The sequence below is a fragment of the Strigops habroptila genome, chromosome 3 (assembly GCF_004027225.2).
Source record: "Strigops habroptila isolate Jane chromosome 3, bStrHab1.2.pri, whole genome shotgun sequence".
Classification (NCBI taxonomy): domain Eukaryota; kingdom Metazoa; phylum Chordata; class Aves; order Psittaciformes; family Psittacidae; genus Strigops; species Strigops habroptila.
This window is the reverse complement of record NC_044279.2, coordinates 2,685,527-3,832,051: the sequence shown is the minus strand read 5'-3', so window position 1 is coordinate 3,832,051 and position 1,146,525 is coordinate 2,685,527. Positions and strand designations below refer to the sequence as shown.

At 46.1% G+C, this 1,146,525-nt stretch overlaps 4 protein-coding genes across 13 annotated transcripts; 2 read left to right on the top strand and 2 right to left on the bottom strand.

The window, feature by feature from the left end:
- Positions 1–102,176: 102,176 nt before the first annotated feature.
- On the top strand, positions 102,177–105,772 carry LOC115605941 (WAS/WASL-interacting protein family member 1-like). Of its 3 annotated transcripts, none has more exons than XM_030481088.1 (3): positions 102,177–102,694; positions 103,713–103,808; positions 104,485–105,772. In XM_030481088.1, exons 1-3 carry the CDS (start codon positions 102,216–102,218, stop codon positions 104,636–104,638), a joined length of 729 nt encoding a protein of 242 aa, XP_030336948.1. In that variant the 5' UTR covers positions 102,177–102,215; the 3' UTR covers positions 104,639–105,772. The 3 variants fall into 3 exon arrangements, 2 of the variants coding, with proteins under 2 accessions (XP_030336948.1, XP_030336949.1); XM_030481089.1 differs by having other exon boundaries at positions 104,258–105,772; XR_003990761.1 differs by lacking the exon at positions 102,177–102,694 and adding an exon at positions 102,986–103,482 and having other exon boundaries at positions 104,258–105,772.
- A 70,753-nt stretch (positions 105,773–176,525) lies between these two features.
- On the top strand, positions 176,526–294,079 carry MKLN1 (muskelin 1). 4 transcript variants are annotated; one of them, XM_030480963.1, is made up of 18 exons: positions 176,526–176,654; positions 194,471–194,540; positions 203,046–203,188; positions 204,543–204,631; positions 211,183–211,292; positions 215,066–215,258; positions 224,160–224,237; positions 225,411–225,476; positions 234,447–234,559; positions 254,062–254,274; positions 256,104–256,325; positions 258,244–258,373; positions 267,182–267,329; positions 268,406–268,520; positions 271,141–271,280; positions 274,315–274,417; positions 282,658–282,712; positions 284,922–294,079. In XM_030480963.1, the coding sequence occupies exons 1-18, from the start codon at positions 176,563–176,565 to the stop codon at positions 285,041–285,043; spliced, it is 2,202 nt and encodes a 733-aa protein (XP_030336823.1). In that variant the 5' UTR covers positions 176,526–176,562; the 3' UTR covers positions 285,044–294,079. The 4 variants fall into 4 exon arrangements, with proteins under 4 accessions (XP_030336823.1, XP_030336824.1, XP_030336826.1 ...); XM_030480966.1 differs by lacking the exon at positions 176,526–176,654 and adding an exon at positions 194,366–194,390; XM_030480964.1 differs by lacking the exons at positions 282,658–282,712; positions 284,922–294,079 and adding an exon at positions 279,997–280,443 and having other exon boundaries at positions 176,532–176,654.
- A 4,876-nt stretch (positions 294,080–298,955) lies between these two features.
- PODXL (podocalyxin like) lies at positions 298,956–343,254 on the bottom strand. 3 transcript variants are annotated; one of them, XM_030480968.1, is made up of 9 exons: positions 343,134–343,250; positions 312,489–313,376; positions 310,237–310,379; positions 309,318–309,383; positions 304,387–304,543; positions 303,174–303,235; positions 302,916–303,083; positions 300,975–301,031; positions 298,956–299,750 (listed from the first exon to the last, which is right to left on the bottom strand). In XM_030480968.1, the coding sequence occupies exons 1-9, from the start codon at positions 343,168–343,170 to the stop codon at positions 299,559–299,561; spliced, it is 1,770 nt and encodes a 589-aa protein (XP_030336828.1). In that variant the 5' UTR covers positions 343,171–343,250; the 3' UTR covers positions 298,956–299,558. The 3 variants fall into 3 exon arrangements, with proteins under 3 accessions (XP_030336828.1, XP_030336829.1, XP_030336830.1); XM_030480969.1 differs by lacking the exon at positions 300,975–301,031 and having other exon boundaries at positions 298,956–299,753; positions 343,134–343,254; XM_030480970.1 differs by lacking the exon at positions 300,975–301,031 and having other exon boundaries at positions 299,082–299,750.
- A 326,450-nt stretch (positions 343,255–669,704) lies between these two features.
- PLXNA4 (plexin A4) lies at positions 669,705–1,145,495 on the bottom strand. 3 transcript variants are annotated; one of them, XM_030479279.1, is made up of 32 exons: positions 1,145,206–1,145,495; positions 1,115,059–1,116,322; positions 1,093,834–1,094,016; positions 909,829–909,960; positions 834,556–834,656; positions 793,086–793,209; positions 789,431–789,584; positions 786,655–786,754; positions 784,058–784,172; positions 767,168–767,368; positions 757,523–757,619; positions 755,799–755,989; positions 750,147–750,298; positions 749,129–749,246; positions 743,810–743,946; positions 741,989–742,156; positions 735,537–735,630; positions 732,604–732,843; positions 731,643–731,789; positions 725,590–725,824; positions 725,032–725,174; positions 721,439–721,707; positions 717,924–717,990; positions 715,672–715,818; positions 708,436–708,595; positions 700,706–700,809; positions 697,519–697,618; positions 694,845–695,035; positions 690,939–691,108; positions 688,298–688,510; positions 677,469–677,619; positions 669,705–676,523 (listed from the first exon to the last, which is right to left on the bottom strand). In XM_030479279.1, exons 2-32 carry the CDS (start codon positions 1,116,235–1,116,237, stop codon positions 676,428–676,430), a joined length of 5,679 nt encoding a protein of 1,892 aa, XP_030335139.1. In that variant the 5' UTR covers positions 1,116,238–1,116,322; positions 1,145,206–1,145,495; the 3' UTR covers positions 669,705–676,427. The 3 variants fall into 3 exon arrangements, with proteins under 3 accessions (XP_030335139.1, XP_030335140.1, XP_030335141.1); XM_030479280.1 differs by lacking the exon at positions 1,145,206–1,145,495 and adding an exon at positions 1,143,913–1,144,204; XM_030479281.1 differs by lacking the exon at positions 1,145,206–1,145,495 and adding an exon at positions 1,121,614–1,121,755.
- Positions 1,145,496–1,146,525: the final 1,030 nt, after the last annotated feature.

Genomic DNA, 1,146,525 nt, shown 5'->3' with positions numbered 1-1,146,525 from the left:
TCGGTTATTCCTCCATCGTTTGGAAACCGAGATGCTTTTACTTTCCCTATCGCACAAGGGGAGATTGTTTTAAGAAGAGCTTTTAACTCTGATCCTGTAAAATACTTTTGTTGATAAATCACCAGCTGAAAACTTGCCCACTGTAAAAAAAAAAAGAAAAAAGGAAAGAAAAAGAAAAAGAATTTCACAATACTCATTCCAGAAAATACAGTAATTCCTTTCTGGAAATAACTCACTGGACAAAACCCAAAAGGGCAGGATTGATTTTCAGAGGCAGTTTGCATCCTGCAGAGCACACAAAGACGGGGTAGGGAGCCACGTGCCTTTCTGACCACCACCAGCAGACCCCTGACTCACCCAACCACAAGATGAGTCGCTGGGAATGATTTCCTCTTCTTCCAGGCTCCCCCCTTCTCCAACCCCCCGGCGTGCTCGGTGCCACCGGCATATCCTGAGCGCTTAATCCTGACTTTGATGGGAATTCCAAACCTCATCCCGTAAGGCTGTGGCCACCAGCTAACGACGCAGCCATCTGCTAGCTCCTGCTTTGAGTCACCTGTCAGCGATACAAAAGGAAATTACTCAGCAGCGAGCACGTGGAAGCCCCATTGCTACAGTCTCTCCCTTAGAGGAATACAGAATTCCGGAGCGCTCCAATCACCCCGAAGGAAAAGTGTTCTATTCTATAAGCAGCCCCGTTCAAAAAGAGTGGAACTCGGTTTAAAAGATAACATCATAAATGAGAGGATGGTAGATAAGAGAGCGGTTTTGGGTGGGTTTATTTGATGCCAGCATCACCGAGGCTGCCATGGAAAAGCAGGGGGGGACACACACACACAAAATAAAAGAAGACATTTCACAAACACGAGACCTTCACCGTGCGTGACAAGAAAAATAATGAAAACAACTGAGAGAACTAATCTGTGGCTGCTTAGGAAGTTAACTCTTCGAAGGAAGTGATTAAGAGAACAAAAGCAAAGTGTTATGTTTATCAAACAAGTAAACTTCGCACAGCAGAGCGCTTACTCATAGGCGTAAAGCTGGAGTACTGGCACAGCCCTCCCCGCAGGCAGAGGTTCACACGGGGCTGGGATCTTATTGATTATTGAGCAGTGATTAAGCCAAAGATATATAAAATCTTTCGAAGAAATACACAGCACTGCTTTGCCCCACCACCAAATCCTATCGGATAGAAAGGCAGCCACGATGCCCTGGTGCCTCTTTATGGCATTCCCTCCATCTAATTCCTATTCAGGACAAAATTCACGAGGATTTTCCCAAGAAGACCCTATTAACAGCTACAGCATTTACAAATCCAGTCCAGCAACAGTCAGGTTTTTGTTTCATCACCAATGACGCAGCTCACGGATCCAGCCCTCTGGAAACAAGATTCCCAACTTCTCCCCCAAAACCAGCAGGCAGTTACTACACCCGACACTTGGAATCTTCAGGAATTCATTAATACTAAAGATCTAATTGTCTAACCTGCTTCTGCATGCAGAAAGGAGCCAGACCTGGTGCCTGTACGATGGGGGAGGGAGGCACTTCTTGTTCCTGTTTCGTACTTGACTTTTCTTCCTGCGCAGGAGATGATCTAATTATTCAACGTGTCAGTGTATTGCTTCAGCCCTTCTCGTGTGTCTCCTCACATTAACATATCTTTAACAATTCAGCTCATTAGGAAAGAGGCGAGGAACAAAACCGGCAAATTAGCCCTAAAACCAAATCCATCACAAAGGCAGGAGTCTTGCCATGGTTTGTCCTGTACCTATCCCAAACTCCACCGGAGCACACAACCAACGATGCTGCGTGTACATCAGCAACAAAGCTCCCTAAGCCCAACCCTCGCCTTGCTCTCATGCAAGCGTACCTGTTCTGAGACACAAGCCTGATCCGTGAGCTCTATGAAGGAAGAATTTGGGGTCCTGCCCGATTTGGAAAGCAAAGCAAACTCCCAAATGACAGCCCTTTATTGTTCCCAAATGTGCTGATGCTCAGCTGCAGGCACTACTGGTGAGAGGGGGCTGATGGAGCGCCTGTGTAATGATTGGGTATGGGTGATGAAAGCCAGCGATCCAACCACGTAATGCTGCTCCTGATCGACTTGAAATGCATCTGAAAAACCCTAAAATCCAAATATAACGTGTACAGCACCTGCATTTGCATATGTAGGATGCCAGCCGAAGTTTCCGAGCCTGTTTTTACAGCAAAGAGCCATTCAACACCCAGCCCTTGCAGCAGCTACGGATGTGAGAGATGTTCTTGTGTTTTAAACCTTGCCTTGAGTTACTACAACAGGTTTGCTCACGAATTAGCCCGAGCACAGACCCTGCGGCCTGCATTAAATCTACCAGTTCTGGGGAAGCATTTCTTCAGCAAGCTTTGTGTGTAGTCGCAGTGCCTATATATAAACCTGTTTACGACTATTGCTAAAGAAGAGCCCGTTCTGAAGCAGCTCCTTTATTCCCATCGAACGTGCTGGATTCGTTCCCAGTTAAGGCTTATATAAGGCCATCAAGGAAGTAGAAACTTATTTTGCACGACATCAAGCCTGTATAGTAGTAGGTGCAACGGATTTATCCTGTTACACATTAAGTTTTACTAATAAAAGACCTGCATTGCAGTCATAAAGGCAAACGCTGCATCCCAGTAGTATAAAGAGTCAAGCATTTTCTGCTATGAAATCAAAACCTACTTGGCCAAAAGAGAGACAATAGGTATAAAGCATCTGGGTTTTTTGCATAAAAACCATCATGCTCCTTATAATAAAAGACATGTAGCAGCTGGAATGGTTCATCTTTATCGCTTACCCAGGTCTCATTTAACTTTGGTTAAAACAAGAAATAAATGAACCACGTTCAAAATATAACCATTTTCAAGTGCATGATGTGAAGTTGCTCAGTGGTGGTCTTTTTACCAGGATCTTGTTGGTATTTCTGTTCTCCTGTACAAATCACTCCACCGGCAGGTCCATCCACTCTGTCTAATAAATAACACGCTTTCTGACCTGTGGCCCGCAGTACATCCGTGTTAGATTGTTCCCATGGCTGCTGTTTGGAGGGAGCACACCCAGGTGTGTTGGCAGGGATGGCTCGCCCCAGAAACACTTGAGAGGACACAGCATCGGCAAGTTCATACTCACACTGGGCTCCCACAACCTCACACAGACATGAAACACTGCTCCAGCCAGATCTGCGCTTCCCAGGACTAGCACAACCAAATTCAAACCAATCTTTAAGATCAAACACTGGGTATGTGACCAGGTCTTAAAACTCAAGCTCTTGTACTCAGAATAAACTCACCAAATCGGCAGATTGTACCATCAACTGCTTTATAATGAAAAGAAGAAACAAAAATATCCCCAACAATCACCAGCAAAAAAATCCCCACTAAACAAAGTGAAGGATTGTGATTATCGACTGATCATAGTATCACAGAGTGGTTTGTGTTGGAAGGGACCTTAAAGCTCCTCCAGCTCCAACCCCTGCCACGGGCAGGGACACCTTCCACTAGAGCAGGTTGCTCCAAGCCCCTGTGTCCAACCTGGCCTTGAACACTGCCAGGGATGGGGCAGCCACAGCTTCTCTGGGAAAAGTCTGTGCCAGCGCCTCAGCACCCTCACAGGGAAGAGCTTCTGCCTCAGAGCTCATCTCAATCTCCCCTCTGGCAGGTTAAAGCCATTTCCCTTGGCCTGTCCCTGCAGACCCTTGTCCAAAGTCTCTCTCCAGGTTTCCTGGAGCCCCTTTAGGCACTGGAAATGGTGGTCTCCATGCTGCATAGAGCAAGCCAGGTCTAAGCCCTATGCAGCACTGGTGCAGGGAACTGCTTAAACCGAGCACACCCATTTCTCACACGGGCTGGGAGGAAAGCAGGGCTCCCTGAGCAGGTACAGTCAGCACAAACACACGGCAAGACAAAAATACCCACTTCCGTGTCATTTAGGTGTCTACACCCAAATAAATACATCGGTCTCCATCTGATCAGAACAAGCACTCCACTGACAGCACCACGGCTTTTTTCCCTCGGCCATGTCCCACTTTGCCTCACCACACAGAGGCAGTTCAAGGACTAAACCAGATAGTAACTAAACCTCTTACTTAAGATGAAACTGTTATTGAGCTGACCTCGTAGATACCTCAGCCTAACTTTTCAGAGGGGTTCACAACACAGCACCGAGGTCCAGCACAAAGCAACACGCTAATATTTTCTTAGGAAAAACACGGTCAGAGACGCTACTCACCCTTCTGCATCTTCCTGTTGGTAAATCTCTCATCTGCTCCCTCCTCCTACCCCCTCAGCCTCGCAGTGTGCTGGAGTTTTCATACCACACGTTTAGGAGCTGAGTAGTGACCTCTCAGCCCTCCTTCTGAATCACGCCGCTGCTCACAAAGCACATAAAGACTCAGAGTGAGTGAATATGCAAGAGCAGCTTGACCCTGACCCTACAAAGAGGAGGACTTCTCTGAGCATTTGGAAGTCGAGGTTTCGATTGCTTTACTTAATCCCCTCTCTGCATTGTATCCAAGCCGTATAAGCACACCTCAAGTTAGGACAGCTACACTTCCAGCATTTAATACTGGCATACTTCTTCTCTTGTTGGCAATTCTGAGGCGTTTAACTCTTCTTATTCCTTCTTCCGTATTATTTTAAGTTGGTAATTCCAGAATTTTAGGGGTTTTTTAGATTTCATCCCATAGGCTTGCACGTAAACCAGATGCACAAAGGAAGCGTGGAGCTGTAGGAACGGCTGAATTCTGACCTTGGCACAAAAAGGATGACTCCAGGGGCATGTGAAGCAGAACAGAATCACTCTCCTGACTTACTCTGGTAGCTACAACAGATGGAGCACATCATCCAATCCAAACAGGGAGTTTCTTGGTATAAGAGTAAAGGACATGATGACCTCTAGGTAAAAATCCCAGGAACAGCAAGCACACATAAACATCAACCTGAGCAACTTGAGTTCTGCGCCAGAGCTTGAACTGAAGATAACAGTGAAGAGAAACACCCGAGACAGATCTAATTCAGACTGTAACTCACTGCGCACGCATGCCAAACCGTGGTACGAACTGACACTCCTCGTCGTAAGGCCTATTCTTATCGTGGTGATGAATGTAGCTCTTGAGAAGGCCTTTTTTTTTTTAAGCCTTTTGCAATTTGGTGCAGCCTTTTTTGGCAGAGAGGAAGCTGGAAGTACGTCAGGTTACTCGCTGGGGTGGAACATGTCCTACTCCTCATGTACAAACACAGGGCATCTCGTGACAGGGCTCTGTTGCTAAAGTGCTGCGTGGCTACAAGCACGTTATTGTTGCCCTTTTCTCCCTATTGCAAGGGTGTTTTAAGCTTTCGTGTATTGTGTTTGTAAAGTTGATTCAGTTCCTCAAAGGGGAGGCAACACCAGCATACACTCTGTTTTCTTGGCATGAAGGTAAAGACCTCTTAAGTTTAGCATAGATGTGATAGAACAGACTGAAGAATTCCCCGTTCCTCCTTCTGATTCAACACATCCTTGAGGAGCTCATCACTCAGGAAACCTGGCAGTGTAGCAAGAGCCATAAATACTCATTTTCTGCCCAAAACAAGGGAGCATTTCACAAATAATACATACTGGGAGGAGGGATGAAATTTTGGGGGGGGATTTCCTTTCTTTTGAGTGCTCTTAGTTTATGCCACTAGATGGCACGTTTGAAACTCTTGGCATCATCTCGGTGAAATCACAGCGAAGTCTCTGCTCTGCATCACACCGTGTTTATCCTGCTCGCCTCACCTGGGATGGAAAAGTACAGGTAAAATGCTATCTCAAGAGCCAAAGAGCCGAGATAGGTGGATGATAGCATGTAGAAATGTGCCTGCGTGGGAGACTCAAGCTCCAGCGCTCCTAACTCCAATCTTGGTGTGACCTTAAAGCCTTGGGAGAGTATCTGAATGTGAGTGCTGAAGAGGGAGTTGGGACAAGAGGAAAATGGGAAAGGAGGGGGAGAATTGAGCCTCTGGATGCACACCATTGCCTTCCACCATAAGCTGAGCAACGTGCTGCTCCCCGAGAGCTCAACAGACGCAAAACCCTTTCCCAACCTCTCCAACACATCGCTGGCATGACATGGTGAGGAGGGAGACGATTCAGGACACAACCAAACAACAAGGGAAGATTTAGCCAACCTCCAGCATTGTGTTTTGCCATCCCAAGACCCAGTTTGTCCAAAAGGGTCAAGCACTTTGTGTCCCGTGGCAGATAAACACACACAGAGCAGCCCATGACCCACTGAGTCAGCTTCATGGGCAAGTCACCTCTTGTGCTGGACACGTCTCGGAGCGTACCCAGCTGTGCCCTGGTGTATTGGCCTTGGCAGGGATGCCAGCGCTTGGCAGCACCACTTCCTTTAGGCTTCTTGCTTGTTCTTGCTGCCAGTTCCTTAATTTAACTCAACCTACTTCAGAGGTGCATTAGCACAAGCAGGTATCCGCCCCAGCTGACATTCCCTCAAAGAGGAACAAGTCGGTTCAGCACCAACGTAAGGAGCGCGGGCGCTCGGAGATGGTACTTGTCCTGGCATCGCACCCCACATTCCCTCTGTGGGCAGTTTCAATAGATGAGGATTAACAGTTTACTGTGTGAGTGCTTCAACACCTGACTCAGTCCTTGGAACTGGCATTCATGTCAATGCAAAAATAACTGTCAATTTGAGCTGGAGAAGGATTTTGAGGATAGACCCCCCCAAGGGCAATGGAAAAGAGCGCTTCTTGTGCGGATGGAAGGAGAAAAACCATCTTTCCCCTTCCAAGAAAGAACAGCTCAGCCCCAGCACTGTGGCAAAAGTCTTTGTTTTCCTTCCCTTAGGTAGGATTTAGCTCTGTAAAGATGCCCCAAACTAACTGGCAGAGGCACAAAGAGCCCTCAGCATCATCAGCCACATTGAAGGACCAACATGCACTCCGGAGGCAGCAAGGAAAAGCTCGCAGTACCACCATCCATCCTCTTTGGGAATTCTGCTCTTTCCTGATCCATCACTCTGGTGCTATTTGTGCGTTCACATATTCACGTTTGCATCGTATCATCTTGCTGGACAAATATTCCTCCAAATGCACCACAGTACAGCTCTGTGTTGATGTCTACAGATGCTGCCAACAAGGAGTCTACAGACATCAACACATGGCAGCCGTATCCTGCAGAAATATTCCAGCAAGGCCTCTATTTCCAGGGTACAAACAACTCCACAGAAACTCATTTCACACATAATGATGCAATAACCTCACCTGAATCTTTCCAGTCCCTTTGGGCCTGCACTTTGGATGCAGCTCCCTACTCCTACGAGATGCCAGCAGTTTGGGGAGACTATGGGAATTACTATAGTTTGAGCTCAGTTTTCAGAGCTGTAGGATGTTCCAAAATGCAGGTTTCCACTGGATGATGCTGAACCTCTTCCAAATACACACCTACCATGAATTTAGACTGCTTTGAAATGAGAACCACTTGTAAAGTTGGTAAACATGATCCAGGAGTGAAGCACAGGCTGGGATCTGCCCTGGGAGCAGCTCTGGGGAAAGGGATCTGGGGGTCCTGGTGGACACAAGCTCCATGGGAGTGAACAGGGTGTTGCTGTGGCACAGAAATCCAACAGGATGCTGGGGAACATCAACAAGGGCATCACCAGCAGAGATAAAGATGTCACTGTCCCACTCTACTCAGTGCCTGTCAGGCCACACCTGGAATACTGGGTTCAGTTTTGGTCCCTGCTCTACAAAAAGGATGTGGACAGGCTGGAGAGGGTCCAGAGAAAGGCCATAAAGATGATCCAAGGACTGGGAAGCTCCATGAGGAAAGGCTGAGAGAGCTGGGACTGTTCAGCCTGGAGAAAAGAAGGCTCAGGGGAGACCTTATCCCCATTTCCAGTATTTAAAGGGTGGCTACAGAGAAGATGGAGACTCCCTTTAGACAAGGAATCACATGGAAAAGACAAGGGGTGACGGGACTCCTGGGGAGATTCTAACTGGACACAAGAGGAAAATTTTCCCAATGAGAACAATCAGCCACTGGAATAATCTCCCCAGGGAAGTGGTGGATTCCCCAACACTGGACAGTATTAAGATCCATGTGGACAGGGGGCTGGGACATCTACTCTAGGTCATGCTTTGCCTGGAAAGGTTGGACCAGATGATCCTTGAGGGCCTTTCCAACCTGGGATTCCAGGATTCCATGATTCTCAGCATGATTACAAACACCACTGCAAAATTTGATGGGGAAAAAGAAGTCAGAAGTCAGATATCTATAAACTAACAATCCTTGGAATTCTGTTCCAGATTCTTTTCCTAAGCCAGCAAAACCCCCGATATGCTGAGTCCCAACTGGAAGCAAGGAGGAGACTTGACAAGTGGAATTAATCTCGCTTCTATTTAAATACCTACAGCATAAATGTTGGTATCAGAGTTAGTCACAGGGAACCCCTCTGCAGTGAGTGCAAAGAAACTGTCACTTCCATGACGTGATTCATCTGACTTAGTCCAGACAGTTACTTGGGATGTTTTCCCTCGCAGAAGAGGGAAGCTGGGAACTTCGCAGCCCTGTCAGATGAACAACAGTGATATCAACCCTCAAATGCTGCTTTAAGCTACTGTAAAAAGCTGCTTTTTGATAATGACTTACAGCGTGGACTTTATCTACTTATTTAAGTGAAAAATCACAAGTGATGGTGCTTCTTACAGTTTTCATTCAAGAATTCTCTTGCTCAAGTTTGCAAACTGAACTTTGCAGCACTGGGCTAGTATATAAGATGTGGACAAAGAATTTGGGCCCATGTTCAAAGCGAAAGTAACTGATCCATTTTCACTGTAAAATATATAATTTCAAAGAACACACAGTAACCTAAAGAGCAGAAAGTGGGGTTCTTCATGTGACATCCTTCTTTAATAAAAGGATGCTTCTGAGGAAAGAGGAATAACGTTATGGTTAAGAGCAAGATGTTCAAAGTACACTACTGGCTCTGGACTGTATTTCCCACTGGCAGGTTAAAGCCATTCCCCTTGGCCTGTCCCTACAGGCCCTTGGCCAAAGCCCCTCTCCAGGTTTCCTGGAGCCCCTTTAGGCACTGGAGCTGCTCTAAGGTCTCCCCTTCAGGAGCCTTCTCTTCTCCAGGCTGCCCCAGCCCAGCTCTCTCAGCCTGGCTCCAGAGCAGAGCTGCTCCAGCCCTCGCGGCATGTCCATGGTCTCCAACAGCTCCACATCCCTCTCTTTTTAATCATGTATCTCCCATCTGCATACACAGACCCACTCCACTCTCACCAGTGCTTGTAACTACATTACTACATGATAGTAAATTAGCAGCTTCTCCTGCAATACCGGCGGTATAGGATTAGCTGCCAGGAAAAGTCAACATCCTTGGTCAAAGAGCATCTAACAATTAACGTACTTCATTTAGCTGCCACCAGTGATGTCACCCAGAGCAAAGTACAACAACAGAACTGACAGCCAGGCGGGACAGAGCTTCTCTCAAGTATTGTTGGAGCGACAGTCAGACAAACCCTCATTGTTCAGCTGCCTGTGGAAGCGGATGGCACACGAACAGCTACCTACGTGTTTCTCAACACATACTGGGAGATGCTGGGGCAAATGGAAAAGAAGAACACATCCGACAGGCTGCAAGCTGAATCATGTAGATTTGGGTAAAGAGAATCCCATTAGAGCAGCAAAATTAAGTGTATCAGATGAAAGATGCTGCTTCCAAAGCCAGCGCCTGAGCAAAAAACTCAAGCTACTTCGAAGATACTCAGGTCATTCAGACAATTACTTTAAAATGGCAGAGCGAGGCAGTCTTGATGATCCACGCATGAAACGGGAGCCAGAAGCTCTGAATCATTCATAACAACACTTAGCAGTTATATCATCTGCAGATCTCAGAGCTACTCTGCACTGTGGATATGAATCGCTGGCACCCGGCTGCGGCTCCTCCGCGGTCGGTTTGCATCGCACTGGAGGGCTGGAGAGCACGAGGGTGCTTTCCAACCCGCACTCAGTAATTACAGCTTCTGTCCCTGTTTATCCACCTACCTACCTGCAATTGTAATTTAGCATTCCCCACTGCTGACAGCTATGGCTGTATCCAACCTCCCTCCATAGGAGAAAGTGAAGTCTTGATTCAGTTCTGTGGCATCTCTGGCAAATCTCTTTTAGTTCAGAGCTGCTTGAAGGAGCTGTGGTTTATTCCACACGGGCTTGGTGGACTCAGCTGTATCTGAGAGAGATCTTTCAGGCTAGCATTGTATTTAAGAGCAACACAAGGCTCGGTCAAACCCACCATTCCCATCCGTACATCCCTGTGCTGGTTTTCCTCAGCCACATTTACAGACTGAAGCCCTTAGATTTACTATGCAGTAAAAGGAGGCTAATGCACAGAGAATGCAAGTGATGTGCTGAAATAACAGGGCGAATCTCGAAGGTAACAGCAGGCTCCACATCACCAGAGCGCTGGCTCTCCCCCTGATCCACTCAATGCCATTATACCCAGTCTGAACATCTATTTTGAAGTCACGATGACTCCTACACACTGTGCCCCAACAACCTCTCTGTGTAATGGCAAGAGCAGTTTCACAGGGCAGAAGTGGAGGTCTGAAGGGGTATTTTAATTGCAGATCACTTTGTTAACAACACAGCATTGCTGCTGCCTATTACAGCTGCATGGTACAGAACCAGAAGCAGCTCTGTGAGGCAGGTACCTGCTTCCACACTGCTTCAGCAACGCTTTACAGCCCCATTTTTGCTGTCTCTATGTGCCAGACAACAAGGGTATTGGCTGTTGTCATCAAGTGTCCATTGGAGTTTCCAAGTGCTGCCCGCTGAAACCTTAAGCAAATGTAAACCCCACTGTTTGGCAGATGAAACTCCATTGTAGGACACATTTCCCTGAATTAGACACCTGGAAAGAGATGCAAATAAAAGGGAAAAGAAGGAAAAAATCAAAGATAAAAGCCGCTACCAAGATGTTGTCTGTGGTTTTGTGTTGGGTATGGAAGCCTCAAGCACAGAAGTTTAAGTCTCTTCTGCACTGTCTATATGCAGGGGGTTGGAATTAGATGAGCTTTAAAGTCCCTTCCAACCCAAACCATTCTGTGATTCCATGCTGGAATGAGAAGCAAAATTCCTCTGCAGGTTAAGCCTGAATTAAGAGGGACAAAGATTGTATTCAAATGACTGAGACTGCACAGACTAAACCCATCGGGATAAATGAAATTCCATCTTTTACATCTGGTTTTGGGAGCCCTTGTTTTATATATAAAACTTCATATCTCACCTCCTGAGTTTTCTGTAACACAGAAGTTGCCTTGTAAATCTGTGTTTGAGATACTTCTCCCATACACCAAACACCATATGATGAAGCTACAATAACTTCGAAGGAAGAGGCTGCTCTGGGCAGAGCTGAAAACACATTTATTGTCACCCAGGCACATTGTTCTGAACCTGCTGAAGCAGAAGCAGTTTTGACATCACCTTCTCCAGGCGTGCCTTCAAAGAGAAGTGAAGCTGCTTCCCTCAACACTGAGCTGCAGAGAAAACCATTTCCTGCTCAAGCCCAGCTTGTGCCAAGACACCGCTCGGCCAAGCCGCGGTGCCAAGTAGTGCCGAGAACTGCAGCTCGCAGCAGGGACCCATTTTAACATCACAACTTCCTGCTTTCCAAGGGGCTGATCTGAATTCCTCTTCTTCCATACTGGCTGGGTATTGCTAAGACTGGTCATGTATTTCTTTCCTTCGGTCAGGGTAGCCCTATCCCTCCACTGCCCTCAGCTGATATCCTGGAATTACTCTTTCCTGTCCTCCTTAGCTCCATTAGTTTCACAGTAAATTCAGTCTCCCACTGACTTCTCGAGTCCATCATCTGTGTGACATTATGACAAGAAAGCTGGAGAGGGGATTTGGACAAGGGCCTGTAGGGACAGGCCAAGGGGAATGGCTTTAACCTGCCAGAGGGGAGACTGAGATGAGCTCTGAGGCAGAAGCTCTTCCCTGTGAGGGTGCTGAGGCGCTGGCACAGACTTTTCCCAGAGAAGCTGTGGCTGCCCCATCCCTGGCAGTGTTCAAGGCCAGGTTGGACACAGGGGCTTGGAGCAACCTGCTCTAGTGGAAGGTGTCCCTGCCCATGGCAGGGGCTTGGAGCTGGATGAGCTTTAAGGTCCCTTCCACCAAAACCAGTCTGGGGTTCTGTATTTGGTGAGGATAATCAATACAGGGATAAGTTAAAAGAAGTTCATCATTGGTCTGATCTTCCCTTTACCCTCTTTGCCTCCAGCACTGCGATACACACATTGCTTCTGGAAAGGATTTTTTACTTCTAATGACAAGTGTGGCTGAACGATTTCCATAGCACTGACTGGCATTCCCAGGCATTTGTTCACTACAATGACTAAATAATCACAACTACTTTTAAAATCCCATTTCCAGCAATGTTACCAGGGAAATGCCAGAGACAACTGATCCTGGAGCTTGGACTGGAGACCTGCTGAGGTCCCTTCCAACCTGAATTATTCATGCTCCCATGAAGCAAGTATCATGTTATAAAAATCCATGCAGGTTTGTTCATGTTTTTTGGGTCTCAAGAGGAAAAAAAAAAACCACCATCAAAACCTTCTCTGCTGCCAAAAGGCACAGAACTGGGTGGCAGCAGGAAAGGACCAACTTTCATTTACACTGGTAATGTTTCAAACTTGTCTATACTTCTCTGAGATTGTTTTCATCTCGGGATCTGAAAGTTCCCTACGCCCCACTTGTTCCATTTCATAACACCATTCATGCTCATATGTCTATAAGCAAATTCACTCTGGCACGGTCACTGATACCTTATTTTCGTGCGGATTCCTCTTTGGAAAGCATTAAGGATCTCGAGCAACCAGACAAGTAACTACTAAAGGCCACCCAAAAAAGGCAGCATGTTCTTTATTTACTATCCATGTTTGAGTGTTTAAGTATGAGGGAAAATTCGACTGTGTCCCAACCACACTGCTCTTAATAAATCTGTTACAGTGCAGACTTTTGGTCAGCCCTAATTCTGTGTTCACCCAACTTTAATCCAGCCTCCAACCCACACTCTTACATGTACTTGAAGGTTGCTGCATTGTACATGTAACTCTATCAATCTGCTTTATGTCTTCTAAAGCACTCAACCCTCTGAAAACCAGTCCTCTTCCACTTCTACTTCATGTGGAATTCCTTACTCTACATGAAAGGAGACAGATCTTAAACTCTTTGGTTAAACTCTCCAACCGAGCGCAGTGATTTCACTCCCAGTACAGCGAGCACCATCCAGAACTCCCCACCAGTCCTTTGGTATGTGTCAGCTTGTTCTCCATGGCAAGTAAAGGCCAAGGTTTTAACAGACAGAAGATCTCTCCAGGTTTCAACACGCAAGTATATTCAAGAATGAAGATTCAGGACTTAGAAGGTGTGTCAATGAAAGAGGAACGGATCCTTAGCATAGTTTTGGGGACAAAGGTACTGCACTCTGCAAGGAGGACAGAATTTCACCCTATGGGGACTGACAGCAAAATGCATTTTGTGTAACCTCTTATTTCACAGAGTCAGTGTAATCCAGATTATTCTGCAGCCGTGATGAAGATCTGAGATATATTCTGCTTGAGCAACGTCCAGCTGGGCTCAGGAAGGATCTTCAGAACGAAAAATAAGGCAGTAGATTCAAATCCAGACAAGCCACAGGAAGTCACACGCACAGGTAAGTGAAAGATCACACAAATTTCCTGTACTAAAAACCCACTGAATGCTCTTTTCATCGTAAAAAAGGATTAGCAGCATATAAACCAGTTATAGAAGGAGACTGTAACAGTTTTACTGTGATGTGCTGTTCAGCATTTGCAGAGGATCTGATTATAAAACTTCCAGTTTTCCATAAGTCACCCTCTGAGTAGCATGTTTCGATTTACCCAACAGCAAGAACTCTTGGTAGGAGATGGTTTTACTGAACGGGATCATCCAAGCCTATCATCACGCTGCATTCGGATGCATGTTCTGTACAGAGAAAGGGAATTCTGCTCACTGAACATTAACCGATTGTTCAATCTCACCGAGCTTTGAAGAAGCTGATACAGTCACTTAGATTTTGGCTGCAGTGATAGTCAAGGCTTGTCTTTGAAGACAATCTGGCAACGTTCAGATCACAAGTAATAGTCAATACATGGCTATCACAAAGGAAAACCACTCAAACTTCTGGACCATGAAGCAGGAGAAAGGAACTCTGATACAATACAACATTCAGCGCTCAAATATGTCTGATAACAGGAAGCTGGGGTAACCTAGTTAATGAAAAACCATCAATAACAATACTATTCTTTGCAAAGGTAGCTCCTGGCATCTTTGGGTGGTTTTATTAGCTTGGCCATGGCATGGCAGAAAGGCACAGATCCAGCCTGGGCCCCAAAGCAATGTGGCCGTGTTCCTCTAACCCAGCACTGGAGCCTTGAGGGTTTTTGCACAGAGCACTTTATGTGTCTTTGCACAGCACTTTACAAGGCCTCCAACACAAGGGTTGTTTGATCCACAATCAGTATCACCCTTCTGGTATTTGGCCACGGTGAAGTCACCACCCGAACAGGCTGCTGATGGACGTCACAGAGCTGACTGCACACATCAGACCACTTCAGCTCAAACAGCAATAAACTGCTGGTGTCCTAGGGGACGGGGTTATTCCTGCAGTGTACCAGCTTTAGATCTTCATGGGAACACTGATGTTTGAGGGTAAGATTCTCTCAGGAATAAATAATTCTTAGAGCAAGCAAGAAACAGGCTGTGCAAACAAGTGGGGAGGGGGAATGAGAAGAAAAAGCAGATGGGGATAGAGAAGAAAGAAGCCACTTTCATCCTCAGCTCTAGCGCACTCCAAGGACTGCAGGTCCTAGTACACAGTGCTGCCTGAGTACAAAGTACAGAACTGCCCGTGTGCCAGGCAAACAGCAGCAGCCCTAAAGCAATCAAAGCACTCAATGCCCATTCTGAAGACACAATGCAGGTGACATTTCCACCAATTCCTATTTTTTTCCATGACCAGCTCTGTTCCAAACACCAATAACTTGTATAACACGAGACTGCTCAGAGCAACAAACCCTAGGCTGCTGACAAAGGTGGAATATACAACAGTGATAGGTACAGGGGTGGGAAGTCAGTAAACAAACCAAAACTCAAATGCAGATGGTATGTAGCTAAAGCAAACTGTATGGTTCAGTGCATACCCAGCAGGCCAAGGAAGAAGGGAAATTCCTCCTTAGGGTTTACGTGAACAATGAGTTTCCCTGAAAACTCCAGGAGGCCGTTCCCAGCTTCTCCTCTGGCACCATGAATGGGAAAAGCAAATGCTGGAAAGGTTGTTTCAGTTCATTACTGACCTCAGTAGAAATGTGGGTACCGGTGAACTCCGGTGTAGATCAATGTGGCCTCTTTGCTGCAGACTGGTGGTGTTACAGCACGTTCAGGGATGCTTTTTAAAGAATACAACTATAGATACACCACCAGGCTCAAATCCATGTTCCAGCAGTCACACGGGTCTGATCAAACCGAGTTCGACGTGTTGCTGCTCCATCCCATGTGCAGGATGTCAGCCAAATTCTCCTCCATTTTAATAGAGAGCATGATAAAGGGACAATGTGTAACTGTGCAGCTGCAGGTAAGGGGTGAATCCGTAACAGCAGAAGATATTCCATGTGAAAATCACCCCTGTCAGTGTTCTGGATAAAATAGACATTTTGGGATATGGTTGTCACCCTATTTATTAGCAAACACTTGACAACAGGGGATGCAAATACAAATGAATGTGCCTCTGAAACGCTTCTTTAAGATATGCTCCAAAATCCATCTAAAACCTCTTTAAACATCTCCTAAAAGCAGGTGACGCAGCACTGTAAAATCTAATGGCTATTAAAAACAGTCCCCCAAACAACCGTGGCTCCTCTGCCACATTGTTCCTGATGCATTAAAAATCTCAGTAATGGTTCAAATGTGAAAAGCAGGAAAATCTCCCCGACTGAAACCAAACCGCAAACCATGTTGTGAGATCCTGGAATTCTACAAGTTAGCAGAGAAATGAACAAACATGCACACCAATAAAACTGCACAAGAAGAAACATGCCAGCTTCTATTTATTTTCCTTTGCTGCATTCTGCTGTTGAGGAGGAAAAGGGCTGAAGGAGTCGAGGGTTTGTTGAAGCTGGAGGTAAATTTGGGAGGTTTTAATGATCGAATTCAAAATCCTTTTCTTTTTGGAAAGGGCTTGGATTCAAAGAGTGGAAAAAGTTAGAGAAGGATTCGGAACCTGGAAGTAGGAAGACTGGAACAAACATGAAGTCATCTATGGATAACGCTCTCCAAACATTAATTCCTACGCTCAGTCTTTTGGTAAGACTTTGATGTGTGCTGTGGTTAAAGAGAGTTGAAAGAAAGGACAAAAAAAAGGTAGGTTCTTCAGTTGCATGTAGGTGCAAACTCATCATTGCATTTATATTCAGGTATAAAAGGTGGTCTAAAACACTGGCACAAAGTTTTCCAGGAGTTTCCACCTCATCTTATCACTCCAGAATTCCTGATCCTGTGAACAATTCCAAATCTTAACCTCATTTTACTGACAACAGGCACACAACAAGTATGTACCAGGCATGACCTAGCAAGCCAGGGAGAAAGGCTGGAGTAGAGAACTCTGCCTGCTCTCCTCATTGCCACTTTCATAGCATTCATGAGGACAACCTCCCCTCCCTCAACCCTTGGAAACAGAAATAGCTGAAAAGCAATGCACTGAGTGACCACTTCAAAACCCAACTGAAATAGAGTAAGAAGAGACAGTACGACCTTGTTCACCTACAGTGCACTCGTTTCTTAGTCAGCTTCTTGCATCCTATTAAATGTGTTAGCACATTTACAGCTTTTGAGCAAAGAGGTTGAAATCCAGCCTTTAAATAGCTTTAAATAGTTAATTGTTAAGTGCAGAGTAATACTCACTAAAAAACCAACCAAACCAACGTAACCACAAAACAACAAAATGAAAAACACATAAAACCCACCCCAAAAACCCAACTGCAACTGATCCCTGAACACAAGATAGCGAATCTTATTTGTGAGATCCTTTATCTTGGCTTCATCACTGAAGGTGTCACTGTCCTACTGACAACTGACTTCACCGAATTAATGTAACAGCAGAAATACAATGCACAGCAATGTGCTACTGCACAATTAAACATTAAAAATACATCATCTTATTTAGCTGGTGGTAATGACTATCCCGCGTGTAAACACTTCTTGTTCTTCAATCAATCAGCCTAGTTTTAGGCTCTAATGGGCTTGCAACTCAACAGAAGCAACTGAGAGTAGTGCCATGAGCTGCTACAGGAATACAGTTTAACCATTGACTGTAACTTATCATATATTATTCATCAAATCTTCACACTCCTAGCTGTAGCAATTCCTAGTTCTTACAGAATACCTTTAACACAACAGGAATAGTGAATGAATTCAATTTCATTCACGTAGTGTGAAGGAGAGAGAAGTAGGCATTATTAACCCTAATTTTCCAGATGGGAACCCGCAGCGCAGATGAATGCAGTGACATGCCCAGGATCACAGGCAGAGAAGTGTAATTTTAACCTAAAGGTTCTGATGTAAATTTTCCCTACTCCATACACTTGACTGCTGCTCTTCAAAGCATCAGGACTGACCAACGCACCTTTCACTAAGCACTTCAGACAAAATCTACATTTTCAGAGGCAAACTGACCTATATTTCAGCCTAAAAACCTAATGCAAATGCTATATTTACATATATTATTAAGGATGCATTAATGTTTGTTAAAGCCAGAACACAAACCCAGAGGGTCCTTCTGTGTTGGTGTATCTTTAAACTTACTACCTTGCCCTCTCCCATAAAGCCACCGCTTCCTTTTGCCCCCTGCACAAGCAACACGATGCAGGGATCAACACTCTGGGGGAGTGTTTCACGTGAGGAAAACAGAAATACACCCAATAAAACACTTCTGGAAGAGTTCCAGAAGCGTCTCCCTAAGGTTGTATTAGCAAAATCCAAAGGATTTCCGTTTGTCCTTCCTTCCTCATGCAAAAAAACCCCATGTAAAGGCGTTAAGGAGCATAAAACGACTTCGTGATAGTTAAGAGGCATTTTTAACGCTGCTGCTTCAGCCACCAGCCAAACCAACCTCTCCTTCTGTCGTTAACATACCACTCATCTCAGAACTGTAACACAACCTGCACTTGCAGCCAGGGACCAGCAACCCTTTTGGTGTGCTGCGAGAACGATCCTCTCAGATTTAAACGCTGCTTTTTCAGTTTGTGGTGAATGAACAATAAAAGCATCAGGAAGTTCCACACTTCTGAAATGACTTCCTAAAAATAATCCTATCCCACCAGAGAAAACAGCAGCACGAACTTGCTCATCAGTTCACAGCAACGTACTTTCCCCACGGCACACCAGGGACGTTCATCTCGACGTGGGTAGGATTAAACCAAAAACCCATTAAGAGCCTGAATGTTGGCTGCAAACATGCTGATGTTGGCTAGAAGCAGCTATGCAGCCTCCTGTGGAGAGAGGTGGTGATTTTCACCTGTGTAACCTGGATCTGAATCCAAAACCTCATTCCCCTGCTCAAAAAGAAGTTGCTGGAAAAGGAGCTCGCTGAGATCGATAGAACATGCCCATCGGGCAGCTGTATATACATTTAAAGTAGTTAAAATAGCAGGTTCTAATTAAAATACAAAGACATTTCCTGATAGAATGAAAGCACTATTAGAAGGAAACAGACACACAAAGAATTACCTCTGTTCCTGCTGAAAGATACGTAGTCAGAACAGGACAAACTGCCTGCTTCGAGCTGTTAATAAAAAGAAGAGCAAGCGACTGAATAGCTTTCGGATGAATCCAAATAGTTTTTGTTTCTCTGCTGCAGTTTCACCACTCCCACAGGGTAATTTCTATGTTCCCTTTATAACGAAAGCAAAGTACAGGTCAGAATAAGAAAGGGAGGAGACGAGAAAAACTCCACTGTATTAGTCAAGAGTCTGTCATTCTTGCTTTCAGATAGGGGAAACGAGGGCTGGTGGGACGGGAGGGGATTGAGAGGGGGTGTTTATGCTTAATAAACCAGAAGCTTGGTTCATCTGCATTCTGTATGATCTGATTGGTAAAAGCAGGAAGCAAGAGAACCTTTCAAGTGCATGATTTATGGAAAGATTATCACATGACTAAAAAGCACAGAACGAGAAGGGTCAAATTCAGCTGTCATTTACGTCCACGTCGAGCTCTGGTAACTGCTGCCTCTGACAGATTTATTCCATTCACAACAATAAAATGTTTGGTGTCTATAAGGACATTTTAAACTCAGAGTTTACCCTCTGCTTTTCCATATAGCAACTGTTTGACCTGTGCTCAATGCAGGATTTCTGTGCTGGACAAGAACCACACCATCTACTTGCAGGCTATATTTAAATCCATTTCAGCCACCTCTCCTCTATCACTCTGTCTCCCAACAATCCAGCTGCCCATCGCTGACCTACACACTCTTACACATGTACACACACTCCTATAAATGTTTTAAACCCTGTTGTAAAAACTTAAAAGGCAGGACTTATAAATGTAAATGCACTGGAAACTCTCTCTGTCATAAAGGAAGCTAATGACAGCGTCCACTCCCTGCACTGAATAAAATATGAGGATGTAACACGCAGCAAGGTATGGAAATTTCTGTTAACATAAGAAACACTGTGGTTTTGGCTCTGTTATCAGCAATAAAGTCTGTATTTCCACGAAAAGCTGGTAGATGAGATGAGCTACAGGCCATTCGTTTGCTGTCTCTCACACATGGACTTCTACACTAAGAGGGAAAAGTGTTAGAGGTGAAAGAAAAACTACAGAGGATTGTTTACTGGGATGCTGCCTGAGTGCTAAGGAAAAATGGAACATAAAGGGGTAAGAAACTAAGAGCAAACATTATGGATGACACCGAAACAGAACTGAGCCGAGGCAGCTTCAAAGCACGGCTGTCCCTTGAGCAGCTCGCTCAGATGGCAAGAGGTTAAAAGCACTGAGGAAAACCTGAATCATCTGACCTAAAAATGGAAAAGAGGAGAGAAAAAAAACCCCAGACTTGATGGTACAGCTCACTTTTAATATGATGCCCTCTTTCAAATACTGAAGGACTGCGTTCCCTTTTGACAGATACTTGGTAAAACACACACATTGCGTGTGCAGAAAGTAGGAGCATGACAGCAATTCATTTTGTTAGGCCCAAGTCAGAAACCTCGTCTGGATTTCACACACTGCAGCAGCAGATTATGAATCAACATGGGGGTTTGTGATACTGTGAAGTGTTTGAGTAGAATCTAACCTTCCTCCTATGTTTAATATGACACACAGATACAACTATAACACTGGCATCTAATAAATAAGTAATAAAGGTAACAGAATGTTAAGAAGCACAGATCACAGATTTCTCTGTGTTGTCTGAACAGAAAGGCACAGTCAGAAGAGGACTCGGAGCACGCTTCATATGAGCACAGAACCTGGCACAGGGTGCCCAAGGTTGTGAATGCCCCATCCCTGGCAGTGTTCAAGGCCAGGTTGGACACAGGGGCTTGGAGCAACCTCCTCTAGTGGAAGGTGTCCCTGCCCGTGGCAGGGGTTGGAGCTGGATGAGCTTTAAGGTCCCTTCCAACCCAAACCAGTCTGGGATTCTATAACACTGTGTGTAGTTGAAAATACAGCCCATAAAGTGGTTTTGATCATCTTTAATTACCAGATCCTCAGGTATTTTCCTCTACTTCAGAACTGTCAGATCTGTCTCCAGCTTTCTGTGGCAGCAACGCCAAGAAAGATTCGAAACAAGATAAAAACGTGTTTACAAAAAGCAGTAACTGTTTATCATACAGCCCAGGAAGTGGTTCTGTTTGAGAACTCCTGCACAAAAATGAGGGCTGATTTCTGAACCTCTCTTCACTGGAGTAACTCCAGCATCCGTAACCAGATGCAGCGAATGGGATGTGGCATGCATGTCTACAAAACACCTTCTGGGATGCTCTGCATTCATCCAATGACTAGGTTACAGGTGAGTGAGCTGCTGTCAGGAGTGGATTTATCTTACTTGGCTACAGATGCCCCAAATTCAAGCTTCTTTTAAACTATGTTTGTCCCTGCCTGTGGCAGGGGGTTGGAAGTGGATGAGCTTTAAGGTCCCTTCCAACCCAAACCAGTCTGGGATTCTGTGATATTCCTGAGCCGTCAGAAAGAGGCAATTGCTGATGGTGAATCTTGTTAAATTCCTTAGGAATAAAGATTCATATGAACATCAGAGAGAGAGACAGCTCTGCAGGTCCACATGACAGCGAAGCAGACTTCTGCATTTCCTCAGGCAAAAGCTACTTGCTCCAACTGGAATGCAGCTTCCCGAAAAAGAGATCTTAGCATGAAAAATCTCCAACCTGTTGCTTTCAGTTTCTTGCTCATTGACTCAGAAATTACTTGCAGATGAGAGAGGAAAAAGGGTAATGGAGCCACATGCTCACAAAAATGGAATTCAAGTGAAGCACTAGATGGAAAAGGAGTAAGAGTAGAGAGTAACAACTGAAGAGCAGCAGTTGTGAAGAGCACAGGTTGTATCTGACGATGCCACATCCCTGAACAACGTGTGTGTAGGTGAGGAGCACGACTGAGCTCTGTGCAACACCAAGTGCTGCCAGCAGCAGCCAGGGACACTCACTGGAGATGCACTGAGCTGTGCTTCAGGTCATCCCTGAGCATCTTGGAACAACGTGTGAGACACAAGGGAACCAACCACCTCATTCTGCACAAAGAGAATCCCAGGCTGGTTTGGGTTGGAAGGGACCTTAAAGCTCATCCAGCTCCAAGCCCCTGCCACGGGCAGGGACACCTTCCACTAGAGCAGGTTGCTCCAAGCCCTTGTGTCCAACCTGGCCTTGAACACTGCCAGGGATGGGGCAGCCACAGCTTCTCTGGGAAAAGTCTGTGCCAGCGCCTCAGCACCCTCACAGGGAAGAGCTTCTGCCTCAGAGCTCATCTCAATCTCCCCTCTGGCAGGTTAAAGCCATTCCCCTTGGCCTGTCCCTACAAGCCCTTGTAAAAAGTCCCTCCCCAGCTTCCTCGTGGCTTATTAGAAATGTTTGATGTTTTGTTTGGGGTATTTTGTTCAGCAACTTTCAAACACCGAATGTCTCACAAGACTTTGGCAGGAATCAAACTACAGCAGAAAAAACAACCAAGTGACACTGGTTCCTGGACTGCTGAATCCCATCCTCCTACAAATCAGAACCCTTTAGGAAAAGATAATAAAGATCTGAATGATCTAAAAACAATAGATTTCTAAAAACATCATGTTCTTCATTCAGAGTGAAGACAACTCAGAGCTGCTTTGAGTTATGGCAAGAATTAAAAGCAGCCAGAGACCTACAAGGGATTGTGAGTTTCAGTCAAGGAACTATATATCCACTGCTGCCAACCCATCTTTGTACCACGTTTAAATAATGGCAAAGATGTTCTTTGAAGTGCTGAATTTGAATTCCATCATTCATTTCCTGAGGGTCCCCACCAAAAACTGTGGAAGGAAAGGCAATCTAACAAAATTCTAGGTTGATTACACACAGGAATAGGAAAAATCAATGCATGCCTGTCTCCTAGTTCATTCAAGACAAAGGCCAGACAGGAGGTATTAGTCACTCTTCTGAGCACAATATTAGGATGTTGAGGGCAGCCAGTCGCAGAGTAACGTTGAGAATGGAGCCATCGAATTGGTTTCCTGGTCAAAAACTCACAATCAAAAGAGAGATTTCTCAAAGGGAGGGTTAAACATGGGAAGAGAGGAGAAGAAACTGAGCCTTGGAAGGTGACTGCGCCTCCAAGTTGGATTGTCATCTAATTCCTCCAGAGGAAAGGGAGTGTTTCTGCATGACACAGCCAGCAAAACATGCGAGAGTCACATCCTGGTGAAGGGCTGCAGCTGACCTTGGAGGACAGCTTTATGCATAGGAACCCTTCCTTGAAGATAAAGGGTAGGAATGCAAAGGGGAAGGGGCTTATTTCCAGGAAGGAACTAGGAGGATAGTGCCCTTCTTGTTGGAGAGGGTTTACGTCTGCATCCCCAACACGCATGTCAAACGGTGAGCTGAGCAACCTTTTGCCACCATCCTTTGAGAGCCCAGGGACAATCCTCATCCTCATTTAAGTGGTGCTGCCAGGCTGAAGACCACAGTTCAGCAGCATCACCGAGGGTAAGCATAGTTCCATTAACCATCTCTTAACCCCCGGCAAACTCCGAAAGAGCAGAGAATTCAAGACAAACTTCCTATTCCCTCCGCACTGCAGGACGACTACCTGCTTTTGGGGACTGAGATGCACCCGAACTGCTGTTCCTGCCACACTCCTGCAAACTAAATCAGTTTAATAAGCCATTTCTATGCATAATACTGTTGCAAATTATGAATCCATTTCAGTGTCTTCAAATGAATCTGAGGATAGATTTGACTCACTTATGCAAAATCTGACTCATGCTTCTGGGGTATGGAAAAAACAGTTTGTGACTCCTGGAGGCTGTAAACTCTTGAATCTCACTGTATTTTATTTAAGAACACTCTACTTTATTTAAGAACACTCTATTTTATTTAAGAACACTCTATTTTATTTAAGCCATCTTGCCAATACTCTAGTTCTCTATGCATCTGCAGCGCTGGAGGAGAGAACAGAGAGAAAACAGTAAGCATAGAGGGAGTCAGAGTAGTTTCCTTTTGCTGGGGCAGGAGCACATGGTGTTATCTGCTTGTTTGAGGAAGAAGTTAGATATGTTTTGGGTAAAAAAAGGCAGGTTTCATTTTGCTAGAGATAAGCTTCACGCTCCAAGTCAGACTAAGAAACCAAGTCAGTGTTAGGTGTTTGCTGAGCCAGTTTAGCTTCTGGATACAAAAGCCAAACTTTGCTATTATACAAGTTTTATAAGATTCCACCTCCTTTGATTTCTGAGGAGCTACTTCCCTATAGTGAATGTGGATGGGCTCTTGTGAAGTCACTCTATGTGTACACAAGACCCACCAAGTCTGTTCAAACTAGTTACACAACAGGAGAGTTCCTCTCTTAATGCTTTGTACTGGTGCTCTTGGTTACGGTGAGGTTCCCTCTGATGGGATTTACACACACAGCTTTCAAACAGCTCCAACAGCCAACAAAACACCCCATAAAAAGTCTTTTGCATTGTCAAATATACTTCCTTAATGGATAGGATTCCATTTAAGAGCAGCTCATTCAAAATGATACAGATGACTTGTAATGTCTGTGTAAACGTCAGATCCATACCAAGGACATAGTCAACGTGAGCTGCTTCCGAGAATCCAAGTTATATTCCTGAAAGCAGCAACTACTTAAGTAGGCAAAGTATGATTTTCCTTGACATTATTTTCACTGAACTGCTGCTTGGTGATTCATTGTAAACTCACAACCCCAAAATGCTTCATAATGCAAAGAATCTTCCAAGGAAGCAGACTCATTAATAAATGAATGAGGATTAAGACAGAACATATGTTCAAGATCAGCCTGCTCTGTCTCAAGTGCCAGACACTTGGTTTCATTGTGCCAGTGGACTTGAGGGGTTTTGCATCAGATGCTAAAGAAGTCCAGAAAGTGTCAACACCCGTCAATAGCAGTATTATATCTTGAGAATGCAAACTCAGTTTCCTCCTAGCACTTCCATGGCCCAAGAGAGTAAGAGTGATGCAAAGAACATTGCTGGATGCAGCTTGCAGAGTCACACAGGACGCTGGTTAGTCGCCAAACCATCAGCCCCCTGGTTACCTATAGGGGCTATTGAGAAAATACATCTAGAGCCTGCCATGAGCATACAAACACAAGCAGCAACAGTATTGAGCTGCAATGAGGAAAGCTCTGATTTAACTAAATTAAAAGTAACATCTTCAATATGAGAACACTGTAAGAGAGGAACAGGCAGGTTATCAGCTCTGCTCTGGAGCCAGGCTGAGAGAGCTGGGCTGGGGCAGCCTGGAGAAGAGAAGGCTCCTGAAAGGGGAGGCCTTAGAGCAGCTCCAGTGCCTAAAGGGGCTCCAGGAAACCTGGAGAGGGGCTTTGGACAAGGGCCTGTAGGGACAGGCCAAGGGGAATGGCTTTAACCTGCCAGAGGGGAGATTGAGATGAGCTCTGAGGCAGAAACTCTTCCCTGTGAGGGTGCTGAGGCGCTGGCACAGGGTGCCCAGAGGAGCTACAGTGATTACTACAATCAATCAACAACTCCCCCGAAGTCACAAGTTACAACTTAAATCTGAAGCTGCTCCAACATCTCCCAAACATAACAATTTTGACACTGCAAGACACTGGTTGCATGGAAATGTGCTGATTCCATCCAAGTGCTCTATAAAAGGCAGTAACTGGCGGGCAGGCCAGTCTGTCCAGCTTCCTGCCAGGCTGCCTGCCAGCCCCAGGGTGGGTAACTCCAAGCTCCCCAATGCATAAAATAGAAGTCAGATATGGGCAGGCTCCCAGAGCATGGGAATTCTGCTTCCTGGAGCTCTCTATTTACAACAGATCCTTTCTAGGTGTGTGTGTGTTGGGAAGGACAGGGATGCTCCTACTATCATGCACGAATGGCTTCTCAGCAACAACATTTAAGACTTGGTGTATTTTGAAAGACAGATGCCACTGCTGACAGCACAGGAGGGAGAGGATGAGACATCTCTGCCCAAATCTGTGCGAGGGAAGACAATCCAACCAGCAAGATGACAAATGAGAGGTGGGGAATCCCTGTCTCATCCCTTCTGCAGCATGTTTGCAGCTATTGTATTGCATTAAAATAAATTACAGCTAGCTTGTATACATACTGCAGGGCTTTTAACACCCTGAGCTGAAACCCAGCAGCCATCCTTTAGGAGTACACTGTCTCTGTGTTGCTAGACGTGGAATACAGATGCTCTGTCACAGCACAGTTGCAGCAAGGCTGACGGCTAACACAGAACAAAAAGCCCAAAGAGTTCTGCTTTTGTACTCTCTACTTCCTCAGCTCCACACGTGGGATTCGTGCCAGGACGTTGGTAATGGCACTGGAGAATGCAAAGCTGCACATCAGTGTGTCGGGCTGCTTCTAAGCAAGGATGTCTCAATGGATTTAACTCCATTGAACTGTTTCTGCAACACTCGGCTGTGTAAAATTGATGTGTTTTCCTGGTTAACCTCTGCATCTACTAGTTTAATACCTGCTTGAATTCACTCCTTGCATTTGCAACAGCATCTCAGGACAAGAACTCTCTGCACAGAGATCCATACCTGCGTGTGCTGTACCAGGCGAGCTGCCCGCTGACGCTGGATACCAGCATTTTGGTTGTGGTACCTCAACCCATCACTCCTGAGGGATGGGAAGGGATGAGGTGTTTGGGAATGCTGCTGAAGTGCTGAGCCACAGCACTTGATAATGATACGGAGTAAACTGACAGCATCATCATCATTACCAGGCTCCAGCTTGGCCACCCACCCGTGATGCTCCAAGCTCTGCTTGATCGATGCGTGAGATCAGCCAATATTGATGTAAAGCAACCTACAAAGGTCTGTTGGGCCGGGAGGTTTTGCAATTCCAGCTTGCTAAGTAAAATGAACAAGGAAATGCCCCTTGCCAAACCACACCCCCAGCAGAACCAGGGACACCGTGTACCCAACAGCACTCTCTGTCTGAAGCTCTTCCGTGGCTGCTTGGACAAAAAGGATCTGTTCAATCCTACCTTCAGCAGAATGTTGGTCAATCGATAGCATTTGAATGAATTTCTATTTATTCTTGTCTTTGGGAAGGCATGAGTGGGGACGAAAAGGATTTAAAGGAAGCTTACAGAAGCCTATAATACTACTAATTGAAGACTACAGAGTGCTTTACCAATAGCAAGTAAAACATACGCGTCTCTGACGGGAGAAATGAAGCAGGAAAATGCAAAGCACCTTGTCCAAGCTTAGCAACAGATGAGAAGTACAAACTGAATACAGATCTCCAGCCTCCGTGCCTGCATCCTATTACCCTTTTATTTCATAAGAACTAGATCGTATTTTGCGCTCCAACAAGGTTTTCCACATAGTTTTAAGTGATAATTCTGAGCTCCACCTCACTAGTCTGATGTGATATCGTCTCACTCATTATATCCTCCTCTAGACACATATAATATACAGGAGATTTAGTAGTTGAGAGCCAAAAAAGTAATAAATTTTAATCGAAAGGCAAATTCTTTTTCATATAGGCATACTGAATGCGGGTTTGAACTAGCACTTATTCTTGATCCTAGCAGGAGAGAAAACACTGCTTGGAAACTGTAGGAAAACTGAAAGTACTAAATATATACTCTCAGTAGCATCTTAAGATGCTTCCATTTCCTGCATTAATATGCTTCATAGTGTATTTTATGTATTACCTGCTCAGCCATACACACACTTCACTGCAGGCAGAGATGAAACCCACCTCATGATGTTACACTCCTGGAGGGCACTATAAGGATGAAGAGCATCCCTCTAAGAGCATCCCTTTAACAACATTTCTGCAGCTTGGATGCAAGCAGCTTTGCACATATAAGCAGAGCAGTGGGTGGCAGGCTGCTGGAGAATTCACACAGCTTAAAACAGTCGCATCCAGAAACACCAGCTAGCTGGAATCGAGCTAGATGGGGTATCAGTAGTAGTATATGTGCCATCTGCACCGTGCTTTGCTCACAGTGATGTATCTGGCTTTCCAACAACACTGAAGAGTGTGTGATGGTGGTCACAGAGGTTTTGGTGGTCACAGAGGTTTTGGAAACCCCTTGGGTTGTGGTCCCTGCTCTGCTGTATACCTGTCACTGGTACCTTCACATTGTAAGTGCTCTCCCTAAAGCTCATCTCCGTCATCCAAGAGTAACAAGGTTCAGAGTTTCTTAAAGCAAGCTTTAAACTGGATATCTGTTTGTACATAAGGCAACATAAAGTATATTATTTTATTAGGGCCACCTAAAGATGCTCGAGGGGCTGGAGCAGCTCTGCTCTGGAGCCAGGCTGAGAGAGCTGGGCTGGGGCAGCCTGGAGGAGAGAAGGCTCCTGAAGGGGAGACCTTAGAGCAGCTCCAGTGCCTAAAGGGGCTCCAGGAAACCTGGAGAGGGGCTTTGGACAAGGGCCTGTAGGGACAGGCCAAGGGGAATGGCTTTAACCTGCCAGAGGGGAGATGGAGATGAGCTCTGAGGCAGAAGCTCTTCCCTGTGAGGGTGCTGAGGCGCTGGCACAGACTTTTCCCAGAGAAGCTGTGGCTGCCCCATCCCTGGCAGTGTTCAAGGCTATGACAACACAGCAGCCAGGATGAAGGGGGAGAAGGGGCATTTCTTGTATGCGAGATGAGCAGCAGTCTCCCAGAAGAGGTGCTGAGGAGCTGGAAAGCAGGAGTGCATGTCAGGCATGTTCACCACCTGATGTATCTGCAATGATCCAGTATTTTAAAGAATAAAATCCCTTTTTTCCCTCTTTATATGAAGTTACATCTTGTCGCCACTACCGTCACTGCAGACTCAAAGCCCAAAGCAAATAAAACTGAGAGATATAAACCTGCTATATCAAACTGCAGGCTCAAGAAGGCAGAAACAGTGATTTCTGAGCTGGAAGTAAACAGGTTGTACTACCTCCATCCCTCAGAGAGTACGTGTTACCAGCTTATATGCAGGCAGAACTCGATGACCAAGGCTACTCACAAAGACTCCATGTCTCTGCAAGTGAAAATGGGTTTTCTAGCTAAAAGCCAAGGCTTCAAACATAGCTAGGCATATCCACGTGTTACTAAATATGTCAGTACTGTTCTATGTTCATGTGAATAGATAATGTGAAACAGTTGTGAGTCATGTGTAACCTTGAGGATATAGGCTCTCACCCCTGAGCTAGAGAAATCAGCCTCAGTTAGGGGAAAATTAAATCTAAATACAGTCTAATAATGATTTTTTTAGCCTCAGAGTTTCATGTTAAGAAAAATTAAACACAAGGATCTACATGATGTTTTTTCACCCAGCATTTAAAAAGACCAGGACCCATCCTCTGCCTGATGCTCACTTTGCAGCACTAACAGACACATGGCTGCAGCTTATACAGGTATAAAGAGTGTATTAAAGATCCTATATTCCTCTTATTCTGTGTGTGACTGTGTGCAGATGCCTGACAAAACCAAGCCAGACATCAGAGTAAGCACAACTGCAAGCTGGATACCTGACCTGGAATTTACATTCCTAAGATCCAGGTAAACTCTGGATCTTAGAGATGTAAAAAGAGCTGAAAGCCAGGGCTTTTATCTTGCTTTTTGAGCAAGAAATTCAAAGAAGAAGAAAGAAAAGGCTACAAACACTGGTGTCTTGTACTTTCAAGCATTAGAAGTCTTTGTAAAACTGGACTTTTTGAGTATGGGGCAGACTCTGATTGCGAGAGCACAGAGGAGGAAGGCAAGAAGAGAAGGCTCAGGGGAGACCTTATCCCCATGTGCCAGTATTTAAAGGGTGGCTACAAGGAAGATGGAGACTCATTTTTGGCAAGGAATCACATGGAAAAGATGAGGGGTGATGGCACAAGTTACTCCTGGGGAGATTCCAACTGAACACAAGAGGAAAATTGTTCACCATGAGAAAAATCAGCCACGGGAATCATCTCCCCAGGGAAGTGGTGGATTCCCTAATGATGGACACTTCAGATTCACCTGGACAGGGGGCTGGGACATCCAGTCTAGGTCATGCTTTGCCTGGAAAGGTTGGACCAGATGATCCTTGAGGTCCATTCCAAGTTAGGGTTCTATGATTCTGTGATGATGACCACATGCTACTTACCACTTAGCTTGGAACATATAAGGCAGCTTTTGAGAACACAGATATTCCAGATTGATACTAAATTCCACGTTTAGCTGCTAAAACAAGTTTTCTGCAACTGTATTACTATGGGGTAGGGAGAAACAGGAGATACAAGAGTTCAGCTCTGTAGGGCTTCCTGCACCCTAGAACATGGCTGATCCATCCAAAGCTGATCAAGAGCCCATCCTTTAGCCCAGAGCAACACGGATCACTCCAGCACACAGCTCCATGGGGCACAAGGGGAGAGCTCCTACAAGTGCACATGAAGATGTTTCAGTGTTAATGGTGGTGCCAGAATTCTGTGTACGAAGCCATCCTACCAGAGACCCAACAGCAATGTGACAACCAGCCTTAGCACACTCCTCCTGCAAAGCACACATTAACTTACAGGTACTTTCATATCTGACCAAAATTAAAAGTGCTCTTTTAAAAGCAAGTTGTGTTTTTATGGTTCTAAGTCATGGAGAAGCCCAGCACTGTCAAACGGGGAGTTTCTGTTTGAATACCCGCTGCCTGTGCTAATGGCTACTCCACACACATCCAAGAGCACTGACCTCTTGGTGGGTTGGCTCCTTTCATGCCATACATGCTAGTGGACCTTCTCTGAAGAACACAGATGCCTGGAGAGGGAAATGGCTTTCTTCACTGTTGCTGCCTGTGCTTTTCTCTTCAAACCCTCCTCATTGTTCGCCTTGCTCAGCAATCAGGCTGAATGGCAACAGAGAATCACAGAATGGTTTGGGTTGGAAAGGACCTTAACATCATGAAGTTCCAACCCCCTGCCACGGGCAGGGACACCTTCCACTAGAGCAGGTTGCTCCAAGCCCCTGTGTCCAACCTGGCCTTGAACACTGCCAGGGATGGGGCAGCCACAGCTTCTCTGGGAAAAGTCTGTGCCAGCGCCTCAGCACCCTCACAGGGAAGAGCTTCTTCCTTATATATAACCTGAACTTCCCGTTTCAATTTGAACCCATCACCCCTTGTCCTATCACTCCAGTCCCTGATGAAGAGTCCCTCTCCAGCATCCTTGTAGCCCCCTTCAGATACTGGAAGGCTGCATGACACCATTTGCTCACATGTGTGCAAGGCACAGGCTGGTTCATGAGGGCAGGGATCTGGCTGTTACTGCTGGAAAGTCAAAGTATTAATACCCACCACTGTGTCCCAAATCTGCAGTAGATATGGTGCCCTCATTTCACAGGTATGAGTGACAAACAAGTGACAAAGTGACTTTGTGCTGGCAGAACTTCAACTGCCAATGAAAAGCTTCTCATCATGTGGTCCCTTTACTAGACCACTCTCCACCTGCACACAGCCACCCAACAGTTCAAACAGGACTATGGCAGCAAGTGCTTCTATGAACCCTAAAACATCTGTGTGCACACACATATACATATAAAATCACAGAATCATGGAATCATCCCAGTTGGAAAAGACCTTTAAGCTCATCAAGTCCAACCATTCCCCAGCACTGCCAAGGCCACCACTAACCCATGGCACTGAGGCCTCGGCTACACGGGGTGTGAACACTTGCAGGGACGGTGACTCCAGCCCTGCCCTGGGCAGCCTGTTCCAATGCCTGAGCACCCTCTGGGGAAGGAATTGTTCCTCAGCTCCATCTAAACCTGCCCTGGTGCAGCAATGCTTCCAAATATTAGTTTCTTCTGTAAGACATTAACTGGAACAAATATGCTGACATGACACAACATACTCTTGTGGAGAACCTACAGAGTAGATGTAATCTTGAGCCCACCTTTTAAGTGCAGAGGTTATTCTCTATCATGACTAGCAGTATCTATGAACACAGCAAAAGCTATTTTGGATCCTTTTAAAGTACAGTATTGAAAGACCTAAGGTTTATGCCATGCAAAAAAAGCATCGGATTAAAATGCAATATCAATGGAAATAATGGGGCAAACAAGAAACCTGGAGAGGGGCTTTGGGCAAGGGCCTGTAGGGACAGGCCAAGGGGAATGGCTTTAAGCTGCCAGAGGGGAGATTGAGGTGAGCTCTGAGGCAGAAGCTCTTCCCTGTGAGGGTGCTGAGGCGCTGGCACAGACTTTTCCCAGAGAAGCTGTGGCTGCCCCATCCCTGGCAGTGTTCAAGGCCAGGTTGGACACAGGGGCTTGGAGCAACCTGCTCTAGTGGAAGGTGTCCCTGCCTGTGGCAGGGGTTGGAGCTGGAGGAGCTTTAAGGTCCCTTCCAACACAAACCACTCTGTGATTTTATAAATATATCTGTTTGTAGGTGAGGCCAGTAAGAATATAATGTTCCCTTTTCTTACCAAAGGTTTAATACATTAATCTGCTATACACCTTACAAAGCTTTATTTCCTATCCTGAGGTAGGAAAGAGGATCAAGTATCTCAGATCCCAAAGCCTGACTATTTTAAGGAGATGCCCAGGGAGGAGCTAACCCCAGAACTTACTGCTTCCCTCCGTGCAGAACAACCTAAAGGACGATTCCAGTATCTGACGTCCAACTAGGAAAACATCAGACAAAGAACACAGCAGTGTTTCAGGAAATGACAAGTTTCGAGATGAAGGGATTCTGTCTCTCCTGGTCTAAGCTGCTGGTTTTACCTGGAGCTCCAGCTGTGCAGAGATTTGGCAAAAACACCTCTCCCTTTTCATTGCACACATGATGTTCCAGATGAACAACCTAATGGATTGCCTTGGAAACCTAAAACACAGAGGTCCTTATGGACTCTTGGCAGAATTCCTTTCTTACCTGCTCCCAATAAAGCAATGCCCAAATTTAACAGCTTTTTCCAGTTGCCAGAATGCCACATGGGTTGTATGACGTGTGGCCACCCTCCAGAGACAGACAGAGCAGGGATCACAACTCAGTCCTTGCACGCCTGACAATGTGTTCAGTTACAGTCCACCTCAAGGACTGCACCGCTCATTTTGGATTTGTCTCGTATGTGTTCCTGCAGTTCCCTGTTTTCCTCTGATGACAACCCACAGGAGAACAAGCTGGCAACACAAGAGATCCCATACGGAAGGAGCTCACTGTTGCTACGGTTTACACCCATCAGGAGAATGATGCTCAACACACATAGAAGGAAGGTGCCAACAACTATCTTGGAGGAATCTTTTCTTATTGTATCAACATTTATGCCAAAAAAGCCTCCAGTGCACAGCACGCCATCCCCCAGCCTCGTGTGCAAATGGAGAGGGGAATTAAGGAAGTTTTTGGTAATTTCATTAATGTTTTCAATATGAATTTTGAGGCAGATCATAGGCTGGTTTAGGTTGGAAGGGACCTTAAAGCTCCTCCAGTCCCAACCCCCTGCCACGGGCAGGGACACCTTCCACTAGAGCAGGTTGCTCCAAGCCCCTGTGTCCAACCTGGCCTTGAACACTGCCAGGGATGGGGCAGCCACAGCTTCTCTGGGAAAAGTCTGTGCCAGCGCCTCAGCACCCTCACAGGGAAGAGCTTCTGCCTCAGAGCTCATCTCAATCTCCCCTCTGGCAGGTTAAAGCCATTCCCCCTTGTCCTGTCCCTCCAGGCCCTTGTCCAAAGTCCCTCTCCAGGTTTCCTGCAGCCCCTTTAGGCACTGGAGCTGCTCTAAGGTCTCTCCTTCAGAAGCCTTCTCTTCTCCAGCTGAACCAGCCCAGCTCTCTCAGCCTGGCTCCAGAGCAGAGCTGCTCCAGCCCTCACAGCATCCTCGTGGCCTCCTCTGGACTCTTACATCACATCAAGACTTCTTTTCTTCTCCTGGCTAAGCATTCCTCCATGTAGTTTGGCATGACACTCCAACAGAAAACTTACTGTAAATTATCAGCAGAGGGATCATTAGGGAGCACTGGACAATAGGAGTTCTCCAGAACAAACGTTGGCAATTGCATTATCACTTCCAGCACTGACTACAAGCATTGCAGGGAAGAAGTTGACCTCATGAAGGACTTTTCTATTTCTAACCGTGATCTCTGAGGGAATGTGTTAAGGAAACAATCATCCTACTGAATCATTTCAGGAATTTTACAGCCGAGAAGATTTATTACCATAAAACAGGTCTTGGAAACAAGAATATCTGAGGAGACTCAATAGCTATTAAATCAGTGTGGAAAACATGATGCTAAAGGAATTGCATATGCCTGACACATGTTCTACCACTTTTTAAATAGAAAGTGCCTATAAAGAGCAAGTCTGTAGAATTACTTATTCTTTTCAGACCAAAAAAGAGACACAGGTATAAATGTAAATGACATTCATGTAAGGAATAGGAAAACTATAAATAAAGCAGCACAAAAAGCTGTTTGACAAACTGGAGCCACCAATACTTTCCAAACCTGTGTGTTAAACACATCCTCATCCCTCAGCAAGCTGAGACACATTCTGCAGCCTTACAGATACTTTAAAGTTGAGTCAACAGTACTCAGAAAACCTCAGAGCAGCTTTTAATGAGGCCACTTGTTAGCCAGTGTGAAACCAAGTTCACAATAACCTTAGGTTTGGTTATTACAATTGCAGTGTAGATGTTGCTATCACATAGTACATGTTCAAGACAGTTAAAAGCAGCTATCTTTGCCTTTGTCTGCTACAAGGGAGTCAGTAAGCTTTGCTATCTAAAAATACCATTGAGAAACATCCTGCTTTCTTGACCAAAGTGGAAAAACCTCCTGCACTAAGCCATGAACACACGCAGAACTCTCAAGTAAATGGCTTTGATACATCTGAAAACTCTCAAGTCAGAAATACAGCAGCCTTAAAGTAAGGTTAAAGCTGTTCTTACACCAACAGACACTATGGTAAATACCAACAAGCTCTGGAGCCCAAAAACCCTTTCCAGCCCTTCATGCATCCCTGCAGGTTGGTCTGACTCTCCAAATGTCATCAGAACCAGGCTAAAAGATAAAGCCTTTCCCTACAAACCTCCTCTCTCCACATCCTTGGACCATCACTGCTACAACAACAGCAACTACGTGACACCATCCTGAACTACTTTACGCCTTGACACAGTGATGAGAAGAGGAGAGACAAGATATACCCAATGCAAGTCACCCTGAACCACATGGCTTGAAAGCAGGGAACTCAGAACAGCTCTGCACACTGCAGATGCTCCACTCACAGCCCAAGAAATGACAAAACTAATTGTATTTTGAATTAAATGACTGTCTTATAGAAGACTTGGCCCCTAAGACTTATAGAAGAGAAGAATGAACCTTCTTTGACTTACTTTTGGGATTGTCCTGGTTCACCTGTACAATCCAGTCGCTGTTTCTTTTTCTGCAAAGAAAAGACAAATTCTGTTACAAGAAGTATTTGCTTGAAGTGAGGTTTGTCATTATATTGTTCATTAATGCTTGTTTTAGCACTGGAAAATACTTCCATCATTCATAAATGCTCTATCCCTGGCAGTGTTCAAGGCCAGGTTGGACCGAGCCTTGGGTGACATGGCCTGGTGTGAGGTGTCCCTGCCCATGGCAGGAGGGTTGGAACTGGATGATCTTAAGGTCCTTTCCAACCCAAACCATTCTATGATTCTATGATTTCTGTTTCTCTGATTTTGATTGCCAGACTATTTCTGTTGCACGGAAGTGCTCTGCCAAGATGAACTGTGGACACTGCCTCCTGATTTCAGCATAACACTGCAGAACTACAACTAAATTCCCAATCCTATTGCAGACTTTACCAAAGAAATTCCTTATAGCCACAGAGGAAGTGAAGAAATATAAAGAAGGATTTAATTGCCCAAAGAGAGCTCTATAGTGTCTTGTCAGACTCTGTGACTGTTCCTTGTTGACCTCCAGCATCTACTTCAGAAGGGTGATGACCGTCCCTTGGTCTGGAACCATAGATGCTAAAGGAGGTTTCAAGCACCCTACAACACGTTGTTTAATAGGAACAGGTTGGCCATTATGTCCTGCTCTGTACTTTGGGTTTAAATCTGTAACAACAGAGAAAGTATATCTACATCTTACTGGGAATTCATCCGTGTTTGATATAGCATTTTGAAGATAAAACCAAAAAAAGCAAGCAACCAAAAACACAAACCCAAAAATCTAAGTAGAGTTGTGAGAGCATTGTCCTTAAGAAGAATGCTTCTAATGCTACATTCTCTATTTAGCCACATAATTAGTAAACCTTTAGCAGACGCAGAGAAACTTCCTCATTCCCTTTGTATGCCAAGTGGTGACCTGGAAGAACTACTCAAACCTCCATGAAGAACTGGAATGTGCCAGATAATGGAATAACTAACAGGGGATTACTGGAAAATGAAGTACAGAGACATCTCCTCACTCCAGGTTAGCACTGTTCTTGTTCTGAAACAACCATTTGTAAAGCAAGAAGAGATGGAAAGAGGAGGACAGTCAGAAAGAATCCTGCCTCTGGCTACTGTTTGCAGCCAGAAGGGGATAACAAAGCAGCAAGTAAATGCTGACATGGATTTGTCAGCCTGCTTAACTTCCCAGCAAGGTAGGCAGCCATGGGATATGGAGATGGGGCAGTAATCAACACAGTCACCTGAGAGTCTGAGTTTTCATGCCACATCATACTCTTTTCTCTCAAGAAAGAGAGTATCTCACCAATTCATCACACAATTATCATACACAGACTGGTTTGTGTTGGAAAGGACCTTAAAGCTCATCCAGCTCCAACCCCCTGCCACGGGCAGGGACACCTTCCACTAGAGCAGGTTGCTCCAAGCCCCTGTGTCCAACCTGGCCTTGAGCACTGCCAGGGATGGGGCAGCCACAGCTTCTCTGGGCACCCTGTGCCAGCGCCTCAGCACCCTCACAGGGAAGAGCTTCTGCCTCAGAGCTCATCTCAATCTCCCCTCTGGCAGCTTAAAGCCATTCCCCTTGGCCTGTCCCTACAGGCCCTTGGCCAAAGCCCCTCTCCAGGTTTCCTGGAGCCCCTTTAGGCACTGGAGCTGCTCTAAGGTCTCCCCTTCAGGAGCCTTCTCTTCTCCAGGCTGCCCCAGCCCAGCTCTCTCAGCCTGGCTCCAGAGCAGAGCTGCTCCAGCCCTCGCAGCAGCTCCGGGGCCTCCTCTGGCCTCGCTCCAGCAGCTCCACGTCCCTCTTGTGCTGTTGCCCCAGAGCTGGATCAGGACTGCAGGGGGGGGCTCCCCAGAGCGCAGCAGAGGGGCAGGATCCCCTCCCTGACCTGCTGCTCACGCTCTGGGGGTGCAGCCCAGCACACGGGGGGGTTCTGGGCTCAAGCACACACTGAAGCCGGGTCATGGGGAGCTTCCCATTGACCAACACCCCCAAGTCCTTCTCCTCAGGGCTGCTCCATCCACAGAATCACAGAATGGTTTGGGTTGGAAAGGGCCTTAAGACCATCTAGTTCCAACCCCCTGCCATGGGCAGCCTGTATCTGTGCTTGGGACTGCCCCAACCCATGTGCAGGACCTTGCACTTGCATGAGGCTGCCAAGTGCATGAGTAGTGTTTTCTGAAGCTCAACCAACCTATGTTCTAACACCTCTATATGAAATAAATACATACATCATTGTGGGGTATGAAATCATCCAACTCCTTCAACAGGGACACCGTTAACCTCCAAGCTATTTAATTTAACAGAACAACAATAGAGCTTTATGAAGCGTGTTTGTCACTAATGACCTGACCACCACTTCTGTGAAGCTCGCCTCTAAAATGCACAGCCAATAGTTGTGGGTTTGAAAAAATGCCATTTTTTTCACTCAAAATGCTGTTGAGAAGGAAGAAAAGAACAATCCAGGAAGGAATTGAGCTCCGAGTACCACCGACTACACAAAGGAAAACCACACAAGTCCAGATTTCATCGTACTCCTCCAGATTTCAAACAGATCAACATATTTTGGAGCAGGGTGTGATTTTCTGCTGGCTATGCCCCTTCCAAATTGGCAACTCCATTGAATTCAGTGGCTTCTTATTCCAAATCCCAAACTCCAGTTGAAAATAGATCTCCCAATGGAGTCCTACAGCTGAACATACTCTAGGGGAAAATAATCTCCTTTAATTTACTGCAAATTCATTTGCATGCCAGTGTATCATTAGTATAAGCAAAATATATGTATTATAGCAACAGAGGAGAGATTCTGTGCAAACAGTTCATAGAGTCACAGAATGGTTTGGGTTGGAAAGGACCTTAAGATCATCCACTTCCAACCCCTGCCATGGGCAGGGACACCTCACACTAGACCATGTTGCTCAAGGTTCTGCCCAACCTGGCCTTGAACACTGCCAGGGATGGGGCAGCCACAGCTTCTCTGGGCACCCTGTGCCAGCGCCTCAGCACCCTCACAGGGAAGAACTTCTTCCTTAGATCTAACCTAAACTTCCCCTGTTCCAGTTTGAACCCATCACCCCTTGTCCTATCACTACAGTCCCTGATGAAGAGCCCCTCTCCAGCACCCTTGTAGCCCCCTTCAGACACTGGAAGCTGCTCTGAATTGAAGAAACTCACATCCCACCAGTGAGATGAGCCTGAAACTTAAAGCACAAACCTGTTGTTTTGTTGCTTTGAAGAAGAAAAAGCCCAAAACCCCAGAGCTGTTAACAGCCCAGATAGTGATTTGTTTAGATACCACGAGATCTTAATAAAACCCAACACAAACAGGATGCCTTGCATACCAGATACGCAAGAAATCATGTATATATTTACTCCTAATATACCTACTATCTATATATGTATCATACATATTTACTCCTACATATACCAGGTATATTTAGGAGTAAATAGCTAACAACAACCTAGTGTAGACTAAAAATAAACTGATGTAACACGACTCAAGCACAAGGAGAGGTCTTCCTACCTTACAGATTATTAACAAATAAAGGAAGAAGGAAGGAAACTCGTACTCACTTTGTAACTCCATCATCAACCTTGTTGTCCTGGAAACAATTCTTCTACAAGAGAAGTAGTACTTAACTACTAGAACATCTTCTGCTACTACTTTTTCTCTCCCCCAACCCTCTTCCTTCTCCCACACTGCTCTCCATGCTTGATAAACAGTCAGAAATGAATCCTTCCTATAAACTGGCACAGAAATTGCCCTCAGAAGAAAATATATCCTTCCATTTGAGTATGGAGCACTTATGGAACATCAGGTTTGCACGAAGCCTTTGGCAAGGGTTGTAATTTTGTTGTTGTTAAAATGACCTCCTGACTGTTTCATTTTAAGAATATTTAGGCCTGGTAAAAGGTAACTGCTGATTTGATAGCAGCACATTTGGCCAAGGGAGCAGAGTGAGAAATCCCAGCCTATGATCCGTAGCCACAGAAATGCACAGCATGCTGTGTCACAACAGCTCAGCACTCACTTGTAGGTGATAAAGAGCCCTAAATGCATACAGACTGCAGCTCTGAACAGAAGATTTCCTGCATGGCTTCCTCTCCTGACCTCACCTACCATGAGCTTCTTCCTTCTATTGCACTCACACAGATAAACTAAAGTGAGGACCCAGCTCTACCCTCAGAACAACTCATGTTCCCAAATACCCCATCGATGCAATGATTATCGCATCCCCAAACACTGCTCAGCTCTGACTGATCACCCCTGAGGGAAGGACTTGGGGGTGTTGGTTGCTGAGAAGCTCCCCATGACCCATCTTCAGCGCGCACGTGAGCCCCAAAACCTGTTTAGTGGAAGGTGTCCCTGCCTGTGTCAGGGGTTGGAACTGGATGAGCTTTAAGGTCCCTTCAACCCAAACCAGGCTGGGATTCAACGAATCCAGGTTAGGGACTGTCCTCTGGCCCACAGATGAGCCCCAGCAGCACGGCTGGTAGCCCTGGGGTCAGACAAGCTTTCCTAGCCCAAAACAAGGCAGCCACAACCCAGATTACCACCAAAACCAGCCCCAGCTCCACAGTGATCTCTGGATGATGCCCAAGACTCATCAACACAGGCTGAAACCATGCCCAGGGACTGTGCCCTCGGTTTAACATGATGAATTACAACATCCCAGTACCCAGAGCCATCCATGCCCTTCCCTTCTTCATTTAGCTTCATTCCTTTTGAAAGAGTTCTCTCTGTGCTCCTATTTGAAAAGAAAACTTAATTTTAACTTTTAAATTAAATAAGAGCTTGTTTTAACAATCAGATTTCCTCAGGAAACAGCAGCTTTGTTTCACACCACAACCTTTCCCTCCGCATTCACCCATGTACATTGATCCTTTTGCTACACAGCCTGTTTGTGTCAGACACAGCAATTTGGCCTTTCACAAATTGCATCAATCCACTGCAATAAACAGAAATATACTTATTTAAACACTTACAAATTCTTACTTTTTAAACTACCAGTGTTTTGAGCACATTTTGCCCTCACCTCTCAGTTTGTCTGCCCATACATAGTGGTTTACAGTACAATGCCCACATCTGCACTGCTCTCAGGTGGGAAAAATCCCAATACACTCCAATTTCAAATGAGAGCTCTTAATGGCCAAAATTACTCCCCCAGCAAGTCCAAAGGGGGTTTGGCTCCTTACAAAGACCCATGATTAAATACAGTTACACTCAGCAGTGTATTCAGTATGATATCTCTTAGTTATCAACATCCCACTGCTAAGGGGGAGACCTGCGTTTTCCTGTCACTTCCCCTAACTTCCAATGTATATAAAAGGTCTTTTCATGTTACCTGTTAATGCCAGTTATCCATCTATTTGTACCTTAGATTTTATGTAAGCCCTATCTGATATTCTTTTATATTAATTTTGAATTCTGTGTTCTTATTTCTGCTTTACAGATTACTTATTTAACGTATGAACATGGTTCACCACGCTCTGCTTTGTTTTCCTCTTGTGATTTTATTCTAGATGCTGTGTTAACCCTCAGGTCTCCATGTTTCCTCTTACTCCTTTGAGTATCTGTTCTAGAGATCATATCCCTATGGGTAAAATTAGCTGAAGTCTCAATTAATTAGGATCTGGAGTTGCTACCAATGAACTACCACCACTAACAGACCTAAAACTTCAACCTTATAGACCCACAGGCTGGTTTGGGTTGAAGGGACCTTAAAGCTCATCCAGGTCCAACCCCCTGCCACGGGCAGGGACACCTTCCACTAGAGCAGGTTGCTCCAAGCCCCTGTGTCCAACCTGGCCTTGAACACTGCCAGGGATGGGGCAGCCACAGCTTCTCTGGGAAAAGTCTGTGCCAGCGCCTCAGCACCCTCACAGGGAAGAGCTTCTGCCTCAGAGCTCATCTCAATCTCCCCTCTGGCAGGTTAAAGCCATTCCCCTTGGCCTGTCCCTACAGGCCCTTGTCCAAAGCCCTCATCTAGTCTTGAAGCTCCTGTGCAAGATGCCATGGAGCATCCATCAGCAGACCCAATCACACCATAAGGATTATCATCTCCTCCATGAAGGATCCAGTTGCTCAGGCAGCATTCCCTGCACAGGCTCAGGAATCAGCACCAGTGTGTGCCATCAAGCAGTCAACATCTACTAAAGTCTGTCTTCAGGCATCAGAAACTGAGGGGGTTTGAGCAGCTTCTCCCTCACACCACGCACAATGAAATTCCATGGTGGAGACGGAGAGGAGGAAGCTATTTGGAAACGATACACGCATGTAGATGTAAGATGATGAAAACTGTGGTGCCTTACGGCAGCCGCACTGCTGCATGTGTTACAAACACTGAATTCTGACTAACTATTTCCAGTAAATGGCTTTTTTTCCCCACTCTCACCACTAGAAATTCCCCCTGTATAATATAAATCTTCATATTCTAGCTCAAAACAGGACCAGGTTTAATAGCCATCTCTTAAAGAGTGTTTAGAGCCTCCCTCTGCTCTGCTACAGAAGCGCGCTGTTATCTCAGGCTGGAAAAACATTCCTTCTCTAGATTTCTTCTTCTTATTGCAGGCAAAAATTCCAACCATGGCAAAGCTTTTGCCTTCTGCTGCCACTCAATAGCAGTTGCTGCAGGAGTAAGACAGAAAAAGGCTGAAATCATGATTTTAAAGCAGCTACTTTTGCTTGATCTCGGATTTGGAAGTGTTCAAGGCCAGGTTGGACACAGGGGCTTGGAGCAACCTGCTCTAGTGGAAGGTGTCCCTGCCCGTGGCAGGGGTTGGAGCTGGATGAGCTTTAAGGTGCCTTCCAACCCAAACCATACCATGATTTTTAGTGTTCAGTAGAGTTGAGTATGTAAAGGATGGGAAATGAAGGCACAGAGTGATGTAGCCACCACCACAAAGTAGAGCAACAACAGAAGGGAAAACCCGCTCTAAAACCTGCAGGTCAATGTGAACACATTAATGCTGTTCTAGCCTCCATACAAACCAAACCAAATCCACCCCAACCCAACAACACAAACCCCTCTGCTGGTTCTTTTTCTGCTCAGTAATTCTACTACCTACCTACTAAAGCTGACCCGGAGAGCATCTAAAACATTTCCTAATTACTCGAGGCTATTTTTCATCTGAGCGATTCGCTGTAATGTCCATTTACCACATGAAATTACAGCAGCTTTTTTTCCATGGAGATATTTCCAGTGGAGGCAGCGGGGATTCAACAAGGCCATCATATAAATAGAAATCAGAAAATAGTATTTCCGTAAGAAACCACTCAGGTTTATTGGATTAAGAGGCACTTGCGAGTGACTCACACTGACACAAGCCTATAGTAAATCCAGTCTATGGGTGATAAAAAGGAATTCAAAGGAAATCTTACATTTAGGAAGTCGCCTCTGTAGGTTCTCACATCAGTGGGTTCATTACACGAAATCACATTAGCTGTTCCCTCCCAATGAGAGGACAAATAAATTAAAAGCTAAATTTTAGGGGTTTAATACCATGAGTGCAGCGTGTTCGGAACAGTTGTAGCTGCCACGCTGAGCACAATTAGAGCGGGGTAGAAGAGCCCTGAGTGGAAGTGCTGTATTCCCGGGTCACTCCCACGATCCTGCTCCCACATGTTGTGCCCAAAGGAGTGGGAAGAAAAAGAAAAGCCATTAAGTCACCTCACTCCTTGGGAAAATGAAGGAAGATTGTAGTGATAGGACAAGGGGTGATGGGTTCAAACTGAAACAGGGGAAGTTCAGGTTAGATCTAAGGAAGAAGCTCTTCCCTGTGAGGGTGCTGAGGCGCTGGCACAGGGTGCCCAGAGAAGCTGTGGCTGCCCCATCCCTGGCAGTGTTCAAGGCCAGGTTGGACACAGGGGCTTGGAGCAACCTGCTCTAGTGGAAGGTGTCCCTGCCTGTGGCAGGGGTTGGAACTGGATGATCTTAAGGTCCTTTCCAACCCAAACCATTCTATGATGGCAACCATCACAGATAGATTCCTTCATCATGATTCCTTCTGCCTGTACACTGGGTTTGATATCCCATTTGGCATTTCTTGGGGAACTCTGACTTGTCTCAAGAGGATGTTCCTAAATCTTACCATGCACTGAGGTGTTCTGGCACAGCCGAGTGCAGCATCAAGGCTTTGCTGATATCCTGAAGGATGCATTCACAGCTCTCACACCTCCTGTAAAGCAGGGCAGCAAGCAGGGAGGCTGCGGCTGGTATGTAGCTTAGTCCTATAAATAGCCCTTCACAGCAACTAAGGAATTTGTTCTTTGACACAATACCTCTTAACATTGCCATGAGGAACAAGGATCTTTGAAGGAATGTGTTAGTAAATATTCAATATGAAAGGCAAGTTGCAAATAGAAGCAAAGGGGACAGCAGACAGAGTGTAAGATCATGCACTAGGGACGTGGAATTGGACTGTTCTCTTTATCACCAATTACTGTAATCACAGAATAGTTTGGGTTGGAAAGGACCTTAAGATCATCCAGTGCCAACCCCCTGCCATGGGCAGGGACACCTCACACTAGACCATGTCACCCAAGGCTCTGTCCAACCTGGCCTTGAACACTGCAAGGATGGAGCATTTACCACTTCTTTGGGGAGCCTGTTCCGGTAATCAAACCCTATCTGTCCATAAGGGTATTTAAAAGCCACTTATCTTGTGCCATCCTGTAAGCAAAGACACTGATCCATACACAGAGTTGTAAATCACTGAGTATACAGATGGAAACTCACTTGTAGGAACCAGCTGCCCGTGTTTGAGGGCAACCAATGTTTACCAACCACAGACTGCAAGGCTGAAGTGATTGTTCCTCAGAGGATTGCTGGCATCTCTCAGCCATACTCAAGTAGAATCAAGGACAGCATGACATCCAAGTACATCATCAGCAAGAGGCTCATCTCTGGGGTTCTTAAGGCACCCCTTCCTTTGTGCATCCACACCCACTCTTACATTCCCATTAATGGCTGGTCTGCAGCCCTGAAAAGCAGCATGTTATAGCCTTGGGGTAACTAAATTAGAGTGAGCCACGTTGAAGCTAAAGTCAAAGTAAGAACTAAGCACAATGTTTTCACCTCATAGAGAGATTGCCCCAGAGAGACCCTGCACAGCCCAAGATCTATAAAAAAGCTTGCTATTTTATACAATCATAGAGCCAACCGGGTTGGAAAAGACCTTTAAGCTCATCAAGTCCAACCATTGCCCAGCACTGCCAAGGCCACCACTAACCCATGGCACTGAGGCCTCGGCTACACGGGGTGTGAACACTTGCAGGGACGGTGACTCCAGCCCTGCCCTGGGCAGCCTGTTCCAACGCCTGAGCACCCTCTGGGGAAGGAATTGTTCCTCAGCTCCATCTAAACCTGCCCTGGGGCAGCTTGAGGCCGTTTCCTCTTGTCCCATCCCTTGTTCCTTGGGAGCAGAGACCAGCCCCCTCCTGGCTCCAGCCTCCTGTCAGGCAGTTGCAGAGAGCGAGAAGGTCCCCCCTGAGCCTTCTCTTCTCCAGACTAACCCCCCCCAGGTCCCTCAGCCGTTCCTCATCGCACTTGTGCTCCAGGCCCTGCACCAGCTCCGGTGCCCTTCTCTGGCCCCGCTCCAGCACCTCAATGTCTCTCTTGGAGTGAGGGGCCCAACACTGACACAGGATTCGAGGTGCCAATCTCCTCTGAATTTGGTCATGTCCACTTGGGGCCTTGCCCAAGGACACTGAGAATAAAGGTCAAAAATAATCCAGCAATCAAAGATGTTGATTAGATGGAACAGTTTTAACATACAACCACCTATGGAGTATCAGAAAGGGCTGCGGATCTCAGCATGAAGAAATTCATAACAGATGACAATGGAAGTGCAAGGGGGCAACGCATGATTCTGTTTGTTTGAAAGACAAGGTTAATAAAGCCCATATTCTGTTGCAACGAGTTGGGTTCTGAAAGCACGACCTCCCTGCCCCTGTGCATTTGTCAGGTTTGGGTTTGGAGATAGTCGAGGCTCAACATTATGGTAAAAGACTGTGGAATTCTCAAATAGCTCGATTTTGTGCTAACCCTAATTCGTAATCATGCTGGCCTTGCAAGCATGGTGTGAAATGTGCTGAGCTAGACAGCTGGGAAGGGGTGGGTGTGAAGAGAGGGGGTGGTGTTGGGTTTTTATTATTATTGCACTTGTGGTGTTCAACCCTTCCACTCCCCGAAATCCATATTCAGAAGGCTGCAGGGAGGAAGATGATGGTTTTACTTACAGATACTTGGTCAGGTTCTAAAAGCATCTGCACCTTCCTTTGCAGTGAATGAATTCATCTACAGGAAAGCTGGAGAGGGGCTTTGGACAAGGGCCTGTAGGGACAGGCCAAGGGGAATGGCTTTAACCTGCCCGAGGGGAGACTGAGATGAGCTCTGAGGCAGAAGCTCTTCCCTGTGAGGGTGCTGAGGCGCTGGCACAGGGTGCCCAGAGAAGCTGTGGCTGCCCCATCCCTGGCAGTGTTCAAGGCCAGGTTGGACACAGGGGCTTGGAGCAACCTGCTCTAGTGGAAGGTGTCCCTGCCCATGGCAGGGGGTTGGAACTGGATGAGCTTTAAGGTCCCTTCAACTCAAACCAGCCTGGGATTCAATGCTGAGTTTATTATCTCCCTTCAAATTTACTTTGGTGACCAAAATACATCTGTATTTCCAGCCTGGAGCCCTGAGTAAGATAAAAAGTTGTGCTGCTCAGAAAGTTATTTTGCCCATGTAAGGTTCTCTTATAAAACTCTTCATTTCTTCAAAACCCTTTAAAAAGCACCTACTGAGAAATGCTTTATAATGAAACCTATAAAGAAAATTCCCTGAGCTCACAGCACTGCACAAAATTAAACCTTAACTCAACTTCTAGGAAGAAGCACCAGTTTTTCATGTAAAGCTGTAGTGAAAAGCCCTCAACCCTACCTACCCATGCCTAAGTCTCACACTTCATTTCCTATCCCAAATCAGTCATCACAAGATGGGTTTGCTCTGTAATTTTCCTGATCTCAGTCAAACCCAACACTAAGTGTAATTCTGGTGGAACTTGGCTGTGGACTGAAGAGAGAAAAAACACTGAGATGATCTACAAAACTTAGTCTGCTTTTACTACCTAAATCATAGAATCAGAGAACAGTTTGGGTTGGAAAGGACATTAAGATCATCCAGTTCCAAGCCCCTGCCACGGGCAGGGACACCTTCCACTAGAGCAGGTTGCTCCAAGCCCCTGTGTCCAACCTGGCCTTGAACACTGCCAGGGATGGGGCAGCCACAGCTTCTCTGGGCACCCTGTGCCAGCGCCTCAGCACCCTCACAGGGAAAAACTTCTTCCTTATCTCCAACCTGAACTTCCCCTGTTTCACTTTGAACCCATCACCCCTTGTCCCATCACTCCAGTCCCTGATGAAGGTCCCTCTCCAGCATCCTTGTAGCCCCCTTCAGACACTGGAAGCTGCTCTGAGGTCTCCAGCAGCTTCTCCTCTCCAGGCTGAACAGCCCCAATGTTCTCAGCCTGTCTCCACACGGGAGCTGCTCCAGCCCCTGATCATCCTCGTGGCCTCCTCTGGCCTTGCTCCAACAGCTCCATGTCCTTCTTAAACGGGCATCGGGTGCTTGACACATGATGGATCATCATGACGTGGTGTGCAGGCTTACACAGAACCATTTGGGTTGGAAGAGACCTTTAAGATCAAGTCTAACTGTTAACCCAGCACTGCCAAGGCCACCACTAAACCCTGTCACTGAGCACCACATCTACATGTCTTTTAAACCCCTCCAGGGATGGTGACTCCAGCCCTGCCCTGGGCAGCCTGTTCCAATGCCTGTGCACCCATTCAGGGTAATACCCAGTCTAAACCTGCCCTGGTGCAGCTTGAGGCCGTTTCCTCTTGTCCTATCACTTGCTCCTTGGGAAAACAGACTGATACAAACCTACCTACAACTGGTTTATAACACAAGGAACATAAGCAGCTTGAGCCAGTGCTCAATTTCTTATGCAACTATTGGTCAATGCTTTATTCTTCTTTTTCCCTCCTAATCTTCTACTCTTTAACAATACTTTAAAAGGTCACTACCCCACGCACACACCAAGAACCATGAAAAGCAACCCCGGGCTGTTTCATGGCTCATCTCCCAAGGTAACATGCTCAAAAGGACACGATGCCACCGTATTTCAAGCTCTGTAATGTTTTCTTTAGACAGGTACAAGTTGTCTCAGTGAGAAAACATTATCTTGTGCGTGTCCCATTAAAAAGATTAATCTGTTCAACACCTGATGATTCACTCACCCACATGCTGAAAGTCCACATGAAAATGACTCACTCTGTCCGTAAGAATAATCACCTGGGATAGCAAAGTCCCCTCATCTTTTCCAGAGCTGGTAACTGCTTTCTTACACAAAGCAAGTGGATGCTGTCCTGTTACAGTATGGGTGACAAGAAGGAACAACAGATATGGGTAATTTTATAGCCTAGGTAATAATAAAATTACTTGAGAGGAAGTTTGTAGATAACTAAAAGTATTGGCAGAGGAAACAGTAACACTCCATAGTGTCCTAGTGATTGAAGGCAGCCTTCCAGTATCTGAAGGGGGCTACAAGGATGCTGGAGAGGGACTCCTCGTCAGGGACTGGAGTGATAGGACAAGGGGTGAGGGATTCAAACTGAAACAGGGGAAGTTCAGGTTGGATAGAAGGAAGAGATTCTTCCCTGTGAGGGTGCTGAGGCGCTGGCACAGGGTGCCCAGAGAAGCTGTGGCTGCCCCATCCCTGGCAGTGTTCAAGGCCAGGTTGGACACAGGGGCTTGGAGCAACCTGCTCTAGTGTGAGGTGTCCCTGCCCGTGGCAGGGGGTTGGAACTGGATGATTTTAAGGTCCTTTCCAACCCAAACCAGTCTGTGATTCTGTGACTTTAACCCTCCCAAGTCAAAGCCACCCATTCCCAAAGAAGGGACGCAGGCTCCTCCTCCGTGACTTGGACACTCTGTACCCAGAAAAGGGCTCTGAAGGAACTGAATCACCCAGAATGGATTGCCAGGCAGGGCAAAGCTGTACGAAAGGCTTGGCTGACAACATTCAGTGTTCTGAATCCAAAGCTAAATCCAAAGCTAGAACTTCATGTCCAGTTCTGCCATCCGCACTGTGAGGATGCTGAAGTACTGGCAAGAATTCAAAGGAAGCCCTTAGAAAAGAGTTGGTTTGACTGGGATTAAAGGTCTCCTTTATTAAGGAGAACATGAGTATTTGGACTTTGTTTTATAGGTAATTTGTGAATATGGCAAACAAGAACCAACCCTGCAATCCTTGGAGTGAAAGGCACAGCAAGATGCTACAGCTGGAAGCCAAACAAGCTCCAATGTGAAATAACTTGTCACTTCCTGGCAATAGGATTGTTAGATATTTATCCCTACTTGGTGTGTTTGGACTAGAGAGCTCTCTAAAGGCACTCCAAAATGAACTTCTATGCAAAAATGCTTATCTTGCATACAAAGGCAGACTGGATTATAGGCTTGCTATAGATATGGATCTAAAAATGAATCAAAAGCTAGCTAGGAAATCCTAAAACTAGTATTGAAGTTAATTGTAATGCTTTATTGTTACTGCCATGTAATGCTCTCTGCTCCCTGCTGCTTGTGCTCTTTTGACTTGAAAGAAGCATTTTAAAGACTGTTTTCCCCCCTCAAGAAAGTTATCTGCAAAAATACAAGCATGGAAAATAACCTGATCTGCTGTTTTTCTTTCACCTCATTACTTCGTGGAAGCTAAAGACAGAAAGGAAAGAAAATACAGAACCTAAATTTAGGGGAGAAATAGATGGTCATTTAGATATTATGACGAGAATTTATGTAAAGAGAGGATGTTAGTTTAGCCAAAAAAGCTATTAACAGAAGTGAATAAAGACATGCTTGCTGCTTTCATGGCACAGCTCCCCCTTGCCAGCCCTCCCATCATCCAAACACCTTTTATTGCCATCCCTTCCGTCACTGCAGAACCTAAAGTTGAGATGTACTTGTAGGAATGGAAGAGGACAGTACACACAGATCAGTAATTCATTAAGAGATCTGCCTTTCAGAGCTCATACTCCACCTCTATCACTAACACCCCGCACGGAGCATCCCAAGAGGAAAGGGGAATGGAAAGAACAAACTGATCGACATCACAAATGTGTTCTGGCAGATGAGGAACAGCAGGAGAAATAGAGTAGGGAAAGAAGATTGTTTCTTGACACAAAAAGTAAAGGATATAGATTCTGAAGCTGAGAAAGAAGAAAAATCAGAATGAAAAGCACTGGTTTATATTTGACCCTTGATCAATACTGAAAAATATCATCCTATAAATCACAATGTAGGCAGGATCTCTGATAGTGCTTATTGAAAACTCACGGGTTGTACTTCAGGAACTGTACCGCACGTATTTAATCTTAAATATTAATTATTTCCTATTTCATGCTGGGTCCTAAATCATCAAAATCTCTGCTACAAATAGAGATTCTGCCTTCTGGGATACCCAAACAGCTCAGGAGCATAACTCATTCCTCTGGTTTACTCCATCACTCTCTTGCCCTTAAATCATATCCCTCTGAAACAGTCACAGAATGGTTTGGGTTGGAAAGGACCTTAAGATCATCCAGTTCCAACCCCCTGCCATGGGCAGGGACACCTCACACTAAACCATGTCACCCAAGGCTCTGTCCAACGTGGTCTTGAACACTGACAGGGATGGAGCATCCACCACTTACTTCTTTGTCCCTCTTCCCCAATGCACAGAGCAAGTGAAATCACGCAGCACTGGACAAGGCACCGTAAACTTCCTGTTTTACTTCTAATTCTGTATTTTAAAAGATTAAATTAAACAGAATAAGGCATAACTGACTCATTTTTGATTCTGAGTCATCCCGAAGCTGTGGATTCCTATGTCAGACTCCCTGTACGCTGAAGGTGGTCTCAGAATACGGCAATTTCTAAGCAACTTTAGAATCATGACATTCACAAAGCAGGCAACAGTAACTGGTCACTATTTTGGTTCTATACTGAAAATAATCAAGCCCTCCTTCACTGAATATAGTAAGAGTTTTGAGCAAACACAGCAGATAAAATAAGCCACACTGTTTCACATGAGATAAAAGGAGGGGAAGTCCCTTTCTGGCTTGCTCTGTTTGAACTAAAGGCCTTGAACTTGGAGAACACAAAACCCCTCCTGAGAGCAATAAGAGATTGTGGCAACCTCCTTCCCACAGGGCTGCACATGCAATAGGGGCATTCAACCACATCCTAAATAGGTGCCAGTTCTGCTCCCAATGCCAGAAGGTAAATTTGCCACCATCTCCTCACACTTGTGTTTTATTCCCTTTGAATATTCTGCAAAACCAAATACATTTGGTTTATATAATAACTGCCAGTGTGTCATTTACTACATAGGACTGGAGTTTAACACCTTAACGATGCAATCCTAGCAACCTAAGTGCATTCCAGCGGCCTGGAATACTAGTATTTCTGAGGAAATTCACAGAATCCCAGAGTGGTTTGTGTTGGAAGGGACCTTAAAGCTCATCCAGCTCCAACCCTCTGCCACAGGCAGGGACACCTTCCACTAGAGCAGGTTGCTCCAAGCCCCTGTGTCCAACCTGGCCTTGAACACTGCCAGGGATGGGGCAGCCACAGCTTCTCTGGGAAAAGTCTGTGCCAGCGCCTCAGCACCCTCACAGGGAAGAGCTTCTGCCTCAGAGCTCATCTCAATCTCCCCTCTGGCAGGTTAAAGCCATTCCCCTTGGCCTGTCCCTACAGGCCCTTGTCCAAAGCCCCTCTCCAGGTTTCCTGGAGCCCCTTTAGGCCCTGGAGCTGCTCTAAGGTCTCCCCTTCAGGAGCCTTCTCTTCTCCAGGCTGAACCATCCCAGCTCTCAGCCTGTCTCCATAGGAGACACTGAAGTATTTAGCACGGTTTCTGAATCTTGTGATTTTATGAGAATACTCGAACTGCTCTGCATTTTTCTCCCAATTCTTGTTCCCAGAATTACCAGGTTACGTAAGGGATCTTGGGTGCCAATAATGAAACATTTTCTAGTCTCCAAGGTAGCACAGAAATGCCTGAAATTTGGCTGACATTCCTCCCCCCCTCCAAAAACCAAACCCTAGAAGGCACAGAAAAAGATCTCAGAATGTTATTTATAAATAGTGTCATTAATTATCAAGGCAGAAGCTCTTCCCTGTGAGGGTGCTGAGGCGCTGGCACAGGGTGCCCAGAGAAGCTGTGGCTGCCCCATCCCTGGCAGTGTTCAAGGCCAGGTTGGACACAGGGGCTTGGAGCAACCTGTTCTAGTGGAAGGTGTCCCTGCCCGTGGCAGGGGGTTGGAACTGGAGGAGCTTTAAGGTCCCTTCCAACCCAAACCAGTCTGGGATTCTATGACTGGAAAACTATTGGCTTAATTGCGCCCAAACGCTTGGTCAGGAATGTTGCTGACAGGTTCCATGCATTCCTGTCAGGCCCTCTATACCAAGGGAAAGAAAACCAAGGAAAGAACAAAAAAGACTGTTTTCCATCACAGTTTTCCAACCTTTTCAAGATTACCAGCACCTGATGTAAGCACTAAAAGAAGTATCTATGGCTTTAATGAAACACATGAGTTAAACTAAGACATTTCCTGCTGGATCATTGCACCAAGCGCTGTCAGATCAGCACACAGAGTAAATCCTGCAGGAGCACTTCTCCATGAATGACAGCAAAATACAGCTCTGGCAACTTATTGCTTTGAGTTCCTTATGTCTCCAGTCCAAAATGACTGTTTGTGGGACACTTACTTAATGCTTTTCCTTAGCAAATGCCTACATTAAACATACAAAGGGCATCTTAACTATCCGTTCCCAATTAAGAGGATGTTTAAACGTTCCACAAGCTTTGTTCAAATACACAAATAGATTTTGAAGGATTAACACACACATTGAGAAGTCCCAATCCCCCCTAACACTACATATTTGTGTTTTGAAGTTATTGGAAATGATCAGCAGAAGTAAAAACAACTGAACCAATGGCTACAATCTGAAAGCTATCAGAGAAGCTGGCTGTCCAATTCTGGATCCGAGCTTCCTGAGCTGCTCAGAACAATTTGCCTTCTGGCTCTATTTGATATAGATGAAGCACTGGGCACCAAGTCACCTGTGTCTATGCCTGTATCAGGACCTGTTTCTGGCACTGAGGACAAGTGTCACTGTGTAACCTGGATCCACACATCCGAGCTGTCTCTGCCTGCAGCACAGGGTTACACATGTCCCTGCCAGGATCAGATCCAGCCTCCTTCTGTCCTCAAGCTGGATGTTGGCTCAGGAGAACATCAGCTGGCCAAGCAGTGCCAATGAGCATGCTGAAGTCTAATGATGGCCACAGGACACTTCAAACTCACTAAACCTCGTTTAACAGGACAGTCACAGCTTGTGTCCATGCTGAGCACCAACAATGGTAATCTACAACCTAACACGAAAGGTATATGACCAAAGAAAGGCCAAAGCTGCCATGAAGTCCAACATGAAGCCTGCAGTGGACTGGACAGCACATATAGAATCACAGACTGGTTTGTGTTGGAAGGGACCTTAAAGCTCACCCAGTTCCAACCCCTGCCACGGGCAGGGACACCTTCCACTAGAGCAGGTTGCTCCAAGCCCCTGTGTCCAACCTGGCCTTGAACACTGCCAGGGATGGGGCAGCCACAGCTTCTCTGGGAAAAGTCTGTGCCAGCGCCTCAGCACCCTCACAGGGAAGAGCTTCTGCCTCAGAGCTCAGCTCAATCTCCCCTCTGGCAGGTTAAAGCCATTCCCCTTGGCCTGTCCCTACAGGCCCTTGTCCAAAGCCCCTCTCCAGGTTTCCTGGAGCCCCTTTAGGCCCTGGAGCTGCTCTAAGGTCTCCCCTTCAGGAGCCTTCTCTTCTCCAGCTGAACATTCCCAGCTCTCTCAGCCTGTCATACGCAGCCTTTAAACCTCAGAGCAGTGTTTTCTGCACTAACAGCTTCATTGTCTACTCACCAAATACCTTCCCAAGCACTGGAACTGCAGCAGTTCCTTTTCCTTCCTTCTCAGCCTCTTCATCCTGAGCTCAGCCCCAAAATGTTCTGCACAGGCATGTGGTAAAACTAAGTTTAGATCTATTGTAGAGTGGAAAATGGATCCAAAATGGATCCCTCTGCAGAATTAAAACCTCAACTTGCAGTTCTGTTCATTTATATTTCAATACAGTTCGGGTGCTGGTATTACAGTAGCATATGGCAGGGTGTATTTTTTGAAGTTGGAAGATCTTCAAGGAAGAGAAGCAGCATCATTGTAAGAAAACTGCTTATGTACCAAAGCAAGCTCTTTTCCAAGTGAATTCCACCTAAGAGTTTAGGATGTTAATCCTCTTCTAGCAACACAGATACCCCTCCACATCGAGCACAAAGTTTCCTTTGCGCAATTATCTTTAGACTGCTTTTCATGGCAGAACATCAAGAAATAACAACTATGAAGGAAGCTTAAGTTCTCTGCGTAGAACAACGATGAGAAAAAGAAGAGTAGGTCTTACTACTTGGTGTTTGAAACTACTCCAGCACTTAAGAGTCTCCCTTGAGCTCTCTGAAAAATCAGATATCCAGATGACATTCACCTTAATCCATCTGGATTAGAATGGTATAACCTTTCACAATGCGAGTTAAGTGAGATGAAACCCTCAGCTCCAGAGGGACCAGAGCTCTGAAGAGCTGCAGAGATGGTATTTGCATTACAAATCTGGAAGGGAGTTACTGTAAACAACACACGTATTGTATCACTGCCAACACCTCAAGAGCATTTCAAAGCCTGCGTCAAGCACCTCAAATAGAAAATACTGGAAACATCCTTCCTGAAATAGGCTCAGGACCCTCCTGAAGGTGAAAATAGACAATGCGAAGGAAGCGAACTCTGTGTTAACACAACCCTGATTTCATGAGGAGTCCTCCCTCGTATGTGACACAAAGTGGAATAAAATCTCTTTATTTCCAGGCCTCAGTAACAACAACAAATGCTGAGCATTGATGTCAGTGAGATTTCTGCCTAATGGATGACCATGGGATCATTTCCTTGGGAATCATGAGGAGCGCTCAACGTCTGAATTACAAGTTACTATATCCCAAGTATATACTACATACTACCCAAGTTACTATATATATATTTATACACACACATATATATACACACAAGTTGAAATATTCCCCTGCAAACTGCACATGAACCCTCATTTCCCATGGAAATGGTGGAATCACCATCCCTGGAAGTGTTCACACACCATCTAGAGGAGGCCCTCAGTGCCATGGGTCAGTGGTGGCCTTGGCAGCGCTGGGGAATGGTTGGACTTGATGAGCTTAAAGGTCTTTTCTAACCTCATTGATTCTGTGACTCAAAACAGTTGCCCCAAGGACTCTGCACATCCCTCATCTGCAGAACAACTCCTTGAATGAGTGTTCTCCCAAACCACAAATACTTGGTGTTGAGTTTTCTTAATTCTTGGCAGGCATTAAGCGAAAACACCCTTCCTCTTCTCTGCCCTGAGACCATTCCTGAGCATCTGTAGTCAATCTATACTTATTTGATGGGAACAAACCCACAGTGTGCTCTCAGCATCCTTCAGTCCTCTAGAAAATACCATTTTTCCCCAAGAGACCAAAGAACACCACTGTGGAAGCAAACACCTGCATTCAGCCCTGGCTTTGGCATCATTTGGTGGCCACAAGAGCATTTCCAACCTGCTAGAAACTGAGATCAACTGCAATAAAACCCCAGCTCTCCATTGTAATCTACATAGTTTTCAGACCAGGCTGCATTCTTGCAGAGGAAGCTACAGACAGGCCAAAAGGGAACAGAAAAAGCTCATTAACCTCAGCCCAAAGGCTGCTTCTGAGTCTGTGTTTGCACTTAGTGGTATTGTCCATTCACCCACACACAAACCTGAGCCTGAGCCTTCTCATAACGCTGAGGGTAAAGCACCACGAAATTTCCAGCCAGTCAGATCAGTCACTTGGATGAACAATCACTAACAACTAATCTGCAAAAAGATACACTCAAAAAGGGGTTAGTTTTGGGGTTTTATTGGGTTTGGGGTTTTTTCCTTGGTAGAGAGTATTAATAACCCCAGACTGACACAAATTCAGCTTAAAAACCCAAAACCAGCTCAATCGATACACTGCCACTGACCAGACAGAGCAATCAGAATGTGGTAACACACGAATTAAACCTGACCTTTAAGGACAGATTCATCTCAGCCCATTTCTTCTGGTGGAAATGTTGGGGTTTTCCTCATTGATTTAAGCTCTTCTGGACAAGCAGGGTGGAGATGGGCACTTCCAAAGCACAGCTCAGCCTGCTGATCCCATCCTGTCACAGCTATTCCATGCTAGTGGAAGAACTGCTCCTTGGCAACACTTATCCCTCTATAACTGTAAAGGAAGGAAGTGATTTTTAGAGGTTAAGCACTCCCAAATACCACAATTTACACAGAGCCCTGGATGGTCACCAATGGATCCGGATCCCCCTGATGGATGCAGGGGCACTGCTGCCATCCCACACCTCAGCCACACAACCCCAGCTCTGGAATAACTATCACTATTCCTACATTGTCCAGACATCCCAGAGGCCTTGCTGTGGGATAGACATTGCTAGAAATGCAAGCAGGACCTGATTACATCTCCAGGTTGTGGATTTTCCACTTACTTTTAAGAGAGGAAGGAAAACCAGGCAAAGCAACCACCAAATCACACCAAGCTGTCCCTCACAAGCAACATTTCCTTTATATTTCATTCTCATTTTACCCTTTTATGTCACAAAACTCCCCCTTCTTTCACCCACAGGGACACTGCAACCTTTCTCCTGGCTTTTCATCACACCACAGTGATGCACATCGCTCTTTCTTCAGCATCCTATTGACTGACAACTCTCTACGAGTGAAAACACCAGTTCCCAAGACTCAAATACCGGAGTGGGCTTCAATTTACTCAGCTTTAAATGTCTATAAGGGGTCTGTGAGCATTCTGGGTGTTTTATCCCCATCACCGGAGAGTTATGGACCTGGAGGAATGCAGACAGGAACTCCTCTGAGCACATGGAGATGCTGATACTAGGGTGAACCAAACTGCTCTCTCAACTCCCTGGCTGGGAGCATCCACTGTTGAACATTAGCCTGGGAGCATTTTGGCTGGTTAGAACATTCCAGCTGGATGAGAGCCATAATCCCATATGGAGAAATTCTCTGGTAGGATCAATGTCAGACTGACTGGAGGATCTCAAAGTACATGAAAGCTCACGAAGCTCAAACCTTCCAACAAAAGCACAGGAGGAAAGGACATAGAAGCAAGTTCAGCAGCACAGGGAGGCTTCCCAGTGCCAGCCTGAAGTAGGAAATAACATCATGGCCTCATGCACGACAGAGACAAATAGCACCTCCTGAGATGAAGGTGGCCAAACTGCAGGATTTCAGAGGGACAGATCAGCTCTCAGCACTGGCACTGTGATGCAAACACTGGGTTTTAAGACACCATTCATTACCCCTTATTCAAACAACTCAACAGAAGCAAGGCTTGACCCAATCCTGAACCGTGTGCACCATCCTCACCGCTGGAGACTGACTGCATTATGACTACAAAGCACTCAAGTTCTCTATTTGAAACATCAGTTTTCTCTGGTTTTAGTTCCACAGCTAAGAAAAAGCCTGCTTGGGCAGAGGGATGGCCAAGATGACCTTTGTTAGGGCCCTTCTAACCTCAAGTGTTCTGTGATTAAGAGAAAAAGCAGCTTCATTAAAGGAAACTAAAAAGAAGAGGCAAGAAGGTGAAGGTTTCAGGGGCTGAGAGCTTGCTAAAGACCCCGTGTTGCATAGGGCAGAACAGGGTAAGTGCAACTTAAAATGAAAGAAAATGGAACATTAAGCATGCAAAAGGATGCCCTTCAGAAAGGGAAGTCACGGGCTCGTAGAATGGTTTGGGTTGGAAAGGACGTTAAGATCATCCAGTTCCAACCCCCTGCCATGGGCAGGGACACCTCACACTAGACCATGTCACCCAAGGCTCTGCCCAACCTGGCCTTGAGCACTGCCAGGGATGGAGCATTCACCACTTCTCTGGGCACCCTGTGCCAGCCCCTCAGCACCCTCACAAGAACTTCTTCCTTAGATCTGGGATACCAAAAAACCACAAAAACTTCAGCAAACTCAATGCATTTGATTTTCCATGGCAGGGTTTTGGTAGGAGGGGGCTGCAGGGGTGGTTCTGTGAGAAGCTGCTAGAAGATTCCCCCATGTCCAATAGATCCAACACCAGCAGCTCCAAGATGGACCCACCACTGGCCAAAGCTGAGCCCATCAGTGATGGTGGTAGAGCCTCTGGGATAACGTATTCAAGAGGAACAGTTGATGCACAACAGCAAGTGCAGCTGGAGAGAGGAGTGAGAACTTGTGAGAGCAACAGCCCTGCAGACCCCAAAGTCAGTGCAGAAGGAGGCAGGAGGTGCTCCAGGGGCCGGAGCAGAGGTTCCCCTGCTGCCTGTGGTGCAGCCCATAGTGAGACAGGCTGTGCCCCTGCACCCATGGAGGTCTTTGGTGGAGCAGATATCCCCCTGCACCCATAGAGGTCCATGGTGGAGCAGATATCCCCCTGCACCCATAGAGGTCTATGGTGGAGCAGATATCCCCCTGCACCCATAGAGGTCCATGGTGGAGCAGATATCCCCCTGCACCCATGGAGGTCCATGGTGGAGCAGATATCCCCCTGCACCCATAGAGGTCCATGGTGGAGCAGATATCCCCCTGCACCCATAGAGGTCTATGGTGGAGCAGATATCCCCCTGCACCCATAGAGGTCCATGGTGGAGCAGATATCCCCCTGCACCCATGGAGGTCCATGGTGGAGCAGATATCCCCCTGCACCCATGGAGGTCCATGGTGAAGCAGATATCCCCCCTGCAGCCCATGGAGGTCCATGATGGAGCAGATATCCCCCTTGGAGTCCATGGAGGTCCATGGTGGAGCAGATATCCCCCTGCACCCATGGAGGTCTATGGTGGAGCAGATATCCCCCTTGCAGCCCATAGAGGTCCATGGTGGAGCACATATCCCCTTTGCAGCCCATGGAGGGCCATGGTGGAGCAGATATCCCCCTGCACCCATGGAGGTCTATGGTGGAGCAGATATCCCCTGCAGCCCATGGAGGTCCATGGTGGAGCAGGGGGGTGCCTGAAGGGGGCTGTGACCCTGTGGGAAGCTGCACTGGGAGCCCAAGCTGGAGCAGGGCAAGAATGAGGAGGCCTCCCCTAAGGAGGAAGAAGCAGCAGAGACAACATGTGATGAACTGACCACAGCCCCCATTGCCCATCCCTTTGCACCACTCGAGGGGTGGAGGAAGAGGAATTGGGAGTGAAGTTAAGCCTGGGAAGAAGGGAAGGGTGAGGGGAAGGGGTTTTAAGATTTGGGTTTATTTCTCATTATCCTGCTCTGATTTGATAGGCAATAAATCCAATGGATTTCCCCAAATTGAGTCTGGTTTGCCCATGATGGCAACTGCTGGGGGATCTCTCCCTGTCCTTATGTCAACCCACAAACCTTTTGTTGTATCTTCTCTCCCCTGCCCAGCTGAGGAGGGCAGTGACAGAGCAGCTTTGGTGGGACCTGGTGTCCAACCAGGGTCAACCCACCACAGTTGTATTTCAAGCTAAAACATAAAATATTGAGAACTGATGTGGTAGGAGAAAGCTTTATCAAATACACCAAAAATTAGAAGCTTATCAGGAAACCTGCTGGGCTGATAGGTAATAAAAAGGTAAAAGGTTCAACAAGTGACAGCCATGGGGAGGGGAAAGAACCCTCAAAACCCCTTCTTTGCCACAGGAAAACCCAAATGAATTCACCATTCAGCACACAACAGTTTAGGGACCTTCCAGCCTGCAGAGAGGACAAGGAGAGAGGATCCTCTCCTTGAGACCTGTCATGGGACAAAGCCCACCAGTGATGCACTACCCAGGAGCACACGGATTCACTCAGATTCCCAAGGAAACCAGAATGCCAAGTGATGGGCTGCAATATGCAGGTTACACACAGGAGGGCTCTGAAGCAGCTCTCATTAATGGCATACTGGGAGGCTCTGGAAGTTAGCAACATCTCTACAAGCTCTTGAAGCAAACTCAGCTGGAGTGCAGGAAGGAGGAAGGTCTCATTACTCACCGGTTCATTACCATGCTGAGAACAGAGCTGTTTATACACACACAAAGCAGCAAACCCCCGTACAGGTCTGTAGTTAAGACCTCTCTCATTTAACTTCACAATAAAGGATCCAGTACGAGGTCTATTAAAGATAAAACATTAAGTGCATCAAAGCAGTTATCCTCAGTCCTTTCCTTCCCACTCGTTATTATTATACAGCGTGAGAGAGAGAAAATGGAACATGAAATTCAAGTGCATTAATGCAAGGCCCTGCGTTGGGACAAAAAATAGCTGACTACACAGAGAAAATGATGGCTTCCAATTTAGGTTTTCCTGATTAAGAAAGACCTTGAAGTCACTGTAGATAGCTTTCTGCAAGTGCAATTTTCACAGGCGTTGATAAGAGGAGCAGTGGAAAAGCCAACAGGATTTCAGGAGTAATTAGGAAGGAGACAGACACAGTATGAGGAAGCAGGAGGGTGACACTGCACGTTCCTATCCTGAACTCTGCACACTGGTTTGGTCATCATCATGGGAAGGGGGTAACACAGGGGAAAAACAGGGAAAATGGGACTTAGGGAGCAGGTTGCACATGAGGAGAGATGGAATTGAGCAAGATTCTCCCCAGCCTGGAAAAGGAAGGACTGGAGAGAGATGGGTTTAAACTGAAACATGGGAAGTTCAGGTTGGAGATAAGGAAGAAGTTGTTCCCTGTGAGGGTGCTGAGGCGCTGGCACAGGGTGCCCAGAGAAGCTGTGGCTGCCCCATCCCTGGCAGTGTTCAAGGCCAGGTTGGACACAGGGGCTTGGAGCAACCTGCTCTAGTGGAAGGTGTCCCTGCCCGTGGCAGTGGGCTGGAACTGCATGATCTTAAGGTCCTTCCAACCCAAACCATTCTATGATTCTATGATTCTATGAGATTGAATATACAGAAGCACACAAGCAAGAGACAGGTATCACACAAACACCTTGAAACAAGCAGCAGCCTTGTTCTCAGGGTGAATCCAAGGTGTAATGCAAACATCAAGGACAACAAAACGGGTTGACACTGGACAAATCCATGGAAGCAAACACAGGGTTGTGGCTCAGGGCTCCCGAACTGCAGGCTGCTGGAAGGATGCGTGGCTATGCCATGGGAAGCAGAACAACATTCCCTGTTCTTCCACACTTCCCTAAGCTGCAGCTACAGGCTACCATCAGAAAGAAACAGTTTTATGCCGCAGGTCCTTTTGATCTGACCCAGTTTTCTTAATACCACAGTAAATGTTTGCTCTGTTAACATGAGAAAACAAGAACAAGCAATGTTTCTATTGTTAAGGTAATTCCCCACACTTCATCATCTAAACCCAGTGAATACTTATGATTGTGGAGATTTATTCAGTTGTTTAATTTCCCTTACTCAACATCATTTTTCTATATACTGGTAATGCAGAGAGTGATAAAAAGTAAGTACCAACCAAGCTGCTTTTGGGAAGAAGTCATAAAATGACAATGTTTATGCTGTGAATGAAGTGGGTTTGGCCCTTTTAAACATTCAGGTACCCAAAAAGGTGAATCCCTTCCCCACCACATCTTTCTCAAAGGTGAAATTCCAAATCCACAGCCTGATGATGCATCTTCCATAGGAAATCACCCATTTTTACAGCAATTTTTTACTATAACCCCACATTCCCAGTGAAATGACTACAAATTGAGCTGTGCCCCATGAGAAGCAGACATACCCACTCCTGCTTTTGGCAGGACTCAGTGCCATTTCAGCTCTTCTTTCCACAGGGATCTGTGCTGGGATCTGTTCCCAGCACTGTTCAATGAATGCAGAAATGACATGGAAAGAGCTGAGCAGTGAGATGACAACGTCTGTTGACGATATGAAGTTATCCACAGGAACAAAGGCAGGAGATGAGTAGGACAAACTCAAAGAAGACTGAACAATAAACTAGAGCAATGAGATTCAGTAGTGAAATTCATCAAGTATCTCAATGAAATTAAGTGTGAAGTAGGATAACTGGAGGTGGGGAAAGCGGTTCTAACTTCACATATAGGTCAACAGGCTCTGAACTGACTCCTAACACATGGAGCAGGCTGAGTGCTAGAAAAGTGGGATTGTCTTGGAGATAGTAGATAGGGATGAATTATTTACATCTCTTCCAGTACAAGAAATGGATTTTTTCAGGTTCAAAACTTAAGAGAAGAATCTGGTTCCTCACCCACCAGGCTGCTACGTCAGTTAAGCTGTGGAACCACAGACATTACACTTCCTAATGCTCCTCATGGCTTGAAAGGGAGATTCCACAAGTTCTGAAGACAAGTCCAGTAAATATCATAAAGGAAGACCTCCAGCTCAGTAAATCCCTGTACTACATGTCTGGAGATTGAACAGCATTAAGAAAGAGGATCCTATATTCTCATTCCACTCCTGTGCTCCCCAGTTACCACGCTTTGGCCATTGCTGGAGACAAACTACTGCTCTAGGTGAGCACAGGAGAACCACTGCTCTTCTACTCCTCCAATCATTACCTCTCTGGGAGTCACACTGTCTAACATGGGTATAATATGCCCATGAACTAAGTGTTAGCTTAGTTAGTTAACTCTTCTTACCTGTTGCAAATACCCAAATGTTCATTGTGGACACTAGTTTAAAGCCACATTCCACTTCTCTACCAGATATGATTCTGTAATTCTTAAGTCTTACTCTCATTTGTAATAGCAGGAAGAGGAAAAAGACATGCAACCTAACATAAGGAATTCAAATCACAAAGGGGGAGCTGTAAATAGATTAATACAAGCGATTCCACTTCTAAAAGAAGTATTTTATTAGTTACTTCATTGATTCCCAGGGCTAAACTGGTCCCAGAATGATGCTAAAGCAGACCGACCTTTTCATTCTATTCCGGACTTTCTGAACTACACTGAGAAAGGATATCCAAAACGCACAGCAGCAATAGCTGGTGGGGAGCAAGGCATCCTCGTTTATTATCACTTTGGGGCAGTGATTTTAGCTCTCTTTTTGGGCTCCAATGAGCCATAGATGGTTCTAAAACCCTTAAGATTACACAACCTTACGTGGTGTCCCAGTGGCCGATGCTCCCAGCGATCATTCTTGTGCTCTGGGAAGGTGAATATCATTTCTACAACCTGTTAGTTGAGATGCTTGAATGGTGTCTGCCCAAAAACCTCCAGAGATGAAGGGTCAGGGCACCAAAATCCAGCCTAAGCAAAAGGGTCTGTTCCTTCACAGAGTTCCCTATTCCATTAACAGAGAGGGCTGCTTTTTTCCTCTTTCCCTGCATTTCCTCTCAATTTTCACTCTAGGATCCTCTTGCCAAAAGGAAAAACTCCCTTTGAATAATCCCAACCTGAAAAATCACCTGGATTTGCAGCAACAAGAGGAAAGTGTTACCTTTCAGGAACCAGTCCTAATCTCCTTAACATAGGTATTTTAGTGACACTTTCAGACTACCACACTGTACCTGACTCTTTCATTACAGTTGTTTCTGACAGTATAGAAACAGGGGGAAAAATGGAATCACCCTATCAAATAATCTTTAGGAGAATCACCCTACCACTATTCCCATTTTTTCCTTTTCAAAAGGACATCAACTTCCTCAAATATGAGCGTAACATAAATCTTCTGTCACGAAAGCAGAGTGCAAAGAAAAGATTACTTTTTATGGGTGCAAACAGCTAATCTAATAGCCAAGGCCACAAAAACTCCTTCTATGTACTCCATCACTTGAAGAAATTAAAAATCACTGAACAAATCATGCTTCTCAGTTTCTACTCCCCTTTTGGTCCTGTGGAACTTATCAGGGATAAAGACTATTAGAAGATAACCTATACAGGACATTAGACATCGATTCTGCTTTGCCACTGTATTTTCCTTCACACAGTCCAGCTGCCTAAATTTAGCCCTGATGTTTTTATTTCTATTAGGAACTATGTTAACAAACTCCATGTGGCTCTCCAGCATCCTTGATACGGAACCACAGGCTTGTATATGAAGTCTGGAAAAGCTGCCAGGGTAAAATGTCTGAGTTGGGAAGAGGAGGAGGAGTATGTGGGTTGTACCAGTATCAAGTGCAACTCCACTCAGCATGGGAAGCTCTGGATTGGGAATGCCATGTGGAGAAAAAAGCATATAGATGAGTACTCACATGAGTACATCTAGTTACACACTGCAAGTTTTGTTAACACTGAGGCTTGGAAACTTCTCCTGTGTGTATGCTCTTGGGTATCCTGCACTGCTTCACATGGAACTAGATGATCTTAAAGTCCTTTCCAACCCTAAACTATTTTACGATTGCTGCCTGGCTATTACATCAGTCTTACACAAACACACACTATGCTCTTTCACAACTATCCATTTCCATCTCTGAGACTTACTCAGGCTTCCTGGAAAGCAAACATGTGGATCCACACACACCTAATACCCTCACTCCACACGTACCACGTCTCAGTTTTGTTCATCCTCACTGTGCCTGGTGCAGACACTTGCCCAGGAAACTCCTTTCACATTCCGAAACCAGTTTTGGGGAGACATTTTCCTCAAGCTTCCATCCTGAAAGGAACTTAACAGCCTGAAGAATTACTTCAGAAAGAAAACCAATTTGCAGTTCAGCCGTGGGTGACAATGAACTGGAAAATGAAGTCTTAGGGTTGAAAACTGGCACTTGTAACTCAGTTGGGTACCTAAAGTGTTAGCTTTGAGATGCTCTAACAGTAAAGGTGACAGTGGATAGGTTCTATTTGTATTGCCCCCAATCACTAAGCTGCCACACACAGTTCCTACTTCTTCTTGGACCCCCGTATCTAAACACAATGATCCTCTTGTGCTGTGGAAGGGATGGAATGTGAAATCCCATCCACATCCCAACAGAATCCCACAAACATTTTGGCACTTCCAATTTATTATGTAAAGCCCAGATGGCATCCCAAATATTTCTACTTCAAAATTTAGAACTCTATTTTGCTTAAAATAGATGACACAAAAGCATCACGCCTCAAAGGAACGACACAAAAGCATCAAGCAAGGTACCCAGACTTAACTGAACAGCTATTTGGGCTATGGGAAGAACGTGGATGTGGCTTGCTCCATTTAACTTCATTGTCAGAAATGAAGATGATTTTCTCTATTCAAATACATTTGAATGACTGGCAGAGAAGGAAGATATAACAAGCAGATACATCCAGGAACATACTTTGAGGAGAACTCTTCCAGTTATCTAAAGCCTCACATTGCTATCAACTTTTGCAGCGATGTTTCAAACTTGGCAGAAGCAGATTTGCTCTTTTTGTTGTTTTTTGTGATTCTAACAGAGTTCCTCTGCTTACCTTTTGGGTTTCTCTATGCAATTTCAGCTGTGAATCTAGGCGTGTGGTCTTCAAACTGGTTTTATCTGCTGCTTCTCCAATGAAGCTAAACCTGATTATCAGTTCAGTTGCAACACCAAGTTAATCCCTGCGTCCCCTTTAAGCTATGGGATAAAGGTCGATCCTTGATTCTGACTGTCATTTTGCAGTGAGCCCACTCCTACATTTCTTTTAGATCTATCACTTCATTGAACGCCAAAAGAAATCTCAGTGTACTTGGCATGAAGGCTGCACTTCCTATATTTATGCTCCCACTAATGTATGCTCCATTTTAGTCCTTACCAGCTTAAAATCATCCGTGAGGAAAGACAGCATAAAGTGCAAAACAGTTCATGCAACTGTTTTACTGATGCGAAATCCTCTTCACCCACATTACCCTTCCATCAGCACCTTTATCCTTGATTTTCTCCTTAAATATCCCCCCCAAAAAATGAACAGAGAAGGATCCACGGTAATTTTCTTAAAGGAACAGTATACAGTCACATTGGGATTGTTGCTCCTACTCCAACTTTCAGCATCTCCAGAAAAGAAATCAGTACTTTTAATTGTACTACCTTAACTTTGCTGGCAGAAGCACATTTGGTTTCTTCCTGACAGATGAAAACGAAGTGCTCTCTCCAGGCAAGAATTCCTTATATCTGGCACAGTAACACTCCATCCTTTTTAATTATTCCACAGGTGGTTGCCTTGGAAACTGCCGAGTAGCTCTTGGATTTGAGGGATCCAGCATGAGGAAGCAACAAGCCTTTGTAGCCACGGCATTCGGATCCGCGTTGGCTGCGGCAGCGGGGTGGCAGAACGGCCACAGAAACCTGAAAGAGATGGTTAAAAATTAACCAAGAATTCATCATATTTGCTCGTTTCCCCCAAAAAACATGTGAGGAATGTCGATAGCCCCTTATAGCAGTGGATACAAAGCACTGCTTCAGAGGAACACTGCTGATGTAGCTTCCCAGCACTGAATATCACCTTCGGGAGGACAGCACTAAAACGCTGGGGCCGGAGGAGCTCAGGAGTTCAGCTCTCAAGATCAAGCAATATGAGCTTCTCCTCAGCTTCCACAGAGACCTTCCTGAGTGTCTGGTCAACCAACTGCCTGAAATCCAGTGCTATTGTTTTTCTTTGAATAAAAATAGAGTCCCTATTAATAGCTCTCATCATGAATGCTGAATCACTGTATTTTGTATCATACAGCAAATTGCTTCCAACTTCATTTAGCCTTTAAAACCAGGCAAGTTGTGTTTGCTTAAAGCACAATTAAAAAGCCTGGCAAAGCAGCTGATTAATTCTGCATTCATGCAGCTTGTCTAGAAGTATAGAAGAATCTTCCTTTCCCCCCCTCTCTGATTTCTCATTATTTCAAAAGCTGAATATTTGGCATTCAAAAACACACGAAAACACAGAACCAAAAAGAAACGCCACCACAGAACCCAACCAAACCCCAATTACATTTCTTGTCACTGGTCACAGTTATTAAATTCAGGTTCTCAAACATCTTTTTTGTCTCCTCATGTCCACACTGTTAACACAAGACCCAGGTTAACAGGAAGCCCTTAGGGAAAGGATGTTCATTAAGGCTCTCAGTCATGCAGATGGTCCCTCCTGCACCCAGAGGCTGTATGATAGGGAGGATCTGTGAATACATCCCAAGCTGACAGTGATCCTCAAACATCTCACTCACACATAACCACTTTTATTTGCAGTATGAACAGTTCTTCTGGCAGGGCCTAAAGGAAAGCAGCTCCATGGACATGGGTTTGCCTGCACCTTTCCTTAAGCACACACCTAAAAAGCCACAAGGATACACTGTTCATTCTAGAGCTGAGTTTACTACAACAAACTTATTTCTAATCAATAAATCTATGTTTATTTCACAGAAACAGTAAATAAAGGAAGGGAAAAGGAAGGAAAGGGTTTATGAATGATCTCACTGTGGCCTTCTGGGGCAGGTCCTCTCCTCCGGGCTTGCTCTCAGCCTGGCAACTCAGTACATTTCTGGCTTGTAGAAACCACCACAGCCTGCTTTGGTCCCAAGGGGAACTAACTACTCATGGGTCTATTCCTGCCTGTTCCATAGTCCTCCCTTCAAGCACTCTGCTCCTGCAGGCACTGCCAAACCACAGCGAACCTCAGGACCACTGAAAACCCATCTTTTAACTCAGTGAATAACCAAATTGCATCGCTTCCATTCCTCTTTCTTGCCTTCTTGAATCATTTGCTTGACTGAGAGTTAGAATAGGAAACAAATTTCCTTCCCTCCCCTCTTCATCTAGCAACAGGATGAGGGTGATGGGTTCGAAATAAAACAGGGGAAGTTCAGGTTGGATGTAAGGAAGCTCTTCCCTGTGAGGGTGCTGGGCGCTGGCACAGGACTTTTCCCAGAGCAAGCTGTGGCTGCCCCATCCCTGGCAGTGTTCCAAGGCCGGGTTGGACACAGGGGCTTGGAGCAACCTGCTCTAGTGGAAGGTGTCCCTGCCCGTGGCAGGGGGTTGGAGCTGGATGATCTTAAGGTCCCTTCAACCCAAACCATTCTATGATTCTATGATTCAGCCCCACCAAAGACCAAAGCAGGTTTAAGTAGTCCTACACATGCTGCCTCCTTCCTGGTGGGCTCTGTCATTTCTCTTTGCTTCCTCCTTTTCAGCCCCATAACTTGCTGCTTTATGATGAAGGTTTCTGAAAGATGAGCTGATAAGAACAAGCATTTTCCTTCCCTCGTTCCCCAGCAGTTCCAGAAGGAGACCTGTTTAATCATCTCTGGATGCAATTTTAGGATGAAGCTGAGTTTACTCAACCAGTTATCCCACCAGCCCAGGGTACACTTCCCATCTATCTCCATCCTCCAGGACAGGCAGCCTGCATCCCTTTCGATCATCAGGTCTGGTTTGTTTTGTATCTTGTAGGGAATCTCCCTGCAGAAGTGTCATGCCAAAAATACCATGGAACACCAAGAACATTTTCTCTGTCCTCCTCTTCACAATCTCTTGCATGTCCTGTTAATGCAAACAAAACCCCTCCTCCTTCCCAGTTGTCTGAAGTGGCCCTGACAGACTGAGTCTCCAGAGCCTCAGAATGACCCTTTTAGCACAAATGCTTATGTTGCTTTTGAGGAAATGTAGATTTTTCTTCCCTGCCTCAGGTCCCTTGACGCTACTGTCAAGGACATCTCACTCTGTACTCATCATCTCATTGTTGCTTCTCATAGGGCAGACAGAAGAACCTCATCTACAGTGTCAACCCAGAGTACTGATGTACTACTGTTCCACACCACACCTGGTACGTGACCAGTTCCCCACTGTTAGTCCTTTTAACCCAAAAGGACTTCCAAAAATAGGGCATCCAGTTCTCAACAGGCATTAATAACTCTGATTTTCGCTTATTCTCAGAGCAGTCTCATCCTGATGTTATTCCAAAGGTTGTGTTACGAGGCTTCTTCTCCCTTGATTTAAATCTTTCTAAAGGCATCTCTCCATAAACCGACTTCTGGAGACTTTACCTGTAGCAAGTGATGGAGCTTCTCTATCCTCATCATCCCGTAGCAAGCAAGTATTTCAAAGGCTTTAAGAGAGGTTTTGCTAGCTCTTTTTCTTATTTGATGTATTTTGGAAACCTTTGTTAGATGTATTTATATTAAACATCTTCATTTGAACACATACTTTTCAGATCCTCCCTTTCTGTGAGCAACTCTAACATGTGCAATGAGTTCTTTGCCATACTCCTCCTGCTCAAGCTCCTTAATGCCAGTTCAGTCTCTGCCTATGTAGTGATGTGACTTGGTTCCTGTGCTCCTGGACCATCTTGCTGCTCCCTACACACAAAGGTCATACATGAGAGCCATGAGATTAATGCAATGACTGACTCTGATTTCATTTAGGTCCCATAACACTCATCCCTCTCAGGTGTTATGAAGACACCTGAATCAACAAGGTGCTGAGTTTGTGGCCAACCCTTTGAAGAAAGGGATGTCACACTCTCTGCAACTCTCTTTTAGACTTGAGGGGCTGTTTCTGTGCTACTGCCCTTTCAACATGTAAATAAAACATCATCTTCTGCCTCGCTCTTCAGAGGACACATCTTTGCTCACCTCCAGCTTCAGCCCCAGAGCCCAGGGCTGCCTCCAGATTCACATCTGGTCTCTAACGCTGCTGTTACAAACCCTGAGTCACCAAGTGTGTGGAGGAGCTGCCTGCACTCATCTTCACAACCAGCATCATCAAAATGCTAAAAGCACTGTAAATACCAGAGCTCGGTGTTACTAGAAAAGCACATGAAATGTGGAATTCCTCAACAGTGAAACTAAAGGCAAGGGGAATAAAAGACTTCAGTAACTCCCCTAGTCCACTGCAGTTGCATTTTTCTCCAGGCTTGTTCTCAATCCAGCTCCAACCTCATTTTGCATAATCCCTGTGCGTTCCTGAAGGGAAGTCTTTGTGTTTGAGCATCTACTGAGAGTGTTTGAGTTCCCCTCAGCCTCCATTCCCGATGCAGGCTCCTTTCTGACCAGTCTCTACCCCATCCTCTGATAACTTCCCACCTAGAAACATGCTCAGATGCTCTCAGGGAACACAACATCTCCCTCCTACCAGAGACTTGCACCTGATGGAGAGTACAGCAACCAGGACAGCACAACAGTGAACCTTCCTCCCACTGCAGCCAGCAAAGATGCAGGTAATTCATATGCCATTCATCATGCCCCCTACACTGAGGTTGTCAAAAGGGACCAAGGAAGGTCAGTCATTACCAAAACTTTAATTAATAAGATACAAGTTGTTATTTCCATCTTTCCTCTGTAGAAATTCATAGAATCATGGAATGGTTTGGGTTGAAGGGACCTTAAAGCTCCTCCAGCTCCAACCCCTGCCCCGGGCAGGGACACCTTCCACTAGAGCAGGTTGCTCCAAGCCCCTGTGTCCAACCTGGCCTTGAACACTGCCAGGGATGGGGCAGCCACAGCTTCTCTGGGCAACTTCTTTTCCTTTGAAGTTTATACCAGCAAGATACATTCAATGTAAAGTTCTTAGTTCTGTTGTTGGTTTCACCCACAGCAGAGTCACAGAGAATCACAGAATAGAATCATAGAAATAGGAATCATAAGATTTAATAGGAATCTACAGGAATTAACAGGTTTGGAAAACTTCCCAACTAATAACTTTAAAACTGTGGTTTCTTTAGTTACAATTTCTTTTCTCTTAAAGCCTTCAGAATTTGTCATGCACAAAACTGACACAACCACATTCCTTAGTGAGCTAGGAAGCTGATGTTTTCTTGGGCATTTTAACTTCAGCATCTGAAGGAGGCACACAGGCAGCTTTTACCAAGCCCAAGAGTTCCTTTTAATGTAATGCTTTCAATGTATTTTACCACACATATCCTGCACATCATGGATACAACAGCAGAGAGGCACTGCAGTGAGATTGAGCCTCACTGCCCTCCTGGGAAAACGAAGCTAAAGCTTCCCACTGACTCCAAAGGCAGCTGAGTAGGTTCCAAAAGCAATTCATCATCTGAGAGTCTTTCTAAGAGGGGGAAAAAAAAGGGGGAAACAAGAAAGTCTCAGCACTGTTTACTGATGTTCCCTTCTCATATCCTTTATTTTCCATTTGAAAAGAAGTTAAATGGGATTTTTGCAAGATGTGTCAAACCTAAACACTTTTTCTTTGAGAAACACTGTCAATAGTTGTGGATGTTTTACTAGCTGCAATGTAATAAGGGGAAAATAGCAGCAATCTTCTGGAAACTCTTATGGCTGGCACGAATCCCATCCTTCCACACAGAAGGAAAAGCCCCTGTATTGTAAAGGAAGTTATTTGCTCTTCATTGTGGTGAGGTTTTAAGGTTTACTTACAAGGGTTTGGTAAATCAGAGGCATCTTAAGCTATTCTGAAGCACAAACATCTCAATGAGACTGCAGCTAAACTATTCCACCTCCAGTGAAGGTCACCACAACTTGCAGACACCCTTTTCTGGCTTCAATAAAACCCTTCGAGTGAGTGTTTTAAATGAGAAACAGGGGAATTTGCCCTATAAAAGTCACATGTGGCCAGAAAATCTGAGTTTTTCACAGATTCAACAAAACAGATGCAAGAAGAATGATCAGGATATAAGACATTTTGCCTGGGACACGAGTACTCAATAGCACGTGCCAACCAGCAACTGTGTGAAGGGAAACTAGAAGATGGGAGGCTCTATGTTAAATAGAATAGGCTCTATGTTAAATAGAAACAAAGACAAGTGAAGAGGTGCAGCAGTAGAACATCCTTAGGACAACTCTGGGCAGCTTTCGTTTAAGATAGCCCAAAATCAGATGGTCACGGTACAGCAGTTTATGTGTTGAGTGTGCACTGGCAACTGGTCACATCTCAATGGGACTTCATGATCTTAAAGGTCTTTTCCAGCTTAGTTGATTCTATGGTTCAAGTGGTTTCCTCACTCTCAGCTTAAGTGGTGGCAACGTGTCTGATGAACTGGGCTTTTAGGAGCTCCTAAGCAAGAATGGAAGGATAAAGAACAGAGTCCTCGAGCAAAACAGGCCTTTGCAACTGCATTCATCAGTTCCCACATGAGAATGTGGGATCCCAAATGACATCTATATGAGAACTATACCAGCTAGAACCTATGCAGATGAGCTCCTGATGAAATAATGCACATATTATCCAAAACCAAACCCATCTCACAAGGAGAGGGAATACTTTTTAGGCTCAAGTAGATGTAGGTTTTGCACTGTGCTGCCAGAAGAGACATGGAATCTGCATGCTAAGAAACAGTGACTACATGCTCCATCCGCTCAGCACTATTGCCTGAACAACACTGGAATCTTTTGGGAAGCAAATATAGCACAATTTTATGTAACAACTTTCACTATAGTAAGTCACTGCTAAACTGAAATGCAAACAAAAAGAGGTATTTTGACAGCACTTAAAAAAAGAAATCAGTCAACGCTTTCAGCAGTATCTGCAAGTGATTTTCTTTCCCTTATCTAGAGAACAACATCACTATGTGATGCTCCAGAAGACTGGTTCATGTTCTGACCTTCTAGTTCATAGCTACACATGCACCCACAGGGACTAACTTCAGTGTTTTGTGGTGACAGTGCAGGACTGGAGCCATTCCTCTGCCCACACTGGATGATCTTGTATTGCTGGGCTTCACTTGTCTTGGGATGCGGCTCTTCAAAGCTCCATCTCTTTCCTTCTGTACCTCAGAAAACCACAGAGGAAGCACAAAAAACTGGCACAACATCCATCTCTGGTCTGTAAAGACTGATGATGCTCTCCTCTTGCTATAAGGCATGAAAGAGTACCCAGAACATGAGAGCTGGCACAGAGAGTTCCTACCAAATACTCATAAGGGAAACAAACATTCATAGAGAATGAAAAACCCACTGTATTCACCTGGTTTATTATTAGATATTGTTCAACATCTAGGTGTTATGACACCCCTTTAACTGGCAAATACCAGTTCCTATCTTTAAGACTGAGCTTATTTGTTCAGAAATAATATTTATAACCACAGTCCTCACACAGGAGGAGTTTCCACTTTCAACCTGCCAACACTGAGACTGACTTGCTTCATATAAGCCCTCTAGTAAACCAGTCCAAAGCCTTTTTCCCCCCCAAGTATTGTCAATTACTACAACACAGATACTAAAAATCTATCCACAAAATACATGTTAATACCTGGACAATATTTGCTTCTGACCAGCTTTTGCTACACCAAATAACTGCAGTTTTACTCCAGGCTTCTGATGTACACCAGGTTGTGAAGTCGTGCTGTTACCACCACCAGCACCAACCCACAGATGCAAAGACACCATCACAACATGAGCATTCCCAGCAGAAAATGGCCAAGCACCAGCAGCTGAAAGCAACTCCACGGTGTCACCATCTGCTGTTGGGACAGCCACCTTCACTCGTTTCTATCCCTGATTCCCATCCCTGTTCCACCTCCTTGTCCGTACCAGTACTCCTCCTGCAGCTGTGCTATGAGCCAGATGTTGGTCCTGGACAAACCTCATGTTGCTGGTTCTGCAGTGGGTTCATTGTACAGCTGTAGGGAGATCAGGCCAGGAGCAGGGGAAACGTTCCAGCTATGCCAGCTGGCAGCAGAGCAGGAACCAGCGACTGCTTCTGTCAGCAGCTCTGCCAGTTTATGCCAGCTTAAAATTCCCATGGAAGTAGGGAAAACTAGACATATTCGAGTTAGAAATGCAGTAAAACACCCTGAGAAAGAAGAAAACACCGACTTGTTTAAGCAACAGAACAAATCAGAGATGTTGAAATCTCCATTTCCAAGTAACTTCAGAACAAGCCAGAAAAGGAACTGCAGCAAATGCCTGTGAATTTCCCAGTCAAACATGAGCTACTGAGCTCAAAACAGGGAGTAACAGTTACACGTAATGACCTGCAAACCCCTGAATCTCAGACTAAATGATCCAACACTTCCTTCTGCCTTCTATCTTTGCAACATCTCTATATTTTGGTTCTCTCCCTGGTTGTGTCAGCTCAGTTGGAAGCAAGAGTCAAATTTAACGATATCCCTGCTTGGAACACATCCAGGGGGTTGAATCCCATTTATTTTGTCATGTAGAAACAAGAAGCTCTAAGATTTGATCTGAATTCGTACCTCGTTAGAAGGGAAGCAGCAGAAGTCTCACTTGTTCCTGCTATCAAGCTGCTGGTGAGGCAGAAGGAGCCGTGCTGTGCTAGAACTGGTTACTGACCTTGTCACAGCTCTCAGCTGGGAATACAGGGAATGAGGAGGAATCCAGGCGCTCGGAAGCACTAAGTAGGAGGGTCAAATTAGAAACCTTGGCATTCAGCATCTTCCTTCACGCTTCAATGTGTTATGGGTGAAGGAAGATGCTTTCTCTCTGCCTCGGGAACTGTGTAGTATTCCATCCTTTGCAAAGGAATAAAAACCATCTATACATTTACAAGACTTGGCAGCGTTTCCTGAGTGCTGAGTGACTGAGAGGAGCTCATTTAACACAGTTTTGAATTCAGTGTATTCTCTTACATAGCTAAGCCTATACATTCTGCATGGCAAGGGAAGAAGGAAGAGGAAGAGATGACAGAGTGCATGGCCTGAAGACTGTGGCCTGCTGCCAGTGCCCACACATATTTGTTCTCTCTTTTTCAGCCTCTGTCATATACACACACTCCCTGGGAAAGAACAAACCACTCGGGGCAAGTAGGAGCATTTTTCTAGTGCTGCCAACTTCTGCCAAAGGTCTATTTTCATTTAAAATCAAGATTATGCTCATTTAACCACAAGATACTTCACGTATGTAGCAACATCTGTCAGAGAAGCAGAAATGCAGCAAGCAGGTACAGAGCAGGGAATTGAGATTCTTCTACGTTCCCTCCTGCTTTCTGAGTGACGTGGAATTAATCTACACTACTGGCAAGCTGCCCTTTCAAATCCAACATGCAGAGGTAGAATATGGGTTGGAAAGTGTGGTCAGGTAGTGGGGAGAACAGTTGTCATCAATATACAGGATGGGAAAGAAGTGCTGGGAGACACACAAGATCATCCCTGCCCACAGCAGAGTGCTGCTTGGCATTATACACCTTGAAAAGCAACTGTGAGCGCACGCTGTAAGCGAAGACACTGCACAGAAACATCCCAACCATCAGGAGTCTTTAAAGTCCTATTAGATTTTCTACAAATGCACATCCTCCTCCTTCAGGTTTTGCTCTTTTAAGCAGCTCAGGTATAGAATCACAGAATCAACCGGGTTGGAAAAGACCTTTAAGCTCATTCAGTCCAACCATTGCCCAGCACTGCCAAGGCCACCACTAACCCATGGCACTGAGGCCTCGGCTACACGGGGTGTGAACACTTGCAGGGACGGTGACTCCAGCCCTGCCCTGGGCAGCCTGTTCCAATGCCTGAGCACCCTCTGGGGAAGGAATTGTTCCTCAGCTCCATCTAAACCTGCCCTGGGGCAGCTTGAGGCCGTTTCCTCTTGTCCCATCCCTTGTTCCTTGGGAGCAGAGACCAGCCCCCTCCTGGCTCCATCCTCCTGTCAGGCAGTTGCAGAGAGAGAGAAGGTCCCCCCTGAGCCTTCTCTTCTCCAGACTAAACCCCCCCAGGTCCCTCAGCCGTTCCTCATCACACTTGTGCTCCAGGCCCTGCACCAGCTCCATGGCCCTTCTCTGGCCCCGCTCCAGCACCTCAATGTCTCTCTTGTAGTGAGGGGCCAGAACTGACACAGGATTTGGGGTGCAGCCTCACCAGTGCCCAGTGCAGTTGTGCGACTTCTCTCTGCTGAGGAGCTTGTGTCTGAATTGTGTGTAGCTTTACTGGAAGCAAACCACAACAGCGTGAAAATCCAATGCTACACAAGACTCCTCATCCTATTGTTTATGCTGATCAATAATACTAATTAGGTTTCACAAAGAAAAAGTCTTTCAATGTTGTTTCTAACAACCCTGAACAAGAAAAGACATTTCACTCGTTAGAAAACAGATACCTGGAATTACCAACCTCCAGTAAATACACAGAAAACAGAGACACCAGTGACCAAACGATGACAGAGGAGTGATTATTCTACTCTTTAGTTCCAATGCCAATTGCCAGACAGTTTAAGAACTGGGGACAAGAGGCAGCCTGCTCATGTACAGCCAATGCAGCACAGGCTAATGTCTTAGGCTGAGAAACAAGACAACTTAAACCATTTCCAGCTTGGGCTGATTTGGTTGTATCATTACCAGAAGCTAAAACTACCTTGGCAATCACAGCACTGCTGTCAAGTAAGCATATAAGAGAAGTCAGAGGCATAAATCAGCTTAAACCCAGTAGGGATCTATGTAGGTACTGATCACAAATACATATGTTTAGGGATAAACTAAGCAGGAGATGTTTGTGTATGGATATATGTTAAAATATAGAGAATTCCTCTTCTGCTTTCAGGATAATCTAAGCAGGAGATGTTTGTGTATGGATATATGTTAAAATATAGAGAATTCCTCTTCTGCTTTCAGGATAATCTAAGCAGGAGATGTTTGTGTATGGATATATGTTAAAATATAGAGAATTCCTCTTCTGCTTTCAAAGCCAGACATGAATTACAGGGATTCCTGTTTGATCAGTGCTGACAATGCCCTGACACTACGGGAATTCAGAACCACATCCGTGTTTATGGTCCAAGTAATGCAAAGGTCAGGAATGAACGTACCCAGAAAACAAAAGACACCCACTCTTACACATTAGAGTAACGTGTTTACTCTGTTAGTCATAAAGAAGTTCATTTCCCCCCTCAAATGACTGAAAATACCTTAAATTACTCCAGTCGTCCCTTCGCTATACAATAATTACAGGGCTGAGTCAGTTCCACAAGAGAAACTCATTTCTACCCACAATAAGGCAGGAATTCTGCAAGGCCTACTCATGCAAAACTCAAGAATTATACTGATTTAAAGAAAACTACTTTTAGTAGCTGCAACTTCATAGAACTTTACTAGTTCAAGCAAAAACTATGAAAAACCACCTGATTTGAAGCAAACCATGTCCTTGTGTAAGCACCGAAGTAAGTTGCACTCTACTACCACATGAGTATTAAACTAACCCACTTTTCCTTTAAGTTGCCAAGAGAAAGCTCTTTCTTTTCACCCTTTGTGATGTCTTCAAAACCTGTCTCTGCTCGAACGGGGAGGCTGAAGTCTGACCAGTAACTTACCATCAGCAAAGCTCATTTTTTTTTATCCCTAAAAAATTTAGGGATAAAACTATTTTTAAATGGAAGTACAAAAATTAAACCACAGTAGTCATGACAACCCCATTCTGTTTCCTTCTCCTCACCCATGTCATCAATGTGATACCTAAAATAATCCATGGTAATTAAAACTATTTGCAAAAGACATCGACTTGTGTGGAAAATAACTCCACAGGAACCAACATCAGCAACTGCCGTGGTTTAACCCCAACTGGCAACTAAGTACCACAGTGGGATGGGGAAGAGATTTGGGAGAAAGTAAAACACAATGTGGGTTGAGATAAGAACAGTTTAATAGAATCATAGAATGGTTTGGGTTGGAAGGGACCTTAAGGCTCCTCCAGTTCCAACCCCCTGCCACGGGCAGGGACACCTTCCACTAGAGCAGGTTGCTCCAAGCCCCTGTGTCCAACCTGGCCTTGAACACTGCCAGGGATGGGGCAGCCACAGCTTCTCTGGGCACCCTGTGCCAGCGCCTCAGCACCCTCACAGGGAAGAGCTTCTGCCTCAGAGCTCAGCTCAATCTCCCCTCGGGCAGGTTAAAGCCATTCCCCTTGGCCTGTCCCTCCAGGCCCTTGTCCAAAGCCCCTCTCCAGGTTTCCTGGAGCCCCTTTAGGCACTGGAGCTGCTCTAAGGTCTCCCCTTCAGGAGCCTTCTCTCCTCCAGGCTGCCCCAGCCCAGCTCTCTCAGCCTGGCTCCAGAGCAGAGCTGCTCCAACAGTCTGTCCATGAGACAATGAAGAATCACATCGTTAACTTCTTAAAGCAGCCCTCCACCGACAGTACAGAGCCTGGAGTGACCTGCTCAGACACACTCACTCACCTACACCGCTGTTCTGGAGTCCGGAGGGATTAGTCCCATTGGCAACTGTAGGCTTCCTGCTCCTAGGCTGATTCAAAGCACTCTAAAGGCCACACTCATGCCCAAAAAATGAAAACCTTGGCAAAAGGAACATTTGCTTTGTAGTTCTGGTATCAACCATTACATACACAAGGCCAGAATATTAATTGAAGACACGATGACCCCATGGTTGTCAGCCAAGGCAATGACGCCAAGGACAGAGACAATCTGCCCTCTTAGTCTGACCACAACCTCCCTCTGTTGACAGGATGGTATTTCATCATTCCACGAGAGAAATGAACCATTCCATGTGATTGCATTCCCTGAAGCTGCTGAGTCTTTTCTACCTAACCAAGAAACAACAGATAGACAAGGACCTTAGAAGAAAGAAGTAATGAAATGAAGGTAGAGAAGTACAAAACCAAGTGATCTGTGACCTCTCACGCTACAGTGTGGGCAGGGTGGGAGAAGAGCCTAAAGCATCCTGAAACAAGGCCCATCTTTACAAATAGGGAATTATATTCTAGATTCAGCCCCAAATTTTACCTTCTCAGACCATTTTTTGCCTTTTTTTATTTTCTTCTTATACTTAAGACTATATTATTACCCATATAATACAATGTAAGATTAAAACACCTAATACTACTCCTGTAAATACTGTACTACCCGTGATTGGTGTCCAAAGATCTTTTCAGCATTTGAAGCCCCAACCAAAACAACCCAAAACCTAAAACCCAACCACTCAAAGCAGAGCCTTCCATTCAAAAAAATACCCCAAATGTAAATCAACTCCCAAGCTTTCTTAACCAAGCATGACAATTATGTATTACCGAGCATTTAAAACATGAAGATACAGAAAAAATCCTGTGCTGTTTTAACATGCACTTCATTGACTTTGATCTGGTGTCAGCACGGGGTTTGACTTCTCAAGTATGCACTATCAAGTCTGATCACTGCACTCCCTTCACAACTTCCCACCTTGTCATTCCTGTTAGTGATTCAACTGCTTCTCAAGTATTCTCCAGAGGAGAAAAATACCCTCAATGTCATCCTCCTTTTCCTGCTCAGGTGTATTTATGTCACTCACCTTCCCCTTCCAAGATATTTCAAGACGTCTTCTGAAATATGGAGATGGAATGTCATTAAAGCTATCAGTGCTGTGGTTGGAAGCAAGCTGGGCAAGCTTCACCCTCGGTGGCCAACAGCTCTGAGCTGACTGATAATGAACAGTTTGAGAACACTCTGTACATCAATTTGCACTGTTTCTGTGGGGAAAAACACTTGACCAACCTTCATGCACTGAACAGACTCCACTCCCTAATTCTACGCATGCATTTTGTGTCTATTTCTATACAAGCATTTATCCTATTTACAATATAGAGGGATAAATGGTCTTTGCTTCCTTCTCCCTCTCTTTTCTGCCACTGTTTCAAATTGAAATTGAGAGATTTATCAAGATTGTTACCAAATTCAAGACACTGATACCAGCTAAATGCAAATTAACACCAAAATGAAGGCCCTGTAATGGCTTCTGGATATACCCACTGCCAAATGGCTACAGACACACTTGTGTACTTTTCCACTGCTTGGTTAAAAGCTGTTAAGACAGGTCACATGGAATAAACAGGAAAGCCTTCTTTAATCCCATGTTGGTTCAATTACCTTTCATCTCCAATAAACCAACTGCACTGGACTATAGCATCCATTTCCTATAATAAAACATTTAAAACCCAAGTATAAACTCACTCTGCAACCCACAGTGTTCTCTGCAAGTCCTGTACCCTGGATCTCTTAACATCAGATTGATTCAGGTAAAGCTTGTGTGCTGTGGCAGCACATTGATTTCTTTGCTCCAGCCCTCAAACTATTTACATGCCAACGTAGACGCGACACACACCAGTGCTAAAATTGCTTTCCTGTTGGAACAAGCCTTTTCGGTCCAAGCAAAAGATGATGTTCTAACACTGACAACACAACACACGGTTAGTCGTCATTCCCAAACTCATCCGTTATCCCGATTCTGCTGCTGATTGTGGCACTTGAAATCAGAAAATATGTTCAGCAATGAAAACTTGTTAGTTACAAAAGACTAAGGGGAGACAAGATAAAAAAAGGCTTCAATGTGAAGTACAAGGACAAAAATTAGCACCTACTGAGTAGAGCAACTGGAAAACAGATTTACTTCTGGAAAACAGCTGAAATTAAAGAGTTATGATTGTAAAATAAACTGTGGAATTCCTGCTTTATCCTTAGAACCTTTCAAAAAGATAAATGAGGGCTATTTCTTAGAAACTGTTAGAAATACACAGAACTGGTTTCTCAATTCCAGGGCTACCCTAGGAGAAATTGGCAATAAGAGAGAAGCCGCACCAAATCCTGCACCATTCTACACCACCACGATCCAATTCTGCCCACCTTTACCATGTAAATGATGTGAACTCCAGCAAAACACTGCTGCCGAGACTGTTTTCCATCAGTGCTGAGGGAGTTCTGTAGTTCCACACCAAGCAAGCGAGTACCAAGTCTAACGGCTTACTCATGATACCATAAAAATCCTTGTGTTTGTGGAGACAAAGAAAGCCCGTCACTTATTTTGGTCTCCTGGTTAGAGAAGAATGAATGTTTCAGCTTTGGTATATTCTGCAAATAAACCTGCAACCGATTTGGAGAAGCAGCATTTCAGATTTGGCAACCAAGCTGATATAGAACAACCCTCCTTTCAGCACGTCTGTACTTCCACAGCCTTGTTTCCACTGAGAATCCTTTTCTCCGGCTCGTATCGTAGGGCTCTGAAGCTGAAGGAAGAAGGCTGCTTCAGACTCAATTTGCTCTCTGTAACACCTCATAGGCTGCAAAATGCCAGTCTGGCAAATCTGTTGTAATGGAGTCTAAATGCTGCAGGAATTAGGATTTCATGTATGACTGCACTCCTAGTGGTAAATGCATTTAGTATCCAGCGTGCTACGCTACAAATACTAATACTCACGGTAGTATTGCCATCTGCACTGCTTCCTTTTGCAGGGTCTGCCCATCAGATGGTTGCCTGGTTTAGCCTCCTGCCTTGCTCCATGTTCCCCTGTCCTAATCTTTCTTCCAGCTCTGTCCCAGCTTTAATCTGTCGGTCTCACAGCTCAATTCATGAGACATCACTTGATTTTACTCACAAGATCTCAGTATCGATCTGTTCAGGTGACTCTCATAATCTTAATCCTGAATGACATCCAAAGGACTCTCTTTTAGTCAAAGGTTACGAATTTCCACGTTGTAAAACAAAACCCTCATCAAATCAATGTGTATCATTCAATATAACATAGCAAGCAATTTTCTAGTTTAAAGGGTCTGTAATCAAAAGCTTACTTCACACCCAACACAGTCCTGCCTCGAGAACACTGCGAGTACTCTGTGATACAGTGATTACTCTCTGTGTTAATACTCTGATAGTACCACCGACCATTCTCTTAGTATGAGCAACAACTATACTTCAGCATTTATTCATCCTGAGAGCAGCTTGTCTCATTCCACTGGTCCAGTGCAAGTCCTCAGCACACAGTTTTTCATCCAACTTTTTTGGGGGTGGAGGAAAAAGGAAGAAAAAAGAACAGTAAAAACCAACCCTTTTCAATATTCCACAATTACAGGCGTTGCAGAATCACCCTCATTCTCCCTATTAAAGCAGTAAGGATCATAGTCTTTTCTCTGAGTAGTAATAGGGCTCTCAGAGGTCTCATTTTTACCTTCTATGCTGAAAACTTCTCCAATTGTAGCTACATCATTCACAAACCCAGCGCAGACCTCTAATGACACAGCAATTAGTGTTATCGAGTGTTTCTGCTCACACTTCAATCACTGTTTAGAGTATTCCAGGCTATTTTTAGGCTGTGTGATTAGTAGGTCTTTAAAAAACATCCTAAAGACAGACTGTGGAGCCTCAGTCATTAAAACTTACATAATACTCGAGCTACTTTGCTGAGTCAGGTCCTGCTCCGGATATCCAGAAAGTTCTGCATGACACAGAAAATCCCTGCAGAATCCCTAACAGCAACCCTTCAGGAAACAGAGATTTCCTTGGCAAACTTGTAGTTTAACTCGAATTATTGGACTTGATGATCTTAAAGGTCTTTTCCAACCTTGATGATTTTACTCTATGAAGAGTTAAAGGATCCAGCAGGGTGAAGCCTGGAAATCTTGTCCACAGAGTCAGCACAGATGCTCAACTAACAATCTGGAACCAGGGTGAATCCTGTCTCTCAGCAATTAAAGGCCTTGTGGAGAACAAGATTTTGTAGTAAAGCAGAGACTGATTTCCATTAATAATGATGATAATAATAATAATAATGTCAACTAATCTGAGAGAATACAAATGGATGGACAGGAACTACACAGCTTGCAAGAGAATCAGAAAGCAGGTTTTGCTTCAGGATGAAACCACCACAATGAGTACCAGCAAATGTGTGAAACATTCAACCGTGTTATTCAAAGATAACGAGGAAAAGGTGAACAAGTGTTTTCAAAACACAGCAATTTCAGTAAAGCATCTAGCAACAATTCCAGACCGCAAGCGTTATCAAAGGGAGATTTGGTGGTTTGTTGTTTAGTGTGATGAAGTGAGACTATAGAAACACGCTTCTGTGTTGAGGAAAATGTCTCCCAGTGAAGTCTATGAACCTAGAGATGTAAAACCATCCTCGTTTCACAAATCTTTTCTTTCATTAAGATATCATTCAATCTTCCCCAGATTTACCAAGGCAAAACAATTACTAAGTTTCCCCAAATCACCTAAAACCGGGTTGTACTCCTTTTTGTAACCTCAGGGTTCATTACTCTGCAGACTCAGAGGATGTATTTTCACTTCTGTGCAACACAGCAACTCTTGCAGAAGAGTTTTGTGTAAGCCTGCAAGATTCTATTCTATACAACAGGAGCACATCACACTTACTAATAATCTGCGTCTTAGTTTCTCTTTCTCTCCATCTGGTGTTATTTTCGTGCATCCTTCAGTAACTTTAAATTTGAAACCCATCTTTCATTCTCTCATGTCATTTTATTTAAAGCATATGCTTCAGTTATCATCTTTGTCTGCATGTGTGATATCAATAATGATTCTATACAGAAAGAGTCAGATCCTGCAATCTTTATTAAGTATCAGCTTGCCTCAGCAACACGGGCAGTCTACAAACTATTTAAATCAATTAGACTCATTTCCATATTACTCAACCCGATACAGACACTGTAGATCACAATCTAAGTAAACACATATAGACAACTAAAAGGAAAAGCTATTTGCAAACACTAAGAGACCACAAACAGATTAAACATCAAGATGACAGCGAACGCGGTACCAAACCCCAGCCTGTGATCCATCTTACACAGTGTCCTGCCCAGCAGGAACCACCATCAACACTGCAGAGGATGGTTTAAGGAATTCCTGCAATATAAAAATCATTAAATAAACGCTAAAAATAGGGATAATTTCGACCTAAATGTCATCTATTACTGGCTGGCGTTTGCCCTGGAGAACAAGCGTTCTTCTGGTTGACTGACAAAGTAATCACCGTGAGGTTCCCAACTGTTATCGCACTCCTTTCCAGCCCATTACACAACTCTCTCCTTTAATTTCAAGTAAAATAAATTACCTTCATTAATACTTTATTAAATGGCAGCCTTTCAACACATCCTTCTCTAGAACCAAACCAGTTAAGACGAAAAGGTAAACAATTAGTTCCTTAATATCACGGTCTATGTGTCCTCCTAGTGATAACTATCTGAAACTGCAGTGATCCGCTGCTCACAGCTCCTGCTCTTTGTTTAACTCTTTATTTACTTCGGTTTACTTTTGAGTTAGGGATATAGCAGCTGTCAGGCCATATACTGCTCACTATACTCATGTAAATAGAAGCTCAATACCAGGTAAGCAATGAGAATACGACGATGTAAAGATAACCAGTAACTAACGCCTTCCAAATGTAAAACCAACCAAGCAATTGTGTTTCAGAAGAGCAAAGTACTTCAAGGTTTTGAAGCAACATAGAAAAGAGACTCCAGCAGAGTTTTCAGCTAAGCCTGTGTGCCAATGTCTCACCAAAGACATTTCAAATATGACTAAGCATGCAATGTTCTTTCAATTCAGCAGTCACCAAAGATTCATGAATTTCAATCCCAAACCCATTTCTACAAAGCAGCTGTACTACAATTCTCTAGTCCTGAGGCTTTAGGTCACTTAATCTACATCTTTTCCTATTATAGGTTATTACATTTCATCTCCAAAAGCACTTTACCTGTTGTTTTACTCCACCTACCAGGCAAACAGACCATGCACCAGATAACTCCTTCCTAATGTCTAATCTCAATCTCCCCTCTGGCAGGTTAAAGCCATTCCCCCTTGTCCTGTCCCTACAGGCCCTTGTCCAAAAGCCTTAAAACTGGTTGAATAAAATATTCCCGGATTATCTCAGCTGAACAAACCAACCCACAGGGAAAGGCAAAAACCAAAGGCTCTACCAAGACCCCAAATCAGACGATCAGTACAACTTTTCAGCATAAGGACTTCCCTCAAGTGCTGCCTGAATGAGTATCTGCAGTTCCTACCACCACACTGTATTCCTCCCCAAGACAAAAGGTAATGCACAGAGAGCAGTTATTACATGTACTATGCAGTGCCATGACAAGCTAAACAGGAGGCTCAGACACCAGAAGCAACAGTGTTCAATTAACCTATTAATTACATCAGGATCCTCAAACATGCAGGAGGAACACCAGCAAGTCAAGCATTAAAGCAGAAAGAGATATCAGGTTTAGGCCTTTCTTCTCCTCAAGTCCCAAATCTGCCAGTGCTGAAGAGTGGTAATTCTATGAGCTATTACTGTTTCAGAAGTAAGGGATCAAAGCTTGCAGAGCTAAAACAAAATCACATGGTGGTAAGTCGTGACAAAGCAGCAGTTGCATTATGATACAGGGCCAAGTGCGGTAATACCTCATATTAAGACACGTGAGCTGAACCTGCTATTGCAAAGTTAGAGCCTGATCCTGAACAAATGCACACTCCCACAGCTCCCACTAACTTTCGTGCGCAGCCTTTTTGATTTCCAAATGCATAGAGAGAGAATAATTCTTAAATAATAAACATCAGAATAAGACAGGCTGAGAGAGCTGGGAATGTTCAGCTGGAGAAGAGAAGGCTCCTGAAGGGGAGACCTTAGAGCAGCTCCAGTGCCTAAAGGGGCTCCAGGAAACCTGGAGAGGGGCTTTGGACAAGGGCCTGTAGGGACAGGCCAAGGGGAATGGCTTTAACCTGCCCGAGGGGAGATTGAGATGAGCTCTGAGGCAGAAGCTCTTCCCTGTGAGGGTGCTGAGGCGCTGGCACAGACTTTTCCCAGAGAAGCTGTGGCTGCCCCATCCCTGGCAGTGTTCAAGGCCAGGTTGGACACAGGGGCTTGGAGCAACCTGCTCTAGTGGAAGGTGTCCCTGCCTGTGGCAGGGGTTGGAGCTCAGTGAGCTTTAAGCTCCCTTCCAACAGAAACCACTCTGGGATTCCATGTTGATTCTACAGCCCCAAGTTTGAAAATCAGACAAGAAAAATGAGGAAAAACCATAACATCAACAGAACAGGGAACGGCAGCATCTCAAGTAAGTTCAAAACCTGTTTTTCTCTATACAGAGGCGCTAAAAGCCATGAAGCTGGGCTCTGAATTGTAGGTTTAGACATCTGCAAAGTGATTTCTGCATGGGCAGCAGTGCTTGGAGACATGGAAGCATTTTGACAGACAAGCTATTGACAAATGCTAATGACCAATAAAATTACCATGGGAATTCATAGGAATGTGGCCAACTACAGGCTGACAGGCAGCATGTCTTTCTGGAGATAGAGTTTTTAGCTGTTACAAAGCAGCATGCTGACTGGCTAAACCCAAATGATCACAAATCTGTTGCTAAAATTAAGAACTATTTGTATTTAACAATTTCCCATTGTTATTCCTGTGAAGTACAGCAAGTTTCAATACATCTTCCGTGGCCCAATAAAATAACCTGATTTGAAGAAGTATTATTATTAAGCCCAAATATTCATGTTTATGTTTGAGCTTCAAACCAACACAACTTTCAAACACTCATTTTCACAGCAGAAGCTCTAGATCTTCATATATTGTGAAACTTGGTACTTTGTGAACCACTCCTTTACAAAGCTGTTCTAGGGAAGAAGTTAAGTCTTCACTGTGCTCCTTTACTAAGCTGTTCTGGTTGGTCTTTACTGTTCCAGCCTAGATTTAGTCTTAACTAGAATTTCAGCTCATTAATATGAAGGGGGGGGGGGAAATAAAGAAACAGAAACCAGCCCAAAACTCAACCCCAAAACATCATCCACACATTTTAGGATTATGCTGCTATTTAAGATACACACATTTTGGCCGGGGGTTGGAACTGGATGAGCTTTAAGGTTCCTTTCAACTCAAACCAGTCTGGGATTCTATGACTTTTAAACTATTTTAATTCATCCAACTTGGTTAAAAAGGCCTAAACCAAACAGACATCATTCTTTTAACCTACCTTTGAAATGTCATTTATCCTTCAGGCATCCTCTCCATCTTTCCTGCTTCCCACACACACTGACCCGTCACAGTTCAGTTGATTTCTATTGCTCCATCACGACCATATTTCCATAGTTTAAAGAAGACATGTTGGTTGGAATTATGATTTATAATGGAAAACAGCTTATGTTATACAATCAAAAAATATGTTCTGTGTTAAATGAGCACTAAAGCATAGCTGCTGGCTTCCTTTTTCACATGCATATAGATGTGCTTGGTTTTCTTTTTAATGCCAACTCCTTGATGTCTTACCAAATGTGATGGCTACTTCTAAAACCTCCAAGTTTAGGAGCCACTGACAGCATGAGAACTTGGCCTTCAAAACCCCAAAAATGCATGTTTTTTAACAAGTGATGCCAGCAAATCACTGCCTTTTACATAGCTGGAACTCAGCTGGCAAATGAGAACACAAAATAGTTGTGCTGCTGTTGGTTTTACCTCATTATTTTAAACCTAATCAGATCATTTGTCAATATATGACTCACAGCTTACTAAAGCTTGAGGCTGTCAATACTTCCTACGTGTCAGACTGTGTGTTTAAGTCGTTTCCATGCTACCACTGACTGCATTGGGGTTCGTGAGCTGTGCTGCTCTGCGGTGCCTTCTCCAATACACCTTGTGCCCTCTGTGGCGTTACCCTCCATCACCAGCTATCCCTATTTTGCAGCACTACATAAGCTCTGGAGTAGAAACAGAAGCAAGGTGGGCAATGAAAAGCCAGAGAAGAGAAAACAAACACCAGCTGAGCTTTTCTAAGAAGTAGCTTTTTAGATTTACCATGTAAAGAAGGTGGTTTTCAGGAAGTGGCTCACAGCGGAAGCCAATGACCTCACAGCTCCTTACAAATATCACACCATCACGAAATGAAAGCGAGCAGGATTTCTTGCTCCTGCTTTCTTTTCATGTTCACATGTTAACTATTATTAACTCAGTGCTTCCCAATTATGAAAGCCAAAGTGTAGGTAAAAGGAATAGGGGTTTTACAGGTTTAAAGCAACATTTGTGCCATTCCAGCAGTGAAGAACCATTCAATCTCTGTCTTTCCATAACCGGGTGACCAGTTACACCTCACATCAAAACATGTTGTTTGTGTTGTCCAACAACTGTTCCTACCCCTCTCAGTCCATTTCTAAAACTACTTGTCCACCAACATTACAACTCTTCTTATAATAAACTCTTTTTATAATAATACACATAATAATAATAATAACACACAGCTTAAATTAGACTTTTCTCTGTAGATTCCTATCCAGCATCTTACCAAAGACCAGGGAAATAATGACCTTTCAAAAAGCAGTTCATGCCAGAGAGGGTCTCATGTTACTGTAGCATAACTTACTTTTGATAAACTAACTGTATTTTATGTTCTTTATCATGTACTCAATGTCTCTCTCTCTTCTAAGATTTCAGGTGTCTACCGAAGCCATAGGAAGAGTATGTACCTGTCCAAGTCTTTTTTGGAGCTTATCAGTTCAGCTGGACTTCAGTGAGTTATCACAGAATCCCAGACTGGTTTGGGTTGGAAGGGACCTTGAAGCTCATCCAGTGCCAACCCCTGCCACGGGCAGGGACACCTTCCACTACAGCAGGTTGCTCCAAGCCCCTGTGTCCAACCTGGCCTTGAACACTGCCAGGGATGGGGCAGCCACAGCTTCTCTGGGAAAAGTCTGTGCCAGCGCCTCAGCACCCTCACAGGGAAGAGCTTCTGCCTCAGAGCTCATCTCAGCCTCCCCTCTGGCAGGTTAAAGCCATTCCCCTTGGCCTGTCCCTCCAGGCCCTTGTCCAAAGCCCCTCTCCAGCACCATTTTCCCCTTTAGCATCATTCTCTTTTACCTCCGCCTCAGTTTCTAACCCACCACATCCATTAATGATCCTGCCTTTTCCTCACATCCTTTCAAAACACTGACCCAATGTCAAAATGCCATCACCCACCATGAGAGCTCCACTTCCCCGTTCTACTTCTCATTTGAATGACTGAAGAATCTTTATTTATCATTGTTTGACATGTTCTAGTTGGTTCTTGCAGGCTCTGTTCACCCTCTCATGTTTTAAAGAGGGCTCAGTCCTTTCTCCACTCTTTATATTGTTTAATCTTTAATGTACTGATCCAAACATTTGGATCTGAAGTCCTCCCTTTTTCTACCCAACTCATACAAAAATATAACCAGCCTTATACCACTGGTTGAATAAAATTGCCACTTTTCTCTACACTCAAATCCGCCTGTTCCCTCCCTGGTTTACTCCACCAACTTCACCAGCTCCAAGTAAGCTGAAATGAAGAATCAGACCTCACCATCTGCTTTTTAAATCCACCAACATATTCTGGGCCATGTTTTAAATCTTGATAAAAAAGAACACACAAAAATCCAACTATTTTTCAATACAGGGGCTGCACCAAGTCCTCCACATGCAACTACTCATGGTATTTGTTGATGTGTAAGTGTAGACACTTAGAATTGCAAATTTATCAGCTAAGTTTGGGGTTAGTTTCGGTGTTTTTACCATTAGTAATCCTGGGTTTTTGCTGATGGTGTTTGATAGAACGTGGTTAGGAAAGGAAAACCAGGATACTGCACAAAAAGAACTGCATCACCTCATCGACTTGGATAATATAAGTGGGATGAACTTCAACAGCAGAGAATGCAGAGTCATATATAGACATATAGATATAATAGACATTCCCATCAGCTAAACAGCTCCTTAATTTGGAACCGATGAAGGAGGACAAAGCCAAGCCCATCACAAAGTGACCCTGGGTTGCTCTGTCATCCGAATGACATACCTTTGACACAGACATAAAGCAATTGTGGCCCCTACTTATGGCTGCCTGGAAAATTAACCCAGTTATTGTGTGTGCCCTGTTCAAGAACGATGGATTCAGACTTGAGCCCGGAAGGAAAAGCACTTTCGGGCAGCAGAAATGGCAACAGAACGTAACCTCTACCTTCCAACTGAGAGTTTAGTGCTTGCCAGAATGCGCTGACCTGGTCCACTTCAGCATGAGTTTAGAAGAGAAAAAAGGACACTGTCTGATCACCAGCAGTGGTCTTAGACCAAGGCTTACTATTTCTCAGCCAAAACCAATGACAGCAGCCAAAGGATTCACTCTAGGCCATGAGAAGAAAAGAGCAGAAGAGGAGCACTGATATAAATGGAAAGCATTTGCTTGTTCTTGCTGCCTCCCAGCAACGACAGATGCCTGCCTGCACGAGCTCCTGCTTTGTTCTTCTCTGCTCCATCAGTGGTTCGTATTAAACTGCTCCACTGCAGGAACGAGCTGAATGAAGCACAGAGAAGAAGCACCTGCAGCCTCCACACTGGTCTCAGCTGGGAAATGACACAGCAGCAACCGGTTCCAAAATGAAAGGCAGGACCACGAAGTTTCTGAGGCAGGAAATGGAGGCCGATGCGAGCAGTCGTTTCACGCAGCCTCAGCAAACAACAGCAAGATGATTGAGAAGAGTTCTCTGATACCATGTTTGTGCTTTGATGAACGGTTCCAACTGCACATCAAAGCCCAGCTAACTCACCACAGCCTTCTGACGTGCTGGAGGGTATTAAGAGATGCTCAGGGACACTGTGTCCCATGCTGTTTAACAGTGTGGGCAGCAAGCAAACCAAGGTGCTAATCCAGCTCAGCTCCGAGCCAAGTTTGCAGAGCAGGCACAGTTTGGGATGACTGTAAGAATGGAAAAATCAATACTGCGAAGACAGACTAGATTTGTTTGCTTACCTGACTGAAAAGGTAGGAAATGATACAAGTCCTGGGTCATAAAAGCATTAGAGGAATGAACATGAGCAGAGAGAGCCGCATAAGGTAAAACCTGCAATTACCATTACAGAAGTGGTATGAAATGGCCCTTCAAAATGTTAGGCTGGCAATTTGAAGACTTCCAGGACCCTGGATGCTCTGATGCTCAGAATCTTTCTTCTAACTCTAATAATGGAAGTAAAAATAACTGTCCTTCAGATAGAGTTTGATTAAAGTACAGATTATGCAGCAATTATACAACATCAAGCTTCCTGTGCCAAACGACAAGACTGAGAAACCTAAAAAGCCATTCCCAGTTCAACATTCCTACTAGAATTTACCTGCAATTCTGCAGTAATATCAAAACCACCATCAGCAGAGAGTATTTCAGTCCAGGAAACCAAGGAATTATCAAATTGTGAAGAAATCATGAATAAACCTGACCCACAAGTTCTGCTATCTATAGTGACCCCTTCAGCAATAAAACAATGGCCACAAACCTCAACAAAAGCCTTCAGAAAGGACCCGAAAGTCTCCTAAGCAAAGACAGATCCTCTAATTTTCTGATTGTAAAGAAATATCTTACAGCAAACTGAAGAACATACTTTATAATGCAAGGAGAAAGGGAAATAATCACTACCCATGGAATACCTGAGTGAGAACAAGGTCTCCTTCATGGTGAATTAGCAGTACTCACACCAGCTATAGCAGCTCACGTTACTCCATCAGTCCAAGCACACACCACTGCTGCTGAGCAAGTCAGAGCATCTCTAAGCCCTGAACACACCATAAGCAACACTGTGACACTTACAATAGGTTTTAAGATTCACACATGCAGTAGGGCAACAAAACCCCACTCAAGTCCTCATTTAGACTAATGCAGAAGTAATAAGACAACTGGTAATTTTATGGGACACAGCTTCCAAGGTTTCTTTAGAAGCTCAGTTCTGGAGGAATGTCCATGTTGGTGGTAAAACAGACCTGGATGCCCCAAATCCTGATAATGAAAGGGGACAACAAATCCTTGAAGAGACAATAACCACAGTTACAACTGCATGGTAAGGAGGCATGGAAAGAGAAAACATGCTCTTGCCAGCACGTGAGCCAGATGAGTGCTGTGACGGACCACGTCAGTTTGTGGTACAACACAAGAACAGATGAATCTTGAACATTTTAAGACAAAACTCTCCAGAAGCCAGCACTACCCTGGGCCAGCACGTTAATCTAGTGGTAACACAATGACACCTTACCATGAAATCCGAATTTAAGATTCCTGCTTCATTCCTGAACTAACTTTTGCACCAGAACTTCAGGCACTTGACATCTCTGAAGTTAATTCCTCCATCAATTCAATGGTTCTATCAAGAAAAGGCACCAACCCTCCTGTATTTACACAATCAAACACCAGCACTTGTAAGAAAGGGCAGCAACTGAACAGGTTTCTTTGGGATTATGGAAGATCCAAGCAGAAATTCAACGTGCAGGAAAATGGGTTAGCAAAGGTGAGACTTCAGATACTGCTGCCTTGTCATATAGCCAAGTATGGGCTGGCAAACCTTCCTGTGTGAAGAATTGCTACCTTCCTCACCCGAGAAGTAGGCAGGATGATAAAGAGTGTCTAAAATCCAATTGACAGGCCTCTGCAGTCAGCAAGAGGGAGCTCAGCTTGTTCAGCCTGGAGAAGAGAAGGCTCCTGAAGGGGAGACCTTAAAGCAGCTCCAGTGCCTAAAGGGGCTCCAGGAAACCCGGAGAGGGGCTTTGGACAAGGGCCTGTAGGGACAGGCCAAGGGGAATGGTTTAACCTGCCCGAGGGGAGATTGAGCTGAGCTCTGAGGCAGAAGCTCTTCCCCGTGAGGGTGCTGAGGCGCTGGCACAGGGTGCCCAGAGAAGCTGTGGCTGCCCCATCCCTGGCAGTGTTCAAGGCCAGGTTGGACACAGGGGCTTGGAGCAACCTGCTCTAGTGGAAGGTGTCCCTGCCCGTGGCAGGGGCTTGGAGCTGGAGGAGCTTTAAGGTCCCTTCAAACCCAAACCAGCCTGTGACTCGATGAAGAGTGCATAACAACATGTACCAGGAGCATGAATTACTAATAACCACGTGAAATACAGAAAAGTTTTATGAGTTGTTCAAATTTGACTTTTGGGTTCAGAGGAAACATTTTTGGTTAACTTTTTATATCAAGCTTTGTCAGAAGAGCCCCTCACCTACATCTGCTCTCCCCATGCTGGTCATCTGCCTCTTCTTCACAGTCTGATCTTTAATCTCACCCAGGCTGGGTTTCTCCTGTGCTCTCAGTCCTCTTTTAGGAACAGGCAGCTCCCCACTTACTCGCTGTCTCCTCTGCTGTGCCCTCGTTGCTGGTGATGCTGATCCACACATACCAAACACCCCACTAAGGCAAGTTGACTGTGGATGTATCCCAAGACAGTCTGAATCACCCCATCCCCTCAGGGCTGGAGAATCCCAGTCCCAGATGTTAGAAGACTCCTTCTCTGGAGTCCCAATCTCTCTTATTCACAGCACACACAGGAGATGAGGAACTTAGAGCAGAATTACAAACACAAACAACTTAAATTCTGAGCTCTCAGTGAAGCTGGTTAACATAATGTAATACTTAAATATGCTCTCTTAAACCACAGGAGGGATTCAGCAGGAGATGGTACTATTAATATAAATGGTATTTAACAGAACCCCCAAGAGCCACAGAACGTAGAAGTAGAGGGGTCAGTTGAAAAAACCCACATCTTTACAACCCTCATCCATTTTCAACTAAAATAATGCTAAAATTAGATCCCAAAGCCAATTCTGCCACGAAGTCAGGCTTAAAACTAAGTATTCTGAGAACATCCATCTCATTCACACAGAGGAGATGCCAGGGAAACACAGACCTTATAACCACAGGATGCAAAGTCACTTACAGGTCTACAGAAAAAACAGGTCTGATTATCTCATTCCTCACTCAATGAGGCTTTAGGTTATGAACCACACGGCTGCAACCCATAGGAGTATTACTTTAAGCACTACTAGGAGCATAAGATGGATTTTGCATTCATGTTCATGCTTGCAGTACCAGGTGGCAGCGAGGGGCAGGAGAAATAGGAAACATGATGATTGAAAGCTCCTTTTAGAGTCTGACCGTGCTAAACTTCATAGAACTAGCAGGACAGGAGTCATGGCAAGCCCACCACTCACAGCAAGCACAAAGGATGACCATTACCTACCTACTGCTGCCCTTCTTTGCTTGAATTTCTACTCCTTTATAGGTTCTTTCTTTACATTTCCAGAAGCACTAAAGCCACTAAGACAACCTGGCACTCAGCAAACAGGCAAAGGAAAAGGCAGAAAAACAACTGAGGACAACAGAGGAATCATGACTGCAGGAAGAGGATGAACTTCTTCACCTCTATTTGTTTCCAAACCAGCAGCAGAGCAGAGCCAGTCCAAGCAGTGACAGCAGGCACAACCATAAAGGAACATTCCAAAAACGGGATAATGGAACAATCCTGAAGTGAAGAAGAATCACTGCAACCTCGTTCAAAAACTTAACGTGTTTCTGCCCACGTTACTGAAAAGAACAGTTTAACACCACTGGTTCAGCTCTTTGCAAAGATTTACGGCTCAAATATGAAAATTACTAAGCTGAGCATGGTTTATCCAGGATAAATTTTGGAGGCCAGAAGAGATGCCACTTTATATGGCACCATTAGGGGTACACACTAATTCATGTTGGCACAGCTACCAAAGAGGCTGCACCTGAAAGGCTCAGAGCTGACTTCCACTTCTAATCTAGCCAGGAAGACTCTTCCAAAGTAAGAGGATAAGGAAAATAGATATAAACTAAAGACCTTGCTTATTAGACACTGTATGCACATCACAAACCTGTTTTTCAAAGTAGACCTCATATAGTTTGGGTAAACACAGTTTTTAGTGGTAACTGATCTCGTAAGGAACTGCCAGAAGATGCATTTACTACTTTATCAGCCCACAGCATCTGGAACAGAATTCAAACTGTTGATGATAATAGGAATACTTTGTCATTTCAAAGGAAAACATCAACGAATGGGATAAAACCAGCCAGATGTATCCCACAGAGACGACTACCAGGATAACATTTGACATTACAAATCATGTTTATAACATTTACGTGACGTGGCAATTAGGAGAATCCTCTTACCTAAACCTCAAAAACTTCACCCGCAGGAACACCAAGTTTGCTTTACAGGAAAAGGCAAGAAGGGTTTGGTTTTTAAAGCAGTGGTCTGTAAACTAGAGGGGCATGCAACACATCCTGCAAAGGGGGAAGGGCATGGAAAAGTTAAGAACTAGTGGTTTAGAACAAAACAAGGGCTATGAATGAACAGAACAGCTTATCTGCAGATGTGGCATGTGCAGAACACAAGGGAGAGAGAAGAGGCATTTACACTAAAGGACACTTGGAGAGGAGCAGTGAGGGCTCCAATGTGGAGCTGAAAACTGTTGTAGAGATCATACTGCATGTTTGCTTGCTGCAGTGGAGGGCTGGATCCTGCCGTCCAGGCTGCCCCTTGACAATCTATTTGCCATGCGTCTGTAATAGAAGGAGTGCTCCAAAAGATGCTTCTCTCTCATCGCAGTGTTAGGGGCCTGGGTTAACCCATCAAGCACCTCTAACAGCACTTTTTGCCCTGCTGTATTATTCAGTTTTGGACCCAAATACATATTGTTGTTGCTTATAGGTGTCGCTCATTCACTACTGAAGTAATACTGCTTTTGAGTAAGTCACTTTTACTCAGCAAAAAACATTTCATATGATCACAGACTGGTTTGGGTTGAAGGGACCTTAAAGCTCCTCCAGTTCCAACCCCCTGCCACGGGCAGGGACACGTTCCACTAGAGCAGGTTGCTCCAAGCCCCTGTGTCCAACCTGGCCTTGAACACTGCCAGGGATGGGGCAGCCACAGCTTCTCTGGGAAAAGTCTGTGCCAGCGCCTCAGCACCCTCACAGGGAACAGCTTCTGCCTCAGAGCTCATCTCAATCTCCCCTCTGGCAGGTTAAAGCCATTCCCCTTGGCCTGTCCCTCCATCCCTGGTCCAAAGCCCCTCTCCAGCTTTTTTGTGCCCTCCCACCCCTTTAGGTATTTCAACTCACAACTCACTTCTCCCCATTCACCACCTCTGACTTTTTCCTCTCTCCACTATTCAGCAAGAACTTCCTCACGAGTGTCAGCAATTCCATCGACAACAAGGCCTGGGAGAACAGAGGCTCCCACTGAACTCTGTCCTTGTTAACTCTCTTTAACCTCAGCATCAGGAACACATGAAAACTGCAGTTTCTTTCAAGCCAAAACGAAAGCACCCTCCTAAGACACACAAAAACCCCCAAACAAATACAAATACACCCAAAGAAGAAAAGAAACCACTCCAAAACACCCCAGATGATAGTGCCATGGTACAAGCATTCCAAAGCAGAATATAGTTGTTCATAGAACTAAGTTGTTCATACAACATGGAACAGGACTGAGGCGAGAGCACTACTCAAATTTAAAGTGTCTTTTACATTCAAGATACTGATTTCTATGTCAATATTGGTTTAGAGGTATCTTTGGATTACCAAAACCTGACAGGGTTAACAAACCAAGGATTAAAGCTGTTTTATTTCCTTTTCTATGGGAAGGGTGCACAATTCTCCACCCAAGCTACCAGAATTAGTTGTGTTTCCAGGACAATAGTCCTTGGGGAAGCAGCAGGTCCCATAATGCTGGATCCATAATGCTTTCTGTTTATGCAAACAACTACAGATGCCGTGGACACAGATAAGAAGGGAAGAGATCAGACGATCCAGCTTGAACAAGGGCCATGCTACAGCTCTGGAAGAGAGACAGCACCTCTGAAGTGGGGCTGACAAGGAAGCTGGAGTGCGAAGCGAGGCAGGGAAGTCCATGCGGGACCCACACCATCACTTCGTGTGGCGGTGGCAGCGGGGGGTCCACCGCAGAGCGCTGCACTGCTGGTCTGCTCCCGGCAGAGGGCAACGACACTCACCCATCCCGCTGCTGCGCTCCAAAACCTCTTCGGTGCGAGAGGAGCATTCCATGGAATCGCGACATCAGCGACATCCGCCTCCCGACACACGCAGGGTTAAATACACGGCGGGGGTTTAACGCTGCTGCTCCGCTCGGGCTTTTCTTACACGTGTATTTGCTATATGTACATCTTACCGAGGGGAAAAAAAAAAAAGTAGTATTTATTGCTTTTCACAATATCCCGCTCTCTATCTATAGGATAAAGGTAATCCCGATTATTCCAGGTTCCTGGGAAGGCACAGAAATTGCAATATCAAGATGTCCCAAGAACTACAGATGACACAGCGATATTCAGTAGATGTTAAGAGAATAACATGTGAAGTTATGCTAAAAAAAGCAAGGGGGGAAGGAGGAGGTGACACACTAAATCTGCAGAACTCACAGTGATACAGCAACTCCCCCTTGTTAAAGGCACTAACAGCGCTCTCCGTTTACACAACACACACAAACAATAGCCAGAAACGTCCTATTTCTCCTCCTGCTGAGAATAAACACCGTGAGATGCATCTTCTGCCTCCCAGGAGACTTTCTTGCTGGGTAGAGCAAGAAATCTCCCAAGAATCAGAACACAAAGATGAGGTTCGGCTCCCAACACTCGTCTTTTGGGCGAGCTGTCACCAACCACCCAGTGTCTGGGCACAGGGAAACACCTCACTCTGCTGATAAAATACTCCAGGTAACACTGAGCAAATGCTTGTTTTCTCTGATTAAGCTGAATTTGAGCATCAGTTCGATTCTACCTTATTCCCTCTGCAATTTATGAAGCCAGTATCTGCCTTCATTTTGCAACCGAAGCTCCTCCAGTAGCTCCTCCAAGTGATGCTAAAATTCAGTAAGCTGAACATAATAGAGTTATTATTCAAAATAGCACATTCTCCAGGTATTCCATACACAATGAATACAAGAATCATCTTCCTACTCTCAAAATGTGTATGCCACCAAAAAATCACACTCGATGACAACACAGATGAAAAAGCATTAGCCCAGATTCAAGGTTTATTTTCCAGTGAGACCCAAACTCGCTCTGCCTCTACAGGGAGAAGTTCTGCAGACAATGTTTCATCCAAGTCGATCAGCACTATGAAAAAGTAAGGATTAATTCAGGCTCCAGTTCGGCTGCACTCAAAGGGCTGTATTTTGGTGTAGCATATAGATAAAGCAGTGTGTTCCTGTGTGCAAAGAGGGGGGTAGAAATACCTCGATGCTGTAGCAGCAGAGCATGATGCTCACCAGGTTTTGCCTGCGCACCCCATCTTCCCACCAGGCAACTCACTGCTGCTTCTGACCATTTGTGAGATGACATAAAGGGGAATATATATATATACACACTAATAAAATCTATGTTACTGGCATGCTGACTTTACAAGTTGAGACTACTGTGCAGCATGTCACGGGTTTGGTTGCAAAGAGAGTAAGATTTGAAATACAGCAAGGAAAAATGCTTTAGTACCTCTGCATTAACCTACACTGCTTACTTTCTACTTCATTGCACAATTTATGCTCTTCAACAGGACCTGCTCCTTAAGACATATTTAGAGGAGAGCTCTTAAAATACTGGCTTATAAATGGTGGTATAAATGCCCTTTAAACCTGTTGTTTCTCAATTTATTTGGTTAATACTTTGGTAACAAGTTTCTAGCCTAGCAAGAATAACAATAAAACAAACCCCTCACCATCAGCAGTGCTTCATTAATGCTTCGTAATATAATAATGATGAAAAATAACCAAAACTCAACAGAATACTGAGATTTAGCACTGTGAAACCCAATTCAGGAGTAGCAGCTCCCCTCATCCACAAAACTTCCCACGTTTAGGCTACAGACTAGCCTAAAGTATAATCAAGTCCTATATAAACCATATGACATAAAATATAAATCATAAAACAAAGCACTGTCAGTTTTGACATGTTTTCAATGTCTATATTGATTAAAACTCTTTAAAACAAGCATATTAAAATTATAACTGGTTTTATTGTCCTGCCAAACACATCACTTTATAAAAGAGACTTCTCAAACGTTTTCAGCTTAACTGCTTTACTCCCATAGTGAATGTTTTTGCTATATAGGTATCAGCCTTCCTGAGATATCCAAACTTTTGCCAGTGAAGCAGCACAAGACTGGAGGCATTTAACAAATCCCTTCTGGAATTCAAGGTAGTCCATGAAAATTCACTCATCCGGGACCCTTTAAGTGCCCAGATCAGGAATCTCCGGAAGGCTAAAAATCCCTGACCTTGGTAAGGGTAAAACTCGGAACAAACAACTCCGATTTCCAGCCTTGCTGTGAGACAAGGCTACGTCTGCTGGCGGAGGTGCAGCATCCCGAAGGGCTGACAGGGGATTTTATACTGTGTTTTCCATGAAATCCAACCCCCCAAAAAGAATACCGTTCACGCTTAAATTCATGACAAACAGCTGCAGCCCCATTAATTCCATCTCCAGTCGTTTAGAAAGCTACGAGGCAGGATCCAAAATTATCATCAAACTGACTCGAAAGAACTGCTGGGGAGAGATTATTTTCTTAACTTTGTGTTTCAGCGTTCCTGCCTGCAAGTGCTCTCACCCTTTATGTTATGGCACTTTCAAACTCATGTTCTAGTACTACCAGTACTTCCAGGAGCAAGATGCTTATGGAAAAAAACCACCCTGTAAATACAGTGTGCTCAAGTACAGTTGTACTCTACACCAGAGGACATAAAAAACCCCCCGTAACTCTTTGTTTTCACTTTTAAACTTGAAAGAAATATAGTAAACACGTGATTACAGCAATTAAAACCAAAAAAATCTAGCCTGGATTAAAGAGATCCTCTTAATTTTAACCACGTAACAGGCTATTAGTAGCATAAACAAACACGTATTTAAAAGTAAGATCACAATTTCCCTTATTAAAAGGGGTAACAAGGTTTCCCTCCTTCCTATTGCAAAACCAATACGAATACTACTTTAGGTATTTCCTTTTCAGATGCTTTTTAAGTCCTGACGAAGAGCAAAACAGCGACCTTTTTGCCACTGAAATTTGGCAAAATGAAACACCGAGGACTTCTTTAAGAGATAAATCAGTTCTGTTTTACATAAAAAGGGGAGAGAACTGGCACAACACGTATTTTTTTGTAGCCCTTTTTTCATATACGGTGTCTTCGTCACCACAACAGCTCTGCAGAACACAGTGTACAGCACACATTGTGCCTCGTCATGAGCTGACAGCAACCGAAGAGAAGGTGAACCAAGTTACAAAATGAAGTATTTCTGCCTCTGTCTGACCGAGAAGATAAATGATCTCGGTGATATTAAAGAGAAATGGGATACGGGGATCCAAAGAGCTCATTTTACGTTAACTGCACCTCACCAACAAAAACAGGAGAAAGCAATTTCCTGGTGCATCAATTCCACCAGCAATTCCACGTACACTCACGAGTCAGAGACGCTGGCAAGCTCGCACTGCGCACCTCCTGCTAGCCTCATCTCTAACAAACCAACTGCTCCCTATTCATTTCCTATTTTAAGATAGGGAGTTTCCCCCCCCTCCTTCCCAAAAAAAGATATGCAGATACGCCCATACAAACCAACCAGCTTTAATAAACACATTCCTGCAGGTAACACCGTTTCTAATGACTCCAACACAAAACATCAGCTCCCCACAGCATAAGTCAAGCGCTCCCGATTATCACCCCAGTCCTTTCACCATCGCAGTGCGTTTCGGAGCCATTACCCTTCCTGTTATTTTAAGGCCACATTCCCTCCTCACCAACCCCTGTCAGTACCTGGAAACTCTCATCATTTCACATGCAAAAAACTCCACTGATAGAGTTACAATAGAAGTGAAAGCATGTGAAGCATCATAAACCGTCCCCCGATCCATTTACTCGACCAGACCAGCAGAAAGCTGCAAACCTTATTTATCTTTCCATCCTCCTTCTCATGTTCTGTATTTATAGGGCATTAAAATCCCACTACTTCTAAAGAAGACTCTTTTCTACTGCAACTCCAAACCAGTTTTAAATACCCGTGCATGCTCCTCACCATTAGTTACGAAACCATCTCTCCTCTTCTTGACCTATTCTCGTTCATCTGCTGTTATTTAACTCTTTAAGGCTATTTGACAGTCGCAGTGTCACTAATCATTACGCAATTCTTCAAAATACATTGCATTTCACATTTTTAAACAGCACAATACGCACGTACACAACAAAACACACAGATACAGGGGGTTTTCCACCCCTCCTCCACTTATTCTAAACCAAAACACATTGGCTATCTAGAATAGTCATCTTTCATAGTTTTTTTCAGCTCATCAGCCCCAAAATCTTTAGCAGCACAGAAATCGGTGTAATGAACGTAAGCCCATAGAAAACACACATCTTTTGCTTCCTATTGACCCCAGTTAAGTTGTTCGCAGACAGCCGGGGTCCACTCCCTGCAAGCCGAAAGCCACCGATCTAGAACTGAGTATCCTCTTACTGTTTGTTCTGCTACCCGAGAACTTACATTAAAACGGCATTACGTTCCCCAGCTCCAAACCGACCAGTCTTTCTACACGCAGCCTATTAACACCCATTCCTCCACAGCTTCCCATAAAACCCCATGTCCAGGGGACAAAGCACAGCGGAAAACAAAACGCCGTCGTTCCAGACACCTCGTTTTGCCGCAGATTTGGACGCGGCACAAGTCCTTCACGCTAAAGGCTGCCCAACCTACCTATAAATAGGCTCAAAGCTTCAGGCTCAGGAGACCAACAGCTAAACACGCTCCTGTGCTACCTATGTGTGTAACAGCGCCGGGGCAGGCAGGTACGCAGCCGGTTTAGAACAGGAAAAGGGGTGAAAAATGGACAATATAAAGTAACGACTGGGTATAAACAGTTGTTTTCTAGAGGAAAGCCTCCCTCTGCGGAGGTGTCACGGCTTGGCCAGACCCACGAGGTTAAAGAGTCCCAACACCACCACGATGGGCACAACCCAGTTGAGGGGGGTGCAGAAACCAGAGTGTCCCGGCTCCCCGTTTCTCTCAGGAGCGGGTCTCGAACCCGGGTCCCCCCCGTTTTGCCCTCCCTTGTTGTCGGTGTTGGGGGGGGGGACACACACACACACACACAAGCGGCGGTCGGGGGGGGGGGGGTGGTTGGTGGGCGGGGCGAGTCCGCGTGACCGGCTGAGCCGGCGGCACGTGGCCGCGACCATAACAAACAGGCGGGTGGGCGGGCGCGGGGCCGCGCTCGCGCCATGCCAAGGGCGGGGAGGGGAGGGGAGGGGAGGGGGGGGGGAGAGCGGGGAAGGGGAGAAACGAGGGGGGGGAGCGGCTAAGAAGCGCGGTGATTGGTCCAGCGGGGAGCGGTGGGCGTGGCTTGAAGGGGGGGGGGGGTGTCCCGCCGCCTTGGTGCAGTGCTGAGGAGGCGCCAGGCGGGGGCCGCGCGCGCTTCCCGCCCAAAGACCGACCGTGCCCCCCCCCAACCACCATCATCACCACACAACGCTCTTCCCCCCCCCCCCCCGCTTTCCCCTCACGGCCGGCCCCGCACCGCGCCCTCACACCCGCAACACGTCCCCGCACCGCCGCTTCCACACCGCTATACCCCCCCTTCCTCAACCCTCTCCTCACCGCCCTTCCCTCCATGCGAGCGCTTCGCTGCCTCACACCCCCCCCACCCCCCAATCTCAACCCTTCACGCACCCACCTGTGGGGCCGCTCCGCCGCCTCCATCACCCGCCGAGCATGCGGGAGGGCTGCGGGGACGGGAAGTGCTAAATATACCCGCTGCCGCCGGCACCGCCTGTGTCACGGACCCGGGCTGGCGAGCGGCGGCGCGGCCCGGCCCTCCCCGCCCTCCTCCTCCTCTCTTCCCCCCCCCCCCCCCCTCCCCGCTCTCCGCTCCCCTCCCGCATCTTGTTTTCTCCATACGCACTTCGAAATGCGGACCGGCCCCCCCCCCCGGCTGTTTTGGGGGGGATCGGGGCTATTTTGGCTCCGTTCGGGATACCCACGCAGCGAGGAAAACAACGCAGTCCCGTCCTTCTTCATACACACACCCCCCCCCCTCGCTTTCCAAACCGCAGCTCGCCTGTCACTTGGCTTTTCCCCGCACATCGCGACAGGCAAGCCCCCGCCATGTCGCGACAGCGGCCCGCGCACCTGCCGCGCACATACCCATAGTTGCCGGCTCCTACCGGCGGTGCGGCGGGCAATGGTGTGTGTGTGGGGGGGGTTCACCCCGGCTTCTCCCTTTCCCCTAAGGGGGAAGGCGAGCGGTGCCCGCACAGCCCCTGCGGAGCAGCCGGGCCGGGGTGCTCGGCGCTGGCAGCCCAGGTGCGTGAGGGCTCCGCGGGCGGGGAGAGAGCAGCGGCGAAGCGAAGGGGCGGTGGGAGCCGGGATGGATCGAGCGTCCTTTCCCTCCTTCTTCCCTCCTCACACCAAACACCACCACCACCACCCCCCCCTCGGGCCGCTTGTGTTTACCTCAAGTTTGAATTTTATCTGCGCAACATGAGCTGGAATGCGGACATGGAGGGCGCGCACACGCCCGCCGCTCCGCGGGGACACGCGGCACCCCCGCTCCGTCCCCTCACACACACACACAAGCACTCCCCTTACCCCGTACCCCAACACAACCACCCCGCTTCTCTTCACACCGCCACCGCGCAAACATGGCGCGGCCGCCGCGCACCGACACCCCCTCAGGCAGCACACACACACACCCCTCCCCAAGCCCGCGTCCCGCCGGTAACTTACCTCCGAGAGCGGCCGGTTCTCCTCCTCCTCCTTCTCCCTTCTCCAACTGGGGACGGTACCACACGCAGCCCCATCAGCGGGGCTGCCGGCCGCTGAGACAGGTGCAGGCGCGGCGGGCGGGCCGGGGTTGGGACCCGGGGCGGTCCCGGGGAGGGGGGGTACCGCTTCCCCGCCGCCTCCCCGAACGCTTCCCTCCCTCCGCACAACGTTGTTTCATTATATCATGTCCATCATGTGACGCCCGGAGGCCTCTCTATGGAAACTTAAAGGGGACTTTCATGCGACGACGGACACCGCCGAACGGACCCACCGAGAGTAAACGCCGGGCCGCCCCGCTAACCGCAAATCGCCCGCATCTCCTCACGCCCTACCGCCCTCAGCCTTGCGGGTCAAGGCGAGTAGCTGCGCTTGCTTTATTATCGTTATTACTATTCATAAGGATAATGGGGTTTGGGGGTTGTTTTTTTGGGTTTCCTCCTTCTCTTTACACCGCTGGTAGCTGAAGGGAAACAGCCGAGCGAGCACCTCTAAGCGGTGGACCCCGCTGCTGGACGGTGCGGGATATGTGGTGCTCGTCTGCGGCCACGGTGGGTGCTGGGAGCGGTTGGGACGTAAAGAAATAGAAAGAAAACTAAAAAAGTAATATAAAGGAGGAAAAAACTCCTTGTTGGTGCGAGGCTGAGGCGGCTGGAGATGGGAGCGGTGCCGTGCGGGGCTGCCGGCGGCGGCGGTGAACCGCCGGTTGGAGGGGGAGCGATTCCCCGCTCTCACCTGTAACACCGCCGGTTCTCCACGGCGGGCTGCAGGCGCTGGAAGGAGCCGTACGCTCGCCACTGCAACAACGCAACCCCCGTGTACAAAACAGAGGAGCGAAAAAGGGGAGAACGGAGCCGTTTTTCCGCCCCTGGAGCAGCCCCCGGGGTCCCGCCGCCTGCCCGCGTTCCTCAGGCTGCTGTTCCGCCTGCGGTGCTGAAGTGGGTTTGTTTTCCCAGCTCTCCTCCTACCCCCAGGATTTGGGATGAGATTTGGGACATAAAGCCCACCAGCTCCAGCGCCAAACCTCTGCCTGGCGATGCACGGGGGGGTCCCGGTTTTTTCTCTATGGAATGTACTGCGTGTTTCCCGCAGGAGCTCCCCAAATTCTGCTCCTGAAACAGTGGCATCGCAGTGGTCAAGTGCGAGGTTTAAGGGTCTGGTTTGTACAGAGGGATAGATTTGCTGTTAAAAACTGAACGAGGACAAGGTGCCGCATTCATTCCCTCTTTACAGCTTCCATAGAAGTCACAGCCCCCCGGCAGATTAAAGCGTGACCCACAGATGCAATAGATTTTAACTTCGGAATTTCACTTCTTCAGTGTCCCACCGAGTTTTCCTGAAGGGAGCAATATAATCAACCCTTTTGCTGTCTGCAGGTTGACGCTGATGCCCCTCACATGTACCATCAGCCGCAGGAGGGACCGGAGCCGCCCGGACAGACCTCACAGGCCCGATCCTGGTATTGTCGGCAGGTAAAATCCCTTCACTCTCCCACTAAAGCTGTTGGAGTTGAAGTACCTGTGCTCTACCCCGCTCATTTCCGAGTGCCTGTGCACTGTATAGGTATGTATGTAACCGTGTATAGGTACCTCTACTATTATTTTTCAAGTTTTACAGGAATTTTGTAGGAATTATTAATGATTTTAGCTCAAAAGAGTTAACCAAGTGAGGAGCAGTTCATCCTCCTTTCTTTCCTTCTTCCCAGCGTCTTCCCTCTATCCACCCTATGCTCCATCTTTTTTTATCCATCTTTTCCCATCCACTTTTAGGGGGATTTCTTCCTCTGGGTTCCTTTCTACCATTTTATCCAGATTGTCCCACTGCCACAAAGTCGAGCTCCAGCGTGCCCCGCTTTCCACCCCCCTGGGCCTTATTTCCTTACCTCACTACGCGTCTTTTTATTCCATATTCCCTTCTCCAGATCACCCTTAAAGAAGAAACAAGCTGGGGCTGGGATATAAAGTAGTCTTCTAGGAGTACTGCCAGAACCGATCTGTTTTTACTCTGCTGCTGCTGCTGTTGCTGTTCTGCTGTGTCATGGGAAGAGAGTTACCTAGCCCACACCAACCCTCAGAAACAGCAATGAGCCGCTTGCTGCAAACCCGAGCTGTGTTTTACAGAGCTGGAGGATGAGTTTTCCTGGCGCAGGATTTCGGCTGGAAGGAGAAGGCGTCGCTCCCTCGCTGGGCTCCGACAGGGACATCGCTGTTGGGAGATTTGCAGGAGGCAGAGTGGCGGTGGCAGCACTGACAGCGCATCATCACACAGCTTCATTTCATGTTGTCGAGGCAAAATGCTTTAGGTTACGGCCGAGCAGAAAAGCAAAATGATCCATTTCTGTAAATAGGGTTCTTTTCCTCCAGTTTGCTTTAAATTCTTGCAAGGTTTTGTGCTAAGAAAGAGCAGGAATTCTGCCTCCTTTTAAAAAACCTTGTTAGAAAATCTTTACAATCTCCTTCTGCCTGAGCCTGTTTCCTTCAAACACTTACTTTCAAAGACACGAGGTTTAAAGATGACTCTTCTCTCTCCCTTCCCAAGTTTATGTTCCTTGGAAAGGCCTGAGGAAGTCGAAGTCTGTGTCTGCCTGTGAACGAAGAAGTTTTGAATAAACACCAGCATGCACATAACACGCATGCAGAGGATTTAAAGCATCCCGTTGAAGTGCACATGTAGGGAAATCCTTCAGCATGTGGTAGGTTTTAATATCTGCCTTAAAATAAATTAATCCCTGACTGATGGACTCTGGTGTGGCAGATCACAGGAGGCTCAGTACCGAGGTTCCTCTGCAGGTTTTTAAAACAGCCAAATAAAATCCCCCCCATTTGCTCTTAGATTAATCTGTGGTTTAACAGCAGCTACCTGGGAAATGCTCATCTTGTGAAAACAAGTCAGAAAACTTTATAGGGCTCCAGTCCTATTTTTCCACAGCAAAAGAAAGACCTTTCTCATGGGGTCAGGACGAGATCTGATGCTATTCCACAAGGAAATGGTTAAAGCGCCCAGCAGAGTTCTTCAGTTCCTCTGTTAGAGGTAACACCCCTGGGTTCTATTAGAGCTCGAGCTTTGGACGTGGTCCTGCTTACTTCTCAACGTTGTCTTTGCTTCATTTTAATTAATTTTTTGTCGCTGAAACCAAATCTTCTCCTTTCACTTCTTCTAATTCATTTCACTCTTTAGTTCCCACGTGTTAGAAAGTGCAGTTTCATTTAGACTCTTGACAGCAGAAAGCCCCGTTCCAGAAAGCAATTTGCAGCAATATATTTTCTTTGCCACTCACTGCTCGAACAGATCTAAGTATAAACAATGCTGACAGGCCCTCAAAACCAAACCCAAATTGTGAAATTGGGGCAAATAGCCCAGAGAACCTGAAATGTTCCGGTTTTAAAAGACTGCCTGCTGTCAAAAAGAGGGTAAAAGAAAGCTTTGTTTACATGTAGAGCAGAGTGTTTGTTGATGGAGTTTCTAAGGTGATGCAGCAGGAAGTACTGATCTTGGGGAAAATGACACGAACAAAGCACGAAACTATAATTCATCAGCTATTTGTCAACTAATAACAGGAAAATAAAGGATATCTAAAAAGCAATGAGAGGTTTACATTCAACTTTTACTCTCGTTTACTGGTGAATATAAAGGCAGCCTCTCACCTGCTCTGCTCCTGTTTGCAAGAGCAGAGTTAAATCCACTTATCAGAAGCAATGTTTCCATGGGATGCAAATACTTACACTAGCTGCTCTTTCTACGTCAGGTCGCGGACGAGACTGATGCTCAAGCAAGGTTATAATGTACCTGCATCTTCTCCAGCTTGGTGCCAAGCTTGCTGAGTCATTTTCCCTGTTCCCATTCTGCAGTCGGCTGCTCGCTCGCTTTTCCCTGTTATTTGTGTGGGTCGTAAGCTCAGCAACAGATGAAAATAAACGCTTAGATCTCTTCAGGCTGCCTCCCTAAGGAAATAAAGGTTCTGCTGTGCTGCTTTGCTGTTCACATTCGTGGCCGTCCCCTTCTCCCCAAAGCTTCTCAACCCATTGATGAATTTTGGATGAATTTGGGCAGAAAACAGGTATTTTAAAGACACACTCATATTCCTGCAAGTTGTACAAGGGCAGCAGGGAAAGACCTGGATCAGATACTGAAGCAGAACTTAGCCATAACACATCAGGGCTGGCAGGCACCTCCCAGCCACCCAACCCATGTGTACCAGCTGAGTAACCTATATGTAGCTACACTGAGCCCCAGCACTGCCGTACCCTGCCTGGTGTAGTTTTCGCTCTCAGGCAAGGGATGTCATGGAGAAGCAGAGGAAGCAGGATAGTTGAGGGAACGAGTTGTTTCCAAAACAAAACAGTAGAGGATTTTAAGGAATACCACCATATGCAAGGGAAAAGCTAGTGCCTGGGAATGCATTTATGGAGTTTTGGGTAACGACCGAGCTTTTGTATCACCCCCAAAGCAAACCACGGCAGAGGAGCCAGGTCAGGCTGTTCTTCAAGCTAGCATGGCTTATCAGTCTAGTTGGTCTTAGCACTAAAGCTATGGGCAAGGATCCCCCATCCACACCTCTTCCAAATACAGTCAGTAGATGTGTTGCTGTAGGAGATGCCTGCATCACCAAGAGAAGAGCAGCCTCAACCAGAGGCTTGACCCTGCTGAGTCCTACAGCCCCACTCTCCTATCTGCCTTTCTGGTCCAGCCTCACTGTAGCTGAAGCTCAGAGTTGGCTTATGCTTAAGAAGAGCCAAGCCTGGGGTGTCTCCTCATGGGTAGAAAGGAAATGTTTGAGTTTCTAGCTAGGCTGGAGCCCTCCCAAGTGCCTAACTGAGAGTATGGCATGGCAAAGCTCTAGCCCTGCATCTTCACCTACGGTTATGCTGGGAGGCAAACACAGGGATGATGGTCAGGTCAGGACCAGAGGACAGGATCAGACCCGTTCCTACCTGAGAGCACAGGCTTATTTTGTACATCCTTTCTCTCCCAGCTGTGCGTTGCTGGGACCAGCCCCTGCAGGACAGCCATCCTAACACTGTGTATAACATATGCTCTCATCTCAATTGCAATTAGTTTGATGCATCAAACAGTTTCAGTGTGACAAACTGCAAGCTAAAAAAATCTGTGCCTTCATGTGCATCAACTGGGTGCACAAAATGCATGTTGTGTGTCACCTCCCTTACGTCCTGTATTTGTTCCTGCAGCAGTCACAAATGGCATATGCTCTAGGAACATCGCATGGGCTGGATGGACTCCTGGAAGCACAAGAATGATCTGGCACTGGTACTCTTTAAAACTTGTTCAGCTGGAGAAGAGAAGGCTCCTGAAGGGGAGACCTTAGAGCAGCTCCAGTGCCTAAAGGGGCTACAGGAAACCTGGAGAGGAGCTTTGGACAAGGGCCTGTAGGGACAGGCCAAGGGGAATGGCTTTAACCTGCCAGAGGGGAGACTGAGATGAGCTCTTAAGGAGAAGCTCTTCCCTGTGAGGGTGCTGAGGCGCTGGCACAGGGTGCCCAGAGAAGCTGTGGCTGCCCCATCCCTGGCAGTGTTCAAGGCCAGGTTGGACACAGGGGCTTGGAGCAACCTGCTCTAGTGGAAGGTGTCCGTGCCCATGGCAGGGGGTTGGAGCTGGAGGAGCTTTAAGGTCCCTTCCAGCCCTAACCAGTCTGAGATTCTCTAATACTATGATAATAGTTGTTCTTCCTTGAGATGTTGTGTATGGAACTCTTCTGGATCTGGAAGGAAGACTTTTACACATAGGTTAAGATTCATTAACCTCTGATAATTAATCTGTACAACCAGAGCCAGCCTCTCCATCAAGGAGCACTTTATTATCTGTTACAGCTGCCAGACACCAACTGAGATCATGGGCCTCGCTTTCCAGGGCACTCTGTAGTCATACCCTAGGAGATCACCTCTGCCTTGAAGGGCTTACAAAACAAAAATACAAAAGAGTGAGCAATGTGACACTCAGGCAGAGCGAACACAGCGACCTTTTGCAAATGTCAAGTTAATACCATGATCTGGAAGAGGAGGGGGTTTATCAGGCAGTGGATGGGTCAATAGGGATGGGAGACATTCAGGGTTAGGGGGGTGAGGTGAAGGAAAAGCTGTAGCAGAAGCTACGTGGTATGAGATGGAGAGGAAGAGCATGCAAAGCATTACATGGCCAATTGGCACATCCACGATAAAAAACAGGGAGGAAAAATGGGTCTGATGACCATGCCTACAGTATAACCAGTTCCTATCCGTAGCCTCTTCCCCAAAGCCACACTGCCTGGAGAAGGGAGATGGAGAAGGCAGGGGGTGGACAGCATGGTTCCTCCTCTGTGCTGGTTCCGCACAGGCAGCTGGAGGTGTGGCAACCCTCTTTTGGGGTTGTTTCTCACTGCGGCTCGGCCTCCTGCAGCTGTGTTTGTTGCAGCTGAGCCTTGGGGCTGCAGTGAGATGCTGTTCAGCGCTCTAAGTCCAGGGCAGCACATAATTGAATATTAACAGGAACAGCTCCAGGAGCTACTGGGACTCAGGAAGTCACAATTCCTCCTCCGCTGCTCCTTCGTCTTAGTGGGAGGTGATTGCTGGAGGCCTTAATGGATGTGAGACATAATATGCTTCCCTCACATTAGCTCCAGTCAGCAAACCGAGGCTTTAACCACATCCTACCCTCTCTGATCATTTCCTCATGCACCTTTTCAGCAGCAACTCGTGAAGTGTTCTAGCTGCAGCCACCCCGGTGTCCCATAGGCAGCCAAGCGGAGCAGAGCACAGGCCGTATGAACGGTGATTTTACACCTCATTTCTTCAGTGAACAAAGGGGGTCTCACCTTTAAGGCTTATCAAAATTTGCCTAATATAAATGATTTAACGCTTTGTTTCATCCTTCTGAGAATGGGAATTATTTATTTGATGAATGAAGACGCTACGAGCATCGTGCAAGGTCTATAAAGTGATTTTTAGGTTGAAAACCTTTGGTATCATGCCTTTGGTAGATATTCAAGTAAAATACAGCAACAAATTCACAGGTACCAGTGACTCCCCATGATCACTTAGAGCTGACCAGCACACAGTTGCTTCCTCTCCAAGAAGTACAGATGAACATTGTTCCCTCCCAAAAACCATGCTGCACATCTACATCCAGAAGTGCAGTCTATGGTCATGTTACTTGTATGGAATAAACAGTGTTTTACAAGAAGATGCCCACAGAAACCTGTCCATTCCATCTGATCATTGAGAACTTGGTGCTATATATGAAGGGAGAAGATGACACCTTCAGAGTACCAGAAAATTCCCTAACACCCCAGGGCTGTGCTGAGCAGCAGTCAAAATGTTAAATTCCTTCTTCTTTTCCTCTTCTTTCTCACTTTAACATTCACAATGGCCTTGACCTTGATGTATCATTTTCCTCCATGTCCACCAGCACTTGCTCATTGCATGACCCCTTTAGTTTTCAAAAAGCCCTTCCTCAATCTCCTTTTTTCATTAGTTGATGCACAATAGACTCTACCATGAGACTGCTTCTGGGTTTGTTTGCTTTCTCTCTTCCTTTATCTCTACCCAGAGACATCCAGCAGATTGTCTTATAATCTTCCTAGAGTTCAGAGAAAGTATATTCCTCCTTCTTTTTCCTGCCCTTCTTGAACCACCAACTGGCAAACTTTGTCCATGTATTACTCCTATTTATTTCTTTGTCATGGAAGAGTGAGACACGCTCTTGTTTCCTTGCAATGCACTATCTGTTTTTGCACAACTGCTTTGTATTCCCATATACTCACTGATCTTTCTAGCCCTTTCACTGATCTTTCTAGCCCTTGGAAGTGAGGACCCCAGTACCACATTCACCCCCCTTTCAACCACATGCTGGCTGTGGGAAGTCTGCAGACAAGGAGGTTCTTGGCTCTGCTCAAATAGAGCTATATTTGTACATTAGAAAAGCAAAGTGGTGAAACTCCGCAGCAGAGCGGAGGAAGGATTGATTTTGCTGTTGGACAGGGAAAGCTCCATGCTTCGCTTGGTATCGCTGCTTTCCTCCTGTTGCTGGATAATTAATTAACACCAACAGTGTGTCTGAAGCTCTGCTAAAGCACAAACACAAGGTTTGCATCAGTGCTTTGCATTCCGGGCAGGCACGGGGAACATGGAAGCATTGGCACGTCTAGGGAGAGGACTCATGGAAAAGTAGAGATGGAAAGAGACCTTGGTGCCCTGAGCAGAATCCAACCATCACTGAGAGTGGTTAATAGACTTCCAGAGAGGAAAAAAATAGGAATTAATTTAGGAATTTTAATTCAAAGAAATTTGCTTTTAATTAGAAAGATTTTGGGTTTGATTTTTGTTGGTTTTCTTTCTTTCCCAGATATCCAGTAACAACGATCTTTGTAGGAAACCAAGTCCATTTAGTTCTGTTGTACCCAGACAATTGCCAATATCCTTTTAATAAGTCTCCTCTGTCTTAGAAGATAGTTTTCATCTTCTCATTTATTTTTTGTTCTCCTTTTGGAAAAAAAGGCAAAGAAAATCCTCCAAGTTTTTGGAACCATTTACAACCCTTGCTGCTTTCCTCTAGCCCCTCTGCAGTTTGTCTACGTCTTTCTTCTACCTTCTCCTAGCAGAACATCCAAACCTATCCAAACCTGGTATTTCAATCAAGCTCTTATTAAACTGCTTCTGATGTTTCACCTATTACCCTCTTGTTCATACACCCCAGAATAAGATTTGTCTTCTTCTGTAGCAGCTGTGTGCTGTTCAGTGTCTTGTTCCTGCTTCTTTTTCCTTTCGAGGGCTGCTTCAACAGTGATTTGCTGCTTTGCACTGACGTATTTTGTTGCTCATGAGCATCGTGAACCACATCTGGTTGATTTCATACTATGATTCCCATTTCCCAGCAATATTTTTGAGCACATCCTCCAGAGTAATTAAATATGCTTTATTTCGTCATCCAAGAAACTAATGAAAATATGAGAGTCGGCTCCAGGAGTGAACCCTGTGGGAGCCCATTTGGAAAGCCCTCTAAATCCAAAGGAAAAGAATTAGTAATTCTTGTAATGAATGCAAGCGTGGCTTAAGATGATTTCACGGAGATCTTAGTTCCCCATCAGTTTATGGGAATGTCATATAAACCGATGTTAAAACCCCTGTTTATTTCTAAAGGTATGACATATAGTCCCTCTCCCTTATTCTGCAACACAATTGCTGGGTTCAAAGATGGAAATGAGATAGTTTAAACATCACTTATTTATAACAAATCCAGTCTGGTTGATGGTATGTTTTTCTATTAGCAGTCAAGTGCATAATAACTGATTGTTTAGCAGTTTATTGTGTTATTTTTTCTGCATTACATGCTAAACTGCTGCATAATTCCCTAAGTCCTTCATTCCCCTCTTTAAAGACAGGCACTGTGTTTGCCCTTCTCCCCTCCTCTGGGATCTTCCCCGTTCTCCATGAGCTCTCCCGGATAATTACTAACGAGTCAGAGATTGGTCTGAATAGTGCCTGGAGTGCTCTAGGGGGCAACTTCATCCAGTCCTGCTGACTTGAATTTGTCTAACTTCTTTGAATGATTTTAAACTGTTTCTTTTGCTATTTGGGATCGTCCTATCCCCTTGGTAAAAGTGGTCCTGATAAATTGCAGTTCATCTTTCTTTTATGTGTTTCCTCCATGGCTAAAGCATAAAAAATAATGAATGGTCCAGTCTTTTTTCTGTTGTTATTATAGACTTACAGACTGGTTTGGGTTGGAAGGGACCTTAAATCTCATCCAGTTCCAGCCCCCTGCCACGGGCAGGGACACCTTCCACTAGAGCAGGTTGCTCCAAGCCCCTGTGTCCAACCTGGCCTTGAGCACTGCCAGGGATGGGGCAGCCACAGCTTCTCTGGGCACCCTGTGCCAGCGCCTCAGCACCCTCACAGGGAAGAGCTTCTGCCCAAGAGCTCATCTCGGTCTCCCCTCTGGCAGGTTAAAGCCCCTGTTATTTCTATTCTCTGATTTTCTGTCAATTCACTTATGTGTAATTTCCATTGCTTTCCTCTTTCTTCTGATGATACCTTTACAGAACATTCCTATATCACCTTCTATATCCCTTCCTGATTGAGACTCATTTTGTCCTGGTCTTTCTCATTTTAGTCCTCCATAATCATAGAATCATAGAATAGTAAGGGTTGAAAAGGACCTTAAGATCATCTAGTTCCAACCCCCCTGCCACGGGCAGGGACACCTTGCCCTAAACCACGTGGTCCAAGGCTCTGTCCAACCTGGCCCTGAACACCGCCAGGGATGGAGCATCCACAACCTCCCTGGGCAACATGTGCTGATATATTTGCAGATTCTGAGCATTCACTTCTAACTTGCAAGCCATAAACCTAAACAAGCAAAAGTAAAGTTTAAAAGTTTAAAACTGTTATTCCATAGTCAGATCCTCTTCAAGCAAATGTCAACTATTCTGATCACGCTATTCCTTTAGAGACATCGTTTCCTGGTCTTGTTTCCAGTCTTTGTACAGCTTAGTGTCCTTTCTCCCTCCTCTGTTTCCCTCAATCCCACCTTCCTTCAGAGGAAAACACTCCATCATTTTGTTATCTCTTTCAACTTAATTAACCTCCACCTCCCTATTCTCAGCAATCTCCTCCCTGTTAGTCAGAGCCTAATCTCAGAGAGCTACAATCTCCTTGCCCCACAGGAACTCCACTCCATCACCCGAACTTTTGATGCCAGCCTCCTGCAAACACACTCTAAAGCTCTTCTGCTGGGCTTGCATGGCAGTTATTGTGCAGTCCTTGTTTGCAGAGCACCCATGGCTCATTTGACACGTAAGAAACCATTATTTAGTTTGCTTTATTATTGCAAATCGATAATAATAATCAATACATCTCTTAAACTCATCCTCACCTCTGCAATATGTCATTCCTTGCCCTGACTTTTGCTTCCAGCCAGAAGGATGAAAGAGGACATGTCCCATCCCCTCATATCCTTCCTCTTCTTCCCCCTAGTGCCTAGATTTAGAGTAGCTAGGAGGCTTTATTAAAACTCTTCTTAGGATGGTAGATTAAGATGCTGGTTGCTGTAAGCAGTGCAGAGGTCACCTGCATGCTGAGGCACCCCTCTCCAGCTCAGTGGGAGACTGAGTGGGCATTTAGGAAAGGCAATTAAGAAGTCTGAGTGTACTGTGCGTTCAGACATCCCTTTGCCCTTTGAGATTTACAGCATCCAGCACACAGATGGCATTTTTTTCCCCCCACCAAAACTTGTGTTGATATCTTTCAGTAACTCAGACAACAAACCCAGGCCCATATGAAATGGTTTAAGCTCAGTTCCCAGGTCTTTGGGTCACTGTTCTTCATAAAGTGATTACATCTGTAAACAAGGAAGAACATAAACCTGGCAAAGTGGCATAAGCAGCAATTCCACCGATGTCCAGCTGCTTCTTCTTTCTCATTAACTAGACATAGGTGGCTCTTGCTCGAGGCTTTCCTTAGGCTCTCTGGACTCCCTAGTGCAGGTACAAAGACTTAGGCAGCATTTAAGCCAGACTAATATAGCTGTCAACTTCTCTTTTGGCAGAGAACAGTAAATCACAAAATCAGAGGCTGGTTTGGGTTGGAAGGGGCCTTAAAGCTCCTCCAGTTCCAACCCCCTGCCACGGGCAGGGACACCTTCCACTAGAGCAGGTTGCTCCAAGCCCCTGTGTCCAACCTGGCCTTGAACACTGCCAGGGATGGGGCAGCCACAGCTTCTCTGGGCACCCTGTGCCAGCGCCTCAGCACCCTCACAGGGAAGAGCTTCTGCCTCAGAGCTCATCTCAATCTCCCCTCTGGCAGGTTAAAGCCATTCCCCTTGGCCTGTCCCTCCAGGCCCTTGGCCAAAGCCCCTCTCCAGGTTTCCTGGAGCCCCTTTAGGCCCTGGAGCTGCTCTAAGGTCTCCCCTGCAGGAGCCTTCTCTTCTCCAGGCTGCCCCAGCCCAGCTCTCTCAGCCTGTCAAAATAATCAAGTAAATAAGTAGCTCCCAGTATGTGAACAGTGTGTTCCCCACCAGTGGGGCTGCTGGTGAAGCTGAGCATTTTGCTGTGTTGGAGCCAGCATGTACCTACAGCACCGAGCCCATGGAGAACGCTTGGTGGGACCCAGAAGAGTCGAGGTTATTCAGGCTTAAGGCGATAAGGCTTAGTGCTGTTTTTAACTACCCGTAGGAGATTATAGAAAAGGCAGCGCCAGGTTCTTCTTGAAGGTGCACAGTGATAGAACAAGAGACAATAAACCCACACTGCAGCAAAGGACATTACAACTAGATATTAGGGAGAAAAACTCTACATTTAAGGTGATCAACTATTGGAACAGGAGTCCAGAGAGCTTTTGGGATCTCCATCCTTGCAACACTCCATTGGGTGTGAAATCTGACCAAAAGGTGAAGTTAACGCTGCTGTGAGAGGGGAGCCTGGAGATCCCTGGAGGTCTTTTGCTCCCCAAATAGTTGCTTGATGCTGGGATCCTGTGTGGATGGGTCTGGGGTTGTTGTATTGCTGCTCATTCCAGCTGATTGCCAACAAACATGAGCGTGTTGTTTCTGTGTGCATAAATCTCTAAGAACACTCTGTGCAGAAGCCAGAAGACTGTGTTTCATATAATAGAAAAATCCCAGGTAATTATGAATTCATTGGTTTAACCCTGATCCCAAATAATATCAAGGAAAATCTGATACGGGCTATGATTAGTAATGAATTAAAGGATGCTAACCTGATTGATATGCCCGAGCAGCTTTACGGAAAGCCTGTCATGTCGGAAAAACGAATGTTTTCTTAATGAGAATCTAAGTTTTGTTAATAAAGATAAGGCTGTTATAAATTATTTAGGTTTCTGCAAGTTATTGAACAGTTCCTGAACACAGTCCCAATTACAGAAAAATGGTACAAAACCTAATCTGGTATCTACTAAGTGGATTAAAAACTATTTCAGCAAGAGATCTCATAATGTAATTTGAAATTCAATTAGAACAGAGCTCCTGAAGTCTTACATTTATTTATTTTGGACCCTGGATTGTTCAGTGTCTTTAGGATTGACCCAGAGGAAATGATGAAAATCATCACCAATAAACTTGCAGATGACGTGAAAGTCAGTGCTACCAGAGCCATGGGAGGAAAGCAGCGAGGAAACAAGATTAAACGCAGCAAAATGCCGTGTCACTGTTGTTCACAGTATAGATCATGTTTGCAAGACAGAGGGCAGTGGCCCAGGATGTAGGAGTAATAAAATAGCCCAAATAATCCGCTAAATGGGAACATGCTGAGAGTAAAAGGGAATTTTACAGCAACCAGAACTCCAGTAACAGAACCAGAAGGTTTTCTTTTTAAGGGAAAAGACTTCAGGGTGTTCTTGAAGCTGGAGAAGACATTGATTTGCCACCGAGGATGGCAAAGAGCCCTTGCAAGGAGGTACAGATCACCACCATGCAGGGGTTTTTATATCAGTTCAAGAGGGGTTTATAGCAAACCTGCTTGAGTCCAGAGGAGGCCCCGGAGCTGCTGCGAGGGCTGGAGCAGCTCTGCTCTGGAGCCAGGCTGAGAGAGCTGGGCTGGGGCAGCCTGGAGAAGAGAAGGCTCCTGAAGGGGAGACCTTAGAGCAGCTCCAGTGCCTAAAGGGGCTCCAGGAAACCTGGAGAGGGGCTTTGGACAAGGGCCTGTAGGGACAGGCCAAGGGGAATGGCTTTAACCTGCCAGAGGGGAGACTGAGATGAGCTCTGAGGCAGAAGCTCTTCCCTGTGAGGGTGCTGAGGCGCTGGCACAGGGTGCCCAGAGAAGCTGTGGCTGCCCCATCCCTGGCAGTGTTCAAGGCCAGGTTGGACACAGGGGCTTGGAGCAACCTGCTCTAGTGGAAGGTGTCCGTGCCCATGGCAGGGGGTTGGAACTGGATGAGCTTTAAGGTCCCTTCCAACCCAAACCATTCTATGATTCTATGAAGAGTAGGATATTGCTGCTACCCACCTCCTCTGCACCTTGCAGGCATGTGGGACACAGCTTCGCTGCTGTGGCTGGGATCCAGGGTGCCAGCCAGCAGCTGCAGAAGGGAGTGAGCCTCCATGGCACGCTTCATATTGCTCTTCCCCATCCTCTTTCCTCACTTGCCAGCACTCAGCATCAAGTGGTTGTTGGTACAAGGGAGATTGCAGCCTCCTTCGGCTGTCACGTCCTGAATCCCTGCCAGGTTTGTGTTGCAAGAACCGATGCCAGTGTTTTTAACCCAGAGTGTATCTGGCCCCTCGTGTTCTCCATGACATAGAATAAACATTAGGGAGGAGATTCAGGCTTCAATGAGAAATGCTTTCCCATGATACGTTTTCATTTTGGCATGCACACAGTTCATGATGAAAGGATCCTAAAATAATTGTATTAGATGAACCGTCTGTTCTTCTTGCTTTGAGGCCAGTACAGCATGACATTTCAGAGATAAAATGTTGTGGAACAACTTCTGACTTATAGCCCAATGGAACTTTTCCGAAGCCATTCTTCTTTCTGCTTTTATTTGCTTGAGGTTTATAACCTGAAAATGTCAAGTTTGCATCATGGCGTTGCCAAAAGATCGTCCTGTCCTTAAATTATCACTAGATTTAATTCTTCTTCAGAAGGCTGATTCACAAACAGTCAGCTCCCCAGTGGAAAAAATAAACTCCTCCCTCCAATTCAAAGGAATTCCAGGATTCACAAGAAATACTACGTTTCCAAGAGGAGTCTCTGTCTGTCCTTAGGAGAACTTATTTCTGTGTGCAAGTTCAAGTGAGTCTACAGGACCTTAAGTCAAAGGAGACCAGTGCCAGATCAGTTGCTGAGTAACTGATCCCGATCATCACATCCTGACCAGCTGGATGAACGACAGCAACAATTCCTTGGGAGAGCGTCTGAAGTCTTCTGCATTCTCTTTCCCTGCACTTAAGTCACGGCTGCAACCTTAACAAGGGGAAATCGTGTTGCAGATAGATGGGTTCGTACGATGTCCTCTGGATAAAGGTATGTGATGATAAAACCTCTGAATCATTATGCACATTGCTTAGATCATTGCAATTGCAGGGAAGTGAAGAGAGCGCCTTGCCAAATGCTTTGAGAGTCGCAGGTGAAAAGGGCTAGCCAAAAGCCACATCGTTCATGTTGGGCCACATTCTGCCTGGGCTCCTTTGGGAAGTGCTCTGTGTCTGGAAACAGGAGGGGAAAAGTGGGTCCTTGGTGCGATTCTCCTCTATCCACTCTACTGCATGGAAAGAGATGGGATCCCATCACGCTGTCCTCAGTGCATCTTGAAGGAGCTCAAGGCCACATCTCTACCCTCATCAGACCACCCAGCAGCAGTGCTGGGGAACACAAGCTGTCCCTAACATCATCTGTGCTATATGATGCACTTGGGAATACTCCCCTTTGCGTGTCTCCTTTTGCTGTAGCCAGTGACCACACAGGGCACAAGCTGAGCCATCACCAGCACAACTTTTTGAGCTGCACTCACTTGGAAGAGCCAATTCATAGCTGAGATTTTTGAAAGCACAGAGGACAGTGATGAATGGAGGATGATGGAATCATGACAAGCCCTAAGAGCTTGGGACTGGCACTTCTGCCTGCACCTCAGCAAGGAAACAGGACAAACCGAGCAAGGCATTTTTTGTTGGATCATTTATTTATTGTTCTGTGCAAAGCACAGGGTGTAACTATCACCAGTCATTTTTGGCTATTGAGCTAGCACCAGACATCACTGTGTTACTATTAGAGCAAAACATATTAGCTAATGGTGAGTTTACTTTTAGCCACTCTGACTGCCCGGCTTTCCTGTTTTTGTGCAATGAGACACCTCCCGCAGTCACGAATCCCTCCTGGGTGGGGATTTGCTTCTTGCAAACAACCCCATGGTGGTGGGGAGGCGCAGGGAGGCATCACTGGAGGTCATCTGTTGGACTGGTTGGACCTTGGTGGCATCCAACAGCTACTTCTACACTGGTGACTAAGTAGAGCCAGGGCACCAGGTCAGGCATTGCCCACACTGGTTTTAGTGTGGTCCCTGGCATAGCTTTGGCTGAGGTTATGCTCCCCCAGATCCTGTCTGGGCACAGTCCTGAGCTTAAGACTCTCAACACTCCTTAACACTCTTGATGGGCCATTTGACTGTAAAGTCCCTGCTTTGGAGGGTAGAAGAATTTATCCTGGTGGCCAAATGCTGCCAGTTGGACTTGAGGCCAGGGAACACAGCCCGTATGGTTGTATGTGGTTGTTCTTCCATACCAGTTGCTATCAAGAAGCATTACTCAGGTGTACTCCAGCCCTTTGGTTTGCCACAGATTTCTAATGCAAAGAAGGCGCATATTTCCTAGCGGCTTGATGCTTCATAGCTGATTTTCCCCAAAATACATGGAGATAGATACATTAACCAGACCTAAAGACCTCACTTGTTCTTTAATTCATCCTTTATTCCAGCACCCCTATTTCTGCTTTCATACAACTTCTCTACATATAGGGGTTGCCAGCACGGAGAGAGGTGCTCGAAAATGCTCAGTAGTTGGGGTTGTCCCAAAGCACAGCCCCTGGCAATGTGGCCAGCAAGTCTAAGCCACGCTGGGACATAGCCCAGGGCACTTGCCTTCTCTTTCTTGGGATTGTTGGTGTGGTTTGTGTGAGGACACCCAAAAATGTCCTGTATGTAGCAGGGCATTACGGGTGTGTGCTCTGAACTGATGCCTGCCTCACTCCCTCCACCATACGGAATGAGGCTCAGCCCTAGATCTTCTGGTGCCTAGAAAGGACAGTAGCAGTGCCCAATACTGAGAAACCAGCTCCTTGGTTCCTAAGTCTGGGAAGACAAGGGCGTCCTGGCCATGTCCTAAATCCAAGGGAGACCAACATATGCACCAGCCTGTCCTCTGTGCAAAGGACACCCAAGCTGCGGTGTGCTCCATGCTAGGAGAAGACCAGGTCCATCCATACCATAGCAAGCCCTCTACGTAGCAAGAGGACCAAGCATAGCACAGCAAGCCCCATCAGGCAGCACCAGCATGGACACCCTACCCATGCTCTCACCAATAGCTCCTCCTTGACTCCCAGACCAGCTCCTCACTCTTTATGTGCCCCTGAGACAACCACCATCAAGGAGCATCCTTCAGGACCAGCACCAGCTCTCCAGCTCCCTAACTAGACTCAAAAGTCACCGATGGGGAAGGAGCTTCTCAACCCTTCAGGTCTTTCATGATCCATCCTGGATGGAAATCAGGCACCATGCAACCTTAACGTAGATATTACACACACTTCTCTTCTGTTGGCACTTTAGTTTTCCTTAGTTTGGGGTAAACAAGCTTCCTCCAGCAGAATAAGCTGTCTTTGCACTATACTGACTTTTTTGCTGGTATAATATAAAAAGCACATGGGCTTTTGCTGACGTTGTTATTCCAGCAAAATGTTTAAGCACTGGCTTAGCCTAATTCTTTGACAATATTTCCAGACTTATTACATGCAAGGAGCAAGCACGAGTATTTCAGTGGCAGTCTCTGGATTGGAAACAGACACAGAGAAATCATTTCTCTTCTCTGCAACATCCTACTTGCTCCTTTTACTCTCCGACAGGCTGTAAGATTACCAGACCTCTAGGAGGTTTCCTTACTGTGTTAAAATACCTCCTGTTTGTTCCAATGCCCTTTCCTGTTTGCACTTTGAATTGTCCCTTAATTATAGCAGACCTCCCAAGGTGTAAAGCCTACAATTTCTAAAGATCAACCTTCTTTAGGTTGCCCAAAGAGGTGGTGAATGCCCCATCCCTGGCAGTGTTCAAGGCCAGCTTGGACACAGGAGCTTGGAGCAACCGGCTCTAGTGGAAGGTGTCCCTGCCCGTGGCAGGGGCTTGGAACTGGATGATCTTAAGGTCACTTCCAACACAAACCAGTCTGTGATTCTATGATTTTAGGTGATTTTAATGCCTTTCTCTCAATAGACATCTGTGAATGTTTTATAAGGCTTTTCTGCCGTGCTGCTGATGTGTTAGTACTATTAGTTGTATATTTTAATCAAGATTAAAATAGCTGACAGGCAGTCCACTCACAAATGAAAATCAACTGCAATTTTAATGTTACATAATACGACTTTATGGGGAAAAATCTCGTAGATTTGGGTAAGGAAAGAAAGCAGTGGGAGTCAATAGAAATTTAACTCTGTTTTGTAGCAGTTATTTTAAACTGCTGTAGAGTTAAACAGGGAGTAATTTGATTTTCACAGGGTTTTTAATAACCTCCAAAATTCTATTGCATTGATTTGAGATCATCCAAGAGCTCAGCAGAAAGGTTGAATTTCGTGCTAAATTCCATAGGATCGTAGCGTAGGTTTGTATCCCTACGAAGAATTATATGCACAAAGAGAACATCTTTGAGCAGGAGACTTTATCCCCCCGTGCATCTCCCTCCAAGATGCTTTAGCTTAGAATCACACAATTATAGAATGGTTTGGGTTGGAAAGGACCTTAAGATCATCCAGTTCCAACCCCCAGCTTCAGATCCTTTTGCTTGCATCTTGTTTCTAGTATTTTACCTCTACACTGTTAGGGAGGAAAAGAAGAAAGAAGAGGTTGCCCATTTCTTCCTTGGTTCCTCTGCTTCATAAAAACTCAACATCTTTCTCTCTTTGCCCAAATCCCTGCTTTTGGAAGCTCCATATAGTGTCATAAATGCTACTTGTTTGGACAAGCAGAGATTTACTTTCGGTGCTGAAAGGACTTTTTGTGCTCCCTGCCTCATTTGTGACATTATCACCAATTGATTTCTGCTCTACCTATTATTGACTTGCCAGCAATATTCCAAAGGAAGGTTGGGTCTGTGTCAGAAAAATTTGTTGCCTTACACTGAGCTTTTTTCAGTGCTGTTGACTCAATATTGTTCCTCTACCCAGCTCCTGCTCCAATAAACCAAAACAGCTAGCTGTTGTCTGCAGCGAAGAATAATTGGAAACACCATGCCTGCTTCTTTCAGCACAAGTAACAATTCAGCCATTTAGGGCTCCTCTAACACTCCTGAATGCTGTGCTACTAAAATCTTTGCTCCCGTTAGCTAGGAATATTCAAACTTACAGACTCCTGCCAGCATTTACCTCTGGGCTGCACAAAGATGGAGCAGTTAGACTGAACTAACACATGGGATTGGAATTACTGCATGCAAAAAGCTGGTGGCAGATTCACAGCACCTTACCTGAGCACTTCCTAGCCCAGGGTTCCTAACCTTAGCCTGACACATGGCAATTAATGAAGCCTTAAAAGTGTCCTCTGGTAAATACCTGCAATGAGACCTCTCTTGAGCTGTCTGGGGTTGCCTTTTGTTCACTGCCTTCATGCAGACCCCTCGTGATGGCCTTCAGGCTTGGAGTCTGAGCTCCAGGATGCTGCTCCAGCATGAGCAGAGGATGGGGAATAATACCCAGGTTTAACCTGAGGTGATGAAGCTCTCAGAGGGTTGGATGTGGAGCCTGGTATCACAGAATCATAGAACCATAGAATCCCAGACTGGTTTGGGTTGGAAGGGACCTTCAAAGCTCATCCAGTTCCAACCCCCTGCAATGAGCAGGGAAATCTTCCAACTAGATCAGGTTGCCCAGAACCACATCCAGCCTGGCCTTGAGTGTCCCCAGGGATGGTGCATCCACCACCTCTCTGGGCAACCTGTGCCAGAGTTTTACCACCCTCATCGTCCAGCCTGAACGCCAGAGGAAAGGCTGGGACAGATCCCACCAGGGCTGGGTTGCAGCCTCCACTCCAAATACTCACGTCTATACCCCCAGAGATTAAGCTTTCAGGACCTCACTAGGTGACTACATTGATTTATAAACCCAAGCAAGGAAATCCTCTGCCTTAGGTAGCAAAGGGGATGTAAACCCATCACCCTCCCCCAGCAGCTGGCTGTAACTCACCCCTTGGTTTCCCCTCCTACCCATGACCTGTTATTTGCAGGGTGATGCCACCTTCTTCTTGGCTTTGACCACCCAGCTCAGTGCCCATGACGGGTCCAATGGAAAACTCTCCCCCACTTCTGTCTCTTTGAACTTGGAGCTCTGTCCTGTTGTCTCTATATCACAGGGACATTGCATTGACAATTCTCTTTTGCTTAGGAAATGTTATTTCAGGCTCTAAACACAAATGTCTCCTGCCTTTTCAGGAAGACATGGGCACGACATGCTGTTCAGGTAATGGCTTTCCCTTGCTTATCCAGTTGAGAGGGTGCAGATCACCCCCAGCATCCTTTGATTTGAGGAGATGTTCAACTACCATGAGTTTCAATGGGGAACCATCTAGAAATGTTTCTTCAGCTCAAGCCATTGGCAGTGAAGATCCATGAAGCCTTCCCAAAGAAAACCCCTCCAGCACAGTCTGAATCCTGGTTTTGCTGCTTTTTCCAGGATACAAACCCAAGGCCCAGCAGGAACATAGAGCACTAGGGACTTGCGTGGTGAAAGGGTCTAAATAAACCCAAACCACGGAGTTTATACTTTGCTTTTGGACCTGGAAATGTGGAGCAGCAGAACCCATGAGTCGTCCAGAGGACTAATGGATGTGCAGATGGCACAACACTGGCAGCCCTTCCATCCCGGGCATCCCATCAGGCTACACCATACCTGTGCCCCAGGCAGGAAAGGGGAAACACCAGATCCTGCAGGAAAAGCCACCACCAATTTCATTACTGATATCAATTGGCCACAGAAGGTGTTTAGATATTGTGGTGATAGATGAAGCATGAGGATGGAGAAGGGGATACAGGACACCATTGCCAAACCATATCTGATAGCACAGCACAGATTGGGAGCTTGACTCTGCTTCTAGCCTTGATAGCATGGGCACACATTCAGGCAATAAAGACAGTGATGAGATTATTTTGACTCTTTCAACAAATGATTCCCATCCAACATTGACTATTCCCAGCCACCATGCAAATATGGGTGAGTTAAACTGCCCAGCAGCCCGATGAGGAAAACAGGTGTCCTTTTGATGGATAACACGGAAGGAGAAGCTGGAGACACACACACAACCCTGCAGAGCCAACAGGAATTCTCAGGGGAGGTGTCCTGGCTCTGCCAAAATGGATGGAAATCCTGCCACCGGCTTTACTGGGATCTCAGCCCAGGACTCTTGGATGCTGACTGCATACTTCTTATGCTGTCTCTGCGTGATAGAGTGAAGCTGCAAGAAGCATCACATTGCATCACAGTTTGGGCATCTCATGAAATAAGCCTTGTGCTTGGGCATCTCCTGTGCCACTGAAGTAACTTTTGCCATCTCCTGCGGCACATTTCTTACTTTGTTTTAAATGTGTAACTGGTTGGCATAAAGGCATCTTATATTATATCCTATTATATTAGTCCCTGGAAGTCCAAACTGGTACCAGGAGAGCAGTAGGGCCCCGCTGGAAAATGTGTTACAGCCCATAAAGCAACATCCTTTGAGCGTGAAAGGTTAGACTGGACTATCCAGTGATCTCTTCATCATTTAGAGTGGTTAATTACAGGATGAAGTTGATGCACAAAAGGCCTCCAACTTCCACCCTCCTCCATTGGAGGTGGTGCCTCCAATGAGGCGACACACAACCTGCTTGTATGGGGCAGGGAGAAAATCCCTTTACCTTCCTTATGGAGACAGCGGGGATATTGCATTTGGGTGACCACATTCCCAAAGCATGCCTGGAGAAAGGAGCAGGTCCAGCCAAGAATATCTGGAAGAATAAGACCTTCTGCTGCCCATGGCCAGCACATTTCTTTCCTACCTTCTACATATGCTGCTTCCTGGGATCATCATGCTGCTTGGGTTATGGCACCAGATGTTATAGAAGGGGAAACTGAGGCAGTGCAGGGGGACAAGCATATGGATTTGCTACCTCCCAACACATTGGCCACAGCAAGAATGGAGCGTGTTCCTTCCACTTGGCATCTCCCTACCCCTACTCCACAAGCTCCCCCTCACACCAGGCAGGAAGCATCACCCACTAGTTTATACACAGCACTTCCCAAAGCATCTGTCTGATCCTTGCCAGTCTCCTTCCCAGGTTGTGAGGAGGCTAAATCCCGCTTTGTAAGCTGGACCTGCTGATGCCACCACCTTCTGAGCCATCCAGTTCTTCACGAGGTGGGAGAGTCCTGAGAGGAAGGTGCTTTTTGAGGCAGATGACTTTGAAGAGCATCCTCTCTGCTCAGACTGGAGGTGGCACAGCTCATCCCCTGCTGAGCTGGGCCGTCACAAGGAGTCATCGGGCTGGCAATGGGACAGGGGCTGCCAGCACCCAACCGCAGCCTGCAAACCCCAAAGTTCACTGTTGGCTTCCTTCATCCCAGCCACCAGCAGCACAACGTGTTGCCAAACAGCTCCCAGTGTTGGAACGTCTACAGCAGCCACTGGCAACAGCATCCGTCGGGATTCAGGGAAATGTTACGGCTGCAGCCAGAGCTGGTGCAAGGAAAAGGTCCAAACCCTCAACTCACTGATGAGCAGTCATTAGATATACACGAGCAACGGGTCAGGGAGGCTGATGGAGTCACGCGCACGAGGCGCATCCCCGCCATGAGTCAGGTCCTTGTCAGAGACGTGTGACCGGGAGCAGGGAAATGCTGAAGAGCCCAAAGTGCTGGAGCACATCCCAACAGTGAGTGGTGCACAGCTGGCTCAGAGGAGGCACTGCTGGCTCTGCACGGCTCGTTCTGCTGATGCAGAGCTCCTCTTTGAGGGGACGCAGGCTTGGCGAGAGCCCCGTCCCAGGGAGGCATGTGGGGAGTTCAAAGGCAGTCATGCACAGTGCATGAGATCACCCTTCTGAGCTGACAAGCTGATGTATTTCCCTGGTTCACCCAGCATGGGGGCCTATAAGCAATGCCCAGCAGAAGCACATGCTCCAGCCCAGAAAAACATCACGCAGGGAAGGAGCCACCATTCCCTTCACCACTTGTTCCAGTGATAGATCAGGTTTCCTGCTATGGTCTTGAAGCTTTTCTCTGATTAGAGCTTGTCTGGCCTCTGCTTTGAGTCATCACATCTTGCTGTGATGTTTAAAGAGCCCATGAGAGCTTAATATCCCACATCCTGTGGAAGCGCACATGAAAAGCAATCTTCTGCCTAGCATCTGACCAAAGCTAAAGCTTTCTGCACCAATCCCTCCAAGTCTTTGCCTCCAGGCCCTGCGCAATGCTGGTCATAGGGCTGTAGAATCATTTGGGTTGGAAAAGACATTTAAGATTGAGGCCAACTGTTAACCCAGCACTGACAAGGCCACACTAAAACATGACCCTAAGCCCCACATCTACATGGCTTTTAAATACCTCTTGGGACGGTGACTCCAGCACTGCCCTGGGCAGCCTGTTCCAATGCCTGAGCACCCTCTGGGGAAGGAATTGTTCCTCCACCTGCCCTGGTGCAGCTTGAGGCCGTTTCCTCTTGTCCCATCCCTTGTTCCTTGGGAGCAGAGACCAGCCCCCTCCTGGCTCCATCCTCCTGTCAGGCAGTTGCAGAGGGCGAGAAGGTCCCCCCTGAGCCTTCTCTTCTCCAGACTAAACCCCCCCAGGTCCCTCAGCCGTTCCTCATCACACTTGTGCTCCAGGCCCTGCACCAGCTCCGTTGCTCCTCTCTCGACATTTTTCTCTTCTCTTCCTTTCACCCCTTCTACAGCATCCTTTCACAGCTGTGAGCTGGGCCAAGCTCCCCACCGTGCACGGAGAGGAAGATTTTCTTTTTACAGAAGGTTCTCATTAGCCATTTTAACATGCCTCATACTGGGAGCTCATACTGAATTCCTTATCTCCTGAATGATTTCCACAGTCAATCTTTCCAGAGTCTCATCCTGCAGCAGACAGGGATGAGCCGCCGTCCTTCTCCCGAGGTGGAGAACTTGCCATGGGTGGGTGTTTGAGCGCGCACAGTTTGCACGAGGAGCCTGAGTCAGACTATTCATCCAGCCGTGTGTCACCCGAAAGCGGCACATCACCAGCAGTGACTTTGTATCGACCTTCAGACCTCCCGATCCCTGTGGCACCTCACCTTCAGAACTGCATTTGGTGCTAGTCCCCAGCTGAGGCTGGTCTCTGAGGTTGGGTTTTAATCCATTTTACAAATGTTTCTTCGGTAATTTAGAGGTTTTGAATGGAAATGTGCCACCAGTAAGTCTGGTGTCATCAGGGACTGTAGCGACAGGACAGGGGGTGATGGGTTCAAACTGAAACAGGGGAAGTTCAGGTTGGATATAAGGAAGTTCTTTACTGTGAGGGTGCTGAGGCGCTGGCACAGACTCTTCCCAGAGAAGCTGTGGCTGCCCCATCCCTGGCAGTGTTCAAGGCCAGGTTGGACACAGGGGCTTGGAGCAACCTGCTCTAGTGGAAGGTGTCCCTGCCCGTGGCAGGGGGTTGGAACTGGGTGATCTTAAGGTCCTTTCCAATCCAAACCATTCCATGATTCTGTGGAGTGTGGGGTATGAGGACAATACTGCATAGTCAGAATTGCCTCTATCAAACAAATCCGTAATCTCATTCCAGAACAATAAGCCAGGCTCATTTGGGAATACTGGTTTTCTACCGAACCCAACTTGATTGACGTTGATTATATTCTTGCCATTCAGTTCCATATGGATTGAATCACAGGTCAGCATTTCTGCTGTTTTGCATGGCATTGTTGTCACGCCTCTGGTTACCTGTGCTGTCCTGCTTGCATCTTCATCAATGCATTATCCTTCTCCTGGCCTTCAGGACCTCCTCCATGTGCCAAAGCTTACAGTAATATCAACACCATCATCCCAGAGACCTATGGAGGCACCTCTGAAGGACCCCTTGATGCAAATTCCCTTGCAGTCAGATCTAAAAATATTTGTCTGTAGTAGATACACAACATCCTCCTTGGTTCTACCAACAGATGAGATTCATCTCACCTAATTTTAGCTGCTGAGAAGGCAGGTGTTAGGTGTGAGCCAAGTGTCTAGCCTCCCCCTCTCTAGTCAATGGAAGGAAGCACTTTTATAAAGCAGCTCATCCCACCCATCTCTGGAATGACTGAATCACCCTCCAGAAGAGCTGTCTCTCTCCATCAACCGCTTAGAAAGGCAAAATAGCTGGATCAGACACTGATGCTTGATGGCCCTCTTCCCTTTGATTTCACATCTCCACTGCAAGGACTCCTATTGCTCCTCATATGCCTTAAATACTTCTCCTTATCTTCCTGATCCTCCTCAGCCCACCACCATGTTGCCTCTCACACCTACAGTTTCTCTAATTATTCAGTACATAGAATCCCAGGCTGGTTTGTGTTGGAAAGGACCTTAAAGCTCATCCAGCTCCAACCCCTGCCACGGGCAGGGACACCTTCCACTAGAGCAGGTTGCTCCAAGCCCCTGTGTCCAACCTGGCCTTGAACACTGCCAGGGATGGGGCAGCCACAGCTTCTCTGGGCACCCTGTGCCAGCGCCTCAGCACCCTCACAGGGAACAACTTCCTCCTTATATCTAATCTAAATCTCTGCTGTTTCAGTTTGAACCCATCACCCCTTGTCCTATCACTGCAGTCCCTGATGAAGAGTCCCTCTGCAGCATCCTTGTAGCCCCCTTCAGACACTGGAAGCTGCTCTGAGGTCTCCACGCAGCTTCTCTTCTCCAGGCTGAACTGCTCCTACTTTCTCAGCCTGTCTTCCTATGATGCCTTCTACCTGGTATTTTTATCCCCCTTTCCCCTGCTTTGTGTTCACTATACGCTGCTTTTCATTTCTTCTTGCTGCTTTCATCTTGCTGTTAACCAGGACAAGAACCACACTGAACACTGTCGCTTTTAGGACATCCCAAACCCGCTCTTCTTCGCAGCCTTCCCATTCCCATCCAGTGGATTTCATCTCAATGTTTTATCCCATTTCCCTCCACAGCTTTGGGAAGCCTACTGTGCTACCAGCTGCTGCATCCCTCTTTGAGTCTGTTCTCTCTTAGCCCACACCACATGCTGTCACAGGTGATGTTCACAAGTCTGTGAGCAGCCACCAGCTTCCAGCCCAGTGATAAGTATAATTTTATCTGTCATAATGAGGTTTGAACCAGTTGGCTCATGTTTGGTGCAGGACCATTTGTGTCAGAAATGATCTCCTTCAGTTTTTAGAAGGCTTTGTGGCTGTTTTTGTCTGCTGGCTGCCTGAAGCTCGTCACATACCTGACTCACGCTGACGTCCCCCTCAACAGCAGATGCATTCTCTCAAATGTATTATAAAGATGGATTCACATCATCTCAAATGAAAACCTCATTTTGCTCTGTTCTCTAACTCCGTGACCCATGTTGATTCTCAGATGCTACAAATACTTGCTCTTGTGCTTGATTACAATCAGCCTGGCTTGTTTTTAAAGCTGAGAGGCTATAGAAGGTGTATGGACCAACATGCCTCAAGAACAAACCTCTCATCATGTTTTATCAATAACTCACAAAGAAACCTCGAGACAAAGCACTTTTTCTCTGCCTCTCCATCACTATAAGGGAAACATCAGCTCTGCTTTGCAAGAAGTTCTGTATTTCTTGGATGCAAGAAGTTGCAAAAGTACAGTTACTGCTGCAGACTCATGCTCATAAGAGATGCGTTCAGCTTGGAGAACATTCAGATCTAGTTCCCCCTTTAAATAAACTGCCTCACATGATTACCTCTGTAATGAGCTGGACCCACAAGAAACACCCTGTAACTACCAGAATTCAGAAGAAGCACTAGTCCAAGAGGGCTCCCATAAATGCCCCAGAGCCAGACGTACAAATACAGATAAGACACGGCCTGTAAAAAATCAAGCATCAAGTCCAAACCGGAATTCTCCTGGGACTCGTATGGATTCATTTCTCCTCCCTCACTCCTTTCCTCCTTCTCTGCTGCCTTTGCCAAAGTAGATGAGCTGGCTACTGTTAATGGTATCATCCTGAACATTTCTCATGTTGCAGCACCCAGACTTGTTAAGGAAAATCACTGTGTAATGGCATTACTTTGCACTTTTAGACAGTACCTTTCAGCTGGGAACTCCAACGCCATCTACAAGCACCAACTGATCAAGCTATCACCCACCTTTGGCAACCACCATGCCAAAACTCGGTTTGCTTCACTCACCCCATGCTGTAAACCCATAGTGGGGTCAGGACATGAAAGCAGGGACTGCTTCTCCCACCTTTCTGTCTCCCTCCATCCACAACCTGGCTAGAAGTGGCCAGCAGAGGTTTTATTTGCAGTTTAAGGGTACTGGTGGGGAGCAGCTACAAAGTGGGAGGAGCAGGATGATTCCTCCCTGCTTCGGTATGTTCCCTCCTCCCCTCTCCTCCCAGCCTAGTGCACGGGGGGAGGAATAAAAGGACGGTCCAGTGGTAGAAAGAAGCTTTCTGCATGGAGATCTTGGTGGTGGGAAGTCAACAGTGCAATGGGTTAATGGCTGGACAGCTCCAGTGAAGGTGAAGGTGCCACCGGGGTCCCACCATTGCCAAGCCTATTGGGATGGAGGAGAAGCATTCCGCAAGTCCTGACCCCCAATCTTCTGCTCTGGGACCGGGTTCCTTCCCTTCCACCAGGCACCAAAGGAAATGCTTATGCCTCGTACAGGAAATAGTGCATCTGAGCAGATCCTCCCTGTCCCTCCCTTAAATTATTTAGTGTCCTACAGGAGCAGATGACCCCTGCTAAGCAGGCTGTCAGGAGAGCAGCAGCCTTTGATGCAGTAATTGGAAATTTCCATTCTTTGCTTGCAGCCTTGAAAAACAGAAGAGTCTGAGATAGTGGGAAATCTCCATGCTGAGCTAGGAAATTTCCACGATGGAAATTTTTAATGTATTCTCTGGCTTTAAACTCTTCAGGTTGATGAGGTTTTGGGGTGTTTTATGTTGTATTTCGCCTTGTGTTTGAGGCTTGTGGTTTGGTTTTGTTGCTGTTTGTTTGTTTGCTTTGCAATGTGCTTAAAAGAATCAATGAACGACTGTGGGAAGAGCTAGAAAAATCAGCCAGACCAGAGGAAAGCAATGCATTTGCAGCAGGAACACGTGCAGGCCTAGCAAGACACCTGTAACACTCCTTGCCATGTCAGAGCTAATGGGAACCCGTGTTTTAACAAGGTGATAGCTGCCAGCGATGTGGCAAAGGACAGCAATGACTCTGCAAGAAGCTCTGCAGCACAGCTTGGGAAGGTTGGAGCTGTTGATGATCTTCCTGTAAAAAAACCCAGGAGTCCAGAGGGTGAATTTGCCTTTTCCCACTCACATACCTTGCACACACAGAAAAGCAGGTAAATAGTGGGGAAACAGCTCTAAAGAGGTACATGTGTGAGCCTTGGGTCTAAATACCTGGCAGCTCTCTCTGGTGCTTTGAACAGAGAGTTCTCAGGGACAGAAAATATAGGAGGGAATTGTCAGCTGTGCTGTAAAAATGATGATGAGGAGCTCGTAGGAACGAGGGTGGGAGGACAGCAAAGGAAACACATTGGAAGCAGAGCTGCCGCCTTTCCTGAATGCGATGCTGAGGCGCTGCTGCAAACCCAACCCAGGCTGCAGCCTCCGAGGCTCTGCCAGAGCCCGACCCAGCTCCCTGCACGTGTCTCATCCTGTCACATACAGATGGTGGGGCTGCTTCTGCACACTGGTAAATGCTCCATCCCTGGCAGTGTTCAAGGCCAGGTTGGACAGAGCCTTGGGTGACATGGTCTAGTGTGAGGTGTCCCTGCCTGTGGCAGGGGGTTGGAACTGGATGATCTTAAGGTCCTTTCCAACCCAAACTGTTCCGTGATTCTATGTCGAGCATCAAAATGTAATGTGGCCTTGACATTGCAAAATAGCGATGTGAAAACAAGACCCTACCAAAACCTAAGATCCCTCAGCATGCAAAGCCCCCTCCATCCAGCAGGACAAACCAGCAGAAGTGGTTGGTTCTATCACCAACTGGACCATTTATTTACACAAGCAGAAATTAAGGGACCTGTGGAGATGGAGCCATTGCAAGTTCATTTTGTAGTCAGCTCCTTGTGAGTGGCAGGGATGGGGAGGAAGGGACATGGTCTTTGGTCCAGAGGGTCCTTGAGGGCTCAATGCACAAGCACCTCCACAAAGCCAGCCTAACCCAAAGGCAATGGGATCTTCTTGGGTGGCTTGTTTCTAATGCCCCAAATGGTGTTGTCTCCCTTTGGCCACATGCCCTCAAGTGCATTCAATATGTCCTCACCTCCTCCCATCATGCAGGAGCTCAAAGGAGACACTGAACTGAGGTAAATGGGGGTGGGAAGCAGTCAGTTCTTCATGTCCAAGCACACAAAGCCAAAAATCAAACTTGTGGCACAGCAGGAACAGCAGGTTGCACCGAAGTATCGAAGTCCTTATTTAACTGTGCTCTAATAGGGCCTTTTGAGAGAGGAGAAGACACTGGCCAGGTAGCAGTGGGTGCAAAGAAGCAGGTCTGTTCCTTCCAAGCATCAGTCCTTTTGCCATTGGGTCGACTCATGAGAGTATCCTCAAGATTCCTTTGTTCATCACTTAAGCCCTAAATGAATGAACCAAGACACCAAACCAAGTTATCTCTTAATGGGGTAGGAGCTAAACTGTCGAGCATTTGCCTGGTACATCTTGACTATAGATGACAAACTCATAACTAAATCCTGCTCTGTGTTTGCCATTGATGTAGGGAAGTACATACCCCCAGGGCACAATTCATCTCCTTGCAAAGCAGACATCACACTCAACCATAAGTAAAATTACTGAGCTTGGAGTCTGGCTCTACAACACAAGTGGGTGGATCCAAGCCTCACAGACTACAGAAGTGGGTGACTTTGGCTAGACAGATGGCTTTGTCACTGAAATCTCCTATTCATTTATCTGTCCTTAAATCTGAGTCCATCTGCTGTCTCCTGTGTTAAACAGAGGAGGTAGAAGCCGTCGTTGGGGTAAGATCTGTCCTTTTGCTCTGGATTTGCACATCTGAGTCCTAGCCCGTACATAGTCCCCAGGTACAAGAAGAATAGGAACAATGTGCTCCCCTCTGGGATTGATTGTTCAACCAGGATAAGGATCTTTCTTACAAAGAAGCCCATAAAACCTCTGCTGGGCTTTCACTGTCCTTTGCTAATGACAGTGTCCTTTCTATTTTCAAGGATTTCTTTATTATTTCCTCTTCAAACTGCTGCCAAAGAGTCACTTGAGTTATTTCCTCCATCCTGGAGCCCAGCCAAGCTCAGGATCAGGTCTCCAAAATCAGGACCATGTCTTTGAGTGCGAGATGGGTCAGAGCCCAGGTCCTGGTGTCCTGGAGCCCAGGATGTGGTTCCGCCACCGCTCTGGCATCGGGGCATGATTTCAGGCTGATGCTCAATATGTTTCTCTGCTTTGCAAACTCAGCTTGACCTTGGAGTTCAATTCGCCCCTGGCTGGTGAATTCAACCTGAACCCAAGCCATGTTTCCTACAAAACGGGGCTCACACCTGAACTTTTTGGGCTCGGGGTGTCATTCATCCCAAGCAGGGAATACTCCCCCAAGCTGGCTAATTGCTACTTCTCGCACGCTGCAGATGGAGAGGGCAGAGAGAGGGCGAATTGTGGCTGTATGCGATGGCAGAGCAAACAGTCTGACTTTTGGACCTCTTCCTCTGTGGTTTTATTCCTGAAAATGATTTATTAGGACTGTCTGTTTGATTTAATGCTCTGTGGTAGCGCTCTATGGGTCACAGAAGTAAGAACTGATGCAGGACCTTCAGCAAATGCTGCCAACAGTATTTTGTCCCTGTTTCCTTCCACCTTCCAAGAGATTTGTTAGGTCTGTGTTGGGGTGGGTGAGGTTTTTTTAGCTCATTAAGAGTTTTACTGGTCTAGGTCAAGTTTTACTGGCGTATAGAAGCTGTATGTCAAATTTACAACCGGAATATCCACAGCTGAGAGATTTACATGGAGGCTGAAGCTGTTTAAATAATCAGTCAGTTAAGGAGCTGCCATACTTCCTGGCCAACCAAAATGAACCCATCCAAATGGGATCGGCTCCAGAGCGACGCCGGTGCCTGGCCCATGCAGAGTTAAACAGTTGTACTGAGCGACTGAGGATGCTGAACACCATCAGGAATTGTGATGCCTCCATGTATATTTCATGAGCATAATAAGGAGCCACATTTGTTAAGGAAGCTGGTGCGTATGAATGATGCACTTTATCACTCTGCTGTGGTTATCTTCATGCTTCTCCCAGCCTCCGGAAGATTACCCACATTATACATTCGACAGGCTTTGTTCCAGCCATTTTTCAAAGTGAATTTTCACTGTTCCTTGTTAGCTTGGCTTCCCAAAGAAGCCAGGCTTGCGCGCTTGAGGAGCGTGCATTGGGGTTCATGCTTATATACCTGTATCTCCAACTCCTCTCGCAACTGGTGAACCCTTTGGGCATCTTTGATGGAGAGATGGAGAACTCTAAAGCGCCAAATTCCTGGAAGTTTCATGAAAGCAAGCAGGCAAAAGGGAGCAGTGAGGAAGAGAAAGATTGCAGGCTGGCTGCAGCTCCCCTGGGAATCCAGGTAGAAGTGAAGTCTTGTAAGATCTTTGCCTGCAAGCAAGGTGAGCCTGAGCTTCCACCCTATGATGCGCTGGAGAATCCACACACAAAATGCCTCCTTATTGTTGTTGTCAGGACTACTGTTGGTGGTTTTCATTTGAAAGATGTTATTTTAAAGGAATAGGTACCTTGTGGTGCAGCATCAGAAGGAAAACACAGCGAGAGACACCATTACGAGGTGGAGCTGAGCAGAAAGCACTGCCTCCTGTTGTGATGCTGTGTGGTACCGAGCCACGGAGGAAGCAAATATTAAACAGAAGCAGGCTGTGATATTGGCTCGTAGCCTGAGCACAGGCCTGGGGGTTTGGAAATCCCAGGATCAAATCATGTCCCTGATAACAACTCCTTTTATTGCCTACAAGCACTTGGGGTTTTGGCTACCTGAGCTGAAAGAAGTGGGAATAATCGAGCCTGGCTCATAGGATTGTGTCTGTCCAGCGCTATTTAATCACTTGATGTGCTCAGAGGATGAAATGTACCCCGCGGTGAAATAAAAGGCACCAGCCATCACTCCTGTAGGCATTCAAAGCTTCTCCCTACCTTTGACAGCTGCCATGCTACGACAGAGATTGTTCTGCTCAGCCCCAGCCTCAGAATCCAAATTTAGAACGTGTCCTATGACAGGAATCATTTACATGACAAAATCTGCCTTTCTCCAGATTCCTCTAATTAAGTCCTGCCTCCTGCGCAGGCGAAGCAGTTCTCATGCTGGGGGAGCATTGCAGGAAACCTGCCATGGGAAAAGCAGCGTGTCTGTCTGCAGGATGCTCTCCTGAGACCAGAGAGACGTATTGGGTGCTGGACATCCATCTGTGAGATGCTTTATGGAGCCTGGCAGGATGTATTTGGGTGCTGGGCATCTCAGGGGCAGCCCAGACAACCAGAAAAGGGGTGAGGGCTCCTCATCCTCCTGCATTGGCTGTAATCCCACCATCAAGGAGAAAATTCCTTACAGTGAGGGTGGTAAAACACTGGCACAGGTTGCCCAGAGAGGTGGTGGATGCACCATCCCTGGGGATCCAAGGCTGGGTTGAACGTGGTTTGGGGCAGCCTAGTCTAGTTGAAGATGTCCCTGCTCATTGCAGGGGGTTGGACTAGATGAGCTTTGAAGGTCCCTTCAACCCAAACCATTCCATGATTCTATGATCAATCTGCAGGTATGACTAGAGGGAGAAGGGAAGACTGCCCTTGGGATCACTTTTAGGGCAGCAGTACTGCATGGATGTGGAGGCCTGAACAGGATGGCTATTGCTGAATTTTCAGCATCTCCTGGGTCTCCACTGAGTATCCGGAGTGCAAAAGCTGTGTTCAACAGCAACTCCTGTCCTCCAATGGATGTGCTGAGCTGCAACATGCGTGTCAACTCAGGAATCAAAGCCCTGTGGTCACACAAGCGAATATCAATGTGTCCCTTGAGGATTATTTTAGGAGATTCCACGTATCCTTCAACTTATTCTAGAAAATCAATCTTCTTCTGTATTCCTCCCGGGGTCACCGAGGATGTCTGAGTTACTTGCAGCAGAGTATGGTTTCAAAGACTTCCTCCTCGAATAGCTGCTCTCTCTCCTGCTGGGAAGATCTGTATGTGTAACTGGCAGAGGAGCTTCTTCCTCCCACAGGAGTGATGTGTGTGGAGCCTTCATGGTACTCCCCACCTCTGCGGCTCCTGGAAGAGGACCAGACCTCTCTTCAGATCTTCCACACTGTAAAGATCACTCTGTTGAGGCACCCAAAGCCGACCTGCTGTCTGCTCTGTGTCCATGTGCTCTGCAGGCTGACACCGCTCGGATACGGGGCCGGGATCAAAGGTTTTGATGTGCCATCGGGACTCGGAGCACAGGGACGGGGTGGCCGCCAGTGAAACACAAAAGGAAGGAAGGGCGGCACTGGGAGCTCCAAGTGCTGCAGCTCGTCTGGCTCCACGAAGTCTCAGTGCGATGGGTCAGTATTTGTTATCTGCTGGTGGCACAGCGCCATCCCTGCAGGGCCTGGGCGTGAGGTGATACTGCCCATATTTCTCCGCACAGGGGCACATAACCAGCTGGAGCAAGAAGAGGGAGGAAGCTCCGGGAACCACGAGGCCATTTGCCAGGGATGCAGTTGGAGATGCTCTTCCCGGGGAGCAGCTCTTCCTGCACATGCCAGGATGGATCATCTTTCAGATGAGTCACAAGCTCCATGCCCTCAAACCCACACCGGCTCCAGGAGTGACGCTCCACTGCTCCCTGTGAGGACACTGTGTTCCTCCCCGTCACCCACCCAGGCAGTGACCTGAGTTCTTTGCCCTTCTCTTCACCCATCCCTCCATCAACTTCACACTGAGAGCTGTGCACAGAGGATGTGTGGAGACCTCAGAGCAGCTTCCAGTGTCTGAAAGGGGCTACAAGGATGCTGGAGAGGGGCTCTTCAGCAGGGGCTGGAGCGATAGGACAAGGGGTGATGGGTTCAAAGTGAAACAGGGGAAGTTCAGGTTAGATATAAGGAAGAAGCTCTTCCCTGTGAGGGTGCTGAGGCGCTGGCACAGACTCTTCCCAGAGAAGCTGTGGCTGCCCCATCCCTGGCAGTGTTCAAGGCCAGGTTGGACACAGGGGCTTGGAGCAACCTGCTCTAGTGGAAGGTGTCCCTGCCCGTGGCAGGGGGTTGGAACTGGATGAGCTTTAAGGTCCCTTCTAACCCAAACCAGTCTGGGATCCTATGATTCTATGGCCAGCAGCAACATCTGGGTCATGTTGGGTGTAAACAGGAGCTCCAATGTGCTCATCCACTTGATAAATGATATGCCAGACCCTTGGAGTTTCAGCCACTCTACCCTGGCACCTCACACTGTATTTATCTATTGGGAAATGCCTTTAAACCTCCTCCCCATGAACCTGCTACCCCCTTAGCAGCATCTTTTTATGGTGCAAGTAGCTCTTCCCTGCCCATCAGCCACAACTTTAGCACTTTGGGCACTTCCATAGACACAAAGCTCCTGCCAAAGGCGACCTGTTATCCCGAATAGGAGCACATGGGATTCGTTGTCTCCGACTGTGCAGGAAAAGGGGTCATTTCACTCAGCTCTTTCTGTCAGTTTCCACCAAAGTGATCACAACTCAGTGTCTGTTTCTGTGTCGGATGCCAACCACATAATGCTCTTAATCTTGGTAATTGTAGTTTATTAAAGGTTCTTGGAAACTGGCAACATGGCTTTCAGAGGAGCATAAAAACAAAGATTCCCAAACTCCAAATCAGGGAGGAAATTCCCTCAGTGGATCATGGCTGAGAACAAACATGTTTTTGTGCTTCCAGAAAATCAGCAAGACTAACAGTGCCATTGTTTGTGTAAGGGGGATTTCCACATTTCAGGGAACAGCTTGGAAGCTGCTGCAGCAGCTGCCCTGGGGAGAGCAGGAGATGGGGAACCAGCAGTGGGAAAAAATCACAGCGGGTTAAAAATCATGGGGTGTTACATGCAGATTTGGGCTGTGTTTTGCTGTTTTCCTTTCCATGCCTGCTTTCTGCACCTTTAGGGGGCACATTTTCCTGCTTTCCTCAGAGCATGAGGACCACAGACACTGTTTTTGCCTCTCATAAAAGCTCCCTGTCACAAAGCCTCATGACCCTGGGCACACTTGCGTCAACAATGGCATGAAATGTCACAAGGTTTATAATAAAGTGACACAAGTCAGCAATGCTGAAACCTGGGGCTGGAGCAGCTCCCGTATGGAGACAGGCTGAGAACATTGGAGCTGTTCAGCCTGGAGAAGAGAAGCTGCGTGGAGACCTCAGAGCAGCTTCCAGTGTCTCAAGGGGGCTACAAGGATGCTGGAGAGGGACCTTCATCAGGGACTGGAGTGACGGGACAAGGGGTGATGGGTTCAAACTGAAACAGGGGAAGTTCAGGTTGGATGTAAGGCAGAAGTTTTTCCCTGTGAGGGTGCTGAGGCGCTGGCACAGGGTGCCCAAAGAAGTGGTGAATGCTCCATCCGTGGCAGTGTTCAAGGCCAGGTTGGTTGGGGCTTGGCCAGCGTGGTCTAATGTGAAGCGTCCCTGCCCATGGCAGGGGGTTGGAACTAGAAAGGTCTTTTCCACCTCAAACCATTCTATGATTCTATGATCCGGAGACATAGGACATTAGGACAACCTGATTTTGTTCTGCTGTGTATTGGGAGGAAAGGGGTTTATCTGCAAGGTGTCTGCTCTCAGCATCCTTCCCACCTGAGCAAGGGGGGTTCATGTGGCTGCAGAACATGTCCTCTTCTGCATCCCGCTGTGGTGTTGGAGGATGGGGCCCATCTGCCAGCAGCGCATGTAGCTGGCTGCTTTGTAGGAGATGATTTCACCCAATACGTGATTTCACCACAGAGGTCTTCATGTTCAGGCAGTGATCTCCAGTGCAGAGATGCTGACACAACACTGGTGTCTTCTGCACCTCAGGAGAGCATTCATCTGCTGTCTGGGGCTAAAGAAGGTCAAGCAGCCCAGCAAGACCCACTGATCCCTCTGGTCTCTTGCCAGCATTTGGGGGATGAATCTTTGCTCTCTCAGTGTCCCCATGTTGCCTTCACACTCACTACCTAGGATACAGTCCCTTTCCAGATGAAGGACCCCATGGAGACCACCTGTATGCTATATCACCCTGGAAGGGCAAGCAGAGAGCACCAGGCTGATCCCATTGACTCTGAAAGGTCTAAAAGCAAGATCCAACATGTGCTGTTGGGCTGGGAGACAGATAAGGAAGAAGTTCTTCCCTGTGAGGGTGCTGAGGCGCTGGCACAGGGTGCCCAGAGAAGCTGTGGCTGCCCCATCCCTGGCAGTGTTCAAGGCCAGGTTGGACACAGGGGCTTGGAGCAACCTGCTCTAGTGGAAGGTGTCCCTGCCCGTGGCAGGGGGTTGGAGCTGGAGGAGCTTTAAGGTCCCTTCCAACCCAAACCAGTCTGTGAGTCTATGATTCTTTGAAATCCAGGCTTGATCAAGGCAAACCCAAAACTTTCTCGGGCTCTCCCCTTGCTGCCCAGTATTTTATTCCTTTTAAACACCAAAAGCCACCCAAAGAGACACTCAGGATTTTGAAGTCCTCAGAAGTGAAGAGCTCAGGAGGGCTTTGCCCCAGCGCTCTGCCCCAGGCAGGAACCAAAGTTCAGGCAAGGATGGAATCATAGGGAGAACAGGCAGGCAATGAGAGGGAGAAGAGGGAGAAGGAGCCAGAAATCTCTATCCTGTCTTGCTGTCCTTCATCTGCCCATGAGGACGGATGCTATCACCCTAAACACTGCAGTGAGGTATTCCAGCCTCAGCTGATTGCCCTGTCTGATACCACTTGGGGGATTACCGTATCCCTTGGCTGGGCTGCCTGCCAGGAAAACATGACTGGGAGGGCGATAAGAAGGGTGCTTTGCTGGGGAAGGCGGTGGCGTCACTGCTGACAGGGACGTTACCTCATCCCCTCTAAGTAAGCACCGTGTGGCTATCCCGAAACTGGAGCACAGGGTGACACAGGGAGCCCTGGGGAGCAAGGACAAGGTCGTGTTGCTCCTGCCACCACGGAGGAACCTGTGACAAATATATGGTGGGATGGTGTTCGGGATGTGCTGCTGGGATATCCACTCTGTCTTGCTGGGAGTGAGGAGCGTGGTTGTTGCTGGGTTGGCAGCATGAAACCTCTGCCCTGCCACGCTCTGTGTGGTGTGTTTGGTGATGTGAGGTCCTTTGGGGGCATGGGGAAGAAGAAATCATAGTATCACAGAGTGGTTGGGGCTGGAAGGCACCACTGGAGGTCATCTACTGCAGCCTCGCTGCTCAAGTAGGGTCATCTAGAGCACACTGGATGTGAGGAAAAGCATTTTCACAATGAGGGTGGTAAAACACTGGCGCAGGTTGCCCAGAGAGGTGGTGGATGTACCATCCCTGGAGACATTCAAGCCAGGCTGGATGTGGTTCTGGGCACCCTGATCTAGTTGAAGATGTCCCTGCTTATTGCAGGGGGTTGGACTAGATGAGCTTTGAAGGTCCCTTCCAACCCAAACCATTCTATGATTGTGTCCAGGAAGCTCTTGAATATCTCCAGGGCAGGAGACTCCACAACATCTCCAGGCAACCTATTCCAATGCTCAGTCAACCTCATGGTAAAGAAGTTCTTTCTCATGTTCAGGTAGAACTTCCTGTGGTTTAGTTCATGCCTGTTTCCTCTTGTCCTGTTGCTGGGCACCACTGAGAAGAGTCTGGCCCCGTCCTCTTCACCCACTTCCTTCAGCTACTTATAGACATTGATCAGATCCACCCAAATCACTGCTGTTGATACTAATAACAGACACCTACATTCCCTTAACCCTAGTACTTATTTTACCAAAACCAATATGAAAACCTCATCAGATAAACTCAGAAGCTCACAGCCAGGTACATTTGCAGTGGAGCACCCTTGCCAAGCAAAGAGGAGCAAACACAAGCTGGGAAGACTCTGCAATCCTGCAATGATCCATCTCATGTGGGTAAGTCTTGATAGCCCCTAATCACACACTCCTGTGCTACTTTTTGCCTCAGTGCTCAGGATGTGCCATGATCACTAATGAGCAGCTGATCAGTGTTGTCCTTTGGCTGCTTGCTGCTGACCCCATGGAGCTGGATGATGGACCACACAGCCCTGACAGCACAAGGATAGTCGTGCTTTAAGTAACCCAAGCCCAAGTGCTACCCAGAAGTTAAAAACCACACATCTTCATCACTCAATAGCATTAACTGCCCCAAAGAAGATGGTATTTTAGCTCATTTCGCTGTCAAACAGAAAGGAGAATGCTTCAAAAGATCCAATTTCCAGATTAGACTCCGGGATGTTTCCCTTCTTCTTCCCCAAAAACTCTTTCAAACAAAGAAGCCATCAAAGACATCAGAAAATCATAGCATTTAGTTTCTTTAGGGTTTCTGGAGAGTTCAGGAGATGAAAATAACTATGAAAATATCAATAAACCATGACCTCAGCCTGAGGAGATGAAGGACAATGAGGAAATACTGAAATCAGAAATACATTGCTATAAGCACAGAAATGTTTTGTGTCTCTTCATATTCCTTATAGTCCCACCAGTGCATGGTCTTAGTTTGGAGGGAAAGGTTTCCATCATGGCATTAGCCAAGAAGAAGGAAACTGAATGAAAAAGGCAACTGATGTATTGTAGCTTACCTGAATAAAGCCATTCAATCCTAAAACTTGATAACACAAACCATCATCTTCTTGCACTTCCCAGCACACTGGATGTGGCCCATGAGAGTCCCGCTGGGCTCACACGCTCAGCACAACTCTGTTCCTCCCCAGTGTGATGTGGAAAGAACCAACATTACTGCATTACAAAAGATGCATTGGCTGAATCAAGAGATGCCACTAGAACATCCTCCAACAAAACCATCTTTTTTTGTGGTCCCCCACTGCACTGTGGAGGTTGACCCACATCATGTCCACTGTGCCAGAGGCAAAAACCAAAGGATATTAAAGGTCTATAAGTATTTGGAGCAAAACATACATGAGAGCTGTCTGGTGAGCTAGGGTGGGACTGACCCATGGACTTTCTGATTTATGGTACCATCAACAACAGATGTTGAACTGGCCATTGTCATAATATCTAAGTGGAGATACTTACCCCAGCAATGAAAACTTGCTGTAGAGATTAACTTGGTCCTATCTCTCGAACTTGACAGGCACATGGTACCCCTTAAATTGATGCTTTGACATGTTAAAAGACCTGTGTATGTTTATAGGACAAGTAGGACCTATGCAAATGGTCAGGTTTCATGGGTGGGCTGTGGAGTGTCTCACTGAAGCACCTTTATAATTCACAAGAAATAGAGATCGTAGCATTATAAATGCCAATTGCAGTAGCAGGGTTTGATTTGCTTCATTTTAAGGTTGGCATCAAAAATGACAGACTAATCTCTTGATCATAGAATCATAGAATCCCAGCCTGGTTTGTGTTGGAAGAGACCTTAAAGCTCCTCCAGTTCCAACCCCCTGCCACGGGCAGGGACACCTTCCACTAGAGCAGGTTGCTCCAAGCCCCTGTGTCCAACCTGGCCTTGAACACTGCCAGGGATGGGGCAGCCACAGCTTCTCTGGGAAAAGTCTGTGCCAGCGCCTCAGCACCCTCACAGGGAATTGCTTCTTCCTTATGCACTGATTTCTTCCTTATGCTTCTTGATGCTCTTGTGTCTCTTCATCAGCGTGTGACTAAAGGGAGCTGAGGATGATGAGCGCGGTGGGTGCCTGCTGCTGACACCCACAGTTAGAGGAGATGAGTGCTTCCCCTTTGCCTGCGATCTGGTGCAGTCCTCCTGGGATGGAGGAAGGACATTGCTTCCTCATTGCGCAAGGGAAAAGGTCACCCGTCGGGCTGCAGCGGATGCTGACCAACGCGTCACCGCCTGCTCCTGTGCCAGCTTCGCCCCATTGCCAGCACTCAGGCACTGCTGACTTGCAACGAGTGCCCAGAACAACCCTGTTTCATTGCCAGTCGGTCACGTCTGGACGCTGAACCTTGTCCTGGACTAGCTGCAAAGACAGGGCAGGAGTAAAGTCCTCCCCCTTGGTGTGACTCCATTGCCTTGGGATGTCACCGAGAAGTTGCCTCCATGCGACTACAAGGCAAGAGGCCATCGAGGGCAAGGGGCAGCGGCTCCGCAATACAGCAGGCGCTTGGAAAACTGGCATTCCCTGTGCCATTGGCTCGAGAAGAGCTGACGCATCCCTCAGGAGTCACTGTCATCAGTGGAGAGACCTTCAGTGCCCTTGGCTCTGCGGATGATGTGGCTCCCGTTGGTTACTCAGCACAACACCTGGGAGCTGCGCTTGGATGCTTTGAGGCAAAAGCCGCCAAACTTGGTCTCTCTTTCTCCTGGATGAAGACCAAAGCTCAAAACCTGGCAGTGGGACAAGTCGTGCATAATATCCAAGTGAATAGCTGTGCTGTTGAGGGAGGTGAAGAATGAGTTTATCTCGGCTCGGAGCAGAGCTCTTCAGGCAGGTGTTTGCTGGATGTGGTGTAGAGCTATGTCCTTGATGGGCTTGCTGAGGAGGGTATGGGCTAATGCAAGCTGTAACTTGACATGAAACGCAGCAGTAATAGACCTGCATCCAACCATGCTGCTATCTATCTCCAAGAGAGAGATGCTTCTGAAGTGACTCACAGGTGCTCAAGGTATTCCATCTAAGGTGCCAACATTATTTTGTGTTGTGTGCTAGAGTACGGTTGGTAAATTGTGTGAAGTCAATCACATATCAGGATCTGGAAGACGTCAGTGTTATGCAGGTGTTGGAGCCAATGAATCACACTCTTGCACATGCGGCATGTTTGGGTGAACCCACATAACAGACAACACCTTAAAATCCACCACTGAAATCTGGCCGGGCCAGATTCCAATGTACTCAAGAAACTGTGCTCAGCGTTGCATGTGGTGGATTTGAAGAATGGAGGTCACCAAGGCATCACCTCTCCTGGTCAGAGGCTGCACCACGGATCTGGCCACCACAGCCAGCCCTCAGCAACAAGGGTGTTATGGCACAGCTAATTGACAGATAAAGAACCTGAGGTGTAGACATTGAAGCAACATGCCCATAACCGCAGCAGAAGGATGTTTCAGGGCTAAGTCATGGCTGCTGGTCTGGTGGTTGGCACGTGTGTCCATACTTTAGGAATATGTGAGTTTGGTTCCCTCCTCTAACAAGCTGCCTGGGTGCCCTCTGGGAAGCAGTCCTGTGAAGCTGAGCTCCATCGTGGCTGTTGGGCCCATAGGAGGTCCTCCAAGCCTGACAAATCTGCTTTAGAACCCACTGAGACAAGAGGGAAGAGCAAAATATCTCAGTTCATAATATCCATGTTCACATCCCGGACCCTCCTGCAGAGTAGGGTGCACTCATGCTTTGCCTTTGTAATGCACCAAGGTACCTGGTTTTCTATTCCAACGAGGGCTCGTCTGGAGGGGACACAATATCCCACCCAATGGTGAAGCAGTCCCACTTTTAAGCTGTGGCAAAGGCCCTTGGTCTCTCTTTGCCTTGGTTTCCCACTTGCAAAACAGGTCTTGGTATTTTCCTACCCTGCAGAGCAACATGAGCATAAGTATATTAAAAGCTTGGATGTCATTCAGGTTCTAGAGTACTGGGAGCCATTGAGGTGACTTAAAGAGATGGTTTAAAGTCAATTAAAGCAAAATCTTTACTCTGCACATAGAAATAGGAAAGAAATGACAGGTCACCCAGCCCTTGTCCCTGCCAGCATAGGGTTGTACAGTGTGTTTACTGGTCTCCAGTATTGACAAAGTGTATGTGCTGGGGGCACCTTCCAGTCCTTCCACGAGGAGAAAAGTCAGCATTTAACCTGAACACTTGCTCTCTTCATTTCACCCCTTTATTCCTGTTTATCCCCTTGGCAATCCATCACAGAGCTTGCTTCCAAGCTAATAACAGGGGAGTTACAGCAGCAATGAGATAACATTAAAGGGATGACTGCTACCACGTCTGTTTGGCCTGGGAGAATCACTTGGCTAAATTAAAAGCTCCCAGGTGCCTGAGCTGATGCAGAACGGATTCCCTGCATGAGGTCCCCTCCTTCTTCATGCCTCTCTGCTTGGCCAGGGCACAGTGTAGGGTTTCATCCATCATTGCATGAAGTCAGTCTCCTCTGGGTTGTGTTTGAAGGTAGAAAAAGAGTGATAAATGCATGCAAAGGGTAAATGTTGAAACACTCGCTGCCCAGAAGCCCACAGCAAATACACCTGGCATCCCCCATGCCATTGGCTTGATGTTGTGGTTTAAGCTTGAACACTGCACCTCAAATCCTGTGTCAGTTCTGGGCCCCTCACTACAAGAGAGACATTGAGGTGCTGGAGCGGGGCCAGAGAAGGGCACCAGAGCTGGTGCAGGGCCTGGAGCACAAGTGTGATGAGGAACGGCTGAGGGACCTGGGGGGGTTTAGTCTGGAGAAGAGAAGGCTCAGGGGGGACCTTCTCGCTCTCTGCAACTGCCTGACAGGAGGCTGGAGCCAGGAGGGGGCTGGTCTCTGCTCCCAAGGAACAAGGGATGGGACAAGAGGAAACGGCCTCAAGCTGCCCCAGGGCAGGTTTAGATGGAGCTGAGGAACAATTCCTTCCCCAGAGGGTGCTCGGGCATTGGAACAGGCTGCCCAGGGCAGGGCTGGAGCCACCGTCCCTGCAAGTGTTCCCACCCTGTACAGCCAAGGCCCTCAGTGCCATGGGTTAGTGGTGGCCTTGGCAGTGCTGGGGAATGGTTGGACTTGATGATCTTAAAGGTCTTTTCCAATGTCGTTGATTCTGCGGATCTATGAAAACCACAGCGCTGCCCTCTCACAGTCGAGCCCTCACCTCAGTGCCCAGGTCCCTTGGGTGTAAATCTGTCTTAAACTCAACCTGTTTATTCTCATTTACCTTCTCGTCCCATTTTGACTCTGACTCTACAGACACAAACCCCATTTGTATTCCACGTCTTTTCAAGTGGCATTTTCCTCCCAGCTTTCACAAGGTGCTTTTTGTTCATGGTGTCCCTGGGGGAGAATCTGGCTTCGGCATCTGAGATGATGCTGTTCAAGCACCAGGAGCTGCTGAGGACTTTGCTGCATTGCTTTTATGCAGAAGATTCTTCACTTTCACTTTAATGGTGTGCATCTCATGCCAATAGATGAAAGAAAACAGGGTGTTTTGGTAGCTTTTCACTCATGTAAAATGAACAAGCTCCTCAGCACCACCCTGGGAAAGCATTAGTTCAAGATGTGTGAGAATATATGCACAGCCAAAACTTGTTGTTGCAAGGAAATGTTTCTCCAAGCCCCATCCACACGTGTGTTTCTGCCAGTTACTACCTTGTTTAAGCCCTAAGTAGGACTGTTATCAAAATAGCCAAATCATTCCAGTCTACAGCAGTCGCGGGGCACAGGACCAGAGATGTGGGCAGGATTTGAGCCTGATATGACATGATTTGCTCCATACTGGAGGCTGGATTGACCTGTGTGGCGCTTGGAGATCATAGAATGCTTTGGGTTGGAAAGGACCTTAAGATCATCCAGTTCCAACCTCCTGCCATGATGTTGACAGGGTGAATGTCCTCTGAGGATTTTTGGTGCAAGGAGCCTGATTCTGTTCCTTTCATTCCCTTTTAACCACGTTTCTTCTCTGTAAACATCAACCAGTCATGGAGTTGTTTTATTTCAAGCAGCATCTTTTCATGTCGGGCTGGACCAATTTGTGCAGCCTTGGAAATGATGACAATTTTATTACCAGAAAGCATTACTTGGAGTCAGTCTCCTTCAGTGGGGCTTTTGTGAGAAATCTGTGGCATCTCTGACCACTAAATGGAAATGATTTCTAAAAACAACTTGACTTGTCACCGTTTCCTTTGAACTCACTGATGACTTGAGCCATTTGCCTCTATTCATCCCACCCATTTCCTCACATCTTGTGAGGCATTTCCATCAGCTCAGATGACAACAGCAGATCCAGCTCCCGGCAGTGACAGCATCTGGGGTTGGATGAGGCCATAGACCTCTATGAGTTGGCTTTTCTAACGCTGCTGATGCAGGTGCCGCATTTTGGGAAGCCCAGCTCAGACATTCATCCCTCGCTTGCACATCACCTCTGAGATTACATCCTTCAGCCAAGCTCTAAATTCAATTCAACCATTCAGCTTCTCCTGCCTCACCAAAAGCTGCCCTTTAGCAAGTCTAAGTTGATTTTGGTCCTCATCTGAATAGAAAGACATCCCATGGACCAATGTGGCTGTTTGCTGTGTTCCTCTGTCTGAAGCGATACCCATTCCATCAGTGTGATGGTGACTGCTGCTAATTAGTGCTGCCTCATTGAACCCATTTCTTCACTGGGTACTTTCTGCAGTCACTTGCTGTTGAGGAGCACGTGCTCTCCTATTGATTTGTCTTTGGCACTGAAGACAAAGGGCAGGAGGGATTCTGGGGTCTCACTGATGCTCCAGCTCCCAGTATCAGCAATTAGTGGTATAGCAGCCCAACTGAAAGAAGAAGAATAAGATAGGCTTGGCAATGTTTGCTGTCATCCAAAGCCTCCCTTGCTATCCAGTGCCATTCTATTCTAGTTTATGGCTTGTAAAGAGGCAGCAACACAAAGGAACGAGGCCCCTGTGGTGCTGCACAAAACCAGGACAAGGGAATGTCCCTTGTTACAAGCACTCAAGACCCTCCTGGGTCACATCCTGTCCCCACTGTCTGGTTTTAGCTGACCACTGCCCAGGATGAATGATCTGTATGAACATCCTGCTGTTCATAGCCCTGTTCTATAGGTCTTGGTGGACAGAGGGTCAATGGACTGGTAAAGCACTCCCTGTAACAGCAGAGCCAATGTGAATGTGCAGCACTAGTATTTGATCAAAGCTCTCCAAGCATCTTGAAGACCACAAAATCTGCAAGTGCAGTCAACTTAATATTTGCATGACATGCTGCTTCCTTTGGAATAATCCCTATCCCACATTGCACTATGGTACAAGCAACCTCGTGCTGTCAGGAATCAGCTTGCGTCATCCCGTTGGGAATGGTGCCATTAGCACTCAAATACAGAACGGCCACACAGGGTCCGGTTGTGGGATCCAGCACATCCTACCCAATCTGGGAATACCATTCCTTGGATGTGGTGCCTGAGCTCTAGGGCTTTGGTACAGCCAGCTCAGGAAAGCCCGGCCTATGCCATGGTTCCGCTTGGAGTAGAGGAGCTGGAGCAGGTTGGGATCTGCTATGTCCCTCTCTTCACCTCTCTCTTCCCTCCTGTGCTGTCCATTTGAAATGCAGCTTCCAAATAAATATCCATTAAAGGGTAGCATGAGGATGTTGGGGACCGTAACCAAGCCTGCTTCCCTGCACATGCAAGGGTAGATATGGGAAAGGACAAAGAGATAGTCTCTCAGTCCTCTATCAGCATCTCCAGATGATCAGCGCCTTTGGCTTGCATCCCTTCACCTCTGTTTGTGCCTGGAGAGCCAACCCTCACCCATGGAAGGTAAAGGCAGCTGGAGAGAAAGAAGGGGGCTGAGGGAGAGGGTGAGCACCCTGCCCAATGGTCCTTTGAGCCGAGCTGCCTCCTTGCCTGCACCTTGCTCATAAGCAATGCTCCAGCTCCTCGGAGGTCTCCCAGCACTGACAGACCTTTGCTGCTTATGAAACTGCACAGAGGAGGCTATGAAGAACCTGCCTGTGAAAAACAGGGGAGGTTGTTTCTGTCCTCCAGCCCCACATCTCCAATTGTCCTTCTGTTCTCCCTCGTCTTCATGCCCTTGTTTTGCTCCCACCATCACCCACAAGCATCCAGTGCTGCAGAGCATCTCCACTCGATATGGAGCAAAGATGCTAAAACCCTGACCTGAGTGTGGGTGATGAGATATCATCTGCTTTGCTGTGGCATCCCCAATAACCACCTGTGGCAGCTCCCATAGGAATGCTGTGTGATGGTAGCATCCACCTTGGTCAGCAGGGCATCGACACCTGCCTGCTTCCTGCATCTGCCTTTCTGAGCTCAGCATCCATACATGCAGTGATGCCCTGCTGTATCCCTCCTTTCCCCCCCCCCATGCCTTGCTTTTCTCTTTGAGTTTCTGCCTACTTTCTCCAAAAGCTGCTCCACCCATAGCTGATCCATCCATCCATCCATCCATCCATCCATCCATCCATCCATTCCTCCATCCCTCTCCATCTCCCTTTCTCTCAGCCCCTCAGAGAGGAAGGGAATCGCTTCTCCAGCTCAGCAGTTCAGGTGGCATCTCAGCTGGCCTGGGCTGAACCCAGTAGTGAAGGAAATACAAGCACATCCAGAAATGAAGTCCCAAGATCACTATCAAATCCCTTCCAGCACTGCACCTGCTCTGTGCCATGCATGCCTGTGCTGTCTATAGGCTCCCAGGCTGCAGCTCCTTGCTTTCCGGACTATAAAGACCAGTGGGGGAGAAGATGTTTTGCTCAGCATTCTCACAGGGATGCTCTAACAGAGGTTTTATGTACCCCCAAGCCAGCCACCATCCCCAACAAGCAGGAAGGTGATGGTTTCCAACCCTCATTTTCAGGATGCTTTGGAGCAGGACCCACATTTACCACAGTGTTTCGATTCCTCAGGCACAGTGGTAACGACGAGAGTGCTGGAAGTAGCTGATGTTTCCTAATGACTAATTAGTATGTGTTTTGAGGTCTGACTCTCCTCTGCCCCTTCTCACCTTGGTTGTTGAAGGGTTGTTGTGCTTCATTTGCAAGCAGCATCTCTTTAGGCTTTAGCCAGGAGAGGGGTTCTTTGGGCTGCAGAAGAGCTAGAAGCAAGCAGTTACAGCTTCCATGTACCCATCATAACCCCCATGTACTCAACCTGGGACAAACCCAGGCCAAACCAAGGGTCACATCCAAACCACAACCACTGCTTTTGCCCCTCTGCCCCTAACAGCACTGTCTGCCTTGGGTTACGCCTCATCCTCTGCCTTTTCCATCCCCACCAACCCTGCTCCTTGCAGCGAGGGTTTGTATTTTCCAGCCTAACCTTTGTCTCGTTGAGCCAGTGAGTCATCTCACTCATTAGCTGAACTTTGAATATCTCTTTATCCGCTGGATCCCTTTCAAGCTCGTTCCCTGGCAGCGGAAGCTCCTTCGCTCTGCTCTGGATTGCAGAGGAACCGCCCGCATTGCTCTTGCAGCGGCATCTGCCTCCCAGCCTAAGGCACACTAATAGAACCCGAGGGGAGCAGGGATGGATTGCAGCCCATTCCCTGCCTTCCCCTGCTCTGGGGGTTAATTGCTAAGAGGCAGCCCTGACCATTTAGGAATCACCCCCCCTCTACTCCAGGTTTTCAGTTGGCACCTCTGTTCTTCCACCCACCGCCTCTGTTACTGCTGCAGTTTGTGTCTGCAAGGAGACAGGATGGCTGTGCAAAGGTGGTTGTGCTCATGGCTGGATGCTGGCAGAGCATGGCAAGAGCTGCCTCCTCTCCAGAAGGTCCACATCCTTCCTTAGTTGCCTTCTCTGCTTTTCCCTCCTTGATCCATGCACAGACCTCCAAATGAGAGCAGGGATGGCCACACAGTGAGGAAATTTCAGCTCTTGCGGATGAATGGACAACCTGGTCTAGTGCGAGGTGTCCTTGCCCACGGCAGGAAGGTGGAACTGGATGATCTTAAGGTCTTTTCCAACCCAAAACCATTCTGTGGTTCTATGATCTCAGGGGAAGAGCATGAGAGGGTATGGATCAGGTGTGAAAAGGCATGGATGATTTAAAGGAGTTTAAAGCAGGTTGGAGTGATTTAAGTGACCTCAAACCACTGCCTCTGACATGCTCCTGGCTGCTTCATCGTGAGAGGAGACTTGAGGAGCCTTTCGCCTGATCGATAAGAGCAGAGGGTGCTTGGTCAGAGGGACAAACCCCTTCCCCACTGCTGCCTTAAAGGTGAACAGGAGATGACTTTATGTCCTGGAGAAGACCACCAGCTTCCCCCGTGCCTTGCTGCCTTTCAGCCAGCTCATTTAGCAGCCACCCATTATTTCCCTTCCTCTGTTCTCCTCATTTAGCAGCACTAATCACCTTTCCAAATTGCTGGGCACGTGACCCAGAGCATCTCCTCCAGCATCCTCTGTGCCTGCTTACGTGCACGCCAGCAATTTGTGTCTCTCCGAGCCGGGGAGCTGGAGAGCTCTTCCCTACGAGGAGCTGATGATTCACGTCCCCCAAAAAGGGAATCAATAAAGCATGACTAAGGCAGCCCTACATCAGGGTGGTGATTAGAATCTGCCTCCGCATCTTCGTCCAGAGTGGCAATTTACTGATTGTCTTGACAGCCTTTGTCCCGTGGGGTCTTTGCCAGGCTTCCAACAGCCCTTTTCACTTATACGTTTAGTTCTGATTCCTGTGTGTGTCGTAGAGTTTGGATTTGCTGCCTTATGCTTTCTGGGGGTGAGAACTTGTGCTGACCTCCACATTTCATGGTGAACAAGCGAGAATGGTAATTCACACTGCCCTAAAACAGCCTAAGCAGAGAGATGGGTGTTATAAATCACTGCCGTGGGGATTGCTTTGGGGCAAAAGACTTCCTGAGAGCTTTTGATTTATGAACTCGCCACCAAATGTACCAAACACATAGATAAGGTAAGCGCACACTGGACATGGAACTAATTGCATGTTATTGCAGCCAAGCATTCATGCAATGGTATATTAACGCTCAGCCATGAGATAGAGGATACTTTACACCTTTTGCAGCCCAGCTCCTAAGAGTACACACTTTTACACGCAGGTACTCCCCGGCACGGGGATGGTTTAATGCCACTTAAGCTGCCAGAGAGGGGATTGAGATGAGCTCTGAGGCAGAAGCTCTTCCCTGTGAGGGTGCTGAGGCGCTGGCACAGACTTTTCCCAGAGAAGCTGTGGCTGCCCCATCCCTGGAAGTGTTCAAGGCCAGGTTGGACACAGGGGCTTGGAGCAACCTCCTCTAGTGGAAGGTGTCCCTGCCCGTGGCAGGGGGTTGGAGCTGGATGAGCCTTAAGGTCCCTTCCAACCCAAACCACTCTGGGACTCTATGAATCTATGATTCCATTCCTCAGTGCTTCCCCAGCTCACCACATGCTGAAGCCTTCTAGGAGCAACATACGGATGCAGGGATGTGCCTGGTCACCAAACCAGCCCTGCTCTTAATGGCTCCAGGAGCATTTCTCTGGCAGGTTTGCCACCCAAGCATGGCCTGGGCAGGGTTTTTCTTTGCAAGGTTATTTCATGCTGGATCAGTTCTTCAGCTCAGATCATTACACAGCCCTGTGGTGATGAGGGGAGGGATTTGGGGGCTGTGGGGCTGTAAATAGGGAATGGCAGCCTTAGCAACAGGTAATGTGGGGATGGGGCTTGGGGCCACTGGCTGGTACAGGAGGCATCAGGGAAAGGTGTTCTTGTGAGGAGGGGCTGCATGGAAGACCCTCCATAAGGCTAAGGTCCTGGGAGAGGGGGGCACAGAGATGCCAGTCATCCCCTGATGCCATGGGGAGCAAAGACCCTGCCTCAGAGCAGTCCCCAAAGCCTGCAGAGGTGATGATGGGGAAGAGGAATTCCAGGAAGGAAGAGGCACTTCCCTGTGCACGTAATTCCTGGCACAGAGGTCGCAGTTTCCACAGCAGTCCCCTAGGCTCAGCCTGGCCTCCCTAGCCACAGGGAGCTAAAATACCTCTCTAATCTACCTGCTCGTTATTCCTGTGGCACCAAAGCAGTGTCCAACAGAATACAGTGCTCTGGGGATGCATGAGCACAGGAGGATTGGGACAGACCTTAGCTTAGACACTGGATTTAGTCTGTGTGTCATCCCATTCACATTCCAGAATGGCCCCATCTACCCGAAAGAGCTGCTTTAACATCCAAAAGGGCAGATTTCTCCCTGCAGCCCTTCAGATGTGCGTTTAAACTTCCCCATCCACTCATCCTCACACTTCTACTAGTAGCATCTTCATTACCTCCGTCACGGTGCGTGGGGCTGCCTCCAGGGGGCAAGCCAGGATGCCTAAATTAGCTATAGGGAACCTCTATAGGTGACTTCAGCCTGTCCGGGAGCAGTGAGGTATCCCCCCATCAGAGACCGAGTCTCCCTGCTCTGCTCAGCCCACTGGAGCCCCCGGTTCTATGGGGTGCTCTGGGTGAGAGCATCTCACTACCTGGGTATCTCCCACTGGGAAAACAAGCAAGAAGAGGAGGTACCAGCAGTGCTGAAGCACGTTGCTGGTGGAGATGTGGGTTTTCAGTGGCCTCAACCCCCTGCTCTCTCCCACCTTCCTCCCAGTTTTGGGGATGCTTTTCCTACAAAAAGGAAAATAAAAGCCAGATCCCAGCCTGGCGCTGTAGGGGTGGGAGCATCACTGTGCCTTGTGTTCACTTTCCTGAGTGGGGACGCACTTTGGGTTAGACACCCTGGTCCTGCTGGGCACAGTGATGCTGCAGGTGAAGGTCCTGCCAGAGATAGTGATGCTGTGGGCAAGCATCCCACTGAGGACAGTGGTGCTACAGGCAAGGATCTCACTGGGGATGGTGATGCTGAAGGTGAGAGTCCCACTGAGGACAGCAATGCCATGCGTGAGGGTCCCGCTGGGGACCCCTGTATCCCCGGCCATGCTGCTTGGATGCAGGTCCTCATCTCAGCCCGCCTGCGAGGCTCCTGCTGCTGGTGTGTTCCCAAGCTCCAGTCAGATGACAGGGTTATTTACTAAGGCTGGCAGGAAGGAAAGGCCATAAATTCCCCAGATATAACGGCTGAGTCAGAGAATGAGGCGGCCGCGGCCAACTCCAGCATGGCCTGGAAGAGCAGCTTAAAGGGAGGGGACAGGATCAGCGGTGGCTTGTGCTGTCCCCCCCTCGCCCAGGAGGTCCCTTGGAGGCTTGGAGGGATGAGGAGGTACCAGGCAGCAGGTCCTGCCAGCATCCTGGAGCTGCTTTCCCCATGCAGGGCCACCCTGTGTTTGCTCCCTGTGCTGGGAGGCAGAGGTTTTCTTTGGTCTCCTGCCCTGCTCGAGGACCACAGTTTGGTTGAAAGGCCTTGCAGACAGCCTGCCCTTCCACCCTGGGGATCGCTGCTTCTCTGGCACCGGAGCAGAAAGTTCAGCCTTTTAGGGCTGAAGACCACTGTTATCTTCTGCAGGGGTTTCACAACCCTTTGGGGGTTTGCTTCAAGCAAATAATAGCACGTTCCTAAAATTAGCCCTGATGTGCTGCAAACGCCAAATCAACACATTTCATTAAGGGAATAAAAAAGCCACGCCATAAGGAGACATTTGGATCCATTCACACTCATTTTCTTTTTCCTCTGTTTGTTTGGTTGTTTGGGAGTGAATTCTCCAGCAGGCTTCAAACAGCCTCAAAGCAAACTGGATAAATATTGTCTCTCCGGAAGGATTTGTCCCATGCTTCCTACCTCTCATGGTGTACAGGCTCCGTGGTTCACCCACCCAGACCCCATCCCCAGTGATTTTACTCCTGGTCCCCTCATCCGTCGCTGCATCTGTTATTTCTGTGCTCTCCAGGTTTATTCCTGCTCCATCTCAGGAGCACTTTAGACCTCCTGGGAAGGAATTCCAGTGGGTGATGATGGAGGGTATTACAGTTTTAGACCCTCACCCCCCATTTAAGGGTTTACAAAAGAGTTGGGAATTGCAAAATGTGAAGCTTGAGGACCAGATGCCACCACATCTCCAGACTTTTTGGGTGTCACTGTTGTATTTGCATCCCCTCTTCATGCCTCCTGTTCCTGGTGCGATGCTGATGTCCAAGATGCCGTGGTGCTGCAGCCCCAAGGTCAACTGCTGATGTTCCAACCAGAGCATGTTACAGGCAGACACAGACAGGAGAGAGGAGGAGGTGCTGATGTAGAAACCACATGTGAAAACAGCACATCTCTTGCCATATCCACCTCATCCTCCTTTCCCTCTGCCCTCCATCCCCAGCGGATCCTGAGGAGGTTCTTGGAGCAACCTGCTCTAGTGGAAGGTGTCCCTGCCTATGGCAGGGGGTTGGAACTGGATGAGCTTTAAGGTCCCTTCCAACCCAAACCATTCTATGATTCTAAGGTTGATAAATGAAGATCTCCCCTTCCCATTGTGGCTCCTGGCTCTCTCATTGAGTGTAACACTCTTCCCATCACCAGCCCGATTTCCTTTCACTATTGAGGAAAGACAAAAGTCATGAAACCAGCCCCAGCAACATCTCATGTTCTTCTGGCCGCGAAGACACAGATGCTCCCATGTCTCTGTCCTCTGCTGCTCCCTCTCTCCTGCCAGCCAGGAGAACCCTGCTCGGTGCTTCAGGGACGTGGCTTATGCTACCCAAGAGATTCATGGCTGTTGCTCAAGACCTCAAGGATGGAAAAGTCTTGAACAACAGCCATGAATCACCCAAGTAGTGTAAAGAGAAGGCGGTCAGAGGGGTGTGTAGGCAAGCACAGACCGAGCAGGTTCCTGGTGGAACCAGTTGAAGCCACGTTAACAGGTCAGAGCACTGAAGGCGATGAGATGGGACACGTGTTTGAAGGCACAATGCTCATCACCAGCCTTTCGAGAGGTAGGTGGGGAAAGGAGGCAGGTAGTAAACCTGGAGAAGGCGGCTGCATTCAACGGGCTGCCGTGTTTGCTCCAGAAATGGGTCTCTACATATCAAACCAGCTAAGGATGAGGAGAGCTGGGCACCAGAAAGACCTGTGAAAGACACCCAAAAGTATACTCAGAGGGTTAAAAAGAGACACTGAGTGGGCTAAGCGGTGAGTAATGAAGATGTCACTCAACAAGATGAGATGTTTCAGTGTGTTCAACACTGCTTTGTATTAGGTGGAAATTTCCAGGTGTTTGGAACAAAACCAGAGAAAACTCTGGATTATTTACAAATCTGCTCCAAATTTACTGTCCTTTGTGTGTCCCATTTTCTACTGGAAGGCATCGTCCTTCCAAGATCATTAGCAAAGATGTTAATGAAATGTGATCTTTAGCCCTGACTCTTGTTCCTCCCTGATAAACGCGCCTTGCTCAACGTAGCACATTCTAGGATTACTTACTGCATCTCAATGTGTTTTCACTTTGTACAAACCACATTTCAGACCAGTGCATTTTTTTCCCCCCTAATTTTTGTATTTCCTAAGACAAAGAAGCAAAATGCATTAGTCAAAATCAAAACACATGTTCCTGAAGGCCGTGCTTGTCTTTACCCTCTGGCTGTGCCATTCTCTAATGGCATTCCGCTTCACACCAAAAAGAGCTGGAAAAGGAGCAAACTGGGAATTTTCTGTGCCCAGCATCCCTCGAGCCTGACTCTCATGGCAATTTTATTCAGCATCTGGCTTCTGCAAAGTTTCTCCCCATTGACATTATTGTGTGGACAGAACTGAGCTCTAAATATTTCAACATAATTTTGTCTTAGATGCTCCTTCTATTATTTTTATAGGCTGGTGATTGCCAGAATTATATCCTCCCCCTTTTGTGTTTTAAATCACTGTGGCATTTCCTTTCTTCTGCCTCTCAGGATCATATTATCCAAAGGCTTCAAAATGCAGCCACCCAAGGATCAATATGTTCACTAACTAATCCCACTATTAGCACCTACAAATGAATGCCGGATGATGTCTGAACATACACAGATTGATTTCTTACACACAAAATGTCTCAAGAACCCATTTTTCCTCTTTATCATTCCCCTTCCCTTTCTCTCTGCTCTCAGAGGACAAGATTTTAAGGAGCACACATAGAACTGACCCTTTTAGCTTGTCAATAGCATCTTTTTCCTCCTCACTCACCTCCCTGCCACGTTTTTGGGTCTCAAAGCTTTTAATCCTTCAATGAAGACCAACTGGTTCTGCTGCCTGGCTCGCTGTCCTCCTCCCAGTGACCCTTCACTGTCCCCAAAGGCTCCCTCTTGGTTACCTCCCTCCAGCCACAGGCAGATGTTCACCCGCAAAGGGCTGTGCCAGCTGGAAATGTCACCGTGCTCCAGCTAATTGTTGGTGTCCTCAGCTGGAAGGGACGCTCTGCACCACTCTGTCAATGGCAAGTATCGTTCTGACCCCAAATCTGCTGTGGCTGCTCCAATGGGTGATGTTGCTCTGTGTTAAATGGGATGGAGCAGCTGGTGGGTGGGGAGGAGCGGCTGGAAGGGGAGCACATCCAGTGGCACAGCTGGATCTGGGAGCGCATATCTGTCCACAGCTCCCCCAGCCTTGAGGAGCCTCTTGAGACTCAGCCTTGGCCAGGTTTACATTGGACAATCTCCTGGCCTTCAGCCCTGGGTAGAGCCTTGCTTGGGATTTTCCATTCTCCCTCACTACTGGCTTCCCTTCAAGCATGGATTTAAACCCCCCAAATCCCTGTTTTGCTTTCTAACCCTGTGCAATCCTCTCCATGCTGAACTCCATTCACAAGCTGCATGTCCAAGCTTTCCCATCCATTCCCAGCCTGTAAGAATCAGATTCAGGAATGTCTTCCAAAGCGTAACTCATCACATGAGTGCATGCAGCAGACTCTTGCATTGGGATGAGCAGCTGAGTTGGAAAGAAGCAGAGAGGGGGTGGAGGATTGGCTGGAAAAGCAGAAAAGCTCAGCGCAGTCTCAAAGCAGCAAGACAGCCCGACCCAGGAGTTTTAGGGAGGCTGGGGTGGTCCTTCAGCCTTTCAGCATGAGCTGCCTCACGCTGATGCTGCAGTGGATGGTGCTGATTAGCCACGGGCTCCTTTTCAGAGCATCGTGCCATCTTCTGCCTCCAAGGAGCTGGCAACTCAGCCTCACACCACACAGCCATAACCAGCTGTGACAGCTTTGGTTTCTCCTGTGCTCTCTGTGCTGCCTCCAGGCTCTGCTGCACCACCCGAGGAATCAGCCCTTGCTGACAGCTTGGTCACCTCGGGCTGCCTGCAGCTCGGTGCTCCGATGAGAGATGCTGGCCAGGGATGCTCCCAAAATAGCAGGGAGGCTCCTGGCTTTGGGTCAGATGTCCCTGCACTGTCCTTGTTGTGGTGGACACAGTGCCGGTGTTTCTGCACTCGCCATCCAGATGTGCAGCTGTGGAAGGGGAAAGGTGGAATGTGTCAAGCACAAGAAGCATTTTTTGGGGTCTCATCCCATGCCCAAAGCGCCACTGCCATTACATAGAATGCACAAAAAATGGGAAAACCACCCCACTTCAACCACTATCACGATTAAAATGAGAACCCACAGTGATTTAGTATCCCACTGCAGCCTTCCCATGGGGAATAATCGCTATATCACACGCACTTGAGGATCATCGCCTTGCAGGGCAAACAGGAGCGGAGATGCCAGCCTGTATTCCCTATGGGAATGGTTGCATTTTAGCTTTCAGGTCTTGGTTCTTCCCCAGCACCAGGCTGTGAATGGAATTCTCTGAGAGCAACTCAGGAACTGCGTGTGCCCATCGGATCCTGGCGAGGGACGTGCAGGAGCTCATGCAAAGCCCTTGAAGGTCTTACTATTTTATCTGCTTATTATGTAGCTGGAGGAGGCTAAGCAGGGAGGGAAGGTCACAGGCTTAGGGGATCCTGGGAGGGACAAACCTAGTTTGCTGATGCCACCCTGGCTGCAGCTCTGCAGAAGCCATCCCTGGGCAGAAATCACCCAAGGCAAGAGCTTTACAGCCTTTTTCTCCTGCACAAAGGAGTTACTGCCCATGGAAATACCCCCAAACACCTCATTCCTTCTCCTTACAAACTCAGCTATTGCAGGGATACTCTATTATCTTTCAAATCACAGCGATTTGCCTTTCCTCTCCCAAGTCCATAACAATAGTGGTCTTCAAAGGGTATTTTCCCTACATTTATCCCATGCCAGGGAGTTCTGTAGTGGTTTATACGGAGGGAAACTGAAGCAGAGAGACAAGGTAAATGTATTTTTCAGTGCTTGAGCTCTCAGGAGTTGTTGTTTCTTTGGACCTTCTCCCCCACCAGCCTGCCTGAAATCACTGCGAAACAGAAAACAGAGATATTTGGGCATTAGATCCTCATCTACCTGCAAAGACATTCCCCCCATGCCCTGGGCAAGCCACTGGGTTTATTCGTGAGTCAGAAATAATCACACCACTTAGCAGAGTGAGGGTGAAGAAAGGAGAACATGGCTTAGCAGCACTAAAGCCGTACCTGTTAACCCTGGGTTTCTGAACCCATGTCCTCCTTCACTCACTTTACCAACACATTCACAGTTGCTGGTTATCAGATAGAACTATTTAGCAGCAGAATAATTGGATAGAGTCGTTTAGCAGTTTATTGGACAGAATTATTTAGCAGCAAAAGCTTTTCCTAGCGGTGTTTTGACATCTGCCTCTTTTCCAACTGGTTTTTGCCTCTGGGATGCAGATGTGCGGCTACAACTTGCTGCCTGCAGCCATCGAAGGAGGAAGGAGTCTCAGACGAAGCAGTTGTGATATGTAGAGCCCTAGGGCCCAATGTACCCCACCTGTATTCTCCAGGCTGCAACAACACTTCTTTGCACTGGAAAAGTGGTGAAGTTTTTCACCATGCTGAATCAAGGCCTACAGATGGCACCGAGCCGAAACAAGAGGGATGGTTTTGCAAGCGCAAGCCAAAGGTGGGTGGAAAACGCATCTTGGAAACCATCTTGGGTAGCACTTTGCTGCCTTCTGAAGTCTTCCCAGGATGCGCAAACGTACCTGGCATGTTTGCAGCTGTAAGGATGGTCTTCGCAGCCACGTACAGCCCTTCCAGCTGCACAGATGCTGCTTATCTTGGTATTCTCCTGGAACAAAACCTCGCTTTATTTTTCCCACTTCCAAAATAAACTTCCTTTCCTGCACTCCCACAGAGAATCGCCACCGGGAAGAAAAGCTGTGCAGAGTTTTCTACCCAGCAGATTGCCTCTCTCTCTGTTCCCTCTACCCTGAGAACCTGAAAGCAGAGCTGGGCTCCTGTTTACAGAAAACTGAAGAGCATTTAGAGCTGCCTTGTTTCTAAATACATCCATTTGTGATTGAAAGAAGCTGAGCTAGTCACATCGGAGGAGCTAATTGGAATGTAAACCAGCATCGCTTTTAATTGCTAGTGCTAAAATTGTCATTATTTATTTTAAAAGTCGAGGTGCATAAGAATATGTGTTTAATTGCAAAAAGAAGGAGGAGGTGAATTTCAAATGTACTTTGGAGATGCTGCAGCCTCAGCTCTGGATGGTTGCTGCCATGTGAAAATGCAGTGGGGTTTTTTTCACCCTGCAATTCCTTCTGTGCAGACACATAGAATCATGGAATGGTTTGGGTTGGAAAGGACCTTAAGATCGTCTAGTTCTAACCCTCTGCCATGGGCAGGGACACCTCACACTAAACCATGTCGCCCAAGGCTCTGTCCTACCTGGCCTTGAACACTGCCAGGGATGGAGCATTCACCACTTCTCTGGGCAACCCATTCCAGTGCCTCAGCACCCTCACGGTAAAGAACTTCTTCCTTATATCCAACCTGAACTTCCCCTGTTCCAGTTTGAACCCATCAGCCCTTGCCCTATTGCTACAGTCCCTGATGAAGAGTCCCTCTGCGACATGGTTTGATGTATTTTATCTCTCTTTTGATGCATCTCTGTTTGTTTGGCCTTTCTTTTTTGAAATCCTATTTCCCATATCCTGCAATTCTCGCTCTTGGAGGAGTCTGGAAAATCGCTCCAACGCTTCCAGATCCGTCATTATTGGATGTTTTTCTGCTCACGCTGGTAAATGGCTCGATTGTGTGTAATTAGTTAAAGATGGGAAGTGCCGACTAAGTGCTAAGCAATGTTCCAGAAGTGTGATGTATGGCAGACACACGCGCCACCAAAAAAAGCATAATGCTATTTTGCACTTAACTAGCACCTTTTAGCCCAGGTTGGCAGAGCTGCTCGCTGTCGCTGCTGGAGGTTGTCAGCACCCTGGCAAATTGGGTTATTGTCTTAATACACATTTAGAGCTGAGAAAACTGAGGCACAGAGCAGTGAAGTGCCTCGTCCCCATTCCCCTGGTGAGTCAGCAAATGAGCCTGCAGCAAAGCCTGGCATCCCAAATCCCACTGCCAGCTCTGGTTAGGAGTGATGCTCCATAAGCTATATGGCTGCTGCCATGCTCACTGTTGGCAAAACCTTGGGATCACAGCCTGGGACAAGCTGGGAGCAGATGGGGAGGATGTTTCGGGTGGGCTCTGCAGTAACTGCAGCCTACCAGTGCTTAGGGAAAGGACCACTGGGTCAGTGTGTGCACAACAGGGGGTGGTTGTAGGTATACTGAGACCAGTGGCTTCTGTCTTCAGGAAGACTCCCATCCTATCAAAGGATGGAGACCTCTTCTCTCTCCATGGTCAATCGCTTGCTAGAAAGAGCAATTTCCTTTGAAGGCAGCAAGATTCTGTGTTTTTGTAGGGCTTGCCATATTGAGAAGGGAGAGGAAGAGCAGCTTCATCTCTTGCTGTCAGGCTCACATCATGTCCCAGCTCATGCTCATCCCATGGACACACACCAGACAAAGCTGTCTATTAACTTGAGGACTTTCTGCCTGCAAAACATAAGCAGCCATGCAGTGAGGCAGCAACAGGTCAGGACGTGGTTGAGCCATGGCAGGACACTGCTCAGTGCCTAAGGTCATAGAATCATGGAATCCCAGACTGGTTTGAGCTGGGAGGGACCCTAAAGCTCATCCAGTTCCAAGCCCCTGCCACGGGCAGGGACACCTTCCACTAGAGCAGGTTGCTCCAAGCCCCTGTGTCCAACCTGGCCTTGAACACTGCCAGGGATGGGGCATCAACGAGGAGCTGGGACTTGCCACATCAATGAGATGCTGGTCCAGGTCCAGCCCCTTGAGGGCTTTGGGCAGGATTCTCATCATCCCTGCTCTGTCCCTTTTTGCGCTATATTCCCCCCTTACTCTTTCTGGTGAGCAGAGTCCTTGCAGCCTCTCCCTCCCTTTCCAAGGTGTTTTCTCCAGGCCTTGTATTGCTTCTGTAACTGCCCTCTTTGGATTTTCAACATCCTCTGGAAAATCTGATTTCACACCATATTTGTGTGTTTAATGGAAATAATTCCAAACACCAAAAACCAGGCCGTGCCCTGCCCGGCGTTACGTAGCATTTGTGATAATTGGATTCTCAGAAAGCCAAGCACTTTCTGGGCTTTAATGAGATTCAGACTTTAATTACTGTGTCCCTTTCCCAGGCATGCAGTGGGAGCAGGGAGGAAAAGGACCATAATCAGGTCCTCGGTATGTTGCAAGAGTCAGCCTCGATGGATCGCGCTTTGGTTCCTTAATGAGGGGCTGTTCTTGCCACACACAGTTGGAAAGCCGGTTTCTCTGCGCTGTGGCCTATATTAACACCCTATAGGATTTGGACCACAAAACACTCCTGCATCTTCTCAGAAGACACTTCTTCACTGATGGAAAGCTAGCAGAGATGGCTCCTCACCTGCAGGACAAGGACACAGGAGGGGGCTGGTGCACACTTGCATTAGTGTCTTGATGATAGAATCACAGAATCAGCTGGGTTGGAAAAGACCTTGAAGATCATTAAGCCCAACCATTCCCCAGCACTGCCAAGGCCACCACTAACCCATGGCACTGAGGGCTCGGCTACACGGGGTGTGAACACTTGCAGGGACGGTGACTCCAGCCCTGCCCTGGGCAGCCTGTTCCAATGCCTGAGCACCTTTGGGGGAAGGAATTGTTCCTCAGCTCCATCTAAACCTGCCCTGGGGCAGCTTGAGGCCGTTTCCTCGTGTCCCATCCCTTGTTCCTTGGGAGCAGAGACCAGCCCCCTCCTGGCTCCAGCCTCTTGTCAGGCAGTTGCAGAGAGCGAGAAGGTCCCCCCTGAGCCTTCTCTTCTCCAGACTAAACCCCCCCAGGTCCCTCAGCCGTTCCTCATCACACTTGTGCTCCAGGCCCTGCACCAGCTCCGGTGCCCTTCTCTGGCCCCCCTCCAGCACCTCAATGTCTCTCTTGCAGTGAGGGCCCAGAGCTGAACACAGGATTCGAGGTGCAGCCTCACCAGCGCCCAGTGCAGGGGGATGATGATAATGATGATGATAGAACAGGCAGGGTCCAGGGACCCTGCAGGACCACCATCAGCTTCCTGCAAGCCCTTTGCAGGGCTCTTCTCCCCCTGCTCGGCGCAGATGCCAGGCGAATCCTGCCCGTAAGGCTGGGAATGACTCACTTGCTGGCTTTCTCACTTCCCCGCCTCCACCCTGGAGGATGCGGTGTTTTGTCGCGTCTTATCTGCACTGAGGTTGGAAGAAGCAGATGAATGCAGTGGTTTCATGTCCGCAGAGCCACAGCCTCAATGGAAGGACGGGGTCATTAACAGAAACACGTGAACTTCAGCTAGGGAGGAATCAAGAAAACCTCATGGTTATCTGAGAGGACCTTTAAATGTTCAGCCATGTGATGACGTTCAGATCCAAGCCAAGAGGAACTAATTAAAAGACAAAAAAAAAAGGTCTTTGTTAGACACTACATCGAATTCCTCACAAATGAGTTGATGTATTGCTTTACGGCGTTCCCACATCCACTCATTTTAGAGAACGATAAGAAATCTCCCTATCTACATGTTCTTGATGGTCCCACGGCTTAACATTTGTTATTGCATCATCCTTTAGATGGTCAGAGATATACGTCATGCCGTGCCTTTCCCTTTGCTGTATTCAGGACCGAAGTCAGAATTGCCAGTTCAGATTTCCAGGATTGCTCTTCTTTCCATTTCCTGACCTCTTTTCCAAGCTCCCAGCTATCTCCCTGGTTTTCCATCACTTAAAAAAGGTCACCGCTGCTGCTTCTTTCCTTCTCTCAGCAGAGTACATGCTGTCCTTGCCTAGTACATGCAAGCATTTTCTTGGAATTACCTTCTTTTTAATCGCTCGCTGGTTTCGCATTCAGTCATGTACTCTAGATGCCCACACAGCGCGACGTGACTGCTTCTTGTTGGCAGCAGGGGAAGCCAAGGTCTAAGCGGGCAGGAGCAGTGGGTGGCTTGAATCACTCTTGACATGAGACACCCCAGCAGTCACCGTGGGCAGGTTTGGCACCTCTGGTCTGCCTGTGGCTGTGATCTCCATTGCTTCCTGACATTATCCAGTGCAACTTGCTCTGTTGGCTGGATGTTGGCATCTCAGCTGGCTTAGGAGGAAGCCCTTGTTCATGGTGTGGGGTTGGCAGTGAAGGAGCTGCATAGGGAGCTGGGGCTGACGGGGCTGGTGCTGCAAGGGGAAAGGCATGGATGGGGCTCAGAGCATCCCATGGGATGTGCTTTTTGTGGCCATTCCCTCCAGCATTGCCCAGGCAATGTCAGGCAGAGCAGATACACATCTTCTAGCCCTCATCCTCCAGAGACAGACCTGTCTCTCTGATACTTCTTGGGCTGGCACTTTTGCAAGCCCTTCAACCCCTTTAACTGTTCTGTAGCATCAATCCCCATGCTCAGTACTTTGTAGTTCCTCTTCCCCCACCATCCCTTTTCCAGTGCAAACCCTTCTTGATTCATGCTTTCTTCTCTGCTTGCTTTGCCCTTTTTCATTTCCAGAACAAGTTATTTTTATCCTTGGCGCTGTGTATTCCCAGGGGAGCCATTTCTGTTGCTGCTGTCCTGCTGGAGGAGGCAGGGCTGTTCTGCCCCCCCGGGCTCATTCTTAGGGCTCTGCAGCAGGCATGGGTGGTAGGTGATCCCCAGACATCCAGAGCAGGCAGGGAGCTGGGAATCGTGGGCAAATCCATAGCTTTGGGGTACATGTAGGGATATATTCAGTGAGGTTACAGCACATCCTTGAGCTTCTTCCAGCTTTGCATGGAGCCAGACCTCCGATCTTTGACAAAGATGATGGGATTCATGGCAAAGGGCAGAAATAAGGGTATCGGGGAAGATAAGAAGGTTGAACTGGAGGGCTCCCACAGGCTCAAAGCCTCACCTTGCAGAAGGGCACAGGCAGCCTTGGGCCTCACTGAGACAAATCCCAGGAACAAAGTGTCTGCATAAAGGCTCTTACCCTGGGGCTTATGCAAAGCAAACTCCTTCTCTCCCTGCAGCGACCAAGGACCTTGAATTTCCTGCACATAAATCTGGACAAACGTGGATAAATAACTGTTCCAGATAAAATCAGGACACTGTCTTTTGCAGGTGTCCATCCTGTTACACCCAGGACCAGGAGAAGCTGGGATCTGCTTGGTTTGTGGCATGCAGCACCACTTTAGGACACAAATTGAATGTTGTTCTATATCCCAGTCTAAACCAGCAAGGAAAACCCATGCTGGATGGGGTTAGGAAGAAGCCTGTTTTATTCCAGGCTGATGTTCCCTGTACTGTGCTTTTCCAAGTGCCCATGTTGAAGGATATGGTGACTTGGATCATCCTCCTGTCTCTCTTCTCCTCTGGCTTTGGGTAGGGTATCCTCTTCCTCTGGCATATCTGGAGCAGGACTCCTCATTCCGAGCTATGTGGGCAGGCCCCTGAGCCCTACATCAATCCATGGATGTGGGAGCAGGTTGGGAAAGCAGCACGGATGGCACTGACACAGCCCACAAACCTCTGAGCTCTGGCTGCCAAGCCCTCACAGATGACTGCCCGTAAGCATGAGTCCATCCCAAGCCTTCAGCACTCACAGGGCCGTTGTCTCCCTCCTCTTCTCAGGAAGCAGATTGCAAAAGCATGTAACCGCAGAGACCAGCAGTGTCTGAACGGGCTCAGGCTCTAGTCCATGCCCATCTGTGGCTCCTGGGAAATTGCTTCCTACAGAGCAGGAGAACTGAGCTTGGTGACAAACAAAGCTTCCTGCTGGGAATGCGGCTCTCCTGTCTCACCAGATAATGCAAACGCTGCCCTGCAATGGACTGGAAACTTCTGCATCTATAGGAAAAACAGCCTCATCCCATGTGTTACCCCAAAACCCCCCAAAACAGCCTTTCTGTGGGGGTAGTCCTTAGGATTGTGCTCTAGACAGTACAGAGAAGGCTATTTGGGTGCATTTGCTGCTGGGGCAACCTCTGGAGAAACAAAAATGCGACTTGAGATTCCTTAAATAACTTGCACTGAGAGAAGACTCTTATTCCTTCACATAATGTGATTTCTCTCTTTGGTAGGAAGAAAATTAGTTCCTCTCCATATGAGCAGTGTGTTCCCTTTATTTCCCACTTGAACTCGAGTGCTGAAGAGGGTCTGAGGTGGGGCATCTAGCCATGGCCTGGAGGGTGATCTTAATGAGTATATCCTTCCCCTTACCCTGCCTTTCCCAGAACTGCTGCCAGTATTTCCACCTACTTAGTACAAACCCAGGAGCAGACACAACAGGAAGCAATTCTCTAGAATAAAGCAGCCTTTTCTGAGCAGGAATGGGCACAACCTCTCCCCAGGGAGCACCGGGATGGGGCAGTGGGTTTGGCATGAAGCTGTCTTACAGCGGGCAATGCATCACGACAGCGTGGCCATAGAGCTGCGTTTCATCAGGGCTGGCAAGTGAAAGGGTGCTCTCCTTTTCCAGAGGTCAGGAATTACTCCTCCTTACGGAGCTCTCTGCGAAGATTTAGGAATGCAAGTGGTGGAGAGGATCAGTTCCAGGTTATCTGTGGGTTCTCTCCTTCCTACTCCTGGCTGTGGAGATCATAAGTGAGATGTCCATACAGGGTGCAGAGCAGTTGGCAGAAGATGCTGAGATGGTCTGCGGCTGGCTAAACACCTCTAGGGAAAAGAGATGGGAGCTGGCATCATCTCCACGTGGCCTGTGGCTGGATGCTCAACAGGAAACAGGGAGAGCCCAGTAACCTCACTGGAAAAGTCATCTTTTGCATGGATCAAAGCAGGAGATTGTCTCCAGAATGAGAAAATAAATAGAGAGCGTGAGAAATGTCTGGTCATTTAGAAAAGAGGCAGAGGGAGAACGTGCTTCCCTGGGTTGGGCTTGTATCTTGGATGTACCTTGGGCTGCATTCAAAGGAGCGTGGACAGCAGGTCAAGGGAGGTGATTCTGCCCCTCTGCTCTGCTCTGGTGAGACCCCACCTGGAGTTTTGTGTCCAGCTCCGGAGTCCTCAGTACAGGAAAGACATGGATCTGGTGGAAAGGCTTCAGAGGAGGGACACAGAAATGAACAGAGGGATGGAGCACCTTTGCTATGAGGAAAGACTGAGAGAGTTGGGGTTGTTCAGCCTGGAGAAGACTCCAGGGAGACTTTATCGAGGCCCTTCAGTTCTTAAAAGGGACCTATAAGACAGATGGGGAGAGACTGCCTAGCAGGGCCTGTTGCGACAGGACGAGGGGTGATGGTTTTAAACTAAAAGCAGGGAGATTCAGGCTGGATGAGAGGAAAAATATCCTTACAATGAGAGTGGTAAAACACTGGCTCAGGTTGCCCAGAGAGGTGGTGGATGCACCATCCCTGGGGACGTTCAAGGCCAGGCTGGATGTGGTTCTGGGCAATCTGATCTAGTTGAAGTGGGGTTCATTGCAGGGGGTTGGACTAGATGAGCTTTGAAGGTCCCTTCCAACCCAAATCATTCTGTGATTCTATATTGGCTGGCAAGTGAAAGAGTCAGGGACAGCAGATCCCGGCAGCGCTACAAGGAGGGCAGTGGGACAGCCCTGACAGATTAATAATTCTCATATACAACAAGAAAAGGTTAAAAACATTTGTTTGCAAATCCAGAACATAATCAGCGGTGAGTCATGGAAAGTGTTGTTCCAGCTACTGTAAAAACAAGCCAGCGCTGAAGGGTCTGCTGGTCATTTGAAAGCATGGAGAGAGCTTCAGCCCGAGATTCCTTCCTTAATTGCACCACTCTTGGCCACTTGCTCTAAATTAAGCAGACAGAAGCACAAGAGAGCTAATGCACTGCTCTGAAAGACAAACTATTAACCAAAGTGTCTCTCAGATGTTTAACTTCAAGGAGGCATGATTGAAATCTCATCAATTATGATCAGCGGACATGAGAAGGGCTTCGAGTTCATCCGTAACGTAATTTGCAGAATAATACAAATTAAAGATGTGAAATCTCTTTTAGGTTGAGTCTATTTCAGTCCCCAGGGTGAGTGAGATGGGTCTCTGTAGCATGCTACTCGCTGTGCTGCATGCATGCAATAAATGTAGTGCAAGAGAAGGTTCCCTGGTGTGCTTCTCTTACTCAGAGCATGTTGCTATTGAATATTTCAACCTGGGGCTTGGAACAACCTGCTCTAGTGGAAGGTGTCCCTTCCCATGGGAGGGGGTTGGAACTGGATGAGCTTTAAGGTCCCTTCCAACCCAAACCATTCAGTATGTGAAGGGGGCTACAAGGATGCTGGAGAGGGACTCTTCATCAGGGAGTGTAGCGATAGGGCAAGGGGTGATGGGTTCAAACTGAAACAGGGGAAGTTCAGGTTAGATATAAGGAGGAAATTCTTTACTGTGAGGGTGCTGAGGCGCTGGCACAGGGTGCCCAGAGAAGCTGTGGCTGCCCCATCCCTGGCAGTGTTCAAGGCCAAGTTGGACAGAGCCTTGGGTGACATGGTCTAGTGTGAGGTGTCCCTGCCCATGGCAGGGGGTTGGAACTGGATGATCTTAAGGTCCTTTCCAACCCAAACCATTCTATGATTCTATGATTCTTTCTGCAGTTACAGACATGAGCATATTTTGTGCCGTCCTGAGCATATTCCCTTCTTTTGTCTTCACTGGCAGCCTTCTTTCCAAAGCCCACTCAGTTGTTTGTTCTCACAGCTCCTCTCCTGGGTTGCAGACAGCTCTCTGCTGTCCCTGGCATCCTCTTCCTTTAAATGCTTTGCACAAGTCCCCTGCCCTCAGCAGGCTAATCAATGGGACCAATGAACTTAGGGAAGACCATGACATTCCCGATTGGAAACCGAGATTGAGCCCTTCACTTCCCACTGTGCTGCTGACAGCAATACTACTTAGCACTTCTACCCTCTGACGCATTACCCAAACATTAGCTGATTATCCTGCTGACTCCTTAGAAAGTGGGCAATTAAGTAGTTAGTTCCATTCTCCAGATGGGAAAACCGGGGCACAAAAGAGGTTAATAAGGGAAAGGCCAATCCTACCGTGTAGGGTGGAGAGCCTCCTGCCATTTGGAGGAGCAATGGTGAGTACGGGGCTTGTTTCACCCATCTCATCTGTCTGCATTAAAACCGAGCTTCTTCTAGGGTAGGTATAAATAAGCAGCGCATTGGGAGAGTGATTCAGCCTCACCCAAGACGTGTCCCATTGTGGCGGGCGGAATCATCCTCTAGGAAGAGCTCCCACAGAGTCCACCTTCTCCGTATTGCCAAGGGGAAGGGGAGAACCTGGGAAGGTGTGGATGCCCCAGGCAGGCAGTGTGAGTCGTCTCCAAACCACAGACAGCAACGTTGGCAGGATCAGAGCTCAAAGAGCTCCTGGATCCTGGGAAATGTTTTACTGGTGTCATTTAAGCCAGCTTTGATGCCCACTTTGATGTCTTGAAGTGCTGTGACAGAACGCGGGCCACAAGCTCTCTCCTTCCTACTATCACTTTGGTGACCAGTGCTCCACTACAATCACAAATTAAGGCTATCTTTGGAGGGAGCAAATGCTGAAATAACCTCTTTTTAATGCAGAGAGAAAGCGTTTGGCAGAAAGGTCTTTAAAATAAAGCAACAGAAGGAGTCCAAACCTAATAACAAGAGCTCTAGCCATTGTGACTAAGTAGTTCATAGAATGTGTAATTATGGCACTATAGCAACTATTGAATTCCAAGGCACAGTTTGCATCTGAAACACAGGACAGAGCATCCTCTTTGGGTGATTCAGAGAAATCATCACAACACCCCAAGCGCTCCACGTAGGGAAGGGAGAAGCACTGAAGCGTGCGACGAGCAGCGCAGTCGCATCCCGATGGGATCAGCGCTGCCCAGGCTGAGCACACCTGCCTGGGGGGGAAGAGAAGAGCAAATATTTTTAGCCCACAGCACAGCTGCGAGCATCTGAGCATCTCATCTGCTTCCTACGAGTGCTCGCTGCATCGTGGAGCGCAGCGAGCGTGGGGGCACCTAGTGCTGGTGGGCACAGAGAAGGTGACATGAGGGCATGTAAGACAAGCTCATTTTTAAACTGAAACAGGGGAAGTTCAGGTTAGATTTCAGGAAGAAGTTCTTTATTGTGAGGGTGGTGAGGCCCTGAAATAGGTTGCCCAAGGAAGTGGTGAATGCTCCATCCCTGGCAGTGTTCAAGGCCAGGCTGGACAGAGCTTTGGGTGGCATGGTCTAGTGTGAGGCGTCCCTGCCCATGGCAAGGGGTTGGAACTGGATGATCTTAAGGTCCTTTCCAACCCAACCCAGTCTGGGATTCTAAATTCTACCAAAGCACTGAGGGTGTGAGCACAATTTGTGATGCAGTTCCCATCTCCCCAGCTTCTCCTGCCCTTGGGTGCCCCGTTTCAGTTCAGACGGGGCCGAGCACACAAGGGTACCAAGGAGATCTTCTTTCCTCAGTGTGGCTCGAAGCCACTTGCATCCCTTAAAAGGCATCTTCAGACTCAGATACACTCTCCTCCATTGTCTGGGGCATGTTGTTTTGCAGCTGGAGTCTGGTGAATGAAGCTGAGTTACTGACCTTGATTCAGAAAAAGAGAAAAAGCATGCTTGTGCTTTGTAAAACAAGCCTTTTAAAGCTGCCTTTTATGCAAAGAATTATGCCAATGTGCGTATGGAGGCGCTGGTATTTCTGGTCCCTTTCAATCTTCTGGCTTGTCAGTAAGCTCTTTCACTGATTTAAGCCTTTAACCAAAGGACGGATGCTGCAGGAGGTGCTGAAGAGGACTCAAGCAGGTATTGAAGTGCGTAGTCTGGGAGCAGATGCTTGGATCAGCGCCTGGATCAGAAGAGGTATTTTATTACGTTGAAGGAGGTATTGTTTTACCCATGAGGAGGCACAGATGATCCCTCTCCCTAAATGGGGGAAAATATAACCTTTGAGTCTTTCTCTCACCTCTTTTCAGTGTGGATATGCATTGCGACCTTGCAGAGAATGGGTCTCCATCAGCTTTGCTGCTCTGATGATCCACTGCGTCATCAAAACGAGAGTGAGCAACCTGCTCTAGTGGAAGGTGTCCTTCCCCATGCAGGGGGTTGGAACTGGATGAGCTTTAAGGTCCCTTCCAACCCAAAACATGCTATGGTTCTATGATGAGTGAGGCCAGTTTGGGCAGTTGTTTGCAGTGACTCTTGGTCCTGCTCTTTGCCCACAGGTTAGAGGCATATTTCTTTGAAGATACTCCGGGAGGCAGCACATTTGGCTTGGGAGGATGCTCTTCAGCATGGTTCTAGCATGACAGATGTGTTTAATCCCCTTGCACCATGCACTGAGTTCAAATGAAGCCCTGGCTTTGCAGAGAGAGCTCGGTTAGGTGAGCATCGCCAAAATCTGGTACGACAATACCCCGCCAGGCCAGCGCTCCACTTCCGCTGGGGAAACAATAGGAGTTTACACAACTGCAGCCCACTGAAGGCTTTTGCCTTACTTCACGCCTGAGCAACGAGACCCCAAATGTTACAGCTCTGCCTAATGTCCTTGGCTCCGTCGTGCTTTGGAAGGAAACACGCTGCGGCCTGCGCTGCCAATGCTATTTCCTCTCGCTTGTCTTTAAAGGTCTCTTTTCCCAACAGCTGATGGGCTCCGCAGCTCCGGGAAGGACGTGAGATCCGGCTGGCCCACGATGTAGCTGGTATGGCCCCGTGCCATGTTGTTGTTTGTATTGCTTTCATTTTTTTGGCATTACTTGGCTCTTCTACGCAACTTGTTTTCATCCTGAACTATGTGCTCATTCCACATCCAAACACCCACGCCGGTTTTGCATGAGGAAACTCGAAACACACGCGCAGTAGAGGAGCGAGCTTGTGACAGGGAGAACGAAGGGGAAGGAATGAGATATTTGTCCCGAGGCAGACACAAACAATTGTCAAATCCCTGAGCTGCCCGTGGTTGGATTTCAAGCTTACTGACAACAAGCATCCTCCTGGCAAAGGGATGCGGGGCACATCTCTTGTGGTCACTCTGGCCTCTCACAGCAACTCCAGCTACTGTCCAAGGCACCCGGCCAGGGACCTCCTAGTTCTCTGGCGTGCTGCGCCCTGAACACCAAAGGGACCCATTTTTGCTGCTAGGAGAGCTCACACTTCCCTTCTGTGGCCCCATCCTCACAAAGCAGCCAGCCACAAGCAGCATGGATATACCCAGCTCCGGTCCTGGAGGGACCAAATCATGCCGGGACCAAACCAGACTGGTTTGGGTTGGAAGGGACCTTAAAACTCATCTATTTCCAACCCCCTGCCATGGGCAGGGACACCTTCCACTAGGGCAGGTTGCTCCAAGCCTCGTCCAACCTGGCTTTCAACACTTGCAGGCTTTCAGCAAGGTCCCAAGTGAGGGGGTCAGAAATAAGACTGCTCTGCATGGTGTTTGCTTCAGAAGTACCCTCTTTGGGGTCCTCCCAAGCTGAGAGATCTGAGTCCTGGGACAGCGCTGGTGCCGTTGGGCTCCCCAGGTTGCATGGATTTGGTATTTCATCAGTGTTGCAAAGCCAGCATGGCCCTGGACTAGCACAGTGGGGTTCAGACACTCGTGTTTGCTGAGTCTTTCCCACCTTTATGGCCCTACTGCTGCTGCAATTGAGTCCCAGCAGCCACCCTGATGGGGATGCAGAGATCTCAGCTGGAGGCTCCGGGCTGTCCAAACCTGCAGGATGCTGCTCCTCTGCTCACTGTGTTCCTTTCTACCATGCTGGGTCCACTCAGAGCATGGAAAAACCCTCTCCCAGTAACTGCATAGCACTGGGCAGGCTGAGAAACCAGGAGGACTCATTTGCAGCTCAGGATTGCTTTGCTTCCTCGCAGCCTTCCCTGCTGCATATGCTGCAGATGAATAAAGGCTTTCCATGGCTGTCAGTACTGCGTATTTCACCAGCATTCCCTTCACTGTAAGTCCAAAATGTGCTAAAAATAAGCTGGCTTGGCATCCAGGTCTTGATTCAATTGCTAACAGGATACCAGAGCGCAGAAACTCCTGGGGTGGTTTGCACCATGCAGCGATGAGCACGGGGCTGCTGGCTCTCCCTCCTCCTCTTCCTCCTCCTCTTCCTCTTCCTCTTCCTGGCTGCTATGGATCTGTCACCTACTGCTCACTCACAATCCCCTAAATGTCCTATTTGAAGGTCACAGGTTTTATATGGCATTGCTCCTTCTCAGGCTGGTTGTTAGAGAGGCTCCAACACTGAGGTGGCATCTCTGCCTCTGGGGTTTGGAGTATATTATTAGTGAGATCCTTAGTAAACTATTTAATGCTACATCATTGGGGAAGAGAGGCTGGAAAGCTGCCCATGGAAAAAGACCTGGGGGTGATAATTGAACATGAGCAGCCTGTGTCCAGGCAGCCAAGAAGCCACCAGCATCCTGGCCTGGCTCAGCACCAGTGTGGCAGCAGGGCCAGGGCAGTGACTGTCCCCCTGTGCTGGGCACTGGTGAGGCTGCACCTCAAATCCTGTGTCAGTTCTGGGCCCCTCACTACGAGAGAGACATTGAGGTGCTGGAGCGGGGCCAGAGAAGGGCACCGGAGCTGGTGCAGGGCCTGGAGCACAAGTGTGATGAGGAACGGCTGAGGGACCTGGGGGGGTTTAGTCTGGAGAAGAGAAGGCTCAGGGGGGACCTTCTCGCTCTCTGCAACTGCCTGACAGGAGGATGGAGCCAGGAGGGGGCTGGTCTCTGCTCCCAAGGAACAAGGGATGGGACAAGAGGAAACGGCCTCAAGCTGCCCCAGGGCAGGTTTAGATGGAGCTGAGGAACAATTCCTTCCCCAGAGGGTGCTCAGGCATTGGAACAGGCTGCCCAGGGCAGTGCTGGAGTCACCGTCCCTGCAAGTGTTCACACCCCGTGTAGCCGAGGCCTCAGTGCCATGGGTTAGTGGTGGCCTTGGCAGTGCTGGGGAATGGTTGGACTTGATGAGCTTAAAGGTCTTTCCCAACCCGGTCAATTCCATGATTCTATCATTCTGTGATATCTTTTAATACTCCTGTGGTAATTTGGGGAGGGGGGGCAGCAGTTTGGATAAGCTGAAATGTCACGGGAAGGCCACAAACTTCACCAAGCCCCATCAGTGCAGAGAGATGTGGGTGTTTGTGCCTCATGCATGGGCTCTATTGCACCACTGCGGAACGGTGTGGCTCCAATAGCAGTGAAACCCCTGCGAGCCCCTCTCCTGGGAAGGGTCTTGCGATGAAGCTCTTGCTGCTCCCTCTTGCTTTTTATAATACCCAGTGGATGCTCAGCGTTGAAGGCTGCAGAACAAGTGTTCCATCCGCAGGCAGATCCTGCTGCCACGTTCTCACTCGCTTGCCTAAAATAAAGGGGGAAAAAAAAATAAAAAGAGCCTTGTGCTAATTTAATCTAGGCAGGCATCTCGCTGTCCTGCCTGGTAATACCTCCCCAATCTGTCATCCCAACACACAGCTGCTTGTTTGTTTGGCTTTATGTGTTTTCTGCCCTCGTCTTGAAATATCTCCTTTGGTTTCTCAAGCAGAGCTGCTCCAGGGATGTCCCAAACCTCCCCAGTGCTTTGGTTTGGGAGAAATATCTCCAGGGAAAACACTATAATAGCCTCAGATGGAGAAATGTGTTAAAGAATAGTGAATTTATGTGTTGGGCCTGTTTGGGGTTTGGAGCCAGCCTCCTGGCATGCAGATACACAGTGGGCAAAGCACTGAACCTGGTGCAGGTCTGGAGAGCCCAATGGGAGCTTCGCCCCAAACTGAGCATGGCACTGCGGGCCCAGAGAGGTACCAGAGCTGGCAGGGAATTATTCAGCAGCATCAACAGCAAGGGAGGAAATGGTTAATGTTGTAATAGCTGTTTAATGATGAGTGATCTGAGGGTGCTGAGGCGCTGGCCCAGGGTGCCCAGAGAAGCTGTGGCTGCCCCATCCCTGGCAGTGTTCAAGGCCAGGTTGGACACAGGGGCTTGGAGCAACCTGCTCTAGTGGAAGGTGTCCCTGCCTGTGGCAGGGGGTTGGAGCTGGATGAGCTTTAAGGTCCCTTCAACCCAAACCAGTCTGGGATCCTATGATCAAGTGCGCCCTGATGAAGTTTGCTGATGATATGAAACTGAGCGGGGAAGTTGGCACCTCAGCAGGAAGACCTGGGCAGGCTGGAAGAGTGGGTTAACAGGAACCTTCTGAAGTTCAACAAGGACAAGTGTAGGTCTTGCACCTGGGAAAACACAATCCAGGAGCGCAGCATAGGCTGGGATCTGCCCTGGGAGCAGCTCTGGGGAAAGGGATCTGTGGGTCCTGGTGGACACAAGCTCCATAGGAGTGAACAGGGTGCTGCTGTGGCACAGAAATCCAACAGGATGCTGGGGAACATCAACAAGGGCATCACCAGCAGAGATAAAGATGTCACTGTCCCACTCAGCGCTTCCCAGTCCACACCTGGAATACTGGGTTCAGTTTTGGTCCCTGCTCTACAAAAAGGATGTGGACAGGCTGGAGAGGGTCCACACAGATGATCCAAGGACTGGGAAGCTGCATGAGGAAAGGCTGAGAGAGCTGGGACTGTTCAGCTTGGAGAAAAGAAGGCTCCGGAGAGACCTTATCCCCATTTCCAGTATTTAAAGGGTGGCTACAGAGAAGATGGAGACTCCCTTTAGACAAGGAATAACATGGAAAAGCCAAGAGATGATGGGCATAAGTTACTCCTGGGGAGATTCCAACTGGATACAAGAGGAAAGTTTTCCCTATGAGAACATTGGAATAATCTCCCCAGGGAAGTGGTGGATTCCCCAGTGCTGGACACTGTTAAGATTGGGCTGGACAGGGTGCTGGGACATCTAGTTTAGGCCATGCTCTGCCACGCTAGGTTGGACCAGATGATCCTGGAGGTCTCTTCCAACCTGGAATTCTGTGATTAAACACAACTTATTTCCTCAAATCGAAAAGAAAGAGATTAAAAAGTTATTAAATATGACACAAGATGTGGGAAAACACTCGTGCTCCTTCCCCCAGCCGGGACCTTCAGGTCTCCTCCCCATGGAGCACATGGATGAGCTGTTGTATGGGTGGAAAGAATGACCCAAGGAATAAAAGCCATGATTAAGCCTCAGTTTGCAAATGCTTTCAAGCGGGGCTGTTGGTCACACGCTAAATCTGGGCATCACTTCGATTCGACTTGTTATTTACTTTTATTTATCTATTTACTGTAATTTACGGTGACTTTAATAGCTCTGACTCCTTCTCAGGGATAAAAACCCCCACAACCAAACCCACCCAGTGCTTAATAATTGGCAGAAGTGTCAAAACAAGCTGCTTGGGAAGTGGAAGAACGCGCAGTTAAATGCAGGGCTATAGAGGGGAGCAGGGGACGATAATGTGCTGCCCATGGCGGGGACTGGTGCAGGAGCCCCCGTGGGATCAGATCCTGCGGGGTTTTCCTAGATCCCTTTCCCAAGCACTGACCCACGGCCATGGAAACATCCCATTCCAGCCCCATGGCGCTTCCCCCTGGGCCCCACAGCCTGCCTTAGCCCTATGGGGCATCCCTCTGAGCCGCATAGCCCGCCTTAACCCCACAGGACATCCCTCTGAGCCTCACAGCCCATCTCAGCCCCATGGCACATGCCCCTGCGCCCCACAGCAGCTCCAAGAGGCGTCTCCCTGAGCCCCACAGCCCACCTCAGCCCCACGGGGCATTCCCTCTAAGCCCCACAGCCCAATGCAGCCCCATGGCACATCCCCCTGAGCCCCACAGCAGCCCCATGGGGGATCCCCATGAAACCCACAGCCCTCCTCAGCCCCACGAGCATCCCCATGAGCCCCATAGGCATCCCCCTGAGCCCCACAGCAGCCCTGTGGGGGCTCCCCATGAGGCCCACAGCCCAACACAGCCCCACAACACATCTCCCTGCGCCCCACAGCCCAACACAGCCCCACAACACATCTCCCTGCGCCCCATAGCCCAACACAGCCCCATAACACATCTCCCTGCACCCCACAGCCCAGCACAGCACCACAACACATCTCCCTGCGCCCCACAGCACAGTGCAGCCCCATAACACATCTCCCTGCACCCCACATCCCAACACAGCCTCCACACCTCCAAAGGCCATCACCCTCTAGACAAGCCCCATACCCCATTGCTGCCCCACAGCCTCCCCCCCATAGCGCCCCATAGCGCCCCACAACCCCCCTTTCCCTCCACCGCGGCCCCTTTAAGAGCCCGGCCCCGCCTGTCGCGGTCGCTGCCGGGGCCGCGGCTGCCGCTGCTGACAACAAGATGGCGGCGGCGGGCCCGGCGGGCGCCGAGAGCCGGGTGCTGGGGTATACCCTGCACCGCTGGAGCAGCTTCTCCTCCACCTACCTGCCCGAGTGAGTCCCGGCCCCGCGCCCGGCCCCGCTCCGCGCCCCGCGCCCCGCGCCCCGCTCCGCGCCCGGCTCCGCGGCGCGCCGGGCCTCGGCCTGTGGCCTGCGCGGGGAGGCCGCGGCGGTGTTGAGGGGATGGCCGGTGGGGGGGGGGGTGGTGTGGTTGTGGGGCGTTATGGGGGGGGTGTGGGTCAGGGTTTAGGGGGGTGTTTGTGTGAGAAAGGGGTTGTAAAGTGGGGTTAAAGGGGGGTTTTGTGTGTGTGGGGAGGTATAGAGCAGGGTTTGGGGAATGGGGGGGGAAGAGCTGGGGAGGAGGATTTGGGGGGGTGTGTAAGGGGGGAGCTGTGAAGCGGGATTTGGGGTGTCTGTGGGGTCTGTAGAAGAGGATTTGGGGTGTTTGGGGTCTGTACAGTGGGATTTGGGGTGTCTGTGTGTGGGGTCTGTAGAGAGGGATTTGGGGTGTCTGTGCGTGTGGGGATTATAGAGCAGGGTTTGGGGTGTCTGCGAGGTCTACAGCAGGATTTGGGGTGTCTGTGGGGTATGTAGAGCAGGAGTTGGGGTGTCTGTGTGCATGTGGGGTCTGTACATTGGGATTTTGGGTGTCTGTGGAGTCTGTAGAAGAGGATTTGGGGTGTCTGTGTGCGTGTGGGGATTATAGAGCAGAATTTGGGGTGTCTGTGGATTATAGAGCAGGATTTGGGGTGTCTGTGGGGATTATAGAGCAGGATTTGGGGTGTGTGTGCATGTGGGGTCTGTACAGTGGGATTTTGGGTGTCTGTGGGGTCTGTAGAAGAGGATTTGGGGTGTCTGCGCATTTGGGGATTATAGAGCAGGATTTGGGGTGTCTGTGGGGTCTGTAGAGCGGGATTTAGGGTGCTGTGTTTGAGAGGGGTTTGTGTGTGTGAGGGGGGGACCTTTGCAGCAGGATTTGGGGGGCTGTGTACATGGGAAGGGGCTGTGCAGTACGATTTGGGGGTTCTGTGTGTAAGCTCAGCAGGGCCAGGGGGGCATTTGGGGCAGAGGCTCAGCACCACCTCTATGAGACCTGCACGTGTGGTTGGGGAGCAGTTGATGAACAGATTTGGGGTGGGGGGGTCTGTGTTGGGGGGGTCCGTGCTGCATGTTTGGGGGTGAATAAGTGGTGGGGGGGGTTGGCTGCTGTGTTAGGGGGCAGGAACCGGGAGGTGGCCCCAGGTTTGGGGGAGAGATGAACACTGTGTGTGCGAGAGGCTGGTCACCACGTGAAGGGGGCAGAGGGTGAGGAACCTTCACCCTGCCCTGCGGGGTCGGGTATGGAAGGTGCTTGGCGCACTGTGGGTTTTGGCAGCCTGGCTCCTGCCCCTGACCTCTGGAACACTGGGATCACATTGTCTGTTTTGGGAGGGGGGGTGGTTTGGGGAAAGGGGGTCAGCTGCTGCCCTCGTGTTCTCCGTATGGGAATATTTGGGGCTTGGCAAAAGGAGCTGTTTTAGAGCCATTGGGAGCTGATGGGAACCTGTCCTGCTTGGGGGGCTTGACGGTGTTAAATTCCTTTACTTACTGAAAGGGGGATTTGGGGTGACTTTGTACCTCCTGTATGGGGACAGGCTGAGGACATTGGGGCTGTTCAGGCTGGAGAAGAGAAGCTGCGTGGAGGCCTCAGAGCAGCTTCCAGTGTCTGAAGGGGGCTACAAGGATGCTGGAGAGGGACTCTTCATCAGGGACTGGAGTGATGGGACAAGGGGTGATGGGTTCAAACTGAAACAGGGGAAGTTCAGGTTGGAGATAAGGAAGAAGTTCTTTACTGTGAGGGTGCTGAGGCGCTGGCACAGGGTGCCCAGAGAAGCTGTGGCTGCCCCATCCCTGGCAGTGTTCAAGGCCAGGTTGGACACAGGGGCTTGGAGCAACCTGCTCTAGTGGAAGGTGTCCCTGCCCGTGGCAGGGGGTTGGAACTGGATGATCTCAAGCTCCTTCCGAACCCAAACCATTCTAGGTGTGATGTGGTTGTGCTGTTTTCCACACACCTCTGCAGTAAGTTGCCTTCAGTGCTGGAGGGCAGGAGGACTTTAGGATTCCAGCTCTTGGCCACCTCCGTCCCTGCAGAGTCCTGTCTAATCATTGATGGTGCTGGATTTAATAACCTTTGCTTGAACCCGCTATCGACAAGTGCCAGGGGTGGATGGTTGTGAATAATTCACGACAGGAATGAGCTCCTCTTTCCAACCCGAAGTGAACCTTTAACAGAATGTAGTTTTTCTGACTAAACTCCTCAGTTGTTGTGTCTTTCCATGTATTTGCTTTGCTAGCCATTAAAAAGAACAGGATTCTCTTCTATTTGATAAGCTTTGGGGATAATGAAGTAATCCCTTCTCCTTCCTTGTTAGAAAGACTTGACTTGAAGGTGTTCCAGGTCTTTGATCATGCTTGTGGTTGTTTCTCCCAGCACTTCTGGCTTTCAACAGCATATTAGTGTTGGTCCCTGAATAGAAGGGTGACAGCCCCTTATTGATCTCACTGCTGTGATATGGAAAGATAATTCTCCTCAATAATCCTTTCCAAGGCTCTCATTAGTCCTTTTGTGCTGTAGGCTCAAGTTGGGAATGAACGTTCATGTGATATCTGCAAAGTCCTTAATGTCATTGCCTTCTGCAATACAATTCCCTTTCCTGGAGCAGGGCTGGTGTTCTCCGAATGCATGACCTTGCATTCGGCTGTGTTTTATGGTGTTTAAATGTGCTTATCACCAGGAAACCCAATTTTAAAGGCTTTTAAGCAGTGTTCAGTAGTCCCAGTGATGGGCTTGTTCTCCACCATACTGACCTTGAGGCTGAGGGCTGCTGGTCCTGTGCTCTCTGTTGTCTTCTATGAGAGCTTTGGGTTTTAACTTGCTGTCTGTTAACTTCTGATTCCCATGTTCTGGGAGTCGGTTTAAATGCAATGTGAGATGGAACCTGTGGTTGAAGATGGGATTCTTGAAAGGAGGTGATTTCTAAAGGAACAACATATGGAATGGTGGGTTTTGGGGGATGGAGGGAAGATGGAACACTTCTAATGTTGGGACAAGAACATAACATACTGCAGGATGGGTATGCAGATAGAGCTAAAAGTTGGTTTAGTATTTAACATGCGGAACAGAATGATGCTTTTTGGGAAGGAGGTTGGGAATTCTGCTTATACTTTCAGTTAGTTTGCTAGCTAGGAAGAAACCACATTGACCTTGAAGAAGAGGAACTCTGCTGTAACGTGTAGGAATATACTACTTGTTAAATCATAGTGCTTGTCGTTGGGAGCTGTGGGATTGCAAGCAAAGTGCTTTTGGAAGAGCAGCAGAGTAGATTACCAGTGGTCTCTCTCAGCTAAGTGCCATTTAAACACCCTTCTGCAGTAGTTGTATGGTTTGAAATGGGAAACAAAGCCATGAAACAGAAAGCTTTCATCACCACTGCCCAGGGGGGAGAAATGAGGTGCCCAGTAACTTCCATCACATCTGCTTGGGTGCTGCTGAACTGATCCTGAAGCTTTCCAGAACGCTGCAATCACCTGATAACTGCTCTTTTGGATTGAAACAAAAACCCCCTCAACCAACAAACACAAAACCCACAAGTGTTTTGCAAAGACCTTTCTGGTCATGGTCTGGTTTGGGATCAGTCTGATGAAAACCATCACTATCAGAAGTTTCTTCTGGGGGATGCCAGGCTCTTTCCTGTTGGCTGGTGATGGTACGAGGGGATTAGTTAATGCTGGATCCAACTTCTGGCTGTTTTAGCAGTGCTGCAGCTACCTCCGTGTTTGCAAAGGCCTTTACAAGCATTACATGAAGATTGTCCTTCTTGAGTCAGGCAAGGAATAGTTCCTCTGTTATCCAAACTGCTGGAGTTGTCCTGTTGTCCAGTAGCTACCAGCAAGAAGACTGACTCGCATATGAGGAGTGAGGAGAAGTGAAAGAGCTGCTTTAGTTCTAGTGTCTAAGTTCAGTAGGTTCTGCCTTTGGGAAGCAAAGTGATCCAAGAGGAAATGTGTTCTTGGAACATCTGGTGTTCCCAGACACGCTCTGCCTGTGCAGAGGCAACAGAGTGTGGAGAGGCTTTGGCTTGTCCAGCCTGGAGAATGTTCAGCCCAGAGACTCCTCTATCAGATCCCTTTGCCTCTCCATGGTTCCTCTCCGAAGGAATGGAGCCATGTGGGAGGTTGCTTCTTCCCTGATGTCTCACAGGGATCATGCCATGAATTTCCAACCCCCAGCCAGTCACTTCACCCAGGCACTGATGTCTCTAGGCATATGCTGAGGTAGACCTGGACTTCCTTCCCCTCTTGTGCAGAAAGCGATGAGCTCGGTCACTTCTTTTTGGACAAGGAGGGAATAAACAACTTAGAGAAGGTAAAACAAGCCTACTTCAAACTTGGGCTATTTTTTGTAGTGGAGAGAACCAAAAGCTGTTGCTCTGCATTCTGACAGAAGCACTTTGTATCCTGCTGTTTCGAACAGCCCCTCTTTGTGCCTGCTCCAGTTGGAGCTGAGGGGAATACAAGGCGAAACATCGTGCTGTGAGCGTGGCAGTCGTGTCCCCTCAATCACTGTATCCCAGGACCATGGGTTGTGGTGCTTGTGTCAGGCTCGTGACTGATGGTATCTTGTAGCTGGTTGATGCACTTGGGTCCTTCTGTCACTGTTTTGTGCAGCTGAAATCCCACTTGAGAGAGTAACAAGAGCTTTTCCCTGTGTTACGCTCATGTACCTTGGTGAGGAAGCTTCATCCCATTGCTAGTGCTCAGACCTTCAGAGTCATTCCTGTAGGATATTTCTATAGAGGAAGATCAGCTGTTCCCTAGATTGGGCCTTATGATTTTTGTTGCTCTTTTTCTTGTGTTCAGGTTGTTCATACGAATATAAACCAAGAGTGGTTTCCTGGCTGATGGTTAAATGCCATTAGCAACCTCCTTCTAATGGGTATGGCTTCATGCAACCTATTTTTATCTATTTCACTGTGGACTTGATAATTCCAGGCTTTTCCATTTCGGCACCTCGTGTGGTGGTGCAGCAAGTGCTGGAGGCTGGAAGGCTCTGTTCTCTTCCCTGGAAAGCACACTGGAACCCAGAACCATCCAGCTGATCTGTTACAATACGCTTAAAAGAACTCTGTTTTTGCTGGCTTTCTCTATTTCCATCCAACCAGGGGAAGTAAATGAAGTGAAAGATCCTTCGTTAGTAAAATCCGAGGGCCTTGTAGATATCCAAAATGAAAATGCAACTCTTTGCTTTGCTTTTTAGGTAGAGGATGGGGCAGTAAGTTCGTGCCCAGTCTAACATCCACTGCTGTATGGTGTGAGATGAGCTCTCCTCTCCTTTCAAATCTAAGGTAGTGCAAAGCATTAGTAAGAAGGTGCTTAGAGCATCTGTAACAAACTTTTTGGGGTAAAGTCCGTAAGGATTTAAAGAGGAAAAACCAACCCCAACAAAAGCAGCCAGAAATAGAACCTGAATTCCAGCTGCCCTGTTCTCTGTGGTTTCTGTAACACCGTGTATTTGTGCCCAGTGGAATGTGGTTCTCAGGTTCTCCTCCTACCACATGAAGCGGATGATTCAGCTGCATCAGGTTTGTAAATCTCCTTAGAGATGCAGCCAGGTCTCAAAGAATCTCGTGTTCAAGTTGAGATCAGTGCTGACTAATGAAAAGGTTTGTTTCTCCTGTTCTGGTTTCTCATCCTGGTCTCTGTTTGCTTGGTGAGGTGTGGAGATTTCTGTTGAGGTCTCAGCAGTTTAAAGCTGTCTAAAGCAGACCAAGTGGTGGATTAGCAAAGTGCGCTTCAGAGCAGGGTAAACTGTGCTCATGGTCCATGTGCTAGAAGTTCTTCATGATGCTGCATGATCAGAGGGCTGGAGCAGCTCTGCTCTGGAGCCAGGCTGAGAGAGCTGGGCTGGGGCAGCCTGGAGAAGAGAAGGCTCCTGAAGGGGAGACCTTAGAGCAGCTCCAGTGCCTAAAGGGGCTCCAGGAAACCTGGAGAGGGGCTTTGGACAAGGGCCTGGAGGGACAGGCCAAGGGGAATGGCTTTAACCTGCCAGAGGGGAGATTGAGATGAGCTCTGAGGCAGAAGCTGTTCCCTGTGAGGGTGCCGAGGCGCTGGCACAGGGTGCCCAGAGAAGCTGTGGCTGCCCCATCCCTGGCAGTGTTCAAGGCCGGGTTGGACACAGGGGCTTGGAGCAACCTGCTCTAGTGGAAGGTGTCCCTGCCCGTGGCAGGGGGTTGGAGCTGGAGGAGCTTTAAGGTCCCTTCCAACCCAAACCAGTCTGTGATACCGCTTATGCCTCATGCTTTCTTACATTAACCTATAGTGATGATTTCCATTCTAGATGTAAAGCCTTCACTTTGGTGTTTATTTTGCACATACAAGCACAAATGTAGTTGTTTCAACTGGAACTGTCAGCACTTATAGTTTACTTGAGCATTTTAATGTAGCCAAGTCACTTGCCATGTTGGAATTGCTTTGCCTTGAGCCATGGGAAGACGAAGGGCGCATCTGCAGGCTCTCTGGAATTCCGTGTTTGTGATGTGTTTGCAAAGCGGATCAATACTTGTAACATTGACTAAAATGAGCTGGGAATGCAAACACTGCCCAGTGAAGTGAGCTGATGGACTCTGTCACCTCAGGTGAACCCTGTCTATAGAAATGTTCTTCTTTCTGCTTCTGGTCCTTTGCAGTGCCCAGTGGAAAGTATTTTTCTCCCACTTGTTTGTCCAGAAACACGGAGAAAATCCATAAGATCTCATGTGCTGACAGGCATTTCCCCCCTTTGCCTACATCACTTTATCTGAAATTAAGCATTTAAGAAGCAAAGTAGTTCTATAGAAAATCAAGTTACCAATAGATTGAATATGTATGAGGCGCTTCTCTAGTGCGATAAGGGGATGTGGAGAGAAAGAAAAAGCTCAGAGAGGTGGAGGGATGAAGAAATCCCACAGTAATGCAGTTACTGGCATCAGAAGTCCCACAGCTTTTGCTTCCCGGGTAAAAGCACAAAGGTCTGAGAAGCAATTCCTTTAAGCTCCAGTTCAAACAGCCTTTATTGGAGAGGTTTGGCAGAGTTTTGTTCCCTGGCAGAAGGCTGAAGGTGAAATGCTGATAGCTCTAGTTCCCTGGGGTGCCTAACCTGGCAGCACTCCTGTAACCCCAATGGCTGACCTTTTTGGGGATGGCATTTTTGGGGAACATTAAGAATGTAAACTTTTCCTAGGAGGTGTTAACATCAGCAGGTTATGGATCAGTTGTTCTCCATGTGGCTTTATAGTGAGCAAGTTTAATAAAGGCTTTCTAGCTCCTGATTACTAATTGCTTGCTCAAAGACTAAACCACTATTTCAAGCAGAACACGTCTTCTTTGGGCTGACTGTTGGTACTGCTCAGGCACGTATAGTCTGATTTGTGTTTTTCATGGCAAAGAATACAGTTTCTTATTCTGCACATTCATTTTCCTTTTAGAAGATCATTGTTCAAATGCACCATTCGGTTTATCACCTCCACTCATTTTATGAAGTGATGATGATTTTCCAGCTGAGGTTGAAGTGGTGTGTGCAGCATTGAGTCAGTTATCCAGAGCTCAGCATGTCCCCCCCTGGAGTCCTGATCCGGCTCTGGGACCCCCAACACAAGAGTGACGTGGAGCTGCTGGAGCGAGGCCAGAGGAGGCCCTGGAGCTGCTGCAAGGGCTGGAGCAGCTCTGCTCTGGAGCCAGGCTGAGAGAGCTGGGCTGGGGCAGCCTGGAGAAGAGAAGGCTCCTGAAGGGGAGACCTTAGAGCAGCTCCAGTGCCTAAAGGGGCTCCAGGAAACCTGGAGAGGGGCTTTGGACAAGGGCCCGTAGGGCCAGGCCAAGGGGAATGGCTTTAACCTGCCAGAGGGGAGATTGAGATGAGCTCTGAGGCAGAAGCTGTTCCCTGTGAGGGTGCTGAGGCGCTGGCACAGACTTTTCCCAGAGAAGCTGTGGCTGCCCCATCCCTGGCAGTGTTCAAGGCCAGGTTGGACACAGGGGCTTGGAGCAACCTGCTCTAGTGGAAGGTGTCCCTGCCTGTGGCAGAGGGTTGGAACTGGATGAGCTTTAAGCTCCCTTCAACCCAAATTTACTCTCTGATTCTATGCTCCAAACTTCCAAAGCAAACCAGTGCTTGACTTACTTGAATTGCACATTAATATAAACTTGTAGAACCAAATGTAGTTTTGCTTTTTTGTCTGTGGCCTGTTGAATTGTGTAGGAACATTTAGCTGTAAGTTCAGCTGGGTCTGGGTTTAATAACATACTAGTTCCTGGAAGGAGAAGAGGGAGTGCTGAAGATGTAGAATGGTTTGTTGCCTTAGGTAGCTGCTATTTTAGTCATTACTTGAAACTCAGTCTGCATAATGTTGGAGAAATTATTTCCTGGATCAATTTAAATCATGGAGCACAACCCTATATTGAAGTGGAGGACAGCAGCCTGCGTGTGTGCATCCAAACTGCAAACTGGTTTCTAGCACTTGCTCCTCCTCTGCTGGCGTGTCCTGCAGTTCGTGGAAAAGGACAGGAGTTGGTAATGAAGGAAGATTACCCACTGCTCCCTTTGGATTTGGTGGTGTTTTCCTCAGCCCTCTCTGCCTTTTTCTGCCCCTCTGTTTAACTTCTGGGTTCATAATGTCACTCTCCAGCTCTGGGAAGGTGCCTGAAAACCACTGCTCAGGCATGATCTGTGTCTTTTTGGATGCTTTTCTTTAGGTACATACTTTAAGCAGCATTTGGTCCTTATGGAAACTCTTTAGATCTGCATTTCCTCCCCTCTTCTACATTTGGAAGTTGTGGTAGTAAAGAGATGCTCTTAACACAAGGGGGTTAAAATAGAAGAAGAAAACTTGGAGTATTCAATTGACCTGTGAGTAAGGAATTGCTCAATGAGTTCCTACCCCCCTCCTTCAGGACAACGCGTTATTGCATTTTGTCTCCTAAAAATCCTGCTTTCTGGTACAGGGTTTGGAAGATGCCGAGTCTGAAAGTGATGTTGGCTTGGGAACTGGGGGATCCTTTAGCAGGAATTGTGTATATTGCCTCAACATAAGGAATTATTCCCTAATGCAGCTCCAGGGACAAATGTGTCGGACTTGTAACACAATTCCTCAAGTAACCAGTGCTTAAGGCCAGGCTGATATTCCTTTATTCTTCCCAGGTCAGTGTTTTCTCTTCTGGATTCTCTGGCTGGAGATGCATTGGTAGTAAGAGAGCCTTGATCTCTAAAGGAAAGTGAACACAGTGAAGATTGTCCCACCTGGAACCATGTGGCATTTTCCATAGAGTTTTTAGGGACAAAGCTCAATTCCTGACGTTCCTTTGGGCATGAGGGAGCTTCAGTCTCTTTATCAAACAGAAATTCTCTTACAGGCATCATTTTGGGGTGAACTTCTTACTGAGTGAGAAGTTACAGTGCTGATGAGTATTAAAGCCATGTTTATGGCTCCCATGAGGAATTCCTCATCTTTAGATGTAATCACTCTGTTTGTATGGATTCTGCTGTTGAGTGGAAATACTCCTGACGTTGTGGCATCTAAGAGCATCGTTGGAATGCTGTGAAATCATGGAAGACCCAAATCTCCTTCCGGGCCTTTGTAAAACGTTTCCATATGTGCTTTAGTCAAACAAAAATACTCCACCAAGCTTGTGATGCTCCCAAAACACAGCACAGGGATTTACATGGCTGTGTGTTAGGTATCACTTTCCTCTGATCTTCTGGTGAAGGGGCTTTCCAGGAAACCTGATTTTGGAAATGAGGAGGGGGAGCAGCGCTGCTCCCCCAGTATTGTGGAACATCTGTGGATCACTTGGGACAAGGGCCTGTAGGCACAGGCCAAGGGGAATGGCTTTAACCTGCCAGAGGGGAGATTGAGCTGAGCTCTGAGGCAGAAGCTGTTCCCTGTGAGGGTGCTGAGGCGCTGGCACAGGGTGCCCAGAGAAGCTGTGGCTGCCCCATCCCTGGCAGTGTTCAAGGCCAGGTTGGACACAGGGGCTTGGAGCAACCTGCTCTAGTGGAAGGTGTCCCTGCCCATGGCAGGGGATTGGAGCTGGATGAGCTTTAAGGTCCCTTCAGTCCAAAACTGTTTCCCCAGCACGATGTGACGTTTGTTTAAAACGAAACCTGAACTTTGTTATGAAGTGGCCGTAGCTCGTGATGGCTTCAGCTCCAGCAGATTTTACTGCAGTGTTTTATTTGTTGGCTCCAAATCCAATCAGCTGCAGAATTTAATCTTTTTGACTTTTCCCTGGAATATTGAAGGGTAGAATTTGTGCTATTCTTGGGCATTTTATTAAGCCAGGGATTTATTTGTGCTCGGGGAACCTCTTGGAACCTCATCTAGGCTCAGTTGAGTGCGCGCCGTGTCACTTGTGTTAGTGCTTTATGGGTTGCTGAAAAGGCTGGATTTCAGCTATCCTTGTGTCTTAGACATGGACAAATGCCCATTGGGCATGAAATGAGCAAAAGAAGTGATTCCAGATAATAAATGTATAATAACAACAGGTTGGATGGGGCTTGGAGCAACCTGGTCCAGTGGAATGTTGCTCATGGCAGGGAGTTGGAACTGGAGGAGATTTAAGGTCCCTTCCAACCCAAACCAGGCTGGGATTATTCTATATAATAAATGCATTGATACAACATGAATAAATATTCACTAATGTAAACTCATTAAGGACATCAGTATTTTTAAGTTCTTTTCCAAAAGCAGCTAGACATTAAATAAAGTACATGGAAAAGATCTGGTTTAGTGATCTAACAGCTCTTAAATTTAAACCCAAGGCTGCTGTAGAGAGAGAACAAACCCTGATAAGTTTAAGCTTAAATGCTCAGCCTCACTCACCAGTTAAATCACATCTAAACTATCGTCCCTAAACATTTAGGCTGGTGACCATGAGCAACGTGTGAAGTTACTGTGGTCACCAACATACCTGAATAAGCCTTTAGTTTTTCTCCTCCAATTTCTTTTTCCTCTGTGCTAACAGGGATAGAACCACCCTGGAGCTGGGGAGCTCTGGCTGGGATACAGTGATAAGTTTAATCCGTGATTTAGGGTGCCTGGGTGTCACTGGAATGGAAGTTATGCAGCAGGCTCTGATGACTTGCTGGCAATTCATCACCCTGCTGCAGTTTTAGTCACTCTGGGTGACATTTCATTCCTGGCGTGTCAGGAGGAAGCTCTGAGGAATCAAAATATTTTGTTTAGAGAAGTCTTATCTGGGTGGGGGGAGAGAATCCAAAGTCCTTCTTAACTGGTGTGGCTGGGAATGGCTGCGGCAGTGTCGTTTCATGGGTAAGAAGCAGTTTGTGTGTTATAAAGCTGTGTGATACCTGTTTTGGTTGTGCAGTGGAGTCAGTTGTGATCTGGTAAGTCTGTTTCTGAATTCACTTTAAATCACAGAATGGTTTGGATTGGAAAGGACCTTAAGATCATCCAGTTCCAACCCCTGCCATGGGCAGGGACACCTCACACTAGACCATGTCACCCAAGGCTCTGTCCAACCTGGCCTTGAGTAACACCAGATGAAAAGATACTGTAGAATTTGTGTACTAAAGCTAAAAATCCCATAAATCTGCCTGTTCTAATGGATAACAACCAGATCAGAACAATTCTAGGAGGCAAAACTAACCACAAACCCCAACACGGTTCTGGAAGTCAAGTTTCACTTGCTGTGAAGCGCACCAAGACAATACAAGCACAGGGCTTCCCCAGGCAGTGGCCATACACCATAATGGATGGGCTGTGGGTATAAGCCTCCTGATGGCTGTGGAGTTTGAGTTTTAACACTGGTTCAGTGTTTGGGTTTTAGTTTTGCATATTTTAAAGCACAGGGCTTCCTAACCCTGCTGCTGGGAAGTACAGCAGCACTTCCTGCATGGTAAAACAAAGCTCGAGTTAAACATGGGTGCAGCCGTGGTTAAACTGCACAGTTAATCTGTGCGGTTTGAAATACTGTGTTGTCATGAGATTTGCCACTTTACTGCTCAAACTTGCTTCCAGCTCCTTGGCAGAGGTTCACACGTGCATCCCCTGTGCCATTGGCTTGAACACTGCACCCCAAACCCCGTGTTCAGTGCTGGGCCCCTCACTACAAGAGAGACATTGAGGTGCTGGAGCGGGGCCAGAGAAGGGCACCGGAGCTGGTGCAGGGCCTGGAGCACAAGTGTGATGAGGAACGGCTGAGGGACCTGGGGGGGTTTAGTCTGGAGAAGAGAAGGCTCAGGGGGGACCTTCTCGCTCTGTGCAACTGCCTGACAGGAGGATGGAGCCAGGAGGGGGCTGGTCTCTGCTCCCAAGGAACAAGGGATGGGACAAGAGGAAACGGCCTCAAGCTGCCCCAGGGCAGGTTTAGATGGAGCTGAGGAACAATTCCTTCCCCAGAGGGTGCTCAGGCATTGGAACAGGCTGCCCAGGGCAGGGCTGGAGTCACCGTCCCTGCAAGTGTTCACACCCCGTGTAGTCGAGGCCTCAGTGCCATGGGTTAGTGGTGGCCTTGGCAGTGCTGGGCAATGGTTGGACTTGATGAGCTTAAAGGTCTTTTCCAACCCAGTTGATTCTGTGATTCTGTCGAAGGTAAAACAGCAAAGCAAGTGCATCATAGAAAAATAAACCGATTGCTTTAGAAATCACCTTACAGAAACACACTTATCGGGTCACAGCTGGCTCTGTTGGACAACAAACCAGGTATCCCTTAGCTCTGGCCTAGAGATCGTTCTGTTCAAACCAGTTTCTCACTTTCTTTCAATGAACAGTTTCCTTTTGGTTCTTCTGAGCTGCCTCTCATCACTGCAGCCCAGGGACACTCAGAGGCCTTGACTAGAAACCAACCTGCTGCTTAACCACACAGTGACACTGCTGCAGACATTGCAGTAACACAGGTTAAAAAGTGCTTCTCTTTTCACTCCCCCCTAGTTAAGGCTTCTTTAAGGCAACCAAACTCAACCCCCCTTGTTTCCTGACTATATCTGTGCGCTGCGTAATACTTGTGCATGTTTTAGTGTCTCAGCAAAGGAATGTTCATGTTTTTATGCCCTTCGGCTGTTTGAAGCAAAGAACTTTTCCGATAGAAAGGAGAGAAACTTCATAACAAAATCTGTAAAGCTTTTTTTTGTGCACTACTTTAGGGCAGAGCCATTGGTCCATTGAGCTTTTTAAAATGTGGTTTGAAGGCAGCATCACTTGCAGTAAGTTTATGGGAGTTGTGTGAGGGGAAAATTCCATAGTTCTTTCCAGATCCATGGACTGGGCTTTTTGCTGGTGGTGTTTCTCCCTTCTCCCCCCCTGCCTTGTTTTCTCTTGTGTGTACATTCCAGTGTCATTTAGGCTGGGCAGGAGTATCTGTGGTGTTGATGCTTTGTACTGGCTGGTGTGATGCCTCCGCATGCTTGGAATAGTTGATCCACCACATCTTGCAGCCCTCTGCAAAGTGAATTAGTGGTGATTTTAGTGCGTTCTAGTTGCTGGCTTCTTGCTGCTCTGTTTTGGGATGGTTGTAAGGAAGAATGAGGAAGCATCCCACGGACAACCCCGGAGGAAGCACTTTGGCCATTTTCAGCCAGGCTGGGTTTCTGTAGCACTCCAAATGCAGTGTAATGCTGTGGTACCTCCTCTCCACAAGCTGTATCTGAGTTCCAAGTCCTCTCGGAGCCCTTTCCTGCACAGCTGCTCTCTGAAGAGCAGTCTGAATGTGCCAAGCAAAGCTGGTGTTTTGGATTTGTTTATTCGGAAGGACTCGTTCCTAAAGTCATGGGTTTCTTGAACAGCAGCTTCATGAAAATATTTAGGTTAGATGCAAATTACAGCAGCCTTAAGCCTCCTTTTGAGTGTATTCTGCAAAGTCATCTTATTCCTCCCTTCCCATCCCCACCGAAGCAAAGGAAAACTCTCCCTTAGTGACTGTCGTGCCTGAAACCACGGAGCTGTTTGCACAGAGAAGTCCTTTGGTAACACCAAGTATGGGGACATCCCTCCAACTCCAGCAGAGAGCAGTTGGTACAACGGATACGATGGTTTCTGGGTTGGCAAAAGGAGAAACTCATCTCCTTCCAGCACTTGCAAGACCGGTGTCTGCAGGGTAGGAAAGAAACTTCCAGTGGCTTCTGCCAAGAGGGCTTTCTCCATAAGGCAGCCGCATTCTCCATAAGGGAATGCTTACAAGAAAGGTTTAGCTGCTAATAGCTGGGAAGGAAGCTGGGTGATGAATTTAAGGCGCAGCAGTGCCTCTGGACATGTTATTATTTGTGCTGCAAAGAAACCAGCTCTTTCTGCTTAGTATTTAGCACAGGATTCCCCACAAAGCAGCAGAGCTACCACGACATCCAAGTTCTTCAGTAGCTACTTGCCTGTGTTGGAGATTGGGAGTTCTCTCCTTTATGGACCCCTCATCCAGATCCTGCTGCTCCTCTTTTCCTCCTCCTTTTGTGCTGGCACCAGTAGGAAGCTGAATTGGAGCAAATCTGACTGAAGGAGTTATTTATGCTGCTCTTTATTATAGGTATGAGGAGGGGGAGGATCGGGCACGAGGGGATGGAATGGTCCCTCTTGGCATTGTAGGTGGATGCTAGACTAGATCTTGGATCTGCAGTTGATGGTTATGAGTTCTCCCCAACCACATTTAATGGGTTGCTTTTCTTCACAGGAAGAACTTGCATAAAACTATTTGGTGGTTGTGGTAGCTCACGGGCTTACAAATACCTTATTTTAATGCCCTGTGCAAATTCCAGGGAAAGTCATGGAGTTAATGGAATTTTCTCTTCTAAAGTTTCTCAGATATTAATCGAGGTGTAATATAGGACCTGCAGGTACTGCGTGTGAGGTTTGTGATGTCCCCAGAAAGGGCTTGACATAGAAACCAGCATCTGTCCTTGGGATACGCAGTTGCTTTTTACTATCTCATGACTGCTGGAATGCTCGAATTTCTCCAAGCCCATAAATTTCCCTAAACCAGCACAATAAATTGGCTTTGTACAGATGGACTCATGCCTTCCATGTTTGTTTAATCTTAATAAAATAATAAACCATGTGTGTTTAAACGTTTAGAACTCCATTGACACTGCTGTCTTCGTCTTTTCAATTGCTTTTCAGCCCTAATTTCGGGTGAGCCGCCTGTTCCCCTTCTCCCTACAGAAGGATTTTATCTTGTCTCAATGTCCTGATTGAGGTCCTCTTTGGTTGTAGCAAACTGCTCTTTGACCCAGAGAAGCAAACAAATCTACTGCTAAAAATACCATCTTTGGGATCTGTCCCAGTTATAAAATGCCTCTTTCCAGCAGGGCATTATCTGACCATGTACCCGTGCCAATTCCTGCAAATGTTGCTCAACAGATGAAGAGCTTTATCTGTTGTTTAAACAAATGGGATAGCATCAGAAATGAAACTTTTCTCTAGGGTGAGTTGTCTTCTCGCGTGCTAGGATGAAGTTCAAGAAAGGAGAAAAGCCACATGGTGTTATCTGGTTTTATCTGCCTTCACGTCCCTTAAGTATTTAATGTGATACAAATCTTCAAGTACAGCAGTTTTTCCTCTCTCCAGATATTAAATGGTGTGAAGGAATTAAAACCCATCTTTTTGCCTTGCCTGTGGCATCGTATAGGAGGCTGCAGGTGTGATTGTTCTCCAAACCAGCGTGTTCTGGTTTCTAGTGATGACTTAGCTTTGAGAGTGGCAACTTTGATTGGAAATCTGTGTCTCATCATAGAATCAACTGGGCTGGAAAAGACTTTTAAGCTCATCAAGTCCAACCATTCCCCAGCACTGCCAAGGCCACTACTAACCCATGGCACTGAGGGCCTCGGCTACTTGGTTTTGAACACTTCAGTTCCCTCTGGCTTGGTGGGTTCCTGTTGTCCCTGTTACAACTAAAGACAGCAGCTAGGTTTGCTTTTGGAGTTAAGCCTCTTCATGCTGCAAACTAGATGTAGTTGGATGTTTAATTGTGCAGAAATGATGTTTAATGATGATGTTTCCCTTTTTGATGGCGTCAGAGCAAGAGAGCAGTGTTCAAACACATTGAATAAACATGACTAAACCAGCTGCATGGCTGCGATAATAACCACCCTGCTATGATGGAAACCAGCTAAAGGGAGAGGGAACCTGAGTTTTGTTCCTGTGCTGTATAAATATCCTGATGCATCTCAGCCAGCTCTCAATGTGTGTATGTTTTTGGGCCGCCCTGCTCTGGCTCCTTGCTCTCCCCTTGTCACAGCACAGGACTGCTTGGATACCGTTGCTACTGTGGTGATCCTGGTCTGCCCAGCGTGGAAAGAGCGAGCTAATATCCCTGTCTGTTAATGCTCAACCTCTGACTTAACCTCTTTCCCTTCTGAGCTTTTATACGAGCACTTTTTCTTCCAGTTCTTTATAGGAATCCAGATGCTCATGTTCTTTTCCTCCTACACAGCAGATGGAGATGGCATAAGCCCTTTGATGATGGCTTCCTTCTTGCTACACAAGTTTTACAAGCTGGCAAGTTTGTTAGTTAGAGGGGGTAAGGCTCCTAAGTCTTGTCCAGCAGGTGATGCTTCGCTTCCACATCCATAATTATAGATATATATTAGTTATATATGTATTTTAGTTTAATCCGGGAGGTGAGCTTTGCCACATGGTTATAGGAGAGGGAAAAGCAGATCCCTCATCTGACTGTTGTGATGAATCCTAGATTGGTTTGGGTTGGAAAGGACCTTAAGATCATCTAGTTCCAACCCCCTGCCATGGGCAGGGACGCGTCACACTAGACCATATCGCCCAAGGCCCTGTCCAACCTGGCCTTGAACACTGCCAGGGATGGGGCAGCCACAGCTTCTCTGGGCACCCTGTGCCAGCGCCTCAGCACCCTCACAGGGAAAAACTTCTCCCTTATATCCAACCTGAGCTTCCCCTGTTTCAGTTTGAACCCATCACCCCTTGTCCTATCACTCCAGTCCCTGATGAAGGTCCCTCTCCAGCATCCTTGTAGCTCCCTTCAGACACTGGAAGCTGCTCTGAGGTCTCCACGCAGCTTCTCTTCTCCAGGCTGAACAGCCCCAATGTTCTCAGCCTGTCTCCATACGGGAGCTGCTCCAGCCCCTGCTCATCCTCGTGGCCTCCTCTGGCCTTGCTCCAACCGCTCCACATCCTTCTAAAATTAATACATTTCATTTCAGCCAAGGAACCTATTCTGAATTCATGTGAATTACCTAAACTTGTAAGAAAGCACCTCAGAGGTGATTTTGCTGGGTCAAAGAGTTGAACTTCTCCTGTCTTCTTGTTCTAGGCTTGTAGCTCACAGGAAAAATACTTGTTAGAAGTTGGCAGGAGTTGGATGGTCATCTTCCACGCTCTTAAGGATGTTTGCAGCCCTCTCTCCATTCCAGTCTCGCCAGTCTAGTAAAGAGCAGTGTTTGGCTTTCAATCCCAGTTTACTGCTCATCATTTTAACCTTAGTGAAAAGTTCCTCTCCCACTGAGGTGAATGAGCCCATTTTTTCCACTTCACTGTGGACTGGAGCCTACGTCAATTCGTCTGGTTTACATTGATTTCACAATTTGGCTTTGATTTTTGCAACTGGGAGCTCCGTTTCACAACCACGAGGTTTTGGAGGCGGATTTGGATGGGTCCTGTAAAACAGCAATGTAGAAAACCTCTAATAAGAGGGGGAGAACCTTAGTCTCTGCTCTGAGGTGTAAGTAGTTGCATGAGAATCATAGAATAGTTAGGGTTGGAAAGGACCTGAAGATCATCTAGTTCCAGTGTTCCTGAGCTGCATGTATGATACAACTTATTGGAGATTCAAAGACAACGTGGCTCTTCCTTAAATGACTTCTGGCTTCTTGTTTTTTCTTTTAGGAATATCTTGGTGGATAAGCCCAATGATCAATCCTCAAGATGGTCTTCAGAAAGCAATTACCCTCCCCAGGTAAGCATCTGAATCTCTGCAACTCCATAGTCATGTTGTACAACTTGATATAGACTGGAATGCTGTTGAGACAGGCTGTTTCTGCTGACAGCCTTTATGGGCTACCTTCTCTCTCTCAAGTGCTACATGAGGTATTTACATTTCCAGCTATTTATTTGTGATCTTTCACCAAACGCTTGGTTTCTGAGGGGGAAGCTTCATGTTTCATCCTTGACAATCACAGTCGTGCTGGAAATCCTCCACCTTCCAGCTGCATTAAGCTGCTAATGAGGCGTGTGGGTCCCCCTTTGCCAGTGCTGCTGGAAGCTGTTGGAGATTTCTGGCCTTCGGTCCTGGATCTAAGGAGCTTGTGTTTGTTTCTCCTAATAGCACATTTAGAAACGTAGACTCTGTTTAAAGAGATATGAAGGTCAACTCTTCTGCTTGTTGAAGTAAGATTTAGATTGATTTTTAGCCTCTAATTTGCTTTTCCACTGTTAATTTGATTAGCCAGAAAAATGTTATTATCCTTATTTGTTTTTCCTCCAGTAGATGTGTTATCATTCTCTTTATGCTACATATATACCTTATTCCTCTGGTCCTGTTTGGGAATCTCAGACTGGTTTGTGTTGGAAGGGACCTTAAAGCTCCTCCAGCTCCAACCCCTGCCACGGGCAGGGACACCTTCCACTAGAGCAGGTTGCTCCAAGCCCCTGTGTCCAACCTGGCCTTGAATTGATGCTTGTTCTCAATGTTTTTAAGACACTGATGTTGAGTGTTGGGCACTGTCCCTCTCATGCAAAGTTCTTTTGCTTATCTCCTTATTTAAGCCAGGTATTTCTCATGACTCTCACTGAGTATCTGCCTAGGTCAATCTTGCTGCTTTGCTTTGAAAGGGTATTGAAATCTCTAGTGTGGACTGGTGGCTTCTTAGAGCAGCAGCTCATGTCATCCAGCTGCAAAGCTTTCATCTCGATATTCATGATAAGGGTTTTACACTGTTGTGTCTCTAACAGTGGGGTTATTTAAGGAGGAGAGGAAAAACTCCCCTATTTATTCCATTTACCTGTTTCAGAAACCTACTTGTGAAGACTCATTTTGATCCTCTGGATGCCTTTGTGCATCTACTGCTCTTTTAATTTGATTTATATATATAAATATATAAACAGCATAGGAATTTAATCCATAGCCTTGAGCAGTTTTGGTCTATCTAGGAACTACCAGGGTAACAGTTATTGAGCATATGTTGTATCCCAGCCTGTGCCATCCTTTACTCCTCTCATGCAGGAAGCACATGTTCTCCTTAGGGTTTTCTTGTTCACAAAGCAAGGTTGGCTTGTGGCAGAGCTTTGCAGTGGGTTCTTGACCTGAGGTGCTTTTAGTTGTGGCTACAAGTTGCTCTTTCATTGTTCTGAGCCATCCTGAATGTTTCGTGCTTTTAAAAACCTGATGCTGGGATGGGAATACATCTCTTGTAAGGGAATGCTTTAGAATATTCCCAACCTAGGCTTAAAGCTGACAAGCAGTGATACAAGTTATATTATGGCCTCAAGCTGCCCCAGGGCAGGTTTAGCTGGAGCTGAGGAACAATTCCTTCCCCAGAGGGTGCTCAGGCATTGGAACAGGCTGCCCAGGGCAGGGCTGGAGTCACCGTCCCTGCAAGTGTTCACACCCCGTGTAGCCGAGGCCTCAGTGCCATGGGTTAGTGGTGGCCTTGGCACTGCTGGGAATGGTTGGACTTGATGAGCTTAGAGGTCTTTTCCAACCCAGTTGATTCTGTGATTCTATGTAGATGAAGGAGGGAGTGATTAGAGTGGTGGACTTCTGTACAAACCACATGAGCTTGTAGAGACATGTCTTCCAACGGTTTTCATAGAATCGTAGAATGGGTTGGAAAGGACCTTAAGATCATCCAGTTCCAAACCCCTGCCACGGGCAGGGACACCTTCCACTAGAGGAGGTTGCTCCAAGCCCCTGTGTCCAACCTGGCCTTGAACACTGCCAGGGATGGGGCAGCCACAGCTTCTCTGGGCACCCTGTGCCAGCGCCTCAGCGCCCTCACAGGGAACAACTTCTGCCTTATCTCTAACCTGAACTTCCCCTGTTTCAGTTTGAACCCATCACCCCTTGTCCTATCGCTCCAGTCCCTGATGAAGAGCCCCTCTCCAGCATCCTTGTAGCCCCCTTCAGATCCTGGAAGCTGCTCTGAGGTCTCCACGCAGCTTCTCTTCTCCAGGCTGAACAGCCCCAATGTTCTCAGCCTGTCTCCATACGGGAGCTGCTCCAGCCCCTGATCATCCTCGTGGCCTCCTCTGGCCTTGCTCCAACAGCTCCATGTCCTTCTGGTGTTGAGGACACCAGAACTGCACACAGTGCTGCAAGTGGGGTCTCACGAGAGCGGAGTAGGGTGTACGTGTGTTGATCATGGCCGGAATGAAGATGCTTTTGCAAAACTATTGAATCCAACCCTTGAGAAGTGTGTGCAAGTCATTGGAACCAAACTCTAGGGTAGAGATGTATTAACATTATCATATCTACCTGAATAGCTCAGATTTTACCTATATATATATATATATATATATGTGAGGTATCCAGATTTGAGGTCCTTTGGTCTGGCTTGCAATAAGTTCCTCTTTGTAGTGATGACTTGAGATTTTGCCAGGCAATATTTGAGTTTTATTAAGTGTTAAAGACAAAGCCAACAGAAAACCTGGCTGCCTGAGTGGAAAATGCCATCCTGCCGAATTCCTCCTGCCTCAACCTCTGCAGCCAACAGTGGGAATATGAAGTGCTGGGTAATTGCTGATGGATTCAGCAAACCCAGTCCTGAGCACTCAGTGTGATGGTGTATTTGCAGTGTCTCCAGTGTGTGCTTCAGCTCATTCTCATGCTTCTAACCTGAGAGTTTAGTTATTCACATAAAGCATTTCTTTACAGTGTAAACTTCCGTGTTGAAAAATGAACTGGAAAGAGGGATCAGGGAATTACAGTTTGCAGAATGTGATGTGCAAAGAATGCAGTTGGTGTTTCTGTGTATAGAGTGAAACAGTTCCAAAACCGTGTTGTCTCACACTTGACAAAAGAACTTCAGTTTTGGGTGCATTTTGCTCTAAACAGGGAGTTTTTGCACTTTTCCCATTGGAAAACTGCCACATTTTAATGCAGGTTAAACTTTTAGGCAGGTTTGCTGCTTCCTCGTTCTTGCAGATGCTGAAGCTCTTCAAGTGGATTCTTAGCTTGGAAAGCTTCAGTCGAAATAGTGGTCATAGAATTGGAAGTGAGAAGTTGGGGGGAAATGAGTTGCTTTGTTAGAAGTTGGGTATTGCCAAAGGAATGATCTATACACGTAACTTTTACTCCTTAGAGTAACATCGTTGTTTCTGTGCAAAATGAAGATTCAAGGTGTTTAAGTTTGGGTGTTGGCATCACTTCATTTAAAAACTGCTCACTTTTGTGGTGATACGAAACAAGTGAGTGGCTTTAATAGGCCAGGACAGGAAGTGGACTAAAACTTGGGCAAATAAAGCTTTCCTTGTTCCCAACTGTGTTGGCTGCGCCCAGGGCTAAGGCGCAACACAAGGACTAGGGTCAGTCGTGCCCACTGGAACCTCTGCAGCTCTCATTGCTGGTGTTCGTCCCATCAGTGTCTCACCTTAATGGAAGGGTTTACTGATTCCCTGCTGAGGTGGAGGTGCTGTGCTGGCTTAGAGGTAAAAATACAAGGTCGATGAGGAACTGAATGTGAGCTGGCAGTGAGTGCTCGCAGCCCAGAAACCAGCCCTGTGCTGGGCTGCATCAACAGGAGTGTGACCAGCAGGTCCAAGGAGGTGATCCTGCCCCTCTGCTCTGCTCTGGTGAGACCCCACTTGCAGCACTGTGTGCAGTTCTGGTGTCCTCAACACCAGAAGGACATGGAGCTGTTGGAGCAAGGCCAGAGGAGGCCACGAGGATGATCAGGTGCTGGAGCAGCTCCCATATGGAGACAGGCTGAGAACATTGGGGCTGTTCAGCCTGGAGAAGAGAAGCTGCGTGGAGACCTCAGAGCAGCTTCCAGTGTCTGAAGGGGGCTACAAGGATGCTGGAGAGGGACTCTTCATCAGGGACTGGAGCGATAGGACAAGGGGTGATGGGTTCAAAGTGAAACAGGGGAAGTTCAGGTTGGAGATAAGGAAGAAGCTCTTCCCTGTGAGGGTTCTGAGGCGCTGGCACAGGTTGTCCAGAGAAGTGGCAAATGCTCCATCCCTGGCAGTGTTCAAGGCCAGGCTGGACACAGGGGCTTGGAGCAACCTGCTCTAGTGGAAGGTGTCCCTGCCCGTGGCAGGGGGTTGGAACTGGATGATCTTAAGGTCCTTTCCAACCCAAACCATTCCATGATTCTATGGTAAGTGAGTCCCTAAACATCCATTTATTCCCTTCCCTTCCTGAATGAAGCAAAACCTCTCCAGGCACCTTGTCTTTCAGAGCATTCTTCTTGCCACAGTGAGCACGGATCAGAACAACATAATGCAGAGTCTGAGAACACGTTCAGTAGCTCAACAAAGACACATGCTTGGCAGTAAGTGTGGCAGAGCCCGTATTAAACCCTTTTGAAAAGGGAAAGAAACTGAAAGTGGAACTTTAGACACTTGAAACGCTGCCACATGACTATATTTAGCAAAGAGTTTCCCTAAGTTTATGGGTATGGGAGAGTTAAATAATTCCTGTGGCCCTGAAAGGCACCAGTTGGTTATGAATGAGTGCCAGGGAAAGGGAATAGAGATGACAGCTGCTTTTCTGTTTATTAAACTAGCTATCTTTCTCCAGTCTAAAATAGAATGACCCAGAAACTATATATTTAATAACAAACCTGTTATGTAGTAACCTATTGAGGCAGAAGAGGGCTGGTGGGTCTATTTATAAACTAGTTCTAAGCTTACATAGGAAGTGTGAAGCTGGGAATGCTGAAGCCCTGTCATAAATGCTCATCCTGGTGGCTCCAGTGATGGTCTGACTTGGAAGCCTGAGTGCAGAACAACATTGAACTTCCCTGGGTGGCTTGATTGAGTAGTGTGGAGAACAAAAGGAGCTTCATGGCAAAGGCAATGGGTAGGTTTGTGCAGCAGCCCCAGTTGTTTTGTGGGTTTGGGGTTTTATCTTTACCTTCAGCACGAGTTTCCCTCCTCCCGAATAAAATGCTTGTGCAGAAATGGTTAAACAGAGACGTGAATTGAATTCAGTGTGACTCTGACTGCACTTGCAGCTTGCAAGGTGCAATTTGGAAGCTGGAGCAGTCGATTTGATGTGGAGATGTGACTTCTGCCTGGTTAAAGAGCGTGTGTCTGAAGTTTGGACAGTGCCACTAACAATCGGTTTCAGTTTTGCATCTGCAAAGACCCATTTTCTTGATTTACATCCTGCTATGTCAGCGGTATCAGGAACTAATTTAAGGCACATTAATAAAACTTACACTCAGTGGGGTGATGCAGAAGCATTGCACATGGTTGTCATCAAATAGTAGCACGAGCCAGAGCTCCACAAGCTTGGAGTTGGCTTGTGCAACAGGGCTGGAGCTGCTTGTTGGTGTCGGGGTGTACCCTGACAAGCTGTTAAGGTGCTTGCTCTGCTCTTTGTGCACCTTCACTTCCCAATGTGTTTAATCATAAAGCACATGTTTTACTCTCCTAATGTTATGGAGCATCTTTTGTAAGTGCTGGAATTGGAGGCTGAGGTTTTAGTGCAGTTACTGCCATTCGTGTCTGTGCCAGGCTTCTAATGAGCAAACACTTCAGTTGATAGGCTGGCTTTTTGGAATGCTTCATGACTACTGGGATATGAAACATACTGAGGGTGCTTATAGAAATAGGGTGGAAAAGTGTCAGATAGCTTGGTGTATGTCTGAAGTCTCCTAGACTTGTTCTCTCCAGGTTGAATAAATCACTTGATTTTATGTGCACTTGTATCGCATCTTTCAGAGCTACAGAGAATAGTCTGACACGTTTAAAACCCTGGTAGCAGTCCAAAAATCTCCACGCAGCCAGCTGTTTGCAGCTTTTGAGGCAATATATAGCATGGAATCATGGATTGCTTTGTGTTGGAAGGGACCTTAAAGCTCACCCAGTTCCAACCCCCTGCCACGGGCAGGGACACCTTCCACTAGAGCAGGTTGCTCCAAGCCCCTGTGTCCAGCCTGGCCTTGAACACTGCCAGGGATGGAGCATTTACTACTTCACCATCAGTGAGGTTTGTAGCTGACACCTCCAGTGACATGTATGTGTATATAAAAACAAAAAAGTACATCTATATATGGCTTTTTTAAAGTAAAAATGCACATATAAACTACCCATGACCTGGCTTCAGTGTGCGCTTGAGCCCAGAACCCCCCCGTGTGCTGGGCTGCCCCCCCAGAGCGTGAGCAGCAGCTCAGGGAGGGGATCCTGCCCCTCTGCTGCGCTCTGGGGAGACCCCCCCTGCAGCCCTGATCCAGCTCTGGGGCAACAGCACAAGAGGGACGTGGAGCTGCTGGAGCGAGGCCAGAGGAGGCCCCGGAGCTGCTGCGAGGGCTGGAGCAGCTCTGCTCTGGAGCCAGGCTGAGAGAGCTGGGCTGGGGCAGCCTGGAGAAGAGAAGGCTCCTGAAGGGGAGACCTTAGAGCAGCTCCAGTGCCTAAAGGGGCTGCAGGAAAGCTGGAGAGGGGCTTTGGACAAGGGCCTGTAGGGACAGGCCAAGGGGAATGGCTTTAACCTGCCAGAGGGGAGATTGAGATGAGCTCTGAGGCAGAAGCTGTTCCCTGTGAGGGTGCTGAGGCACTGGCACAGGGTGCCCAGAGAAGCTGTGGCTGCCCCATCCCTGGCAGTGTTCAAGGCCAGGTTGGACACAGGGGCTTGGAGCAACCTGCTCTAGTGGAAGGTGTCCCTGCCCGTGGCAGGGGTTGGAACTGGAGGAGCTTTAAGGTCCCTTCCAACCCAAACCAGTCTGTGATACGAGGTACGCTTCTAGGGTGGGATTGTCTTACTGATGGGGCAGTTTAGCACAAGCAGATTGATGCCCATGGCCCTTTTTGCTAGTCCCTACTCATTTACCACAGCAAGCATCCACACGCATGCAAATCCCCTACTTGACATTGATGAGAGACTCCAAATCCCTCATCATGTCAGCTTTGGCAGTGCTGCTATTGGAGGAAAGGGCCACCAGCAGTGCCTGCAGTGGGAGGTGTCCTGCAAGGCTTGATCTGCTTGTGCTGTGCCCTGATCACAGGGTTTGTAACAAAATCCAGCAGGATGAGTAACTGTGATTCGCCTCCTTTCTCTGTTGTGCACTGCTTGTTTCTGAGCAGTCAGGCAAGAGAATTAAACCCACTGTTTTCAGGTGTAAAACTCGATGTGTTCTGCAAACCAGGATGTCTCCAGGCTCCCTCCAAGACCTGGTTTGCAGGGGGAGGTTGAATAAACCTGTTGCTGGTGCTTCCCTGCATAGTGGAAGAGAGCTTTTCTTCCAGCAGTGCTTATGAAGCTGATGGCTGGGACCTGAAATCGTCTGACTCTTCATACATTGGAGGGGATGGACATCTGTGTAAAGGGGGAGTAAATGTTCACAAGGGAGAACATCATCATAGAATCCCGGCCTGGTTTGGGTTGGAAAGGACCTTAAAGCTCATTCAGTTCCAACCCCCTGCCACGGGCAGGGACACGTTCCACTAGAGCAGGTTGCTCCAAGCCCCTGTGTCCAGCCTGGCCTTGAACACTGCCAGGGATGGGGCAGCCACAGCTTCTCTGGGCACCCTGTGCCAGCGCCTCAGCACCCTCACAGGGAAGAACTTCTTCCTTATGTCCAACCTGAACTTCCCCTGTTTCAGTTTGAACCCATCACCCCTTGTCCCATCACTCCAGTCCCTGATGAAGGTCCCTCTCCAGCATCCTTGTAGTCTCCTTCACACACTGGAAGCTGCTCTGAGGTCTCCACACAGCTTCTCTTCTCCAGGCATCATTCCACGTGTAAAGCCCCTTTCTTGTGTGTTCAGTGCTTGGGTTTATTTACTCTGGTTAAGAAGCAGTTGGTTCCTCCGTTGGCCATACATCAAACTTGCTCTGTGTTCAGTGGTTAAATAGTGTCAGCCCAGAGAGGAAAAAGTAATTTGATGTTCTCTTAGCATGTGGAACATACTGTATTTATCTAATTGTGTATTCAGTTTAGGTTTCATTTCAGGCTGGAGTGGGCGTTTGAATCATCACTCTGTGTAGTTGGATCCTATTTGCCAGATTTCAGGAAGTCTTGCATCCAACTTGAAGGAATGTATATAAGCCCTGAATAGAAATGCTATTTTATAGGTATAGGTGTTTCAACCAAACCTTTTTCCTGGATAAACTGCTTTTAAAGGAATATTCCTAAAAAGCCCTTTGCTCCATCCCAGAAGAAAATATAATAATGGGGAGGGATCATCCTAACTTTTATTCTTTGGCTCTGGAAACTGTGTGTCTGAAGGCTGTGATGCTTCTCCTTGTGTTTTGCAGCCTTGGCTTTCCTATTAAAACTCATTGTTCTCTCTTCCACAGTATTTGATCCTGAAACTCGAAAGACCTGCCATAGTCCAGAGCATCACGTTTGGCAAATATGAGAAAACCCACGTCTGCAATTTAAAGAAGTTTAAAGTCTTTGGTGGAATGAATGAGGAAAATATGACAGATCTCTTATCCAGGTAAGATGTGATTTCATCAATCACATAAGGGAATCATAAAGGCTGGACCAAAAGGCTCTTCCCCTTCATAGCGCAGCAGTGTACTAGAGCTGTGGTTGTGATCCTGCAGTTAGCTGTCCTCGTGTTTATGGGCAGGTCAGAGAGCAGCAATCCCCAACACTTGCTCCAGGAAGCCTTCCTTATCCTGCTCTGACCACAGGGGATTTGTGGAGAGCAAACTCTGCGAGATATGGAAGAGCTGAGAGCAGGGTTTGATGTTGCTGGGTTGTGATTCCTTTCCTCTGTGTGCTTGAGGCACAAGAGAAGTGATTCCCCAGGTGTGGGTAGCTTAAAGTAGCTTTTAAAAGCCCAAAGAACCTGCTTATGTCAAGAACCTCATTGCAGCTGAGGAGGCCTGACCTAGTCAGCTGCTCTGCCTGTCTTCTCATGGGTAAATACATCAAACAAGCAAATAGAGAAGCTGTGTTTTCCTTTGTTTAGTTTGATAGTTGCACTGCTAAGGGCTAAAGAAAACACCTTTTGGTTATTCCAGCTATCCAGAGCTTCCGAGGAGTTGCTAATGCAAATTGGCAAAGGCCTTCTTGAGGAGAAGAAGGAGGAATCAGATTGAGATGTCTTAGGAATACAAGAGAAACGAATAGCAAGAAGTTAGTCTATTTTTGGAAGCCAACAGAAGGAAAGTCCACCTCCGGGGAACGTTTGGGTGTACATCAGCTGTAGTCAAGTGGAATAGCCATGGAGAAATGCAAGTTCTTTGTTGCAGGAGTCCTTCAAGACCATGTAGAAACTAGCCACAACCCTTCCCACCCTTTTGCCCTCTTTAGATAGACCAGCCTTGCAGTTTGACTTCGTTGCTGCTAGAACAGTGATTGTTGAGACCTAATGTCATTTCACTTGACTAAAAAAATCCTTATTTTGGGTCCTACACTTGCATCTTCAGTAAAAATCCTTAAGCTTTTTGATAAATGATACTAAATACTTGATGTTTTTATGAAGTAAAGCCCACCAGTGGCTCACAAAGCACTTCGATGGTGTGATAACACTGAGAGCTGGTCCATCCCCCCTCTGGACAACAGGAAAGCGTGGTTCAGGCAGATCCCTTCCTGAAGTCACAGGGTGACAGGCACAGACGAGCAGCATTGATCCCATGTCACTTCCCTCCTGAACCCACTATTCCCAGTGCTGCCTCCCAAGGAGATAGAAGGTGGTGGAGAGGAGTCGAGGCATTGGTCCAGCATGCGTACTTATGATTCATAGTAACATGAACCATTTCAGGCATGACCTAGATTGCATTTATTAGCTAGTCCTAAAATACAAGGTAAGATTTAGTAACCTTATTTATTTTTTCCCACAGTGGCTTAAAGAATGATTATAACAAAGAAACATTCACCTTGAAGCATAAAATTGATGAACAGATGTTCCCCTGTCGATTCATTAAGATAGGTAAATGCATTTTTTCAGCATTCTGAGTAGAAAATAATCTCTTCTTATACTCGTGCCAGTCTTGGCACTTGTGACTTCATTGTACTCAGGCAAAGTATCCACAAGAGCTGTTCCATTTCGTGATCTTTTAGGCTGCTTAGATTGGAACCCAGTGAAGTCCTGTTAATAACAGCTTCCTAATAGAAATCCTGGGGACTGAAAGTGAAATACAGTAGTTTTCAGAAATAAGAGTTGTTGAGTCAGCTCGTTGCTGGAGAAGCTGCTACTGGCCTGCTAGAAATTGCTATCTAGAGCTTTAAACAAATCATTAAGCTAAATCCTGGTGTGAGTGTCAGCATTGGCAACCCTAGAGTTTGAGAGAGGTTGAACTCTTAGGCGCTATCACAACACGTAGAGCAACAGCAGAAGCTTTGCTTGTTCTCTTCCTGGTGCTCTAATAGTTATGTCTTATCTCTGGCTAAAGATGCCATCCAGGGGGCAAAGAAATGCTGTCTAGTCTTGTTTCTTTGGTGGAGCTTGCTAAAGGGGGGGGCTAATGAAGACAAGTTGTTATAACCTGTGATGGGAGCAGGTAAGGAGCTCTCTTCCTTGCTTCATGCAGGCCAGAGAGAGCAAGAGTCTCACAGTGGCCATCAGTGGATTTAATGCCAAGATTTTAGAGCCTTTCAACTGTTTTTAGCTCAGTAAATTTCTCTTGCCCTTCCTAGACTGAGATAGTAAAAGAACGACTGGGTTTCAACTGGCCAGTTAAGGTTTAAAATAGAGCAAGGAGGTAGCTGCTGGAAAATGGGATCTGTTCACTCATTTAGCTGAATTGAGGAGTGTTTCGAAGCGTTGGGTAATTCCTTTGCCAAGACTTGGATGCTCGTGGCTGTGGAGGGGCTCCCCTCAGAGCCCTCTGCTCGTGTCTCTGCATGGCTTTCTGCATCTCCTCTCATGTTTGCCTGAGGAATTGAAAGCTTCAGGCTGGGAATGAAGTCGTCGTTTGTGTGCCACGAACAGTGGTGTTTCCGTTCTCAGAGCAGTAGAGGAATGGGTTGTGCGTTGGGTTTGGTTTTTGGCTGCTACTTTTGGAAGCAGCCAGAACACTTGGCTTTAGGAAACCTCAAGAGGAGCAGAGGAATAAAGGTTGACTACAACAGGAAAGTTGATTTCTGAAGCTTTCTACTTTAGGTTTTTAGGAAATGTTATTTTTGCAGTGGCTAGAAACCAGCAAGTAGTTACTGCAGGGCTAAAAGGGTGGATGGAAAGATGGAAAGATTACCAGCTCCTCGCCTGGATGTGTGAATCCTGTCCAGCAACATGGGTTGTGATGTTATGAAGTGTTAGCAGCAAGTTGAAACCTGTGAAGAGAGTGAAGTGCTGATTAATTTCTACTACCAGCATTTTATTTGCTCTGACATGAGTAATATGAATAGTTACATGGCTTGTTTTGTTGGGAAGTGGTTCCACACATAGCAGTAGGGATCGAGGCCAGGTTGGACACAGGGGCTCAGAGCAACCTGCTCTAGTGGAAGGTGTCCCTGCCCGTGGCAGGGGGTTGGAACTGGGTGAGCTTTAAGGTCCCTCCAACCCAAATCATTCTGTGATTCTGTTTTATATACATTAATATCACTTTTATATCTGAAGGGGGTTACAAGGATGCTGGAGAGGGACTCTTCATCAAGGACTGGAGCGATGGGACAAGGGGTGATGGGTTCAAACTGAAACAGGGGAAGTTCAGGTCAGATCTAAGGAAGAAGTTGTTCCCTGTGAGGGTGCTGAGGCGCTGGCACAGGGTGCCCAGAGAAGCTGTGGCTGCCCCATCCCTGGCAGTGTTCAAGGCCAGGTTGGTCACAGGGGCTTGGAGCAACCTGCTCTAGTGGAAGGTGTCCCTGCCCATGGCAGGGGTTGGAGCTGGATGATCTTAAGGTCCCTTCCAACCCAAACCAGTCTGTGATTCTATGATTTATGTACATTAAACACAAAACAAAACTTGTATTTAACTGTCACTTGCTCACCAGTTATAGTTTTAGATGCCTTTTCCTTTTCAGTTATACCTATAACCTTCTGTTTCCTGAATCTCTCCCCTCTGAGGAAATCCCTGTGCTAGTACAGAAAGGAGAATCTCTTCCCCAAACCCTGTGAAAGCCTCCAGCCGATGGGTACTTTCATTTTGCTTTTGCAGCTCTGAGGGTGTTCTTTGCTGTGACACAACTGCAAACCCAGGTTACGAAATGGTGGTGGTGTTCAGAGTCACAGCTTCACTGTGTTTGGGGTTCGTTAGAGTTTCCAAGCTGCTAGCCAAAGGAACTCACAAATGTGCAACACTCTGCTGTGTTCCTGGTAGTGCTGCCAGGAAACGGGAGGCCAAAATCTGCCCTTTTGGACTTGCAGAGACCCACACGGCTGATGTTGCTGCTGTTAGTGAGGTTTGTGTATTTGGGGGAGGCATTAGTGAGTTGTGCAGCAGCTTCCATGGGGCATTTGCGTTCTGATTCCACAGCTAAACATGCTGTTAGTAACACAGCCGTGAGGTTGATGTGGGGGGACAAGGCATTACATGACATGAGAAGGCTCAGGGGGGACCTTATCGCTCTCTACAAGTGCCTGACAGGAGGATGGAGCCAGGAGGGGGCTGGTCTCTGCTCCCAAGGAACAAGGGATGGGACAAGAGGAAACGGCCTCAAGCTGCCCCAGGGCAGGTTTAGATGGAGCTGAGGAACAATTCCTTCCCCAAAGGGTGCTCAGGCATTGGAACAGGCTGCCCAGGGCAGGGCTGGAGTCACCGTCCCTGCAAGTGTTCACACCCCGTGTAGCCGAGGCCTCAGTGCCATGGGTTAGTGGTGGCCTTGGCAGTGCTGGGCAATGGTTGGACTCGATGAGCTTAAAGGGCTTTTCCAACCTAAATGATTCTATGATTCCATTATTTTATGGGTAAATGTATGAGAGGGCAAAATACTTCCTACTCCTGCAACTTCTGTTGCTCTCGTAGTAGAGAAAGTTTCACATTCATAGAAAGCAGAAGAAATAACTTCTCTCTCTGTCAAGAAAAGACTTGCACTTCTTAAACTAGTTCAACTTCAGCTCCTGTTGCTGTGCAGGCTGTTTTCCTACTTGACAAGTAACTTCTACATTTTATGTAGCACCTCATCTAAGAACTTGGGAGGGGGAAGAAGATACTTATCCAGACAAAATACTGAAGAATCATCATTTTAATGCCTTGGAGCTTTGTTTCTGGCTCTGCTTTCGTGGTTACTCCGAGTGAAGCTTTTTCTTTGTACCGTGTCCTTGAAAGCAGAAAGTGTTGTAAAGGCTGATTGCCGTGAAGGAACTTGAAGAACTGCTGGTGTAATTCTCATGCCAGTTTGTTACTAGCATGGGAGTTACTAACAAGGCTTCAAGATTTTGAAGCTTTGGTGTGATAGAAATGAGCCAGGCTTTATTTATGGATGTTCCCAATGTTTTTACACACAGAAGTTGTTTGTCTGTCTACTGCCTGGAGAGGAGAGACACAGAAATTACCTTGAGAGAGGTATTTGAAATGATTCTACTGTGTTTAATGCCTCTGCCACTGTCTTCTCTAGTACACAGACTTGCAGTCCTTGCACCCAGGATCCTGCATGGCTGTTACCTCCGAACTCGGTGCAGAAATAGAGATGAGATTTGTGTGTCACACTGACAAGTAATGCTTATCACTGTCTGGGTGACTACTGCTACTTCCTTGCTGCACTTACTGTCTCCTTCTTCCAGGTCGGAGTTAGATTGCGGCTGTTCTAAAGGGAGATTAGTCAAATGGACACCTCAGAAAGAAAAAGGCAGAGGAAAGGAGGAGATGTGGCTCCTTCCTGTAGCCTGCGAGTAGCTTCAAAAATGAGGAGATGATCCATTTGGATCTTTCTTAACTGGGATAGAAGCCACTTTGCAGTTTCAGCCCTTCTCCTTTGTTACTTTTCATACTCCTATGGAGTAGTTTAAAAAGCTCAGCTTCGGTTTTCTGTGCTGGCCAGCACTGGGGAGGCATTTACTTTGTGTTCCCTGTATCACTTAATGACTGTTTAAGGCTTTCCTTTACTTTAAAGTTGGTAATTGCACAACAAGGATTTTGATGTTAAAATCACCATTTCTGTTGTTTTGGTTCCTCCTTGGAAACAGAACTGTTGGAAGCTCTGAGTGAACTGGGGAGAGAAGTGTTTGCAGGTCGATGGCTTTGCATTGTCACTGGTGATAGCTGCTCAGGATTCTTATGCACATCCCCAGAACATCTTTCAGGTTATGTTTGGTTACCAAGAAGGTGACTTGTTAAGTTTGTCTGGGGGAAACTCTATAAGTTCTGAGACAAACTGTTCAAAAGGAGCCATAGACTGGTTTGTGTTGAAGGGACCTTAAAGCTCCTCCAGCTCCAACCCCCTGCCACGGGCAGGGACACCTTCCACTAGAGCAGGTTGCTCCAAGCCCCTGTGTCCAACCTGGCCTCTAACACTGCCAGGGATGGGGCAGCCACAGCTTCTCTGGGCACCCTGTGCCAGCGCCTCAGCACCCTCACAGGGAAGAGCTTCTGCCTCAGAGCTCATCTCAATCTCCCCTCTGGCAGGTTAAAGCCATTCCCCCTTGTCTTATCCATACATTCTCTTATAAAAAGCCCCTCTCCGGGTTTCTTGGAGCCCCTTTAAGCACCAGAAGATGGACATTTCTTTGTGATCTTCTGGAATACGGTGGGAAGTGGCAATACTTGGCTTTAGTTTTTCACCCAGTGAACTCAGTGTTAGGAAATTGGCTTCAGGTTCACCAGCAGGAAATGTATGCTCTTGGTCCATTTGAGGTGGTCTGTGGTTTGGTGCAATAAGATGATGATTCTTTATATCAGACCAAATACCAAAGTTAACTTCAGTTTGGTGTTGGTCTGTATGTTCAGACTGAAGACAAATCAAAGGTGTTACCTTTACATGTGGTGTTTTGTCAGTCTGCTGCCTTAACAAGTAGGATACCCCAGATTACACTGGTTTGTGGTACTAAGGTACCATATTGGCAGCACTTATTTTGTGCAGAGGACAAAACTAGGCAGCAAAGAGGTTTCTTGGGCAGAAGACAAGTGACTTTCAGTTGTTCTGACCAGTTCATTTCTCTCCTGGCTCCACAGACATGCACCTACTGAAAGTATCTCGCTCTATGCTGAGCAGTCAAGTAGAAAACTGTTTGAACAGGATGATTGGAGAGCTCTAACGTATAAAGTGCCTACTTAGGGATAATAAAATCAGTTAAGAGTCCTATATTCAGAGTCTCTTTGGATCTTTTCTAAGAATCTCTTCCCTTGATGACTGTTCCCAGAAGTTGTCATGTGTCTTTAGCAATAGGGTTGTAGAAAAACCCTTTAAAATAGAGAAAAATCATGTGTTTGAACATATGCTTCGTGCCCAAACGCATTGCAGAAAATAATAGATGTTACTTGCTTGAAGTATAAATACTAAAGAACCTTTAAGAGCTGAGGACCAACTTTAAGAGAGATGTTGGGTTTTATTTCCTCAAGGAGTAGGTCAGAAAACCCCTTCATTCACCCAGTTCATCTCCGTGGTATTTCGCGGTGGTTTGAAAGTCACGAGGAATTTCCCTGTTGCAAAAATAGCTTCTGTGGAAGGGAGGAAGTAGTGGACACCACGCTGTTGCTGATAACTCCAATTATTCACCTCCAATACTATCTTTTCCTGTTTATCACTTCCAGTCAGCTAGAAAGGAAACAGAAGCATTTGAAACGAAAGCACTTGGTTTCGCTGCAGTTTGAAGGAGTCAGAGCTCACACACGAGCGTGACTTGGAGTTGCTTCGACAAGCAGAATCAAGCCTCAACCTGCAGCTTAATCAATAGAGGAGTGCAAGCCTGTAGTTGTTCACACAGAGGGGGAGAGAAGCTTTAGTTGAGAGGCTGCAGTGTGTGTTTCATGGGTCAGTATTTTAGGTAGGTTTGTTCCAACACGTAGGTAAAACATGAGCCAAAAAGCTGCGCGGATTTAAGCTTTTTTGATGTAAAAAGAAGAGTAGATAGAGTTTCGAAATAGAAAACTGACAGTTTTCCCTCCCTCCCTCCTCCACAACTTGCAGATGTTGCTAATTCTGGCCCATTAAAACTACCCCAGCTTCTTGTCTTCACCATTAGGGGAAATAATTGTTGCTGACAAATGGGGAAATAAATGTACTGTGAGGAGCAAATACTGTCGCTCGTGTGCTCGTGATTCCCATCCGTGTCAAAGCTTGTTGCCTCTTTGAGCTGGTTTAAATGATAGGATTTTTGCTCTTTTTGCTTAAAGCGAGCTTCTGCTTTGCAATGATCTGCTGTGTTAATGCTGCTTGGCACAGGTTGCTTGAAATGACAACTCGAACATGATGTATTTGGTAATTCTCCTCAGCTTATACTTAAAGGAACTAGAACTTATGTCAAATCAGAAGTACTGAGTTTTGAATGTAACCTGTAAAGTCATTCTGTTGAAGTCATACTGTGTATATAGCTGATGATGAGGTTAACACAGTGATGGTTTGATGTTTATGCATCCTTTTCTCTCCTTTTCCTCTCTTCTCCAGTTCCACTCTTATCCTGGGGACCTAGCTTCAATTTTAGTATCTGGTATGTTGAACTTAATGGCATTGATGATCCAGATGTGGTCCAGCCATGCCTCAACTGGTACAGCAAGGTAGGCCTGCATTTTAGATGCCTGTTTGAAGATGTGTACTCTCAGCATCTTGTGACACTTCTCTTCCTGGAATTACATGACCTTTTCCTTCCTTGGAATATCACCTATAGAAACAACAAACACGCATCGGTACAGCTCAAACCACGTGGTTGTGTTTTTGACTCGGAGTGAATCCTTTTGAATTGTATCTGCTTATTCTCGTAAACCCAACAAAACACACCCCAAAACCCTTCAAACCGCCCTCGTGCTACGTAGACATCACAAGGAAAACAAAAGAAAGGAAGCCTGAGTCAAATGGGACAATATGAGTGAAATAGGACTTGTATTGAAGGGAAATGAATCTCAACAAACCCACATTCCATTTCTCCCTCTTCTTGCCTTTTGATTACTCAGTCTTTCACCATACCAACCCTTCTGTAGAGCTATATGTGAGCCTAGAGCCTTTTGGATTCCATATGCAGCTTTTGTTACAGGCTGTAAAAATGAGCTTGTTTTAAAGAGAATCCCTGTTGGTGACTTTCCTCGTGCAGTTCCTTGCACTTCCAATGTTTCCCTCTTACTGTCTCTTTGCTGGATACCCTGGAACAGAGGGAGCTGATGCCACTGGACTGTGGGATGAGGTGATTTAGGCCATTTGTCCGTTTGATAGACAGAAAGTTCAAAGGGTTCTAAACACGAGTTGTATAAAGTGTATTTAACTGAGTACAACAGATGCCTCTCCTGTGGGAGGGAAGTGCACATTGACAACCGGAATTCATTTGGTTGCTGCTTTTTATGCTTAGATTTTTCTGGATCAATTTAATGAAATTCATATTGTGTTGCAGAGAAGATTTCCTTCCCAGTTAGGGTAACAGTGAGGAGTGGAGCAGCATCTCTCTGCTTCCAGAAAGAAGAACTTAAAAGGGGATAAAGATTGTGCCTTGTAGTGCTAGGACTCCCTCACCAGGTTATGGTGCTGCCAGGATGTTAAAGATACCTTGTGGCCTCTGCTGCTCACACCAGCATCACAAGCTGCTTCATGGAGGATCTAAAACCAGCACTGGCAGCCTTGGTGGAAGTTGTCTATAGCTGCTTCATGATTCAGGTGATACTGATGGTCCTTAGTCTGCTGGTTACTGATGTCCAGTTCTGAAAGGTCCACTTGCTGATGGTTCCCTGTGCTTCTTCCTGCTGCTTCTGCACGTGGTGGTGTCTCTGGCATTTTGGACCAGATGCTCCAACCAGGAAGCTCTGATTTTTTCATTTTCTTTGGTTTGTTTGCTCAGAAAGCATCTCATGATGATATCACCATCTGGTTTGTTCCATCTTATCCCGTGGAATTGACACTTCTTGTGGTCAACATATATGTAGTGACAGCTTGTTCAAGGGATGCCAGCATTGTTCTTCTAAAGCTTCGAGCCCTAAAGCAGCAAGGCAGAGACTTAGTCATGGTTGTTTGGGCTGTACTAGGATCAGTTGCCAAGTTTTTGGTGGTGAGAACATGTCTCACTGATGTTCTCCTCTCTCACAGCCCTGAGAGGCCACTGGATCCACATGGGAGGATCTGTGTTGACGCATATTTGGGGAAAGGTTGACCTGTTTCTTCCACTTCTTGGAGATGGTGTGAATATTTGCTTCTTGGAAGTCTCAAAGGCTTTGAAATCCAGTAATTCTTTACTCCTTGAGACAGCAGATGGAAATAAGGTTCTATATGAAGTTGCCCATCCTTGTATGTGCTTTAACCAACAAAATCCCCCTTTAAGAGGGGAGTGGACTTGGGGATAACAGATATGGACTCAAAGCAACAAGCACACTCCTTGGTTCCCTCCCTAATGCTTCCCTCTTGCTGTTCCTAATGCCCCCTAAAGCCTCACCACTCTGCTTTTACTAGGAGTGGGTATACTTTACTAAGTGGCAGTTAAGTAATGGCTATCACTCTGAATACTGAACACTTAAATATTTCTACTAGTGTATTTGACAGTGTTAATAGCTTAGTCTCGTGTTCTCATTACATTTTGAACCGTAGGAATTATTTACAGCTTCAAATCAAAGCTATGATTTGGGTTGTCATCTCTGACGGCATTTAAAAAGGAGCCTTTTCTATGCTTTTTATGCACCTTTTTGCATTAAAATCAGCTTTTTTACACTCAACTTCTGCAGTCTTACTCTGTTGGCACCGAAATACAAATGTTAATATTGTGTTGAGTGGTCAAACTGCATCCAACAGTCGTTTGGTGTTTTATAAACCCCCTCTGTTAGTGATGAGAGGCTCGGTGGAAATATGCCAAGTCTAAGGTTTGTCTTATGTTTAAAGTGAAATGCAGAAGCTGGTTATTCCTGGTGTGCAGCAAGCCTTTTGCTTGCTGTCCCTTTGAGCAACAAAGAATCTAAGGTGGCTTTGGCCTGGATTGATGTGACCATTTGCTTAAAGACAGTGTCTAAGGTAGCTCTTCAGAGGAAAGGAAAGTTGTTTTCTAGTTGTGCTGGAAAAGTGTGTTTTAGCTTTAGTTTTCCTTTGCCACAGTCTTGCATTTTTATCAGTACATGTCCTTGGCCTTTTTCATGTGGGCTGGGAACTGCTTTGCTAAAAATGCATAGTTCTGGCTATTTGCAGCTGTGAAATACGGATGGATTAAGACCTAAAAATACAGCGCACGGCCGTGTTTCTCTTTAGCTGCTTCGGTGTATGAGAGTCCTGCTATAGAGCCCGTATTTCAGACCACAGATTTTGGGTGAATGTCCGTGTTAGTTCCAGGTTTTCAGGAAGATGCTCTTCATTTCAATACCATAAACTTCACTTGGAGTCTGTTTAGGAGTAAAAGCTTGTCTGTAGCTTCATTAGTTTTCTAGATGCTTAAAGTTACATTTGCTTTTTCACCGCGGTGGATGTGTGTTACAGATGGAGTTGGGATTCTTCATGTCCTGCTTAAACCACAACACTTTAATGCTTTAGAGCTTAGGTTTGAGGATTCTATTTAAAAGAAGTGGCTCTTCTCCTTACCAGCTTCAAAATCTGTTACTTTTGCATGTAGTTAGCAGCTTTGAGAACACAATGGATGGTTTGGTGCCTTAACAGCACAAGCTGCCGCTCTTACACACAGTTTACTCTCCTCTCACGTTTCCGTGCCTGGATGTTTGACCCAGCGTGGGTTTCTCACCCCTTCCCACAGCTGAGTGCGAGGTGGGCAGCTTTGAATCATCCGTGGTTTGAAAGCAAAGGCTCTGCTTGGAGATGCAGGGGGAACATTTGGAAGGTAACACTTTGGCGTGCACATCGATGGGTGCCGCCATCGATCGGAAAGCCGCAGGATTTAGGGGCGGGAGCACTGGTCATTGCAAGTCTTCCTGTTTCTCCTGTTTAGCTTTTTTTTTTTTCCCCTTCCCTTCTGCTTCTAGAAAAGCTGTGACCTACTTTTCCAAATTATTTTGTTATGTAAGAGTCATACAATCAAACTTACGTAACGCTGATAGCAAAGGCTTTTTCCTGCTCTGCCCTGTGTGTAGGCCTCGAGCAGCGGATGGCAGGGAAGTGCTGGTCAGTCCAGAGATCCGGGGCACTGTGGCTCTCTCCTCCTCTGCTTATTAAATGGGACGGTACCACCTTGTCTAACTTCTACATACTGTTGGCAAGCAAAGCCCTGCACAGCTTTATGGCTTTCACACAGCGTTCCTCTAAGCTTGTAAGCAATTTACGAGCAGCATCTCTAAGCTTCTGTCTCCAGGCATGTTCCCAGGTACGGTGCTGGTAAAAGACAAATCTACATGTCTCAAGAGGTTTTCTTGTGTTCCAGTAGTACCGTGAACAGGAAGCCATTCGCCTTTGCCTAAAGCATTTTCGTCAGCACAACTACACGGAGGCTTTCGAGTCGCTGCAGAAGAAAACCAAGATTGCTCTGGAGCACCCCATGTTGACAGACCTGCACGACAAACTGGTCTTGAAAGGAGACTTCGATGCTTGTGAAGAACTCATAGAGAAAGCTGTGAATGGTAAGAGAACCAGAGGGGTCTGGTGTGTTAATTAGAGCATTGAGATGTTACTGCTTTGAATGTTGATGGACTTAGTACTTCCACTGCATGTCTAGTCATCGTCTCTTAGTGAAGAGATGGACTTCTTCACCCTTAGGAATAAGACACACTCTTAGGAAGGTGTCCCTGCCCATGGCAGGGGGGTTGGAACTAGGTGCTCTTTAAGGTTCCTTCCAACCCAAACCATTCTATGATTAGTAGTAGAATAGTCCATGTGCTATTTCATATCTAGCGTGGTGTACTGTCAGCTGTTGGACTTGTGAGTGTGTGTATGATGAAGGCTAAGAACTCAGCCATGAAATGCCTTATTGCTACTTTTGGAGTCTCTTTCCCCCCGAGATGACAACATGATGCACTTGAGGTAAAGATAAACTCTTCATATAAGTGGTTGGCAAGCTGAAGGAGGGCCTGACTGTCACAAAAGTCCCTGGAGTGGTAAAGCACAAGACTTGAGTTCTCAGTAGTGATCTGTGCTGTGGTTTCTGGTTAGAGCTTACCACCTAGTTGGAGTTTGAGCAGTTTACAGCCGTGTTTGGATGCTGCTGCTGCTTTTGCTTAAGGGGAAAACAGTCCTTGGAGAAGGGTGTAGTTGTCACAGTGACTGGAGGCAGAGCCTGTTTTCCCCTGCAGAGCAGGAGCCTGGCAGTAGTTTTCAGTGGAACCTCTGTTAGTTTTTTACTTGGACACTTCCAGCTCGGAAGCCCCGTGTGTAAACAGCTCTCAGCTCCTAAAATGGAGGAGATGGACTTTCAGTTGGTGGAATGGGATACAGAAAGGGTTGGGCTGTTGCACTGAAGTGTCTCCCAAGACCTGTGCAGTGGTTTTGGATCACAGCCTGATGACACAGAGGTGCTCTTGGCTGTGGGTGTGCTGCTTTTTGACTGTGCAGTTGGTGACATAAGGAGAGAACTTGGTGCCTGATGCCACTGGAGTTAGGGGCTTAGTGAACCGATTCCATGGATGTCTGGCGCTGGAGATGTTTCTTCTCATTCTGGGCTAATCAGTCACTTTGTGATACCTTTTGGGTAGGTACCAGCATAGCTGCTCGACTCCCATCAGTGTGGTTTGTACCACACTGAAGTTAGAAGTGGTTCTTGAGATCTGATAGAAATGACAGCTTGACAATCAAGCTTTGTCTGCCATGAAAATCCACCCTCTTCTTGTGAATAAGCCCCATCCCTGGCAGTGTTCAAGGCCAGGTTGGACACAGGGGCTTGGAGCAACCTGCTCTAGTGGAAGGTGTCCCTGCCCGTGGCAGGGGGTTGGAACTGGATGAGCTTTAAGCTCCCTTCCAACCCAAACCATTCTATGAATAAGCTATTTCACTAAGCGCAATGTCTTGGAGCTTATTGCAACAGGTCATCAAAACCTGCAGGAAATGGCTTTCTGCAGCTTTTGGCTCCAGGTTTCTTGCCTCTATAGAGAAAACAGCCTTGCCCTGAGCTCCCTGAGCAGCTACAAGCATTGAGGCAGCGAGCTGCCAGCATTCATCCTGCCCTCCTGAGGCAGCACAGCCGGGTTGGCTGGGACGGGCGCGTGAGCAGCTTCCTGCAATGCAGCGGCTTTCTGGAGCTGGCAGCCTCCTCCTGAGGCTTGCAGCATGGAAGAGCAGCAGGGAGGGCTGGCTGGCTGGCTGCTCCTGCCTCTGCAGCGTTCCCCAAAGCCAGGAGTGCCCGCGGGGAGCTGGTGAGCCCCCCAACGTGAGGCAGGAGCTGCTGAGAGCCGCAGCGGTACCGTGTGCCGATGGAGATGGTTTTAGCAATGTCTGCTGCCTTGGCTGGGGCTTAATCTTGTCGGTGCCTAGAGGCTGTCCTCTTTCCACTTCAGTGCAGGCTGTAGTAGGAACTATTTCGTGAATGAAATGGCACTTAGAAGCAAGCTGAAAAAGGTCCCTCAAAAATGGACTTGTTTTTTTCTCTTGGCCACTGATGAAGTGACTGTTTGTGCCCTGATTTTTGTGCTGTTCCATGTTAATTTCTTCTACTACTCCATATTGAGCAGACTGCATTTCTTCTATCCAGCAGTTTTCCCCTAGGACTTGAGGTGTTTGTTTCCCTTTCTGTGTCGGGAGTGGGATTGCTGTCTGCAGTGCTCAGCTTTTCCCACGTGTGGAAGTGCTCCAAAGGATTTGACAGGTAGAAAACCTGCTCTAGTGGAAGGTGTCCCTGCCCATGACAGGGAGTTAGAGCTGGATGAGCTTTAAAGTCCCTTCCAACCCAAACCAGTCTGGGATTCCATGATTTCTAGTAACAAACTGTGGATAACTTAGCAGGAGAGTCTTCAAGTAGCATCATTATGTGTTGTCACTGCTTCTGAGGGACAGAATAATATGCATGAGGATGTTCATATTGCTTCCTTTTAACGTGGCACTGGGCTGACTGAAGTTAAAGGTCAGTGCCTGCATCTGCTGTTGCTCTGTTGGTCATCCTGAATGATTCTGTTTGGGGTTGAATACATGAACCTCCCTTCCTCATGCAAGTCTTTATGCTGACTTCAGCTCTTGTACCCATTTACAGCCGTGTCGCCTCCCAACAGCCTTTGGAGGGAAGTGCCATCTATCCTGAGATGCCCAAGCTCTATCCCATGTTTGCTTTAAGCTGACACAACTGCAGGTTTTACTAACTGGGTCAATCCTGCCCTTCCTCAGGACACTGTGTCCCTTGGCCCCTCGCTTGCTGGCACCAGTGCTCGTGCTTCCACATGGCAAACCAGGTCAGGGAGCTGAGCTGCGGTGTGGGAGAGGGCAGGACAGACCTCTTCTGATGGCCACAAACCCCCTCAAACTGCAGCTGGAATAGATTGAAGTTGTACAAGGGGCCAGTTGAATGCAGCTGGTGTTTAACAGCTGGATCCTTCTACTTAATAGGATGGGAAGAGATGTTTGCAGCCTTCAACATAGCTTGTACAGTGTTGCTGCCATCTGCTCCCTGTGGTCCTCCATGGTTAGCTGTCCCTACTCAGTGCAGCATCTCTTGAGCTCCTCTGGTTGACAGAGGCTCATCAGCACCCAGCATTTTACTGTTTTGCTGTCTTAGCATCTCCATAGCTTGCTGCTTAGTCTCTAAGGTGTGGGTGTTCTTACGACTGAGCTCCTCTCTGATGTGCTCTCTTCCCAGATTAACTTTAATCCTGTGTATGGGCCGTGTAGCGCAGTGGAAGTGTGGAGTTAATTGCCATACACACATCCTTCCAGTATCCCTGAAACCATTCAGAGAGTGAACTGTTCTGTGACACACTGGACGTGAATCTGCGAACCTGTGGCCTCTTGCTGATCTCAGTTTCCATTGCCTTAAAGGCACAGAAGTGCAGTGAGATGGGTCGGCATCCTGCGCGCTCACTTCAGCTCTAAAGCATCTCTAGAGGCTGATGTTTTGCAGCGGTGGGTCTCTCTAAAGCACTGCGTCTCTTCGCAGGCTATTTCCATCAGCTTAGTCATGGAGAAAAAGAGTAGGTGGTCAAGAATTAGTGCTAAGCAGAGAGCTAACTCCTGTTCTTTTGCATTGCTAATGATGAACGCTGTCTTCCACCTCACAGCACCAGATGATTTCTTTTGAGCGCTCGGTGGCAGGCAGCCACGCTCTTCCCGCAGATTCTTTTGACTTGTGCATTACACTTCGAAAATGGGCAAATGGAAACTCTGGCAGCTGCTTGACTTCCTCTCAGAAAAAGAGAAAGGTTCCCTAAATCTCAGCTGCTTCACAGACTTGCTTCAAATGCTGCGCATTTGGATTCGTTCCTATAGCTTTCAGACGGCCTTATATTACTGAAGGGGGGGGGGGGGGGAAGAAAAATCCGCTTAATATTCCTACAGGAGGGGATGTGGAGTGCAAATGACTCAGTTGAGCTGTTTGCAGCTCCTGTAGACATTGAAAGCTGCTTGAAACGGGTTGAAGATCTGCTGGTTTCGTATTAGTATTCTGGGGATTGAGGTGTTGCTCCTGGCAGGGCTCCTGTCAGTGTGTGATATGTGTTTATCTGTTGACACATCGGCCCCATCTGACAAGTAAGAGGTGGTGATGCACAGCCTGAGGGCTCAAGTGTCTCCCAAAACTTGGGATGCACACACAGGAAGAGTTGTATCCTTCTGGAATAGGTCTAGACAGACAGATATGCCTTCCAGTGTCTGAAGGGGGCTACAAGGATGCTGGGGAGGGACTCTTCATCAGGGACTGCAGCGATGGGACAAGGGGTGATGGGTTCAAGCTGAAACAGGGGGAGTTCAGGTTGGGTAGAAGGAAGTTCTTTACTGTGAGGGTGGTGAGGACCTGGATCAGGATGCCCAGAGAAGTGGTGGATGCTCCATCCCTGGCAGTGTTCAAGGCCAAGTTGGACAGAGCCTTGGGCGACATGGTCTAGTGTGAGGCATCCCTACCCATGGCAGTGGGTTGGAACTGGATGATCTTAAGGTCCTTTCCAACTCAACCCATTCTATATATAAAATAAGAATAGAATATATAATTCTATATATAAAATAAGATATGGATATGCCTTAATTGTACCATCAAACATGTTTAGATTCAGTTCTGAGGCAGTGTGTGTGCTGGCTCGCTGCTCTGTAGTACCGGGATATATGGAAGGGAGAAGCTTTGCTGCAGACCCAGAGGCTTTGCTGGAGGACCCAAAGCCAAGTAGCTGGTAGGGTTTGTGTGGAAGCAGCGTGTCTGGTAGGGATTTGAGAGCAAACCTTGTTTCTGTTAAGGAGAAAGCACAGAAGAATATTACAGCTTTGAGGCTGGAAAAAATGCGTGTGTTTCCTTATTGTTCCCACGCCTTGAGGAACTCATTGAGTGATGGCTGGAGTTTTATCTGCTGTCATCTTTGTTTTCTGCTTCAGCTTTTCGTTAGAAGGGTTTTGGTGACTGCAGAAAGCCTCCATCTGTTCAGGTGTTTTGGGTGCTTTTCCTTGACTCGAGGAACGTCTTAAACCCCAGCACCCAGAATTTAAGGGCTACGTGCACACCCCAAAGTGTTCTCAGCCATTGGCAGTGAATAGATTTTAGGAATCCGATCTAGACATGTGTGTTGTCTAAAAAGAAACTTAATACAGCTTTTACTTGTACCTGAATGGCTTCGACAAGTTAAATGTGTTTGTCTGTGATGTTTGTCCTAATCCTTTCTGGGTAACCTGTAATTCACGGGCAAAATAAAGGCTTTGGTTATCAGGGAGGTGGAATTTACTGAGCTTTAACCACTGTGAACTCGACGTTGTTACATCCAAAATGCGTCACAACTCGCTGTGAAGGGCTCGAAAATAGCACAGAATAAAAGTACTGGTTTTGGCTGGGATTTGGGAGAGTAAACACAGGACATTGAAATGAGAGGCCTCCGGAGCGAAGGAAAAGGCTTCCTTTAAAAGCTTCCACTTAACACTTCGTTTTCGATAGGAGCCTTGAGATTTAAACTGATTCATTGGGAAGAGCTGACAAGCATGAGCAGGCCCACATCTGGTCTTCAGCACCTCCAAAGCAGAAGCTTTGGAGACCTTTTGGTCCACAGTGTTATCCAGGCAAGAAACACAAGGAGCGCGCTAGGATAGGGCTGGCATCGGATGGAGGATCCACCTAGAAATGCGCCTTCAATTCCCTGGTGGTGTCAGACAGGTGGTGATTCAGCTTCCAAAACAAGCTGCTGCTGGTTTGTAGTGCAAGTAGAATGGCTGTGGAACTGCTCCCAGCAGAAAGAAACGTTTCTGGGAAGCAAGCTGGAGGATTTCCAAACCAATGTCCCATGGAAGACAAGCAGCATTATTAAGAGGCTTGAAAGCACAGTAGGGGGGAAGTGTCATATCTTGACAAGTGCAGCCTGTGGGGTGTGGAGCATGGGAGAGAGGTTAAATCACGCTTTCAGATGGTATGGGGTGTAATTCATCCCCTTGGACTATTTATGTCCAGTTATCTGTTAGCTGCCATAGGGATAAATACAGTTTTGCATTTTGTCTTGAAGAGCACTGATAACCAAAAGGCTGGATTTCCCTCTGGGTTTGTGGCTAGAAAAACCTGCCTGAGTCATAGGATCATAGAATCCCAGCCTGGTTTGGGTTGGAAGGGACCTTAAAGCTCATCTGGTTCCAACCCCCTGCCACGGGCAGGGACACCTTCCACTAGAGCAGGTTGCTCCAAGCCCCTGTGACCAACCTGGCCTTGAACACTGCCAGGGATGGGGCAGCCACAGCTTCTCTGGGCACCCTGTGCCAGCGCCTCAGCACCCTCACAGGGAAGAGCTTCTGCCTTAGATCCAAGCTGAGCTTCCCCAAGTATGGGATTTCTTACAGCTCGTGTATTTGTTCTGTTGGAAGTTGGCTTTTCTGCATCAGAATTCACAAAATCTCAAGCTTAAAACCTCTCGCGTCTGGTCCCAACTTGGCAGATGCTCAAGAAGTGGAAGTTTGGAACCCTCCTCTTGAAACCAAAATAACCCACTTTCCTACCTCCATCGAACAGACCTTTGGCTTCCCTCACTTACCTTGTGCTGGGAGAGAGCTGATGCTTTTGGCTCTGAGGCAGGTGAAAGAAAAACCTGCTTTTGCAGAGCATCGGATGCGCAAAGCTGAGTTTAGGAAAGTTGAAAGCACTTTTGTGTTTTAACACCAAATTCAGCACCTTTCAGGAGCTCTTGAGCGCCCTTATTTTCCTATTAGAAGCTCTTTAAATAGAGTATTCATCTTCTCCCAGCAAGCACTTGCTGGCTTGGGTTTTAATTAAAACCTGGATTTCGGTCCTGGCAAACTCCAGGATGCCAAGAAAACGCTTTAAAACATGATCTGAACGTTGCATTTGTGCTTAACAAAGATGGTTTTTCTTTACCTTTTAGTAAATAAATAGGGATGTGCGCAGGAAGGATTATTCTTTTTCTGTCTGTCTGCCTAGCAAGGGATTTTCTATAAATAAATAGAGGCATTGGTAATCTGTTAAATCATTCCCTCAAAGCCACAATTACTGGGGTCGGAAGAAACGACAAAGTTATTTAGCTGCAGTTTGGTAACTTCAGTTTTCCTTTCTCTGCTCTGGAATTTGAAGTGATTCCTGAGGAAGTTTGCAGAGTACTGTGCTACCAAAGAGCATGTCTTGCTCTGGTCTTGTACAATGACCCATTGCGTATTAGGTGATGAAGGACCCTTGAATGCATCCTGCACCAGAGCAAGGAGATGTGCAATGTACTGTTTCGATACAAACCACTGTGAATCTATCATTTGAGTCCTCAATCTGCCTGTGGTAGTTGAACTGGGTGTCTGAGCTCTCTTTTTACCCCCAGGTATTGCATGAATGTGGAATAAATGTTTATTATAGACTCACAGACTGGTTTGGGTTGAAGGGACCTTAAAGCTGCTCCAGCTCCAACCCCTGCCATGGGCAGGGACACCTTCCACTAGAGCAGGTTGCTCCAAGCCCCTGTGTCCAACCTGGCCTTGAACACTGCCAGGGATGGGGCAGCCACAGCTTCTCTGGGAAAAGTCTGTGCCAGCGCCTCAGCACCCTCACAGGGAAGAACTTCTGCCTCAGAGCTCATCTCAATCTCCCCTCTGGCAGGTTAAAGCCATGAAGAGCTTGTTGTGAAGAACTAGTCTGGAGGTGGTGGGGTGGTGTTGGGTGGGATATAACCAGGTGAGCAGTGTAGAAGAGGCTGACCATTAGCTTGTTGTGCCTGCAGAACATAAGGTGGGTTTTTAGAGGAGACATTTGGAGAGCAAGATCAACAAGTCCCCCAAAGGAAGCCCCTTCCCAGACTGAAGAGCAGCCCCAGAGAACGTGGGTGCTATGAATCTCCTTCTCAAAAGGTTAACGTTGATGTGATATTTTGGTAACATGTAACCAGGATTAGGAGCTGCCTCTTGACGCTGAGGAGGTGAAATGTGGTAGGTGTGCAGAAGGAGGGAGACAAGGGGAGCTTGGATAGTGCTGGAGTCACTGCTTCTCACAGAGATGCTGCAGTTGGCGTATCTGGCCAGTGACCTAATGCATCTTCTGCTTTTCCTCTTGCTTAACTCTGAAGAGAATGTAAACTATGAGTTTGTTTCTCATCCAGGGCTTGGTTGTCCCGTATCGTAGCACTTAAACAATCTGCTTTGCTGCCCTTTATCTTCGCTGAAGCTGCAGAGATGCTGCCTGACCTACTTTTAACTTCACGTGTACTCAAATGGTTGAATTTTACATGCACTGGCAACTTTGCTTGTGCTTAAAGAAAGGGGAGGGATTCTATTCTGCATTAAATACACAGCACTGGAGATTTATAGACCATTGGCATGACCTGGCAGGCAAAGTGGGGAATATTCTTTCTCTTTTAGTGCTTACACGTTTAGTTCAGTAACAATTTTAACAAACTACACTGGCATAGATAGAGAATTAACTTGAAATGAAGGGTTTGGAGGAGCATTCTGGGTTCAGGTAGGCTGAAGTTCTCTGCATTAAAAGTCATTTTGCTAGAATGAAGGTATAAATCATAGAATGGTTTGGGTTGGAAAGGACCTTAAGATCATCCAGTTCCAACCCCCTGCTATGGGCAGGGTCACCTCACACTAGACCATGTCACCCAAGGCTCTGTCCAACCTGGCCTTGAACACTGCCAGGGATGGAGCATTTACCACTTCTCTGGGCAACCTGTGCCAGCGTCTCAGCACCCTCACAGGGAAGAACTTCTTCCTTATCTCCAACCTGAACTTCCCCTGTTTAAGTTTGAACCCATCACCCCTTGTCCTATCACTCCAGTCCCTGATGAAGGTCCCTCTCCAGCATCCTTGTAGCCCCCTTCAGACCCTGGAAGCTGCTCTGGGGTCTCCATGCAGCTTCTCTCCTCCAGGCTGAACAGCCCCAATGTTCTCAGCCTGCCTTCACAAACGTTTCACACAGCATAACTTGTGTTTTGCAGATGGCTTATTCAATCAGTATATCAGTCAGCAGGAATACAAACCTCGCTGGGGGCAGATCATCCCCAAAAGCACCAAAGGTAAGGACTTCTCTTAAGAAATAACTCATATACTGCCAGTTCTATCTTGTTCCTTTGAGGGTATTGAGTAAGGAAACGAGGCAAGAAGGCCTCTTTTAGGACAGTTGTTCTAGGGATTGGTTTCCTCTATGGAAAACTTGCATTTCTCTGCAAAGTTGGTGAAATGCAGCCTGGTTTCTGGTTGAATAAGGAACACTACAGGAGCAGTAGCTGTAAGTTCAAAGCTAATCAGTTCAGAATCTCATCTCAGAACATAGGTTAAGCATGAGAGCAGTTACCTGTGTGACTAGATTTAACATGTGGAGTCAACTTGAATGTACAGCAAAGAGTGGCAAATAAATCTGTTCTCTTAACAGGGATTATTTAAAGTTAGATGCATCTTTCCAAGTCTTGATCTGTTACACAGTAAACCTGAACTGCAGGATCTCTTTCCATTGCTTTTTGCCTGGAGAGGAGATTCCTAGCAGCAGCCTTGAGTACAGAAATCATTGTCATACAGCACATGTAGGATTCCAGGTGTGACAGTACCCAAACCTCTTGGGAAGGGTTATCTGTGAGCACAGGGAGGTTTCTCTGCCAACAGAATGTGGGTTATCTTTCTAATTTTGCTTCCCATGAATGACACCTGTCCTGAATGCTTAAGATGCCTAAAGTGGTTGGAAAGCTGCTTTAATGGGATAGTTGGAATTCCCTTCTATGCAAGAATAAGTAATTGGTGCAGAGCTGTATCTACACTGTTACCTCTTTGCTTCCATCCCTTGCGTACATACCCTGTCGTTTGAGTGTCTCACTGCTCAGCCTTCAGGCAGCTCTCAGCTGGGGAGAGATGGAAGGAGAGCAAAAGGTTCTCTGTGTCCTCACAGCTGGAGAGCAGCAGACATAGCTCAGACCTCCTTTGTGCAGACCTCTCAAGCTCCTTTCCAAGGCTCTCAGAGTCGCAGCAGAGCCCTGTATTCATTTGAGCTCTCAGCCACCAGGTAATTCAATATAAAACTCCACAGTTTTATAATGCCCAGAAGAGTTTTCCCTAGGAAAAGTGTTGTGCTAATGCTTAAAGAATGGTGATTATTAAGTTGCTCAGTTTCCTTCCCTACAGTATTTAGGCCATACGTGAGGTTGTATCTTTGATTTTAAAGTCTTCTAATGGCAAACTCTCCCTTCTCTCTGTCAAAGGTGATGGAGAAGACAGCCGACCAGGGATGAGAGGTGGCCATCAGATGGTTATAGATGTTCAGACAGGTGAGTAGTTGTTGCATTGCTTATTCAATCAGCCATTTTTCAGGTAAATATGCAGATATGTTTTTCTTCAGAGACTGTTTTAACTTCAGCTGTTGAGGAAAACCAAAAGGACTTTCTAATAACTGGATTAAATACTCTGCTTTCTCTCTGGAGCTATACTCCAAATGCCATTCGCAACCCCCTTCTTCCTATTAGTTCTCTGTTACACCTTAGTCATTGTCTTGACTTAACTAAGAAACCAAGAACAATTGGTTTTAATTTTCTGTCCCTCCTACCCTCTTGGAGCAGGAGCTTAAACAAGAGAAGAGGAAATAGGGACGATGATTTCCTTTATCTGCTGCATACTCTGCTCTTTGAAGTAGTGCTCAACAATAGAGCTGATGTGTTGAAACATGCCTTGGAGTGGCTTTTAATTTCCACAGTGTGCAAGAAACACTGTGTTAAATATAAGTTGTTCAACATTTTTCTGCCAAACTGTTTCCTGTAGTATCTTAAAGAATGGTTCATCCTCAGAGAGCCCACAGAGAAAAGGAAGTGGGTTGTGTGTAAGTAACAGCTTCTGTGATTGTTGTTCCCCATAATTCCCTATATCTTTATCTTGCTGTTATTTAATCAGATTTCTGTGTATCTCACACAATCATAGACTGGTTTGGGTTGGAAAGGACCTTAAGATCATCCAGTTCCAACCCCCTGCCATGGGCAGAGACACCTCACACTAGACCATGTTGCCCAAGGCTCTGTCCAGCCTGGCCTTGAACACTGCCAGGGATGGAGCATTCACCGCTTCTTTGGGCAACCCATTCCAGTGCCTCAGCACCCTCACAGTAAAGAACTTCTTCCTTATATCTAACCTGAACTTCCCCTGTTTCACTTTGAACCCATCACCCCTTGTCCTATCAGTGCAGTCCCTGATGAAGAGTCCCTCTCCAGCATCCTTGTAGCCCCTTTCACTCCTCACTAAACTAAGGAATGCATCTCCCTGCATCTTTGCTGCATAAACTACAGTGTGAGTAAAAGCCTTGTTCTCAGGGAAGGAGAAACAGGAGCAGCAGGGAAGGATATAGGGTGGCATTGAGACAGTTGGCAACAAATTGCCATGCCCGTATCTGTTGTGCTCATATGGACGGGGGGGAGTGAAGCATGTGACAGGATCGTCCCTTCAGGGGTAATTTGCTAAGTCACAGTGACCAAGCGCAAAAGCAGCGGTGGCTGCAGTCCTTGGCTTTTACTCAGCGTGTAGTTACTGCTCCGGAGGAAGCACTCGACTTATTTTGTCTAGGAAAGCAAACTGGGGGTTTATTATTCCTCCTTTCGGTGGAGGCTCATTAGAATAAACGGCTGCTGGAGCCCTGCTGGTGTTTGCCTACAAAGGAGGCTGGGAACGCTCCCTAGTGGCATCAGCGGATACAAGTACAACGGTGCCTGTTTGACAAGGAACATGACACTTGTCAAACTGGCAACGGTATAGACCTCCCGAAAACAACATAGTCATGGTCGTGCGAGTCTTCGTTTCCATTCCTGTTGGTTTAAGTCCTAGGGAAGTGTATTATCTCTGCTTTGACTCCAGTTTTCACTCTGCTTTAACAAAGCCATAAAAAGCATCAGTGTTTCTTGCACAGAACTGCCTGGAGAGCACCTACAGAGTCCCAGTGTGAGAGAACTGGACCTGCTCCTGTCCCACCAGTCCTTCCTTCCTGCAGCTCCAGCCAGTGGTGGCTGGATGCCTTCAGAAAGATTCTCAGTGGGTTATATGGAAGTTGCTCTTAGTTTTGCTTCCAGGCTCACTGAGGCTTGTAAAAGCCTTAATCTCAAAACCATTGTCACTTTTGCCGTTCAGTTTGGCTCATGACAGGCTGGGGGAAGTTCTCGGTGCTGTTCTGCTTAAAAGCAGATGTTGCTGATCACTTGACTTGAGTTTTCCTTTTGAACACAGGTAGTGTTTAATGAGGCCGTGGGAATTCAGCCAGTTATGTCAGGATGTGTTTTACAGACTGGAGCTGTAAAGCTCCCTGGTTAACCTGTAGCAGATCTAATGTCAATGGAAAAAGGAGCAGCGGAGTACTTTATACTTCAGAGACATCCTCTCTTTCTTATAGGGTCACAGACTGGTTTGGGTTGAAGGGACCTTAAAGCTCCTCCAGTTCCAACCCTCTGCCACGGGCAGGGACACCTTCCACTAGAGCAGGTTGCTCCAAGCCCCTGTGTCCAACCTGGCCTTGAACACTGCCAGGGATGGGGCAGCCACAGCTTCTCTGGGCACCCTGTGCCAGCGCCTCAGCACCCTCACAGGGAAGAGCTTCTGCCTCAGAGCTCATCTCAATCTCCCCTCTGGCAGGTTAAAGCCATTCCCCTTGGCCTGTCCCTCCAGGCCCTTGTCCAAAGCCCCTCTCCAGGTTTCCTGGAGCCCCTTTAGGCACTGGAGCTGCTCTAAGGTGTCCCCTTCAGGAGCCTTCTCTTCTCCAGGCTGCCCCAGCCCAGCTCTCTCAGCCTGGCTCCAGAGCAGAGCTGCTCCAGCCCTCGCAGCAGCTCCGGGGCCTCCTCTGGCCTTGCTCCAGCAGCTCCATGTCCCTCTTGTGCTGTTGCCCCAGAGCTGGATCAGGACTGCAGGGGGGGTACTGGCACCCACACACTTGAGTTGTTTCTTTCAACTCCACAGAAGTCTTTGGTAACTGAACTAAAATGAGCTCACGTCGTGCTCTGGGTTAGAGGGGTGAGGTCCTTTTCAAAAATGAGTATTTGCTTCAAGTTCAGTCTCTTAGAAATGAAGTGGAACACCAAAATCATACATATGAGGAGGTTCTGAAGTTTCATATCACACAGAATAGGTGTTGGAAGCAAATTGTATTCTCTGATGTCCAGACCTGCTGTAGCTATAACTGAGCTTTAAACAGCTCTTTGATTACCCTCAAGGAAATATCAACCACTTATTACTGACTACAGGAATCTAAGTTCATTTTGAGCTTACTCAAAATGAATAAGTTTGGTAGTCGTGAGCTTGCTGGATGCACATGTGTTATTGTTGGGATGGAAAATACGGGTTGGTAGCAGTTGAGATAGGTCTGAAGTTACTAGTGGTGTGTTAAGTCACTGAGACTATTTATCTCTGGGTTTCAGGTAGAATATAGCTTAACTTCATCTAAACCACCTTTTAGTATGTTTTGTCTTCCAGTTAGGGTAGGCTAAAGTAACTCCAAGAGCAATTTTGGGATCTCTGCTGCTAACAAGTAATTTGTGCTGTGGCTCATTTCCATCTGATGTTTGCACCCTCAATACCTGCTGCGACCGTCTTAAGTGTAGTTGTCTTTGTGCTTTGGAAAACTCTTAAAGCAGTTTGGAATGAACATATTGGGCATTTTGGGATACAGAACTGTGAATGCAACCTGACATCTTTCTCTATATAAAAAAGGAGTTACTGATACAGTGTCTTCCATGCTTTTAATCATGTTAACGCTGAGACCGGAATGACGCTGATGGCAGAATTAGGATGGTTTTGGGATGCTTATACAGAAACATTTACCAAGAGGCATTCCTGGTTATAGTTGGAAACCACTGTTATGTACTTTAAAGCTTTAGTTGTAAATAAAACAGCAGCTTTATGTTGTTTCTGCTTTTCCTGCAAGGTGCATGTCTTGTGTGGTTGTCCATTTGGGAAGCTGGAGAGTTTTCTGCCCTTTACTGCAAGGAAGGGGAAGTATTTGCCTGGTCACAACCCAGGTGCATGGATTAAACCAAAAGTGAAACCAACCCCAAACTGCACAGGAACACAGTGTGTTAAGTGTGCTGAATGTCAGTCATGAAAAGCTACACTGCTGTTTGTGTAGGCTCTGGTGAAGTACTCAAGCAGGAAATGTTGGCTTGCGTGTAATACTGCGTTCCCTGAGGCATTAAGGCCTAAAGCAGTTTTGGATGGGGATGTAGGCATCTAACACTGGTACCTTGATTAACATCACTTTGATTGTGCCCTCTCAGACCTGTATAATTGAGATGTGTGTGCATTTCAAAATAGTAATGCTTATTCTGGAAGAAAGTGGGAATGGGGATTGCCAAATTCCAGTTCTAAGGGATAGTGTCAGTACTGTAGAGGAATGTGTGGACTGTGTTTCGGAGATTTGGGTTTGTAATTCCATAGTTAAGGTGGAATGGATCTTCTCTGCTCTTACACTTCTTCCTTATATCCAACCTGAACTTCCCCTAAGTTTGAAGCCATAAATAATAGCTAAGCAACCAGGATGACTTTTTGCCTGCATTTCTCTTCTCTTTGGGAAGTGAAACATGTTTTGAAGGAAATCATCAGTGAAATGGTCTTTATCAATGTTACCTCTGTTCACTCACTGAAGCGAAGCTCCTCTGTCATTTTGGTTGTACATCATTTTGCTTTTCCTTTCACGGAAAGGAATTGTGCTTATTTCATTCTATTAGATAAGTGCCAACAAACCTAAGCTGGGAGCAGTGGGAGATGCAGAGCAGTGGGCACAGTGTGCCCGTAGTATATGCCAACAACACAGTGGAAATGACGGGGCTGGCTCATAAGCAGCAAGGAAAGATGAGAGCAGCAGACATGAAGGATGCTGTTTTGCCTGAGGAAAAAACACTGTTATCCATAAGATACTTAAAGACAGGACTTGTGTACAAGATGAAGAGATCTCTGAAACAAAACACAGATGGCTTTTGAGCTTTGAAACACAAACAGCTGCTGAATCCTGGAGGTTACTCAACTCCATGGTGCTTTCACATTCGAGAGGAAGAGTGTGTGCCTGAAACAGCTTATATCCAGCCCCCATCTACACCGAACTGTGGTGTGATACCTTAAGAAAATTTAAGGTATGGCTTTATAGTTGTGCTCTAAGTGGCTGATGCTGCTTGCAGATAACTGAATCTGTGGTTACTACATGAGGAAATTATGTCCTTTTGCAGAAGGCTGTTGAGATATCTTACGTCTAGATAGTAGGACAATTCCACCCTAGAAGTGTACCTTATATTATAGAATCCCAGAGTGGTTTGTGTTGGAAGGGACCTTAAAGCTCCTCCAGTTCCAACCTCCTGCCACGGGCAGGGACACCTTCCACTAGAGCAGGTTGCTCCAAGCCCCTGTGTCCAACCTGGCCTTGAAGCTCGGGCTTGTAGGAGGCTGAACCAGGGATGCAGCACCTTTGGGCAATGGTGTAGGCTGGGGCCTTACTGCATGGAAAGAGGATTCACAAGGTGTTAGCTCAGTGTGTGTCAGCAATGTGTCCTCGTGGTGATGAAGGCCAACCTCCTGCTAGGCTGTGTTAGCAGAAGTACAGCCAGGAGGTTAAGGAGAGGGATGATGTTCCTGTGTTCCGTGCTTGAGGTCACATCTGGAGTGCTGTGCCCCATTTGGGCTCTCTGGTACAATAAGGACGGTGGCAATCTAAAAGTGAGCCCAGTGAGGGGCCACCAAGGTGGTCAGGGGCTGGAGCACATGATCCATGAGGAGGTGCTTAGGGAAGTGGTTTTGTTCAGCTTGTAGAAGTCCTCCTTTCTGTCCTCATGGCAGGAGCTCAGAGCTGTCTTCACGTAGCTGGTGGGAAAGCGTGGAGAAGGATGGCTGGGCTCATTTTGGGTGGTACAGAGGGATAGGAGGAAGGGCAATGGACACCTTGCAGCAAGGGAAATTCTGGTGAAATAATAGGAAAGATAATCATCATGAAGACAATCAGTCATTGACCAGGGATCCAGAGCCTGAAATATCCATCTTTGGAGATGCTCAAAGTCTAACTGAAGACTTCCCTTTGCCGCCTGGTCTGTTGCTGTAGCTTAGCTCTTCTGTGATGGGTTCGGGAGGTGACTGATGGACCAGGTGACTTGCAGAGGTCTTTTAGGTCCTTAATTCTTTCGTAGGCATGGTTAAATACGTCACCAGGATTGGGATGTGTTCATCGTGCCTATTTGTTAGGAGGTAAAACGCGGGATGCTCAGTCGTACCAAGCATCTCTTATTGGCCTGGCTTAAGCAGTTTGCCATGGAACACCCATTGGATGAGAGGCACCCACTGAACCAGAATCCCACCAAGGTTCTCCCCCCACATTGAAAATGGAGTTAACAGGAGTTAGAAAAACTGACTTTGAGAACATGTGAACCTGGACTGAAACTGCTCCAGGATTTGGGTATTTAGCAGGGATTGGAGAAGGCTGCTTTGCGTTCTCTTCTGAAAAGTAGAAGTTAAGGAGAGGTTGACAGGAAATAGGTTAATTTTTTGGAACATAAGGTCTCCAATAATTTGAGGAATGCTCTTGCACCTTCTAGTCTTCCAGAGAGTAAGGGAAGAAAAGAATTCAGACATTATAGATACATTTTGGGCTGAGCAAGCAGTTTAGAAATAGTCACAGAGCATCTTTAATTCAAAGTGTTGAATTTGTATTCAAAAGTAAATGTAGAAGAGATAAGGTTAAGATGCTGGAGGAGGAATTGGAGTTCCTAAATGTAGCTGGTAAAAGCTTTGGGTAAATATAACCCCTTTCATGTTTTTCTTGTTGCCTTGCAGGTAGGATTGAAAATTCTTCTGCCTTGTCCCTAAAGCAGAATAGAGGTTTGCTTTAATAAAGCAGCATCAATATTGCTGTGTTAAATATTGCTGGGATACAAAGAAAGAATCCTTCCCTCTGCCAGAGCAAGATGCCCTGCTTGCATCTTCAGTTCCCTAGTGCTACTGAAGTAGAAATAGTTCTGTTGATGTGAGACTGCTTTGCTCTCCTCGAGCTTCACCATCCTGCTGCTTGGAAGTGGTCTCTTCCCTGTGTCTGCCCCCTCCTTTTGGGTATTTGCTGGTATGTTGTTGAGGTGGCAATGCCTGGGAGCACTGGGCATGCATCCTGGGTCTGTCCCATTGGATCTCTGCATCCAAGGTGAAAAATAACCATAGAATCATCATAGACTCACAGATTGGTTTGTGTTGGAAGGGACCTGAAAGCTCATCCAGCTCCAACCCCCTGCCACGGGCAGGGACACCTTCCACTAGAGCAGGTTGCTTCAAGCCCCTGTGTCCAACCTGGCCTTGAACACTGCCAGGGATGGGGCAGCCACAGCTTCTCTGGGAAAAGTCTGTGCCAGCGCCTCAGCACCCTCCCAGGGAAGAGCTTCTGCCTCAGAGCTCATCTCAATCTCCCCTCTGGCAGGTTAAAGCCATTCCCCTTGGCCTGTCCCTACAGGCCCTTGTCCAAAGCCCCTCTCCAGGTTTCCTGGAGGCAAACCCTCCCCACAAAATCCGAATTGACAGATAGAGCAGCGTGTGTGATACTGGTTGGGGAGCAAAGTGAAGTTTGACTTGAAAACAAACCAAAACCTCCCAAAACCAGTCACCAAACTGATTTTTCCTTATACCATGGGAGAACAATTGCAAACTTAAGCCCTATGAAAAATGATTTTCTTGACGTAACCAGGAGATGCCTTTATGCGCTAAGAAATGTTCCTTTAAAACCACAAAACCTCTTATAAAAATATGTATATTGTTCTCTTATTGCATCATAAGAGTAAAAAATGAGTCATTCTGAGTCTGGGTCCTGACGGAGCCTGTCTTTCATCCGAGCTACAGCTTTACATCAGGCTGAAACCCAAGTTTGGCACGCTGTTCGTGGCACTCGTGTTATCGCGGTTGCTGTCAGGCTCTAGGGATGCTCGTGGTTTACACTCCCTGTAGGTCTGTGCTCCTCTTTCAGCACTTCCATGCTCTCGAATTCTGTCAGCTCCCTTTAGGTAACTTTCAAAACTGCGAGTTTTCATCAGATTCATTCAGGTTTGCTATTAAATTTCATGTGAGACAACAAAGCCTTCACAGGCAGGCATGAAGGTTGGCAAGGCCCCAGTAGGATACGTCGCTTGGTGCCAAATCCTTTCTTTTCCCCGGCTATCAATGAAGCTGTTGTGGTAATGTGGGTTTTGTGAGCTGTGAGAATTTATGTGCACAAAGGGACCTGCTCTTTGCAGGGAACACTGGGAGCCCTGAGTCCAGGAGGAAGGGTAATTAAAGTTAATGAACCAGGGTAACCTTTCCATGGTGATGACCACTATCCTGATGGTAGGTAAAGGTCAGGGACTATTCCTGTTTTATACTCATGCTTCTAACTCTGCTCTTTAATTGGGGTTGGATTAAAAATTGGCCATTTACCTCCCTAATGGAAGTGGTGTGTGGATTTTAAAGGGAGTTTTTCAAAGCTCTGCAAGTCTTCAGTGGCTTGTTCTTCTTGGACTTGGCTTTGCGTTGTGTTTAAATGCTGTCTAAAACCAAAGTATTTTTAGCATTGGAGACCAGATAGTGATGTTTCTATAACAGGAGCAGCTTTAGTTATCTCTCCATGTCAGGACAGAGACTTCTTCCTTAAATGCTTCCCATGTTCAGAGGCTTCATCTGGTTTTATCAGTGACTCTGAGAAGCCTTAGAACTTGCTGTGCACGGCACAGTTGTGGGTTTAGGGTGACAGGCTCTGAAGATAGACCTGAAACACCGACTTAAATCTCTAACTCTTCTTGCTTCCTTGCTTTTGTGGCATCAGGTAAGTTACTTTAGGCAAGGTATATGTTTCCCTTGAAGAGGACTTCATAGCTGAAGTGAGTTTTTCTTTCTAAGGGATGGACTAAACAGCAAAGCTTTGCTCTCTCTGAAGCTTGCACCAAATGGGTGCAAGTGAGATATCACTGATAGACTGCAATGCACAGTATCCAAAATGTTAACTATTGTTCTGTCTTGAATGTTAATCAGGAGGCTATGGGTTTGATTGTCAATGTAGAAACAGCAAAGGACTCCTTGAGAATTGACTGTCTATCAATCCCAACAACTTCCTTTACTAAACCAAAGCAGATTTCTTTGTCCTGGTGACTGGTTCCATTCAAAGTAAGAATCGGTTTCAGTTTCTCTTCTGATTGTCTGTTTGTCCCAGGTGTTTGGGAGGTATTGGCCTCTTTAAAGACGTCTTTTAACAATAAAATTAACGTGTTCTTCTTTTTTATTTATAGAAACTGTCTATTTGTTTGGTGGCTGGGATGGAACTCAGGACCTGGCCGACTTCTGGGCATACAGTGTGAAAGAAAACCAGTGGACCTGTATATCCAGGGATACTGAGAAAGAGGTAAGTTCTGCCAGCATCCTGCTGTTAATATATGAATTGTTGCACAAAAAAATGCTTGTATTGATGTAGAACATGCAGCGAGAGCCACAAAATACAGGCCCTCGAGTTCTGAAGGCTTGTGAAATGCTGACATAGGGAAAATATGAATGTGGAGTGTTGAGATGGCTGGAGGGGAAAGGTTTATTTCTCAAGAGTAGGTTGATCGGCTAAGAATCACTTCAGTGAGTAGAACACGAGGTAAATAATTTGGTAGGGCCTGAACACACAGACTTGCTTGATAAACATTTCAGACCTGATGCTGGTGTTAAGCTTCAGAAACAAATTGCTTAGTTCTTTTCTTTAATCTTCTATCAAAAAGGAGTGGAAATGGACAACTAACAGCTGGAAGTCTCTAGAGTAGCTGCCAGAGGCCACACAATCCCAAGAGCTTTTGTGGTATTCGTTTGAGCCATTTTCCTTGGCCTGTTTTGCTCAGTGTTTGACGTATGAACCCTCTGAAATGAGCATAGCTTGGGTTAGAGGAGCTAACAAAAAGAAGGTCCAAGACCTTTGGCTTGTGTAATTCATTTTGCTGTACGCTGTGAAACGTTCGAGTTCCATGTGGTTACTGTGTTTTGAGTTCTTACTTCAAGCGCATAACTACAGAAACTTCATGCAAACCTCCTCTGGAAGGTATGAAAAGTTGGAGATGCCGCCACTTTCTGACAAATTCAGTAGCTGATTTCCTCAGCTATTTGAAAAGTCTAAACCCACCTTATTTCCTACTTGTATTTTTCCAGTTTCTTGTCACAGCTGATTTGTGAGCTTCCGTCCCAGATTAAACAACACTTCAATATTGCCATTTTTTCCTGGCAGAGGTGGTTAGAGGTTGTAATCAAGTAGGACAAATAGCCTGAGCTGAAAAAGTCTCCCACAAAGGCACTTCCTGCAGCCTTCAAACCTCTCCGTGTGTGTCATGCACTTACTGATTCTGACATCCTTTATGAAATGGGCACTGACAAAACTGAACTGACATTCCAGGTTCTATAATAGAGCTGTATAAGGTAAAATTGTCCTTACATTTCATAGCCTTGTAAGTTGGTTTTACTCCTATTGTAAGTTGTTTTTTTACTCTTAGACCTTTCATCATTGCTTGTGAATACTTAGAGAATGGTTTGGGTTGGAAGGGACCTTAAAGATCATCCGGTTCCAACCCCTGCCACGGGCAGAGACACCTTTTTGTGCTTAATGATACAATGCTGAAGGTGGGTTTAGCCTTCAAAGCTCCAGTTCCCTGTTGTGTTGCCCCTATTTGTCTTGAACCATGGATTTTCCTATTTTCCTCACTGTTAACTCAGCAGGTAACCTATTTTTAAGATAATGTGTGACATAATAGCAAGGGGAAATTGGGACTCATCCCTTTTCTCAACTGTATGGTAAGGATAAACATTTGTCTGGCTCAGGACGCAGTGAATAGGACCTGCTTGTCAAAAAGGAGTTACTGTGTTTTCTTCCTGCACAAGCCACTGTGGGTAGTTTTGGTGTTTAAGGGATTGATTTCCTTTCTTGCTGGGATCCTGACACATCCACTTGGGCTTCTGTAAAGCTTGGGAGGCCTGGCTGGGATGCAAGGCATCAGCAGAGCCAGCAGCAGTGTATGTTTGCTCTTGGAGTTCTTCCTGCCTGCCTTTAGCAGGGTGACATTGGGATGGGAGAAAGAAGGAATGCCTGAAGGAGAGCTGCAGTAGAAGAGTTGGGTTGATGCAATGAAGTGGCTCTAAAGAGATTTGGGAAGCAAAAAAATCACAGGCTGCAGTGGAAAATCAGGAAACGAAAAATGGGGAAAGGCTTTGGGCTGAGAGGAAGCGAGATAGAGGAATTGGAATTAATGTGGAGAAGAAGTTTCATGTATGGACAGTTTTGGAGAAGAGACCTACTTAGTGGAGAAGAGTGCAAAGAAATGTGTGTGGCTTTGGAAATGGAACTCTAGAAGGACTTTCTGCGTGGATATAGTCTGCAGTGGAGTTCAGGAGGAGAACGCAGCCCAGGGTGGTGGTGATTTAAGGGGGGACCTTCTCACTCTCTGCAACTGCCTGGCAGGAGGATGGAGCCAGGAGGGGGCTGGTCTCTGCTCCCAAGGAACAAGGGATGGGACAAGAGGAAACGGCCTCAAGCTGCCCCAGGGCAGGTTTAGATGGAGCTGAGGAACAATTCCTTCCCCAGAGGGTGCTCAGGCATTGGAACAGGCTGCCCAGGGCAGGGCTGGAGTCACCGTCCCTGCAAGTGTTCACACCCCGTGTAGCCGAGGCCTCAGTGCCATGGGTTAGTGGTGGCCTTGGCAGTGCTGGGCAATGGTTGGACTTGATGAGCTTAAAGGTCTTTTCCAACCCAGTTGATTCTGTGTTTCTGTGACTTACCCTTTACTCGCAAACCAGAAAGTGACTTTTTTTCCTCTTTCTAAAGAGATCTGGATAAAACCTGATTCAGAAATGGAAAAGGTCAATCTCAAATGTTGAGAAGTAAATTCAAAAACAAAGACTCCAGATGTTTCTCTAATAGGGACATCAACTGTTCACAAACAATTTGCTAAAAGGAAATGTCTGTTGACGTGGAATTTACAAAACTATTCAGAGTGGATTCCAGTAGAACTTAGTCTTGTTTTTATGTTTTATTGTGCTGGTTCTGCTTCTGGCTCTTTGGTTCTAATCCATCGGTGGCTGTGGTTCACTCAGCCACTCAATCGAGCTTGGACAAGAGCAGGGTATGGAGAAAGTTGCATTTTACCCAGTGATTTCGTGGAGGTAACACACAGCAATGCTTTTGGGATGAAGGTGCTGGGAGCTTCTGTTGCAATGTGTTATGAGAAGGTTGTGTGACCTTTTCAATAAACTCTGCTGCTGTTGTTGTTCCAAATTTGCCAGCGAGCTGAAGAAGTGGCTTTTTGTCTCCTGGAGTTGCCTTTCTCATCTTTTTAACAGTTAGATTACCAAAGCTGATTTTCCATAGCTGTATTTACGTCAGGAACTCACAGCACTGCTGGAGTAGATGATGACTTAGAGTCTTCAAGGGGTCTAGAGGACCTGCTTGCAGTGTTGGGCTCAACCTCCAGCGCACGGACCACAAAGGACAAAGAGACCTGAATGAGAACTTCTCACCATCCCTTCAGTGTGTGAGTCCTTGTCAAATCCTCCTCCTCCAGTCTTGTATCTTACTAAGGAGATACTCATGGAGCAGCTTTCAACTGTACCCACAACTTGTGGAGTTCTCAAGTATACAACAACTCTACAAATCAGTTGGCATGAGGCACGGCCAAAGCTTGTTTAGTCTAAGAGCCTTTAAAGGTTTTTACCCTGAAGCAAGTGGAATGTTCTGACCAATGCTGTTGTCTCCAGGATTTATTAGTGGTGGTAGATCAGTAGATCTTTTCAGGATTTGGGAATAAATAGTTTTTGAGAAAACAAACCTTGTCATTCCTTGGGCATTTTGATCCCAGGCCAGTGTCAGTGAATAGAGAGACTTAATGTGTGTGTTTTGCTGTCTTAACAGTTCACGTTCCCAAGCAGCAACTTTCTCTCCTGAAGGCTAATCTAGTGAAATTCATAGAATCATAGATTGGTTTGGGTTGGAAAGGACCTTAAGATCATCCAGTTCCAACCCCCTGCCATGGGCAGGGATGCCTCACACTAGGCCACGTCACCCAAGGCTCTGTCCAACCTGGCCTTGAACACTGCCAGGGATAGAGCATTTACCTCTTTTCTGGGCACTCTGTGCCAGCAGCTCAGCACCCTCACTTCTTCCTTATATCCAACCTGAACTTCCCCTGTTTCAGTTTGAACCCATCACCCCTTGTCCCATCACTCCAGTCCCTGATGAAGAGTCCCTCCCCAGCATCCTTGTAGCCCCCTTCAGACCCTGGAAGCTGCTCTGAGGTCTCCACGCAGCTTCTCTTCTCCAGGCTGAACAGCCCCAACTATTCAGTGCAGGAGGACAGTTGGAGTGAACTGTAGGAAAGACTTTGCTTGGTGTGAATTGATAGTTACGTGGACTTTAAAATAGGATTAAAATGCTGAGACATGTTGAGGCCTCCGGAGGTTTGATGAGTGAGATTAAAGCAGTGTGATAGTTGGCATATTTTGCATTTCACGGGTATTCCTGTACCTTGTCTCAGTATTCCCTAGAGACATGAGGAGAGATACAGGATCTCCCTTGAAACAGTGTGTTCCTGCACAAATTGATATCTTCTGGGGTGTGTATTTGTAACTGTGGTATGTTGACTCATCCTCATTTTGGCTTTTCTAGAGGAAAATCCTGCTCACAAATCAGCTCCGTGAAGGACATGGAAATTGTGTAAGTGGGTTAGGTTTAGGTGACACTCTTTCTTCAGAACTCTTCCAAGTGTTTCATGCCAAAGGTAGAAGTGAAGGTCTTGTCATGGTTAGCTGCTTGAGAGGAGAAATCATTCCTCACAATGAAGTGTAGGTCAACAAGTGCCTCCTGTTCAGTGGGTTCAAAACGATGCAGAGGTTCGGTGTGTTGTAAGGTGACAGCTTGCTGCTAACACCAAGTGCTTTTCCAGGGTGCTGAAAGTAAAGGCTGACAAGTGTAGAAAGATCTCATAAGAGTGAGAGCCAGGGTGAATTTCACCTGCTATTGTGTTTCCAGTTACATTTTCTACGGTGTCTGCATGCATCTCTTTACATTTGTTGGCAGGGATGAGTTTACCCAAAGCTTCCAATGTCACGTTACCACTCGGTGCATCTATAAGCGTTTGTGGCACCTATGACTGAGGTTTCTTTGGGTGTGATGCAGGAATATGTGAGCTTCTCTATGTAAAGCTTTTACCCTGTGCTGTTTTAAGTGTAAGAACTGAACTAGTCTCAAATATTGACTCCTTCCCACAGATGGTGATAGAGTTTGGAAGACGCTTGAAGTAACTTGAGTGATTTTTGTTTCAAATGCTGTGATGTTTGTGGACTTGAGATCTAATACGCTGCATGTGCCATGTCCTACTTGTGAGTAGCTCCAGTTGTACAGATGCTCAGTCGTACGAGATGCCTGGTGCCACAAAAGCACACAGGGAGAAAGCAGCTGTCCCGAAAAGCCTATGATAGAAACTTGGATACTGCAGATACACCTCGGAGCCAACCTTCCTAAACGGCGTAAATGCCTACAGAAGTAGGAACATAGGAAGCAGATGCTGAAGGGAACCAAATGAAAAGTATTCTAGGCTGATCCTAAATATCCCATGCTGTTGTTTTATTTTCCTCCTTCCTTACTGGCAGAAGGGGTTTCAAATGTTCCAGCCAGTATTCCTTGTCCAAAAGGTTAGAGAGAGACTTTCGGAGACGACTGATGGACTTCTCCAGGGATTTCCACATAGGCAGCCTACACCAAAAAGACCTTGTTGAGGGAGGAGTATCTCTATTATTATTAATATTATAATTATCATCATTATTATTATTGATAATGCTAATATTAAACCTTTTGGGGAAGGTTTTCAGCTTTTAAAGGTAGCTCTTTATTTGCTTATGCTACTTTGTGTGCCTAAGGAGCTCTGTCCCCTCATTCACTTACCCTTTTTAACTTGTTCTTAAAGTAAATATCATCCCTATTTGCAAACAGCTCTGGGTCATAAGTTACTCAGTCCCCTCACTACGTGCCTGTAGTTCTTGCTTCCAGCATAGAAGAAGGCACAGAAAAGCAGCCAAACTTCAGTTATTCCCAACACCAGATGCTTCAGTATGTGGAGGTCCCTTTCCTCCATACCTTGATAGTGAATTTGGTCTCGGAGAGAAGGGAGTGCTTACATAAACGCATTATGTTCTGAAGGCTGCAAATCTTTGGCAGTCCTGGAGCTTGTGTGTGCCAGTCTTTAGTTTATATGTGGATTTCCAAACCATCTTAAAGCCTTCAGATGCAAAGGGTACAGCTTCTAAACTATTTTTACCCCTTGAAGTAATGCATCATGCATAGATGATTTGTGGTGGTGGGTGCTGATAAAAATCAGCGCTTCAGCTCGAGCTTACGATGAGTTTACTGCTCTGATCCCTCATCTGGAATGCAGCTTTATTTTACTTATATGGCTTTATTAGGAAGTTATTGCATCATCCAGTTCCCTGTAAATTGCAGATGAGGCAGTGTACAGAGACATGCTGAATGCATCCCAGGGAAGATGACACATTATTCAAATGCTTAGAGTATTATGGATTTCTCAGGTAAGGATTCAGTGAAGCAATGGATATTGGAATAAGGAATGCTGATTTATATCATTTTGGGCCTTAAAGACACAGAAATACACCCCTGTAAGGCAAAGGCCAGCTGGAATCCCTGGATTTCCCACTGAATGGTTGGGGAAAAAGGATATTAAAGAAACAGGGGAGTGTGTGGGGGTAGAAGGAAAGATTCTTTTCTTCCCATCCAGGCGAAAGTAGCTTCCACACAAGGGCCTGTAGGGACAGGCCAAGGGGAATGGCTTTAAGCTGCCAGAGGGGAGATTGAGATGAGCTCTGAGGCAGAAGCTCTTCCCCGTGAGGGTGCTGAGGCGCTGGCACAGGGTGCCCAGAGAAGCTGTGGCTGCCCCATCCCTGGCAGTGTTCAAGGCCAGGTTGGACACAGGGGCTTGGAGCAACCTGCTCTAGTGGAAGGTGTCCCTGCCCGTGGCAGGGGGTTGGAACTGGAGGAGCTTTAAGGTCCCTTCCAATCCATTCTGTGATTCACACACCAGTCAACTCTGCCTTGGGAGCAGAGGAGTCTCTTATTTCAGCTAGACTGTGACAGACTTGTGTTCCATTAACACTCCTCAAGCTGTACAAATACAGAAATCCCTAAAGAAATATCAGTTATCCCAGTACGGTAGCAGAGGGGAAGCATTCTCAAGTAGTATCACAGACAAATCCTTAGCTAAATTGTCTGGATAATTACGTGCTTGAAAGTCTTGTAAGGTTTTGTGGACCTTGCTACTAATAGTTTATTTCTGCCACTGGGTTTTGGACATAATTAGGACTTAAACTTTTTCTGGAGTGTCTCGAGAGCATGTACTGGCAGAATGGATCGTGCATTGATATGTTGAGTTTTCAGACCTTGGTATGGTTAATAGCGCTTAATCCATGAATTTTCTAGGGTATGTGTGTGGTGGGGATGTTACTGATACTGAGCTTCAGGAACTGTTGGCTTCTAGTCCTTGCACTGCCCTGTGCATGCTTTGTTTTCAGTGCTCTGTCTTTAAAAGCTCTTCCACACGTGCTTGCTGCTGTGTGTTATGTTTGTCATCATAACAGACTGGTTTGGGTTGAAGGGACCTTAAAGCTCATCCAGCTCCAACCCCCTGCCACGGGCAGGGACACCTTCCACTAGAGCAGGTTGCTCCAAGCCCCTGTGTCCAACCTGGCCTTGAACACTGCCAGGGATGGGGCAGCCACAGCTTCTCTGGGCACCCTGTGCCAGCGCCTCAGCACCCTCACAGGGAAGAGCTTCTGCCTCAGAGCTCATCTCAATCTCCCCTCTGGCAGGTTAAAGCCATTCCCCTTTGTCCTATGTCTTCTTGTCCTCTTAATATATGGAAGATGAAGGTTTATCGTGGTGCCTCACACACCTCCAGTGAACATACTCGCCCTGTTCCTTGGCTCATTTTCCTCTGGGTAGATCATTGCAGCACTGAAGATGCCTTGTTTCTGCAACTGTGACACAGCAGAGACGAGCTGCGTGCTGCACTTGCAGTGGTAATAGATGTGGTTCCTGGAGCTGGATAATTAAATGATGTTCTGAGAATAGCTGAAAGGTGAGAGAATCAAATCTCAGAAGACGCAGCTTTCCTTACCTGTCTCTTAGTTCAAAAGAAGCTATGACAGTGTCCACAATTGTGTCTTTTCTATGCCAAAACCACTCTGTTCTGATGTATATATATATTTTTCCTCTTGCCATGTTGCTCTAACAGCTAACAGAGGAAGCCTGTGTTAAACTTAGTGTCTCTATCCCTGAGGTGGCAATCCCATAGCCATGGATGAGCCCAAGGGGGCAAATTATACAGCCACTTATATGACTTTCCACCACCTCTGGGTACAAACTACCCCTTTGTCAGCTTTGAAGACTTGTCTTTGCTTTCCCAGAGAGAGCCTGTGGCTCTCAAAGCATTTAGACTTTTAATTTCATGTTTATTTATCACCAGCTTTTCAAGGACAATTAATACAAGGAAAATAAATCCCCTTTCCAACATTCTGGCCTTGCTGCCTCTCCCCATCTTTGTGGCTGAACAGTTTATAAATGACTAGTTAAAATGTCTTTTTTAGCCTGTTGATCTGCAGCTAAACCCAACAGTTTGCATCTGTGGAAAAATCTCTTCTTGGCTGGCCCTTTGCTAGTCATTGTTCCTGGTAATGAGAGGACAGGGTGAACTTATGATGCTTGCAGAAATGACCTCATTCAACATCCTGCAATTGTTAATGGGGTTGGTTAAATTCGGCACACGAGGGATGTTGTCCTCAGGGCCCATCTCTGGGAGCTGCTGAAAGCTCTGGTTCTGTGGTGGGTCGTCAGTTGTGTTTCATCAGTGGTACTGAAAGCAGAGCTGAGCAGCTGATGTGTAACAAAGCGACAATTTACTTGTTAAATGTAAGAAAGTATGATTTTATTCACATCTCATCACTGGGTTTGCAGGTACATCGTGCCTTTTGTTGGAAATAGCACACTATTGATGTCCGTTCGCTGTGAGGTTGTCCTGTAGTAGGGTATTACTTCAATGCTTCTCTTGGTTGCGTTTGTAAGTGAATCATGTAGGCTGTATGGCTTATTTTTGACTGCAACTAAAGCCTGGACAAGAGCTTCATACCTGTTCCTGCAGCCTTCTTCATGTAAATGAAAGTGTTATTATTCAAGGGTGCTGGAGAGGGACTCTTCATCAGGGGCTGGAGCGATAGGACAAGGGGTGATGGGTTCAAACTGAAACAGGGGAAGTTCAGGTTAGATATAAGAAGTTCTTTACTGTGAGGGTGCTGAGGCGCTGGCACAGGGTGCCCAGAGAAGCTGTGGCTGCCCCATCCCTGGCAGTGTTCAAGGCCAGGTTGGACACAGGGGCTTGGAGCAACCTGCTCTAGTGGAAGGTGTCCCTGCCCGTGGCAGGGGGTTGGAACTGGATGAGCTTTAAGGTCCCTTCAACCCAAACCACTCTGTGAGTCTACAATTCTATTTGCACACTTGAAGCTCTGAGAGTTTTTTCCCTTTTCCTCTATTCCACTTGCTTGCTTAGACATTCTCTTGCTCATAGGGTGCCTTGGTTTACTGGAACATGAGATGCACAGCGTTATGCATTGCTGGAAGGCCTTGCTGATACCTTGGTGTGAGAGCACATAGCTCAGAAATGACCCAGGAACGTGGCTCCCTGCGCTGGCAGCAGCACGGGCATCGGTTGCCAAAGTTGTTTGTGCACTGTAGGTAAACTCATGCACCACAGCTGTCAAAAGCAGAGTATTAGTGCTTTAGGAAGTTCATGAGTCAATTCATAGGGCTTGCTTTGTTTCTTTGGAGGTGTGTTAATCAGGCTTCATCAGAAGCCAATTGATGATGTGCTGGTTCATTCCTTTATGAAAATACTCTGGGATTAGTTGTTGTTGCAGGCAGGTCTGCAGGGAGACTCACTTTTAACAGGTTATCTCATGGGAACAGAGCATTAAGAGCAATAGATCATGAAGCATCTACTCTTTTTCATAGCGATGTTCATGTGCTGCACTGAGTCTGTGCTGTGAGGAACCTGCACTGATCCCTCTGGGAGCAGCTCTGCTCTGGAGCCAGGCTGAGAGAGCTGGGCTGGGGCGGCCTGGAGAAGAGAAGGCTCCTGAAGGGGAGAACTTAGAGCAGCTCCAGTGCCTAAAGGGGCTGCAGGAAACCTGGAGAGGGGCTTTGGACAAGGGCCTGGAGGGACAGGCCAAGGGGAATGGCTTTAACCTGCCAGAGGGGAGATTGAGATGAGCTCTGAGGCAGAAGCTCTCCCCTGTGAGGGTGCTGAGGCGCTGGCACAGGGTGCCCAGAGGAGCTGTGGCTGCCCCATCCCTGGCAGTGTTCAAGGCCAGGTTGGACACAGGGGCTTGGAGCAACCTGCTCTAGTGGAAGGTGTCCCTGCCCGTGGCAGGGGGTTGGAACTGGAGGAGCTTTAAGGTCCCTTCCAACCCAAACCATTCCGTGATCCCTGAAGGATGTAGCAAACAGTGAGTAAATTCTTATGTAGGACTAGAAGGGACGGGCCCTTCATGGGCTATCAAATCCAGTCCATTCCTATCATAAGGATCATGTCATTCGATCTTTGAGCTTAATCATTTGACTTATAAGCTCATTGACCTGTCTTTCAGAAATAGAACACCAGGACGTTTATTTTTTCCTTCCAGTCTGAGCAGGGAAAGTCTCTTTGTGGAAGGTTCAGCTGGAGGCCAGGAAGTCTCAACAGTGAGGAATTAGGACTATCCCGAATGCGTGCGGGCTTTTAGGAAGGAAAAAAAAAAAAGCAGCCCTTCATCCTGTCTGTTTATTTCTGTTTTCCCACCTTCAAGTGAACTGTGTGCTGAAAGCTGCCTCTGACTTTAATCTGCTCCATCATGTCTGAGTCAGATGCCCAGAAAGGACTTTGCAACTAAATCTCTCTGGTTGCATTGCTATAGGAGGGTAAGCAGATTAGCCATAGCTCACGTACTGTATCAGCTGCCTGACCCCAGGCTATCTTCCTTGTCTTAGCTGTGCCTACACTTACTCAGAGTTAACTATTTGCAAATACTTGTTAAAAGCTTTCTGATATCCAAAACTAATACTTCTTGTAAGACATTTAAGTGTTTTGTGTGACAAATTGTATAGACCCCTGGCATTCCAGTACTGGTCCTGAGGGGTTTTAAGCATCGTGATTCTTAGCCAGGTTCTGATCTGTTTAATAGGCTTCCCAAGATATTTATTGTCAAAACATATTTAACTTCCATGCTCTCAAAGAATATTCTTTATAGCTGGTACAGCTGTAAAGGTATGTTGGAATATCTGTTATCTTTCATAAAGATTAGCAGGAATATCTTACAGTGGAAATCTGTGGCTGCTGACATGGTGTAACTGTGAACTTCATGTGCTGCGTTAAGCTTCTACTTAAGGCAAACTTGCAGAGTAATTGAATGAATGCAGTGTGCATTCATCACCCAGAATATGTTTCTTGGAGCTAGGCTCCCGTCCTGTGTTCCTAGAAGCGTTTGAGAGCCCAGTTTAATCCTTTGCTGCATGTACCCTGTGTGACATTTAAAGGTTTTTAAGTCTAGTGCTAGAGCTGTCGATTCATAGACATCAAATGACACACGTAGCACTCGCCCAGAGAAGCTGTGGCTGCCCCATCCCTGGCAGTGTTCAAGGCCAGGTTGGACACAGGGGCTTGGAGCAACCTGCTCTAGTGGAAGGTGTCCCTGCCCGTGGCAGGGAGTTGGAACTGGATGAGCTTTAAGGTCCCTTCAACCCAAACCAGTCTGGGATTCTATGATTCCTACCATCGTACAGAGGAGGAAAGAGTAGCTGGGATATGGTCTTTATGGGAGGGTCTTGCACACTTAAACCCTTGCAGGCAGCACACATCCCATGCCGTGTGCCTTGCCAGGCTGATCCATCCATGAGCATGGTCATGATGCTCCTGTTGTGTGACCAAATGTCAGCACCCTGCTCCCTCCTGTTCCTTGGTGCTCCTTGGCACGTGGTCAACGATTGCACAGGCATTAGAGCAATACATCAGCCCTCTGCTTTGGGCTGCTGGGCAATACAAGTGTCCTATGCTACCCTAAAACCCAAGAGATTCAATTATTTTGTTAGGTTTCTGGTTGAGAAACTGAAAACGCCTTCAGTGAGCAACTTGTCTGGGATGAAAGTGTGTTGTGTGTGCTTATAGTTGTTTCTCTTGCTGAATTTACTACACATCCAGAGTAAAGCAAATCAGTTTGGAGCCACAGCTTAGATGAAACATTTTGGGAAGACTCATTAGCTAAGCCTGGCATTGATAAAGCACTAACAAGCTCTCATCTTAAAAAGCATATAGACTTGAATGAGCACCAAGAATAATCTGCATTTCCTTTCATTTTCAACATTAGGAAGAACTTTCCCTTTTTTTTGGGATGGGGGTGGGGTGGAGGAGGAAATGAATTCTCCTCTGGAACTGGGAAATGAGAGCAATTAATCTCTGCAGTTGTGTGTAGGCAGGAGGGACTATTTGTTGCCTGACAGCCTTGCTCTCAGCACTGGAAACAAAGTAGGTTGTTTGTGTCTTTTTATGTCCTCGTCCTAGTTTGCTTTAGGACAAGAGCATTTACCTCATGATGCTTATTTTTGAACTTTATACTGGAGGCAGTGTTCACATTCCATTCAGTCTTTTACAGCACCAAGAAGGGAGAATTAGTCAGCTGTTCTTTGTTTTTATTTCCCTGCCTCTTGAACAGGGTCCAGGCTTGCTCCTGGGGTTTTTCATCTGGATCAGCCTGAATAAAACACCTCTTCTTGCGACTGAAACCCCTTTATTTGCAAAAGGTTGTGATAACCACAAGAAGCCAAGTTCCACTAGGTTTTGTTTGGGGAGGTGGGATGGGGAGTGGAACTGGCTGCCCGTGGTCCTGTTCACATTAAATGAAGTTTATAGGTTCAAACTGAAACAGGGGAAGTTCAGGTTGGATATAAGGAAGAAGTTCTTTACCATGAGGACAGTGAGGTACTGGAATGGGTTGCCCAAGGAAGTTGTGAATGCTCCATCCCTGGCAGTGTTCAAGGCCAGGGTGGACAGAGCCTTGGGTGACATGGTTTAGTGTGAGGTGTCCCTGCCCATGGCAGGGGGTTGGAACTAGACGATCTTAAGGTCCTTTCCAAACCAAACCAATCTGTGATTCCACGATTATAGAACACTGATGGAAGAAAACCAAAACAAAAAATGAAAGCTATCATGTCTGTGCCTTCGTGGCGCATGCCAGGATGCTGTTGCTAAGATGATGAATGCTGATTCTGGCATCAGTAGTTATGTTGAGCAGACCCTCCCCTAAGGAGTTGAGTCCCAATCCTTTCCCTCCTGTATAGGAACAAATCAATTATTCCGAGGAGGCCGTGTTGTCTCTCGGTGCCGTTGTGTTGCCTTTTGAAAACGTTTTGTAAGTTAGTCCTTAAGTGGGATAATTGCTTTCAGCATTTGCAAGTTAAATGAAGAAAGCTCTAATTAGATTTGATAAAGTGGCTTAGCATGGTGAGAAGGCTTTTCATAAACTATACTGTGTATTCACTTGGTGTTGCACAATTGAACCTCGTGTAGCACTGACGAAACCAAAAAATCCTATTTGGCCATGGGTGCTCCTTGGTGATTAAAGGCTTGCAAGCCTGTTTTAGGTTCTCCTAGTTGTAGATACTCTCTCCTTTTCTCTTATTATCCCACCCTCATCACGGCATTTACCTGTATTTTAGAGATTGGAGGAGTTGCATCAAGACCAACCTGTTTGAGGAAGGATATTAGAGTAGGGCACAGATTGTAACGCTGGAAAACGGGGCCATGGCACATAGTGTGTAATCTGTTGGAGCCATTATTATGCTGTGCTAATTGTACAGTGGGGCTGGGTGGCAGAGAGCCATTTTGTTCAGGTTACTCGTAGCTCCGTGTGGGCACTTATTGAGTTCCACAGCAACTGAACAGTGCCCATGCTTAGTAATGTTTGGTATTGTTTGGTGTCCTGTAGGTTAGAAATGTGATATGCTAATGCTTTACTATTGCCATCACAGCCTTGGCAGAAGCACAGGGGCTGGCCAGAGCAGCCTAACACATTCCTTGCCATCTGAATAAGAACTTAGCCTGGTCACAAGCTTCTTTCACGTGTGGTTTCTGCAGTGTGTGTGCCAGGAGCTTCCTGATGAGAATTGGAAAGAGTCCCCAAAGCCGGTGTTTGTTCGGATCGTTCGGGCTGTTGCTGGACGTGACTTACACGATCTGTTTTCACAGAATCATCGGGCTTGGAAGGGACCTCTGGAGATCATCCAGTCCAAGCCCCTGCCAAGGCAGGGCCACCCAGAGCAGGTTACACAGGAACGTGTCCATGGTGGGGTTTGAATGTCTCCAGAGAGGGAGACTCCACAACCCTCCCTGGGCAGCCTGTTCCGATGCTCTAACGTATAGAAGTTCTTCCTCATGTTGAAGTGAAACTTGTAGTGTTTTAGTTTATGGCCATTGCTCCTTGTCCTGTCACTGGGCACCACTGAGAAGAGTCTGGCACCATCCTCCTGGCACTGCCTTTGAGCTATTGATCTGCATTGATGAGATCCCCTCTCAGCCTGCTCTTCTCTGGACTAAACAGGCTCATCTCCCACAATCTCTCCTCATAAGGAAGATGCTCCAGATCCCTGAGCATCTTTGTGGCTTCCGCTGGACCCTTTCCAGTAGCTTCTTTTCTTGTACTGAGGAGACTGGGTTTAACCAAGGCACACTCTGTTTGGCAAGCAGTGCCTCTGCTAAATCAGTCGATCGTTTCTTGGTGCTTCATCTGCCAAACTGTAGATCCCACGTGCGAATAACTTTGAAGGCAGCTTGATGAAATTAGATCTAAAGACAAGTACTTAATGAGGAGTTTTGTGTTGCTTTGTGATGAGTTCCGATAACCACAGAAGCAGATAAACGGGAACTGGTCAAAACTGTTATTTGTCTTCTGCTCTGCTTGAGAAGACTTGGGCTTGTTTGATCTTCTCTCGTGGTTATCAGTGTGCAGGTGAAACTGTCTTCATTAGCTGCAGATATGCTTGGGGATGGGAATTGGCATATTTAGAGGAGTAGCAAGTACAGTATGTTTGGTATGTTTGCAGTTTATCTTTGGTGATAAGGGCCAAATGTGAATAAGAGTATAGACAGCCCTAGTAAGATCCACTCACCTTGGGACTCCTGGGTTGTCAACCAGCCTATATTCTGGCAGGAGGGGACAGAAGGTTGTTCTGCTCTGTAGCCATACTTGGTCTCTTCAACTGTAGGTTCAAGAGCCATGTCTATCATACAGGTTCAATGGGAGTGAACAGTGAGCAGCTGCAGCAAAGCAAGCCAACAGGATGCTGGGGAACATCAACAAGGGCATCACCAGCAGAGATAAAGATGTCATTGTCCCACTCGGTGCTTGTCAGGCCACACCTGGAATGCTGGGTTCAGTTTTGGTCCCTGCTCTACAAAAAGGATGTGGACAGGCTGGAGAGGGTCCAGAGGAGGGCCACAAAGATAACCCAAGGACTGGGAAGCCACGTGAGGAAAGGCTGAGAGAGCTGGGACTGTTCAGCCTGGAGAAAAGAAGGCACAGGAGAGACCTTATCCCCATGTGCCAGCATTTAAAGGGTGGCTACAAAGAATAGGGGTGATGGGTACGAGTTACTCCTGGGGAGATTCCGACTGGACACAAAAGGAAGATTTTTCACACTGAGAACAATCAGCCACTGGAATACTCTCCCAATGGAAGTGGTGGATTCCCCAATGTTGGACACTGAAGAGTCAGCTGGTCAGAAGAGTCTAGGTCATGCTTTGCCTAGAAAGGTTGGACCAGTTGATCCTTGAGGTCCCTTCCAACCTGGGATTCTACGACTACGATTGTGTCATGGTCGGTTTTTCTCACATGTTGCTTATAAGGGGTCAAGTTCTTTGAACACTTCTGGAATCATGCTCTTTCCCTTTGAATTCAGTGGGTCACTTCCTCCATGACAAGCTGTGGCAGCGTGTTCTTTGTGTGAACAACAGGCTTCCTATTGTAACCACATGAAGTACACGTCTTTGGATGAACATTCACAACCACCCACAGGCTCCTGATTCACTTAACCACATGTGCCTTCAAGTGTTTTACTCATCCTCAGTGTCTGCCCGTATCTGTCTCCATAAATGGACTTTGTGTCCTCCTTTGAAGTACACACTACAAGGGCTTCTATGGTCAAATCGAGTAGCTCTCAAGTGAACACAGATTTAAGCCTTTCTGCTCTTCTGCCTCAAATGTCAAACCAACGTGTCCCACTGTTTAAGGGAGTTACTTCCTCAGTGAGAAACATTTGGCAGGTTCTACGTGGTGTTGTAAGTGTTATGCAGGAGTAACTCCAGTTTTCTTTGAGGAAAGGTTATTGATTAAATGAAGTTTTTTTACTTACAAGAGATGGTTCGTGCTGTGACAGGCTCTGCAAGTCGGTGGAGTTGAAGTTCTGAAGTGAATTTGGAGGCGATGAAGTTTCTCTGCCTGTATAGATGAAATGATCAAACTTTAAGCCTTTAATAACCCTTTAAAAGGGCAAATATTACTGTGAGATGTGACCAGCACATAAGAAAAGATATTTTTACTGACTTCTTTTCTCATTTTGACATAGTCTTAGGAGTTGAAAGTGCTGTGTTGAGTACTTAGCATAGCAACTGTGCTGTTGATGCCCATGGCTTGAAACTGGTATTGTAGGTGTGAAGTGTCTCAGCCTCATGGCTGTGCTCAGACAGACTTCAGTTGAGGATGGAGCTCATAGAATCACAGAATCAGTTGGGTTGGAAAAGACCTTTAAGCTCATCAAGTCCAACCATTGCCCAGCACTGCCAAGGCCACCACTAACCCATGGCACTGAGGGCCTTGTCTACACGGGGTGTGAACACTTGCAGGGACGGTGACTCCAGCCCTGCCCTGGGCAGCCTGTTCCAATGCCTGGGCACCCTTTGGAGAAGAAGTTTTTCACTTGTGTCACTCATGTCCTAATCAAATCACACACACTAGAGGCTTTATTGCTGGGGTTATTTTACATATGCCAAGCTCATCCAGTTCCAACCCCCTGCCATGGGCAGGGACACCTTCCACTGCACCAGGATGCTCCAAGCTCCGATCTGGCCTTGAGGGAGTGAGGAAAGATACTTAAATCAATAGGTTCAATTCAAAACCTGCCATGACCTTTACAAAGAGGGGAGAGTCAGAAAGCACAGGTAGTTCTGAGCGTTTCATCTCCAAGGCAGCTGAGCCAAGGCAAATATGTGCTCTTTGGCAGGGGAACAATGGCATATCCTGAAGTGTCCCAGCTGCGTGACTAGAGATGGACTTTGTCTACTGGGGTTACTGCCTTGTGAATCAGGGGCAACCTTTGTGTATCCACAAAATCGGTACTTTTCAGGCAAAGAGACTACTCTGGATGTTTGGAACAGGGTCCCCTGGAAGGTACAATATGATAGGACAAGAGGAAACGGCCTCAAGCTGCCCCAGGGCAGGTTTAGATGGAGCTGAGGAACAATTCCTTCCCCAGAGGGTGCTCAGGCATTGGAACAGGCTGCCCAGGGCAGGGCTGGAGTCACCGTCCCTGCAAGTGTTCACACCCCGTGTAGCCGAGGCCTCAGTGCCATGGGTCAGTGGTGGCCTTGGCAGTGCTGGGGAATGGTTGGACTTGATGCTCTTAGAGATCTTTTCCAACCCAGTTGATTCTGTGATTCTAAGGTAATATCTTGTTTATTCTAGGAACAAGGCAGAGTATGTTGCTGGCCTCCATACAACCAAAGGCAATGAATGAACTTCTGCTGCCTTCCAGGATTTTATGCTAATATTTCACTTCTATCAGTGTTGTTTTTTTTTCCCAGAAAAGAAAATTATCTTAATTACTGTCAAATAACTACTCCTCCAACCTGTAATCCACATAATGCTTCCTATTTACAAACTAGGAACAGTTCACCTCTTCAGATTGTCATTTGTTGCTGTAAACAGTTCCCTGTAACAGTTGTTTACTCAAGAAACTGAGTTCTGTAACATAAGTGCTGAAGTCTCTTCACTACAAAGCTGTGATATTTCCTTTCCTATTCTATTCATCAGTGTATTTTAAATTTCAGTCATAATTTCAGTCGATCTTTTTACATGAAACGGTGCAATGATGAAGGTTTTTTCTCTAAGGCAGCGTTTGGTAGCACATGGAGGTTATTTGTGCTGGTTATTAGGTGGGACACGACTATCAAATAACTCGTGATTTGCTGCATCTCCACCTACTTGCATGATCTTTGCTTTTCAATACACTTTAATAGGTTGTGTTTTGTCTTTCATACTTAAGTCTTCTGTATGTCTTGCTGTTCTTTGTCACTTGAAATCAGTTTTCATGTTGGTTCTCACATCCTTAAAGTTAGTTAGCCAGCCTTAGTCTGCCATCCTCCTTTATGAAGTACCAAAATGACACAAACTAAGGCCAAATAGCTTTTGTCTCAGGTCGTTTGTCATTTAGATTAGACATTAGGAAGGAATTCTTTCCTATTAGGGAAGTGAGACACTGTCATAGAGTGCCCAGAGAAGCTGTGGCTGCCCCATCCCTGGCAGTGTTCAAGGCCAGGTTGGACACAGGGGCTTGAAGCAACCTGCTCTAGTGGAAGGTGTCCCTGCCCGTGGCAGGGGCTTGGAACTGGGTGAGCTTTAAGGTCCCTTCAACCCCAACCATTCTATGTTAAACTGTAGAATTCATCTGTAAACATAGTGCTAGTTTTTTTCTTCTCTTGTTTGTCTGATATCTTGCAAAGTTATTTTGCAGTATGATATTTTGCCTTTGCACATCTTGATTTCTGGTATTTTGAAGTACAGCCGTTGTGGTTTGAAACCAGGACAAGAGGAATATCACTCCCATACTTCAAGATGCACGTACAAAGGCTCTTAAAACTAGATTTGGGAAGCAGAAAGGATGCTGCCCAGTACCGCGTAGCATCGTCATAATGTCATTGACTAAATCACTCCTGGATGGATGGATGAGCACATAATAACCGGACAGGGCTCCTCTGTTTCTCTTGAAGATCATAACTCATGGCAGTTCTCTTTACCGTGGGAATCTTTCTTGGAGCTGGTGGCTGGAATGGCCATATCTGTTTGGGAAGGACAGGGGGTGCTTTTGTTACCTTCAGAGACCCGTTATGGACTATGATTGCTTGTGGGAGTGTCTGCTTATGAGCTGTTAGAAAACAGCCTATTAATAAGACAGAGCCTCTTGTAATAGAGCACTTATTAATCTTCTTCCTGTGTGGTTATTTATAGACTGTGACATCTTCATTTGCCTCTCATGTGCATCAACCTCTGTTATTTTAAAAGATCAAGTAGCTTTCGTATGCCTCCGAGGATCACTTCTGGAGGCAACAGGCTGTTTCCTAAGGAATCTCACAGGCTTCAAGTCCTAAGCTGTAAAAAATACATTAAGGTTGTTGCTGGTGTCTTTCTAAAGGACAAAGAAGTTCTGGGATGTCCTGTTATATAGAGACTTATATATTTACTGTGAGGGTGGTCGGGCACTGGAACAGGCTGCCCGAAGAGCCTTGGGTGACATGGTCTAGTGTGAGGCATCCCTGCCCGTGGCAGGAGGTTGGAACTGGATGATTTTAAGGTCCTTTCCACCCCAAACCATTCTGTGATTAATCCTGTATTTGATTACAAGGAGATTTCCTTGACTTCTCCAAGGCTTTCCCATTGCTGATAGTGCTTCCTTGCCCGTACTGAGTGTGCAATGACCTACCTGGAACGCTATGAAATACCTAACTCTATTTTTGTGGTGGTTTTCTTTATTAGAGTGGTCCCAGTGCCAGATCCTGTCACAAGATGTGCATTGACATTCAACGAAGGCAGATCTACACGCTGGGACGCTACCTGGATTCCTCTGTGAGGAACAGCAAATCTCTGAAGAGTGACTTCTACCGCTATGACATTGACACCAACACATGGATGCTGCTGAGTGAAGACACCGCAGCGGATGGAGGCCCAAAACTGGTGTTTGATCATCAGGTCAGCTACACTGATACTCCCAGTGCAAGTTCTCAGTGTTTGTCAATCCGTTTTGATCATGGTATCCTGTGATTTAGAAGTGCTCCACCAGGTCACAGCAGTGATGGGAGGAAGGCTGTGGTCTGCGCTCAGTTAAATCTTAACAGCGCCGTTGTCTAACGCCACCGACCACTGGTGTTCTAATCAATTCGCATCAGAAGGATCATAAAAACCTTTGCAAACGAATTCATTTTATGAAGACACATTTTATTAAAGCTCAAAGTACAGTTCAGCTGGTTTTAATCAGTTGTTGAGCTGGGTTTGCAGATCTGCCTGCTCAGAGGGCACTGAGGAGCAACTTGCAACGCTGTGCATCATACCTTCAGAAGAAAGCTATAAGCAAGCTGCTGAAACGAGGCCAAGAGAATCAAGGCTCTTCTAGCATTGGTTATCTTTTACACTTTGTATATGTTCTTGCTTTGTTTGGGTTTAAACACCTTTGAGAAGTGACTACTAACCTTTAAAAGGCCATACCTGTCCACGTGTTCAAACCAAATACTCCTTTACTTGTGTGTTTAGTGGCTTTTGCGCTCTCCAAAAAGGTATTCTGTCCTTAATTAATTCTTACAAAGCACGGCCAAGAAACAGCACAGCAGTCTTCATTCTTAAAGCGGCCCTAGAACTGCTTTTATTGGGACTAGCTGTTTTGTAACCAAAGCTGTTGTTTGCCAGCACAATATGAGTTTCTGCTGACACCGAACATTTAGGATGCGCCTTGTCTGCAGAACAAAAGCCAATCAGTCTTTTGTGCTCTATTAATAACAGATACCAGTCTCCCAGGTGTTGGGGCAAAGGCAGAAGTAAATTGTCAGCTGGCAAGGCTACTCTTGTTTGGGTACCTTGTTTGCTGCCTCTGAAATGGTTTCTTTTTCCACCCCCCCTGCTGTCTCTTTGGAAAGAATGTTCTCCCTGAATTCTTTATCAGTCTGCAGCTCTCCCTTCACTACCTCCTGCGATAGCGGTTTTTGTTTAACCTTCAAAACATGTGCTGCCCTAGAAGCGTTTTGTGGAGGCTTTGCTGAGTAGCATCTCTGCCTTACTGTAATCTTGCCTTGTTTTCTTGTGTTCTGTTTGTTTCTTTTCCTTCCCTCTGATGTTTTGTAACCCTCTGCCTTGCACCGCGGCTGAAAACATCACCTGGAGTCGAGAAGATTTCTGTTTGATTTGTACTGCAGTGCATCTCTTGTCTGCCATAACCTCAATTCAGGTTTTGGGGATAAACATCTTCCTGCTGCAGTCTCATCAAAAATCCTTGGCCAGGTTATACTCCTAGCTTGTGTTGAAGCAATGGGGTTAGCAGCCAATGTGTGCTCGGGATGGAATCTGAGTAACACATCACAGGCTGATTTTTGGATTGGTGGAGTGAAGGTCAGTGAATTAGCAGTGATTTTTGATTTCTGCCCTTGCATAGCTGTTGTCAAAGGTGCCATTCTATTAACTTTCTGGCAGAACTGGTTACAGATCCTGCTGAAAGACTCTAAAACATCTTTCCTTTGAATCAGCAGCTAAAGGCAAGGTTTTTAGGCGGTGAGGGGTACATTTACTCTTTTATTTTTTCCCCTTCCTTTTGCTTATCTTATTTTTTCTTATTTAGTAAGTTGAAATTAGACACATTTTAAACTCGTTTTCACATCAGCTGTGAAGATGTGTCTGTTCTATTTATTAAAGGCTCAGGAGATGGGCAGAGTACCATTTAACTTAGTAGGTATCACTTGCAGGGGAGGAATGTTTAATCTTAGGCTGTTCAAGCCTTAACGTGCTGTCTTAAACTACTTCTCTCTTTCTCACAGATGTGCATGGATTCTGAAAAACACATGATCTATACCTTTGGAGGCAGAATCCTGACCTGCAATGGCAGTGTGGATGACAGCAGAGCCAGTGAACCACAGTTCAGTGGGTTGTTTGCTTTTGACTGCCAGTGTCAGACATGGAAACTTCTGAGAGAGGATTCCTGTAACGCTGGACCTGAGGATATCCAGTCCCGAATAGGACACTGTATGTTGTTCCATTCTGTAAGTATCCACACCAGACTTGGATTTACGATGCCTGACTTGAAGGAGAACATCTGGGTTTGATTTTTCTTGGAACTTTAAAGCTCTTTAATCTCCCAAGCGGTGTGTTGGCTGACTTGATGTTATGTTTGCTGACATTCTGATGCTGCTTTGGTAAGTGCAGGTGGTATTAATTCAAGATTTGGAGCTTTCAGGACTTGAAAGGAATAAAATTTCAAGTAAAAAAACGAGGTGAATTTTACGTGGTTGATTTTAATAGAATAATTATAAATAGACCCAAAGGCTGTGGTTCAGTTGGATCTAAAGAGTTGTTCTGTTAAAGTTGGTAGAGCAATTTAGAAGCTTCTGGTCTAGTAGATAATCTATGTAGTTACTAGAATGGAAATTTGACCAGTGCAGGGGAGTTTTGGGTGTGTATTGAGATGCACAGGCCTCCAGTTCCTTTGTGCTGAGCCCCTTGCTGCTGCTGCTTGTCCTGAGCAGCTGTTAACAGCTGGGCACAGCTGGCAGCATGGACACTTCATCCAGAGCCCGAAGGAAAGGCAGAGGGATGGGACAGCAGGGTGTGTATATAGCATTTTATTTAGTATTGGCTATTAAAACCCACCTTCCATTGCCTTTCCAGTTGGGAATTGCAGGGGGAAGGTGGTACAAGGAGGGTGGTTACTGGCCTGTGTGTTCTGGGCTAGCTTTACATGTAGGTGTTCTCGGGGGAATAGCACAGCACAGAGGGGATTAGCATCAAGTAGGAAAGCTTGCATGGTGCAGTGGCAGTTCTGCACTGGATTTACATGGAGCTTCTAAGTGGTAGTAAATGGGGTTTGTAGAGTTTTGCTGGCATTAAACTGACTCGGAGGTTAAGAAGAGAATTCAAATTATTATTGTGGTATTCAAGTGTATGCTGATACCACCAATTCAAACCTGACGAGCTTCAACAATTTACTGGGTTTATTTCTCTTTCCCTTTTAAATGAAGGATCGGAATTTTTATAGTGAACACCATGTTTTCAGAGCCTTCAATTTGATTCGGGTGTTGAATGGCTCTCTAAAATCTGGTGAAAAACATATTGCCACACACAGTTCTGCACAGGTACCTGAGGGTTCTTCAACTACGTGTCTGTGGTGAACGTAAGAATACAGGTTTCTGTAAGCACAGGTCCTGGAAGCTCAGTTCCCTTGCTGTTTTCTCAGCCATTTGAAAGAAAAATAATCTGCCTCTTAGAGACTTTCCACTTGGCAAACTTGAAAGAAGCAATAAACTTGTTATTCTTGGCTTGCTGGTTGCCACTTGCCTGTTCTGAGTTTAGTAATGTGCTGGTACCTGGATGGTTTCTCTTACAGTCCGTCTTTTGTTCCTGTTTGGGCTCTGTTTAACAATGAAGTTATGATCTGAGGGGTTTTAGACATGAAAACTGTTAATTCTGTAATATTAAAAAGTGAATCGCTCTTTTAATGATCTGAAGTTGTTGCTGGATCAGGCCAGGCTACAACAGTTAACTATAAAATCTGCCTAGTCACTCTGGAGCTGAAACCGTTGGATCCAAGTTTGTGGGCTCATATAGATCATGAAAACTCCTTAAAATTGCATTTGCAAGAGGCTTTTTGGGGTGGAGAAGCTCTGAGCCCTTAATGGTTTAGCCCTTGAAACTGAGAAATGATAAATTCAAGACTCAAGACCAAGAATTCTTAAGTTTTTTCCTGAGTTTGAGAATGATACTGTTGGGACTAATTGTTCCCTCTTAATCTTCGTGGAGACGGCAGTAAAAGATACCGGTAGACCTGATAGCTAAGGCCTGATTTTAAACTCCTAAGGAATGTATCTGTTACTCTCTGATTCATTAATGTTTCTGTTAATGGTCACAGTTGGCCAACATACTTCCTTGAGCTTTGTAAAGACATCCTTTTGTTTTCCTTCCTAGAAAAATCGCTGCTTGTATGTATTTGGTGGCCAGAGATCCAAGACTTATTTGAATGACTTCTTCAGTTACGACGTAGACAGCGATCATGTGGATATCATATCAGATGGCACGAAGAAAGATTCAGGGATGGGTAAGAGAATAACTACATATTAATTAATAAATGCTACAAATGAGAACTATATTGTCAAGTAGGTGAAAGGCCAGCTTCGGTGGCCTGTGGTATCAGGTTAGCATCCTTAACCAGCCCTACGCACCCAAGTAAACTCCACACTATATAGGTTAAACTTATGCCAGCTCTTCTGTCCCTCCTGTCATTTGACGCTCGCCATCTTCATCACAATACAAATAATTGATGTGTGAAACCACATAGCACCTCAATAGAAAAAAAAATCCAGCAAAATAAGAACTAAACCCATCTCCTGTGAAACTCCAGCAAAGACCAAAAAAAAGAAGGCGGCTGAAAAAGTCATTTTCATCAAACCAGGAAAGGAGAAAGCAATTTTTTGTTCTAGTTTCCACCAAGTGAAAGATGCTGTAAAATAGAAATAGGCTGCTTGGTTTGAGATGCAGAAAGGCAGGTAGGATGCTCAAACACAGAGACTGGAGTAGGGACAGAGGTTATTTTGCGTGCCAAGAGCTGGCTAGAAAGATGAGACCTGTTGTCCTGTTATTCTTGTACTAAATTATCATAGAATCAACTAGGTTGGAAAAGACCTTTAAGATCATCAAGTCCAGCCATCAGGGAGAGGCAAAAAAAGGGAGGAGGAGGGAGCAAGGGTTTGGTCCCGTTCAGTTCACATCACAGAGCTATAGGCACCGGGCATAGTTTTATGTACCAGAAACCTTTAAAAACACTCAAAAGGTGTTGCTACAGATCAGCCTTAATTTTTAGCAAGTAATTTTGCTCAACTTCTGAAGGTGAATTATTGATGGTTCTGAGTTATTGTTTGCTCATTCAGTTAGTTATGCCAGGGAGGGAGAAAAGTACCCAAGCTCTTATTCTCTGGAGTCATTTATTTACTTGAGTGCTTCCAAGAAAGAACCAGCTTGTATTGTTGACAGTCTCCTTTATTGAGGTGCCTGCATGTTGCTTGTTGCTGCTTTACACACACCCACACACCATTTGTTGGCCTTAGAGCTTTTAAAGAATTGATTATTTTTTTCCCCCATGGAATTGCATTCTACCATTTTGCTTTTTTAAAACTCTATTTCTTTATAGCTTTAAAACATGTGGCTTTAAGCTGACACGTGCCTGCTTCAGAGTTAAAGATACTGAGCTTGTCTTATGGCTGGAGAATCATAGAATGGTTTGTGTTGAAGGGACCTTAAAGCTCCCCCAGTTCCAACCCCCTGCCACGGGCAGGGACACCTTCCACTAGAGCAGATTGCTCCAAGCCCCTGTGTCCAACGTGGCCTTGAACACTGCCAGGGATGGGGCAGCCACAGCTTCTCTGGGCACCCTGTGCCAGCGCCTCAGCATCCTCACAGGGAAGAGCTTCTGCCTCAGAGCTCATCTCAGTCTCCCCTCTGGCAGGTTAAAGCCATTCCCCTTGGCCTGTCCCTACAGGCCCTTTTCCAAAGCCCCTCTCCAGGTTTCCTGGAGCCCCTTTAGGCACTGGAGCTGCTCTAAGGTGTCCCCTTCAGGAGCCTTCTCTTCTCCAGGCTGCCCCAGCCCAGCTCTCTCAGCCTGGCTCCAGAGCAGAGCTGCTCCAGCCCTCGCAGCAGCTCCGGGGCCTCCTCTGGCCTCGCTCCAGCAGCTCCACGTCCCTCTTGTGCTGTTGCCCCAGAGCTGGATCAGGACTGCAGGGCGGGCTCCCCACAGCGCAGTAGAGAGGCAGAACCCCCTCCCTGACCTGCTGCTCACGCTCTGAGGATACAGCCCAGCATATGGTTTGCCTTCTGGAGAATACACTGAGCTCTGCTTCTCAGCAAGTACATTAACCTCCAGGTTCGGTTGAGCAAATGAGATGATAATATTTAGCCCTCCTCCCCATTCCCACAGGCCCCAAAGTGGTGAATAGCAGACTTTGTAAGAAAATGACTAATTGGAAATAATTCATGAGTCGATTTTCAGTTTACTGTTCTCCTGTGTGTAGAAAGTCAACAAACAGATCTGAACGTTTCCCTTGCCTTTGAAAGAAAACGGGAGGAATATTTGCATTTTAACAGGAAGAGAACAAAATGCTTGTTCCATTCAGACAGCAAACATTGACAGCGCTACTTTCAACCCCCCAAAAAGCAAGTCTTTATTGTGCTCTGTTAGGTAGTGCTCTATCATTTTGATCTGTATGAACAAAGTGATTCCCTGTCTGGTCGCTGTGCAGTTTCAAGCTGCTCAGTGTGATGAGTCGAGTTGAGGATGCCTGACCTAAATGTTCCTCTAAAGTCCCATGATTACATTTTGTTCCTGGCTCGCATGTGGCATTCAGTTCTATTCTTAGTTGAGCTATTTTGATTTTTACCCTTCCTAAAAGAACTTAATTGTGCATTTGTATGAAATTTCTGTTAGAGTAGTGAGAAGATTTCTGTAGAACTAGTAAAAGGGATAGTTAAGGATTATCAGCAACACGGGGTTGTTACACTGCTAGAAAACTATGGTAACACTAAGTTGTTTTTGCTGCTGTCATCTTCTGGATGAGGTATTCATGCTGTTCAGTGTTTCTTTGCTCTTAGTTGTGCCTTTGTTGATCCTGGAACCAGTTCCTTGTAGAGGTGACGTGTTTGAGAATATTGAGTGATGAGTATCGCTTAAATCTTCTTAAATACTCCATAAGTTGGAGTAAAGGACAATAATTTTAGCAAGTTAAATGTGCTTTTTTCCTGGGAAAGCTCACATTGGATCAAGGAAGTTTGTAAACAACAGAGCTTTGCCTACTAAAGGTGTCTCCTGACTTCATCTGCTTTGAAACATAGGTGAGCCTTGCAGCTCTTGGTGTCTGGCACATGCCAGAATGGCACCAGATGATGGAATTGCCATCCCTGGAAGTGTTCAAAAGCTGTGTAGTTGAGGCCTTAGTGACATGGTTTAGTGATGGCTTTGGCAGTGCTGGGGAACGGTTGGACATGATGATCTGAAAGGTCTTTTCCAACCTGGTTGACTCTATGAAAATCCTGGTGCTTTCTCTCTGCTGTCAAAGAGAAAGTGAAATTAGGCCTTTAGGGATGGTTATCTTTCTGCTGCTTAATAACTGGTAGGAGCAAGAAATTCCAAGTTCAGCTATAGAATGGACAAAATGGGGCTGAGGGAAAGAGAATGCAGCTGTGATAGAGTCAGATGTGAGGAAAGGCTGTAGTGGTACAAACTGGAGGAAGTGTAATGCAGTTGAGTAAAGTCTGTGGCTGGAGAACAAGAGGAAATGTGTACATTGATGGACATACCCTTTTCGAGCAGTTGTATACTTTTAATTACTTAAACCCCAAACCCAACAAACAGTAACACACAAACAACAACAACAAGAAAGCCCAACCCAACTCATGTATGTCAAGAGTGTACCTCTGAAGCATGCACATGGTCTAGAGATGCCACCAGTATCAGGATGCCCCCCATCCCTGGCAATATTAAAGGCCAGGTTGGACACAGGGCTTGGAGCAATCTGCACTAGTGGAAGGTGTCCCTGCCCATGGCAGGGGGTTGGAACTGGATGAGCTTTAAGGACCATTCCAACCCAAACCAGTCTGGGATTCTATGATCAGATGTCCTCAGCTGTACCGCCAGCTTGCATGACTTAGCACACAGCCCATGACTGAACCATGGGCAGTCATTTCAGGTCTGTGGGAGCTAACGGGAACTCTTGTGGTCAAGGTTCCTGTGATAATCCTTTTATGACTCAGGTGATGTATCAGAGCCGTTGGTCAGAGGGAGAATTTCCTTCTGTGATAGAATCAAGATCATATTATATCTCTTGGCATCGAGTATCTTCAAATGAAAACAAGCCTTAAATGTTCTTGTGGCTCCTATTTATGGTGAAGTGGGCCCTATGGGCAAATGGCAAGTATTCATAGCTACTGGTGAAGGTCCCATGTCTCTTGCTGGGGCAGGTGCTCATTTGGGATACAGATGTGTGCCCCTGGCAGAGGGGAGGTTTCATGGATAAGTACCACGGACAGAGGCGACACAGCCCAGCCCAGGCAATGCTGATCCAAGCCAAGACTAAGTCAGAAACACATGAATCAGAAGAGATAGATAGCACAGCTCAGCATGGCCAGGATCCACCTCAGACCAGCAGTCTGAATATCCCATTTTGATCATCTCTTTGTCACACCTGACATGTTTTGCTCTTGTTCAGTTGAAGTTCTAACTTGCCACTAGCCAGCGTATCTCTTCCTATGGAAGCACTTAGTTTTGCGAGGGCCCTTATGTGCTCCTCATCTGAACCAATCTCAAAACGCTTTCCTCTGGCTGTGAAGGTGAGGAGGAGAGCGGGTAGGCACCAGATCCTAAAGATGCTTTACAGAGATGGCACAGCAGCAGCAGAATGCCATTCAGATTTACTAGCTGACCTGTTGTTTCCAAAATCTCACGTTGCTTGGGAGACAACTGGGCGTTGGGCTGTTGCTTTTTCAATGTGACAGCTGGCCTGTGTGCTATCACTTATCCAGGTTTGCTCCATTAAAGTTCAGGGGAGATGCTGCTTCAGTTTTATATGGATTGTAAGTTGTGGTGTGGAGTAATTTGCTGACCTACTGCTTTTTAAAAGTGAATCTGTTGGGGAGGCGCCAATTTCTGGTGAACATCAGTATCCATGTGATGTAGCTTCCTCCTGTTTTCTAATCACAAGGCATCACAAGGAGGGAGGATACTTGCAAATCAGTTGTATTGGGATTAGCAGTAACGTGTTCTGAGGGTTTCATAACTTTAGGTGGCACTGAAAGGCTGTCAATGAACTTGCTTCCCTTGATGATCCTTCACGACTCCTTTGGAAGTGGTCTGTAGACTACAAGTGCTATATCACGCTGTGCTTCAGAGCGTGTTTAAAACCATGCTCTAGTATCCCCTCGAAGGGCAGAGATGAGATGTAATTCCCAAACTTCTGTCTAGTATGATGAGAATCACATCTGTGGACTCAGATTTACTGCTTTGCAAGCTCTGCCTCTGTTTGCTTGCTTGGATACAAGCAGCAGCCAACATTGCTCTTTGAAACAACTGTGTTTGCACATAGAAGCCAGAAAACATTCAGCTTGCTGAAATGATCACTAGGATCCAATAAATGCCTCTGAGTGGGGATGGTGGTAGTGGGAATGTATCTGTTTCATGATTAGGTGTCACTTTTGAAGGAAAGCTTTTTCCCATGCATTGTATTTCAATGGGAATTACATTGCACAGGGTTACCCAGCACCTTATCGAAGCTTTCTCAGGAGTTATTCCTTGTTTATGTAACTGGCTGCTAACTCAAGGCCTGCGTGGCTGAATATTGTTTTCAAATATTGAGGCTTTGAGCCTTTCATTTTTGCTGTATAAAGATAAATGAAAATGAAGGTCTAGAGGGAGGATGCAGACCTCTGACTTCCAATAGGTTACTGCCCTCCTACCTTTGACTGGTTAATAAGATTACAGTGGGAAAAAGTAGTGGCATAGGAAAAGCATTCCCCATCTAGTAAGCTTTGGGGGATTGTATTGCTTTTAGGAATTTCTCTCTACAGCTTTTCCTCTTCAATCAGTAATGTATTGTCACAGGAGCCAAGTTAATATCGCATAGCGACAGGCCAGCGCTGTGTTCAAAACAACCAGGGCTGAGTCCTCACTCGCTGCTTTATGTCCTTCAAGCTGACCTGAGCGATCCCCGGCCCTGAGACACGCTCTGAAAGGTGTGAAATCTGTGGAGATATGCTCCAAAGCTGACTTAAATTAACGTGAAGAAACAGCAGAGTGAGGGACCTTCCATAGAGCCGCTTTTACCACTTCATGCCCCCCTTGGATCTACTACACTGTGAATCGTAGTTCTTGCAGCGCACTGCCTTAACGTGTCCGATTCTTTCTCCTTGTTGTTTATGACTTTGTACTCTTAAGCCTTTAAAACGTATATCCTGAGCAATCAGCTGCTGCCACAGCTTCAGTTTTATCTCCTATGCAGAGTTAAATTTCCTCCTCAATGTACGTTTTGTTACCTAAATATCACAAGTACTTTTCTCAGGTTTACAGCCCGTGTCCCTCTCTAATGTGCTGACCACAGTCATTTGGATTACATCCAGCACTTACTGCAAGTCCCCAGCACTTGCAGATCATGAAGCTCTCTTACCCCCTAGTGGAAGTATTTGTAAGTCATGAGGATTTTATGCAGCTCTTTTGCTCTGTCAAGGATCAGACTTCCTTGGAAAACAGCTTTTGGATGTTTCTGTTGTGTTTAAAATATCCCAGCATTTCCTGCTTACTGTGCAGGAGCTTGCCTTAGTTTCTATTTATTTTCAGGGACTTTTTAACCAAATCTGTGTTTTGTTGTGTTTTGTTTAATCATATTACATCTAACTTTACAATTCTCTGCAGAAGACTAGATGTCAACTTTGTCTTTAGCCCAAGGCACTGCTTAAATATGTTTTCTACAGTTGCTTAGATAGGTCAAAGACTTTGTGTAAGTTGTTCTTCATCTTAAGCCCTACTAAATGTAGGGATAATATGTATTTTCTGATATACTATTTTTCTATCCATTCTGCATTTCAAACAGTCTCAAGAAGACGTTGATTTACAACTGAAGGAAGCCTGAAATGACTTGACTTGGATTTGGTTTTGATAGCAGCTGCTGCGGATAAATCCTGTCCTTACTACCAAGAGTAAACAAGAAAAGAGGCACTGAACTTTGGTGGCTTTTCCCTCTTTCATTACTGAAATAATCATTTCAGCTTCAGGAAGTCCAGAATAAACGAGATAGAAAATTCATTTATTTAACAACATGGGGATGGGATTCCAGAGACAAGTTTCATACTCTTTGTGTATCAGCATTAGTATAGCAACCGTATTGCTCATGATTATAATACCTTCCATTTCAGTGAGCCTCAGGTGTTAATGCTGTGAAGATTTCATGCTTTTCTCTCAAAACCCTGGCATGGGCTCCACTGTTCAAAGCAGCAGATAGGGTTGGGAAGACATTTTCCATGTACATTAGCATTGCTGCTCAAATTCAGGTGGTTCTCCTGCCAGAGCTGTCTCAAATCTGCCTTGAATTTAATCCTTCAGGGTCAATGCAATGAAAGCGAGCACATCACATGATGCTCTTCAAAAGATTAACAATATATAGTCTATAATTGTCTTTATATTTGATCTAGAATTGTCTTTTCAGTCTTTATTTTCTTACTGAGTGACTTTCACAGTCTTTATTAGTCTTACTAGAAAACTTCTTTGTGGTTTGCAGGTAAAACACAGAATGTAGTTGTTGTGCCAGCATCGTTCCCTGTTCTTTCCTCTGCTCTGCCACCCGTTTGCTTACAAACCAGCTTAGTTTTCCTTTGAAACTTTGAAACATGGCAAAATTGGAGGTTGAAATAGGCAGGCTTAAGCTGATGAGGGCTCCAAAGGCTCTTCCTCCTGCTTTGCCATAAAACCATAAGCAAGGATTTTGTTGACGGGACTCCAAGAATGAATTATCCCAATAGATTTCAGTTCTTCCTGAAGTTTACATAAGAATTAAGCATTTTTCTTCAAGACATGTTGGTTTTTTTGGCTTCATTAAACATTTCAGTATGAGCTTGAACTGGAGAAAACCAAATCCTGCTCTGAATCTTTAACCAATGCTTGGCCTACCCAATGAGAAGTATGAAACCAAAACCTATTGTAGAATGGGCTGGGAAAATACCATTTTGTGCGTTCTTGAACAGCAATATTATCAGTTTATTAGCACAGGGCTTGTTTTCTGGGCTGTGTGTGCAATTTACAACTAATTGCAGGGAAGAATTTGCAAAATACAAGAGTTGTGAGCATTTTTCATGCCAAAATCTTGAGCGAAGGCCAAGAACCTTCACCAGCCTTTGTAAACTGACCCAGAAAGAGAAATGAGACAAACAGGATCTGTAAACAAGGATCACGTGCCCTTCACAAATCCATTTTGGAAGGATGGTTGCCCAGGGAAACAGGAAATGGGGAATTATACAACAAACAAAAAGGATTGCCAAACAAATTTGCTGACCTTTTTTTTTTTTCCGGGGAATTATGATGAAAACTTCTGGAATCCTCAGGATTTCACCACATTTCTAAAGCTGAAGGTGGAACAGAAGAAGAGCTTGGTAACAATACCACAACTATTTAGAAAGCACAAAAAAACCCTCACTTCCTTGACATTTTTGTCCTAAAGGAAGCAATGCGAGGTTGGGAGCCATGGAATCTTGAGTACATCCAGAATTTTGTTGAGTTTCCCAGCTTTTCCATTTAAGCTCTTTGGAATCAAGGCTTCCTTTTATGGATGAGACAATAACAAAGTCACTCCATTTATATCTGCATGGCTCATCTAGCTCTATCCTTAGGCAGTTTAATCCTCATTTCTGAGCTGGTAATCTCCCAGATAGCTCTATCTGTACCTTTCCCAAGGAAATAGCAACTTTCAGAAGGGTTTTTGTGCTTCCACAAGTCGCAAATAGAAAGGGAAAAAGAGAATTTTCACTGGACTTGTCATTACCAAGGAAGAAGTCAGTCTCTGGATGATGCTTCTTCCTCTCACCCTTCTTTAGAGGGCATGTGCAAGAAGGAAATTGGTTGCGTGGTGACTTGTGCATGCCTCTGAGCATGGTTTGTGTTGGAAGAGACCTTGCAGCTCCTCCAGTTCCAACCCCCTGCCACGGGCAGGGACACCTTCCACTAGAGCAGGTTGCTCCAAGCCCCTGTGTCCAACCTGGCCTTGAACACTGCCAGGGATGGGGCAGCCACGGCTTCTCTGGGCAACCCGTTCCAGTTCCTCACCACCCTTCCAGTATTCTCCACTGTTTTCAGTGTGTAACTTCTCTTTTCTTTTGTCAGTTCCTATGACAGGTTTCACTCAAAGGGCTACCATTGATCCAGAACTGAATGAAATCCATGTCTTGTCAGGGCTCAGTAAAGACAAGGAGAAGCGGGAAGAGAATGTAAGGAATTCCTTCTGGATTTATGACATTGTGAGGAACAGCTGGTAAGTTGAGGAAAGAGGTGCTATTTCTAACATGTACATTGATTTCCTTTAGAACTCAATCCTGTCTCCCAGGTAACTCTACAACCTCTTAGAGCCATGGAATGGTAATGTTGAAGACAACCGAGTTCTCTTGAGGCACCCTGTTTTCCCCATAGGTTTTAAAGACACCATGGCAGTAAGCCACATGAGGGAGAGGCATCATCACATGAACTTCTTTATTGGAGGCAGGTGGAGGGATGAGGGGAACTGAGCCATTATAAGGAGATTTTCCTCTAGGAAGTGTTCAAAGCCAGGATTCACCATCAGTGCAGCAAATGCAAGCAAATGTCAGTTGTTAATAGCAGCACACAGGGTACAAGTTAGTTCAAACTAAGGAAACTGCTGCATGAACAGTGGTGGTGAAGTCTTCATGCAAGATCTACCAGCTCTTTCTGTGCTGCATGAGAGGTACTTCAGGTAGCTGCTAGATCCAATAGTCTGAGAAAATATTTCCTTATCTATTTACTATATTGTATTTGGCAGCTGGTTCCCATTGTCCCCTTCCAGAGCTGGCAGTGTTTTTGCATTCAAGGACTCACTTAATGTGGGGCCAATCACTTCGAAAGGTGTGAATGTTGCTTATAAGAATGGGTTTTCAGTTACAACTTAATTCTGCTTAGATCAGTGCTGGAAATGCTAGTTTTGCTCCAGTCTGTGGCCCATACTGCTGTGTCCAAGATGGTATTCTCCATAATGAAAAATACTTCATACTGACAATTCTGCTGGCAAATCATGCAACATCTAAAGATACCTCCAAAGCTCATGCCATAGAGTTTTCTAGAATTGTTTTCCTGTTTGGCTTGTGATTGAGGACTGTGTTCAGTCAAGATGACCTTCTCTGCTTGTTGGATAGGGTTTTTTGTAATGCTGAGAATAGGGATGGGATAATAGAGGACAATATATAGAGAAGCAAGAAAATCTCTGGTAGTACATGCCAGGCAATTCAAATTGACATCATTTGTACCTTAAAGCCTTTCAGTAACTTTTTCTGCTTCCTGTAGGTACTACTAATCATCACTTCCTGCCTTATATTTTAGGTCTTGTGTCTATAAGAATGACCAAGCAGCAAAAGAGAATCCAGGTAAAAGCCTGCAGGAAGAGGAGCCCTGCCCAAGGTTTGCCCATCAACTGGTGTACGATGAGTTGCACAAGGTATGAGGATCCATATACATATGGAGTGTTTTCAAGTCTTACTACTCTTAAAGTGTAGTTTGGTCTTCAAAGATGGTACAATGAGTATAGCTTTTTGTATAGTGTGAATGTGGTGGGTAACTTTCATTTAACTTATTCTGATCTTTTGGTGCTAAGCTACTTGTAGTGTCAATGTGAAGTAGACATGACAGGTCCCACATGAAATAAAAATGCAGGGATTGGGATATACTAAACCTTTATGAAGCTGTCAAGCAGCTGGCTCCTGTCTGTTCTCAACTGAAGCTTCCTTCATTATCTTCAGGGACTTAATGTCACAACCTGTTGGTGACTAAAAGGTCATGAGAAAGTGTGTTTGAAGGGACTAATCACTGTTAAGAATCTGCTTTACCAAAGGTGCCTTCCATTGCCCTGCATGTCAGCAGCAACTGTCATTCTTTAGCACTATCTCACTTGAATGGACACGTTCATGCTTAGATTGATTCAAAATGGTTGAGAATGTACATGAGTGCTCAGTAAACTTAGGGCTTTGTGCATATTAACCAAAAAGCACAAACCCCACGGATTAGGTACCATAATTTCATTAACCTAGGAATTTAAATTACTGTGACACACTTAGTTAATCTTTCACAGATATTTTGCAATTAAAATAAACTTCTTCTAAACCTCCTTTTTAGTCTGAAGCAGTCTGAACTGAGAAAGACAACTATACCGTAGTCTTATCATTCCATGGGATGTTCATCAAATTTGGGAAACCCAAGCAGCCCACAGGTTTAGGGATAAAGGGGCTTTTAAGGAGGAATAGGTGCAACTTCTGTATGGAGAAGTTGTATCATTTGTCATCTTCACAGACTTTAGTGATAGGCTGTTAATACTGCTCTGCCTTTAATGCTTACTTCTAAGTGCAAGAATAGAATAGAATCAACTAGGTTGGAGAAGACCTTTAGGATCCTCAAGTCCAACCATTACCCCAGCGCTTCCAAGTCCATCGCTAAGGTACTATGAGATTGAGAGTAGTGTTTTACAAGTTACTGTGAAGGTTGCTAAATCGTGGCAGTTGCCCAGCTTTATCTGAAGAGCTGTTTGATGTGCTTGTTTTGAAGAGCCTTATTTTTAGAAACCTCTGTTCAAATGACCTTTCTCAACTCCTCTGATATAAATAAGGAGAGCCTGCATCAGTGGGATGCAGAATACATTGTTTGGAGTGATTATTTTTAAAGCTGTGGAGAAAGGTAGCCTCTTGGACTTCTTGAACCTCTCACTATTTGAAGACCCATGCGGCATGTTTAATATCAACAGTTCAGGGTCTGAAATACCCAATGATGTGAAGGGGGAAAAGGTGAAGAAATAAAGAGTCCTTTTTTAACACTTCCACTTGAGATGTGCCTCTTTTCGTAAGTCTAGCCTTGCATTTCAAAGGTGGTGTGTCCTGGAATGGTGTTAGACTGCTTCATTTGAGCTACTGTGAATGCAAAATGAATTTTGGGTACAGGTATATTTAATATTTCCATGTTTGGCACCTCAGGATTGCTGGAACCTTTTCCGAAGCCAATCACGGTAATGGTTGTGACTTCTAATTCTAGATAAGATTGGTGTTTTCATCCTCAGTTGTTCTTAACGTTACACTTTGGCTTCTTGTTTTACTCTTTATTCAGTTCACTGTTATTTTCATGCCCAGGTAGTGTATTTAGCACCTTGCACCAAGGCTGCTGTATAGAGATGAGACAAATCTGCCCTTCCAAAGACCGTGGAAATACTCTCTGCAAGTCAAATTAAGGCTCTGTAGAGTTTATGGGACACGTGGGGACACAGGCCTGTTGGTCATCTCCCAACATCATGTCACTTCACTTTGAGCATCTCTAGTACTTCCCACTCACTTTATCAGTGACCCTTGTCTTTGGGGAAGATAATGGTCTTCACTGCTCATCCGAACTGTGATGCTTTAGTAGTGCAGCTTCACCAGCAGTGCTCTGATAGGAGCCAGAGCATTAGTCAACAAAGTCCCTTTTATCTGGGTCTTCCTAACAAGCATGGAAATGTTTCTTCTTCAAAGATGATGTGTGATTGCTGGAGCCACCTCACACTATATGGGTGTAATCTGTTTAGCCCTAAATTAAAGACAGGCTTAATACAGGTTCCTTAATTTAGCCTCTTTCATGACAATGAGAATTTAGGATCTGTGAGGACAAGATTGGAGAAGAGGTTGGTAATCCATCAGTTTGAGTATTGTTTGCATCAAGTATTTTGAATGGGGCAAAAAGAGTTGGCTCAGATCCTTCTTTTCTGCTCGTATCTTACGTGCTGGAGGATTTATTGTGCCCGTAGGTTTTTCCTAAAGAAAGAGATGGAATGGTTTATGGATGCTTATTTGTAAATACCTCACGAATCTGCTAGAGGGAGGTTTTAGCAGTGCCGCTTTTTATTATCTTAAGATGTAAGCAGTTTAAGAGAAGTTTCTTCATCTCCTAGGGGACAAAGTAAGGCTAATAGTAAGATAGAACAGCTTGTCTGCAAGGCAGAGTTATCTCCCTCCAGAATAAACCTCTCCAAAGATGCTGACATAGTAAATAGCCTTTGATGTACACAAACAGTCAACTTTTTGCTCTGCTTCTCCTTTGCTTAGGTTCATTACTTATTTGGAGGGAATCCTGGCAAGTCCTGCTCTCCAAAGATGAGATTAGATGACTTCTGGTCTCTGAAGCTCTGTCGACCTTCAAAGGAATACCTGCTAAGACACTGCAAATACCTCATAAGGAAGCACAGGTATAAAAACAAAAGGGGGTTTGCAGTTTTCTTTTCCAAAATGTATGATTTTTTTAAAGTTACTAAAACTTGAATGTCTTGTAAATGGCTTTGGGTAGTATCCCTTTGTTGGTTATTATGATGGTCTGCAGGTTTTTTGATTCTTTTTAATTAAAACCCCCCGTTTAATAATAGGACAAGGGGGGATGGTTTTAACCTGCCAGAGGGGAGATTGAGATGAGCTCTGAGGCAGAAGCTCTTCCCTGTGAGGGTGCTGAGGCGCTGGCACAGACTTTTCCCAGAGAAGCTGTGGCTGCCCCATCCCTGGCAGTGTTCAAGGCCAGGTTGGACACAGGGGCTTGGAGCAACCTGCTCTAGTGGAAGGTGTCCCTGCCCATGGCAGGGGGTTGGAGCTGGATCAGCTTTAAGGTCCCTTCCAACCCAAACCAGTCTGTGATAATAAAAAGCAGTGGGGCAGGGCTAAACTCAAGATGAACTTCATTCTGGTGTTACTATGGTATTCTAAAACTAGAAAAATCTGGGTATTGTGTGGGGAGTCTTGGGGGAATTTTTAGATTCCCTTTTCACTCTGCTGCTCATCAACATGTGTTTTGGTGCTGTCACCTCCCAAGGAAATGGAATCTGTTTCTGAAACACTGTGCTAGGAGATAGTAACAGCTCGCAAGGATGCTAATGAAGTCTGGGGGCTGGATGCCTTTGCACATCTGAGACTCAACCATGGTGAGGTCATCAGAGTTTCTCATTCAGAATCACTTGAAAGATCTCACTTTATGCAGTATTCAGCTACGCTGTGACGCTTCCTGTACTGTGGCTGTTTCAGAGCTGCCTTATATTTGCTATTTAGGGCAACAGCTTTTTAAAATCAAGCTTATGGTGTTGCATTAGGCAAGAAATTGCAGCAGCAAGACAGCCTTTCAAGACCCAGCAAATGATTTGAAGCTAGTAAATAGCACTTTCTGCATTCTTGGTGAGAATACTTTGTTATCAGGTTTTGCCAGGTGTTGGAGGTTGGGTTTTACTGATGGTATTTTACTTCTGAGGCAGCAAGCAAATTGCTCTCCCTAACTCACAATCACTGTGGCTTGATGAGGCCTTTTGCAGATTAGCCATGCAGTAGATGAGAATAGCTACAGGAACGACTAAAGGTCTTGCTCAGTAATCTGGGAGGTTTATTAAACCCACATGTGGTTGTATGCATATGCAGCTGTACAGCCTCCAGAGACAGCTCTGGATGACTTAGTTATTACTTGCTTAAATTGCACTGAAAGGAGATGTTGCTGCATGTTCTCTGGCAGAAGTTTGGGGTTTGTGCACCATGCTCCCTTTTACTGGGGTCTATAGGAGGGAGCCAAACACAACCAGCCAGGGGCTGATAGGATGGGTGCTTTGATGGAGTTCATGTGCCTGGCAGGGCTGGAGCTGAAGTGCTGTGGAGTCACTTGGCTGCCCATTATCTTCATTCCCTCAAACTCTAGGTGCCAGAACAGGTACTTGACTTGCAAATCCACTGTATCTGCTGGAGCCCTGTTTGGCCTATTAACTTGTTTAATACCAGTCAGCCGTAGTGAAGAAGAATAGTGAGGTGTCAGTGGGTCCACTTATTTAAGGTACTTAGCTCCCTGGATCATGGTGATATCACCTAAGAAAATCTATGTGAATATTGGGAAGAAATCATGCTTAACCACCAGAATGTCATGTACATCAGGTGACAGACATAGTCTTTGTGCAATGCCCAGATGCACTTGCATCTTTAGATGGTACCAAATTTGGGCTACAAATGTCCACTACAGTATAAACAGCCAAATAAGATGACCCAAATGAAAACATAACTTCTTCCATTTTTGACAAGCTGCACTCTCTTAAAGGTAACTGAAATATATGATGAATAAAATACCTTAAGTTCCTTTAAGGCAGTTGATAGAAGACAGTTAAGTAACTGAGAATGTGGTTTTTAGGTTCCTCATCTCTGGAATTGTCTGAGCTGTTTTCCTGGAAAGGTTTAATGCTGTGTATTGGTGATTCAGAGGATGACAGTGTGATGCTGCACTCAGTGGATAGGTGATAGGAGAAAAAACCACAGATCGTTTTAAACCTCATCCTTTCTAGGCTGCTTATGCACCCACCTCAGTGCTGCAGGGAGGGAGCTCTGCTCACGGAGGCTGCTGAGCCTGGAATCATTTTCTGAGGGCTCTATTAACTTCAGCAGGGAATTCAGAGGAGTTACAGTTTCTGTTCATTAAAAGAAAATGAGGAAATAAGCTGGTGGTGCGTGGGATTTCCATGTACATGCGCTTTACCCAAAAGTGGGAATATTAAGGCCCAGTATTCATTGAATCTGGGGGTTTTCATCCCCGTCATCCCTTTTTCTCTTGTTTGGCAGAAGCAGGGAGCTATCTGCATCCCTGTACATGCAGTTACACTTCTGCACAGTCAGGGACAGAATATTCCTGGGACAGAAGAGCTCAAGGCTTGCTGTGTCTGAGCTGTGCTCCTCACATCAGGTGCTACTCATACCTTACTCTATTTGTGAAAAATAAATTGTACTAAATGGTTTATGTATTAATCATAGAATCCCAGCCTGGTTTGGGTTGGAAGGGACCTTAAAGCTCCTCCAGTTCCAACCCCCTGCCACGGGCAGGGACACCTTCCACTAGAGCAGGTTGCTCCAAGCCCCTGTGTCCAACCTGGCCTTGAACGCTGCCAGGGATGGGGCAGCCACAGCTTCTCTGGGCACCCTGTGCCAGTGCCTCACCAATGAAGAAGTTGCTGTACATACTCTTTGGAATACTTTTAGTAAGAGTGTAGTACTTTTGCCCCTGTAACTCCCTTACACCTCCCCAAAAACCCCTCCTCTGTATTTCAGCCTGTCTGGAAAGCGTGTGCTCCAGCACATACAAGGCCAAGCTGCCATTAACATTGTTTTGTGTGGAAATATTGGGCTGAAGGTTTTCTTAGGTGGCTTTTGCTCTTTGCACAAATAGTAGTAGTGCTGGAGGAAATGGCTGTGCTCAAGTTTTCTGTCTCCTCTTTTCAGGTTCGAAGAAAAAGCTCAGACTGACCCTCTTAGTGCACTGAAGTACCTGCAGAACGACTTATATGTAACTGTGGATCACTCAGACCCCGAGGAGACAAAAGAGGTAATGATGAATGATCCCTGGCTTCATTACAAAGAAATGTAAACTCATGTGAGAGTTTTGAGCTTCTTGAACCTTGTTTTTTATTCAGTTTGAAAAAGCTCTACAGGTGCATGACACTTTGCTGTATGATCTATTTCTCTGCGCTAAAGATCATAGCGCTTTAGAAACAGCCACTTTTATAACTGCGGTTCCAGATAAAATAGCTTTTGTACTCAAAACAGTGAAGAACTAGGCCTTTGTTTTAATTCCAGGGTACTGGTGTGTATTTTGGGAGCTTTAATTGAAATGTAAACTCTGAAATGTCACGAGTCTGTAGTTGGTTGTGTGGTAGAAAGTGAATAAGAAACTCTCACACTGCCTTTTGGCTTGTCAATATTAAATACCTCTGGGGGGAGGGAAGGAGGCTTTTTCTCTAGTTGATAAGTATTTCTGGAAGCAGATTGTGTATATGCATTGCTTTCTACCCTGAAAATCTTGTTTCCTCTGCCTTTTTGACTAGTATCCAGTAGGCATGTTCGTTTATTCGTTCCAGGAATTTGTTCCCATTTCCTGTTTTGATTCCGTGACCGCAGTACGTGTCGCTTTACGAAAAGGATTAAAGAAAGAGTGAAAAGTGGCAGATAAGGTGGTTAATTGGACTCTGCCATTAATTTCCTCATGGAACTTGGACATCTAGCTAGCTGCCCCAAGTGTTCAGCTCCTGATGAGCAGAGGAGACCATGGTTCTGACTCTCTTCTTGTGTTAATGACTTGGGAAGTGATTCGACAGCTCCTTCTGTAAAGCTGTGATAGGAGAATGGGTGCTGTTACTCCATGCTGAGTCTCAGGATTAAATCACTTAGTCTGGTGGTTCTAACTTGTTACTTTACATAAAGGAAGGATTATTATCCAGATACTAAAATCTTTTGGGGGAGAAAATGCATCTTGCATATGCACAGTATAGAGTTGTAAGGTTGGAAGAATTAAGAAGAAAGTATTTACTCATGTCAGGATCAGTTGACACTTGTCATAAACTCTCGTTAGCCTTTATCGTCATCTAATCCAATGAAACATCTAGGTGCTGTGCCTGTAAGTTCTGTTAGATGGTTTCTCAGTTAAATTCATGGAATCCCAGACTGGTTTGGGTTGGAAGGGACCTTAAAGCTCCTCCAGTTCCAACCCCTGCCACGGGCAGGGACACCTTCCACTAGAGCAGGTTGCTCCAAGCCCCTGTGTCCAACCTGGCCTTGAACACTGCCAGGGATGGGGCAGCCACAGCTCCTCTGGGCAATGTGTAGTTTCACATCCTGTCTAGACCTTTCTAGCACAAAGAAGGAAAATAACAGATAATCCTACACTTCTTCAGGTAGAAAAGGAGGTACTTTTTTCATCGTTCCTATGCAGCGTGGGGATCTCAGCTCAATTATGTCCCATCTCCCCAGTGTTGTAGCACTTTCCTCTTTATAATTGAACTTGTAATAACCTCTAACATAAAATAACCATTCTGCTGCTCTCTTCATCCCTTCTTCTCCCTCCCACCCACTCTTAAGGCCATGTCCTGTGTCCTCTGATCTCCCATGTTTTCTCTGTGTGTGCTGGTAGCCTATGAAAGCCACATGTCTCTTTGGCCAGTTACTCCTACAGAGACCTTGTGTCTCACGGCTTGCTGTGCCTTTTTGTTGCCTGAACAGAAAACATTTGGGGTGTGATCAGAAAGCTCCTCTCCTTTTAGATCATGCTGCCTGCTGTCACCAACAGACCAAAGGCACTGCCATAAAGACTCCACGTTGTGCACATCTGGCACAGGAAATCCTTTTAATACTCTATATTTGATTTTCCCAATTCAGTGTGTAGCATTTAACCTGGCCACCTTGTAAGAATGAAGAATTTACCTGCCTGCATGGGCTTCTCTGAGATTTGGGGGAAAACTAGTAGCTTTCTCATGCAATGAAGAAATAGAATGTATATTATCCCTTTTCATAGAGCATACGAGTGTTGTGCGCATTAATGATGCAGCCTGTGAGCCTAGGTAGCTCAATCCAGCTGAGGGAATATATTGTGAATCATTTCTCTGCAGGCCTAGTGCCTGATCCAAACAAAATTCAATAGCTTCTGTCTGCTCTGTCGGATCAACACGTACCATCAGCAGAATTCAAGCTCCCATTCCAGCGGTCTCCTAAAACCGGGTCACAATTTCTGGGAGGCTTTTTTGTGTCTTGTTTTTCTTGCTCGTTTTTTAATTACATTTTTTAATTGTGCTGTTCCAAGAGCTTTAACTTCCCAAGCTTTTTACCCTGGAGCAGACCTGGCAGGGATGTGGCACGGAGCCAGCCTCTGCCCTGGTACTGACTGGGTGTATTTCCACTTGACGTCAATTTACCTTCCGGTTATCACATTGAGTTGGCTTTTTGCTCTGGCATCACGTCTTCAAATAGCTCCTGTGCTTTCCAAAGGACTGACGCAGGCTTTTTGGATTCCATATCAAATTTCAAGCACCAGTTTGGTTGTGTACCTCAGCCCAGACCCCTGCAGACACTGTCTTTAGTTGTAGCTGAGATCGTCTTAATATCAAAGGTTGTATATCTGATCGGCTTGCTCTGGGCTGGCTACAGCCACTGAGTGTTGTAAGGCTTCTTAGAATGGCAAATCTTAAGGGAATAGGTTTCTGCCTGTTGTTTTCCCTCTCTCGAAGCCAACTGTTAAACTTGGGAAGGACCAAGTTGAATAGGTTTATCCCCAACTTCATGCTATTGTGCTCTTGGAAGCTGGTCTATATGGTTTCATGTTTTACGGGCTGATACATGGGTAGTCTTATATTACAAGCAGAGTTTCACTTTGAGCTGAGGCTGACTTGCTTTATAAGAGAATTTATTCTAACTTAGTTAGGCAAGTCCCTTCAGCTGTTTTGAGTTGGATGCCAAAGAAAACAAACAGACTGTTCTTGAAGCTTGCTTTGGTGTTAGTAACCAATTTTGTTTAAAGTAGCACGAATGATTGATAGTAGGAACATACGCCCAGATTTTTTCCTCTTTTGTTATGAATTTTAGGTATGTTAATAGGATTATAGTTTTATTTCGGGGGGTTTTATTATTCCAAATGAAGTAGATGACTGCAAGTAACGGATATCGTGCAGTACATGTTTTAGTAGCCATAAGGCTCTCTGCCAGCTCTGCCTCTGCTGTTGCCCATAAATGCAGACCCAGTGCTTTATAACTGTGATTCTGCTTGAAATCATAGAACCATAAAGGGCTTGGGTTGGAAAGGACCTTAAAGCTCCTCCAGCTCCAATCCCCTGCCATGGGCAGGGACACCTTCCACTAGAGCAGGTTGCTCCAAGCCCCTGTGTCCAACCTGGCCTTGAACACTGCCAGGGATGGGGCATTCACAACATCCTTGAGCAGCTTGTTCCAGTTCCTCACCGCTCTCTGAAGCTATAGATGATGTTCCTTGAGCACTGGAGTCATCATACCCAGAACCTTGCTGCTGCTTAATGGGCTATAGAAGAAACCAAGATAACACAAAAAATGGCCAGTGCTGTCCATGTAAAGGAGAGCAAGATGATTTTGTACGTTGAGATTCAGCTCCTGGTGAAGCTCAATCCCATGACTGCTGTAAAACGGATACAAAGTGCAAGCAAAACTCGCAGTATGTTTTTCTTGGAACACGGTAGGAGAAAGAGCAAGGACCTGGAGGCCAATTTGAGGCCTGACTAGCCTGTAGACTGAGGCTGGAGGCCCCTGTTCAAGGCTGCTTCATACTTTCCATTCTTAAGACCTTGCCTCTAATAAATTTGCCAGATAAAGCCGGCGGGGCCCAAAAGTATTGTTTGAGTCTGCATTCGACTGATATTTCTGGGAAAATTGAAACCCAGATGGGAAAAATAGTTCTAGGAAGGAGCTAAGAAAAGCATGCTTCTCCTCTTCGTGTCCTGCTGTGATTCTTTGTAAAGCTTCAGAGGCTGAGTGCTGCAGAAGGAGAAGCTTTGGAGCCAAGGAGCCTTTTCGGAACAGCATTCAGCCCTCCCAACTTCAGCAAGGGATGGCTTCCTCCTCAAAGGATTTAAGCCTCTCTTTGCTGCTTTGAGCTAAGCTACGACAGAACTGGTCAAAGCTGAAGAACTGTTTTCTGCTGTGATCTGAGCACTTGCTGTATATTACAGAGGAGGAATTATGTCTGATTCATCCAACCTGCCGGGTATCCCAAGCTGGTGTTACTCATTCCCCTTTAACCATTTCATTTGGCAGAGGCATGCAGCAAATACACCACAACTTCTATATGGCAGAGTTGCTTTTTTGCTGTAGGTAGGAACAGTTTAAAGTACACACAGCTGGTAAAATAACAGTATTGGTGAAAGCACAAAGGCCAGGACTTGGAAAATGCCAGAATTAGTATTACTCGCATAGTCTTAATCTGGCCTCTCTCTGAATCTGGTTGATTATCTTAATTAACTTTACATTAGGCAGATATCTATAACTAATAAGTACATAATTGATATAACCTTATATTAGTTATCCAGATAGATGTATCTCTAAGGAACCCCTGCCTCAGTTCAGAAGGTGGATTTGGGCTCTGAGAGAGAAGTTAATTGTATAACAAAAGGGACCTGTTGTCTTTTTGAACAGAGGCTTAATTTGGAATGGATGAAGCCAGCGAGGCAGAGGGATTGTCAGCAGAAAACGGGTGGTGATGTGATGAGAGCACTTGCATGCTTCTGCTGGATAATTGAGTTCTGGTCTTGCCTCCGTAGCAGAGTTGCTATGTGACGTTAAGCAAATGGTTTTTCCTAGATGGTCATTAATTAGATCTTTCAGTCTGGTGCCTGATGGGAGAGATCCGAGGTGTGATTTGCTTGAGAGCTTTGCTCTTGTGGCTGCAAGTGAATTCAGGAGCTGTTGCATAATATTGTGTATGTTGAGAAATCAGGTTCTGGCTGTTTCAAATAGGGGGCCCAAAATTAATCAGAATTCGAAGGGCTGTCTGTTGTGATAACAATTAATATGATGGAAAACCTGATGAAGAAATTAAATCCTTCTTTAGAGCGGAGTTTGAACTTCATGGGAGAAAATACAACATTGGATATATGCTGAGAGAACAGTGTGTAGGAAACCTGGTTTTGAGGAAGCAGTAGCCATCCCATGTGTGGGGAAAGGAGTAGGGGTCCTCTGGGAGAACATCATGGTGTTAGTTAGCATTGTAATGCAAATGCAGAGTAAACCAGCTTAGGCTCTGTGCTGTCCGTAACTGATGTCCTTTACTTAGGTGCTCGACTCCTCTGTCAGAAAGAGCTTTTTAAATGTGAGGTGATGCATAAAATATAACTTCAGAATGAACAAAACAACAAACCTCAAGGTTAACTCAAGTGCAGTGTCATCAGTGAAGGAGGAGACTGGGTATTCCTTCCCCACACAGCTGGAAAGAAACGGGTAGCCGTGAAAATCCATCATGAATCGCACAGATGAGGCTGTAACACTTGGCAAAGGGTCTTTTCAAGGGATTTTTGGTCTCAGTTCAACAAGTTACTAACTGGATCCTGCTTATACAGTCTCTTAACTGGGCATCCTGAGCCCCAGCCTACAGCATGGCTTGCTTTCACTTCACAGCAGGATGGCTGCCCCGTTGCTGAGGGAGGCGAGGGAACCCCTCGAAGCATGTGGATCCGCTTTGTCCCAGCAGAGCCAGCTTCATGTGCTACCAGGCAGTTGGCAGCGGGCCTGTAAGGCAATTGTGTGGGATGGAAAGATGGCCAGGACATGGCATTTGCTATCAGAAGCAGCACGGATTTAGCCACAGGTTCTATTGGAACTTTTGGAGCTATTTATGCTGGGCATCTGGTTAAGTACGTTGCTGATTCAGAGCCAAGTTAGGCTAGTGGTGAAATACACGTGTAGCATTGCAATCCCTTTTGATTTCATATAACCAAACTTCCCACTCAAGAGGGTGCTTAATCAACCTCTTCCCCTGTTGTGCAGTTTGTCAATCCTGTATCTTTCTAACCTGTTCTTCAATACCTCCAGTGCTACCTGCATGTTGTAGCCTCCCCGGAAGATGCAAACTTATTCTGGTGCGTTATGGTCCTTATTTTAGACTGGGTTTTCTCTTGGTGTCACGTTGAAATCGATCTTGCTGAAGTGGTCTCGTGGCTTCTTGCACTTAGATGTAGATTTACCTTCTTGTAGCAACCTCCTACATTTGTGACTCTTGCAGTTTTCTCCTTGGATGTTCTGTGGTGGCTCTGCAACCCTGGCTCCTTTGAGCTTTCTTTATAGAGCTTGATTTTTCAGACCAATTGGGTTTTTTCCTAGTGCTTTCTTTATATGTTGCTAGTTGGTAGGGAGCATCCAAAAGTGGTTGCCTTGTCGTACATGAGACTTATAAGCCTTGATAACAGCAGGAGTACTTGATTTATGTGAAGATCCCACTCCTTTTCTTGCATTTTCTATGCATTTGTCATTTTTGCGATAGGATGATGCTGATCTATTTTAACTCATAAATGTGTTTTCACAGAGCCTGTGCACCCCAGCCTGTTTGGTATAGCTGATTTTTCCTGTTTAAAGTGGTTCGTGCTTGGTCCTAGTGAACAGCACCTTGAGCCATCATTGTAACTTTGGGCAAGGGCCTGTAGGGACAGGCCAAGGGGAATGGTTTAACCTGCCAAAGGGGAGATTGAGATGAGCTCTGAGGCAGAAGCTCTTCCCTGTGAGGGTGCTGAGGCGCTGGCACAGGGTGCCCAGAGAAGCTGTGGCTGCCCCATCCCTGGCAGTGTTCAAGGCCAGGTTGGTCACAGGGGCTTGGAGCAACCTGCTCTAGTGGAAGGTGTCCCTGCCCGTGGCAGGGGCTTGGAACCGGATGAGCTTTAAGGTCCCTTCAACCCAAACCGGTCTGGGCTTCTATAAGCTGGATGAAATGAAGAAGCAGCCTGCAGCCTGTCTGCTGCCGTGCTCTAGGTCTGTCTCAGCATGGTGTGAGGTCTGTGGACTTGGTGGATGTGTCCTGTTCTGTCCAGGAGGTTCTCACTGAAAACCCAGAGTGATGCTGACCCTGGGGCACAGCTGAATCACTTGCGATTCACGGCTCCCTTTGGATGTCAAACCAGTGATGCCTACCCACAGTAAAGTTGTTTGACTTACTTGCTGTTCCCTGTTAGCTTAACCTAGATGAGGCCATGATAATTTGCCTAAAATACCATATAAAAGCATCAGAAGTCCTATGAAAGTCAAAATGTACAATGTCTATTGCCAGGTCCCATCCGTAGGGCCTGCTGCCTTGTAGAAGAAATCAGTTTGATGTGATACAACTTGTTGTTGCCAAATCCACATTGGCTGCTACTCGTCACCTTCCTCACTCCTACATGCCTGCAAATTGTCTGTGTTCCCATTTTGTCTTGAAATTAAACTGATGGATATGTAATTCCTGGCTGTCCTTCCCACTCCTTCCCTGAACATATTTGCTTCTCTTCTGTTTTCTTTTCCCCCTCTTCTTTCCTTCGGGCTGTGTGCTGTAAAGACACACACAGAAGAGGCAAAAGATTATAAGCCTTTAAGGAATCTTCTAATTCGTGAAGGAAACATGACAAAGCACAAAGCTTTGTCTCTATGTGGGTAACTGAAAACAGCAGCCACAGGCAGAGGAAGATTCTGTGTTCTCTATCAGTAAGACATGAAAGGAGAATAAAACAGTGAATGTGTTACTTAAAATGTTTTTATTCCTGATTCTGATGTTCCCAATAAAAGGGTGTATTTTGATGGGGGGTTTTGTAGTTTAAAAGAAATTGGGATACGAGTTCTCTGGCAGTTCAGAAAGGTTGTGGCCATACAAAGCTTTCTCTGTGTTCAAGAAGTTGATGCTGTGCCCTAGCAGTTACCCTGTTCTCATGTCATCTCATCCTTGCTGAGACTGTACCGCGTTCACCCCTGGTTGTGCCAAGAGGCTCTACCTTACTTGTGCTCTGATATCTGCCAGAGAGGCAAAAAAGAGCGTATGAAAAACCAGCTTTTAGGGCTCCCAGTCAAGTACCTTTCATTGCATCAACACTGCTCTAATTCTAGGAAAAACCATCCAGCTTGCTCTGCCAAGGTGACAAATTGTGTTGCTCATATGAGAGTCGCTGCTGTTACTCACATGTATGGCACAGTAGCTCCAAGGACCGTGCAAAGAGAACTCAGCAACTCCAAAACCACTCTTGACTCCTATGAATCTCTTAGTTTTTCTCCTGTGTGCTGTTAATAACACTTTTCTCTTTCTTTGTCCCTCCTCTCCTGCAGTTTCAGCTTCTTGCCTCAGCATTATTTAAGTCTGGCTCGGATTTCACCACTCTCGGTGAGTATTGTGTATCAGAAGAATTAGACGACGTTCCCTCTGACAATTACTGTTAGTTTCTGCTGGTTTTCATATCAAATGTTACAGTTCACGTGAGCCTTTTTTGGTTTGAAACTACAAAATGCCCCTACACAGACATTAGAGAGATTATTTATAATGACCAGTGCCCAATGCCCCTCTGCCACCAGTGGTTTTAAACCTGTGCCTCCCGGGATTGTTTTATGTCTCTCGTTATATCTGATGCTTCACCCAAATAAACAGCAGCTTTGGGCAGAATAAAGCACCTCCTGTCTTGTCACTTGGGAATGTCACAGCGTGGCTACAGCTCTGTTTGCTGTGATAACTGCAATTCCTGGAGCCGTTTGGTTCGCTCTGTTCTTTGCAGAGCTAGTTCTGTGGGCAGAATGTCAAGAGCGAAGGGAACAGTGGCGTGGAGGGCTGGAAACAGGAGCTCTGAGCCAAAGCCACAATTTGTTTCACTCTTCTGTCCAGTTAACTTTTGTAAACAGTCAAGAGATGAATCCCGGGCAAGCTATAGGAAGGCTGTAAGCATAATTTATGTCTTGTAATGTGTTGTCCTCAAGTCACCGAGCTCTTGCTAAGGAGCATGGATGAGTTCAGTTTTTAATGACCCAGCAATTCCCAATCTAAGCAATTGAGGGAAGGAAAAAGCCCACTGCACTATGAGCCCAGCTGGATGAGGAAGCTCAGCTGAGCTTGTGTGATTTGGAAGATGTTACCTACTTGATGAACTTTTGAAGGAAGAACACTCAAGTTTCAGAACGTTGTTTTCTCCCCTGGTTTGAAGTGTTCCGAAAGATGGATTAGTTCCTGACACAACACTTTGTTCAGAGGTTGGCTCTACAGATACATACATCAAGTGGTGCTTCTAAAATAAAACAAAAAAACCCCAAGCCCTCCTTGATTTGATTAACTTGGTTGACTTTGATTAACTGAAGAGTGAGTTCACTGAATTAATAAGCATTCCATGGAGATCCCACTGATGGAAGTCATACAAAGCAGAGGAAATCGTTATATAGCCCGCTCTATTGTTCTTGCTGCTGATGGTTTAAGTATGAGGATTTGGATAAACAATGCTCCAGACTAAACCCTCTCCTGTTAGGAGGCAGCACTTCACAAAAGGGGTTTGCAGAGCACCCTTGTTCCAAGAGGCAGCTCTGACTTGGGGCTCCTACCATCAGCAGAGCTTGTCTCAAGAAGAACTGCAAGCCAGACGAGTACCAGTTCTGGGTGAGACAGGCATGGAGATAATGGGGAGAGCCTGAGGACAGAAGAAATGAGGCACGAAATAAAAATAGCTGCAGAGATTTTGTTTTCTGGGACATCAGAGCAGTCTCCTGAGGATTCCTGCTTCCTGCAGTTCTTCAGGGCTGTCAAGGAGCTTGACAGCCGTTTGCTTATTACTTTTTATGTAGTTTGATTGCAGCCTTGGCTTGGGGTGGCATGGTCTGTGTGTGTCTGTGCACATAGTGATAGGACGGAGAACTGGGAGCCTTGGTTGTTAGCAGAGGTAGAAGCAGCAAACAGGTTGAAGGAGGTGATCCTGCCCCTCTGCTCTGGTCTTGTGAGACCCCACTTGCAGCACTGTGTGCAGTTCTGGTGTCCCCAACATGAGAAGGACATGGAGCTGTTGGAGCAAGTGCAGAGGAGGCCACGAGGATGTTCAGGGCCTGGAGCACCTCCCGTATGGAGACAGGCTGAGAGCATTGGGGCTGTTGTGCCTGGAGAAGAGAAGCTGCGTGGAGACCTCAGAGCAGCTTCCAGTGTCTGAAAGGGGCTACAGGGATGCTGGAGAGGGACCTTCATCAGGGACTGGAGTGATAGGACAAGGGGTGATGGGTTCAAACTGAAACAGGGGAAGTTCAGGTTAGATATAAGGAAGAAGTTCTTTACTGTGAGGGTGCTGAGGCGCTGGCACAGGTTGCCCAGAGAAGTGGTAAATGCTCCATCCCTGGCAGTGTTCAAGGCCAGGTTGGACAGAGCCTTGGGCGACATGGTCTAGTGTGTCATGTCCCTGCCCATGGCAGGGGGTTGGAATTGGATGATCATAAGGTCCTTTCCAACCCAAACCATTCTATGAATCTATGAACATCTGTCCAAAATGGGAAACCAGCTTATTCCACAGTTAAAACAGAGGGTTTAAAGCAGTGAGAACTGGCTTAATTTCCCCTTTTTCTTCTCCCCCCAGGATTCTCAGATGTTGACCACACATATGCGCAGAGAACTCAGCTCTTTGACACATTAGTCAACTTCTTTCCAGACAACATGACCCCTCCTAAAGGCAACCTGGTGGACCTCATCACGCTGTAATGGAGCAATCACTGGACATATGGAAGAGGGGAAAAGCATCCATTTTCAGTATTTTCATTTTTTTACTGCATTGATTGACTGCTGGGATGAAGTAATATAGTAACCCCTAGGTGTTTGCAAGGGGTTTTATACTTGTATGGTGAATCCCTGAAGCTTTTCCCTTGGAGTAGGTTAATAAAATGTAACTGACGTACTTCTGACTAAATATATATATTTTTTCTGACTTTGGATTTTGAGTTAGCAAATGGAAGAGATGAAAAGGGTTTTTTTTGGGGGGGGAAAAGGATGAAAAATAAAACCCAATCATGCAATGATTGCCTATAGGGGAAAATTGAGATTTGTGGGTTGTAATGATGATGGGTTTTATTTGGGGGTTTGTGAAGAAGGGGGGAAGATTGTTCTTTGCTCATTTGTAGCTAGTCATGATATATTGCTTTATCCTACAACTCCATCCTCAGCAGCTGAATAACTTGGAGGCAGGACACTGGCACGTGTTGAGGTGATAGTAATGTTGTGTCTTGAGTCTTGTATCGCAGTGTGTCTGTGAAGGGGAGCACGTGTTACGACTTACCTGTCCCCTCGTCCCAGAATCAGGCTGAGCAGTGTCTAATTGCATCTGATACCCCATTTAAACCTGAATACCTGCCTGCCTACCTTCTGTTCTCTGGAGCTTCCACTTCAACCTGCCAGGCAAGTGGGAACCTCAGAGAAACCATGGGAAAACAGGAGTGCAGTGCTTATCTGCCCCTTTTCAGGGATCATCCTGGTTTTGCTGCTGTGCTCTTCCAGTGGGAATCCATGCAGGTCCTGGCAGGACTGGGTCTTCCACCACACACATCCCAACCTCTGCAACCTGACTCTGGGTTGGGTGTAGGATATCTGAAGCAGATTGTCTTCGTTTACATGCACCTATGCTTCTGTGTGCAGTGTTTGTCGATGTGTAAATGTAAAGAGGATTGCTCCCAACAGCTTGTCTGCTCCCTCTGCAGTGCAGCTCATTCACTTCTAAATGCATTTTAGACCTAGATCTGAATGTAAGGGAGGCCTTCTTAGCATACATCTCTCTGAAAGCAAGCTGATGCATATGTATAGAATATATATTCTTCCTTGCTGAAAGCCTTCTTCATAAACAAGGTGAGGGCTTGGTGCTGCACTGTCAAGTGGAATGAAGGATACACATACCCAGCAGCAGAATCTTTTTGCATTCGCTGTCAGTGCGAACTGGCAGATGTAAATATTGATATGAGACTGCAAAGCTTTATGTCCAGAGATGTTCATGCCAGTGGGGTTTCGTTGCTGCACCCACTGTGGCTACACGACTCCTGTTGAACTTGATGGAAGTCTTGTGTGTGCAAAGATGATTTGGACTCTTGAAATAAAAGAGTTAGTGAAGTGTCTTTTTCAGAGCTCGAGTGTCTGCTTGCTTTGATTGCATTGTATTGCCTCTTGATCACGTCCTTTGTGTGACTTTTGTAGTCCTGGTACGTTAGAAATAAATTTATAACCTCATATTAGTGTTTAATCACTTAGAAAGGAACAACGTGTTGGAGGCTGGGCTTTGTTTTGTCTTCAGGGAGGACCATAAGAATACAGTGTTTTTAGGTAATCTGTGACTTGAGACTATTTAGACGTTGTGTACTTCAGCGGGTGGCAAATCAGATGTGTGGGGGGAGAATCCACTCGGTACATAGTGCAGTAAAGGGAATCTGATGGAATTGTTTCTTTGAAACATTGCAATTTTGTTTGTTTTCCAGTGACATGGAAAGTTTTACGTCACTGCCGGGCTTTATGATGTGCTACTTTTGACCCTTTCTTAACTAAAGTAGAGCTTATGTGGTACGAATGGAGATGCTGGTGGTGCTGGGTATTCCAGTTGAGGTGGTGTTTCCATTGAGATTGAACTCAGCCCTCTTAATGCGACCAGCCAAAATGCTGCAGCCCTCTAGTACTTCAAATGGTAGTGGTGGTGTGCTTCCTCATCACTTGATCTCATTCCCTGTGTATTCTCCAGTGTCAGTTAGATGATGAATTGTGCTTTTGGTGACAGTTTTCTACTCAACCAAGCCCTTCATAAACTTCTATGTGTACGTCTTTGACTACACATGAGGCTGAACCCGAAAGATACAACTAGACAGAGGAGGAGCCACAGCAAGCAGACAGTACTTAAGGAAAGCCAGAAGCTTTGTGGATGGTGGTGCTGGTGAGCAGAGCATCGTGTCAGGTTTGATTAGTGTTGCAGAAGTTCAATCAAAACTCATTGTCCTCTGCATCAGGGTGCATGTGAAGCCTGGCAGCTTATGTTCTTGTAGCACAGCGTAAATGGATGATTGTGTGAGCGAGGTGAACATTGCTTCTGCAGGACTGACAACCCCAGCTAATGAGAGCACTTCAGGATGATCAGATACTGACCTACCTTTATCCTGAGCAGATCGATTTCAGCTCGCACGACTACAGTTTGTGGGTTACAGCTGGGCATTAACCAGCAGAAACTATTTGCTCGGCTTCAGTGTATTCGTGGAGCTGCAGAGGCACCCTGTGGCCAGAGAAGTTAATCCAGAGTGAAAGCTTAGTGGCTTTGCCAAGGGTCTTTCCTGCTTCTGTGTCCTTTAGGAGGCAAAATGAAATGATTACTCTGCATCAGTGTGTGCTGCACTACCTGCTCTAAAACCTAATTAAAACTTCGGAGCGCTGAAGTATAAAGTTCCTTTCAAAACAAGCCAGTTATTGACAAGCAGCGGCAGGGAGAATTTGAATGTAATTACATGCAGATCTTTAAAGATGCTGGTGATGTTCCAGGAAAGCGTTGGATGTGATCAGGACAGAATTACTGAAGTACAGACTGAAAAGAGAACCTGAAAATGTTGCACAGCCCACTGCATGCAATGGTATAAATAGCCAAGCTCTGCGTGAGAAGTCTCTGAACCTCACCCTTACTGCTTGCAGGCTGGAGCAGAGACTGCTTTTTAGCTTAGACAAGACTCTATTTGCCTCTACCTTATAACATAAGGTGACTGTGTATGGATTTAACACCTCATAATCTTTGCACTCCAGTAGTTGATCTCTAAATTATATGTTAACTTGTAAATAAGGGTATTGCAAAAGAAAGGAGCAGGGAGGGGACTCATTCATGGTGACTGGGGTCTTTAAAGCCAAAGTTACAAGGTTCTGGTATGGTTTTTAAAGCTATAGGAAGTCAGGGTGGGATAAACTTGATACAGACGAGGCTTTAATCTTGATTTAGCTTTTGAGATCCATGAGTTTGATTCTTCACTGACACTGGCCTTCAGCATAGCTGCCCTTACAATATTATTCAGTAGATCATCTCTTTGGAGAACTTTATTCTATATGCAAATATAGAATAATATCCTATATAGGCAAAGTTATTAAGTAACACATTTTCCCAGAGAAATAAAGCCCTTCTGATTAGATTTTTTGTCTCTTGGATTATGCATAATCGAGTTCCTTAATGTTTGTCTTTTACAACCCCTCGTATAGTAGTCAGGAAGCAGAAGTCTTGAAGAGTTCTCCCCAAATGTCTTCTCCAAGCAAGTCCTGCTGTTGCAGTGTGACCCAACATGTTTTCTGCAGGTGGCTGAAAGACCTACTTAGATGATGATGTTAAAAATGAGGGGGTTATAGCCTCCTTTTTGCCCTGTTTTATTTTAAGGATGCCATTAATAGTGATCCTGTGGAGGCAAAGTGGTTGTAGCTTTTATCTTCTGGCCCTTCTAAAGGTGTAACATTTGTGACATATTTATCCTTAAGCATCTCTTCCTTTTGCTGGGTATAATGAGGAAGGAGAACTTTGTCTTGAAGAGTTTCTTTTGCCCTTGCTCTGGACAGCATCTTGTAGGTGTAGTTTAGTCATACCCAGATGTGCACGTGAACATCTGGGATTTAGTTCTGTGCGCCCAGGATGGCTCCGTGTGCACAGGTACACGTTAGCTCCGGGGTCTGAACATTAATAGCACCATGACACTCTCATTTTGGAACATCAATCTGGGAAGACCCAGTTGGAAAGGCTTTTTCTAAGGCATTCGCCTTGTGCAGTCAGAACTAGAGTGAAATGAGGGAACTTTATAAAGACCATACTAAAGCTTCCCTTTATGCAGCTTGTACCAGAGCAGGGATGCAGTGCCAGGCTTCAGTTAAACTGCAACTTTTTGGTCACTGATGATAATAAAATGCCTGAAAATGTAATGACTTAAGGAGTCAGTAAGGAAATGAGCTGGAGCCACCTATTTGCAGGAGGGCAGGCCCTTTGCAGAAGGCTAGCGGGCAGGGATTGCGATAGCTTCATCTGTGTATTTAATCAGCAGCCGCATGTGGCAGGGTCTCCATTAGCTGTTTCTTCTTCCAGAAGAGACTCCTTCCAAAGCAGGGTAATGACTCTGGAAGAGCATTTTCCGTAGGGCTTTGTGGGACAGCTGTTTTCTGCACCGTTTTCCTGATGTGTGCAAGTTTTGAGAAGGGAGTTTTCTTTGTCGCAGGGTTGAATGCTGATCATGCACTGCTGTCTGAGTGCTGCAGACAGTGATAAAGTCGGAGCTGTGTTCTAACTTGAAACTTGTTTGCTGCTCTCACTGTAAGAAAGATGAGCATTAATGCTGCTTGTTTCAAATGCAGGAGGGTGGCAGGTATTAATTCTCTTGCTGCCTCCTGTAGTTTGGAACTGAGAAGGAAATGCTTTTGTAGAGCTACTCAAGTGTAACCTCTAGTACGAATTAGCTCTGTGCACCCTTCAACTACATCTCTGTACATGGAGTAATCCTGTTGGTGTCATTCTGTGCTGCTTCTGGGGAAAATGGCAAAAAATCATTAGATTTCCATCCATTTTTCAAAGTGGAAAAATGCCTTGTGCAACCTTGAGCCCCCGGTGTATGCTTTGAATTTTAGCTGCTTAGTTGGCCGGCAGTTAAGGAATGTTTGGCTATTGTCAGGACTTCATTTGACAGTCAAAACAATTCATGTATGTCTCTGGAAGTGCTTGTGTTGTTTTATAGCTGTACTTATTACAGAAACAGAGGTGGGTCCAGTTAAAAAGATGAACGTGATTGCTGTTCTCATAAGGGGGGGAGATTATGGAAACTGTGAAGGAACTTGGCCAAGTTTATAACTACATGTGATAATCTGGAGACGGGTCTTCCTTTGTGAAAGGAGAGTTTAAGAGCAATTACATGATTTGTTCTTGATATAGATTGATAGTAGTGCATAAGCTGTAAATAGTGTTGAAAGGTAAATGGACTGTCAGAAGCTTGTTAGCGTATCTAAATGCCTTTGGGTATGGTAAGGTTGATCATATCCTTTCATGGGAAAGGTTAGGCTGGAAATGATTCAAGTTGTGGTCATCACTTATAGGCAAAGTCCCTGTTTTACTGAAAGCCTCTATTATAATGAAAAGTTGGAGTGGAAAATGTAGGTTTACTGCACTGGAACCGTTATAGCAGTACATGGCTCAGGGCTTGGATAAATCGACTCCAGATGCTTTTATCTGGAAGCACTGGATCCAAATGCGGTTTGAGGGGAAGCTGGTTAATGACCTGCTTATTGCCATTGGAGAGTTCCATAAGGAAGCAGCACAGTTGATGCCAGCAGGTATGCTCTTGGCATTCCTCAGAGGCTAAAGAACTGGATGGAGTTCTGGATTATCCATGTATGCTTTGGTTCTACGTGTGAACCTCCGAGGAGGGTAGCAGTTGTGTGTGTTGTCTATAACACCAGCTATACAGCTTAGGGGTAGAGGTCTACAAGCCAGCATCTTCCCCAAGCACAGATCCTCGAGGTAACATATTGCTGCTGTCTCCTTTGCTTCCGCATGCTTGAACTCAATTTGTTAGCAGTGAACTCCAGATACTTGCTGTGACCCAAATTCAGTGCTCTGCTTCCGAGTATCTATAGCCACAGACTTGCTTAAGCTGCCGTCAGTGTATCAGTTGAGTATCCTGAAATCTTAATTTATACTTGGTGCCAGACAGAGGTACGTGATGATTTGGCTTCCAGCTGTTTGCTATATGTCAGCACAGCTTTTACTTACTACCTGGAGACTGTAACTACTTGAGTGCTGTCAGAAATCACTTGACTCTGTTCAGCTCTAGTGTGACATCTCAATTCATCCCTGGGAAAAGTGATGTGAGTGAACAGCTCAGAACTGGCTCTACCAGGTTAAATGTTTGGTTTTGCTACTAATTTAGAAGGATAAAGCTATCACTAGCATAGATGCTGACCAGCATGATGCTCTAAGCGTGGCCCCTTGGGTATTCGCCTCTATTTTGACTTTCTCTTCCCTGTGCGACTATTCACTGCTATTAAAATGCTATTCAGACTTCCCTAAGGTTAATGGAGTACCACTGAAGAATTAAAGGTTAGAGCTGTGTTATGATTGTTGAGGCATCAGTTTATCCATGTGGCATCATGCTCCAGCTGCCCCCTTTGCAAAACTCCTTACTGCTGCCTCTGAAACAGAGAGGATCCTTGGGATTCACGTTGTTCTCCCCAAGGGCTCTTCCTCCTCCAGGATAAAGATGGGCAAGTGTGGGAGCTGATTTCCCACAGCAGCACTTGTTGCCCCTCCATGATCCCACATTCCCATATCACAGCATTTCCCCCTGTCTCAGCAGGGTGTATTTTGCTTTGCCCCAGGAGTGTGGTAGCTGTTTGACAGAGAAAAAGGTGATGATATCAGCCCTAGGGTTCTGCCACTTGCTTTCACCATCCCAAATCTTCCACCAATGGAAGCAAACAGCTTGTAGTTGAGGTGTTTGGGTTATTTCTGCAGTGTAGCAATGGGAATGGGAAGAGAAATAGGCTTGGGGATAATGTGGTGGCTCATAGGAGTATGTGTTTAAGATGTGGTCTGTCTTGTGGAAAGACTTACCAAGTAGTTCTGCTGCTCAGAGTTTACTTTTGCAGCAAGCTGGATTCTTTGGCTCTTTCTCAAATGGAAGTGATGCAACACCAGGATCTAGTCCTGGAGCTTCACCTCGAGCTTTTGCCCTTTCTCACCCCAAAGACACCAGAGAGAATAATGCAATTCTTTTCCCCTCCTCAATGCCTTTTGTAACAGTGGCAAAGCAGCCCGCTGGGTTTAACACTGCTCAAACGCAGTGGTGGCCGAGCAGCACAATCAGCTATCAGAGCAGGTCTTAAGAGACTCTTAAAACCTTTTCTGCTGGAAGCTGCCAGGGAGATTAAGGGAGATTAGCTGCTTTTTAATTACTGTGATGGTGGGGAGGCCGGACCACAACAGTGGCTCAGTGGTTGCAGTCTGCTCCTCGTCCCAAATACCAATAGACAGGTTTTTCTCCCTAATGGTGACAAAATACACTTTAAATATCCTGACTTTGTAACTGGCTCCCAAAGGATCCAGTCAATTATTTTGAGTTTTGCTTAAATAAAAGACTCTGAACGGGGTCTGCTCATTGAAGGAGACACTTTGAGGCTGAAAAGTGATTTTCTTCTTGGATGTTTCAACCCAAAACTCAGCTTTTAAAAGGAGCGAAAGGCTCTTATCAACTTTCGGTGCAAGTCAGTGACTTCAGTGCATATAGTCCGGTCTGAACAGCAGATGATGCTTCTGCCTCTACTTGCCCTGCAGTCAAAAGGTGACAGCCTGATTTCCTTCCCCAAGCAGTGCGGAGACCTCCCATGCTTGAGAAGACTTTTAGCTGTCCATGGAGGAGAGAACTTGTGTTGCTGAGTCATTTTCCCCTCTTATCTGCCACTGTAATTGGGAAGGCAAAGGAGCAGTGGAGGCTGAGTATTGCCTTCATCTCTCCCTCATCATTCCTCTCCTTCCTCCCGTCTCCCTCCCCTTGATGTTTTGATGTGCAAAACACTTTTCACTTCAGAAGCTGCTGTGTTGGGTAATGGAAAAGAAAACAAACCCCTTGTAGCTTGTTACTCTTCACTAAAGCTGTATTTTCTGCTCTGTCTTCCAGCTCACGCTCCTCCACAGCAGGAAATGAGAGGATGCTGGAAAGACCTTTAGGAAGAGAAAAGAGCTTAATTACACAAATAAACCCGTTTGTAGGAGTTTCTTGAGCCTTGGAGGCCCTGACCTTGGGGACCACTTTGCCAGGGTAGAAAGTTAGAGCCTGTTGGTTTGTTCTCAGTTAATGGGAGATGATGTTCCATCCCTGTGGGCTGGGGTGATGTGCATCTCGGATGCAGCGCGCCTCATTTAGAAGCATTGAGCCTCAGTCAGTGTTTGAATATTAGACTTTCAAACTGCTGAAATAACTTCTCTTTTAGATGATAGCATAGACAGGATCTGGATAGCTTGTGGTTAAACACCAATATCTGGCTGGCTGGACACCATCACCCGGTTAGGGGTGGTTTTTCAAGCTGTTTCTATGAGCTGTTACCTCTGCTCTTACCATAACATTGTGTTGTGTGGTGTTTGTCTGGACCTTTAATGTTCATTATCTCATCCTCTACACCCTCATGTGGTCCCAAAAGCTGGTTATCCCTGTGTAGTGCTTGGAGTTGTGAGTGTCCAACCTTTGTCCACACTTTGGCCTTTGTTTCCTGTTTTGGCATCCAACGTTGAAGCATCCCTCCAGCGATCCCAGACTCTGGTGTCCGTCTGAATTCCCTTTGGTGTGTGTCCTGCAGTTGTTGTCTTGGATACCTGACCACAGGAACGCTGAACTGAGGGGTGCAGACAGCCCTGGGCTGGAAAGGAGCATCCATGGGGAACGCTGTGACCTGCACATGTGTTTTTATAGGCAAGTCAAATACTGACTAGACTAAAGCCCGTGGTGGTTACAGGCATCGTTCCTGGCCTCTGGTGATTCCCCATCCTGCTCTTTCCACTACAGATAAATGGATGATCTTTGTTCAGCCTGGAGTGTGATATTTTCTTCCTTGGTACAAATCATCTCTGATGGTTTCTGGGTTGATGTGTAAGCCCCATGCTGTACATAAATGGATGAGTGACATGAGGACTATTACAAATGTAGTTATGTTGTATGTAATGTACATAAGGAGAGAATGTATTTTGTTCATTTTTTTTTCTTAATAAAAATGTACATGCCAGCAGGGGTGTTGGTTTAAGATCTGTTCATCCTAACGTTGCTTGCTACATCCTCAGGGAAGAGAGGCTGGAAAGCTGCCCATGGAGAAGGACCTTGGGGTGCTGATTGAACATGAGCAGCGAAGAAGGCCACCAGCATCCTGGCCTGTATCAGCACCAGTGTGGCAGCAGGGCCAGGGCAGTGACTGTCCCCCTGTGCTGGGCACTGGTGAGGCTGCACCCCAAATCCTGTGTCAGTTCTGGGCCTGTCACTACAAGAGAGACATTGAGGTGCTGGAGCGGGGCCAGAGAAGGGCACCGGAGCTGGTGCAGGGCCTGGAGCACAAGTGTGATGAGGAACGGCTGAGGGACCTGGGGGGTTTAGTCTGGAGAAGAGAAGGCTCAGGGGGGACCTTCTCGCTCTCTGCAACTGCCTGAGAGGAGGATGGAGCCAGGAGGGGGCTCGTCTCTGCTCCCAAGGAACAAGGGATGGGACAAGAGGAAACGGCCTCAAGCTGCCCCAGGGCAGGTTTAGGTGGAGCTGAGGAACAATTCCTTCCCCAAAGGGTGCTCAGGCATTGGAACAGGCTGCCCAGGGCAGGGCTGGAGTCACCGTCCCTGCAAGTGTTCACACCCCGTGTAGCCGAGGCCTCAGTGCCATGGGTTAGTGGTGGCCTTGGCAGTGCTGGGGAATGGCTGGACTTGATGAGCTTAAAGGTCTTTTCCAACCCAGATGATTCTGTGATTCTAAGTCTGTGAAGGCCTTGTAGAGATGCAGAAATTGTCAATGAGGAGGTGGGTTATGGCTGCGCAACAGGCGCTGCTGCTGGAGGAGCCTCCTGCGTCCCTCCACACCACAGAACAGCTGAGAACACCCTGTTCCCTGCAATCAGTGATGGGCTGGGTCAGTGTCCCATAAATCCAGCCTGTGCTGAGCAGCTGCAAGAACTTTTATTGAGGAGGCACACGGAGTTAGAACACAGGGTGATGCAAACCATCAATGTTTAATCACAGAATCCCAGCCTGGTTTGTGTTGGAAGGGACCTTAAAGCTCATCCAGCTCCAACCCCCTGCCACGGGCAGGGACACCTTCCACTGGAGCAGGTTGCTCCAAGCCCCTGTGTCCAGCCTGGCCTTGAACACTGCCAGGGATGGGGCATCCAGCCCTGGAATATTAATATTTAAATCAAACCAAATTAGGTTTTTTCTTCTTCTTTTTTTTTTTCTTTCTTTGTATAAGTGGACACTTCACTGGGACAAAATGTTTTCTTTATTCCAGGTAAATGGAGCTGCTGCACTGCCCAGGCTGCTGCTGGAGGAGACCCTGCTATTGCCCTTGTGTTGCAGCCCTCTTTCATCAGGGTGTTTTGGCTTAGGGGCATGGGGTTTGATTCCCTCCTCCACAGCCTGACCCCAAAAGTGTGAGGGGAGGCTGCAGGCTAGGAGGGAGTTAGGGTGAAGTGCAGTAACAAAGGCAATCTCCTTCCCTTCCCTCCCCTCCATGAGCTTAAAGGCACCAATAGTTCAAGCAGTTGCTCTGGCCATGGTGGGGCTGCCCTCGCCTACATCAAGTGAGCATCCCACCCCTCTGAGCCTTCTGGGGTTTGAATTAAGGGAAGTTTTTCACCATTATCTTACTTCCTTCTGCATGGAAAATCATAGAATGGTTTGGGTTGGAAAGGACCTTAAGATCACCCAGTTCCACCCCCTGCCATGGGCAGAGATGCCTTCACACTAGACCATGTCGCCCATGTTCTTCCTACATCTGAAGGTCTGGGTTGGTTTTGCTCCTTCTCCTCCAGTGTTTTCCTATATCCTTGCTAGAGGGAGCCTGCAAACCCTGTGCTGCGTTTCCAAAGCTCAAACCACGTGCAGTTGTAACACCTCCATCACTCAGCCGAGAAACGAGCCTTTTACATAAGAACGTTTATTGACAGAAATACATGATGCTTTCAAAATATATTTGTAGGAAAATGCAAGAATAATCTCTACAATCCAGTTCCTCAGTAAATTCCAGTGTAAATCAGACTCCTGTCCCCGTGAGAGATGCTGCTATACAGTACGTAAGAGCTCTAGTATATGTGCAAGGTTCAACGGGTAGCCGCCTTTGGGAAATAGGTTCTCCTTCTGCAGTCCCTTATGGATTATGTCTTATCCTCTCTATGTCTTCTGTAGGCAACCACAGTCACAGTATCCACCTCAGCGCTTGGATCATGGCACTGTGAGCGGGAGATAAATGGTCCTAAAGTATTTACACGTTCCTCGTGAATCTGAAGATAGAAAAGTCTCTTGCAAGGACAGCTGAGCTGCTTGTAAAACTCTCACCCGGAGGTAAGAGCAAGAATCTCTTTGTACAACGTGTCGGGATGTTAAAGCTGGTTTGGGGGAGAGAAGAGGAGCGTGGGGAAGGGAGGAAGGAAATGCTGGGGTAGATTTGTTTTACCTATTCTTTTTGGTCTAACAGTTATGGCTACAGTCTATGACGGGAAGGATTAAGGCCAAAGATGCTCAATCGCTGCATTTCCTACCTGATTGTTTCTCTTTTTTGATCCCAAAAAAGAATGCTCTCAACGTAAAAAAACATACGGTTTTGTTTTCTTTTTCCCATGGAAATAGTTCTTTAAATAGGGGGAAGGAAAAATCTACTATAAAATATTAGTGGTTTAAAAATATGGTGTCTGGAAAAATAAATAAATGTACAATTCCTATTCAAATAGAAATCACTATAAGCACTTGCTGAGCAGTCAGCATCTCCACTGGGCTCTGCAAGGAAAGATTTCAGGTTGCTTCATCTCAAGCCTTGTGAAGGATTCTCGTGGAAAGTCTTTGGACCTGATTCATTAAAGCACTTTGGCATCTCTTTGCTGGGAAGGGGGATCTTTAGGCACGTGCCCAAACCCTACTGCCTGGAGATGCTCTGCCAGGGGCATCCCTACAGCAGCTCCTGTGGCCAAAACCCTGTGTTTTGGCTGCATTTATCCCACGCCAAGGGCAGGAACACGAGGTCACCGTGTTCCTTGGGGCAACAGGGAAGCGAAGGCGCTCAGAGAGCAACTGCAAATGCCAAGACTGGCTCTTTGAGCCTTGCTGCAGTGCTAAAGAGGTGAACTTGGTGCTGCTGTGGCACAGGGTTATGAGGGCAGGAGGTGTTGTCCTGCTTTGTGTTGAATTTGATCCCCTCCCAGACTGGCCTTTAGCTTTTTCTTTCCTTGTTTTTTGTCTTTTAACCCCCCATCCCCTCCAGAATGACTTCCCCACAGTGCAGTGCAGGGATAAGTGAAGTGTGCTGAATACATTGCTGATGAGTAGCAGGAATATTTACATACAAAAATATATAGGTTTGAACACTTCAAACTCGCTGCCTTTCAGTGCAGGAGAGAAGGGAGAAAAGCCAGGCCCTTGGAGAAGACACATCTTCTGCCACCTTCTGTCCCACCCTGACCCTCTCCTTCATGTGGACTCTCAAGGACCGAATCGATCCAGGTTTCTCCAAGCTTTTCCATTGCTTGGCTCCACTTTTCCCTCACTCAGGGCAGTTGTGGGAGTGGATCCACATCGTGTTGACTTGGTGGCAGAGCCTGAAGGGAATCGGGTGTTGTGCGTTGGTGAATGCCTGGTTTATGGCAAACAGGGGAGAGGAAAGGCCATGCTCAGGCATTGCTCTTCATCTGCAGCTCCTCTGGCTTGCAGAGGGCTTGGGACCACCACATCCTCCCGTGTTGGGAGATGCTCTCACCCAAATGACCTTCCCATCCTCTCCTCCCTTTCCCATATGCTGGAAGATGGAGCCCCAATCTGATCCCTGCCTCTGCCAGGTCTGAGCTACTTCCCTGAAGCCAGAGCTAAGGTGGGAAACTCTCCCCATCCTTTTAGAGCCATTCAGGAACTGTGATGGGGAGTAGAAAACCAGAAACAGCCTCAGTCCAACCACTTTCTGCTCCTGTGTATTCTTCTTTTCCCCTTTAAAGACTTACAGCAAAGGGAAACCTGGACAAGAGACCAAGGGCTGCAGGACAAAGCTCGGTCCCAGCTTTGCTGCTGGTCTCTTATTTTACTGACTACTGAAGAAGAGCTTGAGGGTGTGGACTGAGCTTCTAAACCGAACACCAAGGGCTTTACCAATGGAAAACCTGGAATACCACCAAGATACCTGGCTCGTGCTGCTGTTCTTTTCCTTCTTCTGCTGCTCGTGCAGGAAAACATGACCACAAAACCCACAAACCATCACGGTGCATGTAACCCACGGCCTCAGGGGAGGATGGATGTGGGCTGTGAGATGCTGCTGTGTAATGACTGGAAGGCAATCAACACTTCTGTACGGGAATGCACCATGAATCATAGACTGGTTTGGGTGGGAAGGGACCTTAAAGCTCATCCAGGTCCAACCCCCTGCCATGGACAGGGACACCTTCCACTAGAGCAGGTTGCTCCAAGCCCCTGTGTCCAACTTGGCCTTGAACACTGCCAGAGATGGAGCATTTACCACTTCTCTGGGCACCCTGTGCCAGCACCTCAGCACCCTCACAGTAAAGAACTTCTTCCTTAGATCTAACCTGAGCTTCCCCTGTTTCAGTTTAAACCCATCACCCCTTGTCCTATCAGTCCCTGATGAAGAGTCCCTCTGCAGCATCCAAAACCCCCAACCTCGTGCCTGGGCCAGTGACCAGGCACCGCTCTTGGTCTCATTTCAGCCTTCCTTGGAGGAATGTGCTCAAGGAGTTATTCCTCTTCCTCTCCCTCCCCTTTGCATCAATACAAGGAGCTGCTGTGCCTCTCCTGGTCTCCTACTGGGTTCAGGACCCATCCCTCAGGGTGGAGCATCCCTTGGCACTGCTGCATCCCTCCCATCCAGCCGGGTCTGGATGTGTTCATTTGCTTATGGCACAACACAGGGTCTTGTGCGTTTCAGCTGGCAGTTTATGGAGAGAGGATGGAAACTGGATTAAAACTCAAGGAAGAGTCTGTTCCACTCAATACCCGGCTATTGGGGAGGGCAGAGTGATGACTAAACAGCGTGGGCCAGAGGACTTTCTAGCTCTAATTGCTGTGAGGAGATGTGCTCCCTCTCCCACCCTATTTACATCTATTTCTCTTCATCTCTGGGTGATTCGATAGCTGGAGGATGCAGTTGGTGTGGTTGGACATGGGATGGGAGGGGACACGCTCAGAGGAGACACCAGCAGCTCTTCAGGAGCAAAGCCACCCCATTAGCCCATGGCTGGTGTGGTAGGTCCTGCTGAGCACCCATAGGTGATGGAGATGCCTGTCCAGATGCAGCCACCACAAGTGGCTTATGTTGACGATGCGCCCCAGAGGTGTCTTCTCATGTCCCTTCCTCTTTCATGGCACGAGGGGCCATGATTAGTTCATGAATGGATTTTTCTGAGGTTTGTTGGGATTTCTGCCTTGTTTTGGAGTTGTGTGTGTGCGTGTGTGTAGGAATTGTGGGGTTCTTTTGGGGGGGGTTGATGGTGGTTTGTCTGCTTGATCGAGTTCCGCATCCTATAGATGCGTGTCCTCCTCTTCCTCCAGGTCCTCCTTCATGAGGGTGTCGAGAGGCACGATCCAGCTGTCCCCCAGCTCCCCGTTGAGGTTCACCTTCTTCTCCTGCATCTCGGAGGAGGTCTCCATCACCTCCAGCGTGGGGTTATCGTGGTACCCGTTCTCCATTGTCTGCAGCTCCTCGGTCAGGCGCTGCTGCGAGGAAAGAAAACCCAGAAACCCCAGTGAGGAACAGCTTGGCCGTGCTGTGTGTGCCACCTTGGGGCTGTCACCTCCCAGCTTACCATGACCACTGCCCCGTATAGATGGATATAACCACATATGGAGCCTTTCGTGGTGAGGTTGAGGCTGGGGGCTGCAGTCAGTGCCAGTGCAGCGAGGGGATTGCATGGAGCTGGCAAGAGAGCGACTCTGCTAATGGTGGAAGGGAGGAAAGAGCAGCCAGAGACATGTGGAAAACCTCCAGGAGCAGCTGCCAGCTTCAGCCTGGCCATGGCTTGGTCCTCGTGGGACCTCGGGAAGAGGCTGAGCATCGTTGCCTCACCCCAACAAAGCATCCCAACTCCTGCATCCCTTCGTACGCTGTTCTTTCCCTCCCCTTTATGCTCCCCTGTCCTTTTTTAGCTGCTTTATTGTTATTCTCCCCCTCGACCTGGAGCAAGATGCTGCTGGCCCATTTGCCCCTCCATAAGCATCATCCCTCCTCAAGCACCATCCCTCCTCATTCTGGAGCTCTTGGTGGAAACCAGGCAGGGAAAGATGATACAGGCACTGTATCACCCTCATCCTTTGGTACACCATGCTCCAGGCTCCAACCCAGCCCTTCATCCCCTGGCTCTTCCTCATTCTGCATTCACCACCATGGCTCCTTCATGCCCATCCTGCTCTGGAGGGATTCACCAGGGAGCTGCAGTCCTTGGTCAGCCCTTTTTGGGAATCGCAGGGCTCTCTGTGGGCATCCCTGTTAAATTCCACCTGGATTCACAGCTCGATTCATTACAGCGCTCCTAATAAACGTCAGGAGACAGCATGGGAGGGAATCCACGGAGAAGGAAAGGGATGGAGAAGCAAAACTGCAGGTTTGGCACTAGCAGAGGGGGGCTGCAAAGATGCTGCTGGGGGTCCCCTGGGTCCCTTTTTGGCCAGGGATGGTGGGATGCTCAAAAGCTTTTGAGGGGCTGCTTCACCCCATGGGGATGCTGGTACCCCAGCATGGATGGATGCTCGGGCAGTGCTTCCTCCCACCGTGGCAATGCACCCCCCCAGCGTGCAGCAAGGGGAAGGGGGTCTTTAAAGCTGGGCTTTAGTAGGCTTTAGTCCTGTTAAAAGCTACTGAATCCTACCAAGCACCGGGGGTGAGAGCTGGGGTGTTATGGATGCGGCGCCCGCCCCTCCGATCCCTGTGTTGGAACTCACATTAAAGATCAGGGCCACATGTCCATCATCAAACCCGGGGAGATCAGGGTGGATGTGCTGGTTATTTCCAAGGTAAAACAGGGTTTAAAAGGGGGGGAGGGAGGGAAAGGGTTGGAGAAAAATAAAAATAACAAAAAACTTTCAAGTCATTTTTTGGACAAGAAGCAGGAGGAAAACAAAAGAAACCACCCAAAAACAAATGCAGAGAGGAGAAATGGGTTTGGTTTGTCTAAAAACCTGTTGCAACTGCTTGGGAACGTCCCTTTTCCTGTGCTCTGAACAAGAGCTGTGCTGAGGAATCATAGGTTGGGGTTGGAAAGGACCTTAAGACCATCTAGTTCCGACTGGCATCGCCTTGCTTTGGTTTTGTTGCCTTACCCTGCGGCTGATGGGTACCGGCCTCCAGAGCATCCATAGGGCTGGAACCTGTTCCTCTGCACCACGTTACATGAGGGGTACACATTCCCATCTCTAAAATTACTCTATTTCTACCTGTGTTCTGAACAACACAGGACAAGAGTGTTACGCTGTTCCCCATCCCTGCTGGGATGTTCTTCCTCCTGCCCAGGGACATTTCAGCCAAGAGATGCTGTGAAACCCCATAAGCTCCAAAGGAACCACAGTGGAGGTCAAGCAGGTCTTGCACCCTCTCCCATTCGCTCCCCAAAGAGATCAAGCCTTCTAAACCCAAGACTGATGCTGCATCAATTTCCTCTTCCCTGTCTCCTGTGTTCATCTCTTACACTGCAAACACTTAAAGCAAAGGCTGCCTGATCCTTCAGCAACCACACAGCTCCTGGGGCTGAGGTTGGGACCTCGTGGGGAGGATGAGCTGGTTTGGGAGGAAAGGACTTCAAGTAGGATGCAGGGATTTGCTTCTCCATCGGGTGGGTGGTTAACTCTAATTTGGCTTCATTTCTCCCCCACTTTCTGTTGCTGTCTCTCCTCTGGAGCGAAATCCTCAGCAAGAGCAGCAGGGACTGATGCAAACCTCTATGTGGCAGAGCTCTTCCCACCAGCATGGGGATGGCCAGTCCTTGCGGGTGGATACTGCACTAAAATCACCCCAAATTGCTTCCTGAGATAACAGTTATAATGATTTGGGGTTTTTCCATGTCTGTTCTTCCTTAAATCCTGCTGCTCTGAAACCGGGCTCTGGCGCAGCTCTCCCAAAGGCTGAGCCGTGCGGTGTTGATGCCCTCCTGTGGCTGCTGTGCAGCCAGCCTGCACCCAGCCCCTCGCACCAACGGGGAGGCATCGGGGTGATGCTGGGCACCCAACGCTGCTCCCCTACTCATAGGAGTATTTTAAGGGTTTTGGGGGGAGGATATAGATGGGTTTAAAGGGGGATTTTTGGGTTGGGAAGGCTTTCTTCTCAAAACTATGACCCAAAATGCAGCTCAGCTGCCCTGTACCTCGGGTGGCTGCTGTTGGTTTTCATCCTGCCTCAAAGCCCCCACATAGCAGCTCCTGCCCCTCCAGAGCACCCACAGCACTTATCATAGAATCCCAGCCTGGTTTGTGTTGGAAGGCACCTTAAAGCTCATCCAATTCCTACCCCTGCCACGGGCAGGGACACCTTCCACTAGAGCAGGTTGCTCCAAGCCCCTGTGTCCAACCTGGCCTTGAACACTGCCAGGGATGGGGCAGCCACAGCTTCTCTGGGCACCCTGTGCCAGCGCCTCAGCACCCTCACAGGGAACAACTTCTTCCTTATCTCTAACCTGAACTTCCCCTGTTTCAGTTTGAACCATCACCCTTTGTCCTATCGCTACAAAGAATAAGACTTGGGCACCCCTCGAGCAACACGCAAGGGTGGTACCCACTGGACAAGCCAGGATGTCTCTACCAGTAGGGATGCAACATGGATGATCTTCATCTGAAGATGCTTCTGGGTCAGAAAGGCCTCAGGGTCCCCATCCCACCCCTCTCCCACCGTACCTGATCCTTCTTCTGGGAGAAGCGCTGGTGGCAGCAGCCGTAGATGGCAGCGATCAGCAGCAGGGAGCCGGCCAGGGTGACGATGGTGATGATCAAGGGTGTGCTGAACTCATCCGTGATGATCATCTCCCTCTCCATTCTGTCATAGGTGATGTTGGCGATGCCGAGCTGCCACAGAAGGGACAGGTCAGGCCAAAAGGAGGGCTTCCTGCATCACCCACCCTGGGGGACATCCATAGGGAAGCTGCACCCACGTACCTCTTCTAACTTGTCCTTCTTCTCCTTCAGCTCCTCGAGGACTTTTTCAGGGTCCAAAGGGACTGGGGGAAGAAAGAGGCTGCGATGAGCACAAGGGGAGGGGGGCAGGTTGTGCTTCTATGTCCCAGTCAATGGGTGACCCTCATTCTGGAGGATGTGGACGGAGACGTGCACCAATGAAACCAACTCTATCAGGTGTCTCCACTGTTAGACAAGGAACTGGGACCTCTTCTTCTGGAAGAGGGACACCCCCAGAGACCCCAGTCCCCAGCCCCAGACTATGCCCATTGTGAAGGGGGTCTCCAGTGGGCCATTTACAAGCAAGACCAGTGAGGGACTGCAACTGGGTATTCCAGGCCCTGCTGAAGTGGTGCAGGATTAGTCCCCAGCACCTTTCTGCCCTGCTCATGGTTGGGTGCTAGAGGCTGGGCCCCCCACTCAGTCCTTGCTTTGATGATGATGAGGATGGATGGAGCTCAGTCCTTCCTCCTCGTGCTAGGGCAGTGTGATGTCTCCATCCTCCCAACACCCTGGTACTAAAGCAACGTTTGGGCACCCCCAGTCCGAACTGGATTTCTCAAAGGGCTCCAATGTGGGTAAGAATCACAGATTGGTTTAGGTTGGAGGGACCTTAAAGCTCATCCAGTTCCAACCCCCTGCCACGGGCAGGGACACCTTCCACTAGAGCAGGTTGCTCCAAGCCCCTGTGTCCAACCTGGCCTTGAACAGTCTGTAGTCTCTTGGGGAAGGATTTAATCTGAGCACTGGCTTTAAACCCCTTGGGAGGAATTCTTTCTCCTGGAGATTGTTCCCTGCCATGACCCATCATGGATGGGAGAGGGATCTGGTGCATTCACTGGGAAGCAAAGCATCGCTGTTGTCATTGTGCCTCTCCAAAGCCATTAAGGATGGGGCAGTCCAAGGAAGGGAGCCCCTTGGCTAAACTCTAGGATACCTCACTTCAGGCCAGGCTGGATGTGGTTCTGGGCAGCCTGATCTAGTTGAAGACATCCCTTCTTATTGCAGGGGGTTGGAACTGGCTGAGCTTTGGGGTCCCTTCCAACCCAAACCACCTATTATTCTATGACCTGAAGGCTGTGCCAAGCCTCCGGCTGCATCCCCATCCCAGGGTCTCCCATCCCAGGGTCCCCCATCCCAGGGTCCCCCATTCCATCCCATCCCGCTCCATGCAGGATGCTGGGATCATACTCACTGTGTATGACCACCTGCACAGCCCAGAGCTGGGAGCGGGGCTCGTGGGCGCTCAGCGTCACTGTGCACGTCTCCCTGCTGGCGTTGAACACGTGCTGGGCCGTGGAGCAGAAGCTCTCAAAGAAGGACACGTTGGTGCTGGCGGTCCTCCACTCAGCCTGCGGGGACAGCCAGGGCTCAGCGCTGTGCCCCCAACCCCAGGAGCATCCCATCCCATTGATAAGGATGCTGTGGCCATCCCCATCCTGCCCCATCCCGCTGCACTGCCCGGAGGCTGCCGGCCCTTCCCAGGGAACAGGAAAGGTTTAAGAGGAGTTTCTTTACAAGAAGCGGAGCTCTTGGCTGACGTTCCCCACCGGGGCCTGCGCCGGCCTTATCTGGGAGCCGCAGCTTTTGGTGTTACAGGAATAGCAGGTTCCCAAGGGAAGCGGGGCGGGGAGGACCAGGGGCCAGAGTAGGAGCAGGGCTGTGCAGCCTCTCCTGTGCCTTCGCGGGCATCTGCAGCCCTCCCACCACCCTCTGCCCCCACCAACATGGGTCCTGGTCCTCCCTAGAGCTTCCCCATGGCTCTGCAGAGGCAAGAGGAAGTGTTTTCCTTTCAGATAAACTGGAACATCCCTGGAGGGTTTTAGCCTGGACTTTGCTGGAGGGATGGCAGAGGAGTGGATGGAACCCAGCGTCCCCTCTGAGATGTTCCTGAGGCTTTTTGCATCTGCTTGATGCTTTGTAGCAGCTGGGAGCTCACTAAGGTAATGATCACCCTGCTGCATGCACAGCGCCTGTGGGCACAGGTACTATGTGCAAAGATGCTGTATATACAGCTCCTATAGAGCCATAGAATGGTTTGGGTTGGAAGGGAGCTTAAAGCTCATCCGGTTCCAACCCCCTGCCATGGGCAGGGACACCTTCCACTAGAGCAGGTTGCTCCAAGCCCCTGTGTCCAACCTGGCCTTGAACACTGCCAGGGATGGGGCAGCCACAGCTTCTCTGGGCACCCTGTGCCAGCGCCTCAGCACCCTCACAGGGAAGAGCTTCTGCCTCAGAGCTCATCTCAGTCTCCCCTCTGGCAGGTTAAAGCCATTCCCCTTGGCCTGTCCCTACAGGCCCTTGTCCAAAGCCCCTCTCCAGGTTTCCTGTAGGCTAATCCCACCCAGGGATGCAGCTGGGATGGTGCAGACTCAACAGTGGAGCCAGGGGGAAGTTTCTCCCCATGCAAAGCGAAAGGACAAGCAAGGGCCATCAGTGTTCCCTAGGGATGGCCAGGCCCTCACAATGCTGAGCTCACCCTCACACTGTGCTTAGGACCGGCCTTCCGCTCCGGCAAGTGCATCCTGTCTCCACCGCTGCTTCCCAAATATTTAGATAAGATGGGGTGAGATTAGGTGCCTTCCTCATCCAGGCCTCTCCCATCCTTGCAGTGGAACAAGCAGGATGCTGCTGGCCATCGGTGCGAGCAGGACCCAGCATGGATGGTTTGGACGGGGCTTGGAGCAACCTGCTCTAGTGGAAGGTGCCCCTGTCCCTGGCAGGGGGTTGGAACAGGATGAGCTTTAGGGTCCCTTCCAACCCAAACCAGCCTGTGAGCCTATGAACCCTGCCCCAGCCCTGTGCCAGGTACAGGGCACAGGATGAGACCCCAGCATGGCAGCATTTCCTTGAAAGCTCATCCCCAGCAGGACAGGGAGGAGAGGGCTCAGGGTGGTGCTTTTATCATCTTTGGACGCTGGGTTGTGCTCCTACGCTTTAAACATCCTGTGCTTTATCAATCCCTGCCTGCGCAGCATTTTCTGCTGAGCAGAGGCATGAAAAGCCTCTCTGCATCCTCCTTCCTCAGGTTCTGCCGCAGCTCTGCCTTCCCCCAACCCTTAACAACCCACTTCTCCTCCTACCACTCCATGGGGGAAGAAAAACCCCTTTAAAATGCACCCTTTTTGGGTGGGACAGGAAATCAGATGAGAGGCTAAAACCCAGCTGAGCATTGAACCGCTTTGATGTTCAAGCAGTGCCTAAACCCCTTTAGAGGCTGATGTGGAGGGATTTACCCTTTCCAGGGTAGGAAAGGGGCGCGGAGGAGCCCACTGCATCCAAGGGGATGCCCCATCAGCAGTGGCACAGCCCTGGCAGCTCTCCCCTTCCCTCCTGCCAGAACCGCTCGCATTCCTTGGCCCGAGTTGACAGGCGCTGCCGAGCAGCTCGAATCCGGTTCCCACACTGGCGGGGACCTAAAACTAACATCCCCGAATGAGGTAACGGCACTTGAGTCAACAAACCAGCCCCGGCAGCTGGACGGGGCGAGGGGACCATGACCCTGCACCATGAGGGGTCCCTCTGCCTGCTCAGGGACCCTCCTGCTGACCCCACACTGGTTGGTGTCACACAGCAAATTCCTTCGGGTGTGGGTCCGGGTGGTCCCACTGTTGCTTTTGCATCCCTTGGCTGGAGCAGGCAAGGGAACCCACCAGCATCCTCCAACTCAGCTCACTGGGCACATCCACGTCCTGACTGGGACACGATGGAGGAGGAGGGTTGGCTTCCTGGCTGAATCACAGCTCCAGGGACACCAGCCACCCCTGACAGCATCACCTCTTGCTTCACTTAACACATTTTGGGGTTGGGATGAAGAACAGAGCATCTATCTATCTATCTATCTATCTATCTATCTATCTATCTATCTATCTCTCTATCTATCCATCCATCCGTCCGTCTATCCATCTATCTATCTATCCATCCATCTATCCATCTATCCATCTATCTATCTATCCGTCCGTCCGTCCATCTATCCATCTATCTATCTATCCATCCATCCATCTATCTATCTATCTATCTATCCATCTATCCATCTATCTATCTTTCTATCCATCCATCCACCCATCCATCCCAAGGCTGGTGCATCCCAAGCAGCCAACACCTAACTGAAGATACGCTTGTGAGCCACACCTTGGGAAAATCATCCTATGGAATGCAAGGCATCAAGCTAGTAAGTCTCATTTAGAAGCTCATTTAGATCCTGCTGTAATCAAAAGAAAGAGAAGGGGAAAAAGGAATGATGGGGGAACATGGACCAAACTGTTAAGCATTGGTTAAAAGCATCACCTGAAGAGGAAGGAACCAACCAGCCCATAAAATACCTTTGGTCCACAAAGTGGTGCCAACCATATATTTGGTGAGTTTTGTAGGATTTATGGGTTTTTTTTTTTGCTTTTGGGAGTGTTTGAGAGGGGGTTTTTTGATCTTTAAATTTACCACAGCTGGAGAAACCCAGTTCCTGGGTTCAGCCCCAACTATTTACTGGGGTCCCAGCATCACCAGTGCTGCCCCATGAGCCCATCTATGTGTGGTGCTGGTCTGCACTGCCCTCTGCCCTGTGATCTGGATATATCCCTACCAACACCCATGTCTTCAATGCTCCCCAAGTCCCACTGGAGCTGAGCTGTTAGCACAATGCTGCCCCGACTCCTGCTCCTTCTCAAGGACCAGGATTGGATCAGTTTCTGGAACACTTCTCCTTATAGCGTGCACTTTCCTGTTTTCCCACGGCTTGCGAAATGCAAAGGCTTTTTTCACTTTGCTGTCAAGATTTGGCCAGAGCCTTGTTTACCGGCCCCACAAAGCAGGGAAACCAGATAGTGCCACTCTCTGTTATCTGCTCAGCTTGGGAGGCATCAGAATCTGTTGGAGTTTTCAGGAATACACTGAGTGGAACATTAACGTTGAGCGGGTGGGAGGTGTTTTGGCAGCCGAGGAGCGTGATGCGATGGGAGGATGCACCCTCGCAGGCTTGCTGTTTCGAGCTGTAGTTGGCATTTGGTACTAACAATGCTTCGGGTCGTGATTGTGCCCAGAGGAATTTAGAGGAAACAGGGCAGCAGACTCACTGGCTCGCCAGTGCCCAGCGGAGCGGGCAGAGAGGAGGGATGGATGATGCCAAGCTGTGATGTCTGCACACCCCTCAGCTCGCCAACACATCTCTGTGCACTGGCACTTCCCAGCCAAACCATCCCTGTTGCCAAAAAGCCTCCCAGCCCAGCTCCAGTGAAGCCATGGGTAGGAGAGGGCATGTAGTGATGGGCCAAGGGGGAATGGCTTTAACCTGCCAGAGGGGAGATTGAGATGAGCTCTGAGGCAGAAGCTCTTCCCTGTGAGGGTGCTGAGGCGCTGGCACAGGGTGCCCAGAGAAGCTGTGGCTGCCCCATCCCTGGCAGTGTTCAAGGCCAGCTTGGACACAGGGGCTTGGAGCAACCTGCTCTAGTGGAAGGTGTCCCTGCCTGTGGCAGGGGCTTGGAACTGGATGAGCTTTAAGGTCCCCTCCAACCCAAACCAGTCTGGGATTCTATGATGCTATGATAGTGGCTCCATCTGCACCCAGAAGGAGAAGGGAAGCATTAAACACCAGCATGGTCATAAGTCACCCGGATGCTTAAGGCTCCAAAATCAGATTTTATCAACCTGATGAAATTTTTTATATATCCAATATAAAATTTGATGAGAGGCTTTCCCAGCATAGACACGGCTGCAGGTTCAGACATTGCACAAAACAGAGCAGGGGATGGTCTCAGGAGAGGTTGTCCTGCCTCAGACATGGTCATCACATCAATAAAGTCCCTCCTTGGAGTCATGCTCAGCGTTAAGGGCAGCACAGCTCAGAACATCATCATTTCTGTGGGTTTGCAGGCAAGGACCATTTACACCAAGCAGCAGCCAAAACAGGAAGGTGATGACCATGAGATGGCAGCAGACCTGTGCTTCTCCTCCTCCAGGAGCATGGGGAGTGCTGTCATTTTACACCCCAAAAGTGGTTGTGCTTATTTTGATGAAATCACTCTCATCTCTATAGGCTCACATGCTCAGGGTACCACAGGTTAAAAGCTGATCTCCAGCAGCAACACAGCTGCTGTAGGGTTCTACATAGAAGTCCCAAAGGGTGGTACTTACACAGGTTTTAGCTTCTTTCAGGTATATGGTGGGCCAATTATTTTGCATTTGGTCTTTACAGATGACCTGGAAAGACAGAAGAAAAGCAAGTCTCAGATCATTGACATAGGTTGGAAGAGCAGTTGGTCACTGATACAACAGACTGCCCCAACCAGGAGACATCCCAACCAAAGCTCTGATCTATTTTATGGAAACAAGACAGGCCTGGGAGCCCTTAACTCTTTGTATGTGGAAGGGTTTTCACAGGTAACTGACAGGGCTGTCTGAGGGAAGTTGTTAATGCACTTCCCAAACCAGGCTTAGGATTTGCACTACAGGGTAAAGCAGGAATTCCTACTTCCTTGGGCAGTAGGAAGATCTATGCTAGTGGGCCATGATGCAGTCCTGCTCTAAAAAAGATCATCACCTAGAAGCAGGATCCCCTTCCCTCCTTCCAAGCACTTTAGTTATCCTGGCTTGTGTTTTGGGAACTCTTTACTCTCCCAAAACATTTCCTGCTAATATCATCCATCCGTAGTTTATGCTAATTGGATTCTTTGCCCTCTCGTCAAATCCAACTCCACCCCAAGGCTGCTTCTGCTCTCCATAATGCTTCCCTCCCTCTTCCCAAATTTCACTTCTTCCCTGTTCAGCACTCAGACCATAATCCCCTTCACCTCCATCCTCTGTGTCTCTTCACTGGAAAGCTACAGGAGAATAGGATTGAACCAGATGACCATCAAAGGTCCCTTCCAACCCAAACCATTCTATGATTCTATGATCTAGAATTATTTTGCTGCCCTGTGTTTTCCTAAGGCAGATCTCCCTGACACAAACACGTGCAGTGACAAGGGCTGCAGACTCCACATGTACATGGGATGCCAGCTAAACATTAACAGACACCACCTCGAAGTGCCCACCTTCCCTTAGGCTTCATTACCTCATTCTGGAATGAAATGTTAGGGTGCTGGTGGCAGGGACTGCTGCTCACTGCCTGGTCCCCCGGGGATGGGGATGATGGCTGTGCACTGGCAGGGCTCTGGTCAGCACTTGCAGGCTTGGTTGATGGATGACTTCTCTGGTCTGGGTCCCCAATATACACCAAAAAACAAGCAGACAGACACTGATACAGTACAGAGGATACAGGTGACACAGCTCCGTTTGTGAAGCTCATGGTGCCAAAGCTTGGAGAAGCTTTGGGTTGGTTTTTTTGGGTTTCAAAATTAACTTTGGAAAATATATTAACTAAGGAAAATATATTACTGCTGACTTTCTTTTCTGCTGGTGAAACCCATCAGACTGCTGTGAAGAGATGAACCCAAGGGTAACACAATGACTGTGTGGTGGTAGCTGGGTGATCACTTAGAAGAGGAGTATTGCTGAGTAAATGAGGTGGCCCACATTTCACTTTACCTGGGGAGGCTTCCATGGAGGTTTCTACAACAAAGACTATCTGAGCTGGTTACCCAGGATCTCCCAGTGAATGGAGATCATTGTGCAATCCCACTGACAACTGCAGCCGCCTCCGTTAGGAGGGGATGAAAGTCCATAACCTCTCTTGGCTGCATCTCCATCACTTATGGAAGAAGCCCAGGGTGACATGCTCAGAAGTAGTGCCTGGTAGAGGAGACATTCTGGGGTGTCCTGCCTGCCTGCTACTCCAGAAGGGCACATACCTCGTGTCTACCAGCCCCATGAAAGTGTTTCAGATACCTGAGATCACCTCAGATGCCTTTGTTAAAGTCTGTAGCATCTTACAATGCAATGGAAGTAGTGCAAGGAGCAGAGCAGCCCCCTGCCTCCCCAAATCCTTGTGAGGAAATGGATCTCCATCCCTGCATTCCTAATTGATCCTTAAATGATGACAAAGATAATTAAAATGCCACATCCTGTTCACAGCCTATTTGCTTTTGAGACTCCTGCCTCTTCTACAGAAAAGATGAGGGATATTTCTCTCCAGACACATTCTGAAGGCACCAGGAGAGAATTAATTTCAAAGCCATCTGTTTCTATTGCCTTCTCTCAACTATTTATTAAATGCAAAGGGGATTTTTAGACCTCTGCATGCTCAATGCTTGAGGTCAAATTTGAATTAACATAACTTCATGTGTCATCCTTTAGTGCAGAACAATCCTGTGGAGCAGGAGGGGAAAGAAACATCCTTCATGAAGATACCCCTTTCACCTCCTCATGCCTGCTGACTTGCTCAAAACATGACATGAGTGAAGCCAGTGAAGATGGTCTTGCACCAAGTGATGCTGACATCTGAAGGCTGAGGAGGATGGAGATGGCTTTTTGGGTGGCTTCTGTATTGCAGGTAATTGGAAATTGGGTCAAGAACAACATTCTCCAGGGGAAGGCAATGAAGGGCTTCAGTGTCATCACAGCTTTTATTCAGAGCCAGATGTGAGCTGATCTCACAATCCCACCCAAGTCTGGAAGGCTCCATGGAGCCCTCACAGTCCCACAGTGTGATTCCAATGCTACCAGACAAAACACCAACAGGGAGCCTAAACTGTGCCTCACCAGGACACTTAGCAGCTAACATGACTCTGTAAAGCTCCAAAGAAAACATATTAATGGTGTTCACCAAGATCCTAAACACCACATGGGCACTCACAATGCTGCTTAGACAGAAGTCAGCAGCCAAACCCTCTGCAGCAATGATGAGTATCCAACCTAGCTACTTAGACTCTCTAGAGCTTGTAGACTCAGAGTTTAGCCACAAAATCGCCTTAGTCATCTAAAGCTTATTTTCTGTGCATGCCCAGACAGCCTTCACTAAGCTGTCAGCCATACCAGGGATCTTCTACAGTCAGCATTTGGGTGCTGTCAATCTGTTTCACCAACTCTACAATGTCTACAACTCATTGCTGCTGGCTGCCTTTTTCAGTCACTGAAGATCAAGTCATTGCAGTCAATGGTGCTTTGGGCACAGTTTGATCCATCCCAAAGCCAATGTCTATGCTTCGGCAGTTGATTCATGCCTTGAATTTCACTAACTGCATTGACTCAATCTCCAGCAATGACAACAGGGGTGTAAACACCCAGCTGTCACAGAGACAACGATGCTGGGAAGTCCTACAATGAGACAAGGTGATGACACCCCATAATGACAGGAAGTAGCCAAAGGAAAAGATCACAAAAAAGGAACTGCCAGCATGAGAAATGAAGGTTCTCATCTTCTGGTACCTGCTGCAGGAGTCGGCGTGGTGGCTGCCTCTGAGACCTTGTCGATGCCGCCAGGTGATAAAGTCAGAGATGCTTTACTAGTGGTGGGGGACACGGATCCACCAAAAGGGGGAACAGAAGTGTTGATGCTTCCAGGTCTGGTGGAAGAGGCTGGTCCCTGGCCTGGAGAACTGGCAGAAGAGTGAGGCTGCTGGGTGACAGATGTGGAAGAAGGGACACCATAGTCCTTGACCTCAGGGGGAAGGATGCTACCTGGGACCCCGGTGCTTGCAGCGGTAGTGGTCAACTGGACTGAAGGTTGGCTTCCCTGAGCTTTCACATCAGGAGAGGATGAGACACCACTCCCTATACTCCCTGGGGAGGCTGGAGGGCTGCTCACATGTGTGAGGACAGGACTTGCAGCAGTGGTGGCTGCTGGGATTCCCAAGCTGGCTGGAGGGCTGGTCTTCTCCTGTGTCATACCGGAGGTGACAGCAGGGATGGCTGCTGAGGTCCTGGAGCTGGTTGAAGAGCTGACCTGCTGTGATGGTTGGGGTGATGTGGTAGGGGAGAGTGGTGGTTTTCCTGGCTTGTTGGTTGGGGTGGTCCCTCGAACAGTGACGGTTGACATTGCAGGGGTGGATGATGGGCTTTCCCTGTTGCTCGTAGGGGTCGTCCTTTGAACTGTGGTGGGTGCTATCACAGAGACGGGCGCTGGGTTTCCTGGCTTGCTTACAGTAGTGGTCCCTTGAACTGGGGCGCGTGACTGCATAGAGGTGGACGGTGGGTTTCCTGGTTTGCTTGTAGGAGTGGTCTCTTGCTTCTTGGTGGTGCGTGCAGCCGTGATGATCTGCTCAATCTTTCCTGTGCTTGGAGGAGGTGTCTTTGCATCATCCTGAGAGCTGACACCTAGGGAAAAGCGAAAATGCCAAGATAAACTTTGAACTAAGGAAGCTACCCTTGGTTTACACCCAGAAATACATGCTGACCAGAAACCATGAGTCATTCACTTAGGGCTTGTCTCATGCTCTCAAGACTCATACCAAATGCTGCTTTCCAGTACCATCGTGTCCAGCAGAAAGCAGAGGAGGAGGAGAAGGAAGAGGAAGCCTGAGGAACCTCCATGACAGATATAGTCAAGAACTACAGCAGTTCAAAGTCACAGGACTTCAAAGGGGTTGGTGAGTGAGCAGGAGGGAAAGACCTGCTGGTTGCAAGAGGCAGTTCTCCCTCGAATGGGAAGTGCACCAGCTCCCATGCAAAGCGCTGCAAGCGATTCCCAAAGTAAACTAGATCCAGCCCTTAAAGGGATGTTCCAAGTGCTGCTTTTCCAACCCCATTATGAGGGTCTCTCACATCCCTGGAGTGGTGAGTAGCCTTAGATTAATAAGGTGACACTTCTGACCATTCTGAATGGTTCTTTTTGCAAGCTCAAGCTTTGTTTCTTTAATTGCACATGTTTCAGCTGAGGGTTTTTTCCCTCTCTCAAACTATAAAACCATCATAAAATAGGCTTTCTCACTTAAAGCCAGAGCTAAACCATTGAGGGTGCTGAGGTGCTGGCACAGCGTGCCCAGAGAAGCTGTGGCTGCCCCATCCCTGGCAGTGTTCAAGGCCAGGTTGGACACAGGGGCTTGGAGCAACCTGCTGGAGTGGAAGGTGTCCCTGCCCATTCTATTTGCTTTCAAAGAATGGATCCTCACTGGACAGAGTTTGCAAGCAAATACAAAAAGCATTTGCTTGGAGCTGCATTATTTTATTGTTAAGAATGTTCAGTTCAGCTGCGCATTGCAAATACTGTCACCAATCCACAACCACATACTTGTTTAACTGGTTATTCCACTATTCAGAAAAGCCTGAGAAAGTCACATAAAAATGTTTAAAGTCAGTGTTCGCTTTCAAAGGAAAATCTTAAAAGAAAGGCCCAAAGGATGCATTTAGGGAAAGGAGAAGCAAGGCAGGAAAATGAAGGGCTCCATGAACATGTACCATGCAAATCCTTAATGCCACCATGTGAACCATGAAATTCCCATGTGTTTTCCCATGGTCTTTACCTTAAATTTATAAATCACATAGAAATGATACCATGGATTTTACTTTTACCATGGTTTATCTGTTTTTGAGGAAATGCATGAAGTGTTTCACTGAGAGTTAACATTACCTAAGTAGGGAAAAAGCTCAATCTCAAAGCAAAGAGGGTTGTCCATTGTTCGGTTATCTCTCAGTACCATACATAAGGAGATCTGAAGTTGGTTTCTGAAGAATACTTTGAATTTTCAAACTATGAAGCTGTTTCTCAGTGAGGGATGCAGCTGAAGGACAGCTTGCCTGGCAAATAGAGCTCTCTGACAGCAGAGAGCTCTGCAACGTCCCACAAGGCTAAAATGCAGCATATTCACTACCAGACTGGTATAAAAACTTGGGTCCATTATTCCCTTTGTAATCACTGCAGGAGCTCCATCAATTGCCACAGACATAATTTCCCCCATTGCACATAGTAACCACCAGCTCTGGGCTCTTGCTCAGGTTCACCCCAGGAAAGGTTCGACCTGTTTTTCCTTTCTCAGGAACCACAGGCTGCAGTGAGCCACTTCATCTGTTGTTTGAATTCCAGACAACAACCTGATCTGGGGGGGGATGTGTTCTTCCATTTGATGACTGTGCAGAAAAGGACTATTTTCTTTTGCCTCATGAAACGCTTGTATATTATTTCCACTCCTCCAGAACAGGAGTCACACTTCCAAGGTTTGGTTTTCAGCCATATCCTAATGCTGCTTTGTTCCTCTGTGCTGGCATACCAGCAAAGTATTTTCTCTTACAGAGCCTGTTTATTAGCACTGGTTGTGCTTCAAAGATCTGATGAAAGCTCTTGTTTCTGAGATTCCTACTGCTGGGGAAAACTAACACCATTAAGATGTGAGTTTAACTGAATCCAGCAGTGTGAATTATTTCAGAAAACCCTGGGCTTGCAACAAAGCATCTCCACTACATGTACGGGAAAAGAGCTTTTGTGGAGGTAAGTCATATTTCCTATAAACTGACCACTGTCATAGAATCATAGCATCATAGAATGGTTTGGGTTGGAAAGGACCTTAAGATCATCCAGTTCCAACCCCCTGCCATGGGCAGGGGCACCTCACACTAGACCATGTCGCCCAAGGCTCTGTCCAACCTGGCCTTGAACACTGCCAGGGATGGAGCATTCACAACTTCCTTGGCAACCCATTCCAGTGCCTCACCACCCTCATGGTAAAGAACTTCTTCCTTCTATCTAACCTGAACTTCCCCTGTTTCAGTTTGAACTCATCACCCCTTGCCCTATCACTACAGTCCCTGATGAAGAGTCTGCAGAGAAAGAAGAGGTAACGAAGCAAAACACAGGCATGGGGACCCAGCAGAAGAAACCCAAGTGCAGAAGATGGGAGGGAGTTTTCATCCAGCCACCTCCTCAGCTCTATTATTGACTTGCCTGTCTTGAATCCTTAGTGATGGTTGACCAAGCTAGAGACAAGGCATCCAGTTAGCCACAAAGTGGGACAATCCCATGAATAGGGCTACAAAAGTTTGACAAGAGGTTTTGACAACAAAGAAGGTAAAAAACAAAAGAATAAATCCTTTAAAGGTAGAAAGAATACAAAAGAGACGTAAATAAAGAAAGGGTCGGAAGGAAGGTGGAGGAAATCCCCCACTGCTCTTGCTTCCTTTTCATGCCCCAGCCCCATCCCAGAGAGGCAGGAAGCAAACAGGCACCAAAGGAGAGGTAGAAAAGACAATTCAATTCAACCTGGTCCAAAAGAGAAAGGGACAGGCCCATGTTATGGCTCTGGGACAGCCCCCATGGCCAGCTGGGACCCTGGGAGCCAAGAAACCGGCATCCCTGCCCCAGCACTTTCCCATCCCACCCTGAGGAGCTGCAGACGTGTTGTTATCACTTTTAGCCAAAATTGGGTCAAAAAGCACAAAGCAATGGGTTGCTTTGCTGATGGAGAAATGTGGTGGGATACTCCAGGCTTGCCCTGGTTAGGGTGGCAGCAGGGCCTCCTTCAAGGCACACCGGGTGAAACAGCTCAAAAAAGCAACTGCGAGAACAACCAAGACTCAACTTGATGCCTACAAAGCTTTCTAGTATTTTATCTTTCCATATCTCTGCATCCATTCTTAGTGTTCCCCTCCTGCTAAGGTCAGGAGATGATAAAACATCAATTTATTCTTTTTTGTTAAGCCAGGATCAAAGATTTAAATGGGCTTAAAGCAACTTGAGATGCGAGCACACTCCTTTTTGGAAGTGGTGAACCACCATGCAGGGTAGGGATGGATGGATGGATGGATGGATGGATGGATGGGTGGATGGATGGATGCAATTCAACTTCCCTTTCCCCCTTTATTCCTCCACAGATTGCCTGTCTCAAAGGAGACTATTTTAAGAATTATTGTTGCTGGGCAAGGGGGAATGGGTTCAAACTGAAACAGGGGAGATTTAGATTAGATATAAGGAAGAAGCTCTTCCCTGTGAGGGTGCTGAGGCGCTGGCACAGGGTGCCCAGAGAAGCTGTGGCTGCCCCATCCCTGGCAGTGTTCAAGGCCAGGTTGGACACAGGGGCTTGGAGCAACCTGCTCTAGTGGAAGGTGTCCCTGCCCGTGGCAGGGGTTGGAGCTGGGTGAGCTTTAAGATCCCTCCCAACGCAAACCAGCCTGGGATTCTATGAATGTACACCGCTGTAGGCCGGACCCACAACACACCAGCAGCGACGAGCCAAGGCTATGGCTGGGTGAGATCTTCCTTCCATGGGGGATCATCAGCCTCATCCATCGCATACCTGTCCCACAGATTTCTGGGTACCCATCTGACAGTAAAATTTACCTTCTTTCTCCAGTTGCATTCAACTAAACTGTTTTCTCACCACTGTGGCACAAGGAGCCAGATGCTGCTGCAGTCACAGGGCTGCACACCTTTCTGCAGTTTTATTGCTCTGGGCTTAATAGTAGTTGTTTGTCCAGGGACTCTTTCTCACTGCAGCAATGGGGAAAAATGTATTTTATTTAGAGTAGGGAAAATCAAATCATGGGTTTTGGCAGGTTCAGCACCTGCAGTGCAGAAGACCTGTCTTATTGCTCTCATTTACAGAAGCTTAACAAATGCTGAATTCCAAAGCAGAAACAAACACAGTGAGAGCACTGCAGGCCCAGGGGCCACCACTTTCCTTCCACACGTGCTATATATCTCTTTCCAATGCCAGAGAAATAGTTTTTATCTCTTCCTCCCTAACTGGTCACCCGTGCCAAATCTCGGCAGCGGACCCAGGGGTAATAACTGGTAATGAGCCCCTGTTTGCCTGGGCTTATAGCCAGAACCGCCTGATGACTGTCTCTTCCATAGAAGAAATGAAAAGGATCTGGTCGAAGGAGGAGAAAACCCCCATAACCACAGACGGGTGGTAATAACAGCCAGACAGGACAGGATTATGTTTGGTGGGCCTTTAGCATGAAAATTACTCACAAAAGATACAGTATGTCCTTTTGCAGGGAACAAATGACCCTTTCACGCTGTGAGCCCTGGAGATAAAGGGATTTAACACATGCTATGAGAAAGAAGGAGGATGGAGAAGAGGTCCTCTAAGCTATCACTCCCTTTACCAGGAGGAGATCCTTTCCAAAGGAAAGTTCACTTGAATTTCAGCCAGAGTCCCTCACCCTGTTTTCCAGAAGGCAGAATATACTACGTATCCCTGACCTTCCTGGCTGCATTTTGGCAGGGCAAGGTGACTTACATGAGTTCACTTTTGGACCATCATCAATTCCTCATTTTAAGGGAAATGAGGGTAATATAGCAGCTATTGACAGCACTGGTTGCAGTGAGTCTAATGCTTTGATCTGCACCTCTTCTCTTGCATGTATCACTCAGAAAACCCCAAACCCTTGTAATTCTGTGCTGGTTGCGGGGCAGACCCACAGGAGGAGAGTCCAAGCCCTCCATGAATGCATCCGTGTGCACAGCAGCCAAACAGCCCGGAGGAAATGAGTCCACTGCAAAAACATGATTTCATTTCCTCATATGTGTATGCAATGACCATGCCTGTGATACGGTCTCTGCGATGGGGACAGCCCCAGAGGGGAGAGAACTTTCCTTTATTGCTGGCTATCAAAAAGCTGTGGCTACCCCATCCCTGGCAGTGTTCAAGGCCAGGTTGGACACAGGGGCTTGGAGCAATCTGCTCTAGTGGAAGGGGTTCCTGCCCGTGGCAGGGGGTTGGAACTGGGTGAGCTTTAAGGTCCCTTCCAATACAAACCACTCTGTGATTTTGTAATCAAGATGAGCTTGTTCGTCCTCCAATGAGCAATATTTGGGAGGGTGGAAGTGCCACTGTTGGTCCCTGGTGCTGTGGTGTCTCCTGGACAGGGCTGGTGTGGGAGCTGATGGGATGCGAAAAGCCACCCAAAATGTAAAAGGAAAGGAGTGCTGCTTTGTGCCAGTGCAGCTCCTTGCATTATGGGTTGAGGACCACAACTCTGAGCCGCTGTACACCACCAGTAACCATGCCATAAGTGATGCCCTTGCTGTAACCTCACTGCAGTAGATGCGTGATATTCTGCAGGCTGGGGAAGAAGCTCAGGGGGATTAACTTGCTTGGAAAGGTCACAGCTTGGAGCACAAAAAGAGAAGCAAACCGGCTCTAAATGCAAAGCGAAAGGACATGTCCTATCCCTCCTCCCATCAGCCCACCCGAAGCCAGCACCTCTCCACACGCAGTTCCTCTGATTAATCCCCTGCCCAAGAGCTTCCCGCTTCCTATTTCAGTAACGCCTCCCCCCCTGCATCCACCTTGTTGGAACAGCTCAGATATTGGCTGGAAATCTATTAATAGTGAGAAAAGGAAACCCAAAAGAATAACTTAGGAAATGGTGGGTGACACACCCCACGCCGGCGGGCTGAGCCCAGCTCGGAGCTTTACGCCAGCTCCTCCCAAGGCGGGATGAGAAAGCTAAAGAGCCTGAGCAACCCAGAGAAGGGGAAGGGACGTGAGCCAGGCCTGAGGAAGTTCCTATTTTCCTCCCCTTTTTTGCAGCCTTTCCTGATTAATGAGGAGCAATGGATTGAGTTTGTCAAAGGGAAAGCAGAGGCCGGTGCTCCAGGGGTGGCCTTTGCTAGGGGAAAGTATGTGCCAAGGTGAGTAACGAGGCTCATGGTCTTTTCTTTGCATTGCAAGAGACTCATGGGCCAAATGAAGGTTTATCCACCCAGTGCAATGCAGCCATGTCTGAGCTGGAGCTGCAGAGGACAGGAAATCTGTCACCTCCTTTTCAAACTGTGAGAGCCGATCAGATTGGCAGAATATCACAGAACAGTGTTATTTATCCTGGAATTAAGCTGGGCTACCAGAGCAAACGGTTACCTCACAGGGCTTTTTAATTTTGCCTGTGTGGAGGCTTTCACCCTTCCATCTGCTTTGGGAAAGATGGGCCCCAAACAGCATCATCCTCCCTAGCTACTTGAAGAGACTTTGGTCAGGGTACGAGGATGCTGTTTGACCCTTTGCCCTTGTAAAGAGGCACTCTCCACATCAGAATACACACTTCCAAACTGGCATCACCCATGCCTTTGGCTGCCAGTCTCACCATCAGCATTATGAAATGGTTTCACGCAGGCCAAAGACCAACTTGGCTTCCTGGGTGAGAAGATGGGGAAAGGTCCAACAGCCGCTGCCAGAGTGTTTTCAGACTCTAACCCATCAGTCCAATTACCCAGTGCAGGGATGTCAATCCTCTCCAAACCCCTGCCAGAATAAATATGCTGCAGAACAGGCTTGATAGAATTGCTCTGCAAAATATTAAAGATGAGCCCTAATAACTGCATCTCATTTGTGCTCCAGTATTGCTTGGGAAGGAAACATGCCTGAATTCTGATTTGAAGCCATTGGGCTTGTTTTCAGCAGGGAACCTCCTTTACCCCACTGAGAAAAGGGTCTATTTAAAGAATCCTTCAGATCAGTGCTGTTCAGATCTTGCATGCAAGCGACAGCAAAATCAAGGCAATAATACTGATAAGTGCCTGTTCTCTGCTGTCAAATGAAATGAACCTGCAGCCACAGCCTCTGTCCTGAAGGACATAGCCAGTAAGTCCTTACTGGCTGGACATGGAGGAGAAAAAAGGATGTGCTTCAAGGGTTTTGCTCCATCTCCAGATGGAAAGGAGCATCCAGGGCTTCCTCCTGCATGGCTGCATTGCCAGCCTGGAGATACCTCTCAACTGGAGGTTTTGGGCATGTCCCTGCAGCACTTTAGCATCATCCTGAGGACTCTTATCAGTCTGGAGGATTTTGCTGTCACTCACATCCCCACAGCGGCCAAAAGCTGCTTTGCTTTAATTCAGAGCTGGGAAAATGTTAAGTTGTCCCTATTTTACCCAATGGAAGTAACCCTGGAGCTCAGAGAGCACGACTTGAATCAAACCTCGGGCGAGCTTTGGCTGCTCTGTCCCTCCCGTTTGACCTGCTTCATTTTATTTACATGACAGCCTTTAAACCTCCTTGGTTTTGACCAAGAAACCCATCCACAGCCTGAGACATCTTTCCTGTTGTTGCAAGGGCTGCAACACACATACCCAAAGTGTAGGTTCTGATGAACTGGCATTTTCTGTTGAGAAACTTGCTTCATTAACAAATTCCCTATCAGCTCTTTCTGCAAATATTTGAGCCAGCTCAGCTTGTCTGCTGTTTCATTTGGAAGTATGACAAATATGAAGAATAATCATCCCAAGGCACATCTCCCCACTCAGATGCACTCCTCTTCCCCTGCAGCCCTGACACTTCTCCTCCTCACTCCCTTGGTCCCTCTAAACACATTTGGGGAGGCAGAAATGGGTTCATTTGCTGTACTAATTAAAGACCAAAGAGCGGATTTGAGGGAGAAGAAGCATCTCAGCACTTCTCCCTCCCATTGTCATTGAATTGTCTTCCATGTCATGCTTGGACCTCTCCTGAATTTCTCCTTGAAGACTGGTTATTGCCAGAAAATTGTGATCAGAGGCATCTTTCACCTAAACGGACCCAACTGGTCCATCCCAAGCGGTGCTTAATCCCAAAGCCAGCTCCAGCCAGAGGAAAGGGATGTCAGTGGTGGGAGAAAGCACCATTCCAGCTTCTCATATGGATAAACATAGGACATCCTATTTAGGATGTGTCTCCACAGCTCTTGCCACGGAAAGTCTGTAGCTATCTAAGAAGTGAAGGGAAAGATGAAAATAAAATCAAAAGGAGACAGGAAGGCCAATGTGGAAAATGAAAGCTGCAAAATCCTTCACACGAAGTTGTCAGGGAGGCAAACAAACACAGACACACACACGCATGCCTCTATCCACGCCACCCCAGACATTTATCATCACTCAGCCTGGAAATATCCTCTTTCCACTGTGGGCTGACAGGACTTTAAGGGACCTGGCTCCAGCCCCATGCTTTTCCCAGGCTGCAAAATGAACCATGGGCTCTTTGCAGCCCAAACAGAAACAGCTCCATCGTGCAGGAAACAGTAGCGAAGCTGCGGGAGCGGAAACATGGGGAGCACAAGCCAAAAGAGCTGCACGGTCCCAGCCCAATCAGACCCTCCAAAGCCACTCTCTGGCCTTCTCTTGCCTCCTTTATGCCATTAGCATGGAGTTATCCAGAGGTGACCTTGCTGCTCTGAAGCAAGATTTGTGGCAGTACAGTCTATTCATGTATCAAGCGAGCATCAATCACCCATAGGCTGAAGGACACCATGTCTGGTACATTTAGCACTGAGACCCCTCTATTTATGCAAAAGTCACCCAGGGACTTTGGAAGAAACTCAAGGTTTCACTGAGGAATGGGCCAGAAAAGTTGCTCTGCAGCAAGGTGAAGTCCAGCAACGTGGCCCTAAATCATGGCCCTAAATCATGGCTGTGAATCAAAATGACACTGGCAATCATAAGAATGCCGTAACACCACACGACTTCATTATACACCACATATTTGGGGGCTTTTACTGTATAGCTTCCATGTTGTAGGTCTGTAAGATACTCTTTCAGGCTTTTGTCTGTGAACATGAGTTCTGAAAAAGCCTGGTTTTTAAGAAAAGGAAATAGAATTAAAGACTAGATTTGTCTGAATTTGGAGAGGAATCACAGGAAGGACCGAGAGACTAAGACTACCAGATCGGCAATGCCACCTTGAGCCCATGAGGAGAGTGCTCAGCTTCACCACCTCTCTCCAGTGAGGGTTGACGGCTGACCCATGGATTGACTTCAGCAGTGAGGAGCTATGAAGCAAGGTGGTGGGAAGGAGACCTTCAGAGAAGCCAACACGAAGAGCTGCTTGGCCAATGCCATTGGTTTGCTCTTGAGGGCTGAACTGTCACATCACAGCAACCCTGCCCTCCTTCTGCCAGCCCTGCCGCAGAGCTGCTGCTCGATCTGAGGATGTCCAGGGGGACAGATTTATTCATTAAGACAGAGCAGAAGTTCCTCCTCATGCATTTCACCCCAGAAAGCTGAATCATCCCTCACTGGCTTTTCCTGGAGGACTTCTCCAGACAACTTGAGAAGAAGTGAGACATGAGCCTGCAAGACAGGAACTGATCTTTATTCAGCCTGATGGCTTGTCTACACAGAGGTACTCAGGAAAATTAATCTACAATTAAAAGGAGGTACGATTTCAGAGTGGATTAGTCCAAGTGCACACAACCCACCAGGTGGCCACTCTTGCTCAGCTTGAAATCAGCCCTCACTTCATTTAGCCCAAATGAAGTAGGTTAAATCAAATTAGCTCTGAAAGCCAATGAGGGAGAGATGACGCAGTGTAAGAAAGTTAATTCAGGAGAAACCTGGTGATGGTGCCCACATAAACAAGCCCCTAAATGTCCCATTGAGCAGTGACGCTGACCAAATATCAGGGATGGGCCACATCTCTCTCCCCAGCTGAGGCTGGCCTTTCCTGATTCCTGGACATGGAAAGCTACGATTGATGTCAGATTTGATGTCACATCAGCAGCTCTTGCTATTTTACCAGGTTTTGTCTCAGAGAAAGGCAGGACAATAAGAAGACACTGGACAGGCCCCACCATAGCACTGGGGAGTGGGTGTATGGTGCATCAGGATCCATCCACTGTCTGCTGTCTTCTAGGACAAGTCAGGCAAGTGTACAGAGAGGCAAAGCGGGCTTGTCCATCCACATCAAGAAGCAGTCTTGCTGGCTTTCATGGGGAGACTGAATTCGTCACTTTGCCCTCCTCTCCAGCTGTCTGGGTTCATATTTGGGTTCATACTGAGCAGTGTTGGAAGGAGTTGGCCCTGAGCTCCTCATCCTGCCAGCTGAACCTCTGCCAGCTGGCCAGCACCAGGGGAGAGCTGTCACATCTAATGTCACTCAAGTTAGGCACCGTGCATCGGCAATGTGTCTAGATTCTAACCATGAGAGATGAGGGTGACGGGGTTCTTACAAAGCAACAAACATAGAATCACAGAATCATAGAAAAGATTGGGTTGGAAAGGACCTTAAGCTTGTCCAGTTCCTACCCCCTGCCATGGGCAGGAACACCTTACACTAGACCATGTCACCCAAGGCTCTGTCCAACCATGCAGATCTCCTGTGGGTAGGTTTTCCAGCCAAAAAGACTCCCACTTTTCATGAGCATCACACTAACTCTCGTAATGAGGGAGGGGAGCAGAGGAAATATGACCCTTCTTGTGGCTGGGGCTCTTCCTAAAGGGCAAGAGTCAACCCTAACCCAAATAGGGACTATTGGCTTCTCTTGGGCCTCACAGCCCAACAAAGCCAGGCTAGAGAGGGGCATTAAAGCTGGCATTAGCAGCAAGGGATCTAATGCCCAAACTTGTGCCATCAAAACTGAGGATGCCATCTTCAGCTGGGAGCCCAGCATGGAGGATGCCCAAGCTGCAGCCCTAAGGGACAGAAAAAGAGAGGAGAGACTCCAAACCTAAAAGAATAAGGAGACCTCAGCCTGCTCACAGGCAGCTCTGGTAAAACGGGAAAGAAAATGGAGATGGGTGGCTGGAAGGTCAGTTTGTGCTGGCACACAGCACCACTGCGGTGTTTCAAAGTGTTGTCCCCCGCTTCTTGCACCTCCCTTTCCTCCCCACCTGCCCTGAAGATTTACAGCAGGAATCACCCTCCCGCAACAGCCTCGGCCTTCTCCTGCCACTGAGGATTTTGGTGGAGACGCTGCCAGCCCCCAACATTCAGGGCAGGACCAAGAGGATGCTTGTCCACCCGGAGGGCAGAAAGGGCCAGCGGAAAATCGATGGCTCCGAGGCGATAAGACTTGAAGCCTCACCCTCTTTTGTGCGCCCAGCACCTCCAATGAGTCACAATCCAGCCCAAATTTACGTTCATCAGCCAGAGACTTTATATTTAACCTTTTCGGAGTCATGAGTCAAGTTGCCTTCCCCATCCCATCCGTGCATCGCCCACCACCGAGCCGGGATGGACCCAAAGATGACAGGTTGAATACGTCTTGGACTGGATGATCTTTATGGGTCCCTTCCAGCTTGAGACAGTTTATGATTCTATGATCTTTGGTCCATAAAGACTCAAAGGTGCTGTGATGTCTCAGAATCATTAAGGTTGGAAGGGACCTCTGGAGATCATCTAGTCCAACCCCCCTGCCAATATCAACTGGCTAAAGACACATGTGGTGCCAAGTGATGTAGGAGCCACCTCCAAGAGACACTGGTGGCCTCCTCAAGCATCCATCCTAAGTAAAGGCATAAGTCTCTAAGTAATTTTGGGTGATTCCTAGTTAATTACTCACTCCCCAGTGCCATCTGCTTTGCTGCTATGCTGAGGACAGGTTTTCTGCAGGCACATCTGGGACACTGGGGGACCTTCACCAACAGAAAAGCTGCCACCACACATCCTTCACCCCATGGTTTTACAGAAGAGCCAAGCTGGATGGCAGGATCCATCCCTCTGCTGTGATCAGTCCCCCCTGACCTTGGCTAGCCGGGGTTACCAAGCCAGCAGCCAGGAGATTTCCTGTTAGTGCCGCAAGGAGGGCTCCACATTTCCTTGGGATCCTTTGTGTGTCGGTGCTATTTTGGATCCCACCTCTTTTCCTTCAGCTCCCAACCCACACCTCCCTCAGGGTGGGGCCTTCCCGGATAATTTGGAGCTCTATATATACACATGCATATACGTATGCACCTACATATAGCTGTGCATGCGAGTTGAGCCTTTGGGCATTGAGTGGACACGGGGGACTTGGCAGGAGGCTCGAGGCTATTCTTTAGGTGGGGAGAGCCTAGGAAGGGAAGGACACAGCTAACCCTCCCTCCTATTCAAAACTATTTAAAGACTGTCTGGCACAGAGTTGCTTTCCCACCAAATGGCTCCAGTGACGATCTGGCTTTACAGGCTGTGTAATCTCATCGACTTCTATTGTTGGCAAATTCATAATTGCCTCATTATTTAACTCTCCTGAAACAGTGGGTTCTACAGAAAGAAAAAAAAAAAAAAAGAATATCCATTTTTGCTCTTTTCTTTTTGTTTTGTTTTTTGAGAGCGCTGGGACTCAGTTTCCATTTGAAGAACTTCTGTTCTTCAACAGCTCCTGCTCTTCCCCTCCTTAAAATAATATGCCTGATCACAGGAATCACTGGTGAAAGGCACAAACAGCGAGAGATGACCTTTTCCAGTGCTGCCTTAGCACAGGATTCTCCAGAACAGCATATTTATTACCCAATGGTCTCTTGCATGTAGTTGTGAGTAGCACAAGTGGAAGAGCTTTAACCATTTCCCCCCCGAGAGGAAGGATGCTCACGTAAGCACTATGCACTGGCTCGCATCCTTGCTCAGACACAACCCTCTGAAACAACCTTGGTTACAATTATTAACCTCTCCCTGCCTCAGTTTCCTCCATCCCTACATGCAAGAGTGGATAGATTTTGGATAGAGGAGCTGTCTTCATTTACAGGCTGGTCTAGCACCTTTCTAACCGGGGCCCCAACCTTGGTTAGGTGCCAGAACAATACAAATAATTACTAATAGTAATCCCCAAGAGAGTCTATTACATTATGGTTCAACTTCCTCCCAAACAATTGCTCCTCTTCCTTGCTTTGTATGTTCTTCAAAAGAAGCGGCTGCTGTGCTTTAGGGCTGGGACACCAGCCGTGGTAAACATACACCCAGCGTTCCTGCTCAGCTGGGCCTGGGCAGCAAAGAGAAGATAAATCTGATTTAAGACAATCACATTGTGGGCAGGAAAAAAGAATTGAGGGTCTAATGGAAATGGCAACCTAGCAGCACTAAACAGCGTTTATCCTGAGAAGTCCCTCCGGGCACATTTATTCACTATTTACAGGATGATCTTATTCAGAATGGCAATAAGAACAAGAAATGTCAAGAGGAGAAGTGCCCACTGGTCTCTGCGATCAAAACATCATTCAGACAGTGGTGAAGGTCTCAACACTGCAGGAGCACTGAGTTGAGGGAAGCAGAGATTTACTGTGGACACATAGCTCGTCAGTACTCAGGATATTTCCCTGCTTTCTGCCTATGCTGCAGGCACCCCTGTCTCCAGCACCCAAAAGATGCATAAAGGGAAAGATGACCCATAAATGAGAAGCAAAGTTCCCCTGGTCTACAGCCAGTCCTGGGCTGAAGTTGGCCCATGCACTGGGTGTGTGGGTAAGGCAAATTGTCTTTGCAGGGTGCACAGGGTATAGAAGCACCCCAATGCCATAGGTTAAGGTGCAATATCAAACTCCAGTGAGAGCTGGGAACCCAAAACATCAAGTGTCCAACAAAAGGTGGGATGGCAATGCAGAGAGGCCACCCCCAATGGTTTGAGCTGGGTCATGTTAGAGCGTAGTCAGCTTTGGGTGGGCTCTCTTGAGGTCCTTCGGTCCTCGTTCAAGCAGTTAGCTTGCTCTGAAACACATGGTGACACATCTCAGAGAAGGTTTTTCCATTGCCAGGACTAGGAACTTAGGCCTGTACAGCAAGTAGCAAGGTGGAGAAGGAAAAATGGTCTTACTTACTAGTCGGCCAACTGGCCTGACTTAATGCTGACAAAGAACAATGTGCATTTGGTCACCTCTTCCAAGATGGAGCCTACAGCGGCTTTAATTAGTCAATTAAATGTGGCTTTGTCATAGGAGATGAGACACAACCGGGATCAGCCAGCTGGGTTCTTGGCTGCTGAATGACATTGTCTTTCCAGCCCAATGACCTCATTGTTATGACTCAATAGGGGAACAATGTTGTCCACCCAGCAGCCCAGCAAGGAGTGAGATTCCTGCATGGTTTCAGATGAGCAGAAGAGCATTGGGAAGTTGTGGGATGTCTCTGGGTTGGGGATGCAGCGCTTTGCAATCCAGGCAAGCAGGCTGCAATAGGTTTTAATGGCATGGTTATATGCTGAGAAATTCCAGCAAAAAATATAACATATAATACAAATATAGCATGAAACAGTGTCATATTCAGCTTCCAAGCTCACTGGACAGGTCCAGGTAGGGATTTTGAGCATCAAGGTTAGGGAGGAAAATCCTAAATGGTATCTAGTGGAAAAGGAAGCTTGCAGCACTTAAATGTGGGGTTATCTGGATGGAAAAGACCCCTGTTCATGTCACCTTTTGAGCTCAGAGCTTCACTGACACCTCCTTGCCACCAAATCCCTTCTATCCAGGGCAGCGTCTGGAGGCTGTGCCACAGGGCAGGCCATGGTAGGGCAGGGGAAGGGAGCAAAGGAAGCAGGAAGGAAGAAGGAGCTGCATCCTCTCCCTGCTGTTAATCATCCTCCTCTTTCTCCTAAGAGAGGCCAGCAGGTCTGCAAACACCACGATGGGCTCCCACCTTGTAGGGGACCCAGAAGGTGACAGGCAGCTCTGAATGCAGGAGCGGGATGCAGGGCTGGGCTTCATGATAATATCCAAGTTACTCTGCTCTGGGGATGGCAGAGACTGGATCCTGCTTTTGGCTCAGCAGTGAAAGTCTGACACACCAAGCAGTTAGCTTGCTCTGAAACACATGGTGACACATCTCAGAGAAGGTTTTTCCATTGCCAGGACTAGGAACTTAGGCCTGTACAGCAAGTAGCAAGGTGGAGAAGGAAAAATGGTCTTGCTTACTAGTCGGCCAACTGGCCTGACTTAATGCTGACAAAGAACAATGTGCATTTGGTCACCTCTTCCAAGATGGAGCCTGCAGCGGCTTTAATTAGTCAATTAAATGTGGCTTTGTCATAGGAGATGAGACACAACCGGGATCAGCCAGCTGGGTTCTTGGCTGCTGAAGACAAGCTGACACATCAGCTTGGGCATTTCCTTTAGAAAACCAAGCAGGAGTCACAGTGGGGTTGGAGATGGAAGGAGAGGGCAGGGACTGCAGGTCAGGTCCATGATGGGATCCACGGCAAACTATCTGAGATAAGAGGAGTGTGAGGGAGAGGGCACTGAACTGGGATTCAGTGGATGCTACTGGTCGTAATCCTGGAGCTGGGGAGTAAATATGGGGAGGGTGAGGGAGAGCAAATGCAGCCCGATGTTGGGGATGTGCTACACTGGTGAAGGCTGCAGCTGTGTGAACAGCCCTGTCATGTTTGCAAGTGATCAATGCCAAATCAAAGCATGGCTTTTCTGCAATAACTACCCTGTTTTATGAGATACAAGAAAAGCAGAGTCTCTGATTATAGAAAGGCAGAAGACACAACTGAAAAATCCCCACACAGACTACAAATCCAAAGGATAAAGGGCATAAAGCCATTGCAAGGAGCTAATGAGTCTATTAAAAAAGGATACTGAAGGAAGAATCATCTCTTCTTGTCAAATAGGACCATATCACTGTGAGGGTGCTGAGGCACTGGCACAGGTTGCCCAGAGAAGCTGTGGCTGCCCCATCCCTGGCAGTGTTCAAAGCCAGGTTGGACACAGGGGCTTGGAGCAACCTGCTCTAGTGGAAAGTGTCCCTGCCCGTGGCAGGGGGTTGGAACTGGATGAGTTTTAAGGTCCCTTCCAACACAAATCATTTGATGTTCTGTGATTTGGAGATGCACAACCAGATATACAAAAAGATCCCCCTGTTGCCCTGAGCCCCATCTCTGACATCAAGGCAAAATGCCCCTGGTCTATGGTCAGGGCAGCTCTTAGAACTCAAGCCCTGAGCCTGCTGACCATGGAGGCAAGAAAGAGCTGAGGCATCAACAGCAAATGGTGACTTTTAGCAACACTTATTGATAACTCTCAAGTAATTGTCATATTATTGCTTTAAATAATTAATAACTAGGAAGCCTATGTACCCCAGACACTGCTCTCTGGTGCAAGCATGCTCCTGGTCCCTGTTAGCTGGCATTGACCTGTTTGTCCATCACCGGTTCCTTCCAGTATCCAGACCTCTCTGTGTGGACCACGGTGTCATGGATGAGAGGTTGAAATGCTTGAATGATGCAAAAACCAGCACCAGGTCCTTTGCCCAGCAAGCCTCTGCACAACACAGTGGCCAGATAAGTAGGACGCATGCTGGAAGCCAGGCATTGCATGGATGGAGCAGATGGCCAAGCCCTGTGCTGCTGCAGGATTTGAATCAGCTCTCCCAAACGGGAACAGAACAGTGTTGGAGAAAAGCAAGAAGTGCAGTAAATCCCCATCATTCAAATATGCAGACAGCCCAGATGTGTGGAGGGCTGAACATACCTGTGATGGAGATGAGTTACAGCAGCAGGACACTGGGGCACTGCACACACATACTCTCACCCTTGGGAAGCTGGCTCAAATCCTGATCCAACCAGACCCCAAAGCTGATATTTATTACTATGAAACAAATGCATTATTACTAATAATTCCTATACTACCAAGGAGAAGGCTCCTTCTTTCCCTGCCCTTGGTAGTTTCATGGCGACAGCCATGGATTGAACAGGCTAGGACAATTTGCAACTCTGACTTTGGGAAGTCCCACAAGGTCCAGGCAGCACCAAGTTGTACCAAGTTACAAGTCATTTCCTGACTTTCGTATGGAGTAATATGGGAAATCTGCCCACAGGCACCTCACACACATCTGTCCACCTCAGTACAGAACAGTCTTGTTGCTTAAAACAAGAGCTGAGAGATCTGAGAGTCTTTCTCTGCCTCTATGATATAAATTCCTGCAGCAGGAATACTTTTACCTACTTCAAAGATAGGCTGTGAGCATCTGCTCTGATCAGATTTGGGCAGAGGCAAAATCTGATTAACCCTTGCTCCCTCCTGTCCCTCCATGGGGTGCATGCCTCTGCTCTGAGGCAAAACCCTTGCAGAAACAGCTTGTGGGCTGCACTTTCCTTACCCTTCCCCTGCTGTGATCAGCATCAGCCTTCAGGATGGGAGTAAATAAATACAGTGCAATCCTAAAAGCGCTCTCCAAGCCCCAGCTTCAAAGCCAGTTCACCCACAGAGGTTTCCCAGTGCTTCTCCCACTCACCCATCCACATTATCAGCCCCCTTCTTCCAGCGCCTCTGGGTACCAGTTTTCCCAGCCAAGACAGAGATAAACCCTTGCCCCCAAACTGCTTCTGAGCTGGATTATTATAGGGAAACCCTTCCCTACAAGGCCAGCTGGGCTGTGTTCACTGCTCTCAGGGTGCCCATTCCCAACGAAAGCAGCTTACATCCCAGCATCGTTGCTGCCGTCCCCCTGAGCGAGCCCCTTCCTAATCAGATTGGAGTGGCCCTGCCAGACACGCAAAAAGCTCTCATGGAAGACAAAGAGTAGAGCTGCAGCCCTCCTCCACCAGCTCAAACACAAATACAGCCCCGAAATAGCCAGCATTCCTTTGGCATGGCTGTTCCTCAAGTATTTCTCATCAAACCCGCAAGGCACATGCAGCTTCTTCTTTTGGTGGTTTCCTGGCTTTTGTTCTTTTTCCAAGGGGATTTTTGCAGGTTTTTGATTGGGATTGTTAGTGGGTTTTTCTGTGTAAGAGCATAGCTGAGACACAGAGAGCTGTATGCACTGGGGCCTCAGCAACCACCACACCAGAGCTTGGCTTTGGGTCTTGTCCAAAATGCACCAGCTCTCTGTGGTTCCCTACTGACTGTCTCACCAGTAAGCATCATGCTGCGGCTGTGTACTCATCCTGATGCCTATCCAGTTGTTCACAGCACATCCTGCAATGATAGGAGGTTCTGCACTGGTTCGGGAGTATGTGCAGAGGGTCCTGCAGGAGCTGCTGGTGAGGCCGATGAGATGCTGTAATCTCCGTTCCTAAGGTGATCAAGGGATGGAAAGCCCTGATCACATACTCAGGGCTCTCCTGAGTATGTGATCAGTGGTTGTGCCACTGAAACCCCTTTAAGACCCTCAAAATGTTACCCTCCACAGCTATCAGCTCCCCATGGCCGAGCTTCGTAATAGAAGTACAAAAAAGATGGATTTTATTTTAAGCAGAAATAAGTCTCTTTCCTTTATCAACCCATCAGTTTGGACTTCTATGTTTCCCTCCCTAACTCTTCACAAAGGGCATTCATAAAGGGCTGTACAAAGTACACATTGACTATGAGGTCCTCTGCTTCTCTTGCTGTCAACCCAGCCTTATGTGACCATCATGATTTGGAGGACACTGACATGGGGAACATGGACAGTGATGGGTGCCTCATTGTGAAGCCCACAGTGGTGGTTGTATCAGCCATGCTTGTCCTCATTAGGAATTGCCCATCTACTATCAATCTTCTCTTGGTTGGAAAACTCCACAGAAAACAGGGTTTTAGGTGAGATGGTAGATTATAGGTCAGACTTTGAGAAACACTCACCATGGCAGAGCTCCTCTGGAGCATAACCATCATGGGCTATTGCTCCTCTCATCAGCCTGAGAAGGAGCTGGCCTAACGAAACATAGAGTGAGGGCTGCAGATCTGGCCCATCTGCACGATGTTAGTGCATTCTCTACCTTGAGCTGGGCCTCAGACAACTTTATCAGCTTTAACTGATGTGTTGTAGCAGAAGAAGATGCGTCCATACTGTGGAGGTGATACCCAATAGCTGTAATGGCTATGGGCAGAGCATTGATAGCAGGAGTAGCAATTGCAACCATCTCGGTAGCAATGGTTGCTCTCAGCAGCCGCCTGCCTAGTAAAGATGCCCTTTGAAAAGGGCCTCCTATGGTGAGAAGCTCAAGACACTGCACCAAGGATCTGTCAGTTGTCAAGAGGTTTGGGTTTTTTCCTTCCTTTTTCCTCCTCTGTGATAGTTGCCTTAAACAGCAATGTTTTATTTGTCAAGTTTGTTGGAGAAAGCAAGGAGATGCATCTAAATAAGCTGGATGATGGGATCCAGGCTTCACCAGGCTTTGCAGAATTGTCTATTAACAGTGATTTAATTCGTAAAGAAGAGAAGGGATTGAGTTTGTCACTCCTGTCCTACCCAGACTCCCATGATAGGCATGCAGTGTAGATGGATGGAGGTCCGCCAGGGCCTGCTATGTTGCTTTCTTGGACACAAGAAGGATCGCTCTAAGCTGGCCTTATCCCATTAGCAAAGACTGTGTGCGCTGCCATGGGCCCCAATCCATCAAGGCCAAATCTCTTCCTAATTTGTGAAAGACCGAAGTGAAGATTAAATATATTTCAGCAGGACTAAACCCAACCAGGACACCCACGGCACTTGGAAAACTTGGATTTTCCAACACTAAACAGGACTGGATTTGAATGCGAGACAAAACCTAGGCAGCCTATTAAAGGAAGCTTCATTAATTCTTGCTTTTCTTTCCTTCAATTTCTGTCTGCTCATGCTATGGGCAGATATCCAGGATATCCAGACACTAAATGTGGGGGGTTTCTGCCTTCAGTTACATGGTCAAAAGTTATATATACCCCAGCATATAAATCTCAGCTAACCATTTAAATTCCCTCTGCAGTTCTAGGAGAGATGCATTCAGCCGCTCCAGCAATAGTTAATTCTAAGCTGCAAAAACAACTGGAAACTGGCAGCTGAGAAATAAAATTGTTTCTTCTCCTCTTTTAAACAGTAAAAGTGAGTTTTAAGAGAACAATTCCTGTTTATTCAAAACCCTCGAGGGACGCAAACTGATTCATTTCAGTCACTAAGTCCATCAAAGATTGACGCTTGAGATTTGCTCAATGAAGTACATAGCATTAAACTCAAAGGTATGTTGAAAAGTTTATGAGATAGGTATCCAGGCCCTTGGTTACCTCATGTCTCTTAAAGGAATTTTAAATGCTGTTTTGCATCTGTCAGTTTAACAGATTTCCTCTGCAGGTAAAGAGTGATTACCACCAACAAGCACCAAATCAGTATTATTCATCGTTATTAGGAAGACTTAAAAGATGCATAAATTAGAAACCAAAATAGAACTGTGGCAGGCTACAGAACAGCTTAAACAAATATGTTCGTAGTGTGTCCACCTGGGTAGAAAACACAGTTGAAAAGCAAAGAGTGGGCTGTAAATCTCCAAGTTTTACAATAAGCAACTGGGGAGAATCAGCCCTGCTTATGGGATATAGCTATGAATTGTAAATGAAAAGCATGATTAAAATCAAATCATTCAAATTAAGGCTTTCTTCTTCTGTATTTTAAATGTTGATTAAAATTCATAATTTAAGCCACATCAATTTAAATCAAAGCACCCTGCCATAGAAGGAGGTTTTGAACCCTTTGTGAGGCTTTAATGAGAAATAAAAGGACATTCTTCTGTTGAATGTGGTTGATGGGGATTTATTGGTACAATTTCTGGGTAGGAACTATTTTAGAAGCCTACAGAATTGCATAGGCTGAGAGTCTTGAGGGCTTTTTTTTAGCTGTCTGGGAAAACTCTCAGGAAACATGATTTTCTATAGATGATTTTCTATACTAAGGTGTTGTAATAAGCTCAAAACTTACTTTTCCACAATATCCCACATGATTGTTCAGGACAGGAAAATTTATCACTTGTGCCAAAGAGGTCAGCATCTCTCATTGCTTTTTTGGCATGGGAATTACCCCGAGGCTTGGGTGAGCGTGGAGGTGATGGTGAGCTGAGATTAACTCCTGCACGCTTGAAAAGTAGGGTTAAATGTGTGATTTTTACTTGATGGCTTTAAGAAATGTGATGCCATGTCCCGTTTTGCTTATGTTTTGCCCCAGTTTTCTCTTGGCTGGATCAGGAGCCCCACAGGAATTGCTGGTTCATCCCATTTGCAGCACACGCATCACTGCTGTCCAGGTTTTCCTTGCCACATGTGATTTTGGTGTGCTTATGGCATTGCTTTGGTTTGGTATCAATTCATGTGCCCTTTGAAAGAGACAGTGGAGAGAACAAACAATTCCTAGCATTGTGTCAAACCACATCACGGGGCTGATCCATTGGAAAACTAAACCAATATTAGAAGAAACAAATAAAAAGAAGTGGAAAACAAACCAAGAGGGGGTTGTTTCATGCTTTTACTGCATTTTGCTACTCTCTCCACTCTGCCAAGAGAAGCCCATAAGGACAAATGTTTATTTCTTGATTTGTTATTTTAACCTGTTTAAGCTCTGGAACCAAATCAGGTCACCAGCAGCTACAGTGGGGGACGATGGCTGAAAACACGCGTCAATGGGAATGCTGAGTTTGGAGTCAAGCAATCACAACCTGGTTTGAGGGTGCTCCTTATTAGCTGGCCTAGTGCCTGGTAGAAAGCTTGCTTCCCTTACCTGTGCTTTAAACATTTCTTCTGTTGCTTAATAAATTAGAAATGTCCAACAAGGACAACTTTAATACCTTTTATATATATATATATATATTTATATATGCACTATATATGTATCCAGGACATTGGCTACCTGATGTTATTCCAGTATAACCCCTGCTAACCGGATCTGTGCTGGGGAGCACAGTGCATCCTTTTAACTACTCTGCTTTTTCTCCTAGTCAAGCATACAGTATCTTGATAAGCAGCATATAATAGTCACCCTGAGACCTATCCATTTTCCATGGGCTGCAGCAGGATCATTTTCACTTTCCCATTTTTTTCTCCACATTTGCGTACGTGGTGGAATGTCTTATCTCACCCTCCTGCTTTAGACTCCAGGGAGGAGAAAAACAAGAGTGGTCTTTGCTATTAAGTTTCAAAGAAAGACTTTGTCAAACACAGTTTCTCCAAACCCTTCTGCAGAGTCTTTCAAGCCCCCTTTGATGAAGTTGGAAATCTGGCTTTTTCACTTTGCCACTTAGAATAAATGTCTGACAAGGTTGCCTCCTCATTTCTCTACAATGGATTTAATAGATCTTTAAGTACCACAGCTTAACTCTAAGCCAATTCTTACCTCCTCCTCCAGTTACATTTACTAAAATCAATTTAAGCTGAGAGAGAAAAATTCAGCCTTTGCCACTAACAACTAAGGCAATATTCTTCCCCTGGAAAATGACCTTCCTCCTCCCTTTCACCAGTCTCATGAGCCATGTGGCATAAGACCAAAGCTCCCTGCACAGAGCGCTTGTAAGACAGAGGAAAAGCCGCTGGATTAATCCAATTTTTATTAAGGATGCTAAGAATATGAGCCAGACCTCAAAGCAGCATCTAAAATGGGACTAACTCAGAAATAAAAAATTACCTTTTTCCATTTTGGAGGAGGTTTTAATGCAGATCCTGTCTGCCCTTTTCTAAGGCATCTGTCCTGTACCTGGCTTCAAACACAGGCTTGGTTTTTAAACCCAAAGACTGTGTTCTTCTTATCTGTCTTTCCATTTTGCAGCCTTTAGGGTGCACTCCTGACCCACCACCAAGAAGTTCTTCCAGATCCTGAAAACCAAATCTTTTTGACCTTTTAAAGCAAATATAGATATTGTTATGCAACATAAGGGCATCCAGGGGCAGATCCTGGGTATTTCTGGTGTAACATTAGACCCTGTTGGGTAGCATATATGGAGACAAGCATCTCTAGGGGCCGAGTCATCCCAAAACGCATTTGAATTGCCTTCAGAAGCTGCCCATTTCTCTCGCTACTGACAGCAAGTGCATTCAAGGACGACTCAGCTCCAACCTCAAACAACTTGGTTAAGTATCTGAACCTACATGACATTACCTTGGGTCCTTCAGTAGGAGCAAAAAGCAACTTGCCCACAACTGTAGAAGAGCAACAGCAAGAGTCCTAACACCAGGGCTCCCAATTTTCCCTTTCTCTGCAAGGCAGCTCATTCCAGCTTGCCCAAACCGGGGCCCATTCCCTTTCTGCTGCCACCCAGCCCCAGCACTATGCCGAGATGCAGGACCTTGGACATTGGAAGCCAAATCTCAACTGGCATGTTGCCCTCCTGCAGCTGGTTTATTGCAGATACATATCTAAAAGAAGCTGAATTCCAATAGCCCCAGATAAATCATAGAATCATTGAATGGTTTGTGTTGGAAAGGACCTTAAAGCTCATCCAGTTCCAACCCCCTGTCACGGGGAGGGACACCTTCCACTAGAGCAGGTTGCTCCAAGCCCCTGTGTCCAACCTGGCCTTGAACACTGCCAGGGATGGGGCAGCCACAGCTTCTCTGGGCAACACAGATAAGGCTCCTTCCCCTTCGTTACCCCTTGTGCTCTATGCTGGGCATTGAGACATTGCTCTGAGTTAATTTTAATGAGTCATTTGCATTCTTCCTGTCTCCTTGCAATACTTTGTCACCAAACTGTCACCGGCATCTGCTGCGTGGTGCTGGCCTGCAGCCAGGCAAGCCATGGGACGTCCGTTATCTGTGGGACAGAAAAGGTGCCTGCAACATGCAGAGCAGAGCGTGCTGCAAAGATGCAAAGATTTGCAAAGCTGCCACAGTTAGTGATGAGGAAAACTTCAGCAAGAAAAGTTGGGACCCAATAAAGAAATGGTCAATGGAAGATATTGGTGCCTTTGGGGTTTGGAGCAGCTTTACTCCATCTCTTGAAGGAGAGAGGGTTTTCATTTCTTTAGGGTTGATGGGACATCCTGGTATTTTCTGGTTCCCAATAGCTTTCAGCAATATTCAGTACTGAAGGCTGACTCTGGGGCACAGTAAGGCTCAACTCAAGTGAGTATGTGCATACAACCCCCAAGAAGGTCACCCCAAATAACCCACCACAGAGCTTTGCCCAGAAGGCAGTAATGCTACTACTGGCACTTTCCACGACTCCCCCAGGCACTCACTATTTCTAGCACTATTTGCAATTCAAAGCCAGCAGCTAAGGTGAAGCAGGCTAAATCACTTCCTAAGAAACTTGGAGACATTCACGGCCAAGCTGGATGTGGTTTTGGGCAACCTGATCTAGTTCAAAATGTCCCTGCTCATTGCAGGAGGTTGGAACTGGATGACCTTTGAAGGTTCCTTCCAGCCCAAACTGTTCTATTTCTATCAAACCTTCTCCCCTGGTGGTGGAAGGAGATGAGGATACTGATACCCATCACCTGGAAGTGTAGCTAGAAGAAAACTACCACTGCATCAGCATGGCCCCATGTGCTCACTTTATAAAGGGGTAGAAAGCAGCAGTGCAGTCAGCAGCTCCTCCTGAATCACAGCAGAGGGCCCAACTCCAAACTTCCTAGGTGTTATGTTAAAAGCCCTCTAAATGTGGCTTGTAACTTCTCCCCTTGCAGCACTGTGAGGTTGCTTCTGGCCATGGAAAGCTGTTGTTGCATTGCAGCCTCTTGTTCACCAAGCCTTTGTTGATGCTATTTGCACTGCAGAAGCCCTGGAGATCCCAACTGAGAGCATCTCCCCATCCCTAGACACTCACCACATGGTCTCTCCCTCAAACAGCACACAGTCTAAGCAAACACATGCAAAATAGAGAGAGAAACTGTGGCACAGACAGTCCTTTAAACAGCATTTTAGCTGTTTGGTTCATATCATATCATATATGATTTTTGCACAGTAACAAGGAAGATCATCTTTTATGCCCAGCTGTCTACATTTTTGAACAGGGCTGTTTAGCTCAAAAGTAACATATTTTCAGGTAAAAGCTAATCCCAGTGCTTAGACACCTTGAAACCGGAGCTGTGGCATGGGCAGAGCACATCCCTCCTGCCTCCACTCTGTTTTAACTGGAACTACATATTCCTCAAGGGCCTCCTGAGTAAAACACCACAAGGATTCAGCCCAGCCTGCAACACACGAACATGCAATTAGAGCTGTTGAAACCTGACAAAGCTCAGATGAACTGTCCCCAGCCCTTCCAAAGAACAAAGAAGCAACAGGAGAAAGCACCTCACACCAGGAAGTTTGGGGAAAAAGATGAGGTTTTTTTTAGCTTAAGCCCCAGTGGTACATGGAAAAGATTTAGGGGGAGATGGGTCGTACATTCCCAAACCCCACTGAGCAGTAGGACCTGGAAGACCTCTGTGCAGAAGGAGTCTCAAGCCTGGTTGTCTCACAAGCTACAAGTCTCTTCATCAGGGATTGTAGTGATAGGACAAGCGGGAATGGGTTGAAGAGTGAATTTGCTTGGCAAACCGAACACCACAACTCTCTGCAATGTGGACTATCACCAAAGCACTGGGGTTTGTGGTGAACTGAGGCCAGGTAGCTGGAGAACAACAAATGCCAGATGACTGCATGGTTTAGAAGTAAAAAAAGGGTAAGGTTTGGTGAGCTCCCTGTGAAGGAAAGGGCAGGCATTGCAAGAATTCCGGAACAACATCCTTAGGTGGAGATTGGCCAGTTATGGGAGAAGCTGTGCACGTAAACAGGCTTTCAAGAAGGAAGTTGGCAGAAGTATGTGGAAAGGCTTCGGACGGTTTGTGAGATCTCACATGCCTGCACACGGGGAATGGACCAAACCGGGCCACCCGGATTCCTGCAAAGGGCAAACCCTCTCATGACATTGAGGTTGGCTGTGGGTCACGCAGTGTGCTGGGAGCAAGACTGCAGGTGAGGTGGATGCTCAAGCTGCACGCTTCTGCCTATGTGTTGTTCCCCGTCAGCTCAGCAGCTGGGAAGGAGGAATTTTTGTGCACCCACGGGTGCGTTGTTCACTACGTTGCTTGGATCACCCAGAGATGTAGTTACCGAATGCCCCTGGGTTTGGGGATTTACTAGCACAGAGCAGCTCAGCTGGATGTTATGGAAGAAGGTAGATTTAGGTTACATATTAGGAAGAAGTTCTTCCCTGTGAGGGTGCTGAGGCGCTGGCACAGACTTTTCCCAGAGAAGCTGTGGCTGCCCCATCCCTGGCAGTGTTCAAGGCCAGGTTGGACACAGGGGCTTGGAGCAACCTGCTCTAGTGGAAGGTGTCCCTGCCCGTGGCAGGGGATTGGAACTGGATGAGCTTTAGGTCTCTTCCAACCCAAATCCATCTGGGATTCTGTGGCAGGATCTCAGCTCCCCAGAGAATCGCTCTGTAAGGATGAAGCCCTGCTCACCCCATCTTCCCTGGCCCCGCAGAGCATCCCATGGCTCTGGGTGCTGCAGTGGTTCCTTAGAGACAGGGCAAAGGCATGAGCAGGTGGGATGGATGTGGTCCTGCATGTAAACCCCAACAGCTCCTCTCTGCTCTCATATAGTGATATAACACCCAGAATAACACAGAGGCTATTGCCCAGCCTGAGGGATCCTCACTGGCTAGAATAAACCTCCATCAGTCCCCATGGCCTGAGCCCCAAAACACCCCAAAACTTGTGTCAACAGGCTTAGGTCTTTCAGAGGGTGCAGATGGGGAGAGAAAATGCATGATGTACAGAGTAAATAATAACTCAAGTATAACCCCAGCCTCCCTGCAAATGCTGAGAGCAGGTATTTCCAGCCAGTCTCCCGTCACCGGCAACATGAATGATCACCATCCTCCTCCTCCTAAGCTTTTAAAGCAACTCTCTGGAATTAAATCAGTGTGTTGCATGGTTCCAGCTCCTTTCATCCCAGGATCTTCAAGTGCTTTACAAACAATTCTTTAATTAAGCCTCCTAAACAGACCTCGGGGTACGGTTACTGTGTCTACTTCGCCACTGGGGAAAATCAAAGCACTGCACTGCTAAAACAGCTCACAAAAAGGTTGCAAAAGCCTTATCAAAGTTCCTCCAACAGCAAATCCATAAGAAGATATGCTCTGCTTCGGTGCTGATTTTAAAACCTTCTGGTTAACAACGGTTTTTCTCCTCCTGTAGGCATGGCCCCAATTGCCCTTCCCTGCCCTGTCAAGATTTGTATTCAGTGGATAAAACGGGTTTTAAAAATGCACATCTTTGACAGCACGTCTTGGACAAACACAACTCCCAGTACCCCGGAGCCAGCACAGCTTTGGGAATGAAAAGGAGTGTTTTGGCAACAAGGATTTAAAACCCATCAATCTGTTTGCTTTGAGCTGGGCAAAGGGTTGAGCTCTGGTTAAACCCCCATCCTGCCTTTTTCTGCCCCCAGGACAGGTTGGAGCTGTGGCTCTTTTTAATCCTCAGAGAATAAAAGGAATCGTTTTTCTCTTCCTGATGCAATTTTGCCACAATACCCCCTGTGGGATAGAAGATGATGTATGGGGAAAGAATAAATAGAATCAAACGTCCTGTGAACATGCTGTAATGGATGCATTTAAAGATGTTGTTTGCCCTACGTCAGGTTTGCTGCCTCTTGTACACGTTGGCTGTGCCTTCTCTGAGCCCGATCTCATTCTAATTTACAGCAGGGAAATAAAAAGGGGGAACCTCTGCAGATACAAACGTGGGAGCTGGTGTTTCTAGTGAAGTAGCTGTACCTCAAATACCTGCTTTTACAAACTTCAGCAGCCTTGGGCTGAGTCTGCTCTGTTGTCGCCTTCTGCCTCATGACACCCAAACCCACGCTCTGAACCCCCAACAATCCAATTTAAACAGTGCAAATCATATGGGCTCCATCCCAATTACTATTAAGATACCCAAAATCTTACAGTTTCACTTACAAACCCAACTTCTCCCCATTTTAGCAGGTGAATTTTAGGCTTTGAGTAGCTCAGATGACTGCAGCAGATACCAGCCTTACAGTTAAGCACTGCTGGACTACAAGCCCTAACACCCAGCAAAGAGGGATGCCTATTTTGGTCCCTAAGGAAGAAAATCCTGTTGCCAATACCCAGGGAGCAAAAAGCGCCTCTAAGGAGCTTGTTTTGAAACTTCAGAGCAGCAACACATGGCAGAAAACACAGTTTCAAAGGATTTAATACAATAATTTCCACGAAAAATGTAATAGGATCACTTGAGAGAGCTACAGAAACAGGTCCCACCACTACCCTCCTGCTAAAAGCCTGTTTTGAACCAATTCCAGCCTATTTTGAAGACCAGAACAAAACCTTCCGAGAAGGCAAACTCAGCTAAACTCAGCTAAATTCTGGCCAGCACAAGAAAAATTGCATTAACAGCCCCTACTTTATGCCAACACTAATGAGGTTGAGGCTTCCTAAGTTTTAGTAGGAAGAGAAACCTTCTCTTCTAAAGCCCACGTTGGCACCATGGAGAGATGGGCGCTTCTCACCTGCTCTTCCACCAAGCCCTGGCGTCAGAGGAGCAGGAACAAACCAGGCAGGCAGTGATTCCAGCCAAGCTCTGTGAATTGCCCCATAGTTAAACCTCAGGGCCCTGCCTCCGGTTGTGCTTTTACCTCCGGAGCATCCCCCAGCTTTTCTTTACCTTGAATAAAAGCACGTTCAGCTCAGCAGAGGCTCTGCTGGGAGATGAGACCCGGGGCAAGATTTCACCTTCTTTATTTTATTTTATTTATTTTATTTTATTTTATTCCATCCTATTCAGTTCACTTCAATTTTATCCCACTCCACTGTATTCCATACTATTCTATGCCACCTCATTTTGTTCCATCTTACTTTATTTCATCCTATTCTATTTCATTCTATTTTACTCCATCCTATTTTACTCCATAGAATCATAGATCCTATTTTACTCCATCTTATTTTATTCCATTCTATTTTATTCTCTATTTCCCCCCTCCCTCATCTTCCCCGAATACAGAAAAGAAATACCCTGCTCCTCCCTACCTTTATTCACTCTGGAAATAATCACTGCATTCCCTTTCCCCACTCCTTTTTGGCATGGTTTATAGTCATCTCCCCAACGAAACACCCCACCAACGAACAAGACACTCCATCACCTGCAGCTCCCTTAACCCCAGCACTATCAGAGGACTCCAGACACTACTTCCAATCCCACTCTCAAACCTCCCTGGCATGATGCATCCTGCACGGGTCCCCATTTGCCCCACATCGAAGGGTGTCCAGAAGTTTATCCTTCTTCCAACTCTACTATCAACTTCCACCAGGGAATTGCTGTTTCCCACCAGCTTTTCCCCCCTCTTTTCCCACGCTACCAGAGCTCACATTCAATACACACAGCACTTGGCACGCTGGACCATATAAAAGCAGTCGCACCAAACCCAACCGAAGGTCCCCCCCTTGCTCCATGGGACCCCAAAAGATGAGTGTGAGGCTCTGCACTTTGCACATCGGTCTCCCAACAGCCCAAACCCCTGCCCAGGGGCTTTGTGAAGCCGGATGAAGGAGCGAAGAAGCGGCATGTTTAGCTCATACCGCTGCATAAAGAAACAAGCACTGCGGCTCTTGAGCCTCAAGTTGAGCTGCCGCGGACGGTTCGATGTGCTTAGTTTGTAAATAAGAAGGTAAATAAGCCTGAATTCACAAAGCGGGTGTGCACTGAATGGATTTTCCTCCTTTCTACCCCGTTTGCTTCCAACTAGCCCAGGAGTAAAGGGGAAAAGAGGAGAAGGAGAAGAGGAGAGGGATGCTGGAGGGAGTTCCTGGGGGCACTTACCGAGCAGCAGTAGCGGCAGCAGCAGCGGTGCCCGCATCGTGCCTCGGTGCCGTTCCCACCGCGGCTCCCGGCGCAATCCCGGCGGGGCGGGCGGCCTCTGCCCTCCCCCGGCCCCGGCCCCCCCCCCCCCAGCCCGCCTTCTCCCGCCGCCGGGGGAGGGACAACGCGGCCCCGGCCCGCCCCAGCCTCCGCCCCCCGGGAGAAGGGGGGAGATGGAGCAAGGCTGAGGGGGGGGGGGGGGGCACCGAACCCAGGACAGGGGCACCCGCATCCCTCATGGGATGGGGGCTTGGGGGGTATTTGGGGTTCTCAAGTTTATGGGGGGGGGGGGCATTTAGGGGTTTCATTTGGATGGGGGTTTGTGGGGATTCGGGGATTTCGTTGAGAAGGGACTTGTGGGGAGATTTGGAGTTCTTACTTGAAAGGGGGGATTTAGGGGGTTTGTTGGGGTGAGGGATTCGGGAGGATTTGGGACTCCTGCCTGGATGGGGCAGATTTAGGGTGTTCATTGGGGTAGGAGGTTTGGGAGGATTTGGGGGTTTCGTTGGGATGTGGGATTTGGGAGGGATTTGGGATGTTCATCAAGATGGGGGCTTAAGGGAGATTTGGGGTTCTTAACTGTGTGTGGGGACTTGGGATGATCATTGGGATGCGGATTTGGGGGGTGTGGGGTTCTGAAGTGTGTGTGGGGATTTAGGGTTTTTTTTGGGATGGGGGCTTGGGGGGGATTTGGGACTCATGCCTGGATGGGAGGGGAATCTGGGGTTTTCATCAGGGTAGGAGGTTTGGGGGGATTTGGGGGTTTTGTTGGGGTGTCGGATTCCCCCATGGAATTCCTCCCCTGGAATGGGAGGGTGGATTTGGGAGTTTCATTGGAGTTGGGGTGGATTTTGGATTTCCATCGGGATGAGGGTTTGGGGGCAGTTGGGATTCTCACCTACATGTGGGGGGATTTGGGGTTTCAATCAGAGTGGAGACTTGGGAGAGATTGGGAGTTATCATCTAGATGGGGGTTTGTCAGTTGATTTCATATTCCCACCCACATGAGTAAGGATTTGGGATTTTCAGGTTTGTGGGCACTTGGGGATCAGTTTGGGATCCCCACCAGCATGGAGGAAATTTGGGATTTTTGATTTGTGATTCTCACCCTGGTTTCAAACACCATTTAAATGCATTAATATACATTTGCATGTATATCTTATGTATATCTTATACATAAGATGTTTGCTAGGAAAAGTTTGGGAATGCCTCAAAGGAAACAACATGCCCAAAAGACTAAAAGGACAAGATTATCCTCAAATCCTTGCATTCTTTGTGGCAAGAGGGAAGGGTGCTGGAAGTTCTTTATCTGTGTTCAGGCGAGGAGCGCTCACTGCAGCTAGGAGGGGACTAAAAATAAGCTCAGGGCTTTGCATTGAATCCTCCTCCTTGCACCAGCTAAACCATGAACCAGCCTGGCCCCAGGGGTGGTAAAATTACCCTTCACTCCAAAAAGAACTGTTCAAATGTGGTTTTCTTGATGCCTTCAGTCAAAAGATGGACTGGGTTCTTGTTGCAAGGTCACCTTGAGGAGACTTGGTCGGAAGCTTGGGTTAGCTCGCTCAGCCCTTGCTTTGCATGTTGTCCCCAGCAAAGGCTTCTTGTCCTGATTTTAGCTTCTGGGTCAGTGCAATGAGACTCTTCATGTCCCTCAGCCCAGCTTCACCTCCTCTTGCGATGACTCTGCATTACACACTACCTAAAAGCCATGAAACTCGAGTTGAGATAAATGAATGAATGTGTTGATGCACATTATTAATCTTGCCAGCATCAGAGAGGCAGTTCTTTCTATCTCTGTGCAGTGTTTTTAATAACAGATCACATTTCCCCCCCTACACACACACACACTCTCTCCCAATCAGCATATTTCGGTGTTAACTGCCAAGTCAAGACAGCCTAGGGAAAAACCTGAGCTGCATCAGTATAACGGTGTCCCTGGGATGGAGAGGAGGGAAGTGATGCTCTGTTTATTGCACCAGCACTCATAATACACTGCAAGAATAACCCATGGCATGTTGCTGTGGGGTAACAATGCCTGGGAAACTGGGCCTCCCTGAGGTGTGTTGGGTCTTCATGTTGGTGAGGGCTGTGGCAAAACCAGACAGAAGCAGAGCTCCCTCGACAGCAACTAAGATAGATCTTTGGGAAACAGAATGGCCTGAAATCCACTCAAAAATCAGGCTGGCTTCAATGGCTTTTGGTTTTACACTGCAATGATTGTATTGAGAGTTAGGAGGAGAACAAATTCATCTGGCTGGTCCCCTCAGCAGGTCTGGGCTGTGCTGGTCCTTTTGCCTTGTGCAGGGAAGAGAGAATCTGAGCATTTGATGCCTGAAGTCTTTTTAGATGGTTGATCTGGGCTTTAGGTTTTCTTTTAAGTTATCAGAACAGGCACCCTGCCACTGACGCAGGGAATTTTTCAGTTCTCAGCAGGGATGCTCTCAGCATGTGTGTTGGACCTCCTTTTGCCTTAAGAGAAGAGGAGGAGACCGCAGCCACCGCAGGAGAGGGAGGATGCTGTGCAGAAAGCTTCCTTAGGGGGTTCTGTGGTTATCATTGGATACTGGCATCATAACGGCTCTGCCGTCTGTGCTGGGTATTGCTTCTCACTTAGCAGGGCTGTATCCAGAGGGTCTCCAACCTCCTTTCTGACTGCAGCTCCTCCCTTTTTGTGAGCCTTGGCTGCTGGCAATTGCCATGGTGGCTAAAATAACAGCACAATCTCCGCTTCTTAGGAAAACCGATTCATCCAGAAACATGGTGATGATCTTAAGGGTCACAGAGTCACAAAACAGTTTGGTTGGAAGGGACCTTAAAGCTCATCCAGTTCCAACCCCCTGCCACAGACAGGGACACCTTCCACTAAACCAGGTTGCTCCAAGCCCTGTCCAATCTGGTCTTGAACACTGCCAGGTCTTTTCCAACCTAGTTGATATGTTGATTCTATGATTCTGTGGTGCTAAACCTCCTTTTCCAAAGGGTTAGCAGAAACGACTTGCATTATTTTCTGCTGCTTTGCCTGCTTGTGTCGGCTCAGAATCTGCCTCTTGTCTCTGCTGCAAAGGGGATAATTGCTAAGAGGGTGTTAGATCAAGACTATGAGTCATGAGCAGCTGCAGGAAAAAAAGAAAGGGATATTAGCATGACTGCTTCAAAATCTGGATGTCTGTTGAAGCATATCCCGCTCTAATGCCTAACCATCCGCTGGGGTGGAAGGTCAGAAAAAGCCCTTTCCCTTAACTTAGGAAACTGTGCTTATAGGGGTGTCAAAAAGTGTTTCATAGGAAGAGGTGAACAGTCTTTTACACCCAAAAATACTCAGCATTGCTAACTGGGAGCTTTATCACAAGTGTCCCAGCTCCAAAGGTTTTCCTAAATACCAGCATCACAGGGTCAGGAAATTAAGTAAAGCCTTTGGCTTTCAATTCCAAGCATGAAAAGGCATGTTTAGAAGTGCAGAGAAACCCTTTGGGGAATGGTCTGCACACCTCCCTGAGAAATGAGAAAAAAAAGAGAAGAATTTACTCTTAAAGTCATTACTATGATGATGATGACGATTATTATTGTTACAAAACTCATGGTCTTAAGTCAGTCTATGATCTTGATATTGACGTGATAGTGATTCACATATACCTGGTTCCTTGTGTTCCAGCTAAATATTTATCCAAGATTGTGAAAGAGCAGGACAAGGAGCCAGTGGTTTTAAGGTATGCAAGTCATCTGTGATGAAACTGCCTCAGGAGGAGGAAGACTTCACATGACACAAGGTTTCTTTGTTGGGGAAACCCTAATATGCTTTCATGGTTTCCCAAATGCTATGGAAATCCCACTTCTTTTGCAATTTAGAAGTAAACTGGACTAAGGAGAAGCAAACATAAAGCAGGAGGTGATCTTGCGCCTCACAGCACTGGGATAAATTCCCAAAGAAAGTTTTCTCTTCTCTGTGCTGTGTAATTCCTTCTCAGCTGTGTTCAGATTCGCCATAACATTTGACTGATGTCTCCACACACCCTTGCAGTATTTACCTCTTTGCACAGAGAATGACTGAGGAAAACCTACGCAGCATGAAAATCCTCTGGCTGAGATCCAGCTTAGGACCTTTTAACTTGCCAGGAATTCGCTTTTATTGGATGTCATCACCCATCTTCCTTGTACAAAGTAATAACCTTTGGAATTCAAGTTTGGCGTTAAGATGGGAAGACGCATGGGGCTGATATTTCTGGTGTAACTGTGAACAATAGTACATGGGCTCCTGGGGTGGAGATCACCAGTGGTTATTTCAGGAAGAAAAGCATAAAACACTTTCCAACCTAGCCTTCCTTCAGCAAGAGTCAAAAATACCTATTTTTGATGTCTCATGGTCAGATGTCTGCCTGACAGGCAGCCTCAAAGAAATGGGACCGCTGATGGAGCGAAGCTTACGCTAGATCTAAAGTGAGGAAAAGCGGCTGTTTGTGAGAAAAAATACAGTGAAAACCTTTGTGGTGTACACAGGATGGGGAATGGAGGCAATTGCCTGATATTTCAGAAGATGGGCATTGCAAGTGTCATGAGAGGGACTGGTTTTTAGCCTGGAACTGACCCAGCGGGAAGAACTGAAATGCAGCTTGCCTTGGGATCAGGAACCATAAAATCATAGAATCCCAGGTTGGAAGGGACCTCAAGGGTCATCTGGTCCAACCTTTCTAGGCAAAGAATGGCCTAGACTAGATGTCCCAGCACCCTGTCCAGCTGAATTTTAACAGTGTCCAACACTGGGGAATCCACCACTTCCCTGGGGGATTATTCCAGTAGCTGATTGTTCTCATAGGGAACAGTTTTCCTCTTCTGTCCAGCTGGAATTTCCCCAGGAGTAACTTGTGCCTATCACCCCTCATCTTTTCCATGCGATTCCTTGTCAAAATGGAGTCTCCATTTTCTTTGTAGCCACCCTTTAAATACTGGCACATGGGGATAAGGTCTCCCCTGAGCCTTCTTTTCTCCAGGCTGAACAGTCCCAGTTCTCTCAGCCTTTCCTCATGCAGCTTCCCAGTTCTTGGATCATCTTTATGGCCCTTCTCTGGACCCTCTCCAGCCTGTCCACAGCTTTTTTGTATAGCACTGTCCCACACGTCCCATATCACATCCACCAGCCCAAGAGGGATGTTTCAAACCACCTATGGTGGCTGTAGAAGGTTTTCTTAGGTACCCAAATCTGGGGCTGAGCCCCATATACAGTGCACAGAGAAGAGCTGCTTTCAGATGGCTGAAGAACCAACCTAATGTTAGCAGAAGCCTGTGTTGCACACCAGATCACATAGCTGCCTCCTCCTTAAATCCTTTCCAAACTCTTCAGTGAGCTCTGCACAAAGATATCAAACACATCCACCTCCCAGGGCAGGGCCCCCTCTGCATTTTGAAGTCCTGTCTGAGCATCACTGAGTCTTTATGCTGGAAAAGAAACAGCTTTGATGAGCTCCATTCTAATAGTTGCCTTTCTCTGTTCTGCAGGCTGTGCAGCAGCCCTGGTTAGACTAGGATGGGGCTGGGATGGATTAGACATAGGTGCCTGGATGCATCTCACGTAATGGAAATGTCTTCATGGCAAGTGGAGATGTCATCATGGCAAGAAGCACACTCCCAGAGAGACATGGAGCTACAGCACAGGGTATTAATGGCTGTTGTATGGCAGATGCATTGGAAAGGACAACATGGAGAGGCAAAACTCTCCCCACTGGGGCTAAGGAGCATTCATAAATACATCTCAAAGTTTCCTATCGCATCTGTCTCGCATTGTCCTTCATACAGAGCTCACCTAATGGTTTGTGTTAAAAGGGAGGAGGGAGGGATGCAGGAAAGAAAAACAAACAGCCCTTTAGGAGGGACAGGCAAGCAGCTAGACACATTTTCCACTGCTAGAAATAGGCACTGATGGAAACCTGTCACTCTGCATGGGTCCAGCTAAATAGAATAGAATAGGCTATTTCAGTTGGAAAGGACCTAAAACAATCATCTAGCCCAACTGTCTGATCAATTTAGGTCTGACCAAAAGCTAAAGCATGTTCTTAAGGGCATTGTCCAAATGCCTTTTAAATACCGACAGGCTTGGGGCATCGACCATCCCTCTAGAAAGCCTGTTCCAGTGTTTGACCATCCTGTTGGTAAAGAAAAGCTTACTCATGTCCAATCTGAACCTCCCCTAGTGCAGCTTTGAACCATTCCCATGCATCCTATCACTGGATTCCAGGGAGAATTGCTCAGCACCCCCCTCCCCGCTTCCCCTCCTCAGGAAGCCGTGAAGAACAATATATCTCTTTTTTCAAGCCCAGAGTGACTGGAGAATTGTATCACTTCTGCCCCAAAGTCCCTTCTGTTCATCCTCCCCCCAGACTCCTGCAGAGGTCTGTGGGCTGGAAAGGACCAGTGGAAGACCCCTACAACAGATTTGGGGTGGATTGCTCCCTTTTGCTGGACAATGGACCAGCATTATTTCCTTCTGGAACTCCTTGGGTTCCCAATCTCCTGGCTTCAGTGGGAATTTCCCAAGATGATCCTTTGGCCCTTGGCATTGGGTTCCTCCAACCCAAATATCTTCTGTGCCTCCCACTTGGGTGCACACCGCTCTCCAAACACCAGCTCTGCATCTCTTCCCATAGGCTCTGCCGCCTTCTCATCCCTCTTTGACAAGGATTTGCCCCGAAACAGCCTTGGAGTTACCAGGGCAACCTGCAAAGGTCTGGCAGCCTGGATCATTGTTTGGGGCTGCAGCCGCCCCGAGGAATTCACTATTTGTTTTAGAGATAAAAGCTGCAACTTCCACACATTCTTCTTCCATTTCACTCTCCATTAACTGCATTGCCCTGTCATAACAAAGCTCGTTGAATTATTAAGGATGAGGACTGGGGAATGGGGTTGGGGAGAGCTTGTTGTATGTGATTTTGCTTTGTGGGCCCCCTCCATGAAGCATCTGTTGGTAGCAGGGTGGGTTTAGGATGTGGTTAGGGCTTCGTGGGGTTGCATGGGGGACAGTGAGGGTTGCTGAGTGCTGCAGTGAGCTGGGAGTCAGGGTGGGAGGGTTAATGGTTGGATTGAACCAGGTAATCTTGGGCAAGTCCTGTTTGCTTGTCTTTCTGGTCCTGTCCTGGATTGCAAGCATTTCACTTCATGTCCTGCTTTCCATTGTGCTTTTTTAGACATAGTGGAAAAATAAAGGGTAAAGAGGGGGTCAAATGGAATTTGTCATTATGTCTCATAATAGTGGTTGACCCCTCCACCTCCTTCAGTACCACCAAAAAACTCATATTCTCTCCTTTACTCCTTTGTCAACTACAGGGATGATGGTCCCAGCTCATCTAGTGAGCAGTTTCCCTTCTGTCTGGTGCAAACCGTGGATTGCTGAGATATGAATCACCAAAGCTGGCTTCCTTCCTCCCCCAAAACTCCTCTCTGGGGTATCAGCATGGCAGAGCTGCTGTAAATCCTATGTCACCCCAGCACCCCCATCCTTACGCTGGCATTTGCTTGCGGTAGGCGAAGGGGAGAAATAAGCTTTCTGTGAGGGAAATTCACTTCTTCAGTGGGAAGCCGAGTTAGGCCAGATCAGTCACTTATTGCACCCAGACGAGGTGAACCCCATTCCTAAGTCTCAGTTCTAATATTGATGGTGGTTTAGTTTTTAACATGTGTTTTTCTCTTCCAATGCCTCAGTTTCCCAATGCAAGCTGTAAATTGCATTCTGCATCTCAACAAGCTTAATAAGACAGTATTGGTCTGGCTTTAGGAAAGGTTTTGAGATCTGCAGAAAGAACATGCAGCAAATGTAATAAATGTTATTATTTCCAAGAACCAAAGCTTTTTACAGATAAACTCATTTGTTCTTCTTGCTTAATAGTTGTTTTGGCTTTTAATATATTTAATATGGAGCTCTCTTGTATTTAAAGACAAGACAAAAACCAAACTGGAAGCTAAGTGAAACACCGCCTCCCTTTTATTTCCCTAGTCCTATGTTTTAGTGAAGATTAATTTAAGGGACATTCATCCAGTTAGTGGAAATGCGTCATTCTCATCAGCAGTAATGGGAATTACAGAAGGACATCGGTTGCACAAAGAACCCCCTTAAATCCCTGCAGCCTGAGGAAGAAAAGTACAAATCACAGCACGTTTCAGTTTTATTTGGCATGGTTAATGGACAACAAAGCTAAACTGCATCAGTAAGACATGCTGGCTCACTCCTTGGCATGGATCTTAACAGTAGCTGGTGACTCTTGGCTGGGCCAGTGTCTTTCTGAGGCAGGAGAAGAAATTAAGTCTGTCCTAGATGAATGTGGCATCATTTAAAGATTGACATGGATGGAGATACAAGTCCTGCATTTTCCTGCTGGCCAAGTACAGAATAGACAGGAAAATTCCTGCTTTCATCACAACACATGGCCAAAATACTTAACACTACAGTATAAGAGATTTGAAGATCTCTAGCTCTTTAGTTGCAAAAGAATCCACCACAGTAAATAGCCAGAGGTTTAGCTTGCTATGAGAATGGAGAAAATAGGGGCTGATTGTACTCTGATACTGATGTAGTCAAGAGTCTTTCTGCTGAAACCAGACCCTTTGTGACAAGCAAGATCTTTCAAAAACCAGTTGCACCAGGACACCCCATAGATCATCTTCCGGAAACAACTTCTGTTTTCCAAACACATGACACCAATGAACATCCAGGTACCCGACACCGCTGCCAAGCCTGGCTCAGGAGAGGAAGACTAACACAGTTAACAGTGCCTTTTTGATCTGTTCTCCTTCACTTTGATCCTGCATTGTACATCAACCTGTACTTTCCTGTGTCCCTGTCTCTTTGCTAGTGACAAATACAGGCGGAGTGGAACTACAGACAGCACAGCCTCACTCAACTACTCTCACCTCTCATGCACTTTACCAAGTGCATTTGCAAGAAGGTTTGGGGTGAGGATAATAGGGGAAATCTCAACCCAGCCAGTCCCTCACCATTCCTGTGAGTCTCTGCAGGTGCCCACATCAGCAATTCCCACAATGTGACAATTTTGCATGGTGTTTGCAAAACAAAAGACATCTCAGAGCCTTATAGGAGCTGGGAAAGAAAAAACCTTGAGGATGTGAGACCCTGTTATCATCATCTCTCCTCTGCATGGTGCCAGGACTATCAGCAAAGCGCTGACCTGGATACACCTTGGGAAAGGTTTATGGTACATTTCCCTACTGTGGATGGGTACAGGGCATCTGTATTGGGTTTAACTTTCTAGTCCTGAGGTCTAGGACAGGTTGGCAGGAGTTATTAACCCAGATCACCCCAAATGTGGATTCACTGTTGATTCAACTTAAGCCACTTCCAAATCTGCTGCCCAGACACTGGGAAATTGTTGCCAGGAGACCTTGTGCAAATATTTTACCCACTTGAGATCAAGACAGCCTGGAGGGAGTCTGCCTACAGCCTTGTACCAGTAAAAAGATATTATTCTTTTAGCCTGAGACATTGGCAATGAAATGGGACTTATTAGAGCTAAGGCATTAATTCTTGTGCTTTGGATTGATCTAAGAAATCTCAAATAGATTCAAAGCTGTCTTTTGCTAGACGGTATGCAAACAAGTGTTGGAGAGCATCCCTGTCCCAGCACAGGATAAAGCCACATCCTCTTGGCTGGGTTAAGGATGCTAATTAGGTACAAGGGGAGCTGGCATATTGTGATTGTTCCCAGGCACCCCAAAGGAGACTTAGCAGCACTCACAACTCTTCACCTCATCTTACGTCAGGTACAAGCCTGCTTTATACAGCAGGTACCTCAGCTCTCTGCTACTGCAAGAGGAGGGACTCAGCTCACAGATGCAGGCAGCAGTGTCGGGGGAGTTGCTTTGTCCTAAAAATGTCAGTTTTGCCTCTGAGGTTGGGAAGCCCGAAGGAGGGAGCTCCATGAGTGCACCCCTACACTTGCATCAGCCACACACAAGCATCCACTTAACTCCTGCTCCACAGTGTGACAAACTGCAGCTGTACTAAGGTAATAAAGGGAGGAGAGTTAAAAGCCAGGATGGGGAGAAACAGGATTAACAAATAAGGCAATAAATGCTCAGTAATCTGTAGCATGTGGTCTGGTCTCTCTCTGGGAGTCCTTGCAGCAGAGTAGTTGCAGTTACATGAGGGTTACAATACGGATCTAGCAAGCTGGAAGGGTGCACATCACATCCAACAACGCCCCTTTGCCCTTTGTTGAAATACAACCACTCCTGAGGCACAAGTTAAGAGTGGAGTGCGATTCAATTCGCCAATTCTTTGGACATTTAACCATAGCAGCAGATGTCTCCTTGTAACCAGAGGAGGCATGTGTCCTTTTGGAGCAGTAGCTAGAAGCCATGGGAGATTCTCTGGGGCAGCTCAAAATGGGCACTGTTTATTTGGGCGACCAGAGAGACATCCTGTGCTCCTGGAGGTGAAAGATGGGGCTGCTTTGTTGGTACTTCTGCATTTAAGAGATTGATTTATACAAAGCAACTTGTGCAATGGTGCATTGGTATAGAAAGACAGATGTGAAGATACTGCAGAGAGACATGAACGGTTTTGCAGGATTGAGCTCTGAGCCAAGTGCAAGGTAGGGCACAGCAAAGCAGATCTATTCTTCCTGAGTCAGTTAAAATATCAGTTAAAAAGGAGGCAGTTTAAGTCTCTCCTTCCAGAGAAGGAACTAAATATCATGAAGAAGGGTTGCTGGTTAGAAAGCCGAATGTCCATAAGAACACTCCAGCTGAGGTCTATGTTTCACACTGTTGAGATTAACAATAAAAGGAAATTCCAGGAAGAAGAGCAGGCTGGGCTGGACCTGCTCCAGTGTGCTCACTAGTTCTCCACTGAACATGGTGGAAATGCCCCCGTTGTGTCGAGAGCTGTGCTGAAATTTCTGGGGCCAAAGGAAGTCGTCATTACAGCTACATCCTGAATGCAAGCGAGCTGTGGTCTGCTTAGGAGAACATCTGGAAAAGATGCGAAAGGACACACAAGACTTTGGCCTCTCTATAGCTGGTTGGACATGATTGATTCCCCTGCTAACAATTGCCAAATCCACTCAAATTAAAACAGCAATTCTTTCCCAACAGGCTTGCAAATAGCCAGAGCTAAACCCACCACCAACAGTGATCATGCAGGAGAGATCCCATGGCTCTGATGGTTGATCGAGCTTATGGGTTTGGAAAATCATGCAGCGGGGAAGAAAGAGGGGATGCTTTCTGTGCTTTGGCTAATTGACCTTCTCCATGATCTGAACTAGATTCCAAACACAGGAAGAGCAGGGTGAAGCTGGGATCTATACTTCAGTCTTTCTCTGTGGGTAATGTTAGATGAGGCATAGTTATCCTCTTATGCCCCAGAAGATAGTGGCATACTGATTTTCTTGGTATTTGGAGATATTTGGGATCCTAAGTCAACAAAGAAAATGTAAGTCTGCTCTATTTCAATATTTCTAGGCCCCTGGGTGATGGGCTCAAGCATTGAGATAACCAGTGAATTGCTTAGGTGAAGGCAAAGTTGCCCATCCATGTGTGCTGGCCACACTGGTGATATTGATAATCTGAAGCACCCAGTAGGAAGGGTGGAAGGAGCAGGATGGGTTCACAAGGGTGAGAAGGGTGCTGCAGCACTGGGAAGTCGGTAACTGTGAGCCCTTTTGTCTCACAGATCTTGAGACCAAAATGAATTCTTACCTAGACCCCAGGAACCCCATTAGTTAATGTATAAACCTTCATGTGGATCAATGCAAACTGCCTGCTGTATAATGGGGAAAAACCTTTCTGAAACAAGAACATGAAAACAAGTCCTGTCCCAGGAGAATAATCCCTGGAGGAAATGTTCAGCTCCTTCAAAGCAAGTCTGAAACGACAGGGTAGATGACAAACATAGCTGTTGACTCTTATTGTTGCTTTTCAAGATGCTGGAATAAAGAAGAGGTTGAGGACGTAACATTATAGTTCATATGCTGAACCACAAAAAAACATTTATCTGAAAAGAGACTGCTTGTCTCCTCTTCAAACTCTGCTTTCTTTGTCTCTTTAGCGTGTCTGCATGTGATGGCATTACAGAACAGCTTTGAGTCCTGCAAAGTGCCCAGCCTGCACATAGTCCTGGAAGGCAAACATGGAAAACAGGCTGGGAAACATTATTGACTGTTTCTTACAGATGGCAAAACAAAATGTGGGAGGCCTTAACCCACCCTCAAACGTGGGTGAGTGGGTTCCCAACATAGTTGTCTTTTTTGAGTGTTTAACCTCAGGTAGATGAGAACCAAAGAACCGAGCCACAGTGATGACTAGCCCAAGCTGGGATCTCTCTTCACCTATTTCAGTGTAACATCTCTTGAGTCTGAATCATCCACAGCACCAGGCAGGGTAGGACCCACCATTCCTTATTAAATAGCACAGGGATTAATCACAGGAAATAATGAGAAAGATAATGAAAGCCTGAAACCTCCTCTGGTGTAGGAAAGAATGAGAAAGGTAATGGAAGCCTGAAACCTCCTCTGGTGTATCAGCCACAGAGAGTTTTTCCTCTCCAGCGAGCTCTGATTTTGATAGGAGACATTAATTTGTCAATGAATGAGATGTTCCATAGATCTCACTCTGCAGTGCTTATATATCTGCTGAGCATGGTCAACAGAGGGCCAGCTGGTCCTTGCAAACGAGTCAGAAGCTCGTTTGAGCAAAAGAGGAGTAGGGAAGGAGAGGTGGAGGAGGTGGTGAGTAGCTTCCGATTTCCTTGAGGTCACTCTTGGCAGGCGACAGGAGCACAAGACAGCACGTTTGCAGGGATAAATGAAGTTCTTCCTGCATTGGTTCCTTGGCTGTGGTCATCTCTTATTTACTAGCCAAAAGCTGAGTTACTGTCACGGCACATACTCCGCCCCACCTACCTGTGCTCAAGAGCAACTCTCTATATTTAGCATTCACCATCTTCCATTGTGTAGGAAACACATGTCCTGCCGAGTGCTCCATGGGTGTGCCGAGGTGGAGCTTGGTGATTTCTGATGGATGATCCCTATTTTTAGCCATCAGATGACATGTGGATGCAGTGGCTCATCGTAATTCTTTCCATGCGACAGATCTGGACAGTTTATAGCTCCCCATGATGCAAAATCCCACATGTTTTTCCCTTCTGGTATCAGGCAGATGGAGGAGGGGAGAGGGACCGGGAGCTGTGTCCTTCAGGTAGGTTGGATGGAGGAACACTGTAATTGGGTTTTATTCCCATTTGCTTATTTAACTTGCATTAAAGGAAAAAGAAAGCCTTTCTAGAATTACTGTTTTCTGCCTGCATTCGGTGCTAGTTATGTTTTCATTTGTTCACACTACAATTTGTGTGTAGAAAGATTAAAATAGAATCATTGAATGGTTTGGATTGGAAGGGACCTTAAAGCTCATCTAGTTCCAATCCCCTGCCACGGGCAGGGACACCTTCCACTAGAGCAGGTTGCTCCAAGCCCCTGTGTCCAACCTGGCCTCAAACACTGCCAGGGATGGGGCAGCCACAGCTTCTCTGGGCACCCTGTGCCAGCACCTCAGCACCCTCACAGGGAAGAACTTCCTCCTTATATCTAGTCTGAATCTCCCCTCTGTCAGTTTAAAACCATTAGCACTTGTCCTCTGGCTACAGGCCCTACTAAAAGTCTGTCTGCATCTTCTTATGAGCCCCGTTTAAGTACTGGGAGGCTGATCTAAGGTCTCCTCAAAGCCTTCTCTTCTCCGGATTGAACAACTCCAACTGTCTCACTCTTTCTTCATAGAAAAGGCTGTATATTAATTATATATATATGTATATTAATTCCTGTCATTTCTATATATTGACATAAGACGACTCCCCCAGTGAGAGTCAATACAGGCAGAGCTCAGGGGACTACCTCAGTGCTCAGGTCTTGTGCTGTTAGGCACATTCATCTTCTCACGGGATCATGTGGATTACAGGAAGGCCTCTTGTGGGAATGCTCCCTCATGGCCACCAGAAGGATGCAGGCTGAACATGAAGAGAGAGACCATCCTGATATTGTGGGCTTTCTGACCTTTTTGGACGGATCCAGTTCCTGGGAAGACTATTGTATAGTAGTATATTGCCAGTATAGAATATCCTATATTCACAAGCTGCAGTAGATGAATTAAATGTTCAAAGTCAGGGAACAAAGAATAGGAATATATGTCTGATTTTCCCAGTAGAGATATGAAGAAATTCAGCCTCTTCTGGTCTTGTTCTGCTCAGTCTTTTCAGCAAAGAAGGGTGAATAATGAAACCAATAGAGATTTATACAACTGAAAGCTCAGCATGAAAAACTGCAGAAAGATTTTCTAGTCTGCAGGAAGTGAGCAGGAAAAGGTCCAGTCCATGTTTGATGTGGAGAAGTGTAAAAGTCTGCACATGGGAAAAAAGCAGCCTGGCCATACATGGGCCCCAAATTAGTCATTCACAGGGTGACACCTTTATGAGTGAAGAGCTGAGTGAAATGTCATCACTGCACTGAGCCAGAGTCAAAAAGGTCAAATGGAAGTATTGAGTTTTTAAGAAAAGAATAAGGTTAAAAAAAACCCTACCCATGGCATTGAATATATCTCTGGGGCATAGACCTCTTGCACGGTGTATACAATGCTGATCCCCCCCACCTCAACAGGATACAATAGGACTGGAAAAGGTAAAAGCAGCAGGAACAATTATAGTCCCTGAACGACTTCTGTGTAAGCACTACCTAGGGAATAGACTGGGACTCCATTGTCTGCAAAAGAGAAAGCTGAGCACGAGAACAACCCCTGGGTCACAACATCCGGAGTGATACGATGTCAAGTGGGAGGAGGCAGGAGAATTTGCTCCTTCCCGTAACTGCTGGCAGCTGGGCTGCATCCCTCAGCCAAACAAGAGCCAGACAGGGCTCAGGTATGGCTCTCAGGATGCTGCAGAGACCATGAATAAAGCTGGAAAGGAATAGAAATATTCATGGAGGATGGGTTCATCAGTGAACACAATGCTCTGGATAGATATCCTCATGCCAGAGCTCCTGGGGAGCTCACCTGTTGCTGCAATTCCAAAACTCGTCCCTAGGAATATTCCTCCATGCCCATTCTCCTTCTTTATCCACCTCTAGTTATACTGGGGACATGGTGGTGGCTTAGATCAAGCTTTGCTCTGACCCAACAGTAGTTGCTGTTCTGCCCTGAGAAATGTGGCTAGCCAGGCTCCGACAATGAAACAAAGCAGTGTAGCATTCATGTTTAAAGAGGAATCAGGGCAGCCCCATCAGATGGCAATTGTGAAGATAAACCAGACAAAAAACTGAAGGATTGAGCCCCAGAGGATGTATAGAGAAGATCCCAAGGTTGTATGGAGAAGATCTGAACAGGGCTTTCCCGTGGGGATCAAAAGGAGTCAGTGTTACCGAGGTAGATGGCAGGGAGACCTCAGAGTTCCCTTGAGAGCTGTGTCTCCCTCAAAAATCCACCACATTTGTTGGTTTTTTTCCTGGAAGCTGACTAGGGAAGGGGATAAAAAGGCTCTCAGTTCTGCAAGTGCAATCCCTTCTCTGCTGGAGGGGGCAGGAGGCTTAATGCAGCTCCACATCCCTCCCTTTCAGTTCAGCCCCTAGACACAAAGGCAGAAAAATGCCAGGAATTTCCCAGCGCCCTCCCCAAACTGGCTCCCATCTCACTTTCCCCCGCCTCCGCCACCTCCTCCCGGCTGGGAAGGAGGAATACTAATAAGAAAATAGGGATCTTTAACAGGCCCCTTGCCCAGCCACTTGGAGGTTGAATGCTGAAAGGGATGGACGTGACCAACCATAAGGAATGAGGCTTCTTCAAGTCTTCGCATTACTTGGTTTTGTTGCTTTGTTTTGTTTTCCTTTCCCCAATTTCTCCCCCTCCTTTGCTATGCTGAAAAAATTCCACTCGGCCCCTCGCCTCTGTTTCTTTTCCCTTGGAGTCAGGCAGCAACTCTAATCACTGCTGGGTGATTAGCATGTGAAGGGAGAGGGGAAAACAAGATCTTTATTGGTGGCTTGCGGAGCAGGAGCAGCTGTCTGGATGGATGCTGGCTCCTGTGTTCTCCTCCCCACCACCACCGATCTCTCTCATTGTGAATGCTTTCCTGTAAGAATGGGCAATATACCAAAGAAGGGCAGAAAATGGGCTGGGGATGAAAGTCAGAGCAGGTGGAACTGTTTTTCATGGAGGAAAAAGAAGAATTGGATTCTTTTTCAGCATTGAACTTGGAGGACATAGTGGGGGACAGGGACTTCTGCGCTGCACTGTGGGGACGACAGCAGGAATGAAAGGATAATTTGTAGTGCTGACCTCAATAGGAGCGGGAGGCACAACACTGAGCCCTTTGATGAGATGAGGCTGGGGATGGAGGAGGTGGCTTGAGATGGAGGTTGAGAGGGGAGAAAAGGGAAACACCACATGTTGGGTGGTGATGGGGACAGTGGGGTAGAGGACAACCCTTTGCCAGCCATCACTGTCCCCTGACAGAGAGATCTTGGCCAGTGGGAGATGAAGAGATGGCAGGTAGATGACATATTTTTGGCTCACCCCCTCCAAGTCCCTTTACAAGAGACAGCATCTGCAGAGCCTGGTGTGATGAGCGGGGCAAGGAGTGTGCAGGCAGCCTGGTGCTGGCAGATGGGCCAGCTCCTGCTGTGGTGATTAAAAACTAACTAATTAAAAACTAACTAAGTCTACCCTGCTAGAGAGGAGATTGAGATAAGATATTAAGAAGAAATTCTTCACTATGCCCAGAGGAGCTGTGGCTGCCCCATCCCTGGCAGTGTTCAAGGCCGGGTTGGACACAGGGACTTGGAGCAACCTGTTCTAGTGGAAGGTGTCCCTGCCCGTGGCAGAGGCTTGGAACTGGATGAGCTTTAAGGTCCATTCCAACCCAAACCAGTCTGGGATTCTATGAATTAGAGCTTGAGGCTGGACAGTGACTCCGAAGGGACGTGCTGCTGGAATGGAAAACACTATCTGTTTGTTATTCGTGATGGGAACACCAGTGCTTCTGGGGCGGGTATTGCCTGCAAGCATCAGAGCTGGCTGTGTTCAGCTCCTCCTCCCCTCGCCCCAGGTGTTTCCTTTCCTGAGCTCGATAATGAAATCTGTGAGCACAAGCCAGGTTATATTTAGTTTCCAACGTTGCTGGCAGGTTGCTGGTGCATAACAAACAGCAGCAAAACACCACTGGTGGGTGCCCAGACCCTGAGGTTTAAGCATCCTTCATACCCCACCTCCTGCCTACGTGGTGGGAGAAGGTGGGGTATGCAGGATGGGGACTGGCAGGATGGGGCTTTGCATACAGCTCGTCATGCCATTAGCTGCTGCTATGGACTAGCCCCCCACAAAGCTATGAAATCCAGACCAGTTTTGTTTTGGGAACTGTCTCTGGCTATGCAAAGTAATCCCATATAATGTCTGGTATTCCTGACCTGTCTCTGCTCCCTTTGTGTAGAAGCTCCTAGCCAGTGCAGGTAATCCTCCAGCTTCCATGCCACTTGTTCCTCAAGCTGATCATCGTTGGGACTACTGCCCATGCCACCTGGTGAATTTGGCTGCCTAATCAGAGATATATTGGGACATCTGAGTTGTCTCTGTAAGGTATCTGATACATCCGTAAAGCTTATTTATATCTCACATATCCTAGAGCATCTCAGCTGGTACTAGAGCTCAACTGAGTTGAGCCCTAAGTCTCCACTAACTACCATGGAAGCTCAGATACCCAGCTCACAAGGATACACCTAATGCAGGTGTCTTAATGTGTGAAAGCTGGGATTCTGTTTCCTAAACAGAGGTCCCCAATGCCATGAGATCCCCTTTGTGTTGTGTAAGACCTACAATTTACAAGGGGCTCACTGGTATGACATAGGACTTGGAGAAGAGCCATACCTTTTTGGACAGGCAGCAGAGGACTGGCCGTAATACTCAAGAAGACACTAAGAACTTGCTTTCTGAGACCTGGATATTCCCCAGAAAGTTTACTCTATGGCACAATTCTGCTATTTCTGGTTACTTTACAGAAGATGCTGTAAAGGTAGGTCCAGCAAACCTACCACATGTTTATCTGTTTTTTTCAGGGTAGGTCAGAAGATAGCCTAGTCAGGCATGCAGCATCCTCTACACCACCTTCTGAAGTGGCACTTGTGTTTTGGGGTGCTGATGGCTTGTTCCCTGGTGGCACCCTCTGCATATCCTCAGAGATTATGTGGGAATAAGTGTTGTACATACTCCAGATTCTGGTTAACATCGTAAGATCATTCTTAATGCAGTTGCTTCTTCCCAAAAATTTTAGGGCATGTGCCCCCAGCCAGTATACAAACCTTCTGTCGTATACTTCCCTGACCAAGGGCAATGTTTTTTTGTTAGAACTCAATTGAAGTGGGAATCATTTAGAACAAGGGAAAGCAAAGGTCTAGACAATATTGCCCATGGGTGCTATAATTTCAAGTGGTATAAAACTGATGAAAAGTAAGCAGGAAATGTAGGTGCTAGAAGGAAGGGTTGAAAGTGGGAAGAGGGAAGAGAAAAAAGGGAATAAATCACTTAGGCTTCTAGAGGTGTTGATCAGGCAATGGGACAGAGTGAGATGATTTTCACAGTGAAAGGCCAGGTTGGATGGGGCTTGGAACAACCTGCTCTACTGGAAGGTGTCCCTACCTGTGGCAGGGGATTGGTACTAGATGAGCTTTAAGGTCCCTTCCAGCCCAAACCAGCCTGGGATTCTGTGGAAGTGAGGGATGGAGCAATTGTGTCAAGCTGGAAGGACTCTGATTCAGGAGTGAGTAATGGGTGGTCTAGAGGGGTCTTGAATGTATCCAGGGTGTCCTTTCAGTTCTGGCACCTCCTGTTCCTTAATGCTTGTTACTCATTTGGCTTATTATCTGCACATTCCTTTTCTGCACTATTCTCCGACTGTGCCCTGCTTCTTCCTGCAAATTGCTGTGTTCCTTGCCCACTTTAACACATTCACACTGCGCACTTTGTCCATGCTCCTGGAAACTCCTGGCTGCAAGGCAATGCAGAGCTCCAGTGGTTGGAGGCATCCAGCAGCCAGATGCTCTTGTGCTTTCTGGAGAGAGACTTCCCAGTCACTCTCCTCTCAGCTATTGCTGCAGCATCATTTTGTCATGGCTGGACTAGCACTGGAACAGGGAGGGAAACAGGCAATGGGAATAAGGGAGGAAAGGGAAGAAGGACAAGCGTTGATTCTTGGGGCTATACCCTGAGCCAATTTTTTGAGAAACTCTTCAGTTCTGACTACACCACTGAAAAATCTTGAGTAATCTGAAAACTTTTGACCAGGCTTTTTCTGGGGAGTTTGGTAGGGTTAAAACCCATGGAATATGGGGGAGAATACATAGCAAAAAGTATTTCTCCTACATCACTGGGCAACATGAGGCTGCGCTGAGCACCATCTGAAGTCTGTCATATCTCACAAACTCCCAACTTCTCTGCCTGACCCACAGGGAAGTTTGAGCAGCTGAATCCCCATCACTTGTAAAGAAAAATTAAGTCATCTGCTGTTTTGCCAAGATTTAGGCCCAACTGGACTGAGTGGTCTTTGGAAAACTGTTTCTAGGGCATGTTCTGATTCCGGCCACAGGAAGCACTTGATCTACCAGCATCCTGTAGGATATCTTGAGCTCAACAACCAGGCAGAATAGAGAGGAAACCTTTGAGAACTAGATCCTCTCATCTGCTCTTAAATCATCTGCTTGTGGTTTTGTAACTCACTGTCATTAAAGAATCTATTTCTAGGTTTAAATTAGAAACATCATTGAAATTAATGGACATCGGGCAAGGAACTCTTGATATTCCCAGAGTATTTGAGGCACTGAAAGTCATTGTGAGTGATGGAGACGGATTACTGCAAACAAGGTTATTTTTCAAACCCTTCCCCTGGAGGTAAGCTTATGTCTTACAGTTACAGTGACTTCTGTCATAGTGGATCCTAAACCAAAAGACTGTTGGGTCAGGAAGTCTGACACTACTGATTAGGTCAGAAACTCATTCGGCATGTGTGAAGTGCAATGGTGATGTGATGCTTGTGCCTTTATTTATTCACAGAAAGAAAATTCCAGCCATGGGGGCAAAAATGTTGTGTTGAGACATGTATTGATGTACATATGCACTTACACTTATTTTAAGGTAATATTTCTCCATCTGAGTACCTAAATGACACCATGTGGCTTTCATGACCAAACAAAACTTCAGCAGTATCAGACTTTGAATGCTGAGCTGTTTGCAAGGAAAACTACTACCCCAAAAGTTTCAAACCTAACCAAACTCATTCAACAGCACGAGGGAATTATAAACCAAAGAGTTTGGGTAGCAAATTCCCTAGCCATGACTAGGAAGAATTGCCCAGTTTAGAGCTCAGGCTGTACTGGTTGTATGATGGGACTGAGGTCATCCGTCTCACTAGAGATGTCTTACAAAGGATTCATCCTCAGAAGACTTGCTGTGTGTACAGTAGTCCCCTGGCAAAATATTGCAGCAGGCAGCCTACTGAACCTGAAATGGTGAGTATCTTCATGCCTAATTCTGGTAAAGCATTGGAAGTGAGATACTTTATCTTATAATAAGTTCAAATATGTCAATTGTCATGAGTTCTCAGGACCTTTGATGTTTTTCTTCATTCTTAGCTAATAGCTCCTGTGTTACCATCTGTTCTGTGGCCTGGAAGGACAGTGAAGTGCATTGTTTGTCCTCAAAGACAGAGCTTGCCATGGGTTTGAGACCATTATACAATGCCAGTAGAGATATATTTTTGGCAAGAGCACTGACGTTTAAAGGCACATCCTTCTTGGTGAATTCTATAGATATTTCCGTTAAAAAGAAACTTTCGTTTAGTCAGGGTTTCCATTGTATGCTCACATGCTCTTGAGAGTTGAAGAACATAATGAAATGCATTGTTAAATGAAACCTTTGTTTTAGTGGAAATTGGTGGGTACAAGCTACTTGAAAGAAGTTTCAAACTAAAAGGTAGTCACTACAGTTTTCCTTCTGGATAAATTAAGAAGATGCCCTTCCTAGTGTAAGAGTATGTGGAAATAAAAGGAACACATTGATCACTGGGTCTACAGTTCCACAAACTTTTATTAAAAGAGTCAAAGTAAATTTGCTTCATGAGGAGGAAATAATTTATACCCACTTATGCACCCTCTCTTTTCAAGGGGAACCTCTTGAGAAACTCGGAAGCAAGGCCACAAAACCAGAATGAACTTTACATAGTCAATATGGCCGAGAAGTGGGATCAGAAGAGGATCTTTGAAGTAGGCTGGTGAAATAGTAATCACAACCTCGTGTCAAATAAAGCCAAGTGAGTTCAATACTCACCAAATCAGAGCATAATATTTTCCACACACATATAATACCCCCATCATTCTAAACTCTATAAATGGTTGAGGAAAACATCCAAAAGGAGCCACAAAGAGCTTTTAGTGCTGCCAGATTGCTGAGGACTTTCTGCATGGATTCTTTTTTCTCATATTGGCCACACAACCAAGGAGGGACACAAAAAGACGATGGGTGGAGGGTGGCCACCGTGTTTCTCTGGGAAGGGGCATGTAAACTTCTAGGTCAATATCATACAAATGTCATGGGAGTTAGAAGTAGCATGATCAGGCTGTGCCTAAGACGTAGATATGTATTTAGAATATCTAAAGGTGAGAGTGGGAGGTCTTGCAAGAGATAGCTGTGGTTTGACATGGAGCTGAGGAGCTGGATAGGATGGGCTCTCCTCCTGCGGGATCTGGATGAGGCACGTGCCCACCCTGACATTCCCTTGTCTGTAAATTTGCAACAGTGATGTTTACTCTTAAGGTAACCAGAACACTACCCAGTTTACTGACCTGGAGTTGAAGAAGCAGAGCAGAACTGCCATGTGTGGTTGTTATCTGTCTTCATTCATCAGACGACTGGTGGAAGCAGCCTGGGAAATGAGCGATTCCCATGTCCCTCAAACTGATCCCACATTTCTTGTGGGATCTTATAAACCTGTTGAATGGAGATGTTCTGGTGAAGGGAACAAAGCCTGGGTAACAACAAGAGCAAAGCATAAAGCAACAGAATGGACATTGTACAGCAAACTCACCAACCTAAATGTGTCCTCTCTTGCCTCTTCCCTTAGGGAAGGAGAAGCAACACCCCTGTACCAGAGGCACCGCACAAACCCTTCTGCTGCTTTACACCTACTGGCCTCCTCAGGAGCCAGAGGAACAGAGGATTTGAGGTCAAAATTGAAGCCTTGTAAAGGATCTACTGTGCTGCCCTGGCACGGGGGAGCTAGCTTTGTGCCAGTGTCTGCAGGAAACTAAGAGGGTGTGATCCGGCACCCGTTGCTCTGCCAAGCATTGTGGCCAAGCACTGCAGTGACCTGCCTGTTTGCTGGAATAGGCTGTGAGCCACCAGATGGGGAGAGCTGAGCCCAAGGGTCTTGATATTTCTTTGTGACTAGTCATAAGGAACGTCCCATCTTATTATCTCTTTGCTAATGTGCGAGGCAGGGCTTGGGTCTACACTGCATGCAAGGTGGATGCTAAAAGCAACCAGGAGTCAGGTTCAGAGCAAGAATCCGCACTTTGTTTGCACAAAGGAAAAGCAAATAGTCACTGATGTTATCCTTCTTCCAGGCAAATAGTGAGCTGCCTGCCTGTCTCAACCCCAGAGCCCTGCATTAGTCTAGGCAGGGAGTGAAAGTGATAACAGACACCATCTTTTCCCAAAGAATTGACCATATCTTCTCCAGTAGTGCTGCAGATTCAGTTTTAACTCCACAAGGGATTCATATTTTAAAATAGCGCAAGCACTAAGTATATATTCATATTATTCTCTTTTCAAAAGACACTGAGGAATACTTGTCGGTGATTTATGGAGGTGATTCCAAGGTTGGGGACATGGATTGATGACACCAGCATGATGTTCCTGCTTTCCAGGTGGACTCGCAGTGTAAAATATGAGCATAGATTTGTGAGGTTTATCCCAGAACTTGGCCTGAGCTGCTTTGAAGAGTATGTGGAGGTGACCTGGCCAGAAGCAAATTCCTTTTGGTGAACTGCTTGGTGAACTTCGTTTTCTTCCTGAAGCATTAACTGAAAATCACTTCATCTTTGCAGCCGGACTTGAGTGAGCTGGAATGTGAGAACTGGTCTAAGGTCCCTCTTGGAACATGCGACATGGCCAACAGCTCTTAAGCACTTGCACAATTTTCAGTGCATCTTCAAGGCAGTCAACCTATGAGATATGCTGGTTAGAAATTAAGTCAATAAGTAGAGTCAAATAGGAAATAGATTTGAAAGCAAGCGAGATATCTGCTGCTTGGGGCTTCAGTAAGCTTCTCGAGTTGGATCATTCATTTTCCGTACCCTTCCCAGGAAGACTTCCCTGGGGGTGCTCTACATGGAGGTGTGTCCATAGAGGGTCATCCACAGCAGACTGAGCACAAGGGCATGTCCCAGGAATTTAGGAGGGATTCCTGATTTCGTTGTTGATGCAGGGAAATGAGGTCCCCCATTTTCATAGTATTTGCCAAAAATACCTACCTAAATGCAGATGATCTCCATAAGAACAGAGAAATGGTGTTCAGTGGTTATCAGCTGGTAGTCTGCGTTCAATAGCAGAAACCAGAGTGTTAAAGAAATGCTCAGAAAATACAGTCAGTCGAAATAAAAAACCTGATATTGGTTGAATCAAAATGAAATGTTTTCTTTTTTCCTTCACAGAGAAGTTCTTTACTGTGAGGGTGATGAGGCGCTGGCACAGGTTGTCCAGAGAAGTGGTAAATGCCCCATCTCTGGCAGTGTTCAAGGCCAGGTTGGACAGAGCCTTGGGCCACATGGTCTAGCGTGAGGTGTCCCTGCCCATGGCAGGGGGGTTGGAACTGGATGATCTTAAGGTCCTTTCCAACCCAAACCATGCTACGATTTTATGAAATCGAAAAGCAAACAAAAATCATGTCAGGTTGAATCTCCACTTTGGTTTTGTCTTAAAATTAAACCCTCCATATTAGAATCAGGTGGCTTTTTTTGCTTATCTCTGCAAACTTGTAAGAAAGGTCAACTTAAATCACAGCCAGTTTCACAATTTAACACTTCAAACTTTCAGTTTGTAAAGGAATAAAAAAATACCATGTTTTTAAACATCCCCAACCTTTAAATGTGTTTATTTTAAATTTCTTTTTTATTTTCTCTTTGCAAATGTTTCTCTGAGCAGTTCACAGGCAGATCTGTGGTACCCTCCAGTAGTACCCTCACCAGCACAACTGATTCTGGAAGATAATGTCTCCTATGCTTAGATTGGACCATGTAGATCTACCAGCCTTCAGATAAACCTATAAGAATAGGACATTTTTGACCCCTGTCTACGTATGGGGGGAAGTGGAAAGAGGGAACCTGTCAATATTCAAATCCCAGACTCCACTGGAGTTGTGCTAATGAGCTGCCATAGCCTTTTCAAACAAGAAAAAAGACAAAAAGACACATTTTTGGGCATTGTGGTAGCAGAGAAAAAAAGGACATGGAAATCGGACAATTATGTCTCCTGTCACTTGTGGGTGAACCACAAAGTATACTCTTCAGAAGAAAAAAGGCTAATTTATCATATTTAATGGGAGGGTTTTTTGTGGGGGTGAGGGGAAGTGACGAGCTGAGAAATGTTGATCTTCATGGCCAACCCTACTGCAGGGAGAAGCCAACAGAGCAAGAGGAGGTGGAGGAATGGCTTCTCAGGGGCTGCATCATCCCACTGTAAAGCAGAAGCAAACCTGGGATGGAGAACACACCTCAGAAGTGTGACCTGGCTCAGGGAAGTTCTCAAGGAGGTACGAAGAAGCTGTTCAGTTGATAAGGCTCATTCGCTTTGTACATATCTGAGCAGAGCACTAAGTGTACCCATTTCTTTTGCGCTGTCAGCCTACCCAGCTGTGAGGAATGTGAGCCTCCTCCCTATTCCTTTTTATCAGCACACTGTTATCCTGTAGATTTGCAACTGTCTTGGATTTGCCTTCGTAATCCTGACGCAAACCTATCTGATCTGTGGGGTGAATTATTGCTTTAATTGGGACACTCTGCTTGGTTCTCCTTCCACATGCTGATTCCAGTTATGGAAAGAAGAGGAACGCATATTTTGGGAAAAAAAGCTGCAGTTCTCTCTGTAGTGATGTCTATCTGTGTTGACAGTGTCCTTCACAATGTTATTCTAACCCATCTCAACCACTTATTTGAAGGCTCAAAAACAGCCACTGAGAAAGCTTCAAAATTCGTCAGCATAGATGGACATGTAAATAGTTGTGGGACAGGGATGGAGGAATAGCCAGGACCTAGCTCTCTGCTAGGAGAAGCCAGGGGTTAGGTGTATACCATTTGCTGACCAACCAGCCCAGCCTTGTCTATCACACAATCTTTGGTGACCCACATGTGGTAGCCAGCGTCTTGGCATGGCCAAAGAGGATCTCTGCAAGGCAGTTGTGTGGGATGGAGGTGGGCCATGCTATGCACACATCTTACATTCAGAGCAGGACCAATATGGAACTACTGACAGGTGTTTGGCCACTGTTGGGCAGTATTTTATAAACATTAAGCCTCTTTTAATGAAGGCAATTAGAGATTTTCAGGACTGATCCACTATGAAGACTTCTATTAGATCTGTACATTACATCTTTGTGGGTAAGTGCACTGCAAATAGACTATCCAGTCACATAAGACATACACAGACATCAGATTGTTTGCAGTGGGAATCTCTCAGATGCAGGCACTGGGGAGGAAGGAGATGGAGAAATTACCTGCATGCCAAACAGCTGAGTCATTCTGGGACTGAGTTTGCTTATCAGGGGGAACTGGTACATGGTGGAACATTGTTTAAATGTAGAATCCCATTTGTGTCAATGAAGCAGGAGTAGAGGGAGGGGAGGGAGACTGGCATGTGGGAAGGAGGAGGAATGGAAGGCAGATTTCAATTTGAATTCAGACCAGAGCCACATAGGGAGAGGGCTGAATTTAAGGCACCTGCACTGGGGCTGGGGGAAAGGAAGGAACGCAGCACTGCGGAAAAAGGAACAGATCAAAAATGTACTTATGTTCTTGTCAGTATTGATCCATATTAGCAGTAGAGCCCGGGAACTCCAGACATGGTGCTCTGAGCAAGCACAGGTCAGTCCTAACCCTCCTTCTGACCCAACCCTGTGCAGACACAGACCCAGATTCCACCTTAGGGTACAAGCCAATTCAGGACCAAGGACTGAGTTACACCAAGGTAAGAATCTGATCCTGCAAAAAATGACAAGCAGGATGGACTGTAGCAATGATCCTTCCTTCCATCTTCCAGCTCAGCTTTCCAAGCAGCATATGGTTGTTTTAATCCTGAAGCATGGGTTAAATGGTAACTGGTGGATAAGACTCCTTGTCCTGCAGCAGTGATGAAGAGGTTACTCTTCCTCTTGGCCCCTATGCAGCAATATCAGGGCTGGGTTGCCTGTTCGTAGGGCTCTTTACAAACACAGCTCTGCTAACTCCTCAACATCTGTGGGAAAGGTTAGCATTTACTGAGCATGTAGCCTTGTATAACATGTTGAGAAAACCAGCTTGAGCTCCAAAACAAGCAGCTGATATCGTCATCAGGTATTCCTTAACTTTGTTCTAATGATGATGGTATCACACAGAAAAGCTTGAAAGTGAGTGTGTCTGATTAAAACTGCTCCAGGAAAAGGTCATAGAGGCAGCTGCTTTCTCCGTTGTCACACAGCTATATAGGACTATTTGTATGGAAATAATGAAGGTACATGGTGCTTTCTTTGCCTCAGTATTCACCGGCAAGTTCTCTCAGATATACCTGCCTTGTAGCAGGGGAAAGAGAGATACTACTCAGAGTAGAGGAGGATTAAGTTAGGAACTATAATGGTAAACCTGGTATAGAATTGTAGAATAGGTAGGGCTGGAAAGGACCTCAAGATCATCCAGTTCCAACCCCCTGCCATGGGCAGGGACACCTCACACTAGACCATGTCGCCCAAGGCTCTGTCCAACCTGGCCTTGAGCACTGCCAGGGATGAGGCATTTACCACTTCTTTGGGCAACCTGTGCCAGTGCCTCACCACCCTCACAGTAAAGAACTTCTTCCTTATATCTAACCTGAACTTCCCCTGTTTAAGTTTGAACTATTTACAAGTCCATCAGAGAACACGTTGGAGGGGGATGAGGGAGTTGACCAATGCCATTGTGAGGGTTTTTTTCGAATGGCTGTGGCAAATCCAGGAGTTTCCTGATGGAAAAAGGCAAACATCACGCAGCTTCATAGGGGCAACTGAAAGGGCCCAAGGAACTTAAATCTGGACGGGTTTTCTTCAGTCATGGGGAAAATAATAGAGCAAATCCCCATGCAAGACTTTTCCAGGCACATGAAGGACATGTTCACAGTTCACAGGTGACTGTGAACATTCAGCATGATTTGCTGAGAACAGACGATGTTTGTACAGACAGGCAAGAGCAGCTCATGCCCTTTGCCTCTGCTCAAGACTTTTGACATGATCTCACTTAGTGTCTTTATATACAAATTGGAGTGATGTGGACTACAGAGATAAGCTATGAGACTTATGCAGAAGATGGAGATGGACTTTATTAAGAGAAAAACTCCTCAAAGATGAACAGTGAGATGGCAAGAGACAAGTAAAAGTTGCAGAAAACGAAGTTTTGGGTGGATTTAAGGTGCAATTTTTCACCATGGGCATGACTGATGATTTTAACAGCTGCAGAAACCTCCTTCCTAGAGATGTTCAAAGATTGACTAGATGAGATATTGCACAGATGAATCTAACTTTGAAGTTAACCCTGCTTTCAGCAGAAAGTTGGACCAGAGGCCTTCAGAGCTTCTTTCCAGGCTATGATTGAATGCTGGTCCATGGATATGCCTCAATGTACTCTTATCACTGACTGTCAGGGTCCAGTGAGCTTTCTGCTCCTTACCAGAGGCATAAAAATGGTTAAAAAAAGCTATGCAAAGGGTGACATGATATAGGAGAAATCACAGGATTTTATTTCCTTGTTCCTGAAGAATCTGAATTCCAGCAGCTTCCAAAGGCAACCTACACTGTGCTGTGATAATGAATATAAGGCACATAAGCTCAAATACTTGCAAGAAAGAAGAAGATGAAAGAGCCTACTAATACAACTTTATGTCCAAAAGGGGTTTAAGTCAGTTAAAAGGAAGAAGCTTTCAAAAAGTAACTGTAAGGAATGGCAAAAAGTACAAAGTATCTACAAATGACACAGCAAATACTTTGAAGGCAACAAACTGGAAACTCAAAAGATAAACATATAGTATGTACTAAAAAGATTTTGGAAAGGACTAGACCTGGATAAATAAGTTGTTAGTAAAAGACTAAAAGTGATTGAAGTGAAAAGACAATCCTTAGAAATATTTAAATGAGAAATGAGGAATAGAAAACAACCTAATGTCTGGAAGTTTAACATAAAAACTCAATAAAGCACACTACAAAGGTTTTGAGAACCATTTTACTAAAGGAATGAAATAGTAATAAAACCTTTCTCAGAGTTATTGGTGAAAAATCTTCCAAGGACACTATGGCATTTAGACATAGCTGGAGTAAAAGAGATGTGCAAGGAAGACATGGTCACTAAGTACTCTGTAGTTTAAGATGATTCCTACACCAGCATTTATCTTGGGGAGGAAGAGGGAGTGGGTCAATCAAAGGAATGATTCCTGACACAAGGGTTAGTAAATTAAATTTTAAAAAATCAATGAAAAGAAAGGAAACGTGATTCAAGAGTTCTAGGGGAATGGAGACACTGAACTATTATATTATTAATAGTGGTATGCAACTTCACTTCAATCAGACTTAGCTGCAGGGGAATATAAAATACCAATTGTGTTGTGAATTTTTGAGAAGGGCATCATGAAGGAGTTGAGAAAGTGTGGTTCAGTAATGCTGACATCTGTATTAAACTTATCGGTAAGGTCTACAAGGAGGAACAGCATCCATGGTCTCAGTGCTAACTGCACTAACCCTGCTTTTAAAGACATTATTCCTGACAAATCATAGAATCATACAATGATTTGGGTTGGAAAGGACCTTACGATCATCTGGTTCCAACTCCTGCCATGGGCAGGGACACCTTCCACTAGAGCAGGTTGCTCCAAGACCCATTCATCCTGGCCTGGAACACTGTCAGAGATGGAAAATTAACCTGTTTTGAATGACTTTGTGGACATGCGGTAGAATGGTGCAGTTGGTGTAGTGGAAATGGAAGAGTTCTCAGCAAGGTGTTTCAACAGAGGTTTCAAAAAATGAAATTGTGGTGGGATGGATGATTCTTGTGGGTTATTAGTTGATTAAAAGCTAAGAAAGAAAGAATTGCTTGGTTTTGATAATGGAAAGCACTGCCAGGAGAGTCCTACAGGGTTTTCCACTGGGAGCTGTGTTCTTGAACACACTTGTAAATGATTTAGAAAAGATTGATGATAAAGGAGTGATAAAATTTACTGATGACAAAGAATTATTCATGGTAATTGAAATTAATGGTCCCATCAGGAGCTGTAGGAGCATCTCGAATTCTTGAGACACCAGGCAACAAAGAGACAGGTGGAACTGAGCATTAGTAAATACAAAGTAATGCACATGTGGGGAATGCAGCCTTAAGCATTTATACACAGTGATGGTCTCTAGGGTAACTATTTCCACTCAGGAAAAATCAGAGCTCAGGGGAACTGAATGTTAGGAATTACTGGAAGGGAATAATGAACAAAACAGAAAGTAACAGCATGCAGCTGCTTAAATCTGCAGTGTATCCATATCTTTTATATGGCATCATTCTAGTTTCTTTTCTAAAACCACATTTAAAAACTATGAACAGTGGGTGAAGAACGGAGAAGGTGAGTAGGAAACAGTTACTCATAACATTCATAACACAGGAACTAGGAAGCACCAAGTAAAATGAACAGGAGTCAGACTGGAAGACAAATGAAAGGAAATACTTCATCACACATGCCCATATTAATGCAATTCCTTCTCTCTGAGTCACTAGGGTGGGACTCATCTGACCTAGCTTCAAGACTGAATTCACCCCACTTGAACTGGGCATCTTTTGTGCAGGAGGCCACTTCTCAGCTGGGGACTGAGGCTCCAGTTATAGTCAACTTATAGTCAGGAGTGGTAGGCATGTGACTTACCTCACCCACTACAGAGGATTTGTGTTAGCAGAAGATACATCATACCTCCTTGTCCACTGAATGTGTTGGCCAGCTCCCTATTGTGTACATAGAGCTATGGAATCAGAATGGTTTGGGCTGGAAGGAACCTTTAAACGTCATCTAGTTCCAACCCCCTGCCAGGGGCAGGGACACCTTCCACTAGAGCAGGTTGCTCCAAGCCCCTGTGTCCAACCTGGCCTTGAACACTGCCAGGGATGGGGCAGCCACAGTTTCTCTGGGCACCCTGTGCCAGTGCCTCAGCACCCTCACAGGGAAGAATTTCTTCCTGATATCTAATCTAAATCTATCCTCTTTCAGTTTAATATTGTTGTCATTTGTCCTGTCCCTACAGGTCTTGGAAAATGTCTTTCTCCATCTTTCTTATAAACTCCCTTTATATATTGAAAGGCCTCTCTTCTCCAGGCTGACCCAGCCCAGCCCTCTCAGCCTGGCTCCAGAGCAGAGCTGCTCCAGCCCTCAGAGCATCTCCGTGGCCTCCTCTAGACTCACTCCAACACATCATGTCATTCTTATCTTGGGAGACCCAGAGCTGGATGCAGTATTCCAAGTGGGATCTCACAAGAGTGGAGTAGAGGGGGAGAATCCCCTCCCTCGACCTGCTGCTCATGCTCTGGGGATGCAGCCCAGGTCATGGCTGGCTTTCTGGGCTGCAAACACACATTGACAACTCATGTCCAGTTTTACTCCATCAATATCCCCAAGCCCTTCTCTGCAGGGGGCAAAAGGACCCTTTTCTGTCTGGTTCAGCTGCAGACTCATTGTGAACATCAGTCTTTAGACAGCTGAACCCCGGCAAGTGTCGTGCTGGCACAGCAACTGAGTGGGTTTGTCTGCAAACAGAGCTCAAACGCTTGGGATACGTACTCCAAGAGGAGGATAAAAGGCAGGCAGAAGTCCCATTCCCAGTGATTGCCATGATGACAGGCATGTCCAACACCCCCAGGCTGCTAGTAAAAAAACAAAGCTTAGAAATGCTGCTTCTATTCTTCTCCCTTTTTTTTTCAGCAGGTTGACCTTAAAGGGCAACATGCTCCACTCTGTCTGGTTTACAGGCAGATAAGAGCCACATCCTGACTCTGGGTGGATGAAGGGGAAGATAAGTTGCTTTCATGGATGTGTCTGGGAAAAGGATAAATTATCTCCTTTATGGGCTCTTTGTTGCTCCTTGCCCAATTCAGGGCTGTGTCTCTGGCACAGCAAACGTGTACTTGCAACAGAAGAAGCACTGTACATCACAACAGGCCATTGCTCTTCTGCCTGGACTGTACACTCCGTACTCATGGCAAATGTCAAGAGAAAATGGATCAAGATGGGAAACACAGAAAAAGAGGGTCAGTGTTTTTTCTGCTGCTTTTGATACTGGTGGTAGAAAGGAGGTGAATAATTACGCTTACAGAACAGAAGCATCAATGAGATAAGGAAACCTGGTACTCATGCAAACAAGTGTTCTTCCTAAAAACCACATCTGCCTATTTTTGTCATGCTCTAGTCCTTCCCTTCCTCCAGCTTTTGATTCTGTCAGGCAGGGTAGGCAAGAGAACAAAGCAACTGGCTGCCAGGAAACCTGGATTCATCTACCTCTACCAATGATCTGCTGTCAACGCCTGCGTGTGTCATTGTTTTCTTTTCAATATTTCTTCTGTCTTCTCAAATATGAACTGCATTTTTTCTAAGTCTCTAAAGCTTTCTGGGAGCAAGCTTCACTTTTATTATGCTTTCATATACAATGAAAACATGCTCTCTCCAGGGCTACTACACACTCCAGCCTTATGAATAGTATTAGTTAGACAAGAAATGCACAGTGAAGTAGCAAAACCCAGTTCATATGGCTCCCAGAGCTTCCTTCCTTACTCAGACTTGCTCAGCGTGAAACCTATATCTTCTTTTCCCAGAGCCTGTCTTTCACCTCCATGTATCTGCATGATGCAGACGATCATTAGTTTCTGTAAGTCAGAGCTCAGCAGTCTTTTATCAATGCAGCAGTGACAGAAGGCACATTCGCCTTCTGCTCTTCACTGTCTCAATTTCTTCTATGCCCACGTACCCACAGTGCTGAAAGATTATTGATCAAGATCAGCAGTTATGGTTTTGTATGTGCGGCTGTGTTGGCACTGGTTGTATCTCAAGTAGCCAAGCTCTCAGCAGTCTGTTGTGATGCCTTAACCCAGAGCATTCCTCTGTGCATATTAGTAGTGGTATTAAGCCGGTAAGTGCAGGATGCAGTTAAAACTGAGAGCATCTTTATAGAATTATAGAATCATAGAATCAACCAGATTGGAAAAGACCTTTAAGCTCATCAAGTCCAACTGCTCCCCAGCACTGCCAAGGCCACCACTAACCCATGGCACTGAGGGCCTTGGCTACACGGGGTGTGAACACTTGCAGGGACGGTGACTCCAGCCCTGCCCTGGGCAGCCTGTTCCAATGCCTGAGCACCCTTTGGGGAAGGAGTTGTTCCTCATCTCCATCTAAACCTCCCCTGGTGCAGCTTGAGGCCATAGGATATACGACACTAGTAGCTTGGTTCTAGTGCTGTATATCCTTCTGATCAGGTGTGGGTAGCACATACAACTGCACATCCCAGATGAGCTTTCTTGCTCAAAGGAATTTCCCAGATGTCTTAGGCTGACACGTACACACAGGGTCTGAAGTCACCAAGGCAGCATGGCTTAGAAATCTATTAACCATCAGCTGAGCCCTCAGTAACTGCTCATACGAGCAGTCTGAGCCAGCCATGCGACAGTACAGGCTGATGCACTTGGGTAACCCATATGTCTTAAGACCACAAACGCGAGTAGTTACGTACTGCAGATCAGATGATGGGTTAATGGAAAAGGTTTTACTCATTTTTAACATCAGAGCTTGAAACAGTGACCCCACCCTTCCTAGTATTTTTTTTTTTTTTTTGGAAATGACTTCCTCCAAGAATAAAGCATTCCTGGACACAGGTCTTCCCAGTAGCCCTGGGAAGGATGTGTCCCTGTTAAAGCAGAAGATGATTCACCCTAGTGAGGGCTCTTTGTCCTCTACATAGGTCTTTCTTAGCCTTAACAGTGCTTTTTACCAGCTCCTGATATCAGCTGAGAGCAAGAACAACTCATGCCAATGAGTTTGTGGCTTTGCTTGCCCATCCAATCTGCTGAACAAGCACATTTATAAGAACTGAGATATACTTCATTTTTTTTAATAGAAAATATTTAAAACTGAAGAAATATTCTGCCTTGCTCTCCCTGACTGGTATTTCCACTGATTGCACCACAAGAAACTTGAAAGTTCTTTTTAAGAGGCAAATGAGCTTTTAGTCTTGGCAGTTCAATGGGAAGGGGTTTGCTTTTACTAGCTTCAGACTCCTCCACTTGATCTGGTCATCTCTGCTGCCTTAATATTTAAAGGAGAGGAACGAACTTTGAAGGATCAGTTTGCCCACACAGGTTTGGCTAACTGTTGTAGTATGAGATGAATTGCATTCTGGAGTTGACCATTTCACTCTGTGCAAGGAGCCTAGATGACTGCTTTAGTTTGCGGGTAAAATCACATTTTATGTTATAAACAGTTTTAGGGTCAGTATTGGGAGAAGCAGATCCATGAGGTACAAGACAGTCTGCTCTTGTTTTGAGCTTTGATAGGTGTCAGTTCATGGGATAGGACACTAGAGGCTGAGAGGGACCTCATGGAGTCTCTGTTCCTTGTAGCATGATTAACTCTAGAGGTTGCTTAGAAAGTAGAAGCACTGCCAATGGACTGAGCTTCCTGCAAAAGGGACATCATGAATTAGTGTCTTAAGTACAAAGGCAGCAAAGACTGGCATGCAAAGTCATCCCTTTATTTGAAGATGATCTTGACGTTTACTAATGGCTGGCAGGAGAAACACATCACCGGGAGCTTTAGAAGAAAGAACAACACATTGCCCACCAAGAATACAAAGTAGAGGTGTACTGGCATGCTTATGTGGCAGTTTCTGAGGTATGTTCTTACTATAGCCAATGGGAACTAGCAGCCTACTGTCCTTGGAAGAGTTTGAGGAACTTCTATGATCTTTCTCTCTGGATACCACGAGGGACTATTGGCTGGTTAGCCTAGCACAGATGCTTTTCAAGAGTAGATGCTGACAGATTTGCCTACGCTTGGAAGAACAGACTTTGTCTACACAGCCATGGAAATAGGCTTAAACACATGAACCCCCACAGTCTCTTTGCTTTCCATCCACAACAGCTATTGCTGGCAGTTCAGATTCAAATGTTCTCTTAGGAACAGAGCGGAGGAGTCCCTCAAATCAGTCCAAGTCTGGCCTACGAAGAGTACACACACTCTGAGCAGAATGATGTGCTAATTACAGCAAGTGGTAATACCTCTGCTGAGCTCTTTTATGCTGCTATGAGCCACAGAGAGGTATTTAGGAGGGTATCTCTCCAACCCAAGAGTTATATTATCTGCCAGCTAAACTGTTTTGCAGGGGTACCATCCTACAGGAGGATAAAAATGGGGCATCCTGGCAATGACACCTGGGTCAGCACTGGGTTGTGATCTGGGGAAGAAGAAGTTTTGATATTCAGGCTGTGCTTGCTACCCAGAGAGCTGCCTGCTTGCCTCTGGAAAAGATGCCAAGACAGGTCTAAGTATCCGTGCATTTGCAGGCATTGGTTCAGCTTGCATGTGTATGTGTGTGTATATGTAGACCACTCTGAATGACCTTAAGGTTTTCTACCACTTCAGAACTGCTGAGCTAAGCCCTTTCAGTGGCCTCAGTCCCTGGAATATCCATGCATCTGCCAAGGCGAATCAATGGAAATAGCCAAGTGGTGGAACCAGACTTCTGCTTGAAATGGGTTTTTGCCACAGGGACTTGAAGCTGAAAAAGGCTTTAAGTATTGGATGTGTCATGCTTATGATAAAAGTTCTGTCTCCAGAAAGGACCATTTTCTCAGAGCCTGACTCCATTTCTTCTGAGTATTTGTTCTTTAACCAGTCCCCTTGATCTGAAATGCTCTGCCTGGGAGCTCTCAGGCATCCTCTGATCTGCTTTGTACCACCGGAGTAGGAGCTGTGATCCATAAGATGGAGTTTGGTCCTTAAGCAGCAGGGATAGAATCCATTATTTCCTTTGAAAATGGTGACTCTGCCTTTCAGTTGGAATTGGAAATGGACTGTCCCTGACTTCAAAAGACTCAGAGGATCTCTTATCAAATATCTTCAAAAGCTGTGAAAGGAAGACAGGGAAATACCAGCCAATTTCCTCTGTTTTTGTAATAACTTGTTTATGTTTTTCAAGTTCTTCTTAGGAAAAGCAGTTGGCTTGAATTAATATTCAATGCATTTGGGTTTTGCTGTGTGCACTTCATTGGGTTCCCAGAGGTTGCTTCTGACATGGTTTCTCAGAAATGATCAAATCATTTATTTTGCTGTTTTTCTGCATTACTGTGCTCATCTGATGCAAGTTCTTATTTCTCTCCTTGCTACAAATGAGAGCTCAATTAAAAATAAAAGGAACCCTCCCCTTCTTCTATTTCCTATTTTGAAGACAAGAGCAACACTGACTCAGAACTGACAAGAAAACTGAGAATGGCTGTGATATAACAGGGTAGGGTTTACCTGGAGGGGTGATGGAGGAAGGGAGCTGTATTTCTCAACTCATGCCTATGAGTTGCAAGGGAGGGGTTGCAGGAATACTGTCCCCCACATCCTCTTACACTATGTCAGCCTTCAGTTCAAACTGGTTGGTTCTTTGTACTTGCAGAGAGGGGAGGATGAGGCTGGTCGTGGATGAGACTGTACATCCTTCTTGCCTAAATCTGCAGATCAGACTGAGAGTGGACATGTCTAGAACTTGGTGGCTCCAATCCCTTTCTTGGTGCTACAACTCTTCTCTCTGGGGAGTCACAAAGGGTGGGCTAAGCATGGGCAGGATTGGTTTTTCCAGGGGAAGGAAGGGACAGATAGCCACAACCCTCTTGTCCTCTGTTAACAGCACACACTTCTTGCCAAGTCTTGGGGAAGAGGTTGTGGCACTGATATGTCCCTTCTGACCCAAGGACCAGCAGTATCTGGGGGAAGACTGAGTGGTCGGAGATGAGGCCACATCTCCTTGCTGGACTAACTCAAGGTGAGTTACATAGGAAATGAGAAAGGAAGCTGGTAGGTGTTGGTACAAAGCCCTTCACCACCTCATGGTGGAGAAGCTGTGGTGTGAGTCTCTACACAGCAAGACCTGACAACCAGATAAGTCTGTCTAGACACTAAAAGAGCTGAATAATAAGACAAGAAACTAGGCAAATGGGAATAATGAAGGAGTGAAAAGAGAGGAGGGAACAGGGAATAAAGAGAGAGGTGCTAGAAATACCTCTGCTAGAACAACGGCTTTTAAGCATCTATGAGTACGCAAGGTCTTCCACTTCATGATGAAGGTGTAGAGGGCTTCTTTCTTCTCTTATCACTGCCCTTCTTCCATATTTTTAGTTCCCAAAGGGATAACTTTTCCAGCTTTTCACCATTTATCTTCATTCAGGTTGCTTTGTATGGAGACTTAACCAATCACAACTGATCCAGAAGTGTTACTGCCTGTTAGCTTCTGCTTAGCTTTCTGGGCCAACCAGCCCTGCAAATGGCATTGTAGTGATATCAGGCCTCCAGAGTGCTGTAACGAAGTGACATAGAAAGCAGTGTTTCCCACTCCTTATCACCAGCCTTATATCCCACCGTCTTTCCCGATAGTTTCTTCATCCAGGATCAAGAGTGCCTGTGAAGCTGCCAGGGTGGGCTGCTCTTCTTTAGGTTTTGTGCTATCCTCCATTTCAGGGATGAAGGAGAGGACCCAGCCACAGACTTGAGGCTCAGAAACCTCATGGGAAGTCCTTAGTCCAGTTTGATGGTTGAAAAAGTCTGAGGTAATGGGGAAGGGAATCCTCCAAGAACATTCCTTGAGTTCTGGTGTTGGATAAGTGCACTGTCCTTGCCCCCCAAAAAGGGCAAATGAACCATCCTTGTGAAACACCACCACTGAAGACAGCTTTGCTTCACCTGACTGCACACCGTGCACATATTCATACCAATTCTTTCTTCCTCATGACCCAGGACATGACCAAAATCACCTCCCCAAACCTTTCAGTTAGAGAATACAGCCTTTTTGGTGAAAAACATATGTCTTTCTTGTTTCCCTTCTGGGGCTTTTGCAAACCAAACAAATAAACAAAAAACCACAGAATAACCACTGTAACAAAACACTTCCATCAACAAAACAAACAAACCAAAAAAACTTGTTCAGTTGAGAAAACATCCCCACATGTTTTAAGGAAAATATCACTTAAAACACTGGTTTATTTCTGACAAAATTTGAGAAAGAAGGAAAAAAATCAACTCTGAGTGATGCTGCCCAAAGCTCAAAGTACAAGAGGTTGAAAGCCCACAGGAAACCTTCAGAGATAAAGGTCACCCAGACCCCCCATGAAGGGAATCAGGTTTCAAGTAGGTTTTTGCAGATTTCAAGTAGATTCTAAACCCCAGTGAAGTAAAGTCAAAGTTTTACTGACTTGAAATGCTGACTGTGCTGATTTATGGGGCTCTGCAGTCTTGCAGGGATTTAGTCAATGTGTTTCTCTGTCTTCTCTGTAGCTTACACTGTTCTCCGCAGGCTATCCGTGTCTTTATACTATACATTCACATGCAATTTCCAAACTCCAAACTTAAATTGCATTGCTTGGGATTGGTAATGAAGGAATCGTTTAATTTTCTTTAAAATAAAACCCCCTCTGCAGTGGATGAGCACAGGATCTGCTTATGGACGCCTCAGGGGATGTGGACCAGCACCAACTCGTACCTGCTCACCTTGTGCATGTGTAAGGGCTGTTTCATTTGCTTTCCTTGCAATCATTTCAAGGACAGCTTTCTGATCTTCAACAGAGCAGCAATGGCCTTCTGGTACCTCAGAATGGTCAATGCTGCATTGATATATCCCTGTTTTAACACAGCAGCCTTCTGGCATGGTGAAGGACAAGTTCAGTAAGGGTTGCGTGGAGGAAAATAGGGGTGCGAGATAAATGCTGTGGTCCTGATGAGATACAAGGTTTGTGAGGTGCAGAGAAGTGCAGGAGAGGAGCTGAGAGAAGGAATTACCAGCAAAATAGGATAGAGTGATGTATCTTCTAGAACACTTTAGAGGGTGACCTGCCTTAACTCACAGCCAGGGGTGTTTTAGCTATCACTAAGCTGTGTAAGTGAACTCAAAGCTATATTTAATTACGTAGGTGTATTAGCCCACAGCCATCTAGAAAGCACCCTAGAGGGTGCTTATACTGGGGAAAAAGCTCTTGCAGGGCATATGGATGTCTTCACAAGATAGTTTGCAGCATCCTCTGACCCGTGCCCTTTCTGCAGTGCACTGAGCCATTGCACCACTTCTTGTTGAGGTCCTGGTTGCTCTTTTCCTTAACCTCTTTATTTATACCTTCAAGGCCTCAGGAAATAACAGGATCTCCTTGTGGACCTCAGCCTTGGCAAGAGAACAAACCAGGGTGGGAGATCCCAGCTGCAACAGGGACAGTTTCTGTTCCCTTGTCCTTCCAGGACTCCACCCAGAGCACTATTTGGCAGCCTACCAGGTCCTTGGACACGTTCAGGAGCATCTGGGCTTTAAGCATTAATATTTTTTAGATTTTCCCCCTTTTCCTCTAGCTTTTTCTCTTCTTAGAGAGGTCTGTTTGGCTTTAGAGGCAGCCTGCTCCTGTCTGTAAGAGGAAAGCCAAAAGAAGAGTGTCTGCAAACAGACCCCAAGGGAGGTGTTCAAGCAGGGCAAGCACATATAATACCCTCCCTCCAGTTATTCTCCATATTCCAGTTATTTTCAGTGGTTTGTCTAGCTTGTAACCCTCAAGGAATCTCTCCTTTCAATACTTGTCTTCTAAGGTAAGAAACCAGACGTCTCAAGTGAAGACACAACCTCTTCAGCATTCATATTTAATAACACTTCTTTTTTAACTCCATTAAAGCATGCTGGAAGGTGGAGTCTCTTTACCAAACAGTGGGGAAGTGGTTTAATAGGGGCAGACATCCAGGAGGATGACCGTCAGGCAGAGATCTGGGCTGTGTTGACATGTGTATGTTACGGCTTCATCTTTAACCTCTGTCCTTATGCAGCCAGCTGGGAGATGAGTCTGGAATTAACCTTTCCCCATTGCAGGACGCCCACAGCTATCTGCTTACTGGAAAGTTTTCTTCTTTGACTTTTTTAATTACAGTGATTTCATGCAGCTGTTGGCATCTTCCTGCTCCTCCTGTTAACAGGAGATTTGTAAGGAGGGCCTCTGTTCAGGAAGGCAGCTGGTTCTTCTCATTCTTTCACTTAATTAGGATGTGAGCTTCTACAGCAAAAGGTGTCAGAAGTCACGTTGGGCTCCACGTTGAGGAGTCATCTGAATTAGAGGTCCTTAAGGAAAACAAGTGATGCTTAGATCCTGCTCAAGGGTCAGGGTTTGCATGGTGCACTGTGGTAATATTCGTTGGACCTGGTAGCAGTTTATTACACACAGAGATGTGTTATTTGACAGTTTGCCTGCATTCACAGAGGTGGCTGTGATCATCGGCTTTGGTACTTATCACCCTTGGAGGTAAGCATCAAAAACAAGAGACGGATTTGGCCATTCCCATAGACAATATGGTTGATATCTGAGTTTGAATCTGGACAATAAAATCAGACAAATAGAGCTATGAGATGTTCCCAGGAAAGTGGTAGAATCACCATCCCTGTAAGTGTTTAAAACCCGTGTAGACGATGCCCTCAGTGACATGGGTTAGTGGTGGCCTTGGCAGTGCAATGGTAATGGTTGGACTTGGTGATCTTAAAGGTCTTTTCCAACCCAGCTGATTCTATGATTCTATGTCTCTTCTTCCATTTTAAAATCGTCTAAATTCTTCCTATTTTCTTCTGCATTAGTGCCTGTGTTACTGCAGCTCTTCAGAGCTGGCTGAACCCCTTAGGACCTCATTTGTAGGAGAACAGTGACAGCAGCAACAAGGAAAGCTACCCCTTCAGGGCTGTATCCCCTTTTGCAGTCAGCTGGAAAGTACAGTCACAAAGGTCTGCAGAGGCAATGTCTGGAGCATCTTTTAAACTCAAAATGTACCCTGAGCTCAAGATAAAAATCACCTTGTGTTGCTTATTGGGACAAGCGGAGGCAGAACATGCTCCATGCCACCAGGTTCAGCAGGTCAGAAACTAGCTGGTGTATATAGCTGAGAAAGGGGGAACTGAGATAGCAATCTCATGGGTGATGCTTCCATCCAATTCTGATGCAAATTCTGATGTTAGTGTTTGTTGTTCATGTTTATATGACTGTTGTATGAGGTTCTTGGGTTTTGTTTGTAAAGAATTCAGGATTTCTAGGAAAAAAACATTGAAACAAATGTAACCTTAGATTCTAAACCCCAGTGAAGACAATGCTTACTTATTTTAAAGGCTGACTATTCCGAATAGGAAATAGTGGTGCATTTTCACCATTCAATGGCTTCAGAACCACCCAGTACTTTTCCCCATTGTCTCCTAACTGTGCTGAGAACACAAATGGAGAATGTGTGGGAAAAGAAGAGAAAAACCTGTCTTTACTTGGCTTTTTACCACGCTTTTTGGCATGACCCATGCCCCACCTTTTTTTTTGGATATACTTGCATTCCTAGTGCTCTTGTTCATCTAGGACTTCAGTGTCCTTGAGGGACATTTGCTGCTGGGGTGTGTATTTACCCTGGAGTCATAGTCCCCCACCATCAACATCTAGTCCAAGAGGTGTATTTGCAGTTGTGCGACACAGCCATGGCCCCAGTTCGTGTCCCTGTGATCTTTCTTTCCCTTGTGCACGTGGCCTTTGGAAACCGTTTTGGTGCATTTTAGCTGAACTTTTAGAGTTTGTGCCTCTGAAAATTGTTCCTGTCATGAAAAAACAGGTTAGTTTTAGAAACACAAAGCCCATTATTGTCATTGTGTGAAGAGGCACTTGACCTGTGCTTTGAAGCTGAAAAAAAGACTGTGAAGGGCTGGATTTCCACACAAGCAAGCAAAGTGTTGTGTCAAGCAGTGTTTCTCTGTAAAGACCCGGACACAAAGGTGATAGGTCTCTGCAGCCAGCTCTGCACCTCTCAATTCACCAGTGCTCCATCTCTGTCAGTGAAAAATGCTTTGCTGGGAAGGGAAGCACATTTCCTTAGGGAATAATCTGAAAGGATGATTAGATAATGCCTATAGGAGGGTGGGCAAGCTCAGGGTCATGGTTTGTAGAGGTGTGGATCCAGACTTCAAATGCCCTGATAGCAGAGAGTCGCAACAGTGAGTCATTCCCTGGGGAGCAATATGGAATTCCAAGCTCAGGGCATCTGTCATGGTCTATTAGGTGCAAAGGCTTGGACTTGTGAGCTTGCAGGCTGTCCCTGCAATGGCAATTAATGGGGATTTGTCCTTGCAGGCCATTTTGCAGGAACCAGACCTGCTGTGACGGTCACTATAGGTCCTGTGGGGCTGTTATATCTGATATGTCAGGCTGCAGAAGGACAGGAGATGGATAATTATCTGTCCTGGACCTTCTTGGATGTGGGGAGAGAGGCCAGTACTACGTCAGTTATTGCCTCTTCTTTGCTCATTAGAAGTTCATGGCTTTGTTGCTCTCCAGATTCCCAACCAAACTTCCCAAACTGCTAAATTCAAGGAACAAATGCAAGTGCCATATCTTCTAGGGGAGAAGTGTGGGAATGACTCACACCACTTACTAAATGACAGGAAGATCTTTGATACTATGCAATGGAGACAATATCCAGAGGAGCTAGGGCAGAACAAATACACTGGTCTCCTACATATGGCTTCTGGCACCTTTATTTTCTTTAAGGATGATAGAAGTTTAACATGGTTTAGTGGTGGACTTGGCAGTCCTGGGATAAAGGTTGGACTTGATGATCTTAAAGGTTTTTTCCAACCTAGTTGATTCTAAGTATGAATACCTGAAAAGGATGGTTTGGAAGCTGGGTTCATCCCTTTAACACAGGACTTGCTCAAGAAGAGATGACTTCAAACTCCTCCAGATCTCCCTTTTTAATGCAGTTGGCTTTCAAAAGCTCTCCTCCTCACCATGCAGCCTGATGGGTTTAAACACCTCTGAGGAAGTTGAAGGGAGGAATGTTTTTAATCCCACTGATTTATTAAAATAGTCTAAAGATAGCCAGCTGCAGCAGATAAAACTGCTGCCCTCTGCACTTCGGAGAGGTCCTCCCTGACCCAGCTCTGCATGAAAAACATCGGCAATGGCTTAGTGACCTCCGGGAGATGGTGGTACCTGCCTGGCAATTGCTGGCCAAATCCAGCTTTCCTGCATCTCCCCTGGTCGTAGGGTTCATGGAGAGAGGTGTTGTGGGGGCAGTGGAGGTAGGCACCGAGCTCGCTGAGCAAACTGCTCCCAAATGGATTTCAGGCCTTGGCTGATAGAAGCAAGAGGAAGAAACAAACAAACCAACCAAAAAGGATCCTGGTAAAGTGAGACAGAGGGATTTTTATTTTTCCCTAAAACTACTTATTTTAGGTATTTATGCATGTGTGTGTACAGAAGGACACACTCGTTTGGGGTCTCTACCTGAGATTTTTGAGCAACCTGGTCTAGCGGAAAGTGTCCCTGCCCATGGAAGCAGGATTGGAACTAGATGATCTTTAAGGTCCCTTCCAAGCCAAATCATTCTGTGATTCTAGGATTCTATGATTTGGTGATCTGGAAGACAAAAAGAATATTAATGAAGATTTTTCTGCCCTTCAAATCTCTGCTATAACCAGATCTTAATTGTGCTTTGCTTTTCCCCTCCTGGCTGTGCTCCCTGGACCACCAGAAGAGCTCTTGCCAATGCAGTGCTGCAAAACCTCATCCTTCAAGATTAGTGTTTGAGTCTGGGGAACAAAGCAAAAGAGGCATCTGAATTTCTACCCCACACCTCTCCTGTCCATATTCAGAGATCTCTGTACTCCAAACCAGGGCTCTGCAGGACGTGACAGCTTTGATTTGTGCCTGTCCAGGGCCCACCAGAGGCAAAAGACAGCATCAAGAGTAATTGAATGAGCATGGCAGGCAGGCACAGCAACGCTCTTATCAGCTGGGGGAGGCAGAGCAGATCCGAGGAGCAGAGCAGGTACCAGGAACCAGATCTTAAGGTTACATTCCTCACATACGTGGGATTTCCTGCGGTTCCCCCTGAGTTTTCTTTGTAAATTGAATATCTAAAATCTGCAAGAAACAAATGAAAAGAGTCTTACCGAAAAAAGGTAATTAGTTTCCTGAGCTGTATTAATGTATGAAGTAGCACAGTATAAAGGAACCCTTAGCCCAAGCTAGAGGGAGTGTATTGTTTAAACCCCAAGAGAAGCAATGTTTAATTTAATTTCACAGGTAGCTATTCTGCAAAGCCTCTGAGGGAGGAAACTCTTCTAATGCCACCATTCCAAGAACTTGACACAATATAATTCATATTGCCATTGTACTAAGAGACCTCAGTATATTGCATACACACATAGGCACCCACACACGGCCAGAGAGAAACCCTCCTGCGGAATTCCAATGTAAAGATGCAAAAGGGAAACATGGACAAGAGCAGTGGAATTGGCCAAAGTTTGAACACAAGTTTGTGATGAGCCAAGAGCCTGGTATCCCACGACCCTGTCCTGGCTGTTCCCTTGGGATCACAGTGTTCTCCTGCCTATTTTTACAAGGGTTAGGAGACAGGAATGCTGGTTTTTAGCATCTTTTCAGAGGGAGTAAGCCTACAGACAAAGCATATACTTGCTATTGGTCACCTGACTGAATCATAGAATCATAGAATAGTTAGGGTTGGAAAGGACCTTAAGATCATCTATTTCCAACCCCCCTCCCATGGGCACGGACACCTTGCACACAACAATGCCAAGGCTGCACAACCTCTTTCATGTGCTAAAAGGCATTACTCTGCAGGCTAAGAGAGGGGACTTCCAGGTACCATTCACTCTCGTTTCGCCTTCTTATCCATTCCGAACTTGATGGAAGTTGCAGTGAATAGCAAGAGGTTTCAGTCTGCATGGACAGAAAGTACCAATAACCTCACAGGCAGCCTAAAACTATGATCCAAACCCCAAGGGTTGTAGTGGTTCAGTGCTTTCTGGCAGCAGTTTAATTTCATTAACTCCCCTGGGCTCTGATCTAGCCTTAACCCAAAGTGAGAAGAGCCTTTTTCCCATGTTGTTCCCATCGGTCACTGACCAGACCTGACATCTCTCACACATGGAGTGATGGATTTGCAGAACTGACTCCCTCCTTCTCTCCTGTTGCTATTGCACACCTTTTTCCTCCAACAGCCCACCAGCCAGACCCAGAAGGCTGGGATAAGCAGTGATTTCCAGCCCCTTTGTGTGTTATGATGATGATGGCTGAAAAGGTTCAAGACTATTGCATGCCATCAGCTGGTGTGACATCTAACTAAATCCCAGTCTCACGTAACCCCAGGAAAAGACACATTTATCAGACACAAGCTGCTCCTACAGCCTGGGGTACAGAGACCAGACACCGCCCTCCCCTGTTACACAGGCCCCATGATGTGCTCTTCAAGCAGCTTTAGCAGGAGCTTCTTGCCAAGATCCATGCTACGATCCCACCGGCTAATTTGGTTCAGGGTGGGACAACCTACCCCACATCAGTCACTCCTTTGGAGAAGAGGTACCCAAGGGACAAGGGTTTATGGCTCAAGGGCTTCCACTTAGCTCTGCTAATCCCTTTCCAGTTCAACAGCTGTCCCATGGCACTTTGCCACCCATGAGCTTGTTGAGTGTGAAAGTCTCTTGCTTCACAGCTAGCTTTGCAAAATCTACATTATTAGGATTTCAGAGAGTTGTTCATGGTCCAAAATAAACAAAGAAACAAGCAGCCTGTGAGACCAATCTCTTGAAGGGAGAGACTTGAGAGGGCAGATTAGGAAATAAAAGGAGAAAGAAATGTGTAAGTCCTGGCCAAATTATGACTAAGGTGAAGATAGGATAACGGCTTTCGGTTCTTTGAAGAACATAAACACCACAATGTGAGAGCAGATATAGTTCAACAAGATGGATGAGGCTGAACAGAGAAAAACATTAGCTGTGGGTTAAGACAGGATTTGAGGCCACTGTGGAGGTTATGGATTATTTAGAGAGAGGAGCAGAAGTCCGGTGGCTGTTGTCCATTTAACATGTATAGGAAGCATGCCCACATAGCATGGCAGTGGCAGGTTGACCTGAAATCAGATGGGAGAAGCCAGTGAAAGGAGGGAGTTGTTCCTCTGGGATTTGTGTGGTTTCTGAGAGCAGGGCTTGGTTTACTTATTATACCCATGTAACCCCACACGTTGGGCTGCATCCCCAGAGCATGAGCAGCAGGTCATGGAGGGGATTCTGCGCCTCTGCTGCGCTCTGGGGAGATCCCCCCTGCAGCCCTGATCCAGCTCTGGGGCAACAGCACAAGAGGGACGTGGAGCTGCTGGAGCGAGGCCAGAGGAGGCCCCGGAGCTGCTGCGAGGGCTGGAGCAGCTCTGCTCTGGAGCCAGGCTGAGAGAGCTGGGCTGGGGCAGCCTGGAGAAGAGAAGGCTCCTGAAGGGGACACCTTAGAGCAGCTCCAGTGCCTAAAGGGGCTTCAGGAAACCTGGAGAGGGGCTTTGGACAAGGGTCTGTAGGGACAGGCCAAGGGGGATGGCTTTAACCTGCCAGAGGGGAGATTGAGATGAGCTCTTAGGCAGAAGCTCTTCCCTGTGAGGGTGCTGAGGCGCTGGCACAGGGTGCCCAGAGAAGCTGTGGCTGCCCCATCCCTGGCAGTGTTCAAGGCCAGGTTGGACACAGGGGCTTGGAGCAACCTGCTCTAGTGGAAGGTGTCCCTGCCCATGGCAGGGGGTTGGAACTGGAGGAGCTTTAAGGTCCCTTCAACTTCAACCATTGTATGATTCTATGATAAAGAACATGGTTAAAATAATGCCACAGAGATATCCAGTTTTTGCTTTTCAGCCTACCAAATCAAGTAGAGTGAACTTGACACGGAAAAAACCTCCCAGTATTTCCAAGCTCTAAAGAAAATCACCTGGGAGCATCTGTGAAGCCTGGCTTCACAGCCAAATCTGTAGCCTAAGCTCTAGCATCTGTCAGCAGTTTCACTGGTAATATATCACAGTGAAAATTGTTTCAGCAGGAAAGTTAGTGTAATACTGTAGGAAATAGGAGAATTAGTTTTGCAAAGCCAATTCGTCAGTATGCGTTTTTGAGGTGAAGCCCCAGCTGCTGCAACAACGGTTTGTTTTGGGATTCTCAGAATTACATTACAGTCGTAGCACGTTTGATTGCAGAGAAAAGCAGCAAAATAGCACAGCTTCACCATTAGGAGGCAAATAAATGTCTTGGGCATGGTCTCAGCAATCTCCTTAAAGTAAGGAATGCCAAAACTAAACTGGAGGTAGAGGAGCTGCTGTCCCCAAGTTGGGAAACACTGCAGATGGGGATAAACATCAAGATAACAAAGTGTCATATCAAACACTGGCCAAAGGGTTTTCCACTAGCCATTAGTGTGTGCTTAAAGAGTTGCTTGCCAATTGCCAACTTCTTTAATCTTAGATTAAACCAGATTAAATTATCCATTGGCGGAAGGGGGGAGGATGGAGAACTCCAAGGTATTTGGGAAGCTGTGCAACGTCCACCTTCACTAGAGAGCTATTCCTTGTAGGAACACGAAGCAGAGCTGTTGGTTCCATTTCAGCAACACATACAGAGAGAGGTGGAGGTCAAGTTTATTGAAACAGCAGATTTGGGGAGAGCACTGTAAGGCAAAGTGTGCAGAACAAGGCAACTGAATAAGTAGTATCCTAGATTAGCCTGCAGTAGGGACAGAAAAGCAGCTAACATTTTATTCTCACTTCTCACCATCAGATTGTAGGGAATGGGGCTCTGTGCCTTGAGAGAGAAAGAGCTGGGCCCACTTCTGCTGCCAGACAGGTCCTGGCGGAGCCATATCCTCTCCTACATGCTGACAGGTTTGTGAATTAGAGGCTGTGATTTGATGTGAGGCAAAGACAGCCTAGAATAGATTCTTTTCCTCACTGCAAAGGTATTAGCAAATTGTTTCTACTTGCTCAGCCTGGGAAAAGAGCCACAGCATCGGCCCTCCATGAAAGCAGAGCAGTTCTCTATAGCTTGGGGTAATGCAGTGCAATTCAGACAGCGTGGGAAAATCCTCCCAGTTACCCCAGAGAGACAAGGAGTAGATAGCTGGGGGGAGGATGTGAGCCTTCCTTTACAGGAGGTCCTTAAGGGCAAGTTACACAAACATCTGTCAGTGGGGCCATAGGAGAGTTGATCCTGCCTTGCGGGGATGTAATGGACTACACGACCTTTTCAGGTCCCTTCTCACCCTCTGAGGCTGTGGGCAGAGGTGGGGGGAGGAATAAATCCTTTCTGGCTATATGGAGGTACGTGTGTGTGTGTGTGTGTATGTATGGCTGTACTTGCCTGGGTACAGGCAGCACCATCATGAAAATTACGGTATAGGCTGAGACCTGATTTGAGTGCAGTTCTTTGGGAGTCATTAGTGTCTGCAGCCCTGTTCAGCTGCCTTTTGTGATTGCCCACCTCTTCTTTGCTGCGTTAAGCATGGATTTGGATCTGGAGAGGATGAGCTGAGACCTTTACAGAGAGAGAACTGAGGCACAGAAGTCTTAATCTGCACATGGGTAACTGGAGACCGCTGCAGCTTCCCTGGAGGCTGTGCTATCTGCTATCTTCCCATGACAGGCTGGGGGGTCACTTGTGGCTGAATAGAGAGCCAGGACAGGACCAGAAATAAATGCAGAGCAGGGAATTGGAAAAACCTTCCTACGCTTTAGGCACTGCCACCAAGACTAACTGACTTGACCAAGATGAGGAAAAGGGTCTCTGTGGCAGAGTCACGATGTGAACCCAAAACGTCTTGCAACCAAGGCTATTTCCCTAACCAGATCTTATTAAAAGGCCCCCCCTAAATGCTATAGATGCATTGATCCAAAATTACCAAGGGTCTTAGAAACCTTTGGGACAATTGGCTGGGATGTGTTACATCTTTAGGAACACCTTTAGCAAGTTTAGAGGAGAAACTTCTGCTGATTTAATGAATCAGAATCATAGAATCATAGAATCATAGGATGGTTTGGGTTGGAAATGACATTAAGATCATCTAGTTCCAACCCCCCGCCAGGGGCAGGGACACCTTCCACTAGAGCAGGTTGCTCCAAGCCCCTGTGTCCAACCTGGCCTTGAACACTGCCGGGGATGGGACAGCCACAGCTTCTCTGGGCACCTTGTGGCAGTGCCTCAGCACCCTCACAGGGAAGAACTTCTTCCTTATATCTAATTTGAACTTCCCCTCTTTCAGTTTGAACCCATCACCCCTTGTCCTATTGCTACAGTCCCTGATGAAGAGTCCCTCTCTGGCATCCTTGTAGCCCCCTTCAGACACTAGAAGCTGCTCTGAGGTCTCCACGCAGCTTCTCTTCTGCAGGCTGAACAGCCCCTATGTTCTCAGCCTGACAAAAAGCAAAATTCCTTTTATTGGAAATTAATGGATCATTAATGGTTCATTAATTACTCACAGCCATCATTAATGGTTGTGGCTATCAGCAACAGCATCTATGAGCAGGGAGCAGCCCCCACGCAGGTTCCATGCAGGAGCTAGCTGAGGATGTCCCCTTAGATGGACAGGCATCCGGGCTGTGCATGTGCCCTCACAGGGAAGGAATTCAGGGTGGAGCCCAGGGAAACAATCCCAGCTTCGTAGTGGTGATTAAAGCAGCCGTTAGATTACAGCACCGGATCAGGTCAGATTAAACAATGAGGTCAGATGACAGAAAGGAGCCATCTGTGCACTGCAGAGGGCTGGGATCGCTGCGGGGACAGAGTGTGACCCGACATCCCGCAGCCCATCACTGTCACCAACGCCACTGCTTCCTTCTTGCTTCGTCAACTATTGCAACCTACATCAACTGCCTCCCCATCGCGGGAGTGCTCTGCAAGGAAACACTCTGCCCAAATCTAATCAGCTTCAGATAGGAAAATACCCCCTGCTGTGGAAAGGGAGGTCCTGTCCCTAGTCCTGTTCCCTGTCTCTGGTTCACTTTTCCCCTGTGGGAGCCAGGGATGTGAGGAATGATGGTCTGGCTTCCTCAGGACACTGGGCTGTAAGGATGGGAATTCCACCACAGGCAAGGGATTTGGGGATGGGCAGGAGAGGCTTTAGGAGGGTTCGTGTTCACAGTGAGAGTGGGAAGCACAAAGACTTGCAGAGGTGGGAGAAGTATCTTCTATAGAAACTCCTGCTGCAGTTTCCAGATTCACTTCTCAACTTTTATTTACACTATTTCTATGAGATGCTCCCTGGAGTCATGAGGTTTTGTCATTGCCATTCCCCAGCCTTGAGCACACATCCTGGAAAGAGATGCTTGATTTTAGAGGACATTTCTTACCTCCAGGGCTCTCCCTTGGCCTCCTGCATCCAGGCATTCCTGGTGAACAGTGGGAAGATGCTTCAGGAAAGTGGAGCACACTTTGCTTTGTATGTTCTTCCACTTCACTCAGCTTGAATTTATTGTCGTGGTTATCCATCATCCCTGGTCCTTTCATCTGTTCTCCCTTACTTGGTTCTCCGGTTTCTGTGCCTCAGGAAGAGCTGCAGGGACTTGACCAAGGTACCTGAGCAGAGCTGCCAGATGCCACTGAAGATGTCTCAGAGTACCTGTGGTGTCCACACAGGGCTCGGAAGACCTATGGAAGACTTGCACCTTTTGGGGTAGCAGTTGGGTGCCTGGCAGGACCCTGAGCATCTCCAGTGACATCAAGCATGTCTTTGTTAGCAAGTTAATTATTTAATGTCTTTCTACATTTATTTTGATGGGGGGGAGTTTTTTGGTTTTATTTCTTTTCCATTTATTTTCAGGGTGAACTTAGGACACCCCAGGGCAGAATGGGATGGGGAGCATCAGAGGCTGCAGATGCAGATATCATACAACCGTCACCTTCCTCCCCCATCCCTCCCCTGGTCTAACGTTGATTTCTAACTGTTGTGACAGCTTAATTCTTTGTGTCTACAATTGGCAGTTTTCTTCTGTCATTAATCATAACAACTCCTGGCTGCTGGCAGGAGCTGATAGATTGAGGCTGGAGTTTCCCAAGGAGCATCACAGGGGTCCCAATAGCTTTGAATTAGCAAAGATAGCCAAAATGCTTCTCTAGAGGACACCCCAAGAAGGTGGGTGGAGGAGATCAGTGAGGATTTTAGTGACGACCATGGTTAACTCTGTGGTAGCAAAGACTTCCTTTCGTGAAGAAATAACAAGTAAACATGAGTTCATAGCCAGAGTTAAAAACAAACCATCCCCTGCCCCACTGGTCTTTCCCATTTTCTGCAGGGGGAACACATGCAGCTGCTTGTAACCCAGAGCTCTGTTGCTGTGGGGATTATCGACTGCGAGGTGGACTGGAAAAAGCCCTAATCTCTTTCCTGCCAAACTTTGTGCTTATCTGCAAACCAAAAAGGCCACATTGGGTTTTTTGTTTCTTTTTTTTTTTTACTTCTCTTTGGGGACTTTGGTGATTTACGAGTTCTCAGTGTTGCAGCTTTTTGCTTTCTTCATTTGCCATCTCCTTTAGCATGGAGTGTGAGTCAGCTACTCCTAAAAGGAGAATATCTCTCTTGAGGTCTCTGTAGCTTCAAGGTGTCTTTGGGTCTATCAAAATGATATAGAGGTGCTTTAGAATCATAGAATCCCAGATTGGTTTGTGTTGGAAGGGACCCTAAAGCTCATCCAGTTCCATCCGCCTGCCACGGGCAGGGACACCTTCCACTAGAGCAGGTTGCTCCAAGCCCCATTCAACCTGACCTTGAACACTGCCAGAGATGGAGCATCCACAATGTCTATAGATTCACAATTTCTTCTTTAGATGCTTCCTAAAACTCCAGTGGCCTTCTCCTTCCAGCCTCTGTCTGGCCAAGGTGCTAGTATGGGGAAGAAAAAGATGCTGGCTATAGAAGAAAAAAATGAACAACTTCCCTGCTTTGGTGTCAGGAGATAAGGGGCAAAGGAAACCTTGGCTTTCTTCAAATAAACCCATGGAAATGTTTGAGTCTCCATCCTTCATCATGCATGAATGTGAGAAGACAGAGCTGGGAATGGCTCCAGTTCACCAAAGAACAGAAATGGGCCCTTCCCGACCCTGTTCCACCATGCCAGCACCAGCATCCTCCTCCAGCTATCCCTGCGTATGAGGTGGGAAATGCCTGTGGAATGCCCATGACACCCATGTCCTGCAGCTTCCTGACACTGACTCTTTGCAGGTATCTCACCATTTCCATAGCAGGTATCGTGGTGGAGTTTGGCTGAAGGTTAGCCCATCCCTGACAGCAATGGACAACATGACACAAGACCATGTTTGCCCTCATTGCTGTTCCCTCACTGCCCTGATACCTTGCAAAATGCACTCTTTTCCTTCCTTTCTCAGCTTTTGACATACAGCCTGTAAATGAATCCTTATGGCCATTTTACAGACTCCTTTGTACTCCAGTGTTTGGATACTTAGGGTTTGAAAGGCTAAGAGCTTAAAACACTTCAGATTCTCTCCCCTGTATCAAAATAGGTTTGTCCTGGCTGTTTGTTGATCAAATGCTGAACTGTTTCTCTGTCTTATCCTATGTTTCTTGGAACATGCATGTTTATTTAGTTTTTCTTCACTTTTGAGTGAAGCATTGCCTTGCCCTGGTGAGTGTGACACTGTGATTAATTGTGCTAGGCATAAATGTGAACTGACCTGATCTCAGCTGCTGGGAACTACATGCTGGAAGAAAGAACAAGGGGCTGAAAGCAGCTCACTCCGGCCAGCAGGCACCATAGGATGTGCCTTAGATGTATCTTTCAGCACATAATAAAAAGGCATTCCAATGGGATGTGCTTAATTCACTGCTGTGAGGCAACCACACATGGGTGACATCATTTGAACAGCGTCAGGCAGTGTCATCCTCTTGTGCAAGGGGTTTATTGCTCTTGGGAGAGCACCTTCAAGATGTTACATGTGTGACCCCATACATAGTGACCCCAAGGCTTTCAATTAGGCAGTCATGCCAGACGAAGCACAGAGGAAGGGAAATGTCTGGGGAAGGGTGGGCTGAATTTGTTCAAGATCATTATTCAGAGCTGGTTGCCAGTGCTCTCTGGTCATGCCCTCTGCTTGCTAAGGCGCCACATCTCAGCAGTTGCTCTATACCTGACTGTCCCTTACACACATCTTACAAGCACTGAATGCAGGAGAAAACCCCTGGCAAAGCAGGAGCAGCTCAGACCTCTCAGATCCTAAGAAGCTGAGAGGAGGGCCTAATGCACAGGGCAGCTTGGATTGAACTTGCTGGTGTCTTGTCTAACTCAACTGTGCTCCTTCAAAGCACCCGATACTGCAGAGGCTTTGAAACATCTTTCATCAAGGCCCTCATGCTGCTTGACATCCTACCATAAAGAACATTAACCTCTGAGCAAGCTTTAAGTTATTTTGTCCCCTAAATCAAGAGACTAGCACAAAGAGCTGCTATGGAGGACTCCTGTTTCCCCTTTGTCAGAAGACACTTCTGCACTGACCCTCAGAGCACAGAAAGAACTTTCCCATCGTGACACTGTAGGCTGAAAGCTGTCCTCAGTGGTGCCTGAGACTTGAAGGGACAGCATACAAAAGGGCAGAAGATGAAAGAAGATGTCTAGAAGCTGCTCTGTCGGGTAGATTGATGAATTGTCCTCTAAATCCTTCGTGCTGGCAATACAGTAACCCATGACTTCACTTCTTTTTTCCCTATGACTCTAAATTTACCTCCTTGCTGGAGGGGTAAATCTATCCCAGCTTATCCCTAGTCAACATGATGCAACATCTGTGAACACAGCTCAGTCTCAAGTGAACTTCATCAAAGAGAAACAACAAAGACTTTTGAAATGCTGGCTGTGTCCAGAACCCCGCCAGGTATTTCCTCTGGTGTCCCTCCACCACCGCACACATTGTGATTTTGCACTGCACTGGGATTTTCCTTTTTCTCCTCAAGGAAAAATCGCTATGGTCTTATTATAAACTGATTTTCTATAGGATCAATCGCAGTGCTTCTACACAAAAGCTAATACGTATCTGCTGTTTGTTTGCAGAAGAGCTCATATAATATGACTAGCCATTTCCCAGCTTAAAAGGAGGCACCCATAGGGAGAAATATACTTCCATAATGCAGAAACAAAGGAAACAGCTCTTCTATTGAGCTGATAAATGTGCTCCTGCATAGACAATGAGTAGGTAAGGTGAGAGCCAGGGTGTCATGTCTCTCATTTGGAGGCACAGACTGGATCAAAGGAAATACCAATAACCAGCTCTCCATCAGTCAGCCTTCACTCCTACCCTGAATATCACTCTATGTTGGTTTTAAGCTGGTGGATCCCTGAGGATGGCAGGTAGGAGAGATGTTCACAGTTATTCTTTCAGTCTACACAAACCATTCCTGTGTTGGCCTGATCCTAATCTGCTTTCATCATTTTCCCTCAGTGTGGTGCCAGGAGGAGATGACGAATCTCTCTGCAATAAACTGCCAATTCTTCCGTTGCATGTTTATCTGTCTGTGGCAGTTGCCTGACAATTTCTTTCTTATTTGGATGGATCAGCACTACAATAAACCATCCCCAGTTATCTTGGGGTTTGCAGCAACTGGATGCACCCCTTTTACCCCCTCCTTGCCAACGAATTAAAACCACACTATCTCCTGATCCACATATTGCTCTGTCAGACAGAATGATTTTTATTCCAGCTCTTAATTTGCTTAACATGTTAAGGCTGGTGCCAGATTCACTGCTCTGGTGCTCAGCCAGTTGCTCATGCTCTAGCAAAGTGGGTGTCAATGGATGATATTCCTGATTAACTTGCTAGGACAATCTGCAGATCTGAGGCACTGGGAATGAGGATCAAGACTTGATTTTCTTCACAAATTCAGCCCCTACGCACTGTCAGATGACATAACCAGGACTTTTGTGGTTCATCAGGTTGGGCTCTGGTCCGTTGACACATCTGCTGTGTATGGGTTGTGGCAAGTGTGGGAGGATGCTGCATGATTTGGTAGATAAAGGCTTGGTTCATGGGAAATCACCCTTTCCCTCTGGAGAGGTGAAGGAGGATTTCTTCCAGAGGCTAATCATATACACAGAGCTTAAACGTACCACTTCTTCAGACTCTTTAAAGGCACCCCGGGGAGAAATCTGGGACCAGTCTTTAAGGAGAGGTCATAGAAACAAGTTTACTTAATGCTATTCACTGCTATTCCTTCTCTCTCCAGAGGCTTTGATTGCAAGGCTGGCATCCTCGTTCAGGGCTGCCAGCTTGAACACACCAGGGTTATAGCAGTGCTTTGACCACTGAAAGAGACCACTCTGGCTCTTCCTGCTGATCTCTGCTCCATGAAGGCAGGTCTTTTACCTCCACTGGGATGTGAGTGCATAGGTCAAGGGTCCATGGATCAGCAGAAAAGGACACTGGCCAGCGTGGATATTTAAACCATGTATGTAATTCAGCTCCTACAGAGAGATGTTCTCTCCCCATCCAGCGGTGACTCCATCAAACAGCAGCTTATAAATCTGCTACAACTTCTGGGTAGCAGAATCAGCTTTTATTCATCTGCTGAAGGTGTAAGAGCCAGAAGAATCTGGTTTGTGCCTGTTGGAGATGACTTGCTCAGGAACACAACATCACACACACCTCTTACTCAGCAATCATAACGTTAATTATGTTTGTACTAGCCAGATATTTTCAGTGTTCACAATTTGAGGTGTGGGAATACTATTAAAACTGTCCTTAAGCAATATTCCTACAGCTCCAGGCATCCTTTTTGGAAGACCTGTGATGACATTTTTTGTAATGGGGCCATATTTCATAGTTATAGAATGGTTTGGGTTGGAAGGGACCTAAAAGCTCCTCCAGCTCCAACCCCTGCCACGGGCAGGGACACCTTCCACTAGAGCAGGTTGCTCCAAGCCCCTGTGTCCAACCTGGCCTTGAACACTGCCAGGGATGGGGCAGCCACAGCTTCTCTGGGCAACCTGTGCCAGTGCCTCATCATTGAGTCCCACTGTTTGTACACCTCTTGCTGAAAATCAGCCAGCAGCCAGTAGAGCAATATTATCTCCAAGGGACTTCAACCAAAGTGAAGAGCCCTTTATCCTGGATTTGGGAGGTTGAAAGGGGATTTTTAACATGGGAAGGTGGAAGAGGCTGCCCTCGCGTGGTAGTTTTAACGAAACATCCCTTTCTATCATCTGGCTTTCCCATGCTTAGAGGATTCCCAGGGAAAGATAAACTCTGGAGGGGCGTTCGCTGGGTCACATTTGCATTCAGACCAGAGGCACTGGGGATTGAGGACATGAGTAAAGGAATATCCTTTTTCCTAAACTTCACACAGTTGCTTTTTAGGAAATAAACACATCTCCAAGTTAGTATTAGTCAAATAATAATAATAATAAGAATAATAATAAACCCCTCAAGCACACGCCTCCAACAAACCAAACAAACCACAAAACAAAACATTGGAGGAGTTTCACAAAGCAAAGCCAGATTCCATCTCAGTGATGTGGGGAAACTTGTTAAGGTCACAGGTACCACCTCGTGTTCTCAAAGATATCGCACCTTCCGTGCAACCTCTGCCTTTGCTTTATCTTGTTATATCTTGGTGTATCAGATATCCAGCCTGGTTCAGGTTTGTCATAAGAACTATCATAAGAACTGTCAGGGCTCCGGTACTGTTGTATCCTCTATCCCTGGAATGACCCCAGCCTTAGGACTTGCTTTCAGGAGTTATTCTTTCTCCCCGCTTCACTAATAAATGTTAAATTGCATTTCCATCCATTCCAATAGCAGGCACAACATGGAACACGGCTGCATGAAGTCATTGCTTTTCTCTGCCCTCTAATTCTGTTTGTCAGTGCCTGTGCTCTCTGCATTTGACCCTGTCTGGGTGGGTGGTGAGGAAGGACTCCCCACGGGGATGATGGAGTTGCTGGTGTCAGCTTCTTCCCACTTGCATTGCTGAGGAAAGATATGGAAAAATGCTTCCATAGAGACCTGGTTTGGAGAAAGCTCAGCTGTGATTCCTCCTCTGCAGAAGTACAGAGAGAGCTGAGGCTTGGATTGGTCTCAAATGGACCATCCAGGTATCTGCAGTGTTGGCTCTTGGGCATCTTTATCTGCCTGCATTGTCTGATGTTACCTTGTGGGAGCATGGACTGGAGAGAAACCAGGCTGGATTCCCTCTCCACATCCACACTGATGCTTTTGCCAGTGACAGACATCTGACCACTGCAGGTACTGTTGACAGTGCGACTGAGAATCTCTGTCCTCACCAGGAAGATGCTCATGGTATCTCTAAGCAGTGCTTTGACAGCTTGCTTACCAAGGTGGAGCAAATTCTGTCTCCCTCCTTAGCAGCTCTCTCCTGCCACTCTTTCCCCAGGGACATTTACTTTACATTCCCTCCCTTCACCTCCAGCTGTGAGATCTGCAGAACAGCAGTTAATGACCACAGATGGTGCTGTCACAGGAGCTGTCAGCACCAGGGATGTGGTTACAGGCAAACTGATGGCAGTTATTCCTGCCTGTAACCCATAGCTCCTTTCATACTGATACGTTGTCCTCTCCATGGTGATAGTCCTGCATTGAAAAGCTGTAAGGAGGGATCTCAGCTTCTTCTTATGCAGCAACGTACCTGCTTTCCTTTGTAGAGATGTCTGGTGGCAGGTATACAAGATGAACAAGCAACACAGCTGAATGCATTGCTCAGACTTGGATGTGCTCACTAGGTTTCTGTTACCAGCTGAGCAGCAGGACTCTTCTGTGACTGAGCTAGCTGAGGTTTACATAGGAGGAAAAAGCATCAGGTGAAGGCATGAGAGTCCTTAGACACTCAGGAACAGACCCTGCTGTTCTTCCTCCTTTGGGACAAGGAGGGCTGTGCCCTACAACCACTTCGCTTGGACTATAGAGAGCCTGAAGCACAAGAGAGTTGCCCTTACACTGGTGCTTTTGAGATGCCATAGAGTATCTTTTTTCTAACCTCCAGCTTATATTTCAGAAGCATGCAAGGCTCCTGAGTTATAGGTCCTGTGTTATACCCACTAAACCCAAGGAAATGTTCTGGATGTGCTAGGGCATCTCAAAGGGTACCAGAGAGTTGATTCAGTTGCCTAAACAATGCGTAAGAGCCTGTGGTTAAGATCCAGCTTACAAATGAAGATGCTCATGGTGTCTTCATGTAATCTCAGTGTGATCTCCCATTATTGCCAGGGGAGGTCCAGTCAATGCAGGTGGTGGGAATGGGGAGGACTGAGCACACCATTAACACCTACATTTGATCAGCTGAGTCTCTCCTGACCCTCCTGAGTCACTGATTTTCAGAGGCTGTGATGGGAGCTCAATTATCAACTCTTGTGGAGATGCCTCTAAGTAGACAACACACTCTGTCTGTGAACTTAAGCCCCTCTCCCTTAAAGTCCAATGAGACAAAAGTCACCCATGACTGCTTGGGTGGATTCAAGAGGTTTAGCAGCATATTTGAAGAGCTCGAACCTGTGGCAGGACATGAAACATCTTCAGGTTATGTATGGGACAGATACAGCCATACAGACAGATGCGGTAACTGTGAGGTCCTAGTCCCCTCCATAGACAAGAGTCACCCTGCTCTTGCCAGGTCCTTCCTGCGCAAATTCAGACTGCTTTTCCTGCCATGACAAGGCAATGAGGAAACTGTGTCTCTGACAGCAAGCAGCACACCCATGCTACCATCCCTCCTGTGGGGAGCACACAGTTTGTCACAGAGACGAGCACATGAGGAGAGGCTGAAAACTGGGTCTGCTAATCCTGCACAGGAGAAGGCACAAGGGAAACCTTTATTGTCACCTGTAGATAACAAGTGTGAGCCTGTAGAGAAAATGAAATAGGGTTTTTCTTCAAGACACACAGCAATAGGACAAGAAGGAATGAAGACAAATTGGAACATAGGGAATCCTGAACAAATATTAGGAACAACGAATTCAAAATGAGGGTATTCCAACCCTGTCTTGGGGGCCCGGGTTGCTTATGGGAATTCCATTCTTGAAGATATTCAAAACATGACTGCACTGAGCCCTGATCAAGCCAGTGTGACTTTAAAGCTGTCCATGCTTTGAGCCAGAGACCTTGAGAATCATAGAATGGTTTGGGTTGGAAGGGACCTTAAAGATCTTCTATTTCCAACTCCCTGCCATGGGCCGGGACACCTTCCACTAGAGCAGGTTGCTCCAAGCCCCGTCCAACCCGGCCTGAAACACTGCCAGAAATGGGACATAGACAACTCTCCTTCCAACCACCATTGTTCTAGGAATACAGTATTTTACACGTGTCCCAGATTCTAGGAGCCCTTAGCAAGCAGTGGCTTCAGCCCCACTGGGGTGCAGTGTGACTGCTTTTTCAGCTGGTAAGCCTGAGGCAGGCAGAGGAACACCCACAGCAACACACCTGAAGGTCTGTTGGTAACTGGCCATGACCCAGAGCACCAGAAGAGGCAGCCAGAGGCTGTATCTGCGAACAACCATATGTAATTTCATCTCCATATCCCAAAGGTCTTTCCTGCAGCCCCTCCCAGGCAGACATGGAGACTTGTGCTGAGCTTCTCCAGCTAATGTGCGGCAACACGAAGGGGTCTGGTCTCCACTGGTCACTCAGGTATTCTGGTAAGAGAAGCATTATAATATCCTGCCCCAAGAGCTGGGAATTAAACAAATGAACCATAAGGTGTTTGTTTGAAGATGTTGTAATATTTGATATAGATTTTCGTTTGTTGAGTTTACTGGGTTCCTTTCACTAAACCACCCATGCAAAGATTTACTGGGAAAACAGAAGTTGGCGAGTTTTCTAAAGAACCCAGCATGGCAGAACCCACATGAAAGACACCTCCATTTTCCTGGGGAACTGCTCCAAAAAGCCTACCTTTAAGACACTTTTTAATCATTAAACTAATTTACATGTGGACCCACAACCAGCCTGGGGGTACACCATGTCCTTTCAGTTTCAACTCATCATAATGACATTAAGTAAGAACACTGCTGTAAATATGTTCATGTCTGAGTTATATTGCAATGCTGATGTAACTAATCTCATTAAATATGTTTTATGGAAGGTCTTTTCCACTTCCGCTTGTCCATGAGTTGATCCCACACAGTTTAGTGCCCCATGGTCTGAGAGCCCACACTATGCACCACCCTTGTCAAGAGTAAATCACCCTTTTCCCTCTGTGCACCATCAAAGTTTTACAGATCAGACCTTGGTCTAGTTCTTTCCAAGTTTCCAATGCTTTCCTTGCTAACTGTAAAACTTTACTTAAGAATTAACACAGATCATCACAGAAAGCTCCTTGCTGAGCCCCAGCTCAGCCTTTCTCCAGTCTCACGCTCCCAGCAGCATCCGTGTCTCCATTAATTGAGGTTGGAGAGGACTGCATCAAATGGTCCTTGGATGTTGCTGAGGGGAAGGCTTCTCTTCCATTCAAACCGAGCTGACTTTGAGACTCGGTGTGATTTTGGAACTGGGCACTTTGCATTACGATGTGCAGCCAGCTGAGGGCAGGAGAAGCCCATGCGTTAGGCGAATGTGTGTGCATGTATTTGTGGCTGTGAAGGAGGAGGGGGAGAAGGGTGAAGGAAGAAAGCAGTGCTGCCTTGAGCACGCCTCCTGAAGCAATTCCTCCTATTTTAAAGCTCCACCACTGAGTCTGGTCCCAAAAGAAGGACTAGAGGGAGTCTGGGATGGGAGGCGGAGGTGTTGAACGCCCCAAAGCTGGAACAATAGAAGAGAAGGGGTGCTGAGATTATGCATTATACCAGTCCCAAGCATGAAGAGGAGTCCACACAAACCTCAAGAGTCACTCTCCAAAGACCCTGGGATGGAATAACCCTGCTCATGCACTCAGCCTGGTGGGGAGACCACTGCAGCAAGTGGTGGATAATGGGCTCCCTTCAGGCAGGCAGATGGGAGATGACATCCTTACATTTCCTATTCTGATGGAAGGATGCTGTCCAGGCAACAAAGACGGCTTCTGTGATGGGCAATAACTGTCATTAAGCTATTCCTGCTGACAGTGTCTTTGACCACTCACCATGTACACCACAATTTTTCACATGACTTCCTGGGTCTGCTAGGTAGTTCGAATCCCATTTGCAGCAGGGCTGAGATCAGCAGGGCTGTTGAACTCTGCAGTACCAGTTTCCCCCAGGACCCAGCTCCACATCCAGACCTGCCTTGATAGTTAGTAGGTTTCATGCTGAGCTTGTCTGCTGCAGTCTGAGATGCGCTCTCAGGGTCACTTCCACCCCCCCAAAGCTCTTAATGACTTTTCATCATTTGAAGATTTGAAGGTACATTCCTAACACCACTATACCATGGCCACCCTTGTGCCACACATTACCACAACTGTAGATTCCTCAATTTCTCCTCACAGCCTCCATAGGCCGACAAGGGACAGTGTAATATTGGGGCACCTTTTTCCAGTGATGTCTTCAGATCTTTACTCTCTGGTGGGCGTGTAGTGCTAGCTGGAAACCCCAAACGTTTGGGAAAGAAGTAATGCTGCAGAGAACAGGTCAACCTGAGTGCATCTCAGGCAGGCTGCTTGCACACTAGGGATAACTGGTCTTACCCTGATCATAGAATCATAGAATCCCAGACTGGTTTGGGTTGGAAGGGATCTTAAAGCTGATCCAGTTCCAACCCCCTGCCACAGGCAGGGACACCTTCCTCTAGAGCAGGTTGCTTCAAACCCCTGTGTCCAACCTGGCCTTGAACACTGCCATGGATGGGGCAGCCACAGCTTCTCTGGGCACCCTGTGCCAGTGCCTCACTACCCTCAGACAGGAAGAACTTCTTCCTTATATCTAATCTCGGTCTCCCCTCTGCCAGTTTAAAAGACCATCCCAGCTTTACAAAGTTCTGAACTAACCTCTGATGCATTTGTTGACTGTGTGTCTCTGAACCCTTTCCTTCAGTACCTGCAATATCTCATGGTCCAGTCAGTCCTATCAGTTAGAAAGACTCCTATTTTTACTATAAGGTTCCTTTTGCTCACTTCTGCATACTTTTTATTATCATTGTGCCTTGTATCAAAGCTGGGCAGGAGGCTTCATGGCTTTCATTTTCTGCTTAACGTGTCTCTAAGCACAGACACAGTGTTCTCAGGGATACAGCTACTGTGTTTTCCCTCAGGAGTACTTAATATTGCTTCATTCCAGTTGGTTTTCTTCCTGTAAAATAAGTATTACTGCTTGTGTAAAGAAACCAAAATACCTTGGGGTGGCTGAGAAGTCTTTTCTCCGTCCAGACCATTCTCATGATTCATATAGCTTCTGCAAACATTTTGCCTGCCTCTTCAGGTTGGATTGATGGACACAGCTGTTTCATAAACTGGACAGAGAAGTGGTGGGGCTTCAGCTTTCCTTTCTCTTCCCAACATCATGTACAAGAAAGGTGGCTAAAATTTGCTTCTGTGCCCTTCATTATAAGCTTGACTTTTAAAGGGTTTTGGTTTTTTTGGTGAGGATCTATCTCTTTTAGACTATTTTTTGCCTTCAAATTTGGTTTGCAAGTCTCATTTTCCTTGAGTTTTGTGAGATCATGTTTGCAGGAGCCTCATAGCTACTTTCTGTGAGTGTTTTCATCTGAGCAGGAACAGCATTTTGTATCATCTCTGACAAAACATGTTCTTTCTCCCAAATCCTATGCTGCGACTTGTCCTAATTAAGAAATCAACCTAAATGAAAGGTGTTTAGTTTGCCCCTAAAGCCCTTTCTGCAACAGTTGTTCACCATTCATCTTAGGTACTCTTGCAAAAGCACGTTGTCTTGGAAATATCATATGTTCAATGCTTCATCCAACATTCATATTGTCTAATTTTACCCACCTACAAGTTAAGGAGCTAAATTTTAACCAACTACAAAGTTCACTTCAGAGGAGTGAATTGAATTGTGTGTTGATCGGTGCACATCAGCCCTTCTATTACATACAAGGATTGAAGTGATGTTCGTTATTGGCTAGAAAAAATAGTTGTGTTCTTATATATATATAAGAACATATATATATGTTCTTATGTAAGTGTTCTTATATTTATATCTTATATCTATATAAGAATATACTTATATTCTTATGTAGATATAAGAATATAAGTGTATATATTAAGAATATATAAGTGTATTCTTAAATATCTATATAAGAATATAGATATATATACACAAGAATATAAGTATATATATAAGAATGTATGAGTATATTCTTATATAGATATAAGATATATATATAAGAACACTTGGTTATGTATTAAGAATTGGGTTTGGGTTTGAACCAAATACAAAGGCAAACTGCGATACTAATATAACCAGAGCAATGCAATAATATGTGCTGGAAATGACCTGTGTGGTCATAACCAGCAGAATATTTTAATGTCTTCGCTAGAAGTGCTAAGAAATAACTATGAGAAAATAAGACAAAGATGTTTAAGAAGAGCATGTTGGGAGCTTTCTGGGACAATGTTTCTGGATGCCCTGAGCACCTCAATGGGAAAAAACTCCACATATTCTAAATCTTTACTTCAACAGAGGCAATCTCATGGTTTTCTGTGATGAATTGTAGCATGACTGGCCCAAGTTACAGCTAGAATAAGACGTGCTCTTCAGACCTTTTTAATGCTTCCCTGCTCCTGATGGATGACATCTCACCCAACAGACAAGCTGCTGGATACTAAAGCACTTCTGAGCTTTCCTCAGCAGTCAGGCTTGGAAATCTCCATACATTTTGCAACAGATATTTATTTTCCCCAAATCTCTTTGGCTTTGCCAAGACTCAATGTTTCAGGGTATTTTTTATAATGAAGGTGGTAAAATCCTGGCATAGGTTGCCCAGAGAGGTGGTGGATGCACCATCGCTGGAGACATTCAAGGCCAGGCTGGATGTGGTTATGGGCAACCTGATCTAGTTGAAGATGTCCCTGCTCGTTGCAGAGGGTTTGGACTAGATGAGCTTTGAAGGTCCCTTCCAACCCAAACTATTCTATGATTCTATGTCCCACCAGGCTGCTGAAAGCCCTGGGTGTCACAGGGCTCTGCCCAAATGATTTCAGTCTTGTGCCATCTTACAATGCCAAATGGACAAACGTGGTGCCAGAACATCCCATGTAAAACATCACTGCACAACCCAAGTGATACTGCATCCTGGTGACTAAGCAGATAAGCACAGCCAAGAGTCCAGACCTATCTTCTTGAAACCCCTCTGTCAGTCAGCACCCAGGTCTGTCTATCCCCAGGAACAGCATTTGCAGGTACAACACACTGCAGCAGGTAGCACTTGTAACACAGACCCAAATACCTATGAAAAGCAGCCAAACCACAGCTCCAGAGCTGCTTGCCACCGTTTCAAGCGTGACTTGCTCCCAGCCTGCATCCTGGGTGGTATACAGGCAGGGAGAAGGACATCTGCATAACATGAATATGCTTGATTAGTTAAATCACCTCTAGCAAATAATTTGCGTTCTCTGTTAGCACAACACAGCTAACTATCCCCCCCTTGCCCCAGGGAGTCAGCCAGCAGCGTCTGTTAGTGATACAAGACTGGTCCCCAGTGCTGGAAATCCTGTGCTTCATTAAAGAATTCAGTCTAATAACTGCAGAATGGGTTAAAAAGCCACTGCATTCTTCTCTGCAAGTCCTTTTGAGGATGCAGGGTAGGGATTTCTTAGAGCAGAGAGCTCGGTCATTCAGCAAGGAAAAGGGTAATAAGATCCGTGCAGCTGGCATCCACAGCAAAGGGAGAAACACGTGTAAGTGTTTAAAACTGGGGGCATTACTCTTTCAAACCATTTACCAATGGAGGGCAGAGAAGAAAGGAAAGAATAGGGACCAGGTGAATTCTCCTTCTGGGAAAGAAAGCCTGGATATCTTTCTTACGCAGATCCTCTTGTCCCAGCCCAGGCGCTGGGCTTATCACGAGGATGCTCAAGGCACAGCCATCGGGACATGCACTGTGGGAGGTCAGAGAGCTTGGTCTGAATATGGGTATGGGTTTGAGCCTGCAGGCAAAGGGCAAACTGCTTAGATTAGAAACAAAAGAGGAGGTTTTGGTTTTTTTTCTTTTTTTGGATTCACTTTGAAAAATTGAATTAAAAAGAAAAAAATAGAAGAACAAAAGAGCAAGGGAAGAATGCCTGAAATACAACAAACACAAGTCTGCCTCTGTTTAGGGCCTGGCTGGAGATGAAACCCAAATGTTTCTGAATTAGAATAAACCCAACAAACTGAAGGACATTGTGTTTTGATGGGTTTCATTTTATCCTTTGATAATTTTTCATTTGTATCCCGCAATGGCATTTCATTCAGGGCTCTGCCTCACTGCACATTTTATTCTGGAGCTTGATTTCACGCTATTTGCTGCATACATCAGTGGCTCCAGAGATTCGGTAACTTGGTCCTGCTCCTTAGCAAATAGACATGTCTGTGGTGTGCTTTGCTGTAGATACTTTCATAAGTCATTTCCCCATTGTGCAGGCTCATAAGTATTCCTCCAGCATGGCTTTTTCTTCCATAGGAAAAAACAACAGCAGCGAAACTGAGAGTCAGTAACAACTAAGCAATTTGTCAACGGCATCTTTGGACAATTAAAAATCCCTGCGTCTCTCCTTGTTTTCTCTATCCTCAAGAAGAATAGAGAAAACTGAAGATGAGAGGAAATGTACTTGCTGCTCATCTGACTTAATTAAAATCCAGGAACAGGGAGAAAAAATGCAGAAGTGCTTTTAATGCTGTGCCTGTAAAAAAACCCAAACAACTGATATTGATGTTAGCTGGGAACATCAGGGGTACAGAGGGTCTTGGCTTTGAGCAGAGGGAATGGTTTAGGTGATCTTGTCAAATCCCTTTGGGCTCTGTTGTTTCCTGATCGTATTTGTTGCTGATTTGGAGAGGGGATGAGGCTGTCTCAGACCATGAGTTGAGTGTCCTGTGTCTCAGTTAACACACCAGAAAAAAGAAGATGCATCTTTCCAGTATCTGAAGCGAGCTACAAGGGTGCTGGAGAGGCACTTTTCATCAGGGACTGTAGTGATAGGATAAGGGGTGATGGGTTCAAACTGAAACAGGGGAAGTTTAACAGGTTGGATATAAGGAAGCAGTTCTTCCCTGTGAGGGTGGTGAGGCACTGGCACAAGTTGCCCAAAGAAGTGATAAATGCTCCATCCCTGTCAGTGTTCAAGGCCAGGTTGGGCAGAGGTGACATGGTCTAGTGTGAGGCATCCCTGCCCATGACAGGATTGCAACTAGATGATCTTAAGGTCCTTTCCAACCCAAACCATTCTGTGATTCTATGATTCATGACACAAGGAGTTAGTCAGGGTTCAAAACCCTATGCCTTCTTTCCAAGAGGAGATGATGAAAAGGGTGTGTTTGATGCACAGCACTGGTTGTGCAGCGAGTATACACAAGAAGAGGTGAAGGTTCGCAGGAGATGCTTTCTGTCTTTGCAACTTAATCTTGCTACAGCGGACCAGGAACTCACATTATTGTCAGGATCCCATTCAGAAGAAGCTATTTCCTCAAATTCTCTGGCCTGGACATCAACATCGGTGGTATAGAGAACTTCTGAGATTGGAAATCCAACAGCAACGGCCATGGCCCAGCCCGAGGGTTATTCTGTCCTGAGGCTCAGCATACTGCCTCACCTTTGCAAACACCACTTTTGAGGGATACAGAGGGTTATGAACCACATCTCCTTGGGGGTAATTCTCTACACAGTGGGATATTTGCTGTGTTACAACATACACAGCCAAGAAGGGGAGAAAATGTTAGTGAGAGAGGAGCAAAGCAGATAAATAACACATGGGAAAGAGCTGTCCCTCCCTTCTAACTCAAATGTTCCCTTCAGCATGTCCCATAGTGTTTGGCCTCCCTGAAGTTGAAAATATCTCCAGGAACAGCTGCTTCCAGCATTTCCCTTTGAAAACAGACATGTATCCAAGAGGCTTTTTAGGGAGTTTTTCCCAGCCACCTAATAGTTTTACTCCACACTGTTTCCCATTAACCTGTTAACCCGTTTCGTGTTTTCCAAAGTCATCCCACTTCCTCCATCTCATGCTGCTGTCGAGATCTTCCCTTGGTCATCTTCATTTGGCCGAAGCACATTGCTTGGTTGTACAGAGATGGAAAGCTGGCTTGAACCCAGATTTGTAGCTTCAAATTCTCTCCCTTTTCTACTAAAAATTGACCCCGACCAATTTGCTTGAGCTCATAATTTCTGTTTTCAACCTGTAAAACAGATTCTGTGCTCAAAGCATGGTCTTCCTTTAGATACCACAGTCATGCTCCTTCAGAAAAGAGCCCTTCATATAAATCATAGAATCATAGCATGGTCTGGGTTGGAAAGGACCTTAAGATCATTTAGTTCCAACTCCCTGCCATGGGCAGGGGCGCCTCACACTAGACCATGTTGCCCAAGACTCTGTCCAAGCTGGCCTTGAATGCTGCCAGGGATGGGGCATTCACAACTTCCTTGGGCAGCCCATTCCAGTGCCTCACTGTCCTCACAGTAAAGAACTTCTTCCTAATATCTAATTTAAACTTCCCCTGTTTCAGTTCGAACCCATCACCCCTTGTCCTATCATTACAGTCCCTGATGAAGAGTCCCTCTCCAGTATCCTTGTAGCTACCTTCAGACACTGGAAGCTGCTCTGAGGTCTCCACGCAGCTTCTCTTCTCCAGGCTCAACAGCCTCAATGTTCTCAGCCTGTCTTCATACGGGAGCTGCTCCAGGCCCTGATCATCCTCGTGGCCTCCTCTGGACTTGCTCCAACAGCTCCATGTCCTTCTGATGTCGGGGGCACCAGAACTGCACACAGTGCTGCAAGTGAGGTCTCACAAGAGCAGAATAGAGGGGCAGGATCACCTCCTTTGACCTCCTTCAGCCGTCCTGGTTACAAACAATGTGATCACAGTCACAAATGGCTAATGGCAAAAAGTGAAATTTCTTTTGGCTGAGATGACAAAGGATGGTGGTTGTGGGCCAGGGAATGGTGTGTTATGCTCTTGTAGTTCAGCTCATGCTGTTCACTGTGGCCGTGATTTACAGCCTGCTGATGGGTGTAATGTGGGCACTCTGTTGTATTCTATCGAGAAAGGCAATCTGTGTCCCAGAGAAATGACCATCTAAATAGAGCAGCCAATCTGGAAAGAGGGGAATCATTTACCCATTCTGTTAAAATCAATCCCCTTGAGTTCTGTAATTGATAGACACAAAATATGCTGTGAGCCTGTAGCCAAGCAGGGATCTGAACCCACATCCCAGCCCAGTGCTGCAATCACAAAGCCTTCCTTCCTCTATTAGTGGTGCATTAGGAAAAGGTCTTTGCGACCTAGAATGGTCTTTAAATGACTCACTTTTCAATCATTCAGTATCCCCTTTGAGGGGAGGAGAGATGTGAAGAAAGGCAGAGCTTTGGTTATTGTTGTTTTCCATCTTTTTAATTTACAGCTACACTGCTTGTTAGTCTAAAAGCAAATTGAGACAAGGCTGAAGTAACCATCTCAGCAATAAAAGCTCTCTGCTGAGACAGACCGAACACTCTATGAAAGTGCAAGCAAGGGTGAAAAATTGGCTGCTCGAGCTAAACAACTGCTCAGGTTGACTTTCAAAGACAGTCAAGTCTCACGCCCTGAATGGGACACACACATAGAGCCATGTCCCCTACCACTCCCTTCCTACCTACCTTTAGAGCCTTTTTCCTGCTCTAAATGGGACCCCATGTTGGACACAGCTGGGGGACCAGATCTGTGTTGTACTAGCAGCAATATTTTGCCAGGTCTTTTGTCTAGGGTGGGAGAAAGATGCTGATCAAAGAATCCCTAATGCTTCCATGCAGGCAATTTCCTTTTCATGGGGGCTGAGGGAGATGATCCTGGGTCACCTTGGCTGGCAACCCCTTCGTGGGAGTGGACCTGTAGTCTCATGTATGGGAGGGAAGGAACCAGGTGATGAAGCACTGGTATAGGGTGCCCAGAGAAGCTGTGGCTGCCCCATCCCTGGCAGTGTTCAAGGCCAGGTTGGACACAGGGGCTTGGATCTACCTGATCTAGCGGAAGGTGTTCCTGCCCATGACATGATGATAGATGAATTTTAAGGTCCCTTCCAACCCAAACCATTCCATTATTCTGTGATTCTATGATTTTAGTGAGAGCAGCCCCTCTGTATGATTTATGGCTAAAGGAAAGGAATCACTGAGCATCCTTTCCTCCAGAACACAGCAAACTATCTGTGGTTAATAATTGACCTTTAATACGTAAATGATGAAATTTTCAGCCTTTCACCACAAAAGCCAAAAACTTGAGAAGAAATACAGAAAATCTGAAAGTCTGAAAATATTCACATGACTCCAGAAGTGGAGGCTTTGAGAAAGCCACAAAAGTCATCAGCCATCAAAGCTGGGAACATTGCCTTTAAGCTCAAGTGCCTCAGGAAACATGACCCCAGATGTGATGCCCTGGTAGGAACTCCAGTAGTGTTTTACTTGGAGCTGTCCATAGAGAAATAGTGAATATTCAAGTAAAAGGGTGAAAGGAAGAGCCCATGAAACCTTTCACAGCTCAGTCAGAAGTGCTCACTTCTCTGCAGAGCCACAGGATGGAACCAGACCCACTTCACTGCTCGTGTCAGGATCTGCTCTTGGGTTAGAGGCAGCTATCTCCTGAATGTAGGTTGCATGTCATTAAAGTATTTGAGCTTTCCCAGACTTATCTGTATTGAACCTCTCAAGGCTCCCTCACTAAACCCCTTCTGTCTAACAAAGTAATTGGATTAATAGGCAAAGAGGAAATCAGTGTGCTTAATTAATGTTCCCAGGTAAATCAGCACAGGTAGTGCTCATGTTTAAGGGCTGTTTCTGAAGGGAAAGCTGAACTGAATGAGATCCTTTTCACAGCTTTCTTACAATGCCTGAGACTGATGTGAGGGGTTATGATTTTCTCCCCATTTGCCTTTGCACTAGGAATCATTCGGATCTCTCCTGTCCTGTTAGTATGTGTCTCATACTCCTGGAAGATCCCACGGGTGGCTGGAAAACTGATGGGGCTGCAATATTGAACACTGAGAAGTGTGAAGGGACTAATATTTAGGGATGGAGGACTTCTTCTTATCTCTGGTTTAATTTGTACTCTTCGTTTACCTGCATGTAACTGAAATGCCTGTTAAATGGTTGGGAGGAGAAGCACTTTTGCTACAAATCCAGCACACTGGCTCTCTGAGGTAAGGGCTATGCAGGCTTCAAGGGCTTCTGCCTTTGGCTTGTCAGAAGAACATTCCCCAAAGGAGGGAAAAGCTTCATGCCATCCTGCTCTTCCGGAGGATTAAAAAAAGCAAGGGAAAAATCACAGGTATGAAAATAATGGTGTTAAAAGGAGAAGCAAATACTCCAGACTTTTCAGATTTCCTTTCCAGCTCTCTGTTACAGACATGACACATAAAGATCTTTGAAATCATGGCACTTCGTAATGCATTGTATCTTCAGTGACTCCGGGTTCCACCATGGTAGCTGGACCTGTGTGTTCCACCACAGACAGGGAAGGATAATGATGAACAGAAGACAGTAAAGAAGAGAACCAAGATATAGAGGAGCTGGTTTATGAGCTGAGATCAGAGAGAACTAAGCAGGACAGAGCAAGGACAGAGGAAAGTCTGAGAAGGCTCTTCCTCACAGGGATTTCCCCCACCCAAAGAACAGGGAAAGACAGTTTGGAGTGCAATACCAGAGGACTATTTACCCAGAAGTTTCTAGAGGACTGTGGGACAATCTTCACTGTTTCTTGGGACATTTTAAACAAGTCATTGTGAGGAACAGCTGAGAGACCTGGGGGGGTTTAGTCTGGAGAAGAGAAGGCTCAGGGGGGACCTTCTCACTCTCTACAACTGCCTGAGAGGAGGATGGAGCCAGGAGGGGGCTGGTCTCTGTTCCCAAGGAACAAGGGATGGGACAAGAGGAAATGGCCTCAAGCTGCCCCAGGGCAGGTTTACATGGAGCTGAGGAACAGTTCCTTCCCCAAAGGGTGCTCAGGCATTGGAACAGGCTGCCCAGGGCAGTGCTGGAGTCACTGTCCCTGCAAGTGTTCACACCCCGTGTAGCTGAGGCCTCAGTGCCATGGGTTAGTGGTGGCCTTGGCAGTGCTGGGCAATGGTTGGACTTGATGAGCTTAAAGGTCTTTTCCAACCCAGCTGATTCTATGATTCTGTGATTCTGTGATTCTGTGATTCTATGATTCTAAGTCGAGCGGCTCAGAGCCTGCATTAGGGAGGACACAGGCAAAACTGATTGACAGCCCTTCCTCTCTTTAGATTTAGGGTTAAGTTTCTTCTTGCAGCCCCTTACCTACTTCTGCAAGATCCCATGAATGAAGCGCTGGCCCCGTCCCTACCCCGGGGAATCATTTAGGTCAGCGGTGCCTCGGTGTCTCTGTTCCCTGCAGGCAGCCTCTGCCTCTAGACTCACGATGGCAGCATCGTGCTGCAGCAGAGCACAGCCAGGCGCAACGCGGTGGCTTTCCCCACCCAGTCTCTTCCCGAGCGATCCTGACCCTTCCCTGGCATCCCTCGGGAGGCAACTGAACCTGTCCCAGGGACTGCACTACAAAGCTGGGGTGAGGAGAAAGCCCGCACTGGGCAGAAGATGGGACCTTGCTTCCTTGCTTGAAGCAAAGGTTCCATCAAATGGAGTTTTTTGCATAGGACTTTCCCCCCTTTTTCAGGATGTACCCAAAGGTTTCCTGTTGCTTGGCCCCTGCTTTTTCCCAGCTCCTAAATATAAGGCAATGGGTAGCTTTGTTGGAATCATGTAGAAATGTCACATCCAGGAGGTCCACAACTAAGGGATGTGGATGTCTGGGACCAAAACCCTGCACCACCTGCATCTTTGCTTTGACCAGAAGAAAGGAGAGTGCTTGCTTGGAGCAGAAGAAAGCAGCAACACTTTCTATCTTGGTGTAACTTCAATGTGTCTCACAGTTGAACACAGTTCTGAAGGTTTATGCTCTGCAGTGTCCATGGGTAGCAGCTCTGTTCAGATAGCAGCATGGGACAGGCCCCATAGAGCATCTTCTCCCACTGTCCTACTGCGCACATCTGCTGGCTAGCACAGTGGTGGGACCTGATGTAAGCCTGCTTTGGGAGGAGAACAAGGATGCTGGAGGCACAGGAGACTTGGTTTCTGGCCCTGCCTTTGCTATTAGCTTTTTACCTGGCTGTTCACGTGCTGTAAAACCTTCCCCAGTGCTACCTGTGAAAGCTGTAAGCAAGATTGGAGAGGAGGGTCTGAAGTTTGGGAAAGGTTTGGGCAAGCATTTTGCACAAGGTAGGAGGGGTTACATGGGGACTCCAGGCAGCACTGGAACAGAACTGCATTAAATCAAAACCATATGTCTACAGATTTACTTCCCTCTGATCTGGTGTAGATGTTTGCCTGGCCCTGTGCTCAACCAGTTCAAGACATTAATCTGTTAGAAAGCCTGTTTTTTTCTTGGTTGGATTTATTTTATTCCTCTTTAGAGAGCTGAGCTGGCACACTGAGGTGTTGTGCAAGAGCCAGACTGACACCAAGGACGTGCTATGAGTGAGGAAAGGGGCAAGGTCACAAAGTTTATAGACCAGTTCTGCTGGTTTTGTGAATGACACTTTCACAGGGCCAGGATGCTGCTGCCTCCAAGGGTTTGCTTGTCCCTGGATGCTGAAGTGCAAAGACAACCCCCAAGAGCATCACACATGAGCTGAACTGGTTAGTGTAAACCCAGCCTTTCCCCTCCAAATAAGTGTCACAAGCCATTGGTGACTGACCCCCCATGCATCAGACCTCTCTCCAAAAGACATGCAGAGGTTTCTTGACTCCTCTATGTGAAGGAGCCTGAAGTCACAGCCAGCAGTCGTCACAAACTGCCCATTGATTTCTCGCAGCTTTCCAATGTGGCAAGTGGCACCGAGTTGATACTGCAGATCCATAATTAATGCTTTGTGATCCCAGATCTGAAGGCCCTTTCACAGGCAGAGGGACTGTTAAACTGCCCCTGAAGATGAGGGATAGAGTCGCAGAAGGGATTAACAGCCAAGGCAGTAAATGAGCTCGGAAAAACACAAGCGGAGGAGATGAAAAAACATAATCTGAGCTGTGAGTGAAAAACATTCATTTATGAAGTGCTTTTTTTTTTTCAGAAGGCGGGTGCTTCTGAAGCCAACTAAAGAGCTGATATTCTTGTTGCTTGTTTGCCTGTGAGAGCTTGAGTCAGACAGAGAATTTGGAGCCTAGACTTCCCAATATAAGGTTCAACCAGATCAAGCTGGAAGAAGGTTTGGGGCTGATGCTCTCTATCCAGACAGCAGAGCAATGACACTGCTCTCCAGTGAAATATGAAGGGTCTGGTGAAGGGTCTGGAGCACAAGTGTGATGAGGAATGGCTGAGGGACCTGGGGGGGTTTAGTCTGGAGAAGAGAAGGCTCAGGGGGGACCTTCTCGCTCTCTACAACTGCCTGAGAGGAGGATGGAGCCAGGAGGGGGCTGGTCTCTGTTCCCAAGGAGCAAGGGATGGGACAAGAGGAAACGGCCTCAAGCTGCACCAGGGCAGGTTTAGATGGAGCTGAGGAACAATTCCTTCCCCAAAGGGTGCTCAGGCATTGGAACAGGCTGCCCAGGGCAGTGCTGGAGTCACCATCCCTGCAAGTGTTCACACCCCGTGTAGCCGAGGCCCCCAGTGCCATGGGTTAGTGGTGGCCTTGGCAGTGCTGGGGAATGGTTGGACTTGATGATCTTAAAGGTCTTTTCCAACCCCATTGATTCTATGATCCTATTATTCTATGAAAATGCTGCACTGGAAACCTGCCCTGTGGTGTTGCCACCTACTGTGAACCTATCCCTGCTGAAGAGGCAGATGGGTCATTTTAAGTGTCCTCTCCTTGCCAAGATGGACAAAGCTTGGCAGTGTGAGGGCTTTTCAGACCTGGTGACGGCTATTCACTGGGACTTAAGCATAAAATATAGACAGATATATAGAGAGAGAATCACAGAATCACAGAATCATAGAATAGTTTGGGTTGGAAGGGACCTTTAAAGTTCATCTAGTCCAACCCCCTGCAACGAGCAGGGACATCTTCAACTAGATCAGGTTGCCCAGAACCACATCCAGCCCGGCCTTGAATGTCTCCATATAGGAACAAATATAAATACACACACATATACACACACACATATATGTATGATTATATATATATAAGCAACAATACCAAAATTCTCGTATGTGCTGGGATAAAAAAACCAATTAAAAACCAGCGAGAGCCAGGGAAGAGGTCTCAAGGACAGATGCAATATCCCGCTTAGGGACATTGGCTGTCTACACATCTTGGAAGAAAAGAGGGATTTATATCAGCTGGAACCTATAGGTAGATAAAGAGCCCACTTTAACAGGAAAAAGAAGCCATTATCCACAGCACAGTTAGCTTATGAGAATGAAAAAAGAGCATTTGGAGAAAATATCTGCCCATTAAATATGAAGTTAAGAACTTGGCTTTGGTACAGAAGGGAAAAAAGGGCTTTTGATTAACCAATAAAGCCAATGGTGATGTTGAGATTATTCAGGGCTTATTGCTTTTATGAAAAGAAAAAAATGAAAGAAAAAAGGTGAAAACAAAAGAAGAAAAAGGAGGAAAGAAAAGAAAAGACAGTCTGTTTTACATTTTTGGAGACATCAATAGATTGCTCTTGCCAGGGTAATAAACAGTAGCTTTGATGCATCATGCAAGGCTGGTTACGAAGATGAAATACATATCTCTTTGGGTTTAAAAATGGTTAGAGGCATCTTAGGTGGCAGCACAACCTTCTGATGCCTCCATGGAGGGAAGACTGACTGCAACGTCCTTGCTTGTGGTTACTTAATCTCAGCGTGATTCTTCTTGATGGAGCAATGGGAGGCCTTCAGGTCATGACATTCAGATGGACCCATTAGAAAGAATCAAGAGGAGAGTGATTCCAGGGCTCCTTCTCCATGAGGAAGAAATAGGAGTGATTTGTCCATTGAGAAGGAGGCTTTCAATCTGTTTAAGGCTAGCACAGAGGGGAAAAGAATATGCTTTTCTCCATGGTGTAAGACATGAAGCTCTAATATGAAGTTGGGGGAGGTTCAAATGAAGAACTGAAAGGTATTTCCTAATGTTACACTGGGCTAGGTGGGAGAGACTGAAGGAATCTCACAGCAGGTTAGATGCACATCAATCTGGAACAGCCCAGGCATGGTTGAGGCTTGGCACTGCATGGTAACACATTTCAAGATTCCTCCAAGACTTAATTATTATAATCGAAGCTGTAGATGGCATGAGATTTGGGGAATCATAAATTTAAATGGACAAATGAATAGGATACAACACTGCAGAGTATCCTTCTCATGCCCTTCTTACAGCCAGCCACTAAAGCAAAATCACTGCTTCCTAGAAAGTAGACATAGACAGATGAGTAATAAAGGGAAATAACTTTAAAGACTGATTTTGAGACTGTTGGAATAACCTGCAAATGGAGTCATTGGATTCTTCACCCCAAAGGGACACTGGGTTGTCACCCAGTCAAAAATGGATGTAAACGGAAGTTCTGGAGAGATTGACCTAGTTTATGGAAGTAATACGGACTATGATTTCCTGCTATGGGTAATGTAGAAGCTCAGAGTGATCTGAAAGGTCCTTTCTAGCTTTGAGTTATTCCCCTGTTCCACCGAGTCCATCATCTCTTATATCTGAGTCTGCCTCAGCCAGAGGCTTTCTTCATTTTCAAGACATCCATCACACAGAACTGGACTGTGGCCATGCCCCGTGTGCAGACAGGACTTGGCTTTCTCTGGCAGACACCCATAACAATCAGAGCCTGTTACAAAGAAGGATTCCCTTGTCTAGCCCTTTGGCTGAAACCTGATGGGATTTCAGCTCCCAGTTCCCTCATTTCAGCATTTTATTTTTTCTCTAAGGCTGGCAATGCAATGGACCTGTTCTGAAACGACTTTCTGTGAGCACCCTGTAAGACACTGGTATGGCCTTAATTAAAGCTTTAGGAACCAGGACAGATTAAATGAGAAACAATCACTGCAGAAATCCAGTTTTCCTTTGCCGAGTAACAGGTCAGAGGGAAGAGAATGGCCCCATTTTACTTGTTTTTCATCTATTAACTTCAGAGGACAATCCCCTACCAAAAGTTCCTGTCTGTTTCTCCCACAGCTCCATGATAAAAGTGCCCTTGAGTGTTTTGGAGGTCCATGCTGGTCCTGAAAACATCATTTCCATAAGAAAGCTCACACAGGACACCATCATAGAATCATAGAAGAGTTAGGGTTTGAAAGGACCTTAGGATCATCCAGTTCCAACCCCCTGTCACGGGCAGGGACACCTTCCACTAGAGCAGGTTGTTCCAAGCCCCTGTGTCCAACCTGGCCTTGAACACTGCCAGGGATGGAGCATTTACCACTTGAGCAATCTGTTCCAGCGCCTCATCACCCTCACAATAAAGAACTTCTCCCTTACATCTAACCTGAACTTACCCTGTTTCAGTTTGAACCCATCACCCCTTGTCCTGTCACTACAGTCCCTGATGAAAAGTCCCTCTCCAGCATTCTTGTAGCCCCCTTCGGATACCAGAAGGCAGCTCTGAGCTCCTCCTGGCTCCTCATGTCCTAGAATTCAAGAGCCTCCATTTACTGGTATATGACTAGTGGCATGTGGGACTGATCCATAACCCTGCAGGAGGGGCTCCACTGCTGCCACCATCACAGCCTCATTGCCACATGGTGGGAGAAAATCACAACCCCTCAGTGAGCAATAAAGACTTCCAGGAAGATTGGGGCAGACCCTCCTGTTTCCAACATGACTATTCACTCCCAGCCCTCCACTCAGTGTTGTGGAGGGATTTCAGGCTCGACCTGGCTGCTGCATCCTGCTCCCATTGCTCACACTCTCCCTCTAATCTCTGTCTGCATTTCCAATGGTTCCCTACAGCCATCAGGAAAAGCAGGGGCTGTGTGTGCTGTTAGGATAATGAGAGCGCTGCAGGGTGCTTGGTATGCAGGCAGTGGCTGTGCTATTGCTCAGGGAAAAAGAAAAAGGGAAAAGAAAAGCAACTGAAAAAAGGCCCATTTGCTCAAACAAGCACTTGATTCAACCTGGTCTAGTGGAAGGCCTCCCTGCCTGTGGCAGGGGATTGGAACTGGATGGGATTTAAGGTCCCTTCCAACACAAAACAGTTTGAGATTCTATGATTCTCTGCTTCAAACCTCTGTAGACAGGCATTTCTCCTGACTGCTGTGTGGGAGATTAACAGGCATTGGCCCCCTGATATGGCAATGCTATCTGCTGATGGCTGCATAGATGGCTGCAAGAAGCTCTACTCCTTGTCTTCTGCAATGGAGGAGGCTGCCGAGCCACAATGGAGCAAGGGTGGCATGTTCTGTGCTCCCTTCAAAAGCAAGGGCTGTGTTGAGGCGTGATGGAGCTGAGATGTTCTAGGTTTGCATGTTTAGGGACAGCTGTGTGGCGCAGACATGATGCCCTCTTGGTGTCCTCCATCCTGGATGGGAACCAAGTCTGATATCAGAGGAGCTGAAGCAGGATGCAGACACAGTACCAGAGCATCTGCTGTCTATGGCCTCATTCTTCTTCAGGAAATATCAAGGGAAATAATCTCTGGTTCACTCTGCTCCATGTCTCCATGATGAGAGGGGAGAGAAAAGCAGGAGATGCCACTCACCAGGAATCATTTCCATAGCAGATGGTAAGTGCAAGGCTGGAAGCAGTGTGGATGCCCTTGTTTAGGCAAGGAACAGAGACCCCATTCTGGGTCAGCACGGAGCAATTACCACCTCCCTACTTACCTGACACCAGCCTTCAGTTTGCAGTGCCCATGGTCCTCCCCTGCTCCCATCAGATTGAATCCAGCATAAAACTTGTGACTTTACACTAAAAGTGGCTGTTTTCTAGGTGGAGGCGGAATGGTTAAACTTTTCCCTTCACCTAAACCAAATGCACAAGGCAATAATAGTAACAGCAGGGATTACAGCAGCACTTCAGAGTCGCAGGCAAGGCTGAAGCATAGCACCTGGCACACAAAGGCAGCAGGAAGCATTCCCCACCTGTAAACCCCGTGGGCTCCAGGGACAAGAAAAGGAGATGAGAAAAAGGACATCATCCTTTTATTTCACGAGGAGGGAGATAAAGCACAGAGAGGGTCAGTGACATGGTCCATGAGTAGGCTGTGGCAGAGCTGGATTCAGAGGGCCACATTATCTGAACTCACAGGGCTGTTATCTGAAGTGCTCTGCTGCAGATGTACTGTTTCTCTCTGGCTCATATCACCCAGTATGAACCAAGCCTGGGTACAGTCATAGGAAGACACTGAGATGACTAGTGCTGTTCTCATAGCCCCAGCAGATCCTGGGGGATCTCAGGATCCTTGGCTATCCTTGAGAAACCAGAGGATTCAGATAACACAGGCCAGGAAAAGACATTATCCCCCTGCCTCATACCATGCACCCCCTAGAGCTCTCCCAAAACAATCTACCATCTCTGTTGCTGTGGTGAACATACTGCTACTCAAGATGCTTTGCCTTTTTGGGTAGCCCTCCAGTTTTCTGGCATTCCACCAGCCCAGGCAGAGCAGAATGTGGCTGACATCCAGAAATCTCAATGAATGTCACAGTGACTTGATGTGATTGCCTGTGCACATGAGACAGGGTCCATTGAATTAATACTGATGTCAGTGCAGATGTTGGCAGATAAGCTAACCTGCCCCAGTACAAAAGATGCTACTGTTTTCCCAAGATCCTCCTCCAGTGTTTCACAGCCTGGATGTGAGGACAATTTCCCCAATGCCAGCAACTCTTGCTGGAGATTAAACTAAGCAGCTTCACTTTCTTGGACAGTTTCAGGCACAAATGAATTGTCCCTCTAGCTTCATGAGCTACCCTTGCTGAGAAATATTGAGATGTTCTCCTAAAACAAATTTACTTTTACATTACTGAGCTTCAACCTCTGAATGCCCTTCATTCATGCCCCTAATTATCTTTTCCAAACTTCTGCCTATCCTATCATTTCCCATTTTCAGATATCCAATTCTCTTTCCTAAGTTTAACTACCTGCACTGGAAATGAGGTGGCAAATTATCTGTGAGCTGTTGCCCTGGAAGAGGAAAGGAAACATGGTGATACCTGATGAAAGCCATTTGAGTCTGCTTGGAGGACAGTGTATGTGAGGAAAGCACAGAGAAAAGTGTGGATCTGAACAGAGAAAATGCATGCAAGAAGCCTGGGCAGACCCACCTTCAGGTTAGAGAAAGCTTGGAGGTAAGGAAATGGAGCTGTAATGGATTTCCTATCTTTTCCATTCCAGGTAAGGATTTACAAGATGCATTAAGACAGCAAAGATGGTGTTAGTCTGGAACAATCAGACCTTGCGTTTTGGGGAAGTTTCCTGTATGTGCAGAAGGGGTAGAGACTTCATCGGAGAGACAAGTTGTTAAGCGATGAATTGAACACTTCCTTCAGCATTGAAGAGAGGATTTCTTACACTTTGCAAAGCATGAGCACATTTCCAGTAGGTGGTGGCTGAAACATAAACTAAGAGGTCAGTGCCCCGGGGCTGGGCTGGCACTGCACAGAGCAGTGTTGTTTTGGGTATTTAATGGTGCTCAGTACCATTCCCTCACTGCTGCTTATTTTGTGCCTCTTGACTTTAGTCACCGAAGCAATCAGCAATTATCTCACTAAGCAGAATTTGAAGCAAGTGGAAGGAGTGAGGGAGGGAAATGCCTTTTCCCAAATAAACTGTGTTTTCCTAAACTGAACATCCCCAAGTGTCTGGAAATGTCGACTCTGAATTCAGCCAGATTTGCCTAGCTGGAGATGGAGCAGAGGGCTGTGTGTGTTCCAGAATTACAGATGGATGATGAAAATAGCTAATAAATACCTAATATCAGGGAGACAAAAAGTTCTTCTAATAAATCTATGACTTCGTGAAAAAGAACTCTCTTGGCTTAAGTCATGCTGATGGTCTTGATGGTTTCACTGGGAACCTCTTAGCTCTTGCATGGTGGGGTCACCTTCTATTTCAGCCCACCCCACCAGACAAGCCATTAGAAACCAGGTGGCAAACTGGACTCAGACTGCTTCTAACGCACTATTTCTTATGCAAACAACCACTGGGCTTTCCTTGTAGAATCATAGAATAGAATCATAGAATAGTTTGGGTTGGAAGGGACCTTCAAAGGTCATCTAGTTCAAACCCCCCTGCAATGAAGGACTTGGGGTTGTTTCTCTTCAGACAATATCGTATCACTGCAAGATGAGTTGGAGAAGGGTCTCCCAAACCTCAAATGGAGGGGACCAAGAGAGGCCCCACAGATCCAAAACTCCCTTGAAAGTTAGATCTAGCTGTGACCCCCCGGAAGCTGGACATCCCCAGAGATGACCCCAAGGAAACTCCCATAGGCAAGTGTTGTGGATGGCAGGAGAGCTTGTCCTCATGCCATGCACAGCCCTGCTTCAGAGCCCCAGCACGTCAGATGGGCAGCTATCAGTATTCGTACTGGCATGGTCCTGGTGGCCTGATGAAACCTAAGGGAGAGGAAATCCTAAGAGACCTAAAAGTAAACCCACTGAGGAATATGATGTACCTGTTGTAGGACCCATAGACAACCATGCCAGCATCTCCTGTGCTGGAACAGAGCAGGTGGCACCTATGCACGTCTTTGTTCAGACAAAGGCAGCATGGGCAGCCTGATCCCACCCTGCAGCTGATTGTGAAGAGTGACTGCAAAATCTTTTCGATCAAGTTTTCCTCCCTCTCCTCCTCTCCACCAAGTATTGAGTCACCGTGAGTCATTTAGCTGTGGTATTTAAGTCACTCAGCACATTTTCAATGGGCTTTCCTCAAGCTGAGTGCTTTATGGGACAGTGGCACAACGGATAAGGCTGTGGGTGGGGAGTTTGGGATTTTGGGATACTTTTCCTTGTTCCTCTGTTTCTTCCTTAGCTCAAGATGATTCAACACTTGTGGAACCCCAGAAGTCGTGATAGCTGTGGTGAGGGCCTGGGCTGTGGCCCAGCTTCATTCCTGGTATCAAGGTGTGTGTTTGGGTGTGTGAGCCTCTGTATCCCTGGTTTTGATGGAAAGGCAGTGAGTGACTTTTCCGGTGAAAGCAAGCAGATTTGGGAAAGCAGGATCTGGGCAGTTCTCAAAGGGAGAGATCTTTGAGAGCTTTATCTGTTGAAAAGTATCATTTCTAGTTTGAGCAAGTTGCCTGGGTCCCTGGAGAAGGTAGTGGAGAGACAAATGCATTTTCAGGGCAGATTTTTGTCCTACCGCTCTCTAGCTGGGCTAATAACCTTCTGGAATTGTCATAGAATCATAGAATCGTAGAATCACAGAATGGTTTGGGTTGGAAAGGACCTTAAGATCATCTAGTTTCAACCTCCTGCCATGGGCAGGTATGCCTCACACTAGACCATGTCACCCTGTCTCTATCCATCCACTACCAAGGGATCCCAGGAGACTGTTGAGGACACTTACCTTGCTAAATGCATTAGGTGATACTACTGGATCTTAGGAGAACAGACATTCTTCCAGTGACGACAGGGGTCACTTCAATGCTGGAGACCTGCAACACAATAGGGAACTTTTTGGGTGTTAACTCTGGAACCTACTAAAGGAGAAGGCAGTCACCTAATTGGTCAGAAAATGAGATTCTGAGCAAATTTCCTTCCTTTTTCGCTTTCATTCTTGTTCATATCCTGGTATACAGCAATACCTGAGGTAGCCAGTTGCCCTTCCTGAGAACGACTGGTGTCACTGAAATGAGAACACAATCAGCTTTAGGGCTTCATATTCTTCTTTTCCTCTGCTCCCTTCAGCCCCTCTTGCAGCAGAGAGTTGTTTGAAATCTGTCCTGAAAAACTGCTTTGTCTTCCAGCACCCTAACCCACCTCAACAGCTCTAACAGGCACGTGTGTGCACACACACGGCACAAAAGGCTACGATGAGCTTTGTTGCTGTTGCTGTTGTTTTGATGCTGAACAAAAGGCCTGGCTCCTACCCGCCTCCTTGACGTATCACCTTCAGGATTGTGTGTCAGGAATCAATGCTACAGATGTTGACTTAGCCGAGATGCTAGCAGGAGACTTTTAATACATTTCAGATACAACAACAAAGAGCAGATGCCAATTCATATGGAGGAAAGAGACGTTTTGATCTGGGTTTTTTGGAAATGAATTTTCATGCAGCCTTTATTTCCAATTTTATAGGTTTTTTTTCTTTTCCTCGGAATGCATATTAAATGCTGATAGCCTGTTATCCTTGACCTTTAAAGCCTGTGAATTTGAAAATCCAATTCCCTGCGAAAAGCAATGCATACAATATGGACTTCGAAGAAAATGCCAGTTAGTAAGTGTGTTATTTTCCTCTTGGCCATGCAAAGGCCTTCAACCAACAGAAAAAATACAAGAGCACAACTTGGCTGGAATACAGTGAACGAGAGGAGAGGTTTCTCTAACTCCTTGCAGAATCTGTGGTTTGTTCACCCAGTAGGGAGGGATAAATGTTAAGTTGTTAGGAGAGGTAATTCATGTTCCTCTTTCTCAGCACTCCAGTTACTGTGCTCTTTAAGTCCTCTAGTGTTGCCAGATGGGCTCAGAGCATCTCGGTAGAGCACGTCTCCAGATGTGCCAATGTGTCCTGGTGGGATTGTCTTTAAACACTGCTAGCTGATGCTGGAGTATCATGATCACCTTTTCTTTCTGATGTGCTAAAACCATTCTGGAGACCTCCAGTTGTGTTGGGGGCATCCTTTGGAAGCTGCTTTCCAGGTGTGCTGCAGATACTCCAAAAGAGTTTCTCTTCCAGCTGTGCTGGGATCATCCCCGGGGCATTTTCTTCCACATGATGTGGAGGCAGGTCAGGAGACTATTGTGCCAGTGATCATCTACAACCCAGAATACCCACTGCAGTGCTCGGTTTGACAGGTATTTCCTTCTCTTGTCCTCAGCCAGCCACCACCTTTTTAAAACTGCATTTACTTGGGCAGGAATGATGGTTATGTTATTTTTGCTTCTAAGATGTCTTACGTTTCTTCATGGAAAAAGGCTAGGGACTGTGTTCAAGAACTGTGTTAAACCCAGGAGTATATTTACCAAAGGCTGCTGAATGGCTGTGGGGTGGGTAAGGTGGGAAATCCAGCTGTTTTAAGAACAAAATAAGATACCTTGCAAGTAAAAAGTCATTCATTAGTGGCAGTCCCCACAGACCTTCCATCTCCTCTGGGCATCAAAAGGACATACCAACACTAGTGAGGAAAAGTTGGAGTTTCCACTCCTGAAGAATCCAGGCATGACCCCATTGCTTTTCAAGCACGAGGCCCTTAACAGATACACGAGACCTCAGCAGACCTGAAAAGCTGATCTCTCTTATTCTCTGTGAATAGTAAGGCATGCACTGTTGTCCTCCACCATTTGTTTGGCCATCGCCTGGCACCATGAGACATGGGTATTTTCATAGTGTCATTGAGAAAGGGCTGTGGGAGGAATTTCCCCTGTGTGCAGGCACTATAGCCCAGGACCAATTCAAAACATGAATTCTTTGGGATTGGGTTTTCTGATTTTTATGAGGAAGCCAAACTTTACGTGAAATCCAAAGGCTGGAAACTCACATGGAACTGAACTCCCCAAAGGCAGGAGCTTTCTGAATCATTTTGCTGGCAGCTAAGCTCTGTCTCAAATAAGACACAGCTCCTAAGCCCCTTTGTGCATCTGGACCTTTCTGCCATGCCCAGCCTCGAGCAGGGACTCTGCGGTAGAGCAGGAGAGGAAACCAGGTCTGTCAAACTCCAGGATGGGTCTGTGATCATTGGACATCTCACCCCTAGCTGTGCTGCTTCTGAGTGGCATGAAATGAATCTTCAAAAGGCTACGAAGATCCTGTGCCCTCTCTCATCTCTGTGGTGGCCAGCCCCTGTCTTTTCTTGCAGACAATGAAGCTGCAGGGTGGTTGGCACGCACAGATACACTGTGCCACGTATGGCTTTTCCAATTCTTTTCTTCCCCTTCTTATTTCCCCCCCACACTTTTCCTTCTAATTTAGAGGTCTAGATTAAATTCAACTTAATTAGAAGGATTATACATCTTATAAATTTAATATTTAATATGCAAGCATAAGGTTTTATTAAAGGTGTCCTAGGAGGAATGGTAATGAGTTATTGCACAATAAATAGTTGGATGGGAGCGAATGTGATAAAGGAGTGGAACTTCTGGAGCAAGGGAGGGGGAAACAGGATGTGAACGGGAATCATCTCTGGTGACTGCTCAGAGTGCTGCTGTCATCTCCCTGCTGTTCACACAGCGACCAATCCAAAAGCAAGAGGAATTTTCCTTCAGCATAAAGGGGAGAAAGGATTTGAGAGACTAGGGAAGATAGTGGGGAGGGAAGGACATGAGGAAGGTCAGGAATTAAGTTCCTTGTAAAGAGAAGAAACTGATGTAAGGTCCTCTCTGAAAGCCATGTATTGGAGTTGTGAACAGCTCACTTACTGCCTCTGTAACTGTCGGAGGGGACAAGGGTAGGTGTAGTTGAGGGGTCTTTATTGCAGTGCCCATCCATGCCTCCTTCTGCCCTCAGGAGCAAAAGCCAGCGCTCAGATGTGATGTGCAATGTGTCACGAAGACCCTGCTTTTGTGCTGCCCTTTTGAACTGAAAACTAAAGTGGAATTAATCTCTTCAAGTGTCTACAGTGTGGGTGCCTTGTGATCTGATGTCTATGTTCCCACCATAGACATAAGAGATCTAATTAATACCATCAGCAGGATTTAGGGTGTGAGTCATTGGACCACACGTAGGTGTTTGTTTTAGAAGGACATGACTTGCACTGTAAATTCTTCACGCTGCACAAGTGAGGTCCCCAGTGACTATAAGGGATCAAAGGCTCTGTTTGTGCTGGTAAGTAAAATGGGCCAGAGATTGCTCTTCAGCCTTGAGGTCTAATTCACATTTGGTATTTCCTGCAAAAGTGCTAACAAGTCCCTTCATCTGTTTCAGGATGCTTAACAGTGAAATAGCGTGGGCTCTGTGGGTTAATTTGGTTCCTAGGACAGACAAACCACTGCCCAAACACTGCTGTCTACTCTAAAGGCACTCACATGAATCTTTCCTGTTGAATGACCTGATGCAGAAGGGGATCATTTTGTCATCCTGGCAGCATCACAGCCTGGTAAAGCTCTGTGGCTTGGTGTCCCCACAGCAGCTCCTGGCAGCCAGTGGTTGCTGTCATTCAGCTGATGGATAGAAACTGGCTCTTCTGGTAGCAAAACCATAGTATTGATAGGAGTTGTGCATCCTGTCTTGACGTCAAAGCAGAACTAAGCCAAGGTACATCTGGGAAAATGAGGATGGGAAATGCTGTGGTCCATCAGTGAACAACCTTAGGGAGTATCTGGGATCAGGATGGGGAAAGAAGATGCCAGCATGTAATTGCAGTCCCAGTGTGAGGATGTGGGGAGCACTGGGAGAAGGACAGAAGCATGTGGTGGAAAGATGGGAGCTGGGTGGTGGAGAAACAGGTTCTGATCTATCTCCAGTCAACCTGGTACAGAGCTGGGCCCATCATGGTCTTAAATGGTCAGTGAGAGGAGAAGGCATCTCCTCCTGGAAGTGAATTCAACCTAAGGCTTTGGGGAGTTGGAGCATCCCATTAGGATGGTCCTGTCACACTTACTTCTATGCTTTCAGGGGCCATCCTTTAATCATGCCAAGTCCTTTCCCTCTCACTCAGCCAACATTTTCTCAGCTGGTTTTGCCCAGCTGGGCTAAATCATCTCCGGCACTGCTGATGAGTATTTCCATATGGAAAACTGCTCTCTGGAGGGTGTACCTGAATTCAGGTTTCTTTGGCCACCCTCAGGATTCATCTCAACTCACAATCAGTGCATGTGTTGTTCTTTGGCTCCAAGGGATGCACAGGACGTAGACAAAGCTGTCACTCATGGGCCTGGCAAACCAGGCTTCAGGGCTCATGCAGAGAAACACCTTTTTGTGTCAAGCCAGGGCTGGAAGAATTGCTGGAAAAAGGGAATTAAGGCACCATGTGAATACACAGTTTTAGGCCCTTTGGTTTTATGGCCCCTGGAGCCATCTCTGGTTGCTCTGGTCAGCAAATAGGGCAGTTGTTATCTCCACAGATGGCCCTCCTGGACACCCATGCCTGATATTTGTAATTACAAGCAGGGATTATGCAGGAAGGAGATGGAATCAGCTATGAAAACCCAGCAGACACAGTGGAGCTTAGGCACCGGCTGGTTCCCATGGTGCATATGTCAAACCTATGGGGATCCTGATAAAGGGATTAAAACTGAAGGGAGGGGAAGGGGGGAAACATCTTATTAACATTTTTGACGCATGCCCAGGGCCTGACATGATGTGCTGATGAATATTGGTGTAGTAGTAAAGCTTTCTTAGTGCCCTCTGCCCTGGGCAGCCTCAGAGTAAAGCTAGACATGGGCAGGATTGAACTCCTTTTAGGTACTACCTTTGAAGTACAGCTTTGGAACTTTTGGAGCACAGATTGGAAAGAAGGGTGCTTCTTCTGGAGCAGGAATGATGCAGAAAGATGGAGAAGGGAAAGGTCCCATTCTCATATCTTTTCTTCCATGCGTTGTTATGTTAAGGAGAGCCTGGCACCTTGAGTTGGATAGTTGGTGACAGGGGATGTCTGTGCAGCTGGTCTGTTGTCCGGTGATGCCAGGACCCCTGACATTTCCCTGCAAAGGACCCATGCTGGGGATGCTGGGCACTGGACACATGAAGCTGCTAGTGAGGCAGGATAAATGAGACATCAGGACAGGGAGCTGTGCATAGGCATTGGGGTGAGAAAGGTGCAGAGACCTCTTGGAGACACAGCCTGAAACCTCTCCATGTCCTTGGGAAGGTGGGATGGTGAAGTCAACCAAGAAACCTCCCAGACACCAATACGAGCCAGCAGGTTCCAGCTTTGGGAGAATCTTTCTCTCTTTCACCCTCTCAAGGAGGGCAGTGGGGATGTCAATCCTTACTCATACCCTGAGGGTAAAACAAAGACAAACCCCTAGGACAGATGATGGCTGTACCTGTAAATAGACAGGAGTACTTGAACTACCCAGGGTTAGCAGGGCTGGTAGGAAAAGGGACATCCAAACCTTTTCACAGGTTATCTGCCATGGTTGATGAGCATGAAATGGTCACCTAAAAGAACAGGATCATGGGGAACCAGGCACTGCACAAATATTGAGCAGGAAGATGCTCCCTTGTCTTCAGGCTTAGGATGAAGACACTTAAAGTCCTGACAGGGAATGAATTCAGCAACTTGTCTGAGGACATCAACCCATCGTGGAGATCTATAGGAGGTAATGCCCTTGTTGGGCTGCAACACACCTCACAGGGGTGCCTTGTGCTACAGACAGCAGCAAATTCCCTTTTTCCTTCCTTCCCTCTGTTCCCTGTGCAGAGGATTGGGAATTCTTGCTTGACTGGAAATCAAACCAGACAGAAAATATGGGTGATGACTCTCTGTAACCTCTTTTTATCAGAAGGAGAAGGAAAATGTATGGTGAAAGAAAAAGGAGGAGAGAGGGGAGAGACGATGTGTCCAAACCGTGCTTGCAGTTTGCTGCATCGACTCTTTTTATGAAAGCATCCAAACAAGACAACAGGAGCTGATGATTCAATAATGCACAGGGCTGGGAGACAATAGGGGGAAGAAAAACAACAAAGCGAAGAGGGTTTTAATAACCATTCATTGAGGCTATAATTAAATCTTGGTTTCTGTTTGGAAAACAAGAATCTCATTTTGTGCGCGCATCCCGTCTCCCCAGCACATCTGCACCCATGTTTTCTTCTGGGCAATTACTGAGCATGCTGTGAGCTGATTAGCAAATACAGGTGTGGCAGGCACTCTCTGCTGAATGGGAAAAGAGAGGAGGAGAAGAGAGGATGAGGAGCTAATTGCAAAGCCTGGTACCAGCCCTGAGCAGGTGGGAATCACAGAATCCCAGACTGGTTTGTGTTGGAAGAGACTTTAAAGCTCATCCAGTTCCAACCCCCTGCCGTGGGCAGGGACACCTTCCACTAGAGCAGGTTGCTCCAAGCCCCTGTGTCCAACCTGGCCTTGAACACTGCCAGGGATGGGGCAGCCACAGCTTCTCTGGGCACCTTGTGCCAGGGCCCTCACAGGGAACAGCTTCTGCCTAAGAGCTCATCTCAGCCTCCCCTCTGGCAGGTTAAAGCCATTCCCCCTTGTCCTGTCTCTACAAGCCCTCATGCAGAGCCCTTCTCCAGGTTTCTTGTAGCCCCTTTAGGCACTGGGAGCTGCTCTAAGGTGTCCCCTTAAGGAGTCTTCTCCTCTCCAGGCTGAACAAATTTGTTTGCAGGAACCTACAATTAAGTTATGGAGCCAGTCTGGTGCTTCCTAGGTGCTCGATAGAGATGAGGAAAGGGTGTAGAGAGGGCAGGAGCGTGGGGCTGCCCACCTGGTCTCCGTGTTTGCCAACCAGTACAATTTGGCTTGGAGGAGGGATTCAGTCCCTGTGGAAAGGCAAAAGGTTGCTGAGCACCAGCATGGGAGTTGTGACACCAAGCGTGCTGCAATCCATATACTTTCCCCATGGGCTAAAGAAACGTTCTGTAGGCATGGTTATGTGTATAATGAAACACAAAAGGGCACATGGTCTGAGGCTGAGGGCAGTTATTTATGTCCATATATCTCCCTTCCCTTCATCATGTGGCCTAATGGGTTTAAGCCATGTACATTTTAGCTCCTCAACCCTACCAGCACATTGCCTGTTAGGGTGCTGGTGCCATTAGCCAAAGCTCTGCCAGGAACTGTGCTAGCAACTGCTTTCCTGGCCCTGGTCCATGTGCTTTTACAGGGTAAACCTCAGAAGTGGATGCTTTTTGTAGAGCAGTGAAGAGCATGACAGAAGCACAGCCTCCTGCTCACATGGAAAACTATGTCAACAGTGGGCTAACACATAGCTATGGCCAGACCATGGGAGACAGAAACATGTATGTGCTCTCCAGCTCACTCTCTCCAGTCAATCCTAAAGAGGAGAAGACAGTATTTCACTTGGAGCTGCTGTGTTTCACTTTCCCAGCTGCTATCTTTTCCACCCCTTACTCTCCCAGCCTGATGAAATTCAAGGAATGACTGAGGAAAATTCTATGCCAGCTCTGCCAGGCTTTCTGTGGGACTAAACCATCATTTCTCCCTCCCACAACCTGCCTGCAGAGCTCATTGACAGATTTCTGCCTGCTCATTAGAAAGCACAGCAATAACACCACTGTGGTCACTGCCTCGGAGCCCGTCACCTCCTTGCATTAGTTCTGCCTGCTAATTGCCAGGAGCTGCATGGAGGCACTGCTCCTTGTCCCTGCCAGAGTTTGCCCAGGCAGAAGGGCTGCAGTCGACCTTCATTTATATTCCAGGAGCACCACTCACTTAGCACTATCTCCTGCCATCAATAAACCAATGCAAACAGAGATAAGCCAGATAAAGCGAAAGTAGGTCACTTCTGCAGCACAATGACATCCAGCTCCATTATTCCTTACGCAGCCCTGAAAGTTAACTCTCCCATCACGGCATTTCTTTTCTCTTCCCTCTTTTTCCTCAAAGTTGCTATGGAGCTGGGTCAAGGTGATGAGGTAGATATGAAACCCTTCTCATGCTCTACTATGCACCAGACTGAAGGCATCTGGAGATGCACAGCCATGCGGTGGATGGGCAAATGGAGGGGTTGGTGTCATTCATGGGTTCTCTAAACTCTGTGCTGCCTTTCCTACCAATTAAAGTCCTGGAAAGGTGCTTCATGCTGATGGTTAGGGGAAGCTGGCTTTGCTCCTCTCAAGGACCCATGTTCCTTATGTGTAGGTCCCATATTCACTGCTGTGTCTCTGTAAAGAATGTCATCACTGCACATTTTCCCCTTAGTATTGGCTCATCTTCAAGCCTTGATGTTGACTTACAGCCACAAACTAACTCTGGTAGTGACATAAGATTTCACTCCCAGCTGTCTTTTATATCATTAACCTCTTCACTGATAACCCTTGGAGCCAGCTAGTGTCCCATAAAATTTCACTTTTTTATGGTGAGATGGCAATGGATTCCTCTTGATGTCACCTGAACCCAAATTTGGGCTGGTAGCACATAGGTGAAAAGCTTAGTGACCTAGGCACAACCACCTAAGCCATCCAGGCACCTAGGTTATCTGTGATTATATTACCAGAAAATCTTAGTGCTATTTATTGGTTGATATATAGATTTCAAATGCTGTTATAAAAGCATAAGAACCTCTGGAGATACTTCTAAGACCTTCTGGCACTGCAAAGAAACAGAAGCATTAGCTCAGTCTTGGATGATCTCCAGAAAACAAGACAAATAGGGATGATTCAGTGCTCTTTTTTTGAGATTTCTGTAAATGCTGTCTTCATCAGCATAAACGCTTGTGGGAAATACATTTTAAAACTTCTTATTTAAGTTCTTACAAAAAGAGGTCCTAACAGTGTCTCTCATCCATCTACGGAAACAGAAATGACATGGTAGAAGTTATATGTTTGGTATATCACCAGCCTGAACAGCAAATAATACCTTCTTTGTAATACCTCCACAGAGGGAGAGAAATTAATTTCAAAATAGAATGGTAAAATGAATAAACCTCAGAAAGCAACAGCCTCCTGCCCAATAGTCCATAAGAAGGAAATACAGCAGCATCTGATACATAAGTTGTTCTGGAGTGAACAATTGCCCTGGTTTCAGCTGAGACAGAGTTAATTTCCTCTCGAGTAGCTGGTGCAGTGCTGTGCTTTGGATTTAGTGTGAGAATAATGCTGATAACACACCGATGTTTCAGTTGTTGCTGAGCAGTGCTTAACCTGACCAAGGACTTTTCAGTCTCATGCCCTGCCAGTGAGGAGGCGCACAAGAAGCCAGGAGGGAGCAGAGACAGGACACCAGAACAAAGGCTTGTATTAAGGCTTCATATTGCAGCACCTTCAGAGCATGTAGGGCTGCTTCTGCTTCACTTGGCCTGTAGGAGCTGCTTGAAGAGCAGACAGAGATGGTAAGGCGTGGGGAGATGGCCTGGAGACAGCTAGCACTGTTCATTCCCTGTTTTGCCCTGTCCCTTGCAGCATCGTCTGCTTCAAGTCACCATCCCCAAGGAGCAGTGACAGCCAGAGGAGGCTGCTAGGGAAAGGGGCTGAAGGGGACAAGTGACCCTGGTGGTTCTCAGCTCCCATGTCCTCCTGCTGCTGTCTTGTGGCTGCAGGACGGGGTTGATCTCAGTGTGGATGAACTTTCTATGCTGTCCTGTTATTCCTTTAGAGGAGCCATCCTTATTTCTGTATCAGTATTCTCCCATTGCATTTGGCTCTCCCAACAGCCCATCCATGAGAATTTGTGGAAACCAAGACATCTTTCGTCTTGTGTATAAGATCTCTCTTCCAACCAGATGGGCTCCTGGGCCAGCAGAACCACTATGTGAGCATGTCTGTAGCCAAAGGCATAAGACAAAGAGGATGCATCTGGTTTCGAATCCCATTCCCTCTGCTTCCTTGGCTTCGTGGTAACTGCTAACATAGGAATTAATTGGATGACCTTCTGTCTGAAGCCTCTGTTGAAGCACCAGACCTGTTTATCAGCAGAGGTCAAGCAACTTGTGTAGGGAGCTGAGACCAGAATCCTTGATGTTGAGTGCCAAATCCTATCCAACCACTCAAATCACTGCCACCAGTCCTTCATCCAAGCCTGCTGCTTCTACCATGTTTGCCATTATAAAACACCCCAGGAGGCAGCAGGGAACCTTGTCCTGGCACATCCCAGATTTGGTACTGTACCAACCCTGCATCTTGTTCATCTGCTGCTGTTGTCTCCAATACTGTTTGGAAATGAAGCTTTGCTGCAGCACGTAGCACAGCACGTGCCCAGTCTGGCAATAAAGCCTCTGCCGGAAGCTCTCCCATTTTTCTTGTATGTTAATATGACCCTAATGGCCTCATTAGTTGTAATTTGTTTGGCCACTACATTCAGATGAGTATTCCAGTGATAACACTGGACCTGGGGAGAGTAAACAGTGACTAATTAATGCAGTTAAAGTTGCTGTCTATGGTGGCTGTGTGAGGAGGAGGAGGACGATGCTGGAAGGCAGATTTTCGTGCACCTGGATGTTGCTGGCCACAGCCACTGATTCACAGCTTCTGTCCTGCTGAGGCTTCAAGCTGGTAAACAGCATCTGCAGCCTGACCTGGAGAGGGGTCAAAGAAACCTTCCAGAAATCCCTGACACAAGGACAACACCTTTGTCAGGGACTGTAGTGATAGGAAAAGGGGTGATGGGTTCAAACTGAAACAGGCGAAGTTCAGGTTAGATATAAGGAAGAAGTTCTTTACTGTGAGGGTGGTGAGGCACTGGAACAGGTTGCCCAAAGAAATGGTAAATGCTCCATCCCTGTCAGTGTTCAAGGCCAGGCTGGACAGAGCCTTGGGTGACATGGTCTGTGTGAGGCATCCCTGCCCATGGCAGGGGTTTGGAATGAGGTGATCCTAAGGTCCTTTCCAACCCAAACCATTCTATGATTCTATGAAACATAGAGATCAATCCAAGGGGTGCTGGTAGAGGTGGAATTCCTCACTGCCCAGTTTCACTGGGGTTCAGGTAAGTCAGTTTAATGGGCTCTGAAGGCAACAGCCCACATAAGCTGGTGCTAGATGGCATTCTGCATGCCAGCACATAGGGAATTTGCACATTTTCAGATGCAAATGTAGGTGTGGATGAAGGAGTCCCAAGAGGATGGCATAGTGGTCAGTGCATATTTTTAATGCTAAGATATATTCCCAGTGGGAAAATAGCTTCAAATGTTTCCTTCTTTGCATACCTCTGCTCTGTTACAGTCCCCGGGGTACTTTGCTTGGAGTCCTCTGATAAAAGTGGGGAAAATAGAGCACAAAGCAGACGTACTGCAGGCCTTTCTGGGGTAAAGACAGGGGAAGCCTCACAGAAATACTGATTGTTTGTCCTGGATTGTGTTCTTGTGACAGAGAGAGTAAACATCCTTCCTTCTTTCCCTTTGGGTTGCAGCTTCCTCAGGAGTGGGTGAAATAATTTCAGCTTTCAGATGGACAACGTGGTCCCTCCTTCCCAGCACAGAAGTTCCTGGTCCAGACCTTGCTTGTGGCCACAGTATTTCCTCTAATTTGAACCCTCTTTCTCCTTTCTGTCTATATTTTCCCTGCCATTTCACATGTGTCCTCCCTTCTGCCTGGAACAAGAGATGCAAAATAGAATAGGGGGCTGACTTAGCTTGGCTTTTATTGCACCTGAGAAAGATTCAGTCACCAGCATTGGTTTGCTTTTATTGAGGGCTGTCTTGAAACTTCAGCCGAGTTTCGGGACAAAGGGACTCAAGCCCTTCTTCATCTCCTGCCGTGTAAATATTTTTTTTGTCCAAAAGGATAAGTAACTCCTATAAGAACAGTGATGCTTAAAAACATAAGTGTACATGAAACCTCCTTCCTCGTGCTATCTGTTCCTGAAACACTGAGATTGCTGCAGGCCTTAACTATATCACAAAACATCATCTCACCTTTGGCCCTACTCCTATGCTCCCATTCACTGATTTCATCTGATGTTAAATGCTGCTTTGCTTCAGCAAGTGGAGAACAAGCCTCTGTGAGGCACTTCAGGGAAATTCCTTTCCTCTCCACGAAGCAATGGCCTCGAGTGCCAGGCAAGAAGCAGTGCTCTTCTCTGTGCATGTGAGTGCATTTCAACCATGTTTCCTGCACTGTCTTATTCGTGGCTGGTTCCAAGAGCAATAATCAATGTATATTTGACATAACTCATGCTCATTTGACAGAACCAAGAAGGGGTTGATTAGAGGTTTGCCTCCACATTGCACCTGGAGATGGGAAAAAGATAGACTTCATGCTCATCCTGTTCTTCACTGGTAAGATGAGGATCTCATCTTTGTGACAAAGGTACCTGGAAAGTGGAAGTGTGGGAGTGTGACAGAAAACAGAGGAGATGTGGATGGTTGTAAGTCTTCGACTGTGAGAACCACCAAGTGCAGACTCAGCTGGGGTCAGACTCTCCCTGTGGCTTTAAACTGGGGAAGGCTGAAGTAGTCATTAACCAACGGCATAATGAAACCTGGAATTGCTCCCAGAGCCAAATCTCATGGTCCTGCTTGCAGCACAGATCCTACTATAGTTCGCTCTCCCTTTAAATTTATTTGTATCAAACCAGGGATGTTAACAGCAAGAATATGTCTTCCCTATTAATTAAGTACAGGTCAGAGCTCTTTTGCAAGCTTGGGCTCAGTACCATTGTGGAGTAGCATGCATTAGACACATTTGAAACATGTGAAGGAATGAGAACATACATGAATGTGAGAGCATTTTTGTGGGTCCAAACTCTTCGTCTTGTGCCCTGGATGTACGAGGTGTGGGGAGTGATAGAGCTGCTTTGGGGGGCACCTAGTGTCCAACCAGAGTCAACCCACCCCAAGTTTGAACATACCGTTAAGTTTCCTCTGCTCTCTGACAGCTCTACACTGTTTAAGCAGCATCTTCACCATCTGGGCAGTATAAAAATACCCTCAAATCTATCCATGTCTAATAGCCAAGTGTAACTGCCTAGTGCCTGGTACCTTTACACTCCTTCTCCCACCTCCTTTGAAGGACAGAAATGAGATTTGCTTTTTCAGGAGGCAACAGCATCCCTTGCTCTCATTAGGTCATACTTATCACCATTAGCTGTCTGAAACACAGTGTGGGCCAAAGTACACATCAGCTAAAGCAGGCCTGAGAGGGTTCATTAGAGCCAACGATCCTAGAGAGATGAGCACCTAAAAGGACATTGAGGTTGAATTCATCTAAGCTGGTTGTCTAGACTCCTGCTTTAGCTGGAGAAAAACAGGTGCTTCCAGAGCATGATTAATCTCATTCTAAAGTAGACATCTCACATAGGTCAAATGACTCATGTCCTGGCAATGCTTATTTCTGTCTGCACACTATAAAGGGAGCCGAAGGTGACTAGCTTAGCTGCAGACCATCAACGTGGTAGACATCTAACATTAGGTAAGATGAATCCCATCCCGCAAGACAAATCAAAGCAATGGACTTTGCACGTTACAAGAGAGAGGTTAAAATGGTCTGGCAGGTCAAAGCCACTGAAAAGAGTTGTTGAGGGAGGCGAATTTAAAGAGCCGTTGCACCAGGCCAAAGAGCAAAATCTTCTTGTGTAGATATTGTTTGGCAATTATTGTCCCAGAAATTGTATTTTCAGCAAAGAAAACTGAGGAAAAGGGTGAAGCAGAGTCAGCCATGCTGGAGGTGCGCAGAGGGCTCTAGAAGTCAGGCACTTTCCATCTCCACCATAAGCATCAAAGGCGTATGAGGGTAGGGACTGAGTTGCAGATGGCCCTTTAAGGAGACACAGGTAGAGTGAGGGTAGTAGAGGGGTAAGCAGAATAAAACTACTCAAGGGTTGCAAATCCAGCCTCTTTTCCCATCTTCAGTGCTTCCGTTGTCTTTCAGTACCAGCCTATGTGTGACATGGGGCTATACCAGGATGCAAGAAAGGAGGGAGAATGACCTGCCGTTCTTGTCCTGTGTAATGAGTAGACTCACCACTCCTGCTGGGAGTGCAAACTCAGGCCTTGAGGTCTGGGACAGCAAAAAGTACTGCCCATGCTGGTTGTGTCTGCAAGTGCACAGGATTGAGTGCATTTGGCAGCTTGGATGCACCTCCTTTGCTCAGTTTTCCTGGAAGAAAGGGGGCCACCAGAAGGCTTTACAATGTCCATCCTCTTCTTGTTCTCCTGAGAGTCTTCTCCACATAATAAGCCTTCCTATATGCTGGAGAACTGACCTGTGTGCAACCAAGCCAGTTCACCTCCATGTCTCCTGCACCCCCATTCACTCCTCCTGGGCTGCTCTGCAGCAGGACCGTGGCTCAGCTGTGCTTGGCATGCATGGAGGGAAGCAAGATGTTTTGGGCCAGGTTTGTTCCAACTGTGTACCATGGCTGCTGCCAGGAAATTGTCTCCAGCAGCTTATTCGACCATATGGGAACCTTCTGAGGTGTCTCTGGGGGACATCCTTAGACTCTTGGCTTCAAAGGATTGCAGTTCCCTCCATCCTGCGGCTCACAGTGAAAGCTCTCGGGAAGGGGGCTGAGAGCTAACACTTGTGTATATTTAAGACTGGAGAATTTGTAGGATTTAAGCCCAAAATGCGCACCACCAAAATTAGGTGTTTCAAAAGCTGGTTTTTTTTAGTAGTAGTAGTATTATTTTTCATCCAAATTCTTTCCAGCTCCCATTAGATTATAACATCTGATTCTCTCAGTGTGGGGAAAGGATATGGGGGAGACCTTCCCTGTTAGCCTATAGGGTTATTGAGTGGAATGGCTGTGGCCCAGGAGTACTCCTGTTTCTCTTAGCACTTGGCAAAAGAACAAGTAAAAGTATCCTCTCTGTTTAACACCTGAGCATCCTTCCCTACAAAAGCCCAGCCCTGCTGTTGTCTGGGCACACATCCCTTTTGGAAGAGGAGCTATTAGTTTCTCAGGATCCTATTTCTCCCAGGAGGGGGCCCATCCCTCTGAGCAGAATAGTTGGTTAGTTAAAGCTGCCTAGTTGATAAATCTAAATGCATTGTACTTGAATGGTAATTGCAATTCATACCGAGTGATCACTGTGTCAGCTGTCACAATAACAAACTGCTTAATAGATGTACATTAATGGGCCATCACCAGAGCTCCAGGGAGAGAAAGACTTTGGCTCAAAGGGAAATGTCATTCTTTGCTTGACAAGATCTAAGTGGTCACAGGGGCTGCTAGTCTGGATGTGGAAGTATGCCCAGGACTTCCCTCAGGCCTTTGTCTGCTCTTTCCCGATGTCTAACCCAGGTTACAATTTTGTCTGTCACACTCCTCACAAATCGTAGAATCATAGAATAGAATCATAGAATAGTTAGGGTTGGAAAGGACCTTAAGATCATCTAGTTCCAACCCCCCTGCCATGGGCAGGGACACCTCCCACTAAACCATGTCACCCAAGACTCCATCCAACCTGGCCCTGAACACTGCCAGGGGTGGAGCGTTCACAGTTTCCTTGGGCAACCCATTCCAGTGCCTCACCACCCTCACAGTAAAGAACTTCTTCCTTATATCTAATCTAAACCTCCTTTATTTAAGTTTGAACCCATTATCCCTTGTCCTACCACTACAGTCCCTAGTGAAGAGTCCCTCCCCAGCATCCTTGTAGGCCCCCTTCAGGTACTGGAAGGCTGCTCTGAGGTCTCCATGCAGCTTCTCTTCTCCAGCCTGAACAGCCCCAACTTTCTCAGCCTGTCTTCATACGGGAAGTGTTCCAGCCCCCTTATCATCTGCTCTGCTCCTTTTCCTCCAGCATTTCCACCACATCCCAACCCCATCTTGTTGCTGCTTCTTACGGGTTCACTCTGAAGGTGATCACAAATGCTAAGCACTACATATGTGTGCCAAAGGACACACTTTCTGATCCCAGACTGCCATGACCAGCCCGTGGTACAAGAAAGGAGATGTTCTTGTCCTTATTATGCAGACAGGTCCAAGGCCAGACAAATCAGGCTTGTGATGACAGGTAATTGCTGGAATTGCAGCACTGCCTAGATCCTTCTGCTGTGAAGAAATAGAGGACAAAAAGACATCAATGGTCTGACTCAGACAGGAGGTTGTGGGTGTTGCTTGTATGGCAAAGCAGCAGCATGGAGCTAACTTCCCCGTCTACCCTCCCCATTGTGAGGGATGCAGGGAACTACTCTTCCTCAGGGACAGCTTGTCATGGAAAAGGAGAGAACTAAGGATTTAGGAATGTTCAAGTAATTTTAGCGGTTCAGCACTACAGGTGAGACTTTGCCTGGAGAGGCTGAAAAGTCAAATATGCAGAAAATTAGCTACTAATATGAAGTGTTATGTACAAATTGGAAGGGAAAACTTGCTGCTGTAGCCAAGGATGCGCCCACCCTGTGTGCTGCAGTGAATTCAGAGTTCCCTCATCCAAAGTGGATCTTTAAAGCAGACATGGAGTGAATTTGATAGAGTGATGCACAATACAGTTGCTCACCACCTGCTGATTGATGTACAGCTAGTCCCTGAGCAGCGATTGGTGGATCCCAGCCACCTCCCCCCAGTTTCTATACTGGGCATGACATGCTGTGGTATGGAATATCCCTTTGGCTAGTTTGGGTTGGGTGTCCTGTCTCTGCTTCCTCCCTGCTTCTCATGCCCCTCCTTACTGACAGAGCATGAGACTGAAAAGTCCTTGATCAGGGTAAGTGTTACTGAGCAACAACTAAACCATCGGTGTGTATCAATCAGCATTGTTCTCATACTAAAGCCAGAACACAGCATTGCACCAGCTACTAGGGAGAAAATTAGCTCTATCCCAGCCAAGCCAGGATATAAGGGATTTCTATTAAAGAGGCATACACTGAGGGTCTTTACTAGGATAAGGACCAAGGCCTTTGAGCTGTGTGTTGACTACAGTATGCAAGAAACATAATCCATATCCCAGGTGTTAGGGCATTAGCTGTACTGGGAAGAGAACTGAACCACGTTGGGGCAGTTGGGAAGGAAAGAGAAGGAAAACCGGGAGGAGACAGGGCTATTTGGCTCCTTTCTACAGGATCTAAGGCATGCAGCTTCCAAGAAAACCATCTGAATGCGGCTGTCCCGCCACAGCCTTTGCTATGGCCACCAGCTGCTTTGGCAAGAGATGCAAGTCCCTTCAGCATCTCCTCTATTAAGACGTGGTCCTGGAGTTTGAGTGCTTCTGACACACCTCCACGCTAGTAATGCACAGCAGCTGCCTGGTTCTGCCTGGCTGCACACTAGAGATGGATGGAGGAGGAGAGTGGAGATGTTCCCTTTCACAGCTGAAGGGACACGCTGGATACCACATATGCTTCTGATAGCTCTTTTCCCTGACTCTCTCTCTGCTCTTCCCTTTCCCACTCTTTCCATGGGGAAAGCTTTGTAAGGTGCTGTGGAAGATGGCATTTGTTGGCCTTAAACAGCTTGTCACATCAACGGGGCATGGGAGAGAGGAGCCTGCACCTTCCAAGCAGCGCTGCTCTCTTCAGCTGCTTGAAAAGCCTCATTTCAGGGGGATTGGTCTGCAAAGGTCAATAGGAAAGCAAAATGGGGAGAGCTTATTGGTACTGGGAGGTTTGCTTTGCCCAAATACTTCAGCTAATGAGGTCATTGTCTTGTTTCATCTGGAAATGGGGCTTGGGCAGGTGAATTTCTGCAGTATCACCAGGCAGTGCCTTGCAAGAGTCACTGAGTTTTATTGGGTATCTTCACCCCTTCCTCCTTACCATGTTTGAGAGGCAATTTGTCAGAGTAGAGTTTATTTGCACTTTGTAGAAGTTCAGGCTTATCCCTACCGTTAGTATGAAGGACTTCACTCATCTGGCCGCTGCCTAAACATTGCTCTGAGGAACTGATGATTTAGAGCTGTCACATGCAGGTGACACCTGCCCATTTGAACCCAGAAGCGTAACACCCTACCGAAAAGCTGCCATCCACAAAGCTCACCTTCTCTCCAAAGGGTGCTGAAGGCTGGGGATGCCTGTGACTGTGCCACAGTTTGAGGGCTGCCACTCAGGTTTTAGTCATGAACAGATGCTGCCTTCCCTCTGCAGCTGGGAGGAAGGGATGGTGCAAGTAAAGTGACTTTACCCAAGTTTCAGAGTGGAGTCAGGAATAGAAACGATGTCCCTTGGCCCTTTTTGGGATGAATCATCCTTGTAAATCCGCTTTCCTTGACTGATCTGGTAAATATAGGGTGTGAGAAAGGGTGATTAAGTGACTTATCTGAAGTCACATGTGGCATTTATGGGATTTGGACACAATCCTAAACCAGCTCCACTGCTTTAACCACTCTGCTTCCCCTGCTGTAGCTGTGACCCTGAAAGCATGCAAACACCATCCCGTATTACAGCAGCAAAGAATAAATTCACAGCCAGCCTGGAAAATCAGCTCCCTAAGGAAATACAAGATTAATCCCATACAAGAGAAGATGCAATCTAAAGCAGGCTGTTAATTAATTGTTATTATCTTAACCAACCCAAGTATGGAGTCAGGGACACAAGTAAGGTTACAGTTTTTGACAGATGCAGATTGATTTCTTAGAGCATCCACACCAGGCAGAGCAGCTAATCCTTTTCACAAAGGTGCAAATTGCTAATCTGATTTGCATGCTTGGCTGGCTGCTTTTGTCCCACTGATGGGCAACAAAAAGGAGGAGCTGGAAGCCATTGTGCAGCAGGAAAACATAGTTGCCATCATGGAAACATGGTGGGAAGACTCGCACAAATGGGGTGCAGCAGTGGATAGCTGTTCGCCTTGGGTGACATGGTCTAGTGTGAGGCATCCATGCCAGGGGGGTTGGAACTAGATGATCTTAAGGTCCTTTCCAATCCAAACCATTCTATGATTCTATGATTCAGAAGGAACAGGCAAGGAAGGAGAGTCAATGGGGTATCCCTGTATGTTAAGGAGTGTTTTGATTGTCTAGAGCTTAATGATGCTGATGATAGGGTTGAGTATTTCTGGGTGTGAATGAAGAGGAAGGCCAACAAGGCAGATACCATGGTGGGAGTCTGTTATAGAGCACCCGACCAGCATGAAGAGGCAGACAAAATATCCTATAAGCAGCTGGACAAAGTCTCATAATCACTTGCCCTTGTTCTCATGGAGGAATTCAACTTACCAGATGTCTGCTGGAAACACAATACAGCAGAGAGGAAACAATCTATGAGGTTCCTGCAGTGTGTGGAAGAGAGCTTCCTGACACAGCCAGTGAGTGACCCAGCTAGAGAAGGCATTTACTGGACCTGTGTATGAACAGGGAAGGACTTGTGGGTGATGTGATATTTGGAGGCCATCTTGGGCATAGGGACCAAGACAAGAGTTCTCAATTCTCAGATAAATCAGGAGCGGGGCAGCAGAACTGCTACCCTGGACTTGCAGAGGGCAGATTTTGGCCTGTTTAGGAGCCTGGTAGACAGAGTCCCTTGGGAGGCAATCCTGGAGATGCAAAGTTGTCCGGTAAGGGTGGATATTCTTCAGGAAGGAAATCCTCAAGGCACAGGAGCAGGCTGTCCCTATGTGCTGAATCATGAGCTGTGGGGACAAAGACAGGCCCAGCTGGCATGGGTTTATGAAAGACAAGTCCTTTTTGACTCACTTGGTCTCCTATGACAAGGTGACCCATTTAGTAGATGAGGGAAAGGCTGTGGAGATTTAGATAGGATATTAGGAAAAAATTCTTCACTGGAAGGATTGTCAAGCACTGGAACAGACTGCCCAGGGCAGTGCTGGAGTCACCGTCCCTGAAGGGATTTAAAAGACATGTAGAGTGGTGCTTAGGGACATGGTGTAGTGGTGGCCTTGGCAGTGCTGGGTTAAGAGTTGGGCTCAATGATCTTTTCCAACCTAAGTAATTCTGTGATTCTATGATGAGTTTAGAAGTCACTAGCTACTGATGAATAAATGAGATGTTGTGACTGGGCTCTCTCCTGAAATTCATTGACTGACTTTGGAAGGCATCTCCCTGGGGCCGGAATCTATCTTCTGAAACATCCCAAACCCAAAAGGGAGGAAGGAGGTAGGTGGGGCTGGGGAAATTAAACAAAGAATAGTTCTTAATCAAGGCCTAGGAGCACATGTGAAGACACTGACGGGTGGCAGCCGGCATCAGTACCTTGTGAGTGAACTCATTAAACACCAGCCACTGCATTTGTAATATGTGCGAAGAGGGTAGTTGAGTCTCTTCTCCAAGGAGAGCAGATCTGTTTAGCATTTTATTCTGTTTCAAGCACACAGCACTGCTGACATTGGGACTGGAGCCCCAGTTTGGTCTGATAAACAATGCTGTGACTTACAACAAACTATGCTCTTTTCTCTTAGGGTCTTTCCTATTGCTGATGAAGTTGGTCTCTCTGACTTTGTGTTTTGGTCTCAGGCACGTTATTGCATGTGAGGAGTTATTGAGTTTCAGGCTATCTTCTGAACCTGATGAATTCACAGGGGAGGACAAGTCATGTGAGCAATTTTGGGCCTGCTACTCAGCATTCAGATGAAGACAGCTGAGTGTCTACACAGAGGTCTTTCTTTGGGAGATGGTGTTGGAGCTCCGTAACAGTTAATGGTACAATTAATGGTGGTACAATTAATACCATCACAGTTGGACTCCACTGACTGCATCGACCAAGTCTCCAGTGGCTACTGGGAGTAGGCAGTGACACATCAAAGTCAGAGTGAGCAAAGGTAGGCCGATCCTTCGGAAACCAGAGCTTCATGAAGTGAAGACACTTTCATATGTACAGCACCTTTCAAACTGGGTACAAATATCTTAACTCATTTGACCAAGGCTATGCTGGAGGTTGATTGCAAAGCTGAGAACTGACCAAAGTTAAAATCCCAAGCCATGGACTTTCCTTCCTTTCTTATGCAGATCCAAAGGTGATGTCTTTGTGTGATACAGCAATTAATCCTGTACGACGCCTGGCTACTGTACCGAGTTTGATGGCTGCAGTTGGTGACACTTAGTTACCCAGAAGTGCTATCAGCTCTGTAACACAATTTGCCATAAGTCACCATTAATTAATGATAAGTTATGAAGCACTTCCAGGGAAAGTGACACATCAAATCAACAGCAGTGCAAGAAGAGTTCATTATGGCTAATGTTAGGATAATAAAAATGGAGGAATTAATGATGAATTTCAATGTTAAGTATCACTTTTCCCATGCTTTAATGCATTGTCTCAGAAGGGAGAGGGAACTGGAAAGAGGCAGCATAATCATAGCTTGCAGAAAAGAAAGAGTATTCTTCAGCTTGTCCATGTACACAGTGTCTGAGCCCTCTTTATACAGCCACACTCACACCCTACTGATCCCCATCCTTGAAAACACATCCTAAAGTGGTCCCTCACATTTCATACACTTCCAAGTACACATCACACCTCTCCACGTGGAGGAGGTTTGACACTGGCAGACCTTTCTCCAACTTAAATAAGCCTTGTTTCAATGGCTTGAGTAGTCACCATTTACCCAAATGCTGCTTGTGCCCATCTCAACCCACTGTGGACAGACTTGTTTTTGTCCCTCTTCTCTTTCCTCCTACCTTTTCACCCCAAAGTTTCTGCCAGCTCTTTTGTGCTACATTCTGGATTGGTTGGTTGTGAAGCAGCCTGCATGAGTGGAAAACTGAGAGATAAGGGGGTGATTTTAGGGGCTTTTGTTATTTTCTTCGAATCTGTTCTCAGTTGGGTTCACAACACAGCACTATCTCCCACTACTAAATCTCTCTTGATCAACATACACACATGCTCAGTCCTCTCTTGATTCCTCTCTCTCCACACCTATATGTGTAAAAAGAGATACACACACCAGTGCTTGAAGTACACATTCTTTTCTGTCTCCATATGTATGTTTATGTATCTCCCCACCTAAATGTTCCTGGTGATGGCTGTGTGCGAACACATGTGCAGCACGTGTATGGATACCCACATACAGCTGCTCTATGCAGGCATGCTTATTACTATTGTCTCAGGGATGATTTCAAGCCCCTTTTTGTATCATCAAGCCCTTGCACAGTACAGAAATAGATATTGTATTTCCCAGTTCTTTTTCTGCACGACTTAACCAAGTTGGTGGCAGTTGAGTAATGCAATTTGGTTACTCCTGAGCATCCCTGTTGTTCCTCAAAGGCCATAGTTACAGAACACCAAACTTCAAATGAAACTTGTACAATTCCAGAGTAGCCACACAGGTTAATTCAGAAGATATCAAAACCATGGTGTCCCTGCCCATGGCAAGGGGTTGGAACTAGATGATCTTAAGGTCCTTTCCAACCCTAACTATTCTATGATTCCATGATTCTAGGAACTCTCAGAAAAAAACCCTCTAAAGATAATATTTTATTAGGATAAGGCTGATACTGAACTCCCAACAAGTTTACTTCTTCCTATTGTTTTATAAAAGAAATGAAACCACCTAAAGAGTTGAGCATTGTCTAACAACTATTGGAAGATGCGCATACATAAATTGCTACACCTAAAAACTCTGAGGGTTTCTCATGCTATCAAGAACTCCAAAGAAATTAGTCCCAGGGGTTAAAACATCCCAAAATGATAAAGCCATAAGTTTATTTTAAGGAGAGATGTTTTGGAGATTTCTCATTTTAAATTTCGACTAAACTGAGCTTATCTCTATCTCTGCTCCCCCAAAGCTGCAAACCTGCATGCAGTCCTTGTGAAGAAACTCTTCCACAATGGGCTACAAAGCCAAACCAGAACAATTCCCTCGTCTAATCAATATACAAAGTGCTGCTGTGGTTCTGATCTCACTCAAAGCAATACACACTCCCCTCAACACAAAGGCCTATGAGATCAAACCTAGAAATTCAATAGAAACCCCACTTCACTCCTACATAGCTGCACTTCCGAGATGAAGAGACATTGATACTGAAGTGCTTGATGCTTGCAACCCCACTGAGCAACAAATACACTTGTGTCCTGGGAGCAGACCCTAAAAATAATAAGAAAAATCAATATGCAGAATGCTGGAAAGATCAGATTGGAAACAAGAAGTTGGGTTGTAATGGATCAGTGCTCAAACGCTTCACTTCTGCAGGCTTTATCTCAATAGCAAAAAACATGACCTCTTCCTTCGTCTTCACCCCAAGGACACACAACCAGAAACTTGGAGATGAATAACTGTAAGGGCCCATCTCTCAGGAGGAGAGCCTGAAAGAGCAAAATAGTTTCCTCTGTTTTGTCCCAAATCTGGTGAGATATGAAGAAAGCTCCTTTCTCAACTTATCTGAAAGAATAAGAGGGAAAAAATAATCTCAAGATGAAAGAAGGAAAAAAGAGCTTTTTTCTTACAGAGTTGTCAGTGGTAGAAATAGTTGAATTCAAGCCTGGAAGTTCTGTCACTGAATTAAATGGGAATAGTGGGGTTGGATGGTCATCTGGATACTCATGATTATACATGAACTTCGGACAAGCTTTCCTTTTTAGCCATCAAATGGATCAAATTGTGTTGCCTCTTTCTTTGATAGGTATTTTGGGCATCCCACAGAGTGGCTTTAACCCCAAAATCCCTCTCCCAACCTCTCAGGGGTGTTGTCCTCTGACTTACTCACTCATATCTCAACACCCTCCCATTCCTGTAGGACACCTACACAATCCACAATAGGTGAACCACCATCCCCATGTCCAGTGACAATCCTGAAGGTGTTGGACATTGCAGAGGGTGATAGTGATGCATACAGTGGTACTAAGGGGTACAAAAAAGTGTCATTCAGACACTATTAGATGTGAGATAATCCAGCCATGGGACTAAGCTCTGTAAGAAACCAACCTTTATGACTTTCAGCTCACAAAAGTGCTAGTCAAGCGGTACCAAGAATGGAAGCTCAACAACATGTCAGGATAGTGATTTACACAGGGGAGTTTAGAAAAGCGATTGGAAATGTGGTATAAAAAAGCAGTCTTTTCCTCCTTTGGCTCTACTTTTCCTTCCTTTCCTTGGTGTTTGATATCCCCTCATTTTTGTGTTAATAGTTCAGGAGCACAAATAACCCTATCTCCTGTCTTTCAATGTCATATTAACCCTGCACATCTGTACTCAGGTGTGTTCCTTGGGAGGGTGGTCTGAAGCTCTGTTGTCCATTCCAAGGAGCATATCTGGTGTCTTTCTACACCAGCAACCTCCTTGTGAGCTATGCTCTGTCACTGATATTGACATTCTGACGATAAGCCTAAATCTTTTGTTTTCTACCCACTCTGAGACTACCTCACTCCACTGTCCTGTCATTGCAACATATTTCACCTCCTTTGGTGCACTTCTGACCTGTGTGCTTTGGCCTCCTGCACCTATCCGGTCACCTATACCCACACTTGCACACTGCTACAGTGGCAATGAAATGGAGATTAAAGCCGCTAATTGCACACAAACAAGTGATTATGGGGACAATTGCAAATCACCCCCCACCCTTGCACTAATTCTTCATTCCCTGCATGGAGTAACACCCTTTTGTTTCCCTGGATAAGTTTCTAATGATGTTAGGGGGCATCCAATGAACACGATGGCACCAGGGTGAGTTTGTTAATGAGATCAGCTGAGTTTTAATTTAGATGAAAAGCAGGCAAGGCAGGGAACAAGGTCTGCTATTACTTTGCATTACAAAAGATGGATCTGGGAAACAGAGAGGCATGGAGGCCGCAGGCTGAGGGGTGGGCTGAGGACCTTATGTAGGGAATACATGCTCATGAGACCTCCCCTGCAGTCCTGATCCAGCTCTGAGGCCCCCAACATAAGAATGGCACGGAGCTGTTGGAGCAAGTCTAGAGGAGACTACTGAGATGCTGCGAGGGCTGGAACAGCGCTGCTCTGGAGCCAGGCTGAGAGAGCTGGGCTGGGTCAGCCTGGAGAAGAGAAGGCTCCTGAAGGGGAGACCTTAGAGCAGCTCCAGTGCCTAAAGGGGCTCCAGGAAACCTGGAGAGGGGCTTTGGAAAAAGGCCTGTAGGGACAGGCCAAGGGGAATGGCTTTAACCTGCCAGAGGAGAGATTGAGATGAGCTCTTCGGCAGAAGCTCTTCCTTGTGAGGGTGCTGAGGCTCTGGCACAGGGTGCCCAGAGAAGCTGTGGCTGCCCCATCCGTGGCAGTGTTCAAGACCAGGTTGGACACAGGGGCTTGGAGCAACCTGCTCTAGTGGAAGGTGTCCCTGTCCGTGGCAGGGGTTGGAACTGGATGAGCTTTAAGGTCCCTTCAACCCAAACCATTCTGTGACCCTATGACTCTATGATTCTATGAATGACAGCAGATGTCCTGATGAGTCATTCTATTAGACTCCTGTTTTAGACTTGATGACTGTCATGTGCTTATTCACACCTTTAGGTTGAGGTGAGATAGAGGGAAAGTTCTACTTTATCTTTTTTGGAAAGAGCTGTGATTTGACTTAGCTTCCCCAAGATGTTGCTAGGTGTTGGCATGAAGCTGGTCTGTATGCCCAGTGTGATGGTCATGGATTTGTCTATTCATAGTTTTGACCTGAGGGAGCTACTAGGATAGTTTTGGCTTCATAGGTGAGAAGTGGCTGCTTTCTGCCTGCAGCCTTCTTCACTATCAAGGCACTAATGGTAATCCTAATCCAAGTGGCTTGTTTGAAGTCATCATTTGAAAGCTACCTTATGCTCTGTCACACCACTGTGCAACTTCTGTTTGCCTGTGCCACCATCTCTTTGAATGTCTTGATTCCCTCTAGGCTGCATTGGCATTTGCCTGATGGTATGTTATAGAAGAATCCAAATCCCTTCTGCTTCTTCAGGTGAGGCATAAGGTTTATAGTCCAGTCCTTTCTTTAGAGGATACCGGATATTGCTTTGAGTGTCCATACTCAGCATACTCCCTGCTGAAACACAACTTGACTCCCCTGAACAAACACTCATGACTCCTTTCCCAGTGAGCTTCTCTCCCGCTAAGCCTGCCTCCTCATCAGCTGTGGGGACTTGTACCGTCACACAGATCTGGGATGTGTTTGTTAAATCACATTGTTCCCTTTGCTTTACAGTGCTAAGAATTTGGACACTAAGAGAAAAGTCTAACCTCTGTCAAACTACTCACATTTGTAGTCACTACTCAGATTTCTGAGTAGCTCATGATACATAGAGCAAATCAAAAGAAATAAACACTTTGTAGGTGGAGAGTGGGACGTTTGAGAGACCCACCAGAATCAAAACTCTTGGAAAATGCAGGGGAGAGGAAGACACACATGGTAAACAGTACTCTGCCTGCACCTGCAAACCATGGGTGCCAGCAGAAAATAGAAAGCAGTCAGGAGGTGGCTTTATTTCTGTCAATTGCTGGATGTGAATCACTTGATACTTTTAATGGTTTTCAGTTAGCTCAGGCAGAAGAGGCTAACTACAGAACACAGAGTGACATCTGAAGAGCACTTCACTCTGCAAAAATGGAATTTAGGAGGGAAAGATGAAGCATCATCTCTTTATCCTTCCATGAGAAGGCACAGAGAAGAAAAGGAAAATGAGGAAAAGATGATGATTTTCTCTGAAGATGAACAGCTGATTTTGGGAGGATATAGATTAAACAATGGAATTATAAGAAGACCTCTAGGAAGAGCCTCCGGAAAGATCCAGAATCACCCCTGACAAAGCAGCCAGAATTTACTGAGCAAAAGAGATTTTCATGTCTAAAATAGAGACGTTAGTTAAGTGCCTCTTAGACCTGACAGTTTGAAGCAAAGAACCATCAGACTCATGCTTAAACGGTTCTAGAGCCAATAAACCCCTAGTTTTGTACAAGCAGTAGTGCCTGTGAAAACAGGTAGCAGAGAGCCGAAGAAAGATGCACGAATGTGTGGAAGGATGATTGTTGACCACCTCCAACCCACCTTTGCTTGTGAGCTTTTGCAAGCCCAGTACTCATGACTTTCCTGTAGGTAATAGGCTGCCTCAGCCACTGAGGATTGTCCAGTGGGATTATGTCCTTTTACACCTGCTGGTTTCTGTGACCAACAATAGTGTTGCAACACATTCATCCTGGAATTCATCCAATTCCTGCAGGCTGCCATACTCCAGAGGTCACCCAGGCCACTAGAGGACTTACAATGGTCTAGTGACTGCAACTAGACTATCACCAAAAAGGATATCCATCCACAACAAGGGCAAAGGAAATACTGAAATCCCTTTACTAGCCACGTCTTATGTATTCTCCATGTTCCAGCTTGGCTGCAAATCTCATGTACCAAGCTATGGCAGCACTTGAGATGGAGATCAGCCAGCATCTCTGACACTCTTTGCAGTCAGACCAGCATCAGTAGCTGTTCTAATTACAACTCCTACCTTTAGCCATGGGAAGACTCCTGCTAGTAGTTCTGTCCCCTTTGACTCCAAGAGGCAACCACAGAATCACTGAAATAAGTCTGAACTACAGATACAGGAAAACCATCCTTTGGGACTGACATTAATTTTAAATAAGCCTCTGTCTCATCTTACAGACATATTGGTGTTTACAAAGTTGATTTCTTTCCTTTTAGAGCTGTCTGCTTCACAGGAATAAGGCTGTGGGAAGGGGGATCTGGTTTACTTGCAAGGAGCAGAGAGGGTTGTAAAGGGTATGTGAGATAACGGGGGTCAGTGTGGATCTGAAGCTTAAAGACACGAAGTGCATCGCATTAGTTTTTTGTGTCTGTGCTTGTTAATGGAACCTGTATGAGCACAATCACTTTGGCCTTTGTTCATGCCATCTCTCTCATGATATAATATTGCTTGCCTGGAATAAGGAATGAAGATACCCTGGGAGATTGGCTGTATTGATGAAGAAATGAAGTCCCAAGGAGGTTCAGCAGTGTTTCTGATGACCCTTAAAATCCCCACAAATCTCTGTGTTGATGTTGGTGGGAGCTGGGGAAAGCCATAAAGGATTTGTTTGTATTGATAAAAGAGATGGGAATAGCACATGGCCCATGCCTTAGCCCCAAAACCATACATCTGCAGAATGCCAGGGGATAAACATAATTTGTAGCATGAATTTCTCTCTCATCTGGAGTCAGATCCATTCCCCCATATAATGGAGACCTTCCTCCAGCAGAGCTGTTTAAACCTCAAACTAAATCTCAGGTGGGAAAGGTTTGCCAGTTCCTGTTTCTCTTCCTGTGGTAGCTGCTGCAGCTCCCAAACTATATAAGAATCTTGAAGACACGTGGTTTTCATGTGTCAGAGCAGACTTGCTCTGAAAACCATGTGCAATGCAGACTTGCTTTTCACCCCTCTGCAAAGGGGATTTGAGAAGAGGAATGGAAAGGTGTTGGGGCACTGGCTCAGTGGGGTTAAATATCTGTTGGAATGAACAGCCTAGCACAAAGATGTCCTGAGATTTATAGCTTGAGCGTGATACTTGGTGACTCTTACCTGGAGCAAGGAAAGTTCCAGCTCCCCTTCATGCCTGTGTCACTGTCTCTTGTGCCTGTGTGGCTCATGCAGAATGGCTCATCTTCAGCAAAGGGAAAACAGTTCTCTTGGGTTTGATAAGCCTTGGACAGAGTGGATCTGACCGCAGATCAGTAGTAGGGCGATTTAAGAGGACATGGCACCTGCTGTTGGAAGCAACTGCCTCTCAAGTGAGATGAAGTCATGAAGCTAGCCTCAGTCTATGGCAATGAGAAATAAACCACAGCCACTGCAGCCCATGGAGAATCCTGGTTTACTTCTGATGGTGGTTAAAGCCATGCTGTGGTGGAGCGCTTGCATGAAGTTAGTTGTTGTGGCTCATTTGGGTGCATTCTTTTGAGCCACGTTCGCTTCAAATGGTCAACTCGGTCACTTATAAAGGTGCCCTAGAGCAGACTAAGCTGAAAGCCAGCACCACCATGTTAGGTTGTGATACATATAATTTGTCCGGCTAGAACTGATATTAAGTCTCCTTTTACCCTGGAGGCTTGGATTGGAGATATGATTCCCTGAAGAAAATCCTTTCATTGCTGGTGTGCCCCCTCTTCCAGCAATGCCAACACCAATCTCCGCAAAGGTCTCAGCTTCTCTGATCTGGTTAGTCCTCCACAATGAAAAACTCCTTCACCACCTTCCCCCTGAATGCAGAGGCTCCCTTAGAGACAGCCAATGGATGAAAGGCTTTCTCTAAGAAACCGCTCCCCATTCCATGATTTTCCCAACCACCACATTTAGTGACATAGTTTAGTGGTGGCCTTGGCAGTCCTGAGGTAACGGCTGGACTTGAAAGGTCTTTTCCAACACAGCTGATTCTATGATTTTGAAGCTCCTCTGAGGCATGTCACCATCTGGAAGATATAGCTGGCTGCAGGGTGGAGTAGATGTGAGACACCACCAGACTGCAGAGATGTCAGAGTAGTGCCGGGCACTTGATGTTGTCTGGATGTGAGGGAGGAACCAGAGCACAGAAGAAACCCCTTTGAGCATTAAATGGATTATGAGGCAGATTGCGATGTGAAAGTAAACTGGATTTCTCCCTAAAGTGATTATTGCCACAGTAACTTGTAGCACACACTTTCTTTGAGACCTCATTTAGACATCTTTTATGTCTAAAGCCATTTACAGACCCTTAGTGGAGGGAGAGAACACTGTTACTAGCAGTGCTTTTATGGAGTGCTTACGTTATAATGAAACAGGCATCCAACTATAACCTTAGTATAGCTGGGGAAATCGGGATGTGTCCCTGGCAGCAGGGCAACTGTAGCAGGATGCTGAATCTGAATCCAGACTGGATCCAGTCCTGAGGAAGGCACTAAGCAGCACCTGAAGTGCTACACAAACCTTGGCCAAATGCTGTTGCCCTGCGTGTTTGATGGAATAGACATTTGTAAGATCCAGTTTTGAAGAAGATTCCAGCTGAGCCACTACTCAGAGAGACCATCAGATATTGAAAAGGCCTGAAGTAGATGGACTTTTCCAAAACTCAGGGAGAACCTCAGCTTTGCCATCAGATGGATTCAATCATACGTTCAATACCTACTCAACATGACCAGCCAGTCCTGAAATACACGTCTTGGAAGCCAAAGCATCTTTTGGATCATGCATGAAGGGGAAGCAGAATAGGCACAGTGTGGTAGAAATCCTTGAAGAAATTCACAGGGCAGTGACACCAAACCCATCTTTATCCTCTTGAAACCCATCTTTATCCTCACCCATCTTGAAATTGGGTGATATTTCCAATGGGGGGCTGCTCTTCTCCCATGGAGGGTGTGCAAATACCTAGTGATGGGGAATGTGGGGCTGGTCCTAGTTCACAAGGGTACATGGAGCACCCAAGATGTTGTTTCTGCTCCCCAGGAAGATGAGTCTTGCACAAGCGATGAGCGGGGAGTGCTCATATCTACCTAACAGCTTGCTGATGGTGATGATGCAGGAGAGGAAACTGAAGAAAGGAGAAGAATCAAGCACATGTATCTATCAATATACGCCTCTTGCTGTCACCGACTTTCTTGTGAATATTGCAAGACTTGCTCTTTTATTCTGGAGTTTCTTGTGGTTAAGGGATAACCATTGCATAAGAAAGAAAAAAACCCCAACAACCCAAAACCCAACAACCAACAAATATTGAAATCAACAGAGATTTTTAGGATATCTCCAAGATTCATGCTCTGCCCTGCCCAGTTTCTAGAAGCCAGAAAACATTTTTCCTAGTGTAGCCTAATGGTGAAAACTCAGGATGCAAATAAAACCAGCCCATGTTATCGCTTCGAATCTTTATTTAGGCAACTTTAAGCCAGGCTTTTGATGTCCAGGGATCTGACCCTTAGTTTGGGATGCTGGCCAGACTACTGAAGGTGGAGGACTTGGCAATTGGTGTGTTTGCTCACTTGGCAGCAGACTGACCTGTCACACAGGGTCACCAGGAAGAGCAAAAAACAGCCAAGCTGCTGGATATAGCTTGAGAACATGAAGTTTGTCTGGAGAGCACCAGTGGGGTTTTAGCAGACAGAGAAGAAGGATAAAGACAGCAGGGAGAGGATGCTTCTGTTGAAGATACCTGCATAACAACTCTGCTTTAACAGCATTAATTGGTGTTTGACTTCAGTCAGAATAGAAAGATAGAGATAAATGAACAAGCTGTAGAAAGAATGAGCCTTGCTGGAGCTGCCTGGTAGGGAGAGACAGGGAAAGCACGAAGGTTAAAAGTCTAATGGCAAGCATCCTTAATGATTGCTCTTCCTGTATTCCCTCTGGGTAACATTTCCTGACACTAAATTGTCTTAAAATCACTCTAACACGGCTGAAACATTTCTAAATATAATTCAGCTCAACTAGCAATGAAGAATATAATGGAATTTCAGGAAAGAAAATCAAGCACAGTAAGTTTTTTAACTATTACATGTCATTCAGACCAGGCCAAGTGATACATGAATTTGGGTAAATAAGGGAGGCAAAACCAATGTGTTAGCTGGGAGTTCACATGTCTGCAGCAGTGCATAGTTTCCCTGCAGACTCTATTTCCATAGATAGTGTGAACCTCTGCACTGTCACAATAATAGAAGCTCCACCTTCATTCCCATGGAAAACATCACGGCAGCTTCCTGAAACAAAACTAAGAGTTGTCACAGATGGTGATTTTTCAGTCCTGGACACATAGATCTCTCCTTTGGTAGTCACATAGGTATATGCATGAGGCTTGCATTGCCTCTTCTGTAGCAGCCTGAGCTCACCAGCTTCTCCAAAGCAAGGCAGAGCTTGGCTGCAGAAAATGGCTTAAAAGCACAATTAGCTTTCTGTAACAATAGCCTCTTTATTCTTCATTATGAAAAGACTTGAAAGGGAATTTGTTTTCTCGCTGTAGATGTGAAATTAAGCTCTATCAGAACAAGTAACCTTGCAAGCCAGACACAATAGCCGGTATCTACCCATCGCTTCCTCCCTTGCCCTCCTGAGGCAGAGCACAGCAGCTCATGAAAAGCATGGGTTTTGTCTGCTCCCCTGCTTATAAATTACACTCATTAATAATATTTTCATTTCTTGTGAAAGCAATAAAATAATAAATGTGCTTCCACAGTTCCTGCTTTGCTCGGGGCCAAGCTCCTGGCCTCTCTCGGGCAGGAAGGTCAGGGCGGCGGGCTGGATTCATGCCCATTGCTTAGAGGCTCTTTGAGCTGCCACGTTCAGATAATGTCACTCTGTGCCTTCATTGACCTTCCTTGGTCCAGCTCCAAAGCTGATCTATAACTTATTAAAGGTAGTCTCCCAAATAGCACAGATTCAGGTTCTGAGTACAAAACCCACATGATGAACCTATTTGTGCATTTACATCACCCAGCATTTTGAGCAGTTAATGAAGCTAATGGCCAGGCTCATGCTTTGGCTTGATTTCCATGTAGCAGATGTGAGTGAAGACACCTGAGACAGCTTCTCCTGTCCTCCAGGGACTCCAGCCTCAGACCTGCCTCTAAGCATTAGTACTCAGGTCCGTTTGCACTTTCCTATCAACAAATGTGAAGATGACGCAGTTGTTTTTAGTGCCATGCAAATTCTTTCTTTTCTTAATTCCCTTCGGAAAGACTGGAAATATGAACAAAACCAGAATGAGAGGGATACAAACAAGAGGTGCTGGAGAATAAGAACTGCTATGTGGGTTTTAGAACCAGGAAATAGAATTTACTGCAAAGATATGAAAAAAACCCAAGAATAAATAGAATCTAATCAATTCCCAAATACTGTCAGTCAAGAAAAGCTGAACTGTTCTGGTAACAGAAAGGTAGAGGACCCTTAGGCACAAAACCTAGTGGGGGAATCTCTGAGCACCAAAGCTGGGTGCTAGGTGCGACTTGAAGAGTAACCAAAGACTCTGAGTGCATCAGATAAAGGGCTAACTGGGCAGTTAACCCTGGAGAATGGATTTGCGTTCCCAAGTTTTGTTAGAAGGTCAATAACAGAACTGAGATGTGAACAGTGCTTCCTGCTGGCAGGAGTATGCAAGACTCATCTCCCTGGGGAGCAGGAGGGAGTCGTGGCAGGTGACTCAACTCTTTGGAACTTCCAAATAACAGGTTCAATGGAATTCAAAGGGAAGGGCATGGCTCCTTTACCCCCTGGTAAAGATGCTGTGTTGCTACATCCCAAATTGATTGTTGCTACATCCCAAATTGATCTGGAAGTGTTTTGGGGAACCTGTTGCTATTACAAGGCAGGAAAGGGTCACATCTTTTGACTGCAGTATAAAAGGACTTGATGGCTGCTGTCTCCTTGTTGTCTGAAGACCTTTTAGAGATCTGACCTGTCTGGAGGTCAGGAAAAAATAAGGGTTGCTTAGATCCAGGGCAAGTCCCTCTAGGTGTGCTCACCACCTATAGATAGTGGTGCTGTACTGAGATGCAGATGAATATCCAGGCACATTTGGGGTCACAACTGGAGCTCTGTAGCCAAGGAAAGCCTGAGTTTAATTAAGCAAGTATATCTTGGAAACATAAATGAACAATTCCAGGTTGTTACTGATTTCAGAATGTGTTTGGAGTACCATGCAGTAGACATACAATTCAACATCCTACAATAACCCTCAACTGATGAGAAACCCCAGCAAGGCTGGGGAGAGCCAGATAGGAATAGACAGGAGAACAGAGCAAAGTTAGCATACACCAAAGCTATTACTATAGGCAACTAAACCTTGGAGCACTGGTCCAAGTGCTGTTTGCAATCATCCACAGGCTTTTGACCAAGATCAACTACTGTCACTGACAATGTCCAAGCTTGGTTCAAGGGGTAACACAGACCAGGGACATCCTAACAGTCAGCATAGGCAAGACTGCCTGATTCTGATGTGGGAAAAAGGTTGAGTCCTATGGAAGAGAGCTGTGCCCCCTGGCCCAGGAGATGATCTTTGGCCTGCTTGATTTAGTAGTACAGACTTAGTCTGATAATGCCTGTGCACTAGCCCTGGGAAGTCAGGGCATACACTAATCAAGTCACACTGCCTGCGTGACTGCTCAGCTCAAATGACTGCTGGCATTACAGGGAGTGCATTCCTATACCTGGGAGGAGTTATTAAATCTTTCCAAAGCCCATGGGTGCTCAGATCCATCTTCTGCAGGCACAGAAATAAATCCCCATTCCCTTCTACAGGTAATTACTTGCCTGCTCAGACTCCTTGTACATGCATGTGCATACGTGATTGGCATGTAGCAAAGGCTGTCAGTCTTCCCTGTGACTGTGCATGTAAAACCAGCAAGGGAGCACTGACTGTGGCTGTCCCCAGGCTGGTTTCAAACTTCTCCAGAGATAGCTGCTCTCTCCAGGCTCAGGAACAGCCTCAGGGCAAGAGGTGATGAACGCAAAGGACTGAGCCTGTGACCTCCAGCCGATAGGTAAAAACATCTGCAGGAACTTAAATGGGGTGGGGGTGTCTCAGGGGATAGAGAGGAGGAGAGACAGAACAGGGAAAGACAGGGTGAAGCATAGGGAACAACAAGACACATTCAGCAGGCACTGTGGCAGGAATCAGGCAGGAGTCTCACATATAGCCATATCTAGGACCCCAGTTAGTGGACATTTGAAGTTTCTTCCCTGTATCTTCCTTAGAACTAAGCTAGAATAAATGGATATAAAAAAAGGTGTGTGTGGATTTACCCAAAATACATGCTGAGATGTTCCTATATACAAAAAATTATGACTCCTGCTGCCTTTCTAAAGATCATGGTGGATCTTATAAATTGTGTCTGTAGTGATTACTACAAACCAAGAGCCTTCACTACAGACAGATCTGCAGGGTGTGCATGGGGAAGCTCTCTTGGTTTTTAGGTTGGAGATTACTTATCTGAAGCAGGAAGGACCCACAAACATCTTTGCAATTGGCATCAAGGCAAGGAAAGTTGCTGTCATATTCAAGCTGTCTTGGAGATAAACTGAGTGGGTTTGTTACAAAACTCCTGTGTGACAGCAGTATTGCAGGAAGTGTCCCTCCTCTCTGAATAACAGGCACACATAGGTTCTTGTGACAGTTTTTCTCTCCAGGACCTTAAGGCTGTTGCAGGTCTTCCCAGTACTCCAGCAAGAGCCTTATCTTGGCCTGGTGGAAGATGTTCAGTCGTGAAGATCCCACCTTCTGCATTTCTCTTTGATGCTCTGAAGTGGGTTGAAGTGCTTACTGGGCAGATCTCTCCCAGTTCATCATTTCTGTTTGCTGGCTTCAAAGTGAGTGTTCACCTAGCTTCAAGACCAACACCTCAAGGCTGTTTTCTTTGCTGTCACACTATCTCCCAAATGCCACCCCATTGGAAATGACCACAAGAGCTTTCGCTGCTGTCAGATAACAAGTGTGAGCCAAAAGAGATCTGTCTGGGGACAGGGCAAAGAGGAACAAGCCTGAATTTTGCAAACAAGTCATCCCAGCTCTTCCAACCACCACTCTGCAGAGCATGGTGGTGATGTTACTCATAAGGTCACCCAGCTTGTGGTTTAACAAGCACAATGAACAGACTCGCCGGGCTCCCTCCTGCTTTAACAACATATGGTAGTGGGAGGATGATTGACTGGTACAATGTGATTTTCAATGAAATGTCTTCAAGTCAGAGAAGTTCCAGGTGACTAGAAGTAAGCAATCATTGTGCCAATCTTTCAGCAAAAAAAGGGTCACGCCTTGAGCATGGCAACTTGAGGGAATAAGGCAGCTTTTTATAGCGAGTAATATCTCTTCTGACAGTGCTAGTGAACTGCTTCAAGCCACACTTGGCTGGGAATGTGCGAAGATGAATAGCTTTGTCTTTCAGTAAGTATTACCGGGAGCACTAGGAAGAATGAGAAATGGTCTGTAAAGTAAGCAATAGCTAAAAATCTTCTTCTCTCCTGACCTTATTGTAAAGAATGCCTTGAAGTGTGGGGAGGTAAAAAATAAGTGTGAGGAGGAGGAAGAAAAATCCACCCTAAAGGGAAACCTGGAAGCTTTTATTGAGGAGTGTTAAGGATTAGGTGTGATGAGCTGGAGGATCACAGTCCACTCTGGTACTAGCCTCCTCATCCGCTCCTGTTTACCTTAGAGTTACAGTGGTAGATTGAGAACTTGACTGGGTCTGGGTGCATGATGTTGTTTTCCTTGTGGGAAAAGGTAGTAGAGACAACTGTCTAAATAAATAAGGCAGGTACAGGAGGACTCCTATCCCCTTTTTCCAGCCTGACCAAGGTTACACTGAGAAATTGGGGCCGTACAGGGAAGTGACCACAGATCTCCTGCACCTTCACAGTTCAACCCATTGCTGCTCATTGCATCTTTTGAGGGTTCAGGGCTGGGAGATGGAGAAGCTTTCCTGATAGGCGTCTCATCCTTCATAACCTGAAGCTCATGTAATGGATGATATTTTCAGGCTTTTGAGGGAGTCACGGGCTTCTTCACAGTTTTGGGGGACTGGAGGGAAAGGGGTGCTTGTTTAAATTGTGATGGTTTATTTCTGAGAAAGCTGCACTGTGACTCAGGTCCTCACAGATGTGATCTTGTAAGGACTGGAAAGTACGACAGGACCTACCTTTACCCTTACAAACGCTAAGCTTCCAGTCCGGCACCTCTCATCAAATTAGGACTGAAAGCTGTTTTCCTCCACCTTGGTATGTGCCAAACATGCCCATTGTTCTAAGTCAACCCTAACACATGTAGAATAATTAACATCCCTGTGAGTCACCACCTGTAACCTCTCCTCTTTGGAGAGCCATCAACCACTACTCTTCCATAAACCCTTCCTTTTATGTGTGGATCTGTCAAGACACCTCTTCTTTGCATTAAGGTGTTAAATATCCAGTATTTTTTGAGAGCTCTTCAACAGAAAGCCCTCCTAGCACACATAGACATGCATTACTAATGCAGTGTTTGCTAATTATTATCTTAATGTAAACTGGCTGACTCACCATGCCATGGTTCCATCTGCTTATAGGGAAAAAGTCTTTGGTGATGCTGGTTTTCCAGATTAAGCAATAGGAAAAGAAGTGAAAGAGAGGACTTAGAGACACCCACAGACAACAGTCGTGTGCCTTGTACTATGGCTGTCTGAGTATATGGTCTTTTATGGGATTCCAGGCCCTGCCAACTCAGAAAGCAAACCTTGCCACTCTTTGTATAGGCTGAAAGTGAGTCTGCTCATCTCTAACCCTGTCACTGAAGCATCTGGCAGGAATTATGAACTCTCTATCTTCTTGTGTTAAACCTGAGGCTAGTGGCTGTTTTGGTTTTGTTAGTATTTATTTTTCCCCAGGGAGAAGAAAGAAGCAAGGATATATCTAAAAAAAGTGATAACCAGGTGTTTGGCATTTCCATTTCAGCTCAGGCTTCTCTCAGATGGATCTTCCCCACTGATTTAATCAGAGAAATAGTCCCTTCCACTCCCACCTGCAAAACCAGATCCATGTAGTTGTGGGTCTGCTTTGCTTCCTTTTCTGCAAGTACATCCCAGATGTGCCCTTGCTCTGCAAACAGAGGCAAAAGATCTGTGCTGGAGTGAAAGAGGAAAAACACTGATGTTATTCCATTGTCTTGGATGCCAAGATCCTGTCATATACTTGAGGTAAGGTGCACCTTTGTGGGTCTGAATTAGGGGCTGCAGGACTCAGGGGAGCAGGAATCAGTCATAGGTTCTGTTTTACCAAATCCCACTCAAGGATGGAGCAGCAAACTCCATACAAAAGATGGGTAAAATCCCATTTAGGGCAGCCAAGAGGAAGGGGAGAAATGGCTCCTCTCAAACCAAGGGGAGAAATGTGAATAATCACTGATCCTTGCTCCTTATCTGGGATCACCATAAACTAGTAGGTCAAACCTGATCAAGCAGATCACTTCTCCCTAATGCCTTTTTGTCAGGACAATGAGCATAGGACATGCTATCCCTCTCCCAGCCCAGTGCTTTCCTGCAAGCTCCCAGTACTATCAATGATTTCTCCTCCACATTAACAAAGCCTGGCTGGACATTTGAAGAGTTAACAGTATATTTTTCTTTGACATAATTGATGTTTACTCCTTTTTTAGTTTGAGATACAAAAATGCCTAGAAGGCGTAAGGGACTTTAAGATCTCCTTTATACCCTTAATTCCTGAAGATCATTACAATCAAGCAGACTTTAAATCCCCAGATAAGTCTTAGTAAAGGGAGGATGAATAGATAAGAAGCATCAGCAGCGTACTGCAATAATACTCATCCAGAGATCTACCATGGTACTTAAACGGAAGAGAAGAGCTTGCAAAACAAAAGTGAGGTGGAAGGAAGGGTGGGCATTTGCTAATACAGAAGTGTAAGCAGTGCTGTGCAGATGAATCACATATTTCTCATCAAAATCAAGTAGTTCCATGACACCAGATCTAACGGACTTTGGTTTCCAGAAGAACCCCACGACTTCATTTAGGGTGAATTAAACACTTTTTATCAGTATCTCCTCTCCCCTTTCTCTTTTAAACTTGTTTTTCAGATGCTTTGTGTCTCAGTGATATTTGGTTAAATTCAGCCCATGCATTTCATAGCTATTTGAAAGGAAGATGCAGAGACAACTGAGCTCTTCTTCCTCAAGAAATCAGGACATCAAGGCTGCCACTTTTTCAACCCTCTTCCCTTTTTTCCCCCCTATAACACTGGACCTCCTAGTCTTAAAACACATCTTTTCTTTTGCACAAATACAGTAATGGAGCTCTGCTTTTAAAACTACTATTATGAGGTTGTGTCCCATGTTTCCCTACTCATGGACTAGATGACCTTGAAGGCCCTTTCCAACCCAAACTATTCTATGAGTCTATGTTTCCTGAGGCATACTTGATTATCAGCATCAAAGAAAAAGCAGCAGGCAAGATAGCCCTTGGGTTTGACTCCACTTGCCTGTTCTTGTGCTCTTGTACCCAGGAATGTTGGTTGTCTTCCAATGGATGAAGGATGAAAACAGGCAACACCCTTATCCCAGGTATCTCACATTAAAGCATTAGGGATTTCTTTGTTCCCACTGGAGCTCTACCATTGTCATGTGTGGGAGATTAAAATCAGATCTGAAGGACTGTATGCTATCTATATGGCCTGATTGCCAGGGATGTTGTAGAACAGAGAACAAGGACAGCTTCTTTACTCAGCCTTCTGGAGCCTTCAAACCGACAAGAAGTGTGTTTGCACGAGGAGGTAGGTATCTTGGTTGTATCTTGCTTGGCCTTGTGAGGCTGGTCATTAGGAAGAAAGACTGAGTCTGTTGGGGATCATACAGCACTGGCTGAAGTAACATGCCAACATCTTTGAGATAATCTGGGATTTCAGGCTCAAGGAAGTTGGTGTGACCTATTGTTTTGCCTAGTAAAGCCCTGGAATCAGAAGGCACCTAATTGCAAAATAAATCAGTGAGGAAACTCAATAGAAGAGTTTGGTTAATTGTGATTCCCTGTTTTTCTCCTGTCTTATAATGCAGAATCTGGTTCTCCCAGGGGCAGAGAATGACTTTCCTCAGCAAAATTAGTATGATCCTGTCCAAATCAACTCTGTGTGTGTTTGTCTGTCTATCTAGCTATCTATATTTATCTATCTCATTAACACCTTTCTTAACTGTTTTTAGTGAAGCAAAAATGACCTTTCAAATCAAACACTTCTAATGGCTATTACAGAAAGCCTTCATATTGCAAAATCATTTCAGCTTCATAATAAAAGCTTTATTCCCTCCTCAGCCTTCTGCTTCCTATTTAGCACAAGAAGTAATGTTGTCTTGACTTTCCACATCCTTTTAAAAATTTCTTATTGTATTAGGTTTTCCTTTTCTATGTTTTTCCCCTAAATATTTCCCATGTTGGAAATAAATAGCTAGATAAACAGACAGGAAAGCGAAATTGTAAGTCTGTTAATCTAGAATTGTTCCAAAGATGTTCCAAACAGTTCCAAACACATCTGAACTTTTTTTCTGGTAATTACAGTCCCATCTGGGTTCAAACTTAAACAGGGGAAGTTCAGGTTGGAATATAAGGAAGAAGTTCTTTACAGTGAGGGTGATGAGGCACTGGCACAGGTTGCCCAAAGAAGTAGTAAATGCCCCATCCCTGGCAATGTTCAAGGCCAGGTTGGACGGAGCCTTGGGCAACATGGTCTAGGGTGAGGTATCCCTGGCCATGGCAGAGGGTTGGAACTAGATGATCTTAAGGTCCTTTCCAACCCAAACTATTCTATGATTCTATCTTCAATGTGGGACACTGAATAAATACTCTGGGACTTCCTGCCAGTATGTGGTCTACAATGGGAAACATGATATTTAAGCAAGAGGTCTGAATTCACCAAAACCTTCTTGATGTACACCCAGAGAATGACTGTTCTTTGTCTTGCTTTTTTACAAGCTTTGAGAGGAAAAGAAGGAAAGAATATTTGAGCTGAGAAGAGGCTTGTGATCCACATACTGCAAAGACTGACAGTGAGTGTGGAGGCTTTTTACTTTCATTTGGGTAAGGCCTTCACACTTACGTTTCCCAATCTTTCCATGAAAGTGTCTGCAAAGGTGGTAAGCAATCTCTAAGAAAAGCCAGGAAAACAAAGTTAAAAACCAAGGAGACCACTGACGTTGATGGACATGTGTACTGCTTCCACCCTGTAACTTATAATTCACAGAATTTTGTGAATTTGAAATGATTCTAGAAATGTTGTAAGCCAGATAGAGAGAAAATGGCTGAATCCAAACCGAAGTAACTATTTGTAGGAGACAGAAAGTGAGCATGCCAGCTGTTTGAGGAGGGTGTCTGAAGCATGAAATACAGATCACCAATGCTCCGTAGCTGTGGGGACGTTGACACTCCAGTGTATGTCAGGCTGAGAATACACTTGAAACCTTTTCTTTTCAAAAGGCAACAGAAGTTTCAGATCTTTCAGTGGCACATTCAATCGCAAGATAGAAACTTTGCCTCCTTCAGTGATGAAGCAGTTAGTTTGTGTCAAAGGAGCAAGGTGGGTCGGGGAGCAAGTCAGGGGCAGGGGTAGGGAGTGTGCAGCATCTTAGCAGCAGCGGATGACTACACATAGGAGAGCATGCGGTTGATGTGGTGTGCAGGTGAGCATGGAATCTCCAGGACATAGTGTTCAACCTTTGACCTTCTTGTTTTGGGGACATAAGAACAGCTTAATCTCCCCTATCTTTAGACTTCCACCCTTCAAACAGTATGGGAAGTAGGCATATAGAATCATAGAATAGCTAGGGTTAGAAAGGACCATATGTTTGTGACCAAGGTACATTCACACCATCCATCACATTTCTAGGTAATTGAGTTGCCTTAATGTTACCTGGGCAATTGCGTAAAATTTAGCCATCTAAATCTGCGGGATTGTTGACTTCTTGCACTGAGGTAAGAAATGCCATTCTGGTGAGTGATGGACTAGAAACCAAACACGGGTGGATGAACTTTACAAGCCTTGTCTGAGAGCACTATCTTTAATGCTTCCACTGGAGGCACAAGTCATCTTCACAGCAGCTGACCTTAAAAGTGGATGTCTTGCTGAGGACCTTGCAAGTTTAGCTAATCATTGGCAATAACATAAATGTCATAGTATGGACTGATGGTTTTCAACAGTGATGATAGGAAGTATCTGTGGGTGACACTTTTCCCAGTGAAATGAGGATGCTGCATGTTCTGCCTGGTTGCCTATATGCCTCTCACTTATAGAGTCTAGTTTCCGAAGGGTTTTTACATGAGAATTCCTTGCTCTATATTTAAACGCATATTTAGGTCAGTTTTCGGCTAATAAGCCTGAAAGATTTGTTGTTTCTCAGCTGTTGATTTCTTTAATGGAAAAGGTAACACCAGCAAACAGCACTGAATGAGAAGGTCAAATACATTCCTTTAGGCTACTTAGGAGGTATTTGATCATTGGATTTGATGGAGCCAAAATATTCCACCCAAGAACTTAAGGGAATAGAAGAAGCTTCCCAGACACTGCACCCTTTCTCCTGATGTGATTCCTGAGTCAGAATGGAGAGAAGAAATTTTCCCCTTTGTGGGACATGGACTGTGGGCCTTTCTGCTGCGCTAGTTAAAGAGCTGCTTCTCCTGATGAATTTATTCCCACCCGTCTTAGTTGCTGTTTCACTTTCTAGAGGATCTCTGAAATGAAAAGCATCTTCCAGGCATTACGAGGGAGAAATGCTCTCAAGCCACAAACTTAAAAGCAGAAGAGGACTCCAAAACCCACAAGCCATTGATTTTTCAAGAGTTATCGCAGAAGAATCCCAGCACATAACAAACAGATGAGAAAATAATGAGGGGAAAGCAATATCAATCACACCGCAAGCAAGACGTTACTTTCATTTTCCAAAGAGCTGAAAATAAGATCAACTTCCAAGCAGAACTTTTCTTTGAGTCTGAGGGTAGCTTTTGCCCCAAATGTCTATTGACGTCTTCCTTTTTGTTGGCAAAACAGAGTTCATCACTTTAGGGAGCCTGTGCTGTTGAAATGAATATAACAAATTACCATTAAATCAAATGAAGTCTCTCAATGGCTTTGGACAGCAAACTGCTGGGTCTTGATCTTAAACCTCAATAATGTTTCCAAAATGAGTTTTCGTTGCAGAGCTCTGTCAGCAGGGCTGCAGCTGTAGAGAGCCAGGGAATGACTTAATCACCAAGAAGAGATTCAAAGAGCCACCAGGAGCAGGGCAGCTTGGGGATATTTGTCTCCTGGGTTGGTGCAGGCAGTCTCGCAGTGAGCACTTATTAGTGATGCAGCAAGACATTGCATGGCAATTACTTTGAGCCCTGCTGCAACACTATAAAGCAATGCTAACTATTTGTGTGTGGAAGCACTTCCTTGACAGAAGCTTTGCACATCAGATGAGAAATTAAGGGTTTCTCTTTCTGCTTTGTGCAAAGGAGGTGAAATGAGAGTCTTTTGTGCTCAGTGGTCAAAACTAGAAAGTGGATATCCTGCTGTGAAATCATGGGAAATATCTCGGATGTTGCATGTGTGAGATGCTCTGACAAGTTCCCATGTGTTACATGGGTGCGTATGAGCTTGCACCTCGAATACTGTGTTCGGTTTTGGGCCCTTCACTATACATTGAGGTGCTCGGGTGTGCCCAAGGAAGGACAACAAAGCTGATGAAGGGTTTGGAGCACAAGTCCTATGACGAGGGGCTGAGGGAACTGGGGTTTAGCCTGGAGAACAGGAGTCTCAGGGCAGACCTTATTGCTCTCTGCAAGTACCTGAATGAAGGTTGTAGTGAGGTGGGGGTCAGTATCTTCTCCCAAGTAGCAAGCAATAGTACAAGAGGAAACAGCCTCAAGCTGCACCAGGGGAGGTTTAGATGGAGATTAGGAACAATTACTTCACCCAAAGGCTTGTCAAGCATTGGAACAGGCTGCCCAGGGCAGTGCCGAAGTCACCATCCGTGGAGGGATTTAAAAGAGATATGGCACTTAAGGACATGGTTTAGCGGTGGGCTTGGAAGTGCTGGGTTAATGTTTGGACTTGATGATCTTGAAGGTCTTGTCCAACTTAAGTGATTCTACAATTTTGTGAAAAGAAGAGTAGATCTCTAAGACTGAGTTAAATTGGCCAGGCAGAAAAAAGTTTATGGATGAAGAAAGGAATATCACTTTCTCCTTTTTACTGATGGAGAGCTGAGGCACAGCTTTCTAAGCCTTTAGTGAAACCTGAGGTTGGATTCTCAAAGCAGCTCAGTCCACACCATAGTTTGAGCCAAGTCTTCTCAGTTGTAAATATGGAGTTATTTGTAAAATTTTGAGGTGATTTGCTCATGGCCAGTGATGTTTTTACAGCATCACATCTTGTGAATCCTTTTACTTCTGTATCTCTGCTTAATAAATGATCTATCCCACCATCATCAGCAAATAGTGTCAGAGTTGCACATAGGTATCTGGGTTGCTAATTTATCATTATTATATCCATCAGCCTATTGCAAACCTATAAATTACAAGCCTCCCTTAGCATCTGGTCATTTTCCAGGTACACTGGTCAGGCCAGATCTGGGCTGGAAATGGAATGTTCTGTAATTAACAGCTTGATAAGGCATCCAATCCATCCAGGGAAAACAACTGCTCTCTCTATATCATGCACTAAACCCAGCCTTAAAGACAGGCACAGCATCAAAGCTCCATTGCCCACAAGGAAATCTGACCAGGTTTTGTCCTTTAACAGAGGAAAGGCTTATGTTAGAATGGAAGTATAGGAGATGTATGAGGCTGGCATAAGCATCACCTCATGGAGCTGAACCTCAACTCACAGTGGGCATCTGGTTTGACCCTTGTTGATCTGCAGTGCTCTAATGGTCTAGCTGATGGCTGTCTACCTTCATTGCAATTTATTGTGTTCTAGCACAGGTTCAACTCCTCCTCCTGATAAGGAAAAACTCATGGTCTGGCTATGAGAACTTGCATGAGAGGTTGTAAAATACTGCATTTCCCGTTAAACTTTGAAAAACCTGTCAGTCCCTGCCCTGTGCTCTTGTTCCAGCTTCCCATTCCACAACAAACACAGGATGAAACGAGGAAGGAAATGGCGGCCTCTGAAGTGGTTTAGAAACCTTTAACCAAGAGGAAAGGTTAATGGAGTAGTGCTAATGCAGTTGAATTTATTCTTAGCAGAAGAGAGTTTGAAATGACTTAGCAGAAATCTTCAGCCTTAGGAAGAAAAAGGATGATAATGGATACTTTTCCCTCTCATGTCATGGTTAATAAACTCAGGACATAACTTAAAGCTGAGATTATTTGAGAGATGTGACACATCAGGCAAAGAAAAGAAAATGTAAGTAAGTAGTGAGTTATTAGTCAACTCAAGAACTTGTACATAGAAGCATAACATACAAGCATAACTCAAACACATACAAGGATAACAGATTTTCTTGTTTGTTACTCAGAAAAACCTGCAAGCACTGATCTTGATTCTTCACATAGTTGAATTAAAATGCATAGTTGTATTCATTTGATAGGACAAGGGGTAATTGGTTCAAACTTAAACAGGGGAGATTTAGGTTAGATATAAGGAAGGAATTCTTTACTGTGAGGCTGGCGAGACACTGGCACAGGCTGCATAAGCAAGTTGTGAATGCCCCATCCCTGGCAGTGTTCAAGGCCAGGTTGGACACAGGGGCTTGGAGCAACCTGCTCTAGTGGAAGGTGTCCCTGCCCGTGGCAGGGGGTTGGAAATGGGTGATCTTAAGACCCTTTCCAACCCAAATCATTCTATTATTCTATGATTAATATATTATTAAAGAAAAGCAGCTCTGTGAGTTATGCCACAGGACACCTTTATGCCTGTAGGTGAGTACCTGGTACTCAAGATGGAACAAGGTTACCATATCTTAACATTTTTTGGGAAACGTTATGGTTTACATTTTCCTATGGCTTAGCTTTTTCCCTTGGTACATAAGGGGAATGTGATATCCCTCAACACACAGACAGTATCAGTTGCTGGTTGTGAATATTTACAGAGAGCTTGGATGGGAGGGGCAGAGTAAGCACAAAACATCTTCTCAATCCAACTAATGAATTTGTAACTTCTGGCATCTTTTTAAATGTAACCCCCATTCAATCAATTTGCAATTAACTCCAGCCCTGACACTTATGGCTGTTTGAGCAAGCAATGCATCTGTCTACTAGAAATGAGTTCGCTTGATAGGATCTGTGTGAAAAATTGTTATATGTTGGAAGATAATGTGGGAGAATGTCTGAACGTCTTAATGAACTGGAATTGGGTTTATTGCGCTGAAGGAAAACTGTGTTTTCTCTCAGGGACCTCATTACCTGAATGTATACCCTCGTGATCCCTCTTGCAGTTCGGTGGGGAAGCCTCCCAGTGAAGTGCATTAGCAGATTCGTCAGCACTTAACATGAGCACAAAGAATCTGAAGTAGGATCTGGTGGCACCACTGTGCTTCAAGACACACTGCTCACTGGGTAATCTCAGGAGTTGACTTGAAGCTTTGAAAGTCAAATTAGCTCTTAATTAAGAGAACTTCAAGAAAGGTAAGGGCTCTTAAATGCTCTTACCACTCAAGCCATGATTAAAATCCTGCATCTAGAATACAAGAACCCTGTGCAATGATGTGGGTTGGTGCCAAGAGGCTGGGGAGCAGCTGTATAGAACAGGAGCTGGGGATTTTGGCAGGCAGCAAGTTGCACATGGGTCAGCAGTGCATTCCTGTAGCAAAGTGCATAGAGAGTAATATTAACCAATAGGTGAAGGGAAATGACTCTTCTCCTCTGACCAGCACTTGTGAGACCACTTCTGAAGTAGTGTCCAGTTTTGGGCTTCCCAGAACAAGAAAGACATAAGGATATGATAGCGAGTCCTGAGAAGGGTCACTGAGATGTTCAAGCTCCTGGAACACAGGACAAAGGAGAAGCGGCTGAAAGCTGGGTCTGCCCAGCTTGCAGAGGAGAAGGCTTGGGAACGTCTTATTACAATCTGCAACTACCTTCTGGGGGCCTGTAGAGAAGGTGGAGTCATGGTGGGGACATGATTTAGTGGTGGACTTGGCAATGCTAAGTTAATGGGTTGGTCTCAATGAACTTCATGGTCTTTTCCAACCTAAATGATTCTATGATGGGGCTCTCCAGTGGTGTTGTCCTAACCTGTATCGACGAAACTGAATGGGCTTAGATTATAAGGCCTAATCAGTAGATTTTTACTATTAAAGTATATTTTTGACTGCAACAAGTCGAGAAATGAGAAAATGGGGTCTCTCCCAAGAGGTGGTAACCTCCAGCAGAGTGTGAATGAAGAAAGATCTGGGAGAAGTGATTTCTGGATCTAGAAAACAACTATTCTCCACAGACTCAGATACTTAATTTTTTCTCACTCTTTTAAATCAGGCCAACTATTGCCTGAGGCTCTTTTTGAGTCATAGCATACAAATTGCTTTGGGGGCAACCATACCATATAATTTCTGCCATAGAAGACACACAGAATGGTAATGAAGGCAGTGGCTGAAGGCAGGGAGATTTGGAGTACATGGCTCACAGGCTTTAAGCAAGGTCTCACAGCTTGCAGCAACCTGCCTTTGCAGAAGAAGCAGGCTGACATTTAGTTATCATATTGAGAACTGTGTTGCTCCATGAATGGGATGAGCATAAGATGGGCTGTAGAGGGTCAGACGAAGCTTTCTGCCTCCAAAAGTGGCTAACAGCAGATGCCTGGAGAATAGTGTAAACACGTGGCAGCATACAGTGATACTTCTCCAATATGTTCTCCCAGCCTCCAGCAGGAGGATAGGGGGGTTGAGCAGTAGCTGTTATCCGTGTCTTTAGAAGCCCTTGATTGACTTTTCCTGTGTGAGTTGTTTTTTGCAGTTCTTCACTTTAGCTACATGCTATGGGGATGCCCTTTGCTTCTAGTCAACCTGATAATGTCACTGGAAACCCCCTGGTTTTGGTGTTATGAGAGCTTATGAAATGTTGCCCTCTCTGTGTCTTCTTTGTGCTCACCCAACAATACTCAGGAGATTGTAGTGACTGGAGTTTGATCCCAGCACCAGTGCTGAACTGGAACTGTATAACCAAAAGTTAGATATAAGCAGCCAAAGCATTCTGGGACCAATGGATGAATGGAGGACACTCCAAATTCATCCCTTGAGGTTGTTAAAGCTGACAGATGATCCCCTGTATTAGCTCCTTGAGAAAACTCCCTGATGTCTCTGGTGGAATGCCTGTTCCAGGCTCCTGCTTCTCTGATGCTCTAGAACTGCTCATTTCTGTCCTGTGTTTATTTTTCCACTCCGCCTACAACACCCCAAGCTCCTCCTTTGGTGGTTCTTTCAGACCTCCTAGAGCTTCTGCTTATCCATTGTGGCACTGACCAGACAAATAAATCCAGTGCTTGATTTGAAGTGATTATTTCCTCCCTAATAAATATTAACACTTATTTTCCCTCCTTTTTGTTCTCTTTGCTTTCTGTGCTCTCCAGTGTTTGTATCTACCCAGTGCTGGTGTTGCCTCAAGGAACATTTGGAAATGGTACTCAGAGGCAGCTGCCTTTGGCTGGTGTGCTGGTCAGAAGATAGGGATGTATGTGATGCTCTGAGGAGCTGCTGCAGAGGCAGGAAGAGAAATGGCAGAAAGGTTCCTGAAGGTTCATTTGAGTTTTGCTTGTGAGCACAGCCAGGAGGGTAGGAGGTTGTCTCAACTAGCTGTGACACAGCCTCTGGGTTGAGATAAATTGTAAATCACATAGGGAACAAGTGAAAGTGAACTGTCAAGAGGTGCTAAAATTTGGGCTGACATCAGCCCTTCTGTGGCTAAGATACCATTCCCCATGGAGAAGAAATTCAGGAATGCCAAGCTGGAAGAGGTCATGGAGGCTGGACCTGAGTTCGCTGCTGAATAATAGACCACTGCCACTGCCAGGGTTATTCCTCTCAACCTTTTTTGCCCCTGCTGCTGTTTAAAATGCATGGCAAGGGACTCGCCAGCTCCTGTTCACAGCATGAGCAAGTACATTTGCTGACTGACTCCTGCATGCTGTGCATCCCATGTTTTCCAAGAGAGTACATAATGATGGGCCACCGTTCAGCTCACTGAGAGTTTGTTACCTAGTTGGGGCCATTACTATGAAATTACCAAATAAAACATACATTTTCAGTCCCCACAGTAATAAAAATTATCGAAGGGCCTCTCCTGGGACAATTATAATGAGATAATACAGAACTCCTGACTGATTCCAGTGGCTGTAAAAAAAAAAAAAAACAAAAAACATAATCAAAGAGCATTCAACGAGACATTAGTATATGTCTTGGCTCCAATCACTTCCCTGTCTCAGGGGATAATGAAATGATCAAATTAGTTTTAAAAAGGTGAAACTTCAATTTTTCAGCGCATGTGACAGGTTCTCCCTTGAATAATGTCATTACAATGAGGTGCACAGGACGACAGGAGCATTTATTGCTTTTGGTCTAGACACCACAGGACATTAAGAAATTTTGCCCTCTTGTCTCTGCAGTGTAATGTTTATTCTCCAAGTGTCCAGGCCAATGAAATGATAAAGAACAGGAGTTTAGGCTTTGGTTTTCTTTTTTCCCTTCTGCACACTCAAAACATAAATACAACCGTATGCTCAAGCCTGCATTTGCAGAAATGTAGCATAAATGGCCTATTGGGTTATATAGCTCATCTGTTTCCCATTACTGCTTTGAAGCAAATTACATTCTTTCCAAAGAGCGATGCCGGTATGGACAGCCTAACAGCCTTGTTTCCTGGGGATCCAGGATGGAGGTCACAAAACACATTCGGAACTGCTCTAAGGCCCACTTTTTCAGGCTGACATTAGCGGAAACCCTGCCTTGTGATGCCTCCAGTGACACTGAAGAGAGCAAAGCGCTGTGAGAAGATGTTTCAACCCATCTCTGAAAGTCTTCCCTCCTCCGCAACTGAACATTAACAGGACATCAGTGCTCCTAACTCAGGCATTTCAGTGTCACAAAGTTAGGGCTTTGCCCAAGGGCTGATGCCTCCCGTGGTTTGAATCAGGGATATTTTTCACGTTGCAAGCATTACCATCCATCCATTTGCTGGGAAGTGATCCCCAGACTTTCAGGAGCAAGAGCATTAGCTCCCAAGGTTCCCAACTAAACGGCTCAGTACTCTTCTTGAGAGCAATAGCAAAACCCTCATCCTGTGTAGGTCAAGCACAGCAGAGAATTAATTGACATATCCATGGAGCAGCAACCGGACCCATTCAGTGCATTTCACATACATCAGCTGTTTCAGGAGAAGGGATGGTCTCAGTGCCTGCCCAGATCTGATTGTGATCACCCAGGTAACACGCTCCCTACTCCGAAAGATGGGGAGCAAAACCTGTGCATCCTCCCAAACGACCTGTCCGTACATCAGAACTGGACACCTTCCCACTGTGACCGTGAGTTCAGCCACAGAGCTGTCTCATTTCCTTTGTGAAAGAGCCCCACAGGCAACACACAGAGCAACTTCTGTATTTACCTTGACACTACATGAGCCACAGCCCTCACCTCTTGCGGAGCAGTTGTATATATTATCATCTCTTTGGCATCTTGGTTGCTGCTTTCTCCACTTTCCTTTCTCTTCATCAGAGCAGATAGGCTGTTTAGGGTCCCCCTCCGGCCCCCCCATGCCTGCTCTCCTCCTCTGAAAGTCATTACCCAGAATTCCTGCTTTCCTTGAAGTAGCACTGAACAAGCTGTGCTGTGTTTTTCCCCCTCCAGGCTTTTTTTACAGCAGTTCTTGCAGGAAGAAGTAATTTATCCAGAATTAAAACATCTGGTTATCGTGCTCCCCGGGTAAGTTAGCATTAAAATAAGAGGAAAACATACTGCCTGGCTGTCTCCATCATGTGAGAGGGGGAACATGCCCCGTGGCTCCATGCAGGGACAAGGTGAAAGCTCCCTTCAATGCTGGCTGCATGGGCTGTGCACAGTGGCCAGGGGTTTGGAGCAGAGGTAAGAGACACACACAGCTTGCTGGGGCTAAAGGTATAAGGGGAAAGTGCTAATTTTATCCTGCGCCTTGCTTCTCTTTAGCTGAGCATTATAGACTGATAATAGTCTCCTCCATTCCAGAACCCTGCTGCACATAAAGAACAATGTCTGTGTTACGAATTCACCCACGTTTCTCTCTGTCTACCCACAGGCTTTAGTTCTGTAACTCAGCTACATGGACAGAGTATCTGGAGAAAGTGACCTTGCATAATGCCAAGATGCTGATGGGGGGTGGATTTTAGTTAAATTCCTTTTCCTGTTTCTCCCCTTTTGTCAGAAATCCAAACATGGAGCAAGCCAGCACCACCTCCTTTTTATAAGAGCAGGTAGAGACAGGACAGGGGTAATGCTTTTAAACTTACAGAGGGGAGACTGAGATAAGCTCTCAGGCAGAAGTTCTTCCCTGTGAGGGTGTTGAGGTGCTGGCACAGCATGCCCAGAGAAGCTGTGGCTGCCCCATCCCTGGCAGTGTTCAAGGCCAGGTTGGACACAGGGGCTTGGAGCAACCTGCTCTAGTGGAAGGTGTCCCTGCCCATGGCAGGGGGTTGGAACTGGATGAGCTTTAAGGTCCCTTCAACCCAAACCAGTCTGGGATTCTATGGTTTTATGATTGTCCCCTCCTGAGGATTTCCAGCTTCATTCAGGTGGTTCAGGAGGAAAGACCACTTTCCAGTGACAGCAGTTGCTTTTGCACCAGTCTTCCTTTACAGAGGATAAACAACTCTTTTCATGCCTTTGCGCAACTGTTGCCACTGTGGCAGAATAGTCTCTCCTGGAGGATGTAGTGGAAGAGCCATGACCTGGGAGACTGGGCAGAAAAATAAGAGGAGCAATGGTGAATGTATGACTTTCCATTAGTCATTGAGGTACAGCCTACTCAGTTTCCTGCTAGCCACCTCTCAGTAAGATCACTTGCTATGCAGAAATTTTCTATGCTGCTTTATTTATCAGTGACCCAGAGGCCATGACCCTTGCTGCAAACCTAGTGTACTACCATTGTTGCTAATGGTGCAGTAGCTAGATATATGCTTGGGTAGCCCAGGAATGGCTTTTGTTATGGATACAACAGCCATCCCAACCAGGCAGCCATGAAGAAAGGCAGAGATTCAGTGATGATATACATGGGTGAGGCTCAGGTGCTGTGGATGAACATTTGCTACCGACCTCCAAGGCAACCCATGATTTGAAAGTTGTGCTGGGAATGGCTATATGGACAGTGGGTCTCCTGGGACCACCATCAGCCATCTCCTAAGCTTTCTCTGTGCTCAATCTGTCTTTCCTGGTGCTCTGTTCTCTTTCTGTGCTTTTCTCCTCTCCCTTGACAGCTCTCACGCTTTTCCTAACATCACAGGTAAGCATTCATCTGACCACAAATCTTGCATTCGTTTTGTAAATGAAGTTCCAATTTCAAACCTCACTGTCACAGTGTATTGCAGAGCCAATGTGACTCAGTCTGAACCAGGAAACTGTCCTGAGCAAGACAAGTTCTCCGTTAAATGATACAGAGAATGCTGTAACTCAAGCTCTGTAGAAGGCGAAGTGTTCAGGTCTCAAAATGGTGCTGTCTTCACTAACATCTGCCTTGCATACGGATGCTTGTGCCAAAACTCAAGCAGCTCCTTCTGCTGGCCCTGTGTGGACTCTTTGTCACGGACAAAGCAGGATAATATAATATATAAATACACAAATAACATAATACAGTATTAAATGAGAGGATGTGCTCCAGAGGTAGAGGTCAACACCTCCACCTACAATGTAAGAACACGACTGTTGGATATGTACTGTACAGATTGGGGCTGTGTTGTCATATCTATTGCTGACTTGTTGAGTAACCTTGAGCAAATCACTCCACCCCTCTGCTCCTTCTCTCCCCTCCCAGCATTCACTTTGACCACTTAGGCAAGAAACTTACCATTCCAGTATGTGCACAGTGTTTATCACATCGGTGCATCCTCAGGCTACCAACATGCCAATAATAAAGAGCAATAATAACTGGTTGCCAATCAGCAGAGAATCAGGTTTTCTGTTTCTACATCAGTTTCTAAATCAGTTGGAAATTGTTTTTCTCTTGCTTTGAATAATGTGCTTGGAATATGTAAAATAAAGTCCTGATATTTTTTATTTTTTTAATTCTTCTTTTTTTTTCCTTGGCTAGGAGAAAAATACCCTTTATCAGCATTCTAAAATATGATTAATGCTAATCTTGACCTTTCAAAAGTTCCATGCCAGGCAGTTGATGATGCTTCTGTGTTGTAAAGAATCAAACAGAAGGTGTTTCTATCCACAATGAAGTGTTCTTTATTAATGAACGATTTGCTTACCAGGAAATCCAAGAATTCCTTTGCACTCTCTTTTAACAAACCTAGGGGAGTTTAATCATTTGGAGTGGATGAAGGCATGAATATATTTATGAATTTCTCATCTTTCTCCCTCCCCCTTTCTCTAAAGTTGGAACACAAAATTTATTAACTTATTACTGTAGGTCAGAGATCTTCCTTTACTTTCCCATGGCAAATACCTGTGTTATCAAGAAAATTAATAACTCCAATCAATCAGCATTTTGAAGTCTAGGTTCATCTGTTTCTGAGACTCTTTACAATGAGAGAAGAATAAATACTGCAAAACATAAAATAGTAAAGACCACAGTTGTCCAGCTTCCAAAAAGGAAACCATAGAATGAGACATGTAGTGATAGGACAACTGGGAATGGCTTTGCACTGAAAGAGGGTAGATTTAGGTTAGATATTAGGAAGAAAATACTCACTATGAGGGTGCTGAGGTGCTGGCACAGCATGCCCAGAGAAGCTGTGGCTGCCCCATCCATGGCAGTGTTCAAGGCCAGGTTGGACACAGGGGCTTGGAGCAATCTGCTCTAGTGGAAGGTGTCCCTGCCCGTGGCAGGGGGTTGGAACTGGATGAGCTTTAAGGTCCCTTCAGTCCAAACCAGTCTGGGATTCTATGAATCCAGATGCTGTGAATATATAACAGAGAATGTTCTCAAGCCGTACTCTGAGCAGCACGAACAGCGGCACTCATGGAGAAGTGTCTGGCTACACGGACCAGGATCCTCTTCTTTCTCTCCATTGCTTGTTGGAACCACACGGGACTGTCAGGCATTGTGCAATCAGAGTGGAAACAGCAAGAGGAACACAGTGTGAATTAGAAGGGAAATGGTCTCCTTGATGAGAGCTGGTGAAGAGAGGTTCACAGATAGATGAAGAGATGTCTTTTGAGTATGTAGGAAATGGAAAGATGGAAACCATGCTTTGCTGAATCGTGGTCAACACTATGAAAACGTTCAAACTGTTGCTCTGAAAATCTGTTAGAACCTGAAGATTTCTTTGGTCCTTCGAGAAGTTTCAAGTCAGAGAATAGTGGCACTTTCGTCTGGAGATCATAGAGGGCAAAGCGATTAATAGACAGAAATTGAGGGATCGTTGGACACTGCCTAATTCATTCACAACTGCAGCTTTTCAAGGTTACCAAAATCTTCTGCCACCAAAGAGTTACATGGATTCATTAAATCCTTTGAGAGTCACAGATTAGGGGTATGAAAGAACTGTAAAATATATTTTTTATTTATCATTATTCCTACTTGTGAGTAATTCAGGCCACTTATCTTCAGTCACATTTGTACTGACTACTTGCATTATCTGTGATGGGGATGTCTCAGGCCATTAGTGACTAACACTGAATAATTAGGCTGTGAAAACCTAACTTCACGATTTATTACTATTATCATTAGTAGCTATTTTCCATTTGGTTGTATTAATTCCATTTGGGATTGTTCTGTTTTCTTGGAGAACAATGATCATTCATACCAAATCACTTTTGTGCAAAATGCTTTTCATCATGTGATTTAACAGACCATGAAAGGTCTTACGACGGGTTTTAGATTTTCAACCCAGTGTCAATATTACGATGACATTAATATCTTCCTTGCATCACCCCTGGAATATTTATCTGAAGCCACTTTATGATTCTTCTCCTTTCCATTCCTTTTCCAGCTGTCCTTTGTCTCCTTTCTTCATCTTCCTCCTGTAATGCATAACAATTCTTGTTCTAGAGGTTTCAGTGATGGGCTGCTTCTACTTTCGACGTCACTCTTGGACAGACCCTGGAGGTCACACCTCTGGAAAAGAAACCCTACTGCCTATAAGAGAAACTCCTTCCTCCACTTTGCCCTGCACAAAGATGATGGTTTCTCTTGCTGACTTTCCTGGCCAGACAGCAGTGCTGACCATCCGCATGTCCACAAGCCAAAAACCATCCCTGCCAATGTGAGACAGCAAGAAGGAAAGCGTAAAACCCAGTCAGTTAGGAGGATCCTGCAGGAGGTGCTGAGACTGTGGACAGAATCAATATTTTTTGTCTACATCTCATCCAACAAGCTCACTTTTTCTTCTTCCCTTCCCTTCCCTTCCCTTCCCTTCCCTTCCCTTCCCTTCCCTTCCCTTCCCTTCCCTTCCCTTCCCTTCCCTTCCCTTCCCTTCCCTTCCCTTCCCTTCCCTTCCCTTCCCTTCCCTTCCCTTCCCTTCCCTTCCCTTCCCTTCCCTTCCCTTCCCTTCCCTTCCCTTCCCTTCCCTTCCCTTCCCTTCCCTTCCCTTCCCTTCCCTTCCCTTCCCTTCCCTTCCCTTATCATATCCTATCCCATCCCATCTCATCCCATCTTATCTCCCATCCTCTATCCTATCCTATCTCCCATCCCATCGTATCCTGTACCATCACATCTCTTCTGACTAATGCGAGGAGATGAAGATCATATTTGCTGTCTGGCTCTGTGGCTTAATTGTAAACACGGCTACTTGCATTTCCCATTCACCTCACCTATCATTGCCTTTTGTTGCTTTCTGCATTCCCGCACTCCAGCAAACCCCTCTCATTTATCTGCAACTTGCTAAAAACCTCAATTTTTTTGCCACAACAAAATGCTGTTGTCAAAAATTTCAAATCACCTCATCCATCAAGTGCTGTGTGAATGTGTGTGTGCTCGTGTGCGAGGGAGTGAGCGTGCAATGTGTGCAGCTGACAGGCTTGTTCTCTTGCAGTGATAGCTCCAAGGTTAGCTGGACTCTTTGGGGTTTGTCTGGACCGATATTAAACACACGTACACAACACACACTCTCCCAGGGCACCTCCATATTTCTCTTTTTAATTTTGGGAACTAAATTAGGGGCATAGTAAAAGCACTTTAGTAGCTGTGAAAAGTCCATTTCGCCAGAGCCTTTGCCCTGAAGCAAGCTTGAAACCCTCTGCCTGGGATTTGGAAAGGAAACAACTTCCTTCTGACAGCCTCCTCCATGCTCCAATACCTGCTCCTTGTCCCATTCATTACATAAATATATTTCTCCCCACAAAGGAAGGTTGCAACATCTGGGCTTTTTTGCTTTCCTATTGCTGCATGTTCTGCAAGCCTCTGGATCAGCAGAGAATGGTTAGGGTTGGAAAGGACCTTAAGATCATCTAGTTCCAACCCCCAGACAGTTGCCTTTTTAAGCCAGTTTTGCTTCTGAAAGTCTAAATATTGTGCCTTTATCTTGGGAGGCAAATCTGTTAGTGACAATAGGGGACACCTCATTTTCAAGGGGTTATCCTGTCTCAAAAGCCAAGAGATGAAACCAGAATTCACTCCCAAAGGTGCTGTTGGTTTCCCAGGCTGTTTTGGCAAAGCTGCTTCACCTCCTGGCATCTCTGGTTCCTATCCTGGTCAGAGGAGGGATGCACTGATAAAGGCTTGAGAGGATTGGGAGCCATAACCTTGAGGCCAGGGCTCTCTGGTGGGCTATGGGGGCAGATAGAACATCCTACATTGCTTTGCCCCATCTGTGCCTACAGCTGGGGCCTGAAGGAGCTGGATGATGTCTACCCATAGTTTTGGCTCTTCTTGGAAGAAGCAGAAGCAGAAAATGGTGGTTGTGGCAGCTGGAGAGGTTCACCTCAAATCTCACTCAGCTGTGCTGTCCTGCTTGCTAGGGGCAGAGCACTTAAAGGACAAAATGCAGAGCAACAATACATACGTACCTGCAAGAAGTTAATTCCTGAGCCTTATGACTGCCATACCTCAAAAATTAAGACATGACCAAGTTACCTTTGTCCATAATTAACAGTGAAGTCAAGAGGCTGTAGAACCTAAGTGGAAACAGGTTGGGATGGAGGCAGGCGTTTGACCTTCCAGGGCTGAACTCACAAGCTATGAGCACTACCTGGTAAATAAGCTTAGAGGGTGAATGAGCATCCTAGATGCTCATAAAGGGTAGGGTTTACTGACATGTTCCTTGAGATGTCTATAAACATGACCTGTTGACTGTGTTTCCATAAGCTATAGCCATATCTGATGTCATAGAATTATAGAATACTTAGGGTTGGAAAGGACCTGAAGATCATCTAGTTCCAACTCCCTGCTATAGCCAGGGATGTCTCACCCTAGACCACGTCACCCAAGGCTCTGTCCAACCTGGTCTTGAACACTGCCAGAGATGGAGCATTTATCACTTCCTTGGGTAACCTGTTCCAGTGCCTCACCACCCTCACTGTAAAGAACTTCTTCCTTATCTCTAACCTGAACTTCCCCTGTTTCAGTTTGAACCCATCACCCCTTGTCCTATCACTACAGTCCCTGATGAAAAGCCCCTCTCCAGCATCCTTGTAGCCCCCTGCAGGCACTGGAAGCTGCTCTGAGGTCTCCAAGCAGCTTCTCTTCTCCAGCCTGAACAGCCCCAATGTTCTCAGCCTGTCTCCATACGGGAGGTGCTCCAGGCCCTGATCATCCTCGTGGCCTCCTCTGGACTTGCTCCAACAGCTCCATGTCCTTCTGATGTTGGGGACACCAGAACTGTACACAGTGCTGCGAGGGGGGAGTCTGTAAGTATACCTCCAGCATGAGGTAGACTCCCATAAGTTGTTAGAGAAAGAGTGATGTGAGGCTTTCAATTTCTCATTTCTGAGTAATTATTTGGCCATCCTTCATTGGGACAAGAGCTATATCTTTATTATTCTTTGTATATCTTTATTATTCTTTAGTATATCTTTATTATTACCCCTCATCACCTCAGAAATGGGTACAACTGTTGTGTCCTTGTGGGGTGGCCTTTTCATTAGATGCATCTCCCTGGTCAGTCCCATTTTCCTTGGAAAAATGTGATTATCCAATTAAGCTCTTTTTAAAACTGCAGGTCTCCCCCTCCCACTCTGTTTGTTTAAATCCTAATCCTGTATTTGGAAGAAGAAAAGTAGGGGTTTATTTAATTTTGTAATCGTATCATTCTAAAAAATATCAGTAGGTTGGGATTTGGTTTTCTCATTTCCTCACATTATTTACTTTGAGCTGGCCAGGCCTGGAGAATTTCAGCCAAAAGGTGATGAAAGGCTGAAAATGGCAATATAATACTGAGATGTTTAAATAACATCAACTCTTGCTGTCACCAGAAGCCAACATTGTCCTTGTTCACTGTGGAAGGAGTGAATAGGGGGTTGTCAAACAACCTGACCACATTTTTATGGGGTAATAGATGCATTTATGAGAACTTCTGACTATATATGGACATTTCATCAGTTTGGTTTTGGAAAACTAATAGCTTGTGATGCAACAATGAAATTATGTGAAAATGAATGATTTTACCTGGAAAATGTGTTTATATTTTCACCTGTTCCTGTTGTAAATGTGTAAAGTGGGAAGGAATCTGCTGGTGGTCCTGTTCTTGCCTTTGTTTCATTCAGATTTTGCTCTGTTGCTGTTGAAACCCTCCTACCCTGCTGAAAACGGCCTCTTTCCTCTGAAAAACATTTGCGAACATAAGGCAATTTCACCACATACTGTGGGGAAAAAATAAAACGTACTTCACATTTCAAGAATATTTACTTTTATTGCCCAAATTTCATTCAGCTCTAGCACACGTAGTTCCCATGTTTGTCCTCTCCCTCACCAAGTCGCCTGTGGTCCCTTCTGTAGCATCTGCTCTACCAAGCCACCTGCTAGGGCGACTTGCCTTCCCCCCATAAACTTCTTCCCTGGTGATGATTTATGTTCAGCTCTGATCTAAAACTCACTGGAAACAATGGGAAGATTTCTGTGGGTCTTAATGGACTTTGGAGCAAGTATTGGCTCTTCAAAGCGCTCTAGGAAGCAGTTTGCAGGGCAGAAGCTGTTTTGGGGAGCACCTAACCCTTGCAAGCATTGCTCACATCCATTTCAGACCCATGAGGGAGATGTCTTGGCAGGGAAAAAGGCTTATTGAATCAGACCCAATGCTTTTTCATGAGCTGAATGCTAGAAAAGGGAGGAAAGGGCACATTGCAACACCTTGTGCCTGTAAAAACAAACCAGGAGGATGCCCGTATGCTTTACATACCCGATTCTCCCCTCCATATTCTTTGAGATCTGATTGCTGCTGCCCCTGATGATTTCATTTACAAAAATGCAGTGCAGTGCTTCTGCCACAAGTCACATGGACATGAGGGGAGCGAGTTGGAGGGATTTTACGTCATAAAGATAACAAAATCATCCCTGTAACATGCTGTGATTTATTGCTCTGTCTTGTGGCCTCAATAACTTTGGTATCTTTGACAGCATCTGCTTCTGGATGCTTGAGTTTTATGCTGTTTCAAGCTGCTGCAGCAAGTCAGACCTGCTCAGCCTCCAGGAGAAGGCAAGAGGGGTCTTGTAACTGAGGGTTATTGCCTGGCCTCAACATGTCCATGTTATTTGCTGTCCATGCAGCATCCTCCATAAGTGGCAGGCATTTCATGTCCTGGGGAGGGGTACCCGTGTGGATTTACTTATAAAGTCATCTCTGGGGTCTGATATTAGCACTGATAGCAGGAAAAATGGAGCCAGGTGTGGATTTGGAGGTGTGGGAAGGAGCAGAGGGAGCAGTGAAGGGTGGCAGGAGGGCATCATAGGGATGCCATCATCAGGATGTATCAGGAACCATCAGGATGCCTGTCCCAAACCCCTTGGGCAGTGGTGTACTTTCCCTTCCTGTTAATATTAATAATAATATTATTGTTACTATTGTTATTGTTATTATTGTCATTATTATCAGTATTGTTGTTATTATTGTTATCCCTGGAAGTGTTCAAGGTAAAGCTGGATGGGGCTTGAAGCAACCTGCTCTAGTGGAAGATGTCCCTGCCTGTGGCAGGGGGTTGTAACTGGATGAGCTTTAAGGTCCTTCTATGATGATGATGATGATTATTATTTAGTTGCTTCTTCTTGCTTGAATGATGGAGGAGAATAGCTGTGTTACAGGGATGCACCAGCCCTAGTGATGCCGTGGCCATGTCACAGTAGGCAGCAACATTCTACAAGAACATTGATCTAAGGGTAAGGAAACACACACAGCCCCAGGCTGTACCCCACCATGGTCCTATAAGCAGCTCGAAGCTCCCCACAGCCACAAGAAATGGTTGTTCCTCACCATCCCCCTTAACCATCAGCTGATTCTTATGGCTTGGGCTGTCTTTGAGGGGGAAAATCATGGGGATTTTCCTTCTTGTTCTTGTTTCCTTATTATATTTATGTATCTTCATGTCTTTTTAAACAAACATTACTACTGGAGGTTTCAATTCACTTTATAATACACTGCTGCTCAAAGACACAGTTCTCACCTTCTTCCAAGAATGCTCCCACTGATCCCTTTCTTGTGCCACGTTAAACTTTCAAGCAACCACAATGAGTTTGATCAATAACAAATCCAGCTTAAAAAACCATAAGTCCCATCCATTCCCCTGCAACCTGGACCAGTTCCCTCAGCAAAGACTGTAGTTTGAGGCCAAGTTATTGCATTAATATTGCTGCTACAATTGATGCTTCTTTTTTGCTGTTAGTTTTTTTATTGCTACTATTCCTACCTGGCTTTCAGTGAGGAAATTTATGACAGCTTTATTTTATGGAAAAAACCCAACCAAACCCCAAAACCCAATAACATATAAGGATACTTCTGCCTCTGGAAACAGCCAGCGGTTTGGCTGTAGTTCAGTGAAATTTGCAGATGAAGAAACCTCATGCCATTTTCTCCCTAATCATGGCTTTATTCCAAGAGAAAGGACAAGTTGCTCCTAATACCCTTTATTAGCATCTTGCTGGGCTGTTAGAGTGTGTCTCCCTCTAGCAGCTCATTGCAACACCTAGGAGAGCCTGTCATGTTCCCCAGGGAAGCCATCTCCATTGAAAATGGGAATTACAAGCATTTTGGTGCTGAAGTCAGTGGTTTGAAACTTACCATCTGCAGTCTTGCTGCAGTACTGCTATATCCTAATTCCATCTGTCAAAACTCAGGAGGATTGAGGTGATGAGTCTGGCGTTGTGAAACAGCTTCGAGCTCAGGCAGAGAAGAGAATTCCAGGTCCAAAAGAAAATTAGGGAATCTGAAGCTGTCACCACTCAACTGTTTAATGAAAAAAGGGACTGCTGAAGTCCTGTGCTTAAAGATGTTTAGCAACAGAGCTACTGAATACATACTGCTTTCTATCTTCAAAAACCTGTCTCACATGTCTTCTGCAGATCTGTGCTTTCCCCTTAACTTTAAAGCCAGAAAATCATTCCCTTGTCTTCTCTGGCAGAATCTTTACTGGGTTGATTGCAGTGCAGTAACTCCAGCTCTAAAACTTTTTCTCTCTGATTCACCATGTGTAAGCCAGTTCAGATTACTTTAGCTAGGGATTTCTACCATATTATACGTGTTCATTCTGGAATGGGCCAACTCTGTCCTGAGAACATTAAGGTCTTGCATGTAACACTCCTCCAAATGATCTCCCTTTTGTCTTTAGCTTGGCTACTTAAACCATCCTAGTGGCATCTAACAAGCTCCTCACTCCCTCTGATCTCCATCCTCTTCCTCCTCTGTAAAGCACACTAAACAGCCTAATTTTCAAGTTCAGGAGGGCTGAATTATTCATTTCAGAAGGATGAATGTAGCTCTTTTCATCTGTCCCTGAATGGATTCTGATCCCAGTGAATGCTTATTGTTATTCATAACTATTCTTCAGCTAGTTTGGATAAACAGATTCAACCAGCAGGCTGTTTCCAAATTGTTCCTTGCTGTTCCCCACCCTGGGGCTGGTGATGGCAAGTGCTTTTGCTACCAAATGAGTGGCTGAAAGTTCAGAGAATGAAGATGAAAGATGGCAAGCAAAGGAGAAACAGGGAATAACATGAAGTTATTCTCATGCTGCTACCCTCGCTTTTAGGCATATGTGGATGTTTGCTGTAAAAAAAGGGCATTCCTTGAATACTAGTATGAAAAAACAACCTTTGATGGGAATGTTCCCCAATAGCAAACTACAACGGACATGGACACAGTCACACAGAACAGCTGTGAGGGATTCAGAGGATCCTATGTGGCAAATTTCATTGCAAATGCTTCAGCTTTCCTGCTATTCATTTCTTGCTCCTACTCTAAAGAGCAGCCATTCATCTCTACGCTTTGTTTCCTCTTGATGGGGAATTTGGATGGGGTTGTGGAGATCCAGTAACAAACTGCAGCCTTGGATGTGAGGATGAACATCTGGAGCCGAGGTTCAGCCCAGGCATGGCCTGGGGTACTTGGGTATCATGGCCAACATCTGGATTCACATTGTGTCCCATGAGATATGGGGTTTAAGGTCTAACTATTGGTTCAGGTTTAATTTCAAATATAAAGGTGTTTTGCTCTTAGCTCTGCTTTCCTAAGCTGCATCTTTTAAGGGACCTTGAAGAAAACTCTATGGATTGCCTGAGTAACACTTCTGAAGTCTACCCCCAGGTTACAGGGAAATAATCTGCCTTCATAGCCATCACCTCAGTTTAGTTCTCTCAAATATGTTTCAAGGGACTCCAGAGTTCCTCACAAAGCATCATATGGTGCACAGTGAAATGAAAACATGTAATTACCTGGTGGAAATGTGTCGCTTCCCAAATCCATAAGGAAGAGACAGAGGTAGGCAAGGCGGTTAGCTGTGTTGCTCCACCTCTCCCTATGCATCACCTTGTCTGGTGCTTTGGGAAAAAGACAACACTTCAGCAGCAACAGGGGAAATTCCATTTGCAAACAATGTATAAATCTTCAAGGGGATGGATATAGAGCATGTTACATATTTTAGGTTCCTCAGCAAAGGGGAACATTTATCAGAGCGAGCACAGGCACAGAGAAACAAACTGGGAGTTTATAAAGGAGCCACATTCAATCACTGAGAGAAGGAGGGAGAGTGCAGTGCTATGCTTGAGTCCAGCCGTAGATCACAGGTAGAAAGCTCAGTAAACATTTCTGCAATGCAGAAAGATGTTCCAGTGATCTGGGCACACTCAGCTGATCTTGAATTTATGCTTCCCTCACTCTCCAAGTCCTCTTCTTTACTCGCATTCCCAAGTACTCTATTCAGCTGGGAAGGCAGGATAGAACCATAACCCTCAATATCACCTCTACATCGTCCTCCAAACTGCAGCTGAAGTCCCTCCTGCAGAATCTCTTCTCTTGGTGGATGCTGAATGATGGACAGATGGATTATTCATATGCCAGGTGCCATTCCCAGCACAGAGAGTTAGGGAAAAGCAAACTTTGCTTTCACTTTCAAAAGGAGCTGAGTTGATCTGGAAGCCACTGAGAGCTAATAAATACAGAGTGTGACTGTCTGTCATTCCCACATGCTCACAGCTATTGGAATATTTCCATTACCTTAAAAAACAATTTTTATCTCCTACCTGCATAAATCAATACTGGCTTCAGCACCAGCATGGGCAGCATAATCGGAGTTATTTCAAGTTTCCTAGAGAGAGGGAGGAAAGAGGAAACAGCGGGGAAATCCAGCCTTATTTATTAGGCTGCAGCACTGGCATAGGCATGGCCATGAGATCTCCATCTAAGGAAACCCATGTCCAGAGCTCAGAGTGATGGACCAAACTTTGAGGAAGCCTTGTGATTACTGGAGTACCAGTCAAACCTGTGAGAAGTCTGACATCCTGTATTTTGGAATTAAGCCCCCTAATTAAACTAATGAAGATCTTGCCATTAAGGAAGAGTAAAATGAGTCTTATGATAAGGAGAAATGTGGTGGGGTACCAGTAGGTGATAACGCTTATAGCATTCCCTTTGAAGAACTGTGCACTGGGATGTCTCACATCTGGTACTCAGCAAGTCCAGAAGGAATTAGGCAGGGTCAAAGAGCATCACTGCCTACAGGATCTGTGTGTGGCTTCCCTGCTTGCAAGAAATGGCCAGTGCTTAAGTGCAAGGAGGAATGAGGTTGGAGGTGCTCGTTGAGGCCTTTGGGCTTGCTGGAGTTTTAGTTTCCTTAGTGAATCCAAGACAATCAGCAATGTACCAGTCCTCTCTTCATCCTCTTAAAAAGGTGGGGGAAAAGCATTATGAATGACCTCTGAGCTAACAGCTCTTTAGAGGGTACAAGAGAGTGGTTTTGATCGTAGCAAGGTATTCCCTCAGTGTATAACTATCACTATTTGCTGGGGTCTCAGAAAACAAACATCTCAGAGGCTTCAGTTTTTCTCTTCATTGTGCTCCTGAAGCACAATGGGGAGTGTTGGCCTGGTGTCCTCCAGAAGTGCTATTGCTCTGCTAACAAGTGCCAGCCGTAAGCCAGGCACCACACCACAAGTAGGTTTACTGCCACCTTGTCCTTGTTGCTCTCACACTCATGTTTGGAGGCATCATGCATCCTGCATGAGATGGAAGGCAAAAGAGCATTTTTAGTCTCTATGGAGAGAACTCTTCTTGGTGCCATTCATCCAGGTCTCTGGTTCAATTAGAAGTCGTGTATTTTCATCACAGTTGCAATATACACCACTCCATGGTGCTTCACCAGGAATGGCAGATGATCTCCAACTCCTTCCTAACCTGCTCTCCCCTCTTTTTAATGTCTTCTGCTTTGCTTTGCTTTATTTGCTGCACTGTGGGGAGAGTTGGGCCTGGTGATGTCATGCTCGGAACAGGAGCCACTATCCGTGTCAGGTCCAGTATGCTATAAATCACCACACAGGTCTCACAACTCAACACCATTTTGTCTTTGCTCCAGTGTCTGATACCTCCATCCCAAATGAATGTGAGTGCTCTGTTGCCTGAGTGCTCACATCCCCCAGGAGGTGACTGCCTGACTTTTACTCGCTGCCCTTCACTAAACACACCAGACAGGGCTTTGAGTGGGAATCAGTGAATTCTCTTTCTTCCATCCCTCTGCTCAAGACATTTGAATTTCCACGTGGCATATTATCTACATCTGCAGGATCTCTGCTCTGCCTGCCAGTGTTCCTTAAAGAACTGCACAAATAATTTAAATGGCTGGTTTATTGCTAAAGGCATGTACCTGATTTCCCTGACGTTCAGGCGGAGTGAATCGTCCCAGCTCCATTGATTTCAGAATTAGAGTGTCAAGGATCCAGCCCATACCTTATTGAAATCAATACCAGTGATCAGGACCACACAGTAACTGCTCATAAGCTGTTATCTTGATATCAATTCAAGTTAACTGGCAATGACAATAAGTTCCATTGAATCAGATGGGCCATTAAATTTAGACATTCAAATCTCAAGCTGAAATTCAAGACAAGCATTAGGAGGAGAGAGATGCTGTCACTTGCAGCTCCAAGCCTGACCCTTCTCATGCTGGATGGTGTTACCAGTTGGTTTAATTACACAGGATCTCCTTTAGTGCTGCTGATTAGTTAATTTGTTTTGTGGGTTTTCTGTTTTAATTGAGCGTGGCTGGAGGACAGCTGAAAAACTCTACTCACCTGCCTCACCAGCGCCGTCATCTAAACCTCTGCCTCCCAAGGGCAGGCAGGATAACACTGCGCACCAATAAAATCATCATATATACTCAGCTTGAAAGCGATACGACAAAATCAAACTGCCTGCAATAACAAAGAGCAGGTCTTTTGATGGCAAGGAAGGAGGGAGGGTGTCATTATGCACATTTTATTACTGCGGTTTTCAAACCTGGTAGCGATGGGGATTTAATTCTCTGCTACGCTGGCGCTGTACCTGTAACAGAGAGGGGAAAAGGTAGTTTTTATCTCCCCTGGGTATCCTTTGATTCTGGATGTGCTGCCTAGGCAATCAGAGTCTCCTGGAGTTGGCAGGAGGAAGGGTGCTCTCACCATAATAAGTAATCAAAGTGTTGGGCAGCTCAAGAAGTCAACCCGGACTGCCTGTGAACTCCAACCTCCCCTCAGCTGCAAAGTAAAAAATGTTTGCTTAAAACGAGATTGATTATTGATTAATAATCCTGTTTAACTCCACTGCTTCAGATGATTAGGAACAGGCAGCAATCTGAGCTAACATGTTTCAGGTCCTGGCGGGGGCACGTGTAGAAATAACGCTCAGTTAGTAGGTTAAGCAAGAGCACTTTTGTTTACAGCTAAGGGGGAGTTAAGGGCATGTGAACTGCTTGTGGGAAAAGCTCACTCTGCAAAATTGGGGAAGGGGAGGGTTACAGGGACAAGCCATTACTGCTGACAGGCAGTAAGGGGTGAAAATGTAGGCATTTGAGCACTTGTGCTTGTGTCCTTGTGCCCTTTATGTGCTCACACCTCCTGTTCACCCTTCACACCAGCAGGTTTAAAGCATAACTATGCACAAAGCCATCAAATAATTGAGGTGGCAAGTGAACTCTGAAGGTCATCTGGTCCAATCCCCCCACTTAAAGCAAGGCCAACTTCAAAGTTAGATCCAACTCCAAAGGTATACTGTGTGGTTCAAGGTTATAAGCTTATGTCCAACATTCGATGTCACTTAGGAAAATACATGTTTATTCCCAGGGGATGGGAGCTGGTTTGCTTCTGTTTTCCCATCATCAATACAATGGTCAATATGGCCTCAAAAGCAAAAAGCATCTCCAAGAGGTCTTAATAAGACACATTTCAAAGGCGCTTTACACCTGAGCACCATAAAAGAGACCTAAGCCAACTAATGCTTAATTTTCCCTCATGCATTCAAAGCTTGGGTTGATTTCTTGCAGGAAGATATCATTTATGGGGAAAAAAAGGGGGAAAAATATTTACTTCTGTCCACTGTGTACCACTGGGCAGTGATAAGGTACAGCTAAAGTGCCAGACTGCACTTTATGAGGATGAACTATGATTTAGGTAAGATAGAGGCAACAGATCTTAGCACTGTAAGGAAAAACCATAGTGGCTTATTACACAGGAAGCGCCCCGCTGCATGAAATCTATGGGAAATTGCATATTTTGTCACATTTACTTACTGAATCCCAATTTCATTGTAGCATGAAGAAAAAAAAAAAAAAATACATCAACCTCCCTTGTAGCTCTTATTAGATTTCACAACCTTTCAATATTAAAATGCCCGCTCCGGTAATGGTGTTTCTCTCTCCATTTTCTCTCTCTTCCTCCGCCTCCCCATCCCTCAGTAACGCTGCAGTATTGGAGGTGTGGTACAGAAACAGATGCTCTGAACCCATATGCCACAGAATGAGTTGGAATTACCAGCTCTGCACACAATAATTCCCTCCAGCTTTCTCCTTGAACACCTATTTATTCTCTACAGGGACGTGGACAGTCCTAGCAATGCCCATTCCCATGATGACAGGCTTCCAACCTCGGATTACATCCCCTCCTTTTCTTTTTCAGGAATTCCCCAAATCTGCATGTTTTTCAGAGTGTTTGAGTTCCTGCTCAGACAGGAGCTCAACAGTCTTAAGCTCACCCGGTCCTCTCCTTACCCTTACACTCATATTCCCAGCAGCCTCCTTGATGCGTCTGAGTTGGTTGGCATACCAACACCTGGATACAAAAGGAGGATGAAATTGCCTGGCTGCCCAAATCCTGCCCCAAGCTGCCCCTTCTCTAATGCAAGGGCTGGGCAAGCATCCTCTTGCAGTGGGGAGAAAACGGAGCAGTGTTCTAGATTCCAGCAAGAGGGACCGTGTGCTGACATAGTACCTGAGATTTCAGTGCTGTTTGAATGGAATAAGGCATACTTCCAGAGGTCATCCTCAGAGTTACTAAAATCTCCCCCTAACTTAATCATAGAAACATAGAATCCCAGACTGGTTTGGGTTGGAAAGGACCTTAAAGCTTCTCCAGTTCCAACCCCCTGCCACGGGCAGGGACACCTTCCACTAGAGTAGGTTGCTCCAAGCCCCTGTGTCCAACCTGGCCTTGAACACTGCCAGGGATGAGGCAGCCACAGCTTCTCTGGGCACCCTGTGCCAGCGCCTCAGCACCCTCACAGGGAAGAGCTTCTGCCTAAGAGCTCATCTCAATCTCCCCTTGGGCAGGTTAAAGCCATTCCCCTTGTCCTGTCCCTACAGGCCCTTTTCCAAAGCCCCTCTCCAGGTTTCTTGTAGCCCCTTTAGGCACTGGAGCTGCTCTAAGGTCTCCCCTTCAGGAGCCTTCTCTTCTCCAGGCTGAACGAGCCCAGCTCTCTCAGCCTGTCTTCACAGGAGAAGTGCTCCAGCCCTCTGATCATCTCCATGATTATGCATTCCCTGCTCAACCTCCATGACTAATATTTTCCACTCTCTTAAAAGTGAAAGAAGGCAAACCCTGGACTTCCTATAGCCAAATTATTGCTTTGCCATTCTCAGCCTTGTAAATCTTCCCTTGTTATGTAGGGAGTGTGCAGAGGGACTGGCTCTGGAGTGGGTGTTTAGTGTTTCAGAGATGGGCTGCAAGTGCTGTGCTATAAAGTTATCAATCTCTCTGTAATGTAAAGCACACCATAGCTGCTGCAGGGCAAAATGTGCTGCTCTCTCTAGTCTTAAAAATTATGCTCTTCTGTCTATAAACAGATCATGGGAAACAAATAGTTTCTCCCTGTTAAATGTTTTAAAGAGCAATCTGGGCTTTGGATATCACCTGAGGTGTGGAGGAGAAAGCAGTTGTAGGGTAAAGGAATGGATTGCTTTCCTGGTCTCTGCAGAATGGACCTTGCATATTTAGCCTGAGCATTCTGTACCTGACACTTTCCTGATCCACCTGGCTCTTCATCAGGGACTATAGTGATAGGATAAGGGGTGATGGGTTCAAACTGAAACAGGGGAACTTAAGGTTGCATGTAAGGAAGAAGTTCTTTACTGTGAGGGTGGTGAGGCGCTGGCACAGGTTGCCCAAAGAAGTGGTAAATGCTCCATCCCTGGCAGTGTTCAAGGCCAGGTTGGACAGAGCCTTGGGCGACATGGTCTAGTGTGAGGTGTCCCTGCCCATGGCAGGGGGCTGGAACTGGGTAATCTTAAAGTCCTTTCCAATCGAAACCATTCTATGATTCTAAGGAGGAAGCAAAATCACGCAGAACTCAGGTCAGTTCAGGTAAAAGCCCAGCTATCTGATCTGAATTTGTAACAGGCCACAGGAGAAATAAATCCCACGACTCCATAGTAGGAGCATAAGAGACAGCAACGGGAAAAATACTGGAGTGCCTGAGGCTCGGTTCAGATAAAAGCTGCAGTTAATTATATAAAAAAATTGCTCATATCTTTGAATCAGCAAAATGGAGCTGGAGACCTGAAGGGAGCAGCTGCTTCAGTGTTGTCTCAGTCCCTCAGTTTCAGTCCCTGTCCCTTGGCAAGAAGGGCAAACCCAAGAAATCTCCAAGAGAAAAGTGTCCAGGACTCAGGGAAGACCTTGCCAAGGGCCAGCTGAGCAGCTCATTTCTGTAAACATTCTTAAGGAGCTCATCCTCCCTTCGAAGAGAGGAAAACAACATTGCACCATCCTTAAAGCCCACGCCAGCTCTGCTGGACCTTTTATAACTTATTACCCCACTTCTTAGGTAGCTTTTTGCATGAAACTAAAGCTCTGCCAGGTGAGACACAGAGGCACAGATGTTACATGTACTGCTTTACACAGCCCAGAAAGGATGAGAGCCAAATTCCCTTAGTGGATTTGGATGAACAGCCGTAAAAAATACAACGAAAAGTACTAAAGCCCCTTCTTCCTCTGAAGCATTCCCTCTGAACAAAAATAACAGTGCTGAAGCAGCACTTTCTGTCCTTAAATCCCTGTGTGCTTTTCCAAAGGAAGGTCAATGCCATTGTCCCTGTTTACAGGTATGGGAAAGGAACTGCTGCCTTTTATAAAGGTTTTGCTACCCCACAGCATGTCCCTGTTCAAGGAGACCACCAGGCTCATGTTTTACCGGTGATTGAACTAGTCCTGAGGGTTTCTGTGGGGCTTCCTACCTTTATGCCTTTGTCCGGGGTCCAGCTGTAGCAGTTACTCTTCTCCTTCTTAGTAGCTGGTGCAGTGCTGTGTTTTTGACTTTAGTCTGGGAACAACGCTGATAACACACCGATGTTTTTAGTTGTTGCTAAGTAATGTTTACTCCGATCAAGGACTTTTCAGTCTCATGCTCTGCTAGTGAGGAGGGGCACAGGAAGCTGGGAGGAAGCAGAGACAGGACACCTGACCCAAACTAGCCAAACGGGTATTCCATAGCACAGCACGGCATGCCCGGTATATAAACTGGGGGGAGTTACCTGAAAGGCCCAGATTGCTGCTCAGGTCGGGCTGGGTATCGGTTGGAGGATGCTGAGCAATTGTATTGTGCATCACTTGTGTTTATTGTTTTCTTTTCCCTTTCCCCTTTTAGTTTTATGTTCTCCCCCCTTGTTATTTCCTTTGTCATTATTATTATTGGTGGCAGCAGTAGTGGTTTTGTGTGATACCTTAGTTACTGGACTGTTCTTATCTCAAACCATGGGATTTATATTCTTTCCATTCTCATCCCCATCCCTCCGGGAGTGGGAGGGGAAGAAGAGGGGGAGTGAGCGAGGGGCTGCGTGGTTCTGAGTTACCAGCTGGGCTTAAACCACGAGAGCCTTCTTCTTGTCCTCCTTCCTTTAAAGAGTGCAGTGTGGTGTTACCCCAGCCCAGAGGCCAGATTTGCTTCACATTTACTGTGTTTCCGCTTCTTCATCCAGCCAAATTTTCACTTTGATAGAGTGAGAACGGAGCAAAGAGTAAATCAAATTGAGGCTTCATGATATTAATATTTTCCTCTCCCTTGGCCTCTTTTTGAGGTTGCATCTAACCAAAACTGCTCATATCTTACCTGGCAGCGTGTGAGTCCAAGTGTTAACTAGACAATGGGCCCAGACCCACCATCTTCTCATCTGCCTTCCTGGGCTGTCCCCTCCTTGCAGTGGTCCCTTTTTTCTTTTGGAGATGCTTGTGTTCATCCTACAGCTCTGTCTACTCCTCTTCTTTCCCTAACTTCCTCCTCCTGGCAGCACCAGTTTATCCACCCTTTGCTCCAGGTTACAGGTTCTTGCCCAGTTCATGCTTAATTGGATCCCTTCTGCTGTCTGGAAGGTACTAGAAGGTTACCGTCCATCCACATCATCTCAAGCCTTCTCATTTCTAAATTGTCACTACTAGCCCCCATTTCCCAGCTAACGTAAGACCAGAAGGTTCCTAATGTAAGACCATAAATTGAGCACACCCTTTCTCCTCCCACAAATAATAACATCAACAAGAGGTGGATGGACCAAAGGAAGAAAGTGCAGCTCTGTGATATGGTATTGCCGTTGCTCACAACAGGCTACAAACTCTATTGGGTCTGCAAATCCTCAGGATTGAAGATTCACAGGCAGATGCTGTCTGAATCTGAACTTCTCTTGACCTGTCTGTAGCTTTGTTTTATGTGGTTTATCTACAACAGATATTCCCCTAATTGACCAGGTTTCTGTGGCTAATTTGTTTTACTTTTGTTTATCTTTGAGTGGCACAGTCATAGCTTCATATAGATAACAACGACAGGCAGTTGCTATATGTAGAATGAGATGTTTACAAGCCTGAAACAATAACAGAAGGTGGAGAATACAGGCTTGATATGACAGCAGAGATATCTAGATGCAGACACAAGACCAGTGAAGAAAATGAAGATGTGTGTAAGTCTTCATAGCAAACATATGATCCCAAACAGATCCTAGAGGGAAGAAGAAACCGTCAACACCGTATTTCTCTCCATGAAGGAATCTAGGTGCTGTAACACCCCACCACCAAGCTAGAGGAGCCATGGAAGGGTGAGCAGAACACTAAGAACATGGGAGAAACCCCAAAGTGGTTGAACAACAAGTTTAATTGCATTAGTATTTCTTTTTTTCGTAATGATTAGCTCTGGGCTAATAATGATTGTATTGTTAACATTTCAGTTACATTGATAAATTCTTGGCTTTACTTATATATACAAGTTGTTCTTCTTTACCCATAAACAAGCTTTTGAACATAATATATGTTTTCTGAAGATGGTCTGAATATGAGGACATCATTGTAGGGATAAGAGCTACTACGAGTATTAGAAGTTATTACAAAAATGTGAAGACTGGCAGTGAGCTTAGGAGGCTCCCCACTAAACAACATGATGAAGGATCCAAGAAGTCAAAGAACTTCTTGGCTTTGAATGGTGATTTAACACCTACACCAACTCTCATTTTGTGATAACATGTGCATACCTGACAGGAGAATGCATAGCCTTGTTCAACGTTATCTGGTAGTGGAGATATTGGGAGTTTGGAAGTATGGGAGGGTATGAGGTGCTCACATCCATCGCTAATGGGGACTGAACATCACCTGCATGGTATCATGCTTTTTTCAATGCCTGGAGCTGGGTAGGAAATAAGAATCTATATTGCTCTGTCCAAACTGTGTGTCCTAACAATTGTTCTGTGTTTGGTGTAACTGCAGGTTAAAACTGTCTACAAACATGTGCAGATTGCATGTCCCGGTACATTGAACTGACATGTATGGATTACATGCAGTTATTATTGGAGGCCTGATTCTAGTTATTCTTACTTACGAAGAAACAAATTCTACAAAGAGCATAATTTCTCCTGATTTAGATTAATATGAATAGAATCAAAACCACATGTGCCATTTTTAGAGGGTTAAAATAAATCTAATTTAACACAGAAGTCTGCTAACGGCTATAGAATGTAATTCACGGCTTGTCTGCTGAGTAATTTTGCATGGCATCAAAGATTTTTGCAAGCAGAAATATGGCCAAAATAACACCTCAGCTTCACTAGATCAATACCACTGAAATATAAGACCATCCAGTTGCTAAAGAGGTCTATGTAGTTTCTCTGTCAGGCGCTGATCCTAGGTGGAATGAGTTGGTTTTACTTACAAGCTTTAACACATTGCATGTTGAAGACTCCTAACCCAGGAGCAGGAGTGCTGCTCTTGACAGGAAAGTTGAGAAAGGGGTGGTCAGTATGTGCTGAACATTCAAGAGATTAAAATCTGTGGTGGTTTAATCTCTTAACTTTGTGGCACCATGATCTGGTGGGATCACAGAAAGCATCATGTAACAGAAAATAGATTGTCATCTGTTCACTGGTAGCCTGAGAAATAAGGAGTGAAGGATGACTTTTTAGCATTGGTTGGACTGGGTTGGTAGAACTCGCTACCTGGTTCAGTGAGAAGACCCAGGGGAAAGAATTTAAGAAAGTGTAAAGCTGTGAAGGATGAATGAGGCTCAACTACTCCTGTCTTTGTCATTTTTCATTGAATTAGCATTGTTCCTGTGATGAAATAAATGTACTTCATCTTCTTTGCATCAACCTGTCTGCAGTGATTACCCCAGAGAAATTAGGACTAGCTGGTTTCCTCTTTCTTGAAGAGAAATCCCCCAACCACATTTCCTGATGATATTTATTAAGAGGGGTCAGACAAGGTTGAGAATGTGGCTGGTACACCTCAGAGGATCAATCAGTTGATGCTGGGGACTTTGAAACTACCCCGTTCCCTAATTCAGGCTTGTCCCAGTAGTTAGGAAGGACTTTAGGGGGCACTGGAAGTACTTTTGTTTATTAAAACCTGGTTAAGCAAGTGTTAAACTACCTAAAAGCCTTTCAAACCCTGCAGTGCTTATCTTCTAACCACCTGCATGCTTTCTTCTTACAATTTGTTACTAGTGCAAACCTGCTTCTTTTCATTCCCCAGCATTAATTGCAGAAAGAGTATAAAAGTAAAAGGAAGATATTCAGTGAGGTGTCCAGGTGCTAAACTCCAAACTGATGAAAGGAAGCATGTCCCCACACAATTAGGCTGTGGCTGTTGTTTCCAGGAGGTATCAGCATCAAGACCTGAATCTCTGTGGGTTTCTCCAAAGCCTTGTGCATCTCTGTGGGGAATGAGGCCATATAGAAGAGATTTGACAACCCAACACAGTCTCTGTCCTCAGAGTGCCAGCCAGCTTCCAGCTAATGAGCTTTAGGAAGAACTTTAATCTTGTGGGAAAACTGTTTCATGAGTGTCAATTCCAAAGTCTTCCTGTCATGTAGATGGAAATGTCTAGCCAATGGTGTCTCTCAGGGAGACATGACTGGCAAAAAAACCCAATGTAACAGATGGACCAGGGGTTTGGCAGTTCTTGGAGCTCTTCTGTCATCAAGTCCCTTGACTTCTTCTTGACCAGGAAATCTTCTTATTTTTATTATTCTAAAAATTCTGGTCCATGTTCCTTCAAAGGACACCATTCCCCGAAAGCTTCTCTCCCTGTTCTCCTGTACGCATGGAGATGTATTTGAGCCGTAGGTGATGGCATTCAAAGTGAATGGGGCTCGTTATGCTGATGGCTGAGTAAAACTTCAGGTGAAGCCTTTAGTACCACTGGCGCTTGGTCTGGAGAAGAGAAGGCTCAGGGGGGACCTTATTGCTCTCTACAAGTGCCTGACAGGAGGATGGAGCCAGCAGGGGGCTGGTCTCTGCTCCCAAGGAACAAGATGGGACAAGAGGAAACAACCTCCAGGTGCACGAGGGCAGGTTTAGATGGAGATGAGGAACAATTCCTTCCCCAAAGGGTGCTCAGGCATTGGAACAGGCTGCCCAGGGCAGTGCTGGAATCACCATCCCTGGAGGTGTTCACACCCTGTGCAGCCAAGGCCCTCAGCGCCATGGGTTAGTGGTGGCCTTGGCAGTGCTGGGGAATGGTTGGACTTGATGATCTTAGAGGTCTTTTCCCACCCAGTTGATTCTATGTAATTATAATTCATTTTCCCTTTTAGACTGAAAATCTTCCAATATCAGCGTGAAAGAACAATAACCTAGCACATAATCTCTAGGATTTGCAGATAAAGAAAAGGGAAGGGCAAATGCAAACTTTTTGAGGTGACGAAAGTTTTGTTGCCCTTTTTTCTTTTTATCAAAATATGAAAACGTTGTCAGCAATTTGCAAATTTCCCACCTGTTCTGCTCATACACGAAACCAGCCTCAGTGCCTTCTCCTTCCTAAGTGATTTTTAAACGTGTAGCAAGAACACACAGTGTTGACAGCGCTCCAATTTTAGCACAAGTCTCATTATACTTATTTTTCTTTTAGCCAAGGCCACCTATCCCAAAATACAAGATGTTTGCTTTTTTCGGGTGAAAATATGCATGGAACAGTGTCTACTTTTTTCTTTGTGTTTTAGGCAAGAAATTTCGAGTACATCAAGAAAACTCTATTTAAAGATGAGCCACCTTTACAGGGATCACAAGATTACTCGTATGCTTCTCTTTTGGTTGAAAAAGGGAGCAAGTATGTTTCAAGCCTTCATGAGGTGGGGAAGAAAAGGCTTTGAAATACCATTTCCAACAGGCCAAAACTTGGAAAGCTCAAATATTATTTAAATCTGTGGGGTTTTTGGAAGGAGTTTGCCCCGTGATTTCTATATCCTTTGGGGTTGGAAATAGTCAATGAGAAAGCAGCAAAAATCTTTCTTGTGACAGGGCAGCAGTATTAAGGTTGCTGTAAGATAGTAATTGTCTCTGGGTTAAAGGATAAAATCAGAACAGTGGCACAGCTTCACATCTATGTCTGATTTGGATGGACATTTCCATTGTTCTGTTCCTAGGTAGATGTGCTTCTGTTTAAGCCTGAAAGCTAAGAGGAAAAGTTCTTCGGGGAGGTAAGGTGATTGCAGATTTGTGTTTTTAGGGCCCTAAATATAGCTGGAATCCTGTGCTAAGGATTCCTGTCCTTTAAGTGGCTGACATCCAAATACATGGTAAATGCAGCACTATGATGGAACCCTCATGGTAAAAACAGGAGTTAGAACCTCCTTCAGCAAGTCAAGACCAGCTTAATTATCACATAGCTCAAAATGCAATTCATCACACTGAGTTCCTGGGTTGTTTGAAGGTTTAGTAAGTTTATTTTGCAAATATCCATAAATATCCTTAACATGGGTTGAATTCTTCTGTTGTCAGTTTTCCATATTGATGCTTCTCCAATTTGCTCTTTCCAGACAAAGTTTCTTCAGTTGCCTCTTCCTTCCCTCGAGTCCTTGGGTCTCTCCTTTTCCCAACATACATTCCTCCATCTCCTCTTAGACCATTGCCTGCATTCTCCCACCCACGTCTCTATTCCCTTACTATCTTGCTTGGAGTGGGAGTCATAGGCTTTGCCTACAGACAGCTTGGTTCTGTAAGGGTGACTTGACTTCAGACCCAGTGAAAACAAAGACCAATGTGTATAAGGACAGCATTTTACAGGATATCCACAAGATTGTCTACAAAGATTTACATCCTTAAAGAGCCAATATTGCAAGAGTTGCCCATTTTATACAAAATCTGCATTCTGCTTGGGTAGAAGTCATGGCTTTCAAGTCCAATTTCCTTTAAAGCTAGGGTCAGGTTGGATCTGGTGGCTTCGATTGACCCCATATAATGAGAGGAACTGTGAAATTTGGATCCAAAACTTGAAGCTGGTTTAGTTCAGCTTTTATGATTCATGTCTTTGCTGTGCTAGTCTTGATAGATTAAGAGAATTACCCATGCTTCTCTCATTTACACGGACGAGTTGGTGTGTGATCCCCTGTAGAGTTCATTTCAAAACCCCCTTGTGCTTGGTGAAGGAAGAAACTTCAGTAACCATCAGCTGTGGCATTGATCCTTCAGAGAAATTAACCAACTGAACTGAGACTTAATGTGAGATCAGTGATGCTCAGCAGCCGCTAACTTCATTTGCAACTCACCGGTGTTAATGCTTTTAGAGTATTGATCCTTCCTGGTGTGCTTTGCAGCTCTGGCTCCCTTTTGGTATTGCTAATATAAAGGCAGCACTTTCCAAAGCCAGAATGAGCACTCAAAACCCTTCAACCCCGAAAACAAACTCATTATTCAAAATGCTTGTCTGCTTGCTGCTGCAATTGAATTGATTGGCAAAAAAAACCCCAAACTGTGGCAGATAAAAATCAGATTATTCCATAGCATGGGAAAAGAAAAGGCACAGAAAACATCCCGTGGTCTGGGGGGAGCAAATCTTCCCTGACTCCCTGCTACCGTTTTTTCCTGTATTATTGCATTATTGGGTTATTGATAGGTTTTTGCATATACATAGCACATGGGATTGAGAAGGAGCACTGAGAGCTCCTGGGAACAGCCCACAACTTAGACTTCCATTTCCCAGCAAAACCAGAAGGACTGCGGGGTTTGCCTAACACCCTTTCTACTACATATGCAGGTAGTTTTGGGAAGGACATTACCCTTTTAACATCACGGGCTCCTAAAGTAAAAGCTTAACTTTCAATCGATTATTGAACCAAACTAGCTGGATATTTTTGCTTTTGCAGCAATAAATGAGCCTTCAAACGAAAACTGCAGCAGAAAGCAGGGGAGATGCTGTCTGCAGCCTGCTCGCCATGTAGCCCTCCCTGTGCTTTCCACCGTTTTGCTCCCTGGGCTTTGCAGTGAGTTTGCTTACACAGTGCTTTCCCTTGCCCTATTTAAGTGCCTCGGCGGTGTGCTCATGGTGAATTAGGTTAGCCTATAGAAAAGTATATTGCAAATCCCCTTCTCTTGCTTCAGCTGTTCCCCCTTTCCACAGGTGACAAGCTGTATGCAGTCTGTCTTCCTCAAGTGTCAACTGCACTGTAGGGGCTACTATATAGCAGAATTGGCTTCTCCTTGGACTACTCCTGGCACTTCAGAGGCTACTGGTTCTTCAGTTTCTTCACTAACCTCAAGCCTTCTCTACTTCCAGTTCTTTAATTGCTTTTAATTCTTTTACCCACGTATCCTTCGAACTCCCAGGCTCCAGTTCTTAGCAGTGATTGCATTCAGTTTATGATCTCTGTCTTCAAATGTCACATCTGGGCATTTTCAGATGCACACATCTCATTCTTTAAAATATGCAGGTGTCTTATCCTGACCCTCATTAGCTCTGTGACAGATTCCAGCCATCCTGCTTGTTAGTCTATTATTTGCCTGCCTGTCAGTTACTCTCTGCAGCTCCCCGTTACTTCTGAAGCAGAGATGCAATAATTAGATGCCTTGTTTTTCAGGCATCTTTAGCATTGCTTGAACCTACTAATTCAATAACACAAACTCAGACAGAGTGAAAACCCATCTGTTTCCAGGCTGTTTGTAGAGGCTCCGTTATTTTTAGTGACACAGAATAGTCTGGGAGGTGTGGAGGGTTGAAGGGGTGGATCTGTGGCTCAGACACTGTTTTAAGACAGGCACAAAGGAGACATGACACTTGCCTTCAACATACAAAGTCTCCTGGTCTTTATGAAACACACAACAGAGTTGTAAAACTTATTTGGCAAGAGCTGGGTAGTTTCTGATCCCTTTTCCAGCAGTAAAGTATAATGAGGCATCTCTAAGTGGAATCTCTGAAATAGAGATATTCCTCAAGCATTGTAGAAAGGCTCCTGGAAGGACCTTTCCTCTTCTTCTAACTGTACAAAAAATATCTTTTTTTCCTTTTCTTAAGTAATTGCAATGTTTACAGAAAATATTATCCGATAGGAAAGTGTGTTCTTCTTGCCCCCCATTTTCCTTTTATCCTTGTGCCTTTAAGCTCTGCTACTTGGATATGTTGGGAATATAAAGAGTCAGGTATGTTGTAGCATACCTGCGATCTTACTGTGCTGATACTGTGATGGAAGGGAGCTCCAATACCTCTCTCAGGGTTGGACAAGTGGGCTGAGTAAGCCAGAGGTGGAAATGCTCAGTGGAGGAAGGAAAGGAGGGATGTTTCTTCCTGCCCCTTTTCCCTCCTCCTCGGACAAAGATGCTGGTTGGATGTGCCCAGCAGCCCAAATGAACTAATAAAACCCTAGTAATTCAGCCTCTTTTTGCACTTTCTTGCTGATTCCCCTCCCCTGCCCAGTGTTATCAGACACGCTCCCACCATATCTGACCTTTATAGGAAAGGGAGATTACTGCCGTTGTCACTGTTCCTGAGCATCAGCAGAACAGGAAGAGAAGACAGTTGAACTTGCACAGAGTGCATGCTTGTGTGTTTTAGATACCAAGAGTACAAGCCTAATTTATTATGAAACAGAAGTTAGCTTTACAGATTCATAATTAGGGAGGATGCTAATGTTGCCTGATTGGAAAATGTCACCCTGCACAACTAATTTGAGGCCTAATTGAAGTTCAGCATCATCTGCAGCTCCTCTAGTGATAACTTCTTCGCAAGGTTCTACAGAAATGCAGAGAGTGGTTAGCAGAGAGTATTTTATCACTTTCTTTGCTAGCAGATAGAGGGATCTGGGAGGAAATAGCCAAAAAGAAGCAATACCAAAGTCCAGAGTCTCAGGCTGGCGGAACAAAGCACTCCATATAGCCACAAATGACAGGGTTAATTATCCCAGGGCTGCTGCAGAGAACAATACATTTCTCAAGCACTCCATCCTGCAGAGTTGCTGAAGAAAGTTGGATGGGCATGTCATTGTATCACAACACAGTGTCACAAAGGTATGGATGGGCCTGCCCTTATCTAAACCACGCTGGGGATTGCTTTGTGTCCTGAATACAGAAGAGATGGAGGCCGTGCAAAAGGCAAACACAAAACACTTGGAGAGTCAAATCTTCTCTTTGCCATCCTCAAACTGTGTTTCTGTGGGGAAAAGCCACGTCTTGCTCTGGTTATGAATGATGTAACACCACTCACGCTTGCACAGTCTTGCTCTAACAAAGAAAAGATACTACTTTAACCCTTCTCAGACCTCCCAGAGTAATGCAGTACTTCGATGCCAGCCTCAGCCTCTCTGGTTATACTTATTTTGCTTCAAGTCATTCCTGCTCTCTGACCATGTCATGCTCCTATGGTAACAGAGGTGCTTTGCAGGCATCTCTCAGGTGCGCTTGGGCAGGTGAGATCCTGTCTGCTCAAGGCAGGAGGGGAACATAGATCTGGAGGAGGTCCTGCCTAGACATGCCAGGTAGTCACAATCCTGTGGCTCAGTTTCCAAGTGCACAACACTTCAGAGACGGCATTGCGCAGAGCAAAAGGGCAGGATTCAGCCTCTGTCAGAGATAATGCAGAACAGCTCCACAGGTCACTCCTCCTACCTCACAGTCTCCAAAAGCGGCTAGAGGCACATGCATTATGCATAAGGACAAGGCAAGGGGTTTAGTGTTTCCTCCCTGATACTTTCCCTGCCTCCAACCATCTGAGACTCAGGGACTTCCACGGCTAGATATGTTCTCTTGGATTTAATAATACTGACTGGATTTTTCTTTGAACTTCTCTGCTCTTCCCTGAACCCTTGTTAACTTTAAGCATCAACTTATCTGTGGCAAGGAATTCCACAGCTCAATTACACCTTCTCTAGAACTGCCAAGTTCTTGTGCTGGAAAAGGCCATGAAGCAATCATTATCCACTCCTCCTTTCCTTGGCACTCATCATTTTATTTACTTGATCACATGTCTTTCCATTCAACTCTAGCTTCCTAGGTTATGCTCTTACTCATTATGGAGAGTTCATTCCAGCTCTACGAGTACCCTTGTCTTTGTTTGACCCTTAGTTCCACAACTCCCTCTCCTCTTTTCCTCTTGGATTTATACAGTTTCCCATTCACACCTGGTGGTCTGGGAAACCTAGGGCAGAGGGACTCTAGTAGGTCCTATGAAGATGAAGGCTTCTACACATCCCTTTCTGACAGATGACCACTGTGAGAGCTCAGGTGTCTGCATTGATCATCTCAGGCTAGGTACTTGAGGCCTGCTCAGGCAGGATTAACAGGCTACACCTTTGCCCATGAGGTAGCAAGTGAGTAGATTTGGCAGGAGGGAGATAGGGAGGGGGAGAAGACCTCAGGGCCTCCTATTGAGTTTAGCTTCATCCCAATCTCAGCCTGCTCTGGCTTCCCAGAGACTGGAGAAACCAGAACCAAAAGGCTGGATTGGTTTGCTCTAGAACTCATGGGTATGGTTGCGAAGGAAAGGATTTTGGCTCTCAAACAGGCTCCTCTTCCCCCGCCAAACCTCCATGAGGAAGAGGATGCTGTGGTTGTAAGCTGGATTCCCTGGTACCCTGACCACGCCTCCACTCCTGTTCAGTCCATTGGGTGAGGAGCACAAAAGAAGCTGTATGTCCCAACACTATCCACTGGATCACAAGTTGACTCCTCCATCCTCATGCTGGGACATCCCATCCTTGGGACCTCCAGCTGCAGGTGCCTCCCCATCAGCCCCATCCTGGGGAGAAACCCAGAGGATTTGGGGCCCTCCTCTTGCTGTGATTTACAGCCTGACATAAACACACAGTGAAATTTAATGTCGCACCCTCACAAGAACACATGCACGCACCCATTTCACTGTGTGTCTGCATCCAGACCCGAAACATATTAACATCTCGCTCTACATAGAAATATACAGAGCATGTCTCATGCATGGGTGCTCTCAGAGTGATTTAGCATGCATATACACAAGGTTATAATGAAAGACACACACACATCTCAGTTTAATGTCCCAGTGCCACCCAATGGGGAAATCACGCCAGCTCTGTAAACCCCTTGTGCTACATTACAGGAGAGTTAATTCACTGGAGGAAACTATAATCTGATTTCAGCTTTACAAGCTAACATTATTATTCTTTTCTTTTCTATTCTTTCACGCTTAAACTGATCCCTTGTCATTCTTTGTCTCTCTCCATTTCCAGCCTGTATTGCTTTCAGTGGAGCCTGTCTCCATTTTATTTCCCACCCTTTCATATTCAATTTAATTTTAAAGCCTGTCCGTGCTCCCTCCCTCTTCCCCTTTCCCTCTTCTCCCCCTCCCCTGCCCATCCCATAACACAGCTTTCTTCCTGATTTGCTCCCTGTGATTTCTCCTCCCTTTCTTCATTATCAGCATGTCAGATTAGGATCTGACAAGCAAGTAGAATCTACTGTTCGTTCAGAGCTCTACAGCCTAAGCAGGATTAGTTACCCTGATATAAAAGGCATTTTCATTTTTTATTTAACTGGAATATGCCTGAACATTCTCATCATCTAACCAAAGCTGTGGGCTTCTGGCCTTTTCCACTGGGAAATGGGTATCCCATTAAAAATTGCTCCTTGGCACTGTAAAGCTCTCAGGGATTCTTTACGCATCATGAAGAGGAGATAGTGCTTGGACAATGGACTGCCAGGAGAAAACACAGGGATGAAGTACCATGGCTTGCTGGAACAAGAGATGTTTAAAAGCATCTCATTTAAAGCAGACTCGCCAAGGATTACTTTCATCTAACAGAGTATTTTGCTGTTCAATATCTTCTGTGGAACACCAACAAAACACAACCCACAACCATCCCCACACTTCTCCCTCCTGCTGAGGAAGGGATGCTATGGACAAATGCACGCTGTTCATTTTGTGGTCACCTCAATGCCAAGGTAAAAGAGGTGCTCCAGGCTTGGAGGTAACTGATTAACGCATTGAAATAAGGAAGCTGATTTCTATACAACAGTGAAGATTTACACAATGAGAACTGTTGGCCTTCAAACTCCTGAGCTGTAAAATCCCTCTGTTTAGTGTAATAACACACTGGCTGATTTATCCACAGAGCCCACACCTGGCAATGTTCCGTCTCAAGCCATAAACCTTTAAAATTGGAATGAAAGTGCTGGGGCTGGTAATGTAGAAGCAGAATAAAGGCAAAGATGGTTGATATAAGAAAGAAGTTCTTTACTGTGAGGGTGATGAGGCACTGGAAGGGGTTGCCCAAAGAAGTGGTAAATACTCCATCCCTGGCAGTGTTCAAGGCCAAGTTGGACAGAACCTTGGGCGACATGGTCTAGTGTGAGGCATCCCTGTCCCTTGCAGGAGGGTTGGAATTAGATGATCTTAAGGTCCTTTCCAACCCAAACCATTCTATGATTCTATGACGTTTCCCTGTGGCCGGAAGGACTGAGTTATTGAGGGTTTCTGGGCACCCAAAGTGGGGTAGACCACGGGATCACCAAGGTGAAGTGGTAGGTTCCTTGTGGGCTGAGGTGCACAGATACATCCTTGCTGTCTGGCCAAGCCCTATGGGTTCATCACATAGCAAAATCAGTGTGAACAACCCCTGTGATATTAAAAACACTAGTTGGGAGCTGCATGATTTTTCCTTCCTGTGCAGGTTTTGCCCCCTTCTCCCCTTTTTGTATCTAAGATAGAGCATCAAATGTAGATAATTTAGGGATATCTTCTCCTCTGTCACACAAGGATTCTCCCACTACCAGGGATCTGGGGTGCTTAATGCAGGACACTATTGCTAGCTGTGGTCATTGGCAGAAGTTTCACAGAAAAGTGCCAGTACACTCCAAGACTGAGGGAAAATAATTTGTTCCCCCATAATGAGGTATTCTCCTACTACCTAAGAGATTAATTGAAAGTCTGAAATATCGGATGTTAGATCCCTATTGAGAGTGTTTTAACATTAGCTGTTACAACTTCAGATGTTCAGGTTATCCTTATAAATGGCCAAGCCATCTTTGTGTCTGGCCAGGATCCTGGCCTCACTGACATTTTAAAATGAGTCCCTCAGTTTAATTACACTTTGGATGACACAAGATTTCCTTTGCATCGAATATCTCTGTCATATGAGACATAGTGGAGAGCCATTCTTTGCCTACCTCCCTCGTTTTATGTATGTCCTTTTGTCTGTGCCCTTTCTTCCCCTTTCTAATATACCAAAGCATAATTTCATGGGCTTTATTTGCAGGAGATATTTCTCAGGAAGTTAATCCTTCTTACTCTTCCCTAAAGCCTATGCGTGTCTATAGACATTGTGACCTTCCAGGTAAATTATGGCTGCAGTGATTTATATTGATGCAATGCAGGATGTTCTGTAGCAGTGACCAGCTCCTTCCACATACCATAAGGATATGCCGTAAATACATGGCATAAGGAAGGAGTCAGCCAGTAATGGTATGGCATAAGATAGGCAATACAATATCTATTTCAGTGTTGGAATATGGCTGCCTATGGAGCTGGAACCTCTGCCGAGCTGACTTTCTGGGTCATTGCTTGATACAATATAGTTAATTGGGAGGTCAATAAAGCTAGTGAGAAGCCTATTTTCTCATAATGTCTTATTCTGGGTCAGATGACTATTTAGCTGCTTTGGGTCTCTGAAGCAGCCCCTGGAGTTACTGGAATTATTGGGAGGGTCTGAAGAATGCTGGAGTTAGAGTGGGAGTGTGAAATTGCACTGGACATACACCACAAAGGCATAAGGATGAGGATTTGCTTTAGCTAAAAGATCATGCCTAGTGTGAGGTATCCCTGCCCACGGCAGGGGGTTAGAACTGGATGATCTTGAGGTCCTTTCCAACCCAAACCATTTTATGATTCTATGATTCTGTGCCAGCATGAGAGTGAAAGGGAATAAACTCATCAAGTGAAGATTGCAATAAATACTTGTTTACCTCATCTACAGGAGATGCTCTCAACTTCTTAGGGTAAGGATAAGTGAGCATAGGATGTGCATGGGTGTGAAGCATGTACAGAAAAGGGACAAATGTGTAAGGCCAGCTCAGGGATGCTTCAACTGGCTTAACCCTAAAGGGAAGCTCCCATATTCTTCACCCAAAGTCAATGATCCTTCATGATCATGGGGCTCAGTTTCATTTCTTCAGCAAACCCAGCCATGGCAATTAGTTGTGGCTGCTATTCTGCCTGCAGTCCAATCCAGAAGCTCTCCAGTCAGCCCCTCAGAAAGCTGAGGACAGACTGTGACAGTGCAACTCCCCCGTGCTCTGCATTTCTTTCCTTTAAGCAAGATTTCTTTTAATGGAGCTGATTTGGCTTAAGCTGAAAAGTGAGCTAAACAAGCTACAAGACACTGCAAAGAGATCAAAGGAAGTTAAAAATAAGTGAAAGAAGGGAAATGCAAGGGGAAGAGAGGGGAGCAGCATGAAAAGGGGAACTAGGGTGAGAGTTTAAAACACATTGCTCATGTAGAAGGTGATGTCTACAGAAACTGTGTTATTGTTCGTGTGATTTTCTGCTAATCAGAGCATAGAAGCAAGAAGCAGAGGAATATTTTCCCCATGTTGCATTAAAATGCCTGTCATTTTCTGTCTGAAGCTACTAAGTTCAGAATCATTAGGGGAGCAATTGCCAAGGCACATTTGACTGAATTGCTTTTCTGAGGCCAGCTCTCAAAGCAAACTACAGGGTGAGGATGGCTTTTTGCACCCTGTCTGGTGGCACCTCCTCTCTATTCTCAGGCAGCAGATCCCACCGTGGAGGCCAACCGCAAAACATAAGCCTTTAGTTCACAGCAGCTTGCAATAACTAAGCAAAGGCAATTTCATGACTCCCAGTTAATGTCTTTCACCTTACTTTTAGGGCTTACTGTTTCACCCTTGTGTTTACAGATGAGCCCCATCTCCCTCTGAGATGTATTACCACGGTTTTGTTGTCCAGCAAAGGAGAGAAAGAGGTCAGGTACAGGGAAACAGCCTATCAATGGCCATACAGGTGACAGTGTTTCACAAAGCAAAGCCTTTCTACATGCTTCTTTCTCCAGTATTTGTTGGTCAGAACTCAAAACCCATGAGCTTTCTGACTCACCCCAGCAAGGATGCCAGTGCTTACATCCCTGCTTTACGTAAGAAGTGGAGCATGAGGCGTTTGACCATACAGGATTGTGGATGCTATCATCTTGGCTTAGAAAAGCTCCCCAGGCACTAAATTAAAGCCAGTCATCGGGTGCAATGCAGAGAGAGATCCAGAAAACATAAAACTCAGAGCACTGAAGCAGGGTCCGTAGCCTGTTCCCATCAAGATCAGGCTAGTGTCTCAGTCTTCAGCTTTCTACGGGATGGTATGTGCTGTTCACAATTCAAGTGCCATTTAACATGCCAGGCCCTAAATAACCTGCCTTCATGAAGTCTATGGCAGAATTACACTCCAGTATAAAAGAATCATAGAATGGTTTGTGTTGGAAGGAACCTTAAAGCTCATCCAGTTCCAACTGCCTGCCACAGGCAGGGACACCTTCCACTAGACCAGGTTGCTCCAAGCCCCTGTGTCCAACCTGGCTTTGAACACTGCCAGGGCTGGGGCAGCCACAGCTTCTCTGGGCAACCTGTGCCAGTGTTCCACCACCTCCACTGTGAAAAGTTTCTTCCTTGTATCTAGTCTGATATAATCTAGTCTAGTATCCCATCATCTATCTTAAAATCCCAACACAAGCCCATCTACCACTTATTAAGAATCAAACATAAAACCCCCCAAATCAACCCATAGCACACAGAGGTAGATCTACAAGTTTTACATCTCTATTTCCTTAGTAACTACCAACTCAGGCAGACCTGGGTGAATTCCGATTGACCTGACATCTGCACTTATGGGTAAGATGTTCCCAGAGCAACTCAAGAGGAGATGAGACATTGCCAGGCCTATTTAAAGCAATGGGTTTAAATTTAATTTCTTAGCTGGGGGAGCTGGGGGAGGGATTGAAGGCAACAGCTGTCTCATTATACCATTGAGGCTTCCTTAAGTGAAAACTGAATAGATTAGTCATGGAGAAAATTAAGACAAGGTCTTTAAGCCATCAATAGCTCCTGATCTGAGTGCAGGAGGGAAGTGAGTTCATATTTTACTTCAATCTTACTGTCTGGGGGTTCAAATTTGATTTTTAAATGTGTCTTGAAGCCAGATGTGAAAGATCTCTTTTTTTTTTTTCAATCCAGCAGTGATTTTTCTCGATCAGTCCCAAGGATGATGTGTGGGGTTGGAAGTCTGCATTGCATATTTAGTCAGTGATTTGAGTCTTCCTGCTTTTTCCTTCTAAGTAGAAAGCCAGGATTGAAGTTCTTTAGAGTGAGGGTGGTGAGGCACTGGCACAAGCTGCCCAGAGAGGTGGTAAATGCTCCATCCCTGGCAGTGTTCAAGGCTGGGTTGGACAGAGCCTTGGGTGACATGGTCTAGTGTGAGGTGTCCCTGCCCATGGCAGGGGGTTGGAACTGGATAATCTTAAAGTCCTTTCCAACCGAAACCATTCTGTGATTCTATGATTCTATGATCAGTTCTGCTTTCCACCAAGATACTATTTCCTAACCAGTGTCTGCAGCTCCATCCCATAGCTTCAACAAGAAGACCTGCAGGTGTCAGAACAATAGCATGGTGTTGAGTGTACTTTGGATGCTTTGGAGACTCCCCTGAACATCTGCATCTCAACACCAGCACTCTGGAAAAGAGCTTTGTAGGTCAGTTCTTCCAATGGTGGGGTTTAGATAGTGCCCCTTATGCCCTTCTCAGCACTGGTTCTGCTCCAGAGTCCAGCCACATCTTCAAATCCTTCTCTGGCTCTATGTCACTGTTTGTTTGTCTTTCTGCTCTCCTTTGGCAGCTCCCTGAAGTACTTGACACAGCAAGATGAAATGTGGTGGAGAAGGACACCCAAATGGACCTTCACCAACTAAACCCAACTATTTGGCTGATTTTTAATCAGATCAATTGCCAGCTTAGGGTGATCAAGTCGCTGAGGTATTTATTGATGGAGATGATGGTGCATGAGCATGTCAAGAGCTTTACTGAGGTTAAGTTGTCTTACATGTGTTGCTGCTCCCCTGATCCGCAAGGATCATTACACTGTCACAGGAGGAAATTAGGTTGGTTGGATGTGATTTGTTCCTGGGAAATTGAGGCCGGATACTACTTATCCCCTTGCTATTTTCTAGGTGCTAAGAGATGGATTGTTTGATGGTTCATTCCAAGACTTTTCTGAGCACTGAAGTCAAGCTGATTTGTCCCTAATTCCCTAGGCTCTCCTTTCCTTTTACTCTTCTTCAGGAGGATGACGTATTTGCTAGGTGATAATAGCTTTGCATTCCTACCAGATCATACACTTCAAATGACAAAGGGTTGTTTCGCCGTGCTGAAGGTCCTTCCTTCCCTGTGGAATATGGGAAAGAAAGGGCAGGTCATCATACAAAGATATAGCGATTATGGTTCCCACATCACAAAGCTAACTGGGGCAAGTCTGCCACAAGCTGAGGAGCTCTGCTTGGTACAGTTTCCCTGTGGCTTTCACAGAGAGAGTGCTGGGAAGCACACTACTTGTTTTTTTGTGTTTAAATCAAACCAACACTTTATTAGGAAAAGCTGTTATAAAAGGCTCGCTGGGAAATCAAAATTAGCAAAACCTCCTCTTTTTTCCCCCAACCCAAGTATCATTTCTGTTGAGATTTTAATTATTTCTTTCTTTAATAATGACTAGTTGCATTGTTCTCCCCATGAGCTCGCATTGTTATGACTCTGAAAACACAATTAGAGTATACATTGCTAATTTCATCTGGAAGGGTGTATTATGGGGAACTAAATATAAAGGCAAAGAGACCTTGTGTTCGCTGCTGTTACTGCAAACAATAGTAAGCCTGGTTCAGACAATATGCTGGCTTGGATGGCTCTTGTTTCCTGCCTTAAGAGAATGAACACGGTACAGAACAAAGCCTGAGCTGAACATTTCATGGAGTACGCTCTGTTGACCAAAATGCAAGGGTTGCTCTATGTGAAGAGCACAAAACAAAAGACATTTTAATTGCAAACATTGATCATACCCTTTGGTCTCTGGCACGGGTTGCTATGGCTTCATCACTCAGAAGGTTTGCTAGCTGCAACTTTGCAGATATATTTCAGGGGCCCCTGTATGTGGCCTTGCCAAAATGACAGGAAGTTGCTTTTTTCCCCAAAACCCATAAACAACCCAGCTTATTTTTCCCCTTTACTTTTTAAAAGTTGCAACAAAACCCTGTTAGCTGTGAAGCTGCTGCTGCTCCTCAGGCCACGGTTTCACTCTCATATGACCAAGCTGCATGAAACTAGGACTCCCATATCCTTAGGCTAAAGAATAAGGTGCTCTCTGACTTTTTCTCTGCTCACAAATTCTGTTTGGACAGATAGAAGTAGCAAAAGGTCTGTGTTGTGGCCTTGACATGGATCTGCTAGCTGGAAGCTCTCCTGGGAAGCCAGAAGAGAGATTACATCTGCCTCTCCGAAAACCTCTGTAAATACCAGGCTGCAGCGCAAATGGAGGAGCTGCAGCCTTCTGTGAGCACTCTCCTATGGAGGGCAATGTGGTGCTCTGAACGAAGGCAGATAATGAGTAGCTCTGGGTCTGTTTAACATGCTGCTAGACTGAGATAGAAACAAAACAAGCCACAGCCAGTTCTCTGATCCTGAGGCCATTTGGCACAGCATGGCTTGAATCCATACTGCTGAGCTCTCTTGTCCCTAGAACATAGTGACTTGGTCCATGTTTTCTATTGGGAATGGCCCCGGCTTGGGATAGCCCCTGAGCTGTGCTGTTCAGGGAAGCATTCTCTGGATAGAGCTAACCCATGCCAGGAGTTTAGCAGTATGGACAACTGATGGTTGGTGCTTGGTTAAGCTACTGGTATAGCCAGAGCTTGTTTAGGCCAGCAACAGATTAATTGTGATTTTTATCTTAAATGCAAAACTTTTGCATTGTGAACAGTAAGGAAAATGTTAATGATGAGCATCATGCCTTAGTTACAAAATACACATCTTGCAGACTCGGAGACACTTATATGATACAGGGCAAAGCTTAACTGAAATAACAGATAAAAACCCCCTGAACTTGCTGTGTATGAACTGCAGACTGCTCCAACACCTTCCTTCCAGCACAATCAAGGTTTCATGACTGCAGCTGAGCTAAGCTTAAACCTCTCTTCTTTTGATGCTTTTTCTCCGCAGTGCCATTCTGACTATATCCGTTTCTTCTACCATGACAAAACATGCCCTCTCCATTCTTACTCCCACATCTTTTCTGTCCCTCTGTGTGCCCTCTCCTTTTCTTAAATTTTGCTTGGGTATTCACACACTTTTTCTAGCCAACCCTGAAGAACTTCTGCTGAAGATTGATCTGGTTTGAAATAGACATTTGCCTATGCCCAGCAAAGCCTTGACCCTTCTACCATCACTGGAGAGAAACAGGGCATTATTAGTTCAAGTCTGCATCTAAAATGGATTAAAGTAAACTGAGTTATTATGAAATCCAGACTGGCAGGTTATCTGTGACCACATCAAAAGGCACAGATGTTAGTGGAGACAGCACTGGCAGAGCATCTGGAACTGTGCTTTCTGCTCTGCATCTTTAGGCCGTTTGCCCTGTAAATCATAGCTGAAAGGACAGGTATAAGTGAGCTGGAAAAGGCAGCCTGGCAAGTACAACTGTGGATACGAGCAGTCTGTTTGTTTTTATAATGTTTCCATGTTTCTTTAATTTTTAAACATTTTTATGAGCTTGTTCCTCCTCACATAACTTTCTCCTCACAAGGCTTCCACTTCCTGAACCCAAAGCAGTCAAATAAGGAATGCTGGTCTGGATCTACACTGTAGGCTTTGTTAATGTCAAAGTCCATCCAAGTTTAACAACAAATATAGACCTGGTCCCTGTCAAAAGTCCCATGCAGCACAAGCTGCACAGCGCAAGCTTTCCACTACCTTCCTCCAGAGCCACAGGGGAGCCTCTGCCAGTACCATTCATGGTGGAGGCTGGGGATATGTCCCACACAATGATACAGAAGAGGAAAATAGTGTTAGGGCTTACATATTTAGTGTTGTTGCACTAAAGAAAAACCTCAGGCTGACAATGTTTGACATTCATAGACGACCTGATTTTTAGCGCGAGGTGTCCCTGCCTATGGCAGGGCGGTTGGAACAAGATGATTTTAAGGTCCTTTCCAACCCTTACTATTCTATGATTCTATGATTCTATGATTATACAAGATAAAGCCAAACTGTGAATGATTCCAGTTATTGTATGAACCTATCCACAATGTTGGTTCTATTAAGAAACATTTTATAGTATGTGTGGTAAAAAGAGCAGTGAAAGTCAGGCTATTTGGCACACAATGTGAACCAGGAACGTAGTGTTCAGTGTGCTGCTGGTGATTCTGCACTGGCTGTGGAGGAAGTTGTAGGTGTGCAGCTTTGGGTTGAATGCTGCATCACTCTCTTCAGCCTCTTTAGCTGCACCATTCAGCGTAGTCTGAATATGCCCCAATAAAGCAAGGTTGAGCTCAGCATTGGCAATGCAAAGCTATGTAAAGCTGTCAGACCAAGCAGGATACAATCCCAGTATTTCCCCTCCTTCACTAAGTCCCTCGGTGCACAAACTCATTCCAAATATCAACACAAATAAAGACCCAGGCTCTGACAAAACAAAGGCATCCTTGCTGACATCAAGCAGGCACAGACAGAGTGCCTGGCTCTTGTTATCCCCTGACACCTGCTTGTTGAGTGGCTTGATGGCTTGTATATGGACAACAGCCCTGATCTATCCCAGGAAACTCAGCAGCTCTCCAGGATCTGTGGTGCCACAGTGGAGCTGTAATGCAGAATTGTCCCAAAAAAGGCGAAAGTGCAAATGTTACTGCAGGGAGATAATTTACAATCAAATTTAAGAGGAGTTTGAACAGAGATCTGTGAAATATCTGGAGTTTGTCTCTGGTTTTAATAGAGAGTTTCTCACTGTGCACTGTGTACTATGTATGTGTGCAGGCACAAGTTTTGTCTGGGAGATGCTGTTGCTTTAAACTCTTACCAGTGTTTGCAAGTTTCCAGCCCTTCAGGGACAATTCCACAGAATAACACCAGTTTTCTGTAAACACCTGAAGCCCTTGTTCATCCCATATGGGCTATCTCTCCATGGCTCCCTCCACAGCACTTCCCTTAAGCTGTCTTTGACGAACATAGAATCATAGAATGGTTTGGGTTGGAAAGGACTTTAAGATCATCCAGTTCTAATCCCCCTGCCATGGGCAGGGACACCTCACACTAGACCATGTTACCCAAGGCTCTGTCCAGCCTGGCCTTGAACACTGCCAGGGATGGAGCATTTACCACATTTCTGGGCAGCCTGTGCCAGTGCCTCAGCACCCTCACAGAAAAGAACTTCTTCCTTATATCCAACCTGAACTGCCACTGTTTCGGTTTGAACCCATCACCCCTTCTCCTATCACTACAGTCCCTGATGAAGAGCCCCTCTCCAGCATCCTTGTAGGGAATTTAGGTTAGAAATCTCAGCTGCCTGCCTTTGGGTTTTCTTTCCCAAAGAACCACCAACAGATCAAAAATCTCATCAGCTTCCCCAGCCAAACCCCGCTCTGTAAAGGGGCTTTTAGCCCTTTGAATACCTTAAGAAAACATACCACTCTAATGTTCATATCTCAGTAAAACACTAAATGGATTTACTTTGCTGCAATAAACCTGGTAATGGCTTTTTATTATGCTTGTCCTAATGCTGGCATAAATTCTCCCAAATTTATTTCAAGTTTGCTCGAAAACCTCATTTGCCTAATTGTAATAATAAAACAAAATCATATGCAGATGTCTTCTTTCTCAAACTCAATTTACTTTCAATTAACAGTGATTCAGTGTTTGTTTCTTTGGGGGGAGGCACAGGAATGGGTATTGGAGAAATGGTGTGTATGTCAGGTGGCATCCCAGAGCTATTAGAAAACCAGCATGGTAGAGCATACGTGATACACATGATCCATTGCCCCGGCTTGGCTGCGTAAATCTGCAAGAGATCCAATCCAAAGCACATAATAGTGTGATTTGGGAGACTGGGAAGAGCCAGGAGAGGAATATAGTGTCTGAAGAGCTGTGTCATAGGCAGGCACTGCCTACCAGTCCTGGGATAAGGACAAGTCTGGACCTTGTGAGCAATGTGTAGCTCACTCGTTTTGGAGATGCACTGAGGCAAAGTAGGAGACTTTTTCATAAGCAAAGGGAAAATACAGAGAAGACTTTGAGAGGACATGGCTCCAGTTTACCCTGCTTCAGACAAGACTGTGAGTCCTGTTCATCTCTTTACTCTGTAGCTGGCCTATGGCTGAGCATCTCAGACAACAGTTAAGCCCTGCAGGCATTGGTTTGTAGGAAAGAAATAACATAACCTTCGTTTAAGAGATGGAGTAACTGAGGCACAGAGCAACTCACAGACTTTGCATTGGAAGCTCAGAGTAACGTATTATATAGAGCTCATGAAACAAGCTCTTTCTCTCCCTATTGTGGAGGTTAACAGGTTACAGCTAAGGCTTGAAGCTTCTGCCTTGAGCTGATGGGGAGCTGAGCTGTCTTCATGTGTTGCAGGACTCAGCTGTAGCATGATTTGAAGTGACTTGAACCCAGGCTAAAACCCATGCAGTTGCAACAGGCCTGGAAGGAGACTCATCCGTCTCATTGATAGACACCTCTGAAAGACTGTGGTGCAGCACCAGTAGAGGAGCTGTAGCATGGATGCAATGCTGTGGCTTTGTTTCTTTTCTTTGCTGGGGTAAGTGCGGTGGAGGTCTCCAAAAATCATTAGCATTTTTCCAGCTTGTGTTTGAACAAGCAAGGTCAGATGAGGCTCACAAGAAGTACAGCAACGCGCAGTGAGAGCAAACCATTGCTGACCTTTCCAGGTGCTTGCAGAGTCATGTTGATCATGATGGCATGGCATATTGTTGAAATTCAAGCCCTTGTGCAGCCTTTGGCTATCTTGAGTTGAGCTGAATGAAATGCAAATTAATTGTGATGAGGAGCTGGAATTCAAGGGAACTGCTATAAATAATGCATAGGACTTGCTCAGGTTTGTGGATTGCTCAAACAGAATTGTTTGGTAAATCATTTAGAGCTGGTGAAAGGTGTTAGGTCAGTGTTTCTGGAGAAAAAGCTCTGGTTTATACACCACAGAAGCAGTGGCACAGGAGGCTGCCCAGAACTGCCACCTTTTAGTTTATCATCTAAAGACTTCTCAGCTCTTGATCTTTTCCAAGACTCTCTGGAAGAGTATTTGTTACTTCCAGCTCCCACTATGATGTTATAAGATGGTCAGCAGTGTATTGAGAACAGACCTGGAGAAAAATAATCATTTCATAGGATTCTCAGCATCCATTAGCTGTCAACTACCCATCTTACTCTCTCGTATGCTTCTGAGGGTATGTTGTTATCCAAGAGAACTTCTTTTCCCATGCCTGCTCTGTCTTATTGTCCTCCTTGCTCAGCTGGTGAAGAGAGAAGGAGCAGAATCTCCCAGTGCTGTAATGGAGAGAACTGTGCTCTTAGCACTGGAGATCTAATCTCTGGTGATATTAATTGCTTGGAAAAAATCTGATGGAGGGTTTGTGTGCCCTGAAGCCTGTCCATTACTTCCAGATGCATGAGTTGGTGTAAGAGATGATTTCTCCCTTCCTTTGTGTTCCAGGTGAACTAGGCGAGTATATTCTCTCAGCCATTGCACAGGATTGTAAAGCACCTTGTATCTGGGTCACTTGAAGATTTCCAAGTCAAAGTATCTGGGTGAAACCTAATGGTTTGCTGAGGTGTAAGGGAGCAGATTACAAGTGCTCCACTTTGGTCTTAGATCTGTGAGATTTGAGAAAGAAAAGTATGATTCAGCAGTCCCTCAGGAAAGACCTGCTGTTGACTACAAGGTCCTGGCTTCTGCCATGGGACTGGGAGGTTTCAGTGCCATCTGCTAAAGAGCAGAGATATCCATACCTGCTGGCTGGGTAACCACTGTGCGACTGGGCAAGCACAGAATAGACTGGAAGAGGGTTTGCATGCAAATCAGTACACGATTACTGTCCTTAACATAAGCACGAGGCTTCTCCTGAGTCTGGCAGAGACATTTTCATGTGCCTCCTACTGTTGCTATGTTTGGGTTGTAACCATTAAAGAGAAAATTCAAAATAATTTCTATGACATCTCTTTTAGACTCTCCCTTGACAAAGGTCGTTTATGGAGGAGACTTCAATGGAATATTTAAGGCAAGATAGATGGAGCTGAAGCAATAGTATCTCCTAAAATGCTTGAAGCCATTGGAAACCTCCGTGTCTGCAGGCTATTAGCTAGATATTTGCTATGTTCCTGGACAAAGAAGTTTGAATTTTGCAGCAGCGTAGGCAGGAAAGAAAAAATTTCATGTCAGTACGGGAGCTGCAATCTTTGCCCATGCTTGGGCTGCAAATCTGGTCCTTCTGAGCTGAAATAAAACCAGTTTCTGCTGCTCAGCCTCAGATGTTTTGCAATCTCTTCCCTCTGAGGACACATGGGTTTCAGAATAAGGATTGCAGGTAGTGTGCAAGCTGGCATTCCTGGAAGACTGAGTGGTTTACTGCATAGGTCATGTTGTCTATGGCAGCTCCACCACACTTTTGCTCTGCACATGGTACAGAGATGGGGGAAATATAAACCCACTTTCCAGTGAGTTCAGATAGCATTTTCTCTTGTAAATATCTCAGTGAATAGCTGGACAGAATATGTTGTTACAAATCAAAGCAAATTAAGAGGGTTTTTGCATGTTTGCTTGGTTGGTTGGTTTGGTTTGGTCTGGTTTGGGGTTTTTTTTTGGTCCTTTCCCTCTTCTCAGCACATCTGGAGTGCTGAGTCCAGTTCTGGGTTCCTCAGTATGAAACAGACAGGGGCATACTGGAGACAGTCCAGTGAAGAGCCAACATGATAAGGGCTTGGAGCACCTTTCAGAAGAGGAGAGACTGAAAGAGCTGGAACTGTGCAGCCTGGGGGAGAAAAAGCTGAGGGAGATCTTCTCCATACGTATAGATATGTGCTGAGATGAAGCAAAGGAGAGAGGGTCAGACTCTTCTCAGTGGTGCGCAGTGACAGCACAAGAGGCAATGTGCAAAAACCTGAAGCACAGGAAACTCAATTTACACCTAAAAACCCCCAAATTGTTTTTTACTGAGAGAGTGATCTGACACTAGGACAGGTTGCCCAGACAGGTTGTAGAGTCTCCATCCATACCCTATTGAACACAGCCCTGAGCAACTTGGCCTAGTTGACCCTGCTTGAATGGTGAGATTTGACTAGACTATCTCTAGAGGTGCCTCCAACCTCCAGCAGTTTGCAAAAAGCAAAGTTAAACTATTTAGACCAACGTTTCTTCTACAGGTCCTTAAGTAGAGAAGTATTTCATCTTTGCTAGGTATGCTGACCTAAGATGAGCATCAGGACTCCAGTTTGTGGCGCAGTCATAAGAAATGGTGAAAGCTACAACACAGGAAGATGACAGAGCTGATAAGCTTGAAGATGTTGGTTCTGAAGCCTGTCAAACTGACTGCTGAGAGGAAGGACAAAACTAGTACAAAGCACCTCATCCTCCAACCAGACACCAAATGGACAATTTGGCACGTTTTAGTTGTTTACCGGTGCTTCCTGCAGGTTTACGCAGCATCTACCAGTGGACACAGATGCTCACTAGCGCTTTTCTCTACATATTTGAAGCAACTTAGCAAGCCTATTGCCAAGATCCAGCTACCACAGATACACACAGACTGCAAGTGTGTTCGTGTTACCCTTAATACAAATCTGTGCTTCCTCATCAGGGGACTACGGCTGGTCAATCAGCCATGGCATCTACTTCAGCTTGGCTTGTCCCACTGAGTTACTGACTTCCTAGCCAAGGGAGAAAACAGATGTCCCTTCAGCTTAGATGATCTCATCTCTGCTCTCAAAAAAAACCCCAGAAACAAAGAAAAAAAACACAATCAAACAACACAAAGCAACAAAACCAGGCTGCTTTTCTCTAGTGTAAGACCATCTGCTTTCACTGGTTCGCTATGCTGCTGTGGTCTCTAGGTTGAAGCTAATGGAAAAAAAGCCCTTTCCCTTAATTTTATAGAGAAAACTACATATAGAAATCCTGTGAACGATTTGATTCTGTGCTAACACTAAACCAACTTTGAAAAAAACATTCAGTTTTCACAATCAGAAAAGTCCAGTCCAGACTGAATTTGACCTTAGTATTAAAATGACCATGTGTGGTATCTTCCTTCTTCTGTCTTGACCGTCTCTTTTTCCATTGTGTTCATTCCAAGCCTTCTTTGTTCCATCTGATTTCTAATCTGATTCTTTTCCTTCTCTTCCCACGAATATGTACTGCAGACTGCCCTGCTAAACAATCACACTTATAAACCAATATATATTGTAATTACAAACTGAAACTTATTTCCGGGATGTTATCTTTGCCCTGAGACTGCGATGCTGGAAAATAATGAGCAGAGAAGGTGAGTTAGGGATGGCTTCCAAGAGAAACTGGGAGGATTAACACAGGGTGGCAACATTCAGCTGGCCGACAGGAAAAGCACATCTTCACATGAAGATGCATTGCCTTCCTCTGTTTCTCTAAACAGACACATGTCCTATTTGTGAGAAATGGGGCACTGCAGAAGGAAATGAAGAACATCCATTTGCAGCCTCCTGATCAGGATGCTCTGGCATGGAAGCACCAAAATGGGAGTCAGCATTTCAAAACTCCATTCCTGGTTCTCCAGCAACTTCTTTTCTACCAGAATGCTTCGGACAGCTTCTTTGTGCCTAAGTTTCCCTTTCCATAAGATGAAAGCTTAGTATATATTTTGAGCCCATTGCTTCCTTTGGGCTTGTGTAGTTGCTCCCAAATATTTCACTGTACAAGCACCTAATACTTCATAGCTTACCATGGCCTCAGTGTGAGGCCTTGGTGCGTGTATTGCAAATAATGGAATTTGCATGGAGTGCTCTGGAGGGCAAGTGTCCTCCTAAACTTGTGTATTTGGTTGTCCTCTCCTTGGCTGGGCAGAGGCTCTGGTAAGTCAGTGGTTGATCTGAGGAAATACCTTGCAAAGTTCTCAGCAAGACCCAGGAGCTTTACACATCCAGTACTTAGTCGCTGCTGCTCCAGTAGTTCAATGGCTCCAACTCTATTGACTGGTTATGTTGGACTGTGTCATGACTGTTGACATCTTTGTGCCTTGTTCACTGATGACTACTACAAGTTGACCTTGAAGGCTGCACCATCTGATGCAAGTTATAAGCATCCTTATGGCAGCCAGCAGAAGCCTGAATGCAACCAAGAAAAGCAAAGGTTCTTCATTTTGTCTTCTTCCACCCCAGGAGAGAGTCCATCTCATAGAGGTGCCTATAACCTACTCACACTAACCTTCGACGAGGATATTCCTACACCTTTCAAAGGTATTTATTTGAGCATTAGATACTCTTCTAAAATCTGCCTTGCATTTCTCTCTTTGCCATTTAAACTCGTTATTGTGTCCTTTATGGAGATCCCCTGTCAACAGTAGGCATGGGGAACAGTCTGTTGCCCTTAATCATGAAGGGTCTTTTTGCCTGCTTGAAGACTATTACAAAATCACTTCTCAGGCTTGCATCCTTTATGCTAAGCAGCACTGACTTTCCTGGCAGGAATTACTTTCTGGGCCTTTGAGGTCTTTTTCCAGACTCTCCAATTACCTCATGTTTTTTGGGAGGATCACAGCTCTAGCTGAAGTCTTCCTCACACTGACTTGAGAGGAACCATTTCATCTCATATCCTGCAGACACTCATCCCATGATCCATGGCAGCTTTCAAGCATCCTTCTGGAGTGCTGCTGCCTTACCCTGCCCATCACAACAGATGTCCTGTCCCTGCTGAAATTGTTCCTACTCTCTTTTCCAATACATTTTCTCTGCTCCTTTATCTTTCTCTTTGCTATCAGGTTTAGCACCAGGACAGAGTGATGTTGACTTTCAAAGCTGGCGGGGGTTGTAACGGCAACCAAGCGGATAATTGTGGCACAGAATAATAATTTGCCTATCAGTTGATTGCAACTACTTTGAATTTGAAGCAATCCCTCCTGATGTTTCACTCAGTGGATTGATCATAAGTGGTTTCCTGAAATATGTCTCACATTTGACAGCTGAGCTGTGCAATCTAGCTATCTTGAAGCAGGAAATTCCCATGATTCTGTTCCCGGAATGGCCCTGGACTTAAGTGTTTTCTAAGCATCAATCTCTGCTTGTATGAAGTTTAAGCAAAGACTTTGTGGGCAGCCCTGAAATGTGCTCCATCACTTCGGCTGTGATGAGGAACTGCTGAGTTCCTCTGAGTTGTTCTCTCTACAGTGGTCTTGCAGCAGAGGACATTTGGCTCTTCTACTGCTGGAGTGCCTATGGACCATCTCCACGGCTCTTCTAAGGTCCTGAACTGGAAGATTTCATTTGCTTGTGGATATGATTTTTCATGAACACTGTGCACTGTGCGTGAAATTCAGTGGGCTGAATCCTCCAGTGAAAACACACATTTCTCTCCACTGACTATGAGCTAAAGGAAAACATATCTTTAGTTTAGATATCTGTGATTACACAGGGTGGATCCTGGTTTGTGCACCACTCTTCCCTGCACAGCCGGTGACAGCAGAATCGCAGAATCATAGAATGGTTTGGATTGGAAAGAATCTTCAGGTCATCTAGTTCCAACCCCCTGCCATGGGCAGGGACACCTCACACTAGAACATGTCAACAAGACTCTGTCCAACCTGGCCTTGAACACTGCCAGGGATGGAGCATTTACCAGGACTCTGGGCAACCTGTGCCAGTGCCTCACCACCTTCACAGTAAAGAACTTCTTCCTTATATCTCACCTGAACTCCCCCTGTTTCAGTTTGAACCCATTACCCCTTATCCCATCACTACAGTCCCTAATGAAGAGTCCCTCTCCAGCATCAATACTATTTGCAGAAGCTCTTTCAGGGGATGGACTTGAGGAATAATTGGTGCCCTTGATTCTATGGCAAGGGAAACCTCCTTGGTTAATAACTAAGTTAATTACCATTACATATGCAATATAAAGGAAATACATCTTAACTTTGTGGCAAATCCAAATGCCTTCTTTCATGTGTGACTCCTACTGCTTTGTATGGAGGCCAGGTGAGGCTTTTAATCCTGGCTAGGCTCATCCTGAGGGAACTACACACGAGCACAACCAACTCCAAGGGAAGGCAGCACTTCTGTAGGCACCACTTTGATCAGATGTGCATGATCACATATGCATGTGAGCCATTTTGTGGGGCCTTTCAGGTAACCTCTCCTGGGAGGATTGATGATCAGAAAACCTCGTATTACCTGGCATTCACGGGAAGCACATTTTGTCCTCACAGGAAAACATTTTCCACTCAAAAGACTCAGAATTTCCTCAAATTAATTCCTACTGAAATCAGAGTGTACTTGAAAATCGCGATCAAGGCTCCAAAGTTGTCACAGCAGGAGCCTGGTTTGAAGAACTCATGAAATAGCATCGTGCAACTAGTCAGTGTCAGTGATGCAGCTGAGGAAACCAAGGCACTGAGCTGTATGCCAGACGACATGTGGGGAAGTGAGTGATGGAGTGAGAACAGACTCCAAGGGCCTAGGGTCTCTTGTACTGACTTAGGATGGTTTTAAACACAGTGCGTTCCCACACAGCTTTCAAAATAGGTTGAAATCACAGCCAGACTGAAACCAGGATAAGCAGTAAACACGCAAACAAATACGCTTAAATGAAAATATGGAGTTCTCCACCCCCAGGATTGATGTGGGTTCTTTAGCAGGAGGCTGGTAGGAAATAGCCAAGTAAAGAGAAACACAATCTTAAACTCATCTTGGAGGGGAAAAAAAATGAAGCTGAAGACATGGAAACAGGAAAATTAATTGTGTTTTCTGATTAACAAACACAATTAAGGAAACAAAGCAAGAAAAACACTGCCAGTGCTAGGGAAAGTTATTTTTACATCATTCTGATTACATGAGACGGTCAGTGCTGGGTGACAGCTTTATTCTGAGAGCTATTAGAGGGACAGAAGCAGATAACACTACAAACTAATTATTAGCACAATCTGTAATTTCTCTGCAGGGAACTGGAAGTGCTAGGGACCAGGGTGAGGGACAGAAATAACCAATAACAACAACAACAAATGTGAAATTGCAGGGATGAAGGAGGAAAGTGGAACCAATGGGGAAATTATGTTCATAAACCAGAAGCGAAAGGATGGGAAAGTTGTTAAGCTGATTTCATGGGCTAAAACTGGCAGGTCTTTTAAGGTCAAACCAAAGATTAAAAAGAGTCTTGTACAATGAAAAAACAAATAAACCTTATTGGTGTTCAGAGAAAATAATACAAGTCTGGGTTATCAGCAAGTGCTCACAACTATTGCTAGTATTCTCAGAGATTACATGGACCTTTTAAACTGTAAGGGAAGCAGAACTATACTGTTACTCCAGATGGGATTTGGATGATGAAGCGTAGCCACAGATAGCTGAGCTGATTGCCCTTAGATGCTTTTATAGGCAGGGAAGACTATTGTAAATCCTGTTTCTCTGAGGCAAGTGTCTCCTTTAGGATGACAGGACTGTCTTTCTGGTGACTAAGCAGCAGTGGTTAGCTTTGCTGGGGCATCTTAAACCAAGAGAAATTACTCCTATCCTCACTAGTTGTGTCAATATGGCTGTAAAGGAGCTGCTCATGGTTGGCTGTAAAGCTGGTTTTGCTCCTTGTTGACATGGTTTACATGCTGGAGAACCATGCTACTTGGGAATCCAGTGTGCTTCCAGCACTTAGGTTACACACAGCAGTTTACATTTGGCCTAGCAGGTACCATTTGTCCCATCTGCTCTTGTGATGAGACTGCAAGAGGATCTGCTGTCCATCGAAGGATCACTTGCTGCATGAGTAGATGGGGTTTGTGGGCAGGCTGAACTTGTTCTTTGCTCACCACTATTGCCTTAGTGAGATAGGTAGATCTTCACCTCAAAATGGCTTGTTTTCATCCTGTAAACCGGTGGCGGGCCAGGATTAAGTCAAAAAGGTTGCTCAGTTGCTTTTTTCCCTGTTTAAAAAAATGTTTATGGAATGTTTAAGGGAAAAAATCCAGCAACCGGGGTCAAGCAAGCAAGGGCCCAGGATTAATTTTGTTTCCTCCTAGCCTCAGAATCAAACTGCTTTGTGTCTGTGTATGTAAGTATTGGATGGCAAAACCATCCTCCTCTTTTCTGGACTCATGACAAGGAAAAAGAGGACAAAGAACCAGAAGAAACCTCCTGGGTCGCCACACTCAGTCCCAAATTCCTGCAAGCAATCACATCATAAACCTGCTGTAGCTCTTCGAAGTGGACACAGGGAGGGAAGCTGCTTTCTTTGGTGTGATGCTTCAGTGGGCAATCACGTCATTCTTTATGCTGCAACCATCCTCTGGGCCAAAGCTGTAACAGGCATGTGTTAAATCAATAAAGCAAAGAAGGCTTCCAGAACTTGATCTGTTAAAGGATGCACTGCGTGATCTGTTGAAATTAGTTCCTGCAGCTCATGTAAAGGGGAAAAGCGAAAGGAGGAGGTGGGCTGCATTTCTGTTGAAACAAGAGGGGAGGTATTCTGTGCCTTCTTTAATCCCACCAACAGGCCTTAGAGATGAGATAAATCTATCCACTTGACAAGATGACCTAAAAAACAGGACCACATGACTTTTTACATTATAATTCCAAACCTCTTTCTTCTCCCCACCTCCCTTTTCCTTTTGACATCTCTTCTGAGACATGAGAGCCAGGGAAACCAATGGATGTGGCAATCCATACTGCTGTAAAAATAGAAGTCTATACCTGATAACACCATGAGCAACCTCAGTTATTGGGTCTCAGACAGAATATGCATTTGTCCCTTGGGATTTTTTACTCCCCCTCATATACAGTTGGGTTTACTGCTTGTAGTGTGGAAGGTCAAAGTATTACAATGTGTGGGTGCTGATACAAATTTGTGAGATGGGAAAACATTTTGAAGGAAAAGATTTATTTTTATAGATGAGCGTGTCCTTTGCTGTGAATGACCATGGCTGTGTTTTATGGATATCAGTGAAGGATCCAAAGACGTCGTGATATGGAAGATATGTGTATGTATGGAAGGAAGCCAGCTCTCTCTGGGCAGCTTTCCATCTGCCCTTGCTGGAAGTCCTTTAAAGAGCTTTTGATATTGGTCTTTGATCAGACAAACTGAACTTCACTTTGCTCATCATCACCAGATCTGTCATGCAAACATATGTTTTTTGAGAGATTTTGGTTCCAGCTCTGTCTCCTGCCTGTGGGACGTCTTGATCTTATTTAGTCACTCAAAGAAGTGGTAAATGCTCCATCCCTGGCGGTGTTCAAGGTCAGGTTAGACCCAGCCTTGAGTGACATGGTCTAATATGAGGCATCCTTGCCCATGGCAGGAGGCTGGAACTAGATGACCTTAAGGTCCTTTCCAACCCAAACCATTCTATGATTCTGTGATTACTATAACTCATATTGTCTTGGTCTCTGTGTAAGAACCTGAGGGGGAAACACTCTTTGAGGAGCAAGACAGTACAACTTGGCCATGGCTGGTGTTTTGGGAACATCTTTGACTATGTGGGGAAACCACGGAGAGAGGAAAGATAAACCAGCCACAGGAGAAAGCATATTGGCCTGACAGTCTCCATCAGCACTCCGCTATCAGGTCCCTGAAACAAATGTGCGAATTTTTCATGTGTCTTCTCTATTCAGGGCTGTTGCTACTGCATGGAACATTTAAGAACATTAATCGAACTAACTTGTTCTTGCTACCTGTTGTACCTTAAAGTGGCAAGTCTTGTTGACATATGTATGTCTTGGAAATAGAGGAGATGGGACATCTGAGTTTGTGGCTCTCACTAGTCAGAGATGACCAAGAAGCTTTCAGTCACTGGTGCTGGAAATATGCGTGTCCTGGAAATAGAGGAGATTCTGCTATGGCATCCACTTGTCAAATCTTCCTAGGACGAGGGCAAGCACTGTGGAATGATTTCCCTGAAGTCTCCTCAACTGCTGATGGAGGTTTCATAGTAATCTTAAGGATTTGTTATAATATTTGCCTCATTAATGTAGAAGATACCTGAGTCCTTGACAGTGTGGCAGCAAGCTTTGTCTTGGTATTGGTCTGCCTGTATGACGGGGAAAGTGTTTTTCTCCACATCTCTACAGCTATTGGCAGTGATGATTGCTGGTGTTGCCACAGAGATGGCCACAGTTCTAGGAAGACACTTCATCACATGCCTCAGCAACTGTTCTCTGTCACCTCCAGGGAAAAATGGCAGGTTGGATTTGTAGTTTTTAACAGCTCTTTGAAGCAGATTGGGTGTTGTGAGTGGACTTCATGTCACAGCTCACCTTTGGCTTGCAGAGTCAGGGAGGATTTGCACAGATTCACTTCAGAAGAGAGTCTAGAAATTTGAAGCCTTACGTGGTCCTTACTCAAAGGTCACTATGTTAGAATGAAGTCTGAATAACAGCCAACACTAGTTCCTCTCAGGCCTCTTGTTCTTATTCCTTTACACCCCACCCCCACCCCCCTCTTTGTGTTATTCTTTTGCCTTTGCCACCATTTCTGTTATGTCTTTTACTTTTCTGACCTTCTCCTTCTGCACAATTCCACCAGGGGTTATAGATGCTTACATTGCACCAGTGACTGTAAGCTTCTTGGTCATCTCTGTCTGGTGATAGCCACAAACTCAGATGTCTCAAATTTTGCAAGAACCCTCCAAGCCTTTACAGGCTTTATGGGGGACTCGAGGACTTCACTATACATCCTTGCAGTAAGGGAGGTTTCCAAAAGTAAAATCTAACTATTTATCACCACAATTTAAGATGACACTTTTTACTCTTCCTTGACAAAGAAGGAAAGTAGTCAACCATTGTTGTCTTCTCAACTGTCCTTTACAGGTTGGAGGACTTCTGTGTTCCCTTTACTTATTTTCTAGATGAAGCAAACTAAGTTCTTCCTTCTTTTCCTCCTAGGTCATGTTTTCTGGACTGTTATAACTTTCATTGTTTGCTCTGACTGTTTTCTGAGGTGTCAACATTTTTGTGAAAGCCATCTGGAACTATTACAGTGATAAGTCCCATACAGGGCCTGGTAGGATCCCACTTCTTGTAGGATTATATTCTGATAACCAATGAACAATTGTTCTTTCATTGAGCCTGGTATTTGACTCACACTGTTGTACCATAACTTCATCTAGACCTAACTCTAGTGAAGGTACCAGAAAGTCCTAAATGATGGGATTCAGAGTATTGTTCACCACACCTCCTGCTTCTCCTGATGCAGACGAAAGCCATGCTGTAAAGCAGGGAAGAGCACTGTCTGCATTCTTCATAGCACGTCCATGTGGTTACGTGGTAAATATGACATATATCAGAGTATAAATCACATAGATGTGTGGGACAGAGTTTCTATGTAACCTATAATAGTCATTCAGAAATATCCACCAAGATCTTCCTGGCATTCAAGATTAGGCTGACTGGTCTTTTGTTTTTCCTCTTTCTAAGGTATTTGTCCTGCTCACTGCTCTCCTGTTCTCTGGGACCTCACCTGCCATACCTGAATTATTGAACAAAGTCACTTAGCTGATCAGAGCCACTTCCTTAAGCATTCGAGTTGATTCTGCAAGGTCCTAATGGGTCAAACGCATCCATGTTCCCTCTACACTGCTTAATCTGGTCTTCTCTCTCAGGGCTCTTTCTTCTACATCCATTTTACAATTAATTGTATTATCTATGATCACAATTAACCTCTTTTTTAACAGGATGGAAATTTCCTACTGTATTTCTGAAAATACACTCCACCTTTCACTGTCTCTGCATCACAGACTGTATATGTTTTCCTTCCCAATGAAAAAGCAGATTTGGTTTTCCCTTTGTTTTCCCTTTATTTTGAGTGATTTTCAGACCTTTCCTTTGTTGTTGTTAATCATAGAATCACAGAATGGTTTGGGTTAGAATGGACCCTAAGATCACCTAGCTCCAACCCCCTGCCATGGGCAGGAACGCCTCATGCTAAACCATGTCGCCCAAGGCTCTGTCCAACCTGGCCTTGAACATTGCCAGGGATGAAGCATTTACGACTTCTTTGGGCAACCTATGCCAGCGCCTCAGCACCCTCACAGTAAAGAACTTCTTCCTTATATCTCACCTGAACTTCCCCTGTTTCAGTTTAAACCCCTCACCCCTTGTCCTATCACTCCAGTCCCTGATGAAGAGTCCCTCTCTGGCATCCTTTTTGTTAATTATTTTTTATTCACTCTGTATATTAATCTTCTTGGATTTATTCCTTCATGATTGATCTTTCCTTCATTTCTATATTAGACTTCCAGCCTTCTTTCCACTTTACGTGTAATTCATTCTTTTCCTCCCAAAAATTCAGGCTCTTAAAGCATTCCTGGTAAAACCATCTTGGTCTCTTCCCTTGTGTTTTCTTAACTTTGACACTGGGGTTTGCTGATATGTGTTTGATAGACTTTTTTAGCAGGAGCCAATATTTATTTCATTGCTACTGAGACTGTCTACCAAGGAAGCAGTATTATTTCACATTTGTTGCCTACTTTGTCAAGTCTGTTTCTATTTTGCTCCTTCACTTCTTTAAAACAGTGACATTTACTGCCACTGAAAGAGCCTGCAAGAAGTTACCCTTCACCTCCAGATTTTCAGCATCTTTTTCCCATATTGTTTTTCTCCCTCTTCTGAAATAAAAAATGCCTGTAAAATTCCACTCACTGGATCACATCCTGCTGCATTTCTTCTCCACTAAATATTCAAGACATTCATATCCCCTGGGTCTAATTTGGTCTTGTTCTCTGGATGCCTCCTTTGGCTGCCCAGAAAGCCTGGCTCCCACTTCCTCCTACAGCAAAACTACAGTGAGGGTTTCAGTTGCTGTTATTTCTTAGCTCACTTGCCACCATACTCCTTCAAAAGTGGTCTGAAAAGGTCTTCATGTCACACTGAGAACTTCTCTGTGTGCAAAATCATAGAATCACAGAATGGTTTGGGTTGGAAAGGACCTTAAGATCATACAGTTCCAACCCCCTGCTATGGGCAGGGACATCTCACACAAGACCATGTCACCCAAGGCTCTGTCCAACCTGGCTTTGAACACTGCCAGGGATGGAGTATTCACCACTTCTTTTGGCAACTTGTGTAAGCGCCTCACCACCCTCACAGTAAAGAACTTCTTCCTTATATCGAACCTGAACTTCCTTTGTTTCAGTTTGAACCCATCATCCCTTGTCCTATCACTACAGTCCCTAATGAAGAGTCCCTCTCCAGCAATGGAGCAGATTGTGTGCAAAGGAAAGAGTAAATTATTATTATCCAATATAACTACAATGTGAAAGTTAATTAACACTCATAATCCAAACTAATACCGTATCAGACTCAATACTCAATACTCAATACTCAGTCCTGTACGAGACTCAATGACAGTAATAACATTGGAATTGTCATACAAGAAAACTGATAGCATCTACCCCTTATTCCTGGTGTGATGCGCACCCTGCCAACGTCTCTCTGCATCCCAGGATTGACAGATTCAGTCTCCCTTGAGCACAGTCAGGGAGAGGTTAAAAGTTATCACCACCCTGGAGTCCTGCTTGGGAGGAGTGTGATGTCCATGGTGGGGTTTCTTCCTCCTCACTCTTGGGTCCCCACAAGGGTATCTATCTTCACCCTCCTCTTCCCACCGCCTGCCCCCTCTCCCTGATCCCCAGCACCAGTGGCAGTGCTGCCCAGTGCCCAGACCAGGCACACAAAGGGCTGGTGGTTGCTGGTCAGAGCCTGCCTGGGGCAGCAGCCCTTGGCTATGCCGAGTGCACCCAGACCTGAGCTCTGGCAGTTCAGGCACGAGGCCCTTGGCCACAGGACACTTGTGACCACAGGGACACCCAGCTCACGGCACAGGGAGCCTGGAGACATCCTGAGTCCTTGCGGTGTTGGGTCAGTGCAAGGTTGGGGGTTTTGGGCTACTGACAGTAGAAAATCATTTTTGCTGGGCTGCACTCATTTAAGGTGGTGTGCCAGCATCCCAAAGTAACAGCGGTGTAGCTAAATGAGAAATACTGCTGCTGAATCTTGACGCCATCAGACTGTTACCATGCTGGAGCAGTTCCTTACAATGGCAAAAATCTAACCACGACCCACAGAGGTTCAAACACATGAATCACTTCCATCTGGCTTAGTGAGTTTTATCAGCTCAGCCCAGGCAAAAGCAAGTGTTGGTTGAAGGATGTGAATGGGGTTGCAAGGCTGGAAGGATGAGGAGGAGGAGAGGAAAGCTGGTTGGTGTCTCTCTGCTTCAGTAACAGCAAGCAGTCCCATCCCATCACACCCGTATCAGCTCACAGCTCCTTCTGACCTCAGGGAAGCACTGCAGACATCCTCCTTCTCTGCAAGCATTTGCATTCACCAGTAAGCAATGCCCATCAGTGCAGTTCTGGGCTGCTGCTTTTATATTCATGCATGTCTCCATAATGTCACACAGAGAAATGTATTTGCAAACAGAACTTCAGGTAACTCATACTTCCCTCCACTACAAAAGCCAGCAGATAAGTAATTGCTGGAGGGAGGTATGTTCAGAGGGTTTTCAAACTTTGATGCTCTGTGATTTGCAACTCTCTGTAGTCAAAACTTGCAGTCTCTTCTTTGCAGCACTATTCTTCAGGGGAAAGAAAGCAGTCGAAAGGCATTTGTTGATTTCAGTGGGGTTTTGACCAGACCCTCGATGAACTTCTAAATGACTTTAAGTGAGCTTAAACTTCACACGTTCTTCTTCACCCCACGCAGTGGGTGATTGCTCCGAAGTTTTCTAGTTCTCAGCTTGCTGAAGTATTGAAGAAACGATGTCACCTTGCCTGGCTGAATGTTGTCCTTCCCACATGCTTTTAATTCCCTCGTAGACATTTTATACATTAGATGACAGTATTTGCCATGTTAGTGAATGCATCTTAGTGTTTGGGTGTGCTCCAACAAGCCCGATGGGATTCTGATCCTGCACGTAACCTTGGGCACCGCTGAAAGACAGGTAATAAATAATCACAGCACAAAGTAGGGGACATGAGTGATTTTCCAGTTGTAAACTGCTGTCTGTCTGGTCACTTAAAGCTATTTCTCCTATTTTTGGCTTCTTCACTGGATGTCTGAATGTTTGAGGGTTGGGGGTTTTCTGTTTAATAGAAACATGGTAAATCACAAGGAAGGAACAGAACTGTGCCTGGTATGAACATTTAGGATCTGCTGACCTTATCACCCTTACTCTGTGATAATCCAATGACCCACCAGCAGAATTCAGCTGCAGGAATAGCAATGATATTAACCTCCTATTTCTTTACAAATTCATTTTCCATGCTCTGTCCCTGCTGATTATAACACCGTGCACAGGACAGTTGCCACATGTGTGTGGGTAATACAAAGCATTGCGCAGCTAATGGAAGGGGAAAAGGAAAGGTGCCACTTAAAGATAAATCAGGATCTTGCTGTCAAGGTGACTCCAGATATAGTTCAGATGCATTAATTAGAGGGAAAGCAGAAGAATGCAGTGAGTGTGCTGCTCTGCGAAGCATAGATGTCGATGTGCTGAAAGGCAACCTAAGGTGAAAAGAGTGGAAGGGAACCCTTTGGCCATGGAGAAACCGTGTACAGAGAAACCTCAATAACATGAAAGAACTCAATCAGGTTGTGCTTCCAGGCATGAACAGCTTGAGTCTGCTTCACCACTGCTTATCTGAAAAGAGTCAGTGGCCAACACCAAGCAGGTCTTTGAGAGAGACATTTGTAGGCGCATATAGGGAATGATCATCACCCTAATTCCAAATGAGGTGAAAAGAGCAATTAAACCATTTTATAGTGCAGTAAGTGGAAGCAATAGGATCAGCTACCCAAAGCAATGGCCTAGCCAGCAGTAGGCTGAGACCCAGGCAGAGAACACACGCTGTCTCCTCAATTTAGCTATCTAGGCATTAAATATCAATATTATTCAGCTCCTTCTGCAGTCAAAGCAGTTAGATATGGTAACTTACTCTTCACACCCTGAAGTGGCACGTATCTGGAAGTTTTGTTCTCCATCAACTTTGTCATAGAATCATAGAATCACAGAACGGTTTGGGTTGGAAAGGACCTTAAGATCACCTAGTTCCAACCCCCCTGCCATGGCCAGGGATACCTTCCACTAGAGCAAGTTGCTCCAATCCCTGTACAACCTGGCCTTGAACACTGCCAGGGTTGAGGCATTTATATCCTGTAAGGTTAGTTTATGTCAACTTTTGGATAATGGAAGGTGAGATAATTCCTGTCTTTAGAAGCACAAGCCAGGGAAAGCAGGTGAAATATAGTATCAAGCAGGTGAAGCAGACATGATCCTGACCTGGGATTGAACAGAGGGGCAGAGATCACTGACCACCAGACACATAGCAAGTGCAGGTTGGGTGAAAAGTCTTTAAGTGTAAGGTTCCTGGTGCTTCTGCCCACTTTGTATGCAGGATTGCATGCAAAAGGGACTCTAGAGCCAGAGGTGCTGACTCTTGCAGGACCTTGCTGGTAGGATGCAGGAATGGAATACAGAAAGCAGAAGAAGCACTTAAATTCAGATGTTTGCACTGTAGGTTGGCATCTGAGCAAGTCACCCTTGATTGTCCTATAGCACAAGGAGAGGAAGATACATCTATGATGTGGCATGTCTACCTCTGAGACAGACAAACTGCACACTGAAAATCTGTTTTTTTTCTCAAAGACTTTGAAGGCAGCTGAAGGTGACTGGCTGAGGTGGAGATCATAGAATCAGAATGGTTTAGGTTGGAAAGGACCTTAAGGTCATCCAGTTTCAACTGCCTGCCATGAGCAGGGACACCTTCCACTAGAGCAGGTTGCTCCAAGCCCCTGTGTCCAACCTGGCCTTGAACACTGCCAGGGATGGGGCAGCCACAGCTTCTCTGTGCCAGAGCCTCAGCACCCTCACAGGGAAGAATTTCTTTCTTATATCTAACCTAAATCTCATTTCCAAATGTATATATTGACTTAGATGACCCCCAGTGATGGCTCTTGGACAGATAGGAAAGTAAGCACCTTGCCATCTACAGGTACTTACCAATTAGAAATGCTGAGGACAGAAGTCCCCCTAAATCCCATCCATCTGGAGCTCAGATCCCCAGGTGACTGCAGATCAGATCTTCCTTCCGAATGTGAAATGCTTGAACAGAGGTCATAACTTCATCAGAAGCACAATTATAACAACAATCTTGTTATGGGCTGAAGGGAACAAACTGCACATATGGAGAAAAAATATAGTGTTTGTTGTTAACCTAATTAATACTTGAACACTCTAATCATCCAAATTGTCTAATTTTAAAGAAAAGTATAATTAATAACACAATATACATGATATGTCCCACTTTCTCTGTTGTGTTGCTCACACTGCCACTGTCCTTCTGTTGACAGCTTTGGTCTCTGGGTACAATCAGGAACAGGGTTATGATGAGCCATCACCACCTTGAGGTCTTCCCTGGGAGGAGTGTTATGTCCATGGTGGGGTTTCTTCCTCCTCACTGTTGTGTGTCCCCATAGGTATCTTTATCCACCTCTACCCACCGCCTTCTCCCTTCTCCCTGGTCCCCAGCACCAGTGGCAGAGCTGCTCAGCACCAAACCTACAGGACTCGCCTCTCTATCCTTCAATACTCAGGTAGTTTTCCTATGATACTCAAAAACAGGATTCATCTTCTACTTTTGCCTGAAAACATTCATGTCCACTTCCATCCTGGTCTAAAATGAAACCTTAAGCTATCAAAAACATCAACTTGAGGGTACTCAGGCTGAGGGAGGAGGCTGCCTGTCATTGATGTAGAGCTAATGCAAAAAAACCCTTCGCTCCCGCAAGTCATCATCATTTATACTCTATATGTGAACCAGGAGGCAAGAGTTTGATTCACTGGAGGAGGAAACATGCTTTGGGCCTCCTCAGCCCGAGAGACTATCCCGAGCTATTGTATAAGTGGAGGGAAGAAGGAGTTGCTGCATTTAAAATGAACCAGCAGCAGCTCTGTCTCTGTGAATGCAGAGTGCTGGAGAGTCTCTCAGGACTGCTGATGGATAAAGTGATGCTCAGGGCAGGTAATGTAAAGAGCGTGGGGACTTCTGGTTAGGAGCTGCTCAGCTTTGCCATGACTGAGGATCTTCTATACATGCCTATAGGCAGAGCTTAAAGGTGGGAAATATGGTACCTGTGTAGCTCAGGAACCTCTGGGATTAGGTGATGGATGAGTGGGGATTTTCAGGATTGCTGGTTTAGAGTTAGGTGCCTAAATTCCCTATAAATCCCCCTTTAGGTTTGTAAATCCTTTCAGAATGCTCTCGGTAAATAGGATAGCAGCCAAGAAATACCTGGCTTGTGTCAGCCATTCCTCTTCTCCAGAAATAAATCCTGCAAAAGCATGAATATTGGCTAGCCTGTGGGTGTTGAGTCTTGGACACTGTGTGCTCCCAAAGCAGGATGATGGACCTGTATTGCTGCCTGGTCATCAGTCTTGTAAGGACCTTGGTGGCTGCTCTACCTCTTCTGCACCAAGGCAGGGACAAGGTAGGAAAAAAAAGAGATTTAAGCCTCCCAAGCTCAGAAAGGGGACTAATTCATCCCACTGTAAGCCAGACAAGGGAGAAGAGACATGAACCCTGGTTTTCCTACACCACCAGTATCAGCATCAGCTCTGGTTGCCAAGGGCTATGTGGTACTTTGAATCCTGCTCTATACAACCTGGGAAGCTGCTCTTCTGGAACAGCATAGAGGGCTGTTTCCATCACAAGTGGATCCTCAGTGCAAGTGAGATTCGTACCTTCAGTTCAAAGCATCGGTCCTGAATGCACAAGGGGAAGATGAGGTTCCTGGTTCTGCCTTCCTACCATACAAAAGAGATAAAGGAGAGCTTGCCTCACACAAGGGTGGCTTCCCCAGTGTTTCCCAGCCCCAACACACCTCCTTTTCTTCCCTTTCTTTTAGCAATTTACATTTTTCATTCATTTACACGTGACGTTAATCTTTCCTTAATCTCCAATTCCTTGGGGGGTGTGTGTGGGATGAATTCCATTTGTTTTTGTTCCACTCTATCAGACACAGCAGCTCAAAGATTAAATGATAACTGTGGACCTAATAATAAAAATACAATATAATGTAATGAAAGTAATGTAGATCTAATCCTCTGTTTTATTGCATCCTGAGTGCGTTTGGTACTGTTATTTTTTTTTTCCTATGTCTCTGCCTTTGACTTAGCTGCATCTTTTCAAGGAAGCAAAGGGATTTGTAAAGATTATAGTATTATTCCATTGAACACAGACTTGCTGTGGGGCACCTTTAATTACAAAACACTATCACCGCTTATGGGGATGTGCATTTATATATGTGCATGCTAGTGTGTGGTGTGAGAGAATGATATTCCAAGCACCCCAAAGCACATAGCGCTGGCTCAGACAGCTCTACCTGGGCAATGCTGCTGTGTGCTTCTTTATAGTGTTTTGTTTGTGCTTCTTGCTGCAGTCCCTTCCCCCTCACACACATTTTCTTTCTGCATTGTTATTTTTATTGTTTTAATCCTTGTTTGGGAAGAAACTTTAGAAGTGTTTGAAGCAGGAACTTCTCTCTGTGAAACCTCCCTCTCTGGTTTCATCTGCAGCCGTGGCTGGCCCTGTTCTTTGGGTAGAGATGCTTTAGAGGTCTCCAAGGTGCAAGGTAGCATGGCCTTTCTGACCTGAGCTGCCCTCGCTGTCTCCCTTTCTGTTTGGATCATGCTGGGAATGGTACTTTGAATGCTGGAAGTGACTTCATCTCAAAGAGCCTAGCAGCATAGCTGGCCCTTAATGGCAAGAAGACTTTGTAGGCAGTTCACATGAGAGCTGGGATGGGGAAACAGTGAGCCTAAGATCTTGCAAGGAGTCTCGCTGCTTTTACAACTCCTGTAGAACAGCAGCTGGGGAGGGCACAGTTCAACTGGCCAAACAACAGACATCTCTTTGAGTTGTCCTAGAGCATCCCCAGATGCCTCTCCAGAAAAGCATAGATTTCCAATAGGTCTAGTGCCATAGATTGGTCCCATATGTGTATCTCAGGGTAGTCAGCTGGCATTTGATCCCATAAAGCTTTGCAGACTTGGTCATGGTTCCCACTAGTACCCCAGTTTCCCCTCAGTGCACGTCTGTGTTTCCAGCTTTCCCCATTTGTCTGTCCCACCTACTCAGGCTCTGAGCTTCCCCTAGGCACAGAGAACTTCCAACACAGTGTTCAGTTACTTGAACAGAGAGAAACCGAATCCTGCAAGCTAGATCCAACTCCAGATTGACTGTGATTTTAAGTGCAGATACTTATTTCTCAGTTTCACATTGAAACTAGCCTAGCAAAGTCAGCTGGGTGAACTAGCCATGCATCCCACTTATTCTCCTGACAATGATTGCTTCTCCTTCCTCCGGAGAGCTCCAAATTGCTAGCCTTCTGCCTGTCAGCGGGATGTGCATGCTGTTTATGTGCTTGTGATATACCTCCAATGGTATCTATCACTGCTGCAGCACTGGGCAGAGAAGTGCTGACATGGTTCACAGGAGTATATATCTGCAAGGACATGGCCTCCAGCCTGTTGGATGCAAAGCCCAATCCCTGCTCTTTGAACTGTTGGAGAATCGGGAGAATGCAAATCCAAAGTGTTGGAGGTTGTAGAGATAGTCTCTAGAGGGAGACATGATCATACTAATTCCGACAAGGTATTGTTGTGTACGTTGGAGCACCAGGGACCAGCACCCACAACATCAGCTTTGCAGCCTGACCACATCAGGCTGGTCTCCCATCAGCTGTATCTTGACTTATTGTGCCTACCTTCTTTTTCCAACGTGTTCTTTTTCCACATTGATCTCTTTGCAACAGTCATGACAAAATTGCGTTAAGGGACTGTGCTAAGACAGAAAAGTCTCCCAACAGTGGTTCCTTCATTCAGACAGTGCCCCTGGGTGTAACTTGCAGATTGGACTTCAAGACAATCCTGAATCCAGTCTCCTAGACACAAAAAGAATGAATGGTGCTGTGATGTCTGACCCAGCATGTTGTGTATTTGGATCGCTGAGCTGAAAGTTGTAAAAGAAGGGAACTTGTTATCCATAGTTCTTTGGGAATGCATTGCCATATTCCTGCAAATGCCATTCTCCTTTCTCATTTCTGTCCTGCAGGAAGGAAACTGAGGCACTGTGTGCTGTGCTTAAGGCATCACAGCAAGGCCCTGTCAAAGGCCAGATGAAAACACAGGTCTGTGGGCTCCTGATGCTCCACTTCTACTCTTGAACATGGTAAAACAAGCCCTCTGCATGACATCAAAGCAGGGTTTAGCAGAAATTCCCGTATGTTCAAGACTGCTGGGACTAGCACTCTGTAGGTGCAAAACTTGGGGTAATTGTGAAGAATGGAAATTACCGAGACAATAATCCCCACTCGGCAAGCAGTTTTCACCTTCTTCTTTCTCTAACTGCAGAGCAACGCACCCCTTACACTGGGCAAGTGCTTCTTAAACACAGAAGTCATTTTTCCTGTAGTGACATCCTGAGTGATTTTCTTATCAGTTGAGCACTTGAATGCTGGTGTCACTTGTCCTGATCTGTGCTGCTCTGTCTCCAATCTGCTATCAAAACATAAGGAGGCACTGAAGCAGAAGATGCAAGACTCTGGATTGCTGTCATTGTTAAGTGAACTGAGTCAGATGTCATGGAATCATAACCCTTCACCATGCCTGTAGCTTTACGTTGTGGTTATCTCCTTGCACTGGGCAAATACATTAAACATTGCAGTGATGGGGTTTTCAATGTCTATTGTGGTAAATACAATGTCTGGAGGGTTTGTGAGTACATCTTTGGTCTTGATGCAGCTGAGTGATACTGTGAGCTGCAGCACTGCTCCTTTTGAATGACTACATTAGAGTTGCATCTCACAACCACAGAAATCCAACTGTTCAGTGATAACACGTGTAAAACATACAAGAGGGCAAATGGTCCTCTGTGCCATTTGCCTTGCAAGCCTGGGGAATCACAGTGCACAAGAGGTTAATTCATACAGTAGGTGGAGGAGGAGAAAGAAAGGAATTTGTAGAGAAAGATGCGGGAATTATCATTGTCATTTATGAGATGCCCACTGTGGGGTGCAAGAGCTCCTGATGAAAACCTGCATTGGTGACCACCTTTATGCACCCTAGGCAGCCATGGGTGGTGATGATTTCCTTTCATTGCTTCTTCACAGCTACTTTCTTATCCTGAAGTTTTACTCCGTGGTGGAAAAGAGTCAGTAAATTATATCCTATCAAAACTGGTTCTCCACCAGCACACAGGAGCCATGGACTGCGTGGACCATGATGACAGAAGAGTCCAGAATACAGGAAATGAAAGCATTTAGTTCAGAGAAGAGATGCCTGAAGGGAAGTGTAACAGCAGCCACCACTAAGGCTGGTGACAGATAACTGTGCTCTTGAGCTTAGAGATACATGTGAGAGAGAATCCCATCCAAACATTGCGCTATGTTCACATGGGTCAAATCAAGCAAGTCAAATGTTGAGTATTATGTTGGTAGGAACAGAGAAGGAAAGATGTAAGATCTCTTTCTCATGATATCTCCAGATTCTGGATACTGTGAGCAGCTCTGGTTCTATCCCAAATGAGAGAGAACTGAACAGGAAATAGTTCAGTGCAGAGTAAACAAGGGTGATCTGAGATCTCGGGTGTTTTCAGCTATGCTAAACAGGATGCAGATATCTCAAAGATATAATATTCTTACAAATCCAATAGCATGAAACAGCCAGGTAGGGGATAAATAAACCTTTCAGTGTCTTCCTAATAGAAAGGCAGTAGTAGGACCTTAGTTACTATTAGACAGCATATAACTCAAGTAAGGGTCCCTGTGACCCCAAAATAGTGGATGCATCTTTGTAATTAGTAATTGACAATTGACATTGAGAGCACAGATGCAGCCATGCCCTTCCCTCTGGGAAAGGGGATATCCACAGGTTGGATACCTGGGATTGTTTAGATCTTGGGACATCCAAGCAGGAGAAGCTGTTCTCTGCAAAAGCTGATTCCACTGAATCTTGTAATTCCATTCAAGGAGCTGTCAGCAGGGTATCTCACTCTATCTTCTGTTGAAAGACAGTGTTAGACCCCATAATGTGCACCTGTGAGATACTCCTGCCTTGACCTTTAAATGTAATTACAATAAAACAACTCTGTGCACCCCTGGACAGATAAAAGCACAGGATAAAGCTATAATGAACGTATAGCTACAGTAAAGACATTACCCAATGCAGATGTAGGGTGTAACATAATGAAAGGCACTGGAAAAGGGCCAGAGAAAACTGCCCTCTGTAGTCCCCACTCTTGTGCAAGATGCAAAGGAACCTTAATGACCACAGAGTGGTTGGGTCTTTGTCTTACATCTCATTTGAAAGGCCATCTGACACAATTAGCCACCTATTACTGGTGGTTAATTGACATCTAAAATACATCAGGATTACAGTTAGAGCTAAAAGTCAATTAATGGCTCCTAACTTTGCTCCAACCGGTGTTAAAGTACGGGAAGAATCACCACCCCAGTGACATTATCATTTGTTCCACATCTCCAAGCCATTGCTGACTGCTCCCTCCCCCTCTTCTCTGACAGTCTCTGGTCATTATGATTGCTGCTAAATGGCTGTGGTATCCTAATATTGACAGGTTTCCTCTTGGCTTGACAGGGGATTTCTCCATTCAGTGAGAACCTTCTGCTGTACTTCCAACAGAAACTGATGGTTGAAGCCAGCAGAAGAGTTTTCTGGGGATTAGGTACTTCAGTGCTCAGGTTTTCAGTCCTCAAGGGTTGCACTGAGGCCCTCATGGCACTTTGGAGGGCAGAGTGGTGTGAGAATGCCAGCTCAGGGAGGCTGTTGGCTGCTCCAGCTTGTTCTTCTGCTCAGTATGATCAGCATGAAACCACAAATGGAAAGCAGATTATCTGGAAAGGGTTATATATCAGCTTAGCCTTGTGTAGCGTTATAGCAGAAATGAGAAACCTTAAAAGAAGAGCAGGAAGACAGACTATTCCTCCTGCACAACAGCTTCTTGATGCTGCTGACAGACCATTTCCCTGTGTCACTGCATCAGGTGCACAACTTTATGAGGAGGGCAGGAATACATCCAGACAGCAGAATCCAGGGGACAGAGGGAAAATCTGCCTTTTTTAATGAAACAAACCATTCCACCACACTGCTGTGCTCAGAAGCCTCATTTCCCCATGGACTGGCATCCTTACTTTGAGCGATGCCAGCATCTCAGAAGGTGAAAACTCCTGCCAAATCTTTTCCGGCAGTGAGACCACAGGGATGAGCTCAATACCATGTGGATTCTCAGGTGGCTTGTAAGGGGTAAACTCATTTTACAAGCTTTCCCTTAGAGCAAAGGTAGACTTGCATCCTTTATTTGACTGCCAGTCACTTCCAAGCTTGTCAGAACTTCCCTTTCATGATGCCTTTAATTCTGTGTCATATGTAGCAGGAACTGGTCAGAATCCAAGGGGAAATTATTAAGAGTTAGGAAAGGGCATACAAGTGGACATGTACATAAATATACAGAAGGGTTTCTTCAGTCTTGCTATAAACACACAGGTTCTTATTTTCCCATTACAGTTTGAGCTAGTTTCCCTTCAAGAATTCATCTATGAGTCTAAGCATGGATCTCTAAAGTAAAGTGCTGCTCAGTTTTGAGCAGGATTTTCTCTGTCTAGAGCCTGCTTTCCCAGTAAAATGTTCCTGTTGTGTCCAGCTGGAATTTCCCCAGGAGTCCCATCACCCTTCGTCTTTTCCATGTGACTCCTTGTCAAAAGGGAGCCTCCATCTTCTTTGTAGCCACCTTTTAAATACTGGAACATGGGGATAAGTTCTCCCCTGATCCTTCTTTTCTCCAGGCTGAACAGTCCCAGCTCTCTCAGCCTTTCCTCACAAGGCTTCCCAGTCCTTGGATCACCTTTGTGGCCCTTCTCTGTACCCTCTCCAGCCTGTCCACAGCTTTTTTGTACAACAGGAACCAAAACTGAACCCAGTATTCCAGGTGTGACCTGACAAGTTCTGAGTAGAGTGGGATAATGACATCTTTATCTCTGCTGGAGATGCCCTTGTTGATGTAACTCAGCATCCTGTTGGCTTATGTGGGTTCGTAGCCTCCTCAGTAAGCATATAGCAAGTGAGAAGCTCCCTTCCCAGAGCAGGGCAGGTGATACCAGCCTTTGGGAGGTTCTTACTGAAAAACCCTACCCATGATTGAGACCAGAAATGTCTTGTGGGTCCCTGCACCCGCTCATGCTGAAGTGCTACCTGCTTTAGCAAGGATAGCCTTTACAGGCTCGACTGGCTAGGCTAGATTTGCCTAAGCATAAGCACTTACTGTCATTTGAGACTCCCTATAGTACCTAGTTCATTCCCATGGGACTGGCAGTTATGACACTGGATTCACTGGTGATCCGAGCCCTTCAGAAACAATGGGATATTTCTGGGCATCTCAAATGACAAAGACGTTTGACTCACATGGAGACACTTGTAAGTAGACACCTAAATTCAGGTGCCATGAGCAGTGAGGTGAGTCCTATCCCTCCTGTAGAGAATGGAAATAGCCACTGTCATTCGGAGGTGGTTGTTATCAGGTAATACGAACTCTCTCCAGAATAACACAAGAATGACCACATTGGCTCAAACCGATGAACTGTTTACCCCAGTAGCACATCTCCAGTCATGAGCATCACATGTAAATATAAGAACAGGGCACATGCGCGTGACAGTTCTCAAGTTTAACCCCTCATCTGAAGTGGTTTATGAGCCAGTATCCCATTAGAGCTCCTGAATCCTAAATAAACTTACTTTTCCTCGTTACAGTCATTGCTCTCAGGTTTTGCACTAAGAGCTAACAGCCTTTTTTATCACAGCATCTTGAAAAGCATGTGCAATGAGTCCCTAATCCACTCTGCACTAGCACATGAATTGCAGGGGCAGTGCTGTCACCCCTCTGTAGGACCAGGGTGAAGGTCCCCATTGTGGTTTATAATGACAATGAGTTGACATCTTCCACTTCTCTGTTGCTTGCACCACTGTGATGCATCCACAGCACTTCTACTCTGGTTGCAGTTTTGCAACTGGAATTATATGATCCAAAAGCTGTCCCTCTCATGTTCTTCAAGGTCTTTTTCTCCATCAAGATCCACATGCCTAGAATTCCTTCTGGGCACAGGAAGAGCACAAACGGTGCTCCCTGGTTTTTTGTTCTGAGAAGGTAAAAGAAAAGGAGATAAAGAAGTCAATAAACAGAAGCAGCTGGTGAGCTGCCTTCACCCACAAGATACAGTTACGTCTGTGTATTACTGAAAACAAACCAAAAGAACACAAAAACAACATTAGTGAAGAAATCCTACACAAACAACCCCCTAAAAACCACTAAATCTTTGGTTTGCACCTTTTCCCCTTGGGAAGTCACTGGTCACATTGATATCACTTTAAGTTGGGTTGGTCATAGATGAACAATTTTAAATGGGGTCAATTTGTTGTCTTCTTCTGAAAGACAGTCTAGTCTGATGGAGAAGAAAACCTCAGCATAAGAATTCTCCCTATGGGTATGCTACTGAGGAAGAAATGGGCTTGGGAATTTGGGTGCAGGTGCACCTTTTTGCTTCTTTTTATTTTATTATGGGGCATAGACCATCTTTTTTGCATTAGGCCTATACATGACCTGGTATAATGGAGGGCCAAGAAATGGCTTTGCCTGCAAAATACAGAGAAAACAGTGAGATTGCTTAATTATGACACTTCTTTCCAAGGTGATGGTTGTCTGATTCACGTCAGCTGTCTCTGACAGTCACCATTTATCTGTGGTGGGCTCCCTAACAAGGGGCAGAGTGGAGAACAGGATCAGGCTGCATTGCACCAGGCTTGTTTTTCACTTCATTTTCCTATTTGAGAGCATTCACACTGCAATAGCCATCATTAATGTGTTATTAATCTAATTATTATCATCCCTCTTTCAGATGTCCCAAAAAGGCTGTTATCAAAACAGTTCTGGGTTCTGCTGATGTGAATTGAGAGATGGCTGCTTCATAGTTGTGTATCCACGTAAGAGGAACAGCCATAAATGTTGGGAACTGTAGCAATAACTTCACTGTTCATAGAATCATAGAATCACAGAATGGTTTGGATTGGAAAGGATCTTAAGCTCATCCAGTTCCAACCCCCTGCCACGGGCAGGGACATCTCACACTAGACCCAAGGCTCTGTCCAACCTGGCCTTGAACACTGACAGGGATGGAGCATTTACCACTTCTTTGGGCAACCTGTGCTAGTGCCTCACCATCCTCACAGTAAAGAACTTCTTCATTATATCTAACATGGCTGGTTTTTGCTTTGTTTTTCACTAAAAAACAGGATTAATTTCCTTTTTAAAGCACCAAGGTCAAAGGACCCTTTTTATTTGCCAATACTTTTATGGGAGAAGCTAGAAAGAAATGTATCTAGAAAGAAAGAAAAGTGTCGTAGGAGCTTTAATAGACTTCCAATATAAGTCTTTTATATACTACTGAAGAAACTGGAATGACTCTGTGATCACAACTTTTCTGATGGGGATTTGAACAGGGTAGATTTTGCTGGCTCATCTTCATGTGAGGGCACCTGGAATACTGGAGAGGCCTGTAATAGGCTGTATTCTCCTCAAAATTGGAGAGGCTGGTCACGTAGTGACTGTGGTAGCCAGAGATTTGGATTTAGATCTTTTTCCTACCAATGCTGCCTGTGGGACTTGGCTGTATTTTGTGTTGGTTCCCTTGGGATGAATTTTTCTCTGAGGATGAATACATTACAGATGGGCTGTGGCATGCTAGAAGGCTTAAAAATACAGACAAACTTCTGCTGGAGGTAAATTCAGTTTCAGTCTGAAATGTTGTTTGTAAAACTTAGGGGTTGTCTCAAGAGAAAAGAAATAATTTCGCTTTAGAAGGTTATAATCACCACCTCCAGCACACCTAGTTTCCCATTGTAGACACTGGGCTGTGCAGTGAATGAAGGCCAAGACCCAGCTGAGACCTCTCACTCCCCTCATCCCCAGCATTCCCTTGTTGTCTAGTAGGGTCACTTAAACCTGACATGACTTCTTGGTGAATTATCTCATCATTACCAATAATCCTATTTGCTAGATGGGGCTGCCTCAGGAATAGCCCCCCATGGACTGTTTCCCCATCTCTGTCTCTTCCATGTATCTTCTCTTAATGACAAGCACTCCATTTGTAGCTCGCTTTCACAGCAGCGAGATGGATGCCACGTGCCAATTGATTGCCATCTGGGGTCACGTCATCCTCCTCCCTACCAAATGGGAGGGTTGCACTGATTTCCAGATGACATGCTGGCTTGTTTTCCTTCCTTCCCTCTTATGTTGGACCACCCTTAAGTGTTGACCGCCCATGGGTCTGAGCTGGTGTGCTAGATCCTGAGTGACCAGCACCTCTATTTGGCGAATTCTGCACCTCTTCATCATGCTGCCAAAACCTGAGCTGCAATCACAGCCACATCTATTTTAGCACATGTAATATCTAGACACTGTTCTCCTGTACCTTTGCTACTGGTATGACATGGCTTGCACTGACAGGATTGAGCTCTCTTATTGCTAATAACAAGGCTACACTGCATCAAAATGACTTACTGAGAATGGTCCCCTTGAATATCTACCTATTCAACGTCTAGGAGTGGGCTTTATGGCGTGAACCAAAACCAGGGAGCATGCCAAAAATTAAACCTGCATGGGCAACCAAGGGACAGGTCTGTGGTCCGTTCCTAAACAGAGCCAGACACGCTCTCAAAGCTGTTGAAAAGCTCATGAATGGCATGGTGGGAGTTTAACACACAGTAAGGATTCTAAGATTAGACTCAGCACTGTTTCCAGTCGGTGAAGAGCTCACTGCTAGACATGTTCTTACCAACATGAGGATGTGTCCATACTGTGGTCACTGTTCCGGCTGGCAGGGACATGCACATATTTGATTTGAATTAACCAGTTACTCCAGCCACATCAGCGTGGGATCAGCTTTCTGTTTTGCACTTCATGCCAAGATTCATGCTGTTGAAGATAGACTGCCACTTTATAATACAAAGAACACAGAAAAAAGCCCTTTTCAGGCTCACAGGGTGGAAAAATACCTGCATTCTTGCACTGGGATCTGTAGCAGCACTGAAGGGGACGGAGGCACATACAGATCATGTCTACAAATGTGCAGGCTCTCTAATTAACTCTTTTGAGGGTCCCTGGGAGACACAAAATCCCTCTCCAATAATGGAACTTATTCAATATTTAATTGGACACTAATAATTAAAATACACCTTCTTTCAGCCCAAATCTACTGAGCTCACATTAGCTGCCATCTTCATTATCAAGCAACACTGATTGCTTCATTTCTGTGGTCCCTGCTTTGTGAAAGGCAGCAGCGAGGGTGTGAAACATGGCAACAATGTACAACTCATGGGAAAAGATGCCTTTGCAGCTCATGGGAACAGGCATCCATCACTATTCGGGTTTTCTTTCTGACTTTTCCACCCTTGTTCTCTACACCTTGGATCCGAAGAATAACTGATGCGAAAGATCAGAAGCCTTTTCCTGTATCACAAAGAGAAGAGCAGACAGACCTTCTGCTGGTGTAACCCTTGCCTAACAGACTGAAAGCTTAGGAGTCTGGATAGAGCTTTTGTTGTTGTTGTTTTATGTCTGTTTGCTTGTGTTTGTTTTGTTTTAGCAGCAATTGGAGAGCTTTATATGACATTTTCAGACCAACATTTGTAATAAGCCCATTTTCAGATTTGAGATATCAGATGAATGAGCTGATGAAATCAAATACTATTTCTAAGGTGGAAGCCAAATAGGCAGATTTTTGCCCAGGTCTTGCTATGAACATATGTGGGAGGACAGAAACATTCAGGAGGGAACACAAACACTCAAGATGTGAAAACTCAGTGCCTGGGGGTTCTTGTAGAATCAGTGAGAGCTGGACTAGCCTTGTAGCTGTTTGTCTGAGAGAGCTGCGACGTGTGCTGTCATTAATATTATTATTAATAATAATTATATTATTTATTGTTAATAATAATATCCCACTTGAACTTAATGCCATTTTTATCTAGAGGAAACCCAAAAGAATACACTTGGTCCATTAGCCCACAGTCTTACCAATGAACCCAGAGGTCAGTAACAGGAGAATTCATTGCACCCAAGCACACAGGGCACTTTGATCTGATCAAACCTGTGAGGGTTCTTTTCCCCTCTCCTTTCTACTGATGTTATTGTAGTGCAAAGGCTACAAGAGCTTTTCAACTGGCAGAATTATTGCCTGGAAAGACACAGACAAGTTTACAGCCTTGGAAAAAGAGGTACCATGTGCTCAACTTCTCAAAGGCTCTGCCCAGCCTGCTGTCTCTCCAGAAGCTGATCTTTAGGGATTTTCCTGCAACTACACAGAGAGTTTGATCCGTTCCTGCTTTGCCATAACCCTCCTGCAATGTCTGGGGCTAGGCTAAGCAGCAAGTTAACTCCTTCCTCCCAGGAGATTCTCTGACCATTCCTATGAGTGCCTTAGAATACCCGCATCCGCTCCGTGATGAAGGTATCTTAGGATACCTTCATCAAGTCTTCAGAGCCAGAAGCTGCGCAAAGTGCCCTGTAAAGCTGGCATGGGGATAACAGATTTGGAGCTGACAGCGTAGATGTTATTATTCATCTAATCTGTCCTTGAAAGTTTGTAGCCATTATCCCCAGATCACCAGGGAATGAGCCCTGCTATTGTCCTGTGTCACCACTGTGCTCTTGGATGGCCATAAGAGGAATTGTCACAGAACTGGGCTGTTGAGGCTGTGTTTTCCCTGTATTATTTTTCTCCTTGGCAAGGACACGAGTGATGATCACTAAAGCTTCCTCTCCTGCTTCACATTCAGTTACTTCCCACCTTTTTATGCAGAGATACCTGGTTTGCATCTGCTGTGCTGTTGTTCCAATGGGCTTTCTAGAGGAGTTGCTGCATCAGGTCACTTCAGATTAGCTTGGCCCTGCCTAACAAGCAATAAAGATGGCTTTGACAGGAGCCAGCTCTACCAACATGGCTATACATCTTTCTATTAATCATAAGGCAAGACAAACCTATCTAGAGTAATGAGAATAACCCAAATGCTGTGCCTACACAGCTGCCACTTCACTCCATTGCATGCACCCTTTATGATTCCTTGGTGGGTAAAGCTTTGTCCTGTTCTTGTTCTTTTTTCCCTGCATTTTTACCTTAACTCTTAGTTAAAACTCAGCTCAGGCTGACCATCTGCCAAGTTCCATGTGTTCATCCTGCTTTGGGAATTTAATGCACACAGGGGTAACTTTGCAGAGAGACTTTGCGAACCACCTAAGTTAATTTGAGAAGGGAAAATCTACTTATTCCCTTCATTCCCCTCTTCATTCGCCCTTGACTCACTCAGCTTCTTCGTCACCAGTTTGCTGTCTGGCCAGGGCAGGCTGCCAGGAATCCCATGCCAGCCTTGAATAATAAATACCAGCTAAGTGATGGACTAATGCCAGGGCGAACTGCTCAGAAATATTCCCTCTAGGTCTCAGATCAATAACACTTAGCTCTTGTTCTGTGATTGAAGACAGGCAAAAAACCACATCATCTCCCCAGGAGCACATGAGGAGCCTGCAAAGAAACCCATTTACCCCTCCTCATGTCCCCAGGCATTCACATGTGCTTTAAAGAGCAGACCTCAGGTGTATGCTTTCTGCCTATAAATACTTAGATGGGGCATGATATGCTGGCCAAAGGATGGCAAATCTCAGGGCTTGGGTTGTGAGGGGAAAGATGCTGGAGGAAAACCACCAGTGCATTGAAGTGGGGGACTTACCTCCATCAACTTGACCAGAGCATCAGACTGGCAGCAGTGTAGGTGATGAGCACCTTGGATACATCATAGAATCATACAACAGTTAGGGTTGGAAAGGACCTTAAGATCACCTGGTTCCAACCCACATCTAGAACCTCCAGCCCAGGTGCTCAGTGTGCTGGAATGTGGTCAAAAGATATCAGGACCACAAGATAGGAGAGCCTCACTTTGGTTCAGCAGCTTTAGTCAAGAGATGGATTTCTCTAAGTTACCAAAGGGGTACAGCCCCCACCACGGTTAGCACTATTCAGTATTTAGCATTCTCTTGACCAGGTGAATTAGGGCATGGCTGTCCCAGCTGGGTCTCTGCTAGAGACAGAATTGCTATGGATTTATAAAATATATAGCAAAGTTCCCAAATGAGGCTTTAGCATCTTTGTTGTGTGATTTTTCTTCTTGTCTTTCACAGATGCAACATCTCCTTCCAACCTTGGGTCCCTCTGCTACTGCATCTGCTCTGCAAGCTGTTAGTGAAACCAACATCACGTACCTCCTTGACACTGACTTAGAGTTTAACATGCCAAGCAGATCACTGAATTCTGCTGATTTTTAAATGACTCGAGTGCTGGGAAAAAATACATTGCTCTTCCTGACAGGTTAATTGGAAAAGCCCATGTTCAGTGTGAGAAGCACGGCTGCTTGAAGTGTCTGGGGTGAGGGATGGGTGTTGGGCAGTGTCAGGAGGGGGGTGGCAGCCCAAAATCAGAGTTTTAGATCTCAGCATTTCTAATTCTTCTTTACAGAGGGAGGGTGAAATTCTCCTATTCCCTCTCTGCAGTTTTGGGAAGACTTTTTCCCTCTAAGGAAGATAGATCTTCCTCCTCTGCTGTTGATTCAATGTTTATATAATTTTTGATGTTGGATGAAATGACATCAAGGCCCATGTCCATAGAGTTAAATAGGAAACTGAGGATGCAAAGCAGTAGTGTCTCTAGGGAATTCTAGCACTTTTGGGTCAGGAACTTGAAGAACATGGGAGACATCCTGTTCAAGGACAGGTTGGACATGGCTTGGAGCAACCTGGTCTAGTGGGAGGTGTCTCTGCTCATGGCAGGGGCTTGGAACTGGATGATCTTAAGGTCCTTTCCAAACCAAACCATTCCATTATTCTATTATTCTATATCCACACACAGAAGCTCTTCAGACTCTGGAATGATGAGGTCATGGTTATTGGTCACAGACAGGCAGACTAAGGTGTTCTAAGAGCTGAAGTTACAAGTACTTTCTTCAGGTATGCTAACTCAGTTGCTCCAGTTCTAATGTGCCACAGTAATGCTGAAGATTTGGAGTCAGAAAGCAGGACTCTACGACGCTTAGTGCTCTGTCAGTCTAAATAAAATAACCCCCATCCACATGCAGCATCTGTTGGAAGAGCTAATTCTTTCTGTGGAAATGTTTTCAATTGTATAGAAAATTATTTTGTAATTTTATTTTATTTTATTTTATTTTATATTTTATTTTATTTTATTTCATTTTATTTTATTCTCCTCTATTGGGCCTGAGCAGCATCCTGCTGTATTCAACTGTAAACCTCAACCTCTGTCACCCTCTGGTGAATAACCAGGATGTATATTCATTTCCTTTGGTCTGATTAATACTATTTTCCTCTTCTAACCCTTGAAATCCCTTCTAACCCCTTCTAACAGCAACCTGAAATGAAGGCCTTGGCTAACAAATAGACCTGCAGTGCTTTTGTGCAGCAGGGACACAGAACTGGGGCAGCAGTTCTGTTAGACAGTGTAGACATGGCCACGAGTGGTTGAAGGAAGCAGTTTCCCAATGGGATATTTGGTGGGTGCCAGATGTCATCCAGGGAACATCAAGCTTCTGTACAAAATAGAAACCCAGAGGAAAAAAGATCAGCAGTGAAGTGATCTACATACAGGTGTCATCCCATCAAGCAGAGCTGTCACCTTCTCCGCAGCCCCATCTTCTCTTTAATATGGAAGATGCTTTCATAAAGCCAGATAGCTGGTCCTAGCAGATACTGCTGAAGGTGTGAAACAATTTGTACCCCCTTCTCACACCCAGTCACTAACAACATCAGAAAGGGAATATATTACTCATGTGGGGTTATGGTGGTAAAATACAAATTATTCAGGTATGACACCATCCCTGGAAGTGTTCAAAAACCATGTAGATGAGGTCCTCAGTGGCATGGTTTAGTGGTGGTCTTGGCAGTTCTGGGGTAATGGTTGGACTTGATGATTCTCAAGGTTTTTTCCAACCTAGTCGATTCTATTCTGTGATTCTATGTCAAAAGTGTATTGTCATCTTTAGCTCCTATTGCCAAGAAAGCAGCATTCATGTAGCAAGTAAGAGTGCCTTTCTCATCCACCTGTGGGTGAACTTTTTCTTGCCTACACTAGAAGTGAGCAAGTGTAATTCCTTGCATTTATCCTTGTCTACACCTCTGCCTGGGGAAGATGTCTTGTGTTAGGATGTCTTGTACTAAAAAACACCCAAAACAAATCCTGGATGAATTCCTCTTTGGTGTAGCATTCTCACAGACTGCAGATTAGGAGTACCACAGTGAGAAAAATTGTGTAGAGAGAAAAGTAGGACTCACAGAAAACTGGAAATAGACCTTTTGTTAAAATCTATCAGGATGTACTTGAATTTGCTCCACTCGTTTCAGACCTTTCCAAATGCCTTTACCTGAAACGGCAGCAAATGCAATGCTGTCCCTGAAGAAACTTTCTCCTACTCTAATGTTTCAGCTCTTAGCTGGGGCGGCCACAGAAGGCAAGGGCAGAGACAGGGACAGCCTCTTCTTGTTTACAGGGATTCTTTCGCCTTGTCTTCAGGCTGAGGTGACTCCCCTGCACGCATTTACCTGTCCCAGTGATTTGCATCTGTATGTCTTGCCAGGGAGATGTCACCTTAGATCGTGCTCCTCACCAGGCACAGGGAGTGGGGAGAGACAGGAGAAAATGTGAGCTTTATTTATTTAACGTGTAGAAGCAAGGACAGGGATTATAAGGATTTAAGATGAAACAAAAGGTGAATGTTAGATTGACACGTGGTTGACGTAGAATAGAAGTTATCTGAGGAAGATTAGCAATGCAAGGGCATGGGCACTATAGGGAAGGAAACTGGATGGCAACAAGGAAATCCAGTGTCTTGCAAAGGAGCTTCAGCGTTATACAGAAATATGCTGTTTCTAACAGCTAATGGAGTGAGCCAGAATCAGCATTGGGACAGGATGGATCCCATGCATGCACTGGGGAGTTGCATTGGGAAATCTGCATGGGAAATAAGTAGCAAGGGGTCATGGTGTACGTTTAATACACAAGTAAAGTCTGAATCTCTGTCCAGAGAATATAAACCAAAAAACCAATGAAGCAAGGGGATCTGTGGAGCGGACAGAAGCAACAGATGGAGAGGCCATTTGCAGACCACTGGGTCATGGGTTTCTTCTCCTCTTTTTTCCTGGATTTTAATCCTTCTTGTCAAAGGAAAAGTTGCTTTGACAACTTTTCTAGGCCAGGCTGAGCAGCGTGGAAGCCGGAATCTCTCTCCCATCATGGGTTTCACCTCTGCTGATCATAGGGTCCAAGGAAGAGGTATTACACCTAGTTTCTTCCATAACCAAGAGGCCCTTCTGATTTGTAATGTTTCTCCCTGGGATTCTGTGATCATCAGGATCATGGTTGGTGGGTCAAAGCAACACATCAGTGGGGAGGTCATCATGCACTGTGTATCTAGAGGGGCAGCTTTGTCTTACTCTTAAACAGCTGCCTGAAAGCCCTGAACACTGATAACACAGTAGAGATCCCTGTGCTGTTGTCTACACATAAACCTGGGACCTGTTGTAAAAGAACCACAGAAAAGAAGGAGCAGCATTATCATCCAGTATGCAGTAGACAAGATTCTCCCTATATATTGGCCTGAATTATCTTGTTGTGGGTAGTTTGTTAGGCATAAACTAACTGTCTTCCTATGTGAGTAAACATACAAAGGCCTCCCCATACATTAGTGCTTAATGAGCTATTGCTACCTGACATAGTTTTTTAACCATACATAGAGTTACTCAGGGTTCCTGCATGTGGCTATCCAGTCACAACGGTGTATGAAACATTTGAATCAGTCTACTTCCCTCTCCCTACATCCTCCTCCCTTCTCTGGCTACACATTAACAATACACAACCACATCCAAAGTTAATTCTACCCTGACACTCATCTGCTTTTCCAGTCTGCAGAAGCTGAACTGGACTTGTTTCCTTCGAGTTGCTTTTCTTTCCTCCCAGAGTGGCTCAGCAGGAGAAAGCAGCAGCCTCCAGTTACAGAGTGATTTGAAGGTTACCACAACGACCTTCATCGAGCTCCTAAGAGGGATAATGATCTCTTGCTCTAATCAACAATGCAGACTCCTTTTGATACCAAAATAGCAACTGTTAAGTAAAGCCGCTTTTTCCCTCTGTTTTTTATTTTTCCCTCCTCCTTTTTTTTTCCTCTTCTTCTTTGCATTTATCCTAAATCTCTGAACAGAAGCTCAGAAAGCAAATTGGGAAATAATACGATCTTGAAATGGAGGCGAGATAGTCTTCAATTAGACTGTTGATCATGCTCCAAATCAATTAGCTAGGAGCTGATGCTAAGTTTGTTACAGGGTCCTGGGGAGGAAAGGTGCTGACCCTGTTAAGATGATCACTTGTTGGAGTGGTTCCTAAGTGGTGCTGGATATGGATATACACGCAGTGCAGGACAGAGATAATGGCAAAGCTTTCCTTTCTGGTCATGCTCTCACTGCTGCCACTGGAAGGGTACCCAGTGCAGGAGCCAGCCAGCTCTGTGATCTGAAGAGATTGATGCTTAATTGCCATTTATCTGTGCATATCATAGATGATCTGCAATGTCACCTGCCAATGGAGAATACAGATAAACTCCCTATACATGATACATTTACTGACACCATGCACCTATATGATATAGCGTAGTTTATCTGTATTTTGTGTTGGTACATGATGTGCAATAGCCATTAAAGTAACACAAACACATGCCCACAGAGATGCATGAGATGATTTATAGTGCTGTAGCATATCTTTTTTATATAATTATAGGGTTTTTTTCTTTGCATGATCTGCATGGAACAGATGTTTCGTTTCGTAAAAGCACTAGACCTTGCATTTAGAGGCATTATCCTCAGGAAGTTACTCCAGCCAGTCTCTGTTACACCATGTCACTTCCAAATGAAACCTGAAAGGACTTACGTTGCATGGTGTCTTCTGATCCCAATATGTGTCGCAGTGATATTAAATGACAATTCATCAGAAGTCTGTGAGAGTCTTGTTCTTTTCCTTTCATCCCAATTTCCCTGGTTTGACCAAAAAGGTAAGAAAAGTCAAATTCTGAACTGCTTGGGGCAGATTCTATGCTGTAAGGAGTGGCTTGGTCACGTCCCGGGGGAGAACTAGTGTGGAGGCTGTTACCCATGATCAGACTGTAGACTCCCAGAAGTTGATGTTCTCACAGGCTTAGTGGACAGCCTCTGGAAGGGGTAAAAGGAACTCTCGAAATTCATTCAGTACTGAACTTGCACACCCCCCATTCCCAATTCTAGTGCAGACAGGGCATGAACCCAAGGTGTTGTCTACTTGAGGTGAAATCTAGTCTTCAGCAGTAGTACCATTCACATTTCCATGACTCCCTGAGATGTGGTGCCTGGAGGCTTTCCTTAAAGTGCCTGCATCTGATCAGAAGTGCAGTGCTGGGAGCACTGGGCCTGTCTTTGTCTCTTTGAAAATGTGTGTAAAAATGTGTCAAAATCACTTGGTAAAAATGTCACAGCACCTATAGGGTTGGTTTTCTGTCTGTACAATTCCTGGTCTGACATAGATGACATCTGGAGTGAGGGGTTTTGGCCAGATTGGCTGAGGGTGTACAACAGACCACCTTTCCTGCTGCTAGTGAGTAACACCAACCACATTCCTTGATGCTTTCAATAGCAAGTGGTTCCCAGCACATGCAATTAAAGTTGATTTTGTGCAGACATGGGCCCCATCATCTTGTCACCTGGTGGACTCCACCCCTCTGTGGTTCCCATTTTCACTTTCCCATCAGGTAATACCCCCATCAGGTAATGAGGAACATCTTCAGGATCAGCTTACCCTTGTGTGAATGTTGGGTTCCCCGCAAGGGTATAAAGTTCATGCTTTGTGCACATCCCAAGAAGTGGAAAATCTGCTTCTGCATTTTCCCATTGTTCCGCTAGAACATCATTTAGAAATGCTGTAGCCTTGATTCTCAGTCACAGACATGCAGGATTGGGAAGTCACCACAGAATATACAAGAACTTAGAAGATAGAATCATAGAATATCAGGCTGAAAGGGACCTCAAGGATCATCAGGTCCAATCTTTCTTGGCAAAAAGAACAATATGGATATGCTTGACTGGACAAGGCGCTGGGCTATCTTGTCCAGCACCTTGTCCAGTCAAATCTGCTTTCAGTCAGAGCAGAAATCCATGGGGTTATGTTCTGTCTCCAGAAATGACTGGTGGCCAATGGAAGAAAAGTAAGACTGGTGTTTAGCAGCATTTTCACATCTTCTTGCCTTCTGGGAGTAAGAGACTGTGACTCACTGGGCCAGAAGTGGTATTTTGATGTTTAATAGCACCTGCTAGGTTTTTACTTCATAAGTTTCTTAAGCTCAATTTTGAAGCATATAGATGTTCAGCAGCCACAGCATCCTCAGACAAGGAGTATCACAGATGAACTCCTTGTGTGAAGTAGCTCCATCCAATTATTCTGAATCTACCATCTGCTACGCTCAGCTGATGCTTCCTTCTTTTGGAAGTGTGAGCAATCAGACCCTGCTTCCCTTTCCCGGTACTTCACACTCATCAAGAACTATGCAACCAATGTAAAGGTGAACAGGTCTGTAGATAATGTAATTCACTACACAGGAAATTATGGTTGTTGGAATGGTGTAAACACAACACACTATGTCTTCCATTAACAAAGGAAGTTATACCAGAAGAATATGGAAAATAGCATTGTAGGTCTTCGGCTGGGACGAGTTTGTGGAGCTCCAGTGATGCTGGAAGCATAACTCTGATTACACCACTGGAGTTGCCCCTGAGCATCATGCAGGGCTGGTGTGGAAGGATGGCTGTGGAGACCTGTTGGAGGACGCTGGTACCCTGAACCGGCGGATAATTTGAGAGATAAGGCAGAGGTACCTGAGCTGTATGCGTGAGGAATTTGTGGTCACCATCAGATAAGGGCTGAATGACTGATGGTGATTTTAAACATTTAATATTCCTTCCCCATCGAAGGGTATTTTACGTTTGGATAAAAGGAGCCATAAATCTCTTCTGGCAAATGAAGCTCGGCTCTACCACTCTTACCTTTCTCCCCTCCCCTTTTTTATTGAGATCTCACCTGGAAAGGAAAAAAAAAAACCCAGATGAAGAAATGATGATGAATCATAGCAGCTGTGGAACAGCCCAGATAAGGCACGATTTGCATTTTCATGCGATAATTCGCCTCTCTTGATGCTTTCAAATTGCCTTTAGAGCCACATTAATTCTGTTACTGCAAACTCCAGCATGGGGAGAGAGTAACCATGAGAATGGCAATTGAAGTGGCAGCTTTTCTGGGCCTTGAATGGCATGTAGCCTACAACATCCTAGATCTGAGAGGGCACTTTGGCAGCTTTATCATGTAGCCCTTGTCCATTCCAGGATGTAAAGCTTATGGGCTGAAATGGGCTGATCCGCTCAGCCTGGTCCAGATTAAGCACTGGAACACCATCTTTTCTTGTGATGTACCAACTGTGATGAATGTGCTGGAAGAGAACTGTTTTCTCAAAAGAGCTGAGTCCACACAGTCAATAAATGCTGAAGGAAAATCATCATCCCTGCTCCTTAGTATGATTACAAGGATGATTATGTACATCAGGGTTTTTAAACACCAACTGTTACAAAAGAAAGTGTGGATTTGCTACAGAAGGGAGTTAGTTAAATAGATCTGCACTATTTAATGGCCTCTGCATGAAACAAACATCCCTCTGAGTGGTCTGAAGAGAGCACTGCCTCTGCCACAGCCTCAGCTGGAGATTGTCATCACCTTTTATGTATGCTAGCAGCATATGTTGCATCAAGCTGCTTGCAAGCTTGCTCCCTAACATGTTACAGGCCAAGTGAGCCAGGTTGCTTCGGACAGTTTCAGAAGTACATTTCTACTAATCCAGACCATACCAAGTGCTGTGGGTTAGGAAGCAGTTGCATGAGCACTTCACTTGATCAACGGGAGGAGGAAGCACAAGGGAAGGTGATAAAGAGTTGCAGGTGCATCTGGGAGCAGTAACTACTTCAAGAAGCACAGCTGGAGCTAGAAGTGTATCCTGAGCATTCATCTCCATTCAGCATTGCACAGCTGTAATAACAAGGCAGGCTTAAACCTGACAAGTATCTCTTGGGATTGGTGGTGGTGGGTGAAGCAGAAGTTGTTTGAGAGTGGGTTTTGACTATAGATTTCAGCCTGTTTGATACAAGCTCTATGGCAAAAATACTGCTTCAGTCTAAAAGTATTCATTGCGGGGGAAAAAAAGAAAGGAAAAATGTCTTACTGCTTAATCTTTAAGCACTTTACATCCATGCTCTTGACATGAGCTTTCGGAAGCAAAAATATCCTGTTTCTGACCTCTTCAGGACACAGCCAAAATGTTCATTGCGATTTCCCCCCTCATCCTAATAATTTACTCCAGGTAAAAGGCTACATGAAGTAACTAACGACAAGGCTCCTTAAGCAGTCTTTGACCCTCATAAAAACCATCCCCACCATGGTCATCTTTCTTCCTGAATAATACATTACCCATACGGTTTTACTGATGATTATACAAGCTGGCCAAGCTCATTTCTTTTATGTGCTTATCACTCACATGGCTATTGATTAAGTGCCTTCTCCTTTTTCCCTTCAAAGCTGAAGGCACATCTCTACATGGTCTCAAACAAGGTAGGATCAAACTCTAGCATAATACTTTCTAAACTACCTTGTCCATGAAATGCAATCCAGTGTGCTTAGGGAATAGGAGGCTTCCCATCAACTTTCATGACAGGTAAGTGAAGCTAACGTTGTTTTCTGCCCTCTCTTGTATCAGGAGAAAAAGGCTCATGGCATCTGAAACTTGTGCTTTTAAGAGGTGCTGAGCTTAGAAGGCTGAGAAACAACTTAAGAAATGCAGTATATATTCTCTTATTCCAGCATTAGTTTAAATTGGAGATTTTAATGGAAAATGCTTCTCTTCCAGAGCAACTTCATCTAACTTTGACACTAGGAGTTTCTCTATTGACCCTGATGGAGTGTTGGAGCACAATATGCCATAGGTCACTTGCAGCCTATATTATTCCATGACTCAGTTAAAAATCATTGAGAGGGAATGGCTGGGGAACCTTTTAGGCTGGAGATCAGAGTATGCCACAGAGAGAATGGAGCAGGGGCTGTCCCTGGGGTAGCGAGGGTGAACAGAAGAGGTCAGTGCCCTGTGGTTAATGTCACTCGGAATAACATTAGACACACACCCTGTGGACATCCCTCTCTGCTGGTGTTTGCGGCTCAGCTAATGTGATTCGAAGATTGATAGTGAAAGACTACAGGCTTTGAGCTGACCTGACACTGGGGAGTATTGAGGTGTCCCTGTGCTCACCATGCCCTGAGCTGGTGTCCCTGTGGTCACAAGTGTCCTGTGGCCAAGGGCCTCGTGCCTGACCTGCCTGAGCTCAGAGCTGGGAGCACCCTGCATGGCCAAGGGCTGCCGCCCTGGGCAGGGTCTGCCCAGCAAACACCAGCCCTTTGTGTGCCCAGGCTGGGCACTGGGCAGCGCTGCCACTGGTGCTGGGGACCAGGGAGAGGGGGCAGGTGGTGGGGAGAGGGGGATGAAGATACCCCTGAGGGAACCCAAGAGTGAGGAGGAAGAAACCCCACCATGGACATCACACTCCTCCCAGGGAAGATCTTAGAGGATGGTGATGATCTGTAATCCCTTCTCCTCTTGTTCCTACTGGGGGGACACTGGAGGTGTCAGCCCTGGGGTGAAGAGAAACACTGGCAGGGTGAGCAGCACATCAGAGGTAGCGAATGAATACTGGGAAGGTTGGAATGTCTCTGCATAACAGTTTTAAATGCATCATTAATGCAAGTTGATTGCACTAATTGTATAATTTGGACTATTAGACTGTTAAAACACTTCCTGGTCTAAGAATAAAGTTTTAGCTCTTATATATGGTCTTCCCTTTGTCCCATAAGAGGGTTTTGACACTATTGTTACACCCTTTTATCACTACTGAAGAGAAATGTGCCTTGCTGGAGTTTTGTGCATCTTGTCTTAAGAGAGAGACGTCTAAAACAGGCCAGACAAATCTCATTCTAGAAGTACCCATCTCTCTCCCCTGATTATACAGAGCATCAAGACAGCTGGCTCAGAGGGTGATGTTTGCACTCAGATGGGAGAGGTTAGCTGAGATAAATCCTTAGCTGGGTGGATGAGTTTTCAATTTGACTTCAGGAGAGATGTGAAGAACACTCCAGGGAACCTTTTCTGATGGAAGTGTCGTTAAATCCAGCATGTTGAAGTGCAGATAGTCCCTATACCTTATTGCTCTCTTGGCCTAAAGTATCATAGCAAACATGGATGTCCATCTTAGGAGCCTCTGCTGCCATCTTGAAAATGGTCACCCACGTTTCTAGCAAAGAGAATCAAGCTGGAGAGAGATTTGGAGATTAAATCTATTGGAGTGAAGAAGTAAATCAAAATCCATCTGCCATGTCCCTGATGGAATAATTTAATAACACCATTTGACTGATTTTTTGGGAATCCCTTATGTGTGAGTCTTTTAAGTGAGAAAGGCTTAAAAAGTTTTTCTTTTCATATTCCTGGAAATTTCTGTGAAATGAGTGTATTTTTGTTAAAAAAAGCCAGTCTTGCTCACCAGACACATCATGTCATTGTGCACAGCTGATGGCAAACATAGTCTTTAACAGCAAACCATGCAGAGGAAGACTATGTAAAGATGACTTTCCCAAGGGAGAAGCTACTTGGTTTATTTTTCTTACAGAGGATGCCTGTGGCTTGAGACCAGAAAGTGGGATATTATCTCTAGTTCCATTCCTGTGCTGTTGTGTGACATGGGGCAAACCTTTGCACTTGGATCCACATCAAACCTCTTCCCCTGCTCAATGGAGACAGAAAAAAGAGAAGGCCATTCTCCCATCCTAAGAGATGTCACCCAAGAAAGGGGTGAATTGATCAGCTGAGGGAGTGTCTGATTATTTACATGTCATGTCCTGCAATGGGTATTTTGATGGCTTTCTTAAGCTACATTCCTTATATTTAGCTGTCTAGATGATGCCCCACTGCGTCTCAGCCCCACTGCATCTCTAGAGCATGTTTGCAGCAATGTGGCTGATGTGGGAATGGTTAATAAGACTGCTGGTTTGTAATTACACTATAGAGCCAGTCTAGCAGACACTCTATGTTGAAACAACCAGACAAAGACCTTGGAAACTGTCAGGAAAGATGTCTTTAGCGAGTAAAAGAAGATATCTAACACAAAAGAAAACAAAGAGAATGGGCATATATCTTATTCTCTGTATTGCAGAGAAAGCTAAGCTTCTTCTTGAAGGAGTGCAGCAATGGTAAAGCAAGAACCTAAATGCTGAGTTGGGTTAATCCATAACTAAATAGTGGGACACGCTGCCCCATCATGTCAAGAAGAGCATGAATTTAGGTCTCAAAGAAGGACTAGACTGTGAAGGAGACGAAAGGTGGGAGTTTCTTTAGATTGGACAAGCATAAGGGGCAGAACCCACTGCTACTCTAACTGGGGATGAGGGAGGAACTTTCTGGTTGGGAAATTCTTCTGCCTTAAGACTTCTTGTGCTGCCTTTGAAATCAGCTATAGGGTGTAGCTGTCAGAAGTAGGTATCATTTCAGCATCAGCCACTCAGGGAAGCCCTTTGCCTGGCAAATTTTACATTCCTGAAATATTCCTGATTGATAGCTGTTATTTTAAAGGGTGAGCAAGAAAAAGGAGTACATTCACATATTGATTCTGTAAAGAGAAATCCTGCAGAATTAGCAGAAGGGGGAAAGGGAGTTACCATGACAACCACCACAACCAGCACCACCACTGAGTGCAGCATGTGAAAACACAGAGAAAAGGAGTAGTTTGGGGTACATGGCCTTGTGTGTATAGAGGGGAGAGAGCATCTACCTAGGGAAAGGGCCAGGATAGGTACAGAGGACAAAGCAGCCTGCCACAGTCAACTCTGAGCAGCTTTTCAAGATGAGGTGGAGAAGGTGGACTTGTGTCTGGTGAGGTATGGGATGCATGTACATGGGGCTCAGAAGGGCAGGAAGGAGCTTTGCAAGTGGCCCAAAGGGTATGGAGATCTCCTCATGCAATGCTCCTAATTCTGCATCATGCTGGGTAGCGTGGTGCTCATCCTCCACCTTCATCATCCCAGGGACGTGTCTCAGCATTCATCCTACACCCAACAATGTAGTCCCTAGATGCATTTAGCAATAAAAATGCCCCAACTATCACCACAGCCAAGTAGCCATTCACTGATCAACCCGAGAGGGTCTGATGCTAGGCTCTTGCCTTCTATCTGGAAAACTACTAGCAAGTACATCGCCTCAGTCTCTTGATGAGCATTATCCAAAGGGCTTTCAATTCCCAGGGGTTAATAAATATACAGCGATACCTGCAGGGCTGAAGTAAATCATTTTCTGTGTATTGTTCGAATGTCATTGTTTTACTGCCGTATAAACACATATATTAAAGGGGCGAAGAATGGGCAGCTGTAAGTAATACATAAAGGTTTGTCTAAAAATGAATTATGCAAATATGATCTCTCTTTTCTTGTGAGTGCAATAATAAAAATGGAAAATAAATCTTAATAACATGTCTCTGACTTCAAATGCTAAGGGGTAAAAGGGGAAGGGGGGAGGGTCAGTGCTGTTGTTTGTTATTGAATTCAGTGCTGAATCCAACACGCCTAATGTTCTTGGAGAAATTGAAACATCTAATGTCAAATGAGATCTCCATGGTCTAATTCTTCATTCGGAGCCCTGGGGATAATGTATCCGACGTGACAATCCAATAAGCTTTCACATCTTCATCCATTCATTTTCAGGGAGGCCTCACACCTCTGCTTAAAAAGTAAAAAATATCTTTAAAAAGTCATTATTTCTTACATTGTAATAAATTTCACTGGAGCAATGGGCATAATTTGAAAAAGGGGAGAGATAGATACAAAAGGGGCAAGAGGCTGGATGATAGATTGTCTACAGCTTTAATATACAGGACAGACTATCATCTGTCTATCTGTCTATCTACATATCTGTCTGTCTATCCACCTATCCATCTTTATTGTCACAGTGACTTCTATTCCATCTCAGATGGATGTTGTAGAAATGCTGTGAAATTTTGCTTTGTAACTCTCAAACTCTGAGGTTTTGCTTAATGAGAAGTTAGGTGAGGAAGGCCAGCATCTTCTGCTGTGGACAGTACAATCTGGTCATGGAATCATCAAGAGATGGCTGTCCCCTCTCCCTCAGTTAGCCAGAGGCATGGTGAGTACATCCTTTGGAAGGAACAATCCCAAAGCAGGAGGAGGCAACAACCTGCTCTGGGGTAAGAGGACGGGGAATCGGGCTGATCTGAGTTGAATATCCACCAACACTGTTTGGTATTAAAGGATCTGGATGAAGGAAGGCTTTGGTGGAGGTGAGTGGGAAGCAGGATGCTGGTGTAGAGACAATTGGAGACAGAGTCTGGGATCTGCCTTAAGTGTCAGCCTTCTTTTAACATTCCCAGCTGGACACAGGATGCAGAACAAGCAGGAAGAAATAGTTTTGAGATACTTACAAACTCCCTTTTCTTCTTTGATGAGCTATTGTATCACATTTGGTGACAGCAACATCACAGGGCACTGATGGCAGTCTGTAACCCCAGATGGGCATGCATGTTAATGACTGGTAAAAGCAGCAGAGATCTGAACAGGTCCTGAGTCTCCCTTGAGGGTGGCATTTGGCAGTGTCCCACAGAGCTGAGATCAACCCCATTTGATTGTTACCACTTTTATTGCTGCAATTTGCATTATTATCTGCCAGGTAGGAATCAGACTGCAGGGTTCTGCTGCTGGCTTTATCTGTGCTTCCTGCTAATGGAGAGGATGAGAAATTAAAGGAGGACCTCTCATCTGTCATTGTGCTTTAAGGCTAAGAACATGGTCTGCTATCAGAACTGCCCCACATTAGCACATACACATCAAGGTAAACAGCAGTTGCAAGTTGCCTTTGGCCAACGTGCAGATCAGTCTGTTCCTTGGCACATTAACAAAGTGTTAACTGTTCTTTTCAGATGGATTTTTCCCTGCCAAATGCAAGAGTAATCCTAACACTGCCTCGCATCCTAGGCTTTGGGGCTTAGGTCAGAACTGGAACAGGGGTTGTGAAACAATGAACCAGCACAAGGCTTTCATTTGGAAACTGAAAGCTATGCAAAGCTCCAGGGTGCAGGGATGTTGTAGCAAGCTTTGAAACAGAGGTGAGTCGTACTGAGAACTTCATTAAAAATGAAGAAGTTGAGAATGAACCCGTGGCCCCTGGTCTGGAGTTGGTCTGGTCAGGGATTTCAAATGGAGGCTTTGGATCTGCTGGAAAGAAGATTTAGTTTGGATAAAAGTAGGTAGAATAGGACAGTGTTTTCAGTAAACTTCATCTGCAGTAGGGATGGGGTCAAATTCCAGACTTTTTGAGGAGTCCTGAGGCTCAGTCCAGGGCAAATCTGTGGTCATGATCCATGAAGACATTATGGCTTAAAGTCCAAAGGAGTCCAGCTTTCACAAGTAAACCAATATTGCTTCCTCAGGCCTTAGGGTTTCAAATGGGTTCAGACCACCACATGTTCCATATAGCACAGGAGATTAGTGGTTATCCATGTTTAGAAATGGGTCCTGCAGTTTGCAGAGGACTTAATAAGTGAACTATAACCGTGAAGCATGATCACTGTGTGACTTTCCCAAACAAAGCTGGGTATCCGCCTCCTGGTGAGCAGTGGATAGTGAGGGGCCCTTTGGAAGATAATATGCATTGAAAGTGAGTCTGGGAAGAAGAGACAGTGTTTCTTCAGTTCCTGGTGATAAAGGCAGTGCATGTCTCCCATACTGGACTGTTCCGTTTTTCTATTAGCCAACAAAATGTGTTCCTTAGGTACTGCCACATCATCTGGGCTCTAGAAACATCTGGAAACCATGGCAGAAAAGGGTAACCAAAGAGAACAAGCCAGAGTCAAGGGAGATGTGTTGTTGAGGGAAATGATTTCTTGTTTCAAGAGAATAAGAGTAAGCTATTTTCCTAAGAAAATCTTTGCCGTGAGTTTTGGGGTTTGCTGTGTTTTGCTTTGTTTTGTTTTGTTTTTCCTGGGAGAAGGGGAAATCCCAGCTTGGATTTTCTTATTTTATTTCCACGAAATGCTGTATGTTTTTGATCAACCCAGCATATACTAGTGCTTTAGAGAAACAAGCACAGGCATATCACTGACGTGTCTGTCTCAGTGGAGTTTGCCCTTAGATCAAGTGCTGTCAGCCTGGTTTTCTGAAGTGGGAAGGGTGACCATTAGAGGTTTGTCTGCCCACTTCACAATACCTTGTCAGGTCCCCAGCGTGACATGTTCAAACTGAACCCATCTATAACATAGGAATAACATCCCTTTGGATTGTTTATCCAGAAACTCCAAGCAACTTATAATTTTCCCTTTATACCGGTACTTTTTGCTGCTTCATGTGAGCTGAGTGTTTTGTGGTTGACTGTGAATATGGAAGGACAGGAGAAGAAAACAGCAGGGAAACTGAAAATATAACAAAACTTTTCTAGACCGGAATAACAGTGTGTACACTGACTGCCAAAGCAGGGCAAGCACTTGGTATGGGCACAGCTAAGCAGTTGCCCCATTAATCTAAGCTAAGCAGTGCAACCACAGCTAAGCTGTGCAACGCCATCAATCAGGATGAAATAATTAATGGGGTTCAACTCAATGGTAGAAACGCTCCCCAGTGCATTGCTATCCCCAAGGAGGCAGGACCAAGGGGTTTGGATCCAGGAACAAACCTCCTGACTTGCATGCCCAGCCTTTAACTTTGTCTGCAGAGTTTCCCCCAGTTTCCTAAGGATGCTCTGCAATATCTGCTGCATCATAGGATCGCAACAAAGGAGTTTGAGGGCTGGAAGTGATCCTGCTCTCTCAGTGGGTCCAAGCATGTGTGTTAGTGGTGGCAGAGGGAGCTTAAGTTGTTGAGGCATGAGACCTCATGTGTGAGCTTCAGGGCTGTGGATGCTAAATGGTTAGTACTGGGGACCCCTCTCTACCAATATCTAAGTGTCCCTGGAGGGAGACTGCTGGAAAGACCCATGAGCCACAAGACCCTGCATGACCAAAGGAACCCTGAGAATGTCCCAGTGTGTAAAGAGTGGCTGTTCCAGTATTTAAAGGGTGGCTACAAAGAAGATGGAGACTCCCTTTTGACAAGGAATCACATGAAAAGACAAGGGGTGACGGGCACAAGTTACTCCTAGGGAGATTCCAACTGGACACAAGAGGAAAACTGTTCACTATGAGAACAATCAGCCACTGGAATAATCTCCCCAGGGAAGTGGTAGATTCCCCAATGCTGGACACTGCTAAGATTCACCTGGACAGGGTGCTGGAACATCCAGTCTAGGCCATGCTTTGCCTGGAAAGGTTAGACCAGATGATCCTTGAGGTCCCTTCCAACCTGGGTTTCTATGATTCTATTATGTCTTAAGCCTGTTAAAGCAGTTGCTCTGTAACTATTGTCTGTTTTCCTTTTCCTCCTTGCCTTCAGTTTCCCTGATTTGCTTTTTGTTTGAATCCTGAAGTGTGAAACTAGGTTATTTGCACACAGTCTGATAAAGTAGATCTTGGCTTTTTCCAATGCCAACAAAAATCCCAGTGCTATGGGACCTGGATTTCGGGGGGCATTCGGGAAACTCTGTGTTGCCCCTGCAGGCAATCCACTGAGTCATGAAATGTGTTCTTTGTCCCAGGCAACCAAGTCTGGTCCTTGGAAGAAAGAGAAATTTCCCCCCAACCTGCATTGCACAGAGAGAAAGGGAACAAGAGAAAGAATCAAGGTACAGACTCACTGGAGGAGGAAATAATTTTCAGCCTAAGAAAACATTTTAGCTTTGCAATGCACATTCATATATATGTATGGATTTCCAGCATATGCACATAATTTAGCAAAACCAAGAGTGAAATCCAGTGGAAAGATTCAAACATGTAAAAGAGCCGTAATTTTCTCCTGAATTGTGACTGAATAGTTATTTTTCTTTTCCTTTCTTTTTCATTTTTTTCCTTCTCCTTTAACATTCCATTAATGTTAATGCAACCCCAACTGGATAAAAATGGGAAGACAGGGCAATAGCAGTTTAGCAAATTTATTTTGTGTGAGTAATATCTTTGGTCTGTGTAAATGATATTCATTCTGAGAGGACAGCAGTGCAAAATGAAGATCTCCGGGCCCCATTAACCCAAAGTGAAAGGACCTGGCCAGGGATGATCAATGGGAGATGAAGAAGGCTTTTGACTTTGCTTCTTGCTTCCATAGGCAAGGCTGAAAGGTGAGTGCCAACCTCATAAAGCCTTCAGAGGGGAAATGAAGATGGAGAGAGGGAGGGCAATTCTGCTGGTGGGGATACAGGGCAAAAGTGATTATAGGGCTCAAGGGGAAGAGCCCTGCTCTTTCTTTCTGTGTTTAAACATCAGTTTTGCACTGTGCTTGGCTGTTCGGTCCATTGTGTCTTAGGGCCAGCTGAGATATTGCTGTTTCCATGATCCCAGGACAAGCTACATGTACTTTGCAGGAGACTAGATTGCTGAGTGTCTTGGTCCCCACTGAATGAGAATCAGAGCAAAGAAGAGCATCATGGCTCCAGTTTGGGTCATTTTCTTTTGCTTCCTTTCCATGGAAATCCTGTGTGGGGTGGAGAAGACCATGAGTCAGACAAGACTTGGATGCAACTACACCTGAGCACGTCAGACTTGTTCCCCAATGTGCTAAATGGGAATTGGAATAGTGCCATATAGGAACCTTCATCTTCAGCTTGTATGGGCTGATATTGTCGAACTACCTGACTCCAACTGACATTTGGCCTGAAGCTCTCCAGTGGGTATCTGCTTATCTTCCAGGTCTGAGTGTGTTTCAAGTCTGCGAGTTCACCTTTCCATGGGTCCAAATGGCTCAGAACAGCTACCTGTGCATACAGGACAGTCAGGAGAGCACTGGACATACAGTTCAAGCAAGTTCAGGATTTCCTGCCTAGAGCTTCAGGTTAAATCTCAGCTGCCACAAACACAGAAAACCCTCCTCGTCCATCATGACAAAACTTTCTTGAGGCAAAAGATGGTGGATGGATCCTTTTCCCTCCCTTTCTGCATGTAAAAAGTACAAGTTCATTCTAGTTTTCCAAACTCCATCTACTCATGGTGGAGAGAAATCACTCGATGGTGATTCATCCACCACTAGCAGCAAGCCCCGCTTTCCCCCTAGTTACAAACCTGCCTTGATTTACATCTGTGAAAGACATTGAAGCTAGTGGCATGGTGTTAAACACATTTAACTTCTTATGCTTCTGATGTGGCTGCCTCCGTCTGAATTATCTTTCTGCAATGGCAACTGGAGGCCAGGTGGGATATGCCTCAGTATCTAAAATGACAAAATACCCCTTCATTTACCCATGTGAATCCCATCCCTGCTGTCTAAGCATCCTGGGATTGACAGAGTTGTCTATACATAGGCATCCAGCGCATGTGTGGTGACCCAGAGCATAAGAGATATCCATGCAGGGGTGGTAGGGAACAAGATGTACAAGACATCCATGCCCTTCTGAGTGTCAGACAGGATACCCAATGGCTCTGGGAAACAATAACTGTGAGAGAGCAGCTGAATAGATTGCCAAAACACGAGCAAATAATTTCTTCTCTTTCATATAAGAGGTACCAAAATGGCCTGGAGGTGCATACAGAAGAATCCCTAATCCATAAATTCTGTTGCATCCCTGTGCCATTGGCAGATGGAGGCCCTCATCCTGTTTTTCCCTTTTTTTTCCCCATTCTTAATGTTATCCACCAGGACTACACCATCATCTTCCTTTGTCAATGCCACATCCAGCTCTTCCTTTCTACTCCTGGGGGAAGCCAGTTACAGTTCTCTTTAATAAAAGAAGGGAAAAGGATTGAAAGGTAACAATTATCTTTTCCAATCAACATTCATATGAAAGGTCTCTAATAATAATAGCACTTAGCACTCTTGAGCTCCAAAGTGCTTTTCAGACATTAGCTAATGAATCAAGGATTCAGGGAGGAAAGGCTTGGAGCTCATCCATCTTCAGCTTTCCAGCTGTCATGGGATTCAGAGTAGGACTGCTGCAACTACAGGAGTAGGAGAAGCCAGAGGTCTCTATAGCTGAAGACAGAGGAGACTCTTCAATATTCCTGTGATCTCTCAACACTGGATTCTGGATCCACTTTGGGTTTCAGAAGCTGTCAATTTTGTTTTATGGGAAAAGAAAGAATGACTCCACAAGGCTCAGTGTTCATATGAAAGCTGTCAGATGTCCAGCCTAGTGCATGTCTGTACATATTGACATGGCTGTTTCTCAGGGTCTCCTACTGCTGCCTGTAACTGTGACTGTAACTGGATGCCATTATGGAAGTCATTTGCTCTCCTAACCTGACTCACACTCTTGCTGAGAGTGTCACTGTTAAAGAGAAAGAAGAGGGATCCCTGATACAACACAGACTCAATTGTTAGATATTTGTCAATGACATGATCCCCAACCAGTAAGAAAGACCCTACAATTCCACAACAGAGGAAGGGTAGGTAGGACTTGCATAGGAGGGTTTATAATCTGCATAGGCAAGGGCTAATACAGAGACTTAACCCAGCAAAGGACTTCCTCAGTCATTGAGAATTAGGGCTGCAAAGAGGTTGAGGCATAGAAAGGCAAGGTCATTTCCACCTAATTAGATCCTGACAGATGCATGTCTTTAGCCTTTTGAAGGTGGCAGCTGTACCCACTGCCATCACCTCCTAGCCAATCTCTGTAAACAATTCAATGCCCCAGAAAGACAGTTTCTTATTCTGAACCATCCTTGTGTTCTTTAAAACAACTGTTTCTTGCCTTATCCACTACTCACATAGGAGAGAGATTTTCTCCCCTTCAAATCTGAAACAGCCTTCTTTAGAGCAGCAGACTTATATCAAATCTCACCCTGACCCCATCTCCTTTCTTGTCACATTTTTAGGAATGCCTCCCCTCAATGACATGTTTCCCAAACATCTGCTCCTATGAAAAATCTGTGGCAGCAGCAGGAAGAAACACAATTGCTCTGTCTTTAAATTCTCATTCGTGCTGAGCCTTCAGTTTTGACCTTCTGTTTTAATGCCATGAAAAGAGAGGAGCTCGAAACACCATAAACACTGTTTCTATTTCCATACTTAGGAAGCTATGTTATTAATTGTTCAAGAGAGAAAGAAAAGAAATAGAAATGGGAAAGTGAAAGGAGAAAGGAAGTAGGGGACAGAAAAGGAAGCACCACATCTTTAAATGACTGCATTAAGAAAGTATTTCCCCATGGATGGATATTTTACAAGGACTAAACCCAAAATCTAGACATGAAGTCTTTCCAGAGGAGGAAGCAGGCTGAAAATCCCATTTTCAACACTCCCATGGTTTTGCATTTCATAGTCAGTGGAAAACAATAAAACCAGAGCAGGGCTAACAAGGTTGCCTTGATTTTTATGATGATATATTGAAGGTGTGATGCAAAATCCAAAACAAAGTCTGACTGTTAGTTCTGTCATAGAGAAGGGAAGTTTGGAACTTGGGGCAAAGGGAAAGGGACTTTCAGAAGTGAAGGAAAGAAGGGAAGAAAACCCAGTTTCTCAGTGGATGAGCATAAAGCTGAGAAATTATAAACCCTTTAAAGCAGCCTTTAGTTCACAGCATAATTGGATTTCATGTTTTGGCAGCAAGATGTGATTATTCCCTCCTAAATAAAACCTTCTTCCTGTGAATGATGACCATGTAGAATTACCATGGCTAAGGACTTTAGTGAGGAAGATGCTTTGCTCATCTCCCATTTCTTTCACCACAGGGTCTCAAAGCACTTTGCACATGGTAATTGCAAATATTTCTGATCAGTCTGTACTGCTGTTCCTACTTTGCTGATAGGGAGAATTAGGGAACATCATTTCCTGATACCCTGAAGTTTGCATAACAGTTCAGAGAGCACTGTATCCTAACTGCTGTCCAGTCCTTCCATCATGGCTATACTGCATGCCACTGGAATCCTGATCTTGCTAAGGCTGAAGAGCAGGTCACCTCTCCTAATAAAGTATTATTATGAAGAAGGTCCCAGATGTGTTCAGATTTTGGCACTAGTCTACAGTTCATGAAAAAATCCAACTGTATTAGAAGGATTTGTTTCAGGAATATTAAATACCTTTTACTGAGCTCATTTCTAGTGTTTTGTTCTTCTACAGGTCCTATGAAGAGGAACACAACAGGACAAAGAGATTTTCCACTATGAACTGGGGTACACAGGTAATTTTTTAATGTAACCTGTTTAGTTTCTTTCTGGACTCCACAATTCAGAGCTTGCAATGCCTGGAAGTTACTGAACAGGGTGCATCAATGCTGGACACACTGTTGTTGCCATCACCATCCCCTTTTCCCATTTCATATTCTCTTGCTTGCCTCTCTCTGACAATTCATCCTGGGATGCAACTGGATTGACTCCAACTACTGGCATTCATAGATGTGTGGAAAGATAAAGAACGTCACAACTCACTGAACTCAATCATAAACATTATCTCAAACAACAATAACACCAGGAAACTGGCCAAGATGTGGTATGGTCAGAGTTATGCTCCAACAAGAAAGAGTAGATACTGATAAGCACCACAATAATCAGAACAAGTAAAAATTGGCCAAAATTATGCATTCCTTTTTACAAAATCTGCATGGTAACCATGTAAAACTGGGTCTGATAATGGAGAGGCCTGATGGCATAGCCCCTTGTGAAATACTAAAAGGACTAAGGAAGAGAAAACTAAATACCTACAAGGCTAGGCTTGGGCATATCAAGCATATTAGACTCTCTTGATCTTATGGTTGACCTAGGGTGAGAGATGATTATTAAGGTTGCTCAGCCAGGAGGAGGAGGCAGTTTTACAGGCTGGGAAACTTATTAAAGGACTGTCCTGTTTGCCATAGATTCTGCCTTAGCCCTAAGGCAATGAGTTTTCTCTATTGAGAGTTGGGTCTGTCAGTCCTCTGCTCTGTCAGTGTCTGAAGTCAAGTCTCCACAATGTAACCAAGACCATAGCACCATTCCTCCTTGCTCATGCAAGTTCAAACTTAAACAGGGGAAGTTCAGGTGAGATATAAGGAAGAAGTTCTTTACTGTGAGGGTGGTGAGGCACTGGAACAGGTTGCCCAAGGAAGTGGTAAATGCTCCACACCTGGCAGTGTCCAAGGCCAGGCTGGATGGAGCCTTGGGCGACGTGGTTTAGTGAGAGGCGTCCCTGCCCATGGCACGGGGGTTGGAACTGGATGATCTTAAGGTCCTTTCCAACCCAAACCATTCTATGATTCTATGATTCTATGCAATACCCACCTGCCTTAAACCTACATGTCAGTGTCCTCCCTTGAAATCCTCCTTTTCAGCCACTGACTGCTTTTCCCAGCGAGGGTGTTGGCAGTTCAGGTCAGAAAGTGATGCATCATGTAGGGGATGAGCTGCAGCATTTCAGAAAGTCCTGCTCTTGAACCCAAACAGCCTACCCTGTAGCTGCAGCAGCAACTTAATCAAGAGCAAGATGCTATATAATAGCTTAAAGCAGAATATGTGAATAAAGAGAGAGAAACACACACATGTAGAACATAAAGTGCTGAGATAAAATGAGGGTAGTATAAAACCTTAAGATACACAGGAACCAACTTGAACTGTGGTGCTCATTGTCTAAATGAGAAAAACCTACAGGAAAGCTAGAATAAAAGAATAGCTCAGTAATTGAAATTTCAGGAGGACACAAAGAAGCAGACCGTAATTTACTGTAGGTAAACATCCTCTCTCCTCTTACAAATCACCCCTGTGACACACATCTTGTAATCTTTATGGGTAGAAGCCTAGCAGCGAGAATATATGGCTGTGTGAGAGTGAGAAATCTCAGCATTTGTTTTTCCTCCCAATCCTAAGCGCTGTTTATAGCATGGATGGGGAGGAGGGAAGAGCTGGTCTTTGGGTTTCAGTTCCCTGAAGCTAAAGTGTTGAGATGCAGAGGTGAGGTGGGTGGTTTGAGTCCCAACAGGAGATAGTGGGATGCTTAGGAGGTGAGGTGAGGTTCTTCTGTGCGTTTGTACCTGTAGTACATAGCTCAAGCTATGTCAGTCTTGGTGATGGTTTGCATGGTTGGTTGAAGTGTGCCAGGCAAGGGCTGGAGGAGAAAGGAAAATCTGAGTCCCTTTTCTACTGAGCTGAACTAGTGGTCCCAGAAAAGAAACTTCAGGGCAAGATGCTCCAGGCATCCATGTTCAGCCTTGCAGCTTGAAGTCAGCTCCTCCCTGCTCCTTGCCTCAGCACAGGGAGTCCTCCTGTTTCCTGAGGCCATCTCAACACAGGTGATGGGGTCATGCAATTTTTGTTGCCAAGGACTTTAAGACTGTAAGTCACTCATATTTTATTGCGGGAAATAGATTGCAGCCATCACAACTGGACCTGGAGAAACCCAACCAGTTGAGCAACTTCACAGGTTTTGAGTTTGAGGGTGTTTTGGTCCTGTATGTTTCTGAAGGAACAGGAACTTTTAGGAGAGCTAAAATGGTTAGATGAACTACTCTGAGTGTTACCCACACTTTCTTTCTGTGCCATAAGAGCTTGATGTATAGAACACACAGCTGAGCAGCTGTGTGATGCTGAGTGCTGGGTATGGGATGGGAGTCCACATGGCTGCTCAGGTGCCAAGTGTGCAAGGCCAAATATATCAGTAATCATTTCAAGAGATGGGAGCTGAAAGGACCAGGAATGTTATGTGTGGTTGCAGTTTCGACCTTTCCTTGCAGTTTCTGCTGGGATGAAGGTTGCCCAGTGAACCTAGTGCTGACCAGGAGCAAATAAAAGAGTTTGAAACAGGCAAATCTGGAACATAAACCTCACTGTTACCTTTTCACAGGTGGGGAAAGAAGAGGTGAAGCACTTTCTCTGTCCCAAACTGGCTTTTTCCCCGTCCTTGTCCTCACTCTTGGTTTTGTCGTCAGCTAGCTGCTTCTTTTGTGTCATAGCCATCAGTCTCAAAAGCAATGGTGATCCTCAGGCTTCCTGGAGAATGAGCTACAAGCTTGAGACAAGCAGTTTTGGCTCTGGGAAGGTACCACCACCACCTCTTGCTTGCTAGAGCCTCTCCTTCCTCCTAATCTCCCTCCCATAGGTGTTTAAACCTGTCTGACTTGGACAAGATTCAGCCAGTTTTCAAGGGCCACAAGTACAGGAAGTTCTACAAGATTTAGGGGCTTGGTCTCAGGTCTCACACCATTTCCCAGTGAGTTCCCATCTCATGTACCGTCTTGTTTCCCCATTTGATTGTCAAGAGATGTATAACATCAGGCTCAGAAATACACCTAATAGTGGACAAGCCACTCAAAAAACATCCTTCTTTCCCTCCCATGACACTGGACAAGGGCAGGACGCCTTCATGCACCTCATTCAGGTTTCCTTACAGCAAAGAAAACTCTTTGCCTCTTCTTCCTCTGCCTAGCAAGGTCGTGGACAGACACTCTGCAGATTTCCCTCTCTGCAGATTTCCCACGTCACCAGCTCTTTATCCTCTGTACTGAGAGGACAGATGATTTGATCAGGAAAGCTATTTTCCTGCAATGTAGATTATAATGGAAATCTGGAGAACAGCCCTGACTCCGAGTCTCCGCAGCTTTATCCTCTTAAAAGCACAAGCCAATTAACCTCAGCCTGCAGGGAAAGAGCCCCCCTGTTAGCGGATGGGTCTTGGAAAATGAGGCATAAGGGATTTAAAATCACAAGGCTCTGAAGCTCCAGCCCGAGCATATAGCACTGTGCAAACCTCCATGCTGGTACCACAGCTGTGGAGATGGGGTTGTATGTTCAGCATCTGGTTTGGCTGTCAAAGCCTCTGCAGCGGTGGGGTCCATGCCAGGGTCTATGCAGCTGCCCCAGATGTTGCTCCACTGCTCCCAACCTGTTGTGGGACTTAAAGAGTTGGTCTTGGGGACTGGACTTCCTGGGGACAGGGATATACTTTATGTGCTGGTAGTTCTTGGAGGATGGTGTTAAGAGCTCTCTAACCTGGAGATGCTCATAAATGATAAAAACCAGCCCAAGGCCCAGGCTCAATGGAGAAATCACAGTAACTGTATTCTCACAATGGGAAATGAAGAGAAAAAAGACTAATTAGGTTCTACCACAACAAGGCAACTCCGCTCATCCTGAAGTAGCAAAGATGCTTAGTTCCTGGAAGCATCCTTTCCCATTTCAGGAACTCTGATGAGGCACTCGGATGATTAGGTAAGCCAAATCTGAGAGTCACTGGTGCTTCTTTCAGAAAAGGAGCATGTTTTTTGAATGACAGACAGGGCTTTTTCCACAACTCTGCTGGTCTTCCCGATCTGAATGTTACCTTGAATGTTACCTGCTTATCCCTCAAAACATCCCTGTCGTCTGATGTACAACGTGCTACCCTGGCACCAACTGTTTCCTTGTGAGCTGGAGGCACACATAAAATATCCTCTCATCAGACACCTCTCCCAAAATCATGCTAACTACCTGTCTTCGCAATAGTCTGTGTTCCTTTAATGACAACAGCTCTTGTTTGAGATGTTAACACCTCCAGACATTTGACAAGCAGCTGAGTAAATGTCAACACCCTTCTAAAGGAAGTGTGGGATTTAAGTGAATTGTACACTGACTAGGAAATTGCAGTTGACTCTTGGGTGAGACTCACTGGTTCCTAACACCTGAACTAATACCAGCATTTTAGGCCAGGCAGCAAATGCTACTGTACCCATGGAGATGAGGGATGGACATATAAAGGTCCCTGCTCCTTCTAAGTCACAAGCTGCGAGGGTTGTTAATAATGGGGGAGATGATTTGGGGGTTAGAGCACTACTCTGAAACACTGGAGAAACACATTGTGACTGCCACAGACCCATGAATAGCCTTGGATGGTGCATTCAGTGTCCACTGGCCTTATATCCCCACCCGAAAGTTCTTCTCACAGGTTTTCTTGGCCAGTTCTGCTCAGGAACACGTTGTACTTGCACTAAGAGTAGTCCCCTGAATAGCACACCAAAGAATTGCTTCAGCACAGCCCCAGTGGAAACAAATCCTCTCCATTGATTGCAGTATTTCTCAAAATACAGTATTTTCCATTGGTTCCATTCACTCTATCAAGTCTTTTGCTGTGAGCTCCTAGAGCTTCCATGCCCACAGCCCACACCTGGGCTCTGTGACCACTTATTTGCCACCTACATGGAATATGTGGGCTGGGGCTCATTATACTAAAGCTTGGAAATCAACACTGCAGGCATCTTCCTCCAAAATAGAATCATAAAATCAAAGAATCATAGGATCATAAAATGGTTTGGGTTGGAAAGGACCTTAAGATCATCCGGTTCCAACCCCCTGTCATGGGCAGAAACACCTCATTCTAGACCATGTCGCCCAAGGCTCTGTCCAACCTGGCCTTGAACACTGCCAGGACTTTATTATGGAGGGATCCATCTCATTTGGAAATAGATACATGGAAAAGATGAGATGAACAGCTCCTGGACAATGGCTATTTCTCTTCTATAGTAGGTTCTATGGGAAAATATCTCTGGTAAGTGCCACCTGTTGCAACAGCATCTATATGGGAAAGATGTAAGTGGTCACAAGGCATTGAACAAGATTTACGGAGTCTTTCTGTTTCTTCATGTTAGAGATACCTACTATGAGACGGACTTGAGCAATGACTTCTCCATGTGAGTTTTAGGGGTTGTAATCAGGAAGAGCACACAACAAGAATTGCTTCCCTTTCAGCCTTTTCAATTAAAGCTATGACTATTTTTAATGCAGAGACTGGTGGAACTCACTGCTGCAGGGTATTAGCATTTACTGTGCCTGTAAGTGATACTTACTTGCATTGAAAGTTTGTGTTATTAAGCAATAAGTTCAAGCCAACTGTTACTATTGCGGGTTTAAAGTTTACTGAAGGTATTTAGGCAAGCCTAGCATTAGAAAGCACTGTCTAACAGCAAAGGTAGAAGGTGGTGGAACAGACTGCCCATGAGGGATGTGGAACCTCCCTCTCTGAAGGGCTGCAAGAAGAGCTCCGACGAAAATGTAGCAGAACTGGTTTAGATGTCCCTCAACCTTTGAGGAGCAAGGGGAGACTTAAGTGATTGCTCAGGACCCTTCTCTGTTATGATTTCTGGCAGTATTGAAGCCACTTTTCAGCACTCTTAAGAAAAAAAAACCACTGGATGGAACTGTAGAATAGCATAGATTGAAGGGACCTCTAGAGGTGTCTTGTTCAACCTCCAGCTCAAAGCAGGGACAACTTCAATGCTGGACCAGGCAGCTCAAGAACTCCTGCATGTGAGTTGTAAAGATTTCCCATGTGGAATTTGCACCACCTCTTAGCCAAATTGTGAAGATTTTATCCTCATTTCCAGCTGGAACTTCCTTCATTACAACCCGTGACTGCCACCTCTTGCCATGTTGCTCTGCATCTCTGGGAACCATCCAGCTCTGCCTTTTCTGTCACTTGCTGTAGGTGGTGGTTAGAAAGCAAATAGATCCCTTTGCAAGCTGCCAGCCTTCTGCAGGCTGAGCAAACCCGGGACCCTCAGTATTTCCTTGATGAGCCACCTCCTCCAGCTCACTGGTGGATTTTTTCATCTGGCACACCAGGTAAAGGGGGCAGGGAGTTTCACCCAGCTCTCCCAGTCCTCACTCTGATGTGTCAGGATAGCATCTACCTTTCTGAGTGATAAGGTGAGACCTGGTTAGAGCAAAGCTGGTGATTTCCCTTGGGAAGTGACCTAATGCTGCAACACCTTGTCCTCAGGCTTCACTGGGCTGGGCTTCAGCTGGGGTCAAGAAGGAGATGTGATACACTAGTACATACAGATGGGAGGTGAAAGTACGTGCTCTTGCAGCTTCTGTCGGTGCCACCATCAGAGGAAAACATCATCATCAACCTCCATGCAGGCACCCTTCCCGAAGTCCCATAGCTGCCATCCCTCTGCCGTGCAGGGGCAATGGGTGTCCCAAAATCCAGATCCTTCACTGCTGTGTTTACTGCGGCCTCCATCCCTCCCTGCAGTTGCTAAGCGATATCTCTGCTCTCCAAAGTCACTGATACAGACCCTTGGCTGCTGCATTTCACTATTCAATTTGCAATTTAAATTCTCTGACAGGCAGAAGCAACCAAGCTGTTCACTTCAGATTGCAAGAAGTTATATTGAAACCCAGGAAATCGCCAGTGCCTCAAGCTCTTCATAAATTTCACTTTGATAGTAATGGAGACAGAGGTCGGAAGAGGGAAGAGAGAGAGGGGAGGGAAGGAAAGAGGTAGGTGCTCGTGGAGGGGGGGAAAGATGGAGTGGAAATGGGGAGAGAAATCACAGGGGAGGAGTTTCCTTTTTATTTCTGTTGGTCATTGCATGCTCTGACCTCTAAGACCTGGTGCTTAAGCTTGGGCTGGTTAAATGCCATTCAGTGAAGTTAAACATTCACTTTTATCTCTTTTTCATTCCTGCTTTCCTTCATTAGTGCTTCCTGGAGACAGATAGGTTCCCTTTGCATTGTCTTTTGCTTTCCTAAAGCACCCACCCAGCCATCACAGCGCGAAGGACTGCAGGGAGGTGTCCCTCTGGCAAGGCAGGATGCTCTCCTGGCTCTCCTGGACGTCATGTAAGGTCCATAACTGCTGCCAGGGATGTGGTCCAAACCCAAATTGTGGCCATACAGGGAGAGGGTTGTGTTCTGAGAGAGAGGGTTGTGGGTTTTTACTAGTTGTTATCTTGCATGTGTGGCATTTGTTCTGTGTGTGGAAAAGAGTGGAATCTAAATCAGAGAGAAGTGTGAATGAATTATTGGGAATGGGTGGCTCTGGAGAGCCTTGGGAAAGGGGACAGGGAGCTTCAGTGCTGGGGGAATAGGGAGCTACAAAGGGGTAGGAGGTGGGATGCTGCTGCAGGGAGTGTGGGGAGAGGTCGGGGGGTCTCCAAAGCCAGCCCTCCCCTTTCAGTCTCATAAATAGACATTTCCCTGCACTGAAATCCTCTCCGTGGGCTCAGAGAGGGTTTTCAGGCCAGTAGAGGGAACCCTCCACCGCAGTTATCCCAAACCCTGCACCTGCAGGGATCTGGGACAGCAGGGATGGGGGGGCTGGAAGGGCTGGCTGCAGGCTCCCTATGGGACAGCAGAGCAAAGTGGTTGATTTTTCCCTTTCTCTCCAGGCTGTCAATGCCAGATCGAAGCAATCCCACCCTGTAAACAGGAGCAGCTCCCCAGATCTCTTACATATTTTGTAGACATAAAAATCCCCTTTGGTAATGCAGTGCAGTGGTCAGCCCTTGACTCATCAGCAGGACCACTGACAGCCCCCCCACACTCAGGAAAGATGTGGGTCAGAGAGGGCTAGAGACCATCCCTAAGGTTAGCAGCAGAAGAATACCCTCCCTTGGCTTGCTGCTCACGCTCTGGGGACGTAGCCCAGCACACAGGGGTTGCTGGGCTCAAGCACACACTGCTGGGTTATTTTGATCTTATTGTTAACCAATACACCCAAGTCCTTCTCCTCAGGGCTCCTCTCAATCCGTTCTCCACCCAGCTCGTGTTTGTGCTTCGGATTGCCCTGACCCACATGCAGGTCTTTGCACTTGGCCTTGTTGAACTTCATGAGGTTGGCATTGGCCCACCTCTAAAGCATGTTAAGGTGCCTCTGGATCCCATCCCTTCCCTCCAGCATGTGAACTCCACCACACAGCTTGGTGATGTTGTCAGACTTGCTGAGGGTGCTCAATCCAACTGTCCATGTCACCAACAAAGGTGTTAAACAACACCGGTCCCAATACAAACCCTTGCGAAACATCACTTGTCTCTGGTCTCCACTTGGACATTGAACCATTGACCACACTCTGTGAGTGCGACCATCCAGCCAATTCCTTATCCACCAAGTGGTCCACCCATCAAATCCATGTCTCTACAATTTAGAGACAAGGATGTTGAGTGTGACAGTGTCAGTCGCTTTACACGAGTCCAGGTAGACAACATCAGCTGCTCTTCTCTTATCCACCAATGCCCTAGGCCCATTGTAGAAGGCCACCAAAATTGTCAGACACAATTTGCCCTTAGTGAAGCCATGTTGGCTGTCACCAATCACCTCCCTGTGTCTTAGCATAGTTTCCAGAAGGATCTGCTCCCTGATCTTCCCTGGCACTGAGGTAAGACTGACCAGTCTGTAGTTCCCTGGCTCTTCCACTTTCCCTTTGTTAAAAATGGGGGCTATGCTTCCCTGTTTCCAGACAGCAGGAACTTGACTGGAATGCCATGACTTCTCAAATATGATGGACAGTGGCTTAGCTGCTTCACTCACCAGTTCCCTCAGGACCTGTGGTTGCATCTCATCAGGTCCCACGGTACCTGGACCGTGGTGATATCAGGCAACAGGCTGAATCTGATGGGCAGCAAACACAGCTTACTGTCTTGTATCCTTGGTTTCTAAGAGCTCCAGAAGATATCTGCATTTTTCCATCTTGAACACTTTGTGCCAGTGAGTTGCTCCAGTGCCTTCTGGGCTCTGTTTAATATAAGACAAGATTAAACTGAAAACAGCAGGGTGGTCAGCAACATGCCCCTGCAAAGCAAAGGCTTCCATTCTGAACTGTACTGCTGGAGATATAATAAAGGCTCTAGAAGAAAAAGAAGTGCTTGGCCAAAGGAATCTCATTTCTGTTATCTCTTCTAGTATTCTTTTAGAGTTGTGACCATCTCGTTTCCAAAAGTAAGTTCAAAACGAAGATTCTGTGTTGCAGGCAGTACAGTGGGATGCTGTGCCAAGCTCCTAAGGGTCTTCTCTCTCCTTTCCACAACTCAGATAGAGAAACTTAGCTTTGTCTTGCTGGTGAATACCCATCTGGTGCTGCAGCACCCTCATTCTTCCAGTGTTTTGACTTCATCTTCTGTGTTGCTCACTCTTCATAAACCATTAATGCCAAATAGTTCCAGGCCTTGGATACGTTCAAGCTCTTTGCGGGTAGGCAGCTCTTATCGCTGTCTCTCCAGAGCCCTGCAGTCCTAAGACATTTAGGAGCTCTTGAACACTTCACCCAATACATCCTCTCCCTGTACTCTGTGTTACTCCGTGGGGTTACCATCCAGGTGATACCTTGCTGAAGACCATCAGGACACTAGATGGATCTCCTGTCTGCCTTACAAAGGGCTAGGAAACAGATTGGTTTTCACGCATCCCTTTCCAGTGAGGTGTTCAACAGGAAGGGTAACAGCAGTGCATGGAGGAAGGGGTTTTTCGACAGTTCCAAACAGCTGGTGCCTGTAGCCCTCAGTGACTCAACTCTGGCATTACTTTCGCTCCTTGTCCATCCTCACTGGGCTTTATCACTCTGGAGGCCACTGCCAAAAGCAGCGGACAAAGCACACAGATGACCCCAGCACCACAACCCAGACAGATGTATGGTTGTGTACCCAGTGTCAGGCACATCACCAGTTTCAAATGGAGATTTTGAGGATTAATGAAGATTGGGTGAGATGCCATTCTGAGTCCTGGCCACTGCGTTTGTTTCTGATGGAGCTCGGTTGCCAGGGCTGGTGTCACATACAAGAGAGCTGATGGGTGCCTACCTATCTCTTCGAAGGACAGGGACTGCTGCGGGGCACAACCCAGCTCTGCTCCACGTTTCCCCTCCATTCTTCTTTCTCCTTGCTCCTGTTGTAGCACTTCTGGGGTCATTATCAGCCTGGATTCACTTGTTTTTCTCTGTTGATCCATACAAGCAGCCACTAGCCCTGGGTACCCTATCCCTTCAGCTTATCCACCAGGCACTGCAATTAGCTTCTCCTTATTCTGGGCCACCAAAATGCTGTTTTAGGTGTCCAGGTACAGGGCTGTATCCCCAAGGGGCAGTTTCTACCCTTACAGCCAGAAAACACTTGAGAGAAATCAGACTGCCTGGTAGGGACCTGCTGCTGCCTCGCCTGTGTGCAGAATGCAACAGTCTGTATTTGAGACATGGAAAGTGCTTGCATGGCATCCTCTGTCCCAGCTCCATGATGCATTAGGATTGGACAGCAGGCTTGAGCCTCGTTGCGCCACCATCATTGTCAGACTCATTCCTCTGTTCCTGCAAAAACAAACAGGCCTCTGAGCCGCATCAAATTGATTTGCTGTGCTGTAACTGAATTACAAGCCTGAAATGCTCCCTCTCTATCCTCCTTTCATCTTCTCCCTTCTGTTCCCTGCCTTGCAGAGAGAAAGAGCTTTCCTCTCAGTGAAGCCAGAGATGGACAGAGGAGCTGTGCTGTGACCCACCTCTGAGGATAGTTCAGCATCACTGCCTGACCCTAAATGGCAGCTTCACTTCTCCCCTCTGAAGCATATTTGGGAAGAAATTAAATACATGTTGATGTTCCTGATGTCAGGAACAGAGTCAGCACAAGGACATGGACATGGATGGAGGTGCTTTATCTGCTCACCTGTGGGTTGTATCAGGAGAAGTTGCTAGAATCTGTGCTGTGTTGCTGCAAACTGTAGCAATGACCCCAGGCTTCCACGCAGAAGTGACTTTGGCGGAAAAGGAGGTTTAGGGTTAGAGGCCAAGTTTTTCTGTCTGGAAGTTGTAATGGAGATAAGAACATGCTCTCTTAAAGCTCTGCGAAGCAAAAAATGCTGTGGTGGGTTGTGGGGCAGTAAGGCAAGCGGCAATGTCCCCCAAGGTAGAACAAGCTAGAATAACTGAAAGAGGGGAGATTTAGAATAGAAATTAGGCAGAAGCTCTTCCCTGTGAGGGTGCTGAGGCGCTGGCACAGGGTGCCCAGAGAAGCTGTGGCTGCCCCATCCCTGGCAGTGTTCAAGGCCAGGTTGGACACAGGGGCTTGGAGCAACCTGCTCTAGTGGAAGGTGTCCCTGCCCATGGCAAGGGGTTGGAGCTGGATGAGCTTTAAGGTCCTTTCCAACCCAAACCAGTCTGGGATTCTATGGTAAGTGCTTTTAGAAAGTGAGACTACTTCACTGGATAACTATTCTATGATTCCATGATAACAGCTATTTTTGATTTAGTCCTGCTTTCTGTCTTGTGTATCTACTTCCCATCTGTGAGTTGCATGCACTGATCATGTGGAGAGGCAGAAAATGGACTTCACCCCTAGAACAGGCATGGGAGGACCAATACTCTCATCAGACCCTGGGATACGGTATCTGCACCTCCTCTGTCAAAATGTGCTGGCCATCATGATAGGATGCTTCTTTCCCTGATGTTCTGTGCCCCTGTCCAAGTCTTGGCAGGTTGATTAACTCTTGAAATTATAAATGCAAGACTGGCTTTGCTGAGGCTCCAAGAGAAAGGTTTCTTTCCCTCCTGCACACTCAAGCAGCCACAGAGGTATTTGAAAAGCCAACAGCCTCCTACATAGTGCAAGGGGAATATAGAAAGCCTGTGTGTCCTCCAGACGAAAGATGCCCTGTGTTCAGAGCAAGCTTGTCTTATGCATGAAGCCACTGGACAAATACTGAGTGCCCAGAGAGGGAGTAGAGGAACTGTGGCTGCAGCCTGGACTCATGGCTGCTTTGTTAGTGTCTGGTCTAAGGCTGTCATCAAATTCTCTCTGTAATCAGCGGAGAGAAATCAGAGCTGCTTCAGGGTGATTCAAGTCCACTTATCTCAGACACCTCTCTCAGGAGGGCTGAAATATCCCTATCATCTCCTTTCACAGTGTGGAGGTGGGGGTGAGGCCAGTGGCTTGGAAAATGAACTGAACTTGGAGGCAGAAAGAGTTAGCAGAAATGCATCTAGCCCTGAGAACTCTGTTCAAGACTACTGCAGGCTTCAGAGCAGTCTCAGATGTTTTGTTACCCATTTATTTCCAAGCACTTACACAGATCCAAGCCTGGCCTTTCAAGGCCAGATCCTCACTTTGCACCCCTGAGGGTTCGCTGCTGGCTGCTACAATTCACCCTTGCCTGCCTCCAGAATAATAGAACCACAGAATCAACCAGGTTGGGAAAGACATTTAAGCTCATCAAGTCCAACTGTTCCCCAGCACTGCCAAGTCCACCACTAACCCATGTCACTGAGGGCCTTATCTACATGGTTTGTGAACACTTCCAGGGATGGTGATTCCACCACTTCCCTGGGAAGTCAGCCAACAGGGATGTTTCCAAGGACCCTCTACATCTGGCAAATCAGTCTGTTGAGGAAGGAACAGAGCTCCTTCTCTCTCCTTCCCACCCAACCTTCCCATCCTCTTCCCTTCTTGCACAGCCATAAACCCCTTGTTTTGCTTCCTTAACACACAACTCCCAATCCCTCAGTCCTGCTCCCTAGCTACAGTGAGGTTTCATCTTAAACTGGTAAGACAAAGCTATCCAAATGAGAAGCAGCTTGTCCTACTCTCCATGCCCAAGGGGACTCCATGCTCAAAACTCATCTCCTGCAAGCATTTGATAAATGGGATCCACCCAAAATAAAGAAATAAACTCAGAGGCACACCAAAGGGGAGCAAAATCCCTTGGTTATTCCTGTATTACTCAGTCATCTCAAGGAGAGAGCAGCTATCTGCTGGCAGCTGGCTGAATCATCAGCTACCTAATGCTGCTTGGAATGAATACAGATGCTTTGGAATTGCGTTGTGTGAGCACCACAATAGAGACAGCTAAAGCAGCTTTGCTATCTCCAGAATGGTGGCTGACAAATTCAGTTGACAAAGTGAGTCTGAAAGCGCTCCTGGCAAAGTATGAAAGGGGAATTAGGAGCACTGCAAGCCCCACTGCCCGTTGCCTTCACATCTTTGCTAGGGAAAAGGACTGGCAGTGCCCTAGCCAGCTTGCCTGCTTTGTTCATTTAACACCTCCTAATTCATCACAGCCACTTGCTCTTTTGGTGATTTATTTCATTGCTTTCATTATTTCCAGAGCCTCTATAGCATGTGAGTGTGCCTGTGTAGGGGCATCAGCCCTCTCCATCATATCTAATGGCAAGAGTCTGTCACCAGGGGCCTAGAGGGATGAAAACAGTGGGAAAGACGTGTTGGGATGGATTGACCACCAGGAGCATTCATCTTGGCTGTATGCAGGCAGCAACGAGCCTAATGCATAGGACTGACATTTAGGGATGGGATTTCTAAGGGGCTTACACAGGACCATAGCATCAGCGGCCCTGTTATCCCCAGCAGAGACTGAGTGTGCCCAAGGATCAGTCCCATGGGAGCCAGCCAGAGCTCTGCCCTCAGGGCTGGGAAGTACCAGTGTAACCACTGGCATGTAGATGTTATACAGACCATCTTTACTCTTTGCTCTGTTCCCGGGCTAAGTGATCGATGGCCCTAGCTTGAGCTACAAAGAAATGACTACAACATCTATTGCTAAGTCATGGTATCCTCATGCTCATGGTTAAAAGGTTTCCAGCCCAGGAGAATCCATGTCCAGGTAATAACTAACCTGCAAGGAAAACATTCATGCTTAACTTGTCCCCTTTCGCTTCCCACAACATATACTCTCTTGCATACCCTTTCTTGTTCCAATATTTAAAGGGTGGCTACAAAGAAGATGGAGACTCCCTTTTGACAAGGAGGCATGTGGAAAAGACAAAGGGTGATGGGCACAAGTTACTCCTGGCAAGATTCTGGTTGGACATAAGAGGAAAATTTTTCACCATGAGAACAATCCGCCATTGGAATCATTTCCCCAAGGAAGTGGTGGATTCTCCAACACTAGATACTGTTAAGATTCAGCTGGACAGGGTGCTGGGACATCTAGTCTAGGTCATGCTTTGCCTAGAAAGGTTGGACCAGATAATCCTTGAGGTCCTTTCAACCTCGTATTCCATGATTCTATGATTGCATACACTTTCTTTTCATACCAGCCCTGCATGTCATTACACTCTCTCCTCCTTTAGCTCTTCAGGGTGGCTGGTAGGTGGGGACAGCCTCTGATGTGACATCATGACTCCTCTCACCAGCCTTGATTTACCATCCTTTAGTCAACAGTGCTGGCAGGGCTCATGCACTAGGCTGAAGGACATATTGTGATGGGAGCCTGCAAGAGGTAGAAGACAACAAGCACACAGTGGACTACCCAGGATATCAATCTCAGAGGTGCTGTGGCAATGTCATCCAGATGTAATTACCTTTATTCCAGTAAATGAAACATGGTTGGGGCTGTTCCCATGTCTTAGACATTATCTGTCATGGAGCAGCAGATAGCAAACCTTTTGCTAGCAAACTCCCTTGGACTCCAGATCAGGCTGGCTGTGAACACACTGCCTAATGGGAATGGCCAGGAGTAAAGTGTTGTTCTTGCTGGAAGAGTGTATTGCGCAGGGGAGCAACTTCGAGTGCAGGTGAAGACCCTTTTTGAGCAGGGTTGTGAGGTGGAACGAAGTCTTCAGCCCCATGGATTGCTGCAAAACTGCTTGGGACTGGCAGCTTATGGAAGCATGAGAAGGTGCTCAGACATTGGAACAGGCCTCCCAGGGCAGGGTGGAGTCACCATCCCTGGAAGTGTTCAAAACCTGTGTAGATGAGGCCCTCAGTGACATGGGTTGGACTTGATGATCCTAAAGGTCTTTTCCTACTGAGTTGATTCTGTGATGCTATGACACCACCAGAGATGTCCTAGCTGGTCAGAGATATGCTACAAGCTGTCATCAAGGTGTGTTTGTCCCCAGCATGAGAACAAGACCTGAGCTCTGTAGCAACAGATGCTTTTGGTAGGAGGGAGTCCAAGACTGCAGAAGGGTTTAGGGTGCTCGTCCTCAGCTCTGGGAGAGGACGAGGTAGGTTGCAGAGGGAAAGGTTCAACAGCAGGCAGGAAGGAGTCTCTCCCTTGCAGGCTGAGAAAGAGGGCTTAAGCATCAGGTTGCCTGGCAATGGGTTTCTAGGCTTCAGAAACTGCTCTCATCTGCTCAGGTAGTCTGCTGGTTCAGAACAAACCCCGCTCTGTCCCTTTAAAGATAGTGAAGAGATGCAGGCTGGAGATGCATCAGCTGACAACAGGGTGTTGCCTCTCCTCTCCATCTGCACCAAGCTGGACTCAAGATGCTTCAGCATGTGCTGGGCTCAGCCAAACACTTGGACCCTGTCTGGGGTGAGCGTGGGTCAGGAAAAGATGGGATGATGGGATTTAGAGAAGGGGCAGGTGTGGTAAGGAAGGAAACCACTCCTGATCCCCATTAGCAAACACCACCGATGGCAGTGCCACCCAGACATCGAGAGCAGTGACCTGTGTTGGTTGCTGTGGAAGCAGATTGGCTGGGATGATCTTTGGGGAAACTGGGATCAGGAAATGACCAGGAATGGGAATGATTAAACTGCTGGGATTGTAGCTGGATGGTCCGGCTTGGTCTTGCCTCTTTGTTTATGCGTACTCAAGGGAAAAAATGACCACTGTCTTGTGCTTCCTGCCCAAAGCCCTCACTTGACAGTACTGGAATCAATAATTTTTCTCAGGTGTCCAGGAAGCACACAAGTTTCCCCATATATTCTGCCCCAGGCAGCAAAGACTGATCTCCACAGCTCCTATTGACTCCATCTGGCAGAATGACCTCTCCCTTCCAAGCTCGATTGTACCATATGATTGTGCATTAATTTAGAGCTAATTGCCAGGTAATGAATCCAGTTTTGCTCATTCCATTTCAATCCCCTTATGCTTCTAGCTGAGCACTCATTTGCATCCCACTCTGGATCCCCTTTCAGAGCCTTTGCTCTCACTCCTGCTGCTGCCTTTCCAAGTGCATGGGATGCAGTAAGAGAAATATTGGTCATTTTAAAGGAGCATGCAGATGGGGTGAGAGCAGGATCCAGGTGCTTCCAAACCATTTTATCTTTGGATACAGAAGGGATGTGAAGCATCTTGAATTATTAGGACAGAGTGTTAGGGACCAGCTTGGCACTCAATTCAAATCCCTGGCTCTGTCACTGACTCACCATATGTCTCTGAACAAGTCTGCCCCTTGCTTTCCTAGCTCCAAAAAGAGCTAACAGCAACCTCCTCCTTTGTAGGGCTGTGTGCTTTGTTAAGCACTGCAGGGGCCCTCGGATACCCTGAAGTTTAGAAACATTCCCTTAGCTAGATCATCAACTAGAATAATGACTAGAAATACTGTGAAAACCAACCAAATGAAACCCTTCTTGACTGTGATTCAGCAGAACAGGAGAAACACCATCTACATACCCAATGTATTTCATAATCTTGTAGGATGTGGAGAAAGGCTTTTGAGGGGCAAGCAGAGAAGGAATAAATTTTTCTCTCCATCGTAAAGTGCCTGAATTTGAGTTTCTTGGGGTTTTAAGCCCTTTCCTCCCTATTGTTTTAAATGACATAAGTGACACTGGTGAAGCCTGCTCTGCGCAAGAGGGAGCAGCGGGATGCTGGGAAGCTGAGGTGGCAAATCATGGCTTTCAAACAGTGGTAATGGGAGTGCAGTGGAGAGCTTTTTTGCCTTCAGGTAGAAAGAATTAACTCTGTGGGGTGTATGGCAGCAGCTGCCTTAGGGAGAAAGATGGGGTTGCAAAGTGCCTGATGACTTTGGCAAGGACAGCTCAAATGGGGAGTGCATGGGGATGTGCCTCTGCCCTTAGATGTTCATTAAGCTTAGAGCAAAGCCTTGCTGTCAGCCCATGGAGCTGCCACACCAGCTTCTAGCACAGAGGGCCTCAAGGGGCATGAGGTAATGAATGCATCTTCTGCAGATTACAAGAGCTAATTTCCAGTGGCGGCGAGCGCCTGTCAGACACACGGAGAGGTTCAGCCTGTTTAGAAATGGTGAGATAATCCCCACAGCATCCCAGTGCAAGGAGAAAGAAGGGCAGGGTTAGACCTTTGTCTGTGCTAAAGCAGAGGGATGTGGCCTCCAAAGAGCTCTCACCTCTGCCAGCTAGACTCTAACGATGGTGTGAGATCAAACAACCCCATCTTGACTCCAGTGAAGGGAGGAGGGGGGCTAAAGCCCCTTGGTGTGGCAGACCCTAGCGCAGGTTTTGCACCTAAATGGAGGGATGAGATCAGGCTGCAAATGAGAAGCAGACACTTTGAGTGGCAAACAGCAGGTTCAGTGTTGGAAGGGAAGAAATAGGAGAGTGGGGAATGAGATAGAGGCATCAGGCCTCAATAGGACCTTGTGTGACCTGGTCCTATCTTGCCTGCAAAGCCTCGTGCAGATACATTTGCAGACCATAGGGGCTGTTGCTACCTTTACCACCTCTTTGCAGATATCTCAGATAACCAGAGTGCCTGCAATGGCACTAGATGTTTCAGAAGCTGGATGGAGCTCAGAACACCCTCCCTGAGATCGCTCTACAACATGGCATGTCAAAGAGCATACATCTCCTGAATCCATGTCAATGCTTCCATTAAGGGTTGCACAGTTTAACAGCTGGACAAATTTATGGGCAGAAAAATCCATTCAGGGCTGTTAAATATAAAAGGTATTTCTCAAAGGCCATGAATTGTAGCTCACTGGAGGCAGAAGGAGTGTTTTGGAAAGAATCACTCCACACTCATATTTCTTTTAGATAATCTCTGGACACATACTGCTAGCCACTCTTGGCAGCAGGACACGGAGCTGGAGCAAGATCTGCTTGACCTGCTATGGTTGTCCATATACTTTAACTCCTACTATCTCTGTGTCTTATTAATGCAAACAATGGCTCTTCTGACAATTCCCTTCTATCCAGGCCTGCCATCCACATAGCAAATTATGGGATCTACAAGCTTCCCCACCTGCCTGTGGGATTGGGTGAAGGCCTTTGACTGGTACCAAGCTCTAACAGCAAAAGGAAAGCTTTTGGATGGATCTGTATTTGTGAGGCTTTCATGGTGCCTGGCTAAGCAGATGTTGGATACCAAAAATGGAAGAGAGTCCAGAGCACAACTGTAGTGGTGATGCTCAGCATTAGCAGGGGATGGGGTGAAGAAAAACAACCCGTGGCGTGATTGCCACGTTGGTGAGTCATAAGAGGTTTGCTCTGCTCCTTCAGAACAAGACAAGGGGAATGAAGAAGGTGAGTAATGCCAGTGGGAGCACTTGGAAGGTCTGGGTGGAGGGTGCCAGGGAGCAGAGATGCTCATCCTCTGTCATGTAACACTGGGGATGACAGAACTATAAGCATTCCATTTCTATCCAGTAGAAGTTTATCTGTGCTATGGACATGCTGGGTTACAGAGTGAGGAAGGTTTTCGTGATTTAGGACAACCCAGGAGAGCACCATGAATACTGCATAGATACAAAGCTAACCTGTATGGCTCACCTCAGCCTGAGGGACCGTGCTTTCCTACTTTGAGGGAAGGACTTCTCCAAGGAAAAAGAGAAAATATTTTTGCAGGTTGGGGAAAGTTTCACATCTTAAAGAGCAGCTGAAACATTTATTTGACCCTATTTTGCTCATGGTAGTAACCGGTGAGTGATCTCACCTTGTCCTTATCTCAACCCATGAGCCTTTCATATTTTTTCTCCCCTGTCCAGCTGAGGAGGCCAGTGACAGGGTAGCTTGGTGGGCACCTTCGTTTCTAGCCAAGGTCAACCCACCACAGTGGGTCAGTTGTCCGCTTCGCAGCATGGCCCACAGACCATTGAGAGTTGGCTCACCTAAGAGGATAGGAATAGACAGGAACAACCAGCGAGAGGAAGGCATATCTAAAAATGCTTCCGTCTCCAAAGACTAAGCATCATCAGTCCAATATCTAAAAAAATAACCAGGGAAGGTGGGAATACACTAAACTAATACTATCCCTGAACACTTTGTGCCATGAATGACACACCACCATTCCCCATTCCATCCCTTCCTGACCAAGTCAAACACCTTGGAAAACCACACTGGTGGACACTGAGCACTGGGTTGGCAGGTGCTGCGGCTCCTTGTTAATGGGAGTGGTGATGGGAAGTGATGTGCAAGTGATGAGTTGATTTTCACGGTGTGGAGGCCCCGAGGGGGTGTTAATCTGCACCTGGGAAATGTCAGATCCAGTCAGCAAAGCCCTAATGGATTGTTTGCTTTTCAGCAGCAAGGGGGGAGTGGGTAACATGTAGCTGCGTAGGCTTGGTTGAGTCAGAAAAGAAGAGGCTATTCCCCTGTGCCATCTGGGATAAGCGGGATGCAGTGATTGCAGAGATGACGGAGGACCGTATTCAAATACTTGCTGTTTGGGATGCTCTTCTTCCTCTCTCCAGGGAGCCAGAGTCTGGCAGCAATAGGCAACAGGATGTCTGAAACGCCTTCTCCTTGCTTCAGCTTAGATGTCCTTGTAGCTGCAAAGATATAAGTTATCATGAGCTGACCTTACCCTTCAGAAACAGCCAATCTCTTATGCAACAGTCTCCCTATGAATCTTTCTGCACAACTGAGAGTTAAATCACAATCCATATATAGATATTTATACACACTCACATATTTGTATATACAGAGAGTAGTAAATACTCTTAAGAAAAATAAGAAGGGTTTACGAAGAAGTAGGAAATTATTCACATAGAATCTAATGAGTAATTTAGGATAGAAAAGAAGAAACAAAAGGGAAATTTCAGGAAAATAGAAAATGTGCTTGGACAGTTTCAAGAAGAATGCTCTGCCACTGATGATGGGCGACAAGAAGAAGGGAGCAGGGGGTGGGAGAGGAGGGATGAAGATATCCCTGGTGGGGACCCAAACTGAAGAGGAAGAAACCCCACGAGGAACTTCACTTCCCTTGAAGAAACATCAGGTGGTGACATTGTGAAATGTTAGAAGTGAATACTACCTTTGATCATAGGGCTTACAAAGATGTTGGCAGTGTGTGCATCACAGCAATTAAAAAGTGGATGGTAAGAGGTTTTCTTAAATAACCATATTAGGGGAGAGGAGAGGAAATGTAGAGGTGTGCTCCAGGCAGTTTTGGTCCAGACTAGCACAGCAGCATGTGTCCTGGGTCACAATATGGGACTTGCAGACTTTGAAGCCTGCAAGTGAAGGTGTTATGGAGATAGCCATGAATTAAGCCTTGAGTGCCATGCTGAGGTGGAAAACAGAATTCCATGAAAGGTTCAGGACCACAACAGCTTCCTGATCACACTACACTGATGGTAAAGCATAGTTCTCAACTATGCTGGCATGAGCCTTAGAGCACTCTGCTACTACTACATAAACAGGATATGGTATTGTGGACATGCCTTGGCTATCCCACTTAACCTTGAGACAAAGGTTCCAGACATGTCACTGGGTCCTGGGAAGGATGTTATGCTGCCTTCTGGGTTTGAAGCAGTCAAAGGTCGAGCTGTCCACTGAATGTCTATGGAAGACAACACATTGGCCAATTTGGAACTTCTGTACCAAGTGGGCCTTGATTTGGGAGAATTTAGGCTGAATTTAGATTCATTTTGGCTGGATCTCATTGACAAATGCTTCCCAACTCAGAAACACTTTATTTTTCATGTATCCTCCTCACCTACTCAGCTAATGCACTCTGAGCCCTGGGATGTGACCTTTCCATGCATTTGCACAACTGAAACGACACAGCCTTCCTCTTAGCATCACCGCAGCATCTTGACTTTGAGGTTTTGAGCCTTTTAACTTTTACCTATGAGTTTCAATAAGCAAAAAGTGAGTTTTTTTGTAAGTTGAGAACCTCAGTCTTTGCTAGCATCAAACATTTACCCCTCCATGTGCAGTAAACCCAGATTCCCTCTCCAACCTCTTTGCTGAAGTAAACTAGCCGTTCTTAATAAAGATGTCATTTACTGGTGCTTGAAGGCTTAAAAGCTTACAGGGCTGCTTGAATAGGGGAATTTGAAAGCAGAACTTTTTTGTTAATGAGAATGTTTTTAGCAATTAGGATGGATTTTAGTTATGTGACATTTTTTATCACAATACCATTGTTTAAAGGACTTACCAAGCAGTCAGCAAAGCAAGTTCAGCAGAGCAAGAATATCTGTCAAATTCCTTGCTTAAAAAAACATCCACCACAAATCTTCTCTGATGTAAGGAAAAGGATGTCAGAAAGTTCACTCAAATGCTCCTTTTCCTCAGCCAGCCCCATTTGTCTCCTTGGTGACTTTGCCCTGGCCCCACAAAGGATGCACCACTCGTAATGGGATTCCTTGAGTCAGAGTCGATACGTCAGCTCAGACACTCTATGCAATGCAAGTGACACAGCTCTTCAGGTAAAAAGAGAACAAAAAAGCCTTGCAAAGCCCTCTCCTTCTCTGTCAGCTGGTTCTGGCGTCTCATCAAGCAGCAAAAAAATGTAGGCATTACTTTTCTTTTCTCTTGTGCTGTGTCAGTAGCACTTCTCTGAACCAAGGTCCCTTGGGGCTGCTGAGAATTTGCCTCTCCTCTATTGAATTCATCTGACTTCTTATTTCAGAGCTTCTTTTATTATTTGTTGAACAGTTCTGGAGCATTGGAACTGGCTTCAACAGCAGCTGTCAACAGTTCTTGTTTAATTACAGCAGAGTAGGAGAGGGGAGGTCCTGGGAGAGTTTGGGGTACGTAGCCTTACCAAACTCTGTATGACAGGAAAGAATAAGAGAAACGGGATGTACTGAACTTGGCACGAAGTTGGACAATAGTTATCTTGGCACAGAGTGTGCCTAAACATTGTAAAAGAGCAGGCTGTTAAACCGTCAGCGTGGATTTCTGTGATCCAGGATGATATGAAACATTTTCTTGAAGCCTGGGATTTGAGAGAAAGGAGTATTGGAAGCGCTGAGCAGATTCTTAGAAATCAGAGATTTCCCAGTCGTTGTATTGCCTGAAGCCATTGTGATTGTCTTCAGACACAAGTGTCCAGTTCCCCCTGAACTTGAGACCCCATCAAAAAGAAGAAACCTGAATTTTTTTCACTCCAGACCATGGTTCAGCCCCTGTCTGTAGCCTGGCACAGGCTTATATTCCCTGCAATATCCAGAGGGACCTAGCCTGGGGAGTAGCATCTCCAAGCAGACTTCACACTCCTATCTTCTCATTCTGCCACAAACCACGATCGTTCCTCTTGATGTTTAATCTGTGCCTTTTCCTCAGCAGGACCCAGACCCTGTGCCTGAGGCCTCCTCTAGCTTTCCTCGATCCCCATCTGCTCACTCCAAATGTTGTTCCAGCACAGGAGACCTCATTTAGATGTCTTTTGGGGTACTCACCATGACCTAGAGCTCTGCAGACTCCTGGGGGGGCCCTAGGAGCTCCTGCATGGACACAGTTGAGTTGTACCAATAACCCTGCCATCCCTTCTGGCTCCTTTGATGCCTGAGTACCTCCCTTAGGGTACATGACAACACCCCATTTTGCCTTCCTGCACCCCTACAAGGGGGAAAATACCACCAACATGGTGAAAGTGGAGGAAAAGACACTTCCCAGGGAAATCCTGGCAACCCAGAAAGCCACAGCCCCCAAAGCCAAAGCAGATAATCACAATGGCATATTAGATGCTTCCTTTCCTATAGAACCTTCATAAACACTCATCCCAGCTGCAAAACTGTTTTTTCGCTGTGATCTAACCTGCTCCCAGGCTCTTCTGCTGCCCCTTGACCATGTGCAGGGTTTCCAGCACGTATTAGTTGAGACAAGCCATGAGGCATCTCTGCAAAATGTATGAACACCAGTTGCCTTGCTTATTTAGCCCAGAAGCATTCTTGGCCTCACATCTCACCCAGTGCTCATGTAGCATCTAGAACAGGCAACATGGCTCTGCTTGGTGAGGAGTGCTACCATACTGCTAAATAATAATAATAACAACAATAATAATGGTGATAATAATAATATGGGGCTAAGCACATCACTCTAGCAGAGCATTGACTACAAAGCCAGCCATGCAGCCAAGAATGAAGCTTAAAAGGGGGAAAGAAATCTGGCAGAGAATTACTTAATTTAGTAGAGTTGAAACCCCATAATTATTTCTTTAAAAATAGAATTTGCTGAAGCAACTTCAAGCTTTTCATTCTTTTCTTTTTCTTTTTTTTTTTAATCACTGCATAATAAAGTAATTAGTAATTTGTGTCACTTTTGTGGTTTTTTTCCTTATTCTCATCACAAGGGGTGACACATTTCCACAGCACACTGAAAAAGAAGTATAACAAGGAAAGGTAAAAGTCAAAGCTGGTGTTTGAACCCCGTCAAAGTAAGTAATACTTTTTGTGCCTCCTCAAAATGATGATTGCGTCACTGCCAACAATGTATTAGTCAGAGAATGGTTGAGCAGGGCAAATGTGCTGCCACAGACTCTGGTCTCAACTGAACCCAAGGAAATCCAGCAGCTTCCCCAGGGGAAGGCAGGCAGATGCATGGCACCACACTGGTAATGGTTTCTTGTCTGTCTGTTTGTTGGATGTACAAGCTATAGTGTCCCTTGTCGTGTTTGCAACCAAAATGAGGATGGAAGGGAGAAAAAGAGAAGGGTTTGGAGTGAGAAATGGGAAATGTGATCCCCTCTACAGAAGAACATGGAGGTGAGCCTCAGCCAGCTGCATCCTCATCTCAACCATCACTGGAGAGCTTCAGACTTCTCTCAACCTAATGCTCCTCTTGGGAGATCCATTTGTGTGGCAGAAAAGACAATCTGTCCACCGTCATTCAGCCCATGGCTCAGAAAGTCCTTGCTAAGGTCTTAGAGGGATTTTGCAACAGTTCAGTAAGACCGTCTGTCCTCTCCCTGCAAGTCATGCAGCTCTTCTATGCATTCTGGTGTCCTCTTCATTCAGTATGTACCAACAGCTGGGCAAAGGGCAAGAGGATTTTCTTGTATGTGACTTTCTGGCCACTCCAGGCTCCGTGGTGATTCAGGACTTGCTAATCACTTATCCCCTGTACTGGGCATATTTATTTTGTTTTGCAAAGCCTCAAAGGAAGCTGGAATGAAGCTCCAAACTGGACCCGCGCTAACTGCTAACGCAGGCACAGGTCTGTCAGCCCAGGGCTTGTACTACCCTGCTCTCTATGCCAAAGGTTTGCACAGTTCCCCCAGATTCACAGCCCTTCCCTGGCTTGAGCTGATTATAGATCCCATTCCTCCTTTCTCCAAACATGACACCCGCCTGGAGGCTGGTGTGGAACCCTTTTCCACAAGGAGGGACACAGGACCCAGAATCAGCTGGAGTGTTCTAGCTTTGTAGCACAGTGGTAAAGCAAGATTCATCCATGGCTCCATTTCCAAACTGCTTCTGGTTTTGTCCAATGACTCACTCATGCAAAATGCATCAGCAGTGGCTGGAGAAAAGGTGAGCCCTCCGCATTTACCCCTTGCCCCAAAACGGACGTGAGATAGACTCCTGACCACTTAGGAACCACAGTAATGCTGACAGTCCTCTCAGCCTGGCTTGTCTGCAAGGCTGGAGCGCTTCAACGCTGACAGAGTGATCCAGAAGACAGTAACTGAATTCATTTGGCACCCTTCCTCCCTCCCTCAAGAAAATCCCCATCACATAGACCTTTTGGACTGCTTTTGTCTGGCTTAGACCTCCCCAAGCCCTCTTACTCCTGCCAAGGGTGTAAAAACACACAGCTCAGTGGCTGGGCTGAGAACCCCTGCCAAAAGGAGGTACCTCTGCCCCTTGCTCCCACCTAGATCAATGCTTATCCCTCCAGTTTCTCTCCATAATTGTCACTGTCCTCCCTTCCCTCTCATCCTGGCATGATTTTAGAAGATAAGGCAATAATACCAATAAGCAAACAAACACTGAAAGGCAGCTTTTTCTCTCCAGCAATCCAGCTTTTCCACAAACATCAGAGCCAAGGGGTTGTGGAGGAGCAGTGTCCTGCTACATACATATTAATGGTGCCTTTAATCCCCCTCAATCAATTTGCAGGAGCTAAATGGGAACTTTGCTATCCTCAGGCTGAAGGGTTGCTCACTTCCATCCCTCTCTGCTGACACCCTGCGTTCATACTCACCTCCAGGTTCTCCCTGATGCCAGACATCTTCAGGTCACCTTCTTGTCCATTCCCTGGCCTGATTTACTCCATCAGAATCCCAGACGCACAATCCAGAGATGTTATATTCAAACACAAGTCAAGCTCCACCCACTTTTTTAGGAAACAAATTAAAATAGATTCCTTTTTGTAGCCTCTTTTCCCTGATCTTCTGCAGTTCTTGTGTCACCAGAGGCTGGTTTTGAAGTCATTAGGACTGCATTAGCTTTCTTGTTTCTGAGACCCTTCACATGGAGGCTGAGAAAGTGGTGAGAAAGCATCCTGGTTTTGGCTGGCATAGAGTTAATTTTCTCCCTAGCAGCTGGTACAGTGCCATGCTTTGGATTTAGTCTGAGAATAATGCTGATAATACACCACAATGGGTCACCACAGGGAAGCTGGTTTCCTTTGTGTAAGTCACGATGTCTGTGGTTTCAGATAAAAGTTGCATCTTCAGAAGATGCAGGATTTAGGCTGCAGGTGTGCTAAGACATTCACTGACCTATTGGCCCAGCCATTACTTCTCTACTTGCCCTCACCATCTTCTTGTTGCCTGTTCCCTTAGACTCTGAAGGTTTTAGGCTCAAGATAAGCTGTTTCTTTAATATTTGTGCTATAGCTGGTTCAGATTTCTCCACAGTTTACATCCATACAAATTAGTTAAAAACAAACAAACAAGCCCCAGTTCTTTGTTGGCTAAAATGCTGGTTGAGGTGGTTGCATACCAGCTGCTTGATGGGAATTTCCATGGCCAATGCTTATCCTCAGATCATGCCTAGGAATTGCACTAGAGCACGCAAGCTGACACAGACTATTTCAGGAGCCATCCTAACATCAAAACACTGCAAGACCTATGTTCCCATGCCCAGGAACATTCCTGCACTGGTGATTTTCCATGTGAAGGTACCTGCAGGGTAACATGTAGCAGTCAGGTTGTGTTTGGTGGATAGAGGTTCAACTCCAGATCTGACTACAGTTTTCCTGGCTGGGATTACTTTATCTGTATCTGTCTGTCAGAGCTAGGCATCTGTAGCTCTGTTCATGGTAAAGGAAGAGATAGGTGCTGGTAGGGTCTGATTAATTTGACTAGTTCTGAGAGAAGCTCTAACTAGAAGTAGTGATTTTTCAGTAGGGTGTAGGGTACACAGCATAGAAGTAGCTGCAGGCATCAGATTTATTGAAGTGGGTGAATCTTCCTTTTCTTTGGTTTCCGTGGACAAGTGTCTATACCTCTGTTTCTCAGCAGAGAAATGAGGCACTTCCTCCTCCTCCTAAAAACAGCTAAGGATATGGCACAAACACAGATGGACTAGCTGTCTTGACCCTGAAAGCCAAGTGTGAAGCCAAACTCGTTTTCATGCCCACAGACTTTCATACACAGACACAGGGATCTAGTCACACTCCCACTATGCAGGGAAACCGATGTCCTCCATCTCTCTATGCATTTGCGTGTGAATACCCCCTCCTTCCTGCAGTTACAATGAGCAGACTGGTGGGTGGCTAAATTCTCCAAGACCTTCAGCTCAGTTTCCCTAGTGGGTCTAGGAGAGCTGTGACCACTCTTCATTACCACCACACCATAATGAGCCAAACTCCTTTCTCCTGTCTCCTCCTAACCACACAGGAAAGTACGGTTTGGACATATGTGGCAACTACATGTTGTCGACCTTATATGTTGTGAAGAGCAAGAGAAGAATGCTCCCACCCTCCCTTGTGCTAGAATCAAGCACATTCGCATTTCACTTCAGTGGCTGTTCCTTGGGTTGTGGTGGGTGCTGCCATTCATATGTAGATCACTTAATAATCTAATGTATGAATGCTTATTCTGAGTGTCAAGGATTATTTCAGAACCAGCCTTGTGGAAAATGGTATCAAAGAGGGAGGGAGAGGGAGGTGGATTGGGGAGGGAGAAATATATTAGAACAAGGAACTATAGAAAGATCATTCTATTATTTCATTCCATCAAAACTGCTGAAGGCAACTGGCTCTGTCCCACCCCATGAGCTGCCATCAACAGTTTCCCTGTTCCTCAGAAGAGCTTGGGTAGATCTGCACAGAGGCAGGTGCATCTATAGGCTGCAAATTCAAGTTTCCTCTGAGGATAAACACCACTAGCTCCAGCTGGAACATAATCCCACACCAAACCCCTTTTTCTATTGTCCTTAAGGTGTTTATTGTTTCTATGTGAGATCATCTCACTGCCCTTTGTATTGGAGTGCTATGGTTTGCTTTTTCACTCCGTTATATCAACAGCACAAAAGCTCTTCTGTCTCCCGAAAGGAACTGTGAAAGGCAACAGCGCACAGTCAGGTTTTGGTATATGCTCTGAACCCTTCCTGCACTCTGGGTGACTTTTAAGCTCAAGTGGAAAACAACATTCATCCACTTCACGTTTGGATCAGACTTTTCTTGAAGACTTTGCAAGGGGTTCATTTTAAACCCCAGGGGAGCATTTTGCTTAGCTCCGTAAGCAGACAGATCTCTTCTGGCTTTCCTACTGCAGCATCTCAGCTGTCAGTGCACAGTAGGTACTTCAATGCCCTTCCCTTTTGCAGCTTGTAGTCATGCTCTAAAATACAATATCTGGAGTTCTCATGGAGAAGCAGAGCTGCAGGAAAGGGAAGTTTCTCTCTGACACTACGCACAAATCATCCATTTCCACCATTGGCCAAGCTTAAGTCCAAGCCAGGTCTGAAATCCAGATGGATACAGCACTGGGCTGCCTAAAGGCAAGGGCTCCTCAAGCTGGGCAGGTATGGCCGAGCATGGTCAGGGCTGTCTGTTCCACCTCCTAATTGAGTAGCAGATATCCTGAGGTCAGCTCTTGCTCAAACCTCAGGTGGACACAAAGTGCCAACAGCAATGAGAGCTGAAAGGGGGGTGAAGGTAGAAAGATAGAGTGAAAGCATCAATCACCTGTGATCCCCTTCGCTATGATCTCTCGTACAAATGTCCAACCTCAAATGTAAAGGCAGACTAAAACCAGATAATATAGTTCTGAGGGGCTGCTGGAGGGGTGGAGGACACTTTGTGTAGCTAATGAAGGAATCTGATGCCTGTTTCTATGCTGTATGAACTTTGTGGCAGAAATCTGAACCATTTCAAACAGAATACTTACTTTCTTCCTACAAGCTTCACTGCCGACAGTTGCCATGGGAACTCAGCCCACTCAGCAGCCAATCACGTGAACAGATTTGTTTTGTTAGTAGTAGTAATATTAGCATTATTTTTGGTGTATGAGACTGATCATTGTTACCACTTATGTTGAAATAATCCTTTACGGTAATATCAGGATGTGCTCAGTGCTGTCTGCATAAAGAACTGCAGGCAAATGTGCCATTGGTCCTGAGTGGCCAAGAAAAACCTCTCCTTCAGTAGATGATCTATTAGCTTGTTGCTGTTAGGTCCTGAATCCCTGTGCTATGAGGGAGGGGAGTGAGCTATGAATCTCAGATTGTCATCTGAGCAAATCTGATGCCAGTGCCACAGAAAAGGGAAAACGAGAGTGGTGGGGAGGTGAAAGTGGGAGTGAGTATTGTAATAGCAATAGAGCTAATGGGGAGAGCTGAGGGACTGAAGAGGAGAAGATTAATACTGAAGGGAAGGAGTCTGCACTGAAGTGGAGTTTGTCATGCTGTTCGCAGATCTGGTCATGCAATTTGCAGATCTGCTCGTTGGCTGTAATAAATAGAGCATGCAATACATCGTATCTGGAAAAGCAGATCCCTTTGCAAGTGACAACCACAAAGACCCCTTATTAGCAGAGGAAGTCTTGAATAAAAAGACAAGTTGAAGCAAAGGGTGATAAACGAACAGTCTCTGAGCTGTAGAATAAAGTTTTCTGTCATGTTAGACTGTGTGCTTCTTACAGAGACAGACAGAGGACAGGTTGGTATCTGAGAACTCTCCATCTCTCTAACTATGCTGATATGCTGTCATTGGGGTCACTTCTGTGCATAAAAGATGTAAGTAGTACAGTCTACATTTACAGGTAAATTAGAGAAACAACAGCATTCGGGATGAATTCACCTTACAGGGAAGTATGAACTATTCCACCTTGACAAGTGGTGCCTCTTCCAGAAAGTCCAGAGGTCTGCAGCAACACGGCAGGGAAAAAGGTTCAGGGATGAGAAGTCTAGAATCGATGAGTCTCCTCCATTCGGTAGTCATCAGGATCTGATGTGGTAGACTTGCAATCCATAATGCTCCAGGTCTCTTTGGAGTATTTTCCCTTTTCACATGGGAATATCTTCCCTAGTTGTTGCTCCCTAGAGCATCATCTATGTATGTGCGTGTGGATGAGTGCTGTCTGTATATATGGGATGAGACAGAGAGAAAGCACCAGTGAGTTGACATACATGCCTTCCTCATCTCTCCTGCCAGTTAGAAAGTGGATATATATACTTTTCCAAAGACACAGAGCTATGGTGATGGCTATATATATATATGTACATATACTTATTCCAAAGAGCCCTGAGCTATGGACCCAAAGCTCAGTCAGACATAAGCTTAGTCCTTAGTGGTTGTCAGTGATTCCTGAGTTCATGGTCAGGCACAGCAGCATGATGTGTTGGGAGATGGGATGTGTTTTTAGGCTTCATCAAATCAATTATGAGCCTTTTATCCTGAAACAACTTTTCTTGTTGTTTGCAAACCGTTTTTGGTATCATCAGCATGATAGTCATGAAAATAACATCACTCATGAAATGTGTCTGAACTGCTTTGCCAAAGTCCTCCCAAGAAGAAGCCCAAGATCTCTTAAGATATTTGTCAGGACATTAACCTCTGAAAAGGCCACAGGTAGATCCCAAATATCCTCTGCTTTTTTTGTGGAAATCGAATGGTCTGTGGTAGTGATGGTTTGACTCAAAACTTCTGGTAGCATTGGTGTTATGGGATACATAGGCTCGTGATTTATATCCTTTGGATTTTCCCCCTGCATTTGCTAGCCATCACAGTATCATGTCTGTTATTCTCATGCTTGGTAGAGTTCCCAGTGTTGTCAGATTTCCCAGCTGAGATTGAAGCAATGTTCCAAAGATTCTGCCATCCAGAACAACATGGGATGCTCCAGAAGATCCTCACTTCCAGAAAGACCAGCTGGACCTCTGCACTGCTCCAAGGTAGCTTGCTGTGACTTCAAGCTTACCAGCTGCAGTAAGGGGGTCTGGGAAAGAGGTTTTGCCAGTACGTGTTTATAAGAACAGCAGAGGGAATCAAAGACGTGAACATCAGCAGCATGAATCCTGCTCTGGATCATGCATCCTGCAATGAGATTATTCGTGTATCAAATTCGTATTAGTGCTTCTTAGGGCTTTGCCATAGTTACTAATCAATAGTAACACTAAAAAACATCTCCTCTGTCTGACTAAGGTGTATACCATCTTTGTTTTCCTTTTTTAATACACAAACCAGATTATTAAAGTCTTCTTTTTTTTTTCTTTTCCTGTAACAGGGGAGCTTTTATACATAATTATATTCACTATTCAATTTGTGTCAAGTGATATTCCCAGGTATAAATCTCCCTGCATTTGTTCCTGCAGAATGAAAAAGAAACCTCAGTCGGGTCAATGTGGTGTTGAGCTATAAAACACAAAATGCTTTGTTTTCCTGGAGGAGTCACTTGCCAGGTTTGATGCTGCTGGGTTGCTTGCTTTCTAACAGTCTGTTGTTTGATGCAGATGATTCCTCTGGTAGGAATTTATTCATAGAGAAATGTAGGAACTTAGTCTGCTAGAGACCTTTTGTAGTGCACTATTGAGCAGAAATGTTTTTAACTAGGCTCCTGAAAACAAGGGTTGTGTGATCAGCCTGAACAGAAGGATGGAGTTCATGCAGCGATCTACAGGTGGACATCACCATCTGAACTTGTAATCTGACTTTTTCCCCTAAGAGAAAACATAAATCTGAAAACATTAATTTGTTTAAAGGGAAACATTTATCTGACTAATCTACGTTAGAAGACAAGGTCATGCCTGAAGCACATGCTTCTTTCCGTAGACTGTGAAGTAATCTACGCCACTAGACCATGAGGAAAGGTCTACTCTGCAGACATTCAACAGCTGGTGAAGTGAGCAGCTATTCCAAGAGCAGAAAGGATCATTAATAACTATCTATCTCACTTATTAATAACCACCTCACTTGATCACAGTTTCATCCAATTTGTCCTTGATCAAGTCTGCTGCAACATTTGATTAGCTGTTGGCTGCAGTTACACTAGAAGAACTTCATCTCCAACCTGGTATGATTGTGTTATTGGCTAGAAGTCTGGAAATGCTCATAGGAGGTAATTTTTAATTAAAAAAGAAAAGAAACAGCATTGTTTGAAAATGACTGACGAATGCATGGCTCTTCTAAGTGTTTATCTAGCCAAGTGACGTAGAGAACTATTGGCATATGTCAACACACGAAATAATGAACAACTGAAACTGCTACCCATGGAGATGGTCCCAAAGAAGCCATATCTCTTAAACAGGCTGAAAGACAATTATCATCCAGTAAGCCTAACTGCAACCTTCCTTAGCACAAGGGTGGAGGAGGCTATAGAAACTTATTTAGTTAAACAAGTGGTCCACATTATAATTAAACCAAAAGCAGAAAAACCATTATGTGGGTAACTTACTTAGAGGACATCTCTTTTAATGACTTTGTTCTGTTCCATTTTTAGTTGTGATGCTCTAGATGAGATGAGCTTAGAGATAAGGCTTTCCTACGTAATTCTAAGATAAAGAGTACTAGATTGTTTCTGCTTAATGGTGAAAATTACAGAGAGACTTAGAAAGATTCATGTGTATGAAGCTGTATTCCCACATGTGCACACTTTTTATTCTCCATCCCTTGCATACACCATTAAAACAAAGTGCTCCTAGTGTAAAACAGTGGAGCATTAAAAAGCCATTAATCATGGCTTTGTATTCCTTTCTGCTAGATGTTAATTTCAATTTACTGTCACCTATTCAGTTCCCCTTCAGCGGAAGGGGCTTTATTCCTAAAGGCCAGGACAATGAGGGAAGGGGGAGAAAGTCACCTCAGGCAGAGATAGCGGGATGTGGACGGTGGAGGGGCTCCCTTGGGACACCATTCTTCTCTTCCCTCTTTTCCCTCTATTTACGTGGGGAATTAGAGTGTCCAGATGGAGAAGCTTTCAAACTCTACTGAAGGAGACAATGACATTTCCCAGCTGCTCTGAAAAAAAAAGAAGAAAATTGCTGATTAATCATGTCTGGCCCACGGGGTAACAATTATCATCATGTTAATTGAGGAAGATTCAATAGTGAGGAAATAAGGAGAAGATAGCCTGGTCTCCTGGCAGCCAGCTTCCAACTTCTGTGGAGATGACTTTAGCCAGTTGTGGGGACAGAGCTACGTGCCAGCCATGTAGGGAGGGTTAAAAGCACTCCACCAGACTTGCAGGTGAGGGAATGGAGAGCTTCAGTGAGTTGTGCTTTATGTTGGGGCCCACCTTGTCCCGCCTGTTGGAAAAGCTGATAGTACAATGCTCCTGGCTGAAGCACCTCACTGCACTGCTTGAAAGGAGCTGGGGTGATGGCTCAGTCTTGGTCCATGAGGTGAGGTGTTAACAGATGTTTCAACTTGCCTTCTGCCAGTATTTGACGTCATGCATATTAAATCATGGGGTAAGGGTTTGTCATTTCTGGTCACAACATGAAGAAGCTGTGGTGTTGGGCTATTACAGAAAGAAGAAAATACCATCAGATTGTATTTATTTAATACCAAAGGCCAGTTTTGGTTATTCTTAGAGTATGTACAAGTTCTTTTGCCTGTCTCCACTGCCTCTCATTCCCTCAGGGACACTTTTTTCAGAGGACTCCTTTCTTCTTGAGGTCATAGAGTCTTATGATGGGGTTCAGGGTTATTCCAGTTTTCCCAAAGGAGGCATCCTGGTTTTCTCTACACTGCCAGATGAACCCCAGGCATGCAAGCAGGCAGGAACACATGGATTTGTATAACAGCTCCTGAACTCATTGCCGGTTTCAGCCATGATGGACCTTACAGCATCCACTCTGTGTTTAAGAAAGCTTGAACATGGTACTGAGATGTATCCCCCTCACAGAAGAAGCAAAATCCTTCTAGGTCTTCTGGGATCTCAGAAGATACAGGATCCCTTACTGGTATATACATATATATATATTCATAGAATCATAGAATGGTTTGGATTGGAAGGGACCTTGAAGATCATCCAGTTCCAACCCCCTGCCACGGGCAGGAACACCTTCCATTAGACCAGTTTAAAGCCGTTCCCCCTTGTCTTACCGCTGTATGCTCTTTTAAATAGTTCCTTTCTAGCATTCTAGATTCTAGATTGATAGATTCATAATAAATCTTTCCAGCACAAATGGGTGAGACGGGTAGCAGCAGGGTGAGATGCTGAGTGTCCTCAGCCTCTTCTGCTGTAGATGGATTGGTGGGTCTCATCTCAAAAGTGCAGTGACAGTACAGCAAGCAGGCAGACCAAGGACAAGATCTCTATATCCAGGGGATATGAGCATATTCAGAGAGCACATCCGTTTAGGACACAAAAAACTTCCCTGTGATCCAGCTCTGGCTTCTGCTGGACTATGTGTAGGGGTAGCCAGTGCCATTGATAAAACACTTGATCCCAGTGAAGCTGTGCTGTTTGGCAGCAAGGTAATACTATGCCCCTCAATGTGTTATTTTCAAAGCTTGATGCCCTGGTATCTGCTTTATGACCTGGAGTCTGACAGAAAATTGTCTGAGTGAGCACAAGGCCTGTTGGGACAGCACTGGACCCACTTAGTGCAGCATCTGCATTGTGTCTCTCTGGAGAGCATCCCAGTGAAATTGTCCTGTCAGCTTGCCCAGATTTCTGCCTCCAGTGAGCCACTGATTCACTCTGGAAAGGAGCACAGGAGTACACATGTAGCATGGGTGCCTGAGAGGCCAGGCACTTCGGGAAGTCAGAGTCCCCACTTGGCTGTGCGCATGTTCTCTCAAGAAGAAAGAGCTGAAGGAGGTCTCTATCTCCAGTACCTCCTCCTGTTTGCATTTCTTCAGATCCAGCAGATGGGTCCAGCATGGCACAAAACCAATCAGAAATAGCTTTGGCTCAGCTCTCTGAGTGATTTCAGACTGTGCCTTCTCTGGCCATGTGGCCATGCTGGAGGAAATGTTTGAGAAAGTCAACTCTGAGCCTGCAGAGCCAGGATCACATTAGGCATGGCAGAGAAGACCATGGAAAACAAATACCTGGCATCGCGATTTCTCTTTAGCAAGAAGTGCTTAGATTCTGTTCTAGAGGCAAACACAGTATTTGGAACAGATCCTCCCACCCGTCACGCCATGGTACTGATAGAAGGTCTCATTAAAGTAATCAGTGGTGGAGATGACACTATTTGTGCTCTCAGCTTAGGCTCTGAATCGGTATCAGGGGCTCTGAAATAGGCAGGCTGAGGATGCTGCAGTATGCGTGAGCAATAAGAAAGGTCTCCTGTTAGCACTGACCTTTGGGGAAATGAAAAAATATCAAGTCCAAGCCAGTTGAATGCCTCTTGCTTTGCCTGGTTTATTCATTGCTGCCTACTTCCTTATTTGCTATTTATTTATTTACTTTGGAAGGCGAGGTGACCTTCAAAGCTGCTGCTTGTCACTAGCAGCCTCTTGGTTGCAAGTTGCATGTTAATTTTGTCTTCAACACTAAAACTGAATGTCCTAGGCATACTGTGGTGGAATCTGTGCCTCTCATTTTCTGTGCTATTTAAAAGCAGGGGTCCACTTTGGGTAGCCTGGCTGGGTCTGCAGGCCTAAATAATAAAAGGCTGTAGGGAACAGATGAGCCTGATGATGCAAACTCCCCTCATTTTCATTCCACTTCAGCCCATTCATATAGGGGATGGTCTGACTGTCTGCCATAGAGGGATTGTTTGCAGGTCCCACAGCAGATGTGGATATGTTCTTTTCCTCCAAACTGTGTCTTTGCAGGGAGCAATCATCTGTCTCCCACAGATTCAACACAAGAGTTTATATTCATTTTTAACCATCTGTAAAACCAGGCACCTTTCCTCTATCCTCTTCCACCTATCAAGCAAGTCCACACGGGTCTTCAAGGTGAGTTTATAGTCTCCAAGAGCAGCAAGGTCACCCCAACGACAACCACAAATGCATCCAAATTGTGTCTGTGGAATGATCTACAGAGTGACTATACTCATAGTGTCATGATGAAAGAAGGGACTTCCAGGGCAGGAGCCGAAGGAAAAGATCAGATGTCTGTGGTATTTGTACCACTGCCAAGATGACAGCAATGATTTGTTGGCAGCCATATACTTCAAGCCAGCACCTTGCAAGCCGACAGGGTCTATAGTGTGCCCTGGACACATCTCTTTTGGGACACTTCACTCTTTTTATTTATTATTCCAAATCAATACAGTGTTCTGCTTAGTGTCCCAATTAATGCAGCCTGCTCTGTAGCAGGGGCTGACTTTGGGCTATTCTGGACAAATAATAGCATTTCCCTGTACTGTTAGACAGATGCCGTACTTCACCCAGAAGTGGAGGGTTTTTTTGTGGGAATGAAAACTTATCACTCTGGCTCTTACTTGCAGAAACAGAACATTTTGCTTCTTTGAAAAGCAAAGGAAATGAAGGCAGGAAATGAAGGCAGGCAAAAAACCATAAAGGCAGGAAACTAGTTTCTTGAAGGGGAGGAGAGAGAATGGTATAAACTCTTCCTTTTCTAACCTGAAAAATTAACTGTGCTGAAAACTGTACCAAAGAGTGGAAATATTTCAGCTGAGGTATAGGTGCCCCTTTTGTGAACATGCAACCTTAACTTGGTTAATCCTACCCATATTTTAGGATAAGCAACCCTCTAGGAGGAGCTATTTCTTTCCCTTGGCAACCGGGTCTGCTTCAAAGATAAGAATAGACAGATGTAATAAGGGAAAAGGAGCTCTACAGTGAACATTAGGAAAGGCGTTACAACAGACAAATGGCAACACAAATACAGGCTGATTTCAGCTAAGCTCTGATTTCTAAAGAAGATCTTGAGAGCCTCCTGCCAATACAGAGAAAGAGGGAATCTCCAGACTGTTTTGGGTGTCTCTGTTGACTAGAGGACAGTGCTAGTGACTGGGCTCCTACCAGAGGCATCAGCTCCTTGCTTTCTGTTAGACAGATGATCCTAGGGCACAGAGATAGCTCTCTGCAAAGGCTTTCTTTTCTGAACAAAGAAAGCCTGAAGCACCAGCAGGAGAGGGAGAGCCTGAGCTGGAAAATAGCAACCCCGAGACAGCCAGGCCAGCCCAATGATTTGAAGCAAGGTCTTAGAGCAATGCCCTAAATTCACCAGAACAGCTAATGTGGTTCTTGGATGCATAAGCTGGGGCATGTTGGGTTAGATGAGACAAGCCATTTTTTATCTGGGTACAGAGAAAATGGAGAGAAACCTAGTTCTGATGTCTGTGCCTGCAAGGGAACATCTAATGCTTGGGGAGACATCAGAAGAGAGCAACAAAAATGACTTAGAAGTCTGGAGGAAAATCTCTGAGCAGGAGACATTTCAAACATACCCTGTTCAGGTTATAAGAATGAAGCCTGAGAGGTTACCTCCTTATGGAGATGGGAGAGATTCAGAGGGGGGAATGAAGAAAAGCATAACCCAAGTCAGGCTGGAGTTAAAAGAGACTGAAGTGAAACAGGGAGAGGATTTACTGTGCTGGAACAAGCTCCCAAGAAAATGGGTGGATTTTCAATCTCTTCAGAACAAACTGGTCTTAGTTTAACACAAGGCACTGGAGCCTGAGTAGCAGCAGGTGAGGGGAAAAAAGTAGGTTATGATATAAAGATAAGATTAAGTAAACTTTAAGTCCCTGCTTAATTTTAAGTATATAAATCTGTGAAATGAAGCTGAAGTTCAAGTTAACAGAAAGGTGGTGGGTTCGTTTCCATGTTTGGAGCAAGATACAAACTTCCTGAGCACATTTAAGGCTTCATAGAACCATAGACTCATAGAATACTCTGATAAACAGAGAATAAATGGCTTCAGGTATGCAAAGTGAATAGGCTAGAGCAGTAGTACATGCAGAAGTGGAGGAAAGTCCTGGACACTCAGCTGTGTTGCTACTACTGTAAGAAGCACAACAGTTGTTTTCCAAGGAGCAGCTACAACAATGCCAGGACTTACCAATGCCCAAAATTTAGCAAAAGACATGACTTTGTAAAGCCCTGGCCTAGGCAGTGCAGGCAGTGGTCTGGTTTTCTTTGCTACACAACTACTTCCTTCACCAATTCCTAGTGATGGTCCTGGCAGTCAAGAGCTGACCTTAGTTTTCACCTTCTTCCTTTCCCAGATTTTAGTATGCGGGTTTTAGCCTGGTCCCTCCTTTATTTCCTTCCCAAATCACCAGCTCCTCTGTCTTTCTCATGGATGCACATCCTTGCAAAGATCTTGTCCTGCCCCTGCAGCCCTGCCAGGCTCATGTAAAGCCTCATGATCTGCTGTCAGAAATTATAAAGATGTTCCCAATTTCCAGGCTGAGCAGCCAGGATCACATTCGCAATCAGTTTTAATCACAAGTGTAACTGAGTGGATTGCAGGAGATAAGCCCCGTCTGCAGGCAGCTGTGATGTAATGAATATGACAGGTCAGGATTGGGTCTGAAGGTTATTTTGGGGGGAAGGCAAAGAGCCACAAAATTAGACTCAGTGCAGGGGGGAAAAGAGAAAGATAAAGAGAGCCAGTGCTTCAAACACACCACTAAGTAATCACCTCCCTGCTAATGACAAGACAAGCTTAAATAATCAGGATTAATCTGTGGAGGAAGGCAGCCACTCAAAGAGAAATCAAACAGGTGACCACAGCTGGTGTGAGATTTCACAGGGTGAGAAGGCAAAAGGGGTGAAGCGAAATAGCTTCCAGCTGCCCCTGCCTTCGTGAGCTTGGAGAAATAGAATCATAGAATCACAGGATGGTTTGGGTTGGAAAGGACCTTAAGACCACATAGTTCTAACCCCTCTGCCATGGGCAGGGACACCTCACACTAGACTAGGTTGCTCCAAGCCCCTGTTCCAACCTGGTCTTGAACACTGCTAGGGATGGGGCGGCCACAGTTTCTGTGGGCACCCTGTGCCAGCGCCTCACCACCCTCACAGGAAAGAACTTCTTCCTTATATCCAACCTGAACTTCCCTGGTTTCAGTTTGAACCCATCACCCCTTGTCCTATCACTGCAGTCCCCAATGAAGAGTCCCTCTCCAGCATCCTTGTAGCCCCTTTCAGGTACCGGAGGGAGCTGCTCTGAGGTCTCCATGCAGCTTCTCTTCTCCAGGCTGAACAGCCCCAGCTTTCTCAGCCTGTCTTCATACAGGAGGTACTCAAGCCCCCTTATCCTCCTTGTGGCCACCCTCCTTTTCTCAAAATACTCGGATGCTGAACGCACGACAAACAGAAGGGCCAGGAAAAATCATCTGGGAGCAAAACTGGTGTCTTCAAATGCATTCTTGATCTTTGCCAAATGCAAGTTCCTGGTTAACCAAGCAGCACATGTCAAATGGCAGATACCACAGGCACCTGCCTCATGTTTCCCTTTTACATTACCACAGACCTGCAGAGCAGAGTCTTTGTTACTGCTTCTCTCCTGCTCTAATAGTCACATGCTAGATCCAACCTGGTCTGCAGCCCTCAACTGTCCTGGTAGAGAATTATGGAGCAACAGAAGTACAGCAGAGCAGTTTGGGGCAGATGGTGCCTGCTGGGGAGTTTCCTTCCCAGCATAAGGCTTGGCTCATCCACAGACCCAGTCATCTCACCAGCTGCGCTCCATTATCCTGCACCAGGGGCAATGTTATTCATGAGCCCTGCGGTCATGCTGTAACAAATGTGCTTTGCTGGAGCAGAAACTGAAGGAATTGCAATGAGTTTCCTGATTTGCAACAGAAGGAGGAGAAACTTTAATCCATCAGTTAAGCACTATCTTCTGTTCACAGAACCCATGGACTTGGGAAAGGGAGGAACTTGGTTCATGGTGGCACAAGATCTCACACAATAAATCTGCAATCACATCATTAGTTAAGGAAGGTTACTTTGGATTTGTCCTATTGAAGTGGAAATAGACACAGGCAAAGGTTTTTACCTCTGTCTATCCTGCCCTTGCTGGGTCACTTCAGGCTGTTGGTCCATCCATCTGAAACTCCCCTCTTGTCACAATGGATCATGGCATCATCCAGTTCTGTATCCCATGTCCTGCTGTACTGCTGGTGTGCTACCTCCTGGCCTGTCAGATCAAATCACTGCCTTCTCCCGCCTCCAGCCATTGCTAATATTCAATGAGTCAGAAAGGAGCTAAGATCAGCTTGACCTTCATCAACTGGATGATGTCACATACAGAAAGAAAGACATGATAAAGGTAAAAGCAGGCAGTCAGATACCCCTCCTGATTTCTCTGTCCAGAATTGCAAACCACTATCAAAGTATCTGTTCTCAACAAAAGTTCAGCTACCTCTGCTGACCCCAGCCTGCATGCTGTGTGCTTGAAGACAGGTATCAGTCCAGAGGAGAGTAACCTTCTGCATATCCACTCCCTAACTAAACTCCTCTCTAAAGCTGAGCTGGGGGAAGGTCAGTCTGAGTGGAGGAAAAGAGAAAAGTGGCCAACAAATTTCACTTACATAGTCTTTTGTTAAAAATGTACCTTTTTGTCCTAAAATCCCAGGAACCTGTACACTTGTTGTCATAGAGAAGTAAATCCAACTGAACTGTTAGTGTGGATTAGCTGAACTGCAAGAAAGGACAAATTCAGAATTACAGTATCCTTGGCCTGGCTTGTCCTGATCCCTTTGGGCAGAGGTCTTTTCCCCACAGACAGTAACACTGTTTGACTAGTCCAACTGTCCGCTGTATGAACCACAGGTTATCTGTTTCAAATTCCTGTGTCCGACCCCAGCTGGTGTGTTGCTTGTGCTGCTCTCCAGCCAAGGGCTGTGGATGCTTCAAGAAGGAAAGATAGGTCTGATGTACTGTCATGCAGTTGAATTTGGGTTGAATTTCCACTACATGAGTGACTGTAAAGTTATTGAATCACCCTGCACCTCCTTGGCCATGTGTCTAAACACAGCATTGATAAACATCTGTTCTGCTTTCAGACCCAAACCACGTTTCTAATGCAGAAGCCTGAGTGGTGCTGGCCCTTATCACTGCTTCAGGACTGAAGAGAAAGAGTGCTTCTGGTGTTCTGATGGCAGTATCGTGGTTTGCAAATGAACACCCTAAACCCATCTTTAAAACTGGCTTCCACCTCAGCCAGTGCTTTATGTGAAATGGAGAGAAAGGGAATGAGGTGGGGAATTTATCATCCACAAGGATGATCAGGGGATGGAGCACCTCCGGTATGGAGACAGGCTGAGAAAGCTGGGGCTGTTCAGCCTGGAGAAGAGAAGCTGCATGGAGACCTCACAGCAGCTCCCTCCGGTACCTGAAGGGGGCTACAAGGATGCTGGAGAGGGACTCTTCATCAGGGACTGCAGTGATAGGACAAGGGGTGATGGGTTCAAACTGAAACTGGGGAAGTTCAGGTTAGATATAATGAAATAGTTCTTTACTGTAAGGGTGATGAGGCGCTGGCACAGGGTGCCCAGAGAAGCTGTGGCTGCCCCATCCCTGGCAGTGTTCAAGGCCAGGTTGGACAGAGCCTTGGGCAACATTGCCTACTGTGAGGTGTCCCTGCCCATGGCACAGGCATTGGAAATAGATGATTTTAAGGTCCTTTACAACCCAAACCATTCTGTGATTGTATGAATTTGTAGGACACCAAAGGCAAAGACCTGCCACAGTTATTCCATGAACCAGTTGGACTACAGGACTTGACCTCTGACTTTCTAGTTTGTCAAAATAACTCTGCTTTCTTGAAGGTATCTTCTGACACAACAATGAAAATGTTCAGCTCCGTCTTTAGCACATAGGCTTCCCACTGATTCTTTTTGCTGTTGGATGCCAGTGGAATATTTTGGAATTTTTTTCCCTGCATTCTTTTAGACAAACTCACGAATGTCCCACATCTGAGAGCTTTGTTTTCCATATATTAAAAGAAAAGAAGAAAAAAACTCAACCAACCAACCAAACAAAAAAAAACCCAAGAGAAACCCCAACCACAATTGGATTGCAGTATGGAGAAAATGTGCAGATGCCTTTCTACACCCATCCAGAGCAAGGATGTTTCAGCACCAGGGTTTGTGTTTGGTAACTCTGGGCTAAGCCAGCTCTCTTGGTTCAATTGGGATTTTAAAGACATTTCCAGTGAGTAGGAACAAGTGGTTGATAAAACATCATCCACTGGAAGCTTCTTTATCTTTCATGGAAATAATCTGAGCAAATGCAGATGTCTTCTCTGCAAGAACATAAGAAATACACTGTGAGGTCAGACTCATGGTCTAGCTAGTCTGACTGTCTACCTCAGTGGCCACAGGAGAAACCAGTTAGAAGCACATATAAGCCCAGGTGCTTCCCATAGTTCATTGCCTTTATAAGCTCCCCTCATCAACAGCTGCTGCATTCATGATTTTAGATGCTTTCCCCCTGCTTATCCTACTTAAAAGCGTGGCCACGTGTAGTGATCCTTCCTGGCCACATTTAAAGCCAATGGAGAAGAGTAATACCTTTAGGACATTTATTTTTGGTTCTTTCTCACAAAATAGATGCTTTAGGCCAGATGTACTATGACCTTTTAGTCCACTCTGATTACAAAGTGAGTGCCGAGTAACTAGCTCACATGTTGACAACTACCTTGAAGTTGACAAAATTTTGGTGATATGTCCCAGTCCCAGATTTGGAGAGCCTGTTTGCTCCGATTCAGTAACTCATTCACTCTCTAGAGCTGTAAGCTCTTGATGGATGGAGTGGTGATGTGCTTCTTAGGTAGACGCTTCAATCAAGTGAGAAATAATGCTAGCTGGGATAAATGAAGAACTTCTAGTTTCCTTGGCCAGCCCCATTCCAAGATTTTTTGTTTCTGAAACCACTCTTCTCTTGTGTGTGCTTGAGTTACAAATCCTCAGCAAACCTGGTCTGCATCTGCACTTCACGTACTGCCAGATTTCAGATGGGTTCCTGCTACCATTTACACTAGCGCACAAAACGGTCTCCAGCTGTTTCCAACCCTCCAAGAGTATCCATCTGGAGTTAGAGCTCAGAGCTCTGGCATGTCACCCAATAGCATATGAACATTAAAAATAAGGCCTTGGAGCATTAACAAGGTCAACTCCCGAGTGTTCACTTTCACATGAATGCCTGGTCCAGGAGCTGAAGATCTGTTGGCAGATGCTTCCTCCTGCTGCATAGCCAGACTTCACACATCCACCCAGTGCCATCAGTGATACTTGCTGCGCTATTGTGTGCCTCTGGGTTTCTCCTTCTGTAATCCAGATCACACCCTTTGTGACCCTACTTCCCCAGAGACCAAACAAATCCCTTTCCAGACTGATCAGCCACCAGATGCTGGTGCTGTGAATTGTCAGACAACTTTGATCTCTACTGATCTGCTGGTAGCACCAAGCTGCTAAGTTTTTGAAGTAGTCCGGACTGAAACTGAGAGGCTGTAATGACTGTCCTTGCAGGTAGTATTAATGCTGCATTTGATAGGTGTGGACGTGAGCCATACTCGAGCAAAAATGGTAATGACATTATCAGTTTTGGCCATCTCTTAACTCAATTGTCCTGAAGGAGAACCAGCTTCACTGTAAATAAGGGAGCTTTGCTATATATAGGGAAGCTGAAGTACAAGGAAGTGGTGTGCCACGGACAAGGTCATACAGAAAAGGCAGCAATGCGGATCTCATGCCCTTTCCACTGTTACTCTGCATCTGCTGGAGCCTTACATGGTCCCTTGTAGAGTTGAATTCTGGCATGACCAATACTCTTTTGCACTGTTAAATCTTTTTCCTCCTCTGATCTGACCGTAATACTGAAAGGCAATGTCAGCTGCATAGTACAACTGCAAAGCAGTAAGGTTTGATTCATGGTTGTACCTCCAACAACTTGAGAAAATTCCAAGGAGTTCAAATCCTGCATAACATCATACAGCAAATGTGGAGCATCAGTGCGCTGTCCTGAAGGGCCACTAAGTCCTTAAACACAAACGTTGAGATGCCATAAGGAACACAAGGGACATAGCTACTAGGTAATGAAAAAGAGGGCTAGAGGCAAGCTGTCCTATGTAACAGGATGTGTGACAGTACAGGATGTGATGGAGGATCCCAAGAAATTTGTGCTAGAAGGAGGATGGACATCTCTGGAGGATGTTTCTAATGACTCCGAGATGGCCGTGGCTGAGACAGTTGGGCTGACTGTGCCCAGGACAGAATGAAGCTTCCATACTTTAGAGAAGCTAGGAGATTAACATGATGGTTATTAACATAATGTATGTATTGACATTACCCATGGTGGATCACACTGTTGGTCTACACAGCCCAATACAGGGGAGTATACAAGATCCAGCACAGAGTAACAGCTATATTTTCACAGCCTCTAGAGGACAGAATCATAAATCGTAGAATCATAGAATGGTTTGGGTTGGAAGGGACATTAAAGCTCATCCAGTTCCAACCCCTTGCCATGGGCAGGGACACCTTCCACTAGAGCAAGTTGCTCCAAGCCCCTGTGTCCAACGTGGCCTTGAACACTGCCAGGGATGGGGCAGCCACAGCTTCTCTGGGCACCCTGTGCCAGCGCCTCAGCACCCTCACAGGGAAGAACTTCTGCCTAAGAGCTCATCTCGATCTCCCCTCTCGCAGGTTAAAGCCATTCCCCTTTGTGCTATCACTACTTGCTCTTAGAAAAAGTCACTCTCCAGCTTTCTTGTTAGACCCTTTAGGTACTGGAAAGAATATTCCTAAGGTATAGATGAATATTCCTAAAGTACATTTATATTTACTGGAATTCCATGAATCTTTTTCCCATTAAGTTGCTTAAATTTTTTAGCGCAAGTAAACTTTTAGGACTTCCAGTATTCCTTGGCAAGGGGGGATTAACTTCAGATTAACTGCACATTGTGTGCAGCAGATTCTTTGTTCTGACCTGTTATCATCTCAAGCACCAGTTTTTGTCTTTTCAAAGAAACAAAAAAAAGTTTCTCTCTTTCATCCTCTTCATGCCACTCATAATCTGATAGACCATTATCATACTCTGCTTCTGTCACCTCTTATTCAGATGAAATATTCCTAGAGTACTTCATTGTTCTACACCTTTGATCAGTCTATTGCCCTTCAAAGTATCTTTGCCAGTTCTGCTGGATCCTTCCTGGGAGGGGGGACACCAGAGCTACTCGAAACATTCAAGAAGCAGACACATTGAATTTGCCCAGGGACATAATAATGTTTTCTATTTTGATCTCTATTCCTTTTCTATTCATTCTTAACATTCAATTTGCTTTTTGTCACTACCATTGAGCACCGAGGTGACATATTCATAGAACTGCCTATGATAAACACCAACTCATTCCTCAGGAAGTAATAGTCCATTCAAAGCTCATCACTCTATGTAAAGTTAGGATTGTTTTCCCCCACTTGGACCACCCTATACTTATTTCCACTGGATTTCAGCTGCTGTTTCATCATAAAATCACTCAGCAGTGTGACGTCCCTATGCAATTCTTCCACATCATCCTTCATCATTACTACCTTGTATAGCATCATCAGAGGATTTAAGTCACCTCATTACATCACTCAGCACCAATACACCTGAATTACATCTCCCAGAGGGGTATTTGCCTACTTTTCCATCTTGATGGCCATGTTCTGTTGTAAGTAATAGTAATGCAAACCCCTACAGAGAAAACACACTTATGCTATTTGTTTCTCTAAGTTCTTGTGTACAGACAGGTAACACTGACACAAGCAACGGCTTTGCCTTTGTCTGAGCGGTGAGTGCCTGTACTGAATTCAGAGCAAGCTGTTTTGAATAGGCTATGAAACAGGAGCCTCTGCGTGTGTGCTTGCCTGTGTATCTTTTCATCTGCTTCATTCCACTGGTGTGCATGTGACTTTGTGTGTGGCCTTCCTCTGAATTTATTTCACTTGCTTTTTGATTACAATAATAATAATGGTGTTGAAAAGAAACCTTCTCCTTTAAATTCCCCAATGCCAAGAAGTGAACTTTGAAATATGAAGGTTAGCAAAGACTTTGGGAACAACTTTGAAAAGCAGCTAAGCTGTAAGCGATCGCCTTGTCCTTTAATCAGATGCTTGGCTTTGCAATTCCAGCCATCTTCATGGATTAACTCCCATGAACTTTCTGAACTGCTTTTATGGAAAAGCACATCAAACAGATGACTCTGTTAAGAAGGAATTAATCAATTAAGCAGAAGCAGAGAAACCTACTCTCTGCTGAGCAACTGGTCTATTGACACCTTCCCCCCCGCCTTCACCTTGCTTTAAAACTTGTTTTCTTTATATTATAGGAAGGAGACTGAAATTTAGATGTAGGTTCACCCCACACACCAAATCCTGACATTTTTCTTCTAAGACAAAAACATTTTGTCTTGTCTGGAACTGTGAGCTCTGTAGGGACCAGCAGCCTCCAGTTGTGGCAATATTGCTGGTGTGCCTTTTCTAGTGAGCCAGGATGATCTTTCAGTGCCTTGGGTGATGAGCATTTGTCTCCCTGTGGTAGAAGGTCTTCAGTTTTCTGCCTGCATCTCTAACAGGAGCTATTTAGGATCTGGCATTTCCATAGCTATCTCAGAGACCAGCTGTGTAAATCAGGAAATAGCAGTGTGACTGGTACCCCTCAGAACCAATTGGATGCTAAAGGCACAGTGGAGTTTCCTAGCAGATTACCAAACTCCATGCCTAGGGGAGGACAAAATGAGCTCAGCCGTACTGATGCTGCCAGGCACAGGAGGAAGCTAAAGGATAAAGGGATTCACACTGTGTTAAACCATAGCACTGCCTGGGCACTTCCGTACTGAAGACTGCTGAGTACTTCCTGAAATCTCAGGATTTAACCTCAAGAGACAGCTATGAGCTCATGTGTTCCCATTTGTGGTGACTGACAAGCTGTGGGCATCACTGAAGATGAGCCCAGTTGCTGGAGGATCTGAGACAGGAGCATCCAGCTGGGATGCAACTCAGTTCTCCACTTCTGTGTGGTCTTGGGTGATGAGTTGCATAGGCTTGGATTCGACATACAGCTTTAGCCAGGTAACAGGCAACATTCTAAGTTGGTCTTCTAGGGGCTTTCTATAGTCAACGGGAAGACAGAGCAGAAAATTACCCCTTCCTGAACTAAGTGTGCAAATCAGGTAGTATGAAGTGGTCACTGGAGGTGTGAAGGAAGGAACCCAAATGATTGGCAGCCATCATGCTCTTACATGCCATCACAAATATCTGCACCTATTTAGGGCACCCACCAGTCTTCTAAAATTGGATTCACAGTATTTAGCTCCTCTTTGTATGTCAATATAGACAAACTAGGGATGCAAGACGAGATTTTCTTTATTCTCCTTCAGATCAAGCTTCTTTTGACTTGAGAAGGGATGATCTTTCATGACAGGAAGATTTATGAAATTATAGTGTTGCTGCAGACGGCATTTAAGAGAGGTTCCTCCCATCTGTTTGCTCTTGAGAGTGTTAAATTCCTGATGTTACAGATTCTTGTAAAATGGAAAAGCATATTTCCAAGAACATGAAGTCTAAGTACCATGTCAGTCTTTTACGGCCACATGGACAATAAGCAGGGGAGCAGCCTGCAGAACTGCACACTGGTCTGTGTGGCCTCTGTAAAGGAAGTTCTGCCTTTCTTCTGCAAGATGAAATGACCTTCTCCCAGAAGAAATGCATCTACAGCTTCAGGAGTACTTGGAGTCCAAGTCACAGTTCACTAGGGAGTTGGAGTTTCTCTTGCAGAAATGAGACCATTCCTGTAGTAGTTCTCAAAACCAGTTAGTGTAATCTGAAATAGGACAGACTGCATCATCAGGCCCTTCTCTTCATCCACTCTACCATATCAAGTGATTAGGAGACCTCTTAATACTTCTTGCCCATACTGGTCCTAGAGGGAGACTGATCTGCAGAGGATGGTGAGAGTTTTTCTTCTAATTCCCATCCTAGAAAAATTTCTGGTCTCTTTAGCCTCATTTTTTCCCATGTTAGCGCTGTCATTTTTCTTAAGCGATTCTTCGTCCTCCCTGGTGCTTACCCCAGGTGTATTTAGAAAAGTGCTTTTATGAATTGAAAAGATCTGATGGTTTTCAGCTTATTTCCAGCTGGGTAAGTGTTTGAAGTATGGGTGTGCAGGTCTCAGGTGGTAGGAAGAAGGGAATGTGTCAAAGAACTAGTTAACAACAAAGCAACTCCCTTACAGAGAGATCTCTCCTTCTTCCAAATTCTATTTATTTCATTAGATTCTGTACAATATCTGTTATTTCTGGATATCACAGGAATGCCAATGGTCTAATAACTTCTGCTAGCAGAGCCTGCTGTCACCCATCTGGCTCTATAGATGGTTTAACCTTTAGTCGATAGTTTGGGATATAACTCAACCATTTCAACTCAACCATTCCCCAGTGAATATAGAGATGCTGGAACTGAACTCCAAATGTAGGTGATTTCCACGGTTGTGCCTCATCTTTGGTATATACTCTGAATGTGACTTTGTGCCACTGTTTCCAAGGCTACTGGGAAACCAAACACACCCTCCTGATTGGATTTTTCTTTGTGTTTGTCTCAAATGAATAAATAGACAGTTGCAGACAAACTGCATTGCCTGCACAGGTAATTGTGGGCTCCAGGTTAAGCTGAGTGTGAGTACTACTGTTCCACCCCAGATTCTGGGTCACACAGAGCCTTCCAGCATCAGTGGAGGACAGAAACACAGAACAGATGATGCTGGAGACACATCTGCAGATTGCCTTGTCCAACCATTCCATTTAAAGCAGGGTCAGCTTGAGCAGAGTGATGGGGCCCTTGGCTGGTTGGGTTTTGATGTCTCCTGAAATGGAGACTCCGCAGCCTCTGGATGGAGATGGAGAGTAACCTGCTCCAGTGTTCAACCACCCTCACAAGAAAAATTGATTTTTTTTTTGTTATTTTAAACCAAATTTTTTATAGTTCCATTCATGGAACTAGATGATCTTAAGGTCCTTTCCAACCTTTACTATTCTATGATTCTATGATTCTATGCCCATTGTCTCTTATGTGTTCACTAGGCACCACTGGGGGAAGTTTGGCTCTGTCTGCTTTACAATCTCCTGTCAGGTATTTAGATACATTGATAATATCCCCTTCTTAAGAAGACCCTTCTCCAGGCTGAACAGTCCTATCTCTCTTGTCTTCTCCTCATATCCCAGATGTTCTAATCGATGCATCATCTTTGTGGTTCTTTGCTGGACTCTGTCCAGTCTGTCCATGTCTCTCTTGTACTAGGGAGCCCAGACTGGAGATAGCACTCCAGATGTGGCCTCACCAAGCCTGGACAGAGAGGATGGATCACCCCCTTAACCTTAAGAGCTACCAATGCTCTTCCTTAAAAAAAAGCTGCCTGCTTTCAAAACCAAGTCCTGAAAACAAATCTGTGCTGTCTGTTTGAGAGCTATAGCACACACCTGGGTGGTTTCAATGCCCAGCACACGTAGTCCTCAGCTCAGATATTTTTGTAGCAGGGAATTCCGATGAAGTCAGGGTGTGTGCAGCATTTTTAAGGTTTGTCAAGCTCATTCCTGCAGCAGTAAGCACCGATGTAATGGCTTGTGAAGAAATAAAAGAGAGGGGAAAAAGAGCATTTATTTTTGGATTGAGAGTTAAGACCTTTCAGGTAGGACTATTTCCTGTTTTAATGAGCACAGTATCTCGATCCAATCTTTTTCATTGCGTTTTTGTCCCCCAGTGATTGGATTTTTATCTTAAAGGACACAAACCTGCAAACATTGTACCCAGCTTTGCTTGAGCCTTCTGGAAAGTAGTTTGCCACTTACTGTGAGGATGGTGAGGCGCTGGCACAGGGTGCCCAGAGAAGCTGCGGCTGCCCCATCCCTGGCAGTGTTCAAGGCCAGGCTGGACACAGGGGTTTGGAGCAACTTGCTCTAGTGGAAGGTGTCCCTGTCCCTGGCAGGGGGTTGGAACTGGATGATCTTAAGGTCCTTTCCGACCCTAACTATTCTATGATTCTATGATTGCAGACAGTAACTGGCAAAAGGACTGGGCCTGTGGTTTGTATTTGTATGCCACATAGGAAAACAGAAAGTGGCTGATCACAGAAAGGAGATTCTGCAGGTTCAGTGCCCCTCTATTTCATGACCCTCAAAATCTTGTTACCAACAAAAAGGACGCACTATATTTGTAGAGAAAAGCTCTTATTTTTAGCCTAACTACAATATTAAGAGTTAGATCAAAATAAAATACTTATTATTAGTCCAGTTGCACCAATACTAACACATGCAGTGCTAGCACAGGAAAGCATCATTAATAATACAGGCAAAATCATAATTCAAAATAACTTCTCTTTTCTCTGGTGTGATGCTCACCCTGCTAGCATCCACCAAGGTCCTATAGTCAAAGGCACCACCATCCTACAGCAGAAACTTGAGGGCTGTTACTCCAGTCTTCACCACCCTGAGGTCTTTCCTGAGAGGACTGTGATGTCCATGATGGGGTTTCTTCCTCCTCACTCTTGGGTTCCCACAAGGGTATCTTCATCTCCCTCTCCCTGGTCCCCAGCACCAGTGGCAGCATTGCCCAGCGCCTAGCCCGGGCACACAAGGGGCTGGTGTTTGCTGGGCAGAGCCTGCCCGGGGCGGCAGGCCTTGGCCATGCCGGGTGTTCCCAGCCCTGAGCTCAGGCAGGTTGGGCACGAGGCCCTTGGCCACGGGACACTTGTGGCCACAGTGCATCCTGGTTTTGTCTGGATAGAGTTAATTTTCTCCCTAGTAGCTGGTGCAGTGCTATGTGTTGGATTTAGTGTGAGAACAATGCTGATAACAGACTGACTTTAGTTGTTGCTGAGCAGGGCTTACCCTGATCAAGGACTTTTCAGTCTCTCCTGCTCTGCTGGTGAGGAGGGGCATGGGAAGCTGGGAGGGAGCAGAGACAGGACATCTGACCGAAACTAGCCAAAGGGGTATTCCCTACCACAGCACATCATGCCCAGTACAGAAACTGGGGAGGAGACGTCCGGGTTGGGGTGTGATAGCTGCCCAGGGACAGGCTGGGCATCAGTCAGTGAATGGTGAGCAACTGTATTGTGCACCACTTGTGTTTCCATAATTTTATTCCTCCTTATCTCTTTTCCATATTATTATTTCTATTATTATTATATTTGACTTCATTTCAACTATTAAACTGTTCCTAACCCATAGGTTTTACCTGCTTCTGATTCTCTTTGCCATCCCACCCAGGGGGATGGAGTTATAGAGCCACTGCGTGGTACTTAGTTGCCAGCTGGGCTATGCACAAGATGCTAATCAGAATGCTTGGTTGTAATGACAGAGGACTACACACTGCTGGGCTCAGAGTCCTGTTCATCTCAGTTTCATGAGAACATAATTGAAAGCCAGGCTGTTTTTCACTTCATTTTGTGTTTGGGCTCATCTCCTTTGCACAACTTCCCATAGCCCTTTTTAATGATGAGCACAAAAGTGTGTTTTCAAAGAATATGTTTTTTCCAGTGATTTTGGTCCTGATCCTAAAGAAAGGAGGTCCACATAACACATCAGAGTTTGCCACATAGTAACAGCCTTCTCCAATTGTCTTCCTTAGTTTGAGAAGTTCTTAAGCCTCTCTCTTTCGTGTATCTTATAGAAGAACAGTATACAGGATTGGCACTTGCTTTCCTGCTATGAAGCCCAGAGGATGCCTTGAAGAGGTCTATAGTCAATGAGATGTCACACTAGCATGTATAGCTGAGCTCTGCTACCAAAGAACAACCTGCAGATATTTATCAGTGAGGACTCTACTTCTTTAATGAAGGTGCAACCCTCCGGCACTTGTTTCTGAGATGGTGGATGCTATAATGTTTTCCCTGCCATCCCTTTCCTGACTGCCCAGGGGACTGGTACCACTTTTACTTCGTGTTTTCAAGCAATTTGACTTGTCACAATAGTTGTAAAGTTGTTCTCATTGTCAGATGTTTGCTTTTTTGTCCTCATCTTGCCTCTGACAGAGTTACAGCTTCCCTCAGCAGCATGGCAGGCAAACAGGAGGGTCTCTCTTGTTCTAAGTAGCTGGGATAAGCTTTGTGTTGAAAATAAAACTACACTGTAAAACATGCTGTCCCCAGAGTGCAATCCTGGACAAGCCTTCTGTATCTATCCCCAGGGTGAAATGAAGCTTTTCTGAGTGTACAATCTTTCTGCAACTTGCAAATAGACATGGGATTGAGGCTCTCTGCATCTATTACTGCTGATGGTATGTACAGTTCTGGTTGCTGCTGGAGCACTCACCTGGCTTCTCCATAACAGTCTATTTACACATGAGATGGTATGTACAGTTCTGGTTGCTGCTGGAGCACTCACCTGGCTTCTCCATAACAGTCTATTTACACATGAGATGGGGAACCCTTCCTATGTTTACTAGGCTTATATTTTGACTGGATTAGAAAGGTCTAATTATAGCATGTTTTACGCCTGCTGTTTAGTTCAATGAGTCCATAAACACAAGAGGCAATCATCTGCCGCATCACCTCACCTCTCATTAAGGAGATTTGCTTTGCTCTAGACATTAGTCCTGATGATTTGCAGTGGTCAGAGCCATGTTCTCCTAGCTGAACAGTGTCATACACCAAGACTTGTTGGCAAAAAGGCTTCCTGAACTCCTATAATAGAAGCATCAAAGACTTGTGGCTTGTTGGCCACTTCTCAGCCTACTCTGAGCCGATGAAGGAACAAGTCATCATGGTTCAAGCATGGAGTTACCCCAGCCACGCTGCACCATCCACCTGCTTTGAGGTAATGGGAGAGAGAATTACCTGTACCTACTGGGGACCATCACCTAGATCAGGATATAAGGTGATGGTGTTAGTTGTCAGGGCACTTGCATAGACAGTGGAGAAGAAGTGGAGCAGAGGGGAAAAGTAAAGCTGAAGTGCCACAGACCCTTATTTGTAGATGAGGCCTTTACACTGCTGATTTCTGTAATTCAGGTGGGGATATGTTGAGTCATCTGGTCTGCACCAGGCAGGGGAGGGACAAGTGTGTATAGGGAGGGTTGTGACACCCTGGTGATACCTTTCTTGAATGATTCACATGTTAGCATGGTTGGCAGCAACTGGGAGGTCAGTGGAGGATGCAGGGAAGAGAAATATCCTGTAGTATAAAAACTGGGAGCAAACTGGTGTTGAGGGATGGGGGTTATGTGCCTTCAGCTCCCTTTCTCAGAACTGAAATGTGACATGGCTGCACCTTGGTGAGGCATTGGCTTAGGAACCAAAAGCACCTCTTTTAACACCTGTTTTATTCCATCTTGAAGCCTTTAAGAAAGCTTTCCTAGTGTCCACTTGCAGGGTATTGCTTCTGGTCTCATGCATCTCAGTGCTTGATCCTCCTGATGATGGTGATCGCTGTCCTGTCATGTAGCGCCTCCTCTTACAAGCTTCATTCAGAGGCCATCTCCCAGACCCATATCGCTTTCCTGAACCAATGGTCTCTATATCTTAGATTTGACCTTAACGGTAGTGGGGACTATTGGGCAGATTTGATGTGGATGGATTGGGGACTGATGGGCTTTATTCTGTGATTGATTAACACTTCTCTACCCTTTAGTACCAGAGAGTCACTGTGACATTGTGTACAGACAGCCCTGAAGGAAGGGTAGGGGATTTGGGTTAGTTTTTCCCTTCCCCTCTCCTTCTTCTTTGTTGTGACAAGAGAAAGAAGGGAAGAGCAGAGGGGATGCTCGATTCCTCATGTGTCAGTACCCCCTGGAAGGTCATGGGAACATCAAATTGCGATGAGACTGACACATTTTTAATTCTCTCTCATTACAGCCTCTGTTAAAGCTACATTACAATAATTGCTTTAGTTCTGCTATGGTATTTTCAGGTCTTTTAACGTAGCTGTCAGCTCAGTGTGCAGAGAACTAACACCAGCCAAGGAAAGAAAGAAAAGGAGAGAAAAAAACTCCGATGAAAGCCTGATAGACTAACAGAAGGTCCAGGACTGGACTAAATTTGAGGTGAAAGTAGGAGGTGGTGATGACCAGGCTTGCCAAGGGAACTGCTTGGATCCTGGTGTTGAGCAACGTCTGTGAGATGAGAACAAGATTTGGATTCTCACATCTCACTCCACAGATTCCCACTAACCCATCTCTGGTCAGAGAAAGGTAGGGTTTTACAGTCAGCAAGGTCTGGACATTGCAATGGCATTTTGCATTCACTTGATATGTATTGAAGCACCCTCCATACCTGGCGTACTATGGGGCACCCAGTCTAACTGCCCTCTCTTTTGGGCACCAATCTGGGATTAAGACACCTCTATGGATTCAGCGCAGGACAAACGTTTACTCTCAAAACACAAACCATGGAAAGGGAGGATTCATCATCCACCCTGAGGTGCTCGCTCAGCTCAGCAGCCCTCCCAGGACATGTGGTCTCCTGATTTCAGCCTTGGTCCATTTTGTAGCCACTCCTGGCTTTTTTGTTACTATCCTTAATCAAGTGAACCATCTCTGTCCATGCTTTCCAGGCTTACACTGCCTTGACTATCCTCTCCTTGCAGCCAACCAATTCTACCTCCCAACCCCTCATGCTCTTCCACATCTGCATCTCAACCCACAGATCAGCAGCTCCTTGTGCAAATCCTCTTACCTCAAGAGAAACACATCAACTTCCCCACCCTCAAAATCACTGCCTTAACCACTGCTCACTCCAGAAAACCATGAAGACAGCATAGGCATACCCTTTGAATAGCGGGAACTCCTCCCCTCTCATACAACCACACTGAAGATGTGGGTATTACACCTTTTGCTTCCTCCCCACACGTGCTGTGCACTCAGAATCATGCCCACCATGAAGACATGCCCCTATCTCAAACCCACACCCAACACAAACACTCGCTTTTGCACTTTCTCCATTCCCACAGACATTCATTATCCATTAAGGCCTGCATAGGAATTTTCAGCTCTGTGAAGAATTGTTCGTAATTAGTTAACAAGAAAGAAAACTAAAGTCTCCGAAGCTGTCAGCAATGCTCCAGAAAAACAGCAACAGATCCAAGCACCATTTGGTCTAATTAGCCTTGATATTTCACACAACATATTTCTCAATTTTCAGTGGAGAAAGGGATAAAAAAAATCTCTGTGAGGAGAACAACAGGAGTATTTTTGTAGAGGGATTCGGTGGCAAAGCCAAAAGGAACTCTTAATAAACAGATGTGCATTTATATTCCTTTACTGGATCTTTTGCTGCAGTCGCTTCGTCTTCTGCTTCAATGGGTATGTGCAGGCCTGGGGTAGGGCTAATCTGCAGCTGGTATGAATCAAAATAGTTCTTCCTTCAATATACCCTTCTTAATTTTCTCTCCCATGGTGAAGTTGAAGGGCATTGGTAATCAGCCTGTACCTCCCATCTTGCAGGATGATGGCTCTGTTGGTGGAAGGGTGCTGAGATACGCAGCAGAGGATCCAGCTGCATCGGGCTGAGAACATTGGGGCTGTTCAGCCTGGAGAAGAGAAGCTGCGTGGAGACCTCAGAGCAGCTTCCAGTATCTGAAGGGGGCTGCAAGGATGCTGGAGAGGGTCTCTTCATCAGGGACTGGAGTGATAGGACAAGGGTTGATGGGTTTAAACTAAAACAAGGGAGATTTACATTAGATGTAAGGAAGAAGTTCTTTACTGTGAGGGTGGTGAGGTGCTGGCACAGGGTGTCCAGAGAAGTGGTAAATGTTTCATCCCTGGCAATTTTCAAGGCCAGGTTGGACAGGGCTTGGAGCAACCTGCTCTAGTGTGATGTGTCCCTGCCTGTGACAGGGGGTTGGAGCTGAATGATCTTAAGGTCCCTTCCAACCCAAAACATTTTATGATTCTATGATCATACCCATCTCAACACCTTCACTGACCTCCATAGACTGCAGCAAGAGTTGGGCTCTAATGTATTTGAACAAAACTATACTGAGCAAGTAGAATCTGCTTCCAAAGACGGGTGCTTTTCAATGTACATATGGGTTTCTCACATACTTGCATCATTCATTGATAGAAGGCCAGTTTTTGTGGGTGACCACCTCTAATTGACCATGGTGATGGTGACATCCCATGTCTTGAAGCAAGTTAACGGGTTGCATATGTGAGATGTGCAAGAACAGATTGTCTACGTCCCCTCTGCAGTCAGTAGAAAGAACAGAGGTGTTCTCATTATGTGAGGTATCTAAGATGGAGACATGGACCTACTGCCTGTAGGTGCCAGCCTCATCAGTGATTATGGGAATAGTCTAGGCAATTACCTAGGGATGTTATCCAACAATTACAATGCAGAATCTGTCTCTGAGAGTGTCATCCTCAGCTCTCTTTATCAGAAATGTCAGCGTGGGCAATGAAATTTACTATGATTCATCTCTTCCAGAGATGATATCCACTTTTCATCAGTTGAATGACAGCTTAAATTCCACTGATGATATTGACTCAATCACAATTGTCTGCAAAGGGAGCCAGGACACCCAGCTCAGGCACAGACATGTGCATTAAAGATACCTAAGGAGGGGAGACGAATTTAGCTGTGTAAACAACGACGTTCAATGGCATTTACGATGCTGAAGACGATGAATGTACAAACAGCACCACATGTATGTTCATGAAGCTCTCATCACTCAAGTCAGTTAAACCCAAAGCTCACAAGATGCTGGAGTCTACTGTAGGGTGAGACAACACACTTTATGCTGGTTTTAGGTTTTTGTTGGATTTGGATGGAGAATAGACACTCAGACCATGGGGCGACCCGTGCCTCATAGACTCGAAAGCTTAGCTGTTTGCATCTGAAGCTGACTCCCACCCTTAAAAGTTAAGTGAGACAAAGCCCACCCATAGGAGATGCTTAAGTTTTAGGTGAAAAGAGCCATCTGTGATGAACCCAGCAAGACACAATGAGGGTTAGAGCACAGCAAACTGCAGAACCCAGGTTGGGGTCTAGTCATAGGAATGTAATGCATGGTGTGGCAAAATAAATCAGAGAGGTATGTGAGCATCCAAGGTGTCTTGCTGATAAACATCTTCACATCTTAGACATCCCAAGGTAGATAACAGCTAAGATCTGTCAGCTAAGAAACTGTGTATAGCCCCCCCAAAAAAACCCCACCAAACTCTGCAGGAAGTCCAAGTAAGATCTATGGAGCTCTTATTCTGAAGGCTTTAAAAGGATTTGAATTATATTCCCAAAATATTCTTAATTGATTTTTCAGTGATTTTTTAAGTGTTCAGAAAAAAATCAAACTGTGCAGTTAATTGACCCCTTGGCAGCTCCAGAGAAACTGTGGCATGGGTTATGCTGAACCACGGTAAACTTGGGAGAAAATCAGTCCTGGGATTAACTGTAACTTGGACCTCTGCAGTATTGGGTCGAAAAGAAGTAATATAGCTATGACTAAGCAATGGACAGCCTTCTTTGACATAACTACTGGAAAATAAACCTTTTCCATCCTAGAAGGATGATAGGTCTTACAGGACTTTGAAATGGAAGTAGCATGAATTTCTTTCGCCAGACAGACCAACCGAGGCCCAGAGATGAGAGGCCAGCAGGTAATTTCCCAGCAGTGAAGAGCAAGGTTAAGGTGTCCTCCTGTTGCTTGTGCCACTTGATAAGCCCAGCACTTAGCATGCCAGGTTGCAGAAACAGACTGGCCTTTAGCCTGTGAATACTCATGGGAGTCCCCAATTCCCTCATGGAGTGAGCAGTCATGCCGGCACTGGAGTAAGAAATGCATAGAGAAAACAAGTGTGTTCTTCTACCTTCGAGTCATACCCTATGTCCTTACTTGGTATCATTGGATACAGCACCTTTCATAAGTGGAAAAGACTGAAGTTACAAACTGTCAAAGTCACATTTTCCAATGTGTTTTCAGTCCTATTTTTAAGCCTATTTCAATAGATAAGGGTAAAGATAATCACTTAGTGGTATCTTCATGATATTTAGACAGTTTTAAGAATCTTAATCTTAAGCTCTTAAGACTTATTATGACCTTAGGAGTCCACTGTCTCCTGGTAGACTGATAATCATTAGTTGAAGAAGCAGAGTCACAGAGTGTGTGATGGGGACAAATGTAAAGATTTCCCTATTCAACCTTAGATACAAGCGAGCAAAGAGGAGCTGATTTATTCAGAGCCTTCTATATCACACTGGAGAAGGAGGAGAGGGCTTTTGTGGAAGCAAAGGCATTAGCAGGGGGACACATTTAGCATCTGGATTGGAACCTGACTGCCAATTCAGCATCTGTTTTTACCAAATGGGTGCAAAACTCTCCCAAAACAAATGAGCCTTGGCACGTACAATGCTAAGTCTTGAAGGAAAAAACAAAGAAGATAGATAGATGAGATCTAAAACCGGCCTGCTCTCACCGTCAATGATATTGCAGAGAATACTACAGTTCTTGGGAGGTTAATCTGAGTACTGCCTGTCCACCTGGGAGCCTCCCTGCTCCTCTGCAGAGATGGTAAACTTTTCCATTTGCTCTCCTCAAGTATGGTACAGCACAGTGAGGGACCAGTAATGGGTCTCAGCAGGAAACAGCTGTGCTCATCTATTGCTTTGTGCATGAAAAATGTCACCTAAAATACAGAGAAGAAACCAAATCCCTCCTCACTGCAAAGCCTTTGTGACCCCCAGTGTTTGGTAACTATAATGAAATTTTTCTGGCTCCAGTGGGAAAGACTTGGAGGCTGTAAAAGGGAGAGATGGAGCAGTAGAAGGGACACTCTCTTTATCACTGGCTTTAAGTATCACCTCGAAATGCCATCACCACACTCTGATTCGATCATCTGCCACAAAAGCCAAAGGAAGTCCCTGAGTATCATCTTGTGTTCCTGTCCAATATCAGAAATAGTAAATGATGCCTCAGAAAGGTGTCTGGGATGCTCTAGGGGTAGGAAGCAGCATCAACAACCACCTCTGCCCTCGTACTTGGGGTGGCTAAGCCATGACTACATTCAACTGTAGTAAGCTGCATAGCCCTTATCTGCTATCCGTTGTTTAGGCCAGCACTAGGAGGACCATGCCTCAGTGCTCACCAGGTGGTTCCTGTTCCAGGAGACCTAACAACTTGGTTTTGGCCTTGCTGCTTTTGGTCTTGCATGGTTCAGGGATATGGAAGAACTGAGAGACTAAAGGCAGGTAGCAATGACTCATTTTATTTGCACGGGCGTAGAGCTGTGTTCTCCAAAGTTGCCCTAATGAAACCAAAACTGCTTGCCAGCACTCCATGTATCCTCCCTCTCACACCTAGAGCTGTAGCACAGAAGGGATGTTTTTGTTGTTACAGCCGTCATTTTGAGCAGCTCAAGCACTAGATGTGACACACATTGGACTGGTCTGGGACAAAGAAGGGCTCGCTATGGCAGGATCAGTCCCTGTTGCAATCTTTTGAGCCAGCCTCAAATAGACACTCGAGCATAGAAATTCCAAGAACCTGAGACTGTTTTTCAGTTCAAAATATGTACTTTCCTTTTTCTCCTTTTGATCCAGTTTTACCACATCGTCACCGTCATCTTCTTTGTCTTCCCCTTATGTTGTTGTTGTTGTTACTGTTGTTATTGTTGTTGTTATCATTATTGTTGCTGTTGTTACTATTGTTGTTGATTAATTTATCTTACCTTACTCATCAAGAACAGTTGTTCTCAATAATTGCTGCAGGGAGAAGTTCAGAAACAGGTAACAAAAGCAGATGTGGAACAGGAAGAAGAGAAGAGAAGGCGATGATGGAGAATGGAAAAGGAGGGGGGAAATAAAGGGTCTATCTTTTTCTTCCCTTTTCTTTCTTTTCATTACTTCAAGTTTTATTTCATGTTTTCCTACCCCTACCTCCACTTTTCCCTATCCCTTTCTTATGTCCGATGAAGTGCCTCCTGTCAGAGGATGTGTTGACAGCAGCAGGGCACACCAGCCTTGCTCTCGCCCAAGGATTTACCTGCAACAGGGGCTGTCTGCCTCTTTCACGTCTTCCTGCCTCGCCACTGCTTCCTTGCTTTATGTGCCCTTGTCACCAGCAGATTAATGAAAGCTGGGAGGACAGGGGGGTCACGGCACACTGAACTGTGACTGGACCCCCCCCATCACCAATCCCTCCAACACAGCGATGATTTCTGGCTTAATCTCCCACCCTGACAAGATGCACAATAAATGGTGAGGACTGGTGATAAAAAGGACCCTATTCATTAAACGAAGGGCTATCATAGTCTGTAACCACAAGATGGACTCATGTCCCTGGGTTTTTCCCCACAATGGAGTTGTGGTGATGTGAAAGCTGGATAGGCTTTGGGCTTTCTATACCTAATTGTTTAGGTTAGCTCAGGCTGGCTTTGTTTTGCAGCTCCCTTTGACATACTCTTAGCAAGTACATCTTCATTTCTAGTTAGACATGTATTATACATTTCCTGGCATGCAGGCATCTTGTGCCATTTGAGATGCTCTAGGCTAGCAGATGTGACACAGCCTCTGAGACTCCCAAACCTTTCAGAAATTGTACTGTGGCCAGGTATGAAATAGGATGTCTAAAGTGATACCCAGCACCTATCTGTAGACAATTCAAGGGCCTGGCTTCTCCCATGCTCAACAGGGGCCTTGCAAATTCTTTCCTATGCTGGAAACTCTCTTGCCATTTGATCTGCACAATATTACTTCAAATTTCACAGTGCCAGACCCCAAAACGTCATGACAGTTTTGTTCACTGAAGAAGTGCCACCACCATGGCTTTCTTCAAGACTTTCTGGCAATGGGCAAATACAACCATCAGGGAACAAGAAGTTATTCTAAATAACTAAGGTCCTTACTGACATGCAAATCAATACAATAATATGGGATGAAGTTATAACACTTGTTCAGGATCCCTACCGTCGGTTCTTTTTTTTGGTATTACCTGCACCTCTTCACAGCACTTTTAGATTCATCCAAAATTTTGGCAGAAAAATCAATCCACAGATTGGTGACTTAGAGGAAAAATGGAGAGGAAGAAGGGAAAAACTTGACATTTGGGGATATGTTTGGGTAAAATGATGCATGTTTGACTTCTCCTTGGAAATGTGCAGTTTATTATCTCCGTCCCAGCTGTTGGGAGCCAGAGAAGGAATTTGGATGTCTTGCACCAAAGGAGCATGTAGATTCTGGAAAGGACATTGAAGTGACTGAGGCGTTCCTGACACCCAGCTCAGTGTCCAAGAATGAATTTTTGCTGGAGGCAGAAGCAGTAGAGGAGCTGATGAATGAGGAATTGCAAGAGAAATTAGTTGAGGAGGAGGAGGAAAAAAAAAATCACTGAAGACATTTCCAAGATGCACCTTTGTTAGGAGGGAGTGTGGATGACGATGATGATAATAATAATACTAGTAATAATAATAATAATATGACAAGGATGAAAAAAATCATCACTAAAGACATTTCCAAGATGTGCCTCTTTTAGGAAGGAGTGTAGGAGGGATGTGCCTCCTAACAGTGGCACATCTTGGGAATGTCTTTAGTGATTATTTTTTTCCTCCTTGTCATATTATTATTATTATCATTATTATTACTACAATTATCATTATTATTATTATTATATGAGGCTATTTATTGTGAACCCTTTGCTTAGCACCAAGCAAGGAGTCAGTTGCTCGGAGCACCAAACAGTTGTAACCCTGTTGCCTGCTTGGCCAGGCTGAGATATGTCACACTACTGATCCTGGGACAGGGGCAGGCACCACCATTCCCACCGCTCCTGTTTTCCAATTGCAACAGAAGCAGCAATCTCGACTCTCCTACCATCTCCGACCTGGCTCTGAATCCCTCCTTTTCTCCGTTGTCCCTCTGGCAGGAATAACTTGGCTGATGCCAAGTTATCCCAAGCTCGCTGTAAGGAAGGTAAACATTCCTGGTAACTCAGAGGTTTGCAGAGTGCAGCTGCAGCCAAGGTGACAGATACAGGAGGAAAGTTGAAAGAGAGAAACAATTTTCTCAGCAGAGCATCAAAGGCAAATATTCCTTCTCCACTCTCTTTGATTCCACACCTTCTCCAGAAGTTCCTTACTGTCATTTAAATCCCTTTATCCTGTTAATCCACAGGTGAGATTAGGATGGGTTAGCACAGGATTGCAAATATATTAGTGGGATATTTTCTGTGAAGACAAATAGACCTTTAAGCGCCTTCATGTCTATGGCAGAATGCCGTGCTTAATTAAGCAGCTACAGGGCCCACTTACAAATGTGATTTCTGGATTGATTATCTATAACTCTCCCTGCAGCCCCTATTAACAGCCTGCCATGAATAGGATTGTTTCCTAGAAGTGTCTTATCCGGGAAAATGGGGTGGCTGCATTTGCGAGGCATCTTATTCCAAAAGATCAACCTGAAAATATTGACTAATCAGCAACAAGCATTGATAGGGGCAGAGTAGGAGATATAAATCTCCTTGGGGGCTTGGGAGGGGGAGGATAACAGTGATGAATCTGCAGATTAAAAGGCTGTTGCATTACCATCAAGAAAGGGTACGTTTGTGTGTGTGTGTGTATGTATTAGGCCAGATCCAAAGCTTGTCCTGTGATTTTGCGTAGAAGGCTTGATAAAAAGCTGTTCCAAAGTAAGAGATTGAGATTTATGTGCCCTTTTGAAATGGTCAGTGTCATTAAAGTGTCCAAACAGGAGGCTGAAGCAAAGGAAACTTACAGAGGGAGGACAGGCTGATTGTAAAACATTTCTCAGGGGAATAAATGGTGAATGCTCCATCCCTGGCAGTGTTCAAGGCCAGGCTGGACAGAGCCTTGGGTGACATGGGCTAGGATGAGGTGTCCCTGCCCATAGCAGGGGGTTGAAACTAGATGATCTTAAGGTCCTTTCCAACCCAAACCATTCTATGATTCTATGATTCTATCTCAGAACAACATGCAACATCCTCTAGTGTAGCTTTGATTTCTATGGAGCTATTCTGCTACAAACCTCCTGTTTTCTACCCTTAAATAATGAAGTTTTATAGTCCTGCTGTGAAGAGGGATAGCCAGGAACAGAGCTTGTTCTTGCCATGCCAACTTTTCACTCACCTACATTGTACAGTCTGTTTGTAGCATGGAGCTGCTGAGCAAGACAGAGCTGTTAGTGGTGGGTGTTGTGAAGATGAGGTGCAGCATTAGGTTATATGGCATAGGCAGGCGATCAGCATTAGGAGAAACTTCACAGCAGTGTGGCATTTGGGTTTCTCTCCCACTTTGGGATCCCATAGGATAGCTCAAACTGGCTTGGTAAAGTGTGTAGACAAGAAATTGTGGCTTTACAACCGTGCCACCCTACTAATTCCAGGATGGCCAGCATCTCTAGCAATGAAAATACCAAGAACAAACCTCCAGACCTCCAAAGGCAGTTCTTCTGGGGAGGAAAAGGGGTATATTCTACTCTGGGAGGAACAGCCTTGTGCCCACCTGGGTCCCTGCAGCAAAAGCATCATCTCTCAGCAGAAGGATGATGCCAGACCTCTCCCTTGGCTTCCTCCTATATGCAGAGCAGGGAGGACCAGGGAGCTGCCTGGGGATGAGATATGCCACTTCCCAACTCCGTGTGTGCCCTGGGGAGGAGTGAGAAACAGCAGAACACACACAGACACTCACAGAAAGAGAAGGGGGGAGGGGGGGGGAGAGAAAAAGAAGAAATATATCAATAATTTAAGAGACAAAGCTTCTGCCGCAAAACCCAATCTAATTCAGACGCCTGCAGCAGCTTTTGGACACCTTGATTAATCATAACTTGCTACATATTATTTCCCTATAAACAAACTACAATGTTATTCATATAAACAGCTTTATCTTGACAGCTGCAAAATGCCAGGATTTAATGTCGAATGAACAGAGCCTTACCATATGGTACCACTCTGGGCTTGAGACGTTATAATCCACAGCATATTGCCTTCCGGAAACAGCGATTACAAGGAAGGCCTCTCCCCCCTCTCCTTTTAATTGCATTTGTTGCCTCTAGTTCACATTATCTCCTCTTTTTCATGACAGCTTAGAATAAACCAGTCGGTCGGGGGGGCTTGGGATGGGTTGTTTCCTTCTCTCAGTTTCTGTTCTAGAGAGAGGGGTTTGACAAGGCAATGAGGGTTTGGGTGGCTCTTTGTAGGGCTCAGAGTTGCAATACCCATCCATCCTAGATGATCTTATCTCCTAGCCCCCTAACCTGGCAGATTAGAAAGGGCTTCATGATTATGTCTACATTAAGTAGAATTGCCAGATGGTTTATGCAGTGGAGACTTTTAATTTCCTACTTGCTAATCTTTGATATAATAACCCAGGATGGCAATATTAACTTTTGCTTTTTTCCTGCTTTCTGTCTGAAACTAGAGGACCTGACTCAAGTTCTCCACTGACTGTATTTTTCCTGTAAGGAGATGTGAAGTAGATGTGAACACAGACAGGCTGGCTAGAAGACAATGCATGGGTGCAAAGGGTGAAGGCTGCAGTGCTCTAATGAGAGCTCAGTTCTTCCTTGGGCTCAGGAGAGAAGAAATTGATTGCTTTACATGTGTCCCTGCCATGGTAAAACTTCTGCCTTGTCTCTCCCAGACCCAGACTTTTGCTCTCTCCCAAGACCTAGCTCCATTAGTGGAGTGCGTAGAAAATGCAGGAGTGCTGCTCTCTGGTCTTGGACAAGAATCAGATGATACAGGCACCATCTGGTGTGCTGGTGGGCAACAAGCCAGGGAAATCCACTATATCCTTCATCTTCCAACATTAGGTAAGACAAGTCTGGAATTTTAAGTCCACCCTGGCTCTGAAGCAGTACCCAGGGAACACACAACTATACTAAAGTGACCCAGGCTAAGTGGAAACCAGCCAGGTTGCCACCTTCTATGCCAGATCTCTAGAATGCCTCTAACATAGAACCATAGAATCATTTAGGTTGGAAAAGACATTTCAGATCATTGAGTCCAACTGTAAACCAAACGCTTTCAAGTCCTACTAAACCATGTCCTATACATCTCTGCCTGTACATCTGTATTTTGTCTCCCTGGGTTTTGTGAAGGTTGCAGGTGTCCATCCTTTGTGACCAAGGAAGGAAATTTTCTATAGTTTTCTGGGGGTTTCTTTGCACGGGTTTTGTTTATTTGGATGTGTGACTGTCATTTGCAGCTGCTGGAAAGGAAGGAAGTTTTTACAACTAAGCTATTACAACTCCTCTGGGTTCTCTGAAGATTTGGATGCAGTTTCTAGTTTTGCTGCAGAATTCCTATGTGACCAAACTCATGCAATTTTTATAAGTAAGTTTCAGGTTTTTTTCCCAGATGAAAAAGGAAAATAAATAAGATACTTGTTTTTCTCTCTGTTCCATTGTTCTTCATGTGTACTTTTGCTGGTTCCTACCTATTGCTCTGGCAACAGCCATGTTACATCCCTTTTGGCTGGATATAACCCCTTTCTCTCACAGTGATGTCCACCTTGCAGTGGCTTTTTATGCTGTAAAGGTAGGAATCTGCACTGCCACTTAGAGACAGTACAGAAAAGTCGTGGGGTTAAATCACAGCAGAGAGATTAACCTTGATATTAGGAAACACTTGCTAAGCCTGAAGAGAAATGAAAAGGGTTGTTCTGATCCTTTCAGCAAACCTGGTCACAGTTTTGGGAGCAAATCACTGCCCACAACAGCATATGGATAGGCAGATGGGAAAATCCATCCTGGTCCCAGCAGCTAAGCCAGTGACAGTGGATAGGAGACAGTCAATAGGTCCTGAGTTTCAGCAGGGAGGCACCTTGCTCATGAAACAAAGCTGGACACTGGCAACATGCACAAAATGCAAGGAATCATTGAGAATAAGGTTGGGCAGGCACCCACAAGGTCATCTAGACCCCTCTTGACTTAAGACATGCTCTTAGCTATTGTTTGTCCAGCTTCTCCTGTTCCATCACCATGATGTCCTTGTCCTTAACTACTGTTTCCTCACAGGCTAAAACTCCCCTGCTGCAACGTAACCCCAGACTTTGCTCTCTCCTCCCCAGCCTCCATGGAAAGGGTCCACATTGTTCCTATGAAGGTGCCTGGGGGCAGACTGATACATGGCACATTTGTAAGTCACATCTATGTCATGAGTCAAATGATGGAAAGGCAGATGGTAATACTTTGGGCTAAATAATTCACATTAAAGCACTTCTTTGTTATACCTTTTACAACACAAATCCATAAATCAATGCTAAAAGGAGAAAAAAAGGCTAAATTGCCCACTTGCCCAAGTGAAGTTGCCATGAGATTCATCTTACCCACTTCAGATGTCTAACAAAAGTATCTACAACCGAAAAACATGTCTTGTATGCAAAGCAATTGCTGCATAGCTAGTATTGGAAACATGACACACAGCTAATATTGGGAACTGGAAAATCACAGGGACCATTTTCCAGACTAAGAGGCAATGACAACTTGTTATCCTCCTGCCTCTAGATGCTTTGCAACAGCTTTATCTGTGCCCAGCATTTGAGCTGCTGCAGTGGGAGCAGTTATGGCAGCTCATAATGTGGTATCTAATCTGCACCACTGATGAGAAATGCCTACTACAAGACTAGTGATATACTTCCAGGTCCTGGCCCTACATGAGTAACCCAATTTACTGGTGCCTAGTCTGCCAAGGGAGCAGCATAAAGCCAGAAATAGACAAGTAAAAGTACAGGACCAACTAGAGAAACATTTCAAGGGTGAAACATAGCAGGTTTGTGAGAGCTGCCACTTCGAGGTTCAAACCAGCCAATTCTGCAGGCTGAAGCCATGAAATTCATGCTGGGATACAACCAAAACATCAAGTTTATAGATAAACATTTCACTGAATTTATGATTCATCTGCAGGATGGTGCATTAGCAACCTGGCTGGACCTCTGTCCAGTGCTGGCATTAAAAGCCTTCAAGCACTACAAGAGCTAGAGGCTTCATCGCGTAAGAGATAAGCGCCACTTTTCTCTCAACACTCTTTAAAACATTGAACAAAGCAGTTCTGCTTGGCTGAAGTGTCCCTACATCACTGCAGTGTTCCTTCCTTCCACAGCTATTTTGATCCAATTTATAGAGAGTGATTAAAATCCACAGCCAAAACATGAAATAGTTGGGGCAGGATGACATTCTTCCCATTAGCAGGAAGGGGTGAAAGGCAGCGAGTGAGGCTGACAGGGCAGATGGAGGACAGCAGTGAGTACAGAACCAAGTCACATCCTGATGGATTGCAGCTTGATGTCTCTGGGCCATCTGGAGCTGGTCTCCTCCTGACATGCTGCAGGATCCCAGGGCCAGAAGGGGAAGGAGACCTCATATCTGAGAGGCAGTTAAATGAATCCAGGCTTGGTTGAAGTGGTATTGGCATGCAGTGAGACCCAGACAACCACAGGGAGGGAAAATTGCTCTGAGTATGGCTATGAATAGCAGATAACCATTCCCACTGCAGTGAAAGGAGGCTTCTCCGGGTAAGGATAGAAACTAAAGCTCATTTCCAGATGAATCTGGAAAGAAATCACCTCTGCGAACAGAATTGCAGGCTAATTGCAAGGCAGCCATGTGTGCTAGCAGGTAAGAGGAAGACCTGAGTGCTCACTAACAGCCACAACGAGACCACTGTGTCTATATGCTTTGTAACCCTTGCAGTTCACTCCTTCACCATCCCTATTTATCCAACTTTGGGTAGATTCCCCAAAATACTTGGCTTGAGAAGGTACTGAGCACCCAAACACCAATGATTGATAGTCAATGGGACTGCAGCTCAGCACCAGGAGAAAGGAAGACCTGATTGTAGCTGTTGATGAGCTGCCCAGGAAGCTTCCAATTTGCTCATCAGTCCTGGTTTAATTAACAAATGACTCTTAACAAAGCCAACACTTGCCCAGTTACTTGGACTTACCTTTGCAAGCAGTTGGAGAAAGGAGCACTTCTGGATACCTTTTATTTCACCCTGCAGTTGACTGCCCAAAGGGGAAATGATGAATTGTGCCTTATATACTGGAAAGAGGTCTGGGGGTAACTGGTTCAGACACAACCTCAACTTTGTGGCCAGATGATATCTAAGGTTAGACACAATGAATTCCAGCTGTAATAACCATGCTGGGCCACATCCATCCTCAGCTGCACTCAACACCAGGGTGCTGCCAGCAGTGCCAGACAGGTTGTGGATAACTGTCCAGGACTCTTTTCAACAGTTTTGGTGCTCTTTTCCCTCTTCCTGGCAATAGATAAAGTTGTTATCTTAAGTGTAAGACATTTGCACGCAAATGGAGGTCCATGTTATGAGCAACAAATCATGTCCTGGCTTAACAAGAGTAAATACACACGCACCTTGTAACGGCTGTCCCTGGGGTATCCACAAATCAACAGCTTGCCAGCTATGTAAAAGTGTCTGTATTTGAGCATACCGTGGAAAAAATACTGCCTGTGACCCACATGTAGGTAATTCTTGTTCAACAGCATGAAATAATGTTCCATAAAGTTCACCCCCCCCAATTCACTTGCGTTCAGGCAATGTACTTCACCTTTATTGAGAATGCAATAGAACAGCAGCACAGAACCTGTTCAACCTTAATTAAAATGGGAAAAATCATTTTTCTTTGAAATGTACAAACTCTAAATGTTGGCTCCGTCGAAGCTATAAATGGTACAAAATATTTTGTATCTATGTGTGTATATTTAATGGAATCATTATTATACCCAATTACTTCACAAATCCTTTAATATTTCATGAAACAGGTAAACTGTTCATACATTTTATGCATAATATAACATTAACTCTGCATCAATTCAGCCTGCTCGCACGCCTTCAGATTTGCTGTCATTTGCATAGTCTTGAATTTACACTGTGAGTTTTTCTAATTAATTTTTATCAGGAACCCTATAAAGCAATGCCATTTCCTCACTCCTCCAAGGATACTCTATGTAGTCATCCCCTCCCTGGGAATGATTTAATAAGAGAGAGTACTTTTCCCAAGGAAGTTAATGGGGTTCATAAATTCAAAGCTAAGAGTCTTCCGTATGGCTTGGGTGGCTTAAACAACGCAAAGGATGCTCTCTGGCCTTGACTTAATACAAGGGGTGAATATGTATCCCTGTAAATTCTTGTGAAGAACAGAATCTCATCTGCTTTCAGAATCACCATTACAAAGTCTGAATTTTTGTCCATGGTTTATGTAAAACATTAAAAGTAATATCAGTTCAGACAGAGAAAAAAAATCCTCCAGGTTCTTTGAATCTTTGTATTTCATTTGGAAACCTTACAGTGATGTAGACTCTCCAGGTTGTATACTTGAAAGAAGTTGATTGTGTGTTAAGCTTGTAGAGGTCAACATTGTAAGCCTGTGGCATTCAGCTTCACAATCATTATAAAATGTAGAGGGGAAAAATTACTTCAGCCACCAGAAGAGTTCCCATTATTCAATTCATAACCAGCTATAATACAGTTATGCATTCGCCTTAGACTTTAATGCAAGATCTTAATAGTAATTTCATCCTTAAAACTTAGAATCGTTTCGGTTGGAAAGGACCTTTAAGATCACTGAGTCCAAAATCAGCTTCAGCAAAATCAGCTGAAATCCTTGTAAATCAGAACAGTGCAGCTTTTGGAGAAGCATTCTCCTTCCTTTATGATTGCAGTTAATTAACATAATGCACTTTCTGCCTTCCAAAATGTTAATTTTATCCACCCCCTTCAATTTTGCAACAATTCACTGAAGATTAATCACTAGAAGTAGCATTGCTATTTAAAACTAAACAAGCCAGTGCAGTTACACCTTCTCAAACACTAATATTAACAGTCAACACGAACTGGTGAGTCTTGAGCTGAGTCCCACCATGGGGCTCAGTTCACAGATGCTTACGTGCCAGTAACTTGACTCAAGCCCTAATGTCACTACCTCCAGCTGAGATGAACTCTCCTCTTAAGGCAGTGGAGTAAAACAAGCACCTGCCTTAATCTTAACTCTGTGTTTGGATGAGATGAATCATTCCCTGGAAGTGTCAGGATCTCTCTAAAGACTACAAAGGGAGTCTAGGCAACCTGACTCTCATGTGAACGTCTATAGTACAGATGTTTGACTCAGTCAAATGAATCCCACCCAGGTCTTCAAAGGGTTTGTCCACATTTGTTCTTTTTTTTCTTTTCTGAAATCATGGGAGGACCTACCAGTCTTGCAAGATTTGATCTGAAGGTGATGGGCATCCTGGGAGAGAGTTTTGAGCAATGCCATGTTGATGATAGATACACAACCTTCATGCTGCCTGAGTGGCACTGAGGAACTCAGAATAAAAATGGAATCAAAAAGCTGACCTGTCCCAGACCCTGATCCAGACAAAGCTGCCTGGTGCTGCCTGTCATGCTGAGCATGATCACGCTGTGAAACATCAGTGTTTTCATTAAGACCAATCTCTGCAGTTGTCGAGCAGCATGAAGTAGACACCCTGATGCCTGCTCCTCCTTCCTAAACACCTCCCTCTAAACTTTGTTCTTTTCCATGCTTCCTGACTGATGTTTCTCCTTGCGTGATCACTGAAGGGAATTTTGAATTCGAGCTTTTTAACTAAGAGCACTATGGAGCACAGCAGTGAGTGACCCATTTCTGGCTGTGGCAAAATTATGGATAGATGATAGTAGAATTAAATTTGGACCAGGAAGTGGGAAGTAAAGGTTATTACTTTAGATGTCAGTAAGGAGAATGAATCAGTCACAATTACTTAAGGAACCTCGGGGAACAGTTCAAGCATATGGGATGCATGAAAGCAGATCTAATTGGGGTGATGTTTTGGGGAAAGAGGTTCATAAGAATGTGCCTGTCTCCATGGTAACTGAGCACGTAGGAGTGATCTTGGTCTGGCTGATCACTGGACTCCTCAGCATGTGACTGCCATCTCCTAAATAAAGCCCAATTAGTTGTTTCCCATCTTTATTCTTAGGCAGGCATCTGAATCTCTTTTACAACTGTTACAGATGAATGATTTCTTCCATCAAAATGCAAATGTTGTGCTTTCCAAGACAGATCCGGTTCGATGAAAGAAGTGCAGTGGGGGTACCCTTAGCCATTCAGCCCCTTGGTCTCCAAAGAAAACTTTATCTCATGTGTTTATCGTGCACTATATCTTGTCCAGATGTGGCATATTTACTAGAAATCATTGGACCAGTACATACAGGGTTTGAGTCAAGCAAAGTAATCATGACCTCACACTGAATCTGGGTCCTACATCTATGTTTTGCATTAGTTAATTGAATTATATCCCCACATGGATCATGACCATGACTGCATTAGTCTCCATCCATCAGCAAGTCAAAGCATGCTCAGCCAGTGTCCTCTGTTCTTTTCAAACGAATGGCAATGGATCAATAGGATCCACAAGGATGATAAAGGGCTTGAGCATCTCCTGCATGAAGACAGGCTGAGAAAGTTGGGGCCGTTGAGCCTGGAGAAGAGAAACTGTGTGGAGACCTCAGAGCAGCTTCCAGTATCTGAAGGGGGCTACAAGGATGCTGGAGAGGGACTCTTCATCAGGGACTGTAGTGATAGGACAAGGAGTGATGGGTTCAAATTGAAACAGGGAAAGTTCAGATTAGATATAAAGAAGAAGTTCTTCCCTGTGAGGGTGTTGAGGCGCTGGCACAGGTTGCCTAGAGAGATGGTTAATGCTCCATCCCTGACAGTGTTGAAGTCCAGGTAGGACAGAGCCTTCGGTGACATGGTTTAGTGTGTGGTGTCCTTACCCATGTCAGGGGGGTTGGAACTAGATGATCTTAAGGTCATTTCCAACCCAAACTATTCTATGATTCTATGATTCTAATAGAGAAAGCGAACTGCTAACCTCACTTTCGCAGATGTTTTTTCCCAGTTACTTGTTGAGGACCGGCAAATGAAGAAAAGCATGGAAATGTAAAAGAGGATAAAAATAGTTCTATCGCAGTTTCTAAAACCAAAACTCTTGAAACTTCTTTTGTTCTGGAGGAGCAAGAGAGGTGCATTGTGGTGTTATTCATAGCTCATGTGGATCACTAGGTTGGGGCACTTAATTATTTTTCAAGATTAGCCCACAGATAAACCCATACAGATTTAGAGGACAATGCTTTGTGTATTGCCAACAATCTGTTAGTTCCTCTTTCAATTGATAAAATAATTAAGGGTTTGGTTGAAAGGGCATATTTCTCTCTGTGGCCACTGGTGCCTGAAAGCATGAAATCTCAAAATGTTCTCAATAGTTGTTCATTGAAAGGAGAATAATCCATTTTCTGCCTAATTATTTTCAAGACAGCAATAAAAACTGTATTAGGAATATTTAGAAATGGAAAAAGTGCACTACATTCAAACGCTTTGAACTTTGGCAATGTACCATCATTTGCAGATGATAATGAAAATGTTAACCTTGGGGGAAACCGTTTTGTCTACAAATTAATGACAAATAAGAGGAATATTTATCTTCAGGCTAATTGCTAAGTTCATATATAGCTTCGTACAGCGAAGTGTGCTATATATAAGTTGTTATTTGGTTCTGAAGGTTGTGTAACTAAGTTTTGAATCACTTCTCCTCACCTGGCAAAGGGTTTCAAAATGACAGAAGATACTTAATGGCTTTCACTGTAGAATATATGAAAGCACTAAGGAATGTCACTATTAAATGGATGGCTGTATAACCTGAGTGGGTCTTAAGATGTTTTCCAGTTATTAGAAATTAACTATTATGGCAGAAGAGAATTGCTCAGTTCTAATTTTCAAATTCCTGAAGGACGATGGTGATGGGGATGATACTTTTAGGAAGTGGAAACCAATTGCTTTTATTTCCTTTCACAGCAAGTTAAAAGTTTGTTGGGTTGTGCAATTTTTCATCTTTTTTCTTTAATAGGACAGTCATAAAAGTAAAACAAACTGAACTTGTATGAGAAGAAATTTATGATACTGTGAGTTCACTGAAGAGTAAACTTCAAACCAAAAATGGTAAATCCTTTGGTCATACTAGTAATTCCTATCAGAAAGCAAACCATGACAAAGTAGAAAATACAGAAGAGGATTTTAGTTCTCTAATGCTTGACTTCACAATTTGATTTCAGCAAGCAAAATCACATTAATCAAGAACCTATCTTTAAACCACATCACTCTGGAGCTATTTTCACTACTCAGTTCTCTCTGTTTCTTAAAAACGAATGGAAATTATGCTGTTCATTTATACCCTAATTCAGCATGGAAAGAGTATTTTCTGTGTGAAAAAAAGCCCTGCTCTGGGCTCCCTGTACTCTGAGCTGGGTGTCCCTGTGGTCACAAGGGTCCCGTGGCCAAGGGCCTCGTGCCCGACCTGCCTGAGCTCAGGGCTAGGGACACCCGGCTTGGCCAAGGGCTTTCGCCCCGGGCAGGCTCTGCCCAGCAAACACCAGCTCTTTGTGTGCCCGGGCTGGGCGCTGGGCAGTGCTGCCACTGGTGCTGGGGACCAGGGAGATGGGGCAGATTGGGGGGATGAGAGGAGGATAGGTCACCCCTAAGACGACCCAAGAGTGAGGAGGAAGAAACCCCACTATGGACATCATGCTCCTCCCAGGGAAGGCCTCAGGGTGGTGACAATTGGAGGTCACCTCCAGCAGAACCACCATCTCTCCAGCACCTTGAGAGATGGTGGCAGAGTGAACATCACATCAGAGGAAAGAGAAGATACTAGGACATTTTCTTGTATAATAGTTTTAAGGCTGTTATTGAGACTTCTCTGTGCTACCTTGGACTGTCTCAGTGTCACTGTAACTGGGCTAATAATAGCTGAACAGACTGTACAACTCTAGTTAGACTAACTATAGGTTCAGACTTACGGTGTGTCCCTTTTGCCCATAACAAGATCTTGTGTGTACCATTCCTTAACTGTTTTCTGGGTCCATCTGTCCTGCTCTTTCCAAGATTTTCTGTCTCTGCCCTACAGCCAGTTAGCTCTAAGCAATGTGATCCAAACCAGTTGTTGCCAAATGTCTGGAGACAGGAATTGGTATTTGTTTGTCTTTTATTTATGAGCAGAGATTTAGAATGTGTCTGGACAAGTTCATGGGTTAAATGGGGTTTACACATTTGTCTTCCAGCCTGCATTTCTCCTCTACTGTGGTTTTAGTATATTTTGTGTGTGAAACCCACATCACCATATGGGAACTAAGCTGAATGGTGACTAGAAGTCAGCCATCCAGCACGTGGCTGGATGAGGACTGATGCTGATTTGAATTAACCATGTGTTAAATGTTAGCTTAACATAGGGCAGCCTTCCAGCACCCCAATGCCAACAGTGCCCAGCTGTGGGGCTCTCCTGTAGATGTCTTCTTAGGGGCAGAGAAGGAGCTGGAGCCCAAAAAGGGGTACACAAGCTGAAAAGCCAAGCTTGGCTGAGGTTGATGTTTGTGGGCAGTGCCAGGAGGATGGACAACTTGGTTTTGTTTCATTAGCACTGCAGCAGAGTTATCTGCCCTCCTTAGTAGTTGTCTCAATGCAAAACATTTCCTTAGCCTCAAACAAGAGTAACAACCCCTTGCAGGAAAGACACAAATCTAATCTATGGTGAAGATGTACCTGGCAGGGAAATAAACTTCTCTTGCCTAATGGGTTAAACAAATGGATTACGAGTCCAGACTGTAGCAAATGAGTAGCAAAAAACTATTGGAACTAACCTTATGCAGTGAATGATTGACCCAGGTAACCATAAGAACAGCCACCAGTTGCTGAAATGACCCCTTCTAGGATGTGAACTCAGCACCAGTTGGGAACCCAGAAAAGTTTTAGTCCCTTATATTGCCTATTGCATCTCAACAAGTATCTCTTTGGATGACATTACGGATCAAAGCAAATCTCCTCAGGATTTGTGTTTCATAGTGCTTTATTTTGCAACAGACATCTTCCAAGGCTGCAGCATGAGTTGGTCCTTAGTCACGTACTAGGGCACCTACACAGAATAGGCTCCATCCACCTCCCTTAGACTTAGGAGTGGATTCTCTGGTATTAAATAGGTACTGATACTCCTTGCATGGCTGGGGCATCAATTGCTCCATCCTTCATATGGATTATATTTGCAGATCTCACAAAGATCAAGGTCATATTGCTGCAAGCAATGTGTTTCCATAAACCCATCCAAGATATAATGCTTGAGGTATCTAAGTGTTTGAGCTGAGGACATCAGTATCCCTAAAGTGAGACAAAGGTGAGCACATTCACTGCTTCAGCTGATGGATAGAAGAGGTGTTAGTTTGTAGGCAAGTTTGAATTTTAATATCCCCAAAGATGGATATGGGCTCCAGTGCCAGACCATCTTCTGTCAAGGCACCTTCAAGGATTTTGTAGAAAGCCAGGGAGAAGTCTGTTCTCTTGCTATTTGAGACATTCGTAGAATAAGACGATTTGTCACATCATTTAAATTCTAAGTAAATTCATGGTTTGTTTCTTGGTTTGGGGTTTTTTCTCCTGTTCATTTTTTCCTGTCTGTATTGCCTACTTTAGACTTCATAAATGAATATTTTTACTTATCTTCTGCAGGAGGTTAAGGTAAGGTAAATTTTATAACATCCCAGCACTTTCTCCTTAGAAGTATTGTGATCCTAAAATTGGGTACAAGCTATGAAGAGCCCGAAGACTTAACACAGGCTATAAAATACTTCAAGGGATAATAGGATATGCATCCACTTTCTCTGCATGAATGAGCTGGTACTGCAGAGGTCAGAAGAAGGAGAAATGTCTTCTAATAACCAGCAATAAGCAGAAAAGCTCTCTGTCATGTTACAAGGTAGACAGGAGCACGCCTAAAGTGTTAGGGTACTGAGGAAAAGCTTGATAGGGAGGTATGAAAGCACATTTACTCTTGAAGCAGAAAAGGGGCAGTAGAAATGGTGCTGTGGGCTGGACCGGATGATGAATTCAATGGCACAGCAAGAGAGAAGCTGACTCATAAAGTTAATTGATAGCTGGTTGGTTTGCCACATTTTTCAGCCAGATCCCCTTGTGGAAAAAGAAGGATTCTTTCTCTCACAGACGTTAAATGATGGTGAGATTAGTGGCTGAGGAATTATGAAGTCCTCCCTTTGACTCCCTCTGGCTCTAAGCATTAATCAGATAATTGTCTGGGATGTGAGACGCTTCTACCTGCTTCTTCCTCCCAAGCCTCAGTACTAAATCTTACCTCTGCATTGGGCTGACTTCACCCAGGCTGTGTTTTGCAGCTGTAGGTTTTTTGCCTCCTTTATTATTACATGGAAATGGAAGATGGAGTGAAGACGCTTGGTTTTAAGAACACAAGACAAGGTGAGATGCCTTGGTCCACTGCTATTAGAAGAAGAGCGATGCTATGTAATGTCTTAAACAAAGGCATTATCAAATAATCATAGAATAGTTAGGGTTGGAAAGGACCTTAAGATCATCCAGTTCCAACCCCTGCCATGGGCAGGGACACCTCATCCTAGACCATGCCGCCCAAGACTCTGTCCAACCTGGCCTTGAACACTGCCAGAGATGGAGCATTTGAGCTCAATCTAAGTAGTTTCATTTCTTGTCTAATCTCCTTTGATAGCACACTCTAAACCTTCTGGTTCTGACCGTTTGACTCTTTCTTCTTAATTTTCAGTCTAAATTTATTCACGAGTTCTCTGATCTCTCTCATTATTTGCTGATGGTCTCTGCAGTCCTGCCCTTCCTGTCAGCAAGTTGAAGAGGTTTTGCTCCTTCCCTAGTTTCTGTGCAGTCCAGTGATTTTTTTCCTGAGTGATAATTTGCTTCAGGAAATGAAATGTGGCAAGTCTCCTCTCCTAAAATAGGCTTTACTGCTCCTCAATCATCTGATCAGCCCTTTGCTGTGCTTGTTCCAGAATAAGTTAATTTATAGAACATGGATGTCCTAAATTGCACATTGCATTTGCCTCCCTACCAACATGAGACAAGATTGTGCTGACCTGCAAAGAAACTCAATTTCACATCAGTTATAGAGGAAGAGGCAGTTATCAGGGTGTACATAGGAGTGGAAAACAGATGGAAGAGGTTGGATATTATTCCCAAGATCATGCATAAGACAGGATCCATCACTTCTCATTCCATAATGAAGAGCTGCTAGCTAGCACCACTTTAGCTCACACAAGTTTCTTTTATGCATTTTTTAATCAGCATTGAAGCAAGTGGCAATCATGACATGTAACACAGCTTAGAGTTAACAAACCCTTGAGGTGACAGAAGACAGCTGTGCCTCAGGGATGTGTACTCATGCTCTCTGCAGATGCTGCTGTCTCTATTTTCACCTGCTTCACAACTGCAGGGTTTCTCTGCAACCCCAGCACCTGCCTCAATATTCTATGGCTGGATGTAGGCATCTATAGAATGGACAATTGTCTTTGTGCCAGCCCCCCTCAGCTGTTGGAGTGAATGAGTCTTCTTGATTTATGACCCAGAAGTTCTTGCTGTTGACTATGAATTTTGCCAAGGACGAGATGCAACCTCATGCCCTGGATCTGGCTAAAGACAGGTTGTATGAGCCCTGTTGTTTTCCTCATTGAACGAGAGCTTAGAGTGAAATAAAAGGTACCAACATCCACAGAAAAGGACTGTCTTCCAGAGTGTCAGCATACAGGACCTGCTGGAGCCCTTCTGCTTCACAGCTGCCTTTCTCCATATCTCTGTTCTATCCATAGTTCCCAGAAATACTTTATTTGCACATGGCATTTCTCACATCTCTCAGGCTTGCATTCCCGGTACAGTGTAAGGAGCAATTTTTCTCATCGTTGCTGCTGAGAAATCAGCTCTGACAGTGGGATACACCTTGCTGGATGTAATATGAGGAGTGGGAAGAATTTTGGGTGACTTTTTGTCTGCTGAGCAGGATTTACAGCTCTGTAATGTAATGTAATGTAATGTAATAAATAAGCTCATCACTGATCTGTAAACAGGGTGCATTGGAGGAGGAGGAGCTATAGGGTTTTCCACTGAAAGCTCTTGACAGCTATGTATAAATGTAGCTGGCAGACAAAGGCAAAGTGAGATCCAATGGAAGGAAGGAGATGGTAGAAGGATATAAAATGAAAATAAGAAACAAACTTGTAATGTTTTTTTGGGTGGGATGGAGCATCAGCAAAATGCTCCATCTTGGAGTGGGGGTGGAGCTTTTGCCCTGGAGATCTTTATAGGTAGAGTGATCTAAGAACTTTGTCCTATCTCATGTACTAGCTCCTAGGCTAAAAGTGAGTAGTCAGATTTGCCTGGAGGTCAGACAGGATCAGGATGGTCCTTCTGATCTTAATGACAAGGCATCTAAGCTTTACAGGGGAGAATTACACCCATGGAACTTATCCTGCAGTGCTGGTCACTGCACCTTTCCAGGGAATGGCTTCTCCCATCACTTGTATGATGATCGTAGCCTCCCAATGGGTGCAAGCTCAGTCCTTCTGCAGGTTTTCAACTGTGCCCAACATCACCAAGGGCAATGGCAGGAAAGCTCTCTGCTTTCCTGTCAATGGCAGGATTGACTGTGAGCTACTGTTCTGCTGCGAAACAAAACTATGGTCAGAAGTAGAAGACGGATCCTTTGCTCCCTCTCTTGTATATAGAATCGTAGAATCACAGAATGGTTTGGGTTGGAAAGGACCTTAAGATCATCTAGTTCCAACCCCTCTGCCATGGGCAGGGACACCTCGCACTAGACCATGTCACCCAAGGCTCTGTTCTACCTGGACTTCAACACTGCCAGGGATGGAGCATTAACCACTTCTCTGGGCAACCTGTGCCAATGCCTTACCACCCTCACAGTAAAGAACTTCTTCCTTATATCTAACCTGAACTTCCCCTGTTTCAGTTTGAACCCATCACTCCTTGTCTTATCACTACAGTCCCTGATGAAGAATCCTTCTCCAGCATCCTTGTAGGGAATTCAGATACTGGAAGCTGCTCTGAGGTCTCCACACAGCTTCTCTTCTCCAGGCTGAACAGCCTTATTTTTATCTATCACAGGGTGTGGAGCATTCTTCACTGACCCATCTTGTAGACCAGACACAGGTCCTGTTGCTGTGATAATAACCTTCCTCCTGCTCTTCCAATGGGAAGCTCTAGGTTGGGATGCTCAGGAAGATGTTTTTCCCACTGACCCACCCATGTGAACTCTGGGACAGAGCCGATGTGTGATTTGTGTGATTCAAACACATCATATCTCATCAAGAGACTTCCCAGAAAATATGCAGAACTTTCCAGAGGCAGGGGGGGGGAATAAAATCCGGCTGACACAGCCCTGGGAAGCTGTGGCTGTTATCATTACTTGCCTGGTAAGGAGTCAGGACCATGTGGCGATCTGTCACTGCCAGAAGGCTCTTGAACATCTGTTGCAACTGCAGCAGCATCAGAATGAGAAGGAAAAGATTAATCATGCTCTGGACGTTCCTGGCTAATGCATCTTCCCTGCTAGCCTGCAGTCAGTGGCAGGGGTGTCCTGAACTATGTTTTGCAGTGGGCTCAGCAGGGACAACCAGACAGCTGGGAGGCTCTGGCCTTAAATGGCTTCATTTAAAAGTTGCTCTCTGGTTAGATTGCTTTTAAATGTTGTTAACTTCTGCCTTGTTTCTTTTCAAGCCCTCAATCCCAACTTTAAAAGGGACAATTAAGCCTGGAAGTGGATGCAAACAGAATCAGGAGCTGATGAAGGCTGGCTCCATCTGAGCAAAGCAATCATCACAGCCTTTGGGGTTCCTGTGACTTTTGGGGAGAGAAAAGAGGGATGCAGGTGTGGATCTGACACATAAAAAAGGCCTGTTTATAAAAAGGTGAAAATTGAAAGTAGTTACAGCAACTACAAATTCTCCCATGGTTGGCTCAGCCAACAAGTGTTTGTTCACGGGGAAACATTCTTAATATGCCTTCACCATGTCTTCAGGGGCTAACACATGTCAGTGAGAAGCTGCTTCAGTGTTTAGTGATGCAGAGGGCTTATGCTCACAGAAAACTACATGTCTGCCTCCTCTATGGGTCACATCAGCAAAGGAAAATAGAGGGGAATGAACTAGGTCCAACTGGCAAGGTACATGTAATTAAACACCAACATTATGCTCTATGGCTGAGAGCTTTGTTGATCTGTCTTCTTAGAAGGATTTACTGCCTATGCCTAAATTTTCTTTATGGCTCACAGGTATCTCCTGATCCCACTTTTTTTAAGATGGTGCATTAAAGGCTTATAATGGCACCTGAAGGTACCGGGGAATCTTCCATGGCTTGTGATAAATGAAATGTGACCCTCTGGCAGTCCTGTGTCCAGCTCTGGGGCAACAACACAAGAGGGATGTGAAACTATTGGAACAAGTTGAGAGGCCACAGAGATGTTGCGAGGGCTGGATCAGCTCTGCTTTGGAGCCAGGCTGAGAGAGCTGGGCTGGTTCAGCCTGGAGAAGAGAAGGCTCCTGAAGGGGAGACCTTAGAGCAGCTCCAGTTCCTAAAGGGGCTACAAGAAAGCTGGAGAGGGGCTTTGGACAAGGGATGTAGGGGAAGGACAAGGGGGAATGGCTTTAACCTGCCAGAAGGGAGATGGAGAGGAGCTCTTAGACAGAAGTTCTTCTCTGTGAGGGTGCTGAGGCGCTGGCACAGACTTTTCCCAGAGAAGCTGTGGCTGCCCCATCCCTGGCAGTGTTCAAGGCCAGGTTGGACACAGGGGCTTGGAGCAACCTGCTCTAATGGAAGGTGTCCCTGCCCATGGCAGGGGGTTGGAACTGGATGAGCTTTAAGGGCCTTTCCAACTCTAACCATTCTATGATTCTATGATTCTGTGACTCTATGAAATGGGTGGTTGTTTTATTGACACTTCTACCAAATGGCTGCCAGACACCAGCAGTGATGGCTCCACGATACAGAAGACCTCCTACAGACCCAGTTTCATTGAGATAACTTTTATACTGCATCAGAACAATTGGTTTTCAGTAGACAGGTGCTGCCTGGAAGGCCAAGGAAATCTCCATGGTTTCACCTCACACACACAAGATGCACTCCGTTTTTCGCATCCCTTAAAGACTTTTCCTTTCTGAGCTCTCTGAAGAGGATGTAATTGCAAGGGATCAATCCTGACCCCATGTTAGGAATAACCAATCTGTCTGTGCAAGTGAGGAGCAGCAAATACATCTGTGAACACCTCAGGGTAAGTGCTGGAAATGATGATTAGATAAACTTCTGGATGCTGAGATGATGGAGGGCAGAGTTGTCAAGCTGAGTGCAGGAATAGACTGTGAAGGCAGTACATTTTGGTACCATAGTGCTTCACAGTTCCCTCACATTTTTGTTACCTCACAGATTCATGGTGAAAATGGGTTTTGACTCAGTTTTGACAAGATCATTTCTCCCTCTGCAAGACAGGCCGTTTAAGAAATAAACTCTGTATGTCAGTGTTTATCTGAAGGCTGTGGAAGAAGGAAATAAAATAGGGAAGAAAAGAAACTCTGTCTGGCTCTGCAAAGACAAAGCTACAGACAGCAAAGACCAGATTCAACCAGACAGTCTACTTAGCCCTGTTGGTGTTTCCTAGTGCTTCCAGGGACCTTCAGAAGTGGATAGGCACCCAGAATCAGTAAGAAACATTACAGGTGTTCAGTGGAAGTTAGACCATAGAATCATAGAATGGTTTGGGTTGGAAAGCATGTGGTTCCAATCCCCCTGTCATGGGCAGGAACATCTTCCACTACACCAGTGAAGTCTGACCTCAGGAAGAACAGATATTTCCAGATCTAGGTAAGGATGTAGGTGGTTTTATGCCAGACCTGTATGCCATATTTACTCCATGTCAGCTGGTGATGAGAAAGTTGGGGCTGTTCAGCCTGGAGAAAAGAAAGCTGTGCGGTGATCTCAGAGCAGCTTACAGTGTCTGAAGGGGGCTACCAGGATGCTGGAGAGGGACTCTTCATCAGGCACTGTAGCGATAAGACAAGGGGTGATGGGTTCAAACTTGAACAGAGGAAGCTTAGGTTAGATATAAGGAAGAAGTTCATTACTGTGAGGGTGGTGAGGCACTGGCACAAGGTGCCCAAGGAAGCTGTGAATGCTCCATCCATGGCAGTGTTCAAGGCCAGGTTGGACGGGGTCTTGAGTGACATGGTTTAGTGTGTGGAGGGTTGGAACTAGATGATCTTAAGGTGCTTTCCAACTCAAACTATTCTATGATTCTATGATCAGAGCAAAGAGCCTATCTGGCTTCTTGGCCATGCCATCACTGAAAGGGATGTGCTTATCCAGTGGAAAACCCTGGGCTCTGGATAGGAGCGTGACCACAAACCACATCTCTTACGGGGCACGGAGGAAGGGTTTCAAAGTCATTGAATCTTGATTGTGAAGTGGCTGAAAAGCTGTTAGCAGCAACCAAGCTCCACGGTTCAAAATCTCTCTTGCACGACCTCCCTTCTTCCCTCACTGCAGCACAGCTAACTGCAATTAGCATCTGTGCCTGCTCTCTAATGCAGCCCAGAGCACAAGCGTCTCAGGCCATTAGCCCTGGCTCCATGCCACCAAGCCCTTCCGCAGCTTCTGCCACCGTGATGGATGGTAGCAGGATTCAGAGCTCAGCTTGTGAATAACGGTAACTTTCTCCGGGAGTTGAGGGAAGAGGAGGAATAAGTAGTGCATGAAGCATCCATAGGGAAAGGAAGGAGAAAACTGCAGGAGGAAACCACCACACGGATGTGTAACACCCTGACCACCCATGGACATCAGCTACATGGAGCTGGGGGAACAGTGATAAGATGTGGTAGCCATGAGGAGGACCATTCACTGGATGCCAGGGATACAGGAGGTGCAGGGCATGTGGATGGCATGGGGAAAAGCGGCTGGAGGTGTTGGGATGAAGTGCTGCAGCCAGGTGGGTGTCAGCGATAGCATAAGTCCAGAATAAACGTGACCCTGAGGTATCAATATTGCTTATTAATATATCAGGAAATTAAGGCTCTCACCCTATCTCAGCCCCACAGGAGGGAGAGGCAGGCAGGTGAATATCACAGGCTGATAAAAATGAGTTAGCACAAGTTGTCAATATCTTGTTAATCCAACATCCCAAATAATTACAGCTGTATTTGCAGTGTTGAAGATGTTTGCCCAAGGAATTGGTGCCTATGGTGCAGAAAGGTCATGTCTACATGATTTTGGGAAGCCCTTTCCAGGACATCACCTAGCATAGCACTTGGCTATGGCACTCTGTGGCCTTAAGAGAGAGTTATTATATTTACTGTGCTTTTTCCAGTGCATTGTCATACCATGTACAAGTGAGTGTGAGCTTTTTGTGGGGTCAAAAGCTGTGGGGATAGTTAGGACTGTGTGATGGAGGGATCCAAACCTGGGGAAAGGTTTCGCGGTATAAGAACTCTCCTGAGTGAACAGCCCTTGGATTCTTCACTAATGAAGAAACTGGTTCTGATGTAACACACACACACTGGGGACAGTTTGCAGAACCAGGACCTGGAAACGATCTTTGCAAACACAGAAACACACAAGTTTAACATTTCCTGATGCCAAGCTAACTTGCTTAAAGCTGTCCAGGAAAATCCTGTCCTCCTTCAACTGCTTATTAAATAGAGAATGACAAAGTCCTCATGGTGAGGTGCACTTGCATCATTTGTGAATCATTTTTCCTTCTCTTTCCTATGAGGCACACACTATACAAGTAACTGCAAAGCAACAGCAGTCTAGTTACGCCTCCGTTTCAGTGATCCTGATTGTTCTTAATGATAATACCAGCACTTACAGGTCCTAATCAGAACCAGCCCTACCTAGATGCTTTACACAGGATGGTACCTAACTGAAACACCATACAAGCAGTACATATACCTCTTAAACCTCCCTGTTATTTTGTGAAACCAGGAAGGTGTAATTAATCTGACATCAGCAAGAATGCTGCTTTTTGTTATTTTCCCCATTCTTTCCCTTTCCAAACAATATATGAGATTTGCCCTTAATTTTCTGTATGCCGTGCACTTGTCTAGAGACCCAAAAGCTGTTACTCCCTTGAAATACTACTAATGCCACTGTGACACCAGAAATGTTGTTTTTTGTCAACTTTTATAAATGACTACCCACTATTTCAGCACCCATTTGATTTGTGTAATTCAATCAAAGCTATTCTAGTATAAGCCCTCTGAGTTATAAAGCCAGTGCCTGTGATGTGCTGTAAATTTGAAAGCACATGAAACATTTGTGCCCGATTTAAGAGCACGATAAAAGATCAAAACAGTTTGCTGCAGTGGAAACTCATGAAAGCTGTGCAAAATGCAGTCAGTGAAGAGAACTGCAGATGGAGAAATCACATACCCATTATAATTCTGGATATATATGGGGAGACATCTTTCAGAGGTAAAGAAGATGCCTTGCAAAATTGTCAGGGGCTATGTGAGTTTATCAAATTGTGAAATTTGGCTGTCAGTGTCTTCTTGGCTACTGAAAATACTGTATAATTCAGCATCTCCAAGCATCAGATGTTGCAGGGAATGAGCTCCATAGCCTGCTTGCTGTATACAATGAACAAGTTAATGGCCATATATCCAGTGAAGCCCTTCACAGCTCCTCTGCTGAGAGATGACTAAGAATCCTAATGAAGCTGTGTGAAAGATGCTCCCAGGTGACCAGGAAAAGGAAAATGCTCCAGATCTCCTGCTAGAAGTGCACTGAACATAAAGTGCCTTCCAATGAGTTGGATCCTGATATCCAAAAGACCCAGCTTGTAGCACCCAACCTAGTGAAAAACATGCGTGATCCCACCACCTGAGCTGTGATTTCACCTTCCTCCCACCCAGCCTTATCCTCGCTCTGCTAGATTAGAGGACTCAAAGCCCACACACTCTGCTTCTGTAAGCTGATGTTCCCAAGAGCTAATGAACATGTTTCAAGCAATCAGTCATTATGATCCTGTTTGCTTCCACTTGTGCTACAGCTGAGCCTGGGGTCCTTGGAGACATTGTCTCGCTTGGTTGCCACAGAGTACACGGGTGTTATGTGACCTTGTTAATATTATGGATCTACCTAAAATGTGTATCATCACTCTTCAGGTAAACTTCCTAGAGAATTTCTTAGCAAAGGCTGAAACATTTCTGTGTTAGTCCACATTGTTCTTCTCCTTTTGCTATCTCGGAAATCAAAAGATCTTTCTGTTTGCGAGGGGAAAGCAGCCTTTACTTCTTGAGGCTGAACTAGAAAGCCAAACATACCCTCTTCAGTATTATTGCTGTCATCTTCATTGTCCTCACGGGGCTTCTGTCTGCCATCACCCATCCCTGGCAACATTTCTAAACTGTGAGCACTGAGCTAGGAGAGATCCCTCAGTGCAAGCACATGCAGTGTTTCCAATATACAAAACACTGCAGTGCGAAAGTAAGAGCTCTGCTGCAGTGCACATTCCCTGGGCAGAGAGCAAATCTGTGCAGGAAGATAAAGGGAGACGTGGTGAAGTTTGAAGCAGAACTTTTTACTGCAAAATCTTATGTCCCATGTATTTTGGGGGTTTGTTCTGCTTCCAAAAGGTGCTGTTCATCCCCTGTTTCTCATGGTATATAATGCTGAGCATTGTGAACTGTATTTGTTTTCTCCTTTTTTCTGTTGTTTCTCATTGTAAAGCCATCCACGGCAGAGGAAGAAAAGGGGAGGAATAATTCTTGGATATCACTTGCTAAACCATTTCTAACATCCTGGATTACCTGCTTGGCCTCCAGGCGTGGTTGCAGAATCACAGGTTTCTGCTTCATGTGTATCTCACACCACCTTTGGGCTATTGGCAACAATAGCTTTGGGCTATTGGCAACCACCCTATGGGCTGTTGGCATTTTTACCACAGTTGAATGAAGCTGATGGATCAGCCTTGCTGATGGATTGAACATCATCCATTCTTTTCTTTGGGAGGAGAGGATTGGCGTGTCAAAGCAACCTGAAATCTTGTTTATTTACAGGAGATTTGGTAATAGTGACCCTTCTCTAATTCTATGGGGCAGGAGCAGATATTTTCAGGTCTGCCACACACCTTGTCCAGCATGTGACATGCAGTAATAGACCCTCTGCTCTCAAGATCCATTGCAAAAGCATACTGTATTTTACTTTCTAATGCTTAAGGATGCCAGAGAGCTGAGGAGAGGAGGGGTCAGCTGGGAGGAAGAGCAAGCAAATAGGAGTAGAAGTCTGAAGCAGAGAAATCCACCAAAGAGTGCAGGATAGAATAGTCTGGGTACCAATATGCACCATGTGCCTCCTCCGCTGGCTTGAGATGGGCTCTGGGAAGGTGAAGATGGCCTCCAGAAGGTGTTATTGAGTGGAGAAAGCACAGGTTTCCACCATTCCAGGATAAATAGCTTGTACTTGTGTGCTATAGACAGCCTCTGTGCAGGAACACAGAGGGACCTCACATCCAGGATAGGTTTGCCTATGATCTCAAGACACCTTGGAAGATCGTTGAAATTAGCTGCAGATGGAAGCTGTGTAATCAGGTGTACAGGTTCTTCTGAGCCCAACAAAGGATAAAAAAAGCAGTGGAGCAATGGGATGTGCAACAAGAAGAAAGACTTTCCCTTTATTCTCTTGCTGACAATGTATCTGAAATCAGGTCCATTGGGGAACAAGGAGAAGTCAGGTCATCTGCCTTACCTAAATTCAAGGTGCTGGCAACAGCTAGGACCAGCCCAGCCAAGGAAGCACGCCTTTCCCTGGGTCACTGGAAGGATACTTTTAATTGTCTTCCAGCACCTGATGAGGAGCCAGGGGAGAGAGGAAGGATCAGCTTAAAAGAAAGGGAAGAGGAGAAAAGTGGCATGCCCATGCTGTGAACTTGAAAGCTTTAGCACAAGGAAGAACAAGCCCTGGAGCACTACTCTCACACGAACTATTCCCACTTCTCCATTCTTCTCTCTTTTCTTAATTTTCTTCCCTTTGATCCTGATTTGCTGCTTCTGAGATTTGTATAATTTCACCCTTGGGCAAGTGGAACAGATGCAAACCTTTTCCTTCCTTCCTTAAGACACAACCCGCAGGCAGATTTCTGATTTGGGTGCCTGTGGACTAGATCTGCCTTCCATCAGCAGGTCACCTCTGATCTGGGGTGTTGTAGAATGGACCTCAGAGGACTGGCCATGGCAAATACAGTGTGTCCACCCCATAACGGTGTGGCCCTAAGTGCCTGCTCCAAAGTAGGCATCTTCTTTACCCTGGAGACCACTGCACACAACGTCTTTATGATGTTGATGATTGGGAAGTTTGGACTCCATGGTCAAGTCATTGTAGTCATGGTTGAGTACTAGTATCTGAAGCTTAAGGTCCTGTCTCAGTTCCTTTCTCACATACCCAAAAATATCTGCTGATGTCTTAGAGCAAAGTAATCCATCAAGGTTATTTGAACTTGAAATGAATTGAGTTTGAAAGGTGTTTCCACACATTGCTGAGCTGATGGCAGCAAGGAAAGGAGCCAAACTGAGGTATTTCTGTTCTGCAAGGCTCATACTGCAGATGACCCACAGCACCTTACATAAGACATTTCTGGAACGATCTGCAGGAAGAATTAGTATAAATGGATAAAAGCAAACAAGAGGAATTCTTTCCCAGGATCATGCTGTGATTGGAAAAGGGAATATTGCTCCACTAACACTTATTGACTTCAAAGATTTAGAAAGAGTTTTGGGATTTTTCACCTCCTCTCATATTACTCAGAAGGGGCAGAATGGGACCATTTTCTCAGCAAGAGGGAATTGCCAGCGTGAGCAGGAAACAAGGACGCTTGAGCTGATCTCTCTTTACAGCATGTGAAGGGTTAACACTGGGCTTAAACCAACCCATAGATCCAGATAACTTGCTCAGCAGGCCTATGGGTAACTCCAAAATCTCTTATCTTTAATCTTCTCCTGCTGACAGCATCTCTCTAGATCAGCACATTCTCTCTGTGTGGTAGAAGACAGTGGTTTCCTTCCCTTTGATGCCACTATTTTTAGTTATGCTTTGTCCTCACTCTTCCAAGATGAAGACGTAGAGGGATTCCCGCCCCATCACTAGGAAATACCTGCTGTTCTTAAAGAACCCAGAATCCAACCCCGGGAAAAGTCTCAGGAAAGAGTTCGTCCTGCAAGAACTGCTGCTGGCTTGAATTCTGTGACTAGACAGATTATTCTGGAGCTTAATTCATCCCACAGACTGAGCATTTGTCATTCACTCTATGAATTACATTGTATTGCTAACCTCACCCTTTGTTAGTCACAAGCTTCTGGAACAGCGCTTCTGTTGACAACATTTTTAGGCTCTGAATTGCTGGGGAAAGTGATGACTGTTTGTTCTGCATGTTTGAATTATGATTGTTGTTTCTGCCTCCCAACTGGACTGACATGTTTTCTCTTTCTCTCTTGGCTGGTTATGAATGCTGAAAGATAGTGGCCAGGTGGCCAGAGCTGTGCATTGTTTTCTGATGCAGATACATGTCCTGAAGATATTTAGCAAAGGAGATATTGGCACAAACATTCCAGTTAATCCAGAACCACTCTCAAGCAAGTTGACTAATCAGAAAACAAGAGAAAGGAGGCTGAATACCAGAACAACATTTTCAGTGTGTCAGTGCCCATTCAGTGACTGAGGAAATAGGATTTTAAAGTCCAAATCTGTCATAAACTGGCCATGGAAGATGCCTTGCTATCAGCCCATGTCTTAAAAATACATATTTATTTTTCTTCATCACTTTTATCTAGATTTAGATTGCAAATGCTGAAAGGAAAAACCTTGGTGGAGAATAGATCATGCATTGGGTCCTGCAGAGATGGAATCCAGACCTCAAGTTTTACCTCCTGATGAGTTCTAACACAATGTCACAAAAATATGCCCATATATACCCTTCTTCATTGAAGCCAAGGTCTGCAGTGGTTTCATTGATGGTATCAGCTCTTTATCCTTGAATATGTGCTTCCTGCTGCCAGACCATTTCTGGGGTGATGGCATCTTTCACTTTGCATGGCCCAAGCTAATATGAAATCACTGCCAAGGAACATTCACAGCTCCTTTGAGCCTCTGGAACAGATTAGGAGGGGCCTTCTCAGCATATCCCTAACCCCAGATCTGTTGAGGCCACTACACAATTAGCCAGCAATTGTGCCTCAGCAAACAGATTGCATTGATGATAACCAGATGTGAGCAGATAAAGACGCCAGTGGAATTTGGGCCATGTGTGTCTTATCTCTGAAAGCCTTCAATAGCTTCTCCAGCCCTGAGTACAAACAGCCTTCATAGGCCTGCAGTGCCTCATGCCAGGAAGAGTGCTTCATGCCATTTCTGGTGGTCTAAGCTGGCTAAACTTGCCAGCTGAATGAGAAAGGTCAACAGTTTGAAGGCAAAGGCAGAGTTGTGTATTGTCAGACTCTTCTGGTCACAGGACATCAGCTCTTGCTCATTCCTCTGAAGGTATGAAAGCACTCACAACACCACAGGACAGCAAGGGCCTGAGATGAGGATAACAGTCATCAGAGGGTTTAGAGGCTTCAAGTGGAACCTGAAATCCCATACAGATTTCAAGACCTGTCCTTCTATATTTAGATATATTCAGTCAGTATGGATGTGTTGATGCTTCTAACATCCTTCACAAATGAACCATAAGCAGGGTCAGATGCAAAAAGGGGGAAGGCTGCCTTTTCTTGGGTTTTAAGAACCAGAAAAGACCAAATCAACACTCAGGGCATAACTGTTCTAAAGTACATCTCAGTGTTCTCTACATCATGTGGGTCCTGTAGCATTCATGGGTCTCTTTCAATGTTTTCATCCCTCTCATGAGTGAAGGTTCAACAAGAAACTCAGTCCTCTGATGAAAACATCCACCAGGTTTAAAGGTGGCTACAAACTGCACGTAGAAGTTTACGTAGACATGATCTTAGTCAGATATACAGCAGTTTGGGTGTCTTTAATATACTGTCTCTATTCTTTTATCCTTCTCTTCTACAGTTAAACATAACAATCCCATAAACAACCTCCTTCCCACCCCTTTTATTCCCTCTCTAAAGGCAAACTGGTTATTTTGAGGGTGTTTTTAGGAGTAATTTCAGCTTTACAGGACCTCTAAGGTCAGACTATTTCAGATATTCCACTGCCAACTCCCAGCTAGCTTTATCTCCAAGGATATTCAGTGCCTCCTGATAACATTATCCTTCTGCTAATTGAAATTTTGTCCCAAAGAAGGAAAATGAGAGATTTCCAAAGGGGTTAAGAAATAAAAAGGCAAAAAAAAAAACCTCTGAAACCTAAGCAAGCCTCTGAATCAATTCTCCAGGCCGGAAATTTGGAAGAACATTTTGTGCTTTTCCCTTACAATCAACTTCCCAAAGGGGCAGAATTATCAAATATAACATGGGGTAATCTTAGCAATTAAAGAGTTTATACGTACATATGAAACATCACGATGCTGGTCACAGGGCACAATCCAGTTTGCAAAGTATTTTTCTGCTGGGATTCACCAAGACACTTATGATTTTGCTATAAGTTGGCTTTTTAAATAGATTGGAGTAGTTTTAATCTATTTTTTTCCAGATGTTTTGCCTCATAACATTGCAGGTTTTACCATATGGCTATCATTTGTTTGCCCAATCTATTCCTTTCTCTGTCTCTCTCTTTTCCCCCTTTTTCTCCTTAAATTTTAGTATGTGACTTTTGAAATCTGATTGCAGCAGAACCCTTCACAGTAGACCACTACTACAGTTATCTCCATGAGACATATTGGAAGAACACTGAAGAAGCCTCAACTGAGGAGCAAGAAGACATCATTGGTATTGATCACATGAGACAACTTTCAGGGATGAACAGAAAAAAAAACCCAACCCAACCCACCAAAAAACTCCACAAAACCCAACCCTCAAGGATTCCATCTAAGAAAGTTGAAAGTCAGACGACAAACCTTGACATCCTCATTGGCCAAACTAGGAGAAAAAATCTGGAAGAAGTTATTTAAAAACAATCAGAACATGCCTTACAGTATCTGAAGGGGGCTACAAGGATGCTGGAGAGGGACTCTTCATTAGGGACTGTAGCAAGAGGACAAGGGGTAATGGGTTCAAACTGAAACACGGGAAGTTCAGATTAGATATAAGGCAGAAGTTCTTTACTGTGAGGGTGCTGAGGCGCTGGCACAGGGTGCCCAGAGAAGCTGTGGCTGCCCCATCCCTGGCAGTGTTCAAGGCCAGGTTGGACAGAGACTTGGGTGACATGGCCTAGTGTGAGGTGTCGGAACTAGATCATCTTAAGGTCCTTTCCAACCCAAACCATTCTATAATTCTATGATTCTATGTCTTTACCTGTTGCTGTAAATCTTTCTCATGGAGCTCAGGAGAAGCATCCTTCCCATGAGCACTGACCAATAATCTGTTTTCCCATGAGACATCTCTGAACCTCAGAACCATGTCATTGACTTAAAGCCCACATATGACTTTAAATGTGTTTGCACTGGAGTATTTTTGTCTGATAAAACAACCTTCTCAGTGTGCTAAGACTGTTTTCAGAGTTAATAGCAGAAGATACCCTCAAAATTTGCACCATTTGTCAGGAAAAGCCTTTCCAAGCGTTCGGGAGCTGCTGCCTAAGTCAGAGCAGCATGAACCCAACCTTTCAGCTTTAAACACACAGAAGCATTTAAGCCATCTCAGCTTAAATAAACATGACAAGTATGCTACTGATTTTGCTGTGGTTTGACATTGGTACAGCTCCCTCCTGCCTTAAAGGGAGTTTGTGATCATTTATATCATAAATGATATGAAAGGCAGTGAAAATGACAGAGAAGGCACAGAAGGCTCTGAGCCAGTGAGAAATGGTGCCCTGCTATTTCTCATGTAAGGATGTCCAGCACTTCCAGGTTGTGCTTTTTGATCACATCAAATTCCTAAATTCAGTAAGTTATAAAAGTTCTGGTGGAAGGAGACTGGGTATTGATATAACATAAAGTGCTCAATTTTTCTGTACCCACAGGTACATTTTTTTCTCATCTATTCACACTGACCAGCTGGCCTATTAGAAGAGGTGGTATGATCTAACACATCATCTGAGCTCTGGACCAGGAAGTTCTAGTCCCAACTTTGTGTCTGGCCCTTCTTTTCTGGAAGATCCAACCTTTGACTCAGATTCACTTTCCTCTTTCTGAACTTGTGCTGAGGGTATTTTATAATGCCTGACAGCTTTAAGTTACATGGAATTCACGATCTGGCTGTTTATCAATCTCTGAAGGCACGCTTTGGGAAACATGGACCACCTCTGGAGTTCAGGCTGCCCACAATGGCCCACAAAGAGACTGAGGTTGGAACCACTTAGACTTGTCTAACTTGTAATGCTGAAATGTTCCAGACTGGCTTTCTGGTTTGCAGGCTTAATGTCTGCATGTAAATGCCAGCAAAAGCATAAAGGGGTAGACCCCTCTCTTATCCCTTAAACCATCAAAGAATGTCATTAAAGGAAACTACCTTGTTTGGCCCAACTTGAAAAGAACCAGGATAAGCCTTTCATTCAGAAGGTTTTACATGCGTTAGATGTTTGCAATATGGCTTGTGCTAGGGAATGGTTTGTGGATAAAAAAAAGTGAGAAGCAGACTGAATGTTGCTTTTATTTTCCAGGATGGAGGGATGGGGATTGGATGTGGGTGATTGACTGTCAGATTGGCCTGTAAGACAGTGACTGTCTCTATTAAGCAGGAAAGGAAGGAGGAAAGAGATGAAAGGAAGAAGATAGGATGGGTGGAGAAAGTGAGGAGACCTGGGTGCAGCCTGGAAGCATCATCCTGTGAACTCAGAGGTGGAAGAATGGCAGGAAAAAGAATTGATTTACAACCTCACACCCCCACAGATGGCTCCTTGCATTTGTCCTTTTGCAGACAAACAGACCCCACTTGAATTATGGGGCTATAATTCTATTTGTGGATGGTGGACGGGAAGAGGGGGGAGCTTGTGAGAGCTGTTTGGTGGTTTATGACCTCCCCAGAAGCCCTTGATGGAATTCCAGCCCCATAACTCACAGCTGCCTCTTCTGGATCTAATTCACCGGAGGTCTCTGATGTGGTAGTTGAGATCAAGCTCAGTGTTGTGTCTTGCCCCTGCTGGGGAGTTAATCACATTGCCTTTGCTAATCCAAAGCAGGGCAGTTTTATGAGACAGTTTCCCTGCGAGTGCATTCTGGTTTGGCTTGGGCACTGGGAAAGCAGAGAGCAGATTTAGGTACTGTTAACGTAATTGAAGCAGTGTCTGCAGACTTCTTTCATAGTCATCCATCAGAAAGAAAGAAGAGTACAGGACCCGAGCCATGGCATGGTCATTGAGGTGACCCTGGCACCTTGAACCCTGGAGGTTTTCCATTTGGATTTCCCTAGTGACATCAAGGGGCTATAAGCTGCCTGCAGGTCTGCCCTGTACTGCAGCTGAGGAGAGAGAGTTAACTAACTCAGGACATGAGATCTAGCTCATGTCCATACCTGCAGACCTGCCCCATAACTTTATAAAGAAGAACAGGTCCTGCCAGTACCGCACTGTGGTGCTCCTCCAGCAAAGGGTTCATCAAACTGAACAGGACAGCACTTATAGGACCAATATGACACTAGTCAGTAGTGTCTGGGAGACAAAGGTGGGATGTCCTGGGAGGTATCACTTACTCCACTGAATAGATTTCTCTCTGGCATCCTCTTTCTGTCCAAAAAGGCCATGTTTCAAAATTCAAACCTAACCGCAAAGCCAACCATGAGCATTTCTAAGGGCTCATTCTCCTATCCCCATGTACCTGAAGAGGTAAGCATCACATCGTCATGGTCATAACAGCCTGAACCTTTAAAGCAGCTCACTTTCCAATACTCTATTACAAACACCTCCTGACACAGTAGCCCCTTTTCCCAATATACCTTTCTTTGTTCTAGCTCTGTATATTTGGACCAGTGAAGCAACTGTATAAGAGCGTATAGGGCAGAAAGAGCCAGACTGGGTGCAGCTTTATTCATGAAGGTAAAATAACTCTGGTATCTGCTCTTCCCAAACTGAGAATTCTCTGGGAGAGGGTTAGCTGGCACTGCCCAAACTTGTGCTGGGGAGCACGCTCACAACTAAACATCACAGACAACTTCAACAGGGCTTGATACTCACCTTGGCCTTCTTTTATTTACCAGCACAGATGTAGCCAGGAAAAACATAATGCCTGGTGGTGTTATCTGCTTGTCATGTTCGTGCCCATAAAATGTGTGTCATGAATTGTGACTAACTGGTGATCTGCTTGCTTGTGTTGTAGGAACAAGGCCTGCATCCCATATGGCATACCAAGAGAAAGTTGGCCAGTGGAAATGTCTTGGCATCAGGTTTGGTTTTAGGAATTATAAGGTCAGTGAGTACATTTCCCATTAGAATTTATGAGAAGGCAGGAAATTCAAAGAAGCAAATAATAATCATAAAATAATGCAGTTGTTCTCCTTTTATTCTATTTTTTCTTTGAAGAGCTTCGCTGAAGGCAAGAGACCAAATTGATTCCTGCTTTTCTCCCAAATGCTTGCTGGGTTGTGGGAATACACAGCACACCACAGAGGGGTTTAGGGCTCTGCCGCATATACAGCAGGAGACATTCCCTTTCCTAAAATAATTACAACATGAAAGGTCAAAGCAAACCCACTGGTGGGATTCATCCCACCTGGCTATAGAAAGGCATAGTGCAGCTGGGCTAGCTCCCCCATCCTCCCTAGGGTCAGCAAGAGGAAACAGGCATTTACCTTTGTCATTTGCTGATCTATTTTAACCGTTGAGGTTTCAATGGAATTAATCGTATCCTGAAAGGACCAATTTTGCAGCAGTGACTGTGCAGGGAGACAAGACAACTAGCAGAGAAGAAAATACCCACAGCCACTCAGATAACTCCCCAGCACTAGAAAAGGTGATTTTCACAGAATCATAGAAACATAGAATCCCAGATTGGTTTGGGTTGGAAAGGATCTTAAAGCTCATCCAATTCCAACCCCCTGCCATGGGCAGGGACACCTTCCACTAGAGCAGGTTGCTCCAAGCCCCTGTGTCCAACCTGGCCTTGAACACTGCCAGGGATGGGGCAGCCACAGCTTCTCTGGGCACCCTGTGCCAGCGCCTCAGCACCCTCACAGAGAAGAACTTCTGTCTAAGAGCTCCTCTCCATCTCCCCTCTGGCAGGTTAAAGCCATTCCCCCTTGTCCTACCCCTACAGGCCCTTTTCCAAAGCCCCTCTCCAAGTTTCTTGTAGCCCCTTTAGGCACTGGGAGCTGCTCTAAGGTCTCCGCTTAAGGAGCCTTCTCTTCTCCAGGCTGAACCAGGTGTCTCAGCCTGGCCCCAGAGCAGAGCTGCTCCAGCACTCACAGCATCTCCGTGGCCTCCTCTGGCCTTGCTCCAACAGCTCCACATCCCTCTTGTGCTGTTGCCCCAGAGCTGGATAAGCACTGCAGGGGGGGTCTCCCCAAAGCGCAGTAGAGCACATGGGTGTTCGGGGCTGAAAGTACATATTAGTAGGATTGCTCTGAATAAAAGCTCATTGATCCCAGAATCATTTCCTTGCCATCTGGCACACCTTGATTACTGAAGCCAGCAGGTCTCTACAGGGCAAGTGACTCAGATTTATAGTCCCCATCACTCTCACCACCTTGGTGAGGATAATGAACCTGAGGCTGAACACAAGGAAGGAAGCGTCTGTTAGTTCCCTTGTACAAGTGATATCCAGTGGGCATGAGAGAGCTGATGCTGGAGTTATACTCTGCTGGACCAGAATAACCTCCAGGAAAGGGAACAGCTTAATACGATGCAGGCAACTGAATCTGTGAAGTGTCAGAAAGCGGGTGAGGGAACGGGGAAATAATAAAGGCAAATTGAATGCTCTCCAGGTTGCTGGAAATAGTCCTTAGCTGACATCTGGGGTTGCTTTGGGAAGCTGAGCTGCAGACGAGCTCCTAACTTTGCCCTGCCCTCTCCCCTGCCAGGTTTTGAGGGGTACATGGGAGATGTTATTTATACTGGAGCTGAGGCAAATGGTCAGCATTTCCTCAGTGAAGGAGCTTGGAGGAGGGATGGATTGAGGTGCAGGAGATGGACATCACTTTTTGTGGACAGTAAAAGCAGGAAAGCTTTGAAAATGCCTCTTTTCTGTAGGTTGGGAATGCGGGAATCCATCATGGACAAAGAAGAGATGGGAAGACAGGTCCTGCCAGCTTTGTAAATACCTGTTTGGCTTTGAGTATCCATCTCAGCCCATCTGGGAGCTGATCAGAAGCATTTCAAAGTCTGAAACTGGGAGAAGTGGCTGGTACCTCCAGCACAGTTGTGCTGTCTCTGCCTTGCACTTGCAAACACAGCAAACAGAGCCTGAGACAAGGTCTCTCAGAATCTCCAGAGTGCCCCAGCAGGAACCATATGGGTGCCCCGTCCTGTTGTAGATGTGGTTTTCCTCCTCATTCCTACTCTCATTAAATCAATAGGTAAATTCTCCACTAAGTAGTAGCAAACCTGCACATGTAATCCCCTTCAAAACAAACATTCTGAGCTTACAGCTCAGACAGCAGGGAGTTCCCACAAGCCTGGAATCTGTTTGTTTGGCTGTGCTAAGTAATTACAGCCCCATTTAATGCTTGGAAGTGTGGTTTTGTGGGAATAGCTGCTGAGTTGTTTCCCAGTCTTAGCATTGAAGAGGAAACTGTGGTCCAGTACGTATCACATATGAGGTTAGCTACTGGATCGCAATATAGATGCCAACCATGCTTTTCCCTATGGATTGTCACCAACATGCAACACACTGCTGTGTCCAATTGCAAGAATAGTGACTGGGTTGGTTGGAACTGGGCAAAAATAGGCTGAAGAGACCATAGCTTTGCCTCCGAGCTCCTGTATGATTGTGGGCACCTCCTTTCACCTCTCTGTGCCTCAGTTTCCTCCCCACCTCTTCCTTTTCCTGTCTGCTCTCACTGACATAGAAGCCGTTATTGCTACAGGGGACACTGTTTCTCTGTTTATGTAATGTCTGGCTCGGCCTAAAACTACTCTTGTGCAAAGAATAAGTACAAGCACTTTGTTTGGAAGGAAGCTTTTGTGAGGCAGTTTAGGTTTAAGTAAATGCCCTGAAAAACAAAAGACTTCATAACACTTTCCTTTAGAGGTGTTTTTTGTTTTTTCCTCTTAAATGCACTAATAATTCAGAATAGCTGAAATGTGAGGCACTTTTTTGCACCCTGCAATTCACCCTGCTAACTGGAGGGGTCTGATGGGTGATACTTTTACGCACTCACTGTTGCTGATAGACATGCTGCTGGGACGTGCTGATAGAGTGATGCAAGCCCTTCTTGGTGACAAAGACTTTCCCTCTGCTGTGCCCCAAGAAGCAGCTGGACAGAGATGTCTCCTTTGAATGTGGACTGTCTGTCTGTCTGCTGCTCATCTATAGGTACCCAGATACTTGCTAAGTGGTACCAGGCTGAAGTCTACTGGTAAAGCTGTCAGAGCTTCATTTGATTCCATTACCTTTTTGAAACCCACTTTCTTACTTCCTTTTCATGCTCCTCATTGAGCTGAGACTTGTAGAAAAGTGTTTACTTTCCACAAGTCTTATATTGGCACCATGGTCTTCATATCCTATAAAACCTGCTAGCTGTCTCATTCTTTGATGGGTGACAAAGGCTTAGACCTTTGGAGCATGAAGTTGCACCAGCTCTGTCTTCTCTCTGCTGAGTGGAATGGGGGGCAGTGGCACAGGGCTGGCTGGTAGAAGGGAAGCAGCAGGAAATGCTGGAGGCATGCACGGGCAGAGGAGGCTGGTAAGGATGCTGATGCTACATACCCACCTCTTGGGATGACAGAGGGTAAGAAAGAGCCTTGTCCCTGCTTTGTTGGGAGAGGGAAGCTGGTACCTATATGCAGTGCTGGCTTCTGGGGGATGCAGGACACAAAGAGGAAGGAAGTATGAGGCTCTGACCTCCTCTGCCATGTCTCATTGCTGTGACAGTGGTGAATCATGAAAGATGGCAGTTTCAGTAGTCTCCACCACCATGTCCCCTTTCCACCTCCAAAGGGACCTGGTTCTGCTTACATCAGTTTGGCTTTTCAAGGGCAGGGTCAGTGAAAAGCACCTATGAATCTTTTATCTCCAGTTTGCCTTCAGCTGAGGTATCTCAGGTCAAGTTTCCTGTCCTTTGGGGTACAAGACAAAGCTGATATGTTAAACCATGCACACCTGTGTCAACGGAGGTCATCAGCCCCAGGGAATCTGACATCCTTCATTAAAGATTTACCCTTTGCAATGGCTGTTCAAAAGACAGTATCATAATATAACAGTTGTAAGATAAGGGGAGCACTGTAGTGGGGAGCAGACATGGGAAAGGGAAAAGGGATTTTCCCCTCTTGCTTTAAGATAAGCTTAAACTTAAACACGGGAGATTGAAATGAGCTCTTAGGCAGAAATTCTTCCCTGTGAGGGTGCTGAGGCGCTGGCACAGGGTGCCCAGAGAAGCTGTGGCTGCCCCATCCCTGGCAGTGTTCAAGGCCAGGTTGGACACAGGGGCTTGGAGCAACCTGCTCTAGTGGAAGGTGTCCCTGCCCGTGGCAGGGGGTTGGAACTGGAGGAGCTTTAATGTCCTTTCCAACACAAACCAGTCTGGGATTCTATGATTCTAATGTAGAAACTGGAGCGTCCATCAGCTGCTCCTTTTCCCCATGTGTGGGAGGAGAGCAGGGGTATGAGACAGCAGAAGGAGGGAGACTGCATTTCTCACTGCTTAAGGAATAACTTCAGCTTTGAACATACACGCTGAGAAGAAACACCATGCCAGGAAAGGAAGGAAAGAAAGGAAAGGGATATGTCTAGCTGGGATGTACTTCCCACCACACTTCACCAGCCCAGCCCATAGGCATGAATACGAAGCCAGGCCCAAAATGTCAGCATGTGCTGACTCTCTGGAGCACTAAGGAAACTCTAGAGCATGTACAGTGGATGGTGGGAGAGCCTAAACATGGGAGAGGGCTCCAAGGTGTAGATGTGAAGTAGACTCACTTTGAGCACTTACATGGGACCCAGTCTCCTGCTTCTCCATCACTTGAATTCCCTCTCCCTGGCTCTGGTTTCAGGAATCAGCAATCACAGCCTGGAGCATTTTTATTTCTTTATTTTTTTTTTTAATAAACTTTATTCTATATTACAAATAGTTGGGGTTTTTTTCCTTTTTTTTTTTTTTTTTTGTTCTGGACTGCAAAATAGGAATGCCTTATATTTACATACACAGGTATACAATTAATTATAACAAAGGTACAGAAGCTTTGCCTTTACCAAGTAACAACGGGATTCCAATTTAAATAGTATAGATTTTATTTCTTTCGGTTTTTAACTAGGATCAATTCAAAAGAAAATCAAACCAACAACAACAACAACCTAAGAAAAAGGATCCCAACCTCCTTTCTAATGCTGTCTTGACATCTCTTTGAGGCTGTTAGTTAACACTGTAGTGAAAGGATATGTCTTTATATTGATTTTTTTGTATTTAAGGTGGAAGCTTTAGCAAAACAGAGAATGAGAATTCTGGGCTCATGTGTATGTCCAAGACACAGGGTCAGACACTAGGAAGGGCCTGTCTTGTGACCTTAAATAATCCAGTTGCTTCTCATCTTGATTCCTTGGGGAAAACACTGGGAGCATTTAGCTAGCACCTAATCTCTGCTTCGTTACCCCACTCTGGGCTGGAAAGTGGGTTTTCTCCAGGCACTGGAGAAAGAGCAGCATTAAAAGATTAAATAACACCAAATTTCTCTTAAGATACTTCAGGAAGGTTTGCAAGCTTGGACATGTGCCTTGATTTCTCCGACTGGCTCTTGTGTCTCAGTCTATCTGAAAGTAAGCAGCAACCTCTCCTACTGAGAAATGCTGCCTTCAGAGTCAAGGAGACATGCCAGAGAACACCAACAAGAGAAGGGAATGCTGAAAGAGCCTAAATGTCCTGGTTTCCCCTTTGTTTCCCACACCCAGGCTCACTTTACTGAGCTTCCCTGCACCCTGCTCTCTGCTGCCAGCATCTTTGAGGTGATCTGTTTCCAAGCAGAAAGAATTTCTTGAGGTAAAACTCTCCATTATTAGAACAGAAGATTGACACAAAACGAAAGAGCGCCAATGGACAACGACGACGACAACAGAAATCACACACGTGACAGGTTGATTAGACTTAAGCAGCTTTATATCCTTGCTGGGGGTTTTTTGGTGGTTTTATTTATTCCAAGTGTAAATATCTTTTCTTTTTTGACATCTTTCTAGAGATTAATTCCTCGCTGTAAGCCTGTGTCCCCTTGGGTGCTTCTCTAATAGTGTAGTGAGCTGAGCCATCCCAAAGAAAAGGTGGTTGACAAGCTCTGTTTTTGAAGCATTCTGCACAAAGTAGTTATGCTCTGTAAGACAACTCAACTTTTGGGGAGAAAGGGACACTGCACAGTGGAAGAGGTGAGGGAAAACTTCAGCACTCCATGGACCAAATGATATACTTTGAAATGGGAACAACATTGGGTGCAAAGTAGGAAACTCAGGTTGTGAATGGCCAGGGGACTGAGGTTCACACCATGATTTTGAGGTTCACTTGCTTCACCAGTTGCCTGCTCCACAGCATACCATGTTTGGATGACAAGAGCTAGGACATCCCAAGACTTCCACCTGCCCTGGAGGACAAGTCTTTTACTACTCATCAGATGCACAGAGCAAATTGTCTTGTCATGGTCTAGCGTGTGATTTCCCTGCCCATGGCACAGGGTTGGAATTAGATGATCTTAAGGTCCTTTCCAACCCTAAGTATTCTATGATTCTATGATCACTGAGGCTATGCCAATACTTTTCTATCCAATGACTGTCATGGTGAGGCATCTGCCACCATAGAAACACAATCTACTGTGATTGTGTAAATTATCATAGCTCCCTAGTTTGGAGAAAGAGGTCCATTCCTCATATCCCCTGGTCATCTCAGAGAAGAGGGTTATTAGAGGCTTAGAGATGTTTAAACAACACTGATTCATGGATTTTTATACTGATTTCCTCATTCAAGGATGGGGGATCTTCAAAGTGGGTTCCTGGAGCTACCCCAAACCAACACAGACATGGTGGAACCACAATGCACATTTCTATACAGTGCCCTCTGCCTGGGTTCTGTAGCTAAATGCTGAACCAAGGAGAAGAAAGGGACTTAAACCACCTTGGTAGGACTCATGGGGTTCAAGCAAAGTGCTTGTCTGGTCTCAACATCTTCTCATATCAGCAACGGCCACCACAGAAAGCAAGGGATTTCTATGGAGGAGCAGACCTCTTTAACACTAGAGCCTACCTCGGGAGTCTGGGAAGTATGACCAGTTTTCTTCCTCTCTCTTGTTCCTTTAACAGCACCAAGCAATACCTCCACATTGTCAGATGAATCTGCTTCATGAGTTATTATTCTGCAGGCTGCTGAGAAGGGTGAAGCATGACTTGTTTTACTGATGTGAGAGATAGTCCTGGTCATCTCCAGCAGCCCAGGCTTTTCTTTTGTTGTGTGATGGTCCTTGGACTTAAGCATCCTTTGTGGAGACACAAATGTATGGTCTACTAAAAGGAGCCCTGGAACTCAGTCTTTGTGGGTTTCCAATCTTCCTTTGTAAGAGTCTTCCACATAATAGTGTCTCTTTCCAGAACACTTCACTAAATCACTGGGGAAGGACAGCTTTACATTTTGTGTTTTGGCTTATTTTATCCTCTTGATCTTAGCTGTGATGTGCTTGGGTTGTTACATCATAGGAACCCCAGACTTCACGAAATGTTGAAGGGATGCGTAGTCTTTGTGTTGGTTGACTCAACAGTGAGACCGGTCTCTGGACTCTTAAAACTCTATTTATCAGTTTTCAAAAACATTATTAAAAATAATGATGACAATTCTGTGGTTTACTTGGTCTCTTTCCCTTCATGGCAAACACCTTCCTGCAGGCTAATGCACAGATCTGGAAACTTTAATAATCACTTTTCAGTTAAAGCAAATACCAGCCAAACTTCTGCTTGTAAATCTTCTTCATGCCATAATGTAACTGGTCTCCAGTGTCAAAGAGGTATGATAAGACAAATGCAGTGGTAGAACTATAGATGGGAGAACTGGCATAGCCCTCTTACCTAATGGACCAAGGCTAGTGTATGCTGGATTGGACCGAACCTTCAGATTTGTTCTGGAGAGAATGAAGAGTGGGAAGAGAAGTTGCCCAGAGAAGCTGTAGCTGGCCTGTCCCTGGCAGTGTTCAAGGCCAGGTTAGATGGGGCTTTAAGCAACGTGCTCTAGTGGAAAGTGTCCCTGTCCGTGGCAGGGAGATTGGAACTGGATGATCTTTAAGGTCCCTTCCAACCCAAACCATTCTATGATTCACTGTCTTGATTGCAGTGTTTGAGAAATACCCATAAACATCAACCTATCATCTGGCATATTTTGGATATTAGGAGCCTTTCTGTTGACTGCTAGGGACTTTGGCTCCAGTCCTCTCCATGAGGCTTAGAAAACAGCATGGAATACCACCTATTGGGCATTTTTTATCAAGTGTGGGAAGGGAGGTGGGAGGAAACAAATCAAAGGAGGAAGAAAAGAATGCATCCATGTTGTAGTAGGGCTCATTCTTCTGCTTGTGTCTTTGTTTTTAGTTGTATTCTACATGCACTTAAAAAATAGTTAGCTGAACAGTTGAGGCTGGGAAGAAAGATGCCAAGACCTCTCATAGACTGGGGGATGCTGGGACAGTGGTTGTAAATGGGGAGGGCACTGAAGGGTACAGGGGAGGAAGCCCACGCATTTACGTCACTATTCTGGCACATTTTCCACACAAAACCCAAAACCAGCTCATACACCAAATAAAGTAAAACAAAAAGAAAACTAAGGAGGAGATGAAAGAGAAGCAAAATAGAGATTTTCTTTCAAATCCTGGGGATGGGGGAAAGAAGAGGATGGAGAGAAAATGGAAATGCCTAACTGGGAACTTGGGAAGGGTTAAGACACCAATCTCATGGAGCTTCCCATTTCCCTTAAGTGTTTCATTCTCGGTGTCTCTGAGGTGTTCAAGTTTTCCTTGAAAAAACACAAAAAAAATATATTACAGATGAAAAACTCCGTACCAGCAAGAAGAAATAAAATAATCACAATGGAAAACAACCATCATAAACCAAAAAACACAGACCTGAAAACATCAAAAAAAAACAGGGTGAGTCTCAAATTTCCCCTGTGGTGTTCCTCTGACTCCAGCAACAGGATTACACCAGTTCACTTTGATACTTTCTTTTGTTTAAAACAGCTTCGTCATCCTTTCATGTGCGCATGTCCAGGCAGTACAGCCCATCACTCATAACCCCTTCCCTCCAAGCCAGCTATTCATCCTTAGACTCCTACCATCCAGCTGTGAGTACAAGGCATGACAATAGGGTCCATATTTATCTTTTGTGGCACTTTGTTTGTCAAAACCTTTGGTTTCTTCATTTTTTTTTATATATTTTTTTTATTTTTCCTTGTTTTATGTACTTATAAAAATATTGTGTTTGTGGTGGTGGTGTCATTTTCTTACCGCTGGCTCTGGTGGGACTTTTCACCCCACTTTCACAGCCATCATCAGTGGATCTGGAACATGCTCCGACGTTACTTAAACGCATCAACAAAACCATGGCAGAACCAACCAAACCCCCCAAAACCATCCCCAGTGCCCAGGCCTCTTAAAAATGCTGAGATGTCCATAAGGTGCATGATGAGTCCATCAGCTCAGCACTCAAACAGAAAGCAAGCAAAACTAAAGAGGAAAGAACGCACACGCGCACACAGATACACACACGCGCACGCACACACAAAATAATTAGAATCAAGAGAGAAATGTCTGGGGTTTTAAAACCAAGACGTGTCCCTATGTTTGCTGTTTCAATATGAACCTTGTGATATTCTCCCCACAGACACATCCAGATTGGGACTGCTGTTATTTAACTGGTTTTAGAAAGACTTGCCTACGTCTGTATCTGCTTGGCTGAATGAAACCCGCTTGCTGGCTGACTCCTGTTTGCACCACATCCCCTATTAGATGCATCCATCTGTCACTCTTGAAGAGGTTCTGGTTTGCTAGTAAGAGGCATGAATAAAACCTGAAGCACTCGATCTGTAATCAATTTACACACCCTGTCTTTACCCCTTCCTCCCTCCAGGTGCAAAGTAGATCCAGGCTGTAGCTCTGTGGATGGTGTGAGATGGATGTGGGCTGATTCTCCGCGGCATCAAGCCACTCCTGCATCTGCTAGTGAGCTCTGTCCATTTCTCGTGAGATAAATGCAGACCCAGCTCTTGCCTCCATGGTGTACAAGACGCAAAGTTCTCCAGACCTTGAGGGTCTCCCCGTAAGCTGAACCGTGGTGTTATCCAGGCTAGCAGCTGTATAAACAAAGCAGTCAAACACAGAAGAGACACAGGAGCTCACACCACTTTGGTTGGCCATGAAACAGGTAGAGATGTTGTTCTGAAGGAGCTGAGCAGAGGATAGGGCAGTTGTCCTGTGGTGACAGTGATCTCTGAAGGGATAGAAAGTGCAAAGAGAGAGCAAATCCTTCCCAGGCAGCAACTGTGCCTTCAGCAAGGCCTGTTGATTCCAGAAATCGAGAAGAGGAAAGGCCAGGAGTTGGCACCAAAAGGCAGATGGGCTTACAGCAGTTCAGAGATCTCCAGAAGACATGCAGTTTGGCTGGGGGTAACTAGGTAGAAGACTATTCTGCAATGTTTCATTTGGATTTTCTCCAAGATATCCTTCCAAAATACATGATGACATTTCCTCTTAGGAGTGGCTTTGAAAGAAGGTTTTTACCATCAGTCCTACGCACCACCTTGCTTCATACCCTTCAGTATCCTCCTGATACTCCACCATGAGAAACCAATAGCTTTGTTCCAGCTGAGGAAACAGAATGGAAAGAACTAACAGCTTTAAAACAAAATCCCTCTAGTTGTTTTTTTGAGGCCGAGCTCCTTGCCTGGAACAAAATGAGACTTGTGGCTCTTGCTTTCCAATCCAAGGTGGGGACGAGGGAGATGCTGTGCTGTCCATTGCCAGAAGGAACAGAACCACCACTGAGCAGAGAAAGCATTTTTGCCGCAGTGCTACGACCAACAGGACACAATGGGAAAGACGGAGGGGAACGCAGGTCTCTTTGAAAAATAAGAAGAACCATATGAAACACATGGGCAGGGGACCATCGGTCTCCTCCTCCACTCTTGACCCTGCCCCAAAAGAGCAGCTTCACTGCTGTTTGCCCAGGCAGATAAGAGCCACAATGGTCCCACTCTGGCGAGGGCTGTGGCATTTTTCAGGGAGCCTTGGGGTTCCTCTCCCAGTGGGTCACTCTCAAGAGATAGAGTTACAATGGCTCTGCAGGAGAGGATCTCGACTTGCTCCTGCCCTCCAGGATCCCTGCAGGCAGGCTGCCTTCCCTTTGGGGAGGCTTTTAGTAATACTGAGTTCATTTCCATGTCCGCTCCAGAGGCTATAACCCTTGGAGGGCAGTTAAAGCAGCATGAAAGAAGTTACCTCCCAGTTTCGCATCTGCAGAGTGATGATGTGATGGTGAGGGAGGGTTTGAGTAGGAGGGGTTGTGTGTAATAATCCTTCTCTAGGGCAAAGGCAGAGGGGGAAGCTGTGAAAAGGAGAGCTCCACCCAAACATCTTGATGTCCCCAGAGCCAGGATTCCTCTGCAGTCTTTTCTCTTCACCCTTGGGGCTCTGTTGCTTTGTCCATAGATATTGAAAGAGAAAGAAATGAGAAAGAGAGAGGAGCACTGTTGAGGTGACTCTGCTTACAGCCGATCAAAACTTGCACTTGGTAAAGATGATGATCTTGAGTGAGGCACGACTTGGTTTATCCCTCCCAGGGTGTCCCTGGCAGGACAGTTCTCAGCTGTCTATGCTCATGAGGGTTATGACTTGTTCAAGTTTGTAGGCAAGTTTCTGTTTCCCAGCCTGGTCGTCTTGATCAAGGGCTCCAAGAATCTGGAAAAAAAGAGAAAGAAGTGATAGGGATTATATCTTTTTTACCCAGAAGGACTGAGTCCAGCATCTTACAGCAGCAGATGAGGATTAGCTTTGTCTGAGGGAGGTCCCAGGCTTAGCTTAGATCATGCAAAGCAGGTCAGTCAGCCAACAGGGAACTAGGCAGGCAGTTTGGAGTTGATGCAGACCTCTAGATTGCAACCAAATAAATGGATTCTTATTATGGAGATGAAATATTTGCTAGCTTTATTCATCGCCTTGACACGCCACTTAGACTCACACAATGGTTTGGGTTGGAAAGGATCTTAAAGCTCATACAATTCCAACCCCCTGCCATGGGCAGGGACACCTTCCACTAGGGCAGGTTGCTCCAAGCCCCTGTGTCTGACCTGGCCTTGAACACTGCCAGGGATGGGGCAGCCACAGCTTCTCTGGGCACCCTGTGCGCCTCAGCACCCTGACAGGGAAGAGCTTCTTCCTTATATCTAATCTAAATCTCCCCAAAATCTGCACTTGAGTTGCCCTAAGCAGTCTAACTGCATCTTCAACACACAGAATCAGGTTGGTCACCTTTAAGTCATGTGTCATGATTGCTGGACCATTCTTGGATCCTTTAGGGTATCTTAAATGCCAACTGGGTGCGTATGCTTAAACAAGTTCTGACTACATGTGATGCAGAGCTCATGAAGGGCTCCTCTGCAGCAAGCTAACACCTGGTCATCAACTACTGCAAGCTAATAACAGGAGACAAAAATAACAGGGATCCAGACGGAAGAGTAATTGAGGGACCTATAATCCCAGACCACCCCTTTGCAGACCCAAGGCCTTGCTTTTCATTCCTTAAATCCATCATCCCCATAGCCAGGACGAAAATAGGGATCTGTGACACATGCTGGGCCCTGGGAATGGGTGGGCTGTCTCATGGTCCTGCAGAACTGCTCTTACCTCCTCACTGTACTTCCCAACATAGGAGTATATCTCTGAGAGTGCACTCATGGTGTTGAACTCATTCATATGCATGCGAGACTGCTCAGCCAGGTAAGCATTCATGTCCTGGTCACTGATTGCTGGCATTTTGGCGATGTCTGAATAGTACCTAAGAGAGAGAAATATGGGTGGGTTTTGAGGGGAGAGAGTAGGGAGTCAAGAGATGAAAGCCACCAACAATAAAAACAATCACAGAATCATCATATCATAGAATCATAGAATGGTTTGGGGTGGAAGGGACCTGAAAGATCATCCAGTTCCAAACCCCTGCCATGGGCAGGGGCACCCAAAGAATACGCTTAGGACTCGCGGGGTTTTCTGGTGCATCAATGGTATAGCTGGTGATGCTCTTCTTTACAGCAAGGGAGATGGCTGAGCCAAAGTGGAAATTACTGAGGCACTATTCCTGAATATTAAACATGTGTTCTATCTACTCAACCCTGTGTTGTATTCACTCAACCCTATTCTGAGACTGCAGTCCCAAAGAGCATCTCGTAAACCTTCTCCATGTCATCAAAGAAGTAGGCAGTACCTGTTGATGCTGGATTCCTTTGTCAGGCTTTCAAGGACATGCAACCCTTCCTCTGGTGCCACAGAGAAGTTCCACTGATCTTGCTGCCCACTGAGAGCTCAGGATTTCACTCCCAGACATAAACTAACTCCTTGCATGCTTGCTTGCACCATTCACACTAGTTCACCTGCACCCATTGCTAACATCATCCACATCCCATACTGAATCCAGTCTATCCCAGCAACTCGTCTGCTGCTGAACATCAACTTTTTGCCCCAGATTTTAAGCTGTCAGTTTGAGGCAACAGGCTTCAACACCCCCACTTTTAACTGGAGAAAATCTGCTTTCCTTAGGAGTCAGTGCCATTCCCCTTAAGCAAAAGAGGATGCCTTAAGCTCAAGAGGATCTCTTAAGATCAAGAGGATCAAGATGATAAGGGAACCCCTTATCCATAGGATAAGGATCCCCCAAAACCATTGTCCATCAGGTTTCATCAGCAGAGCAAGGTCTCTTTAAGGAAGTTGCTATTTTCCATGATGTCCTTTGTCCCGCCCGGGTAAGGCAGGTCTTGGAGGACAAGGTTTGCAGAAGGTAATCAGTCACTGTCACTCGCAGCTGTGCTCTGCTGTCAACTGGTTAATTAGACACCATCATTTACATTTTTAATTTCTGCAATTTGACATTTTGTGCAGAAGGAAAAAAAAAAGGGGAAAAAAAAAAAAAGGAAGAAAAAACCCCCCCATAGCTGCAGCAATCCACAGTTTTATAATTAGGAGGCAGAGGGGACAGGGAGCCAAAAGAGCTGACAGGTGCCCTGTGAACAGCACTGAGACACCCGCTGAGATGGAGGCTGGTTTTCACTGCAGAGAAAGAGGACGCTGAAATGCTCGATGATAAAGATACTTCAGACAGACAAGTGGGAAAACACTCGCTATCACAGAGTGGGACAAACAGCTGCTGAGTCTCCGATGGAAGGAGGTGCAGTGCAAGACTGCAAGGAGGAAATCCCTCCACACCAGAAGGCTCAGGTTTTGCTTGGTCACTCCCATACTGATTTATTCGATGGGTTGTGTCAGTTGTTATCCTGGTTTTGCAGGGGGAGTGTGGTGTAACCCTTGGGAGATAAAGGTATAGAAGGATGAGGTCTTTCTCCCTTACAGTCTTCCTGCCTGCCTGCTTCCAGAGCTAGGCTCTGGCTCATGATAAAAACTCATGCAAACCTCATTAACTTTGCTGTAACTTCCAGTACGCACAACATCACTATCCCTGGAGTTCTAGCATCTTGTCTTCTGGGCTCCGGACCAGCCAAAAATCCTAATTTAACTCAGTCCCATGGTCTAAATATTGCCCACTCCATCACTCATCACTGGGTGGTCTGGGCTTGATTTTGCTTTACACTCTGCCTAACCCTCTATACCGTAGTGGACTTGAACAGTTGTCTATGAGTAAAGCAGGCATTCAGAAATTCCATGAGGACCTGTCCTGCAGAACTACCTCCAAGAGAAGATGGTGGTGAGGATGAATAAGTATTTCTAGACCTTTGCCACTCCCAGGAACACTCAAACAGGCCTCAGCATCAGCAGCTGGACAAAATCATACTTATGTTACATGGACTTGTGACAAAAGAAAGTGTCAGGAATCAGTGGCGTCAATGATAGTGTTATTGCTGGCTCCTCAGAGCCAAAGCATATTGCTGGGAAACAAAGAGTCTTATGGCCAAAAAGCAAAGCGTGCCTTGGCACCCAAAGAAAACAACATCCGTGAGCAGCCAGCACAGTTCATAGACTTGTGGGGAGAAACAGCCTGCAATGCAGTGAAATGCATTGATTTATGGTACCTGAGAATAGTCCATGGAGAAGAGCCCAGCTCCACATGAATATTGCATAGGTACCCTCCTGCTGGGTGAGGGGATTACATCATAGCAAAAAAGAATGAGGCCAGTGGAGGAAAGCAGAGTTCCTGTGTTGTATTTGCTGGTCTGGCTCTGACAACCTGTTGAAATGCTCCTATTCCTCTTTGGTATAACCAGGCATCAAAGGGTGTCAGGAGAGTGGGTATAGGGATAGGATGCTTTCAAAAAGTGAAACACAGATACACGTATCATCTGCTTCTCCAAGTGTGTCCTGTCTTCCCTTTCGCCTTATAGCAATGCTCTTGTAAGTCACTCACAAGGGTCTGAAAGCTCCTCAGTCCCTTTCCAGCCCCGCAGAGGCATTTTCCTAGCAGCACAACACTCCCATTATTAATCTGAACAATGAAAAATAACACATAATGCTCCCTAGAGTGCAGGACAGGATGCAAGAATCTGAATTTCAGGGTTTGGAGGTCTATCTAGCCATGACAGACTCTCAAGCTGTGATCTCAGTATTCTGGGTTTATGGGCCATTACCCACCACTGTACCAAAGTGCCTTGGTGTCCCCTGAACTCAATTCCTTGGGCATCACACACCTGAGCAGTCATTTCCCATTAGGACAGTAAACCAAAGTATTGTGAAAGTATGCTTCAGGGATAAAATATAAGAAAAAGAAGGGGAAAAAAGCATGTACAATAATCAGACCTAGCTGCTAGTATAGGAAGACATATAATATCCTTCTATCAGAACTCCGCCATGGCCAAATGACTTATTTATACAGAAGTGTTTCTAATGAAGCCATCACTGTGCTATCTAAAGAAATTATGAATGTATATATTAAATCATCCTAGTAGCGAGATGACAACATCCCTGCTGAGTCTTTATTTACCTTCTACTTGAGACCAGATCCTCAGAGGTACTTAGGGCCTCTCTGTCATTTGCATACCCCTAATGTCTTCAAACCCACTGTGAAGCTGTCACCAAACCCCAGAGAGCTTTACATTCTCACTGCCAGCATTTGCAACGCTGCCTGTGTGCCACTTCCCTTCTTACTTACACCATAGATGAGCTGTGAGGCAACGCAGGGGGAGAAAGATGCTCTTTCACCACACTGATCCTGTGAGCTGGTGGCCACCAGATCTCACTTCAGACATGGACAGGTCTTTGATTCACACTTCCACAGCCCCAGAGGCTGAATGAGCCTGCAGGAGGTTGGGAGCACAAGACTAAGCCAGATTCCCTCTGAATGAGACAGGAAGGTAGCAAAGCAGCACATCTAGCTTAACTTGCCTCCAAAGGTTCCAAACTGGGAGTTCAAAATAGATGATGATGGCTACTTGGTCAGACGTACACCACTTGCTGGCCTGGTGCTGCAGGTTTGCTAATTCTTTTATACTCCAGATTTGATTATTTCCAGTAGATCCTTTCCCAGCTGTTTCCAGAAGATCCTTAGATGCATATCCAAAGATCCTGCCTTATGTGCTTGAATTTCCCCTCGAGTTTCCAGGAGGAGCCTGAGTTCTTACCCTAAGGCTGTTCATTCTCTCATGTGTCAGGAAATATGTTCATTAGACTTCAGAAGCAATAAAACCCCTGAGAAACTTGGGTAAATCCATCACTCAGCAACTCAGATGGAGGATGTGAGGACTGTTCCTTAAGATGTGACTTCACAGGTATCATTAGCACAGCAACTCACCCCAGCCTGGCTTGAACAGGAGAACACATGAGAGCATCCCCAGCCACTGTTGCATGGTGAAGGATTTTGGATGGGCCAGTATCTAGTAGTGCTCCCTCTTATTCTCAAAAGATAATTCTTCATACTCCTTTCACATCCTCTTTCCCTGGGATGTCTTTGCTTGGTGTTGTTTCCTAGGTAAGCAATACAACAGTGACTTGGAAATACCACTTACCCTCTGTTTAGCCAAGGATAAATGCTCTTGCCTTTTGTACCGACCAGGAAATCATATAATAGTTAAGGTTGGAAAGGACCTTAAAGATCATCTAGTTCCAAACCCCTGCCATGAGCAGGAACACCTTCCACTAGAGCAGATTGCTCCAAGCCCCGTCCAACCTGACCCTGAACATTGCCAGGGATGGAGCAGCCACAACTTCTTTGGGCAACCTGTGCCGGCACCTCAGCACCCTCACAGGGAAGAACTTCTGCCTTAGATCTAGCCTGAACTTCCCCTGTTTAAGTTTGAACCCATCACCCCTTGTCCTATCACTACAGTCCCTGATGAAGAGTCCCTCTCCAGCATCCTTGTAGGCCCCCTTCAGATACTGGAAGCTGCTCTGAGGTCTCCACGCAGCTTGTCTTCTCCAGGCTGAACAGCCCCAGTGTTCTCAGCCTGTCTTCATATGAGAGGTGCTCCAGCCCCTGCTCATCCTCGTGGCCTCCTCTGGACTTGCTCGAACAGCTCCATGTCCTTCTGATGTTGAGGACACCAGAACTGCACACAGTGCTGCAAGTGGGGTCTCACAAGAGCAGAGTAGAGGGGCAGGATCACCTCCTTCGACCTGCTGGTCACGCTCCTTTTGATGCAGCCCAGGATACGGTTGGCTTTCTGGGCTCAAGTGAGCACTGAAGCCGGCTCATGTTCAGTTTCTCATCAACCAACACTCCCAAGTCCTTCTCTGCAGGCTGCTCTGAATGCTCCTTAGTGGAGCTGTCTCACAAGGACGACTGTGCCTGCTGCCACTCAGTAGCTCATTAACTCATCAGAAGAGAAAAGCCACGTTGCCAGTGCTTCCTCTCCAGTCTGAAATATTCCAGCACCACTGTGGTTTAGGCAGCTTAGCATGGAGCTAATTGCCTTCCAAAAGATCTTTTTGTCATGGCTGTTGTTGTGCCGTCGCTGGGTTGGGACTGCTCTCATTAATAATCATTTTAGCATATGAAAAGCTTGTAACGAATCCATGTGCTGCAGACGGCAGACGCAATTACAGCAATAACATAATTAGGGTTATGCAATAGCCGGCTGTATCCGGACCACTGAAGGATACATAAAAGGGATGTGGGGGACTCCTATAGCAGAAAAGGGCTGAAGGAAAGCTTAGGAGCAATCCAGCGGCCAGCTCTGGATGAAAGCAATGCAAGGACATGCTGTCAGTTCTTCTGTTTGCACGGCATGGCAGTATTGTATTCCAAGCAGGCATGTGAGCTGCAGTTAGTGTTTGTGCTGAGGGTGGTGAGGCACTGAAACGGGGCACCCAGAGAAGCTGTGGCTGCCCCATCCCTGGCAGTGTTCAAGGCCAGGTTGGGTGGAGCTTGGAGCAACTTGCTCTAGTAGAAGGTGTCCCTGCCCATGGCAGGATGAGCTTTAAGGTCTCGTCCAACCCAAACCAGTCTGGGGTTCTATGATTGAGCTACAGCTGCAAGAGTCTATTAGCCCAGACTGATCCTACTTTGGAGAGACGTTCAACGCCAGGCTGTTGGACACTGATTGAACATTGGCTGTAATAGCATGTCAGCTAAGCAGAGGCTACCAGGCCAAAGTTAGCTGAAGGCCTGTCAGTTCTTCCAGAGATTTGCCTTGCATTGATTGAGGGAACGATTCTGTCTGTGTATGCATCCCCTAATGAAGATCATGATTTTATTTTGCATGTGCATGGCTTTTCCTGCTGCTGTTCCTGTTCATCTCAGAATAAAAGGTAAAGCATGGATGGACAGCACTGCGACAATGGCTGAAGAGTGAATTGGTGCACAGGTAGTTTCTCTGGGAGAAGAAACCATCCAGCATCAAGATGTGTTGGTCTGAGGCTGTACCCTCTGTGTATAGACACATTTTCATCCCTGCTGAAAACTGCACTATGTAAGAACAGCATGTTACTGCGATGAGAAAACATCGGGAGCTTTTTGGAGACTAAAAATGAAGAAAGAGGAACAGTCTTCAGATAACACCAAAAGCTGCAGCAGAAAGGGAATAAGTTGCACTCACTGCCCCTGGGCATGCAATGAGATGGCATAGGCTTTAATTACAGCCAGGGAAATTTTGGCTGGCCATCAGGGAAAACACTCTGATGGAAAGGACAGGGAAGCGCAGGAATGGATTGCCTGAGGAGAGCAGAGGCTCCATTGTTGGAGGCCTTTAAGAAAGGGGTAGACAAGCATCTGTCAGGAAGACTTTAGACAGTGCTGATCCTGCCCTGAGGCAGGAGCTGGTCTGGTTGACCTCCTGAGGCCCCTTCCAGCACTGTTTTTTATTATCTCTACTGACAACACCCCCCTAGCTTGACCCTTGGTGTGCTGTATCTTGAGCTTTCTTTCTGACGGGGAAGGGAGACACAGAAAATCGCATGTTTTAAAGTAGAGCCAGGATTTGCACCTGCCATTTGATGCTCTCTTTTAAAGCCCTTGGAGTCATCCCAATGTTTCTGTTTGAAACCTCAATAGCGTATAATGTTAGGGTACATGCAGCTTGTAATCTTTATTGTACTAAACTAGTGCAGTTTGTCTTTCTTTCCAATGCTAGCTGCAAAGCGTCCAACAGATACCACAAGCACTGCACTGAAAGAGACCGTCTATTGACTACAGAGTCCTAAAACCACAGGCTGACAAGTTATGTAGGTTAGACCCCAAATGGGTACAGACTATCCATTTTGTGTACTCCAAATACACTCTCATAGCATTTTCTAACAGATTAAGACCTTGGAATCTAAAGAGACCTTGGAATCTAAAGACTAATGCCTTTCCTAGATTCTTCAGGAAAGAAAATAGATCATGGACCCAGGACCTGGATACCAACAGCTAGATCAGGTAGCATTTCTATGCAGGTTAACATCGTAACCTGCAGATGTTCTGATTCTGAATCCCACAGATCACATCACTTTAAACCTCTTTTAGTCCCAAACCTGGCGACCCTATTTTGAAAGGTCTTCATTGGAAGATTCTCAGGCTGTTAAGAATACTTGCAATGTCTCCGTTGACTTTCAGCTTTTCTTTGAGGGGCTATTTTTAATGCATAATAAGCAGCCAAAAGGAGACCAAGTCTCTGCAGGGTTGAGAAAAAAGCACCAGTTCCTCTCCTTGCAGCACTGCAGGTATTTTGGGCACCAGTGTGCAATGGAAAAACTCTTTGGCTTCTGCTTTTTGTGCTCTGCCCCTTTTCAGCCTCCCACATCCCTGACTCCATGCCAGGCTTTGGTAGGGAAACATGGTATTGATTGTGATGCAGGCAATTAAATGGTGTTAATGAAGTTCAAACAAGTGTTATCATAAGCTTGGCAGCATGGAGAGAAATGAAAGGTCAGCCACAGCCCTTTGTCATCTTTTCAGTGTGGTGTTGAATGCTAATGAGACAGTCCCAATTAGAACAGGCTCCCCTTTGTATTACTTGGGGATTGCATCAAATGCTCCCAAGTTCTCCAGATTTTTAGGCTCAAAGGGGACATTTGAAGTAAACTTGAAAAGATGCAGATCTGAGGCTGCTCTAATGTAAATTCAGCAAAGCCTATGGAGTTTTGCTAACAGAAGTCAGATGAGAATCTGGTCTACCGTTCCCATTCTTTTCCTCTTTTTTTCAATAGCCTCATATAATGGTAATTGAAAAGCCTTCACTTTGTTTTAGAACTATAGCCTGACTCTTCATGGCTTCAACAAAAGCCAAATAGACTGTCCCCATTTCCTGGGTTAATTCTCAGGCCTCATCTTCTGCCCCAGGAAATCCAAGTTGTGGCTACACTTCCATACTTTTTAACAGTGTGTTCTCATAGTGAAAGAGCCCTGGGGGTGTAATTTGAATGCTGAACCTGGTTTTGCACGGAAAGCAGGATTTCTCAGCAGGATTGTTTCAGCAGGCAGCCCACCTCTCCTTCCAATAGCGTTAAAAAGTAATGTTGAAATCAAACTCCCAGTTGACTACTATGTAGACGTAGACCATTGGTCAGGCCAGAATCTGCAGCCATTTCCTTTCCAATGTACATTCACAATCTAAAGAGCTGGAAAACCAATTTTTGAAGGCTTGAAGGAACGTACTTTCACCCATGCCTGCTTCTTATGCCAAAGTCATTCCCTGCTCTGAGTTTTGTAAGTTCTGAAGGCACATGCCACATTGACAAACCAGCAGTGGCAAAGGGGTGGCTTGGAGAATCCCAGCTCAGCTACCATCGCAACAAACCTGTTTGTTAGAAGTCAGGAGCCTGTCTTTACTCCAGAGTGCCTTCAAGTTGGATTACAATCTACCACTGCCTAATTGCCCTCTTAGAGTTTCTCCTTCATCAAAGAAGTTTATTTGATTTCAAGTTCTTCTGATTTACTCAACCACTTCTTAAACTCCCTGCCTGACAATCTTTTTATCTTATGATTCGCTCTTTGAAGAAGTCTAGTGGTCTTGAAGGATGTCATCTCCAGCTGATACTGACTACAGAAATAGCTCCAACCAGTACTGGAAGCCTTTGGATTTGGAATAACTCCCTCAAAGTAGAGTTTCAGGATGGAAAAAAGGAATTCATTAACTCTAGCTTGAATTGAATTTATATTTTATTCATCCTTGATATGTTTTTTCCTTTGATCTACCACAGCATCCAGGTGCCACCACCTTGAGTCAGTGGAACTGACACACAAAAACATAGGCAGGGCAGAAGCTCGAACCATATTCCAAAACCCGCAGCCTCCCCTTGGGCTTTGGTTCAAGTTTTCAGACATCAGTGCAGATAACAACCCAGCACATGCTGGGAACAGAAATCCGGTGCTGTTTACTCACAGCAGGAGGTATTATGTTCCTCGTGTGCAAATCCAGTTGTTTGGGAAAACTTCCAGGGAAATGCAGCACCTATTGCTGAAGATTACTGGACAAAGAGGATTTAGCTCTCAAAAGTCATAAAGTGAAAACAATACTGGAAAAAGCAAAATAGAAACTGCAGGCTTTTGTTCATCCAGAAAGAAACCATGTTCTCCACCACCATACCTCAGTTTGTCACCCAAATGTACCATCTCCAAAGATAAACATCAACAGCGTGCATATGCAAAACAAAGTATTTATCCACAGAAACTAACCACCCACTGCACACAAGGTTGCTAAAGCATCACTAGAGTATTACACCTTTGCAGTGCTCGTGCAAGCTTGATTTCTAAATGAATCTCAGACACCTCTTTCCCTCTATCCAGGTCAACCCAGCAATCAACCTCAAAACATACTGAGAAACTTGGACACAGTACCAGAAGTAGGTCATAATTAAGCAAGGTAGTAAGATCCTTACAGGTTGCCTAGAAACAACATTTTCAGAGGCGTTTAACCACCTCTAAAAATAATTGTCCAGACAAATCAGAGAGCAACGGGAACATCATTGTAAAAATGTCACCTCGTGCTGAGTAGGGGACAGAGCTATTTGATCAGCCATGTTCTCCTTTCACAAGGTAAGAGAAAATCATCCCCACCAAAAGAAATACAGTGGTTGACAGCACAGTGTGCCTACAGTAGCAGAGGTCTCATATAACCCGCATGACATGGCATCAATAGCCAGTGCCTATGAAGTCATCCAGACAAATCATTGCTTAAAACTGGATGGCATTGCACAGGAATGATCTGTAAGATAAACCTGTCTTGATATTTACAGAGTAGCAATCATTCTCCATCTGTGCAGTTCCCAAACCTGTCAATAACACCAAGTAAAGCATAGCATATTGGAAAACAAAGCACAGATCAACTTCTGCAAGGCTTGCTCCATCAGACAGGCTCCTGCTGAATGGAGTGCAAGATGTGCTACCTGCTTGTCCTGTGGGAAATCATAGACAAACTGAAGCCCGTATATGCTGCAGGAATAGTTGTTTTGGTTGTATTCCCTGTAGAGAAGCTTTGCCAGACACTGACCTTCAGTGCAATGGATTGAACAGAACATGGAGCTGTAGCTACAGGTCTTGCAGATGTGGATTAAACACTTGGAAAGACCTCTGACCTTTCAGAAAACACCTGCAGGGCTTCATGCACCAGGCTGTCAATCTTATGGCATCTCTTTCAAAGCACAGAAGAGCCTCCAAGGAGAGCTACTGGGCTCGGAATAAAGGGAGATAATTCTACGACCCTTGGGATCTAGACAGCATGAAGACTGTCACAAGGATGCTGAGAACAACAAACCACTTCTGGTCTGTGTGGAAAGACTTAGAAGTAAATGTATTTCACAGGGCTCAAAGACATCACCTCTCCTTCCTTCCTCCCTCTATCACTTCTCAACAGTTTCTCCTCAAGAGAAACAATGACAGCAAACACCTTCAGTTCACACCTCTAATTAAATTTCCATCTCTGCTGCAAGGGTCATGGGAATAAAAGGCTAACAACAAGTTTTCTACTTAGGCAATAATCAAAGAGAAAATGCCCAGAGGCAGCTACCAAAAGCAATACTGATGATGCCTCTTACCTCTATCCATGAAGCAGGGCCTCATTGTACCACTTGCTTATGGTATTCCTGTTTCTAGAGCTAAAACTCACCTTTCCACCCAGTTCTTGTAGCTGGGGATGTCCTTGGCGTAGAGCAGTTTGTTGGAGGGTGAGTCTTTGCCCAGCCGATGCTCTGAGGTTGAACAGGAGTCCATGAAAGTCTGAGCCACTACAGAGAGGCAAGCATCTGTGATGCTGTTCTTGTGGATGTCAAAGACGAACTGTGGGTTCTTGATCATGTTCACCCAGAACCGTAATGGCAGGCTGTGAGAGAGGTGGGAGAGGTGAGTCAGTCGGTGCATGGTTCATAGGCTTTGTTATGTGAGGTTGCAATGGTGAATAGTGGATGGGAATCAAAGATCATGGTGTGGAATTCAGGATTCTGGGATAAGCTCTTACAGACAATAAATTCCTCTCCTATAGCACTCTAAGGATGGCAATGGAGTCACCTTGGAGTGGCTTTTGTCCTTGTTATCCTTAGAAATCAGACTTTGGCGGTCTTAAAGTCAATGCCGTCTTACTTAAGTTACACATAAATTAATGGGACCGTAGCTGAGGTAATGAAAATTACTCCTAGCTTCTCTGCAGTAGGTTGTAATGTAAAGATGCACTTGTTGGCTGCTTCATCAAACATGGCATCTGCAAAACTTAGGGTGAACTTCTCCCATTGGGAGGCTTGGCTTTTAGTCATCATAGCAACCCCATGGGAAAACAGGTAATAGAGCTCCCAGGCTGAGATCAGGAGTGTTAATGGCATGCACTGTGTGCTGTGGACATCATGTGCTATCACGGTCCACAGCTCAAGGCCAAGCCCAGATATGATCCCAGCACACTGGGAATGAAGCAGTCACTATATGATAGGGAAAACCCTGTTGCCTCAAGGGAAAAAAGGAACTGGGAAAGAAGTGCTGCAACCTTTGAAATGAAAATGTATAATCTGCCCTAACCAAGGAAATGTTACTCCAATTGCAATCCAAAGCCTTATTTTCCCCTTTTTCTCAAAAGAGTAGTTCATTTGTACGAAATGCCCTGAGGTATCTACCTCCAGCCTTTGCCTCAAGCCTTTTTGTCAGGGCAAATGCGTTCATATGATCATGGCCTAGGAGATGTGTCACTGATCGGAGTGAAACTCTTGTCTGTCTGACAAGTAGATTGTTAACTCTACCTTCAGTGTTGTTAAGTCTACCTTCAGTGTCTGCACTTTCCCAGGAGGATGTTATTCATCAGCTTAACAAATCCACCTGATGTTCAGGCCAAGCTCCCCAGTTCCTCCATCCCTGGCAGTGATCAAGGCCAGGCTGGATGGAGTCTTGGGTGACATGGTTTAGTATGTGGTGTCCCTGGGGGGGTTGGAACTAGATGATCTTAAGGTCCCTTCCAACCCAAACCATTCTATGATTCTGTGATTCTATGATCTGTTGGGGCACGAGGCAAATGAATGAACCAAGCAGAACTTCTGCAGGTGTTTGGATGGCAAACACAGCAGTGAGGTCGAGCACAGAGTGCATGTATGAGCGTATGAGTGCAGGGGGGCTGAGAGAGATGATGTCCCTAGCTGGGAATAATGAAGCTCATGATGTGACTTTGAGTTAATTTAATCTGATTGAACAGATTTCTTCATACTGCCCCTTTTCCCTCATACACACACACTCTGCTTCCTCCCCCCCCCCCTTAAATAAACCTCCTGCTCATTTAGTCTGAGTGGCTGCAATCAGCCTTAGATTAGTGCCGCAGATAATGTTAATAATATGCTAATGTTTCATTAGTTGAAAGCCTCTTTGGTGCATGGGGTTTCTTTTTTTATGTCACTGCGCTGGGATGATCTGCCGTCAGCATGGCTGGTAAAAGGAAAAAATGCATGAGCTGGGAGCCCCATGGCTCCCCTCTGCTGTTTCTTTTATAGTCCCTGTATTTGCACAGGAGAAGGGGAGGGAGTGATTCCCTAAGGGGCTCTTTCCAACAGGGAGACTCAGCGGAGAGAAGCTGCAGAGATCTTTTCTCACCATCGATCCTGGCTTTTCCCTGCTGTCCCATTGCATGTATGAAGGGAGGCTGCTGCCTGGCAGCTAGAGCAGGGGGCTGATGTCAGACTTTGTCACTTGCTCATATCCAGCTCCAGAGCCTTTAAGTGCTTAGTACCATTTGAGATGCTCTCCTGGCTTCCAGCTGCCAGCCCAGGAGGGTACAAGTCTCTTGTGGATGCTCCACATCCCCTGTGGCTGTCTGGGATACCTTAATATACCTCAGATGGCACTAGATGCCTATTTGCAGGCAAACATTTGAGCTCAAGACTCCTGACTACAACAGTAGGGATTCAAACACCCAGTCTAGATGAAGACAGTGGTGCTGAGTCCTCTCCCATGCTTCCCTAGATATTCTTATGGGTCTGGGCACTGCAGCAGTTAAACACTTCACCATTTTTCTCCATGAGGTCCCTCAAAATACCGCCATTCCCATGTAATCTAGGCCAAACTGGGACCTGTTTAGCCAAAGCATTCCATCCTTGAGAGCATCCTTTAGATTCTGGGATCTTCTGATTTCCCCATCAGCTTGGGAAGACTAAGCCTGGTGATCTGAACCCTATACCAGCCTCCTGAGCTCCCTCAACAGCCATATACCCAAACCACATGTCCCTCTGCTCTCCTTCCAGCCCAGAATCTGGTGCTGGGCTATGCTGGGATGTCTCACTCACCAATTGCTCTTCCAGGTGTGCCGCACGTGAGGGTCATGGATGTTGTGCTTGTCAGCCTGCTCATCCAGGAAGTCGAACATGTATTTGATAGCCAGGGGGAGAGCGCTGCCACGATGAGCGGTGCTGAAGATGGTCTCAAAGAGGTCATCTACAAACTTCTGGAGGGTGCCCTGTTAGGAGAAGGAAGGGAAAAAGAATGTGAGATACCAAGCGGGAAGAGGATGTTAAATTCTGGTATCCCACTGAAAACAGAGTATGTCTGTGGATCAGGCCCAGAAAGGGCGATTGAAAAGTGGGAGCCATCTATTAACTGTTATATGTGGCATGAGCTGGAAATTTCAATACAGATGTCTTTAAGCAGGCACATGCATCTTCACAATATCTGCTACTTCTGGTTAGCAGCCAGATGTAGTAGTTCAAGTTGCTACCTGTCCTCTCTGCTAGTAGCACTCCCTGCCAGAGAGGGTGGCTGAGCTGTGGTGGATACCTTGTGCTATCTCAGGTCTATGGTGATGGAGAGGTCTTTGTTTCCTCTCCTCTGCACCCCATCTTCAACTGCTTTAGTGCATGCATAAGACAAAATCCGGCCACTTTATATACTGGCTTTCTTCCAGGGCTAATTCTGAAGCTGGGAATAGAAGTCAGATGTCTGTAGAGCAGAAGGTGTCATTGAGACAAATGGGACAAGAGTACCTGGAGAGAGATGGCTGGTTTATATGTGAGTAGTACAATAAATAACACAAGCTTCATCTTATTCCCCAAGAAGCCTCCTCATTTTTTAATACCCATTGGACTGAGGTAAACCATAGAAGCAATGAATGAATGTGTCAGGTTCTGCTCTGCAGACGTCAGTAATGTCCATTGCAGAGACTGCAGAGGTCTTATGCTCCTCTGGAAGAAGAATCCCAGGTCCTATGCTTGGAGGACCACCTGAACAAGCGGGTGAGGAGTGCTGACCTTTAGCAAGAAGCTGGAATACCAGAGGCTAACCAGGCTTGGAGAAGGGGGCAGTTTAGGGTCTGTGTTAACCACATGAGCTGCAGTCTTGGTCTGGAGGGGGGGGCAACCAGGCTAGGCACACTTTCCCTGCTGAATGGGGAACTCTAGCCCATGTTTGAACCTCTGCTCCACCACCAGTGCTTCATAGGCCTTTACATGTGAGCAAACCATAAAATAACTGCTAAAATACCCAAAATTCAACCAAATCTCCAGCAAACAATAGGCAAAATTTCATGTTCTGAAAAATAAAACCTTTCCCTTTCTCTGCAGACCCAGGAAAAAGAATTCTCCTTACAAGAAACAAAGCACCAGGTTCCACCACAGTGGCTCGAGTTTACACAGCACTAACAAATACTGCATTAGAAAGCTGGTTTCTCTTGCTGATTCCCCATTTGATTTGTTCTTTGGGAAACAACCAGAGGTACCTTTTGCTGGTGTGAACTCCTGCAGGGTGAATAAAGCCCTGCAGCACATGTCTGATGCAGAAAGGGCCCCCCGAGGGGAAACCTTGTTGGTCTGACATGGAAGAGCTGCCCTTAGGTTCAGTTTCTGGAGGGAATTCATTCTCTACATGCTCACCCACACAAACACAAAGAAAACCTCTGAGGCTTTTAGGCAAGAGACTCTGGGTCTCCGAGGTCAGGGATTTACCGGAATAAAAATCATTGTCAGTTTAACTAAGTATTCCCTGGGATTGCATTGCCAGCAATTGCTCTCTTCCCTCTTTCCCTCCATCAAACGGTCATGATGAGACAAGAAAATTGCTCAGCCCAAGAGGGGATACAATAAACCCTCAGCCTTTCCGCTGTTTCTGTTGTTGTGCCAGTTTCACAGCTGCTTTCCTGCCATCTCCACAAAAACATCTCAACCAAAACCCCCCAGGTGTTGAGTTTGTGATCCGGAAAGCAAAAACGATTCAGTGGTGGGGTAGGGGCCATATCCCCAGACAGTGTAAATCAGCATGGTCCAGTGCTTGCTGTTTTCCACCAGCTGGGGCCTGAGCCCTGGGGAGCATCATTTGCTTTTACGTTGTGTGATCCATAAAAGCAGCTTGATGCCAGGGAGCTGGGCATGTACCAGGGGCTAAAGACAAAGGCACTTTATCTCCAAATCCCATTGCAACGAAGACAGACTGAGGGAGGCTGAGGGAGAGTCAGACCTCAGAGGCAAAATGAGTTGAGGAATAAATGTGCAGGTAAAACTGTATGGTAGGACTTAAGCATGTGATAGAGATGGGTAAACCAAGATTGAGTTTGCATGAGGACATGAAATTGGGTTTGTGCCCTGACAAAAAATGGTGATAGTCAAAACGTGAGAAAAGGGAGAAGATTGGGCTGTTCGATCACTGCTTGGTTTAACCCTGTTCAGAACGGGGTGAGATAACACTACCATCAGGCACACCTGAGCCACAGCTGCCCTGCAGTTTTCACTTCTGGGATGCATTGAGATAACTCTCATGTTAGAGAGATTCGGGCACAGAGATGTTCTGTGCTGTAAGAGGACATCAGAACTGCATAGGGAGCCTGTCTCTGATTATGCTGTCTTCCTCCCCCGTTGCCCTAGTCCCTGCTGGGGTGCAAAGGAAGATTGTTGCAACCTCTTCACTAATGCAGACTTCTCCAAGAAGACCACTACTCACAAGGTGGAATCATAGAATCCCAGACTGGTTTGGGTTGGAAGAGACCTTAAATCTCATCCAGTTCCAACCCCTGCCACGGGCAGGGACACCTTCCACTAGAGCAGGTTGCTCCAAGCCCCTGTGTCCAACCTGGCCTTGAACACTGCCAGGGATGGGGCAGCCACAGCTTCTCTGGGCACCCTGTGCCAGTGCCTCAGCACCCTCAGCACCCTCACAGGGAAGAACTTCTAATACCTAATCTAAAAGAGCAAATAAATGTAAATTCAGCCAACCACTTTTGCCTACACTCTCACAGAGCCTTTAGAGGTGAGTCGGGTGGAGGATAGTCATGGTCAGAGATCAAAGAAGGCGAAAGGGCCTGAGATCTTTTGTTGATCACAAAGCAAGCCAGTTGCAGCAAGAACTGGCCATCGCCTTGGTAGGGAAGGGACAGTGTGGTGCTGAGTGACGGCAAGTTATTTTTGTGCAGGCAGTTGCACCCACGTAGAAGGCTGTTTTCCAGCATTTTGGAGAATATGGATTGAGCAGATGGGATCTTACCAACTTCCCAATGCAGTCTTTGCCCTCTCTGTAGAGACTTGCCATGGGCCAGCTCTGATGAGTGAGATGTGTCTGGAGATACAGTTCAGGATGAACCTGCTCTGCCCCCACCAGACTTAAGCTGTATTTTCTCTTTGGAGACCCTGGGCTTACTGTGTTGCAGTGGGGATGATCATTTGGCTCTGCTTTCTCCCCTTGGAGCTGGCCATCTATTAGTTACATCATGGTCAATTTAACACCCTGCCAAGTCATTAGCACAAGGATCTTTATCAGACCAGGGAAAAGGTGGAGAAGAAGGACTTGTACCATAAAACTCAGGGGTTTGTAGCATAGGAGCCCATTTCAGTCTGTGGGGTGTGACACATACTTGGAATCTGATCTGAGCACGTTTACTCCTTGGGTCTTCATTTGCTCAGTTTTGGTACAAACTACAAGTCAGTATAACCAAAACCCCAGCACCTACCCCTGTGCTGACTTTCTCCACCAGTCTCATGTCCCTGGCTTCTTTACTCCTCACTGCTCTCCAATATCCCTTTTGTGACTCTCCTTTCTAAAACCAAGCTCCTTACATACTTGAACCACTCCTCTTGCTCTATTTTCCTTCTGCTCTTCTCTCTTTATCTCCCTTTGGCATCCTTTGAGCAGTCTCTCACTTCCTGTAGGCAAGAGTTTCCACTGCAGCCTTTAAACAAACATTTCCCACCCTCTTCCCTGCCCTCACCATTTACCTTGGTGGCAAGTAGCCTCGTCAGGTAGATCTCAGAAACCATCTTGCTGCCCCGGTCACCCTCTTTTTGGTCACCATGTTCATGGTTCTTCACCAAGTGCCACATCTTGACTCCACTCTCAAGGTCAGGGGTGATCATGGGTGTGCGGGAACGGAGGCTGTCCGGGCTGCCTGTGTACCGGATCATGTTTTCTGCAGGGAGAAATGCACATGTCTCAGCCCTAGTAGCATTAGTATTGGGATTAAGAGGTTTCACTAAGGAAATATGCTGATGACATGCCACCTAGTAGAAGTTTTTCGTCAGACAAGCAAGAAGAGGACCTTTTCCGGCTAGGTTTGGTAGGAGACGCCTCTCCCATTCAGTATATGAAGTGGATGCTAACACAGATTCTGGTGTGGGGCTGAGGCAATCACAGCCAGTGAGTGATTTGGAGACCTGAACTAGCATCTCACCCTGGGGAGATGTTAGTTCAGGTCTTCTAAGTGGGAAGGCTGTGCTAGTACTGCAATGCCCCTGCTCTCACAAGCTCTGCATTTCCATATTAGTATTAAATACATTTCCATCCACCAATTCATAACATTAGGCAACACAGGTGTATCTCCTAGTAGAATTACAATGTGAGATGAGAAGCCCCCAAGCATCTATATGGGCCAGATCTTATCATCAAATCATTATCTTATGACTGAGTGATTTGCTCAGCAAAGACAAGGGATGTCAGCCAAGCCAGATGGGATATCAGTGTCTATTCTATTAAATTAAACAAGGCTCAAACACTGACTTTCAGTTGCCCATGCTCTTTACCTCTCATCACATTCCCTGGCAAAGCTTTGACCTGGGACAACCAGCATTGTCAATGTCAAACACTGCCCAGGGCTGGCTCAAGGGATAGTACCAGCTACTCATGGTAAACAGTATGGCTAGATACCACTTGTTTTACCAAGTGTTTTACCAATGGTATACATACCACTTGTTTTTTCTGAGTGTTTTACCAATGGTATGGACATTACCTATACCATGTTACGCTGATTGGCATTATGGCCAGAAAACAGGCCATGGCCTTTCTGCATAGTAATATTGATGTAGCTTATGTGACCTTTCATGTAGCTGCCATACCCAGACTTAGGAAGACCTGCCTCCCGTCCCTCCTTTGGCATCAGAGTAATCCGTAACTCCTACATAACCATAAATCCACATCTATTCTCTTTGCTCCCTGCTCCAAAATCTTCTTTTGACAGAAAGAAAACCAGAATCTCAGGTGGACCCACACAGCTTTCCTCTCCAAGGAGACCTTTAGCCTCCAAATTTTACCTCCCTTTGCCTCTGAGTGATGGCATGGAGCATTCCCCTCTCCCTGACCTTCCAGCAATGCTGCAGGTAGAGTCTTTTCCAACCATAATTAACAGAAGAGTGTTGCACCTTCCTGTAGCAAGATCTGAATCAGCTTCATTAATGCGTTACCAATCTCTCCATACTAATTATCAGATGGTATATCCTTTTTCTCTCTGGATCCTGTTTTCTTAATTGCAATTAACAATCACTTCTGACCCACTGCATCTTCTCCTCCCCCTGCACTCTTCCCCACTCCCTCCTCCTGAAGAATCAAATGGCAGAAGAATTAAGGAAATCCGAGAGAAATTAACCCCCCTCAAGTCTTCCTTTTCTAAGGTCACCGTGTCTTTTAGTAATTGCAACAACATGGCAAAGAGGATGAATATTAATAAGGTCTGCTGGATTACTTATGTCCTTGGAGCAAGAGGAAGGGGGGTCCTCTGGACATTGAGTAGCCACGCTTTCCCTCAAGCTAAAGGGAGTAAGAAGGATTGAAGATGCATTCTTAAATTTAAAGGTAATAACAAACTGATATGACAGCTCCATGCAGGTTGGAGGGTGGTTTTGCAGAACGGTGGTTGCACATTAGAGATGTTTTACTTTGCCATCTGGTATCACCATGTGAGACATGTCCTGGGCTGGAATTCTAGCACAGGGGAGAATGGTGTGTGATGGTGTGGGTGAGAGTCAGGAGGTCTCTGTTTATCTTTACTGAGGAATTTCTACCTGTTCGTAATTTCACAGCTGCTTCATTCTCATTTATCTCATAGGTAAAAGTGGGAACAACAATCCAGTGCCCTGATATATAGTGCTGTAAGACCTCACTAAGCCATTTTTATTATTATTCCAGGTGGGATTCCCTTGGGACACACAATACCCACACTGAGATATAACTGTAGAAAGGCTATGCTCTACGTAGATTGTGGTTGCTCATCTGTGCCATGGATTCATCTTCACAACAGGCCATGCTCCAAGGACTTTACTCACTAGAACAACTGAGCCCATAGCACACTATGTTTCTCCCTTGCCCCTGTCTGTGCAAAGACTAAAAGTGAGATTCAGTGATCTAAAATGTAGGCAGAAAATTACATAGGCTCCTCGTTTCATTACTGAGGGAGAAGAAGTATTTCCCAAGAGCAATCCAACCACTTGGACCAGCAGCTTGGATCAGATGCCAAGGTTTTAAATGGCAAAATCCTCTCCTCCTGCCACCCTAAAGAAATCTTATCAACTAGTCATCTGCCTATCATTCTCTCTGCTGGTGTTCAGTGTCTTGTAACCACCATGACATTTGGGATCTCTTCTCCAGTGCCCTTTCAATCCATACCAGCACACAAATCCTTACCATACTTGCTGGCTGACGTCCGGGAGACTGTGGAGTTGTTGACTGCATTGTAGGCAGTGACTTGCTTGGAGACCAAAGCTACCACAGATCCATCTGGCACCTGTAAAGAAATAGAGACTTTGACAACAAGCTTCTGAAAACTGGCTGAGGAGCATGCTGAAGACAGCAGGAATTCAAACAGCAGGAACTGACCATTAAACCAGTGCCACCATAGGCAGGACAGTAACTTTGGCCCAAAGCTTTAAATGCTTTCTTCAGTGGGTTTACTAACAAAAAAGGGACAAAATCTCCTGTTACACCACTAGAAGCCTTTACTTGGGCAATAGGACACATGATGACAAAGCAGACTCTGCTCCATTCAGGTCCTGATTTAAAGCCCGGTGATGACACGGTGAGTTTTTGCATTAACCTCAGTAAAGCTGACATCAGGCTCTTCACAAGGAAGCTCTTATGCAGAACAGGAGCATGAGAAGAATAAAATCATCTGAGCTGTTTCAAACACCAAGGATGGGCTGTCCCATAAGGATGATAAAACTGATGTGTAATTCTCTATTCCTTCCACCTCGGTTGCATGCGATATCTAGGTGCCTAGCTCAGAAATGCATATCTACATTTCCCACTTTGACTGATCATGTTAACCTCTCCATGCACAGTGACAAATGCACTGCTGAACTGAAGTGACTAACAGAGCTTCCTTCTCTTTACTGTATCAGAGGGTCTCAGACAGCACAATGTGTCACCATGGAGGCAGAGCCCATGGGCCAGAAACCCCCTCAATGGAGATGGGGCAAGGCCAGTGCTGGGGCCCACACCAGCCACTCACCCCTGCCATCTGTTCTCCTGTCTTATAAGGGAGGGCTCCCCTCAGCCTTCAAGGACTCCATGTCCTCCTGTCCTTTAAAGTGAAACACCATCAGGCTGAGGTGGACCCTTCACCCTCCTATCCTATATGGGACATTCCCTCCCTCTGGCTGTACGGGACCCCCTCCTATGATCAGGTATTGGAACAGGCTGATGAGGAATGGCTGAGGGACCTGGGAGGGTTTAGTCTGGAGAAGAGAAGGCTCAGGAGGGACCTTCTCACTCTCTACAACTGCCTGACAGGAGGATGGAGCCAGGAGGGGGCTGGTCTCTGTTCCCAAGGAACAAGGGATGGGACAAGAGGAAATGGCCTCAAGCTGCACCAGGGCAGGTTTAGATGGAGCTGAGGAACAATTCCTTCCCCAAAGGGTGCTCAGGCACTGGAACAGGCTGCCCAGGGCAGTGGTGGAATCACTGTCCCTGCAAGTGTTCACACATCGTGTAGCCGAGGCCCTCAGTGCCATGGGTTAGTGGTGGCCTTGGCAGTGCTGGGGAATGGTTGGACTTGATCTTAAAGGTCTTTTCCAACCTGGTTGATTCTATGATTCTATGTCATGGGACAGTGTTTGAACAGACAACCAAGCCTCCTAAAACCAGCCAGACTTTCCATTTCTACAGCTAGGCAATTCATGTGGGTCCTGTATGAGAAATGTTAACAAGACAGTGGCTCAGAGGAGTCATATCAGGAATATCTGTGATAAATAAGACATCATAAAAAGGAGATGGGTGAAAAAAAACCCCTGTGCTAACAACATTGAACTCTTGTCTGTGTAATAATAATAATTAGCACTTGCAAAGAATTTTTCATCTTCAAAGCACTGCAGAGGCTAATTAAATAGCCCCTCAGCAATCAGGGAAGGCAGTTATTGCCTCTTTGTAGTTTGAACCCCACACTACAGATGGGGAAACTGAGGCAAGGGGAATATCAGTGTCTGTCCCAACATGCTTCATATCTGCCCTTAGGACAGCCAGGAAAAGCAATATAGAGCTCAATACCCTGGCAGCTGAGGACCTGTTTGTCCCAGCTCATCCATATAGCTGGGAGCTTGTTGCCTGAAGCAAACAACTGGAAAAAGCACGGAAGGGAAAGAAAATCATGCCTGGTTTGTTGGTGAAATAAAGTAGAAAGAATCCCCGTCCCCCCTGGAAAAGAGTGTTTAGAGTCAGCCAGCAATGCTGCAGTCTATCTAAAGTGATAAGTTTTGTTCCTTTTTCAGGTCAGCCCTTAAAGGGAAAATTAATCTTGTTATGGACCATGGATTGCTGAGGTGTGATTGAGGAAATGACAGAATTGTCAGCATCAGATTAAAATGAATGAGGTGCCTTTTTCTTGTTCTGTTTTTTTGTCAAGAAAAGGAGGAACAGGGGGAGCTTTTGACCAAAACCCCATTTTTCATTAGATCTACCATTAGTGTAAGATATTTTTGGACATCTTTAGCCCTCTTTTATGGTTCTCAAGGGACTCTTCATCAGGGACTGTAGTGATAGGGCAAGGGGTAACAAGTTCAAACTTAAACCCGGGGAAGTTCAGGTTAGATATAAGGCAGAATTTCTTTACTGTGAGGGTGGTGAGGCACTGGAACAGGTTGCCCAAAGAAGCTGTGGCTGCCCCATCCCTGGCAGTGTTCAAGGTCAGGCTGGACAGAGTCTTGAGTGACATGGTTTAGTGTGTGGCGTCCCTGCCCATGGCAGGGGGCTTGGAACTAGATGATCTTAACTAGATGATCTTTCCAACCCCAACTATTCTATGATTCTATGATTCTATGCAGAGGTGAAGGGAAGCCCTGTCCTAAGTCAGGTCACATAGACCAGGACAAGGATTGAAAACAAGAGTTCCTAGGTCAGTGACAACTCCACTGCATGATGGTCTCCACTCCTGCTGCTCTCCTTCTCTTCCTTCCAGACACTAAGCTTCCTTCCCTTCCATTTTAATCTCTCCCATCCTTCTGAACTCTGCTGGCACTACATGGCCTTTAATGCACTGTAAAAATGGGGTGGAAGGGCTTGTGTTCTGCTTGTCTATATGGGAAATGTTAACTTGTGTTGTCCACATGACCACATCTCCTCTTTGCATCCTGCACTCACCAGGGGTGCCCCTCATTTGAGACAGAGGGTTTATTCTTCCCTTGGCTTCATCTCTAATGTTGTGCAGGGTAGTTACTACAAGATCGGTGGAACAGGATGGATGTACTCAACACAGGGGCTCTACCCAGTTATTGCCTACTCAACCACTGTTTATCTCTGCATCTTAGAGAATAACACTTTGCCCTTCTCCTTTCTATTTTCTTAGACAATCTGCATTCCACCCATCCTTCCCCACAGTTACCTGGTAGTGTGCCAGCGTGTTGAGTCTCTTCCAGTCATTCTCTATCTTGGTTGTGATGTCTTCATCCTGAAGGATCATCCTTGCCCCGCTTGCTTGCCGCCACTCTGTAAGGAGAACAAGGAGATTGAACTCTGTGCAGAGCCTCTGAGATAGGGGATGGAGCCCTGATCATCCTTGCGCCCATGTAGACACATGTGCAGGCTGCATCCATGCAGCAGCATGTCAGTCATTGCCTTTACACTCTGTCAGATGCCTCCAACCACATACAGCATATGAATGTCCAGAGCCCTGTTTCCAGAGGGGAAAAAAAAGGCAGATGAACCATTAAAAGTTCAGGAAGATGGTTCAGGAAAGTATGCAAAATTATAACTATCCTGAATTTTCCAGACTTGTTGCTTTACCCTTGATAAAATGATATTACAATCACAAAACAACTTTTGCACAGGAAACACCCACCCCTTTAAAAAGTGGCACCATGCAGAGATCAGAACATAGAGCAGTTGCCTACAGACATGAGATGTATAAGGCTAAGGCACAGAGGCAGGCAGTGGTGAGCTCTGTATAGATAAATGAAGCAATGACCAGAGAGCTGTTGGTCCATTGGCAAGGCTGAACAGCGTACGGCCTGGTGCTTCAGCACCGTAATTATCCACAGTGCTTCAGTCTTAGCTTACTCCCTGGCTCTGTTCTTGCTCCAACAAGGCTATTTCCAAGACCGGCCTGTCCTTGTGTATGTTAGCCATCACCATGGGACAGGAGGAAATGAATGTCACTTGTGTCAAGGATAGAAGTTCATCCCTGGTCCTCTTTCCTTTATCAGCATAGACACAGCCTTTATCAAAACCGGAGATATGTACAACTGTCAAGACCTACCCATAGAGAGTGCTCCCCTGGGCAGAGCAGTGTCTTGTTCAGCACAACACCAGATTGTACTGGGCTCCGTTCACCTCCATTAGTACTCCTATAACACTCTTGCTACTCAAACCCAAAAGTGATGGAGAGCAGGAAGCCCTTAGCTTTGGGTGCAGTAGAGGCACAATGGGGAGAAGAGCCAGACACAGAAACAACACCGTGCTCCATGGAGCATCTAATCTCCACCAGCCTTCAGCAAAATGCCTGTGAGGGCAGAAGAGTTCCAGAACCACATTCAGTTCTCTGGTCTCTACTTTGAAATGATGAATGTTTCTCTCCTTCTGCAGCTCTGGAGCACCCCATCACTTCCCAGCGTACCACCTTTTGCCCAAATCTTGAAGGGTGCTCCATGTGGAGGAGGGCCACAGCTTCCACCACAGAGGACTCACAGAGGACTCACAGAGTTGCCTATAGGCAAGGAACACACAAACATGGCCAAAAGGAGAGAAATGTCATATCACCTGGTGACACCAGAGAAAGCTGTGACTTAACCATAGATAATATGGACCATTCAAAGCTATCCTTTGGTTGTCATGTCTGAGCCACAGTGATCCAGCCACATACACTTTAGGCAGAGCCAAAGCAGCAAGTCTGTTCATTTATAGGAGTTAATTAAAATGAACTCTTGGATATGGAGACATCACCTGCCTCCATACTCAAGCTTATTTCTCCTCATATAAAAATGCAAGGACCGTTGCAAATTTCTTTTGGTTTCAGCAGTTTTCTTATCACATAATTAAAATGCATTGGGAAAGCCACCCTTGCCTTTATAATTCATTTAAATTAGCAGGAGGAGATCAGCTGCTGTTTATTGCTGGATGTTACTTTGGCTGGAAATACTAACAGAGTAAGCAAAGGTTATGTTGGCTAAGCACTGATCCTGAACTGCCCCTCCTTTACTCTGGCTCCTCACATCCTCATCCTTGTGATGTCTGAGGATGATGCTCTCTGTTCGTTCCCACCTGGACCAGATCCCTGGAAGGTAACTGATCCCAGATATTGCTTGGAAAAGCACAAAATGATGAAGTTTGGGCTGGGTTGGGCAACACTGATCTTACAAAGTACCCCACAGAGTGCCAAAGCCAGTTCTGTGGTCACAGAGTGTGTCTCTTATGTGCCTTCCTCATAGTTTCTTGGGGACGGTGCCTCTTTGACCTCTCTCTTTCAGATCTCTTCATGTTCCTATCGTCCTCCTTTCTCCTGACTCATCTTTGGGGAGAAACACACACACTCACATAGTGTTTTGGGATGGATGCGCAGGTTCTTAGTGCTGCATTTGGCTCTGATATGAAGGGTAGACACAGCTTTCCTCATTCTGTGCTTTATTTGTTCTATTCAAGGGCTGGACAAGAGCAGCAGAAGCTTTCTCTCTTCTCCAAGAGAGCAGGGGACATCATGGGATATCCCCTACAGCCCTTCGTGCTTCTGCACAGACACAGGGGATTGCCAAGCCCTTCCTATAGAAGGGGACCACATAAGGAAGAAGAAGGGTTGGTCTGACTCCACACAAGACCCACTCTTAAGCAAGGAGGAAAACACCCTGCAGGGCAGTTTCCCAGCATCTGGCTTCAGTTTGCCTTGGTCAAATACAAATCACTTCATCATGCATCTGAGCAATGACAGGGAAAGGACTCCCAGCTGTGGTCCCCCTACTCTCCCTACTCTCACAGGAGCACTGCATGCTCCCCTGCTCCATGAGGGCCAGCAGAGGTGGTCACACACGCATCTGCGTGGAAATGGGAGCAAGGGAATGGGAAAGGAGGGTGGGAAGGAGGAAAAGGTGACCTTGCCGTCCATATTCACTGCACTAAGTGAGAGCTCTTAGCTTTGTCCTCACTGGCAGCACCCTGTCCCCTCTCCCATCAGATCTACGCGTTCCTGTGCGAGCCGGCACAAAGGGAAGACATTCTCCAATCCAATTTGTTACACTTCCACCTTACGGAGAAGAGGGGGAGGGAGGTAAGAAATCCCATTATCTTTATCAAGCCTTCCAATCAGGAGCAGCAGTAAATGCAAACTCAGGAGACAGCTGCTGTGAAGCCTTTATATTTCATTCAGCAGATAGTGTATCTTTTTATTGCAAGCAGGAATTACTTCTCTCTTCTTTTTTTTCTTCTTCTTTTCTTTTTTAATGTTTTTTTTTAAGAAACAACCTTTCTGTTCAACTTGACTGGTAAAAGGGAAATTCCAGGGGCCTTTGACAAATAGGTGTTTCTTTGAGCTGTAGCGCAGCTATGGAATGACTCTAGGGGAGATGGGGAGACGTCTTTCTGCACCTCAAATCCTATAGAAAATGTTACACCTACCTTATGATGTCTCTCTGATCCAGGTTACCCTGAAGATGCCCATTTAACAAGGGAGAAAAGAGTAGTAGAGAGAACATTTTTCAGGGGCAATTGGAATACCCAGGTGGATGGAAGACCTGCGAGCTCACTCCTAGTGCCTTCATTCGAGCTAGTTATCATCAGCTACACCATCCTTTACAGGCACTCTAGGTCTTGATGCATACAATCCATTTCAGTCAATTGTTCATAGCGTATCCTCTGCTTCCCACTCTTTTCCTAAGTACCTCAAGTCTCCCATAAAGGGCTGTGAAATGGTTTGTGGGTGACTGTGCGTAGCAATGGTATGTGGAACAAACACATGTGGCTTACTCAAGTGCGATGCCTATTTCATGATCAGTTGTGTACACGAAGGATTAGTCGAAAGAGCTGGGGGATGCTTTTAGTCTTATGAGTAATTTTCACTTCCCAATAATTCCAAAGTGTGAAACAGATTGGCACAGGAAGCAGGAGAAAAAACCCTTTGTAAGCTACGTGCACCAGTACAACCAGGTGGGTAGGAAAAAATAATGGGTAAATGTCTAGTACGTGATGAGCTCTGGTCACCCCCCTGCAGTCCTGTGTCCAGCTCTGGGGCATCAACCCAAGAGAGATGTGGAGCTGTTGGGGCAAGTCCAGAGGAGGCCATGAATTTCTGCGAGGGCTGGAGAGATCTGGGCTGGTTCAGCCTGGAGAAGAGAAGATTCCTTAAGGAGAGACCTCAGAGCAGCTCCCAGTGCCTAAAGGGACTACAAGAAACATGGAGAGGAGCTTTGGAAAATGGCCTGTAGGAACAGGACAAGGGGAATGGCTTTAATCTGCCAGAGGGGAGATTGAGATGAGCTCTTAGGCAGAAGTTCTTCCCTGTGAGGGTGCTGAGGCACTGGCACAGGGTGCCCAGAGAAGCTGTGGCTGCCCCATCCCTGGCAGTGTTCAAGGCCAGGTTGGACACAGGGGCTTGGAGCAACCTGCTCTAGTGGAAGGTGTCCCTGCCCGTGGCAGGGGGTTGGAACTCGGTGAGCTTTAAGGTCCTTTCCAACACAAACCATTCTGTGATTCTATGATTCTAGGGAGAGAGGAGGAACTCAGCTCTGCTTCCAGGGTGGAGAAAGGTTGGGGGAAAAATGCTTCTATCAGAACATGTAGATGGAAAGTCCCTGGGAAATATTTCGTGCTGTATATATGTAAGTTCTCTTCCTCACCATATGTATACTAGAGGTGGACCTAGTTTAAGTGGCTTCTAAATGTTGAACCCCACATCCTAGTACTGTACTGTTGATAAGGCATTGAAAGCTTGCCTGACACAGTCCACAATGCGCCTGAGACAGCATCCTGGAGTGCAAGACAGACAACTTAGTAGCTCCCATCACCTCAGCAGTCCCTTTCAAAAAGCACCCAAAATATGGAGAAGATTAAATTCATCAGTATGATGCCAAATTCCTGGTCTGTGATCCTCACAACCTAATGCTTTCCCAAACATGGGGCATTTTATTTATGGCGAGGGCTTTGTAAAATAATAATAACAGAAATAGCCACTGTAGAAAGAAGCCTTCACCCAGAGCGCTGCAGTTTGGGGTTTGGACTAAAACATAACCTCAGGGTGTCCAAAATAAGTGCTTTCATCTGACAACCCACTTCATGAGTTGTCTGGGTAACTGCCAAACATTATGACATTGGCGACACATACAAGTCACTCTGCCTGCAGCTACCCTGCGTTTAACAACTCAGAGCAACTCATTAGCTTGTTTGCTTTCTTCCATAGGAGCAATCTGGCCTCTGTATGGACAGAAAGCCCAGCAAATTGTAATGATAACAGAAAATGGTGTTGCTGTTTAGAAAACCATCCATTTCAAGGCTAGACTAGAGTCATCTGCTCTGACCTACTGTTAAGCGTGGACCGGTGGGGCTTATCTAGCTGCCTTTTCAGTTAGAATCATAGAATAACTAGGGTTGGAAAGGACCTTAAGTTCTGAGCATTCAGCCTGGGGCAGGTTGATTCTGAGAGCTCAGTCCTGCTTCCTAATGGCTAGCAATGCTTTCTGCTCTCCCCTTGCTGCCTTCACTGTCACTGGAGGATGACAGGTCCCAACAAACATCTTTTCCTGCAAAAAGGCTGGGCTGAAGCTGTGGCTGGATGTGGGAATCCTCTTGTTCCTGTTTCACCCATGCTCCTCACACCTTGTTAGCTGCTGTGCTAAAGGAGACTGCATCTATATTGCTGCTGTCAAGAATCTTCTACTAAATGAGGGGTCTTTTTGTGTTTGGTTTGGTTTGGTTTGGCTGGGTTTTTTTCCACACCAATTGCATCATCAGTGCTAATGGCCAAACAGCTGCTCATAGTCTCCTGTCAGTGTGGATAAGTCTGTCCTCTAAGGAGTGCAGACTCTCATACATACTCTCTGGAACTTGCTGGTCCTCAGCACCACTCAAAGGTCAATGTTTCTTAAAACAGCAACAGTCCTGGATGCAAAATTGTGAGGCTCCAGCTGGGACCCTGCGAGCACACACTTCTGTATCTGTCAGTTGTCAGAGCTACAGTAGAAACTGTGGACTCCAATTTATCCCTGGTCTTTGCAACATGCAGGTAAAATTCGTGCCTCTCATTATCATAGAATCATAGAATCCCAGACTGGTTTGTGTTGGAAGGGACCTTAAAGCTCATCCAGTTCCAACCCCCTGCCATGGGCAGGGACACCTTTCACTAGAGCACGTTGCTCCAAGCCCCTGTGTCCAACCTGGCCTTGAACACTGCCAGGGATAGGGCAGCCACAGCTTCTCTGGGCACCCTGTGCCAGCGCCTCAGCACCCTCGCAGGGAAGAACTTCTGCCTAAGAGCTCATCTCAATCTCCCCTCTTGCAGGTTAAAGCCATTCCCCTTGTCCTGTCCCTACAGGCCCTTGCCCAAAGCCCATCTCCTTATTAAGGAGGTTTTGGATGTATCACTCACCCCCACAGCAGAACAAACTACTTTCCACCCACACCCAGTCTGAGATCCAAATGTAATGGGCTCTGTGGCCACCATCCAGCACCAGATAGGTCAAGAGATCTGGCTGTAAACCCCACTCCTCCATCTACCACGCACTGGCACCGTGCTCTATCTATCTGCCCTGAAGCTCACTCACCATTCCCCTGCTGACTGACTCACAGCAGCTCTGGTATCATCCTGCGTCCTTTCTTAATGATGTATATGATCTGTTCTTTACTGCTGCTGGTTTTGGCAGCTTGTTTCATTATTCTACATTGATGACTTTCATGAGCAGGAATCTTGCTGCAATTTCTGTCAGGAATCCCCTCCTCCCCTACACATACGCACGCACATATAGACACTTAACTTTAATCCCTGACCTCTCATTCCTGCCTCCGTTATTGCTGTGAATTGTTTCTTGGCGTCAGTCCATTCCTTCTCCTTTTGATACCTCCTCTAGTTTGCTGGGGTTTATAGACTCCATCATTTTCCGCTCAAGTCTCTTTCAGTGAAGCTCACTGAGGGCAAATTCTGGCAGATACACCCACAATGCAGCCCCCAGCTCCCTACCAGACACTTCAGCAATGCCCTGAGCAAGTTTTCTATATTCTTTCACGGTAGCCTCTGGGTGTAGTACCACATCTGCCTCTGGACCCCAGCTTCAGATATCTCATTGCTCCCAGCATTCTTGATACAGAATATGGGCAGAAATGGATTTTTGGCCTCAGAAGCACCCCTGCACTGGGCTGTACAGCTCCCAGTGTGCCCCAGAGCTCATCAGCACAACTGCTAAGAAATGTGAAGGAAGCTGGTACTGCTTTTTTCCACCCTCCAAGAAAAGCAATGCACGAAGGAGCAAACCACTGAGAAATAAAGCAAGCATGAATTCATTACCAGAAAGACTAATCTTTCTTTAAGACATCCTAGTCCTCTGCAGAAAGCAAACCTCAGAGCAGCAGCTTCCAGCCCTGCTGTTGGTGGGAGAGGGAAGCAGTCAGGGTGAGATGGATGCAGCCCACTGAACGGAGGATGCTCCATAGCCTTTCTTGTGCCTGCACAGCAAGTAATTAATACTGCTTGGGCTGTGACTATCTCAGCAAGAAGATATATATAATCCAAACCCTCCCTATTCAGAGAAGAGCTAGGAATAAATCTCTGCAGCCTGAACATTGCTAACAACATCACCCTGGGTATTTGGTACTCTTTTTCCAGGGGTCTTTGGCAGGACAGCAAGAACAGCCCCAGTCATGCCTTTTCCGTACCCTTATCCAAGCTGAAGTCTGTGGGCAGAAAAGCAGGATGGCCCTCAAAGCTAAGGATTTCATAAGCCAGGAGCACGTACATCAACTTAATCAGTCTCTTCTGCTCTCTCACCATTGATGCTATGCCTTGCACAAGTACCAAGGATACACTCGATCTGGAAAGATGGTACCTTGCCCCAGCAAAGAGTGTCTGGATTGAGTCTGGCTGTCTCCCACCTCCCCTCTCCCCCCTGCCTGGGGGCAATGAGGGCCCATTGTGCACCCACATACCCAAGTCCATGTCAGCAGCTTTGGGCCGATGGGAGCAGGGCACGTTCTTGAAGATAGCATCGAGGATTTTCTCCTTGACCTGTGTGATGGTGTCACAGTTCAGGATCTTCACCGGGATCTCGGGGCTGTTCACATTGTCAGGGTTCACGCAGCTCAGGACCTGAGAAAGAGACAATGAATGAGACCCATTTCACAGTAACACGGGTACCCTGAGGCTGCCCTTCTTGCTGGTTTCTGTGTCGTAAGATCTAGAGGGATCCATGGTGCAATAAAGGGAAAAGTGTGTACCAGAAGTGTTCTCTCTTTCAAAAGAGCACTGAGATCTGGTTTTACGCAGGAGGATTCCATGCATCTGTGCCTGTGCTGCTCTCAACCTCTTACCACTGCCTAAGGTAACTCAACATTTGGCTCTCAGCTGAGTGTGATGGGCTTCCAGATATCGCAGCCAGTGAATTAAGGCTGATGCGAAGGTTGTTCTGAGCTTGTGTCTAACGCAGCTTATCTCTGTGAGGTGAAACTGCTCTACGTGTGGGAACAGCCCCTTAGATGTGAGTTTCATCCCCTCGGTATCTTCAATATACTTAATAACAGGAAGCCCATGAGTACCAGCTTAGGTTCTGCAGAAATGGCATTAATCTATGTGGTACTAGACAATGGTTATTCACATACTCTTTTCATAGAAACCATTAAAAATGCAATGATGCCTGACCCTGGATGGAGCTGAAATGATATCCAAAGGGCTCTCCAGAGTTTTCCTTGGCCTCTGACCCATTCCATGCTCCCTACAGAGCTCGCAAGGAGACTTAATTCAGTAGTGGCGTCCTCACTTTGCCACCTCACCTCACCTCACCATTTGACAATACAGGTAAAAGGGCTCTTCAACTTCTCAGACCTAAGTTCATCCATCTTCTGCACAGCTATGGATTGACTCAGACCCTTCTCAGAAGAAAGTTATTTGTTGAAAATCACAGAGTCCTAGAATCATAGAATGGTTTGGGTTGGAAAGGATCTTAAGATCATCAGGTTCCAACCCCCTGCTATGGGCAGGGACACCTTCCACTAGAGCACGTTGCTCCAAGCCCCTGTGTGCAACCTGGCCTTGAACACTGCCAGGGATGGGGCAGCCACAGCTTCTCTGGGCACCCTGTGCCAGCGCCTCAGCACCCTCACAGTAAAGAACTTCTTCCTTATATCCAATCTGAATAAGCTGGTACCTGTTACCCCTTGTCCTATCACTACAGTCCCTGATGAAGATGCAAGGCCTCTTAAAAAACAAAACACAGATAACTTCTACTTTCACATATAGAACAAGAAAATTGACCCAATTTATGAGGTCTTTCATTTCTCAAAAGGAGAATGTAATTTTCTCCAAAGTCTGTGTCCAAGAGCAAATGCAAAGCATATGGGGTGGTGAGGGAGGAATACCTTAAATGCATATATGCAGAACTCAACAGCAAATCTGCCTGCTAACTCTTGGCCATGTCTATGTTGAGCATTCCACTCTCTTCTGGTTACAGGAGTGTGAAGTCTATAAACTTTTATAAACTTAGCACACCTTTGCACTTGGAAGGAGTTTTCAGTGATGCTCCGGGTTATATACAGTCATTAAATGCTCCTGTGCCACTTTTACTAGTGCAGACGTGTTAGTTTTGGTGTCTTAGATAAATTCTACCTTGACTGTAAATTCCCTTCTGTAGTACGCAATAGGAACAGGGCTCTCCATCACTTTCCATCTTAACATACTAAGACGCAGTAGAATCTCAAAGTGGCTTGAAACTGGGTGAAATCATATCAGCATAATTATATATTGCCTCACCAGGCTCCCTTTGGTGCTGTTCTGCTCAACTAAAAGAGACTTGTGAAGACAGTGCTTACAAAGAGCTCTGTGATCTTTCTGGATGAAAGGGGAGACGTAAATATGAGATATTGATTAGATCATAATGCTATTATTTATGTGTCACTTCCAGGATTATTGAAGAAGCATCAATTCAGATAATAATAACAGCACAGATTTACAGTTCCATGGCGTCTTTCATCTCAAAGGATCACAGAACCATACATAAAAAGCACTGTTGAAATACATCCAGTGTTGAGGTTATTAGTTGATCCAGCCCACTGCAGCCCTCCCAGGTTATGCCCATTCTTTGCCTGCAGAAATCTCTATCTCTGCAAACTCCTTGGGTATATCCAAAACATAAACTCCTGATTGCTGGGAGCTGGTGTTAGGCTTATGATTGGACTTGATGATCGTAAGGGTCCCCAACCTAAATGATTCTCTGCTACTACTACACATGTGTACGGAGATGAAGCAGTGATGGCAGGCTAGGACAGCTCTTTTGAGAGTGCTAGACAGGTCACACACTGCAGACCAAGTTGCTTTGCAGGTCTCTCTCAGTGAACTCAACTGAGATTAAATGAGCTAATGCCGGTCGGAGCAAGCTCCATGGTGTGACTCATTTCTGATGCCAAAACCTGGGATTCAGTTCATTTCCCTACACGAAGGCACTTAGTGCTGCTTAAAATAATCTGGGCTAGAATGCCAGGCCAACATCTGGTCCAAAAGACCCAACATCTCCTGCAGGTGTTGCCTAGTGTGCACCACACCAGCACCCACCATGCAATGTGAACCATCATCCAGCTCGAACTGACAATGGTGATTTGCTCTTAGAAATTGGTTGTCCTTGAACTTCACAAGGTGCCAGCTTTGGAAGGTGGCAGAACTCTGCCTGAGTGATTGCAGTAGCCCTTGCTTTCCTCTTTTCCAGCTCAGCTGGAAGAAGAAGGAGCAGGAAAGGCAGTATTTCAAAGGGCTGTGCAGACAGAAGTTTGCTCATAGTGGTTTCAAGCATAGATGGCGGTAGCTGGAAGTACCTGTAAACCCCTGAGCTCCAGTGACAGTCAAGAGGGTCCTTTCAGCATTTTAGGGAATTCAAGCACTGCTTACGGAAACCAACACCCTTCCCAGAGCACAATGGCCTTGACATATATGCCCCAGGCTTCACATCAGCTCTCAGCTGATGTTTTCCAACTGTTGTCTTGTGGAGCATTAAACTTTTCTCCATACAAAGACTTCAGGTTTGCAGGGTTCATCTGTGTATTACACACACTAAATGGCTGTTCTTTGGAGATTTTCATGGCCCTACAGAAGTCATCCTTACACCACAGGCTGAAAATCTCTGTTATCCTTCCAGTAGACTGAAGCTCCTAATTGTAGTGAGGTATTTGCAACAGAGAGAGAGATTTCTACCACTTCTGTGGGAATCCTCTCCAAGGTTGGCTCTGTTGTTTTATAGATTGTCCCTGGTAGGGGTTGACCAGGAGAAAACATTGACTTCATCAATTTAGCAGAGTTCAGATGTTCCGGTCTCACTCTAACAGTAAGGTTTGCCCTGTGCTTCCACCCAGCGCTGTCCTCATAACACTCAATGCAAGACAGAGAACTAATCCCATTGCTCCTGCAGTGCTGCTCAGCTATGCCAACCCAATCTTTGATGTCAACTGGTGGGGAAGGGACCAATGAGATGGCCTGTGTTGTATTCCTACATGAGTAGTCGCTCTGAGGGACATTTTGTGATGCTGATCTGAATGCATTCACTGTTTCTGCTCCATCACACACCACCTGCCTTTGAGCCCAGTGGGGCAGTACTAGCAAGGTGGATGAAGGGGAGACTTCAGTGTAACCCAAGAAGGTGCTGAACATTTTGCCATTGAGAGGACACCAGCACTTAGCTCCATTGTTCTAGCATGCACTGAGGTACATGTCGGCATAGCATAAGGTTGGGGGGGGGGGGGGTGTCTACGTGAAAAGTCATGGGACTGGGAGCAAACAGAGTATAATCTCCAAGCCCTGCTCTTCCGCTGACTGTGTATGACCCTGGGGCATGTCATCTCACTGGATTTGTCTTTATTGACCTTCTTCTACATCCTTGGGCTTTTTTAGTGTGTTAGCCCTTCCAGCCATGAGCTGTCTCTAAGTGTATAGATACAGGCAACGCTTAACACAGCTAAGCCCTGATTTCCACTACAGATTACTGGCATTTAAATACTAAAGGCACAGCTTGTGATTACTCATATAGTGCCCCTGGTCTATGCAGTGTTCCAGAGGTCTGCCCTGAGACCAGGACATCACTACAGTTTCTGTCCCATCTTTGTTTCCCTTCTAGATTGGGCTAAGGATGGTTCAAGCAGGCTTGGCAGCAAACAAGCTGGAGAAGGACTCCCAAAAATGCCAAGAGCAGGAGAGCCTTCTGTTATCTTGGTAGTGACTTCCTCCCTGCCACCAAAATTCCCTGAAAAGCCTTAACCAAAGGCAGCTGAAAGTATGTTTATCCATCTGGAATATGTTGTCAGGAGAGATGATCGGATTAGGCTCTCAGCACTGGAGCCACTGAGGTGTGCAGGGACCACATAGAGCATGGAACTGCTCAGGATACACTGGGCAGCTCCCACTTACCACCTCCAAGCGCTAACCAGCCAATACTCTTGGCAGCTTCTGCCACACATCAAGGTCTTTGCTCCCTGCATAATTCCGATCAACAGAAATGAAGCTGATGCAGGAGATGGATGATCTTTCATCTCCCAGTGACAGCAGAGCGGTGGCAGCAGGGAATGACGTTTTCGCATCTGGATTCTCCTTTGGTGAATGGCTAAAAGATTATGGATTCTGGCAAAGGCAGATGGGAATCAGTGGGGATGAGATCTTCCTGTTTCTCCTACGTGGGATAATCTAGCTGGGGTTTTAATAACACTGCAGACAAGAGATGAGGAGCGCTGACTGCTAGTGAAGACATGAACACAAGAGGGTGTTTCTTGAAGGTATACAGCTTAGGAGAAGACCTACTGTTTAGCTGCCACATGTTTATTCTAACAAATCACATCTGTAACTGGCTTATTTTCTCTTGGACTGAAAAATCCATTGTAAGTACAGATATTGTTGTAGACTTCAAAGATCCTAGGACACTGAGAGCTGCTTCCTTGGAGAACTGTAGGACCTGACAGACAGTAAATCGGAGATATCTGGTTTGGAGAGAAATTAGACTGAAACAATCTAAATTTAGTGCATGAGGTGTGTGTTGTAAGATCAATAATTCCAGATGTCTGAATGTGTTCTGTCTTCTTTTTTCTTCCTGTAAGTCAATTTCTTTGGATCTGCTCTTCACTCTAACCATATTTGAAACCACGTCTTATAATATTAGGTTGTGATTAATGAAGGCTAAAGAATAAATGTTTTCCAAAGAAAGCCCTGCCCTTGTCTTCCTGAAATAATGACAATAAACAGCCTATTTCAATGTGCCGCGCTGCTGAAACTCTGGTTTAACTCGGTCAAGCAGTCATCTAGCACTCATGAAACATGAACAACCTGATGAATTTTAACCACACGCATTGCAAACTCACATGGTGAGCAGGTAAAGAGAAGGAGACATTGAGGGAATTCCTATATTAGAAATACTGAGTCAGTTCTTACTTTATTTCACCACTATATATATTTTAATAGAAGATGACAGGCTGCTTGATGAAGGTAGAAGAAGGAGAAAATAAAAAAGAAATAAAAAGAAAAGGAAAGGAAAAACAGTCCTATTCATAGCCTGCTTCTTCTTAATCTCCTTCACCAAAGCTGATCTCTGTAAATCTGCTGAGATTCCAATTGGGATATATTTGTCTGCTCTTGAGATGTAAGAGGGAGAGCTGATTAACATCAAACAACATAAAGCGAATGGAGGAAAGCTTTGTTCAGGCTGATGTATAATTACTACCCTTTGGTGGCTGCTTTCTATCAAACCTAAAAGGATGGGAGGGATTTCCTTTGGTGAAAGTGATCACTCTGTGTCTGCACTTTTCTTCCTATTGCTCCATCTCTCCTTGTGAGATCAAGCCTCCAAATTGCTACAAAACCACACGTAATAGAAAAGAAGCACTAAGCTGCTCATTTAATAAGAAAGTGACACTTTTAATATGGAAAATAATACCATGGTCTTATTTAAGGGTAAAATCTACACCCCCATCAAGCTTGGATTCAATCAAAGCTCAGTTCTATACAGTCTGAAGAAGGCATTTCCAGCATCAGCCCACCTGAGCTAAGATCTAAGACGGGTCATGGAACTAACATCAACTGGACACAGCTCTCAAAGGTGGCTAAAAGTTAAGTGAAATGAATGTCCCTCAATTGAAGCTGCAAATAAAATAATCTGGTAAATTTGGAGCATCTCCTGACCATCTTTAAATTTGGAGTTGGGGTTTTGTGTGGATAAAGTCATGGGAAATAAAGAAAGTACTGAGATCATTGAAGACTTAAAAAGTGTTCTTCATCCTGCAGAGACTTAGAAGCTCAGAGGATTTAGCGTATCCAGGAAAAAGTGAAGGCCCACAAACAATTATACTAAGAAGAGATATCTAATGCTCTTTAATTGATGTTTTAATCAAGCGGGAAAAGGGTGTAATCTCAGAGTAGAAGCTCCAGTTGGACATATGCAATGTATATCTTTCACCATGCAGACAATTACATTTGAAGCAAATGACTCAGTGACAGGGATTAATTTTCTTTCCCTTGAAATCTCTAAATCAAGTTCATTTTTCTTCGACTTGTGCTTGCTCAAGAGGAATGGCTGCATTAGCACTAGGCAAGACCTAACAGATCCTTCCACTCTATGTGTACCTCTAATGTATTCCTTCATGCTTCCTGCTCTAGGAAGACTTACAACTCCGACTCTTACAACTTTGACTTACAACTCAGAGGGATGTTGGAAAGGTGGGCATCACTCCAGGTAAAAGTGGTAGGTACTAGAAAGTATTTTGTCTAACAAAACAGAGTAAATTGCCCCTATATATTGTCTTCTCACTCACAGGCATATTCATGACACAAGGTTCAAGCTTGTCTTCCAGTGCTCCCAGTCCTCACCTAATCCAAGCAGTGGTAAAGGACTGGCACTGTCAGCCTACCCTGGGATGTTGATGATCTCAGAGAACAGGCAATGCCTTTGGGGAGCTGGAAATGCTCCAGGGCACAATGGAAGTAATTTGGAAGCGACCATCTTTGCAAACATGCTTTGCAAGCAGATGCTTCAGCCACTAACCTTGTTGTGATAGGGGATGCAAGTAGTCAGTATTCAGCAGGGCTACCCTGCAAGGATAAATAGTCCTAGAGGGTCAGCATGCCCATCATGGGCTTCTTTTCTCTAAATGCCCTTTAGCTAGAAGAAGCTGGACAAGCCCATAGGAAGGTGTGCTCAGAGCGCTCACCAGTGTCTTGTAATCAATCTGTTGTCGGATCAGCTTGTCTTCACTCAGCGAGTACCGGGCTTCCCCAGTGATGGAGTCAATGGGGCCCTTTTCCATCTGCTGTTTGATGGCACAGAAAAGGGAGAACAGAGGTTCGCCAGCGCATTCCTGCAGGGGGGAGAGACAATCATGAGGTGAAACAAGAGGAGCAGAGGTGAGAACACAACCTATATAACATCTCAATGACTGCCACGGCTTGCCATCTCCAACCACTTGAGACAGAGATAACACTGTGAATCAGTCTATTCCATACAGCCTGGGCATAGAGGTGATCCTCCACTTCCACAGAGTGCAGCCTGCCTTTTTGAGTGTCCTGTCATGGGACAAAGGTGTAGTGCTCCCTGGCAAAATTAGGGATAGCAGAGCCTTGTAGGAGCTGTTTAAGTGATTATCACCAGGACAGAGCTTTGAGCACATGGTACAATGGGTCCCAGAGGACCTGGAGACATGTCCAAAGGGATATGGACTGCTGTTACCCAGTCCTGGGTGTCTGGGCAGAGTCGGCAGTGTCCCTGAGCATTCTTTTGCTGGGGTAAATGGGGATGCTCAGGCAGGAGCAGCTCCATGACACAGGCGGGATGTGCCCCTGGATCTGTACGGTTCCATCAGTGATGGGTGTGGGGCCTAGCAAAGGACAGCAACAAGCAGCCCAAAGGACCAGCAAAGCACACCTCTCCCCAATTTCTCCTTCCCATCATTTGCACCCACTGCACTCCTCTTCCCACACTTTTGCTAGCCCCTCCTCCCTTGCTGCATTCCCTCTGCCCATTCACTGCTATTCATCCCTCCTTATGCTTCCTTCTATTGCCTCCCTTCCATCTCTCCATCCTTCCTCCCCTCCTCCCCATCTTACCCTCTCTTCTTGCACTGTGTCCCAACTCAGTGAGCGAGGTCATTTTCCCCTGGTGTAAATCCCAGTAAAAACAAGTTAATAAACTGAATCCAAGTGTCCCCTTTCTGAGTTCCTATACCTGCCTCCCACTTAATTAGCTTATCTGCCAGCAGCATATTGCTTCTGTGAGCCTGTCTCTTGCCCTTATCAGGCCTCTGTTCAGGCTAAGGCAAGAAGACAAGTAGCTGAGTGGGGTGAAAAAAGCCTATTATAAAAGCAGCTCTTTAGAAAGTCACCTCCTTACATCCTTTCCTTTCAGCTGAAAGCAGGAATCTGATACTGAAGTCACTGAAATTGCCTTCCAGGGACCTTCAAAACTTTCCCGCGCATTCATCGTTGCACTGGTTGTGCCTGGGAAGGGCTCAGGGGAATGGGATTTATCTGTAAAGCCTTCAATTGCCAGGCAGAGGGTGGCTGTTCTGTCCAAATGGGGTTATAAGGGGTAAGAATATCTAGTAACTCCATTGGGAGTGGGGGAGAGGTGCAGAGCCCAGCTCCTTTCTGGCTCTGAGTTTGATGCCTCAGCAAACATGCTTGAGGCTTAATGTGTGTCCCCAACAGGAAGCTGCCATCACCCAGCAGTCAGTGGCAAGGCTCAAAGGCTGAAATACTCTTTTATTCTATTACACACACACCAAAGAGACCCTGTGGGAGGCACAAGAAGGCTCAGGCGTGTTTTAAGTCCCTTTACTCTCCTGCTGAGGCAAAGCCATTGGGGTACAAAGCAGCAACAGCCCCAGCCTGTGTTGAGTTCTGGATGCAGCAGTCATGGTGTATTGCATCCAGCCTTCTGTTCCCAGAGGGTGCATGGCCATGCCCTAGGTAGGCTTGAGCCAGCCTAATGCCAAGAATGGGACTAATTAAACTAAGCAGGGACCTGGTTTTGGTGTGCATAAAGCAGGTAAGCATGATGGAGGCACTGGGCCTCAGTACTGCCTCTGAACTGGGGTGGAAGGAGATCTCCAGCCACTGTGCACTGAAAATATGGATCGCCAGGTGATGGAGATCTAAATGCTAGTAAAATGAGAGCATTTTCAATATAAGTCTCCATCAGGCTCTGAAGTCCTTCATGTTTCAGTACTGACCCTTAAATCTCACCTCTGTACAGGAGTAAGAACAACAGGCTGCCTCTCCAACAAAAAGTGTCCCTCTTTGTTCCCCCTGGATCAGAAAACAGCACCTCTCCCAATAGGCAGTGAGCTCCTTCCAGAGAAAAAACCCTTTTCCTTTATATCTGGGAAGCTTTTGTCCCAGCTAAACCTCACCAAGAAGAAACATATTAAAGCAGCAGCTATCTATCCAGTCATGCTGCTCCTCTTACCTTGAGGAACTTGTACAGAAGGAAGGTGAACCAGTTGGTGAGCATTTTCTCAGCCACAGACTCTGTCCTAAAATCAGCCAGGGAGAAAAAGCAGATTGGAAATGAGTTAGTCATGCTGGTCATATCAAAGAGCTAGTCAAAGATTGGCTTTGTCCATCTCACTGCCCTGATGCCTGAGCCCCATGGGAAGTCTGGCATGACACCATCAGGATTAAGCATGTCCTAGGTTCTCTGTTTTAGCTTTGGATTTAGGAAACCTGCAGGCAAATCCTTCCTGCCCTGTTGATTCTGCTGTGATTAGGGAAGCCCCTATGTCTGTTTCTCAGTTTCTCTATCCATGAAAGGGAGATGACAATATTTGAGGGAACCTTCTCGGAGGAGCTCAGGGAGGATAAATCCATCAAATACAAGGAGCTCAGAGTTAGGCCATATGATATGTAGGCTATATAAATACTTAAGACAGACAGATCTAAATCACCAGAGAATAGTTATCTGGCACTGTCTCCCTGGCATTTGGGATTGATTATACTCCTCAGTGTTTCAATGTGACGCATTCACAAAACTCATTGTTTTGCCCTTGAACATTCTATTCTCCACCAAATAAAAATCCATCTTGTGTCTTCAGGATGAACTTTTCTTATAGACGGACTGACTCAGACCTGTAAATGTTGTGTGGACACCAGGAGCACAGCCTGCACTGGCTCCAGTACATAGAATCATAGAATCAACTAGATTGGAAAAGACCTTTAAGATCATCGAGTCCAACTATCTGGTGGTTAATCCAGCACTGCCAAGGCCACCACTAACCCATGTCACTGGGGACCTTGTCTACATGTTTTTTGAATGCACTGGTGTTGTTCAAGAAGAAAGCAAGAGTCCCAGCCTGGATGAATTAAAGTGGGTCTTCCTTGTCCTGGCTGTCATGCGGTTCTTGCTTAGGACTGCAGCTTGACTTTTAGGTTCCTAGTCCTTCAGCATAAAGCTGATCTCGCTTCCTCTGGAACATGAGACATGCAAGGGGAAGGGTTTGCAGTGCTGGAGTTACAACACATAGAACCAGTCAAAAACCTTGCCTGAAAGCAGTGTCTTGTTTCACCAACACAGAGCCAGTGACCATCCCTTCCATAGCTAAATGCTCCTCTTTTCTTGCCTGCAACCAGAGAAGGAATTGATATGGTCCCAGTTTGCTATCAGATTAATGCTGTGTTTCCTTTGTCTACAGTGGTCATTGCTGTGTTTTTGGCTAGAGAATGCCACTTTCCAAACCAGACTGTTCACCATGTATTCCCCTCAGTCAGTGTCACCTAGCTGCTCTTCTCTATTGGTCATGATGTGATATTCAATTCCAGAAATCCTGATGCTTATCATGGTCTGAGCTTCTTGCAGGGAATGCCACCTAGAAGAGTGGTCTTTCCGATGCTCTCTGATGTGATACCTGGAACCCATCACATGGTGCAAATTTAACATTACCATTGTGTGGTTGCTTTCTGTCCAGACAAGTCTGATCTCTTTGTGGCTGTAGATATCATGTGAGATGAACACTGGACACAGGTGAAGTGGGAAAATCAAAAATACACCCCCCAAAACAACACTACAGATGGTTTGGGAGGATCCCTTCCATCCGCAGACTGATAGGAAGGGAGGGAAGCATCGAGCTGAATCCAGCTGCTCCAAATAACTGAGGACCTCACACCAACATCTGACCCAAGGCATCAAGCTATTCACATGCTCAGCAGTAGACTCTGTTCCGATGCTGCTCAGTGCAGGACAAACCACATCTCTGACTTCTCCTTGTGTTTTCAGGGTTTGGAACAGTGGAGGTGCTTGCTTTGTTCACTAGTTTTCCTCCCAAAGGCCACAATTCCTTCCCAACAAAGAGGACTAGAGTTAGAAAAGACCTGGAAACAGGAGAAAGAGGAAAGATGGGATGCTCAGGACAAGATGGGAATGAACAACCAGGGAAGATAAAGACATGGAGAAAGGGGAGGAAAAGGAGAAAATGGAGGAAACAGTTGGAAGGAGGCAGTACCATCCAGCATCAGCGAAGAAGCACAGAAAGGAAGCCTGGAGACAGCTGTAGGATGGTCTCCAGCTAGGCTGTAGGGCCTGAATCACATCAGGGGTCAACTGACACCAAAGCAAAGTCCAGTCTCTGCCCCTGGCATTGCTACCCTGAATGCCAGGAAGTGCCTTCTGCTCCCTTGTTTGCTGGTTCTCCATAGGGCTTTGTGCCAGATGAAAAGCCTCCCAGCAAGCACCACGGGCCTTGTCCCTGTCCAACCCATCCATTGCCATCAGCTGAGGGCTCCTCAAAGTTGGCTCTGAGCAGTGGCAAAGGGCATTCCTCTCCAGAAAAGTCCCCCTGATTTCACTTATGGTCCTAGGAAGGGTTGGTTCAGACTGTGAAAAGGAGATGAATGTGATTCCAAAGGGAGAAGAGGTGGCATTTCCCTAGGCAGGGAAAGAACATTAGTCACAGAGCAGTAGATTTCTAATTTGAGGGTTCTCACAGAACTATGGAGTTTAAACCTTAGACCTGGGCAAGAAGCACTAATCCAGACTTGTGCCCTGTATGAAACCAGTTTTATTGTCCAGCTCAGATCTTCTATTGGCTTCAACAAGCTCCCATTACAATTGCTCAGGGTGAGACAGGAGGTCCCACAGTGCAGCTGAAGAAAACTTTCCATGTGTCCATAGTTAACTCATGAACAAGAAACTAAACAGGGCAGTCCACGTCCCGGGCAGGACAAAGCAGCAGCTGACTGACTTACTCACCATGGATATAATACAGCCTATTCTATGTGACATACCTATAGGTCCTATGCAATTGGAGTTTTCAGGTTAAAAGGAAACATAATCGTAATGACCATCTTAAGCACAACAAGAATCCAAAATATGGATTAGGAAGCATAGGCTCTTGCTGCCATTAGGAAGCTTTCCGGAACATTCACATGGAAATCCAGAGGTAGTTTAATTCTGTAACTTTTAATCACCGACTACTTTTTGTTAAGGAAGAGATGGAGCAAGACCTACAGACACACTTGCTGAAAGAGAAATAAATGCAGAGAAGATGCTGGGAGGAAGAGTCCACTAAGAAAAGGCATGCTCTGCCAGGAAGTCTTAAATGATCAGGAAACCAGAAAGGGAGAGAAATTTCGTCTTCATTCTGCCCCACTTGCCTTATTAAACTGCAAACAGCTTCCTACCATCCCTAGTTTGAGTCACCATCCCTGGAGGTATTTAAAAGACATGTAGATGTGGCACTTAGGGACATGGTTTAGTGGTGGACTTGGCAGTGCTGGGTTAGCGGTTGGATTCAATGATCTTAAAGGTCTTTTCCAACCTAAAAGATTTTATGATTCTATAGGGTCATGTGAACCATGGGCATAATCATCCTGATTTCACAAAAATCGGGCAGATTTTCTCCTTTCCTCCAAAGAAGACTAACATGCTTATGTTGAACAGTGGGACACAGGCTGCCCATCCCAGCTCACTCCAGCCACAGGCACCCTTACCTCCGGAGCAGCAGCTTGGGGTGGTTCTTGCTCTCCAGATTCTTGTCTATGAGGTCAGCCAGGAGCTGTTTGAGGACATCAGTAGCATACTCCAGCTTGCTCTGCAGTACTGTCATGATCAGCGAGGCCACGTTACCACGGTCCCGCATGGAGAAGCTGCGCTGGGATTCCAGCGTGCGGATGAAGGACAGCAGGAAAACCTTGTTATTGATGAGCTGGGCAAAGAGCTTCAGGCCTTTCTCCACCCGTTCCTGCCTATAGCCAGGGACCTGCAGGAGAAGAAAGAGGGTTTATACCTTTTCTTCACTACCCATTGTCAAACCCTTCCCAAATGGGTCAGGCACCCTCTCTGCCCTCATCCCTCAAGCTCCTCCAGCTATGGACTGTAACATCAAGTAGGATTCAGTTCTGAGAAAGGGAAAAAGGAAAAATAGAGACAATTATAAAACATAATCTTACACCTAGAAGTCAGTTGAGTCGTTCTGCATCACAGGATAGTCCTGTAAAAAGGAAGAGAGTCCATACATCATCTAATGATTAGGAAGCCTGAGACACCTCCTAGCCACAGCTAGAGGATTCTTTTCCAATCCTCTGTTTCCCTCTCTGAACAATACATCAAAAAGAAATTGCTAGTGCCTAGAGCGGTACCATACCATGATACATTTTTGTTGTAGTCAGGCTGAAGTCTCACTCTATCTTCACCTAAAGCCTCTCTTTCATCTCTGCAAGAAACCTGCTTACAGAGATTTGGGGTTCAGCTTCAAGAAGCTAGGATTGGCAGCAAGAAAATGAATGGGGAAGAGAGCCTGGGGTCAGGTTTTGAGGAGATGAATTGATGAGCAGTGAGGCAGTGGCTGAGATGGTGATCATGCAGGTGAGCCTTGGTTTGAAGAAATAGGTAGATGAAGGTGTGAGAGGACACCCTGAATTGGGAACTGTCTTGGATGTCCCTCTGCGGTAGGACCCCTGGGTTTGGGAGGTGAGATGGTTTAGAGACAGAGAGTTTGATAAGTCTCAGCTGTGAGAGGCTGATGAACTAGTTTTTATACAGAGCAATTTATGCCCTCAACACTGGACTCCACAGTCTACAGTGGACTTTACCCTTTCTGGTCCTTCTGGCTGTAGATGAAAATGGAGCCTAAACAGAGAACCCCAGACTCATTCCTCCACATTGCTGCAGTTATTCCAGTCCTTGAAAAAGCTTCCCTGGAAGCTGGAGGTGTTCAGCACAGAGCAACACAGGGGGACTTGAGCATCTCCCTTATGAAGACAGGCTGAGAACATCGGGGCTGTTCAGCCTGGAGAAGACAAGCTGCATGGAGGCCTCAGAGCAGCTTCCAGTATCTGAACGGGGCTACAAGGATGCTGGAGAGCGACCTTCAGCAGGGACTGTAGTGATAGGACAAGGGGTGATGGGTTCAAACTGAAACAGGGGAAGTTCAGGTTAGATATAAAGCAGAAGTTCTTCCCTGTGAGGGTGGTGAGGTACTGGCACAGGGTGCCCAAAGAAGTGGTAAATGCCCCATCCCTGGCAGTGTTCAAGGCCAGGTTGGACAGTCTTGGCTGACATGGTCTAGTCTGTGGTGTCCCTGCCCGTGGCAGGGGGCTGTAACTGGGTGATTTTAAGGTCCTTTCCAACTCAAACCATTCTATGATTCTATGATTCTATGTGTGTATTAATAACCAACTAGGTTTGGCCTTTTAATCCAAAAGAAGTTGGCATGCTTAAACAACCAAATAATGCAAGGCCCTTAAAGAGTCATTACTTTTTCATTCTGGAAATGAGAGCTCTTAACTCTTTTGCATACAGACAATCAATTACTTAGTAAATAGCTTGAGACAACAAAGCAGCCACCACCCCTCATCCCGCCAATGATGATTTTTTAGCTCACTTGCTTGAACAGTTAGTATTGTCTATCCCCGGGTTATTATGGAGAATTAAAAAAGGAATAACAAGAAAAGTGTTTTGTACTGCATCTGGAAGCAGTTCATTAGCAAATGAACTGGAAAGAAGTAAGACTTGCCCACTGCGGGATGTGTGCCGGGGCCTTTTGCAACAAATAGCAGCTCCTTCTAGATCCTACAGAGAAGGGAGAAGAATGGGAACTGTTTTCCCTGATACGTTGGTAGCCAAGGATGTTGACACTGAAAGAGCTGTTGAAGCTTTACAGAGGATTAAGGGAAAAAAAAGGATTAATGAAATGAAAGGAAGAAGAGATCAAAGGTGGCAGGTTGAAACATTAGCTCTGTGTATCTCTATGTATCTGCATGTGGGAGCATCCACGCTAAAAGCTCTGTAGGGGTCAGATGCTGTTCTGTGGTCAGCTGGCTGAGGTTAATGAATACAGGGATTGAAATAGGCTGTGGGTATAATGAAAGTGTTTGTGTGTGTGTATACACATGTGAGAGATTCATCACCCCTTGTCTCTTGTACTTATGTGTTGAAGCTGCTGAGCTACTCTTCCTGAGGGAAAGCAGCTTGAGACCATTATACCAGCACCCCAAAGGCAAATATATAAAGGATTCAATGTGTAATTCAGCCTCCTACCCAATCCCACAAGTCCTCCTTGCAGATGGATCAGGGGTGTTAATGGTTCTTTCCATACAGTTTGATATATTTTGGCTCCCCTGAAAGGAAGGAGCAAAGACAAGCAGGCACCTCTGATTACGCAGCCAGCCAAGCATGGCATTGCCTGCGCCAGCTCCTGCTCCTCCTTCCTGCCAACTAACCCCAGTCTTGGCCTCCAGCAACCTCACCAGCCCATGCCAGAACCTCTCTGAAGCTCAGAGCTTGCCAAAGAGTCTGCAGAGAGCTCAGCCAATGACCTCTTTGGCCTTGGCCATGGCGTATCTTCTTCTCTAGCCCAGGTATCCCTAGAGCAGAGCCTGTCCATCTGCCAAAGCTGGTAACTGTTCTGCAACATGGGCAGACATCACCCAGGGTCCCATCACACTCATTGACACCAGGGAGGTCATGCAGGCTGTGTGTAGACCCCAGCACTGCTGGGCAATGTCTCACTGTCCTCCCAACTGCTGTGGTCTGGAGAGTTGAGGTAGAAGAGGCAGAAGTGGCCAGGATATGGGCAGGCTGATGCTGCAATTTTCTGTCCCCACTGCAAACCACAAAGCACAGCAAAGGTGAACCTCCTCCAGTGACAGCAGGTTATTTCTATAGGTGTTGCCACAGGAAGAGGCCCCTAGGTAGTGCGAGTGTCGTGCAAAGCTGGAGTGACACAGGCAACTATGCTGCTCTGCCATACAAGTATTTGTCCTGGCTCTGGCACAGCAGTAACTAATCTATCCAGTCTAAAAAACAAACCTCTTGGAGGCCAAGGAGAAGATTAATGGAGTAGCCCTCACGCACACAGATGTATGAGATTCTTCGCGACAGACGGGTGACCAAACAGAATTTAACATCTAAGATAGCAGCAAACATCCTCTCCTTTCAACCTGAATTCTTAGTGAGGTGCTGTTCCATCCCTGGTAGGACACAGTGTTGTAAGCCATTACATCCCCACCATTGACACATCTCTTGAATTCAGGACAGAACAGGGAGTCATGAGAGGAACCAGAAGCAGATGTTGATTTCTTACCTCCAGATCCCTCAGGACTGGATGATCTTCAATGCCAGGGAAAAGCACCCTCATGGTGTATGTTCGATAATCGAGGAAAGGGATTCCAGCTCCATCCAGATCGCTTGTGAGCTCGTGAATATCTGTCTGTAGCTCTGCAAAGGCTGGCACAAAAAAGGAAAGACTCATGTAGCAGTGACAGTCCAGATCTCCCTCACCATGATGGGAAAGGCCCTTAGACCAACATGCATGAAACAAAGATATAAATGGAGAAGATACGTGGAAAGGAAGAAGAAGGTGGGCAAGAGCAGTTCTAAGTGCTTCTTATAACACTGCCTTTCCACAGGGACATGTGCCAAGGTTCTCTGCGGACTTTTGAGTTACCAAATGTAGTTAGGATAGGGTGGAGGAAAGCTGAACTAAGGGAAAAAAGGCAAAACTAGATGAGACCCAGGGTTGAGCCACACCCAGAGGGTTCAACACTCCTTTTGCTTGTGATACTTTAGCTCAAAGCTTAGTGTCTGGATCCCTCTCTTCTACCGATACTGAAACAGTGTCAACCTTCCTTCCTCGTCCTACCTTCTTTGCACTCCAGTGCCACCCTGGACTCCAGGTTGTCCATCTGCATCTGCAGGCGCTTGAGGGTGAGGTCGCTTTCTCTGGATTTGCGCTTGTACGCGATCAGCACAGCCACAATGAAGATGATGAGCAGGCCACCGGCCACCGCAATGCTGACAATAGCTGGCAAGCTGAGAGGGCTGTCTGGGGAGATGTAGACCATCCCTGGGGAGAACTCCATCCCCCCTACACGAGCCTAGAGGGAAGGCAGGAAAGTTGCATTGAAACTGTTCAACAGCAGGAACACGTAGGAACTCCATCATCTACATCTACATCCTCCAAGGAGGTCAGAGAGAGACTCTTCGTCAGGGACTGTAGTGATACAACAAGGGTTTAAAGTGAAACAGGGGAGATTTAGGTTACATATAAGGAAGTTCTTCCCTGTGAGGGTGCTGAGGCGCTGGCACAGGGTGCCCAGAGAAGCTGTGGCTGCCCCATCCCTGGCAGTGTTCAAGGCCAGGTTGGACACAGGGGCTTGGAGCAACCTGCTCTAGTGGAAGGTGTCCCTGTCCCTGGCAGGGGGTTGGAACCAGATGATCTTAAGGCCCTTTTCAACCCAAATCATTCTATGATTTTATCTCCCTGACTAAGGCTGAATGATGACCTTGTCTCCCAAGCTAAACAAATCATGAAGTACTTGGATAGAGACCAGCTTAAAAACACCTGGACTGTCATATAGAAGCACCTCTATAGACAAAGTGTCCATGAACACAACCAACAAAGGACTAGTGGTGAGATAAATCTCACCACTCCTAATGCCCTGGCTACATACCAGTTTGGGCTTCATGCTGGGTTTTCCATTCCCTGTCCTGAACAGCTATATTGTGCTGGACTACCCTGATGACACTTAGGCCCAAAATGTGCACAGGACACACAGCTCATGGCTATGGTCTAATGGGTCCTAACCTCACAGTGGGACAGGGGACATCTGACCCAGACAGCACAGCAGCAGTCAATGCAGAAAATCACTCACAATTTGCTTCTGACTCTTCAACCAGAGAAAACTGTATCTGGAAGACACTGGGGTGGAAAAAACCAAGACAACAAAAGAATCCAAACAAATCCCACAGAGCCTGGCCCATGCTCTTTACAGCCCATCTCCTAACAATACATTGGCAGTGTAACTGCAAATGCTCATCAATGGGACAGGGAGCTGAATACAGCTATCTACTCTCCATGCCCTCTCAGAGGTTCCCAGTACTGTTACCAGCCTCTGGAACAAGCTGCTGTGCAAGAACCTTCTTCTTAACAGCCAGAATAAACCCTGCAAGTGGTACTGGTGCAAGCCCAACAAAATGCTTTGCTGAAATAAGTCTGTTAGTAGCCCATTTTTACAACATGAACACTGTTCCCAACAGTAATTCTACAGGGTACTACTGGCTCAAGGCTACTACAAGGTTGTTCAAGACTATTTGTAGACTAGGACAAGTTTGAGTCGCAGGGAAAAAACACTGCTGACTAGCCTGAGGTATAAAAGAAGGTTTCTAGGACTCTGTTGTGGTTGGGGAACACTGGTTATAGATTAATGAAAAGCCAGGAAGATGCCCTGAAAAGAGCTTGAAGGATAGTGACTTGGTGATGAGCCCCATCGCTTCACCCCAGCTGAGCTTTTTCATAGAGAGGCATAGCAGTCACTGTGAGCATCATAGAATCACAGAATGGTTTCGGTTGGAAGGGACCTTAAAGCTCATCCAGTTCCAAGCCCCTGCCACGGGCAGGGACACCTTCCACTAGAGCAGGTTGCTCCAAGCCCCTGTGTCCAACCTGGCCTTGAACACTGCCAGGGATGGGGCAGCCACAGCTTCTCTGGGCAACCTGTGCCAGCGCCTCAGCACCCTCACAGGGAAGAGCTTCTTCCTGGTGTCTAAAATCCACCCTCTTTCAGTTTAATGTCTGTCTAAGATGTCTTTCGGTTTAAGATGTCTGGTTTGCCCTAGGCTGTTCCTCAGTGGTTCTTGGCCAAAGCCAACTAGCTGTAACCCTTACGTCCTGAACAGAACAAAAGAGAATGTCTGAAAAAAATCCATCTACAAAATCCTCTTACGCCATTTTGGGATGGGATCTAGAGATAATAACGTCCACAATGAGAAATGAAACCAAACTTAAACTCATCTGACCAGGTAATAAAGTTTCAAGATGACCATTCGTGTAGTATGACGTTGATGACTTGTAGAGCATCTTCAGCCGCCAAAGAACAACTCAGCACCCAGGTAAGTTGAGGATGCAGTGGTAACTAGTTTTCCCACCCACCTCACTTATAAAGCCTGCATAGGGCAAAGGTTTGGCACTGGCAGGTGGCATGACCAAATGAGCAACTTCAGGGGAAGTTTAGGTTAAATATAAGGAAGAATTTCTTCCCTGTGAGGGTGCTGAGGCACTGGCACAGGGTGCCCAGAGAACCTGTGGCTGCCCCATCCCTGGCAGTGTTCAAGGCCAGGTTGGACACAGGGGCTTGGAGCAACCTGCTCTAGTGGAAGATGTCCCTGCCTGTGGCAGGGGGTTGGGACTGGGTGAGCTTTAAGATCCTTTGCAACCCAAACTTATGATTCTATGAGAAGACAAACTGCCATGGTTCACATGATAATCTATGCAATAAAAACTGTCGCCTTTTGCCCTAGACTATTGTCCCAAATCCCTTCAGCTCACTAGGTTGCAAAATTTCCTTCCTGTCACAGTGGATCAATAAATAGATTCATGATATTTCGTTTTCTGTTTCCAACAGTGGCCCTTTATCTCCAAGCCCTGGAGTCAGACGAGTCCATTCAAGGGGTATCAAACTAGAATCAAACAATCCCATCCCAATCCCCAGTGCAGGTCTGTCCTCAAAGCCCACTGAGAAGCCCATCTCGATGGGTGGGATTCCTCTCACCAAACATTAGACATGGACATCTGAGTTCGATGTTACACTTAGGCTTTCAGAGTCAATACAGAGAAAAAGCACTTTTAGAGTTTGATTTATGTGAGCTGCTTTTGAAACCTCCTTTGACATTAGGATGAGACGTTTTACTCACTGGAAGTTCCTATTTCTTTCCATTAACTATAAGGGGATCTAGACTCCTAGAGGTAGGTGTCTAACAAAGTTAGCCCCAGTGTGTTCCTCTCTAAAGGTGGTTTCAACACTGGGAAGGTCTCACAGTCTATGAATCAAACTACCATGATCTGAGGGAATCTGTATCTTGAAGAAGAAAGCCTGCAGCATTTAGAAGAAAAACAAACAAATATGTAAGTATAGCCCTATTTTATTTCTTAGGCACTAAGTTTTTCTGAAGGAAGCTATTTATACCTTCCAGAAGACTGAACATGAGCTCTCCATATCACCAAACAACAGTTTGACCACATGTTAAGCCTATTAATCGTGAATTTGTTCTAAATGACGCTATGGCAGAGACCACTTTTCTCCAGCAAACTCTTAGGGGCCACCTGTAGCAGTCCAGAAGTTCCTGTTGTGCAAAACTTGTCTGTGGTAGTGTCTTTCCTAGTGCAAGTTTGCCTTGACCAAAGGTAAGTATCTACCTTAGGATGACATGAAATGTGCCTTGAGCTTCAGCTGGTGTATTTGACCGTCTCTCCATTCACTATATAAAAAGTCCAGTGTGACTTTCAATATGTAAGTGCCTACACTAGATACCAGCAACCCTTCAGATGTACTGGACTTCATTGCAGACCTTCTCCAACATAGTTACTCATGGTTCTTCTTCATGTCTCATTTTTTCTTTGGAAAAGAGCTTGCCTCTGAGTTTTAGTCAATCTTTTTTAACAAACAATTGCTCAGGCCTTTTAGTTCTTTCCTTTTCTGTCAAGTAGTTAACACTGTCATTGTATAAAAGACAGCTGAACTGGATCAAAACCATGTTGACATCAGTGTGTGTCATTGTCACTGTTCTTCCCTTAGAAATAATCTCAGCGTTGCAATGGTTGATGCACTCCCACAGTCCCCTCACTTTGCAAGAAACGGTTTGCTCAGCAATTTACTCAAGGTCACACAGTAAATCATTGGCAGAAACAAGAGGAGGACTTGGGAGAGCTACCTGTCAATTATTCTGGCCATCAAAGTGACATTCATGTGAAACATAAGGATATATTTTGTACCAACCCAAGCAACAGCAATGCTGTGCAATGCTGGAGGAGGCATTTCCCAGCCCAGCTGTCCCCCTGTTAAGTCCCTCATGCAAAGCCCATCCTCGAGCACTGGCCTCCATTGCAGGTGACCTTCTGTACTTGGTTCCCAGCCCAGACGCTGTCAAACATTGCCTCAGTGTTGGCAGTTAAACAAGAAATCTTTAACTTGCCCTAATACTGATGCTTATGAACAGGCTTCAACAGGACCATCTTCTCGTGTTTGCAGCAACATCTCTTGTTTGATCAGCATCCTCAAAAAGGAATTATTTTCTCTTCATCAGGGACTGTAGTGATAGGACAAGGGGTGATGGATTTAAACTTGAACACGGGAAGTTCAGGTTAGATATAAGAAAGAAGTTCTTCCCTGTGAGGGTGGTGAGGCACCGGCACAGGTTGTCCAAAGAAGTGGTAAATGCTCCATCCCTGGCAGTGTTCAAGGCCAGGTTGGACAGAGACTTGGGTGACATGGTCTAGTGTAGAGGTGCCCCCGTCCATGGCAGGGGGGTTGGAACTGAATGATCTTAAGGTCCTTTCCAACCCAAACCGTTCTATGGTTCTATGTTTTTTTCTCAGTGGCTTCACTTAAGCTGTCCCAAGCTGCAGGAGCAACGGAGTCTTTCCAGTTACTAAGACCTGACCAGATGTTCATCCTCCCTGATCCCCAGGGGTTGATTATTGCTCAACTGACTTTGAGTTTTCTCTCTCTAGGACTGGCTTTGTCCATCTCTGCCTAACCATATGTTTAATTATATTCATGAAAATGACAGGGAACATACATCGCCTTGTTCAAAAAGCTTTGGTATTGACCCAGAGAAAATCCCTTCACTTCTTTATTGCTCCTCTTGGAGCATCTTAATGTGCTTTATAACGAATCGAGAGCCATGGTATATTTGCATGGCTGAAAAGGGTTATTCCCTCTATTTTCCAGATGACAAACTTTGGCACAGAGAAGTTTAGTTGCCAGCAGGAGGTGTCCCAGCAGCAGTCACAAACAAGACCCAAAAGGGTCACCACAAACTCTATCTTCTATAAGTTCCCAGAAAAATCTTTTTAAAGAGTGTGTCTCTATCAACCTCCCTGAGTCTCACTGCATTACAATAAATAAATATGTGACAGATACAGCTCTGGGAGGGCAACAGAGAGATGGGGAAAAGTTGATCACAAGGAATGAGCAACATCAATCATTCGTATGTCTGATGTCAGTTTGTTTGCTTTTTGTGTGCTTCCACCCACAGCTCGGTACAGCTCAGATGAGTTTGCTGATGCACTGTTTATCAAGCAAGAGAACTGAGGAATGCAGATTACTGAGAGGAGAGTAAAGGAGGAGTGAATAAATCAATGGTGAGAGGAGGAGAAGCTCCCTCTGATGTAATCACTAAGTCTATTTTTCACAGGTTCCAAGAAAGATCTGCAGGAGTATCCTAAGTTTTATAGATATCAAAACCTGAAAGTCAAGTCACACTATAGTCCATATACTGCTTTTTTGTTTTTATTCCTACATAAAGGCAAATTTTAGCCACCAGCATATTAGTAATTGCTGGGGACTGCTGAATTTAACAAAGTATGTCACATAGGGAACACATTACATACATGAACTCACATGAGCATCAAGGGTTCATACAGCACGTACAAAAACAGAAGAGAGGCAAACATTGTTAAAGGGTTTTGATTATGAAATGTTTCTCATTACCCATAAAGATCTCCAGGTTACTCTTTTACTTCTCTAAGTTACTCTTGATGAGGATATTATATCAAGATGGGACCCTGATGCTTACATGATCTACAGAAGGCAAACAGTGATACAAACTCCTTGGAGACCTCTGCCAGCTCTTCAACACTGGTGTGCCCTCCCAACCCACCCAGGGAGGGAAGGCTGAGGTTCAAGCATCACTTACCATCACTTTGTGCCTTCCTATGAGGTTTGGAGATTCACACAGTAGCTGCACATCTGATACAGTCACTGCACAGGGCTTCTCACCAACCAAAACTGTGTAGTTCAGCTTGGCATTCCCTCCTGCCACTGGTGGGATCAGGTTCTTGCCCTGGATAGAAAGGAATATCACCCCGCACCCAAAAAAACCACACATCAGGAAAGAGTTTGCCTTCACCTCTAGTTCCTGTGACACCAGTGTTAACATTGCACTTAACATTTGTGGTTCACCATTTGCTAACACAGACAGGAAAAGACAAGTTAGGAAGTCATGCAGAGGACAGCATGATGGGTATGGACTGTAATCAGTTCAAAACAGCCTGTCTTGCTCCTCTCTTTCCAGAACTAAATGAGAAATGTTGTATAGAAATCTTGCACAAACAAGAACATATTCAGGCAAGTAAGACAGATCCCTTTCCAAACATGCAAGATGTTATTCTGCAGGCACAATGGTTTCTTTCCATATGCACCACGTACAAGTGCTGATACAAAAATGCTTAATCATAAAGTTCCTTCTCTGTATTGCTGTCCAGATTAAGAAATGACAAAAGACTGGTGTAGGAATTAAACAGGGGTGAGAGGAAAGTCTTGAAAACCCAAGAAAGAAATAGATGTAGGTATCTAATTTCTAGCCCTGTTGCAGTTCTTCTATGGTGAACAGCAGTGGGTACAAATTTAGACTGCACATAGCTAAAGACAGCAGGAGTTTATCTATTTTAGCTATGAGTATTGGCAGATGCTGAGCAGTGATTGGTGTCTGCAGATGGTGGCTCTGATATGATGTGATATGGTAGGTACAATGAATAAAGGAAATTTCTGGGATGCAATCAGGATACCACTATGATTTCCAGGGCACTGGCAGACACGGAGAGGCAATAGCAGCATGAGTTTGTCCTTTGTCATCCAGTCCTTGGCCCCCAACTCACCTTCAGTATGATGGGACTTCCTGGCTTCAGTTCTAGGATCCCCGAGGGATTGAAAACCTCAAAGATAGGGTTAGGGTAGTAGGTGAAGTTGGTTTTGTTGAGAATCAGCAGGGACTGCACGTTGTCAAGAATGAAGCCAAACTCCTCTGGACGCTCTGCAAGCTCAGACTGGTGATTAGGGTCAACAGCCAGGGCTGGAGCCTGGCAGGTCATCTCTGTGCTGTTCTGCACCTCACAGTTCTGGAGAAAGAAAACCAACACAAAGAGGGCTTATAGAAAATGCCTCCATCCCTCCTGGTAGGCAGATACCTCCCTGTGAAATGCTAGCTTACCTACAGCCAGAGGACAGGGAGGACCTCCTTGGTTAGTGTGAGACAGTTTGGTGCTCCATTGCTTAAAACATACCCCATACCCATCACACAGTCAAGGCTGGGAAGGATTTAGGAAAGCTTTGCTGGGGTAGGTGTGTGGAGAAGTTTGCACTGCAATTGGGCATCCTGTGGTCCTCTGCCCTGAGGGAGCACCGCCTCTGGTGTTGCCGGTGTCAACATCTTCCCCTAACCTCATTTCCTTCTGGAAATAGAAATGTCTTCCTGTTTTATGTACAGCAGAGACTAGTCAAAGCCTTACTACCACCCTGCAATTAGCTCACGCACTCCAAGGATCACTCCAAAAGAGTATGTGTAGTGCATACACTACACTATTTGAGTGCATATCTCAGCTGTGCCCAAGGTTCCTGTTTGAACATCAGGTTGTCTCAAATGAAGCCCAGGAAGCTGGAGAGATGAAGACAACAGGGTAGGTCTCAGGAAACCTTGGAGTTTGGGTCCAGCCCTGCTGAAGACCTGCTTTTTTGTGTATTTGAGAAATGGGTAATAGATTGTGAAAGGTGTTTTACCCTTTCTCCCATGTTAAAGGACTAAGAATTAGATGTCTGGCACTCCTTCAGGATCTGAGCTTTCATGTTTCTATACTGTGGCAGCTAGCACAATGCATCCTGGTCTCACCATGAACCAACAGGCTCTGTTAGAAACAGCACCAGCCCTGCAGGATCCCAGCTGTGCTTGATGAGATAGCCTTCTCCAAGTTAGTCTGATACCTCCAGCACTGAGAGCACACTCATTATCACAGCTAGCATAGCTCAAGTGCTAATATGTCTTTGGTTCAAATCAATAGAGAGTTAAGTGAGTTGGACCAGTTAGTTTCATATTGTAAAGTAAGTCAGTCAGATGTTCTTAGCTGTAACAAGGAAGAATAGGCACCAGAGTACTTCCCAGCACAAAACTGATAGGCAATTCTACATGGGCAAGTGTGAGACGATGAATAGGCTTCATCATCTGCACAATGGCATGATTGTTTGAGAGCACTCTGTCAGGCAAGAGCTGGAGTCTGCTGGAAGAATAAGGTGAAGTCATGCAGGCTTCTAATTCTGCAGGAAAGCTGGAGAAGTGTTTGGTGGTGCTGTACCAAGAAACACAACACATTCTAAAGGATACCTGTGAATATGCATAATCAGTTCATGAGGGACTAGGAAGGAGATTGTCAGTCAAGATTTACACCAGACCCAGAAACCAATCTCAACAGAAATTTCCTGAATCTGATAGTGTGAGAGGCAACAAAATTGCTTTGGATTTGGGAGATATGAGTTCATGGCAGAGCAGGGATAAGACCAAACTTCAGGTGTCTCCATCTGCAAACTGCAGATGCAAATGAATCTACCTCATATATTCCTGTATTTTCTTTTTGGGTCTACCACAGTTTCACCATTGTTCATGTGGCAGTAGGTTATTTTGATGCCCACAAAGTGCTTTGAGAACCTTGGGTGGAAAGCCCATGGATTAATCTTAAAATCTGAGAATCCATCTGTTTTTCATTTTTGGAGCCTTTTTCTTCTGGGATGCTCTTTCATGCTTGGTCCCAGGAAGTGCCCATGCATAGGCAACACCTTTTAGGATGCTCTTAGAATCATAGAATCATAGACTGGTTGTGTTGGAAGGGACCTTAAAGCTCACACAGCTCCAACCCCTTGCCATGGGCAGGGACACCTTCCACTAGAGCAGGTTGCTCCAAGCCCCTGTGTCCAACCTGGCCTTGAACACTGCCAGGGATGGGGCAGCCACAGCTTCTCTGGGCACCCTGTGCCAGCGCCTCACCACCCTCACAGGGAAGAACTTCTTCATCATATCTAACCTAAATCTCCCTTGTTTAAGGCCCAAAATCTCCCCTGTTTAAATCTCCCCTGTTGCATGGTCCCATCCTCCAACCTACTGTAGGTGCAAGTGCTGCCTGCTCCCGAGTCTTCTAATTGGAGGCGCTAAACTCACACCTTTTGCAGCTCTATCTGGAGCTGCTCAGCAGCTATTGGTAACTGGCTCCTTCCAAGTGAATTGTCCACCCAGACCTTGGTCAAGCTCTGCTGGCCTCCACAGAGTTGCTTCTGATTCCTCAGTGGTCACTGAGAGCTGAATTAGGCTGTAAATTTAGCTGGATAAACCTCAATATGCTGCTGCAGGATCCCAAATAGTTCAGGGAGTGGACACAGTAGTACCAAAGAGTATTAATCACAGTATTTTCTGATCCCAGCACACTCAGCTAATAACCTGAGTACAGGTCTACTTATGCACAGGTATAACTGATACTAACACAGGTTATACACAGGCCAATAGAGAGGACAGGTAACCTTGAGCCAAGAGAAGAAAGGCTCAGCAGACACTGGAGCTGAACAACCCTTCATGATACCTCTCTCTGTTCCCTTTTTTGTCCAGTGCTCCTTCCTGGAGAGAGATTACCCCTCATGGAGAGCTAATCCTTCTGAAAGCAAGCCATGCCCTCTTTTCTGGATGCAGTAGGAGATGTCAACCTGCAGAGCAGTTTAGCCAGCCCCAGTCACCACCCTGGACATGCCCCATTCCCAGCTCAGCAGTCATACTCACGTTGACATGTTCCTTTCCACCGTGCTTGGCCCGGATCTGAGGGTTTTGAATAAGGTCTAGATGAGTTCCCCACACTGCAATGGGCGTGTTGCCACTAGAGAAGAAGAAATGGAAGAAAAGCATGAACTTAGCTTAATAAATATCAGGACTGATTGAACTAGCAATGGTATTCCTAAATGTTGATTGCAAATGATCTGACCATATCTCATAGTCCCATAGGAAGGGAAAACAAACCAAAGCAAGCAATTTTATTCATTCATTCATTCATAAGGGAAGAAAAAAGTAAACCTATATTCTTGCTAAATCTGTCACATCAAGCAGCATTTGGGTGTTTTTCCTTGTTAGGACTCAGCAATCACAATCTTCAGTAATGAGAAGAAGAGTGGGAAATTTAACAGGGGCTCTTCAGAATGGTCCACAGGCTGTATCTGCTATATCACTAAAGGAAAGGAGCCCAAAAAAACACTCATAGGCACGATCCCGCGCAAGCAGCTCTTGAGAATTCAGAGCTAACTTGGTTGAAGTCTGTAGTCCCATCTTGCGCATTAAACCTGCTATAAAAACATCACCCTGAATAAGATTATGCTGCCTCAGTGAAGACACTTCAGTGCTGCCAGGGAACGTGGGCCTGCAGCATCTAGAAGAATCAATCATAGAATGGATTGGGTTTGAAAAGACCTGAAGACCAACCCCCTGCCATGGACAAGGATGCCTCACCCTAAACCATGTCACAGCTGAAGTCTTCAGCTTTGGTGTGCACAAGGCACTTGCTTGGTTTCCTTTTGGTGACCCAGGCTGTGTGTGTCAGATCCAACATATGACAGAACAGAGATTTCCAGTCACTGTGTCCCTTTGCTCAGACAAGGACTAGTCTTCTGAGAAACCCAATTCACAAAAGCCACAACCATCTCCTGGTGGATTTTCTCACTTTTATAACATCTATTTCACCCCGGCTTACGATGGGGAGATGTGGATGGATTTACTGCAACCACTGTCACCTGAAGGAAATAGCTTTCAGAAACAACCTTCTTTCCTTTCCCTTGCCTCTTCCAGCTGCAGCCAGCAGTGCTTTTTGTGGGACTTTAGGGAGAGGAGGAGAAGGAGGAAGGAAACTGTGAAGGAGCATTCCCAGGCTTTAGAAGGAGCTGCTGCATGGGTTGGCTTTGAACGCTGTGTTAAGGGGAAAGGTTCACCACTGGCTGCTTTGACCATCCCAACTAGAAACAGCATTGCTCTACCAGCGTGAGCTCTCCCTTTTCAGCATTGTGGTGGAGGGAACGTGATGCAAGGGTTGAAGTGGGAATAGTTATCCAAGAAAGCACAGGATGAGGAAATGTCATCAATGGACACCCCCATTCCTGAATGTTTCCCAAGGTGAGGAGTGCTCTCATTGGTTTCAGCACCTGCCTCCATAACTCCCTTTGGAAACTGTCCAGGCTGCAACTTATTTCCTGGAGCACTCTGCTGAGAATGGGAGGTCATGTAGAAAACAGTGGGATTGGAAAAAGAAAGCTCAGAATCCCCTTCCTGCCTCCAGGTAAACCTGCACACACGAAAGGTGAAACAAGTGCGTTATAGATGAGAAAACACCAGAGAATAAACATACTGTCAGGAAGAAGCTTGTATTGGCCAACAGATCACCCCCATTCCTGACCTTTGTTTTCCATGTTCCTCATTTATCTTCCATTATTAATCAGAGGAGGGTAGGAGTGAATGCAAATACATTCTCTGCTCAGCAGGACAGTCACCAGGTTTCAGTGAGCTGGCCATGGCCAACTGGGACTGTGCTTCAGCCCCTCTAGTTAAATCCACACTGATAAACCAGATAGCCAGAACATAAGATCAGACACTGGCTGGTGGCCATAGACGCTGATAGGCTGTTAGTAGTAGCCCAGGCAATGGCCGGTTATGGTTCAAGGGATAGCAAGGGTCAGGGAGCACCCCCAACAAGCAGGATAGGTGAAGCTAAACTGCTTTTGAAGGAGGAAAGATCACAGGTGGTACAGATGAGGCCTATGCATGCTTTCTGGCTTCAGGACCAAAGAATAAAATCATAGAATCACGGAATGGTTTGGGTTGGAAGGGACCTTAAAGCTCACCCAGTTCCAAGCCCCTGCCAAGGGCAGGGACACCTTCCACTAGAGCAGGTTGCTCCAAGCCCCTGTGTCCAACCTGGCCTTGAACACTGCCAGGGATGGGGCAGCCACAGCTTCTCTGGGCACCCTGTGCCAGCGCCTCACCACCCTCACAGGGAAGAAATTCTTCCTAATATCTCATCTAAATTAGACCTGGATTAAGTACCTACTACTTTAAACATCGCCAGTGTGACTAAGAAGCCTGTAAATTTGAAGTCTTGAGACACAAGTTCTGTTAAAGAGATTAAAGAGATTGTCACACTGGTATCTTTAGGCAGATGCTCCTACATTCTGTGACATTTCTCTGAGAGGTTCTTTATAGTTTTTCATTCAAGTAATGCCTGTACAGACTGATCCATGTTAAGGACAACATTTGACCTTGAGTTTTGCAGAGTATCTCAAGTTCTTGCTGTCTGAAACCATCTGCTGCGATGGGAAATTTCTAATGGGAAACTTTATGGGGCAAAACCACATTTTGACATTTCCATAAGATCTGCTTGGGTGGTTGAGTTTTCTTGAATGCACAGGGGATCTCTTCTGAAGTCACACATCCACTTACAAGAGATCTCCTCCTTTCTGCCTTGCAGAAAAAATACCCTCTCCCCAAAAGTCAGCTTCATACTAAGTATTCTTGAAATCATAGGATCATAGAATGGTTTTGGTTGGAAACGACCTAAAGACCATCTAGTTCCAACCCCCCTGCCCAGGGAGAGGTCGCTCACCAGAAACCAGAAGAGAAGTGTATAAACCAATTGTTCTTTCTCCACTGTCCTGGTCCTTCTGGATTTTTGGCTGTGAGCTTTTATATTTTTTGTTATTATTTCTTCTTATTATTAATCTCTTCTGCCTCAAACTAGAAAGGATTTTGTATCTTTACTCAGCTGAAAGTTTTACATGTTCCAGACGTATGAAACGTGTGTGCATATGTACAGATATATGAGTGAGTGTATATATACAGAAATCCTTTTATTTAATCAACCAAGTCTGTGCACACAGTTTTAAACCCATGTGTTAAAAATTCTCTGTTTGGTTTGGAAACCGAGCTTGAAGGCTCAGATCACAGTTACTAAGCACAGCCACAGATCAGAGAGGGGTTGAAGACACAAAATCACCCCCAAATCCTCTCTGGCTTGCAAATCAAGCACATAAAACTGTTCCTTTGCATGAGACCCACCAACCATTGCCTTTCGTGTCTGCAGCTGAATGCCCAGTCATGGTGACTTCTCAACCAGGTAGGATCAGAGCACGGTGACATGTTGCTGCCCAGCAAAATGACAGAGGTGCCAAGACTATGAGCTTCCTTAATTTAACTCCTTATTATCCCAAAAGCTCTGAGCATAATCTTCTATCTGCAGACTCAGATAATTCCCAGACGTTACTCAAATCAAACCCAGATCAAAAGTATTAACGCAGCCTCATAAAATTCAAGTTACCTGCCAGCCCAGTGGGATTGTCTTTCTTTTTTTTTTGGTTATGGGAGTGAATTAGCAATAATCTTTTCTTTATTGTCTTGGAAAATGGCACTTGAGAAGGTTTTAAGCCAGGCTCGGTACATTCATTCACTAATTTTGCAAAGCTGGTTTAGTAGCAATCATTTATCCCTCCAAACAGCTTAGCCCCACAGCCAGGAGTGATGAATCAGAGAAGCACAGTGGATTTGCTTTAATGAATTATACCACGTAGCAAATATACTGAGTAACAGCATCCTCCATCCATCTCCAGATCCACGTGTCTTGACTATTTTATTTCTTGCTTGATTCTCAGGACTGGAGTTGGATGCACTTTCATCCAGCTCTGTGTGGAGGCCTTACACTAATGCTTGTCTCCATCACGACCTGCTGGATGGAGCTCCACAGCTAACAGCTATAGTGCTTAAAGCTGTCCTTGACACTATGGTATACCGTAGTGTAAAATCCTGGATATTGCATCTTCTCTCTCTGCACCCTCTTCCGAGGTTGTGAACCTTCAGAGTGATTTGAAAGTGCACAAGAAATGGAATGAAAGTGCGTAGGTCTGGTTAAGGTTAGGGCCATGAAGATGCTGCGAGGGCTGGAGCAGCTCTGCTCTGGAGCCAGGCTGAGAGAACTGGACTGGTTCAGCCTGGAGAAGAGAAGGCTCCTGAAGGGGAGACCTTAGAGCAGGTCCAGTGCCTAAAGGAGCTACAGGAAACCTGGATAGGGGCCTTGGACAAGGGCCTGTAGGGACAGGACAAGGGGAATGGCTTGAACCTCACAGAGGGGAGATTGAGATGAGCTCTTAGGCAGAAGCTCTTCCCTGTGAGGGTGCTGAGGCGCTGGCACAGGGTGCCCAGAGAAGCTGTGGCTGCCCCATCCCTGGCAGTGTTCAAGGCCAGGTTGGACACAGGGGCTTGGAGCAACCTGCTCTAGTGGAAGGTGTCCCTGCCCATGGCAAGGGGTTGGAACTAGATGATCTTAAGATCCCTTCCAATCCAAACCATTCTGTGACCTGAGGCCAAGCAGAGGAAGTTCCCCTTGATGCAACTTTCCTGGGGATACTAAGGGAATTCACTCTCCTGGGCTGTCAATCCTGCACCTTTTAACCGGCCCTGAACTCACTTTAATAAGGAAGGGAGTGAAGCAATTTCTCATTTCACTGATAACTTGAACTCTGCCTGAAAATAACCCCCCAAATGGAAAATCCAGACACTAAAGCTTCAAGCCCAATGTGCAAAGATTCAATCCGGCTGAATCAGTAAATTCCTTCATGGAAATTAAAGGCACTAATTGATTTGTGAAAACAGCTTCTGGATGGGAGCTGAACTGAGGGGATTTACAAGCCCTGCTCCTAATCCCCAGTTACTTCAATCAGTCCAGCTTGACAGGGAAGCAGAGAGCTGCTGTGGATGAATGAGGGGAGGATAAGATTTCTTATTTTGTACCTTTTCCAAGGGAATAACAAAGCATTTAATGGCCAATTTCTCTCTTCCCAAGGCCATTTCGGCAGGCTTCTGAGAGCATTTGGGTGTCACTTTGACGCTGTCCACAACCAGGGCAAATGCTCCTCTCAGACACCTTCATCTGAACCCTCTGAATTCACCAAAGCAGCATCAATGGGGTGAAGAGAAACAGGGATGGCTAACAAGGAGAAAGGCTGTTTGATGAGGCAGGGACCAGGGCTCCCTTTGTGTCTCATCTCAGGAGACAGCCCTGGAGCTTCCAGGCATGACAGCCAAACAAGCAATGCTTAGTCCTTAGCCAACAAGTCCATGAAGGCTGTGGAAAAGGTAGGAACTGCTGCTTGCAAACACAAGGGAGATTCACCTCTCTAAGTCTAAGCACAGTTATTCATACCTGGGTTTAAGATGTCAGTGACTGGTCCTGCTGCCATGCAAAGCTGTGGAGCCAGCCCAATGAGGCCTGAAACACAGCCGTGACCAGAAGCATTAGGAATTGCAGCTTTTAGGGATACAAACGTGTAGTACCCCTAACAAAACTGTAGAGTTTTGTTCAAGTGCAGTTTGCAGTGTGCCTGGGACCTTTGCATGGAAGGTGCTAACGTAGTGGGAAGCATTTTATGATTAGTAGCCCAGGGAGGCTGTGGATGCTCCATCCCTGGCGGTGTTCAAGGCCAGGTTGGACAGAGCCTTGGACCACATTGTTTAGTGCAAGGTGTCCCTACCCATGGCAGGGGGGTTGGAACTAGGTGATCCTAAGGTCCTTTCCAACCCTTACTATTCTATGATTCCATGATTCTATGATTCTATGATTCTATGATTCTAGTTTAACCAGCACCAGTGGTCTGTAATATTACTCAGACACGGAGAATCTTGGTGCTGGAGATAAACCGTGGGCTGCAGTAAAAAGGGAGAAAGCTTCAACACTATGTTGGAGACTTCAGAGAAGCATAGAATGGTTTGTGTTAGAAAGGACCTTAGGATCATCCAGTTCCAACCCCCTCCATGGGCAGTGATACCTTCCACTAGAGCAGGTTGCTCCAAGCCCTGTCCAGTCTGGCCTTGAACACTGCCAGGCATGGAGCATTCACCGCTTCCTTGGGCAACCTGTGCCAGTGCCTCACAACTCTAGCAATAAAGAATTTCTTCCTTATATCTAACCTGAATCTCCCCTGTTTAAGTTTGAACCCATTCCCCCTTGTCCTAACCACCTACCTTTGTAATTAAAGCATAAAACCAAGACGAGCTTATGGTGACCATTTGCAGTTGGATTTTGCAAATCTATTTCTCAGTGAACACAAATGCTTGGCAGGTACTCTTCTATATCAAGAACCAATATGAACACACCAGTGTTGCATTAGAAAACCATGGGAGGTCTTAGGTGGTGTCCATGGGATGCTTACCTGAAGATGCTCCACTCAGGCTCGATCCGCAGGATAGTCGGATCCTCTACATATTCATACTGCAACTCCTGATGTATTTTGGCCTTGTCCACTCTCACAGACACCTTCACCTTCTCAAAGCCTTCATCTGAGGCAGTGGTGTTACAGACAATGTGTTTGGTGGATCTCCTGTGAGCAGAAGTAAGTAAATATAAACCAGATGCCACCAGCAGCAAAAAAACACGGTTCCAAAGAGAGCCCAGCTACTTATTCATATGTCCTGTGACCTTAACCTATGCGCTGTGAAGTGGTGGGACTCACTGCTACAGAAATACACTGTGAGTAGTGTAACAGATTTACCTGAGGAAGTGACATTGCCTATTCACTACTTTAAATAAAACCCCAAAAGCCATAATTTCTCATGTTGCAGAGTGAAAACTGAACCCCAAGGGAAGTCCAAACCAGACCACTCTCCACAGGTATTTTTGTGTGATTAAATGCCTGATGGATGTTTCCTTCCTGCCTGCAGTCATATTCAGCAGCAGCTCATAAAGAGGGGTGTTTGCACCTTAGCTTTCCAGTCTGGGATAATAAAGTTAACTTTGCATTAAGACTGTAAGTTTTGTTTAAGCGCAGTTTGCAGTGTGCCTGGGGCCTTTGCATGGAAGGTGCTAACATAGTGGGAAGCATTTTATGATTAGACTCAAAGAGGATTCTGCATAAACCTTTCCTTTTGGCTGGGGCTCAAAGCCCGCTCCAGGTCTGAACATTTCATAAAAAGCCAAAAATCCAGGCTCTAAACATCCTAAATTTTCCCAGACTTGTGATTCATGATGCAGCCTCATCTTATACTCCTAGAAAGCACAAAGCAAGGTGCATCCTTCCCTTGCAGCAAGAAACTCACTTCACTGACTGCTTCCTCCAAGTGCTCTCCAAATTCCCATGAAAGACCAAGCTCAATCCTTCCTAAAACTCCCCAGTCTCTTCAATAAGAATCTTCAAGCAGCTGGGGTTCCCTCTTGGTCTTCTAAATCACAAGCTGTGACTTCCCCCTCCTGAATTATAGATGCTAAATCACACCACAGCCATGACAGGCAGATAAACAGGATCCCCCCAGCCAGGAGAATGAAGGGCATTGCCCCAAGTCAGTGGTCCCAGGTCTTCTGTGAATGAGCCCTTCTTCTGCCAAGGATACACTGGGACTAATGTGCCAACTTCACCTTCAGCCTCCACTGATATTGGCAGCAAAACATGTTGCACTGGGTAGTTCTGAGCTGCGGGAGCCTCTGGGAATGGGATTCAGGCTCATTCTCACAGGGATCAGGGAACATTCAGCAGGTAACATTGACATTAAGCTTTTCTGAACTGCGATTGAACAGGAGCCAACCCAGAGCTAAAATGTGGCAAATCATCCATTTCTTAGCACTACAGGACTATTCTGGGGTAAAAGGGAGATGTTTTAATACTTAGAATCGATGTTGTCAGATTTTCTCTGACACCTCTGTTAAAGCAGAGACATGAAAATGGATCTTTTAAACAACATAGTCTCTGAGCAAGTAACAAAACAAAGGACCATGGAGAATTGTAGTGAAATTTGACAAGGAGTCATGGAAAAAACCACATAAAATACAGATCAAAACAATGAAATAAATCCTGTTCTCCCACCCCAAAACATGCACAGCAAGGATGTGCATGGTACAGAATGCAAAAGTCCCATTGCTGAATGAATAGACACGGCCATAGGCAAAGGAGGTGCTTGAGGGACAGGGACAGAAGTGTCTCGACTGTAATCGCTCACATCTTCAGACTCAGGCATGTACAGTAGGAAGGACTCATCTTTACCTGTAGAAGAGGCAGGGTTGTCGCCCAAAGGTCACGATGACATTGCTGCCTGCATTGAGGTTGTTGCCTGTAATTGTCACTTGGGTGCCACCCGATACTGGTCCCCGCTTCGGCTTGAGATCAGAGAGGGTAAGAGTCTGTGAAGGCAAAAGGTCATGTTGAAAGCACAGCAGAGAAGCATTTCAGAGATGGAGAGAGGCAGGTACCTTCAGGGATTAATCATGTGTTAGGTGGACTTCAGAAGATGACCATTTCTTCTAGTCAATGGAGGAGCCTAGGGTTGATACCAGTCTTAACATAGTTACCCTGCTTGAATGTCAAGTTGGTGGGATGAATGCAGACCTAACCCCATTTGTTCTCCTTACCGCTGCAAAATCAAGACCACCCTTGGCCCATCTCAGAAAAACTCTGCTTGCAAAGTCAGTCCCAGGCCTGGAGCAGCTTCAGCCATGATCTCCCATCTCCATTGCTTGTTTAACACAGCTCAGGTGTTGTCTTTGCCATCATGCAACACCACCTCTGCAAAATAAACTGGGTCCTGAACTGGCTGATTAGATCTTGATGGGGACTTTCCATCTACGAACTGTGAAGCTCACAAGTGATGAAAAGATTGCTCTGGACCCTACTGATCTGGGAAGGCAACAGAATCTGCTCTACAGCTCCAAAGAGATGCCTAAAAACTGCTGTTGTGTTCATGGGCTTTTTTCCTTGGAACTGAGGAGAGCTGTGATTTAGCAGAGCATCTGAGCTCATGTCTTGTCTCTCACACGTGCCCACCTCATGACCCCAGATATTTCTCTCTTATCATACTTGGATGCTGAGACAGTCTAGTACTCATGAGTGTCCTGCATGGTGGTGCTCATGTTGAGATGTACTCTGAAATACTACAGCCACAAAAGGAGCACTGTCCACATGAACTCCTTTTTCCTTTCTCTGCTGATATTCCAAGCCTCTCTTCCAAACACAACACAGTGCTGCACTAATATAGCAAAAAAAGGGGATGATTCTTTTAGGGGCCCCAAATCTCAAACCTCTTTTTCTTACTCCCCTTCTCTCTGTTCTTTTCCAAATCAAGATAAAACACTTGCATTCTGAAGGCATGGATCACCCTGCTACCACAATGCAGAGAGGAGACATCCATTTTCAGGGAGAAATTTGGAGTTACAGTTTATTCTTTCATTTGCATTTTAATAGAAAAACTTTCTATTCAGTCCCAAGTGAAAAGCTACTATATGCATTTAAATGAAGAATATTTCCACCTCCCTCCTCTTTAAGAATGATGACACAAATGCTCAAAGCTCTTCTCAGCTCCTCTGAACAAGTAGGTGCACCGCGCGGTCACCTCATTGAGCTTTGGATCCATGTTTATAAGCCCACCTGACACACACCACAGCTCCCTCTTTCACACACACAGATCCCTCTCTGTCCCTGACCCTCTCTGGGTAATCATTTTGAAGAACAGCAGTAAGGTTTCCACCTTGCTTTTGTTCTAAATGCAGCTGCCTCATGGAGAAAGGGCTGAACATGAAAATCAGACATACAGCTCTGTAGTAAAATCTGCTGTCAGAGCCGGACAGTTCTTGTGTTTAAAGTTGACTGGTTTTGACAGGATGGTTTGGAAACTGTTTTTATACTTTTCTAATATTCTCTAACAGCTATTATTGGGATAAAAGATGCAGGAACAGTATGTAGATGCAAAAGATGCAGGAAGAGTATGTAGATGCAAAATATGCAGTTCAGTATGTAGTGCTCCTCTTCATTTAGGGTACCACCTCAAGCTCTGATGGCATTTCCTCTTTAATGCCTTATTGATGGCCACCCCCACCAGCCCATTACTGCTGTTGCTGTGAGAAAATGGGTTGAGAATGGCCAACCTGGTGCACAACAGCTACAAACCATAGAGGAACACTTGAGTTAAAGACCCTAAGCCCACTCCTCGGTGGGTTTTATTCCCTCTCCTCAGAGGTAGGTAAATGTAGCCATGCCCTTTTGAGGATCCTGGCAGACCAGAGCTACCTCAGCAACGCTCCTTGCTAAACCGCTGCTGTGTCTCGTGCCGAGCTTACAAAAGGATTTGTGGCTCAGCTTTCAAAGTTGCAATAAACCATTAATTATTCACAGTGGCCTTCATCAATATTGCACAGCATGTTTGCCGTGAAACTCAGCCTCCAGACTATTGACCATTTCCTTGCTGGTGATGGAAAATGCAAGTGGGTCTGGTGGATCTGTAATAGGCTGAAGTGGACAATGAGGGTAAGAGGACAGGACATCTTCTGTACCTTCCTAGGAGCTTGTCTACTTTCCTCTGCTCCCCAACCCTTCTCTTTCCTCCAATACCTCCTCCAAACACGCTGTACACAGAGAAGCTGCCATCAGAGCTGTGTCTAAACTGACCTCATGGAGCATATTAAGAGATTGGTTCCCAATTCGTTTCTCCTTGGGACAAGGGCAGAGCAAGATGTGACACACACAGCGCGTGTACCTGTGTTTCCTTTCTATAGGTTCAACAATAGCAGTGGGAAGGGAATGATGGAAGGGAGACCTGTTGCAAATGCTAACCTGGAAGAGGATTTTAGGAGCAGACCCAGAAGAGTTGCAATCAAAGTAGCCACATCACCTGCACTGAGCCTAATACGCTCATCCAAAGCCAGAATAAAGGCAAACTTGCTTCAGTATCTGAATTGAAAAGTGAAGGGAAAATTTTATTGATTGAAAGACCATGGAAATTATCATAGCAACAAAATGAATAGCTGAAAATAATTCTTCTCATTTAGATCATTATAAATTTAATTTCATTATAGATTTCATTTCAGCCTGCAACCAAATGCTTTGTTTCCCTTTTGGCTTACTGTGCTCTCTAATGCAATTTGCATTTTTGATCACAGATGAGTTTAAAGCAAACTAACAGCATTTTGAATGTAAAAGTTCTGGCTAGAAATGTGGAGAACTGTTCTAGCATCTCTAAACTAAGCTGCCTCTTTTTTAGAACACCGAAATGAAATACTCTGTTGAGTTCAAAACATCATCTCTTTGAATTCTTGCAGGAGAAGGGAAGGCTGAACCTACTGGCCAAATGTGACCCTGTTTTGCTACCCATCTTTTGAAAAGCAATTTTCCACTGGATTTACCATGCATCAGAAAGTGACATTTATCTCCCATGTGATGCCCTTCCTTTGTTTTCAAACATCTTCCTTCCCTTCAAGCTGCCACCCACCACTGCAGGATGCCAAGGCACGTTGTGACGCCTGCAATAACATCTCTACAATCCCGGCAGGAGCATTGGAGAAATCCAAATCACACCAACAAACACAGCTCCTGTTATGAAAACAATGGATGTGGGAAAGAGCATGTGACGGGCAGGCTGGAGAGCATCTGTATTATTCTGTCTAGCACGAAGGTATCGAGGTATTCAGCGGAGAAAACCCTGTTGACTTCATGCTCATGCATGGCTGGGGTAGGTGGCAGCAGGAAAGCCAGCAAGCAGAGGGAAAAGTTGTCACTGATAGACACAGATGATCAAAATCAGACAGTAATTCCAAGGGTAGCAAAGGTGACACGCTGAAGTGTATTGTCCTGGAAAGAACCCTTCTGTATGCCCAATGGGGGCTATCTCTTAAGATGCTTCTTTGCCCCCACCACCTGAGTGACATTGGAAAATACAAAGAATAGAGGAATTTCTGTAGCTCAAGGGAGAAATATAAGATTTTGCATTCATTACCAGTTCCCTTTACCTTAAAAAGATGCTTGGGATATGCCCAGGAAGGAGCCATTCACTTGCAGGAGTTGAGAGCTTTCGATGGGAACAAAGAGGCCATTTCAAACCTGCACAGATCAAGGCCAGGAAATGCTTGCATGTCCCTCCGAGGACAAGGGGCATTTGAGGAACAAGCAGGTCTCTTGGACAAAGAGCATTGTCAGAAGGGAGCAAAAAAAGCAAGTTGAGCGGACAACATGTGTTTGGCTTTGCTCTTCAATTTCACCACAGCAAAGAGATAGTCTCAAGCTGAACTTGCACCAGTATAGGGTGGAATCAGGCCTAGAGCCCCTCTGACTGCTTTGCAAGCTAATGTCCCCACAGACAGCATAAAAAGCCAGTTTGCCAGCCTCAGCAATCTAAATGGAGGAGTGTGGCTGCTCTCCAAGTGCCATCAGCCCACGCTGAGTGGAACTTATGTGTGTCGCCATCCCTAGGGACTTCTGATTTCAACTCCAAATTCCTCATGGCTAAGTCCTGTCTCCAAACCACCCACCTTTAAAAGCTAACCGAAGTTCAATCTTGCTGGTGTCTATCGTTACACCATAGAGCACCCAAAACAGTTTCCCACTTGCACTAAACCCCAGTGGTGCTGTACAGCTTACTGGAAGCCTGAACGGTGAACTAGTCTCTCCTGATCTAATGCTGCTTCTGGACAACCAAAACACCATTTAATTCAAATATTTCTTCAATGCTACATCTTGCAGAAACACCTACCATTGCTATGGTGACTGCCTGTAGCCCAGTAAATGTGAATTTTTGTCCTTGCTAACAGAAGGCCATGGGCTTTGCACTAACACACCATCACAAGGACTCAGGATGTCTCTGTGTTCACCATGCCCTGAGCTGGGTGTCCCTGTGGTCACAAGTGTCTTGTGGCCAAGGGCCTCGTGCCTGACCTGTCTGAGCTCAGGGCTGAGGACACCTGACATGGCCAAGGGCTGCTGCCCCGGGCAGGCTCTGCCCAGCAAACACCAGCCCTTTGTGTGCCCGGGCTGGGCACTGGGCAGCGCTGCCACTGGTGCTGGGGACCAGGGAGAAGGGGAGGAAGATACCCCAAGAGTGAGGAGGAAGAAACCCCACCATGGACATCACACCCATCCCAGGGAAGACTTCACGATGATGATGACTAGTGTCAACCCCCATGTTTCTCCTGGAAGACACTGGTTCCTTCAGCTGTAGGGCCTGGGGGAATGCTGGTAGGATGAGCATCACACCCTGGAGAAGAAGTAAGGTACTAGGGAAGGTTTTTTTTTTCTTTTCCTTTTTTATAGCATTTTTTAACTATTAATGAGGATTTTCTGTACTAATTTGGAACATGACTGTATGTAACTGTAATTGGGCTAATAATTTGGACTATTATTAGATTGTTAAAACATTAATTAGGCAAGCTATTTTTGTTCGTAACAAGAGTTTGAAATGAAAAAGAAAGGAAATTGCTGCATTCAGAACAGCAGTGAAGAGCTCAGAGTCTGAATGTGGCCAAGGACAATGGATAGATGTAGCAAAGGGGACAAGGGACTGAGGACCTTCAAGGCCAAGGAGAACTTTTTGCAGGAGCTTACCATAAAGTAGTAGAGTTGTGAAGACCTGGCCATGAACTCTGGTTTGCACTCGGCCACGCAGATTTCCACAAATCCGGCATGCTGGCTGGGCTTGGCCTCCCCCATCTCACACACTATCCTGTGGAGAAAAGGTGAACCAGAAGTAAGGTTTAAATGATGGTTTGGGTGGTCTGGGTAAGATGGAATTGGAGCAAACAGCCCACAGTGCTGGGGAATGGACTGTAGACTTAACCCATCCTCTTCTTCCCAACCTAGGAACCACAGTGTGGACTAAGTGATTCTTTAAAGAGTGGTGGCTTTTGGCTGTTGGCCTTTGGTGAGACAAATCATGGAATTATAAAATCAAATCCACAGAATGGTTCGTGTTGGAAGAGACCTTAAAGCTCATCCAGTTCCAACCCCCTGCCATGGACAGGGACACCTTCCACTAGAGCAGGTTGCTCCAAGCCCCTGTGTCCAACCTGGCCTTGAACACTGCCAGGGATGGGGCAGCCACAGCTTCTCTGGGCACCCTGTGCCAGCACCTCAGCACCCTCACAGGGAAGAACTTCTGCCTAAGAGCTCATCTATATCTACCATCTTTCAGCTGGTGTAAATGATTAGCTGGTGTAAATCCACATAGTTTCACTTAAATATACAGACAATGCTGGGCTGAGGTCTGACCCCAGGGGTCCCTCTGTCCAGCCTTGCATGGTGGACAACTTTGCAGCTGTAAGGCTTAATGATGTCTCCTGCATGTGCTAAGCTGCTTCTTGGGACTGCTGCCCCCCAAACTGGTATTGAACATCCTTGTGTTATGCGAAAAACAGAGGATAACTTCAGGGCCATGAGGATTATCTAAATGTGCAATCCAAATACGGTAATAAATGGATTATTAGCTCCTGCACTGTAGGAATGGCATCTTCCATTCATCCCTTCCAAGGTTGGGTGAAATGGACTCCTTAGAAGACCCTACAGGTAGCAATGATTGTTGTACTAGGTGTACTGTGGCCCACTGTCTGCCACACACCCAACTTACTGCTCTGCTGGGATGTACCCTTCCACCAGCGGTTTGCACTCCACTCCGGCCACTTTAACATGAGATGCAATATCTCTGAACTCCAGCCCCAGGTTCTCCCCACGGATGGTCACTTTGGTCCCACCTTCACGAGGCCCTGTCACTGGGTTGATCTAAAGAAACAAGCCGAGACAAATGAGAATAATTAAACCACCTATGCACAGACATCAGCATCCCCTCAGGTGGAAGAAGATGCAATATCAAGTCTCTTTGTGAGCAGTTCTGAATGCTGAATAACTGAGGGATTAAACTTGCGCCAGGTACATTACTTGGTCCAAATATATATCACACATGCCCCAACATCAGAGTATACAAAGTTCTGCCCCAGATTTCATTCGCTCTCATTTAACTACTTGCAAAATATCCAGGGATGAGTATGAGATGTGTTCTAGGTAGGAGGAGTATTTTCCGGTGCTGTGGCTGAGCTCTGTGCTTTATAGACGTAGAATCATAGAATGGCTAGGGCTGGAAAGGACCTTAAGATCATCTAGTTCCAATGAGCCATGGAAAGACAGCAGAGTGGCCTGGTGGAAAGAAACGGGAGGAAGAACAAGAAAAGGGAACAAATGGTTTCAGCCAGTCACTTTGAATCCTAAATGCCGAGCCCAAAGCACATGGAGTTTTTGATCTGTTCTGGAGGAAGGTGTTGGTCATGCATCACAAACTCAGCTGAACATGTCCACCTGAAGAAAACAGCTGAGACAACAGAAACAGCATGTCAGATTAGGTGTGGAGTAGGTGGATGGTGACTGAGACAGCAGCAGTTGCTATGTGCCAACATTTATTTCTGAGAGCTCCAAATACCTTCACAGAGAGCTGAGGCCAGCAAAAGGGAGCTTGGACAGCTTATTTGTAGGGTGGACAGCCCTTGAGCCCCAGCATGAATGAGTGGCTATCCCAATCATCCCAGTGGCTGGTGGCTGGTTTGCTTCCCAGTCTGGACCTTTTCCAGATCCTAGCAGTGACAGGATCGCTATGTCTTGTGTTGGGAAGCAGAGCCAAAGCACGACCCAAACTCCAAAGCTCAGGTCTCCCTCCCACTGCAGAGCCTCACCCTGCACCCAGAGCTATCTGTCTATGTGCAATATTTCTGGCCCATTCTGCATCACATCCATCACCCTTGTTCAGAGCCAGGTGGAAATTAGCATCGAAGTTGTCTCCTCGACATTGAACAACACATAAATCACTGGGCTGGCCCTTAATTCTCTCAGTTCTGCCCTTCCAATTATTCACTGTGTCCAAATGCTTTGCCATACAACTGGTTAGTTGAAAGGGGTTTCAGGAGTTGCTTTCAAAGGGTATTCCCTGCTGCCCACTCTGGCTGCCATCTGCCAGCGTTGGCAAAGCTTTGTCTGCAGTGAGGAAGGGGGAATTCCCTGTCTGAGGTCCCTACCCGCTGGCCAATGGCTTTGCCAACTGGGAATCTAGGGTTGGCAGCAAGACCTTCGCAGAACAGTCAAACTGGAAGGGAAAATTGAGGCACTGGCACAAGCAGTGCTGCTTGTGACCACTTCCCAGTGCTGAGGCTGGCACCAGGGTTAGACTAATTTCCAACCAGAGGTCAGTTTTCAGAAGGTCCATCTTTAGTAAAAGGAGATACCTTGGCATCTTTAAGGGATATTAAATTTAGGATATTTAATGTTAGGTGCCATGAACCACCTCCTGAATGTGTCTTTGCTCTGACTACCCGTGGAATCAACAGATGTTAACAAATACATAGCACAGATGATCACAGACAAGCTCTTGGATCTGTAGCATTGTGTTGTGGACACAAAACCTCTGCAGCACAAGATCCCTGCAGCACCCTGGTCTCAGGTCCAAAACCCACATATACCACTTAAGCCAACAAAATCAGAACCATAGCAGGTTTATTCCTACTCCAAAAGTCAACAAGATACTGAAGTCCTAAAAAGAAACATTCATAAATCTGAGAGGTGAAAAGACCATTTGGATTGGCTTTGACCTTTGGATGGTCTGTGGTGATGAGATTGGTGGACAAGTAGAAAATGGATAAAAAGAGAAAGAAAGAGAAAGGCATTTGTGGTTATTGTCTATGAAATGGGGAAGGTATCTTTAAAAATTAGGATGAAATTGACATTTCTAGTCCAGGAGAAACTAATCCCAAATGCCTCAGTGAGGGTCTGAACATGGAAAACTTCTTTTCCAAAAATGGGAATTGCAACATATTTTCATTCTGAATAATTAATAAATATCTATTCAAGCAAAGTTTTCTGTTTGAAATACTTGTTTTGCTGACAGTAGTTAATCCTGTCCTGATAAATCACTGTACAAATAATGCTGGAAGGCTACAATATATCACCGTACCAAATGCAATCTAATAAGTGCTCAAAATGAAAAAGTTACAAAAAAGATAGACTAAAAGTCTTATAATTTGTCTTATTTCCTTATTCCCATGGCATATTTTGATTCCATTTTGCTGTATTAAACCTGCCATCAAATGGTTTTTACTTGTTTTAGTAAGGTAGGTGTCTAGCAAGCTAGATCTGTGGTTAATTAGGGCTCACCTGTGCTTGAAAGAGTTTGCTAGCATGGACTGTACATCTCATAGCAGAGTAAAAGATGATTTTTTCTCTCATATGACTTACGCCATTACCCTGAATAAAAGAAGGTGTAGTGGTGAAAAGGAACATCTTGCTGGAAAGGCCCATTTTTTGGAACCAAGGGTGAGTTTGAGACAAAAGTTTCACTGCCAAAGTCACAAACAACTCAGTGGAGACATTATCATCCCTCTTCCATTTCTGTCTAAAGCACGAGATCTTTATAAATCCTTGCTCCAACTCAAAAAGCATCAACAGGAAACTTCCCAGAGTGAAGCCAGCACAACACCTCTGAACACCTCCACTGGGTGATTTTTAATTGGTAAAGGCCAGCTGTAAAACCCACTTATTTCCTTAAAACAGGAGGGCTTGGGATTCTCTCAGGAGCATGTGGGAGATGTCTTAACCCCAACCCATTGCACTCCCAGAGATGCGTACCAGAAGAAGGTGTTACCACTCTGTTTCACAGCAAGAGAGAAGGAGCCTGTTTCTGTCACGGGTGCAAAAATATGGAACAAGACCTGTCAATTTGGGAGAGGAAAACACAGGAAAGGATAAAAATGGTGCCAGGAAGCCTCAGCGTTCTCTCGAAGACCCAGAGCTGCGACACTGCATTACAATTTACACCCTCCGCTCATACTGGCCCAGTGCTGGAGCTTTGTCACGTCCTAAAGGAGGTTTTGTGGCAATATAAATGCAAGAGCTAGTAAGTAAGCGCAGGAAGCTCTTGCTGGGTATGTGTGTGTGCGTGTGTAAGTGTGAGTACATGTGTTGTTTCTCCTTTGCCTGCACATATACTGCCCTGGAGCCTCGCCAGTATACGCATGCTGTTACCAACCGCTCCAGACCTACCATTAGCTGCAATATATATCCAGTCACTTGAGATTACTTCCATGCTAATGGCTCAGAAAAAGACTTTCCAAGAGCTACTTATGATTGCACCAGGCAGCTGGAATATTTCATGGGCAAATATTGCAATGATCTGTTAGAGCTTTGGGAGCTGTTGGAGGAAATGCCAGCAGAATTAGAGTTATGTCCCCTCTGAAGCTGTAGGGTGGAGAATGAGTACTTTGCAGTTCATAAAGAGACAGAAAATGCAGGATTGGGGGCAAAGCATGGCAGAGAAATGTGGGTGGATCTTCAGGACATCATACTACTGCACGGTCCTTGTGTTTTAGACTTCTGCTTTAGTTAGTCATCATAGAATCATAGAATCATGGGATAGTTTGGGTTGGAAGGGACCTTAAAGATCACCTAGTTCCAAGCTGCTGCCATGTCAGCTTCCTAATACCAAGTTATCTGAATGTGTGCAAAATTTGTGAACCTTCCTCAAGGTTTGAGAATCTGGAAAGATTCAAAAGAAATTTTCCCCATCTCCTAACTATTTTCAAGACGTCAAAGCCAAACTTTCAGATGGGGACGCTCATTCTGGCTGTCTGGGTTTGGTTTCACTGCTTCAGGTGGTTGTGGCAGGCTCAAAATACCAGCCATAGATAAATCCAAGTGTGGTGGACATCCACCTTGGAAACATCGGAATAAGCCTGGAACTCCAATGGTTCAACTGAGTGAGTACCTCGGGGACAATGCCTCTTGTTTGGGACTGATGAATGACAGGAAGACGGATCAAAAAACATTAAGAGGGGTTACTTCCAGTGGCATCTGGGAATAATAGATTCTACCCAGTCTTTGCTTTCACAAAACTTTCATGCATGGACATTGTTTAGGGCTCATCCATAACATGAAAACTTTTTGATTCGTAACCAAATATAATTGAAAACCATTTCTTGCTTTCTAAGAAAATAACCCACCTGATTATTCATCTTAATCCAAAACCATGGAGGTTGGATTTTCCTCCTTTACATTTCCCCTTACCTTCTCTGTCTTATTTTCCTCCTTACTTTTCCCATTTGCAAAATAAGCCCCAAGCCACCGTGAAAGGGTACTCATGTTAACTAAGACATGGTGACTGAGGAATGCTTAAAGCAGGAGGAAGTTGATAAGGATGGAACACTCATTTTCAAGGCTCAGATCTGTCCTGCTGTGTGCCCTGTGACCATGACAATGGTGCATGTCATTATGGCAAAGCATCCTTACACAGCAGACAAAAATCCCTTTAGACTGCAGGCACGATTTGTCTCCCTTCTCCCCCTTCCTCTGCTCCTTCTCTCTATGGTCTTTCTGTTCTCTGACCTCCTCTTTGTACCTATCCCCCAGCTCTTCCTTTGGTGCAATCAATAGGAAACCTTCTGAAGAACACTGTTATCCTGCAGGTCCTTCCCTCCAGCCTTGCATTCATTCTCTTCATCACTTAATAGGAGTTAATCTCTAAACTTTATTTAGTCCAGGCTTGATCCTGCTTCCCCTCTTGAGCCTTCAAAGGGGGAAAGCTGACAACTGTACAGAGCTTTGTTTGCTCTGTGAGGACTTCTTTCACCATGCAAAATCAGCCAGGCAAACAGAAGAGCATTACTCTGATGGAGTCACTGGAGTCTTGTACACTGACATTGTCCATGTCATGCTGCCAGGAAGCATGAACTACAACCTGCCCCTTCCTTGACCTCCTGTCAGCAAAGCTCAAACCACTCTGGGATCACTTAACATCTCCTTCTCAGCCAGGCTGGCCAGAGAGGCTCTTTCAAGATGGTTGGGCTCCTTTGACTACCCTCACATTGTCCATTCGAGAAGCCCCAGAGCATCTTGTCTCACCTTTAGCTGTTCCTCTAGAAGGCCAAGGTCTCATGAAGGCTTTGTGTCACATCAACCAGTCCTGTGTGGGCAGGTCAGATGCTATGGGGCTCCAGCAGACAATAAAGAACTGACTCATGTCCACACTGACTACAGTGGGAACGCTGAGACCCTGTTCAGATGTTGTACATACCTGAAACTGTGTGCCCACCTTTAAAGGCCACCATAACCTCCCATCCCCAAGGGTGCCTGTGGCTTTGCTTGACCCAGCAGAACCCAGCCCTCACCAACCCAAAGAGAAACCAGGAAAATAACCCAAGGAAAGGGTATGAGAGGGAATACCCCAACTTCTTGCAGATCCATGACTTACATCCGTGATCTTGGGGTTGGTGCATTTGCCCTTGGTGCTGGACAGCTCCAGCCACTGGCTGTCCTGGGCTGGGCAGTGCTGCTTCAGGGTGCACTGGTTCTGCCCCTCGCACCAACCGCACTCGAAGTCAGGGTCGGCTTTCAGGCAGAGTCCGCAACTGTCCCGCATGGCCCCGCACTTGTACAGGTGAACTGCAGGGATAGGAAAACAGAGAGGGCCTCAGAGATGCAGACAGCACAGGACAATGGTGGAATGAAGGCAGAACGAAGAACGAGAGAGGTGAAGGTGTTCTGTGATGCTTTCCCCAGAAGCAGGATGGAACCTCTCTAAGGGAGGTGAATAGTGGGGTGGAAATGTTTACATCCTTCTTGAAATCATAGAATCTCAGACTGCTTTGGGTTGGAAGGGAGCTTACTTAAAGCTCATTCAGGTCCAACTCCCTGCCATGGACACCTTCTACTAGACCAGGTTGCTCCAAGCCCCGTCAAGCCTCATTGAACAGAAATAAACTGCAGTTGTCAGAGTTGTTATTTCCCCGTGGAAAGGGTATTTGGAAGCTGAGAGAGGATGGCAGTGTGAACATGGGCTGTGCCACGCTGCTGGATGCCAGGGCTAGACAAGGATCTCCAGCCTGTTTTGTTTACTGTGTGGACTTAACCTTCAAGAGCCACTGTTTTGGGGAAGTACAGTGAAGGACTTTTTGCATTCAGACTGGCTATTTGAGCCATCAGATAAAGTCATCACAGAGGTGGGTGCAGGGGGAGATGGACAGGAAGGGGTCATGCCATGGGGAGAAAAGTCGCCTTCTGTATTGCTCTCCAGCTTCAGAGTGGAGTTGGTGCAAACCTCACCCACCACCCCTCAGCATGAGGGTGGACTTGAAACAGTGTGAGAAGAACAAGGGAATACCTGATGGGGAGAGATGGAGTGGGAGAACATATGGAAAGCGTCGAAGAAAAGAGAAGGTAAAACAAGGGAGGGAGAAATGTCTGAGGGGTGGTAATGTGAGAAGGGGAATCTGCAGGTCTGAGCTGTAAATGCAGAGCATCCAGGTTGCCTGGGGAAAGGCTTGAGGGTGGCTGAGGGTGATGAACAAGAATGAAGAAGAAGAAGATGTGAATGGACCATCCATCTCCAGCAAAAATGCCTGCCTTAGGGTCATGGCTGGATGTGCAATATCGCTTTGTGAGGGGCACATCAATCTTGCGCCATCAGAGGTAGTTAAACAGAGCCAAGCTCTGGGCAGGAGGTGGGTTTGGGTCCTTTGCCATGATCATTGTATTTTGTTCTGAGTTTTCCCACTGGCAAGCTTCAGCCCTTCTCCTCCCCCTCTCCCTTCCCCTCTTCATCACTACATTGCCTCTAAGCAGAGCACACCCCATCTCCTGGCATGTTGAAGAGCATCACTTCAGGAGAAATAAAAAGAGGGAGAAAGCTGGAGAAGGAGGGGCATAAAACCAAGACACAACAACATGGGGAGAAGCAGGAGGCGAAGATGATGAAGGAACAGGGGAAGCAACACAAGTGGGAGGGAAAGTCATACTTTGCAAATGGGGGGAACACATGACACAAAGCACACCAAGAAATGGTAATTTGCGGAGTGCAGAGAACAAGTATGTACCAGACAGCACTGGGAGATGGTGGCAGCTTTGTTAAGCGTAGGGAGCGATGCTGCCCGTTGCTAAGGTTACCACTTCCAAGGACAAGTTGAAATAACTCTTTACCTTTGTTCTGTGCTGGGTTGTCAATGTTGAAATTCCCATTCCACACGACCGTCAGTTCCACTGGCAGGCTGTTAATCTCCATTCCTTCATAGGAATACTAGAAGTGGGAGAAGAAAAACAAGAGAAACCCCAAACCCAGCTTAGATGGTGCCCTAAGGTGGGGAGGGGATGGGATGAAAGAAGTTGTGAACAAGAGAAATGGAGCTGTCAGATCCCTCCCTAATCACCATTACCTGCCAGAAAGCCATGAGATGCTGTCAAAGTTGTGGGGCTCAAGAGAGCAAGCTGTGCCCCTCTGAATAGCCTACTTACCCATTAGGTGAATATTACATGATTAAAGTGCATTTACATACAGAATAGAATCAATCATGTTGGAAAAGACCTTGAAGATCATCAAGTTCAACCATTACCCCAGCACCATCAAGGCCACCACTAACCCATGGCACTGAGGCCCTCGTCTACATGGTGTGTGAACACTTCCAGGAACGATGACTCCACCACTGCCCTGGGCAGCCTGTTCTAATGCCTGAGCACCCTTTGGGGAAGGAATTGTTCCTCATCTCCATCTAAACCTCCCCTGGTGCAGCTTGAGGCTGTTTCCTCTCATCCTGTCACTGGTTCCTTGGGAGCAGAGACCAGCCCCCTCCTGGCTCCATCCTCCTGTCAGGCAGTTGAAGAGAGGGAGAAGGTCCCCCCTGAGCCTTCTCTTCTCCAGACTAAAACCTCCACAGGTCCCTCAGCCGTTCCTCATCACACTTGTGCTCCAGGCCCTGCACCAGCTTTGTTACCTTTCTCTGGACCTAGAGACATGCTGCCACCCGCCCTGATGCCCAGTGCCACCACAGCACTAGTTGATCTGTGCATATGATGGGATTTGTCTTGTAAATCTACCTTCTAGGTGTTGAGCACAGCTCTGAAGGATATTAGGCCAACTCCTGGTTGCACCTCTGACATGTTCATTATGCACTGTGGGTCTACCATCCACATACACCTCTGTTGTGTACTCCATTGATGCTGAGAGTATATGTAAAGTTACCTACACTAGTGATCATAGAATCATAGAATCACGGGATGGTTTGGGTTGGAAGGGACCTTAAAGCTCATCCAGTTCCAACCCCCTGCCACAGACAGGGACATCTTCCACTAGAGCAGGTTGCTCCAAGCCCCTGTGTCCAACCTGGCCTTGAACACTGCCAGGAATGGTGATACCTTGAACAACTCCTGGAAGACAAGTGAGGTCTCAGAAAGCCTATCATGGAAATACCTTTAAAAAGGGGGAAAAGGAGGTTCTGTGTAATTATAGACCTGTCAGCCTAACTTTGCTTCTCAGCGAGAAAGTACATCAAATTATTAAACAATCAATTTATAAGCACCTGCAAGATGATAAGGTGATAAAAATCAGCCAGCACAGATTTGTCAAGAACAAATTGTGTCAACCCAATCTAATTTCCTTTTTTGACAGGCTTAATGGCTTTGTGGATAAAAGGGAAGTAGCAGATGGGCTTTAGCTTGATTTCAGTAGAGTATTTGCTACTGTCCTACAGGAGAGCCCCATAAACAAACTAGGGAAATGCTACCTAAAGGAAACCACCATAACGTATATGCAAAAGATGCCAAAAATAAAGAAGTCAAAAAACTCAATGTCAGGCTAGGTGTTTTAAATGAAATATTGTCCTGGGTCTGATGTTAGTCAGTATTTTCACTACTGACTTGGATGATAGAGTACAGATTCCATGAATGACACTGTTCCAGAAGAGGGTGCAAGAACATCCAAAAGCAGGGTTAAGAATTCAAAACAAACATGACAAACGGTAGAACAAGGCCAAAATCAACAAAGTGAAATTCAATATAGGCAAGCCCCAACTATTCTTTAGTGGGAGAAATCAATGCTAACAAAGATTAAATTGGAGTGATTGACCAGTGCTGCAGGAAAGGGTCTGGAGATTACTGAGGATCACAAACAGATTGTGAATCAACAATGCCATATTGCTGCCAAAAAACCAAGCAAATCTGATTTGGGGATGTAGGAGAGTTTGTTACATACGTAAGCCCCAGGAGGCAGTTATTTTTCCTTTCTCAGAACCAGAAAGACTTCAGCTGGAATAGGAGGTATTCGGTTTCCAGGAAATATGTATTAAGAAAGCCACAGAAATCTTCTGAGAGAGTTAAACAGACTTAAACAAACACTTGTCAGGCACAGTCTAGGTACACAGACCTGCCCTTAATAAAGGAAATGGAAGCTGATCTCTGGAGGCCCTATCCACTCAGAGAGCTCCCTCACACATGGTGCTTAGTGTATTTTATAGGCTAGATTTTGAGTTACCATCAGCCAGTTCACACAGGGTTTACCCAGCTGCCCGTCACATCCCACTGCCCACCTCCATCGATAGCTTCCATCCAACACGTCACCAAAAGGCAGAAAGCTTTTTAATGGGAAAGGAGATCATAGAATCAGACAGGTTGGAAAAGCCCTTTAAGATCATCAAGTTCAACCATTCCTCAGCGCTGCCAAGGCCACCACTAACACATGTCACTGAGTGCCTCATCTACACGGTGTGTGAACACTTCCAGGGACAGTGACTCCAGCACTGCCCTGGGCAGCCTGTTCCAATGCCTGAGCACCCTTTGGGGAAGGAATTGTTCCTAATCTCCAGTCTAAACCTCCCCCAGCACAGCTTGAGATGGTTGCTTAAAAGGCAGGATGGGAACAAGGTGAGAAGGAGAGAGACATTTCTGGTCTGCTACTATTACTGACATATATATCCACATAAAAATCCCTCTTGAGATCAGGCGTCTCCCACTGTACTGGTATCTATAGCAGGACAAACTCCCACTTTGGAAGAAAGAGATGTTTTCCCCACTACAAGGTTACATATATTTCAGTAAGCTGTCTGGTTTGGTTGGATTTATTTTAGACACCACTAAAGAGCTCACCATCCCTTAAAGTCTCAGCAGGGTTTTCCACAGACGTGTCAAAGCACTGAGCCTTTAGAAGTAGGTTTTTCTGTATCCATTAATTGCCATATAACTGGGGAGTAAATCGTAGATTGTGATTTCTGTCCATTAAAGCAGAGTGAGTGTTAGTTACACGGTAATTTCTCTGAGGACAAACAAAGCACAATTAACCACTAATCTGCAAAACCCTGTGATTACAATCTGGTTGTAGGGTATTTATGGGTATGAGCTTGGTGGTTACCATGGAAGTAAAGAGCAGCTGCAGGTTAGCAGAGCCCTTTGCAAGAGGCCTGCAACCGCCAGTCTCATTCAGCATTAGCATTTCTATGACACTTCTTGGTGTCACTGCCAGCAAGATACTAGATGATGCAGAGCCGCTTGGACTCACAACACTGGCTTTTCACAGCTTTATGGAGCTGGTAGCAAGGGTGAAGAGACAGAAGTAGGAAGGAGAGAGCCTGAAAAGTAGAGAATAATTAAGCTTCTGCTACTCATGAGCTTTGCAAACTCGAGCTTTGCACAGCACTTTGCAAATGCTGGTTGGGAATGGGAAAGAGAACATGTACAGAACCACTGGTCACCCTTAAGAAAGAAGCTGAGTCTGTAGGTGCCTGAAAAACTGCTGCTTTCTGCCTCAGCAGAGCCTCATGTGTGTGTATTGGGATTTAGCTGCTAGCAGAGCCTAGACAAGGCTGCCAAGGGACAGGCAGCTGGAGTCCCCCAGAGCCTTTCATCCCACTGAGGATCCAAGAGCCAGCAGCATGAGCCCAGCTGGGATTTCAGATCTTATCTGTCTGTGGCACCAGGGGCAAACACATATTAGACTTGTTAACTCAGCAGACTTGATCCAGAACTGGATGAGAGGGAATAAACAATGGGATCCCAATGGATGAGCTCCAAGGATGAAGCCAACTGGGGATTGGAATGAGGATGCTCACACTGCCATGCCCAGTCTCAGACATCTCATGGGCTGCACGGCAGTGAAACAGAGCAATTTGCAAAGCAACAGCGAGTAAATGCTCCATCCTCTTCAGACCACAGGAGCTGCTAACTCATTGTGACCCCTGTTCAAAGCCCACTGAACTCAATAGGAGGCTTTGAAAAGGATTCACTCAGCTGTAACAATAAGGAGGAAATATGTTTCAGGGAAGAAAAAAGGGATGGTGTATCGATTTCCAGGACAGCAGAGCTTCACGGACACTCCTGCTAAGAGCGTTCATACCATTAGGGCTTGTGTGTCTACATTGCCTTGCACAACTCCCTCTAGCACAGGCAAAACTGCTCAAAAGATATAAATCTGACCCCTAAGTCTGCCAAATCTGGATTCCTGCTATGCAAATCAAATCAAAGCAGAAAAATACAGGCAATTTAGAGGCCCAAACTGAGGAGGAAAGGTTACCTTTCCAGAAAGGCAGGCTGGCTCTTATCAAGAAATTCCAAAAAGCTGCTAGAAGGAGCTGTTGTAATTCACAGGAACAACGTTTTGAACTCCTAAGTCCCAGTTCTTTTTCTCCTGCCACACAGGCTGAGCCCACCACCTCATTTTGCCATGTTGTTAGTGGTTCTTTTGTGCATCCAGTTACTACAGGCACCCTGCCTTAGAGCAACTCAGCTTCACAGACCTCAGAGCCATGCAGACTGTGCAAATCTACAGCCATCATATCTACACCTCTCACTGCATCCTGCTGGGATATTGTATCACTGGGTAAAGCCCTTTGGTAGTTTGGATTGGGCAGACTTGGGACAATAAACAAAGTACATGATGTTTCCGTTTTGTACCTCAAGCATATCCAAAACAGGGAAACCTCTGCAGACAAACAACATTTTAGCAGTGTTTTAGTGTTAGTCTGTTTTCCTTACACCACTTTAGTGATTAGAGCTTTGGCTTGGAGATTGATTCCTGTACCTCTGCCACCAGCTCCTTGTGTGGGCCTGTGCTAATCATTTAGTCCCTTTTTGCATCAATTTGCCAGACATAAACTGTAGGTAAAAAACTCCTTGCTGACAGTTGTTCCATCTCCTTGGGGTCTTTGCTTCCCAGAGCTGGGCAGAATTTTATGTCTGGGCATCACCCAGGACAATAGAGCCTATATCATGCTTGGGATTTCTCTGTGATAATTGAATGTAGCTAAATAATAATAATAATAATAATAATAATAATAATAATAATAATAATGCATCACAATAGTTGAGAAGTGAATGCACAAGTCAGCCCTATGCTTGTCTCCCTTTGGCCACCCATAAGGATGTTTTCCCACGATCTCTGTGAATAGCTCCTCATTTTTTCCCAGCTCTGTTTTCAGTTGGGTTGTTTTTCAGCACTCCCTCCACTGTGTGAGCCACACCACAGAGCCAAATGCCACCAAGATCTTTTGCTCAAGTGCAATGATGTGACAGATATAACATATTTGTTTTTCCTATCCTGAAGTTACACAGCACTTTGAGCTGTAATATCTCGGGTCTCACGACACGCAGACCTGTGAAGGCAATGAGAAGAAGACCAGAGGCAAATTATCAACAAGGATTTTGCTGCTAGAAATCAATGCTTGCTGCTTGTGTGTGCCAAGGCCAGGCAACAGGCAGGCTCATACCAAGCAAGAATGTGGGCTTAGTCACTGAAGCAGGTAATAGTAATGGTCATGGCATGGTCAGGTGGGTCATCTGTCCCTGCCCATGGCAGGGGGGTTGGAACTAGATGATCTTAATGTCCTTTCCAACCTTAGCTATTTTATGATTCTATGATTCTACCTCTCACCCATCTTCCTCTTCCTCATGCCGAAGGCAGCTAATATGAGGCTGATTGCGTGTGCTGGGGCTCCCAGTGTTTCCCACTGGGGAGATTGCTTTCTACCCTAATAGATCTAGCAATTTCAGCCCATCCTGCTGATGTTTTTACTTACTTATTTATATGCCTCCTTAGCTCCCCTTCTTTTCATTTCCTCCCATCACTCTGTGTCCAGGCTGTCGGCAGAGCTATCATAAGTGCAATAAGGACTGGCAGGTAGTGTCTCTCTGAGTGATAATTGCATGCCTTGGGTGGTGTGATAGAGGACAAAGCCCAGAGATTCTCAAACCACTTGACAGGAACAATAATTGTCCCCAAGCATGCTGCCCTGCAGTGACTTATCACTGTTATCAGAGGAAATATCTCCAGGAAAGACAGGGGGAGAGATAAAGCTGGCTGAGCACCTAGTGCTGGATAGTACACCACTGACACACCATCAGATAGGCTGGTCCCACATGGGTGTCCTTACAGCATCCTTTAACTGAAGTTAAACTTTAACTGAACAGCCACTTCTTAGAAAAGCATCTGCTTAAGATGGTTCTGATCCCTGGTGTGAATCTTGACGGACCAGGCAGTGGAGAGCAAGAGTTGAGGCTTTTCCCTGATTCTATCCTGTGTGAAAGCAGGAAAAACCCTGCATTTTGCAGAAGTTGAGCTGAATTTGAGCACGTCAGTGCCTAGTGTACGATGGGAGGGGGTAGATCTTGAGGCTTCTGAAGGAAAACAAGCCAAGAATGATTGCTTAGTCTAGCATGCATCACCAACAGAAAGATCTGCTGGCAGGATAGCATCCCTTCAGGGACACACCATCACAACACATCCTCCCACCCTCCTTTGGACCTTCTCCAAGCCTGCAATGCAGGTGCTACATTCAGCGCCTCATCCAGCAACTCTGCTGAGTAAAAAGCTCTGTCGAAAGGGGCTGATTCAATTTACAAACAAGCTCATAGGGCTGTTTCTAAAGGCAGGTGACCCTCGAAGCAGAGGCTCATTGTATCGCAGTGGCTCCAGACTGAATGCTAATTCTGGCAGGGAAAGAAATAATCATGATGGAGACATATCTACAGCACTCCTTCCCTATTGTCTGTGTCCTCTGCCACCTGCTCAAACAGAGCCAGGGCTTCTCTGTTCCCTTTTTGTATGTGTGTGAATGTGTCTTTCTTTTGTCTGGCTCTCCCTTCCACATCTCTTTCTCTGTGTCTGTAAATTCAGAGCAACAATGAAATAACATTTCTCAGGGAAGAAAGGAAAAAAGAACTCAAATCAGAGAGTCAAAATGCCTTCGAAAGAAAAGGGAATAAAAGAGAAGGGAAAAGAATGGGAGGTGGAGAGAGGGAGAGGGGGCAGAATACTGAAAAGAGTTGATTTGGTCCAAAATAAGCAGCTTTCCCTGGAGAAGAGAGAGGCCCACTTCAGTCACCACCAAACATGGGACAAGTGTTCTATGGACACCACACAACAACAAGGTCATGGAGTGCTTCGCCATTAACCTCACACTCAGCCCTGCCACACTGTGTAGCTCAGGAGTAGTCTTGAGTGTCCTGGCTGATGAAAATAAACATTAAAATCAAAACGGTGCTGCTGGAGCACTCAGACATCCCATGAGCAAACGCATGTGGAGATTCATGGAAGCCCATTTCTCTCCTCCTAGGCACTAGTAACCTCTTGGAGCATGAGGGTAGTATGGGAATAGTAACAATTACCTCTCCAAAACCAGGCTCTATTATTGGATATCACAAACTCAGATGCTGAAAGTAACCCTTCAGGACTATTGAGCTGTCAGTCCCCTGCCTAAAATCATCCTGAGCTTATTTTATGATGATGTCTATGTGTGCCAGAGAACTCATGTCTCCAAAGGGTGGCTGCTCTGTTCCTTGCTAAGACTCTTTGGACAGACATGTAGTCTCTACCCAGATCCATATAACACCCCTTTAGCCACAATTTTTCACCACTGTAAAAGTAAATCCTAATTTGTTTTAAAGTGTAATGCCTTCTTAACTTGTCCAGCCATCCATCCCTATGAAACATCAAACCTGGATGCTCACAGGCCGCTAACCAGCAATGAAAATCAAGGGGACAAAGAAATAAATGCAGAAATGTGGTTGGGAAGCTGCTTGTTTGCAACAGATCATGAAGTGTGTGAAGTGCCTGTAATCCTCAGCACGCTGCTTAATGCAGCAGAATATGTTGTGACGGATTTTAACAGGCGCTGCCCGGCATGGAGTGGCAGAGCTGCAGTGAAGTGGCTAAAGCCTGTAATTAGCTCTTTGACTAATAAATCATCTCGTAGTAGCAGCAATAGAATGAGTCAAATGTACGTCTTGGAGACACGAATCTTGTGGAGAGACCACTCTTGCATATATGCACAACTCCAGGTGGATACAGCACCTCCCATATGAAGATAGGCTGAGAACACTGGGGCTGTTCAGCCTGGAGAAGAGAAGCTGCGTGGAGACCTCAGAGCAGCTTCCAGTTTCTGAAGGGGGCTACCAAGGATGCTGGAGAGGGACTCTTCATCAGGGACTGTAGTGATAGGACAAGGGGTGATGGATTCAAACTGAAACAGGGGAGGTTCAGGTTGGATATAAGGAGGAAGTTCTTCCCTGTGAGGGTGCTGAGGCGCTGGCATAGGGTGCCCAGAGAAGCTGTGGCTGCCCCATCCCTGGCAGTGTTCAAGGCCAGGTTGGACACAGGGGCTTGGAGCAACCTGCTGTAGCGGAAGGTGTCCCTGTCCCTGGCAGGGGGGTTGGAACTGAATGAGCTTTAAGGTCCCTTCCAACACAAACCAGTCTGGGATTCTGTGCCAGTGTTTGCCCCCATCACTGTCATTGCTCCACTGACACCACCCTTGTGACTCCTGGGAGGAGCGTTATTGGTCCTGCACTGCTGATGGGGAAGCAGAGGTGGGCAGAGGCAAAGAAACTAAAAAAAGGTCATGTGGTGAATCAGTGACAGGAGGAAAGTTCGACTTCAGCCTTCAGCATTTCACCCTTCTTTTGACCCATTACATGGTGGCCACAGTCAGACTGTTTATATAGGGGTTTATATGTCCCATTGCCAAAACCCCACAGAATAACTTTAACTCTCAGTGTTGATATGAACACCTGCCCCTTCAGAAACCCTTCTGAATGCACACAAGGATGTGGCACTGTGAGGATATGGGCAGGTTAAGCTGATAACAATCATAGAATTATAGAATGATTCTATCACAGACCCATAATGCTAAGGGTCATCACAGAATCATTAGGGTTGGAAGGGACCTCTGGAGATCACCCAGTCCAACCCCCTGCCAAGCCAGGAACACCCAGAGCAGGTTACACAGGAAGGTGTCCATGGTGGGTTTGAATGTCTCCAGAGAGTGAGACTCCACAAACCCCCTGGACAGCCTGTTCCAGTGCTCTGCCACCCTCAATGTAAAGAAGTTCTTCCTCATATTGGGATGAAACATGTTGTGTTTTAGTTTACGGCCATTGCTCCTCTTCCTGTCACTGGGCACCACTGAAAAGAGTCTGGCACCATCCTCCTGGCACCCGCCTTTGAGATATTGATCTTCATTGACGAGATGCCCTCTCAGTCTGCTCTTCTCTAGACTAAACAGGCTCAGATCCCACAATCTCTCCGCACAAGAGAGATGCTGCAGACCCCTGAGCATCTTTCTTGTATTGCCAAATGCTGGGTTCCAAGGGCAGCATCAACTACTGTGTGGTAACACCAGCCAGCCTAAAGATCAAAAAGGACAGTTTGCAAGCTAGCAACCAGCCTTTCCTTGACTGTGGCTGGAATTATGTACACAATAAGGTAAAAAGGGCTGCAACACAACCCCAGGTTCCATTGGGACAGTGCTGTAGGCACTCCTTATCCTCCTTAGCCCCTACATCTCTCCCAGGCACACAGTGCTTGCTCACCGAGGTGTTCTGGCACTGCACGCTGGAGCTGTTGAACCTCAAGGCGGGCACTCTCTGCTCATTTCCCTGGATGTTCAAGATGCACTCGTAGCCCCTCTGGCCTGACTGTGGTTGAGGCAGGTTCTTGGCCTTCAATGTGATCGGCTTGATCACTTCCACTGGCACCAGGATCTTCTCTGCCTGCAGCAGCTGAGGACAGTCCTAGGGAGAGAAAAGACAATGCACCAAGTCAGCACACGGGTTTCCCAGCCCCAGGTGGAGTCCTCTGATGCTTCTCAACCTTCTCACTTCACGCTTCACTTCAACCCATTACAAAGCCTTTGCATCTCCCTGGGCCTCAGCCTATTACAAGGTATTCAAAGAGCATAACCAGGAGGGCTGAGATAAACAGGTAAGGAAGGATTTCTTTTACAGACCATCCTTTCCTATCTCCCTTGTTTGGCCAACAGACTTTCAATCTTCAGGACCCAAGGAAGCACCTCTGGTGCTTTTTAATACCTGTTCCATTAATCAGGTACTGGGAAAGCAATCGTGTTCCCTCCAGGAACTTAGTCCAGTTGCAATACCATGACATGAGAAGTGAATAAAGCACAAATCTGAACATAATTCCTTTCTCAGAGGCACAGCTCCAGCCAGCTCCAGCAAGACAGAGGCTGGGCTGTTAAAAAGAGAGTTTGTTTTGGCTTAGAAGGGGACAGAGTATTTATTACAGATGGATCCAGCTCCCAGGAAACAACTGTTACACAGTGCGTGGATATCCCATGGAAAGGCTTGCCATCATTTCGCTAAAGGAGCAATGCTGAGTGTGTGTTGCTAATCCAGTGCCTCACAGGGTGAGGTTTTGAGTACCCAAAGTTGCAATGCAGAAGGCTGTATTCAAAGTGTCATTAATTTGCACAGAGTAGCAGTGAACTGCTTCTTCATAGCACAATCAGACAACTGTGAGCTGTCAAATACATGTATTCCAGGAGGCCATCAACTCTTTAGGAAATGACTGCAACATTTGCCTGGCTAATCCAAGGAGGTTTGATATAAAATGGAATCCTTTAAAAACCCCACTGCAACAGGCTAAAAAACATAAGCATGCTATAAGCACAGACAACACTGTCTTGCTCACTTGTGAGTGCCTGTTGGATGTCTTTCCAACATCTACATGCCAAAAGGAAGCCTGTCCCCTCTTCTTCTTCTCTGTACTGTATTGGGCATGCTGCCTGCTATCTGTAGAGCACCATGGTATCATGATGGTGTAGCCATCCTGTCCAGTCCAGAGAACAACACCATTTCAGACTGTCCTGCCCAGTGTTAAAGCCGGGTTCAGCTGGTGCAAGCAGAGACAGGGAACTTCCATAAAGAGATGCAAGCTTAATCTGCAGGTGTGGGTAAGGGACAGCAGGAGAAAAATGACTGATCCAAAGCTGGAAAGTAGGGAAAGGGACTGAAAGGTTCAAAAGTGGAATTTATGGCTTATGAGAGCCTGTGAGCTTGTTAGAGCAGATGGTGGAAGCATCTTACTGAAGCAAATAGCTTAGGAAGATAAAGAAATGGATTAGACGTGTAACATCTGCAGTTACGCCAACCAGGAATAGAATTACAAGAGCCATCAATCATCACACTGCGGGTGTGAGCTGACCCATGGCCAGGGGCAGGAAGAAAATCCAGTAAACACACAGCACATAGCTGCAGTGAAGTCCAGAAGCCTTCCCCAGTCTCCTGGCTGGATGGTGTAAGGATTGGAAGTGGCAAGCCCATGTGATACTGCAATGCAGTGATGAGATTTACCACCATGATTCTCTGCAGTCTTGGGGATCCTGGTGTTGAGCAGCACTTCAACAAGCAGTAACATGCGAGGAGGCTCCAGAAAGTTGAGTATATGAGCAGTGGATGTTGCCCTATGCCTCATCATGCACAAGACACAGTGTAGAAAGAGACTATATTGGGCCCCCAAGAGTGCTTGAGGAGCTACACCCTGTTCCAACTCTCCCTGTTCTTGCCATTGTCTTGTCCTGTCACAAATTGTCCCCAGGTAACTACTAATGCTGAAATACAATGCTTACAGTGTCACGGAAGTGTTTGTCTTGACAAAAGGGCAAAGTTTGACACTCTAGAAAGCCTTTCTAACCTTGGATTCCATGGTTGTACCCTATCAAGGCACACCAGTGTTAGGATTAGATGGGGGGTTAAGTAGCTACTCAGCATGAGAAAGTGAGGCCTAATCTAACCCTGGGTGACTTAGACCTGTGAAAATACAGAGGTAAGGGGAAAGAGGTGACCTAGGTTATGTTAAAACAAGGGTGAGAGTTTCCAGTTCTGATAACACCAGCAGATACCATGTATAAATACCATTTGGGACTGCATGGCTTCAATAGCACCCTGACCCTTCCCCTTCATCTGCCCGACACGTCCTGGGGCCTCTAAATCAGCTCCCTCTCTTTCTCTTGGCATAAGAAAAGACCTTGGCAACATCACCTCATTTTTCTTTCTTCTCAGCTATAGGAGTTGAGAGAGAAATGCATTGGCACAGAGAATCAGTGGGACAGGAGGATGGGAAAGCCCTATCTGCTGCTGAGCAGACATTTCCCAAGAGTGGGCATTTTGCTTGATGTCTGTCACATCGAAAAGCCTCTGAAGGGGGCTGGAGGATGGGGGTTGGAGATAGTCCACTATGTTACCTGCAGGTCAATCCCTGCTCTTCAGGCTGGTCTTTCTTGTCTAGCTTTATCCTGTCCCCCTCCACCACTGGTGCTGTAACCTTTCCGATAACACTTGTTTCAAGTTCATTAACAAGCAGTGATTGCGGCAGCCCCAAAACAGGATTCGTTTGCATATAAAAAGCTTTGCAGTGCTGTGAGGAAGTTCATTATAGATAATTGAAGAGGCAAGCGCCATAAAGAGGAAATCCTCCCAATGTGGCTTTATCTGATTGACCTAATGTTCTTTCTAATTGAAACAGGGAGGGGAAAAGGCAATTTCATTGGGTGATGTACTGCATAAAACCTCTGAGCTTGGACTACGCTCTGGGTTTGAATTCAGATGTGATACTCTTTTTGCAACCTGTGTCAAGCTTTGGGTGCCTGGTAAGGTTTGTATTTAGAGGGCAAAACATCAGCCCGCTCAGAGCAGACCCTGGAGCAGGATCCAACCAGAAGGATGCTTAAAAAAGAGTTATCCTGGGCATTTTCCAGCAGAAGCAGTTTCTCTTCACCTTTCTTCTGCAATGGACATCATCTAGGTTGGAAAAGCACAGTTTTCACATGATGTAGGGGATATAAAAACATCCACTGCCAACAATTGTATCAAGGAAGGGCACAATTCCATCCCTTTTGTCTTTGGTATATAATAAATGAAGCCTTTCCCCTGACTCTAAAGGGAGCTGGTTCAGATTCCAGAGGAAGAAAAATCCGTTTTAATCTGTACCAGGGCAACGCATTTGAAAGCAGACTCTTCTTGATTCATTTTGTGTATGTAACTTCATTCTATTCCTTAAATGCTTTCAAATCAGTCTCTTTCAATAACATCCTCCACCCTTGCCAATTACTTGTATCAGCAGTGATGCACACCTCAAATCACTAAACTTTGCCAGTCATCAAGTAAGTGAAAACACTGCATGAAATGGACTGTACTCATTGGGTCGATGGTAGTTTCATTTTCTTTATTTATAACTCCTCATAGAACGCCTACAAATGTGTTTTGCTGTAACTTGCTGAAATAATGAAGTCTTAGAAATATGAGAAGCCTTTCTCTCCTTTTCTCTCACATATGTGTTATGGCTCTCATCATAGCTATACCTGAGTTCCCAGTGAAAGCCATCAGGAGAATTCTTCTAAAGAGGACGATGAAACCTCTCTGAGGCTATGTGTTCTTAGCCCTGAACTAATTAGTTTGGTTCCTTTATGGTGTTTCATACACATATAGCTATGATTTTGTGGAGATTTTTTTCCACTATAAGCTGGAGACTGACCAGATACTCTGAGTTGTCATCCTCTCCTAGGGATGAAGCATGTAAGGATCTTTTACAATGTTATAATATTGCATGGGTTTTCTTCTAATCTTATTTTTTACAGTTTCACTCTCTGTTACTGTTTATGGCCAGGATTATGAGCCCAAGTCTCATGAAACTGTTTTCTATTTTCCAAAAGAAAATGAGCCTGATGTACTCTGAATGGGAGGCATCTTACATGGGAACAGCTACAACATCCACGAATCATAGAATCATAGACTCACAGACTCACAGAATGGTTTGGGTTGGAAAGAACCTTAAAGCTCATCCAATTCCAAGCCCCTGCCATGGGCAGGGACACCTTCCACTAGAGTACATTGCTCCAAGCCCTGTCCAACCTAGCCTTGAACACTGCCAGGGATGGGGCAGCCACAGCTTCTCTGGGCACCCTGTGCCAGCACCTCAGCACCCTCACAGGGAAGAGCTTCTGCCTAAGAGCTCATCTCAGTCTCCCCTCTGGCAGGTTAAAGCCATTCCCCTTGGCCTGTCCCTACAGGCCCTTGTCCAAAGCCCCTCTCCAGGTTTCTTGTAGACCCCCTTTTAGGTATTGGAAGGCTGCTATAAGGTTTAATACAATGACCCATCCACCTATCAACAATCTCCCTTATGTTCATGTTCCTGCTCACTTGTCTTCCTCTGTGCACCTCTTGTCATCGCAAGCATTCAGGTGAGGGAATCTTTCTTACTTTTCCTTCATACTACTCCCTCATGATCCCTGGTAACATTGATTGGATCTCCACTTTCTATAGAAGGAAACTATAGCTCACCTACTGCTGACTGCATTGCAGCCATCTTTGGCAAGATAAACTCAAGTCTTGGCAATGGATGTTAATCCTTCCTTTCCCAGAAGTGTAGGAGTCATCTCCATTCAGGACCACCACCAACTCTATGACTACTTATCTCAAAGCATACAGTTCCCCTTTTCTCCTGCCATCAAAATCCATTTCTTCATCCTCCACCTCAAGGGTTTTTAAGACTTGTCTTCAATATCTCTCATTCATCAACCATCTTTGTGCATTATCCAATCCATCTTGCCTAGAAGGAACATGACGTCAAAGTGAATCTAAGTGAGGACCATAACTTACGCACTCCAGCCCTTTGGGACACACAAGAAATGACACTCAGATTGCTATTTACCCACATATGATGTAAATACAATACATCTTTTGTTTCTCTGGTCTGCTGAGCTGCAAGGTACCATTTTCCCTGTGTCCCTCTTGGCTTTCCCACCCTCCCACTCTGTGCTGTAATCATATCAAGAGGGTAAGGGATTAAGTCTTGATTAAGAGGGAGTGAGAGGCAGGGATTGCATCTTTATAAAGATATCTAGATCATAGCATCTGGATGCTCTGTAAATCAGAACCAAAAACATCAAAACCAAAACAGAGCAGATAAAGAGAAAGGAAATGAAGGGAAGGAAGGAGAACAAGGAGAGGGAAAAGAGGAAGAAAATAATGGTGGTTTTTTCATTGCTTTTAGAGGAATCAGATTTCACTTGAATAAGAAGCAGGAAGGCAGCAAGTTGGCAGATGAAAGGCAGCAGGGACTGCCTGGAATATGTTGCCTGAACTTCTCTCTCACACCTCAGCACGGTCACCCTGGGTCAGGGCTGTGATATCACCCACGCAAAACCAGAGGCTTGTTTAGCAGCTCCCCTGTACTGCTGCAGACAGAGAGCTTCAAGCTCCAGGGCTGACAAGCTGGTTCCTTCGATGAATCACTTCTAAACACTCGCACGACTTCCCAGCCCAAGGATTATCTGGAGAAGGAAGCAGCAAGGAGAACAGGGCATTCCCAGTGAGGGAAGAGAAGGGAAGGGAGTGACTTACAGTCCATGTTGTGTTTACATTATTACACCACTAATTCTTAGCATCATAAAAATTATATTGAAAATTTACACCAACAGCACTGGGGAATGTTATTAGGTTATAAAGCGGAATCAGGTCAATGCTTTGGAGGCAGGATTCCAAACTCCATAAATTTCTGGATATACTTCTCCCAAATTTACATCGGCACCAGCAGCAATCAAACCAGCTACAAAAACGCTCACCCGGTCAAAGAATTTTTTAATGCACCATCTATTTTAGCTGCACTTCCTAACTTTACAGTGTTGTTAGTTTGATGGATGGCGTGCTTCTTTATTGGCCCAGCTAAAGTAATAATACAAGAAGAAAACACTCAGAACTTTAAAGGCAGCCGATGAGGAGAAAGCAATAGGATTTATGGGAAGTGTAAACACATTCAGAGGCAACAAAGAAATAATTGAGTCCTTGCACCACTGTCACTTCTGGTGGTTCCATTCCAGTTAAGAGTCTTCCAGGAGCAAATCCCAACTCTCTTTTGTCAGGTATAGCAAGTGATGTTGATGCCTGGGAAAAGGTGGCTGGTGCTCAGTCCATGGAAGAGCTTTGGCCCTGTTTAAGCTCTGTGCACACTGGTTGCTACATACTTCAGTGGCGGTTTGTACAGATTGGTGTACAGATATCACTGCTAGAGGGAGACCAACAGATCAATAGCAGATCATTAGCTCAGCTGCCATAGTCTCTTGGGTCCTTGTCTTCAGTGCTATGAATGATGCTGATCACCAAAGAGTGGCTACGCGAAAGCAGAAGCTGAAGGAAGACAACTAACCTCCTGTTACCTGGCTCACTGCTGAATCCTGTTGATCAGGAGCAAAGCGACTCCCCCAGTGCCATGCAGACAGTGCTGGGAAATGACCCAGGTCTGTTGAGAGCTTGATCCCAACCTAGGACTATTCTGCCTCTGAAGTCAGTCATAGAATCATAGAATCATAGAATCGTAAGGGTTGGAAAGGACCTTAAGATCATCTAGTTCCAACCCCCCTGCCATGGGCAGGGACACCTTGCCCTAAACCATGTGGCTCAAGGCTCTGTCCAACCTGGCCTTGAACACTGCCAGGGATGGAGCATCCACAACCTCCCTGGGCAACCCATTCCAGTGCTTCACCACCCTCACTGTAAAGAACTTCTTCCTTATATCTAATCTAAACTTCCTCTGTTTAAGTTTGAACCCATTACCCCTTGTCCTACCACTACAGTCCCTAAGGAAGAGTCCCTCCCCAGCATCCTTGTAGACCCCCTTCAGATACTGGAAGGCTGCTATGAGGTCACCACGCAGCCTTCTCTTCTCCAGGCTGAACAGCCCCAACTTTCTCAGCCTGTCTTCATATGGGAGGTGCTCCAGCCCTCTTATCATCCTCGTGGCCCTCCTCTGGACTCGCTCCAACAGCTCCATGTCCTTTTTATGTTGAGGACACCAGAACTGTACGGTCCACACATCTCTGATGATCAACATTAATGATTTTACCCTCCTTTAATTCTTTATTAATAGAGTCTTTCTCAGCTGGTCCATTATTTCACAAGGATCAAGGTCAGGCTGCCATAATTATCCAAGCACCACATTTATCCTTGTTAAATAGAGACACAACGTTAGTTTTCTCTCAGCCCTTTGCTGCTTTGACACACTCTCCGAAGGAAAAGTAATGATCCAGAGAGCAGGAGCCTTCTGGTCACTGGAGGAGAGGAGGGGACTAGTGATAAAAATAGTAGATTATTGTGTCAGTAAGTACATCTGCTCATAGAAAAGGGGCTACTGGAGACATGCAAACAGTCTCAGTTCTGGTGTTTCCTGAGTAACTGCCTGCTTTTGAAATAGTGAGAAATGTGAATGTGTGCATTGAGGAAGGTGGTGTATGTGCAAGAGAGAAGATAACCATGTATTTACTTGGACAAAGTCTATCATTTGTTAATGGAAAACACTCGTTCAGTAAGAGAGCCCTTCAGAATAACACAGAGTAAAACTGGACTGTGCAAAGCATGGGGCGGAGCACAGGCAGCTTATTTCTTCTCTAATTATGACTATATAAATCTGCATCCTTCTTACTTCCCTTCTTACTTCCCTTGAGAGGGAAGTAAGGGCTTCTCTCTGAAGTTCACAAGACCTTTCATGTATATTAAAGCACTGTACATCTATGCATGGCACCCCAGCAGTCCAATGAGGCTGCAGATTTTGAGCATTGCAATAACACCCCTTACTACTCATCCATGTGCCAATGACATTGACATGTCACTCATTAGCAAAGCTCAGTTTCTGTGCCAACAAATGAGGTTTGTATGGGTAAGAGACATTCTGCAACCAAGAATCCCTTCAGATGTGACAGGGACGGTCATGACAACACTCTCACATAGAGATTTCTGGTATCTAACAAGGGTTGAGCCCAAAGCGTAGTGCTTTCTTCCTAAGAGAGCACCAAAAAACTATTTGTCCTCTAAAGCTGTCTGTATTTACAAAGTTAGTAGGAACTTGGTATCTCTGAGAGCTCCAGACTTTGGCCCAACTAGCCCAAGAATGGCCAATGAGTTCAGAAGTCAACAAAGGAGACAGAGCAACAGATGCACCGGAGATTGCACCCACAGTCCACGTTGATGCAAACCCATTTCCTTCAGAAACCAGGACAGAAGCCCAGAGAGTCAGAAAACTTTGGCTTCCACAGTGGGAAGGTTGGGACCGTGATATCATGGCTCTTGTCACCCTCCCCCTCAGTGAGATCCATGAGAGCATGAGATAACATCCAAGCCAAAGCAAATGGAGCCATGCTCAAAGATGAGGCAGGGAAGGAGGGTCTGGGCTCAGCCTCCTGGAGATGCACCAAGCAGGATACACATTCCAGCCTCATCTCTTATCTGCAGCTTCAACATCCTGAGAACCTCTCTCCTTGGCCAGATACCAAAAGCTTACATGCCCCAAAGCAGTGAATGCAACTGACGTTATAATGGAGAAAAGCAAAACCTTTCTCCTTCAGAGCCAGGCCATCACCCTGGACTAAGTCTGAATGGGGAATTGTCTTTCCTCCCTTAAACTGCAGGCTGCCATACGGATCCTAGCAGACCTAACAGATGTCCAGATAGCCAGAAAATCCTATAGTCACTTGAGGCATTACAATGACATTGCACTGAGCTAGGCTATCAAAACAACATAAGCTCTTCCCAACGTCATTTCAAGGGTACAGTGTTGACAGGGACAGATAAATATTACCCTGTTGCATTCTGAGATCACTCTGTCCTGTGGAATAAATAATCTTTCATTACAAAGATGAGCAGCCCAACTGTTAGGAGTAACGTGGTATTGAGTGTCAGATACATCTCCACTCAAACTAATCTCCCTGAGTTGCTCCTAGGAATTATATGAACAGGTCCTTGATTCGTCATTCACGTGGTGGCTGGAGAAGCTAAGCTCTAAGAACACAGATGTATATTAAGGTAGGATGAAGTGCTCACGGGGAGGCTTTTTCCCATCACTTCTCAGTTTCTGTTGGGATTTGGCTGTAGGTCTCAGCAAGGAGAGACATGATGGGTCTGCCCTGCACCAGCACAGATTGCCTGCAGGATCCACCACCATAATAATCACAAACCCTGCTAGAAGTTACTGCAGAAATTGAACAAGTTACCAGCCTTTTCCCCTGCCAGCTGGATGACGACAGGGCATGAAGGCTCAGAGATGACAAAAGATATTGGAAAATAGCAGAAGAAGCCACTTCACCCACAGGATTTCCATCTTTGTCTTCACCTCAGTACCAGTCAGTGTGACTTGCAAAAAACAGTGAATTATCCAATTTGCTTGTACATGCTCAAAGACATGAACAGTCCCCACTGCGAGATCACAGCTCCAGGTACTAAGGACTGTACAAGCATCTATTAGCAGAAAGTGCTTGCCCAAATCAGATGTGGGTGTGCAAGAAACAGGGGCACAGGAAGGTGAACGTGTCCAAGCCAAGAATAAAACTCTCAGCTGCTGAAGTAAAACCTGGGACCTCACACACTGCTTGAGACTGCCTCTGAGCAGTGTTTTCTAACAGGACTCCATGAACAAGGGGAAAGCTTTCTTCCTGCCCTCCTATTTCTGTGCTTAATTTCCTCCTATTATCGTTTGGAACATACCCTCTGAAGAAGAGGAGGTACCCACTACACCACACATGTCTGTTTCTTGGAATGGGTATAACAGCAGATGAGGGCTGAAATGCAACAGCCTAGAATGCAAAGCCCCCAGGAGCCCCAGGGCATTGCTGGATCCAAACCATCAGCTACAGCCTGCTCTTAGATTACTCCTGCCTCCCCCTGGACAGGATGCCAACTAGACTGAACTCCATCACCTGTGCTTAGAAACACTTCTAAGAGCTAAACAGATGATAAACATCAAACCCCCATGCTGCTTAAAAGCAGGTGCTATGAAATGCATGCATCACTATGCCAGATCCCATCTGCATGGGGTGGCTGCTGCCACCCGCAGCAGCTGCCAGTCTAGAGCTGCTCCTGAATCCCTCTCCTCTCCTGCTGGTCCCTCTGCCTGCTCCCAGCCCTTGAAGGCAGCAGGTTGCCCACAGTTGCCATAGAAACTACACCTCACACCCTCCCCTTAATGATAGGCAAGTGTCAGGATAAGTGAGTGGATAATCGACAACAAAGAAGGATTCAGCACTCTGATACTGGCCTCACTGCAACTGTCATTAGAGTTCCTGAGAAATGAGATACGTTCATTTAGGCAGAGATGGGTTTTCTCTCCTTCCCATGCTGATGCTTCCAGCAGTCTCCTCTCTGACCGGGTTAGAGGAGGATGGGAACTGGAGCAGGAGGAAAGCCAAGCAGTTGCCACAGCAACAGTTGAAGATGCATCACCAGAAGTTTTGCAGATGCAAGGGAGAACGGAGTTGACCACACTAACCTGATGACCCAGCAGCTTCTCTACTCCCACCCTAGTGCAGCCACCCAGGCATTTCCACCAGGTTGCATTTTAGGAGGATGTGGGCATGATGCCTTACTTCTGCACCTTGCAAAGAGGACAAGCAGGACACACTCGAGGGCCCTGAAAACATGTCTTCTTTTTTGAGACCTTGGAGAAAAGCCCTCCCTGGGCCAGACTGAAATGCACTGGCAGGGTGGGGAAGGGCACTGCTGAGTTTGCTACAAAGTCCATGATTATGTGCATTATCATAGAATAGAATAAAGTACAATATAAGAAGATAGAACAGAATACTTTCAGTTGGAAGAGACCTACAATGATAAAATCATAGAATGGTTTGGGTTGAAAAGGACCTTCAAATCCTCTAGTTCCAGTACCTGCAATGGGCAGAGACACCTTCCACTAGACTGGGTTGCTCCAAGGCCCGTCCAGCCTGGCCTTGAACACTTTCAAGGATGGGGCATCCACAGCTTCCTTATGCAGCCTGTGCCACTGCCTCACCACTCTCACAGTAAAGAATTTCTTCTTTATATCCAACCTACATCTCCCTTGTTTCAGTTTGAATCCATCACCCCTTCTCCTATCACTACAGTCCCTGATGAAGAGTCCCTCTCTGGCATCCTTGTAGGTCCCCTTCAGATACTGGAAGGCTGATCACCTAGTCTACCTGCCTGACCACTCCAGGGCTGACCAAAACTTAAAATGTGTTATTAAAGGGCATTGTCCATTGCCTCTTAAATACCTACCAGCTCAGGCTGAGTTTTCATTATCAGTCCCTGCCTTCTTTTTCCCTTCACTTCTTCCCATTATCCCCAAAACCCCATCCTCAAGAAGGATAAGCATCAAATCAGAGCTAAATCAGTGCACTCCACTGCAGAGGCCACTGGTTCATTCAGCACAAGGCATGAGCAAGCACTGGGCAAAGCAGCCTTCCTCTCCTTCAAGCAGCTGCTCACCAGCATGATGCTCACACAGTTTTCTATCACTTTTGACAAATTAGTATTTGAAGCAGTTGTTTCTTTTATGTGGGCTTTGCTGTCATTAGCACGTACAGCTACACATAAAATACTTGGGTGTGAGATCTTTTCTTCTGTTCTTTTTTTAGGCAGCCAATGAAAATCCTTTTAATAAAAAGCTTGTTTGAGGGGAGGAAGAAAAACACACACACACGTAAATCGGCTGAGCAGGGAAAGATGAAAACCTCCTTCAAGGTAATTAAATGATTATGTATCTTTTAAACCCAGTGGATAATAGATATTATCTACACTTGATTTTGGCTTCTGCCATTTTTTTCCCCCTTCTCTCTCTCCATACAAAACTAAAATCCTTGCAAGACCTGCAACAAGATAGTGTTCATCTTAGAGAAGACAGCACAAAAGAAGACTTAATCCTTTATCCCATCAACTCAAGTATGCTACCCGAGCTTACCCATTCTTGTACAGATGTCTGTGAAACACTGACATGAAAACTACTCCGCTGGATCTTTGTCTGTTTAAAGACAAGACGGACGATGCAATCAGTTGTATGGGATAATAGATATCAGGAGAGACAGATGCTTTTTCTACAGCTCCTATCACACCAGAGACGCTCAAATCAATTGCTTTACTCCTCCGTGACTCAGTTTCCATCCACTTCTTGACTCGTTGCCCATTTACACAAGAAAATAACCAAGCTTTTACTTGGTGATTGTGCCAGGTGAGTAATGCTTGATTTCACACTGTGTTAGTCTGCAATGCAATGGTTTGTGGTGCAACGCTGAGCCTGCACTATGACTTTAGATACAGTCAGCAACAAATGTCAAAATCAGAGATAGCATGGCCAAGAAATAAACAGAAACTTGGCCTGCTCCCCTCTGTCTTTGAGACTAATTCGCTCCACTTTTGCCACCAGCTCTCTTAGAGAAAAAGACCCACAACAATCCACTTCAGTATTAAAATGTCTCTTTTTTTCTCATTCTTGCCCTTCCTGCCCTCAATAGCAACAATACCAGCAAGAAGTCACCCTGTATATTTCAACCTAGTGGATGTGGATTTGAAAGCCTGCTGTAAAGGGAAATTATATGCCAAGGTGAAGTATTCCTGCTGCAAATCACCCAGAGACATCGTCAACTCTATTTGATTGAGATCAGTGCCATAGTCGTAAATACTCTTGCTTTATGACCATGCTGGAGTTCTTCACCAGGAGCAAACATGGACTTTCCCAAAGCTCCCAGATGAGTTCATTCAGCTTTATTTTTGGCAGAGGAGATTTACGGAGCACTTGACAAGTGACAGGTAGGAAAGTCACTCTCCTTTGTTGATAGCAGTGGATGTGCCTAATTCTATCCTTTCTCCGCCTCTGGTTTAGCTTTGCCAAGCGGTGGTAGGACATCTGCCTTGTCCCAGCCTGGGCCTAGCTGATCACAGCTATCTACCATGTAAGTCAAAGACCATCCTTGGATGGTAGATCAGAGGCTATACAATAGAAACAACATTTTGCCTTCTGGACAGTGTGGGTCATGGCCAAAGCCTTTCTGCTATGCCACTGGATTGGTCTCAAACTCATCCTGCTCTCTGCATTACTCAGCAACTCAGACTACAAGGAAAGAAAATATGAAGTTAAAACCCCAAGATCCTCTCACAGAACATGAAGAAGACCTGAAGGAAAAGCAGGCTGAACTCATGGGAATCCAGAAACTTGTGGGATGTGCTAAGGAAATGATGGAGTGAGGAGTATATGAAGGCACAAGCCTCACTTCAAAGTGCTTTGGGCTAGTCCAGGGGCAATGGGTACCATCCCAATTGGTCCATTCGCAGCCCAGGCCATCTGGAGAGTGGGAAGCCTCTTCCCACATGATGGCAAGATGCTGTACGGGCAAAGAGAGGAAGAAAAATCACCTGGAGGTGGCTGTATCAACAAGAGAAGGTGAAGGCCATAGTGAGGGGGAAGGGAGTAGGCTTGGTATGCTGGCAATGATGGTTACAGAGGGAAGGAGTTTCTGGCACCAGTCCATCTGACAGAGTAACACCAATATTTGTATGCTTGGCAAGGAGTCTCTTGGTGCAATCAGACCATATGATCCTAGAAGCTGGCTATGCTAATCTGCTCAGCAGACTCATGGAAGGACTGCAAATGGGATCATCCAACCATCCCACACTGGTAGTACAGTTTCCCCATCAGTACCGCCTCAAAAGTTACTGATTTAGCAGGCACTTAAGCCTGGATGGTAGCAAACACTTCCCCCTCCTCATCATCTGCAGGTCCAAGTGCTTGTAGAGGAAAGGATTGAAAGGAGCATTGCAGATGGAGATGAAAGGCCAGTAAAAATAGGCCCACTCAAAAAGGTGGTACATTTTCAGCACTACTGAAGATGCCATTGGGAAATCTGGAAATGGACCTCAGTCCTGTCGACCTTGTGAGTCATGTTATGTCAATGGGAACTGAGTGGAGGTCTGGATGGGAAATAAGGAGCCAGGTTTGGTTTCAAGATACCGAATGGTTTCTATTGTTCAAAGAACCCACTCGATGAATACGCATGGGTAGAGGACAGAAAAGGAAAGAATTAAAGGTAAAAGGGAAAAACAGACAGTGGAAATTCCAGTGTGGGAGATGAGTCAGTGAGAAGATGGGTTTTCAAGAGAAGCCTTTCTTCAAAGTGCAGTTTGACAAAACCTCTCTGGCCAGAGAGCGAGTGTAAATCTGTGTTTGTCAGAATGCACATATGAACCCACCCTTCCTCAGCCCTGATGTCCTTGACAGCCACGAACACACAGACAGAAATGAGAAGAACCCTGAAGCTACAGACCATTCTTCACATTGCCAGGCAGAAAGCAATCTCTGAAAGTCTGGAGTTCTGCAAGGCCATTCTTGCAGATATTGCCCAGTCATTCCTGTGCTGAGATGCGTTTCTTCTGCACAGCAGGCAGCCAAAACAGCTCCTGAGCCAAGCAGCTCACTGCCAGACCTTGTCTCCTGTGAGAAAGTGGTTTGTGGCCAGAGATGGTTTTGCTGCAGAAGCCAATGAGGCGTCTCTAACCTCATTGCTGCAGCCCTCATTAGCAATGGCCAAAGTAACATACATGTGTCGCATGATGCTATCATTGCCTTGTAGATCAATGGTCTTCTAAGGTCAGATTTGTGCCTCTCCCTGCTGCCATGCAAATCGCTTTGCAAGATCAGAGAGGAGGTATGTGAAGCTCAGCAGGAAATCATCTGTTAAAGGGAATAGAAGAGAAAAAGTGTAGTCTACACTGACAGGCAAAGCCCCCTGGACTGGAGCTGTCTCCTAGCCTGAAGAGGATACCTTTCAGAAACAGAACCAGTGAGAAGTGATAAAGCAGCAACGGAAAACGTGTTGAAATAGGCTGATGTGAAGAGGACAATGAGTGCACTGCCTCCTCCCCAGTTCTGCAGAGCGGACAAAGTAAAGACTAAGGGCTGTGCCACTGCCAGTATCTTCTCTAAGGAACCGGGATGATATAGAGCTTCTCATGATTTCCCTTATGATAGGAACAAGTGTCAGAAATACCAGGGATGTGATAGAGGTTGAGAGAGGAGGAGATTCACTGAGATCTGTAGGTATTTCACTTTGTGCAAGAGATAAGAGATAACTGGGAAGGTGAATCCTGTGCTTGGTACATGAGACACACCACATGAGTCTGCCAGAGGAGATAAATGGTGGTGGTATTGTACAGCAGAAAGCTGAGACAAAGTCTCCCAAGGAATGACACCTGAGCAAAAGTTTGAGGTCCCTCCAGTTCCTGAAGCGAAATGCACTGAGACCTGTGGCCAATGGGACTGGCCAAGGGTGCATGCAAGGGAATAGGGCCAGAGCGACTGAACCCTGGGCTGCCTTCCTTCACCACTTCACCCCTCAGAAGAGGATGTCAAGCCCTGTAGCTTCCAAGCAACATTTCAAGCAGCTTTACAGTATATTCTGAATCCTGGTAGGTGAAGAACTGGCAACTTTCCTGCTCATGCATATTTATGGCCTGTCCCAATGCCACAGCAGTTCAGGATGTCTGCTCCAGGACACTTCAACCAGCACGTATGTGACATCTCAGTCAGAACATAAGGGGTGGGAGGGAATGGGGAATGCCATGGGGGTGTGAAGACACGACATGTGTGTCGTTTGGTCCAGCAAATTGTCTTGCCTGGAGCATGGGCTGAGGGTAGGTGAAGGATCACGTTAGGTGCTAGACACACACAGGGAGCAGTGGGGATTTCATCCTCTGAAGGCAGCACACGTTGAGTCTTCAGCAGCCTGTGCCTGGAGGTTCAGCAGTATCACATCTCTTAATGGCTACTGGTCCCTTGGGCCAGGCAAAAAACGAACCATCTCAGGTCATTTACCAGACAGGCCAGGATGCTTTCAGACCATTCCTGACCAGGAAGTAATTAAGTGGCTTCCTATTTGTATTCTCCTGAGCTCCACTTGTCTGCAAGTGCTCATTAGTTACAATATGAGCCAGACAGCATTTGCAGTGCAGCAGCCAGCTCTGTATTAAGCCCCAAGGTCCAGTTCAGCTCAGTGACTGGCAATGAGGCTTCCCTAGTCTCATCTGGAGGCAGTTTGATGCAGTGGCTATTAGGTACCTTACCCACGAAGCGTGGCTGAAATCCACTAACACTGTGGATAGAGCCCTAAATCCATTCTCAGAAGCTTGGGGAATCTGCTTAGAATCATACAATCATGGAATCACAGAGTGGTTTGGGTTGGAAGGGACCTTAAGATCATCCAGTTCCAACCTCCTGCCACGGGCAGGGACACCTTCCACTAGAGCACGTTGCTCCAAGCCCCGTCCAACCTAGCTTTGATCGCTGCCAAGGATGAGGCAGCCACAGCTTCCCTGGGTACCCTGTGCCAGCGCCTCATCACCCTCGCAGTAAAGAGCAGATGCATGCCCAGTCTTTTCACAAGCCTCCCTGTCCAGGAGCTTGTAATGAATTCCCAAAGTAACACAATCCCTGTATTGTGTGGGAGGGAGAAGACAGCTCCCTTGGGGTCTGCTAGAGCAGAGCAGAGTAGAGCTATCTGCAGAGGAAAAGGTGAGGGTCACCTGGAAGATGAACAGAAGAGGAGGAGGAAGAGGGTGGAGAAGGTTTCCTGGTCTGACCAAGGCCAACATACATATCCCATGCCCTGTGCCCCTGCCTACCTCAGGCAGCTTCACTCGTCCCTCCTGGAAGGAGCAGGAGCTGGGGTCATGAGTGCAGACGTGGCGGTACTTGCACCAGTGACACCGGTAAGGGCTCTCCACACATGACAGACACCTGGAAAAAGAGAGAAAGAGCAGTCACTCGGCCAGTCAGGTCCCATCAGCCAACAGGACAGACCTTGAGGCTGATAGTGTGTCTCAGAGGGAAATATAGCCTGGCAAACATTGCTTTTGCCATCACTAACAGAAGACCACAGGCTTTGAACTGGCCCAACATCATCAGGTTGCAGGGTCATGCTGGACCTGGCATGGCCCGAGCTGGTTGTCACTGTGATCACAAGTGTCTCAGAGTAATTAGATAAATTAGATTGAATTCACATCATTGTAACTAGAGTAATAATAGATATTTGTTGTATTTTGGTTGCCTTGTTATGAATGTTATTCAGACAATCAACAAGTTCTCAGCTTCATACATAAGAGGCATTCCTTTTTTTGCCCATAGCAAAATCCTGAGTGTAACAAAAAATACCAGATCAGGGGATGGGTAGCAACTGCTACAGCCTTGCTGCATCCACACTAAGCTGCACTAGTGCCCTACTGGCAACACATCACAAGAAGGTAGCCAAGGGAAAGCCAAGGATGAAGGAGGGAATTTTCTCCCCCTGTGTCCCACAGACTTACTAGTGCGAGTTCTGCCCAGGGTGATGGGGGTCCTGCAAATCATAGAATCACAGAGTGGTTTGGGTTGGAAAAGAGCTTAAAATCATCCAGTTCCAACCCCCTGCCATGGGCAGGGACACCTTCCGCTACAGCAGGTTGCTCCAAGCCCCATCCAACCTGGCCTTGAACACTGCCAGGGATGGGGCAGCCACAGCTTCTCTGGGCACCCTGTGCCAGCGCCTCAGCACCCTTACAGGGAAGAGCTTCTTCCTTATATCTAACCTGAATTTCCCCTGTTTCAGTTTGAACCCATTACCCCTTGTCCTATCACTACAGTCCCTGATGAAGAGTCCCTCTCCAGCATCCTTGTAGCCCCCTTCAGATATCGGAAGGCTGCCCTGAGGTCTCCACACAGCTTCTCTTCCCCAGGCATATATCAACTGTATTCTTCTTTTACTCACCTCAGCAAAGAAGGAAAGACTATTGTAGCAGCTGCCTGGGGAGCAGAGGGTATATGTAGGAGGTTAGCTACTCAAGGTGTAGGAAAGAGCCATTCCCTTCATCTTACAAGATTTTGCTCTCCTAAGCCACATAGACCCTGTAGAGTAGGAGCTGCAAACACTTCTCCTGGCTGTATCACAGCACTGACTTATACTACATCACACTTTTCCTTTTGGTTTTATACTTAATATGACATCCGCTCACCAGCAACCAAACTGAGCCACAACAACCTCTCTGCACAAGATGACGCTCACAACTGCTGGTCACTCACACTGTTGCAGATCTTCATGTAGCTGCAGGCTCTGAACTACCTGAAGGGGACTTGGTAGGGGGGAATATTCCTGGTCCCTATGTGCTACTGAGTTTTTAATAGGCAGGAGTGAAAGAATTGCCAAGTTGAGCTTGGCTGAGCCCAACAGACAGCCACAGTTCCAGTCTCTGTGAAATCTTGCTCAACTCCAATCTACTTACAGCTCTGGTACAGCTTCAAATTGGTAACAAGTGCTTGCTCTGATCCATCAAATTAAAAATGGATAGTGTATTATAGTTTGTCAAGTAAGGAACCAAAACATGCCATAAATATTTAACACCACCATCTCTCCTGCTCTCCCCCCTCCAACACTTGCTTTCTGACACTGTTTGTCAAAGCAGCAGGAACATGGAAATAGGATTTGCCTTTCCTTGTGGGTTGCTGAGCCGCAGTAATTATCTGCTTTTGGCACTTCTGATGACTCAGTGGTGGGGACAGAGCCGCTCAGCCTTGCTCAGGGGTGGAGCAACCTGCTGCAAGAGGAAAGCTGCAGACGCGCTCTGGTGGGGCAGGTCCTGAACAGCCCTGGGTACCAGATTAACCCCATAAAGATGGGGTGCAGGAAAGGAGCTCAAAGGATGGAAAAGGTGGTGTTGAGGGAATCAGCTGGGTGTTCCCTGCTCAGTTCACATCATGCAGGAACTAGAAGCTCCTGTCTTGCCAAATCTGAGAGTCCAAGCCTATGCTAACCATATGTAGCAGGCTCCTACTGGTGGGACTGACAGCATGGGTAAGGGTTGGAGGTGCATAGGTATGAGCAGGATCCAGCCATCCACAGAAAACTGCTAAATAGGAAGATGAGGGGCTATTTGCTGAAGTCATGACTTGCTTTTAACTCAATTCTGTGATGAACTCCCATTAATGTGATGCTCCTCAGCATCACATGAGTGGCACAAGAGGACCTACACTCCTCAAGACCATGCCTTCCTGCAAAGGAGGCTCATCAGCAGAACAAGTGGTCACTGTACCACACTTGTTCTTATGAGGGACACCACCATGCTGAATATCACACAATTGACCTTGACCCCTGGCCTACACCTAACTGAAGGACACATGGGTCAGCAGTGGGTTCTAGGGCAGATCCAGGAGTGGAATGGAAAGCAGACACCAACAGAAATGCACATACGAGTTGTGGACGCTGCAGTTGTAGAAGACGAAGCTGGTGCTGGCAAAGGTCATACCCGTTTCCTTGGACTTGAGCTGAAGCTGGACAATGTGGTGGTCTCCTGGGGAAAAAATAGACACATCAGTAGGTGATGGCTTTGGTAGCCTAATAAAGCCATATTGGCCATGCCACCAGACTGAAGCTAGAGCTGTCTCACCGTACCTTGGCTAGTCTAACCTCAGTAGATATAGAAAGTGAAGTAAAATCCTTCCAGACCCCAGTTCTCCACCCCTCTTATGGTACAGGGGTGATGGAATATGTCTTCATCACTGGAAATTACCATTCCTGGAGCAGAATCTGGGCTGGACGATGACGATACGTCTAGACCATACCTCACTTATTCCAAAAATATGGTAACTGAAGTCATGGAGTGGTAAAGCTAAGCTCAGAGAAAGGATGCAGATGTCTGGAATTAAGAGGCTGTTAAAGTTCCTTCTTGGTGCTGGTTCATTTGGTGTCTCCAGCAGGAAGGGGCCTATGGATGATTTGACTGCTGGACCCAGGCATTGGTGGCCTGTGCATACGCTGTCTGAAGGATAAACGTACCTGCTTCCCTAAGAGGAAAAAGAAAGGGCTAGTTTTTCCTCACCATCCTATCTCTGAATAGGGCTCAATACCCAGGACAACCCGAAATAGGCCACCTCCAGATCCTGCCCCCAAAGACAAGCTATATCTTGAGAAAGCAGGATGAAGCAATGAGTAAGGAGGACAGATACCATAACAGTGAGGATAGGGTAGAGGCTCCCTCTCTGCAACCTGGGAAATGCCGGTGAACAGGAAGACTCCCATGTGAACAGTTCCTCCATCTTCACTCACCCCATTCACCCCAAGGTCCATTCATCCCAGCCTTTGGCTGCAAAGAACCCACCTCAGTGTGAGAGACACCATAAGCCATTGCACCTCCAGAAGGACCCACCCCTTTCCATAGCAGACCCATTGTCAGCAAAGCCTGCACCTCAGCTCCTACGCACCATCTCCTCATTCCCTTTCCCACTGCTCCCAGCCAACTATTACCTCTCCCCACAGTGCCAAAAGCCCTACTCAGAGCTCATCAGCTGTGGGTAATGAGTGGGTCCATTAATTGCAGTAATTTGGTGGGGCAGGGACCCATGTTTAACTCAAGACTTCAACCTGGCTGGTCCTTTCACCTCTCTTTTTCCTCCTTCCCTGAAAGATCCATTCATCTATCAGTCCAAAGCAAACTTGAGAGTTCATGGCAGTGTGTGTCCATATGCACACTCACCTACAGACACACACACAGATGCACACACAGACCATGTACTTCACTAACTACATTTTGCTGCCAGTGCTTGACTCTGCTGCCCATCTGCTGCCATCAGTTTTGACAGTTCTATGAACCACGTTGGATTCAACAACTTTGCCAGCACCTTGCATATATTTTAGGATCATAGAATGGTTGGAAAAGACCTTTAAGATCATCAAGTCCAACCATTACCCCAGGAAATGGGGTGTGAGGATGGGATGGCCCCAGGGACCAGACTTGCTATGCATCCTTTGGTTCAAATCCAGCTTCTGGCACTATGGGTGGAGGACTTGGCCTACATAGAGGTGCAGAGCACCAGCCACTGCTGGTTTATCAAGCTGCGGGTGCCCATCTTCTCATTTCACATAAATCTCTCTCGCTTGTTCTGCCTCCAGCTTCCACTGCTATTTTTGTTTGCTGGTTGATTATAGCCTGGCCTGGGACAGATGTCCATAGCAAGGAAATAGTTTCTGGCATCTATCTTAGCAGGCAAACACGACAGATAACTCAGTGGGACCTGAAAATGGTAACAGTGCTCTGGGGGCTTGTTTTGGGACCGCAATGGAGAGAACACGCAGCCCTGTGAGGCTTGGGGAAAGCAGAGATGATGGTGACAGTTCATGTCATTTCATTTTCTGTGTCCCCAGGATCCTCAGAGACAAACTTGACAGTAAATTCTTGTAAATTTCTTGTTGAATATTCTTGTGAATACAAGAAGCCAAGAACAAAAATGGCAGCATCCTCTCTGCATCTTTTGGGGTGAACAGGGTGAAGGTTTATATAGTAAGTCTCTGCAAAGAGACACAGGTTCTCTTGAAAGCACCTAGAAAATTAGTTGGAAAAGGGGAATAAAAATAGAGCAGGAAGCTGGGAGGGGGTGGACACAGACACATCCTTGGAAACAAGGTATTTTTCTGTGCTGGACCACTTTGGAGCCAGTAACAAACCTGGAATGGCTGAAAGGGACAAAGACAAGAACCTGAGATTACAGATCTAAATGTGGGAGGAGCAGGGTGAAATTACAGACAGGGTCATTGACGTCTGCAGGACTTTCTGGTTGCTGCATGGGGTGGGATGTGTTAAGAGCACACACAGCCTCATTCCCTGGGTTGTTTAACACCAGTCTGGTCAAAAGGTGAATGAATATCCCACATCTGCCTCTTGTCTTTGTTAGATATATGCAACTGCCACTCGGTGGCAGTCTGAAAACATATAGCATCACACATATCAGCACCTTAACGCAGGTACTGGCATAGCAGCTCAGTGCTTGCACACGTGTACACACATAAACACACACACATTCAGACAGCTCAATGTGCTGCTGTGCAGCTCCACCAGCACAGCACCCCACCTACTCCCTGTGCTCAGGGTCCCAAACTCTGCTTTGGGAGAAAGAAGATAGAGAGACAGAGGGATGTGGGGTGAGGAAAGGAGGGAGAAGTGGTGCAGATAGAGGAGCTGTGGGGTACCCACCATTCTCTGTGACGATCTGGGGCACTTCTTTGGCAGCTGGTGAGATGCACTGGATCTGACTGCCCACCACCAAGCCATCCATCTCTGAAAGGTCCTCGAAGGTGCAATTGACTCCTGCTGACAGCTCGGGCACATTGTAGGTCTCCAAGACCAGCTGCAAGCAAAGATGAAGGGAGGAAAGAAGACATAGAAGAAAAAAAAGAAAAGAGAGAATACTAAGCCAAACTACAGAGCTGGGTCAGCAGGAGAGAATTACACTGGAGAGGTTGGACAAAGAGCCTCTTGCTAGAGAGAGCATCCTCCTTCAACAGAAAGCAGCGATTCAGGAGAGGGATGTGTGTGCGGAAGGGGAAGGGGATGAGATGCTGATGCCAACACAAGTGGTACGTGGCTATGCAGGGACAACGGCACTGCATCCCAGTGCTGGCTGGGTCAGTGGAGGGGAGGGAGTGCTCACTATCTGTCATGCAAGTGTAAGGTTAGGCAGGGAGTCTTTGGAGGCAGCCGTGAAGACCAGGGCTTCGGTGGCCCCCAAGGCACGCGGTTTCTGAGGAAGGTGACTACTACTCACAAGAGGCACTCTGCAGACTACAGAGAAACTGTAGCGCTCCAGTCTAACTCTCTACGGCCTGCTCTCCTAGCATCAGCAGATGGGGGAGCGCTCTGTCACCAAGTTCCTGTGTAAGGAGAGTCTAGTTACAGCCTTCAGTCCACCACAAAAAACACCCCGCTGTCTCTAGAGGCACAGCAAACCTCTCCTGCCCATCCCACCAAAGAAGCGGTTGGTTCTGGGAACATGCTATAATGGGGCTCCAGATATAACAAAAGCTGTGAAGGAGGAATTGCCCATGTTTTTGGAGTTCACAGCACCCACTGGTGTTACTATGTCATTGCTTGTGAGAAAGGAATCTCATGGCTGGTTTCTGCCAGGGAGAAGGACACTCATGCTACTAACTCCCCAGGTTCTGCACCATGGCTTTCCATCACTAAGGGTCCTGCCCAACCCAACAGATCATGTCTGAACAGAGAGGCATCCCAGGGTACTTCTAGAACCTGCTGAAGACTTAAGTGTTAGTATAGATTTAGTGTCGTGACCAAACAGCAGAGCCAACCACTTGACACAGGCACAAATGCAGGTGCTCTCCACACTTGCCTCCTCCAGGAGATAGCTGAGGCCCCAGCTGAGGTGAAGGCCACTGAAAGGAGACACAAATGCATGCTGAAGTGTTGTTTCTACCAGCACAAAGAACAGAGGAGGTCAGTCCAGGTGAAAAAGCAGGAGAGGATGATAACATCACATAATGCTCACTGCTCCCCCACATTGCTTCTGTCACTTAGAGAAAGTTTGGAGCTTCTTCACACTAGGTACCCTCAGAGGGAAGGCAGAGCAGACAGGCCTCAGTCCTGGCTGACATAAAGCCTTTGTGAGAGTATGTTCATTTTTGGGCAATGGGAATGGCAATGGGAAAAGAGAGGGGTTTTGTCTTGGATGGGGAGTAGGAAAAAGCTTTGGTTATTTGAATGGATTTAACACTCAGGCTAAATCCATTCTCCCTACTCATTAATACCCTGCTATCAATGGAGAAAGGAAGACTATTCTGCTTAACAAGTCTCTCTCTGAGCATGGATGATGCAGAATGAAGCTGTGCCATGCAGAAGATGACACCAGTGGATAGACCAATAGTGCTTGGCCACAGATGTCATGAGCCAGTGCACACTCTGAAGAAGCCCTATATCCCACAAGCCTGCTCTGCAAGTGCTGCAGTGAGGATATGGCCATATGGATACTTTCTCTACACCTATGGGCAAGAACTCAGTATCATTGACCCTTTGCTAAAACCCAAGTGAGAATCAGTAAGGACACCACCAGCCATTCATTCATTGGTGCTCCTCTTCTGGTTTCATAGAACCATAGAATCATAGCATAGTTAAGGTTGGAAAGGACCTTAAGGTCACCCTTAAGTTCCAACCCCCTGCCATGGGCAGGGACGCCTCATACTAGATCATGTCGCCCAAGGCTCTGTCCAACCTGGCCTTGAACACTGCCAGGGATGGGGCATTTACCACTTCTCTGGGCAACCTGTGCCAGCGCCTCACCACCCTCACAGGGAAGAACTTTTTCCTTATATCTAACCTGAACTTCCCCTGTTTCACTTTGAACCCATCACCCCTTGTCCTATCGCTACAATTCCTGATGAAGAGGTTTGACAAGAGACCATCTGTAGATGTGGATGAGCTTGGTCTCCAATCTGGGACTGGGCTGAGACTCCCATTGAAATATTCATGCAGATTATTGGGCAACAGTCAGATGATGGCAACTTCTGATCCCAACAGCTCTGGGTAGACTTGCCCTGGGAGTAACCTAGAGGTAAAGGTCTTTTATGCTGTTATCATTTCCAATCGCCCTGAGCCAGCAAGTCCCCCAGGATTCATTCTAACATGAAAGAATTCAATGACTACTGAGAGAATAAGAAAAAGGAACCTTGAACTCCCAGAAGAACAAAGAACTTAAGATGTCTCAGATCAGTTATGTTTGAAGCCGAGGAAAGTAAAGTCACAGCAAAGTTAGGAGACTGAAACAAAGCAGCAGTGATTGGACATGAAGGCTTTGAAAGGCCCATTTCATTATCACTGGAGAAACCCTAGCATTCCAAATCCTGTCACCTGGAACATGTCTGGCAGGTGCACTTTGAGCAATTCCATGGAGAGCTTTCAGGGTGTGGGGCTAGTGACCAACTTGTACAGAGACAGAGCTTCTGGGGCCTGGGTTATCGACTTACTTCCAGCTCAAACTAGTATGGCCAAGAAGATAGAGCCCTAGTAGTCTGAATTAAATGGGTCTCTGCCTTCTTCTCAGATGGCGTTGGGATCTCACCACATAAGGTGCTGCTGTCATGAGCGAGGGGAGAAACCACAAGCTGGTTACATCTTCAACAGAGATTTCTCATCTAAAGGCCAGAAAAACATCAGGATCATCTAATGCTCTGTCGGTATTCACTATGTGGCTTCGTTGAATGCTAATTTGAGTAGCTCAAGGCCATAAAGGTTAAACCTTGTTCTGAGAGAGATCACAAGAGATAGCATGAACCTTGGCAGCATCGGATTCCTCTGTGTAGCATCCTGCCTCTATGCTCTGCATGCCTTGTGCTGGAGCTGGAGCAGGGTGGAATTCTTGGTGGCTTAAGAAGGAGATATTTCCACCCAAGATGATGGGAACTTGGAGCTTACTAAAATAACTCATGGTATTCCTCACTTGCCCTTCTTCTAGAAGGTAATTTCTGACCATGACAATGTTCCTTGCTTGAAGTCCATGTCCAGCCATAACCAAATCCCTCTCCCAGAGAAGGAAACAGCTACTCTGGGTGCACGTAACACTTACAGGGCACAGAGTTCCTTCAGACCTGCCCTCATCTACTCAAAGCAAACAGAGAAATCTCTTTCCACACTTCTAGACAGGGGATAACCAAGGCCAAAATGTCCTCCCATTGCAACTCTTCCTTTGTGACAGTTGATGGGGAAGTTAATGGACTCTGGAGAACCTCTTGCATCAAGCTGCCAGTCCTCCCCACTCATGCTGAATCCAGGTGGCACATACCTGGCTCTGTGCATGGGCAGATTAAACCTGGGGGTGTGTGCAAGGATTAACGTTCCTCACCAATACGTTGTACTGGGAGACAGAGATGTTGTTGGGATGCACGGTGAGCCGGACACACTGCTTCATCTCCGAGGCGAATCTCCGAGGCTCGCTGGAGCGCTCACACCGCTCCTTCCTTGTGCACCTGAGCAAACGGGAACAGAGAGGGACAGAGTTAACACAGAGCCAGGCTGGGAGGATGAGGGCAACCCTGGGACATGGGAGGAGCAATCGTTTTGGATGGAAAGCCAACGCTGTACCCTTTGGGACTGCACTAGATGGAAAACCCTCCATCACGCCCTGGAGAGCCCTGGCTCCAGTTCTGTCAGCTGAGGGATCACTCCGTAGGATGGAGAGTGAAAGAACACCATGAAAGGAGAAAGAGTGATGGGTGAAAGCCCCATCCCGTGGGTAGAATGCACAGCTATAGAGATGCTCTGTCTCTCCGCTCATTTCGCAGGTACAGTCTAACCTTCCTTTAGGCAAACCCATAGCCCTGAGAACTGTCCTGTCCAGGGGCAGTGGGACATTGAGACATCTTAGGCAGGGATGTCCTTTTAGAGTAGCTATGCATAGAACATGCTCTTTGGCCATGCTGAGAAGACCACAAATCTGTTGTACATCTGGGCTGCTGGGAAGGGGAAGCCCTCCAATCCTCTGCTCAGCACTTCTAAGTACAGTCCATGGCAGATTAAGGGGGTTTTGGCATCTGGTTTGAAAGTGCCCAGGATGGAATCTTAAATATTCTCATGTTCCCAGTTAGTGACAGTGAAAGTGGTGGGTGCACAGCACCTGGGTGCACAAGCCCAAGAACCTCACATGTACTAATTGTTGTCAGTGTTTTCAGCACTGTCATTGTCTCTCATCTTTTCTGTCTGGTGTGAACAGGTAGCTGTGCACCCTGTTTCAATCCAGATTTGCATTAGCTTAGCATAAAACACATCTGTATTTTACTCCACATGTGCTGCCAAGGCCATCGCTTCAAGGAAGATGTCTCAGAAATCCACAGGGTTAATACAAAAGGACAGCTTCAACTGCATGCCAATTACCTTTTTGCCATTAAGCTAGTGTTATGGACTTGCACAGGGTGTCTTCAATGGATTTTGTTATTAGCAGTACTATTACCCCCCATTAAAACCAGCTATAAAGACTAAGTGCGGATGTTAAATTATTCACCCACTCCCAGGCTTCTGAGTCTTAGTTGTGAGAGCACATGGGGGCTGCTGGAGGGTTAACTCCAATCACCCCAAAATGTCCTTGCTCCCTGAAGCAGAGATTGTGATTACATGCATGGGACATTGCAGATAGGGATCTGTGTGGAAGGTGTCCCTGCCCATGGTAAGGGATTGGAACTGGATGAGTTTTAAGGTCCTTTCCAACCCAAACCATTACGAATCTACGATTTGCAACACATGCAGAATCAATCCAATGTGAGCCTGTATGTTACACAACTTGGAGGCTGGCCTAAAGCTTTAAGGCTTGGCTTATCTCTAGTGGCTAACAATAGATAAAATGAACACCCCAATCTCAAACTCAAATTGCTCCATCTTTCTGCTAGAGTTTTGTATTTCAAGTGGCAGGACTCATAAAGGAGATCTCTGCCACTCTCAGCACGCTCTCAGTTTGCTTTGCAGATTTGAGAGAGCAAAAGCAGCACTGCAGCTCTCTCCATTCCCTAGGAACCTTCATCCCATTAAGACTCCTTTAGCGCTGCCACATGCTGGATCAGGAATTTTAAATGTGCAGTCTCCAGAGGGTTGTATGGATAGCTGAAGAACTGCTCCCAAAACTGAGTCCCATATTGTGGAATGAAAGCCACAGCAAAATGGTGAGCTGAGATTTTTGTAAACATTGTTATAGAACAAATGGACACAGCAATCCCATCACAGCTCTGCAGGGTGTGGGAACTCCTCTCCTGAGAATAGCTGCGAAGGAAACCCTTTTGGGCTTGGTGTCAAAACACAAGCACCCAAATTCCTCAAGATCTCCCATTTATTTCCTCCAGCTGCAGCAGAACAGAAATATCTGGATTTGCTAAAATTAAATGGGCACATACCCAGGCTCTGTTCAAGTGTAATAACATGTTAGGTTCCCAACACATCCAGCCCATTTGCACAGGAGGACAACACATGGGGATAGGTTAGGCATTTAGGAATGTGGTTTGTATTCCCAGCCCCACCACTGAGCAGGGATATAATTATCAGCATCTTATCTTGCTGTTTACTAGTCATACGCATTGAAGACATGTTACTTTTCAGGCCAAAACCTCACTCTATATTAGATTGATGTGTCTTGGTATCTGTTGTAATGTTTGTTGCCATCCAAATGATGAAATGATGCAAAAGCAAACCAAACTAAGCCTGTTTTTAATATAATGTTAAAGTTGCAGTGTCAGGCTCTCAAGAATTAGGTACTGCCAAACAGAAAGGAGATTCTGCACTCCTAAAGCTTCTCCCTGCACTGACACACTGCAAGCTAGACTTTAATTACAGGATCACACATTATTAGTCCCTTTTTCCTTGGGTGACCTCAATTCTGCCACTTCCTAACTTTTGACCTTGACTCTCTGACTTTTTCAATGCAATTTATCAACTTAAAACAAAGGGAGAGACCCAAAATCACAACTGTGATTGGTGCTTAAGTCTGACGATGGGGGAGTTCTTCCAGACTGAACCAAACCAAGCTGGGCTCTGGGTCACAGGCAGAGTTCAGGCTCTCAAGTCAGCATCACTGACCTCTGCCTCGAGCCAGCAACATAATTCATCCCAGGTAACTGATCACAGCTGCTGCATAAATCAAGACTAAATGGATGGAGCTGCCTGCCAGTGGGTTTAGCTTGGTAAATGGGGGCTCTCCTTCAGAGTCTTTTGCCCATGGGTTCCCCCATCTCCTCTTCCTTGACCATTGCATGTGGAGCATCCTACGGGTTTACACACCACGCTTTCCCAGCTGAGGCTCTTCAGAAGCAAAACATGGTGGATTTTCAAGGGAGCAGAAGAATGACTTTCTCCTTCCACTCTTCTTCTGCATTGTTGAAATATTCCACCCTCCCCCAGGAGTGGGGGGAAACGGCAGAGAAAATCGTTTCAGCATGTGCAAAGTGTTGCCCTCCAGCACCAGTGTCTCAGATCCCTGACTCGCGTTGGCTGAAAGGCAGGAACATGGCAAAGCACCATGAAGGCAGCTGCCCAGAGGGGACATTACAGCCCCAAAACCATAAGTTCAGTAAATTGTAAGTAAAGGCAAATGGGACTTTTAATAACTAAGTACTTCCAGACACAAGCGCCTGCCTTAGAGAAGTGGTCACCTGGAAGGCAGCTGCCTGCACCCGGCAGCTGGACTGTAAAAGGGATAAGGAAATAGCCCAACCCCAACTAATCATATCTCTTGTCTCTGTTGAGAGTCAGCGTGTACTCGGGGCCCTGGAGCTTGCTGTGTCTTTGCTGCACTCTCATCTGGTGCATCTACTACAGCTTATGCAGAAAAAATACCTTGTACTGGCAATAACACTTTTGCTTTAATAAAATATCAGTAACTCAAACGTTCCGCTCTGGTGAGACCGTACTTAGAGTACTGTGTGAAGTTCTGGTGTCCCCAGCATAAGAGGGATATGGAGCTGCTGGAGCAAGTCCAGAGGAGGCCACAAGGATGATCAGGGGCTGGAGCACCTCCCATATGAAGACAGGCTGAGAACATTGAGGCTGTTCAGCCTGGAGAAGAGAAGCTGAGTGGAAACCTCAGGGCAGCTTCCAGTGTCTGAAGGGGGCTACAAGGATGCTGGAGAGGGACTCTTCATCAGGGACTGGAGCGACAGGGCAAGGGGTGATGGGCTCAAACTGAAACAGGGGAAGTTCAGGTTAGATATAAGGAAGAAGTTCTTTACTGTGAGGGTGGTGAGGCGCTGGCACAGGTTATCCAGAGAAGCGGCAAATGCTCCATCCCTGGCAGTGTTCAAGGCCAGGTTGGACAGAGCCTTGGGCGACATGGTCTAGTGTGAGGCGTCCCAGCCCACGGCAGGAGGTTGGAACTGGGTAATCTTTAGATCCTTTCGAACTCTAACTATTCTATGAATCTATGATTCTATGTTGGCTCTGTCAATATACCAAGCTCACTATCCACTGCTACACGACCTAATTCAATCCTATTCATGCTTTAACGAGTGTGTGGAACTCTCACCCAGTGGCATCCCATTACGCTTAAGACACCTAAAAGAGCATATTCCACTCCTGAGCTATTTGCATAAGATTATGGCGTAGGCATGGCACTTCTCTATATGTCTTAATAACACCTGCTATTTAATTATCAGCTGCATCTTTAACAATTGCAAGTGCCCTGCTTCTGTCCAAGCCATTAGTGCAAACACTAAGAAGCTGGTTCTACCGCTGAACCATGAGGGATGTTATTTCCTCTTCATCTCCCATGAAGAATAAATACCTCTAACACTAACCCTCTGTTCACCATCCACTAACCAATGATGTTAATAATGTTAAATTAATACTTTGTGCTTCTATAGCATATCTCATCAGAGGATCTCAAAGGGCTTTGCCTGCAGCTAATTAAACTTTATGATACCTCTGTGAGGCTGAAACATTATCATGCAAAGACAGGAAAGTGAGGCATGCATGCATGCATGTCAGAGAGCACATCTCATCCTGAGGATGAGATTAAGATCATGGTTTGGGACCCAAGAGATCATGGTTAAATCTCAGGTTTGCCACCTGCGGCCTAAAGCAACCTGCTGGGGACACAGATACAGGCTGTAGAGGGGTGAGGTACTATCCCACCTCTGCAGCGAGATGCTAAGGGCTCTTCTTCTGCCTTGCAAGGGCTTGGTTAAACCAAGCCCAGTCTCACTCCACCACCTCCAGGGTTTGTTACTAAATGTCCAAGGTTAGGAGGGTCAATCTGAACCCTAGAAATCTTTGGAGAGGATAAGCACAGTCCCAAGAGCTCCATGCACCTGAATAGACCAGGTATAAGACCTTCAAGCTCTTTGTTTTCCTTGTGCACATGGTAGAAAACAGTGATGCTGCTATTGCAGCGTTGTCAGCCTAACCAAAGGCATGTGGGCCATGTTCATGTCTTCATCTGCCTTTGCCTGTCATGGCCACCCCTTATGGGGTGGGGTGGAACAGGGGTATTTCTCTGCCCTAGATTTCTCTGCCCTTTCCCATCTCTTGTCCAACTCTCCATCCCACCACCGCCTGAAATGCCCAAGTTTGCTTTGGGTGACTCCTGATTCCTTAAACAGAGGGAAACAAGGGGAAGGTGCTGGTGAGCTCTCCCCTCCCAAGCAGAGTGCTTGGAGGTTGGCAGAGCTGCAGATGCTATTAGGGCCTGAGCAAGAGCATCCCTGCAGCTCTCATTTTTGCACCGGGATACAGAAACATGCTGCACAAACAGCTCTACAGACCAAGTTCTCTAGTGTTTCCCTGGCCATTCCTTAGGGACCAACTACTCCACAGTCCCATGAGCCATGGGCTTTTGCCTTAGTCATACCTGCCAGCAAGCCAGTGCTTAACATCACTGTGATAACAAATTAAGTGCATTAAAAGCCACCAGTGGCCCTTGTGCTTGGCCTTTCTAGTGGTAATGATTTGCTAAGACATGCAAAACCCTGATAAGACCACGCAGTGAGTTTCTCTTATCATTTGGGTATGCAGGGACCAAGGTGCTCAGCTGCTGCCCAGACCTATGTAGTGGCCTGGGGCCACAAGGCTATGGGGAGAGGTGGGAAGTTCACACCATTAACCAGATCCAGTAGTCGCTGCTGGAAACCAAACACCCTGAGCAGACAAAATAGACAGAGACAGATAGTGCTGGGAGGAGAAAATCAAGGAGGAAGTTTCTTTAAGTCATTTTATCTTCTTTTATGGTGGGGAGGTGGAAATAACACAGTTGTTAGAAAACCAACAGAGAGTCCTGACTGAGCCTGTCTTGTTCCTATGCAAAAAAGAAGATTCTGATTCCCTGTTTTCTCTTTTTTCCTTTAATTTTCCCAGAAACAGACTAAAACATCCAACTTCTCTAATATGAGACCCAAAAAAATAAAATGCTGTCAGTTTTCTGGCAATGGAAAAGGTCTTATCTGCAATTTTGCTAATTAAAACCAATTTCCAAGACAAAAGAGCGGTGATTGGATCTGATCAGAAATTGCTGCTGAGAACAGAGGGTTTGTGTATTTTAACAAATGGCAATTAGCACATTATACAATTATTTTTTTTTTTATTCAACGAAAAAGAAAAAAATAAGCTTACCATTAAAAAAATATAATAATGAATTCCCAGAAATCAAATCCAAACAAATGAATTCTTTTTGGAGAAGCCTCAGCACTGGATGCACAGCAGTTTTCTTCTGATTGCTTTTGCATTGCGAGACTCAACCTGGCAGTGAGGTGGGCTCATAGGGAAGAAGAGGCACATGAAGCCATCAAACACATAGCATTTGATGGCAAAGGACGAGGGAAGCAGCATGAGAGACAGCTCAGTGGTTTGGGTCAGCTCAGCAAACTGAAATGAGGCCTTTCCACCACCTCCAAACAGGTAATTTGTGGGCATCGTTGTTTTGCAAAAGGTTTTGACATTTCAGCTTTCCTTTCTGATTCGAAAGGGTGACATTTCCCTCAGGGGACAAATTCACTCACTCTTTAACAGAATAATCCTGGCCACCCTTTCCTTGCACCTTCCTCCCAGTGCTGGTAAATTAGATGTGGCAAGTGGGAACCAGCACACCCCATTCACACCAGAAAGGACCAGTCACCAGGGCAGGATGTTTTGATGGGACACAGGCTTCATTTCATGTTGGCATCCCCATTTGCCTCCCCAACCTGTCCATTGCTGGGCATGATGTGGTAGTGCCAATCACACTGGGGTCCTCAGCTTGTGTAAGATGGAGATGTTGCGCCCATCCTCATCTCTTCCAACTTCTGTGTTTACAGCTTGGACACAGTTGCCATACTTCTCTCATGTGTCTTTAGTTTTTACCTTAAATTCACCTTTCCTTCTCTCCTTCTCAAGTTCCCTGTCTGCCTCTTTGACTCTTATCACCAGGGTTGTCATGTGCCTCCTAATCTTCTCATGCCCGGTCATGAGAAAATAGGATATTTGGAATGAGAACATGGGTCTGGGTGGAGTGGGAATGGGGAAATGGGGAGAAGGGAGGATGGTGGGGACAAAGGGACCAGCAACCAGCTTGCACGCCCCAGACTCTGTGGGGACAGGGATGTGCAGGGCTGCTGTGAACACCCACATGGTCTAAGCCACAAGCACTCCCACCCCTTCCCACATTTCATAGTCTGAGCTTTCTGCCCCCTCCAGTGGTTTCCTTGCTCAAGCATGTTGGACAGATACATCCAAGGAGAAAATTCAGGAGGATAGAGAGGATGAGGCAAACTTTCAGGGAAATCTTATTTAGGTGTCAGTTAGAGGACCCTGAGATGTTCCCAGCCATCCTGGAGCAAGACAGGGCAGGAGACAATGATTTTTCCATTTCTTTCATCTCTTTATCTCTGAGGGAAAATCTGAGATTTCCCAGCCCACCCAGAGCCCATGGCAAGGCAGGCTGTACCTGCAGGTAGCTGGCAAGGGTCAAATTGAAGAGGGTCCCCCATTCTTAGATCAGAACAACAATTTGGGATCCTGAAATCTAGTGGGGTGTGCAGGCATGACCCAGTAGCAGCTCTCCTTTCCTCCAAGGGGAAGGGTCACTTGTCACCAAAATAACATACAGGGTGTCTGTTCCTCACAGTCATCAGCTTTGTATCACACCAGCTTTTGTGTCGTGAGTAAAGCTGGAGCAGGCTACATAGCCTGGGAGGCGACTTCTGGCATCATGGCATCACTTGGGTTTTATTCTCTTTATGCAAAGCCAGACAGCTTCTGGTAGAGGGTTATGTCCTACTAGTCTCCCCAGCCCAACTTCCCAGCATCACCCAAGAGTCTCTGTCCCTGCTCTGCCCAAAGTCCTTGCTCAAAGGCTGAAGGGGATGTCAACTCGAACACCAGCCAGGTATGGTTGATGTCTTTTGCAAGGTGGTCAGCAGAGGGAGCTCAATGGAAGCCAAGTCCAGACCTTCCTAACGGCATTTTCAGTCAGGGCTGGGGTCAGGAGTCCTGGAGAGGCATTGCAGGACACAGAGATGCTGTAAAGGCTCTGGAGATCGGAGCTGTCTGGCTGTGACGATCTGAATCAGTTTCATTACCGTAGTCCCTCTTTCAGGATGAGATGCAATATGACAGCTTAATTTCTGACTGGGGAAAAGTGTTTGATTTCCCAGTTGGGAAGAAGGATGAGACAGGAACAAAACAAAAGGAATCTGGGGACATAACAAGAGGCTTGTTTTAGCCAAAGTCTGACCAAGGTGTGGAGCTGGCTTTGCGTCTCCTGAGATGTCTTTATCACAAGGGGGGAACAAGGCTGGGGAAGGAAGGAGCAGCTGAAATTCCCTTTTCCCTCTGCTGGAGCCAAAGCAGTTTTCCGTCTGGAGTCAGAAAAAGGAAGGAATATGCAACCCTATTTGCAAGTAAAATTTAAGGTCAGTTTTAGCAATGTTTTGACATTTCCAGGCTTCCTCAGGTTCCTGACAATGGGAATGCCATAAATGTCGAGACGAAGGCATAACTGACCTTAAATTTCTATGGTGATGTGGCCAATAGCCATTCCTCCCTGCCTACTCTTTCTGGCCTCCAGGTTGTCTTCCATCCCTGCAATGGATAGTTGGAATTTAGCTCTTCCTGCCATGAAGGAGTTAAATCTTATCCACTGCCTGGGAAACTCCATTCAGGAAAGGCAGGAGATGCTATAGCAAAAGAAGGATAAATTCGAGCTGAGATCATAGGTTGGAAAGGATCTTAAAGCTCATTGAGTTCCAACCCCCCTGACATGGGCAGGGACACCTTCACGAGAGCAGGTTGCTTCAAGCCCTGTTCCTGGGAAATCTTTCTTGGCAGTGAGAAGAGGGGAAATTCATATGCATTTTCATATGCATCCATGGAAGGAGTTGAACCCTTGTTTTCATCTTTGACTCTAACTACAAACAGGCTCACGTCCCCCAAAAACTTGCGCTTTGGGCATCAACAATGAGTGTGGGCTCTTAAAGAGAGGGAAAAGGCCATAGGCGTGGCCTGGGGAAGTTAAAGCAGTGGGGTTTTTAACTAGTGGCATTTGGGGACCCAGAGGTCTGTGGGTTCTTTCAAAAAGACATGGAAAATATAACTCAAGATGCTGAAATTAACTTTTTGGGGCTTTGCATCTTCCCAAAGCCATATTTCAGGGACCACAAGCCACAAAAAGCTTCAGACCACAAACCAAAGCTCACCCCCAGCCCTGCTCTTTTCGATATCCCAGCAGGGACATCCCTGGTCCCCTCCATCCTTAGGCTGTAGTTTGAGGAAGGATGTGCTGTTTACCAAATCTTCCTCTTCTCACAAGCCTGCCTGCTGCCACCGACCCTGTCACTTAGCCAAAAGGAGTGAGGATGCTAATTGCTCTGCCTGCTAATCTATTCTAATGCATGGTAATAGAAGCCGAGTTTCTGCCCTGATAACTCTCAGGGCTTATGCTGCAGAACGGCAATCCCACCGCCTGCCCCTTATCTCTGTCCCCAGGTGGGCTCCTCCCTCTATCACAGCAATTGTATAAACCCACCCCTGGAGCCCCACGGGGCGTGGGTGCAAGGGATTTATTTCTCCATCTCCTGCTCTACAAAGCCAGGCACTCCACTAGCAGCATCCCTCCCCCTTGCTTTAAGGCATTTCATGCCCCTTTTTTCCTTTCACCCCCTTTCCCCACGTTTCCAGAGCTGCAGATTGCCTTGCCCATGCTAATCTTGTCTGGGGGGCCCTGTTTTGGTCCATCAATTGCAACCTGCTCCTCAGCCTGTGAACAAAGGTTCAGAGGTGGCCCAAGGACCACACCAGCTCATGCACCACTGGGGTGCAGCCATGGACAAGAGATTTGTGTGTACACGTGTGTGCCTCTGTAGGCAGATCCCCAATGAGCATTTGGATGGCTCATTCAAGCCTAAGATGAACGGGAACATTTCACATGCAAATCCCTGGAAACTTGGAGCCTTTGTCTAATGAAGAATTGGAAATTGTTTGTTGGCAGAGAGGGAGGAGAGTGTGGAAATGAGGGAGGGAGTCTGTGGAAGGTGATGTTGAAATACACTCTTCTGTTCCTCCTATGAGAGCTGTCGTGTTCAGAGAGATCTCAAAAAGCCCCATCAAGCTTTGCAGCATCAGTCAATGGCTGGGATAGAAGAACTTTGGGGTGGGAGCTTGGCTTTAGGTGGGTGCTAGCCTCAGGTTGCAGGTGATGGTGGCGTTTCAGCCCAGGCAACTCTACTTTCATTGTCTTCAGTGCCCATGATCAAGGCTGCCCTGATGACGCCTGGAATTTGTTGATTCCCACCTAACACTGCAAACTCACTTGAAACTGTGACTAGAAGTAATGCTGGCAACACACAGGTCCCAGAAAGAAAAGTATTCCCTGCTGTAGAAGCAGTCTGAAAACTACCAACATTCATGTTTGACACCTGAGAGGATGAGTATGACCTGCCTTCATCCACTGACCTTTCCATCCTCCTACAAGGGTCAAAGGCACAAGGAAAGGACATCTCTGCAGCTGCAGGGTCTCTGCTATACTGTTCCTTAAACCACAGCCCTCCGACTCCTTTTGTTGCTGAACCAACCAGGCACAACACAAGCCTGGAAGCTAAAGTTGAACCTCAGAGCACAAAATCACAAGCAGCTAAAGACACACATGTGAACCGCAGTCAGTCCAGAGCACTGAGGTGGTCCACAAGAAAGAAATGACAGGAATCTGCTTGGAACTGTCTGTTCCCATCTGCCCATAAAAGACAAGGCTTCAAATGAAGATGGAAAAACCCCTGAAGACTCAGCTGAAGGCTACCTGAGTAATACAAGCTTCTGTCTCTGAGGAGGCAGTAAAACAACTCTCCCAGCCCTGAATTCACTTACAGTTAGTTTAAAGAAAATTAAAAGAGAAGAAAGCGAGAGAAAGGGAACAAGGTTCTGAGATAAGGCAAGTAATTAATGAACAAAATTACTTTTCCCAGAGAGCATCCTATCATGGTGCTTCCTATTCGTGCTAATAACATTTGTGAGTGTCTTTCCCCACAACCTGGGTAGATAACACCTACGCTCTCCCACACTCCTACATGCTCTCCTCTGCAAGGGTTGATGCAAATAATTTGTTCAAAGGGACTGAAGTTCTTTTTGTTCGTGGCCTGATTTGGATACCTGGGAACGTCATCCCTGAAATCTTCGTGGGAGTTTCTCTCGAGTAACTCCAGAGAAATGTATTTGGTCTTTTCCCTATAACAGAATCATAGAATAGTTAGGATTGGAAAGGACCTTAAGAGCAGGTTGAAGGAGGTGATCCTGCTCCTCCGTTCTGCTCTCGTGAGACCCCACTTGCAGCACTGTGTGCAGTTCTGGTGTCCTCAACATCAGAAGGACATGGAGCTGTTCGAGCAAGTCCAGAGGAGGCCACGAGGATGACCAGAGGCTGGAGCACCTCCCATATGAAGACAGGCTGAGAAAATTGGGGCTGTTCAGCCTGGAGAAGAGAAGCTGCGTGGAGACCTCAGAGCAGCCTTCCAGTGTCTGAAGGGGGCTATGAGGATGCTGGAGAGGGACTCTTCATCAGGGACTGGAGTGATAGGACAAGGGGTGATGGGTTCAAACTGAAACAGGGGAAGTTCAGGTTAGATATAAGGAAGAAGTTCTTTACTGTGAGGGTGGTGAGGAGCTGGCACAGGTTGCCCGAAGAAGCTGTGGCTGCCCCATCCCTGACAGTGTTCAATGCCAGGTTGCACCAAATGTCAAATATCTGTGATGAAGATTATGGAAGGTGCTCAGGCCTTCAGAAAGGTAAAACGTGGAGTGTGCTGCTCAGAGTTTGGGGCTAATCTAAACCAGTGGGTACAGAGGCTTCCTCATGAATCACTAGCAGCACTGCAGTGAGACCTATGGAAGTGTGGGAGGGTTTGGTGCCACTTCAGCCTCCGCTCTTAAAGGACAAACAGGGCAGGAAAACTGCAAATGAGAAGCACAGCATCTGTGTTCAAGGAGGTTTAGGGAGCCATGGGATGTACACTGTAAGTGGTCCCCCACTTGCACTGATACTGAATCACTGCCAGACTCAGCCAGCATGTAATTTAATTGCTTTTTTGCTGTTAGCATCTGCTGTCCTGACTTAGGGAAGCATAGCAAGAAGAGAGAAAATATTTCCACAAGATAGACTTGAACACTGTTTATTAAAGTCCTCCACCTCTAGAAACCCCTTACCCCAAGCAGTTTTACCCAGAGAGGCCATAGGGGACCCCACAGAGTTCCTCAACCATTATCTCTCTCCCCACTTCTCCTTTTGACCTTCATCACTATCTCCTTTTTCACGTCACTTTTCAGCTCCTTCCCTTTCCTCCTCCTGCCCACGTGCATCCATCCATCTGCCCATGTCCCCTGGCAGCAGAGCCAACAGACAGAGACGTGGGCTGTAGCTCCGGTATTTGCTACTGGCAGAGACAGATCCTCCCTCCGGCTCCAAACTTTCCCCCTGCTCTGCAGCAGTACAGTCAGCAGCCTGAAAAACCATGGGATAGCACAGGGAGAATTACATCCAGTCCCCATTGCCTTGCAGAGCTGGAAAGGGAGGTCTCTGGTTGCCCCATGGGTCTGGCTGGAGAGGAGATGCTCTGGTACAGAGTTAAGCCTCGCTGGGGAAAAATAAGCTAAGGAATCTCTTAGCCAAAGCTTGGCTTTCTCTGTGAGATGGGAAATCACTGTGATGGGATTTGCTGCCTGAAGAAGACAGGTATCCATGCAGTTTCACCCAAACTAGACAGTGTCTGAAGTTCCCAATCCATCTCTAGGGTATTCATCTCTTCAGAGCAAGGAAGAAGCACAAGCTGAGCTGGATGCACAGCCTTCAAAAGGTGAATTACCTCAGAGGTCATAAATAAAGGAGGAAATGTGTTTATATGACCTTCACATGACTAATGGAGAGGCTTTTGGTCAGAACTAGAGCTTCCCACCTACCTGTCAGCATTTCACTCCAACTCGGACACAAATGACAATAAAAACCCTACTCAAAGTATGCCTCATCCTGACGTTCACAGCTCAGCTTCTTCGCACTGTGCGCTGGGAAAGGGAATTTGAGAGGACAGAGGAACAGGGGAAAAATAGAGTAGGAAGGATTTTAACCTTAGCCTCGCTGGGCTCCTCTGCCCAAGCCTACTCCAGCCAAAAAGTCAGAAAGAAGCTCACTTCCCCTCTTCCTAAGACTCTTCTGTCTGCTAAACACGAAGGGGTACATCAGGCAGCCTGAGCTCCCTCTGCAGTGGTTACTCATCCATGAAGGAGGGCAAGCTGGCTCTGCAGAGAGGTTTGGACTTGAGTCCAACCAGAGCCAACTCATAAGAAACAAAAGGACCAAGACTTCAGACCACCCTAGAAATGCTCCTTGCTTCATCCCTCTTGCTTTAACCATTCAGCCAAAAGGAGCTCCTCAGGCATTATTCACCTAAAACTGAAGGAGCTCCTAATCTGGTCTGACACACCCCACTGAGCCTGTCCCTCACACCACAAGGCACAGGAAACCCACCCTGACCCGAGGCTTTGCTCGGGACCTCAGCTAATATTCCAGCTGCAAGGAAAAGGCTGTCGGCATGTGCTATATGGATTTCCCTTCATCCGTGCGTGGTTGGAAGGGATGAGTTAAGTGCTGAAAAATTGCTGTGGTGCTCTGAATGACCTCAGTCAGGCTGGGCTGTCAGATGCATGGCAATAGAGCTATTTATTATACATTCCAGGTGTCCATCTCCCACACACGTTTTTCTAGTTTCCTTCCCTATAAAAGCACATAGTTTCTGAGGAAAACTTGCATATTGCTTGTCTCTAGGCAGTTCTGAGCCTACTGGGTGAGCAGGATAGCCAGGTTGCTGCTGGTGGATGTAATGGGAGTCACTATGGGAAGATGTTACTCTTGCTACAACAGGGCACAGCAATGCTACAATACAGGCTATGAAGTGGCAGAGTGGATCCAGTGTGGGAAAGGGCTGGAGATGCTGAAGGAGGTGGGAATTCAAGTGCAATTTCATGGTGGTGTCTCTCATGCATGATCCACCCATAAAAGATATCTCCCAACATGATAATTTGTGATGGACAAGAGTCCTACTATGCCTTCAAAGAGCAAGAGAGTCCTGATTGACAGACTCAAAGTCCTTCAAGATCAATCCTATAACATCCCATCCAGAATCCTGGGTTAAAACCACCATTTTATGGTTGGTGACAGAACTTAGATTTTTAGTTGCATCTGGAAGGAAGACAATAGGCTGGCACTGTGCATTGAGGGAAAGACCAGCAGCAGAAACAGAGGCCGTGGTGCGTTTGTGCTCTCAGGTGGGTTTTAATTTAGGGGGAAGACTCTTGCAGACAGCCTAATTGGAGCTAGAGTCAGGCTGATGCATGCAGGGACATGGTGGCGTAGAAAGGTCTAGGTTATGTGCTTATGTTAGGTTTGGCCATAGGTTGAGGTGCATTAAGCCCCACGTAAATGATCCTGCTCCAACCTGCACAACTTTCTCTTCATTAGGGACTGGAGCAATAGGACAAAGGGTGATGGGTTTAAACTGAAACAGGGGAAGTTCAGGTTAGATGTAAGTTTTTTACTGTGACGGTGGCGAGGCCCTGGCACAGGTTGCCCAAAGAAGTGGTAAATGCTCCATCCCTGGCAGCGTTCAAGGCCGGATTGGACAGAGCCTTGGGTGACATGGTCTAGTGTGAGGCATCCCTGCCCATGGCAGAGGGTTGGAACTAGATGATCTGAATGTCCTTTCTAACCCAAACCATTCTATGATTCTAACTTGCTGAGGGAAAACAGAAGCCGGGACATTATCTGGTGGGACAGGCTCATCCCCACTCATCCCTAACCCACTGAGACAGCAAAAAACTTCATCACTCAAACAGAGGGTGGACCCAGACTCCCACTGTGTGGAGAGCTGCCAAGCTCAGGATGCCTCTGCTCCTGAGGGTGTGGATGTCTTGGCATCAGAGCAGGCTTGGACCAGCGTTTATCTCATTCTGCAGATGTGTTCTCAGGAGCATGGGTAGGTTGGCAGCTCCAGGAGAGAAAGGGTGCTCAGTGCAGGCTCCAACCCACCCCTTCCTCTGCTGTAGCCATGCCTGCAGCCCAGGGTGTTAAGCATCATTTGAATCTGGTGCAGTGCATGAGATGAAGGTGTTATTATTCAAGCCACTGGTTCCAATGAGATTATCCAGTCTAATGGAGCAGCTTGCATGGGCCTCCTCTAAGCCTGAATTTTCACTGTCAGAGAATCCCCAGCCAAGTGGAAAATTGGAAGGGGAAGGGAAGAGGGGGCTGTGGAGGGGAGAAGGGAGGGGATGATTAAGTTCTCTAGAAATTAATTCATAACTAGACGAATGGAAATAATAACTCCCCAAGCTGATGGACAATCCCCAGCAAACACATTTCAATTTGGAAGCCAACTTTGCTGCCGTTGCATCCTTTGCTTTCTTGGCTCATGCTGCTTCATTGATTTGATTTTCCACCCAGGTGTTGACTTTGTCCTCGGATTGTGGCTCCTGCTTTCTCCCTGTCAAAGCTCGAGCAGCTCAGAACTCTGCTGCTACCCCTGGTCACCCAACCTGCAGTGCCTGATATTGGGCAGTTCCAGTGGAGAGCACTGGCTAGAAGTGAAGGTAGGGCTGGAGTAATGCACCAGGGAAGAGACTGGAGGAAAGGAAGAGAAAAAAAGGAAGGAAGGACCTCATCTTTTAGTCCTCTCTTTTTTTTCCCTCCCAAGAATAGAACCCAGTATTCAACAGGTTTAGAAGCTCTTGTGTAAAGCAACACATGCACGCTCGGTGCACCATCACCAAGTTGTTTTGCCCTAACAGCAAAACATGCATGTCTATGCAATATATCGTGATCAACACAGTGTTCAAGGGCAAGAAAGGACTTTGTCAAAGCCTCTAGACTGTCAAAGCTGCACCAAGCAGTTTGTTGGGTAAAGTACCTCCTAAACACAGTTGGATATTCAATTCAGAGATAGCAGGGCTCATCTGCATGGCATTATTTAATAGCAGTGACACATATAGCAGCTTTGTCCTCAGTATCACAGTGTCACAACTGAGTATCACAGTATCACAACTGAGACACTGTGATATCTCAGTTGTGAGAGATATCGCAGTAAAGTCTACAACTACCTGAAAGGAGATTATACCGAGGTGGGGTCAGTCTCTTTTTCCAAGTAACAAGTGATGGGATAAGAGGAAACAGCCTCAAGCTGCACTTGGGGAGGTTTAGATGGAGACTAGGAATGATTACTTCCCCAAAGGGTGCTCAGGCATTGGAACAGGCTGCCCAGGGCAGTGACTCCAGTGCTGGAGTCACCGTCCCTGAAGTGTTCTCACACTGTGTAAGTGAGGCCCTCAGTGCCATGGGTTAGTGGTGGCCTTGGCAGTGCTGGGCAATGGTTGGACTTGATGAGATTAAAGGTCTTTTCCAACCTGGTTGATTCTATGAATCTATGAAAGACTCATAAACAGTGTCCTCTGGCCTGGCTCAACAAACCATGTCCTCAGCTGTCAATAGCCAAACCTGTTGCCCAACAGCTGTGTGGCATCAGGAAACAGCAAAATAGCAATGCAGAGCTTTTGGCCCCAGGGTGCCAGGACCATATATTCAACTGAATATCAGTTAATGAACAAAGAGGATGGGATGTGCAGGCTGAGTTGCAGCAGGGAACAGCGGATTTCCATCAGTGAGGGGTTCCTGAGCACAGATATCTCTTCTCAGCTGCTTGGCAGGGTTTGCACACATTCACACACATAAGCTGCCCCAAACTGGCCTTGCAATGGGGCTGGATGGAGTTAACAGTTGTTTACCTGATTCCCCAGTGCGGCTCAGGAAAATGTTACTGCTTCCCAGAGGCACGCGATATAATTTTGCCTTAAAGGTTAATAGTATTCTACTCACTGAGGAAGGAAACGAGGGCTTGAAAAGCACTTTCATTAGGAGCCCAGACTGCTGCACTTCAGATGGTACCCAGGGCTCTGACCACCGAGGGGAGCTGGCCTCTCCCCAGCCAAAGCCAGCGTCAGCAGCTCTGTTTGCAAGAAAGAGCTCTTCCCAGGGATTCGGAAGTTTCTAGCACTGAATTTAAATGAAAGGCACTACTCATGACCTCAGGCAAGAGTGAGTCCCTTCCTCATGAAATGCAAGTGATATTTCCCTCTGCTTTGTGGGGATTTATTAGACTTGCTAACAATAAATGCACCGAAACAGAGAAAAGAATGTCCAATCCTTGTGGCAGGGAGGAAGCTGAGAGTCCTCAGCAACCAGAAGCTGCCCAGGAAGAACTGCCCTAAGGAAGCCCACTCCTTGCTGAGTTGCTGACCCTCTCCAAGCAGCATTTTGGAGCAGAGCAGCGGATGCACTCACAGCTGCCAGGCAGTTGGTGACTGGGAAGATGCTTCAGTGAGGAAGCTGTGACCTTTAAGTGCTTTAAAGCCTTTCCCAGAAGAAGAGGATGCTGGAAAACAAGGCTGCTCCCAGTTTATGTGTAAATATGCCAGGTACTACCATCCACTTGCTTTCTGCAAGTGGCTTATCTCTGTTCCAGACCACCTGATCAGAGACTGTCTGATCAGGCAGACACTGCCTACGCCCTCCTGCGGTGCGAGTGGCGTCTGCAGTCTTGCTGTTGCCTGTAAAGCCTGTTTCAGGATGTGTTGTTCTGGTCCCTGGCTATATTCAATTGCACTTACTCCCATTCAGTCCTCTGAGGCTGTATCTGCATGTGAACTGGGCCAGCACTCAGATGCTGAGGGATGATGACGGAATCTTGGTGGGTGCCTCTTCAGACTTTGTTCCGAACACAGCCTGGCAGTTCAGCTGAGAGTCATCCCCAGTGGATGTGAGATTGTGTTTAATTACCAGTGTGGAGCCTGCAGTATACACAAAACTCAGGCTTCTACTCCAGTCTTGCTCCTGGTCTTTGCTGCACATTGCCTCCCAAAGCCCTGGCCTAGGCTTAACATCAGTCATGAAGCAGGCTGACGGTTGCCCTTTATCCAGTTGTTAGCAATGGATATAAAGGCAGAATAGGCACTGAGACAAATACGAACTACAGGGCTCTTCTCCAAGCTCCATGTCTTACACACTGACGCAGGATGCAACGCCAGCACGGTGTATCCAGAGCCTCCCAGCAGATCCATCATCTGCCCCAGCAGCTCAGGAGAGGATGTGAGCCACAAAAAGCAGCAGAAAGCTAATCTGTTTGCTATATAAAACAGCCAGTAATATGCAGGACATTTCCTATTAACCACCACACATCCAGACAATTACTCTGATTGATTCCAATCAGGTTTTACACCGTGCTTTATCCATCAACACAAAGCTTCACTGCCTCTTACTATCATGGGGCAAACCATTCTTAATGGAGGCTGCCAAACAGTCCAGCATCAGCATTAGCAGTCACAAGAATTGATGAAGTAAATGCAGCGTTAGGATGGCTGGGGTTTTGCAATCTCTGTATGGAAAGTGCAATAAAAAATCTATTAGAGCAGCCACACAACAGCAAGCTCACCAATAATTCTCCCTGTGTTCTGAATACATTTCTAATCTGATGGAAAAGACTGAAGAGATACCTTGAGATGTATGTCTTCTACAACCAGGATTATTACGCGTTCATGATGCTAATGTGATGGATGGATAGATGGATGGAGGGATGGATAGATAGACAGACAGACAGACAGACAGACAGAAGATCTGTTTCATTTCCTGCCTGTCTTTTAGCTGGAATTGGGAACTTTTCCCCCTCTCAACTCAAGCAAAAAGACTGTCGTCTTTGTGGTTGCTCTTTTTAATGTGTTTTAACAGTGATCAAAAAAGGAGGCTGTTGAATGTAAGAATCAGAGGTCTCCATGAAATTTAGAGACATTAACCAACCATTACTTGCTTAAGATGGGGATGGAGATTATTTTTGCCTCTGTTCCATGCCCTGATGCAAAAAAGTCACTGTGCATAGAATAAGAGTGAAGCAGCAGCAACACCTGAACTAAGAACAGCTGTAAAGAGGCAGATACAGCCCAAATACAAAATTGCTCCTTATCTCCAGCCTAAACCTCCCCTGGTGCAGCTTGAGGCTGTTTCCTCTTGTTCCATCCCTTGTTCCTTGGGAGCAGAGACCAGCCCCCTCCTGGCTTCATCCTCCTGTCAGGCAGTCGGAGAGAGCGATAAGGTCCGCCCGAGCCTTCTCTTCTCCAGACTAAACCCCCCCAGGTCCCTCAGCCGTTCCTCATCACACTTGTGCTCCAGGCCCTGCACCAGCTCCAGTGCCCTTCTCTGGACAAGTCATTCCCTCCAAATCTGAAACTGGGACATACATCCCAAGTCACTCCTTACATTCTGTGTATATTTTTCAAGCATCTTCTACAATCCTCTCTTATAGCCTTATAGATGTGCTTCTGACCCTTCTATTAGGAAAAGCACTCCTCAGGCAAATGAGTCTCTGTGTCAGGGATTGCTCCAATGGCAATCTCAGGTGGCAGATTATTGCCAATTCACTTCCAATGAGCCACACATCAGAATCCCTGTCCCAAACTGATCCTCCCTCCGCTAACCTGTTAATTGCTTCACCTGCCCTATGTGGATTTAGTTAAATTGTCCATAATGATGATATGTTCCTGCATGCACAGCCTGCTATTAAACAGGATTTTATTCAGACTCATGGGCAAATGGCTACTAGCTGGAGAGCTGTTCTTGCTCATCCCACTGCTGAATGGGTGCCAGTATGGATTAAAATCTTGCTAGCGCTATTATCTTCTACATAGAATCATGGAATCACAAAATGGTTTGGGTTGGAAAGGACCTTAAAATCATCTAGTTCCAACCCCCTGCCATGGGCAGGGATGCCTCACACTAGACCAGGTTGCTCAAGGCCATGTCCAACCAGACCTTGGAAGGATGTATTTGCAGTTCACCAGAACTACATGTTATCAGCACTGCTGTAAATCAGACCATTATCTCCAGTGGGTGCTTGTAATCACCTTTAGAAACTGTCTTCCTTTAACACCAACTTTCCAATTACTTTTTCTTCCCTGACTTAATCCTTTTTCTCCATTTGTTTCATTCTTTCCCAGTAGGAAAAACCACATTTCCAAAGCACTATCAACAGCGTGCATGCAAAATACCTTTGCCTAAAGCCCTGGGTTATTTTATCAGATGTTGAAGAGCAAAAGGAATGGCAAACAGCCCAGATCACTGATCGGAAAACCTGGTTCTGCTTATTAATTTGAACACCTGGTATTGGCTGTCCTGAGCAGCAAAGTCCATAATATGGATTCCAAATAATTAGAGGAAGGTCATGGGCAGGTACAGACCTTCTGCCTTCACTGAAGCGGCCAGTTCAGGCACACAGGGTAGGGGATGCTGGCCTCAGATATATGTGGAGGCCTCATTTCTTGTCAATGATTCAATATCTAATTAAAGTATGTGCAGCACCCATGTAGTGATTTGTTGGTGTTGCTCTAAAGAAGCATCAGTTGGACCTGAGAGAAAGCAAATTCCTATTCCCACCCAGCAATATCCTACTCTTTATCCTACAAACATCTCCTGAAATACAAATTCTCCTTCTTGCGTTCCTTCTTGTTTCCTTCTTGAACTGTTCCCTCTGATTTCATGAGTACAATTCTGTTTAAAGGAAAGAATTAGGGATTTCTATCCATGGCCTTGCGAAGGAGGAAATGGATGAACTCAGAAGATCAGCCAGACACAGGGAGCCCTAGTTCCCTCCCGAGGCACAAGACATATACACTGCAAAATTCAGAGTAGGAATCAGTACATCAGAGGGGTAATAGTGCCTGTTTGCAATGGTATGTATGTGGAGCTTGGTGGAGGTAAGGAAGAAAGAGCTTCAAAGACACTAAAAAACTTAACTCCTTCGGAACAATAATCATGTTGCACTGAAGCATAGAATTGTTTAGATTGGAAAAGACCTTTCAGATCATTGAGATATCCAGCTAGGGAGCTTTTCTTGTAACACGGGATGGAATCTGTGCTATCAGTTACAGGGACTGCAGGGTGCTGGGTGATGTAGGCAAGTCAGTGCCTATTTCTATCCTGTTCCCAGGTTGGTTTTCCCCATCCCTTCAGACAAAGCTCAATCTCAGTTTGTGTTTACCCTATAGATTTCTTTCTTTCACACTCAAATCATTAGCAATTATCACATGCAAAGAAAGAGGATCCTTGGTACCAAAGAGTCGATGTCTGGAGGTAGCTGTGAAAGAGGAGCCAGGAGCAGTAAGTCAGATCCTTCTGACACAAGAATCTTATCTTGTTAAAATAACCCTTCCTCTATTCCCAGTCTGACCAAAATGGATGCCCACCAAGTCAACCAGCCTATCCATCCCAGCACTCACAGTGGGCACAGGTCTCAAATGACAAGGTGAGATGGACTAACATCCATACAGAGGTATTTCTTCAATCTAAGAGGAAATAAGTCTTAGATCCAGAAGGATCCATCCAGTAATTCCCTGAAGACTGTGTGTAGAATAGAATCATAGAATCGTGGAATAGTTTGTGTTGGAAAGGACCTTAAGATCACCCAGCTCCAACGCCCTGCCACGGGCAGGGACACCTTCCACTAGAGCAGGTTGCTCCAAGCCCCTGTGTCCAACCTGGCCTTGAACGCTGCCAGGAATGGGGCAGCCACAGCTTCTCTGGGCACCCTGTGCCAGCGCCTCAGCACCCTCACAGGGAAGAACTTCTTCCTTATATCTAACTTGAACTTCCCTTGTTTCAGTTTGAACCCGTTACCCCTTGTCCTATCACTACAGCCCCTGATGAAGTGTCCATCTCTGGCATCCTTGTAGGCCCCCTTCATATATTGGAAGGCTGCTCTGAGGTAGCAGCTCAGTGCAGCCCAGGGGTTTTTTGACCCTCCTATCTCTCACGACCTTGTCACAATGGCTGACAGGCTGGCTTTTAGACCAGCTTGAGGCTGTGACATTGACACAACTCACGCTGGAATCATTTAGATGAACGGATACTGTTGTCATTCAAAATCCATCCTTAAGGCATCACCCACCCTGCACCCAGAGGAAATCCATTAATCCAGCACATGTCCTCCCTACATGCATGAAGGAAGTAAAACTTGTGGGTCATAGAACCTGAGACCAACAGGAGAAACATCATTTGCCCATTGTGTCTCAGTGGCAGAGTTTTAAACAGAAACCAGGGATCCTGATGCCTGGTCCCCAGGGAAAAGGCCACTTCATAATAGACTCACCATGACAACACTGACACAAACTTCATCAACTGCAATCAAAGGCAAGAAAACAAAGGATGAGTTGGAGGGAGATGGCAAAAATGACTGACTCAAGATGAGCTGAACACACATTTTAATGGGTATTTGGACTCCCCACTGCTGCTGCTGAAAGCTTTCTGTAAGGATCTTGGCTTCCCCTTCATGCAGTTACTGAGCTAATCAAACACAATTCAGCCTGGTGCTGGACTGCTGTCCAACAAAAGCTGCAGCTGGGGTGGGGGAGATGTGGTTTCTGAGGACCACAGAGTGGCTGAATGGAAAAGAAGCCCCCTCTCCAAAGATTGTCTTGCTCCAACACCATGCCAAAGAGCCAAACCATGCCAACATCAGAGCCAAAGCCAACTCCAAGGCACATAGGGTGAACAGGAGTTTAGGGACTACATGTCTGCAAAGGTATTCCAGACATATCCTGGATGGACAGATATGGCAAAGATACTCATCACACTCTACATCAACTGCACTGTGATTACTCGGCATCGTGCTAGTAAGGCCACAGATCAGGGGGACTTTATCATCCATCCATTTATGATAAGGTGGCTGGAGCACCTCACATACGAAGACAGGCTGAGAACATTGGGGCTGTTCAGCCTGGAGAAGAGAAGCTACGTGGAGACCTCAGAGCAGCTTCCAGTATCTGAAGGGGGCCTACAAGGATGCTGGAGAGGGACTCTTCATCAGGGACTATAGCAATAGGACAAGGGGTGATGGGTTCAAACTGAAACAGGGGAAGTTCAGGTTTGATATAAGGAAGAAGTTCTTTACTATGAGGGTGGTGAGGCGCTGGCACAGGGTGCCCAGAGAAGCTGTGGCTGTCCCATCCCTGGCAATGGTCAATGAGCCTTGGATGACATGGCCTAGTTGAGGTGTCCCTGCCCATGGCAGGTGGTTGGAACTGGATGATCTTAAGGTCCTTTCCAACCCAAACCATTCTATGATTCTATAATTTAAGAGATGTGCAAACCAATGTTTGAGAAGCACTTGAAAATGCAGAAACATAGAAATAGCTGCATCTACTCAGTCAAATATCTGTATATCCATTCATCCTGCCTCTGACTCTGATAGCAGATACTTGGGTGGAAAAAGTAATAAAACGGAGATTGCAGAGTGAAACATCTCCTGATTTAAACTCTGTGTTTCCAGCAAGCAATGACATCGGGACTGCCTCACTTGGAGCCTGCACTGATGTCATTGTATCGAACAGCTCTCAACAGATCTTTCTTTCATTAATTTGCCTAATTGCTTTCCAGACAGTTGTATTTCTGGCCTCCCTAATGCACTCCACAATGTTGCAGAGATGAATGATACATTATATGAAAATGTCCCTTCTTCTGTTTGTTTTAATATTCCGCTTGATAATCTCATATAAAGTTCCCTAGATCTTGTGTTATGAGAAATGGTGAGTAATCATCCCCTATTCACTTTCTTCATTACACTCATGATTATCTGGATGTATTATAGCCCTCTCAGTCATCTCTCTTTTAAGATGAAAATTGCTAAGTCATACAATCTCTCTGTGTCTAAAGATCATTAGAAACCCATGTTCCTGCTTCCCACAGTTCCCACCACCTTCCAACCACCTTTTCTCTTTCACTCTATGCCCCTTTTTAGCTTTCTTGGAAATACACCAAACATCCCCAGCAGAGATTCCCATGTGAAGCCCCTGGGTATTCCTTCCCTCCATCATAACCTTTTATTCCCAATCTTCAATTCCCACCTTTGAACTGGTTACTAATCTATCAGAAGACTCTTCTTCCTGTCCCATGACAGCATAGTTGAAATTCTTCGGTATGGGAAAAGCATAAATTCCTCTGTATTAACCACATCATCCATATCACATGGACTTTGATTTATTTAAAGAACAATAATTGACTTGTGACACCCACCCCCCTCCCCCAGCATGTCATATGCTTTTCCAGTCTATTCTTAGTCATGGTTCAACCAAATTGACAGGTAACAAATGCCAGAGTTCTGGATTCTAGTTACAGAATCATAGAATTATAGAATAGTTTGTGTTGGAAAGGACCTTAAGATCATCCAGTTCCAACCCCCTCCCATAGGCAGGGACTCATCACACTAAACCAGGTTGCTCCAAGCCCCTGTGTCCAGCCTGGCCTTGAACACTACCAGGAATGGGGCAGCCACAGCTTCTCTGGGCAACCTGTGCCAGTGCCTCAGCACCCTCACAGAGAAGAACTTCTTCCTTGTTCTTGGACCCTTCATGAGTTCAACTTAAAAAACAAAGACAATATGTTTTCCACCTCTCATTCCTCCACTATCAAGGCCAGTATAAGTAATAAGGTGTAGAACAAATTTAATAACTTGGCAATTTCATCTTAGAGTTTCTTAAGGTCTTTTAGTGATTATTACTTTTGTACTCTAGAAGCATTTTTTACTAAACTTTTGGTGGCAGCAGACACTTCAGACAGCTTGTGTCCTTTGGAAAGCAAACTTCTGGGGGAACCTTGTTAAATTTTAATCAGTCCTGGAGAAGAGAAGCTGCATGGAGACCTCAGAGCAGCTTCCAGTGTCGGAAGGGTGCTACAAGGATGCTGGAGAGGGACTCTTCGTCAGGGACTGTAGTGATAGTACAAGGGGTGATGGGTTCAAACTGAAAGAGGGAAGGTTTAGGTTAGATGTAAGGAAGAAGCTCTTCCCTGTGAGGGTGCTGAGGCGCTGGCACAGGGTGCCCAGAGAAGCTGTGGCTGCCCCATCCCTGGCAGTGTTCAAGGCCAGGTTGGACAAGGGGCTTGGAGCAATCTGCTCTAGTGGAAGGTGTCCCTGCCCATGGCAGGGAGTTGGAACTGGATGAGCTTAAGGTCCTTTCCAATCCAAACCATTCTATTATTCTATGATCTTATGAGGTTATCAATGTGTTTCCTATGTTGGCTGCCTTACAATTGCTTTGAAATTCACACAATAGAGTTTTTACTATTTTTTCCCTTGAATACAACCTCCAGTTTTCAATAGTGTCCCTTTACCTGGCTGTTTCAACAGGAATTTTTACTTTATGGGGTTTTTTTCATTCACTTTTACCACATTTCAGGACTTTTTTCATAGGTCAGATAACTTTGCAATCAGCATCTTATATGATATTGTCATGCACTCTCCAGCATACCATGAAGGATTTTATCTTGGCACCTTCTCCTTTTAACAATCCTCCTTATTTTTCACAGAAAATGCTTATGTTGTCTCCACTTTGAAGTTGAACTTCACTGTCATTTCTATTTCTTTCCTTTATTTTACATCTACAGGAGGTTGAATTTGAGTGCCATGCGGTCACCCTCACAGAGCAATGCCTTGATAGCTGTGCCCTGTAGCACGTCCTGCAAGGAAATACTAAGAGTAAATCCAGACTTGTTTCTCCTTTAGTAGGTTACAGGTATGAGCTCCACATGTTGTGACATTTGCTTTGTGCATACGAGGCCACTTGAAGTCTCATTACCACATTTTCTGCCCTCCTAACCTTATGCATTTCTCTCAGCATGTCACAGTCACTTTCCTAATCTTCAAGTGGTCAATAAACCAGCCTTAGCATCGTTCCCTTCCCTGGGGATACCTTGTTACTTGTGCACAGATTGACCCTATTTTCTTTCTTTGATTTTACATTTTCTTTAACATAAAAGCCTTTTCTTTACCATTTTGGCCTCTTCTATTGTTCCTGTGTGATTTATGCCATGGATGAGCTTCCTTCTCTTAAGGTTTTGGGCTGTATATCCTATTAGCATCTTTATTTAACGCAGACTCCTAGCAAGTGCACAGAAGCAATATATTTAATTTTGCCTGATTGCCTATTTTCATGTGCCCTGATTAAAAGGGGCATTTGATGGGATTGATTTTTGCTGTTTCTTACCTGAATTTGATCGAGTTCCAATCCAATCACTTTTCAAGGATAAACGCGCATTATGACTTCACCTTTAGACAATGAATTTCACCTTCAAAACCTCTTTCTTGCTTAATTTTTATTGAACTGGCAACAGCCAGGTTTCTTCCTGTGTTGGCTCCAATAAGGAAAAGGTTTCCTTATTCCTTATAAACTTTTCCTGCTCTGTTTTCTTAACTGCATTTGAAACACTGTCTCTGAGCCTGGTTTTGCATTTGTTATCTTAACAGCTTGTGCCTTTCCACCAGGATTTTCATCCTACTGGCTCCTTGCAATTGGAAGCTGTGATAATGTCCCATTAGTATATTAAACAATACTAGGAAACATTCTCTGATCCTGGTGCCAAATGACATGGGCTGATCACATTCATGCTATTAAACTCTATTAACTTCCAAAACACCCAGGGTAAATCCTCCTTGACCCATATAATTCCCAAACATGTCCAGGAATTGTTTGAAGGAGTGATAGCTGGCCCAAGCGAAACTATATTCTAATAACTTTGCAGCATAGGCAGTTGTCTTCCAGTGCCTAATAGCATTGCCTGGAGTTGTTTTATTTAGTACTACAAATATACATTATATGGACTGAGACCACAGGATTCTTCCTGTTGGAGTGTGCCTGGATGCCCCATGGGATCTGTTACATCTCTACCTTGCAGGCAAATCTCTGATCATTCCTCAATGTTCTCAGAAACACAGCTAAATGTTTACCTGCTGATCAAGTATCCTTCCATTCAGCTTGTTTCTGTCACATAGGGAGAGATCTTTTTTATGTCCTTCTTCATCCTTTCTCGAACCGTTAACTACATGTTACAGTGCATTCCTTCCTCTTACATTTGCCATAAGGGAGCATCCTCCCTCTAACCTGATGGAGGGATTGCTCTATCATGTTGCCATATTTTTCACCAGTGAATTTCCCTGTCACCTCAAGTCCTTCCTGGATCCCAAACCTGGATCCACCGGGATCCTAAACCTCAACAATTCTCACTAAAGTCCATGAGCTGCCAACACCATTTGCACCTACATAACATCTGCACAGGGTGCAAAAGCTGATGTTCTGTGTCACGATCCAAAGCCCCTGTGCCATGACTCAAAGCCCTTGTCTCTTCCTGGAGACTTGGCAAATGAGAGAAGCATTAGGATTGTGAGATCAGCTGGAAAATCTGAGATCCAGAGGTAGGAGTATTGGGATTAAGGTCGTAGATTAAGGCTCTTAAATATATGTGTCCATCTTTAGGTGTGTGAGCTCTGTAGACAAGGGATTTATTCAATATGGTCAGCAGAGGCCAGAGGACTGATTCACCTGCTCTAACACAAGAGCTCGGTTCTGTTGACCACATACAGGTTACCCAAGACATCCCCCTGGGGTTGGCAACTGTGACACAGGACCTATGGAGGACTTGGTCAAAGCAAAGCAAGGCCACCAAATGCCGATGTTTTGGTAACTGCATAGAAACTCATACCTACTTAAGGGTGAGCTGTGTCTTACTTCACTGACTGTACTGATTGGGAGCAGGATCTCCTTGGGCTGCAAGGGAGTCTCAGCACCCAGCTCATATGGAGACATGCGCATACACAAGACTTGGCAGGTCAGAGTCCTAAGCAGAGCTGGAATGGGACTCTAGGTCTCCCCCTCACAAAGCACAGAGGTAAAAAGGACCTCCTGATTCATCCAGTGCTTCTGCAGACAACCCCTCTATAGCAGCTTATACAGAATTGTTATCAAGCTTTATCATAACACCAGCTATATTTTTAGCACTCACTAATCCCAGTGGAAGATTACTTCAGACACTCATTCTCCTCCCAGCCATAAACCTTCTTCTATCTTACTAAATGCCCAATTTATATCCATTCCCTCTTGGGCCAAGACTATCCGCATCTTCAACACCTATTCTCTTTCACAGGCATTTAATCTTTAAATCCACATAAACAGCAGTCCTATCTCTGACCACCTTTGTTTTCTACATTCATTGAGACCCATGCCAGCCTCTTCTTACCCACACAGCTCTGAACGCTCTTCTGAAAGCCTCTCCAAGCTCCATGTTTTTCCCAATGCAGTTAAAATTGTTTCAGTGTCCTAGCCTGGTGGCTTAGGCAAAAGAAATTCCATCCTATTAACACCATCAAATGTAAATCAAGTCAATGGGAGAAGAGACCTCCTTCATGTTTCCATCCTACATAGAATCATAGAATAATTCGGGTTGGAAAAGACCTTAAGATCATCCAGTTTCAAACCCCCTGCCATACGCGGGTACACCTCACACTAGACCATATCGCCCAAGGCTCCGTCCAACCTGGCCTTGAACGCTGCCAGGGATGGAGCATTTACCACTTCTGTGGGCAACCTGTGCCAGCGCCTCAACACCTTCACAGTAAAGAACTTCTTCCTTATATCTAACCTGAACTTCCCTTGTTGAAGTTTGAACCCATCACCCCTTGTCCTATCACTACAGTCCCTAATGAAGAGCCCTAATGACAGAGATACGTCAGTCTGTCTACCAATGCAGCGACCCTGTGCCTGCTCTGGAGTCCCTCCAGGGTTATGCCAATGTAACCCTGATCAGATTTTCTGCTCTGTTTGTGTCCACATTGTTGGAAAAAGTGAGCCAACCTTCACGCCAAGTATCCCAAGGGGGCTGCTGCAGGAGCGACAGGCGGGACAATAATTTGCCATCTACTTTCTGCTATATATTTCATCTGCAAATAGCTCTGACATGGCAGAGACAAGTTGCTATTTCAGACATTTAAAGATATGGTATAACACTGCTTGGCCTTAATTTTGGGCTTCAGCAAGCTATTGATTTTTTGATTCTTTATATTATGTTAATGATGTCATGGTCATATCAGAGCAGCAATGTACTCCCGTAAAGCTCCAGAGTGCCATATTTAATAGATACTGTTAGTATTAATTGATTTTGCTATAATTCATTCTACTCATGTTTCCACTCTTAAGGTTTCGTTGGGGTTTTTTTTTATTAATGGCAAATTCCCTCAGCATCCAAGCAGAGTGAAAAATCAAAGCATTTACTTCTCCTCTTGGTTTTTAATTTGGGAATGGGGGTAGTGAGGAAGGTTGTCCTCTCCAACTCACCCCAGTCAATAGCATATTAAGTATAACACTCAATAACTGGACTGATGTGCTCCTGACCAGCTCAAGAGGCAGATGAATTATATTACGTCAACTGGGCAGATGAGTTTATGCTGTGGGTCCGCTCTCTTCCTTGCTCACCAACCCCTTCAGATCATAGAATCGTAGAATCATAGAATGGTTTGGGTTGGAAAGGACCTTAAGATCATCTAGTTCCAACCTTCTGCCATGGGCAGGGACTTCTCACACTAGACCATATCGCCCAAGACTCTGTCCAACCAGTTAAAGCCAGGAGAGAATCCTCTATGTCAGCTTTTTGCCTTTGGTCTTTGAGAGCAGAGAGAGGAACAGAGAGTAGACACTCCTTGTTGCCCTAATAGTACTAGTGAGAATTCAGTCTCTACCACACAGAAAATCACATTCATATTTAGGTATATGAAACCTTACCCAGAGAGACTATAGAATTCACACCCATACCTGAAAATAGACAAGAGATTGAAGATGGGAAAACCATTCTACTTTCTGGGTTACTCATGCACTCAAAGTTACCTGCAAGCTTGTTTGCAGGATTGGAACTGGGTGAAAATGAGGACGGGATCAGACTGATTCACTCTCATCCACATTTGCAGTTTCTCTTCTCCCTGATAAAGCACAGAGCTACAGCTTTTGGCAAGCATCCCAACGTCATCCTCCTGCCATTAGAGGCGCTGGGTGGAAGTGGGCCAGGGAAGCTTGCAAGGAGTCAAAAGCTACCTCTGGCCCAACCACATCTCAGTGGTGGCTCTGACAGAGGTGCTGCACTCTGATACCACCTTATCAAGCCAGGTAAGGAATAGACAAAATAGTGAAGTGTTATCTGAACTGAAATCCTGCCACCTTGCCCCCTGGGCAGCCTGTTCCAGTGCTCTGCCACCCTCAATGTAAAGAAGATCTTCCTCATGTTGAGGTGAAACTTGTTGTGTTTCAGTTTACGGCCATTGCTCCTTGTCCTGTCGCTGGGCACGACTGAGAAGAGACTGGCACTATCCTCCTGGAACCACTTTTGAGATATTTGTATGGATTAATGCGATTCCTTCTCAGTCTGCTCTTCTCTAGACTAAACAGACTCCTGCTACCAAGGATCAGAGGGAGGGGAGAGAAGACAACATCTTGTAAAGACTCTGTTCCCACAGTCCTCAAAGACCAGTGCCCAGCACTACCAGGCACTGTAGCACCTTTGCATGGCTTAGTGCATATCATGGCTGTGTTTTGCATTCCATTCTCATTTACAAGAGAGGGAGAAGATCTAAATGAGATCCTGCCATTTACTACTCTACTTTTCCTGACAGCTCCAGCCTTCTGCCCGCCACCCCGTACCTAGATATCAAGCAGGGATGGAAAAAGGAGAGAAACAGACATATAATGAACACCCGCACTTACCCCCTTCCCCCTGCCCCCCATAACGTGCATTTAACATCTGCACCAAGCTAACAAGGGAGAAGCCTTCAAGGCATGGGCGGGTTAGATTGAGATTCTTTTCTTAACATGTCTCAATTAAAATGTAGATCTCCTTTACTGCCTGGGGCCAGAGGGGCAGGAGGCACTGGGAATGAGATATGGGAGACACAGGGGCTCTTGCTTCAATCCTCCCTGTCCTGCCTTCCTTAACCCTTCTGGTGCCACCTCTGCTCTAACAGCCAGACAATGGCACAGGGAGATTTGGGTATGTTCATTGGGTTAAGCAAGGAATTACACGTGGTTTTGCACTTTGCCATGTCCACTAAGGCTCCTTCTGCTTTAACTAAATGAACTCAAAACCTTATTCAGCCACTGATGAGACGAAATTACTATCATCATGCTCCATAGACAGTACTGTCCGGGAGCCTGCGGTCATCCAGTCCAGCTCCCTACACGATTTCTGCAAGCCACATATTGTCTGAAGTGCTTAAAGGCTTTGGATCCCATAGGTGTTTGCAAGGTGAAGAAATGTTACTCCTTTCCTACCAACAGGAGGCTAAAATACAGGGAAATTAAAGATTGCAGTCATTGTAAGCTAGGCATTGTTTGATACACTCATTTAGGTTCCCCCAATAGCTACTAAAAGGAACTGGAACTTCCAGTTCACCCCACTGCCTTCAATACCTCAGGGTTACAATGAATGTGTCCAGAAAATAGTCCCTCTCTTCACTAGCTGCCGAGACAAGAAACCTAGTAGGAGATGAGATAAATGCTTAAGTAAATTGTCCAAAATCATGCAAGGTATCTATAGCAGAGCAGGGAAATCAATACTGCTCTCTCTTCCCTAAGGAAAATTCTGTAACCAGTGGATCATGCTGGCATCCTTTGTTAAATGTACCAAGGGGCCCAGAACTTGCTTTTCCCAGTCAGAAACCATCCCAGATCTCATTTTACAACAGTGTTTCAGACCTTCAGCCCACACCCGTTCCCACTTCCTCATGTTATTCACAACCCCACAAACCCCTTTAGCCAGGGGTTGCTGCTGCAACTTCCTAGGCAAGGAAGCAAATAGTGGAGGAAAATTACCAGAAACCAGCCCTTCCTTCCGTTATCAGGGTCTGATGCCTGTTGTATTACAAGACAGAGCCATACCTGCTTGAAGTGGGGCTACTGCGTGTCCCTACAGCACATAAAGAAAAGAAGCTCACAGCCAGGGGCAGAAGAAATTCACAACCTGTTCTTCACTGCAACTTTGGCCTCCCCTGCAGCAAATCTCATCTCAGTCATCCCTCTGTCAGGTCAAAACCATTCCCCCTTGTCCTGTCCCTACATTCCCTTGTAAAAAGCCCCTCTGCAGATTTCTTGTAGCCCCTTTAGGTATTGGAAGGCTGCTCTAAGGTCTCCCCAGAGGCAATGGCTTGTATTTATGGGTAGGGGGGTGTGTGTGTGCACATCCATGGAGAGGATAAAGACAAGCCTTAGAGGTTTGTTGTGCTTTTCTTTAGCAGGAACAGCTTCCTTATCCTCCCCCCTCCCATTCCCTTCTGAGACCTGTCACAGGCTGAGGATGATGAAACATCACAGAAGAAACAGTGGAAGTGGAAGGCAGACGTACCCCCACCCTGGGGAGAGCTCGACTGGCGTGCCATTTTCTCTCATTGGCAGATCATTGGCTGCAGAGGCACCAGGGAGCACCTGACAGCAAGACAGAGAGCAATTCCCTACAAACAGCCCAGCAACTACGGCAGAGTTTCCCAAACCATCCATATATCATGACACTCACCGAGTGACACAACCTTGCAGGAAAGCCCAGCCCTACTTTCTTGTTTAAAATACGGGTTTAAACTTCAACAGGGGAAGTTCAGGTTGGAATATTAGGAAGAAGTTCTTTACTGTAAGGGTGGTGAGGCACTGCCACAGGGTGCCCAAAGAAGTGGTAAATGCCCCATCCCTGGCAGTGTTCAAGACCAGGTTGGACAGAGCCTGGGGCAACATGGTCTAGTGTGAGGCATCCTTGCCTGTGGCAGGAGGTTGGAACTAGATGATCTTAAGGTCCTTTCCAACTCAAACCATTCTATGATTCTATGAGTGTGAATTAGGATCTTGGAGGATTTTAAATTCATGGGAAGAGAGAGATTGGTCAGGTTGAAATCCCAGACCTGTGTTTTGGCCACACTCAGAATACGTGGGGATAGGAAACCCCAAGCTGGGGTTAGGATCTATGTTGTTGCCCACAGCCAGGAGTCTAAAGTCACTTGTGATGTCCTCAGCTGGTCCCCATCTTAATGCTCCAGGATTAATGGGTCTCCAGTAGACTCTGTGTCATATTTGCCAGCCCCAGGTGAACATCTCAGCTACCCCAGGCATTCCAGTTGCAGCAGACAGCATGGATGGGCGACTGAATTGAATTTTTTGCATAGGTAAAACCAGCTATATTTCAAAGTGTCCGTATGTTCTCCATACATCTGTGCTTAGGCACCTGAACTAGGTCCTTACTCCTTGTCTAAGCTTCCTTGCTGGCTCTGTCAACCTCCACTTCATAATCTGAAGTCAGAGTATACACTCCTTCCCTCTGCAGCCCCTATAACTCTGCATTTCAGCTCCAGTGCACATCTAACAAGCTTTCTAAGTTGATCAAGGTGGTCCTGATCAGGAGCATCAGGGAAAGATCATCTTTCCCTTGTCCCTGTTACCTCCATAGCTGATACCCTAGATATGTCCTGTGGGATAGCTAGATATGCCACCCATCAGTGAGTAATGTGCCAGAGCAAGGGTGATGCTGAGATGACAAAGGTGTGTCCCCTATCAGGGAAGCAGCCTATAGAAGTTCCTTCAGAAGCCCCCCAATACCACTGAGCACCATTATCCCTTTCTCATCGTATGTCCTAGCAAATGAGACACACCTCCTAGCCCATAGCAGACTCTGTGCTGTGTTTCACATCAGAGAAGAAGAAACCCCAGAGATCTTTTTCTGCAGCGCTAAACCTGAGCCGCTAATGTTCCTGTGATGGAGACAAATCCCAAGTAGGACACTTAACTCAGAAGGCTGCATCAGGAGAAAGCTTCTGCTGCACAAACTAATTATCTTCCCACCACTTCCCACTGCCCTCTAGCAAAATAAGCTAATCAAGGAAGAAGGTTGTTAGCAAAACACATTTACCACACGCCTGCGTCTTATGGTCCACAGTGCCCAGTGCTGTCCCCAGGTTGCCTCAGGCAGGTACGGCCACCAGGATAATCAACCTGTGAAGGGCACAGCTCTGCCCTGCACTGCTAGGTAGACCAGAGAAGCAAAAGTGCTCCCAAAAGGCACAGGATGGCATCTAGGGAATGGAAGGACATCAGCAGTGCTGGACACACAGCATGCAGGTACAGTGATGGGTCAGTCTAGGGAATAGAAAGACACGAATGATGCTGGATGCACAACAGGCAGCTCTCCAGGATTAGTGGTTCAGAGTGGTTTATTCAATGTCATCACCCATCTGTAGTGAAATGGGATTCTCAGGAGCCTCCATTTCACTCAAGGCTTTATCATCATCAATAGGCATGCTCCTCTTCCCAAGAATTTCCCTCTGCTCTCTGGCCTAAGAGCCCTGATCTCATTTCAAAAGGCCATTGGGAGAGCTGTCACATTTGGGGCTATTTCTTCTGCTCCAAAGCAGAGGCAATGCCTGAGTGTGGAATGACGGGTACTTTAGCTATGCATCAGCAGACAGATTAAAGATTATCTGGGCTCAGTGCAGAATGCTTAATGGGCCAATGTCACTCTACGGAGCCCCCCTGCTGTGCACATCCCTCTGTGCAAAGGCTCAAACACCGTCTCTAGTTTCGATAACTACCTGAGAAGAAGTGGGAATCACTCTGTGCCAAGGCCAATTGCAGGAAGATGACTCCCCTTTCCCTGGCTGTCAGATGGAAAAGGTTCCCAGGCCATGCGCAGGGCTGTGTGAGCACCGGCTGGGACCCGGGAGGAGTCAAACTAAGCATTGTTTGGAGACAAGACACCTTGGCAGCTTGTTCCCTCCTACCTTTGCCACCACAGAAAGGTAGCACCAACCCTGGCAAGCAACTCATCAGAGGCTTTCAAACCAAATGAAAGATTTCCTGCAATTACTTTCCCTCCCAGCACTAATGTTTTTCTCCTCATCGTGTACCAGTATCTTGTATCTGGAAATCTGTTGCAATAAGAAATGCCCCCAGATACCTTGGCTATAAGGCAGAAGTTGTTCCCTGTGAGGGTGCTGAGGCGCTGGCACAGGCTGCCCAGAGAAGCTGTGGCTGCCCCATCCCTGGCAGTGTTCAAGGCCAGGTTGGACACAGGGGCTTGGAGCAAGCTGCTCTAGTGGAAGGTGTCCCTGCCCGTGGCAGGGGCTTGGAACTGGATGAGCTTTAAGGTCCCTTCCAACTCAAATCAGTCCAGGATTCTATGAATTGAGCTGGAAGCCATTTGTTCTTTGTGTGGCTGATCCACCTTTAAGAAGATTAGGACAAATGCCACGTATGTTTGACATGCAGAGGGTCTGCCAGGCACTGAGAGCTGAGCCATGGCAAGACAATGGACCAGAAAGGATATAGGAAGCTTTTCCCATATAAAAAGGGTCCCAACCATGTTTGTAAGCATCGTACCAGGCAAATGCAGATCACCTGCAAATTACTACCTTACTGGAGGGACTCCAATTTGCACCTTGGGACAGAACAGCATGGGGAGTACAAAGCAGGGACACCTGAGGCCCTGATTTCTTGTAGTGGAAGCTGAGGGTCCATAGGATCCCAAGCCCCCACAAGAACCAGTAAATCACTGTTATCTCATTATCTGTTAGAGCTCAGAGTTGTACAGAACTGGGCATGATATTCCACCCTCCTGCCCTGCTGGATCCCTGAAGTCGGATCCATACATCCCTTCTCAATGCTCCTTCCCCATGGAGCACTTAAGATATCCTCCCTCCCCTGCACAAGTGGAGGAAAGCATTGGGAAGGAATATGGAGGAGGTGGAGGGGAAAAGAAAGAAAGATCCTCAGCCTGAAAGACAGTCACAGCCTTTCAGACAGCAGAAAGTCAAGCAAGAAAAAGAGCCTTCAGAAAAGGTTTTATTGCAGCATGTGTAGGCAGCTTAGGTTACCCGAGACTCTCTAGTGATTCAGAAGACTTTGACCAAGAAAGTTAAAGCCAGGGACGATCAATGAGCCTCTGCAAGCAGCATCGCATCACGTTACCTGCTGAGACGCGACAGTGGGAGCTGCACTTTGTGACTTACTCTTTTTTATTCCTGGTCTGGCAATGAGTCTGAGCACGGATAGGAAACCTCCCCCCCCCCCCCAATACCTCACTCCCTAGAAAACAACTTGTTTAAGTGCTTTTTTTCCTCCATATTGTGTTAGAAATGAGAATTGCAATTTCTGGGTACACAAGTATCCTGCAGCTACAAGATGGATGGGAAGAGCTGGAGAGCAGAAGGATGTGGAGGGGCACTTCCAGGTGCTGGGGTAGGTGTCTGCTGCTAAAGGACAGCATAAAACCCTTCCAAACAGGGCTATCCTTTTGTGGGGAAAGCACAAAACCTCTTATATGGCTTCTGAAGAGTCTCATAAACACCATCTCTGCTGCTGTAGCTATCCAGTAAATCCATGGTGAGCTCGGCCTAAGTAATTGTGTGTACCAGATTTTGGCCATCCCCTGACTAACCCAGAGCCAAAAGGATACAGGCAGGTGACTGGTATGTCCTATATCTAAGAGTCTTCTGTCATTGTTTCATTCAGGGGGTGCAGATGCCTGTGGGAGGCCACTGCATCTTATTCTCATGGTTCAGGAGTAGAGTGGCCTCTCCCAGATGTGTTCTGCAACTGGGGTGCAAAGCCAACAGAGCCAGCTAGGGTCCCTAGGTGCAGTTCTTGGGTGCCAAAAGGACACAAAAAGGACACAAGCAGCTCCTCACAGATGAGCAGAGGAATGCAGACAGCAGAGCCAACTCCTGTCCCTGCTACCTCCACGGTTGGACAAGCTGATGATGTTTCAACAAACTATCTTCCCTCCACAGCAAATGTCAGCTCCTCCAAACCAAGTATTTGTTGATGGCCTACTTTGCTCAGTCTCTAGAACTCGTAAAGTCTTTTGGGGGAGAAAGGAATCACAGATGCCCAAATGTTTCATTTTAATGAAGGGAGAAAGAGAGAAAAAAGTAATGCCTCTACTTTAGAAGGACTTTTTATATTGAATTTTTAAGCAATTTAGTAAAAACTGAAATAAAATCCCAAAATAAGAACTTCCAAAGTCCATATGAATCATTCTCTAATTACTAAATGGAATCAGTCCCTTCTAAAATGGCTTTTGAGAACATTTCTTATTAAAATAAAAAATAATTGGCCACTAAAAGCTGGTAAAAAAAGTTTTGAAATATCACAAATCCTTCCAGAAAATGGGACTCTTTTCCCTTCTGATTGCAACTAATGACCTGCCAGCCATGGGAGTCCCCATAATAGCAAGGGCAGATTCCAGAGAAGAAGGAGGCTGGTGCCTGGGGGGGTGCATCCTTCCTTAAGGACAGCTTGTGCATGTTGGAATATTCATTTCAGAATTAGACAGAGGGTACATGAGGATGAAATCCCTCAAGCTGCACCAGGGGAGATTTAGATGGAGATTAGGAACAATTCCTTCCCCAGAGGGTGCTCAGGCATTGGAACAGGCTGCTCAGGGCAGTGGTGGAGCCACCATCCCTGAAGTGTTCACACACCGTGTAGACAAGGCCCTCAGTGCCATGGCTTAGTGGTGGCCTTGGCAGTGCTGGGGAACGGTTGGACTTGATGAGCTTAAAGGTTCCAGGTTTCCAACCTGATTGATTCTATGATTCTATGAAATGAGACAGCACAGCCAAGATCTAGGAGTGGAGAGCCTGGGACAGGTCCCTTCTGCACCCAGCAAGATCAACCCTTTATAACATCTTGCATCTCCCTATAGGGATGCTGCTGCTCTTCTGCCCCAAATATCCATCCTCCTGGCAGCTGCGGTGTTAAGCATAAGCCAGAGACATTGTGCAGGGGTGAAAACCCACATGGTTACCATGTCACATGGATCAGTTCTTGCGTATGTCTGGAGCTGATGCTGGGGCAGGCAGGGATGGTGAGGGCTCACTCAGCTGCAGATGGCTTTATCCCTCCTCTGGGGCAAAGAGCTTCAGCTATGTCTGCCCCTCTGCAAGTGAGGGGGAAAGGAGGTAGAGGAAGGTAGCAGTCTGGATATGGATGGAGACAGAATAAACTTGCTGTGGGGTTTAAAAGGGTGGTCAGATACTGGATGGCATCTTCGGGCATTGCTGTATCTAACATAGGAGGAAGCTGCGATTCATTTCAGGCTTGGAGAAAACTTTGCTCTGATCTCATCCCTCTCTGCAGCCCCCCGTTCAGGCTGGTGACATTGCTGCGACCTTGCAGCCAGGCACCGAGTGCCTCCGTGCCAGAGATTAGCTTTTCAGCCTGGTTCCTCCCCTCCCTGCTCCCACCCCAGCCCTTCACCCTCCCCAGGAGACCCATGCAGCAAGCGAGCGCCACGTTTTCAATTTACACCAACTAAATGATTCATCGCTGCCTAAAGAGGCCTGAACAGAGCTCAGGAGGGGAGCAGAGCTCTAGCAGGGAAAGGGAGGGGGGGGGACAAGATTGGGGCTAAAGATACAGAGATGAAAAGCTCCGGTGACCTGCTCTATATTGGCTCTCCTAGGGGCAGAAGCCAATCAATCCTTCCCCCCCTCTCCTTTCTCCAGCAGCCGTCTGTGGGTCTGTCTGTCTCTTTGTCTCTCAGCAGACTCGAGTTTCTCGGTGTAAGGTTAGGACAGCAAGAGCTGTGGAAATCGATTCCTGAGCCTTGGCACACCGCCCTCAGTGCAGGCAGACCAGCTCTGCTGTGAGGCAGTGGATAGATGGATGGACGAATGGATAGATGGAGAGCTGGCCCCAGGTGTCCCCAGACCTCTCACATGCAGGAGATGAGGGTAGGTTGGAAAAGGGTCTGAGAGACAAAAAGACAGATGCTGTACCTAATCTGGCACTTTTCACCTGCCTCCCAGTCTACCACTGTTCCTCTTGATGGTTTATACTGGAGGAGAAATATGAGTGAAAGACATGGCTTTGCCCACAGACAATCTGGTTTCCAGTACCATACTACTCCACATCTTGCACAGCCCAACTGCCTCTTCCATCCCTTCCACAAAACAGCTCCTGCATCAGCATGTCTGGATTCAGCCGTGCATTGGAAAACCCCTGGGATTCCTGACTGGGAAGGAAGAGGGAAGTGTTAGTACTCACGAGGGGAAATGCTTATGGCACGTTGCACCTGAACCATCTTTGTGCAGGAGTTATTGACAATGCATCTCAGTTGAGGTCTGTTAATGAATCTTAAGTAGTTCTGCTGTTCAAAAAGTTCTAGTAAGAGACTTCATATAATAAGACTTACATAAGAGACTTAAGAGGATATTCACTCTTACCCTGAATATCCTGCACAGCCAAACCTTGTTGAATGGGATGCAACCGGTTCCTCTGCTCTCAGGGCTATCTAAGGATGAGGAAACTGAGACCCAGAGAGGAACAACTGAGGCTGCACTGAAAACCCCTTCCAAGCTAGGACTGGAAATCAGGTTTCTTGACTGCAATGGGAACTGAGGGGAAGGGATAGACTGGAATGGGATTTGATAGCATTTGCATTCAAACTGCTTCCAAAAAAACCACATAGAATGAATGTCAGTGACCCTGCTGCAAGGTACATAAATAAATGTGGAAACAGAGGTTAAGTGGCCGGAGGGAGGAGGACATGGGGATCCTGCCATCAATCAGGTCCAGACTGCAAGGCCAAACTTCTCCTTGAAGGACCAAGTCTGTACAGGGGTTTCTTGTTCTGAATCAATGCTGCCACCCTCATTTGTCACCAACCATCACATTGCTGACATTCCTTCACAATGAGAATCTGCAGTTGTTTCTGCCCCTTTTCTCTCTTTTTGGGGATTTATTGCTGGATGTATTGATTGCTTGTTGCCTCTGACCCCAGACAGCAGGAGATGAACTGTCTAGCACTGGTGTGGTACAATCAACAGCCAAATTCACGCTTCTCCATGCTGCTTGCACATAGTCTGTGCTGTCCATCCATTGACAGCTGCAAACATCCATTGCACATGCTCTGTAGGATGGATGCAGGGTAAGATGAGATGGAAAGAAACAATAGAGCTGTATATCAACTGGAAATATCCTCAGGTCAGCAGGGTGAAAGTTTCATGGGTTCATGCCCACCAGACCACAACTCAGAGAATGGATTGCCAAGGATCTCTTGAACAATTCCAGAGCCTCAGCTAAGTTTTTGGACAAGTTTTGGGTTGGATCACCTAGACCTGATCTGAAGTTAAGCAGATTGTCATGGCTTTAGATGAGGGTCACACAAGTTAAGAGCATCCGCAGAAGGTTTGGATTATGGAAGAAGTTTGTTCCCTTTTCTTCTGTTTCAGAAAGGAGAGGAAACCAAGAGGATCACTTCAACTAGATCCCTGTGGGCACCAAGAGAGTTTGGAGGTGAACTCAATGGTACAAGACAGCCACACTGCAATAGCAAAGTCCATCAGAAAAACCTTCCACTTCTGCCAAGGACACTGTGAGACTTGGAGTGACTTGGAGTGACAGCACCCTGCAGAGCCAAGCTCAGCTGGAGACGGTTGGTTAGACAGTTCCAACGCACTTTCCAGCCATTGTGTCTGCTGAGAGGTTCTTGGCAAATGACACCACCCTGCCACTCATAACCAGGAGCTCCGCCAACATGACACCTTCCTCTCCATAGCTTTGACAGAGGGCTCTCTGCAGGAGAACATCACTGGCAGTGAAGGCTGCAGAGAGGAAACTTCAAGATCAAGAGCATCATTTAAAAGCCTACAGAAAATAAAGCCAATGAACTAACCTTACAAGGTACTGGACATGCCAGTACTGTAAAACAATGCAATGGTGAAACCAGGTCCCTTTTTGGCCTATTATACAGAAGCCCAGGAATGTAGATAGAGAGAAACTTGCTCAGCATCTTGGCCAGAGAAGCCAAATGACCAGTTTGGCTCATTGGTGCTCATTTGGCACAGTTGAGTTGACCCCCACAAGGCAAACACTCAACTTCAGGGTCAACATTTTCCCATAGTGAGCATACAAACCATAAAATCCCCTTAGAATCTTACTTGGAATGGACCCCATGATGCTTACAGGGATTCCTCTCTAAGGGCAATGGAGGTAAGGACAAGTCTGAAAGAGGAGAGTTTCGGAACAGCAGTAGAAAGTTGGAGGTGCTGAGACAAGTGTCTGAGCTAGGCTGCTATCAAAGCCAAACTGCCTTAAGCAATGGAAGCAAGCAGGTAACGATCACCCACAGAAGAGCTGTTGGAAGGTTTGATTCAAAGTGCAACAGAGTGGACAGGCACTTTGCTGATGCAGTCAACAGGCTGTGGATCAGACGGTTGAGGAGATCTGGCCAGTCTTTACCACCCTTCTCTTCCCTTGCCTTCCAAAAATGCTGCTCAGTTAAACAAAGTCTCCCTCAGCAAGACCCAGTGACCTCAGTGGAGGTACTGGAGTGACTCGATGGCTCACCTAGAGACTGAGACAGTATTCTGCATCTCTGCCTTGTGCTCTCACAGCCGATAAGGGAAGAGGGTTGGAGCAAAAGCAGGGCTGGGATGAGGTAAACATCAGCAGGTACTTACGTGTTATGAAGAACACACCATCCACAGTGAGGGTCACCTGAGCCCAAGCACTCACTGCAGGTCTCGTACTGGCTGCACGACTCCACAGGCACCCGGGTGAGCTGCAGGAGGAAAGGGGACAACCTGTCAGGCTCTGCAATGCCCACAATGACTTGGCAGAGGTGCCACCCTCCCTGTCCTCTTCCCCTGGTTCCCAGAAGGACATCCCTGCACAGCTCAGCAGGCTTGGGACAAAGGAATGTGGCTGCAGAGTGCTCCAGAGTGCAACCTGGTGCAAACCCTGTTGAGATCAACACGTTCCCTCTTCCCCATGGCCTTCCACACTTCATTGCCAGGTGACCTCACTTGCACAGTTTCATAGGGAATCAGCAAATCAGGCAGGCTGTGAGCAGACTGTGGTGACCTGGTACCTTGAGACAGTTAAATAAGGGATGATCTTCTGTATCGAGTTAAACTCAATAGATCTCAATCCTCTCCTATGCTTTGGTTGTGGTCTCGTGATGTCTTTGACTCCCTTCCATGACATCCCACACACAACCACTGGTGCCAAGAGAGGGTCAGCTCCAGCCCCCATTGCCCATGGATCTTTCCAACCATCAGTTGTCTCATCCTTGGACAGATTGTTCCCAGCAGGAAAAGGACAGAAGCCTGGGTGTCAAATGAGCTTGTTGTCACCCTGACTTTGCAGCTCAGAAGGCAAGAGAAGTGGACTTGAGACACCCACCTACTGCCAAAATACTGTATTTTATTATATTTTCTTTTCCTTTCTTCCTTTTTAATTAAAGTATTTCAGTCAGGGATTTCCAAGGCAGAAGGGACTTCCTCGCCTGACCTCCTGTCTAACGGACCAGATCTTATTGATTCCTACTAGGTTTTGTAAGCCCCTTACTTCTTCTTTTGAAGCCAAACATGCAATTTGGGCCCAATGACCTGATAGTCTTTTTTTTCCATTGAATAAGCCTCAGAGAGCTTCTATAATACACAGTCAATTGCCAGAGCCTTCACCCCAATTCATGTCAGCAGGGACAGTTTATTCCTTCAGATGATATAGTACGGTATTATCCTGATGAAACACCACTGAGAACTGGCAACTGTAAACTGCAGAACAGCTCCTCATGACAAATGACAAGGGAATACACCTGGATCCTAGTGGCAATTTCTTACTTGGCTCCACATTCAAGAGAGTTTGAGCTGTGAAGTGACAGATTAAGAGTCATTCTGATTGTGTCCATAAATGAACCAAGAACTGCCTTTATATATAGATGTATATCAGGCAAAATTCCAGCTATTTATGAAGACCTTTTCTGCTTGTGTCAGAAATTGTCTTCCTAACCCCTACCCAGAGGAAAAGCTGAAAACCTCTATTTTTACCTTTGGAGGTTGGCAATAGCTTTAAAAAACTCCAGATAGAAACATGGTGGGGTGTATTTACCATTGCACTGCTGCCTGTGTCAAGTCACCCAAGGAAACCAAGTGCATCTACTGAAAGCTTTTAATAAAAAAGGGAGAATGTAGAAAAAACCACCCCAAAACCAAACTACAAACCCACCTTTCTCACATTGAATCTATTGCTGTGAGCATAAGAACATAAGAAGATCAAAACAGGGAATGAGTCATTCAAACTTCTGTAAGTATCAAGAAATTTCAAAAGTAAAATGGTTTGGTCATGAATGTAGATGTTCCACTTTTCTTAAGCTTCAGATCAAGAAGTTATCAACTGTTCATTAAATATAAACGGTATGCTCCAGAATTTCACCCGATTAGCCTTATGTTGAACTCAGCAGCCTGTGTTGTATCCAAAAAGGCATACAAGTTTTTACAAGAAAAGGTCAAGGGGTGGAGACCTTATAATTTCTTATGTCAGCCATTCATAGAATCACAGAATCATAGAATGGTTTGGGCTGGAAAGGACCTTAAGATCATCTAGTTCCAACCCCCTGCCATGGGCAGGGGTGGCTCACACTAGACCATATCACCCGAGGCTCTCTCCAACCTGGTCTTGAACACTGCCAGGGATGGAACATTTATCACTTCTTCTCTGGGCAACCTGTTCCAGTGCCTCAGCACCCTCACAGTAAAGAACTTCTTCCTCATATCTAACCTGAATCTCCCCTGTTTCAGTTTGAACCCATCACCCCTTGTCCTGTCGCTACAGTCACTGATGAAGAGTTCCTCCCCAGCATCCTTGTAGCCCCCTTCAGACACTGGAAGCTGCTCTGAGGTGTCCATGCAGCTTCTCTTCTCATTGGGGCTGAACAACCCTAATGTTCTCAGCGTGTCCTCATACGGGAGGTGCTCCAGCCCCTGATCATCCTTGTGACCTCCTTTGGACTTGCTCCAACAGCTCCATGTCCTTCTGATGTTGAGAACACCAGAATTGCACACAGTGCTGCAAGTGGGGTCTCACAAGAGCAGAGTAAAGGGGCAGGATCACCTCCTTCGATTCCCACCTATTTGACCATGTCTGTGCTGTGAACATGCAAAAGAGGCAGATAATTCAGTTCTGGAAGACTAAATCTGCCATTCCTCAATCCAGATACAATCAATGGTGTAATCTCCACCTTGTAATTAGAAATTTGGGAACACAGTTGGGATTGGCTATGCAGTTCCTACCCTCAGTTTAACATATGGTGCTGCTCAATTTATCCTCACTAGCTGTAAATAGTTTTTCTGCATCTCAGTTCCTGAGCTAGTTTACATCTGCCTTATAGAAGTGAGCCTTGGTTAAGAAGTTTAGAGCAGAACATGCCCTTTTCCAACATCTAGTGATGCTGGGTTTGAATGTTCTGAGTCAAAATCTGCTTGTGACTATGACGTATGTACAAAAAAGTAGTCCTAGAGGACTAAAATTCGCTAATTATTTGCAAATTATTATTATTATTATTATTATTATAATACTGGGCTGCACAAAAGAAGCGTGACCAGCAGGTTGAAGGAGGTGATCCTGAACCTTTACTCTGCTGTCATGAGACCCCACTTGCAGCACTGTGTGCAATTCTGGTGTCCTCAACATCAGAAGGACATGGAGCTGTTGGAGCAAGGCCAGAAGAGGCCACGAGGATGATCAGGGGCTGGAGCACCTCCCGTATGGAGACAGGCTGAGAACATTGGGGATGTTCAGTCTGGAGAAGAGAAGCTGCGTGGACGACCTCAGAGCAGCTTCCAGTGTCTGAAGGGGCTTACAAGGATGTCTGAGAGGGACTGTCACATCAGGGACTGTAGTGATAGGACAAGGGGTGATGGGTTCAAACTGAAACAGGGGAAGTTCAGGTTGGATATAAGGAAGAAATTCTTTACTGTAAGGGTGGTGAGACACTAGAATGGGTTGCCCAGAGAAGTGATAAATGCTCCATCCCTGGCAGTGTTCAAGGCCAGGTTGGACGGAGTCTTGGGTGACATGGTTTAGTGTGAGGTGTCCCTGCCTATGGCAGGTAGGTTGGAATTAGACTATCTTCAGGTCGTTTCCAACCTTAACTATTCTATTATTCTATGATTCTATGGTTAGTATCAATATTAGTATTAGTATTATTTAATTAGCCATCAAAGGATACCCAAACTCCTTTCAGAGGCAGGAGGAACTTACTGGGAATCCAGATATTTATCTTTGGAGAAATGCTTCTTTTTCAGTGTATTTAGGCTAATTGGTCTATAAGATGTAGTTTGTATGTTGTGTAGGAGCACACCTTGCTCACGCCACCATCCCAAACAGCACAGCTATGGAGTATGAGCCTACACCATGCTACATCCCACACCCTGTCAAGCACACCAGAGTAGTAGGTGTCGTGGTGTCACCATTTGCATCGCTACATGTTATTCCTGCTATATGAGACCTTTTATGAGTTCACCTCAAGTAGCTTTATTGCGAGATTAATTAAAACTGTACCATGCTGATAAATGTCTTGGGCTGCAAGTGTCAGACCTTCTAATTAATAAAGAAAGCAACCACAAAAAACAAAGGAGCTGCGACTGAAAGGGAAAGCCACCTACAGGTCTGCAGTGGAAGAGAAGAAAGAACATCAAGCAAATAAGGCACATCAGAGGTCTTATTTTCCTTCGAAACATCAACTGTAATTAATTCAGCTCAGCTTTCCAAGTTGAACGTTTGGAGGACTGACTGTTCCTCCTGGGAGCAGTCATCTCTTTATGCTGCCCCTAAAATAGCTATAAAAGAACAGTCCGTGCACCCTACCAATTACAGGGAGAAAAGAAGCTGAGTGGAGACCTCCGAGCAGCTTCCAATATCTGAAGGGGGCTACAAGGATGCTGGAGAGGGACTCTTCATCAGGGACTGCAGCGATAGGACAAGGGGTGATGGGTTCAAACTTAAACATTGTTCACTGCCATGAAGGGACTAGATAGCACTGAAGGTTAAAATCTCCATTGTAAACCAGGCTGTGATTACTCCTTCTACCCCTTCTCCATCCTTGGAAAGTCTAATAAACTTTCCAAGGTCATTTCCCAACCTCTGTGAGGTTCCCTATGGCTGTTCTTTGATCAGGGAGGAACTTGGAGTCAACATTTGCAGCAAATATAAGCAGGGTTTCAGCAGACAGAGGATTAACAAAAGCAAAGTGTTCTTCATTTGGGGGCACTATGAGCCAGGTTAGAGTCATTTATATTCCTGCAGTGGTCATGGCTTAACTGATATTTTAGACTCACTGTGTTAAAGGGGTATAGGAATTTAAGAAGAGACCGCTGTTGGTTTGAGGGCTTATATCCTATATGCAGTGAAGCACTTATCCCTATTTTATCAATGAAAGCACATATCCCCATTTTACCAACAAGAGCAGAAGCTGAAAGTGAGTCTCATGCAGATGAAATAGGTGCTACCTAAATGTCTTTGAAGATGTGGGCTTAAGGCATCTGCACAAGTTCATTCAAGAAGTCCAGGAATGACCTGGTTATAGAACACTAAGTTATTAACTACAACGTATTCAGACTTGGGGTTCATTGAAATATTGAAGAAATAAAGGAAAGATTCCTATAGAATCATCATAGAATTCCAGACTGGGCTGGGTTGGAAGGGACCTTAAAGATCATCTAGTTCCAACCCCCTGCCACGGGCAGGGTCACCTTCCACTACAGCAGGTTGCTTCAAGCCCTGTCCAGCCTGGCCTCGAACACTGCCAGGGATAATATAGATCCCTGTCCACACACCTGATGGACATCTAGGAGCTGCTGTGCTTCCAACGCTCTGTCCATAGCAGACCAGAGGGACAGAAGATCTCTGATCACCTCCAAGGTAGGTAGCATTCCCAGAGCAGTCATCCCACCACAGGACTTCCAAGATCACTACTGTTCAGAGGAGGGTGTGAAAGACCCAGAAGCCTCACCACAAGCACCTTGCTTGAACAGGGGAGACCAAAGGGTCAGGACCTGTATCTTGTGGGTATCTTCACCATCTAGTCTGTCCCCTACCCATCAGCTATCCAGAGTGAGACGCAATCCCAGAGCCAGGGTCAGACAAGCAGTAAGTAAGTGAATCTGATGTCCATCTCAAGGGCAGCAAGAAAATGATGAGCAGGTCCAGCTGCTGCAGCAGGATTTGAAGAGATATTTCACTTCATCAACACATTCATTCACCGGTCGCCAAAGAAATCATTCAAGAGTTTGTGGCTCACAAGGACATCTTGAAGAGTCTGGCAAGACCTGCAAAGAGCTGTACGGTTCAGAGCTTGCCTGATACACACAACCTCAGAGCTTTTCACACACCACCTCACCTCTGATCCAGCCTAAACTCCAAACTGCAGCTTTTCCAGCTCCCAGCCTCCCTTCCACCCTAGTAGGAATGAGTTAGAGCAAGTCATTTAAAACAAAATGATTGAGGGGTTTGGATCTGATAGAGAGTAACAGCTAATCCTGTTAGAAATTTGGCTCCTGTTCCTGCCATTATATATTCACAGCTCCTGCTATGTGCTCAGTCATAATTTTCTGGCTCCCATTTTTGACTTTTTTATTTCAATATACATTACATATCTTTCTTTCCCCCCCTCCCCCTTAAAACTGCCAACATTCTGGACAAAATGTGAATCATTGCTCAATCTCTGCCGTTATAATTGGATGTTAATGCAGCAGTGGGATTTATTCAGGCTGATGGACTAAGTTAATTTAAATGTACAAAAAGGCATCTTAAGTAGCCAATTTCCTTCCCCAACAGTCAAAAGATACATTTCCAAAACACTGAACAGTGACTTTGTCAAGCCATGTGGCTTCTGTGAATGCTCCTATCTTTCAAGACTCAGCCAGCCCTGAGAAACTGCAGAAAGATTAAGAGAGGAGCTGATTTGATTTCAAAGCCTTGAATAGCATGTTCATGATAATACAGTTTATTAACTAGAGCAAGGCAAAAAAACACCTAAGAGACCAGATTCTGCTCTCTTAACAGAGTCAGTGAGGGTGTTGGGTCACCTGCATCCCAGGGTGCCAATTTGAATCTGGCCTGAATTATGGACAAAGGGACCTTGAAATCCTTGTGCCTCATCCACTTGACCTACAAAAAGCAGGGACACAGAAAAGCAAAGCTAGGGAGCTGAAGGGACCTTGAAATCCTTGTGCCTCATCCACTTGACCTACAAAAAGCAGGGACACAGAAAAGCAAAGCTAGGGAGCTGAAGGACGTCTTATTTATACTGGTAAGAAACAGGACTCACACACATGTAAATGGCTGTAAAACTGGTGGGAGAAGGGATGTTCCTGCAGGGATAGAGATGAGGATCTGGTATGATTCCAGCCTGTCACTCCAGCGTGATAAGTAAATAACTTTCCAGTCCCACTGGGACCGGGAATGTCATTTCTCATCAGACCCCCCCATGCTCTTCCTCTTCATTGTAGCACTCTTCCCAGTAAATCCATGCTTACATACTTGGAAAACTGGAAGCTTTAATTAAGGGGAGTTAATTGGAAGCAGCAGTAGCTGTCAAGGACAAATGACACAATAATTAAACTGGGGGTCAATGTCCCACCACATGGCAGGATAAATTACCTGTCCAAATAGACTTGTTCACAGAGGGCTTCCTACCTACAGTTGTGTGTGTGCTGCTTCTCCTCCTCTCTTTGTTGCCCTGAGCTGTCCTGCACATCTTTGGTGAGAGATGTCTTTACTGTGACATTGCCAGAGCAAAACCCCAGCCACATTCACATGAACAGAGGTAAAGCAAGAACAGATATAGAAAGATTTGATGCCCACAATCTCTTTGGCAATAGCCCCAGAAGCCTTTTGGGTAAGGTTGAGAGGTGTCAGTTCCCATCAGATGCTCTCACAATGAGATTTCTATTGGTGTTTCTGCAGCAGCTCAATTTTCTTTGCACCCGTTGCAGTTCAATTTTCTTCATGCTTCCCTCGGCTTCCCCCAGCTTTAAAGCTGGCTTAGAACAGCCAGGTTAGGTGTCTTCTACGTAGAGCATGCTGGGCTTCATTTCTGATCCATCCAGACTCTGTCATGGGAGGTATGCAAAGCAAGGGTTTTGCCCTCTCACCAAAGTCTGTCTGTAACATCAGAGTCTAAGTCTAAGCTAGAAACCCAGGCTCCATTGAAGGAGAGACCTTTTCCAGGGCAGGATTTGCCTGGTCTCTCTTTTAGATGTCTACCAGGGATAAGATAAATCACACCTTGGATGTGCCTCTGTCTATCCACTGAACATAAAGGAGTCTAGACAGCCAGGTCAGATGGAGACATTTACAATACACATGGTGAACACTGGGTGAGGTGAACCCCACACCAATGCCATACTTGATTTTCTGCTATTCCTCTAATCTTGCCACTGCAAACAATCCCCAAACATGTTAAAATCTCCCCTCTTCCTAACTGTAGCACCAGAATAACCAGTCACAATACAAAATGTGAGACTGGTAGAGGAAATCCAGTGTTACATAGCTAGAAAGCTGTTCCTGGAACTCCAAAGACCTTGTGTGAAGACACGGACTGTGTTTGAACAAGTGCCTTTCACCATCTGCTCTGTACATACAGCCCTCGTGCTTTGCTGCATCCAAGCTCATTCCTGCTCCCTGATCTGGGATTTATTTACAAAGAAACAGACACTCAGAGAACAAAGATTATCTCAGACCTTCTCCTCAAAGCTTGGCTGCTTCCCAGGATCCCCTTTTACAACTGCTCAGCCTACGCCCTGAGCTGTCCCTTCTTCAAAGTCTCCAGCACCACAATGACTCTTCTCCCAAAAGCATCAATACTCAAGAGGAAGCTCAGGACACACCATCCTACTCTGAGTATGGCTGGCAACCTGGAGATTGAAGAGTGTGTCCCCAGAGGTTTCAGTGTTGAATCTCATTCACCATTCCTCCAAATTCCCTCTTGTTTTCTTAGAATCATAAAATCATAGAACGGTTTGGGTTGGAAAGAACCTTAAGATCATCCAGTTCCAATCCCCCTGCCATTGTCAGGACACCTTCCACTAGACCATGTCACCAAAGACTCCATCCAACCTGGCCTTGATCACCACCAGGGATGGAGCATTTATCACTTCATCTGGGATAGCAACAGTGCATCCCATCAGCATGCTGATGTGCTCTCTGCACAAGGCAGGAAATGTATTAGGAATCCTTGTCCCTTGTAAAAATCACAGTTCACGAGCTCAGAGGTGTGGAGGGAGCATCAAGTGATGTTACCCAAGCCTGAAGAAACCAGCCACCTTTCTACTCACCCTGAAAGCCATCACCTCTGACCAACTTTCTCTGCCTGTAGCATTCAATCTGTGGTTTTCCCTTTTGGGTCCAGGTAGCTTTAGATCTCCCTGCCTTGTTTACCACTAAATCTTTAATCCATGGTCAAGTGTTTCAGTCTTTGAACTGTAAAACAAATGAGGTTTGACTAAATGGTCTAGTGGAAGGTGTCTCTGCCCACGGGAACTAAATGATCTCTAAGGTCCTTTTCAACCCAAACCATTCTATGATTCTATAAGTGTTTGTGTTCCAAGCCTTGAAAATAGAGAGCCTCATGTCACAATTAACGCAGGGCCAGCCCAGGCTTAATGAGAGACAGTGCCTGTGTGGTTACTGAAGCATGCCTGCTGAGCAAGGGCTACAGCATTTCCCAGGCTCTGTAAAGACTATATATAGATTTAATTGGGACCTATAATGGAATTCATGTCACTGCAATGGGCTTTCTCAAAGTCCAGCATCACTTGAAGACTCCTGGTGGAGCTCCGAACAGTTAACACACACAGGGTGAAGTTAATGGTTTTTTTACTGGTGATGGCTATGGTCATATTATTCCACCAGCCACATCCAGATGTTCCCCTCCTTATTCTCAGTTGTCAAGGAGCATCTTCCTGCAAATTCATTTTCCTGAGCAGCCCTCTTAAGTATCTTTTGTGACTCCTTGCTCACTCCCATTGATGCAATCCTATCCACACTCCAAACCTCATCTTTACACCTTTAGCATCTCCCTGGGCTAAGATGTGTTCATGCCATTGCCTGGAGAACCTTTGCCTCATCTTTCTCCCAGCCACCCTCACTCTGTTCCTGGTCTCTAGCTCTACTGCTTGATGACCCATTCAGTTCATGAAGGACTGACTGTGTTGATCTAATTCCCCTGTGCAGGATATGACCCCTATAAGCACTATCAAGCTACAGGAATTTTGGCAGGCAGTTTAAAAAATGCTCTTTCCTCCAATGAGATCACACTTAAAATTCCCCATTATACCACCCAACCAGCTGTACTGGCCGGGATCAACACTCCACATATCCCAGTTCATCAGCCATGGCCTTATGGCACCAAACAAAACATAAGAACAGGGCAATCACGTATGATATGTCCCCAGTAGCTGCCCCGCCTTTGGTTACTTTCATTCAGGGGAACTTCTGAGTCATATGTGTCTCTATGTCATAACCTGAACAGATCTTTCTTTAATTTTCCAGCTTATCCTTGACTTTTTGCATCCACAGCATGTTTTGGCAGGGAGTCTCATAGGTCCAGAGCCCACTGCTTGAAGGAATCACCTCCTTTCATTTGTTCAGGGCTTGATTTTCAACAGCTTAATTTCATGCCCTGTAATCCTTGTATTTGCAGAGGTGGTGAACAGTCACTTCCAATCCATCCCCTTCTGCCATTCACAATTTCACCAATCTCTACCACACTTCCCTGCTCACCTCTTCCCTGGCTGAGGAGTTCCTATTTCTTCAGTCACCTCCCACGTGGAAATTACTCCATACCTCTGATCATCCTGGTTCCCTTTCTTTTTTCTGACCATTTATTTACCCTTGTTAGTCAAATGCTGGGCAAAAGGAGAGGCTACCTGGTGGCCTAGGTCATCTCATTACAGCCTTCTCCACCTTGTCTCCTCCCTGAACTCTTGGGCACTGACCACATAGAATCATAGAACCACAGACTGGTTTGGGTCGAAAGGACCTTAAAGATCATCCAGTTCCAAGCCCCTGCCATGGGCAGGGACACCTTCCACTAGAGCAGGTTGCTCCAAGCCCCTGTGTCCAACCTGGCCTTGAACACTGCCAGGGATGGGGCAGCTACAGCTTCTCTGGGCACCCTGTGCCAGCGCCTCAGCACCCTCACAGGGAAGAACTTCTGCCTAAGAGCTCATCTCAATCTCCCCTCTGGCAGGTTAAAGCCATTCCCCCTTGTCCTGTCCCTACAGGCCCTTGTCCAAAGTCTCTCTCAAGGTTTCCTGTAGCCCCTTTAGGTACTGGAGCTGCTCTAAGGTCTTCCCTTAAGGAGCCTTCTCTTCTCCAGGCTGAACCAGCCCAGCTCTCTCAGCCTGGCTCCGGAGCAGAGCTGCTCCAGCCCTTGCAGCATCACCTTGGCCTCCTCTGGCCTCGCTCCAACAGCTCCACATCCCTCTTGTGCTGTTGCTCCAGAGCTGGACCAGGACTGCAGGGGGGGGCTCCCCAGAGCACAGTAGAGGGGGAGAATCCCCTCCCTTGACCTGCTGGCCATGTCTCTTGTGCTGCAGCCCAGGATATGGCTGGACAGCATCACAAACTATTAAGTCACTTCCTTTAACAGGCTGCCATTTCTCACCTTGAGGCACATGGACAGTCCATATCCTTCAGGCTCATGCCAGTTGGGAGAGAAAATGCATCAGCTTAAACTGTGATGCTGTGCCATCAAATCTCAGCTGATGTGACTGCTGTGCCTGCCTCAGGCAGCATCAGCTGAGAATGATAGCATCAGCTGAAGAGTTATGAGGTCACATTGGTTAATCTGCAAACCGAAAACTGAAGATCTGAGGCAGGGAGAGCCATGAGATAACCTTTGATTGCAGGCGATCCTGAGCTGCAGCGAACACAAACTAACCCAACCAAGAGGCGCAGAACTGGGACTATTATGATACTTCTGCCCCTCCAGAGCACTCACCACCAACAGTGTTACTGAGTGTTTTAATCAAGAGTTAACCAAGATCCAGGGAGAAAATAAGGAGCAGGCTCTTCCCAAGCCCTTAAATGTATGTCTCAGTTTATTACACGGGAGGAAACCAGACAGAGCTCACTGCTCAACTGGCGCCTGTGAGAGCTCAATGCGTTTTCAAGGCTTGGGTGGTAATTAGTGCTGCCAAATAGACAGTGACCAGGCAGAGGTGCTGGCAACTATTTTGGAACACATCTATTTGCCTTTAGATATCTCTGCTCTTTGTTTCGATGTGGAATAAGCGAGAAGCTCCTATCAAAGGCCAGTTCCCTCTCTGCAGCACTTTAATTCTCGAAGGGCTTGAAGTGCAGAATTCCTACTGAGTGCAATGCTCCATCCCATCCCACAGTGCCCATATTTCAACAGATTAAGTGCATAACCTAGTGCAGCAAGCACTACACATGTTTTCCCAGCTTTGTCAGCCATTCATCTTGCCATAAAATGGAAGCTCAAGGACATTTAACTCAGGGATCATATAAATGCATAGCATTTCAGGTCAGAAGGGACCACTAGATCATCTGTTCTCACCTCCTGTACATCACAGGCCACTACCCATCTACCTTTATAGCGAAGCAAATCGCCTGGTTTTAGCTAAAGTATGTTGTGTAGAAAGACCTCCTATTACAATGTGAAGATACCAAGAAATGGAGAGTCATCCATTTCACGGCAAGTTTGTTCCAGTGGTTAATCACTCATACCATAAAAAGCTTGTACAGGCCTTATTTTTCACGTGAATTCATTGGGCTTTGGCCCACTGAATCTCATTTTCTTTCTATTCTCTACACTGAAGAGTCCTTTAAGCCTGCTGTTTTCACCCTGTGAAGATGCTCAGTCATCCTGAGTCATTCCTCAGTCTTCCATCTGATAAGTGAACAGATTGAGATTCTTTCAATCCCGTTGAGGAAATCACAGCTTCCCACTCCCTAGAAATACTTTTTGTGGGTCTTTAGTGCTCTTTTTCCTATCTCTCAATTCTCCTTTGCAAAAGGAGCCTCTAGAGTTGACTGCAGAGCATGACTACTACTCACCCACTTGCACTCCTACAAGGATACAAGATGGTGTTAGCCTGTTTCTAGTACGGGCTAGACTAGGAGAAACCCTTTGCAAGGACGTAAAGAAATGACCTGTTCATCCATTTCAGTTATTGCTTTCTAGGACACATGTCCCACTTTCCATCCTGACCTACACATTCCTTCTTGTGAGACAGGGAAGTTTGCAGTTGTTCTGTTCAAGGGAGCCCAAGTCACCCATCAGCTCTGCTCTCATCGTTGTAAATGCTGAGCTGGTCATTGTGCCACTGAATATTTTATCCATGGGATTTAATATCAACTTCCCACTCATTCATGAAATTTTTCAGTAGCTTTGGGCCCAAAATTGATCCCTGGAGAATACAAGCAGGAAACCCCTCAGGCTCTTTGAGAGCTGCCAAGTATGAAGCTGTTTCAGAGATGTCCTCGTGTTATTTTTAGCTTCTTTGGGGTTTTTTAATGGGAACAGGCTGTGGTGTTGTCTCAAGTGCTGTACAGAAAGGTACAAACAGGGCATCCACACAATAAAACTCCATTATTTCCTTACAGAATGAATCACCTATTTCCTCAAAGAATGAAGAATGTCTTATGCTTCATAAAAATATGCCACCCAGCTGCCATCCGGAATAAGCATTAGGAGCTTCAGACTTATCCAGGGAGTTTACAACTTAAGTATTACCCCTCCTTGCCAACCATGAATCACTGAAGCAGGGGTCTCACTGATTCACCTAAATATTGTAGTAATAAGACAAGGGGTGATGGGTTCAAACTTAGACAGGGGAAGTTCAGGTTAGATATAAGGAAGAAGTTCTTCCCTGTGAGGGTGCGAGGCACTGGAACAGGTTGCCCAAAGAAGTGGTAAATTCTCTATCCCTGGCAGTGTTCAAGGCCAGGTTGGGTGGAGCCTTGGGTGACACGGTCTAGTATGAGGCATCCTTGCTTGTGGCAAGGAGCTGGAACTAGATGATCTTAAGGTCCTTTCCAACCCAAACCGTTCTACGATTCTGAGATTCTATACATTACCTAGAATATTCGATATAGGGCACTTCAAGTCTCAAGAGTGCAAAGTCACCCTCAGAGGGGCCCTGCACTATCCAGTGCCTGTATATTGTAGCTCTACACCAGGCTAAAATGCCTTGGTGAATAGCCCAAAGTTAGATAGGATCAATGCAGGCACTGGAAACCCATGGGGCTGATTCAAATCTGATTTAAGGCCCAGTACTGCTTTGGTACTATCTGAAACAATGGGATCTCATTTCAGCTCCTTGCTGTCAGGCATTGAACTCACAAAAGCTGCTACTAAGCAGGACTGCTGCCCAGGGAGGGTAAGGATGTGGTCTAGGGGGGGATGATGGTGTTGGGCTACTGCAAGATGAATGCTGCCAGCTGGCCTGTGCATAAAGCATGGAGACCCAAGAGACCCCACAAAGCCTTTGCCAACTCCATCCAGGTGGTTCCCAAACTGGCGTCTTGAAAGAGAGAGGGATTAACCCACTAAGACACCTTAAAGGAGCCCTCCACCTCAATGATCAAAGGCACACTGGTTCCATGTCTCTCATTACACCTGCCTCCCTTCTGGGCATCACTTACAAAAGCCCATAATCTGATTTGGGCTTGGGGATTTGCTCAGGTGCATTTCAACCCAAAAATGCTCTTTTGTTTCTGGCCACAAAGAAGAAAGGAGACCCGTTTGGCACATAATGCAAGGGGAAAGAAATGAGAGCAAGGAGCAGGTCCAGGCCCTCAGAGACCCCTCTGAAACACAAGCTGTACCACGTAGCTTAAAGGACTCGCTCCTTCTGCCCATCTCCAGCAGTCCCAGAGAGCAGGGGACAGTGACGTTCTCTGGCTCCTGGGGCAGACCCAGCACCTCCCAGCAGGGCTGGCTCACATGCACACCACCAGCATTACGAGTGACACTCGTGCCTCTTGGCAGGACCCTGCTGACCCTCCTGGGCCCTTTTATCCAGCTTTCACCCACAACCCAAAAGAAGCCAGTGGCTTCAAAGAGTTTGGAGTCTCTTTGCAGAGCTCAGGGCATCTGACTTTGCTGTCTCAGTAGCAGCAGTAGTGACCTCCTCATTGCTCTTCTTTACTCTTCCTTTTCTCCAACTAGTGCAAACACATGCACTAAACGCCCAGCACTCTTCACCTGTGGTCCTCAGAGCCATTCAAGAAGGGGACAGGATGGAAAAAGCATCACAGATTAGAAGAAAATCAGGCATAGCACTGAAGTGACTGATGGTCAAACACACTTATGCTTTTATTGGTATGAGAATTAACACCAGTTGTATTTATAGAATCATAGAATGGTTTGTGTTGGAAGGGACCTTAAAGCTCATCCAGTTCCAAGCCCCTGCCATGGGCAGGGACACCTTCTACTGGAGCATGTTGCTCCAAGCCCTGAACAATCTGGCCTTGAACACTGCCAAGAATGGGGCAGCCACAGCTTCTCTGGGCAACCTGTGCCAGCACCTCACCACCCTCACAGGAAAGAATTTTTGCCTTAGATCTCATCTCAATCTCCCCTCTGGCAGGTTAAAGCTATTCCCCTTGTCCCGTCCCTACAGGCCTTTGTCCAAAGTCCCTCTTCAGGTTTCCTGTAGGCAACTTTTATTAAAGTAATCTTGCTACTATCTAAATACTGCTGTATTGGTTTAGGAAATCCTCTGACGCACAAAATGGACAAAGTTGAGGGACGCTGAGGGAGTTGAAATCCCCTCTCCCGATGTCTGTGCACTGGACCTGGCCTCCTTTCACCTATGACAGGCTTGTAGCACCCATACAATCAGCAGAGAGGACCAGACGTATCAATAACCCTGCATCACACACCCTCTCACGCATGCAGACATGCTCCATGCATGCACACATGCAACCCTGGCAGCCAGCTAACATCATTTACAACCACTGGCAGATTGATACCGTACAGAAAGGGGAACATGTTTTATATTTACTGGATTCCATTTCACACCAGTGAACCGTAAAATTATAACTACAGCTTTGCTCAGTCTTTTACCGCTCTATGATATCCGTCTGTCTGTCTCTTACCTATCCACACGCACAGAGTGTGTTGGCAATAATGTATGTCCTGAAGGAACAATATCACCTCTGCTTCCCATGGATTACAGCCGGCCTCTTCCAGAAGCAGCAATCCCTGCCCCTGGTTTATTAACTGAACAGCAGGAGTTGAGAAAAACCCTCATCCATACAATCAGGAGAGTGGTTTTCCCAGCATTTATGGAGAGCAGGAAATTAGGAACGTATAATAAAATCAGAGGGCAGCTGAGGATCAGTTTGAAATCTCACCAAAATAATAGGAGAGGAGGAGAGTTTCCTTCCAGTTGCCTGGGATTTTACCTGAGGAGAGCTGTATATCTCCTGCTTTAGTTTCATGAGTTATAACAGCACCTTTTGGGCTTGTGTCTTAGAAAAACATGAGCTCATGCTCCTGTTCCTTTATCTTTTCCAGTGGACACACAGATTTTATAGGTATGTGTCCCAAGGAGGGTAAAGGAAAAGTGATGTTTTGTACTTATTTTGTTTCTTGTTTCAGACGTTGTTCCTCAATCAGCATCTCCAAACACCCTTCCCTGATGGGAGATCTTACTTATACCTTTGGACATAGAAATCGTCTGTGAAGGAGGGCAGCCCAGCCAGGTAGGAGAATAGCTGAAGTCCCTGCCGTGGCTAGAGATCCATGTCTGCATAAGTTATTTAGTCTCCAATTCGCTTCATTTAAGCAAAGCATCTCTGAAAGGGGCATAAACACCATCCAGGACTATTCTAGTACCAAAAGGGGGCATACAAGAAACCGGGAAAGGGGAATTGGACAAGGGGCTGTAGGGACAGGACAAGGGGGAATGGCTTTAACCTGACAGAGGGGAGATTGAGATGAGCTCTTAGGCAGAAATTCTTCCCTGTGAGGGTGCTGAGGCGCTGGCACAGGGTGCCCAGAGAAGCTGTGGCTGCCCCATCCCTGGCAGTGCTCAAGGCCAGGTTGGACACAGGGGCTTGGAGCAACGTGCTCTAGTGGAAGGTGTCCCTGCCCGTGGCAGGGGGTTGGAACTGGGTGAGCTTTAAGGTCCCTTCCAACCCAAACCAGTCTGTGATTTCTCTCCATGTGTTATGTAGGGAGCCTAGACAGGAGGTGGGATGAATCTGAAGCTTCTTTTTCCCATGCACAGCAAGGGTTAGAGCGTCTTTGCAGCTCACAAGGATGCTGGGAAGATCTGGGTCTAGGGGGATTGCCTGGCGCTAACGGTGGATGTTTAGAAAGGCATGTACTGAAATCCCTGGAAACATTTAGCTCCGAAGGTTTGTTTTCCTAAAAGATATGCAGGATTGCTGAGCTGGGGGCTCCGAGCAGACGTCTCCCTGAGGAATACTATGACCTGAGTTATGCAGATCACATCAGACAATCACTCTGGTCTCTTTCGGCTTTCAGTTCTATGAATTCCTAAGTAGCTGCTGAATAGTTTCAATGCTAATTGTCAGCCTGTGCTGAAAAGAGCTTAGTTAAGCATACAGACCTGATGTAAAGTGAAAACTTTTTAGTTATTATTATTATTGTTGCAGATGAGCTTCGTCTTGCTCAGCTTTAAGCTACATTTTCTCTCTCAGGGTACAGCTTTCAGAAGACAAGTTGCCTGACCCAGTGACCAGACCTATAATGGGACTGCTACAATAATTACCAGATTTGCAAGACAAGTATGAATGGCTCCTTCTAGATTAGCCACACAGACAGTGGAGATGAAGTTTATCATCACCCTAAATGTGTTTTGTTTTCTGCTGATGCATGAATGTTCCAGCAATTAGCTTCCTGTGTAAGGGTCCCCTTTTCCACATATTTTTGCTGAGGTTTTATATTGGTGCTTTTGTGAACTATTGACAGTACAGGGTTTCAAGACAATTCACAGTGAATTAACCCTCAAACTTTAGTGCATGAATCTGATTTTTCTGCTCTTTTGCACTGCATTACAGATTTAGAGCATCTGTGATACCGGCAATGCTGGGAAAGAGGAAAATGGTGATTGGTGGTGGAAGAGGTAGTTACCAAGTTGAGATTAACTAATTGAATTCCCATCTGATAAGACCAGGTGGCAGGGCTTCAAAAAAGCCCCTGATCCTCTCCTACTGGTTTGTTCCAAGATATTAGAAAGATGTCCTGGAAAACAGTGAATAGAAACCAAGGGGAATGCAAAAAGGCACACACCAACAAAAGAACTGATCTGCTAAAACCATCTAGTGATGGCTCTGATCAACATCCACAGTAGAAGTCCATACAACCAAAACCATGTCGTGTCCTCCACTGCCTGCTCTATCCTAAATGCAGTGTATCAATGAGAATAAAGCTCAAGAGGGATTCTCACCTGTACTTCCAGCTACTACACTAATAGAACCACAGAATACCAGGTTGAGATACACTAAGAAGTCTGGAAGATTATGGAAGCAAAAGAATTCATGATCTCCTTGCCATTTTCATTTCATCAAGGACTGTAGTGATATGACTAGGGGGAATGGGTTCAAACTGAAACAGGGGAGATTTAAATTAGATGTAAGGAAGAAGTACTTCCCTGTGAGGTTGCTGAGGCGCTGGCACAGGGTGCCCCGAGAAGCTGTGGCTGCCCCATCCCTGGCAGTGTTCAAGGCCAGGTTGGACACAGGGGCTTGGAGCAACCTGCTCTAGTGGAAGGTGTCCCTGCCCATGGTAGGGGCTTCGAACTGGATGAGCTTTAATGTCCCTTCCAACCCAAACCAGCCTGTGATTCTGTGATTCTATGATTCTATTATTTTAAATGCTCCCTTTCCATTTTTTCTATTCCCTTTTAACATTGCAAATTTTGCAATTTTCCATTATTAATTCCTCAACTAACAATAGAGGATAGTTATATTCTATATAGGTAACATTGTTACATAAGTAATTGTAAAAAAGGGTTCTGTCTTTTAATAGCCCATATTATCAGTGAGACTACCACTGGTAGTTCCTAATACTCTACCTATTCTTAAATTTTAATTCAGAGTATCCCATTAAACTCTGTCCAAATTGGGGTTTTTTGGATACGAAGTTAAACTGACTCAACAGTTCCATCCAAAACCATGTCTGTTTTCTGCAGAAATTTTCATTCTTCCTTAAGAGAAACTAAAGGAATAATTTTCCTATGACTTGTACTAGGTCTGATTTACTGGTGTGATCTCAGTAAAATTCCATTTCAACAATGTATTTAGTCATAGCTTAGTATTAACTTCTCCATTTCCTTGGCTTTGTTTGTGATTTTTCTGTCGTACAATTTGTCAAGCAGAAGTTGATGCATGGCTCTTCTTGAAAAGGATAGCGCCGAGACCAATTAGTCAACCTAGAAACTGGCAAAACTCCTCCTAACAGAAATGCATGAGTGCCACAAAATGGCAGCTAAATAAAGATCCATCTAGCTTTTAAAGATATTAACCTTTTGCTTGACACTGTCATTCCTCAGAAGGTTTATTTTTGAATGACAAGATGGATATAGCAAAAAGCAGAGCGAAAGGCCACTGGCTACCCCAGCATCACACAGATGGGTAACAAATGCCCAGGGGTGTTTTTAAGCATGAAGACTCACTAAGAAACCATTTGGGGAGAATAACTGAGATTAAAGCATGATTTAGATGTGTAAAATGCTTCCTTAATTATTTAGGAATTGACAGACTTGTGAGTGGTGTCCCTGCCCACGGCAGAGGGTTGGAACTAGATGATCTTAAGGTCCTTTCCAACCCTATTTTATGATTCTATGATTCTATGACTTAATAAAACCTAATACCCACCCCTCTCTGTCCCCTGTTTCTGCTGTCATGTTGAGACAGATGTTTCATAAAAGGTGTGAGCATCTCACAAAAGCCAGGACCTTCTATTAGGTATCTCTGTATTCTCTTATACCTAAAGACTGGTTTGTAATCTGAAGACTTGCAGTTAAGACGACTTCTGAACGTCTATGTTTGTTTTCTCTTCTAATTAAAGATCATGTTAAGCTCCAAATCTTCCTTTTTTTCTGTTTTTAGGTTTCTTTCTTTTCTAGTTTTTCTTATTTTTTGCTGTTTAAAATGAATATTTGGGAGGAAAAACATAAATAACCACCCTATTCATTGTCGTGGGGAAATTCTCTCCCGTAACAAGACAAGGGGGAATGGCTTTAAACTGAATTGGGGTAAATTTACGTTAGATATAGGGAAGAAACTCTTCCCTGTGAGGGAGGTGAGGCGCTGGCACAGGGTGCCCAGAGAAGCTGTGGCTGCCCCATCCCTGGCAGTGTTCAAGGCCAGGTTGGAGGGATTTGGAGCAACCTGCTCTAGTGGAAGGTGTCCCTGCCCGTGGCAGGGGTTGGAACTGGATGAGCTTTAAGGTCCCTTCAACCCAAACCAGGCTGCAATTCTATGATTCTATGCAGAGACACCACCAGTTCCCCTGCAAGGACTGAACTGCATGGTGGGTTGTGGTTGGGTCTCACTAGGAAAGCACCAGCACAGGAAACATCCACGGGGAGATGCTGGTTCAATGAATTCAGTTCATTGAGCACTGACAGATTGCAATGAGCTGTAATTAGGCTCAGCACATTGAAGAGGGAGTAGAAAACTTCCCATAATTTGCAAGTTGAGCGCCTGAACTTAGAAATGCTGATCTGGTTTTGGAGCAAAAAGGGTATTTTTTTCCACATAAAATTTCTCCAGAAAGGAATTCAAGGATCAGGTGTTATGTTCAAAACGCATGCAGTAGCAGTTTACCTGGCATAGATGAAGGGGTAGGAGGGGAGCAGGAACTCAGACCCAAAGTATGGAAGACGAAGTGTCTGAGAACAGTCTTCAAGAGATCATCATTTCAATAAACATATAATATTAACAAGCATTAATAGCCCATTAATGAGTAGAAGCCTGGGAACTCTATCTGCATCACCAACTATTCTGTTCCTGCTTGGGAAAATCGTTGCCTCTATTCTAACAGAAAGCCAAGACAGCTTCACATTTTCAGTGACAAAAAGTAGCGAGCGAGGACAATTAATCTTCATCCTTCATGAATTCGGGAGGGGAGGAGAAGAAAAGGTGAGATTGAGAGATGCTCTTCAAACTGTCCACCAAAGGGAAGGAAATTAAAACATCTACTGGTGGTTAGACAAGCAATCCCAAGCTTGGTAAACAAAACTGAATTCCCAGAGCATCCTTCAGCTCCTCTAGCTGCTGGCTGTTGATAAGCTCAGGACAAAACCTATAGCCAATCTACTGGGAAAGGAACGGGGTTGGAGTGCAACTCTACCTTTAATGAACTGCTTTTCTGCTTTGATTTCTCCATGTCCCTTAAATCACTATTTCTTTGTCAGTTAGGACTGGAAATGTGAATCTCTGCAGTGCTGCTTGTGTTGGCAGAGCTCATTTCTTCTGGGGGAGCTTGGGCTCAGGGACATGCTAACCACATTCACCCTGCAAACTAGTCCTGGCATATCCTAGTGTTGTAATATGTCCTCTTCCAGGGACAGAGTGCAGTAGAAAACAATAAACTAATAAGGTACAGTTGTCACTGGGGCAAGTGACCTATTCATTTCCATTAAAAACATCTTTCTGTTTCATGGGCAGAGTTTAATAGCTCACCTGCAGGAAGGAGCTGGAAAGGAGAAGAGATCTAATCCTGTGAAAGAGGTGGGTCTATCAAACAGTGCTCTGAAAGCAGCCTAATAGCTCTGATTGTATCTACTGGCAACTCTGAGAGGCTAAAGAAAATCAGTGCTCACCTCTCCCCAGTTCCCCTGAGGGTTTCCGAGTGTATAGGCACATCAAGAAGAGAAGAAAACAATTTCTGCATAGGTGGTTGGTCAAGGGAATAAACAGACCAGTAAGGAAAATGGAGCAGCAGAAGTGAGTAATTTATATGAAATACAAGGAGTCCATCTCTGCTTCCTGAAGTCCTGAGCCACATACTACTAAGAATGGAGGGTGTATCACTGTTTTCTCTCATTTGAGGACCTCTGCTACATGGTCACCATTGACCCTTACTAGAAACGGTTTTCTGGGCTGGAGACATAAAATCCCAGACTGGTTTTGGTTGGAAGGGACCTTAAAGCTCATCCATTTCCAACCCTCTGCCATGGGCAGGGACACCTTCCACTAGAGCACATTGCTCCAAGCCCCTGTGTCCAACCTGGCCTTGAACACTGCCAGGGATGGGGCAGCCACAGCTTCTCTGGGCACCCTGTGCCAGCGCCTCAGCACCCTCACAGGGAAGAGCTTCTGCCTAAGAGCTCATCTCAATCTCCCCTCTGGCAGGTTAAAGCCATTCCCCTTGGCCTGTCCCTACAGGCCCTTGTCCAAAGTCTCTCTCAAAGTTTCCTGTAGACCCTTTAGGCACTGGGAGATACTCTAAGGTCTCCCCTTAAGGAGCCTTCTCTTCTCCAGGCTGACTCAGCCCAGCTCTCTCAGCCTGGCTCCAGAGCAGAGCTGCTCCAGGCCTCTTTTTGTGTCCCTCCTCTGGACCTGCTCCACATCTCGGTGTGACCAGTGCAGCCAGGCCAGGCAGGCTGTACCCAGTTCATATCTGCGCCACTGAAGAAGGAACAGACCAACAGCAACACTCCTTCCTGTGACAGACGTGCCTCAGAGGGAAGATCCTCTGTTACATGTAAAAGGAAGGGGTGGCATGGAGAAATTTGTCTGTGGAAGATGTGTGCCTTGGGACCCTCATCTGCACTCACTTTTTCCTCAGTAACGCTACAGCTGAGCTTCTCTCTGTTATAGTTAAGGGTCACTTGGTTTCCATTATAAACCTCATTTTCAGGAGGCCATAATTCACATAGTTTACACTGTGTGTAGCTGGGAAAGCCACAAAAATAAATCAAACCTCCTCCAAAAAAACCACAAAAAATCAAACAAACCTACATAAAACCCCAAAGAAACAAACAACACCCCCCTCCCTCCAAAACACAACCCCTCCAAAAAAACCCCAAACATGGCAATGGCTCCATCTCTCCTACCCTTGTTTCTCCACCATGAAGGCTGTTTTGATGAGGTGGTTTTTAATCCTTTCTAGAGGTTAAAACCCTGGGCCTTAAGAGGATGTATTTGCTTGAGAAGCTGTTCTGCTCTTTTCTTTTTGCCTTTATTTTTCTCCTTTTTTTTTTTTTTCAGTTAAACTTTAAGGAAAGGCTGAAGATTGCAAATGTGATATTTGGCTAGGAAGGATTCCAGCATGAGGAATCACCGTTCTTCCTCTTCGTTTGAAAAGACCAGTCTATTTAAGGTTCAAAACCATATGTTGCTCGTTGCTTAAATTCCATCCCTTTTGTTGCCTGGCTGCAAGAAAGAGGATGCCACTTTTCTTCATCTGGCTCAAACCCATCGTGTTACTAGGTTGTGCATCACGGATTATTCACTAAATCTTGGTTATGTGACGATGTGACATCTCAAACAGAACTCCCTGCCAGGACTGTGTGAAAATAGTCTCAACTGATCCCCTCATCAGAGACAGAGTCATTTGCATGTGAAATTACTACTGTCTTTGAAAACAGAGGAAGGGCAAGCAAATAAACCTCTGCCAACAGTGCTCCCTGCTCTGATATTGCCTCTTACCTGATAGAGTCCTCTGAATTTGCACCCACCTCCCAGGCCAGGTTTATTATCATAGGATCATAGAATGGTTTTGGTTGGAAGGGTCCTTAAAGCTCATCCAGTTCCAACCCCCTGCCACGGGCAGGGACACCTTCCACTAGAGCAGGTTGCTCCAAGCCCCTGTATCCAACCTGGCCTTGAACACTGCCAGGGCTGGGGCAGCCACAGCTTCTCTGGGCACGCTATGCCAGTGCCTCAGCACCCTCACAGGGAAGAACTTCTGCCTAAGAGCTCATCTCAATCTCCCCTCTGACAGGTTAAAGCCATTCCCCCTTGTCCTGTTCCTACAGGCCCATGTCCAAAGCCTCTCTCCAGAATTCTTGTAGCCTCTTTATGTATAGTAATTATGTCTTGGACCTGCTGAACCTGAAAAAAAACCAGACTTTGGTGGCAAGACCCTCATCTGGGGCTGTTAGAAACTCACTTCTTTGTTCCTTATACCTCGTTACTGATGGTGAGGTCCTTAGCACAAAGCCCCACATCAAGCCTCTGCATAACTTACGTCCCATCTCTCCCCATGCTCATACTTATGCTGGAAGCAGGACTGTTACTGTGTGTAGGACTTAAACTATTTTATCTATATATCTCATTCATTCTTAATCAAAAAGAGGGTTCAGCTGACAAGTGGACATTAATGACAACAAAACCTTCCATGGCATCAATGTAGGCTTGTTGCATTAGCTAAACCCCACCAGCTTTGGATGAAAGGAGAGTGCAACTGTGTGAAGTCTTAAGTAATAATATTTTAGGAGTTCTCAGATGACACAGGAGCACTGCAAAAATGTCCAACTTAAGACCATTATTCAAACCTAGGAGCATGCGATTAGACAAGCAATTATACACCGAGTAGCTTAACATAAATTGTGAGTAAAAATATCAGAAACAATTTTCCAGGCTTTAGTGAGGGAGCACCTTGTAAAGCATAATTGGATTAGAGGAGACAGCCAGCATGGATTTACAAGCAGGAAGTCTTTTGCTTAACTAACTTGTTGGAGTTCTTTGAAGCTACAGTATGACTGCCAAGGTAGGCAAGAGAAATGGAACAGCTTTTACGCACTTAGATTTCCCCAAAGCAATTGGAGAGGTTGTAGAGTGAGATTATCAGCTAATGGAAGAAGTCGTGCTGTAAAAACAGGCTGGCTTAGCGAAATGGTTCAGCAGCAGAAAACAGCCAGTGCGTGGGCTGCCTTGCCATGTTCATTCGCAACCTCAAAAGTGAGTTATTTAAGTGCTTGGCCTGAGGAAGAAGGAGGTGGAGGGCTTCAGGCTTGGAGATCTCCTCTGCTCAGATTTAAGAGGGCTCCCAGCCTTTCGCAATGCACAGTTCTCCCATGAGACCTCAGTTTAGTAGCCCTGAGGATGAGAACAGCCCAAGGAGATCATTCCTTGCAGAAAGAGGTGCAATTCAAAGGCAGCTGGGATGCACAAGCTGTGTGATCTGCCACCCTCAAGGCTGCTTGCAGAAGGAAAACCAAGCTCTGCTTCCACTGAACAAGTGAGGAAACTGAGGCACAAATGTGCTTGGTCTCACCCTAATCAGTGACAAAAGGAGTACTGTTCCACCAGGGCCAGGCTTTACCCTCTGGCTCATGCTGCTATGCAGCATGTCCAAAGCAGAGGACCTTCTGTGCATGCACAGCCAGCCCCAGCACAACACCTATACACAAGGAGAGGCCAGCTATTCACAAAGAAAGAGGAGAGGTTTTGGGAGAGGTGGATGCATTGAAGAGTGGGCAGCCCAGCCTGCAGGCAGATGCTGTGCTTTCAGCCTCTCATCTGCATCCAACAAAGCAATTTCTGCTGATTTACATCAAAAGCAAGCTAAGGAGAAGACCTGAGTGGCTGGATTCATATCACAGTCCATGAAGCTCTCCCAAGAAATCAGTTGCTCCTTCTGTTTCTTTTCCACACCATGTCTCAGCAGCAAGCAACATTTAGCTTTCAGCTCCAGCTGCTTTTCTTGGCTGCCCTTGGAGCCACCAGAGCTGATAATTCTGGAATCCAGGCTCAGTGCAGCCCCACCACCATCCAGCAACAACAGTGACTGGATTAGGGATCAGCAGCGTTCCCAGGCACTATGCAAGGGCTTTTGCTGGATGCTCTACAGACCCCATTACAGCTCAATGACCGCCCCATAATGTCTCCCTGCCTCTCTCCTAGGCCAGCACTGTGGCTGTCATCCTCATCACTCCTCCTGGCATCTCCATTCCCCTATTCCTCCTTCCCAAGAACATGACCCAGGTTTGTTATGGATCAGTGCATTTACAAAGCTTAAGCTGAAAATCAATTTTAATTACCAAAATCAGATTGCCATATCAATAAATCACTGGGGACCTCTCGGAAACACAGACAGAAGGTTGCACCTGGAAGTGGCGGGAAGGAGAGATAATGACTCATTTTCCCATTGGGCTCCTCCCTGCATTCACTGGACAATATTCATCAATGTTATCTTTTGTATTATTGACGACATAAAAGGGAGGTGAATGGAATTGGAGTCAGTTTTAAAGGAAGAGGGTTAGTTGAAACTTGATTTACCAGTGATCTCTTGACAAAAGCTCTTAGTTTTTATATTTAGGATAGTGTTGAGGAAAGTGGCCGGAAAACCTTTAACGGTGTTCCCTATCTCAGGGTAAATAATTGATCAAAAAGCATCCTGAAAAGCTAACTAATCCTTCACAACTGCAATAAGGAGACTACACAGAGCATCATTCTTCCTACTGCAACCAACCTACCTAACTATATGATTATTCATCACCATCGTTACTAAAGGCACTCTCACTTGGATGTATGCTACTTCAGAGAGCTCAGTGGTTTGGGTTTTGGAAGAGTCACAGTAGTAGCACAGTGTCTTGTTTCTTCTTCCCACCCTTGAGTCAGAGGGTTTGCCATTAACTCCAGCATTTTAGAAGGCAGGCCCAAAGTCAGAAGAGGGAAGAGGTGGTAGTGGTATGGAAGACAAGGTTTGAGAAGGTCCATGCCCCGCATGCTGGATGTACAGGGAAGGCATCTTCAGGCTCTCCAAGGAAGAAACAAGACACCCCTCTGCTATAGGCACCAGTCATGCTAAGAAATAAGATTTCTTAGGTTTCAGACCATAAGATTGCTGCTGGCCTGAGTAAGTCCTTCTATACTCTGCTTCCCCCAACTCTGTCCCATTGACCAGAGGGAGTTGACCAAGCCAAAAGCAGGAGATAAGTCATGGTAGGTCTAAATTGACGTCTTCCACTGCAAAACAGCCAAGCATCTCTGCTGCAGCCAATGCTTTTCACTGCAGAGTCATAACACACTCCCCATCAGATGGTGGGCCAGAGATATATGGATATGCCAGTGTAAGGACAAGATGCCAACAAGATATAACCTCAAGTAGAGCTGGGTACTGATGATCACCACTGAGCACAAGTGCCAGATCCAAAAGGTACTTGGCGTCTGTACCATGGTGGCTAAACCTTTTTATAGAAGGAAGCCAAGCGCTGCCCAATGTCAAACTTCAGGCACTCTTGGAGAGGCTACCATAGTCAAACCAAGCCCAATCTGACAGGTATTTAGACACTTCCATGTCCAGAACCACGAAGGGACATAGAAGGTTGCTACCACTGACATCAGAGGGAAGGAAAAGCTTTAATGATTAAAGGTACAGCCCATAGCAGAAAGCCATGATCACACAGACTGATGTAAAAATGAGCATTACATTCTGCTCTTGACAGCCCCAGACGCTTTCTCTGGGCACTGTTCTACACCACATTGGACATGAGGCTGATCCCTTTGAGAATCTACTCCTATGTTATTACTGAGACAAACCCTGGGGATTTATATAGATTTGCCTCTCCTGAAAAACAGTCTAATTCACATAAAAGCTTGGGTTTTGCCTCTTTCTGATGCATAACTGCCAAGGGCTTATGCTAGGGACTTTGTGCATTTTCCCTTGCAAACCTAGACCAGGTCTTGCAAGGCCAAGCATGAGAGACAGGTAAAAACCAAGCTTTCCAAAAGCACTTAGGAACAGAAGAACACAATCTTATACATCAAAGTTGTTCTCCCTTGCTCTCATTCATCTCTGGTTAATATGTCAGGCAGGGTACCCATGAGCAGCCTTTTCAAGTAAATGGTAACCCCCCACCTTTGCCCATTAAGAGAAAGATCCAGGAGAAATGAATAAAGCAGTTCCAAAAAGAGAGGTGAGAGATAGTGACTTTGGGAAAATGATCCAGCCCAGAGACTTCCTCCATCCACCCTTTTCCATCCTGGACCAGAAGTTATATCCAAACCTGAGGGAGTCAGCCAAAATCAAACCCAGATGGAGAAAACAAGGCGCTCGCCATTGCCAGTGAAGAAAAAGAGCTTCCTTGGCAGTCAACAGAGGTATTTCTTGCAAAGAGACTTATCTCCCTGATACATTATGAGCACCCAGATGAATACAAGGAGATGCTGCCAGAGACATGGGGTCAGCAAGGGACGAGCCAGACCTTCCTGCTGGAGGTGATAACAGCTCCTTGCTGGAGCTCTGGCAGTTTCTCCTAGTGCTAAATCCTCAGGAGTTATTAGAGGTGATAGCTTCAGCCTCACAGTCTATCTATTCATGCTGTGTCTTCCCCTCTTCATTCTGCATCTATGACACTCAGCTGATCCCTTGGTGGATGTAGTTTCCACAACCCGTTATCATTTTTGCTGTAACCTCATAAGACCAACTTAGTTCTCTGCTGTTATAATATACAAGGCGTTTCACCAGCTCTATCTCCATTTGGAATACGAACCTGTGCATACAATCCCTGAGTGAATTAGGACCCAAAAGGACAGGGAAGACCTAATCCTGTGTCAATAAGACCCCACTGGAGACAAGCATAGCCACAGAACCAAGATGCCTTCTTGGCGTGATGCAGCAATCTCTGATGGAACCCGTGATTTCGCAGTCACAACTCTTCTGCCTTTTCTGAGTTGTGGGTGGGAGCAGGACTGCCAGTTGTTGGAAGTCTTTGTACTTTACACCCACCCACAGCCCTTCAGTGTCCTCTCGCAACACTTTAGCCTGATACGTAAGGAGGATTCTTCCAAGAATTTGCAGCCTTTGAGTGATTGCAAGAGAGGATAACACTGCTCTTTCACAGATGGTCCCTATCACCATGGTCTGGTTTCCAGAGGAACAGAGTGGATGTCTGTGCTCAGTGCCCTTCCAAGATGCTAATATTAGCTGGGCACTTCATTCCTATGCTTGCCTTGAAAGTTTTATTGTAGGTATCTGCAGGAAATAGGTAGAGGGTTTCCTAGATTGTTGAAAAGAGCTTTGGACTAGAAATGTGAGCTCTCAAACACTCCTCCCACACACTCGAGCTCAGGAGTGAGAGCAATTTTCTCTTTTATCTTCCTGATAGCCCTAATACCTGGAAAGGGAACAGCAGGTGGAATAATGGGTCTTTTGCTCTGTGTTTGAGGAAAGCAAGAACAGGTGCTTACCTGGGTGGGCAGGTGGGAAGTGCAGTTATTTCCCTTGGTTGCTTTCAATGTCCATTTCTCACCTCTCTGGTGAGATGTAAGGAAATAAAGTTATCTTTCATACATGGCCAAGGAAGACACATCTAACTATCACGGCACCAATAAAACATGTGCAGAAGCTCTCACTTCTGGTTAGAGCGGGGTTGTATTGGCATTAGCGGTACAGCACCCACAGCATGACTAGGTGCAAATATGTGCCTGCACTTGGTGTTACATGGTGTACATTTGTACGTACCCATCTCATCAAAGTAATCATCAAAGAGTTTCCTTTGTGGCAGACACAAGGTGGTGGTTGTGTATCAAGGTGGTATCTTGAACATCTCCTTCACAGTAAGGACTCAAGGTACCTCCCTGGGGTGTAGGACAACTCTCTGCTTCATACATAGAATCATATCATAGAATAGTTTAGGTTGGAAAGGACCTTAAGATCATCTAGTTCCAAACCGCCTGCCATGGGCAGGGATGCCACACACTGAAACATCCTACCTGTGGCTACATCCACTGACACCAACAGTTGACTTTTACTCTTGGCTCTCCGACACAAATCTTTTAGCTGCAGTGGGATGAATAATGATGCTCATGTGTAAGTGCCAGGGACAAATGGTGATCCTATTTCCATAGGTTTAAGTGGAGAAATGGTTTTTCCACACAAAGTGTGGGGTTTATTAAAAAAGAACAAAAAAGCTCCTTTGTTTGGCTATTAAAAAGAAGAAGATGGGGTTTGTTTCTTTTAGTAGATGGTGGCTGGAAAGCTGCCTGGTGGAAAAGGACTGGGGGGGGGCATTGTTTTACAGCCGACTGAACATAAGCCAGCTTGAGTCCAGGCAGCCAAGAAGCCACCAGCATCCTGGCCTGTATCAGCACCAGTGTGGCAGCAGGGCTAGGGCAGTGATGGTCTCCCTATAACGGGCACTGGTGAGGCTGCACCTCAAATCCTGTGTTCAGTTCTGGGCCCCTCACTGCAAGAGAGACATTGAGGGGCTGGAGCGGGGCCAGAGAAGGGCACCGGAGCTGGTGCAGGGCCTGGAGCACAAGTGTGATGAGGAACGGCTGAGGGACCTGGGGGGGTTTAGTCTGGAGAAGAGAAGGCTCTGGGGGGACCTTATCGCTCTCTACAACTGCCTGACAGGAGGCTGGAGCCAGCAGGGGGCTGATCTCTGCTCCCAAGGAACAAGGGATGGGACAAGAAGAAATGGCCTCAAGCTGCCCCAGGGCAGGTTTAGATGGAGTTGAGGATCAATTCCTTCCCCAAAGGGTGCTCAGGCATTGGAACAGGCTGCCCAGGGCAGTGCTGGAGTCCCTGTCCCTGGAGGGGTTTAAAAGACCTGTGGGTGTGGCCCTTAAGGGACATGGTTTAGTGGTGGACTTGGCAGTGCTGGGTCAATGGTTGAACTCGATGATCTTAATGGTCTTTTCCAATCTAAGTGATTCTATGATTCAATAGAAAAATTATCTTCTTATCAAATATATACATAGAGATACATGTTTTTTTCTACTGGAAAAACAGAAGAAAATTGCAAAAACTAACATAAAGTTGGTCTTATTGTCTTCCCCGAACAATGACAGTTCTTTTTTGTGTATAAAATGTTGATATCAATAGGAAGATAAATGTGCTCATGAAATAGTTTGAATGATTTAAAAGGAGTACATTTGTGTCTGTGTCCAAAAATATATGTCTTTGTTAGTGCCTTTGCAGTCTCCTTTTGCATATGTATGCTTGTTCCTTGCATATGTAATTCATCACCCAGCAACTGCCTTCTGGGCACATACATGTGGTTTCCTGTACATATCTTTTTAAGTGGTTGAACATTTGACCCCAAGATTGTCTACAGGGGCAGGGTGGTTGTTTGTTGGGGTTTTTGAGATGATAATGATGCAAAAAGAAAGAAGAAAAATGAACAAAAAAGGGGGAAAAAATGTGTCACTCAAATGTCAGCTCTTCCATCCTTCAGAGTGAGGTTATCACCATCGCTGCTGCAGGCAGGGCAGAATAATCGTTGTTGCAAGAATGGAGGCCAAATAATGAGAGTCCAATTAATTGCTTCTTTTCTCTTTGCTTTTGCCAAAGTTTCATTAGTTCATTCCCATTTTGATTTCCTGCTTCAGCTGGAGGATATATCCTAAGTTATTTGCTAGGGAAACTTGTGGACAAGGATGCCAGAGAGGGACTCTTCATCAGCAACAGTAGTGATAGAACAAGGGGTGATGGGTTCAAACTGAAACAGGGGAAGTTCAGGTTAGATATAAGGAAGAAGTTCTTTACTGGGAGGTTGCCCAAAGAAGCGGTAAATGCTCCATCCCTGGCAGTGTAAAGGCCAGGTTGGACAGAGCCTTGGGTGACATGGTCTAGTGTGAGGTATCCCTGCCCATGGCAGGAAGTTGGAACTAGATAATCTTAAGGTCCTTTCCAGTCCAAACCATTCTGTGATTCTATGATTCTATGTTATTTTTTACAATTTTTATACCTTTTTCTAGTTACCAGCATGAGGACTATGTTTACTATTCACAGGCCAAACCCACATGGGTCTGAACATCCACGATGTACCACAGTGTTAGTAAAGCCCAATCTGCAGACACCTTAAAACTCCTTTAGGGTTCCTTGATGCAAGATGTCACAGTCTAAACGCTGACCATCCTCTCCAAGATGCTTTTGAATTCAGAGCTTAAACCTCACTCCAAGAGCCGGCTATCAAAGCAAGAATATTGCTGCCCTTCAGTGCTCAGGTAGGTGTTTTCTAGCCCAGAATGGAGACCTTAATGTGTCACCTTGGTGAAGACCTACTTTTCTGTCATTTAAAAGGATCTGGGAGCCTCTTACCCCTTGCTCTGTTTCAAAGAGGAGTTAATTCAAGGAAGTCCTGGTTTAATTTGCTCTTTCTTTTGCAGGAGATGAGACAAAGTGATTAGGTGCTTACAACAGTCTGTTTGCATCTTGCAGTACTGAAGTCTCATAGAATCATAGAATCATAGAATAGTTAGGATTGGAAAGGACCTTAAGACACTGTGAATCTTCTTGGGAAATAGGGATCACCAGGCTAAGCTGTCCCAACTTGTGTCCAAAAAGAAGGTCCTTTCAAACTCCTTTCTCTGGTGTACGGCACGTTCAAACCTTGGTGGGATGCACTAGGAAATGAATTGTGCAGAAGTGAACAAATATAATGCCCATTCGTTTCTGCTTTTACTGACAAGGAGTGGGGAAATAACTGAAATGAAATTTGCTGTTTAAGGACAGAGAGGGGAGACCAAGATGTGACACTGTGGTCCCAAACAAAAAACCACATCTAATGTCTCCCTGCACATAACTCCCTCCCGCTTGCACAGCACCTACAGCCATCTCGTCCTCATCCTGGCTCCATTTAAGTGACAGGTCAGTTAATTTTTACTTCTGGCCATGATCAAAAGCAAGACACAGGCATAGCTGGGCTGCAGATCTGATTTGGCAAAGCAGTGCCTGTCTCCTTCAAAAACAAACCCTCAAGCAGTCTGCGATCCTCGTGAGCAAGCAGGCTGTCTGACAGCTGATGCTATTTTATGCAGGGAGCTTTCCTTTCATTCACTAGAAATGTATTACATTAAGATTTATTAAATTACATTTATTAAATTAAGGAATAAACTTTAAGCAAGCTCCCTTCATTTGCATAATGGGAGGCTGTGCAGCAGATGGAGAATGGAGACTGTAGGCAGGCAACATAACACAGGAGCCTGCATGTTTTGTAGATGAATACCCTCCAGAACACTCTCCCAGTTGCCTCTGAATGGAAAATAACCACAATTTTCCATGTAGTAGGTGGTGACAGTGGGGTCAGTGGCAGAGGACAATGGGTAAAACCCCTGGACCTCAGCTGCCTGGTATAACCTTATCTATTTAGCACATTCATCTGGACCCAACTCATCTTCCCAAACCTTTGGAGGACTTCTGGAAAAGCATAACAAATAGCAACAAATGTAATTTCCTAGGCAGGGCAAACGCTGCCCAGGTATTCACACAACTTTACATAAATCAGCTGGCAGAGATTTCCATTCAATCTCAGTTAAATGAAGGAGAGCTGCTCGACAAAGAAGGTCCTAGGTCTTCTTTTAATGAATTGGTATGGATTTGCTCCTTTTGATACCTAGACCTTAACCAACCTGATCCGTATCTGCTGGTTAAATAACAAAGCGTGGAAGGCAAACATGGGTGCCCCAAGGGATGGCTCCTAAGGCAGCAGAGAAAGTCATTGAAATGGAGAAAACCTAATGCTTCATAATCCTGATCCTCCTATATTACACAGTTTCATGCCAGGTAGGGATCCCATTGATGGCATGAATTGGTCTTTCCCATCTCAGCAAAAACTCCAAGAGTCCTAGGCCCTAGTCAATGATTTACATGATTAACTCATTCCCTGTTAGCTGCATATCGGTTATCCATCATTGATTATAGTTTGCTAATACTGTAATGGGCAACTGCCTGGGTTATAAAGGCAATTACACTAAATACCAAGCAACAAGTGCTCCAACATTTAGCCAGGGAATGCTTCATCTGCTTAAGAAAGAAAAGACCTAAAGCCACAAAGATCAGGAGGAACTAATCTGCCATCAGACTGGAGAGGAACAGCTTAACTTAGGGAAATGAGTGCATGAATGTAAGGAATTGCTCAAAGTCAGCTGGAAAGACAAAGAATGGGCCCTTAAGACGTGCTACTGAGAAAAGACATCTGGAAATCAGCTTCTTCTGGACCCATTTCTGTGCAGTTGATCTCAGAACTCACGAGGACCAAGCTTAGTGCATTGCTTGTGCTGAGCCATATGTGGGTTTTACAGTTAACCTGTAGATACTAGAGGCGAGGAACAGTGGTACAATGAGTGAGGGAAGAAGTGACACTGCAGGCAGAGGCCAAAGAAGAAAGATGAGCATCAGATGAGGGGTAGACAGCTCAAGACAGTAATAGCAAGGCTTGAAGACCAGGAAGTCAATGCGAAAGTTGCAGGTAGTGAGGTCCAAGGATGTAAATTAACTATTAACCTGATTTTCTGCTTTCCCATCAAAGTCATTCAGCTCATTGGGAAACTGGACCATGTCTGTTTCACTGACAATAGGGGTTTTGTATTCTTGATTTCCTGGTGTATTTTTTCTATGCTAAGTAAATCTGAAGACTTCCTTCTCCCATGGGAGAAAGAGAAGGGTTTTAACTATCTTCCGCCTACTGCTGATTTCCAGAGCTTACTGATTATTAAACAGCCCTTCCCCTACAAAAACTTATCCCTTAATGATCTCTAGGAGAAATAAATCTGATCCTGCTCATGGCAGCCACTTTGCAATACAATTGATTTGACCTGAATCTAAGCTGACCACAAAGCTAGAATGGAGATCAAATGCAGAAAAGTGGCCAGACCTACATCAGCAAATCAAGTCCTGGACTGGTACAACTGCAAATCCACAGTGGTGAGAGGCTGCAGAGAACTTCACCCGATGTGTCTGTGCCACAAAGGAATGCATAGAGCTGATACTGGGTGGACTATAGAGTTAAAACTCTCAGCCCTGAACTATGCGCCGGAGCATCTGGTCCGCAGACCTCCCTAGTGCTAACTTCTCAAAGATCAACCCTCATTAGAGAAAATACCTGACAAGTTACAGCTCATGCGTTCCTTCGTTGGAGTTATATATAGATCCCCAGCTTAGCTGTATACTTGTGTTTATTCCCCCAGGCACGTGTTACAGCTAACTGCAAAACGCTGATACACTCTAGGTGTTGGTGACAAGATATAAAGCATGAAGGACTGCTTTTGCAAAGTTCCTTGCAGAAGTGATCCTAGCCCCCATCCTAAGACAAACTTTGTTTGCATTGCTTTCCTTTACTTTCCATTTATACAAGAAAGCTGTATACTCCAAGTCGTTGCAGGACTTGTGACCAGTGTCTATAGAAGTAGGACATGCTTTGACACGGACTTGTTGCACAGCAAGGTGACCTCCATGGCATGCTTTGGAGCATGAGTTCAAACTTAGCCAGGCAAAGTTCAGGTTGGATATAAGGCAGAAGTTCTTCCCTGTGAGGGTGGTGAGGCGCTGGCACAGGGTGCCCAGAGAAGCTGTGGCTGCCCCATCCCTGGCAGTGTTCAAGGCCAGGTTGGACACAGGGGCTTGGAGCAACCTGCTCTAGTGGAAGGTGTCCCTGCCCTTGGTAGAGGATTGGAACTGGATGAGCTTCAAGGTCCCTTCTAACCCAAACCATTCTGTGGTTCTAGAATTCTATGATTTCATTTAGTAAATATACAATAAACTAGTAGAAGCAAAGGAAAAGTGTGCTTTTCTATTCACTAACACTCAAACCTCAATTTTCATTGGTTTGTCCTCTTACAACATAGTAGGAATATGACTTTCACCACTAGAGTTTACACAGTGTGAGACAAAATTTTAGTACTGTAAGTTATGTATTTTATTTGTATTTGTAAGTAATGTAAAGCTCACGCGAAACCACCGATGAACCCATCTTATGTGTCTGCAGAAGAAGCTAAGTTGTAAGACTTTGGACTTGTATGCACACAAGTCATATGTATTTGAATTAATCTAGCATAGTTATAACGTTTTGTTTCTCGATTTTTATTTCAGTTTAAAACTTTTTCTTTTCTTTAGCTAAACTAGTTTTCTGGATTACCCAACAGCAACTAAATACATATAGAATCTATGATTAAATATATACAACACTGTCCACATAAAATGCTGGACAGATGTAGATTTTAGATATAGGAGCAATTTGAACATCTCCTACCCTACTTTCTCTAGGAAATGATGGAATTCTCAAGTCAGCTCTTAGACAGAGCTGCCTGACACTGGTTCCCTATACAATCAATGGAGGTAAGGGGCTGGGAGCCTAATTTCACCACTACAGTATGTGATTAGACTATTCGCAAATGGATATTGAGCATCAACAGAGGAAGTCAGTTCCTTTATGTTTAAAGGAAAAGACTGGCTATCAGAAAAGACAAACAAAGCAACATGATTCTTTGGACAAGTCAGGCACCGTGGCCATACCGGAAACACTGGCATGTGCATGTTGTCCCATACTATTAAAATGAACCCCCCCAACTTCCAGCATATCTTTATGCATGATTCACCATTTGCCCTTGGATTTATTTTGCTGTGTTCCCCTTCAGGCTTAGAATCTTCAGTTCTGCATAAATACACCTCCAAGACAAATTATTGGTTTAGGGGCAATTATTTAAGAACAGGCAAGGAACGTGCCATCCAACGGGAGCTGACATCTGTAATGCATGGCCTTTCCCAGAAAAACTAATAAATGAGAGCCAAGCTGATGCCGAGAAGGCATTTCCTCTGCAGATAGGGAAAAAGAGCCAGTGCTTTCCTTCTGCCCAGCCTAACGTGCCCATTCTGGATGTGTGTTGTGCTTGTGATACATATCCATATGGACTGGGCATCTGTTCGTGTGCCTGCCATAGAAATATGTTATGGATATAACTTCCTAAATGTACATGCTGTATGAGTGTGTGAGACAAGCACTATGGGTGTTTGATGTACACGTGTGATGTGTTTCTCCCATCACGTAATGAAGCACATGGTACATTTATGCATATGCAAACAAGTGTCATGTTTATGACAACTCACATTCCTGTTCAGTCATTTGTACATGGATGTATTTGAAGACAGGATGTCAGTGTGCATCTGTGGACCACGTATGCAAGCATTCGCACACTGGTCATGAGATGCAGAAATGAGGTGCATGCTGTCCTTGTGATGCTCGGTGAGACTTAGCACTACTAATACTATCCTTGTATTGCATCTATTGCACTATGAAATCCTTTCTATAAGAGCAAGTAGGGATAGGACAAGGGGAATGGCTTTAAACTGAGACAGGGTAGGTTGAGATGAGCTCTTAGGCAGAAATTCTTCCCTGTGAGGGTGCTGAGGCGCTGGCACAGGGTGCCCAGAGAAGCTGTGGCTGCCCCATCCCTGGCAGTGTTCAAGGCCAGGTTGGACAGGGCTTGGAGCAACCTGCTCTAGTGGAAGGTGTCCCTGCTCGTGGCAAGGGGTTGGAACCGGATGAGCTTTAAGGTCACTTCCAGTCCAAATCATTCTGTGATTCTGATCCTTTGTGTGCAGCATGTTTTGTGGAGCTCATGTGCTGTGTATTTTACGAGTGTGGGCCCCATGTCATGCACTTATCTCCTATTTGTAATCTAGTTTGAGGTGTGTGCTCCAATCACATGCAATTTGTAATAATTATATTCAATATGCCCATTACAGACAGTGCTGTGTATCACACACTGTGCCATGCGTCCACGTGCAGTGTGCTTCAGATCCCATGCAGTCTCCAGAGCAGGAGGGTACTTGATAAGCCAGAGCCCCATAAAATACTGTCTGGTAAAAAATACCCTATGTAAATATGCCCATGTCACCAACAGAGACACAGCACGACATTTCCACTGCCTGGAGGGAAAATATTTCATGTAGCTGCACATGAAGTTTGTCAAACAAGTCGGAGAAAAAAAGATCCATCTTGCATCTAATCTCCAGGATGCGGATGGCAAAAGCAGCAGGCTGGAAAGCTCTGCATGCATGAAATGCTCTGAGCCTTCACTTGCTGCCTCACTCCTGCCAAAACATGTTATGAGCCATGTAAGGGGGGAGGAGGACAGGGAAAAGGAAGAAATGGTAAAAGAGGAAGTTATGAATGTGAATAGAAGAATAAATAGCCAAGGAAAGAGAAGTTATGGATCCCCTTCTAACAAAATACATAGCTGTGAATATGATCAGAGCTGCTGGGTGATCACTCTACCCCGGCAATGAAGTTTTCCTCACTTCTATCCCACCTCTCACCTCTTAAGTGTATTCTTTTCCTGGAATGAGTAAAGGATCAATGTTCCACTATTAGAAACAGGTACTAATTTACTTAGCACAGACTACAGGAACCCCCATGGGAACTCAGATTATGTAGGTCCAGTTTAGAGTCACACTTGAATATCCAAAATGTTTCCATTTCTAAATGCATGCCCATCTTTCCCAGACATATTAGCTGATTATTAGATCCACAACGGGGTGATACTTCCATCTAACTCATTTTCTCTAAACATAGTTGCTGTAAGGCACAAGGCTGAAGTGGTGATATTCAAGGTAAAGGCTGTGGCTCCAGTCAACATACTAGTACCTTGATGAAGACAAATCAGAAATGAAGTAGCCTGTATAAGAACATGCTGGTTATAATGTTTGTGGATGATGCACTTTGGGCTGGTATAGAGCTGTGGCTCTGAACCTGTGCAAGATGACCCACAGATGTCCCACAACAGTCTAGCACCTCTCCACTTGACATGATGGAGGGCTGTGGTAACCCATAGGAAAATGCTGAAGCATGTTAGCAGACAGTGTCTGGTATATTTAAAAGGTGCTGGGCAAGAGCGGGGGTCTTCTGTAAGGTCTGTCACTGCATGTCCCTGTGTTCCAGCAGGATTCCAAGGAAAGGCAAAAAGAAAGGTAGTGGAAAATGATGACAGAACTGAGGATTTTTTCGTACAGCTTGCTTCTTTAAACGGTAACAATGCATCAGGGAAGTTAAGTCATGGATATCACCGGGTATGCCATGAATGGTACTTTATTCACTAAAATAAGATCATCTTATGGTCTATGGCATCTTATGGTTCATGATTAAGTCCATCTTATGGTCTGTGGCATTTCTGCACTATTTTAGAGGGTGATGGAGCAACTGTAGGATGCCAGCCCAACAACTGCTGTGCCTGAACTGCAGTTAGACACCTTACATCCAGCTTACTGAGTGTGACAACCTATTCAGATGGCCTCTTACCCAGGAATATCAGTCTTTGGCTCCCTGTACAGTTAATGGAGAGAAACAGTGATGAAACATGCATTCAGCACACATATATAATAGATCATAGAATACTACAATGGTCTGGGTTGGAAGGGACCTTAAAGCTCATCCAGTTCCAACCCCCTGCCATGGGCAGGGACACCTTCCACTAGAGCAGGTTGCTCCAAGCCTCTGTGTCCAACCTGGCCTTGAACACTGCCAGGCATGAGGCAGCAACAGCTTCTCTGGGCACCCTGTGCCAGTGTCTCACCACCCTCATAGTAAAGAATTCCTTCCTTATGTCTAATTTAAACCTGGATGGTTTGACGACAATTCTTACATCTCTCTGCTGGTTATAGAGGCAGCCAGGATCTGGCACTGCTGAAAAGCAGCAGGCTGGATTGTTTACTGTCCCCTTAAAGTTACCACAGTTGCTATGTCAAATACGGTTTGGGGCTACAGAGGGATTTGAGTAATTCCTGCAGCATTTGTTCAAGAGACCCGTCTGCCAGCCTGGACATGTCCGTGTGTCTGTCCAGCACACAGCAGGCTGCTCTCTCTGGGACAGCTGTCCTGCAGTGGCTTGTGGAAGACAGAGTTTGTTGGAAAGGGAGCCCGGACTGCTCAGCTCGGTGTGAAATCGCTGGCATTACACAACACAGGCGGCACACTCCCTGCTTCGGAAACAGATGGAGTTAATTCCGGGCCAGCGTCTGCTTTGCAAATACTCGCAGGATCAGTAGAGCTGCTGCTACGCACTGACTCATCGCAGCATCTGACTGCTCCATGGCATGGCCAAACACAGTGCACTGAGAATGTCCTTGTCCCTCATCCCCACCATCTCATGCTGCTTACCTAAGGGTCAAAGAGCCAAATCTGTGTGGTGTGTGAGATAAATGCAGCCCTGCTCCTACACTCGGACTGCCTGAGACCAAAATGGTCATAGAGACTGGGTCACCACTCCTGGTAAGGTAGTAAAGAAATGTTGGATTTGAAAGCTCACAGCTGTTTCTAGCTCTTGGCTATGTCTGGTACTTTGTGTGCTTCATGAATCTCTCAGCACTCTGAGGTTGGAGCACCCTTCCTCTCAACCAGATGCAAGAATTCCCTGTAGATCTATCACCCAACCACATACAAGTGCTTCCAGCCCTCTCTTTCCATCCTCGTATCACTTTCATGCTATGTGAGACTCCCTGAATCATAACATAGAATTTTAGGATCATAGAACGGGTTGGGTTGGAAGGGTCCTTAAAGCTCTTCCAGTTCATCCTGATCAGAGTAAGGCAGTCTGTTAGCTGGAAATTGGACCTTCACAATGATGACAAAACTATTCAGGGCCCCAAACAATTTGGCTAAAGGAATGAGACTTCATCCTGAAATAGCCTCAGAGTGAGACTTGGGAGGCTTGGGAGTGAGACATCTTGTTAGATGCAGGAAAATATCTTTAGAGGGTGGTTGTTCCCCAGAGTGGTTGAAATCCACAGAAACATATACCATTCCCTTCCAAATTGACTAACAGGCTCCTTGAAATAGACCAACTTTATTTTGTCCAAGATCTTCTCTTTCCAGAATACCATGAAGATCTTCATTGCTTCCTACAGAGAGCAGAAAAAGGTAGAGATTCCACAGAGGGAAAAATCCTTTTTGACCCAAAAACTAGAGCTGATGATTTACATGCTGGAAGCAGAATGAAAGAATATTGCAAATTGGATGTAGTTTCTGCTCTTGGATTGTCTATGTTAGCTCTTTTCCATATCCAGGAGTCCCAAGGGACACATGCAGCAGCAGCAAAGCAAATGCTGAGCCCACGCAGACCTGAAATCCATCTAGTTAGTCCACCTTCTCAGTCTGCTAATGGGGCTCTCCAAGATGAATGACAAGCTGGCTTATCCATTAGGTAGGCTTTCTGAGGTGGCTGCTCCCTGCAATCCCTGTCCTTGGCTGGGAGGAAGTCTGGACAGAGCACTTGAAGAAGTGACAAACTGTTGTTGAACAGATCCATCTTCGTTACCTAAGTTGAGTCCAGACAGAGGACAAATTAGAGCACATTTATCTGTTCCTGCTGCTTGTCCAACCATCGTTTCCACCCTCCTTTGCTGGAGAGTGTTACCCTGTCTTCCACAGAACCACACCAAAGGAAAAGTCATGGTTAGACAGTACCCCGCTGGGATAAGGAGAAAGAGGAATATAACCAGTCATAGGAATATGGGATTTGCCCAGGGAAACATGGAGCATCAGCAGTTCTAAGAAGCTACCCTTGCTTTAGAAATACTTATGCAATGAATTGATTTTGTTACTTTGGAGCTGGACGCACAGCAGCAATGTCCACCTGGCCCTTTCTTTCTCCATGCTGCAAACACACACTTACAGGCAAAGGCAGACACAGACATGAACATGCAGCTATGGAGGAAATTCAGTGGGTAAATCCTCATGGCTATACACAAGCAACTTGTTGAGGCTCCCTCCTTGGACAGCAGAGAGACACAAGAACTTCAGGGGAAGGGTTAGCCTAATCCTAGTATAGACATCTAAGTAAATAAGAAGGGTCGCAGCATGAAAACAACTGTATGTATGTCTCCATCAGCTGTCAGTGGAGTCTCAGCTAAAAAGTCAGATGGAGATGTCTCCGTGGTACACATAGGTTAGTTGAGTCTTGTTTGTTATATCTTAAACTGTGGAAGTTCAGGTTAGATATAAGGAATAAGTTCTTCCCTGTGAGGGTGCTGAGGTGCTGGCACAGGTTGCCCAAAGAAGTGGTAAATGCTCCATCCCTGGCAGTGTTCAAGGCCAGGCTGGACAGAGCCTTGGGTGATGTGGTCTAGTGTGAGGCATCCCTGCCCATGACAGGGGGTTGGAACCAGATGATCTCAAGGTGCTTTCTAACCCAAACCATTCTATGATTCTGTGATTCCACGTCTCAGTTTCCTGGGAGCTTTTTCCATTCAAGCCCAGGACTCCAGAATATTTGAACACTGCCAAAAATCGACAAGTGAGTTTTACTCAGGGATTTGAAGGACCACAATTCTTTTAGCTCTATTTCTATTCTACCTACAGAGCCTGGGAATGCAGTTAAAGAGGTGAAGCCATGAAAATCACAGGCATTTTAATTTTCTTCTAAGCAATTATCCGAGCCCTATCTGCTTGTAGAGAAAACCTCCCAGTGTCAGAGCTAATATTAATTTTAAATCTCCAACCTTTTCAAATTAATGTGAAACTCTAAGTTTCCACATTCTTTGATTAAACATTCTGCTGTGTAATGACTACTTTATTATTTCCCCCCCCTCCAAATTACTGATTGTTGTCTTACATTACAGCCTCATCGGCACTTATTAAATTAACAAGACTGTGAAACACTTAATGAATCAAAACTCATCAAGTGTTTCCAAAGTTAATAACTAATCTAAAGGTTTTTTTCCTTTACACTATATCTGCATGTGAAATTTATACATTCCCCACACAATCGCTAAGGTTCAGTCTTAATCTCATGGAAGATTTATTACCGCAGAGCTCAGTGATTTATTCAACGCTTGCTGAAGCAACACGTAGCATGTGTGGGGAAGGGAGGAGTGTCTTTCTTTAGTATTTCATTTCCAAGGCTTATTCCAAGTTCTTAGGACTTCTCCTCCTGTGTGTGTCTGGAGGCTCTTGCCAAATAGCAGGTCTGCAGCTGTAAATTGGAAGTAGAAAGTGGGGTGCACAAAGGATGGTCTAAATCCAGAGTAGAGTGACTGTAAATGACAGGAACGAAATAACGGATAAATCACTATTCCACCTTCCAAAACGTAAGACAAAAAGGAAAGGAGTTTTTTCAGGATTATGAGAAAGCAGACAAGCTTTCCCATCAGATATTCAGAAAAGATTTTTTACAATGAGGGTGGTAAAACACTGGCACAGGTTGCCCAGAGAGGTGATGGGTGTGCCATCCCTGGAGACATTCAAGGCCAGGCTGGGTGTGGTTCTGGGCAAACTGATGTAATTGAAGATGTCCCTGCTCATTCCAGCGGGTTGGACTAGATGAGCTTTGAAGGTCCCTTCCGACCTAAACTATTCTATGATTGTATGACTCTATGATACTATGTTAGGAGAAAAACTAATAGATATAGGGGACTATGCACTCTAGATTGTAGGGAAGGGTATGGAGGTATAGCATGTAACTCAGCAAGAACCAGTATGACAGCATCCCTATCCCCAGTAAATCTATCCCTGCACAGGCAGTGCCATGCTTTACAACAGCCATAACCTAATCCAAAAGGGCCCAAGCATCCTCTTGCTGATGATGGTGATACACAGAGGAAATGCCTCTGGTGGTACATGAGGTAGGGCAGCATGGACATCTTTGCAGGTGCTTGTGCAACCACCAGCCCATGGAACCCCGTGTGCTGGTGACACAAGGACAGTGATGACTCCCAGGCTTGGAAAACATAATTACATCCTCCCTATGTGCAAAGTGTAAGTGCATCTGGACCTGCAGCCAGCAGTGATGAAGCAGAAGGAGGGTGCGCATGTGTACCCACCACTATGATGCATGGCATGGAGGGGTTGCCAGTGGGATAGCCAAGGAGACAAGAGATGCCCTCCATGGTATGGGGACAAGCAAAATGAGATCATTGCCAAGGTCTATGCTGGACCATGCTATCAACACCACCCATTGTGACATCTTGGCAACCATGAAGTCTTTTGAGAGCAGTCCCTAGAGAAGAACCTTCTCCAGGTCAATAGCGTGGTGAGGAGAAAGCAGAGGCTTTCCAGTGGATTCAGTTACTCAAGGTGAGCAGAAGGAAAATACCCTTCCTGGTCACCTTCACTCTGCTCAACAGAGCCAGCACTGCTACACAAGCCTGGAAGAAGGGCTGGCTCTTAGGTGGGCAGAGGATGAGGGTTACTAAAAGGTAAAAGAGAAGAAGCAGTGCAAGACAGGCAAGGGGAAGGGCCAGAGAGCTGGCAGGATGACCGCGGCAGCATCATCTCAACTTCCAGCACCACATCAGACTCAGGTGCTCAGCTGCCCATACGGAGTCTTGTGCAACTCGAACAGGATTTATGCTCCATCTATATAAATTGAATCTCTCTGTCAAGAGTGTGATAAATGTACTCTACAAAGCTCCCTCAGGCCCCACTACCCTGCACCATCTCTGTTCTCAGCTACCTTGGGGCAGCTGGATTTGTGATTACCCACTCCAACACCCCATCAATCTTGGGCTCCCTTCTACACGTGTAGGAAGAGATATCTTTCTGTAATGACACTGCTGTAAAACACGGAGCCTGAAGTACAGCCTTGTTCAGGCAGAGCTCACAAAGCAGCTAGCAGGGCTATGATGAGAGACCAATGACCAAGCTGAGAGGAGAAATGCAACCCAACCATATGGGGCTGGATGACAAAACCCGTCAGGCGTAGACGGCAGAGGGAAGAAATTCATCCACAATTTATGCTGCAGCGGCTGAGACCCGAGTGTGGCCTTTTAAGTGGATTTTACACCAATTCTCTATGATGCATTGTGAGGAGAGAGACAGGCACAGATGGGCCTTGGCTCAGCCCTGGGGGCAATTGTGGAGGAAAATGCAATTACATCTGGCTGCTGAACTTGCCCTCGCCTTCCCCTGCCTGTATGTGCTGTGTTCTTGTCTGGGAAAACTCCTATGCGAAAGAAAGGAATTGGAATAGATGGTACTGCCATTGCCATCAGTGACCCTGTGCTCCTGCTCCCCATTCCCTGGAAAAATTCTCACGCCATCCCAAGCATGTTGTGATTCAGTCATGGGAGACAGACCTTGGATGTCTCTGCCCACTGCACCTTTCCTGATCTCACTAAAGAATCTTCTCCCACCCTTTGGGGGACCTCAGAGACATTCAACACCAGTTTCTCCATAGACAGCATTGGATTTCCATCCTTCAACTCCTCACTTCTCCTCCACAGCCTGTCTACTCTCTGTTGCAATGTGCCCCCAGGCTCAGAGAGGGGTTGCAGGACGTGATCCCAAACCCAGATGTTCATCAAGGTGTGGGGGGATGAACATCATCTGGCCAGGGTGTTGTAAGAGCCCCCATTGATGGAGGACAACACAAAGCAGGGGGAATATGAATCCTTTATGCCAGTTCACCTAGCCAGGCATCCTCCCATAAGAGAAAGGGTCTATCTTAGGAGGTAACTGGGACTAAGCTCATCCCCAGAAGCTTACCACATCTGCAGCACACAAACCCCTTAGTTGGCCATGAAAACTCCCATTGTCTCTTTTCCAACTTTATCACAATGGTAATTGTGTTACCTCATCGTGGGGATGAGTTAGTTAATCCATGCATGTGACATGAATTAATATGACCTTCCCTAGTCCAGTTTTACCTATCGACCCAGAGCATCCACTTGTCTTGAAACACCAAGATCTGGACTGGAACAGGGACAAACTGGAGTTAAGCTACATCTCAATCATTTATGTCTATTTGATTACAGATTTCTAAACAAGAATGAAGTCCTAACTTTTGGCATCAAACCGTGCCATTTGGTGATTTTCATAAGGTCATAAACGAAGTGTCTTGTCTGAAGTGTCTGTCCCACTGCTGGTGGGATGTGAAACCAGATGTCCTGACCCCCATGGTTGTCTCACCCCAGACATTAAACCCTTTCAATCTTAAAGCTATCATACTGAGGGATGAGGAGGAATTTGTATGTGGAGCCATTGCCAAAGAGGCAATTTCAAGCCAGAGACCACACAGAGCCCTCCAAAACATCCCAACCTGCCAGCAGTGTCAAGTAGTCCATAAATTATCCCTGAAGTGTTCTGGTTTTAATCAGCCCCACTCCCTGATTACTCTTAGAACGTGACTCCAGGTCCCAACATGGAGTATTTATCTTGCATTAATTAGATTAGAAAAACAGAGGTATTCGATACACCAACTAATCAAGTCAAGGGATCAATACGGCGTGTGGCAGAGCCTTACTTTGTCCTCACTCTGCAAGATGACAAGTAATGAATTAGTTCTGGAAGGTACCCAAACCAACGCTTTGTGACCTAATACAGGGGAAACATAAACTTTCATCTGTTTCCCCACTGGAGAAGAAAGAGACAGTGGTAGCATGTATCTGCCAGTATGTATATACCATCCCTGCAAAGCAGAACTGGTGAGGCTGAGTAGTAAAGCACAACTCCAGGTCAGTGGCCAATATGGAAGGGTATATGGGACTTCAGGAGCATTAACTATAGCAACCCAACGTGCAATGTCACCGTACCTTGCTGAAACCTGCTCCTGTTATCTCATCTGGGCTCTGTGTCCTTCAGCTGACTGCCCCACACAGGTTGCTGCCATGAACAAGCCTCCTTGGAGGTGACTGCATTTTAACCTGTCTGCAACCTCCATTGCATGCATTGTGGTCACACTTCAGCGAACAAGGTCAGTTTGATGGGTTATAAATACCACCTTCAGACTGAGTTACTCAAACCCTGATGCAGCAAGAGATCGTGTTGTCAGATTTCCCATGGGCTTCGGTGCTCTTTGGTTTACTTATTGGGCCACAACACTAGTAAGTATTTTACGAGTAGCGCACAAAAGAAGAGAAAAGAAAATAAAAAGACTTAGCAGCAGCCATCAGTAGATGATGAAAGTGCAGACTGCTGTGTTCCAGGCAATGATGACTTACCCATGGAGGAATGGGCTTACTGATCATTTCGGATCATTGTTTATTATGTTACAGGGCTGAAGGGGGGAGGAAGTCCTAGCCTGAAAGACAGAAACACAGAGAAAGGTGACCCTGAGTTCATGTCAGCATTAAAGTGTGTGGGGGGTGAGGGTCTGTCTGGTGAAGCCCTGTGGGCTACTCAGGACTTACAAGAAAGAGCAGAGCTGTTTTCAACCACAAGCTGGAATAACCAGGATGAGTAGAGAGGAGTCTCTGAGTTACAAACTGTCCAAGCAATCTTTTAACCTCAGTCTCTCCTCTCCTCCCTACAGAGCTTTCCACGCTGTTAGAAAATGAGTTGTTACAAAGCCACATATTGTTGCTAAACCAGTAGCTGCTCTCTTGCTATAATGCCTCTGATAAACCATAGCATATTAAATTTTCCTGTGGAGTAGAGGGAAGATCCTTCCCTATTTATGGCAACAGTCAGCTGAGGATGGAGAGCACTGAGCTGATGCTGTCTTGTGTTTCTGCACATGCTCTCCACTTGTGGGTTTCACCAGCGTGAACATGACTTCTCAACCCACACCACCCATTTTATCTACCAATCCAATGCCCCTACCCTAACCCAGAGATTCCCCTTAGAAGAGAAATGCATGAGGGTGAAGACTCTGCCACCTCCCTCGATAAGATTCAGAGATGGTTTGTCAGGCTGAGAACACTGGAGCTGTTCAGCCTGGAGAACAGAAGCTGCGTGGAGACCTCAGAGCAGCTTCCAGTGTCTGAAAGGGGCTACAAGGATGCTGGAGAGGGACTCTTCATCAGGGATTGGTCTCCATATGGAGGCATGGGTTCCCTGCCCATGGCAAGGAGATTAGAACTAGATGATCTTAAGGTCCTTTCCAATCCTAACTATTCTATGATTCTATGACTGTAGCAATAGGACAAGGGGTGATGGTTTCAAACTTAAACAGGGGACATTTAGGTTAGATATAAGGAGGGGTGAGACACTGGCACAGGGTGCCCAGAGAAGCTGTGGCTGCCCCATCCCTGGCAGTGTTCAAGGCCAAGTTGGACATAGGGGCTGGGAGCAACCTGCTCTAGTGGAAGGTGTCCCTGCCCGTGGCAGGGGATTGGAACTGGATGAGCTTTAAGGTCCCTTCCAACACAAACCATTCTATGATTCTGTGGTTTGTTCCCCACACCAGCAGTGCTGCGCTCAGTGTCTAGAGGGATGTGGATTTTCTGAGTAATTAGGGCTTTTGTAAAACCACCAGCTTTGTTCCTCCTGTTCTGAGCATTTGTCTTACATGAATCCTGAACAAATGGGCTCTATTAAGGGAAGAAGGCACAAAACTGAGTCAATCAGTATGACAAGCCACCTGTGTCTTCTCAGCAGCAGCCTCTTCCATTGCACGACCTGCAGCACTTGTCCTATGGAGCAGAGGTGCTCCATTCTGCTCATCTGTCACACACACAAGTTGTGCAGGGCTTCTGTAGCTTTAGCTCCTTACTCCAGTTAATTTCCCCTCTCCCTGTGCAGCCTGAAGCAGTCAGAGCCTGCACCGAGATGTAATGAGCTCCTGATTCTGTTCTTGTGAGTCAGCCCCTGCTCAGTACAAACCTCTGAGCTCATCCCAGCATGAACAGCTGCTCCTGGCAAAATGAGGGACAACAGGCAGACAAAGCTGCTTCGGGTATTTGTTTCCCTTCTTCTTTGGGAGCTAAATTTTCCTAGTTGAAGTTCTTGAGGATGCTCATTAAGTTTATGGAGCTTGCAGGAGGTCTCAACTACAGCTCACTGTTTCGTGCTCAGCTCTTTAGATCAATGCAGCAAATGTTTAACAATTGGGATGGGAGAGGCGAGAAATGTGATTGCAATTTAGAAGGGTTGGTTTTCTTTCAGGAGTTACCATTAAATAACAAATCCTCTGTGACTGGAAACACAGTGAATGTCAGAAAAGCAATTGCAATAGGCACAGTCATTGCAGGCTCTGTCCCTGCTCGTCTTTAGGAGGTTGTAGGCATAGTTATTGCAGTCCCAGGAGCTGGTTTCCCATTTGAGAAGGTCTAGGTGAGGTGTGAAGCTCAGATTGAGTTTGACTCCTACCTCTGCTCTCCCGCTGTACCTGGGAGATGAGATGAACTCTATGCCCATCACACTCTATTCACTGAAGCCCTAGATTCCCCATCCAACCTTAGCTGGTGGGCAAGACGAGACCTGAGCCCCAACCTTTCACAGAGCTCCTGCCAAGCATGGTTTCCTTGCTAAACAAAGACATGAGCCTGCTTCCTTTGGCTTCCATGAGAACAGCTTAGCATAAAAAGCCACATTAATATGATTCAGTGTGCTCAGAAATTTATAGACATCAAGAAAGAAGGTGCTCTTACTGGAGCTCCTTTACAAACACCATTTCCCTTTACTAACTGTGTGGATCATGTTACTATATAGGGCTACAGACCAGATGAAAACCTGACAGCTGACATGTTCTTTACAGTCTTAAAGACTTCTCCTGGTCAGTTCTCAACCTACAACCTTGGAGAGGAGACACTGAAGAGGTGGAGTATTGTGCCTAAGATCCCCATCAAGGCAGAAGTAGTAGTAATAATGCCTCAGTCCCCTCTCCTCTCTATTCCTCCCTGTCAAATTCCATGAAAAGCAGAAGAAATGCAGACTTTGAGATGAAAGGCATGACAAGGACCATGTACTTGCCAGGGTCACTTCATGGTGTAGCCTTCTAACTCACTCTGTTGTTACTTCATCTTCCCTTCCTGGGAGCAGCTGATTTATCTTTATTATCCTCCTCTGTTGTCACTGTCATTAAATTTTGTTGAGCCAAGAGACTCCACTGTGTGCTTTAGTAATTCGATCAGGAAGAAGGGGAAGCAGAGCCGAGGTAGCAGGCAGCGTGGAAGAGGTCAGGAGAAGCAGCCGTGGCACATTAAGGGAAATACAGATCCAGGCTACTTGGAAATGGTAATCACATAGAGCGTGCCTGAGCAACCAGCAGCAATAATCTAGAGCAATGACCCAGAGCCCTGTTTGCTCCCCTCAGTTTTCCTTCCCTTCGCTTACAGGGGAAAGTCTCATCTCCCTAAGACCTGATCTTGCAGGGATGTCATATCCCAGGCTTCTGGTTTCAGTCTGTCTTTACCAATGCAAACCAGCTGCTGGAATTAGCAAGGGAAGAGCTCAGGCACTGCTCTTCCCCATTTGCTGTTTTACATGTGCCTCTGTGTGAATTTGTGGGTTTTAAGCATCAGTCATTGGAATAAACCCAGTGGCAAAGTGATAATTTATATCTACTATTTTGTTTATATGGCAAGAATCTTGTGCTGAGAGAAGAATCCAGCTGCGTTGTGCCGTTGTATTGGGTCTGGCTGAGACGGAGGTATTTCTCCCCATAGCAGCCCTCATAGTGCTGTGCTTTGTGTTGGTAGCTGGAAAGATGTTGATAACACATCAGTGTTTTGAGTGCTGCTGCTCCACAGCATCACGGCTTCTCTCCACCATTCACCTCTCACCAGCAGGCTGAGGGTGGGCAAGATCTTCGGAGGGGACACAGCCAGGACAGCTGATCCCAATTAACCAAAGGGATATTCCATACCATATGATGTCTGCTCAGCAGTAAAAGATAAGAGAAGGGGGGGGGTCATTTGTTATATGACATTTATCTTCTGGAGCAACCACTACACATACTCAAGCCCTACTTCCCAGTAAGTGTCTGAATGTCACCTGCTGATGTGAAGTAGAGAATAAATCCTGAATATCATTTTTTTTGGTACTTCTAAGATACACCCTCAAGAGAGACACACAGATTCATTCTTTTTGCCTTTCCTTCTGCCTTTTTCCTAGTTATTACACTGTGTGACATAACACCAGTCATGTGTCTTGACATCAGACACATGTATGTACATAAAGCACATGTATGTATGAGGTACATACATACATGTACCTCACCCCATATCCTCACCTATATGTGCACAGTAAACAGAGCTATAATAACTAATTATACAAATACAAAAAACCGTATTATTATAGCCAACTCCTTAAAAATTATATGATTCCACTGTATGCATATGTATATACAAAGAGGACACGGTTCATCTGGTGCATTTTAAATGCCATTTTAGGATGAAAAGAAAAGCTCCCCAGGAACACTACTGACCACAAGTGACCAGTCCTATTCTGAAGAGAGGTGTCATGAATCCATCATTTATGTTGCAATATAAAGGGAGCCTGAACATTTAAAACAGAGGGTGAGACCTCCTCTTTGCACACATGGAGAAAACATGTGCACATAGAAACTGTTTCTTTTATGCTGTTTTTAGCCTTCACATACACATGCTCTCACATGTATACATAGACACACACATAGATTTCATGGCTTGCCTAAAATTAACATAGAGGAACAATATAGGGATGCCCATGATCCCACGTGCTGACTGAGGCAGCTAAAGTCCATCATGCAGCATAATAAACAGCAATTTCATTGGAATAAATTATTTATTAGCTTTTGAGGGTTTTTTTTTCCCTTAAACTCATAAAGGCAACAATGAAAAATTACTCCAGAATTTATTCATTCTGCCTGCTGGGAGAAACGCTGTGTGTCTGCAGATATGTACAGATATAAAGCAGACCGCACCGTGATCTTAGAGTTTTATGAACAGATTGCAAGTTTATGCGCCCCACAGAAATAAGCAGAACAGCATAAAAATTAAAGGAGCAGTGCAGAAATCCAGTATCTTTGCGGGCGCATAAAAAGACAGAGCTATAGTTTGCTTTAGATACTAGAGATGGCTGTTCACTTGCTGCTTAACTAGGCTGGAGCTGAACTTTGTCAGATGATCGCTTTTATACCTTCAGGCATGGAGATACCATGCTAAGCTTGGGCCACAACCTTGGTCTGTGACAGCAAATGCTTATATGTTGTGATTAGGGCTGTCCTACAAGGTCTGTGTGCACTCAGCTTCAGTGAAGACCCCTGAATGCTCTTACATTTTTACTGTAATATCCTGTCCTGGCTACAATCCTAATACCGCCCAAAGGCTTCCAGTGGTCCCATGCTGTTTGACAGCAACACCATACTGGATAAGCCAAGATATCCAACATTCTGAAGTTATCTTTCATTTTTTACTGCTCCCTTGAAGTTCTTTGTTATTCCATTCACAGCCTGTGCCCAGTCTTTCCAATGAGGCTCTACCAAGACTTGGCAGCGCCTTCAAGTTTTCAGTCATGATGAAACATGTAGACGATCTTCCTTTTCTTTTTCTTCAGTTTATAATGGAACTTGAAGCCCATCCTCCTTCTCAATCCTTAGCACTTCATCTGGGGCTCTGTATTAGGTTTATCTTCATTCTACATAGTAAAGCTTTATGCACTGAAGTACAACTCCAGGGTTCAACTGATCATCCTCTGACACCTAAGAATCAGTGGAGGCTCTCTTGTAGCACACTCAGTTCTTTGCAAACCCTCTCCTAATATCAACCTTTTGTCTGGCTTTCCTGAAATCTAGCACAAAAATAGTCACTGGGCTTCTAGATATATTACACCATGCATTTACTATCATGATGACACAGACGTATCTATGGTGGAGAGCACAGACCTATCTCAACACTTCTGAATCATGTGTAGTCACACTGCCTAAAAAGTTAGAGGAGAATCATAGAATCGCAGAACAGTTTGGGTTGGAAAGGACCTTAAGATCATCTAGTTCCAGTCCCCTGCCATGGGCAGAGACACCACACACTGAACCATATCACCCAAGACTCCATTCAACCTGGCCTTGAACACTGCCAGGGATGGAGCATTCACAACTTCCTTGGACAATCTGTGCCAGCGCCTCACCACCCTTGCAGCAAAGAACTTCTTCCTTATATCTAACCCAAACTTCCCCCGTTTAAGTTTGAACCCTTTACCCCTTATTCTATAGCCCATTGATGAATGAAACTTTAGGAGGAGTGTCCTGATCTGTTCTGCACTTTGTCCATAAGCACCAAACCAAGCAGCTTCCAACACCTCAACTCACCCAGGGAGCCATTTCCACAAATTCTTACATCTCTATGTGTTTGGTGCATTCTGAGAAATAACCGCGCAAATGTTCCTTGAAGGATTTTGCCATGGATCACTGAGTTTTCTAATTTCTTTGGAGTTCTTCATCAGCACTTTTGCCTCTGGGATCCCCAGCCACATTTTCTACAGCTGTGATGTGGGTTTGGCTTTTTGGAGACTCTGAAGTGAGGGCTAAAATACTGTAGCTAGTTTTAATTACTGGAGGATTAGCAGTAGCCATCCTGACTCCTTGATGTCTGAGCCATGCTTCTAACTCCAGATGGGTCATCTTGTAGTCTGGGCTCTGTGTCCCTGGAAGCTGTGTGGTCCCTCATTCATCTCCTTTACAGAGTGGCCAAGAGCTTTTGTGTATCCAGAACAGAACAGGGTGACAAGCAAAGCACTGCATGAGTCTACTCAAGTATTCAGTCCAAGCCCAAAGACTTAACACCAAAGAAGTGATATTATGATGTGACTTCTTAGAATCCATTTCTGGTCATTGTTTGGATAGCAGCCCCCAAAATTGTCTCTGTTCAGCCCACCTCAGATCCTCTCTGAGCAATGACCTGGGCAAGAAGGCTGGGGCAAAGAGAAATGAAGGATAGTGGAAACTGATGCCCCTTCCAAGGGGATGAGAGCTACTTCCTTTGGGAAAAATATGTATTTATTGCTCATTGGAGGAAGGTCACATGCTGATGCTGTGCCAGAATGACTGGTACAATTGACAACAACCTGGTCTTTGCTTTGTGTGCGAGTCTTGGACAAACATCTGAGGATACTCTTTGGTGGCAGGGGAGCCAGAGTCCCAGGCATCTCTGTATGGATCACAGAGACATCCTGAGAAAAAAGAGCACAGACACTGGACACAAGCAAAGAACCCTTAGCTGTTGTATAGAGGACACCCAAACGAAGAATCATCTCTGTTCACAGATGATGCAAATATCTCCCTACATATGAGCAGCTTGGACTCCCTTTATAAGCACTGCAGTGATGTAGCTACTGCTGAGAGTAGCTCATGCTATCCTAAAGCTGAACCTGTAGGAAGCCAAGTGTATTTCACCCTAAAGGAGCCAGTTTCTCCCTCACACCAACAGCAGGTCTCCGATCCTTTACTTAGATGCAGACTAAGTTAAGATGAATACCACCATTGCTGCCTAAACGGGTCTGTTCTACCCACAGGTCGTTAGCAGACAAGCCCTGCATTCCAGAAGGATGGATGCATTATCAGGAAGCCATGGTGTCCCAACTCCTTTACCATTTGAGTACCAACAGTGATGGCTGCACTGCACTCAGCCTGTCTCCAGCCAGTGATGGGAAGGACAAGCAAGGAGAAAGAGGAGACCTTTCCTCTTGGATAGTATTTTCCATTAATGTGCCTTGAGATTGTTTACAAACAAAAGCTCTGGGGTCCTAAACTTCTTGGGCCATGGAGCTGCCTTTCTCCCAAGTGAGATAAGGTAAGAAACCAAAGAGGACCTTCGAAACCTGGGTGTTGCAAGGGCATTTCACAGTAAACAGGTCCCTTGTAATATACATATAACAGAGATTAATTTGGTGAGCTTGACCCTGGCGGCCTGTGTTCTGCTGAGTGAGGAACCACCATGACATGGTTTGCATTAGACTGTACAAGAAACCTTCAGTAGCCAGTACTTCAGCCCAGGAACTAAGGAATGCTGTTTAACTCTGTTATTGCAAGAGGTTAGTTCGGCACACCATTCACATCATGGGAGCGAAGGCATGCAGGGCTAACTGTTCTACCCATCTTGTCTTAGAACATGAGTGGCTCAGCACAGAGTCAGACCCAGAAGGGTGAACACCTCCCCAGTTTCCTCCCTCTTGGGTGGTTTGGATGGTGAAAACTTCAGGCAGAGGTTGAAAATGCTGCCTGCTGCCCTTTTGACAGGGAATTGTGTTCCCCACTCACTGATAAAAGATCTCCCTTCTTAGAGAGCAAAGTGCTTGAGGGATGCCCCTGGTGTGCTTGCAGCTTTGCCCCAGTAGTGTTATGGTTTTTGGCTCTTCCTCCAGCTCCCTCAAAGGAAGCCAGCATTAAGATAGCTTTCTTCATTCCTTGAGTATTTTCCATCAACCCTTGGCAGCAGTCATCCCTTCATGTCCTCACAATGATGTTACTGGAATCAAGCACAGGGCCCCAGCACTCCCAGCTCTCTGAGGCGCTTAATTAAAGCAGAATCACTCAATAATGCTGTTGTACTTTCCTAGGCATCTGGTCATTCACCTCTCCTGTGTACAGGCAGCTCAGTTTTAGGTTGTCTGTACAAAGGGATTGAAACAAGAATGTTAATCCCAGCCCAGCGGGAGGAAAGAAGGAGGTTTTGCTGATGTGTGAGTCCACCTTGAGTGCCCACGATGCCTAAAGGCCTCCCCAAGTGCTGAAAGTTGGAAGGGATGGAAGGTTTTTGAGATAAAACAGTTCCCTCCTCCTGCTCAATTCCATTAATATTGTGGATAAATTAATATCCATGTTCGTGCCTGGAAAACTCATTAAAATCAGTGGCCCTGGGTGCTACATCAAAATAAATGCCAGACCCTGCTGTAAGGAGCGGTAAGGATGTGGCCTTTAGTAACTTGTATAGAGTCACACAGAGACCATGTAGGAATTTTGATGCTGAAACTCCTGATTCATGGACTAGGGTATTTTCATTCATTTATCTCCTTTCTCTCAACCTTAAAAACAAAGGAAAGGCAGGACAGAAACATCATTTTCCCCTGGCATTTATGGAAATGTCATTTGAATGAGGCCAAACAATGTTTTATGTTCCTTTGGGTAACTGAGATGGCCAAAAGTCCATAAGAACAGCAAAATTGCAGCTCTGATCTAGTTAATGGATATTAGAGATACAAAATGCTTTCAAATGCACGCAATTACTTTATCTGCTAATTGAGGGGTGAAAGCTTCTTTCTAGGAAATATGGTAATATGTATTGATCAGAAGAATGAAGCTTCTAGACCAAACCCTGAGCACGAAGCAAGGTTAAGGGATTTTAATTAATGGAAAAGCTTTTTTATGAAATGATGCCACCACTCAAGGAGAGTATAAACTGTGACCTCCAGTTAAGTGGAAACACCTTTTAAACACAAGCATACGAGCATCATTCACTCTCTTTCTTGGACAGATAAATATTGAGCAGACCCGCTGCCACACCAGGCTGTCCTATTCTGCCTTGCTTGGGTGGTGGTTATCCACTGCTGAGGTGACCACCACAAAAATCTCAGTCCCAGATGTGGATGTCTTTCAGGCATGCCACAGATTTGTGAAGGCATCAGCCAGCATCTGGGTGGGAAAAGATTAGCACCAGGGAGTAAAGATCTGTGGGGGATCCACATGATCATAGAATGATAGAATCACAGAATGGGTTGGGTTGGAAAGGACCTTAAGGTCATCTAGTTCCAACCTCCTGCCATGGGCAGGGACACCTCACACTAGACCATGTCATCCAAGGCTCTGTCCAACCTGGCCTTGAACACTGCCAGGGATCGAGCATTCACCACTTCTCTGGGCATCCTGTGCCAGCACCTCACCACTCTCACAGGGAAGAACTTCTTCCTTATATCCAACCTGAACTTCCCCTGTTTCAGTTTGAACCCATAACCCCTTGTCCTATTGCTACAGTCCCTGATGAAGAGTCCCTCTCCAGCATCCTTGTAGCCCCCTTCAGATACTGGAAGCTGCTCTGAGGTCTCCAAGCAGCTTCTCTTCGCCAGGTGCTTGAAGAGCACATGTCAAACAGCCCACGGTATCCACTGTCTATTAGCACTACACTAAGAAGGTGAGGAGGGTAAGACCACTATGCAAATAGGAAGGTAGAGCAGAAACAGATCCATAGATGTAAAGGATCTGGGGACCCAGTGTACGCACTGCACATGTTCCCAATGCACACAGTGTGTACGTTTCAGGAGGATAACTTCAAGCTAGACTCAGCTTTATTCCCTGGAGTGAACATGTATTAGCACTGGCTGTGGTCCTGGAGCATATCTCCTGGTTTAATCTGTTCAAAAAGAGTTTGGGTCATACAGTGAGATGTAAAGAAAAGCCAGTAAGTAAGGATGAGTGGGACATCTATTACAGAACTTCACTCCTGATCAGAATAAATCTAAACCAGCAGTGCTGATGTACCCACAAATCCTGTGCCTTTTCCTCCTGGAAACAATTCCTTTGCATTTATTTTAAGTCCAGACTCAGATGATTTTAAGTCAGTTATCAGATGCTCCAGCTGCCATTGAAATTAAAGGCTTCTACCTCTTCTTGTGCAGCTGGATTTATTTTCTAGCTCCTTCAAACACAAGCTGAAATATAAATTAGCTCTTTCTATCACTCACTTTGAAATCTGCCTGACTTGTGTTGCAAATGGAAACAGAATGAATTTCAACTTCGATTAGAAACAAGAGCTTTAATTGTTCAGTATATTAAAGCTACTTTGTTTACAGGACTATTCTGGTTTAGGAGGAACAGTTAACTTAGACCGAGTCCCAGATGGATGGTAAATTGTCAAAATCTAACCTGCAGCAGTGGTTTTGCTACCTGAAAGTTAATAGATTTACTTTCACCCCACCGGGATTCTTCTGCTCCTCAGACCTGTAAGAACAGATGCTAAATTGCCCAAGATGGCACAGTTGTCATACCAAAAGGGCAGAATGGAGTCTTTGTTGCAGAACTTAACTGAGTAGCTTGAGTACAGCAAAGTAACTACACGTGTCTTTTCTATTAACAATATATGGCTACAGCCCTACCTAATAGAATCATAGAATCATAGAATAGTTAGATTGGAAAGGACCTTAAGATCATCTACTTCCAACCCCCCTGCCATGGGCAGGGACACCTTCCACTAGACCACGTCACCGAAGACTCCATCCAACCTGGCTTTGAACACTGCCAGGGATGAAGGATTTACAACTTTCTTGGGCAACCTGTTCCAGTGCTTCGCCACCCTCACAGTAAAGAACTTCTCCCTTATATCTAATCTAAACTTCCCCTGTTTCAGTTTGAACCTAAATATCTAAACTGGAGCTTCTTTACCTAGTGAGACAGACCAGAACCACTCAAGTCAGCTTGTGATGGAATAACAAGATTGTTCTTGTCAAGGAGGGCTATGAAGATGCTGCGAGGGCTGGAGCAGCTCTGCTCTGGAGACAGGCTGAGAGAGTTGGGCTGGTTCAGCCTGGAGAAGAGAAGGCTCCTGAAGGGGAGACCTTGGAGCAGCTCCCAGTGCCTAAAGGGGCTCCAGGAAACCTGGAGAGAGGCTTTGGACAAGGGCCTGTAGGGACAGGACAAGGGGAATGGCTTTAACCTGCCAGAGGGGAGATTGAGATGAGCTCTTAGGCAGAAGTTCTTCCCTGTGAGGGTGCTGAGGCGCTGGCACAGGGTGCCCAGAGAAGCTGTGGCTGCCCCATCCCTGGCAGTGTTCAAGGCCAGGTTGGACACAGGGGCTTGGAGCAACCTGCTCTAGTGGAAAGTGTCCCTGCCCGTGGCAGGGGGTTGGAACTGGATGATCTTTAAGGTCCCTTCCAACACAAACCAGTCTGGAATTCTATGATTTTGCCATAATCTCCAATGGGAAGAAGAACCCTTGCCATGCAAAACTGCTGATATGTTTGCATTACCTGGTGGTATGTGAGCACCTAAGTTTTAGCAGTACAGATTCCTTAGCACACTCATGGAAAGCCAAATGGAAAAGGATTGCTCTATGCTGAAATTGATGACACTCAGGCTCTGATGTGCTGCCGAGCCAAGAGGATTGCACCCAGCAGAAGGTCTCCTTAAGGCAGGGAGAAGTAGGCAACACTTAACAACCCTCCAAAGGGAACAATTCCTTCTAGCCACATGTTTTTATCTTGATACAATGAGTTTGGGAGAGTACAGGAGGGTCCAATGGAAATTCAGAGAAAAGCAACATTATCCACTGAAACATCAGACAAATATCGACTTCTCCACTAAAGGCTCACTCAGACGCCCTCGGAGAGTCAGTATTTGGTGGGGAGCATTAAAATTTCACAGGTCTGTGGCCAAGGTGACTTTCTATAAGTAGGATTCACAGCAAACCTGCCCACCGAGCTTGCCATGCGTGGGCAAAGATGGCCCAGCTTTCAGCAGCTCCTGCTCTTCCCCCGTCTGACAGCAAAGAAACATTTATCTTTTGCTCTGCTAGAGATGGAAATCTTCCTGCCTGGGGGAGGTGTGGAAGTAACAAGTCCAAGGTCCCAATAAATCCATAGCAAAGGTGGAAAAGAAAGGGCAAGCCCAGGCACCGTGATGATGGGCATTTCATAAATACAGCTGACAGGTCAGAGTGGTAGGAAGATTTCTGGCATTTCAGCCCATAAACACACACCCTGTAAAGGCTGGACTCACTTCCAGCTGCAGTAAAAGGGAGATTTCATGCTCTGTGGGGATTGTCAATCCCCAAAAGCTTTCAGAAGCTCTGGACTGCATTTCCGGTGCATTAATATCCCATTATGCAGATGCCTTAAAGTAAACGTAAATCACATCAAGACTAATTGTAAAGGGCTTTTGGTTATGAGAAGCAAAGTGGTTTGAGATGGCTTCTGATGGTACAATGGCCACATGCCTTTGGCCTCTTCCCCTCTCCCTCCTCTCCCTACCTCCACTCATCCGCACATCGTCCTAGCCCTAGCTCTCATAGACAAGGCCAGCAGGGCTCACTGGGTTAATTAAATCAGCGTTAGTTGCTGTCTGGAGCTCAAGTGACAAATGCATTCCCAGCCTTGCCCCTTTTGAGGGGAGGGTGGTTTGAGAAGCATGACAGTGTCTCAGGGCTCCTGGAGCCTGCACTCACATGTCTTACCTAGGTGACAGCATCATGGCCCAGTGATTTGGTTTCCCCCTCTTGCTCACTGGGACAGAAAGCATCAGCACTGTGTGAGTGCAGAAAGCACGTTTTCACTCTACTTTAAGACTCCCCCTTGCCTGCTTCCCTTCCTGGGCTGTCATGGGGGAATAAGATGTCAGGAGCTGCTTGGGAAGACTGAAAGGGACAGTTCCCCTCCTCCCCACTCAGGCTGTGAATGTGAGGCTAATTTTATTAGCCCAGCCACTCCATTATCCAAATAGCCCCTCGCCAGCCTCCCAGTGCACTTGCAAATGCATTAGCGTAATGGTACTGTTCACTGCCAAACACATGCTGCCTTCCATCCCAGATGTGCTCCCCAGGAAGATAAGGTGATTCTTCTGGGTTTGTATGTATATATCTGTAGAAAAGTACATACTGGAGCATCCAAAGCTGTCAGCATCTTCATAGAATCATAGAGTCCACCAGGTTGATTGACCTTTAAGATCATCAAGTCCAAGCTTTGCCCCAAATCAGAAGATTTTGAGCACACAGAGGGATTACAGAACGAGGCTTATGTTTTGTAACACCCTTTGAGGTCCTGCATAAGCATGAATATGTATTTACAGAATGGTGCATCTTGGTTCATCATATGACACTTAGGCGATGAGCTTTATCATTTGTGAATGTTTGCAGCTAGACAAAAATAAGCCTGACTCCCTGCTTGCTGTCTTCTTTCAAGGTGGAGGAGGAGGGATGTAACTCAGAGGAGAATCAGGTAATATCTGTGTGACATTATCATCTCTAGCAAACCATTCTATGACTTTATGACATGGCTTTCCTCCTGCCCTACGATCTGGCATGAACATTACAGCAGATTCATGTATATGCAGAAGGTCCAGGTTTTCTGTGTGTCCTATGTATGATGAACTCATGCCTTATCCTTCCAGTCACCCACATTGTCTCACAATAAACCCATTGCTTGATAGGGGAAAAATAGATGAGGCCCTTAGAGGCATGGGTTAGTGATGGATTTGGCAGTCCTGGGGTAACGGTTGGACTTGATCTTAAAGGTCTTTTCCAGGCTAGTTGATTCTGATTCTATGATCCTATGAAATGCAATGGGCTCCTGCCACTAGAATAACTCATTCACCCACAGCCTGCTCTCAGTCTGACCCAAAAGAGAGGGTATTTAGTTAAAAAAATGCTGTAGCCTTCCATAAGATCTTATAAGACATCACTAAGAGGCCAATAAATAACTACATCAGGTCTGTGATGACCATCCTCGTGGCCAACAGCAGAAAAAGCAGCATCCCAGGCTAAGCACAAATCACGGAACCAGAATAAATCCTTTTTCCCCACAAATGAAGCACTAAATTCAAGGAGACTTTCCACTTAATGAAATTGAAAGAATTAAATTAATATCATGGAGAGGAAGGATGGCAGAAAAAACATAAAAAATTGCAAGCAAAAGAAGAAAATTGTCCCATTGAAATACATGGGATATTTCCAAGGACCTGACCCAGCTGAGCAAGAGAAGCAGGGAAGAATCTTGCTGTTTTCTAGGACCCTGGGGCAAAACTGTCGATGCCAAAACCTACAAATAGTCCCTCTGCTTTAAGAAAGAATGAGTCAAAACTGCAGTTCTTTATCACATGTGAATTCTCCTTCCTTCTCCTAAAGAGTTGCGTGAGGAAGCAAAGACACACACAAACTCAAAGGCATACATCAAATACAAATACTTCAGTATGAAAAGGTCTTTCGGCACCACAACCACTACTACTGATGCTCTACATAGAAAGAACAACACCCCAAAGCTGTGTGAGCACTGACAACAGGGGCAAAGTCTTCAAATCGATGGTTGTGTAAACTTTTTGATACGATCAGTAGTAGGTGGATTGATTGTCAGTTCAAACAGAAAGTCTAGAAAGGAGAAAGAAGGGAGCAGGGAGAGCCTACGAGCACTTTTATGTGTTTAGCTATGAAAATTAATGAAAACAAATGATCAAAAGGCAATAAATGGATCTGCAGCCACCCTGATGAAGGAATGCTGCTGTGCTGTTTACACATCTAATATTTGGTTTGAGACTTCACAATCTCTGCAGGATGCTCCGGTGCATATGGTGCTGTCATTGTATTTCTTTTTCCTTTTCACTTTATTGATCTAGGATATACAAGTGTCCCTGAAGCCCTGGGTTGGTTTTTAGAGGTTGCCTTTGCTGGGAGGAGGTGATACACCTCAAGCAAACCAGTCCTGAAGGAGTTTGGATGCACAGAGGTGGATGAACTTCTGGTACCTAAAGCGCAGGAGGAGACACCAGCAGGTTGTGAAACTCAGGGACACCTCAATGACAAGTGGATTTCCACTGCATTAGCAAATAAAGAGTCTTCATAGAGTGATAGCTGCAACAGGCTGTTATCCTCCAAAGCTGTGCCTCTGTTATCAAATCAAACAGGCCAATGACCCTTCTAAAGCCTCACTAGCAAGTGGCAGAGTGTCAGCAGCCCTAAATTTTGCTTTCTTCCCCTTTTTCCTGAAGATCATAGAATTCCAGACCGGTTTGGGTTGAAAGGACGTTAAAGCTCATCCAGTCCCAACCCCCTGCCGCGGGCAGGGACACCTTCCACTAGAGCAGGTTGCTCCAAGCCCCTGTGTCCAACCTGGCCTTGAACACTGCCAGGGATGGGGCAGCCACAGCTTCTCTGGACACCCTGTGCCAGCGTCTCAGCACCCTCACAGGGAAGAACTTCTGCTTAAGAGCTCATCTCAGTCTGCCCTCTGGCAGGTTAAAGCCATTCCCCTTGTCCTGTCACTACATGTGTCCCTACTGCCCAGGGACCAGTCCTGCCCATGGAATTCCCAAGCCTTGCCTCAGCACTGCCTAGAGGAATGCAGCCTGGCACAGGGTAAACCCATAGCAGGAGCAATATTAATAATATTACATGGTGCTGCTGGTGGCATTCAGCTGGCCCTGTTAACCTGGTGATTTCAGCATATCCCAGGAGATGAGCACATGGAGGTGAGCAAAGGGCAACATCCTCCTGTGACAGCCACTGCTTAGGCAGCATCACTGACAGGTCAGGAGAACATCACAGCTCACCTTCCCAGCACCTCCTAGACCTCTTACTGCACAGACGCTTGTCATGCATCATGCAAACATGAGGTCCTTGTGGCCAAGTACGTGCTCGAGGTGGCTAACAGGGAGCTATCCGTGAAGCATGGACAGACACCTCTAAGGATGCCCATGTATCCATAGACAGCCTTAACCGGAGGATGCTGCTAGCTCAGCAGCCCCACTGTGCACAGCAAGTCTGCTTCAGTGAGCTGTGTGGGCTTTCCGCAATCACAGAATCATAGAATCATAGAACCACAGACTAGTTTGGGTTGGAAGGGACCTTAAAGCTCATCCAGTTCCAACACCCTACTACGGACAGGGACACCTTCTACTGGACCACGTCACTCAAAGCCCCGTCCAACCTGGCCTGGCCAACATGCACCCACCCTTCTCCTGTGCTATCCCTGTTTATGAGATAGAGATCAGCTCTTAATCAATATTTCAAATGTTTAATTAGGAGTACAAGCTAAAATCATTAAATGCTCAAGCTGAGATCTTGCAATAGCTCCTGTCCTGTGAAGTAGGATGGAGACTTTGAACCTACCTACACAAATCAGGTAACACTGTGTTTTACTACTCTGTGAAGTGGTATCTGCACTGGTAAATGCAATGTGCCCTGCATTACTCTCTGGTTCTAAAGCCAGTGAGTAAAGGATAGCAGATGTATGCATCATTAAACTCTCTTAGCCTGCAAATGGAGCAGCTGCAACCAAACTGCCCCTCAGAAACAGGCCTGAACCATGTCCAAGACTGAGAGTCAGCTCGCCAGCCCCATGGTGAGGAAGTGCCAAGTGCCATTACACCAATTTAATGGATGAGACAATTCACCTTCAGTGCCTGGTCGTGCTCCCTAGTACTGGTACAGATGTAACCTAAAGTCCACTTGGCTGCCAGTTCATTGCTTGCAGGAAAGCTATGATTAAAAGAAAGCAGCAACTGCAGATGAAGATAATCCCTCCTTCACTCCCAGGCACAGTCCCATGTCAAGGTCAGCACACAAGTGGTCCTGAGCTCCAGCCACAAACCAGGACAGGAAATTGTCCATCTTTAAGCACAAACCAAACCAAAATAATGATTTAAAATGTGTTTTCCACTGTCATCAGTTTAGAAGCACAAATGCACAACCTGAGAAGGGATATCACAGATTTATATTGACACAGGTATCTTCAACCCATGACATGAAGAAGGTGATGTTCTCCCTAACAGGGCCTCTACTTGCCTCTTTGGTCGGGCACAAAGTGCTGGCTTTTCAGATGAGGATCACAGGAGGTGTTTTACTCTTTGCTAAGATGGACTGTGTGGAGATTAGTTGGATTTTCCCAAAGGTGTGAACTCAACCTTGGGAAAGATGCTGACTATAGGGATAAGTAATTAATGATGGATAGCATTTTCACCAAGTCCATTAGCTTGGAAAGAAAAGCAAACCTGCAGCATTCTCAGCTGGAAAGAAAAGCAAACCTCCAACATGCTCCACATTCCTTCCTGGCATTTTCCTGCCTCCTGACAGCATCCCAACGACCCCCTTGCAGCCCCCACTGCTGCCTGTCAAGTGCTGCTTCTCGTCTCATTGGGGACTGGCATTTCCAATCAATTAGATGTGTCACCACTGGATTTCTCTGCTAATTACTGGAGTTTATTATGTCTAGAGCCAGGTTAAACGCAGAATTCCCGAGGTCAAATGGGGTCAGCCGCACAATCAGTTCCACATTTTCCCTAGCAAAAGAGACCACCACAATCAGTCACTGCCAAGAGGTTTGTAATGACCAACCTGACAGTTCATGGCCCGAGGTGGAAGGCTCAGGGATAGATAACGCTCTTAGGAAGAGAGAGGAAAGCTCTCCAACAATGTCCGGGAATGGTCTGGGTTTAGTCCCTGCTCAGTCTGGATGGAGCTATCCGCTTTTGGGAGAGTAAATGAGCTGAGATCTACAGGCACCAGGCCACACTGAAGCATTTGGTCTCATTGCCACAGTCTGTACCCTGTTTTATTCCTTTTATTAGCACAGCTGCTGGGAAGAAAAGATACTTTGTCCTGATGGAGGCCAGGTCGATGCAAACATCAGCCTGTCTCCTTTGTCCCAATGCTCCGTGAATCCAACATCAATTATGTGAATCATCCTGGAGTTCACAGTCCATCAAAACACATTACTCCTGGTGTGATGACTCTTCATCAGGGACCGTACCAACAGGACAAGGGGTAACGGGTTCAAACTGGAACAAGGGAGGTTGAGATGAGCTCTTAGGTAGAAGTTCTTCCTTTTGAGGGTGCTGAGGCTCTGGCACAGGGTGTCCAGAGAAGCTGTGGCTGCCCCATCCCTGGCAGTGTTCAAGGCCAGGTTGGACACAGGGGCTTGGAGCAACCTGCTCTAGTGGAAGGTGTCCCTGCCCATGGCAGGGGATTGGAACTAGATGAGCTTTAAGGTCCCTTCCAACACAAACTACTGACACATGAACGTCAGAAGATTTCTTCCACAGAAAGCTTTTCAAATGATAACATAGGAGCAGGGATCTTGTACAAACACTGTATCTCATCCTAAAGAAATCCAAAGGGCTTTACAAGTTCATAAACACATCACAGAGTCATCCGTGGATCCAAATTCTCAGAGGAGGGACACAAGAGCAGGTATTTATGTAGAAGTTCAGGACTGGAGGAAAAGAAGTGAATTCATCAGGTAAATTAAAGGGAGTTAGAATGATGTGAAAGGTGCTGAGATGTGACAGCAGAACTACGAGTTTAAGGACCTTTATTTCAAAAGGTCCCATCTTAACCTGACTCTTGTTCAGGCAATGACATCAGGGGCATTTGGCAGAGAAATTGTCCTGTCTTTGTACAACATCCACTGAATGGGCACGCAAACACCCACTGGTTTATCCACACAACCTCCTACGTTGACTTTTCTATCCCCTCAAATCTTCCCAACCATCCAAACCCCTTGGTCTTGCTACATTTATCATACAGGTACAACCACAGATGTGAGCCTGGACTCTGGAAATGTCATTATAGCACTGGGTGTCTTCCCAAGTTGCAAGGTCCATCTATACAAGTGGTTAAGCTGGTCAAGCCTACCCTACAAACAGACAGATATACCCTATACAACACATAGGTTGACCAAGTGTTCAGTTTGCTGGTTCAAAGTATCTTTCAAAAGGATAAAAGCAAAGCAAGACAGACTGAATTAGGTCTCAAGGATTCCCATTACTTCCTCATTCAGTTAGGAAATAAACCAAGAGAATAATGTTCAGGGTAATTGAGTACATTTGTCTCCAATCACATACTGGAAAATCACAGAAACCGAGAAAAAAAACCCAGTCCCTGAAAAAACTTGGAAAAACCTTGAACAGTATGACTTTAAAGTTCTTTCTCCACTAGAAAAAAACATAATAGTCAGTTTGCCTTTCAAGGGCGAGTTCTGGAATGGATTTCACTTCCCTGTTCCTACTACACACACACCTATGATGATAATGACTATATCAAGTAATATAAAGTGCTGAAAGATGTTTAGCAGGAGCCTAAAGGAAGAAAGACTCCAAGCCATGAGTGCAGAAGACACAGCAAGTTCTGGAGCACAAGTTCTCCCTGAGTCTGACAATGAAATGCTTATTAATCCTCACTAACAAGAAGCATGTTTTGGAGTTTTGGAGCATGGAAAATAGAAAAGGCATTAGAAATTATAACTCTGTGCATTTATGGTGTATGGAAAAGCCCCAAGAGAGCAAATACTTGCCTCAAAGAAAGTCATAAGATACATGAGCCTGTGATGGAAACAACTTTTGGAGCATGTTTAAAATGCAATAATTAAGAGAATGGTCTCTGACAGCCACTGGGCACTGATCCGGGAAAGCACTTGAGCAAGTGTTTGATTTAAAAGCTTAAACCCAAGAGCTATGGAAATGCCTATACCTCTGAGCCAGGGTCTCCGTATAGCCCAAATCCTCCCTCCCTGGGAACACCAATGCCCAGGCTGGGCTGGAGTGGAATACCAAAGCTGGGGGATGATTAACAACTGGTGCTTTCAAGTGACCTGCAAATGTAAGATCAGTGAGAGGCAGCAGAGGAGGAGGAGACGTGGCTGTCACTGAGATTGGAGCAGACAGATGTTTAATGGAGTCCAGGATTACAGATCTGCCAGGCTTCACATGTAATCACCAGCTTCTTAGGTTTCCTCTTTCTTCTCCCCTTCTTCTGGGTCTATTACAGGGTCAGGGGCTGGGGGAAGGGAGGATGGGGATTTTCAGATTGCCAGTTAAATTCCTTGAGCTGCCCTTAATATCCTGACCTTTTCCCAAATGAAACCACAATCTACCAGTCTGGCAGGGAGACAGGAGTGGATTTTTGGTGTTTAAAACAAGAGAAGCCATGGATTTAACTCCACAGATCCACCTCCTTTCCCTAAAACAGCAGGTAGCAGCCTGCGTTTGACGCAGAAAAGCCACACCACAGAGGAACAGCACCACGATCAATAGAGCCAAATGACCCACACGCTGTGTGCCAGGCAGAGCTGTGCCCCAGGGGACACGTCTGCGCAGCTTCCCACCCGTCACACGCTCCCAAGGATCAATAGTCCCTGCTGCTTCCACCCAGGGAATGGCTCTACAAATGCTTCCTGCATTTATGGGCATTGCTCACTCTTTTCTCCAGTCTTACTCACTTTTTGTCTTCTGTGCAAGGTAGAGGGGAGTTGTTATTTTAGAAAGTAATAGTGTGAATGTAAGTGAAAAAAGAGCCTGATGAATTAGAAGGATCAATGTTCCCACTTAAAAACACAGGGGACAGGAGGAGGGAGACCTGGTTAGACCGAATGACCCACCTCATTCCTCCTGTCATGACTCCAGGCAACCCCCTATAATTGTGTCCACCACATGGATACCTTTAGACAATCTTTGGGACAAGGAGTCCTGAAGATGAATGAAACCATCTTCTATAGGAACACAGCACTGTTGAAAGCCTCCGTGCATCCCCCAGTTCCTGCATGGCTTCTTTGAGCAGCCTGTGGAGGAAGCATCCTGGCATGGGAATGACTCTTTGGCAAGCAAAGAGATGAATGCTGACACTAGGCATTGCTGAAGTTCAAGCCAAATGCAGACCCACAGATGGCAGTGTGAAAGCCATAGTTCTACCCTCAAACATTGGACACATAGAGGAGGGCATAAGTGTAGAGTTCAGGCACAAATATGCCACCACTGTGACTAAATATCAATCTTTTAATGAGAAAGACTGTACCAGGCACTAAATTGAGTTAATGTATCTGTATGGACGTAAGTGCATCCCAAATGCTGGTCCAGGGGTGATTGGGAGACTCAGCATGGATGCACTACTCTGTCACAGGTGTGTGGCATGATCAAGGATGTGTCACTCAGCCCCCTCTGCTCGTCAGCTCTGAAATGTGACCAGCAGTGCTCCAAAGCAGAAAGTGGTTTATATGAGTTCACATCTTTCCAGCAAGCAGGGTTTAGACTCTGTCCATGGCTAAGATACATCTATTCAAAGTACTTGAGCAGTTGCACTGATCCACTCCCCCCCAGCTGGATCCTAGTGATAAACGCAATGTGCTTGTAGAGAAGTCATTTCTCTGGGATGGGGCAGGTCCAGAAGAGACAGGGTTCTGGCATAGATAAGCAAGGGCAAGTATGAAGCAAAGGGATACCAACCTGCATTCCTTACTAAATCCTTCCTTTCAGCGCAAGACTATCAAACTGCTCCCAGCTGTCCCCTCCACACAGCTCAGGCTTGACAACGTTCCTCTAGATGGCATCAAGAAAGCTATAACTTAGTGTCGTCCTTAGGATGGCTACAAAGAGGAGAGCAACTCTCTCAAGAAGCATTTCCCTCTCCATTACACACGACAGAGCTCGGGCTAGTTAACATAGCAAAAGTCCCTCTGAACTTCGGGATCCAGCAAAGCTTTCCAGCTCTGAATAGGGCATGCACACAAGCATGGCAGGAGAAGACAATAGCCAGGGGCAGGAAAGCCCCAAAAGAGGTCCCGATCTTGGAAATATCTTCTGTACCTTCAGGACACATGGTGTTACACTGGTTTGTCCACAGCTGTACAAGGACTCTGCGAGCAAGGCAGGGTACGAGTCTAGTCTCCCAAATCCTGGACTGTCTCTCAACCACGGAAGTTTTCTCCTTTCCAATGCACTTAGCATAGTATTCATTTTAGGGCAAAGCGGGCCACTTGAATATAGCATCAAATTGGTTTTAAAAATAATTTCCAAAACATAAAAAGAGCTTAATTCAAGCGTGAAAAGCCCAAGGCTGAGGGACAATTGGAGATGAAATTCCAGATGTCCACGTATCTCATGGGATGGAGACAGCCCACAGCAGAATTTCTTCTTTTGGCATAAATGGTTCATTTGGGACACCTCCAAGATCTTGAATTGGTTCCTCACTTCCTCACTTCCTCACTCCAGCTTCCTGAGTTATTTACCCCCCTGCTGGAACACACAACCAACCCAGCAGGAAGTTAACCCAGATTAACCCACCTACTCCTTTATTTATCCCACAGGTTCTTCCTCCTGGGATACCCATGTACCAGCAGCAAACGAGTTAAAATCCAGCTAAATGATGACTTCTTGAAGTAATATGCCTTGTGCTGATGAAGAATCAATTCCAAAGTGCGAGTAGCACAAGGTGCTGCAGTTTTGCTTGTGGGCCAAATAGCTTTTATCATTCTTGGCTGCGAAACTCAGGCACTCGCACAGTGTCTTTTCCATCCTTAGCTGAGCATCCATGCAGGATTTTCTATCTCTGCAGTCACTTCTTAGAGGGCATCTGACCTTATTTAATAGGCCCTTAATTAGGTGAATGTAAATGCAAGGGGAGAACGGAGTTCAGCTTTTGATATTGCTGAGGGTAATGCATGGTATTTTAGGGGCAGGAAAGAACAGGCAAAGAGAACAAAAGTTGCCTTTGCTGCCAACTGGGATTACATTCATTGCTTGATAGAGATTGACTGAACTCTAGGAACTGTTCTTCCCCATCTGTTTTGTGCAGGGATGCCAAAGAGCAGGGCAGCTGGGCAAGGGAATGGGCAGTTTGGAGTCCTCTTCTTTTGAGGATTTAAAGATAGCCTAACATAATGCAAAGAGAATGTGTATTTTAACTCTTGATTTGGGCCTTTTAGAAGCTCTGATGACTCCAATCTTATCTAGGATGTCAGGCTGGTTCAGGAGAAGCCAATCAAGCCGATGAAGGAAGAGGTGATGCAGGGCCCTTAGTGACATGGTTTTAGTGGTGGACTTGGTAGTCCTGGGGTAACAGTTGGACTTGATGATCTGAAAGGTCTTTTCCAACCTGGTTGATTTTATGATTCTATGCTGTCAACCCCCCTCCTTCCTAGCTTTCAGAAGATGAACAGTGGAGTCCTGCATAAAACCTGATCATCTCCAAAGAATGAATGTACACAAAGTGATCATCTTTCACACTATGCACAGTAGCCCCTTTAACAGATTGACAGTTGATACTCCAGAGCCTACACGACAGCAGGGTGGAATGATAGAAATCTGCAAGAGCAGTGACAAAATCTACAATTTATTATAGAATCATAGAATCATAGAACGGTTTGGGTCGTAAAGGACCTTAACATCATCTAGTTCCAACCCCCTACCATGGGCAGGGAAACCACAAACTAAACCGTTTCAGCCAAGACTCCATCCAACCTGGCCTTGAACACTGCCAGGGATGGGGCAGCCACTGCTTCTCTGGGCAACCTGTTCCAGTGCCTCACCACTCTCACAGTAAAGAACTTCTTGCTTATGTCTAACCTGAACTTTCCCTGTTTAAGTTTGAAACCATTCCCCTTGTCCTATCACTACAGTCCCTAATGAACAGTCCCTCTCCAGCATCCTTGTAGGTCCCCTTCGGATACTGGAAGGCTGCTATTTACGAGTGTCTCTGCAGCTTTTAACTCCTCAGGTCAAAAAGTCACATCTATTAGACAATCTCAGCTTTCCATTTTCAAACAAGATCATTGCTGTCTTTTCTGGTTCTGGACCAATGATGAAAAACATGTTCAGCATCCAACCTGATGGCTCACAAACAAATGAATGCAAATGGAAAAGGATGGAAACCTCTTGAGTTATTTATAAACCTTGTGATCTTGAGCCAGTGATTCTGGGGACAGCCTTAAACTGACAGTCCTTTGGAAGCAGCCACTCCAAACCGAAGAGTTAATGCTAATGGCTATCTTGTGCAAAGCCTACATTTGGAGAAATTAAGCTATAATTCAGTCAATTTATTAATGATTGCTTAAACTAATTGATGGGATAACATGAGCAGCAGACAAGATTTTAATCAGTGGTCATGAAATCAGAAGCAAACTAGCCAGTCCCCACCTCTTTTGCAGCTAATTTGAACACAATCATCCTGTGCGCAGATAGTGACTCAGTGGCAAAGGAAGAAGAAGAAATCTCAGGAGACAAATAGGTGTAAACCTTCCCCGTTTTAATGAGAAACAGACACAGAAAGGCCAAAAAGAGCCTGTCAACATGATTTGCAATACTTAATTCTTCCCAAATGTGCTTTCTGACATGCTTTAGTTGAAGTACATATTTATTTGATATTTCACTGGCAAAGTTTAAAAGAGCCCCCCCCCCAATACCTATCTGCTTCTGCTACGCATGACCCTACCAGTCTCACCTCTGCCACACTGTAATGGTTTTAGGGAATGATAGCACTGCACAGATGTGATTTATTCTCAGATCATGGATGACTTTCTGCTAGTTACAGGGAAGAAACACACTTTTCCACTGGAGCGTGAAGCTGAATCACCTGCATGAAACAAACCCTCCTGCACAGGGACAGCAAATCTCCTTGAGTCAAACGTAGGGTTACTCATACACTGTAGAACAAAGTCTTCCCCAGCCATTAGTAAACCAAAAGTAGGAGTCAGCTCAAAGCCTTTGGAACTTTGTAATAGGAAGTTGGGGCCTCTCGTCGTTTGCTTTCTGGGTTCTGAGCCTTCAAGTTTGTTTCCTCTTGCTCTTTCCTTTGATCCCTCTATATGAAAGGGAAGAGCTGAAATTCTCGTGTCTTGGAGTTGCTTCTACATGCTGCGTCAGCTTTGCAACACACCTAACACTGGGAGAGACCAAGGAGTCCAAAAGAGATGTTTAGGGTAGTGGAGGTGACCTTTAAAATACTAGTCCAAAGCCGCAACAGGAAAATCAGCATCCTGCACCTCCTGGCTTGTAGACCTGGGCTGCATGTGCATGTTAACATTTAAGCATCAAGGAAGCAAGGAGACATGGTCAGCCAGCAGTGTGGGGACAGCTGGAAGGGGGAGAGCAAAGGAGCAGGGATGCCAGGGGTAAAGGAGTGATGGAAAAGCAAGTTAAAGCCTACAAATGAGAGGACAGGGCCATAAAGAAGGATGAGATCAGAAAGAGAGGCAGGGATAGTGAAAAGGGGTGAAAGAAACGTCACAATCCCTACAGAGAGATTTGGGAAGCTTTTAAGGCTCAGGCTTCTCAATTGAGAGGGGAAAGAGATTCAGAGAGAGGGTTAGAGGAGGAAGAGGGACATGAGGAGGCATGAGTGTGTGTGATGAGGAGCAGAGGAGATGCAGACACTAAAGACCTCCTTCCCCTGCTCATTCAGCAGCATTTTCCATCTGCTCCTCATCCTTTAGATCAGCATGTGAGGCAGAGGCTCCACAGTGTCTGCACGCCAGAAATACAACAGGGAAAAGAAACAGCCCAAGCCTCCAAAGTACCTATATCCCTGAGATCCCCAGGGAACATCTCAATAGAGAGACAAGTGCCATTTGAACAGGTAAGTGAGGAAATTACACCCTGGAGCAGCTCTCTATTGCCTCTGCCATGCAAGACTCCTTTTCAGGGTGAGGCATCCAGCTTGTACCTCATTCGGAGCCTTTGTGAAGGCTGGGGCTAAATGGCAGATCTCCTGATAAATCATGACAGATCCCATGCATGCACCAACCCTTCCCCTCTCTGTCAACGGGGACTTGAAACACGTTTTCACTTGAAAGACACATATGCCCACACCTCGGTGAAATAATGGGACCTTTATATAGTGTGTCTCTGGTTTCCAATGACAAATCTTCCCATCTCACTCATTCAATCCATCTCCCTATAAAATATATATTTGTATATAATGGAGCCCCTCTGATGGTGAAATGCTGTTGCACGCATGAAAGTATAGCCCTTCTGATTAAAGTGCTGCTTGTCACCTCTCAGCCTTGAAAGGAGCTGTGAGGGAGGACCTGTTTCAGCCACAGACCACATCTGGACCTGAACTCCCAGGGCTCCCCATTCCACTTGGAGCCCAGGGAGTTCAGCTCCAGAGGAAAACCCCCATGTGCAAACTGAAGACCCCCTGGTCCATTGAGGAAAGTACTCCCATGCAGATGTTGACCTTCAAAAAGCCAGGGGTTATGGTTTTTTGGCAGCATGTGAAAGTCTCTTCTTGTAGCCAGATTTATAGTGACAGCTTTTTGATGGTGTTTCAAATTAAAGGGTGCCTTGCTGAGCTGTGTCCAAATACTAAATGCAGAATAGTTTGGGGAATGGCAAGAGCAGTACTTGCTGGGACTGCCAAAGCCATGACAGGACTGGGATAAGCTGGAGAAATTGGCTTTATCACTGGGGCTCCCAGTTGGGAACTGCGGAGTGATGGACCCAAGGCTGGTAAAACTAATGGAGCAGCTAAACCAAACAGAATCACTCTTATCCCTGAGGTACAACCAGGATTGAGTCCAGCAGGCAGAGGGAGAAGAAATCTCCTCCTTCCCTAGGGATGGGACCAGCCCTGGTGTCTGCCTGCCTTTGGAAAGGCCAGGTCAAGCCATCACCCTCTTGTCCCTCATCTCCACAGACCTCACAATACCAGGGGATTTGTGTGGGCAGTGAAAACCTGATAAGTCAGATCTTCATCCATTTATGCAAAGAAGTGTATGAGATGGCCTGGATATATGGATATATGGATATATGCTCCGCAAGGCCAGCCTGCACTCCTCCATGCTGTTCATAGTCCTGACTCCAGCAAAGGCAGATCTGTTCACCCACTCACAGTCACTGAGGCCCTACAAATGTTAATTCATTCAAGCACTTGAGGTGGGTTATATCATAAGCACACAGATAGTGACTGTATTGCCATGAAGGCAGCCCTGTCACTCACATTGCTTGCTATGTCAAAGATAAAATCAGAGATGGGCAAAGGCTTTTGTAGTGTTGAGTGTTTCACAGAATAGGATCAGATTTTAAATAACAAGTCCATGCCCTTTTCACTAACCTGTCTCATATAGACATCCTTGGGCTTCAAAGATGAGTGGGGGGAGATGGTTGAATAAATCACAGGGGACTCACTGAGTTCTCTATAGGGCTCCATCAACATTTTGTAGTCCTAAAATAACCTGCTTAAGCTTATGCTTCAGAATAGCCAACAACAAAATGAATCTGCTCATGTTGTAATGGTCAGTAAAGCTCAGTTAGTCAACATAACAGAAAGAATATGTTCTTGGAAGTTTCTGGAGGAAAAACAAATTACTCTTCTTGTTCCAGATTTCATTTTTTTAAAGAAATGAGCGTATGAACAGTGCTGTCCCACTGCCCTTTCCTACAGAGAACCATGGCAGCTCCTGAGTGTTATGAGAGCAACCAGCCCAAGGGAGCCAAACCTCTTGTGTCTGTAAACCTGAAGGGCTGAAAGGTAGTGGTGGTATCTGAGGTGAGTTGTTGCTAGATGGGGGTGCATGAAAAAGACACTAAGCAAATCAGTGAATTGATTATTGATGTACTGCCATGCTCAAGGGCTTTGACCATGCGAGGAGCCTCATTCTAATTTAAGGAAAGGAAAAAAGGACCCACAGAGTAAAAGGATGAGAACAAAGGACAGTGTCTTGACCAAAGTCATATAGGAGCTGGCAAGCATCACCTGCCTCCAGCTTCTCACTCCATCCCAACAGGTTACTGGCACTGTTTTCACTTTAACACTGGAGGAGACATCCCATCCTTGCCCAGCATGGGGCAGATAAGAAAGCAATCAGTCCCCTTTCACCTGAGTTATTGCCATCTCACAGCCTCTTTAATAAAGATGAACGTACAGATTTGCTTCCCTCCCCACTCCGAATTATAGGTACAAATATCCATAGCTTAGGGGGAGAGTTGGAGACATCACAGAGGCACAGAACATTTAAAATACAGCGGTTCAAGCAGAAGAAATTACAGACATAGACTGGAAACTACAATCCCCCTTACTTTGTATGGAGAGAAAGATAGCCAGCCTGCCACATCTGAGCTCCAGGACCACAGCAACTTGCTGAACACCTCACTTCAAACCTCACATGTATTCCTGCCTTTTGGGCCAGGAGAAAACTCTTCTTAGCTCAGGTAAAGGCTGATAATTTCAGTGTTAGCCACAGCCTGGAATACAGCCAGCTGAAGAGGATGTGAGGAGGAACATGTAGGAGTCCTCCAGGCAATTCATGAAGACAACACAGAGAATATCAAGTGGGTGTTTTATGTTTGGTGGCACTTACATGGTCCAAGGTCAGGTGGGTAATACTCACTCAATGAATCACTAAACACTAACATATGGATGAACTGGTGGACTGGTGGCCTCCACTGAAGTTGCACTGGAAGGTACCTGCCATCACCCTACCAACCACAATCCTTTATTGCTCCTTTTCCTCTATGGATCTAAAGCTCCTCATGAACATGCATGACTCAACCAGCTACAGTAATTCAAGTAGCACTGTATGTCTAGCAGACTAACTACATACGGTGGGTTTCTTCATGCAAAACTAGTTCCTTCTCCTCCTACCCCAAGCAGCAAACTTCCTAAGGCCAAGCACTTTGCTGAAATCAGCCAGACTTCCATGTTGAACACCCAGATTGGTCCTTCCCTGGAATCTGGCTGTTAGTATTTTCAATACTACTACTGAATAACACACCAAGGAACGTCACACCAAGCTTGGCCTGCACCCTGGCAGGCAGCATCCAACACTCTTGATCACTGTGTCTCAAAGAGGCTTCATCTTTTCCAAATACTCCAGGTGGAGCCAAGTGATTCAGCGTTACACTTATCCTTATCTGTGGCAGATGTAGCCACAGTTTGCATGGGGGTGGAAAGCAATGTGGTACGCAGCAGATGCAATAGCAACTCCTTGTCATGTAGCCAGTAGGACGTGTACTGCATAAAGCAACACTGGGGGTGGTTTCTGCCCCCTTAATTCTCTGCCCCAGGCCCCTCAAAAACTCATCAGTGTATAAATGCAATGGTTTCTTAGCACAAAGCATCATGAGATCAACAACAGAGCACAGCTTTGTAGTAACTGTATTCACTCGTGGAACTTCATGTGCAATTCTGATGTCCATAGCATGAAGCTTTCAAAGCACCATGGACTGATGGGGTTTCTTACCTGCTTCTCAGACATGATGTAGAGGTGTTCATGATCCACTGAGAAGGCCATATCCCGCAATATGGGGCCAGTATCCACCACCTGCACAATCTCATACTCCAGTGTGTTCTTGGTGGTGCCATCCACACGGATCTGCAGAGCAAAAACAGGGAAAGAACATGAGTATTTTTCCTCTTTCCATTGAGACTGTAGAATAATAAGTGGAGAAATGTATTGTGGTCCATGTCATTTGGAAAACAACCAAAAGTGAACTTTTCCCCTGCATCCTCACTTAAGGATAAAGCAGGTTTAACTGCTTCTGCTGGTCCCATCAACATGAAAGCACTGCAGAAGAACAATCCAGACCGTGCTCACATTTATCTGACACTATCATGGTGTTACTGTAATTGCCTGGACAAATCTACTGAGCTGAAAATGATGGCACAAAGAGCAGAATTTGTTGCGATGATGAGCAGAAGATAAAGAAACACAGGAGAGTCTGCAGGACTGGCTCACTCAGATGATATTATTGTTTCTATTGCTAATATTCCATAGGGCAATATATTATTGTGGAGTGTACAATCCAACACAGGCTATTTCTCTTGTTGATTACATATATCAGATATTGAAATCAGTTCTGCACAAATATGGCACCTTATGATTCCAGACACATCTCATAACAGGGTGTCACTTAGGAACATCAATAACTGGAATTAAGAGAAGGAACAAGACGCACAGTCCCACTCTATCCCTGGCAGTGACCCAGAGATAAAGAGGAGAGAATGCACAAACCACCAGAGTTTTCCTTTCCTGTCTAAAACAAACTTGTAGAGATTGGGCTCAAAAGCAGCTGGAGAATGTTCGCAATCCCTTTCAATCTATAATCACAATTCAGGATGATAGAATCATAGAATCATAGAACCATGGAATCATAGAATCATAGAATGGTTTGGGTTGGAAAGGACCTTAAGATCATCCAGTTCCAACCCCCTCCTCTGGGCAGAGATGTCTCATCCTGGACCATGGCTCTGTCCAACCTGGCCTTGAACACTGCCACGGATGGAGCATTCACAGCTTCCTTGGGCACCCTGTGCCAGTGCTTCACCACCCTCACAGTAAAGAACTTCTGCCTTATATCCAACCTGAACTTCCTCTGTTTAAGTTTAAACCCATCACCCTTTATCCTATCGCTACAGTCCCTGATGATAACCACTGTTCAGGATAATCTAGTTGTCAGGTCCTTCTCTATCTTGTGAGGTCCCATACTTCAACAAACCCCATGGCTGTGTCTTTCAGAGTTGCATCCACATTCCTTATCTTCCTTGCTATGTTTTCAACGTGTTTCCTTTCACTTCTATCCTTCAGCAACACAAACATTGCAGCACCTCTCCCTAGAAGAAACTAAGTTGTAGTAGATCTGCTTTCTGCTCCATGTCATGATCTCAGCACCTTCCAGACCAAAGGTTCATAGTCTGTGGTTTTCACTTGAGCAGTTTGATAGCTGAGCAAAAAGCACCCTTCCCATCCAAAGGAAATAACAAGCTGTGGAGAACTTATGGTATCAAGACCCATTCCCACTGTTTCCTGGCGCAGTCAATGAGCTTGCTCCTTCTGCATCAACCTTTCAGCCAAGAGACTGAGTGTAAATCAGCTTCTGTATTAGAAAGGCAAAGAGAAAGGAAAAGAAGGAATGACAAAGGGTCTGGAAAAGCTGTATGAGCAAAGAGCAGCAATAATATACAGATTCCTATCATATTCTTACACACCACTTGCTGTATGACAACAAAGAAATCTTATTCCCCCAGGAAAGATGGGAAATGAGTCAAAAAGGAGCTAGAGGGGCTCCCTGTGACAGCAAAGGGTGTGGAGGATGCTCAGGGATGCTCAGATCCTATATGCTATACATCAGCCTCCACAGAAATCAGTGCCCGTGCAGGCATTGGCTGTTGGGCTGGTCAAATGACACTGGAGGACCTGCAGTTAGTTTGTCATCTTGCTGGATCTGGTGATGACAGCAACACGTGTCACAGCGTCAACACACCAAGAGGTCAGGGCCTGAAGCCCAACACCGAGCATCTGTGCTGTGCGCTGGCCCTCACTGCCTAGGAGGAAAGGGCTCGCTCATGTCCATGGTCCTTAATGTGTGAATTCTGCTCCTCAGGGCCTCTCTTCTTGAGAGTGGACACTGATGTGATTCACCCATGAGGTCAAGGGCAAAGATGCCAACAAGCTCAGGATAAGCTATTCCCCTTAGGACAGTCAGGAGAAAGGAAGGGGATAGAAAGAGCTGCAGGTTGAGAAACAGAGGAGTCTCCCTGTCGGGGCTCTGCCCAGGGCATCTCAAATGCCCCTATAGCAGGAGCCTTTCCTATGCCACATTCTCACTCTCAGAGAGCAGTGCTGAGCTTTGCCTGCTGTTTCAGCTCTGTTCAGCTCCCCCAGTCCCTCGAGGCTGCTCATCCTCACCAGAGGTCTGCAGAAGATCCTCACTCTCACTGCACTAAACAAACCTTCCACCTCTGCTGCTTTGACATTGATTTCTCAGCATCACCAGGGTCAGATCTGCAGGCCACTAGATATGCAGGCAGCCAATTATCACCCCAGGGCTCAGTCACTGTCCTCAGCCTTTGCCAGGCCCCATGAGAGGAGAAAGAGCTCAGAGATGGAAGAGGCAGGCTGAAGGAATAGGCAGCTGGAGTTAACAAACCGCGCAGACAGGAGGCAGAGCTTCCCCCCCTCCAGGGATCTCCCCTATGCATTTGGTGCAGGTAAAAGATTGCAGAGGTTTCATACCAGGCAAGCAGAGCTACTCAGAAGTGATTTAACAGCTATTGCTGGCCTAATTGCCTGCAAAAAGTCATTATTTTGCAGAGGGGGAGGAAGGAACAGGGCTCATTCAATCCTACATGTGCAAACACACACACGTGCACTCATGCACACACAGTGCAATAACTGTAAGTGCAGAAACCTCTCTCTCTAGTTAAAGCTAAGGGAAAAGATAGTTCAGAAGAAGCCCAGAAAGTCTGGCAGACATTAACAGGCCATGCAAACCCTGTGCCAGCAAAGAGGTGATTATTGGAGCTTGCAGCCAAAAGTCTGGCCCTTAACTCAAGCCATCCCTTTTACCTGTCTTAAACTCTAGCTTACTTACATTCAACCCCAGGCACAGACCCCAGAGGATCTTTACATTCCCAGCACATTCTTCACAGTCCTGAGCACCAAACAACACAACAGCAGTTTCTATTTGAGAGAGATTTATTCGTGGCTCCCAGGCACCCATTAGAAGCAGGGCGTTGGGGATAGCAAAAGAATCAAAAGAAGAATCTGTGAAGGGCAAATGAGAAGATTCTCATCAAAACCTGCAAGTGATCACCACTAAAGCAGGGACACAGATACAATCTCTACTCAGAAAGCTCCCGGAGTTGCCAACTGCAGGGAATTTGAAGCACGCACAAGATTTTGCTCTGTTCCTGCTCCTCTTTGCTAGCATGAGCCACAAGCACCACGTGGAGCTGGGGTGCTGGGATAGATATGAGTTTTCTTTGGACTGAAGTATGGATATTCTTATATTCAAGATGGTTTTATTAGGCTATAGGACTAGAGCCTGACTGACAGTCCAGTTGGGATTTCTCCTTGAAACTGCCTGTATACCATGAGCACCTCTGCAAGGCAAGAGGAGATGGAGCAAGAAGTGATGGAGGGAGCTCCAGGACCATACATGAGTCTCAAAATGCTCAGTCTGCTACAGCCACTATTAACAGAGGTGTGTACACTGCTCCACAAATATGCTCATCGCCTCCACTATTCCGTACACATCAGTTCCGGACACATCTTGGACCACAAGATGCTCTGCCCAGCACCAGAAGCTCCCCTGCCCCCCTTTAACCCAACACACATGTGCGGAGCTCCCCAGGACAAACGCTCTCAGGCTGCAGATTAATCCTGCTTCCTGGAAGGTTGAATTCACTGGGTTTCATTCTGCAATGCTGGCTGCTATTAAAACATCAGCATGATGCTTACCGAAGGTCAACTACCAGGGGACCTATTCTGGCAGCTGTTTGTTTGTTTGTCTGAACATTATCTAGGTCTGGCTGTTTATTTACATCCATTGAAGTAGCAGACAATAAATATCCTCTCCCAGTAGCAAACAGATGCTTGCACTAGAATGTTCTGGCTAGAGCTGACTTCAAAACGATCTCCTTAATAAGCAAACAACACTATTAATCTTTAAAGACACAGGCTCTGGCCTTCTCTGAGCTTCTACACTGGCCATGGCTAGCCCCACAGGCATCCTGCAAGCAGCCCATGGGGCTGGTAGATGAACTAAGGTAAAGGATACCTTCCATCACTCTACTGATGCTTTTCAGCATTATCTCCTAGCTGCTGTGGGGTCTGCAGGAGGGTGATGTTTGAGTCTCCCAGGCAAGCTGGTGGCAGATGTCTCAATCACAATTCTAAGATGGAGATGGGGTTTAGAGGTTGGGGTCATACAGTTGTCGGAGAAAGGGACACAATAAACCCCTCCAAGTCATGGGTATGGGCTCAAAAGCATAAAGGAAAAGCAGTGGGGTTGGAGAACAAAGGAATTGGTGCTAGCAAGCACTTAGTCCCATTGCTGGAAAATGAACCATGATCGTAGCAATAAAGCAAGTATCTTTAAGCTCACCAGTAGAGACCCTTCCAGACTGGAGCATCAATTCTGTCCTGTAGTTTGAGAGGACCACGTACCTCTGTTAGCCTGTCATTCCTCCACTAAGCTGGATGGGGACTGATTGGAAAGGCCCATTGTGCAGTGGAAGCTAGGTGAGAAAGACATGAAGTGACCAAGTACGCCAGCAGTAGAGATGGGAAAAACTCTCCCAAACTCTATGTCTACATTAGCAAATAGCATAGTATAACAGGAGTTATCTGTAAGGGGACACAGTTTCTGCAAAAATCCAACAACCTTACTAGGTGTACTTCAGGAACTTTACTTCGGACCCATAGACTCCTCCCATAGACTGAATCAGCCTGTTAACATCATCTAGTTTTGTTTTATCCAAGAAAACTCCAGTTCTTACACTTTAAGACAGCTCTGCTGTATAAATCAGAGCAAATGAAGCACAGACAACTGACTGTCTTCAGATTCACTTCAGAAACACACTCCTGAACCAGGACTCCTGCTACCACCTCACTTCTATTTTACTATCCCATCAGATTAGACTGGTCACTGGCAGCAAAAGAATGGCTCATTTCCATTGTGCCAGTTGAGCTCACATCTTTCCTGCTCTTCTCATCACCTCCAGCCCAGAGCATCATTCCTGGCCCACCAAAGTCAAAGCAAGACCTCTTTCCACTAATGTACCTTTATAAAGTACTTGAAACCCTTCCAAGACTCCCAAAAGCCTGGTTGGGATCAGGATCAGGACGGATGGCCAGGCAGGCAGCAGGAGCAGATGCTGATTTGATGATAGTCATTACAAATAATTAAATGAATAACTAAGTGGAAGAGGAGCTTGGTGAACCATGGCTAGCTCAGTCAACCCATCCCTCCCCTCCACTCTGCTTTTGTGCAGCGTCAGCAGCCCTGGGCTGATGAAGTTAAAGGGAATTCATCATTGCCATCCTAATGCTTCCAGCCAGTGCTCCAGCAGCTCCCGCTCAAGTCATGCTGGTGGTTTATTTTGCCCATGAAATTGCCCCGGTTCCCCAGGGTGGGGATTAAATGGTTGCCAGAACCAGCAGGACAAGCTCCATCCTTCCCATACCCTGTGGCATCCCTCCTTTGTCCTCCCTGATTCTCCCTCTCCCAGGGCTTCCTACTGAATTTGCCATCATTACTTCTTGCTATTGGATTAAAGATCTGCAAACATCATTTCTAGGAGATCCAAGCAGTCCTGGAGCCTGGCATATCAATCCAGGGTGCTCTGAGCAGTGCCCAGCCACAGCCTTATGACTGCACAGGGGTCACTAATACTTCATTGCTTTTCCAATATTAGTTCCTCCCTTTTTTATGATCCTAATGTTCCCCAGTGGACGCTGGGATTGCTGGCTACTGTTCCTGGCATGGAGAGGGGGCAAAGACAGAACAGACAGCACATATCTAATGTCAGACCATTATGATGATCATCTATTTCTGCTTTTGCATTGATTTAGGCTACATGATGTAGCTCTATTGATCTCAGCAAAGACAGGGAAGGGGCTGGTGACACTTCTTGTTCCTCCTCTATCCCTCCATTTTGGCATGTGTTTTCCAGTCAAATAATCTGCTCTAATTTGCCTAAAGCCTATTAACAGGAGATCAATTTCTAATAAAACATGGCATTTCAATAACCCTTCTATCTACTGATCCAAAAGAACCTTTAGAAACAGTAATTGAAAAAGCAAGGGCTGAGGTATCTTTCTCATACCTAATAGTCAACAGCCAGCAGCATCTCTTGTACAGATGTTTGAAGGTGCTGCTTGCATGGACAATGCCAGCCCATCCAAATACAGATCTCAGAGCACTTTCAGCCATATGGAGAGCAAGATCATGGAAAACCAGGTGTTTAGTCTTCCCAACACTCATGCTTTCAATGCTGTCCTGACCCCAATGTGTCATGACAGCCAGAGGTGATCCAGCTGATCTGGAGAGTCAAACCCAATCTTTTGCTTCCACGGCAGATCCACACCAAAACTTGCTATTTCCCTCCAGCTTTTACCCTGGCAAGGCTCTATAACTCTGTTCCAAGCTCATCAGTGTCTGTGTGATCACTCACCCAACTGTATCCACAGACCCCAAGTTGTCCACACAAACGTACCCCTGCAGAAGGCACTTGCAGGCACAGGACACTCGCTCCACAGATGTCCACGCGAGTGCACACATCTATCCACACAACAGAAAGGGCAGCAAAGCAGGTTGGTTTTGCAATCCCTTCATATTTATTTTGTCCAGAAGACCTAAATCTTGTGGTTAGCAATCAAGCAAGACATTTGTTACAGCATTGCAACAGCCAAGAAGAATGGTTCTTCCCCTCTTCTCCATCCATGCAGTTCCCAAAGTCTTTTTTCCAAGCAGCAAACACAAGGATTCCAAGAAAACAGCTTCCCAAGAATACTTCTGGCTAACCCCTATCATCTGCAGGCATTACACTGTAATCCTTCCATGACATACACTTGGCTGGGCTCTGGTAGGCAGCACGCGTGGCTGCACGAGGCAGGGGCACAGGGTCTAATTCCCACAACGGAGTCACCCACTGACCTCTCATGTAATCCATCCAGGCTGCAAAATCAGGTCAAACAAATGTGCCTGGCTGCTGGATTGGAGATCTCCCTCATGCTGGGGCCGAGGAGGATTCCTCTTACTTCAGAAGATCCAGGAAAAAAATAGGACAAGACATTGATGGCCATCTCTTTTCCTTTACTAGAGAGACATGGGTTATCATAGAATCATAGAATCATAGAATGGTTTGGATTAGAAAGGACCTTAAGATCATCCAGTTCCAACCCCCCTGCCATGGGCAGGGATGCCTCACCATGCCTCAACATGGCTCCTAGATGCTCCAGTTCCATGGTGGGTCACTGTCTCACAATGGATCAAGCATATAATGACATGGGATACGCCGGAATGAACCTTCTGCTTTGGGCCAGGGTGTCCTTCAAGCCAGGAGACAAACTCCTAGCTGACAGAGGTCCCCTTTTTTTCATAGTTTGCAGCATGTGACCATAGCACTATGTTTCCCCACCAACATTTGTAGCAAGAGATACTTGCTGCAATGGATTTATGACCTAAATTAGACATAAATAAAAGACCAACCTTTCATTGTGGGCTTGGAGAGCACCTAACCCAGTGGGTTTATGACTGTTGCTCCCAGCACCATAAAACCATTAATCACAGCTTGAAGTGTGGCCAGTCATAGAATCATAGAATCGACCAGGTTGGAAAAGACCTTTAAGATCATCAAGTCCAACCATTCCCCAGCACTGCCAAGGCCACCACTAACCCGTGGCACTGAGGGCCTCGTCTACACAGTGTGTGAACACTTGCAGGGACGGTGACTCCAGCACTGCCATGGGCAGCCTGTTCCAATGCCTGAGCACCCTTTGGGGAAGGAATTGTTCCTCAGCTCCATCTAAATCTCCCCTGGTGCATCTTGAGGCCGTTTCCTCTTGTCCCATCCCTTGTTCCTTGGGAGCAGAGACCAGCCCCCTCCTGGCTCCAGCCTCCTGTCTGGCGATTGCAGAGAGCGAGAAGGTCCCCCCTGAGCCTTCTCTTCTCCAGACTAAACCCCCCAGGTCCCTCAGCCGTTCCTCATCACACTTGTGCTCCAGGCCCTGCACCAGCTCCATTGCCCTTCTCTGGCCCCACTCCAGCCCCTCAATATCTCTCTTGTAGTGAGGGGTCCAGAACTGAACACAGGATTTGAGGTGCAGCCTCACCAGTGCCCAGTACAGGGGGACAATCACTGCCCTGGCCCTGCTATTGCTGATACAGACTGTATCTCAACTGCAGGGCTCACCTTAAAGTGAAACAGCTCCAGAGAAGGACGCAGAGGGAAAGAGAAGGAGATGACTTGGTCCTTCCTCTCCTTTACCAGGGAGAGCACATCAGGTGTGTGCAGTTTTCACATTCATTAGCCAATTGACAGATGACATCATTTTTGAAAGCAGGGTTTACACACGCTCCCCTGGCACTTCCTGATTGATAAATTAGACACTCACGAGCCACGTGCTAATCAATGCAAATCATTAGTTTGTAACAACACCAGGCAAGCTCGGCAGAGCTCATTTTTCAAGGTAATGGCCTGCCAAGTGCTCAGTGTTCAGCAACAAGCCCTGCCAGGAGATCTATTAACAGCTTGCTGGCACTCACCTATGGCACGGGGCTGTCCAGTCCACACCAAGGACTGGGCTGTGCTGCTCCACGCAAAAGCCAGAGCCCTAAACCTGCTATTCCTCTTCCTTTCCTTCCCCATGACCTGGCTTCAGTGTGTGCTTGAGCCCAGAACCCCGCCATGTGCTGGGCTGCACCCACAGAGCATGAGCAGCAGGTCGAGGGAGGGGATTCTCCCCCTCTGCTGCGCTCTGGGGGGACCCCCCCTGCAGTCCTGGTCCAGCTCTGGGGCAACAGCACAAGAGGGACGTGGAGATGCTTTCAGTCAGAGCGGGTTCTGACTGAGGTTAAGGGAACAACAATGAAAAAGAGAGAAGTATGAAAATTAAACTTACAGATAAGAGCATGGGTGGCATCTCATGAAACACAACCTAAAATGCTTTCCTAGCTGTGGTCAGCTCTTAAGCAGGGGTCAAACTGTAAATAAAAGCAATTCAGACCAGTAGCACTAGCAGAAAGTCTCAAAGCCCTGCCTGCTTTTAGTCCAGAAATACCCAGAAGCACAATGTGTGTGTGAGAATAGGACTGACCAGAGACAAAGATCTCAACACAGTTGGCTCGGATACAAATCCTTACATGGGATAGCTTAGTAATTGAGGCAGATAGTAAAATGGGATGGTATGAAGACAGATGGACCACCACATGGGCTGGATCATGAATACAAGTCCTTGATAAGTGTCTGTTCATGGGGCTCATTCCTCCCAGAGATGAGCTCATCCCTCTATGCCGGGAATGCGGTGACCCAGAGGGCTGGGAGCAGAGCAGCACCACAAAGAGCCCTTTGACTGCAGCCAGACGGGGTGAGCTTTGAGACACCCACAGATCCTCATGACACCGTGTCACTTGAGAGGAAGCCAGCTGCCCTTTGGCAACGGGAAGCACGGAGACCCGGGCATCCACATGGGCACATGGGCAGAAGAGCACACAGCAGCACACGGATGGGCACAGTCAGGAAAGCACACATGCAGGAGGGTGGAAAGCACCCAGAAACATGCGGAGGCACCCAACAACACATGCACTTACATGCACACACTGTGCCCACCAAGGCTCATGTGCCTGGGCTGAGAATTCACTCATGAATGTGTCACAGGGTCTTGGTCATGAGTAAAGGAACATGTGGTGATGTAAAGATAGGCACATATATACAACTGAGTGTGCATTCACACCCAGCACAGCATCCCCAGCAAGGGACCTACTCCCTGCAGCAGACAACACAGGGAATCTGCTCTGAATACAGGCATTTACACACACCTTGGTGGTGCAGTGCCCTGCGCAGCTCCAGGCATCAGCGAGGGCAACAAGCTCAATCATAGCCTGTCATACTCAATCTTGGAGATATACAGATGTATTTGCAATTTCCCTTTGCAGCGTATCAGAGGCAGACCAAAGCTCCTGCTTTCTGAGGATTTGGGTGCTTTTGCCACTTTCTTGATAAAAAAACAAATCAGAAATCATATCCTAAAGATTATATCACTGATGAAGTAAAATTCTCTGTTCCTGTACCAATATGTGTGTGAAGTGCTGATGCTAAATGACTACACAGAGATGCAGGGCTGTAAGTGTATAACTGAAAACAGAGAAATCTCAGAGCTGGAGCTCTTTGCTCCTTTTCTTGCTAAGAGCTATGGGCTTGGGTGGGTGAATGGAGCGGTGGCTTGGGAACAATTCCTGTGAGCAATGTGGGGACATGTTATCTCCAAGGCCAAGGGAAAGGGGAACCTGAAAAAGAAGCTCTCCAAGGAAATCAGCCAGCCCAGACTCTGTCTTCAATCCCTTTTGTCAGTTGGCACCCCTGGGGCTAAGGTTGTGATAATAAGGTCCCACATATCTCTGGGTCCCAGCCCCACTGACAGGGTTGTGCTCTGCAAAGGTTATTGTAATTCAATTGCTGACCCTTTCAGCTCCTGGGCTTCTCAATGCCAAAGTGACCTATAAAGAACTTAATATCAGATAAAAGAAACATCTCTTGAAGCCTTTCTAACCTTCATAATCTATGTTTATCCACAGGAAAAAAGAAGAGAATGAGTGAATGCTTATCTTCCAATATTGCCTCAGATAAAAGGGAATTACCATCTGGGGACAAAGCACCACACTTGCCCTTATTCCCCTTTCATGCAAGCAGCCAGAAAACTGATCTAGTGCTGAAACACTTACATGAGGCCTCTTCCATTCACCTCCCATAGACCGATGTTCCACTGAAGGATGCTCTCATCTGCCAATCCACCAGCAGTTCCTCTGCTTGTCTCTGATGTCTGACCAAGGGATATGTCTCTCTGCAGGCCAGCTTCAGCACAGACCACCTTTCTCACCAGTCATAGATTATAGAATCTCATACTGGTTTGGGTTGGAAGGGACCTTAAAGCTCATCCAGTTCCAACCCCCTGCCATAGGCAGGGACACCTTCCACTAGAGCAGGTTGCTCCAAGCCCCGTCCAACCTGGCCTTGAACACTGCCAGGGATGAGGCATCTACTTCTCCGTCACATGTACTCCTCCATCATATGCTCCACTCTAACAGCAATATTTTAAGATAGTCCCAACCAAGTTAGTTCCAAATGAGAAGCCATGGTCCCAGCAAGTGCCATATATGCTCAGCTGTGCCTCACTGAGGCCTTTGCCTTCACAAAGCTTCCTCTCACTTCCCATCAACTAGTCCTTCATTAGTGACCGAAATTCATCACATTTGTTAGTCCCCTCCAACATCACTTGGCTAGATTCACCTGTAGTCTCCAGCACTGAGCTACAAGACATTCTTAGACACTATTTAAGAGAAAGACAGCCACCACTCCAAACTCCTGCAGAAAAGACTACACCAAACACATCCCTTTGCAGTTCCTCCCTCTCCATCTCCTCAGTTCTTCCTGAAAGGACCAAACACAACCTTAGTCTGTGACAGCTTCCAAATGGCCAATTTGTAGTTCTGGTGAACTGAAAATACATCCTTCCAAGGCCAGGTTGGATGGGGCTTGGAGCAACCTGGTCTAGAGGAAGGTGTCCTTGCCCATGGCAGGGGGTTGGAATTGGAAGAGCTTTAAGGTCCCTTCCAACCCAAACCAGTCTGTGGTTCTATGATTCTATAATGAATTACACCAGAGATCACTGGATATGGAGCAGTGGAGCAGTGAATATAAACAGGCCTCCTTCACAGCACCCTCCTTTGTACAGCCTCTTACTCCAGCCTGTGCTGGTAAAAACGAATAGTCTCTGTTCTCTTTTATCCTCTTATTTAGCTCCAGGGGTAGAGCAAGGGACTTAGACAAATGGGAATCTCAAACCTTAGCTGAGCTATGAACAGGCCATATGACTTCCGGGACATCAGCTGCCCTGTCAGTGCTTCAGTTTCCACATTTGTCATTCAAACACTTGTGGATTGGGTGATTTTTAGGGGAGAGCTTCTGTGGCTGCAGGGTGGGTAAATAGATGTTCTTGAGATATGAAGTATAGACCTAAAAGATACTACCAAAGCAGTATGCATCACTGTGCATCCCTCAGCTCAGAGTGACACAGGGGAGAACAGCAAATTGTAGGATCACGCGCCCATGGCTGTCAAATCATTATTGGGGCCACCTCCAAAGAGGGCTGGGGAGAGTAAAAATTGATTGGTATTTGAAATATTCAAATGAAAAGTATTGTGGAAGTGATGTGAGGGACCTGGGAGGGTTTAGTCTGGAGAAGAGAAGGCTCAGGGGGGACCTTCTCACTCTCTCCAACTGCCTGACAGGAGGCTGGAGCCAGCAGGGGTCTGGTCTCTACTCCCAAGGAACAAGGGATGGGACAAGAAAATCATAGAATCATAGAATCGTAAGGGTTGGAAAGGACCTTAAGATCATCTAGTTCCAACCCCCCTGCCATGGGCAGGGACACCTTGCCCTAAACCACGTGGTCCAAGGCTCTGTCCAACCTGGCCTTGAACACTGCCAGGGATGGAGCATCCACAACCTCCCTGGGCAACCCATTCCAGTGCTTCACCACCCTCACTGTAAAGAACTTCTTCCTTATATCTAATCTAAACTTCCCCTGTTTAAATTTGAACCCATCACCCCTTGTCCTATCACTACAGTCCCTGATGAAGAGTCCCTCTCCAGCATCCTTATAGACCCCCTTCAGATACTGGATGGCTGCTCTGAGGTCTCCATGCAGCCTTCTCTTCTCCAGGCTGAACAGCCCCAACTCTCTCAGCCTGTCTTCATATGGGAGGTGCTCCAGCCCTCTTATCATCCTCGTGGCCCTCCTCTGGACTCGCTCCAGCAGCTCCATGTCCTTCTTATGTTGAGGACACCAGAACTGTAAGCAGTACTCCAAGTGAGGTCTCACAAGAGCAGAGTAGAGGGGCAGGATCACCTCCTTTGACCTGCTGGTCACTGGTGAGGCCGCACCTCGAATCCTGTGTTCAGTTCTGGGCCCCTCAAGAGGGGGCTGGTCTCTGCTCCCAAGGAACAAGGGATGGGACAAGAGGAAATGGCCTCAAGCTGCACCAGGGCAGGTTTAGATGGAGATGAGGAACAATTCCTTCCCCAAAGGGTGCTCAGGCATTGGAACAGGCTGCCCAGGGCAGTGCTGGAGTCACCGTCCCTGCAAGTGTTCACACACCATGTAGCCGAGGCCTCAGTGCCAGGGGTTAGTGGTGGCCTTGGCAGTGCTGGGGAATGGTTGGACTTGATGATCTTAAAGGTCTTTTCCAACCCAAACATTTCTATGTTCCTAATTATTAGCTCCAATAGCATAAGAATAGCACGTATCTCCAGACCCTTAATCACAGCGGTTCTTTGTACATCAATCAGAATTAGCCAAATGTGTATTCAAAGCCCTTGATTGAATTATCCAAAAGTAATTCAAAGGACTATAAAATAATGGCATAGTAGGCACATTTTTAACACTGGTAAATCACCAGCCAGGACCATCAGTATAAAGTCTCCATCTATAAAGAGGCAAAAGGTAGCAACGCAGCAGTTTAGAGAGGCAGGAAGTGATTTCCTTCCAGTCACACACACCCCAGAGTCTGCAGATAATCAGCCCAGGTCTGTGGAAGGGAAGCTGACCACCCCGTGGAGGAAACAGAGCCTTCCATGTGCACTTAAAAGGATTAGGAGGTCTGCTGGGAACTGTCCTAAAGGAGCTGTATGGCACAAAGGGCAAGGCACAAGGCATGATCAAGAGAGAATTAAAGAGTGTCAGAGGGATTTAGTGGGTGAGCGCTGACATATTATTCCACTTAGACAGAGGCAGAGGACTGCTGGGAGAGGAAAAATGCTGCCTGAGCCATGGAGGTTGGGGTTTGGCTGCTGAGCTGGGAATCAGACCCTACATCAAGCTGCTGGGTTGTTTAAGTTGCCCTATCAAAGGAGTTAAAACAGCTTTCATTAGTCTAATATGATCTTGTAGCACTGAACCAGCCCAAAAACCTCTTGCCTGCCAGAACTTCAGGTGAAATGTGAAATGTAGGGAAATTCAGAAAGCAAAGAGCCTGGAAAAGCTGAGCATAAATGGGGTCCTGATGGAGCATCTATAGGGATGCTTTGGCTGAGCCAAGTGATGCACAAGCACAGCAGCCCAGCAGGGAATTTGGAGCAGAGCTAAGAATAGGCACTGTCCTTCTAATAGGACCAGCATGCAAGTCTCCAACTCACTTGGTGCCCCATATCTTCCCCCAGACCCTTTATTTACTTCTGTAAGTACCAGAGCAATGCCCCGTCTGAGGCAAGATAGCTGGTTACTCTTCTTCTAGTGTAAGAGACTGAGATGTCTGAGCTCTAAAGCAGCATCCCATAAGGAGCTGCAGGAGTCCTCCATCCTCTAAAGGTCTGTGGTTTGCTATTTATCTATAAGCTCATTATCTCTCTACAAGTGGCTTATACCTGGCCACATACCAGTGGAGACCAATAGACAGGTTCTGCCTGAAAACTTCTGGGGACAAAGAGCAAGTATTCCTGGAGCAGTCACTAGCACAGTAGAAACCATACCCCAGACACTACTGCTGCAGTTGTGCTCTAGGATAACGGAATGTGGGAGGAAGGCCAGGTCTGATTCCCAGAGATGCTCATGGCACCGTATTTCAGGTCCCTCGGGTGCCCAAATCAGATCTTTCACTGCTCTCTTGAATACGTCAAGCAAATCAAAGAGCATACAGCAAGCTCAGCTGCATCTTTGGTGATGGAAAGGTGATGGAAGAATAACCTGAGCATGATCTCGTGTCTCCATAGCCACCACCTATCTCCCATGGGCCGGGAAGAGACAGCAAGAACATGTCACTCACAGGAGCCGAGGGATCACTTTCCTTTGGGACCTCGAGGTAACCCGGGCAGTGAAACTCTACCCAAAGCCATTCTGACATAAGGTCATGGTTGGAGACAAAGCAAGGTCAGGAGTTCAGCATCAATACAGCAAGTGCCAGTCAGGACACAAAAGACTCGGGGATCAGATATACCTGCCAAGCGCTGCTTGGGAGGGAGGGTATTGCGATGCATAATTACACCCCCTTTCATCTGTGCTGCTCTTCCCCGTGGTTCACACGGCTCTCCTGGCTTTGTCCTTGCAGGCTCCTAGCCAAGACACCCCTCCATAGTCACACAGCACAGGTGGTGGCACAATAATTGAATGATGTTCATCACACTGTGCCACAATCATCCCCCTGTTTTACATGAGGGATGTAAGAGCTGAACCCCCCTTTCACTGCAGCAGAATCACTCCTAAGAGTAGTTAGAACTGGAAGGGAGCTTAAAGCTCGTCTAGTTCCAAACCCCTGACAAGGGCAGGAACACCTTCCACTAGATCTGGAAGAATCCAGAAGACCGACTAGTTATTTCCGTGATCACTTCCAGCTTTGTGCTGGAGTAAATCAATAGTTACCCCAGATTTACACACCAGTAGCAGCAGGGACTCCAAAGGAATTCGTGTGAGTGGTGACTGCAAGAAAAGAAACAGGACCTCAAGCCTCCAAAGCAGGAACAACTCCTTTTCCTTGAAGTCTTGCCAGAGTGGGGTAGTGCTGGTGTTTCATATTCCCAAAGTGTTGGGTGTTATTTAGTGAAATTCCAAGTCAAGGAGGCATAATCCACAAACCCCTGTGCATTTTAAGGTACATGCTGATCTTCATCCAAACAACAGCTTGAAACATCTGCGCTATTGAGGATCTGCTTGAAAACAGACCCCTTACTGGAATTCCCATTTGCTCACTCTTTCCCAAAGCCTTATCTCCTTTGGAGGGACAACTTTCCACGTTCCCAGGGGTTTGTTGTGTTAAAATTAGATCAGTTTCAGAAAACAAATCATAGTATCCTCAGGTTTGGTGATTTTCGCATCCCCTTGAGGATGCTTCACAGACCCCTTGGGAGAATAGATTTACAAGTACCTGGAGCTCCCTTGTTTTCTCTCCCTATAGATCTCCCTCATAAGGGAGAAGGGGAGAAAAAAGGGGCTTTTAAATAGTTTTTTTGTCAGCCTTTATCAAGTTGCATCTAAAGTTTTTCTGGTGCATGGGAGATGGTGAAACAGGTGGAGGAGGTGAGCAGCTCTGGCAGCACATCCAGTGAGAAACAAAGGAGAAAAGAGAAGGGGTTGGGGATGGGCTGATGGTTATTTTTGGTAACTACTTGACCAAAATGCTCCTTTTTTGGCCGAAACTTCTCTACGCGTGCAGCAGATGGCGCAGCTGCCGTAGCTGTCCCACTGCCACCCACTGTCCCCATTGCCACCCACTGCCCCCATGCCAGCCTCATTGCCATCTGAAAGACATTCCTCACTAGCTGGTGGCCTCATCCTGTCCCTTTATGACAGGGTCCTGCACCATGCAGCCCACAGCACTGGTTTTTAGCACTCTCAGAGCAGTTTACAGTGATGAAGGCAGGTCACCAGCTGTCCCAAAGAGGGGGTACATGTCCATAAGGGATGCAGGAGGTACAGCTCCATCATGCAGAGATGGACGTGCCGTAAACCCCACATTGGTGCCTCTTGGGATGCTGGCATCATTCACAGCCCTGAGCTCAGCCTGAGCCCTCCAGCTCGCCTCGGGACAGTTAAAACAGGGCAAGACAAAGGACAAGCTGCAAAAGGGGCCATGGGGAGCAATCCTGCATTGGCTCAGGTGCTTCATTTCCATACCAGGAGGGAAGGGCCATGTCCTCAGTGCAGGGATTGCCTCTGTAAGTGATGCCAGTGAGGGTGATGGAGACCAGAGCCAGAAGCCAACCTCCTCCCACTGCCTGTACCCTTCTGGACCCGGCTGCGTTCATCCTAGAAGACTGGTGCTTCTCATCATGTCTTATGGTTCCCACTGGGCTACTATTTCTGTCCGGGAGTGACAGAAGAAGGCAGTGTGAAGTCTGTATTTTGGGAACTCCGGGCTATCTTTGCAGGCTTTGTTGTTTAAAGGGACGTGTCTGCTCCCTTTATGACAATCGCCTGCTTCTTCTCTCGTCTTCAAAGGCTACAGCTTACTACACTGCCAATTTTGTCTTGTGCCAACAACTCCCCCCATCCCTCTGTGTTGAGCAGAGCATGGTCATTGCTCTCCTTTTCCTCATCTTTTTGTTTTTTCTGCTTTTGTTGTGCTATCTTGGAGGAGGACCAGTTAGCTGCTTGTGAAAGGGAGAAACCTGTGTTTGTACACAGATCTCTTGGCAGTCAGGAAAGAAAATACAGAGGGGAAAATAACTCTATGTGGGAACATCTTGGCAGTTGGTGGCACATAAACTATGAGAGGAGGAAGGACACAGAGTAGGAAGGAGGAAGAGTTAAAGAAGTTCTTTTGGTGAGGAAGTGGCCATGTCCTATGTCTCTGTTTGCAGCTGCCTACTCCCACCCATCCCCTAAACTGGGAGCTCTTCAAAGCTTCTTGCCCTCAGCCCATGGCCTTGGGAGTCAAGGGAGACAGCCGCAAGCAGGCTGCCAGCCAGCACCATGCCACCTTTGTCCCTGCAGTAGCACTAAAAGCACAGCTGGGAAGTGTCTGGGGGATTTGTTTCCTTTTTAGGTTTATTTCTTCCAAGAACAGTCGTTTTTTTCGTTTTTCCTGGAAGGACGTTTTTCAAACCCAAAATTGCCCAACCCTTGCGTGAAAAATCCCTGCGTTTCTTCCCGGCAGCCACAGGGTGTCAGCAGCTATATGGAGTGGGTCTCCTATAGGAATCCCAGCCCTCTGAGATGTCCCAGCACTGGTGCAGTGATTTGAGGTGGGTCTCATCCTGCCCTGTCCCCCCAGAGGAGTTTCCAATGAGCAAAGGAAAGCTTTGTCCCACAGGCTGCTATCCAAAGTTTGCTCTAAGCCCTCAGCACACTGGTACAGGACTTTGGAGATTTTAAGGCAGGTAATGCCAGTTCATAGAATAGTTAGGGTTGGAAAGGACCTTAAGATCATCTAGTTCTAATTCCTGTGTTTCTGAAGGTCTGAAGACAAGTTCTAGGTAATATTAGCAAAGAGACTTCAGTGGGATTGGGAACAGCCAATTCAGACCCAAACACCACCTTTACCACCTCATTAGTGCGTTAGTTGTGTGTTGTTAAGAAGCAACAAAGAGCTTTGCCATGTCTCACCCATGGTTAGAAACTGTCCTCTCCTCTCCAGCTTCACCTGGGGAGGGAAGCAGCAGTGACAAGCCGCAGGTCCCTGGGCACAACCAGCCATAATCCCTGGTGTCTGAGCAGAGCATCAGGAGGTGCAGGGGGTCTGTCCCATGAGTGCCCTTTGCTGTCACTCATCCCACTTTGTGCCTCGAGTCTCCCATCTGTAACATGGGAACAGTGCAATCTCCCTTTCTTGCCAAGTATGAGCAGCACAGGGAAGAAGCTGCGCTGAGGATGGAGCAACGTGGCAGAAACCCTTCAGATCCCATATTTCTCACACCAGTATTCCCATCTACTCCCCAGACCATGGCAAAACAAGGTGCCACTTCCAGTAACCCAGCTCAAAGCAGGATATTTCAGCTGCAAAGACGAATCTGAAAACAAATGAATGAGAACTGAGCCGCCCTTGCTCTGCCTGGCTCCAGAGACCGTCTTGCTGCCACCAGTCACCTGTGTGCCTTCCAGGCATTGCACTAAATGTGGGATTCATCTTGTTTAACATGGTCTTCCTGAAAATTAGACATCTCACCTAATGAGTCAGGCAGCTTTCCCCTTTAGTCAATGGGAAGAGACAGGTTTTCACCATAGGGCGATTTGTGCCATCCTAAATAGGTGTCTCAGGCAGATGGAGTGAATTGCTTTCCGAAGATGCCAGTCTCTCTCCATTATCTATAAAAGGCAACTCATTTCCATTCAATGCTGATGACCAGCATTAGGTGAGACAAATTTCAGCCTGAGTGACTGCCATCTCTCACAGATGAGCCATACACCCTTTCCTTGCTGTCCATGTGGGAAAAAGTGTGGGGATGGTTTATAACAGAAATGCTTGATTTTGAGGCGGTGTTTGTATGCTCAGCATGTCATATTACAAGAAGAGGGTTAGAGAACTGTGCTTTGATCCCTGTCTGTCTTGGGATGCCCTGTTATTACAGAGTTATGAACCAACTCCTGCAGAGCTGAAGAGCTGCAGCCATAGGGATGTCTCTTCTTTTAGGTGACCAGAAAACAGGCCACTGGGCATCTTGCAGGTAAGAGCTAGCAAAGCTGTCATTAGTGCAGAACTGACAGTAGGAAAGAAAGGATTTGCAACTACAATCCTTGCTACATGCATACATGCCTTGTCCAAGCTGGAGCTTCCCATGAATTCATGGTTTGCCAGTTATATGTATACACTGCTGCGGTATAGCTAGGTGCTCAATTTGCAGTATATTAAGACTAAAAAGTGTCTGTTAGTCAACTGGGAGTAGTAACAGTACTCGTAGACTGCTCAGACACACCTAACATTGAGTGCATGCCTTTAACCAGAGTTGTGTTGCGTACTATGTACTCTCTAAAATCAAGTCCACCTTGTTTGTGTTAAGCTTCAACCATCAACACCTCGTGGCCAGTACTGAGGTGTCTTACTTGTGTATGATGGAGGATGTAGCCAGCTCCACAGTGTTGGAATTTGGTCTGTGAAAGCGTACAGGCTTATCTGTAGCTCATAGGGCTTTGAATCATGATGGGGTCAGTTTAAACCCATTTGCAGGCGCCCATGACTTTGGTTTCTGCACTTTATGGTTGAAAATAAGGTATCACAGGCAACTGTAAGCATAGTTGTTGGTGCAAAGGCACGTTTACTGTGAGGGTGGTGAGGCGCTGGCACAGGGTGCCCAGAGAAGCTGTGGCTGCCCCATCCCTGGCAGTGTTCAAGGCCAGGTTGGACACAGGGGCTGGAGCAACCTGCTCTCGTGGAAAGTGTCCCTGCCCGTGGCAGGGAGTTGGAACTGATGAGCTTTAATGTCCCTTCCAACACAAACCATTCTATGATTCTATGATTGATCAGCTGTGAAAGAACCTGGAAGAACCTAGTTATAGCCAAGCTCAATGCTGTCCCGTTCGACACCAAGTGCTGTACTGTGCTTGGTTAGAAGGGAGCTTTGGCAGCACCTCTTACAAAGCGTTGGGTCTGTTCATCATTTCCTACAAGTCTCTGTTTCACCTACATGCAAGTGCCTTACTTGGGGGAGCTCTGTCCGATCCCTCTTGGGAACTTCTCTCCCCATCCTTCTCAATGCTTGTATCACCATCAGCGTGTACTCAGTAACAATATGGATCCCCAATGCAACACTTAGCGATGGGAAAGGGACCCCTTTCTGCACCTGACCAGCACTGGGCTCCCATGTCTTTCTATCTAAAAAACCTCAAGCAAAACATCCTTTGCCTCATGCTGTCCCGTGGAGTTCTTCCTGATGGGGACCATTTCCAGCATCACAACGTGTACCAGGCAGCGGGTCGCCTCCCAACATCTGCCATGCACATTTCCTATCCTCTGCAAGGGGCTTTCAAAGCAACCCTCTGCTGGGATGTTTGTACAAACATGTGTATTTACTGTGTCAACACACATTAGAGAGCAAACACATTAAAAGGAAAAGGAAACAAACTACAAGCTGAGGCCTCTCCAAACCTCACTCCAACACATTCGTTTCCTGGGATCTCAGGTTGATGGTGAAAGTCCTCATTCCCAAATCTCACTCCTTCTCTCCCCAGCTTGTGACTGCCACAGGGATCAAGTCTCTATATGCTGGACACATGCCTGAAGATGGAAAATTGAAGTGATAGAAGGCTCCTTGGACATTTTTGGATCAATATCAGTTGGGATGGAGCAGGGAGTACAAGGGATACAGCAGTGCAAGAGATAGAGGATTGCAGCAGCAAACACCTTTCTGGTTCAGCCATCTCCAGTGCTGTTCTGCCTTGCCTGCAGTAAAGTTTAACCTGAAGGCATCCTCCTCCTAAGAGTCCTCTCATCCCAATTCCTTGGGAACTCTGCCAAGACACACAATCTCCAGGCAGAAGGCAAATTCATCCAGGCAGACCCAATATTTAGCAAACCTCCATTTCTCCCAAAAAGGCCAAGGATTTCCGGGTTATTCATCCTTGTGCTGCTGCAGCCATGAAGAGCAGCTCCAAGATGCACATAAAAAGACGTTTAAAGACAAACAATTCCTCCTGACTTGTCACATACTGGATCCAGCTGTTGCTTGCATTCACTGCTTGCTTCCTCTCCAGCTTGGCGCACAACCGCACGTGTGTGTGTGCATGAACACCCAGACAAGACAGACAGAGGTAATTATAAAGCTGAAGCCACCTAGCACTTCCCAGCTGTCAGGCCCAGATAAAAAACATCGTGATTTAAATGCAGAGACATCTACCACTTAAGTAAAAGTAGAATCCCTGCTACAAGATGTGAAGAGAGCAGATTAGATATATCTTGGAGAGGACAGTGATATAAACGTAAGTCCAGCAAAACCTTAGACACAAAGAGAAGGAATTATTGAAACCAAAATCATCCAAGGACATAGAGAAAATCCCACTGCTGTGCCATGTGAAAGCTTTACTTGGCTCATCCCACAGCATTGGTGGCAACATCATCTGCTAAACTCCATCCCCTGCCAAGAAATGCCCCCAGGACCGTGCACCCAAGCCTGTGCTGGTACAATGTAGTTAGCAGCAGCAGCACATGGTAACATGGTTATACTGGGAGCAGGGATGACCCCATTTGCAGGAACCCAAGTCCTGAACAGGTCTTTGTATCACTTTGCATTGCACAGCCCCAGAATTCCAACGCCAGGCTGCCTGTCAGTGGAAAGCCTGGCTCTTGGGAGAGGAAAGGGAGGGAGACCTTAAAAGTAAAATCAAAGCTAAATAATGTGATTAACACTTCAAAGGGTGTTTGGCACCTTGCTGAGGAAAACTCTCCATTGCTTTGCAGGACCAAGTGCAAAGAGGAATTCCCTGACCCAGATACAGTCACCTGCCTCAAAAGCATCCTGCTATGCTTGTCCACTGCCTGGCAGGTTCTGGTCGTAGGGGATTCATTCATCCAGGATAGAGTCCTGGATGCCATAGGATGCCATAGGATGCTGGTGATGAGAGGAGGAGTTCTTCCCGTAAAAAGACACAGGGAAAGCATATAGGTGAGTAACCTCCAAGAGCTATCACCCATCTGCTACCTCTGGGAATTCAATGCCTAAGTCTCAGAGCACTAAGCCCAGAGTTACTCCAGAGCAACATGAAGCAGCCTGAGCTTTTGTAGAGTGCATCAAGGTACTGCTTGCTGGGGGGAAAGACACGTGCAAGCCCTTTGTAGCATTACTTGTTATTGCCCTGAATGACTAGGATAAAGAAAGAAGCTTGTTAAATCAGGAAAGGCTGTGAGCCCACTGGAAAGCAGAGCTTGGAACACAATATTAGCTGAATGAACAGAAGAAATGGTTCAGAGAAAGAAAACAGGTTTGAACTCAGGGAAGGTAAATACTCTCAGGCAACAATAATTGAGTGCACAGAGGCAGACAAGGGGAGCGGGGACTCGGTGGCACTGCAGGACTGAGGTAAGAGGAGTGGTGAACACCATGTGCTTAAGTCAACAGTGTTGGGCTGCTGGAGGAGATGCAGCCCCCCTGCTATGGGGGACAACAGGCACGTGTGCTTCTGAGCACGTGGAACAGTCCATGCACTGATGGTACTGCTGAGGCCATGAGTGGGGCACTTCAGGAGGCCAGATGAAGAGGACAAGACTCAAGGGGGACCCTGGTGAGCCTGAATTTATACAGCAAGGCAGGAGGAAGCAGGGCTGTTTAGAGAAGATCAGGGGAAGCAGGATAAACATCATCATATGTGGAAGAGAAAAGGGGAAGAGAATAAATCTTTCTCCATGTCTGGTGCGGGTAATCTGTGGGTAACAGTAGGGAGGCTGACTTTAGACATTAGAGAAAGTTTCTAGCCACAAGGGTAAAGAAGCCAGCTTGGGGAGCCCGGCAGTTTGATGAACAGGCTGAAGAAGCTTCTCTAAGCAGGGATACAGGTAGACTTGATCCTGCCCACAGCGAGATGGGCTAGAGAAGCTCTCAGACTTCTCCCAGCCCTATTTTCCACTGTTTACTGTGAGCACCCCCATGCACAGAGGAGGTTCTGGCTGGGACTGGCACTGCAGCTGCTGCTTTGGATGAGAAGAGCTGCTCCCAACCCCGCCGAGCTGGCAGGGACTCAAAGCCACCTCCTAGAAATGACAAATCCCTGTTCCTCACCCCTGCTGCTTTCATTCAAGTGGTGGATACTGCTCAAATTAGCAGCTACCTGCACTGCTAGGGAGACACAGCTCTCATGAGTGCATTTACCCATGTGCTGCACATCCTGGTACGCGATGCTACATCCCCCAGCTCCAGGCATGAACCCTGTTGTTCTTAGTGGTGTATAGCAAAACAAAGCACAAACTGTTTCTTTCCTTGGACACCATGGGACATGATGGTTGTACTCTCATGTGGGGCAAAATGTAACAAGGTTTTGGAGGGATAACCTGGTGTCATGTTGTCACAGGTTTGGGCTTGGTGTCACAAGTTTCTGCTTCGGCCTTTTCCATCTGTAGCCTACCTGGCATCGTTAAACATAGAATCATAGAATGGTTTGGGTTGGAAGGGACATTAAAGCTCATCCAGTTCCAACCCCCTGCCATGGGCAGGGACACCTTCCACTATAGCAGGTTGCTCCAAGCCCCTGTGTCCAACCTGGCCTTGAACACTGCCAGGGATGGGGCAGCCACAGCTTCTCTGGGCACCCTGTGCCAGCGCCTCAGCACCCTCACAGGGAAGAGCTTCTGCCTAAGAGCTCGTCTCAATCTCCCTCTTTCAGTTTAAGCCCATTACCCCTTGTCCTATCACTACATGCCCTTGTAGGAGACAGGGGATGTGAATCAGGTGGAAGATGTGAGGCAATGGAGACCAATTCCTAGAATCTATCACAAGTACCACCATCAGGCCCTATTCCCAGCAAGGACCAGGACAGCACAGTCCATGGAAAAGGTAACACCACCTGCAAACCCAACCTTTTTGGGATGTCTGCCCTGCCATCACATGCCTCTCTTATAGAAACTGTGTAACATCACCCTGCAAACTGTTCAACACCTCCTGCTCCCCAAAGGACACATGCCAGCCACACAAAAGCCCTCTTAGGTCAAGCTGAAGAATCTGTCTGGGTGAAATATCACTTCAGATGCTTGATCTAAGGATGACTACCCTGATTAGCCATACAAGAACATCGACATACCTCCATCCTGATGAAGTATGGAGAAGGACTGGTGGTATCCATCCCACCCTACATGTCCCAAACCTCCCTGGTCATGGGTTACATTGAGTAGGGTTCATTGTTAATAACTGTACAATTTACCTAAGTAATTCAGAGCTTTTAGTACAGCTTCATTAACATGTTTAATCTATTGTTATATTCCCTCCATGTTAACGGTTTGCAAGTCCATCAGAGTTTAATCTCTGTGGTTACAAAGTGCTCGTTTCTTGTTAAAAAGCAAAATTGAGTCAACCAAGTAGATTTACAAATGATAAACTAGCCAGAATAAACATGTCTCCCAGGTGAGCTGGGGAGGCATGGAAGGGTTGATGGACACTAACCATTTACAGTACTACAGACACATGATATGTGTCAGAAGTGAGCAGGCTTTCTCACCATATCTTCTTTGGATAGTCAGGAAACAAGACACAAGACTGGTTTGCCCTGAACTATCCTGGAGGGAGCAGGCCTGAGCTCCAAGACTTCAAACAACTGAACATCATACTCCAAAGCATGCCATGGAGTTCACCTTGCTGTGCTCATCTATGCTAGAGCATGTCCTACCTCTCTAGGCACTGGTCATAAGTCTTGCAATAACTTGGAGAATACAAGGCTGCTCCACATAGCTTGTGGTCAACATACACTTCAACAACAACCCAAGGGAGACACTACAGCAAGAAGAAAGGGAAATGTGCTCTGATCTTCAGAGCATCTTGCTGCACAGGCCCTTTTCCCTCGGCTGGGAGAAGGGAGGAAAGTGTTGCATTCTGGCAGCAACATCGTTCCCCACTTCAAGAAATTCATCATCTTCTGTAGGTGGAAGAATCAAGGAGCAGCACAGGGAAAATGGGGTTTGATCCTCACTGCCTGGGTGTAGCACCCAGCTGGCCGGACTCTAGGTGGGCATGAGGAATATCTGGCATGTAACAAGTACAATGGGTTTGCCCAAAACAAGCAACACGTAAGTTTTATTTCCTGTGATACAAGTCATGCTGAATGGCCAAGCTTGTACCTGCCTGCAACCACCCTGAGCAGATCAGTCCTGCTGTACACTATACTTGCATCATTTGCACTGGTTATCTTTGATAGTTATTTTCCTCCTTGTGGCTATTTCCATATTACTACAAGGACAACAGCAATGCCCATCCCTGTGCAGTTTGTTTCCCTTAGGACACAAAGGAAAACCTATTCAGATGAACAAGCCATGCACCTGAGTAGTACAAAATAAATGTGTTTAGTGCATCGTGAGACTCAGCTGGCATCAGCCTCTTTCTAGAAAACAAAGACATCACATAGAAAAGAAACTATTCCAGTAAGGGCAAATAAATGCATCCAGGACATGCTGGAGTTTCAACTGGTTTCCCTGGCTTAGGAAGACACAAATTCCTGTAGCTGGATGAGTGATGTGAGTGAGGATGCCTCTGTTTATACACTCAATCCACATCTGCTGATAGCAACTCCTAGAGACAGGACACAAGCATAGATGATGGACCTTATGTTTAACCATTATGGCTATTCCTGAGTTCCTGTCTGCAAGGGGAATTGTAATTAAGGCAGTGGAAATGGCTTGTTTCTGGGGCTGGCAATAGAACTGCTGTTCCATACACTCCTAGCACAGGCAAGGCAAAAAGCAGTGAGGACATGGTAGGACATTAGGACCAATCTTCCTTGGTCATTGGCAATTCTGACTGAGAAATGAAGAAGATTATGTTAGTAACCTTGAGCATTAACAGCATGAATGTGGATGCAGCCTGATCCTGCCAGTAGCACTTTGCAAGAGGTGCTTAAGCATTTACTAGGCTCTTGCCCAGCCTGAGCCACAGCAGCATCAGGAGCAAAGCAGTTCCTGAATGCTGAACCTATTCTTCCCCATGAAACCCCCCAAACAAGATAATCTCATCTCCATGACATGTGTTTGCAGCAGCAGGAGCAACAACACTGCACTCATCTGTATCACACAAGCCCTGTATAGCCAGATGTCAAGGGGTCAGCCCCATCCATCGCTCCAACATGAAGCTGAAGTACATGCACCTTGCATGGAGGCACTGAGTTACACTACAGCCCAGGGCCAGAGGAGACAAAACAAGGCTGTATTTCTCAGTGCTAAGTTTCTACCTGCAGATGCTGCATGAGCTGCAGTTAAACTGCAGCCTGAAGGCACAAGGCCAATGCATTCCTCTGAAAGGCAAGTGGAGAGTGAAGGAAAGCACGGGAGGGGGATACTTAATTCATGATAAATTGCATGATGCTGTAGCTACCCAGAGGTGGAACAAGAGCCAAGAGGTATTTGCAGTAATACCTGTCACCCTTTTAAGGTGAGATCTGAGCAGACACATATAGAGACACATATTGTAAAAGCTCTTTCCCCAGATTTATGGGAAATTTGAGGGCGAATTTAAGTCAGGATGATTTAGGCAAGACAAACCTTAGACTAGAGATCAGGAAGTGAATAGGTAGGACAAGGCAGCCTAAGAGTTATGCTACTCTATGTAGAATCATAGAGTCAAAGAATAGTTAGGGTTGAAAAGGACCTTAAGATCATCTAGTTCCAACCCCCCTGCCATGGGCAGGGACACCTCACACTAAACCACATCGCCTAAGACTCCATCCAACCTGGCCTTGAACACTGCCGGGGATGAAGCATTCACAACTTCCTTGGGCAACCCATTCCAGTGCCTCACCACCCTCACTGTCGAGAACTTCTTCCTTATATCTAACCTGAACTTCCCCTGTTTCAGTTTGAACCCATCATCCCTTGTCGTATCGCTACAGTCCTTGATGAAGAGTCCCTTTCCAGCATCCTTGTAGCCCCCTTCAGACACTGGAAGCTGCTTTGAGGTCTCCATGCAGCCTTCTCTTCTCCAGGCTGAACAGTCCCAGTGTTCTCAGCCTGTCTTCATATGGGAGGTGCTCCAGCCCCTGATCATCCTCGTGGCCTCCTCTGGACTTGCTCCAACAGCTCCATGCCCTTATGTTGAGGACACCAGAACTGCACACAGTGCTGCAAGTGGGGTCTCACGAGAGCAGAGTAGAGGGGCAGGATCACCTCCTTCGACCTGCTGATCACGCTTCTTTTGATGCAGCCCAGGATACGGTTGGCTTTCTGGGCTGCAAGTGCACACTGAAGCCAGCTCATGTTAAGTTTCTCATCAACCAACATCCCCAAGTCCTCCTCCGCAGGGCTGCTCTGAATCTCTTCTCCACTCATGTCCAAATCCCAGGTTGGATCATGGGATGGAGCAGAGTATTTAACTCTGCTTAAATTTAAAGGATCTTATTTAACCTCTGACAAATTTAATCCAAAGCAGAAAGTTGGCTACAGCACTGCATGAGCTTAGAGCTGTGGGGTAATAACAGATGAGTGTGGAATCTCCAAATGAGGGCCCCAAAGAGGCAAAAGACTGGAACAGCGTGTATGAGTTAAGTGTGCACACATGTCCCATGGCAATGAGTAATGTTCAGTCATATGTTCAACTGCTTTGCTGAGGAGGAGCATCCAGCAGGAAGGCTGGAACAGGTTAGCAAAGCCAGGGCAAGTTTGGGAGTGCATGAGACATGGACCAGATAGCACAGACTGAGGACATCTTTGGGTCTGGGATAGTGGTCAGGTAGAGAAGGAGAAGGTGCACTGATGGAGCCACGTAGAGGGCAGATGTCGTATCTCTCTCAGATAAAGATAAGATGCTTCATCATGTCTCTGTACCAGAAGCTTATTTCAAAGCTTGCTTTCCCCATGCAACCAGCCACCTCAGCCCTCCTCTATCAAACATTTATCTGGCTGAAATGTTTGATTTTAAGGACACAAACGTGCTGTATTGGAGCATTATCCCCCTGGGAGGTGGGTCAAGGAAGCTGCTGTAACGCTCTGTGCACAGCCAAGTCAGGTTTCTCGCTATGTGACATGCTTCAGCCCAAAGGCTCCTACAGCAGACGCTGAATATTTATGAGTGTAAGGCAAGGAGCAGCACACCTACAAGACACAGGTTGCAACTTGGCCAAAGAAAAGGGGGAAACATGGTTGAAGTGGGAGTGTGGAATATCAGCTCTGGATTTGTCAGCCAGCAGAGAACAGGAGATCAGAGCCAGGGAGATGTGAGGCCACTTATCTGCTGGTGGTTCCCCATAAGGACGCAGTTAGTGGTACACGTATGAGCCATAAACTGATCTGCTACTGCAGCTGTGCATGTTAGGAGGGGCCTCAGGCTGGCGACTCTCCAAGGGATGTCTCCTCGATGCAGACACAAGGGAGATGTGTTGGCGTTCTGACTTCACGCATCTCAAAATCAGTGTTAACAAAGTGCCTTCTCAAGGCTCCCATACGGTGCAATGGAGATAAGCAGCTCTTGGAGGTGTTTTGTCCCATCAGCAATAGGCACCTATTTTTGAAGAGAGGAAACCTGCTGACTAAAAAAGAAGTCCAGCCAAACAAATCAGCCTTAACCCAGAGCTTTTCATCAACAGTGATGTTTGCTGTGGGAGGGAAAAATGAGCTGGATTTGTAACACCCCAGCAGATGATATGATATGATATGATATGATACAACACGATATGATGGGAGAGCTCTGGTGTGACCTATTGGGTTAGAAAACTGCCTCACAGAGCTCTTTGGAGAAGAGCTGCATCCTGCTTGGAAGCCAACTGTGATCCAGTCTGATTTGCAGGCGACTAGGGACATTCCCTGGGCTATAGAGGGGCTTCAAACCCTATCTCCAACTTGTTTGGGGTGGGATTTGCCTGCAATAGCTATGATCAGTTCACTCCTTCACCCAGCCTCTCCCAAGAAAGCCAAGCATACGCACAGCCCATGCTACCTCCACGTAATTCCTAGCACATGGAAGCACAAAGCCTGCACAGCCACAGAGCCCTCCATGTAGTGGTCAATATCCCTGCTTCAGTAGCCACTTCATCCTTCCCCATAGCCTCCAACTTGGCATCTGCAGGAGCTTGGCTGGGTCGACCAAGCACTATGGAGCCGTTGCCTTTGCCATAGCGGGTGATACCACAGGATGTCATGGGAGGAGGAGGAAGAATGTGGGAAGAGGGACTTGGCTCCAGCACAATCCCAGCCGCCAGCCAGGGAGAGTCTGGTCCCCATTCCTCCCCCAAGATGCCTCTTTGATTTTGTTCCCTTCTCCCATCCAACTGGAATTCTCTGGCTAGACAGGAAGGTTTTCAGCATCCAGGGGGCACCGGATCCCTCTTCCCCACTGGGATTTTCAGCTGGGGAAGTGGCAGAGAAGTGACAGGCAAGAGTTCAGCCTCCCTCGGAAAGTTGTCAGTGTGGCAGGCGGAGTCCTCTCGCTGCTCCCCCTTCGCTCCCCCCTTGCATGAACAGCTATTTTAAGTCCCACTTGTGGCTGCCTTTGTGATTTCCCTGGCAAAGCTGCCTCCCTGACATCAGAGCAGAACAAACAGGCTGCTGGAAACCCTGAGAGCAGTGGGGCACTGCTCCCCTCTCTGGTACCCCTGCACAGGGGATGGAGCACAGTGACCGTCCCGTACCTGATCCCAAAATATGTTGTAGGATAGAAAAAAACTCTCCAAAGACCCAGGAGTGTGTCACCAAGGTGTAGGGATACATCCTGGACTGAAATGGTTCTCTCCTTCATGCAGATCATAGCATCATAGCACGGTTTGGGTTGGAAATGGGCTTAAGATCATCCAGTTCCAACCCCCTGCCATGGGCAGGGGCGTCTCACACTAGACCATATCACCCAAGGCTCTGTCCAACCTGGCCTTGAACACTGCCAGGGATGGAGCATTTACCACTTCTCTGGGCAACCTGTGCCAGCACCTCAGCACACTCACAGTAAAGAACTTCTTCCTTATATCTAACCTGAACTTCCCCTGTTTCAGTTTGAACTCATCACCCCTTGTCCTATCGCTACAGTCCCTGACGAAGAGACCCTCTCCAGCATCCTTGTAGCCCCCTTCAGATACTGGAAGCTGCTCTGTGGTCTCCATGCAGCTTCTCTTCTCCAGGCTAAACAGCCCCAGTTTTCTCAGCCTGTCTTCATATGGGAGGTGCTCCAGCCCCTGATCATCCTCGTGGCCCTCATCTCCCATATAGATCACCTGGCTGCTATATGGCTTAAACATATGTTGAGCATCCTAGTGACTCAGCCAGTCTGGAATGCTTTCAGCATTCAAAGAGCCAGTGACAAGACACCGCTTACTGAGATACATTGTCTTTATATCTATAAGTAGCCTAAAAAGCATCTTGACTGGCTGCTTGGTGTCGTTACAGCCTTAGCTTAGAGAGCTATGAGGCCTGAGTGTTAAACTACAGCCCCAAGGAAGAACATTGTTGGAACGAGGGTCTGACTCAGCTGCTCCATGTCTTGTACTGGCCCCATCAGCAGGTGGGGAAGATGGACCCACCCACGAAAGCAGTGCCAGTGGGACACAGTCCTGGCTGTCACAATGCTGAGAATTTAGGCTGAGGCTGCAATGTTTCAAGCAGAATGTGGTGCCACTAATTATATCAGTCTCTCTTAGCTTGGGGCTCCCAGCAGCCACTGGCTTGGATCATGGGAGAATGATGGAAAGCCAAATCCCTTCCCCATAGGGCATCCTCTAGAGAAACAGCTCTGCTCATTCCTTTCTCACTGCCTGCTGTCAGGATGGTCTGGAAAATGTTTGGGCTGATGTTCATGCCTCTTCCTAAGATCCTGCTCTGTGTGACAACAGGGAAGGAGCAAGAGATGTCCTCGAAGAAGTACTAAACTCACCCCAGGGAGATGCTACCAGTTGGCATGTGTTGGGGGAGCTCCCCTACCATGCCTGCCTTGAACCAGCTCTTGAACACACAAGAAAAGAGGTTAAGTAAAGATCTAGCACAACATCAGCATATAAGAACAAATGGGCATGAGCTATTTTGGCAAAGAGATGTGCACAGTAAATCATGGGTGCAGTAATCATATGCACAGAAAGATGGTTATTCTGGCATGACATGTCTCACAAGAAACTTCAACACTAGCAGTGTTCAAGGCCAGGTTGGATGGGGGTTGGAGCAACCTGCTCTAGTGGAAGGTGTCCCTGCCCATGGCAGGGGGTTGGAACTGGATGAGCTTTAAGGTCCCTTCCAACCCAAACCATTCTATGATTCTAAAGACGGAGGAAGAAAGAACCCAAGGGCAACCCAAAGATCTATGGTTGTCACTTGGCTTCACACCCCAAATGATCTTGAAGCCAGTGTGTCAGGGATGCGGTGGCTCACCTTCAAAAGCAGAGCTGCCTGTCACTGCAGATACAGTGACTTTGGGGCTCTGAGACATGAGGGACTTGCAGTGCACAGGGGTAGACTGCAAGGACTTTGCATCCTCTTGGCCGGTATTCATGCCATTGCACAGGTATTGAGAGTCTATAGTCTTCCTACAGAAATAGCTCAGTGCTGACCCCATGAGGGTCTGTTCTGAGGCTCCAGTGCCATGGTCTGACCCAACATCAATCCAGCATCCTACAGCAAACAGCCCTGAATAACCCCTGTTCTCTTCCCAGCCTAAATGGCATGAGAAATGGCATCTAGCAGACAAGGGGACCGCAGCCGTCATCTGGCACCTGATATTTCTTTTTATGTAAGGTACTGAAATGTCTCAAGGACACAGATAGGAACAGGAGAGCACATCTGTGCATGGTTTAGGACCTTCCACCTTTGTTTTGAGTCAGTGCCTTGCGCATAATGATTCTGAAGCATAGCTTAAACTCTCCCGCTGGTTAACAGGGGAATTCAGAGCATCTTGGCAGGATCAAGTTGGGAAAGTCCTATGTTGGGAATGGCTACTCAAAGCAACAAAACCACTGAGCTTAAGAGTCAGCATTTTAGATGAGTGATCAAGCACCAGGAGCTTGACTGGACACCAGGTCCGCAGGAAGCAAATGCAAACATCATCGAGAGGTTTAAGCCAGAAGCACTTATCCAGCACCACTGGTTATCCAGCACCATTTACAGCCAAAATGCACACCAAAGAATTACGAGACACTGGGGTTCATTTCTTGGGTCCTGCTTTGGGACATTGGGTCCATCTGGTTACTAGTCAACATGGGACTTTATCTCTGGGGCCAGTCCTTAGCTTGACATCACCTTCTCCAAGCTGGCACCTGTCAGTACCTTTGAATATGCCACTCCTTTCCCAGTGGGGACTAGATGCCTACTGACAAGTAGTCAGGTTGGAGACTGTCAGCTTGTGAATGCAGTGGCTCCTGTGTTCATGCACCAGGGTTTCTAGTTTAATACATAAAGTGGGAGGCAATCAGCTCAGGACTACCCGGGCCCCTATCAAGATATATGATACTTCTCCACATGTGGAGGACCAACTCTGTGACAGAACTAAAATGAATGATAACTTGAAAATAATAGATACATTGCACCCTGACTACAATATCTACATATCTCCCTTTCTCTAGTGGGTCAAATACCACTGCTGGAGGTCTGGATAATAGCACAGATGGTAAGTCACAGGTCACTCACATCACTACAATTAAAACCTCATGCTTTACAGTATCAAGTAGAATTACAGGTGACAGCAAGATTAGCATAAATGTGCAGCATATGACCCCCATACCACATCTGGTCTCGTTTTAAGTGGGTTTCATTTGTTTCTCCCAAACCTCAGAGACTTTGGTTGGGCTCATGACAGCAACTCATACAGATTTGATGATGATGTAGAAAAAGAGGTGCAGCCTTCACAGACCAGTGGTGACTGTAAGAAAGGCGATGATGAAGCTGCAGTAGCTGCACCCTGAGTTCCTTATCTATAGGGCATATATGAAATGCAAGCATTCATATTCACTGAAACTTGTAACCCAAAGAACTGAGGTTGTGTTCAACAAGAGTGATATAACTTTATAAAATAACCCCAGCACCAGCTGCAGAAGGGAGCCCAGACACAAAGCTGCTTCTCCCCTCTGCGTATGACTCCTTCCCATTCTGCTTGGCCTCCCCACACCCTCAGGAGGGGACAAGGAGCTCCTCTGTCCACCAGGATGATAGAAATGGTAGTGAAATTTCATGCCTGCCATTGTCCCCCAAGCTTGAGGGCAATAAGGCACACAAGAGCTCCTGCTGATGTGTTCCCTGATGCCTTTGCTCTGCCTGCACAGCCAAGTCTGACATCCCTTCCCCACCATTGTTCAGCTGTCATGAAAGCAGGACTCACAGCTCTCCCCTTTTACCTCAGGCTTGCCCATAGACACCAAGGTGGTGGGAAATCCTGCTGCAGCTTACCTGGAAGGGGTCTGGAAAGGCAGCTTTGCCATGCTGCCTTGAAAAGCCAAGCCTGGCTGAGCATCACACTGATGGCAGGAGGGTTTCAGGCAGGGAGATGACAAGATGGGACTGAGGCTGGGAGTTAGATGGTAAGAACAAACACTCTGAAAGGGAAAGGAGCCACAAGGGACCATCACACCTGCCTTTGCCCTCCTTGGTTGGAAGCATCTCCACCCCTTCTCTCCACCTGGATCCAGCCTCACCTCCTTTGGGTTATGCTCACTGGATGCTCTCCCTTTGTCTCCAACCATATAGCAAAGCCAGAGGACCACAGCATCTGCAATCCACATGGCTCCTGGTCTTATGTCCCACCAGGAGCTGGTCCCTCCCAGCTCCAGACTTGGCTTCTTCTCAGCAAGGGGTTGGTCACTGATTTGTCATCCAGTTCTGATGGCCATACATCTGAGCAGCATCAAGCTACAAGACTGGTGATGCATCTGCTCAGCTCTGTGTTGCCTCTGCAACAAGAGAACCAAGGTGGCAAATCCTAAGATCTCAGAGCCAGTCCCAGAAGTGGGCTTCACCCCTTGTTCTCACCTGCTCTGCTCTGCTCTATTCCCTTCACACTTATGTGCCTTGCTCCCGGTCAGCAGGGCTTCCTGATCTTTCAGCTCTGGGTCTCTGTTCCCACTTACCACCCTCCCATCCCTTTTCCTGCCCCTTACCACCATGGGAAGGACACATAAGCAAGTCTTCCCTACCTTTTTCCAGCCATATGGATGCTGTGCCTCCTGACAAGTTGTGAAGAGGGTTGACAACAAAGATGCCAACACATTCATTTAGGGCAAGAGACCCTGACCCACATCATTTTCATCCTGTCATATAGCACGGGGAGACAAAGTGTCAACATCCATAACTCACCCCACCACCTACAGGCATGCGGATGCCTGAATCTTGGAGCTTCCTTCTGGAGGGATTGGCCAAGCTCATGCCTAGTGGTGGGAGCTAAGACCCTTCTCACATGCGGCAAGAGGACCTGCCCCATGAGCACCCAGCTCTCCTCCATGTATTAATAAGCAGCTTTGTTCTGCATCACCTACCTATATAATACCAGCAGGAGTTTACACAGCCACAAATGAATAGTGCAGGAGAGCAATCAGTGCAGAATGAGATACAGCCTAATGTGCTTGCTGGGAAGGGGATGGGAAGGTGAATGCTGGGGACACTCTGCTTGCTGTGGTCTCTCCACCCTGCCAGCTGGGCAACAACTTGGTTCCTCCTGCCAAAGATAACAGAGGCACTGGCACCCTATCCTGCTTCAGCCGCAGGGGCTCTTGGCTGCCTTGGGAACCCAAGTCAGGAAGGATGTTTTTCCACTTGTCATTTCTCAAGGAGGGAGGAATGTTTCTCCCAGCTGCTTCGGCTGAAATCCAGTCTTTATGTAATCAAATGTGACCTCTAGCTGTCTGTGTTTAAGGCTGCCATAGCTGCGGTATCATTCATACAGTTAGGACTAAGTCATCCATCTCCTCAACTATAAATACCTTATAATCATCCCACAGAACCTGCAGTACTTCATAGATGAAGATGCCTAGAGAAAAGGGTGGCTCGGCTCTAAGTATCACTTCACTCCTGAAATGCAGCTGCCTCTCAGTGTGGAATGTAGCACAATTTAACAGCTTCTGGGAACTCTGACCAGCAGAAAACCCACAGAAATTGCCAAAAGGATGGAAGAGCCACCCCTACCCTGAATAATGCACTGCATTGATATAAGCACTCCTGCAGAAACTATGTCCAGCATATTCATCCCACATCGCTTCCTGCTTTGCACACGGGAGCAGTGCAAGAGAGGGAAAAGCCATCCATGCTATTTCAGACCACAGCAGCCAGGCTCTGCGACGTGAGGCGCAAGAGAGATCAGAGCAGACACAAAGCCCTTGGAGTAGGTTGCTGCAAGAAACCCAAACTGCCGACTCTTATTTACTCCTGTTACACAGTGTGATGTTAATTCGACAATTAATGCTCGGGTTGATAATGGCTGGTCCCACCTCCTCCCAAGCTGCACCTGCTCCTCCTCCCAATCCTGCACTCCTTGGGAATCCACAATGAGGTGAGACCTCAGCAGCCGCATTGTGCATGGGCTCTGCTTTCACAGCCCTGCTTATTCCAGACAGAAATCCTCAAGTTCACATGAGATGTGTATTAAAACAAGTGTAGTCGCCTCATAGAGTCACAGAAAGGTTTGAACTGGAAAGGACCTTAAGATCATCTAGTTCCAACCCCCCTACCATGGACATCAGGAGTGTGTGACAGCAGCTTTACCACTCGCTTCATTCATAGACATCACTCTCAGATGGCAGACACCTCTGCTAACTACTATCTAATGGCACATCTTGCCTTGAAAGTAAATCCTCCTCCTTCTCCTTCTCCTCCTCCTCTTTCCACAACTAGGGGAGCTTTTGAGGACCCTGTGGGAGGGGAAGCATCTCTCAAGCAAGGAATCTCTGAGCATCCTCTGCCTGCACAGAGGGAGAGGCACAGCACGCAAGTCATCGCCCTCAACCACCACCGCAAGGGGAGGATGATTTATTTGTTGGCTGCTTGGCTGGTGGTTTTGGGGTTGGGTTTATCTGTTATGGTGGAAGGGAGGAGAGATTGCATCTGGTGGTAAATAAGTCACATCTCCCTTTTCCTGCGCAGTTATAAAAAGACCAGAGGATTGTGACTATCCTTCAGGCAGAACAGGCGGGGAGCCTAGCCGAAGTGCAAGGACTCTGTTCCAAGGGTACAACACACCTTTCAAGACAGAGGGAGTGGGCTTTTGGCTCATAACAGTGCCAGTCTGCAAAGTTATATCCACCTTTCCTGTGCCTGAATGCACCTTAAACCACAAACCATAGCATAGCCCGGACAAGCGCCTTGGGATACAGGATCTTACAGCATCCTGGGGCACTAGGGAAGTATTGTAGGGGGTGGTGAAGGAAAGATTCTTTCATGATGTAATGCAATTGAGATTCCAGTAAAACTGGGGTTGGAGACTCCAGCCTTCTCTCACAGGGTTCCAACACCATCCCAGGCTTGGGGAAACCATGAGTAGGACTGGAGTAGTGATCAGGATGGAACACAGAGAGGAGACCATATTCCCCATGGGCTTCCAGATGCGGAGCCAGTGGTGGTGGGAACTGCAGGCTGCTGTCCCAGTGGAACAATGGGTAAGATTTCCTTATCACCAGGGTCCAGGTAGGAGGAGACCAGAACAGCAAAGTAAAACTTAGCTCCACTGATATGGACAAAGCTCCTTCCAGAGAGGAGGAAGAGCCCTGTGCACCCTAAAGCCCTCTCTCCAACCTGTTGTAGTTGTAGTACATCCCGTAGGATGAGCTCTGCTCTCCCCTGTCAGTCCCTTGCCCTACGCCTGTTTAAGGATCAAAGCCCCCGGCTAATGAAGGAAACCAGGAAAATCATGTTCTGGCAAAACCATCTTCTGCTCTCCATGCTTTCCTACCAGTTCAATCTCTGCTTCTTTGCACGCAGCTTAATTAGCTTCATTAACAGTACAAAGGAGAATGCTAACAGGTTTGTTTTGTTGTGACTGACAGTTACTTCCCTCCCTGGGTGTTTGCAAGTTGAGGCATAGCAGCAGGAGCTGCTTCTGGACCTGTTCAAGTTTGCCAAGACCGATGCAGCTCTGTCTAGGAGTGCTCCAAGGATTTGTCCTGGAAAGCCTGATCTCTGGTTAAGGAGAAAAAGCAGCAGGTCCCCCAGTCCAAGGACAAGCCAGGAAGGCAGAGAGTCAATCTGCAGCCAGGGAAGGTGGTGGATACCCAACTGCACTACCAGGGATGGGGCAGCCACAGCTTCTCTGGGCAACCTGTGCCAGCACCTCACCACCCTCACAGTAAAGAACTTCTGCCTAATATCCAATCTCAGTCTCTCCTCTGTCAATTTAAAGCCATTTCCCCTTGTCTTATCACTACACACGTATAAAGTGTATTTATAGACTCCCTGTATACAGTAGCATGTGGAATTCCATCCAATTTACGTAACAGATATGCAGGTAGATAAACATCTCAAGTTTTATCTCTCTCCAGCCACTCCTGTCCACCGCAGCACATAAGTGCATTTCTTGCCTTGCCCAGTAAAACCTAAGACAGAACTACCTACACGGGTAAAACACAGACTGTGTCTACTTCAGCCTGTCCACAAGTGAACACATGCACAGAAACAGCCCAAAATATATCCAAAGGTGCTTGATTTCAGATATGAGTCTACAGGCCTTGGCACCCACAGTGGCTTCCCCCCTGCCATGGTTAGCTGTGCAAGTAGATCACTTTGGTGCTACAGTGTGAAATTAGCTGCTTCTCTAAGGGACTATACCTTCCCCTTCACCTTCCTTTAATGCTACTACTGTAGAATATCCTAACTGCAACCTCTTCACTGTAGTTGTGCAAAAGAGCCTTTCACACCTGGCTTCTTTTCAAGCCATTCTCATCTGATCCAGATATATGATAGGGTTCAAAATACAAATAAAGCAGGTCAGTGAGCATTCATTCCCTGAAAACCACCATCCACAGCCTTCATGTTACCTGGGTAGAGATGTCTCTATACCACAGAATGAGAGTAGCTGAGGTTGGAGATCATCTAGTCCAACCTGTTGCCCACAGCAGGATCAACTAGAGCATATTACTCAGGACATTGTACAGTCAGGTTTGAATATCATCCAAATTGGACAGAGTCTTGGGCAACATGGTCTAGTGTGAGGCATCCCTGCCCATGCTTGGAACTAGACGATCTTCAGGTCCATTCCAATCCAAACCATTCTATGATCTCAAATCATAGAGAATCCACACTCTGTTCAACCTGTCCCAGTGTTCAATCACCCTCACAGTGAAGAAGTTTTACAGTAAGAAAGTTTTTTCACTGCTAGCAAGTGACGCATGGGTCAGATGGGGTGAGCCAAGGTGATGGTTGATGTACAGATCAAATCAAGAGGAGTCAGACCAATTGACCAAATGTAAATGCACTGGTAAGTTCCCAAATGAGACAACCTTGACTGAAATGACAATTAAACCCAAATGCAGCTACACTTGGAGAATTATAAATGTTACAACTCCATATTCTAAAGAAGTTTATAGTGAACATCATTAAACTGTTCCAATGTTTTCCAGTATGACAAGACTTGAAAACACTGAGAGCTCCAAGGGAGATGGCCCAGCCACACAGAGTGCACAGACCTTGGCAAGACAGGAGAAATAAGTGCTTCTTCTGTGGATGCTTTCTTTTATTCTGTGCAGTTAACATGATGAAACACCTGATGAAACACCTTTTAGCACTTAGTGCAGATGCAGTTTAACACATCCACGGTGGTATTAACAGGTCACTGTACACCCCAGGAGAGAGCAGTGCATGTGCACATATAAGTGTGTGCCTCTCTGCAGAGAAAGTGCTGTGAGAGGGCTCAGGCAGCAAGAGGAATCTCCATTTAAGAAGAAATTCTTCCCTGTGAGGGTGCTGAGGCACTGGCACAGGGTGCCCAGAGAAGCTGTGGCTGCCCCATCTCTGGCAGTGTTCAAGGCCAGGTTGGACGGGGTGTGGAGCAACCTGCTCTAGTGGAAGATGTCCCTGCCCGTGGCAGGGGTTGGAACTGGATGAGCTTTAAGGTCCCTTCCAACCTAAACCGTTCTATGATCCTATGTACCTACACAAACATCCCTCAGTTGTCCCCATGTGCTCCACACCAGGTCACACCGTGCATGTGCACTGAATCCCTATCATGAAAAACCCAACCAGAAGATGGGAACGTACTGAACAGGCTTCAACCAACAGCAGGCATTAGTTATCCTTCACTCAGGGCTACTAAAGTGCAGCCACAGTAAAACACAGGCAGAAGTAGGGAGAAAGCAACAGTCGGGTTCTGCACCTCCTCTGCTGCTCTCCTGCCCCTTGCCGAGGGGCACGTCTGTCCTGTGACTGTGCATCTGTCTGTGCATCTGTCACACGAGCCCCGGTCCCTCCTTTCCATGTGGCCCCAGACGTACATCTCACACATCACATTGCCCCAGACTGGAGAAGTCTGCTCTAATGGTCTTTGAAGTTCGATGCCACACAGCATTTATCACCATTAAGGGACCCTCTGTGCTAAAAGAAACAAAGGCTGGAGCCACGCTTGTGCCTCGTGGGACCGAGCGCTGTGTTGTCAGCCCTCCTGCCTTGTAAATCTCCTTTGGGGGGGGTGATGCTGGTTTTCTTGTTTGAGGGTGGATGCTTGGTGGGATCTGTGCTGCATGGAGGCACAGGAGCACCGGTACGCTGTTGAACAATAAGTCAAACTGCAAATCCTGGCTTCTTTGTTACCTCTTGACTCACATAAAATGAGCCACAGGCATTTCTGCTGTTACTGAATGACATGGTATAGCTTGGGTTTATGCTTATAGGCTGCCTTGCTACCAAACCAGGGTGACTGCCTCAACTGTGCTTACTGAGGATGGTTCTTGGTAGATATTAACCCTAGAAGCAGGTCTGGGCTTCAGGTACAACATATTGACTCAGGCTGAAACCACATCGGCAAATGTATTGGAAATAAAACAATGTGGTCACTCAGGGGCCAGAGATGGGATTTAGCATCCTACCATCGACATTTCTTCATCAGGGACTGCAGCAATAAGACAAGGGGTGATGGGTTTAAGCTTAAACAGGGGAAGTTCAGGTTAGATATAATGAAGTTCTTTACTGTGAGGGTGGTGAGGCGCTGGAACAGGTTGACCAGAGAAGTGGTAAATGCTCCATCCCTGGCAGTGTTCAAGGCCAGGTTGGACAGAGCCTTGGGTGACATGGTCTAGTGTGAGGTGTCCCTGCTCATAGCAGGGAGTTGGAACTTGATGATCTTAAGGTCCTTTCGAACCCAAACCCCTCTATGATTCTATGTAACCCACAGCCCGCCTGCAGCAGCACGCAGCATCCTGGCTCCAGCAACAGAGACGCAGGAGACACGACAGCCAGAGGCAATGCCAAGAAACATACTCCAGACTTCCAGCTCTCTCGTATGGCCGACAGCCCAGAAGGTGCTGTAGATCCTCTCTGGAAGCTGGCTGAGGAGTTAGTAAAGCACAGATAAAACTCTGACAGTCTGCCATCTCCCTTCATTATGCACAAATTTCTCCTGTGGCATGCTGACAGGTCTGGTGATACACAGCGGGAATTCCATGTCAAGTGAGCAGCTCGGCCCCTGTGTCAGCAACCTGGCTGGCATGCTCTGGAGACCTCCTCTGCAGCTACAGAGGGGACCCACAGGGAAAACTCCACCAGCACTGGGACTAGAGATGATGGGAGACTGCACCCAGGGACTGCTGCATGCAACAATCCATGGATAAATGCATGGGCACGCTGGTATCCAGGTTAAACTTTGCTCTTGGCAGTGTCAAAGAGCTCAAGGTTGTTCATCAGATCCATCATAATTATTATGCTTTAGGGGCATTATACTTGCCCTTAGGAGCCCCAAGAAAAGCCTAAGCCGCACTGTGCTGGGTGCTGTCCCAGCACTAAACTGGGATCTCCCAGTTCATCCCAGCTTCTCTGCCAGGCAGTGCACTGCTGCCCACTCCGGACTTATCTCAGAACAAGATGAAACCCAATACATTCATGGTTTTCTTGAAGTATCTCTAACCTTAGCTCACCATCCTTCACGACTGACATAGCCACTGAACAGCCAAGGTTTTGCAATACGTTAACCTCACATAGCAGCAGAGGTGATTCATAGAATCATAGAATAGTTAAGGTTGGAAAGGACCTTAAGATCATCCAATTCCAACCCCCTGCCATGGGCAGGGACACCACACACTAAACCATGTCAGCTGGCCTTGAACTCTGCCAGGGACAGAGCATTCACAACTTCCTTGGGCAATCTGTGCCAGCACCTCACCACCCTCACAGTAAACAACTTCTTCCTCATATCTAACCTGAACTTCTCCTGTTTAAACCCATTCCCCCTTGTCCTGTTGCTACAGTCTCTAATGAAGAGTTCCATGCCATTGTCCACCCCTTCTGTCAGGACAGGACCCCCACTTGCCCTACAGCCTCCAGTTGACTTGTGGCCCCCCTCCACCATCCATCAAACTGTGCCTGTCCTCAGCAGCAGTCTCTGCTCAGTGCCTTTGCTATTTGAGTGCATTCCACATGATTTTGTTTTCCATGTGTCAAGCCACTGCTTACAGCGTCTGTAAGCATTTAAGCGAGCAGCGTGCAACACTTGGCGTTCGGATCTGAAAGTGGCACTGATCACCAACGCGGGGCTGTCAACGTGATGTGGGCAACATCTGCTAATCCAGCCCTTCACCCACTGCTCTTCCAACTGCATAATAAAGTGTGTTGAAGGACAAAGAGGATTTTTAGCATTTTGAGCCTAGCTGCTGGGTCAAATTAAAGGAAAACCAGTAAAGGTCAGGCTTTACTTCTAACTACTCGCAGAACATATTGACATACGGTAAAGAAACACAAACCATGTAGATGCTGGCGGTTTGTGTTTGCATTCCTGCACAATTTGAGTAATATTAAGGGCATTAAATGTGTTTTACTGTTACGTCCTGCAGCCATACAATAGTGGTGTTGGGGTATTTCTGGTTTACCCACAGGCCTCTGCAATCAGCCCAGAGAACCAACTGTTGCTGAGTGAACTTTTGAACCTCTGCAAAATCAAAATGTGTTAAATTGTTAGAAAAGGGGTAAAACAAATGTATGATGGTTTGTGACATCCGCAATCTGGGAAGCTTCACTCCTTTGGACTTCCCAAGGAGAAGAAAGGGATAACTGAGATGTTTTCTGTTTTAAACTATTACGAGCCCAGTAATAGATCAAGGCTTTCAAGCTAACCAAAAGCCTTCGATAACCAGTGGTTTTAAGAGAGCTGTAAAAAAGAATCAATTTCATATGACCAGCTAAAGAAATGACGCTGGGGCTACCCTTGCATGGGAAGGGACTGGCACAAGAGCGGGTAGAGAAAAATCCCAGTATAAAGACAGAAATGCACCCAAATCCTTGATTGGGATAGTGAAACTGAAGCTGCATTGCTTGTCTGTAGCCTGCAGAAGGTTTTGTGTGTTGTTTTCAATAGACCTGAATAACTCCATCGTTTGCCTGTTTCATGGGGCAGAGAACAAAATCTCTTAAGCTATGAAGAAAAGCCCCACACAGCATCACCCTGGGAGGGGGGAATATGCTGTCTGCCTCCCCACGTGGTCTCCTCAGCCTCCCACCCACTTTGCAAACAAACCCATCCCCTCTGACGTGCCAAAAGCTGCTTCCCCCCAGTATCAGCATGCCCACTGCTCCAGTTTGCGATGTGGCTGCTGGGGTCCTGCTTGCCTGAAGAAGATGAGGGGGTAGAGGGATGCTTCAGCATTTGAGTGCTCATGGATTTGTTCCATCATAGTGGTGCCCTCTAAGCCAGATTTTGCAAGAAAAAGATTTGCTTCCTGCTCTCACACAGGACCAAGAAGGGGAGTGAGCACTGCGCCCTTCAAAGCATCCGCATACCTCCTATCCAGTTCATAAATACATGTTTGATCCAGCAAGGTGCTGCTGGCTTTCATTTCCCACTGAATTCATTGCAGGCTTCTCGGCTCACAAGAAAAAGGGTCCCAGATGGGAAAACAATTTGACAGATGCTTGCAAAGGATTAGGAGTTTCCAGTCCCTCAGAGTGGAGCCTGCACTGACAGAGACATGATCAGAGGGAGAAACTGCATTCAAACTAAACTAAAAAGCTACCTCCAGTGAGTGGATGATAGGAGTGTTATCATCCAGCACGAGCTTCCCTCTGCCATCTCTCCTGGTAGGGATAGTGGGCAATATTATAATAACCTGGTGTAGCAGCAGCTCTATTTGCCTTCCTGCGTCTCTCAATTTCCCTGCTACAGCAGAGGGGGAAAGAATAAGTCTCAATTCAGGAGGAATTTAGGGATGTGCATCGGTATTTCCATTGTGAAGCATGAAAAGATGGAAAAGCTGGGAATCTTCGCAGAAGCACTGAACTCCACTATTTAGCATGATGAGGAGGTCAAAGTAGGTGATTCTGCCTCTCTACTGTGCTTTCCTGAGACCTCACTTGGAGTACTGCATACAGTTCTGGTGTCCCCAATATTAGCACATGGAGCTGTTAGAGCAAGTCCGGAGGAAGGCACAAGGACAATCAGGGGCTGGAGCACCTCCCATATGGAGTCAGGCTGAGAACATTGGGGCTGTTCAGCCTGGAGAACAGAAGCTGCATGGAGACCTCAGAGCAGCTTCCAGTGTCTGAAGGGGGTCTACAAGGATGCAGGAGAGGGACCTTCATCAGGGACTGTAGTGACAGGACAAGGGGTAATGGGTTCAAACTGAAATAGGGGAGATTTAGGTTAGATATAAGAAAGAAATTCTTTACTGTGAGGGTTGTGAGGCACTGGCAAAGGGTGCTCAGAGAAGTGGTTAATGCTGCATCCCTGGCAGTGTTCAAGGCCAGGTTGTTCGGGGCTTGGAGCAACCTGCTCTAATGGAAGGTGTCCCTGCCCATGGCAGGGTTTTGGAAATGGATGAGCCTTAAGGTCCTTTCCAACTCAAACCATTCTGTGATTCTATGATTAACTTCCCTCCCTTGATCAAGCGTGGTGAGGAGTATGTCTGTGCACATGCATGAATATGAATGCCATGGTCGTTCCCAGGCTCAAACATCCTGGTTGCAAGCCAAGTAAAACATCTCTTGTTGCTCTTAACTTTGGTCAGGGTTAAGCCACACCACTTGTTTCCTCTACTTTTCTTATTGAAACGAAAGATTTGTGAAGGGAAACGGGTCAAGTAAAACAAAACAATTTGCTTGACCTGAAACAAAACATCTTTCTTTTTCCTCCTGTTTGCATTGGTCTTTTATTATTATCAGCAAAAACAATGTCACTACCATGCTGATATTCAATAATATTACAGTTGGTCGCTTGATTTCAGTGAATTTTGAAGATAAGCTTGGTTTCAAGAGGAACCATTCACAAGTTTCATTTCAAAACCCTAAACCCAAAGCATTTTCTGAATTCCTACCTATTTCTTGCTTGCAGATTGCTTCTATTGGAAAGAATTGCCCTGAATTTCATGTATGTTTTTCAGTAAGGATCACCCGCATGTTTTGGCATCTAAAATAAGGCAAAGGAGCTTGCAGCAGTGCTTCCACGCTCCATGGAACGAAGTGGGATCTCCCAGCCCACTCCGCAGGCTGGGATGAGTTGGATTTACAGTGTATTTCTGCACAACTGATCCATACGTGTGCCTGGGAGGTGCATTTCTGGGTGGATGGCAGCCAGACCAAAGATGCCCTGCAGTGGTTTTGCTCACTCCCAAAGGAGAGAAACCCACAGCAGATTTATATGGTAGGGAAGAAAAAAGGAAGAAACCACATATGAAAACCCCAAACCTCAAATACCACCTGGACAAGTTTTCCAGATAGGAAAATTAATACATGTGCCCAGAAACCCAGATGCATCACAGGCCTAACCTGAAGGCATCTCTCTTTATTCATGACAGCAAATTGATGTGTGCAGCAATCGTGACAGCTCGTGCTGTTACCCACCGGCTGACACACGGTGAGAGGAGAGCTGGTGTTTCAGAAGGTAGCTCTGTTTTCCCTGAGCCATCACCATCTGGGCTGTTGGAAACATTCTTCTGGATCTATTGTGCATAGTATCTAAGCACTGACCATGTAAATCGATCTGGTGCAATGAGCAAAGTGTATAGTGGACATTCTCCTGCTTGAGTTTTGTTTTGATCATGGCTAAGTGCTTGGGGTGGGATGAGCTCTGAAGGGCAAATCGTGTTTAGCTTGGAGAATGAATGACACCAGGACACTGGTACATAATTAGAAGCATCTTGAGCAGATGCAAGTGAAGCTAATCAAACACTGCTTCCTAAGTGTTATCATCAGCCTCGTAATTATTATTATTCTATTCCCAGACGGCAGAGACAACGGGGCTCCTCCTTCACACGAGGCGTCAAACAAAAGCAAATCAGAAATCACAGCCCTTTTTCAAAACCACTTAGAGCTCTGGTTGTCTGCTTTACACCACGCAGTGTCACCACCACATCCCATGTACCACCCCAGCATGGCCGTGTTGCTGTCCTGAGCCAGCTCACCCCTGTCTAGAGCATAATCACAGCAGGGAAAGAGCCTGGGAATCCTTTCCAATAGCAGGATGACACCAAAGCAAGGTGTTAATAAAGTGTCAGTGGCTCCTTCGCCCGCAGCCCCACATGGTGTTGCGGCAAAGACGGTTGTGATGTCAAAAGCAGATGGCTATGTCGTCAGGGGGGAGGTAAGCTGCACAGCAGATGGGCACTTCAGATACAAAGATCCCTTTCATGCAAATTGCCCCCAATGATAATTTAAAATTAAAGAAAAAAGAGAATTACAGAGAGAGAACTGGAGAAAACATCTGATGTGTGAGCAGTACACTCTCTAAATAGAATATTATCCCCTTTTCCCATGAAGCATCAGGAGGTTCTTAAGCTCCAAAGGATTCATTTAACTCCTTGAGGCTCTAGTCTTACATTTCCTCTGCATCATGTTTCCATAATATACAACATACTCAAAACTGCCGTCTCTCTGGGTTTATTTCTAGAAAGAAAATCGTTCTGCACCTATTTACACACGGAACTTGACATAGTACAGTTTTAGCTTTTCTTAACGTTCATCCTGAACTCCTCCAGACAACATCCATACAATGCTAGGAATCAACCAGTACACATCAGTATGCCAGGTTTATACTTCAGACAGAATCATAGAATCACAGAATGTTTGGGTTGGAAAGGACTTTAAAGCTCATCCAGTTCCAACCCCCTGCCATGGGCAGGGACATCTCACACTAGACCATGTCGCCCAAGGCTCTGTCCAACCTGGCCTTGAACACTGCCAGGAATGGGGCATTTACCACTTCTTTGGGCAACCTGTGCCAGCACCTCAGCACCCTCACAGTAAAGAACTTCTTCCTTATATCTAACCTGAACTTTCCCTGTTTCAGTTTGAACCCATGGGTACATTCTAATTTTAAACAGCATCATCACTGTTTTCCTCCAGTTGAAGCACTGCATGAAGATGGGTAGACATGAAAGTTCAGTGTATACAGGAACAATTCTTGCATTACCAAGTTCAAACCCAATTTACAGCATTGTTAAGTGAGGGAGGAGAACTAAACATATATGTGAGAATATTAAGATTGCTATAAACTAGAAAGTATAGAAAATCACTTAATCCACCGAAGAAATGCACCTAATTCTAGAGGGAGACACATCAGCAATTGAAAACTCATTTGGTATCTGAAAATCTCATAGATGTTCCCGGTGTGTCTAAGTGAACACAAGGAATGTAAGTGCAACATCTTCATACCGAGCCTACTACAACCACAGAAACACCATCAAAGGTATGTCTGGGTCAAGAAGAAGAAGTGTATTTAAACATGCTCCAAGTAAATAACATGTGTTAAACACATTCTGGCATGCCCAGGGAAGGGAAGAGCTAAATAATGGATGTGAATGTGAGATCCCTTTCTCCTGAACTATAGCAAGTCCCAAATGCTTGGTTCTTTTCTAGATTGAGGATGCAAGCAGGCAAGGCTTGGGAAAGGACATTCTTAGGGACATCAGAGGCATGCACATGCAGCAGATGAAACAGGGAGCTGCTATTCCATAAGCACTGGAGCATGGCCCTCCCTATGGGGATCAGACAGTTTGGAAGGTAACGGTAATTGAAAAGCAGAGATGGAACGTCTTTTCTCTCTCAGAACTAGCCCAGCTGGACAATAAATTGTCCCAGCAATGATAAATTCAATGATAAATCCAACCCCCACCAGCACATTTGCTCTGAAAACTGGAGCAATTTGCTTTCCCAGCCCTACCACTGCTGATGCTTTCGGCTCCTTCATCCATGCGCACATCCAGGCCTCATCCCTTCGCTCTCCTTCTCTGCTGCATGCAATACATAGTCAGGGATGCTGCCATCCACCTCCTGCCCAGGGCATCGTGTCATCTGCTGCGCTGAACTGGCTTCCCCAGGGACCTGGAAACTACCATCTGAATGGGGTTTGGAGATAATGAACCCTCGTCAATGAGTAAATAAATAGCATCCTGCCCATATGCCCAGCTGCACCCAGGACCCTGGTGACAGCTCACTGACAAGGGCAACAATGTTTTTTGATCCTTTGCCTGCAAGGTATGGTACCATCCAGCTCAAAGCAGTGGGGAGTCACAGCTACAAGCGCCAGGGAGCATCCTGTATTCAGAGACCCCTTTTATTCCCCTCATGAAATTGCTGCCCGCCTGGCAGCCTGCACATCCGCTTCTGCCAGCACCAAGGAGAAAGAAAGGACAGGAGATTGGGAAGATGTAGGAAGTGAGATGGATAAAAACGTGTCCATAGGGTGATGCTGAGATTTTGGATGCTTTGCTGGCTGAATCGCTTGAGTGCAGAGGTAAGATCAGCCCTGGGTAAATCCCTGCTGGCAAAGAGCCTGGATGATACCAAATGTTACTGGCCTGAATCACCACTCATTTCTTTCCCTGATGGTTCTCTCACTGCCTCTTCCCACTGCCATCTCTCTGCCAACACGGCCAAATCGATAGCACATGAGGTTATGGCCAGCAGTAGTGCAGGTAGCGCATCCTACCCAGATGTTAGCTACGGTGGCTGGTCAAGGGGTTAATGTAAGTTCAGATAAGCTTGTCCCCAGGTGAATCAATACATGGGCATGTAAACACACACAGAGGCCCACCAATTGATTTAGGATATCACACCAGCCTCCTAAAAGGGCAAGGTGAAATCCCTCCCAGCCCCTGCTGAGCATTCGGTGTACACCACCATCTATGCTTTGGGCTCAAAGTGGCATAGGCAGCCATGTGATGAAAGTTAAACCACCACCACTCCATGGCTTCCAATTTGTAGGAGGTTGATGTGCAGTTGGCCTGGACCATGAACAGAGTGAGACTAGAGGTGTCTGCAAAAGACCACAAAGATGCAACCTTCAACTAACTGGAGAAGGTCAAAGCAATGGGTCAACCAGCCTGAGTGGACCTCCAAAGCACAGACCCTGTGGAGCCCGTGCACACATATGCTAGCCACCAGTCCAGGCAGAGGTCTCTACTGCAGTCCCCCTTCCCTGCAGTTAAATTCCCTGCAGCTTTTCATACAACAATCACACCTTCAAATGTGAATATGCCTGAAGCCATCTCAAGGGCTGGCTAGTCAAAAGGGAATAATAATAAGAGGGACTAAACCTTGGAAGTTCAAATCACAGACACCAGCAAATTTGTGGCAGTTTGGATGATGGATTTTGGTGCAGGATAGACATCATCTCTGCAGTGGCGAGACAAATAGCCTAGTTCACGGTTGAAAGCTCCTCAAAACTAAAGGATTGGAGATTCTGGGGCTCTGGTTTGGATCCATCATAGTTAATATCAAAACCAACACAGACTTTTGGTTCAAAGTCACATTTTTATCTTGGGGGGAAACCAGAGTTGTTACTGCTTTGCTTTCACCCTATTGAGCTTCAGACAGTTACCGTGATGCTGAATTGGGAATTAAGTCATCTTAGGCTTCCCACCTAGTGAACAGAAAATAGACAGACACCTTCACAGAGCAATTCAGATCTGAATTACCTTCTGGAGGTTGTGAGCACAGACTAATTGGTTCATTGACTTAACTGGTTATTTTTAAAACATTTCTAGCAGCTGAGCAAAGGTGAATAATTTCACCTTCATGGGATCCAGCTGTACAGGCTCTTGTTCATACTAAAGTGAAAACCTGTTCATGGGCAGGTGGTCAATGCTGCTTTTGAACGGGTCACGGTGTAAGCAGACTTAGAGAGGTCATCTATGCAGCCTTCCCCAGTATCACTAATTATACAGTAGCAGCTCTGTGCTAGCCACCTTTGAAAGTGCTGCTGTGACATTTTACCTGGTGTATTAGCAAGAGCATTGCATTTAAAAAAATAATCCACTGAAATGCCAACTCAGCAGTCTCATGGCAAGGAGTTAGTGGCAAGGCAGGGACAATAGAGCTCTTCATCTCACCATTCAAAGACCTGATCTCTCCAATATTAACCCTAGAAGTGTGGATCTAAACATCACAGAATCACAGATTGGTTTGGGTTGGAAGGGACCTTAAAGCTCATTCAGTTCCAACCCCCTGCCATGGGCAGGGACACCTTCCACTAGAGCAGGTTGCTCCAAGCCCCATCCATTGAACCCTGCCACGGAAATCACCTACAAATGATCAATGTTTCCCTCCTCTTCAAGATTATTTTACAACATTGATAGTGTTTTGACTTTATCTTCAGCCATAGAATCATAGAACGGTTAGGGTTGGAAGGGACCTTAAAGATCATCTAGTAAATCTCACCCATCTAATGTCTGGCATCAACTAAGAGATCTTATTTTCACTCATTCTAAGGATGCATCAGAGACAGTTCACACAAAGCAAACTTCACCTGCATGTCTGCGTAAAGCTACCCCCATAGAAATCTGATCCTGAGAGTTGCCTTAATCTCATTGCTAATGGATGTTTAGCATGTAAGAATCCATATCTTTGGAATTTTGAACATAAGAAGCTTTCTGTAAGCTTTTCATATAAGAGATATTGACTGGAAGTAATTCAGAGAAGTTGCTCAGCGATCACTTGGAACAAAAGAAGAGCTTGAAACAGATTTACTGCTGGCTGGCAGTCTGCATGTCACACTGGTATAGCTCCCTGCTATACTCCTGACATGCCAGCAGAGCTGGGCTAACCTACACCACTGAGATACCTTCAGAGAGGTAAAGTAACTGTATTTACAACAGAGAAAACTAGTCCAGCTGAACCACCAAACCCAGCTATCACCTCTGGAACCAAGAGCCTGGTTTATGTATTAATGCCTTTGTAGGACTTCTTATCTCCATAGGCTGTGCTCATTGGAAGGAGAAATTCACACAGTGAAGATGGCCTCAAAATCCAGCCAGAGAAGCCAGAAACACTCACATAAGAACAAACTCACTGCAGGATAATCTATTCTTTATGTGAGGGTGGTGAAGCAATGGAACAGGCTGCCCAAGTTGTGAATGCTCCATCCTGGGCAGTGTTCAAGACCAGACTGGACGGGCCTTGAGCAACCTGATCTAGTGGAAGGTATCCTTGCCCATGGCAAGGGGTTGGAACTGGATGAGCTTTAAGGTCCTTTCCAACCCAAACCATTCTATGATTCTGTGATTTCTTTTCCCATCGTCTGTCATTGGGATATACACACCTATTATCCTTCAAGCTTGCTCCCCACATCAGTCAGTGCTGCAGCTGCCTCAGTGCAAGATTTCACTAGTTTTAGACCCTGAGAGGGGTATCTTAGTATCTGGTTTCTCAGCAGCTTTGAAGTGTCACAGTGCACTGGCTATGGTAGTTCTGAGCAGGTGCAGCTTCACTATTGCTTTACAAGGATGCATTTTTTTTTCCTCTTTGCTCTGTAACTTGGTGCTTCAAATCTGAAGTGTTTGTGGGCTTTATGCCAGCGCGTTGCTTTCAGGCTGGATCCTGGTTTAATGTCCCTTTCCTGCCTCCTGCCAGCAAATGCCATTTAGTTCTTTTGAAAGTCTCTACTGCAGCAGGTGAAAGAGGGGATAGACTCGGTAAACTGTGCATGGGAAAAGGAAGGGGGGAGAAATAAGGTAGCAGAGGCCTCTTCCAGTCTCAGCACCTACTTTTTGTGTGAGTTAGAGATCAGAGAATATAAACCCAACAGAGTGGTTTCATTAGCCCAGGAATAGAGGGTAAAGATGGGGAAGATGAGAGCTGGGAGACCCTCTCCTTCACCGCCTGCAGGGCATCTCCTCAGCGGCCCCTCATCTGATCTGGAAAACCCGCCTGGTTTCAAGCAGAAGAAAAGGATTCAGTAATGATGGTGTGGCAGAGCAAAGGACCTGTATCAAGAGAAGCAAGGATGGAAAGGTAAAAAAACCTGCATCAAATAGAGGAGAGAAGAATAAAAGCAGTCTTTTGCTGCTTTACAGCTGAGCTGGGCAAAGCTTATACAAGATAAATAACGCTGACATTACAAAGCTATAGATAATTCATTTTCCTACGTGTCACCACGTTGGATAATTGGCCTACACAGAAACGTAGGTTGGGTTTTTTGTCTTTCTTTTCCTTCCTGAGAGGTACAACTAGGATTAGGCAGTGTGCTACACGACTGATAAAAGTAAAGAGAATGATCCAAACCCCTTAAACTTTAATCTGGAGGGGTCGTCATTGAATAGCGCAAGAGTTGGAGGATGAAGTGAGACCTGGTTGTCTCTATGGTAACTAAACCATTACTAGAGCAAGGATTGACCTGGAGCCTTCAAACAAGCTTGGCTTTGTCCAAGGCACTGTGTAGCGTGCACTGTTGCCTGTCCACCCTCCTGATTTCAGGGAAATTTTCACAGTAGCTTAGAGTTTATTGAGAAATCACCAGCTTCTGGATTCAAGGGATTAACTTGGAATCCCAATGTTCGCTTAAAGGAAGCTCTGAGTAGATGAGGGAAAACCTGAAACTATGACCTCACATACTTCAAAATGAGGAAAGACAGTCTTGAAACAGCCACCCATTTTATATATGCTACCAAACAGAGAAAACACTGGTTTAGAGGTTTCGGAATATGAAAAGAAACCAAGATATAGGACAGAGGCTGGAAATCAGGCACAAACACAGAGAAACCATAAGACAATCAAAACAGTTCAAATTTATAAATCTTCTGATTTTTGATGCCTGAATCATGATTCATGATTTCAGAATCCAAGAGGGTTCACAGCAGATGACCCCAGATAGCCACTGGCTTTCAGCACTGCTTTATCATTCCATGAAAGGTTTATAGAGGGAACCATTGCTTCGTTTATCTTCCCTCCTATCAACCAGAAAATTGTCTCTAAAGTCACCAAGGAAAAAAACCCAACAATTTCTTTTCTCTCTGATCGTGACAAAAGGTTCTTTTCTTTAAAAGAAACCATATTCTACCTGTGAGATGACTCTACCAACAAATGCTATTTGCTACATATGTAATTCCTGTCATTTTATAAATGCCATGGGTCAGTTAAATACTGTCTGTGGGGAAACCCATTTATATCAGACAGATTATTACACTCAAAATCGTACTGGGGTTCAACATATGAAGTTAGGAACTTGTTGTTTGCCTAATTAAATACAAATCCCAATGAGATCCAAAGTCCCCCACCTAAATGCATGAGTGTTTCTACACTTAGTTACGATTAAATATTCACAGCCCTTAAATGTCAAAAACGCACAAAAACAAGTGGTCCAGGCAGCATTTCCAGGCTGCCTAAGGTGATCAGATCCCTACCAAGTTTGAGCCTTAGCCCCAACTCTTCCTTACCATCCAGTGTCCATTATAAAATGTCCCAGGAGGAGGAGATGATGAAGCAGTGCTTGGTTTTAAAGGCAATTTCCTGAGGCCAATGAGTAACCCCTGGCCATGGGTCTGCCTGGGAAGCCTTCCTGACAAGCTTCCATCAGTCTAGGAAGGCTTAACTTGGCTCTGCAAAGTTGATGCTTCCTCCCAAAATACCTCTGAGATGAAGGTCAGAGTGCAACCAGCCAGGGTGGATTCAACCTCAACACCCACTGTTGGAAAGCATTGCTGTCTATAGGCAGCAAATGGGATGTTTCCTCATGAGATTAGTCTCCCCAGATTAGAAGACCATGACCCTTTGATGCTGTAAATCAATGGACTGACTTCAGTGTGGTTTTTTGTATTTATATCAGCTAAATATTTGTCTGTCCCAGGCCATGCACTGTTTAATAGTGTGATCATGCACTGCTGTGCATTTCATGGGCATGTCAGACCTTTACTGATGGGCTGCATTCATGAGCCTAGGCAGAAGACAGGTAGATGAGGGTTAGAGGAGATACCCAAAATCAGAACTCGAGAAAGACAATGTAAAGTGGAAGGGAAAGATCCCAAATCATGCCTGGATTGGTACAGATCACCTTTCCCCAACGAAAACTACCCTGAAGCCCATACCTGAAACACAGCATTGCAAGGAAGTGCACACATACACACTGATATACATGAATCGTAGTGCTACACAAAGCTTTAGCAACATGAGTATGAGAGTGCACTTTCCTAAAACATGAAAAATGAAGAAATTAAGCCATTTCCCCCTTGCTTCTCCCATCCCTCTAACTTGCCTCTATAAGCCAGAGCCATGTAAGAAACTTTAGAAACCTTTCAAAAGGTTTGTAAAGCGATTTATAGGGACTTGTATTCCTGTCCTCTGTGAAACCAGATGTCTGATTCACCCTGGGCTTAACTGTGCAGAGCACAGAAGGAAACATAAAAACCTTGAAAAGAGCCCTGAACAGCTTCACTATGCATAAAAAAACCCCTATGATTTTATATCTAGAGTTTAGGAGCTTTCATTATTAGAAATAAATATGTCATGTCCTAATGCAAACTCAGTCCCTTAGATCAGAGAACTTAGAATCATAGAATAGTTAGAGTTGGAAAGGACCTTACGATCATCTAGTTCCAACCCCCTGCCATGGGCAGGGACACCTCACACTAAACCATGTCACCCAAGACTCCATCTAACCTGGCCTTCAACACTGCCAGGGATGGAGCATTCACAACTTCCTTGGGCAACCCATTCCAGTACTTCTCCACCCTCACGGTAAAGAACTTCTTCCTTATATCTAACCTAAACTTCCCCTGTTCAAGTTTGAACCCATCACCCCTTGTCCTATCACTACAGTCCCTAAGGAAGAGTCCCTCCCCAACTTCCACTTCCCCTTCTCCTCATGTCCCTGGATCTAAAGACATTTTTAGGCCCAAGACAACTTGGAACACTGCCTGTTCTGAGCTAGGGAAGGATTAGCATGAGAACTGAAACTGCAAACTTGGGGGCAGAAAAGGGAAGTCCTTCCTTTAGCAGATTAATTTCATTTGTATGTACTTGGCTGCTGAGGTTACACAAGAGTTTGGGGTGTCAGAATGAATTTAAGAAGGGGATAAGAAAGGATCAGCTGAGTATTCAATGGGCATCAACAGCTGGGCAATTAAATACTGTGTGCTACTTGAGACCTAGCTTGGGGTTACTATCAAGAGGGAAAAACATTTATCTTTGGGGTGAAGAGAAGCTCTGTGGAGACCTCAAAGCAGCTTCCAGTATCTGAAGGGGGCTACAAGGATGCTGGAGAGGAACTCTTCATCAGGGACTGAAGTGATAGGACAAGGGGTGATGGGTTCAAACTGAAACAGGGGAAGTTCAGGTTAGATATAAGGAAGAAGTTCTTCCCTGTGAGGCTGCTGAGGCGCTGGCATAGGGTGCCCGGAAAAGCTGTGGTTGCCCCATCCCTGGCACTGTTTAAGGCCAGGTTGGACAGAACCTTGGGGGACATGGTCTAGTGTGAGGCATCCCTGCCCATGGCAGGGGGTTGGAACTGAATGATCTTAAGGTCCTTTCCAACCCAAACCATTCTATGATTCTATGCCAACCCACATGCCCTTCACTACCTCACCACCTCTCTTGCACTACCCCAGCCTTTTTTTCCCTTGCTGCCTGCCAGCAATCCCTCCCCCCCAATCCCAAATGCCCAATCTCAGGCACCCATCCCCCACCCCTCTGCCTCCTGTCCCCATCTCCGAAGGATGGATGAGCTTGCCAGAGCAATCTGGCCCTTGCTGGAGAAACTGCTCAAAGGCGGCAGCCAGAGCAAGCGCAGCAATCAATTGGACACGGGACATTACAGATCCGCAAGCACGGCCGGGGCGAGAAAGTGGCAGCTTTGTGAAGCTGAGCACACGTGAGGATTATGGCATTAACAAAGCTCCCTTAACCGACCAGCCTGCCCCTAGGTAGATGGGGGATTGGGCTGGGGTGAGGAGCGAAGGGGACAAAGAAGTGGCAGCGTGAAGTCGCCTTCTCCCCATTCCTTACAAAAGAGCAGCACGAATAAGAAGTCCCGCAGACACAAACTGCCGCCTGGGATTGTAGAGCTGCAGCGTTGCTCCTCAGGGCCCTGGGCCAAATTTCCTGCCAGCAGGAATGTTTGATGCCAGGAGAGTAACCCAAGGATGAATCGGACCTGGTGGGGAGGGTTTATTGCCTTCAGTGCCAGCTGGGGTGTCAGACTGCGAGACTCAAAAGGACTTAGGCACCTAAGTCTATTAGGTACTCCCCAAAATCTGTGCTCTCTCTGATTTGGAGTTAGAATTAGTTTGTATGTCTCCTTTTCTTTTCTGAAGGCAGCTTTGAGGACCTCTGTTTACTACAGTTCCCAATCAAAAAATAACGGTAACAACTTGCAAGTACAAAGGGCCTTTTATGTTTCTGCCGAGGCTTTTATCTCAAAGCATTTTAGTAAGTGCTATATCAAAATCACTCCACCCACCACCAAAATGCAGTCGTCTCTGGACTGCAGAGCAGCAGCTGTTTAACAGTGTGCAGTAAAGCTGAGCAGCAGCTCAGGACAGCGAGTGAAGGAGAGCAGTATATGCGGCTGAAGCTGACAGCTTCCCCTTCAAATCAGGATGCTACCTCATAGCAGATGGGTTGAGCAAATAGCTTAGCACCGAGAAACATGCCCAAGCATTTAGCATCTTGGAAAGATGTTCCTGGAACTACAAGGCCATGCTCTTCTCCTGGGCTTTGAGGCAATATCCCTACTCAGCTGGTCCTGAAGACCCTGGATGCTGCCCACCGTGAGCCTGGATCATGGGCACAGGCAGCAGAACATCCTTCCTATATGGCCATGTGCTGTTTGCACAACTCATGTCTTGGAGAAGATTAGATCCCTACCTAAATAAGCCCCTTCAAAGCATCCCCATTGCCGAAGCATTGCAGTCTTGATATCCTGACAACACCATGCAAGGAAAGGAAGTCTTATCAGGCCTGTAAGTTAGTTCAAGGAGCATCTGGATAACACTCAAGGTGATATGGTTTAGCTTCAGGTAGTCCTGCTAGGAGCAGGGAGTTGGACTCAAGGATCCTCATGGTCCCTTCCAACTTGAGATGTTCTATGGGTTTATAATTCTATGGAGTGTTAATGCTGGAGGAGCAGGAGGCTGTGGTCTACCAAGCCTAAAGGACTTAAAGATTTATATATCCCAGTGGAGGAAGTTCAGACAACAATTTGTGGGACAATACTGTGGTTGTTTGAGAGACATTTTTTGAAGTATTCTAAATTTAGGGAAAAGAATGAAAATATTCCAAAAGAGCAATGAAGAAGGCACCATGGGCTGCCCACTGATATTTGAACACTGCAATAAAGGGAGGGTTTAGCGATGGAAACTTTGAAAGAGAACGGGGCCAGGGGAAGTGCAAAGCTAGAGCCATGGACAGAGAGAGGCAACCATGCATGAGCAACATGACGTGGCAGCTTTTATGTTCCATGAAGAGGATGGTGGAGTAATTGAGACATGGGGAATGAGAGAAGGGAAATCAAGTTTTAGGTGTGTGAACGGATAGGAAAGGCTGCATCTCTGAAACTGTCAGTGGAAGGCATCAGCGCAAAGCAGGCTTGTATCTGCAATCATAGGAGAAGGTCATATCCTGCACAGGGACTGAATGATGGTCAAGGTGATGCTTTTGTCCACAGTGACTTAGCGAAGGTCAGGCATAGAAAACCTGAAAGAGAAACTAGGCCCTTTGCAGGCTGGCGCTCACTGCTTTGCATTACAGAACCCAACCTGGGATGTCTTTAGAGAGACTTCCTACGGCCAGCAAATGAAGCAAGTGGAAAAGAGACAACCTGCTGAGGTGAGCTGTCTCCTGTCCATGCTTTGGAGAAAATCTTTTTGTTCCTAAAAAGGGAGCATGCATGTGAAGCCCCGTTGTTAGACAAGAAAAAGGGGCCAATTCCCTCATATTAAGCCTGTTATTAGGCTCAGAATCAAATTAAACCACAGGGCTTTTCACTAGCAAAGTGCTATTTTAAGGCTTATTAGACTATATTAGGATTGGCATAAATTTCCACTGACATAATATAGGCCTTTAATTGGATTTAAGGGCGAGGAGGTTGCATTAAACTAAAATCAGTCCTCACAGAGCGAAATTGGGTATTCTTCTCACAACTCCTCTGCCTTCCCTTGGCGTGAATCCCAAACAGGCGAGGCGGCTGGTAACCCATTCAAATCCAGATGCAATTGCTTACAGCCTCCTCTATCAATCTGATAAGTAAAGTGGCTGCCAAAACATAACATGCTCACTGCTGCTTGTTAGTCAAAGCCTCGCTGCCATGGCCAGAGCTCTGGTTCGCTTGCAGCTCTGGCAAAACATGGCATTTTCTTGGCCACAGTCTGCCTGTTAGACTTCATATGAAGTGTTTGCCCCTGAAAGGTTACAACAACAGAATCTCAAAGCCAGGACCTTGACTTAACCTCCAAAGAGCTGAGAGCATCAGAGTCACAGGCAATAATGAAAACATAACCCCGCTGGTCCTGCCGCGCTGGAAATGTGAGTCAGGAGGCACTCCTACGACCTGGGTTGTTTTCATGTGTCCCCTGATTAGACACGGGAGGCTTTGAGGAGCTTGGAGGTCAGGGGGTCTTTCAGCTCTCTCTGTGACACAACTATGTGCAATCCCTCCTTTCCCCCAAGAAACTGAGACCAGCCCTGAGATGCGCATAGATGGGTCTTGCACTCGAGTCATGAGATGCTGTGAAACATGGTGAGTTTTACCCTCGCCAAGTCACTCTCCACTGAAGAATCAGAGCTATTACAGGAAATGGAAATCTTTCTTTATCTGTGTATATGTTTCTGAAGTACTGCCCACCCCATGAGACACAGAAGCTTGAGAAGGACAAAATAAAACCTGCTTAAATACTGAGTGGGACACGCTGCACCTCAGGTTTAATAAAGGCAGAGATTGAGTGATCACTCATCCTGCACCTCTTAAAGTGTGTTTTATTTGGTACCTAACGGGCCATGACTAGCTTCCAGTAAAGGCTTTACCAAAAGGCATCTGAGCTCTTCTGAAGCCCCAGAGACACAAAGAAACCTTCCACCATGCAAAAGACTGATTTGTACATCTATACTTGATGTTATGAGCTTGTCCACACCCTGCAATATCTTGATACAACTTTGTCATACAAATACAACCCTTTTCTTACAACAACCACTTCATGTCCGGCTGTGTTAGGAATTGGATTTATTCATAATCTAAAATAAAGGTGGCCTACAAGAAACCTGGAGAGGGGCTTTGGACAAGGGCCTGTAGGGACAGGCCAAGGGGAATGGCTTTAACCTGCCAGAGGGGAGACTGAGATGAGCTCTGAGGCAGAAGCTCTTCCCTGTGAGGGTGCTGTGGAGCTGGCACAGGGTGCCCAGAGAAGCTGTGGCTGCCCCATCCCTGGCAGTGTTCAAGGCCAGGTTGGATGCAGGGGCTTGGAGCAACCTGCTCTAGTGGAAGGTGTCCCTGCCCGTGGCAGGGGCTTGGGACTGGATAAGCTTTAAAGTCCCTTCTATGATCTGATATGTCACAGCTCTGCAGCTGCATCCCATTAGCACAAACATTTAGCTGCCCAAGATGGTGTTATTTATCATCCTATTAAACAAACTTTATTCTTTTCCTGATAGCTTTAGGATTACTTCAAGATGTATCTAGGAAGCTCAGAGAGGCAAAATTGATTTGATGGATTCAAGGAACAGAGATAGCTCTGATGGATGAGATTGGGAACTGAGACTTAAAGGTCTCTCTGAGAAAATAATAGAATCCCAGGTTGGGAGAGACCTCAAGGATCATCTGGTCCGACCTTTCTAGGCAAAGCATGACCTAGACTAGATGTCCCAGCACCCTGTCCAGCTGAATCTTAACAGTGTCCAACACTGGGGAGTTGACCACTTCCCTGAGGAGACTATTCCAATCCCTCACTCATTTACCTTGCCTGAAACTAGCAAAGCAATGTTTGTAATATAGATACCATGGAAAGCGCAACTTTGCTTTGGGGAGTTCTTTCTCAATGGTTGTAGGAACCTCCTTTTCCTTCAATTTGGAGTGAGAAAAGCCAGTTTGGGAAGTTTAGGAGTTTTCAATGACGACAAGGGCAGCTCTGAAGATGAGCAACAGATGGGCCAGCAAATGGACCTGAAATGCTTTAAAGCAGTTTCTGCAAGAAGTGCACTCTGACACAGGCTCTTTGGGAAACACACCATCAGGAAAGGACTGTTCTTCCTCTGGTCTCAGCCCTGGATGGTCCCACACCCATTCAAGGCAGTGGGAAACAGGTCATCAAAATAGGGAGAGAAGAGTAGTAGTGATAGGACAAAGGGTAACAAGTCCAAATTTAAACAGGGAAAGTTTAGGTTGGATATAAGGAAGAAGTTCTTTACTGTGAGGGTGGTGAGGCACTGGAACAAACTGCCCAAGGAAGTTGTGGGTGTCCCATCCCTGGCAGTGTTCAAGGCCAGGTTGGACAGAGCCTTGGGTGACATGGTTTAGTGAGACGTGTCTCTGCCCATAACAGGGGGTTGGAACTAGATGATCTAAGGTCTTTCCAACCCTGACTATTCTAACACAGAACTTGGAACAAACAGGAGCTGGCTCCTTGGGGAATTCCTATTTTAAATGCTCCATGGGACTCTGCGCTTTCTGGCTCCAGATGGGACCCAAATACCAACGGATCAGGGAAAATGCTGTCCTCATGGTATTTGTGAAGTAGCCGAAGTCAGGGAAACTCTAGACACAAGATGAATTTTCCAGCTGTAGAGAAACTAGGTCAAACATTTGAACTCTTGGATGCTTAGCTGCATTCAAGCTTCCTCCTGTGCTCTGCTGCTGCATATGGCTACTTATTGCCAACCGTGCCAGGACTGGTCCAAAGGTAAACCAAGAGGAGGGAGATGATTTTCCAGCCCTGCTGCATTAACAGACAGCTTTAGAGATGCCTGCAAATGCATTTCTCCCCTTCTCTGCCCTTGGATATGATTTCAAGACCTTTCTCAAGCCTATTTATTAACAGACTGAGAAAATTGGGGTTGTTCAGCCTGGAGAAGAGAAGCTGTGTGGAGACCTTAGAGCAGCTTCCAGTGTCTGAAGGGGGCTACAAGAATGCTGGAGAGGGACTCTTCATCAGGGACTGTAGTGATAAGACAAGGGGTGATGGGTTCAAACTGAAACAGGGGAAGTTCAGGTTAGATATAAGGTAGAAGTTCTTCCCTGTGAGGGTGCTGAGGTGCTGGCACAGGGTGCCCAGAGAAGCTGTGGCTGCCCCATCCCTGGCAGTGTTCAAGGCCAGGTTGTTTGGGGCGTGGAGCAACCTGCTGCAGTGGAAGGTGTCCCTGCCCATGGCAGGATGTTGGAAATGGATGACCTTTAAGGTCCTTTCCAGCCAAAACCATTCTGTGATTCCATTCTATTTTGCAGCAGCTGACTTCTGCCTTAGCAAGAAAATATAGGCTGAATATCGAGACACATTTCTGTTAGTCTGTGGGCAGGTCTCTCCTGGGACATAGGAGAAGTCCTATTGCTTGAGGCATTCAGAGTTAGACTGGCCAAAACTCTTGGGAGTCTCTATGGGGAGACAATCTCCGCCCTCCCCAGCCTCAAGAGAACAGAACAGACCTAATAAGCCTTCTCTGTGTCTGATTTCTCTGATCCTCTGATTAAAGTATGTTCATATCATTTGCATTTGAATTTGCTTTTATCCACCCCCCGATGCCAAAATGTGTAGGCAGGCAATTCAGGAGATGATGTGTTTATGTAGCTGTAAACTAGGTTTAGAGCAGTTTAATTAGTAATATTAATAATGTCACCTAAGCTTAATGATACCAATTATAACACAGTAAATATTTCTTACTGGATTACAAGTAGCAATAGTAAAAGATGAACTTTCATGCTCGGTCAAACTTTCTAAACATATCATTTCAAAAGAGAGATAAGACAGTTTGCTTTTCACATGTGGATAGCTCCTTTAATCTCAAAAAGGGATAATTATTGCAACTAAATATTTGCAGATGGGAAACACCGTCCCATTTGATGTCTCAACACCTCTCCTCTCCCCACTTTCGCTTCTACTCATTGAGATGGGAGGGTTGCCCAATTGTGCCAAGTGAAAACATCTTTATGATGCCCAACACAGGTGATTATGAGCTGCTGTGGTGCATAGCAGAAGAGAAAGGGTCAGAGATCTGCAAAAGGGGAAGGTCAAAGTTACATTAGTCTGCTTATGATGTGATGGACCCTTTAAGGAACTGTAGATGCAGAGGAGACAGAGTCAGGAAAGTCCCTTTGGGTCATCTGCGATGGGTCTTTCATAAGACTTCAACATTGGCCCCAAGGTATCTTTTGAAGGTGGCAGATAGAAACAGTTAAGACAACTGAGAGCTGTTTAAAATCCTATCACTAACATAGCCCCATCTCTGCCCCTACAATGTAGGATTATCCTTGACAGCATCTTGCCTCTCAGGACTGCACAGGTCCTGCTCGGTGTTTTCTGAGCCTGGTGAATTCATCACACTTCTCATTCCTTTGCCTGGCTGACCAATACCCTCTGGATTGGACTTTGTTGGTTACTGGCATTGATCAGAATTAAAACCTCTGGGATAGGATTTCTGCTTACTATCTTCATATTTTTATCAATGATCTGGACAAGGAGATCGAGTGCACCCTCAGTCAGTTTGCAGATGACAGGAAGCAGTGTGGGAGTGTTGATCTGACTGAGATTTGGAAGGCTCCACAGAGGAATCTGGACAGGCTGTATCAATGGGCCAAGGTCAATTGTATGAGGTGCAGCAAGGCTTAGTGCTGGGTCTGGCTCTTGGGTCACAACAGCCCCATGCAATGCTACAGGCTTGGGAAGAGCGGCTGGAAAGCTGTTCATGGAAAAGGACCTGGGGTGTTGGCCGATATCCAGCTGAGTATGAGCCAGCTTGTGCTCAGGCAGCCAAGAAGGCCAACAGCATCCTGGCCTGTATCAGCACCAGTGTGGCAGCAGGGCCAGGGCACTGATTGTCCCCCTGCACTGGGCACTGGTAAGGCCGCACCTCAAATCCTGTGTTCAGTTCTGGGCCCCTCAGGAGGGGGCTGGTCTCTGCTCCTGAGGAACAAGGGATGCAACAAGAGGGAACGGCCTCAAGCTGCACCAGGGCAGGTTTAGATGGAGCTGAGGAACAATTCCTTCCCCAAAGGGTGCTCAGGCACTGGAACAGGCTGCCCAGGGCAGTGCTGGAGTCACCGTCCCTGCAAGTGTTCACATCCTGTGTAGCCGAGGCCCTCAGTGCCATGGGTTAGTGGTGGCCTTGGCAGTGCTGGGGAACGGTTGGACTTGATGAGCTTAAAGGTCTTTTCCAAACTAGTTGATTCTGTGATTCTATGATAAGATCCTTATTCTACAAAACAATAAAATAGAAGCAGATTTGCTATATCTTCACTATGCTTCCTCAATCCTCCTTCTTAAACTTTGATTTACTAAGACTTCCTTCAAAAGCAAAAGACAACTTCAGTTTCCAGCTCCAGAAGCAGTCCAGAATATAATCTTCCTCCTGTCACTTTGGTCCTTTTCCTATCACTTCTCTTCCCCAAGAGTTTTCACATCTACTCGTCTTGTTTGATATTTTTGCCTTGTTTGATCTTCTTGCCTTGAACTCAGTACCACTTCACGTGGTACCCAGTTAAGCAACAAGAGTAGACCTCGCTTCCACTTGTCTCATGGAAACTGGGAGTATTTCAATAGCAGTTCAATGAAAATGTTCCCCAGGAGGAGTGAGGAGGGAAGAGGAGCCCTACATGAGTTCTGTTCCCAATGTAGTTATTAGAGCACTGGGGAACCAACAGCTTATGGGCCTAGCTGGAAGCCAAGACTTCAGGTCACTGTTTAAGATGAAGCATTGTACATCACCTTCAGGAAGTGCCATTGACCACAGAGAAAGTTGAGGTTACTGCTGTGCAAATAATGACAGGGTTTAGAGGTCTAAAATACAGGGTTGGGAATCCCAACCTTAATACCACCACTATGAAAGCCAGCAGATCCTGCAGAAAAACCAAGGAGGGATGAGCAGACCTCCCGGGTCTGACTACTCATGGCAATGCTTCCACTATAGACCCGACATTTTTCTCCTTCTGATTACTGCTTTTTTGATCTTGCCTGCACAAAGGGAAGAAGAGGAGCAAAAGGGTATGTGAACGTGTAGGAAGGGGTAATGGAGGAAAGGAAGAAAATATGTCTCTATCCACAGCCACACCACCTAATTTACAAGAAGGGGCAACTCATCATAAATAACCCAAAGCTCCTGGGAACACTGACCTAATCAAGATGTATAATTGCATGCCTTATCTAAATGAAAGCATCATTTCAGAAATGATAATGTGCATCGCTGTGGATTCGATTGCTATAGAGTTCAACACTGAAGGGTAATTATAATGTTTAACAAATATATTCCCTTTGGGGGCCTGCAGTTAAAGATATCATGTCCTGGTTTCCCCTCATGATGCATGTCTACTCCCAAATTATGAGTGTTTCCTCTCCCTTACAAAATTTCTCATTGATTTGCCAAAAATAGTTGTTTCCTCTTGTCCTGCCCACGCTGGCTTTTAGGCAGGCAAGAAACAGAGGTGACAGGAAAAACTGAGTTACCTAAGAAATGAACCAAGGAATAAAGCAAGTCATCATAGAGAAGAAAAAGTCAAAGTACCTCCTTGCTTGCTGGGCATCAACTTGAACAGCAAATGCTGCACAAATCATAGAATCTTAGAATAGTTAGGGTTGGAAAGGACCTTAAGATCATTCAGTTCCAACCCCCCTGCCATGGGCAGATAAACTTGGCTTAAATACTGTGACCAGACTCCTACCAACCCACAAGCAAGTGAGTTCTTCCCTCTATCAGACCCTGCTGCCTGGTTATTTGATAAGATTCCTCAAAACCCTTTTGGTTAATTTTCTCCCTTTCCTTGTACTCATATCCATTTGGATAATGCCTGTCCCTTATAGGAGAAAACACACATCAAATAGCTCCAGGTTGTGACTGTGCATAATTGATGTGCTACACTCAGCATGAGGGAAGGTCTAACATCAACAGGTACGTCTCCTACATTTATGTGGAAGGAGGGCATAAAATAAGTAGAAGTACAAAACAGCTTCAGAAAAGGAGATATTAAACAGAGTTTAGCCTGAAGAAGAGAAGACTGATGGGGTGTCATTGAAATCCCATATCAGAGAAGGGGGAGAGCAAATGGCTGTTCCCTTTACAGCACATATTAGCAGGCAGCAGGGTGAAGACAAAAGAAGGGAAGTACTTTTTCATGCAGTGTCAATGAAATTAGAGGACTGGTCAGGATGTCAGACAGGCCAAAAACCATGAATGAACTAAATAAACCCTAAAAATCAGATGACTTGAAGGAGGATGAGTCCATTAAGGGTTATTATATACTATTCAGGATATAACCTTCACCTCAGGAAGTCCCTTCACCACTATTTGCTGGAAACTCGGAGGATATTCAGGGCAAGGATTACTCACATGGTGTTTTCCATGTGTATCTCCAGCTCCAGCCAGCATGCTGCTCCAGGGACCACAGTACATGGTGCAGTTTGTGCATATGTCCACAGCAGCGTGCTTTAGCCTGCGCAGAACAAGGTGCAATGGCTAAGGAAGGTGCAGAGGGAGAGCACACTGGAGTGGAGTGCCCAGGGTCATCCCAGTTCTCACTCAAAGGTATAAGCAAGACATGGAGATGTCTTAGATAATATCCTGCGAACAGACTACCCCACTGAACCCCACTCTGTCCTGGATGCAGCAGCCAGGCATGAAACCACTCCAAATAGCATGTGCTGTTGCAGCAATGTCCTGATTATACCAATGCTGGGAGTGGGCTTGTCATGGTGTGGATGCTATCAGGCCACCACCACAGTAGGGAGTGATGAGCCCATGGAAAAGAAATCATTTTTTATTCATTTATTTTTTTTTAGTTTTCTTTTTTTTTTTTCCCCCATACATGATGGATGTATTCAGCAAGAAAGACAATCTAGTCTAGAGGCAGATCTGTCAGCTGCAAAAGAGCTGATCCTGCTTTGGGTTATTAGCTGGGAACACGAAATTGAGCCAGCACTGTAGTTTGAGAATCTGTTTTAAACCCACATTAATAAAGAGAGACAGAGAAACAGACACAAAGAGAGTGAGAGGGGGAACTTGGTTAGATGACTAATTTTTGTGTCGTCTCCAACACCCTGATTAAAGCTGCGGTGCCTAAATCAAAGATACCAACCTTAAAGGATGACTGAAAACTATTTTGTGTGCTGCTATTTTTCCCTCTGTCTGGGTTTCATTATAGAGAAAAGTTTGATTTTGTCCTCTTTTGATCTTTGAAAGTAAAAGAAGCAAGAGGGAGGTAGGGGGGGAAAAAAAAGCCACATTTTAAAAATTGACACCAATCTTGTTTGCTTCCTTCTCCTCGCCTGCATCGATAACTCAACTGGATCAGAAGTGAAGCGCCAGCAGAAATGAACTGAGCTCAGCCACCAAATGAAAACCAAATGCTGGATTGCGAAAGTAATATTTCCAATAACACGAAATTACTGAGCTGGGTTGCCTCCCTTCCCCCAGCACATCGCAGCCAGGCTGTTGTGGAGACCAGTGCAAGCTTCATCAGCCTCAGAGGGTACAGGGATACTCTGTCTCCAAGCAGCCTGGAAACTGCATTTATTGGCAAGAGACCAGCATCTGCTGTGGGGGACCAAAGCGATTTATGCAGAACATAAAGCTTCGATCACTGGCTGCCTGGTGTGTATGGAACTAGCACGGGTGCATGAGTCCACTCCCAGCTCTGCTACTACATGTGCTGGACAAGCCACAGCACTTTTGTCCGCACAGAATCAACCAGGTTGGAAAAGACCTTTAAGCTCATCAAGTCCAACCATTCCCCAGCACTGCCAAGGCCACCACTAACCCATGGCACGGAGGGCCTCGGCTACACGGGGTGTGAACACTTGCAGGGATGGTGACTCCAGCACTGCCCTGGGCAGCCTGTTGCAATGCCTGAGCACCCTCTGGGGAAGGAATTGTTCCTCAGCTCCATCTAAACCTGCCCTGGGGCAGCTTGAGGCCGTTTCCTCTTGTCCCATCCCTTGTTCCTTGGGAGCAGAGACCGCCCCCTCCTGGCTCCAGCCTCCTGTCAGGCAGTTGCAGAGAGCGAGAAGGTCCCCCCTGAGCCTTCTCTTCTCCAGACTAAACCCCCCCCAGGTCCCTCAGCCGTTCCTCATCACACTTGTGCTCCAGGCCCTGCACCAGCACCTCAATGTCTCTCTTGTAGTGAGAGGCCCAGAACTGAACACCGTATACATCTATATTCACCAAGTAGGGAGTGTGGCACCCACCCTCTTGTATTAAACCTTCAGAAGCCAATGTGCCTGCTGCATAACAGTAGAATCTTCAAAGTGTTTAACCCTAATTAAAGAACAAACAGGGAAAACTGCTTTCAAAAATGCTTTCTTTGCTCCCCATACTGCCCGGTGTGAGTCTGGCTTCTCAAAACCAAGGTGTCCCACCCATAACACATTAACTCATTGCAACCCATCTGCTATTTGATAAGGGTTCCCTGCCCTAGTAGCAAAGCTGTGCTGGGACAAAAGTCACTGATGAGATACAGAGGAGGATGAGGGTGATCCTTCACCCCAACCCATCCTCCCATGGCTGCTACCATCTCTCCTCTCTCCTGTTTGCAAAGCTCCCCATTCTAAACATATGTGGTAGCTGTCTTGTGTCTCCCAGCCAGCCAACAACCCTAATTCTAGAAATACATAACCCACAAGTGATTCCGCCTCTTGCATAAACTTTGAATGACAAATTTAATGCTAAAATCCAAAGGGAAGGGTCTTCTTACACACCCAAGTTTCTGCCTAACCGGGGTGCTGTGTGCTGTGTGGGTTAATAGCTTCTTGAGTTTGCGTTTCCTGTTTCAGGAAGGTGAATAACCCTATGTCCAAAGCTAAACACCACGATAACAGAACAAGAGTCTCTATTTCCCCAAACATGCACATCTTCCATCAATGACCACCGCATTTGCATGCCAGAGAGTATGCTGGGCTGCACCCCCAGAGCGTGAGCAGCAGGTCGAGGGAGGGGATTCTCCCCTTTGCTGTGCTCTGGGGAGACCCCCCCTGCAGTCCTGATCCAGCTCTGGGGCAACAGCACAAGAGGGACGTGGAGCTGTTGGAGCAAGTCCAGAGAAGGCCACAGGGATGATCAGGGGCCAGAGCACCTCCCATATGAAGACAGGCTGAGAGCATTGGGGCTGTTCAGCCTGGAGAAGAGAAGCTGCGTGGAGACCTCAGAGCAGCTTCCAGTGTCTGAAGGGGGCTACAAGGATGCTGGAGAGGGACTCTTCATCAGGGACTGTAGCAAAAGGACAAGGGGTGATGTGTTCAAACTGAAACAGGGGAGATTTAGGTTGGATATAAGGAAGAAATTCTTTACTGTGAGAGTGGTGAGGCGCTGGAACAGGCTGCCCAAGCAAATTGTGAATGCTCCATCCTTGGATGCATTTAAGGCCAGGTTGTTCGGGGCTTGGAGCAACCTGCTCTAGTGGAAGGTGTCCCTGCCCGTGGCAGGGGGTTGGAACTGGATGAGCTTTAAGGTCCTTTCCACCCCAAGCCATTCTATAATTCTATGATTAAAACTTGGATTACAAGGCAGTGATTTTTCCCTCCTAGACAGCGCTGGGTTCACATAACGCCTGGGCAATACGTCTGCGTGTGGGTTGTGAATTGTTTGTACATGCATATGTGGAGGGAGGGACACCAGTGGGAGGAATTCATTAGCATTTGGGTTGTTACGTATTTATGCCACGAAACACGTGGAACAAAGAGCAGACACATCGGGGAGTCCTTCTTTGCTAAAAGCCCTCTGACATTCACAGCTGTTCAGTGTGCTGGTGGCCAAAACCAGTCAAATGCCCATTGCTTAGGACATAAGAGGCCAAATCATGAGAAACTCTTCATCTCTAAAACCAAGAGTTCATCACCATCAGCTTGTGTTATCTTAGGGATGGAAGGGCCATGGCATAACAGCCCAGGAGACTGATTAAAGACAAGGCATGGGAGGTGTGCTCACAATAGCGTAGATCCCTTACAAACATGGCAATACATTCTCCCCACCTTTTCATCTCTGCTCTGTTAGTAAGTTTGTTAAGGAAGGAAAAGGAAATGACCTTTACCACCAAATCAGGTCTTATGGACCTTGCAAGGGAGCACTGAGGTCTCTACAGGAGCTCTAGAATAGGAAGAAGCAATTGTCTCATTAGTTTCAGTTGTGTGTTTGTTTTTCTGACCACTGCTGCTCCTTTCAAATCGCATCTTCCCCTCAGGCAAGAAATCAGTTGCAGAGGCTGTATTAAGCTCCTCACTAAGCCTCCTCTTTGATTACAATTCCCAGCAAACCACCAGGGTGCAAGAAACATAATTAAATACCTTGCTTACTCTGTAAACAGGCGATCCCCAGAGAAGAAAACCCATGACTCCCCAGATGGGCTACCCAGCAAAAGGCTGCCCAACTTCAAGGTGAGGTGAGTGGAGCTGTGACACTTGCTTTTCTGTCCCTGAAATATTATCTGAACAGGCCATGAAAAATGCCAGTGATGGTGTAACCCAGAAAGGATAAAAGAAAGCAGCCAAGTGATAAGTGTCTTGGGCTGATAAAAGGTAATAACTGTGCAAAGTGTACAGCCAATGCACATTCCCGGCCCTGAATTCATTGCTTTGAACATAGAGCTCATCAAAAGCATTTAGTTTACCTATGATTTTTAGCAGAATGCCAAATCTAATATCTAATCTGTTCATGACAAAGCCCTGGGAGTGGTCTAAGAAGCAGTATAGAATCATAGAACAGTTAGGGTTGGAAAAGACCTTAAAATCATCCAGTTCCAACCTCCTGCCACAGGCAGGGATGCCTCACACTAGTCCATGTCACCCAAGGCTCTGTCCAACCTGGCCTTGAACACTGCCGGGCATGGAGCATTTAACACTTCTCTGGGCAACTTGTGCCAGCGCCTCAGCACTCTCACAGTAAAGAACTTCTGCCTTATATCTAACCTGAATCAGTTTGAACCCATTACCCCTTGCCCTATCACTACAGTCCCTGATGAACTGTCCCTCTCCGGCATCCTTGTAGGCCCCCTTCAAATATTGGAAGGCTCAATAATGCTATAAAAACCTTCCTCACTAGAAGAAATAAACAATATTTAGTAGACAAACCTCTTGCCACCTTCACCTATCTGGAATGCTGCCTAGGAATGCCAGGGGTTTCCCTGTCTCTGTCTCAAGAGAGCCTTCACACAGCTCCTTGCTAACAGAAGGATCTCAGGAGTATAATTAAAGCAACCAACTCAGGGCAGAATGACGCATGGATCAGAGCACCTATGGAAAGTGCTGGAGGGATATTCTCTGGGGAAGGGTGAGGATGGTCTCCAAAGACCGAGGTGATCAAGTACATGGTTTTCAGTGAATTTTGGTGACTTCTGTAATTACACGAATTAAGGAGATAAAAGTAGGGAGAAAAAAAATAGAAGACAGAAGAACCCTCAGGTTTCAGAAGGGAATTTCACCAGGGGAATTGTATCATGCTCTTGGGAAGATGAATTATGGAGGTTTTGCACTTCCATCTGCAACTTTCAACAAGCCAGACTGGATTTGTCTTCCTTTCTGCTCTGTTCCATCCCACTATCAGCTAAAGAAAATCTGCTGGAGCCCAGTGAGAACATCTCTTTGAGAAGAGACAAGGCTGATAGAGGTTCCTCAACCTCCCTACAACTTCCTGCAAGAAATGTCTCAGATGTGCACAGGCAGTTTGGCCAGGGCAGAACAGGACATTAGTTCATGTGACTGTATGGAGCTGTATGAAAGTGTGGAATCAAAAAGCTCTCACTATGAAGAAGATAACCCCTTCACCTCCAAAAGCCTTGTACAACTAGGCTTGCTTAACCTACTAGCAAGATACCCGTGGTGCTTTCAGGGCTGAGCGCAACAGCATCCTGCTTGGCCATGAAGCCTCCTGGCTCCTTCAAAACCTGCAAAGCTCTTACTGAGCAACATATTCAAAGATATGGAGATGTGAAAATAGAAGAAATTCAGGCACAACACAAAAGATCAGCTGCTCTTCTTGACATACAAATCCACTTCGCTCTCCCACATGGCATCTTCTTCCCTTTGGAAGGTGGATTGCATAACCCATGTGGTACTTGGGATGCTGATGGGTATCTTTGATGTTACTGTGCTGATTTAAAAAGACTATGGGGCTTTCATTAAACAATAAGATATTGTGTATTATTTTGTAATTAATTGTGTTGCCTCTTGAGCTGTTGCATTAAATAACTCGATACCCATATGGAACTGGGGGAGGGGGAAGCCACAGTAGCATAAAGGAAAGGCAAGCAGGGAAATGTGAAACTTTCATGTGAGATAAGAACCTCATAACACTGTTATTATATCCCTCTGCAGTCAGGCGGTCTCCTGGCTTTAATAAAATCTCATTTTCCTTAAATTTTCCCATGTGGCCAACGTATTATGTGTGGAGTTTAATGTAGCAGGATATGATCTAAACTCAGGTGGTCTGAGCCCTCTGGAACAGACGGGGTGGATTGTCAAGCCCTGGATGGGGGGATATAAACAGCAATTGAAAACATTTCCTTTTCTTTTTTCCTTTTCCAAGATCTGAAAAGACTTTCCTATGTTCAATTAATGATCCAGCCAGCCCAAATCAAAGAGACATGCATGTAGCAGTGAAGGGCTGGGGGATGAGGGAGAGAATATAATCAACACTTTCCTTTGTTGGAAGTAACAAAGAAACTAGAATATATTAAAAACGAAATCAAGATTTTGCAAGTTCTTGATTTGTAGTATTATTATTATTGCTATTTCTATTGTTATTAATTTTGCAAGGATGTCTGTTTTTGTCAACTACTCAAGCTCTATTCACTGCAGAACTCCTTAAGGTTTTAATTAGGATAGGGATATCACGTTCATTAGGATCACTGGTCCTGATGAATTTATTTTAGTTGTCACATACAATTCCATAAGTGGACTTCACTTCGAGTTCTATGGGTGATCCTCTGCCATGCAACATCAGTCACTTCATCTTTAAGAAAGAAATAGTCCCGAAATGGGATGTATTTCAGGATAGAGAAACATTCCCTGCATCAAAAGAGCATTTGGGTTTTTGGTTTACTTGGTTTTGAAGTGCTACAACATTAAATTCCATGTTCCTAAGAGCAGACCATCAAGAGGCATTTCCAACACCGAAGCAAATTCTTTGTTCTGGTTGTAAAGCTTAGTCCGGCCAACTTCTGGTTTTATTTGCGGCATTCCCTACCCTGTGCTATTTCTCCATGCATTTCCAGAAGGCATAGTCAGGTTGTTGCTGCAGAAGGGAGAAAGTAGGGGGTAGTTAAACAAGACATAATGGATCTGTGGTGCCCTGCTGAGCATCGATTTAGCAATTTCTGTCCATGCTGCAGGTTTCCAAATATAGGAGTTCACAGGCAGAGATGACCAGGATTAACTGGCAGGACTTCCTGCATCTGTATTGACCATTATCCCAATGTCAAAACAGCACCCTTGACTGCGTACAGGCCAGGACTGATTGCTACATGGGAAAGTAGCCCACCCAGTGCCCAGACCATGTGTTAGGGGAGGTAAATGGGCAATCATTCGGACCAGGCTGATAAATATGGGCACAAGCGAAACACTCAAAGAGGTTGGATTAGGTTGCAAAGGCAGGTGAGAAATCCTGAGCACCCATCTACTCAGACCACAGAGCATCTGGCATCCCCGAGGAAATTCAGCCTCTTCTATATGGTCCGATATGTGAAGGTGGGGAAGTTGAGGAACAGAAGCGTTAAGCATCAGGGTCTTCAGCAGAGGACTCAAGGTCTTGCTTCCCTGCTTTCAGCGCTAGTTTGCAACAAGGAGGCTTGTGGAGGCAGCATGTCTCCACTGGAAATACAAGGTGTATTTTCCCTGGTGCCTCCTTCAGTACTAAGGGCGAACTTGAAAGCTCCCTTCTTCCAGTTACTTGCTCCTGAGCCTCTCTCCTCTCCTGGAGAACACCACCGCATCCATCGGTGTGTCACTCCGTGCAACTGCAAGAAGGGAACCCAGATGGTGCAGAAAACCACAGCCTTAACACTCTTCTTCAGTAATTTCCAAAAGCAGAACCACAACCTTAATAAGCAACTGTGGCTGCCAGGTACATATCTTAGTGTTTTGGAGATACCAAGTGGGCAAAGGTGCAAAGAGGAAGGACTATCTCACATCATAGATCAGCGATAATGGTCTCAAGAGTGAAAGCCCAATGCATTTATCCTGCTCCTTGCAGAGCTGCAATAATTACTGCAGCACAGAAACCCTCTGGTTTGAGGTAGTTTACACCCACATTGTGCTTCTGTAAATGGTCCTGGTCAGCAGCAGATAGGATTTTTGAGGACATATGAAAAGCTATGGGTATTTTATGTAAAGGCTGGGAATTGCACCTTGATCTCCCAAATTGCAGCCCAAAGCATTAACCAGGGGCTCATCCTGTTATATTAAAACAGTAGAAACATTGCCTCCCTAAGGACTTGTCTTCTGGAAACACGCACTCCCTTTAAATTCACACTCTCTTATACTCTGGAAGAACTTTCATGTGTCAACAGCTAAGCAAGAAATGATTAAAGATAATTTTTTTCTATTCCCCTGATTGTAAAAAAAGGAAATATCTTATCAGACAAAGACAACTTTAAAATCCCTTTTTCCATTTCCTAGATGAATAGACATAATGGGGTACCCCAAACCCACAGCATCACCCATCAACCTCCTGAAACAACTCATTCAGACTTTGCTCTGCTTTCAAAACACGTCTGGAAGGAAGAAAGTCTTTTTGAATGAGCACCTTTCAAGCCGTGTCAAGTGAACACGGGCTTTGTAACCGAAGGGGCGTTGAACAAGATGCAACTCATCAAGACTCAGAATTGCATTGGTTAGATCTGAGGCCAGGGAGGTAGTTGCCTTCCCCATACAATGCTCCAAGGGGTTTTGATCAATCTCAGATAACACTGAACCCTAAGAGAAAATTAGTGAAAACTGGTCAACTGATCTCCCAGTCTAGCAACAGCCTAAGAGCTAATCTCCCTTAATCTAATTCAATGGACTCTATTTAACATCCCCTGCCCTTTCATTCTTCATAAGGGAATAGCAAAGGATGAAATCAACTCCTTTCCGCTCTCTGATCCTGCAGCAGGTCATGTAGACCTTACATTACCCCCCTCCTCTCCCAGCCACAAAGCAAAGTGCTACCCCACATCCTTATTCTTCCACTGTTATCTAAGATTTCTCCCCAAAGCCTAATGTGGTATAAAGGAATCTCACCTCTTGTATGCCTTCTATTGCACCCCATGCTTTGAAGTTCCCAGGATCTAATTGTGTCACTTGATTTGAGCACGAAGGGTGGAATACAGCCTAGAGCAGTGTTTGCTTATGCGGTAACTCGTCCTGCCTGCACGCTTGCTCTTCATCAAACATGAATGTCACCAAAACCTCACTTTCCTCTTTCACAGACTTTTAAAGAGGTTTCTATTTTCTTTTATTCTTTCTGGTTTCTACTTTTTTTTCCCCTCTTTCTTCATTTCTTCCTCCTCTTCCCCTGGGATTCTCAGAAGGGAAATGCTGGAGTTTTATTACAGAGGTCACTACATAAGGCCTGTTTGATGGTCCACAGCCTTCCTCGTTGCCATTTGACCCTATCTAAAATTATTATAAAAGCCTTCCATGTGAGACTAATCATATAGCAATCCCCCACGACAGAATAGGAGCACAGTGTGCACACAGACCTCAAATGCAGCAAGGAAAAGGTTATACATCAATTCCTGGGAGGAAGAAAGGGGCACATTTGACTTCCATAGACTAGGAACACACACCTTAAGTTAAACCTATGACTTAGGACGTCACCTGGACAAGGCACTCTCTGAATCACTCTAATGAGCCTGGCAGTGTTCAAGGTCAGGTTGGACAGTCTTAGGTGACATGGTCTAGTATGAGGTGTACCTGCCCATGGCAGGGGGTTGGACCTGGATGATCTTAAGGTCCTTTCCAACCCAAACCATTCTATGATTCTATAAATGATGAGTAAGGTGCAAACTATAAGGCTGTGAAATATTAAGTTTTGCACCTGAATTTACCCCTATCTGCAGTGCTGGAATTACTTTGTTCTGCAGGGAGGGTAAGGCAAGGCTGGAAGATTTCAGCTAGTTGCACAGTCTCATCCTGATAGACCTGAGCTGTAATATTGAGAGAGTTTTTCAGACCAGAAGAGGAACATTTTAATTCCAAATAAGAAAAGGGAAGGGAAGACTTGGGAGACTTTATCAAATGATGACTTTTCTTTACATCATAGCCAAGTTACCTTAAAACTACCTGACAGCACTGAGAAAATATTCTTACTGCACACAAAGCCCTCATTAGGAGAACTTTTGTGCTTAAGAATTAGGCTTTTGCTTATTATTGCTTCTTAATGTTTCTTTACTACAACCCATCTCTTCTTTATTCTTCGTTTATAACCTTCTTTCATGACAAATATCAGTGGAGGGGCTCCCCAAACACACACTTCTCCCATTACCCCTTTGTTTCTATTGCCCTTTTTCTGTTTATTGATTACAGCAAGAGTCAATCTATTATTTTTCCTTCTTTTTTTTAATGGATATATATCACTGAGCTGTACAGACACAGGGAACAGGTGTTTTGAAACTGGCCTGAGCTCCACATGCTGAGTGGGCCCAACAAGGATTTAATTCAAAGGCTACTAGAATCAATACTAGCCTTTGACTTGTCCTTATTTTATCCTTGTTGATAGTTGATGTCTGTTGTCAGAACTCCTGGAAGGCGTCTGCTGTGCTTTGCTATAGTGGCTATGGAGACTTTAATGAGCAGAGTTGCTCTTATGTTTGAGATCACCTTCAAAATCCATTACCTAGTGTCACTAGGGAGAACTTGGAAATCTTCCACATGGACAAGCAGCCAAACAGCTCCTGTTGCACTGTTTTCTCTTTCGCTGTTGGACTTACCCTCCCTCAAATTGGCCACTTTGCAACCCACAGCTCTCATGACCTATCTCATCATCTTGCTTTCCAGCACAGGAGCTGCTTGTAGGGTTTTGGGGACACCCAAACTCCTGCAACCCTCTGGTTCCCAAAAAAGCTGCTTGGCCACAACTGTCATAATGTTTCCCCTTTCTCTAGTAGTTTTCACAGGGATGTTTCAAAGAGCATCCCAAGCTGACAAGGAGCCGCTATCCTCATTGCTTTACCCAGGAAAGGCATCAAAGGGAAAGATTTGCTCTAAGAAACATCTATCAGTGAGTCACCCAAGCCACAAAACCCCATTCCCAGCTCGTGGTCTAGCTGCCACATCATGCTCCACATGAACTCATGTGAAGCAAGCAAGAGGACTTACAGCCTTCCTTTAAAGAACTCATTAAACCCATTCCCAATTCCTCTTTTATGCGGAGTGAATAGCTTGACCTCCGATAAAAGCCCAAGATGAGAATGGATCTTTATCGCGCTATTTTGGCCTGAGCAAACTGAGAAACCACATCCTTTCTAGCAGTCCTTTCCCTCTTTCAACTGAGCCAGAAAGACTATCACACCAGCCCTGTCCAGGAGCAGACCTGCTTTATTGAATGGGTTCGTTCCTTGTAATTTACCTTCTGCTTAATCATTCTCATGCACAAGTTAATTGTTCTCCTACATGAGCAGGATACTAATCGAAGCTCAGATAACCTCTTTATCCTACTTTACATGCTGGTTCATGCTTTCCCTTATTTTAACTGGAGCCGGTTTTAATTCCAGTTAGGAAATTGATTATTCACACTTTTATTTGCCTTCTTTAAGAAGAAAGCACAAGGAGCGCGAGAGGAATTGTAAATGCTTAGGTTAAGACCGGGAATGGAAATCTTGCATGTCAATGTGTGTGCATGTACATGTCGTGTGCATGAAAAGAAAGGCAAGGAAGTGTCCTCATCATGTTCCGGATCAATACTTGGGATGCTTTTTGCAGCAAAGGTGCTGAGGCCAGGTCACCGGGGCATGGGGGATATAAGTCTTTTTAGGCTGGCAGAAGGGCTGAATGCAGGCAGAGAAAAAAGCCTCAACCCAGCACTAAAGCCTTGACAATGTCATTGTCTGTCTTGTTTCGATGTGCAAAGCTTATGCATGTCTCAGGGGCTCTGAAATTTGGGATAACAGCTTAAGTTGGGACTATGGAGCCAGAAAGGGAAATGGAACTGCAGCTCTGAACGAGGTGGGTCAATGGAAATAGTCCCCTGGCCCTGGGTCACTAGAAGGAAAGTGTGGGGCTAGTCTGTTCTTAGCTATTGCTGGCGGTTTACTTGCAAGCAAGTGGGTGTTAAAATAGGCATGCTGGTGCCAAATCCTCAGTGACCCCATCAGACCTCTTAGCTATGTCTAGCAACACTAAACACCGACCCCACTGTGCATTTCTTCATCTGAGCCTGTCACCCAGCTCCCTCAACAGGCCACGGAGAAATGGGCAATTTCTGGGCATCATCCACCTGAGCTCTTTTAGATGCTGACACTGGGATGAGATACGTTACTGTTCGGAAATTGCAATTCGTCTCCATAGACTACAAAGGTGCAGGATGACTGCAACCTATGGAGACATCACAAGGATTTTAGGGGCAGTCCAGGCTTCATGGGACTTCTCCCATGAAGGTCATTGTAATTTTTACAAGGGGGTTACAGAAATCACAGGGAGGCAAAAGGATTTGATGAAAAACACACAACAAGAACAGATTTCAGCCATGGCAAGATGAAAGATGCTGGGGATGTGGTAAGGAGGCAGATATCCAGAGAAATCCCCCCCCAGAATGTTTCTCTATTACCCAGGCATATTATGAAGGTAGTTCATTTAGAGCTACAAGTTTAGATATCCAGAGTTTCCATGCCCCTGTGCAGGCAAAGGTGTCCAGATGAACACTGCCCCTCATGATACATCACAGTGAGTGGTAGGAAGTACTGCATCAACTCATTCTGTGGCAAACAGAAAAAAGAGCTTATTGGAAGTTGCTGTTTCTGGAGTAAAGGAGGACACAAAACTAAACCATTCTCAGCTGCTATCTTTTCTTTTTAAGTATTCTTCGCCTCTTGTTTTAATTCCTTTCTTTTTTTACTTTTGATTAAAAATACCAGAAATCTCTACATAGTGCACGTTCTTCTGAAAATAAAAGCTGTTTGGTAAAAAAGCTGGCTTTATGCTAAAAACAATAGCAGTAATAAGGAATGAAGCTATTTTGTACAGATAATGCTTAACTGGCTGTTATAAAAACCTAGAGGAAGGACCCGAAATCTGATTCTGTGTTCACATATATGGCCAATCTTGGCTTTCTCTTGCATACTTGATTCCAATAAGGTCAAATCAAGTAGTCAGGTTGGTTATAGGATGTGGATGGACTTCACTCATGGGTGAAGAACACACACAAAAATTAGAATCATAGAATAGTTTGTGTTGGAAGAGACCTTAAAGCTCATCCAGTTCCAACCCCCTGCCATGGGTAGGGACACCTTCCACTAGAGCAGGTTGCTCCAAGCCCCTGTGTCCAACCTGGCCTTGAACACTGCCAGGGATGGGGCAGCCACAGCTTCTCTGGGAAAAGTCTGTGCCAGCGCCTCAGCACCCTCACAGGGAAGAACTTCTGCCTGAGAGCTCATCTCAATCTCCCCTCTGGCAGGTTAAAGCCATTCCCCTTGTCCTGTCCCTACATGCCCTTGTCCAAAGCCCCTCTCCAGGTTTCTTGTCGGTCCCTTTAGGTCTTGGAAGACCTGTTTAAGACTCACAAGCAGACCAGCAGCTATAGCAATCAGAAGCCAGCATAACGCATTAGCCCAGTATCCAGCTATATAATCTCTAGCCAGACATGCTCTGATGAAATAACAACAGCAGCAGAGCCTAGATGCATTGAAGATAGGTGTACCCCTGTGCATAATGCAGTGAACCAACTCACCAAGCCTGGCAGAGGCAGGTAGCATCTTTATTTCAATCTGGTTTCTACTTTTCCAGTCGAATGCATCGGGAAGCTCCGTTATCAGTCGTAAAAGGTTTGGTGCCACTGAACTGGAACCGTTTCTAATATGATCAACCATTAGGAACCAGGCTTTGCTTATGACTTCTCAGGCACCTTCAGGTCTCTATTAAGGAAAAGCAGACTACAACTGGCAAAAATCCTGGAAGCGTGAGGATTTGAGTGCTGGCAACAGAGCTCCTGCAGTGCCAGCACAGCCAGGCAAGAGCGGTCCTTCCCTGAGTATTTACAGCTGTCTTAAAGCTCCACTTCTAGTAACCTGATTTTTGAAGCAAAATAGATGGGAACCATCTAAATGCTCTTTCCTTAAAGCTCTCAGCAAGCAGCATTCCCAAGGCTATTACATACATGTCCTGTCCTTCCACTATCGTTCCCCCCAGGCCATGCATTGTCAAACTCCAATGGGATGCAATTGCTTGGATGTGGGCTAAAACCTCAGGAATCAGATCTGTTTCCTCCAAATATCTGAAGTTTGGAAACACCAAATCCCGTCTGCATTTTCCTCCCCTCCCCAGACTGCAAGATGACCAGCAGGCATGGAGCTACTGTGAAAACAGTGGAGACAGAAGGATTGGGTCCATAAAAGCCAACATCTGCCCTAAGATCTCCCTCAAAGTGATAGTATTTAAGATATTCTCCACATACAATAACCCTCTCTAACGAACATCTGCTGTGGTGAACATTAGCTAGGAGTTGTCCTCCTGGAAGCCTCCATAAATAATAATGCACTGAGGGTTGAGTGAAACCTCATTCCATTTGGGAAGCCTGAGGACTACTCCGAGCTTGGGACCCAAACGGGGGGGGAAAAGAGAAGAAGCAACACAAGGCAATGCCCCAAACTAAGTCCATGTGCAGAGCCAATCAGGAACAGGAGCCCCAACCACTATTGCAAGGCACATGGATTTAAATCCTGGGGATTTGATGAAGAGCCAGAGACACACATAAAGGAATCAGGCTGGAATCCCCACAGATAGCTGGAAGGATGGAGGGAAAGTTTTTAGGCAAAGTGCTAACTCAAAAAAAGAACCACAAGCAAGTTTACTCCTGTTGTTTGATCACCAGATACAGTCAAGGAACAGAACTTCAGACATCCTTTATATGAGAGTGGGATTTCATCAAAGGGATGATAACTGCCTCATCAATTTCTCCTTTGAAATGAAACCCAAACATTGCCTGAATGCAGAAGTCAACAGCAATAGCAATAACGTTGCTGGAAAGAACTCTGTAATTGCAATGCCATAAACCCTAATCTTTGTTTTAGAAATGACACCTGCTCTCCTAGTGACTTACTCGCTGTGGTACCACCTCTAGAAACTCCCTGCAAACCGCGTCATCTGGCTTAGGAGCTCATATCAAACACACAAGCACACCCGCTTTAGTATTAACTAAATGGAGCTGCAGGCTTCATTCCCCTTTGCTGGAAGATGATTCCTCCCTCCAGCTCCACTCCTCATAATTTATTTTCCCTTTTCAAGTGCTGATATGCACTCTCTTACAAAGAAAGAAATGCCTTTCTGATTATGCTGGCAGAGGGAAGGCTGCAGAGCTGCTCAATGTCTCTGCATGGGAAACTTGAGTTCACTTTTCTCCAGCACAGATTTCTTATTGATCTCCTTTGGGTGTTTTCAGTTTGGGTTGGGTTGGTTTTTGTGGGTTTTGTTGGGGTTGTTTTGAAAGTGCAGACATACTTATTATCCTCTCCATCAAGAAACCTCACAGCTGCAAGTGTAAGGAAGAAGTCATTATCCCAAAGAGAAACAGGAATCTATTTAAAGCAAAGAGGCAAGTGGCTTCATGCAGCAAACTGGGGAGAGGATGCAGATGGAGCAAGTGACCTGTCTGAAGATGGAATGCATACCACTCCATGGTTCAGGGCAAAGTGAACTGAGGGCTTGCAAAAGGCACCGAATCAATGGACAGGGCTGCAAAGGGAAAGCTGCTTTACCTGCTAGTCATTCATCTACCTGAGTCCATCATGAAATTTAATTGCCTATTTAATCTGGAACACGATAAATCATAGAATGGTTTGGGTTGGAAAGGATCGTAAGTTCCACGGGCAGGGACACTTTCCACTAGACCAGGTCACTCCAAGCCCCGTCCAGCCTGGCCTCGAACACTGCCAGGGATGAGGCAGCCACAGCTTCTCTGGGCAACCTGTGCCAGTGCTCCACCGCCCTCACAGGGAAGAACTTCTGCCTTATATCCAACCTAAATCTCCCCTGTTTAAGTTTAAACCCATCACCCCTTGTCCTATCGCTGCAGTCCCTGATGAAGAGTCCCTCCCTAGCATCCTTGTACCCCCCCCCCTTCAGATACTGGAAGCTGCTCTGAGGTCTCCACACAGCTTCTCTTCTCCAGGCTGCATCAATCAAGGGTCTCTACATGAGATGAAGGGGCACAAACCTGTTCAATCCCACCTGACTTTCTGCTCCCATAGCTGCCCAAAGGAACCACTATCCTCTCCTCATCCAGATGCCCACCCTTCACTGAGAAGACTTGGGTGTAAAAGCTGAGTTTCCATCTCACTGTTTTCCTCTGTGGGATCTGCCAACAAGTTTCTTATCAACCACAAGGCTTAATGTGTGTTTGGAATCCCCCCTGTGATTACCATTGGGGGAATTTGAGACTAATGGGACTCACATGGCAAATATGAAAGAGAAAGCAAAAGGCGCTGCAGGAGAAGGAGGGAGCTGAAGGAGAAGGAGGTGGATGCTGGCCTTTGCAGGAAGAGGGGATGCTTTCCAGGATTGGAATAAAACTCACCCATTGTTGCTCTAAGAAAATGACTGAGTATTGCCTGGAGCCTCCTGAAGTAACAGGAGTTTCCCACTGACTTCAAAGGGCTGTAGACAAAGCCCACAGAGTTTTTCACTTCCCTGGTGCCGACAGACAGCTGAAAACTGCAGGAATTGAAGCATATCTTTTCTCCTCCTTTTGTGATATGCAGGGATTGCCCAGATGGGCTCTTCCTACATGGTACGATTTAGTCCTGAGGAGAGGCACCAGGATAACGGGTTTGAAAGGAAACTTGCAGTTTATTCATAGAGCATGTAAAGCAAAGTAGAGGTGAATCTGGAGCCAATACCAGGACCCAGGCTTAAGATGTAGGGTAAATCTGGACCCCCTCCCTTGCCTGACTTATTCTATGCTTGCCTTTGAGTAGCATCAGCAATTCAGGAGTACGAAGTCAAACTCAACAACCAACACTGAGATGTAAACTAGACACAGGAAGCCCGTCTTAAGGATGAAAGCTTTGGCAAACCTCACATTCACATACACCCCAACACCATCCACTAATGCTAGATACTGATGTGAGCCATGGCGGGTCCTATGAATCATAGAATCACTTAGGGTTAAAAAGACCCTTCAGATCACTGAACTGTTGACTTAACACTACCAAGCCCACCATTAAACCATGTCCTACGATATGAAAACATCCAACTGTCTGTTCCAAGGGCAGAAGGTTTCCTGCCTTGATGTAAAGGACCAAGTCCAGCAGCACAAGCTGGTACTCATGCTACCCATGGAATTACACCACCAACCGTAAAGTCTTAACTCCAGCTTTCTCCTCCCACAGAGCTGATAAAACTGATGTGGCCTTTATTTGCTTCCAGACCCAGTGCTCTTTTCCCAGCTCTATCCATGGGAGTTTCATTCTTCCCGACAAAGGGAGACGCTTTGTTCCCCAGCCAGGGAGCTCCCTTTACCGCCTGAGTCCTGAAGAAAGCAATGATGCTTGAAACCAACCCGGATGGCTCGTGCCCTGGTTCTAATTAGCACATCATCTGCTTGCTTCTAAAAACAGCCGCCTGCATGTGTGCCTGGAAGGAGACTCACTTCCAACAGCAACTTCCCTCTCCAAGCAGCCTGGAGTCAGGCCGGCGGGGCCACCTGGCCATGTACCAGGGGATCTGCCATGATGTCATTGCAAGTGGGAAGGTTCGTATCCCAATCCAAGCAGAGGAACCCACACCATGCAGCATTCAGAAAGCAAAGCAGAGTGTACATCCCAAGGGCAAGCTGAAGGGGAAGCAGCTCAGCTCTTCCTCTTCCCTGGGAGCTCTTCAGACCATCAAGTCTTCTTGAGTTTCCTCTCCATGCTACAAGTCTCATACTGGGATGCGCAGGCTGTGTCTGGATACCCCAAATTAACATCTAAAATGCTTGTTACAGAGGGCCCAGGTACACAAATAAGCAAACTGGGATGGGGATTTATGGTGTGATTTATAGCTGGAGGTAACTGTCCAGATGCAGGTTCTCTCCCCATTTTGATTCATTCTTTGCCTACACAGTGATGTCCTGAATCTTTCTTTTTTTCTTTTTTGTTCCCCTTTTCCTTCTTTCCCTTTTTAATTTTTCCATTTTCCTTTTTCCATTTTTCCCCTTTTTCCTTTTTCCCTTTCTTCCTCCTTTTCCATTTTCTTTTTCCTTTTCCCCTTTTTCTTTCCTCCTTTTCATTTTTCCTGTTTTTCCTCTTTTCCTTTTCCCCTTTTTTCTTTTTTGTTTTTTTTCTTTCCTTTTTTCCCTTACATTTTTCTTTTTTCCTCCTCTTTTTTCTTTTATTTCATTGTGCAGCACAGCAGGAGTTTTGCCACTGAGAAACTTTCTGCAAAGCAAAATATCATGTACAGGCTCAGGGAACAGATACTTGTGGGAGAAAGGTAATTACTGTTCTCCGTATCTGTCTTTAGCTCTGAAATTAATCCACTGAGAGCGCTGAATTAATTTAAGACCAGAGAGATCTGAGGATTGTTCCTGGCACTTTGTCCCAGTGATGCTGGACCCGGTGTGAGCCTTTGGACAGAATCCAATGTGGACTGCAAGCCAAAGACAGGACTCCAGACATGGCAGGTCCTGAAGGAATAGACAGCCAGTCTACATGAGGGATGCACACAAGAAATTAGGAAAGATTGACTGTCCTAACCACATTCCCAGATTGCAAGGAAGCCAACTGTCAGTAATGCTGCATGTTAAAGATCTGTCCTTAAATTTCTTACAGTAAGAGAAAAGAGAGAAATTAGAAAAACACCAGAAGGGAGGGAAAAGTTAGGTCCAGGTCAGCAAGGAAACATGTACGACCAAGAAATGGATGGTATTCCCTGCAGCCTGGCTTCTATTCAGATGTGAGCCCAGACTAACCCAGCCTCTCCTAACCTTTAGTTCTGCAGCAGCAGTACAGCAAGAGAGAAAGGGGACCCCAGACTGAAAAAGAAGCAAAGATTCAATAAAAGGGTGGATGGCAAAATTCAGGATCACGGGGCTGTTGTCTCTCCAAAGCTTAGGTCTTTCCTAAACTGAGGAATTAGAGGTGGGAAGTGTAAACCTGTATCTATATTACATCTTTAGGTATAGTCTTCATTTAATAATCAAGCTAATCCTAGACTGCAGGGCTGTCTGGTAAATATTAGGTCTGTTCGCGCATGGATGTGGCTTCCTACAGACAGAAAGGGCAGGCTTTGAGCTTAGACAAACCTCTACATATTGCTTATGACTCCTCCAAAGTTCATGTGAGTCTAAATCCAAGTTGGGCTCATAACAGAAGACACATAATCCTGATCCATTCCTGGTCCAGGCTTCATACCTCCCACTCAGCAGCACTCAAAGTTGTTTGGTCTATCCCTTTTTAAATGTCTCTCCTCCTCTGTCAATGCAAGATGCTCCACATACCCGGGGAGGTTGGCTGGGCAGATTCATGGCATACTAGTGAGCTCTGCCAGCTTGCCCACATGACATGACTGTGGCACTCTTAAAAGGTATCAGGGTTTTGCAAGCTGTAGGATTTCCTTTCTGAGCACAGCTCGTCAAAGACCAAGATGTGATTCCTCTGAAGCTTTGCCCAACCAATCTCTAGCTTGCTGTAAACCCCTGGAGGTATTCAGCCAAACGTGGTCCAGATGGCACTGGGAGGCACAAGACATCAACAAGTCACATCCAGGCTAAGGCAGGGATGTGTTTACAGAGGCTGCCCAAGCCCAGACGATGACAAGTCAAATCAGAGCTGACCAAAAATGCAAACTGAGCTTTCCTTCCCCACAACGCTGCCTCTTCTTCACTAGACTGTTTCTAAACTAATCCATTACCTTGCTTTTCTTTTCACAGTTTCTTCACAGCTCCATCTCAGCCAGAAGTTGAGCCATCTGAGCACATGAGAAAGTCTATTCAGATGGGAAATCTGGCTCAGTGGGAGCCCTGAAAATCCCAGAGGCAAATGGGGCATGTTTGGTTCACCAGCAAGTATCCCAAAGGCTTGTGTGTCGCCAGAGAAGAGCCAAGTCTTGACCATTTAATAAACCCTCTGAGATTCACCCATCACGACCCAAAACTACATCACAGCTCCCCTCCTTAAATCTGTGTTAAGAATCTCTCCCTTATAAAATCCATTTGCTGTTCTCCCTGTTTACAATTCCTCTGGAAGTGCCAGCTTGGAAGGATTCAGTCCATACAAAAGGATGGCACTTTTCAAACACTCAGGAGCACCTTGAAGAAAAAGAGATACAGTAAACAGACTCCCTTATATCTCTGGAGAATTAATGCAAAGTAACCTACACTAACTGACCTTCCCCACATACCGAAAGATCATGGCAGCATCTAGCACACAAGCTTCACCTCCCAGCGCCTGATATAGATGCTAAAGAGCTCTGTCTCTGTGTGACAGTGCAGAAGGCACTGATTGAAAACCCCCTGGCATGAAATGCCGTCACATCACCTCCGAGCACCGCTGACATCCCCCAGTCTGCTTCATGCTGGAAAGAATCTGCTGTATCAGTTTGCAGCTATTAGTCACCAGGAGAACCAGGAGTCACCTTCGAAATGCTTCCCTCCAAGCATCCCAATCACCTGCCCTGAATGTAAACACAATCCATATGCAGAGCTTGGTTTCCACAACTGTATCTTCCAGACTATTGATATTCCTAGTCCTCTCTGCATAAACCAAATCAGTAATTTATATCTTGCAGCAGCAACTGTGCCACTATTAATGATCAGAGTGCTCTGCATGTGAGTTCTCAGTGGTAAAACCAGAGCAGTACCATCAAGTATTCATATCTGCACCCTGCAGGATCTGCACCTCGGTTCTTCCTTCTCTAACAAGGGTGATCGCTCACCACCTGGGGATTGGGAAATGAGGGATTTGGAAAGGCTTATGCATGGAAGAGAGATTAACACGGAGTTGAGCCATCTGGCTGCAAAACATGGGAGGCATGATAGTGGTATTCACCGCAATGAACAGTTCAGTCCAGATAGGACAGCCACTGCCTTTCTTCCCACCTTCTATATGGAAAGCTAAGCAAATATTTTACATGTCTCTTCTTTGATTTAGTATTGTGTGGTCCTCTTTTTTCCTATTTTAATTCTCAGCTGGATCACAAGAAGATGATGATTTCCGTGGAGGGGGTGGCCCTGCAGATGGATGGGAGGATTGTACTTTCCCTCCCCAGTTGGAAAGAGAACTACTCAAAGGGATTACCTGTTCCTAAGCCAGGTGAAGAGAGGATGCTGTACGGTTGGAGCCCCACAGATCTGGGTTAGCACCCCCCTTGTGACAGGCTCCCCATGTAACCTTGAACATGTTGCTTAGAGGTTCATCTCAGAGCCGATTAGGGGATTTAAAATCATTTTCCTTCAAACTAACAGAAGGGTTTGCTTATGGTTTAGGTTTTGTTTTCCATTTCTCTTAAATCTGTTAGGTGGCTTCAAGCATCTCAATCATAATCTCCCTGGGTTGCAGATGCAACATCCAGCAGATACAACTGCTGTACACACAGCAATAATTAATGAACTACAAGCTCTTTTGACTGAGGTTCTTATAGCTCATATAGTTATAAACCATCTTATAGTTTCTCTGACCAGATTAACTGACCTTTCAGAGTCCAGTCTTATGGTGAAAATGAACATGAGCTGTGGTATATGAAAATAATCATCTGTAGGAGTGCTGCATCCTACAGAAAAAAACCCTTTTGAAATAGTCTCCAAACAGGCAAATAGAAATGAGGTGCAAACACACACGCAGCATGTCCCTTCACATACATTCACACCAATCATCCTACTTAGCAGGACCCAGAGACCTCGGGTAACCTGGAAGTAGGCAAGAGTTTTGAGTTCTCCTGGGTCCTCCCGTGGGGCAAGAGCTAAACTAGCTAGGAGATCTCTTCTTAGCTCCTCCAAAGGGAGCAATATGAGTGCAGGGAAGAGTAGAAGCCATGCAATCAGATGGCCAAGAGCTATATTTAATTCTTGCCTCTTAATATTCATGTCTCTTCTGTGCCCAAATTAAACCACAGGATTTTGCAATACTTGGGTGTGAATTTGTATCTGGAACGGAGATAAACTGAAACAGAGCTGTGGGAGCTATCTCATCAGATAAAATCCTGCCTTATTCCTGATCACTCCATCTGTGACATTTTTGCCCTCTAGCTACAAGGATGGGGTGATGATAGACTTTATTTCAGCACTGCAAGAACTGAGTTTAGATCTCCTGTTGCATTGTGGATGCTTGTTTTGCTCTCATATTAGAGGAATGCTCCAGACAGAACAATCATCAATGATCTTGAAGAAAAAAAGATACCACCTTACATGAACCTTTTCATACGAATTCCCCAGAGAATGCTATGTTGTAAAGTTCGGATATTGTTAATATCCTCCATCAGTGGAGGAAAACACAGCAGTTGAGCTTGTGAGACTGACTACAGAAGAAAGACCCCAGCTATGGCTTCAGTGTCAAGGACGTGGGAAGAGGAAAATGAGGAGGAAGAAATTCTTCCCTGTGAGGGTGGTGAGGCACCGGCACAGGGTGCCCAGAGAAGCTGTGGCTGCCCCATCCCCAGCAGTGTTTAAGGCCAGGTTGGACAAGGCTTGGAGCAACCTGGAACAAGATGAGCTTTAAGGTCCCTTCCAACCCAAATCATTCCATGATTCTATCATTCTATGGTACTAATCCAAACCACTTCAAGTTTTTGGTGGAGGTGGAGGAATTTCATCCTGTTCCTGCTAAGCTCTGCAAAGTCAGAAATATAGAAGCACTGGGACAGAGATGAGCGAAGCAGGCTCTAGGAGTCAGTATTAACACCAAGATGCAAGTGGTTTGGATACTGAGATAGCTTGGAAACTGCAATTTGTTTTCAAAAAGCACAAGAAAAACAGATATAGAAACCCCCCCTAGAGACAGAATAATAGGGAATCACCATCCTGGCAAAGATAAAGAACCAATGCCTTTGACAGCACCCAGGATTTCCTTGATGCTGATTCCAGCACACCATCCCCATCATCATCCATAAGACCTCACTAGTGCTCCAAAATTTGGCATCTGTCATCCACAGGAGTTACATGATTTGGAGCTAATGCAATTAGCTGTGACTTTGAAGGCACACAGCAGCTTCTCATCATTCTCAGAAGAGCCTTAGACAACCTAGGGACAGCAGCCAAGCTCAAAATGACTGCCAGGAGTGTCATGTGCTCTTTCAGAGCTGAGATAGTGTCTGCAACAGGAACGGAGCCTTGAACAGATTGGGGGAAGGATGTGGGAGGGAGGGAAGACAAGAACTGATGGTTAATGGCAAAGTAGTTGATGTCGTCTGCCCGGACTTGTGCAAAGTGTTTGACACTGTCCCGCTCGACATCCTTGTCTCTAAATTGGAGAGACATCAATTTGACAGATGGACCACTCAGTGGATAAGGAACTGGCTGGATGGCTGCACGTAAAGGGTTGCAGTCAATGGCTCAATGTCCAATTGGAGACCAGTAAAGAGTGGTGTCTCTCAGCGGTCATTGTTGGGACTGATCCTGTTCAACATGTTTGTCAGCAGCATGAGCAGTGGGATTGAGTGCGCCCTCAGCAAGTTTGCTGACAACACCAAACTGTGTGGTTCGGTTGATACGCAGGAGGGAAGGGAGGGACCTGGACACACTTGTGAGGCGGCCAATGCCAGCCTCATGAAGTACAACATAGCGAAGCGCAAGGTCCACACGTGGGTCAGGACAATCCCAGACACAGCTACAGGTTGGGCGGAGAAGAGATTCAGAGCAGCCTGAGGAGGAGGATTGAGGGTGTTGGTCGATGAGAAACTTGAATATGAGCTGGCTTCAGTGTGCGCTTGCAGTCCAGAAAGCCAACCGTATCCTGGGCTGCATCAAAAGAAGCGTGATCAGCAGGTCGAAGGAGGTGATCCTGCCCCTCTACTCTGCTCTCGTAACACCCCACTTGCAGCACTGTGTGCAGTTCTGGTGTCCCCAACATAAGAAGGATATGGAGCTGTTGAAGCAAGTCCAGAGGAGGCCACGAGGATGATCAGGAGCTGGATGAAGGCAGGCTGAGAACATTGGGGCTGTTGAGCCTGGAGAAGAGAAGCTGCGTGGAGACCTCAGAGCAGCTTCCAGTGTCTGAAGGGGGCTACAAGGATGCTGGAGAGGGACCCTTCATCAGGGACAACAACAATAGGACAAGGGGTAATGGGTTCAAACTGAAACAGGGGAAGTTCAGGTTAGATATAAAGAAGAAGTTCTTTACTGTGAGGGTGGTGAGGCACTGGAACAGGCTGTCCAAAGAAGTGGTAAATGCTCCATCCCTGGCAGTGTTCAAGGCCAGGCTGGATGGAGTCTTGGGTGACATGATCTACTTGTGAGGTGTCCCTGCCCATGGCAGGGGGATGGAACTGGATGATCTTAAGGTTCTTTCCAAACCAAACCATGCTATGATTCTATGATTCCATGAATTAATGAAGACAAAGAGGGATCAATATTAGAGAAAGGATGGCCACACATTATAGGGGCAGAGTTCACAGGGAAGTGAAGGAAAAGGGGAGGATGGTGGGGATGGCGCAAGATGGGATACAATATAATAAAGGGGGGGGGAAAGGTCAAGAAAAAAACCATGAGGTGGATTAAACAGGGGGAGCTGGAAGAAAGTATATACCTTGAGAGCAGGAAAGCCAGTGCATTGGGATTTGGTTTAGTTTGCCGTAAGCTTTAGGACCAATGCTTCGGATTTCATCAGTCTCATCTATACAGCATCAGCACTGGCATCTCAGAGGAGACATTTCAGGCCAGGTACTCAGCTCCAGTTACAGTACATGCTCTTGCTGGTCTGTTAATGCCCTCCCATGGGTACAGTTTGACCCTTGCCCAGTGGATATCACTCAGAACCCTTTTTCATCTGACACATTTGAACACTGCTGCCAGTATCCACAATGCTCAGCACTGAATCACTGGCAGGACTGAGAAGCTTTTCAAACGCTGTCACTGACGGGTTATGATTAAACATCGCCTGGCAAAAAAGGTGAGAACATTAAAGTGCCATCAGAGGCAGAAAAGAGAGACTGACCTGCAGGAGGTCAAGCAAATAAGTCAAGCAATAGTCTCCACTGGCCCATAAAGCTGCTCCTGTCCATGTGGTTGGTTCTTTTATTAGTCTTGACGTATTTTAAGAAGTTACAATAACTACTTCCAAAGATCAGATTTTCTGCTAGAGGCTCTTAGGGGGCATGGCCCATTCTTTTCTTTCCTCTTATTGCCAGAGAGGCACTGTCTGTGAGACACCCTTACTGACGAGACCCCACCACTCGTAGCTGGGAGAACAGGGTTCCTTGGTGGACCGTGATGGTGAGTTTGTGGACTTGGGTGTGTTCTCCCTTGTATGCCTGTGGGATGGGGACAGAGGAAGTATTTAGGCACAACTACACAGCTCCTCAAACTACATATAAGGAAGAGATTCTTTACAGTGAGAGTGGTGAAACACTGGCACAGGTTGCACAGAGAAGTGGCAGATGCCCCATTCCTGGAAACATTCAAAATCAGGTTGGATGAGGCTCTGAGCAACCTGGTCTAGCTAAAGATGTCCCTGCTTATTGCAGGTGGGTTGGACTAGGTGACCTTCAAAGGTCTCTTCCAACCCAAACTATTTTATGGTTCTATGAATGGCAAGGGTCAAAAAGGGCTGTGATATTACAGCAGCCATAGTGTCATTTCTTAGGATTTCCAACTCTTATGTCAGCATTAACGTATCCGTCAAGCTAATACGACTTCTACATACCAATTTTGACCCCAAGGTGCCTATACATTCTCTAGGCTGATCTGTGTCACTCCTTAGCATCCCTCATGCTCAGTGTGGCTATAAGAACCTGTGGACACACACAGATCTGACTTACTGTGCCTGCCATGGGCAGGCACCATCCACATACGCTGCGGACATCTGGGTTTCTTGGCCATACAACAGCCCTTGGTGGGAAGTCTGTTCTTGCAGACAGTTAGTGTATGGCACCTGCAAAGTAGGCACAGTCAGAGCCTTTCATCGTGGAGGAGCCTGCCAGAGTACAGGAGTCACAAATAAATGCAGGACTGCCTCCAGCTCTACATAGCAAAGAACATGCCTTCGTGTGAAAGTAATATTCAGATGTGCTTAATAATATTAACGTGTTTCTGCCCTGAGGAGGAGTTGGTCGTTAGAGGCTGCAGCTGGACAGCCCATTGAACTCTGCATGGAGAAGGGCCCTTGTGTTACTCTGGGCTCCACAATAAGGTACGTGTGAATTCCCATGTGTTTAAGAATATAATGTTTATACAATGCGTGCAAGGAGAAACGCAGCCTGAAAACAGATGATAACTCAACCAGCATAGCCTGTTTTCTGCGGCTTAGAAAGGAGACATTCCTGAGCACTGAGCTATCCCTGGGCTGTGTCACAGCCCCACTATCTGGACCATATTCCACCTTGAAGTGTCCCTGATTTTACAAAGCAAAAGAAAACCCCAGCCTGGAGGTTCACACCTTCCAGGAAAATGAATGCATTAATATGAGCAGCTCCTTCAAGGCTTGAGGGCCTGTGGGAGGAGACTGCTGTAATTATAAATCAATCCAGCATCACGCTTAGACCTCATAAGCTGAAACTCCTCCAGCATCGCAGCTTTTCTACCCCTGCCACTCCATACACCTCAGTGCCTGTGATGGTAACCAAGAGCAGATGCTGAGAAGCTATTGCAAACAGATGTTGGTCTAATGAATGTGTTGAGGCTGGGACAACGGGGCATAGAAAGATAAGCAGGTGTCAACATTGCATCACCTATGACACCATTCATCACGCTGTCAGGCTGAGACAGGCTGCATCCAGATGGCATCTAATCCAGCAATGAGGGACTCCAGGCAGCATCAACATGCACCACGGTGGTGCCAGCCATTTGAATCTGATAAGGATTGATAGAGGTGGGAGAGGAAGGTACATTACTGTGGTTTGCAAGAGGAGTCTGCCTCTCTTCCTACAGTGGCTCAAGGAGGAAGCCTGGATGAGAGCAAAAGGAGAGACACGCAACCGCTTGAGATGTGCCAGAGAGACGTGTGGTTCACCGCTGGTACAGAACTTCCTCTCCCAGAGCAGCTCAGGTAATAAAAGCTGCACAAACACTGTCTGCAGTGCAAGGGGATTGGGAAGTTAATAATTTGGTGGGGGGAAGCTTAGAAAGAAGAAGAAAACTTGGGAGTAAATATCTTTTATCCCATGGAGTAAGTATCTTTTATCCCCCACTGGCATCCTGTATCTCGCTGGAGGAAGACGACAGCTCTGAGCCCAATCCTGTGCTGCATTCAGATGGGCACCTCGGTGAATGATACCCACACTGGTATAAATTAGGTGGGAAGGGAGAGAAAAATTGAAGCTAATATTCCTAGAATAGCTGGGACTTGGAAGTTATTAACCCCTATTTTCTCATTAAATTCTAGCTTAGGCAAACACTTTTCAGCCATCTAATATAACCCAGAGAAATGAGTCCCTTCTCCCTCCAATCTACAGCTGTCAAGAGCATTGCTGAGCTGTTACCCCACTGCAGGAGAGCAGCTTTCCTCTTCTGGATACAGCAATGTATGATAGACCAGAGCTTTCCCCTATGCCCTTACCCCTGACTTCGTTGCTCGCTCCCATCCCCTTGCCACCCTTCCCTTGAGTCAGCACAAATCTGTGTCCACACAGTGCCATGCAGCAAACCTGATCCAGATGGAAACTGAAACAGTGAAAAGAACACGTATTATTTCAGTCCCTGCAGTTTTCCAAGCCCATCAGTGATGGCTGCACAAGGGGGATGCAATGATATGAGAACAAATATCCAGGAGGATGGAGTCAGTTTTTTTCTGCAGTGGACCACACAAAATCAGAGCACGACGGCACAGGGATGCTGCAGGTATAGACTCAGAAGAGCACCACCACCATGTGCAAAAACTCCCATTTTAATCCTAAAAACAGCAGAAAAGATCATATGGGTCACGTCCAGCTCCCTGTCACCACAGGCATCTTTAATGCAGGGGATCTGCAGAGCATCTACTACCTGCACTGTGACACATGATCATGCAAAGTGTTTTCCAAGATCAGAGAATCATAGGATGACTAGGGTTGGAAAAGACCTTAAGATTATCTAGTTCCAACCTCCAAAAATCTACAGTATGATGCTAAAAGCTGCAAAACGCAATATGCCACAGGAGGAGGAAGAGAAGGGCATTGCCAACACCAGCTCCTTGCAGCAGCCAGTTAATTTATCAGGTAATAGTTCCTTAGGTCTTAATACATAGGGTGGTTTTGGAGCAATGGGAACTTAGCAGCACTCCATGTACATGTTCTGTGACATGCCAGCAATGTGGTACTCTCTAGACAGCCACAGATTTGTTATGTTAATACCCTGCTCTCCTTCTAAGATTATCAAAAGGCAAGTGCTGTCACACAGCAAAACAATTACAGTTGGGGATGGATGGATGTGACTGGTGCTTATTGCTCATGAACTAGTGGGAAAGCACTCAAAAGAATGCTGAAAAATTAAGGAAAAAAAAAGGATTTTACCATTTTCCTTCTGATCCATTTATGAAATCTCTCCCAATTGGGACTCTCTGGACCAGATTCTTCCTCTAAGAATACGCTAGAGTAATGTCATGGATTTCTACAGAGTGGCTCCAGCCCAGGATGGAGTAAAGAGGGTAGGAATCTGCCCTTCCCTCTTTAACGTAGGCTGTCCTCAAAAGCTGCAAGCCCCAGGGAATAGGGCAGTGTGGGAGTGCTTCTGAGCCTGCAGGCAAAGCCTACAGTCCTAGACTGGCTTCAGGAAGAGCTGCTTTAGTTTTCAAGCTCCTAATTGCACTAATTGAGCTTCTGCAATTTGCTGGAGTTAACCCTCCCTTTGCCCACTGCAGGAGGCCAAACCCTTGCTGCTGCTTTGGTTTTGCAGGGCAACAAAGGGTAGGAAGAAACTGTTGTTGCTCCCGGACCTCTCAGGGTCTCCCTTTGATTGTTGTATTTCCTACCAGTGTCAGCACTTGTGATATTAATGATCAAGACAACGGGTCATTAAAAACCCATTCAGGAGGGGGACTGCAGCCACATAAGGAAGGATTAGAGCCCCATCGCTACTAAAGAGTGAATATTCACCCTGCCCAATTAAAGGGATCTTTGCCTAATAGCGGGAACACTGCTCCTCCAACTCCCCTCTGGCAGGAAAGCTATGGAATAATTTTATCACCCTCCCATATATCCAATGAAATATATGACAAAGAAGCTGCTTTTCTGCATCTGAGGTGCCCACTCTATAACATGAAAGTGATGCTGCTTGGGGAATCAGAGACTGCAGTCTGATGAGGTTCATAGAGAGATTTCAGCCACGGGGGCTGGTAGCTATGGAAAGGAGGACCTTTAATTTCGGTGTCCTTTCATTTTCTTTTCATGTTAATTGGATTAAGATTTCAATTGGTTGGAGGTGTGTGTTTTTGCATGAGTGAGATAAAGATGCATAAATATGAACACCATTGATTGGAGAGTAAATGGAAAAAGGGAAGGACGAAGAGGCCGTGGTGGCTGAAAGAGCAGTCACATCCATGGCTTCTTCCCTGGGCTTGGGGAAAGCAAGAGCTTTCTAATCAGAGCAGTGAACCTGATCTTACCCCAAGGTCTGGAGGGGTGGGAAATCCCTTTTCTTTGTCAAGGAGCACCATTCATACAAAGACAAAACAACAATGAGCTGTGAAGCAGTCAAAGAGCAGTTTGGTGCTGTAGGCAGTTCTGTTTCTCATGCCCATACTACCTATAGGGAAACTCTGAGGCGAAAGGGAAAAGGGCTCCTATAACCATAGACCTCATTGCCCCCTCAGCATGGCCTCCACCAGAGTTGTTCCCAATTTACAGCATCTTCCAGTATTACCAGTCCAAGAGGTCAATAACCATCAGTTATTTGGTGCACAAAGAAAATAGATTCCAGTTCATTCATCCCCCAAAATGACCCTGCTCCACTTAATTAGACCTTCATCCAACCTCCAAGCCCACCTTCACCTACAGATTTTAAAGCAGTGTGTGTACTCCAAATGAATTCCCTGACCATGGGGATCCCCAAATCTGCTCCCAACTCACGTACTGCTCTGCTGAGCAGCCAACTGTATCCTGGACTGCATCAAAAGGACTGTGACCAGCAGGTTAAAGGAGGTGATCCTACCCCTCTACTCTGCTCTCACTTGCAGCACTGTGTGCATTTTGGTGTCCTCAACATAAGAAGGACATGGAACTGTTGGAGCAAGTCCAGAGGAGGCCACAAGGATGATCAGAGGCTGGAGCACCTCCTGTATGAAGACAGACTGAGAACATTGGGGCTGTTCAGCCTGGAGAAGAGAAGCTGTGTGGAGACCTCAGAGCAGGTTCCAGTGTCTGAAGGGGGCTACAAAGATGCTGGAGAGGGACTCTTCATCAGGGACAACAACAATAGGACAAGGGGTGATGGGTTCAAACTGAAACAGGCAAAGTTCAGGTTAGATATGAAAAGCACAATGAAAAAATACAATATTATTATGACTACTTTCCCCACCAGAGCTGAATGTAAGGAAGGTAAATAGTTGGCATAAAAGAAGCCTTTAAAAAGCAAGACTCTGTACCCATTTGGTTGGGGATTGCTAGCAAATGCCTTGCCAGGCTCTCTCCAGTGAACTACATCACCACCAATGGAGAGAGAGTCAAAAAAAAAAAAAAAAAAAAGCCTCTATTTATTATAAAACTTTAATTGGCTTTAAAGAATGAGTGTCGTGCTGTCTGACACTTTCAAGTGTTCTGTACAGGAGGAGACATAAAACATGAATCATTGCACTTGTTTTTCAGCGTCTTTCTTGCCACATTTGCTAATTATTTAATCTCCCATGTCAGAAGTGGGACTTTTGCTCCTTTTTCTGATCAGTTTTTTCCCCTTCTGATTTTTTCCTGCATTAGAATATAGCACCAGGTCCTGTCCTGGTGCATTTGGGGCACGGATGGCACAGATCTGGAGACACCAAGGAGAGGGAGGGATTCAGAAAGGGGTTAAACACATGGATGGGTGGGAAATAACCCACAGCAATTCAACAAGACCGTCCCAACACAACCTACTCCATCAATTCCTCATCTTCTTGATGGAAGCTGAGGGTCTAGGCACCAGGCCCATTCTCTGCTCTTATCCCATTACCATAAGCATCTCCTACTCACCATGCGGGATATGAAATACTTGCTCCAAGCTGGGAGAGCCTTTCTTTACTCTCTTTACCTGTTAATGTCTAGTCAGCTCACAGATCTTTATATGTACATGGGCCCTGTTATAAGCGACCAAGAGATGTTTATAGAATCATAGTCATAGGGTGGTTTGAGTTGAAAAGCACTTTAAAGCTCATCCAGTTCCAACTCCTTGCCATGGGCAGAGACACCTTCCGCTAGACCAGGTTGCTCAAAGCCCCATGCTTGTTGATCAGCACCCTGAAGAACTAAAGATGTACTGCTTTGTTTGGACAAAGCATCTGCTCCTCTTCATCTAGAAGAAAGGGGGTTCTCCCTGCAGAATAGGAGGAACAACATAGCATTTTCTGCTGCACCTATCGCTATCTTCATACACGTGCACTCTTCTCTTTATCCCTGTGACAATGTCCTCCTCCCCATAGAAAGAAATCAGCTGAAAATCCTGCATCCACTAAAAATGGATAGAAGATTTCAGAGGGGAAAAGTATATTTTTTCTAGTCTGCAGCACTGAAACAGAGGTCCTAAAATAATTCAAGATACCCTGGGGGTAAGCTGTTAGAAAAGCCCATACAGACAGATGGACGGAAGTCACAGTCATGTCTTTATACACTGTAAAAGATTACTAACAAAATCCTCCAAAAGCCAAACACACAGATTTTCATCTAAAAGTTACAGATGCTGCTGTGGGGTCTGTCTTTGGGACAGAAAACAGAGAAGTTACACTAGCCCCTTGCAGAAAGCAGGTCTCAGCAGTGTCTCTGCTGCTCTGCGGCACAGTAAGTGTCCTCCTCAGCAAACCCAGTCCTTCAATAACAGAATTAAAAGAGTCAAGACCACAGCAATGCAGCAAGCCCTCATCTACCTTTCCACACTTTAGGGCAGGACCTGTTGGTTACCAACTGCTTTCCACCTGTCCTGGAAAACTGGGCTTTCTCTGTCTCTAATGACAGCTCCCAAAGGCTGGCATCCTGAGGGATGCTCCCCTCTACCAGGCTGAATGCCCACACCGTGATTTATCTCTTGGCAGCAGAGCTACATGGCACAGCGGCTTCTGATGCACACATCACCGTCCTGAAGAGATGTATCTTGGAAGGGGACATGAAAGCATCCCCTGGGATGCTCACTTGTGGTTTGAGGCCACTGCGTGGTGCTTCTGAAAGCTGCCACCATTTTCAAGCATGGGAGTTGGGAGGTAGGAAAGGATGAAGAGGAGTCTCAGATGTTAGTGGAGAACAAATTAGAATAGCACTAATAAGGCTGCATAATTTTATGGTGCCTGCTTCCTCATCTTCAAAGGGCATCCCCCAGCTTTTGGCAAGCCCCTGTGAAGCAGAAGCTAGTCACCAGTCCGATGCCAGCTCAGGGTTTAGCATTAGTGAGACTGAAGATGACTGTTGATAGCATTAATACAAATGTTAGAACACAAACGCCAGCTGCTGGTGAGGACTGGTCACCAGGGGAGAGAAACCTGTGCAAGGAGCAGCCTGAATTGTGGGTGCTTTGGAGGAAAAGGAAGGGACTGGCATTGCTTAAGTAGTAACCAAGCACCTTGTAATGAATGCTGCAAGGAAACTGCTCAGCTTCATGCAGGATGGTGGCAGAACATTGCCTATGTCATACTTTAATCAAATTCAGTACAATCTGTCCCCTGTTCCTCAGTGTGTGACAGCAGTTTTGCTTCCCCCCATTCTCCTCCACTGACCCCCCCTACCTCCCTTTCAACCATCAAAGGGTCCAGTCCAGTGCTCACCCAGGTGAGAGCTTCATGTTCCACAAGCAGAAAGCCCCAGGTCATCTCTTCCTATCAAGCTGAGGTTCCCCAGCCTCCTTATCACCCCCTCCGGGGACTTCGACCAGAAGTGCTGGGGATGCTTCTGTGCTGCACGACAAGAAACTGGCCACGCATGAGACCTTTGCAAGGCAGTCCCTTGCAATCACATCCCTAAGGTGTGTTCAACTTGACACCCAAAGGAAACTGAAGAAGGTATTTCAGCACCCATGAAGCCCCTCCAAGTATTGCAGCCCTCCCCAGACACCTCATACACCACAAAAACAATGTGCAAAGCGTTATCAGCAAGGAGCTGCTGGGGCAACTTACTGACCCATGCAGGCAATCAGCTTATGATATGAGGGATGGGATCATGTTGGCTGAGCAGGCACAGCTGCTAATGTTATTCTTGTTCATCAGGATACTTAATCCGACTTCTTTTTTTTAATAAAACTAAATCCTCAATGACTATTTGCCTGAGGCTTTAGTTAGAGCAGCTAATGGGGTGGTCACGTGAACTGAACCCTCCGTATGGAGTAGTGAACAGTAGCAAGATAGCTGAACTCTAGTAGGGAGGGCAGGGCAAGCCCTAATGTGGGAGAAAAAACACATGCAGAATGCTCTGCTGTGATTGTACAGGGGTGTGAAACCTCTGGATGAATGGGTGTGACAAGGACTGATATATCCATGCATAGGGAGAGGTCAGGAATTGCTACGACCCTTGGAAAAATCACAGACATCAGTGTCACAAGCCCTGGGGATGGGAAATGGAGCATGTTGGAGTTAGTTGGGAGCAAAGCCCACACGAGAAATCTGCTGGGCAAAAGCAGAGACACATCTCTCCTCTGCTGCCTCATAAGCAAGAGCTCATAGCTGTGGGTCACCCCATATAAAGCCAGGCTGCACCACCAGCCCCAAACCCTGTGATGGTGCTGGGATGTGGTGCAGAGACAGTTTGTGACTGCTTCCTTCTCCCCAGACAAACAAACATGCCAGGTCTTGGCACAGAGCAGCAAACCTCATGCAGGAGACAGCTAAGAGTATGTGCATCCTGGAACTGGTGCCAGTAGCTGAGTGCTGGCACCAGCCCACTCTGTAAAGACATATCCTGGGTGCTCTCTGCACCCTCCTGGGTTTGTGGGAAGCTATGCACCCATGGATTGCCTGTGCTTCCGAAACACCTACTAGCCAAAGAAACCACAGGCAGCCTTGAAAAGGGTATAAAAGGTTTAAAACCTTGAGAAACCTCAGGAAGAGGAATGCCAGAGAGGTAAGAAAATTGGGGCTGATCAGTGTGGAGAAGAAAAGCCACGTGGAGACCCCAGAGCAGCTTCCAGTATCTGAAAGGTCTACAAAGGCCTACAAGGATGTTGGAGAGGGACTCTTCATTAGGGACTATAGTGATAGGACAAGGGATGATGGGTTCAAACTGAAACAGGGGAAGTTCAGGTTAGATATAAGGAAGAAGTTCTTCCCTGTGAGGGTGCTGAGGCACTGGCAGAGGGTGCCCAGAGAATCTGTGGCTGCCCCATCCCTGGCAGTGTTCAAGGCCACGTTGGACAGGGCTTGTGCGACATGGTCTAGTGTGAGGTGTCATTGCCCGTGGCAGGTAGTTGGAACTGGATGACCTTAAGGTCCTTTCCAACTCAAACCATTCTATGACTCTATACCCAATCCTGAGCAGAAGGTGTTAACCATGCAATCATTTTTTGTAGCTTATTTTCTTTGGTTTTATTGTAGCCCCCAATTATGCCTCTCTCTGAGCACCTAGAGCAGTTCACACCTGACTGGCTTTGGGCACAGCATCCCTCTGAGCCAAGTCTTAAGCCCGTCCCTCAGTGCCACATAAGTCCTACAGCCAACAAGTTTCCAAGACATGCATGGCATACAAAGGAAAGAAAAGAAATGCTGGAAGATTAGACCTTGAGCTGAAACTAATTGTTCAATAAGCCATGAACAATATAGTGTTCGTGCGGTTTGCTTGCCTGCCTTTCATCCATAGGAAGGAAAAACAAACAGTGCAGGAGAAGGGCAAGAGGTGCCAAGAGCCAGGATGGGGTTAGAGGCAGAGGCACAGGCAGGAGAGGCAGTATCTGAACCAGGATGTGATTCAGAGCAGCCCTGTGGAGAAGGATTTGGGGGTGTTGGTCGATGAGAAATTTGAACATGAGCCAGCTTTGGTGTATGCTCGCAGCCCAGAAACGAACCATGTGCTGGGCTGCATCCCCAGAGCTGACCAGCAGGTCAAAAGAGGTGATTCTGCCCCTCTACTCTGCTCTTGTGAGACCCCACTTGCAGCACTGTGTGCAGTTCTGGTGTCCTCAACATCAGAAGGACATGGAGCTGTTGGAGCAAGTCCAGAGGAGGCCACAAGGATGATCAGGGACTGGAGCACCTCCCGTATGGAGACAGGCTGAGAACATTGGGGCTGTTCAGCCTGGAGAAGAGAAGCTGCATGGAGACCTCAGAGCAGCTTCCAGTGTCCAAAGGGGCTTACAAGGATGTCTGAGAGGGACTGTCACATCAGAGACTGTAGTGATAGGACAAGGGGTGATGGGTTCAAACTGAAACAGGGGAAGTTCAGGTTGGAGATAAGGAAGAAGTTCTTTACTGTGAGGGTGCTGAGGCCCTGGCACAGGTTGCCCAAGGAAGTTGTGAATGCTCCATCTCTGGCAGTGTTCAAGGCCAGATTGGACACAGCCTTGGGTGATATGGTCTAGTGTGAGGTGTCCCTGCCCTTGGCAGGGGGGTTGGAACTCGATGATCTTAAGGTCCTTTGCAACTGTAACAACTCTATGATTCTACAATGCTCCCTCTTAGTCCCATTACAGCACTGCCTGCTCTTATGAGTGTGCTACTTCACCGAGTAGCTGCTAGTGCTTTAGTCAAAGAGGGTTTGACTCCGCCTGGAGTAAATCAACAGCACAATTCCCAGGCTAACAACATCAGAGTCTAGCCCACAAAGCAGATGAGAAATAAGACCTTCCATTCAAGGCTATTATTCAGGGAACAGCAGCATCTCATTCAGATGAGATTAATTGACAGGAATAAAAAAGTATATGGTCATAACTCCGGACATACAGAACATTTTTATTCATGCTGGAAAGAAGCCCGGATATAATAGACTTGCTCAGACACCCCCCATCTTTCCCCCCTCCTCAGTGCAATAGGCACCATCAGCAATTTTCTTTCCTGATCCCTAATAAACTAAGGGCAGGCCAGGATCTGGGGCACCCAATGAGACAGCATCCTATCAGATTGCTGGTTGTTGCCTGACTGCAGAAATTAACCATCTACCCAACATATGGGTCCCAAAGAGCCTCCTGCAGAGCTCACTTCTCCCTCCAACCTCCATCACCCAAGCAGGATAATCCCCTTATCGTTATTTAGAGGCACAGAGATGGGTTTGATCCACAACCCCAAAATCCCTGTGTCTGGAAAGGACTGAGGAAGAGAGGAGATTAGAGATTCACCTCCCATGAAGAGGAACAACTGAAGAGTCAGATCCAGACTGTCCTGAAATCTGTGAGCATCTGAAATTTGGATCTAAACCCAAACTTCTCAGATGCAGCCTGGCTCCACCAGCATGTTGTGTGTCTGTACAATGTGCTTGCTGCAACCTAGCTACTAACAGCTGAGTGCCTTCATGAGCTTGAAGCTTAAGGAAGGAAAAGAGGATCAACTTCAAAACAAGAACAAACACTGAACAAACACTGAAGAGTTCAGGCATGTGAAACCTACATATAAGGAGGAAATTTTGGTGGTGAAACAGCGCAACAGGTTTCCCAGAGAGGTTGTAGGTGCTCCATCCCTGGAAACATTCAGGGTCAGGTTGAACGGGGCTTTGAGCAACCTCATCTAGTTGAAGATGTCCCTGCTCATTGCAGGAGGATTGGAACTAGATGACCTTTAAAGGTCCCTTCCAACCCAAACTGTTCTATGATTCTATGAAATGAAGCAGGGCAAAATCTCTCTGGTCATTGATTTGCATTACAAACCCTGAGGTTCCTGCATGGGTTGGTGACTCAAAGTCAAAGCTAAAACTTCCTGCACTGGACCTGAACTGGGGGTGTCCAGCTTTTCCCTATGAATACATGCATAGCACAATCCAGACCAAGTGAAATTATTACAAGCCTTCAGCTCTCCCAGTGAATGGCAGGTAGGTAACAACATGGCTTTACACAGGCACAGAGGCCACAGGATTCCCTGCACCGTATCCCACAGTACATCAAACACGACGCTGCCTGACTAGATGGAGTTTAGTCAAGGCAACTGGAAGGACATGTCACTGATGGAGCAGTCACAGACATAAACAGGACCAGCACCTTTATGTCAAGATTAGGATTGTCAAATGTTTCATCTCCGAATGCAATCCTAACCCACTGCCTGCTCATGTGGCATGGAGAAAGACAATAGGACCTAAAGACGGGCTACACCAGCCCAGTGTAATCCTGCTTTCTCTCATGCTTCATGACTTAGTGTGATAGACACATCCAGGAGGCAAATCCCAGACTGACCAGTTGGGGCCTAGCAGGAAAGCAGGGAAGAACTCAGTGCTGCAGCATGTGCCTGTATGAGATACTTCATCACCTGAAAAGAAACCCACAGGCAACCTGGTCAGCTTTAAGCAGGAGGGATGATGTCTATGATATGCTGAGATAGGTGAGGCACCAGCTCACCTTCCAAAGGTCCCATCATTTGGGATATTTTACTGCAGAATAGAGCCTCACAAATGCTGCCTCCCACAAAAATAATCTTTCTTCCTTTCACACATGGTCTCAGTGCCACCATAAAAGTGCCATGCAAAGAAAACCCACATTTATTCCTTCTCAGAGCCTGTCATTCCTTAAAAACCAAGAAATCCCGGTTTTGCTCACACTCCAAAATCAATGCATGGTCGGATCCAGAGGGAAATGAAATCCAGGGAAAATTTCTGTCTTCCAACCTAGAAATTCCATCAATACACCCCAAGGCAGCCAGGAATATACGGAATATGAAGGCTGGGCTGTGGGGCCTTTGGGAAATATCTAGCAGCCGTTTGGAAGTGGGATGCCAATACACTGCCCTGTGCTGTCCCTGATTCAGTGTCCCCGATTCAGTGCCCATACTCCTTGCTGGAGTTTTCCAGCATTCCTGGGACTGCACAGCTGAGGCAAACCCAACTCTTCTGTCTTCCCAGATGCCATGCCTGTATCCCCAAATCCTTCCATGAATCAGCATTATCGACATGCTCATTGTGGCAGCAGAATTAACTGCAGGGGCGATTTTACCAGCGCAACACGTCAATCCCGTTTTCTATTATTAGGCATCTGTGTGCTATGTTCATTGATCCTGGGCACTAAATTTCCTCAGGGGTTAACAATACTTTCATCACACAGCCAAAAATCCATGGAAGCTTAAAGAATACTCAAGTGCAAGATTCCCAGAGGTCCCTGGGGCCCATGTTTTCTTCAGTTTACACAGACACATCAATAGATCTCCTTAATTTCATTTCATTATTCCTCCTGTACAGGATGTTTCTTCCCCCTAGATTGACTTGAGGGAGCTTGAGGGACAGGAAGATACACTGCCTCACTCATTAGGTGTGCCTTGTGTTTTCTGAGCTTGATGGTCAATCTTCAAGCCCAGAGTGAAAACATGTCTAATTCCTTTGGTTTCCACAGCAATGAAATGTAAATTTTAAGGTCTCTTGTGGATGCAACGTGCGATTCCAAAGGGATACTATTAGAAATGTCTAATTAATGTCCTATTACAAAATGAGATCCAGTGAATATATCCCCATTAGCTAAGCAAAGATGGGCAGAGATTTTAATATGCAAAATCAACAGTGAATAGGTAAATGGAGACTAAATGAGCAGTCCAGGGTAGATGAGAAGAGCAGACAGATACCAGGAAGAGGGATGGGAAATCACTCAGAGACACAGTAATAGAGGCAAACAGTAGCTTGGCACAACGTATAGATGATTGATGGGTGGATTATCAAATGGAAAATGGACAGTGCAACCTAGACCTGTCCTGGCACTTAATCCCTGCTCACAAAGGGCACTTTAACACCAGATCAGGCTCGCAGGAAGAAGCTGGGAAAAAAGGAAAGAGACATCTAGAGGAGCAAAAGTACTTTCCCAGAAATGGGCATCATTCCAATTATCATCCTGATGTCCTAAAACCAAGCGCTGGGATCTCGCTCAAATACCAACATCCTGTAGAGAAGGTTTAATGAAGTAGTGAATGCTATATTGGTGGTGAGGGCCCAATTTTGCTGCCATGGTGCTGCTCCAAACCCAGAAGAGTTCCTCTTACTTCTGCAAAGTTACACCAGAAGATATGAAATCAAAATCTGGCCCATTAGAGCTCACATTTACCTTCTGTGCAGAATGTAATTTTCTTACATCTTTTCCAGCTAACAAGCAGATAGAAAGGGTGAGACACTGACAGCAGTAAAGACAGGAACAGTAGCTAAATGATGGCTAATGGGCAGCTGATCGAGTAGAAGGACAGATGCAGAGGGAGATTAATAGAATAGATAAACAGGCATCAGACCCCAATCTCCCAGCAATTACAGACTGCTCGGGATACCCTAATCTTCTGCAATGTCGCTCTCCAATAACTCCAGTTAAATTAGTTATTATCCCTCATTTGTGTTTGTCCCTGGAATTATTTTGGTGGCGTGGATCAAAGAAACACCACAGGCTTTAATGCAGCGTGTGCTTTTAAAAAGTCAAAGCATTAGGAAGTGCTCTCCACTCTAATGCATTCCTGTCTCGTGCCAGAAAGTGGATCTTTAACTTCTAATTAGTGCATCTCAGGATCTGTCCAAACAACCCTGCCATGTCTTTCCTTGCAAACACAAACAGATGAGGCTCCCTAGGGAATCGGAGCCAGCTCAACACCTATGAGGAGTAGCAGTGCTATTGCAATTAATAAAGCATGAGCAGGCACTAAACAAGGCTGAATCCAGCTCTGTAACTGCAACATGGTTGTTTGTACTTTATTTTCCCTTTTTGCAATGAGATTCACTAAAAAATCCCTTCTGCAAATGCACTAAAAGAAAAAGGGATGAAGATGGGGAAAAAAAAAAAAAAGACCTCATTACATGTTTAATTTAAAACTCTATCAGTGGATAGAATATTTTATGGACTGATCGCCTGCCAAATGTTATCGTTTAAATCAAAGCTGCTCTAGAGTTCTGCATGAGCCGTAACGGAGATACAAAGTTTGAGTGTTTTTTCTCTGCTTCTGAAACAGTCACTGGCTGATATTATGTATCATTCATATATATATATACACGCATATATATATGTATCAGTGATGTGAAGCAAACAGATATGTGCATGGGCATCCACCAGCATCAGCTGCTGGTTGTGGATATGTAAACAGGATGAGTCCCATCATAGAATGGTTTGGGTTGGAAGGGACCATAAAGATCATCCAGTTCCAACTGCCCTGCTATGATCGTTGCACCACACATAAGAGCTGCAACTGAAATGCAAAGAGACAGTGCTGGGGTGTCTTATCAACCAAACTACAGGATTGCAGGGCCAAGAGAGGCACCTGTGGCAAAGAGATTCCCCCCAAAAGAAGAGGGAGAACAAAAGCAGCCTTGAGATCCAAAGAATCATTTCATCCACAAGAATGGCAACCTCCCCTTCAACCCACATACCCCACCTCAAAACATATTACCAGGAGTAAGGGTGATGCCTTTCAATTCCCAAACTCAAAGCAAAACACAGCTTCATGGATGGAAGGGCATCAACTGCAAGGGAAGGTGATTTTGGAACAGAAGGTAGGTTTGTCAGTTGTGAGGATGTGGCTAAAACGCTGGTGCCACTCTAAGTGGAGATGACCCCTCACAGCAGAGATCTGCTGTGCCAGATCTGAGTGACCTCTCAGGTCTAACTACATAGAATCTTCCTCTAATTTTCAGTTTCTTTTAATTGCAAAGCTTAATTTAGGAGACCAAGCCATATGCGAGTCCTAGACCATATGCATAGTAGGAAGGTCTGATTGGGAAGCTGAAGCCAAACACCCTACACTTCCCACCTTGCCTGGATTTGGGACCAGACCAGCCAGATCTCAGAGAACCTCTAGACATTGAATGTCCAGAGGATCCTCACGCAAGAACAGCTTGAATTCACGGATCTATTTTAGGATTGCCACTTAAACGACACAAAACATTAAAGCTAGTTTTGAACAAACCGCCTCTTCCCATTCGGAACAAGTCTGTGCGGAGCTCGGTTGCTCCAAAAAACCATGAGGCCCCAGTGCAACCGGCCAGGCTATCAGGACTTGCCCAGGGGACACCCATAATCTGCTTTCTGACATGCAGAAGGCCCATAAACAAATGATTACACTTCCATGCCTGAGTTTCCCTAATTTGCAAGATGTTGATAATGGTCAGGGCTAATTGAAAATATCCCATCAAGCATCATTAGGATGGGAAACAGGGATTTTGAATAAACCATTTGCAAAGAGCCCAGTCTCCCCCCATATATCTGAGGTTTTGACAATAAAACAAGCAAACAAACAAACAACCCCAAACCATCTGAAGTCTTTGGATAAAAAACACAACATTTTCCACAGAAAACATTTACTATTTTCTGGATAATTCAAAAGCCTCCATACAGCTTCTAAGGCTTCTTTTATTGCTCTTTTAAATAATTACAGATGCTTTAATGGAAGGCTTAGTAAAGAAAGCTTTATTTTAAATGCACACGCAACAGACCTCTGGCCAAGTCTGAGTTAAGTCTCTAGTGTGAGGTGTCTCTGCCCACGGCAGGGGGTTGGAATTAGATGATCTGAAGTTCCTTTTCAATCCAAACCATTCTATGATTCTATGAGAGGGGCAGCCAGATAATGAAGAAACTGCACAAGAATGGCCAAACACTGTGTTTTATGCCTCTGATCCCAGCCGGTTTTTTAATAGCAGCTGCTGGCAGAGAGAAGGGCAGGTCTAGACCCTTCTTCTACTGTGTTTTTATAAAGACTGGGTGGTTACATCAGTAGATAAGCAAATAAACCAGATCAGAACTTACTCCCTCGCCCCCTATACCAGTTCATATCCATACTTCTACCAGCACGCGGGCTACATCTAAACTGCTGACTGAGGATGAGCTCCAGCCCAAGCTATCCCAAAGCTTGCCTGGGCATCAAATAAGAACTGGGAATTAAACTCTGAGGACAGCCATAGACCAGAGCTTGTGTCTTGTGGACTTTCCATCCAGCCAAGCCAGGCTGTCGGCTGGGTTATCTATCTATGTCATCAGCATGAGTGGGAGACCTCAGCAAATCATTAGCAATCTCAGATTTGGAGGTCAGTGCACTTAAGCACCCATCTAAAATGACTCCAGCTGCTACACCTGCCTTGACCTTCTGCCCAACCAGGACTGACCTTCGTTATGGATTAATTGCAGAGGTGATCAGAAGGCCTGGGGCTAGCACTGTCACTTCCATTAAGCAGATTGCCATGTCCGTTTATAGCCTATGCTTTGCCTGGGAGAAACACGGAAGGCAGAAGGACACAGCAGTTGTCTGCATCATTGGACCAACAAATACACACACATAATGATGTACAGCAATGTTACCAAGCAGTTAATAACAGAGATTAATTAGCAGAGCCCTGATCAGAAACACACTGAAGGCGATGGGAAGACTTCTGTCAACATGAGGAGGGATTTTGGATCAAACACCAAAAAACACATCCATATATTAGTGAATTTTAGACACCTACATCTTTCCCTGCAGTATGCCTTCAAGCCTGGCCTCTAGGTTTTTCACAGCCCAAAAAGAGCAGAGAGGCTGGAAAATACATGAGAAGAAATATCACTAACAGAGGTTGAGATTTCAAGGAAAACTTTCTCCAGCAGGACTGAATTTGCTGCTGCCTGAGAACTCAGGATCCTCCTGTCAAGGATGGACCCAAAGTGAAATCCCAGTCACAGGAAAGTTTAGGGCTGATATTATGAGCTGCTGTGCTCTATAGCTGGAAATTAGAGGTATGTGGGACTTCAGCTTATGTTATGTGATTCAGTTGTGTGATCCACAGCAAATCTCACACATTTGGGCTTCCGCTTGTGTTTCTTCAACTGGATTAAATGTCACATTTGGAGATTCCCTGCGAGTGAGACTGGGAGGATTGTTCAGTGTCAGCACAGAGGCATAGCTCCGATTTTCTTTTTTAATGAGCATGGCATTAAAAACATCCCTTGCAAGGCAAAAAAGTATATTGAATAAGCCCAACTACACAATCCTGATTGAAGACAAAGCAGTTGCTATGTTTCTCTTCTTTAGCGTGACAGCCCCCCATCAAAATCAATAAGCCCTCATGGAAAGTTTTGACATGGAAACATATTGCCTTGTTCCAAAAAAGAATCCACTGGAAAATTATGGATCTGCTTGAAAATGTGGTGCCAGCATGTGCCCAAGGCTAAAAGAAGGGTTTGAAAACGCTATGGAGTAGACACACTCTGCTTTGGCATCTGTGTGCTGTTGGAAACCAAGTAAATGTACAGCAGACTTGGGTCTCCTTTGCCTTAGATGGTGCTTACTTGGAGAAGAGGAGGAGGAAGTGGGATGCTCTCCCTGTTGGATTTGTTGTTGCTTTCCTTACACTGAAAAACCCTCTTTCAGATGAGAAACTCCATGGGATTGGATCTGGAAGTCGACCAGAGACAACTCAAACCTCTTTTTTGGTGTGATTTGTGGAAGTTCCAGTATATGGATATAAAGCCCCCTCCAGAAAGTTTACAGCATCATGGTGCTCATCACAGTTGCTTCTTGATCAGCATTTGCACAATACACAGTTGTATAATAGAAGCAGCCAAGCAGGATTTGTCCCCCAGCACAGGTCACCCACAAGTCTGGAGGATTACAGGACAGATTTATCACTGCAGAAGAAATAACCAGCAAGCTTGAAAGAAGGTGTGATATGTGGAGAAGGGAAGGGAGAGGAGAGGGAGCCAGTCACCAAACAAAAAGGCAAAGGGGAGGAGGAGAGCAGAGAGGTGAGCTGTGCCATGGAAAGGGATTAGCTGCAGTGCTGTTTAGCCTGGAGAAGAGAAGCTGTGTGGAGACCTCAAAGCAGCTTCCAGTGCCTGAAGGGGGCTACAAGGATGCTGGAGAAGGACTCTTCATCAGGGGCTGGAGTGATAGGACAAGGGGTGATGGGTTCAAACTTAAAGACGGGATATTTAGTTTGGATAGAGGGAAGAAGTCCTTCCCTGTGAGGGTGCTGAGGCGCTGGCACAGGGTGCCCAGAGAAGCTGTGGCTGCCCCATCCCTGGCAGTGTTCAAGGCCAGGTTGGACACAGGGGCTTGGAGCAACCTGCTCTAGTAGAAGGTGTCCCTGCCTGTGGCAGGGGGTTGGAAACTGGATGAGCTTTAAGGTCTCTTCCAACCCAAACCATTCTATGACCTCCTTTTCAGGAGTGCAGGAGAAGCTTTCTATGACTCTCCAGGAACCTCCTGCCTATCATGTGTCCCTTCCCAACCACCTCTTCCAGGCAATCAGAGCTGGCCTCATCTTGGCATCCCGAAAACCCTTGCAAGGCTGTACCTGAGGCTGGGAGCATGGCAGCCAAGAGAGATGCACATTGCAGGATGGAAAGGGAAGTTCAGGTAGAGCCCTTCTCCATGACTGAAGGGCTCTGGCTGCCTGCGAGCTACAGTTTCAAAGGAAAGGCTCTGCTAATGCTGTCTGAAGTCACCAGAAATCAGCACCCTGCGTTGCTCAGCTATGTTGTTCCTAAAGTGCAGAAGAATCATGGATGAATGGAGCCCCTCTGTGAATCACAGGCAGTACCGGTATAGGGAAACTGAGGCATAGCTCTGGAGATTTGCACTGCAGCTCGAACTCTGTTCCCCTTGCTATCGCTTGGTATGTCCCATTAAACTGCAAGTGCTCCTAACATCGTCCTCCAGTTCCCCCTGCTTTCCCCCTGTATAAGCTGCCCCAATAGGAAGGGGCATTGCCATGTTCCCAGCAGGACAAGATAGCTGGAATCACTCCTTCCATTCAGGATGAAGGAAAATGCAACAACACATCCCATCCCATTCCATCCTTGAAGAGAGAGGTTTAGTTGCTATTGATGTCAATGCATTGCTCCCCTAGCTGGCCAGACCCCATGGGTTGGGACAGAGCCAGGCTCCATACACTCAAACCTTTCATTTTTTTTAAAAGAACTATTTAAAATCACTTCTCCTGAGTGTCTGGAGAAGGACTCGTAAACCCTCACAGTAATTCGAGGGGTTTGCAGACCTCATCTACTCTCGCTGCACATGTGTGAGGGGAATTTCTCAGTCCCTGCCTTCCCAAGCATGAACAGCTGGCCACACATATATTAAATAAATTCCTCTGTGTGCAGCTCAGCTGATAAAGCCTGCTTCCTTGTGCTGCTCGCCCAGCACACATTTTCCTGCCAGCCTCACGTTGTGCAGTCTCTCCGGTGTCTTGCAATGCAGTTGTGCTCATGCTGAGCTTTGCCCTAAGTGGCAGCACTGCTAAGACTCTCCTGCACTCAGCCACGTGCTTCCATAAAACCCAAAACTTGGAGCCCCTTCCCTCCTTGTCAGACCTGATTGAAATAGAGATGATTTCCTAATGCTTCTTCATTCAAAGAGCAGCCTCCGGTCCATGAATTGCAATCACTGCAAACTTTGCTGGCACAGAGGTGATGATGCTCAGAATTAGGGGGGACCAAGACTCCCTTCAGACAAACATCATACCTCTGGCAGGGCTTCATGCTGGTGCCTTTGGAAAAAGCAGCTCAACCAAGACATAATACACCTGGATAATTGATCTGTGCTTTGTAGGGAAGTAGGAAAGAATGAGATTTTAGCTGCCTTTCAGGTGATCAGCTGCGATTTGTAAGCTTTGTCATGCAAGGAGAAGACAGACCATGAGGGTCCTGAGTCAGGTCTCAGTGTGACATGTGAAAAGCAGCTTCTGTTGGCAACTGAACTGGCTCCCCCTCAACAGCACTGGGAAAAGGGACACTTTCAACATCAGCTATCTACACAGAACAAACTTACATTGGTTATACAGAGCAAAACTCAAATCAGCTTCTTCCTTATATCTAACCTGAACTTCCCCTGTTTCAGTTTGAACCCATCACCCTTTGCCCTATCACTCCAGTCCCTGACGAAGAGTCCCTTTCCAGCATCCTTGTAGCCCCCTTCAGACACTGAAAGTTGCTGTGAGGTCTCCATGCAGCTTCTCTTCTCCAGGCCGAACAGCCCCTATCCTTCCTGCCAAGCCACTGCAGCCTTAGGATTCATATACCCTGAGATCATAGTACGGATCCCTAACTACCCAGTGAGGTGGGATTCACAGATGAACTCTTGCAGGGGTATTGCAGACTTAGTCCAGACACTCATCCCTGTGGTTACATGAGCTCTGATAGCTGTGCTGAATAGAAAGTCCTGACCTTTAAAGGACTCTTAACAGAGCAAGACTAAAGAGCATCTAAATCCTAGATGCAAGTCTGCAAAAATCATTATTGAAAATAATTATAACCCTATTATTTAAAAAGAAACATCACTTTTCTAGCCAAAAAGCTGCTTATCAGGAATCACTAAATGCTTTCACTCCGAGATTTGAAATCTCATCTATAAGAGCACATTGTCACTCTTACAGCTGAAGTGTAGGCCGATTTCTCTTTAATAGAATAAGATCTTCATTGGAGGAGATTGTATGTTGCTGATCATTATCTGGTGACATGTTGAGGTTTAGCAGATGGATTAATTTCATTTTATATTATTAGTGCCACTGGAGGGGTGTGTGGCTGCATCCTTTTGGGTATTAAGCTAAAGAGCTTGTAGCATACTTTACAGAGAGTGGCAACTACTGGGCTTAAAACAAGCCTCCATTGGCTTTTAAGGAAAAGGTGCCTACAGAACCCAGTGGATCATGCACTATTCTGCCAATCATAAGGAAAGGCCAAACTCAGCCTGTTAACTGAAGATGAAGGATGCTCCAGGTATCCAAGTGCCAGCCTGAGCCTCAAGAGACCTAGGTGCAATACCAAATTGTACAGCAAACATAGATTTCAATATGATACCAGCTGAATATTATGAGATGTGATGTCCTTGAAGGCTTCCTCCCACCTGCAGCACTGGGAGCAGGGCAACTTTCTGCCCTCCACAGCACTTGCTGCTGAACAACTCAGACCTCTTGATCCACATGAGCAATTTTCCATGCATGCTGTTGCAATCTATACAAATCAAATGACTCTATACACCACCAAGAGTGCATCCTTATTTTAAAGATATCTCCCAATCTATCCACCCCTGCTTCCCAAAAGAGTTATTATACACAGGCACATGCAACTGGGGAACCAAAAGGCTGCTGCTCTTGGAATATTAAGCAAGTAAATTGGTTGGCCTCTAACATACCTGTTTTCTCCCAGGATGACCCAGGCTACTGAAAAGCTAATCCAGCTTTCTACAGACTGGAAGGAGAGTGTGTGGAGTTCAATAGGGCTCAGCTACTGAGCTCAGCTCAGATAAGCAGCAAAGGTGGAAAAACAGGAGACTGAAATTGCTCTAAAGAAGGATATTGACTGATTATCATGTGGGATGTCTGGAAGAAACGTGAGTGGTACATGCAGAAAACACACGGAGAATAGCATGTATCACTCCAAAACACTCTCCAAGGGAGGGAAGAGGGGAAACTCCATTACCCTCAGCAGGAAGAGTCAGATTGGACAAAGTAACCTTGCAGTGAAGAAATTACCTGGCACTGACTTACATTACAATTCCATACAAGCCTTGCTTCACTGTGATGGGACGCCAGGGAACTAAGTGGAGTGCAGAGATTCCTGCCACTCTGAGAAGCTGGGATGAGGGTCATGGGGGAGAAGTGAAGCTGGCTTGGACGTAATTTTATGTTCTCCTAATACCAGCCTGCTCTAACACAACAAAGAGGGGCTGCTCTAGCACTCCCAGGTTTTATATCCTCTCTATGCAACCATGAGACAAGCCATATCATGAGCAGAATGAGGCTGTTTTGATAGTGGGTATCTCCACTTGTTTGAATGCATTTTGGAGGATGTGGAACATGCTGTCAGACCCAATGTGGCTGGAAGAAGGAAAGCTTATGGGTTTGCAGCTGATGGTGCTTTAGGAACCACTGCTGCTCTCTCCCAGCCACAGCAGATGAGCAGCAGCATCATTGCATAGTGTAACATATAGCTGGCACTCTCTAATCCCTGGGTCATTGCTTGCACACAGACCTCCTATCTCAGGGAGCTCTGGATAAAAACATACATAGAATGATAGACTCCCAGACTGGTTTGTGTTGGAAGGGACATTAAAGCTCATCCAGTTCCAACCCCCTGCCACGGGCAGGGACACCTTCCACTAGAGCAGGTTGCTCCAAGCCCCTGTGTCCAACCTGGCCTTGAACACTGCCAGGGATGGGGCAGCCACAGCTTCTCTGGGCACCCTGTGCCAGCACCTCAGCACCCTCACAGGGCAGAACTTCTGCCTAAGAGCTCATCTCAATCTCCCCTCTCGCAGGTTAAAGCCATTCCCCTTTGTCCTGTCCCTGCATTCCTTTGTAGAAAGACCCTCTTCAGGCTTCTTGTAGGCCCCCTTTAGGTACTGGAAGGCTGGTATAAGGTTTCCTTGGAGACCTTACTTTTAATAAGTGTTTTTCATTTCCGTATCCGTAACCTAGAGTTGGCTGCGACAAGGCACAAAAATCCAGCAGGTTAGCAGAGCAAACTTTGGAGGCAAGGACAAGGTGTTTGGCATCACTGAGGGTGGCAGCTCCTTTTCTGCTTCATCTGGAAGCTCCCAGGAGCTCAGCTGGATCTCGCTGGACCTGCTCGCTCGGTACATGAGGGCTGGTAGGTGTTTAAGCATTCCTCTTGAATAAAATGACAGGCCCTGCGGCCCAGGCTTGCAATGAGGAATGGTTCTCATTTCTGTGAGTGCGGCAGGTTCAGCCAAGGTCGATGGTAGCAGCACCAAGGGAAAGCCACTGAAAAACCTAACTAACTTTCCCATCACTCACTCCCCTCCTTCCCCAGCAGGCTTTGGGTTTGCTGGAAAAAGCTGAGCAAAGCCGGATTGATGGACAAGCTCTGAGAGATAGAGCTGCTGAGGCAGCCTGGGTTTGGGCTGGGGTTCCTCTTCAGCCCAGGGTGTACCCACCAAGTGCACAGGCTGCCAAAGACACTGATAGTCCAAGCCACTACACACATCAGAGAGGATGTATCCCCTCCAAGCCCAGCTTGTTTGAAACAACCACTTGTAAGTCACCACACAAGCATTACAGATGCCATAAAATATAGAATCATAGAATCAACTAAGTTGGAAAAGATCTTGAAGATCATCAAAGTCCATATACTCGTATAAATGCACACACCAACAACATTTTAAACTGAAACAGGGGAAGTTCAGGTTAGATATAAGGAAGAAGCTCTTCCCTGTGAGGGTGCTGAGGCGCTGGCACAGGGTGCCCAGAGAAGCTGTGGCTGCCCCAGCCCTGGCAGTGTCCAAGGCCAGGTTGGACACAGGGGCTTGGAGCAACCTGCTCTAGTGGAAGGTATCCCTGTCCATGGCAGGGGGTTGGAATTGGATGAGCTTTAAGCTCCTTTCCAACCCAACCAGTCTGTGATTCCATGATTCTAACATAGTGCAGCCTGTACCCTCTGATTGCACCGAGTAGAGATGCTCTGCCTGTCCATGAACCTGCACATATGCTCACATGAGGTGCATGCTTCTTCCTTGAATTTCTAATGCCCTGAAGAAGAGCATCTCTTTGAAGCAAGGCGAGAAATAGGTCGCTTGTCTTGGGAAGTGCCAGAACGAACTTATGGAACCAGAACCAGCTCAGAGCAGAAATGCTTTCACTGCAGAACCTACTTCTTGTAATTAAACACACCCCCATTTCCCCTCAGAAAATGTTTTCCTGCCATTGTGTGTTTTTACATGACCAAAGAGTGAAATTGGATTAGCCAGAATTATTCATTGCTGCTGCTATACAGCCCCTAATTACAACTGACTTGAAGCTGCAAAGAGCCCATCCCCAAGCTATGGCTCTTTGGCTTCTTGAGCTCCTCTAACTTCTGGTTAGAAGGTCTTGGCAAGGTGTAGATCTGGGCAAAGCAGGCTGCTCACCTAGGGTGGGATGTCCTGGCAGTCTGTGCTGAAATGCTATATGGAAAGAGTAAAAGGGGAACAGGGATTGTTGCCAAAAGAAGCGTGACAAAAGCCAGCCTCGGAAATCCTCTGTTCAACATGTCCCATGTTGAAGACTAACCTTAATTCTGTGAGCAAGTAACTCCGGCTTTACATTTGCTTTGATTTCTTTATACAATCTGTTTGCTGCAATTAAATACACTGCAATCCGGTTGGTTTTTCGACTCTGGGATCCCAATTCAGTGCAAAGATTTCCCTTCTGCACTAGCAATCTCTGCATCAGGACTTAGGATTTCATCTCCTCCTTGTGCTTGGCTCTACATCAAGAATATCCTAGTTTTTAAGGCTGCTAGGGTCACATCTTTAGCTCAGTAGATGTAACTTTAGCGCTGAAGGTGCTCTGCTCCTCCAAGATGGTCATTACAGCCATTCCTAGCACTAATTCAAACCAGATGTGGTGGCTGGCTAGCACATGTGGAGACAACATTGATTATATTTTATAGGAGTTAATATATTAAACTTCAGTCCCCAAACCCCTATCATTTTCCTAACAAGTTACCATCTTGCACTCATGCAATGCAGCAGGACTTCTGAAAGGAACACACTGGGCTTTGACACAAAACCACAGCAGCACACCACCACAGTCAGCCCATCCTTCGCCATCCAACATTTCCCTACAGAGCAAACACATCTATTAACACTAAGCCTTCAGTGACATTTTACCTGGCTGCATAAACCTCCTGCCACATTTTTGGCAAGCCCTTGTCACCCTTTCCCATCATCAGCTCCTCTCTGATGATATAATTCAGGAGGAGCAGCGCTGGGCCCTGGCCAGGTAGACTTGGCACACTCGGTGCCTGGCAGAGATGCAGACTGTGCTGCCTGCTGCCGTCCCCAGTTCCAGCCTCACTGCTAATGGAAATAAAAGGGAATACAGCTTCTGCCTGCACGTAACACCCAACACAGCTGCATCTGCATAGAGCACTGAGTAGTATGGTTTCATGTCACTGTTTAAAGGTTGGCACATTTGGTCCCAGGAGGAGCTGCAATGATGTGGAATGCTTCTCTTTATTGCATCTCATTTCACTGAGCTCTGGTGAAGTTAATGGTGAAGCTCTGACCAGGTTCAAGCAAAACTTCCCCTTAAGATGTCAAGAGGGAAGAGCAAGTAGACTCCAACTCCACTTTCTCCTTCAACTATCCATCTACCTCGATATTTATTTGATCTCCTGTCACTGCAATATCCGAGTGCTTACAGCACACGACCATTCATGCCAAAGCTGAATGAAAATCCTTAATGGCACTTACATGCTGTGATGCACCACCAGCACTCACTGTCACCTCTAGTGCATACAAATGAATGAGAGAGATCCTCTCGTCCCTTGGACTGACAGTGCACATGGGGAGAGAAATTTGCTGAGGGCTCCCTGGGTACAGATTTGTGATCTCAGATGAATAATGGTTTAGTTTATTGGGAATTCGCTTTTCATTTTACTTCAATTAAGTGACCAGTGAAATCAATCACACACCTTCTGCAAACACTACATCTTCCAGAGGGAAAATATTTATCAAGTCCCAAGCCACCAGCTTTAGTTCCCTTTATCCCTCTAGCTCACTGCAATTGCTTCACAGTGGAGAGAAGAAATAAGAAAAAAGCCAACTCGACAAACTGGAACTTCAGAGGATAAAAAAAGCAGATTTGGAAGCAGCAATGGGGGATGCTTAATACAGAAACATCCTATGGACTTTAGCTCAGACAAAATCAGATGGTTATAAGCATGCATCCAAGTGTCACTGAGATGACACAGCTGAGGATGAGCCCCTCTGCACACAGTTGCTATATTTAGTGATTTGTGAACATCTCCTGAGACCTCTGTTGTAGGTATGAAACTCCTCAGGCCAGAAGATGGTTAAAATGAAGAGTTTCCTGTTTAATTCTGCAAGACTTCTCCGTATGGCACCAGCAGGAATCTGCCTTCAGGGAGCTGAAGCGGAGATGCAACAGCTTTGGCAGACTTGAAATAAACTGGGTTTGTCTCAAGCATCAGGTTCATGGTAAAGTCTCATCTCATTATACCTTGCTGAGCCTAGCTCACAGTACAGTGGACAGGGATGGACAGGTTGTCTTTGACAATATCCCCATCAGTAATTACTGATGATATACGCATCTGTGCTGCCTTTTCATCCCAAACATTTTGCAAACCAAAGGGATCCAGATGCCTTTCCACTTGCAATTTTCATTTCCTGAGTACTGAGACACTGCAGGACCATCACTGACAACCCAAACTGAGCTATTTGAGTGAACTACATGAAGAATTTGCAGTTGCATCCTCATCCACATCCCAATCTCTTTAAAGAGGGATGAATAGAGATCTGACTTTCCTCTTCAGGCTCATGTCTAGCTATCCTTGCTCACACAGACTGTTTTTCTGCTGGATTGGGAAACTCCACCCATGAAACTGGTCCACAGTGACTGTAGTCATCTACCTGCTGGCAGAATATACCAGACTTCAGCTATTCTGCAACTCAGCCTCTGGAGGGAGAAGCATGTGAAGGTCAGAGGAAGACCCTCCAAATTCCCTAGCACACTGGGGTTTAGCTCCTCATTGCTAGCACCCAAAGAAGAAGCTGATTTATAATAATCCAGGCACTGGAGATCCTTTCAAAGAGCTGCTGCTTCACCAGCTGGTTTTGGACTCTCCTCCCAAAAGTGCACCAAGAGACACTGTTGAGTAGCTTCTTGGCTGGATGGCAAAGGACACAACTTTGTTGCAGACCTTGTCCTAAAGACTAGTGCCTTGGGCTTCCCAGGCACAGCAGTGGCATTGCAAGGTGAAAGCAAGAGCAGACTGCTCAGCAGAATCAGGGTGCCTCCTAGGGCCACCAGGACTATGTCACAATGGAGGGATCTTCTGTGTCAAATACTCCAAAAAAGGCTTTTGAGAACAGAGGTGTTTTGGTGAGGGAAATCTTTTCTAGCAGCTACATAACAGCCTCTAATGGAATATGTCTGAGAGAAAGCATAAACCTTTGGGGAGATTTAGATTAGTGTGAACTAAGCAGAAGCATTAAAATAGCTGTCTTAGGAAACACCATGTGAACAAGACTCAATTGTCCCACTGACCGATTCACAGGACATCTGGGTGCAAGCACGGTTCCCATCTCACAGGCACAGACAGACTGACTCCTACAAGCAATTCTTCACTAGGAATTTTACCAAAGGCAAGGAAATCGCAGGAAGATTGTCCTTCAGTTTTAGTTGGCCTTAGACTCGTCACCATACACTGTTAGACTGCTCACAAGATGCTGAGGAGCACAGACCTGACCTGGAACACATGGTTTCTCCTCTCTCCCAGCTGACCCATTCCTGGGATGGGAATGGTCAAGATGAAAAGATCAGAGCCCTGGGAAGCACCTGCAGCCACCACCGGACAACACGCAGGCATCAAAGCTGTTTGGACATGGCAGGACGGAGGCTGAATGAATCAACCCAAAGGCTTTGAGGAGAAGCTTCAGGGCAGGAACATGAGTTTAAAATGCAGTCCAGTGATCAGAAAGGGATTTCAGACAGGCAGAAATCAGGAGTACAGTACCAGAGAGAGCTGAAATGTTTTACTACACATGGGAACACAACGGAGCCTGGTTATACAAAGCTCCTGACTGAAGCCTTCTGCAGTCAGGTTATACAAAGCCTGGTTATACAAAGCCCCACACTCCCATGAGATCTAAGTGACTCTCCTTTTATCTGCTTTGTTATAGGTTTAATGCTGCATTTTCATCCCTCTGCCCCCACAACAAACCACTGTTATGGTGATTCCTTACTTCATATGCCAGTGTGTAACAACCATATCCTCATTCCCCACCCCATAACACTCCTGCATCTACTTTCCTGATGATAATACAAAGCTTATTTCTCTCCGAAGCTGCACTGGTCATCTAGCATTTCTTAACCCTTCCTGTCTTCCCAACATCCTCCCCGCCAATGCAACCTCCAGCACCACCTGGGAAACAGAGATAGTGCTGTGTCTCCTCTTAAATTAAACCCCAACTTGAGCCACTGGCATTAATATGTCAATCACAATTATGATGCCAGATGACAACCACTGGGCTAGATCCTCAAGAAGTGAAAGCCCCAAAGCCACCCATGGAATCCTACCCCAAAATAACCAACTGACTCTGAAGCATCTATCATGTCATGGCAAGCCTTACACACAGATCTTTGCTTTTTATGTGCAACCATTGCAAAGGGCTGCTCTAAACCTGCTGATAATCCACCTGCTAACTGCTCTCCATACACGGCAAGGTCCATCCATCACTGCGTGTGACTACTACCACAAGCTTTCCCACTACAAGTATCTAGACCCTGTGAAGTCCATGGAAGCCTCCATGGAGTAAGAAAATAGGTTTGACATGATTGGGAAACAGTGAACACTTGGACTATATTCAGCTGTGCACATGGTGCTTTTGCCTCCATTCTTTCAACCTCTCCTTTCCCTCCCCGCAGCTTTGTCCTAACACTTCCCATCTCACACATGGATATTCAAGTGCAGGAACAGAGAAAAGGGGTCAGTTAGTGACGATCTTAGATTGAATCTCCTAAAGGTATTCTAAATCTCAGCCCCAGTTCACATGAAGACAAACAAATTCTCCCCAAGAGGTTTTTACAACTGGTTTTAAAACCCTTCACATCATCTCTATATGATCCTCCATACACATACATGTATATGCTTTATATGCTTCTCCATAAGCAGCAGGTGAAGCACTGGAGAATACTGCAACTCAGGTTTTTTTAGTCTCTGGTCCTCAGGCAAATTTTATAACCACACCAAAACATGATGAAGTAAATTCATACACAGATACTACAGGAAAAACTCTGTGTATGACATTCCTAATGAGAAGATGGCTTGGGTCCATAAATCCAAGAATTTTGAAAGTGTCTACAGAACAGTTAATACCACTCAAGTTGTTTTGAAAGCCTAAGCTGGATTTAGCCAGGATGCTGAGGTTCATAACCTCAGTCTGCTGGCTTGGACTGTGGAGCACTATTGATTTAAAGCAACTATAAGAAGGTCAGGACCAATATTTTAGCAGCTCGAGCTTAACATCATGCCAAAACACTGGTGCAATCCAGACTGCCTCACTCTGAGAGGCAAATGCCATCCCCACAGTTCTTGCACTGCTCCAAAGTGTCCACTTCAGGATTTAAGGCTCCTATCCAAATACCAACCTAGTCCAAACACTCTTAGCTTAAAGGTTACAGCAAAATTAATGCTTTGGGATCCCTAACTTCAGCTAAGCACACTGCTTCCAGCAAAACTGCTTGACTGAGGACCGAATAAATCCCTTGCACAACTCCAATAAAGCAATTCCAATGGGCAGAAAGACTTTAGAGATTTATCTGGTTCCAGGACAAGGTCATCTTCTCATGCAAAAATCAGCAACTTTCTTATGAATCTCATTTAAGTAGCAAGGGATTAACAATTCATTTCAATTCTTTATGGATCTCCATTCATTGCTTCCTAGGGACAGAGGTTCTGCCAGGCATGTCCAGTTATGTGTTTTTATCAATGGTTATTGATGTTTTCTGATTACTTCTGTGACACTTCTTGAAATACATTTGTATGTGGAATGTATTCAATATAATCTCATCCTAGCACTTCCCAGGCTGGTATCCTCTTATTGCTGAGCTGGGCATTCATCTCCGCAGTTTGTACTCTTTGCTGCTTGGCCAACGCATCCCCTAGTGCCATCCCATGGAGATGCTTATTGCTTGAATAACTCCAGATCTTTTGCTGATGCGACTAATATAGATTTAAATCACGTATGTCAAAAGCATCCCTATGCAGTGACATGTTCTCTAAACACCTTTGGAATCACTGTATTCATGTCCTTGAATTAGGATCCTTGCCATGATATTCTCATGTGTGGTTATTCTGCCTCTTAACCCCTCCAATATTATTTCTTTCCCAGCCTTTATTACTTACTCTTTCAATGGTTTCTCTCGGCAATTGTACTTTCTTTGAACAACCACACCACAATACTAAAAGAAATCTCCTAGAATCTGTACACTTCTACCTACTAAATGTTATCCCATGCTGGAATTTATGCAGGGAATATTAAACAATGAAAAGCTGTGTTGGATGAAGACCTTGCCTTGAAAGCGCTGTTCTCACAATCTGTGCCCCCAGCTTCCAAGCAGCCCAGTAGTCTAGCCAAAGCGATCACTTCTTCCATCAAGCTTTCTACACACCAAGAAATGACGAATGAAACCAGACCTTGGCACTTTCCATTTTGCTTTGTTTCTCTGGGATGAAGCTCAAAATCTGCTGTACAAGCTATCCATACTAACCTCTGGATCCTATGCATGATCATTCCAAAATACAGTGCATTTTCATCCAAAGAACCAAATGTCCTCATGGAAACTACACGGCTAGCACAAAACCACAGCTCTACCACAAAATGAACTAAAACAGACCACAAACTGAACTGATGGGAGGAACGTTCTTCACAGAAAATAATCGTTCTCTGATTTTTCATTCCTGACCCTTACTGTAAGTTCATGAAGTATCTTCAAAACCAATTTGGGGAACTAAAATTCCTGGTTCCATTGAAATTAAAGACTAGGGACTACACAGAGCCATTGGTTTTATGGCCATCTATAGCTATGCAGATGTCATCTCCCTTCTGCACTGGTACTAAAAACACTTTTTCCCTCTCTCCCACTGTGGCTACAGACCTGCCTCCTCCGTTATTTCTACCCCCCTCCTCGCCTTTTCAGATGCTAATTGCTTTTCTCACTAAATTGAAGGCTTAATTAGATTAAATGAAGAACAATAATTGTGTCTAACTAGTATTTAACTTGGATTTTCCTGGTTCTTTTGAGATCTCCTAAAGAGATTTCTATGCAAAACTGGATGCCCATTTCTTTTTGATTTGATCTGTTGATTCAATAGAAGGTATTTTACCTTTTCCTGCAGACCCGACACACTCATCCTTCTATTAGTTTGGACACAGAATCACTATGGCTAAATCCACATTATCCATTCAGTAATCATATACATATTGTTATTTTACCCATACCTTCTGTCTTTGAGTTGCTTTATATACAATGGAAGTGGACACAACTAGATCATAAATTAGACACATAATTGTAATTATTGCATTCAGTATTTTACAGTATTTCACTGTTGGACACCAAAAGGGATTTCTTCAGTAGTATCAGTGAATTAAGGTTCTTTTCCAATAAACTTAACAGAAACACTTGTGGCAGAAGGGTTACTGGTGAAACAGTCAAACCCTGATGGTCAAGACAGTCACATACCTGAGCAGACCAGCTCAAATAGCTCCACCCCTCACCTCCATGTGCAGTATCTGGATGCAAAATGTATCCCACTTGGAGCACTGTGTGCAGTTCTGGTGTCATCAACATAAGGAGGACATGGAACTGTTGGAGCAAGTCCAGAGGAGGCCACGAGGATGATCAGGGGCTGGAGCATCTCCCATATGGAAACAGGCTGAGAACATTGGGGCTGTTCAGCCTGGAGAAGAGCAGCTGCGTGGAGACCTCAGAGCAGCTTCCAGCGTCTGAAGGCAGCTACAAGGATGTCTGAGAGGTACTCTGCATCGGGGACTGGAGTGATACGACAAGGGGTGATGTGTTCAAACTGAAACAGGGGAAGTTCAGGTTACATATAAGGAGAAAGTTCTTCCCTGTGAGGATAGTGAGGTGCTGGCACAAGGTGCCCAGAGAAGTAGTAAATGCTCCATCCCTGACAGTGTTCAAGGCCAGGTTGGACAGAGCCTTCTGCGACATGGTTTAGTGTGAGGTGCCCGTGCCCACGGCAGGGGGCTGGAACTAGATGATCCTAAGGTCCTTTTCAACCCAAACCATTCTGTGACTCTATGGTTTACGCAGTTGAGATATATGCTGGCTGTAGGAGGTTTTCTAGGTAAGCCACAGCAGCCCTGTCCTTAGCAAAGCCTGGCAGGATCCATCAGAAACTAGAAGCTATTTTCTGGCTCACAGAGATAACCACATCCCTTTTTGATGCTGCCTCAAATATTAATTGTTAATAAGGAAACCAGCAACTGACTGAGGTCCTTCCTGACTCCCTTCTCCCATCCCACATCTGTGTACTTAAGACTACAGTGAACTTGGCAAAAGCCCATTAAGGGAGTAACAGACATTGTTTAGGATCCTCCTTTAAGCAATCCGTAGGGATTAAGAGTGGCACTTAGTTGAGCATACTTCTGTTTGGTCTGTTAAACTCTGCAGAACATCCTTCTGCCAATAGCTCTAGAAATGGGGTACAATGAAGAAGCTGTTGTCTGCCGGAAGGGTTTGCTGGGGAATATGAGTGAAGAGAGATAGCGGTACTATTTATGCAAGCTGAAACAGGAGCTGAAGAGGTTTAAATCCTCTGGATAATGAAAATTAGATTAAATTCTTGGGGTAGGACCCAATTCAAAAGAATTTTAATTATAATGAAATGCTACACTGTAAAAGCATTTTCTTACAGGGTTCTTTTATCTTGGAAGATCCCTAAGTCATAAGCGGCATGTGGTTTTCTCCAGGATGGGATGTCACGAATGCATGATAAACCTTGCACATGAGACAGATTATTTTCTAGCTGGAAAGAGGGGAAGCAGGACAAGCAGAAAGAGACTGCAGTTTGCCTAGGACACGCAGGCTTATCCTTCCCTGCTCTATAGATCAAGTCACCAGGTAGCTCCACAGTATCAAATGTATGAGAGTCAAAGAGAAATCATCACAAGCAGACGTACCCTTGCCCACAGGGCAATGTAACCTGTTTGGCAAATTTAACCTCTTTCTGCTCCTAGAGGGGTTTTTTTAGGAAGGTAGACAGATACCAAACACATCTCATTTAGAATCACAGAATGGTTTGGGTTGGAAGGGACCTTCAAAGCTCAATCAGTTCAAATCCCCTGCAACGAGCCGGGACATCTTCAACTAGATCAGGTTGCTCAAAGCCACATCCAGTCTGGCCTTGAATGTCTCCAGGGATGGGGCATCCACCACCTCTCTGGGCAACCTGTGCCAGTGTTTTACCTCCCTCATTGTAAAGAATTCCTTCCTCACATCCAGCCACAATCTTCCCTCTTTTAGTTTAAAACCATCACCCCCCGTCTTACCACAACAGGCCCTGCTAAAAAGTATCTCCCCATCTTTCTTACAGGCCCCTTTTAGGAACTGAAAGTCAGCAATAAGGTCTCCCTAGAATCTTCTCCCGGCTGAACAACCCCAGCTCTCTCAGCTTTTCCTCATAGCAGAGGTGCTCCATCCCTCTGATCGTTTCTTTGGCCCTCCTCTGGACCCTCTCCAACAGGTCCATGCCTTTCCTATACTGAGGACTTCAGAGCTGGACACAGGACTGCAGGTGGGGTCTCACAAGAGCAGACTAGAGGGGCAGAATCACCTCCCTTGACCTGCTGGCCATGCTCCTTAGGATACAGCCCAAGATACAATCAGTGAGCGCACATTGCCGGGTCATGCCCAATCTTTCTTCCACCAGTACCCCTAAATCCTTCCCAGGGGTAATCTCAATCCCTTCATCCCCCAGCCTGTATTGATGCTAGGGAACTTGATAAACTATGAGACCAGACAGGGAAACCAGTGGCTCCAATTCACACTAAAGCCTCCTTGCTCTGCCCAGTGCTCTAAAAGAGATATAAAAGACACATATGATGAACATCCTTCCCAGCTAATCTCTGTCCCGTTATCCAGAACAGGACAAAGTGACCTCAGCACAATAAAGGATGGCTTGACATAGGACACTCAACACCAAGAATAATTCCCTGAGCACACTCTTTCTCTACTAGTTCTGTACCTATACAACTTGTCAGCTTCTTGTTCAACTACCCCACAGTGAGGTCCCTGATCCTCACAATGGCCCAGAGGACATCTAGAAGGCAGACTGATTCACTGGGAGACCCATAGTGTGCCTCCATGAAAGCAGGCCTCAGCAAAGCCATTTTAGAAATCTGTGTTCCACACTGGTTTCTTCTACGGTTCAAACTAGACTTGTCAGCTCTCCCTTCTGTGGCCTGGAGCAGCCAGTGCTTGTTTACAAAGTCTCTGCAGTTTTGCTTTGTTTCAAGCAGGCTTTTCTCGAGAGTGCCACCAGTTCCACTTGGCTGCCTTTGATGAGCACAATGTGACTGCTGGCAACTGAGACAACCCTTTCAGGACACTGTTTCTCCATGTCTGTCTCTCCCTGAAGCATCTTCTGGGTGGAAGGAGGAAAGAAGAGCGAATGCTGTCAGATCAAACAGTACACAGTCATTTGCAAACTGGCCTCAGGAATGGGTCACTGTCCGAGGCCAGAGTGACTGGAGGCATACAAGTCCTTGCTTGACAACAAACAGCTTAAAGAAAAGAACATTTTCTTCTTCAAAGAAATCAGTGATAACTCCAAGTCAGATGCTTCCAGAGACAGCAATACTCCGTGTCCCTAGGACAGTGGAATTGAAAGTTTCAACTTCCCTGTTTAAAGAATGTTTGAACAAAGGCACAGAAAACACAAGGATATTCCCCTAAATCCCACAGACTTTGTAACCAACACTCAAACAGAAACCTCATCTCCTGCTCCCTGCCCCATCCTCATTGTTCCACATGTCTCTTTTTACACTGTCTCTATAAAGGCACCGTCACGCTATGCATTTGATGTGTTGGCACTGGCAAGGTCAATGGCTCCAAATCTCATGTCTCATATGTTCTTTACACTTGTCTTTAAAGGGGAAAGGCAAGAAACTCAGCTAAAAACAAGGATGTAAACTTACATTCAACACAGTGACCGGTAACAACATGCATGTCTCTGTCTTCTCTGGCTATCTGTGATGTGCTGCAGCCATGCCCTACCAACCAGTACATGGGACCCCAGTGTGAGCAACGGGTCATGTCACCCTCCTAAGATAAAGCAGTATTTGGGCTCTGTACAGAGATCTTTCTCCACCACAGGAGTTCAGGCATAGCTTCATCACAGGAGCATGTTAGGTATCCTGGTCTGAAAGAGAAGAAACTCCCAATGCTTGCAAGAGTGGGTAGTTGGAAACTATGTGACATAATCCAATTTAGGAACTGGTGTCCATGAGGACAACTCATGGAAGCAGTGCTGTGGAAGGGAAGGATGCTGCAGGAGATAGCAGCAGCTCCCTGGTGTTCAAGGGAGCACTAATGAAGAGAAGAAATATGTCAAGAGCCAAAGTAAAAAAGCATCAGAGACCACAGTTGTAGGTTGGGGACCTATTTTGTTTTGAAAGGCTGTCCACTTCCACTGGCTTGATTAAGGGGTATTAATTAGCCAAGTGGAGAGCACCAGTGAACGTACTGACCAAGGCTTGACTAATGTCTACAGAAGAACAAAACCTGATATGAATGCTTTGGGAAAAGGGGATACAGCTAGAAACCAACTTCGTTCTGCCCTGTGGCACTAAGATGTCTGTCTCCATCCTCCCCACTTCCTTTCACCAAATACTTCAGAAAACCTCAGAAAACTGGTCTCCTTTTGTTCCCTCTGGCAGACTGCATTTCCTCTTTATTCACAACCACTGTAATTGTATTATTTCCATAACAACAGACTGTGAGATCAGAGAGCTGCACATGGTGGGTTGGAAAAGGAAATCAGCCAGGTAGATGGCTTTAACCTCTCCATGTTTCTTGTGTGATGATGAATGGGATTTCTCACAAGAAGCAACACCTAAACTACCCCATGAAATGTCACTGGAGCTACACCAGTATACTCCGAACAGGAACCCAGCTCATGCTCACGGGTACCTCAGGAAGGAGTGGGACAATGCACAACTGATCACAGGGCTCCGTGAGGAGATGGACTCTGCCATATACAAAGGCTGCCATTTATTAAGTCCTTTATAGATGCACCAAATGTTAAGCACATGCTTTGATTTGTGTCACAGTGAAGCTCCTTGTCCTTACATAAAATGTGGAGCAGGTCAGAAAGTAGCAAAGAGCCTCTTTCTCTGCAGTGGCAGGGCAGGATTTGAGATGGGAGCAGGCAGGGAGAGTACATAGCCCCTGAGCAGGAGCCTCTGCCCCAGCTCAATGGGCTGCAGAGCATCAATGCTTTTTAAGGGTATGCTAAATGACAGGAGAGAATGTCACCTTTCAAAGGGAAAGTGGCCTCAGTTCTCTCCCACTATCATTCTGTCCCTTTCCATTCAAGGCTTTGAAACCACTTCACATTGTCACTGGTGGAGAAGGGGAAAGGGGAGAAGACATACTGGCATGAGCAATCACCAGCCCCTGGGAGAGACAAGGAGCACTAATGAACAGAGGAGAACACGCCAAGAGCTGAACTAAAAAGCATCATAATTCGTAGCCAGAGGGAGGGGAGCTATTTTGTTCTCAAAAACTGTCCATCTCCCATGGAGTGAGCAGAAGCAGTTGTCACTACTCCATGAGCAAAGACAGGAGGTGCTGAGGGCTATGTCCTGGCTTGTCCGCAGTCACGCAGGAGAGACACATGTAGGAAGCACAGAACACGTCGGCTATGTCCTGCCTTCACCTTAATACTGAACATGGACAGAAAGAGGACACCCTGAGGACAGACAGGTCAGGCAGAGCAGCTTGGTTGACAAGCTGTCACTAAACCAAGTGTGGATATGGCTCTAAAAACCAATGGTCACAGCAGCAAATGCTCCTGGCTCTAAGGTGCAACCACATGATACCAGCATTCATGTAGCAGGGACCGGGCTCAGAGATCACATTGGGACTTCAACCAAGGTGGCTCCCCATGACATTAGACAGCAGAGAATCATGCAATGCTCATGAGCAAGTTAGTAGTAGTGTTAGGTTAATGGTTGGAGTCAATGAACTTGTAGAATCATAGAATAGTTAGGGTTGGAAAGGATATTAGGATCACTATGCTCACAGTAAAGAATTTCTGCCTTATATCTAACCTGAACTTCCCCTGTTTCAGTTTGAACACATCACCCCTTGTCCTATCACTACAGTCCCTGAGGAAGAGTCCCTCTCAGACATCCTTGTAGCCCCCTTCAGACACTGGAAGCTGCTCTGAGGTCTCCACGCAGCTTCTCTTCTCCAGGCTGAACAGCCCCAATGTTCTCAGCCTGTCTCCACATGGGAGGTGCTCCAGCCCCTGATCATCCTCGTGGCCTCCTCTGGACTTGCTCCAAAAGCTCCATGTCCTTAAGGAGTTTTGCACCCTAAATAATTCTGTGCTTCATGCAACAGGCTGTGGCTGTGCTTAACACTTATGCAGAAGCATAAAAGACCATTTTTTATCCTAACACATTCCCAAACGGAGTTTTCCTCAGCAAATGCCAACCAGTTGCAATTAGCTTGATAAGAAAAAGTATCTCTAAGATGCATCCGGTTAGAGAGATGACTGGTTATTTTGTGGTTTTCATTTAGGGACTGGGAAGGAGGGAGAGAGGGAGGGGTGTTTTTAATAGCTAATTAGATAGCTTTCTCAAGCAGTCATTAAAATCTGCTAATTATCCAATGGTCTGATTAAGAAGAAAAAAACCTCTCCTTTGGATTATTCCGGCACTGGTGATAAATCTTCAAGGCCAACAAGTTGTCACTTCCAAACTTTGAAAATCAGCCCTAGGAATTAATCTCACATTGGGATTTTCACTACGTTTTTCCCGCCTTGCAAATGCTTCTTGGGTGATCAAAGGTTAATGAGTTTCCTGATGAGCTACAGCCAAAAGAGATGGTTTTAAACGGCAAGGTGATAAAGGTTATAAGGGTTACTGGTCTTTGTGTCGGGGTTTAACATGGATCTGGAAGAGCAGGTGAAAGAACAGGCATGGTGATGGACCTTGGCAGCACTTGCACTAGCAGCAGCAGTGTGTGCTGGAGATGTGACTATCAGCTCAGCCCATTTGAGCTGTGTTTCTGTGATACAAGAGATACTCAAATGAATGGTTTCATTCCGGGGTCAATATCATCCCAGCAAGATCCAAGAAGATAGATATCCTGCAGTATACCTGCAGGAGATACCTGATGTGGTATCAGCTCTTAGCAAGTGCTCTGGTAAGCAGCACTTAGCCACAGACAGCTTGACGATAATCTGGAATTATATATATATATATAATCTATCTATAACAATTTTGTGTTAGTGCTTAGCATCTGACAGCATGGATAGAGCTCAGTCCCTCTCATACGCTGTTATGGTAGTATTGACCTGTGCAGACCAGTTAAGGCCAGAAAAATTAGGACTCCTTGGAAATATTGGTGCAAAGCATCTTGGAGATGGTTTTGTACCCTCATTTTATATCAGTCATTCAATATGTCTTCATCACATGAAAGATTTCCCTTCTGAGCTCTGTGTTGTTTGCAAAAGTCAGTACCTTAATGCTTAAGGCACTTTTGTGAGACAACAGCTCAGCATCAGGAAATTTGTGCCAGCATTTGCAGATGAGCCTCATTCACTGCCTGGATTTTGAATCATTAGGAGCCAAAAGGCTGTGAACCCCAAGGATATTACATCAGCTGAAATCCTTTATGATGGAGAAAAGGAATATCCCCATCTGGGCACCCCGATGACGAGAGACTTCCTCAGTGCCCTTCAGACACAGCGGATGGTACAACTGAGCTAGAGCAGGGTTGCTCAAGTCTCCTTATTAGCACATGCAAAAGTTAACTCAGCCCCACTGAGGAGCAGGGCTAGGTGACAAACCCTGGTGCACACACCTAGCTTACACCTACAGACAGCTCTGAATGCTCATTTTAAAGGTTCTAATTCCTTTGCCAGCAGTTTCAATGACATGGTAAGGAGAGACATAGAAGAAGGAAGCCACTACTGGCTAGGGAATGCCTGTATGGATTTAGAGGACGGAGGTAAGAGCAACCTATGAGGGTTGCAGGATCACTAGCAATCAGATTGAGGCCACAGAAGCAAAGCAGAGAGTATTTGGCAGGTTGTTAGAATCTTTCACAAGGGCAAACTGAGAAAGCAAAGTTTATTCATCACAAAAAATAGCACATTGGCTTAGACTCCCCAAAGAGAAAGGCATTAAAACAAGCAAGGAAATAAAAACTTTGCTCTGAAAAAAACACCTTAGGATTTGTACTATGTAAAATGCTGGGGAATTCAGGTAAACAGAACAAAAGCAGAGTCCTACTTAGGAACCTGCTTGGAAGAGAGAATATGGAGTTTCCCGACTCTGTATTGTTTTATGAGCAGAAGTCAAGACACTGATCCTTCTCACAACAAGGAACTGATTCTCCTCATATCCTCCATAGTCTGTTTGCTGCACTGAAGCAGAGAAGAAACAAGCATCAGCTCATAAACACCTTCTTTCTGCAGCATCCATGAGTTTCATTTGACTGCTCAGGTCAGGAAACCTGAGGAGATCACGACATGAAGGGGTATATGGCTGCAGGCCACAGACTGTTCCATCTCCTGAGCAGAGGAGCAAGAATGGTGCTCCCTCATAGATAAAGAATTGAGACAAAATGGAGAGTGAGGGTATCTTTGGGAGCAGAAAAGCAAACCCAGAGAGAATTCCAGTAAGGACTTCCAAGGCAAAGCACAAAAAAGCTTTAAGCAGCCACTGCATGGATCAGCTGGGAGAGAAAAGAGAGCAGGTCAATGCTCTGTGAGACCATGGCTGCTCACCTTGGCTCCTCTCCTTCAAGACTCCCAGCAGAACCAGGGGAGCTGCAGGAGGAGCTCCAGGCTGTCCCCAGCAGCCCTGCCATCATCTCTGAACAGGAATTTGGGGACATCATTTAGAGTGTTCCAGCCCTGGGCTTCGAATGGTACATCTGTTTGCAATCAATATGCAATGGCCCTCAGAGAAAACCAGGAGGAGAAATCAACTTTAGTGCTGCTGTTTTCTGCAGAGACAAACAAGGTATGCAGGGGGCCCAGGGGGACAATGGACCTGGAGGATCTTTAACTGTGAAAGACATAGAAGATCCCAGCCAAAAAGCAAGGACAAGGATGGACGGACAGCAGCCCAGTAGAGTGATGCAAGGGTGCTTCACATGGGTGCTGGTGCAGGTGAACTGCTTTCTGTTTAAATCCTTTCATTCTAGTTGAGCCTGGAGTGTAATTCGACCTCCTTCATTAAGGTTTGTGACCACTTCTGAAGTGTGGATGACCCAGGAGAGTTCTTTAGGTCCATGGGCTTTCTAAATGGGTTGGTAAGAGGAGGAAGGGAGAGGGCTTGTTGAATTCTCTGTCTCTTTTCTTTTAAATACTCACTCAATCTGCAGGCTGAGAAAACAATAGAAAAATATAGACTCCATTAAGCTACTTAGAAGAAAAATCACTGCCTCTGGATCGTTGAAGGCTGCCAATTTTCTGCCAGTCTCACTCTATTTGTTCTAGTCCGAGAAAGAAAAGGGAAGAAAGGGGAGGGAAAAGAAAAGACTAATAAGAGAAGAAAAACAACTGTGTGAAACACACTGAAATAACATGAGTTGCTCTGATTGTATTTCCCGGCAGTGAGTCCTTGGATCGTGTTCTGTAGAAGAGAGAAGAACCTAATGCAAATATGTAATGAAATTAAAGCAAATATTCACCTTCCCCCAAAAATAACAGATTAAATCATTGCTGCAAGTGGAGGGAGAATCATTTGTCTCTTCATGAGCTACATGTGCCTGGAGATAATATTTGTAACCGGGAAGGAACTGAGATTTCCTCCCCAGTCACAGCAGCTCCCTCCACTGCTGTGGCAGGTGAGGATTCCACTGGTGTTCTCACACTGACACCAGCCTCTGCTATGTGTTGTTGAGGTCCTGGCTTAGTGGTTGGTGCAGGGGAAAACAACGCCTTTAGCATCACAATTTGCAGTAGAACATCCTTTACTGTGAGGGTGGTGAGGCACTGGAACGGGTTGCCCAAGGAAGTTGTGGATGCTCCATCCCTGGCAGTGTTCAAGGCCAGGTTGGATGGAGTCTTGGGTGACATGGTTTAGTGCAAGGTGCCCCTGCTGATGGCAGGGGGGTTGGAACTAGATGATTTTAAGGTTCTTTCCAACCCCAACTACTCTATGATTCTATGACACACTAACAACCACTCACTAATGGCTTCTTTGAGGATGGTGTTCTGCATTAGAGTATTAGATGGTGGGACATTATGGCAGTGTCTGAAGTAGCACAGACATGCCACTATGTACAGAATTGCTACATAACCCAGAAGGCAATGATCTGCCTGAAGGCAGTCTAGAGAACAGTGACAAGACTGATCAAGGTCATGGCAAAAATCTGCTCATGAAGAAGGATTAGCAGGGGCTTCGATACCATACGTTTCAGAGAGGAGATGAATGTGAAGGGATGATAAAGGTATATTAGAAAAATGATAGAGGGACCTTTTGTTCTTTCTGCCTCATAACACAAGAAAAAGGACAATTTCACAAAAAAAAAAAAAGGGGAATTAAAAAAGGGAAAATATGAAGCTGATACATGGAACTGCTTTTTCCCTATGCTGTGTCATCATGGGAACTTTTGGGGCAAAGAGCCTACTGAGCCAAAGAAAGAAGGTGATGTATTCATGCAGCCTACAACAGCCACTCAGCCACTGCTAGGGAAATAGCCAGTAAGCCACTCTACATGAACATACCTGCCAGCCATGTAGTTGTGTGCCTGTCAGCACTGAGCAAATCCAGCATCCATTCGGGAGGCTGCAAAGGTGCTCCTTCAGCCTTTGTCAAAACTGAGTCACATTCTTGAGGTTCATGCAAAAGCAAACCCCTTGCCCAGATGCACAGCAGTAGCTCATGGTGGTGCACATCTGGTAGAGGGGCACACAGGGAGGCATCTGCTAGGAGCTGTGAGTCATCTGTTCCCCATACCCTTACCCTTGGTACCACCAGAGCTGCTGAGATTATAGGAGATAAAGAGAACTGTGCCAGGGGCCACATCTAACCTGCAAATCAGCCATTAAACCATTCCCTAACCCATGGTATAGCTCTCAGATGGGACCAGATCGCAGTCTGCGTGAGACACCCTATTTCCTCTTGGTCTTGGTATTTTCCTAGCACAGAAGAGCCTATCTCTCCCTGTGAGCCAGTAGGGACAGTGACTGCTGGCATTACATGCCAGAAAGCATGTAATGAGTTGTACAGGGCTGAAACATGGTAAGATCTGCAACCTTGGATGGAGATGAGTGTGCACCAAAGAGTCAGCTGCCATTAATGTCTATCCTTTGGCTGATGCGATGACGTTTTTTGTTTGAATTCCCCTCACAGGAAAAAACTTCTTCCTCATGGCTCAGAGCTCATCTCGATCTCCCCTCTGGCAGGTTAAAGCCATTCCCCTTGTCCTGTCCCTACAGGACCTTGTCCAAAGCCCCTCTCCAGATTTCTTGTAGTTCCCCTTTAGGTATTGGAAGGCTCCTTCTAGCTCTATCCAGGCAGACTTCCTTTGCCATTTGGAAACAGACCATTGCAGTGACCTGTCCCCCCTGTAGCATATCACCACAGGGGTTCACACTTTGCCTACTCTCCTAGCCTTCAGCCCCTATTTACCTCCAGGCAAGGACTGGATGATTTCTCCCAGGAACCAGGGGGAATCAAGGACAGAGGTAGGTGGCCACCCTTCTGTCTTTCATCTCTAAACTTCCACTGCTTTCCAGCTGCTCCTTCTGCCTAATTCTCATTCACGCCTGCCCAGACGTGGCTGGAGATCACCACAGCTCAAACCCCTCCAAATCCCTATACAAGCCAGAGATGAACCACTCTGCTGCAGCCTCCAGCTCCTAGTCCTTACAGCCCCATCTTCCCCTCCTCATTCAGCCCACAGCAGTAAAGAAACCTCCAATCTGATACCAAGGGCAAGCCTCAGGCATTTCTCCTCTCATTTCATCTCTTCTCCTCTCATTTCTCAGCATTTCTCCTCTCCATCCCAGAGAGCCTCAAACAGAAGCCAGATAGGCTGGGGCCAGGCGGGACGATGCTGGCAGCAGCAGCCCACAGGCATGCAGAGAAGTCAGTGGTGATGGAAAAACAGCAGAACAGGACTGGGTTTGGAGGAGGAGAGGACAGCTCTGATAAATTCCTTCTCGTCCCACAGTGCCCCTGCTCAGCCTGTGACTCCCTGAGCTGACAGCACTGTCAGGACACAGGGCCCCAGACGAAGATAAAGCACCCAAAAACTGGGATGAGGAGGGTAAATCAGTGCCAGCATCCAGGGGTGACACAAAGCCTCCCCCAGTGCCTGGCACTGATCCCATATGGATGAATGGGGTCTGCTTTCTGTAAGGGTTCCTCCTGTCCCATACACTAGCCCTGCTCATTGCAGGGGTCATGATGCTGCTGTTTGTGGTCCCACTCGGAGGGGTGCCACGTCACCCCACAGACATCTGTTCTCTCTCCTCTGCCATGAGAAACCAATAGTCAGGCTTCACGCCTGGAAGATCAGGGCTTATTTTGGCCTTCTCTAGACAATAATAATAGCAGCAGTGCTATGCTCCCCCCTTCCCACTGTGCTGGCAAAAGAGGGCTGTAAGAGCAGAGGGTTATTAGACCAGGTCTCTGCTGGATCCCCAAATGCCGCTGTGATGCACATCGTTGCCAAAAACTCTCACCCGCATGGGGAGGGTGCAGTAGGTGAGGAGCAGCAGGCATTTGCAAGGAAATTTGAGAGTCAGTATCACCACAACTGGCTTCTGGGGAGCTGCATCCTGCAGTTCCCACGAAATCAGCTGCCAAATATGAAGAAATCTCATTGCTATACCCCAAACCCAGCTCCCTCATTCTGCCCTGCACAGTCACCCCCAATGCAACTAGCCAAATTCCCTCCCTTTTTCTTTCATTACTCCCCCCCCACAAGCAAACAACTAACTCAGTGCCAAGGGGAGAAGACCACAGTGACTCCTGGTTATGGGCAGACCTTCCCTGTGAGGTTCAACCTGCGTCATTGGAGTAGTGAGAAGGAGGAGAACAGTAAAGCTCTGGGGAGGAGAGGTGTGCCAGGGATGGGGGAAAGCTTGCAATTGACTGTAATACATATCACATATGCATGAGCCTGAATGAGACATCCCCTGCCAACGCCTCCCACCCTGGCAGTGGTTCAGGTGTCCCCTCGATTCGGGTCCTGGCATCCAAGTCTCCACCGTGGATTTTCTCTTCCCTTTCCCTTCTCTCTTTCTCCTCTTCTGGAAGCCGTTGTACTACACTGGCAGCTTGCCATGCTCGCGTCTGCCTCCCACTTCATCCCCATCTGCCATTGTTTCCAATCAGTTTAGGAAACAGTGCTGAGAACAATTAGAAAAGATAACGAGGAAGAATTACATAATTACAGGCCACCGCATCCAAAGCCTTTTCCCAGACTGAGCTTTGCCTGAGGGAGGGAGGGGGGCTTAATCACACTCTGTCTTTGCCTTAACTTGACTGTCTTACCATCATGAGATACATAGACAGAGGTGCCGTCTGCAGTGGGACTCTGCAAGCTGCCAAAGGAAAGGGTTTCACCCCAAAAGACAGTTTGCCTGTGTTTCTGAGAGAGGAATATCTTTCTTTCTCCTATATCTTATCTGTTTCAGACTCAGCTCTGCCCAGCTGTCTCCCTGGATCACATTTGAGCAGCAGACTTCACCAGCGGCAAGAAGGAAGATGCTCAAGGAATTAATCTGCTTTCAAGGTCCCCAGCAAGGCTTATGCAATAGTCCCCAGCTAAGCAAGGCTCCAATGTGCCAGCAGAAAGATAGCATGAAACTGCAAGTAAGTGAAGAGACCAAGCAGGTCTGCACACTGGAACAAATCTGTGCTTACAGGGCATGCACTGCCCTACCAAAACCTCCATCCCTCTGACCACATCACAGCCATAGTTCTGGTTGTGTGCACCCATCTGCAACTAACACAGGCTCTACACCTGAGAACTCCTTTACCCCTCCCAACAAAGACCTGATTATATTTCATAGAATAGTTTGAGTTGGAAGGAAGCTTAAAGCTCATCCAGTTCTAACCCCCTGACATGGGCAGGGGCACCTTCCACTAGAGCAGGTTGCTCCAAGCCCCTGTGTCCAACCTGGCCTTGAACAGTGCCAGGGATGGGGCAGCCACAGCTTCTCTGGGCACCCTCAGCACCCTCAAAATAAAGAATTCCTTCCTAATTCCACCTGTGTGGCCCAGACCACCCATTATTTCAGTGTTTTTCCAGCTTGCTCTGACACCAGAGCCCAGGTTTCTTCACGATATCAGAGGTGAAGCCAGGAATCCCAGCGCTGAATAGCTGCTGTTCATGTTGCTAAACACCTGCCTAATTTCACCTATCCAATTCCATCATCCCTCCCTGTACAATAGGTTCACCACCTGCCACCTCTTGCATTAGAGCTACCAGAGAATATAACGCCAGGAAAGGAGACATTTACCCAGGAGAACACTGTGTTGAATGCTTTTCTTTGGAGGATTTCAAAGCAATTCTATCATCATTCTCATGTGGATGGAGGCAGGGACCACTACGTGAACTGATATTTGATCTGGCTTCAGAGAAGCTCTAAGCTCACTGCGTCTTCCTTGTCGTACATTCTGGGTCTGATTTGCTGCTCACCCATTATTTCTGGGAGCAGAAAAGCATCTTCAAATTTATAAAGATCCATTTATTTGGCCGTAAGCGACTCTCAACAAACATCAGAGTAATTAAAACTCTCCTAAAAACATGAGATCTGGGAACTGCCTTTGATATTTACTCTGACTACAAATGCTCTCTCATCCTGACTCAGTGTGTCACAGATGTTAACTGTGCATTCCCCTTCATTCTTTAACCTCCTGAGCTCAGCAAATCCACCATTACCACGTCCTTCCTGATCTAGGTGTAATTCGGAGCTTTTGAAATTAAACCCCTTTCATGACACCTTTGATGGAGATGTTCCTGCAGAAGGACTCTAGGGCTTCTCCCTTCCCTTTTAAGATGCAATGAAAGTGAGAAACTGGCCAAGCTTTGCAGGAGGACTTGAAATTTGAAAGTCAGGCATGGGAAATAACACACAACGTGTGGATGTACAGTTCATGTGGTCTTGGAATTGAAGGGAAAGAGTGAGCTGGAGGAGTGGTTTCTTGGAGGATCCTACTCCAGTTTGGTTCATGGCCTTTCATGCTCCCTACTCATCAGGTCTTGCTAGGTTGGTGATACATGAAGAGATCAAAATAGCCATTCTATCTAAATCAGTGCAACCCAAGCTTGGGGAATTACAGAGAAGTGACACAGACATTTTCATATTAACTCATCGGAGATTCATCATTACAGTGATTATTCAGACCTAGATTCATAAAGCATAGGTTTAAGGTAACTTAGGAAACTAGTCATCTGATGCTGCTGCATCAAGGTAATGAGATGAAGGAGGAATGTTTGGAGAGCAATTCAGATCTGAGATAGAGACAGACCACTTCTGGACATACTAATGGCTCTGTATTGCCAGGGAAAGCCTGAGGGTGGCCAGGCAGCTCACTTTGGTATCTAAAATAGGTGGGATGGTATTTCTTGAAGATGTGGTTCTCAACCATTGCAATGATCAATATACAGGGATTGCAGTATACTTAACCAGGAGGGGATCACTCTTGCTCAGGAAGTCTGGACTGGGACACAAGATGCATTACTCACTGAGTAAAATTATCAGCATCCCCACATGTTTTAGACACGTCCATGGAAGGTTAGGTTGGATTTCAGAGAGGGTCTAAACAACAGCTCAGTCTGGACACTTTGCACTGACACAATGACATTAACCAGCCTGGTTTGCTATGTTCCCATCTAGAAACAAAGCTTGAGTAGTGACCCAAGTTTGGAGATACTGATAGGAGGATCTTTAGAAGGGGATTGAATAGACACACCATGTTTAGGGTTCCCCAGGACTGAATGGACACCCCATGTTTATTCCTCAGGCCCACTCCAGATGCAGTAACTTACTCAAGCTCACACAGAGATGGCTTTCACATGCAGAATTTAAAGAACTTGGGATGGGTCTGGGAAAGAGCCAGGGGACTTCCCAGGGAGGGGACAAAAGCAGAAATGGATGAAACACAGGGAGGAGTCTGTGTCTATGAATATGCCTCTGTGATTGAAAAGAACACACAAAAAACAGGAGGATGGTAAAAATAAAACCCCCACAATGCGTGAAACGTGGGCTGAATGATCTATAAGGAAACTGCTCCTCAAAGCTTTGCTTCAGTCCTCAACAGCTCTTCAACACAGCTGCATAGTAACAGCTATCACAGGGGCAAGGGTTTTTTGCATGCACTTGAGCTAAATGAAAGCCCCTTTTCCCAAGTTAGGGAGCCCAGGAAAAAGGGAGGAGGAAGGAGGAGGGGGTTCATTTGTGTCTCTCAGAAGCACTCCTTATGGCACTCGCTTGATTTCCCATTGTTCAAACGATGGCTTTCCATCACTGCTACTGTTCACAAGTGAGAGGTGATGGGAACAGAGTCATTAGATCAGATTAATGCCCCGGGGGGGACCCCCCCTGGTGCAGAGCCCTTCAGATGCTAAGAGCACCCCAGTTGGGTGCCTTTGGGAGGAGGATTTTCGTGGGATATTCACCACCCTGGGATGTTCCTTGGTGACCAGCACCCTGCCAACATTGTGACCCTCCAGGGCCCATCCAGACTGTGCTCTGACAGGACCCCAACAAGCTCTGTCCTATTGCTGGACCATCACAGAGAGAATCCTACTTGAACAGCCCTCCCTGAGCTGAGCAGTTCCTCTGGGTGCCTTCTTGGGTCCCAAGGGCCCATCTGCACTTCATCTCCCCAGGAGATCAAATCTCCAACAAAACAACAGCAAAATAAAAGAAGCTTTAAGGGGGGAGAGGAGGGAAAAAATGGTTTCAAAACGTGGACACATCAAGAAACTGTTTCCATGGCAACATCTCATTCCTACAGCAGCTCAAGCCTGGTTTAATCAGTGGCAGCATTTGCCAATAAAGTCTGCTGGGGTCCACACTTCTTTCCCTGTGTATCTGGACTGGGGTGGATGGGGCCACGCATCCCCAGAGGCAGGAGGCACCTTTGGGAAATGATGGTGATGATTATTTCATAGAGCTTCGGTAGCTGGAGCCAAGCTGCTGTGATACCTACCTCGTGCCATGGAGAGGGTGCAGGGCAGGGGTCTGGGCACACACACCTCTGCAAACATCATTACACTGCTTCCCCTCCTAGGAAATCTCGCTCCAAGCAGCTTCACAGCCTCTTTGCCCTGCTGTCTGCAAGCTTAGCCCTTGGAAACTGGGGCTGTTCAGTCTGGAGAAGAGAAGCTGCATGGAGACCTCAGAGCAGCTTCCAGTGTCTAAGGAGGGCTACAAGGATGCTGGAGAGGGACTCTTCATTAGGGACTGTAGTGATAAGACAAGGAGTGCTGGGTTCAAACTGAAACAGGGGAGATTTAGGATGGATATAAGGAGGAAGTTCTTCCCTGTGAGGGTGCTGAGGTGCTGGCACAGGGTGCCCAGAGAGGCTGTGGCTGCCCCATCCCTGGCAGTGTTCAAGGCCAAGTTGGATGGGGCTTGGAGCAACCTGGTCTAGTGTGAGGCATCCCTGCCCGTGGCAGGGGGTTGGAACTGGATAATCTTAACGTCCTTTCCAACCCAAACCATTCTGTGATTCTAAGACAGCAAAGCTGCCCCCAAAAGCCGCAAGCTGCCACATTCAACCATGGTGGAGGCAGCAGCAGTGGGAAAGGTCCAGAGGCAGCTGCCGTGGTCGGTATTATACAGTGTGTCAATGGAGGTGACACTCCTGGAAGGTGAATAACTTAATCCTCGACAGTGGACACAGGGGATCTTGGTTTTAAGAAATGGTTATTTCCACTGGTCTAGTTCAAGTGCACTTTGTTCTTTCCTACCTGGACCCCACAAGGTGCCAAATTGCAAGATGATACCTCATAGCAGCTTTCACGTTGTTTGTAATATTGTTATTTCTAAGGAGCACAAGAAGAAAATGCTTAAATTCAGTTCTGGTTCAATTCCAGAACAGCAGGTCTGGTTTTGAGTGCTTAAATCAACTTCTAGTTCAAGTTCAGCTCAACTCCCTATGGATTTTGCAGTGCAAATTTAAATAGCGTAATCCGCAAAATCATACCTCCCTAAAGCCCTTGGCCTCACATCTGAAACAGTTCTGCAAAAGAATTTGTTGAGCAGAAAGTATCCCAAATCTTTGTCAAAAAGCTTCATGCTCATTATTCATACAGCATCTGTCACATCGGGTCCTGAATTAACATTGGATGGTGATTGTAAGGCATATACAGTGGTCATCAATCAACACAGGATAAGTATTACCCACAATAAAACACAACTTCTCAACAGTTTTGAAAAGTTTAAGTTTCTCTGTAAAATATCAACATTTTCAATGTTGAAATTTTATTTTTGAAGGAATTTTTAATAGATTTGAAGAATTAAAAACTAAAAAACATCAAAGCAAGGACAAAAAGTACTTCCTTCAGCTTCAAATATTTAGAGCCCTGTGTTGCAACAGTACATTCTTTTATTGCATTCTTTTAATGCCTTTATTTTGACAGAAAACTGGAAGAATATGGTTTAGATCAACAAAAAGATTTTTCAGTGTGTTTTTGCTCTCAGCCACTGAACCTAAAATCAATTATTTGTACATGTTTAGCCCTGATCCATGACTAGGAATTCACCAGGATTTCAAATAAACACAAATTGACAGTGATCCTGCTGTGTTCAGGTTTGTTTTCTTCAGATGTTCAAATGGACCAGTTTGCTTTCTGCAGATGGACCAGTTGAGCACCGGGAATTTATCAAGGATAAACACTGAGATCTTTTCAGGGACTGTCTCTGGAGGGTGAATTTTGAACACATTTACCCATCCTGCTTCTAGGAAGCATCTACAACACACTGCATCAACAGTCTGTCACATTGGACCAAGACAGCCCAGATTTCACCAGATACAATGAAGTGCCTGACAGAGCTCACTGCTTCTTCCAACAGGGATCACCCAATGGAGATGATGGGTGATGGGCTTAACATGATGTGGGCTATTTATGAGAAGCTGTGGCTGCCCCATCCCTGGCAGTGTTCAAGGCCAGGCGGGACGAGGCTTGGAGCAACCTACTCTAGTGGAAGGTGTCCCTGCCTGTGGCAGGGGGTTGGGACTGGATGAGCTCCTTCCCAACCTAAACCATTCTAGGATTCTATTTCTTTGCACAACCTGCTGTCAAACCATGAAGCTCCCTGCCTCAGGGCATCCTGGATGCTCAAGGTCTGCACAGCTTCAAACAGCACATAGGTAAATTTAGGGAAGAAAAATCCACCACAGGCATTAAATACAGTAACAGCATAGAAACCATCCCAACCACTCTCATGAATGCTTCTTCCCCACCAGCAAACTCTGTCCCCAATGCCTCTGTGCACCTTCACTTCAGCTTCTGCTCACTGTAAATATTTAACAAAGCTTTTTCCCTCTGGAGACCCCCTCCTCAACACTGCCTTAGCTGAACACTGCATCTGAACAGCAGCCAAGGTTAACAAATCTGAGTGAAATGTCACGGCTTAGCCCTTCCTTCCTTCTCTGGCACCCTCCAGAGTGTAGATTCATGCTCCATAAGCCACAGGGTGTTGTTGTATTTGTTTTTTCTTGCAGGGAGCTATTCCCATTTAATGCTTTGCCTGACAGCTGCTGTGATTAATAGGTGATGTGCCAAAAGCCACATACTATTATTATTATTACGGCAACATTTAGAGGTCATAACCGAGAGCAGGGGCCCATTGTGCCAGGCACTGTACACTGTTGGATGTGGTCCCTGACTGAGAAAACCTCCATCTAAGTAGGCATTTCTGGGAAGGGGGGGTGGAATGTGCAATAATCTATGTGCTGTGGGTTTTTAATACAGTGTAATGCACAAGGTAAGCAGTAGAAGAGAATAATTCTGCCCCCCAACACACTGACACCAAACATGTTAGACCATGCTGTCCAACAGCTGGGGATTAGCTTTCATGCATAAGCATTCTACAATTGCACTAGATTCACGCATGGTTACAAGATCAGTGGGTTAGATTGCATCTGCAAGGTTACACTATTACATTCATGAGAAACAAACAAAAAAATCAAAGCAAAAGCAGAAGCAAAAAAGCCCCAGATTTTGTTAGTCAGTGTTAGAAAGCCATGCCTTCAGTATGGACTTTCAATTCCATGCTGGAGAGCTCAACCTTCCTCTTCGTGACATGCATGCTAACAGAACAAACTGCTTTATTTACTAACAAGATGAACCTAAACCAGGTCAAGTGGTTTGACCAAGGTTTCAGAGCAATTTGGTGGCAAGGACACAAATAAAACCCTGAAGTCACAACAGCTCATCCAGTGTGTTATCACCTGATCCCACATCCAGCTCTGGAAGATGCTACATCCCTCAGCAACCTGTAGCATGGATCTTACTGGAAGTCTGCTGGCCTCCACAGCGGAGACTGCAGTTCCTGCTTGACTTTTGTCAGCTGGTAAGAGGTGGAGATTCAGATGCTCAGTTAGAGTAGAAGAAATATTATGTGGCCTACAACCATGTGATGAATTCTCAACTCCATTCAGTTGCATAAAAGCACTGGGTAATACTCTATCTCTAGCTCTTTACTCATCTTTGAATCCAGGTATCATTCCATCCCCAGTAAGACACTGCTGTTTAGATGAATAGAAACAACAACTAAAAGGATGAAAAATACAGGAGTGGAATCACAGGCATAAGTTACTTAAAAAATGCAGTTCCCTGCAAGCTCTGAGTTCCTTATCATCCCAAGGTATTTGACTTGCAGATTTTGTTCAGGTTTGTGGCCAGGGGCTGAAATCTGAACGCTGATATCTGTCCATGTCCACTTTTCAACACTATTGTAAAACTGGTGGACTTTTCAAGTCTTTTCAAGTCTTTATGGACAACACCTGTGTTGTCAGCTCTGGAAGATGTGAAAATCAGACACAATACCAATCAGATACCCTCCTAGCTGGACCCATATTGGGTGGAAAAGAGACCTGGATACCTGAGGATGTGGCAGATTAGTATTAGGATTGGTCCTGCTTTCCTTTTCAAGGAAACCACCTGGTGAAATAGGCAGAGGAATGTTCTCCCTCTGAATCCATCTATCCACCCTAGAGGTTGTAGCCCAAAAGCTCAAGAGTGCACACTCTGAGTTTCTTCATTCAATTTACCTTTGTAAGACCCAATTCTTGTAGACCAGTCCATGAAGAAGCTGTTCGTTCCCTAGTGCTGTTACTATATGATTCATTCATGACAAACGCCAGTCCCTTTCTGTTCTCTCAGCCTTGAATCTACTGGTAAGGGACGGATAAGTGCAGCGATGTTACTTCATATCCTCTCACTATCCCCTGCCCTTCCCACTCCATGATGGCCCAGACATAGCTGTTGGTCTTAGCTCTGTGTTGTACAGATGGAGGTCTGTGATCTCACATGATCCTCATGCCATCTCAGCCACTCCCTGGGGCAAGCAGCATTTATCTTCATGTGTAAGGTGGGAATGCAGTCGGATCCAGAGTAAATCCTCTATCCAGGGTTATTTCCAACCCCGCTCAAAGGAAAAACAACTGGAAAGAGTGAAAGGGAGAAGGGTTCCTGAAAATGCATATTGAAGCTTATGAATGACTGGCATGTTCCTATTGACTGGTGCTCCTTTCTATACCCAACAGGAATAAATCCTCCACTATCACACAGCACTAGGATCTCAGTATGGGTTTTTAGTAAGTAAGAGCCACCTTCACTTCGAAATAGAATAAATAAGTAAATAAAAGCAAATACCACCACAAAAAAGCTGCCTGGGATCCTGGTGGGATATTACATTTGTCTGGGCCTGTCAAACCACATAAGCTTGACTCCGCATAGGAAATTACATTAGGATACACAATGGCCAGCTTGGGAAAGAATGTTGTCCCCCAATAAAACCCAATTGGCCACTTTTTGCAGTGCTGTCTCTGAACTAACCAGCCTGAAACTGCCTAAAAAGAGTCTGACATGCAATTTATACCACGGAGGAGGGTAATAATTTCACTTATAGGAGAGATCATCAACTGAATCAGAAAATAGTTGTACCGGTGGAAGGCATGTTTAATATTTCTGCATCAAAAGAAGCATGAGCAGCAGGTCGAAGGAGGTGATCCTGCCCCTCTACTCTGCTCTCATGAGACCCCACTTGCAGCACTGTGTGCAGTTCTGGTGTCCCCAACACAAGGACATGGAGCTGCTGGAGCAAGTCCAGAGGAGGACACAAGGACAATCAGGGGCTGGAGCACCTCCCTTATGGAAACAGGCTGAGAACATTGGGGCTGTTCAGTCTGGAGAAGAGAAGCTGCGTGGAGACCCCAGAGCAGCTTCCAGTATCTGAAGGGGGCTACAAGGATGCTGCAGAGGGACTCTTCATCAGGGACTGTAGCGATAGGACAAGGGGTGATTGGTTCAAACTGAAACAGGGGAGATTTAGGTTGGATATAAGGAAGAAGTTCTTGAATGCAAGGGTGGTGAGGCCCTGGAACAGGTTGCCCAAATAAATGATAAATGCCCCATCCCTGGCAGTGTTCAAGGCCAGGCTGGATGGAATCTTGGGTGACATGGTCTAGTGTGAGGCATCCCTGCCCTAGGGAGGTTGGGGGGTTGGAACTAGATGATCTTAAGGTCCTTCCCAACCCAAACCATTCTATGATTCTATGCATACGATAACACTTCTGGGAGAATGAAATAACTAATTGTTCCTTATGTACTTTTACTTTAAAAAGCAACCAAACAAAACCAAGCCCACCACAACCCCCTGCAATGCTACTGCATGGAATCAATCAAATCTCTTCCCACATGGATGGTTACTAACCATCTCTTCTTTGTACAAAGGACTATCAAATAAGAGCTGGGCCTCAGAATTACTTCTGAGTTATTGGCTTTTCCACGCTCATGAAAAAGTCATAATGTTTATCTCTGTAGTAGAGAAAAGCCCTTTTCTTAACTAGAGAAGAAAAACAGCCGAGAGTTTGAAGGCAAAAGCCACGTGGCATGTCATAGGAGAGGGGGAAATGGCATGCAGAGCACGAAACCATCCCCAGCAGAACTCAAGCTGGCAAGAGCCCATGGAAATCCTTTCCCTTTATTACAGATGCAGCTAAAGAGCATTGAAAGAAAATGAAAACCAACAAGAAGCAGGGATGGTTTTATCAAACCTTCACAAAACTTGAACTGCTCCTGGGACCTGGGGTGTTTTTTCTCCCTCCTGAGCCATTCAGCAGCGACAGAAAGGATGATTTCTGCCATGCACACCACCCATAATTCCATCCTGGGATTTGATGTTTCAAAAGGAAACTTCAATTCCCATGAATAAAAGCAACTGTTTGAAAGAGACTATTCACCTGCCATGTAACCTAGACAGGAGGGAGCTGACGGCTCGCAGGGGGGTTTGTGATAGCCCAGCTTTTACCCCTCCAAGGATAGATTCAAGCAGAGACAGCAGTAGTGAATTTTCACCAAGTGAAAGGAAAGAAGGTATCGGCAGCTCTTCCTTCTCTTCACATCCTCATCACAGCTTGAGTATTAACTACAGCCTGTACTGTCCCTTTCTCTTATGCCTGATATGTTTCTGCTTTGTTGGAAACAGCAAAAGAGATTTGACTTGAGAAGGAGCCTTGTTTATTTTGCTCCTGCATGGAACACTCCAAAGGCAAAGCTCCATCTCATGGTTAGTGGAGGCTTCGTAACTCTCCTCTGTGTTCGTTTCAGATTGAAGCTCTGCACTTCCTTCACATTCTCCCTGCTACTTGACTTTCCCTCAATTACCTGTGTTACAGACCTTGGAAAGAGACAGGCAGTGATAACCTTGGAGATAACTCCAAGTTTTCCATCCACTGGGAGGAGAGAAAATAGCTTTGAATAAAAATGGAAATTTGAAGTAGAAGTAGGACAAGAGATGATAACAACACCCATGTCCTACTGCCAAACAGCTTTACTGTAGCATTTGCCCTTCATATAAACCCATGAAATAGTCAAGGGCTTTTTTTAATCTTGAAAAGAGTCAGCGATGAATCCAGCTTCAGCCCATCTACTTCACTGGTGCTCTCCAAACCATGAGTGATGTGAACAATCCATTGCCATCAGCAAATTCCTGCATTCCCATTTTCCCTCCAGACAGCTCTACTCAAGTCACTCCACTCCAATTTTCTCCTCTCTGGGCTACCAGGCCTCCTTTCTGGTCCCAGAAAGGGATGATAAAAGGAAGCATGGAGAAAAGAAAGGCAGAGGGCAGTTCCCTCTTCCATCCTCCTAGCAGATAGCAGCCACCTAAGGATGCTAAGAGACCACAGCCACCTCTTTTGTAAAAACTGAGGCAAAACCTAAAGGTTGTATTGAGTGAGAAGTATCATTTTTAGATCATCTTTAATCCATTCAGGCTTTATATCAGGCTTGTTATTTTTACAAACCACTTGACCTCTCCCTAACAACAACTGCTTCTTCATCAAAACCTCTTCTTCCCAGCAAAAACTTACATCTTTCACTGCCAGGCTCTCCAAGGACTTTACGGATGAGAGATCCATAGCAGAACACACTCGAGTTTCAGCAGCAAAACCTAAATTCAAGATGCCCCCTCTCCTCATCAGCACAGATCGCTTGTCTCTCTCCCTCTCGGCTCTGCACATCTATTATGCACATTTTCATTAGGAGCATTTTTCAAGTGATCTGTTGATTCATTGTATTGGAATTGCAAACAAATGGTATCATTTTCCCTGCACACTCTTCTTGGAGAATTCAGCATTGATTTCCCAGTATTGTCGGGATACTTGACTGACACTTCTGATTGATTTGAACCCTTCAAGACTTCTCACTGAAGCCACTCCTGCTCATCAGCTGTTCTGCTAGGACTCAAGAGCTTTCGGGAGCCCAGGCACCTGTATTAGTTTACACAGGCCTCACATTTCCCTACCCTATATATGATTTATAATGCTTTGCCTTGAAATCATAATGTGACAGCAGGAAGGGGCCACATTCAAATCAATCCCTGGTGTAATTTTAGGCTTCAATGTTTGCTGTGTGTCAGATGGGCATGTGCATTTTTATCCCATCCAGACCTTCAAAGGGCCCTTGATGTTTTAGACAGCCAATGCGCTATTCAATCCTTCAAGTGCTGAGATTCTTTCCTTTTCCCTGTGTGTGTGTGTCTTTTTAAAAGACAAATGTGAATTTGCCACAGCTGCTGCTATACCTGAAACCAAAACAAGACGCTTCCAAATGTTGTCATATTCTTTACTCAAGTAAAGACCCGTAGTAATGGGTCTTACACACTTTGGCAAACAGTGATAGATCCTGATCTGGTTTCCATAGCAAGGTTTAGGATCTTGCAGAGGAAAACAGAGGGATACCAGCAGTGAATAATTTTCCCACACTGTTGCATAGCAGAGTTTCTCTGATTCATAGAATCATAGAATAGTTAGGGTTGGAAAGGACCTTAAGATCATCCAGTTCCAACCCCCTGCCATGGGCAGGGATGCCTCGCACTAAACCGTGTCACCCAAAACTCCATCCAACCTGGCCTTGAACACTGCCAGAAATGGAGCATTCACAACTTCCTTGGGCAACCTGGGCCAGCACCTCACCACCCCCATAGTAAAGAACTTCTTCCTTATATCTCACCTGAACTTCCTCTGTTGAAGTTCGAACTCATTACCTCAATGCAGAAATATGAGCCCCTCTCTGCTCATCTACCTCACACATGGATGGTCACAAACCTGGCCCAGTGCCATTCATAATGGTATCTCCTGGTGCGTTTCTCTTCTGACTGGTTGATTGGTTTTATTGCTGTGACAGAGACCTGCAAATCTGAAGTGCTCAGTGTACCAAAATGCCATTTGTGTAACTTACACTGTAAATACTCATTGACATGCTGACGTTGTTGTTAATGTAAGAACGTTAAGAGGCTATTAATTTCATTATTGCTTAATCAGCCCTGAGCACTACTGACCTCTCCAGCCCAGCTGCTTGGCTAGTGAGATGTCCTCCAGAGAAGAGACTAGGAATGCAGGACAGCGCTGATGATGCCAAATGCTGGTGCACAGTGAGGCACAACCTCACACAACATCTGTGCACATCTGGAGCCTAAATGGAATAGCTGCCTTTATGAGCCTTAAATGGATATGGTGTGTGGAAGATTTCAGTGGTGTCCCAGAGCCTTGAAGTAAATCTACATGGAGAAAGGGTGTTAAGCCTCATTGGTTCCTCAGAGGAGCTTCAGAAGTGATTTCTCTTGGTTTGTTTTCCATGCTTTCTCTTTCCTGTCTCTTCTTATCCTTAGAAAACCCTGCTACAAATCCAAGGAACTATTTCACAGCACCAAAATAACTCAGCCTTTCCCTATGCCCTGAAAAAGTCATGTATATCTATGACAGCAAAGATCCTGTTTCACTCTTCCTTGGGTACAATTCTCAAAGTTATGAGAATGTCTAAACCTGGGGCATTTATGAATCGTAGAATCACAGAATGGGTTGGAAAGGACCTTAAGATCATCTAGTTCCATCCTGCCATGGGGGGAGACACCACACACTAAACCACGTCACCCAAGACTCCGTCTAACCTGGCCTTGTCTTCATTGCTTACTTAAGAAAATGGCTTTAAGCTGCGCCAGGGGAGGTTTAGATTGGATATTAGGAACAATTCCTTCCCGAAAAGGGTTGTCAAGCATTGGGACAGGCTGCTCAGGGTAGTGGTGGAATCACCATCCCTAAAGGTATTTAAAAGATGTGTAGATGTGGCACTTAGGGACATGGTTTAGTGGTGGACTTGGCAGTGCTGGGTTAACTCAATGATCTAAAAGGTTTTTTCCAACCTAAATTATTCTATAACTCTATGATTCTGTTTTATCAAATCTATTCTTTTATGTGCTCTGTCAGAGTTCATCACAGGTCAGATCCCAGCACCTCTCAGCCTCCAAGAAGTTAGAGAAGGAAGGGAGAGAAAGACCTGTAAAGTCATCTAGCCCAACCCTCTTTTAGTGCAAGAAGAAAGAGGCTCCCTTGGGGACACTGGGGCTAAAGGACACAGAGACACAACTCTTGTAATGGGAAAACTATTAGCCCAATGAGTTGAAAAAGTGACAGACTGATAAGAAGTAGCCAGAGTATGAGAAATAACTTCCTGACAGCAAGACCTATCAGACTGCAGGAGAGAGGCCCGGGGGAAATGTCAGGAGGACCAGCATTCGAGCCACTTAAACCAGGAAAATATATTTGGAAGCAAACCTGCAATGACCAGGAGACTAAACTAGCTATGGTATCTTAGCAGTAAGTCTTTTCCATAGCTAATAATTTATGAGGAGATATCAGGAGACACAAACAATGTCTGAAGAGGAATGCAGTTGACTTACCCAGCTTCACCGAGTGAACATAAAACTGCTACAGTTTATATGTCCCCTGGGACCTGGTGCAGCTCAACTAGGCTGATCAGAAACATTTGCAAAAGGGCTGGAATGGAAATCCCTACCCAGTGCTGGCCAGAAGCAGCAGCAGTGCAAGATTCACCACTGCACAAGTTCTTACAGGTAAAAAAGCTACAGCACATAAGGCTGTAGGGCTTCTAATCTCCAGGTGACCCCAGAAAGGCAATGAGTTATCCAGTGAGTATTTAAACTTCAGCACCAGTAGAAAGCCTCTGCCTGACCCCTTTCCACAACTTTCACCTAGAATATCGAGTGACAACGCAGCCAAGTAGATGTTCATCACTGTAACTATTCCCTGGGAATTGACCCATCAAGGACAATATACTCATTGATAGCCTCAGGCGGGTCATGCCGATACCAAGGATCAACCAGAGATGGTTGGGAGCATGTTTCCCACTCCTATCATTTCAACCCTCCTTCAGAAACAACTGGGTTTGGAGACGCTGGGACGTCAAACCCAGTAAGATTGAGCACATCTAGCCTTGGAGGCTGAAGAAGTGAGGGCAACTTGTGTACACCATAGCTTCTGAATCAAGATTCACATTCATTCACTGGTTCTGCCCCCAGCTCACTGTCTGACCTTGGGAAAGTCATTTAATCTCTCTGTGCCTCAGGATCTGCATAAAAATAATTATTATAGCTGATGTTTTATGGGAAAAAGACTATTCCCACATAAACCATCATTCCAAAATGCCCTTTTCAAATCCTTCATTGGGAAAAAAAGTTATACAGGGGGGCAGAGTTTCAGAGCCTTATTAAAGCCTTTCCCAGCATCTCAATGTGTTGGACTAATTCTCAATACACACTATGGTATATTGAGATCAAAATGTGAGACTACAAGTTGTTCATAAAATCTCCTAACTTATTGCAGGGGCACCTTCAAGTTGTGGTGATGAATTGTATCTAAGTAGTTATTTTGTCATTTGCAAAGATAGCTGGATAACAAATCACTATTTCCAACTAGAAAACTTTGACTTGCATCTCCCCTCCTTCTTCATCAACTTTTGAGCCATTCATTAAGGTTTCTCACCCAGAAATCTTTTTTTCAAGCAATTGTCAAGCAACCAACATTTTCCAAGTTAAAATAAAGCTGGAGATTGGGGTGTTATTTTCTTATTTGAGGAAAAAAATCCCTGATTACTGTCAGCCAAAACCAACCTCTAATATATTCAACTTCAAGCTTATCTTCTGCAAAATAAACATAGCTGTGATTTTTCACCCTGTTCCAAGCCCTCCAGCCAGAGAGCAAAGGCAGGGTTTTCTTGACAGCACTATTCACAAGCACAGCTTCCCTCTCTCTGTTCCAGGTTACGATCTCTAAGGAAGATGTAAGAAACAGGAAGAGCTTCTAAACTCCTTCATGCCAGCATCATGGTTCCTCAGCTGGCCATGCGTGGTCTCTCCATGCATCTTCAGCATCCTGATATAAAGCACAGAAGAAAACAAAGGAGGAGACTGATCTCTTCAGAGGGCTCCACTCTGTCTCACCACGCTGTTTTTTCCCCTCTCTCGTGGCACAAATTATTAAGCAGATCTTAAGCTGCCACTCATTCTAACAGCAGAGACAAAAGTCTCTTCTGCACAAAGCCACCACAGCTCAATCAGTGTCACGCCACCGCCTGTCACTCACGTAATACCCAATTCGTTCATCTTAAAGACCTACTCAGCTCTGAGGCTGTACAACACCTCGGCAGCATATGCTTCTCACACAGAAATAACAGGAGAAATAGAAGGCTGTGTTTGATTTGGTGGGTTTGGAAGCTGCATATGACAGTTGTGGCGGTTGCTGGTGTTCAGTGGACAAAAGATTTGTCACTCTTGCAGGACAAAAAGGGGGTGGGTTTTTTGCATGAATTATACCTCCAGTTATTTAAAAATCAAAATACTGATGTAATATCCTTCTGATCACAGCTTGGATTTAGATGATCTTTTAGATCCCTTCCAGCCCAAACCATTCTATGTGAGGCATCCCTGCCCATGGCAGGGGGTTGGAACTAGATGGTCCTTTCTTGGAACTGGAAGGTCCTTTCCAACCCTAACTATTCTATGATTCTATCATTTCCTTCATTGAGTTTCCAGCAGAAACTTCTCTCTGCCAACACTAGAGGGTTTCAGAAATGCTATCCTTGCCTCCATGCAAGAACCTGTGTAGGACAGCAAACACCCAGGCTTAGATGATGGACCATCCCTGTGCCCTGCATTGCAGAGAAGGTTAAGATGACCACCCTTATTAGAAACTCATTAGCAGGATAAAGGAAAGCCATTGCAGTGCTGGATGCAGTGACCCTTGCTGTGAGCTCCATCACCGAATGGCAAGAGGATATTCCACCTTCGACCCAACATTTGCCTAATAAGACCAAAGGGGATATCAGAAGGAGCATGAATGAATCCAGCATTAGTGTTCAGAGAGTGCAGAGCATGCTGATGAAACTTAATGGCCTAGCAGGGAGGGAAAATCACGGTCAGGTTCATCCACAAGATCCCCCAGCATCCAGCAGGGATGGAAACCCCACATCAAGGGCAGGGGCATTATGAACTGTTGTGCTCTATATGCTCAGCTCTGTTACCCTGGGCTGGTCCTGAGCTTAACCATGATAATTCAGGTGACAGAGTTCCAGGGCAACAAATGAAGATTGACTCTATCTCAATCTAATTGATTGCTGGATCCAAGGTTACCTTTAGGAGAAGGCTTGATGCTTTTCACATTGTCCTTACTGCATAAATTCTCTCAATATTAGGGATTTAGAAGCACGTGTGGACACCACCACCACTGTGCAGCCACTTTTCTCAAGGAGACTAATGCTCTGCAACAGGCAGCTCGCAGGAAGCCTACCCTGCTTTTCCAAGTTCAAAATGAGCTCTGTATTCATTCATATACACTTAAATCCTGTCATCTTTAACATGCCTGAAGGTTTTACCATCTTCTGAGATTTCCACTTGAATTACAGCAACAGTGGGAAAAGACTGAGTCAGAGACTGGAGCTCTGTCTTCCTCCCATCCTACTGAATCACACACATAGAACCTGATGAGAGGTTGTGCATCAGGCAGCGCAAGGCAGCTGTGACTGGAAACACGCCTCATGTCCAATACCAACAACCCAACATTCAAAACAGTGAAAGGAACATTCAGATACACCTCAGGCACAAGTCTAGCCCTGCTTTCTGTTCTCTTGTCCTGAGAGAGTTCATGCCATGCTTGTAAGATAACAGAAAGACATCGCAATCTAGCCATGTCTAGGGAGGGGAGTTACCAATGGGTCCTCTACATGAAGGGCAGAATTGTGGGGTAGTAGAGGAACACATCCAGTTTTGGGTCTTGAATCCCATAGAAACATCCCATGGACTACCTCATTCCCGGCCCATGCACTCATTCTCCATAGGTTCAGCTAGGAGGACATGAACTGTTAAAAAGAAATACTCTAACACCAAGCTGGAGGTCTGCAAGGGACATACAGCTTCATGTTTCAAGGTATAAGCCAAACCTATATGGACAGGTAGAACCCTATACAGACAGGGCAAGGGGAAATGTTCTCACAGGTTGGAATACCTCATTACTCCTTTCTGACAACATTCCTGCACCTTCTTCTGAAACAAAGACCAGAAAAACATCACATGAGCTGGACTTGAGCTCTGCTCTGATTCTCTGTTTGGTCAGCAGTGATTTTCACCCTATGAAGCACTCAGGTGTCAACTTTATAATGGGAATTTTGGTCAGGGAGATGGAGAGCAGAGAGAAAGCAAGAAGCTGACACTTCTACATGCACCACATTCTAATTGGGGTCAAGGGACGCAACAGTTGGAGAGCAGCAAGTTATTTTCTGCATCACTGGCCTGTCAAAATATGTTTCTGCTCAGATATAAGGAAGGAAAAGGACAGAATCCAGGAACATCTCCCTGTCAAGTCAGTTCTAGGAAATCTGGAATGCCAGCTGCCACCCTGAACTGGGCTCAACAAGGTGCTTCCTACTCTTTATCTTGGAGATGGCATGAAACTATGCTTAATGGAGAACCTCAAACAGCCACAGAGAAGGAAGAAGGGCAAAATCATGCATAAACCATTTGCATAGGTAGCTTTTCCCACGAGGTAATGATTTACCTGTTGACATTGGATGGACTTTGACTTATGAAGTACATTCACCCAGCTCTCAAGGGCACCGGGGTAAAGACTTACCCTTGCACAGGTGAGTTTCCCAAGGGTTAGAAAACTCGACCTCACCCAAGTCCAAAACCAAAGCAGTTCCCTCCCTACCCAGCTCAATGGTAGGTATGAGCCCAAATCCTCAGATGGAAAAGGCTCTTCCAAATGATGGGAACAGATAGGACTGCTACAAACTCAGTGTGGTTGTGGAAGAAGATGAGAGAGAAGACCCTTTGTGATTATAATCTCCAGCTTTGGCTAGAGAGTATAACCAGATCTCATCCCTCACTTGGTGTGTTCCTTAAGTCCCATTCCAGCTAAACAAACCGAGCACTAAGAGATATCTTCACCCAGCAAGAGGAGAACTCATGCCCAAAGCTGCAGCCAGCACAGCAGTGCTGCCTAACTCAAGACAAATTACCCTATCAAGGGGCTTCCCGATGAGGGCTGGGGGTCTGAAGGGCAGGAAGCAAGCAGGCGCAGGGACAGAAAGCTAAAATCCATGAGAGGCAGAATATAGTCCTCTAAGAAAGTCAAGAAAAAGTATTTCTTTCATCACATTACTATCTGGAAAGACAAAGAAAATTTGGGGCTATTATCCAAGTGCACACTGAAGTGAGGAAAGGGGTGAGCCAGTCATTCCAGACACAGATGTGCCTGCACACACCCATGAAGGACCCCTGCACCGCACTGCCCTAACAATGTGGTTTAGATTTGATCCAGAAACATCACATCTCATGCTAAAAGCACAGCTCAGTGTTTGGTCAGGCTCTTCTGCTGACATTGCCACTAAAGAAGTACCCTAATCTGATGCTCTCCCCATCCCAGGAGATACCCAGGTCCCCACCACAGGCCAAGAGACACCACAAGCACAGTATCCAGCTAGAAACTAATTCCCTCCTTAGCACAGCACACAAAGAGATATTCCCTGTGTAGAGCTCCTTATAAGCCTCTCTTCCTCATAAATGAATGATGAGGTCCCTTTAATTAAATTAATTCTAAATGCTGATCTCGGGATGAATGATCAATGTGAAACAGCAGCGCAAGCACAGGGCGCTTGCACAGCACTGCAGCCACAGCAGCTCACAAGTGTTGCCAAACAATGATATGTGAAAGGAGGGAGGGAAGGGCCCAGGACACAAAAGCTTCTCTGACGGGATCCTTGGGAGCTCCTGCAACACTGCCTCTTGAAGCCCCCAGCACCATCCAGGACAGGTCTGGGAGATTCTGTGTATGCAAAAAGACCCTTAAGACTGTGTGTTAAGGTATCTCTTGTATAAGGTTGAAATAAGACTGGCTGTATGAGAGTCAGAAAGATGCTGCTGTTGTTCAGAGTGATATCCAACCACCCCAACCCATCCCATCAGCCCAATCAGATGATGAATTAGAAGGACCAAGCATGGCATAGCAGCCTTCCAATATCTGAAGGGGGCCTACAAGGATGCTGGAGAGGGACTCTTCATTAGGGACTGTAGTGATAGGACAAGGGGTGATGGGTTCAAACTGAAACAGCGGAAGTTCAGGTTGGATATAAGGCAGAAGTTCTTCCCTGTGAGGGTGCTGAGGTGCTGGCACAGGGTGCACAGAGAAGCTGTGGCTGCCCCATCCCTGGCAGTGTTCAAGGCCAGGTTGGAGACAGGGGCTTAGAGCAACTTGCTCTAGTGGAAGGTATCCCTGTGCATGGCAGGGTGTTGGAACTGGATAAGCTTTAAGATCCTTTCCAACCCAAACCATTCTATGATTCTATGGCCAAGAGTTTGACCACAGAGGTGTGGGGCAGGACAAGCTCAGAGCTTCCCCAGCTCCATCCTATATCTGACCTGCAGAAACACCCTTGATGGAACACAGCTGAAAACGATGTTCAAGCAGCCAGTTCAGCCAGCAGCCTCTGAAACATTAAGCCAAGGCTCCCCCTGTCTTATCACCCTGTCTCAATGCAAAGGATCTTCCCTGCCCCACATCAACATGCCACCTTGGAGGGCTCGGAGTGGGATCACGCTGCACGAGCACAGAAAGCCAAGCAGCGAGCAAAGCTGTTCCCATGTCTGCTCTTCCCAGCAGGTAGGTGTGAGAAGCCCAGCCATGCAGGAGGAGAGCTGCAGACAGGAATGTGTCAGGCCACACTTTATTTCCCCAGGAGCCAGCACAGCTGGTGGGAAGGAGTTTGAAGGGAAGAATCAAACCCCAGCACTGTAGTGGAGATAACTGAGATGTGAGCAGTGGTGCAGAAAGCACGATGGAAGCAGGTGAGGGAAAAAAGAGCCATACCCCTCCTCCCACAAACACACAAAACAAGATGCTTTACTCCCGGCCCACAGCCTGCAAACCACCTCTCTCCCAGCATGGGAAGACATCCCCAGTGCTGTTCCCCCCCAACAGCAATTTCAATGGGACCAGGATTTTCTCTGTTCAGTTAAAACAAACATAACTGCTACAAGCAGCCCAGACACATATCTGAAATAAACTACTCTGTTGTGAAGATATTGGCACTTCAGCAGATAATCACAGAATGGTTTGGGTTGAAAGGACCTTAAGATCATCCAGTTCCGACCCCCTGCCATGGGCAGGGACACCTCACCCTAGACCATGTCACCCAAGGCTCTGTCCAACCTGGCCTTGAACACTGCCAGGGATGGAGCATTCACAACTTCCTTGGGCAACCTCCTTCTTCCTTATATCTAACCTGAACTTCCCCTGTTTGAACCCAAAATCCCTCGCTTCAGAACAGGCTCTCCATCCTGCAAACTCAGGCTATCCTACCTGTTGGTTTGGTATTACCTTCCCTCTCCAGCTAATCCTTAGCACAGGCATCACCTCCTCCACAGGCTCATCCCCCTCCCCATGAACAAGCTCTATCCCTGGTATTATTTGTCAAAGAATTCCTGAATGCCTTACACAGAGCAGCTCCAGTCCTCTGTGACCCATCAGATTTCCATCAAACAAGAGTCTAAATAAATAAAACTGAAACAATCGTCTCAGTTGCAAGTTTCAGGGTAAGAATTTGGTGATATTAAGTCCATCCAAGGCTTGTCTCCTGCTTCAAAAGCAATCAGAGCTGGGGTTTTATGGCACAAAGAGCAGGGTAAGCGCAGATTGATTTTTCCTCCAGTGCATCCCAGGTCCAAGCAATGAGCTAGGGAAAATCTCAGCAGACACATAACACCCAAACACAACAGTAACGAGGATGGGAATAGATGATACAGCTTTACAAATCAAAGCTAAAGGCACCAGCAGAGTTGGTCGAGGCGGTATTAGTGAATAACAGGGGGTCCTGCCTTATGAAAAGGGTCCTGTAGTTATACTGCATTTACTATAAATTCAACCCCACATCAAAGACACTTCTATATAACTATATATATATAGTTATATAGACACTTCTATATAACTAACTTCTATAATCTTTCATTACACAACTGCCATTAATTCATATAATCAGAATTTTAGTGACAAGACTATTTTCCTCTTACTCTACTTAATACCACTGCTACTAGAGAGTGGGTTTATTTACTACATCCAGTTTACGATGTGTTTATTCACATCTGGGCCATGACCCTTCTGGTTGGAAAATTAGCAGTGATTAGAGGTAGCTAAAATAAACAAGATAAAATAAAATTGCCCCAGCATAATTAAACTGTAATTATTATTGAGATGTGACCTAAAAGACGTTCCATCTGGGTAATACATCTTTATACACAGATCTATTTAATAATTAAAAGTAAAACCAGATCTCTTGCTCTGTAGGTGTAATTATACAGCTACATCATTTACACACAGCCACACTGTATGTATATTCCACAATGCACATACAGTAGGTGGTATATGCATAAGAAGAAAGTTATAAACTATATTTAAAACATGATTATTACTCAGAGTATCCAACACCTCATGTATCAAGAGATATAGAATCACAGAACGGTTTGGGTTGGAAAGGACCTTAAGATCCACTAGTTCCAATCCCCTGCCATGGGCAGGGGTGCCTTGCACTAGACCATATCACCCAAGGCTCTGTCCAACCTGGCCTTGAACACTGCCAATGATGGAGCATTCACAACTTCCTTGGGCAACCTGTGCCAGCGCCTCACCACGCTCACAGTAAAGAACTTCTTCCTTATATCTAACCTGAACTTCCCCTGTTTCAGTTTAAACCCATTCCCCCTTGTGCTATCGCTACAGTCCCTGATGAAGAGAATATATTTGCACTCAAATCATATTCTTCTTGCTAATCACTCAAACACAAGTTTCCTGTGAGCTTCCCGTCCCCAACAGCAGGGTCCCAGCAATGGACTCAGCTAAAGAGTCCAAGAAGCATTTCCTGCTTGTCAATTAATAGCAAAGCAGAGCTGGCTGCACTCAAAGTAATAAGCTAAATCAGTGCAAATTCCTCTGAGCAGCGGCTGGGTGCTAAACTGCTGAATCAGCTTGTCCCAAACAGGACAAAATGTAAAGCAGCCATCAGAAAAGCACTTAAAAACCCAAAGCAAAACAGAAACCAAATGAGTAACCCTAGCCTTCACAAGGAAATCAGAGGAGGCAGCAGCAGGGGCACAGATCGTAGCATCTCTAACAAATTCCTTCATCAGATATGTCTGGTGTATGTGAGGTGAGCTTATGTCTCTATCAAGTATTTGTGGTGGAGGCACTTCTAGATGAGTTGTGCTCAATGCCCTCGTTTCGTTGCTTTTTATGAAGTAGCCACAGGAAAGGCAAATTATAAGTGCCATTAGCTGTGTGCTGCTTCACAAGCACTGGTCATCCTGCATCATTCCAAGGCTGGAGTCACTTCCGATTGCAGCAAACTTTGGGGCTGTTATTTGGACCCCCCTTTGAGGTTGTAGTTGTTAAACAGGCAGCTGCATCCCCCGGACACCTTGCATAAAGCAGCTTTTGTTGATCCTGGTCTCACCATTTCCATACAGGCAGATGTAACATGGTCTGCTTGCTTGGGATGACCTGTTCTCCCCACAGAGTAGAAAAATCCTTTGGCCCAGCTCCTGGGATGTCACCTCCATGCTCCAGTGAGCATGAGTCCAACTCAGGCTAGTCCTTAGCTCAGATGCTGCATTGCTGAGCATCCAGCTCAGCCCCAGTCTCTCCCATGTACCAGCTATAGCCCTATGGGACCACCAGCCTATCCAACCCATCATCAGTGAGAAACCCCTGGGCTGGCAGGCAAGTAGAAGCAAATGAAGGTGAGGATGTAGCTTGCAAGGTCTGCAAGCAGAATCACACAGCGTCATGCAACAGCAGGAGCCTGGGTTTGACCCAAGACACCCCTTCAAGTTCTACACGTCTTTGCAACATGGCAAAGCTCTGCCCTCTGGCCCTTCAACAAGTCCTGATGTAGCAGTGTGGGGTTAGAAAAGTCATTCTGATGTGGAGCAGGGCATGTTCTGGAGAGGACACTGATGCACCTTCTACCCTGACCTGCTGTGATTTGAAATGAAGCCAAGGGAGAAATCAGGAGCTAATCCAGAAACGGAGCAGATAGTTTTGGTTTTCATTACAAAGCCCCAACTGTGCAGAAATAACTGCAGAGAGGTGACTGGCAACGACTGTCTGGGGATAGCATGAATGAAATCATGGCGACAAGGGACTCTGAAAGGAAGAATGGGATAGGGGGAGTCATGAGAAGTGATAAACTGCAAAAGGGATGAAAAAGATCCCACTGACACACCAGAGGATGAAAGCAGAGAAAAGCATGGCTGTCCACCAGCACAGGGACATCCCTGAGATCGCGAAGGCTTGGTCCTCAGCAACAAGAAAGCACAAGCACATGAGTAGGAGAGCAGAGGTTGTCCCAGAAAGAGGAAGGTGGCTCTTTGCAGAAGAATCACTCAAAGATAAGTTTTAGGAAGAGCAAAGAGGGAGATTTCATCTTAACCTTGCAGATTTTGCATCCCCTGGGAAAATCACTACTCTTCAGAAACAGAAACAGTCACAGAGCCATGCCCATTTGGTGGTTCAGGCAGTGAATTGACCTCATCATCCACTCTGGTCTTAAAGATGTCTTGAAGTGGAAGAATTAGAGACTCCAGGAGGAGCCTTGGGCAATGCGATGTTGTGATAGCAGAATTGTTGAGGAGGAGACACAAAACCGTGTCACAAGCAATCCGGGTTGAGGATGTTTTGTTTGAGGCAAGAGATCTCTAAGACTGTCAGGATAGTCCACCACAATGATCATAGGATATGCCAGAGAGATTTGACAACCACTTGTCTGAAGCCAGCCATGACTATAGAAACATAGGACCTGTGAAGACTCACGAAGAGGTGAAAGGTCCAATTCTCAACCAACATGGCATATAAAGAGGGTTTAAAAGGCCACTGACAGGGGCACTCAAATGGCTGTTTGAGTACCAAGCCTGCTTTCTCTGCCTGCGTCTGCTCTGAGCACCGAGTACAGCTTTCCTCCTAACTTATTCATGATGTTCTGGCAGTCTTGCCAAGTTCACCCCAACTCAGCTCATGCAAAAAACAAAAGCTTGGAGCGTTACAAAGGGCATTTCACCAGTACAGTGGAGGGAGGAGGGAGTTCACTGCAGTAACATTGCTCTTTCAGAGAGAGATACAGCTCCAGGAGCTGCAAGGGGCAGGGAGGGAAGGTTATGAACTCAGTCCAGCTTGTAACTGCCTCTTCTGGGAAGTCAGGGCCTCCCACCGGGATGCAGAGTCAGCTAAAACCAGAAGGGGTTGAAGCAGAGCCACTGCGGGGAGCTGTTTCCAATTGATACTCAATAAGCACAGAAAGGGATCATGTAATCAAGCCCTTCTACCTCTGTTACCCCTGCATATCCCCCTTTAGCAAGGCTGAAAAGAAGCATGCTCCCAACAGCATCCCTTGCAAAGGAAGTTCATCTATTTCTCCATACTAATCTGGCCACTGGCCTCTGGTTATTGCCAGCAGTGCTAATGCACATGGTCGGAGTCGGCATCCTCCAGATGAGCAGATATTCATGCAACAGGGAGGAGTGTGGTCACCTTCACCATTCTTTTTGCTCCAGGACACAACAGAGCTGATGTTCAGACTGGAAAGGAAAGAGTCAGAGACTCACACATTGGGGCTTAGCTAATTTCTATCCTGTCGACAACCCTGGGAGATGTCCTCTCATGTCAGCACTGTAAGGAGGAGATACAACAAATGTGATAATGCCAGATGCTGCTGATAGGGGGTGGAAAATCAGCAGGTAGGACTGCTTGCTCTCCCCCAGGGAGAAAAAGTGAGATAAAAATGCCAGCTCAGATCAGCCTGCTACCTTCACTGTGAAAACCCTGTTCCCATTTAGCTGAGATACTGTCCTCCTACCCTTTGAGGATGCTTAGCACTTATTTGAGGCACCCCAAAATGATCTGCTAGATCTTCAAGAGGGCAACAGTGCCCACCACAAACAGGCCCTGCTTCTGCCCAGACACAATATATATTTTTAATATTATAAATGATAAATTATTTTGGCTTAAAGTACACAGAGAAGGAGTAAAGGTACAAAATTGTCTTAGCGAATATTGCCTTTAGTCCTTACAGAAAGTATCCTATAGGATATAGTTTAGGCCTTTTCTGCATGTGATTCCCTGCAGGCTCTGCCTTGAGGGGAAGGAGAGGATGAGGACAGTGCCTGATGGTCAGGGGCAGCTACAGTTTGGGGTCACCACCTCACCCCAGCCTGAAATCCAGCCCTGCTGCACCCTCTGATGAAGCAAAGGGGGACTGGGAAGGGAGAAGGTGATGGTAACCCAACACTGGCTCCAGCTGCCTAGCTGCAGGCTGTTATAAATAACATCATCGGGGGCTCTCATGTAAAGCTGATAGAACAAACACATACACCGGTCTGGAAGCAGGGGATGGATGTGCAAAGACAGGGTTCAGAGCAGATCAAGACCGAGGTGAATCTAAATCTCATGAAACTTATTGTAGCTCTTGGCCAGGGTGCTGTGAATTGTCATAGGACCACAGACTGGTTTGGGTAGGAAAGGACCTTAAATCTCATCCAGCCCCAACCCCTGCCACGGGCAGGGACACCTTCCACTAGAGCAGATTGCTCCAAGTCCAAACCAACCTGGCCTTGAACACTGCCAGGGATGGGGCAGCCACAGCTTCTCTGGGCACCCTGTGCCAGCGCCTCAGCACCCTCACAGGGAACAACTTCTGCCTCAGAGCTCATCTCAATCTCCCCTCCGGCAGGTTAAAGCCATTCCCACTTTCCTGTCCCTACAGGCCCTTGTAAAGTGCCCCTTTCCATTATAAACCTTGAATCTTGATTTATTTTCCAAGGAATATGCCACAATCTTAATCCGGCTCTACAAATTATTTAACTCCTTTGCACCTCCAGCAAGAAGAATGGACATGTTGATTCCTGATTTTGGTAAAGAGATTGAAGGAGGGAAGCATCCTCAAAAGGCAGAGCATGTGTATGAATATAATATGAACACAGGCTAAGAAAATCAGGGCTGTTCAGTCTGGAGAAGAGAAGCTGCATGGAGACCTCAGAGCAGCTTCCAGTGTCTGAAGGGGGCTACAAGGATGCTGGAGAGGGACTCTTCATCGGGGACTGTAGCGACAGGACAAGGGGTGATGAGTTCAAACTAAACAGAGGAGATCGAGATGAGCTCTTAGGCAGAAATTGTTCCCTGTGAGGGTGCTGAGGCACTGGCACAGGGTGCCCAGAGAAGCTGTGGCTGCCCCATCCCTGGCAGTGTTCAAGGCCACGTTGGACACAGGGGCTTGGAGCAACCTGCTCTAGTGGAAGGTGTCCCTGCCCATGGCAGGGGGCTGGAACTGGATGAGCTTTAAGGTCCCTTCCAACACAAACCATTCTGCTACTCTATAATTCTTATCTATGATTCTGTAAGTGCTCATTCACAGCCACCTGCCCTAAATAGAACTCGCCAAACACTGACCAAACTAAAAATCAGGCGATGAAGGGTGTGAGTTTTGCAACTTCAAACTTATCATTTCCCTTCTGCTTGTTAAAAAACATTGCCAAGACTAACCCTAACATTCCAGCAAGGTTCAGCACTGCTACCATCTAATCTAAGTCTCCTCATACAATTTAAAAATACCCCACACTCATGCCAACAATAACTTTTTACCACCCCACAGTACCTCTGTATTTACAGCTATGATTTCTTCATGCCACACACCCTGTATTGCCCCCAGCAGTAGATACAAGAATACCCATCCCCGTAAGAAAGGTCTTTCTCATTTTAATGAACTGCATTAAAGCCCATTTCTGTCCAGGAGCAAGTTCCAACCACACAACCTCAGGTCCATGTCAGTACAGGCAACTCGGGATTTCTCCCCCCATTCCTCACTCCAGATGACAGAGCAAAGTCTCCTGAGGGTTAACAGAAAGCTACAACCACTTCCATTTGAGCCCTAATTGAAAATCAATAGGATTGGTAGTTTGAATGCTCATGTGCTTAAAGCAGAGGGCTAGGAGTCAGAAGCAGTGATTTCTTCTCCTGGCCCTTATATGAAACAGAGATTTTTTTGGGAGTTCTCTGGGCTTGTGATCCAGCACCAATAAAATGCAGATAATCCACTGCTAGGTTATAATTCACTCTGTTGGGTTGTAATTCACTAGAGCTTAGAAAGTGCTGAGGCAGACAGGTGCATGGGATGCACTCACAGAGAGCAAGTTATTAATATATTGAAGTGAGGCAGTGAGGGATGGGGAGTCTTCCTTTTTTATATATATTTTTAAAGGAACATCAGGGAAAACTCTGCACCAGCATTCCTTGCTCTACTTGACTAATACCAAGCAGCAGCAGTGCCAGGACACCCAAACTGAGATCAGCACCCAAGTGTAAAAGATGCTGTGCAAGTCACAGTCGAAGCAGTCAGCACTTTATCATTCCTGCGGGGAATGGTAAAGGCTGGCTGTCAGGAGATCATAGAATCAACTAGGTTGGAAAAGACCTTTAAGATCATCAATGCTGCCGACAACAGCAAGGGGCTGTGCACACTCCCCTCTCCAACATGTATCCCAACCTCTCCAGGTCCACTGATGAACACGGATCTTCTCACCCAACAACAAGCAAATACCAACTTCTTCATTTGCTCCTTCCACCCTTCTCCTGCTCTCCACTTCTTCCTGCATGACCTCAAAGGACCAGAGAAGGAGGAGTAGCTTAGATGGCTTAGAAGCATATACCACTGTGCTCAGAGCATCAGGAATACCCACTGGGAGAAGAGCCCACCTCTGCTGTCAGAATAATGGACCTTTTTAAGTTACCCAACCTCTGCCCTGTGCTACCTGGGCCTGAGGAATGTCACTTTATGGATATTGTGGGCAGGCTCTGGAAAGGAAAGATTAATTTCACTAATGGGGTTAAAGACTGTAGTGAAGGTAGAAGAAGGTGGAACTACTGATTTATCCTATGTCAGGATCTGCGATAAGAAGAAAGGATAAAGGTGCCATCAGTTGCATCTTCTAGCTACCTCCTTTTTCACTTGCAGGGAATGCCACCATGCACTGCTCCACAACCACCCATCAACAAGAAGGAGGTTTTAACCAAACCAATGCTCCAATGTGAGTAGAGTTACACCAGATGAGGAGAACTTACCATATGATACATTGTCCCTCTGCCACAGGAACTGGTAAAAGGACTTTAACACCAGTGAACAGCAGGGAGAAAATCTTATTTATTACAGCCCAAGGAGCACAACTCTTATGGCAGTCAAGGTTTGTGCCATGGAGTTGGCTCACATCAGGCCTTCAGCTTCGAAGTAGCTGCCCAGTTTCTATCAGATCCAAACTTCCTCAAATCTGGAGCTGTAACACAAACCTTGGGTTCCTAGGCACAGGCAGTCCCAGTGGAAACCTTCCTTTTCCCAGCCCTATTCACAGCACAGCTTGGAGGTGTCATTAAGAATCCAATCAATGTGACGTCATGGGTGTAATTGAATTATATGTATGCTCAGCAGACCCTTTCCACTTGGTATCCCCATTGGCTAATGTTGGATTATGATGGATCATACACAGGGATATATGAAACATGCATGAATAACCCGAGCATGCATTTTTAATGATACAATCCTGATAACTTCCCCCTCCTAACAAAATCAAAATGAATTAAACACAAGTAGCTGTCAGTGGCATTAAGAAAAAGAAGAAAAACTCCTCATCATTTAAATGGCAACATGAAATGTTCACCCTGAATTGCAGTGTGACTAGGACCATTTGTTGTAATGATACCAATTAACATATCTATCCATTTAAAGTTCCCAGTGCAAAAAGAAAGAACAGCTTGGGTGATATTCATGGTAGGGCAGAAAAGGTGAAGATAATGGATTGCGGGGAGTGAATAGGACTGAAACGAATGAGCAATTCAAATGAATTGTCTGACAATAGCTGGACAACCCCCCAGAAGAGCATGTCCCCAGGTATAGGATAGAGGTCGCAGGCTTGTGACATTCATTAAAATAAGGACAAAAAGTTCAAAGACAACAGTCAGAAATGATCCAAGTCAGGCAGAGACCACTGCACTCCAGGAGTCTTCCATGAGATGCTATGATGGCCAAGTAAACCTGAACATCCCAGGTGAATGGTTCCGCTACAGTGGCTTTTCATAGAGGCAGAGGGGATCAGACGACTTCTTGAGGTCACTTCCATACCTAATTTAACTAATCATGAGCAAAGAGGAGGAAATCATTTGCAATGGTGGTCTTGCATCATGGATTTAACACTCTGCATCACTACTGACCTCTTACAGATACAGAGTTCTCTTGGACAAGTGCGAAACATAACCCAGATCTGTGTGTCTCCTCCTATCAGAGCCATTCAGATACTCTTCTTTTGCCTTCTACCCTGTCAAGATATCAATAGCAATCACTTAACACACCCTTGTAAGCACTTTGTCCAGCGTTATAGCTTCAACTATATGGGCTAACATCTAAATCTCTAGAAAAATGGGCTGTAGCTCTGTAAAAATAAAAATTAAAAAAATAGAAAAAAATCCAATTTTTAAAGTCAGTCCCTGGGGACTTCTAAAGAATTCAAGTCATAAAGAAGACAAATTTGTTCTTACTCTGCAGATCAGGAGTTTCCGCTGTGTTCAGTGAAAATGAGACATTTTTGTCTCATTGCAGTTTTAGTCTCGAACACAATGTCACAGACCTCATTCCTAATTGCAGACAGGCTGGATACAGTGGCAAAGGATCGAGCTGCTCGGGATACCACTCTGTGTCTCATAACTAGCTCATTAGCTCTAACATCAGACCCCATGCTCCTCAAAACCTGTCCCAGGGCCCCTCTCAGGATTTATGCTGAGTGTGCTTAAGCAGCAAGTCTCTTGGAAGATATGGAGAGAGGAAGCCAATACACTTCATAGCAGATGAGTGAAGGGTCATCCTTTGCAATTAATAGCAAGTGAGTTAAATAAATAGATGAGAGATTGTTGATCTTCTCCAAGTGGGTGCCTAGCATGCCTTGCTTGCCTTTCTGCAGGGATTTGGTATGTCAAGAACTATCAGCGGATTCTGAGGACAGTGGGATCTGTGTACAACTGTACTGGGGTAAAACATAATTCATGGTGGAAAATGAGTCAGAGAAAAGCCTTTCTTCCCCACGTGCAGGAGGATAACTAATGGAATATTCATGCTGTTCTCCTAGGGACATTGAGGTTCACTCCTGTCCTGTGCCACAACTCGTGTAGCTCGTGCAAGTTCAGATTCTCTGCTGTGATGTCTCACATGGAGTCACAGATCCCTGCAGCATGTCTGCACTGGTAGGGCATTTCATGACCCTCCCCTTGAGCATTTGAGTTACTTGTATTGAAAATAGATATGTAGCTATCTGGAGGGAGTGATTTGAACTCCGCTGGCTACACACACAAGGACATCCTGGCTAAGAGGTGATCTGGAGCACTTCAAATTAAATACTTTTACCTCTTTTCCAGGTAAATCCACTTTAGGCATCTCAGTACATAGCCTGAATAGTTTTGCTCTCTCTGCAACTCAGGGACAGTGCCACTTCCACACCTGTCAGCAGAGCTGGGAGGATAAATACATTATTGATTTGATCTGCTGGGCAGCCAAATCCTACGGCTGGAGAGTCTCTGAGTGGCAGATTAAGCAGCATCCACAACATCAAGCAAAGACAATCAGAGTCTTGGTTGGAGCTCCAAGACTTCCCTTTAAAAACAGCTGAGATTTAAAGAGCCGGTATTAATCAGGACTATGAGAAGACACCTGAAAAGGGCTTTCTAAGGATGCACACATGCTAAAACATCTGCATTCCTGATGCAGTAAAAGCTCAGTGTTCAAAGTCACATCCCTGTTTTCATGATCATGGCTTTCCACAACAGACAGGAGGTTTGTGAGAAAACAGAAACACTCTCCCTTGGAGGGCTCATTGGTGACCAGAGCTGTGAACTGTTCTTTACAGACAAATCATCCCCACTGTGTGCATGCCTGCCTGCATCCCTTAAAGCATTACAGACTTAGACTGGAAGATTTCAAGCTAAGTGGGGTTTTTCCTCTTTCCCTTTCTTGCTTTGCACTGACTTCTGTCTTGTATGTAAATGTTAAATCACAGCATAATGTAGACATGGGTTTATCTAAAAAAGAGTCAACTCATCTTTCTCAAATAAAAAGACAAAAAGGGGGGGAGATGCTTCAGCTTTGTTATATTTAAAAACTAAAACCACTTCATAAAAGATGGCACATCACTGGGAGATATTTAAAATGCAGTCAGTGGGGTTTTAACTGTTCCCAAGAAACATTCCCGTCAAATAGAACAAGGGCCATGAGGTTAAAACCCAGCCATCATAACCTTTATTGCTTCATTTTTGTGAAGCCATTAACCACAGGAGGCCCACAGATGTGCCACAGCTCCAGCAGCTGGAGTGAAATCCAATATCCACATCAGAACCTAATTTATGATCAACCTGTTGGGAAGGGGCAGAGAGGCCAAAGCATGGAATTCCTGCACACGGCATGGTGGGGAAAACAGAGATGCACAGGGGTGTAGGAAAACTTGTGTGTTGAAAGAGTCCTTGCACAAACACACACGCACGTGTTATGTGGAAGGAGCCAGCACACACCAGCAGCTAAGTCTCACAAATGGATATTTGGCAACTAAAAGCAGCCAAACCCCAAAACCATCCACCTTTGAACTAATGGTTCAGCTACCTATGAAACGTCGGGATGAAATCAAAGTGCCACTGTGCTCCAAGCAGGATGTGCTCATTGCAAATGACAGTCCATTCCCTGAAGAACTATGTAGAGAAGACTGTAGGAGGCACGTAGAGAGCAAAGCGTTTTGCCTGAGGTCATGCTGCAATCAGCAGCAGAGCCAGGAATAGATCAAGGGTTGCTGCTGTACCATTGTGCCATAGCCAGTTTTTTTCTGACTCCTCTTTGTGCCTTCATGTTCTCCATATCCCTCCCAATCTGAATTGGCCTTTCCCACCAACCACCTGCTCCACTTCATTCACATCCTAAAGGAACTTTCTCCTTCCCGTATTTTCTGCCTTGGAGTGTCTGCTGATGCAGTTACTTCGGCCCTTCTGATTGCAAGTTCCTGGGTATAAGGACCTCCCGCAACTGGAATCATACATCAAAGTACTTCTAAAGCATCTTGACTGCACCTTTGCATGCCTAAATACTCCCCCCGCTTGTTCAGGAGAGACCTTAGAGCAGCTCCCAGTACCTAAAGGGGACCTACAAGAAAGCTGGAGAAGGACTTTTTACAATAGGCTGTAAGGACAGGACAAGGGGGAACGATTTTAAGCTCGCAGAGGGGAGATTGAGATGACATCTTCAGCAGTTCTTCCCTGTGAGGGTGCTGAGGCACTGGCACAGGGTGCCCAGAGAAGCTGTGGCTGCCCCATCCCTGGCACTGTTCAAGGCCAGGTTGGACACAGGGGCTTGGAGCAACCTGCTCTAGTGGAAGGTGTCCCTGCCCGTGGCAAGGGGTTGGAACTGGATGAGCTTTAAGGTCCCTTGAACCCAAGCCATTCTATGATTCTTTAATCCATCTCATCCTACTAACTTGAGTCTCCAAATCACACACAAGTATGTTGGACATTCCGAACTATGTTGTTGAAGTGTGCTCCATCAGCCAGAGTATTCTGTGGTGCTGGTGCATGGTGATGTGATGTCCTGCTCATGTACAGCAGCAAAATTCACCTGGCTAACATCACTGTAACTGTCAGATGTGTGATCCCAACAAAAGCCCAGCCTCCTCATCCACTTGTAACTCCCTGCATTTGCTGGCAGTGCCCCTGGTCACTGCAGATGCCATAAATTCTGCAGGCTCCTTTTCCCTTTTAAATGAACCTAAAGGTTCTTTTTTTTTCTGAGCTTTTAGCAGTTTAAGGTGCATTTGTAACAACATCCAAAAGAATCAATCACTTAGGGGTGCACAAGTGCTGGGTCTGTCGGCAGCCCTTCTTGTCTCCTAAACCACATGAGCTCATGTTGCAACACATTGTCCCCAGTCTCCAGCCATCTTATGTCTATTCTTTGCAATCTTTAGGGTATGGCCCACTGCCTGGCCAGGTAAGAACATCTGAGCTTTACAGAAGGGGATAACTCACCCACGTTACAATGAAGAAAGTACAGGACACTAAGAAGAACCAAAAGAAATGCCTCCATCTCAGCATGTTATTCAAATTCCACCAGGAAAATCATGCCTAACACAACCCTGCACTGAGCTTTTCTAATATTATACTGTTGGAGCACCTCACAATCACTAATTGTTCGTGAGACAAAGCAGAGAAACACCATTACTGTCACTTACAGATGGGAATAGAGATATAAGGGGGTTTTACATCTGAACAAGTTGCCTTCAGCTCCTTTTATTGTTAATGGAGGTAAAAAGACATTTTTAGGACATGATTCATCTGTCTGTTTTGGGAGAATTTCAGTCTCCTGCCGGATGAGTTGCGTCCTAAAAGGTCTGATTTGTCTGGCTGGATTGGAAAGGGATGGAGATACCTACATTTAATGAGACGAATCCCCATAAAGGTGGGTCCATACAAGTCAGTAGCAAAGCAGGAACTGAACTCAGGCTTCTTATGCTCTAGTGTGATGCCAAGTTCAAACTGTAGGTGAACATCCAAGACGAACAGGGCCAAAGAGCCATCCAAGCAGTAACAAAATTAAGGAGGCTTGAAGGAAGCTGCTTATGGGTAAGGAACAAATAGGATGGAGGAAGGAAAACTGAAATGTTCTAAAGAGCAACTTAGAAGGACAGCCAGGCAAGGGGGAGTTAGGAGAAAGGGGCCAGATGACAAGACAGCAAAGTAAATGGGGCCATACACTGCTCATAAGATCCAGCAGCTATGAAGATCCATGAGCAACATGCATTGACTATATCATGGAGAAAACCTTGCTAAAATGCCATCTCCAGTTCAGACTGTGAGCAAGGAGGAGCTCTGTCCTCTCCCAAAACACCCTATTCCCACTTCCCTCTTCATTTTAATAACTGCAGAGAAATAGGGAGTGCAGACAGATGAGTCCAAGATCACCCAGAGATCACACAAGGAACATGACTGAGAGCAGATTCCAACACAGCACCTTAGGTTGAAACCCTGAGAGTGAACTTTGTAGTAATTTGACTCCAATTCCAAATGCTGCAGCTCTATTAAAAACACTTAATAAAATAAAATAGACATAGGTTTGGAAGCCAGGTGACGTTGCTGCTCTGTGCATCTTGGAGGAGGGAACTGCAAGGAGGCCACCAGCATGTGTTTCCATCAGGAGAGTGAAAACCAACAAGTAGTAGCTAGGCTCTCTGCAAGCAATTAAATAGCAGTTAATAAGTCACCTGCCATGGACAGAATTGACAAAACATAGAATATAAGTCACCTCAGAGTCTGCCAGAGCATCCCTGGCACGGACAAGGGGCCTGATGGCTGAGGTATATTTAGTGCCAGTGATATCATCTTTCCTAGCAGGGCTTGCCTTCTGCAGCAAAGAGAAGGGCAGCACTTCCATGACAATGTCAGGGTGAGCTTTAAGAGGGAAGTGCCTGAGATTTCCTTAACAGGGAACAAAACAGCACAGCAGTAGCCTGGGCTGCATCATAGAGAGACAAGCAGAGGCTGCAAAGCAGGATCAAGATGAAAACCCAGGAGGAAAATAAGACTACAACCAAACATGATACCCATGCTGGTATAATGAAGCACTGGCAGATGTTGGTGTAATGAGTTTTATGGTTGGTCAGGTCCTGTTGGTTGTTGCCACACCATAACCTGGACTGCAGGGAGGATAGAGCTCAGATCCCCCCTTAGAAGGTTCCCCTGGCTAAAGATGAATCCTCTTTAGCATAGTAAGGCATATAACACCTTGGTAACCATCCTGCATCTGCACATACAGGCATTATACCAACATTTTTTAACAGCAGAGCATTGGAATACTAATTGCAACAGCTTTTTGAATCTCTTGCTTTCCATCATTGCTTTGCAGCACTGCCAGTCCCTTAAAAACAAGTCAGATTCCTCTAAAAATGAGATACTGGATTAAAAAACATGAATTAATAATCACTGCTCAGCTTTAGCTTGCTATTATAGTTATTCTAGTATAGATATTAATAGATTAGTATCAGGACACATTTGGGACTTTGGTGTTACCTTCACCTGCATTCCCCCAACCCAAGCAGCCCACTTCCCTGTAAATAACAATCTCTCAGCCATGCAGCCCACAGCCAAAGCCATATTACATCTCTAAATGCACAGATGTAATACACCAGGGTAGCCCCACACTACTTGCCAACCTAAAAATCTTTCTTTTCCCACTATATTATGATAATGTATTTCACTGCTGGGGCTCCCAAGTGAGTTCAGTTCTCATGCTTCCACACAGACAAAAATGCTAACCCGGCAGAAGAACTTTAACAAGGAGCCTAAAATGCAGCAGCCTCAGAAGATCTTGCACCTCTCCATATATCACATGCTAAGACAGACGTGCAAGGAAAACAGAGAGATACAGATCTGGAAGCGTTTTCTTTCTCTCCATGAATAGTAAATTAGCTAAAAAAAAAAAAAAAAAAAAAAAAAAAAAAAAATCAGGATTTAGGTGGGATTTGGGGACTTCATTTACATCAGCACAAGGGGAAGAAGGGGCTTGAAAGCGTCAAAAGATTTTGACTTCTGCATCACGCAGTAGAAATACCTGTAAGAGAGCTAATTAAACAAAGAAAAAGGGGAAAAGGGGAGGTAGGGAGGTCAAATAACCCAAAGTGGTTGCTCCATAGACCATAAAGCTTCCAGAGCTTTGGAGGTTGGTTTGTTTTGTTGAAAAAGAGGAGGGAGAAACCATCAATTTTGATTTGGCGCAAGCCCATTTGGAGTTTGTTTCTTTATTCTTTTTGTAGCATTTTCTCTATTCTGTGAGAGAACAATAAAGAGAAGTTATTCTCATTGGAAGAAACATACAAATCCTAGTGGAATGCCAAGGTCCTATCACTTAGCACCACCGAGATGCTAAGTCTGAAGGGCAGGAGAAACACATTAGCATGCTCTACATGTCCTTATTGCTCAGGTTAGCTCCATCATCAATATGATGTTCTAAGGGAACATCAATATGTTCCCTTAGACCCCAAGAAGATAAATCGATTGAGTAGGAAATCCAAGAGAAACCCACAGAAACTTGTAAGCGGTGGGGAAAATATCAAAGTGCCTGAAACCACATCCACCTCAGCAGATAGCTCAAGTCATAAACACCCCCCTCCATAAACCAGCCTTAATCAACCATACAACAAATGAGGCAGAGGGAGATTTGCACAGTGCCTGGTTGCTCTGGTTAATTAGATTTCATCAGAATGGTCCTGAAAAATTCATATGAGGTCTCTGCGAGTCTCAGTGATAACCAATTTTTACCCTGAAATCACTGGAATTTATTGCCAGCCTCAGTTTAAATATAAAAGCTCCAAGAAGCCAAAAGGAAAGAAGACTCCAGGCCACAGCCATGAGCATCCCAGCAGGGTGGGATGCCAGCATGGCTGGCAGTAGGAACAGTGGTTTGCATTTCCAGGATGCTGTAGATACAACAGTGTGCTGGGGTCCTCTGCCAATGTACCACATCATCTAGAAAAACAGCTATCAGCAAAGCTTCCAAACCCCTTCAAAGTCCCTCAGGAATTGCTTCTTTGTTATCCAGAGTGACCCAGCCCTGTGAATCAGCAGCAGAACATGTTCAGCATGACAGAGAGTAACCAGAGCCGAAACCCACAGATGACAGGCTCCCAACTTTCCTCTCTAGGCTTTGCTTCTCTTGGCACTCCCAGGGTCCCAATCCATCTCCCACAAGAGCCTGGGAGTGCTCAACTTGTTTCCAACACACACTTCCAGGCTCCCTGCACCAAGGGAGATCTCATTGGAGGCATTGGCACATACTTAATTCAATACTGCTGATACACTAGAACAACTCTTACCAGGAGTGATCTTCCATGGGACATGTTCCTTGGAAGAGATATCTCTGTTAACAGTTCTGGTGTCTCTAGTCAGGTACAGACACCAACCCAGCAAGCATATCTATTTCCTTTTGGGGTCTTGCACTGAAACACCACTCCAACCCAATCAGTTTTAATTTAGGAGATGAAAGATCATCCTTAGTGTTACAGCTGGTGCAACACTGACCAGTATGAGGAAAGCCAAGCAATGACAGAGTGAAGTTCCTGAAAAAGTCATTATTGACATTAGCCTATATTTGACACCTTCAGGTTACAGTCAAATTTATAGGGCTCTCTGCTGCTGTCACAGCTAGCAAGATGTTTTTTGGTCACCCTGGGCACAGCATCCCAAGGGGGCTTTGCTGAAGCCACAGCTTTGATTAACTGCCTTGGCATAACCTTCAGTGTGTATTTCTACCCCTCATGCAGCAATGATAGCTTTTCTCATTTCAGGAAGGGCCAGGAACCTGCAGCTGTTCTGTGTGGTTTCATTTTGAGAGGTGAAAGGCTATAGACATGGTTTGGGAGAAAAAAAGACAGAGACAAGAAAGAGGTAAGCGTCAGACCAAGCAGGAACAGACCCTGAATCCTGCATAGCAACACACGTCTTCACTCCCACAGACACCATATGGGTTGGGGTCTACAAAACCCAGTACAACTCTCTCATGCTTTCCCTCCAAGCTTCACACACAAGTCCAACAACCAGCAATTCATTAAAGCTTGATTGCTTAAGCCAGGCTGCCACCAAGATGAAATGAAAGTGAGATGATGAAGCAGAGCAAGACAAAGTCATTAAACCAAAATGAAAGAAGCACAAGGAGAAAGAGATCAAGTTGGAGAGGAACAGGGCAGGGTTATTTCTGCTTTCCTTCTCTTGGCTTCACAACCACCACCAGCAGCACTCACAAGTGATGGATATGCAGATGACATTAGAGCCCTCTAACAGGGGATTGCAAACATCACACTGATGCCAAGAGGCTGCCACACGTCTAGGAGATGGAGAGAAGCTCTTCAAATAAGCTCAAGCTCAAAGTCACCCATTCTAACAAAGGGAAGCACATTACATTTTGCCTTTTAATTAAGAGCTGGCTCATAAATCAAACCCCTTGTTCCTCCGCTTTGGATGTCAGTTGAGGGAAAGGCTCCTTTTGAATAACCAAGGGTCCCCGACACAAGCTCCCTTCTCTAACTCCAGTAGCATGGCTAATTACACTAATCTGTTTGCTGTTACAAACCCACCCTGCCTTTGCGAGGCTAGGAACTGGGCCTCTGATCACCCCTAAAAACACTCAGCTCTAGGTCCCAAACTGAGCAAAGCCTCCCGCAGCTTAAACATGAGAGTTGGTGAGGAGAAAATTACTATTAAACTAAGCATTTCCCTACATTTCCTTGCGGCTATCCATGACTTATTTCAAATTAAATGGTTCCTAGAGGTGGGCTGGGGATCTATTTAAGGCAAATTGTTTTCACAGAGGAATAGACAGAGAACAAAGCCTGAAAGGCCCAAGTTTAAGCTTTGAAGCAATAGTTGTTGCATGTGCACATGTATCTATATATACTTCCAGCCCCTCCAACCCTACCTACTCTACTGTCTCTGCAGAGCAGTCATTTCTAGCACCTGGGAGGTGATTTAAAGGTGTCAGTCCAGACCACAGCAAATAGTCCAGCTGAGATTCCCAATAAAACCTTGGATAACGCAATGAGTTAAGAGCAGGAACAAGCAGCTTTCATGCAACACATACCCCATAGACACAGTGAGATCCTGTGAAGGGCTTCAGAAGGAGCAAGAAACTGAATGTGGATCTCATTGTCATGAAATTCATCTTCACCAGTGCTCAGTTCCCATCCTCTGCACTCTTTCTGCTTCCTTCCTAAAGATGGGAGCTGTCAAATTGTGATGTCTGCATCAATGTCTATCTGCAACTGAACCAGAGCTCAGTTATCCAGCCAAAGGAAGGAAGAGGAGGACGAGGAGGCGAGGCAGACTGTAGAGGTGATTTTGGGCACAGATATGGGTGCAGGATGGTGAGAGGGATAGAGTGGAAGATGGTGAAAGGAAAAGATGGATGCACAGCACCTTATCAGGGACTTGCTGTTCTTTCAACTGGCTCCCTGATAACATATGGAGCTTAATCAAATATGCAAATGATGTCCTATCTAGAGACAAGGGAAAGAGAGAAATCAACCCAGAGACCATGCATGGAAACAAGCTGATAAAAAGAGGGAGCGGGCAAAAGGTTTCCTCTTTTTGACACAATGATTTCAAAAGATTAAATTAAAGCAAAACTAATTAGGAACCACACTTAAGCCGACTTCCCCTATAAAGGGTCAGCAGGCAAGAGGCATACAAAGGCAGATGCAAGAGGCGCTTCAAGGGCTCCCTGAAAAGTCATTATCCCAGTCAAAAAGGAAGGGGATAGAGAGGAGGAAGGAATGACAAGAGCCGTTTGGTTGGGTATCCATCCAGGCATTAGGTGGAGTGTAGAGGGAGTTAAATAGCCTCTCTGTCACCCTGAAGAGCAGAAGTAGCAGGTGAAGTCCAAAGCTGATCACCTAATGCCCCATCCGGAGCACTTCTAGGAGAGCAGAGGGATGAAGTAGGTAGACCATGGGGACACAGGGATATACCTGCTTTTCCTTGTTTCCCACCTCTGCATGGTTTCCATCAACAGCACATCCACCCCAACTGTTGCAGCCTGAATATTCCACATCGTGCGCAGTTACCGGCACCATGAAGTCACCTGCGTGACAAGGCAAATGACAGCCAGCATCACTGCAAACTGTCCCCTGAGAGCCTGCAGGACCCATGGATTTCAGCAAGGTAACCTGCAGCAGGACACTATTATCTGTCCCTTTGTGTCTGCTTTTGTCGCTCTCATCCTCCTGCCTGCTCAGAGCACATCCTCAGCCCACCATGGGGAAACCCAGCTCAGCTCCTTTGTGACTGGAAACCTGTCAAATCCAAACTGCAGCCTCTTAAAGGAAGGGCTTGAAGAGCTGATGGTACAACCTGCTGCCTTCCCTGCTGCAAAGGGTCCACTGGAGCCAGCTATTCCTCCTGGAGTCACAAATAAAACCCCACAATGCAGCACCACTGATGATGAACCCGAAGGGATTAGACAGTCATTTGCAAGTCTTGTTGCTCAACCACAAGATCCCATCCCTGACAAGGATTTGAGCAATGTCAAACCAGAACCTCCAGCACTTAACGCATGTATGCAAGGCACCCAACAAAAGCACAGCACAGCCAAGCCCTGCACGCCAGCACGGAGACTGCTGAGTAGTCAGAAAGCAGAGAGGGGGGTACTTGAGGGAGAGACATGGAAAATTAATTGCTCTCTGCCAAAAAGTAAGCTCTAATTCTTGCTGGGAACAGCAACCTTCCTAGCAGGAAAGAAAAGGGAGTTTTCCTACTGCAGTTAGATAGTGCTATGAGCAAGAAGCTGACTGCAGCATGCTACACTGACAATTTGGAGCTGGAAGTCCCAAAGCAATGGAAATGAGGGATGTGAGAGGCAAAGCATCCACCTGAAGTGATGGAGCAAATAGCAGGTGTTTAAAACAAGTGTCAGCTGGACCAGTTCAGCAGCAGAGTCTGGTTACGGCTCTCTGATGTGCTTTAGGACTTGGTGTTTTGCAGCAGAGGAGGATCACAGGGTAACCCAGGCTGGAAGGGACCTCAGGAGAAGTGCTCTTATGTCAGCTTATGCTTGCTGTCTCACACTGACCAATGGGAAGAGCTTGTCTCCATCTTCTCAATAACATCCTCGTAGGCATGGGAACATTGCTATTACATCCCTCCAAGTTTTCTCTTCCCCAGCCCGAATAAGCTCATTTCTCTCAGCCTCTCCTCTCAGGACAGGCTCTAAAGCTGCTGGTCAATCTCTTCACCCTCTCCTGAACTTGCTCTGGTTGATCCGTGTCTTTTTTGCACCCAGGGGCCTAAAACTGGGCACTGTATGTAGATATGGTCTATTGAGTTCCAGATGATCACCTTCCCCTCAAGCTATTGTCCATACCCCTATTTGTATAGCTGAGGCTGTGGCTGGACTCTTAGCGCATAGGTGCACTGATGGCTCATGTACAACTTGCTGTCTACCAGGATCCTCAGGTCCTTTCCAGAAGAGCTGTTCCCCAGCTGGGCAGTTTCCAGCCTGAATCATAGCAAGAGGTTGCTCTTTTCCAGATGCAGGACTTCACACTTCTTCAAGGAGTCCCTGTCAGCCCTGCTGCTCCATCCTGCCTAGGTCCCTCTGGATGGCCGCCCTGTTATTCAGCCAGATCATCCCAGCTGACTGCAGCTCTAGGATGAAGAGATGCACAGGGAAACCTGCTTTCCACCTCATTCAACCTTTTGCTGGTGAAGTGCAATGGAAAGATGCCCACCTACTTGCAGGGCTCCAGAGCAGCTGGGAAGAGACAGCACAGCAGCCTGCAACAAGTCCTGCATCTTTGATTTTCCCTTGGAGATAGTATCTGATCACTCAATACTTTTAGGTCATGGTGGACTTACCAGCCAATGACTTCTACATGACCCATTACAAATGGGTGTCACTGCCCAATTTCCACATGAACTCCCATCACCACCCCTTTCAGGGCTGCCTGTTGGTACACCCAACATGGGTATCAAGTGCCAAGTACACCACAGCTACCAAAATCACAACTTTACAGACAGAAAATGGAGCTACTTTTCACGACATCTAAGCTGGCAACAACCTCTCAAAGAGGGACTGTATATCAATGTAGGACACAGACAACTGCAGCCTTCACAGGCGTCAAATACAGATGGGAAGTGGTATCACTCCATCACAAGCGAGTGAAGCAGTCGGACTCCTGCTGACTTATGAAGCTGTGAGGAGAGGCCACGGCAGCAACCAGCTTCCCAGCAGGAGCCAGAGCCTCTACAGCATGTTTTCAGAGCAGTCAAGTCCACTTGCCAAACAGTTGGGGGAAAAGAAATAACATTCAAAAAGCCCCTTGACTTTCAAAGCAGCAGAGGGAAGGAGAAGGAAGCCGAGGTTCCCTGCTGACATTCACACAGAGCTGTCAGCAGCAGAACATCCTCCAGGGAATATCAAAACCGAGCAGTGTTTCTCATTTTGTGTGTATTCAGAACCCCCCTTAGGCTGGAGAAACAGTGAGGATCTCTTTGTCTGCAGTTATCATGAGACTTCAATCCTGCGCATGGAGAATCCAGGGCTCTCTCATTAGCTCCAGCTCTTTGGATGGGGGCAAGGTATCAGAGGAGAAAAGGAAGATACTCCTTTCCATGGGGATACATCATGGTTCCACCAGCCCACCCAGAGCTCTACCACCTGTGGGGCTCTGCCTATCACTTGCACCCATTTACCTTACTCTTTTCTGCATGAAAAACTCTATTTCATTCCTCTGTTGCCCACTCACAGCACTTGAGAGCCAACAGCTTTGTGGAAGGACCTGACATGCTGGCAGTCCCACCAGGATTCAGCTGTTCTCTCTTGCTAAATAGGATGAACCCTGCTCTGGAAAGGGATCTCATCCCATACGTGAGAGGGCAATGAATGACTGCAGCAAGAGGGCTCATCATAACAACCAACAATGATAATTGAACTGCAGGTTTGGATGTCCTTCAAGGTTACCTTATTAAAGCAGTCCTGACACTACTGCAGAGCAAGGTGCATCTTACAGCAGCTTTCCAATACCTAAAGGGGGCCTACAAGAAATCTGGAGAGGGACCTTTTACAAGTGCATGTAGTGACAGGACAAAGGGGAATGGCTTTAGCCTGCCAGAGGGGAGATGGAGGTGAGCTCTGAAGCAGAAGCTCTTCCCTGTGAGGGTGCTGAGGCGCTGGCACAGGGTGCCCAGAGCAGCTGTGGCTGCCCCATCCCTGGCAGTGTTCAAGGCCAGGTTGGACACAGGGGCTTGGAGCAACCTGCTCTAGTAGAAGGTGTCCCTGCCCATGGCGGGGGGTTGGAACTGGATTAACTTCAATGTCCCTTCCAACCTAAACCATTCTAGTATCCTATGATATGATTCTCCAAGCCACAGGCTGACTCCTTCAATAGTTGTCACCTACTGCTGAACCCAGGACAGCTTCCCATTCTTTCTTCATGGCAGATGGGCTGTAAACAGCATTACAGCACTATGACACCCAAGCAGGAGAGCTGTTAGCTGGCTGATGGGACAGGATAGCCACAGCAATGTGGCCAGGAACTAGCAGGAGCTCAGACCTGCATGTACTTTCCAATCCAATTACCTATCCGAGGACACCAGCCTTCCTCAACACAGTGTGAGATGGGCCAAATGAGGATTGCAAATCCAAGGTCTTAGATCTAAAAATCTCCCTATGGTGCTTTGTCTCTGGATCCAAAGAAAACTGGGTCTTGAGTGTTCAGGGTAATCCAGAGGGTGGTTCATGAAGCTGAGTGATATTGAGAATGTTCTACTAAACAGAGGTGATAAGTGGTGGAAAGTGCTGGCCAGATTTCAGAGCGCTCTGATCAGAATGAAAACCTTCCCCGCAAATGGCAATGCAAATCTACAAAGCCCTTCAAAGACCTCAAACTGATGGGACTTTATGAAAAATGAAATACAGGCCACAGAGTGAAAGAATTGGGTTTTAAGCCAAATCTCTTTCTCTGTGAGGATTTTAGCATAGAAAAGGCTTTGAGTGAAATACTTCTTTGGAAGAAGTAGTTATGTTTTATGGGGAAGTTTCAAACAGATATAGATTACAACGACTCCATTCTCAGATAAACATTTCAAAATGGACAAAGGGCTTTGTTTTGTTAGAAATGCAGTTCCTAGGCTGACATTTGTAAAGTCCAATTGCATCTACCCACCGAATAAGCACAGGTAAGTTGTATTGCTTTGACTGGAAACAATCTGAGTAAAAGCAGTGACCCATAAATTAAATGCCATGGGAAGGAATACCGAATACTGCTTCGCTCCCTTAGTGATGACAGGTATTAGTGGCATAGAATTTGGCCAGGCACAAGAAAAAGAATCCAGACCAAGCATACAAAACCATGTGCAAAGCATCTCCGTGGGTACATCTCTAGCTTTCTCCTGCCACCAGAGTGAAGAGATAAGCCTGTCATGAGAGCGAATGAGCCAGTGGAATTCAGCACCTGGCTGATTTACAGCAAAGTGGTTTGTAGGAAGCACATACCCAGGAATAACTTCTTTTCCTGGTGGTTTACTGCACTTGTTCGTAGAGAGACAAAGCAGATATTGGTAAACTCAAGCGATGCTTTCATATCTCCCGAAAACAATCACTAAAAATTCACTGGAATGCCAAATCACTTTCAGCCACTGGGTTTTTTTGCCAAAGCATGATTTATTTCCCATCATACATAAGAGCTCACTCTACCAACGAAGACCACCAGACATCCTGGAGTACACTAAAGCTGTGGCAACACTTACCAGCATGGTATGGAAGCACAAGGAACATTGCTGGTCAGACAGCACAGAAGGTAATTACAGATATTAGGATGTAACCAAAAGCACCGTAAGATGAAATATTTCTCTTTAAAAAGCACTGTGGGATTTTTAATGCCCACAAGTGGTCAGAAGCTTGGTTTCTATCCCGTTTGTCTAGTTTAACTGTTTGATATGATCACACACCTCACAACCAACCTATAGGGCAATAATATAATCATATAATGCTTCTTTAAGCAAGCAAAATATTTCCTATCCTTTGCAGAAGAGAAAATGAGGTACAAAGGCACAACAGAAGTTTACAGTGGAGCAAAGAACTGAACCCACTCATCCCTGGGCCACTGTTCTCCATCCCCAAGATGCCACCAGCACCCACTGGGCCTTTAATCCAAGGGAGCTGCTTTCTATACATAACATACGGGCAAGGGAACTATTTCTTTTCCCTAGCTCTGCATTTTTATCGTATTTATGTCTTCATTCTGGCTGTGTTGTGGACAAGGCAGCAGAATTGGAGGCATATTTCTCCAGCACATTATTCAGTGCCTTCCTGTTGGTCTGCACATGTAGCTGTGTGAATGAGCGAGGGTTGCAAAATGTATTTTGCCTGGGGCAGTGAAATAGCTGAGGCCAACCTTGTCATTCTGTTTTACTCACTCTTTTCCTACCCTATCTGTATCTTGGTTTTCTCTTTTCTTTCTCTCTTTGTTGTCTTGGTTACATGGGCAGATTCCTGATATGTTGCTAGTTTTCATTTTAATTATACGTCCCCGTAAAGCACAATATTTCACTTCACTTGTGTGTGCCACTGGATAAATTCCTTTGACATATGTGACATTTGTATATCAACTAACAGATATTGCTTTATGACTGTGGGTATTCTGTAAAGTGTTCACGCATTGCACACATCAAAATCTGATATACAGTCTGCCACTTCCATACAAAAATATACACACAGAGAAAGAGACTGAAACTGCGGGGAAAAGAAGGGAAGTTCCTCCAGAAACACCTTGTAATTACTTGCACTGAGTCTTCCAGCAACTGAGTAGATCCTGATATCTCAGAGATAATCTCATAACTCCTCTCTTCATGCTATCTGAAATACTTCACTGTAGCTTGACGGAGTAGCTGTGCTGCACCAGCAGTATGCACCATGCATGGCAAGACCCAGCAAGCAGTATAAAATATGTCTCCTGGGCTTTGTCCATTGGTACACGGAGTCTCATTTCATCCTATAAAGCTTATTCCAATCTCCCCATAGGCATTTGCTTTAAAAAAAAAACAAAACAAACATAAAGCAAACTTCATGCTAACATAATGGATTATGCTGGAGTTGCAATAACGATGTAGTATTTCCATTGTTTCCTACTCAAAAGCACCTGATTGATGAGCCAAGATGGAAAACAAAGCACCAAAAGGCCCATGAAGTCTTGGCAGGGATCAAGGAGTGTCAAGTGAAAATCCTCAGGGACAAACTGGCCTCTTGTGGCACCCAGAGGGGAAAAGAGGCTGGTGTCCTGAGCTCAGATACCCTCAGGAGCCCTGCAAGAGGGCAGTGCGTGGAGGGGAGTCAATGACTGCAGAAGTCACAGCAAGGATGGAGCTGAACTTGCAAGAACTTAAGGTTTCACAGAGCCTGGATCAACTGGTCCAAAACAACCACATGTGTGCAAGGGAGCACCATTTGCCTTTGCATTCTGCCTCTCTGGTGGAGACTCATTCAGCTGAGGAAGATCCCAGCCCAAGACTCCAGCTCTGCTTCAACACACAGACCCAATACAGTAACTACCACAGGCAGAATATTAGTGCATTAGGAAAAAAGGGAATAAAATGAGGGTTTCTCAAATTACATCAGCCTGTTTATCTCCCCTCTTCCCATTCTTTACCCTATAAGGCTGTCCCCGCTCTCTCCCACACTCCGTTAAGCACTAAAAGCTTTCTCTTCTATTTTCCCCTATTAAAAGGAATCAAATCTTGGATTCTGCAACGTGACCTGCAAAGGCAGAGCTGTGTCTGAGTCTGCTTCTCCTGAAGCCAAAAGAAAACCCAAAAGCTTGGGAGTGCAGGGAAGCAGCAGCAGTCATTCTTAACTGTTTAGGTCTCCTGGATATTTACCATTCAAATCTCAGCTAGCCCATTCTTCCCCCCCAAGAGACTGACTGCAGAACTAAACAGTTTATTATGATATCACAGATGACAGGGGAGCAAAACCTAATTAGTCAGGGGAGGAGATTATTTTTATTACAACTGTTTAAAAAAGAAAAAAAAAATCAATTTGGCTCCTTTTCCATGTGCCTGAATGGACTGTTAAAAAACGATAATATTCTGTTTTCAAAAGCATCAGCAGTCTTTGTTTTGTTGAGCAAAGCCAGAGACAGAGAACAGTGAGCTGAATCCTGTTTCCCTTGCAGAGGGGCATTTGAATATACAACCCTGATTTTCTTTTTAAGTGAAGAAACAGGTAGAGGAACAAAACCGGAGACTTCAAACCTTCCTTAAGCATCCATGAACAAATAACTCCCCCATGTCTGCTTTGTCCATCCTATACACAAACCATTCACCTTATCATAGCTTCCCCTCCTCAACCTGAAAGTTTTGACTTGCAGAAGGGATTCAAAGGGGAATCAACACCCAACCCCAAAGGCTCTGCCCAACCTCCAGTCACAGCTTCTCACCTGTCTCTATCGTGGCAAAGCCACAATCTCCGTGCACATGTAACACCCCTGGGCTGAGCATTCAGACAAACACTGTCAGACTGGCACACACGGGTTGAAATGGAGGCAGTGCCCATCATTACCATAAGCAGGTCACTTTTAATACATCTTCTCGCCGTGAGAAAACCACAGGTAGATAATTCCCAGCTTCCACCTCTCAAGCCTCTCTGCTAATGCCATACATGGCAAACTACAGAGCCACAACCATGCAACAGACGTATTTTTAGTGAGAACACACAGTGAAGAGCATAAATACACTCTTTAATGCATTTGGGTTTATGTGGCATCAACCAAAACATAATGCTCGTTATCATTCAAGACACAGCTTGCTTTTGATTGAAACACTCATCCTTCAGCACAAGCACCCAGCCTGACCTAAACAGAGCAACAACTAATCCCAGGCTGGCCTCATGGTAAAATCACAACCCAGTCACACTGCTCTGAAGAAAGATCTCCAGAGTATGAGTTCTGTTTCTGAGCAAACCTCAGCCACAGTTTTTCTCCAGCATGCGCAGACACCCTGTGATCACTACTTCATTAGAGATGGTCTGACCACACAAAAGAATCTGTTGGATGTAAACTGCACCAAGCCTGGCTGGGGCTGTGGTTTGACTTCAGAAACATTCAACTGCTGATGAACAACAATTTGGAAGGAGGATTTTCTCCTTTCTCACACCAACTCTATGCCTCAAGGGCAAAACACAGACTTTTGCCAACAGAAACATTTTCTATCCTCAAAATAGGTGATACACCTTAGGACTGCGTTCACACCCAATGCAACACTCCAAGTCTCCATAAGAACGTGAAAATCTGAATTAGAGAACCACATTAGGTCTTACCTTCTTGAGCTTCCCACTCTTGGTGCCCACAAACGCCAGGGAGTGGTTCTTGTAGACGTAAGCAATCACAGATGTCATTCTGTCTCCATCCTCCGTGAAAATAGGGAGCCCTCGCACCATGGATGATACTCCCAAGGGGGCATTCATATCCAGGCCACAGAAATTGTCATCAATTGTTAACAGCTATAAAAGACAAAGAAAGAGAATGTCATAAAATGAAGCCAACAATTCTTTAGCCATTTGGGAAGCATCCATCCAAGCAGGGACCTCATTGCATAACATGCCTAAAATTTAGGCAGGCTGACAAATCAATGACAAAGGCAGGACTGGAGAAATAGAGAGGTGGAAAAGATTTGTCCAAGCTTGCATGATGAGTTACAGACAGAGGGAGAACTGGAAACTTGCTTCTCTTGAATGACAGCCCAGCAGGGTACATTATGTTAAGCCTTTTTCCTACTGCTTTACCAGTCAGTTTTACCAGTCAAGACCTAGCAATCAAAGACAAAGTCTGCTGAAAAACATCTTAAACGTCTCTGGTTCTGTCAAAAGAAGTATGCACATCATTCCCATGGGATCCACAGTAAAAACCACAGACTTAAATCTGTGCTGGCAAGTAAAATAGACCCTGGCCTGCCTTCTGGCCCCGAGACCAAACAGTAAGGCTCGTATCTATGAAACCTAAATAACTACACACCTTTCACCTCCAAACTCTGTAGCATCACTCAGTGTTACACCTTGGATATTACAGTCCCCCAGGTCATGGCCAGGCTTTGTCTGCAGCAGAGCTGGTCAGCCCAGGCCAAATCTGCAATAGGGACCATGCTAAGGATTGTGCTATCACACTATAGGTAGTGACTGCACACATTCCCCATCACTGGGGTTAGTTTAATCATATAGTCCTGGGTTCTTCTCTCATACTGTTTGGCCCGGACATTTCATCCTCCTGGGTATCCATTTTTCCTCCCCATGAAATAGAGATTATCCACATTTATCCATTTTATTGGCATACTGTAACTCACTGAAGCGCTTTGGAGAGCAGGGAAGGTTTCGCAGCTATTATGGGAGCTTTTGAGCATTTGTTGGAATACCCATGAGCTCCTCACAACCAGAGAAATGTCCCTGTTCATTAACACTGCTGCCTAAGTTTCAACACCTATTGCATTTGAACTCAACAGGCTTGTCACCAGACAGATGCTCCACTGAGATTCTTGTGCATGAGTGCACATAGTGCCTAGTTATCTCCGAGGGTGCTTCTTTGGGCTTCAGAGAGTTACAGAAGTGCAGCAGCACAACAGTACAGACAACTTTTCTACCTTAAGGCACCATCTGGGCAGTAGGCAAGGCTAATTCAGGTGGCCAATATGATCTCCATAGAGTAAGTCAAATAAAGCTTCAAATATCATAGTACATGATGGCTAAAGAAGTCACTCTTTATTAATCTCACTGGGGCCACTCACAGATTTGAAGTTAAGCATCCACTTAAAATGTTTTGCTGGACTAAGGCCTAGAAAGGCAATAATTAGTTGCACCAGAAGGTTGCCTAGTTTTCACACATCAGTGATAAAAGACCATGACAGTTTTCTTTGTCTGAGCTCCCATCTTCCTGAAAGCATGACTAGAATATGCACTGCTCCTTACTTGAGTTCACAAGCAGTAAAAGCCTGATAGCTGATTCATTTTATCCTCACCCAGCAATTACAAGGAATAATTACAGACGGTTTTACTGAATGGAAGAATAACGTGTCCTAAATGTATTTATAAACACATAAAACCTACGGGGAATTCAAACAGCCATTAGTAAGGAACAGCTAGCCTGAGCTCTGGCCTGCAAGAGTCATTAGTGTTTGTGGACTGCCCTTTCAGAGCTAAAACACCAGCTCAAAGAGCAATTACACATCAGATCAACAGCTTCCATGAGCAGCAGGCAGGATGTTGCTAGTCTACAATGCCAGCACAAAGTCTAAGATAAATCTGCATCCCACATCCAAAGGCCAAATTCACCTTAGGTCTAGTACCCCTAAGCTGATGGCCACACTTCAGAGAGGCAGGACATGCCCGCTGACAGCATGGCTTGCAAAAGCTCAGTGTTTGTAGTAATGAGAACATGCACAGCTTTCATTACACAGGTCAGGATGGAATAACTGCAGCTTGATTACTCAGGAGGTACAAATGTGTTTGAAGCAATACATTACCTGGGGTGGGATCCATCTCATCTAGATTTAGCCATGTGAAATCTTACTAAGTAGACTACAGTGGTCATCTAAACTACCTCCATAATCAACAGAGGAAAGGAGGTATGTTAGAGAAAGAGGCATCCAACCAAACTTGTAATGCACTGGATAACCTTCTAATAGAGCCAACTGATTGCAGAAGGACTCCAGCAGATTCACTCAGCCTAAGTATTTAACATTAAGATGTATCATGCTTTGAACAGAGGCATGGACTGTATGATCTTTTGGGGTCTCTTCCAACCTGAAGCACCCTATGGATGTAGGATCCTATGGACAGGGCCTTCAGAAAACTGAGCTAGTGGAAAGTGTCCCTGCTCATAGCAGGGGGGTTGGAACTGGATGATCTTAAGGTCCTTTCCAACTCAAACCATTCTACGATTCTATGGTCTGAGAATAATCCAGGTCTTGAGGTCAGGCCCAGTTTGGTCAGAAACTTTTAAGCTCTCAGATTAACATGAACTGTCTTTCAATGCTATAATAAAACTATGTATATCTCAAACTGATGTCCTGACAGACTGAGAAAAGAATCATTTTAGACTGAAAGAAAGAAATACCCAAACCTTATACAAATGACAGAAAGAGGGACAAGGGAAAAGCGGAAGAAAGTCCTGCTTTGTCATGGTTTTAAAGGAAAAAGAGAGAAATGGAAAACAGCTTTCTTCACCACAAAGAAAACGAAGACCTCAATAGTGCCAGCAGACATCTTACCTGGAGTGCAGTGTATGAAGCTCCATCTCAAACAGGAAATTACACTGACAAGCAGTGAAACAATAGCCATCAAGCAGAGCTGGCACAGCCCAAGACACCCTCCTTGGCACAGCACAGCCTTCCTCACACTTCTCTCTCTACAGCACAGTTAAACTCCAGCTAAAGTAGCTGGAGACCAGAAAGGATGCATGCAATCATCTGGTCTGCCTTCCTGCATGACCCAGGACCTCAAATCTCAGGCAGGAGCTGCCTGGGCTGTTCTGCAGGAAGATACAAGCTACTTCTGCTTGCTCCCCAAGCAGGTCTGAACCCTCTGTAACCAAGATATGATAGCCAAACTATGTGATTGCTGTTGATATATACCAAAACACACACAACCAAAAATAACCCACACCCTCCTTCAAAGTCCTGAGAAGATATAGACCCAGAGATCCCAGCACCAAGTACAATAACCTGTGACTGATCAGCAGCACACCTTCAACCTATCAAGACTTAATTAATCCAATTGCCACAGGTTAGTTACTCCTCCATCAGACCGGGCTCAGCTCCAGCTGAAATCAGACCTACCTGTAACAGGGCTGACGTCATGGTTTTCCCCCATAAACTAAATTTAAAAGTAAATTTAACCCCATTTATTTCATCTTCTTTCCCTCAGATTATTTGCAGGGCATATCTTTATAAGAAGGGCTTATGAGAAAGATGGGGACACACTTTTTAGTAGGGCCTGTAGTGATAGGACAAGGGGGAAAGGCTTTAAACTGAAAGAGGGGAGATTTAGATGAGATCTTAGGCAGAAGCTCTTCCCTGTGAGGGTGCTGAGGCGCTGGCACAGGGTGCCCAGACAAGCTGTGGCTGCCCCATCCCTGGCAGTGTTCAAGGCCAGATTGGATGGGGCTTGGAGCAACCTCACCTAGTTGAAGATGTCCCTGCTCATTGCAGGAGGGTTGGACTTGATGATCTTTAAGGTCCCTTCCAACCCAAACCTCGTCCAAGCACCACTTTCTCTTACAGGACACGGTTCACATGAGACCTAGGAGCATCACAGCACACCCTACGCTCTAAGGCACACAAAGTGGTATGTGAGGGCAGATAAGGCAATGACATTCACTCAGACGCTACTACATGGGTGCTGGAGAAGCAGTCTCAGAGCTGTGGTTTGCAATGTGCACAACCATCCCCCAAGAATAGGAGCAGGGCCAGCAAGCCACACGCCACATGAAAACCATTTTCGCTTAACATATAACTTTTCCTCTGGGGATCATCTGCAAAGAGATGCCAGAAAGCAAAACCCTACAAATAAACATCACCCAGCTTCTGTGCAGCTTGTGGCTCTCAGCTGCAGATGCACCTTTGGAAGGGCAGAAACACAGTCATCTTCAGTGAAGAGAAACACATAAGGAAGTTTGGATTTATGATGAAAGGGTCAGGAGTTGCAAGCGCAGGTTTATTTTCAATTCCAGGCACTCCTAGCAGCAATATAAAGCAGCCACGTTAAACTCTCTGGAGCTTCTCTGCTTGGCAATTTTACATTAACGACTTTCCAGAATGAAAGCGGAGGTGAGGATGTGAATTCACTCTGCTTGCAGCAGCTGGGATATCAGAGAGGGGGCAAAGGGAAGATCTAAGGAGGCAGGAATAGGATCAGCAATTCTCACATCATGAGCAGTCATAATCTAACCCAGAAATTCACTGCACAGTCTGTAGGTAACTCAGAAGGGAAGGGGGGTCTTGCAGGTGAGATGCTGGATTGGAGTCAATCAGTTCAACATCCCACTTGCAAGAGAAGGAGAGAGGGAATATTCCTCACCACCCCTTTGCCACAGGAAAGCTGCTAAACACAGGTTTATAAGGTGCTCTACATATCCAAAATACCTTCATTTGAGATAGTTGGCAGCTTCCTGGACATAAAAGCCTTCCTGATCCCACCAGCTGCCTCTCCGTCTTGGGCTGATGTGCAGGGGGGAAAACCAGCTGGTGAGAAGCTGCGGTCTGCTCCTGCCACCAATCCCAGCATCAGCAACCAGAGGGTTCATCACAGCGGTGACACCGTGGCCAAGTGTCACTGGAATATCTCACATATTCCAGTGAGATAGGAAGGATCTGCAGAAGAATGGGCCTGATTTACAGGAGGATTCTTGCAGGCATTTGTCTTCTCCAGGATTAAGCCTATCAAAGAAGTAATTAACATAACCAAGCCATCCTGGAGAGGATGGTTTTACAACGCTGGTGCTGGCTCAGTCCTCTAGGGATGTGCTGAGCCCCTAGAAACCCCCAAACTCAGCAGAAGGGTTAGAGCTCTGATTACAGCACCTCCTGCCCCATCCTCATCCGATTCCCCAGCAGAACCGAGCACTTCGGCACTGCACAAATACCTGAAGCACCAGATATTAGGGGGCCAGTGCAAATATTGCTCATAATAAACTGCAGTTGTCCAGTAAACATCTGCTTTTGCTATTTGCCTCTGAAACAGCCCCTGATAATCAAACACGTCCTAATCCATATTTCTGGAAAAGCTTCAATGAAGGATTATCCATTCCTCAGTCCTCCTTGCTTTCACTCCTGTGAAATCTTCCTCCCCAGTCAAAGCACAGGGGCCTTTTTCCACATATCTCAGCAGGCTCCAAAACAATTCCACAGTCTCACTGGGGATAAAGGCTGTCCCAACAGCCAAGTCCTGCCTTTGATTTACTGCTAATACCTAACAGCCCTGTCTTCATATGGTGGCAGGTACTTGGCTTCTCACTCTGGTTATCTCAGGCTTGGCTACGTCAGACAATGAAAGGAACACATACATTATAGCTGTCTGTGCTGCCAGCAGTAAGAAATCAACAGTAACATGAATCTGAGTCTTTGCGAGGAGATATCCAAGGTCTTTTCCATCACCTGACTACAAGATCTTTCCTTCTTGATTGCAAGGACTGAGTAAGGGTGAGGATGGGCACGTATCCTGCTCAATAGGGTATTTAGAAATCTTGAGAGATGGAAGCCTTAGAAAACTTGTCACCAGGAGCTTAATGGTACCTGAAGAGGTACAAGCTAGGAAATTTAGGGTCTAGATCACCTGCTGCAGGGGTGAACCATAAATCCCTACCCACTGGGGCTGCAAATGATGGAAACCATCTCCCTGCAAACCACAGGTCTCTAAACTTCAACAGCAGCATGGTACCCAAGGCATGTGCTTCTCCTGTTTGCCTGTACATGTCCTCTTGATGGTATCAGCATGGGCTTCAATGCTTGGTGAACTGATTCAACGCTAGTTTGCCCTACCCCTGGCATTTGTACATTGCCGTCCTCACATTGGGCTGACTCTGCCTCTGACCTCCTGCAGTATCTCCTTCTGGCCATGCTGCTCCTGGGTCAGAAGAGACTTGGTTCATCTGACCTTCTCCCCATGGTTTATGCTGTGCACTTCATCAGAACCATCCCATTCCACCCCATTGGTTGTGTCTAGCTATGAGGTCCTAGTGCAGGATGGAGACAGCCTCTCTGACTTTCACCTCATGCCACATCATTCACATCATTTGGTGCCTCTTAGAGCCCTCCCCATTGCACACATTCCTGAGAATGGGTCAGGAAAAGGCTGCAGGCTTCCCAATGAGCATCAGTGTCTGTAGACCTTTGCCATCTGTAATTCAAAGCCACAGGGAAATTTTGTGGACAAAAAGATGGGAACCCTGTGCCACCAACCAAAGATAGCTCAGATCACCAACCGACCCACTCTTCAGTGGTTAGCCTGCAGTCTAATCACATACAAAAATACCCAGTACTGTTTCCCCAGGGTGCTCTGTGATATAATGGGAGCTGGCTAAAGAGCCAGCATTTGGAAATACATTATAATTGCACACTGCTTTTCACTTGTGCAACCACAGCAATGGTTACCATGCAATTACATGTCACCATATACAAATGACAGTGCAGTTACAGTAACTTTACCAATTACAGGGAAATTGCACTCACTATGCTAAGAGGTTTTCATTCAAAACGTAATCCAGGAATGCAAGACCGGGGGGAAAGTTACCCAAATTGACTAGAACTGGTACAGGCGTTTGGGGTTTAGGTCTGTACTTTAAGCATCAGTTCAAAGATTAGTGTCAAGTTTCCAGAATCTTAATGTAGTACAAAGTTTTGATGCCTGCATTTATGTTCCTGCTATACTGTGAGTGTAAGGGTTCCCAACAGTCTATACCATGTACTTCCACATCATAAAATTGGCTGTTTCCTGAAGGGAGGCTGCCTTTCTTACAGAGACCAACAGGTTTCTTTAGTCTTCAGGCCTTTTGCTCAGCAGAGCTGGATAAGGGAAAGTTCAGGTTAGATAGAAGGAAGAAGTTCTTCCCTGTGAGGGTGCTGAGGTGCTGGCTCAGGGTGCCCAGAGAAGCTGTGGCTGCCCCATCCCTGGCAATGTTCAAGGTCAGATTGGACACAGGGCTTGGAGCAACCTGCTCTAGTGGAAGGTGTCCCTGCCCATGGCAGGGGGTTGGGACTGGATGAGCTTTAAGGTCCCTTCCAACACAAACCAGTCTGTGACAACTCTTTGCACATCATTTCCACCCTTCCTCCAAATATCTCCAGCATTCTGATCTGAAATCTCAGCATTAGCACACCAAGCCATGCAGTTGAGGTGAAAATCAGATCCCTGAGGTGTCTGGTCAGTGAGGCTCATCCCCTTATTGGTGGCAACTGTACATACAAACAAAGGATAAATGGCACCCAAAGAGCAGCTGTAAAAGCAGTTGAGTTCTTCTATAGTCCCATTAACCTCCTTTTGCTGGCTCAGAGGCTGGAGGATTGTATGGATGAAGCACTGAAGGATAAGCAGAGGAATATGATCTCTGTGGCTGTCAGCTCGGTGCTTTCCATAAGCTTAAAAAAATTCACTTGAAATATTTCATACCCCCCCCCCCAAAAAAAGATATTATTGAGTGCGGAGACTCTGCTTTTGAAACCACCATGGTCTATTGGGTAAATAGGCATTTAGGGATTTTTCAGCAGTGAAGTATTGATCAAATAAGCTGCTAAAGCTCTTCTGTAAGAACATATTCCAGCAGCAAAGCTGTGTTACGCATCTGAAACACTGACTTCCCCTGGTGCTGCTGTAGCTGAGATGGGGAGTAAGAGTCCCAGAGAGGGAAAACCTTAGGTAAAAAGGGGTTTCTGTGTAGGCAGAAAGATGCCTTTGGGAGAAGGAGAAGCGCTTGCCGGCTGCTGCATTTTATCCTAAAGGATGTCGCATTTCCATAATTGGCCAAAAGTTGTCTGCATAACAAATTCCTGGAAACACCAACTGCAGTGATGAAAAGGGTGTATGAAGAGACTGGAGCTCTATCCTCTGTCAGCTGTGCTCCATAACCGTGAGCATCCTTTGCCACAACATGGGTTTCTCTCAGTCATGGGTTTCTCTCAGTCTCTCCATCCAATAGAGACTCTCAACAAAGAGACATTCCCTTCCTCAAGTTACAAATGCTCATGCCCATCTTCACTAGACGGACTCTCACCATCTGTAGTGATAAGAGAAGGGGTAATGGGTTCAAACTGAAACCAGGGAGATTTAGGTTAGACCTTAGGCAGAAGTTCTTCCCTGTGAGGGTGCTGAGGCACTGGCACAGGGTGCCCAGAGAAGCTGTGGCTGCCCCATCCCTGGCAGTGTTCAAGGCCAGGTTGGACACAGGGGCTTGGAGCAACCTGCTCTAGTGGAAGGTGTCCCTGTCCACGGCAGGAACTAGATGAACTTTAAAATCCTTTCCAACCCAAACCAGTCTGTGATCCTATGACACAACATTCACACTGTAGGGCTCTTCTAAGATCTCCACAACAATACCATTGTTGCTGCTGCATGTAATGTTGAAAGATGTAGGAGCCTTCTCTTGCTGACCTGCTCTCCCTTTCACTGGCAACATGCCTGGCCCATTATCTCCCAACACATGCTGGGAGCAGAATGGTTAAAGCAGCATTTCTGAAGCATTTCTGGCAGCTGCCAAACACCCCTTATTCCTATTGCAGTGATGCACATCAGCACCTTGCCGCATAGAGTCCAGCTGCCTCCCCTACGCTGGCACCACCAGAGATTCTCCATTGAATCACAATTACTATAATTATTATTTTGTTACACAGGCAAAATTATCCTTGGGGCTGCAAAGTGCCACATGCATGAACAGCACTATATAAACGAAACAACAACACTGCTTTGCATGCAGGGAACACCTTCACCCAGATACCCCAAGGCCTCCTAAAAGCATTAATTAAGCTTCACCGTGGTCCTGTGAAGGTAAGTTAAGTGTTATAATGAATGACATGGATGTGCTGTTGTTCTTCAGCACGGGGAAATTGAGAGAGCTTGGCTGGGTAGGAGAATCCTTGGCTTGGTCATTAAATAACAGAGTGTTGTGCTGTGCATCTCTATCAGGGAGAACTGAGTTGTGTCTGGTCCTATCATCTCATAGAAAATGAATTTAAAGAATCCCTGGTTATCAGTTTAAACAACAAACTAAAGCACTTGAGCCCTGAATTATAAAATCCCCCACTTGCTGCCTCTGTCTGTGCAGATCTTGGTACTTAAGGAATTCAGAGCACTTATGTCAGACGAGTATAAATTCACCCAGGCCATTAAGCTCAGCATCCTCCTGCATCTGAAAGCCGGACTGTGCAAGCAGAAGGCTGCAGCCAGCCCTCAGAAGCAGGGACACCATAATTACAGCCCTGTGTTTCTTGGCTCAGGATCCCAACCAATAGACCCAACCCATTGATAAGTGCTGGGTCATTCCCTCATTAGGAGGAGTACGTGTTTATTATTCCCTTCTGCACGCTCTCTCACTCTGCCTCTCCCACTCTCTCTGTGTGTCTAAATACAAGACCGGCTAATATCACTTGTTTACAGGATAAATCAGCTGAACAAATCCTATTATATTTTGGATCACTGACAATGACGGGGTAATGACATTGAAACAAGGAAAATACGATGTTGTTCCTACTGATCTAATGTCACCCACATGCTTTATCAGCAATGCCAGCTCCAATACTGCAAGGAGGAAACAGAGGTCTCACGGTCTTTCTGTGGTGCTACCATTTAGTTGCGTGCCTTTCCTGAGCTTCAAGTACTTCTTTAAATATTATAAATATTATTAGAATCCATATTCTAAAGCAGTAAACATTGGGACTGCAACGTTTACTAGCTCTAAATTGAAGCAACTGGGTGCTGATGGCACAGGGAAGATGTTAGGTGCTATGTATTTTATGGTTATTTGCAGGAGAAAGATGCAACAAAAGTCTACATTTCAGCAAGTCACATTCATCCACACACTGACATCGATCTGTGCAACAAAGCAGAGATGAAGAGAAGGTTGGTTCAGAGGTAGATGTGTGCAGGATGCCCAGATCCCCAGCTCCATCCTGATTCTGGACATACCTATCTAGCCAGGTCCATGCTGGCTGTGCTAACACTGCATTTGGTCCCAAAGCTGTTATGTTACCCAAAGACTGGGCCAGTGCCAATAAAATGCCTCTTAAGCAAAATTATAGCAAAATCATATCCCAGACTAGCACAGTCATGGCTAGTTGGAAGTGTCTGGGGCAGAAAGATGACCAGATGAGATTTGGACATCTCTCTGAATCTCTTGCCTCCATCTTCACACCGGACAGTCTTCAGGACGAGTGCTTCCAACATCTGTATTACCCTACCTGGTATAAGGTTTCCATGCAGTTTGGATAAATAGAGAAACATGCTTATTTGGGGGGAGAAATAAACCTTATGCGTGTGCTGGAATATAAAATAAACAGACACGTGCATCAGACTATTCCTGGGGGCTAAACTCCTTTGCTGATTCTCCAAGTACTAAGGCTGACCCTGCACTGTTTTTCACCCCAATACTACACTTGCACCAGGCAAGTGAGAAAGGGTCTGCTCAGGATTTGGGCCAGAAAGCAATGCTGAATGCAATGCTGAATAAACCCCCTCCTCAACAGAATGGTTATTGTATAAACTCCTGCCTCCAGTCCGGAGGTGCTTTAAATAGTATCAGGCTCATGAACGGAGCTGGATTTACTTTGCTTCTGGCTCTTCCAGGATAGCTGAGTTTTGCTTGCTGCCTTTAAAACAATAACTGTTGCACAAGCATTCCGATTGCCACACAGACAACCTTCTGGCCAGGCAATATGAGGTCAGGTTTGCAAAGAAGCTGATCTCCTGGCACGGAAAAAATGCGAGGAGATCATATGGAGTCCTCCAAAAATGCAAGGCTGAGCCACGTGCAACCACAGGGCTCAACCACAGAAGAAAACAGCCTGGATTGCTGGCAGGGAAAGCAGCAAAGACCAGTTCCCAGAAACAAAACTTATTGTCCATGTGGCAAGAAACACAGGCAGTGATGGAGAAGCTGGCACCTTGCTCACCTACAGCAGCAGCTACTGAGGAACCACCAGGACCTGGAGCTGATGCTGAGCTCAGGCAGAGCCAGCATGGTCCAGAGATGGGACTGATGATGGGGGAGGGAACTGTGCCTGAAATATCTCAGACACAACAGCAACTCAGCAGCCTTGAGCCCTGCTCTGTCCTCAATGAACATTTTGTTTGAGCAGGGTCAATCAGACACAAGGAGCCGGCAGAGAACAGCAGTGTGAGTAGGTTTGGCACCCATCCACTTAAAGGAATAGGGTTTCCTCTTGCTTTATGCTTAGGAAGGAAATAAATGGGTTTAAGAAGGAGGTTGTTTCCAAAGAATGCTTTTTTTCTTCCCCCCTCCAGGACAAACAATGAGGATTTTGGAAGGAGAAGTGGCAGGGTGGGGGTGTGATAAGAAGGTAATGAATTACCACCAGCATTATTTCTGTATGCACACTGATCTGGAAGTATCTTTTCAAGGACAGGCATTTAATACTAAGGAACATACTTAACACCTCAAATGCAATCATCCTCTCTGTGCAATTAGACTCTGGTTTACAGCCCTTAAGTGCAGCTTCTGTTGATGTAGGTGCTTAAAAGTTTATGGTTTTCTCTTCTGCTGAGCCTCCAAAGCCACTTTTTGCCCTGCCTGGAGTGCAGAGCACTTTACAGAGGCAGGAAAGTCTCCTTATCCCTGCTGGGTGAAAGCAGGCAGGTACCACATGGGAGAAAGGACCACCACTGAGGGAGAAGTGAAGATGAACCCATGTGGTGCCTGCAAATGAGGTCTCACCAGGTGAACATATGCATGCCCACATGAAGAGCAGTGGGCTTTTGGGGATGTCCAGAGGACTGGGATGCTGCCAGCAGTTATACCCAGGCTGACCTAAGAGCTCATGTGGATGCTGGAAAAGTCTAGTGCTCACCCAGCATTGCTCAGCCATAGACATGTACATCGATGGAAAAGCCAGGAAGGTCTCATTGCTGCAACTCCATTACACCCCGACTGTCATGTCCTTAGCATGAACACTAGGCATGCTAATAGAGTTAATGAGCTGCTGGTCACCTCACAGAGGAAGAGGTGGGGAGACTTCCCTAATTTCAGTTACAGAGGGGCCAGGACCTTGCTCGGAGCAGTGATTTGAATTCAGCTCTGCCTTAGCCAGAGGAGTGCAGCCCCAGACATCTCTGGTCACTTCCACTACCAACAATAATCATGAGAAACACCAGCCACGTCACTGGAAAGATCTCCCTGTTTCACTTTCATCTGAGCTGCCTCCTGTAGCAAGATAAGACATTTCTCTGATGAAGTGCCTTTCATCCTGGAGCACAGCCAGCTTTGAAGGAGAGATGGTGGTCAGGCCTAATGGAGAGGGAGAAATAATAGAATCATAGAATAGTTAGGGCTGGAAAGGACCTTAAGATCATCCAGTTCCAACCCCCTGCCATGGGCAGGGACACCTTCCACTAGAACAGGTTGCTCCAAGCCTCTGTGTCCAACCTGGCCTTGAACACTGCCAGGGATGGGGCAGCCACAGCTTCTCTGGGCACCCTGTGCCAGCGCCTCAGCACCCTCACAGGGAAGAACTTCTGCCTTATATCTAACCTGAACTTCCCCTGTTTCAGTTTGAACCCATCACCCCTTTTTCTATCACTGCAGTCCCTGACAAAGAGTCCCTCTCCAGCATCCTTGTATGAGTGGGAAGGTGCATGGGGGAGATTCGCAAATCACAGAGCTCAGCTGCAGAACCCCGAAGTCAGAGCCCTACCCTTGTCCATATTGCCTCCCCAGCTAAGCCCTCCACCCACCCCAGCTTCCAGTGTCAGCAAGTGGATACTGTCATGTCACCTCTTATCAAAGTTGCTGGGTTCAGCAAGTCCCTCTGACAACACGCTCTGCACACATGCACACACATTCTCATCCAACACAAACTGATGTGACCAATTATACAAATAGAGATCTGGCAGTAACAAGGCTGTTTGCTCCGTCCCTGAGTTTCCAGTGGGCATTCCCAGAGAGGCATTACTGCATTTCTGAGGCTACTGCCTTTGACAGACTGCAATGTGTCTTTTTTGTTGTTTTGGCTCCTGCTTTTGTCTGCATCTTCAGAGGAAGAAAAAGAAAGCACTGTCAAATGGTGACCAAGGACTGACCCCCACTGACCATGAGCCCTTTGGATCAGAAACATCAGTCTGCATAATTTAAAGACAAAGAATCATAGAATGGTTTGGGTTGAAAAGGACCTTAAGATCATCCAGTTCCAACCCTCCTGCCACGGACAGGGACACCTTCCACTTGATCAGGTTCCTGAAGGCCCTGTCCAACCTGGCCTTGAACACTACCAGGGATGGAGCATTTACCACTTCTTTGGGCAACCTGTGCCAGTGCCTCACCACCCTCATAGTAAAGAATTTCTTCCTTCTATCTAACCTAAATCTCCCCTGATAAGTTTGGACCCATCTTGTACTGTCGCTACAGTCCCTGATGAAGAGTCCCTCTCCAGCATCCTTGTAGCCCCCTTCACACACCAGAAGCTGCTCCGGGGTCTCCACTCAGCTTCTCTTCTCCAGGGTGAACAGCCCCTGTTGTACCAAAGCCCACATGTACCAAAAGGCTTGTACATGGTCTGTGCAGTAGAGATGAACAAACTGCCATGATTGTGCAAGCACAAGTAGCATTGACACCCACAGAGATTTACTTAGGATTGCCCTACTGGCAAGCGGTGACACTATGAGGTCTCACGAAACTGATAGCTCATTCCTGGGACTGAGTCATTCCCATGGGAAAGTATCAGGCTCACATACCCGCCAGGAGAAATGGGCAGGGGCTGTGTGTGTAAAATGTCAAAGCAGCAGTATCGCATTGACCTACTTCCATGCGTTCCTTTTCCCAAGGGCTAAGCAAAAGTTAACACTCTCTTTCTACCCCAACCTTTCTCTTTTAAGGGAAAATAATGAGGGAAATGATAGATAGAGATGACAATTCCTGCTTTTTAGTTTCTAAAGTGATTTTTTGTTCCTTAAAATGCCCCTTCTTTTAGCATGTCTAGCCCATGTCCTTCTTTCTAAATGACCCTGTTTTTCTGTCCCCCATGCTAGAGAGGAATACAATAGCAAGGATGATATTCATAGTATCATAGAATCATGGAATGGTTTGGGTTGGAAGGGAACTTAAAGCTCATCCAGATCCAACCCCCTGCCATGGGCAGGGACACCTTCCACTAGAGCAGGCTGCTCCAAGCCTCTGGACTTGAACACTGCCAGGGATGGGGCAGTCACAGCTTCTCTGGGCATCCTGCGCCAGTGCCTCAGCACCCTCACAGGGAACAACTTCTGCCTAAGAGCTCATCTCAATCTCTCCTCTGGCAGGTTAAAGCCATTCCCCTTTTCCTATCGCTAGTTGCTCTTATAGAAAGTGTCTTCTGCAGCTCTTCCTGCAACAGTTGGGCACAGACTGGGCACAGTACTAAGATCCAGGAGTCTCCGAGCTACAACTGCCCTGCACGTTATGTTTCACTGTGCCTTAGCCAGCCCTCCTGTAAAACAGAGGTAATGCTGCTCCCCATCTTGGTGTCTCAGAGGTGCTCTGATAGACCTGTGTCTTATTAACACCAGTGATGATAAATGCAAGGCCTGGGAGGAAGAGGAAAACCATGAAATAGGCTGTTCATAGGAAAATCTTGGCCAGCCCATCACCAACAGTGGCCTTGCCAGGAGTCAAACTGACTGTCCCGTACCACACACAAACTCCTTCTACCAGCTGAGCGAGAAATGGCTCTTCCTAAGCGGGTGGCATGGAGCAGAAGAGAGCCCATGGCCCAGCACCAAGGACCAAGCATGAAGCAAGGTGCTCATGCTGCCAAAGAAGAATGCCTGTGCTCCCAACTGGCATCCAGGCATGCCTGACAGCCATCCATGGAAGGACAAATCTGCAATATACCCTCTACTTTTAGCTAATTCCTGGCTTTGGTGCCCCAGAACTCCATGGAGCACACCACCCCTCCTGTCCTAAGTGACCACCATAATATATGGAGCCCAAAGCCATGGACTTAAATGAACTCTTCCATTTATGGTTGTTTTAAAGACATTCTATAGGGGTTGTCCATAAAACAAGGGAATGATATCTGTGCATTATATCAAAGGATGGAAAGGATCGTAGGGGTTAATAAGGATGTATTGCATAGTGTGAGACCTGAGCATGACGTAAATGGTATGGAATAAAGGGTGGAGATTGTGCTGGTTTTGGCTGGAGTAGAGTTAATTTTCTCCACAGTAGCTGGTATGGGGCTGTGTTTTGGATTTGTGCTGGAAACAGTGTTGATAAGACAGGGATGTTTTCTTACTGCTGAGCAGAGCTTACACAGCATCAAGGCCTTTTCTGCTCCTCATTCCACCAGTGAGGGGGCTGAGGGTGCAGAAGAAGTTGGGAGGGGACACAGCCAGGACAGCTGACCCCAACTGACCCAAGTGATATCCCATACCATATGAAGTCGTGCTGAGCATATTAAGTTGGGGGAAGAAGGAGGAAAGGGGGAATGTTTGAAGTAATGGTGTTCATCCTCCTAAGTCCCCATTATGCGTGATGGAGCCCTGCTGTCCTGGAGATGGCTGAACACCTCCCTGCTGATGGGGAGTGGTGAATCAATTTCTTGGTTTGCTTTGCTTGTGCACGGCTTTGCTTTCCCTATTAAAGTGTCTAACCTAACCCACGAGTTTGCTCACTTTTACCTTCCATTTCTCTCCCTCATCCCACCCGCAAGAGACCAAGCAAGTAGCTATATGTGGCTTGGTTGCCACCTGGGCTTCAACCATAACAGGTGGGCAGGGAGGATATAGGAAAGCAGGAGGGAGCAGGAGAGCAGAATCCACTTGAGGAATAAGTGGATTCTTGTTCCTCAAGGAGGAGATGTAGGACTCTTGAGGACCTAGGCACCAGTATCTCCAAAGATGCTTTAGAGAAGTTACTGACTTAGGTTTGCCTTGAAGCATCAGAAGCACAGGAAGCCTTTATAGCCAATTCACTGTCAGACAATGACTCAGGTCCCAAACATCCACCTTGCCCGCCCTCTGTTAGCAAAGTGTTGGAAAAATATTGCCCAGTTCTTTACACAAGGCCTTTTGTTGGCTGGTCAGCTCCAAAAACACTGCTTTTCTTCCCCAAGTGACAGCGCTGCCATGAAAAACAGGAAGAGATTGAATACAGTAATTTAAACAGTCAAACTCCATTTCCTGCCAAAAGGAAAAGAAAATACCAGCAAAAGGCAGAAGCCAGGCGATAGTTGGGGACAGACACTTTGATTATCTTGGACAGATATTCAAGCTGCATATCCAGTAAAAGCTACAGTGATGGAGGTGACACCTTTTCAGTTCAGGGACTGGAGTCTGTTAGGCTGCACAGCAGCAGGTGATGCTGCGAGGCACATCAGGCTGATGAGGACACTAGGATCTCCCAGAACAGCAGCCCTGGGTTGCAACCAGCATCTCATGCCATCGACATGGAGGTTATGAATGCTCCATCCCTGGCAGTGTTCAAGGGCAGGTGGGACAGAGTCTTGGGTGACGTGGTTTAGTGTGAGGTGTCTCTGCCCATGGCAAGGGGTTGGAACTGGATTATCTCAAGGTCCTTTCCAACCCAAACCATTCTATGATTCTGTGATTCTATGACACAACAGGTTTGGGGCTTCATTGCAAGCCGAAGCTCCAGCAAGGATCCACGTTCCTCTCGCATCTCACCAGGAGGCCGTGACACCCTCATGCTGCTTTGGGGTCAGTCTCCAATACCTCTTCTTCATTTATGCTTCTATGCCCCACACAGCAGTTCACCAGCTTGCTCCCTAAGGTAGAGCGGAAGGCTCCCCTGCCTTCACTATTGAGCATCCCAGTAATTCAATCGCTGGGCTTCAAAATGCACCTATTGTTAATCCTATTCCATAGTAATGAAAATCAACAGATTCCCCGATGACCAAGTCCTATACAAAATGGGCCATTTACACCTCCATCCTCCTTCCAAAGTACCTCTCTTTTTAAGAAATCCAGCATGTCCTAACTGTATCAACAGCTAATTACAAAGTTTATGAAGCATATTTAAACCACGGCCTTCTTTAACCAACATGAAGATTGCTTTCTGCTTTAAGAATCATAGAACTTGGGTTGGAAGGGACCTTAAAGCTCCTGCAGTTCCAAGCCCCTGCCATGGGCAGGGACACCTTCCACTAGAGCAGGTTGCTCCAAGCCCCTGTGTCCAACCTGGCCTTGAACACTGCCAGGGACGGGGCAGCCACAGCTTCTCTGGGCAACCTGTTCCAATGTGTCTCCTTTTCCCTCCAGGACAGCCTTTCCTCCTGCCAACATCCTGCTTGTCCACACAGCTTCAGTCCCTCTGCTCCATACACTGATGCACCACAATGCACCACAGAAGTGGTCACACTTTAGTGACACACAAAGCTCTTGCCAGATAGCCAGAGGGGATGAAGGTGCTCTCTGTAAGTAGGAATGGCTTCAGCCATCAGGAAAGGAGATTTAGATTAGACATGCAAGAAAACTTCCTAAGCAGCCAAGACAGATCATGTAGGGTGATAGATGAACCTCCCTCCACTGCTCCATTGCTGGAGGTTAAGAAAAGGTGAGACAAACATCTGTCAGCAATGTTATAAGTAGGGCAGAAGGCCAAAACAGATGACCCCATAAGACTCTTTTTTTTTTCTCAGCCTCATTTTTCTATGATTATATGAATTTCTAAGCATTTGGGGTCAAGGGTGTTCTTTAAATATGAGCTATTATCCTGTATTTGCAGCGAGGAAAACCAGAGAGGTATTACCTGGAACTGTTGTTCATCACCTGAGTGAACATTGCCAATTTGCAAATCAACAGCCCAGACATAAAAATCCATCATTTTTTCCTGATTTATGCTGAAGATTAATAGGAGGAAAGCTGTAACACAGGAACAGAGGAGGAATGAATATTGAGGATCCTCCATTCATCTCTGGACTTTTATATTTCCCGTTCTGGAAATTCTTCTATCACACTTCTAACATAGAATTATAGAATGGTTTGGGTTGGAAAGGACCTTAGGATCATCTAGTTCCAACCCCCTGTAACATGAACGTGTGGTTGGCACAAGAGAAGCACAGGCTCATTACAGTTGTGCCTCCATCCTTTGCCTTCACATTGAGTTTGCAAACCAGTCTCCAGGGCATCCAACCCTGCAGGACATCAGCAGACCCAATGCCTCCTGCTGCACGTTGACCATGAGACACAGTGTGTCCAGCCCAGCTTGTTGCCAAGTCCTATCTGACCTCAACTTCTCCAGCTCCAGCTGCCTGACCAGAGGAACTGCAGACTCTGCACTATACTACTCCAACATTCACCCACATCCCTGTAATTACTTGTGTGCATATTGCAAGTGAAGAGAGCTGTGCTGGGAATGGTCCCCAGGAGACATTTCTTGCCCTAAAGCAGCCTTGAATAAGCATTACACCAAGGCAGGAACAGAAGCATCCTAACATGTGGATCCCCTCTGAGTCAGTTATCACTTCTTTAGAAAACTATTTACTAATCAAAGCCAGACCTGAATATGCACCAAGATGCAAGGACGATGCAGTGAGCCCAGCTCCATAATCCATGGTCCTACAGTTAATACCACAAAGAAAGGCTGAAATATGTCTTCTAACAGTGTTTCTGCAATGCTCAGTGATGGTTTCCCACATCTCATCTCTACCCATCTGCTCAATACAAGCCACATCAGCTGTATCACTGTTCACATGCAGGATTTCTGCTGCTGAAGGCAGGGCAGCAGAACTGAAGTTCAGGTCCAGCCTCAATCACAGACAGGTTAAGCTTATATTTACACCAGCAAAGAAATATTTGACATCCATAAAAAAAAAGAGAAAGTTTGTAATTGGTTTTAGAGCCACCTCACATACATGTGCTAAGAGGCAGAGCGGCAGTGCTGGTGGATAGCTGGCAAAGCAGGACATCAGCAAAAGGAGACGAGGCCCTCAGACATATATCCAGGCTCCAAAATACTTCACCAACCATCAAATATTTTCCAAGCTTAGCAGCTGGACTGTGCAACCCTTACAGCAGCCAAGCCACTAATACCTCTTCCCTCGGGCAGCACAGCTGATCTCAGACAGGGCTTGCCAGCAGCTCTAAGCAGACTCATTTAAAGAGAGGACAGCCTACTTAGCTACACTGTTCAGAGTCCTGGGTTTTTCTCTTCAAGGATCTCCAGGCTCTTTTTCCAGCTGGGAAGCATTAGCGTCTCTGATTCAGAGTGAAGAAATGCAGTCACAAATATGCTCTAAATGTTTTTCCCACTGTGTCAACCTGTCCCTGGTTCCTTGTCATCTCCCCAGCCTCTATCCCTTCAAATTCAGATATATCAGTCGTCTTGGCTGGGGCTCACACCAAAGGACACAAGAAAGTTGTTGGCCTTTTTTCTCCTATCTAAAGCCACAGCAGTGAAGTTACTGACAGTTTTCAAACCTCCTGATTTAGGAGGTCCAGTATTGCAAACATCAGTATGGAGCACAAGCAGAAGGGATATGTAAATGCATGGATAGGCTTAACAGCCCAGGAAAGAAACTCCAATGGGAAGCTCCCAGCTTAAATCTAAAGGCAGCTTTTTGAATGTGCAGAGGCCTTAAGGCTAAACAAAAAAACTCAAAGCCAGGTTTGGGCATGGCCTTTCTCCTTGTGCAATACTCCATAGGGAGCTTTGCAGGTCTAAGCAGAAGAGATCCCAACTAAAATGAAGGACTTGTCCCTCCACACATTTGGTGTGGGAGTATGAGAGCAGTGCAAGGTCAAGCAGTGATGCTGAGAGCACTGGTGTAAAGGGGAATTAGGGCAGAGTAAGGCAGGATCAGCCTCCCTGCAATGTAATTTCCATCTGTGTTCCTCTTGGTCTGTCCTTGTCCTGTAAAGGAACGACAACAGGGATCCCCCAGCAAAGGAGGCTTGAGTACAAAGAAAAAGCCAGAGCAACCCCATATCCTTGACTGCCTTGAGATTATGGGGCAGGAAAGCGCTCTGGTGTTTCTCCATATTCCCTTTGCTCAGGCTTGAACTTGCCTCTCACTTGAAAGAGCTAATTAAGGGAGGAAATCAAAGTTCAGAGAAGGGGCTGTTACAGCAGCCTGGGTGCAGTGCTGGCTGTAATGCTGATTTCTGTGTATGCTATCAAAGCTGGCGCAGATTTCTGCAATGACACTAGTGAAATGACAGAATAAACTAAGGCAATTTCTTCAGACCATTTGTAGGTCAGGTAGACCAGCCTCTTCCCCTGTCCTGCCCTTAAATCTGGCAGCATTTAATCCTTGATCTGCAGCCAGGCCTTAATTTTTCAGTGCAGAGGCAACACAGAGCTGGCTGGGAATGGGAAGATGAGGGACTTTGATGGTTAATGACCAGTGCTTCTCAGCCCTAGAACAAGGCCCTGGCTTCACAAAGCTCCCTGAACAAATCCTGCTCCAACTCCAGCCCAGGGGAAGAAAATTACACCAGTAGACATGGAAACCAGCATAAACCATTGACATTATCGAGGCCCTGTTTTGGTTTAGGTTTGAGCCAGGGCTGCAAAAGGAAATGTGATTTCACCGCTAAAGAATTGCACAGTGAAGTAACCACAATAGGCAAATTCCACCAAAAGATTCCAAGGCCCCTTGGCTTAGATCATCAGCAATCATAGCATGCCTAGGGAGGTCAGAAAGTGATACAGAGAGACCCTCCTCAGCTCATCCATGAGCAAACTGAGGCATGAACTGGTTGAAATAGGTGCTGTGGTGATGTGAGGCAGAGCCAGGACTGGGATGAGGCAGTTTGAGTTCCTCAGTCCCTGCTCTAATCGTTGAGCCATGCTCTGTGAGCACAGCAGGAGGTTATGATTGGGTGTTTTGGGGTTTCACTTACCGCACTGCTACAGGGAATGTCCTTGACTTTGAGCCAGGCCAGATCTAACGTCCCCTCTCCCCTGTAGCAGGACTGCAGTCTGTCCTTGATGCGGTCGTTGATCTTTTTCAGGACAAAGATGCAAAGAGCAGACTCATCCAAGGACTTCATCTTCCTTTTCTGCCCCTTGGAGAAGACTGTGAAGAGGATATCATCCTCAGGGCCAACACCCAATGACCTTGCTAAGATAGCTCCAGCCTTAGACAAGTAAGCTGCCTGGAGCAACCGGTACTCCACCCCATTCTTCTCACAGCCAATGGGCACCTCAACGTAGGAGTTAAAGGCTGTGTCCTCCTTACAAAGCCGGACCAGCTTGGAGGTATAAACCTGCTCCTTCGTGGTGGACCCTGGTGGTGAGATCATCTCAGGCTGTAGAGTCAGGAAATAGACAAAGTTCCCACTGCTGAAGCCATAAATGTAGTAGATATCAAAGTCAGGGATGATGGTAAAGGTGTCTGAGGGGATCTTGATCATAGAGGCCACAAACTCATCATGAAAGACATACGCAAACATCCCATCTGCCTCGGAGTTCTTGGTGAGCTTCCTGCTGGAAATAGTGGGGAAATACTCAGGTTTGCCATCCACGGCAGTGGCGATGAACAACTTGTCATCCATGTTGCTGTAAGAAACAATGACTCCAAAAACAGAGCCACTCTCATTCACCCCAGAGAGGTAATGCTCCTTCTTGTGGAAGGGCTCTCCCAGCTTGAAGAGGTCATCCAGCCTCAAAAGCTTGCAGATGCCCTGGTAAAGACTCCCACAGGCTATCAATCGATTCTCCTTGTAGTCTATGAGGAGCATTTTGTTGATGTTGTTAGTGGGTGTCAAGGGTTCGTTGCAAGTTTGGACTATCCTGGGGGGATAACACTTGGGATTATCTTCATCAGGACCAGTCTGGTGGGTCACCAAGACCTTCAGGTCACTGGAGAGTTTGTAGATCCTGTTGACAGCTCCCAAGTAAATGTGCCCAGTTCTTTCGTCAACTACCAAATGGTTGAAGTTTCCCTCTGCTTGGTCTCCAGTAAAAGTGATGAAGGGCCTCTTTGGATGGAGTGGTTGCTGCCTACCAAGAGGTGACACTGTGGTGGATAGCAGGAGGTGAGAAACCAGGCAAGTCCATTTCCACATGGTTGGTGACATGATTAGAAATGTTTGTATTCCCAAGGGAAGGAGGATTAAAAGCCGTACGAGCCTTCAAAACACCAATTCCCTGGCAGATTTTGTCCTACAAGCAAAGACAAAAGAAAACAAAAGTACATTACTATGGAGTATGCCTTACTCCTCCCTCCTTCACAACCATGCCATCATCAGAGCCTATTTAATTGCTAATCCTCTCTTTCTCGTCTCTGAGCTCTCTACTTAAAACCAGCACAAAGGGAGCCCTCCTGAAAGAAAAGATGCTGGTGGAAAGAGCAGAAATCTCACAGCAAAGTAATAAATTGGCACCTTTTTACTCTCCATTACACGCACACATGTGCTCTATGGTGCAGCCCATGTCACTGGAAGCCAGAGGAGTGCAAAAGGCATCAAGTACTACTGCTGTTTGCACTGCCAACTGTGTATTTGCTATCGAAGAAGACAGGGCTGGGCAAGGATTATTACCCTGCTCCACTGGAGGAGGAACTGAAGCCTAGAGAAGGTCAGGGACCTGCCTACAGGGACAGGTCCAGATGGATGCTGGGTTCTTTTGCCACCCTTGAAGTGTGCCAGGAAGGAGCCAGCTCTGGTCTGACATTACCATCCTTTCCATTCAGGAGACCTCGGTCCAGAATGGGCCTGCTTGATCAGGCTCTCTGTGGCTTCCAGATCAAAGCTGCCTCATGCTGGTCCAGCTTGGAGTACAGACATAGGAGTTGTGGTGTGCCAGCCTTCACAGCCACGTCTACAGAGCGCATGCAGCCAAGCATGGAGCAAACTGAGCACCAGGTCTCCTCCCTCCCATGGGTTCTCATCACCAGACTGCTCTCTGCCCACTGCACAGCCAAGAAAACAGTGTCTAAAAGAGAGATGGTTTCCCTGAGCATCTCAGATGAATGAGAAGAAAGGGGCTGCCTAACTATTACCAGTAATAAAATCTAAAGGACCATGAAGTAGGAAATTTGGTGATCCAGGGACCAGCCTGATGAGTTTCCAAAGAGAGGAAAGAGGGCTTCCTTGTACCACTCAGTCTCTTAAAATCTAACCAGGGTGGTGGGAGTAGTATGGGGTTCAAACAGCTTCCATAATCACTAAGCACCATCCTCATGCCATGGAAATGCATCTTCCTAGTCAACACATCCATCTGCTTCCCATTCCTTCACTTTTTTATGGCTGCTTCTGTACCAAGAACAACTTTGGCCCTTTATGGCCCCACAGAGCATGTGAGAGGTGGAGTCCTGCCAGCTCAGCTCTCACAAGCCAAGTTCCTCGATGACTGCACAACCCTTGCTGTGTGGCCAGGCTGAGGCATACAGATCTTTCCCCCCTTCATCCCTCTTTAGCATCCAGATCAGAGCCTCACCAGACTGTTCCTGATTTCAAAAAGGACACAAACCAACCCCATTCTCTGCTCCTGCACACCAATGTCCATCACCTCTCTCACAGAGTGACTTTGCTGAAATCAGGGGTGTAACTAAGTGAAGGTGATGACAGCCAGCCCCACACAAGTAGTAGGCAAGGAAGAAATCGCTATTTGCAGATCCCAGCAGGGAGGAAGCAGTGGCAGTGACACAGGTCTGGATTTGCAGCCTTTTCAAACCTGTGCAACTCTGCTAACGCCAGTGAAATAATAAAGAAAATAAATCCCGTCTTCTTTTGACCTGTAGACTGATTAGATCTGACAGTGGAAAGGGCAAGTCTGGGCTTGTAGAGCATTCCCCGCTTTTATGCCACCCCAAATCTTTCCAAGTTCTCTCAGTAGCCAGCATTTCAAAGCTGTTGTATGACCACTTCCACCTCCCACTTGCCCTCCCTACTGCAGCAGCCGCAGGCAATGGATAGATGACGGACAAAGGTCATTCCACATTTACTTTAGGTGTGTTTACCCTGTTCTGCTTTGCCTTTCTGGTCAAGCAAATATTTAATAAAATCAAGCTTAGACTGCAGAGTTTGCAAGACTTGTCTTGCAAGCAGGAGAGGGTTCGCTCCACAGGGATATGCAGGCTGGTCACGTAGGCTTTTAATAACCTTTATGACGATAGATAGAGCGGCGATGGGATGAGCTCTCCCCACACAACCATTCCTCTTTCAAAAGAGGCCATCCTTGAGAGAGCAGCAGAAGAGGGGAAGCTGTCCCTGTTTGAGTCCTGTGTTCAGAAACATCACGTGGCAACCCTGAACACCGGCTCCTGCCACTTCTGAGTTATGATCCATATTTCTAACAGATACAGATTTGATCGGGCACTAGGCAGATCTAGGAAGGAATTATTCTTTTCAAGTACTAAAAATCTAAGAAGGAATTATTCTTTTCAAGTACTAAAAAGATCTCTATTTTGCCCCTATATTTTACTGTATTTTGCTCTTCTTAGTCCTGCAGAGTCAGCACAGCTGCAGGACAGGGAAATGGGAACTGCTGTGACCCAGAGACTAAAGAACAGCCCCTCTTCTGCAACAGCAGCCCTCTGCCCAAAGGTCATCGCAACACCCAAGAGCTGAGCTGCAACAACAGGAGGATATATGCCTGTTAAAATAACTGGCCAACTCAACATAAGAGAAGATACACTCCAGACATGAAATCTTTGAGGCCCAAGAAGGTGAAAATCGTGATTGACTTTGAGGTGAGATGTCACTTGAAGAGAGGATGATGAGGGCGACCTTCCTCCAGGCACAAATATGGTCTGGAAACCCCAGTGGGAAGCTCCAGGAAGGCTGGGTGAGGAGTTCCTTTTGCAGCAGACAAGTGGGCTTCAAAGATATTGAACCTCCTGGGGGAAGATGCTCACCTGCAGAGGAAAGAGCATTAACAGTCTGACAGCACCAATAGCCACTGAGCAAGCACAGGAGCAGCCTTGTGGGACAAAGCAGGGAGAGCAGAAGCCTGGGGCTACCTTCCCACCTTCCACCAGCCATCTGCATGACCCTGGGAGCAGGATTTTCTCTCTGTGCACTGCTGGCACTCACTCCTTCTCTCCCATCTGCTCATGTTGTTTGTCCAGCACCCTCTGTCCTGGAGTCCCAAACAGTTCTTGAGCCTTTAAGGGCTATAATTTATAATGTGGTTGTTATTCTTCATTAATAAATAACAGCAAAGGGCAAAGGCAAGGAGGACTGGTTGTTTAGCTTGCAGAATAGAGCACAGTTTCTACTACCCCTTAGAGGATGCACCAAGGAGAAGGGGGTTATGCATGTCTTTTTATGACCTATGTCTCGATAGCAGAAGTCATAGCTGCTGGGAAGACAAGTAATGCAGTGCTATAGACATATCCTGTCTCTTAGGCTACTTGGTCTAAGAGAGAGTGATTATATTATATGAAGAAAAAAGCAAATAACAAAGGCCACAGTGAGGTCTGGGCTTTGGCTTTAAGCTGGGTATTGCCAAAATAAGCCCAAACCACCTTCCCACAATGACCAGGCTCATTCTCCTTTCCTCCTCCAGGGGCACGGCCAGCAGCGATGCCATGACCCACCACCATGTAGAGCTCCTGTGTAAGACCAAAATGTCCCTCTACGTGGTTCCTGCCACAACAGCCTCACCAGCACATGTAAGGTCCCTGGGAAGGTCACACAGCCTCTACAGCCTCAGAGATCTGTAGGGAAAGAGCTTTTGGTAGAAAGCAGCCCTGCTTTTTCTCCCTCTATCATGAACAGCTTGTCCCCCACTCACCTTTCACATGCATTGGTGGTACTGAGGTGATGCCACGGGTCATAACAACACAAAGCTATCAAATAACACATTCACCTTTGAATTCACAGTTTGGTTTAAGGACTGGTTTCCTCCTAAAGGGCAGCAAGTTACGATGCTATGCTATGGTGTGCTTACTTTTTTTACTGTTATTGACCGTTTCCACCAAAGGTTAGAGAACACTGAGTTAAAGGATGCAGCTTGGTTCTGCTCAGGGCTCTCAAGAACATGATCCCAAGACTCTACAACATGCAACGCTATGATAAATAGATGTAGCCCGGAACAAGAAAAGTTTAGATGTAAAAAAGCCTCAGAGGAAGAAACTTCCTGACTCCTTTTAACTCATTGGTGGCTGTTACTAGACGGGAAAGCTACAGAATGCTGAATACAACCTCAAAATGCAGCAGGTTCCAAAGGGGACAAAGTCAAGAAGGATGCCCTGTGGCTGAGGAAGTAGGAATAAATCAGGAATAAAAGGGACACAAAGGACTGGTCTGTCAATTGCGAATGAGGGAAGGGCTTGGAGGAAGTGTGCAGGGAAAGGGGAAAGAGGGAGCTGGGGCATTCAGGTTTGATTGACAATCTCACAAAAGCCATGGTCATGTCTCTGGCACAAATCCACCCCACTACAATGACAGCTCCTGAAAGGAACATGTCACTGGGTGAACATGGGAGATGACAGCATCTCCCCATTTGGCTTACACACGCACACAACTCTCCTGCCATCAAAGGTGGCAGACAGAATCACGTCACCACGTCCCCTGCGACAACCACTGCAAGGTCAACGGCAAGAGGAATCACGTGTGAGAATGTGGCTGCAAAAAGCCGTGGAAGCAAACCAGCTCTGAGTCCAGCTCTAGCCAGGACCTCAGAGCAAAAGTACATATTAACATTTAGAACATAACCAAAACATGATGAAAAACAGCATTAGGAGAGGGAGAAAACCCACCACATCCTCCAGCACATTGGGTCTGACCACCCCATGGCTGGTGGGATGGGCTTGGTCACTTCTCCACCAGGCAGCCCATAGCTAGGAGGAAGGCACCAGCACCCAGGACTGCTGGGCAATGCCAATGGCATAGGCTGGGTGGGTAATGAAGCCCAACATTAATCAGGCAGCACGCTCCTCTGTTTACTTCTGCTCCACTCAGGCACAGCTATTCATTTCCCGGGATGCGGGAGGCCGTGCAGGGATGCTGACAAGGCAGACGCCCAGCGACGGAGCCAGCACAGAGCAATTCAGCACCAAGTGCAGCTACACAATCCCTTTAATCTCAGCTAAAGAGGGTTTTATTTTCCCAGCTTCCTTTAACAAACCCTGATTACCATGGATAGAAGCTTTTCTTTGGGAGCCGACATGGAGAGAAAACTCATGCAGAGACATTGTCCACAGCTCCTCCAGCAAAGCCCAGCTTCTAACTTCAGCTAAATCCTTTCTCCCTGAACTTACAACCTGGCCAATGCCTGATGGAAATTGAAGGCAAGTCTCTCTTTGAGGGCATCCCAGGCCAGAGCATCTTTTCTTTGGAGCTCACCGCAATGAACAGATCTCAGTGCATGCTGCAGCTTGTCCCCAAAATAAAGAGATTAACTTCAGGAGTGGTTTGTTTGCAAGGCACTTAAGCTAAGGCATAGCCTTCCCTCATCACAAAGATCATTCTACTCAGGCAGTCAGATGGCACCCATCACCCTGTTACCTGTGCATCTGCCAGAAGCGTATTAAATGATGGGATTAACACTCGCCATGAATGGGATTTTCTTCCTTTTTTTTTTTCCTTATTCACCCATGTGATAAAACTGCATGTGGATGGGGTTTCTGCCTGCATTTCAGACTTGGTTTCCTATCAGCAAAAGCAGGTCAGAGCTGTGGTCCTTTGTTCTTGGAAGGGAGAGCAGAGAGGTTTGCAGTGATTTCTCAGTTCCTCCAGGTATTTGCTATGTGGAGACTTGAAGGAAAGAACATAAATATTAATGTCAAGAATAGACTTTTGAGGTCATGGAAATAACCTACAAATCCAGAAACCAGGGTTAAATTCTCTTTTCTGGAGCAGACTTGGCCAGGAGCCTCCATGGCCGAGTGCCACCCTCCACAACACAAGTTACAGTATTTCCCAGCCTCCTGAAAGTATCCTGAGGATATATCTATTAAAATTATTCCTTATCACAGTAACTGGGGAAACATAAACCCCCCAGACAAACAGACTATTGCAGCAAGAGCACACAAGATCGTTGATTTTAAGCAAACAATGCCACAACAGTGCCTAACTTTGTTGATCCTACCTGGAGGAATGTGTATATAAGACCATAGAATCATAGAATAGTTAGGTCTGGAAAGGACCATCTAGTACCAACCCCCTGCCATGGGCAGGGACACCTCACACTAGACCATATCACCCAAGGCTCTGTCCAGCCTGGCCTTGAACACTGCCAGGAATGGAGCATTTACCACTTCTTTGGGAAACTTGTTCCAGTGCCTCAGCACCCTCACAGGGAAGAACTTCTTCCTTATATCTAACCTAAACTTCCCCTGTTTCAGTTTGAACCCATCACCCCTTGTTCTATCGCTCCAGTCCCTGATGAAGAGTCCCTCTCCAGCATCCTTGTAGCCCCCCTCAAACACTGGAAGCTGCTCTGAGGTTTCCACGCAGCTTCTCTTCTCCAGGCTCAACAGCCCCAACTTTCCCAGCCTAAAGCACTGAGAAAAGGGAAGAATTGACAAAGCCAGAGTGTCAGGTGGACTTTTGTTTCAAAGTCTTATTCTTGTCTGCAGCAAAGCCATCGTATGCTCCTGGGACTCTGTTCTTCTCACTATAAAGAGTGTTTCTCTACTGTATTTCACCGAAGTGCAACTCTCATGGGATTGGCAATGCCAAGTTGGCCAGGAAATTAAAATGGTATAGAATACCCCCTTGGACACATCAGGTCCTGGCACTGTCCCCTCCCAACTTCTTGTGTCCCTCCAGCCTACACTCAGGCAGGGCATGAAAAGCTGAAAAGTCCTTGACTTAATACCAATACTGCTTAGCAACAACTAAAAACATCAGTGTGTTATTCTCATACTAAATCCAAGCCACTGCACTGCACCAGCTACTATATAGAAGAAAAATAGCTATCCCAGCCTTAACCAGGAAAGCACTTCACAAGTAAGGAGACCCTGATAAGCTCTAGACAAGAAGAGGAATAAACACATCCTCTGTCCCTAAAGGAATGATGAATATTGAAAAGAAAAGGAACTGGGTTTCATCCCAGCAGGTCTCCCCAGCTTGTGTATCATTTATAGCATTTTAGGACAGCCTGGAGGAAAAATGGTGTTTCCTTCCTCAGAAGTCAAGCTTATGCTTGCAAATTCCCTTCAAGGCTTTGGGGGCTTTAAAGAGTACCCAAATGAGGTCTTTACATCTTCTTGACTTGGTTCAGATGGGAACCCTAAAACACCATTTTGATTCCCAAACAGCAAGGAAGGGGCTCTGACCCCAGCTTTCTCTGTGAGTCAGCAAGCAGCTATTTGTTTGTTGGCTGAGGCTGTACAGCACAGTTTATGTTGCATTGGATGCCAGTGGGTGGATGCTTCCCCCTGCTCTGCAATCTTGGGAAGATCTGTGAGATACGAGTCCTCTCTGGCTGAAAGTCTTGCAATTAGCACTGTATAAATCCACAAAGAGCCAAATCTCATAAGACAGAGCCTATACTTCAGCTGTCTCCTGAAAGCCTGGCAGAGAGAATAACTCCATATTCACAGTGACTTTGCGATCACTGGCTATTTCACTCCCAAGATCTACACATATGCCAGCATAGATAAAACATGGACTTAAAGAAAAAACACCCAAACCCTTTCGACCTCGATCTACTTGTCGTTGGAGCACTGAGATCTATATTTGGAGGTGGGGAAACCACTTGCAAAGAAGCCAGGACAGAATCCCCAGCTTAAAAGTCTGAGATTTCACTACATATTCAAAAGGTGGCTCAGCAGAGCAGCCTGAGAAACACGGTAAAAGCAACAGGAGTAGGAAAACCTGAGGTGATACCAGGACTGGGAATAAGGTTTGGAAATCAAGGATACACAGAATGGTTTGTGTTGGAAGGGACCTTAAAGCTCATCCGTTCCAAACCCCTGCCACAGGCAGGGACACCTTCCACTAGAGCAGTTTGCTCCAAGCCTCTTCCAACCTGGCCTTGAACACTGCCAGGGATGGGGCAGCCACAGCTTCCCTGGGCACCCTGTGCCAGCACCTCAGCACCCTCACAGGGAAGAACTCTTGCCCAAGAGCTCATCTCAGTCTCCCCTCCGGCAGGTTAAAGCCATTCCCCTTGTCCTGCCCCTAAAGGCCCTTGTCCAAAGCCCCTCTCCAGGTTTCCTGCAGCCCCTTTAGGCACTGGAGCTGCTCTAAGGTCTCCCCTTCAGGAGCCTTCTCTTCTCCAGGCTGCCCCAGCCCAGCTCTCTCAGCCTGGCTCCAGAGCAGAGCTGCTCCAGCCCTCGCAGCAGCTCCGGGGCCTCCTCTGGCCTCTCTCCAGCAGCTCCACATCCCTCTTGTGCTGTTGCCTCAGAGCTGGATCAGGACTGCAGGGGGGGTCTCCCCAGAGTGGAGCAGAGGTGGAGAATCCCCTCCCTGACCTGCTGCTCACGCTCTGGGGGTGCTGCCCAGCACACGGGGGTTTCTTATGGGGAGCTGGGTCATGGGGAGCTTCTCATCAGCCAACACTTCCAATAATAAAGCTTCAGAGGGACACAGAGCCAGTGGATTTGTCGCACAGGATAAGGCTATTTGCAAAGCAGGTGAGATTCAGTTACCAGTGACCAGTACTTGATGGTTGGAAGAGTATGGGAAGCTATCCCAAATTAAGTGTACAACTGACTAGTCGTATGTGATTAGTGCAGAGCGCAGTCATGTACTCACAGAGATCCCGAATCCTAGAGAGTAAGGACCATCAATCCTGTGACTACACCAAACCTTAAGTTTGGAAACAGGCTGAACACACAGCAGGAGCAGGAACATAAAGATAATGCTGTTATACTATATTACTGGGAGGAAAGAGTCAGAGGTGTGATGATTTCTCTTCGGTGATACAGGGTTTGCAGCAGAGGTGAGAATAGAGTCTCCCTTTATGCTTTATTCAGCATAAAATCTGCTTTCATTAATGGCAGGTATCCAACTACTTCGGAGCAGCAACCACTAGCTATGGATGGGGCCAGTGAAAAGACCTGACACAGCAAATCCTTCATCTTCAGCTTCCCACATGAGTGGCCAGAGGGAGCAGATGAGCCCGTACAGCCCCATAAAACAGGGGTGGTTGGACCATTTCAGATCTTAGCCAGATCTTGAGTCCAACACATACATTATGACTAGCAGGAAGTAGTGCTGACTGGCATTTGCTCTACCACACCTAAAGGAAAGCTTCAGTTTACTGCAACCAGTAACAATATTTCTATGGTGACATCTCTACAGGAGATAATGGAAAAACAAACTAAATTTGACACTTCCTTGTTTCATTTTCTCTTCATTTACTAATTTTGACCAAATTCCTAAATGCTTCTGGGTGGGTGTTTATACACCCATGAACCTCCTTGGCAGACACTTATGTGTTCACTCTGCCTTTTACGTGACAGCTATTCCACCAACTGGTCTCTGTCTTCCAGCCCTCGAGCAGGTCAGATGAGGGACAGTTCTTCCATGTTTCTGTAGTACTTAGGGCAGTTAGGTCCCAAACTGGTTAGTTCATAACTTGCATGCGTTAGCTGAAGTAATCTATTTCTGGGGCTTGAAAAGAGACCTTTAAGAGATGTCAGAAGGTTGGCAAGTCCATATTTCTGCCTCAAAGTTCACCAGCCCCAAATTTCAGGCATCTCCTGCCTGGAGAGAGATATGAGATTGCTACAGAGCATGATCTCTTCTTTATGAATGAAACAACATAGCACCAAATAGACATTTTCTGAACGATATTAATCTGCTTTACTTGGCTTTCCCTTACAAATATAATAAAAACTGGAATAAAATTGTTTGTAATTTTTAACCATTTTGGCATAAAAGTACTTTTTGGTCAAGATCAAAACAAAGCAGGGCTCGGTGCAGCTGCTGTGTCCAGAGCAAGATTCCCCCTGAGAAAAAATACCCAAGATCAGACCAAACAAGAAATATCCTCCTCAGAGAACTTCCCCTTTGGCTAAAACCTTCTGTCCTCACTTGACTTGGGATTTTTTACCAGGCTGAAGGGCAATTGAGATGCCTACAAGGATGCTGGAGAGGGACTCTTCATCACGGACTGCAGTGATAGGACAAGGGTCGATGGGTTTAAACTGAAACGGGGAAGTTCAGGTTAGATATAAGGAAGAAGTTCTTTACTGTGAGGGTGGTGAGGCACTGGAACAGGTTTCCCAAAGAAGTGGTAAATGCTCCATCCCTGGTAGTGTTCAAGGCCAGGTCCCACAGAGCCTTGGGTGACATGGTCTAGTGGAAGGTGTCCCTGCCCATGGCAGGGGGTTGGAACTGGATGATCTTAAGGTCCTTTCCAACCCAAACCATTCTATGATTCTATGCCACCCGCTCCAAAAGGCAACTGAAGGGACAGGACACCCATACTTGCCCTAGCAGAGACATCCAGCTGAGACACAAACTCAAACTCTGCAGCATATTACAGATAGCTGTAATGAGGCAGTGTGGCCACAGCCCTGATAAGCAGCAGCTTTCCAAGTATTTTGTGGAGGTGGAAGCAGTCCGGTATCTATCCCACCACAGTCCTGTGATGTTCTCCCACCACAGTCCCATGATGTTCCATTTTACAGATGATACAGAAAGACCACAAGTACTTTCAGCAGGAATCAGCAGCAAAAGTCAACCCCCTCTTAAAAAACGAAATAATAAATGGATGAAGTATTCCTAACGTGCTATTCATTTTCTCTTCCAGTGACTTTGTCCACTGCCAACACACACAAAGGCCAATGGGAAAGTATTCTTAGAGCCCTGCCTGGCTGTTGCTGCAGGAGAACTAGCTCCAATCCCTGCTTGAGAGTCTTAAGATGCTGCTGAGCTAGACAGGATACCTAATGGCCAGGATCAGATACAGACAGGAGACAGAATTGTGCTAATATGGGTGAAAAGATAATCACATGCTATGTTTGTTAACAAGAAGATTAGAAGAGAGCTGATGTTGTATACACACGCTGAGGCTGTATTTGCAAGGAGATACACAAATCTATCCTGTACAGCATACAGACACATTTATTTTTGCACAGAATTATGCAATTCCTGTGCTTCTGGTGCAGGGTAGTGTGTGCATGCATAATTACACCCAGCATTAGCAGCAACACCTCTAGCTCAGGTTGTCTGACATGTTCTGTGCTAAGACTCAGGTTTAAGAACCTCATTACTTTGACAGACCTTGAACTACTCAGGGGACAACTTCCTCTGCTCGGTGTCTGCCTCAGGCTAACAGAGAGTTGCATTCAGAATGGCTTGGGCAATTCTGAGAACTAAATGAGGAGAAAATTCTTTGCAAGTTATTGATTTTAATTTATAGTTTTCTGTGTTTGACCTTGGGTAGATTCTTTCCACTGTCTTACTAAAAGCTTCCATGCTTTGGAGCAGGTAGTAAAATCTGGAGGGTGCTCCCCTGATGCATGGGGATCTTCTGGCCATGCCTCAAGTGCTGTCTAAATTTGAGCAAGACACAGCATCTACTAACACATATAGAATCATGGAATCATAGAATGGTTTAGGTTGGAAAGGACCTTAAGATCACCCAGTTCCAACACCCTGCCATGGGCAGGGACGCCTCATACTAGACCATGTCGCCCAAGCCCCATCCAACTTGGCCTTGAACACTGCCAGGGATGGGGCAGCCACAGCTTTTCTGGGCACCCTGTGCCAGCACCTCACCACCCTCACAGTAAAGAACTTCTTCCTTATATCCAACCTGAACTTCCCCTGTTCCAGTTTGAACCCATCACCCCTTGTCCTATCACTACAGTCCCTGATGAAGAGTCTCTCTCCAGCATCCTTGTAGCCCCCTTCAGACACTGGAAGCTGCTCTGAGGTCTAAAGGAGGAGTAAAACAAGCTCAGCGTCAGCAATGAAGTGACTAAGGAAGTTTTCCCCATGTTTATTCTCTGTGTCAGCTGGAAGCTATTGTGGTGCTAAGCACTGCTGCTACAGGAAACTCTCCTGTGGTCCCTGAAGGACTGACTTACGCTGCAGCTCAGCTTAATTAACCCAATCAGAAAGCAAAAGAGAAGGATGCTCTGACAGGAAAGGCTGGGAAGGGGACAAGGGGGAGAAAACTGGCCAGAGACAATTTAGGAGAAGGGAAATGTGGGCAGCTTGCAGATTTGCAAGCTCTGTAACCACTGAAACATCCCCTCCTTATGAATGGGACATTGATCCCACAGCTCCTGAGTCTCTCAGTTCCCCTAGAATGGGTTTCCTCCAGTTGCTGACAAATCAGGAGGTCAAATCACTTTCATAAGGTTAAAATTCTGGGGAGATATTACTATTTTTGCCTTTTAAGAGCTTAGAAAATGCATGTCAAAGCAAAAGATAATGCCACTGCAGAAAGGAAAAGAAGGGGAAAAAAGAGCAGGCAGTTGCTGAATGATTGCAGACTTAACCAGCATCTTCCCTAACCCTTCTATGTGCATTGAGAAGAGGTTACAGGTCTTCCTGAGCAAAGGAAACACTATCCCTTCCAACTTCTTCTCAACACCAATGTTTAATGTCAGGCTTGGAGTCAGTTACTTACAAGGCTTGATAGAATCAGGAGCAGCAGCAGCACTTTTTACAGACTATTTCTATATATGCTAAAACTACACGAGTGACTTGGGAGGATGTGGTGGCACAGAGCCTGATGGCATGAGGCTGCTGTTACTTTGCTGTCCCACTGTAGCTCACACGAACACATCACACCTTGTCTTGAAGGGCCTTTCCAGCTCTCCCCAAGTAAAATAACTCATTGCTGCTTGCAAGGGCAACCAACGCCTCTAATCAAGATGTTCCTACTAAAAGCACATCCCCACCTTCACAAGTTTCAGTCTAGAAGCACCTCAGGGAGACAGAGGTCCAGGAAGGTGAAGATTTGGCCAAGGTCACACAGAGACAGCATAGCTGAGGCAGAGATTGAGCCCATGTGTTTAATCCTCACCTTAGTGCCACAGCAACAACTATTTCGCAGAGCCACACATGCAGCACATTGGGGAACCTCATTTATAGCTGATTTTCTCTATTATCATCTCCTTTGGTGCATGTTTTAAGAACACACACACCCCCTAACAGCTCCAGAGCAGTAAATTCCCATCAATCTTAAACTCATTTGCTCCACCAGCACTTTGCCATTGTCAGCAGAATAGGTGCATTATACACTCAGGTGTCATTGTTGAAACTACTTTAAATAGTTCAGTGGTCACCGTGTTCAGCTGTGAGTCTGCATGGATGCATCCAGGGCATCCTGAAATGATACAGAGCAGAGTCCTATTGCTGGCATATAGCCGAGAAGGGAGGAGGTATCAGGCTGCTCTGCTGCTAAAGCTTTCTGTAGTATATACTTGTGCTTCCCCACACTGACAAACCTCAAGAGGAGATACTGTCAGGCTGCAATCAGCAATGGCACTTGCTAGACAGTTTGCTGCTGCTACAAAGCACACCTGCAAAGACAAAATCTTCTTCCTTCCAAAAGTATCTTCCCTGGGTCAGACACACATGGATCGAAGCTGCACTTTGCAGGATCTGACCCTTCATTTGCACCAACACACACCTAGAGGTATCAACAGCTCAACAAATCACCCGGAGCCACCACAAGGAGGGTGATGCAATTGTTTCAGCTATTTGCATAGCCTTGTAATTGCAGATCCCTCATCACAAAGCATTAGTTGTGTTAGGATAGGTGTTACAGAGGAAACCCAGCACCAGAAACAGGCATCTGACCCCATTCAGTCTGCAAAAAGATAGTTTATGGGTTTGCAATTACCAGTGGTTTCAGAGCTGGATAGTGCTACCCAGAAGAAAGTTACTTGTTTGCTTAGAGGCAGCTGCAAGCAAACTGTCACCCCACACTCTAATTTAATCCAGATCCAAACACCATCTGCTTTGTTCATCTCTGCTCTCACAGGCTAAAGGCACCTGAGTCGAAGACAAGGGGCAGTTTTAATGTGGGGGCATGGGAAGGTCGTCTCTGTTCATAAAATCCTGCTCGTTAGAGATGGAGGCCTTGATAACACAGGCTGCAAGACCTGAAGAAGCACTATAAAACACATGCATAGGTGTTGAAAGAGTAAGAACTACAGAGGACTGTTTTCTACGCGCACTCCAGCCCCCCAGGCTGCGTTGCAGAGAGCAAGCCTGCCCTCATTCTCCCACTGCATCCGTCTCTCCACTCATCCCTCTCTCCAAAGAAGGACTTGTTGCTCTTTTCCCTCACCTCACAGGATATCATAGCTGCACTTTGGGTGCTGCATAGTGTCCAATACAATAAAAGGCATGTAAACCTGTGCCTGCGTACCCTGTCTTTTGGGATGCAGTCACAACTGTATGGACAGGAGGTAGGAGCATCCTCCCTGCTCCTGGAAAACGTCATCTCCAGCTCCAGCCCCTCGAGGCCTTTGGTAGGGGCTGGAGCACACAACACAATGCCTTGTCGTGGCTCCTGTCTGGCTGGGACAGGCAGCTTGGAGCCGGCCAGGGAGGCTCGGGTGGCTGAAGGTGGGTTTTAACGACATGAGGTATCCACTCAGACATGGCTGAGCTGAGATTTGCCCTCGCTTTCAAAGTTGGAGCCTTGAAATCTTTTGCTTTGACTAGATGAAAAAGACAGGGGTGGAGAGGAAGGGAAATGAAGTTTGGGTTGTTAGGGGTGGCACTGAATGCAGCATTGGTTTGCACTAGTTGTTGTTGAACTTATCCTTGGGAGTGCATCCAGGTGCCACTATGGGCTTATTTATTGTTTTTACTTAATAAAACAAAAGCATGGCAATAAATAGAAACTTGGACTTCTACTACAAGCTCATGTAGCAACTCCCTTGGCCAGACTGACCCTGGCTAGGTCAATGTCAGCAAACACACTTAGGAAACATAGGAGTTGCTGTATGGACTCACGATGCAGTGAGTCCATGGTTATGCCATGGGCACATTAAACACCGACCTGTTCTCTGTCTCTGCAGTGAACAGGAAATGCCCTGCAGGAGGGAGCCCACAGCTCTCAGCTCTGGTCCTGCCTGATGCAGAAGTGCTTCAATAAAAACTGGAGCAGTGTTAAACTGCTATTGCAGGTGTAAAAATGTTGTTGCAATTCAATGGGTTATTAATAACTATTAATAACAAGATATTTCCCTGTGGCCACCTGCATCCCACACACCCCCACAGATCCCACACTTCCCTTTTCCAGCTACAACCCTCTCTCAGTCAGGGCACATAATTCCCTTTTTTCCCCTTTGCCTTCAAACCATGCACGAAGGTAGCGCTCAACAGGCGGTTCCTCTGGTACAATCCACACAGACTAACATTGTGCCAAGCACCATGAACTCAGAACAGAGCTTTTTTCCACCAAGGTGCCAGAAATAACACAAATAAACTCTTCTTCTCTCCCTGGCTTTCTATCTACAGCTCCCACACATCACTACCAGCGGGGCTTTCGAACTAAAACAGACTGGGCCTACGTGGCTTGAATTTATTCTGGAGATTTATCTCTTCTTGCTGAAAGCTCTGTGTTTGCTTGATTTTCCTGCCTTCCAAGTCTTACAAGTGCCACATGTTGCACAGCTGGATTCCTGACAGAGAAAGAAAACAGGAGGGAAGACAGAACAGATTATATGTGTATATATATATATGGATGCAATGGCCGAGGCTTTCAAAAGTCGCCTGTGAACTTCAGCAAAGTAGCTTCAGATATCTCCAAGGGACCTATGCACAGAGCTCTTGAGCTTCCAAAACCCTTCTTTCCATGGGCAGAAAAGGAAGGAAAAGGAAACAAGGAGCTCCAAAGAACTTGCTGCTCTGAAGATGCTCAAGACCAGCTCTTGCAGGGAAGGATTTGCAGAACAAGCTGTATTGGGGAGGGCTGGGGTTAAGGCAGCCAGGAGGGAGAAGGAGAGATCTATGTGGCAGTGAGGGAAATGCTGACTCCTTTTAATTCTCAAACTTGCTGGGCTGTGACTGCTCAAATAGTAATGTGTTTGTCCAGCTCCAGGAGAATTTGTTCACCCTCAGCAGCCGTAACAGCGGAATATCCCTGGGCTCCAGCACAGCTAATGGTCCTACACAGGCACAGGCAATTCCAATTCCAGCATGCCAAACCAGCTATAAAGCAAGGAAAGCTAAAGGGAAGAAAGCCTGTTCATCTTGAGCAGCACTTAAAAAAAATCACACCAAAGGAGAAAACAAAGAAAATGTTATTTCCTGTGAAATGAAGTATTGCACTCTGCAACAGGAGGGGAAGAAAAGTGGAAAACAAAGCAAACTAGAGACTCAGTTCATAAATACAGCAGAAGGTCAGCTTCCTCCTCACCAATAACTTGGTCCCACAGGAATTGAGCATGGTATTTGATATAGGGCAGATATTTGATTCCTTCCTCTGCGTGGGAAGGCTGACACACGTGTCCCCCTTCCCCACCACCTAACGCCATCGCCATAGGCTGGTTTATGTCCCTTCTGCTGACCACCCTGCTTCAGCAGCAGCATAAACCAGTTTAAAATCTGCTCCCCTTTAACACTGTGCTGAGGAAGGGATTTTTTTTGCCTGTGCTTGGGAATAGACCATAGCTGTAAAACCTTCTGCCTCAGCCAAGCAACAAGAAGACCTTGGAAGAGGCTAATTATGGGTGGCAAAGTAAGTTACCCACTGGCATAGAAAAGACAGACGAGCACAAACCTGCACCCAGAGACCTATTTTGCTTATTATGAAATGAAGCTGATTCTGCTGCCTGTGTTATCAGGGAAGGAGAAGCAAGACAGGAAAGAAGAAAACCACCAAGTGAAGCTGCTGCACAGAAGTGGCCATGGTTTCCTCTTCTAACTCACTATTGCAAGACTACGGAGCACAGCCATCAATCGTCATCATAGAATCATAGAATGGTTTAGGTTGGAAAGGGCCTTAAGATCATTCAGTTCCAACCCCCTGCCATGAGCAGGGACGTCTCACACTAGTCCATGTCACCCAAGACTCCGTCCAACTTGGCCTTGAACACTGCCAGGAATGGAGCATTTACCACTTCTCTGGGCAACCTGTGCCAGCACCTCACCACTCTCACAGTAAAGAACTTCTGCCTAAGATCTAACCTGAACTTCCCCTGTTTCAGTTTGAACCCATCACCTCTTGTCCTATCACTACAGTCCCTGATGGGCCCCCACAAGGATCCTCTCCATATCCTTGTGCAGGTATGGAGAAACCTCAGAATTATCCTCCCCACACATCCATACCCAAAGAAAGGGAAGCAGAGCAGGAAAACAACCCGTATGGCCACATGAGGCTGTGCATCAACCAGCAGGAGTGATGGAGATGTCTGCACAAGCAGGAGTCCGTGTACAACCAAGGACTCCGAAAACAGATTGTCATTGATTTGCAATCTGCTTGGGATCTTCTCCAGGCTCGTGGCACCTTGTGCTGCCCCACTTGAGTGCTCATGGCCAAGCTCCAGCCAAGCCACTTGGAGAGATGAGAAGTGGTGCATAACCTTCCATCCTCTACCCCTGACAGTGACCCTGTTGTGGTCAGCAGAGCCTGGATCCACACCTCCTGAAAACCACTAAAGCAATTGAGCTCGCAGGGAGTCACATTCCCAGACAGAAAGGTTTCTCCAAGATTTCACCATTTATTCCCAGTTCTGTAGTGGAGCAAAACCTCAGGTTTCCCCTCGCTTCCCTCTCCTCCCTACAAGCTCAAACAAATTCCTCTCCCATCAGTGTCTGATCAAGGTATGTTGGAGTAAAAAGGAAAACTGGGCTTGTCCTAAATGCCTCCTAACTCTGGCTGTGCAGCAAGGGTGCTCTTCCTTCTCCAGAAATCTCAGCCTGGACCTGTAAGACCTTTCCTGAACTATAAACAAGATTGGCAACAAGCTGTGACAAGTGCAGGGTGAACAGATTGGCATTTTCCAACCATGTGTATTTTGCATTCATGTGTAGAAATGTGCATATAAATGTGTATTTTTATGTATATGTATAAAACATACACATACATATATATGATGCATCTAGTTGTTTTTAAGGAAAAGGGACTGCAACTTCAGCTACAAAATAATGAGGGAGCTAGGCACGTGCAGGCAGTGCGATACAACCCAAATCTCTTACGCTGTAGGACAATCACGATCTCTTCTCTTCAATGAATGCAAAAAGGGCCCAAACAGCTGGGAAAAGGGTGATGCATGTGAGAAACTGCCTTTTCTCTGGTTCATGCATAACAGAGAGCGAGTGTGTGTGAGCTGCAGATGAGTCAAAGTCTGAGGGCTGCCTTGTGTCAGCCATTGACTGTGCCAATGACAGCAGTTCCCAACAGCCTTTAATAACATCACTTACAGACTCCAGAGCAGAGGGGCAGGAAAGGGGGGAGGTGAATGCTTCTCTTGCAGGCTGTTGTATAGAGCATCCTGCATCCTTGTCACAATCTGTTCTAAGTATCCACTGATGGGTCCATAATTGCAGCCCATGCTGTGATGTTATTCTAAGAGGTAATAGCGGGCACAAACAGGAGACCAACCTTGGGTACACTGAGTTAAAGAGGGGTCTCAGCCAGGAGGATGTGGGGACATCCTGGGGTCATAGAATCCATCACAGAATCAACTGGGTTGGAAAAGACCTTTAAGGTCATCAAGTCCAACCTTTACCCCAGCACTGCCAAGGCCACCACTAACCTACGTCACTGAGGGCCTCAGCTACATGGTTTGTGAAGGCTTCCAGGGATGGTGATTCAGGTAGGTGTGCATCAGGTGATGGTTTGGGGAGGCTCATCCCTACTGCATTTCCCTGTGCAGCACAAGGTTCACACTGCAAACACCCAGTTTACACTGGGAAGCAAACAGGAGACAAGAAGTTCTCCCTTATTTCCATGCAGAATAGGTAAAACAGAGAGAAACATGTACAAGCAGGTCACACCGAGAATACACAAGCCCTGCCGCCATCCTCTCCTTGCTTTGCCAGTGTGAAGGTGGGAGCTAAGCCCCTATGAGGTCTTGTGAATGCTGGAAAGCTCAGACTTGTGAAGATGTTACAAAATCCTCAGCTTAGTCCAGATTTGGAAAGCTTTGGGAAGCGCTGCAGAGCGCATCATGTTCTGATTATTTACTTCTCCAAGCTAAGGAGAGACCTACTTCACACACCACCTCCTGGAGAGGCGGAAAAATCAGGCATGCAAAGTAAGAAGGAAATGGAAATCGACTTGATAGCTCCATCCCCTTCCTGATGGGTAATGCTTACCTAATTATGCCCACTTGCCATTTCCTTTTCCTGCTTTCTTTAAGGTATTATGCAGACAGAAATTTGTCCTAGAAGTTGTTGCTTTCACTCCGAGGCATCCCTTTGAGATGTCTGCTTTGCTAAGGCACGCAAGGGCAGCAATTCCATTATAAGGAAGGAAAAACCCCTTCTGAATCGCTTTGACAGCACTGCTTTTAGCATCCACCTCCTCCTGCACATGGCTCACCTCTCTCATCTCCCTTCTCCATCCCTCACCCAAGCAGAGGGATGCAGCTCCAAGGATGCCCCATGCCTCCTGCCCTTGCTTGGCCAAGGTGAGCAGCTCCTGGTCTCTTGGAGCACCCATGGAGGCCAGGCAGGGAAAGGCAGAGGCTGCAAAGATGCTCTGAGTCCAGCTACCAGAATGACTCAGCCCTCAGCAGGCACTTGGAGAGCAACCTAAGACATGATGGCCTCATGGTTGGCGGGATCCAAGGAGACACCCTACACCAGTCCCAAATCCATGTAACTGCTTAGATGACTTTTCTCTACAAGCACACAAGTGTTACAACCCTGTATCTAACCAGCTCTCTGCAGGTCAGGGTGGAGAAAAAAGGGTGGTAGAAGTAAAAAATGACCCCTCCAGGCCCACAACAAGGGTGATCCAACCAAAACATAACAACCTTTCATTTGCCACAGCCAGTTTCCCTCCTTTAGGTCCCACTTAGTGCTATTCTTCATTGTACCAGGAGCAGGGGAGGAGCTGGGACATGCAGAAGCATCTCCACCCCAGCAGGATACTCCCAACCATCAACACCAGAGACAGGATGGATGTGACCCTGTGCTAGCACTGCACTTTTGGGATGGGTTCCATGCCAGGGGTTCCTGGCACAGCGAGGGGTGAGCATACATCCCCACAGACCCCCAGAGTGGACCCCCCATCCATCCCTCCACCTCCAACCTGCACTTCCCAGGAAGGCCCCCCCAGCCGTGCTCTTGCACCCCAGGTGTTTTTTGCTCTTCTCCACAGGGAGCACAGCTTCCAAGAAGGAAAATGCAAAGCCCAAAGGGATTGGCTTTAAACGCTGAAAGAGGCTTTGCAAAGGAAAGCGTTTTATTCCTGCTCGAAGGGGTGCTTTAAAGAGCCTTCTTTTGTTTTCTCAAAGGCTGGGAAGGGTATTTCCCAATCCCAGCCTGGCAGACTGGTGGAGACCATAAGGAATACAGGGAACTTCCAAGGGCTACACTCTGCAAGCAACAGCAGAGATTTCCCCATGCCCAAGTCCCTCCATATGCAGCATCCTGCACTGGTCCAGCCATTCCTGCATCCCTCCCCACCTCACAGGGGCTTCTCCCCAGGGGAGCATCTGCAGTAGGTGCATGTAGAACCCAGCCCTGGACCTGCAGCAATTGATCAGGGTGTGTGAGGAGGGCCTGAGCCATCCCCCTGCAGCTGCACCCTGACGTTTCACCTCCCAGTTGTTAATTCTGCATCAAGAAAAGCTGAATTGTTTTCCCTTTTTTTTTTCCCCCCTCTTTTAATTCCTTTGTTTTTTTGTTTCCTCCCCAACAGGCGTTTTCCAGGGAGTCTTATAGAACTAGGAAGGGAAGAAAGAACTGCACAGCTAATCCTTGCTGCAAGCAAAGCCAAGCCCTCCCCTGTCCCAGCCAGAGAGGGAAAGCAGCCCTGTTCTTCCTGGTGCCTCTGGACATCCTCCCAGCTCCTGGTCCCACAGAGCCACCCCTCTACAGTGGCTGCAGAATACTCAGGGCTGCCAGGGTGTGAAGGACAACAGGATGGAGGGAGGTTTCCTTGCAGAGCCACCTTTGCAGTGCTGCCAGCTTCGAGGGGAAGCCATGGATCCAGTGGCTGCAGGCAGGAGACCCAGGCATCTGGTTTCACATCCCACCTGCACTACCCAGCTGTGCATCCCCAAAAACAATGGATGTGTCCAGAGAGCTGTATAAATGGACTCCTCACAGGACCTCCTTCTGCAGCTGTATAAATGGACTCCTCACAGGACCTCCTTCTGCAGCTCTTAGCCCAGCCTGTAGAAGATGCCCTCTCCCAGCCCTCTGCACCCATTCCTAGGGAGCAAGAGCCCCCCACATCAGGCTTGGCACCCACAGCAACTTGAAAGCACTAGTTAGGGCAGGCAGAGGGATGCCCTTCGCACTGCTTGCTCTGCTTGGCATCTCTGAGGCTGCAGCTAGGGGTGGAGGAGCCTCCCCTGCACAGCCTGGCTGGGTGCCTAGCTGCAGGGGGGCTCCGGGACAGGAGCACTGGAGGAGCATCCCTGCCTCCCAGCGCAGAGGGATGGGTTTGCAGAGAGAAGGGAGGACTTCAGCAAACAACAAGGAGCAGAGCATGCAAAGAGATAAGAGAAGGTATTTACCAGGCAATCGCTACAAGGTCCTGTGAATATAGTATTTGTGATGGATGAACAGACATATTATTCCAGAACTTAATGCAAACCCTTTTGCACCAAATGGTGACATGCGATTACTAGTTGGGAAATAACTAAGCTCATTATAATGAAACTCTTCACTCAAATCCCCCTCCAAAGGATGGATCTGACGAAGGAAGGAACCTGTGACGGGAACATACTGGGGGGATTTGTTTAACCAGATCAGCCTGCTGGGCCAGCACAGCACGGTTGCATGCCTCCAGCACGGCTAAAGCCTGGATTGTTGGGAATCATAACCAACCGACCTGTGTGGACAGGGTGGGCAGCGTCCCACACCCAGCACTGGGCTCTTTTTGGCATGACCCTGCGTTTAAGAGATGAAAAGAAGCACCTTTCAATAATAAATAATAATGCTAACTATGTGTTTCTATAGCAACTCATCACCATAGCAGCCAAGCACAGGAGGAAAACTCAGAGCTCATCCTGCCGTCTTCAGGGTGAGGAGGCAATTGCCCTCCCGGAGGTGGCTTCGGCGGTGGCAGAGCTGGGATTTAAACCAGGTTGCTCTCCAGGTTGCCCCTGAGCACTGCCCTCCATAGGGGAGCTGGCTGGGATGGGGCTGGGTGCTCTGGAGAGGTAGAGCCTGGTGTCCAAAGGGTGTTGGGAGTGTACAGCCTCAAAAGGACCAGATATTTAGATCATCGTAACCTTCCAAATAAGTCCTGAGGCTCCAGGGTGGCTGGAACCCCCCATCCAGCCATTAGGGCACCACAAAGGGGAGAATACAAAGGTTGAGGCACAACCAAAATAAGGAAACACCCCAAATTAGCCATGCAAATACACCCACACCCCACACACACCCCCACATACACACCTCAGGAGAGCAGCTTACAGAACTCCACGCATTGCTCTGCTTTTGGCAAGGACCAGAATTTTGCACCAAAACCTGAAGAAAATTAAAAAAGTTTCCCAAAACAGTCCAGAAACTCACTCTTTTTAAGCTAGAGTCAAGCAGACATGCCCATTCTAATTTGGGTGTGGGGTTTTGTTTGTTTTCCTTCTAAATGGCCCATTAAGGAAAGATCCAAGCAAAAGCCTTTGATTAGCTCCACAACTGGTGTGGTTGTATTCCCAGCTCACCTCCTCCCCCTTGCAGGGCTGTGGTGACAGAGCCTTTTTCTTCAGTGTAGAAGCCTCCTGCCCCTCACCACCTCTGAAAGCCTCTTCCTAAGCAGCAGAATAAGGTTACATTGCCCAGGGATGGGACAGTGGCTGCTAGTGACTATGAGCCATGTATATGATGTTATTCCTCAGGCTGGTGAGTGAGTTCCCAGTGAGAACCGCCCTGGTTTTATTATCTTGAGTCATTTGTAAAGGTCATTAGAGCAAAACGACTATTAGATGATGGCTAAAAGGACAGTCACTTCTACAAGACCACCCCCATTTGACAAATGGGGAAACAAGAAGCCAAGAGGCTTGCTCCTGGCTGTAGGACATCTCTGACACACCAAAGTGACCCTTTGGCATTCCAAAAGAAGTTTGCCTAAAGTAAAATAGAGCTGTGTTGCACACCAAGCACTCACATCAATAGGCAATTGTAACAGGTTACACCTTCTTAGGGTCTAAATGAGTTTTCTTTCCAGCACTACATTATAGAAAAATCCCCTGTCACAAAAAAAAAAAAAAATCCTTTTTTACAATCAAATATGTTCTAACCAAGTTAAACAGGGCCACATGCACTTTGTAGGGAATCTGCAGACCTTTTCCCAACTTCCCAGCAGGAACATCTTCCATTTGGAGGAGGAAAAGGGAAAAAAGGAATGAAAAGAAAGAACATTTAATAGAAGAAATGAAGTAGCAATTTCCTAGTTCAGCTGGGGATCAATATGTGGGCTCCTGATGGTTTCTGTTTCAAAGGGGCTGCGCTTTGGCTGCTGAAGCCCAGACTGACACAACGCCAGTGCTTGACTTCTGAGCACTTCATCTCGGCGAGATACTGTTAATTTAAATCGTGCTGCAGTTGAGGACGAAGCCATCCAGGCTTTGATTTACTGCTAATTCATCGCTCCCATTCCTTGAACTCTAAAATTCAAGTCACCAAACAGTTTAACACTCACTAGCGAGGCTCATCATGAATGAGCATCAGGGGGCTGCTCATGGCAAGTGCAAGTTCCTCACTTCAGAACAACTATATCAATAGTAACCACCTATGCACAGTCCCCAGGTCCAGCACCACTTCACTGTTTCAAAGGAAAACAATACTGGGATTAAAAACGCCTCCATCACCATCACCTTTCCTCCCCTGTGCAGTGTTTAATGCTCAAGGAGACATAACAAGTGAGTAGGGGTGGCACACTTTGCAAACATTTACATGCCTTTGGTGCTGTGTTGGCTGCGAGGGTTCGCTAAGCATCAAGATTTATTCCTCCGGCCCTTGCACAAGCTTAGAGGAGGGAGAAACGTGTGGGTATATATCATGCAAATGCCTGTAATGGAAACCTATCCCATGCTATCTGCATTAGATTCACACATTCGTCCTGTCAGAAGGACAAGGCTAATTCAAGTGCCAGTCACCTTCCGTAGATTTATTGCCAATGGCTTGGTGGGAAACCCTCGCATCACTCATGTATGGATAATATAGCTGGAAGGACACTCAGAGATCAGGCATGTAATCTGAGGGACACGGTGACATAAGGTCTCCCTTCTGGGTCGCCAGTGCAAATCCAGCAGGTTTCGATTATTCCCATGCAAAAGAAGCTCAGGAATCACAGCCTCTTGACTTTTGGGCCTGGATTTCTGTTTTACAGCATGCAGTGTTTAAAAAACACTGGAAAACCTTCTCAGCAGCCAAGTCTGGAGTAAAAGCAAGTCACAGCATCTGCAAATGACCTCTTTCTTGCTAGTGAAATTCCCCTCCAAGTAAGGGCAGAGCCCCTTGCTGATAGGCAGCATAGTGGGGAATCATAGAATAGTTTGGGTTGGAAGGGACCTTCTAAGGTCATCTAGTCCAACCCCCCTGCAATAAGCAGGGATATCTTCAATTAGGTCAGGTTGCCTCCATCAGGGAATGGAAGTTTCAACCCAATCACTGCTCCCGCTGAGGTCTTCAAGCTCTCCTGCAGCCCTGGGAACTTGGTGTGTTCTACAAACATTAGTATTTGAGATAGAAACATCTGGGAACATTATATTTCAGCAAAGACTTGGCTTCCCCCATGGCTCCAGGAATCATCTTTGAAGAGTGTGTGTCCCCAGCAAGGTACATGGTTGCTGCATGGGCTAGAGGCGTCTAAAATGAAATTACCATTGGGTTTCCAAACCAAAGGGTGCCCAGTCAAAGCCTTCAGAGCATCTCTAAGGGCTCACAAATGGCGGGGGGGTTGCAAAGGAAAGGGTTGCAGGACAGATGTCACGCTGCACTGGCTCCCACTGCAGGGGATGGAGGGCAGAGACTGGGTACCTCTTACCTGGATGACTGCTCAGCACCTTACTAGATGTAACTAAACAAGGACAAGGCAAACTTAGCAGAGCGCACGCACCAATGAAGAACAAAGGAAAACAGACAGTTCAAGTGGGATGAGTCAAAATAAAACCAAAGAGGTATGCCAGCTCCAGAAAATCACCAGGCAGACTGTTGGTGTCACAGCACATCTCATATTTGCAATGATTTCTCCATTCCCAAAGGTGATTAATAGCATTAGTACCCAATTTTAAAGATACAGGGACCAAGGTTCAGGAGAGCACAACTGCCCTCCATCCAAGGCACAAACCCAAGATGATGTTTCCCCATTTTAAAGCACCCATCTGTCATTTTAACTGGGGAAAAATCTATCTTGAAAGTGTCCTAGCACTGCTCTTGGCTGTTGAATATCAGGCTCAAAGGCAGGGGACCACTCGCTGCTCTCATCTCCAAGTACCACTTGGGGTTCAGTTTGCATTTCATGGCAGTGAGCAAGGATTCCCATCACTAAATGCAGACTGAACCTTTTGCCTCTCCGTGCCTCAGTTTCCCAATCAGCACCAGGGGAATGAGAATAGTTTCTCACTGGTTTAAAACACTTCAGACTGAATGAAAAACATCTGGGGAGCCTTATGCATTTCTTTCTGTATTTTTTTATTGCAGGCTCCTCGAGGGCTCAAACTTCAGGGATATAATGGAACTAGATGATCTTTAAGTCCTTTCCAACGCCAACTATTCTATGATTCTATGATTCTATGAAGACAGTCATGCAGGGAAGCACGCTCATCAGTGATACCCTGGAGTAAGTCAGTGGGCTGCCCACAGTCTCTGTGCAGACGGGAAGTCTCATTGCCTTGGGCGCCTGGAGCGGTTGGTGCCCATTAACTGAGTTTTGCAAGCAAGAAGGAAGGAGTAAGAAAGAGCCCTCTGAAGTCTTTTGTCACACTGGTGGGGACCAGAAAGGGCTTTTTATTCCAGCAGTGAGCAGTTTGAGGGCTTTAGAATAGGAAACAGCCATAATCTAAAATGTATCCCTGATTGGGAACAGGGATTCACGGGCAGGACATGAGACTTCCCCATCTCAGCAGTGCAGCTGCAAAGGGGTGATGTTTGGTTTTAGTCTTAGCTATGTAAGATCTCACTTTAAAGGGTTATAGTGAATAATAAATCAAGAAGAACCAAGCGCTTCCCAGGACAGCATGCCAATTTGCTCAAACACACCTGTAGGCAGTGCCAAGACGCAAACTTTGGCACTAACCACTAACTCCAAAAGCCCTACCTCTATCGATCTCCTGGTGTAGGATCCCAACACAGTGCACAAACGTACCGTGCCAGCATCATTCTCAGGTTTTAAGAAAGCTTTTCAGTGCTGCCTTCCAAAGAAGAAATTAATGCCTACACAGCATAACCCTCAGCACACTGGAGCATCGTAACACCTCGCAAAGCTTTTCACCCTGGGGCATGTGAGCGCGCAAATCAAACCCCAGCACTGCAGGAAGGAGGTGGGTTTTATTGCAACAGTTCAACATCGAGGAAACTGGGAGACAGAGACAAAGCAATTCGGCATGAGGAAAAAGATGTAACACAAAAGAGGCTCCAGCATCCTCCTCACCCTGCAAAAGTAGAGGAGTCAACATGAAACCGGCTCTAGCAACCCACTGCCCCCTCGGCATCTGGCTGCTGAAGATGATTTCTGCCTTCCCGGTGGAACAGATCATGCCTGTACTGAGCCCTTTGCTTTGCCACATCTACAGGCTGTGCAGCGTTAGGCTGGCTGCGGGCGCAGGGAGGGATGCTGGCAGGTGAATGCATGAGGAAAGGCTCCAGTATTTCCTTTCTCCATGGAGAAGTTCAGCATCTCTCTCAGGGTTTGCAATAGCACTCATCCCTCCGCTAGCCAGGTGCCGGCTTGTATGCTGAACAGATTGAACACCAGCCTTCGGCACCTACAAGGCAGTTACAATCATCAAGCAAAAGCTTCCCAACAGCACCGTGATTGATCATCAAGCCTGTATTTTAAAACACCCGTCTCGGACATAAACAACACATAGATCATGCGGCTGTCATCTATTCCACATCTTGATATAGCCGAGCACCGCGCATTTAAGATGGGACAGAAAGGAAAAACCTTGGACTGGTCCTTTCGGAAAGGAGACACCCCATGGAGGATAGGTCTGGGCAGAGGAGGGAAGAAAATCCCAGGCTTTCATACCGGGGCTGGGATTGCATGTTAAAACCTGGCTGCACACGGAAAGCAGACACACATCTGTTGCACGGCTTGAAGCCCGGCTCTAGTGAAGGATCCCCTGCACAAACAAACAAACACGCACTTCCAGAGGCAATTAAACCACAAACAAAACGCTGCTCCCATCCTCTAAACCTTAAGGCAGCGGCTGAGCCAAGGGGAGGAAGCACCTAGTCGCACCCTGGAAGGCACACGCTGTAATTAAAATCACAGAGACGCCAAAGCAAAGCAACCCCATGCTCCAGTGGTCCTGCCCGCTCACGGATTTAACCGGCTTCTATAAACAAGCCCCGGGTGAAACAGAGGACAGATAAAAGAAAATAAGTTAGCACGCTGTATGCCTCCCAAAATGCTTGTTCAGGACTCAGTTTAAGTCCCTAGAAGGCTGCGAGCGGTTGCATCTGCTGTCAAAATCCCTTGATTCATTGTTCCCTGGAATAACAGCATCCCCCGGCAGTCCCACTGGTCCCGGTCCAAACCTTCCCGCTCTGCATCGCTTATTCCCTTTGCTTCCCCCAAACCTTGCATCCCAGGCATCGCATCCCGGTGGCGGAGGGAAGCCATGGAAAATCAGGTGCGTTTCCAGCGAGCTTTCTGGCACGGTTGCCCGGCTGGAAAGCAAAGCGGAGCAGACGCGGGATGGAAGTTTTACAGGAGAGGAACACAGCCACACGCTTTCCACCTGGTCCCTTCCATGAAGGCGAGTCCTTGCAGGTCCTACACCCAAATCCAGCCCTGCAAACGCTGCATCCCTTCCCAGCACTAGGAGCAGATGGGGCCCCAAGAGGAGGGTTTCCTCTGGGCTGGGTATGTAGCAGCCACATGCAGCCGCTACAAACCCAAACAGCACTTAGCCCTGCTGGGGCTGAGCAAGTGGGTTTGTTTATCTGGGAGGAACTCATCTGCTGCCCGAGTATTATATTTCCACCAAAACCATGTGCCGGCTCGGTGTTTAGATCACTTCTCCCTGTCTACATAATTTAAGGGCATATGTCTGATAAACGAAGAGCATCAATAACGCAGGTTTCGGTTGCAGCACTCACATGCACGGAAAGAGGGAGGTTTCTCAGTCCGCAGCCGTGATCTGGGCAGTTAAACTCTCCAGCACCTTGCAGGAAGGGAAACGATGGGGGTCCCCCTTCCCTTCTAGGTGTTCCTCGCCCGGGGTGGCCCCTGTCCCCATCCATCGATTACCCGGGAGGTGCTGATCCTCCCCGGGAAAAGGGCTCTGCTTCCAGTCCCGACCAGCTGCAGCCTCACCGGGAGCAAGGAAAAGTTTCCAAATGCCTCCAGCCCTTCACCCAAGGAAGGCTCTGGAGCACAGAGAGGGATGAAAATCTCTCCCGAAGGGAGGAAAATCCGCAGCCGGGGATGAGGTGATGAGGGACAGGCTGCGGCGCTGGAGCCGCTACCTCCGGGGAGAAAAGTTGAGCCTTGTGCATAGGGAAAAAGCCATCGGGGACCTCGAGGCGGGGGGGGAGACCCCGGGCACCGCGTCCCCTCCACTCTGAGGATGTGGAGGAAGGGGGGTCCCTGCTGCGCACCCCACCGGCATCCTCCCAAGCCGGCCCGGGAGGGGCCGTGCCCGCTGCCCGCGGGGGTCCCCGCCGCCAGCCACGACCCCCCTTCCACACACCCGTGGAAGGGGGGGAAGCAGCGTTTGGGGTGTATCCCAGGGCCCCCCTTCCACTCCCGCCAGGTGAGGAGGGCAGGTACCGCTGCAGCCCCGCCGGCCCTCCCGGGGCATCCTCCGGAGCATCCTCCGGGGCACCCTCCCGCCAGCCCCGCTGCCCGTGCGGGGCGAGGGTCCTTACCTGGGAACGCTCCTTGTTTGCTTTGGGCGGGTTTCGGTCTATATAAATATATATATATAATTTTTTTTCCTCTCCTCTCCTTTCCCCCCACTTCAGTCTTCAGAGCAGGCGCCGCATTGACACTGCAGATGGTCTCTGTGTGCGTGTGTGTGTATGTGTGTGTATGTCTCTCTCCAATCCCAAATACTCCACGGAGGCGGAACACGGAGCCCCTCTCTCTGCACTGGGCAAACCGTGTCTGGCTCGCCCAGAGCCCGGGGAGGAGGAAAGGTGGGGGGGTTTAAGGGGGGGGGGAAGAAACGCAGCTCCAGTTTTCACTCCCCCCCCAAATCACCCCTTCCCTCCCTCCCCCAGCCCTTCCCCCCCTCCCTGGTTCTAAATCAGCAAGGAGGGAGGGGGGAGACTGGCAGCCGAGCGGGCAGGAGGGGTGCAAGCAGGGGATGCGCTACGGGGCCATGCCCGGCTCCGCGCCCGGCTCCTTGCCGCTGCCCGCCCGCCCGCCGGCCGCGGAGGGCTCGCACTGCGGCTGTCTCGCCAGCCCTTCCTCCCCAACCCTCCTCGCCAATGGTGGCTGCGGGAGCGGGCTTGGACACCCAGGCTCTTTTTGCAAACACAAGACACGAGCAGAGGAACACACCCCTTTTCCAAATAGGAAGCAATAAAAAAAGCTAGGGAGGTGTGGAAGTGAGGTGGGAATGCGAGCCCAGCACGGCAGGGGAGATAGCAATAATAATAATAATAATGAATGTGATAATAAAAATCCCTTTCTGTCTTTTTTCTCTGCCTTTCCTTTATTTTCCCTTTTTTTAGCAGATAGTGGCCAGTTGCTCCTCCTTTCGCCAGCCCACCCACCTCTGGGAGAGGGGAGAAGGAAGAGGGGCGCAGGTTGCCTTTGGAGGAGGGACCCCCGAGACGCTTTTGGCAGTCCTAAAGTTTGTAGGGGATGGGGATGGGGTTAGGAATGGGGATGAGGACGGGAGCGGGGCTGCCGCTCTCCCACGGTTGCAACTCCCTCTGCCTTGATTTCTCCTCCGGGTGCCTTCCCTCGCTCCTACTCACTACTGACACCTAGGATGTGATTGGGCTAATTGGGAAACGTCTTTGCTCCCTCCAAAAAGAAGGAAAAAAAGGAAAAAAATATATAATCAAGGAATCAAATCTCGCTGCTGCCTTCTAAAACCCCTCCTGCATCACAGCTCTGGTTGGCATCTGCCTTCCCCTTCCCTCCCCAGCCTGTGTCCCTCTGCTTTCCGCTAGCGAGGACCAAACGAGGAGGGGAGCCCATCAGAGCCAGTGCAGGGAGACTCGGGGGAAGATCAA

Coding starts and splice junctions, on each gene's coding strand:
- LOC115605941 (XM_030481088.1), top strand. CDS start 102,216: ATGGCGCGGCCGCCGCGCACCGACACCCCCTCAGGCAGCACACACACA. Junction 102,695..103,712: donor CCTCAGCCTTGCGGGTCAAG/GCGAGTAGCTGC, acceptor TGCTGTCTGCAG/GTTGACGCTGATGCCCCTCA. Junction 103,809..104,484: donor GATCCTGGTATTGTCGGCAG/GTAAAATCCCTT, acceptor TTCCTGGCGCAG/GATTTCGGCTGGAAGGAGAA.
- MKLN1 (XM_030480963.1), top strand. CDS start 176,563: ATGGCGGCGGCGGGCCCGGCGGGCGCCGAGAGCCGGGTGCTGGGGTAT. Junction 234,560..254,061: donor CCAGGGATACTGAGAAAGAG/GTAAGTTCTGCC, acceptor TTTCTTTATTAG/AGTGGTCCCAGTGCCAGATC. Junction 274,418..282,657: donor ACCCCGAGGAGACAAAAGAG/GTAATGATGAAT, acceptor CCTCTCCTGCAG/TTTCAGCTTCTTGCCTCAGC.
- PODXL (XM_030480968.1), bottom strand. CDS start 343,170: ATGCGGGCACCGCTGCTGCTGCCGCTACTGCTGCTCG. Junction 309,384..310,236: donor ACATTTCATTCCAGAATGAG/GTAATGAAGCCT, acceptor CTGTCTTTCCAG/GTCATCTGTAAAGACCAAAT. Junction 301,032..302,915: donor TCTCCCAGAAGAAGGATCAG/GTACGGTGGGAG, acceptor GGAAATAACCAG/CACATCCACCCTGATCTCCC.
- PLXNA4 (XM_030479279.1), bottom strand. CDS start 1,116,237: ATGTCACCAACCATGTGGAAATGGACTTGCCTGGTTTCTCACCTCCTG. Junction 742,157..743,809: donor CAACCCTGCCTCTTCTACAG/GTAAAGATGAGT, acceptor TTCTGCTCACAG/GAGATCCACCAAACACATTG. Junction 676,524..677,468: donor TTGGGAAGTACAGTGAGGAG/GTAAGAGCAGTT, acceptor CTTTTTTTCCAG/ATTCTTGGAGCCCTTGATCA.